We start from the raw sequence: 1,106,756 nt of genomic DNA, 5'->3' as shown, positions 1-1,106,756 counted from the left end.
GCAGTTAGGTGGTCTTTACTCACATGGCACCCTGTAGAGTGTGATGTCATTTATTGCTTTCATGTGTGCTGCCTCTGGAAGGTAAGTCCTTGAACACCTGTCTGGGTTTTCAAGTTCGTCCCTGGTGCCTAGAATAGTTCCTTGCACTTGGAAGGCACTCAGTTGACAGGCAAATTTGCTAGTTAGAATCTTTAAGTCTGAATACATGATTTAAGCCTATATAAACCATTAGGTTAAGGGGAATGTATGTTTGGCCTACTTTTAAGATTTATTTTGCTTTATTATGAAAATATTGCCCTATTTGTCTTGAATACTAAATATACATTTTGTTACTGCTAGGATTAGTTTCTGTTATTATTTATGTCAGAGCAACTCTTAGCTTTTCATTTGGCTAGTTCTATTTTTTAAATATTTTTTTTTCTTCTTAGATTCTATACATTTGCTTCTTGCCTATTTAGAAGTTTACTTTAACAAAGTTTCCCCCGACCCCTCAGTCATGGAATGGCTTTAACTTTATATTTTATGACGCTGATTGGAGTTTTGTGACTTCACTAATGAAGGACATACTTTCTCTGAAGTCCTCTGAAAATGCCTAACTTAGAGATCATCCCTAGTGATGGCTTTCTAAAAGGTCAAGGCCCTCTTATTCCATGCAAACTTCAAGCAAGTAATTAACTTGTTCAGACATGCAGCCGGGAACTGGCAAAATGAGGACCCTGGAACTGACTTCTGTCACGGTGCCACTATGCCAAAGGCAATAAAAAATGCATATTCTTTTTTTTTTTTTTTTAAGTAAAAGGGAAAGAAAAGTAGGAGCTCCAGGAAAACAACATGGAATACAAGAATGCTTAAAGTATACTGCTGAACTTTTCAGTGAATATACATAGTTACAGTAATATACTGTTTTAGAATTAATCCATAGAGCACAGTAGACATTGATTATGGTGCTGAATGTAAATATCAACCTTGACACTGTAAAAAGACAGCTGTTAAAAATTGGAAGATTGAAAGGAGGTGGAAGAAGACCTAAGGGGAGAGGGCATTTATATCCTTACTTCACAGGAGATTGGTGAGGGGTGGAGGACGTGAAGAAAGGAGAGAGACTGTCTCTGATAGAGGAGGCAGAGAAGAAAGAAAAAAAAAAGTTATAAAGGTAACCAACAAAGCGTCATAAAAACTAATAACTTGGGAGTTGAGGGAAGAAAAGAAAGCAAGGAGAAATGGTCTCAAGCAGGCAAAGTTCTTTTTTACCATGGAAAGTCAGTAGATGTTTAAGATGGATAAACTTAGAAATAGCAATATGTTAAAATGTAACAAAAGATTAGAACAATGAGGTATTATTTAAAAGAAATCTTATCAGAAGATAAAATAATCATTGCAATTATACGTAAATATATCTTTGAATTTCCTGGCAGCAAAGACAAAAAGACTATGATGGATGATGAAGTTTTTACACCGGATAAAAGGAAGCACTTAATTTTTCCTGGAGTTAATTTTTTCTGGCACCAGAATTTAGAAGGAAGTTACATTGTGAATTCTTACGTAAAGAATGTTAACAATGAACAAATGTCTTTGCTAAAATTTAAATAGGAAGGCCTATTCAAGGAGACAATTTGGGATCAACAGAAGGAAATATAGTGGGCTATCAGTCAGCCTCACAATGAATTAGCAATATGTGCACATCATTTATTCATTCCACTCAGTAACTATCCAAGCTCCTACATATACCAGATGTTGGATGACAGCTGCTGATTTTCTAGGATTAAAGAAGAGAGTCCCTATCTTTTCAGAACTTGGTCTGGGAATTTATAGCTAGCTGAGTGGTTCTTGGCAGTAACTGGACCTTATCAATATTTACTAAAGTTGTATGTATCTGATACCATGAATACATTTTTAAAAATCACTTTTGTCAGGTTAGAATTACAATGGAAAACACTCCGGTAACTGTAATGGTCACATCTCCAAATCACAACGTATCCTCTCTTCATGTAATCATCAGAAGGCTACTTGTGCATGGAACTGAAGTGGTGTGAGGTAAGTACTTTTAAGGAGCATTTCAGGTATTTGGTGTTGCTTGATTAAGTACCCTTTTTTTCAGCAGAGACCACTTCCAAAGTGACCAGGTTGCTCAGTTTGTCAGATTGTTGTGCTGCCTAGGACACAGGCCTAGACACATACCTCTGTGTTTAACTGAATTTCAGTTGACACATTATCCTAGAACCACCCATAATCTTCAATTGTGATTTTACAGGGCATGTCCAAACTTTCTTCTCAGAACAAAGCCAGTAAGAAAATATTAAGTCATAATTTAAGGATAATTCTGTGGAGAAGTAAGCTGGTATAGTCAGGGATATAGCTTTCTGTATGTTTCCCTCATTGGCTTTTATTTGCTTCAGCTCTACATTGAAGCTGCTGGATGGTACTCAAATCAGTGTTGAGCTCCTTGACAGGTATATAAAGCGATGTCTTCTGTACATTTTTGATAGCAGATGAGCAGGCAACAAAGTTAATACTTGGAGAAATTAGGGAGAACTTCGAGCTGTTTCATTTCCACATCAAGAGCTAGGGTATTTGTAGGCCAAGATAAAATGTGTATCTAAAATAAATGATTGTCATGTTTGTACAAAGTTCATTCAATGTCTACCCAACTAGTGGTTACCATATGCCAGAAGCTATTGTGGACCTTATTTTAATATTTAATGAAAAGCCCCATCATATTTGGTAATATCTAATGTCCTCACCAGTTCTAGTTCCTCTTTCTACTATACTCATTGAAATTTTAAAGACCTCAGGGGTATGTGTGTGTGTGTGTGTAAATATTTATACGAACATGAACAAAGTCTCATTGGATGTAAGGGAAGTAAAAGAATAAGGGAAATGTAATGTTTATTTTTGATGTATACAAGAACTCAAGTGCTGACAAAACTATAATCAAGTCTGGAAAGTCTTCTGTAATGGACATACTTAGTGAGTCATTAACACTAACCAATATTTTTGGCCTGATATGTATCAGCAGCTGCTATAAACAGGAGATGCATAAATGAAGAAACAAAATGGTACCTATTCTGAAAAGGTGTTTAGAAACCATGGAGCAAATAAATTCAAAAATAGAAAATTAACAAATGTGATAAAAGATGTATTGCAGAATATAGTGAAGCTAAGAGGGATAACTTTTAAAGCTTAGGGAAAGCCTAAGACATGAGGCAAGCAAATACTAACAATTACAGGCAATGGATAATCCAAGCAGAAAGAAACTAGCTTCTATTTAGTGAGCCCATCCTGGCCTTAGTGGCAAAGAAGTAACCTAGAGGAAAGTCCTGAATGAGCCTCGTGGGTGGGAAGCAGGGCTGCATAAGAGTTGAGATGGACCAGTAACCCAGGAGCAGAAAGGGTAGGGCCTGTCTCACCAGTACCAGCATGTGGTACTCTGTAACCAAATGTCCTCTCAAAATTAATCTCAGTCCTGGGAAAAAGAAGGGAATCCCAGATTGACATTAACTTTCAACTCCCTAGGTAGAATGAGAAATAGTAAGTTGTTATAGAAATAAATTCTATTTCTTGTACTTCTGAGTTTGTAGAATGATGTTTTTGCCTGCCAAAGCTAAATACACTCAGTAGTAAACATTTTGATGTAACTGCTACTTAATTCTGTAAATTAGTTACTTCAGTAGTGGACTAGAGAAAACGATCTCATATTTACACTGGGTAAGAAAAACCTCTTTAGATTGTACCTGCCCTTTCAGTGTTTGATTACTCTAGGGATTGGCAAGCTTTTTCTACAAAGGACCAGATAGTATATATTTTAAGCTTTGCAGAGCTACATAAGGACTCTATCATATAGTCTCCATTCTTTTTATAACTTAAATGTAAAAAAAAATTTTCTCTTGGAATGGATTGGTAGTTGTAGTTTGCCAATCTTTTTAAAAAAAATTTTGTTTTACATTTATTTATTTTTGAGAGACAGAGAGACAGAGCACAAGTGGGGGAGGGGCAGAGAGAGAAGGAGACAGAATCTGAAGCACGCTTCAGGCTCTGAGCTGACAGCACAGAGCCCGACGCGGGGCTCGAACTCACAAACCGCGAGATCATGACCTGAGCCAAAGTCGGACGCTCAACCGACTGAGACACCCAGGTGCCCCATAGTTTGCCAATCTTTAATTATTCAATCATTTTGCTTAAAGTAGTTTTGCTAAACAAAGAAAAGTTGGCTAATGACATCAAAATATAAAATTACAGAAGGGGGATTGTTAACATATATGAAAAGAACTTTTTCAAAGTCCTTTAGCATGTTGTTTCATAGCTTTGTTTTTTAATGAATAAACTTTTATTCTGAGGTGATAAAACTTGTAAAAGAATTCAAACGATCTGAGGTTGTGATTGACCGAGAGAGAGAAAAAATATCTCCAAAACTATTTGTCCAGGGACCTGTTTGACCCATATCTTCTTATATGGAGCCCAGTAGGAGAAATGATGGACAAAATGATCTGTAAGGTACCTTATGCTTCTAATATTTGTGTACTATTTCTGTCTTGGTCATAGAGAATTATAAGTGTGACTCCAGGGTTGAAAATTGTGAGTGCTAGTAATTTTTCTCTGTGACACACTTTCCTCATTTATAAAATTGGGATGATAATACTATTCCCTCCATAAGATTATTGGAGGCAATAAGTTAGTATGAAATGCTTAGTATAGTGCTTTTTAGGTGGTAAATTCTCAATATTTATTAGCTATTGTTATTTCTTTTTTTTAAATTTTTTAATGTTTATTTTTAAAAGAGTGTGAGTGGGGGAGGGGCAGAGAGAGAGGTAGACACAGAATCTGAAGCAGGCTCCACAGTCTGAGCTGTCAGCACAGACCCGATGCAGGGCTTGAACTCACCAACCGTGAGATCATGACGTGAGCAGAAGTTGGACACTTCACCGACAGAGCCACCCAGGTGCCCCAACTATTTTATTTCTAAGATAGCTTTCCTTTATTTCATAATACTCTTCAATTATCAAGTCTCCACACACTTTATGTTTAAGAAATAATCCTGTATCTCAACCTGTAGGTTCCAGTACCTAATAGATTCAAAAACAAGTGTTGAATTGTATTATGAAAGCTTAGAGTGTAAGAAACCCTAGAGAGTAAATATTTTTGAGACTTAAAAAAACTTTTGTAATGTAAATCATCACTATGAACGATTCTATTTTTTAGAGATCTTATTTTCTTCAAATTTTATTTCAAAACTCCCAATAATGAAATGCAAGAGTACAACATCCCAGTTATTTCAAGCATAGTGGCAGCGCATTGTGGTTAGAGCACTAATTATGAAGCCCAAGCCATTGTGTTCCACCTTCTTCACATTGCTCCCTTGCTGGGTTGGTTTGAAAAGACTGCATTACAGCCTTTGTCTTCTAGGTTTTTGTTTTTCTGTTTACTTAAATGTAAAAAGTGAAAAATTTTCTCTTCAGTTTTTCATGGGAACATTGTGAATTCAAAAATAACACTTGTATGGGGCGCCTGGGTGGCGCAGTCGGTTAAGCGTCCGACTTCAGCCAGGTCACGATCTCGCGGTCCGTGAGTTCGAGCCCCGCGTCGGGCTCTGGGCTGATGGCTCAGAGCCTGGAGCCTGTTTCCGATTCTGTGTCTCCCTCTCTCTCTGCCCCTCCCCCGTTCATGCTCTGCCTCTCTCTGTCCCAAAAATAAATAAACGTTGAAAAAAAAAAAAAAAAAAAAAAAAAAAAAAAAAAATAACACTTGTAAAGCTTTTTTTCTTTTAAAGTGAATAAAATATTGTATGCATATCATCATTGTGAGGTACAAAACCAAAGTAAAATTAAATGAAACATTTGCTGTCACTTTAGAGGCTGGACTTTGTAATTTGTTACATAAGTTTCTGTTTCCTCATACACCTCCAACAAGCTTGCTTCTGTCAACAATGGTTAAAGTAGAAAAGACAGACCTGAGTCAAGATCCAACCTGAATTATTCAGTAGCTTGGTGAACTTGGGCAAATTATTTTGCTTCTATAAGCCTATTTCTTCATCTGTAAAATGGGCTCACATACCTAACCTGCTGAGTTATCAAAAGGATTCACATCACCCAGAATATAGTAGGCACTCAATGTCACCAAGGACTGATATACATACCTACAGCCTTAGGAACGCACAGGGTTTTAAACCTAAAATTAATTTGAATACTTCTGGGTGTGGGGCGCGTGGGTGGCTCAGTCAACTGGTTAAGCATCTGACTTCTGATCAGGTCATGATTTCACTGTTCATGAGTTCAGCCCAACGTAGGGTTCTGTGCTGACAGCTCAGAGCCTGGAGCCTGCTTCAGATTCTGTGTCTCCCTTTCTCTCTGCCTCTCCCCCACTCACACTCTGTGTCTCTCTCAAAAATAAATAAACATAAAAAAATACTTTTGGGTGATGCATATAATCTCCAATTGGCCACACTTCCAACCCAATAGCATCACATATGCAAATACATGCTCCAAGAAGTCTTTTGAGTTTGGCCCTGGACCCTGGCTTCTTTGCCTAGAGTTCAAATGGATAGGCTTTCCAAAGGAGCAGTTGAATGAAAAACACAGATTTCTTTCCCCATTCATTTACTAACATTTCCTGTGGGCTGCGAGTGAACAGAAGTAGAGAGCTACAAAGATATATAAAGCATAGTCCCGGTCCAAGGAGCTTTTCCATTCAGAAATAGTTTTTTTTTTTTCTTTCTGAAATTTGGAATTAAAATTAGGTAGTGTATCATGCATGACCAGGGTAAATGAGTGTGGTGATATTTAAAGACATGTAAATATAGTGAATTATTTTTCTGTCTTACCTTTATGTCTTCTTAGTCTTAATCTTTTCCTAAAGCTTTAAAAACTGAACCTCTAATTTTTCATCCATGTTACTTCAGGTGTCAATTTTTGGTATAAAAATACAATTTCACACCATCAAAGATGAATGACCCCCAGGAGTATTTCTCAACGTGGTAACTGTCTTTTATCTCAACCTCTAATATTTAGCTGTTGAAGTAATCTCCTCAGAGGATTTTGTGTTTCTCCCTTTCAAAACTATCTTTCTCTTCTCTTTAGTTTGACAGAAAAAGAAGAAATTTCAATTGTAGAGGCTCCACATTTCCCAGCATGACTCTATTTTTCTACTCAGGAAAAGTGATTTCTCACCTTTTCTGTCACAGTCAACTCTCCTGAATTTCTTTATAGCTTTTGCAAATTTTTGCCTTGATCCAAGTTTATATGTAAAAGGGTCATCATTTCCTTCAGTATATATTAAAACAACTTTGAAAAATGCATCTAAACAACTCAACTTATTTCAAAGCTAGATATGAATTTGTTCCTTTACTATAAATTTTTAAATGAAGTCATCAAAAACCAAACAAAAAACGGGGTTTGCTCTCACAACATAAAAATCACAGCTACATCAAAGTTATGCTTTCTGTTCTGACTGTCCTTTTGAAATAGAGATATAAATATCATATTTGTAAGACTAAGCATTTTTAGAATCATTAAAGGAAAGTGAAATAATTGGAATCTATAGATTTCTAGATGACCCCACAAAAGAGAGAGTAGGGCCAAGGGGAATGCCTTGGGTATGGTCTCAGGAACCCCCCCAGAGGGCTTTCCAGTTCTGCATAGCCATTTACATAACTCTCCCAAAAGCTTGAGTAATATTTCATGAGGAGAACGAGTAACCGTGCTTGGTTGTTCTCCTCAGACACGGTTTTTGTGTAGCCCTCTGTCTCAGTCTCCGTCTTTCTGATTTCCATCCAGTCTCAGCATATCACCCACACCTTTTGTTTGATGCTGCTCAGCAATTTTTCTTGATCTCTTGTTGTGCTGGAACAGCCCCAGCCCCCAGAGAAGCCCACCAACCTGAAAGCACAGGACTTAGGAATCTGGCAGATCCTGGGCTTGTATTTGGCTCAGTCGCTCATTAACTGTGATCTGGGGCAGCTTGCTGTGAGAATTAGTAATACCATATGTAAAGTGCCTAGTGTGATACGTGACTTTTAGTAGGCATTCAATAAAAGATAGTTGCTGTTATTTTACACACTGGTGTTCCTGCAAACAGAAGCTACTACCCGTCTCTCTGTCTTAATAGCTGGAATGGTGGCTTGCTAAATTGATTCCATCCATTTATGTTCCCCCACCCTCCCTGTATAAAAATCGTCACTGTTGGGAATGTTTAGGCACATAGGCATGTAGCAGATGTTTTCTGTGAAAAGGAATTGTGTGATTATTTCAAAAATTCTATGATTTTTGAAAGTGTTGGGACCTTACTGTTTTGTTCAACCTTCAGTTAATAGATACTGAGGAGGTGTGGCTGTGGCTATGTTAACATTTCAAGATAAATCTTTCTTTACAGCAGCATTCCTATGACATTATTTGCCTGAGAGCAGTAATTATTATAAGGAGTCATGATGACTTACCAAATGCAAAGCTCTTTCAAGCAGAAACATGTTGTGAACTTTTACTGTATGCCAGACTCCAGGCGATGCTGAGATTACAAAAACAAATACAACCTGCAAGACAAAATCCTTCCACACCTTTGAGGAAGTCACATTTCATAAATGGGCTTACTCATGAGCTCTCACAAAAGCAAATTGTATGACTGAATGACAGTGTGTGAGGTCAATAATATCACCAGCCCTCATCAGCAAGACTCCTGTCTACCTTTGGCTGGTACAGACATTGTTTCCAAAATCCTTCAGCATCTTCTCCACAGATAATTTGTGACCTTTGCTACAAAGAAGTTCTTTATCTGATTGTAAGCCACTTGATCTATAATGGCGTGTTCCAGCAATCAACATGCATTCTAGAATCCATCTTGTATAGCATATGTGTGTACCTCTGTTTAAACTCTTAACTGTACCCAACAAACTAGTAATTGATATACTCCTTGATGGGGTTTTGGGTGATGGTGGGGTTTGGAGCTGATGGCCAAGAAAGAATTCTTGAAGACATCTTTGGTGCAAAACAGGTGATTTTATTAAAGCACAGGGACAGAACGTGTGGGCAGAAAAAGCTGCACTGGGATTGTGACAGTGAATTGATTGTATACCCTCAGGTTGGGAGGGGGTTAGGGACACGTAAGTCTCTAAGGAGTTTGGAAGCAAGGTTTTCAGGACCTTGAGGGGCTAGCTGTCGTTAGGAAAATGCCATTTATTACCATTTAGTAAAACCTTAGTCATGAGAACTTTCAGATGTGTATCGGGGGGCCATAAGCTTGCAGTATGATTGCCAGCATATATTTTGGGGGAGTTGAGATAAAGAAAGTTTCCAAAAGAATTTTTATACGTTAAAGTAGACTTACAGGATCCTGGGGGTGTCAGGGTAATGTTTGCACCTAGCAAAGTGTTATCATTGAGACAGCTGAGCTCCTGGAGGGAGGCCGCTCTGCCTGTTTCAAGGACTTGTCAATGGGCTGTAGGCAGTAAGGGAATTTAATTTTACATTTGCCTTTGTTTCCCAGACCACCATGGCAATTACTTGAACCCCTTTACATTTTGGTGAGGATGATATTTGGACTCCAAGAAACAGAGTCTACAGGTGTCTGGAGATTATGCTATGGATAAGATTGCCTTTTTCTTGCAGTAAACTGAAGGAGACTCCAGTCCTGCATGACTGTAATCTCTATCAGTCAATCATTTGCTTTCTTTTCTTTCCCCTGTTCTTGGGCAGCCAGGAGTGTCTGAGGAATGTCACATATAACCCACATGGGGTGGTGGGGTGCTGTTAGCCTGTACTTTGCCCTCAGCTTGCTTTATGCTCCCTCATCACTTCTCATCATTTTTTTTTTTTTCTGGCCAGAATACCAACTGTGGCTGTTGGTATTCAGTATACCAGTGATACTACCTCACTGGTAATCAAGCATGAAAGACATCAGGATTTTTACAGATAAATTAAAGGTGAGGATCTTTTAAACACAAAAAGCTTAAGGTAAACACCCTGCCAAAAGTAAAGGTTTAGGAAATATTAATGCTGGGTTTTGATTTATAATGTTGAGATTTTAAAAATAAATATTAACAGACATGTAAATAGATTCTTTCATACCAGAGAGAAGCAGGCCACTCCATCCATGTACCTGTAGAAATTAGAAACAGTGCTATGACCCTCTGTGTTCCTCTCTCTCTGATGTTCCTCAAACCCTAAGGCTTTGTGATTTGGGTTCAGTGTAATTTGTACTTTATTGTAAACAATGCAAAAATTGTTAATCAAATCCACTTTTTAAAAACACACTTTTCACCTAAGTGTTCAATCTTATATTTCCATTCTTTTAGATTAGAATATTCCTTCATTTTTGAAAGGAAAACATCCTGTTTAACAGCGAAAAGTATCAGAGTGGAAAATATAGCTTAGTTTCAGAAATTCACTATGGACACAACTTTATGGGAGTTTATTTTAAGCTGTACATGAGGATGAATCTGGTGTACACATTAGCATCAGTTTTATACTTTTGACTTAAAAAGTAATAAAATCTTACCAACTTGGATAATTGTCTTTCATGCCAAATTTCTTGTACTGTGTACGTACTTTTGGAAAAAATGTCAGGATTCACTGGTATGGTGAAACTCGTTATTGCTATGATTTTTCTTGCTTTAAATATCTTTAAATTTTTACTTTTTATACATGGGTTTTTATGAAGTTTCTAATATTAAAAACTAACTTACATTTACAAGGCAAAAGAGGCTGCCTTTGTGATAGCTTATTTGGTGTTCTGGCTTCGTATTTCTCAAAGTTTGGCTCCCATACCAGAAGCATCAACATCATAAGAAAGTGATGAGAAAGGGAGACTCTAATGGACATGATTTGTCCAGACGGTACCCTGAAAAGACCTCCACAGTTCCCAGGTTTCCAGAGAAGTCTTTCCCTTGTCTCTTCTGTTCTCTCCAGCACAGTGTTTTTGCTCAGTATTTTAGACTGTTTTTATTTTTCAGGCTGGTAAACCTGTTCTCAGGTGTGACCATCTTAATTTTTAGTTTGTCTATTGAAATTTTGAACTACTAATTATACATATGTACTATATAATATTACATAATTTTAATTAAATTTTAGTTTATATTTATATAATATATTTCATATATTTACTTTATGTATTATATATATAACTTACATAACATATAGTATAAATTTATATTAAGATTTATAGTAAGTTTAAGTCATATGCAATATAAAATAATTTAATTAAATAATGTATACATATTTTTACTAGAAAATCTATTTTTGTGCTCTAATGTCATCTCTTTAAGATTTATTTTTAATTCTCTTGTTTCTTCACTTCTTCCTCAAAGAGAATGCTTTGTTCTATTTTTTTTATTAATGGGTAATTAACATACGAATCATATTACTTTCAGGTGTATAACATACTGATTTGACAATTCTATACATTGCTCAGTGCTTATCACAATGATAAATATGGTCACCATACAACATTATTAAAATATTATTGGCTATATTCCCAATACTGTACTTTTCATCTGTGTGACTTATTTATTTTATAAATTGAAGTTTGTACCTCTTAATCTCCTTTTTTTATTTCACCCATTCCCCCACCCACCTCCCCTCTGGCAATCAACAGTTTGTTCTCTGGATTTAAAATATGCTTTATTCTCTATGATCAGTTTAACCTTCCTTTTCTGGGGTTACACAGTCCCCTGAAGTGTATTCTGATTTTGCTTTGCTTGCTCATGTTATGTTTCTTCACTATTCAGATTGCTTTGTACCTTCCATCACTGTCCCCACCGCTGAATAAACTGACCAATCATTACCAGTTCTAGGAGGGAGGAATTCTCTGTCAACAGTGGCAGAAAAGGGGGCAAATAAGCCCATCAGGTGGTTCCTCAGCTTCCCCTCAACCAAGACTGTTAAGATATGGCAAGCCCTCATAAGACCAAAGATAGCAAGCAAGCAAATTTATTGCCACGCTGCATCTTGTGCCCCCTCAGGTAACCGCAGAAATACCAACATGCTTAAGTCCTAGACAATAGACAAATGCATCCATTTCCTTCAATGCCCCCCAGTAGTAGAATGGCAGGGTCTATAGTAATGTCTGCTCAGCTGCTTAAGAAGCAATCAATCCATTTTCCAAAGTGACTGCACCATTTTCATTCCCACCAATAGCACGTGACAGTTCAGTGTCTTCTCCATTCTTACCAATGCTTCATATGGTCCATCATTTTAGTTTTAGCTATTTTTTTTAAAGTTTATTTATTTTGAGAGAGATATAGAACCAGTGGGGAAGGGGCAAAGAAAGAGGGGGATGGAAGTGACAAAGCAGACTCATTCTGGCAGCAGAGAGCCCAATGAGGGGCTCGAACTCACGCAAGATCATGACCTCAGCCGAAGTTGGACACCTAACTGACTGAGCTACCCAGGCGCCCCAGTTTTGGCTATTTTTAATACTTCTGTGGTAAGTTGATTCATTTGTCTTGGGCAGAAAAATGAATTGATTTACCCACACAAAAACTTGTGTGCAAATGTTTTTAGCAGCCTTATCAGTGATAGCCAAAACCAGACTTCAAGGTGCCACTCAGGAACTTTCCAAGATGATGGAAGCATTTCATATCTTGATTGAGGTGTTAGGTACAAGGGTGTGTATATGCATCAAAGTCATTTAATTAGACATTGAAGATCTGTGTATCTCGCAGGTGAAAGTTTCATTTTAAAAATATTTATAAAATTTAGGGGCACCTGGCTGGCTTAATTGGTTGGGTGTTGGACTTCAACTCAGGTCAGGTCATGATCTCATGGTTTGTTAGAGCCCCACATCTGTCTTGCTGCTGTCAGCCTGTCAGTGCAGAGCCTGCTTTGGATCTTCTGTCCTCGTCCCTCTGCCCTTCCCCTGCTTGCGCTCTCTCCCAAATAAATAAAAATATAAATAAATAATTAATAATAAAATTTAGAATAATAAAAAAGTTTTTTTTAAAAAGGAAATAAATTAGAACTATGCCAAATGATTCATTGAGATATGTACAACCAATAAGGAAATAAATAAATGTATAATATCTCCTATAAAACAAACGTTACAAAAATTCTGTAGATTACACACAACTACTTAAATCTTGTATAAACATGATTATTTAAACATGATTATTTAAATGTGGAATAATACAAGAGGTTTCTAACGTAGTGGGTCATTATATGGTTTACAGTTGGCAGAGGTAGGGAAAGGTATAAAAAAAAAAAGAAGGGGAGATAGCATTCACCTGAACAATAGGGGTGCTCAGAGAGACTTCACTAAATTGTGATCAGTATATATGCATGATCATATGTACACATTTACATAATGTTATATATGGACAGGGCTGCTACAATGCACAACCCCAGGAGAAACATTTCACATGAGTGGTTATGTAAAGCAGTAGTACTTCATAATGTTGTAAATATGTAAAAAGAATTTTTTACAGACCAATAAAATATGAAATAAAATAAAAGGCTATTACTTCCATAATAAACCAATCCAATCAATTCTTAGTAGGGAAAGACTCCCAGTGGCAAGTATTTATTTCTTAACTAACAGTGTGGTATTTAAGATTTTATATATGGCTTCTGAACTGGATCTAAATCTCCTAAAATATATCTTTAAATTTTTTTTAATGTTTGTTTATTTTTTGAATGAAAGACAGAGCATGAGCAGGGGAGGAAAAGAGAGAGAGGGAGACACAGAATGCAAAGCAGACTCCAGGCTCTGAGCTGTCAGCACATAGCCCGATGCGGGGCTCAAACCCACTAACCATGAGATCATGACCTGAGATACTTAACCAACTGAGCCACCCAGGCACCCCTCTCCTAAAACATATCTTAAACTTTTCTTACACTGAGGCCTAAATCTGATCCCTACATGGAAACACAATGCAATGTCTCCATTTTCTTCATAATGCAATGATGTGGTTAAGCTGCACTAAAGCTTAGGTTCAAGCCAAATTATATAGAACTAGTAGTCACAGGGTTGGTGTTTGTTGTTGTTGTTGTTGTTGTTGTTGTTGTTGTTGTTTTGGAAAGTAACAAAATGAATGATTCAGCCCTTGTTCATAAAAAGGAAAAAAAATGAGATCACATGCAGTTTATACTTTTGTATACATAGGAAATATAAAACTATCTGCTAAAGGGACTATTAGAATTAGTAAAATCATTAATACATACGGTTCTTCTAGTAGCTTGACTATATCTTACTTCCATTGCTTCTCTGGTGAACTCAAACAAGCAGGGCAGTCAAACTGGTAGAGGGTAGCAGATACATTGAGGTGTCATGAACCTCAGGATAGAAATTATTATCCTTGATGCCTAGGACAGCTGATATACCAAAGATGGCTCAGAGACCCTGTCTTTACTCCAGGACTCAAACATGTTGGTGTTTCTGTGGGTCCCTGAGGGGGCACAGGATACAGTCTGGCAATGAATTTGCTTGCTTGCTATCTTTGGTCTTATGAGGGCTTGTCACATATTAACCATCTTTGTAGAGAGGAAGCTGAGGGCAGAAACCACCTGTTGGGTTTAATTGTTCCCTTTTCTGCCCCTGTTGACTCAGAATCCCTCCCTCCCAGAACTGGCAATGATTGGTCAGCCTATTCACCATTGATCCACCAGAACAGACACTCACTGGGGACAGTGATGGACAATTTGCATGTTGAAGAAACAACATGAGCAAGCAAAGCAAAATCAGAATACACTTCAGGGGACTATGTAACCCCAGAAAAGGAAAGCCAAACTGATCATACAGAACCCTTTGAGGAAGTGAAGACAAGAATTAAAAATAAATCTTTTTTTTTTTTTTTTTAAATTTTTTTTTTCAACGTTTATTTATTTTTGGGACAGAGAGAGGCAGAGCATGAACGGGGGAGGGGCAGAGAGAGAGGGAGACACAGAATCGGAAACAGGCTCCAGGCTCTGAGCCATCAGCCCAGAGCCTGACGCGGGGCTCGAACTCCCGGACCACGAGATCGTGACCTGGCTGAAGTCGGACGCTTAACCGACTGCGCCACCCAGGCGCCCCTAAAAATAAATCTTAAAGAGATGACTTTAGAGCACAAAAATAGACTTTCTGAGAAAAATACATAATTTAAATGAGTTCAACATATTTAGCATGTGATCATTTAAACTTTAATAATATATAACCATTTAATTAAAATTTAATTAAAATTATATGATTATTATATAATACGTATGTATAATAAGTAGTTAAAATTTTCAATAGACAATGTCTTGTTACTGCCTTTGGAGTCTCCCCTATACAAGTGCAATTTAGATGTCAACCAATGATTTTTTTTTTCAATATATGAAGTTTATTGTCAAATTGGTTTCCGTACAACACCCCGTGCTCATCCCAAAAGGTGCCCTCCTCAATACCCATCAGCCACTCTCCCCTTCCTCCCACCCCCCATCAACCCTCAGTTCTCAGTTTTTAAGAGTCTCTTATGCTTTGGCTCTCTCCCACTCTAACCTCCTTTTTTTTTTCCTTCCCCTCCCCCATGGATTTCTGTTAAGTCTCGCAGGATCCACATAAGAGTGAGAACATATGGCATCTGTCTTTCTCTGTATGGCTTATTTCACTTATCATAACACTCTCCAGTTCCATCCACATTGCTACAAAGGGCCATATTTCATTCTTTCTCATTGCCACGTAGTACTCCATTGTGTATATAAACCACAATTTCTTTATCCATTCATCAGTTGATGGACATTTAGGCTCTTTCCATAATTTGGCTATTGTTGAGAGTGCTGCTATAAACTTTGGGGTACAAGTGCCCCTATGCATCAGTACTCCTGTATCCCTTGGGTAAATTCCCAGCAGTGCTATTCCTGGGTCATAGGGTAGGTCTATTTTTAATTTTTTGAGGAACCTCCACACTGTTTTCCAGAGTGGCTGCACCAGTTTGCATTCCCACCAACAGTGCAAGAGGGTTCCCATTTCTCCACATCCTCTCCAGCATCTATAGTCTCCTGATTTGTTCATTTTGGCCACTCTGACTGGCTTGAGGTGATATCTGAGTGTGGTTTTGATTTGTATTTCCCTGATGAGGAGTGACGTTGAGCATCTTTTCATGTGCCATCCGGATGTCTTCTTTAGAGAAGTGTCTATTCATGTTTTCTGCCCATTTCTTCACTGGGTTATTTGTTTTTCGGGTGTGGAGTATGGTGAGCTCTTTGTAGATTTTGGATACTAGCCCTTTGTCTGATACGTCATTTGCAAATATCTTTTCCCATTCCTTTGGTTGCCTTTTAGTTTTGTTGGTTGTTTCCTTTGCTGTGCAGAAGCTTTTTATCTTCATAAGGTCCCAGTAATTCATTTTTGCTTTTAATTCCCTTGCCTTTGGGGATGTGTCAAGTAAGAAATTGCTACATATCAGCCAATGATTTGAAAGGAGTTTTTTTTTTTTCTTTTCCACAGATTTTGGGGCTTCTTCCAATGAATGGCTCCCTCCTTTTGAGGATTTTTTTTCCTCAGTTTTCAGACCCACATTCTATCTGGCAGCCCCAAATTCTATCCTTGACATCTCAGGCAAATAAAATGTTTTCTGCTTAAGTTCTAGTGGCTCTGTTCCTTATGGGCTAAAGTAGGCCCTCAGGAAAAAGCTACCTAAAAGTAGGTGTCAACCATGCATTTCCATTCTTTCAAGGCATAAATTCCTTCCAATTTTTGACTGTTCTTGGTCACTGTCCATTCCTTTTAGATAGTTTTTAAAAAATATTTACATTTTGTTCAGAATTTTTTATTTTATTTTAATTTTTTAAATGTTTTTATTTATTTTTGAGAGAGAGAGAGAGACTGAGCATGGGTGGTGGAGGGTCAGAGAGAGAGGGAGACGCAGAATCTGAAGCAGGATCCACAGAGCCCGACACAGGGCTCCATCTCATGGACCATGAGATCATGACCTGAGCCAAAGTTGGATGCTTAACCAACTGAACCACCCAGGCGCCCTGGATATTTATAATTATTGTATGCAGGAGGGCGTTAGAGGCAGTTCTCCATGATGTTCCTATACATTGTGTGGCAGCTTTTGTCCCAGACAATCTTTACAAGGATGTTTGAATAGAAAACACACTTAGAAAATAGAAATAGGTGCTCTGTTGTGCCATGAGAAATAAAGTCCTTTGATTTTAACCGAAGAATCTTGTTTCTTGTGCTAGCATCTATGCTTTAGCTAACTTGTTAGCTTGAAAGTAGAGTAAAATCTCAGACCCTCCACAGCCCTTGACTACTCTCATACTTGTTACTTCACTATTATTGCAACCTGAACCAATTTAATGCTGAAACACTGCATGATATTCCATGATGTGTAAACATATTTATTCAATCATTCTCATATTGATTAAAGTAATTTTGTTTTCTCTCTCTTTCTCTCTGCCACTACAAATAATGTAACAATAAATATACCCCTGTGAAAACCCATTTTTTCTGGGGTGTGTGTGTGTGTGTGTGTGTGTGTGTAATTGGATAGATTGCCAAGTATATGATGATTTTGTCCTTATTCCAAATCTGTTGTTTGTCTATTGACTATGTTTATGATCTCTTTTGCCATACAGAGCACTCGAAGTTATGTACAAGTTATTAAACACTTTTTTTTTTTAACTCCAAAGTCCAAAGTCATTCCAAATGTTGGAGCTGGAACTCTGCAAACCACTTTTCTCCTTGCAGCCTACTTCCTGTTGGGTCTGAGGCAGAGTCTGAGGCCAGGCTTATAGGACCCCTGGGCCCCTGGGTTTTGATAAGCCTCTTCCCTCTGTTCTCCCAGCCCTAGAGTGAGTCAGTGAGTGCACACACATGCACATATTTCCTGCAATTACTGTCCCTGGGTTACCTCAATGTCTTCTTGCTCACTGAGCCCTCACAACACCTGTGCACCCAATTTGGAATATTAAATTCCTTTCACTTAAATAATCAACGCATTTCTTGCTTTCCTTACTGGATCCTAATATAGAGTTTGTAAAAGCTTGTAGGCATTGATTTTTTTAATATATCCCTTAAACATTAGTTTGTGGAGATCTTAGATTTTCTTATAAGATTTAATTTTATATGCATTGAAATATTTAACATATCTGAAATTTAGTCTCGGATTACTATATAGGAGAAAGATCACATTTTAATTTTTTCCAAATGAATACTCAGTTGGAAGAGCAGCCATTTTTTAACTAATTCATCTTTCATTGAGTTATAAAATTATCATGTTAATTATCATAAATACTAAAATATATTCCTGGAAGCTGATCAACTTTTAAGATACAACTGTTCATTCCATAATGCATTATTATAGTAGCTTTATATTTTGATCTGATATTTAAATTTTCTGCTTCCACTTCTAGGTGCTTAGGGCTGGAAATTTTAGGAAGTTATTGATTTTTGAAATATTAATATAGTATCCAGCTTTTTTCATTAAATTTTTATTAATTCCAGAATATGTTTTCTAGAATCTCTTTAGTGGATGGACTTATAGTATATAAAGTTTAATATTTATGAAAATAGCATAAGTTAAATTTGTTAAAACAATGTTCTTTTGTTTTAAAATTTATTTCATTGATATTAATTTGTATTTATAAACTTTCTTTTGATTGGTAATCTTCTGGTTTATCTTTATTTATTTACTTTATTTTCTCCTTTCCTTCTCTCCTTTCTTTTCTTCCTTTGAATTTGTCAGCCTCTATTGCATTGGGAATAATCTCTTTTCCTATTATTTCAGTTCATACTCCAGGAATTTAAAGTATAAATATAGTCAATATCTTTATGGTCCCCTTAAACCAGACATTGGTAAACTTTTTCTATAAAGAGCCAGATAGTAAATATTTTAGGCTTTTCAGGTCATAGAGTCATTTTGCAACTACAGTTCTCTCTTTGCAGTATGAAAGCAGCCATAGACATTAAATAAATAGATGTAGTAGTGTCCTGTGAAACTTTATTTATAAAAATAGATGTTGTACTGCCACCAAGCACCTAGAGGATGGAGCCTCCTCCAATGCCAAGGACCCAGAAGATAGAATATCAAGACATAGACTATTGTGAGTTGAACTGTGCCCCACAAAAATATATGTGGAAGTTCTAACTTCCAGTATCTGTGAATGTGACTTTACTAGGAAATAGTCTTTACAGAAATAATCAAGCTAAGGAGAAGCCATACTGGATTGGGATGGACCATAAATCTAATGACTGGAGTTCCTATGAGAAGGCGGTGAAGAGATACAAACAGACATGCAGAGAAGATGGCCATGGGAAGGCAGAGGCAGAGGTTTGGGTGATTCAGCTGCCATCAAGGAACACCAAGAATTGCTGGTAACCACTAGGATCTAAGAAGAGGCAAGGAAGAATTCTTCTCTAGAAACTTCAGAGGGATCAGGGCCCTGCTATCTCCACCATTTGGAATTTATAGCCTCCCAAACTTGATAGAATAAATTTCTATTGTCTCAGAATAAAAGAAAATAGGAAGCAAACAAGGTTCAGTACAAGGACTGTAGTTTGTCAACCTCTGTCATGAGGATCAAGTCATTTAGAACGTTTCATTGCTAGCCATTCCACTCTTTTGCGGCTTATGTTCAAATGTTACCATGCAATCTGTTTCTTTTTCAAAAAATTCTACAAATTGGATGTTTTTTTTATTGTTTTACTTTTTTATTGTCACTTACTACTGTTTTACATTAGTATGTATTTAAATTATCCATATGTTTACCATTTTCTTCACTGTTTTTTCTTGCTTCCCAGATCTTGTGGAGTTGTTTTCTTTACCTTGACTTTTATTTTTAGATTTTCTTTTAGTGAATGTCTTTAGGTGAAAACTCATTTTATGCTTTTCTTTTACTCTTGTTCCTGGAAAGTAGTTTCACTGTGCCTAAATATCTAAAAGTTAAACCTTACTCCACTGCCTTTGGGGTTCTGTTGTTTGTTGCTGAGAACTCAGCAGTCCATTGATGCCCTTTCTCTCTAGCTGCCTAAAATGTCTTTGGTAGTTTAATCATGATGAGTCTTGTTGTGGATTTCATTTGTTTAACAAATATGTTGAATATCTACACCATGTTGGGCACATTTTTAGGAATTTGGGATAAATCGGGGAGGAATGAAGACAAAAACCTTCATAGAAGATTATATTTTGTGGCAGAAGGAAGAGACATAAAATAAAAAATAAACATCATGAGCAGTGTGTTAGATGTGTATAATGGAGGAAAGGTAGATCATAGCAAAGGTGATCAGGATTTCTGGGAGGATGGATCAAACTGCAGCAGAAAACAAGGTAGTTAGAGTACGCTTCCTAAAGAAGGTGATAGTTAATGAAGGAAGACATGAATAAGAACATTGGCTAAATGGACGTGTAGGGGGAAAGCATTCTAGGCAGAAGAAGCAAATAGACATAAGCCAAAATATTGTGTTGGAATAATGACAGTGAGGTCAGTGTGGCTGGAATGGAGCAAGTATGAGATAGAGCAACAGGAGACTGGTTTAGAGAAGTACAGAGGGCACATCATGTAGGGTCACTGTAGGAATTGGATATTTATTCAACATTTGAAGCAAAGTGACAAAAAGTGACCTGTTTTAAAAGGGTCACTAAGCAGCTGCTAAATAGGTTTTAGGAAGCAAGGGTAGAAACAGAGAGAACTATAGAAATTGATTACAGTAGCTCAGGTGAGAGATGACTGACTTAAGACTGAAGTTGCAGTAGTGATGGCAATAAGATATGTTCAGATTCTGGAAACGTTTTGAAGATAGGACCAACAGGATTTCTGTTAGATTAGATGTGGTGGTGAAGATCGCTTGAGGAATCAGTCAGAGGATGGAGTACAGCAGTCTCCCTTGGAATTCATTGGATTTATTCCAAATGAGGATTAGAATTGTAAAAAAAAAAATTCTGAGAGATTCTCAGGTTTTATCTTTTTGTTTACTCTTTTTAGAATTCCAGTAAAATGTATTTTAGACTCTTCTCTGTGATTTTAAATCCTTTTGTTCATATTTTTAATCTCTTTGTTACTCTGGGCTTAATTCTGAATAATTTCTTCAGATTTATTATTTACCTTAACGCAAACATAATCTGATGTTTAACCAATATGCTGAGTTTTAATTTCTTTTTTTTAATGTTTATTTTGAAAGAGAAAGAGAGAGAGAGAGAGAGAGAGAGCATGCACATGAGCAGTGGAGGGGCAGAGAGAGAGAGGGAGAGAGAGAATGCCAAGCAGGCTCCACACTCAGTATGAGTCTTACACAGGGCTCAATCCCATGACTGCAAGATTACAACTCGAGCCAATATCAAGTTGGATACTCAACCCACTGAGCCACCCAGGCACTCCAGATGAGTTTTAATTTCATTTAAAAAATTTTGTTCCACTACTGAACATTCTCAAGGCAGTAGGATGAGTCAATTCTAGAGCTATACTCATTTGTTTCCTGGCTCTTAGTGATCACTGCTGTTACTGCCTAATATCCAATATCTTAAAAACTGTTGTTAATATTTTGTCTGTTTTCTTTTTCAGTTGTCTTAGTTGGAAGGTAAATCTGGTTCTTGTTATTACAACTTGGTTAGAAGCAGACATGACTTGGAATACAACATTTAACCTTCCCTTAATAGCAAGCACATTCCAGACAGAAGGTACAGCACATGAAAAGGTTTGAGATGGATATATTCTAATATATATCTTGATATATTCTAATAACTAAGAGAAGGTGTGTTCTAATAACTAAATGAACAGTGAAAAGGAGGAAAACTGTCCTCAGATGAGGGTGAAAAGAAATACAGGGCTCTGATGATGCAAGGACTTTATTGCCTTTGGATTTTTAATATATATACTGCACGTGTACGTTTGTGACTACTGTATCATCTTTATGAATTATGCCTTTTTACTTTTATAGACTGTTCTTTAACTCTACTTGGTTGTTTCAACTTTAGTTGTACCTAGTCTGAAATTAATATTATGATGTCTTTATTTTTGTTCCATATGAATAGAATCTCTTTACTTATATCTTTTATTTGTAATACACATTTTACATTTTTTATTGTATTTTTATAAACAATACTTTTCCTAGGTTTGTTTTTAAATGAATCTAATAATCTCTTTGCTTTTATAGGCAGAGTTTATTCTATTCCCTTTTTCTCTAAGGATTGATACATTTTTATTTGATGATTTGTGTTATTTTGTTTTGTTTGATGATTTTCTTTACATTGCTTTTTCTCTTTTATTTTTGTAGTTTGGATCAATTTGCTGTCCATTTCTTTTTATTTTTTCCCTTTTTTAATTTGGAAGCTCAACCACACTTTTCTTTTTTTTTTTTTTTTTTTTTTTTAAATTTTTTTTTTCAACGTTTATTTATTTTTGGGACAGAGAGAGACAGAGCACGAACTGGGGAGGGGCAGAGAGAGAGGGAGACACAGAATCGGAAACAGGCTCCAGGCTCTGAGCCATCAGCCCAGAGCCCGACGCGGGGCTCGAACTCACGGACCGCGAGATCGTGACCTGGCTGAAGTCGGACGCTCAACCGACTGCGCCACCCAGGCGCCCCTCAACCACACTTTTCTATTTCATGAATAATCACTTTGCTTTTCCTGGCACTTACAATCTGTCATCTATTTCTCTGCTATTATTTAAAACATGTTGCCAATTATTTTGTCTATTAAGATGTTCTGTTTTCCTACTGAGTTATTCTACTTTTCCCTGCTCCCAACATTTATTAAATGAGATTCCTCCTTTCTTCTCTGTCAATGTCACTTCCAACTACATGAAACATTTGGGAAAATTTTGCTTACCTTATATCCTTTCCACTATATTCATTCTTAGGTTTTGCTACATTAATTATATATTTTAGTTGTAGATCATGCTTAGAATTTTCATTGAATTTTATTTACAAAAACTACATTGTTTCAGGGTGATTGTTTTATGTTTAAATAACATTAACAATAATAATATTATATGATTTAATGTCACATATAAAATATATAACATAATAGAATGATATATATTTAAATAAAATGTTTCAGAGAGTCGATAAATCAATTCAGACTTATCCACGTTCTCCATTATTTCTTTCTTCTTCATGGACATCCATCCTGAGGTCTCTGTTTTGCTTTTTTTTTTTTTTTTTTTTTTTAGTTTGAGTATAAAGTCTTTTCTAGAGTACTGTTCTCAATTGGGGTCTGTGATATGCTGTCTACATTCTTACATGTATATAAATATCTTTTAGACAATACTTTTGGGTGGGTATAGGATTCTTATATTGCAGTACTTTCTCCCTATTATTCTCTATAGTTTATTTGGAGAAAAAAAGTCTGTTTATCATTGGATTTTATAAGCAACACTGGTGACAGGAAAGATGTGGATTCTCAGAGTCTAGATTTATTCCACTGCTTTCTTTCCCACCAACAGTACACATAGATTCTTTTTAATCCACATCTTTGTCAATGCTTATTATTTCTTGTCTTTTTGGTTTTAGCTATTCTGACAGGTGTGAGGTGATGTCTCATTGTGGTTTTGATTTGCATTCCCTGATGATGAATGATGTTGAGTATCTTTTCATGTGTTTGTTGGCCAACTGTATATCTTCTTTAAAAAAATGTCTGCTCATGTCTTCTGCCCATTTTTTGATTTAATTATTTGTGGGGATTTTTTGGTGTTGAGTTGTGTTAAGTTCTTATGTATTTTGGATATTAACCCATTACCAGATACATCATTTGTAAAGATGATTTTTTTAGGTTTATTTATTTATTTTGAGAGAGAGAGAGAGTGGGAGAGGTGCTGAGAGAGAGGGAGGCAGAGAATCTCAAGCAGGCTCTGCGTTGTCAGTGTGGAGGACGACACAGGGCTCGAACCCATGAACCATGAGATCATGACCTGAGCCAAAATCAAGAGTCAGATGCCCAAACAACTGAACCACCCAGGCACCCCACATCATTTGTAAAAATACCTTCTGCCATTCAGTAGGTTGCCACCCAGGCAACCCCACATCATTTATAAAAATATCTTCTGCCATTCAGTAGGTTGTCTTTTGTTTTGTTTATGGTTTCCCTTGCCATGAAAAAAACTTTCTTATTTTGGTATAGTCCCAACAGTTTAATTTTGCTTTTGTTTCCCTTGGGAAAGGATACATCTCTAGACATGTGTTTCTATGGCTGTGTCAAAGACATTACTGCCTATGATTTCTTTTAGGAATTTCATGATTTCTGGTCTCACATTTAGCTCTTTAATCCATTTTGAGTTTATGTTTATGTATGGTGTAAGAAAGTGTTCCAATTTCACTCTTTTGTATGTAGCTGTCCAGTTTTCCCAGCATCATTGGTTGAAGAGACTGTCTTTTTCCCATTGTATATTATTATCTCCTTTGTCATAAATTAATTGACAATAAAAGTGTGGGTTTCTTTCTGAGCTCTGTATGCTGTTGCCTTGCTCCATGTGTCTACTTTTGTATCAGTACCATACTGTTTTGATTACTACAGCTTTGTAATGTATCTTGAAATCTAGGATTGTGATACCTTGAGGTTTTTTTATTCTTTTTCAAGTTAGCTTTGCCTATTCAGGGTCTTCTGTGATTCCATACAAATTTTACATTTTTTTTCTAGGTGTGTGAAAAATGCTGTTGGTACTTTGATAAGAATTACACTAAGTTTGTGGATTGCTTTGGGTAGTATAGACATTTAAAAAATATTAGTTCTCCCAATCCATTAGCATGGGATATCTTTCCATTTGTTTCTGTTGTCTGGTCTGGCACTGGTCTCTGGGTTCTAACCCTGCCCCAGAAGTTAGCCTCACACCATTTCTTTCACCTAGGCAGCCCACGGGACCTAAAGATTCACTTCATTTGGTTGCCTGTTGTCACTAGCAGCCATTTGACTCAAATGGCGCAGGATGATTGAAATTGGTGCTGGAAAAGAAGAATGCTACATTCAGGTTATTACCATCTTTGAATTCCACACTTGTGGATTTTTTTCTTTATACTTTTGAATAATTATTCTTCATGTGTCTCATTTTTTTGTTAAATTCAATGTATATCAAGTGTTAATTATTTTTTTAATGATACCATATCCATTCAAAAATTTGTCCTCATCTCCAGTATTCCGGAGAATGTCTTCATCCAGCTTCTTTAAAAAGGTTCATTTTCAGATATGCTGCATACCTGGGAATGCCTTATTGGTGACTTTCCATACAAGCAATAACTTGATTCATTCTTTGGACTGTTTATGAGATTTCTTCAGATATAACTCCTTCATTCTGGCCTTGACTGACCCAGAAGAGTAAAATATCTCTCTGAATGTTTATTTTTTCTATCCCTTTAATACAATACTCTTTTCAAATTGTATGTTTGAAAATTATTTTTACTTGTAGCCAATTATTATTATTATTATTATCATTATAAATATTTATTTAGAGAGAGACAGCATGTGCGAGTGTGGGAGGGCCAGAGAGAGGGAGACAGAGGATCCAAAGCAGGCTCTGTGCTGTGAGCACAGAGAGTGATGTGGGGCTTGAACTCATGAATTGTGACATCATGACCTGGGCCAAAATCAAGAGTTTGATGCTTAACCGACTGAGTCACCCAGGCGCCCCAGCAGCCAATTATTTTTTAAAATCTGAAACATGGTGATGCCTACTTCTAAGTTTTAATTTTACTTATGTGTGGAAATTTTTCTTAAGTTACATATTTTATTAGTGATGCCAACACTCGTTTATCCTGAGTTCTTTGGAAAATGCTTTCATTTGTAGGTCAGATTCCTTGCTTTATTCTCCCTAAGTGTCATCTTTCTGCCAATTTATATTATTTATAGTTATTTCTTCAGTGACCAGGGTATGGTTGTCACTTTCATCTTCTATCTTATCGATTCAACATTTAGTCATGAGGCCTGCTTTTCTATGGTGTCAGGTAAAATTCACATGTTTGAAATGCCTACTGTATACTAGGAATAGATGCAATGTTAATATTATTTCTCACTGGAGAACTTTAACATACTGTGTTATACAACTGCAGGGCACCATTTACTTTATATTCCTTGGGATTGTACAGTGGGATGTTTCTGACTAGCCTTGCACATATGGCTTGTTTTACATATGGAGAAACTTATACTCAGAAATATTGAGTTATTTTTCTTATGATCACATGGTGAATAAATAGCCAAACCAGTTTTAATTCCAGATCTTGAGATTCCAACTTTCATACTCTCTCTGTTCTGTCATACAACAGCTTCCCATAATAACCAGCTTTTGGCTGCTTCCAACAGTGATTTTATTTGGGCTAGTGCAGATTTCATTTTGTTTTTTACTTTATCCTGGAGTGTTCTTGTTTAATAGATGTCCTGTCCCTTTTTGTCTCTTTGAGAATAGATTTTATCCCTTTCTAAAATCTTCTTTCAGCAAATATATTTTGGGGTAATGTTTATCTCTAAGTTCCCACAGTTTTGCTCTACTTTAGTGTTACAGAAGTTTTTTAGTGATATAGATTATTTTTTTCTGTATACTCACACTATCTTGAATTTAACCTGTGGAAATTTGTGTTTCTGATGAAAATGATCTTTGTGTGAATTATTGCACAGTGTGCTATATATGTGTGTGTGTGTATACATACACATATGTATGTGTGTCTATACATACGTGAAGATGCACCTATCATTTTTGCTCATTTGCCTGCTTATTTACCTTTGAGAAATCCACAAACTTAACCTAAATATTTCAACATTTTTGTAAAGGATGATTGCCCCTTAAAGAAACAATATTCTTTTTGCTGAATAGCCCTGAAATTGCTCATTTCCAATAAGGTAGGGCCTTACATCACAATTAGCATCTTAAGATTTTAACCAGTTTTTTACTATCATTATTATTTAAATTCTACATTCCAAAATTCCCCTTCAAATAACAGAGATTAAATTATTTTGGAAAATAGATTATTCTCAGTAGATGTTCTCAGTAAAAAACTGATCAGTACCTGCAAAATATCCACTTACCTGACATCTCTTCAAAATTGGTATGGATTTATTTTATTACATTTCCTGCTTGTCTGGTAATACTGAGGAATATTCTATTTGTTCATTTGAACTACTTTGTTTTGAACTGTTTGGCTTGGAGCACAAAAGAAACAAAATTAATCAGGGTTGCATGTTCCTGTCCAGTGACTTATATGAAATGAAATTGATAGCCTGGTATTCCATTATACAGATAGTTGTTGCTATGGAAATAAAATCTACACATAGAAATTCAATTTAACTAAATATATAAGGAGAGGAAAATATTTGTCTCTCATTCCCAAACATGGTTGGTTTATAAGCTGGCTTTGGCTCCACCTTACTTCTTTTGTCAAATTATTCTCACTAAAAATAGTTCAGAATAGTAAAAAGTGGTATCTTTGTCCCCATTTATAATTTTCTAGGTTTACTTCAAACATTAGATGAGTAGAGGGATTAAATCTTAGGGGTGCATAAATTTTCAACAAAGTAATCCAAAAGTTATCAAGCCATTTCTAATTATATTTATACCTCCAAACAACATTCTAGTAATTCATTTTTTTAAATATAATTTATTGTCAAGTTAGCTAACCTACAGCGTACACAGTGTACTTTTGGTTTCAGGAGGAGATTCCCACGATTCATTGCCTACATATCCAAAATCTATAAAGAACTTACCAAATGCAACACCCAAAAAACAAATAATCCAGTGAAGAAATGGGCAGAAGACATGAACAGACACTTTTCCAGTAATTCATTTAAATAAATTTTTAACCAAGATCCAATTCTGGTATTTAGATTTCTCTGTCCTTCCTTCCAGAGTCATTATAGTGAAATACAGGCTTACTGGGCCTACCAAGCTCAGTACCTGCTAAATTACCTGTTAAATACATGAACGGATCACCCAGAAATGTCAACTAGTTGGGAAAGCATGACAGGAATCTTAAGTAGATCTATTAAAAGATGTGGTGAGAAGTAAAGGAAAAGTAGCAAAAGAAGAGTTGAGAAATAAAGGATGACAAATCTCAGAATGGTAGCAAAGTGATTGATAAAATGTTCATTAATAACAATGTTTATGTAAGGCTGCTCCTATCTCAATCTTGGGTGAGTTTGCTTTGTGAATCATTTTATTAGCCAAAGCAAATAGATCCTATAGAGATTGATGTACACAATATCAAAGATACCAAGTATCAAAAACTTATTAAGAAACTTCTGATATTTAAGTATACTGATGAGAGCAGCTTTGATGTGATGGGAATACTATACAAAAAAAATTTTTTTGGAAGACTATACAAAATTGAGGAATTTCTATACATGGAATTAATGAGGAAGAACTGTTACAGGAAGTTTGACTTTATAATTTATAAGGAGCCAAAAAACACTTTATACACAGCAATGAGTTTGACTATACAAAATTTCAGTATGTGCAGTTTCACTAAATTATGCCCGATGTTTAACAGTATTGACTATTGTTCATCACATTTTGGAGATAAACTGAAAAAGACAAACAAAAACTTGTGAGTAGAAAATTGAAGCAAAGCAAATGGCAGAGGGGAAAAAATGTTCCCAACATAGTCTTGCCAAGATGAAGCAAACTGAAGGTCCTAGAACTGACTTCAGATTTAGCAGCACTGGTAGGATGTTATCATGGAGACAGCTAAGCTACATTTCTATGTGGTTTTGAAAGGACTCTTGAGAAACAACTTTTAACTTTTTTTTAAGTTTATTTTATTATTTATTTTGAGAGAGACAGAGACAGCATGAGTAGTGGAGGGACAGAGAGAGAGGAGAGAGAGAGAGAGAGAGAGAGAGAGAGAATGAATCCCAAACAGATTCCAGTGTCAGCCCAGAGCCTGACGTAGGGCTGGAACCCATGAAACTGCAAGATCGTGACCTGAGCCAAAACCAAGAATCGGATGCTTAACCAGCTGAGCCACCCAGGCGCCTCAAGAAACAGCTTTTAAAATATCCCAAGTATCTGAAAAATTACCCCAGTCATTCACTATTTGCCCATTACTCTGAGGTACCATACATTTGACCACTGGGACTAGTCATCTCTCCTAGTAATCATGTCAGTAAATGAATAAAAATCACTGCAGAGAGCGGAATATCCACAGGCTCTTTCAGTCTTTGACCACCTTTGCTTTTGCTTTTAAATTTCCTTTTCCAGTTTCTGAGATCATTAGGATGTGGCCAACCATTTTCAATTTCAGTAACATCCTTATTCCTTTATCCAAGAGTTTTAGCTGAAATCTTCCCTTGTTCTGGTTCTTATCCTGAATTTGAATTTCCACCTATCTTAGATCCAATCCAAAATGAAAGAAGAGAGAGACAAAAAAAATATAACTTACAGGTTTTTTCTCTGTTTCTTAGGACCATGTCTTTCAGGACTTTGGGGGGAAACCATTGTTCTTATTTCTCTTGAGTTCCCATCTTCGGTCTTGGTCTATGAAAAGCTAGAAGCAAGATCTTCACCACCTTGGATAAAAGCATTTATTCTGTCTACCTGGAGTCCTCAGGATTTATGTTGGATCACTCCCCTTTATCTGGCTTATTTCCAGGGGATTTCCCCCACACATTTCCTGTCTAAAATTAATGTCAGGGAACCTACCATTTTCCTTACAGCCAAAGACTTAAGAGTTATTATAGAATTAGAAAGTCCTAGATAATTTTGCTTCTTTCTACCTTTCTCATTTCATTCCTTACCGTACTAGGACCATATATGCCTTCTTTTCTTTCCTTAAAAATGTCATTCCATCATGGTCTTCGTACTAGCTATCCCCTTTGCTTGAGATGTTCTGTCTCCAGTTCTTCACATAACTATGTCTTTCTCATCATGTCAGATTCAAAGAGGCCTTCCCTGACCACCCTACTGAAAGCAGCATTCCCTCACCCAGCAGTTTCTTTCTATACCAATATATTGATTTATTTTCTTTAGAGGAGTTATCAAAAGCAGTAGGTTTACTTAATTACTTTTTGCCTGTGCCTACTAAATTATGGACCTCATGAAGCTGGACCCTCATCTATGCTGTTTATGACTCTCTGGCCTATGGCACAGTGCCTAACACATAGTAAGTGCTCAGTAAATATTTTTGAATGAATATGTGAGTAAGTGAACAAAATGGGAACAGTTTTAACTTTTCTGTAACACTTTTTACAGAGCAAAGCCCTATCTGTTGGGAAACCCAAAGGACACTGAACCTGGAGACACAGTCAAGTTTGGTGAACACAAGTTTAAATCTTTAGTGCCACACCTCTGTGCTGCTGCTGTATAAATGATAAGCACAAAGGGTAATAGGCAGCTGGCAACGTGCCCACTGAAAGGCACCTGTATCTGTCTAGGTTTCTATGGGAACCTGATGCAGATGGCTTAATAAAGGGAATCTCCACAAAAGTGGGGGCAGCACATAAGAGAAGAAACAAAGGGTGGTAAAGTGCCTTGGAGATTGATAATGGCACAAGGCCTTACCACCCCTATATGTGAAGGAACAAGCCACAAAAGAAAGTAGTCATTAGAACCTGACAGCACGTGGGTCTCCCATAGAGAGAAGCAGCCAATCTACAGCAACCTGGAAGAGAGGAAGGGCGTGGGGAGAATACCTTACCCTTCTCCTCCTGCCCCATGGATCTCCTGCTCATGGCTCTCATTGCTGAATCTGGCTTGAAGCAGGATAGCAGAGGAGCCTGTAGAGGCATTAAGCAAGGTGAAGTGGATCTGGAGGAGCTAATGCAAGATCTAGCACAGCACTCCTTACCTTACTCCAGTTATCTGCGAAAGCCAGGAACTCTGATGAGCTGACAGCGTATTTGGCCTTTGGCCTCTCAAATATATATATATGTATATATTAAAATATAAAAATATACATTAGTTTTGTTCTGGCAGAAGCTAGAGAAGCAAAGTATACTGATTAAAACTCAGGCAGTGGAGCCAGGCAACTGGAGTTGAATGCAGGTTTCTTTACAAATATCTTACAGGTAAAATGGGATCAGAGAGATTTGTTGTGAAGATTAAATAATTTAAATACGTTAATATATATAAAATGCTTAGCAGAATGCCTGGAATTTAATGAGTAGTAGTTCTTATTATAGGCTTCCTCTTGACTTTGATGTCTCGATTCAGTATAGTTTCTAAGCTCTCAGAACTAGCATAAAATTATAGGAAATATTTGTCTGGTCAATGGCTACAGTTACAGGAACTTAAACTAAACATATCTTGAGTCTTTTTCTTTTTTAATTTTTTAAAAAAATTTTAATTTATTTTTAAGAGACAGAGAGAGACAGAGCATGAGTGGGGGAGGAGCAGAGAAAGAGCGAGACACAGAATTTGAAGCAGGCTCCAGGCCCTGAGCTGTTAGCACAGAGCCTGATGTTGGGCTTGAATTCACCGTCTTGGGAGAGAGAACACGACCTGAGCTGAAGCTGGACGCTTAATTGACTGAACCACCCAGGTTCCCTTGAGTCTTTTTTTAATTTTTTTTTATTTTTGAGAGAGAGACAGAGTGTGAATGGGGGAGGGACAGAGAAAGAGGGAGACAGAGAATCCAAGCAGGTGTTAGGGTCTGAGATGTCAGCACAGAGCCTGACGCGGGGCTCGAACCCACAAACTGTGAGAATGTGACCTAAGCTGAAGTGAGACGCTTAACCGACTGAGCCACACGGGTGCCTGTATGAATCTTTGATTTTAGAGTCCTGGTTTGACGTTTCCTCTTTCTCATTAATGCCCTCCAGTGAAACTCTGGACCCAGGACCACCTTTAATTACCCGTAATTAATGGATTGGGCTCCATCTCTTCAGGGTTGAACCTCATTTCTTGTGGCAACATTCTAATGCCTTGCAGATTTTGCTTGAGGCTTAGCAAAACGGACATTTGTCACAGGACAAATCCAAGGACGTCCAGTGCTGTGAAGAGAGGATTTTCAGCCTCTTCCAAGGTCCCAATGATGATGATAATGATGTCATCTAAATTAAGTAATATTCCCTGGAAACTCATGTCCATGGTGTCTTTTTCCATCAAAGGCTGGAAGGAGCAGGGCAGTCTAAGATTATTTGGAGCATTTTTTCATATGCCCCATAGGGAGATGAAAGCCCTTTTCTTGGCCTCCTCTACTGAGGCATTTGCAATACCCACTCATGAAGTATATGCACTAACTTTCTAGTGGTCTAGGAGACATTGTGGAATGTTAATCCACAGATCAATGGTGCACATATACCCGGATTTTATCCAGTTTTTTAAATTAGAAAATAAAAGCCCCTTTACTTATCAATTTTTAAAAGAACCAACAGATCTGAAACGTGTGTGTGTGTATAAGTTTACTCTGCAGCAGTTAGCTGAAGATATTTTTTTTCTTAACATCTCATTGAAAGAATAGAAGATGAAGAGCCAAAAATAGATGGTAAGTTGGATAGCAATTGTATAAATTGCCAATTTGTGTAAAGGGCCTTGTTTTGCCTTTTTAGTTATTATAAATATTTATAGGGCTTTTTTTGAATTCACTTACAAGATCAGTCGTCTGAACTCTAAAATCTTAAACTTCATTTTTTTTCTAATTTAGAGTTTTTAGGAAGTTCTTCAGGAACTAAGAGTACCATACTTTCACTGGATAAACACAAGAAACCACCCTGCATAAACTGGTAACGATAGTTAAAATGGTCAATGAGGATAATGACCACAGAGGGTAAGAATTTTGTGTGCTCATCAAGACATGGGGTCACATGAGGTAAGAGTGGGAGGTAAGGTGGGGGAAAAATATTAATCAAGTCAGAGAATGAATAGAGGAACCAAGATAATTAATGATCTACAAATGGAATTAATTGTCAATATTTAAAACCTCTTGAATTCTAAAAAATAGGATCAAATGTTCATCTAGCCAAGGTGTTAAACAATATAAAGTGGGTAGATTGGGAGTCTTTAGGAAACCAAAAATATGAAATAAAAAATGAAACTTTGGCATAAATGTGCTCAGAATTTATTACATCTTCAAAACTGACAATGTGCATAGTATTTTTTAACGGCATACAAATACATTTCCTGCCCCAAATACAAAAGACCATAGCTCAATAAATACAAAAGTACATGTTACTCTACTTGCAATTTGTATGTACTATATATTTTAAAATGTCAGCCTACAATTTGCCTCAATTTTCTTTATAAAATTCACAATTATGCAAACAGTAAGTACATTTAGTTCTATATAATTATAGTACAAAAAATACTTTAGAAAAATATAAAATTTATTTTTATTGTAAAGGACACATTTATTCCTTTGGATTTAAAATATAAGACCACAGTTCCTTAATAAAAATATCGGCTTCCAATTTTAAAAGTTATTGTGTTGTCTGAAACTAAAAGTTCCACCATTTAATGAGCTGTTTGACATCCAAGTTTTAATACTCTCCTTAAAGCTACTCTTCTATAATATAAAACAAAGTATTATTTTGATATATTCTGAACAAAAGAGGGGATAGAGATTAAAAGCTGAATATCATATTGTTTTCTCTGTTCCCAGGGTTTGCCCAGTTTGGCAAGCAGCTAATAGTGACAACAATTTTGAGAAAACTACATTTTCCTTGTATCTCTTTTCATCATAAGGATATTATATGCTTTTCTGAGTTAAAATTTCCTTTTTTGATCAGAGGTTTGTTTCCTTTTGTGTTATTAGCACATATATACACATCCACCCTTTCCTCCAGAATAATTAGAATCATTTGCTAGCTGATAGCTTCAGCTGGGCTTTGGACTGGTTACTTAGGACACATTTTATTGTTTTCTAATTACTCAGATGCAAATTAAAGTTTGGATTTGGGTAGTCTTGCTTGGACTTCCTATAGTTTGCCTATAAAGAGAGACTTCATTAACTTTCCCCTTTAAACATAGGGTCTGGTTTTTCTAGCAGGGACAATTCTTTTTATGTGTGCAGTTGGCTAGAAAAATGTAAGAGTGGGCCTATTTAATGTAACTTATTTTAATTGCAAAACTGGGTGCATCCAAAGTGGTGAGCCTTCATAAAATAGTCAGAAATAGGTTAAACCTAGAATGTCTTACTTGAGAAGAAGGAATTCATGTGTGACTTTTGAAGATTTAGGAATTTAAGATTTGAGTTGGTAGTTAGTGCCTTCCTGTATTATTGCCTCAATGCCTTCTCAATGCATATCCCCCATGGGTCCCCCCATCCCCCAACTCTCTCCCCACTCAGGCCCCACAAAAAATTAGCATTGTTTCCTATTTAGAGTGGGGAGTCAGTATGGAGAGTTAGGAGTGGCTTTGGGAGTAGAAAACCAGTTCACCCTGGACAAAATTATTCAAAGTTCCTTTCTCAAGCTAATTGGTGTTCAGAGGAAAAACATGATTTCACATCTGTGTAATAACCTTGAGACCTGGGCAATTTGCTTGACCTCTTTAAGCCTCAATTTCCTGATCTGTAAAATGGAGATAGTTATGTCACCTGTGGCACTGGATTGTTCTATGGGTCAGGTAAGATAATTTAAGGAGCTTAGCATGGTCCTCACACAGTGTGAGTTTGGTAAATGGTGGGTTTTCAGGACACCTTGTATTCCAACATACACTGCCAACTTTAAGTAGAGTGATATATGATTTTCAATATGTCCTGATTGCAGTTAACAATAGCTTTCCTTATTTTTCATTATGCATCTGGGATTATCATTTTGTGGAAACATCTTTAGAAGATACTTCTTCTCAAGGGATGGTGTTTTATACACCACATTATAAATATGTATTATATTTAAAAAGTAATTTCACAAATAAAATAAAAACAAATTCATTAAAAAACAAGTAATAAAAAATTTGACAATGTCAGCTTTCTCTCTTAGGTCAATTCCCAATTATTTAAAATACTTAAACATAACCACTTAAATGTATTAATATTGCTTTGCCAAGTCATCAGACAACATTCCTCCTTGCTTCTCATAGCCACCATATATATCTATCATGCACTGGCGTTCATTCTTGGCCTCTTCTAGAATGGACCAAGGGTTTCCTTTTCTACTGCAAATTTAGACTTTGTGATATTATCTCCAAGGTCACACAAACAGTCATTGTGATTTTATGTGTTTATTAAAGGCATTAATTGGTCATATAAAATTTTTTAAATATATACTCTATTTTGGTAATTTCCCATTTTGTAATATACTAGAGGATGGAGAGAAGGGACTGGAAGTGTTCAGGTCTCCCTACCTCTGAGCATCTATGCTTTCCATCGTGTATGTACCTCAAGTACTTCCCCTCAACCTGACCTTGTCATGTTCCCTTTAGACATAACCATCTTCCTTCGGGCCAATGGGGATTCCATTATCCTATTGCACACTGGAGGCTCAAACAGTATTGTTTTTCTCCCCTCCCCCACTTTTTATTCACTTTGCCTCAAGGAATTAATTGGTTGTTAAATAGTGTACAGTCTGTTCTCATATCTGCTGACCCATCTTCATTACCCCAGCCATCAGGCTAAGTTAAGATCCTTTTGATTCCTCACCTGGAAATAACTCCCTACCTACTTTCTTTGTCTCCAATCTCTTCCTATTCTTACCCCTTATAATGCTGCCAGATGAAGGTCTGAAAACATAGCCCTGACTTTACTACCCCATTTAAAAAACATCTGCAGAGATGTTTACAAAATAAAACCTTTTTAAAGTCAATATAAGTTCCCATTACTTCATCATAAATACTATTTCTCCATGTCTCCTCAGATTGAATTTAGCCCTCAATATACCACTAAATGCCATTTCTTGCATAAAAAATGCTCAAATTCTCTTCTCTTTCCCCCTCACTTACCCAGCTATAAAGACTACTTCTGCCACAAGCACTTTATCTTTACTTACCAATTAGACATATATATCTATACCTACATACGTATACATACACACATATATAAAATACTAGGTAAATAAAAATATATTTATATATATAAATGGATAATATGTATGTATATACATACACCTCTGTACAAATCTCAACTACAAACATCTTAAAGGTGAACCTTTGTCTAAATCATCTTTGGTCTCCTCCACACTATCTAATAGAGAGTCTAGTCACACAATTATTTATGTAAGGGAGGAAGGAAAAATGGACCTTCAAAGGAGAAAGTAAGCTAAAATGCTATATGACTTAGCATATGTTACATATTAACATTATGTTAACATAAAAAAATTTAACATGACTTTTCCAATGCTGTAAGTTTAGGCAGTCACAATGCAGAGAAAGTGCATATGTTTTGCCTCCACCATTATATGATTTTTCACAAATCTCTCTTTCATGACTCCTTACACCGTGGAGGCTACAAATCTGGCTGTGGGTGTCTTGAGAGAGCAAATAAAATGCTTCCTATATCCATGCTTGAAGCAGTATTTCTGTTTTAGAAAAAGATTCTGAAAGTCCAAATTGGGTTGAATCAGCACTCTTCACTAGGGTCACTTTAAGTCTAGCGAAACTCCTCATTTTATCAATGAGGAATTGAGGTGCAGAGAGCTAACTTGCCCAGGGTCACACAGCTATTCAGTTATCATTAATGTAGCACTAGTATCAGGGTGGTTCACAGTTCAATATTCACATTTCAGTGCTCCTTTCTGATGGGTGCATAAGACAACAGCCATCTGCTTTGGTTTTGCCTAGATGTGCCATTGGTCTGCAGTACTAATTCTGGTACTATGATATTGAACATGTACTGGAATATCGTGCTATTTCTTTAAGTGTAAGTCTCCTCTACCCCTTGACTGAGCAAAGTTGTATTCCTTCTTTATTATTTCAGATTGAGATTGGTTTATATTCCAAGGGTTGAGGCCAGGTAAGAAACTGTAGCAAGGCAGAAGAGCAGAAGAAATACTAAGAGGTTCCAATCAAAGCACCAAAGAAAAATTAGAGAAATAGGCCAAAAGGATTTTATTTTAGCTACACAAGGAAAGGAAGATTATTCAGTCTACATGATAACTGGCCAGATCTGCTTTAATTATGAATTTTGAATCACCTTCTATGCCAGTCCAATCTCTGATTTATGAACTAACTGGTATTAAAATAAATTTGCCCATATTGAACATGGCCTAATGAGATTTCTTTATATAAAAAGGATATTATTGGCATCACTCTTTCAAGAATTTAAAGAATGTCTTGAAGTCATATAAGCAGTAGCCATCTTTCATTTTTTGTTTATTAAAAATTACCCTGGTTCCTTTTTGATATTCCCTCATTTGTAATTTATTGAGCACCTACTATGTATCAGCTACTCTTCATAAAAATACACATCACATTTTCCCTCAAAACTGTTACTGAAAAACTGCATTCAGCCTGATACTTGCGATCTATAGACAAATAACTAAAAACAGTCAAAGCTGGTTTCTTGTCCTTGTGTCTCCACAAGTGACATAAGTAAGTCTACGTCTTTCTTCTTTTTTTTCCATCCTAACTGCTTTTCATGGTTCACTGTGCTTTCTCTGTATCCCCTGCTTCTTTTTGTTCCAGACCCCTCTTTCTTAAGATAGAGTTTCTGAATCACTCCTTATCAGCAGGGAGTCAGGCTGCATGCAGAATAGTCAGAGGCAGACTATTGGAAACTTGTGGCTTTTTAATTTAAAGGTTGACTGGGTTACCCAGTCTCCTACCCAGTAGGAGAAAGGTGTGTTGTTTATTTGTTTGTTGGTTTGGTGTTTTTCTTTTCATAGGTTCTCAAACAAGAGGTGGGCAGGGTGTTTCCTAGAAAGAAAAGGACAAGGAAATTGTAGCAGTCATAAGCCCTGGGCACAGATAAGAACAAAACCTTGTCTTAAGAAGCAGACCTGACCTGAGCTACAGGCGTTAGGTTTTTCCTTGCATGGATGATTTGGCAAACCTTCCCCTACAGTGTTTATCCTGCAGCCTCAAATGTTTGCAGATTGGCCTCCAGCCCTCAGTGAGCATATGGGAGCCTGGGTCACCACCCTTCCCATTTCTGCTCTATTTTCTGTTCCCAGGAGCTCAGGCGAGGTTTAAATTTTCCTTCAGCAAGGACTCAATCCTCTTCTAATGGTGCCTCATGTGCAATGTTGGAAAGGAGAGCTCTATGCAGGGACTGAATGGGCATTGTCCTCAAGCTTGTTCTAGGCCTAGGAGCTGGAGACTGTGTGGTGAAATGTGGGAATAAAAGGATGACGGAGAGAATTGTAGAGGGAGATCATGAAAAAAGTGGTAAATGGATGGGGAATGGGATTTCAGGAGACAGGTGTGGAAGATAAAATCCACTGCATTAGTTAGCATAGTAATAGCAGCTATAACAGATAAACCTACAAATTTCAGTTGTTTAATCTAAAAGAAATTTATTTCTTGCTCACAGGAAGCCCAAACAAGTGTTTCTGATTGGCAAGCAGCTATTTTTCCAAACTATGCTTCAGGAATCCAGATTCCTTCTATTTTTTGTTCTTACCATCTTTAATGTGTGGCTTCTAAGCTACTCTACATCAAGCCAGAGGAGGGGACAAGAACCTAGATTGAGGATCAAGTGTGAAACGGTCCAGGTCTAGAAGTGCCAAACATCTCTTGATTTCACATTACATTGGCTAGAACTCAGTCATGCGGTGGTGTGCCTGAAGGCAAGGGAGTCTGGAAAATGTAGTCTAGCTAAAGTACCTAGGAAGAAAAACGGGTTGGGTAAACAGCTAGTCACTTTAACGTCGCCCATTTAATTTTGCACAAGGGAAACCCTGACTATATCCCAAAAGTATAGGTCTACAGGTTGGAGTTGTCATATTTCTGCAGCTAGAGCACTTCTTAAAGGTTGAATACAATCTGGACAACATTTAAGCTGTATAATTGCCAACTCTGTCTTTTGATCATTTTAATTTCATAGCTCATGCTGATATTTTGGTTCCAACTTCTGGTAATTAAAGTGTTACAGAATCAAAGGCCTAAACCTGTTATACTAACAGAAACTTGATTGTATTCTTTGCTAAGAGGGTCAGGCATTCTGTTTAATTATTAGCAGCAGTGCTTTCCAAATATTTCCCCTTTGTAACAAACCACAACCATGTATCTCTACAAGATTTTAATCTATACAATGTTACTCTACCTCTAGCAAAGTATATATATGTTGCCAATATATTAATGAAGGCACCTAGCTTAGTGGAATCATTTTGAAGATAAAATGATAAAAAGTAATAATGACCTAAGAATGCTAATTCAGCATCAGATTTATAGATATGCCCTGTTATGTGCTGGGAACTGTGTTAATAGAGATATATTCCTCTATCATTTAGTAAGTTTTTTTAGGCCAGGGAAGAACTTATGAGTCAATTTTTAACTGGCTAACATTTTCACTGGTACAGAATTCTGAGTTGGAATTTCTTTTTTTCAGTACTTGAAATATATTGTGGCTTGCTGGTCTTCATGGTTTCTAATGAGAAATCTGCCATTAATTTGAATTTTTCTCCCAATACATAAGGTATTGCTTTTCTGCTTTCAAGATTTTTTTTTGTCTTTAGGTTCAGAAGTTTAAGTTTGATGTGTCTTGGTGTAGTTTACTTTGGATTTATCCTATTCACGATTTGATCAGCTTCTTGAATCTGTAGGTTTATGTCTTTTGCCAACTTTAAAAGGTTTTCAGTCATTATTTCTTTGTGTATGTTTCAGCCCCACTTTGTTCCCCTACTCTTTCCAGGATTCTGAGAACTTAGATCTTTCATTATAGTCCCACAGGTCCCTGGGAATCTTTTTTCTTTTTTTCCCAGTTTGTCTTCTCTCTGTTGTTTAGATTGTGTACTTTCTATTACTCTATCTTCCAATTCACTGATTCTTCCTATTATCTCTTCCTTTCTGTTGTTGAGTTTAAGCTCTGAACTTTCAATTTTAGTTATTGTATTTTTCAGTTTGAAATTTTCCATTTGGATTTTCTGTATGTCTTCTATTTCTTTGTTAAGACCTTTTCTTTTTTCTTTCTTTCTTTTTTTTTTTTTTTTTTTTTTCGAGTGTGTTTGTAATTGCTTGCTCAGGCATTTTTATCTTAGCTGTTTAAAACTTTTATCAGATTATTCTATCATCTCTGTCATCTTGGTATTGGCATCTATTATCTTTTTTCATTCAGTTTGAGGTCTTCCTGGTTTTGAGTTTTGTTTTGTTTGAAATCGAAGCCTGGACATTTTCATAATAAGTTATAAATCAATTTTATTTTAGCTGACTTTCTCTGAAACTAGGGGAAGTGGGGCAGGAGGTGGTCACCAAATGGAATTACAAGCCCAGGTATCCTACTCAACCTCTGTTGATACCTCATTACAGTTGGTCAAGGGTAAGAGTTTAAGCTTTCTACATGTTTCCCAGTGACACCATGTTTAAGATGGTTGTGTTATTTCGGACAACATTGAAAGTCCTGACTCTCCCCTAGGCCTCCTCTGACAATACTCCAGGAGGGAGGGAAAGGGGCACCTCATTTCTGCTGGATAGTAGTAAAAATTTTTACTTTTGTTGGAGGGTTGTTTTTGTTTTTGTTTCCTGTTGGCATTTCTGTGTTACTGGCTTCTCCTAATCTGGGGTGTATTTGGTAAAAGAAAATAACAGGGAACTTACCAATATGTTATTTCTCAAGTCAAATTTCCTAACCAGTCTCCCTTCTTCTCTCCACCTTTCAATCTTCTTATGTTTGTTTTATATATAGCATATATATATGCTTTATATATATATAAACTAGGCTTTAGTTGTACCTAGAAGGGCAATAGGGAAAAGTTTTTTTACTCCATCTTCCCAGAAGTAGAAGTCCAATCTACATGAAGTTTTTTTAAACATGATCAGATGTATGTTAAGGAGTGCATTTGTGATATGCACCAGGTGTTGTATAGAAGTGTTGAATCCCTAAATTGTACACCTGAACCTAATATTACACTGTATGTTAACTAACTGGAATTTGAATAAAAATTTAACAAAAGAAGAAGGAGCAGTCTGGGTCTGGAACCCGCTGAAGCCCTGGTACAGATCTAACAAGACTCAGAGCTGAATTGTGAGGATAAGGGACAGAAAATATGGGAGTAAGAAAAACTGAGTGAAAGACCAGTGATACACATTCATTTGAGGCGTGCTCTGGATAAGTGCCTTGAACTTGAGGGTCATTCCTTTGGCCCTCAAACCTTCTACAACAATGGGAGTTAGGATGAATATTCTTCATAATGATGTTATAAAAACAAAACAAATACTGCTCAATGGAAACTAAACAGTTTTAAAAACAGTAAACTTGCAAATTAGACATTCTCTGAATTGACTTTGAGTGAATTGGTTTACAACTGTTTCATGTAAGCCAGACAATGAGGTATAGTAGATACAGGTTTTAGGAAAATTCAGTAACTGACTTCATGAAACTCGTATGTCAATTCTCAGTAAAAGCTGATAATTCAACTCTAAAATCTAACTCTGTGAAAGCAAGTTTTAGGAATTATACTAATAACCACACGTTAACATTCATCAGTCACTTAATATATCCAGTTAACTGATATGTATTGATTTCTGTCATCTGATACAATCCACTGACAGCTATGGTTTAGGATCTTTTCTGGATCACTAACTACTTTGAAAGCCTGATGAAAGTTATAGAACTGTTTATAGAAAAATATATAAACAGAGTTGTTATTCACTTGGGATGATTGTATACTGGCTGGCAGCTGTTTGGACTGGTCAAGCATACATTCCTATTGATGATGCCTGAGCCATACTGGTGATTAAATATTTTAAATATTAACCCTGCAGCACTGACACCCAATTTTGTATTAAATGTCAGAAGGTTCCTGAGATCCTCCCAAATATATTTCTGGATCAGTTAAATTCCATGCATCTTAAGGTAAGAACTCCTGATCTAGATATTTATGGACTGCTTATCTTTCAAAATATTTTTCATAAATATTAGTTCTCTGGTTCAGGTTTCAATTACTAATTTCTATTACTTATCTCAGGTAAGGGTTATATACAGTTAGAGATGGCTTCAGTACATTATCAATAATTATTTAATCAAATTTTGGCTATATTCCCAGGTTTAAGCATAATTCACTTACCTTGATTCTCAAGGCCTTCTTGAGACTTGAGTCCTTGACATTTAGCAGCTTCTCTTGGTAAAAAAAACTTTCCACAGTAGCTCTTATGTAGACTTCTTTACTCTAGTCCCTTGCTTTTCAAATTGTAGTATGTGGATCCACAGCATTGGAATCTTGTTAGAAATACAGAATTCAGGGGTGCCTGGGTGGCTTAGTTGGTTGAGCATCCGACTTTGGCTCAGGTCATGATCTCACAGCTCGTGAGTTCAAGCCCCGTGTCAGGCTCTGTGTTGACAGTTTGGAGCCTGGAGCCTGCTTCGGGTTCTGTGCCTCCCTCTCTCTCTGCCCCAACCCACTTGCCTTCTGTCTCTGTCTTTCTCAAAAATAAATAAACATTAAAAAACTTTTTTTTAATTACAAAAAAGAAATGTAGAATTCATTCCTATTGAATAAGAATCAGGATTTTAACAAGATCCCCAAGTGGTTTGCATACTCTTAAAGTTTGAGAAGCAATTCTTTAGTAAAGAATTGATTTCTTCAGCAAGATTGGTGGTTGCCCCCAAGTTACAGAGAAGTCAGAACATACTTTGCATAGGATGCCAAGTTAGTCAACAGTGAATGGAATTTTAACTCTCTTTCCAAGTGAATCTATCTATAAAACTAACTAAACTACTCTAATGATTTTGTTTCTCAGGTGAGAATTTGTTCCTGAGATTGAGTTTGAAAGGATGTATGTAGCTGGCTGTCTCTGAACAATGGTCCCCTTAGGACATCACACCAGACTATGCAGTTATCCATTCAGCCAGAATAGATGTAAAAAGGCTCATCTCCTTTGTAAATTTCAGAAGCTTTATCTCTAATGCTGATGATGGGGAGGTGTAGGATTGCCAGGTAAAATACAAAACACCCACACAAACTTGAACATCAGATGAACAAGAAATTCGTTTTTAGTATAAGTGTGTTCCAAATATTGCATGAAACATCCTTAAATATTAAATATTCATGGGACATAGTTATACTAAAAATTCACTGTTTATCTGAAGTTCAAATTTAACTTAGTGTCTTATATTTTTATTTTTTAAGTCTGGCAACTATAGGGAGGGCAAAAATTAAATGAGACAAATTAATGGGAAATCAGAAGATGGTATTTGAATATCAATGTTTATATTTTGAAATAAAACATAAAGGCACCCTTTGAGCCTCCTGAGATCACTGTCTTAGTGTCAGGACAGCCAAACTTATTCCTTCTAAATTGGTAAAGAAAGCAAACGGAAGGGACTTTGATTTTGTATTAATACATGTCTTGCTTTTAAGAATGCATATACCTTTGATGTAACACATCAAGCACCAGTCCAGATCTCAAATCAATCGCCATGATATGAGAAAACCAGGGCTGCTACCAGGCAATTAGCTGTTGACAGCTTCTAAATTCAGTGGAGATTTCTGCAGTTATGTCCTTTGAGATGTTAAATTCTGGTAGCCGTGACTGCACAGCAACAGAGTAGGATTACTCCAACTTATTACAATCAGCTGTCCTTGTAGAAGACACACCTGTGGCTCTTTAGGCACAAGGAATAGGAAAATGCTTGTTAATTCTGCTTTACAACTCAACCTAAATTAAATTTGACAAGCATTCCAAAAATACATAATTTTCCAGGTAACCAGTTTCTTCAGCAGCTTAGATGATATGAAGACATAATAAATTGGATGGCAATTAATTCCTTGGGTAACTTATTCCAATGACTTTAGACTAGCTTGGGCTATGAAGTGCTCCTGGGTAATTGTAAAGTGAATTATGCCAGAGCAGAATTTCCCATAAGCAGTTTAAATGCTGCAAGCAAGCTCTTAAAGAGACTAATTCATTTCAGTGTACCATCACCTAAAGATGGGCAAGTTTTGTTTGTGGTAGACGGCAGAGTTGAACACTCAATTGAGAAATCCATACTTCAGCATGGATTTCCCCTTAGGAATTCTTTTCTGTTGGTTATTTCCTCATCATAGTGATGATGAAAAGCTTACTCTGTTTTTAAAACTCGAGTATAGAAAATACCAAACAATCACAAAAGTAGAATTTGTTATAACAAATTCTCAGGCACTCACAGCACATCATCACCATGTTTGATCTATTTCATCTCTCTCTGTGGGATTATTTTAAAATAAACCCCAGATATCATCTTTCACCTGTACATCATTTCAGATTATATTTGAAAGGCAAGGACTTACTTTCCTTTTAAAATATAGATACTCTGTTATCTTCATACTTTCCCCCAAATAAATAATAATTCTTTAATATCAAATATCCAGTGGTACTATTTCCCTATTATTTTGTAAACATTAATTTTGTTTTTGCAGTTGGTTTGAATTGGCATCAAGACAGTCTCATTTCATCGGTAGGTGTTTCATCCTTATTTTTTTCCATGTTGATTTTTTGTTGCTATTAAATTGGATATTTGACCTGTAAAATTTGTGAATTGTGTTCCTGTATCATCATTTACATGTACTTCTGCACTTATTTCCTGTAAATTGGTAGTTAGAGCTAGAGGCTTCATCAGAGTTATGCTTAGTTATTATGGTAAAATTACTTCATAGGTGGTGCTAGGTACTTCCATCAGGAGGTACATAAAATTTGACTATTTATGTGTTTTGTCATGATCACTGTAAAATGATGACATGAAAATCCATTTAATAGTTGGATTAGCTACATAAAGAGAAATTTCCCCTCATTAACTGTTTGCTTCCACTCAAGTATAGTGCATGTAGGGAAAGCAGAAAAATGCTGGATTATTTTACTTTATCTACCAGTTTCCAAAATTATGTTTTGGTTTCTTAGAGTACTTCAAAGGTGATCAATGAGATTTTAAAAAAATTTATTGTTATGGACTTAAACATGCTTCACATGTTTTAATATATTTCAGTCAGTATCCTTTCTGATGCTCAAATTGTGGGAGCTTATTTATATTGATTCCTGAGTCCTTTTGACATGGTTCTAATCATGGTGGCTTCATTTTCTTTGTTTTCTGGGATACCAAGATGTTCCAGAATTATTATAATACATTTTTTGTCCCAGAACTGAAATAAATCATTTCTCCCAGGAGCCCTGGTTTCTTTCAATGGGAAAAGGTGTTTAGAGACAATAATCTGGGTGATAGAGTTAGTTATTCTATTCGTTCTAGACAGGATCCTGCTTCTAGAAATTTTTAAGAACTATGAAGAATTTGATTTTATCCACTTGTAAGCTAATAAATTCCCCCTTCCATATTTCATCAATATTGGTAGAAGACAACAGACTCCTGGATCAAAGATTAAAAAAACATTTTTTTTAACATTTATTTATTATTGAGAGACGGAGAGACAGAGCGTGAGCAGGGGAGGGGTAGAGAGAGGGGAGACACAGAATCTGAAGCAGGCTCCAGGCTCTAAACTGTCAGCACATAACCTGACTTGGGTCTCGAACTCACTAACTGTGAGATCATGACCTGAGCTGGTCAGTCGCCTAACCAACTGAGCCACCCAGGTGCCCCTCCTGGATCAAAGATTAAAATTTTTTTATTTAACTCAGCGAAAATAGCCAGAGTATAAGCATTTTTGCGTCAGTATCTTAAACCCCATTTTCCACAAGGAGGGCCAGATGATACTTGCACATGAGGTGGGTGTATTACTGGAGGAGAACACTGATTTTAAAGAACCTGAATATTTTTTTTTAATTTTTTTAATGTTTATTTATTTTTGAGACAGAGAGAGACAGAGCATGAATGGGGGAGGGGCAGAGAGAGAGGGAGACACAGAGTCCGAAGCAGGTTCCAGGCTCTGAGCTGTCAGCACAGAGCCCGACACGGGGCTCGAACTCAGGGACCATGAGATCATGACCTGAGCCGAAGTTGGACGCTTAACCGACTGAGCCACCCAGGCGCCCCAAACCTGAATATTTTCTAATAGGCGATAAGCATGTCTGCCCTTTGCTCTGGAGGAAGAAACTGTGTCTTCCAAGGTTGGTTTCTATACAAACATACTTAAGATAATAGTTGGGAACAAAGGGAAGTGAAAGCCTCTGCACAAGATGTGCAGAACTGTGAGACACCCATGGATTATTGTATCCCAGCAGGTGTTTTCAGTGGACATGTAAAATTTAACAATAAAATGATTTAGATATTTCTTTTTTTTAAATTTCTTTTTTAACGTTTATTTATTTTTGAGACAGAGAGAGACAGAGCATGAACGGGGGAGGGGCAGAGAGAGAGGGAGACACAGAATCGGAAACAGGCTCCAGGCTCTGAGCCATCAGCCTAGAGCCCGACGTGGGGCTCAAACTCACGGACCGCCTGATGGTGACCTGAGCTGAAGTCGGACGCTTAACCAACTGAGCCACCCAGGTGCCCGATTTAGATATTTCTAAATAAAATTCAGAACAGCAGGGTTTTTACTTTGTTGATGTTACATTATTTCCTTTATCTCATGCATCATATCCCAGTTCTCATTGACACCAACATAATCATCCATTTCATTTCCTTATCCAACACAAGAAAATAACATGCAGAATAAAAATACCAGTATTACCACTGAAAATTATTAATATGATTATTATAACATTTACACTTTTGTTTGCATTTTTTTCTTAAGGGTATACAAGGATATACAGTCATGTTACTATGCTTTGAAGTTATTGGGATTAGCACCACTTTGTATGATTACTACATTAGCTGGATACACAGTATATTTTTTATGTTACTTTCAATTTTTAGGGATTACTCTTTTAAAGTTTAATATTAATTTTTTTATTTCAAGTTTATTTATTTTGAGAGGGGGGTGGGAGGGGCAGAGAGAGAGAATCCCAAGCAGTCTCCATGCTGTTAGTGCAGAGCCTGACGTCGAGCTGGATCTCACCAACTGTAAGATCATGACCTGAGCTGAAGTCAAGAGTCAGGGTCTTAGTTGGGCACTTAACCAACTGAGCCACCTAGGTGCCCCATTAACTTTTAAATACATAAAATATTTACATAGCTTCAAATAAAATATACACAACAAGATAAATTTTTAAATGTCCAGGTTCTACTCCTATTTCCTCCATACAAATAGTACTGAAATACAAAGCTCCTTGGATTTACCTTTTCATATTTTGCCAGTCTAAATTTAGACTAGAGGGAGGTGGGATTGCTGGATCAAAGGGTAAAACATGTACAAACAATGTCAGAATTATAGATATTAAACACATAAAAACATATCACTTGACAATTCAATTGTTTAAGTTTCAGGTACATATTCTGTGAGTTTGGAAAAATAGTTTTAATTTTAATTAAAAAAATTTTTTAATGTTTGTTTTTGAGAGAGAGCGAGCAGGAGCAGGGGAGGTGCAGCAAGAGGGGAACAGAAGATCTAAAGCCACTCTGTACTGACAGCAGAGAGCCTGATGCAGGGCTCAAACCCACAAACTGTGAGATCATGACCTGAGCCTATGTTGGACACTCAACCAACTAAGCCACCCAGGCACACTTAATTTTAATTTTTAATTAGTGTTTGATTTTTCAGAGAGCCTAAAAAGTAAACAATAATTACTATTTAAAATTCAGAACAGTAAAGAGGTACATAAGAAATGTAAATAAACAAATTATTTTTTCTTTCTTAAAAATTTGAGTATAGTTGACACACAATGTTACATTAGTTTCAGTTGAGTGTTGTGACTCAACATCTTTATATGTTATGCTATGCGCACAAGTGTAGTTACTATCTATCACCATAAAACCCTATTACAATACCATTGACTGTATTTCTTATGCTGTACCACTTATTCCTGTGACTTATAACTCCATAACTGGAAGTGAATATCTTCAACTTCCTTTCATCCATTGTGCTCATTTCCCCCCACCCCCATTGTCCTTCCCTTTGGCAACCATCAGTTTTCTGTATTTATAGATTTGACGCTGCATTTTGTTTGTTTATGCATTCGTTTTGTGTTTTAGATTTCACATGAGTGAAATCATATGGTATTTGTCTGTCTGATTTCACTTAGATTTATACCCTCTAGGCCCATCCATGTCACAAATGACCAGATCTCATAATATATATATGTATATACACATCTTCTTTAGCCATTTATCTATTGATGGACACTTGGGTAGCTTCCATATTTTGGCTATTGTAAGTAATGCTACAATGAACATAAGAGTGCATATATCTTTTTGAATTAGTGTTTTTGTTTTCTTTGGGTAGATACCCAGTAGTGAAATTATCGGATCATTCTATTTTTAAATTAAGAATGAAACTAGACCACTTATACCATACACAAAAATAAACTCAAAATGGATTAAAGATCTGAATGTGAGACCTAAAACCATAAAAATTCTAGAAGAGAACATAAGCAGTAATTTCCTTAGCATTGCAAGGAATTTTTTTTAGTTTTTTCTAGGTATGTCTCCTAAGACAAGGGAAACAAAAGGAAAATAAATTATTGGGACAACACAAAAATAAAATCTTTTTTAGAAAAAGAAATTCATCAACAAAATGAAAAGGTGAACTACTGAGTAGGATAAAGTATTTACAAATGATATATCTGATAAAGGATCAATATCCAAACTATATAAAGAACATATATAACTGAACACATGCAAAAATAACCCAATTAAAAAATGGACAGAAGACCTGAATATACATTTTTCCACAGAAGACATACAGATGGCCAACAGACACATGAAAAGATGCTCATCATCACTCATCATCAGGGAAATGCAAATCAAAACCACAATGTCACCTTACACCTGTCAGAAGGGCTAGAATCAATCAAAAGGACGAGAAAAAGTGTTGGGGAGGATGTGGAGTCAAAGGAATGTTCGTGCACTATTGGTATAAGTGTAAACTGATGCAGCCACTGGAAAATAGCTTGGATGTTCCTCAAAAATTTAAAGATAGGGGCGCCTGGGTGGCTCAGTCGGTTAAATGTCCGACTTCGGCTCAAGTCATGATCTCGCGGTTCGTGGGTTCGAGCCCCGCGTCGGGCTCTGTGCTGACAGCTCAGAGCCTGGAGCCTGTTTCAGATTCTGTGTCTCCCTCTTTCTGCCCCTTCCCTGCTTGCTCTCTCTCTCTCTCTTTCTCTCTGTCTCTCACAAAATAAACATTAAAAAAAATTTAAAATAAAAATACCATATGGTCAAATTATTTTCTGTAAGCCTACAGCATTTATGGTTCTGAAGTTAATAAAGCTTAAAGCTGCTCCAAGACTTTTAGAACACACAATTTTAATAGTGTATTAGTTTGCCGGGGCTTAAAATATACCACAGATTGAGTTGCTTGAACAATAGAAATTTACTTTCTCACAGTTCTGGAGGCCGGAAGTCCAACATCAAGGTATCAACAGGTTTGTTTCTCATGAGACGTTTCCCCTGGCTTGCAAATGGCCACCTTCAAGCTGTGTCCAGACCTGGTATCTTCTTTGTGTACCTGCATATTTGTGTCCACTTTGGATCTGGCCCCACCCTAATGGCCTCATTTAACTTAACCACCCATTTAAAGGTCTTTTATCTTCAAATATAATCACATTCTAAGGTACTAGGGGTTAGGGCTTCAATATACACATTTTGAGAGGACACAATTCAGCTCATAACAGTGTCAAATTCTCTGTAGGGGTTGTGACATGTAGCATTCCCATAAACACAACGATGAGGGCCCCTTTCTTCACAGTCTCACCAACAGAGTACCTTGTCAAACTTTTGAATTTTTGACAAACTGATGGTAAAAAATGAAATCTCCGTGTAGTTCCTTCTTTTTTTTTTAATATGAAATTTATTGTCAACTTGGTTTCCATACAACACCCGGTGCTCATCTCAACAGGTGCCCTCCTCAATGCCCATCACCCACTTTCCCCTCCCTTCCACCCCCCATCAACCCTCAGTTTATTCTCAGTTTTTAAGAGTTTCTTATGGTTTGCTTCCTTCCCTCTCTGTAACTTTTTTTCCCTCTTCCCCTCCCCCATGGTCTTCTGTTAAGTTTCTCAGAATCCACATAAGAGTGAAAACATATGGTATCTGTATTTTTCTGTATGACTTATTTCACTTAGCATAACTCCCCAGTTCCATCCATGTTGCTACAAATGGCCATATTTCATTCTTTCTCATTGCCAAGTAGTATTCCATTGTATATATAAACCACAAATTCTTTATCCATTCATCAGTTGATGGGCATTTAAGCTCTTTCCATAATTTGGCTATTGTTGAGAGTGCTGCTATAAACATTGGGGCACAAATGCCCCGATGCATCAGCACTCCTGTATCCCTTGGGTAAATTCCTGGCAGTGCTATTGCTGGGTCATAGGGTAAGCCTATTTTTAATTTTTTGAGGAACATCCACACTGTTGTCCAGAGCAGCTGCACCAGTTTGCATTCCCACCAACAGTGCAAGAGGGTTCCCATTTCTCCACATCCTCTCCAGCATCTAATGTCCCCTGATTTGTTCATTTTAGCCACTCTGGTGGCATGAGGTGATATCTCAGTGTGGTTTTGACTTGTATTTCCCTGATGAGGAGTGACGTTGAACATCTTTTCATGTGCCTGTTGGCCATCTGGAGGTCTTCTTTAGAGAAGTGTCTATGCATGTCTTCTGCCCATTTCTTCACTGGATTATTTGTTTTTCGGGTGTGGAATTTGGTGAGTTCTTTATAGATTTTGGATACTAGCCCTTTATCTGATATGTCATTTGCAAATATATTTTCCCATTCTGTCGGTTGCCTTTTAGTTTTGATTGTTTCCTTTGCAGTGCAGAAGTTTTTATCTTCATGAGTTCCCAATAGTTCATTTTTGCTTTTAATTCCCTCACCTTTGGACATGTGTCAAGTAAGAAATTGGTGCGGCTGAGGTCAGAGAGGTCTTTTCCTGCTTGCTCCTCTAGGGTTTTAATGGTTTCCTGTCTCACATTCAGGTCCTTTATCCATTTTGAGTTTATTTTTGTGAATGGTGTCAGAAAGTGGTCTAGTTTCATTCTTCTGCATGTTGCTGTCCAGTTCTCCCAGCACCATTTGTTAAAGAGACTGTCTTTTTTCCATTGGATATTCTTTCCTGCTTTGTCAAAGTTGGCCATACTTTTGTGGGTCCAATTCTGGAGTCTCTGTTCTATTCCATTGGTCTATGTGTCTGTTTTTGTGCCAAAACCATGCTGTTTTGATGATTGCAGCTTTGTAGTAGAGGCTAAAGCCTGGGATTGTGATGCATCCTGCTTTGGTCTTCTTCAAAATTACTTTGGCTATTCGAGGTCTTTTGTGGTTCCGTACAAATTTTAGGATTGCTTGTTCTAGTTTCGAGAAGAATGCTGGTGCAATTTTGATTGGGATTGCATTGAATGTGTAGATAGCTTTCGGTAGTATTGACATTTTAACAATATTTATTCTTCCAATCCATGAGCATTGAATGTTTTTACATTTCTTTGTATCTTCTTCAATTTCCTGCATAAGCTTTCTATAGTTTTCAGCATACATCTTTTACATCTTTGGTTCAGTATATTCCTGCGTATTTTTTGATTTTTGGTGCAATTGAGAATGGGATCAGTTTTTTATTTGTCTTTCTGTTGCTTCATTGTTAGTGTATAAGAATGCAACTGAATTCTGTACATTAAGTTTGTATCCTGCGACTTTGCTGAATTCATGTATCAGTACTACCAGACTTTTGGTGGAGTCTTTCGGGTTTTCCATGTATAATATCATGTCTTGTGCAAAAAGTGAAAGCTTGGCTTCATCGCTGCCAATTTAGATGCCTTTGATTTCCTTTTGTTGTCTGATTGCTGATGCAAGAATTTCCAACACTATGTTAAACAACAGCTGTGAGAGTGGACATCCCTGTCGTGTTCCTGATCTCAGGGGGAAAGCCCTCAGTTTTTCCCCATTGAGGATGATATTAGCTGTGGGCTTTTCATAAATGGCTTCTATGATGTTTAAGTATGTTCCTTTTGTCCCCACTTTCTCGAGGGTTTTTATTAAGAAAGATGCTGAATTTTGTCAAATGCCTTTTCTGCATCAATTGACAGGATCATATGGTTCTTATCTTTTCTTTTATTAATGTGATGTATCACATTTCTTGATTTGCAAATACTGAACCAGCCCTGCAGCCCAGGAATGAATCCCACTTGATCATGGTGAGTAATTCTTTTTACATGCTGTTGAGTTCGATTTGCTAGTATCTTGTTGAGAATTTTTGCATCCATATTCATCAGGGATACTGGCCTGTGGTTCTCTTTTTTTGCTGGGTCTCTGTCTGGTTTAGGAGTCAAAGTAATGCTGGCTTCATAGAATGAGTCTGGAAGTTCTTCTCTTTCTACTTTTTGGAACAGCTTGAGAAGGATAGGTATTATCTCTGCTTTAAATGTCTGGTAGAATTCCCCTGGGAAGCCATCTGGTCCTGGACTCTTATTTGTTGGGAGATTTTTGATAACTGATTCAATTTCTTCACTGGTTATAAGTTTGTTCAAATTTTCTATTTCTTCCTGTTTGGGTTTTGGAAGCGTGTGGGTGCTTAGGAATTTGCCCATTTCTTCCAGGTTGTCCAATTTGTTGGCATATAATCTTTCATAGTATTCCCTGGTAATTGGTTGTATTTCTGAGGGATTGGTTGTAATAATTCCATTTTCATTCATTGTTTTATCTATTTGGGTCATCTTCCTTTTCTTTTTGAGAAGCCTGGCTAGAGGTTTGTCAATTTTGTTTATTTTTTCAAAAAGCCAACTCTTGGTTTCATTGATCTGCTCTACAGTTTTTTTAGATTCTATATTGTTTATTTCTGCTCTGATCTTTATTATTTCTCTTCTTCTGCTGGGTTTGTGGTGTCTTTGCTGTTCTGCTTCTATTTCCTTTAGGTGTGCTGTTAGATTTTGTATTTGGGATTTTTCTTGTTTCTGGAGATAGGCTTGGATGGCAATGTGTTTTCCTCTCAGGACTGTCTTCACTGCATCTGAAAGCATTTGGATTGTTGAATTTTCATTTTCATTTGTTTCCATTATTTTTAAATTTCTTCTCTACTTGCCTGGTTGACCCATTCACTCTTCAGTAGGGTGTTCTTTAACCTCCATGGTTTTGGATGTTTTCCAGACTTTTTCTGTGGTTGATTTCAAGTTTTATAGCATTGTGGTCTGAAAGTGTGCATGGTATGACCTCAATTCTTTTATACTTATGAAGGGCTGTTTTGTGACCCAGTATGTGATCTATCTTGGAGAATGTTTCATGTGCACTCAAGAAGAAAATATATATGCTGTTGCTTTGGGATGCAGAGTTCTAAATATATCTGTCAAGTCCATCTGATCCAATATATCATTCAGGGCCCTTGTTTCTTTATTTATTCTCTGTCTAGATTTTCTATCTATTGTTATAAGTGGAGTATTAAAGTCCCCTGCAATTACCACATTCTTATCAATAAGGTTTATTATGTTTGTGATTGTTTTATATATTTGGGGGCTCCCATATTTGGCACATAGATATTTATAATTGTTAGCTCTTCGTGATGGATAGACCCTGTAATTATGATATAATGCCCTTCTTCATCTCTTGTTACAGCCTTTAATTTAAAGTCTAGTTGTCTTGATATAAGTATGGCTACTCCAGCTTTCTTTTGACTTCCAGTAGGATGATAGACAGTTCTCCTTCCCCTCACTTTCAATCTGAAGGTGTCCTCAGGCCTAAAAATGAGTCTCTTGTAGACAGCCAATAGATGGGTCTTGTTTTTTAATCCATTCTGATACCTTGTGTCTTTTGGTTGAAGCATTTAGTCCATTTACATTCAGTGTTATTATAGAAAGATATGGGTTTAGAGTCATTGTGATGTCTGTAGGTTTCATGCTTGTAGTGATGTCTCTGGTACTTTGTGGTCCTTGCAACATTTCACTCACAGAATCCCCCTGAGGATCTCTTGTAGGGGTCGTTTAGTGGTGATGAATTCCTTCAGTTTTTGATTGTTTGGGAAAACCTTTATCTCTCCTTCTATTCTGAATGACAGACTTGCTGAATAAAGGGTTCTCGGCTGCATATTTTTTCTGTTGATCACATTGAAGATTTCCTGCCACTCCTTTCTGGCCTGCCAAGTTTCAGTAGATACGTCTGCTACTACCATTATGTGTCTACTTTTGTATGTTAGGGCCCATTTATCCCTAGCTACTTTCAGAATTCTCTCTTTATCCTCGTATTTGTCCAGTTTCACTATGATATGTCATGTGGAAGATTGATTCAAATTACATCTGAAGGGAGTTCTCTATGCCTCTTGTATTTAAGTGCCTATTTCCTTCCCTAGATCAAGGAAGTTCTCAGCTATGATTTGTTCAAGTACCCCTTCAGCCCCTTTCTCTCTCTCTTCTTTTTCTGGAATTCGTATGATACAGATATTGTTCCGTTTGATTGCATCACTTAGTTCTCTAATTCTCCCCTCTTAACTACTCCTGGATATTTTTATCTCTCTTTTTCTCAGCTTCCTATTTTTCCATAATTTTATCTTCTAATTCATGTATTCTCTCCTCTGCGTCTTCAATCCGTGCTATGGCCGCCTACATTTTATTTTGCACCTCATTTGTAGCATTTTTAGTTCCTCATGACTATTTTTTAGTCCCTTGATCTCTGTAGCAATAGATTCTCTGCTGTCCTGTATGCTTTTTTCAAACCCAGTGATTAATTTTATGACTATTATTCTAAATTCTTGTTCCATTATATTGCTTAAATCAGTTTTGATCAATTCTTTAGTTGTCACTACTTCCTGGAGTTTTTTTTTTAGGAGAATTCTTCAATTTTGTCATTTTGGCTAGCTAACTGACCCTTATGCATTTTAAAAGCTTGTTGTGTGCTCTGCATCTGTGAGCACTGCTATATTAAAGGAGGGTCATACACTGTCCAGGGCCTGGCCTTTCAGGAGGTGTTTTTTCAGGGGTTGTTACTTGCTCTCTGTTGTTGTGACTTTGGTTATTTTATTACCTTACTCGTAGTAATATTTTGTACCTTGCACCAGATGTGCTTCGATTTGCCCCTTGGAGTAGCCTTGTAAAGGAAAACAGATAGACAAACAGGAGATAAAATCATGCAAACACACAAGTAAATAATACAAACAAACAAAAACAAAACCTAAAGACTAAAAACAAAAAACCCCAAAACACTGATTATAAGTAAAGAAGAAGATAGAGGCAATGCTGATGGAAGAGCATATACAAAGAGAGAAATGACAGGAGTGAGGGCAGGGGGATGGATAAATGTTGATTAGGCAGAGAGACTAAGAGGATTAATCCAGAGAGAGAGAAAGGAAAATAAAGAAGGAGATGGGGAAAACAAAACAAAGATTAAGTTACCCAGACAGAGAAACTATACAGCTTGATTATTCCACAGAGGGAGAAAGGAGTGTGAAGAAGGAGGTGTAGAACATGTATCAAGACAATGGATTAAATATGCCTGTTTAGACCGCCCAATAACCAGAGTAACCAGCCTAGAGGAGGGAAGAGATAAGGAGGAGAAATGGGTGGGGGGAAAATATATCTATATATCCAGAATAGACCTAGAGTTAATACAGGCAATGCTGCATTGCTTGTAGGTAGTAGCTCTCTGCAGCGTTTGTGCTGCTCCAGTGGATATGCAGTTATCCAGTACAAGGGGCGTGGTTTGGCGTTTTCTAGACCTGCCTGAGTTGTTAATTCTAGCCATTCTGACTGATATGAAGTGGTATCTCATTGTGGTTTTAATTTATATTTCCCTGATGATGAGTGATGTTGAGCATTTTTTCATGGGTCTGTTAGTTATCTGGATGTCTTTGGAGAAGTGTCTACTCATGTCTTTTGCCCATTTCGTCACTGGATTATTTGTTTTTTGGGGGTGTTGAGTTTGATCAGTCTTTTAAAGATTTTGGATACTAATCCTTTATCTGATATGTCATTTGTAAATATCTTCTCCCATTCTGTTGGTGCCTTTTAATTTTGCTGATTGTTTCTTTCGCTGCACAGAAACTTTTTATTTTGATGAGGTCCCCATAGTTCATTTTTGCTTTTGTTTCCCTTGCCTCCAGAGACATGTTGAGTAAAAAATTGCTGAAGCTGAGGTCAAAGAGATTTTTGCCTGCTTTCAACTCTAGGATTTTGATGGCTTCCTGGCTTACATGTAGGTCTTTCATCCATTTTGAGTTTATTTTTGTGTATGGTGTAAGAAAGTGGTCCAGGTTAATTTTTCTGCATGTTGCTGTCCAGTTTTCCCAGTACCATTTGCTGAAGAGACTGCCTGTATTCCATGGATATTCTTTCCTGCTTTGTCAAAGATTAGTTGCCCAAAGTCTGTGGGTCCATTTCTGGGTTCTCTATTCTGTTCCATTGATCTGAGTGTCTGTTTCTGTGCCAGTACCATACTGCCTTGATGAATACAGCTTTGTAATACAACTTGAAGTCTGGAATTGTGATGCTTCCAGCTTTGGTTTTCTTTTTCAGGATTGCTTTGGCTTTTTGGAGTCTTTTCTGGTTCCATACAAATCTTAGGATTATTTATTTTAGCTCTGTGAAGATTGCTGGTGTTATTTTGATAGAGATTGCATTGAATATGTAGATTGCTTTGGGTCTCAACGTCTTAACAATATTTGTTCTTCCAATCCATGGTCATGGAATATTTTTCCATTTTTTTCATGTGTCCTCTTCAATTTCTTTCATTGGCTTTGTATGGTTTTCAGTGTACAGATTTTTCACCTCTTTGGTTAGATTTATTCCTAGGTACTTTTTGGGTTTTGGTGCTGTTGTAAATGGGTTCAAATCCTTAATTTCTCTTTCTGTTCCTTCATTATTGGTGTATAGGAATGCAACTGATTTCTGTGCATTGGTTTTATATCCTATGACTTTGCTGAATTCATGGATCAGTTCTAGCAGTTTTTTGGTGGAATCTTTTGGGTTTTCCATATAGAGTATCATGTCATCTGTGAAGAGTGCAAGTTTGACTTAATATTTGCAGATTGGAGTGCCTTTTATTCCTTTGTGATGTCTGATTGCTGAGGCTAGGACTTCCAGTATTATGTTGAATATTAGTGGTAAGAGTGGATATCCCTGTCATGTTCCTGACCTTATGGGGAAAGCTCTGTTTTTTTCCCACTGAGGATGATGTTAGTAGTGGTCTTTCATATATGGCTTTTATGATGTTGAGGCATGATCCTTCTAGTCCTCCATTCCTGAGGGTTTTGATTAAGAAAGGATACTGTATTTTGTCAAATGCTTTCTTGCATCTATTGAGAGGATTGTGTGGTTCTTGTCCTTTCTTTTATTGATATGATGTATCAGATTGATTATTTTGCACTTATTGAACCAGTCCTGCATCCCATGTATAAATCCCACTTGGTCATGGTGAATAATTCTTTTAATATATTGTTGGATGTCATTGGCTAGTATCTTGTTGAGGATTTTTGCATCCATGTTCATCAGGGAAATTGGTCTGTAGCTCTCCTTTTTAGTGGGGTCCTTGTCTGGTTTTGGAATCAAGGTAGTGCTGGCTTCATAGAATGAGTTTGGAAGTTTTCCTTCCATTTCTATTTTTTGGAACAGTTTCAAGAGTATAGGTGTTAACCCTTCTTTAAATGTTTGGTAGAATTCCCCTGGAAGGCCATTAGCCCTAGACTTCTGTTTTTTGGGAGATTTTTGATTACTAATTCTATTTCTTTACTAGTTATGGGTCTGTTCAAATTTTCTATTTTTTCTTGTTTCAGTTTTGGTAGTTTATGTTTCTAGGAATTTGTCAATATTTTCCAGATTGCCCATTTATTGGCATATAATTGCTCATAATATTCTATTATTATTGTTTGTATTTCTGTAGTGTTGTTTGTGATCTCTCCTCTTTCATTCTTGGTTTCATTTGTTTGGGTTCTTTTCTTTTTCTTTTTGATCAAACTGGCTAGAGGTTTATCAATTTTCCTAATTCTTTCAAAGAACCAACTCTTGGTTTCATTGATCTGTTCTACTGTTTTTGTTTTGCTTTGTTTTATTTATTTTTATTTTTATTTTTTTGGTTTCGACAGCATTGATTTATGCTCTAATCTTTCTCCTCTAGTTTTTGGTTTTATTTGCTGTTCTTTTTCCAGTTCTTTAAGGAGTAAGGTCAGGTTGTGTTTTTGAGGCCTTTCTTCCTTCTTTAGGAAGGCCTGGATTGCTATATACTTCCCTCTTATGACCGCCTTTGCTGCATCCCAGAGATTTTGGGCTGTGATGTTATCATTTTCATTGGCACTATGTACTTTTTAATTTCCTCCTTAACTTCTTGGTTAGCTCATTCATTCTTTAGTAGGATGTTCTTTAGTCTCCAAGTATTTGCTGCCTTTCCAAATTTTTTCTTGTGGTTGATTTTGAGTTTCATAGGGTTGTGGTCTGAAAATATGCACAGTATGATCTCGATCTTTTTATACTTGTTGAGGGCTGATTTTTGTCCCAGTATGTGATCTATTCTGCAGAATGTTCCATGTACAGTTGAGATGAATGTGTATTCTGCTGCTTTAGGATGAAATGTTCTGAATATATCAGTTAAGTCCATCTAGTCCAGTGTGTCATACAAAGCCATTGTTTCCTCATTGATTTTCTGATTATATGATCTGTCCATTGTTGTAAGTGGGGTGTTGAAGTCCCCTACTATTATGGTATTATTATCAATGAATTTCTTTATGTTTGTGATTAATTGATTTATATATTTGGGTGCTGCCACCTTTGAAGCATAAATGTTTACAATTGTTAGATCTTCTTGGTGGATAGAGCCCTTAGTTATGGCATAATGCCCTTCTTCATCTCTTGTTACAGTCTTTATTTTAAAGTCTAGATTGTCTCATATGAGTATGGCTACTCCAGCTTTCTTTTGGCGACCTTTAGCATGATAGTAAGGGGATGGAGAATCATCTATCAATCTGAAGGTGTCTTTGGGTCTAAAATGGGTCTCTTGTAAAGAGCATATAGATGGATCTTGTTTTCTTATCCATTCTGTTACTCTATGTCTTTTGATTGGAGCATTGAGTCCCTTGCCATTTAGAATGAGTACTGAAAGATACGAATTTATTGCCATTATGCTGCTTGCAGAGTTGGAGTTTCTAGTGGGTGTTCTCTTGTCCTTTCTAGTCTTTGTTGCTTTTTTTTTTTTTTTTTTTTTTTGGTCTTTTCTCCCTTCAGAGTCCCCTTTAAAATTTATTGCAGGGCTGGTTTAGTGGTCACAAACTCCTTTAGTTTTTGTTTGTCTGGGAAAATTTTTCTCTCCTATTTTTAATGAAACCTTGTTGATAAAGAATTCTTGGCTGCATATTTTTCTGATTCAACACATAGAATATATCCTGCCACTCCTTCCTGGCTGCCAAGTTTCTGTTGATAGGTCTGCTGTAAACATGATCTGTCTTCCGTTGTAGGTTAAAGACTTTTTACCCCCTTGCTACTTTCATGATTCTTTCCTTGCCTGAGTATTTTGTGAATTTGGCTATGATATGCCTTGTTGATGGTCATGTTTTGATGAATCTAATGGGAGTCCTCTGTGCTTCCTGGATTTTGATGTCTGTGTCTTTCCCCAGGTTAGGAAAATTTTCTGCTATGATTTGCTCACATAACCCTTCTACCCCTATTTCTCTCTTGTCATCTTCTGGGACCCCTATAATTCGATGTTATTCCTTTTTAATGAGTCACTGAGATTTTTAATACTTATATTGTGTTCTTTTGCCTTAGTTTCCCTCTTTTTTCCCGCTTCATTACTCTCCATAAGTTTGTCATCTATATAGCTGATTCACTGCTCTGCTTCATCCATCCTTGCAGTCATGGAATCCATTTGAGATTGTATCTTAGTTATAGCACTTTTTAAATTTCATCCTGACTAGATTTTCTTTTATTTCCACAGAAGGGGATTCTATGCTTTTTTCAACCCCAGCTAGTATTCTTATTGCCGTGATCTAAATTCTGGTCCAGACATCTTGCTTGTAACTGTGTTGATTAAGTCCCTAGCTGTCATTTCTTCCTGTTCTTTCCTTTTGGGTGAATTCCTTCATTTTGTCATTTTGGAGGAAGAAATGAATTAATAAAGTGAAAAAAAAAATTAAAAACAACACAAAGAAATCAAATGAAGGATGCTACATCCTAGGTGTGTTTTGGTCTGGTTGTTGAAAGAAGCTTGACAGATTAGAGAAGAAAAGGGAAGGATAAGAAAAGAAACAAAAGAAAAAAGAAAAGAAAAAAACAGAAAAGGAAAAAAAGGAAAATGTTTGAAAATTTGAAAAAAGAATACAATAAAATAGAATAAAATTAAATGATGAAAGTAAAATAGAATTTAAAAAATTTACAAAAAAGTAAAACATATAGTAGACAAAAAATTAAAGAAAAATATTTTTAATAAAAATGGAAAATAAAAGTTGATTTTTTTCTCTTTATTCAAGAATAAGAAAAGAAAAGAAAAAGAAAAAAATTGAATAAAAGGACTAGCGAACAGAGTGAAGTACGATTGAAATCACATCTGGTTTCCTGTAGAAGTCAAGCTATGAAGCACTTTATAGTCCATAAACTAAGCAGGTGGAGAGACTTGTGTTTGTCAAAAGCTCTGTTGGTCCACTGGGCAGGTTTTAATGTAATGATTGTTTTGTCATACTCTACATCAGTTTGTCCAAATTACCATTTAAGTGCTCCTACAATTTTGTGACCTTGGTGACGTCTGCTCTAGGTAAACTCATCTCAATTGCTATATTACTCTGCATGTGCCTGTTTCCCCAGATTTTGGAGTGGTAGTTTGCCCTGCAATCCCATTTCTCCAAAGGGTTTAAGCAAGTTTGTTCACATTTGTTTATTGGTCTAAGGATGGACATGATGACTTCCAAGTTCTTTACTTGTTGGAGCTTTGGCGTGGTTTTTAATACTCTTGAAAAATGTCTTTTGATGAATCGATGTGTTTTTTAATGAAATCTGAATTACTGTCTTTTACCTTTTTTGGTTATTGCATTTTTCTTCTTATTTAAGCAGTCTTTGCCTTCCAAGGTTGTAAAGCCTTTTTCTATATTTTTACCTAACAGCTTTATTGTTTTATCTTTCTATGATCTATGATCCATTTGTGTGTAGTGGAGGTGGAGTTAGGATTTATTTATTTTTCCCATGTGGATTTTCAATTGTTTCAGTACCATTTATTGAAAATTATGGTCTTCTTTTTCCTACTCTATTGCAGTTCATTTTCACTGAACTTTAGCTAATGACTTTTTACATTGTTTCAGGACTCTGTATTTTGTTCCAATAGTCTATTTATTTATCATTATATCAATCACATTGTTTAATTGATGTAGCTTTATGTCTTAATATTTGGTAGTGTAATGTCTAAATATTTAGTAGTACAAGTTCTTTAATTTTATTTTTCCTCAAGATTGTTTTCTCTTATCTTTGCCACTTTGAATTTACATAAAAATTTAGAATCAGTTGTCACTTTTCACAAAAATTCCTGCTGAAATTTGAATGAGATTGCATTGAATCTATAGAGCAATTTGAAGAAAATTGCTGTCTTAAAAAATATTGAATGTTCCAGTCCTTTAGTGGTATATCACTCCATTTATTTTGTTCTCTTAAAATTTGTTTTTAGTTGTTTTTTCCTCTAATGCTTTTATGTATCTCTCAAATTAAATCCTAGGTAGTTTATGTTTTTGAAGTAATTATAAATTAGTTTTTTAAAGTTCATTTTCTAATTGTGTTTTGTCTATTGCATAGAATAACAATTTTTATCTTATTCATTTAACTTATTAAGTCTCGTTTATCATATATCTTTTAAAATTTTCTATGTTTACTATTATATCATCTGTGACTAATGACAGTTGTAGTTCTTCCTTTCTAGTCTTTATAACTTTTCTTTGTTATTCTTGCCTTAGAGCAATGATAAGGGCTTCTATTAAATTGTTGAATAAAGTCATAGTAGTAGACATCTTTATTTTATTCTCAACATCAGAGGATAAAGTTTACAGTCTTTTAACTTTAAGTAGGACATTTACTGGATAGTCTTTGTTAAGATTAAAAAATTAACCATATCATACTAAGAAATTCCTTTTTATTCCTAACTTAATAAAATTATATATAAATATATAAAATATATATGAAGAATGAGTTATAAATTTCTATCATTTTTTTCCTGTCAATATGATCCATATGTTTTTCTCCTTACTTTGTTAATGTGGTTAATTACACTAGTTAATTTACATATTAAAAAAAATTTACATTCATAGAATAAATACAACTTGATCATGATATTTGTATATATTATCAGATTTGATTTATCAGTGTTTTGTAGGTGTTTCATATCTATGTTGTGAGATAAATGTTTTTAAATTTTTTAATGTTTATTTATTTTTTAGAGAGAGAAAGACAGAGAGAGAGTGTGAGCAAGGGTGGGGCAGATAGAGACACAGAATCTGAAGCAGGCTCCAGGCTCTGAGCTGTCAGAACAGAGCTCAAACTCACAGACTGTGAGATCATGACCTGAGCTGAAGTCAGATGCTTAACTGACTGAGCCACCCAGGTACTCCTGTTGTGAGAGAAAATTTAATGAACTTTCTCTTCTTGTAATATTTTTGCCAAGTATTGATATCAAAGTTATGCTGGCATCATAGGAAGTGCACTTGCTTTTTAAAATCCTGGAAGAATTTGCATAAGCTTTATATATTTGAGGGAATTCACTAATGAAGTCATTTGGTCCAGGAGTTTTCTTTGTGAAATGTTTTAAATTATAGAATACAGACCTTTAATAGAAATAGATGGGGGCGCCTGGGTGGGTCAGTCGGTTGGGCGTCCGACTTTGGCTCAGGTCATGATCTCATGGTGCATGAGTTCGAGCCCCACGTCGGGCTCTGTGCTGACAGCTCAGAGCCTGGAGCCTGCTTCAGATTCTGTGTCTCCCTCTCTCTCTGTCCTTCCCCCATTCATGCTCTGTCTCTCTCTCTCTCAAAAATGAATAAACGTTAAAAACAATTAAAAAAAATAGAAATAGATGCATTTAAGTTTTATGTTTTTCTATTGTGTCAGTTTTGGTTAATTGGATTCTTAAAGAAATTTGTGTATTTAATCTATCTTTTTAGTATCTGCAATATCTCTAGTGAAGTCCTTCTTTTAATCCCTAAAATTGGCAATTTATTTCTTCTTTCTTTTTTGTCTTGATCACTTTTTGCCAGGGATTTATTGATTTGATTAGCTTTTCAAAAAATCAGTTTTTGGTTTTTAAAAGTCCTCAGTTTTTTGTTTTATCTTTTACTTATTTCTGCTTTCTTCTTTTTGAAGTTCTCCCTTCTACTTTCTTGGATCTTTCTTTTTTTCTTTCTTCTTTCTTTTTTTCTTTACTTTCCTTTTTCTTTTTCTTCTTCTTCTTCTTCTTCTTCTTCCCCTTCTTCTTCCCCTTCTTCCTCTTTCTTCTCTTCCTCCTCTTCCCCTTCTTCCCATTCTTTTCCTTCTTCTCTTTCTTCTCCTTTTCCTTCTCAATTTAACTTCTTGATTTAAGTTTAAAAACCACTTTTTATATTAAGCCTGGTTTGTAATGGTTTAATGAATCAATTCTCCTATCAAGCATTAAAAAGCTATTTTCATCTGGGCTCTTCACACACACAAATAAATACACACACACACACACACACACACACACACATATATACCCTGAGGTTGTCTTGAGATCTCAGTATGTAGAACAAATTAAGATTATAGTGAGGATTTCCTGTAAAATATTGTCATAAAATGACCTCAGATATATTAGGGTGAGAGACAAATTTATAAAGCTCTCATATTTTTTCACTTAATAATATGTTATAGATATTTTTTCACAATATGCTAATTTTAGAACAATTTTTAATGGCTTTTGAGTGTTCTAGTATATGAACAAAACATAATTTATTGTTACATTTAATAAATAACTTTCTATTGTTGGAAATCTTAAGTTGCTTCTAATTTTTTAAGCTATGCATGAATTTAGATATCACTATACAAACTTATTTGCATAATTTTCTTATAAGACTGATCTATTTATCACCAAATTCAGACATTCTTTAAAAATAATTTTAGACACTCACAAGAAATTTTGAAGGTAAAGCTTGATTGCCCCCACCTTGACCAACTTAATATACCTTTATGTCCTGACCTGGGAATATCTACTGGTTTTAACATTGTTTCTACTGGAAATGCATTCAAGTATTATCCAATATAAATAATAAATGCTTTAGTATACACGAAGTTCCTCAAACAATGTGTTGTTGATAGTATCAGTTCTATCAGGTGAAAATGCCTACAATTTCTTAGAAACACTATCGTACACATTCAACTATAATAGAATGCAGAGTATTGCAGAGGTTTAATTGAAGTATGGTGCTTAACATATAGCAAATATTTGGCTAATATATTAAAATAAATTCTATTAAACATGATTTTATGATACCCTAGGGGAGTGAGCAAGTAATTCTGATGGAGAGAAGACTGGAGAAGGCTTCATGCAACAGGTAGTCTTTAAACCCTTCTGCCAAAAGAGGACCACTCTTGTTAACACATGACCAGAGGCATGGGAGTGGAGGCTCCCTAGGAAAAAGTTCAGCTGGAGCTGTGGATGATGCCAAAACACAGATCCTGGAACACACTGTGAATATATGAAGGATTCTGTTCAGGTAGGCAAACTCTGAAAATCTGTGTACACATGTATTCTAGTTTACTTAGTAGATGTGCTTCTTAAAAATTATGTGGAATCTAATTGTTTTGTGAATTAATGGTTATTATAGAGAGAACAAGAATTTCTCCTTGTATTAAAAAGAAGAATCTTTTTTTTTAATGTCTGATTTTTATCTAGATGTTTACATAATGGTTTGGCTTCAAATTGGCTATGTCTGTGGTGCCTGGGTGGCTCAGTCAGTTAAGCATCTGACTCTTGATTTCAGCTCAGGTCATGATCTCATGGCTTGTGAGATCAAGCCCAGAGTTGGGCCCTGCACCTGAAAGAGTGAATCCTGCTTGGGATTCTCCCTCTCTCTCTCTCTCTCTGCCCCTCCCTTGCTTGCAGGCATGCATGCACACTCTCTCTCAAAATAAATAAATAAGCATTAATAAAAAAATCAAATTGGCTATGTCTATGATATTACACTCTTGAATGAATTTAACAAAGTTATTTACTCTGTTTGTCTCTCTCTCCAACACAACCATACACATAATTTATTCCTTGGGATTTGGGACTTAATTCATGTAAAAATAGATTTTTAGACTAGATAGAACTTGGGTTATTTTATACAGTTTATATAAATAAGCACCTGGATGTAGGACTGTAGTGTGATCTACGGTAAGAAAGAAACAAAAGAAACAGAAAAGAAAATCTTTGCTTAGCCCCTCTGTGGTGATTGGCAAGCTACTGTATTTGGAATTTGTTGTTTTCTTGCTTCCCTGTACTATGAAAAGCATCCAACTTCACCCCTTCATGGAAAGTTTCCCTAGTGTTATCCTAAGGGGTATGGCATCATCACCCTATTACTTGATAAAACAACGCCAGGGCTACTGGAAGGTTAACTAGTGGTTATTTATAAAGCACTTCAGAAATGAAAAAAAATGTTCTGCAAATTCCAAGGTTATTAAGACATTGGCAGCATATATCAGAACGTGGAAAATTTTCTGCTGGCTTAGGTTTTACTTAATCTTTAAAAATGAAGATGTCAAACACTCAAATTTCAATTTAACTCATCAAATATTTATTGAGCACTACAATTTTCAAAGTTTGTAGACAAAAAGGAATCACATTTGTTCCTTCCCCTTAAGAGGTTCTGTTTAGGGACACCTGGGTGGCTCAGTCAGCTCAAGCATCCAACTCTTGGTATTGGCTCAGGTCACGATCTCATGGTTTATGAGATTGAGCCCACATGGGGCTCTGAGCTGATGATGTGGAACCTACTTGGCTTTCTCCCTACCTCTCTGCCCCCTTCTCTCTCTCTCAAAAGTAAATTAAAGAGGTTATCTGTTTGGTGACTGGATGGACAGATACATAGCTTATTATAATACAGGGCAAATTCAAAACTTTCCTCAAAGTTGTAGAGATGGGATGCTGTAGATATCAAGGTGAGGGGGTACTTCCAACTGGAGTTAATTAGATATGAGTCATGTACTGGGGTGCCTGGGTGGCTCGGTCGGTTAACTGTCCAACTTCGGCTCAGGTCATGATCTCACAGTCCGTGAGTTCAAGCCCCACGTTGGGCTCTGTGCTGACAGCTCACAGCCTGAAGCCTGCTTCTGTGTCTCCCTCTCTCTCTACCCCTCCCTTGCTCTGTCTCAAAAATAAATAAAAACAGTTAAAAAATTTAAAAAAAAAGATATGAGTCATGTAGGAGGAGACATTTGATTTGAGCCCTGGGGAAAGGGCATTTTAAGTAGAAGAAACTGATGTGTAAGTAGAAGAAACTAGAGGTGGAAAAAGCATTTCAGGGAAAATGGGCTGAGGAGGTAGAATAGGGTCAGATTATAGACGATTTTTATCACCAGCCAAAGAAGGCAGTGGAAAGCTATTGATGGTTTCTGAGAAGGGGAAGTGAGGGAGGTAATACACAGGGAATGACTGGACACACAAAGTGGGTACTCAACAATTATTCATGGTCTCATCCAATGGATTACATTTTTAAAGCTGCATTCTAATGCTGATATCAGTTTCCTTGGATAAATTCAAGGTCATGTGTCAATTTTCCACTAAAATCTAAGTTGTGTTTTAAGTGTATCTGTCCTCTGCCTTGCAAAAATACATTCTTTTACTTTGCCTTCCCCTGTATCACCTTTCAGTCTTGATCTCCTGTCAGCTTTGGCTCAGCCTATTTCTCTCCAACCTCCTTGAGGACAAGTCCACTTTCCTATTCACACTAACACTGGCATCTCTAGTCAGGTTACTTTTCTCTTCCTACCAATTCTAGGTTTACTATTTCCCTCCAGATAATGGAGAGCTAGGTGTACTTGTGAATTTCAGTAATTCTTTTTTCTAAGTTTTCAGTGCTTAGTGTGATTCACTGTAGAGAAAAGTGAAAAGTGCTGTTAGAACAAAAACAGAACCCTAAGGGAGCATGGAGTGGGAGAAAGATTTGGAAGCATTTTTAAAACTAGCTATTAAGCAAGATAATATCTCTGCCTCAGCTTTTTCATGTGTCAAAAGAAAATAATATTATCTACTGCATAGAGTTGTTAAAAAATTAAATTAGTTAATATTTTGAGCAAAATGTTTAGTGAAGTGACTTGTTTGTGGTTGCCATTCAGTAAAGGTTAACTTAAAAAATAAGACTAACATCTAATAGATATCCTAAAATGATCTTAACATGGAAATAATGAGTTTATTTTTACTACCACCCTTATTCTCATACTACTTCCTCTCATTTTTGTTTCCCTCCATCTTGTTCCAGATTCTTCTAGTGTTTGTAACTTTGAGATAACACGTCATACCTGTTATATAGAGCTTCTTCTCTCTTCCAGAAATCAGCTGGTAGAATGAAAGCCAAGTGACAGCTAGAGAGACACTACCTAATTTAAATAATTGTGTTGTACTGAAATCCTTGCTTTATTTTACTCCAAATATCTTGGATTATTTTCTATAGATGAAGCATGGGGCATCTCTGCATATGTTTTATGTGATGGTTATATTATCACATATTTTTCTCAGCCACTAATAGCTTATATTAGTGGCTCTCAATCAGGGGCAATTTTGTACCCCCACCCCCACCCCCTGCCCACAACACATATTTGGCAATGTCTGGAGACATTTTTGTTTACTGCAAATGGGATGTGCTACTGGCATCTCACAGATAGAGACCAAGAAGGCTGCTAAACATCTTATAATGCACAAGGTAGCTTTCACAACAAAGAATTATCTATCCCCAAATGTCAACAGTGCCAAAGCTGAGAAACTCAGGCTTAGATTGCATAAGTCTACTCAGTGTCAGCTGAAAGTGAGGTTCTGAGGAGATGGCACTAGAGGATATGTGATTTACCAGGATAACTGAGTTCAGGAATCCCAGCCCAGGGCAGGTAGAAGGAGGATTCTGTGACCCAGGAAAAATTGCAGATGATCACAATTTGAAATAAACTTTGCTAATTTGTCAATTTTGTAAATGTGATAGAAACAGGATATTCAGGGTATCATATGGTTGCAGGGAAGGGCTTAGGGTACATGACTGCTTGTGTGTTTCTTCTGATAGAAGCCCTCCCAGTAGGTATGAATGGGACAGGTTGAAGGAGTGTTCAGATGAGTGGTTAGCTCAGTATTTTTGGCGTATTACAATGGAGTCAAGATAGAAGGAAGAAATGATGACAAAGAACCAGAGTTATTTAATTTACAGTGAGATAGATGTAAGTGGTGGGCTTAAAATATGTCCAAAATTCTTTGATATTCCCTTCAAAGGGTGGAACCTAATTCCCTTCCCTTTGGGTTTAGGTTGGACTTAGTGACTTATTTGTAATGACTGGCTACAGCAAAAGCATGTTATGTGACCTCTAAGGCTAGGTTACAAAACACACATGGTTTCTGCCTTGCTCTCCTTTTTGGATCACTTGTTCTGGGAGAAGCCGGCTATCATATCATGAGAACACTCAAGTAGTTTTATGAAGAGGTATGTGTGACAACAAATGGAGGCCCACAGTCATGTGAGTGAAGCATCTTAAAGCAGGTCCTTGGCCTCTATCAAATGGTCAGATGACTGTTGGAGAGCAACATGAGAGTCCATGAGCCAGACCCCTCATCTTGAATTCCTGATCCCCAGAAACTGTGTGGCAATGTGTGCTTATTGCTTTAAGCTGACAAATTTGAGATAATGCATTAAGCAGTAATATATAACAAATGTAAATATTCAGGAATGTGTTGTTTTTTAAGGACTGTTATAAATAGCATGCAGGAAGTTTGGGTGTACATTTTAAGAGGAAGGAGTCTCATTATCTAAATAAGAGAATTTTGATTCACAATTGTGTTATTAAGAATATGGACTCCTGAATTAGACTGCCAGGTTTCCATCACTGACTTACTAGCATTGTGACCCTGAACAGATGAGCTTCTCAGGGTTCAATCTCCTCATTTAAAAAACAAAGATAATAAATAATAGTTGTAAAATGCTTATTAGCATGTCTGGAACATAGTAAGCATGAAATAAACATTAGCTGTCAATATTATTTCTAGAGGTCTATAACCTTATACTCAGATGGTGATTTTTGTTTATAAGATGCTCTGCATGCATTATCAGAAACCTTGGAGGTGGGTTGGCATGGGACCAATGAATGAATTCTCTCTCTTCATGTGGGCCCTTGTCATGCACAGTTCTGAGGCTGGTCCTGAAGTGGCAGAACTTAAAGCCAATCATCTTAGGACCATAATGGCAGTTGCTTGCCAAATATTGTCATTAAGAACAACCTCAAATACAAACCTCATATCTCAAATTGTGTGAGAGGCAAATTCATAAAATGTTCATAGTTTTTTCACAGCTTAGCTGTCAGTGAATGGTCTTTTCCCTGAACTCATAAAGAAAATTTATCTAGTTTAATACCAGGTAGGTTAACTTCTCAAAGAAGGAGATTTGATCTCAAACGTCTTACGCTCTTGCCTACAATAAACTTTTACCTACTGATTGACGTTGATGACAATGTAATGTGAATTTCAAGCATCTGGTACAAATCTGGAACTTGAAATACAGAATTGCAAAACGAAATTCAAATTTACAAAGCCTCTTCTCAAAACTACCATTCTGTTTAAGTAAGAGGTATCCATCCTGCTCTGGGCTGTCTGCTTTCTCTGTTACTTATACCTATGAGTTTTCAGAATAAACTCAGTGTTATGCACTGAACATGTGTGTTTCCTCAAATTTTATATGTTGAAAACCAAACCCTAATGTGATGGTGTTAGGAGGTGGGGCCTTTGGGAGGTGATTAGTATTAAATGAGGTCTTGGGGCGCCTGAGTGGCTCAGTCAGTTAAGCATCCGACTTCAGTTCAGGTCACGATCTCGCGGTCCGTGAGTTCAAGCCCCACGTCGGGCTCTGGGCTGATGACTCAGAGCCTGGAGCCTGCTTCAAATTCTGTGTCTCCCTCTCTCTCTGTCCCTCCCCCATTCATGCTCTGTCTCTCTCTCAAAAATAAATAAAAGTTAAAAAAAATGAGGTCTTAAACATGGAGCCCTCATGAATGGGATTACATTAGGATGGGATTGGCATTAGAGAGACAGTTTGTATCTTCTGCTTTACTCTCTGTGATGTGAGGATACAAGAAGTCAGCAGTCTGCAACCTGCAAGAGGGTCCTCACCAGAAGCAAACTGTGCTGGCACTGCCATGGTCTCAGATTTTCAGCCTCCAGAGCAGTGAGAAAGATATTTCTGTTGTTGATATGCCACCTATTTTATGACATTTTGTTATTCAGTCTGAGCTAAGACATACTCTTTCCAGACCGTGTCACAGTTGGGTTAATTGTGTACTTACCAAGGTGAGAGTAAGGCAGAATAATCTCTGACTTTGGAATATTTTTTTCTGATTATTAAACCTGGAAACAACATAATAAATGGGGAGACATTTTAGAAAATTTTGCTGGAAAAATAAGATGATAAGAAAATAACCAAGAGCATATCTTTCCTGCTTTGAATAGGAAATTGCAGATTTTCATCATGTTTATTAGAAAGTAGTAAGAATAAAATCAAAACATTTTTGAACTGGATGCACCTTTAAGCTCTAGAAAAGTGCTAGACTGCTCAAGACACATAGTAAATCAAAAAAAGACAAGTTGGTGCCTTTGTGTGTGTGGAGGGAACATTCCTTCATTAAAACTGACACTGTTTAGAAAATCTCAATGTCATCTCTAATCATGATGCTTTTGTATGTGGCTAACCTGTTCACTTCAAAAATTTTACTGAGATTACTCTATGTTTTGTCATTTTTACTAGGGTAAAGTCTTCAGCAATTGTATTTAAAATCTTTTCTTATAAATTGTAGAAGTGATAGAAGAGAGGAAGTCATTTGGGAAAAAATACTCCTTTTTTTGTAAGAATAAGAATATTTTGAACAAATTACTATATTTTGGCTTTTTTATGAGTAAGTATAGTAACAATAGTTTCAACTTTATAGGGTGGCTATCAAGATGAGTTATCATTATGAGTTAATAAGAAATTTAGAACAGTGTCTTGCCTATAATACATTATATAAGAGCTGGTTAAGTGCATAAATAAAAAAATTCTTAGGATTCAATCATCTCGGGCAGAAATAAGTGTTAGTGATAATGTGCCATGAGACAGGTGACCAGAGGTGTAGTAGGAATGTAGCAGCTAGTTTCTGAACACTTTTTTTTGTATGATGACTTATACATCTGTTTCTTATCAAATGAAGTTCACCTAGACCATTCAGACAGAACTGTACAGGTTTTCTAGGCACAACATGACACTGAATGGTTTTCTTGAATATTGAAAATGCTTTCTTCTTTCCTTTGCTAGGGCTTTACCTCTAGTTGCTTGGTTCTAGAAGAGACTTTTAGATTTTTCTTTAAGGACTTAATGTTGAATTTCTTTCATCAGAATGTTTCCTAGCCTTATAGTGTTGTCCACTGAATTAGTATCGTGCTATTTTAGCATGCTGTATCTTCTCAAAACACACACACACACACACACACACACACACACACACACACATTTAAGCATTCACCAAAATATCGCCTAGCATGAATGTTAGGCAAGTTTCTACTGAAGTTTGAATTTCTTGGTTGTCAGATTTCACTTACTCTTTAGGATGAGTATTTAATTTAAGGGAAGGAATGGTTGGAAATTCTGGTTCTTTCTGACATAAGCAAAAACTTTCTGTGATATTCTTAATTCGCATTTACTTTAGACTTTACAGTTTAAAAAAACTTTCTAGAAATTATTTAATTTGATTCTCACAGCAGTGATAATATTATACTATATAATATAGTATAATATTAATAAAGTATTAATATTATTCACTTTTTATCTGATGAGGGAAATGAGCTCAGAGATTGAATTACCTACTCCAACATCATCACTATGTGTGAAGAATTTCCATACCTAAACTCTCTTCTTGGCTAACCTTCAGTCCAACACTCAAGGTTTTATTTTTAAAACCAGAATTAAGGCAAAAAAAAAATTCAAGATTCGTAGCAGTTGTTTCATTCATTTAAAAATTTTTTTGACAAATATGCTTCATCCCTTTTCCATAGTTGCTTAAGACAAATTTGAGTATCGCTTCACTACATATTAATGCCTTTGGTTTGAGACTTTTTGATATTGTGGGAGACAGAATTCCAAACATGTTCCCATCATTTCCATTCCCTAGCTGGTCAAGCACTAATGAAGGTAGTATTAGTATTAGTATTAGTATTAGTATTAGTATTGCTGTGAAGGGACTTACTTCGCTTTTTTTTTTTTTTTTTTTGAGAGAGACACAGAGCGCAGAGTGTGAGTGCACTACAGGAGCAGGGAGGGGGAAAGTAGGTAAGGGGCAGAGGAGGGAGAGAGAATCTTTTATTTATTTGTTTTAGTTTTTAACATTTATTGAGGATTCTCACCCACATATGTCCATATCATGATGGTTACAAACTTTCCAACTCTAATACTCTTTCCAGTACATTTTGGAGGGGGAAAAATCTCATAATCCAAAAATCCATAACAATAAAACAATGTTGGAAACTGCCATGAAAACACAAGTGAAAAATGCATTTTTTCTAAGAGTCACAGGACTATAAATTCAGGAAGTACACAAAACTTTTTAAATGAATCAAACTCATCAAATTATATACATTAAATGTACAGCTTTTTAAATGTCAGTCATACCTAATTCAGGTGGTTTTAAAAAAAGACTCATGCCAAAGAAAATCATGATTTTTGGCTTAATTCTGAGTTAAGAATATTAACGGTAATTTGCCTGCAATGCACATGGTCTCCTATATACAATTGATGACTTTATATACACATTTAAAATCTGATACATTGTAAACTTATGATTCAGAAGTGCCCTTAAATATTTTTAAGCAGTAGAAACATACATAACAGTTATAAGTGGTAATAATACCAGCAAAGTGTTCAATGTTTTTAGCTAAGAGACATGTCATAGAGATCTCAGTACTTATTAAGAAAACATCAAAGAATGTTGTTTTGTACAGTAAGACTATGTTTTGGGGAGTGGAGAAAGAATAACAGCTTCCCAGAGGCATCTGGGTGACTCAGTCATTTGAGCAACCTAGTCTTGATTTCGGGTCAGGTCATGATCCCAGGGTCCTTGGATCGAGCCCTGTATCAGCCTGAGTGTGGAGCCTGCTTCCAATTTTCTCTCCCTCTCTTCTTCCCTTCACCCCTCTGTCCCTCTCCCCTGCTCATGCTTTCACTTTCTCTTAAAATATTAAAAAAAGAGAGAGAGAGAGAGGGATTCAAAGCATTGGTGACTCAATATACTGTTGCTGCCTCAAGATGGAGGAAGCCATGTGGGAAGCCTGTGAGGAATTCTGCCAACAACCAGTGAGCTTGGAATAGAACCCTGAGCCTCAGATGAAAACTACAGCCCTGACTGATGCCTTGGTTTTAGCCTGGCGAGATCCTGGGCAGAGAATCCAGCCACACTGTGTTGGGCTTTTGACCTACAGACCTCTCAGATGATAAATGAGTATTATTTTAAACTGCTAAATATATGATAAGTTGTTATACAGCAACAGAAAACATATATTTGTACATTTAAAGCCTATGAAATTCAAAGGAGAATTTATGTTATTTTTATTTACCACATGCTTGCCCCTATTCACATGGCCCTTTTCCTGACACCAAGATGAGAGTGGCACAATCTCCATTCATAATTGTCAAAGGGCACATGGCTCTAGGGGATTCTAAATAGTTTCTTCACATCTTATCAAGAGACTTTTACTACTTCCTAAGTAACAATAACATTGCTCTGTCTTATAAATAAAAGACGTCTGAACCAGTTTAAGAGGTCATGTGTTTGTATACTTCCAATGGTGGTGATATTATCTGCCCAACTGTCTACATGCTACTTCATCTACCTAAAACGACCAGGGCACACATTTATTGTGGCCTCAAAGCATCTTTTTTCTTTGTATGACTCTAATTGATCCCCTGGCGCTAGATCAAAGGTCCCTGCGTCCTTTGTAGGTTTGGGAAAAAACTCAGCCAGCAGCTAAGTCCTGTCTATTGGGCATTTTATTTGAAGCATGGGTTCTATTCCTAGCTATTATCGGCTGAAATGCGTTCCTCAAAAATTAATGTTAAATCCCTAATCCCTATTACCTCAGAATGTGACCTTATTTGAAATAGGGTCATTGTGAATCTAATTAATTAAAATGGGTAGGAGTGGACCTCCCGGCCCAATGTTACTGGTATCCTTATAACAAGGGAAAATTTAGAGACTGATACACACACATGGGAAAAATACATGTGGAAATGAAGGCAGATTTCAGAATGATGCAGCAGAAGCCAAGGAATGCCAAGCATTGGCAAAAGAGAGGCCTGGAACACGTCCTTTCCTTACTGCCCTTAGAAGGAACCAGTGCTGCCAATGCATTGATCTTAGACTTCAAGCCTCTAGGACCGTGAGACTATAAATTTCTGTTGTGTAAGCTGCCCAGTTTGTGGTGTTTAATTATGTGGTATTTTGTTTTGTTTTGCAAACTAATATACTAGAAGATATGGGAACCATTCCCAAATCAGCCCTCATTGTAGCTTAAGAGTGGCAAGGGTCACCTGTCATACATGCTTGTGTCAACCTCGCTATAATTTTACCTTTTTGGCAAACTTTTTCCGACACTACCAAGGTTTTCTGCAGCCTGATATTCTGATATCATCTTTGCACCTTTTCTCGATCAAGTCTGTCTATGCAATCATATATTCATTAGATAACCTGAAGCTTCACATGGAAGAACATCAAGTGACAGAACATAGGATAAGCATATGACTCATTAATGTGAGATGGGCCAAATGTCTAAGGAATATTTTATTGCTTGTCATAAAAAAACATTACATAAGGCTGCAAAAAATATTTCCAAAAAATTACCATATTTTCAAGAGCAAGCAAGACAATGGGTTTTCTGATATTAACAAAACCAACTCACTGGTCCTTTATATCAATATAAAAGTTTAGAACAAATAATGTAGCTGGGGCTAAGCTTTTACTAGTTATAATAACTTCTTGTATCAACAGCAAAAAAAAGTCAAGCATTTTTAACATTTGACTGTCAAGTAAAGCATGAATTTAGCAACAGAATGATTTTCTTATCTATGTATTTAGCAACCCTAAGAGTTACTGTTTGATAACAGATAGAAAAGGGGATATCTCAAATTTGGGAACCATGGGTCCTACTTTCAGTTTCTTCACATTGTACATGATTTTGAGCCATTGTTGGTACTCTCCTCTGCCTGGTTCTTCATCTATGAACTTGGAGTGGATGGGCTGTCACTATATTCTTCCCTAGGTTGCAATAGTAGTTGTGGAAGTTCTTTAAGTTCTTTGAAAAATATGTCCAATATGGATTTTCCCAAGGAGATCTGAAGATTATTTCTGTATGTGTGTGTGAAAACTCATCTGTTACTGTGCCTTCCAAGTCCCAACTTATTGGAATCACTTTCTATCAAGATTTTGTTGAAAAGAGAGGAAAGTGAGCAGGGCATGGAAGCTAGAAAGTATAGGAATAGCAAGGGCAATGCCTGCATCAAAGGGACTAAGCCTGGAAGCCGACTTAGGCAGGGCAATTTCACTATTATGGGCTTCTACATTTAATACTAGTATGGTATTATCAATGCTATATGACATTTTGCAAAAATGCAGACGTCGGGATAATTGTATGTATGTATGTTGTGTGTGTGTGTATATACGTAAATATGTAAATATGTATGTAAATATGTATGTAAGTGCATACACATGCTTATATGTATACTAAAATGTTTGTATATATATACTCATGTGTATGCTTATACATGTATATAGGTACACACACAAAAATACTTTGAAATTCCATAGAAGGAGGACATATGTAACAAGTACTTTATGTAAAGACCAAAGCAAACTGGGAAAGATATACATGACAATTTCCAGTTTTCAAAGATTTATCTAGTGGGGCACCTAGGTGGCTCAGTTGGTTAAGCTTCCGACTTCTCTCAGGTCATGATCTTACAGCTCGGGAGTTTGAGCCCCATGTCAGGCTCTGTGCTGACAGCTCAGAGCCTGGAGCTTGCTCTGGATTCTGTGTCTCCCTCTCTCTGCCCCTTCCCCAGCTTACACTCTGTTTCTCTCTCTCAAAAATAAACATTAAAAAAATTAAAAAAAAAATTTATCTAGCAATATTCACCCTCACATTGTATCCATAGATTCAGAGCCTCAAGAAACTCCTAAAATACAGTGTTTTATGAGCAATTCAAGTAGGACAACTAGGGCAGATTGATCTTAAAAAACACATAAAATCTTACTCATTCTTTAAGTCTCTGTTATTTTTTCTTTGAAATGTTTCTGACTTCTCACTACCCCTTTCTGATGCCCCCTGCATCAGAATTTATTCATTCCACTACTATAAATTTATCACATGGGATTAGCTCAGAAATTGCTTTCTCCCTTCCTCATACAAATACATTGGAGGTTTGGTACTGAGGCTGCAACAAGTGACTGACATACAGGCACTGGCGGGATTGGATCTTTTATCTCTCCTCAACTCCAAAGAGAATGTTTGGAGCTTAGAGTCACTTGACGAGCATATTTGACTCCATTTAATCCCTTGTGTATGTACGGAACATTGACTTGTGCCTGTCTTCACATCAAGGTCTCACTTCTGCCTCTAGTCATTGGTCATGCCTTTATTTCTCTGGATTCCTATTTTTTTTGTGAGTTAAACTATTATTGAGATTCCTAGCATAAGGCCTGACAGAGTCAGTAACTATTTATTGAATAAGTGAACTTCTACATGATTTGCTACTGGGTAGTGTCTAGGAGCTTAGGTGATGGTCAAATTTGTATTTAAACCCCATTGTGGCCACTTGTTAACACAGTGATTTCTGGAAAGTCCTTCAATCTCTGTAAATTTCATCTGTAACATGGAAGTAACAGTATTCACCTTATAAGGTTAGTTGAACACGAAATGGAATAATCCATGTGATGTATAATTATTCTTAAGATTTTTGTATTGTATTTTTGTGTTTATGACCTATAATTACAGAGGTCATTTTTATTCATGTTTATATCTTTAGAAATGAGTCCAATATACTCTGATTTGGCAGTGAGCACCAATATTGGAAAAATGACAGGATCGTGGCATGTCACTGGAATTTTTTAAAAGACCTTTTTAGAGCAGTTTTAGGTTCACAGCAAAACTGAAAGTACAGAGGACTCTTACATGTTCCCTACTCCCCAAAATATATAGCTTCCCCCATTATCAACATCTGTTACCAGAATTGTACATTTGTTACAGTTGATGAAAGTACATTGACACATCATAATATGATGGGTCACTAGAATTTTGTAATGGCCTTTTCTGCCCATTCATATTCCTTCTGCGTGACTTGATATAGTCTTTTAAAACATCTCAATGTTTTCCAAATCTCTTGTGAATAGTTCCAAGAAATGCCAACAAAGCCTTGTAAAGTGAATCCTAGAAGGAATCTTTGTTGAAGACCATCAAGCATCCACTCCAATAATTGTAAGTAGGAAGGCTTAGATGGCTAGAAGAATCACAGGAAGAGCTGGAAAAACAGACTAGAAGCTGGGGTTCCTAGAGACACCTCCAAAACAATCCCACAGAACTGGCTTGGAGAGAAAGCTGTTGCTACTGCTGGGTCAAAAACCTGTCATTGTTACTGATTGTAGAACCATGGAACAATTGCTGTGACTGCCCCCACACCATGCCCCTTTTCCCTCCACCCACCCCAGCTAAGCACAGGCCCCACATTCTCTTATCTTCCTTTTTAAACTAATATAGAAATCAAAGTTTCATGCAGATGTGTTGACTGCAGAATCTGTCACATGCATGCACTGTTTTTGCAGCAAATTCAGGTTTTGGGATTCCATGATGGGAAGGAATGATTGAAAGGAAGTTTGGAGTGTTTATAGAGTTGAAAGAAAGCCAGTGTTCTGGAGTAGAGGGAGTAAAGGGAGCAAGACATGGATTTTCATGGCAGGACTTCTGCTGTTCTGAATGAAACATATCAGAATCCACATTTTATCTTTCAAAGATTAAAGAACAGTTGAAGGACACCTGGGTGGCTCAGTCAGTTGAGCATCTGCCTCTTGATTTTGGGTCAGGTCATGATCTCACAGTTCATGAGACCAAGTCCCACATTAGGCTGTGCACTGACAGCACAGAGTTAAAAACAATTTTTTAAAAATGAGAGATTGGGGCGCCTGGGTGGTGCAGTCGGTTAAGCGTCCGACTTCAGCCAGGTCACGATCTCGCGGTCCGTGAGTTCGAGCCCCGCATCGGGCTCTGGGCTGATGGCTCAGAGCCTGGAGCCTGCTTCCGATTCTGTGTCTCCCTCTCTCTCTGCCCCTCCCCCGTTCATGCTCTGTCTCTCTCTGTCCCAAAAATAAATAAACGTTGAAAAAAAAATTAAAAAAAAATAAATAAAAAATGAGAGATAGAGAACAAGAGAGAAGGAAGAGAAGATAAGAAAGGCTATCCAGTGAAGGGGATTTGGGAACTATTTAATGTAACTTTAGGTAACTCCCTTGGATTTTATTAATTGCTCAGATATCCCAGAAAGAGAAGATAGATTGCTTGGTTTTAAATAAAAGTATAGTCAGAGACAAACAAAGAGTCTGTCGTGCAGGGAGAACATTTCTGGACTTGAATCCTAGAGAAACTGCTTCTGTCTACTGGTTTATTCAAAGAAGAAGCAAGGGTCACACGGATTTGCTTTCAGATGCATTTCTTGCCAGGGCACAAGCTCTTGAAGCTGGGTGAACATTTCATGTCCCTGCCTTAGGCCAGGTTACTCTGACTGCTAGTTACAAATGAGACAATATGCTACTAGCCTAAGATCTACATCTGTCTCACCTGAGATAAAAACATCTGTAAATTTCTTCCTCTAAAGGAAAAGGGTATCAGTAGTCTGTGAAATTGCTTCTTTAAAATCAGATATAAATTTTGCTTTTTGGACCTGCTCAATGCTCCTTAGAATTGAATGAATTCTTGAAAATGATATTTATTTAATGGACAGTATTACTTTACTATATTGAAAGTGCCTTATGAAATTCTCAAATGAAAAATTCTAACATTTTCATATAATTACAAAATAATATACACATTGTATGAAAGTCAGATATATATAAGATTTTTTGAGTTATTCAAAGTATTCAGTGTATTATCTCTAATTCTTATGACACCTCATGAATTAAGTATAATTCCTCTTTCCATATCATGGATGAGGAAATTGAGGCTTAGAGAAGTTAAATTATTTGACAAAATTCATGCAGGAGGTTGTGCTACCTGAATTTTTAAAAAGTTTTTATTTAAATTCCAGTTAATTAACATGCAGTGTAATATTAGTTTCAGGTGTACAATATAGTGATTCAACACTTCCATACAACACCTTGTGCTCATCCCAAGTGCCCTCCTTAATCTTCATCACCTATTTAACCCATCCCCTGCCCCTAACTAATATGTTACGCCTTATTTGTTACTCCATCAGTTTGTTCTCTATGTTGGTTTGCCTGTCTTTTCTTTCCCCTTTGCTCATTTGGTTTGTTTCTTGAATTTCATGTATGAGTGAGATCATATGGTATTTCTTTCTCTGACTGACTTCACTTAACATAATACTTTCTAGCTCCAACCATGTTGTTGCAAATGGCAAGATTTAATTCTTTGTTGTATCTGAGTAATATTCCATTTTCCTTATCCATTCATCAATTGACAGACATGGGCTGTTATCATAATTTGGCTATTGTAGATAATGGTGCTATACACATCAGGGTGCATGTATCCCTTTGAATTAGCGTTTTTGTATTCTTTGGGTAAACTTAGTAGTGTAATTGCTGGATCATAGAGCAATTCTATTTTTAACTTTTTGAAGAATCTTCATACTGTTTTCCAGAGTGGCACTGCATTTTAATTCAGGTAGTGTGATTTGCAGTTCTGTTCTTTAATCTCTACAATGTGTGTGTGTGTGTGTGTGTGTGTGTATGTGTGTATGAAGACATAGAATTATATCGTATATACTCTATGGAAACCAGCTTTTAAAAAAATTGGTTGTAGATACTTTCTGATATCATTAGTATTTTTCTAGGACATAATTTTGGGATATGACATAGTCATCCATTGTAAAGCATAATTTGTTTATTTAAAACCTTATGGTTAGACATTAAATAAATTATATGATGAGTATCAATACTCATAAGCACAATGGCTTGTATAAAATAAGTTTCTAGAATCAAATTGTTTGATGAAATGATATGCATATTTTTTTAAGGTTTTCAATAGGGATGGCCCATTTCCTGTATTTTCAAATAAAGTTTTATTGGAACACATCCATGTGCATTTGTCTATGGTTGCATTTGTGCTATAGTAGTAGAGTTGAGTAGTTATGATAGAGACCCTATGACTCACAAATCTGGAAATAATTACCATCCTGCCTTTTACAAAAAAAGATTTACAATCCCCACTCTAAACAGTAGACTATAAAAGTAGAAGTTTCCTTGCGTTCCTGCCATTCTTGGCTATAAATAGGTGGATGGGTGTATATATACAGATATTCATAAACTTGGTAGACTAAATTAGTATTTCAATGTAGAAGAGAAAATTTCTTATGTTTATTGGACACTTGCCTTCTTCTTTTGTGTGTATTTTCTCTTTTCTAACATGCTACTCCTTATTTATTCATGTGCCATTTTGCTTTGTGAGTTCTCCATAGATTAATGACATTTCTATATTTCTTGATAAATGTATTTACCTTTGGGCCATGTATCTTTTATGTTATTTATAATGGGTCTTGATATATAAAGGGTTTTAATTATTTTTTAATGAAATATACCAATTTTTCGTTTAGCATTCCTTCCTTCAGTGAAGTTCTAGGAAACTTCACTGTTTAGGAACAGTTTAGGAAACTGTTTTCTTTTGTGCTTTGTGCATATCCATACTTATTTCCATCTACTTCTTTTTTAAGTTTATTTCTTTATTTTTATTCACTTATTACTGTTAATTCTTTAACTTACCTAGACTATATTTTCAGTGAGGCTATAAAGTGAGGAACTAGTTTTAAATATCTAGATATCAGGCAATTATTCCAGCATCCTTCTTTATTATTATTATTATTATTATTATTATATTTTATTTTTTAATCTACATCCAACTTAGTTAGCATATAGTGCAACAATGATTTCAGGAGTAGGTTTCTTAATGCCTCTTACCCATTTAGCCTATCCTCCCTCCCACAATCCCTCCAGTAACCCTCTGTTTGTTCTCCATATTTAAGAGTCTCTTATGTTTTGTCCCCCTTCCTGTTTTTATATTATTTTTGCTTCCTTTCCCTTGTGTTCATCTGTTCTGTGTCTTAAAGTCCTCATATGAGTGAAGTCATATGATATTTGTCTTTCTCTGACTAATTTTGTTTAGCATAATACCCTTTAGTTCCATCCACGTAGTTGCAAATGGCAAGATTTCATTCTTTTTGATTGCTGAGTAATACTCCATTGTGTGTGTGTGTGTGTGTGTATATATATATATATATATATATACCCCATCTTCTTTATCCATTCATCCATTGATGGACATTTGGGCTCTTTCCATACTTTGGCTATTGTTGATAGTTCCAGCATCCTTCTTGAGACAATGTTCTTTTGTTACTGATCCACAATCCCACCATTATCTTATGCTAAATTCTGAGTTACATTATTGTCTGCTTCTGACTTCTGCGATAGTTCACTCATTCTGTCTGTCCTCATGTTATCTAGTAAATTTATACTCAGTTTTAATGGATGAAAAAAATGTCCTCATTACTTTCATATAATTTTTTTCCTCTTCAGTTTATTCTTTTAGCTGAATGAACTTTAGAATCACTTTTTCAGTTGTTATTTTTTTTAATTACCAGAGGTTAAGTTGAAATTCATGAGCACAACACGTTAATTTGGGAGAGATTGTAATATTTACCATATTAAGTTTCTCCATTTAGTCAGGTTCTTTTTATATTTCTGAGAAATATTTAGTTGTTTATACAATATAGATCCTATATTTTCATTTATTCCTACACATACCAAATTTTCTTGTGCTAATAAAGTTTCATCTATTATATTTTCTAAATGAATATTCTTGGCATTTAAAAAGACTGTTATTTTTTTTTAACAGCCCACATTCATGTATTTTATTCCTCAGTTAATTCACTTGGGTTTTCTAAGTGGACAATCTTTCAATTTATTAAATTTCTGACCTAATTTTTTTATTTTTTTTTTAATTTTTTTTTTTTTCAACGTTTATTTATTTTTGGGACAGAGAGAGACAGAGCATGAACGGGGGAGGGGCAGAGAGAGAGGGAGACACAGAATCGGAAACAGGCTCCAGGCTCTGAGCCATCAGCCCAGAGCCTGACGCGGGGCTCGAACTCACGGACCGCGAGATCGTGACCTGGCTGAAGTCGGACGCTTAACCGACTGCGCCACCCAGGCGCCCCTGACCTAATTTTTTTATTGAGTCAGTCAGAAGTTCCAGACAGTGTCAAGCAATAGCAGTAGCTCTATATATCTTATCTGTGTATTGTTCCTCACTTTAAAGTAATTCTGCATATGTTTCTTAGTTATATATGAGGATTGCTTCTGAGGTAAAATATGTTTTCTCTATCATGTTAAGGAGGTATTCTGCTGTTACTATTAGGGGAATCAGTTGCTTGAAAATCAGAAGTATTTGTTGAAGATTAACAGATGACTTTAGACATGTCAACCCAATTTGTTAGTTTGAGCTTTTCTTTTTGACCTGTTAACAGGGTTTATTTTAAGTCTCCACTCTTTTTTTTTTTTTTAATTTTTTTTCAACGTTTATTTTATTTTTGGGACAGAGAGAGACAGAGCATGAACGGGGGAAGGGCAGAGAGAGAGGGAGACACAGAATCGGAAACAGGCTCCAGGCTCTGAGCCATCAGCCCAGAGCCTGACGCGGGGCTCGAACTCACGCACCGCGAGATCGTGACCTGGCTGAAGTCGGACGCTTAACCGACTGTGCCACCCAGGCGCCCCCAGTCTCTACTCTTAAACCATCTTTGCTTTCGTGATATAAGCCCTGCTTGCTATAGGGTATCATTTTGATATTGTGCTATATTTTATTTAATAGAACTTATTTACTTTCACAACTATATTGATGGTGATAATGGACTATGGTTTTAATTTTATTTTTTAAGTGTATTTATTTTGAGGGGGAGAGGGGCAGAGAGAGAGGGAGAGATAGAATCTCAAGGAGGCTCAGCACTGTCAGTGGAGAACTGGACATGGGGCTCGATCCCACAAACTGAGAGATCATGACCTGAGCCGAAATCAAGAGTCAGTCGCTCAACCAGCTGAGCTACCCAGGCACCCCTTTATTATTACCTTTTTAAAGGGTTGTTATTTAGTTTATACCAGTGTGGTAAAATAAATTCAGGTGACTTCATGAGTTTTGTGGTTGTGGTAGTAAGAGCATTTAACACTAGATCTAACCTCTTAACAAACTTAAAAAAATTTTTTTAATGTTTATTATTTATTCTTGACAGAGAGAGACAGAGCACGAGTGGGGCAGGGGCAGAGAGAGAGGGAGACACAGAATCTGAAGCAGGCTCCAGGCCCTTCTCTGTCAGCACAGAGCCTGATGCTGAGCTCAAACTCGTGAACTGAGACCTGACCTCAGCCGAAATCGGACGCTCAACCAACTGAGCCACCCAGGTGCCCCTACCTCTTAACAAACTTTTAAGTTAGTGTACAATACAATGTTAGTAACTATAGGTATGATGTTGTAGAGTGGATGTCTAGAACATATTCATTTTGCATAACTGAAACTTTATACTTGTTGAAAAGCAACCCCAATTTCTTCCTCCTTCCAGTGGTTGGCAACTACCATTGGACTCTCTGCTTCTATGAGTTTGATTATTTTAGTTACCTCATATAAGTGGAATTGTGTAGCATTTGTCCCTCTGTGATTGGATCATTTCATTTAGCATTAATGCCAAGTTTCATCCATCTTTTAGCATATGGCAGGATTTCCTTCTCTTTTAAGGTTAAATAATATTCCATTGTGTGTATATATATCCCACTTTTTCATCCATTCATTTGTCAATAGACATGATATTTAGGTTATATCCATATGTTAGCCATTATGTATAATGCTGAAATAAACATAGGATACAAATATCTATTCAAGATCCTGATTTCAATTCTTTTCGATAAATACTCAGAAGAGGGATTGCCATATCATATGGTAGTTCTATTTTTTTTTAACTTTTGAGGAAACACCATACTGTTTTTTTTCCCCACCAACAGTTTACTTTCCTACCAACAGTGTATAAGGGTCCTCCACGTTCTCCCAAACACGTGTTATCTTTAAAAATAATAGTCATCCTAACAGCTGTGAGGTAATATTGTGGTTTTGATTTGCATTTCCCTGATGCTTGTTAAAGTTGAGCATTTTTTACCTACCTCTTGGCCATTTGCGTATTTTCTTTGGGCAAATTTCTATTAAAGGCCTTTATTCCTTTTTTAAACATTCTAGAACAGTTTATGTAGCATGACAGTCACTTTAAAGTTTAACAAAACTTACTAATAAATTATGTGGATCTAGTAACTTTTAGGGTTGCCAGTAATTATTTTAAATAGTTTTTCTCTGGTTAGTGATTTCTTTCAAATTTTTTTTAAAGTTTTGAGTGAATTCAAAAAGTTTGCTGAGCCAGAATGTGATGAACTGTCCTGGGTACACGGCTTGAAGAAGAAAGGACTTGTGTGCATGTAAACTTTTTCTTAATCTCTTTCTTGTTTTTGTAATATCTTCCTGCTCTCAAAGTGCCTGGAATATTCCAGTTCAGACACCTTCTGCTTTATACTCTCCAGGGAAAAAAGTTTAGTCTTGTGCTGGGTGGGAGAGAAGCTGTTAGGGGGCTATAATTGGGGAAGAGAACTGCAGATTTTCTTCTTAAATAGTCTCACAGCCATTACTTTTGTTCAGCCTCATATTCAGAGGTAGCTGCTACTGCCAATGGCTGAGCCTTTTGGGGGATTCTGTAGTGTAAACTAGCTGGCTATACCCACCACTGGCTCAAGATTCAGTTTTTTGGATCTGTTAAGTCGATTACCAGGCATCCATCTGCTTCTCTATTTCCCAAGTCTTGTTACTTCTGCTGATCTCTGTCCTAGGGATTTCTACTGTTTGAAAATCACTTCTAATGAGATTTTGTGAGGCAGTGAAGCTCTCTGCATTATTTACTTCCATATTTTGGGGTGTCTTCTTTTTTAAAACTTTTACTTTCAATTGACAGGAAAGTTGCAAGAACAGTACACTTAGATTTATTAATTGTTAACATTTTTATCAGATTTGCCTTATCTTTCTGCATATTATTATTCTTTGATGAATAACTAGAGAGTAAATTGCAGATGTCATGATCCTTCATTCCCAACAGCTTCAGCATCTGTTCATAAATACAGGGCATTGTCTTAAATAACCATTATATAATTATAAAATTCAAGAAATGTGACATTGTCACAGCATTGTATGATGTTACTTTTTTATGTTTATTTATTTTTGAGAGAGAGAGAGATAGAGCACGAGCTGGGGAGGGGCAGAGAGACAGAGAGAAAGAGAATCTGAAGCAGGCTTCAGGCTCTGAGCTGTCAGCACAGAGCCCGATGTGGAACTCAAACTCACAAGCTGTGAGATCATGACCTGAGCCAAAGTCGGATGCTTAACCAATTGAGCCACCCAGGCACCCCATGTGTGATGTTATTTTTTTTTTAAGTTTATTTATTTTGAGAGAGAGACAGAGAGAGAGAGAGAGAGAGAGAGAATGAGAGAGAGAGAGAGCAAGTGGGGGAGGGGCAGAGAGAGAGGGAGAGAGAGAGAATGCCAAGCGGGTTCCCACAGTGTAAGTGCAGATCCTGATTTGGGGCTCAAACTCACGAACCATGAGATCATGACCCAAACCAAAATCAAGAGTTGGATGCTTAACTGACTGAGCCACCTAGGCATCCCAATATGATGCTATTATGTAAGACAGTCTGTGTTTAAACTTTGCTAATGGTTCCAGCAATGTCCCTTTAGCTACTGAGATTCTTACATTGCAACTAGTTGTTATGTTGGTTTAGTGTCCTTTAAAATGGAAGTGTTCCCTTCATTTCAAAAGCATTTTCAGCCTTTCTTTGTATTTTGTGATCTGGACACTTTTGAGTAGTGCCAGCCAGTTGTTTTAGAATCTTCCTCATTTTCATTTATCTGATTGATTCTACATGATTAATTTGCTTAGCACTTTGGGTAAAAATGCTAGATAAGTGATATTATGCCTTTCTAGTGCACACATCAAAGAGCATAAGCTGTCAATTGGTTCCATTACTGGTGATGTTAAATCTGACCACTGTTATGAACTGACTTGTATCCCTCTCCAAATTCATATGTTAAAGCCTTAATACCCAATACCCTAATAGCTAAAACAAAGAGAACACTGACTGTCCTTCCAGATTATGAAGAATGTGCAGCATTGGTGAAAAAAATCCACCACTTAAGCAGACGACATGTGTAGTTCTCAGGGTGGTGCCAGATTTCAGTTTCAGCAAAGAGTGAAGTAAATGCTCAGTTATGAGTTGGAGGATAAAGGGTATTTTGCTGATGCTAAGCTGCATGTTACAGAGGTCCAAGTGCCATTGCTTAGAAAGTCTTGGAGGGGTAGGAGATTGGGTATTATTGGGGGCCTACAGACACGTATAGGATTATTACAGGTTATTAAAGGTAACCTAGAAGTCTTGGACTGAGATAAATAAAGGTATAAAGAATAGGATTAGTTCCAATGCGTTTTGGGGACAAAAACTAGATGGAGCTTATTTTGCATCTCAAAGTCTTTAAACATAGAAAATCATGCATTTAACTTACTAGGCATAGAGAGAGAGAGTGATAAATAGAGGTGACAACATAAAAATTAAACTGAATTTTGATTACATGAGACAAATGTTGACTCTACATTTTTGTGGCCATGCAAGTATCATATCTCAGATACACGTGAACATTGATCATTAAACCAGTGCAATAGAAATAACTTGAAATCATCTTTATAAAATAGATATTCCCAGACGTGAAGTGGAAACATTTATTATGAGATATTAGTTTTTTAAATGCCTATTAAATTATTTCATTCAAAATAATTCGGCAAAGTAAAATAGAAGAACAGATATTTAGTGAAATCAGACTGTGATGACAGACATAAAAGAATGTTAGGCAAACAAGATCAAATCAAGAAACAATAGGTTTCATATTTTATTATGGATTTAAAGAAGAATCAGAGGTAACATTTAGAAGCAATTTGCATCTATTTACTTTGGGTTTTTCAGGAACATACACTTTTTGTATGTACCATGTTTTCTCTTTGATCCCAAAGTCTGATAATTTTTGTGTTTTGTAACATACTGTCCCTCCAGCCATCATCGTGAGGTCCAGGTGTATTGGGTTGAGACTGAGGTAAAGTGAGAGGGAAGTTTCATGGTGATGACACAGCCTCAACACCCATTACATTTAGGAATCCAGCCTTTTGCTGATAATCCTTTATGCTATAATTAGACTTACAAGAATCTGATTGTCACCTATGAATGCCAAATATGCTTCCAAACTGTGTTTCACATTTTGTCTGCAGAGGCAGAGCACCCAGGAAACAACCAGCTTAAAGAATGTGCAAATTCACACCCCTGAACTGCTGAGAAATTCTTTAGCTCCAACTTAGTAACTGTCAGAGTGAACTATATTTGTTCTCCCTGACTGACATGTAACAGAAGTTCAAGAAGTCACTTATTTTTCATTCCATTATTACAAATGTGACTAAAATTAGATGTAGAACATGGGGACTTTGCTAAAAAGCTGAAGAAATCATAGTGAGCAACACCTGCCATATAGAGCATGGTAATTAGCTTAGATATTCCAGCTGGCCTCCCCTGGACTACTGAGGGCACCCAGACAGCCAGGAAGGGTTCCGTTATCCTCTGAGCAGGAAAGCCAGTGAGGAAATGCTTTCCTTTAGCCAAGAGGACTCACCAGCCAATGTGGGTGTCCTGGATAATTTCATTAAGACAGGCCACTCTTTTGAACAATTTTAATTCAGTCACAGTCTCCAAGATATTTCTTCTGGCAATGACATTTCCTGGGAGTAATTTGAAAGAGTAGAGGCATAATCAAGGAAATGAAATATTTCTATTTCTCTACTAACTTTAGAACTGTAGTGGAATAAATGCCAAGGCTAAAACCTTTCAGGAAAGCTGAATGTTCCCAGAAAAGAGGTAGTTACCACTTGATGAGAATAAGAGGAGAGACTGAGGAAAATGTCATCTATCCACAGACAGATCACCAAATTGAGCCCAAGGTTGGGTACATCATGGGCCTCAACACATAACTTCAATGTTGAGTTTAGATTTATGTCATGGCAGGCAGTATGACAAGAATTTAGTCTAGGATTCAGATCAATGTGTATGGAAGCAGCTGGATCCTACAAGATTACTCTTTTTAATTTTATGACTCTTCATACGTTGACAGCTCATGTCAGACAACCAGACTCCAACCTAAGCAATGGTGGGGGAAAGAGGCTTGTAAAGTGAAGCTGAAAAGGGCATAAGGAAGGCAAGTATTACCTCTGAAGTAACTGAAGGTTTTTTCAGAGAAGATATATTGAATCTGAGCTGCTAGATTCTATGAAAAAATAGCATGTAAAGCATTGCCCACACTTCCTTCCTTCGTTCCTTCGTTCCTTCCTTCGTTCCTTCGTTCCTCCCTTCCTTTCTTCCTGTCAGAAAAGCCATGATTTGTACTGCTTTGGTGCTAATAAGAGGTAATGTGTGTGGGTTGATCTTTGGTATAGTATTAAATTAGGGTCATGCTTGTTTCATCCTGCTGGTAGAGGAGGTTCATTTACCATTCTTTCTACCCTGTCCCCTTCCAAACACAGAATGGTCTTCTATTTTCTTTACTCTTCACCTCCTCCACAATTTGTTCACTTCACTTATCAATAGTAACACTTGTCTAAATTGATCTCTCTAAAGCAGTGTTTTTCAAACTGGAGGTCTTTATCTATTAGTAGGTCTTGAAATCAATTTGGCAGGTTGCAACAACATTAAAAAAATGAAGTAGAGGAGAATATATGACATTAGAATGCATTGCACAGTGGGGCAAGTCCTGTTTTAATGAAACTGGTTTAAGTTATATGTGTATGGGTATACTGGAATAAAATACAAATATATACCTTAAGTGTGGGACTCAGATAAGAAAGACTGGAAAATGCTGCTGAGGGATGATGAGGATTCACTGGTGGTTGCTGTGGGAGTGTGGGAGTCTTCAGGAGCAGTGGCAACAGTGTTTCACTGATTTTTTTTCCCCCAGAATTTATTACTTACTTACTTAATTTATTAGAGAGGGAGTGTGAGTGAGCAAGGTGCAGAGAGAGAAGCTCAAGCTCACCCAAAGTGGGTCTTGTGCTCACCTGATCCAGGGCTTGAACTCACAATCCATGAGATCATGACATGAGTATCTGATAGATACTTAACCAACTGAGCCAGGCGCCCCTTTGTTGATATTCTTTTGCTTTCTCACCCTCTTGGAGTTGCACTAGTTTCTGTTTTCCAGGTCTTGTCCCTTAGATAGTTTAATAACCTCTCAATATTATGAATTGTTTCACCACCTAAGTGAACCAAAGTTGAACCGTAGTAGCTTGCAAAAAGTCTCTGTAGAATCAGATAGAAGAGTTAAATCTTAATCCAGATAATATTGATGCTAGAGAGTTCTGAAATGGGGGAAAGTCAATCATAACTTGGTGTTACAAATTCAAAATCAATGTAGTTTACTCCCTTTCCTCTCCACCTGCCCCCTCCCCCCAAGGAAATACAAAGAAAGCCAAGTTAGTTTCACCAGTTAGGGTCAAACAGATCCTCCAATAAACAATGTTCTGATTATTGGTGTTGCCATTTCAAATTTTAATAACATTTAATATGTCACATCATTCTTAATTAATGTTCATTGAAGACTACTGTTATATTTGATAGTTGAAGTTTGAAAGGGTATAAAGGATATAGCTACCAGATGAAATGGTTTCAAGTATGACAGTATGTGCTAATATTTCAATCCATATGTTAAACACTTATAAGGAGTGGGGTCTAAGCAGAGTCTTAAGCTAGAAGTATTGTATATATCACTTTCTTTGTAATGAGACAATATAGTAAGCTATCTAAATATTCATCATCAGGGAATTTTAATAATTAATTGGATGTCTATACAATTGACTATTATGCAGTGATAAAAGAAAATTTTCTTCAAGTATTGACACAAAACAATTTGTGAAAAAAGTTTAGTGAAAAAAGCAAAGCGTAGAAAAATCCATATAGTAAGCTCTATTAGGTTAAAAAAAGAGAAAATTACATATTCATTTGCTTAGGCATAGAAATAACTGTGGAAAAGTCACAAGAAACTAATGGCAAAAGCAAAAGGGGAACAGGGGCGTTTTTTTTCCCTATTACCTTTAGGACATTTTGAATTTTGTATTTTAAAAAATCAGTATATTTAAAATGAAAAACACCTTTTTACATGCTGATTTTTATCCTGCCTTTTTGGTTTTAAACTCATTTTGCTCTTTTTATCCAAGCCTTAGTATAATGAAAATTATAGACCCCTAAAACTTTCCATTTGGTAGAATGCAGAATTGAGGTAAGTAATTAGCTTTGATGAATCCTGAAGTACCAGGGACCTTGCAGCTTGTGACTTTCCAGGGTGAAATTTGGCCCTTGTTCCTTGGACCAAGTGTGTTTTGGCATATTGTAAGTGAACAGCAACATCTGTGTTATTATTTTGCATAGAGTATGACCACTTGTAAGTGTTTCTACAAATGGTAGGCATTTAAAACGTAACACCAAATGTGCGCAAATAAAAATTCCCCAGTGACGAGGACTTGAGTGCTGTCATAACTCATTGGCACTTCTGAAATTGACCATTTCGTGCCACCCAGGATGTCATTTGGTAAGATTAAACCCTTGCTAATGTCCACTTCTTATCAAGGCATTGCTATGAACATATGATGAATAAAAATTGTGTTTTATATTTATGAAATGGATAAAGAGGTCTGATACAATAAACTGATTTTTTAAAAGGCAATGTAACCTATAACAACAAGAACAGCACTTGGACCATAATCATTTAGAGAACCCAGGACAAAATAATATAATTAGATAACTTTTAATAGGATTCATATCAGTGCATTGGTTTAAGAATTAAAATGTCTATGCTCTCCATAATTTTTATTTTTCCATTTTCTTTGAATTTTTCTAGAACCAGGATAAAATAAATCCAACATGGCTCTGTATTTTCTGTTTAAGTTATTGCTTCGATGATATTAGTATGTTTGATCTGCAAAAATATATACTGTCATATTCATAGCATATTTTAAGAACTTGATCTAAAGCTCTTGAAACATACCAGCTAAGTGGGCGCTTTAATAATGCTCTATGTTCTGCAGAGTTTTATTACTGGAGGTATAATTGTGAGATAAAACCTGCTTAAACTTCTAAGTTCATCTAATTCATTGTGTGCATATTAAAAGGTGTCATATTTTCCACTGATACAACTTTCATGCCATCTGTTGGGTGAGGGTATATTTGAAGTCATGCCAGTTGGCAGCAATAGTTACTGTTGAAGATGAAATTTGGCACTTACTACCCTCCTCTTCTCTATCCTTACCACTTATGCATTCATCCACCAATAAATGTACCTGAGTTATAGTGGATTGAGTTAAACAGTTCAGCCCCTCACGGTTTCTCTTTCTCTCTCTCTCTTTCAAATAGATAGTGATCATGATAGATTCTGGAGTAAATATGATTAAGCCTCCCAACACTGCCTATCAATTTTGACAGACATTATAGTCATATATATATATTTAGAGGGGGGGGGAGAGAGAGAGAGAGAGAATATAGATATATAAATATATACCACCATGGAGTGAAGCTATAGAAGAAAGCAATAGGAGGCATAGAGCAGATGAGAATTCCAGGCTGAAGGAAACTGGTGACTCTGAAAAAGATGAAGCAGAATACATGAGAGAGGCCATTTGCTGAGTCATAGATATCTTAAACTTAAATAGATCTTGGATTTGGCAAGGATTTATAGAAGTTTCAATGATAACCTCAGCTACTAAAGCTGACATTATCTTTTTTTATCTAGCAGTTGGTTGACTTCAGCAATACTAGCACTTCGGGCCAAAATTTGACAAAGCTGATTTAACTCAGAATATAGATATTAACTTTTATACAGAAACACCCTCAGGTTTTATCTAGCCATAAAATTATTTTAAATAATGCAAATAAGTGAACAATTCAAATTAGATATTGCAAAGATTATTAAAATTTCAGTTTCTTTTTGGTGATAATACATGTCTGGTGATGCTTCTGCAGGTTCAAAGTTCTTAAGGTAATTATTGGTACTCAAATTATTGGCCCTCCTGAAAAACTTCTATAAAGACAGAGCAATATTCAACCAGAAGCTCAGTTAGTCCTTTCCCATTGAGACATCTACACTGGTTTTTCCATTTGTACTCCCCAAACACAAACTCTCACATGGATACCACTGGACTATTTCATTAGGAAAAGTGGTAAGGATATGTCCTTGAGTTGACTAGATATAATGATTGTATTTTGAAACAACTTAGAGAAACTAACAGTTAATCAGTGTTACATGGATGAAAGAGTGTTTTCTTCAGTTTTGCTTTTGATAGTGACATACTCTTACTGCTGTATTGTATATCTATATAGAGATACACACACACCAGTATCTAGAGAGTGTAGCCTCAGGATTAAAAGCATGGGCTTTGGAGCAAAATAAGTTCAGATCTCAGCTCAAGATTTATTGTCTGTGTGACTTTGGGCAAGTACTTAATCTCTGAGGGTCAGTTTTTTATCTATGAAATGGGGAAAATAATTCTATCCACAACAATAGAATTAAGTGAGTTATGCGTAATTTGTATTTTTCTTCTGTGGTCAGTTCATTTATTTTACTGGTTTATTTTTTTGGTTCAAATATCTTCATGTCTTCACTGTGTTTTGTATATAATGCTAATAATTTGCTTTATTTGTTGTGAACAATGATTCCTAATTCATAGACTTGTATTCTGTTGATGACATTTTAAATGTTCAGTTTTAGAATTTTGGTGTTGACAAAATTGCATTATCCTCTCCAGATTATTTCCTCCATTATACATCATGTTAAGAAAGTCCTTCCTTGCAAATTGGTGCAGCCGCTCTGGAAAGCAGTGTGGAGGTTCCTCAGAAAATTAAAAATAGACCTACCCTATGACCCAGCAATAGCACTGCTAGGAATTTACCCAAGGGATACAGGAGTACTGATGCATAGGGGCACTTGTACCCCAATGTTTATAGCAGCACTCTTAACAATAGCCAAATTGTGGAAAGAGCCTAAATGTCCATCAACTGATGAATGGATAAAGAAATTGTGGTTTATATACACAATGGAATACTACGTGGCAATGAGAAAAAATGAAATATGGCCTTTTGTAGCAACGTGGATGGAGCTGGAGAGTGTGATGCTAAGTGAAATAAGCCATACAGAGAAAGACAGATACCATATGGTTTCACTCTTATGTGGATCTTGAGAAACTTAACAGAAACCCATGGGGGAGGGGAAGGAAAAAAAAAAAAGAGGTTAGAGTGGGAGAGAGCCAAAGCATAAGAGACTGTTAAAAACTGAGAACAAACTGAGGGTCGATGGGGGGTGGGAGGGAGGGGAGGGTGGGTGATGGGTATTGAGGAGGGCACCTTTTGGGATGAGCACTGGGTGTTGTATGGAAACCAATTTGACAATAAATTTCATATATTGAAAAAAAAAGTCCTTCCTTATCCAGGGAGCAGGTATATATACATATGTATAAATATATATATTTCTTGATTTTTATGCTTCAGTTTTACATTTATTTCTTCAATTAATTTGTAATATATTTAGTATGTCAGATGACATCATACATGAACATTCCTCCAAATAATTAGTCAATTTATCCAGTGATATTAATTGAATAATCCTTCCACTTTTTCATGTTTTTAAAAATATTACATCCTAATTTTTTTAGGATTGATGTCTAGACTCTGTTATAATGATTCTCTGTTACAATGATCTTTCTGTTAATTCTCCTGTCAGTTCTTCACTGTCTAAATTTTTCTATGCTTATAGCAGGCATTACCATCTGGTGGGGCCAGCTCTCCTTCATTACCCGTTATTAAAATTTTGCAGTTGGTTTCAGATATGCTTTAGAATTTGTGTAATATTTTGAATAATTTTTATTTTTATGTTTTGAAAAATAGTACATACACATGGTAAAACAATGGACAATAAATAGAGTAGAAAGCATTCCTCTTAACCTTGACCCCTATGTTTTCTTCCCCAGGGGCAAATTACTTAGTAGTTAAAAATCCAGTGTTGGAGACGGACTATATGGGTTCAAATCACAGCTTGCAGTTGTTAGCTATGTGACCTTAGGCAAATTACTTAACCTCTCTGTGCCTCAGTTTCCTCATCTTGAAAATGGGGATAAAAATTCTTTCTAACATATAGAATTGTTTTGATGATCAAATAATAGAAGTAAACCATTTAGAACAACGCCTGCACCATTATAAGTGATCTGTAAAACTTAGCTATTGCGGTCAGTAGCACAAGTTTCTTGTAAATCCTTCTAGAGACAGTTTAGGCAGATAAAAGCAAAGCACATGTGCTTTACACAACAAATGGAAGCAAACTGTGTACATGTTTCTGTACTTCTTTTTAAAAAAAAATAGTAGATCATTGAGTGTCACAGACTAGGAGTCTGGAGTTCCGTCTTGTCCAGCAAGAGTGAACACAGAATTGAATATGAAAGAGGGTAACATCTGGGAGAAGAGCCCCAAAACAGGCATTTCATCTCTGTATTTATTGAGCTCACAAGATATTACCCACATGGTGAACATGAAGAAAACAAGATCTTTCACACGTGAACATGAATGTGGAGAAAACAATCAGATAGTAATCAATGTGTGTGTAAGAAGCAAAGGGTCTGGGGGCAAGTGGAATTTGTGATCAAGGTACATTGGTGCCAGATGGAAAGTAATTTCCTGCAGGTGATATAACAAGTTATTCATGATCCCATTACAACATCTCCCAGCTAACCTTGGGTGTTTTTGCCCTGTGGAGGCAGCTTTCCACCCTAAGCTTTTTTTCTAATCCATTTAGATAGTAGAACCTATTTCTCTACAGTTCCCCCTTTTTTGTTTTTCTTCGTCTTCTTAAAGTTTACATGTGAGGACCATCATGATGAGCTTCTGATTCTTCTTTTGCGGTCAGGTAGTTTGGAGGGGGATTGTTTGTGGAGTGGCTTCAGGATAAGGAGTCAATGAAGAGGCTTCTACCATCTTGAAAAATGGGAGTGGTGGTCACTCATTCAGAGTCATTCTCTGGAAGTCCTGGTTGATTGGAAGAGTTTCAGGGGGTCTCTACCATGCCATGACACAGCTTCACCAACCAAGAGGGAATCCACAGAGGTCGGGAATCTGAAAGAACACAACATATCCTCGATCCCAGGTGAGAAGTTTGAATCTTTTACATTAGAAGAATGTAGCTCAGCTGTTATTAGTCCTTGAGGGTCAAGATTTAAAAATTTAAAAGTGATCATAGCATGATCAAGGAGAAGTTGAGATTGTACACAACCGTGGGTAATCCCCCCTCCCTTTTTTAACATATTTTTAAGTTTATTATGTCCTCATTCTACAATTGCTTGGCCTTGTGGTTTATAAGGAAATTTAATTTTATCTGCCATTTCCTTCTGTCTTTATTTCCCATATCATTCCCCCTGAACAATTTTGGCCCCTAAAATCTTTAAGGTTGTTGAGGGTGGAGCCTCTTCTCTTCTGGAACTTCTTTCTGCTCAATAGGGGCATAGAGATGTCCCTACCTATGGGTCAACAGTGCTCAGTATATGGGGAAGGTATAGGGGAGTTACAAAAGGGAAATACAATTCAGAGGAAACGGAGCTTCCATGAGTAGAAAATCATCTGTGTACTGGAAGTCATAGCAGCCCAAGAAGAGTCACAAAACTATGACAAAATGACTCATGATTAAAAGATCTAATTGACAAGGAAATTCACTTATTTCTGTGGCATATAACACTCCAATAATCAGAATTTCAGGTGATAGATGACCTTATACCAAAAAATATTAAAACTAGGATTTGCGGGGCGCCTCGGTGGCGCAGTCGGTTAAGCGTCCGACTTCAGCCAGGTCACGATCTCGCGGTCCGGGAGTTCGAGCCCTGCGTCGGGCTCTGGGCTGATGGCTCGGAGCCTGGAGCCTGTTTCTGATTCTGTGTCTCCCTCTCTCTCTGCCCCTCCCCCGTTCATGCTCTGTCTCTCTCTGTCCCAAAAATAAATAAACATTGAAAAAAAAATTTTAAAAAAAAACTAGGATTTGCATATAATCCCTAGAATAGTTAAAGCATTTACTCAAATGTAACCTAAGGCTTATTATATATTTGACAGTGCTTCCAGAGTTACATAACATACCAAAGAAGCCTAATTGGTCAAAAAGACTTCATTTACAATTTAAATCACGGGAAATTTGTTAAAAAAAAACAAAAACCAAAAAACATCAGACCCAAATATTCTTAGTTTCTCTGCAATAAGAAGCCAAAAGCAGATAAGCCTTGTTTAGTAATCAATGTATTAGCATCTCATCCCATTTAGAAAAGGCTAGATGTCCGATGAATTCAATCTCAATTTATCATGCAAGCAAAGCTTTTTAGGTTGCTAAAGCCTTTGAAAGCTATCTTAACAATTACTCATGTAAACTATGAGACAGAGTTAACCATTACTTTAAGTCATAACATGAGCTTATTTGACCTTTGATAAACGGGTCTATTTCAAGCCAACAAACTTATGTTTGGGACCACCTAAGACCATTTGTTCCCCATGGTTAATTTTTACCTGGTGGGGAATTCTAAAGTGGGTGATCTTTGCTCCTTGGCATCTAGGAGACCATGTTTAAGGGCTGGGAAAAGGTTTCTATAGCTAATAATATGGCTTGCAGTTCTAAATGTTGGGTAGAGCCAGTCCATTATACAATATATGTTCCCAATTTTCCAAAGGCAAGAAGCATTGTGAGTTTTCCCTGAGGTGTCTGTAAACACCGCAGGGCATTCTTAATAGGTTGTTGCATGGGGTAAGGATGTCTTTGGAGGGAATCTTTTGTTCCTTTAAAATATTAGATTTTTCCCAGTCACAAAGGGGCCAGTCTGTTCTCTGGATGTAGGGGTGCTGAAGGGGCTGGCTGACAATAAGGAGGCATAGGTTCCTTGGAAAGTTTTTTGATTACTTTGGCTGGGTCTATATCTTTATAAACATCATCTGCATTGGGGGTTGGGGGGTGGGGGAAGGGGAATGGCCTAACGGACAATAGACTGTGTAAGTATAACCTCAGGCAGAACATTGGTGCCTTCTGTATGGCGTGCCTTTAGTGTTTTACCTATTCATTCCCAAATGTCCAGGTCAAAGGTTCCTTGCTCTGGAAATCAAGGGCAGTATTACTGGATAATCATTAATAATTTAAGGATTGCTATATGAATGCACTGTTTCTGTTCTAGGAATAGGGAGTCACCCATAATGATTCTCTCAAAAGTTCGGTGGCAGCGAATCCTAATAAGTTTCACTTTTCTCTTACCTCGTCAGGAGAATTTGTAGTCACGTGCACTATTTTCGTTCTTAGACCTCTAGCTCTAATGCCGCGTTCTGCAGTCCTTGAGTTAGGTGGTCTTCTTAGCCAGGTCGGCTTCTAGTCACATTGCCTTAGTCGGGTCAGCTTTTCTTCTGATCACCTCAGGTTCTAATCATGTCGCCTGCTGTCACGGTGACAATTGAGATCATTCTATATGAGCATACACTTACCTTTTCTTTTTAAATAATTCATAATCTACTATTGTATAGATGTATTATTTATTGAAACAGTCTGTGCTAATGAATATTTATATTGTTTCTAGTCTTTTGCTAGTACAACGTTGCAATGAATTATTGCATCTTCATGTACATGTATACATATATTTGTTGATCAATTCCCAGAGGTGGAATTGCTGAATAAAAGCATGTGTTCATAATAAATAGTAATAAATCTTTTGACTTGACCTCCCCAGATAAGGTATTAACTTGTACAGCATTAGTGCTGTGTCAATGCACTATTGTTAACACAAAAGTCTATGAAGCTTGGTCTTTGCTAGTGTGGACAGCAGTGTCTCACAATTTTAATTTGCATTTGCTTACCTATGGTTAAGGTTGATTTCTTCAGAAAAGATTTAAAATTTATATTTATTTTTAATTGAATAGTGGTAAGGATATGTCCTTGAATTGACTAGGTATAATGACCATATTTTGAAACAACTTGGAGAAACTACCAATTCATCAATTACATGATCAATTACCAATTGATCAATTACATGTATCAAACAGTGTTTTCTTCAGTTTTGCTTTTGATAGTGACATACTCTGACTGTATTGTATATCTTATAGAGATACACATCGGTATCTAGAGAGTGGTATCTAGTCAGTGAATGTCTTTTGCCTATTTTTTATTGGAGATTTGATCTTTTATATGGATCTGTAAGATCTTTCTGAATATTAAGAATATTTGGTCTTAGACATATATGTGACAAATATATTTTCCCGATCTTTCATTTGTCTCTTCAGTAGTTTATTAATTTTTTGTGTGATGCAGACATTTAAAGTTGCTATGTGGTTAATATTTTTTTTTTGTGACCTCTGGATTTTGTTATTGTCTTTTGACTTTTCTTTTGAATCATGAGCTTGGTAGTAGGTCACATCTGTTGTTTTCTGGATGTTCTGTGTGCTATTTAGGAATGAACTCAAGAAAATGAAGTGTTAGGAATAATATGTTCAAGCTGTGATAGTGATCCAACCCAATTTAAAAGGTTTGAAAGCATGCCACCAGAAGGTTAAAGTAATGGAGTCAGAGGAAGGTAATCATTATTGCTTATATCTGTCATGAGAATAAGTTTAGTGTCCTGTGTACATGAGGCTGCTTGCTGTTGTACTGTCCAAGATATGGCCATGAGATAAAATTTCCATTTTGTCCCACTTGATAACTTCTTTTCTTTGGGCAAATTACTAGGAGTGGAATTTTGGATCAAGGAATAGACAAATCTGTAAGGCCTTTGACACCTATTCATATAGTATCATCCATAATTTGTAGAAATTGGGAATAATAGATGAGAGTCCCTTTCCTAGACCCCTTGTTGAATTAAAAAAAACCCACAAAACTCTCCTAATTTGCAGGTGGAATAATAATCTCATTAGTGGTATAATTTATTTAGTTGCTAGTGAGACAAAAATGTTTTTGCTTATTGTATTTTTTTTAGAAAATGAGTATGTACTTAAATTATTTATTTTATGATGTTGACTTTTGTTATGGATTTATAAATGCTCATTACATACAGTTGGCCCTTGAACAACTGGATGGAGCTGCATGGGTCCACTTACACATGGGTTTCTTTCAATAAATACAGTACAGTACTGTAAATGTATTTTCTCTTCCTTATAATTTTCTTAACATTTTCTTTTCTGTAACTTGTTTGTTATAGGAATACATTATATAATACACATGATAACATACAAAATTTGTGTTAAAACAACTATATTACCAGTAGAGTTTTCAGTCAACAATAGGCTATTAGTAGATAAATTTGGGGGGAGTCAAAAGTTATATGTGGATTTTTGACTGTGTGGAGGGTCAGTGTCCTAAGCCTTGCATTTTCAAAAGTCAACTGTATTAAGGTTATTAATCCTTTAACTGTTATCTAGAATAATGAATATTCAACAATCTAAAAGTTCTCCTAGATTTTAAAATATATGTACATAACCTACTTACACTTGGTTTTTACATATCATTTTTCTATTTTACTTTCTTACATTTAAATGCCTATATAAATATAAATGTGTACATAAATGTAAATAAATGCCTATATAAATATATATTATTTCCCTTTAGATTTGAGATAAAAATATGACTAAAAAGAATATTAATTTATGGTGGCATATTGTTTTGAAATTTATTTTAAAAATTTTTAATGTTTATTTTTATTTTTGAGCGCATGCGCAAGAGAGACAGACAGACAGAGACAGAACATGAGTGGTGGAGGGGCAGAGAGAGAGGGAGACACAGAATCCAAAGCAGACTCCAGACTCTGAGCTGTGAGCACAGAGCCCGATGCGGGGCTTGAACACTTAGCTGACTGAGCCACCCAGGCGCCCCTTGAAATTTATTTTTGAAAAGTCTATTAGAAGTTTTATGTAAGGTTTGGAAGTTATCCTTCTAAACTCGTTTTGAGGGAAAAAGACTTTTTGCCTCTGTAATGTTGCTTTAGATGATTTACTTTAAGAACTCACTTATGGGGCACCTGGGTGGCTAGTCGGTTAAGCCTCTGACTCTTGATTTCAGCTGAGGTCATGATCTCATGGTGGTGAGATCAAGACTGAGCCCTGTCTTGGGCTTTGTGCTGGGTGTGGAGCCTGCTTGAGATTTTCTTTCTCCCTCCCTCACTGACACTCCTTTGCTACTGCTCTCTCAAAAACAAAACCAAACCACACAAAAAAAATCCTCACCTAAATAAGACAGCCATATTTTGAAGTATGCATCTTAAGTTACTTACAAGAGGAAATTTCTGCTGCCTTGTGTTCAATTACTTCAATTTATATAGAATTTTGTAACTGGAAGATACTTTGATGTGGATTTTTCATGTCATTGAGCACATTCAGTGCTCTCTTAAATAATCATGTTAGAAGTCTGTATAACTCAATTGTTTATGTTTCACAAAAATATGCCTTGATGACCAATTTTAAGTCATTTTCTTGTGTTCTTTTTGATGCTGCCTCAAGGTTTCAAGGGTCAGTTTGTCAAATACAGTAGCAAGTACTATTACTACTAATATCTAATAGGTATTATATAGTTACACAGTGCCAGGTGTGTTCCAAGTACTTTCAGGGCATTGTCACTTAATACTCACCAAAACTCAGTAAAGTGATTTGTGGTTCCACCTCCATTTTATAGACAAGAGTATTCAGACAGAGGGTAGCTTGCCTAAGATCATTCAGCTAGAAGAGCTAGGATTAGATCTGAAGAGCCCCAAGTGAATCAGAACATTGTATTTTTATGAAAAATCTCCAGATTTGTTAATATTGGTAACTAACTTAAGTAAATTTTAAATATTGTGTAAGTCAACAAAATGCAGGCCATAGACAAAATATCTGCACACTGAATGCAGCCCTTGGCTATAGTTTTGTGAGTTCAGATTTATAGGATTCCTTACTCATTTATATATTTCAGGTACTCCTGGCTTTGCTCAATACTGCTGCCTTTCTGGATTTTTCTGTGGGTCATTTATCACACTCTGGTCTCTGTATTATTAAGTTGGGTTTGTTCACTCACTTTTTCTAATTTAAAAGGACAAACAGTTGCTTCTGAAAAGGAGAGAGAGGAAGAGACAGAGGGAGAGACATAGAGACAGAAAGAGACACTGTGGGTAGTTGAAGTACACTGAAAGAGTATGATCATATTGTTCTGAGATGATCAGAAAATCTTAAAAAGAAGCTGTTCCTTCCCTCCTATTCCCTTTAGAGGTTCTGTGGGCATAAATACTTCAGTGCTCTATCTCATTAGTGAAGTGCATTATGTCTATTGCAGGGTTCTATTATCTCTCATCTCTATCCTGTTGTCTATAACCTCCTATTAGAGTTAGAAATCCCCTTATTTGAAATACCTTCCCCATGCACTTTCTTGTGTAACATTGGTCACAGTTATGCTTTTTTTTTTTTTTTTGCATCTATATTGCTAGTGGTACTGGTCTTCACATTTCAGCTGTACCTTACTTAATTGGGCTATTTCATTTGAATCCTTAAGCTTGTCAGTTTCTTGCCATCCTGCTCACAACATCCAGCTGAGAACTCAGTCCCATCAGCTCTCTCTCTCCTCTCTGAGTTGACATGGTTGAAGTGCTGTAAAGGCAAGGGATGCTTTTATTCCAGAAATAGAGAGAAACTTCATGAACTGAAGGGCTGGTGTGTGACCTGCAAAACCCAAAATGGGATTGACTAAACTGGGACATCTCTGCCTCTTCATGCTGCACTAAAATAGAATATATTCATCTGACCCCATTTGTAGTCTGCTGTTTGAGTGATATTGTGGTAAGGACTACATACTGACAGGGAATAAAATCTAAACAGTCACCAGAATTTGAAAAAATATATATTGATGGAATTCCTTTAAAGAGATAACTGATGATACGTCACAGTTGTCTAAAAGACATCATGATTGAGGATTTACCTTTTATTATAGTTTAAAAAAACCTTCCCTCTTAGTTTTTACAAAAGAGCTCCTTTGAATCATACAGTGCTAAGCAGCCAGATGTATCATATAAGTTATATTTTCCTGTATTTTCTAAGCTTTCCATTTATATTTGTTCCATAGGTAGGAAAAAAAGTTTTTAAGGCCAAAGGAAAGGAGTTGAGAATAAAGCAGAAAGGATATTGTCAAAGTAGCCTTACCTCTTGTCACCCACATCAGGATTCCCCAAACAGCCAAATGACAAATTTTCCATCAAGAATATTTTTTACATTTTTAAAATGTTTTTTTAACTTATTTTTGAGACCTAGAGAGACAGAGCATGAGCAGGGGAGGGACAGAGAGAGAGGGAGACACAGAATCCGAAGCAGGCTCCAGGCTCTGAGCTGTCAGCACAGAGCCTGATGCGGGGCTTGAACTCACGGACTGAGATCATGACCTGAGCTGAAGTTGGACGCTCAACTGACTGAGCCACCCAGGTGCCCCAACATTTTAAATGTTTGGGGGAAAAATATTTTGTGACATGTAAAATTATATAAAATTCAAATTCCATAAAGTTTTATTAGGTTTCTGTGTAGTCTATGGATGTTTTCATCTTACAACTGCCCAATTCAATAGTTGCAAAAGAGACCATATGGCTCTCAAAGTCTTAAATATTTACTATCTGGCCCTTTTCAAAGAAATTTGACCCTTCAATCACAATAATAATTTTTTATTATAATATATACATCTTAATTAACAAAAATCAATGTATTTTATCGACTGCCAACACACTCTCTAGAAGTTCAGCTAGAAGTTTTTCCCAAAATCATTAATTTACATATATTTGCTGTGTAAAATTATTTTCAGCCTGTCTTCACAGTATTAAAGCAAGCCCATTATCCCTATTTCCATCTATATTTGTGCAAAACCCAGGGTATGTCTTGAGTGACCATCCGTTTGCTCTACCTGGACTTTCTTGCTCAACATTATTACTTGTCTTTGAATCTACTCAAAATTTGAGATGACATTACTCTGTGGTCCAGATCATACATCATCTTGATTCATTTCAACAGCATGATAATTTCATGTCTTCAAGATCAGAAATTGGTCAAAAAGTTGTAATGTTCACTTATTTCTCATTAAATAGTTTCCCAAACATTACTTTGCTATTACTCCCATGTTCTTGGTCTTCCCCTGAGGGGAAGAAACTGAACAATCCTAGGTCTAGATCTGGTTTTGCTTATGTTTGGGTTATGGGATACAGTGTATATAGTGTAGCAGAGAATTACAAATTCTCAATTCCAGGAACTGGAGAAGTATCCTACTTTTCTATTTTTAGGGGCTAAAAAGGCAGAAGTTTTGGCGGCTAATGGAATTATTTACATCCTCCTGGAGGGATAATTCTTTTGTTTTTAATTTTTTTTTTCCAACATTTATTTATTTTTGGGACAGAGAGAGACAGAGCATGAATGGGGGAGGGGCAGAGAGAGAGGGAGACACAGAATCGGAAACACGCTCCAGGCTCCGAGCCATCAGCCCAGAGCCCGACGCGGGGCTCGAACTCCCGGACCGCGAGATCGTGACCTGGCTGAAGTCGGACGCTTAACCAACTGCACCACCCAGGCACCCCATGGAGGGATAATTCTTACCAGAAAGTAAAGTTTTTATTTTTACTTATTTATTTTTTAATGTTTTTATTTATTTTTGAAGGAGAGAGAGTCAGAGCATGAGTGGGAGAGGAGCAGAGAGAAAGGGAGACACAGAATTTGAAGCAGGCTCCAGGCTCTAAGCTGTCAGCACAGAGGCCGATGCGGGGCTTGAACTCATGAACTGTGAGATCATGACCTGAGCCGCAGTCAGACACTTAACTGGTTGAGCCACCCAGGCGCCCCCAGAAAGTAAAATTTTTAAAAAATGCCTTAACTAATCAATAGAGGGAGATTAGCCCTCAAGAACCTGGAATATGGAAACTTAGACAGGAAAATTTGAATGTACTAGTCTTCCTTCCTAGTGCAAACATGCAAACATCTCACAGGGAAAGAGAAAAGGGTAATCTTTGATGTGCCCTGTTTTGGAACAATGGCCATAAACTAATTAATATTATCTATTGTAATAAGAATAAAATAATTATATAGTGTGGTAATAGGAGTTTGGGGTTTTCTTTAAAATTTCCCATGGAAATTTGGCAAGTTCTACTCATACTTTAAGTTCAGCTTTTGTTGTGCTCCTTAACTCCCAGGCAGAACTAATTACCTTTTCTGCTTCATAGCATTTGGTTCAGTCATAGTACTTAGCGTTTTGTATTACAATTTATATTTCTGTCTTCTCAAAAGGATGTAGAGATTCTGGAAGAATATATGGTATATATCTGCAAAGAAAGGGATCCCACTAAAATGTTAGTAACTATCAGCTTTGGATAGTGAAAATATTTGTGATCTTATAAAACAAATTTATTTTGTTTTTGTTTATTTACATTTTCTGTTTTTTTCTAATATTTTGTCATTTTCAGCAAGTATGTATTGACTTTTTGCCAATTATTGTTCTAGGTATGAGGTAATATGTAGTGAGAAAAACAGCAAAATCCTTGTACTCATGGAGCTTATATTCTTGTGGGAGGAAATAGACAAAAAAAATGTTAAAAAAAAAAGAAAGGAAGAGGAGGAGGGGAAACAAGAGGAAGGCAAAGGATGAAGAGAGAAGAAAAATAAAAGGTAGTAAGAAGAGTAATAGAGAGTGATCAATAATGGCTATAGATCATTTGGAGGTGAAAGCAAGCTAATGGTTGGTTCTTAATGGGAGAAATCTTGTTAAATAGGGAAGAATGTATGGTATATGGAAAATATAAGCATATTTGTAAGCCAGGGATTTCTTAAGTACTTTTTCTGGTAATGAGCATTTCTCTCCAGAAAAATTGTACTAGAAACCTCAAATACAAGATGTGTCAAAGCCCTTCCGTTGTGGATAGTGGTGATGGGTGGAGATTAGATGGAACCCTGGTCTCTCAGTCTTCCTCTGACAACTCCACTAACTGCCTTTGACCTTATAGAAACGTAGAAAGGTAAGAAACAGCCTGGTGACTATAGTTAATAATACTGTCTTGTATATTTGAAAGTTGATAAGAGAGTAGGTCTTAAAAGTTCTCACAAGAAAAAAACTGTAACTATGGTGATGAATATTAACTAGATTTATTGTGGTGATAATTTTGCAATTTATTCTAATACCAAGTCATTAGGTACACCTGAAACTAATATGTTGGTTATATCCCCCAAAAAAGGACTATTATTTGTAGATTTCCCAGAGGAAGTGGTAGAATGTATATAAAGGTATATATTTAAACTATGAAAGAGGAGTTAATCATGAGTTAAAGTGTTGGTAGAAATAGGTTAGGATGTTAAGAGCACAACTTTGAAAAGGAGACAGGACATAGTTCTTTGGCAGAGAGAAATAAATATGAAAAAGGAGGAAACTACAGAAATATTAGGATAATGTTAGTGGTGGATTAGAGTCATTTTAGCCCTGTTCACATACCTCCAGAACTTACCACAATCATCATCATCATCTTAAAATGAGGACTTATTTGCCTTAATATTACTTAAAATATGAATTAATGACCTTTAGGATATTTTGTGTTTATCAATCCAAAACAATATGATATAATTAAAACCAATGTGCTTGTTTGCAAATGAAGTTTCAAGACTTGGACCTTAGTCCTCCCAGCTAGCCAGATCACCACACTATGCCACTTCTGTTTCAGGGTCAAAGGAATGGGAAAAGAGAAGACATGTTGGATAGCTTTATTTTTCTCAGGGGAGTAGACGGTTGATTCATAGATTAAAATTTGTGAGTTTGGGGAGGAGGGGAAGATGGCGGTGTAGGAGGACGCTGGGCTCACCGCGCGTCCTGCTGATCACTTAGATTCCACCTACACCTGCCTAAATAACCCAGAAAACCGCCAGAGGATTAGCAGAACGGAGTCGCCGGAGCCAAGCGCAGACGAGAGGCCCACGGAAGAGGGTAGGAAGGGCAGCGAGGCGGTGCGCGCTCCACAGACTGGCGGGAGGGAGCCGGAGCGCAGGGGCGGCTCCCCAGCAAAGCAGAGTCCCCGCGTCTGGCTTGCAAAAGTGGAGGGGCCTGACGGACTGTGTTCCGACAGCAAGCACGACTTAGCGTCTGGGAGGTCATAAGTTAACAGCTCTGCTCAGAAAGCGGGAAGGCTGGAGGACAAAGGGAGGGAGAGCTGCTGAGCCCACGGACGACAGAGCTCAGTTTGGTGGGGAACAAAGGCGCTCGCCAGCGCCATCGCCCCCGCCCATCCCCCAGCCAAAATCCCAAAGGAAACCGGTTCCTGCCAGGGAAATTGCTCGCTCCGCGAAAAAACCCAACTCTGTGCTTCTGCGGAACCAAACCTCCGGCAGCGGATCTGACTCCCTCCTGCTGCCACAGGGCCCTTCCTGAAGTGGATCACCTAAGGAGAAGCGAGCTAAGCCCGCCCCTCCTGCCCCCGTGCACCTTGTCTACCCACCCCAGCTAATATGCCAGATCCCCAGCATCACAAGCCTGGCAGTGTGCAAGTAGCCCAGACGGGCCACGCCACCCCACAGTGAATCCCACCCCTAGGAGAGGGGAAGAGAAGGCACACACCAGTCTGACTGTGGCCCCAGCGGTGGGCTGGGGGCAGACATCAGGTCTGACTGCGGCCCCGCCCACCAACTCCAGTTATACACCACAGCACAGGGGAAGTGCCCTGCAGGTCCACACCACACCAGGGACTATCCAAAATGACCAAGCGGAAGAATTCCCCTCAGAAGATCTCCAGGAAATAACAACAGCTAATGAGCTGATCAAAAAGGATTTAAATAATATAACAGAAAGTGAATTTGGAATAATAGTCATAAAATTAAGCGCTGGGCTTGAAAACAGTATACAGGACAGCAGAGAATCTCTTGCTACAGAGATCAAGGGACTAAGGAACAGTCACGAGGAGCTGAAAAACGCTTTAAATGAAATGCAAAACAAAATGGAAACCACCACGGCTCGGATTGAAGAGGAAGAGGAGAGAATAGGTGAACTAGAAGATAAAGTTATGGAAAGAGAGGAAGCTGAGAAAAAGAGAGATAAAAAAATCCAGGAGTATGAGGGAAAATTAGAGAACTAAGTGATACACTAAAAAGAAATAATATACGCATAATTGGTATCCCAGAGGAGGAAGAGAGAGGGAAAGGTGCTGAAGGGGTACTTGAAGAAATCATAGCTGAGAACTTCCCTGAACTGGGGAAGGAAAAAGGCATTGAAATCCAAGAGGCACAGAGAACTCCCTTCAGACGTAACTTGAATCGATCTTCGGCACGACATATCATAGTGAAACTGGCAAAATACAAGGATAAAGAGAAAATTCTGAAAGCAGCAAGGGGTAAACGTGCCCTCACATATAAAGGGAGACCTATAAGACTCGTGACTGATCTCTCTTTTGAAACTTGGCAGGCCAGAAAGAATTGGCACGAGATTTTCAGGGTGCTAGACAGAAAAATAATGCAGCCGAGAATCCTTTATCCAGCAAGTCTGTCATTTAGAATAGAAGGAGAGATAAAGATCTTCCCAAAGAAAAACTGAAGGAATTTGTCACCACTAAACCGGCCCTACAAGAGATCCTAAGGGGGACCCTGTGAGACAAAGTACCAGAGACATCACTACAAGCATAAAACATACAGACATCACAATGACTCTAAACCCGTATCTTTCTATAATAACACTGAATGTAAATGGATTAAATGCGCCAACCAAAAGACATAGGGTATCAGAATGGATAAAAAAACAAGACCCATCTATTTGCTGTCTACAAGAGACTCATTTTAGACCTGAGGACACCTTTAGATTGAGAGTGAGGGGATGGAGAACTATTTACCATGCTACTGGAAGCCAAAGAAAGCTGGAGTAGCCATACTTATATCAGACAAAGTAGACTTTAAATTAAAGGCTGTAACAAGAGATGAAGAAGGACATTATATAATAGTTACAGGGTCTATCCATCAGGAAGAGCTAACAATTATAAATGTCTATGCGCCGAATACCGGAGCCCCCAAATATATAAAACAATTACTCATAAACATAATCAACCTTATCGATAAGAATGTGGTAATTGCAGGGGATTTTAACACCCCACTTACAGAAGTGGATAGATCATCTAGACACACGGTCAATAAAGAAACAAGGGCCCTGAATGAGACATTGGATCAGACGGACTTGACAGATATATTTAGAACTCTGCATCCCAAAGCAACAGAATATACTTTCTTCTCGAGTGCACATGGAACATTCTCCAAGATAGATCATATACTGGGTCACAAAACAGCCCTTCATAAGTTTGCAAGAATTGAAATTATACCATGCTTACTTTCAGACCACAATGCTATGAAGCTTGAAATCAACCACAGGAAAAAGTCTGGAAAACCTCCAAAAGCATGGAGGTTAAAGAACACCCTACTAACGAATGAGTGGGTCAACCAGGCAATTAGAGAAGAAATTAAAAAATATATGGAAACAAACGAAAATGAAAATACAACAATCCAAACGCTTTGGGACGCAACGAAGGCAGTCCTGAGAGGAAAATACATTGCAATCCAGGCCTATCTCAAGAAACAAGAAAAATCCCAAATACAAAATCTAACAGCACACCTAAAGGAACTAGAAGCAGAACAGCAAAGGCAGCCTAAACCCAGCAGAAGAAGAGAAATAATAAAGATCAGAGCAGAAATAAACAATATAGAATCTAAAAAAACTGTAGAGCAGATCAACGAAACCAAGAGTTGGTTTTTTGAAAAAATAAACAAAATTGACAAACCTCTAGCCAGGCTTCTCAAAAAGAAAAGGGAGATGACCCAAATAGATAAAATCATGAATGAAAATGGAATGATTACAACCAATCCCTCAGAGATACAAACAATTATCAGGGAATACTATGAAAACTTATATGCCAACAAATTGGACAACCTGGAAGAAATGGACAAATTCCTGAACACCTACATGCTTCCAAAACTCAATCAGGAGGAAATAGAAAGCTTGAACAGACCCATAACCAGCGAAGAAATTGAATCGGTTATCAAAAATCTCCCAACAAATAAGAGTCCAGGACCAGATGGCTTCCCAGGGGAGTTCTACCAGACGTTTAAAGCAGAGATAATACCTATCCTTCTCAAGCTATTCCAAGAAATAGAAAGGGAAGGAAAACTTCCAGACTCATTCTATGAAGCCAGTATTACTTTGATTCCTAAACCAGACAGAGACCCAGTAAAAAAAGAGAACTACAGGCCAATATCCCTGATGAATATGGATGCAAAAATTCTCAATAAGATACTAGCAAATTGAGTTCAACAGCATATAAAAAGAATTATTCACCATGATCAAGTGGGATTCATTCCTGGGATGCAGGGCTGGTTCAACATTCGCAAATCAATCAACGTGATACATCACATTAACAAAAAAAAAGAGAAGAACCATATGATCCTGTCAATCGATGCAGAAAAGGCCTTTGACAAAATCCAGCACCCTTTCTTAATAAAAACCCTTGAGAAAGTCGGGATAGAAGGAACATACTTAAAGATCATAAAAGCCATTTATGAAAAGCCCACAGCTAACATCATCCTCAACGGGGAAAAACTGAGAGCTTTTTCCCTGAGATCAGGAACACGACAGGGATGCCTACTCTCACCGCTGTTGTTTAACATAGTGCTGGAAGTTCTAGCATCAGCAATCAGACAACAAAAGGAAATCAAAGGCATCAAAATTGGCAAAGATGAAGTCAAGCTTTCGCTTTTTGCAGATGACATGATATTATACATGGAAAATCCGATAGACTCCACCAAAAGTCTGCTAGAACTGATACATGAATTCAGCAAAGTTGCAGGATACAAAATCAATGTACAGAAATCAGTTGCATTCTTATACACTAACAATGAAGCAACAGAAAGACAAATAAAGAAACTGATCCCATTCACAATTGCACCAAGAAGCATAAAATACCTAGGAATAAATCTAACCAAAGATGTAAAAGATCTGTATGCTGAAAACTATAGAAAGCTTATGAAGGTAATTGAAGAAGATTTAAAGAAATGGAAAGACATTCCCTGCTCATGGATTGGAAAAATAAATATTGTCAAAATGTCAATACTACCCAAAGCTATCTACACATTCAATGCAATCCCAATCAAAATTGCACCAGCATTCTTCTCGAAACTAGAACAAGCCATCCTAAAATTCATATGGAACCACAAAAGGCCCCGAATAGCCAAAGGAATTTTGAAGAAGAAGACCAAAGCAGGAGGCATCACAATCCCAGACTTTAGCCTCTACTACAAAGCTGTAATCATCAAGACAGCATGGTATTGGCACAAAAACAGACACACAGACCAATGGAATAGAATAGAAACCCCAGAACTAGACCCACAAACGTATGGCCAACTAATCTTTGACAAAGCAGGAAAGAACATCCAATGGAAAAAAGACAGTCTCTTTAACAAATGGTGCTGGGAGAACTGGACAGCAACATGCAGAAGGTTGAAACTAGACCACTTTCTCACACCATTCACAAAAATAAACTCAAAATGGATAAAGGACCTAAATGTGAGACAGGAAACCATCAAAACCTTAGAGGAGAAAGCAGGAAAAGACCTCTCTGACCTCAGCCGTAGCAATCTCTTACTCGACACATCCCCAAAGGCAAGGGAATTAAAAGCAAAAATGAATTACTGGGACGTTATGAAAATAAAAAGCTTCTGCACAGCAAAGGAAACAACCAACAAAACTAAAAGGCAACCAACGGAATGGGAAAAGATATTTGCAAATGACATATCGGACAAAGGGCTTATATCCAAAATGTATAAAGAGCTCACCAAACTCCACACCCGAAAAACAAACAACCCAGTGAAGAAATGGGCAGAAAACATGAATAGACGCTTCTCTAAAGAAGACATCCGGATGGCCAACAGGCACATGAAAAGATGTTCAGCGTCGCTCCTTATCAGGGAAATACAAATCAAAACCACACTCAGGTATCACCTCATGCCAGTCAGAGTGGCCAAAATGAACAAATCAGGAGACTATAGATGCTGGAGAGGATGTGGAGAAACGGGAACCCTTTTGCACTGTTGGTGGGAATGCAAATTGGTGCAGCCGCTCTGGAAAGCAGTGTGGAGGTTCCTCAGAAAATTAAAAATAGACCTACCCTATGACCCAGCAATAGCACTGCTAGGAATTTACCCAAGGGATACAGGAGTACTGATGCATAGGGGCACTTGTACCCCAATGTTCATAGCAGCACTCTCAACAATAGCCAAATTATGGAAAGAGCCTAAATGTCCATCAACTGATGAATGGATAAAGAAATTGTGGTTTATATACACAATGGAATACTACGTGGCAATGAGAAAAAATGAAATATGGCCTTTTGTAGCAACGTGGATGGAACTGGAGAGTGTGATGCTAAGTGAAATAAGCCATACAGAGAAAGACAGATACCATATGGTTTCACTCTTATGTGGATCCTGAGAAACTTAACAGGAACCCATGGGGGAGGGGAAGGAAAAAAAAAAGAGGTTAGAGTGGGAGAGAGCCAAAGCATAAGAGACTGTTAAAAACTGAGAACAAACTGAGAGTTGATGGGGGGTGGGAGGGAGGGGAGGGTGGGTAATGGGTATTGAGGAGGGCACCTTTTGGGATGAGCACTGGGTGTTGTATGGAAACCAATTGGTCAATAAATTTCATATATAAAAAAAAACATTAGTTGCAATGTGGACTCTAAAATTATGTCAACAAACTTTTCAGACTGTTATATTAAAATAGGTTACATCAGTTTGTCTTGAAAAAAATTTGTGAGTTTGAAAAAGGGAAAAAAGATATCTAGAGTGGGAGTGAAAGGCATAACATAAATAAAATGAATTTGAATAATGTGGCTTAAAGGAATTCTCAGCTCTTACTATTAAGTGCAGCTACCTTTTTTATTCAGTTTATTCCTTATCAGTAGTCACAGGTAATCATCTTCACTACTTCCCTGAAAATTCACTTATTTAATCTCAAAGTACTAACTTAACTATGATCTTAAACTATTGCCATTACTATTTGCATTTTTTTGTTTGCCCATATGTACTATTAATCTACCACACTTATAAAGGCATATAGTGTTGAACCATTTGGATGAATACCAGAATTCTTATGAAAGGAAATTTCAAATATAGGTTAGAGATAATGGAGCCCCTTTAATACACAGGGAAGAAGTTAAGAGTTGGATGTGACAAAGAATCTAATGTTCTAGGTAGGTTATTACTGTTAATATAGATTCTGTACTGGGACCAGGATGATAACAAACTATTACCTGTCCATCCAAGGAAGGTAATTGTTAAGTCTAATTTTTGCTTTAGGGAAGAATAGGATGACAATTGTAAGGTGAAATCGATGCTTCTACTCTGATACAGGTCTAGGACTAGGAATTTAGTAGGTGCGACAGCTCCTTTGCTGAAGAACACTGCTTATTATCCCTGGAGTCGTGAGGTAGTTGAAGGGACTAAGTAACATTTGAGTCTTTTTTTTCTTCACTCAGTGAGAAATAGAATTCTACTGCTTCTTTTGGGGGAGAGGACAATGTGATTTATCCAATTGTGGAAAAAAGAAATAATAAAACAGCCACATCAGAAATAAGAGGCAAATTATACATAACAGCAGGTCCACCCATATAAAAGCCAATCATATTCAAAAATAGACATCAGCCTTTCCCATTTCTTGGTTATTCACCTCCTTATTCCTGATGAAGCTTCTACCTTCTATGGCCTAGGGAGCTGGATTCTCTCACTGAAGTGCTTTAGTTAAACCAAATTTCACAGGAAGCTTCTAGGCCTAGTCTACTCCCCATTCCTTATCAAGATCATCAGACTTTCTTCTTTCTCCTCATGATATCATAATGGATGTTATGGATTGAATTGTGTCTCCTCTCCCCTCCAACCCTCCAGTTTATATGTTAACATCATAACCCCTAGTACCTCAGACTGTGACCTTATTTGGAAATAAGGTCTTTGCCGTAATCAAGTTAAGATCATTAGAGAGAGTCCTAATCCAATAGGACAGTGTTCTTATATACGAGAAATTTGGACACAGAGATAGAGACACAGGGAGAACACAATGTGAACATAAAGGGAGAGATGAGGTAGTGCATCTACAAGCCAAAAACAAAAACAAAAAACCTCCCAGCAGATACCCAAAGATGGCCAGCAAGTCACCAGAAGCTAGGAGAGTGGCATGGGGAAGATCCTCCTTAGAATCCTCAGAAGGAACCAGCTCTGCTGAAACTTCAATTTTAAACTTCTAGATTCTAAAACTTTTGAAGCAACAATTATCTGTTGTTTAAGCCACACAGCTCATGGTATGTTTATACAGCAGCCCTAGCAAACTGATATACTGGGGAAAGCAATTTGGTAAACAATTCTTTTCTTAAATAATAAAAACATGTAACAAAGGCATTACTATTATCTCAGACCTTTCCTCATTCTTAACAACTGAAGACCCCACATACATATGAAGGTTGGGGGTGAAGAGTGGAGTCGAAAACAGGAAATACTGTTGAAAATTTGTACTAAGAGCCATTATACTCCTCAGGTTACCTCTGCCACCTCACACAAGTATGCAGCATCCCAGATAAAAACAGAAGGCTTATTCTCTAAGCAGGTAACCCGGAGAGGCTCTGGATTAAAGGACAGAAAGCACATCTGATGGGAGAGATGAGTAACTGTACTAAAAACTTGAAGAGTAAGTGAAAGTGTATGTGTTGAATGATAAGACAACCCCATTCCCACCAAAATTCTTTCCTTCTTCAACTCCCACAAACCAGGGTTTCTGTATCCATCTTTCTCCAGGGAAGAGATTGTAAAGTTCTCTTTGGAATCTCTTTATCCCAAGAGAAAATATCTACAGTTTCTTATAATTGGGCTTCCCTCAATGAAATGGCTAAGTTCATATCTGATTATAGTGAAATTAATGGTAAATAAGTCTAAGGGATTCCAATCAGCCCCTTAGTTCCTCAATCTGTAAGTTAAAGAAAAATAAAGGGTCATCAAGACATTTGAGAAAAGTCTCTTACATGACAAGCAGAGACCAAGAGAAAACAATCAGAAAAACAGAACTTGTGAAATAAACTCCAGAAACAATGCAGGACAGATGGATACATCAACAAGTTCTGTACTATCCACAGAAGGATCATGAAAGAGTTGCTTAAAAAAGAAAAAGGTAACTGTAAAAAAAGGGACAAATGGAATAAGAGAAGTCAAAAATATGGTAGCAGCAATATAACAAAATCAATATATGTAGAACATTGAAGACCTTTTTCTGAAAGTAGGAACAAAAGCAGTGGAAAATAGAAGAGAACATATTTTTAAAAATCAGAGGATCCATCCAGGAGGTCTAGAATTTAATAGATAAAGGCTCTAGGCAGGGAAATAAAAATAAATGAAACAGAAGAGATCAGCAACAAATAATATTTGAGTGTTTCCAAGGCCTGCCAATACAACTTCTTGACAATACAACTTTCTGACTGCCAGTACAACTTTCTGCTTCACAAACCATCAGTCCAATGTGAGTACCGACAGAGAAAAATGTTTTTATATATGCAGGATCTCAAAATAGTTATCGTCTATATATTTTCTTGGGAGAGTACTGGAGGAAGTGTTCAACCCAAATGAGAGAGTAAATAATAAAACAGAAAGATATGAGATCCAGAGAACATAGGATCCTAACAAAGGAAATAGGCAAAGGAAATACCAAGCATAAAGAAGGTAGGTGCCAGGACTTCAGTTGGACAGCAAGGCTGGACAAGTCTAGATGACAGCAGGAGGGTAAGGGACTACCTGAGGTAAGCCCCCACTAAAGATCAGAATGAATTAGTAGAAAATACCTGGTGTGTTTACACTGAGATGAATTGGAGAGTTTTTTTAGGAGAATTTTTAAATAAACTATGATGGATACAAAAAACTAAGCAAGCAAACAAATAAGCATCAGTAACAAGAACAAAAACCCACATAAGTATAAACACTAGGAAAAAGTATATGGAAAGTAAATGTTACAAAAAAGGAAATATAAGCATAGTACACTATATAGGTTAGGTATAACAATGTATATATAATCACAGTTTTGTTAAAAATATATATTGACTTAATAAAAATTTATGATATAACTATTGTGAGAATGGGTAAGTAAAATGTATGTGTGGTGGCATAAAAGACTTACAGATGTACATCTGAGTAGGGTCCCAATTGATATATTCTCAAAAATGATATACTAAATAGAATAAAAGAAAGTATTTAACAGAAAATATTAAAATTACTATCTTTTGGTGGTGGAAATATTTGGTGAGGAAGGATAGGACAAACACTGATGTTTTTTGTTATAACCTCACAGTAGTATTTGCCTTTTAATATGTATACATGCATTATTTTGAAGAGAGAAGGAAAAGGAACAAAAGGAAGGAAGAAAGGGAGAGAGGGAGGGAAAGAGAGATTCAGGGTAACAACAGGCAAGTAGAAGAATGAAATGTACTTTGAATCTGTAGCATACTATTTGTGTATGTGTTGAAGGTATTAGGGATGAAGGGAAAGAAATGGTCTATTCTATGTCTGTTCCTTTTAAGAGCTACTAATTCTTAAATCCTTGTCATTATGGTGAGAGTTCAACACCAGCCTCACCTTCATTGAAATAGAAGGAACATACAGCCCCGGGCTAATCAGTCAGTGTATCTCATAATTCTGGGCAAAGTGATTGGCTCAAGGATGGACACAGCATTGGTATGGAGTTACATGGATCCCAGCAGAAAGAGTATTGCAATTTCTTTTTTCTGGGCTTCTTAGCTCTAATACTAGAGCTTCTGGGGATCACCTTTGCTACCATATGATTGAATCTTCCAGGAATAAAACATAAGTGGGGGAAATCAGAGGGTAGAAATAGATATGTGACAATATTGTACTTGAATTCTATCATGCCTGAGATGGGTCAAGGATTTCTTAGTTATTTGTGCCAAATGTGTCTTTTGTGCTCTGGCTATTTTGATGGCTTCTGTCATTTGCCACCAAGAATTCTAAATAATATGGAGTCTTATCTCCATTTATGGTCCGTTTCCTCTTTGTCCCTAACTTGTTTACACCACTAATTTTAGATGTTCATAGTTCTCCTTTATGAAAATTGATGATTCAAAATAATCTGCCTAAACTTTGTTTTAAAAGTAAATTATGTGGGAGTATTTGAATGTTGATATTCATAAATTAGAAGTGAATATTAGAGTATTCTTTTATATTTTAAGAATACTTTACATATTATTTATTCATATTTTTTTAAAATAAAAATTGTAGAAAGGAAAAAACCTGCAACCAAGAATACTATATCCAGCAAGATATAAAGGATATCTTTTCAGGATAAAAGAAGAGATAAAGAGTTTCCCAGACAAGTGGAAGTTAAAGGAATTTATCACCATTAGGTCAGCCTTAAAAGAAACATTAAAGGGAATTCTCTGAGTCAAAAGAAAAGGTAATAATCAGGAATAAGAAAATTAGGTAAGGAAAAAAAATTCACAGGTATATATAAACATAATAATAGTAGTAGATTAATCACTTATAAAACTAGTACATAGGTTAAGAACAAAAACATTAAAGTTAATTGTATCTGTAAAAGTCAATCAAGGGATTCAGAAATGAAAGCATATAAAGTATATATCATATACATAAAAGGTGGAGGGGAGGGTAAAATTTTAGTGCTTTGAGAATGGGTTCAAACTTAAGTGACCATCAACTTAATACAGGCTGCTATATGCAGGGAATATTATTTATAAACTTAATGGTAACCACAAATCAAAACCCTGTAATAGCTGTTAAAAAACAAAGTGTAACAAAATCCAAGGATATCATTAAGAGAGCCATCAAATCACATGGGAAGAGAGCAAGAGTGGAAAGGAACAGAAAACTACAAAACAAACAACCCCCCCCCCCAAAAAAAACCAGAAACAAAAACAAGCCACTGTAAAATAAGTAACAAAATAGCAATAAGTACATACCTATCAATAATTACTTTGAATGTAAATGGACTAAATTAAAAGATATAGGATGACTATATGGAATAAAACAAAAAAAAAAAGAAAAAACAAAACAAGACCCATCTATATGCTGTCTATAAGAAACTCCTTTCAGACCTAAAGACCCATGCAGATTGGAAGTGAAGAAATGAAAAACCTTTATCCTGAAAAAGAAAGTGAGAAGAAAGCTGGAGTAGCAATATGTATATTATATAAAATAGACATTAAAACAAAGATTATAACAAGAGACAAAGAAGGACATAATCATAAAGGGAGCAATCCAGCAAAAAGAAGTAACAATTGTAAATATTTATACACCCAACATGAAAGCACCCATATATATAAAGCAAGTACTAACAAACATAAGGAAGAAATTAATAGTTATGCAACAACAGTAGGGGATTTTAACTCCCCACTTACATCAATGAATAGATCATCCAAACAGAAAGTCAACAAGGAAACGTTGGATCAGAAGGATCTAACAGATGTATTCAGAACATTCCATCCCAAAAGAGCAGAACACTTCTTTTCAAGTGCACCTGGAACATTCTCCAGAAGAGAGCATATGTTAGGCCACAAAACAAGTCTCAAATTCAAAAAGATGAAATTATATACATCTTTTCTGACAATAGCATGAAACTAGTATAGCAATCAACCACAAGAAAAAACCTGGAAAGAACACCAATACATGGAGGTTAAATAACATGCTAAAAAACATGAACCAGTCAGTCAAGAAATCAAAGAGGAAATCCAAAAATACATGGAGATAAATGAAAACAAAAGCACAGTAGTCCAAGAAACATCTCAAATGCACAACCTAAACTTACACCTAAAGGATCCAGGGAAAAAAAGAACAAAGAAAGCCCAAAGCAAAGTAGAAAAATAATTCCAAGCCCAAAGGAAATAATACAGATTAGAGCAGAAATAAATGAAATAGGGACTAAAAAAACCCTACAGAACAGATCAATAAAACCAGGAGCTGGTTTTTGGAAAGGACCAATAAAACTGACCTTTAGTCAGACACATTAAAAACAAAAGAGAGGGAGGGAGGGAAGATTGAAATGAATAAAATTAGAAATATGAGAGGAGTAATAATAACACTACAGAAATACAAAGGATTATAAGAGTATTATAAATTTTATGACAAAAAATTAGATAACCTAGAAGAAATACATACATTCCTAGAAACATATAACCTTCCAAAACTAAATCAAGAAGAAATAGAAAATTTGAACAGCTTAATTACTAACAATGAAATTTAATCAATAATCTAAAAACTCCCAACAAAAGTCCAGGACCAGATTGCTTCACAAGTGGATGCTACCAAACATTTAAAGAATAGTTAATACCTATTCTTCTCAAACTATTCCAAAAAACAAAAGAAGGAAAGCTTCCAAATTCATTCTATGAGGCCAGATTTACCCATATGATACCAAAACCAGATAAGGACACAACAAAAAAGAAAACTATAAGCCAATATCTCTGATGAACATATATGCAAAAGCCCTCAATAAAATATTAGCAAACCAAATTCAACAATACTTAAAAAAAATCATTCACCATGATCAAATGGGAATTATTCCAGAGATGTTGGTTCAATATTCACAAATCAATCAACATAATATCGCATTAACAGGAGAAAGGGTAAAAACCATAGGATTTTAATAGATGCATAAAAAGCATTGGACAGGTACAACAGCCATTCATGATAAAAATTCTAGACAAAATAGATTTAGAGGGAATATATTTTAACATAGTAAAACCATATATAAAAATACCACGGCTAACATCAGATTCAGTGACAAAAAACTAAGGGCTTTTCCTCTAAGCTCGGGAACAAGATAAGGACATCCACTCTCATCTCTTTTGAACAGCATAATACTAGAAACCCTAGCCACAGCAATCAGACAAGAAAAAGAAGTAGGAGCCATCCAAATTGGTAAGAAAGAAGTAAAACAGGGGCGCCTGGGTGGCGCAGTCGGTTAAGCGTCCGACTTCAGCCAGGTCACGATCTCGCGGTCCGTGAGTTCGAGCCCCGCGTCAGGCTCTGGGCTGATGGCTCAGAGCCTGGAGCCTGTTTCCGATTCTGTGTCTCCCTCTCTCTCTGCCCCTCCCCCGTTCATGCTGTCTCCCTCTGTCCCAAAAATAAATAAACGTTGAAAAAAAAATTTAAAGAAAGAAGTAAAACTGTCACTATTTACACATGACATAGTATTATATAATAGAAAACTCTAAAGACTCCACCAAAATACTAAAATTGATAAGTGAATTCACTAAAGTTGCAGGATACAAAATTAATATACAGAAGTCTGTTGCAGGGTTCCTGGCTGCTCAGTTGGTAGAGCATGTGATTCTTGACCTCAGGGTTGTGAGTTTGAGCTCTTGTTGAGTGTAGAGATTACTTAAAAATAAAATCTTAAAAAAGAGGTCTGTTTCATGTCTCTACACTAGTAATGAAGTAAGAAAAGAAAAAAATTAAGAGAATGATCCTATTTACAATTGCACAAAAAATAATAAAATGCCTAGGAATAAACTTAACCAAGGAGGTAAAAGACCTGTACTCAAAAAGTATAAGACGATGATGAAAAAATTGAAGAAGACAAAAACAAATGGAAAGATATTCCATGCTCATGGATTGGGAGAGCAAATACTGTTTAAAAAAATGTCCATACTACCCAAAGCAAACTACAGATTTAATGCAATCCTTAACAAAATATCAACAGTATTTTTTTTATCATACCTAGAACAAATAATCCTAAAATTTGTATGGAACTACATAAGAACCTGACTAGGAAAAGCAAAGAATAAAGCCAGAAGTATTACAATCCAAGATTTCAAGATATGTTACACAGCTATAGTAATCAAAACAGTATGGTACTGACACACAAATAGATATATAAACAAATGGAACAGAATAGAGAGCCCAGAAATAAACTTGCACTTTTATGGTCAATTAATGTATAGCAAAGGAGGCAAAAATATCCAATGGGAAAAAGATAATGTCTTCAACAAATGGTTTGGGAAAACTGGACAGCTACATGCAAAAGAGTGAAACTGGACCAATTTCTTATACCATACACAAAAAATAAACTCAAAATGGATAAAGATCTAAACTTGAGACCTGAAGCCATAAATTTCTAGAAGAAAACAAAGGCAGTGATGTCTTTGACACAACCATAGAAATATTTTTCTATAGATGTTTCCTTTGGCAAGGGAAACAAAAGGAAAATTTAACCATTGGGACTATACCAAAAATAAGAAACTTTTGCACAGCAAAGAAAACAATGAACAAAACAAAAAGACAGCATATTGAAAGGAAGAAGAAATTTGCAAATGATGTATTTAATAAGGGTTTAATATATGAAATATATAAAGAACTTATACAACTCAACCAGAAAACAAATAGTCCAATTAAAAATAGGCAGAGGACAGGAATAGACATTTTTCCAAATAAAATATACAGATGGCCAACAGACACATGAAAAGATGCCTAATATCACTAATTACCAGAGAAATGCATATCAAAACCACAATGAGATATCACCTCACACCTGTCAGAATAGCTAAAATAAAAAGTCAAGAAATAACAAGTACTGACAAGGATGTGGAGACAAAGGATCGCTTGCGCACTGTTTGGTGGAAATGAAAGCTGGTACAGCTATTGTGGAAAACAGTTCCTCAAAATATTTAAACTAGAATTACTATATGATTTTGTAATTCCACTAACTGGGTTTTACCCAAAGAAAATGACAAAACTAACTCAAAGAGATATACACATCCATATGTTTACATTATTTGTTAATAGCCAAGCGTTATTTACAATAGTTAAGATACAGAAAGCAAACCAAGTATCCATCAAGGGTTGAATGGATTAAGAAGATATATATGTAATATAATTATTGTTATAGTTAATTAAATATAATTATAATTGTATTATAACAATAATTATATATACACATAACACCTACAATGGAATATTACTCAGCCATAAAAGAGAAAGAAATCTTACCTTTTGCAACAACATGGATGGACCTAAGTCAGAGAAAGACAAATACCATATGATTTCACTCATATGTGAAATTTAAGAAATAAAACAAAGGAATAAAGAAAAAGACAAACAAAAAGCCATACTCTTAAATGTAGAGAATATACTGGTCTTTGCCAAAGGGGAGGTATGTGGAGGGATTCATGAAACAGTTGAATGGAATAAAGACTACACTTAACCTCCATGAGCACTGAGTAATGTATAGAATTGTTGAATCATTATATTGTACACCTGAAACTCTTATAACACTGTATGTTAATTATACTTGAATAAAAATAAAAAATAAAAATTGTATATATTTAAGCTGTACACACAATGATTTTATATGCATAATGAAATTATTATAATCAAGCTACCTAACATATCTTCTCCTTACGCAGTTAACTTTTTTGTGTTTGTGGTAAAAGCACCTGAAATCTATCCTGTTGGCAAATTTCCAACCTTGTACACTTTGACCAACATTTCCCCATTTCCCTAAACTCCCTGCCCTGGTAACCACTGTTCCACTCTCTCTGCTTTTATGTATTCAACTTTTTAAGATACCGTATGCAGGTGAGACAATGCAAGTTTTTTTCTTTCTGTATGATTCATTTCCTTTAGCATAATGTCCTCCAGGTTTATCCATGTTGTTGCAATGGCAGGATCTCCCTTTTAAAAGCTGAATAATATTCTATTTTGTACATATAAACCGTAATTTCTTTATCCATTCATCAACTTATGGGCACTTAGATTGTTCCTATATCTTGGCTATTACGAATAATACTGAAAATAAAATGAGAGCACAAATGTCTCTTTTAGATACTGGTTTCATTTACTTTGGGTATGTACCAGGAAAGGCAATGCTGTATTATATGGTAGTTCTATTTTTAGTTTGTTTAACAAACCTCTGTATTGTTTTCCATAATGGCCGCACCAATTTACATTCCCATTAATAGTGCGTACAGTCTCCCTTTTCTCATATCCTTGCATACACACACACACACACACACACACACACACAAACAGTAGCCATCCTTAGGATATTTTAACTCTCTGGCAATCTAGGTGATTAGTCAAGCTTTATCTTTTAAATTGCAATTTTGAAATTGTTATAAAAGAAAAGTATGTCCAATTTTTGCAAAAAACTTGAGGTAAGTTAGCAAAATCTGAGATTACCTTTTAGCCACTGACTTCATAGTTTCATTTAAAAGGAAACGTGAGGGGCACCTGGGTGGCCCAGTTGGTTAAGCATCTGACTTCCGCTCAGGTCATGATCTCATGGTCTGTGAATTTGAGCCCCATGTCATGTGTCTGTGCTGACACCCAGAGCCTGGAGCCTGCTTCAACTTCCATGTCTCCCTCTGTCTCTGCCCTTCTCCCACTCATGCTCTGTCTCTCTCTCAAAAATAAATAAACGTTAAAAAAGTTTAAAAAGCAACTAGATTCCATCAATTATTTGTATTTTTTAACAAAATCAGATGTCTAAAAATTTGTAGATAATCAAATATTTTTTCTTTTTATAAATTTCAGATATGTCATATATAATGTGTATAACTATATTTTCAACATTTCCCTTCTCAGTCATCCTCTTACTCTTCCAAACATTGTTAGAAATCTTGAGTCAAATAGGGATAATATTTTGCTTCATATTTTTCTCTCCCCTCTTTCTCCAGGATGAGCACCTTGATTTTGAGAGGTAGTAATGGTGACAGGGCATGTTTGTGGAATGTGTTGTTTGGGTTGTTTCAATGTTTGTATTACAGATCAGTTTCCTGAATAAACTTTTCTGGCTAAAAGCAATCAGAAAGAACAGTTAAAGGAGTACTAACAGAGAAGGCATTTTATGCTCTGTGGACTCATGTGAATCAAAAGGAACTCACTGAATTGAGCCTTCTTAAATTTTTTAATTGGAAAGTTCTCAGAAATAAACTCTAACATAAATTCCCAAAAGGAAAAACTGAAGATCAGAAAAATTGAAAAACCTAACTAGATAAATGCATTTATGTTTATTTTACCCATCCTGATTATAATTGTAAAATATCTGCCACAAATAGGGTGAAATTTTTGGTAATGTGGCATAATTGCACATGTTTACTTGCTGACAGTCTTTATTTAGATTTTATGAGCTCTTTATAATTCTTAATGACTTAGCCTGAAGTAACATTTTTTTTTTGTGTGAATGAAAAGTTTATCAAGTGCAATGTTTTTGCAAAGAGCACTATTATAACACGATCTCCTTCCTGTGATAGGTAAAGGTCAAGCTCAGGACTTCCTGTTGCTAATGCAGATATTATTTTGGGTGTGCCATTTTTGGAAAGATAAAGGTCAGATTGGAACTGAGCCATCATGCACTTTATGTGGAAGGAAAATGTCAGAACCAGACAGAGGATAGTAGAATTTAAACCCATGATATAGGGGTGACCCCATCACTCTTGAATGGTACTACAAATTGGTAATGAGGACACCTCTGTGTCTAATTAATGCCAATTCTTCAGCATACAATATTTGTGACATGTTCAATTTATGAAGTTCTCCATCTTTAAACTTTCCCAGAGTTTAAATTTAGTGATACCTGCTCCTACCTCCTCACTCCTGGAATGTGTATTGTGTCAGCATTGACCTTCAGAATTATGGAGGAGAGAAGAATGAGGAAGAGATGTGCTTTTTTTAAATTAACCTATAATCACAGAAAAGTTGCTTACTTTTTTATTGCCTTGGCTTCACATCTTGCTTTCTCATTACATCATACAGATTTCTAATAGTAAAATTTACTGCCTTAAAATAATATTTTAAATACTATTGATACACAATTGCTATTATTTTTTTAATGTTTATTTTGGGAGAGATTGTGTGTGTGCAAGTGGGGGAATAGCAGAGAGAGAGGGAAAGAGAGAATTCCATGAGGGTTTCTATCTAATGAACTGTGAGATCATGACCTTAGCTGAAATCAAGAGTCTGATGCTTAACCGACTGATAGACTACTGTCTATCAAACAGAACTCTGTTTTCCTAGTATGAATCTCAGTAACAATTTAAAGCCATTTTCCCACATAATAAAGCCCTTATACTAGGGAAAAAGCTAGGAAATACCCTTTATGGAAAAATTAGTTGCTTTTTTAAGTAGTCATCATCCCATTACCTTCATTTCTGCAAATTAAAAACACCCAAATACTTTATTGTTTCTTCATAGGCTATATTATCATCCTAATTTTGGCATAATTTTAATATTATCACCATAATTTTGGCATGCCTTTCCCAGGGTCTTTTTCAAATTCTTCAAATTGCTTTTAAAATAAGGAGATCAACATTAAGCCTATATAAGTACAAGGGAATTACTGCCGGCTCTCATCTGGCCAACTCCTCCAAGTATTGAATTCTTAAAGAACCCAGAACTCATATCAATACCCACTTTTTAAGATGTGGTCCTGCTTTAGCCAGTGATTTCCAGAATTAGGTAGTGTTTGGTTTAAGGCTCAAAGAATTGAGGATACATGGTGAAGTCATCCGTTTTTCTAGCCCAACACTCATATTGTACCCCCACTGGGAGTCAAATTTCTTTATCCCACCTTGGTAAAGACAGCCTCATCAAGAACATGAACTGTTTAATACTTTAGGCATAGGCGAGCTTTTAATTGGCCAACTTGATATTACTTGACATAGTGGCTATATTTTAAAAAAATCTGAAACTTTATATGTATTTATCTATAATTTGTACATTAGCACAGTTATGATAACACGTGTGTTTAACTGTGTCTCCCCAGTATGATAAGCAGTGTGTCGAAGGGAAGCACAGTTCTGGTGCTTGTCATTTTGCAACATTGCAGCATGTCACAAATAGAATATGTGTCTGAATAAATATGGTCACATGTATTTAAAATATATGAATGCTATAAGTCTGCTTTCCTATTTTAAAATTTATTTTTTATCTTCTTTTTTCTTATTAAGAAAACCAAGGTAGACATGAAGTACATTGCCAGACACATACATGTAAATGTGAGACACTTCTTTCTAGACTCTTAATTTTGTGAAATGAACTTGCATTTAAGAAAGATTTTTAATGAAGGAGAAATGATGGTTTAACAGATGGCAGATGGGAGCTTGTTCTAGGTTTTTGAAATAGCATAAACTGTCCTATAAAGCATCTATAGAAGGAGAGAGACAGAAGGGAAAATGAGTGGTATTTCTTGATTAATATTCTGGTAACAGGTGGGGAATGTGATGGAGGTGATATAGGTAGGCGGGCTGGGCACAGTGATGTGGACACCCAGACTCTTTGGCAAGGCAAGATAGAGCACCACTGAAATCCTTTGAGGAGGAAGATAATTTTTGCAGCAGTAAAGGAAGAAGAACTAGCTTTTTGCTAATTGAGAAGAGATACAACACAGATAGTAAAGAGAAGACTTCACATATGGTGAACATTCAACCTGATTAGAAAGCATTCCAGCAGCCCTGTCTAGCTTCCCACTGTTCATTTCCCCAGGAACAGGTCTCTGAACTAAGTGCAATGAGAAGCAAGTTTAACTGAAGACTCTCCACTTTCCATAAACACACCTTCTTCAGCATTCCAACACTTGCTTGCTCTCCATGATTTTGACCACCAGAGATTAGTCCATTTTAAAAATGAACCACTTGTGGTATTTACAATGGTTAACAAAATAGTGATGGTTCCAGTTCTTATGGAGCTTGTAGTTTGGAGAGGATTAAAAAAGAAAAAAAAAGCAAACAAGTAAAGACTTCACAAACCATTCTGGAGATAGAACAATTCTCTACGAAGAGGAGATCATAGTGTACAGTAAAGAGGGTCAGGAAATGGAGAGGGGAGTGAGAAAACCAGTTTAGAGAGCATAATGTTAACAGAGGTTTCCCTGAGGAAGTGATATTTGAGATTAGACATGAAATCAGAGAAGCTGGCAATCGGGGTAAAGAGCGTTCCAAGTAGAAAAAGCCTTTGTAATGATCTTAAGGGAGGAAAGAGTTTAGTGTGTTTGAGAAGTTACAGAGGGCCCATGTGGCTGGAATGTGAGGTGCAAAGAGAAGAGCAGTGAGCCATGGGACAGGGCCAGAGCATGCAATCTTGTAGGCCATATGAAATTATTTTATTTTATTCTATGTGAAAGAGGGAGTCATTGGAGAGTTTTTAGCCGAACTGTGATGTGGTGAGATGTACATTTTTATAAGATTGTTTTGATGATTGTATTGAAAATGGATGGAGCAAAGTAGACAGGATTATACACAGATAAGATATAATAATTTAGGCAAGAGGTGATGGTAGATTTCATTATAGCAGTGTCAGCTGAGATGAAGAGAAGTGAATGGAATCAAGATATTTTTGTATTTGAGTTGATAGAGCTTGCAGGTAAATTAGATATGAGAGATGACAAAGAAGGAGGAATCAAAAACAATCCTCAGGTTTGAACAACTAGGTGAATGCTGATAGCATCTATGGGGATGTGGAGGACACATGGGAAAGAAGTTGGGGGTCTGAGGCACTATTCTATAAATACATGAAGTTTGAGATGCCTATTCTCACATCAAATTGGAGATACAAATTAACATGTGAGTCTGGAGTTCAGAAGAGATGTCTGAATTATAGATGTACATTTGGAAGTTATTAACATATACTTGTTATGTGACATATTTATATGGACATACATAGCATCGCATATATCTATTCTGTGGATGTGAGGTATCCAGGATACAAAAGCAAATATATTTCCCATGAAGTTAAATTTGCCATCTTTGATAGCTCAAGTCATGTAAATTCTAGATTTTACTCTAGAGTAGGCTTTAGTACCTACCTTAATTTTACTTAGAGTTTCGTGGAAATTTCAGGATATATTTGAAGACAGCTGGCTTAATGGGTTTTGAAGGTTATGTTCTGCCACGCAAAAGGTGAGAGAATCTAAGTAGGATTCTCTAATGCAAAACTTTAGCCTTTATCAGTTTTTCATTTGCTGCCTTTGCTTCTGCAGTTGGACCCAAAAGATTTTTTTCTTTATCCCTTTTACAAACGGTTGAAGACATCTATATTAAGTCACCAATTAGAATCATTGCATCGTTCTTCTTGCCTTTTGGCTATTATAATAATAATCATGATTGGCATTTTGGAGTAAACTTTTATACCTTCGAATTGTTTTTAAAAACACTAATTACTCCTCAGTACATCTTGGGTGAAAGGAAATTATTTTATGGATGCAAAAATGGGAGAACAGGTAAATCACTGCCATTATGACAGCTGTTGTTTAATTAAACCATCATCGAAATTGTTTGCTAGGTGAAACTTCTTAACGAGTGTGAGTGCATTGCATTTTCTGTTTTTAAAAAAAAGAGTGACAAAAAACAAAACAAAAACAGTGCCAAAGAATGAGTTCATGGTCATAGGAAAGTCTGACTTCAGTTATTAGAAGACCGAGAGACTGAATCCTAGATAGCTGAACTTGTCTGTACAACTATAAAACTATATATAATACTTATATATATAATATATATATACATTTATAACTTTATATATTGTACACAGCTACATATAACTATATATTATATATATAATTTTATATATAACTATAGGTTTGCCTCTTTATCAGACTCGGAGTGTCAACCATTTTACATAAAATATTTTGAAAAAAATACTTTCATCTTCTTAATTATAACACACTAAATAAATTTTTTTTTTTTTTTCAACGTTTATTTATTTTTGGGACAGAGAGAGACAGAGCATGAACGGGGGAGGGGCAGAGAGAGAGGGAGACACAGAATCGGAAACAGGCTCCAGGCTCTGAGCCATCAGCCCAGAGCCTGACGCGGGGCTCGAACTCACGGACCGCGAGATCATGACCTGGCTGAAGTCGGACGCTTAACCGACTGCGCCACCCAGGCGCCCCTTTTTTTTTTTTTTTAAATTTTTTTTTTTTTTTCAACGTTTATTTATTTTTGGGACAGAGAGAGACAGAGCATGAACGGGGGAGGGGCAGAGAGAGAGGGAGACACAGAATCGGAAACAATAACACACTAAATATAACTTAATGTTTTGTAGGTGATTTAGGATCATCATTACAAACACTCACTGTTGTACTACACAATAATGTGAGGCCCATTCCCAGAAGCTATGGAAGGTTTGTCTCCTGATCTCTCCACAAGAGGGCCACAGACAGCTGTACTCTGGCCTTGATCTGCTTTCATTACTCCTTGTTCCCTGCCTATACTCTTTCATTACTCCTGCCTATAACTCTTTTCCTAACTTTATTCATTTACTTATTTATCAATGTCATCAGACTAAGTCAAAGCCTAAGGAACACTACTGTGTAAAAATCCACAAATTTTAAGGACATATAAATGTATTTTGGCTACTTTTTTATTTGCTTTCTTTTTTTTAATTAAGCTCCTTACCTCTGTTTAGAGAAGTAAGTCATAATCAGAGTAACATAAATCCATTACATTACTCATTAATCTACTTATGGAAGAATCCTAGATTACTATACATAGCTTCTCATTTGGACTATCATAGTACCATAACCTCAAGCTGAGATAGTAATGTAAAAAACTGTCTGGAAATAGGGAATTCCATAGAAGCATGATCACAGCTAATTTTAAATTTTACCCTATAGATTTATTCCAGGAATGCAAGTCTAATTTAATAGTTTTTAAAAAAAAAATAAGTAGAATTGACCACATTAATAGATTAAAGGATAAAAATAATATCATCTCAATAGATACAACAAATTTTTCCTAAAGTTCAATAAATGTCTATAATAAAAGTTCTTAGAAAACTAGGAATAAAGGACAACTTTTTGAATTTTATAAAGGCTATCTGTAAAAACCTAAAGCAAGCAACATACTTAATGGTGAAATATTGAATTCTTTTCCCTGAAGTTGGGAATAAGACAAAAATGTTCCTCTCACCACTTCTACTTAAAATTTATATCAGAAGTTCACTAAATTAAGAAAAAAAAGGTATGACTAGAAAGGTAGAAAGAAAACTGTCACATTATTCACATTGACATTATATTCATAGAAAATCTTTTAAAAACTGCAAATATTAGAAACAATGAAGTTAGTAGGTTGCTGGATATAAGGTCAATATACAACCATAAGCATATTTGTATTTATAAGAAGTTAAAAATTCAATTAAAAGAAGTATTATTTACAATAATACTAAAAATTATATGGATAAAAATAAATGTAGTGTAAGTGCATGAAACACTACAGAGTATGGCTGATAGAAATTAAGGAAAGCCAAATAAATGGAATGATTTACCATGTTCATGAATTAAAACTTTAATATTGGTAAAGAGCCAATTCTCCATATATTTATTTGTATATTCAATTCAATCACAATCACAATCCTAACAATTTTTTAGTGGAAATTGACAAGCTGATTCTAAAATTTAGGTGGAAATTCAAAGGACCTAGAATAGGAAAGGCAATCTTTCCAAAGAAGAACAAAATTGGAAACATACTAACATACTATTTAACTATATCAAGGTAATTAACTAGTATATGGGTATACTATATAGCTCAGGGGGTATTGGCTGATAGGGCCACAAGGATGCTGGAAACATTCTGAATCTTTCTCTATGTTTTTTTGTTTTACATCAATTTTAAAACAGAATAAAACTGGTCATTAGGAATTCTCTATACTCAGGAATGTGCATCTGTTAAAGAGGAGCTCACATGCAAAATCCCAAAAGCACACAACAAAAATCCACCACCAAGAGAGGAAGAATTTTTTCTCAAAGAACAGGAAATAACATCATTATAAAATAATGTTAAAATAACTATGTTTAAAATCAAAAGAATAAATCAAAGATTTATCAAAGAGATATAAGAAGGAATAGAATCCATAGAATAATGACAAAATATTCTATGTATGTCTTCCTACCTCCCTCCTCCCCTTCCTTTCTTCCTTCCTTCCTTCCTCCTTCCTTTCCTCAAGGCCTATTTAAATCTAAAACCTATGCCTTTTTCCTTTATCCCACTAAGTTTCCTCCATAAACCATTAGGCAGATTAAAGAAACTATTTCAATTCCCATGTTGTTGAAGAATTTAGAATCAGTGAGGGGTGCCTGGGTAGCTCAGTTGGTTAAGTGTCTGACTCTTGATTTTGGCTCAAGTCATGATCTCATGGTTTGTGAGTTCGAGCCCTGCATGGAGCTCTGTGCAGACAGTATGGAGCCTGCTTGGGATTCTCTCTTCCTCCCTCTCTATCTGCCCCTTTCCCATTCTCTCTCTCTCTCTCTCTCTCTCTCTCTCAAAATAAATAAATAAACTTAAAAAAAAGATTCTAGTGAAAGACAGAATTAGTAAATATAGATTAGAAAGCTGAGCTTCATTAAATCTAAGATAAGTGAATTTATATTCATATTAAAATCCTTTCTATATATTATCATAAAATACAATGATTATAACATCAAAAGAAGCTATAAAGTGCACATATTTTTCATACAATAACTCTAAAAATATCCAGGCATTGGCCGTGTTGCAAACTAGTGAAACAATAGCCATTAAATATTTTGAAGTAGAAATAGATAAATCAAAAATTATGAAATTAGCTTCTTTTCATCTTAAATCATAATCTTTTGGTGCAAGCTGACAGTTACAAGTTGGTTTTTTAATTGTGCTTGTTTAAACATAAATATTAATCCTTACCCAGAAAAATAAATAATATAATGAACAAAGCCAATAAACCTAGTCAATACAGTATTTTGATACCTCTGATACCTAAACTCTAAAATATTTCATTTACTTTGGTATTCTAATGCAGTATGTGTGACCTGAACTGTACAAAGGAAGGTTGTAGAATTAACACCCTTTAGTTGTTCTGAAGGAACAGAAATAAAATGTTTACAAGATTGCAAGAGTTTATTATTATACCAGTATGCTGGATTCTGGGTCATGACAATCCAGTTATGTGGCTATAAAAATGAGTCAAAATGCAAATATTGGCCTTATACCCAGAAGATAAATCACTTGAAAGGCTCAGCAGTATCATAAACTGACAATTCAAAGAACTTTTCAGGGTACATTTCTGTCTTATGGTATGAACAAGCCATAAATTCAGACTGCAGACTATATTTTGCCCTTTGTTTTTATGTTGGAAATTGTTTTGGAGACAATTTATGGATAATATTTAAGTTAGATGAATTTTTTATATTAGTGATGAATTTTATGGTTTTAAAGTATAGAGTACAGTTTAGTTGCTATATTTTGTATCCTGAACATTGTTATGTTGGGTAAAGCTGCTCTAAGATCCAGGAGAATATAGTCAATCCCATGACAGCTGACAACTATGCTCTTACATGTCTTCCTTGACATTTATTCTATGATTAATGCTAACTACTCAGTAAGGCAGACTGTGGTACATTCAGTAGAGACAGCCAGGATTCACTTAGTGATACCCAGGAGACAAGAGTTAGCTAGGCAAGGAATATATTCCTAAGGAATTTCATTTCTAGGTTTAGGAAAGTTAGTCCAGTATTAGGTGACTGGAGGAAGCAAAGGCCTTCTTGCATTAATAGTTGGTATTGTCATATCTAGCTGTATCATAGTAAAGAAAGAGGATTACTTTTAATTTTTACAAATTTTGGGAGGGAAATTTAGGTTGGAAAACTCTACATGCCTAGTTGCATCTTTTGGGAGGGAAAGTCTTGTATTTTAGATTTGAGACTTGGGTTTCAGAGCAAGAGAGTTGACAATCAAGGAACTGCTTCTATCATCACTCCCCATATTATTCAATTACCCCTAAAAACACACTGCTTTTGATTCAGTGAAGTTAAACAATGTGGACTTATTTCAGTTTAAAAGGTTTTTGGTTTTTCTTTTTGTATATGTCTATAAAGCATATTCATATTTATGCTGCAAATTTATATAAACATCATGTCTTAAATGTACCATAGTTGTGTTATGTTGGTGCATAATTTAGGTGATTTGGCCCTATATGCTCCACTGTATGCCTGGGGCAGTGTTGATTTTAGAGTCATGTTTGAAATTGTTATCACTATTAGTTTTGTTATCTTGGCCCATTACTTTACTGCTCTGGGCCTCAGTTTCTTCCTTTACAGAATGAGGATAGTAATTATGCCTACTTGGCTGGGTTGTTGTGACACATTTAGTACGATGCATGACAAGGAATAATACACAATAGGCAGCTAGTAAATTTTTTAAAAATTTTAACAAACTCTTATTTTTACAAAGGAAGTTTCCAAAGGTCAGGAACTATATTTATAGACAAATATCTTAGTAGAAACCCACTCTTGCACAATATGCCTAAAGGCTTCTGATAAATGCTGATTGATTGCATGATTCTAAACAATCAGGTGAGAATTATTCAGAATTTAGGAGCATTTTGGTGCCATGGATAAATGAGTCAGTAGAATATAAGGCAATAATAAATTAAAGATTCCATGGCATAATTTAGTAGCTTTTCAATGATCTTCTAACTTTTCTTTGAAAATGGTATTATCTTGCCTTAATCAAATTTACTACTGACACTAAGTGGGGAAATTAAATAAAGATAATTCTGTGTTTGGTAGGGATGGGTTTCTGACAATAGATCTGACAGCTTAGAACAGAAAGGAGCTGTAACTTTTAAGGGAACAGCATAGAGATCCTCTTGATCATGGAATATGTCAGTAGTTATTTTATTCCTATGTTTCCTTTGCAAAATAGGCTTTCTGCAAATACATACATAATCTTGCACTTCTCAAATAAAAAAAGGAAAGGAAAAAAACCCAATCATTGGGATGGCATGGAAAGTAATGTCATGATAATAAATTCAACTTTGGTTCTGAAGAGACAGAAGACCTGCATGCTTTAATTTTGAGCACCTTCCTTCCTTCCTTCCTTCCTTCCTTCCTTCCTTCCTTCCTATTTGAGAGAGAGAAAAAGAAAGAGCAGGGAGGAGGCAAAGAGAGAAGGAGAGAGAAAATCCCAAGCAGGCTCTGTTCCATCAGTGCAGAGCCCAATGTGGGATTCAACCTCATGAATTGAGAGATCGTGACCTGAGCCAAAATCCAGAGTTGGATGCTTTAACTGACTAAGCTACCCAGGAGCCCTGATTTTAAGCATCTTATAATTTTTTTCTTTAGAATAAACATTGTAGTTTCATTTAAAACTAAGCATCAAATTATCTTTGGATTTTTTGAGCATCATGTTTATTCTGAAATGCTAAAGTCTTATAATTAGCTAATTTACAATTTACATGGAAGTTCTTGTGTTTTCTTGTGACTTCTTTAGCTATATAACTGGACAAGACAGGATAATCCTTTGTGTTTATTTAGCTTTAAGGCTTTTTGTTGCTCCCTGTGCTCCAAGTTTTCTAAAATCATATGCATGATACAGAGTTTAACTTCAAAATGAATTTCAGATTCTTTTGCCTTGATAATTGCATAATATACCCATGAGATTTATTGTGAAAAATGGCTTATAATGTCTAGAAACATAGAAATATAATGTTATATATTTATATATATTTAAAATACGTATCTTTTAAAATTGAATATATATTTAAGTATTATTAGTATTCATATTTATGTAGCAAATCCACATGAAAACAGACTTTTATTTAATGGCAAGTATTATATTGAGATATTGACACCATGGAGTAAGAGAACAGATAGCACTGATCTATTTGAGATACATTGTAGAAATTCTAGCCTTCCCTGTCTTACACAGGGAGAAGCAGAAGAATCAGACTCTAATTGCCAGTATCTACTGTGTTCCAAAGATTCACTTTAACTCCTGGGAATCCTGGAAAGAGATAAAGAAGAGTGAATGTCATATCAGGATTATAGTCCATCATATTTTTCTTTCTCTTTTTCAATTCATTTTCCCTTGAGTTTATTTTTAGAAAGTGGTACAAGAAATATTTAAAACTTTAAATTGCTGATAGTTAAATCCTTCATTGAGCACTTTCCCCCTTATAGGCACCAGAACAATCTTCTTTGATTTCTGTGATTCTTAATTTTTTAATTTTCATCTCCTATTTTCTCTTCCATTCTTTTCCTCTTATATAGATTCTTTTTTGTTGCTCTGCCACCACCATTCTTTAAAAAAAAATTACAGCCAGAAGGGGCTTTTGGGTGGCTCAGTTGGTTAAGTGTCTGACTTAGGTTCACATCATGTTCTTGTGGTTCACAAGTTGGAGACCCACGTCAGGCTCTGTGCTGACAGCTCAGAGCCTGGAGCCTGCTTCAGATTCTGTGTCTCCCTATCTCTCTCTGCCCCTCCTCCACTCAAGTTCTGTCTCACTTAAAAATAAACATAAAAAAAAATTAAGGCAGTTTTATTACTCTAAGTGTAGCAGAGCCTGCTAATTGCCTACTCAATGTCATTCTTTTCTACTTCCTTAGAAACAAACCTGGAATTTACTCCAAGCAGCAGGTAGCATCCCCTGTTTCCAGGTTGCAGATAATGGCGGCCATCAAAGTTTTTGAGTATGGCTTCTTAGGAAGACTCCTCAAAGTGGCCTGAATTGGTAGAACATGTGCCTTTTATCTACACTTTTTCCTTCTTTTTCATGCCTGGAATGCAGATAAAATTGGCTATAAAGTTACCTTAGAAAGGAAGCTATGTTCTACTGGTAGAGTGGGAAGGTTATGAGGAAGCTAGGTCGTTGATAACTCTGGAGCTGCCAGACCAATTCTAGACACCCTTCCTCTAGACCTCTGTTAAGTGAGAGAAATAACAATTTATCTTCCTTAGGCCACCTATTTGGATTATCTATGATACACAGCCAAATCTTGTCTCATAATACACGTATATACAAGATTTTGGGGGGCTGTGTATCATAGAAAATTCAAATACATTTCATATTTTTAAAAATGCCTACTGTGAATAGATGTGTACACACAGGCACACATACACATATATATGTATATATATATATACACATTCTATACTCTATGGACATTTAAAAAAATTTTTTTTAATGTTTATTTATTTTTGAGACAGAGAGAGACAGAGCATGAATGGGGGAGGGGCAGAGAGAGAGGGAGACACAGGATCGGAAGCAAGCTCCAGGCTCTGAGCCATCAGCCCAGAGCCCGAGGCCGGGCTTGAACTCACAAACTGTGAGATCGTGACCTGAGGCAAAGTCAGACGCTCAACCGACTGAGCCACTCAGGCGCCCCTCTATGGACATTTTTTAAATATAAAAGAGTATAAAAAATTAAGTAGTCTAGAGCAGTGGCCACCTCTGAGACAGACCTGGGGAAGATGGCAGAGTAGGAGGACGCTGGGCTCACGGTGAGTCCTGCTGATCACTTAGATTCCACCTACACCTGCCTAAATAACCCAGAAAACCACCAGAAGACTAGCAGAACAGAGTCTCTGGAGCCAAGTGCAGACGAGAGGCCCACAGAAGAATGTAGGAAGGGTGGAGAGGTCGTGCGTGCTCCACAGACTGGTGGGAGGGAGCCAGGGCAGAGGGGCAGCCCACCGGCCCAGCAGAGCCCCCAAGTCCGGCTTGCAAAAGTGGAGGGGCCGGACTGAATGTGATCGGACAGCAAGTGGGACTTAACATCTGGAAGGTTATAAGTTAACAGCTCTGCTCGGAGAGCGGGAGGGCTGGAAGACAATGGGAGGGAGAGTTGTTGAGCCCCAGACAATAGAGCACAGCTTGGCGGGGAACAAAGGCGCTCGCCAGCGCCATCTCCTTCGCCCATCCCCCAGCCAAAATCCCAAAGGGAACCAGTTCCTGCCAGGGAACTTACTTGCACCACGCAAACACCCAACACTGTGCTTCTGCGGAGCCACCCCTCCGGCAGCGGGTCTCACTCCTTCCCACTGCCACAGGGCCCCTCCTGAAGCGGTTCACGAAAGGAGAAGCGAGCTGAGCCTGCCCCTCCTGCCCCCATGCACCTTGCCTGTCCACCCCAGCTAACACGCCAGATCCCCACACCACAAGCCTGGCAGTGTGCAAGTAGCCCAGACGGGCCACGCAACCCCACAGTGAATCCCGCCCCTAGGAGAGGGAAAGAGAAGGCACATACCAGTCTGACTGTGGCCCCAACGGTGGGCTGGGGGCAGACATCAGGTCTGACTGCGGCCCCACCCACCAACGCGAGTTATTCAAGATAGCACAGGGGAAGTGCCCTGCAGTTCCACACCACTCCAGGAACTATCCAAAATGACCAAACGGAAGAATTCCCCTCAAAAAAACGTCCAGGAAATAACGACAGCTAACGAACTGATCAAAACCGATTTAAACAATATAACAGAAAGTGAATTTAGAGTAATAGTCATAAAATTAATCGCTGGGCTTGAAAACAGTATAAAGGACAGCAGAGAATCTCTTGCTACAGAGATCGAGGGACTAAGGAACAGCCAGGAGGAGCTAAAGAGTGCTATTAATGAGCTACAAAATAAAATGGAGACAACCACGGCTAGGATTGAAGAGGCAGAGGAGAGAATAGGTGAACTAGAAGATAAAATTATGGAAAAAGAAGAAGCTGAGAAAAAGAGAGATAAAAAAATCCAGGAGTATGAGGGGAAAATTAGAGAACTAAGTGATGCACTAAAGAGAAATAATCTACGCATAATTGGTATTCCAGAGGAGGAAGAGAGAGGGAAAGGTGCTGAAGGTATACTTGAAGAAATAATAGCTGAGAACTTCCCTGATCTGGGGAAGGAAAAAGGCATTGAAATCCAAGAGGCACAGAGAACTCCCTTCAGATGTAACTTGAATTGATCTTCTGCACGACATATCATAGTGAAACTGGCAAAATACAAGGATAAAGAGAAAATTCTAAAAGTTTATCTAGGGGATAAACGTGCTCTAACATATAAAGGGAGACCTATAAGACTCGTGACCGATCTCTCTACTCTCTACTGAAACTTGGTAGGCCAGAAAGGCATGGCAGGAGATCTTCAATGTGATGAACAGAAAAAATATGCAGCCGAGAATCCTTTATCCAGCAAGTCTGTCATTTAGAATAGAAGGAGAGATAAAGATCTTCCCAAAGAAAAACTGAAGGAATTTGTCACCACTGAACCAGCCCTACAAGAGATCCTAAGGGGGATTCTGTGAGACAAAGTACCAGAGACATCGCTACAAGCATGAAACCTATGGACATCACAATGACTTTAAACCCATATCTTTCTATAATAACACTGAATGTTAATGGACTAAACACGCCAACCAAAAGACATAGGGTATCAGAATGGATGAAAAAACAAGATCCATCTATTTGATGTCTACAAGAGACTCATTTTAGACCTGAGGACACCTTCACATTGAGAGTGAGGGGATGGAGAACTATTTACCATGCTACTGGAAGCCAAAAGAAAGCTGGAGTAGCCATACTTATATCAGACAAAGTAGACTTTAAATTAAAGGCTGTAACAAGAGATGAAGAAGGACATTATATAATAGTTACAGGGTCTATCCATCAGGAAGAGCTAACAATTATAAATGTCTATGCGCCAAATACAGGAGCCCCCAAATATATAAAACAATTACTCACAAACATAAGCAACCTTATTGATAAGAATGTGGTAATTGCAGGGGACTTTAACACTCCACTCACAGAAATGGATAGATCATCTAGACACACGGTCAATAAAGAAACAAGGGTCCTAAATGATACATTGGATCAGATGGACTTGACAGATATATTTAGAACTCTGCATCCCAAAGCAACAGAATATCCTTTCTTCTCGAGTGCACATGGAACATTCTCCAAGACAGATCACATACTGGTTCACAAAACAGCCCTTCATAAGTATACAAGAATTGTGATCATACCATGCATACTTTCAGATCACAATGCGATGAAGCTTGAAATCAACCACAGGAAAAAGTCTGGAAAACCTCCAAAAGCATGGAGGTTAAAGAACACCCTACTAACGAATGAATGGGTCAACCAGGCAATTAGAGAAGAAATTAAAAAATATATGGAAACAAACGAAAATGAAAATACAACAATCCAAACGCTTTGGGATGCAGCAAAAGCAGTCCTGAGAGGAAAATACATTGCAATCCAGGCCTATCTCAAGAAACAAGAAAAATCCCAAATACAAAATCTAACAGCACACCTAAAGGAACTAGAAGCAGAACAGCAAAGGCAGCCTAAACCCAGCAGAAGAAGAGAAATAATAAAGATCAGAGCAGAAATAAACAATATAGAATCTAAAAAAACTGTAGAGCAGATCAACGAAACCAAGAGTTGGTTTTTTGAAAAAATAAACAAAATTGACAAACCTCTAGCCAGGCTTCTCAAAAAGAAAAGGGAGATGACCCAAATAGATAAAATCATGAATGAAAATGGAATGATTACAACCAATCCCTCAGAGATACAAGCAATTATTAGGGAATACTATGAAAAATTATATGCCAACAAGCTGGACAACCTGGAAGAAATGGACAAATTCCTAAACACCCACATGCTTCCAAAACTCAATCAGGTGAAATAGAAAGCTTGAACAGACCCATAACCAGCAAAGAAATTGAATCAGTTATCAAAAATCTCCGAACAAATAAGAGTCCAGGACCAGATGGCTTCCCAGGGGAGTTCTACCAGATGTTTAAAGCAGAGATAATACATATCCTTCTCAAGCTATTCCAAGAAATAGAAAGGGAAGGAAAACTTCCAGACTCATTCTATGAAGCCAGTATTACTTTGATTCCTAAACCAGACAGAGACCCAGTAAAAAAAGAGAACATCCAGGCCAATATCCCTGATGAATATGGATGCAAAAATTCTCAATAAGATACTAGCAAATCGAATTCAACAGCTTATAAAAAGAATTATTCACCATGATCAAGTGGGATTCATTCCTGGGATGCAGGGCTGGTTCAACATTCACAAATCAATCAACGTGATACATCACATTAATAAAAGGAAAGATAAGAACCATATAATCTTGTCAATCGATGCAGAAAAAGCATTTGACAAAATTCAGCATCCTTTCTTAATAAAAACCCTTGAGAAAGTCGGGATAGAAGGAACATACTTAAACATCATAAAAGCCATTTATGAAAAGCCCACAGCTAATATCATCCTCAATGGGGAAAAACTGAGAACTTTCCCCCTGAGATCAGGAACACAACAGGGATGCCCAGTCTCACTGCTGTTGTTTAACATAGTGTTGGAAGTTCTAGCAAACAAAAGGAAATCAAAGGCACCAAAATTGGCAAAGATGAAGTCAAGCTTTCACTTTTTGCAGATGACATGATATTATACATGGAAAATCTGATAGACTCCACCAAAAGTCTGCTAGAACTGATACATGAATTCAGCAAAGTTGGAGGATACAAAATCAATGGACAGAAATCAGTTGCGTTCTTATATACCAATAACGAAGCAACAGAAAGACAAATAAAGAAACTGATCCCATTCACAATTGCACCGAGAAGCATAAAATACCTAGGGATAAATCTAACCAAAGATGTAAAAGATCTGTATGCTGAAAACTATAGAAAGCTTATGAAGGAAATTGAAGAAGATACAAAGAAATGGAAAAACATTCCATGCTCATGGATTGGAAGCATAAATATTGTCAAAATGTCAATACTACCCAAAGCTATCTACACATTCAATGCAATCCCAATCAAAATTGCACCAGCATTCTTCTCAAAACTAGAACAAGCAATCCTAAAATTCATATGGAACCACAAAAGTCCCCGAATAACCAAAGGAATTTTGAAGAAGAAGACCAAAGCAGGAGGCATCACAATCCCAGGCTTTAGCCTCTACTACAAAGCTGTAATCATCAAGACAGCATGGTTTTGGCACAAAAACAGACACATAGACCAATGGAATAGAATAGAAACCCCAGAACTAGAGCCACAAAAGTATGGCCAACTAATCTTTGACAAAGCAGGAAAGAATATCCAATGGAAAAAAGACAGTCTTTTTAAAAATGATGCTGGGAGAACTGGACAGCAACATGCAGAAGAATGAAACTAGACCACTTTCTGACACCATTCACAAAAATAAACTCAAAATGGATAAAGGACCTGAATGTGAGACAGGAAACCATCAAAACCCTAGAGGAAAAAGCAGGAAAAGACCTCTCTGACCTCAGCCATAGCAATTTCTCACTTGACACATCCCCAAAGGCAAGGGAATTAAAAGCAAAAATGAACTACCGTTACCTTATGAAGATAAAAAGCTTCTGCACAGCAAAGGAAACAACCAACAAAACTAAAAGGCAACCAATGGAATGGGAAAAGATATTTGCAAATGAGATATCAGACAAAGGGCTTATATCCAAAATGTATAAAGAGCTCACCAAACTCCACACCCGAAAAACAAACAGTCCAGTGAAGAAATGGACAGAAAACATGAATAGACACTTCTCTAAAGAAGACATCCGGATGGCCAACAGGCACATGAAAAGATGCTCAACGTCGCTCCTCATCAGGGAAATACAAATCAAACCACACTCAGCTATCACCTCACGCCAGTCAGAGTGGCCAAAATGAACAAATCAGGAGACTATAGATGCTGGAGAAGATGTGGAAAAACGGGAACCCTCTTGCACTGTTGGAGGGAATGCAAATTGGTGCAGCCACTCTGGAAAACAGTGTGGAGGTTCCTCAAAAAATTAAAAATAGACCTACCCTATGACCCAGCAATAGCACTGCTAGGAATTTACCCAAGGGATACAGGAGTACTGATGCATAGGGGCACTTGTACCCCAATGTTTATAGCCGTACTTTCAACAATAGCCAAATTATGGAAAGAGCCTAAATGTCCATCAACTGATGAATGGATAAAGAAATTGTGGTTTATATACACAATAGGGTACTACAGGGCAATGAGAAAGAACGAAATATGGCCCTTTGTAGCAACGTGGATGGAACTGGAGAGTGTGATGCTAAGTGAAATAAGCCATACAGAGAAAGACAGATACCATATGTTTTCACTCTTAGTTGGATCCTGAGAAACTTAACAGAAACCCATGGGAGAGGGGAAGGAAAAAAAGAGGTTAGAATGGGAGAGAGCCGAAGCATAAGAGACTCTTGAAAACTGAGAACAAACTGAGGGTTGATGGGGGGTGGGAGGGAGGGGAGGGTGGGTGATGGGTATTGAGGTGGGCACCTTTTGGGATGAGCACTGGGTGTTGTATGGAAACCAATCTGACAATAAATTTCATATATTGAAAAAAAATTAAGTAGTAACCTGTTGTAACCCCATTACCTAGATACATGCATTGTTAAAAATGTTTTTCCTTCCATTCTTATTTTTTAGTTTGTTATTACAAAATTGAGATCTTTATACTCTTTTATACCTGCCTTTTTTACATTCACAAGTATATCATGAACATTTCCACATATCATTAAATATTCTTCCAGAATCTGATTTCAATAATCACATAGTTGTCTAGTTTTTGAATCCGCTGCAATTGATTTACCTAATCCCGAATTGTTGGATATTCAAATTGTCTCCAACTTCACAATTTCTTAAATTAAAAAAAATTTAATGTTTATTTATTTTTGGCAGAGAGACAGAGTATGAGTGGGGGAGGGGCAGAGAGAGGGAGAGAGAGAGAGACATGGAGTGAGAGTCGGGGAGGTGCAGAGAGAGAGGGAGTCACAGAATCCAAAGCAGGCTCCAGGCTCTGAGCTGTCAGCATAGACCCCATCGTAGGGCTGGAACTCACAGACCGCAAGATCATGACCTGAGCCAAAATCAGACCCTCAACCGACTGAGCCACCCAGGCACCCCTCTTAAAAATTTTTAATCAATCTTTCTATATATCTGTGATTATTTCTTTAAAATCTTTTTTAATGTTTACTTATTTTTGAGACAGAGAGAGAGAGAGAGAGAGAGAGCATGAGCAGGGAATGGGCAGAGAGAGAAGGAAACAGAGAATTTGAAGCAGGCTCTGTGCTGTCAGCGCAAAGTCAGATGTGGAGTTTGAACGCATGAACTTTGAGGTCATGACCTGAGCTGAAGTCAGGTGCTCAACCGAATGAGCCACCCAGGCACTCCTATGATTTTTTCTTTATAATAAATATATGGAAATTACATTGTTAATCATAGTTTAAAGTGGCATAAACATTTCTAAAATTCTTAGTAAATTTGGTCAAATGGTCTTCCAACAAGGACATTCCCTTTGTCACTAATACAACGTATGTCCATTTAATGTATATAAGTTCCTTAAGAAAAAGTGGTCTCTCTTTTTTCACAGAGTTGTGCTAATTTGATTATAATCAAATCAAATCTTTTTAATACATTCATAGGAAATTGTCACCTTATCAGTTTATAGAAGTAGAGATAAGGATATCAGTTTATAGAGATTAAGGCTATCAATATTTTAGTATTTATTTACATTGTCTTGCCTGGCACCTAGTAAATACTTAACAGATTTTTCTTGATTGCTGACATTTTTATTTTAATATTTAATGGTTGGAACACAGGAAAGGGATCCATTTTGGGTTTTAGCAGAAAATAAGGGAGAGGAGTTCTGTTTTATATAAGTTGTTCTGGGGTTTGGCAAGGCATCTAGTGCTGTCCACTATAGCAGTCTCCAGAGAGGGCTGTGGGCTCTCACTGTGGTATATGAAGAAAATATGAAAACTTCCATTTGTATTTACTTTTAATTTTTAAAGAAAGCTTTTTTTTAAAGAAAGCTTTAATAAGTGTCACCTTTAAGATATACACTGGCTGTGGCTCTGGGTTCTGTACTATACACTGGCTGTGGCTCTGGGTTCTGTATTATGCACTGTAAGTGATGTTTCTTGCACAAAGAGTTTAGTTCTGCACTGAGGGTGAGTAGATGGTGAAATCCTCACGTGTCTAATCAGGGCCCTGCCACACAGTGACATTATTAACAGAATTTATTATTGCTTTATCTAAATATACTTTAGGAAATGGGAAAGAGGCTTAAATACCAATATGGGAATTGTAGTTTAAAAATTATATCCATACTGGGGCACCTGGGTAGCTCAGTCAAGTCAAGTATCTGACTTTGGCTCAGGTCATGATCTCAGTCCGTGAGTTTGAGCCCTCCATCAGTGCTGACAGTGTGGAACCTGCTTGGGATTCTCTTTCTCCCTCCCTCTCTCTTTTTCTCTCTCTCTCTGCCCCTCCCACCACACGGGCTTGTTCTGTCCCTCTCTCAAAAGAAATAAACTTAAATTTTTTAAAATTATATCAATATTGTAAGTGCATGTACAGCACAATAAAAGTGTTAGAGCTGACACTTCTCTATGTCAGCCATATTCCATGTTAAAAGTAATGATCATCTGCTCAGATTTGACAGGATCCGCCAAATACATTCACAATTATTCACACCCAAGTTTTATATTGAGTGAGAAAATAACTGCCTTTTGTATTACAGAAAGATTATATTGAAAATGGGTATTTGGAAATCTTATAATCATTTCAGCAAGAAGTGTGCCATTGATAAAAGGTTGTATATAGACACACACAAACGTGTGTGTGTGTGCACATGTACATTTAAGAAACTTAGAGATAGAATTCTCTACACTCTTTTAAAATGTTCTATATTTATTGTTTATTTGAATCCACTTGTTAAAAATAAAAACAAGCAACACTGGTGAATTTTCAAGGACAATTGATTAAAATCAGGGAAAATGCATATTTACTAGTTGAGTATTTGCTTTCAAAGACCGCCGTGATCAAATGACAATGTCTCACATAAATATCAAAATAAACTTAACTTAGAAACTGACCTAGAATCTAATTAATGTATAACAAAATATTAAGATTTTCAAAATTAGAGCAGAGGATTCAATCACATTGCACTCAACATGTTTGGGCAATGTTCATAAATAAACTTAAAGGTATTGGAAATATTATATTGAAAATATTTGTTCTCATTTAAAATTTTTCTATCTTTGAATAAGTATTATAAAGTATGCAATATGTTAATATATTAGTAAAATTATAAATAATTATACATATATTGGTAGTATATGATCAAAATTTTGTACTGATAGGAAAACATTATAGAAAAAGCTTGGAGACTGTTGAGTGAGTAAAGAGTTGGAAATTAGAATGAGAGATTGCCTTTTTGCAGTTAATTTATTGATTAAATTCATCCAGCGATTGCATGTTGAATGAAAAAAGGACTAACCAGAGAGTTCCTCTGTCTCATGACTCTTTTTTTTTAACATTTATTCATTTTTGAGAAATGGAGAGAGACAGAGCATGAGTGGGGGAGGGGGAGAGAAAGGGGGAGACACAGAATCTGAAACAGGCTCCAGACTCTGAGCTGTCTGCAGAGAGCCAGATGTGGGGCTCGAACTCACAAACCATGAGATCATGACCTGAGCTGAAGTCGGAAGCCTAACCGACTGAACCACCCAGGAACCCCTGTCTAATGACTTTTTTCAGTTGAGTTATAGGTAGAAGCCTATAGGAAACAATCCACAGAGTCTATGCTCACAACCAGAGTAAAAATGTGAAGGGCTTTGTGTCCAGCAGTCTCAGTTTGGATTGTTTCCACCATTCCCTAGTTGTGTAATTTGGGCAATTTATTTCTCAGAAACTCAGGCTCCATGTAAATAAAATATAAGCAATACCTAATTCTTTCTTTTTAAGTTTATTTATTTTGAGAGAGAGAGTGCACATGCACAAGCAAGTGGGGGAGGGGCAGAGAGGGAGAGAGAAAATCCAAAGCACGATCTGCACTGCCAGTGTGTGAGCCTGATGCAGGGCTGGAACTCATGAACTGTGAGATCATGACCTGAGCTGAAATCAAGAGTCAGTTGATTAACTGACTGAGCCACTCAGGCATTAATACCTAATTCTTAGGACTACTTTGAGCATTTCTTAGATAATGTATGTGAGATACTTTGTATCCTGCTTGGCGCACAATAGGTACTCAACAAGTGACATTTTTTTCTTACAATGTTCTTCACAAGCACATTTTCAGTAGTTCATTTACTCAATGTGATGCCATTATTTGAGAAACTGAGATCCTAGTAATTATCAGGTGAGGCTGAATTTCGTTTGAGAATAGGAGTTACTATCATTCCTTTCACTTTCATTGCTAAAGTGATATGAGCTGGTATTTAGACCAATTTTACAGTTTTGGATATATTTCTACTTGGTATGTAGGGTTATTAAGGATTCATTTTACCTGTAGTCTGCTCCAAAAGCATTTATGTTTTATTTTATCTCTGATCCCAGGCCATCTTGCATCTTAAATCTTTTTATTAGACTAGACATCACATCTCTTTGATTTCCCCCTTAGCTATTTATCAAATCGTACTGCTTTATAAAAATATCCCCATGCACTTTTATCTTACCCTCCCTTCTCTCCACCCATCCCCATTGTGCTCAAGACTGACTACTTTTAGACCATCTGTTCTTTAGACAGAACACTGCTTCTGAACAGTGCTGCCTCCCTACCAGCAAATCTTGAAAACATCTTTTGTAGGCTTTCCAGTTTATCTGCAGGTGCTGAGAAATTCATATTTTATCATCCCCAAGGGTACAAATGCTATTCAGAAAACCCAACCGTCAACCAAACTTTGTGCTTAATTATTGCTGTCAGTCACCTGTCAGCAGAAATGGTGTGCTCATCTTTGGCTTTTCATCTATAAACCTAAGAATATGGAAGAAGACAATGAGGAGGATGAGGTTAAGGATAATGGCAGGCTAACTTGAGTCTTTACCTAGAGATCCCTGGATGTCCCCTTCCCACTCAAATCTTTCCCATCGTCTCCTCGTGACTCTTACAGACTCCTGTGGTTCATATCTCTGCTTGCCTCTCCTAAAACCCAGGCCCTGCCTGGTGTCCAACTCTCAAACCCCATAACATAGGTAGGAGGAAAGGAAGAACCATGTGCATCATCAGCTCTTTCTTTTATTATTATTATTATTATTATTATTATTATTATTATTTATTATTGAGATAGAACTGACATATAACTGTGTAAGTTTAAGGTATATAATGTGTTGATTTAATACATTTGTGTATTGCAATATGATTGCCACCATAGCATTTAGCCCAAACCTCCATCATGTCCCACAATTGTCATTTCTTTTCTGTGGTAAGAACATTTGAGATCTAGTTTCTTAGCAACTTTGAAGTGTATGGCACAGTACAGTTAACTATAATCAGTGCCAAGCATCAGATCCTTGAAACTTATTCATCCTCTAACTACAAGTTTGTATCTTTTGAACAACATCTCCCAAATTCTGCCTACTCCCGCACTCCCATCCCCTGGTAACCACCATTCTACTCTCCATCTCTACAAATACCGTATGATATCACTTACATGTGCAGTCTAAAAAAATCAGCTCTTTTCTATGTCAGGAGAAGAGTTTTTATTTCCATTAAGAAAAAATTTCAAATGGGGTGGCCTCTTATTATTTATTTGTTAATAAACCACTTGTATTATGTATTTTATTTATTTCTATCTCCTTTTCTCCAAGATCTTAGGGCAAACTCTGAAGGACTGACTTGGAAAATGAGAGAGACACCCACACTGTCATGCCTCAAATCCATGGTTCCTAAATCTGGCTGCACTCAAAATCATTTGGGAAAGTTTCTTTTTAATTATATGTTCTGGACCTCAACTAAGTTCCTAAAACTTACTGAATGTGAATGTCTGGGGTGGGGTTCAGGAATCCCACCAAATATTTCACCTCTGAGTGACAGTCAATGAATGTTTCTGAACTGCGTTCAAAAATCATATTGTTTGCCTACCTCAGAGCAAGGTCTGTGCTTCCTTTCTCCCGTATTTCTTTCTACAACCTCCTGTTTTGAGCTTTCCCATAAGTGGCCTCCAAACCTCTCCTTCTTCATTTCACATGATTACAGTAGGTAGAACAAGGAAATTAAAGCTAAAGTATAATTGCAAGGACAAACACAAATTAAAAATAAGAGGCCTGATTCTCCCTGTAGAAAATAAGGGAAGATCCCCATCCCTTTCCTTAGAGCATTTACTTTAAAAAACTCATAATTGTATGTTCTTTCTCCTCTCTTTAAAATTTTATAAATCCTTTTGAAAACTGCATAGGCCATTTGTAGGGATGTTTTTCTCAAGGACCCAGGAGTCAGTTCTTTGAAATGTAAACATCAAGGGAGATAGCACCCCTGTCTCTCAGTTTCCATGGGAGGTCAAAGCCTAACTTTGGTGGGTGCCTTGCTCCAAGTTACAAAACGGCTTCCTGTCATAAAAATATGAAAGGCTTGTTTTTTCTCTGGTTAAAGCCAATTACCTCACTCGGAGGGCCTCTCCAACTATCAGGTAAAGTTAGGAGAAACTGGGTGTGATAAATAGTGCTATCAAGTCCTCTTATTTAACGACTAGTTATTTATCTTGAAAACATACACAGAATGGGTATGTCTGCTTAGCTTTATGAAAGGGTGAGATTTTGTTTTGTCTTTGCAATCCCCTCCCCCCAGCAGACTGCTTGTGATGCACATCACATGCTAATTTTATGTTTAGCCAATAATAAAAGTGTTTTCTCTCTCTACTACCTTTGTGGAGAGGATTTCTGTGTTGGGAGAAGATTTTGTTTTTAATTCTGTTTCCCCAACATAATCAGTTAAGGGAGGGCTCATGAAGGAGAGAAGAGTGTTTACAGTGACTAAGATAAATTTCACTGATTGGAGTAGGCTCTGAAGAAGACAGGGAGAAGAAATAAGGGAAAATGGACTGTAATAAAGTATCTTGGAGTAGATGGGGCAGAAATGTAGAGGAGATCTAAGTACACCTATGAAGAGTGGTCATGTTAAAAGAAAAGTCAGTGCATTTTGTTCCTATTTTCATAGTAAACTTAGGGTTGAGGTCTAAGAATGAAGCATCTGGAAGCTGTGGCTTTCCTCAAGGCAGGCTGAGCTTGGCTGAGGGCCTGAAAGAGGGGGAGAAAGTAAGATTTCTGCCTCAAACCAAGGCTGATGGTAGCCATGCAAACAGTTATAACTTAATGACATATTCTTCTGAAGAAAAATAAAATTTCTGACAAGCACTTCAAAAAAGTAACAACTGACAAAGAAATCAAGAAGATGAACAAAGTGTTCAGCAAAATTGGAAGAGTGAGTCTTTGGGGAGATGGATAGGAACACTTTAACAAAAACAAACAAAAGATTTGAGAGACACTGTTCCCATGCCATCTGACAAGTTTCTGTCTCTTCCATTATCTCACTCCCCTCTGTTGATAGGCAACTGTCTGCCCCCCCAGGGGAGTTGGCCAGAGAGCTACCTCAAATACTAAGTACAAAGAATTGGGAGCCAGCAACTTTCATGCACTCAAAAAATGAAGTTCTCATTCAATTTTCCTTTCAGCCGCTCCTGATACTTATCTGTAGGTAGGCTTTTGGCTGACGCTGGAATCAATTCATTTGTAAGAAAGTTCTAAGAGCTCTGCTGTACTCTAATGTGAACAGACAGACAACATATCCCCGTTTAAGAACTGTAGGCTGGGTTTACATAAATGGCCCCATACCTTGTGTTAAAGATTTAGTCTACCGTCTGCAGTTCCACAGGGAGCACACTGCCTGGATGTTGGTTCAGATAACATTTGAGTTCTATCATTGGAGTCCTTGACAAGCTAGTACGTTTCTGTTTGCTTCGTGAACTGGGACAAGTATAAACATTATCTGATAAACTTTTTGTTTCTTAATTTAAATATATCTGTCTAAGGTGCTATTACTTAGGCAGAAGGTATGGTAGTATAACTTCTGGGGCCTCAAAGCATCTAATAAATAATAAAGGCAAAAACTAAAAGTGGAATTAGACCCATTTATTTCAGTGAGAACACAGCATATCTGTCCAATTTATCATACATAATGGTAATGTGCATTGTCTCATAATGGCTTTCTTAGGTAGCACATAACTCTTTGCCTAAATGCCCATCATATGCAGTTTTGTTTGACTTGCCCTGGGACAGATCTTTCTTTGGCTGGGCTTACACATTATTATTCAGGTATCAGAAGACATTCTGAGTTTAAAGGATGAGAACCTATGATCTCATGAGTAAGTGTGGCTCACTTTTGCCCAAATTTATTCAAATAAATCCATCAGGTATTTTGTGGTTGTAAACAGTGTGCGAAACATGGAAATAAAAGTAAAACTAAATAATCCTAATCCTTTAAAAGTCTACACTCTCCTTTAGTATAATGGTTCAAAACACATGATTCAAAGAATGTAATACAGTATATACAATCTTAGTTGTTTGAATATATTGCACTTAATTTTAAGTCGTGAAAAAAAGCATGCCTCAGGATATGGATAGAACTTTAATTGCCTTGAATAATTTGTAAAATGTGGTCAATGGAGGAGGGGAGAGTGGGCAGTCCAGCATGAGCTAGCAGCGTTAGCAAAAGAATGGAGGTGTGGGAATAATCATAGCCAATTCAGCAAGTTATAAAGGTACTAGCTTCTCTGAAAAAAAATTCCTATTGGAAAGCACATCACCTAGGATGAATCACAAGTGACAGACAAATCCTAATTAATGGAGGATCTTGTTTGACATAGAACTGTGTTTCTCATTCATGTAAAAATACAGAGGTATGTGGTCTAAGGATAGTGGAAACACTTTGATGTCAAGAACCCAGTATCTTTCCATTGTGTTGGTCTGCTATATATGGACTCCATGTCCAAAATCATCTTACAGCACATGTTGGCTTTCCCAGTTTTCCTGGCATCATTCTAGCTAGAAAGGAGGAGGCAAAGGGAAGAGAAGGGCATGTTCCTTCCTTTAAAGATACTTCTTTCCTTTAAGGATTGTTTCCTGGAAGTTGCATACACAACTCCAATGGATTCTCATGGATTCCTTTGCTTACATCAACATTCAGGGGAAGCTGAGACACGTAGTGTTCACTTCAGGCTAAACACACAGGTCATGTGTTCAGCTGAAAAAAAAAAGTGGTTTTATTGCTAGAGAAAGTAAGAATGGCTATGGGGAACAACTAGCCATCAGTGCCACAGTAAGTGATGAGGAAAAAGGTAGAACACTTTGAGTCTAGATCAGGGCTCTGCAAAATTTTTTTCTGTGAAGGACTACATAATAAATATTTTAGGCTTTTTGAGCCATATAGTCTTTGGCATAACTACTTAACTCTGATGTAGGCAGTGGTACAAAAGCAGCCATAGATAATAAGGATGATGGATGTTTTCTAATAAGTCCTGATTGACACAAAGCAGATTGAGAGTAAAATGTGGCCATGTACTGTAGTTTTCTGATTCCTGGCCTAGATTATAAATGTGACTTTTATCAATAAGAGTCTGAAAATTTCATGTGAAGGGCAATGTGAGGAAAGAGCATGCCATGGCAGAAGGACCACTGAGCTACTATTTGGGAGATCTTGGGTCCAATCCTAGCCAATAACAAATTAGATTTGCAAATTTGAGAACTTTTTTTGCCTCACAGAGTAACAATTCCCTCATTTTGATAATGAGAGGATTGAACAGAAACTCTCTAAAGTTACTTTCAATTCTAAAAGACAATGGAGATGGAATTAAGATGTCTAGCTGGAAAAGTTTTGTAGGGATTCTGATGTGAAATGGTGAAGCTAGGGCAGTAAACAGGAAAAACTTTAAAGGCATTTTAAAAGAAAAATAAACAGAAAACAGATGATGATTAATTAGATAAGGGGCTTAATGTTAGTCTTAAAATGCCTGCCAGGTTTTGACCAGGGTGACTGAGGGAATGTTGGTCTCATATCAAACAAAGATAGACACATAGAAGGAGATTCCATCTCTAGGAAAAATCCCAAGGAGATTTTTCTTCCCCAACCCAGCTTTTTCCTTTTTTGTCAGGGATCAGCAAACTTTTTCTGCAAAAAGCCAAACAGCAAAATATTTTAAGCTGTATGTCCCATACAGTCCCTGTCACAATGACTCCATTCTGCCCCTGTAGTGTGACAGCAGCCATAGACAATATGTAAGCGAATGGGCTTGGCTGTATTTTAATAAAATTTTATTTACAGACACTGAAATTTATTTTTTTTTTTTTTTTTTGTTTTTTCAGACACTGAAATTTAAACTTCATATAATGTTTATGTATCCCAAATTGTTTTTCTTCTTTGATATTTTTAACCGTTAAAAATGTAAAAGCTAGTTTTAACTTTTAGGCTCTACAAAAACACGTGATGGACCAAGATTGGTCCCCATGAGCCATAATTTGCCTACTCCTGTTCTATGTGCAAGCAATTCCCTAGCAATATGACTTCAGACCTCTCAATACTATTACCCAGTTTGGGATTCTGGAGAGAGAAACTGAGCACGTTTAGCTCTACCCCTTCTGTTCCCTTTGCTACACTCCATTCTGTTCCTCCAGAGAGGCTCTGCCAAATTTGGGGATGTGATACACCATGTATTAAGCAAAACTCTGGTCCAATCCTAGGTACATGTGTTGATTTCTGGAGTTCAGTATTAAGAAATTCATGGTCTACAGACATCAACTACTTCCTTCAATTGAGATATATTTGGGTAATATTTTGACCTATAACATATTGATCTTATTGGGTTCAGAATTTGAACAGCAAGAGGGGAACTACTTATCACATTACCTCGAGGACCTTGAAAATTGATATCTGTTCCCAGGGACTAACAAATCATTGTTTCAGAGACTTCATCACAGACATTACTAACTGGAAGAGTGCCTATAACATATTAGTGCAAAAATGAATGAATGTGTAAATGCTAAAGCATGGGAAGGTCTAACTGGACACTTGGTATAGGATTCTGAATTGGGGTGGGGGGACAGAAGTCAGCTGGGTGTGACCAAAACTGGGGCTATCCTCCTGCAGTTTTGAAACTGCCTAGCAGCTGATGCATATGGCTGTCAATACTTCTTAATTAAGTTATTACGATTAACAGGAAAGACTGAGATGACTGAGAACTCAATTTAAACCATTAGACTCTTCCTATTACAGAAATATTGAATTCACTTTAGAGACATAAAACTAATATATGCTTTTTAAATTTTGAGGGGTTGTTTGAGAAAAATAGTTAACTTCTTTTTAAGAAAAAGTGTGCCTTTGTACATCTCGGAGGCAAAGAAGGAAAATCCATGAATAGAGATTCATTTGGATTCCTAATTAATGCATATAAATACAACAGGCAAATTGACAGCAATTACTAAAACTGCCATTCAGATCTAAAACCTGAGTTAAAGGATTTTACATTTTAGCCTTTGTAAGCAATCTGGCTTCCTCTCTTCATTTACTCCCTCTTAAGGTTTCTTCTCTCTTCTAGACGAGTTGGTCTAGAAAAGACCTTGAACCTGTATCCCACTATGTGGCATCTGTGTGTACATAGTATTTCCCACACTTGGTATACTCCACCTCGACTCTTCAAATGAAACAACCCTTCCTTCAACATGCAGTCCAAATTTCACATCCTTGAGGATGTCCTCCCGACGACCCCAACTCTGATTCATTTTCCCCTACTTTAAACTTATAGCATAAAAAAATCTATTCCATGTGTTCACCAAGATGGATGTTGTTAACATTCAAGACCTATGCCCACTGGGCATGCACAGATCTTGACAAAACTATATAGGAGTGTTTTCTGGATCTACAGACTCATTTTGCTGCATAGTCTTTATAAAATTATTTAAATTCATTGAGTAGCTATTGACACACTGGTAACAATTTCTCTTTGTGCAGTTGGGCTTAATTAAAACAGATAGTGGCATATGTTCATTTTCCAGAGTTTTACTGTAACCCCATCCCTTTCTTCCTGTTTAAGAAAGCCTAGCTGAATACCAGTGAAAGTGAGGTTTGGTGTTAGGAGGTATTTATCTATTGCTGAGAAACAAGCCAGCCAAAATTTAATGGCTTAAAACAATGATTTAATTTTGCTCACATATCTGCAATTTGGGCATGGCTTAGTGGAATGAGCTCACTTGGTGACAGAAGAGGGTGATTCAATGGGGGTCTGGAAGGTCTGCTTCCTAGATGGCTTCCATACATGGCTGGCAAGTTGATGCTGGCTGCTAGCTCAGCCAGAGCATGGAGACAAAGGTGTTAGTCCTTTCCATGTGAGCCTCTCCCTGAGCTGCCTGGGCTTTCACACAGGTGATAACTGGTTTCCAAAAACAAGTATCCCAAGAAAACAAGGCAAAACGCACATGGCATTTTTATGCCCTTGCCTCAGAAGTCACTTAATATTGATCTTCCATAGTCTGTTGGTTAGTCAGTCTCAAAAACTTACCCAGGTTTAAGAGTAAGGAACATAAATGCTATTTCTTGTTAGTGTGTGGCAACATTCTAGAACAGGATGTGAGATAGGAGGTATTGTTACAGGCATCTTTGGAAAATACAATATGTCACAATGGAGATAGCTTTAAATGACATTAACAACTGATTGTAACACACTGGTATTTTAACATTTTAATAGAGAATCTGCTGACTTATAATTCTATGTTCCAGATTTAGTTTTAAATTTATCTTATTTTCTCATTACTTTATGTGTGTATATCTTAGACCCCAAGCTAGATTAAAGGTAAAGAACTATACCGTGTCTTATAATTTTTTTTAATGTTTATTTATTTTTGAGAGAGGGAGAGACAGAGTGAAAGCTGGGGAGGGGCAGAGAAAGAGAGGGAGACACAGAATCTGAAGTGGGCTCCAGGCTCCGAGCTGTCCACACACAGCCCAACGCGGGGCTCAAACTCATGAACTGTGAGATCATGACCTGAGCCCAAGTCGGACGCTCAACCGACTGAGCCACCCAGGTGCCCCGTGTCTCATAATTTTTAACTTTGGTAATCAAGAAATACTCATTGAGAGGTGAGCAGAGAAGGGTTTGTGCCATAAATTCTGTCTAAATAAAGAGATGAGACTGATGTTTTGTTTTGTTTTGTTGTTTTGTTTTTGTTTTCCACAATTAAAAAAATTTATTTCTTGAGGGTTTTTATCAAGAAAGGATGCTGTATTTTGTCAAATGCTTTCTCTGCATCTATTGAGAGGATCATATGGTTCTTGTCCTTTCTTTTATTGATGTGATTTTTTAATTTATATCCAACTTAGTTAGCAAATAGTGCAACAGTGATTTCAGGAGTAGATTTCCTAATGCCCTTTACCCATTTAGCCCATCCCCCCTCCCATAATCCATCTAGTAACCCTCTGTTCTCCATATTTAAGAGCCTCTTATGTTTTGTCCCCCTCCCTGTTTTTATATTATTTTTTGCTTCCCTTCCCTTATGTTCATCTGTTATATGTCTTAAAGTCCTCATGAGTTAAGTCATATGATACTTGTCTTTCTCTGACTAATTTCGCTTAGCATAATACCCTCTATTTCTACCCATATAGTTGCAAATGGCAAGATTTCATTCTTTTTGATTGCTGAGTAATACTCCATTGTATATATATACACATCTTCTTCTTTATCCATTCATCTGTCAATGGACATTTGGGCTCTTTCCATACTTTGGCTATTGTTGATAGTGCTGCTATAAACATTGGGATGCATGTGCCCCTTTGAAACAGCATACCTATATCCCTTGGATAAATACATAGTAGTGTAATTGCTGGGTCATAGGGTAGTTCTATTTTTAATTTTTTGAGGAACCTCCACACTATTGTCTAGAGTGGTTGCACCAGCATGCATTCCCACCAGCAGTGCAAAAGAGATCCTCTTTCCCCCATCCTTACCAACATCTGTTGTTTCCTGAGTTGTTAATGTTAGCCATTCTGATAGGTGTGAAATGGTATCTCATTGTGGTTTTGATTTTTATTTCCCTGATGATGAATGTTGTTGTGCATTTTTTCATGTGTTGGTTGGCCATCTGGATGTCTTCTTTGGAGAAGTGTCTATTCATGTCTTTTTCCCATTTCTTCACTGGATTATTTGTTTTTTGGGTGTTGAGTTTGAGAAGTTCTTTATAGATTTTAGATACTAACCCTTTATCTGATATGTCATTTGCAAATATCTTCTCCCATTCTGTAGGTTGCCTTTTAGTTTTGCCAATTGTTTCCTTTGCGCTGCAGAAGATTTTTATTTTGATGAGGTCCCAATAGTTCATTTTTGCTTTTGTTTCCCTTGCCTCTGGAGGCGTGTTGAGTAAGAAGTTGCTGCAGCCAAGATCAAAGAGGTTTTGCCTGCTTTCTCCTCAAGGAGTTTGATGGCTTCCTGTCTTACATTTAGGTCTTTCATCAATTTTGAATTTATTTTTGTGTATGGTGTAAGAAAGTGGTCCAGGTTCATTCTTCTGCATGTTGCTGTCTGGTTTTCCCAGCACCACTTGCTGAAGAGACTGTCTTTATTCCATTGGATACTCTTTCCTGCTTTGTCAAAGACTAGTTGGCCATATGTTTGTGGGTCCATTTCTGGGTTCTCTATTCTGTTCCATTGATCTCAGTGTCTGTTTTTGTGCTAAGTACCATACTGTCTTGGTGATTACAGCTTTGTAGTTCCGCTTGAAGTCTAGGATTGTGATACCTCCTGCTTTGGTTTTCTTTTTCAAGATCATTTTGGCTATTCAGGGTCTTTTCTGGCTCCTGTTTTCCAATTATAGGTTTATTTGTTCTAGCTCTGTGAAGAATGCTGGTGTTATATTTATAGGGATTGCATTGAATATGTAGATTGCTTTGGGTAGTGTCAACATTTTAGCAATATTTGTTCTTCCTATCCAGGAGCAAGGAATATTTTTCCATTTTTTTGTGTCTTTTTCAATTTCTTTCAAAAGCTTTCTATAGTTTTCAGTCTATAGATTTTTCACCTCTTTGGTTAGGTTTATTCCTAGGTATTTTATGGTTTTGGTGTAACTGTAAATGGGATCACTTTCTTGATTTCTCTTTATGTTGCTTCATTGTTGGTGCATAGGAACACAACCAATTTCTGTGCACTGATTTTATATCCTGCAACTTTGCTGAATTCATGGATCAGTTCTAGCAGTATTTTGGTGGAATCTTTTGGGTTTTCCATATAAAATATCATGTCATCTGCGAAGGGTGAAAGTTTGATCTCCTCTTGGATGATTTGGATGCCTTTTATTTATTTCTTTGTGTTGTCTGATGGCTGAGCCTAAGACTTCCAATATTATGTTGAATAACAGTGGTGAGAGTGGACATCCCTGTCTTGTTCCTGACCTTAGGGGGAAAGCTCCCAGTTTTTCCCCATTGAGGATGATATTAGCATTGGGTCATTCATACATGGCTTTTATGATCTTGAGGTATGATCCTTCTATCCCTACTTTCTTGAGGGTTTTTATCAAGAAAGGATGCTGTATTTTGTCAAATGCTTTCTCTGCATCTATTGAGAGGATCATATGGTTCTTGTCCTTTCTTTTATTGATGTGATGAATCACACTGATTGTTTTGTGGATATTGAACCAGCCCTGCATCCCAGGTATAAATCCCACTAGGTCATGATGAATAACTTTTTTAATGTATTGTTGGATCCAGTTGACTTGTTGAGGATTTTTGCATCCATGTTCATCAGGCAAATTTGTCTAAAGTTCTCCTTTGTAGTGGGGTCTTTGTCTGGCTTTGGAATCAAGGTAACGCTGGCTTCATAGAGTTTGGAAGTTTTCCTTCCATTTCTATTTTTTTGGAACAGCTTCAAGAGAACAGGTGTTAACTCTTCCTTAAATGTTTGGTAGAATTCCCCTGGAAAGCCATTGACCTTGGACTCCTGTTTTTTGGGAGATTTTTGATTATTCATTTGATTTCTGTACTGGTTATAGGTCTGTTCAAGTTTTCTATTTATTTGTTTCAGTTTTAGTAGTTTATATGTTTCTAGGAATTTGTCTGTTTCTTCCAGATTGCCCATTTTATTGGTGTATAATTGCTGATAGTATTCTCTTATTACTGTTTTTATTTCTGCTGTGTTGGTTGTGACCTCTCCTCTTTCATTCTTGATTTCATTTATTTGGGTCCTTTCCTTTTTCTTTTTGAACAAACTGGCTAATGGTATATCCATTTTGTTAATTCTTTCAAAGAACCAGCTTCTGGTTTCATTGATCTGTATTTTTGGTTTCAATAGCATTAGTTTCTGCTCTAATCTTTATTATTTCCTGTCTTCTGCTGTTTTGGGGTTTTATTTGCTGTTCTTTTTCCAGCTCTTTAAAGTGTAAAGTTAGGTTGTGTATCTGAGACCTTTCTTCCTTCTTCAGGAAGACCTGGATTGCTATATACTTTCCTCTTATGACTGCCTTTGCTACATCCCAGAGATTTTGGGTTGTGGTGTTATCATTTTTATTGGCTTCCATATACTTTTTAATTTCCTCTTTAACTTCTTGGTTAGCCCATTCATTCTTTAGTAGGATGTTCTTCAGTCTCCAAGTATTTGTTATCTTTCCAACTTTTTTCTTGTGGTTGATTTCAAGTTACATAGCATGATCTGAAAATATTCACGGTATGATCTCGATCTTTTTGTACTTGTTGAGGGCTGATGTGTCCCAGTATGTGGTCTATTCTGGAGAAGGTTCCATGTGCACTGGAGAAGAATGTATATTCCTCTGCTTTAGGATGAAATGTTCTGAATATATCAGTTAAGTCCATCTGGTCCAGTGTGTCATACAAAGCCATTTTTTCCTCATTGATTTTCTGATTAGATGATCTGTCCATTGTTGTAAGTGGGGTGTTGAAGTCCCCTACTATTACAGTATTATTATCAATGAGTTCATTTATGTTTTTGATTAATTGACATATATTTGGGTGCTCTCACATTTGGAGCATAAATGTTTATAATTGTTACGTCTTGTTGGTGGATAGACTCCCTTAATTATGATATAATGCCCTTCTTCATCTCTTGTTACAGTCTTTATTTTAAAGTCTAGATTGTCTGATATGAGTATGGCTATTCCAGCTTTCTTTTGTTGACCATTAGCATGATAGATGGTTCTCCATCCCCTCACTTTCAATATGAAGGTGTCTTGTAAACAGCATATAGATGGATCTTGTTTTCTTATCCATTCTGTTACCTTATGTCTTTTGATTGGAGCATTGAGTGCATTGACATTTAGAGTGAGTACTTAAAGATATGAATTTATTGTCATTATGTTTCTTATAGAGTTGGGGTTTCTGGTGTGTTCTCTGGTCCTTTCTAGTCTTTGTTGCTTTTGGTATGTATGTATGTATGCATGTATGTATTTTTTCATCTTTTCTCCCCTCACAGAGTCCCCCTTAAAATTTCTTGCAAGGATGGTTTAGTGGTCATGAAATCCTTTAATTTTTGTTTGGGAAAATTTTAATCTCTCCTTCTATGTTGAATCACAGCCTTGCTGGATGAAAAATTCTTGACTGCATATTTTTCTGGTTCAGTACATAGAATATTACTGCCACTCCTTCTGGCTGCCAAGTTTCTGTGGATAGGTCTGCTGCAAACCTGATTTGTCTTCCCTTGTAGGATAAGGACTTTTTTCCCCTTGCCACTTTCATGATTCTTTCCTTGCCTGAGTATTTTGTGGATCTGACTATGATATGCCTTGTTGATTGTTGGTTTTTATTGAATCTAGTGGGAGTCCTCTGTGCTTCCTGGAGTTTGATATCTGTGTCTTTCCCTAGGTTAGGAAAGTTTCTGTCATGAGTTGCTCACATAACACTTCTACCCCTTTTTCTCTCTCTTCCTCTTCTGGGACCTCTATGATTCTGATGTTGCTCCTTTTTAACGAGTCACTGATTTCTCTAATTCTTAAATCATGCTCTTTTGCCTTAGTCTCCCTCTTTTTTTCTGTTTGATTTTTCTCTATAATTTTGTCTTCTATATTGCTGATTCTCTGTTTTGCCTCATCCATCCTTGCTGCTGCTGCATCCATCCGTGATTGCAGCTTAGTTATAGCATTTTAAATTTCATTCTGGCTATTTTTTACTTCTTTTATCTTGGCAGGAAGGGATTCTAATCTATCTTTGACTCCAGCTAGTATTCTTATTATCATGATTCTAAATTCTTGTTTAGACATTTTGCCTGTATCTGTGTTGGTTAAGACCCTGACTGTCGTTTCTTCTTGCTCTTTCTTTTGGGGTGAATTCCTTCATTTCATCATTTTGAAGGGAGAAAATGAATTAATGAGGTAAAAAAATAAAATTAAAAATATTAAAATTAAAAAATTAAAATTAAGAAATTAAAAACAACACACACACACACAAATCATATAAATGATGCTAGATCCTAGGTGTGTTTTGGTGGGTGTTGAAAGCGACTTGACAGATTAGAGAAAAAAGGGAAAGAAAGAAAAAAAGTAATCATTTGAAAATTTGAAAAAATGAATTCACTGAAATAGAATAAGATGAAATGATGGAAGTAAAATAGAATTTGAAAAAAAATTACACAAAAGTAAACAATACAGTAGAAAAATTAAAGAGAAATATTTTTAATAAAAATTGAAAATAAAAATGTTTTTTTCTTTCTGTATTCAAGAAAAAGAAAAGAAACAAAAAAATAGAAAAAAAAAATGAAAATTTAATAGATTTACCAGTGAACAGACTGAAATATGATTGAAATTATTTTGTTTTCCCCTAGGAGTCAAACTATGAATTGCTCTATAGTCCATAATCTAAGCAGGCAGGGACATTTGTGATCTGAAGAGTGAGTCTGGCCCAGCTGGAGGGGCTTAGTGTAACTGTTCCAATCTCCACTAGATGGAGCTGCTTAGCTCACTGGGGTGGATTGTTGTGGTGCTTGTAGATGTGTATGTGCATGCGTGGGAGGGGTGAAAATGGCATATACCCAGCTACCTAGTCTCTAGTATCAGAACTCTGTTCTTCCCTATTAGCAATTGTGCACCTGTCCTTTGTCTTTGGCTTCCATCCACTCCCGGCTTTTATACTGTCTGTGACCAAGTCCCAGGCAGGACATCCTTCCTGATTTCTATCTCAGATGCGGCTGTGTTTCCTGACCCCTTATTTCTGAGGCACTGCAGCTTTGACCTGTTCTGCCTCTCAGCGCGAGGGTCTCAATGAGCAATGGCTGATTGCCAGCCATACCCAGGAATGCTCGCAAGACCGTGCTGCTGCTGATGCCCAGAGACTGTGGCTGGGTGCCAGTCTGCCCCAGAGAAATTCATGTGAAACTTGAACTCACCAGTCCACCCCAGAGAAAACAGCAGTGTTTCAGGGATTATGGAAAATCACAACACACATCTGGCACCAGGCTCCACCCCCAAGGAAATTTTTCCAGCAGCAGCACATGTGGTTGTTCTCCTGGGTCCCCTGGGGCTTTTGCCTGTGGGGGGTGGGTCACACTGCCTCTACCAGATGTCCTCCCAGCAGGGGAACTGCCTCTCCCCTTGTGGCCTGAAGACACTTGGACTTCATTCAGCTCCTGGGGATTCGCCCTTCTCACCAGAGCACCACCAGGTATTAAGCTGCAGAGTTTCAGGCTCTGAACTCCCCCTGTTTATAGAGTCTTAATGGAATTTAAACCCTCTCCTTTCTCCCTTTTTAGTTCAGTCCCTGTGGCTGTTTCCACTTTTCCACTTTTTCTCCAGCTGCTTTTCCTGTATTCTCACCCTACCCCCTCTACCTCCATTCTCTCTCCACAAGCAAAAACAGCCCCCTGCCCTCTGTGGCTTCTCTCTCCCCCAGTTCACCTCTCCATGCCATGTACCTGCTGAGTTCTGTGGTTCAGATTGTGCAGATTATTGTGTTAATCCTCAGATCAGTTTTCTAGGTGTGCAGGATGGTTTAGTGTTGATCTGGCTGTATTTCATGGACATGAGACACAAAAAAACTTCCATGCTATTCTGCCATCTTGGCTCCTCCTGAGACTGATGTTTTAAACAAACCTGAATTAAACATCCAATTGAGTACTGTCAGTCATCTAGGGCGGTTCCACATTTTCCCAAGGTAAACGCTCTCACTGACAGCATTTTAAAATTATCATTACAACTTGTTTCATGGACTCTGGCCGATGCTTGAAGGTATGTGAAGTTTGAGAGCTGGAAGCTGGGACAGCAGCCGAAGTAGAATATCACTGAAAATCAATCCTAGCTTTGCCAACAGCCTGGCCCAGATGTACCATGGTTGGCTATTCAAGTCACACACCCACATTTACACATAGTAGAAATACATATCTCTCTATATATACAAACACATAGGTAAATCTTTCTAGATCAATCTAGATAGATTAATCATGAATCTGGTCCCTTCTCAGCTATCATCTTGGATGAAGTCTCTATTATCTCTCATCAGAGTACAGCATTCTCTCTCTTTGTTCTATTTCCCCCTTTGCACCCTTATTATGGGTTTATACCATAGTAACAAGAATGGGCTTTTTAAAAATGTATATCAGAATTCTGATTTATGTTGCAATATGGATGAACCTTGAAAACATTGTGCTAAGTGAAAGAAACAAGACCCAAGTACCTATCTTGTAAGATTTCTGGTCCCTGCTCACTCTCTGGCCTCGCCATTCACCATCTTCTGCTTTTGCTTGATGTAACTGTAGCCTACATTGTCTCCCTGTTGCTCTTTGAATATGTTCACAGTGTTCATCAGGGCTGTTTCTCCTGTGTGCCCTTATTTGGGATACTTTTTCCCCCCAGAATTTTCCATCACTTACTCTCTTATTTCCTTAGATATCTGCTCAACTATTACCTTTACTGAGAGAACTTTCTTCCTCATTTAAGTACACTAAATACTCCACCCCTCAAATTTACAGTTGTCTTATTCTCCTCCCAGCTTTACTTTTTCATAAAAATAACCACTAACTGGCATCACATTATAAATGCTTTTTTGTTTATTTTCTGTCTCTCCAGAGTACAAACTCTCTAGGGTCAGGGGCCTTGTATATCTTGCTCACTGCTGTATCCCCAGTGCCCAGAACAGTGCTTAAATGGATGAATGAATAAAAGAAAAATATGTTTTTTATTTATGTAGTACAGCTGGTCCTTGAACAACATGGTTTTGAACAGTGTTGGCATACTTCTATGTGGATTTCTTTCAATAAATACAGTGTAGTACTGTAAATATATTTTCTTTCTTTTATGATTTTCTTAATAATGTTTTTCTCTAGATTACTTCACTGTAAGAATAGAGTATATAATATAGATAATATACAAAATATGTATTAATTGACAATTTATGTTGTTGGTAATGCTTTTGGTCAACAGTAGGCTATTAATAGTTAAGATTTAGTAGAATCAAAATTCATATGCAGATTTTTATCTGTGTAGGGAGGTTGGTGCTCCTAACCTTTACATTGTTTAAAGGTCAACTGTACTTAAATAATTTCAATAGGCCTGTAACATAGACCTCAAATAATCGAAGAATATATGCTCAAAATAATCCTGGAGGATTGTCAGGGATATATTATGTACCTTAAGTAGAATCACCAGTGACAAATAATTAATTTATATTATGTTCTCTTTTTTTTAATGTTTATTTATTTGAGAGAGAGACAGATCATGAGTGGGAGAGGGGCAGAGAGAGAAGGAGACACAGAATCCTAAGCAGGTTTTTCAGGCTCTGAGCTGTCAGCATAGAGCCCAATGCAGGGCTGGACCTCACGAGCCATGAGATAATGACCTGAGCAGAAGCCAGAAGTGCAACTGAGCCACCCAGTTGCCCTATTATGTTCTAATATATGGTTATAATTATTTGCAAACTCCATCTTTACTGTTTACAATGTTCCAGTGACTGAGGTAAGATTTTTATGTTTATTATTTTATTCATTCCTAATAATAAACATAGAACTTACATAAAATATTCTCATCTTATAGATGAGAAAAGTAAGATTTAAAGCAATGACCTGCCCAGTGTTACTTAGGTAGTGGTACTTATTTGAACTCAAATGGCTACTCACTAAAATAGCCATAAAATAGATGCTGAAAATCAGGGGTCTCAAATATGACTGTGATTTGGAATCATTTGGGGAGTTAAAAAATGATCTTATATCTCAAACCTAGATCTATGTATTAAATTATTATTTTGAACTAATAACTAAAAAATTCTCTGACCCTATTTTTTTCTTATGTCCTTGCCTATTGAGTGACCTTTGCTACAAGTAAGGGCCCATAGATACCAGAACAAAAAAAGTAATTTAAAGTCCAAAATGGATTTTTTTGAATTCAAAGCAGACACAATTATCAAAAAAACAAACCTCTTTAATGTGCTTTGGATTTCCAAAACAAAACCAAATCAACCCCACACTCTTGATTGAGAATATTTGGATCCATATCTGTGAAAGGAAGGTTATCAGATTTTGACTATAAGCAACAGACTGAAAAACAAATAAACAAGGAGCCTGTTCCTCCCACAGGGAGAAAAGACAAAAGCTCTCCAGGATTGGCTGCAAAAAGACTAACCCACACACTCTCTCACACCTCACCCCTTTCATGGAGTTGTCTCCTATCCTCTTAAATCAAAGCACAGAATTGGGGAAGCAGTAATGATCCAGCAGCGGTGGAGATGAATCCCAGTGTGACTCTGCCCCCTGAGTCATTTGATGAAGCTGCCTAGTTGGGCAGAGGGAAGCAGTTATCAAAGTCAGGTGGCTTTTTTCTCTTTCTAAGCATCACTTAAAGATATTTTTAAGAAATTCTATGCTTTTGTGATTTTATCTTGGAACTCTAAATTCCAAGCTAATCTCTTTGTCTTTCTCCTGTCTCTGTGTGTGTGTGTTTATGTGTGTGTGTGTGTGTGTTTGATATCTTGGAATCGTTAACTTCAGATGAAAATTACTTTAAATATAGACATAAAATAAATAAGGATTTGATTTGTAATACTTCTCAGTCTGAGCCTGTTTTAACTCACAATTAATAATTGCATGTGGGGGATTGACTTCTAAGATAGTATTCATGCCTTTGTGTAATCCCCTTTTCTCAAGTCTGTGCTGGACCCAGTAACTTCTTTCTAAGACAGTGTATTAAAAGTGATGGGATGTCACTCCCACAATTGAGTTACCGAAGACTCTGACTCTCACCTTGGTAGGGTGTTCTCCTTGGCTAGAAGATTCTCTCTTGCATTCTTGGCTTTCTCACTTTGATGCAGTAAGCTATCATGTGGAAGAGGCTCATGTGGAACAAAACCAAGGGTGGCCTCTGGCCAACAGCTAGCTAGGAAGGCCCACAGTCCAACAACTCACAGGAATTAATTCCTACAATCAACCATAAAAATAAGCGTGGAAGTGGATTCTTGCCCTCAGTGAGCCAGCACCCTGATTTTGCAGCCTGTGAGAGACCCTGAAGTAGGAGACACAACTAAACTACATCTGTTTTCCTGATCTACAGAAACTGTGAGATAATAACATTTTGTTGTTTTAAGCCACTATATTTTGGGGTGATTAGTTACACAACAATAGATGATGACTATACTGTGATAACTAAAGCAAATCTTAATCCTAACATCTGCAAGAAAGGCAAATGAAACTTTCCTTTGGAAAATATAAATAGCCACCCTAAATCAGGTGATTGGTAAACAACTAGATATTTATTTTCCTTTGCATGACCTTCAATCTTTTCTTGAAAAATGGTTTATCAATGAAAAACTAGTCTTGGACTGAAAAAATAAAGTACAGTAAGTTTAGAAGTGCTGGTCTCCAGTATGAATTATTTCAAACTTTGTGCACTGAGCCCCATGCTCAAGGTTTCTGAAGTACCAAGTTTAGGGAAATGTTTCCAAAAACATTTTTTTTTGTTCTACACTGAATGATACAAATTGATATTTCACCTCAATGGTAATTCTGTCAATACGTCTAATATATATTATAATAAATGGTAATTAAGGAGAAAGCAATAAATGTAAGACCAACAGTGTAGTTTTGGGCCCTGATCACTTGAGTTAGTGTTGCATTAGGTATGCACATATGCATGTGTATGAGTGTGGAGTCTCTATAACAACAAGTATCTATCTATGTTTTGCAAAGATTTCATGGTAACTCTTCAGAAATTCTCCTGCCAATTCCATGTTGGAGGAAAGGCAATATAATAGATTCACCTCATTAGAGAATTAGAGTCCAGTGATATTAAAATAATGGTTGTCTAAAATGCCAGTTACGCATTATTTCCTGCAAATTTTCAGTCTCACAAATCAAATTTGGGTTTGCCAATTAGGTTTTACTTGGTTTCCTTTGGTGTGATCAGAGATCACTTCTAATGTGACAAGTTGCATGTGGAGGAGTTAAAAGCACTGAAAAAGCAAGAATAAACTAGTTTTTCACCGATGGTAGGCAGTAGCTTTCAGTGGTCTTTGCATCATACAGATGTTTAATAAATACAGACCCTTCATGGTTGGAAACATTCATCCTGGGCTATTTGGACCAGACTCATATTGTTTAACAGTCGTACTCTATGAACTAGATGTTTCCTGGGAGATAACTGTTATGAGTGAGTTATTAAGATAACCTCACAGGAAAAATAAAAAAGAATGATTGCTCTTCAATGATGACACTTTGTTTAATGGGGCAATATTTTTCCTTACAGAATCTATTGCTTTCTGGCTAAGGGTAATGAGAACACAGGCAGAGCTATAGCCTGACATCAGTTATTTCCAAGGGTGTGAGGGGTGGGAAACCCCCCTCCCCCAACATTAAATGTAACTGACAGTGAGAATAAAGCTACTGAATTGAAATGGTTTACTGTTTTTTGTTTTTGTTTTCACAGAAACAATATTCATAGTAAAATATAAATCAGCACAGAGGCTGGGCTAAGTTTCCGGAACTTGGTACAAAAAATATATATGAGAAAGATTAATATGACTTTGCATTATGTATGATTAAGTGCATATGTTTTCTTCAGCTCTCACAATAAACATTAATATTCACCTTTATAGTTATATCATTTATTATATTTATTAATAACAGCTCATTTGGGGGAAATTTAGAGAATAAAAAACATGCAAAATAGGAGAACAAAAATGATCCATACTCTTACTGGGTAGAAATCTGTTATTTTCTGACATAAACGTGTGTGTGTATGATCGTGCACATGCGTGTGTCCAGCTTTGCCATATACTAATATTGAGCAAATTACTAATCTCCATGTCTTTTGGCTTCTTCATCTCTAAAATGATGATACTAAGAGCATTTTTCATAGAATTGTTGTGAAGATTAAATTTATACACATATAAAGCTTATTCTTATGGATATACTGCTTGATTCAAATTAAGATTATATTATGCAAATAATTTTTTAAACTTTAGTGACATTTTAGGAAAATTATTTCTAGTTCATAAAATAGTCTTTTATGGTATGATTTTAAATGGTTAGACAGTATTTTGTCATATGAATGTATCACAATTTAACAAATTGCTTCTTGTTAGATATGTTATTTTTGTCATTATAAATATAACACCACAACCAACATCTTTTTATCTCCATGTTTACCACAGATATGGTTCTTTCTTTAAAATAAAGGTATAGAGGGAATCAAATGACATTCATAAATTAAAGACTTTTTGTAAATATTGCTCACTTGCTCACCAACTAACACCTCAAAAGGGAAATCTGAGAGTTCCCTTTCCCTCAAACCCAAACAGTATAAAAAATCCTCTTTAGTCTCCTTACTGCTTAAAAAAACAAACCAACACCAACACTTATAACTATTTTACATGAGAAAAAACAATATTTCAATTTCCATTTTTTATTACTAGTGAAGCCAATTTTTATGTGTTTATTGATCCTTTCTATTCTTTTGTTTTTGTTTTTTGTTTTTTGTTTTGGTCTAGATGGTCTTCTATGAAATCTTTATTTACTTGTCATTAGATGTAAATTAATAGAGACTGATAAGTAAGGGAAAAGAAAGTATTTTCTTTCTGTAAGTTTGATTAAGGATACATAGCTAATGCCACAGAAACTTGCTACTCTTTTAAAACACAGGTAAATTAAGCTTCAGAAATTGTCAGCCTAACTAAAAGTTGGCAAGGGTGATTAAATCAGCTGATATCTGCACTGATCTGGTTTAAGAAAAAAAATGTAAGTGAGGATTTACTTGACTTGCTTCCACACGAGGGCTCTCAATGCTGCTAAACTTCGTTTTGGGAGGAAACTTTTCTTTTTAGAGACATTAAACTAACATGAATATTTTCTTAAAGTGAATTCCATGTTGATGATTAATACTTTAATTTTTAGGAATGTTCCACTCTTCCATGTGAAACAAAATGTAAAGCAAAATGTCACAGATGATGTGATTAACTGCAGAGAAAATCTAAGAGCAGCTACAAACTATTAAAACTGAGATATGAGATCAAGTTTGCTGATTGCAAAAATCATTACAGAAAAATTAAGTGGGGAAAAAACAATTAGAATATGTCATTTTTAAAGTTTACTCAATATAGCAAAAAACATATATGGTATTTTAAAAGATAAACTGAAGTTGGGGCACCTGGGTGGCTCAGTCAGTTAAGCGGCCGATTCTTAGTTTCGGCTCAGGTCATGATCTCACAATTTGTGAGGTGGAGCCCTGCCTTGGGCTCTGTGATGATAGTGTGGAGCCTGCTTGGGATTCTCTCTTTCCCTCTTCCTCTGCTCCTCCCCTGCTTGCTTTCTCCCCCTCTCTCTCAAAATACATAAATTAAAACAATTTTTTAAATAAACTGAGGCACATTAACCTTTTCAAAAGTTTATTTGAGCATACTTGGATTGGAATTGCCCAGCCAGAAGTGGTTAGGAGAGCTCCACCAACAGGAGTGAGGGGAGAGTTTATATTTTACATAGATGATACAGAAGCCAAGCAAGGAAATTATTTGATTGGCTGTAACTTAAGCAGTGCTCTTATTTGGGAAAGACTTATTTGGTTAAGTTTAAGTTTCATTCTCTCTGGCTTAGGTTTTGGTTATTATGTAGGCTACCAAAGCATTAGAATCACCCCAGTATAGTGGTCTCCTTGTTTAATTACTTTCACAGTATCTAGAAATAAATATAACAAAGTCATCCAGGTCTATTTTGGAGATAATTTTAAATCTTTACTGAAGCTAGATCTAAATAAATGGAGAAAACAACTACATGTTGTGTGTGGAAAGACTCAACATTGTAACTGTTTCTATTTTGCCTAATTTAATTAATCAGTTCAATTCTATTCTAATAAATCTTAGAAGTACTTTCTTGGAACCCGATAAAAGTTATTCTACATTTGGATGGGGGAGTGAAAGGCAAAGAATAGCCAAGACAATTTTAAAGGAAATGAAGAAGAGGAGATAGAAGAATGCTTATTCATCCTACCAGATTTCAAAACCTATAAAGTCATCATAATTAGAACAGTAGATATTAGTACCAGATTAGATAAACAGACCAAACTGAACAGAATTTAGAAATCTAAGATTAGGCCCATTTTTGTAATAACTTATTAAAGGATGAGTTTGCACTATAAATTAGTGGAGAAAGGATAACTATTCAAATTATGGTGCTGAGACAAAAATCATTATATGGAAAAAAGGAAAATAATACTCTCAACCTGTACTTTATTTACACAAAAATCTCAGGTATATTAAAGATATAAAAAAGCAAAATTCTACAACTTCCATGAGAAAGATAGGAACCAACCTTTATGATATCAGCATAATGAAGAGTTTCTTAAATAAGAAACAAAATGCACAAACCATGAATGAAAATACTGATCAATTTCTCTAGGTTAAAAGATACCATTGAGGGACGCCTAACTTAGTAGGTTAACCATACACTTCCGCTCAGGTCATGATCTCGCAGTTCTTGAGTTCTAGCCCTGAATCAGGCTCTCTGCTGACAGCTCAGAGCCTGGAGCCTGCTTTGGATTCTGTGTCTCCCTCTCTCTCTGCCTCTCCCCTGCTCATGCTCTCTCTCTCTCTCTCTCTCTCTCTCTCAAAAATAAAGAAACATTAAAAAAAATTTTTAAAGGTATCATTGAATGTGAAGATAAATCACAGATTTGGAAAAAATACTTGCAAACCATAGATCTGACAAAGGATTGATATCCAAAACACATAAATAATACCTACCCCTCCCAAGAAAAGAAGCACATCTCTCTCTCTGTCTTTCTCAACCTCTTTCTCTTTGTGTGTGTGTCTCTCTCGCTACCTACTTCCCTACCTACCTATGATTAAGAGCAGAAAGCTGAATGGCTAATAAACATACAAAAATATGTTCAACCTCACCAGTTAGGGATCCATTCACCAATTGGGATCCATTCAGGAAACATGAATCATAACAGTTTTGAAGAGAGAAATTTTAACATAAAAAATAAACTAGTAAAGAATGGTTAACTATAAAAGGACCTAAAAAGAACTCTAGTGGTACAGAAGTTGCCAAGGCAGAAAGCAGTGATTATCTCTAAGCTGAGGGAGAATAAATGGGAAAGGAATTAAGTACTGAAAATACTCTGCCTTCCTTCTCTCCTTAAGCTGCCAATGGGAAAAAACTTACCAGAAGACATGGACTTGGAACTGATTCATTTGAGCAACCAGGCAGGTGGATGAGAAGCTTGCCAGAGGGCATGGGTAGGCTGAAGTCAGACCATGGAGGCCACTGAGGTGAGTGTATGCTACCAGGTCTCAGGCATGTTAATTTGCCAGCTGCTGTACTGAACAGGAAAAGCACACTGTATTGAGGAAGAGATGCCCCTCCCTCTCAGTATGGCTTAACACTCCACCCAGTGACCTCTACTGACAGAACCTAATGTAAAAGGACAAATATTTATAGGGTACGTCTTTAGGATCACAGAGCAGGACACTAAAGGGTGGATTTGGAGATAAGAGTCAGTAAATTATTACTGGTACACTGGTAATCAGGAAAATGCATGTAAAATAACAAGGAGATACTACTGACAAAACAAACAGGTATGATAATACCAAATATTGTCAAGGATGTGGGGAAATGAGAACTATCATACATTGCTGGTGAGAAAGTAATCAGCAAAACTATTTTGAGTAACAAATCTGTTCTTGAGCAAGGCTGAAGATGTGCATACCTTATAGCATGCAGTGCTACTTCAAAGTACATACAGTGGAGGAGATCTTGCACTGCACATGTGTACAAGGAGACGTGTATGCTGAGATCTATTTCAGACATATTTTTAATGATCCCAAATTGGGCACAACATAAATGTCTATCAGTAGGGGTATTATAAAATAAATTGTGGTGATTTTAGTGGTATTTTAACTACGCAGCAATGTAAGAGGATGAATTCTATGTATAGGTATCCACATTGATAATTTTCAAAAACAATGGTGACTTTAAAAAAAGGAAGTTGCTGGGGCGCCTGGGTGGCTCAGTCGGTTAAGCGGCCGACTTCGGCTCAGGTCATGATCTCGCTGTCCGTGAGTTCGAGCCCTGCTTCGGGCTCTGTGCTGACAGCTCGGAGCCTGGAGCCTGTTTCAGATTCTGTGTCTCCCTCTCTCTGACCCTCCCCCGTTCATGCTCTGTCTCTCTCTGTCTCAAAAATAAATAAACGTTAAAAAAAATTTAAAAAAAAATAAAAAAAGGAAGTTGCAAAAGACTTATTTAATACGATATTATTTAAATAAATTTTTAATACACACAAAGCATACTCCATATGAAGGGTTAGTAAACTTTTCTGTAAAGGGCCAAACAATAAATATTTTAGGCTTTATAGGCCATATGTAGTCTCCATTGCATACATGCCTCTTTTTTCTCCAATCCTTTAAAATACAAAAATTATTCTGACCCTTGGGCCATGTAGAATAGGCCATGTCTAGATTTGGTACACTGACTGTAGTTTGCCAACCTCCACTCTATAGTGTTTATGGACATTGTATGTATGTGAAAATGTGGGTGGAAAGGCTATAATAACAATGTCAAAATGGTGGCTACCTCTCAGGGGAAATGATAAAATCAAATTGGTAAATTATGGTAGAATGTTAATATTTTCTGGCTTCAGGAAGTGAATACATAATATTATTTCTCTTATGGTCTTCTGTCTTTTCTGTCTATTTAATATATTTCATAATTAAACATAGCTTCAAAGAAAGCATAATGAAAACCCTGAACATACATAACTTGCAGATTGAGACTAGTAAATTGCAGATATGATCTAGTTGAAGTAGGCAACAGAATTGTTTTCTATTGATTTTTGTATCATTTATATAAATACCTATATTTAGAATTAAAGCTGTGGCTCTCATTTGTAATATCAGTTTGTAGTTGTTCTCCATAATGTTTAGGAGGAGATAAGGGAAAAACTGTTTAGGAAAACAAAACATTAAAAAGATAGAGATAGAAGTCTAGCTATAAAAGAGAAAATTACTTGAGGCAGATATTGACTTTGTGGTGAAAAAAGCTAAGGTAGGCAGAATATCAGAGAAACCAACCCTTTAAAATGATGGGTTTAAATTTTGAGGCATTAGCTTCATAAACCTGCCCATATCATAGACTGGAGGGTAAGAAATTGTTCCCTATTCTTACCTGCTTATGGGGAAGCAGTAATATTTGAGTTGAAGAGTAAAAATCATGACAGATTTTATTTAACAGTCACAGCATCTACATTTAAAAATATGTTGGAATGCATTTGTTGTTTTGGTAATAATAAAATCCAGGTCACAGAGAGCAACGCTTTATAGAAACGCCAAGGAGACAGTCATAGTACTTTTTCAAGTTGTTAGAGTTCTTAGGTTTCTGTTATATCTTTGTTGAAGGTTACAGGGCATCCATTTCTTATGTGTAATGTAATGTAGTCTAACATTAAATCGAGTCGTCTTTTAATTTTAACTTGCCTAACATCTTATTGTAACACTGCCAGGAAAGTAATTTTAAAAATATGACCAAACCAAAAATAGACGTCATTATACAAAGGCTAGTAAATGCTCAGGAGGTCAAAAGCTCTTTAGAAGCATTAAGTAAAATTTGTAGCTCTCTAGAGAAGTAAATAAATATTATTTTCCTATGGAGCAGTAGTCTTGACCAAGAAGAGAATTGTGTTGTCATGAACCTTAGTTCAAAGTCAAATGGTGAGTCATTATCTAGGATGTACAGGAAATTTAGGATTCTCCTTCATATTCCCTTGAGAAGCTATTGTACAACCAAGACTGGAAGTTCTAATTAAAGAAACACCAACAAGTCAAACAAGCAAACAAAAAAACCCACAAAGAAATAAAAAGACAAATGAAGCTTAGAACTAACTGTAACATTAATTTCATAATAAAGCACTTCGTCAGTCATAGTGGTGTTCATCTAGCTTAACCACCTGTACCTACCTCTAGCTTTGATTTTCCTGAGTATAGTTTGATGATGATGGTTACTGCTAAGTACCTCATAGTCTTTCTCCATTTATGACATGATGCATGGGAAACATCTTTAGCTTTGGGAGAGAAACTTGCTCTAGAAATGTGAAATTCATTTGGATGATAAAACAGGTAATGTCACTACTGATGTAAATGAATTGCTCATTACCAGCATGCACAAAGTTATGTTCATGGTAAAGTGAAAACCTGTCTTAATGAGAAAATTTAACAATTTACATACACACTTGTAGGATATGCTCTTCTAGAGCATTTAAAAGTGTATATTGTTATATTTCAGGTTGAAAAGGTGATTTTTTTTCAGGTTCTATGATACATGGGTCATAATCATTCAGCAATATTGCTACTTAGCCATATATGTAATTAATATGTTGCAAAATTCTAGAGTTGGTAAAATAGAACAAGAGAAATGTTAACAATAAGTTTTTGTTTAGCAATAAGATATTTCACAAGGCAGGGCGCCTGGGTGGTTCAGTCGGTTGAATGCCCAACCCTTGATCTTGATTCAGGTCATTTTCTCATGGTTCATGAGTTCAAGCCCCATGATGGGCTCTGCATCGATGGCAAGGGGTCTGCTTGATATTGTGTCTCCCTCTCTCTCTTCCTTCCCCACTTGTGTGCATGCATGCACATGTTATGTCTCTGTCTCTCTCAAAATAAATAAAATTGAAGATATTTTACAAGGCTGTGATAAATGGTGATCACTTACTAAAGTTCATGAATCAGGTGACTTCATTATTAATATTATTAAACATTGAATCAGTAGATTCCATTTGGAGACTTCATTCAGGGATTTGTTTTCTTAAAAAGGTATTACTATTGCTCCAACTATTTTAAAAACTAACCATAAAATCCAAAGAGTAAGTTCAAGAAAAGCATCTATATTAGAGTACAATATAGCATATTTCCCTACATAATTAATTTCATGGAATATTGCTGGGCTATCATGTTGCCTTGTCCAGCACTCCTGGGAATATTAGAGAGACAGGATAGCTGCACTTAGTGCAGTGTTATAATAATAAGTTTAATTAAGATAAAATGACAATAATTCGATGGTTTGACTATGAAATTGGCAACACTTCTTCCTCTGTGCTGCCAAAGTTATAATCTCATGAGTGTGTATGTCAGCTGCTTTAGAAGAGCTGAATGAGGGGAGTTTTCCTTTCAGGATTCCTCGAGGAAAGTGTAGTTTCCTCTTGTTCAGCCAGTTTTCTTGTTTACTCAATACAATAATTTGTAAGACTCTCAGCACCAGTAAAGTCCCATAGTCACCATCTCAACCTCACACCTATGTTGCTTCTGTAAAATCTAGACCCCTGTGACAATGAATGTTTAATGGCTTTTGCCATAGGATGGGTAACTTCTCACTTTTGACCAGAAGGCTAAGAGGCCTTCACATGTGCAGATTTGTCACCTGGATATGAGATTGAAGACAGTAGTAGATGTGTCAACCAACCTCAGCATTTTACTAATTTGCTGATTATTGGTGCACATGAACCTGTTCAGACTATAGTCTAGGGATGGGGGCACAAACATGACCCTAAAATCTGTATTTGTAAAGACACATGGAATTAATTAGGTCCAGATTTATTCCCTTCTTGAGAATGCCCTCAAAGCGATCACTCACAGATGAATCTTAGCCTCTCTATTGTAACAAATTATCCCCAAATATATATTTCATACTTATTTAAATTTTGGTGGCTGTGACTCTGCTGCATATGTCATTCGAGGACTGAGGATTCAGGAGTAGCCCAAATTTAGGACATGCTGGTTTTGTGGCAAAAAGAAAAAGCAAAAGAGATGAAGGAAACTCAGAAAGCCTCTTAGAGCTTAGATGCTTCATAAAACCTTGCTACTCAAGGTTTAGTCTGATGAACAGCAATTTCAACAGCACTTGGGGACTTTATTAAAAATACAGTATCTCAGGGCCGCACTACACATACTATATATGAACCTTTATTTTAACAAGATCTTCAAGTAATTCATAGACACATTAAAATTTGAGAAATACTGGTGTGCATCCTACTTCCTCAAGATCACTGACCAAAGCCCTTCACATGGCCAAACGCAACATGAATCAGGAAACCATGTAGGGAGAAACTGCACTGCAAAGGGCAGGGATAAATAACCTTTCAGGAATACAGTAAAAAAAACTTGAAAAGAAACCCCACAAAATAATCTATAGTCCCTAAAGCTGCTGCATATACTCAGTGAGACTATATCTTGAGGCAGCCTAATCACTGAACATAACTACTAACCTAATTTTCATCCATTGATTCTACTTTTTTCCTGAAGAAAGCTTCAACTCCTAATTCCGTATAACTGTTATTCAACAAGTAAAATGCATTGCATATGCTCTTTACTCACCTGAGTATTATCCAAATTTAAACAGATCTCCTTTCTTCAGCATTTTCCTTGGGTTGTCCAGCCTACTATTCTGGTATAGTAGCCAATATGAATAGCCAAGCCATTCAAGTGGGGTAAACTAGAATTGAATCTGACTCTTTAGTATCTGCCTAGCATAAAAAAATAATGAGGCTGTTTGGTCTTTCCTTATTAATATATAATATTTCTATAATATGGTTGCATCAGATTTGTGGTAGTTGTGTTATTCTTGTGAGATCCTAGTGTGATTGTGCCAACATCATAGAGCTTTTTCATATCAGCTGCTATCAAACCATTCCTTTTCCATTCTGCATCCAAGCAATTGATTATTTGAAGTTATTATTAGGACTTTATCTTAATTATTTTTTTTAATTTGCTGAATTTTCACCTGAATTTTTTAAAATTCCAGTATAGCTAGCATTCAATATTGTATTAGTTCCAGGTACACAATATAGTGATTCAACAACTCTATGTATTACTCAGTGGTTATCATGATAAGTGCTTCCTTAATCCCCATCACCAATTTTACCCATCTCTCACTCATCTCCCTATAGTTGAGTCTGTTTTTTGTGTCTCCTATTATCTTGATCATTTGTTTTGTTTCTTAAATTGCTCATATGAGTGAAATCATACAGTATTTGCCTTTCTTTGACTGACTTATTTCACTTTAGCATTCTACTCTCTACAGCCATCCATGGTGTTGAAAATGGCAAGATTTCATTATTTTTTATTGCTGAGAAATATCCATTGCGTGCACACACACACACACACACACCCCACATCTTCTTTACCCATTCATCTGTTAATGGACATTTGGGTTGAATCCATCATTAGGCTATTGTAAAGAATACTACAATAAACATAGGAGTGCATATATCTTTTCAAAATACTGTTTTCATATCATTTCGCTAAATATACACTAGTGGATTACTAGATCATATAGCAATTCTATTTTTAAGTTTTTCAGGAACCTCTATACTGTTTTATACAGAGGCTGCATCAGTTGCATTTCTACCAACAGTGCACAAGATTCATTTTTCTCCACATCTTCAAAAACTCTTGTGTTTTTTTATTTTAGCCATTCATACAGGTGTGAGGTGATATCTCATTGCGGTTTGATTGCATTTCTCTGATGATGAGTGGTGTTGCATGTAGCTAATTTTCCCAAAACTATTTGTTGAAGAGACTGTCTTATCCCCATTGCGTATTCTTGATTCACTTGTCAAAGGTTAGTTTGACCATATAATTGTGGGTTTGTTTCTGCACTGTCTATTCTGTTCCACTGATCTCTGTGTCTACTCTGTGCCGGTAGTATACTGTTTTGGTTACTACAGCTCTGTGGTGTATCTGGAAATCTGGGATTGTGTTACTTTCAGTTATGTTCTTCTTTTTCAGGATTATGTGGCTATTCAGGGTCTTTTGTGGTTACATACAAATTTTAGGATTATTTGTTCTAGATCTATGAAAGTTGGTGTTGGTATTTTGATAGAGATTGCATTAAACCCGTAGATTGCTTTTGGTAGTATGGATATTATAACAACATTTGTTCTTCTGATCCATGGACATCAGATATCTTTCCATTTGTTTGTGTCATCTCCAACTGTTTCATTAATGTTTTAAAGTTTTCAGAGTATAGGTCTTTCACCTCCTTGGTTCAGTTTATTCCTAGGTATTTTATTCTTTTTGGTGTAGTTGTCATTGGGATTGTCTTCTTAGTTTCCCTTTCTGCTTACTTCATTATTAGTGTATAGAAATGCAACAAATTGCTGTATATTAATTTTGTATCCTTTGACCTTACTGAATTCATTTATCAGTTCTAGTAGTTTTTGGTGGGATCTTTAGTGTTTTCTGTATATAGTATCGTGTCATGTGTAAGTAGTGAAAGTTTTACTTCCTCCTTACCAATTTGGATGTCTTTATTATTTTTTTTTCTTCTTGTCTGGCTGCTGTGGCTAGGACTTCTAGTATTATGTTGAATAAAAGTTGTGAGAATGGACATCCTTGTCTTATTCCTGGCCCTAGGGTAAAAACTCAGGTTTTCACCACCAAGGATGATGTTACATGATCATTTTTTTGGGGGGGGGAAAGAGAGAGAGAAAGAGAGAGACACTGTGAATGGGGGGAGGGGCTGGAGGAGAGAGTATCTTAAGCAGGCTCCATGCCTAGTGCAGAGCCCAACGTGGGGTTTAGTCTCACGATTGATAACATGACCTGAATGGAAATCAAGTCGGTTGCTTAACCAACTCAGCCACCCAGGTCCCTTCATATATCACCTTTATTAGGATATGTTCCCTGTAAACCTACCTTGTTGAAGGTGTTTATTGTGAATGGGTGTTTACTTTTCCAAGTGCTTTTTCTGCATCAAGTAGACTTGAAAAGCTTTATTTGTGCCCCCAACTGTTGTTTGCTAGTCAGGTCTTTGAAGACTGGAGACCTATGTTCTACATTCCTTCCAAGATTTTCTCATTCCCTCATTATTGAAATGGACCCAAACTGTCTTAGAGAGTTTGACAAGACTTATGGAGCCCTTATCTTAAACCATTGCTACTGATTCACAGAAGAGATAGATACAATATTATTATCTGGAGGAACCAAGAATTCTTTGCTTTCGCATCAACCTTGAAAGATGAGGCTGAAAAATCAAAATATGGGCTTTATGAGTTTTGTCAAAATCTCTGGGACAGTTTGGGCTCATCCTCATAACATGGATAGAGGCATCTGGGAGAAACTTTTCTTGTAGCTCAGATCACTGTACATATATATAAAACCAAGTAATTAATGGGAGAGACTGAGAGTTGCAGCTACTTTGGTATAATATGTAATCCTTTATTGATGTGTTGAGATATTGAGGCATCAGTGTCTGAAAATTTCCAAATTAGATGGGTGGGAAGACCTATAAGAATAGACTTCAAAAGAACACTTGCAAAATCTAAAAGGCATAAGATTCCATTAAATAAACAGATAGATTAAGATCATACAAAATCACAAATTACTTTTTAGAATATGTAGTGGGTAGGAGGAAGAACATAACTAAGATTTTAAATGCTGTTTGGTTCTCCACCTGATCTTTTTTAGAAAATCTTGACCATCTCTGCTAAAAAAAAAAAAAGTATATCCTCCAATAAGGTTTGCATAACATCTGAATATCTGGACTCTTTGTATTTTTTAGTAGTTTTAAATTAACAGCAATATTGAGCATAAAGTACATTTACCTCTTGTCTCTACACCAGCACATCCTTCCCCACCATCATGATTTAGTTCTTCCTTGCATGAGTGGCAGTAAGAATCTGCAGCTGGTGTCTGAATATTCCCTTAAATATTGTATCCTAATAATCTTTCACAAGGTGCATATTTACCTTCCATGGGCCAAATCTCACACTTTTTAACTGGTGATTGTTTCTTTTCTTCTGAATTAAATTCCTTTATTCTCTTACCTCTTTATACTGCCTGTGATTCCCTCTATTCCATCGGAATCATTTTCTTCTGCCTTTCTTCCCTCAAATGGTAGGACCTCTTGTTTTTGTGATGTGCATGATAATTGATGATAGGATTATTATCACTAATGATTGTGCTGGATTATAATAATATCAATTATACATATTGGTACATACCATTTACAGGTGTTTGCTCTGTGCCAGGTACTATATGAAGCACCTAAGAAATATTATCTCATTTAAATCCTAGCATCAACTCTGAGGCGTAGGTATTATTATCTTCATTGACAGATGAGGCAAACGAGGGAGAGAGGCTTTGTGAGTTAGTGATTTTATCAATGGTACAAGACATACTACACAAGAGCAAAACCTTTTAATGCACTTTCTATGCTGATCAGACAGTGTAATTTGGTCTCCTCACTGTAATATCTTATTTTTGACATGACTGTGCTTGTACATGTCATGAGAGGAACATTTATTTCTTTAGCTGACATGTATCTTACAATTACTCTATGAAGAAACTTGTGCTTACTGCCCTGGACCAGATTTCAGACCTATATACAGTGACAATCTCTTTACCATAATTAATCCATATCAAATAGATCTCTGTTGAACAGCTGAAAATCATTTTCTTTCAATTTCAGGGGACAGTATCCATTCAAACAGAAGTTTCAGAGAGTTCACATTTCTTTAAAGGGATAGAAAATACATTTGGTTTAACTGCTCACATAGTACTATATTCTTTGCCCCTTCACAGTTTAATCTCTAAAGCTGCCTACCACAAAAGACTGGTCTCTATTGTATAGTGGTTAGGTGTGTAGGCTCTCGAGGTAGTCTGGCTCACCTAGTACCTGGTTTCATCACTGCCTATGAAACTTGGGCAGATTACTGAACTTTTCTAACTCTCAGTTGCTTCCTCTAGTAAGTGGAAATCATGATTGAGCCTGTCTTGTAAAATTGTGTGGATTAAATAATCTATGTAAAGCATTAAGTGCAGGACCTTACACATGGGGAAGCACTCAATATATATTAGAACCTATCATCATTATTAATAATAATAAAAATATGTCTATACTCCTTTATGTACAGCATAGTCATTAAAAGCATGGGCTCCAGGGGCAGGTCCACATTTGCCAGCTATGTGACATAAGGAAATCTCCTTCACTTACCTGACCCCTAACTTTCTCATCAGTGTAATGGACATACTAAGAATACATACTCCATAAGGTAGTTAAAAATGTTTTGAATTAGATAATATACGTTAAGTGCTTGCTTAAAAACTGAATAACTATTGCTATTATTATTCTTTTCATAAAGATTTCCTCCCTAGATTATCTATTTGTGATGGTTTTCTCCTATAAATATATAAAGGGCATGCTATTTATTACAACAGATATCACATGCTGAGTTGCATGGTTTATCTTGTTATAGGAATATACTTCCCTCCATCTAGATTGTAAGTCCCTCCATGAAAGGTATTGTCAACATCATCATCCACATAACCTACCCTATTCATATCTCCATTTAAAATAGATTTGCATATGATTGACTGTAGGATGCACATACTATATGGATGCTTGAGTGAGTCATAAATCATTCATTCAACACAGATATTGACGCACTGTGTACCTCATCAACACAGGCACTGTGTGCCTGGCACTATTTTCGGCTCTGGAGTTATCACAACAAATAAAGAGGTTTCATTTCAAGAAACAGGTTTTGTGTATTTCCTTCTGTGACAATTTGGGGTTGAGAACATGCTGGTGAAAGATGAAAGTGGAAAGATACAGCTGGAAAATTTTTGATGTTGAGATGGTTAGATAGATCATAAGGAGGTCAGGATGTTGATTATGTTACAGGGACGCCTGAGGTATTATTCTTTTGAGTCATGAACTGCTGTACCATGTTCCCTTTAGCAGCTTGGTTTTTGCTTCCCTGTCTCATTACTGCAATTCTGCCCCCGGCCCTGCCTTTCCCCTGTGTCCATCACTCATGCCTATAACACTTATTGGACTTTTCTCTGTGACTCGGATGTTTGCTTAAATTGTGTCTCTTCTTTGATATTTATCTGATATTTTTATGTGGCATATAGAGAACAGTTTATCCATTTAAGGTTGGTAATAATTGATCAGAGGTAATCAATAAAAGAAAGTGGAGGCAAGGGTAATCAAATCTGCATATACTGTTTTTGTTTATGTAATAACCATCTGTGTGGTTTATGAAGATTAATCTGTGCTTAAAGTGCCAAATAAAGTGCACAGTACTACATGTAGATCATTTGTATTCTCTTGGTGTTGTTTTGTAGGGAATAGGGGTGGAGAGGATAGATTACAAGGTAATGAGATCTTCATCTGAAATGTAAGCCTCTGGTGAGGCAGAGATTTAAAAAAACCTTTTCTACTTGTTGCAATTGTAAGAAATCCAGTATCAGAGATGCTCTATTTTACTCATGAGATTTTGGGGCAAATGTGGTCCACGACTGTGATTCTGTCTTCCTCTGATTTTATCATATTCTCTCACTCATCCAGCAGCATCTGTTTCCTAAGTTATGTTTCATTCATTTCTTTATATCCTGGTGTACTGAGATATGACATTCAAAGATCTATTTAATACTTCCTAGGGAAGTTAATAGTGCTGAATGACATCTTTTTGGTCACTCTGATACATTTAATGGCAGAAACAGGACAGGATGAACTGCTTTTCTCAGTTCTGACTTAGTCTCTATACATCCTTTTGACCCATCACAAAAGGAATGAATCTTAAAAAGGCTTCTTTCCTAACCCACCTCTACTCCTTCTGAACCTAAATAATATCCCTGAAAGTAAAAATCCAATGCTTTTTTGTGTGTATATTTCTTGAAGCTAAAACTCTGCCTAATGTATAATCTTGAAATTGTTCCATGAGACTCACAGAAATCTTAGACAAAATCATCAAGCCAGGCAACTTAATTTAATAATGAAAATAAGATAAAAATGAGGTGGAATGACTGCGTATTAAACATATACTACATTCAAGTCTAGCACTCAGTAAGTTATCAGGTATTTTCGGCATAGCCAAGACCACAGCTCATCGAAAGTCTTTTAAAAATTATGGATTAATGTAAGGTCATGACCTGAGGGTAGGATGAGGTGGGTGCAATCTTGGGAAGTACTGGGAATCTTTCTGTTCTGTAGTTGACTTTGAAGAGTCAAGACTGAAGATAGTCCATCAGATTTGAAAAACCTAGTTGGTTCTTAGATTGAGACTGAGATGCTGACTGAATTGTCTGGTAATAAAAATATCTCTGTGATAACTGATTTTTAAAAGTTTGGTTTGTATATTTTATGTTATTTTAAGGCAACAATTTAGAACGTTTTTGGTACTAAAAGATATGTTTCAAAAGAAAAATTCTATTTTATTTTGTGTTTTATTTTTTAAAACTTTATTTTTCTCAGAACAGTTTTGGTTCACAGCAGAGTTGAGAGTTATACAGTTATACAGTTGCAGTATTATACTAGTTTCCGGTCTTTGTTCATTTGTTTTCTTTCTTCAGTTCCACATATGAGTGAAATCATATGGTATTTGTGCTTCTCTGACTTATTTCACTTATCATTATGTCCTCTGGATCCATCCATGTTGTTGCAAATGGCAAGATTTCATTCTTTTTTATGGCTCAGTAATATTTTGTTGTGTACATATGTCACATCTTCCTTATCCATTCATCTATCAAGGGATGCTTGGCTGCTTCTATAATTTGCCTATTGTAAATAATGCTGCAATAAACATAAGGGGACATATATCTTTTCAAATAAGTATTTTCATTTTATTTGGGTAAATACTTTAGTAGAATTACTGAATCATGTGGTAATTTGATTTTTAAGTATTTGAAGAACTCTACACTGCTTTCCACAGTAGCTGTACCAGTTTGTATTTCCACCAAGAGTATAGAAGGGTTCCTTTTGTTTCCCTCCAGTCCTCATCAACCCTTTTGTTTCTTGTGCTTTTGATTTTAGCCATTCTGACAGCTATAAGGTGATATCTCATTGTGGTTTTGATTTGTATTTCCCTGATTATGAGTGACGTTGAGCACCTTTCATGTATCTGTCAACCATCTGTGTGTCTTCTCTGGAAAAATATGCATTCATGACTTCTGCCCATTCTTCAGTTGGATTATTCATTTTTGAGGTGTTGAGTTTCACATATTCTTTATATATTTAGGATATTAATCCTTTATTGGATGTGTCATTTGCAAATATCTTCTCCCATTCTGTAGGTTGTCTTATAGTTTTGTTGATGGTTTCCTTTGCTGTGCAGAAACTTTTTATTTTGAAGTAGTTCCAATAGTTTATTTTTGCTTTTGTTTCCCTTGTTAAAGGAAACATATCTAGAACAATGTTGTTGCCACATCCAGTGTCAGAGAAGTTACTGTCTGTGCTCTCTTCTAGGATTTTTATGACTTTAGGTCTCACATTTAGGATTTTAATCCATTTGGCATTTATTTTTATGTATGGTGTAAGAAAGTGGTCCAGATTCATTCTTTTGCATGTAGCTGTCCAATTTTCCCAAAACTATTTGTTGAAGAGACTGTCTTATCCCCATTGCATATTCTTGATTCACTTGTCAAAGGTTAGTTTGACCATATAATTGTGGGTTTGTTTCTGCACTATTCTGTTCCACTGATCTCTGTGTCTACCTCGTGCCGGTACTATACTTTTTTTTGTTACTACAGCTCTGTGGTGTATCTGGAAATCTGGGATTGTGTTACTTTCAGTTATGTTCTTCTTTTTCAGGATTATGTGGCTATTCAGGGTCTTTTGTGGTTCCATACAAATTTTAGGATTATTTGTTCTAGATCTATGAAAGTTGGTGTTGGTATTTTGATAGAGATTGCATTAAACCTGTAGATTGCTTTTGGTAGTATGGATATTATAACAACATTTGTTCTTCTGATCCATGGACATCAGATATCTTTCCATTTGTTTGTGTCATCTCCAACTGTTTCATTAATGTTTTAAAGTTTTCAGAGTATAGGTCTTTCACCTCCTTGGTTCAATTTATTCCTAGGTATTTTATTCTTTTTGGTGTAGTTGTCATTGGGATTGTCTTCTTAGTTTCCCTTTCTGCTTACTTCATTATTAGTGTATAGAAATGCAACAAATTGCTGTATATTAGTGTATAGAAATACAACAAATTAATTTTGTATCCTTTGACCTTACTGAATTCATTTATCAGTTCTAGTAGTTTTTGGTGGGGTCTTTATTGTTTTCTAATTATAGTATCATGTCATGTGTAAGTAGTGAAAGTTTTACTTCCTCCTTACCAATTTGGATGCATTTTATTTTTTTCTTGTCTGGCTGCTGTGGCTAGGACTTCTAATAAAAGCTGTGAGGTTGGACATCTTTGTCTTGTTTGTGATCTTAGGGGAAAAGTTGTCAGTTTTTCACCACTGAGGATGATGTTAGGTGGGTTTTTCATAGATGGTCTTTATTATGTTGAAGTATGTTCCAATTCTACTTTGTCGAGAGAGTTTTTTTTTTATCCTGAATAGATGTTTTACTTTGTCAAATGATTTTTCTGCATCTACTGAACTACTCATTGGTTTTTATCCTTTGTCTAGTTAATGTGATGTATCATGTTGTTTGATTTGAAATATTGAACCCCCTTACATCCCTAGAATAAGTCCCACCATTCCATCATGGTGAATGCTTTTTTTTAATGTATTGTTGGATTGAGTTTGCTCATATTTTGTTGAGGAATTTTGCATCTATGTTCATGAGAAATATTGGCCTGTAGTTTTCTTTTTTTGTAATGTATTTGTCTTGTTTTGGTGTCAGGGTATTGCTGGCCTTGTATAATGGATTTGGAAACTTTCTGTCCTCTTCTATTTTTTGGAATAGTTTGAGAAGAACAGGCATTAACTCTTCTTTATATGTTTGGTAACATTCACCTATGAAACTGTCTGGCCCTGGACTTTTGTGGGTTTTTTTGGGGAATTTTTTGATTAGTGATTCAATTCCATTGCTAGTAATTGGTCTGTTTAAATTTCCTATTTCTTTTTGCCTTAGTTTTGGCAGGCTATATGTTTCTAGGAATTTATCCATTTCTTCTTGGTTGCCTAATTTGTTAGCATATAATTTTTTATTATATTTTCTTATTATCCTTTGTATTTCTGTGGTGTCATTGTTATTTCTCCTTTTTCATTTATAATTTTATTTATTTGAATCATTTCTCCTCCTCTCTCTCTCTCTTTTTTAGATGAGTCTGGCCAAAGGTTATTAACTTTGTTGATATTTTCAAAGAACAAGCTCTGGGTTTCATTGATGTGTTCTATTGGCTTTTTTAGTCTCTATTTTATTTATTTGTGCTCTAATCTTTATTACTTCCTTTCATCTACTGTTTTGTGGTTTTGTTTGTTCTTCTTTTTCTAGTTCATTTTGCTATAATATTAGGTTGTTTATATGAGATTATTCTTGCTTCTTGGGGTAGATCTGTATTACTGTAAACTTCCCATTTCAAACAGCCTGATGCATCCCAAAGATTTTGGACCATTTTCATTTTTTTTCATGTATTTTTTATTTTCATTTTCATTTTTTTTCATGTATTTTTTAAATTTCCTCTTTGATTTCTTGGCTTACCCATTTATTGTTTAGTAACATGTTATATACCTCCATGTAATGGTGTTCTTTCCAGATTTTTTCTTGTGATTGATTGGTAGTTTCACACCATTGTGTTTGGAAAAGATGCATTACATGATTTCAATCTTTTTGAATTTTTGAGACTTGTTTTGTGGCTGAACATGTGACCTCTTCTGGATAATATTTGATGTTTTCAATACATATTGAAAAAATATGTATTCTACTGTTTTGGGGTAGAATATTCTGAATATATGTTAGATTCATCTGGTCCAACATATCGTTCAAAGCCACTATTGCCTTATTGATTTTCTGTCTGAATGATCTATCCATTGATGTAAATGGAGTGTTAAAGTCCCCTCCTATATTTGCATTGCTGCTGATTTTTCCCTTAGTATGCTAATAATTGCTTAAGTACAAAATTTTAAGTTGAACACTAAGTTACCAACAAAGGGCTACTCTGCCTGAGGTTTGGCCTCTCCTGCTTCTCATGACATACTCCAAGGCATATACAAACAACTTCTGTAAACAACAGTTAGAAAGCCACTATGCTAGAATTTAAATTTCTAACAGGCTACATAGGCCAGTGGTTGAAAGGACAGTCTCTGAAACCAGATGATCTGGGTTTTAATTCTAGCCCTGGGATTTTCAGATCTTGTGAATTTGGGAACATCCTTCAACTTTTCCTGCTTCATTTCCTTTAACTCTAACATGAGTATGAAAATACTAATAACATAAGGTAGTATGAATTAAGTGAGATCTTTTAAGGGTTCTTAACTGTTTATTGCTATGGGACCCATTGGTGCAATTGAAAATAACATTTTTATCCAATCAAAAAAAAAGATATACAGAATTATAGTAGAAACCAGCCAATCATTTTGAAATAGAGTTATCCAATTATTAAAGATCATATGATATAATAATATATGTAATTCTTTACACATTAAAAACAAGATCTGATGATGAGCATAATAACTCACAATTTCAATACAGTGATGAGTATAAACCATTATTTCAAGATATCAGTTGTAGGCATAATGTATGATGAAAACATTTGTGATTTACACTGAAGGAAATGCTAAATTTCTATTGAAAGAATTGCTAAATTTCAGTTAAAATTTAGTGAAAATATATATGTAATTCCCATTCAAATTTATGAATTCCTAAATTTTATTGAACTCTGAATTAAGAACCCTTGTATTAGAGGGTTTAGCCAAATATCTCATAGATTAGGGTTTAAGGCATATTTGTTGCTACGATTATTACCATCATCATCACCATTGTCATTATTACAGAAAGTAGGAATATATATTTGGAATTATTAGTGTATGAGTTATGTTTGAAGATTCTTAGGAGACACTAAAAATTAAAGTTGAGTATTCTGCCAACAATACGGAATAAAATATGACAATATCAACTTTTATTAAAACTATCCAAGGATATTTTCTTAAAACCAAAATACCAAAGATTACAAATATCAACAATTAGGTGACCTGCTATATCTAAAGTGTTTTTCACTTATATCTGTTTTTCAGTTTTGTTTTGTTTTTTTTTTTTTACTTTTCAGTGATAATTCTACTATGCTGTTGTACCCATGTCATCACTCATCTCCACATTTTGTCATACTGAATAGAAAAATAATTTGGCTTTAAAAACTATCGAAAGTTGTATAAATCTCTTCAGAAGTTTCTTGAAGAGGGAGCAACGGCACAAATCTATGATCAATATCCAGTGAAACTTCCTAAAAACTTTTCTTATCCATCTTATCTCTCAAAGACTCATTTATGGGCATTCCTCCCACCAGTGAGTCCTGTATTCTCTAGTTCACATATCATAAGGGTATAGCTCAATAAGTTGTTACAAACTTAACTTACCAACACCTAGATCAAGAAACAGAAGTCCCCTCTTACTCTCCTTTGGTATTAACCTGCCCCCAACAATAATATTACCTGACTTCTTAAAGTTTAGATTAATTTTGCCTGTTTTTGTTCTTTTAGAAACATACCATACCCTTTAGTATGGATTAATTCAAGCAACATTATGTTTTTGAGTTGCATCCAAACTAATTCATGTAGTTGAAGTGATAAATTGCTGAATAGAATTCCATTGTGTGAAAATACCACAATTTGTCAATTCTTCTTTATGAGCATTTAGATATTTTCCAGTTTGTAGCCATTAAAAATAGTGCTGTAATGAATATAACAGTTCTTATTCTTAGCTGAACACAGGAATGATTTCTGTTTGACATTCACCCATGAGTGGGATTATTTGGTCTAATCGTATAAGCTAATACACAGGATGGAATTATCAAATCAGACCCACATGAATTACAGAGATCTTATCCCTTAGCAAACTTTATTAAATAATTTCAATTTGAAGGCAATTGACAATTTCAGAGAGAGGTTTAGGACAACAAGGGTAGTTTCTCATGACCTGTCTTTGTCCAACATGTGGCTCAAAATAATAGATAAGATCTCTATGTTACATCTGCAAAGTCACTTCACACAGCAGAAGCATTTAAATTGTGAAGCCAGAGAGCTGTGTAGCTTAGGTGAAATTCTCCAGAGGGTCATTTCTTAGATGTCCTGGGTTCTTTTTCTATAGGTAATCCTTAACCAGGACTTCCTGACAAGGGCATTTCAGAGATAAGGTCACTTCTTCCTAGCAAATATCATTAGTCTATTTATCTATAAGTCCATTTATGAAGAAGATTAGACTGGATGACCCAGGAGCCCTTCTCTCAAAGATGTTTTCTTGGTGTAGTGAAAACTCAGTTGTTTTAACTCCTTGCTGTCAGCATAGGCAGCTTTAACAGATACTGCCAATTTTACAAAGTGGTTGTACTAATCTTCTAACAGTAGTATATGAGCATTCTGATTGCTCTACATCCTCACTAACACCTATTTCCCATTGTTTTCCTTCTCTTTTTTTTAATGTTTACTTATTGTTTAGAGAGAGAGAGAGACACAGAGCACAAGCAGGGGAGGGGTAGAGAGAGAGGGAGACACAGAAACCGAAGCAGGCTCGTCTCTGAGCTCTCAGCGCAGAGCCTGATGTGGGGCTTGAACCTGCCCACTGTGAGATCTTGACCTGAGCTGAAGTGAGGCAGTTAACCAACTGAGCCACCCAGGTGCCCCTGTTTTCCTTTTCTTGATTATGATAGGTGTAGTGAGATCTCTTTGTGGTTTTAACTTACCTTTCTGTGATGATTGATGAAGTTGAACTCATATCTTCATTGGTTTTTTTGGATATCCTCTTTTGTAAAGTATTTGTTCAGCAATTTTTGCCCATTTTGTACTGGATTTGTGTGTTCTTTTCCTATTGATCTATAAAGGTTTTTATATATTAATGATAGTTTTTTTAAACATTCATCACCACGCATAGTTACAGAATTTAATTTTTTCTTGTGATGAGAACTTTTAAGATTTACTCCCTTAGAAACTTTCAAAAATATGGAATGCTGTATGAATTTGTGTGTCATCCTTGCACAGGGGTCATGCTAATCTTCTCTGTATTGTTCCAATTTTAGTGTGTGACCAAAATGAGCATGAGGATAGAATTTTTAAGATATACTATAATGAATATCTTTTCCACTCCATGTGCTGCCTTTGTATTCTTATTAGTATTTTTTGATGAATAGAAATTCTTAATTTTATCATCTAGTTTTCCATGTCTTTTTAAAATCTAAAGTGGCCTACTGACATTCCAATTTTCTTCATCCATTAGTCCTAATTTGGGAAATAAAGGACCCAGCGAAACCTGAGTGAAGATGATGCCTTAGAAGGGAAGGAAGAGGAGAACCATAAATGATTTTATGCTAATTTGACCATTTCACACAACCACGTAATTTTTATTGTCACATCTTATGTTCTGAAGGTAGCCCTGTAGCCTTCTGACAGTTTTGGCATTAGAAGATCTGAGAATGTTTGTTTTTTTGTGGTTCAGCAGTATCTATTTGCTACTTTTGCTTCAAAATATATTGCCCTATCTCTACTTTCCACATCAGATAAACAGAAAGTGTGTGTGTGTGTGTGTGTTCTACCCAGCACTATAACCAAGTACATTCCATATCTGCTTTTGTTCCTTAGATACAAAGAATTTTTTTTAGTTTTAGAGAAAAATGGACTTTATGACCAAGCTTCCACTTCAGCTCCTTCTAAGTGTTTCACTTCTTTGAACAAAGCAAATACCATATGATTTCATTCATGTGTAATTTAAGAAATAAAACAGATGAACTTATGGGAGGGGAGAAAAGGAGAAGGAAACAAACCATAAGAGACTCTTAACAGTAGAGAACAAACTGAGGGTTGATGGAGGGAAGTGGGTGGGGAATGGGCCAGATGGGTGATGGGTATTAAGGAGGGCATTGAGCATTGGGTGTTGTATGTAAGTAATGAATCAGTGAATTCTGCTCCTCAAACCAATATTACACTGCATTTTAAATAATTAGAATTTAAATAAAATTTGAAAAGAAAAAAATAAGAATAAATATGTAACTGTGTATTTGTTACTGTCAGGTTTTTGGATTAGCCATTCTTTTTAAAAAATTTTTTTTTCAACGTTTTTTATTTATTTTTGGGACAGAGACAGACAGAGCATGAACGGGGGAGGGGCAGAGAGAGAGGGAGACTCAGAATCGGAAACAGGCTCCAGGCTCAGGGACATCAGCCCAGAGCCTGACGCGGGGCTCTAACTCACGGACCGCGAGATCGTGACCTGGCTGATGTCGGACGCTTAACCGACTGCGCCACCCAGGCGCCCCCGTATTAGCCATTCTAATAAGTATGTCGTGATATAGTCATTGTTGTTGTATAATTTGCAATTCTCAAATAACAAGTGATATTAAGTGTATTTGCATGTGCTTATTTGTTATCTGTATATTCTCCATAGTGAGGTGTCCAGATCTCTTGCCCATTTTCTGATTGGGTTTCCTGTATTCTTGTTGTTAAGTGTTGAGTCTTTGTATGTTTTGAATACAAGTCTTTTATCAGATACATATTTTGCCTACATTATCACCCGGTCTAGGGCTTGTCTTCATTCTCTTAGTAGTGTCTTTCTCAGAGCAGACGTTTTTAATTTTAATGAAAGGCAACAATTTTATTTCATGGATATGCTTTTAGATATGCATCTAAAAGTATCTTGCCAAGCCTAAGAACACCTAGAATTTCTCCTATGTTTTCTTCTAGATGTTTTAGGATTTTGCACTTTACGTTTAGGTCTATAATCCCTTTTGATATGATTCTTGTGAAAGGTATAAAGACTGTGTTTAAACTGTTCTTCTTTTTTTCAATATGGTGTCTAGTTATTCCAGCATCGTTTGTTGAAAAGACTCTCCCTTCTGCATTGAGTTGCCTTTACTTTTCTGTCAAAGATCATTTGACTATATCTGTGTGGGTCTGTTTCGGGGCTATTTTTAAAATAAGTAAAACTGAATATATCGAAAAGTTAAGTAGTCAAATCTTACTTATCCAATGGTTCATTTTACTTATAGATTGTCCGTAGCTCTTTCACATTTTCCTCCAAGTGTCTCTGATTTGGAGCAATGCTCTTACTCAAATAAAACCTACTCAAATGGTTGGGAGTGGGGAAGAAAGAGAAAGAAAAAAAATCCAAGATCCTTTTTTCTCTGTTAGAAACATAAGGTGAACAGTGAGGAACGAGGTTGAGATAAAGTGAAGTGTTAGGATTGTGGAAATGAATTATATTCTTTCTCAGGCCCCTATTATCCCTAATTGAGTAGTCTATATAGAAAATAGGAGTGGAAAGAATTTGGTGGATGCTATTAAGGGAAAGACCTTGCAAAGTGTGAGATTCATTCTCTTCACCTTGTGAAATTTTTCACTTCATTCACGGTGGCTAACACAGTTTTCAAAGCCTTTATGTCATATTCATCACCAGAGAAGGCTTGGCCTATTCAAGATTTGATAGTCTTAAAGACCTACTTCTGTGACAATTTGCCTTCACTAAAGAAGGGTTATACATTAGTATCTGGGATGTCATATCACAAAATCTTAATTTTTTTCTCCCTGCAGATTAGCAGGTGATATCCTTGGAGTGTCTTTCTGAAGAGCATAGTATAACCTAATTTGGAAGGCAAATAAAATGCCTTTACAAACTTTAATGCTAAATTGGCAATGTACAGTGCTTGACAAAGTATCATTCAGCACATTTTCTAAAAGAACTCTATATGTTAGTTGCCTATTGCTTTTTTCAAATGCCCCCAAATTTAGTGGTTTGAAATCACAATCTTGTATTATCTTTCATTGTGTCTTAAGCCAGGGATTTACTAAGGACTCAACCAGGCAGTTCTCCCTTAGGGTCTCTCCAACAGCTATGGTCATCTCAAAGCATGACTTAGGCTGGAGGATCTGCTGTAAGGTGGCTCACTCCAACTGTAAGCTGGCTGGTGATTTAATGGTGGCTATTGGTCTCAGAGACCTCAGCTCCTTCCACTGGGGTCTCTTCAATGGGTAGTTTGAACATCCTAATGGCATAGTGGCTGACTTCACACAGAATGAGCAATCCAAGAACCCAAACACCCAAAGTGAGACTTATAGTCTTTTTTTTTTATAACCTATCCTTGAAATTCAGTCACTCTCACTACATTTAATTGGTCAACAGTACCATGATTCAGTATGGGAGAGTACTAAACAAGGGTATAAATAGTAGGAGGCATGGATCATCAAGGACAGCTTGGAGCCTCACTACTGCTCAAACTTCCATTTAATATTTTTTAGAGGTATCTAATAATTTTTATCATTTTAAAATGTGTATATTTTAAATTACTTTTTCCCCCACAATAGCTCCTTAAGTGTAAACCTGTTCACTATTTTTAATACTCCCAGAATTATTTCATGTTTCTGTAGTTGCAATAGTCTAATAATTTAAATTCTTGTTCTTCTCTAATATTCTTTAAAAGTTAAGGGGAAAATATTTCTCTATAATAGCAATGTGAAAATTTAGAGCCATCTACTAAAATCTAGTTCTGTGCCTTTTAAGGAGATAGTCTATATCGGTAGTTTCTGTGCAGTAAGTTTTAAGATTAGATACAGTTAAGCTATTATGGGTTTCACAAAGTTAAATAAGCTTTGTTTTCTAGCTGTATTATTTCACAGCATTAGCCTTCAATAAGTTATGTTTTCTGCAGATCTCCAAGAGAGGGAATAATCAACATTTCCCAAAGTTATTGGACCCCTTAACCTGAGGACATTTTGTATTTGCATTTCATGAAGCATAGTTTAGAAAGTATTAAATGTCTTATTTTGTCCACATCTTCTCTCTATTTAAATTTCAGTATTAACAGCAGTGTTTATGTTTGACTTTTTCTCCGTGCCTTTCTGAACTTTATTTCCCCTTGCTACAGCCATCACATTTGTTTTTTAATGCAACTGTCACCCAACTACATACAAATCTTCAAACAATCTCCCAGTTTTTCTTAGGATAAAAACCAATCTCTTTAATAAGCCATTGCATAGTCTGGCCCCTTCACCTGTGCCCCCTTTCTCTACATGCACACTGGCCTTTTCTCGGTGTCTAGTAATTGCTATGCTCTTCCCACACCAACAGATTTTCATTTGCTTTATCTTCTGCCTAGACTCCTCTTACCTTCCCTTTATACCTGATTAATTCCAACTGTTTTTTTGTATCCAAGATCAAATTTTACTTGAAATTTCCCTCACTAATCTTACTCAGTGAAAGCCCCCAATTATAAGCATGTTACTTTGAATTACCTTGTATTCATTTATGTTATTATTTGATTACAGTTTGTCTCCCACAATAAATTGTAAGTTACATTCAGGCAAAGACTGATGTCCCGACGGGTTCCTCCATCTCCTAGATGCTGTACTGCTAATTAGCGCTAAGACATTAAGGTGCAGTGTTATGTTTTATATATTCATAATTTATGACAAAAATTATTACTATTTGCATCTCTTATTATAAGAAATATTCTCCTCATTTAGTAAAAGCATAATATTTGTCACTTTCTTTAACAACAAGCAGCCACTTAATGAGAAAGAATGAAATATGGCTTTTTGTAGCAACGTGGATGGAACTGGAGAGTGTTATGCTAAATGAAATAAGTCACACAGAGAAAGACAGATACCATATGTTTTCACTCTTATGTGGATCCTGAGAAACTTAACAGAAGACCATGGGTGAGGGGAAGGAAAAAAAAAGTTAGGGAGAGAGCCAAACTATAAGGGACTCTTAAAAACTGAGAACAAACTGAGGGTTGATGGGAGGTGGGAGGGAGGGGAGGGGAGGTGATGGGCATTGAAGAGGGCATCTTTTGGGATGAGCACTGGGTGTTGTATGGAAACCAATTTGACAATAAATTTCATATTTAAAAAATAAAAAAAAAGCAAGCAGCCACTACTATCACAAGGTAAAAATGTAGCGAAAGCTCCTTGGAGCATTAGTAGTTAGACTGAAGCCAATCTTGAGATTAAGAATTCATGCTATTTGCATGCTATCTTCTTCAGTGAAGCCATCAAAGCAATCTTCTTCATTACCCCATTCTCAATACCAATATGTACTCATTCGATTAACTATGTTTAGGAAGCTATAAAACTTACAACATTTAGTAAACTTATAGCATTTAGTAAAAAGTACAGCAAAAGGAGCTGCCATCCTATCCCACAGGAAACAGTGGATAGTCCCAGGAAAAAGAATATTTGAAATCTGAAGTAGAGCGTTGTGAATGATGATGGTCTGGAATGTGTAGGAGAAATTGAATACAGTAGCAAACCTATTTCCAAGAAAAGTGCCACAAAAATCCTGGAAATAATCCAATGGTTAAGCATTTTTGAGCTGGGTTGGCAGTTTCATTAGTGATTGAATAGAATCTGAAAGGCCTGGAGTGGTGGTGTGGAAGAAATGCAGCAATAGCAGGAAGTAATACCAAGTCAGTACTTCGATGTTACTGTTGGATTTCAGAATTGTTGAACTATAAAACTTGCCATGAGGAAGTGACTCATATGTGTTGCCCACTTTCATTTATATGCTCTTCTGGTATTTTATTTCAAATAACCACAGTGTCTTACTTAAAGCAGAATCAAACTGTTCTTATAAATAGAGATACCAAGTTCTTGGAATTTATCTACTGTTGTGCCTGTGGTATTGAGCCAGTCATTATGAATCTCTCTGTTTCATACCAGAAGTAAGCACATTTATTTAAAAATTGCCCTGGAGAAGGTTCTTAAAATTCTGTCAGATTTTGAAATGGAAATTTTATATATCACTTCTGTAAATGGTGACAATGAGGCCATGTATGTATTTATGGAGGACCTATTAAATCTGGCATTCTGCTGTATAGTTTACATAAGATATGTCTGTTATAATATTCAAATTATCATGTATAATTAATGCTATTGTTTTCAAGGTTAAGTATGCTATTTTGTTGATTTCATATACAAAGACAGCCTCTTTGTTTTCGTTCATTGATGCAAAGTCAATTATGATTTCCAGTACCTTTTCTCCCCACTAAATTCTAGTTATTCATTGCTGTGACATTTAAACTAGATTGGCCTACTCAGCAGCATTTCCTCCCTCTTCTATATGGCCTTCTTATATTACAGAAATAGTCTGGTACAAATTACACTTTGATACTCCCTTACAGCTGGGGTTCTCTACATCTTTAGGTTCCTCCAAGCAGATACACCCACAGAAAACTTGGAGGCATAAATGAGCAGTAAGAAGGGGACAGTACCTTAAAGGCAGAGGGGTTCTTCTGGCTGTATGTTTGAGAAAACAACAAGGCCTGTGTCCTCGAGCAGAACAAATGAGGGGAGTGGATTGGCGATCATATCATGTAGGTCCTTGTAAGTGATTTTAGATACTTTGGTTTTATTTGAATGAGCCTGGAGGCCATTGGAAGATTTTGAACGAGAGACCTGTAAATGTAAATGACTTGCATTTTAAAGAGATTGCTTTAGCTGATAGATTGAAAAGAGGTTGTAATGTGGCAAGGTTGGAAACAGGAAGACCAGTTAGAAGATGATGATGGCTCCAGCTGGGTATTAGCAATGGTGGCGGTAGGTGTTTTCAGATCCTGGATATATTTTGAAGGAGTGTCAAGGGATTTCCTGGATTTTTCTCAGCCTAGATGAAGGATGACTCTTACACTGAAAGAGTACAGTTGCCAAGTGTATCAAGGAGGAGAAAGCTCACCCCTACAAAATGCCATCCATAGGCAAAGGAGGATGAGGACTGAGAAATAATTGGCAGTGTGGATGTTATATGTGATGTAGACAAGAATAGTTTTGGTGAAGATGAGCATCAAAGATACATTTAATAGTTTAAGAAAGAATGGGAAGAAGGCAAATGGAGACAGTGTAGACAATACTTTTAAGGAAATTTGCTCTAGGAAGGCATAGCGATATAGTGCTTCCTGGCAGCAGTAAAAGAAACTTTTTTTTAGATATGGGAGAAATAACCAGGCATTTATATATTAATATACTAGCAGATAAGATGTCTTAATGTAATAGAGACAGAAGAGAATTGCTAGAGAGATGTCCTTGAGTAGTAAAGAAGAGATGGAATTCAGTATTCATGTGGATGGCTTGGTTTTAGATGGATATAGGCATAGTTCATCTCTAGTAATAAGAAAGAAGGCAGAGCATATAGTTTATAGATGCAGGTTGGGATCTGGAAGTGCTTTTCTAATTGTTTCAATTTTACAGTGAGATAGGACCCAAGACCAACAGCTGAAAGTTTGGAAGAATTATTGGATCAATTAATAGGCAGGTGATGATGATATATGTCTCAGAAGGTTGGTTCAGGCTAAATCAAGTCTCCAGCCAGTGCCTTTGCAAGACTGGATATAGAGTAGGGGGAGGTGAGTAGAGAGAATTGAGTCTGAATTTTGCTAGGAGGATACTAGTAAGAACTAGGCAGGACATCAGAACACCAATCAAGAAAACTAGGGCTCAGGGTAGGTACTGATTGCAACAGTGGATGGGATCTGGAAAATACTCAGAAAAACAAGGCAAACAATGAGGGAGCACTGGATAAAGAAGAGAGGCTCAATTTTGTGTGTATGGAATGCAGAGAACCCACCCCAGGGAGAGCTATATCCTAGTAGAAAAATAAGCCCCCATTCTACTTCTAATATTCTGCTCAAGTACAAGGCAGGCTGAATTGACATGTGGAAATGCTTTGTTGCTAGAGCTTGAGATCACTGGAATAAATAGAAAATTGCAGAATTCAGCTTGTTTTTAGTCCATCTATATAATGCCAAATGGTGGATTCCTATCAATTATGTTAATGTTTTGTCCACACAAGCATGTAAATTAAAGCAAATAGTTGAATATTGGGCTTGTTCCAGCATGGTTCTGATATCTCAAAAGAAGACAGTAATTTTTAAGTGAAGCAGATAGTAATTCAAACAATTCAAATGTTTATGTATGCTGTAACATATTATTCTGTAGGAATATACTGTTATATTAGATGAGAAAGCTGTTGATAGAGAAGCAGAATATCCAAGATCACAAAGTGGTAAGTGACAGATTCGGAACTCAATTCTGATTTTGATTAAATGAACATTTACTGACTTGCTATGTGCCAGACACCCTGCAGGGCAGCTTGTTTGGTCTCATTTCCAGTCCAATGCTTTTTCTAAACAAACAAACAAACAAACAAAAAGCAAAATTAAAAAGAAGGTTCAAGAAAGCTTCCATCACCAAAAGAACTACTTTTTTCTTCATGCCAGTTAATGTGAAATAATGCTCACACCTTATATTCATCAATATATTCCTATTATTTTCACTAATAAGTGATTTCAACTTAAATCTGTAAACATTTTCATAAGAGTAACTATCACTTTTTCTCCTGCAGAATTCTAATGCCCATGTTGCAACTTTTTTTGCTTAAAATATCATCTTCTTAAGCAGTCTGCTATAAAATGAAGACTGTTTTCAATTTGTCAAAGAGGAAAAATGTTGGTGGTGTTGGTATCACGGCAGTTAATATCAGTGAATTCATGCCCTGCCATTTCGCCAATGAACACTCAGTTTTTGACTTCAGACTAGTGTGCTAACTAAGAGATGGTAAGAAGATTGCTCCCACTTTGCACCTGAATTCATCTTGTAGGCAGGTGTTTATAGCTACTTTAAATGAGTGTTCAGATAATATGGTGCATTTTGTCATCACTATGCCACAGCAAGTAATCAGACTTAAGAAAGAGATGTGTGCTTGAGGAAATCTGTCAATAAGTTGACAAAGTTGATCTTTATAAAGAGCTAATGGCTTGACTATTTAAATGCTTGCTTGGGAGAAGCATTATGAAGACAAAACTTCTAACAATGCCTGTGGTAGTGCAAGCTGAAGCTCCAATTATTTACTGTACTAGTATTTTAAGATCAATATTCCTTTAATTTATACAGTTTAGAAGCAAGATGGGACTTTATGTAGCAGTATTTCACTCTACCATCTGGGGAAGGTTGTTTTTAAAGAATATATATGACTACTTGAAAATTCCATCATGATGTGTGAAACTTGGCCTGGGTGATAATAAAATATATATATATATTAAAGGTCTTTCTTTAGGAAACATGGGACTAGAAATTGGTATACTTGTTCTAAGTGTATTGATCAAGATCTCTGATTATCCTTTGCCGAACCTTGTTGCTTTTCTGAAACCTAAATGGCTTCTTAATAGACCAGTGCAAGTATGAATTGGCGTAGTTACTTTAATAATGCGCTAACATATTAGAGAAGATTCCAAAGAAATTTTCAGAGACTCTTATTTAAAAGCTGATTTGTGGTTAAAAATCCTAAACAAACTAGAATTGAGTGATCACTCAGTTCCATTGCTAAAGAAGATAATTTTCATTATTTAAAAAAAAAACACTTTTGGTGAGGCTGCCCTCACTGCTTCTACCTTCTACCTTCTGTCTTTAAATTTTGCATATGATTTTACCTTAGCTTCATTCATTTTTTTTTTTTAATTTTTTTTTTCAACATTTATTTATTTTTGGGACAGAGAGAGACAGAGCATGAATGGGGGAGGGGCAGAGAGAGAGGGAGACACAGAATCAGAAACAGGCTCCAGGCTCTGAGCAGTCAGCCCAGAGCCCGACGCGGGGCTCGAACTCACGGACCGCGAGATCGTGACCTGGCTGATGTCGGAGGCTTAACCGACTGCGCCACCCAGGCGCCCCGCTTCATTCATTTTTTTTAATGAACAGTACTTTCATATGTTTCAAAAATTAAAATGAATCAGAAGGTGTAAATTGAGACGTTTTGGTCCTTCTGTTTCCTTCCATCCCAAATAAAGGATATTTTCTTGATAATATTTGTAGGCCATCTCTAAGCTATCTGGGGATTCAGCCCTTCTCCTCAAAGGAAGAGCCATTACAAGTCAGTGTTAAGTGTACTTGCTAGTTTTTGCATTGAATAATCACCATAGTACACAGGCAAATTATAGAAAGTTTCAATGTTTCTCTTTTCCTCTTTGGTTTGCGTAAAGTCACAAATATATCCTCTCTAACAGTGGAGAAGTCCATCTCTCTGGATTTGTAAATATAACAAAATCAATGTGTACATGAGATGATTTAGTAGTTCAAAGGGAAAAGACAAATCAGACAAAATGGTCCCTATGGAACTGACTTATTCAAGAAAAATGATAATTAAAAAAAATCAAATGTGTCCACTCAACAAGATTCAAGGTGATCTTGCATTTATGTAAATAGAATTGGAAACTAGGAAAGCTTTATTTCTGGTAACTCATGATTACTGAATTTGAAAAAAAAAACAATTGAGTCATTGGACTACATTAGATACCACAGAAAACTGGGGCAGGATCCAGTTTCTTGAGTTGTTTTTCTATCAGATAACACAGGGGGAAGAAAGTAAATGAATAGGATATAAACAGCATGGACAATAGATTTAGAAAATCATATTTGGCAAAGCAAAAGTAATATGAAAACAGAGAGGGAGAAAAATCATAAAAGATTCTTAAATACAGAAAACAAACTGAGGGTTGCTGGCTGGGTGTTGGGTGGGGGGGATGGGCTAAATGGGCAAGGAGCATTAAGGAGGACACTTTGTTGGGATAAGCACTGGGTGGTATGTGTAGGTGATGAATCACTAAATTCTAATCCTGAAATTATTATTAAAAAATGAATAAACATTAAAAAAAGAACTGTTTAAAAATGTTTCCCAAATGTGCTTGAATGTAACAGCTTTCTGAACACTTCTGTAAAATTTCTGCTTCCTGTGCCCCCTCCTCAAAGATGCTAGTCCAGTATGTTGGGATTTGTACTTTGGTATATCTATTTTTCAAAATAAGAACACTAAGTGATTTTAACGATATGGGAATTTTGGGAAACACTGCCACAAATGAAAAAATAAAAAACTAACTTCAAAAGAAAATTTAAAAACAAATACACACTTATTATTTCTGAAAGCTTAAAAAAGACTTATCTTTATAATAAATAGGTCCATAAAATACCAAGCAAAATTAATAAAAATTAATATATTCTACTGTAAATTAAATTTCAAAAAAAAAGGGGACCTCCTTAAATATCCAATCAGAGGGGCACCTGGGTGGCTCAGTTGGTTGAGCGTTGGACTTTGGCTCAGGTCATGATCTCATGATTCGTGAGTTTGAGCCCTGCATTGGGCTCTGTGCTGACACCTCACCACTTGGAGCTTACTTTGGATTCTGTGTCTCCCTCTCTCTCTGCCCCTAACCCACTGACTCTCTCTCTCTCTCTCTCTCAAAAATAAACATTAAAAAAATTTAAAAACTAAATAAATATCCATCAGGAAACCTTATAAAAGTCAAAAATCAGTTGTCCTACTTCTGCAAAACTAAATACCAGAAGATGAGGAAGAAACGTCAACACAGTTATGGTAGGAAGACTATACTCCCTGGAAAGCTGTTGTTCATTGGAGGGATAAGAAATACATTTGCAGATGAGCAGGTCAAAGCATTTTATCTGCTTACCTCTCCGAAAATTATTTTTAATTTTTTTAACGCTTATTTATTTATAACACTTATCTCTGTCGACGGAGAGACAGAGAGAGACAGTGCATGAGCAGGGGAGGGGTAGAGAGAGGGGGAGACACAGACTCTGAAGCAGGATCCAGGCTCTGAGCTGTCAGCACAGAGCCCATCCCAGGGCTCAAACTCATGAACCACAGGATCATGACCTGAGCCAAAGTCAGATGCTTAACCGACTGAGGCACCCTGGTGCCCAGTCTCTCCTGAAATTATTACACAAAGAAGAATTTTTATTAAAAATTAGAGGAAATCCCATAAAGGAGACACAAGAGGGAACCCTAAAATATGTGTATGAAATCAAATCCTTGGCTGATTCTTGGACTGCATGTGTGTGGAACAAGACTCTACCCATCTCAGGCCCTACCACCACTTGGCCCTATCTTTCCCTACCTGTTCCAGAGAAAAGCTGCGTAGAGATTTTTAGCAGCTGCCTGGATGCTGGGAAGATAGAGTTTGCAGTTTGATTCCTACTGATTTAATGGTGTTTGGAAAAGACCTCAGACTGTCCATGGAACCTGGAGGGTCATAGCTTAAGAGTAAGAACCATGTCTCAAGTGTAAGGGCAAAGTGAAATGCACCTGCTTTCACAAAGACTGAAAGCACACCTCCACACCCTCAAAATGATTCTCCACTAATTTAATTGTTTGTTGGAACAAAACTCAATACTCTTCAAAGGAAAATAACAGAGTTTTGTACTGGAATCCAAGTGGGGGAAGAATAGATCAAAAGAATGGAATAGCTTCTTTAAACAAAGCCAAACAAACATACTGTAGTAAGTTGTACTATATGCAGTAGCGTTCAATGGCGCAGGAGGTAGCTGTGACTTAAAAAGCAGTGGCTTAAAAAGCCACTCAAGATAGCAGTGGCTAAAAAGTTCTACAGTGTATCATTTGCAATGTTTAGTATACAATAGAATAAATCTATGCATATGAAGAAACAGAATAATTCATAGTCAAGAGAAAAATACAATTAATAGAGACAGAACAGATCATTTATTTTTTAGTTTTTGGGTTTTTTTACATTTATTTGTTTTTGAGAGACAGAGACAGAGTGTGAGCAGGGGAGGGGCAGAAAGAGAGGGAGACACAGAATCTGAAGCAGGCTCCAGGCTCTGAGCTGTCAGCACAGAGCCTGATGCGGGGCTCGAACCCACAGACCGTGAGATCATGACCTGAGCCAAAGTCAGGTGCTTAACTGACTAAGCCATCCAGGTGACCCCAGAAGAGATCATTTAGATGATGAAATTAGCTGACACTGATTTTAACATAACTATGGTTGAGTGCCTGGGTGGCTCAGTGGCTTAAGCGTCTGACTCTTGATCTTGGCTCAGGTCATGCTCTCATGGTTTGTGAGATCAAGCTCTATGTTGGGCTCTGCACTGATCATGGAGACTGCTTGGGATTCTCTCTCTCCCTCTCTCAAAATAAATAAATAAACCTAAAAATAAATTAAAATAGCTATGGCTAATATCTTAAGGAATCTACAGGAAAAGATGGAAATAGTAGGAAGAAAATAAAAAATTTTCAAGGTGCCTGTGTGGCTCAGTCTTTAAGCACCTCACTTTGGCTCAGGTCATGATCTCATGGTTTGTGAGTTCAAGCCCTGCTTCTGATGAGCCCCCCCTTCAGGTGAGCCCCGTTTCTCTCTCTCTCTCTCTTTCTCTTTCTCCCTCTTCCTCTCTCTAACTCTCACTCACTTGTGCCCTCTTTCTCTCTCAAAAAAGAAAAATAGACAAAGTCTAAAAAATTTAAGTGACAATCCTAGACCTAAAAAATATCTGAAACAACTTAACTGTATGTTATTAATAAACAGTATAGGAACAACTGTTTGAGAAGGGAAAAAAATTAGACTTCCCCTGACACTTTGCAGGCAATATGATTTATGTGTAAGAAATACGTAATTTTTATATCAAAATATTAAAGTATTTAAAGTGAAGCCATAACATATTTTTAAATATAAGTAATATTTCCATTATTTTTCATTTCATAAAAGTTTTCTTTTTTTGAAGTTTTTATTTTAATTCCAGTTAGTTAACATAGCATTACATTAGTTTCAGGTGTATAATATAGTGATTCAACAGTTCCGTACATCACCCGGTGCTCATCACAAGTGCACTCCTTAATCCCTCTCACCTATTTCACCCATCCCCCACTCTTCCCTCTGGTTACCATCAGTTCTCTATAATTAAGATTCTGTTTCTTGGTTCTTCTCCTTCTCCCTCTCTCTCCTTTCCCTATTTTGCTCATTTGTTTTTTTCTTAAATAACACAAATGAGTGAAATCATGTTATTTGTCTTTCTCTGACTTATTTCACTTAGCATTATAACTCTTTAGCTCTGACCATGTTGCAAATGACAAGATTTCATTCTTTTTTTTTATAGCTGAATACTATTCCATTGCATGTACACACACACACACACACACACACACACACACACAAACACATATACCACATCAACTTTATCCACTCAGCAGTCTATGGACACTAGATACTTGGGCTGCTTCCATAATTTGGTTCTTGTAAATAATGTTGCTATAAACATAGTGATGCGTGTATCTCTTTGAGTTAGTGTTTTTATATTCTTTGGGTAAATACCCAGTGATACAATTTTTGGATTGTGGGGTAGTTCTTTTTTTGAAACTATTTTCAACTTTTTAAAAATCCTCCATACTGTTTTCCACATTGACTGCACCAGTTTGCATTCCCACTAAGAGTGCGTGAGGGTTCCTTTTCCTCCACATCTCCCAACACTGGTTGTGTCTTGTGTTTTTTATTTTAGCCATTCTTATAGGTGTGAGGTGATATCTCATTGTGGTTTTGATTCACATTTCCCTAATGATAAATTATGTTCAGCATCTTTTCGTATATCTGTTGGCCATCTGTATATCTTCTTTGGGAAATTGTCCATGTCTTCTGCCATTTTAAATTGTATTATTCATTTTTGGGTATTGAGTTTTATAAGTTCTTTATATATTTTGGATACTAATTCTTTATCACATATATCATTTGCAAATATCTTCTTCCATTTCATAGAGTGTCTTTTAGTTTTGTTGATTATTTCCTTTGCTGGGCAGAAGATTTTACTTTGATATAGTACCAATAGTTTACATATTTTTCTCTTTTTAAAATACAGTTTGTACATTGGTGCCATATTGAGGATGGCCTCCACCTCAAGATAGTTTTATTGTAAAACTAATATCCCCCAAATTAAAATACAAACAAGAAAAGGATCTTTAACATATGTGTTACCATTTTCAATCTAAATTTACCAATTAATAGAATCAAAGTTCTGATAGAAAACTTGGCAAAAGTAAAAAAAGAAAAACACTTGTAAATGATGAAATACATATGGTGAAGAAATGTAGAAAATATTCAGTCTCAGAAGGAGGAAGAGATGCAACTGAAAACAAAGGAGATGACATTTTTTGCTTATCAGAATGGCAAGTTTATATAGTTTACAAAATAGGTTGACAGCAATGTGGGCAACTGGGCAAACATACTCTGTGGCTAGGATGCGAGCTAATACAACTTTTCTAGAAGGCATTTTGTGACATTATGTATAAAAATCACTAAATATGGCATTCTCTTTGACTTAACATTTTCATTGTAGAAAATTTATCCAAAGGAAACAAGTATGTGAAGACAGATATTCAATAATACACATATATGTATACTTATAATGCAAAAAGAAGCAATCTAATTGCCCAAAATAAAGACATCCATCAAGTTATACTTATTTAATGATTAAAGCTATTAACAATTATATTCTAGATATATATTTCTTGCTAAGATATCTGCAATATGTTAAGTGAAGGAAAGCAGGTTTGAAATGCATAGTGGTATTATGATTTTGCTAAAAAATGGCATTACACGTATTCATATGCCTATGTGTTTGAACAGAAACAAATCTCAGATAATATGCATCAAAATAGTAAACAGTTATCAATGGGTGATGGAATTATAAATGATATTTTTAAATTGTTTATCTTGGGTTCCCTAATCAAAATGATGCAAGTTAAAGTTAGTTTCTGTAGATTTTATATACTGTTCCTATGTTCTGGGTATATGCCCTGTCATAAGCATGTTAAATAAATAAATACCCTTTAGAAAAATACCAATGTAACAATTAGCCCCACAGTTGAGTTGCACTTTGGGCTAAATAGGTTTCTGTGTGCTGGCATGTCCACCATGTATAATGTTGACAGTAGGAGCAAATGTATCTGAGAGTCCAAATAACATCCTTTGGAATAAAAAGTATCGTAGGATAGGAACTTCATGTTCTGTTCTAGTCACTCTGTCCCTTTGGCAATCACTTGCTCTTTGGGGCCATTATGAGTCTGAATAAACAAGAGACAATCTGTGTTCATACTTTGGCAAGTTTAATTTAGACAATCTGCAAATTTGAGAAAAATATTCCACCAGCTCCCTGTGAGCTCTTTTTACCCTCAAGTTGGCTAAAGCTCTTCTAGTCTTTCCACAGCCATGACTGGACTCAAACATGTGTACATAGACCTCTCAGTGCAATTTAGCATCGGCATCCAATGCAACTCAGTCAATTGTACGCCCTGGAGAGCTCCTTTTAGAATCGCATCTTTGGTTTCCTGGGTGATGTAGACATCTGCACTCATGTGAGAACAATACACAACTTTGTTACCAGAAGTGTAAGCTACTTGAGTTGTGTACAGGAAGGAAGAAAATCAGAACCTGCGCAGCATTTAGATTAAGCTTCTGGGGAAAAATGTGGAGAATTAAACTGGGAATATGCTCTAGGAGACTGAAATATTAAAGTTGAGTTGTTATAGTGTAATCAAAGCCCAGTGAATGAGTAAACTTCTTTCCTCTCTCCCAGGTTTGGAAATAAACCTCTAGAAGGAAACCACAGTCCCCTTTTAGCAATTTGTATTAAATTTGTTGTTGTTGTTGTTGTTACAGGTAGTCTTTGCACAGTAGTGTAGGAACACTGAATGGTTGTGTAAGCTGAAACCATGTATTGTGATCTTACTAATAAATGAAAACATTTATGATCTGTGACCACTAGAAATTGTTGCCAAACCATTAAAAAGCTCTTTTATTGTTTTAAGTATATAGGAAAATGCCTTTAAATATTAAAACTCCTATTTAATGGTGCTATTTAAAATATTAGAAACATTAATAATTAAAGTGTTTCATTTATTTGTAAAAACATTATCAAGGGTAGTTTAAGCAGTGATTGCCTTCTTGTTGTCATATAAATTATAATACAAATTGAGCATCCTCTCATGTGTTGGCCAGTTGTCATACTCCTTTCTGAGTTTGGATCAGCTTTCAATATTTTATCCTTTGTTCTTTGAATGTTGTGAAATACCTCCAAGAATTCCTTTAGAAGGAAGTTTTCGCCAGAGTCACTTCCTCTGGCATACGATTGTCCTTTTTCTCACAGCTACTTTCCTCATGTATGTCAACAGCTTCCACTTCACCTTCCCTGTGTCCTCTGGCTACTTTGAAGCCTCACCAATGGTGATAAGTGTCAACCTCCCCACAGTCAGCCAAGACTCTATTTGAGTTCCATTCAAATCTCTTTCCTGGTGTTACTTTGTTTTCTTTGCTGCACTTTCCTTTATATGGGCCATTTCCCTCTTTGATTATCCACTTCTGTAATAAGTCACATGGATTTAAAACTGGGAAACAAGGGGGATAAACAAGCAGGTGCTTTTTTATGAGTGAACTGCATGGGGATATCACTGACAGACTTTGAAAGAAGTGATGTGATTGGCCACTGATCATGAAGCACATCTGTTATTTACCTTTGTTTGTGCTCACAGTTGTTATAACATGGTAACTGAAATTTCAACAGCACAGTTAAATATTTATTTAGATAATAAAGGCATTATTTAACTGAGCTGTGCTAACTAGAAGTCTTGCAAAGTGAGAATGGTTGGTACTAGATTAGAATTATGTCCTTAAAATGTAGATAAGAGGAGACAAAGTTCTGTGGGGGAAACCAGAGCTTCTCAACTTTTGGCATCAAAACTCATCCAAACTAGTTTATGTGTAAATGTGGGTGAAACAACAAATCATTTTTTATGGTACTACAATCCAAAAGACACAGTTGTATTAATAGAGATGATACATACAGCTGATGTCGACCAAAACTGACATTCAAAGTGAGTCTCTTGGCACATTGTAGGGTTAGAAAAAAATTGTTTGGGGGCGCCTGGGTGGCTCAGTCGGTTGAGCGTCCAACTTCGGCTCAGGTCATGATCTCATGGTCCGTGAGTTCGAGCCCCGCGTCGGGCTCTGTGCTGACAGCTCAGAGCCTGGAGCCTGCTTCGGATTCTGTGTCTCCCTCTCTCTGACCCTCCCCTGTTCATGCTCTGTCTCTCCCTGTCTCAAAAATAAATGAAAACATTAAAAAAAAAAAAAAAAAAAAGAAAAGAATTGTTTGTCTCTGGGTATCAGAGGGAGATAAGGAAAGTTGGAAAAGTTGGTGGAGTGGTTCTGAACATCATAAGAAAAGTAGACACACTCCAATTTCAACAAGGCAAAAATATTCCACAAGGGACCCTCATTATTTAAGCCAATTACATTAAAATTTTCCCATGGTTTTATTTCCTTTGTGGCACAGTGAGTTCTTTTCCAGGGGTCTAAATATCCAGAAAAATAGAACATATTTTAAAAAAAGAAATGAATAGCATAATCTCTGGATGACTGACATAAAGTTTGAAAGAAAAAGTTTCTAATAAGGCAAAGATTGTGTAGTGAACATGAAGACTTTTAAAAAGTGGGTTATGCTCATTAAATCAGTTAACAAAAACATTTTTTTATATTTTAGAATATGTAAGAATTTGTCAAAACAGCTTTTAGAAAAATAATAAAATGATCAAGAATATTAAAATAGTGTCAATGGATCAGATCCTTGTTTTAACACGTATTTGTGAATCTCCAGGACTAGAGATTATGAAAGGCAAGAATTCTGTGCAGCACGGAATTGCTAATGGCAGCTTATGAAAGATAGGGAAACATGTAAACTTCCATATGAGGAGAGATGATCATAGAAGAATGTGTACATATAAGAGCAATAAGTAAAGTGATTATGAGAACAGTTAGGTAGGAATAAATTTGATTTAATCTTCAGTTTTTATTCTTTCCCGATGGTATTGCATTAGTAAATAAGCAGACTGTGGCTCTGCTTCTGAGGTTTGCTAGAATAATTGATAGAGTATCTTGTGAATTGGATTTATTTCCCAAACTGGGTTTAGCAGGCTTGAAGAAGAGCAGTTGGGAATATTGCAATCTGGCTGACAAATCAAACCCTGATGATAAATGTGAGTAGGTCCAGTTGGAGGTAGGAAGGAGCTGGTGGGGTGCCTCAGCAGTCACTATTAGATATGATCATAATTAGCATTTTTATTAGGGAATCTGAATAAGGAGTAAATACCAAGTTAATGAAACAGCTGAAAAATGAACTGGGAGCATTACTTTATAGCAATGGATAATGTAATAAAATATAGGTAGGTGAAAACTGAAAAACTGTAACAAAGAAAAGAAAAACAAAACAGAAATTTTGTTCAGTAAGATGATGAATCATTTCCACAAGGATTTTAATCTGAAATTCAATTATAAAGTACTCTAAAATTGCAAAATAATAATAACCAAAGTTCCCTGCATAGACAATAAACCTGGACTTTATAAGCTGTGATCAGGATTTTGTCATCCCCAGTAAATTATTTTCCATGCCTACACCCATATCCCATCTGTGGCAAGAAAACGCTGGAATGAAATGCCTGGGATTGGAGCCTCTGTGGCCAGAATATCATGCTTATTGTCACACAGACATGCAAATAGGCTTTGACAACAAAGCCCATAAATATTTCCATTGCTTATGAAGTAACATTGGACTCCCTTTTTTTAATCAGATGTAGTACATAAGCATAGATGCGTCCTAAGTGCAAATGGAGATTATGATTTAAGAATACTCTCTCAGGTTAAGTCCCGAAAAAGTGTTCTGATTAGGAGGAGCAAGGGTGCTACATAGCTAAAACAGAAAAATTCCAAAGGAATAGGTCCTTGCTTCTTTTCTCCTCCTCCTTTGTCCCTCTGTTGTGTTTTTCCCTCACACATCTGGATATCTAAAGAACATATGTGGTACTGGCCATTTTTAATCTCCAAACTTTCTTTTGCACTAATTTTTTTTTTCTGATTAAATAAGTAAGCAGTGTTTCCTAGGCTTTTGATGGCAAAGCAAGGACCAGCTGGTGGTAGCTATAATTTAACACCAAAGCTCAAATACAAACATTTTTCTATTATTTAACATTGATACAATTGCTCCTATGTGTATTCGAAGACTGAATGGACAGGTAACTTTTTAAATTGAACAGCAAAGCTAATATAGCCAATGAAAACCAAGTCAGAACCACAAATTCCCTTGAAAAGGCTTCCCTAGGTTACTCTTTAACCTACCCTTCTCCTCCAGGAAAAAGAATAGCATTATTGGCAAAGAATAGAAATTAAGGCTAAATATTTTTCTGGTCTTTATGGGATAACTTTTCTTCAAATTTTATTTTGTACTCAAGTCAATCAAAATTGCAGTTATAAGAGCAATTATGTCTACTTTGCCTTAACAGCCAAGGTATTCAAATCTACCCAAATCTAGTCTGTTCTGGTGTAAGACTTGTTCTGTTTTTTACCTCAGAATGTAAGTTTCCTCAGCAACCTGGGAAATTCTTTGGTTGTCTCATTATTGCCTCTAAACAAAGGGTTGCCCTTTCCATTTTGGAAGTGAATATAAAGAAAAAGTGAATCTTTTTTCTTTACAACTCTACTGGAATTAAAAAACAAAACTCCAAAAGTAACCAATCAAAACAACCAAGACCACCACCAGCAAAAACAGTAACAAGACTTCAGAAATTTTAAACAAAGGACACTTTCAAGTCAAGGCAGAAAATTTAATAGAAAGCACAAAGCAATTTCTCACTTATTCTTTTTTAAATTATTTTTTATTTTTTAAAAATTTTATTGAAGTATAGTTGACCTAAAATAGTGTATTTGTTCCAGATGTACAACATAGTGATTAGACAATGATTTCCATTGTGCAATGCTCACCACAATAAGTGTAATTAACATATGTCACCATATGATGATAATATGGTACTATTGGCTATATTTTTCATCTCTATGACTTATTTATTTTATAACTGAAAGTTTATACTTATTCCCCTTCACCTATTTCATCCATCTCCTGACCCCTCCCTTCTGGCAGCCACCAGTTTGCTCTCTGGATATATGAGTCTGTTTCTGGTTTTGTTTGTCCATTTGTTATTGTTGTTGGTGGTGGCTTGTTTGCTATTGTTGTTGTATTTTAGATTCCACATATATGTGAAATCATATGGTATTTGTTTTTCACTGTCTAACTTATTTCACTTAGAATAAAGCCTCCAGTTCCCTCCATGTTGCTGCAAATGGCAAGATCTCATTCTCTTTATGGCTAGGTAAATATCCCTTTGTGTGTTATACACCACATCTTCTTTATCCCTCCGTCTATTGATAGACACTTAGGTTGCTTCCATACCTTGGCTATTGTAAATGATGCTGTAGTGAACATAGGGGTGCACATATCTTTTCAAATTAGCGTTTTTGTTTTTCTAAATACCCAGTAGTGGAAATCTTGGAGGGTATTTCCATTTTTAACTTTTTGAGGAAACTCCATACTATTTTCCATAGTGGCTGCACAATTTACATTCCCACTAATGGTGTGCAAGGGTTCTATTTTCTTCGCATCCTCACCAACACTTGTTATTTCTTTTCTTTTTGATATTAGCCACGCTGTCAGGTATGAGAGGATGTCTCATTGTGGTTTTGACTTGCATTTCCCTGATGATGAGTGATGTTGAACACATTTTCATTTGTCTATTGGCCATCTGTATGACTTCGCAAAAATGTCTACCCAGGTTCTCTGCCCATTTTTTTAACGGATTTTTTGGGTTATTTTGGTGTTGAGTTGTATCAGTTCTTTATATATTTTGGATATTAACCCGTTATTCAATAGATCATTTACAAATATTTTTACCCATTCAGTAGGTTGCCTTTTTGTTTTGTTGCTTGTTTCCTTTGCTGTGCATAAGCTTTTTATTTTGGCATACTCCCAATTGTTTCTTTTTGTTATTGTTTCCCTTGTCTGAGGAGACTGATCCCTTAAAATCCTGCTAAATGCAGTGTCCAAGAGTTCCTGCTCAGGTCTTGTCCTAGGACTTTTATGGTTTCAGACCTCCTATCTTTAATCTATTTTGAGTTTATTTTGTGTATGGTGTGAGAAAGTGGTTGAGTTTCACTCTCTTGTATGTGGCTATCCAGTTTTCCCAGCACCATTTATTAAAGAGATTGTCTTTCCCTCATTTGTGTATTCTTGCCTCCTTTGTCATAGATTAATTGACCATGGGTTTATTTCTGGTCTTTCCATCCTATTATATTGATCTATGTGGCTATTTTTGTTTCAGGACTATACTGTATTGATTACTATAGCTTTGTAGTATACCTTGAAATACAATATCTCATTTATTCTTATAACCTCATGAGAGTATAGTATCATTGTTCCTACTTTGCAAATGGAGAATGGGAAGCACAGAGAAATTCAGGACTTGCCTAGAGACACACAGCCTGAGAAGAAGGTTTTGAAGAACCTACACTCAACCAGCTGTGCCCTACCCAGCTAGCTCCCTTTATGTCCCATTTTTGGTAACTCCATGCTCAAGAACTTAAACGTATCTCACTCATTTTGTAAATGAAGTTCAACAGTACATGTGGCCCAATGACAATTCAAGGTGGAACTCTTCAATGCTGGGTAAAGCAAATTTATTTTGTTTCCAATTTTCTAGTTGCAATTGGATATCTTATAGCACCAACTGAGTACCTATGTTGTGCTGCCTAGTCCTTGGAGAGTAGGCAAATGGATAGGGATCTCTTTAGTGGACAGATTTATGTTAAAATATGTTTGATGGAAAGGTTTTCTGCATTCTTTCTGCTGAAGAGAAGAGGCTGATTATAGACCTTAATTACATCTGTAAAATCTCTTTCGAATATAACTTAACATCATCAGGAGTATGATATCCCATTCTATTAATAGTCGTGCTCATGCTCATGGTAGAGGGGTGTATTATACAAAGTATGTACAACAAGAATCAGGAATTTTGGGAGCCAGCTTAGAATTCTGCCCATCACCGAGTAAGAGAAGCTTCTGTGAAATTTTTGTTGCCTCACATACAACGAAGAAAAATTCAAGGGGCGCCTGGCTGGCTCAGTCGGTTGAGCGTCCCACTTCAGCTCAGGTCAGGATCTCACGGTTTGTGGCTTCCAGCCCTGCCTTGGGCTCTGTGCTGACAGCTCAGAGCCTGGAGCCTGCTTCAGATTCTGTGTCCCCCCTTCCTCTATGCCCCTCCCCGCTCATGCTCTGTCTCTCAAAAGTGAATAAAGATTAAAAAAAATTTTTAAAAAATCAATAAAAACAAACACACAAAAAACCCAACCCTGATTATCTGTATACCAACAATTTTGAATTTTACCCAAACCCCGGGATTATGGAAAGTAACTATGGTTAAGAAATGCCCCACCCTTTTTAGTTTGGGAAAACTGCTAATGGAAAGTATCACCATTCCCTCTATGAGTTAGATTAAGACTCAGGAATACCTCCTTTGTTTACCTCTGACAAGGCCAGATAAAGACCCTCTAAATTCCCAGTCTTTGCCTCATAAATGATTAGCTGAACTGTTTTGTCTCCACTAATCAATGGGAACAAAACACCCACTCATCTGATTTGATCAAAGTTCAGTTAAACTTCTCTCCTTCCCTGAGAAGCCTGAACTTTGGCCTACCCTCAACCTGAATCCGAAACTGCTTCTCCTAAGAATAGGCTCACCTCAGGGTAAAAGTTCTCTAATCTACTGTTCTATCACCGCACCCCCATCCATCTCCCCCCCACCCCCACCACTCTCCTTTCCCCCTCTTCCCTAAGTCAGGCTCTATCTAATCCTATTTATTCCTCCTATAAAAGAAAAGTCCAACAAAACTAAAAGGCAACCAACGGAATGGGAAAAGATATTCGCAAATGACATATCGGACAAAGGGCTAGTATCCAAAATCTGTAAAGAGCTCACCAAACTCCACACCCGAAAAACAAATAACCCAGTGAAGAAATGGGCAGAGAACATGAATAGACACTTCTCTAAAGAAGACATCTGGATGGCCAACAGGCACATAAAAAGATGTTCAGCGTCGCTCCTTATCAGGGAAATACAAATCAAAACCACACTCAGGTATCACCTCACGTCAGTCAGAGTGGCCAAAATGAACAAATCAGGAGACTATAGATGCTGGAGAGGATGTGGAGAAACGGGAACCCTCTTGCACTGTTGGTGGGAATGCAAATTGGTGCAGCCGCTCTGGAAAGCAGTGTGGAGGTTCCTCAGAAAATTAAAAATAGACCTACCCTATGACCCAGCAATAGCACTGCTAGGAATTGACCCAAGGGATACAGGAGTACTGATGCATAGGGGCACTTGTACCCCAATGTCCATAGCAGCACTCTCAACAATAGCCAAATTATGGAAAGAGCCTAAATGTCCATCAACTGATGAATGGATAAAGAAATTGTGGTTTATATACACAATGGAATTCTACGTGGCAATGAGAAAAAATGAAATATGGCCTTTTGTAGCAACGTGGATGGAACTGGAGAGTGTGATGCTAAGTGAAATAAGCCATACAGAGAAAGACAGATACCATATGGTTTCACTCTTATGTGGATCCTGAGAAACTTAACAGGAACCCATGGGGGAGGGGAAGGGAAAAAAAAAAAGAGGTTAGAGTGGGAGAGAGCCAAAGCATAAGAGACTGTTAAAAACTGAGAACAAACTGAGGGTTGATGGGGGGTGGGAGGGAGGAGAGGGTGGGTGATGTGTATTGAGGAGGGCACCTTTTGGGATGAGCACTGGGTGTTGTATGGAAACCAATTTGTCAATAAATTTCATATAAAAAAAATCGAAAAAAAAAAAAAAAAGAAAAGTCCCCTTCTGTGTAACTTTGAGAGGCTTCCCATCTTAGAGTTAGAGTGCTCTTCTTATTGCAAGTCTCTTTTCCCCTCTTGAAATAATCCTTTCAAATACCATCTCTCCTTACCTAAATTCCAATTTGTAGCATTTTTTGTTTTTGTTTTTGTCCTTTTTTTTTCTTGATACATCTGTGCCCTTCAAGGCAATATTCTATTCAACTAATGTCAGTGATTTTTTAAACCATTGCTCTGAAAGCAAGACAGTTATTCGTACATCTCACGCTGTTGTGTACTGAGACAATGACCCACATGAGCCATGCAGAAATCTCCGCACAGCTATAGTTCCTTTCCTTGGATTAGTTAATTAAAATTAGCCTTCTCAGACTCCAGTAAATTTAATCTGGTTAGCTTAAATTAACATTGAACTAAAATTAAAGTAAGAATTTTAAGGAAGAAAACTGCTAGGAAAGGTCACAACAGTTTTAAATTTGTGAGATTGTCTTAGATGTTGGCAGTGTGGTAAAACTAGTTTTATTTAGAGACTAAGTCAGAATAAGAGATATCTTAATCCTTTGATTTGGTTGTGCCCTGGGATCTCTGTGAAATAAAGCAAACCTTATCAAATCCATGGTCTTCAAATGAGGTCTTACAGTCTACTCTAGGAAATATTAGTCATACTACATTTTCATTTGGGATTTTTTAGATTCCTGTTGAGAGCAGTATGAAATTATAACTGATTTTTTAATATATTTTCAGAAATCAAAATGTTTTTTCTTTTCCCCATAGTAATTGGTCATTATTGCTTTATTTAATGATCAACTCCGTCATGAGACACAAATAGAAGATGCCACAGTTAAAATTATAAGAAGACTAATTTGTTCTTTGATATTAGGTAGGTTTGAGGTTTTCAAAGCTTGAATTAATAAAACTCTTTGGGTTGAGGAAATTTAGACCTTACCTTTCAAAGTCTCAACATTCTGTTCAAATTTTAAAGGCTCCATTTCTACCCAGGAGAGTTTAGAGATTTAAAAAGCAAGACAGGAATTAAAGCTTAGAATTAATGGAGTCAAGCAAGTTTTAAAATCTCTACTGGGCTGAATTCTCAGTAATAAACACTAGATTTTTAGATTTGAATAATGTCCATTACTATACAACATCTATAATCTGGTCAAATTAACTTAAAGTGTATGTGATGTCAAATCTGATCTATATCTGTAGCCACTAGCAAAGCAGAAAATCTGCTCGATTTAACATCTCCTATCTCATGTTAGCACAAATGTGGTGGTAATTTGATAAAGAATATAGGAAATCTGACTTAATGGCAATTAAGTGGATCTGTGTCAAGTCATGTTATAATCTTCATCTGTTTCTGTTTCTTTTCTAGCTCATAGCTCATGTTTGAGGACACTGAACAACACTTACTTATAAGCTTATACAAAGGATTAATATGAAATTATTTGGAATTTGAATACTTGGAATTTGAGATTCTCTGAATATCATTAAATCTATAAAATCAGATGAAAATTTTATTGATTAAAGCATTGAAATAGTAGCATAGTAGGATTTTTGGCACAATGGGACAAAGAAGAAATAAATTTTCTTCCTAAAATGTAATACTTCAGATACCATTTTAGAAGAAGCAGTAAAAGGAATCAATCTTGTCTAAATATTGAATTATTAGAATATCAATATTATGTTTTAATCTTATACCTATGGACAGATAACCATTATCAAGCAGAGTGTCATATAATGTTAGAACTACCAAACAAGCTATTTTAAAACTTTCTTTTTTATTTCAAAATTTCTGCTTTTATTCATCATATTCTTCATGTCCATCCTAGAATAAGGAGTGAATTCTTTATTTCATATCCTCTCACTCCCTTGGGTGCTTTCTGTGTTTATTAGGTCCTATTCCACTGTCTCCTATCCATCTGCCTCTGGATATTTTCAAGCCATTAGTTTTCCCTTTTTCCTTCAAGGCCAATCTTTCCCTTGAAGGCCAATTTTTCGTAAGTTTATATATGCCATTTACTCATTAGTTATGCAAAACTCTGTCCTCTGTGGTCTAGCTATTTCCCAACCATTAGTGACTGTCAAAATCTCTGCTGATTGCCTGGTTATCAAAGCCTTGAGAAAAAAAAAAACAAAAAAACAAAAAACAAAAGAGTAGCCTCTGATATCCAAAAACATTCACAGCTAGGCCTTGCTTATTGCACACTAGTCTGACTCTCACAACTGGACCCTGTTGTTCTATTTCTGGACATAAACCATCTCAAAGAACCTCAAAATCAGACAAAGTTACTCTAAAACCTTGATAAGGGGGGAAAAAAGGTCACTGTGCAAACCTACAAAACAGCAAACACCCCCCCCCCACCCTTCTTTCCTATGAGTGACTACTATTTCTTTGACAACTACAGCTATATTCTCCCTCTGGTCTGCCATCCTTATAGATAAGATTTATTGAAATACCCAATCAGAGAGTTGGTTGTATGTGTATGTAAATAATGTGCATGCAGTCAGAGTAATCCATTTCCCCGACAACAATGTCATGTTTCCTTTCCACGTGGAGAAAACCCCTTGGTAGTGAGGAAGGAGAATGAAGCCAACTAGTTTTATAAAAGCAGGGTTAGATATGGAGTCAGTGTCCTTAGGTCTCCATTGAGAGTCTCATCTCAAGTGTTCCTGAGGCCCCATGTATCTGCCTTTGCCAGAGTTTGCCAGGAACAGTTTGGCTGTTCCTTAGATTCTGAGAATTTATTAGTTTATCTGATTTTCTTAGTTTCATCTGGCTTTCTGTCACAGGGAAACTAAATATTCTAAACTGATATTCTCTTTCCTCTGCTGGTGTCCATCCCAGTCTTTGGGGGCCAGAATGCTACAAAAGAAGGTACATTGTGTTTCTGGCAGGAGAATTGTAGAGGAGGGGTGTGTTTAAAAGACAGACTCTGCTGACCTTGACCATGATCTATAGTTTTTGTAAATATTCATTGTTATGTGTAGTTAAGACCTATACTAGGTCTTTCTATGATCCTCCAGACATTTTTTTAATTCTGGAAAAAACATTCTAAGTGAAAAATCCCTTTTGTTGAGAAGCACCATCCTTAGAGGAATTGTATGGGATGAACACAGTGGGAAAATGAATGGCACATAAACTTTGAAAAGGAAAAGAAGACACCAACATATAGCTAAATAAACTATGTTCTGATTTGAATTTCCATTTTTTCTAAAGTAAAATACATTTAGTATTGAAGGTCACAGCTCTGCAATTTTCGGAGATAATAAACCTGAATCTTTGTAAATAAAAATAAATGAGCATCACTAACATGTTTTATTTTGTTACCTTATTTCTTGCCCATTTAGAAAAAGATTTTTGTTAGTTCTAACAAGTGACTAAACACAGGGGAAGGGCAAGCTATGGTTTTCACATTTAGTTCTAGGCAACCTTTCTTTGCAACTTCTCTTTACAATAATGTTATTGTTGTAATGAATTAGCTCTTTGAAGTTTCATGGTTTCTAGACAAAGCCCTACCAGAGACTCAGAAAAAAAGGACCAGAAGAAAGGATTTTTGATTTCTTGAAGTTAAAATGGCAACATGGTCAATTGGGTGTTAGAATGAAAGAGCGATAACCATGTAAAGAAATGTAGTTTCTTTTGATATTTCCATGTAATGTGGTCTGCTAAGGAGTCCTGAAAGACACTGTTGATTTCTTGAATTATTCATTTAGGAAGTATTTATTGAGTACCTGTACTATGCCATGGGTTGTTTTAGGTATGACGAACAGAACATCCAAGGCATCTGTCCTCAAAGAGCTTACATTCTCTAGTAGACAGAAATACACTGAGAATTAAAGATATGGCTGGTCTTCATGCTAGCAAATGGTTCTTATGAAAATGACCACTGGGGTACCTGGGTGGCTCAGTTGGTTAAGCGTCCGACTTCGGCTCAGGTCATGATCTCATGGTTTGTGAGTTCGAGCTCTGCATTGGGCTCTGTGCTGACAGCTCAGAGTCTGGAGCCTGCTCTGGATTCTGTGTCTCCCTCTCTCTCTGCCCTTCCCCTGCTTGTGTGTGCTCTCTCCTCTCTGTCTCTCAAAAATAAATAAACATTAAAAACAAATTAAAAAGAAAATGACCACCATCTCTCTATTGCACAAGAAATCTGCATTGCCCACAATGGAAATACAAAAGCAGGCTTCACTTAAATGTTCCATCAGAAGCAAGACCCTTTGGATATGCTGTTATAACTGAATACCCATTTTGCGGATGTATCAAGGCCTGGTGATATGGGTGAGGTCACCAGCTTTCTGTCTTCTAGTTATAAGGGACCTATGTAATTTATTTTCCAATGTAGGCATCCTTGCAAAGTGAGAGGAGACACTAGTAATAATTATGCTAGGACAACAAGCATAAAGTCAGCTCTTGTGCCGGACTAACTTGCCAACCTTCTCCTGATCCCTTATTCTTGTATGTTCACTCTGCTGATGGTAGCCATTTGGCTGGGCTGGGCTGGGCTGTCTTTAAACAGCCATCCTGTTCCCCTGGCAAGACTCTTGGGCTTCAGAAAAAGCTAGTTGACTCTGGGGATACACGGGAGATTACAACTTTAACTTCCCCTGTTTGCAGAGCTAGACAAAATTGGCAACAGGGAACCCTGGGTATTTTGATGCCTTCATCCCCCATTCCATAAGGAAGGAGATATTCTTTCCCCCTAATGACCAATCTTTATCAACTTAAAATAAGGATAAAGGGAGTTTTTGAATTTTTGGTTCTTGGGGCCTATAAGCTAAGAGTGAATTGTGTGCAAGCTCTCTACTGCACTCCTGCTTGGTAGCTTAGCACACTGAAAAATTCCTAGGGCCGCCACCCCATTTGAGTGAGGTAAGATGACATGACTTATAAAGGCCTTTCAATTTCTAATCTTTATGATATAATATGTAATACTTCATGAAAGTGACACTTTTACTAGACCAGGCAGTAAAACATGCAATCATTTTGCTTGACAAATGTTGCTGCAGTAGATTAAGGACTCTGGATGTATTGTTGTTATTTATTATTATTTAACTGGACTATGCTCCAATAGTATTGCTGTTGAGTGAGACACATTGTGTGTGTGCTTTAAGAAACATCTGTTGTGCAACTTAAAACTCCTATATATGTGAAAATTGGGGTCAGGAACAGGGTGGTGAAGATTTAGTGAGAATATTATAGTGCCTGGGGGTAATCTGGGGGTCATTTCATTTGATGAATTAACCTACATTTCCTTCTGGCCCCGTTTCTTCAGGCCTCTTTCTGGCACTTTTCCTTTGGAATTTTATGCTCCTTCCCACTAGTCTTCCCACTAGTCTTTGTACCACTTCCAGAATTGTCTGGAAGACCATATCTGTTTTGTTCTCTATTGAAGTCCCAATGCCTTGAAGCTTATGACACAGAAGTTATAAGCAATAAAAAATGTTTAGTAATTTATGTGAATTGATAATGTGCAGGATGTTAGCAACATTGAAACACAGAATTTGTTGGGGCACCTGGGTGACTCAGTTGGTTAAGTGTCCGACTTCAGCTCAGGTCATGATCTCGTGGTTCATGGGCTCGCTCTGTGCTGACAGTTACAAGCCTGGAGACTGCTTCAGATTCTGTGTCTTCTTCTCTCTCAGATTCTGTGTCTCCCTCTCTCTCTGCCCTCACCCACCTGTTCTCTCTCTTTCTCTCAAAAATAAATAAACGTTAAAAATAAAACTAAAAAAAAAACCCACAGAATTTGCCAAAATATGATCTATGATTTTAGAAATTATTTGACCACACTGTTTTCTCATGGGCATACGTAATTTCAGTTAATATGTTTTCTTCTATACTTTGGATATTAAGCAAGATCTCTGTGATTTAATTGAGGTATATCTAGCAAACATTCCTAAAACATAAATCCTAAGCTATCATTTTAGTTTATTTCTTTTGACTTGAAAGACTTCCTTTGCAAGTCCCCCATGCAAATAAACTTTTAACTGTAATAACCACCCCAGGCTGAGATTAGCTCCCCAGGGGCAGAACCTGAATTAGAGGAACAGGGTGTCGCTCTCAGTGGTTGCCTCCAGTGTGCCCACAGGGGCCCACAGTAACGGTTTCACTTGGTTCCACAACACTCGAAAACCTGCAGCTTCCTGAAGAAAGACTCCACAGTAATCAATATGTAACATATTCAAGATTATAGAATTTGCAAAATAGCAACCGTAGGCATTATTTTTTCGTTTTCGAATCCACAGCTGTTTTTTTGGATAACACCCATGGATCAAAGGGAGGGAAAAGATTTACTTCTTGTTTCAAATTAAGATGGTCATCATCAATTCTTAGAAAACTTGTAAGTGGAGGTATCAGTGCTGCATTGAAGTCTTATGTTATTAGTTTTTCTTTATATTTAACTTCTTTGAAAACTCAGTATCAGTAGTGAAGATGAGGTTTTGATAGATGGGATGAAGACTTGTTTTTGCCTTTGAAAAATGTGTTTACTCCTTGAGCACTCAAATTTTCCACGGCAGCACTGATAATTTAGAGAAAGTTGGCACTCCAGTTAAGTTTCTGGTTACGAAGGACAGAGCATAGGTAGTACCTGTGAACATCAGATCTTCCTGTCTGCTTCCAGAAGCACAGTTACTACTTTATAATTCAGTTGCCTTACTTAATCAGGAAAATGCTGTTAGGGTGTAAAAATTTCCTCCATCCTACGGTGAATGCTCTGCAAAGCCAAACTATTCAAAATACGTATTGTTGATTCAATGGAAATATTAAAATGAAAATAAAAAGGTCAACCAACAGGTTACAAAGATGTTGAAAACACTAGGTCGATGATGGTTTATAGAGAGTATAGGGAATTTTGGATGACATGGAAAATGTACCAAGGATAAGAAGGTATGCAAAATTAAAATTATGAATCACCCTTTCTGTCTGCATAAATTAATTTAGCTAATTAACATTATGAAATCCTGGGCTTGTTATATATTGACTGGAATGATGTAGGACTGCTTTCACCTGGCATTGTCACCATTGCCATTTAGACATTCTGTGTGTATTCAGCTTGCCTCTACTACATTTTATAGGCCCACATGTTCATCTTCCATCCAAATGTAACGGATCTAAAATGTGTCACCCAACTAGGAAGCAAAGAATGTCAAGCCTGAGCTCATCTCTGAGGACAAATTTCTTAGCTCTTCTGAAAAACAAACTAACAAACAAAAAACATAGAGTTCTATTTGAAAAGGTGTGGTGCTATTAGGGGCAAGTCATCTAAAATAGTAAATCATATTTCAGATCTGTTTATTAATGTAAGATGAAAGATAACACAACATGAAAAACAGTAATGTGAAATGTAAAATAAAGCACTTGCTACAGATCATTCCTTAACATAAAATCTCACTACTCTTCTGGCTCTAATATAAAGGTTTTAGCTTTTATTTTACTTTTGAAATTTATGCATGCCTCTCTACTCTTCAATCTGTCTTCTTCTATTTATATATTATCATATCATGGCAAGAGAAGATGCCAAGGATATGCAGAGGCCAAGCCCGCCCAGTTTGATATTCTAAAATACAGGTGAAAAATAACTCCTGATGATGTGCAAAAGAAAGGAATTCTGGTTCTAGGACAGAAAGCAGTCTTCTGCCACTTTTCTGCTACTTATTTCTTCTGGGCTTGCTTAAAATATGTAGTATTTATATTTTTGCAACAGCATAGCAAAATTCAGACATCAATGGTTAAGCTGTGCTGCAGAGATTTTATTTCTGCTTATTTCTTTTCTATATTGCGAGTTCTTTGTTAGGGTTGAATTTATCTATCTATCCAACCCTCCATCCCCACCACTTAGCAAAGTAGTACATACAAAGTCAGTATGTACTTTATATATCTCGTAGTGAATACGAGATATATAAAGACGAGACTAAGAATGACTGAGACTAGGCAAGTGTAGATGACAGACAAAGGGATCTGTAAGTTTGCAACCCTTTACACACATGTCTTGTCAATGTGAGTTGCCACAAACAGGAAGGTGTTAGTCCCCTTGCTCTCTCCCCTTCTACTATTTGTCTTCATAGAAAAATAAGGCACATTTGCTTCACTCTGTTTTTTTTTTTCTTATCCCAATTGTCTGCTGCCTGGGGGTTCTGACTCTTGCTCCAAAAGAAAGCATATTCTCCTGGCTTTTTTTTTCTTCAGAAACTGTTCTTCTTATACTTTATCACAGTTACCATGACGCTGATCTGAGTGTGGTGGTCTCTCATGTTGAGGACTCAGGAGAGATCATGAACATATGTATACATCAACTTGCTGAACAAATCTAGTTTTGCTCAAGTGTTCTCTGTAATCCATTTCCAATTAACGCTATCCTGTTTTTCCCCATATACTTTGTATTAGCAAAGGGTCACATTTGGGGTTTTTCTGTTTCACTGGAGAGTTATACTGATGAAAACATCACCTTGAATTCCTTAAGTTTAACCTTCTTGGCACCTATTTTCCAAAGGAAAGGCATGACATTTATTTAAATGTGTTTTTGTTCACATTTTATGCTATTTCAAAAAATTTTTTTAGTGTTTATTTATTTTTGAGAGAGAGACAGAGACAGAGCATGAGCGGGGGAGGGTCGGAGAGAGAGAGGGAGACACAGAATCCAAAATAGGCACCAGGCTCTGAGCTGTCAGCAGAGAGCTTGATGAAGGGCTTGAACTCATGAACCGTGAGATCATGACCTGAGCCAAAGTTAGACGCTCAACTGACTGAGCCACCCAGGCACCCCTTATGCTCTTTTTATAAAAAACAACTTTATTCTAGCAAAAGTGGCATACAACAAACTGCACATATTTTTTAATAAAATTTTTTAAAGTTTACTTATTTTGAGAGAGAGAGACAGATAAAGAGAGAGAGAGAGAGGGAGGGAGGGAGAGAGGGAGAGAGGGCACAAGTGGGACAGGGCAAAGAGAGAGGGAAAGAGAGAATCCCAAGCAGGCTCCACATTGTCAGCACAGAACCCAACACGGGGCTTGAACTCACAAACTGGGAAATCATGACCTGAACTGAAGTCAGACGCTTAACTGACTGAGCCACCCAGGCACCCCAAACTGCACATATTTAAAGTGTACAATAGGTTAAGTTTTGATATATGTATTATAGGAGAGGAAAAAAAATTTCCTTTACCCTTCTAGGTTTTTTTGGCTGGTATGTTAAGTAAGTTGACATTAATAGGAGAAAATAAAATTTAATATCGTTTATACACAAAGACATGAGAAGCTCAAAAATAGAGAGTTGAGGCTTATGAAGGAGTTGAGGTTGGTGGGGATTAGGGGGTGGGAGGCGTGGGCTTCAAAGAAAGGAAGACAATTCACAGCAAGATGAAAAGAGGAGATGTTTGGGAAACAAATGTTTGTCATGCCTCAGAGAGACAATAAGATGCAGAGAGGAATTTGAACAAACAGGCCCCACAAGCTCCCCCAACTTAACACACCCAGCCTGTATTCTGTGTAGTTATAGCTACTCTGGTGGTAGCTTTTTTTCTGGACCAGGCCCTCTATCTAAATTCTTTGAGGCAGTTAAGGGGGGAGATAAAAAGCTCTTCCTGAGTGTTTTGGGCCTTACTTGCCTTCTTCAGCTCAAAATAAACCACACGCCAAAGTGATACATTTCAGGGAGGCTCATTCTGAACCCCCTTGGTATTCATAGGTGAAAACCATCATTAAAATCAAGAGAATTGACATATCTGTCATCTGTGAATTGCATTTTGATCCCCAGGCTCATTCTCTTCCAGCCCTGAAAGAAGTGAGTTAAGCAGTAAACTGAGTTGTTTTTTGTTTTGTTTTGTTTTGTTTTTAGTTATTTTCTTTGTCTACTTTCATTCCTGGGATATTATTATAACTTATACAAATATTTTGTTTTTTTTTTTTTTTACGGTTTAAGATAATTCTATTAGTCCTCTGTACAACATTGCTGAGGATTGCCTTTTTTTTTTTTTAATAGCAAGGACAGTTAGTTGTCCCTGAATATCCACACTTCTGCTTTCCCTTTATAATAGCTACCCTGAGTTTTAGCTGGATAGACACCTGTCTTCTCAATTAATAACCACATTCTCCAGTCTCCCTTGCAGTTAGGTGTGACCAGGTTCTGTCCCTGGGAATGTAGGCAGAGGCAGTAAGTGCAATTATCAGTTGTTCTCTTGAAGGGAAGGAGTTTTTGTGCACTTTCTTTTTAGCCTTTTAATTGGCTAGAATGCATTTTAGACCATGAGATAGAAACTACAAGTTGAAGGTGGCAATAGAAACAACTGTATCAGCTCTGGACTTTTATGCCAAACTGTTATGTGAGAGAAAAATAACTTTCTCTCTTCTTTTAGAGGGTGTTACTTGGGGGCAGGGGTGCCTGGGTGGGTCAGTCATTAAGTATCTGACTTCGGCTCAGGTCATGATCTCATGGTTGTGAGTTCCAGCCCCTGATCATGTGGTCATGAGTTCAAGCCCCACATCAGGCTCTGTGCTGATAGCTCAGAGCCTGGAGCCTGCTTCCGATTCTGTGTGTGTCTCTCTCTCTGCCCCTCTCCCACTCTTGCTCTTTCTCTCTCTCTCAAAAATAAATAAAAATTTAATTTTTTTAAAAAAGATGGTATTACTTGGGTGTTTTGATTACCAAACCCATATTTTAATTAGTATACTTCTGTTTTATAATTAGGGAGAACTTCAACACAGTGGATGAGTGAACCAAACTGTGCTTTGATCCATCTTATTACAATAATTATTCTAAAATAAACTCAAGGGTAGAGAATGGCTATTTGAAATTATTTCTAATGAGTTTACTAGAAACTCAGACATTTACTTAGGAAAATGTTTTAGCAAAATTGGCAACCTGAAATACTTACATAACTGCTGCTTTTCAGACGTAAGTGTAGTTCCATGAAAGTCAGTTCCCAAGAATTGTCCTTTGGACAAATACTTGGCTAGATAGACTAGCCTCATTTATTATATACAGAACATTAATATTCTTATTTCTCTAGGCCATTGCTGCTTTACCTTCATTATAATGGCAGTTAGAAACTTTTCTAGAATGATAACAAGATTTGATTCGATACCATCAAGTAAATAGCCCAGCAGGATGCTTTTTCAGTGCTCTGCCAAGAAGGACTGAGTGTTAAACCTGTCATCATTTTATACTTTTTATATGCAGAAAGTCTAGTTTGACATTATCTCAGTGCCACAGCTGCACTGATTTTCCTTGCTACCCTCACACCCCTCAACATTTGGAGCCCCTTTATTATAATGGTAGATATTATGTAATGAAGGTAGTTTGGAAAGGCCATAACATACAGACGTTTACCGCTGCCGAATTGAAATATCAGGCTCAGCAGATGAACAGGTTGCCTAGCAACTGATACTGCAAGCTCCAGCGACTGCTCATGCCCACTGAGATTGACAAGGGAGCCATCACACGCTGTCTGTACCGTCCTGTTTAGCAATTCTGACCGTGAGACAAAACCGCCCCCCCCCCCACCGCTAGGGAGGATGATTACTAGTAACATTTAAAGAACAAATACATATATAATATATATAAGATAGTTAGAAATCTTTCTTAGGAAAATGCCTATGTTGAGAGAGCGAATCTAGAGAATGAAGGAAGTAGAAAAATGAGTGAAAAAGAACAAGATAGAAAATGGACCTAATGCGGGTTTTGGCTTTCCAATTTATATTGAATCGCAGTTTATTTTGGCTGAGAGGCATGTCTAAGGCATGCATGACTAGGCATGTCCGAGAAAATTTGTCTTAGCATATAACAACCATGAAATGACTTTTGAATATTTGAGCAGGTGGAGCTCCATGTTTCTGTACTGTTTTATGTGCAGTCGTACTTGTTATGTGTTGTGCTCAAATTGCCAAGCAGCCCCAATAGTCTGATTCAACAGTTCAAGTTTTCCTCCATGGGGGACAAGATTTTATTTTTTCTTATGGTCCAAATAATTAATTCCTATGAAGGATTCTTTTCTACACTGTTTCACAGATACTATTTATTTTATGGAGTTTGTGAAATATGTAAACATGAAACACTGTTTGAAATGTACCTTTTTAAAAGAAATTCAAAGTCCTATTGTTGCCTGGACATCCTTTTGTGAAATGTGGAAGCCAGGAATTGACCTCTTGTTTCAAAGGAAAAGAAAGAGTTCATTTACAGATCTGTCATATTTTGGAGGAAAATCATCAATTATAACTTCTCATTTCAAATAAAAATAAATTCATATTTTTCTATAAACTTCATCTAGAAATTAATACTTTTATCCTCATGGATATACAGCACATACCCAGTTAACATAGTTTAAAAATATGTATACTTTCTGACAGAAATTCCACTAGTAGGAATTTATCTTAGAATAGGCTCCTGACATATGAAACATGTAGGGTTAAGGACTCTCAATGCAATATTGACTATAAGAGCAAAAACCTGGTAACTTAAATGTCTATTAATAGGATACTAGTGATAAAATTATTGTATGGCTATAAAATGGAGTGCTGGGGAACCATTATAAATAATGTGGATGCAAATTTTTGTTCGAAATATATCCAAGATATATTATTATGCAGACAAAATTTAAAGAAGATAATATAAAGAAAACCCCAGAGTAGATAAATATGTATGTAATGTGAGTGTGTGTGTGTGTGTGTGTGTGTGTGTAAACTGCTTTTATAGAAGTCATTTCTGGAGAAAAATGTTTAGAGTACATTGGAAGATAGGGTAGGGAGGAATATTTTGCTGTTTACCATAAACTCTTGGGTCTTCTAAAAAAATCACAAGCATGTTTTACTCCTCTAATAAAAAAATGCTAAAACACATATTGCTTAGTACCAATACTCTCAAATATTTTATTTCTGCTTTGTGCAGACATGCAAACTGAAAAAAAAATCCCATCATTTTAGCACGGCATCTTCAGAATCATCTTGTCTTTAATAATCCTGTTAAGGAAAAGATTATAGATGGTGTCCCTAGGTCTTCCTTGGGTCTTATGTGTGTTTCTAGGGTCTTAACTAAATTAACACATGAACTTTATGAATTACAGGCAATTATCTTTTGAAGTTGTGAGAAGAGTTAGGGGATTAGGAAGTAGCAAATGTAATACTGATCTTTCTTCCTCTCTTTGGAGCCCCAAAGCCAGTAATATAATTATCTTCTTTTAAGTCTATTTCATCCTCCAGTAAAATAATGAAACAAATATTAATGAAGTGGAGCTACAGGACTTGTGTCATCTCTTAATACAAAGAGTATTTATGCAAGAATCCATAGAATAAATATTCGATTTGGGAGGACAGTGTGTGTCTGCCTTGGATGATGATGGCTTCCACATAACAACTTCCATGGAAACAGCTGAGATATTTACTAAAGAAAAGTGATGACTGACTTAGTTGCCAGGAAGTTGATGGTTTAAAAGAATACACAGATTTTATGAATGGTTTCCTGAACTAGGTCAAAAAGGAGATGGTTCAAATATAATCAGTTTGGTTTTTAATTATAGCAAATGGATCTGGCTTCTGTTTACCAAATATTTCTGAAAGGAAGGTTCAACTATGAAGCCTCCTAAGCAAATATGGCACACAACCTGTAGAAGGGTTAAGGGGGAATGTGTGAGTTACTTATGAACTGTTGCACAGTAACAGTACCGAATAAGCATGTCACCCTTGAGAAAAGGACTCCATTCAGCCATCTGGTCTCCTATTCGGATGGTCTCTTTTGTTCTGGTTTGTCTATTTTTGCCTCAGTCATCTCAGATTTGATCATTTTAGATATCTTCATCCTAAGGCAAACCCTCTGACAATTGCCTACACAAAATAACACTAAGTGTCTCAAGTCAGGAAGCTTATTGAGTTCAGAGATGAACTCAAATGAGTCCTTATCATCCTGGGTTTGTCCTTTCTTCTTATCCTGCACCATATGGCTGACCAGTACAGCTCATCTTAATAGCGGCACCAGGAGACTGAAGAGAATATAATGTTTGTGCATGGTTTGTTTCATTTGTGTTTAATATTAACAAGTTGAACTTTAAAATAGTCATGATCTAAGGCACGTTGGTCTAAAACTTGACTAAATCATGGAGGCTAGGTACTGGTATCTCTTCTGTTGTTCTCAGCCTTCATCTCATCCTCTTTCTTAAAATGAAGGTTTTGAAGCCAGACAGATTTGGTCTAATATCTTGACCTTGTGAATGATTGGTTAACCTCTGGGTTTCCTCAGATTCCAGATCATTAATATGGGGATTCTAATAACAACACTGTTGGACTGCTTTGAGAATTAAATGAGATAATACTTGGTAATATGTCTTGACATAGTGATTGGTAGATATTAAGCAGCTGTATTTTCTCCTCCTCCATTAAGAAAAATATATATCCCTTTTTCCCCCAAAAATGAAGAAAAGAAAGTGAAGTAAGGGTATTTTGTATTGTCTAAACTATCTTTGAAATACTGATGTTGGCTATTTTACAAGTTTATAATTGACAGTGAGGTTGCCAGTCTGTGACCAGCTCACTAAATAGCTCATTTTGCTCCCACTTCTGTGCAATTTCTGTGTTCTTCTGTATAATCCAAGCAAGCCTCCTGACTTCTACTCTTCTAAGTATGGGCCACCTCCTTCTCGTCTATGCTTTTATTCTTATCATTTTCCTTCCTGGAATGACCGTCTCCTTTTTTTATCAACCCATCAAACTTACTCACTTTAAAAAGGTGTAGGTTAGGTTCCACCTAGTCTATGAAGCCTTTTTCTATATCCATTGACCTTTCCATTTCTTATACTCCTATAGAGGAAAAAGAGCAGGACTGAACTTTGCCTCTTCATTCTTTGTTTCCTACAGTACTGCTAGAGTTTCCTTGATATAACCTTCTCTCTTCTACCACAGAAACCCCCAGACCCCTGGCTTATATGTTTGTGTCCGTTCCCCTTCTATCTAATCTACCTGAAAAACTCATTCAAGATTTCTCTGTAGGTGCTCTTTTCACCTTCTCAGCAAAGTTGTCCTGTGTTCTCACTGTCCCATGATGGTTGGTTCATTTCTCTGCTAGAGCACTTGCCTTGTTATACTGTGATGCTTTATGTGACAAAACATCTGTCTCTTAGACTATAATGCAAGCCTCTTATGGGTAGGGGCTTTGTCTTATTCTTTTTATCCCTGGAGTTTCTAACTTAGAATATGGTTCATAAGAATGAAATAAGTGAGTATGTCTATCAGGATTCTGTAATTGTGTTTTGTGCCCAACCCATTTCTGAAAGATCCTGAGTCCTAGACTGTCATAACCACCATAGTACCTACCACATGATGGCACACAATAGGTGTTCCATAAACACTTGTTTTTGGTGTTCTATCAATTCCTACCATTCACCACCAGGTATGCATAAAAGGCAATCGATGGTTTCTTGTTAGAGACAGACTGTCCACAGGACAGGAGACCAGAGGGGACTATTCATCTTTGGTTACATTATGTTTCATGCCTTGGCCCACAAGAGGCAGCAGCATTGAGGGGCCTGGCTTTTTTTTTCTCTACAATCATATTTTTGCTTTAACTTGTTGATGTAAAGAAAGCAAGCCCTGCCTGTATTGTGGCACCATATATCTTATTTAACAAGAGGATAATAATATTATACCTAGATATAAAAAGGTAAAAGCTAATTTGAAATTGCAAACTATTCACATGTCTTTTTAAGAATTGCACATAATGTATAATTTTCCAAAGCACTCAAAGTTATTATGTAGTTGAAACTCTATAAGAGAGAATAAAAGAATATCCTAATGTCTGTTCCTGGTTTTAGGAATAGCTTTGGGCAGTTTTAATATAGGATAGGGGCTTACTACACAAACTAACTCACATTCATTTCTTGCAATATCCAGGTTTCCCTGGATAAAATCACAAGGTCAATCAATGTCAAATGAATAAATGGATAATGTTGTTTTACTTATTTATTTTTTAAATATTTATTTATTTTTGAGAGAGAGAGAGAGAGCGCGCGCACACACACACACACACACACACACAAACACACACACACACACACACACACACACACACACACACACACACACGAGCGAGTGGGGGAGGGGCAGAGAGAGATGGAGACACAGAATCCGAACAGGCTCCAGGCTCTGAGCTGTCAGCATACAGCCTGATGTGGGGCTCAAACTCACTATTGTGAGATCATGACCTGAGCCAAAGGCAGACACTTAACTGACTGAGCCACCCAGGCACCCCAGAATAATGTTGTTTTAAATATCCCGGTACAGTCCTCCTACTAGGGGCTACCTTAAGGTAGATTTTCTTGAGCATAAAAAGGTGTGTATTAACCAAATGCCATTGTAGAATACATGCTCCTATTCTATCAGTGCCTCTGGACTACAAGTAGCTATGACCTTTCTTTCATGCACACTCTACTGTAGTAGCTGATTTTTCCCCCACATAGATTAGAAATTTTGTTTATATGTGAAATGTTACCCTGTCTTGGTTATTATTATGAAACCACCATCATTTAATTATGGTCAGAGATTCTGCAGCTCAGGAAATTGGATAGGACATAACAGTGATGGCTTGGCTCTGTTCCATGATGTCTAGAACCTCAGCTGGGAGGACTCAGGTTGGAGATTATTCGATAGCCAGGCACTGACTCATCTGGAGTTTCCTTCACTCACATGTCCTGGCTGGGTGACTCAAAGACCAAAATTAGCAATCAGTGTGGTGACAATATGGCCTCTCCACGTGGCTTGGTTTTCTCACAACATGGTGGCTTCAGCTTGGTCCAACTGATGTGATGGCTCAGGGCTCTAAGCACAAGCATCCTAGAAAACAAGCAAAAACTTACATTACTTTGTAAGACCCTGCCTCAGATGTTGCATAGCTTCACCCCTGCTGTACAGTATTGATTGAAGTATGCACAAGCCTGTACAATTTCCGGGGGTAGGGACAGAGACCCCACCTCTCAACCAGAGGAATATCAAAGAATTTTGGGACTATTTCTTAAAATAACCACATTCTTATTTACAGAAACAGATCAACACATCATGTTGACCATAGAAAGTCTCTGAACATCAATATCTACAACTACACCACTGAAGGCATAACTGTTGAGTATCTGCTTGTTGCCAGGCCTATATAAAATTCTGATATGCATCATTCTATTTAAGTATAGTACTTTCAAATTAGGCTTGAGAAAAGCAAACCTTCGAGTAGGTAGAGTGGACTGGAATTTAGAGGTGATTTGATTTAACCTTCCCACATGATACAGAAGCTGTCTATATTACCTTGCCTGTCTCAACTAGATTCCCCTTGGATACTTCTACCATAGGGAGCTTCCTTGTTTGTGAAGAGAACTATTTGCTCACAACTCTAAATACTATAATTTTGTTTCATTATACTGAGTCAAAAGATGCTTCTTCTTTGGTTCTGATTTTTTCCTCTTATAGCAATGCAAAATAAATATAATCCCTTTTTGTGTGATTGGTTCTTTTTAAACAGCTGTAGAAAACTAATATATGTCTTATGGGTTTTATTTTTTCTAGGCTATCTACAGAGCTTCAGACTTTAAGTCAAATATCTAAATGTCAGGACCTCTATGTTCCTAACTGTCTTCCCCTGAGTGCTTTCTGTTTGCCCATGTTCTTTTCAAAATGTAGTTCCAAAAGTAAATTCAGCATTCCATGCTTGGGTTGATTACTGAGCAATTGGCTACAGTTGAAAATTACCTCCTCTGATATGGACAATATATTCCTGTTACTACAACCCAGTATTGTATTTGCTATTTAAATTAGTCATATCCTGGGGCACCTGGCTGGGTGGATGGGTCAGTCAGTTAAGGGTTGGACTTAAGCTGAGGTCATGATCTCAGGCTCATGATCTCATGAGTTTGAGCCCTGCATCGGGCTCTGTGCTCACAGCTCAGAGCCTGGAGCCTGCTTCAGATTCTGTCTGTCTGTCTGTCTGTCTGTCTGTCTCTCTCTCTCTGCCCCTCCCCCACTCACACTCTGTCTCTGTCTCTCCAAAATAAATAAACATTAAAAAAATAAAAAAATACATTGGTCATATCCTAAAACTGGCTTAGCATTGCTCATGCTAAATAGCCTTGCCTAGTGATTGTGAAGCCTCAAAGTCAGATGGCTTGGTTTCAAATCTGGTCCATCATTTCTATCTATATGGACTTAAACTAAATACTCTGGGCCTCAGTTTCCTAATCTGTAAAATGAGGATGATAATAGTGTTGCTGTGAACTAAAAAATGACACTGCAAATAAAGTATTTATCACTATACTTGGAACAAAATCTATGGTCAGTAAATACTGGATATTTTATTCAAGTAAACCCAGTTGACATGAGTCACTATTTAATCAGCCCCCTCTCTTCCTATAACACTTGTTCTTGTGCAGTGTTTTGAACATAAAGTGCATACCTTCAAATTATCCCTGTGTATTCCATTGGGTTAGCTTGGAAATCGCCTGCTGCATATTTTATTCACATTCTGTGTTTTATTATCTTAAGCATTTGCCCTGTATTGTGTCATCTGCTGAGCTATTTGATGTGCCTTCTCTTTGTCAAAGCCACTGATGAAATATTGAATATGATGAACAAAGGCCAAAGAACCAAGCCAGTGGAAATGCTTTCTCTCTTTCTCCCACCATCCCACCTCCATACCCCTCCCTTACCCCATACTACTCCTCGTCTTCTGAGAGATACTCCTGGAGTGTTCTGTCCAACCATTAATACCCTTACCAAATAGCCTGGCCTTGGACCTGTATTATTTCTTCCAGTTCTGAATCTCCTGGGCTCTGAACAGTCCTGGTACATTGAAGGCCCTGAAGATAAAAAAAAAGAAAAAAGAAAAAATGAGCCAGCATTGCAGTCAAATTGTTAGGGAAACCCAAAGGAGACAAGTACCAATTTTGGCCTTCAAGAATTAGGGAAGACTTATCACAGGTAGTCATATTTGAGCTGGGCCTGAGAATCAGTAGCATTATAATTGGTGTTGGTGGTGTTTATGAAAACAGTAATACAGTAATTCCAGCCCCAGAGGGAAAGCCTTGTGATTGTGATATGGCTCTGAGGGGGTAAAGGTTTTTTGTTTATATTTAGAAAACTTAGCCTTTGGTGATTAATTTGTTTTAATGTTTATTTATTTTTGAGACAGAGAGAGACAGAGCATGAATGGGGGAGGGTCAGAGAGAGAGGGAGACACAGAATTGAAAGCAGGCTCCAGGCTCTGAGCTGTCAACACAGAGCCCAACGCTGGGCTTGAACCCACAGACCGTGGGATCATGATGTGAGCTGAAGTCGGACGCTCAACTGATTGAGCCACCCAGGTGCCCCTGTGGTGATTAGAATATAGACGTGTGTGTGTGTGTGTGTGTGTGTGTGTGTGAAAAGAGGAAGGGAGGAAGAGAAAGAGGAAGTGAGAGGGTTGGAGATAATGCAGCTAGAAAAGTAGATCTCAATTCTTAAGGGCTTTGAAAGCTTTATTAAAGAGCTGACCTTCATCCAGTTGGCAGATTGGAACCATACAAGGTTTTCTAAAGTATGGCTGTGAAATGATTAGACTTTTGTTTTAGAAAGATAACAGCAGACAAGAATGGATAGGAGACTGAACTAGGGAGGTGGCAGAGAGGAAAGAAGTAATAGAATTGAGTGATACAGGAGAATTTTGGAGGTGATATCAATAGGACTTTGGTGGCTGATGGAAAAGAGGAAGGGTACATGGGCAGAGAGGGATTCTGGTAACTCTGAGGCATGTAGATTAATTATTGTAAAGGCAAAGTTCTGGAACCCATGCTATTTACCTGACTTGCTAACTCTTGGCAACAGAATCTTAACTACACTTATCAGGAGGGGTCTACATTATCCAGATGTCTTCACCTATAACAACATCAACAGGCGGTCCTCCTTTTAAGAAGAAAATAGAAGAATGAGTTGAAAATAAAAGAATTTACACTAGAAAATTAGAAATGAATACAGTTAAGTTCAATTGAGTCATGGGAAGTCGCTAAATAATAAGTAGCGGCACTCAGTCACATCCAAGACTGGATCTTTTACAGTATGAAATGGTAAAAATCTTTAGTGAGAGGTGGTGAAAATTATTTTCTTCCAGGTTCTCTTGTCTTATTCTATGTTACTTGCTGTTTTTGTACCATACCAGAAAGTGCCACCAAGAAATTCATCTGTAATCACTCACACTTCACATTTAGCACACAACCATTATGATGGTGCTCAGAGGTTCCTTATTTCATGCTTTATACTCAATATATGCTCTCAGTCATTAATCCTGAAATTTCTTCTTTTCCTGTGTAATTGGTCTGCTCCCTGCGCCTTCAACTTGACTATCTCTTCTTTGTTTTGTCCTTGTGTTCTCTGTATTCCATTCCAAGGGGAGGAAGAAAGAAGAGTTGAGAAATAGTGAGTAGAGAATTAAGAAAGTATTCCTTCTTTTTTTCCACAGGCAGATTAACTTCCCTGTTGTGTCCAAATGAGAAACAGTTATCCCCACTGGCCTGCTATTTACACACTATAATGCTTCCTGTGTAATTGTATTAAAATGCTTCACAACCTCTTCTACTTCTGGGGTTTCACTGACTTGTTGGCTCCCCATGAATAGTTGTAGTTAGAGCCATGAATGTATATGAGCTATCCTGCAGATAGACAGATGTGGAGCCAGCAGAGACTTGACGATGGTCTCCTGGGAAACAACAATACATAAGGAAGACAAGAACTGGCAGACGAGAGTTAGAAGGAAATTTTACTCTGGTAGTTGAGATTATCAATTCTACTCCTTTTTTCCCAAAATGCTCATAGGCCATTCATTTGATAATCTATTCTAGACTTCCGCTGGAGACTGATGTTAAGCTCACTGATCTATAGTTTTTGGAATTCCTGGGATGTTTGCCCATCTCACCCCTGGCACATTTCCCAGGCTCTGTTATCCCTCAGTGAATACACGGAGAGGCTCTGAGTTCACTGCTGCTTATTCTTCAGCATTTCTACATACCATTCATCTGTTCCCTGAGGCTTGTGTCCACTTAAAGAGCTGGGTGCTCTATCATCACCTCCTTGTCCCTCTTGTGAAATTTAAATTCAGATTTTTTTTTATTAATCTTAGAAGCAATCTCAACTCTATGCTGTGGAACAGGAAATGTTATGGGAAAATAAGTTCAAAAACTATGAAAAACAAATTTAAAAGGTATGTAACACGGAAGTTCTTTGATCTACCTATATTAAATTTCACACTCCAAAGCTGATTAATTTTACAGAGAATGGAGTCTTTCTTTGAATCTGTTTAATGTTTTTTTAAAACATTATTCTGCTAACCTACTGATTTCTGTCACCTCTATTCACCTTTAAAGTCTCATATAGATTTTACCTTTTTCTCAGGTCATCACTTTAGGCTGTTAGGACTAGGTCCAGTTGCCTATACTAGAAGCCCACCAAAACAATGCTTAACCCATCAAGACATTCATATTTCTCACAAGGGAAAGGAGCTTAGTGGCAGGCAAGGACTCTTCTTGTGGTTCAAGAATCATCAGGGACCCATCTACCTTCTCTCTTGCTTCTCCTTTGTGTTTAGTGTTTGTTTTTACAGCCCATGATGGTTGTCAGTTACAGCCTTCACATTTCCATTACAGCCAGAAGGATGGAGTAGGTAGGGAAATCTTTTCTTTTAAACAGAGCTTTTAGAAGTCCCGTAAAATACAGTACTTCTATGTACATCACATAGCCACACACAGCTGCAAGAGCGGATGGGAAATTGTAGTCCTTTAACAGGATAACACTATGATCAATTAAAAATCTAGGCTTTGTTTAAGAAAGAGAAGAAGAATAGATTTCTGGAAGGGAAAACCAGCTATCTTTGCCATATTGTCTTTCCTGAATTCATATTCTACTTATAAGGGATGCTATTTATTCAGGATTGATTTTAAGCAGCCTTGCTCTCCTGAACTTGAGGGTAATTTTTTTTTTAAACAATCATACTTTTTTCCATAAGCTGCCCAGCTTCATAACTACTTCTTACCTCATCACAGGATGTTCTTGGATAGGTCAGTCTCTGATTTCCTCAACACTATTCAGTCAGTCTTTCATGAGTCAGGGATATTGGAAGTGAGCAAGAGTCTCTTGATTTTTATATTAAGTTGATGATGATCTGTGGTCTTTGAGAGGAAATAATTTCTGTTAGGATTTGGTAAACACTAGAGAACAAGTCATGAGAGAAGAGCAACTTTCAAAATCATACTTGTGGGTTCTCCTGTGTCTCCCATGAACCCTCATTCCTACATGGAAAAGATATGCAAGGTGGGATGGCCCTTCCCAGCACCACACTATTTCTCCTTCCTTTTTGGTTGTTTTGCCTCTAACACTATTAGGGCTCCCCTTCCTCTGCCCCTTTATTATTATGTTAGAGGTCACAGTAGGTAGGTCTTATCTCCTGACTCTGCTCTCTTGAAGGTGACATCTACTCTATAAGTTCAGTTGATACCTATGGGCAGATTGTTCACACATGTATTTCTCCAGTGCAGATAACTCTTCTCATTTGTAGACTGACTACTCATCTCCCTATGACATCTTCTTTTGAATATCCTGAAGCCATTTCAAATTTAATAAGCCCCAGATGAAATTCATAGACTCTAGCCTCTCCTTCTTTTATCCACCCTAAGAGTTTCTTCAGGTATTGTGTGTTCAGAGATTGTCACTACTACCCATCTGGTTGCAGACTCTAGACATCAGTGACCATTTTTGATACCTTTCTTTTCCTCCCTCCAGATACCCCACCCAATCTAAGTTCTTCTGATTTTACTAAGTAAAAATTAAATCCAATCACTTCTCTCCCTCTTTTTGGCCACCATCTTATCTCAGATGACTGTCACCTTTCACCTACTTTGCCATATCCTAATTTGTCTTTCCCAACTATCCCCCCCACCCCAATTCACTCTCCAGTTCTGTCCAGAGTAATGTTTTCAAAAGGTAGATCAGAACACATCATGCCCTTGTTTAAAATACTTCAGAGTTCCTCATTTTTTCTTGGGCTAAAGAATTCCATAGAAAAATCTACAGTGCTCCATTTGGTGTTGCCATTGCTAAGCCTCAAACTCTTGTGCATTCTTCAGCACATGGCTTATTTGAACACTTCATTCTCTGTCTTACCCTTTCACCAGAAGGACTTGGCACATGCTGATCTCCCCACCTTCTGTTTTTCACCCATGTAACATGTAATGCCTCCTCAGAATATTGATGCTCAATTATTACTATTTACAGATGTGCTCTTGAAGTTTGCAACCGGGTCAGAACCTCCTCTTCTGTGCTCTCATGGCACTGTGTACTAGCACTTCTTTTCTTCATAGCACTTTTTATTTTAGGAATTTCTGATTAACAGCAGTCTTCACCACAAGACTGAAAGCTCCACAAGGTCTGGGGACATATATGTTTTCACCATTGTGTCTCTACCTCTCAGAGAAGTTCTGGGCACACAGGAGACAATGACTATTTGTTGACTGAATGGGTCAGTCAGTCAACCTTAAGGTTAAGTCCTTTAAGGCATGGGTGAGGTTAAAGCAAATCTCCTAAACCTGGTGAGGCAGCATTGGCAGATGTATTTGGACTGGGCTTTGTGTGTATCTGTGGGCAACAGCATATTGGCTGCAGTTTTTACTTGTCCACATGCAGTTGATGGTAACAGAGCTGACTCTAAGCCAAACTGTGAAGTTTTTTTGTGCCTTCTCTGTCTCCTTTGTTTCCCGTTTTGCTCCCTATTCTCAAAGTCTTTCCCTTATATTAAAACAGGAAAGCACCTGCCACTAGATATTTACACTTGTTTTCATCACTAGTCTTCACTTTCTGTGCCATTGTCTCCCCTTGGTATTGATCTTTACTTTGTCACCTTCAAAGTATGACATTTTTAGTATCTGTCTCCCTCTATTAAAACAAGTATGGGTCTGAGACTGGTCATTTTGCCTTTCCTTGCCCTCCATTTTTTAAAGCTTTATTCTAGGAGGGAGCTGGGACCTTACTGGGCCAGGAGCTGCTGGAAACACATTCTCAGGGCCTAAGGAGGGTGAGAAGAATGGGTCCTGTTATCACTGACTTCCCCTAGGACTCAGCTATCAGAACTGCTTAAGATGGTTTGCGTAGGATTTTTCCTGAACAAGAACACTTGGTCAAGTAGATGTGTATGATATGAGAAAATGGCCAGGTTTCATTCTTTTGCATGTAGCTGTCCAGTTTTCCCAGCACCATTTATTAAAGGAACTGTCTCTTCTCCAGTGTATATTCTTCCCTTCTTTGTCATAGGTTAATTGGCCATATAAATATATGTTTATTTCTCAGCTCTTTATTCTGTTCTTTTGATATATGTGTCTATTTTTGTGCCAGTACCATACTGTTTTGATTATGATAGCTTTGTAGTATAGTTTGACATCTGGGGGTGTGATGCCTCCAGCTTTGTTGTTCTTTCTCAAGATTGCTTTGGCTATTCTGGGTCTGTATTTTATGTTTATTAAAATTATATGTACACAAGTTGAAAATTGAAATGATTCTGTAAGGCTTCCTATGAGAAATAGCAGACTCTTACCTGTTATGCCTATTTCCTATTCTTCATTCAAGCATATATTCAGCCCATATGTATTAAGCAACTTTATATGCCACACACTGTTCTAGATGCTTGGGATACATTAGTGAATAAAATAGACCAACATCCCCATCCACATAGACTTCTATCAGACTGGGGAGGCACAGACAAAAAAAATCATATCATAAATAAGTATACTATTTAGTATGTTTGATGTGGTAGGGGCTGTGGGGGAGAACATAGAGTACAGGAAAGGGAATCCTGAGCATGGGTAGGAGTTGCAGACAAAATTCTAAAGGCTTCATTGAGAAAGACCTGAGAGAATGAGACATTAAGGTGTGCAGATATCTGGGCAGATTGTGGTCCAGGCAGACCAGAGAGCACAGAACAAAGAAGTAGGCAGCAATGACTGGTGTGCACTAGGAAACCTAGGAAGCTGGTATGGCGGAAACAGTGTCAGCAAAAGTAGAGGAAGAGATGAGAATAGGTAGTTAAGGAAGGAGTAAACCATGTAGAACACTGTGTGTCAGAACAACTTACAACTTAGAACTTTTGTAGCAGTTTCTCTTAAGCCTATTTTGTAAAATACTAGTATTATAATACTTTTTTAGAATATTTGTTTAAGAAAGAGAGAGAAAGTGTGGGCATGCGGGGGAGGGGGAGAGAGAGAGAGAGAGAGAGAGAGAAAGAATCCAAAGCAGGCTTCACACTGTCAGCCCAGAGCCCCATGTGGGGTTTCACAAACTGTGAAATTATGACCTGAGCTGAAATCGAGTTGGACGCTTAAGTGACTGAGCCACCCAGCACCCATGATTTTTTTGTTTTTAAGAGATAATTTCTTCCCATTTTCAATGACCTGGTTTAACTCACCTCACCTTACCCACCATCAACACACATTTCACCCCCTCCTTTTCCTAATATAGTTAGTTACATTGTAATTTTATTTATATCAAAATCAATGACTCCATTATTATAACCATGTAAATACTAGTCACAGTTGATATGTATAGTATACTTTCTCTTTATCTTTTGATTTCTGTGGAGGTTTTGCTACCTCCATGGTTCTCAATGTGTGGTGTCTGGACCCTGAGGGTCCTTAGGTCCACCAATTCAAAACAGCTTTCACAATAATACCAAGACACTTGATATTTGCACATTAATGGTATTGTAAAATGGTGTATAGAAATGTTACTCATTTCTGGGAGTTAACTTTACTGCAACTTTGTAGTATCCTGAAACTTAACTTAGTTCATTTATTACTTCTAGTAGTTTTTTAATGGAGTCTTTAGGATTTTCTATGTGTAGTATCACATTGTCTGCAAATAGTGACAGTTTAAACTCTTTTGACCATTACAAATGCCTCTTATTTCTTTTTCTTGTTTCTTGTTTGTAAAATGGTGTTTTAAAAATAGTGGTAAAACTTCTGGTGATTTTTAGTGCAAGTAAAAGCAGTGACATCGAACTTTACTAAAAGTCACTGTGTTATTCTTAGCCACAAAGCATTATCAGTAGAAAAACAACAAAAACAAAAACAAAGCACAGCACAAATCCAGTTTCACATAAGAAGAGCATTAATGAATCAGTAAAAATTGTTAATTGTATTAAATCTCAACCCTTGAGTACAAGTCATTTTTAGTACTGTATGTGATGAAATAGGAAATACAGGTAAAGTGCCTCTGCTATCTACTGAAGCATGATGGTTGTCTCAGGAAAAGCCACTTTGCAATAGAGTTATAAATGAATGAGCTACGTGTTTCATGGAGCAATATATTTACTTGAAAGAATAAATTACAAATATGCAGTCCCCTTGGGCATTTAGGAGAAACTTTCTTGAAACTGAACAAAGTGAGTTGGTCACTTCAAGGAAACCAACTGACAGTATTTGCTGCCAATGATAACATTTGAGTTTTTAAATGAAATTAGAATTTTGGAAGACTTGTGTCTGCCACCATGAGCTTCATAGCTTCCCAACACTTAAAGACTTTTCTGATAAGATTGGGGGATATTGAGATGCATGAATGTGTTTTTTTGAAATTTTATAAATAAAGTGTTTTAACATTTAGAAGATTTGCATAACTCAACCAATATTTTCCAAATGATCAAAGTGTGATGTTACAAAATTATGTTGAGTACAAGGTCCATTCAAAGTATAGGATAGATCAATATATTTTAATGTAAAAGAATATGAAAAATTTATTAATATGGTTTCAAATTTGACATTGCAACTAACTTTTTTTAAAAAAAATACTTATTTTAAGAGAGAAGAGAGTGTGTGTGAGTGGGGGAGGGGCAGAGAGAGGGGGAGAAAAAGAATTCCAAGCAGGCTCCATGCTGTCAGCACAAAGCTCAATGAGGAGATCTATCACATGAATGATGAGATCATGACCTGAGTTGAAATCAAAAGTTGGACCCTTAACTCACTGAGCCACCCAGGCACCCCAGCAACTAACTTTTAAGATAATCCAGTTGCTGCCTTTTGGTAGTATCAAAGACTACCCGTACTATCTAAAAAAAATTATCAAAAGACTACTCCCTTTTCCAATCACATATGTGTGTGGAACTTGGTTTTCTTCATATTTTCAACCCAAACAACATCCCACAGTACATTAAATACAGAAACAGATATGAGAATCCAACTTCTATTCAGCCATGCATTCAAGTATCTGTAAAAAATTTATAAAAGTGCTATTCTTCTTACTAAAATTTATTTGGTTTTAAAAAATAGATTTATTCCTAAAATATATTATTTATGTTAATAGGTTATGGGTGTAATCTTGCCATTTTAAAATAAATGAATAAAATTTAAAATGAGGACCTTACATTTCCATATTTGTATATTTTAAATATTTTTATAAAGAAAATTTGGGGGTAGTCAGTAATTTTTAAGAATGTATAGAAATCTTGGGGTGTCTGGGTGGCTCAGTTGGTTAAGCATCCAATTTCAGCTCAGGTCATGATCTCACAGCTCGTGGGTTCGAGCCCCGCATCAGAATCTGTGCTGATGGCTCAGAACCTGGAGCCTGCTTTGGATTCTGTGTCTCCCTCTCTCTCTGCCCCTCCCTTGCTCATGCTCTGTCTCTGTCTCTCTCAAAAATAAATAAACATTAAAAAAGAAGAATGTATAGAAGTCTTGAGCACAAGAGAAATTTGGGACCCACTGAGCTGCAGGATACGTAGGGATGGCTGTTCCCTCTTCATAGCCCTGCAGCCCTTGTTTCTACCCCCTAAGAACTTCGTACAAGACATATTGGCTCTCTTGATGATACACAAAAGAAAGAGTACTTTAAGGTTCTTTAGCCATAAGAAGAACTTTTTGATTGCTAAGAAACCTGAAAATAGTTTGTGAATTGAGCAAAGTCCCCATCACTTTTGGCAACCACAGCTCCAAGCATTCTATACGGCTTCATATGGATCAAATACCTAGGGCAGGTGTGTGTTGACTCCTTTGCTAAAGCAAAGCAGGAACGTGAACAAATTTGCCAGAATGTTTTTTAACCTTTAATTATCCTTTAATTGTTTTCTTAAAAATATCTTTCTGTAGTACATGATAATTCAGAAATAATTTTCTTGTCAGCATGTTTTCTTTCTTATTTTTTTAAATACTTGAGTGATGATAAGGGGAACTTGGGTGTATGCCAGGGAAAGTTTTGTTCTAAAATAAGTTGTGAAGCTAGCATTTTGAATATTTAATTAACATGTTGGTTTTCTTTTGGAAATTGGAGAATTAAATTTGGGCCCACACTGGTCATAAAATTGTGGTCAAACAGTATCTATGAAGCTCTAACTTCAATCATTTGATGAAAAGCAACTTGCCAGATGAAGACCACATTTTATAAAGGGCAAATATTCCTTAAATGTTTTGTCAGAGAACTAAATTGCTTTGTGATAATGGTTATGTATTCTTACATACTCAGTGCTGTTGACAGTGACATTAGGCAGAGTATCTGAATACAACAAGCCCTGCTCTATCTTAACAATTTAAATCATTCAAATACCTGTCCTTTATGTAAACTTAAAGCATTCACTTATGGTTTAAAAAATCCATTACCTGAAAATCTTTTGAAGTGTTCCAGAAAGGTCTAGACTGCAGATAAATTGGCATGTTTTTTACATGGAAGGAGTGAGATTGAAGCTATCTTAATAATTATTATTACGTAGTTAGATAATGTTTATAAATGTAATCACCAGCCTTCATTGAGACAATAAAGAACTGAAGGGAATTTTCCACATTTCTGTAGCAGTTCAAGGTCCAGTACACCTGCTTATAGATGTATTTTCAAATAAACATTGGCAGATTTTTCTTTTTGTACAATGTTCTTTTTCTAAGGACTAAGTGATCCTTGTGTTTCTTTTAGAAATAATAGATCAAACTCTGAGGTCAACAAAACAGGGAATTGTTGCATATTTTGCAAATGTTCCATTCTGTGGGGGGAACCTGGGGTTAATCATTGCACTGGAAATGCTTTTCTAGAGTGCTCTTGACATAGTGTGGTAGGCAAAGTAAGGCTCACACTCAGGATCAGGAAAGGTTTGGAGATTGCTGCTATGACCCTACTGAGCGTCAAAGGTCTGGAGAGGAGAAAGTCAGGTTAGGCAGGGCTCAATTCACCAGGAGCTGACTTTAGGGAAAAAATAACCATTTGCTGAACACTATTACTTTAAGTTAGAAAACCTTATTTGAGAAGCCAGATTCAGCTTGGAATCAAATGGAGAAGAGAACTTTTATAAATAAGGCAGAGTAAATCAGTGACTACACCTTGTAAGGATTTGTGTACCTTGTTACTAACTAATATTAGTGATATATCTCACTTCCTCATTGACATCCCAAAATACCCTTTTAGTTTTACTGATTATATCAGGAAATGAGTCTCTGAGCTGATAATCTATTTTTTAATAACTTAGTTCTTAATAGCTTTTGTTATCCTAGTGAGAAAAGAAAAAGATTTCTTTTTTTTTTAATTTTTTTTTTAAATTTTTTTTTTCAACGTTTATTTATTTTTGGGACAGAGAGAGACAGAGCATGAACGGGGGAGGGGCAGAGAGAGAGGGAGACACAGAATCGGAAACAGGCTCCAGGCTCTGAGCCATCAGCCCAGAGCCTGATGCAGGGCTCGAACTCACGGACCGTGAGATGGTGACCTGACTGAAGTCGGACGCTTAACCGACTGCGCCACCCAGGCGCCCCGAAAAAGATTTCTTTATTCTCAGAAAAAAAGTGTAAATTATTGTTGCTTGTGGGTATTTATACTGGGCCAGGTGAATCTTACTGTACACTCCCTGGAGAAAGAAAGCATTTTCATATGACATTTCCTATCACATTACGTAACTAGGTTTTGTTACCAAAACATCAATGGACTCCATCCTGTTTTCTGTGATGTGGTGTGCAATGATGGACAGAAAGTGCTAACCTAACTTTTCTTTTCTTTCTTTTCTTTTTTCTTTTCTTTCAATAGAAACAAAAATTTGTCTTCTTTGTCACAGATTAATTGACTATATAATCATGGGTTTATTTCTGGGCTTTCTGTTTTGTTCCATGGATCTATGTGTATGTTTTTGTGCCTGTACCATACTGTTTTTATTACTACAACTTTGCAGTATACCTTGAAATCTGGTATTGTGATACCTTCAGCTTTATTCTTCTTTCTCAGGATTGCTTGGCTATTCAGGTTTTTCTGTGGGTTCAGCATTATTATAGTTTTGTGAAAAAATGTTGGTATTTTGATAGAGATTGCATTGAATCTATAGATTGCTTTGGGTGATATGGACATCCTAACAATATTAATTCTTCAATCCATGAGCAAAGAATATTTTTCCATATGTGTCACCTTCAGTTTCTTTTATCAGTGTTTTATAATTTTCAGAGTATAGGTCCTTCACTTCTTTGGTTAAGTTTATTCCTAGGTATTTCATTCTTTTTGGTGCAATTATAAATGGGATCATTTTCTTAATTTCTGTTTTTGCTAATTCATTATTAGTGTATAGAAATGTTGGGGCACCTGGGTGGCTCAGTCGGTTAAGCGTCCGACTTCAGCTCAGGTCACGATCTCACGGTCCGTAAGTTCGAGCCCTGCGTCGAGCGCTGGGCTGATGATGACCCAGAGCCTGGAGCTTGCTTCCGATTCTGTGTCTCCCTCTCTCTGACCCTCCCCCGTTCAAAAAAAAAAAAAAAAAAAAGAAATGTTACTGATTTCTGGGCTTTGTTACTGATTTCTAACTTTGTATCCTACAACTTTACTTAGTTCGTTTGTTACTTCTGGTAGTTTTTTAGTGGAGTCTTTAGGATTTTCTATGTATGGTATCACATTGTCTACAAATAGTGACAGTTTAACCCCTTTTTACCATTACAGATGCCTCTTATTTCTTTTTCTTGTTTTGAATCCTGTGGCTAGGACATCCAGTACTATGTTGAATAAATGTGATGAGAGTAGATACCTTTGTCTTGTTCTTGATCTTAGAAGAAAAGCTCTGTTTGTCACCATTATGAGGTTAGCTGTTGGTTTTTCATATGGCCTTTATTATGTTGAGGTATGTTTCCTCTATCCCCACTTTAAGAGTTGTTATCATGAGTAAATGTTGAATCCTGTCAAATGACTTTTATACATCTACTGAGATTATCATATGATTTTTGCCTTTTGTTTTGTTGATGTGGTGTATATAATGGGAAAGATGGTAGCTATACTTGTGGTGAACATAGCATGGTGTATAAACTTGTCTAATCGCAAAGTTGTGTACCTGAAGCTAATATAACATTGTATGTCAACTATAATCAAATAAATTTAACAAAACCAATTTGCTAAAATGTTGTAAAAGCAAAAAATGTTGTCAATTTTCAAAGGCCTTCTTAATCAAACAGTAAAACAAGCCATGAATTTCTCCCTTCACACAAAAGCATGGAACACTTTTATATCGCTTTAGTAATAAGGTAGCATCCATGAAGAAGGATTCATGTTCTAGGGAATTCTGCCATGGAATACAGAATCACATGGCTTCTTCACTGACATATATTTTCCCAATATTATCTTCATATATTTTGCTAATATGACTAATCCCAGTATTCTAAATTTGCTGGGTCAAAATCTTACATTGGAATCACAGACTCTTTAAGTTAGAGTAGACCTCAAGACATCATATTCAACACTCTCTCCTTCAGTTAGTAAAGTTATTAGCAGTCCTAATTTGCTGTCCCACTTCCTACACACTTATAAAAATAATTATGTCCATGAACAAATCCCCCCCCCCTTTCCCTATTCTTACTTTCTTCTCCTCTGCCACATTTTCTTATCCAACAGATTTTCGTCTCTTAACCATAAGTAATCAGAACATTTGTTCCTTTGGGCCTCTGAGAATAGTTGGCATTTGTTTTTACCACCAGTCAATAGCTGAAGCTGAATGAACTCTGGAAGATAAAGAATCTTAATCATTTATCAGTCCTTTGGCAAAATATAAAAATGGGCTTCAAGCAGATTAAAAAACAGCATTAGTTTCTCTAGATACAATATTTCTGTGGTACCCTAAATATATTTCCCTCATGATTTAAACCATTTACTAGAGATCCAATTTTCCCCAGACAGATAGGTAAAAAATCTGTATTGGAAAAGAAATTAAGCTTTATTCATTGTTCATGGCAGCAACTGGAACACAGCTGGAAACCTCCTGGAAACCAGTTTTTACAAAGTACTCTATAGCTGAATAACCCTGTTGGTCTCTCCATATCTCATCTGCACCTCCATTACCTATCTACTTTTCTTTCCCTTACAATGCCTACCATGCTTGGCCATTCAGTGTACTTAAAATGCTTCTTGGCCTGTCTTTTTGCACAGTGTTTTACCCAAGGACTAGATGCTTTGTAATCCCCATGAGTCTTACATGCTTTTGGCTAGCAGAGAAGCATACATTTGTTTCCTTGTCCCCAACGTGCTTTTACATATGCCTTTTATATTTCTCCCAGTTTAGCTGTCAGTTCTCATTCTCATACTCCCTCCTTCTTCCCTCCCTCTGCCTCTCTTTCTCTTTCACCCCCATCTACCAGCTGCTAAAAATAAATGGTCATGTTTTTAATCCATTTATTGCTGAAAAACAGTGATCATCATGCAGAGTAGTAAATTGATATTCATTCTCTATATTTTTGAATGCTTCTTTTCCACTTTTATAATTTTTTTCAACAGCAGAAAAACTTTGATATATAGAAATTTGAAACTTATGTAAGGCTTATGTAAGTATAACCTGACAGGAGAAAGGGAATCATTTCTAAATGATTTTAATTTGTGTATATGTGGTTGTGAGTAAGAAGTAGAATGGATTGCTCAGCCTCCTTCAGCCTCAACATAGCAACTGTTTCTGGGGCAGACCTTGCTTGACCAGAGGGTAGATGAGCATATACACTTTTGCAGGAAAATGATGTAGGACTAGGCAGATGCCTGTCAATGCCTACTAGCTTTCCTTAGATGCATAAAGGAAGCAAGATTTCTTCTCACAATAAAATAATTTTCAAAGAATTTTCTTTTTGAGTGTCAAAATGATAAATTCTGAAAAATATCTACCATGCTAGAATTATAACTTTGGAAGTTAATTATACTAATTAAAAGAGGGTCGGGGAGGTCTCTGCACAGCTGTGGTGAAGTGAAGCATTTGAAATTGTGGACAAGGGCTAGCATCCGGCTATATAAACACATGGTTGTCATAATGTCGATGTTAACAGAAAAGATGTGCAACCTCAGCTCTGAGATGTCCCAGAAAACATGTTGGGTAAACATATAGGCAGAGGGTCTCTGCTTGGGCTCTTCAGAAATCTGAATGCAATGTGGTTATTAACAACTTCTTGGCTATTCCACAAAAGCACTTAGAGAATTATTATTTTTAAAAATATATAAAAAACAATCTCTAGGGTATGATTCTCTTCTGACACCTTCATAAAAAAAGATTAAGAAAAAAGACCACACCCCTAATCACAATTCAAGTATTTTTAAAAGCCTAATAAAGTTTTCCATTAAATAAACGATCTACTCAGTCAAACTGTGCTGATGATAAATGCCTGGTCCCTGTTTAGGAGTCCATAGAATGAATTCCTACAAAGTGCCCTCTAGTTTGTTGCCAAACTTGGCAGTGATAGAGATTATTTTTGACTCTTCCTCTGTGCCTTTCTGTGGCAAAAGAAAAGCACTTGACCACCCTGCAGCTGGTGTCCCATCCCAAGCACCACTCCACCTAAGTCAATCAGCCTTGGTATAGTTTCATATGCACTCTCTCGTGTTTCCTTCTTTAACGTAGTCTGGCAAATGAGCTTCCCAGTAAATGAGGACCCAGAGTGGTAAAAGTGCAGGGCTGATAGTTAACTGGAGAGTTTCAATATAAAGCATGGCAAATGGCATGCTTTAGCCTTGTACCTCTCCATGAGGAAAAGTGGGTCCAGTTATCACCTGTCTGATGAATGACCAAAAATGAAATCATGCAAATGAAGTGTTCTATCCAAAGTCTCCCATCAAACGGGCCATTTGATGTGGCTTATCTGTCTGGAGTTTGGATCTAAGGAACTCCGGAAGTGAAAAGGAAAGGGATAGTTGCCAGAAAGCTGGCTACATTCCAAAATCATGACACAGAGTAAAGAAAAGTCCTCAGTGGAACAGCTTCATGGTGGAGGTTTGTTCCTGGTGGAGGTCATTTGATCAGAGTGATTTTTGGAAAAGGTGGCAGCTGAATCTGTCATCTGAAGTGATGAGATGACTGGACTCTGAAGAAGGAGGAGGCTCTGCCATGAATTTGCTCCACTTTTTTTTTAATGTTTATTTATTTATTTTGAGAGAGAAAGAGAGAACAGGAGCATAGAAAGGAGCAGAGAGAAAGGGAGAGAGAGAATCCCAAACAGGCTCCGCACTGTCAGTGCAGAGCCCAATGCGGGGCTTGATCTCACAAACTGTGAGGCTTGATCTCACAAACTGTGAGATCATGACCTGAGACGAAATCTGACTGACTGAGCCACCTAGGTGCCCCAAATTTGCTCCATTCTTGATTCCCCTTTTCTGATCCATGGGTAACTGGGAAGTTTAGGCAGCAAAAGTTCTCACCACTTTCTTCCAGTGTTCAATTTCCCTCTATTCCCATGAAAGGGAAAATTGGTGAGGAGCTACCACAAAAAAGCCCTGGACAATCCCCACCACCTACCACTCAGGCTCAGACATGAGATATTAAAGATATTACATGGTCAGAGCTTGTACTGAAATATATCTAAAGCCATTCAAATCAATTTGCTTATATAATTCAAATGACAACTATGCATTATAAATCTGTAATGATATGAAAGTATATCTGTAAACATTTATGGCCAATTTGATATTTGTATCATTACAATTATTAAGCCTGCCCTGGGTTAATGCTGAAGAAAGTTATTGGCATAAATTGTTTAAGAACAACATGCTACTCCTCTCAAAATTGGAAATATTAATTGCTAGAAATTTTGTCCAAAATTTAAGACAGTTTGCTACAGGGAAAAATCACAAGTCTGGTCTTCTTGGGCCAACATTTGAGAGAATTCTAGTAAGCTTTGGATACAGCTAATCTTCCTTTGATGATTATTATGCTCTGTTTTACTTTGGTAGGAACTGTATGAGGAGATAAAAACATAAATCCTAAGGCTATCTGTAGCTTTTTTTGTTTTGTTTTTACCTTTATGATACCCTGGATGATGATGTTTATACATAACATGTGTCTTAATTTTATCTTGAGACCAGTTTGTGGTAATTGACTTTCCAAGGGTCAGAGAATTTATAGTGGGAAAAAACCAGGCTGTGTCCTAGCTCCTTCCTCACATTAATGACTTGAGACTACTTCTTGATGAACTATCTTACCATCCCTCTTCCCCAACTTATAGAACAGAAAGATGTAAATAATCTCCTGTAGTACCCGCTCTGAATATGACTTTATGCTCATGAGATAATATGGCCGTAAGTGATCTCTCACCCTCTGGTGTGATCATTATCTGCAAGCATGACTTTAAATGCACAATTTCAAAGCCCTAATTACAATTTTTAGTAAATATATAATTGAGTAATTAATACTAATTTGTTACCTTGGGTTATGTTTCAATTGTAGTTTATCCTACAAGATTCACTGAAAATTAAATCACTTCCAAGTTAGATTTTCTATACATACCAAACTAAAAAAAAATTAATGAACATAATGTGGTTCAATAGTCTGATGACAATATTCTCTAAGCATAAGTTATTATTTTGATGTTCTATGGTGTATAACTTTGGGATCTCAGTCTTTCATATGCCCTTGTGTTGAACCAAACCTAAGTCTGTGTTTTGAGGAAGTTCTTGGTGGTTCTTCCTTGTACTATTTGTACTATTTTGTGTCAGGGGGGTGGTCTTCTGGATATCCATCCATATCTCCTTCATCCTACCCTTAATTCTGCCCTTAATTCACCCCAAATACTTGCCAGCAAGTTTGACCTTGAACTTCATGCTGCCGAAAAGTGATTCAATTTTCAGCAGAATTATTTGGAGCTTCAACTCTGGGGCTAAACTGTGAGGATGAATTGTGGCTTTGCCATTTGTGATATTGGCAAAATTATGGACCTCAGTTTCTTTATTTGTAAAATGGAAATAATGACAGAACTTGCTTTAAAGGTTAATTTGTTGGCTTAAATGGATATTTATAAATAGTTGTAAAGTTTCATAAGCACTAAGAAAGCTTGAAAGTATTACCCAAACCTCTGTTTTGAGAAATTATATTTATGGGTAATTTCTTGAAGTAGAATGTTCTCTCTTTTATTCAGCCATATCATGGGATAACTTTGTACTTGTAGCACAGTTTTTTGACTCTGTGAAAAACTGTTTTCAGTGATTGTATTTGGGTGTTAAGTATCTACTTGTATTAGGATTCTCCAAAGAAGCAGAACCAGTAGGATGTGTGTATGTATGTGTGTGTGTATGTGAACATAGATTTATTTGAAGAAATTGAGTCATTACTTGTGGGCCTGGCAAGTCTAAATCTGGAAGGCAGGCTGGCAGCTGGAGACCCATGGAAGAGTTGATATTGCAGCCCTAGTCTAAAGACTGTTTGGGGGAAGAATTTCTTTTTACTTGGGGGACCTCAGTCTTTTTCTCTTAAGACCATTAACTGATTTTGTGAGGCTCACCCACATTATGGAGGGTAATCTGCTTTACTCAAAGTCTGTCTAGTTAAATGTTAATCTCACTTGAAAAATACTTCACAGTGACACCTAGATTGGTGTTTGACCACTATCTAGATACTGTGGTCTAGTCAAGTTGAGACAAAAATTAACCATCACATTTCCCTTTAGGAAAGAACATAAGAATCACCTTTATAGAGCTCAGAGGATTTATAAAGAGGTTATTGATAAAGAATTTAATATGTAATTCAGCATGTTTTATGAGAGGCACTTCTTGGTTGGTCTTCTGCTTCTGTAGGGGAAATGCGGGTTTTTATCTTAGGAACACTGTGAACTACATAACTAACTGAGGTTTCCATGTGTACATTAGTCACTGGGTATCTCAGAGCCATCACTTGGCACAGCTCCAGACAGCAGTCTAGGACCTTGAGGCATACATTTGAGGTACTAAATTAGTCTCTGTGTCACTTTGATTGTCTTTGCTCATATTATTTATATATATAATCAGTGTCTTTTCCAAATGTTCCCATTACGTGCTCTTCTTTCTTTTCATTATAAATACATCAAGTTATTGTTATTCTATTTGTTGGTCTGTGTGTCCCCCAAGATGCTAAGTCCCTTGAAGTAGGGACCACATTTTGTTCACTGTTGAATCACCACTTCCTAATACAGTATGTAGATAGCAACTGGATAAAGCACAGCATCTTCAGGATCTACTTCAGGATAAAGCACAGCATACTTACTACATAAAATTATCTTCCAATCTGTATAAAATACCCTAGGAATTTTAGAAATGAAATTCTAGATTTGAGAGAAAAAGAGGTACTAGATAATGCTAGGCATTCGTCTGCAAAGTTGACAAAACTCTGAACTAGTTAAAAGAATAGGATCGGAATGCTGACCTTCAATTCCGATCTTTGTGACTCTTCTCTTTGGCTGAAAATTACTTATTAAGGGGCACCTGGGTAGCTCAGTAGGTTGAGCATCTGATTTTGACTCAGGTCATGATCTTGTAGTTTGTGAGTTCAAGCCTCACATAGGGCATGCTGCTGTCAGATTGTCAGCCTGGATCCTGCTTCAGATCCTCTGTCCCCCTCTTTGTCCCTCCTCTACTTGTGCTTTCACAAAAATAAGTAAATATTTTTAAAAAATAGAAAAAGAAAATTGCTTATTAAAAGCAAGCTGGCCCCTCTTACTGGAGTTTCATGGTTTCGGTGAGGAGTAAGTTGTACTCACAGACACCCCTCAAAAGGCTTTAAGGCCTTTTACATAGGTGGTTGCTATCAGAAGAATCATTTTCACCATGAATTGCTTGTCTTTATGTAACACTAAGAAATGCTACATGTATCTGGCTAGGTGTTTTGAGGTGACTTTAGTGGATGAAACTCATAGATGAGTCTTATCAATTTAGCTGGTTTTCAGATGTTGATCTGTTAGTTTACCTATGATCAAGAAGGCCTAAATATTCCCCTTAGCTTAACTAAACTTTAGACAGGCTGCTTCACTCTAGACCACTGGCCTCTCAGACTAGAAAGTCATATGGTATAAATGTACAAGCAGGAGTCCAAATCAAGAGATTGTTGGTAAACTGAGATTAAAGAAAATTAGGTGTTCTTCCCTAGTTGGTAATATTTACCATTTTGACTTTGGAATTATTTTTGTTTAAAGAGCCATAGCTATTGTCTAATATGAGAAAATCCTTTATTAATCACTACTAGCTAAACATTAATTTTTGAAAAAGTCTTTTCATTCCAGTGGGCTTAGTTTCTTCCCCTATGACAGTGTTGAACTTTACCTGAGCCCTATGCGCTTGGAAAACAGCAATAGTCAGGAAGTCCCCGTAGCCTTTCATGTTCTGTGAAACAACTTACTGCAAAGATCCACCCTTCTGTCATTCGATAAGACTCTCAGATGAATCCCCTGTATACTTGTGACAAACTCAGAAACAGACCCTCCAAATTGCTATTCGTTGTCTCAGAAATTACTAGGGCAATCGTTTGTTCCCACTGACCAGTCTGAACAAACTACTTGCTAACTTAACTTGACCAAACTTCAGTTAGGTGTCTTGCTTTCCACAGGCCCCTAAACTCTGGCCCATCCTTGAGTTTAAATAAGTACTGGAAGACAAGCCAAGCACTGGAAGGTGGAACAGTCCCCCGCAGAGTTGGCTGGCCACAGAGAAAGACACTTCTTGTTCAACTACCTGATCACACCATCTGCTCACCCTTCTTCCACATCTGGTTCTTTCTAGTCTTGTTGACTCTTCCCTGTAAAAGAAGAGTCCTTTCTGCCTGGCATCTGAGATGCTCCTAGATTTTACAGTTGGAGTGTTCTCCCTATTGCAATAGTCTTTACAAATGAAATTTCTCCTTACCTAAGTCTGAATTTGCTTCTTGACACCTGAATATAATTGCCATTTTCATTGACTAACCAAATTTCTTCTGTCTCTACATTCTGTGATTCTCACTTCTGTTGTTGCCAGCCCAGTTATGGATTTAACTACAGAAGTGTTTAGGGGAAGATGATTTTGTCATCCTAGAAAATTTTGTGCAGACTGACATGCTGAAGATATATTTGTTTTCATATTCTTCAGCGAAGTAATATTAATTTATAGAATTTAATTGATTTTGATATAGGTAACTTGAAAAAACTAAAACTTGTAACATTTTCCAAGAAGCTGAGAATGATTTAAAATTTACAATCTAAATTTTCTGAAGCAGTGGTTTATTGACTTCAACTTTTTAAAATTGTGACTGTATGTTTTTAGAGAGTTCTCTGAAGCCAGCCTGAAAGTTCAGGTTGGCCTCTCTCTTCTGTCTCCTGTTGCATATGTGCAAGTAATCACCAAACTAGTGAAACAACAACTACATTTGAAGAGGATTTGCAAGGTAAAGTGGGTGCAATAGAACCACACAATGGACTATAGAACCAAATCTATTTAAGATCGCCTGCTATTTTACTTAGCCATGCTTTTCTGCTACAATTAGCTACTGGCCTCACCGCCCCCATGGCAGCTGATGATGCATGTTTTCTGTTTTATGCCTCTACTACCAGCCTGAAGAATATCTCCATGGAATTTGTGGTTATTTGATTTGGGGACTTAATAATCTAGGAGGAACAGTAGAAACTTCATGGTACCATGAGAATGACCCCAGAGTAGAAGAAAGAGGATGTGGGCTCTAACACTATGTGTGTTATTTACTTATGGTGATCTTATGTTGCTTAACCTCTTCTGAGTCTGTTCCTATAGAATAACTAATTCCATCTTCATGTGACAATCTTAAGGGCAAAAAGACAGTATAGGGTAATAAGAGCTTTTAATATTGAAATATTTTTACTTTCACATTTGTATTTTCCGTCTTTAGTAGATTGTGAGCTACCTGAAACAGAGGCCCTATATTCTTCCATCTAGCATAGAGGCAAACACGTCATAGTTATTCAGTAAACACTTTTGGATGAGCAACTTGCTGTGAATGTATGACTGGAAGCAATGCTAAAATAAACTCCGCCAACAATTCAACAGACATTTATTGTGTGAACATTATTGTGCTAGGTCCCTTAAGAGATACAAAAATGGATCAGACATGAATCCTGCCCTCTAGGCACTTACAGTCCACCAGAGGATATCAGAAATGTGTTTAAATAACAAGGTAGAAGTTTCTTTAAAAGTTCTAAGAGAGGTACAGAAGCATTGCCATAAGAGTTAACAGGAGAAATTATTTTTAGCTTGGAGAATCATGAGAACTTTCACGAAGATGAAATATGAGGTGTACCTTGAAGCATAGAAAAAATGTGGATGTGGGGGAAGGGGAAGGGCTACCTCTCCAAGGGCCCAAAGATCTTGGCAGGTCAAGAGTACAGTGGGCTCAGGACTCAGAGGGAATGGCCCAGGGCTGTCTAAGGGGACAGCTGCGAGGCAGTTTTGGCAGAGGACGCGGATGTGCGTGTGCAGTGGAAACTTAGAAGGAGTAGACTCAAAAGAGAGCTTCCTTAAAATTAAGATTACTTGATACTTATTGACCTGCCTGTACTTTTTCCCTTCTAGATTAAAAAACAAACAAAAAGCACCACTACAACTTGGCATCTTTCTTAGAGTAACAAATAAGTTACCCTAACATTTTCAAGTATGCAATTTCTGGTTAATTTTCATACAGTAATATTGAGTTACTAGAACTGGAGAAAAATAGAAGTGAAAAAAATATAAGATTTAATTTTATGGCAGTGACTGTTGTAGCTTTACAGGAAATATTAGTCTAATATATTGAATTTGTTTTTTAAACACAGAATTTATGTTTTCAAATATATGCTTATTGAGGGTTTTTTCCAATCAAGATCTTACAGTTTGAAATTGGAAACTGCCTACATGGTTTTCATTCACTCAATGGGTCACTGAGATGGAGCTAAGCCTGAGTACACATATGTATATCTACACCTACACATAGGTCTGTACATATACATATATGTATGTATATATGTGTATTTATAGACACATGAATATAGGAAGAGAATGAGAAATTGACTAAATATTTCTATCACCAGAAAGTCATCTTATAAATTTAATAAGCATTTAATATTACAATTACATTATAATTGGCATGAAGTTGATTCTATAGAAAAATCACTCCTTATGTTATATTCTGATGTTGCTTTTATTTTTTAAAATATGGTTAAAAATATATTTTTAACATCTTTACATTGAGAACATTATAAGTATCTGACAGGAATTCAGCCTGAGCTGGGCATTTTTAAGGCTCTAGCTTAGTGGTGCACTTGAGTGTTGAAGCACCTTTGTCTCTGCCTGGACTCATGGCCTTCAGGGCCGGGTCCCCCAGGTCATGGGTAGCCGGAGCCAGCTCACTTGGGTTTCTGACAGACCACAGAAGACCATGCAGCTTAGGTTTAACGACAAACTAATCTAAATAAACATTCTCGGAAGTTTGAAGACCCCGATCTCCTTTCCACTCCCTATAGTTCCTCAGCCTGGAAGTCACAATCTCATCATCCGTTAAAAGGATGGCAAAATTGCTGAAATCCTTTGTGCCATGTTTCCTTTCATGAGACTTTGAGAAAGCAGGAGACATCACCGGTGTGGCTTTCCACAACAGAGGACACTGGGGGCCCTTTTGTAGTCAGCTCACCTCAGACTTCCCACTTTTCAAACCAGAGATAAAGCGTCTACCCAAACACATCCACACCCCTTTTCCTTCCACTAGAGAATATACAGATAAGATTTTTTTAAAGTCCTGAATAAGTTCATTTTTTGTGTATGCTATGAAGAACTATCGTACAAGTAGTTTCTTTTGTGAAACATGCAATGGACTTCATTACTTCTAATAAACATTTTCCCTGTATTATGTTTTGTATGGCAACGTACTGTGTCCTACCAGTAGTTGTCTTTTTGCCACAAAAATATAGAAAAAAACATAATATTTAGGTAAGAGTATGATGGCAGATTTCTGACAAGCCCCATTTACATGGTACATTGTTCCAAAGGATGTTTGAGTAGAAAATACAGAAGCACTATACAAACCTACTATTACATTTGAGAAATCATTAGCCTCAAAGGAGTAATAACGGTATGCTATTAAAACTGTGAATACATTTTCAGTATCTGTATTGAAAAAAAAAATTTATAAAGATGTAAATTTCTGTTCAACAAATCCAAAATAAAATGCACTAAAAAACTGATATGTAGACAAAAGTTTATTTACACCATACAACATTTTAAATATTTTATACACAGTTGCAGCAGAGAAAGCTACTCAGAGCTTTCTAGAGAAAACTGCAATAATAAAGATGTGAAATATATTATTCATATAAAAGTGAGATTATTACTTTATTGCATTTAAAGCAATGAAGAATGTAGCTCAACAAACATTCATTTAATGACAAAAACTTTGCTTTTATATTATAAAGTAAAAAGTGTAGTAATGGCCAAACAGACTGTTATAAACTTTAAAAACTGCATAAATATATACATTGTGCTTCATGGTGAAGTTTTTTGAAAACTAAACCATATGAAGCGGTCACAACATGAATCGTTGCTTGAGGTTTATCTATAAAGATTACCTTACAAATCCATTCCACGGGTACTTACAACACAGGATGGTCAGAACTGTACACCTGGTCCTCTCTCCACTAGCCTCACTAGTGAGAAGTTCCCACACGCAAACACCACTGACACTTGGCACATGAAGGTCCTGACAGAGCATAGTCACACTGTCCAGATAGAAATGTCAGGCTTCCCAAGTCTTAAGTGTCAGTGCAAGAAATGTTTTTATGTCCACCTCAGTCCATTTTGACTTTGTTAAACTTCAGTTTGAAAGTCACCCTCCTGCACGTCCAGAGGCAAATTCAGACACTTCTCCCACTCTGCTGGCCTCAGTTCCAAAGCGTCCTTTGCCTCTGTATCTAAGACATTGATTGTGGTGTAATGTTGGTATTCACTGGGGTTTTTGAAAGTGTCCCATGGATTCTTGTTTGGTGCTGGGTTTTCCTGTTGAGAAGAGAGGAGAGGAAAGTCATTTATCTGATGACAAGGATTGCCACTTGTTGAAGTTCCCAGGAAGACAGCATGCTTGTGACCTTAATCCAGTTTGTATGATTCAGAGATGATTTGAAATTGTGGCCAGCTGCAGGAAATGGTTTTGATTTTAGTTTTCTTTCATTGAACAAACTGATGAACACCTTCTTTATGTTATTCTAAAATTTTCCACTAATCAAAGGAATGGAATCATTTTTGGAAGGCAAAGTAGATGATGTTTTGTTTTCAGTGTCTTGTGAGATGTCAGTATAGCTCTATACTCAGGTAGGAAGGAGCGTTAGTGTTAAGACTAAATGTAGAAAATTTGGGGTGCCTGGGTGGCTCAGTTGGTTTAGCGTCCAACTTTTGATTTTGGCTCAGGTCATGATCTCACGGTTCATGGGATCAGGCCCCATATAGGGCTCTGTGCTATCAGCACAGAGCCTGCTTGGGATTCTCTCTCTTCTTCTTTATCTCAAAATAAATAAACATTTAGATGTAGAAAAATTAAGTATTTTGGCTGAAGCTTTGGTGAGATAAACAAAATCTGAGGATATGTAATGAGGCGTATTATGTAATACGAAAAACAGTCCCCAAACTGGCCATAACTGAATTTCATTAACTTTGCTTAGTTACATACAGATCCAAATTCAAGAAATTATCCTTTTTTAGAATATTAAAATGCCACTGTGTCCCTTGTGTAATCTATTTTCTTCCCTGCTGTAAGTTCCCACAACTTTCTATATATTTGGGTGGCACACTAATTTAGCAAAAATCATTCTTCCCTTCAAAGAGTACAGATATTTGGAAAATATATCCAGCAATATAAGGGGTTTTAAATAATGTCCACAGGCCAGCCTTCATTATGTTTCACAGTACACACCCTCTTACTACCTAAGATTTAAGATCTGCTTAATTATGACTCCACTCAGACCTTCCATGTTGTAGGGGCTCAATAAATATGAATAGACATTATTCAAAGTTTCTATAGCCTGATATTTTGCTAAGATTTAGCAGTGAACTTATTTTACATAGTGTTATTTAAATATTTCTGTAAAATGAGGGAATTTGAATGTGATAGACTAAGCTGAATAACATCAAAGAACAAGAAGGAAATCATGACTGAATTCTCTTTAGACCAAGTTAGACTATAACACTTAACCAGCTATAATTGTTGAATGTGTCCTTTATTCCTCCCCCTTCTACCCTAAATTCTAGCCTTCAACTGACTGTAATTAATTAGCAGGGGGAACATAAAACAGGTACTGGAATGATTATCTGGGTTCCCCTGACCATATTAAAAATCATTCTCAAGTATAGATCAACAGAAGAGACAAACTATAGAAATATTTATCATAACTAGAAATTAAATTATACCCTTCAATACATTAGATAGTTTTTAACACTTATTAGCCTTAATCATGAGGACATACAAGAAAATAGCTACTTGTTAAGACATGATAAAATTTTAACCTTTAGGATATGTGCACGGGATTAATTCTGATTTAGTCTATTATCCTAAAGTATTATGAACTGTATAGTCTTGTAACTCTTCCCTTCCCCCTCCTTCCTTGCTCCCTTCAACTAATATTTATCAGCTGCTCTGTGCTGGGCATGATATTAGACACTAGGGAGAATAAAGATGGAAAACCAACATGGTTCGCTAGGAAGCATAAGATTTAAAGCCTGACACGCGCAGATCCAAATTCCAGTTGTTCTGTTTCATATGAAGGTAATTCTGAGTAATTGACTTGGTTTCCATGAACCTCAACTTTAATGTTGGCAGAACAGAGATATACTTTGTATTGTGGGCCAAAGGAATTGGCAACATGTGCAGATTACCTATATAGTGGGGTTGCAAAAACAAAAAAGTTAAGGGGCCTAGCATAACACCCAGTATTTAATAAATGGTTACTATATATAATAATACTTACCATAAGGTGTTTATAGTTAAATGAAGGTGTAAAATATATAGTTATATCTGTGTCTATAATCTAGGAAAAGTGTGGAAGGAGGGCAGATAAGGGTGGAGATAAGGCTTCTTTTTATGGAAAGCATATAAACCTTTCTGAGAAAAGTGACATTAGAATTATCATAGAAGGATGAGCTTGGTCATAAAGACGTGTGATTGGAGGTTGGGTGGCTGAACAGGCATGCATACTGAGAAGTAAAAATCCAGAGAACATGCAAATAGGACCACTCTGAGAACAATTTATTTTAGGTGGAATGAAAAAGAACAGAATAACTAGGTAGAAGGTGAACTGAAAGCCAGATCATAAGGGACAATGTATTCCAGGGCACTCAATTTGGAATTTACTTTGTAGGCAATAGGGAATGGTTGAACATTTCAGGGCACTATAGTGACCTGAATAATCAATCACTGATTGAAAGGTTCACTGATGTGAATTCTGCTGAATCAAGCCACAGCAAGGATTTATCCATCTTAAAGGCTGTGTCTTAAAGGAGCTTTCTGGGAATCCTTAGTTTGACAAAGTTCAATTAGTTCAGTCCTAAAAAAATTCAAGGTATCAAGGTATTTTCTCATTTGCTTTGAAAACAGGGATTTCACTATGTTTGGAACAGATGCAATTTTCCATTTATATTTTGAAGATCAAGCACCATGGATCCATGAACTAAAATGATGAGTTTAAGACTTTGTCACAATGTCTAGACTCTAATTTCACTGTATTATTGCCAATATATGACTGATTGAATTTCTGAGAGGTTCTATTACTGGGTAATAATAAGGTTGGCTTTCTTATTCATCTCCTCTGGCCTCCTATGGTATTCCCAATTGTACTGTGGTTCTTGCCATTGTTCACAAATGTGTGGACACCCTTTAGGTCTGAGGCCCATGCTGCTTTAGTTGTGAAGAGCTACTGTATCCAGCAGTAGAACTCAACCAAACAGAGAACCACACATAAAAAATCAAAAAGTGAAGATAGCTTAAGGGACCTATAGGACAACATCAAGTGAAACAACATTTCAAAGTGCTGAAAGCAAAAATCCCAACCAAGAATACAAAAATAGTAAAAATAATGACTACAGCAATTAGTTATGGAATGCATACACACACAAATGTGAAATGTAACATCAAAAACATCAAATGTCGGGGGGAGGCAGTTAAAATGTAGAATTTTAGGGGCGCCTGGGTGGCGCAGTCAGTTAAGCGTCCGACTTCAGCCAGGTCACGATCTCGCGGTCCGTGAGTTCGAGCCCCGCGTCGGGCTCTGGGCTGATGGCTCAGAGCCTGGAGCCTGTTTCCGATTCTGTGTCTCCCTCTCTCTCTGCCCCTCCCCCGTTCATGCTCTGTCTCTCTCTGTCCCAAAAATAAATAAAAACGTTGAAAAAAAAATTTTTTAAAAAAATGTAGAATTTTAGAATGTGTGCAAACTTAACTTGCTATTAATGTAGACTGGCACATATATAGGCTGATACGTGTAAGTCTCATGGTAACAACAAAGCTAAAACCTATAGTAGATACGTAAAATTAAAGACAAGCATCAAACCACAAGGGAAGGGAGCAAGAGAAGACAAAGGGAACAAAGAAGAACTATAAAAACAGGCAGAAAACAAATTATAAAATGGCAATTAAGTACATACCTATCTGTAATGACTTTAAATGTAAATAGACTAAATTCTTCCACCAAAAGACAGAGTGGCTGAATGGATAAAAAAACAAGACACATTTATGCTGCCTATAAGAGACTCACCTCTGGTTTAAGGACACACAGGCTAAAAGTGAAGGGATGAAAAAAGTTTCATGCAAATGGAAACCACGAAAAAACTGCAGTAGCTATACTTAAGTCAGACAAAATCAACTTTAAAACAAAGACTAATAAAACACAATGGGCATTACATAATGATAAAGGGGTCAATCCAAAAGAAGATATAAATTTGTATCTATGCACCCAACCTAGAAGCATGTAAATAAATAAAGCATATATTACCACAGACCTAAAGGGAGAAATTGATAATGATACAATTATACTAGGGGACTATAACACCTCACTTATATTAATGATAGATCATGCAGAAAGAAAGTCAAACATCAGCCTCAAATGACCCATTAAAGATGGATTTAATAGATACATGCAGAATACCCATTCTTCTCAAGTGCTCATGGAACATTCTCCAGGATAGGTTATTTGTTAGGCCACAAAACAAGTCTCAATAAATTTAAGAAGACTGAAATCATCTTTTTAGAACACAATTGTATGGAACAGAAAATCAGTCACAAAAATAACATCAAAGAAATAAAATACCTTGAGACAAAAATTAAAATAAAACATAATTTATGTGATACAGTAAATGCAGTTCTAAGAGTGAAGTTCACAGGGATACAGACCTACCTCAAGAAACAAGAAATATCTCAAACATTCTAACTTTACACCTTAAGGAATTAGAAAAAGAACAAAGCCCAAAGTTAGCAGAAAGAAGGAAATAAAGATCAGAGTGTAAATAAATGAAATAGAGATGAAAAAAGACAATAGTAAAACCAATGAAACAAAGAGCTTGTTCTAAGAAAAAAAGAGAAAGGGTTCAAATAAATAGAAATAAAAGAGGAGATGTTATAACTAATATAAAAAAACGATCCTAACAGATTACTATGAACAATTATATGCCAAATTGGACATAACAAATGTAACAAAATTGGACAGCCTAAAATAAATGAAAAAATTCCTAGAAACAGACAATTTTCCAAGACTGAATCATGAAGAAATAGAAAATGAATAGACTGATTACTAGCAAGGAGATTGAATCAGTAATCAAAAACCTCCCAACAAACAGAAGTCCAGGACCAGATGGCTTTACTGGTAAATTCTATCAAGTAATCAAAGAAGATTTAATACCAATCCTTCTCAAACTCTTCCAAAAAATTGAAAAAGAGGGAGCACTTCCAAACTCATGAGGCCAGTATTACCCTGATACCAAAACTAGAAAAGGATGCCACATAAAAGGAAATTACAGGCTATTATCCCTGATGAACACAGATGTAAAAACCCTCTACAAAATATTAGCAATATGAATTTTCAGCAATACATTAAAAAGATCATTCATATACCATGATCAAGTGTGCTTTATTCCAGAGACACAGATGGTTCAATGTCTGCAAATCAAACAATGTTATACACCACATTAATGAAATGAAGGATAAAAATTATATAATCACTTCAATGGATGCAGAAAAAAACATCTAAAAAAATTCAACATCATTTCATAATAAAAACTCTTAACAAAGTGGTTATAGAATGAATGTACCACAACATAATAAAGGCTATATATGTCAAGCCCACAGCCAACATTACACTTGGTGGTAAAAAGCTAACAGCTTTTCCTCTAAGATCAAGAACAAGACAAAGATGCCCACTCTTGCCACTTTTATTCAATACACTATTAGAAGTCCTAGCTGAAGCAATTAGGTAAGAAAAGGAAATAAATAACATCCACATTGGAAAAAAACCCATAAAATTATGAGTAAAAAACTGTAAGGAGGTGCCTGGTGGCTCAGTCAGTTGAGTGCCCGACTTTGACTCAGGTCATGATCTCACAGTTTTTGAGTTCCAGCCCTGCATCAGGCTCACTGCACTCTGTGCTGAGCATACCTGGGATCCTCTGTCTCCCTCTCTCTCTGCCCCTTCCCTACTAGTGCCCTCTTTCTAAAAAAAAAAAAAATTAAAATCAAAACGAAACAAAAAAAACCCATAAAGAATCCACCAAAAAACTTACAACCAACAAATTCAGTAAAGTGGCAGGATACAAAATCAATACACAAAAATGTTTTGTGTTCTTGTACTCTAGCAACAAACTATTAGAGAAATCAAGAAAACAATTCAATTTACAACTCCACAAAAAAGAATAAAGTATCTAGGAATAAATAGGGGTAAGAGGTAAAAGACTTACAAAGTGAAAACTATAAGAAATTGATGAGAGATATTGTAGAAGATGCAAATAAATGGAAAGATATGCCATGCTCATGGACTGGAAGAATTAATAATGTGCAAATGTCATATTACCCAAAACAATCTATAGATTTGATATAATCCCTAAAAAAGAGCAATGACATTTTTCACAGAAATAGAACAATTCTAAATTTTTTTTTTTTTTTAACGTTTATTTATTTTTGGGACAGAGAGAGACAGAGCACGAACAGGGGAGGGGCAGAGAGAGAGGGAGACACAGAATCGGAAACAGGCTCCAGGCTCTGAGCCATCAGCCCAGAGCCTGACGCGGGGCTCGAACTCCCAGACCGCGAGATCGTGACCTGGCTGAAGTCGGACGCTTAACCGACTGCGCCACCCAGGCGCCCCAGAAATAGAACAATTCTAAAATTTATATGGAACTACAAAAGATCCTAAATAGCTAAAGCAATCTGGAGTAAAAAGAACAAAGCTGGAGCCCTCATTCTCCCTGATTTCAAACTATATAGCAAAGCTATAGTAAGCAAAACAGTATAGTATTGGCATAAAAACAGACATATAGATTAATGAAACAGAATAAAGAGCTCTGAAATAAACCCATGCCTATATGTTCAATTAATTTACAACAAAAGAGGCAGGAATAGACAATGGGGGGAAGGACAGTCTCTTCAAGAAATGGTGTTGAAAGAACTGGACAGAGGCATGTGAAATAAGTAAATTGGACTACTGTCTTCTACCATATACAAAAATTAACTCAAGATGAATTAAAAACTTGGAAAATAAGATTAAAAAACATAAAACTCCAAGACGAAAACATTGGCAGAAAGCTCTTTGACACAGGTCTTGGCAATATTTTTTTTTTTTTTTTTGGATCTGACTCTAAAGGCAATGGTACAAAGTGGACAAAATAAACAAATGGTACTACATCAAAATAAAAAGGTTCTGCACAGCAAAGGAAACCATCAACTAAATAAAAAATTAACTGAATGGGAGAAGATATTTGCAAATAATACATATGATGAGGTATTAACATCCAAAATATATAAAGGACTCATACACTGAATAACAACAACAACAAAAATATGGGCATAGGTTCTGAATACATGTTTTTCTAAAGAATATACAGATGAATAATAGGTGAGGTGCTCAACATCACTAATCAGCAGGGAAATGCAAACCAAAACCACAATGAGGTATCTCATGCTTGTGAAAATGGCTATTATCAAAAAGACAAGAAATATAAAATGTTGGCAAGAATGTGGAGAAAAAGGAAAGCTTATGCACTGTTGGTGGCAATGTCAATTGGTATAGCCACTATGGAAAACACTGTGGAGGATCCTAAACTAAAAATAGAACCATCATATGATCCAGCAATTCCACTTCTGGGTCTTTATCTGAAGAAAATGAGAATTCTGATTTGAAAAGACATTTTGCACCCTTATGTTCATTGCAACACTATTTACATAGCCAAGATATGGAAAACATCCCAAGTGTACAATTTATGGACAAATGGATAAAGAAGATGTATATATATACACACACATACACACACACACACACACACACACACACACAGTGAAATACTACTCATAGAGAATGAAATTTTGCCTTTTGTGACAGCATGTATAGACTAGAGGTCATTATGCTTATGCAATAAGTCAGACAAATACCATATGATTTTGCTTATATGTACAATAAAAAAATGAAGAAACAAAACTAATAAATTAAAAGAATAGCTTGGTTACCAGTGGGGAGGGGGTTTGGGAGAAAGTTGAAATGGGAACAGGAGGTCAAAAGGTACACACTTCTAAGATAAATAAGTCATGGAGATGTAATATACAGAATGGTGACAATAGTCAACAATATTGTATATTTCATACCTTTATATGCTGATAGGAGGAAACTAGATCAACTGGGTGACCATTTTGCATATATACAAATATGAAACCATTATGTTGTATGCCTGAAACTAATGCTGTTAATTGTCCCCCAATAAAAAAATTATAAACTCAATATAAGCCAACATACATGAAGCTTCCAACAATGCTAATTTTGGTCTTTGGCTGTATACACAGAAATGGAATGTTAGCTGAATATGAGAATTCAGGGCCAGCTGGACCACATCAGGGCCACCTGAGAATTTTCCATAGTTCATGGGTCCAGGAGCAGACTAGCTGTCACTTCTGGGCAAGTCCCTCCCTTCCTTCATCTGTCCATTTCTCTTTTCCTCCTTCCCTTTCTCTCTTCTTTCTTTCCTTCCTTCTTCCAACCTACCAATTCTGGGGACAAGGGAAAGAAAATATATTTATTCTATATTTTAAAAAAGCAAGAATTTGGAGAAGTTCTTGGGGGAAAGAGATCTTACTGGTGAATAGTTTGTGAGACACACTCAAAATAAGAGAATTCTTTTAACACCACCTTTTCTTTGTAGTGTGATTTAGATGTTGTCCTGCCTGGAAGCAGGGAAATGGACTAAATGGTCTTTTGGGTTCCCTTTGATTCCCCAAATTCTACATAATTACCATCATTTGCAGTGCTAGGCAGGTGTTGTGAGTTAGTAGCCAGAAAAAAAAAAGGAAAAGACTTTGAGATTTTTTGTTTTGAAAATGTCTTTCTGTATCCAATTATGCAATTTTTCATTAGCAATGTGCCACACGAATTATGACTGAATTAAGGATAATGAACCCACTCACATGTTCATTATTAATCAAAACTGAATAAGGAACTCTTTTTTTCTTCTGTTCTCAGATATTTAGGACAATAGTCAAGCAGCAATGACAACTCTATCCTTCCCACTCCTAACCTCCCAAATGATAAATATTTATAAATCTTTTCTAGAAAAGGCGTGCTGCTGCAGGGATGTAGTGTAATTAGTAAGCTATTTTGGTTGTCAGGAAACTGAGATACAGATATTTGTGCCATTAATGATTTAATACCCAGACCATACAACTAGGGGAAATTACAATCATATTATAGCAGTCAGCCAGCTGTAGCTGTTGCATAAGGCCTTCAGATTTGTAAACATAACCCTCTCCTTTTTTTAAACAAATGACGTTTCTTCAATTTATTTCAATGTTAGCTTTCAATATTCCAAAATGAGTAGCTAATGTGTTTAGGTCTAATCTCAAGGGTGCAATTCTCATTTGCCTGGCAAACTAAAAATTGACGGCCCAATATTAGGAAGAGTAGATAAGAAAGAACCACTCATTACATATAGGTGTCTTCTATATGCCCAGGATTGTGTTGATGATAACAAATAATGCATGGTTTTTGCTGTATGGAGGAAAAATAGGTTGATATAAATGTTAATTATTTACAGACTAATTAAGAGTTAAGGTCTATTGTATTTCTTATAATCTTCATTTAACAAACACAGATGGAACTATCAGAAACATTCAATAAATTAAGAGCAGCTATGTACTGATAAATTACCATGACTAGCATTGTACCAGTACTGAGAGGAATACAAGAAAACAAAATTATGTAAATTCTTGTTCTCATAAGCTGATGTTACTAATCAGGAAGCTAGGACTTAGATTCATAACACACATATACAAGACTCACTAGAGTTAGAAGGTGATCAAACACCACATCTCTTAGAGTGATTTATATATACCATATATATATATTGGGAGGAGGGGGAGGGCTGCAAAGGTATAAGGCAGAGCAAAAGCATTATTTTTGGAGTGAGAAACAGTGGAGTCAGATGGCAGTCAGGTAGAGCTGATTCTCAGCTTCTTAACCTAGCTGCTTTGGAAAGTGTTATGAGAACCAAAGAAGGCATTAATTAATTATTTATTTCTATGTTCAATCTAGGAAAAATTGAGCTGGGTCACTTGCTCAAGATCAGATAGTTCTTGGTTGAGCTTTTCACTGGTATACTGATTTCTGGACTCCCCATCCAGTGCTCTCACAAATAATTACATAGCCTTCTCTGGAGCTATGATTGTGCCATGCACATGGTAACTGCAAAATACCATTTGATGAATTCCTAATACTCAGATTGTAGTAGTGCAGATGAATGAGAAGAAAATGGTTCAATCAACAATCAAAGTCTCCAATGTTGATGTGTTTCTCAAAATTCTTGTCATAAAACAAGTGAATCTACTGGAGACAAACCCTAATACTTTGTTTCAGGTAACAGTGTATATTCATATACATATGTATATATATGAACATATATACACAGTTTATGTGTGTATACACACACATTTTATGACCTTAAAATACCAGACATTCAAATGAAAATGGAAAAACTATTTGAGTATATGAATTAACTGACTTTTAATGATGAAAAAAGCACCAGGTGAACCTAACACATTTTTGATGTATAACTAATTCCAATTAAAGCTTATAAATGAAAATGTTTAAAATATGAATAAAAATGTTTAAAGAGTATCATTCCTAATTTGTTTCTTAGTACATTCCAAAATACAGTTCGGAACATTATTTTTTTTTCCCTGTGTATGCCACTTTTGGGTTCACAAGACAATTAAAAGCTCCTGGAGGGCAAGGATAAGAGCTGGCATGCCACATCATCAGTGTGGTGCCGGGCACTGATGAGGCAAAGTGTACTCACCATACTGCTTGTATTTGGTATATCCCGAAATCTGTCCAAAGTTTGAAATTTCTGATTCAGCTCCTGAAAGAGTTCCATATGCCTCTTCCTTGTATGCATGACCTTCTGCAAAAGAGAACAGAATCATTATCATTTCTAATTTGATTTATACATTTTAAAACGAGCTTTAAGATGTTCACTTTAACTAATAAGGAAAATCAAGTTTGGCAGGAACCAGGAAGTCCCCAAAGACACCAAAAATGCAAATAAGTTGCAGCCAATCCTTGTTTCCTACTCAGCACTTCTTAAACATGAAGAATTGGCTTTATTTCCACTTACAAGATTACCAAAACATAGTTTTCTCTTGTGGGTGCATTAAAAATGTAGCAGTCATTCCTCTGTAAGATTTTCATCACTCAAAGTTAAAGCTGTTTTACAAAAAATTATAATATAAAAAAATATTTAAAAATTTGGACTTGTAAAGCACCCAAGTCTCTCAATGTTTGTCATGGGAAATATTACTTTTTTTATGTTTTATTTCCATAAACACTAAAATCCTAGCCGGCTGTACTAAAGGGGGAGCAAACTCCCAGGCACTGCCTTTTAAGGCTGACTCAAAGCACTAAAGTGTCTGAAATATATGTGAAACCTAAAATCTTACACTTTCCTTGAATAATGATTGAGCTTTGCAGAAGGAAAATCTGACCCATAGGTTTCATATATTTGTTCACGAGATGGTACGGAATTTTAATGAAAGGACTCAGAGCATAAATTGTGTAGCTGATGAGCTTCTCAAATCACTGATACAAATATCTTAATACTCTTCATCCCTGGCTACATCCTTGTCTCCCAACTTCATCGTAACTCAACAAATAGAGTCCTAAATAAAAATGACCTCAGGGTAAGTATCATGCACTGAATCTTTTTCTATTACAGCGCAGCTTACAGAGGAGATAATAAATCCCCTGTATTTACAAGTGTTATTTTAAGGGAGAAAATGCCTTCTTCAATTTTGGTTTTAAAAGTTAAAAATCAATATTTAAGTGATTTTCCAAGATTGTGACTCCATGTTTGCGTAAGATTTTATAGTATTGTAAAGCATGTGCTTCATAACTCACCATTTGCTCATGTGGGTTTTGGAGGTGTATGATATTCATGCTTCAGCTATGATTTGAACATGTGGTTTATTGTTTTAATTACCAAATATTTTCAAAAGGAAAAGAAATATATCTTTGGGGGAAGATCTATAATGCCTGGTTTTCTTCTAAAAAGACATTGTAGAGAACACTATCTCCTTGAGAAAAAAAAAGGCAAAAGAGAAATGCAAATTAAATCTTTAACATACTTGAAAAAGTCTTATTCTGTTATGCCAAATTTAATTTCCTATATTTAATGAATCTGTGTTAGGCAATACTTTGTTTAGCTAATTTGTTCTATTTTCACTAGCCTACTTTTATGAGAGAATTCCGACATTTTAAGTCTTGCTCTAACCAAATTATTTTCATCGTTGCTCCTCTTAGTTCTAGGAGTTGGCTGTTGACAAATCAGGTGGTTGAGGATGAGAACATGGCAACATTACTCATGATGAGGACATGAAACATAGCAAGCAATTACAGAGTGATTAACTTCCCATCAGTTTTGGGGAGAGTACAGGAAACAGATTTGCAGGATTTACAGAGAAACACCAGGCAAACATAATTTGACTAGCAATGGCTGATGGAGATTTATGAGAGGGAGGATTTGCGTAAGCAATTCAGTGGAGGGATTTTGAGGACCATGTAAACTGGCAAACATAATGAAATACATTCTATCCCTGGGGACTCAAATATTCCCTTGCAGTACCAGGGCCTAAGACACTGATTAAAATGCTGATTTGTGTTACAAGGAATACCTTTAAAACAAAACTATAGTCATCAGAATATTAACTGTGGCTCTAACACTACAAATAGTGTTTTTCATAATAATGAATCTTACCATGTAGCTATTTTCTGCTAGGGTGCAGTAGGACTAAAGTCACGCTACTGACATTTCTCTAAAGATACTTTGTTCTGTCAGTTAATACATATTCATGAGCACCACAGATTGTGCTAGATGCTGAAGTAACAATGGTGTGCAAAATCCGGTACAGTCTCTCCCCTCTTACAGCTTGAGGTATGTAATGGAGGACATAGGCATTAATCACATAAGAACTCAAATACGTGTTATTTTAGAACTGAGATAAGTAAAAGAAATGGTGTGGCTATGAGAGTAAGTGATAGGGGAATTCGCTAAAATAAATGCAAGGGAGGCAGATTCCCAAATTTTTACATACTCTTTTTTAAGTTGAAAATTCTCAAATCAGTTATTCTTGCATCTTGTTTGTTCTCTCTTCCATTTTATAAAATTCATAGAATTTCTAGTATAATTTTTAATCCTATGCCCTTTCCTCAGTGAGATTGTTGTTTTCCAAAGACGAGAAACACATTTTCTTGTAAGATAATTGATGTTATTGGCACAGCTTCCTCATTTTAAGGTGGGCCTATGATGATTTTGTCTGTGCAGTCTCCATTTACCTTTCATCATGAGAGACCCAACTTTGCACCAGGGAGTTATGCTTTGTCATGGTGGTGGAAATGTCAGTGAAGGTCCCTAATGTCTGCTGGCTAAGTCAGTTCATCCATATCCTTCCAACAAAACTCTCTTCTGTTAGTCAAAGTCGCTCTATGTCTCTTGCAACCAACTATTTCTATTGGATAAAGCATGTTTAATGAAGCAAAGTGTTAAATATATCCCATGGCAATTAGGATATGTTAATTGATAGGACTTTTTATAATCCTATTGACTGAATAGGCCACAGCTGATTCTGAACTGAGCGGATTTTATTTTGAGGAGCTATGTTGCTAGAACATACTCACAAATATATATGGTGGACTCAAATTTTATATAACCAAAAAACATTTGCAATGTTCTACACAGAATGATGGAAAGAAAAATTTGGATGCTGAAATCTGGGCCCCTTCCTACCTAGATACATTAATTGCAAATACATCCTCATGCCTCAATTCTAATTTGAAATTGTCACCTTGGCACAGCCAGAAATCACCATACCAATGATGGCCTGATGGTTCTGACAGAAGTACCACATAAGAGCTGCCAATCAAGAGCTCACATATCTGTCATGGGCTCAGTTTGATTTCCATGCATGATTCCTTCTTGTTCACTGACTTAAGTACACCTTTCAGCTTTTGTAGTGGGGAAGCTTCCATTGATATGAAAGACAGTATCACGGTGAATATTGGAGAGTTTCCAACCCAGCAATGTTTTGGGATAAAAACATGCTGTGGTTTTAGTTTCCATAAATAATAAGGGTTTCCCCTTATTTATTTGTCTGAATAATTATTTATCTGCAGCACACATGCCTTTGATGGTCTTAACCACCTAATTAGAAGTTTCTATACAATATATCCTACTGGTCCATTTTAATGGCTACTTTTGGATTTTACTCACCTTAAGTATCTGTTCACTTTTTTTGTTCTTTTGTGACCCAAACATATCTTGTGTCCCAAAGAAATTGATTTCTGTGAAAAACTCAATTTTCTAAAAACCTTGTGAAGATGATAAAACTACACCTCATGTATATTTTCTTTTTAAATAAAAAAACATATTCTAATTGACACTATATATAAAATTCAGGTTGCTTTAGTTATAATACCTGCCAAATAACATAGGTATCTTTTGCAGTAAAGAGAAATGCTAGGTAATGCTCTCTCGCACTCAGGTTATTATGACATGTTTTGAAGCTGTGTATGAACCCCCATCCTGAGAGGACCAGCAACCTAACTGCACAAAAGTATCTCCTGAAATAGCTTATTTCATAAAACTCTTATCTTTTATTTTATGTCTTGGTAACTCAAGGGAGGCTGCCTTAATTGTTTATATAAAAGAAAAAAGTGATAGGTTGTAAAGTGCCTTTATGAAATTGTAGACATTAGGCAAAAAAATCAGGGTGTGAACAAACCTGTATGTTTTCAACCTCTACCCTATCTCAGGCTCTCTTCTAGAATAAATACTTGGGACATGTCAAATCTAACAGCTCTGGGCCTGGACACACTTGAATTTAGATCTCAGTTCTATCACTTTCAAATTGTGTGGTCTGAGGCACAAAATGCCACCTCCTTGTAGCTCCAGTTTTAGTAGTCAGAATAACCTTATAGGGTTGTTCTGAAGAGTTAGAAAGGGATATAAATCATTTATCACTGGAGGACATAGGTTAGAGCCACGTAAGAAATGGTAGCCATTATTACCTTTCTCAATCCTCACAATAACCAGGAAGGTAGTAGTCATTATCACCCTTTGTTGATTAGGAGGAGACTGAAGTTCAGGTAGGCTAAGTAAAGCTCCCAAGCTTGTATCAGTGGTGAGACAGCTGGAACGCATTTTGAATCCAAAGTAAATTCTTTTTGTGTGCTGTTTAGAAACATTCCATATTCAGGGAGCACCCTCCTTTAGATTACTCAAATTTGTGATTATGCCCTATTCAGATGGAAAAGCAGGTGAAACAAACAAGGGTAGGTTTGGTGCTTTCTGTAGTAAGTCCATAAACTGGATATTGATCACCCTGCAACTGTCCCATAAAGTACTGCAACTATGTTTTAAAGGGCTGATCTCCATATCTTGTCTCTGAACACCTTGTGGACATTTATCTTTGTATCCCTGACACCTAACACAGTGTTTGATATTTAGTAGGTGGTCAAGAAATGTCCACAGGATAAATGAAATTACTGTGACGGCATAGGTATACAGGCCAGGGAAGGTGCTTGTAACATAGAAGGCTATCTATCATAAATCTTGCCTTCTCTCCTTCCAGTTGAGGTCCCCCTGCTGAAGAGAAGACTTCTTTCATTGGCCCCGATGGAAACCCTGCCTGCTCATTCTGATGCTGTTGTGATCTCTTATTTTCCATACAAGTGGAAATAAAGGGCCTGCAGGTGGGTTTGAAACAAACTACTTGGAGGTTTTCTTTTCTAAATTCAGAAGTGTGAATCACTAAGTCTAAACTACAGATAAGATAGGCATTTCTATATGTAGAATTTTAGAAACAGATTGTTAGAAAAAGTTGGAGAATCTCTCAACTATAAACTTTAGAGTAAGGGGCCTGGAAATCATGTGCTACAGAATTTAGACACTACTTTGCCTAAATTACCCTTTCTAGCCTTAGGAATATAGACACCTATACTGTCATTGTCCATATTTACTAGTATACTCCTAGGGTTATTTTTCTTCTTTTTTGCATTGCATAGGAATCCTCAATACAGAGTGGGCTGTTGAATACCAGTCTGAAGTAAATGAAAACTAATGTTAAGGAAGCAACATACACTGCAGGAATTAATCTTGATTCTTGAAGTTGTGTTGTGAAAAGGGAATGATTTATATACCTTTCTCTGGCCAGAGCCCCAGAGTATCCCTAAGACAGAACCTGGAGCCCCATGGAATGCTTAACATTACTAGCATCTAGTTATGTTTCAAGCATGTTTCTCTTTGAATAAATAAATATTCAGGACTTAAATTAGACAAGGGATCTAAAAAAGAACTGAGTAAGGTCTATGTCATTTTTTATTTTGTCACTGTCACTCAAGGATATACTTGGCTGCAGATACTTGCAACAGTTTATTTTAGTATTATAGAAAATATGGATGTAGCAAAGGACTGGGTTGCTCAAACATTTCCTCTCAGAGTGTACTGATTGCCTAACAGAGTGCACTTACTGCAGGGGATCAGTGACAAAGGAAATTGAAATGCTTGATATTTAGAAAATAATATAATTTTTATCTTCTGTGCCATAGCTTAGTTGTGTTAACAATATAAAATTAATATAAAATATTTTATCTTACTTATGTTCCCCAAAATCTAAAAATTCAAGTCCCCACAACGATGGGCCATGATTATCCTGGACTGATGCCTTCTTGTGCTCTCTGCTCACCATGACTTCTCCCCAGTTTGAGAAGCATAGGTTTACTGGATGTGTGGAGTTCATTAGGAAATTCAAAGGAACATTCTAAGGTGTTTTTAAGAGGCTACATGGTTCCATGGAAGAATGTGTCAAGGTTGATCCTCATGTTTTTAGAAGGGAAGATAAAAATAAATACCTCTCCATCCATTTTATATGTAACATGGAATGGATAATATTGTCTATTGCAGTTGAGATATTTGTAACTGCATTCCTAATCATTCCTTGAGATTTGCCCTCAACTCAAGACAGACAATTTAAACTACCTGCCTGATATTTCTGATTTACCACCTTATTAGGCACCTTAATCCCCAAGGTATTAAAATGCAACTTGGCTTAACTAGATGTCTGCTTGCTTTTCCTAGACCTGTCAATGTTACTACTGGAAACTCAGGCTCAGACTTGCAGGGTCCTCTTTTTTCTGATCCCCTATTTTCAGTTAAGGACCAAATTCCCCAGATCTGGACTCTGCCATGTCCCTTCATTCCTTTCTTTTACTACCACCTCATTTTTCTTGCCTGGACTGGTCACTTAATAATTTGTATCTCAACTTCTCCATTCACCCTACTCCACGCTTTCCTTCCTATTACTGCCATAGTCATCTTTCTGAATTCCAGATCAGGGCAAGTCATTCCTCACTAAAAAACAAACAGAACACAATAGAACAGAACACTTTAGCAGCTTTTAGTTATAAATTAGATAAAAATTCTTCACTTTGGGTGCAAGCTCTTTACTATATGGTTTCTTAATTTCTCTTTTTATCCATAGACCTCATGTTTCAGTGAATTATAATATGCTTCTGGTTTCTTGAGCATTCCATACTTTAGCCTTTAGCCAACTACCATTCATCTCCTTGAATTGTATATCATGTAAATATCCTTGAAGTCCAGTATGGCTGTCTTTGTTTACTCCATAGTCCATTTTCTATACTGGTCTCTGCTCCAAATCAGATATAGAGTTTGATAACTATTTATTAAAGAAAACTAGACTAATTTCAATTTTATATCATTCTTTTGTATAGTAATTTATTGAATATCTACTACTGTGAAAATGAATAAAGGAATCCTCATTCAAAATGGAGTGAGGAATCCATGAAGGGAGAGTTCTCATACACCACAACTCATCACAGTCTGCATACCCAGCAGAAAGAAGAAAGATTTCCTCTCAGGCTGGCAACAGCAAGCTGCCCAGACCTGCAGTCAATGAGAAGCTGCCACCACTTCAAACTCTTTTTCCCCCATAAAAAGATGCTCTCCCACTCTGTTATCTAGACTTGCTTATTGTTCACCATAGTTTGCATGTCCCAAACTGCAATTCCTTTACTATTCCCAAATAAACTCATTTGCTGCTCAGTAATCTTTGTTGTTTGATTTTTAAGGTTGACATTGCATGGTGTCAGAAGTGGAATCTGAAGATGAACCCCTGAGGAACTAACAACGCCAGGCATGGTGTATGGTACCCACTTCAGCCTCTTGCATTCTCTCTGAGTCATCTTTTTCCTTTTGGTTTGGTAGGCCTCTTGTCAGAGACAAGCCTCCTTTTGGTTGAGCTCTATGATTTTATTCTTGAAGGTATCAGCCTTTTAGTGGCTACCCATTTTTTTGCTGAACCTCTGGTTTTAAAGATGGAATCTAAATACTTTCCAGAGGGTCCTCTTTCTGGGACCCTGGCCAGTTTTGTGTTCAAAACTATGGCTGTTCCTCATGTACATTCTTAACCAAATGGACCAACTTAACCAAAGATAATTTAGAACTCCAGTAGCCACTGTGGAGAACTGTTGACCTCACCAAACTTGTTTTTCCACAACCAGATTAGAAGAGGACAGCTCTAAAATTAAACAGACTAAATAGGATGCCTATTTTAATTGGTGTGTAGAGTTTTCCAAACATATCCAAGAGTCTAAAATCACCTCTTTGCAAAATAAGATTTCTAAATTAACCAAGAGAAACAAACAATTCAAAGTAGAGACAAGGGCTTCTGAGGTCACCTTTCCCCTTCTCTGTCCTCCTTGTCTCTATCTAGTACCAGCTTCCTCTTTCCTTCCCGTACCACTCCCACATCCTCTATCCCCCCTACTTCCTTATCTACCAAACTATGGGTCATAATTAAAGAATTTACTAAACCCAGGGAGAATCCTTAAAATTGTTTATGAATGGATTACCTTCTGAGATTAGTGAATTAAAAAAACAAAAACACCTTAAAGTATCTTCTAAGGTCTCTTTTTGCATTTATCTATGTGTTTATGAATGTCTATGTATGTACCTATTTCTCAGAAATACGTATGTACCTATTTATTATTATTTATTATGTACATACCTATGTATGTACCTATTTCTCGGAAATAAATAGACACCAACTCAAATGTTTTTCAGGTTCACATGATTTGTAGAAATATTGGGTATAAAAGCTATTTTTAGCTTGTTGGTTCAATTAAAATGTGTGTCCTTGGAGTTCTCACCATTAAATATAAAACTTTTGTTCTACCTAGGTTTAATAAAAGTGCAGTAAGTTCATGTTATTTCTTTTACAAAATTTGTGAGCAAGAAAATAGCTTAGGCTGATGGCTAGTCGTCTAATGTATCATTAAGTTTTTTTGGGTAATCTAAACATAATTGTTAAGAACAAGTAAATTAAAATAAATTTAAGTAGGATAAAAAGGTTTTAAGTAAACTTTTTAGTTTCACGAATACATTTTGGTTACCTGAAACTTTAGTTTTGCTAAAGTTAAAATAAATGATAGGTACTCATTGAATATCGCCATCATTTCTAAATAAGATAGAAAATGGAAAAATTACTGAACATAGGTTTATCCAATTTTGGTTTCTTTTTACAGAGAGACAAAAAGATATTTGGGTCTATAAATGAACATGCTTTGTGCCACACTGAAAAGTTGTACTATGAAGGAGCATATGTTTCTAGAAATTTTGAGTTGTATTCATGAAATCACCAACCTACGTGCTAATGTAAAAGTTCATAATTGCTTGCTTGCTTAGTTTTCACTAAAAAATAAGGTTTCTAAGGGTTAAGGATTCTAGTTAAGGTTTCTAAGTGTTAACAATTCTAGTTAACATATGTTATTAAAGCTACTAGAAATAATGAGGGAAACAACTCTGTATACAAAGAAAGGAGGGTATGTTTTTTGGTTAGAAAGGTATGAGGAAAAAAAGAAAAAGTATGAGGTGGAGATACATTTTTGTTGAGGGAAATAGAAGGGACAGACTAAGATAGACATAGAAAGTTGTAGAAGGTCTATAAAAATGAAATCTTGGGAAAAATTTTTATGTATGATCAAGCTAGATAAAATTTTTTATAAGGGTTTCAAAAACAAGCTTTAATATTAATAGGGTATTTATGTAAAATTAAACCTTATTTTTTCTTTGATAAAAAGACAAATTTTTCTTGGAATATTGTCTGCTTTTAATAACAGATTGTAAAAAGGTTTCCTTTATCTTTTAAAGTAATCTGGCTTTTAGGGGTGCCTGGGTGGCTCAGTCGGTTGAGAGTCCGACTTCGGCTCAGGTCATGATCTCGCGGTCTGTGAGTTCGAGCCCCGTGTCGGGCTCTGTGCTGACAGCTCAGGGCCTGGAGCCTGTTTCAGATTCTGTGTCTCCCTCTCTCTGACCCTCCCCCGTTCATGCTCTGTCTCTCTCTGTCTCAAAAATAAATAAATGTTAAAAAAATTTTTTTAAAGTAATCTGGCTTTAAAAAAAAAAGGATTGTTTCGTTAAAATAATTTTATGTATTTGTTGTCTTCATCAAGTCTTTGAGTATGTAAGTTTCTACTCAGAACAATGTGACTTTCTATATTTGCCTTTTAACATCTTCCATTGTTACCATGGTTAAATGGATAACTAAGTATTGTTTCATAGACTTATGATCGTATTTAACCAAGTGTTTTAAAACCTTTTGATATTTTTGACAAACTTCCCAAAATCCAATTCTAAATAGTCTTTTTGACCTCGAACTAACTTTGAGTTTTCTGAGAGGTCCCTAACACAGATCTCAATACATTTCTTCTTTCTCCTTATAAAAAGAGAGAGGTTAAACCAATTAGGCTTATTTGGTATATTACATTACATGAGAAACATTTTAAAATAAGTGATGATAAACCATCTTAGGTCATGTGATGCAGGTGAATGTGATTAATATAAGTATTATAGAAATTATACGAAATTTCTGAAAATCTGGTATCTTGGTATAATGTTATCAGTCATAATTCCAGTTATTATCTTAAAATCTTATACAGAAAACCAAATTTTCTCAATTCCATTATAATGAACTTGCATCAGATCTTTAATAATGGGCATTTTAAGTCTTGTCATTTTCAGGCAGTTACAGTTTTACTCTAATGCTTTTACAAAAGTGAACCTACAGAAGTGATTTGTCTTCAAAGAGACTCAGAAAGAGCTCAGAAAAAGTGCAGGCTTCTGATAACTTTGAGATCATAAAATTGAACTGGGTACAAATTTCCAGAACTAATGAAAAAACTGGATTCAAGCGGAACAAGAATGACATGACAGAATGAACTGAGGAGGATGATTATAATTTTTATGACTTCTAGTTTTGACACATTGTTGGTCCTTTACTGTTTTGTTTTCAACATTAAAAGGACACCTTCTTCTTTTTAAAATTATCTATGAAATACAGCAATTTGATAAAATATAACTTGGTAAACAAAGATGAAATATCTACTTTTTCTCCCTACCTGGTCCCTTCAGAATTTGGATCACATGGCAATGCAGTTAGTTATTTGCATAAATTCAATGAGAATCTGTTCTCCTTGTAATAACAATTGGAAATATTGCCTATTTTACCAGGGCTCTGATTGTATTATTTTGAGAGAGATGTGCATAGTCTCAGATTTGACAGGACAGTTTTTAAGAAACAAAGGCTGACTTTATGGAGCCAATAAAGCTCCTCAGAAAAATCACCCTGGCACCTTGCTTACAAGGTGTTTCTACGCTTGTGGAAATAGGCCAAATGTAATGCAAACAAATTAGTTTTGCTGTGATTATCTTTGGTAAGAAAAAAAAAGGGTAAGTATAGAAAGAAAAATTATGTTTGCACTTTTGTCTATATTAGATTCTAATCCTGTTAATAAACTGTTCTAGATCCTAAATTCTGGTTTTCTCAAATATCTGGCTATGACTCTAACATGTCTGATTTTTTTCCCATGCTTCTGATTTGGAATGAATAAGAACAAAGACTGCCCTTTATCCTCCTTGAAAGAAACTATCCCAGGTCCTCCTCATTACCCAAATGATAGCCAGACTTCAGGGGCTCAATAATGGGATATACATACACAGCTAAACATCTTGTCCTGTACAAACCCTGGAGATTTGCAAGAGAAGCAGCTGACATCAAAGCAGACTGCTTCCACTCAAGACCCTGGATCAAGACTTCATACTTTAAACATAGTCTTTCTTTTTCCCCTTGTTTCCTTTACCCTGGCATTGGCCTGGAAAAATAAAACCTCCACCTATATCTCCCAGGACATTGCTAAGGGGAGCAAACTCTGGAATTTAGAACAATTTTTTTTTAAGGCTAAGATCTTGGCCAAAGGGAGAGATGTGAAAATAAACAAAGGAATGGGGTTGGAATTCCTGAGTGGGGAGCTCTCTCATATACTACCAGTAGTTACAACTTGTGTGTTTCAACAGAAGGAATATTTCCCCTGGGCCCAGCAGCCGCAAGCTGTCCTTTCCTGCATCCAGTGTGAAGGTGCCACCCCTTGGAACTCTCTTATTTTCCTCTAGTGAACTGTTGTTCAAAACAGTACCTCCCAACTTCTTTTCTCCTCTCAAGGCTTGCATGTCCTGAATTGCAATTCCCACATAAACTTGTGTGCTGCTTGATAACCTTTGCTGTTTAATTTTTAAGTTTGACACTATATACCAGATCTCTGCTTGGAGCTGGGAATGCAAATCCAATAAGGGGTTTGGTCACAGAACAAAGGAATATCACTACAGTATTCTCTGTATCCTTTCCTGAAAGTAAGAATGGATGTTAAACCATTTTGGCTAATCAACACTTTGCTCTATTTATTAAAAAAAATACAGTGTTGTCTTGGAGACTGGCAACATGAAAGGGCTTTTCCCCATGTATAACACTTACCAGGCAATGATTTATGAGTTAAGAGAATATTGTTATTGTGTATAGACTCTGCGGAGTGTATGAGACCTAAAGGGAAGATATTTTCAGGAGCCTAGGAGGCAAGTCTGCTTGCCAGTGACAAAAATGCCTAAGTTGGCCACTGTGTGGGAAGGGAAGGCTTATGGGGTGGGAGTTGGGGGACTATCAAGTAGTTTGATATAAACAAAATTTATCAAGCCTGAATTAAAAGGGAGGGAGGCAAGTGAGGTTCTTCATCAAGGACCATCCACAAAGAACAAATATATCATACTAAAATACATCAGCATTTAAATCCAGGAGTAATTTTTCTGAACGCCATTTCTGAGATATCTGCCACATAACCGTAATTGCACATAGACTAAGGGGAGTGGCACTAAAAGGTTTGCAAAGAAAATGTACTATCTCAAAATGCCCCCACCCCACCCTCAAATTTTACACTTCTCACAGTCATGCAATAACTACAGCAATTGAAGAGCTAACTATCTAGGGTTGTTGTGTTGCAACATCCTTCCATTATCAGCAAATGTTATGATAATACCATGGCTATACATTGGGATACTAAGCAGCAGGAAAAAAGCATCAGCTTAAGGAATCTTCTACCAGTTGCCACAGAGAATCTATGAAAAAGGAATAGGTTTTCTAATGCTCCAAGTGACACAATATGATTAGATTTCTTTTCAGAGCTTGTGATTACATAGCTTTGGTTGGTTGCACTGAGGCCTAACTATAGATCTAGGTTTTTACTATATTTTGTCACTGATGCCTTGTGGGTTAATTTCCATCTCCTTTCCTTTGTACTAACATAACTTAGTGCTTTAAGGACAAAAAATATATACACAATGATCTTCAATTTGGGGTTAACTAAAGAAAAAGGGGAAAAATGTCCCTTAAAAGGCGGTAGGAAATCTAAAACTGAAGATTGCTGAATGTTTTTTTCTTTGTAGCCTGAAACAAGACATAATAACTTTTATTATCTCATGCCAGGCTGCTACAACTGAGACACATCAGTAGGAAACTTGGCATATAATCATTGAAGCCAGGTTATCATTACTTTGTTTCTTGAACTCTAAAAATTTCCTAAAAAAGACCAATTCTTTAAGGACTCTATTCAAGGTAAAACCAGAGCCTGTTTACCATTGCAGTAAATAAAAACTGCTAAGTCTCACTCTTGATACCTGATGTATTATTGCTGAGCTACAACATTCATCTCCATCAACAAAACGATTTAGGAGTTCCCATATTCCGAGAGGTTTCCATAATTTTAGGAATACCAGCTAAGAGTATCGAGTTCTATGTAAGCATCAACACAGTACAAATATGCTGGAGAAATTTATAATGTATTATATCCAATTATGTCAGCAGGCTATGAATCATATCTAATTATCAAGATGCATAAGTGCCTTTTATGTGATGCTCAAACATCATTAATTTTGTGCTTAGCATAAGCTGCTCAAATGGTATGATTTCAGTAATTTCTAGCATCGATATTACATCAATATAAATTCAATGCAAATTGGAAAATGAACATCTTCATCTTGTTTATATCTGCAAAAAGGCATTTACTGAACATAGGAGCACACTGAACCAACACTTGCTATTGAAAAAAAGAATCTGGAATGTAGCACAGAGAACCTGAATAAGAGGAATCAGTACACAAGGCAAGTCCCAGAGAAAGCCTAGCTAACCAGCCAAAGCATTCTTACAGGCTCTCTTCAGGTAGTCACTGAGGTGAAACCAATGTAACTGTTGTAAATATGAAAAACGAAGAAACCAACATTCTTACCTCACAACAAACTGAATTGATCTAATTAAATCCTCACCATAAATTGCCCATTTATCTTAGTATTTATAAAATGGATTCCATGTCTGGAAAATCTCAGTTTAGCATACATCTAAGGCAATTAGAAGTTAAAATTTTTTTCTACTAGTTTTACAATATGGATTTTAATTAAAAATGTTTGACTTCTCGTTTAATTTTTAAAGAGTAGAGCCCCTACAGAGTGCAGAACAATATGCTGAGTTGTATGTCAATCTTGAATCAAAGCAATTAAAATTATTTAAAAATCCATAGAAACTTACCTCAAAGTCAAGGTCTGAATATCGTGATTTTCTTCTCTGTTAGATTTTTTAAAAAGAAGAAAAACCAACATAAAGTTATGTTTAGTCATTCAAATAAGATGAAAATTATTATTTTCAATAAAATATCTTGTTACCTTTGTATTACAAGTATTTCCTTCACATAAGAATGTGGGAATTTTTATGATTTCAAATTCTTTCATCCATATGATTTCATTTTTACTTTGAACTTCCATTAAAATTGAAGAATATAAAAATACAGAATATTTCTCATCCTGATCTCTTAACTTTTTCAGCAAGGAGAACTTTTTTAAATGTGAATTCTCACAAAATGTTCAATCTTAAAGCAGACTTGAGGTCTGTAACAGCAAAACTATAATTTTTATTTTAGAGACACAAAGGAGTAAAAGCTATATAGGAAAACATCATATACATCTCTCAAGACTTCCCACCAGCCTATCTCAGTCTTCATTTCTATCAAACTCTCTCTGGCCTTCTGACTCCCAAAGTTCTGTATGTCTCACCCACAATTTCTTTGATATTTGATGGTTCTCCATGATAAGAAAGTCCTAATTGCTAGTTCTTAGGAACTGACGTATTTATTATAATTTAGTAAAAAAAAAAAATAGTCCACACCCCAGTGATATACAAGTGTAGATGTCCATTATCTCAGTGTTCCTCTATGTCTCTGACTCTGTCAAACAGTTCCTGAATCTAGTTATAGATCAATATGTATTAATAAAATAAGACAGTAGGCCTAATAAAATCAGGAAACATTACTTAAATGAAATTAATGTGATTCTATGAATATTAGTGTAGGGAAGGTATGCTTAGCATGTGCCAAGAGGGATTTGGTATAGAAGGAGATATCTGGTAAATATAGAAAGGGTCCTCAAAATATTTAGAGAACAAGTTTCCAATATGAGGTTTTTTTTTTTTTAAGTTTATTTATTTTGAGAGAAGAGGAGAGGGAGAGGGGCAGAGGGAAAGGGAGAAGAGAATCCCAAGCAGGCTCCACACTGCCAGCACGGAGCCCAGTGTGGGGCTCAAACTCACGAACCGTGTGATTATGATGTGAACTGAAACCAAGAGTCAGATGCTTAACTGACCAAGCCACCCATACACTCCAGAGTTTTGTTTGTACTATGAATTTTTTTTTGATGAACTGGGGACAAAAAAATAAATATTGAAAACAATATTTAAGCAGTTGAATATGTAAACTTTTAGGCAAATGTCTTTTATATTTTTCTCTTCTGCTATCCCAATACCTATCTTAAGTTCAATAACCTAACAGGGAACCCTAACCATATAGTTGAGAGATTCTTGTAACTGCTAAATAGTAGAGACAGGCACTAATGTAGTTTATTGACAAATATGCCCACATTTCTACAGCTAGAGTTACAATGTAACATAGAACCAGAACCTCCCTATATAACCACCTCCCAAAGCATGCTTCACTAGACAAAAAGATATACTAAAAGAAAGATTTTGTTAAAAAGTTGGAAAACTTTGAAATTATTTGATTAGAGTGGAGCTGGATCGTGGAATCCAGTCTTCAAGTATGATCAAGGAGAGCATTGAGAAGAGGATTGCTTTATTAAAATTTTTTTAATGTTCACTTTTGAGAGACAGCGACAGAGTATGACTGGGGGTGGGGCAGAGAGAGAGGGAGGCATAGGAACTGAAGCAGGCTCCAGGCTCTGAGCTATCAGCACAGAGCCCAATGAGGGGCTCCAACCCACGAACCATGAGATCATTACCTGAGCCACCTAGGTACCCCTGAAGACACTGCTTTATTAAATGAAGGCTGCACGTTGATGTATGTCACTTCAGTTCTTGTCTCTAGTGTCACTGTGGCCTAGCCCTGGTGACATACTGCAAGGAGAAAAGTGTGTAGGAAGACATTTAACCCAGGCCTCCTTTGCCATCTCCCACCACTATTGTTATCTGTGTTGTAAAAAAAAATCAGGCTCCAACGTAGCGCGTTGCACTTTGCTGCAATATCTATTCTACATGTCAGTGTTTCCATTCTGCTCTTGAATGCTTCGCCTTCTTGGCACTGTGACTCTGCAGGACATTTTTGTAAGTATATGTTAAGCAAGATTCTTTCATTTATGCAGCAACATGCAAGCATGGAAACAGTTTTAAGCAGCTAGAACATTTGTCATGAGCTTTGAGTTCCATTTGAAAATTAACTAGTGAGATCTTATGAGAAGGTTCAGCTAGCTAGCAGAATAAGAGGCCTTTCTACTGCTGGCGTTGTCTCTTTGCCAAAGGTTGCAACAGCAGTATGTTGTGTTGTTGCTGAATGCAAAGCTGTGTAGCCTAAGGACAGGACATGCTGATGGACACATGTCACATATTTTAGGGACAAGAACAAAAGATGGGAACCTAGAAGACCACCAGAAATAGATTCTGCTTCCGACAGATGTCACCTATGCACCTATGCTGACATGAAATATGAAAAAAGAAAATGGATATATTCCTACGAATAGATTTCTCTCCCTTCTAATTTTATTAAAATTAAATTCTAACATAAAGGTAGAGCAGAACTAGCAGCCTCAAAGGATTAGGCTAAGAAATAAATGAAGCAAACAGATTTTAATCAAAAGAGCCTAAAGATGGTGGGGGTGGGGGGTGAGCATTGAAGACTTAAAAATTAGAGAATGGGAAAAATGTGGTAGATTTTCAGAGCCCAAGGGAAGTTAAAATTTGTGACATCTAATTCATATCCCCACAAACTGACCAAGTGTTCCAACCTTTTATAGTTTATAAAGTGCTTTCACATTTGAACATGGTAACTGCCCTGTGGTATGGTCAGGAAAGTATTTTTTTTTATATCTATTCTATGAATTAGGAAAACTGAGTCCCAGAGTAGTTAAAATGACTTGCTCACTTCACCTGGGTAGTAAGCAAATGAGCTGGGATTCACACTCAGGTCTTCTGACTCCAAACCCTGCATTTTGTCCACTGTCTCTTACTACTTGTTCAGTGGTAAGGGTGGTAATATTTTATAGCCAGGATGCCTGTTATAGTTTGCTGATTGTTACTAGAATTCAGCAAGAATAACATTTGAGGACCCAGTCAATCTAAGGCTGACAGCAGTGGGACAGAGATGCTTTCCAGCCATAAAGTAAGGTCAAGCAGAGAAACTTTTGTCAATTATATTTTAAAAGAGAAAAAGCATCAATATGATACTTATTTGAGAAAAGAACTAATGGCATTATAATTTGTGATGATTACAGTAACTTAAAGACCATTGTAATACAGGCTACTTCATGACCAATGATACAGTCACAAACAGTAGCCCACCTCCACTTCCATGATGTGTCTCCCAATGCAAAATCCAGTTTATTTTGAGGTATCTGGTACTGAGAAATCGTGGTATAATGCAAGAACCAGAGTGTTGAATTCTGTTACCCTTGGTATACAGGCAGTATATTGGAAAGTATTTCAAAGCACTGGTTTGTAGAAACTGTGATGGACTTACATGTTTATTCAAATGTCCCTCTGAGCTTGGGGAAGTTATTGTAAGGTATGAAAGTGGTTACAAATAGTGGTTATATTTTTAAAAAATGAGAATCAATAAAAGTGATCAGGTCATGATAATTTTTTTCTGATTAAGTTGACAACTGCAGAATTGGTACATATAAGTTTAAAATAAGCCAGGGAGGGGGTGCCTGAGCGGCTCGGTCACTTAAGCATCTGACTTGGGCTCAAGTCACGATCTCATGGTTTGTGAGTTCGAGCCCTGCATCAGGCTCTGTGCTGACAGCTCAGAGCCTGGAGCCTGCTTCAGATTCTGTGTCTTCCTCTCTCTCTGCCCCTCTCCTGCTCACATTCTGTCTTTCTCTCTCTCTCTCTCTCCCAAAAATAAATAAATGCTAAAAAAATAAAATAAATAAGCCAGGTTGGTATTAAAATATTTTATGAAGATATAAATCCCTCTGTCTCTAGATCCCCAACTTCTCAAATAACTTGATACAAATAATCCTTTTTGTCACAGTAGGTGGTAAAAAAAAAATCTCTTCAGTTCTTCTATGTGGTTTCCTTTTCCTAATTTTCCACTTAGAACTCATCCTAACTTGTATTCTGTCCTCAACACTCCATTAAAATTCTTCTTGTCAAGGTCTCTGATGAGCTCCATCTGGTCAATTTCCAAGGTCAACCTTCTGTCCTTATCTTGCTGGACTCTCAGAAGCTTTTGAAATTTAATCATTTCCTCATTAAAACACATCATTTTAGCTTTTCCTCCCCCCACCCCCCCCCACCCCACCCCCCGCCTTCCCTCGCCTTGTTTGCTGTGGCTCATTCTCAAGTGTTCTTTGCTGGCTCTTCCTTATCACCCTGACTTCTAAGTGTTGAGTTCCTGAGTTCTCTTTTTTCTCATCTTCTCTCCTCGATAGTAGCATTCATTCCATGCTGGCAAATTCCATCCTTTAAGTTCCAAACACCCCTTTCCTCTTCATGTCTGTCCAATCACAGAAAATGTCAGCTATCTAGCTGGGCAAGTCAGAGACTTAGGAGTCATGCTTTGTTCCCCACATCTTTCATCCTGCACATCACATCCACCAGCAAGTGCTATCTATTCAACCTCTGAATTCTCTCGATCTACCTACTCTTCTCCATCTTCACTTTCACCTCTATAGTCAAAGACATTCTCCTCTCCTGTCTGGGTAACTTCAGTACCTCCCTAACTGTCCTCAGGCTTTCTGCTCTACTCCCTCTCCTAATATTACTGGATCCTAATTCTCTTTCCCAAATCATCAAAGGGATGGATGGATGGATGGAGAAACGATCACGACAATCTTTCACTCAACAGTTTTTGCTTGCTTCCGTTGTTTATACAAGGCTCTGAAAAATCTGGTTTCTTTTTCCTATGCCAGCGACATCTTACGGAGCTCACCCCTTGTTCTGCAGGTCTCCTAATCCTGTGAAAGTATCCCAAGCTCTTTCCTATCTCAGGACCCCAGCACTGCAGCTTGTTTTGCCTGAAACATCTCCTCACCCTCCAGATCCACATAGGCCACGCTCCTTCTTAGCTTCACCCTACATAACCCTTCAGAAAGCTCAGGCCACTTTATCAAAAGAAGTCTCTCCCTCACATTCCATGATTCTTCCCCAGCCCAGCACACTCTTTTAGAGTGTCCATTTATTAACAGTTAGTTATCTATCTATTCCATAGGGTATATTTACCACAGGGAAATTTACCACATCTGCCTTGATCACTTTTATGTCCGCAGCATCTACAAAAGGGCCTGGCACAATAATTCACAAAATTACGGATGAATAATTGAAGGAGGTACACTATGGCAGCTAAACAAGTCCAAAATAATTGGACTTGTTTCTTATTTTTGTTTTGTTGTTGTTTTTCTCATTCTTTGGGAGAATTTAGATAAGCAGGCAGACTACACAAAGAAAACCATTATGAATGGATTCATTGACAGCCAAAAGGATCAAGACAATTTAGGGGAATGCAGGCTTATCACTAATAGAGGGGAAAAAATTTCAGGATGACTTAAGAGTAAGAAAATGCACAAGAGTATGAGGCTACACAGAGGAATACTTAGCAAGTATATGCATTAAAGGCATCTCTTCATATCTAAATCCTCTAGAATGATGAATAATTTCTCAAAGGGAATAATTCATTGTTTGTGTCACTTCAAATTAAACTGGACAAGACACTAGAAAATTCACTGCAAGGGATAAATTGCACTGACTAATAAATGGCAATACGAGGGCCATTAAAACTTTTATTGCAGAGCGAGCAATGGACACATTCAAGGAGAAAGCTTCGATACCAAATCCATTGAAAACATCTGTGAAAAAAAAACCTTGAGGATAATAAATATTGAAAAATGACATATTTCAGCCAGTTTTGTTTGTATGTGTGCATAAACAAAATTCCCTAATAGAGGAGCAAAAACAAAACACTAAAGAAGGGCGAGGCGCCCTTCCACCACAGCTATGTGAGAAAAAAATGTAAAAAAGAAAACGCAGCTTTTGCACAATGGTCAGTTCTATAATGTTTTCTGCTAGTGACAGTCTCCCAGCTCCCAAGTAAGGCCATAATATTTTGTCTAAAATCCTAAATATCGATTTAGCACAGCATTCAAGCTTCTTCACAGAAATTCAAGATATAATGGTAATGATATAATAATAACACAACCTTACATCTGAAGTGCTTACAGTTTTCAAAGGTTTTTCACATCCATTATCTAATTTGATCCACACAGTAGCTCTAAGGGAGGCAACTGTAATGTGACATTATAGCTAAAATGTTTTACCTTTAAAAACCATTATAGTGAAAGCTCTACAATTCATGTCCAGAGGAAAACCGGAGTATAAAAATTTAGCCTAGAATGGTGTCCCTTCGTACCCATTTATAAATTGAGAGGGATTTTCAGATATATAGTTAAGTTCACACCAACGTGGTCAGAAAAGTTCGAGTAGCAAACTTTCTACTTTTGATAAAACCATTTCATAATCTACTACCTAACTCTGATTAGTCATTAAAAGTTTCTTCATGAATAAGAAAAACCAAGGCAAAGTCTTTCAGGAGAATGAGAGGGACCACTTAATGTATTTACATCTGAGCAAATTGTTCCATAAGAATTCAAGTGATGGTGGAGCTGAGAAGCCACATACAGGATCATGAAGTAAACCAGAGATTAGCAGAAGAGACTATCCCCTAAGGCTGGACAAAGGGAGATAACCTTGTGACCTAAACCCAGGGGCTGAGGCACCTGGAAGAAGTTGGAAGCCTTAGGGAACAGCAGCTAAATAGACACAAGGTGATGCTTAAAGCAGAAAAAGTGAGGGAGAAATATACTGGATTTCTCTCTTCTGCCCACCTCCAATCTCTCCCCAGTGCTTCTTAGTGGCCAATCTTCTCTGTCAGCCAGAGGCACAGGAATCAGCATCAACTCTTAGTGATGCAGGGGACCATGTGCCAAATAAGCCCAGGACATGCTTAGAAACTGGGAAATTTTTTGAGTGAGGAAATGTTTCCTATTTAAATCTAACAGCTATAGGCTGTGGAATAAATACCCCTGTTCCAAAGATTCAAAGCAAATACTGACTTGTATTCTTACAATGGTATCTCTAGATTTTTTTCAAAAAAAAAAAATAGAATCTCAATCCAAAATTTAAACTATGTTTCATAGTCCTCAAAATGGCTTGAGAACTAGGATACCTCCATTTTCCCCCCACCTGCTCCATAGCACCTAGTGGTTATTTGCTTTATGTACACACCAAATATCAACACATTGTTTTCTCAGTTATTGAAGGTGAATGACTTAAGTGCTAATGACAATTTTATTCTTCTTAACCTTAAAGCACTTTGAGGACATGGAGGTCTGGAGCCATTGTGAGGATTTCTACTGTAAGAAAATTGTAATTACCCCATCATTGTGGAAACTAAATCTTTTAGAAACTAAAATGTTCAGAATTGCTTATATAGTTTAGAAGATGGAAGACCATACATTGAAAGAAAAAGAAGGTAATACTAGGCAGTACAAAAGGAAAGTTCATGCATTTATCAAATTTTTTTATACCCAATAAATAATTGGGGGTTAGCCAAACAAAGTCCCCTGGAGGCTGGAACCTTTTCTGCTAGCACTGCCTTCAGGGTTGGGGAGCCTCCCTCTTTCTTTGTTGCCTCCTGCTTATTTGAGTAAACACTTCCACACACACACACACCCACACCCACTCCTTGGCTTTCTTTTCCTCTCCTTCAAATCTTGTTTTTCCTTTGCCTTCTCTTTTTCTTATGAATATCACATCCTGTGCTACAACTGACGGCTTTTACCTTCTCTTTTTCCCACTCCACCCCACTTCTCACCATGGCAATTTGTGAATACCCACCCCTCTGGAGGAAACTTCCCGAATTAATATGAACATCATTTTTATTATATCCTTGGAAGGATCCTGATGCACCTGGCCATCTTCTGCTGATCCAGCTTCCCAAGCTGGATGTTCCTGTGGCTGCCATCTTCCTTCTCACGCAGAGGGGGAGACGACTCAAGTTGAACTATTGACCCCCTCTTTATTAGATACTCCAGTCACCTTTTGGCTTTTTCTCTAATGTCAGGACATCATCTCCCCCACTAGTTGTCCCTACAGATACAGTCCAGCAGAACTGATAACTCGACCTGACATTGCATCACTCTGCTAATAAGGAAAGCACCACTGACTTTATCTGCATGGCCCACAGTCCTGTCTCCAAAATTTGCTAGTTCTGTATACCTATACTTTATCCATTTCATGTCTTTATTCACCATAAGACCATGTGTCTGTTAAGGGTTAAAACTAACTTTAAAGTTGCTCTCCTGCAATGTCCAGACACATTACTGTCTCTTTTAGACAGCACAAAATTGATCAGGACAGAAAGATTCTTTTCCTAGATGTGCTATGCACTTGCTCTGTAACCTTGAATAAATGACTTTACTTCAAGGATTACAACAACTTATCCATTGCACAGAGGTGTTGTGAAGATTAATTAATTCATGTTTTTAAGGTGATTTGAGGATCTACTAATGAAAGATGCTATATAAATGCTAATTTTTATTATTCATTCCCACATCTATATATTCTCTTTCAGCTGTCTCCTAAAATGGTCACCCATAAGCAATTACTATTAAATTCTCTTAAAGAATGAAAATGAGGACCTGAATTTTCATTCTGAATCCTGAATTTTCTTCCTTTTCAAGATGTAAGCCTTGTGATCTTTAAGTCATTTAAATGTAGATCTTTTGGCTGAATCGCAGTTATATATGATGCTTATAGTTAGTAATAAGGATATGGAGATTTGGAAAAATTACAAACCGAACAAAGCAGCACTTGGAAATTCAGTCTATTGTTCAAGCACACACAACCTGTACAATCTCAAACCTGGAAGGGTTTTTAGGCTTTAGATGTAAAGCATTTTTATAATAAGCAAAATGTTTTAATATAATTCCATTCTAACCCCTGTAGCACAACTTAAAGAGCCATTCCATATAGAAGACTCCATACGATCATTATGATTTTCAAGTAGTACATCAGAATTATGATTACTTAGGATGTTATATTATTATATGCACACTCACAGAAAATCGTTTTGAAACTTTTGTGATTTTATATAAACATTATGTAGCTTGTGCTTATGTAGTCATTACTGTAGTAATGCTAGTCTCTGGGATACCAGTTAGACACAGAGAAATAGTAGCTATTCTGTTAATTGAGAAAGATGGAACGCTTTTGTCTAGTGGGAGCTCCTGCCACTCTAGAGTTAATTTGGCCTCACTGCCCCTATTCTTTTGGTTCTAAGGGATGGTTGTTCTCAGAAACCCCATTGTATTTAAAGTTGATCTAGAATCTAGGGATTTATTCTGATCCCATTCACTTTCCCATTTTAGTCTAGAAGTTCCTTGGTCCAGTTGGGGAAAAAAAATCTCAAAATCATACCACTCACCAAGTTACTCTAGCCTTACAGGATCTCTCTTCATGTTGATGTAGTAGAAGGAATGGCTTTGTGAGGAGTAGGGATGTATAATTGTCTCTGGGCACTTTTGAACACTAGAACATACAGTGCTCATCATATATCTGATGGAAAGGGGAAGCAACCAGTTCTAGTATCTTTCTCTAACTAGTGTCTTATGAAATGACCTAGAATATTAAAACAATTGGTAAGACATACAAAAGAATGCATGTATTGCATTATATGCTGAGCATATGTAATAGATCAGCATTGTATACTGAACATATGTAATAGAATACATGTAGTTTACAGCAAAATTTCAAGATGCAAGATATAAAAGTCACTTATAAAACAGTGATATGATGCATGTCATAAAAAAGCAAGACACATTCCTTAGATCTTATTTGATTAACTGAAATAAATTATGAATGCTACTGCTAACAGTTGACTACTCTGTACTTCACTTTACGAGCAAAAAAGAAGCTGAGGGGAATATGCTTTTTTTTATAAAAGCCATGTGGTTGGACCTGAGAGTCCTGACTCTTAACCTGATCAATGTACATCCCTCCTGAGAGTTCACAATTTAAGATGAAAAGTTTTCGTGGTCATCATTATGCAGGAGCTAAGATCACAACATTTACTCTGAAATATTTTGACCTAACATAATAATAGAGTTTATAATTAGTGTAATGGAAGACCCCACAGAAACATTCCAATTTTGGTATTTCTAATGGATGCTCTTATACAGAAAACCCAGATTTTGGTTTGAGTTTGTAATGCCATCCAGGAACTACTTCAACCACCAGAAGGATCTCCAGTACCTGACAAACATCAGGAGGATCTTCTATTTTTTCTATTGAGTGCTCTACTTGGTTCCCATTCTGAAAGAATTATGACTGATAGTTATCCTTTTAATTATAGAGGACTCCTTTTAAAAATTTTTCTTACATTTATTTATTTTTTGAGAGACATAGAGAGACAGAGCACAAGTTGGGGAGGGGCAAAGAAAGAAGGAGACACAGAATCTGAAGCAGGCTCCAGGCTCTGAGCTGTCAGCCCAGAGCCCAACACGGGGCTCGAACTCACAAACCGTGAGATCATGACCTGAGGTGAAGTCAGACACTTAACCAACTGAACCACCCAGGCGCCCCTAGAGGACTCCTTTTTTAAAACGTGATCTTGAGAAAGGGCATTCTGATGTACTACTGGAAAAAAAAATGTCTAGAATCTTAATCCCAACATGCCTAAAATATTTGTGTGATACATAACTGTAAGAGGTAATATGACTCTTTTCATGTGACTCAATCCAGTGTCACATGAATCAATTTATCAAATATCAACTGTTTAAAATATCAAGGAAAGGTTTATTCTGTTGCTTACCTCTAATGAACTCATTGATATCGTTGACCCAGTTTCACTTCTTGATAGTCCTGCATTATCATCCAACTCAGAGGCCATGAAATTCTTCACAGCTGTGCGAGGCTCAAAGGGCAAATTCTGCATATGTTCCTGGGGTGCAAGGTGTTGATCTAAGTTCATATTGAACTGGTCCATTACAGGGGGATTCATGTTGAATTCAGGATTCACTTTGTAGTGCAATAACCTTTCATGTGGCAAGGTTTCCATACCAATATTCATTTTGCTTTCCTCTTTCATTGATGGCTGGGTATTTACAGAACTTCTGGGCATCACAATATAGTCACTTTCCATCATTCTTTCTTGAGGATGGACTATATCCATATCAGCTCCTCTCAAATTGTCATCCGTACATAAGTACACAGTTCTTCGCAATTCACTGTTCTCTTTTTTCAAACACTGATTGCCCAGCTCATTCATACTCATGGGCATGTGCATACCCGTGGGTTGCTGGATAATGACTTTGGAAATGACGTTTCCAGGCAGTGTTGAATAGCTTAGCCCTTCAGGGTTTGTTCCCTTTTCTTCTTCATCATCATTTAGAGAAATCCTAGAGAGTGTTCCTGTTATTGTTGCTGCTCGGCAAGGACCAATATCCTTGTGAAGAACTATAAGTTAGGATATAAAAATTCAGAAAAGACAATGTGTTTTTATTTTTTCACTGCTGTATTTTGCTATCTCTCTACTAAATAATTTCCTTAGTAAACAAAAAAACAATATTTTAAAAACTGTGTATCCATTGTTTGTAGATGGTCCAGATTACTCAATCACTCTTCATTGATTCTGATAGGTAGTCCATAACTAAAACATATTGGAAATTTGATTAATGGACTTTCAAAAATCTCAGTACCCTATTCTTACACAACTCTGCATAGCTTTTCAGGGAAAAGGCAGATTACCATGGAAGTTTCTCCATCAATCTACTGCAAAGAGTTTTATGAAATTATGGATATGTTCACATGAATTTGACTTTTTCTCAAGGCTTTTCCCCTAAAGAATTCTGCAAGTTCTATTCATTAAAATACTTCTTGAGAGAGGTAATCAATGAGAATTTCATCCTACTGCATCAAAAATTCCTCTAAAATTATGCATGTTGAAAATTAATGAGCATTTATCTATGAAGTCCATATGGTCAAGGTAGATACAGAGTTCAAAAGTATTTATCATCTTCAGTTCCATGTGGGAAAAAAAGAATTCCTTTACAAGATCAATCCATATGCTCGAATGCCCTTGAGGGGGTATTAAAATTGCCACTGACTTTAAGCAGGAAAAACTGTATGAGTCTCTGACAACTCTATTCAATTTTAAGCTTGAAAAATAATGACTTAGAAAAATTAAAAATGCATGCTAACTTGTACTAAGAGAGGGGAAAAATGAAACCAAACCAAGCCAAAATAAACCAACAAAAGGTTCAGAATTTCTGATTGAAATATATTTTAGTTTTTTTCTTTTGTTTCTATAGAAGAAGAAAGTCATATATTATGAGTAATAGCAGCAGAATGACTTGAAGCACGCTTAGTTGTAAACGACTGTCAGTTTTGAGATAGGAAAGAATGAAATTCTAAAAAAATATTCTTGGTAATTTTGGCATTGAAAGCACACAGAACACAAATGCTGTTCTATGTACAAAGCAGAGCAATTGTCAATGAAAATGTCATTAGGCATAGATAACTATAAAATATTTGGTTTATTGTTTCCTCATGAAAAGTTTCAGATATACTGAATTTTACCCATTGTTATCCAATTTTCAAATAGCATCATAATTATGCATTAAAGCAGAGGTTGAAAACAGATCATGAATGTCTTTCCCCACTATAAAGAAGCCTTCAAAATTACTGCAAAATATGCATCATTCAAAAAAAAAAGCATCATTCATGTAATCTCTTTTATCTTTTGAGATACTGTATATAATTATTGTATTAGGTCTCTGTTTCAGACACTAAAAATCAAGTTAAACTTACATCTATATATTTTTTACTGTTTTTTTTTTTTGAAGGAGAGAGAGAGAGAGAGAGAGAGAGAGAAACAGAGCATGAGCGGGGGAGGAGCAGAGAGAGAGGGAGACACAGAATTCGAAGCAGGCTCCAGGCTCTATGCTGTCAGCACTGAGCCCGATGCGGGGCTCGAACTCACGAACAGGGAGATCATGACCTGAGCTGAAGTCAGACGCTCAACTGATTGAGCCACCCAGGCGCCCCTATATATTTTTTATTAATCCACAATTTGGTTGTAACTTTTTGTATTTATTATATAAAAAGGTAGAATCATTTAGTTTTAAAAAGTTATTTCTAAACCTCTTAATAGATCAGTGATAAACTGTGGTTGCTAGGAACAATTTGCATAAAAACATTAATGGGCAAAGTATGTTAAATTAATAGAGTTAATGACATTCTAAATAAAATACTTTTAAAAAAATATCTAAATTTTTAATCTTAACTATATGTAAAAATTAATCCAAAATTTATAGAAATACAATTTAAAGGCAGTTACAGGCACATGTCTTTTGACATTAAGGACGTACAGATAATTTTATACTTTTATGAATATATTGTAAACTATAAGTGAAACTTTGGTACTGAATACTGATTTTATGATCTGTATTTGTACAAGCTACATTTAGTTTTGTATCAGTTAATACCATTTGTAGTTCTACTCACCACATTTTTATCAAATGACACAGCTATCTTTACTGAAAAATTATATATCTTAAATATTTGGGGAAAGATAATTCTTCTTATGAAATAGTGTCTACTCGATATGAAAGCTAGGTCTTCCTCTTAGACTTACTTAAAATAGATATCCAAGTTTTGGAGAAACATAAACAAATGCATACCACCTACACATACAGACATTATGTTGAAGGGATAGGACTTTGACGAGAAATTAACTAAGTTGTGAAAGGCAAAACCCAAACACGGCACAACAAAACAAAAAGCACCTAAATATTTTGGATTATCAGATATATATTCTATCTTTTGGGAAAGTGATTTCAACATAACTTAGAGAAAGATTACTCAGAGTCCATGAATTGAAACTTTAAAATTAAATCTATTTGTACATGAACACAAACCTCTAGAAAAACTCAGAGGAAAGTTCCTGATGAGCTCAGTTAAAAAGGGCCCAGATAAAAAATGAAAACGTTACAAAAATATTTTCCAATAAAATAATGGTAGGAATACTAAATCCCAGAATGCAATGAAGTCTGGGGCTAAGGGGTAATTTAACAAAAGAGCAGGATGAATACTGATGAATGAGATCACAGCTTGGAGAGGATGGTCTAACACGGTGGTTTTGCAACTTCAGCATACATCAGAATACCTGGATGGCTTGTGAGAACACTGATTACTGTACCCCAGCACCCAGTAGGTCTGGGGTAGGGCCTAAAGTCTGCAATTCTAACAAGTTCCCAGATGATGCTAACACTGCTGGTCTGGGCAAAACTAATTGTTCCTATTTTGATTCTCTGTCAAGGAGAACTGTGAAGAGTACACCAAAAGAGACTGAAAGAAAACTAAACTAAAGGTAGGAAAATAGGAATCCAATGAATACTTAATTATTTTAAATAAACTCGGGCTTCTGGACCCCAGACAGATCATGTCCCATCTTGGAACACAGATGTGGAACCTGGCACCATGGCTAGTGATCTTTGAGAAATTACGGAGGCGGATGGAGCAAAGGAGAATGTTTTGTCAATTTTCCAAAAAACAGAAATGGTAGACTTAGAAATCCAAACACCAGTAAGATTGTTTCTTAGCAATATTTTGTTAGATATTAAACAAGAAAGAATGATTCCTAATATCCTATCCCCAGGCCCACTATGTGCTCCCAAGTTATGACAGTTATTCTGCTCTGCTAGTACCATATTCTACATTGAGTATTTTCAGTAAATTCAGAACTGAGAATATGGGGGCACCTGGGTGGCTCAGCTGGTTAGGCATCTGATTCTTGATTTTGGCTTAGGTCATGGTCTCATGGTTCATGAGTTTGAGCCCCACGTCTAGCTCTGTGCTAAGAGTGCAGAGCCTGCTTGGGATTCTCTCTCCTTCTCTCTCTGCCCATCCCCTGCCTCTCATAAATAGCTAAATAAGCATTTAAAAAAAGAAATGAGAGTATGAACTTAGTCTCTCATATTCTTGTGATTATAACAACTCTGTAATCTCTGAGCCTGCATAGATGTTTAATGTTTATCAGTTGAGTCTGAAAAATATACTTAAAGGGAGTCAGTGTGGGGTAGGTGGGAGGTGCCCTACTGAACACAGCAGGGATCTATACTCTTCTCCCATCCAACTTTTTAATTGACAGTTTGAATAAACGTTCAGAAAATATTCTTATCAAACTTTCAATGGCCAAAAAATTTCAAATGGATAGAACGCTAACCTGAAACTAGCAAACAGAGATAAATGCAAGGCCAGATTTTTCTTCAAGGGAAAAAAACCCAGAGCGTTTATATAATCCTATACTGGTATAGTTGTGACAACTACTATAAAAAGTCTTTGAGGTTTACATGACAAGTTGACAGTAGTAATATACCAGTTGCTATGAAATAATATGCACATGTAGATAACATTAATATAAGCAAAGAGCCAACTATGAGAAATGTTGAACAAGTGTGTACATTTGGGCACCATAATTTAAAAATTATTGACAAATTGGAGGCTATGTGGGGGACCATGCTTGCCAGTGAGGAATGCTATGAGGAATGAATGAGGAAACATGGTTTGTTTAGTCTGGAGACAAAGGACTTGGATTGGACTAAATAGTATTTGCTTTTAAACATCCAGATATTTAGATGAAGTAGATATCCAGTCTTATTCTAGAGAGCAGCACTAAAGTCAATGAATACAAGGTAAAATAAGGTATGTTATATATCCCAATATAAAGAAACTTTTGCAACAACTGGAATTATCCAAAAAATTAAACAAGTAGTTTCCTTTGAAACTCTTGAATCATCTACTCCTGGTGAGGGTTTAGCCACAGGCTGAGGATAGCCATCAGAGACCATGTCCATGGGACGGACCCTAGTGCTCTAAGGCAGAGACTGCTGCACGGTTTCTTCTGGGCCTTGCTAAGAATATAACAATAGCAGCAGTATGATCCACACAAACACACACAATGTATTTGATCCTTGCAACAACCCATATTTCACAGATGATAGAACTGAGGCACAAAGAGGCTAACCTGGCCTTACACCTGACAACCAGTAAGCAGTGGAATGGAAGTGTTAGGTCTCTAAGTCAATGCTTTTCTCCTGTTGCTGTGCTTCCTAACTCTTAGTTTCTCAATCCTCATTCACCCTTCACCCCCCACCCCTCCCTCTCCACCACATTCTGCTACTGAAATGTTTCCCTTTGGAAGATTCTCTATTCATCCGCAATAATATGTGGTATGTAAACTGCAGCATTTTCTTTAAAATAAAAATCATAAAAATGATTTAACATCCCTAATGATATTTTCAAAATCCAAATATTCTTACCTGATCGACAAGCAATGTCTACATCCTTTTCAAAGTCTGTCTGTAACAAGAAATAATAAGGTATAGAATCATCATTTGATGAAGACCTCAAGCGACTTTTACTAACTAGATTAACTGAAGTTTACAGATATCCGACTAGGCAGCACTAGATTATTATTTTGTGCAAAAAAAAATTCTCAAGGAATAATCAAATTGTGTTCAAGACTACTCCCTAGAGACCGAATGCTGAATAAAAGCAGTGGGAAAATGGTATACAATTTTAATAAAGCAATACAATACCCACTGTCATCTTCAGTCAGGAGACTGACACCATATACAAAAGGATAGAATTTCAAGGCAATTCCTTAAACCACAATAAAAAAGAATCACACTATTACAAACATACTTAAATACATGTTTTTTGTATTCTCAAAGTATTCACTTTGAATATATTGTTTATAATATAGTATCTTATAGTACAGCTTTGTCAAACCCTAGTAGTCAAACTAGGCTCTTCTCATGATCCATTTTCATTCAAATTGACAAAAGACTTTTAGGTTTAGGAATTAAAATGGAAGATTAAACAATACTAAGCTGGTCTACAACCTGCTACGGTTCAGTTTCATCTCTGTATTTTCCTAAAACTTTTATTTTAAATAAATCATGTACTTTTTTTAAATGGTAAAATTAAATTAGCCCATCTTCATCAAGCTCTTCTGGTCATATACTGGACAATATTATTTAGAATTTTTTAATATTTTAAATTAGAAATTTCAATACTTGTTTTTAACACAGAATTGATTATTCCTTCTCAAGTCTTAGCTACTAGTATATAGCTGACACTATTTTATGTTGCCTAATCCCAAAACATTCATAATAAATTAAATATATTGTAAGAGAAATCTCTAAGCCCTGATTTTAACAAATCATAGTTTAAATCTTATTTCTAAAAGATACCAAAGTGCCAACGCCTAAAGTACCCCTTAATCTCAATAGTTGGAGCCCATGTATAATGACAGCCCTTTTAGTGGAATTGTGGCTACCCTCTTCTATTTTAGGGCAGTGGTTCTAATCTTAGGCTGCATATTGGAATCACTGATATGTAGGTCCCACTCCAGAGATTCTGATTTCGTCGATCTGGAGTATGGATTCTAATGCACAAACAAGGTCGAGAACAAGTGCTTTAACCCCAGAAGTGAAGGTCCACAGTATTCTGATCTGTAAACAAACATATTCCTGTGGACAAACTGTTATCCCTAATTTTGTGCACGGATGAGAGTACTCTGATGTTGCATGGAGACCCTATACTCAAGGCACCAAGGGGCCAATAACAGATCCTCTCCTCCTAAGCAATCCAGAGAGAATGGTTATCTGGTGTCTCTCAGTCTGTTAATGAACTAAAGCCAAAGTCACTCAAAATTTGTTTATGCCCTTCACAAATCATGATTTAATCAACCATCAGAAGAAAGATAAAAGCTCACCATTATTTGAGCATGCCCATTAGGAAAAGAACTTGAAGAATCAGCATTGATTGGATCCTGACAGTTTCTCAATCGGCATCTAAATGCATCCTGAACCTGTGGGGGTGAGGGAGAAACATCAATTTCCTTCTCTCTTGGTAATGACAAGATACTGTCTATATTGGCAATCAACTGAGAAAGCAGTTATCATTGTTTTATGATCTAATACCCATTTTGTTTACTTCTTAAAATGTATACTGGTATACCTGGACTTTATGCTAAAGAAATTGATCACTTGCCATAATCTATAGAGGGAAGCGCTGGGAAGTCCTCAGTTATCACAATGGCTGTGTCTGGCTGAACAGCAATTCTTGCCAGTGGGCAGATTTTATTTTCACTGTTACAAACAATGTGTGTGTCTTTCAAGGGGGATTTACTATTTGGTGTGGCATAATCTTCATAATAGCTTTAAACATTGTGAAAATGAGATTACTCAATGATCTTCAACTGGAATTGATTTGGGATTTTCCCATTATGTCTCATGTAAGGGATCCTACTGGGGAAATGATTTCTTATCTCCCTTCAAGTACTATGTGCCCTGGTGTAAAAAGAAAACACAATGAAACAGAAAGATAACAAAAACACCTTGTCTCTGGTTGTTTAAGAAGAAGAAGAAGAAGAAGAAGAAGAAGAAGAAGATCACTTAGCAAAGCCAAATTTCTTTAACACCCATTCACAATTGGATTTTGAATCAAGAAACACATACCACAAGGAAATGTGAACATTAAATCCTTTATTAAATGAGTAAACATGAATGGATGAATAAGAAACACACAAATCAATTGAGAGTTATTCTGATCATATGATGCCTTTGCATCAACAGGTCTTTTTTCTACTTCCTGTGGCTCATTAGGCTCCTAACAAGCTATTGATAGACATTATCGCAGTTGCTTCTTATCCAAGTCAATGGCAAGGTCATTTTGTTCATATTTTGTTGCTTTGGCTTCACAGTATTGATATTCTCCCTCTAGTTTATTCTAATCTGTTTTTTTGGATTAAAAAACAAAACAGAGATGATGTCACATATCCCCTGTGTGACAGTAGCACCATCACACAGACGATGAAAGTGAACACATAATGAATGATCTTTACTTTTGAGAAGCACTGGTATAAAATATCCTGTCACTGTTTTACCATGAGATGTGCATAGTATACATGTTGGCCAGAAGAAAGCTGAGCCTATTAAGTTGTTTTCAGCAACTGAAAAGATTGTCATTACTGAAAGATTTGGAAAGTGACATAAGGTTTAGTCACCACTGCAGACTCCTGGCCAAACAGTATATATGATGAGACCTTGTCTACTTCTTTTTTTCCACCTTAGGTTCTAATCCTGGTGATGTGATCACTCTTGCCATGAATTTAGGGAATGGAGGATGAACTCAGTGCTCTTCGACCTCTTTTCTATCCTATGATTCTGATATCTTTTAATCTGAGATTTACTGGAAAAAAAGGATGAGAAGTTCCCTGATATAATTGAGCAAGATAATTTCTTCTTTGGTCTTTAAAACACATTGGTATAAGCATAGGCTCAGTGAAATCTACTCTCATCATCTTTTCCTGAAGAATTGGATAAATATTGAGAACTAAGTCATACAGCTTCTCCCTTGAAAGAGACATGACATGGACAAAGTTAGATTCTTTGGATGCAAATGCTTTCAGGCTCCTCCCTTTTAGATTAAGAAGTAATATCTGTAGGTCCTAGAGTGACACACTAATAATAAAAAAATTGGTAATGTGTCTAGTGTTTGTCAGACGATCACTGTTTGCTACACAGAAATCTGCATTGGGAGAAAACACTAAGAAAGTATATTTGTCAGAAAAATAGGTACACGCTAATTTTCTGTTTGTGCCAAAGGCAACTGTTAAAGAAACACAATTTATAAAGGTAGATAAGTAATATGTTCAAAATATTGCCTTCCAGGAGCTTGTCACATGAAGATTTTTTTTTCAAATCTATTTCTAAATACTGGCATATATAACATATGAGAGTGGCACTTGGTAATACCAACAGTAATTGAACTGGTACCCACTAACCACTCTCTATTTTCAGACCTTCAGAGTGTAGCTGCCAAGGATATTTTTGTCTGACAATGAAATATGGAAAAGCAACTTCTGTAAGTTTCTCTTCAAAATCCACTATCTGATCGTGTGAAGGAGATACAGAAGAAATCTTACTCTTTTTCATAACATACACATACAAAATCAATACTTTAAATTCCCTAGTTCCCAAATATGACACTGGATTAAGGGCATGTCTACTCTGGAGAATGATGTCAGCTTTGTGAATCAGTCAATGCTATTCAGAAGAAATATAAAACAGAAAAACATAAAAATTCTCCAGTAAATTCAAAGTCATTTTAGTGATCATATAAATGCCATAATTTAAGTGCTAGACTCTCTGACACTTTTAGGGCTTCAGTTACTTCTAATTCAGAAAGCTCTGCAGGAGAAATTCACCTCGATTCCAAATGCTCTGTTCGATTTTTACAAAATTTAAAAAGTGCATTCAGGCGATCTAGATGAATTAGCCTTAAATATTTGTCCAACACTGTCAGGGAAGAATGATTAGGCTAGATTTCATAATGCATATTCCATGTCACAGAAAAGGGTGTTTTAGGCAAGACAGTAGCTGGGAAATGCATCTGCAGCTATTTGGAAACGTTTTGATAATTAATTGAATTTTCCATCAAGTAAACAAAATGACTTTTATCTTTGGTGAATCAATGTGAATTGAACTGTTGGGGAACAACTGGAATTGTTTAAAAAGCAAGACCACAAGAAATAGTATTAATTCTAGATAAGAAGGAAGCACAAAAAACAAAGACAGAATCTCTATCAGCCTATTCCAACCTGATATTGAATTCTTCTGTGCCAACTGTCATATTTACAGTGCTGGACAATAAGAGTCTTGGTGTTTCTTGGCTTGTGATTAAGACTGAAGAAAAAAAATTGTTAGAAGATTCATAGATTTATTATTTAAGCTCTTTCACCTAACTTATTACTTTTCGTTGGGAACAAGCCACTTATTTTAGGTAACAGCTTAATTAAAAATTTTTATGTAACTCTCACATCTTGCAATGTTATCATTTTTTAAACTTACATAAGACAAGTAAATATAATTTTTAAGTAAACTTGCCATGAGTAATTAAACACTTGCCTTATTCTGGCACAATTAAAATCTAGTCTCCAAAATGTCCTCTCTTTATAATACTCTGCAATGGGTCTTTCGCCATAAGTGACAGCCAGACAGAGGGTTAAAAAGTATCGGGGGAGTAGCAAAGAACAGGTATGTAAATAGCCTTGGAATATATAGGGCACTTTAAGGAAATCTGATGTCATGTTGTGGAATGAAAAAAGCATACCAAGAAACATCTTCAAAAACAAGATGAGGTAAAAAGAATATGCTATGGAGGCTGTCTTCTGAAAGTATCTACCAGAGGCACCACCAGAGTTGTCCCAGCTGGTTCCAGCTGGGGGCTGCTCTAAAAACTCCTGCAAAGCTATACACCCATTTATTGTGGACGCATTCCTGGGTGAGACATGAATTCAAAGAAGTGTGCAGGGGTGTGTCTCACTTCCCTCGTCCCCCACAGGAGAGCGATCTGCTTCCTCTCAGGAGCAGCAAGCTGAGAGCCTCTCGGTTGGTCCTCACTCTGAAGGCAGTTGGCAGAGTGTCACTGTGAAAGCTGGTGCCAGATTTAGCGATTGCTGGGGAAGAGCACCGAGCAGTGCCTGGCAGCATTGCAATTCAGAGAAGCCGCACAGGAAGGAGCTGCTCTGTTTGAAATGGGCTCTGTATTTAGCTACCAAACAGCTCAGACCCCAAATCTCTACCTTTTAAGAAGACAGTTTTACCTCCAGTTATTCCTCATTTCCTACTCCGGAGATCATTTTAAGACAAGAAAAGAAATTGAGTTACATTTTTATAATTATTTGAGTGTGGTAGCTTAGGGGAGGAGGGAGTTTTTATGTACTCTATATATTTTTTTTCTGAATCTGATGTTTATTATTGATTCATATTAAACAAATGACTCAGCTCTTTTTAATCATATTAAATTCCATGTAATTTAATCATTAGATTAACCAATAAGGTTCTTCTCAATTTCATGTGTATTACGCCAACCAACTGCCATAAGCAACACGAATGACTTCACGTTATGAAAGTATTACCTGACTTCTCTGAGAACAAAGGGAATAAAAAATGGTTTGTTGTTTGCTATACATAGAAGGAAAATAGGGACTTCAGTCCTAAATTTCAGTCCTGATGACTTCCTTCTGTAATCTTTTAACAGCTAAAGGATCACTTACTCTCAAAACTAGATTTTTTAGCTTTTTTGGTATCAGTTTTCGGCACAGCACAAGCTTCCCTAGAGGGCAAGTCACATATGTGATCTGAAAAACGGAACAGCATTTCTTTGGCATGTGAATGAGAAAAGGGGGGAGGAAGCTGTGTGTCAGATCCAACGCCCCTACCTTCACAGAAGATACTTCATTTGAGCCTCTTGCCATCCACTTTGAGGCAGGACCTAAAATCCTAATTCATGACCTCCACACTTCCATTTATTTCAAGCCTCTATTCCAGACATACTTGACTTCCTGCCACCAGTTTAACAATGTTGCAGAGTTATGTTCCCCAGGGAAGTGGCAGGAGTGGGAAGTGGGATTTGCCTATCCACTTGGTCAGATACTCAGAAGAATTTTAGGTAAAGCAAGACATGGTTGGGTACCGCCTAGCAGACATGCCTGAGTTTGGCAATCTCTGCCATGAACTCTGTGTTTCAATTTGTTCACTGATGCCATTTTACTCATCTGATTTCGTGCTCTTGTTAAACTCCTAGATCTCTGCATGGGCTTGGAGAACCAAAAGTGCAGATTCAGACTGATGTAAATATTCATAATATAATTACAAGTATGCTCAAGTCAGGAAAGCCTACTCTGGAAGGAGAGGTAGGATTTATACATTCCCTTGCCTAAGAAGTGGAATGAGCTGATTTCTGGAAATAAGTATACAGTAATATGAGTTTATCCTCCTTGTTTATGTCCCATCCATGTTCCTATTTAAAGGCAGTCTTTGTGCTTTCTATTCTCTGTTCTGATAAAATTCAGTTTTGTTTTGTTTTTTAATTTTTTTTAACATTTATTTTCGAGAGAGAGAGAGCCAGCGCACCAGCAGGGGAGGGGCAGAGAGATGGAGATACAGAATCTGAAGCAGGCTCCAGGCTCTGAGCTGTCAGCACAGAACCTGACGTGGGGCTCAAACTCACGGACCACAAAATCATGACCTGAGCCGAAGTCGGGCGCTTAACCAACTGAGCCACCAGGTGCCCCTGATAAAATCCAGTTTTATTGCAGTACCATGAGCTAATCTCCTATTCCCAGAAAACAAAACAAAATAATCTTCAAATGTTTTTCTTCCTGAACTTTCAATTCAGCGTGACAAAGACAAGGCTCTTAGCAACGTACTTCCTTGTTAAATCTTTGTCCTTCTGAGCAAGCTGAAAATCTTAGGATCAGTAGTACCCTGACCCTCCCATCCTGGACCACTCACTAACTTTATAAAATCTACTGAGCTTCTTCATGACATGACACACAGTGGCTTCTTACCATGGCCACTGAACACCCCCATGGGAAAGCTCTAAAATATCAGTTAATCAATGCTATGCCCTCAAATGTAAGTATTGCCTTTCTCTTGGTGTTACAGTTACAACCATTTTTTTTTTTAAATCACTCAAGTGTCTAGGAACACATCACTAGCTTTATTCCTCCATGTACCCCAGATGGTCCCAGAGAAGACCACTCTATATTCACCATAGGTGCATTCCATGGAAACCACATGCCTAGTAATCTCTCCCCATCTTCCCTTACTTGAAATTTTCACTCCCTTAATCCTCTAACCCCATTTTCCCTCTCAGGACCCCATTATGTTTTGAAGTCTCCTATCACCCACTCCCTCATCTCCAAAGACTAACTGAAACTCTTGCTGTCTTTCAGTAAGGGAGTGCACAGATACACGCTTCTATAATAAGGAGTCACACGTAATTTCCCTGTATATGGTCAGACTTGGAGATTCATGCAACTCTCCATCTGAACTATATTATATGCAATACGACTGCTTTTCAAATTGCTATCTAGTTATTTCACCACTATTGGCTTCATTTATTTTTTTAATGGTTTGGGAGAATATTGGTCTTAGATGAGATAGGTAAGGATTCTTGTCTGTTTCATATATTTACTGCCATGTGATTGTAAATCATTTTGTTTATCTGTATCCTTTATGGAAATAGACCAACTGGAAATGGAAGAAAAAAAAAGGTAGAGGGGAATGAGAGAAAGAGAGAATGAGGGGAAAAAAAGAAAGAAAAAGCTGTTCATGTTTATTTTAAGCATTTTATTACAAAATCACTTTGTGGGTTGGATGAAGATTCTGGGACCTCATCTGGTGCAGCCTAGACCTCCTGCCAGTGCTGGAGGAAGAGAAAAGAGGAGCTTGGCCCTTCTCTTTCCACTACAGAGCAGCCACAGGACCCTCACATACTGATACAACAAAATTATCTATTTAAGTACTTGCCTTTTTCCTTCCATTTAGTGAAAGGGTTTTATTGTAGCTTATTTTGTATCACAATCTTGTTATTTTCCCCCTCTGACATTAAGCTGTAAGATTGTTTTAGAGCCAGGCACAGCCAGAGACAGGAGAGATGAGAAGAATGTGCAGGCACTAAGAAAGTGGTTTCCTAGCAACAGTAACTATTTCAAAGGTTTCATAACTTGTGTGGTTTGAATTTCCATAGCAATGTGGAGAATAGTAAATAGTAGATGTCGTTATGTGCTTAATGCAAATGAATTCCAATCATGAAATGACGAATAAATGAAGGAAGCAACTATATTTATTCTATTAGATTCTGTCTTATGAGGTATTGTACATATTAGCTTCCAAGACCTAGTTTTTGTTGCTGAAAGTAATGTGTGATAAATCATTTGGTTTAATGTTTTTTCTTCTTATTCCCCCTTTTTGTTTTCTCATTTGTCAGAGGCATCTACTAAAGCAATTCAATAGAGAAAGTTGCTCCAGAAAAAGAAACTGTATTTTCAGGAATACAAATTTTACAAAATTTACATATTAAGATGTCAACTCTGAAGGTCACAACAAATTGTTATGCAAATAATCAATTTGCTTTTTTTTAAAATGTGGAATATAATTGACAGCACCAAAGTGAGCATTTCTCCCTTCCCTTCTGACTTGAAATGATTTGGTTTTAAAATTGGATCCACTAAAAGCAAAGGCACATTTAGAATAAATCAAGCGCCATATACATCACATTTAAAATGCCAGTTATATGGTTTCGTTTCTTTTCTCCTTCTAAAACTGCAAGGCTATATTCCTCCCCTGCGTACACCCGCCTCCTTCACAGGAAGATTGCAAAAGTAAATATGGGAAAAGACTTTTGAATTCATATTGGAAGAATCAATAAAGACTACAAATGACCAAATTATGTTACTGCGTGTCAAAAATACATAGAAATAAAAATAAGTATACCTGTATCCAGTCTTCCTCTAAATCGAAGGAAATATTTCTTATATTGCTTATACATTTTTAATATAAAATCCATACAAATTGTCTTGGATTATTGTGAAAAATAGTTTGAAGTGGAAAAAAGCAGTAGAGGTAAAATCATATTTCTAAAATCTCCTATGGGATAATCAAGTTGTTGATAGGAGTCATTACCCGGTATTTTACAGGTAGGTAGCTAGTCCATTTGCTCCAGTGTATTTTTATGGCACTTCTGTTCACAGGAGACATGAGGATATGGGAAGATGCTCCTATTCTCTTAGACTGTGGCCAATGTTAGTGTGGTGCATTCACAGGTGGTATGACACACACCTGTTGCTGGTGTTAGGCAATATGAAGTTAGAAGGTCAAAAAGTTTCTCTGAACCCCATGAGGCCTCCAATGATGTGGTCTTTGGGATTTGCAAAGCCCACTTAAACAAGGTTCTTTTGGTTTTTCCGTAAAAATTTCCTTTGAGAAATTCTGAAAAAGACTTGCCCTATAACGGAAATCTGTTCTGTGTTCTTATAGCACTGTTACAGGGTATTCTTAAGGGTCAATGAAAAAATAATGGATATGTCATTGTTCGTTTCAGTGTTAGAATGAAGAGTTCTGAGACTCTGCTATTAATTTATCAGCTATAAAATTATTCAATCTGAATTATTGAAAATGCAATAATAATAGGGCCAATATTCATATTTTTACTCCCCGCTAAAACAGAAAACATATATTTACAGACATCTATTTTAACAGAAGCACTTATATGATTTGATTTAATTCCCCATAAATAATCTTTTTGACAGTTATTAGTTCAATTAGCAAGTATTAAAAAAGTTCTGATGGAAATAAATTTTTGTGCCAAATAAAATATTTTTCTTCATGTAAGGAGCAAAAATCTGATAATAAGCCATCAAGATATGTCACTTTAAAACCTGAATATTTTTATCATAGCCTAGGGCTATCTGAAAAGCTTATTTCTGAAGAAAAAGAGAGGCTTACTTAGAGATGGGACACTTTTCTCCTCTTCAACGCCTCAAGTGTTAACATCTTCTGAAAACTGTGTGTGGATATATTATGTATCTTGCTTAAAGCCCACAAATGTTCAGTCTTAATTGTCAATCAAAAAGGTATCATGCATCCATTCACTTAGAACAAATTTTGTTACATAAACATATTATAGATAATATTAACACAGAAGACCCACAAGATAGCTATAGTTCAAGAATAGCATAGCCCTAAATTATACAATTTCTTTTTAACTTTTACTTAATTTTGGTCTATAAAGAATTGAATACTTGAAAGATTTTTAATCTTGATATTCCAGGTAGACATTAGTGATGAAGGAATTATAAGGCTTGGTAACTGTAAGCTAAATCAGATTTTATTTATTTTTTTAATTTTTATTTTTGAAGGACAGAGAGAGAGCGAATGGAAAAGGGGCAGAGAGAGAGAGGGATACCCAGAATCTGAAGCAGGCTCCAGGCTCTGAGCTGTAAGCACAAAGCCCATTGTATGGCTTGAACTCATGAATGGTGAGATCATGAGCTGAGCCAAAGTTGGATGCTTAACTGACTGAGCCACCACGGGACCCTGCTAAATCAGATTTTTTAAATGATGATATACTGCCCCCTTTACAATGTGAAGTCACTCTTCACCCTATAATGTTCTTAGAATACACATGTATGGGTTTATTGGTGACATCTGTACTTTACCGAAGTAGCTCAGAAATACTGTTCTCCCCATCTGGTTAATCAGGTAAAAACCTTTGGTTACCTTACACATCACTGTAAAAACCATGTGGCATGTATTCATATGCACATGAGTATTTTTGCAATGTGTACATCATAATAAAGTTCTCAAACAAGCTGGATAATGCAAAATCACAGTGTGGACCATTTTCTCAAAATTACTCGCATGGCACTGTGTCATTGTGTTTTAGTCGCCACCATCCCCAGAGTAAACACTAAAATGACTCATAAACCTTATAAATACTGTGTCAGTGCTTTCAAGCACTCAGCATAATTTTTGCACTGGTTGGAAAACAATATTTTCTCCCTAAACGAATCACGTCTGACATCTATCACTGCTCTCAGTGGATCTGGTGCAGGTTGGCATCTCAACTCATGAAGCAGGACTGGTTTTCTTCACTGCTGACAATAAACCTGAACCATGACCTGGAGAAAGGCTGTGATTATAGATCTAGAGTTCCTGAGGACAATTACTGCCTATCCCTGCTTGACTGGGCACATTTTTGGTATTTTCTGAGAATAAATATCCATCTCAAAATCATTCATCTTTAGCAACCTTAACTTAATTTAGTATAGAGACACAAGAATTGCCCATTAATCTTCAACATTTTCTATCTAAAATGAAATTAGTAAAGTATGAAGGAATGGGGATATGCTGTATAGAAAGAAACATGGGTTTGGGAGTGGGTGTAGGAAATATCACTGTATTATGTTTATGAACTATCCCTCTTAAAAATATGCCACCCCACCACGTCTTATCCACCAGTGTCTCTAACAGACTTGTCTCCGCCTATGACCTCTCCTGAATCTACTCTCCCTGATTCTTGGCACCTGGGCAGCGTCTTCTCTTGAACGGTCCCATCTGTTTTAACTGTCACTTTCAGAGTCCAAGGAGCCCGCTTGAACTTTGCCTTAGAGCTTCCCTTTAGTTTTAACTTTCAAATGACTGTCTTTAGGGGAAATGATTTTAATCTGAAGATATTAATATAAAAGATCATATTTGTTAACAATGAAATTAATCGTCTAACCATCCTGCCTCTCTGCCAGAGGAATTCTCTTTCTTACCTCTCTCCGAAGAATGCAATGGACCATGACTATCACAAAACCTTGCAATGAATCAAACACGGCAAAAAGTATCTGAAACAATATGGAGCGTTTGTCTGTCATGGCCAGAACCGCAGACATCCATGTCAGAGCCAGAAGGGGCAACACCACACAAGAACTCCAGAGGGACGCCCTGTTGAGAGACAGAGAAAGCAACATTACGTAGCTGCGTGTCACACCCCAGGCAGTAACCAAACCCCCGTTCACCAAAGCATTCTTGTATGTGGCACCAAGACCATTAACTTGGAAACCATAAAGTAGATAACATTGGATAGTTTTATTTATTTTTTTATAGACAATCCCACAACAGTTTTAAAAGCAGTTGCTAATTATAAATATTTAAGTATCGTCTTAGCTCCAATATTAGCAAACGTGATTTTTTTTTTCCACAATAGCATTTTCTCACATGCACTGTAAAAGATTTGTAACAAGAAGATGTAAATGATTGGGACTAACATGGCGTTACTGGCGGTGGTGGCTGACAAAGCTGTTGTTGAAACTACTCCACACTTGGCACATTTGAGCGTCAAACCGCTATGAGGCTCACTCATCTGACTGCAAACAAACAGAACACCCACAAAAAGAACAAAATATTGAATTGTCACCAAAAAAAACGTTGCTGCTGCAAGTTAGCTTTTAATACGATTTCATGCAGAAAAGTTTATTTATCAAAGATGAATGCTCTAGGTTGTTTTAAAGACGCAATTAACACCACACATTATTTTTGTAACATTATACCTTTCAGTAAGATGGGCCTTTGTTGCATACAAAGCATATACCCATCAATTACACCATAAATGGCCCTTGTATCTACAGATCAAAACTGTCCAATACACTGAGTTAAACATAAGCATGTGTTTGTGTAGACATACGGTGAAAACCCTTTATTCAGACCTCTAATTATCAGACACCTTAGGACTCCTAGCTTCAAAGATTTTCATTGTCATTTGCAGAAGGGACATCATACCAATTAAGACCTTCTGAAATGTAAACATGTATCTCAGAAGCCCGATATAGGAAGATATATATTTTAGGTCTTTAATCATTTGTGGAAGATGTAGCCTTCATCTCAACAAATTCATTATTTTGAAATTTCTCACAGCCATCAATGTATTATCTATATTTTAGGATGATCTGAATATAGGAGCTGATGAAATTTGATGAAATATTAGTTTATAATAAGAGGGGTGACAGTTGAATGCTTTAATAAAACACATTTAACATTAAGTTCAAAATATTCTTTCTGAACATTTTTTCATAGACTCCAACCTAACAGCATTTAAATGGTCTATTCTAGTCTGGAGGATTTTTCAGATACAAATTCAGATGTAAATTCAGATACAAATTATTCAGATTCAATCTACTATATCATAGAAGCAAAGTCATGCTATACAAAAAAACCTTACACACATTTTACTTTAGAAAATAATCCCTTGAAAATTACTGGTTTATTAAAATATAACTTTCTTATGAAAAACCAAAAAGAAATTACTTGATTCAAAATCAAAACATCTTGAAATAATTTTCCATGGTATACTTCTCTCGTCAATTCTCTTGTGCAGTTAATGTTTAAAATATATGTTTTCCCATTGTGAAGGTTCCTCAAAAAATTAAAACTAGAACTACCCTATGACCCAACAATAGCACTACTAGGAATTTACCCAAGCGATACAGCAGTGCTGATGCATAGGGGCACATGTACCCCAATGTTTATAGCAGCACTTTCAACAATAGACAAATTATGGAAAGAGGTTAAACTACATCAACTTTTTCCACTAATTCACATAATTGCCCTAACTATATATTTGAGTGTCTTCAATCTTGTTACGTTCCATCAGATTAATATTGAAAAGACATGACTTGTTTATTGTTTCCTTTATCAGAGAAGATATGCTATTTGGTATGATGAATGGATAAACAAGATGTGGTTTATATATACAATGGAATACTACTTGGCAATGAAAAAGAATGAAATCATTTCATTTGCAGCAACGTGGCTGGAACTGGAAGGTATTATGCTGAGTAAAATAAGTCAGTCAGAGAAGGACAGATATCACATGTTTTCACACATATGTGGATCTTGAGAAACTTAACAGAAGTCCATGGGGGAAGGGAAGGGAGAAAAATAGTTACAAACAAAGACGGAGGGAGGCAAACCACAAGAGACTCTTAAATACAGAAAACAAACTGAGGGTGAATGGGGAGTGGGGAAGAGGGGAAAATGAGTGACAGGCATTGAGGACAGCACTTGTTGAGATGAGCACTGGGTTGTATAGAAGCCAATTTGACAAAAAATAAAATAAAATATACCTACAGCAAACCATAGGTGACCTATAATATTTATAATTAAAGTACATGAGAACAATAAAAATAAATAAAAATAAATAAAATAAAATAAAATAAAATAACAAAATAAAATGTTTTCCTAGTAGGTTTTTCCAAAATAATATTTAGTGGACATGTGTTAATAAAAGTGGCAGTACAGAGAAACATCTTAAGATGGTCATAATTCAGAATGTCTGGTTTGTTTTAAAGAAGTGCACTCATTTGTGAACAGTGCTTGGATGAGATAATAAATCTGAAAGCTATTAAGTAGATTGATCAGTAGACCTCATGAGAAAAATCAAAGCTTTTAGAGTTAGATGTGAGGGTGGGAAATTATGATACTAAATTATTCATTTTACTGATTCAACCCAAGACTTATGTACTGGCACATGTGCCCAAACTTTTCACAATAAGTAAGCAATAGGCTATTCAGTTTGGATCATGAGTGCCTCAACAGGCATGCTAATGTGTTTGAAACTACTCCCAAAAGAGTACCTATACCAGTATTCTCCACAGTAACTGCACATCAGATATATCTATCTATATATCTATCTATAGATCATCAGATATATATATCTATAGAGATATCTATAAATTTTTTTTTCAACGTTTATTTATTTTTGGGACAGAGAGAGACAGAGCATGCACAGGGGAGGGGCAGAGAGAGAGGGAGACACAGAATCGGAAACAAGCTCCAGGCTCTGAGCCATCAGCCCAGAGCCCGACGCGGGGCTCGAACTCCCGGACCGCGAGATCGTGACCTGGCTGAAGTCGGACGCTCAACCGACTGCGCCACCCAGGCGCCCCATATAGAGATATCTATATATCTATCTCTAGCTCTATCTATCTCTATCCATCTATATAGATAGATAGAGCTAGAGATAGATATATATCTAGATAGATAGATAGATAGACCCCAAAGACTCCAATTTAATAGGGTGCAGGCATTTGTGTTTTTTAAAGCTCCATAGATTATTCTGATGAAAAGCAGGAATTCACATAATTGCCCTAACTATATATTTTAGTGTCTTCAATCTTGTTAAGTTCCATCAGATTAATATTAAAAAGACATGACTTATTTATTGTTTCCTTTATCAGAGAAGATATGCTATTGGGTATCTGTGCTTTAAATACAAATGTGGCTTTCTCAATTTAAGGACTCTTTGTCTCTAGGCGCTAAAACAAGATTGAAAAGCCAAAGGTGACTAAAAATTAATTTTAGTATATGGTACAAATATTTTAGCTTTGAGAAAAACTAATTTGTTCTAAGTATGGACTTTCCTGAAAATAAATCTGAAGTCAGTATTTGAAATGCTTATTTCTCTTTAGTTGAGATTGATTGTGACTAAAAGGCTATACATACTTCCTTCAGTCAGGACTAACTGTTGAAAGCTACACTTGATGATAACTGGTTGGGCACTTTTGGAATTTGACTATTAGATGTATATGGAACAGAGGAAAGATACGTTATCCAAGGAGATAGAATATTTTCCCCTAGTTTGTATGACCACTACAGAAATTAATACAGTATGAAGAACACATAGTCTAAATGCAGAACAGGGTTGCTGCAATGGAAATAAAATCTTGTTTCTTTGTTACAGGGGAAATTATACATGTATAAAATAAAAAGTGTCAACGGTTAAAAAAATTGAATTTCCCATAAGTTCAAATGTTACCATATTCACCAGGGCAGCAACACAGTCATTTCATCCAGATTATGCTGTCTACTCATGCAGGGTCTTGAGGTCTACAAGTTTCCCTTCCCAATTTTGTTTTTCTTTTGCTTAGAAAAAAAATTTGTCCGATTGGTTTATTGTTGATACCATGTAAATTACCTGAAAAGAAAATATTACCCTTTCCCTTTGGAAAAAATCTCATGATATTTGTACAAGATCCTGGTAGTTTCCTTAACTTATGTAGATGAGATAAAACCAGTTTAAAACAGTAGATAAGAAAGTCCCATTGAAGAAAAAGGGGAAAAAAAAGTGAAATATTTTGCTTGAGATGTTCTAAGAAGACACATGCCATTTTGTCTTTTCATTATTTCCAATTTTTTTTATATAGGATGTGTTAATTACAATCAATCCCTTTTGGGTAACTATATTTTACATGTTAGAAAAACTTAATATAATTTGGGTATTAAACTTGTCAAGACACTGTATTTTTAAATATTCATTCACTCATTCCTTTATAAATAGTTATTGAGCATAAACTATGCTTGGTTAGTTTATAATAATTATAAAATGGAGGAAACAAAGAAAAAATGGGAAGAGGAACATATTTGAGTCTAAATAATAAACAATGTTTCATAAACATATCAAGTCATAAACATGATATATATATTTTTTCAATCTGAAATGGTCAATATTTACAATTAGGGGCATCAACTGTTAAGTTAATTAACTTCCTACTCAACGTTTCCATAGTTAATTCTGATTATTGATTGTTCACTGAAGTCTTTATGATTGCCTTCACTGATTCTCTGTGAAGTGAAAGTAGCTTCAAATACTTATATATACATATATTTTTAAAGTATTTTTTAATGTTTATTTATTTTTGAGAGAAAGAGAGACAGAGTAAGAGCAGGGGAGGGGCAGAGAGAGAGGGAGACCCAGAATCTAAAGCAGGCTCCAGCTCCAGGCTTGGAGCTGTTAGCACAGAGCCCAATGAGGGGCTGAAACTCTCAAACTGTGAGATTGTGACCTGAGCCAAGTCGGACTCTAAACCCCCTGAGCCACCCAGATGCTGCTTATCACTTATATTTTCTAAAAAATTTCCTTCAATAACATTTTGAAATAGCAAATTTCAATCTATACATACTTTGGCATAAATTGCATTTTATATTATAGAAAGACTTTCTTAACACCTAGAGTTATTAACTTGTTGATAATTCTTTTCTGCTTTGAACAGTAATCAACATTCTGCTTTTTTATACACATATTAACATTTTTATTTCTTCAATAGTGGCCTTTGAACCAGAAAAACACTGGCTCGATTTTGCCAGTAAAACAGATGTAACTTCTAATACTATTTTTATAAGTAGACGTTTTAAAATTAATGTGTAGATTAAAGTGGATAATTTCTAAATTCATAACATGACAAAGCTGTCATTTCTCTTAAACATATGTTTTCTCTTACAAAGAGCTATGTGAATCAAACTGGATATTACATATAAAATGATTAAATGAGAAAAAAATACTAACTGCAAATGTAATAAATCCTTAGCTTTATACTCATTCTGATGATCTCATCTCTCTTTTTTTTTTTTTTGACCTCAAGGTCATCAGTGGTGGAAGCATAGATGCTTGATTGATAGAAATCAGGGTTTTTTCTTCATTTAACTCATCATAAAAATAGCCACAATTGGTTGAATGAGTACTTGCTATTTGCTACTCTAATGAATCCTTTATATACATTATATTTCATATACTCTATTATGAAGCAAAAATGATTATCCCCATTTTGCAGGTATGAAGACCGAACCCCAGAAAAATGAAATAACATGCCGAAAGACACACACAGCTAGTAAACTACAGAGCTAGATACTGAGCATGGCTTTATTTAAAAACATTTTTTTACCTCAAAGCTTTCTCCTAACCACTAACGCCCACGCCTCCAATTAATAATACACGTGTGTGCATGCCACTAGTGGCAGAAGTGAGTTTCCATACACCATACTCAGTACGGTCAATTTATTCTTAAAGAATTAATCTGGGAAGAAATACTGAAGCTATTGCTCCAAGTCCAACCATACATGGCAGAATAATAGTGTGAAAGCTTCAAGTTCAAGTGGTACAGAAAGCAGTGTCTGTGCAGGTTCAGGTTTAGCTGGTTAAAGATACTATAGAGACTCATCTGAACTGAAAAGTCTATGGAGACTCCTCTGATGTGATGGCCCCCCTTTGAAGGGAACCTCCAGTGATGTTTTGTTACATCATTGCAGTTCTAATGTTTGATATTAATGGTATCAAATTTTTATATTTATATTTATATTTTATATAAGCATTAAACCGAGTCTTTTACTAGGGGAAAACATACCTTGGTTATCTTAGAAGTCATTGCATAGATTATAAACATAAAGGACTTAAAATTCTCACTGCTCAGTGATCAAATACTATGACTATTAAATAGTACTATAAATTAGTAAAGAAATAACAATTGTAGGGTAAGTTTTGAATGAAAGTAGAGCTAAATATAAAGGAGAAAGCTATAAACTTTTTATAAGAAAATATACACAAGAAAATTCAAAAGCATTAATATTTCCTTTAGATTTCTACAAATTTGTAAGATGAGGTGACTGTGTAACCTTAAAAGGCTGGTATCAATCTGCTTATGGAATGTTGTTAGTCATTAAATGTGGTGGTATCATAGTAACAGTAAAATTAAAGGAGACGCTTTCCTAAATTTTATAAGTGGTTAAAATGTGCAAATGAAAATTAAAAATAACTCTTCCTAGCAATTTATAGTCAAAACATCATAAAAAATGAAAATATATGACAAGAATACTGTTTCATTAGTGATTGTTTCATATGAAGAAATTTTCTGATATATACAATTAATCAAAGAGAATCTAGTATTTTTGCCCTAGTAGGAATTACTTGTCTCGATTCCATTGTGTCACATATCAACATTATGTTTGATCTACCCTCCTGTCCATTGTGATGCAAACTAAGGGGACTTTGAAAATGTTCAACTAAGGACAAGTATTTTTATACCCCAATGTTTATAGCAGCATTATCAACAACAGCCAAATTATGGAAAGAGCCCAAATGTCTATCAATTGATGAATGAATAAAGAAGATGTGGTATACACACACACAGTGGAATATTACTCAGCCATAAAAAAGAATGGTCTTGCCATTTCAACAACATGGATGGAGCTATAGAGAATTAAGCTAAGTGAGGCAAGTCAGAGAAAGACAAGTACCATATGATTTCACTCATATATGGAATTTAAGAAACAACACAGATGAACATAGGGGAAGGAAGAAAAAAGAGAATGAGGGAGACAAACCATAAGAGACTATTAGCTATATAAAACAAACTGAGGTTTAATGGAGGTCAGCAGGGGATGGGCCAAATGGGTGATGGGCATTAAGGAGGGCACTTATTGTGATGATCACTCTGTTGTATGTAAGTGATGAATCACTAAATTGTACTCCTGAAACCAATATTACACTATAGATTAGCTAATTGGAATTTAAATAAAACTTGAAACAAACAAACAAACAAACAAACAAAAGAACAAGTATTTTCACTCCAGCCTTAACATCTAATCTTCTTATCTTACAAACGAGCAATACGCACAAACAAACCCAGACTTTCTAATGGTCTTAAAAATTATTTTTAGATATTAGTTGCATTACTTAAGAATAGCACATTGAAAAAAAAATCTGAATGGCAGACTCTACCAGACACATCGGTTCATCAGGAACAAAATTCAAGGCACAGTTAAAATGCAGTCAATGATGATCTGGAATTGGAGTATGGGATTCACTGGTAAGGAACCTACAAAATCCACCAATTGCAGCTTACCCGGCTCTGTGTTTGAGCTTTTTATCTAGGATCCCATCTCTGGAAACAAGTTTATTAAATACCAAAATGCCAATCACCATGTTGACCTGTCAAACAGAAACAAAGGTTGACCTTTCAATGATATTGAAGGAAATTAGGTCCCTGTTTCTCCTGAAAACCCTCTTTGATTAATTTATAACCATTTCAGAATTATAAACTCACAACAGTAGTGAGAGAAAGCACTTGTCAAATATTTTATAAGTGCATAAAGGAGAACAATTTAACAATGGTGTGTTAACCTTAAAGTTTTAAAGTACGTTAAGTACATTAAATTTCCATGCTTTGCAGTTAACACCGAGGAGATTAACATTCAATTGTCTACCTTTTAAACAGTGCCATAATATGTGAGTCTGGCATTCTAAGTCACCCTTGATTAAAATCAATTGTCTAAATGAGTTTTACCCTATGAGAATCAAAAGATTTTCAGTCTCACAGTGTGAGACTAGATTGAGCCCTGGCAGCCAAAGGTGCTAAGAATTTGTCATTGTCCCCAGAAGTGAGAAAAGAATGTCTAAATTCCTCATACTGTGTAGCTATCTCTCCTATGGGTTGGGGGAGCATTTTGATGTACCATGCTTTTCTAGACAAAAGAGAAAGCCTATTCAACTCACCAGCATCCTTTAGGAGATGGATACTAACATCAACTCTTAAAACGTGCTCTATTGAACACTTCTCAGCATTTTCTAAGACTCTCTTACTCTCACTTAAAAGATCTTTGCGCATAATACATCTGAAATGAAATCACACATATTTTTCTCTCTCAAGTAAAATTGTAAAAAGCTGTAGAGATGTCTGTGGTCTATTTGTAGCAACTTATTATGATGAGCGCCCACAGTTCTCTAACCTACCAGCACTTCCTGACAAAGGAATCCAGTCCAACGCTGAGACCAAGATAATCAAGGAAAAATATTTTCTTTTTGCCTTCCTGCCCCTTACCCTCCATGATCAATGGAATCTTGGTGCGTCCCCCAGTGCAAATGATGAAGCCTTTACATTGAAACTAGTGGTTCACAAAAGTCTGTTTTAAATTAAACAGGATGACTGGTTAAGAAAAAAGAAAAATTCCTTTTTCCCAGAACATTGGCCAGATGAAATATAAAGCTGAAATCTGTTTAACTGCTGGTATAAGGAAGATCCAAAGCAACTGATAGGTAGGGACTTATTAGGAAGTGTCACTCTTCATAGCTTTCTGACAAGATACCATTTAATCAAGAGAGAGACTTACTCATCTTCACATTTCTCATTATATGAACTAGGAGAAAAAACGTGTATTCCATGGATTCTATTAATCTACAATTTAATCATGAGGGAATCCATCACTACTCCAAAGACCATACTTTGGTTTTTCAATTATACATATACTCTTTGTTTCTCCATTTTAGGGTTATATGTATATTAACTTGGTACCTTAGGGAAATAATTCAATTGATTAAATAAGAATTCGATGCAGCAGACAAAAATGTGCCTAATAGCTTCCATCTCCCTATGCTCTTCTCTAAAACTGATGCCTAGATTTTGTCTTGTGAATCATGGACAGTTTCTGCTCCCTGCTATAGTTTAGAAGATGGAGAGCAAATGTTAAAGAAAGAAAAAATCATATAGAGTTATTAATAAAGATATTGCTAGCTTCCATATATGCAATGAATTGTTCAAGAAACCAAAGGGTAGTTCTCCAATTAGAACTCTAATTGCACAGTGATGTGGATCTTTGTATTTAATTCACACCATTTTCCCCCTTACATTTTCATTTAAAGATTTATTAGACGAGAAAGATTTGTATTGTAATCTAGAATATCAAAGTGAGAGAACGAAAGGTAAATTGGTAGCAAATTCCATGTTCCCATAATTAAATATGTAAAGGAATTATTTAGTGATTCTAAAAAGAAAAAAATTTAAATCCTTATGCACAAAATACGGCAGGGGTTCTCAACTCGGGGGTGATTTTTGCCCACAGGGAATATTGGGAAATGTCTGGAGACAGCTTTGATTTTTACCAACCTGAGGATACTACTGGTATCTATCTAGTAGGTAGAGGCCAGGGATGCTGTTAAACATCCTGACATATACAGGACAGCCCCACAACAAAGAAATATGTTATCCAAAATCTGTGCACTGAGGTTAGGAAACTCTGACATATGGACATAAGTTTTCTTGTTGACATTTGGTAGCAGCAGCAGTTACTAAGATTAAGCGATCTTAACAACGATGGAGATTGCACAGAATGGTGTAAAGTGAAATAATAATTGATTGTGTACATTAACAATGAAGAATCGGTTGAAACTTACTCAAACTTCTTCATAAATGTGAAATTACTGTAAGCATGTTCAATATTCTTCAGTCTTCAAAGTAAGAGTATTTTAGAGTACTAAAGGACTAAAGAGCAGTTGGTATTCAAATTTAAGTAGTAATTAACAATGAAGTAATAATACATTCTACGTTAAAGTTTCTTTACAGTGAACACAAAAATTGTCACTGTAATTGAAGCCAAGTAGTCTTTGATAAGAAAACAGAACGAGTAGATTTTGATGTTTTACCAGGACAACAGCAGCTGCAGGTCCAACAAAAGCGTAGAGTAGTCCTCCTTCAAGAGAGAGCCAGCAGCTAAAAACAACATCAGATAAAAACTAACAGAAATTAGTGATAAGTGCTAAACCATTGAAGTGTGATACAAATTACTTAGCGTTCAAATTTGGGCCCATTTTGAAGGTTTGTAATTAAGCAGAAATGCATGGAAGAGGTGGAAAAAGCGAAAATGAGAGCATTTGATGCGTGAGAAACACTATACACCTTTCGCAGAAAAGGAACTTTTATTATAAGGCCTTACTTTCAGGCAGTTAAAACATTTTAGACAAATTACTCTTCCAGTGAGATTTTTATATTGACTTTTAGTACAAAGGTGACTATCACATAAGTTTTGTAAAATGGTGCTCTGTATCCATTATGAAAATTTTCAAATGCTCTTTCAAGCAAGAACAGCATGCTTTTAGACTCTTGCGTATGCCATTTATGTGTTCTTCCTTGAGGCCATTGAGATATTGGGAGAAATTGGTTTAAAAGCCATCATTGAAAGGAACAAATAATCTATATTTTGTGCACTTGTTTTTTGTTCTGATTTTACTTTTGCCCCAGACTACTAACAAAATTCAGTAAAGATAAGCTTTTGAATAAAAATAAGTGTGGCTGTGTTTATTTCAATTACTAAATTCACCAGGAAATGCAGGTTTGTACTGATATTGACATGGTAACCCATTTAGGTAAGAACACTTATTCTCTCACAGTAGAGAGGCATGAAGAAGGCATGGGGCTTGGCACTGGAGGCTTTGCAAGGTGGCCCATCTGCATGTGCATGGTCTAGGAATATAAGGAAATATAAGGAATGTAGGAAAACACCAGGAGATGTTTTATCTCTGCTGATGCAATGAGTCACACCTACTACTTCTTGCATCTGCTTTGGACATTTGACCCTGTCAGTATTACTTCTAGGTCCACAGAATCATCATGCTGCCTCCAAAATTAACAATTAACAATAACTGTTGTATATTGGTTCTAAGGACACACTTTTTCTATATTGGTTGTGGTGGTGGTTACCTGACTTAGGCATTTGTTAAAACTCACAGAACTACACACTTAACAGTGTGAATGCTGCTCTGCATAAATTTTATCTTAATTAAAAATTTTAATCTAGTAGGTACACACACACACACACACACACACACACACACACACACACACACAGCAATGCATGTATCGATATATACCTAAAACAAATGTGTGTGTATGTGGGTATTCGAAGTCTGCATTTAGTTATTTCTCCTTGCCATAACAGTGAACAGATAAAATTCTACTTTCCTACTTTAGGGTTGATAATTTAACATCTACGTTTTAAAATAAAACACCTGGGCGAAAAGCCTTTAGTCTGATAGAACACTGTAGTTTGGTGTCTCTGAGACTGCCACTGATTTTCTACTGTATTTTTGTGAGTTAATCTTTAAACTGACATACTACTCATTATATTGTACTCGGTTTCAATCACAAACTCTTTGAAAGTTGGAACCATATCATCCATAATTCCTACCTCTTGCTATATCTCCAACACAGTGCCTTTCAAATACTGGATTTATACCGAAAGTCATACTCCTGTAAAAGGTAATGGCTTAAAGGTAGTAGTGCTGTAGTAAGCACTACACTACAACATAACGCTATCAGGGAGTTTTGCTTGTTTGTGTGTTTATAACATAGATGGCAGAAGAAAAACAAGTGCTCTAATGACATGAGTTCTTTAAATTCTTTGGAAATGTCCTTTTGTTGGGCAGGTGGAATGATGTCTCTTCTCACAGTCTCCATTTGGATGAGCCCACTAGAAGGACTAATAAGCACTAATTCCCATCTCAAACCTGAAGACAAACCGAAAATCTCACTTTAAAAATTTATACTTGTAAGAAGATGCGCCCATCTTTTTCTCCACTTCTCAACTGCTTCCTCACCTTGAGAGAGCAGATGAAATAAAATATGAAAGTGCATTGTTTTAAATTTTAAATATTTCAATATAAACTTTATTTATAAAATCTCTCTTGAATTTATCAGTGTTACAGCTGTGATAGGATGGGCTGATACCCCACCCTCTTTCTTCCCTCTAATTTCTCCCGCAGCCTAGGCATTTTCTAATGTGTAATTTACTGATCCCCCTGATCCTTATGTTTCAGTATTTCCCTAACACGGCAACAAAACTTGAGCTGATCTTTCACAACTTGGTTGATACTAATATACATTATCATCAGTGAAATTAGAAGCTCACATCAGGATCATATTCTAAAAGGTAAACATCAAGATTTATCCAGATCTAAACAAATGCATTTGAGATTAAACACACAAAGTAAATATTGAAATATTTTAAAAATCAAATTCATTGTCCTTATGAAGAAATGTGAAATTGAAACAAGGATTCTGAACAGGGCTTCGCCACTTACTTCCTAACCTCTGTGCATTTCAGCTACCTTATATCATTCCTCACTAATGTGATTTCTACCATTGTTAATGACTCAGTGACAAAATGCAAGGCATCAGCAGTGCCAACCAAGACTAATGGAGCATAGATGATGATTTACTTAATTATAAACACGATTTATCACTGTGGATGGACTTACTAGTGATCAGTGCCATATCCTTTCGTCCTTGTGAAGCCTACTGATGTGGCCACTACTAATGCTGGTAAACCTGCAAGAAAAACATGGTCAGACTTCACGTTCAGCTGTAACCACTGTGCACTCTGGCTCAAGAAAAGCTAGGACAGACTCAAAATGCTTACATCGAAGCAACTACATTTGGATGAATTCCTTCATAAAGTATGTTTCCATTACAAAATTTCTTTCAAGTACAAAAATATGAGAGCGACAGCTGGGTTTTTAACTCAGTGCACTTCTCTAATGTTGCTAGGTTACCACCACATTTGACATGGGTTTAAAGGAAACTAATAACAGAGATTTAGTATATCTTTTAAGTTATTTTTCCCTAGGGGTTTACATTGTTATAAAGGAAATTTATAGTTATAAAATCAGAAAGGCAAAAAATGGATGTTCTGCTGTGATAGAATATCACAGAAGTGGAACATTTCAGGTGGCCCCATATTGATTCATATCAAGTTGTACTTATTATAAGACAGAAAAAAGTAAAGCATTCATGTAATTCTTTCTTTATGATTTACTTATAATAACAAGAGTGTAGGGCCAAATTAAGGGCCCTAAGGAATTAATTTTGGGGCTTCTTGGTCATATTCCTTTTAGCAATCCTGAATGAAGGTCAGAAAATATATGCCAGTTTTGCTTCATGCACTTCTCGGTAGGTATCACTCCACACATTGCTCAGTCCATTTTGGAATTCAATTGCCCACATACCTGTGCCAATTCTGACCTAACAGCTTTTAGTTTATGTTTGTCTGAATCATGCTCTCCTTACTCAAGTTCAAAGGAATGCCCCTGTGTTTTGCTGAACAGAGCTCAGTCTAATCCATGCTGTTTAATTATTTTACAAAAATTGTGGTCATGTCTTCTTTTCAGGAAGGTGATGTTTGCCTTTTCATGTTGAAAATCCATCATCTAATCACCTTCTTGAGTCCCCTCCACCTACCTTCTTTCTTCCTATCATTTCCCCTCCTTCCTGCTATTCTCTTCTGTGAGTCTTTTCAAGTGACACCACATTCCTTCATGAGGTTTAATGACAAAAAATATGAAGGGCATCTCAGAGGGACACATCATATTTTTAAACAAATATGGGCCTCTCCCACCCCATACACACACACAAACACACACACACACACACGGATATATATAGTTGACTTTTTGACTGATTACATCAAGTTCATTAGAAAAAAATTCTCTTCTGGGTCATAGCTAAAGCATTAATAGTCTTCAACCTGTACCATTTATTGTATTGTATTGTATTGTATTTATTTGTATTGTAAATACAAATTATTTTCCCAAATTTATTACATTGCACTTTGCTGTATAGAAATTCACATGCCACTAATCTGCCACCTCCCAGAATTCTTGATAGTCTAGCACCATTGCCTTAGCTTTTTTGCTATTCAGAGTAGTTTAACATTATCTGTAAACTTGGAGACCAGCTGTCAGCCCTCTCCTCAAGATCTTTAATAATGATACAAAATGAGGTAGTTACCATTCTTGAAAACTGCCACTTTTTATACTTAGGTAAAGTCACTTACCTGCATTCTATATTTCTTGGATCTATGGCACTGATTCACGACAAAAGTGTCCCCTGATTCAGTACCAATTTAACTCTAGAAGGTCTTTGTCATGAAATTCAGACAAAAGTTTTATGAAGGCGCAAGTAGAATACATTCTCCCATTTGCCTGTGTAAAGAGTCCTAATATATTAATCCTACTTTTTCCAGTATGAATTATTCTGTTATTGTAATAAGTCCGCTTATTTGTAATTTATCAGCCTCCATCAAGCATCCTATTCTCCAGTCTTCTGGTCCATTAGGTATCTGTTGTATATTTGGTCCAAAATTCCCCATTTTTTTTAGTTCAAGTCTTTCAGGACTCAAAGGCAAAAATGACAAAATCCTGAGGTTTTCTGAAACTAGTTTCTTTAAAGTAACTAATTAATTCTAATTAAACTAATTAATTCTAATTAAACATTAGAATGGGCCTTATGAAATGCATGGATCTTCAAGATGCCCATTTCGTAAGGCAATTTGACAGAAACTTTTCCTAATAAAGAAAAGCAAACAATGAATTAATTCTCGGTCTGTCAACAATTCTCTTTTTCCTTTGAGGACCCTACACACTAGTCACAAGGTTTCATTCACTCTCTAAGTGGACTTTCTTCCTGTGATGGACAGCTGTAGTCCTCAATTGTTTTGAGCTCTCTTGGAATGGACTTCTCAAAGTTTTCTTGTGGGAAATATGTGACTAGCACCTGTTTTGAGCCCTGAACACTGTAAGACATTTTGCATTTTCAGAATGTATTAGCAGAGAACACTTTGCTGTACTGCCTGTAGCTATCCTAGGCTTCTTCTTACATCACTGCTTAACTGAATGGCTATGTGGTCATCCAATATTTACTCCTTCTTAAAGTTCCAAATGCTCAAAGAATGTTCAAAAATGACCAGCTTCATGTATTTTCACTTCCATTTATCAACTTGGACAAAAAAAAGTAGGTTGGGGATAATCACACCCTATTGCTTCATTATATGTGTTCAAAGTCATTTTAACAACAAGAGCATGAAAGGGCATATTAATATGCTTACCCCATCCAAGGCACAAAAAACGTTTCCTTATAAGCCGGGTCCTAATTTTTCCAGTCACAGCCATATAGGACTGCCACGCCTCAGTTAAAACCCAACAGAACGAAGCCAGGAAGAAAAAGTGCAAAAATGCAGTGGTGGTTGTACAGATGCTCTGTGGAAACAGAAAAGACTCACACTGAATATAGTGGGGGGGTGGGGGGTGGGGGGTAATCTTGTGTCCTCCAGAGGACTGTTCATCTTCAACTCATTCCTTTTATTTCAAATATCTACCTCTCCTGTGTGACAGAGTAATTATTTACAGAAATTAGAAACCCTGCAGTCTTTATGCTGCATATGATATGTATGATAGAAAAAAAGATATGTCCTAATTCCATTTACATGTTCATTTTTTTATGAGGAGAAGCCTGAATATAAATTAAAACCCAAGGGAGATTACAATTACTACTTTACTTGGAATTTTTTTTTCTTGAAATGTAATTATGGGAATGGTCCTATCTTCAGTTTAATTTAAGTTACAGACATCTTGCATAACTCTTTTGGCTACGTTCTTGATCCTTCCATTTTATCTGGTAATTCTTTGTTATTTTATCTGTGTTGATGTTAAGATTACAACCCAACAGCCATCCAAAAGGAAAAATTGCTTTTATACAAGTGTGATATTCAAGGTAGAAAAGTATAAAATGAGATTTGGTTAATAGCCTAGTGCAAAAATAACATAAGTATTTTTAAGTACTTAATACATTGTTCTTTATTATTGCATTACAATGTGTTGTATGTAATCAAGTCATTTTGAAAAGTTAATCGAGTCACTGGCAGTACACAGCCATGATTTCATAGATATTTTACTTTACACAAGTTAATCATTCTGAATGTGCCAACCATTAGTTACTCGTGACTCATCTGCGAAGGTGAGCAGCTGAATTTTGGTAGAAGCTGTTCCTTATTTCACTACTAGTATAATGTCTTTGTGTAAATCTTGTTAAAATGCAAGTCTTCATAAATCAGAATCAGTAACTAAACTAAATTTAGTAACTAACTAAACTTCCTCTGTCAGTCTGTCTTGCTATTCCCCAAAACTGAAAAGAGCAAAGCACAGAAGTAGAAAAACAATCATAAAAAAACCTCATTAACAGAGAAATAAAAATACAACTCTCATCTTCCCACCTCCACCCAATACACTGTTAAAGTCAAATGTCTTTTAAATTTTTGGCCCAAATTATTCCTATTATTTGCTTATTCTCTTGAAATTCACCAGATGTTAATTCAGCTTTTCAGTTCTTTTAATCCTATAAAAAGAACTTCACCATGCTTATCTCTCAAGGTTGTTTTAAATGTTGAGAGATAATGTACAGAAGCTGAGTAGCACCATGCTAGGCATATAGCAAGTGCATCAACTGATTATGACCATAGTCATCATTATTTTAAAAACAGTACTAAGGTGTTACCAGTTGGTTTTCAGCATGTGATTCCTTATTTCATGTAGCACTTAAAAATCCTAGGTTACTTATGTTTATCCTCACAAAGATGACAATTCTCAGTATGATAAAGTCATGGATTTCTAGAACCCTTTCCTCATACCTTTACTCCTATTTCAGGCATAATGTAGTCACTTGAACCAACTGTGATTCCTTCTATACTTGAGACATTGAGACTTTTCTTCCAGGTAAGGGTTTAAATATCTGCAGGCTGACTACTTTTGTTCACTCCTGATCTACGGTTCCTGATCCCAATCTGAATTTCAAAGATAACTCTTCCATTTAATACCCATTGTTACACTTTCTAATTCACCTGTCATTTCCTTCCACCAGTTGGTCCCATCTCAATTGTATGTGCTAGCAAAATTATTCCTTCCCCATTTTAAACTATCAATATAAGGTTGTATAAAACAATGTAAAAATATTGCAATATTAAATGCTAAGTACTAGATGCACTGAGATTTTATAAGAAATAATAAAATGCTCAATGTGTCAATACAGAGACTTAATTTGCTCTTTCTATATTATGTTTGTTGCTTTGGGACTCTCTGTTACACACTTTAATTCTAATACAAATTGAAATGGATGCCATTTGGGGCTACTGACATTTATCTCAATAATTCATGTCTCTCTAGACAAGAATATGGCCACAGTATGCGTGGAAAATGTGTAGTAACTAGAGAACTAAGACCCATTTTTATGAGCGATCGCATTCTACTATAATGAGATGAATATTCATATATGTCTAGAAACTGCTCTATGAAGGAAAGCTGTCTCAACCCAAAGAATGTATATATATGGAAAAAGTGGTCTAAAGTCACAAAACTTATCTTATGTGAAGAGTACAACAAAATCTATGTTCCTGAAAATAAAGAGAGAGCTAATTTTTCTTCATCATATGAAGAATCACTATAAACTCAGACATTGCACATGAGACACACAATTTTTCTGATAGATTCGATAAACTGTATTTTTAAGATACAACTTTTATAATAGCAATTTTCAAATAAACTATTTTCCACATGTGTCATCTCAGTTTCCACACGAGTAGCCTTTCTAATATTCAGGGTTCAGGATTCCTTGATTTCCTTTTTCCACATAACCTATATCCCACATTGACCATCTCTTGGATCCCCTCAGTACTAGAGACTTTTACATTTAGAAATCTCACTCTGGTTCTATTTTTCTATAAGCAGATTTATATACGTCATCTGTTCAATTTTCCTACTACTGGACTCATTGTCATGACCTCCAGTCTTACAGCCTCTCCTTATTCACCTGTGTGTCTACTTTTGACTCCCACAATAAGTGAGTCTTGACAGCTTGCCATTCCAAACCTGAGACTCACTAGCACCTCAAGTTCATCATCCAATTCTTCTGATACACCTACCTTGCTGAATCTCAATTTGGTCCTTTACATGTGCTGAGTATGGTTGACAAATATTACAAAACTTGAAAAGGTATTTAAATTGGCAAACTGAGCACTGTTCATACCTGTCACCCTCATGTATATTATTCAGCCCAAATCCTCAGGGATAATAGAAAAGATTTCATAAAATTAAAGAAAAGAAGTATAAACTGTGGTAGAGATTGTGAGAAATATCTAAAAAACGAGCAGATGATGACAGACAGAAGGATACCCCAGCTCAAAGCTACACATAAGGAGCAGAGATGAAGACATGGAAATAGGGGAGTAAGATACACAGATGACACACAGTTCTAACATCTGTTTGAAACTACGTTCAGAAGGAAAAAATAGAGACAATTTCAAGGAAAGGCAGCATTTAAAGAAATATTATGGAAAAACTTCTCAGAACTTCAAAGATCCTCTGGTCTAAAGGATAAATTGAAGATAACACACACACACACACACACACACACACACACACACCCCTAGTTACAGTGTGATGAAATTTGTGAAGATCAATGATAAAGAGAAAATCTTAAAAAGGTGTCAGAGTCAAAAGAAAAATTACTTACAAAGAAATAATCAAGTTGGCATCAGACTCCTTGTGAACAACCCAGGATACAAGAAGACAAGTAGAATAATACCTTCAGCATTATAAGGGAAAATAACTTTGAAGATAGATTTCTACACCCAGCAAAACTATTATTCAAGTGAGAGGCAGAAATAAATATATTTTTATAATTAAAGGAACCTTGAAGTTTACTACTTCAGGATTCTCTCTGAGAGAACTGGTAGACAACATAAGCCAATAATAAGAAGAAATCCAGGAGGAGGGAATAGGATAAAAGAAGTAATGGGCAGCAAAGAGAGTGATGAAATACATTAAGTCTAAAAAAAATGTTTATTTAAAAGCTTAAATATATTTTAATTTTAAAAATATGGCCATATATATATAAAATTCAAAATGATAGTAATGAGGGTTAAAAGGTGAGAGAAATAAAAGTTGCAAGGGATTGGGGGAAAATGAAAGTATGCTAAGCCTTTTCTTTGTTCTCAGGAATGTTAGAGATACTAATTGACTCGAGGTGTTAGAAAAATACGCTTGAACATGTATATTAACAATGTTAAGGTAACCACAAAGAGGTACAAACAAATAATATATTTATAAAATAGTAGAGGAAAAATAGAACTAAGAAAAAAATTATCAGCCTAATAAAAGGCAGGAAAAAGAACAAAAACAAACTAGAAAATATGATAAATAAAAAAATAACAAAAATAGTTCCAAACATATACGAAATTATAGAAATGGGAATATTTTAAATTCATTAGCTAAAAGTTATGGACTTTTTTAAAAATTTTATTTCAGAAGGAGAACGTTTGAGTAGGGTAGAGGGGCAGGGGCAGGGAGAGAGAATCTTAAGCAGGCTCCACACCCAGCACATAGCCCAATGTAGGGTTCAATCCCACAACCCTGGGATCATGACCTGAGCCAAAATCAAGACTCAAACACTGAACTGACTGATATACCCAGGCATCCAAAAGTTAAGAACTTTCATATAGGATAAAAAAAATCAAAATCTAGTAATTTATTTACAAGAGACATAGCTCAAACCTGATGACACAGGAAGACTGGGAATAAAAAGATAAAAAGAGCTATATTAAGCAAATGCTAATATGCAAAAATCAGATGTCACAATGTTAATATTGAAAAAAAGCATTAAAAGAGATGAAGGACTTTTCATGCTGATAAAAGAAGTAGGTGATAAAGAAGTTTCCAAAGAACACATCTCTGTGAAACTAATAAGAATTTTTCAAAGTGTGTGAAACAAAAACAGAGAAAACTACAAGAAAAACTGTCAAACTAGGTTTATAATGAAAGACAACATACAGCTTTCAAAAAGTCACAGGAAATTTGGGCTCTTTCCATAATTTGGCTATTGTTGATTAATGCTGTTATAAATATCAGGGTGCATGTATCCCTTCAAATTAGTATTTTTGTATCATTTGGGTAAAAGCCTTGTAGCACAATTCCTGGATCCCAAATGCCCATCATATGATTAATGGAAAGATGTGGGGTACACACACACACACACACACACACACACACACACACACACCAGGGAATAGTATTCAGTCATAAAAAATAATGAAATCTTGCCATTTTCAAGGACATGGATGGAACTAGAGAGTATTATGCTAATTGAAATAAGTCAGTCAGAGAAAGACAAACACCATGTGATTTCACTAATATGTGGAATTTAAGAAACAGAACAAACTTGGTGGTGGGGGAAGAGAGGCAAACCAAGAAATAGACTCTTAACTCTAGAGAACAAACTGATAGTTACCAGATGGGAGGTGGGATGATGGGTTAAACAGGTGATGAGGATTAAGGAGGGCACTGTTGTGATAAGCCCTGGGTGTTGTATGGAAAAAATGAATCACTAAATTCTACACCTGAAACGATTACACTGTATGTTAACTAACTGGAATTTAAATAAATAAATAAATAAATAAATAAATAAATAAATAAATAAATAGTAACAGTTATATACAGATACACAGAGTCACAGGAAAAGTGGAGAAAATGATAACATGGAATATTATAATAACAATAAAAGTGATTAACCTTTCTTTGATTAATTACTATATGTAAGAAACAGAGCATGTGCAGCTCTTTAACATACAAAATACAGAAGTTAACTACTCCTAAGAAAGTAAAATAAAATAAATTTGAGGAAGTTTATTGCAGGGCATTTTTTGCAAACAGCAATATGATAAAATTATAAATCAAAAACTAAAAATTATAATACTGTACCTCTTAGGGTAAAAGCTTTTAAATAGTTCATGAATTAAAGAGAAATTAAAACGTAAATTATAAACTATTTAGAACTGAAAAACTAGGCAATATATATTTACATCAAAATTTGTGAAATTTTGCTATGATAGTACTCAGGATTTTTAAAGCCTTACATAGAAAAATAATGGAAAATGAAAATTAATAGGCTACTTAAAGAAATCAGAAGAAATGTAATACAGACAAAACCAGAAATTAATAAAGTGTAAATAAAATATACAATAAAGTTAACCTAACCTAAATAACCTGAAGTTAATAAAACTGAGGATAATTTAAAAGGCCAATAAAATAGGTAAACCTTTGGCAATTGTGACCTTTTTAAAAGATGGAGAGGAGACAAATAACATTAGAAATCAAAAAAGTTATTAAAAGTATCATAGAAGAATATGTACTATATACACATGAAATTGAAACCTATATAAAATGGACATTCTTCTAGAAAAACAATCAAAATTGGCATGAGAGATAAAAAATAATTTTGGATAAAATTAAAAGGTAATAAAGGAAATAATCCTCCAAAAATGACAAAAACTTCACAAAGATTTACAAGCAAATTCTCCCAATCTTAAGGAATATATAATCACCAGTTAATAAGACATTTCCAGGAAAAAGAAAAATACTAAAAGATTGATTCATTTTATAAGGTTTGCCTAACACTGACACCAAAAAGAACAAGAAAACTGTAAGCCACTTTAATTTATCTACATAAATGAGGAAGTATTAAGCAAAAGATCAAACCCAGAAGTATAGTAAAAGCATAATAAATCATTATCAAGTAAGAGTATGTCCAGTAATGCAGGATGATTTTACATTAAAAGTGACCTCCATATAATGTATTTATTATAATAGCAGATTAAAGAAAAAAATGTGATCATATCAAAATATGGGAGAGAACTTGTTAAAATTCAAAACCCAATTGTCACTTAAAAAATCTTTATTGCAAATTATGAATAGAGAACATTCTTAATAAAGATTATCTCTCCAAAACTTATGACAAAAAACATATTTAACAGTGAAATATTAGAAGAATCCCCATCAATTATGAATAAAAAAAAGAAGGTCCACCATGACCTCTACTATTCTAAATTGCACAGTGGTCCTCACCAAAACAATACAAGAAAAAGCAATAGGAAAGGAAAAGACAATACTGTCATCATTGTAGAAATATATCTCCTTACTGAAAACAAAAATACTTATTCAAAGGAATACATGTACCCTGATGTTTATAGTAGCATTATCTATAATAGCCAAATTATGGGAACAGCCAAATATCCATTGACTAATGAATGGTTAAAGAAGATGTGGTATATATACATTAGACACATAATGGAATATTACTCAGCCATAAAGAAGAACGAAATCTTGGCATTTGCAAAGATATGGATGGAGCTAGAGAGTAATATACTAAGTGAAATAAATCAGTCAAAGAAATCACAAATCCCATGTGATTTCACTCATATCTGGAATTTAAGAAACAAAACAAATGATCTTAGGGGAAAAAAGCGAGAAACGCAAACCAAAAAACAGACTCTAAGCTATAGAGAACAAGGTGATGGTTACCAGAGGGGAAGTGGGTGGGGAGATGGGTTAAATAGGTGATAGGAATTAAGTAATGCACTTGTGATGAGCACTGGGTGTTGTATGTAAGTGTTGAATCACTAAGCTGTACACCTGAAACTAATACTCCTTGTATGTTAACTGGAATTTAAGTGAAAACTAAAAAAATAAAAAGAAATATATCTCCTTATTAGGAAACCCAAGAGGATCTATTTTTAAACTATTAGAAATAAGAAGAAGAACCAAAAAAGTAGCTAGATACAAGGTAAATATACAATAATTACATTTCCTGTACACTGAGATCAATATACAAAATTAATTTTTCTATAAACAATATCCATTGGAAAATGTAATACAAAATTCTAATTAATTATGACAACTTTATCTCTCTTCTCCCTCTCAAACCATGTTAGAATGACCAAGTGTTTAAGCCACAGGATAAAGAATAGACAGTAGACAACAGTGAACTCAAGATGTTCGCAAATTCAGATGTTGAGGGAAGATGGCATAACTGACTTACAGTGGAAGAGAATGTTGTAGCCTAAGTGCTTATAGAGTGTGGGAGGTGGTGAAGGAAATATTGATAGTAATGGACCCAATTCACTCTGCAGGCCTTCAAAAGGTTATAATATTTGGAAACAGAAGGAGGACCCAGGTTTGCATGGGGCTGAAAAAGAGAGAGGTTGGTTGAAAAATCTATATACAAAAAAGCTGAAATTCTGCGTTTCCTCCCCAACTTAATGCAGTCCAGCACTGTCACAAGGAGGTTAAGTCGCTGGAAAATTGAATGGGTTGGGTTAAGAACATAAGCATCAGTCTCATTAACAGGTAGGTGTACAAGGCAGATACAAGTGTAAATATTAAACAATAAGCACTCTCCTCTCATTTTTCCCTTACTTCTGCTCCCAGAATGCCAAGTCAGAGATTAAAATTCACCCCCAGAGAGGGGGAGGAATCTTCATTGCTGGCTCATCCAAGAGGAGCACACTGTGAAATCTGTTTCTTTCTCCTTTCTTTCCTTCCTTCCTCCCTCCCAACCTCCCTCCCAACCTCCCTCCCAACCTCCCTCCTAACCTCCCTCCCAACCTCCCTCCCAACCTCCCTCCCTGCCTCCCTGCCTTCCTGCCTTCCTTCCTTTTATCAGGGTGAAATCTACCTTTCAATAAGTCCATCTGTCTATATAGAACTTCCAGTCACTTTTTAGGGCCTTGCTTTTATATATGAACACACAAATAATTGAGAAAATCTTCCAACATGGAAAAAAAAAGGTCAAGGAAAGAAAAAATAGGGTACTAAGGAGAGACAATAGAGGTAACAGAAAAATAAAAATTTCAAAAAAGTCTAAGTTCTTCAGAAACTGTGAAAGGAAATTGCACCTATAAAACAAAATCACTAGGGAAAGATGATCAGATAAAAGAATAGGTCCTATTTGTAATGACAATATAAACTATAAAACGACTCAAAAACATTTAACAAATATGTGCAAGAGCTTCATGTAGGTAATTATAACATTTAATTAAAGGATACAAAACAAGACATAAGTAAATGGAAAATATATTATGCACATGAATTGGAGACTCAACGTCATATAAATGTTATTCTTTCCCAAAATGCAGTTCCCATCAGATCTTAATTTTATTTATTTATTTATTTATTTATTTATTTATTTATTTATTTATTTATCAATCAAAATAAGTCAACTCTAAGTCATAGAGAAAACCAAATACAAAGAAATAGTCCAAAAAGTCTAAAATTAAGAAAGAAGCATAGAGGGTTTTCCTAATGATATAAAACAGAATAATATGTAGTCAGATGATTATCATCCCTGTTTTGCACATGAAGGTTTGGAGAGACTAAGTAACTTGTCCAATGTCTCATGATTGATCAGTGAGGAGGAGTTAAAACATGGTTTCCGCCTCCAGGTCTTGTGTACTTCCTTAACCACCTCACTCTGCTTTCTAACAATATTTTTTGCACACCCATAGTCTAATCTTCAAAATCATTTTTATCCCCTCATTTTCCTCCTTAGTCTAAAATCAGATAACCTTGCCTTCAACATTACTGATGAGGTACAGGCTACCCATATTGTTGAGATCTTCATATTCCCTGTGCTCCTTACTTTGAAATTTCTCCCTTAATTTCATCTATTCCTTTCTCCTTTCCAAAGTAGAACCCTCCCCTTCCAGGAGATGGTATAAGAGAACTGAGACAGGTCCCTGGAGTCACACTGTGGGTTCACACCCTCACGGCTGCATTTACTGTTTGTTACTTAAAATCTCCTTGCCTCTCTCTCCTCATTATAAAAATGAGCATGATAATAGCATCTACCTCATAAGGCTGTTGTAAAGATTAAAGGTCATTATACATATAAGCTTGATACATAGCAAACACTCTTGATCCTATATTTGGTCAACTGTATACTCTCCTCCTTTAGTTAGTTCCCATGTTCCTATCTACATAATCTCTTAGCCTACAAATCTGTTGAAATCTATCTTTATCCACTCACGCACCCAACCAACCATTCAGCCTTCTTTTATTGGTTTATTCACACTGATTCTCATTGGGTTGTTCTCTTTCTTTCCAATCGTGGTCAAATTTCTTGAAGGGCTAAGCTAACCATCAACTTCTTTACTACCAACGTACACATTTTTTGTCTATCTAGCATCTCCCCTAAATTTCTTGCTTACAGGAATCACCCATGGCTTTCTAATTTCCAAATCTAATAAATGGAAGTTTCTTAGTTTGCCCCAAATACTTTGGACCTTAACATTCTCACATATGTTATGAGATTTTTCCTCTATGATATTTAAAGATTTCCCTAGCTCTAAAATTCTACAATATCATGAATACTATCTAATTAAAAGTCTAACTGAGCTATTCATGTCTTCTAGAATTAATTTTGGCAACTTATATTTTCCCAGAAAATTATCCATTTCATTTATATTTTCGAATGTCTTACTATACAGTTGTATATAATGTTCTCATAAATTTTAATACTATTTTTTACTTCTAAGTTTGCTTATCTATGTTTCCTATTTCTTATTTAGTTTACCAAAGACATCTGTTTTACTAATTTATTTCAAATCTTAATGATTCCTTAAGTCCAACTACAAAAATATTATTACATTATTACTGGGATGAACCTTTTAAAGTGTAAAATATAACTATTCTTTTCATTTGGCAGACTTTCAAGGATTCTAAGAACAAAATACTATGTTTACCTTATTCCCAACCTTCAAATAAATCAAAGAGTGTTAGCATTTAAAAATAACCAATCGTAGGCAACAATTATGTAAATATTTCAAAACACAAAAGAGAAAATGCTTTTGATGAGATATATATTAAAAAATTCCATGGAATATAAAATTCAGAAAAGCTTGCTTTTGCTAGAAATATGGAAAACAGAATTTTGAGATGAAGCACTTAAGAAGAATATTTAGAAACTCTCAAACAGTATCAATATCTGCATACTTTAATTACAGTATTTATGGAGAAATCAAGAATTACCAAAATTACTGCAACATTTAACAATCTTAGACAAACAAATCATTCTTTCATATGAAGCAATTCTTATTTGAATTATTTAGATAATTTTCTCCATTCACACACTAATTTGTCTAGAATAAATAACCAGACAACATGATGACTATAGTCAACACTACTGTATGACATATGTGAAAGTTGAGAGTAAATCTTGAGTTCTCATCATAAAGAGAAATATTTTTTCTTGTTTTCTTTCTTTTCTTTTTATTGTATCTATATGAGCAGATGGATGTTGGCTTTGTAATCCACTTCACAATATATGTAAACCAATTATGCTGAATGGCTTAAATTTATACAGTGATGTATGTTATTTATTAATAAAACTGGAAAAAGTAAATTATAAATACGTATGCCTTGCTATTTATATTGAATAAAACATGTACAAGAATAAAAGAATAAAAGTCTGAGATGCACCTGTAACTCCTTACATGTGAATGATGCCATGGGAAGAAACTCTGGTGTATCACCACAGTGATTTCAAAGACAGTTTTTTTAAAAATTTTTTTTAACGTTTATTTAGTTTTGAGACAGAGAGAGACAGAGCATGAACGGGGGAGGGGCAGAGAGAGAGGGAGACACAGAATCGGAAGCAGGCTCCAGGCTCTGAGCCATCAGCCCAGAGCTCGACGCGGGGCTCGAACTCACGGACCGCGAGATCATGACCTGAGCTGAAGTCGAACGCTTAACTGACTGAGCCACCCAGGTGCCCCTCAAAGACAGTTTTTTAAAGGCTGCACTAATAACTGCCTATTCACATTTTTCAAAAAAAGTGGTTTTTATAGGCTTAAAATAAAATTACTGTAAGAGTGAAGTAAGGTAACAGGTAAAAATGGCTTGCACAAAGATAACATATAACTTCACATCTAGTAAGCACTCAATAAAAAATACTGTTAATAATAAGGTCATAATTAAAAGCTTAGTCAAATACATGGGTTGATTTTTATTTGGCAAAACAAACATAATTGAAAATGTTTGAGATTATGTTTTAAAGGATGACAAAAAACTAACTTATCAAGTTACTACTCTGCCTTAAACATCAATTTTGCAACAGTGCTTCAAGGTAAATATTTTATAAATTAGGAAAAGAAGCTCAGAGAGATTAAATAGCTTAACTGAAGATACACAGGAAGCAAATGAAGCAGCATGCCCTCTTTCCATTACAACATGTTGTCCTTTGCTGTGAAGGGCCCTGATTTTGCTGATGTTTATATTTATATGGTTATACTATACTATATACTATATATATAGTATAATTTCAAGCCAGTGAAAATCTTTTTGAAATAGCCATATATAGATGGCAATAAATAGATGTTATTATATAGAAGCAAAAACCATATTAAATTATTAGTCTTTTTTTCCCAAATCACCACCAACAGAAGAATGCACCATTTAAAAGCATAGTTTTGGTTACATGGATTCCATCAACACATGTGCAAATGTACTTTGAGGTTATGTGGATAGAGCACCTCAATCCCAATGAGATGGATCGTTAAAACCAGTGTGCATTGTGACCATAAGCTCCATCATTTCATAAAATTAAATTAAAGGTTTTATTATATTAAGACTTTAATCAGAGCTTTCTGTTAATGTCACTTCATTCAACCCCCTTCATCCCCTAGCTGCTGTGACATGCAAGATCAACAGCAATGTCATTTGTAGACAACTGACAAATATCTCTCGTAGACCCCAATATTTAGCCTGTAAATTTTTCCTCTTGGATATAATACAAAATATAGATAGAAGAAATATGATAGGCTTTAGTTTAATCTTGAAAACTCTTGGTTTTTCATTAAAAAGTTGCAATATTTGTTCAAAAACTGTGGCAACAAAACTATGATAAGGAAACATTATTATGTCTCTGAGCCACCTTTTCTTTTTTTTAAAAAAAATTTGAAAAACAGAATTGCTAATATAAAGTCATGTATGATATGAAATAGTTAATAAATGAAGAAACACAAATAGTTGCTAAATGGGAGTACCTCAAACAATAACAATCCTTATTTGCTAGTACTATTAAAAAGAAAGAAATGCTAGATAGAAGTCAATAGAGATAAAAATCTGTTTCACAGATGTCAAAAATATGTATCTTGCAGAAAACATGTTCATATTTTGAAGACCTTGGAAAGTTTGTCACACATAACAGGAAAATCTGAGTCTTTGAAATGTGTCCTTTGGGAATCCAAACATTTGTACATCGTACACAGCAGATGCTTCATTATACACTGTTATCTCCAGGCTTAGAAAATAACAATTTTATTCAAAATGAAATATAATTAAGGCACTTGCTAAATAAGGCCAAGAGTTCAACTAAAGCTTTACTAATAATTTAGAAACTTTAAAATGTATTATAAGCTCTAAGATACCTCTAGGAACTGATTTACACTGTGTTCTATAACTGAAGAGAAAATCAAGTGTCAGTGGACTTATATCCTCTGGTGTAATTAAGCACCATATATAGTCACTCAGAAAGGAAGAATAGCAATGGAAACATTAAGTTGCCTTAAACTTGTATGACGCAGAACAAACAAAACTCTGTAGCTCTGTTGCTGGGGTTTCTAGACAAAATATTTCTTTGAGGAATTGAAAGGTAAAGGGAAGTTAACGCTTTAATATCAAGAAGACATTTGATTATTCTATTTATCAAGTTTAGTCAACAGTTAGACTTGGTGTCACAAGATTATTTCAATGAAATGAAAACAGTTTTTGATTCAGAGGCAGCATATTATGAAAAGGTCCTAGACTTTAGAAGCAGGCTAGTATTTCTCAACCATGGTTGCACAGTGGTATCACCTGGGGAACTCTAAAAACTGTGTATCTATTAGAGTTCTCCCCTAAGATCTGATCTGTTCATCAGTCTAGGGTGGAGTTTGAGCATTAGAATTGCTAAAGCTCTCCAGGTGATTCTAATGTGCAGTCAGGATTCACAATCAGCAATTTGAACCATCACAGACTCACTCCTTGCAATGGAAGTTACCAAATGTGTGACCTTGCACAAATTATTTACTTCTCACAGCCTTGAAGTCTTTCATCTGTCCGATAAGAGTGAAAGTACTACATAGGATTACCTTAAAATTACATACAATAAATGTAAAGCGATTAGTTCTCACTAGGCTCTAAAAAGTATTAAACAATAATGACTATTTATGCAAATTTTCAACCCATTAGAGTAACTTATCTAGTCTTAGCTAGTTCCTAAAATTCTGGAAAGAGCAATGAAAATGGAGCCCTCTGCTATGCATTCATATTTTAATTTAGAATGTCATTAGAACTGGTAGACTTCTTTATAGAACCTGCTATGGAAAAAGAATCAAATAGCTACCAATGAACAGTGCGGGGGGTGGAACGGAGCAAAAACAGAGTAATGCTGGCCTTGATGTTATTCTGGTAGAAGGCAGATTATCATCTGATCCTATCCTCTGGATTTCTCCAGATACCTGAGGAGAAATACCTAGTGTTGAACAACCACAACAGTTGAATTGTGCTAGATGTGATCACTGGGCCAGAGTTACAGGACGCTGGACATGATAATTTAGGATCTCAAAGAACTTCTACTCCAAAACAAAAATGTAAATCCTGAGACTGAATAGTTCCATTTGTGCTTACCTTTTAAATCCCTAATTGCTTATCTCTGAGCCACGCAACCCCAGATATTTCAAACCCAGCATATTTAAAAATGACCTTTTCACCCTCTCTCTTAAGCTAGCTTCTCATTTTGTGTATTGACTCCACTGACCTCTCTATTTTCTTGGCCCTAGATGGGGCCATCACTCACTCCCTCATGAGCTATTAGTGACAGAGGGAGATTTCTGTGATGAGACCACCCTTCTATTGGTCCTACCTCCTTTGGCAAGAATCAAGTGAAGCTCCTGAGCTAAGTATGGCAAGATGTTACCACTATCTCCCCTCTACAATGAAAGAAAGATCTTAGAATATATCTGGCATATACAAATAATAAATATGAGTCATAGTTATAAGTATTTTTATAATCATTGCAAAAGGATATGGGTACAAGATTTACTTTTACAATGAGAAATACTAAAGTATGTTTAAATGTTAAGAGTCAAGTCAAGAAAGTATGAATCAGGAGAGAGAACCAATTGCATCAAGTACAGAAGATACGTGATAAAAATAAAACCTGAAGCACATGAGAAGAACTGGCCTTTGATAAGAAGAAAGTCCTCTCTTGACTTAACACATGTAGGAAGTAACAAATATTAGGTGAAAATGTAGATAAGGTAGCGTACTTTGTGGTGGGAAGGTAACATGATGGCTACCAAATTCTCTTTGGAGTAGGAGTTGAGTCCATTGTTAAAGTTAAAAATGTTGGAGGGCAATCAGTGGTTTGGGTACATTTGAACACACAGGAAATTCTTTTTGTTGAGAATTGGAAAACCTGGTAACATGGAATTTCCAGGCAGCACTGAAGGGTCCATTGAGCTGAGTAATCATGCATATTAACAGCTCAAAACCAGAGACCTATAGTACAAACCTCCATCCACCTCGGAAATCACAAATTCTAGTCCCGTGAAAAAAATAAAGAAATACTGGTTTTGCTATTTTTCTGTGAGGCATTTTCTCTGGGTTCTTGTTGTAATGGATATCTAGTATATGGTTCTATTTTCTTCCCCCTTTGACTACTCATGACACACTCTGCCTAAGAAGACAAACCCACTCTATGGAAACAATGGAAGCTACTCCAAAAACAAATCAAGATTTCAGTCCATTGGTTGGGAAATGCTGAAATCACATTGTAGCAAATCCCTTATTCTGAAGCAAGACTGAAGAAGTGTCTCAAACTGCTACCTACCTTTTAATAAACAATTACCTTTGAAAGTTTAGAACGCTGCCAGGCTAGATGCTCAGTTTCTCAGCAGGTGGGACAGATGACTATGGTCAGAACACTATAATCCAGATTGGACAAAAATGACAGATGGCAAAACAAACTATTTCTAGTATCATTACTTTTACAAGCAATTCCTATAAATACCTTTTTGGAAAACATTTATTGGAAAAGAACAGCTTAGTCCAGTCAAATCCAACATGATCTTTTTTCTTTACCATGTCTTAACAGGTATTGTCACTGAAGAATTTAGGGTCAAAATATTTACTGAGTACCCAGTGTATGAAAAATCCTGTATCAAATCCTGAATCAAAGTTTAAACATTTTACACAAAAACATAAAAATTATATAAGCACAAAAACACATTTGTAAGCAATTATGACATATGAATGTGTTTAAAATGGATTACTGGAATGAGTAAAGTCAAGAAGATAAGGATATTTTAAACTCTGACTTTATTTTTAATAAAAGATTCCTGAAATTTATTTTATCAATATAAAATAGAACTAAATTTTATTAGTATAATTTACTTTTAAATCCAGAGTCTAATTGAGACCTCGAACTTTGTTTAGAAATGGTGACAGCTGGATCACATGGTTTCTTGGTTGATCCCTAGCTTTATTATTAAGCTCCTTTGATTTAGTACAACATGTCATCCTTTATACCGTTTCCTCTTATCATATGTAAAATTTTTATTACAACCAAAACAGAAAAAAGTGTCAAGAGGAAAATAGAAGCAAAATCCCAAAGACCATTATGTCCAAAATAGATTTTACCAAATATTTTAAGTATAGTCTTCTATTCTTATATCATGACTTTAAATTATACAGTTTAAAGTAATGTGGATGAGCTGAGAAACTCCCTCCATTCTTACCCACAAGCATAACAGTAGTGTAGAGAGAGAAAGAAAGATCTAGGCCCAAGGTTGACGGGGAGAGGGTGAGGAGGGGTGGAGAAGAAGTTGAAATGTGTTCCCAGGCTTCTCTAGAGAGCTATAATTTCATTCTCCTCATTTTAAGAGGGTGAAAACTGTTCCTCTCACCCCACCTCCAACCTTGCCTCTTTCTATTTTTCTCCATACATTTTTGCCTTCTGAGGAGAGGCGTGGCAGTAGTCAAAGTTAGTATTGGAGCAAGAAAGAGAGAAGAAAGAGAATCCAATTACATCCAGCAACCTGTCCTCCTACTTTGACCACAATGTCTTAATGCCAGGATTCCGCAAGGAAGAGAGCTTTGTTAAGAATCGACTTGATTCAAATGAACCAAATACAGTACTTTATAAACAACTGAATCATTTCAAATCAAGCTAATATTATATAAATAATATCTGTCTTTTCCAAGTACCTACTTATTTATATCATTCAGTTCAATATGAATATGCCAAATGTATATTTGTGAAAGGAATCAGATTATGATTCATGTTCAGTTCTCAATTACAGCCTCTCAATGCATGAAATACTCTCTTGTAGTAAATGAAGCACTTTGAGAGGAGTACACATTCTTTCAGGTTTCTAGGATCCCATTTAATGCATGACTATAGCACATAATGATTGTATCTCAGAATAATACATCTTTTTTTCCTCTGTGAATTCAAAATCACTTTCTCTTGTATTATCCTATTATCTGTTGGAAATTCCTACTCTTATGCTTATTTCATAGATTAAAGTTGGTTAGGGTCAGGTTTGTTTTCCTTTTTTAAGTCCAGTGGAATACCTAGCATGCAAATTTTATCCTGTAAATATTTGTTGGATTAAAAAATTAAGAAAATAGCTCTGTTAGTAATGATTTCAAAGGAGGTTTTGATCTGACTATACATGCTATTGCTTCATGTAATTAAGTATGAGAAATTCTTCATCATTGTTGTAGAGATGCCTAGCTTGCCCAATACTCGCTCGCTCCTTGCCCACATAACACAACCTTAAAAAAAGAAGTAATATCTGGGCACGTGGGGACCCAGAATAAAAACTGAATTTCCCATCCTTTCTTTTAAGGTCATATGATTAAATTATTACCAAGAGAAGATTAACAAGAATAGTATGGAAAACTTTGGAAAGTATCTTTTTCATGTTTCCCTTTTTCCTGTTTGTTATGAGGTGGAACATTTACATGATGGCTGGAGCTGGAACAGCCATCTCGGACATGAGGTGGAAACTACAAGTTTAGTTCGGCAGAAAAAAGTCAGGGTCCCTAATGACCAGGGAACTGCCTACACTTAGGTGAGCAAGAAATAAGATTTTACCATTTTTAAAATCTTGTTGGGGCACCTGGTTGGCTCAGTTGGTTGAGTGTCTGACTTTGACTTCGGTCATGATCTTGTGCTTCCTGGGTTCAAGCCCCATGTCAGGCTCTGTGCAGACAGCTCAGAGCCTGGAGCCTGCTTCAGATTCTGTGTCCCCCCCCCCCTTTCCCTCCCTTGCTCATACTCTGTCTCTCTCTCTCTCTCAAGGCAAATAAGCATTAAAAAATTAAAATATTGTTTAGCTTTTTTTCCATAATTCAGAGCCAAAATTAAGCCTAAATGTTACATTTGGTATCAATACATAAAAGACAGACATATATTATTATGCTCTCTCTTGACAAAATATTATATACTGTGTTTAAATAAATGTGACCTGTGAACCAACTGGAATAAATTATACTTATTTTCCAAGCTCTGAAATGAGTCCAAATATTCACACTTCATTTAATAGTCTCTGAACCATATAATCCTCAACTCCACTAAACCCCCTTCACTTAGCAATAAATGGTATCTGTGAAGTATGGTAAGTTTTACATAGAACTTTAATACTTGCTATCTCACTTGGTCTTTATACATAACAGGAAAAGTAGGTATAGTTACTATATTTTTTATTTTATGCATTAACAAAACATGCCCAGTGAAATTCAGACTTTCCCAAGGTCACACAGCAGGAGCACAGCAAGAACCCAAAGTCATGTCTTTTGATTTATTCCATTTCTCATTTAGTTTCCTTCACACCAAATGGTCTTAGTGGATCTATCTGAGTTGGAAATGACCAATATCATCTAAAATTATTATACTGGAACAGATCCTAGACATCTAAAAAACTTCTCATTAAACAAAATTCTCACCTTGCTCCTTCCTGCCTTTGTAGCTGGTGCAGGCCCAGGTTCCTGGGCTTCATATTTTTTTTAATTACATTTTATTTTATTTGTGTGAGAGACAGAGGCAGAGGGAGTGAGAGACAGAGAATCCCAAGCAGTCTCCACACCCAGCACAGAGCCTGATGTGGAGCTTGATCTCACAACCATGAGATCATGACCTGAGCTGAAATCAAGATTCAGACGCTTAACCAACTGAGCCACCCAGGCACCCCATCCTGGGCTTCATATTGTCTTAAGTGTGATATATCCATCAGAATTTACAGTTGAGTTTAAAATTTAATTTGTAACATGGATCGGACCACCTCACAACCTTATTTGGGGTTGAGAACTTTGTGGCAAAAAAAAGAGTGTCAAGAGTGCCAGCCATACACCCCAATTATTCCTTCATCAGCAAGACCACATCCACCCCTCACCCCAAGTTATTCTGCTAGGATGTTCACTTGGCCTGTAATGAATTAGAACAATTAAGTATGTGATCCTTCTGGCATCTTTTAGTACAGCTCTTGAACCCAGAAATAGAGAGGCTCATGAGGAAAAATATCTCTACCTGTTTCAGTAAATAAAGGCAGAAGTAGGTCAACTTCCAAAAGTGTCTGGGAAAGGTTTAAAAGAACAACTTAGGAGATACGGTTATAACGTAACATCCACTTAACTCTTAAATAGGATGTTGTCGGGACTCGAAATATATCAATATCCAAATTATTAAAAACCCAGAAATTTTGATACCTCACTTTTTTTTAAACTTGACTTATTTTTAATGTGGATCACTCAAGAATGGAGACGTCTTTTAGCTTTGTTTAAATTGTAGCACTTGGCACAAGTGTGATTCTGAAATCCATAGGAAATTTAGCTACGTTTTAAAATCAGTTGCAATAGGACCAATTTTTAATATCATAACTTTATAAAGGATAATGACATTAAGATAATTTTTTAGACTCAAGTACAAAGTAAATAAAAAGGAGTCATTACTGAGAATTCAATGTAGCTGTAATTCATACTCAACTTTGAAACTAGGGTATAAGCATAGTTGGGAAAGCAAGAAAGTTGTTGGTGACAAAAAAGGCTATTTTTACAAATATAACTAATACAGTGTCTTGGGAAAGATATAAAGAGCGAGAAGAAGGAGAAGGTTTCAGTCTTGTAAACCACAAACTGCAGTGTAGTGTGATAGGGGCTATTGTAAGAAGCTATAATCTCTGGGAAATCTTGTTTGACCTCCAAAGTCTGTGATATACCCTCATATATTCCACTGGTCCCTATCCTCCTGGATAAGCACCATCAGCTCGTTTCACACTTAATTATCATAGTTTAATTGTCTGTCTCTACAGTCCCCCCCACCACATATACATTAGGATTAAAGTATCAAGGAGAGAGTTTCTATTTGCTCTAATTTTGTGGTTGCCAGTATTATAACCCCAAAATTGAGTACTGAGCCTGACCTGTGTTAAAAAATAGAAATACGCAGTTGCTGAATTAATGAGTGAATGAGTGAGTGAATTATACTGGATGAATGAGGACCTTTTGTCTTTGCACTGTTATATTTATGGTTATTGATATGCCTGGCTTATCTCCTTGAATGTAAGCTTCCTAAAGAAGGTCTATTTCCAGTTCACCTCTCTATATGTTACTTTATCTAGCATATGGGTTATCAATGAATCCATAAGTGAAATGATGTTCTTATTTTTTCCATGAGTAAAAAGAGGCAACATGTTATATTCTATACATGATAGAGACTAGAGACTTTAGATAAAGGACAAACAAAAGATAAATATTACTGACCTTGCTTTTACAAAGAAATTATGCATTGGATAATACATCAAGACACCATCAGGCTTATATAAATAGTATTATCATAGTTCTAGATGATTCATTGACAAACACTGACTTTCTATGGTATAAAAGAAAATTCATAGTAATTTACTAATCCTCACCCTAACATGAACATATATTTAGAATCAATGATAAAAGACTACAGTGATAAAAGATACAAGGGCTTGAAGAGTAGAAGAGAGCTCTGTGGTCAAAGAAATAGCCCCATGTTGATTATTTATATGAGCCTAAGGCTGAGTGGCCTATTTAGTTAGAACTCAATAAATATGACCATGGCCATGGGTCTGGTGCCTATGTTAGTTTCACTGTTTGTCCTGTCCCATCCTTCCCATTACAAATTCTGACATACTAATCGTTTTTTAAAACTTCTTTAATGTTTATTTATTTTGAGAGAGAGAGAGAGAGAGAGAGAGAGAGAGAGAGAGAGAGAGTACAAGTTGGGGAGGGGCAGAGAGAGAGGGAGACAAAAGATCCAAAGATGGCTGCAGGCTCTAAGCTGTCAGCACTGAGCCTGATGCAGAGCTCAAACCCACGAACGATGAAATCATGACTTGTACCGAAGTCGGATGCCTAACCAATGAGCCACCCAAGCTCCCCTCTGATGCACTAATCTTAATTGGCCCCAGAATAATTGTGAAGGAACTTCTGTGCAGAAGGATATTAATCTGACCTTAGTCCTAAAAAAACAATTAAAGTGAGTTAGAAGCATTTTGTTCATAGAAGAAGGGCAGCAACTTACTATAAATGAAAGACAATCTCACAATTCTGGTCAGTTCCATCAGAACTCATGTTCTACCAATCTCTATTAACCTGAAAAGTGAACTTTGTGAAAATAACAATAATCACTGTAATAATGGCTTGTGGAACTCTGTCACAATTTGAACATCTTGTGATTAATAATCAGAGAAGGATTAAATGATGTTCCTTTGTCTTAGGATCAAATATATTCAGGATAAATATAATTTAGGAAAATTGTATTTTTGAGGAACATTAAAACTTGTTTTATTTTATTTTATTTTTTTTTCTTTTGTTTTGATTTGAGTGGCTACCATGTGCCAGGTACTACACTAAGTGGTTAGCTACATTACTCCTCACCTTTACAAAGGTGCTTTTAGAAAGTATTACCATTTGTTATTATTGTTACCATATACAGATAAGGAAAATGAAGCTCCAGTAGATAAAGCCACAAGATTAAAATCCCCAAAAAATGTAATGAGCTATGCTGGGATTCAAAGTCAGACTCACTGAACTCCTCAGTCCATATTCCTATAGGAGTCCATACTCCCTTTTAAATATTTGAAAACTACAAATTTACACATGATCCATAACAGATTTGGAGACTAAAAGATGCTATTAGCTAGAATCCTTCATTTGCAAACCATTTTTGAAAATAGAAAGACTGGGGCACCTGAGTGGCTCAGTTGGTTGAGCATCCCATTCTTGAATTCAGCTCAGGTCATGATCCTAGGGTCATGGGATCAACTCCCTCATTGGGCTCTGCACTGAGCATGGAACCCACTTGAGATTCTCTCTCTTTCTCTCTGCTCCTCTCTCATTCTCTCTGTCTCAAATAAAATTTCTAAAAAATTAAAAGAAATAGAAAGACTAGTACATACCTTCAAAATTGAAAATTTTCATAGAAATAACTGCCCTATTTCTCAGATAAACTGAGAAAAATAAAGAAATGTTATGCTTCTGAAGGCAGGAGGAATCAGTGGGAATTAAGAATATAATTCATTACCAACTTCTATATAGTTAACTGCTGAATTCAGTATGGCAAAAATGAAACACAAGAAACAACCGGACACATACCTTTGACATACAAAGACTGACAAAATATAACTACCAAAACAGCAAAAGGTGACTTTTACTTGAGTTTAATGTAGCTAAGATTCCAAATCAATATAGTTCAAACCTAAAGATGACAAAAAGTTGCAGCATCTAAGATATCTAGTTTCATTGTTATTAACATCCAGTAGCTATTTTTACCATACTCCCACTGCTAATAGGAAAAGAGTCTAAGCAACATATTATTCAGGAGAGAAGAGGACATTTTAACTTCTTCTTTTAAAGTCTTTCTCTTTTTTTTTTTTAATTTTTTTTTTCAACGTTTATTTATTTTTGGGAGAGAGAGACAGAGCATGAACGGGGGAGGGGCAGACAGAGAGGGAGACACAGAATCGGAAACAAGCTCCAGGCTCTGAGCCATCAGCCCAGAGCCTGACGCGGGGCTCGAACTCACGGACCGCGAGATCGTGACCTGGCTGAAGTCGGACGCTTAACCGACTGCGCCACCCAGGCGCCCCATAAAGTCTTTCTCTTTTTTTTTTAACAAGTCTTTGAAGTCCTTGAATTAGGGTTTGAACTTCTTTAATATGTTCAGGGTTTGTGCATGTTATTTTTCCGTTGTGATTTGACATCTGGAGAAAATAAATGGGATTTTTCCATGATGATTTAATTATTCAAAAGCTGTAATTTTTTAGGGAGAAAACCTACAACATCAGCAACCCAAGGTTTAAAATGTTCAACTTGGTTCGCTATTCAGTTATAAACCAAGGGTGTTAAAATTTTGGCTCAACTTGGAAATTAGAAAATAAGCATAAACCTCATTTGTTTGTTTTCTTTAACTTATGATTTGGTGGAAATTTTTTGCTTAGAATATTATTAAAGAACAAAACAGAAAGAAAAGTCAAAAGCAGATAAAAGTGTAAGGTGGGCCCATAGCAGAGGCACAGTTGTGAGAGCGTTTGCAGAGCAGGGAAAACACTCTGAGGTCAAGGAAAGTACCCTTGAGAGGGGAATTGTAATTCATGGGAGACCATTATTATTAAGCTGATGATAGGGTTCTATTTTAGGACTAAACCAAACCCGAAACTCTTAAAATATAAAAGCCACTAGGGCACCTGCGTGGCTCGGTCGGTTAAGTGTCTGACTTCAGCTCAGGTCATGATCTCGTGGTTTGTGAGTTCAAGCCCTGCGTTGGGCTCTGTGCTGACAGCTCAGAGCCTGGAGCCTGCTTCAGATTCTGTGTCTCCCTCTCTCTCTCTGCCTCTCCTCTGCTCCCTCCCTCCCTCTCTCTCTCAAAAGTAAATAAACACAAAAATAAAAAAATATATATATATAAAAATCTTTTTCCCAGGCTTCTCATTAAACAAAAGGTGCTTCAGAAATAGGTTAGCATCACATGAAATTCAAAAAAATAATGTCTATTGTTGTGTAGGAGAGAAGACTTAGGGTGAAAATGAGCACAAAACACAGAGCTTGAGACAAGATGGACTCTAAAGGTATCAGATGGTATGAAGGGGACTGAATACAGGCCACAACTTTGTAAGAAGGAACATGTTGAGTGTTACAAATAGCAGGATGTAACTAGTAAGAAAGGTGACCTAACTAAACTTCACACAGCCTTCTTTCTACCTACAGGCCCACCTCCCTTTCCTTGAGTGTTCTCTTTGGAAAACTTGGAATTATAAACTTTTTCTTGGCCACTTTGAGATGTAAACCTTCTAGAGTTCAGGAACATCTTTCTTAAGAATGTGGAAACCATCTCTTTGAAATGTAATCATCAAGATAATGGTGCCCCTGTCTCCCAGTCTCTGTAAGAGGGTAGGAACTGAATTTGGGTAAGCCTAAACACATTGACCAACCTTCCTCCGTCACCCTCCAGTACTTTCCATTACCTGACCCTACAGCTTAAATAATTCTCCCTCTTTTTGTTTTGGCAGAGTTGAGTTCAATCGCTTTGCCCTATTGCAATTGTCTTTCTCCTCATTGCAATAAAAAGTCCATCACGGTGCTTGGGTGACTCAGTAGGTTGAGTGTCCAACTCTTGATTTTGGTTCAGGTCATGATCCCAGGGTCATGGGATTGAGGCGCTGGGCTCCTCACTGAGCAAGGAGCCTGCTTGAGATCCTCTCTCTCTCTCTCCCTTTGCCTTTCTCCCTGGCTCACGCTTTCTTGCTCTCGCTCTTTCTCTCTCCCCCCCTCCCTCCCTCAAGTTAAAAAAAAGTGTTCTTTAACAAGTGTGCAGTACAAATTTTGTTTTACAAGAGGAGGAAGCTTAGTGCCACTAAGTACCTATGTGTGTGATCCTATCTGACTCTCACAATAACTACTGAATGGTGTGAGGACACAGAAACTCCAAGAAGCCAAGTAACAAAAGTAAATATACTCAGTAAAAGGAAGAATAGGAATTCAAACTATTTTTTTTTCTCAGCAAGGCCAAGTTCTTTCTACTCTTTTAATGTAAAGGAAAAAATTAACAACACAAATGATACATGTAAAAAACAGAAATTTGACAGAATTTGATTTTGAATATCTTTTCCTCACTAAAATCATACATCAAAACAAAACTAAAATTTATATTTGGAGTACAACCCAAAATAGTACCTTTTTAGTGTTCATTTGCTTGGTTGCTTATCCTATTTTAAGGTATTCCTCATTACCAACCGATGCCTTTCTTTCTGAGTTCATCTTGTACAATTCGTGAACCATTTTTGGGGAATCTTTTGTTCTCCTCTCATTTAAGCCCCTGAAAACCAACATTCTCCCTCCCTTCATACCAGCTTTAGTAACCTGACTGCTGAGGGAGAAAAGTTCAGAGCTATCTCCTCCTCCTCAGATCTTAATGATAGGAAATGAGAGTACTTTAGGTAGCTTTTCTTGAGGTACAAGTTTCCTTAAGCTTTTATAAGTAAGTGGTCTGTAATAGAATTCATGCAAAGCAGGAAGTAATTACAGAGTGGGATTTCCCTAGTATTTCTTGAGTTGGCATGTATTGGTTCTGTGGACTTGATACACTGACAAACAATCTCCATTTGAAACAACTGTGACCTCCACTATCAACACCACAGCAAAATCCAGAGCACCAACGGTTGCAGACCAAAGTCTTGGAGTTTCCACTGCTGATGCCATTGATGCAGTTGTCCATCGGTTATGCTGCATTTATTCCTGAGTGAAAGTCTGAGAAAGATAGGAGTCAGGCTAAATGCTGCTTCAATGTGGCAAGACTACAATAGAAGCTAATGATATAGCCAAACTGTGATTTTACCCTGTTGATATCCTTAATCTTTGAAAAAGGCAGTAGCAGATTTTCAGAAAGCACAATGTCTATAAGTGGATCAATCATAATCCTAGCATTATGAGCCTTGAGATTCCCTTGAAGGTGAGGACAAGTTCAGAGGCTGGGTTCAGACTTTTCTGCTGAGGTCTCCATAATGCATCATGTCTTAGTCGCTATCTCCCTCACAGGAATGGTATGAGGATAACATGACATAATTCAAGTGAATATATTTTGAAATAAAAGCTTGGTAAGTTGGGAGAATTATTTTTATTACTAAGAGAGTGGCCATCTGTTTCTGAAGAACTCAAGTGAGAACATGACTATTTTCTTTGTATGGAGTAATTTTCAGATAATACGTTTTCATTGCCTCCCGCACTGGAACGTTACTTGAGCTGAAAGATACTCCGTCTCATAATTATCTGACATGTGTGGGGCTCTATTTTTAAGGAAGACATAGATTCATATTAACTCTTGATAAATATTGCCATGTCCCAAAATGTGCACTTGGGAGATGGGAAAAGTGGGATAAGCAAGCAAAGATAACCTAAGTGAATAAATCATGATGAGACTGGAAACACTGCTGAGTCTCTTTTTTGTAACTTGTTATTATAGAAAATAACCATCCATACTGTTAACTTACCATGATTAACCTTCATGCATCTATTTAATTCCTTGAAATTTTTAGTGCAATTCTGTTGATTGTACTTACTACTGCTGTTAACAATAATAACTCTATCTCCCTTTGGCCATCCGTCAATTGAGTTCGTATGGATATTATGACAAAAGGTTCCATATGTGGTGGGAGTCACCAACAAAGTACAATTTGTTGTTTGGCTTAAATGCCCACAGAAGTGGTGAGGGTAACACGACTACTCAGGCTAGCTATAAAACATTATAAACCGTTTTACATATGTACATAGGATGCTACTAGTATATCAGGTAGGAAATCTATTCTCAGATTTTTCCCCAAGGTGTCAACAAGATTTTCTGAATCATAGACACATTCTAGTCTGGCCCCAAATGTGAATGAGGAGACTATGGCAACATTTGGAACAGAACAAACAATTGAAGGCAATGCATTTAAACAATCAACCCTTTGTGGCACTGTGGTTCATTATACAGTTTGCAGATTACTGACTTTCTTCCTTCGATTCCATTAAGAATGGTAGCTACTGTCAAAAATAAAGGTGGGGGCACCTCGATGGCTCAGTTGGTTGAGTGTCCACCGATCTCGGCTCAGGTCATGATCTCATGGTTGTGAATTCAAGCCCCACATCAGGCTCTCTGTTGTCAGCGCATGGAGCACACTTTAGATCCTCTGTCCCCCTCTCTCTCTGCCCCTCCTTCCCTTGTGCTCTCTCTCTCAAAAATAAATAAAACATTTAAAATATTTTTTTAAAAGGTGGAATACTGCACATCTCTAATAGTTCAGGTGCAAGTGGTAGGGGCTACTGTTTTCCCCACATGGGTGTTTGCGTGAGAAAACATCTTCTCCTGGATGGCAGAGTTACCACAGGGACACCTGCAGTCACCCTCACTCTTGCCTCTCTCTATTGGGTGGTTAAAGGAGCGAAACACTATTGTTCTGGGTAGTATGACCTTTTTCTCAGCCTTTGGAACACTGCCCACTCTCTCATCAATGCACTAGATTGGGTCCTCTGGCTAGTAGCCTCAGGTTCTCCAGCTGCTCTTCCTGCATTGTTCCAGAAAGGAAGCTCAGTTTGAGGGTTAGGGAAGGGGGCAGGGAAGTAGGATGCTCATTTACCTAAAAATGAAGTTCTTTAATCCAGTCCCAGTAGCCACCATTCTGACCTAAGGCTTAATCTGCTTCTCAATTGGAAGCCAATACAATGATAGGCAGAAATCCTGGCTGACAAACACAGGAGAAGACTGCAACCATTGATCAAATGAAGCTCCATTGTTTTGTTTCTGTTGTTGCTTTGTTATTTATAGATTGGATCTTGATTTCCAAGATCCTTGCATCTACTGACATAGATAATTGAAAATTGGCTGCAGTTTTTAGTAACATCAGGCAGTAAAGTTGATTACTTTCCTTCTTCCCCCCTATTGCCAAATCTTGGCACTGCCTGCCGGGTCAGTCAAAGTAGGTCTGCTGCAGAGAGTTACAAGCAAAAGCTCAGAAGCCAGGAGTGACAGAATATTACCAAACAGATTCTTGATCTTTCTCAGCAATTATATTTTCAGTGATGAATTGGACAAGGTGTTACAGAATGGAGCCTAAGTTTTAGCACCAAAATAAAAATATAATAAAAAATGTTTGTTAACAAAAAATCTTATTTGTTAATAAAAAAAATTTGAAAAAGGAAGGGGGCAAAGATCAGAAGTCAGATATATGTCAAATTCTTGTGCCTTCCAGGAATAAGAAAACGACTAACGTAGGAACTGAATCATTATGTAACCCAGGCAGTATCTCTCCTGAAGCATTATCAAGAGACCAAATGTGAACATTTCCAGTCCCACTGCACAGGTTTTATCTTCATTATATAAGTACCATATGTGTAAGTCTTATTTTAAGAGCTAGCACTGCACTGCCCTAGTAGAATGACACGTGAAAAAGATTCAATGTGGGAAGTGTCGAAGCGGATTGTAGAGAATCCAAAGGCTGCAGCTTGCCATCAAAGGCTCTATATTAGGTAAGAGACAGCATTTACTCAAATCACTATCACTTTCCTGTCCCTCTGTTTGGCGTGTTGAAATATTCCACTTCTATTTTTCTCCATCTGTCCTATTTACCTTGTAACTCCACATGCAAATTTAGGTACAGCTAAATATACAATGCCTTTTGAAATATGACTTCTGAAATGTGCATGTGTTAGAAAAAGATTTAGATTTTCAGAAAACATTTTATACCTCTGAATCTATCTTTGAAATGGCTTATTCTCTTTAGTTCAGATGAATACATAGAATGACCAATTGTGCACTGCAACCCAATGCTTTTAGAAACGATTTTAAACGAGCTATGTCAATCAGGGTGCAGCCAGGAAAACAGAAACTTTTCAGGTATTTCAAGAAGAGTAAATTTAACACAGAATTGGTTAAATAAGGGAGAGAAGAGCTGAGGGGAAAGAAATGTGACCCAGAGATTAGCAACAGTAGGAAGATGCCATCACCACCATCTTCGGGGGGCTTCAAACTTGGTGGTAACCTAAGACCCAAACAAGATGAAACCCTGCTCTGGGTTCTCCACTTTAGAGGGCTCTACCTTGTTCCTTCCTGGCTGGGAGGAACTTTCCTTCCAGGGAAAATAAACCTCTGAGTCAAGAGGACATATATACCCAGACTCCATGTCCTGACTCCTTCCAGACTACACTCTGGGTATAAAAGTCCTTGGCTTTCCCTACCCAAGTGGACGAAGTCTGTCCGCAGGGCCTAAATGGACCTTTCCCCTAGGTCTATCCTCTTGTGGGCAACACAGATCTCTAGAGCCAAGAGGAGGCCAAAATGAAGCAGGTATCTTCAAGAAGTGGCAGGTGGTAGTGGCAGTTAAAGCTTAGGTGTGGCCTAGAGCGTCCAAGCAAATGCACTCAGCTCCTTACAGTGTGGAAAGGAGCCAAAAAGAGAAGTGGGGTGGGCCACAAGCCTGAGGCTTGAGAGTCTGAGAGTTCTAAATGTGAACACGGCCTTCTAACTTCAGTTTCCTTCAAGGAACTTGAAGATTCAACACCAATGAGGCTGTGGGATTGAGGACACCCTGGGCAGAGAATTCTTGGTCTAGACTGGCTGGAGTCATAGGATTCTCATAGCACCTAGTCAGTGGGAAGAGAAAGGACTGAGAGCTAGAGGAGTAGCCAAGCTTTAGGTGTGGAATGAGTAAAAGAGTATGGGAATCTATCCTGTGGATTCCCAAACAAGTGATTTTTTCTTTTAATTTGTCATTATGAAGGTACATTTGTCAAAATGGGAAATACTTTAACCATCTGTATTCAAGTATAATTTTACTAAATATATATAATATTTATTTATTTATTTATTATTAAAGTTTACTTATTTTGAGAGAGAGAGAACACACAAGAGAGCAGAAGTGCTCACACGGGTGGGGAAAGGGGTGGAGAGAGAGAGAAAGAGAGGGAGAGAGGGAGAGAAAGAGAATCTAAAGCAGGCTCCACCCTGTCAGCACAGAGCCTGATACGGGGCTCAAACTCATGAACCCGTGATATCATGACCTGAGCCAAAATCAAGAGTCAACACCTAACCGACTGAGCTACCCAGGTGCCCCTGATGTAGAACTTCTCAATATTGGACATAGATATGTGGGTCTCATTTTGTACTCTCACCCTGGGTCCTACAAATGGGACAGGCTGGACAAAGCCCAACTGCTAGATTTTCCAGTGGGGGCTGGACTCATTGTGGGGAGCTGGTGAGTGGGTCATGGGACAGTCGAACAGGAGCCAGAATCACAAAGAGGCGTAGTTACTGTCAGTAGAGAGGCACTCTGACTTCTCACCACCTCCTCTCTCTAGTCCTCCTCCACGGCACCCCGCTGGCAGAGCCAGTCCAGAAACCTGAAGGCAATGGAGTGAGACATATATAATTCCCTAGGAATTGGAAGAGAGCAGAGCAGTGAAAGGGGCCAGGAAGAGAAATACGAGCAGACAGATGAAGGATGTCACACAAAACAAATAAATAAACTAATGCATTCTGTTGTGAATTACAGTAGTCCTCCCCTATCTGTGGTTTCACTTGCCACAGTTTCAGGCATCCACTGGGGGTCTTGGAATGTGCCCCTCAAGGATGGGGGAGGGGACTGCTGTACCTGGTTTAGAAACTCTGAGAGAAAAGAATACATACTGTGCCTATCTTTGTCCTATTTATCAATTGCTTTCTAAATAAGGGACAAAGAACTGGGGTGATCTGGGGGATAATTTGCACCCTCTCACCATACTTAACAAAGATTAATCATCCCACTATCTCTAGAAAATGTTTGCCATGAGGTTAGGGGCTGCACTATATAGGCTTACTCATCGAAGGAAACCACAATATATACAAAGTAGGACAGCTTCTGTAAACTGCGCTTCAGGTCAAGGAACACAGAAAATATTGTTATGGGTAACTCCATTCTGAATCTTGAAAACAATGCAGTTACTTAATGTTAATGGTATTAAGGAAGTTGGGATTCATAATAGTAATTAAGAAAAACTTAAATAAGAAGCAGCAGGGAATTTGGGGGAAACCCATGGATTTCTACACTGGAATCCTAGTTATGCTGTTCATTAATGGTTATTGTAAATCTTTCAGTGAAATACTAATGCTCCTGTAGCCTGGTTCTCACTTATTGCAAACAGGGAAAATAGTATCAATCTATTTAGTTACAAGTTATAATTCACAGGTGTAAATACTCTGGCACATGTCTGTCATCAACCAGAGGCTTCAAGTAGTGCTTAATAATAACCATGACGATAATAATCACAGGAATAACAGGTAAGCATTGATGAAATGCTGAGGCTTATCTGAAGGAGGGCACAAAACCACAGGGCTCAAATAGCCCTCATTTCTATTTTCCAGAAAAGCATATGAAGACATTCTTACAAAAATTAATGCAAGAAACATTAAGAAGAGGATGACAAAGCCTCCTTTAGAAACCCATTTCCAGTGTTAAATATTTTATTCCTCACTGCTCATCTTAATGCTTCTGCCAATATTTTTCTGTCTATATGATCAGATATGACTAAAATCAAAAGCTGAACATAAATGGAATATCAGATATCCTTCTGGTAAAGATAATAAACTTTGGCTTAGACTCATCATAAGAAAAAAATACTAGACGTTTAGAAGACTTCTTTTAAGTAAAGGTCAATCTTATGTTCTTGTTTTAGATATTTTCATATTAGCTTAAACTTTAACATATTTAAAAAAATATTAGTATTTTCTTAAGTAGTTTCATAAGATTTTTCCTGAGGCACTGTTCTATAATGTAGGCTCTTATGGCTAGAAAATTCATTATCTAGGGTTTTAGATTTTTACTATGACATTCATTTACTTATTTGTTTGAAATAAAGACTCTGCTTTTATTATAGCATTTAAGGCTTGCCAAAGAATAACAATGAGATAGAACTGCATAAGTATGTTTGAATATCACACATTTTGAATGTAAGGAGCCTTAGTCGTATGTTGACAAATATAATTAAAGACTTAGAATCTGACTCAGGTAAATAAGCAGTTAGCCTTCAGTACTGCAGTACAAGGAGAACTTGAATTGAAACCACAAGGGACCTTCGGTTCCAGTGGTGACTGTGTGTGTCTCTCTCTTCCCTCTCATCCTCCCCTACCTCCAGCCCTCAAGGGTTAATGTTTTGACAACTCCACCATCAGCTCTTGTTACTAATGACTTCAGGACTGAGGCTGCAGCAACTTCTGCTGGTTGCTCTGGCTGCTTCCTGTTGCTGTCACTCCCGACTGTAATTAACCTTGCTATTTTTAGCTACAAAGCACAGATCTTGTGCCTGCTTCAGGATTCTACTTTATATTTCAGGGGCCAGTTACAGTCTGATTTTTCTCCTGGGGAAGGGTCTATAATCACTCACTTACACTAATAATGAGGATGACTCAACCCTTCACCACCACCCTCCTTTCACCCCAATCATATTCGGCACAATTAATTCTCTGAGTTTAGCAACTGGAACTGACATAATTTACTCTCGGCCAGACCTGCCACCATTGTGGTCCTGAAGTATGTACGCATCGGTCACGGATGAAAGTAAACTAAGAAAATCAAAGGTTTCTTAGTTGTTGTTTTTTTTAATGGGCATCTTTCCTCACAGCTTAGGGGCTGCATGCACCCCAAAGACAAAAAGGTGATTCCTGAATGGCTGTGCCATGCATAGTCACATTTCACCGCAGCTGCCCACGGTGACATGTCAGCAAACAAGAGGCAGAGGACTCGGTGCAATTAGCCAGTGATGGACACGATGGAAAGGCACACCTGGGAGCCAGAGAAACTGCTCTCCCAGCTCAGAAAGCTCATGCTCCTGTTTGTAGCTGAGGTGAATGCCTGGCGAGGATGTTTATGGGGACAGAAAAGCACACCTTCATTTGTCACCAATCAAATGACACAAGGCCTGGTCTGTCATAGCTGCACAACCTAGCTGAAGCTCTCTTTGGTGCCACATGCATGCAAGTGTCACTGAGGCAGAAAACAGGGCCATATAATTGAGTGGGCTGGACATGAAAGAGACGTGGCTGCAAAGAGAATCACCCTGTTGTGTTGGAGTGCACGGAGCCTCTAAGCCGGGGGGGCCCTCCTCTCCAGTGTTTTTTTTTTTGTTGGTTTTGTTTTGTTTTGTGTTGTTTTGTTTTTTAAGTAAACTCTATGCCCAACATGGGGCTTGAACTCACAACCCCAATATCAAGAGTCACATGCTCTACTGACTGAGTCAACCAGGCACACCTCTCCAGTTAGTTTAGTATTTCATTAGCTAACTGCCTCTTCTATCCTTTTATTTAAAGGCTGAGGGGTTGCAAATAGACCACAAAAAAGGGAAATAAACATATGATGGAAACATTTCACTTTGAGGGGTAGAGGTTGTGAATATATAGAGAATGTCATAAAGAAGGAAGTCTGAAGTACAAACAGGGACTCTTCCTTTGAATGACAGTTGACTCTGTAACAATAATGCTACTTTGACATATGAAGAAAACTTGACAGGGACACCTGGGTGGCTCAGTCACTTAGGCATCCAACTTAGACTTAGGTCATGATCTCACAGTTCCTGAGTTCAAGCCCTACATTTGGTTCTCTGCTGTCACCACAGAGCCCATTTGAGATGCTCTGTCTCCCTCTCTCTTTCTGCTCCTCCCCTGCTCATGTGCTCTCTCTCTCTCTCTCAAAGTAAATAAACATAAAGAGTCTGCCTCTCTAAAAAAAGAAAACTTGACAGAAATTATCTTTTTACCATTCCAGATATAGAGGTGCCATTATTATCAGCAGAAATTGTGCACTAGACCTGAAGGTAAGGTCTTTAATTAAAAACAAATAAATAAACAACTACACTGGGAGAGCTAAAACCAAACACTTATCCAGAAAGTATACCAGTGTTTAAAGCTAATGACTCTCTTGGGGAAGACATATCTGCAGCAATTGCCATTGGATTGTTGAACCTTAAACCAATCTATCAAGATGTAACAATGTAAAAAGATCTGAGTGAATATTCATTTCAGTTGCTAGGGAAGGCTAAGCAATGAACTTGAAAGAAAGAAAACAGTTTCAATTGCAATATAAAAAGTATTGTCAGAAACCAAGTTTTATTGCTACAGTGTTTCAGCCACCCAAATAACAGACCTGCACAGAGCATTCAAATCCCTACCTCTCCCCCTTCTTAAAGCAAGTTCCTGAAAGTTCCTCCAGGTTTTAAAGTTACCTTCTCTGAGCAGTAGAAAACAAGAATTACCACATTGAGACTCTGGAGGTAACATATATTAACTGGAATTTCTCAATTATAGAAAAGATTCATATAGAAATTTAGGCAATCATACAAATCACTTTTGTCCATAAGAAGGATTTGGTTTATTAGAGAAGAAACTGATGTTAGTTTGTATTCAAAGAGGTGTGTATAATGAAACAGAGTATTGGATTTGGAGTCCAGGGCAGCTGGGCTTAAATCTTGACTCTACCGTATATTTATATTACCTCTGTCACTAGGCCTTCATGAGCCTCAGTTTTCTCAAAAGTAAAACAAAAACAAAAACAAAAAACGGGGACAATTACACTGTCCCTGGGTTGTTGTGAAGTTTCAATATATCAACATTTGTGAAGGTACCTGTCCTAATGCTTGCTACATAACAGGCTCTGTTTTCCTTTCCTTACTACAATAGTTTCTTCCATGAGAAATGGTGTTGAATGCTGACATAATTTATTTTATTTTTAAACCAGAATCTACATGGTAAAAGCTTTCCTGTCATTCCCTCAACCCTGAGGAAACCTTAATTCACTTGGGCACTGAAGGGGTTTGGCCACCTCTTCTCACTTAGTTGTCATTCTCTACTCAAAGGGTAAATGTTCATACAGGCACAAAGTACCTTCAGAAATTAAAAAACAGGCAGCATAACCTTGAAGGGGAGAGGTAAAACATGGACACATGGACACTATATACATTGCACACACACATACTCAAAAAAAACTATCACCTTCAAGCTACCTTCAGTTTTTCTTTAGAAAAACTTATGTTCATCTATTCTGAACAAAATATAGGCATAAAATATTCTATCTTGTGAATATAGGGTATCTAATGCTGCAAGCCTTGAAATGGCTGTTCAGTAGGAAATGGTTCAACATACCCTGTAGAACTCTATGCCTTACCATCACAATCCCAGACTTTAGTCTGTACTACAAAGCTGTAATCATCCAGACAGCATCGTATTGGCACAATAACAGACACACAGACCAATGGAATAGAACAGAGACTCCAGAATTGGACCCACAAAAGTATGGCCAACTAATCGTTGACAAAGTAGGAAAGAATATCCAGTGGAAAAAAGACAGCCTCTTTAACAAATGGTGCTGGGAGAACTGGACAGCAACATGCAAAAGAGTGAAACTAGACTACTTTCTTACACCATTCACAAAAACAAACTCAAAATGGATAAAGGACCTGAATGTGAGACAGGAAACCATCAAAACCCTAGACAAGAAAGCAGGAAAAAAACCTCTCTGACCTCAGCCATAGCAATTTCTTACTTGACGTATCTCCAAAGGCAAGGGAATTAAAAGCAAAAATGAACAATTGGACTTCATCAAGATAAAAAGCTTCTGTACTGCAAAGGAAACAATCAACAAACCTAAAAGGCAACCGATGGAATGGGAAAAGATATTTGCAAATGACACATCAGACAAAGGGCTAGTATCCAAAATCTATAAAGAACTCCCCAAACTCTACACCCGAAAAACAAAGAATCCAGTGAAGAATTGGGCAGAAAACATGAATAGACACTTCTCTAAAGGAGACATCCAGATGGCCAACAGGCACATGAAAAGATGCTCAATGTCACTCCTCATCAGGAAAATACAAATCTAAACCACACTGAGATATCACCTCACACCAATCAGAATGGCTAAAATGAACAAATCAGGAGACTATAGATGCTGGAGAGGATGTGGAGAAACAGGAACCCTCTTGCACTGTTGGTGGGAATGCAAACTGGTGCAGCTGCTCTGGAAAACAGTGTGGAGGTTCCTCAAAAAATTAAAAATAGATCTACCCTATGACCCAGCAATAGCACTGCTAGGAATTTACCCAAGGGATACAGGAGTACTGATGCATAGGAGCACTTGTACCCCAATGTTTATAGCAGCACTTTCAACAATAGCCAAATTATGGAAAGAGCCTAAATGTCCATCAACTGATGAATGGATAAAGAAATTGTGGTTTATATACACAATGGAGTACTACGTGGCAATGAGAAAGAATGAAATATGGCCCTTTGTAGCAACGTGGATGGAACTGGAGAGTGTGATGCTAAGTGAAATAAGCCATACAGAGAAAGACAGATACCATATGGTTTCACTCTTATGTGGATCCTGAGAAACTTAACAGAAGACCATGGGGGAGGGGAAGGAAAAAAAAAAGTTAGACAGGGAGGGAGGCAAGCCATAGAAGACTCTTCAAAACTGAGGATAAACTGAGGGTTGATGGGGGGGTGGGAGGGAGGGGAAAGTGGGTGATGGGCATTGAGAAGGGCACCTGTTGGGATGAGCACTGGGTGTTGTATGGAAACCAATTTGACAATAAATTTCATATTAAAAAAAAAAAAGAACTCTGTGCCTTACATGGGCTTGGGAAATATTAGGTTAAAGAAAACCAGCAGTATGTTGTCATGCTAACATTAATCTCATTAGAGAGGTGGTTGGTCACAAACATGCCACATCTTTAATAGCACAGGTATGATGTAGTAATTTAATTCCTGGAAAGAATGTGAAGATTTTACAAAAACTTGATTCTACCTCCTGTTTCTTTTCTTTTCTTTTCTTTTCTTTTCTTTTCTTTTCTTTTCTTTTTAATGTTTATTTATTTTTGAGAGAGAGAGGGCATGAGTGGGGGAGGAACAGAAAGGGGAAACAGGATCTGAAGCGGGCTCATGCTGACAGAAGAGAACCCTACGTGGGGCTTGAACTCATGAACTGTGTGATCATGACCTCAACCAACTGAGCCACCTGGGTGCCCTCTACCACCTGTTTCTTTTTAAGAGCTAGAAGTTTGAGTCTCTTTCCTTACAAAAGGCTGTTCCCAAACCAAGAGCTAGATGGGTTTCACTATGGATTTAAACCTGGGAGCTTTTTACACATAGTATTTATGCAGGTTTCTGGTTTGTAAAACACTTCAATACAGCTTCTCCCTGGTCTAATATTTGTGATGGCAACAGCTGCATTCTCTATTTGGACCCAGAGTCATCTGTTTGGCAGGGCTTCCTTCAGATCTGTGGACTTGCTGCCCGTTCTAGCCTCATTTGACAGCCTGGTCTCGCTGCACCTGGGATGTCTGGCACTCCCAGCTATTGGTGATAAGACAATTAAAAAGGGACAGGTAAATAGCATTTCCTCTGCAACTCGGAGCTCCTGCAATGCTGTCAGAATGAGCACTTGCAAGCAGGAAGCAAGAGGCTCCAGAGGAGCCTCTAGAGGAGGACATTAAAGAAAAGGATTAAGAGAAGGGGAGGAAGGGGCAAATCATATGAGGGAGAAAGAGTAAGCAAATGTTAAAGAGACATGGGAAAACACAAGATTTAGAAGTGAAGGCAATATTTCTAAAAGGTGTCTAGAACAAGAAAAAAAAAAGAGTGATTAAGGACGAAGACTGTCAAGAAAAGTTAGCCAATACCAGCCTTTCCCTAGGCAGATCATTTCTTATTTATTTATCCTTATTTGCTTTTGTTTTTGTTTTTAGCAGCCTGATTTTTTAGAAACGGAAGTGGAACAAGAGTGGGCCAAGGTCCCAGGTGGGCCCAAATTTCAGAAGTGAGATACCACACTGGGCAGAAGCCATATAGGGAGGCAGAGGAACGATTCCTTTGCTTCCTTTAATTGAGGAAGCATTTAATTAAGTATCTTCTTTTACCTAAACCTAGGTAGAGACCTATGTTGGTGTACCCAGAGGTAACAGGTAAGAAAAAAGAGAAGTCAGACTCAAATAGGTCAGTGGGTAAGAGTCTGAGCTAAAGCCAGACAGGAGTAAGGTGTCGAGACATTATGCAGAATCTCGAAGTACAAGTAAAATTATTGAGGAGGGCACCATTACAAGAAAGTACTATTTTAAGAAGACTGTGAATAGGGTGGAGGATGGCTTGCAAGAAGAGGCAACTGTGAGGCTGCTGCAGGAAGGCAGCTTTGGAGAGACAGGGGACTGGACTACAAATGAACTTATCAAGAGTCAGGCTCAAAGGTTGGTTTATGTTTTCATTCCTAACCACTCTGTATAGGAGCAAAGTCATGTCTGTTTTCTTCGGCAGAATTTCTTCTCCAGACTTCTTAATACTGGGAACTAGTACCACTATCTCAATCCCACTGGATTATTTACACATTTATGCCTCTTGAGCAAACAAACACAAAGTAAGAACTCATAAATTCTAAAGCTTTCTTTGGGCATCTTACTATTCCCCAAAGGTGTTTTGTGTTTTTTTTTTAATTGTCAACTTTAATCATTTTTTCATTATTTTTTTTACATTTATTTATTTTTGAGAGACAGAGAAAGACAAAGCACGAGCAGGATGAGACACAGAATCCAAAGCAGGCTCCAGGCTCTGAGCTGCCAGCACAGAGCCCGACGCAGGGCTTGAAGTCAGGAACTGTGATATCATGACCTGAGATGAAGTCAGACACTCAACCGACTGAGCCACCCAGGCACCCCATCATTTTTTTCTTTTTTAATCAATAATTGTATTCTTAATGCTATTTCTCAGCAATTTCTTGCCAACTTCATTTGCTAAATCTTGACCTTTCTTTTCTTTGTGATTTTCTTACAGTTCTCAATCCTCCTTGCTGGTCTTCTGTACCTACTATAAGCTATTATAATGAACTTTTCTTTTTTAGTTCTCTCCATATTTTTAACAAAGAAGATAAATCAGAAACATAAATAGCTGGTTATATACATGTGACTAGACATTTCAGGAAGCTCCTTTAGTCGATTGTCAGGTCAAGTGGCAATGTTCATATAAATCTAAATAAACCCAAGTTATTGTTGAGAGCAATATATACAATGTCAATAGAAAAAAAAGTCCTGCTTCAATTTGCAATTATATTCCTTTCAGAAAGATTCAGAGAAGGGGCCAGATGTTGAAAAGCAATAACCAGGGCTTCATGCCCAATTTTATGTGATGCCTATTGGGTCTTTGTTGAGTGCCTGGCCAAGCTTACAGTCTTAATTCTGACAGTTCACACCCCTCTCAACTTGCCAGTGTGGGAATTACGAGGCTCACAGTCAAGCAGGTCAAGTCAGCTGATATAATTCTATTCTCTGACCTTTACCAAGAACACAACAGGGATCAATTATTTTCATTGCCCGGTGGAGTCCAGAGGAGAGCTGGACTACAAATGGAGGGGAAAAAATGGGATGACTACGTGCAAAGTATACGCATAAAGGCAGTGTGCCAGAGAGAAGTGATGAAAGGTAGGCAGGAGGATGGGGGACAACTGAGAAAATCTCGGGATTCGGCTGCAGGCCAGCAATGCCAGGTAAGATGCATGGTGATAGATGCTCAGTTTTGCTTTGCTTCTGACAAGCCTCCAAATATAAATCTAAAGGTGTTTTTTTAATGTTTACTTTTTTATTTTTGAGAGACAGAGCATGAGTGGGGGAGGGGCAGAGAGAGAAGGGGGAACACAGAATATGAAGCAGGCTCCAGGCTCTCAGCATAGAGCCCAACACAAGGTTCAAACCCACAAACCATGGGATCGTGACCTGAGCCACCAAGGTGCCCCCAAATACAAATCTTAAGAACAATGGGATCAGAGCTTCTTCAACACCTACATATAACAGTAGCAAAAATAATTTTGGGTAAAAGAAATAGGCATCATTCCACACCCCCTTTTGTGGAATAAGCCAGCAGCTCATGAATCATTGCTGTTTTTTGGTTTTGTTTTGTTGTACTTGTTTGTTTGTTTTTGTTTTTGTTTTTCCCAGGGAAAGGCTTACAGACTAGAGTAAGTATCTCATGTTGCTGCATTTTAATGGGGGGATATGTGCAAAGCTCAGTCTTGTAGGTGATGCCACCTTGACTGAACATGCTTAGTTGGTCTAAGCCAACGTTTAAAATGTGAATGCCTTACCTACTTATGGTGAGACTTCCTTAGAATATCTGTGAATATCTTTGTTTGTGTATCAAATGAAGTACAATACACATTGGTTTACTGAAAAAAAAAATCACGGACCCAGAGTGAATTTATCATGCTCTAATTCCTATTTGTAATCATAGCTACTAGCTATTGCCTTTTCACCATATGCCAAACAACGTGCTAACCTTTCTTCACAAGAAAACTGAGGTATAAAGAAGTCAGGTAACTTGCCCAAGTTCACACAGCCATGATTTGAATATAGCTTCAAAACAATGTCCAGCTTCTCTGGGAGGTCTTCCCTAGGGGGAAGAAGCAGCAAAGCCTCCCACGTGACCAGGAGCATGATGACCTCTCCAAAAAACATGGCGACTGTTATACAATCAGATGGATGGCAGGCTGCTCCCTCTCCCACCCCTGAGAAAAAGGGTGAAGCATGAAATTGCTCTAGGTCCTTGGGCTTAGCTGTTGTCTGGGGTATCACTGATACATTAGTCTTACTTGATTTTCATTACAATCTAATCTCTTGCTCAAAGCATTTTCTAATTGTGTCCCTACCCTGTTACAAAACAAAAGAAAAACGAGTATCTTCTACTATATCTCTCAGTACCCCTAGCAATTTCCTAAAATTCCATTTATTTTCCCAGCTCATCTCCCTCCATCCTACTTCTGACACCCTGTCTTTGGAGCAGCCATTGGACTGCTAACAATCCCTCTGCTCTTGCCTTGTTTTTTTTCCTGTGCATGTTTGCTTCCTCCATTAGTCCATCTTTATTTATTTTTCTATCCATGTATCCTTTGTTCAGACACACTTGATCTACACTTATATCCTTCCCTGTGCTCTCACAGAATTTTACCTGAACTTATTAGCTCTCCTGTGTCGTATAGTGCTTTGAATGCTAAAATGACTTCGCTTCTGTATTTTAAGCTAAATAAGGACAGAGATTTTTCTATTCCCATTTTTCTCTCTCTTACCTAGTACCTAACATAGTGAGTGAAAAATATTAATATAAAGAACTTACTTGCTAAGCTCCTATCCCACAGAATCAGATTTAGTTCTACGTAGCTTATGTTCACCCAATAAATATTAGTCAGTTTAAACCTCAACAATCCCATTATTAATGATTTTTCATATTTTCCACCCTCCCATCAGTCCTCTATGAGAAAAAAAAACAAAAAACAAAATAAAACCCCAAGCAACAAACTCCACCATAATTCTGACTGATGCTTTTTAAGTGCTTTTTGAAATTGAGATTAAAAAAAATCAAATTCTGAAAAATTATATTACTTACATGGGGGCCTAAGTGCATTTCAATTTGCTTTTTACAAAAGTAATTTAGACTTTTCATGGCATTAAGTCTCTCTTTTTAAGTTTAGTGAACTTGTGGCTATATATTGGTTGGGACATTTTTTATTGCTCTTTTATTTTGGCATCTATTATCCTTTTAGTCTCACAAAGCCCCTCTCATCATTTGGTTCTGGGAATAAATATTGAGCATCTTATGGCTTCTCAAAACAGTGGGTGGGTTTCCATGTAAGCCACTTTTTAAATCAGATGTTCCCATCCTGATTTTCATTTCCTTTGCCAAATGAGAATCATTTGGCACTCTTTCTCTTGAGAAAACTGGGTAGGAGGTAGAAGCAACACTCTTTGGGGGATTGAGAAAGGACCAATTTCCAACTTAAGCTCCCGGTACATAGGGAGAACCTTTTGGCGGAAGCACAATGTGAGCCACACTTTTCTCTTTGTGAGCCTTGCACGCTAGTCAGCGGACTATGGGAGATCCCCCTACTGACGCTTTACTCTTTCCCCCTCCCCTGGACACATCTGAATTGGGATGCCAATAAATTCTTAAGGAAGCTAGTTTAGCCTGTCACCAGGGAATTTACCTCTTCCTCCAGGAATTGGATATGCTGCACCAAATTTAATAAATTTCATTCTTTGTTATAGCTATCTATTGTGTAGTTCACTTGGTACCCAACACAGAGTAAGGCTTTTGTATTTGCTTAAAAGTGGATCCTTTGAAAATGAGCCCTTCTCAATGGCCTCACTTATCTACTCCTTCTGGACCTTGGCAGGACTGGCTGTGCTCTGATCCAGACTAGTTCTGGCAGCACCGTGTGGGATTCCTATCTAGCGGCACCTGGTTACAGGCTGAGGTACGCAGGCAGGCGCAGAAAACCCTCTGCAGGGACATGGACCCTCCCCATCCACGGGTGTCAGGCTCTAGGGTTGGCAAAGAAGGGCATCTGCTCTATACTAAGTGCAGCTCTTTTTTTTTAAAGTGTATGTATGTATGTATGTATGTATGTATGTATGAGAGAAAGAGAGAGAGAATGAATGGGGGAGGAGCAGAGAGAGAGGGAGCCAGAATCCCAAGCAGGCTCCACATTGTCAGTGTGGAGACCCACGTAGCGCTCGAACTCAGGAACCATGAGATCTTGACCTGAGCCAAAATCAGGAGTCTGACACTTAACCTACTGAGCCAGCAACTGGGGCCACCCTAGGGTTGCAGCTCTTCTATGCGAGGATTCACAAGCAGCAAAACAGACCTACTGGCTGCCAAATTGGGTAAGGCTCTCTCATGTTACCCAAGGGATCCTTCCTCTAGCTTCCCATTTATTCTACTGAATGTTTCCTGGAAAGTGAGTAAAAGTGCTAATGTTCTATGAATCACTATTTGTGACTGAAAATAGGCTCAAACTCCCTAATAAATATGTGCAAGAGCCTGGTAGTATATCCCTGTTGGACCCACTGTGTGGGCAGAGCATGCTGTATTTGCCTCTGTTTCAGAACACATCTGACCAGCAGAAAAACAGCCATATAGAAGACCTGAATCAGAAAACACGCTCCAGTGGAAATGTATGCTCTAAATTACCAAACAAAGTTGTTCCTTGGTCTGTGGCTTAATTAAATGCTGCGAGGCTGACTGAATTGCTTAGTTCTCCAGGTAGCATTGTCCTTTTGACTAAGCTTTCATACTAATTAATTGGCCTGCTGTTGGATTTTCAGGAGGGGATTCTGAAAAACTGGTTACTAGGACATTTTAGTTTGATAGAAAGGAGATCCCACTGAGATTCTGTTTCCAGTTACAGAGAACTTGGGTTTTTTGTTTTTTGTTTTTCTTTTTTCTATTATGTTTCTTATACATTTTGTGTTTTTTGTAGTCATAGGAATATACAATTTTCTTTTGCCATTGAAACCTGCCTCAGGTGTTTGTCCCTTGGAGCCAATGGATACCTTAGTCTTTGAGAACTAGATTAAATACTCATTATGTGCCAGTCATTAAACCTGCTTCTTGGGAGTGGAGGCATTGGTTAAAACCGGTTTTCTGCCCCCAAGAAAGTGAAGCAAAGCTTTGGTTGGCACTTAATGCATACCAGGCACTCTTCAAGTGCTTTACACATATTAACTCATTTAATCTTCGCAACATTCATGTGAGGAAGGTATTATTTTTCTTATTATATATGTAAGGTAACTGGGACACAGAGAGGTTAAAACACATGCCCAATGTCACATAGCTAAGACGTGATGGAGCCAGGATTCAAAGTCTGCAGGCGGAGGCCAGGGTCTTTGATCGTAGTCATAACAGGAAGACACAGCCTAAAGATAAATACACAACACTGACACTGGTTCCAAACCGGGGTGGAGATACAAATGGGAGGTGGGGCAATGCTACCTGGTGAGATCAGGGAAAGCTTCAAGAATTGTTAGCCACAATAGGAAATATTTTGTGGCTTTGTCCAGTGAGATCCACAGGCGATCTGGCCCTGCTCTTCTGTTATAATGAAGAATATTTTTCTGCATACGGCAGAAGAGAGAGCAAAAGTGAAAACCAGGAACATAGATTTTTTAAAGTCCCACTGTTTTGCCTTCTTCCTGGCTCCTAACAGGAGTCAGCTCTCCTCTGTCGAATGTATCTCCTGATGATCACTGTGGAGCCCATCCAGGAACCAGGAGCACAGATGCCCCACAACTGTGGGAAGCCGATAACTACAGCAGCAGAAAGCAGTAAGATGCTTTTCGCCAATATAGTTTTTTTTTTCTCCTTGGAGGTTTTGTTGGAGAGACAAGATACAAGGGGGGGTGTGTAGAGTGGCTGCCTAGTATAAAAAGATGAAATGCAAAAATGGTTTCAGTTTGATGCATAAGAACATGACTTTCCTATCTTCCTATTTGCTCCTTCCTTGATTTCTAGGCAAAGGAAATGTTGCGAGGGTCATCAAAAGGACATGACCACCAGGTGACCTGTGAACTGACCCTAGCAATCAGGGGCTTCTCACTTCCTCTACTGTCCTTAGGTTGGGTGCTCCACCTGTCTTCCCCGTTCTCATGCTGACTCAAGAGATAGAAATGTGGTGTTGAGACATCTGGACAGTATACATGACTGAATGCAGTGAAGATGGGCAGATGCAGAGATCTACATGTCTTGCAGCTGCCCAAAACAAGCTTCATAAGATCCCTTGCTCATTAAACTTGCCACCTAGCAATGTGAATTGGTCTGCATCTCCCTTCCATCTCTCCTTGCCCTCTGTTTATGGGGCCAGTATGGGAACCAACCGTTGTTGAACCAGCCAAGGGATGGAAGAAATGAATGCTGGGAAAGAAGCATCCATGAGGGAAATCCCACGTTGGCCATGGACCTCTATATGGGGGGAGGGAGCATATGTCAGATGCTTGTGGACTGCCATGTAAATATGGGGATGCCCCGAAAATGCAGGCTGGGCTAATGTGCTTGTTTGAGGAACTTTGCATTGTGTATTGCAGCAAAGAAGAGAAATGCACTGTTGCCGCAGTGGGCTGGCCTCTGCTGTGGGCAGTCAGACTGCACACAGATGCCCAACTCTAGGCTGAAGCTCAAGTTAGAAAGCTGGAAGAAGAGCTGAGACAAAAATGTCCACTACTGTGCTGGCTTCAGGGATAGCAGACATGGGGGGAGAGCAGGATAAGAAATTAGAGACCTTAGCATGTCATTTGGCAAACTTAGGAAAGACCAAGTTGTCTCAGATTATGGTCCAAATGCTGTGACAGCCTGATTGGACGATAAAAGGTGAAATTCCTGAGGAAAAAAAAATGATGAGAATAAAGAGCATAGTGTTATGGTGATTTGATGAGGAAATGGACAGAGTGCCCCATGCTGTCCAACCCCTAAAACAAAGGAAAACCTGATATAATAATTACCCCAAACTTCTAATAGAAAAATACACCCCGAAATCCCTAGGAGAAAACTTAACTTCTTTCTCCTCCCCTTGAAGTTATAAATCTTATCACGTTTTTAAAATCTAAGCACACTAGGAGATAATCCAAACACTGCCCACACGAACTGAAGGAAAAAGAAGGAGGGGGAAAGAGGCTTTTAAAATACAGACTGCTAGAGAAAGCTCTCTTAACCCCAAATCCAGTCCACGGCCTCTACAAGGTTACTCATTAAGGGCTACAGTTTTCCAAAAAAAGCTATGGGTCTGTGTCTGTCAGTGTGTTTATATATGTCTATGAATATGTTCTGTGCATGTGATTTCTACCTCCAGAGAGTATTGTGAAAATTGATTTGTAGAAGGGTTTTTGTTTTATTTTTACAAAACTGCTAGAAATAATAAGGATGAAAGAAAGTGACTGTATACAAAGAGTAGTTAAGGAAAATAATGTTTTTGGGGGGTGCAGGGCAATAAGGAAAGATACAAAGGACATGTTTCATTAAAAATTCTTTTTAAGTATATTAATTTTTGAGAGAAAGAGAGAGAGAGAGAGAGAGAGAGAGAGAGAGAGAGAGAGAATGACTGGGGGAGGGGCAGAGAGAGGGAGACACAGAATCTGAAGCAGGTTCCAGGCTCTGAGCTGTCAGCACAGAGCCTGATGCAACGCTGAACTCACCAACTTTGAGATCATGCCTGAGGCAGAGTTGAAAAAGACTGCTCCGGATTAAAAAAAGAGAGAGAGAGAACAAAAGCTGAATGGATACAGAAAATTATAAGTTTGTGAAAAAGTAATAATGAGAATTTATATGTAGTTAAGCTAAGATTAAAATGGACTTATTTAAGTTAAAAAAAGAATTTTAATATCAAAGGTATAGTAGTACAAAATTAGAATTTGGTTTTATTTCAGTGAAGAGGACTGACTTTTCTTAGGGGTGCCTGGGTGCTCAGTCAGTTAAGCATTTGACTCTTGGATTTGGCTCAGGTCATGATCTTGCTGTTTGTGAGTTCAAGCCCTGCATAGGGCTCTGAACTGACAATGTGTAGCCTGCTTGGGATATTCTCTCTCTCTCTCTCTCTCTCTCTCTCTCTCTCTCTCTCTCTCTGTCCCTCTCCCATTCGCAGTCTCTGTGTCTCTCAAAATAAGTAAATAAACTTAAAAAAAAAAAGGACAAAGTTTTTGTTTTTACATTATTGGTCTTCTCTTATTAAAAAATAGTAACCAAAGGTTTTTCTTTACCTTTAATCTGCTTGGAAAACAATTCTGTGTTCTACCTCTATCAAGTTTTTGATTACTTAAGAAAACCAAGTCTTTTCTATTAAAAGAGCTGAGTTTTTTTTTTACAACTATGTAGTTTTTTGTATATGTTAAGTTTCACTGGAAACGTCAAGTAAGAAGTGACGCTCTAAACCTTTTTTATGGGCTATTTATCGGAATCTAAGAATCTGACATGTCCTGATATATTTTAAAATGCATGTCACAGAAATAACTAAATTCCCTTATCACTTGCACTATAATGACCTCTTATCAGACAGTTATTGTTTTACTCTGATCCTTTTGCAAAAGTGTTCCTATAAAGGTGCTTCATCTTCAAGATTCATGGACAGTACTGGCAAATACAGGTGTCTGCTAACTAAGATTATACCACTGACCTGAATCAGAATTAATTACACGAGATGATAACCCAAGACTTGTCCCTGTTCTCCTCCCCTCAGTAAAATAGGCTCACTGCATTGATGATACAATGTTAACATGTGAAGACTTGCCTCTGCTGCAGGACACTCTGCAGGCTTTGCTGGAATATCTGTGAGGGATACTATGGGCAGTGAATCCACAGACAATTGAAGGTTCAGGCACCACCATAAAGTTTGGGGAAGTCATTTGGTCAGGAAAGGCAAGTGTTATCTTGATACTGTGGTTAACAAGATCCAAGCCTACTCAACCTTTAAAATATGCAAGAGAAACACCCTTTGTAGGTATTTGGGGTTTGGGAGGACTTTTATTCCTTACCTGGCACAATACCTCCATCCTCACTCTGCCTGGTAAAGAAAGGGCACATGTGGATGGGGCGCCTGGGTGTCTCAGTCAGTTAAGCATCCAACTTCGGCTCAGGTCATGATCTCAGAGTTCATGGGTTTGAGCCCCATGTCAGGCTCTGTGCTGACAGCTCAGAGCCTGGAGCCTACTTCAGATTCTCTCTCTCTCTCTCTCTCTCTCTCTCTCTCTGCCCCTCCCCTGCACTCTCTCTCTCAAAATAAATAAACATTAAAAAAGTTTTTTTAAAAAAAGTTTTTTAAAAACATGTGGGACAGAGAATCAGAATAGCAAGCCACCTTTGAGAAGGCAAAAATACTGGAAATGCATATAAAACTCTGAGCATCTCTTAAGCAGGGCTACCATTTCAGGTAGATGTGTCTGTGACTCCAGAAAATACGTGTCCAGAACTATGATAAAGAAGAGAACAAGAAAGTACCACTAGGGTTTTGGTCCTAGCTCTGGAAGGGGGCAGAAACCTCAGAGCCTTCACAGAGAAACCCACATACCCTCACAGAGCAACAGTTCCCAACTGTGTACACAGCGCTCCTCCAGACGGAGCTCCTCAGGAAGGAACAAACTGCAGCAGCCAATGGGCTGGATCCTGAACAGTTTGGCTGGTGATGGCTCAGGGTAATCCTTTACACTGAAAGTTGGGTCATTCTACAGGAATTAACCTAAGCTTGGGCAGAGTCAAGGGGCAGGCTCAATATCTATGGGGAATATTTGCTTGCGAGAGCCTGAGGCACATCCCTGCTTATGAGGGACTGGCACCCCCTGGTCATCAGGAAGCTGCTGCACTAGCCTGGGTACAAGCCTTCGCAAGAGACTGGCCCTTCGGTAGATATAGTCAGACCTTGTTTTATTGCACTTCATAGATACTATGTTTTTTTCTTTGTTTGATTGATTGTTTTTTTACAAATTGAAGGTTCAAGACTTCCGTGTAGGAAATAACTGCAGATGTGGTGGAAACAGCAAGAGAACTAGAAGTGGAGCCTGAAGTTGGCCTGAATGGCTGCAGTCTCATGATCAAACTTGAACAGATGAGGAGTTACTTCTTATGCATGTGCAAAGAAAGGGGATTCTTGACATGGAATCTATTCCTGATGAAGATGCTGTGAAGACAGTTGAAATGACAAGGGATTTAGAATGCTACATAAACTTTGTTGATAAAGCAGTAGCAGGGTTTGAGAGGACTGACTCCAATTTTGAAAGAAGGTCTATTATAGATGAAATGCTATCAAACAGCATCGCATGCTACAGAAAAGTCATTCATGAAAGATGGGTCAGTCGATGCAAGAAACTGTCTTATTTTAAGAAATTGCCACAGCAACCACCACCCTGATCAGTTAGCAGCCATCAACACTGATACAAGAACCTCCACCAGCAAAAAGATTACAACCCACTGAAGGCTCAGAAGATGGTTACCTTTTTTTTTTCTTTGGCAAGAAGATATTTTTTAATTAAGGTATGTACATTGTTTTTTAGACATAATGCTATTGTACACTTAATAGACTATGCTATAGTGTAAACATAACTTTTATATGCACTGGGAAACCAAAAAAACCTCCTTTGATTGGGTGTGCCTATATTTCAGATTGGGTGCTAATGAAGAGTGGCCACTGTTGCCCCTGGATGAGATGGCATATTGCCAGTGATGCCAAACTCTCCTTTAAATTTAGTGACTTGGTTAATGCAGTACCAGTGTGTCCTGTGCATTCTAAACTATGTCCAAGGCAACTGCCAAAGGACTTTGGGGCCACTTGCCAAAGTTTTCAACTGGTAAAGGATTGGCAAATGGATTATACCGGCCCCTTCCCTGTTAGTGAGGGTCTAAATACACCCTAGTTTGAGTGAACACTGTCTAGCATAACCCAGCATTTCCCCTGTCACCATACAAAGCAGGCTGCAACCATTAAGAAACTAAAGAACCTGAGTACCATGTATAAATACCCTTATCAAGTACACAGTGATCAAAGGTCATGTTCCAAAAGTCATGATATGCAAGACTGGGAAAAACAAAACCAAACCATGTGACATTAAATGGAGGTTCCATCTCCCCTATATAACCCACAAACAGGGTTGGTAAAAAAAAGAAAAAAGAAAACCGAATATTAAAACAGCAGATTAAATTACTAACAGGTAAAACTACTTGGCTGGGTGGACTAAAGTACTGCCCCAGGATTTCTTACATTTGAATGATCAGCCAGCAAGTCCTATTGCCCTACATGCTACACTGGAGACCCCAGACAAGGCACCCGATGCCATAAAGGTAAAGAAGTCGAGGGAAATAGCCATTGCCTTGACCTTCAACGTGGATTAACATGCTGTGCTGTTGAGACCACCAAGCCCCATCACACCTGTGAAAGGCACTACCTACTGGCATTTGCAATGAGATGTCCCACCAGGGTGGATGAGTTATTTCACACCCCTGAGTGAAGGGGATCTACTCATTCCCCACTAGGATCTTGTTGTCCTCCTGCAAGTCAGATCTACTGAAATACACAGCACCTGGAATGGAACACACACCATTGAAAGAGAAGAAAAGGTGGGAATTCTGGTCTGCCATATTCTACTGTGAATCCATCCTCTCGCTCCTGACAGTGCTGCCTCCCCTGGTAAACACGTATGGCATGCACAATCAGGTCAAATTCCTAAAGCTGCAAATTCTACTGGTATGATTTGGGGGCACTGTCTTTGTTCTCTCCATGGCCTGGAGGATGTTAGAACACACATAGAAGCCCTCACTAAACCCACCAAACAAGTCTTAAACAATAGCCAGCAAAGCCTGTTTTTACTGAGGCCTGAAATATTCTAAGGAGTATAGCTGCCTTTCAAAGTAAAACGGCCTTAGAAATTGTCACTGCCTCTCAAGAAGTCATCTGTGTCATCTGTTAACGTATCATCTTTATTAAATCATATAAGGACACAAGTAAATGCCCTAAGTGATCTGACCCCCAGCTTAGGAAACTTAGTAAATCAACGGTTTGGATCATGGGGCTCTTAGCGAAAAGATTGTTACTCGTTTTGGGAATCACTGCTTTAATCTGTGTTTTCTCTTGCATGTACCTGTACTGTTGCTTTGGTATCTGCCTTCAATGTAGCCAGATGACCACCAAAGGAGCCACCTTTATGCTAGTAAAAAAAAAAAAGGTGCAATGGCCCATATTGCAAAAAAAGGGGACATAAAAGATTGTAATACCAAGTTATGAAAAAGAAAATGTTGGGGTAGGTCTTCGAGAGGCCATGACTACAGTTGGCCAGTGAGCTGGACTCCAGCAATCAGAAGCTCCTCTCTCCCTCCCCTGTTGCTGGAATGTGGGCTCCATTTGCCTTCCCTGCTCCCAGAAGATGCCCTAGGAAACAGTCTTGAAATAGAAATGTGGTATTGAGACCATATGGAAGGTATGCATGACTGAACCCAGTTAAGGCTGCTATATAAACTTTTAAGATTCTGGCAGGTATGTGAGGGGATCTACTTGTCTTGTGGCCACAAAACAAGCCTTGCAAGTAACTTTCCTCACTTATTAAACCTGCCATGTACCAGTCTGGAGTAATCCACCTCCTTCTTTGTTTTCTCCTTGTCCTTTGTGTACGGGGCCAGTTTGTGAACCAACAGGAATAAGTTAACATCTCTTCTTAAAAGGGCTGGAAAGACATCAAGATTTTACTATTTGGCCAGAAAAGGTCCATATTTTAATTGAATTGTTTATGGTTTTAACTTTGAAATTGGTAAGGCCAGGATGAAACATATTTCTCAAAAATTTCAATATTAAGTCTTTCTGGGATATACAAAAGTATTTAATACATGATAAGGTCAGAATCAGAGTCAACTTTTAAGGTTTTTTTTCATAATATTTGTTTATTTTTGAGAGAGACAGACAGAGACAGAGCATGAGCATGAGCAGGGGAGGGGGAGAGAAAGAGGGAGACACAGAATCTGAAGCAGGCTCCAGGCTCTGAGCTGTCAGCACAGAGCCCAACACAGGGCTTGAACTCATGAATTGTGAGATCACGACCTGAGCTGAAGTTGGACACTTAACCGACTGAGCCACCCAGGTGCCCCCAGTCAATTTTTAAGTGTAGGCAAGAAAACATTTAACAAACAGCTAGATAAATAAATGCTATAATATCTACATTGTATATAATGTATTTTTACATATACATATTTTTTACACTGCAAAGTGAGATACGGAGGGAAAAAGGAAGAGGAGTAATACATGAATCTTTGGAATAGAATTCTTGCTATAGGACTGTGAAGATTGGAACATTAAAAAATCCTTCTTTTTCTTTTCCAAGAATTCCATGAAGTTCTTTATCTCTGAATCATATCTAAATGTGATAGTAATGATAGTTTAAATATAGTGAGCACTTTTCTCTATGCCAGGGACTGCTATGTTTTTTATCTTTCCTATCATCTTTAATCCTCAAATAACCCTCTAAGACAGACAGTATTGCTACTCCCATTTGATAGAAGAGGAAACTGAGGCCAAATCAGAGTGGGAAAGGAAAGACATAAGAAGTTGAACGTGGAGCCCATGATTTTCACCAGGACACTGATTTGTTTCTTACAGCAATGAATAAATGTTTACTAATTTTTTGTAAACCTGTAAATACAAAAGAGCCACAGATGCAGGAGGGTTAATATAGAATTTGTTGACTTTTTGCTTGTAATTAGCTGTCAATGTTCTTTGGCAAAAAACAAATTGGGCAAGGTGAAGAGAGATACAAGGTATCAAACAATGAATAGAAAACATTCATGAGACAATAGGGGAATTGTAATATCTCAATTGTTATACCAAATGAATTCATCACTAATATACTACTGCAATGTATCATCAAGAATTTATCAGGGTTCACTAAATAAAAACATATGATGATAATTTTTTAAGTGCCTTGGTGAAACAAGGAAAAAGTTATAGTAAAGACTTTCTTGATTTCTCATAAAACAACCAATCATAATGTATAAATACTTTTACTGTATAGATTGAATTGTTTTTCCCAGGATGCCACACTATATAGAAGACCAGCCAGCCATTTTTTACCCCCACTCTGTCTCTATAGAACAATTAACATTGGAATTCTGTGAATGTGGTTATGAGTTTTGTATCTCAAAACCCTATTCTTTGAAGAGACATCTTCTTTCCCCTCAAAGATGTGTTCCTAAAGCATCATTAAGAAATGAGACACCCTGGTGTCAACTATACTCAAATTTAAAACAATTAAAAAAAATAGACACCTTGTATGCAAAATGTAGCACAATTCTTTCCAAGGGTAGAACATTATTCTTGGTATATCATGCAATAATTAAATGGCAACAACAGTAATACTTAACATCCACCAAATTCTTGCCATGTGGCAGATACTGTTCTAAGCACTTCACTTGTATTTTCTCTATTACTTACAACAATGCTATGAAGGGATTACTATTATTGCCTCCATTTTACAGATTCTGAAACTAAAGCCAGAGTGACAAAATAACATTCCCAAGGACTCAGAGCAAGTGGTGTAAGCCAGGAAGCCATACTCCTGGGCCCGTGTTCTTAACCATGATTTCTTCCATTTCTTGATGATGGTGATGGCAATGATGATGATAATTGGGAGTGAGGAGAGCTTTTGCTCTATGGAAATCATTAGCAGATCACAAGTCTAAAATGCTGCTAATGATGCTACCTGAACCTGACATTGTGGCAAATTTATGAAGGGACAGCTGCAAAACCCTTTGAAGTCCTTCAGCAATGCTTACTCTAAAACCCACAGCTCCTTCTTGAGCTGCGCAAGCCCTATGATTACACAATCTGGTGCCTTATTTTTACCACTGTATTAGATGTGTTTATGCTGGATCTTATAAAACGGAGGATAATGCGCCACTCTACTCACGAAAGAAACAGTGACTGGTGTAGAACAGTGTTCCAAAAATCCATTTTTAGGTGAGTAGGGGTTTAAGACTGTAGTAACATTTCTGTGTTCCTCAAGTACCCTACAAATAAGTAGTCTCCGTGAGGCTGCAAGGTCCTAAGGCTGACAAACTATGAGGGGAAAGCAGTGGGAGAAGCTAATTCACACCATCTGCATCTTGTCAATTTACTCCTTCTCAGAAGTAATTCTTTCTCCCTAGATCCTCCTCTGGTGGCTGATGAAAAGATTTTGGGATGCCCCTCCTGGGCCCCAGAAGAAGACAGAGTAAAACTAGAAGTGCTTCACATAACATTATATATGTTTATTGAGGAAACAAAGTTTGACAGGAATATACTTGACCATTTTTCTCACATAGGGACTTCCTGTTTCCTCATCTGCCCTGGGGTACTTTTTATTTTAGTTTGATTCTGATTTGGAATGACTTATGCTTGAGAGGTTGTTTATTTGCTTCTTTTTCAAAACTCATTTCAGTGTCCCCTGACCGCAGTCTGAATTCATAAGACTGCTTATTTTAATTTCTTCTCTTCCATTTGCCTCTTTGTTAATATCTTGATATTTAGGGTCATTTTGTGACCATAATTAAAATGGTTCTAATTTTCCTCTTCTTAATGATGTCCATTCCCTTTCCCTAAGCATAAATGAAGATATTTCATAGAAATAGGGTAAATACCAGATGCTATAGAAATCCAGGAGAATCCTGACTGTAAGTTATTATTTTATATATATATATATATATATATATATATATATATATATATATTTTTTTTTTTTTTTACAATCCTGTCGATATTTTTTACCTTAAGGGAAAGCCAGCCCAGTGTTTATGCCAAATTTGAAAGAAGTAAAATTTTGTTACTTAATAACATTTAACATCATGCAAAGGACCACAATTAATACTTAACTACCACAGGGATGCTGCGATTAAAGTGAAAAGGAAGAATGGCTACGGCTTTCTTGAATTCGGTGAAATGACACTGAAGAGAAACTTACAGCATATAGTTGAATATGTTGCTTTCTTATTTTTTGAAGCCTTCTCCTCTTTTTTTCCTTTTCAGTTTATTTATTTATATTGACAGAGAGGGAATCCCAAGCAGGCTCTGAACTGTCAGCACAGAGCCCAATGTAAGGGCTCAAACTCACAAACTGTGAGATCGTGACCTGAGCTGAAATTAAGAGTTGGATGCTCAACTGACTGAGCCACCGAGGCACCCCGAATGATTCTCCTTTCCTCAAGAAAGTATTGGCCCTTGAAACTCAAAAGAAATTATTCCATTAACCTCTGAATACTTAGATATCAACATAAATAAGTATTGTCATATAATCACATGTACTGAGAAAATATCTGTAGGTCTATGAATTTTGTAGAATTACATCTAGCCCTGAGCATCATACATGATTTTTATTTTAAGGGTCTTCTTTAACCAAAACATATCAAAAAGTAATGGTGGGGGGCATACCTGGTTGGCTCAGTAAGCGTCTGACTTCCACTCAGGTTTGTGATCTCACGACTCTGTGACCTCAGAGTTCATGATTTCGAGCCCCAAGTCATGTGCTGACAGCTCAGAGCCTGGAGTCAGCTTCAGATTCTGTGTCTCCCTCTCTCTGTGCCCTTCCCCTGTTTGCACTCTGTCTCTCTCAAAAATAAACATTAAAAACTTTTTTTAAAAAGTAATGCATGAATGGATTGTTTCATGTATTTTATAGGAAAAGATTTTAATATGTTTCCCGTGGTATCTGGATCACACATAACATCATCTCAGTTATTATCTTCCCTCCCCATGTAAAAAAAAAGTTAGAAAACAAAAAGCCTTACATAGAGAATATAGTTGGGATTTCTAGGCCAACAAGTTATTATAATTACTAAACACTAATATTTCTTCCTCCCTTTTTCCCTCCCTTCCTATTTTTCTTTCCATTTTTAGAAAACCTAAGTCAGACTCATAAGCATTCTTTCCTAAAGAATTTCAGTTGCAATAAAGATGGAAAAGGAAACCATAGAGTAATGACAACTGAAGTTCTGAAACAATTTTGAGATTGTGCATAAGGAATTCACCATATTCAGCGTAGTGGTGTGTGGGATTCTGGAAGAGGTAACATTAGATCTCAACACTCTTGGCACTCCAAGCCTGCACTGTAGAACTGTGAGGCTCCCTCTTTTTAAATCCCTGATATCCCACACTGTTTACTTGAAAATTTTTTCCTCTATCTTTTCCGGTCAAGAAAAACAAATCTTCACTAAACCAATGGGGACTAGGTAATAGCTAATTGTTTAGTCCACCAAATGAAGAATGCTAAATGCAAATAGGACGGGATGAGGAGCATGACCAGTACATTGGTATATTTCTATGACTTGGTTTCTGTTCTTGGCCAAGGATCGTGTTGATGTTTTATCCCTGCTCTGTGCAGACCCTCCTTCAGTAAGTAGCAAATTCAAAGACAAGACATAAGAAGGATTTTGAGCACCTTTTGTTGCCAGATTGACTTCTTTCAGAGCACAGCCTCATCTGTCCAACTGGATTTAACTCTCTATTTTGGCTAGAATAAAAAAAAAAACCCACAACTACCAACATGACAGGCAACCCCTTTCTCAGCACATGTGATTTCCCACACGGCTGCACACTGCTTCTCTAATGAGCTCTACAGTTCTTTGTTTCTTGGCATGAACACTGCAAGTCAGGTAAAAATGTTTAGCTGTGTGTGACCTGGGAATTGAAGGGTAAAACTCACAAAATTGGTTTGGCTTAGAACCTAAGAGTTTACCCAGAGGTGAAAGGTTTGTGTATCAGCAGAGCCAACACTGATTTTTGTTTTTTTCTTCTCAGACATTTTAAAATGCAACTTGGAACTGCAAACACTTCAGTGTATGGATAATCTTTTCATCTTGAACTTGTTTTGTTCAAAATGTCCATTTCAGCTCCTCATAGGCTTAAATAGAGATTTGTTGACCCAGGATGTCTCTATTTACATTTTTACCCCACCTCCTGAAGACATCTACCACTACCACACCTCCACGCCAATTCCAACACATACAGCTTAGTTTCCAGGCTGTCTTTTCTATTTCAATTTAATGCATTATCTATTTTAGGTGGCTGGTGACTAATAAGAATCTATCCAGTAACACATTCTCTTCCATAATCATAGTTTATACGATAAAGAGATAAATTTCAATAGACTACAGGCCCTCCCCTCCATCAGCAGCAGAAACACATTGCATTGGAAGTCTTTATGAGCATTCCACAATTACTCAAGGCTGCCTTGTTGGTTTTTCCTCAGCATTAGTGGTTTTATAGAGTCACACAAAGAAAGTTGAAAGCTGCCACATTATTTTTAAGTGTTCAGCATGTAAACATTCCAAAAATGGAGCTATAAAGAAAATAACCAAAACCAAGGGGAGGATTCTTTTAATTCTTATAATTCCTAAGCCCATCCTCTGTTTGATTCTATCTCCTACACACCTGTCCTATTTTTAAATTCTTGAGTTCTACAAACAGCCAACATAAAGGATTTCCAAGTTATAATATAGACCACATGGAACTAAGTTCTCCTTTTTCTAGATTGTATGCATTTACTTTTCAAAAAAAAAGTCATGTTGTATGTAGCCAATAAAACCACTCTTCTCAGTAGCCTATTTGTCTTTTTAAGAAAACTGAATATGATAACTAGATTTGCATACATTCCCATATGCAAATGTGAACTTCAATTAGCAGAGCCCAACTTGATTACCACTCACAAAGTAAATTTTTATGGAGAATAATTATTTTAAAAATGGTAATAAAGCAAATAGTTATCAAGACTCTAGCACAGAGGGGAAATATCAGGCATATGGAATGACTTAAAAATTATTTATTGGGGGCCCAGATCTTCTTATTAGATGCAGAAAAACAGGTGAGAGTGCTGGTCTCATGTCAAATCTTTTCTCTTCCTCTGTCCCCTAAGGTCCTCAATGCCTTTATGGCTGCTCTACTTGTAGGCTCATCTCTTACCTGCCTGTGACAGATTTGCACTTTGCTTCCCTGTTTCTAGTCTACCCTCATTCTACTTCATCCTGCACATTGCAGCCAACTTTGTGTGAGTGCTGTTCTCTTCCAACATCACTACCCTGCCACTTGAGGCCCATCTCAGTCCACTTCCAGCTTCCCTCCTTCCTTTCGAGGTATGCTCAGTGTCGTAATCACACTGTCATGCTAGTCCCTGTCCACTCATTCTGTATCTCTTGTTGGCATGGAAATAAAATGATTTCCTATCTATAGATCACCTCTCTTTCCAATTCCATGCTCTCTGTGGAGCTTTCCCTAATTTCCCCTTTGAATTCTCACCTTTGCTGTGCAACATTCCTTCCTGTCTTGTCTCTTGAGCTAAACAATAACCACACTGTGTCCTAATTATCTGCTGACCTGCCTGTTGCCTCCAGGGCAGGGACTGAAACCCATTTGTCTCTGTGCCCCTAGCACCTGAAATAAAAGAGAGCTACAACAACAAACCTCAGAACATATTTCAAATCCAGATGGGAATTCTTACAACTATTTTGAACACGGTTTTTTTTTTGAACAAATTTTCCTACACCTATCCATTGGCCAGGCTGTGTGTGTGTGTGTGTGTGGGTGTGCACATGCACATGCATGTGTATACCTGTTTATTTTTTTGTTTTACATCATTTTAAAAATTTCTTTTATATTCTTAATTACTTTTATTCTTAATTTACTTGGAATTTTTTTGTATGTGAGCTACCTTTTACTTTTGAGTAAGTACAGATGTGTGGTATATGCAACACTAAGGATTGATGCCTTGTACACTGCAATTTTGTTAATGAGCTAGGAAAGATCCAGATGTTCTTAATATGCCATCCTTACTAAGTCAAGAATGAACTCCTATTTTTTAATGTTTTATTTATTTTTGAGAGAGAAAAGGACACAGAACGTGAGTGGTGGAGGGGCAGACAGAGAGGGAGACACAGTCAGAAGTAGGCTCCAGGCTCTGAGCTGTCAGCACAGGGCCCCAAACGGGGATCAAACCCATGAACCAGGAGATGGTGACCTGAGCTGAAGTTGGATGCTTAACCAACTGAGCCACGCAGGCACCCCAAGAATGAACTTGTATTTAAGAACACAAAAACCACATAACAAAGCTGAAACGAAAAGTCTTCCTGGTTAGCCTGAAATCTGAGTTATTTCATCCTGTTATTGGAAGGATGTGTGTTTGTGTCTGCATGAGCTTTCAAGTGTAAGTGACAGAGCTGAGGAGCCCTAGAGTAAGTGGGCAGAGAGACAGTCAGGGGAGAGAGGGAGAGAGGGAGAGGCAACGAGAGAGGGGTGGGGAAGAGAGGGAGAAATTCTACATTTCTGACTTGAAACAAGTTAGATATATTTTACATAGCATTTTGGCTTTAAAGAGAAAATTAAAATTCAGAATAAGGTGCTACATAATTAAAAGAAGTTTGATGCATTTTTGTTGATTTACACAGTATCCAAAATACTGTAAACAGAAAATGAATCTGGGTGAGCGCATTTAAAAAAGTTTTTGTTTTTGGACCTCCAGTGTACAAATATTGGAATAATCTTAATCACTGGTCTATGAAACTCTCATCAGTGATATATCTACACATGGCTTTCTGTTTTCATTCACTGATCCATTTATTCATGATGTATTAATATTGTAAGGTACCATCACTCAACCACCCAACACCAAAGATAGAACCTTGAAAATATTCATATATAGCTATCTGGTCTTCTGCCAATCAATCTCCTAGACTCTGTCAACTTGTGGTAACCCAAATCAAACCATCATCTTAACTGTCATCCCCTTTCCTTATTATTCAGTTTTATTTCATATTTACATATTCTGACATTTGATCCCACCTATGGGTAAAGGATGCTGTTCTAGTTTTCCCTAGAACAACACTGGAAAATTCGTTCATTAATGACACCAATGTGTAGCTTCCCTAATTTAATGCAAATTATGTATCTTCATGATAACCGATTATTTGAAGGAGAATACTGTAATCTGATCTAAGGTCAATGAAGAGAAAATTATCATGTTACCTCTTACTGAATCGCCTGAAAAATGTCTATCTCACGTAAATTTTTCTATGGCAAAATATTACTTGTCATATATACTATAGAAACAGTATAAAAACAAAAATAAAGATATATAGAAAATCAACTTAAGTTTATACACATCACTGACTTAATCTGTGTACAGTATCAAGTGAATGTGAGGAAGGTGCCATTGCTAACCAGTGAGGCATGAGGAGAATTTGAGATCCTAGCCCGTTTTTCCCTGGTGATTTATAATATGATTACAGCTTACAGCTTAAATTGTTACTAAAATTTGATTGAGTCAATTAAGTCAACAAATAGATTCGAGTTGGATCAACTCAATCTCTACACGCTTTAATTTCCTCCTCAGCAATACATGTATAATCTGTTCTTAAGAGAATAATTTTATTATTCTTAAAGATTCTTTCAAAATAATATATAACCTTATTTTCTTTTCTTAGTATTGAAGCCTTACAGAGTGATACATCTTAGTGTTAAAAATATTTTTCATTTCATTTTAGTCATGCCCAAAAGCCTACTTCTTGAAACCAAACCCTCTAAAGTTTACTCAAGGGACACCGGCCAAGCAAGAGTGGATGTTTACAAAGAGCAGAGGAAGTATTCCAAATCCCAAGGCTTCTCTCTGTGACAGCCTTTCTTCTTGTTGCTGTGTTAACAACAGTATGCTCATTTACAATTAATTCATTTAACTGATGAATGTACTTGACATTATGTACCAAAAGCTCTAATCATGGAAAGCCGAGTGATCTAAAACCCATATCCAACAAGAGTTCACCGCTGGAAGTCTAACATGAAAATGTCAGCCATAATGGAAGAACCATGATCATTAAGTGTAACAAACCCATGACAAACTCCAAAAACTGCCATCCCCATGCATGCCACGTTAATGAGCCAAGGTATAAAGATGAGAAACATTCTACTTTATATCTTTGTTTTATAGCAAATGATCTTAATTAACAAATGTGCTCTCAAATCTTTAATTTTACAGTCTTTACTAGTGCATTAGGACTACAAATGCTCCTCATATTTGGTAAAAGAAGTCTATAGAACAGCGAAGTATAACGTAGCTTCCACAACATTTGTTTCTAAAATTCAAAAGGAAGGTCTATAGGCAATCCTATTTAATAAGTCTAAAGTACCAAGACATTTTTAGTATGCTAAAAAATGACATTAGAGTAATAAATTTTACTTCTTGACCTACTTCTGAGTCCTTACCTTTAAAACCATATGATACTACAAAATGATTATTTCTGTGAGCACACCAGTCATGATATTCCTTGATTCGGTTTGGAATGTAAATAATTTAGTGCTCATATTGACTCTTAAAAATATCAAGGCTAATGCTATCTAAAGAAATACAAAAATTTGATAGATACACGTTTATGCAATTCAAATTCTGATTACGAGAACCAACTGAATTATAATTTTGAATGCACAATTGTAAGCATAAACTACTTTGTCAAAATATGCATATCAGCTTAGTTCAAATGACAGGAAAACTTATCACTTGAAAGTAATTTTTTGACACTAGAACATTTTTAAATGACGGAGCTTTTTAATATTTTTATCCTCTTCAAATGAAATCTCAAGGAATACCTTTATTCAACAAAGACAATTTTTAATACATCATTTTCTTCACATTTTAGTAAAAACCTCTATATTCTTTATTCTGCCATAGTTAAGAGTATTATTACTAGAATTAGACAAACCTAAGTTCAATACTTGGTTCTGCCTTATACCAGCTGTACGACCTTGGGCAAGATATTTAACATATGGAGGTTTCAGCCTCCTTATTTCTAAAGTGGGGGAAATAAACAACCCTATTTTTTTTTCAACGTTTTTTATTTATTTTTGGGACAGAGAGAGACAGAGCATGAACAGGGGAGGGGCAGAGAGAGAGGGAGACACAGAATCGGAAACAGGCTCCAGGCTCTGAGCCATCAGCCCAGAGCCTGACGCGGGGCTCGAACTCACGGACCGCGAGATCGTGACCTGGCTGAAGTCGGACGCTTAACCGACTGCGCCACCCAGGCGCCCCTAAACAACCCTATTTTAATGAGTTGTTTGTGGAATAAGAATGATGGTTTATATGACACACTTGGTATAACGTGTTGCAGAAAGTAAATGCTCAATAAACATTGGGTATCATGAAAATATGTATGATAATGATTTCAAGCAATGGGAGCATCAGTCTAAACTGTGCATTTGAAATATCTGAACCAGAAAGGACTTCCATGATCACATTGTTCATCTTACTTTAACAAGGACAACATCAAGGCCCAGAGAGCTTCAAGGCCCAGAGCATCATGTCAGCCTTTCCACTCCCTGTAAAGTGTTCTATTAACTAGCTTGCCCTCAGTCCTTGCTAGCCCATTTTAGGAGTGGGTGACACAGGGAAAGTACTGCTAAAGGTGAGGTGAAATGAGGCTTTTCTCTAATGAACAGAGGAATCTAATATGACAGACGAGCAGAGTTAAATTACTCTATTGATTGCTCAGAAAATCAATATGAAGTTTCTATCCACAGAAATGCTCCCAAGCTGAGAACAAGGGGTCTGGAAGCCTGAGGAATAAAGGGCAAAGGCTCACAAGACAGGATGTGTCAATACTTCTGTGTGTGGACACCCCTAGTACCTTGGAAGGCTGAAAGCAAATCAGCTCCTCCAGCTACCTTAAAATGTTAGTGGGGTCATCTTGTCAAAATGGTGATTGCTTAGAGAGAAGTATAATAGGAACAGTAATAAATTCAACTGGATATAATGTCATAACTGTTTAATGTAATACATTGGAACGGACTTCCTACATATCCAAAAGAACTAGTCTCTTTGAGAGTACTCAGTTCAATAATACTGCTCAAGAAAATAAGATATAATCATTCCTTAGCTTTAAAAATTTTTTTTATTAATGTTTTACTTATTTTTCAGAGAGAGAGAGAGAGAGAGAATCCAAAGCAGGCTTCAGGCCCTAAGCTGTCAGCACAGAACCGACACGGACTGTGAGATCATGAACTGAGTCAAAATCAGACACTTAACCGACAGAGCCACCCAGGTGCTCCTCCTTAGTTTTTATATAATTCTATTATGAAGTTGGAAATTATGTCTATAATTTCACATTATAAACATTTATTAAAATTATAACTGTACATTATAAAAATATCAGAAAAATTATATGACAAATCTCTGCAGTTACATATCCAAATATAATCAGTATACTGTTCAAATCCTTATTGTCTGATTACTATTGTTTTGAAACTTAAAAAAAATTTTTTTTTACTGTTTATTTTTGAGAGAGAGAGAGTGAGACAGAGTGAACGGGGGAGAGGCAGAGAGAGAGGGAGACACAGAATCTGAAGCAGGCTCTAGGCTCTGAGCTGTCAGCACAGAGCTTGAAGTGGGGCTTGAACTCATGAACTGTGAGATCATGACCTGAGCTAAAGTCGGATGCTTAACTGATTGAGCCACTCAGGTGCCCCTGTCTGATTATTACATTCAATAAAATTATGAAGTAGAAAGTAATACACACATATAATTGCAAAAAGCATTCTAAGTGCTTTTTTAAAGTTAGTAAAAAAAATCTTCAAATCATCGTATTTTATAAATTGTGAATAAAAATATCTTCGAGTTGAGTATGCTTTCTGGTTTGCAAATATATGTATTCTACATTCATGAGTATTTTAATATAAATCAGAAACACAACTATAACAAATCAGAATTTATTTATTGATAAATGAGCCATCATACAAAAGTAACATTGGGGCGCCTGGGTGGCTCAGTCAGTTAAGCGTTTCACTCTTGATTTCGGCTCAGGTTATGAACCCACAGTTTGTGAGTTCGAGTTCCACTACCGGCTCTGCACTGATGGTGTGAAGCCTGCTTGGGACACTCACTCTCTCTTTCTCTCTCAAAAATAATAAATAAACATTTAAAACAGTTATTACCCTCATGCCATGATTTTCAGGGCTCACTTAAGATTTTATAGTTGTCAAAGTGAATGATGACAACATCACCAATGGATTTACTGCCCAGTGGCCAGTCAACATCACACACTTATGCCAGGATAACAGGAGTCTCAAACCTAGTTGCACATTGCTTAATTTAAATCTCATTGAAAATTAAATGGAACTACAATCAATTTTCAATTCAGTTTTAGATAATGCTTATTTTATTATAGCAATACTTTTTAAGCTTCAAGTAGCTTCTACATAAAAGTATATTGCTATATCAAATTATATATATTATATGTAATGTGGCTTTTTAAAATAGTCTAATAGGAAAAGATTATTATTGGTTATATTGCTAAAATGTAACATTGAACTGGTGAACAGATTAATACCCAAACACAAATGACTCCTATGTTCTGTCATCATAAATCTTTGGTAGACAGAGATTAGCCTTTTGTGCCAACATCTCTACAGAAAGTAATGTGCACTGGGCCTCAAGGGAACACTTTCTATCTACATCTAACTAATGCTTCCAGAGACTTTGGGCTGCTCCCCTCGCTATCTCAAAGTATACATAAATACTAAAAAACTAAAATAGATATCCTTGAATTAAAAACCAAGCAAACATACAAACACGTTCAGATTTTGTTTTTTACCCATTACTGTTGACAAGAGACAATTAACACCCTACAAAGTCCTTTGAAAATACATACACAAGTATCTAATTATTACCTTCAACTATTCAGTAAACATTTCATGTCAGTATCCCTGAACCATATTTTCCTTTTCTTTTTTCCTCCTTTTTGAAATTATCAAGCAGAAAAATTTTAACAAACACTATTGACATGAAAACACTGTCCTTTACTCAAAATCTAAAAGAAAGCTTCTGAAAACTGTCCTTTATCTTAATATAATTTCTGAAAGGATTCAAATAATTTGAAATATTTCTGTAATTTTTTTCAGTTATTAAGAAAGTAAATAAGGGGGGTCCAAGTTCTGATTGAGACCCCCCCTCAACTCTGCTCCACAAAAAGAATGTCAATAATGGACCATGGAAAAGAGCAAGGACTGAGAAAAACAAACTACATTTGCCTTGAAGGACTCATTTGTCTTTTGTAGATGAGCTGGTTTTTCAAAAAAAGAGGGCAATTCACTTACCTCAGTCTATCATAGATTTGGGTTAAGCTAATTGAAATGTGCTTCAGGACATATGAGGAGACAGCATTTGGGGAAAATGGCTGGGAGCATTTTTTTTTTTCAGGAACAATTTCTTTTTCAAAAATCAATAACCTCAAGGTTTTGAGGTATTCAAATACAGAAGTAGTATTTTGGATTTTTTAAAAAGTTGGATCAAAATTATTTCATTTTTGGAATGTAATTTAATAATTTTCATCTAAATTAGTTTCATTTAGAGACATTTTCATAATAAAGTTAAATTTTAATCAAATTTAGAGATATTCTTTTTTAAAGTGTTTATTTTTAGAGACACACAGAGGGGGAGAGAGAGAGAGAGAGAGAGAATGAACAAGCAGGGGAGGGGCAGGGAGAGAGGGAGATAGAATCTGAAGCAGGCTCCAGGCTCTGAGCTGTCAGCACAGAGCCCAACGCGGGGCTTGAACTCAAAGACCGCGAGATCATGACCTGAGCTGAAGTCGGACGCTTAACCAACTGAGCTACCCATTTACCCCAAGAGATGTACTTTTTAAGAAAGGCATATAATGTTAGGCAGTTTCTCCATCTGGAAAATGGGGGATAATAAGGTCCATAAGGCTGTTGTAAGAATCAAATGTGAAAGAAATTTTGGCCACACACTCATGAAAAGTTTTCTTGTGGAGGTGGGGAGACACTACATAGAGATATTTATATTTGCTCTATGGACAACGACAGCTCCGCCTTATCAATCACCCGTCACCTTACACGCTCTATTATAAACTATGTGACTGAATCCTGGCTGTGCATCACTTGTGATGCTTTGTTTACAACTCTAGTTTCCTGAGCTCAACCCTCAGAGGTTCTAATTGAGTTGATTTCACAGTTTAAGTCCCAGGACTCCCAGCTCTAAAAACTTTCTGGGTGATTCTGATGAGCAGCCAGGTTGAGAACCACTGTATAAGGCAATCAATGTTCCAGTTTATTTGTTCCTGCTGAAAGGCTATTACCTGGACTTCAGTAAGAGATAGAAAAAACAGGGAGAAAGTGAGGCAGTAAAAAGACTAATTATATATATTTTTTAATTTTTTTTTAACGTTTATTTATTTTTGAGACAGAGAGAGACAGAGCATGAACGGGGGAGGGTCAGAGAGAGAGGGAGACACAGAATCTGAAACAGGCTCCAGGCTCTGAGCCATCAGCCCAGAGCCCGACGCGGGGCTCGAACTCACGAACCGTGAGATCATGACCTGAGCTGAAGTCGGACGCCTAACCGACTGAGCCACCCAGGCGCCCCTAATTATATTTTAGATAGTGATCTTACTAGGAGATAAACCAACAGGAATGTGTTTCTTGAACAATAATCCAGGCTTTCCAGAAATTTAATGCCATCAATACAAAAAATGAACAAGACCACGAGAATACTATAGGACAGCTAGTTTAGAAACAAGTAGATATTTCTGGGGCTCCTGGGTAGGTCAGTAGATTAAGAGTCCAACTTCCACTCAGGTATTGATCTCACAGTCCAGGAGTTCAAGCACTGTGTCAGTCTCTGTGCTGACATCTCAGACTCTGAAACCTGCTTTGGATTCTGTTTCTGTCTCTCTCTCTCTCTCTCTTTCCCTCCTGCTTCTCAAAAGTATATATAAAAAAAAACATGTAAATATTTTCCTAGGAATTCACTGCTGTTATATTGTGTCCTGCAGGATAGCTTGGGGAGTATGTGCAGTGTGAGTCTGGATGAGTGCCATCACTAGGCACATTTGTGAGAAGACCCAGGGTGGTAATGCAAGTAGGAGTTCAAGCAGGATAGTGAGACAGTGCAGGCAGCACTGATGTGACTTTTGTAGCAAAATACTCAAGTTATTGCATCAATCCAAAAGAAAAGGGAGAAAAAGAAGAACTTGCTTGTCTAGGGAGAAAGATGGTCTTAGAACAAAGACACACAGAAAACAAAAAGGATGAAAGATATAGTTAAGAAGATACAGTAATAAAGCCAGAAGAAAGAATAGATTTTTAAGACTGGCAGTTCAAGTTAAGACTCATCACACTGAGAGTTTTTAGCACATGAAAGCAAAGCCCTACTGGGCTTGAAATAGCCATGGTTGGTTTCTAGGTGTAAATCTCCTTAGCCTATAGATCACAGATACCCTATTTGTATTTAACTTTTGTACTTCAAGTAAAATAAATTTCCCTAGAGAGATTCCTCCTCACTTTGTAAATTGGCTTTTTCAAGAAATCTTAATTGGATATAGTTTTCCCACAGTGTTTGTCTTTGATTTGGTTAAAAAAAAGGGGAAAAAGCAGTGAATAAGGATTGTAATATATGTCCCCATCTCCATAGAGGAGTGTAGTTCTGTGTCCAAGGATATTGCTCTTGCAGGCTTTTACAGTTTTGACTCTGGAGCTGAAACTGCATGCCAAGAGACGTGTGTGTGTGTGTGTGTGTGTGTGTGTGTGTGCGCGCGCGCGCATGCATGCGCAGAAAGCGGGGGAAGGAGGAATACTTCATTAACACAGAAGATATCTAAATAAAGTCCACCTGGGCATCAAATAACCAGCCAAGCTGAGTTTTTCTTCTGCTTCTGTTGCCAATTCTTTCCTTTGATCAACTACGTATGTCTCAGTTTCCTGCATTTTCCATTTGTAAAGGGTCTTGAATGAATTTAATCACTAAGACGTTATATGAATTCCTACAGGACATCACATCCATCTCCCTTAGCATTTAATCTGCCTGAAATTTCACTTACTTAGAAGCCTCCTCCAATTAATAAAAAAAAAGACAACTGATCTCCCCACATTTAAAAACAGGCTTGAAAATTTGAGGTTAGCTGTTTAAAATTTTAGCTTCAATTTCTTTTTTAATGTGTGTGTGTGTGTGTGTGAGAGAGAGAGAGAGAGAGAGAGAGAGAGAATATGAGCAGGGGAGGGGCAGAGAGAGGGAGACACAGAATCCAAAGTAGCCTCCAGGCTCTGAGCTGTCAGCACAGAGCCCGACACAGGGCTTGGACCCAGGAATCTTGAGATCATGACCTGAGCCAAAGTCAGACACTTAACCAACTGAGCTACCCAGGTGCTCCAAAATTTCATTTCAATTTCTAAACACAGAGTTACCACACACAGTCTCACACATGAGGCAAATATGACCCGTGTGTCACTGCTAGATTGTAGCTGCTTCCAGAGGGTACCCTCCAACACTGTGCTGTTACAAAATGTGAATGCTGCTTAAGAGAAACAGTGACACCACTCATAAGTAATCCAACTTCCTTGTGTCAAATGCAATAGTCATTTAGATGCCATCACATGCATAAATCTCCCTTCTCACCATCATGATCTTTCAAAAAAAAACTTGAGAGATTTTTCTGAAGCATAACCAATTATATGTCTTAAATATAGCAGATGATGGAGAATGGGGATTTGTATTCCCTGTGGGCATCAGTGCTTGCATAAAGAACATTCACTGATGTCAGCCATGGTTCTGCACACGTTAGTATGTAAAGAGAGTTGCTTCATTTCCTTGCCTGACAGTCAGTGAACTGAAAAAAGTCAGTAGAGTGATGTTTGTGGTTTCCTGACAGCTATTTTTTTTTACTAACGATAAATGAGACAATTAACCCTAACTTTAGCCTTTATTTTTCAATAAATAGATTCATAATACTTCCTGAAACTTTCCCAGTTGACCAAATCCAAAATGACTCCCTTCTAGAGAAACTGGACATCTGTATTCAGAAAACACTATGTGTGAAGTCTGATACAATATTACATTTAAAACTCCATTGTTGGAGGGGACAGTTAAGTGTTCGACTTTGGTTCAGGTCATGATCTCATGGCTGGTGAGTTCAAGTCCCGCATCAGGCTCTGGGCTGACAGCTCAGAGCCTGGAGCCTGCCTCGGATTCTGTATCTCCCTCTCTCTCTGCCCTTTCCCTGCTCATGCTCTGTCTCTTTCTTTCTCTCTCTCTCTCTCTCTCAAAATAATAAGAATTAAACAAAACTCCACTGTTGGAATTTTCATAGGAAGTTGATAAGAAAAATTGAGGAACTGCCAATAAATGGTAGATTCTTTTGAAACACAATTAAAAGTAACTGAAAATAATGTATCATCCCCATGGTTCTAGCCACCCACTAACAAAGCCATTTGTGTAAGTTAAGGACTGATATTAATATTAATAGGATCAAGGGGAACATGGGTAAAGAAAAAATAAAAACTCCTCAAAATTACTGGTCTCTCACATACTTTCAAGTCTGCCTATATTTTCTATAGAAGGACTTCTAGTTTCTAACTTGCCAAAATTTATATTGTTTATTTTAAAAATAAAATAAAATGAAGAATCAAGAATAAACAGGCAAATAAAATTATCCTTGTTTCTTTAAGGTAGTATCTCTGTGAACCACAATGGTATCTCTAAATAAGTATTGTCTTCCATAGCAGAAGCCAACATTTGATAGAGGACATTGTGTCTTGGATCTTATGCAAAGTATATTGAGTTAATGACCAGAAAGAGTTGATTAGTCTTGGTCTTTTGTGGTATATTATACTACTTTTCCCCCCCAAAAAGAAACTCCCCCATTATCCATGTATTCCTAGGAGATATAGAATGCATTACAGGCAAGGCATGCTGACACTGACTATAAATGCTTATAACCTGTTAATAAAGATAGACCCTCTAAATTGACCTACACTGTTTCATATAACAGGCTACATACTACGCTTATTCCAGCATTAAAAAAATAAATACTAATGTACATATGGAATTCTCAGCTAGCCTTAGGTTCTTCCAATTCTGGTCATATTCGGGTATATACTGTTGAATTTTCCTTTACTCAAAAGTATAAAAATGCTTTGGCCTTCATTAATAATTTTCAGTTTGGTTGGTTGAAAGAAATGTTACCTAGCCTAAACCAAAGAGTTACCATGAATGATTCAATATTAGACGCTACTGTATATAGAAGCTTGAAAGATAATTCCATCCCATGAAACATGAATCCATATATATATGTGTGTATGTGTGTGTGTATATATATATGTGTGTATATATATGTGTGTATATATGTATATGCTTATTCATTTAGAGCTTTTTTATTCTACATGACACTTGGATCAAAGAATAAAAAGGGTTCTTGAATAAAACACTTGAATGATTTTACTAAGCTCTACAATTTTCTAATAGATGTAATAAACATATAGAAATTAGCTTATTTGTATAACGATCTATTATATTCTGCAACCATTCAATCTGTATTTTAGGGTCAAACTTATTTTCAGTTCTCTACATTAATAGTTTTTATTCTAGAACAACTTTGATTCCAAATGAACACCTTAAAGAAGTTTTTTCATTCCGCTCATAAAACCTACAAATCTATTACAAGCTGAATTTAAGGCATTTCTGAAAGTCTATCAGTTCTAACAGCTTGAGACCTTTTTCTTACAAAAACATGCATTTCCCTGCAGGGTTCTGAAAAGTTTCCCAGCAACACTCATTAAGAGAGGCCACAGCTATAGATTAGCCTTGCTGCTACCATTTTCCTTGTAAAGTGTTTTTTTTCTGGTGACAATTTTCTATTCAGTAGTGCAACTGCATATAATTATTCAAATACAAAAGCCTGTTGTAAAAGAATGTGGAGATGATGGTAAAATCACCAAAAAGCAAATAAACTGCTATGACTTTAGACACAATTTTGTTGTTCACTGTATTTACTGACAATTACCATTAGGAAGGATTTTTGTGTGAGAGACTCAGGGCAGATTTGGTCCATTTTCCGAAAGATACTATTCCTAAATACAGTTTAGACTGGTTCAGATGTATAATAAACAAAATAATTCACATCTTTGATATGCTGATGTATCATCACTAAATTATAGGGAGAAAACACAATAGCTATTTTTAATGTCTACATTTTAATACAGGGCTCAGGAAAATTTGAATATATGAATAAAACAAATGCCAGTCTAAGATGGAATTTAAGGAAATCACAATAAAAATACTGGACAAGGAATGAAAATCTATTTTTTTTTTGTTCTAGAACAGAATCCTAGACTCAAAGGTATAATGAAATTAAAGAAGGTTTTCCTTTAAGCCCTCCCAGTAGAGTCCAACACTTCCCTTGTTCCACCTTAGCCATCAAACTTCCACCAAACATATTTACATATATTTGCATTTTGATGCTAAGAAAATTGATGCTGAAAAGGCTAATGGCTTACCCAAGATCTTCTTCAGTTTAGTGACAGGGTTAGGATTTGAGACAGGGTATGTTTGTGCTAAGCCAGGTTGACTCTGAAATAGTATCCAGAAGGAAATTCTAATATTGAGACAAAGCTAATGGATTTATTTCTGTTCCCACTGAAGAATGCTGCTCTCCTCCCAAGGTAAATGCACTTGTAATGCAGGGACTATGATTTATGTGTGTATGAATTACTGATTTCACGAAGATAGGAATACGAGAACCTGGTGAGATGTATGGGAGTATATAGCTTCACTGTACAAAAACAGACACAAAATATTTTTCTCAGAAGCTATCTGGTCTACTGTGCGTTAACAAGACAGGATACATTTAAAAAAAAATTCAGTTTGACTCTCAGTATGTCCCACTCTCACATCTTCTAGCCCATCACAGGAGAATTATAAAAAAAAATCTGTGAGCACAAACCACATCATACACATTAAAACACATACGTACACACATACAGTTTTGTGTATGAAGTAAAAAGACTTTATACAAGGCATCCCTATGGAAGAGATGATGTTTAGTCATGTGAATTTGAGTTAAACGATATTTTTTGGCTTCTAGTTAACCTTTTCTCCAGTTTCTAATAATAATTTTGTACGATCATTTATTGTAACCTACAAGGAAAACAGTAACCCAGCTGAAAGAATTCCATTATTTACTTTTATTCTCACTATACTCAGGGCCTCTTTAAATCCGATTCCATTAATATAATATGTGTATATATAATATTTGATGGATAATACTCTATGGTACTGTTGCAAATAGACAAGTAGGGGGAAAAACAATGAATGTGTTCTTTTTTAAACTTTACAAGGTTAAATCTAACCAGATGTTCTTGAACACAGGCGCAGGAAAAACCATTAATGACGTGCGTCAGAGGGCTGACAAATTGGCTACAACAAGGCTAGTTATCGAAGACTTGTAAGTTATCTATTACTTAAAATTATTCCCCATGTAGGCCCAGCTCTTTTTGAATCTCATCTGCTTGGAGCTAAGAACTTGCATTAATTTACACTGTACTGAGTCATTTTCTTATTAGGCAAATTTGAAATGATATGATATTTTTGGCTTTGCTGGATTTCTTTCTCTTAATATCTTGTGCTTTTCTCCAGGAAGGTCAAAGAGTTTCATATTAATCTTCCTAACATTGCTGTGGTATATTCTTATCCTTATTTGACATACAGTAAAGCTGAGGTAAGTAGAAGATTACATGGAATAGACTAACACAGGAGAAGTACTGACTGTCACACTTCAGCCTTCTATTTCTTCACCTTTCCATTTTCTATTGCAAGCTCCAATATCAGTGATTCTGAACCAGGATACCTATCAGAATCACTTCTGGAGTATTTTCAATCTAGTCATGCAATTTCCGAGGGCATGGAATTTGGAGGGGGTGTGGGGAATGTAGATGGAAAACTCTCCATGGGGCTCTATTTAGAGCCTGTCTCCTTCACCCTGGTTTAGAACCACTATTGTCTTAGTATAGTTTCCCAATATATGCACTTTTGTTCTTAATATATTTTCCTTTATAAGTCATCTTTTTTTTTAACATTTATTAATTTTTGAGAGACAGAACGCAAGCTAGGGAGGGGTAAAGAGAGAAGGAGACACAACATCTGAAGCAGGCTCTAGGCTTTAAGTGGTCAGCACACAGCCTGATGCGGAGGTCAAACCCACGAACCGTGAGATCATGACCTGAGCTGATGTGAGATGCTTGACCAACTGAGCCACCCATGCACCTCATAAGTCATCTTGTTTTAAGTGTTTACCCTATTATAACAATTTATAATTCCTACTCTGGGCCCTGGACTGTACACCATTTAGTCTTTAGAAAAATGGTTGTGGAGGGGCATCTGGCTCAGGTCATGATCTCATGGTTCGTGAATTCGAGCACCGCGTTGGACTCTGTGCTGACAGCTCAGAGCCTGCTTGGTATTCTGTGTCTCCTTCTCTCTCTGTACCTCCCCCACTCACATTCTATCTTTCTCTCTCCAAAAATAAACAAACATTAAAAAAATTAAAAGAAAAATAAAAGAAAAAAACACAGAGGTCAAAAGAGTAGAGAGGGGTTAAGACTTGGCAGCATTTGCGTTCCTGGTCCCACTGGCTCTTGGAAAAAAAAAAGGGAAAGAAAAAGTGGTTGTGGGGGCTAACATTTTGACATATAAAGGTAGTTCACTTCTTTAATGATTTGGTAATTTTCTGTTTGTTAAATGCATTAAATTTAATATTTTCATATTCAGCACTATCTCCAACTGTTTTTCACTTCTATATACATGTGGATTCAATATGCAGACATTTCTTATGCTGCCAAGTTACTCCTTTTACCAGTAATTTACAAAAAAGACACCAATATTCCATATTACTCATGTCCCCCTTCAAGTTCCAAAGAGAAAGAAATAATCATGGCAGGATGGGATTTTTAAAAGTAAGAAAATCAGCTCCCTTCCATCAACATTATTCTTAACCATGAAAACTGCTAGCTTTCCTCTCATCCCCAAGAATTCCTTTACTGATCTTAGAATTCTCCCTACTAGCAGAAATATTATCTCTTTTAAAAATACTTCTCTGTGAATACAATTCCATTTCCGAAAAGTGGAGCTTAAGCATATTCTTTATATTGCTAGCTACAGAGATTTTGTTCAAATTCCCCTTTTTTCCAGCAAATGGGCTTTGGAAGCTTAACAAGGATCCTCTTCATAGCTGGCCATGAGATTGGGGAAGTTGATATTCCAATATCTCCACTATAGAATTACAACCACATCTCTACAAATAGATAGGTCTGCCAACAAGCATTAAAGATACTGTGATGAGCTACCCTACATGATACTCTGAACAATCTAGTTTTCCCTTGATGTGCATAGCTAAGCTCTATTATCACCAAAAAAATTACAAGTCGGTATCCAGGGGAGAATGTATACGGAAAATGCACCTCTCTCACAAAATCCACACCATCTCCTTTTGAGGCCCAAATGTAGACCAGTCAACTAAATCTTGAACATGATCAGCAGACAAAATGGAAAATAATGAACTTTTACCCCATCTGTGTATTTCATTTTTGCCATTTGTTTTCAATTGAGCTTACCACCACTTCCTAGCATTGGAAATGGGTAAACAGTATTTTGTTTACTTCAGATGGCACTTTTTACTTACAACCAATAGTTAATGAAGCCAAATGAGAGGACTGATGGATGCAGGATTTGCAGGGATGCAAATAGATAGAGGATAGAATACAAACACATTTCAGAAAAAGAAAAAATCAGTCCTTGTTGAATAAGGAAAGACACTCAACAAAGTAAGTCTTGGAAATAACTATAAGATTTATAACTTTATGATTTAATGATCAATAAATGAATCTCTTTTTCTTGACAGGATAGAAACTAAAAGAAAAAAAAGATAGTAATGGAAATAGTTATGCTTCATACTCATGTTTCTATATCACTGAAATAGCCTCCTGGGGTAAAATAGAAAAGCTTTCTAATATTAAAACACAATTTATATACAACAGGGTCATTCCTGGTATTTGAAAAAAAAAATAATCCTCCCATGCTATTACTTTTTTAGTAAAAAGGACCAGGGTCTATTTAACGGCACATGAGTAAATGTCTTATTTTACCTTCTGAATAGCAATATTCACAATGTTTGCATTAATAGGCAAAAGAGTGGCTATTTTCAGATATTTGGATGTTGGACAATTTAAAGGAAGCCAGACAAGAATACGGTGCATATATGTGTGTGTGTGTAAATGTCTTATTTTACCTTCTGAATAGCAATATTCACAATGTTTGCATTAATAGGCAAAAGAGTGGCTATTTTCAGATATTTGGATGTTGGACAATTTAAAGGAAGCCAGACAAGAATACGGTGCATATATGTGTGTGTGTGTGTGTGTGTATGTTTGTGTGTGTGTGTGTGTGTGTGTGTGTGTGTGTGTATATATATATGTATATATATATGTATACGTATATATATTTTTAAACCTTGTCAGTGAAATTTAAAACATAAGTGCTTCTAGACAGAATATTCACTGATGGGCTCTAAACTTGTTCTCATTCACTGGAAGTGAAGTCAGTGGTGGTTTGCTTGACATAAATTCTGTTCCTCATGTTCTTTCCCACCTCCCCCACCCCTTATTTCCAGAAATACTTTGCTCCCATGTAAGAAATGTGCCACCAATATCTGATTTCCTGGTGAGGGGATATAGCTGCTTACTTTCTAACTCTCTGCAAATACTTTTATTGTGTGTACCTAGTCATAAAGGACATAAAGAGACATGTCTACATGCCTGAGGAGAATGTGGGCCATGAACTTTTGATCTTAGACACAATTTTTCTCTCATCTGTTTATTAACAAACTCAAGAAATATAAAGAAAATCCATTTAGTCTGTAATTATATATGCTTTGATAGGTATATATATAGCATTAAAAAAAGTTCCACTTTTTAAGAAAATATCTTTTGGAAGTAATCAAGTAAAAAGCCCCAAAAGAGTGAATGATTGAAGGACAACAAAGGGGAAGGAAAAAATTGCTTGGATTAGAATATTTTCCTTAGAGAAGGATATAGATTACCCCATGGACTCCTGATTCTCTTCCAGTTTTTCTTCAACTTAAAACATGAGCATTATGTCATAGCCCAAAGGAACATTGAAATTAGTAATGTCCCCTTCTTTCTCAGTAACCTTATCCAATTGGTCATAAAATTTTTATGTTTTTTTTTTCATGAAGCCAAGCCATACCCGCTGCCACTAACTTAACAGTTATTGAAAGCAGATAAAAGTTCTAGACAAAAGGATCTCAACAAAGGATCTAGAGAAGACAAAAAAAAAATCTTGAAAAAGAATGAAGTTAGAGAATTAAAATTTTCTGATTTCTAGACATAATTTTTTTCAAAGGTACTAAAGCAATTTAATGGGGGAAACAAGTCTTTTCAACAAATGGTGCCACAACAATTAGGTATCCATATGAAATAAAATGAACCCCAATCCCTATGTCATACACAAAAGATAACTAATATATCAAAGATCTATATAAAAGATGATATAAAATATCTTCATGACCTTACAGAGAAAGCAAAAATATAGAATATCTTCATGACTTTACAGAGTAAGCAAAGGTCTCTTCTAGAGAACTCACAAAAACACAAATAAAAAGAATTAACAAATAACAGAATTAACTACGAAAACGATAAAATAGGCTTCACAAAATTAAAAGCTCCTACTCAGGAAAAGATGCCATTAATAAAATGCAAAGTTAAGCCACAGATGGAGAGAAAATTATATTGTAGGTTTATATGTCATATATATGAAAAACAATATATGTAACAAAAGATTTATATCCAGAATGCATTTTTAAAACCCCTTACAAAGCAGTAATAAAAAGACAAACAATCCTATTTATTAAGGGAGGAAAGACTTGAACTTAGACTTCCCAACAATGAACATAAAATGGCCAATAAGCACATGAAAAGATGCAAAGCCTTATTAGCTATTAGGAAAATGTAAATTAAAATGTTGGCAAGGATATGGGACACTGAACTATCACAAAGATTGCTGGTTAGTGTATAAGACAGTACAATAATTTTGGAAATCTGTTTAGTTTTTTTTTTTTCAAAGTTAAAAATACTCTAACTTGCCTTTAACCCAGCAATTCTACTCCTAGGTATTTATCCAAGAGAAGTAAAAACGTATGATCATACAAAAACTTATATATGAAGTTTAAACTTTTTTTTACATTTATTTATTTTTGAGAGACAGAGAAACACAGAGCATGAGCAGGGGAGGGGCACAGAGAGAAGGAGACACAGAATCTGAAGCAGGCTCCAGGCTCTATGCTGTCAGCACAGAACCTGACATGGGCTCGAACCCACAAACCGCAAGATCATGACCTAAGCCAAAGTCAGACACTTAACTGACTGAGCCACCCAAACACCCTAACGTTGAAAGCAGCTTTATTTATAACAACAAAAAAATTGAAAGCAATCCAAAGATCTACCACTCGGAAGATGGATCAACAAAGTGTGGTATATCCATACAATGGAATAATACTCGATGATGTAACAGAATTAACTACGAATATACACGATATAGTTGCTGAATGAAAATACGCTGAATGAAAAAAGCCAGAGCAAAAGGTATTCCTATTATTCCATTCATATGAAATCCCTAAACAGGCAAAAACTGATGTATGAGGACAGAAATCAGAGCAATGATTGCCAATGGGGGGCAGGGGTATCTGGGAGAGGGCAGAGATAACTTTCTGGGGTGATGGTAATCTGTATTTTGGCTCTGGTATTGGCTACATAGGTATGTGTTGGTTAAACTTGTCACATGATTCACTGTGCATTTCACTGTATGTAAATTTTACCTCAATTAAAAGTTTATTGTGTGCCAGTTTACCATGCCCTAGGTGGAATTTTACTTGATCCTCATAACATCACCTCCCCACTGCTACATTAGAAAAGAACAATCACAAAAGAAAATTAGACATTTCCTTCATTCATTGAAAAATATTAATGAGTGCTTGCTGCATGCCAGGCACTGTGCTAGGCACTAGGTATGTAATACATATCAAGTAGAAAATATTCCTTCCCTTCTGAACTTAAATAAAAAAAAAGATGACAAATTAAAGCAATGGTTAGAAAGAAAATACTGGGTTCCTTGAGAAAGAATAATGAAAAAAAACTTTTACAGTGTTTTGATTTGGGGGGAACAGGCTTTCAGTGAAGTCGACTCTGAAAAGGACGTGTGTAAGTTAACTAGGCTAACCTAAGAAGAATGAAAGAAGACTAACTGTGGCAGAGGGAGGAATATGTGAGAGTCTTAAGGCAAGGGAAACATTGTATGCTAGGTAAAGCATATAATTGGTGGGATATTTTTGTCAGTGGCCTTGCTAATAACTGCACCAGGACAAGAGGCACAAACCAGACATATGGTCCCCTGGCTGATGGCTTATCAGGTACTTGTACAGTTCTAGTGGAAGGCCAGCATGACATGAATACAGCAATAGGAAAAGTAATGAATATGAGGTGACGAGGTAGGAGAAGTACTTAGAGGCCAGGCCATTTAGAAGCTTGTGGGCCATGTTATGGGTTTTGGATTTCATTCCAATTATACGAGAAGCTTCACTTACTTTAACTGAAGGGTTTTAAGCAGACAAGTGTCATGATCTGATTTATAATTTAAAAAGATCACTAAGCTGGTGTGTAGAGAATGGTTAAGTAACTTGACAAACGGTACATAGCCAATAAATCAACAAACATCCTTGTTTAGAATAAGTGAAGCTCCCATTACCCCTGGAAGGATGAGCCACCTAACACAGATCCTCCAGCCCCAATCAAATCAAGTCTTCAGATGACGGTGATCTGACCTCTGGACTGCAGCCTCCTGAGAGATGCCAAGAGAGAACTGCTCAGGGAGATCACTCCCAAATTCCTGACTCATAGACAATAGGATTATAAATATTTATTTTTAAGTCACTACGTTTGAGGTGATTTGTTATATAGTAGTAGATAACAGATTACCTATTCCATTTCTATGAAGGGTGTCCTTTCTTAGGTCTAGAGGATTCACTTTGTAACTTTATTTTGAAAGTTAGGAAAATACGTAACAAAAGCTTCTCAAATGAAATAGGGAATATTATTTCTAACAGAAAGAAACAAGAATAAATATAGGAGGAAAAAATCAGAAAATTAGAATTAATTCATATTTTATAAAAGCAATATATAGCATTCCTGTCCATTAGGAAAAACACTTTGAAATACAAATAAAATTTAATTAACAATAAGAATGTAAAATAGACACAGAGAAGATTCATTCAAAATCCCTTGTAGTCCTAATCATGTACATATAATGTTATCATCTACCAAAGACACATCTATAGGGATATATAAAAACTATGTGTATGGTAGTTTAACACAAAACACAAACACAAGCTCTCATCATGAATATTCATGAATTAAGATTTATCATTGTATTTCTCCTGTTACAGTTAATCATTTCTTCCTTACATTACAACTGAAATCTTAATCTTTGATTCAGTACACTAGCAACCTAGGGTTGCCTTAATTTACTCACTTTGAATTTCATATATCTTAAATTTCATGGTTAAGACCTAGACTCAACTCAGTTATATGCCTAGTTCTTTTTTCAAGGCTTAAAGTTTAGAATTAACTGACTAACATCACAAAAGAAGTGAAAACCAGAGTTACATCTTCAAACATGTTTATGTTTTTCTGGTAATAGGCATAAGTGTTTGTGCTTTAGTTCCAAAGTTTACTATAGCAATGCTTATGATATAATATACATAATAAATCTAGTTTGTTTTTTTTTTTCAACGTTTTATTTATTTTTGGGACAGAGAGAGACAGAGCATGAACGGGGGAGGGGCAGAGAGAGAGGGAGACACAGAATCCGAAACAGGCTCCAGGCTCTGAGCCATCAGCCCAGAGCCTGACGCGGGGCTCGAACTCACGGACCGCGAGATCGTGACCTGGCTGAAGTCGGACGCTTAACCGACTGCACCACCCAGGCGCCCCAAAATCTAGTTTTTAGGATAGAGTGAGAACCAGAGGCTGAGAGGTTAAAAATTTATACACACACACACACACACACACACACATACACACACACACACGTGTGTGTGTGTGTGTGTGTGTGTGTGTGTGTGTGTGTGTGACTCTGTTCTATGGGTGACCTTAATGAAGAATTAGCTGGACTCTGCCATCCCTATTTTCTGTGTCAGATGTTACTTTTCTGCCCAAGACTGTCAGATGAGAGACTTTCTTTAATAGGGGTTTTAACATTTATGGCTGAACTTTAAGAAATTTTTCTTCTACAAAGAGAGCCAGCTTTGTTGTCTCCTGCATTGGGCATCTGTTACTTGCTTTTAGCTTCTTCACTTCATAAAATGTCCTGCTTGGTCGGGACTGATTTGATTCATTTTATTTTAATTTTTATATACTGGTAACTAATAGTCACCATATGTGAAGAAATTCTGTGTTTAGCTCTTGCTCGAAAGAATTCAAAGTACTTTTCATTCCTTTTTATCTCTGCAGAAGCCTTTTCAGAAACTGCCAAAGTTCCCCTGTTCCAGTCCTGCAGGCTACACAGACTAAACCTTGGGTAGACACTTCAGAACTGAAGGTCATTTTTACATAAAAGCATCAGCCTAAAAATGGCCTGGCCTTACCTTACATTATACTTCTTCTATTTAAATCCAACCACATCCATTTTTTTATGTCTAGGATGGCTTTCGAGCTACAACAGCAGAATTAAGTACTTGCGACAGAGACGGTAGAACCCACAAAGCCTAAAATCTTCACTATGTGGGCCTTTGCCCCCAATCTTGCCAGCCCCTGAATTAGATTCTGAAGTATTTGTGAAAGGAGTTCTTTCCTGTACTCTTTACTCTGTTCCAATCTCACACTGAGACAAATTTTGCCTTGGTCAATGATCTTTAGTGATAACCTCAATCTTCCTCTCTTCATCCCATATTCACCCTAGAGACATATAGCCTCAAAGTTAGTATAATGGGTCAGTGAAAACTCTATTATAATCTTATCTCAAGGGCCTTTGACTTCTGTGAGAATATAATTTAAAATAATTTGTTTTATGCGGGTTTTTTAAGCACTTCAATACTTTACAGTGTATTCAGAATTCATAAACATTATCAGCTCTAATTATACAATATGGTTCCCCTGTTGACATCAGCCAAACTTCTGACCAGATCATATGAGTCATAAAAGCCAACCTCTTAGTAAAATAAAAGCTAAATGAGCAGCCCTATGTCAGAAGAATGTTATAGTAGTCCAACTGAGAAATCACTTAGACCAAGTCTAAAGTGGGGGTGGCAAGGATGGAGACTAGGAATCAGTCACATCAAGGAGTCTCTTTACATTGCCTGGAGAAGAGTTCTGCTGCTTGAGGATGAATGAACAGAAGGTAATCAAATTATGCCTGGCATCTCCAAAGCAACTACCAGCATTCAAGCCTGAGACTTATGATCTACTTCTCTCTGCTGAATTGATGCTCACTCTGGGACTTTTGCCCAGCTTTGGAGTTTGACCTAAGAACACACAGTGAATGTATAAACTGGTCCTCATGGTTATCTGGCTCCTGATTATCTCAAACCATTTGAGAACTCCTCTTGTTAAATAGTTTCACTTTCATATTCTTTGCTTGTTTCAAACTGATCCTTCATATTGATCTTTTGCCCTATTTTGAAATTGACTTTGATAACATGATCTTTGACTCCTAGTATACAAAACTAGAAATGTATAATCAGGCGATAAGAAGGTTAAAGCGCATTGTCACATTGTGAACAAAATAATCCTTCATCGCTAGGAGCTTGGGAAAAACCAGGAAATTATCCAACCATTCTGTTCTCTGGTTAGATAAAGATTTTCAGGCATCCAGAAGAACTTTGTCAGAGCTAGTAAGATACCTCAAAATGGACTCAAATGAATCACACATAAGCTTATTACATTCAAATCCTTTTACAAACATCATAGCAAGTCAATAAATTAGATTTTAATAAATCTAAATAGGAAGCTTTAGCTTCAGCCATTAGGATCACACACACATTTGAGACATAATAAACATGCATTTGGGACATTATTGGCAGGAAATGAGTTCTATGAGAGGAATTATGAATAAGCACATTTCTTTTGAAGATTATGAACATTATTTTACACAACTTATCAAGTGAGAAGTTGCACAGTTGCTAGGTTTCAGAGTCTCTTTCACTAAAACCCAGGAACCAGATCACCTTCAAATATGCCATCAATCACTTAGAGCTTAGAAAAGGCCCTAGGAAAATACTATTTGTCACCATATTGGCTTAGATTCTGTGTAGAGTGGGAAACTCTAATCCTTATAAAACTAACTACAGTTACTAGCTTCAGAGGTATAGGCCCAAATGATGGATTCAAATAAATGTATTTATTCATTCATCCAATAAATATTACATGCTTAATGTACTCAGACAACATGTTGGCAATAAATTTAAGAATAAATGCAACCTAGCCCTGCCCTAAAAAGAGTATAGTCTGGCCAGAAACAGGTAATATAATACAAGATTGTGAGTATGCACTGGAAATCATGGAGCCCCAGAGCTGGTGTACCTAAGAGTGGAAGATAGGGAAGGGCTTCCTATAGCAGCAGGTAAGGATTAGGCTGTATCAGAGAATGAGCCAGATAAAGACATTTGGAAAATCAGGTGGGTGGAGGAGAGTAACAATGCTCCAGGCTGAAGAGTAAGCAAGGAACAAGAAATCCTAATTTTGGTGAATAATTTTGACAAACCTTAAGCAGTTTGATGCTGCTGGTATGATAAAAGTCAGCAGAATAGAACAAGAATGGAGAGGTCAGCATAGGTAATGTTTAAGGTTTCTCAAGTTTTATAAGCTACAGAACTCTTTCTCAACAAAATTTATTTCTGAGCCCCAGTATACTAATGTAAGAAAATTAGTGAATAGAAACCTTCGTAGGTAAATAAAACATTTGTCACTGCTTATGTCTGAACAGTTTGAAAATAACTTCTGTAAACAGATGAGATAGCAATAAATGCACAGAGAAGTGAAGTGGTGGTCAGATTTGAATTTTAGCTCTATCACTTGGGCTACAAGGTAGAGAGTGTGCTTAACAATGCTGGAAGTGGTAGACCAGTGAAGATGACTACCACCTGACAAAGGCAGAAAGCTGGCCTTGAGAAGCATGTGAAGGGTGCAACTGGCACAAGGGGGAGACTTATTGGATTTACTACATGAGGGAGGAGGAGACATTAAGGCTAACTCTCAGAGTCCCAGTATATGTAACTGGCTTGGAACCTACAGAAAATACGTTCAATTTATATATAATGTGTTGGGTTGTGGGGCAGGGACACAAATGGTGAATTTAGTGGTGAGCAGAACTGGACAAGAGGAAGTCTGAAGCTCCGAAGAGAACACTAAATCAGATGTACATCTGAGAATCATCATGATCATCATCACCATAATTGCAGCTACTGTTTAAGGAGTGCTTTTAGAGTGCTTCATGGGTACTACCCTCATATAACCTTGATGACACCTCTATAAGGGAGGCATTAACATGAAGCTAAGGTATAGAGAGGCTGAATATGATACTCAAGATCATATAACTGGGAAGTGGCAGTCTTAGGATGCTTATATCCATCTGGCTTAAAAATGCCTGTTCAACTATCACCACCTGAGAGATGCAGATCTCCAGGGAAGCAGATAGAGCACTGAGTCTCAAGAAGATAGGCAGACCATTTCAGAAGGTCCCAGGAGGGACGGAATGGGTGACTCAAGATACATATTCAGTATTTCTTCTCAGAAATTGAACACATACACATTCAGAGGCCAGACATGTAAGTAAATGGGGGAAGAATCTGGATCTCTAGCAGAAGAAAGTCATGGAAGAAATAGGTGCATTAGAGGATGCTTCACCCAATTACAGGTATTCAAATTCAAGATTTATTTCCTTTTCTTTTAAATATTTTATTTCTAAAAGTAACATAATCCTTACAACACAAAAACATCTTCCATTAGAATGGCCACTGCCTTCTAGTTTGGTCTATATCTTTACTAATTATCTCTATACAAACTACAGAACAAAAGCAACATTTTATAAAAGGTAAATAAGCACAAGATGAAGAAATAAAACTTCTTAGAGTATGTGACTCTTTTAAAGAGTGCTCCAACACAGAGAATTTTGGTATTTTATGCAAGACTGAATTAAAAGACAAAGCCCATTACATAATTCAATGGTCCATATATAAAGAAACATGAGATGAATTTTCCTGAATAGTGCTAAGGAAATGTTTACACATATGAAATAATTTGGGAAGCTTCCTTTGATAGATCAATGAGAACTTCTGCTAGGTCTCTTAAGACTAAAGTTAGTGTCTAACTTTGCCTTCTCACAATTGACTACAACTTTTCAAAATACTTATCTTTTAGGATGTCTTTTTAGGATGCCTGTAATTTATTTTATAACACTTTGGTATTCTCAGTATGATGCTATATATGTGCCAATTAGTGCAACCTTTAATTCTAGGAGCTGTCCAGAAATGCATACAACGGAGTGGTCAGCTGGCATTACATTCAAAACGGCCATACTCCAGAGATGGCAACTCCAAGTCCTTCTGATCTAGGTAGATTTGCCCATAATCAATACTTGACTCATCAACCTGAATATAAAAGGCTCGTCTTTATTGATGAACTAGTGTGTGGTTAATCACTACTGTGGGTGTGTTCATTGGCTCCCTCTGATGAAAATAAAGGCTTGAGAATATGTGGATTAGCTAACATGGTTAAACAAACACTTCTTACTCTTGATGTGACTATATGAAAGATTTCATGGAGGCCTCTATCCAGCATATTTTAGAGATGGGGCCCACAGTTTTATCCCCAATCATTCTGTGTCTGGACATTGGATTAGGAGGATTTCTGATTGAATGATGCTGACTCAAGAGCACAAAAGACTGCTTCTAGACTGTTCCTATGTCTACCTCAAGTGAATGCTGCACAAAAAGTGTGGTCAAAGTACCTAAAACAACAAGGCCCTAGGATTTTCACTGAGCTTATAGAACAGGTTTGTTCCTGATTTGCTAAAACAATTATCTAAAAAATATCTAACTATATGATAGAATCTGGACTTGACTTGCTTTCAGTATAACCTGGTAGTGAGGTTGTGGGAAAGAAGCTATCTCTTAGCATTTTAAAGTTCTTGGATGGCTACTGTTGTCTAACCAAGAAAAAAAAAGTTTTGCTAAACTTGGCTTTTATCACTTTTTAAAAAGAATTCCATGAAGTCTTTAATATCATACATCATTTCAAAGTCTTTTAGAAAGAAGCAGGTATATATTTTGTGATTAAGAAAACCATATTCTGAATATATGTTTCCAAAATAATCTTTGTTTTCTGCAAAACAGTAGGACCAAAAAGAGTCTACATGGTTCAAAAAAAAATTGCCTACTTTAGGGTACAAAGGAAATTCTTCACAAACAATAACATTTCAGTGATATATGAACATCCTGGTTGAAATTACACAAAGATATTAGAAGGCAATGACCCTTTATGAGAAAGTGAAATATAATGAACTATAATGAAGTGAGTTATCACTAAATTGTATAAATGTATTTTAAGAGATATAAGAAATTACATTTGATTCCTTACTTTGCTTCTAATAATTGACTCTATAGCTTAAAGATTTGAATATATCATACTTTAAATAATGAATTATTTCAGTTTGTTTCTATCCCAACTCAAAAGAAATACTCAGTAGTGACACAACTGAGTCTATCATATTTCAACAAGCAGTTCAGAGAAAGACCCCAGTATGACACTGCAAAACTATTCTGGATCAGCACCAAATAGCAGTTTTCACACAAACTGGCCATGACAACTCTCAGAGGCAGCACCAAATAACTTGTTCATCAAGAAACTCTCACGTGTTTTCATTTTTCCAAATGAAGAATATTAAAGCATCAATCAAAACTGACCAAGGAAGTCAAAGATAGGAACCTGATCAATTACAAAATGCCCATAGCAGCAATGGGATCCTACACACAACCTAAATAAAATGCTGTAGCCACTGATCAATATATTACCTTTTAAAAATGTAATAGGATCAATGAAGTAGGATCAATTTAATTTAATTAGCACATGATAAAATATATTATTTTCCCTAGAAACTTGGTATTGTTAAGAATGGCTGAAAACAAAATTCCATTGTTTACATTTTTCCCTTCTAGTCACAATGCATTAGTGAATTGTTCTAGGCTTGCAGAATCATCTACTCAGAGGGCAGTAAAGCAAAGTTAACATAGCATAAGAGAAAACCAGTACTTTCTCATTTTCTTCACCATTACTACCATCTACCAAACCCTCCTCCCCACAAGCGTAACTGTGGCAGCAAAAATTAGCATAGGCTATCTGGAACAAAACTACCATGATCCCAAAACCACATGGAATCTACTCTGTAGTTAATTACCTGAGGCGACTATTTTTTTTAAGCCCATACCAGCCATTCTTTATAATCAGAAATAAAAAGTAAAACTAGACTTGTCTTATCCTGCCTTTGATGTTCCTAATATTTGTAAATATCAAAAAGACATCTCTATCAAAAAAACAAGGACACTGAAAAGCTGGGAAAGGCAAAATGGGCAGGAATCATGTAATTTCTAGACTAGCTTCTGAATATTATTACCATTTAGACCTACACAATATGGTAGTCACTGGCTGCATATAGCTGCTGAGTACTTGAAATGCAGCTAGTCTGAACTGAGATGTATTATAAGTATGAAATACACATCAGATTCCGAAGACTTAAAAATTATTACAAAATATTGTATTAAGACCCAAAAATGTTAATTGTATGTTGAAATGGCCATCTGTTGGATATACTAAGTTAAATATATTTTTAAAATTAATTATTAAAAGTAATTCTTGTTGCTTTTTTAAGCTGGCTAATATTATAATTATATACATAACTTGCATTTGTGGCTTACATTATATTACTATTGGATAGGAATGATTTAGACAATCATCACTGTAATATGTAGTAAACCTTGCGAAAAAGTCTACCATTTAAACATTGGGCTCAGCACTTGAAAAAACTTTGCCATACAGCACGAAACAGTTTTAAAAGCACATTTTGTATTGAAGATCCGGTAGTTTTCCAAATTCTAATGAGTGTTAAGAGGGTAAACAATGATAGAGCAAAGGGGGGCTTGGGTGAAAACAAAACAAAACAAAACCAAAAACTTCAAACTATGGGCTTAAGCTACCACAGCTTGATTTTTTCTGATTCCCAACCCAATAAATAATTCCTATGTCAGAGGAAAAGCTCTGCTTTTCTACCTTGAGTCTCAAGGACAAAGAATGGTAAATAGGTATTAACAAGTAAATGAGCATTTCTAAGGGATCTGAAGCCCCGCCCAAGTAAACAGTCAAAAAGGTAAGGGTGAGATGAGTAATTTAGTAATTCTTTAGGGTTTACAGTTCCATCTTTTCTCCATCTCTCCTTACTTCCCTTCACTTTTCCTCTCCTTTCCAGCTTGTACCAGTGTTTACGCCCACTTTCTCAGATGTTGGCTATTTTGTACATTTCTTTCTCTTCTCCTAATTCCGTCTGGCATCTTCCTCACCTTTGGTCTTTATCCTTTCTTCTTGTTTTCCCTTTTCATATTCTTATATATGTTTGTTTGTTTTAATTCATGTTATAGTCCTAAATAGGAGAAAAACTAAATATTCAAGTACATGAAAGTACTTTTTCACTTCCACAGGGCCCTTTACTGGGTTGTTAACTGTTTTTGTTTTGTCCTTCAGGGTTAGTGATTCCCCCTTGGGTTCTCCCCCTGGCCTAGACCAATATGGTTCAAGAAGAAATCCTATTGGAATCACCTTAAGAACTTCCTAGGCCCTACCTACCCAGATCCAAAATCAGATTCTTTGGATTCTTTGGTGGGAATCAGCAGTTTTAGGAGCGGAGATTAGCAAAATAGACTGGCTATAATTCTTCACATTGATACCTGTCCTACAAAAATCTGATCTATCAAAAAAGATATGCTGAAAAGTGTATTAGATTTTTTTTAAATTATAGCTTCTAAAAAAGTTCAATAACTGGCTTTAGCACTTGAAAATAAAAAAGCTGAAAAAAACAACAGGCCTGGATTAATCAACAAATATTATCAAAGCAATGTTTACCAGAATTCCTTTGAGATTGGGGTAAATTAAAGATTGCTATATGGGTTTCTTGCAATGCATTCAGAGTAGTTTAGTAAAGAGAGCTGACAGTCATGTCTGGAAAAAAACATGATCATTCAATTCAAGTCAGTTCTTGTAAATAGGACCTATACTTTTACATTCTGCTGAAAGTAACTGTTCACCTAAAGAACTGCAATGGTGGTTAAGTATCAGTGCTTTTTGGTTAAGTGAAGCTTTTTGAAAAGCATAAATTCTAGTGTTTTTAGCTAATACTGTCTTCAATTATTGCAATAGATAATTTTTGGGTAGATGTTCATGTTCTACGTTATACTTGTAAGCATTTTATAGTTGGCTTTTAGGAATCAGTGTGTTAATAAAGTAGACCAAAACAGGGGCAATTCTATTTGCAATTAGGATAATGAATCAAAATTTGTGCTTTTGATGTTCCAAGGCTTTGAACTCACAGAGCTTTGATATAATACTTAACAAACATATTTTTACTATTATAAACAGCCTCTCAATCCCCAGGAAATTAAGCCAAAGGAATGTATTTCTAGTCTAGATTAGGCAATACTTTTATTTAGTAAGCAATGAAATAATTTTGTTTTTAAAAATAATTTTTATCAGAAGTTCTCCATTTTATCTAGAATGTTTAGATTTTTAATAATCAACTTTTATGTCAAAACATAAACACACATATAGAATCAGAATAATTACCAGTCATACCTTATTATGTGTCTGAGTCTGTCCAACCAGTATGAGGATGTTGGATGAGATGATAGACAGGCAGAAGTTAATTAGAATTATAGACCTCTCAGAGCGTATGTACCTAGCCAGAAAGAGAGAGAGTGTTCAACTTTAAAATTCAGAAGATGAAGAATTATGAATTATGCAAATTGGTGAAATTCATCCAGAAAAGAAACACTAAAACATATCCTTCATAGAATAAAATATATGAAAAACTTTTTTTAATAAAGATTATTCTTAGAAACCCAATTTTATAGTGACATGGCATGTCCTAGAGTCCTTTAGAATAATTTTTTTTCTTTAGACATTAGTGTAGACAACATGGCATTTCTAACAGAGTCTAAGTGGTACATCTGTTATCAATATAATTTTTTACTAAAAATATAAAATTTCTTGGAAGTATATCAATTACTATAATTACCATTATTTATATGTATATATAATATGCTTATCATATAAAATCAATAGAAAATCTGAGAACCAAAAGGAAAAAAATCCCACATAGATTCTCAAGTATTCCTTTGCTTCTAGAAAGCAGCCATTACTTTCATGAAACCATGAACACTCATCTACCATTTCATACACTCAAATATTTTTATGTCATCTTCTACTCTTTATATTTTTCTTTTCTAATTGTTCCAAAAGCAAACAAAAACCAAAACCAAAACCAAACCAAAACAAAATAAAACAAAGCAAAAAAACCAAAAAACTTAATCTTCATCTCCAAAAACTAGTCCAATCCACAAATGATAATTCACCACCAGGTTGGAAAATTACTTGGTGTCTGCCATGTTTTACCCTTATGAAGGAATGTTTATATACAGTCTGTTATATAATTTTTACACGCACCAAGAATGTAAGCCACAGAGAAAACGGATGAGAATCAAATGTTCTACCAGCTGCTTACCCTGAAAGGGTAACAGTTATTTTGCTCTACTGTACCTTACGGTAAATTACTGAGTGACAGTAACAAAAAGACATACTTGTACTTGCTGTGTGTTTGAGACTGTTCAATTTGTATTAGAACATGGACTCACTCTCCACAGCAGGTGTGGGCTTTCCTGTGCAGTGTCAGATGGGGGTGCCAGAGATCTGGAGGCACTCTTTGCAAAGTAAAATCTATCAAAGTTCCTTCTCTATCTCTGTCTTTGAGGAATATTTAGGCAGAAGCCTCACATTCCATCATATATTTCAGAAGAGAAAGCAAAACGAAAACAGAAGTAACAATAAAATACAAAAAGCAATTTTTCAGTATGAAAAAATTTCCTTTCTTCATAAAACAAACCCAAATAGGAATAACCTAGGACAATTCTCAATACAAAATGTCCTCAAGAGTTGCTTAACCTTGTCCCTGCATCATCAATATCTAAAAATATAATAAACCACACACTGGGAAGCTAAAGACATCATCAAATATTAAGTTGTTTCTTCTTTCGTGAGTGGGAGATATAACACATAAAGTTTAAGGGCTGCAAAAAATTGACCCTTTATATGTAAATGGCTTTCATGACAACATAAGCACACAGATGACATTATTAAAAGGGTTTCAGTGATATCATTTGCTCTGTAAATAGGAAAATCATGGTGATCAAGGACCCAGACTGACCACCGTGAAGAGTCTTCAGATGTTTCTGTTATTCATCAATACTGAGTCACATTATTGCTTTAAAAATTCCTTTTTTTTTTTTTTTAATTTTTTTTTCAACGTTTATTTTATTTTTGGGACAGAGAGAGACAGAGCATGAACGGGGGAAGGGCAGAGAGAGAGGGAGACACAGAATCGGAAACAGGCTCCAGGCTCTGAGCCATCAGCCCAGAGCCCGACGCGGGGCTCGAACTCACGGACCGCAAGATCGTGACCTGGCTGAAGTCGGACGCTTAACCGACTGCGCCACCCAGGCACCCCGCTTTAAAAATTTCTATAAAATGTCTCAACTTCCAAAACTTTTTATAAACATATTTGGGGTTTTAAACAAAATTTGTAAATGCATCATTTCAATACACGGAAAAAAAGATATGCTCAGGTGTTCTTAGATGTAATAATATAACTCTACAGAACATATTTGTAAATGAAGAGAACATAACTTAGTGTATTAACTTTTTGATGAACATTTCTAATGAACTATAAGGGATACCAATTTTCAAAATACTATCTTATATATAAAATAATTCTGATGTTCATACATCTTGCAAATCATTAAAATTTAAAAATTTATACTTTTTAATTAGAAAAAAAACCATAAGTATTACCATACAGTAATACCATCCAGTAATGTAAGGTAAATTTAATGTTTATAAAATTCATTAAATTTGTCACGCTACAAGATTCACGCAATAATTTATGAATCTTGAAACTTCTATAAATCTATTAATATTATTTCAATCATTCTATTCATAGAGAATGAGTTGATTAGCAACTAAATTTTAGGAATCAAAATTTATGTTGTTTCTTAGTACTGTCTTCTAAATTTCTCAATTTCACATCAAGTTTTAATAGATCCTTTCAGGTGTTTGAGTAATTCTTAGAAAACTCATAGGTGATTTCTCTGGATTTTCTGGATTAAAGAAAACTTTATTACGGACTAATTAATCCTGTATTTCCTTATATATCATTTATACTGGCAGTGGTTTTGCTAGTTTGACTATAAGTATTGAGAGGAGAAAAGAAGGTGGAATTGGTGACTGAACCCTAAGTATTGAGAAATGGAACTTAGTTCTAAATACTTCAGTGAGTATGAATTATGACGCAGTTGTGATTACCTAACGTCCTGGCCCTTAAACACTGCCTGATTTTCTGAAAAGTGCCATTTAGGTAATTGTGGAAGACAAAGGTGTCTTTTTCCCAGCCTTTGTGCATTTTGTTCTTGTATTACCAGGGCAATGTCTGCTTGACTGACCAATGAAGCCTGGGTTCTATTGTCTACAACGCCGTGCCTAGGCCATTCCATGGGACTGGCCATATTTTATCAGATAGTCTCACTCTGTCAGTGTTTTACTACCAGATAACTCCTCCACAGGAAGGCAGAACCTCTATTATGTACCTATGTCAATGGAGCAAGAATGTGTACATATTTTGCTTGAAGCATGAAAATTTTAGTATCTCTGACAATTTAATATCCTGGAAAATTAATTCTTATCCTCAAAAGAATATAAAATATGATGGACAACAATTAGTTTTTTGAAAGGATGTTGAATGAAATGACATTTCTTTATTAAATTATAATTACTTTTTCAACTGAATTGTTCCTAAGTAACAGTAAACCACAAGGACTAGCTACTTGTGCAATTTTAATATTACAAGTTTTCAGGAAATAATATACAATTATCTAGTTACTAATATAACAACCAATTTGGGGACATTTTTTAATAATCAAGATGGATATAAAACTGTCTCACACTTAATATTTTTAAATCCATTTGGAAGTTTGGCCATTTGGTTAGGTACAGTTTACCAATATGTGAACAGATATAATATAATGTCTAAAATACACAGGTCTAATTTTTATTAATAGAACACATCTTAGAGAAATACTAAATTTCCATGCACTATCAAGCAGATGCAATTTCAAATACTGTAGAACAAAGTTTTTCAATTACATGCCCTTGTTTATGTATTTTTCACTTGTAATCAGTTTTCCAAAATATGACTTTTTGGAAACATTCAACCACAAGACTTTCCTATAGCATTGTGGTATTTGTGTATTAATAATACAGAAGATTTACTCATTGTCTGGGATATAATGAAAGCATGTGCTTAAATTCTTAAGTTTAAAACTTAAAACTTAAGAATTTATATAACAGAGATATTACTTTGGCTGTACCAATTAAACTCTAAAGATCAATGGCAGCTGAGATAAATAGAAACAAACATAGACTAAACTTGGAGTATTACGGATACCATGTTTGAGGATAAGCAACTTGTTGAAAGCTACCATCATTTGAATTGGGAAGGAAAGTGTGTCTGTTCTGTTTATTTTCTCATCATAGGCAAATACAGAGAAGAAATTTAGTAAGAACTTTTATTATTTATTTATTTATTTATTTATTTAGCTCATTTATTATGGCTCAATCACTGCAATAACTCTGCTCTAAAAATACTTCTTTCAGTAAATTAAAAAAGGAGACATAATGATGATCATATTGCCAGGTTTAATCTGAGTAACAGAGCATTCCAGTGCAAGTGCTTTAATTGATTACATACCTCCATAATGCTGCATAGACAACTGCGAGGGTGATCAAGGCCAAGCAAGAAAGGCCACTGCCTACTATTAGGGTAACTGAAGGTGTACCAGAGGATTCCATGATCTGTAAGTTAAACAAGAGAAACAAAAGAAGGAGAGATAACGTTTTCATAAATTGAAATAACTTCTAGACTCAGCAAAACTACCCTATCCTACTCAAAAACAGCTGATAGAGTTGTTATAGTTACCAGATAATTACCCAGTAACCACTCAGTTCCTATATTCTCAACCTCTAAAATGACTAATTCTAGCTCCCCCCTCTCTCCCACTGTGAAGTAATAAAGGCCTGAGAGTTTTAAATGCTTGATTATGGCATACTACCCACTATGGTTTTCTACAACAAATTACTAAAACTAAAACTATGGTGAATATTCACATGTTAAATTTTCTCTAGCTGAAATTTGAAGCAGCATTCATTTTTATTCAACAACTATAGTTCAGTTATTTCACAGTATGTTTTTGGGTAAAATTTACTTTGATCTTCTCATTTATAACTCACTGCTTCCCCAATCTGATGCCTAGATATTGAAAATTGTTCAAACTTTCTGACTTTTGACAACTTTGTTCTAAGTCAATATTCTCTTATTTAATTTCACTTGCTTGGCCTCTAAGGGTATAGAAGAAAATCAGATTTCAAAATCAGGAACTTAAAACATATTTTGTGGGTTTTTTTTCCATATTTCTAACGAAATATGCAGAGATGATTTTCATAATGCCAGTATCAGTCCCTGAAATACATGACCTTGACAAATAAGCCTTATATATTTTGAAACATATATAAAGATTATAAGCAGTCACTGATTTGAGAGGTTTCTTTCTTTAGACACTAACATGATACTAACTAATGAAATCTATTGTTTTTCTTATTTTTAATACTGGAAGTTTGAAGAAATACACTTTAAGATCAAGTGTATTCCAAACCTTAGGTATGCACATTAAATTATATTATGTATTTATGTCATCAAAATAAGTAAGAAGAGTGAGGCATATTTAGGCCAAATTTAGACAGAAAGTCACATTCATCTAAATAATTATTTTCAATATTTCAATTTTTGAAATAATCTTCAAACTGTGTTTTATGAGGATATTATTTTTCTTTTAGATAGTTTATGCAGCTGTCTATTTCAGAAACTAGTTTTTTTACAAGCCTATACACTTTTAAGGAATGATTTTACAGTTTCAGGCAGTCTGTGCTTTCATGAAAACTTCATTTGTTTTTTTTTAAAATAAATATCCAAGGACACCCCCAGAAAACCTGTACTGAAAATACCCAATGCAGATATGCAATATGTTTGGCTTATAGTGTCTGGGGTCTTCATTCTATTACCAACAGTATTCTCACAAATTCCCCAGACCAGCTTTTCAGTTCCAAAATAAAGGTTAAGTTGGCAATTATTTTTATTTGAAAGTTTGCAGCATATTAGTAATATGATGGAGTACATCCTCAAAACTATACTGCAGAAATTTCAAGTTAGAAGACATAAAATTGAGTAGTATTTAGTTATAACACACCAACTAGAATTCATTTTACCAAGCTACTGAAGCTAAGGAGGAGACGAACCCAATTTTGCCACCCTGCAACATTTTCCATTTCCCCTTTTAAAATGCAGTTCCCTGGAGAAACCCTCGCCACAATGTCCCTGCCTTTGCATTAAAGCCTTGTTTTCCCTTTGTTACTTACTATTTCTCTAGGTTGCTGAGCCAAAATGGCGAAGGTAGAGAGACGATCACATAAGCATTTCGTATGGGATGCATCGGTAAGCACAGTTTTACATCCCTGGGTGGACCACGTTCCCAAAGACTCGTTCCTGCAAAGGGGGGGTGGGGGGGAGATCGGGATAAATACGCCTGACGGCCAAATCCGTAAAGAAGAAAATGCAGTTTAATTGAGAGAATCGTCTACTGTAATTCCCGTCAGGAAAAAAAAAAAAATCTACTTGTTGTTGAACAGAACGTAATTTAGATGCATCTCCAGTAATGCAAAGCGAGAGTGTTTGGAAAAAGCAAGCAGGAGCGTGCAGAAGAGCTGTCCAGCGCCGGAGGTGCTGAAACCGGGACTAGCTCTGTCCAGCCCTCTGCGAGGAACAGCAGCGGCGGTGGCAGCACGAGCAGCCGCCAGAGCGTTGGCAGCCACTTCCTATGCTCATCGGATCGTTTCAAACACTCAGAGTGTAAAGAGGCTTTTCAGATTTTCATACCAGCTCTGATTCTCGTCCGTATTTTTGGATCGTGAACGCTGGATTTTAAAATGCGGATTTCTCTGAAAAGCCTGCCTAAAAGGTTATATAGCTTGGGTTGGGTGATAGGATCTTTTCCTTTGCTGGTTAGGGATTTTTCCTCCCTTTAGAATTAGCTGCTGTGAAAATTTCACCCTGGAAACGGGAAGCAGCAGCAGCGGCATCAGCTGGTTACGACTCTCATTGCCTTTGCCTGGTATCCAGGGGAGGGGTAGGTTTCAGACATAAGCTTCCCACTCCACACTTCATTCAGCCCAACACGCCTCTGAAACCCTTGACATTTCTTCCCCTGACCTGCCTCTCTGCCCTGGAGTAGAAACACTAAGCTAACACCAAGTCTGCTAAAACATTTGGAAGAATAACCATACCCCAAAGTCCGGTGGGAAGGGGGAAAGAGGGCCTGCTTCAATTTTGCCTTTGGTCTAGTCATTCAAAATTCTAAAGCATATGGTTTATTTCCCACCCCAGCAGAACAATAAAAATGGTATCAACCTACGCTTTCTTAGTAGGGGGATAAGATGGGGGGAGAACCCTTCCACCCCCAACTGAGCTACTCCACAGGAAGAGGAAGAAAAGAAAACGAAAAAAAAAAAAAGCTACAGAGTTCGACCAATCAACTTTATTACCATTACACGTGTTATATACTGAATGCACCAATTTTCACCTCCCCTCCCCCAGGTATGGAAACTCTTTAACTAGCAAACCTGTGTATGTGTGTGTTTTAATTTCAAACCACGTTATTATCTGTGTTAAAAACTACTCTAAAATTTGAAGAAATAACACATAATTTTGATAGGATACTTTTGATTTCACCTACTCTATCCTTGAATGCCTAAAGCTATTGGGTTAAATATGTATGCAGTATATTTCTGAGAGATTTCAATGAGAGAGGCTTTTCTGTGACAGTTGAACCTCCAAGATGAGCTACAGAATATAATTCACACTATGCTTTTTGGTATCTAGAAGCAATGTTTCTAGTATTTGTGATTTTTGTATCATTAATATTCATGACTCAAAATACTCTTAATTACAAAATCTTTTCAGAAGGAATACACTGCATTTGAGGAGGACTACATAAAATATTTACCTAAGTTCAGCCAAAGAATTTTAAGTATTACCAATTCAAAATTAGGAGGTCTCTTTTCTTTCTCATGATGTCATGCAGCCATGACAAATTTAAAAATATATATCAGTTATACCTTCAACCAACTGCAACAGTATTAAATTTCAGTTCTTCCTAACCATAGCAGCACTTCAATTTATTTCATTAACTATCTGTCTTCTATCTTCTTGAGACAAACAGTTAAGGCCAAATGAAAAACATTTATCTTAGTTGATTAAAGTTTAAAGAAGAAAGATATAGTTAAGGGAATCTGATGTGTTTTAAAACATAACCTCTGCATTATTCAGCCTGGATGGCAGCTCTACTTTAATGCTATATCTGTGCTTTCAAGATGGAGTCTAGTACTTAAACTTTTCACATTATGTAGCTATGACAAATAAAACAGAGTCTTAATAAGGAAAAACTTTACTGTAAATAAGACCTCATATGAGACAGTTATATATTTATATCCAGGTAATGAAAGTTTGTTTACTCAAGAAAATATTAGCATCACTAAACTTTGGCTGTCAGATATAAAGTCTATGTTCAATACAACGCTTCTAGACTCCGAAGATCATGTAAATTTTATATGACATCTTAAGAAAAGTAGGTCAATTTAGTCTGTTTTGTTTGTACAATGATTGCATTGCTGACCTAGACCAGCCTCAGGCAAAACTGGAAAGTAAGTGACACCAGTCTCACTCCACCCCAAGCATGAAATGCTTCAAATCTCACGGATCCCCTCTTCATGTGCACCTTCCTAAGGCTATTACCTAGCCTATGTCCCTACATTCCTTTGTAATTATTTTCCCTTTGTTGACTTTATGTGATTAAACTAATAATAATATGAGTGACTGAGTATAGTATAATGTGCACTTCCTGGTTTAAAACAAGGTATAAAATACAAAATAATGCATCTGATAGGAGAACATCAGGATTTGGAGATGAGTAGTGGAGAGGATATTGAAAGGTCAGAGGCAATTACACAACTTCTACATTTGGTAGAAGCTGAGCAAAAAAACATGATGCCATTCTCATACTATACTTTATATTATTTCATAAAACCTCTTGATATTTTAAAACCATATAAACTCTTATAAATTAGTTTTTAAATACAAGCATACATGTCATTATTATTACAAAACCTACAGTATGTGTCATTTGTATTTTCAAACATTTTATAGCTTATTCTTACTATACAAAATTCTTTGAAAGCATGGTACATGTGTCTGATTGATTTCAGGGAGACCTTGTAAAGCAAACTGATATTTGGTAGAGCTAATGTGAAGCAAAATACTTCCCCAGTCTGCAAAGAACAAGATTTTCAAACATGTGGACTATTCCAGCAGTCATATTATCCTTCCAATGTCATAGTTTTGCATGTTATGATTAATGGTTTATCGGTGAATTGTTTTTAGTTACTAACTCCAGGTTTCCATCAATAAGGCAAACAAATACAACAAAATATGTATGAACAGTAAAGATATAATAAGGAAAACAGACTGATGTCAGAAGTGAACATAGAATGATGATACAGATATACTTATTATACTGAAAATCAAATATTTCCTTTTAACAATGTCTTTTCTAGGCATTAAAATTTATTTCAAATAGCTTTCAAAAATAACTAGGCCTGCAGAAATTCCATACAGCCAGCACATTCTTTGTTGGTTACACCTACATTCACCCATGTTAGCTGTTAGCTGTCATCTGTACCTCTTCTCCTTCTTCCTATTATTAGGCTGGCTAAAAGAAGAGTCTGCCTGGACAAAGTATTCAAACGTACATACCCACAAGCACAGAATTCTGTGAAAATATGAGACACAAAATCCATTACTTTCTAGCTTAATATTTATTTGAGACCTTTCCCAAATTTCCTAATAATCTATCTGGTTTCTTTTTGGATCTGAGTATATCATTGGGTTCTTGATTTCATGGGAGTTTTAAACAATATAACATGTGACTATTCATTAGTACTTAAGATTACAGAAAAAATTATCTGTTCCCTGTGACAAAGTTGCTTAGTAAAACCTGATAGAAAAAACTTAGTGACACATTGCACGAAATGAAACTTTTACCTTTTAACGTATCAATACAACCAGGCATTTCACTTGAATCATTCTTTTATAAAACTGTCTATTCTGTTTCATAATAAATCAATGCATAAAGTATTTATTACGAATAAGTTATACACTTTAGGAGATTTATTATCTTTTAGGATATTAATACTCCAAAATCAACATAGATACAACGACATTTCAAAAAAATCTACACACAACCTCTGAGTATACTACTTTTACAATGAATGTGTACTGAAAGAAAGCAATTGTTTCCCATCATAATGGTCATTAATATCTAAAAATTAGTTGAATCTGTATTTTTTAATTTTTTATTTATTTTTAAAAATTATTTGGAGAGAAAGAGAGGAGAGAGAGAGAGAGAGAGAGAGAGAGAAGAGGGGGAGGAAAGAGAGAGAGTGAGGGAGAGAGAGAGAGAGAGACAGAGAGAGAGAGAGAGAGAGAGAGAATCCGAGCAGGCTCTACACTGAAAGTGCCCTGACACGGGGCTCATTCTCATGAACTGTGAGATCATGACCTGAGCTGATATCAAGAGTGGGATGCTTAACTGACTGAGCCACCCAGGTGCCCCTGTACTATTTTAATGTGTATGTTACACCCAAAGAAATGATGTATATATGGCTCTTGGTGTAAATTACTCCCATAGAACAGAAAATTCTGAAGTACAAATGAAAAAATATTCTCAATTTTGTGTTGAAACAGTATTTGAGGGTAATTTCTACTTTTTAGGCCATACAAAAACTGAAAATATTGTTATCTCTAGCAATTGTTACTATGTCAAAACACAATGAATATAAAATTAGAAAGTTTTGGCAAAAGTAACCTTAATGATCATCTAGCCCATTGGTTTTCTACACTTGATTCCATTAATCTGGAGTCCTTTAAAAATTAAGCTCTAGGGTGGGCCCTGGGCATTATTACTTTTCTAATGCTCCCCAGATGATTCAAGTGTGCATCCAGGGTTGAGAATCACTGATCTATCCCAACCACTTAGTTTTATAAGACAAGTAAAGTACAGTGAATTTAGGAAACTTGTTTTAAGTCAGACTGAGAGGCAAAGTTGGGTTTCTAACTTCCATACTAGAGGTTTTCAATGCTAAATTTTAATTGCAATCTGTTTTAGAACAGAATGTAACATGTCCTATGAAGTTATAAGAATGTCATGCATATTTACACTTGCAAGCATTGTTGCACTACTGTCACAGTTTTAACAAACTGAGTTATCAATGGAGAAAGTTAGCAAAAGGTAGATAGATTGTCATACTCTATGGTTTATAACCTATATTTAAGTAATATATCCTATGATACATTAAATAAAAACATTGATTTTATACCAATTTTTCATTATGTGAAACTTCTAATATCTCTTTAGTGAGATCATTTACTGTTTGGGTGATACAGTAAAAGTTAAATTGCAAATTCTGAGGGGCGCCTGGGTGGCTCAGTTGGTTAAGCATCCGACTTCAGCTCAGGTCATGATCTCACAGTTCGTGGGTTCAAGCCCCACGTCCAGCTCTGCGCTGACATCCCAGAGCCTGGACCCTGTTTCGGATTCTGTATCTCCCTCTCTTTCTCTGCCCCTCCCTTGGTTGCTCTCTCTCTCTGTCTCTCTCTCTCTCTCTAAAATAAACATTAAAAATTAAATTGAAATTCTGAGAACACAATAATGGGTAACAGTTGTAAGTTCTTTTTCCTTCTAAAAATATTCTCTGTATTATGATTCAATTGTTATTCAAAATTATTTTATGTCAATCATAATGGTGTCTGTATATAATATTATATACTAGTGTGTGTGTGTTTGTGTGTGTGTATCACAATAAATAAAGATTAACACCCACATAAAGCATATATACTTCATTCACTAGGATGAAATTTAGAAGCAGGTACTTTGCTACCACCAGAAAGAGCACTTATCATCCATCATACTGGGCCTGGAATCAATAGTAATGCCTCTACCAAAATACTAGATTTCTAATTTGTTATAGAGAAATGAAGTAGTTCCAGAAATACTCTGTATTTAGATCCTCCCCACAATCCTGTGTGTCTACTAATGCTTTCTATCCAACACCAGAATATTAGGTGATAAATTTACCTCACTTTCTTTAATTATAAAATTAATACTCTTTATGCCATACTAGAATATTAGTGTTTTTGAGAATTGTATCTTGTTTGCCTTTGAATCTCTGCCATACTGCTTTTCACTTAGTAGGGACTAAATGATGTTTGTTTAGTTAATTTAATGATTATTTGCATTCAAGAAATGACTAATACTGCTGGATCCAGACAAATCGTTTCAGTTCTAATTCATTTGCTGTTCTTCAGCATATAGTAGAAATGTAATCTGAAGAGTATCAATGGATCTTAACAGGCCCATCTATTTGTTTTTGGTCTTCAAACATCATTTGATGATGAACTCTGAAAGATTCAGCATGATGTAGTGATTATTTTCAATCCAGCAGCAAGACTGGAGTCTTCACTAATCAGTCAATAAGTATTTAATGTGCTTTTGAAATGCTAAAGACACATTAAAAAATTAATATAATTTCTTTCTTAGAGAAGCTGACAATCTGGATGGGAAGACTGTACACAATCCAGTATATGTTTTCTGCCTTATTACAACTTATTCTAGAAAATGCTATCAGTTCTACCCTTTTATTCTAAGCTACCATTGTCTCTTGCCTGGGTAAATCCCATCACTGGGTTCCTTGTTCCCATTTTTGCCACATAACCTGAAGTTCAATTTCAACATGGCAGCTGGAGAGATCCTTTTGAAACATTTGTCAACTCATGTCACTCTGTTCAAAACTCTGTCAGTGGTTCTTCTGATCTCAATCGGACTAAAAGACAAACACCTTACAATGGCTTATAAAGACCTATACTATATGGTCTGTCATTGCTTCTCTACCTTCATCTCATAACACACTTGCCTCTGCCCATCACTTCCAAGCACACTGAGCTTTTTGTTGTCCCACCTTGGCATTTTTTGATGGGAATTCCCTTGGCCCAGAATGCACTCCTCAAGGATGTTACATTGCTTACTCCCTCATATCATGTAGGTCTCTGCACTATGTCATCCCACCAGAGACGTCATTACTGACTTTCCACTATAAGATAGTAACTCCCTATCTATAGTAGGTTAAAAATGGCCATGAGTTCTATATAACTCTTTCCATCAAAAGGTACAGTCTATTTCCTCTTCCTTTAATCTTGGTAAGCCCTGTGACTTGATTTAACCAGAAGAATGCACTGGAAATGATTTGTGACTTCTGAGCTTAGGACTCAAGAGATCTCATAGTTTCTACTCTCAGCATTTTGAAATTCTGCTATCATGAGGGATAGCCCAGGTGAGCTTCGCTGAGTATGAGAGACAGCACCAACTACCAGACATGTGAGTGAGACTATATTGGACCAGTCAACCACAGGCTGAACTCTCAGAGAGAACTGCAGTCTCATGATGAGACAATCCTTCTGATGGTTTTATCTGGTGTCATTCATGACACTGCAGTTTTGTCGGTTCAGCCTGTGGTTGGCTGATCTAATATAGTCTCACTCACATGTCTGGTACTTGGTGCTGTCTCTCATACTCAGCGAAGCTCACCTGGGCCACCCCCAATGATAGCAGAAGAACCAACCAGTTGAACTCAACCTAACAAGCTGAGTCATATAATTATGAGCAACTAAAAGGTTGCTGTTTTAAGCCACTGAGATTTGAGGAGGTTTGCTATATAATAATTGATACATTACTCAATATTTTTCCATATGCCCTTTGTCTTTACCCTGATCTGTTGGTGCCCACAGCACTTATCACATCTAATGTATTATGTATGTATTTTTTGACTCATTTGTTTTTGACCTGTCTTTTCTTACTGGAATGTAAGCTTCTTGAGAACAGGGATATTGTTATATTAATTTCAGTATTCCCAGATCTTAAAAGAGTGGCTGACACATAATAGATGCTCAATAAATATTCGTTGAGTAAATACCTGGTATTGATTTTGACCTGATATAGAAAGCTGGACTTTCCTACATCATTAATTCATTTGTTTATTCAACAAGTATTTATTCAGTATCTAATATGATGCAGATGCTAAGCTAGGTTATTTTGTGGCTATATTAGATTTGCACTTTGTCTTTTGGAGCTTGAGGGCTTCAATGGAAATTATCTTGCAGGTGTAGTGCCTCTTTGTCATAAAATACACATTAAAACCATGAACATGTTGCCCTTTAGGGGTCACTGAACATCATTTACAAGAATGGTAGCACCAGCTTTATTGCCAGTATTAGTTTTTATTTTACTTACTTACTTTTCAAATTGTAGTAAGAATACTTAAAATGAGATCTACTTAATTTTTTAAAGTTTTTTAAAAATTGTATTTATTTTGAGAGAGATAGAGGCAACACAAGCAGGGGAGGGGCAGGGAGAGGAAGAGAGAGAATCCCAAGCAGGGTCTACACTTTCAGCACAGAACCTGATGTGGGGCTCGAACTCATGAACCCAGAGATCATGACCTGAGCTGAAACCAAGAGGTGGATGCTTAACTGACTGAGCCACACAGGTGCCCTATCTTCTTAATTTTTTAAATGCACCATACAACCAATGTTGTACATCAGATTTCTAGAACTTATTCACCTTGCATAACTGAAATTTAACACCTGTTAAATAGAAACTCTCCATTTCCTCCCCACCCCACCCCCTTGCCACTGGCAATGATCATTCCCAAAGTACATTCCCAAAAGCAACAAAAGCAAAAGTAGACAAGTGGATTATATCAAACTAAAAGCCTTCTGCACAATAAAGGAAACAAATATCAGAGTGAAAAGGCAACCTATGGAATGGGAGAAAATATTTGCTAACCATTGATCTGATAAGAGGTTAAAATCCAAAATACATAAGGAGCTCTTATAACTCAATAGCAAAACAAAAACAAAAACAAAACTGATAAAATGGGAAAACTATTATATTTTTTGTTGTTGTATTTAATTTTTTTCAATGTTTATTTTTGAGAGAGAGAGAGAGAGAAACAGAGTGTGAGTGGGGGAGGGGCAGAGAGAGGGAGACAGAATCTGAAGCAGGCTCCAGGCTCTGAGCTGTCAGCACAGAGCCCGACATGGGGCTTGATCTCAGGAACCACAAGATCATGACCTGAGCTAAAGTCAGATGTTTGACTGAACCACCAAGGTGTCCCTGTTGTTGTTTTTAAAATTGGAAATAGTAAGAGTAGAAAAAAGTATGGGAAGAAATAACACTAAGAAGGCCAATCTACTGGGTTATAAATATGTATAAATATCCTCACCATGATTTATTAATAATTAAAGGTTAAAATATGCTAGCTGCCATCATTAATTAGTCAATAGGCAAATATAATAATCATGGTAATGAAAATAACAGCTAACATTTATAGAGTGTATAACTCATTGATAGGTCCTATGGTAGATACTTTATATATTTTTTAATCCTAAATCTAAATGTCAAGGTAGTTATTGTTGTTATTTTCCCAGATATTGGGAAATGAACCCAATATTGAGACAAATGAACCCAATGCATCCATCTAGAATCATGAAGATTCTAGAGATGTAAGAGCCTAGAGTTGGAAGTTGCCTAGATACCTCAATCTGTATAATAACCATGCAAGCCCTGGACTGCCTGTCTTTGGCTTTATTGTTATATGTTTAAAAGAAATAAATGAAGCCAAGAAATTATGGCTATAGTAAGGCTGCCCAGCTGGTAAAGGGCTGTACCAGGAATTGAACCCAAGTCTGCAAGACTTAAAAGCAGATTCCCCTTCCTCTGTTTTCTCAGTGAGGGGTAGATACAAAGAGAGTACACAACCAGAGTTAAGAACATGCAGGGACAGTGCTCAGAAAAGGTGACAGTATTCTGAGAATTAAAATCTCGCAGTTGTCTATGTCCCATTGTTTCTGCTTAGCCCAGCAAACATTTGTTTGCATTTACTCTTTTACATCTTCCTGTGAAGTGTGTTCTTTCCCTTTGAAGAACACAGACTCCTACCCCCTTTCTCCTAGGTTCAGGATTACACATATACCTCATTTTGCCTGACTGCCTGTGGAATTCTGTGTGGATTTCCCGTACAGAAGAAATTACATTTGATTTTCTCCTGCTAATCTGTCTCATGTCAATTTGATTCTTAGTCCAACTAAAAGACTCTGAAGGGCAGAGGAAAGTTTTCCTCCCTGACAATACCTTGGGAAGAAATTATTAGAGTTGTGAATTCTTCCATAGTTCTTAATACCTCTAAATGAAATCACTAGACTGTTTAAAACATTATTTGTCAAAAGCATTTCCTAAAACAGTCTAAAAGGTACACCAATGATTCACAAAAATTTTCTGTCGGCTAAAACTCTGGCACAAAAACATTCAACAGCAGAATTACTGAGTAAGCGTCTTAGGCAGCTATTTGTATTATACAACTTTTTTCCCCCATTCCATTTGAAATTATAATTATGATGTGGCTTGGCTGTAAAGTGATCTAGTCATACTTCTGGCACTGGGTCACAGGTTAGGTGTTTTCTAAGTTAAAAATTTGAGCATATGTCTGTAATGTTAACCCAAAAGAAGGATAGATCTCAACAACTTACTACTACTGAGATGTGAAACTAAGACATCAATTAGAAGGTGAAGTTTAATTCACTCAAAATCCTGATGCTTTATTTCGGGGATAAAGCTGGGAATATGCGATTTTGATGTCAGAGTTATTAGTTTCAAAAAATAGAAATTTTAAATCTTGAGTTAATCATACAACCAAAAATATGATTCATCATTGCTTACATAGAAAATGCAAAAATCAGGGATCGTTTGAGATTTATATGGTTTAAATGACTATTTGGATGACATACTATTCTTAGAACTCTGACAAAGGGAATCTGGAGTATTAGGGCAATGTTTCTCTGCTCACTCCCTCAGTATATTATGTGCAATTTGGGAACATGGTTATAAGTAGAAAGGATATGGAAATGATTGGAGTGGTAGAACAAAGTATTACCATATACAAACAGAAATGAAATAAAGTGGCCTGTATGTGAAAAGCTGGATTCAATTAAAATATAAACTAAGAAAATAATCTGTTCAAAACCAGGTGGTTCATAGTCTTATATTTATTCAAGTAACTTTGCACTGTTACAATATCATTCATTTGCAACTATTGAATTCTTTAAAAACTAATCAATATCCCAGCACTACAGTGTTTAAAGTGAAAAAGCTCATTCAATAAAAGCCATGCTGCAAATATTTTGTACCTATGTGATGACACAGATAAGTATACGCACCAAATCAAATTCATAGTAATGGCTTCAGTAAATATTAGAATAACTTTCCATCAGGTTTTTTCCCCTTCTAATTAAAATTATACCTTGAATTTTCTTGTGACTAGTTTCAAAAGAGCTTGCCAATTTTGCTCCCCTTTAAACATTATCTATAGAATCTATGGGAAAACAAGTATCTTTATCCTACAGATAGTTTCTGTTTTTGTTGTTGTTTTTTTAAGTCACAGATATGGCACTGGGAAACTTGGCTTCTGGTTTCAGCTGCACCACAGCAGAGTACTATTATCTGGGAGAAATCCTAACCTACTCTGGCACTCAGTGTCCTCATTTATAAAATTTGACAGGTGCATGTTCTATCTTATAGAGATACTGTGTTGATGAAACTGAAGATAATGGATATCTTATACAACTATTTATTTAGTGGTTATATGGACTAGGCATTGTTAATGGGAATGAAAATTGTATATCTAAAGTTAACATTCCTAAATAAATGCAATATATTGTGACGATCACATATACCATTTTATTAACAAGACACCATGTCAGAAGAGTCAAGTAACATGAACAAGATTATCCACGAAACATTATCTCTTATGGTGGCATCATAACATTTCCAGGTTTAAGAGGGGAATGTCAAAGTCCATGTTCAGAAGAACCAAAGTTAAAACTAACAAAGTAACTAACGTCCTCTATGAAGAAGAAAGAGATAGTATGAATTGATTTTCACCATGAACTTTTTTTGTTGTTACTATAAGGATTTTAAGAACTAGAAACAGAACCCCAGATTACTAAACCTTTGGGATCATATAACCACATGGCCAACAGCTAAATCAAATTTTACATCACTGGTAGGCTAGTGAAATATGAAGAAGAAAAGTATCTATTACCAGGGAAGGAATCCATGTCATATTCTGACATGAAATGCAAAGGATGTAATCTTTCTATCTCCCAAACACTACCATTACCATGAAATTATCAGTGAAAACCTTCCATTCAAAGTACTTTCTTTGGATATTAGGACTATTTATAATAAATGCTCTGATAAGTATAGGTCAAGAGTAATAATATACGAAATTAGAAAAATGTAGTGATTTCTACAAACTTCTGGCTTTTAGGGATCTTGAAGACAGATCTCTTTTGTCGGATGGCATAAGTTACCCACTCCCCACACAGCAAAAAGATGTTAGGTAAGTGTGGGTAGAGTGGGTGCTAAAGCTGACACAGGTTCACAGAGAAAGCATCGTTCTAAGACTCCTGAACATCTCATACCACTGATTTGCCAAGCTGTACACTCTTGACTACATGGCGATTTGGTCTCAGAGTAGCAATGGAAAAGCAAGGATAGCCTGTGCTTAAATCCTCAACGGTAGCACATGCAAAAAGGATAATAAAGAAGCAGGAATGTCTATAAGTGAATTATGTAACATGACTTTTTAAAGTGCAATGCTTAATGATGCTTAATGCTTAAGTTGATTTTTAAATTCTCATGAAAAAATTTGAAAGGGAAGAATATATTCTATGAATTTATAGTCTCTGCCCTCAGATAGTGGAGACAAATATAAGCTTGTCCATTTCCATCCCAATTAAGAAAATTCCAGAAACGTTGAACACAATTACAAACTGTAGGGGTGTGGCTAGTGCTGTGGTGACAAAGGGGAAGAAGTACATGAGCCCATTTCTCAAAAGTCTGCCATGTAAAGAAATAACGTGTTGCTGTACATTTAAATAAATGTGCATCCTATCTTCCTATCATGCCGCTGCTCCTCTGGAACTATGGTTACTTTCTACATTAATAAGGCAAGCAGTGAAAATTCATGGTTGAAGGACAGCATTGAACCCTCCACGGCATAATTAACATTTTAATGAGCAGTCAAGGCCTTTCCAGTTTCGGATCTCAACCTTGTGTCTCCTGAGTGGATCTCAATCTGTTGAGCTCAGAGAATGAGGTGATTCTGTCTTAGTGAGATTTTAAACAAAAAGTAGATCATAGAGGCCACTATTTTAGCTTGATACTGCTCTCTCCTTTGTTAGCAGAGCTCACTTATATTTGACTGTGTCATGTCAGTGCCCAACAACTAATTTTCAGCTCTAGTTTCTTTTTCAGCACATACAAAACTGTACCCACAGCACTTACATTCTAGGAATGGCTAATTTTCAGTAACTGACTGACTAATTGCAAGTTCCCCTCATTTGTAAGGTGCAGTGGGCTAACTGCTATTTGGGGACATAATAATTTGCAGAGGAAGCATTGGGTAATGCTTGTAATTTAATTATTTGCAAATCAAACTGCCTAATACACCAAAGGCACTAAACTTCTTCATTGGAGACAAGTTTGAAGGTCATTAAAAAGCTATTTGTTTTGAGGATTCAGAAAGTAAAGTACCTTAAAACTGTTCTAATGGATAGAAAAACACTTTTATTCCCAGATAAAATCTTTCAAAAACATTAAAAACCAATCTCCTTATTTTCATTAGTAGGACAAAAAGAGAGAGAGAGAGAGAGAGAGAGAGAGAGAGAAAGAAAAAAAAAACCTGTCATGAGAGAAATTCCTGTGGGAAAGTTTCAAGCATCTTAAAAATGAAGCTTATAATAGAAAAACCTTCTCTGTCATAATTAATATAGCATCACTAACATAAAACCCTGGCTGCTTCTCCCATCTTCATATCTCATTTCTGACGGCTTCAGACCCATTACTATAATGTACATTATATGTATAGCACAATATATGTTATATTATTATTCTTATTAGGTAAAGGCTGCAGAATCTCTGGGAATTTTGACATTTATTTCTTGGTGACAAGACAGCATAGCTCAAGTTCTCTTTACAGATGTGAACATTAACAATCCACATAGATAGTGAAGTAGTTCAACCACCACTTTAAATTTTGCTTACTGATTCAGTCGTAAAAACCAAGGACATCATGCACATTTACCTATGCGTTACATAATCTTTTAGCAAAGATTGCAGACTGTAGTTGTGTTCACTGTATCCTTCAGTTACCGTGTTTCTCACTTAACCATAGTCAAGCGTATATATAAAAAAGTGAAAACATAGATATGTCTGCAATATTTGGTAGATAAATTTTATGAATAGTTGTTACATGTTATCTGCTACTGAAGTAAATTTCATGTAGAGGACTCCAAGTTCTCTAAAGAGAAGCAGACATCAACATAATGTTCCACAGTATAAATAACCCAGTTTCGTAGCCAACTATCTAGAATACATAGAAAACCCCCGGGAAATAAGAAATTTTCTTATTGAGGATAAATTTGAGAAGACTGGTATGAAGATTGGTTATTCTCAGAGTGGTACATAAAACTTATTTTGCACAATTTCCAACTTTGCAATTTTAACACAAAGAAACAAGTTAGGTATGTTCATACCTCTCTGGTTCAGGCCATTAAGTGTATCTTGAGTGTTCTAGCATTTAACTGTGGCCATTCCCAGGGACAAACTGGTTCAACAACAGTCCTGGGAAGTATCGTAACTACATTCTGGGGCAGTAGTTTTATATTACCAACGTGGCTTCTGGACCTTTTAATGGGTGAGACAAATGCTGATAGAAATCCATGGCACCTCCAAGTGAGAGTGAGGATATTTCATGAACTAAGTGCTGCTTTGGGAAAATACTGAAGAAATAAGTAGATGTTCAGAAAATCCATTGTGAGTGACCCCACAAATTCTCAGTGGCTACAACTTCTCCTAGTGAGTGCTACTTCTTTCCCCCTTCTGAGCTCTCTTCACTTCTTAGGTTCCTTTTACTACCAGGCTTGCCAAACAAAGCCTCCTATAAAGGCAATAGATTCTACGTAAAGAATGTATTGCCTTTATAGCAAAGTCCAGCACAAAAAGAGAGGAAGAAGAGGAAGAACTTGCTTTTGGAGTCCCCTGTCTATATTCCAGTAGTTGTGTACAATTTCGTTTAAGTTCTGAGTACAGATTATCCTTACAGTAATTCATTTATTCATATTCTTATTATGTTTTCTTTCAAATCTTATATGACAGGACAGAAAAGACTATCATTCACTGTTACTCAGTTGCTCTTTTCTTCTACTTTCTTTTCAGAGAGTCAAAGTATAGACTGAAGTGATTCCTGTTTATACATCTCCACTGGGACTGGCCAGGGCTGCAGTTTATATAGAATCCTGACAGAAATGGGGAAAATATCACTAATGGATTCTAAGACTGGGCTGTTTTAAAAATATAAATAGCTTTTTTTTGGTACCAGACTCAGTAATGGCATTAAGGCATTCAAAAATTCAACTACAAGTACTTATGAGCCACTTTGGACCAAAGTTTTCATATCAATAGAGCAATGACTGTTTTGTTTTACAATGTAAGACTTAAAGGCCTTGATCTTTTTATCAATTGGAGATGAGGTTTTTATGTGCCCACCCAAATACATTAATGTTAAACACACCCAAAAATATGGATATTAGAGGGTCTTGTGTCCCTATGTAAGAGTCAGATACTATGAAGCAAATTCCCCATCACCAACATCATATTCTTTTCTTTTCTTTTTTTTTTTTTTTTTTTTTTTTTTTTTAGTTAAATATCTAGCTGGCTTCAGAGGGATAGAGGTAGGGGGAGGCTATGGCCACATTACTCTTAATTCTGCATATTCAAATCTTACTCTTAGATACACCTCAGGAAGGACTCAAGGACAGAGAACTCTTCCACTTGGCAGCCAAGGGGGCTGTGAAGAGAACCAAACAGGGGTCTTTAATCATCTTAGCAGCACAAAGGAGAAAATATGCTAACATCAAATCATCCATCTCCTGCTGCATCGTTCAGCTAAATCGAAGGCCCTGTGGGACCAGAGCTGAGGTATGCCATAGCCCATGGGACAGTGGGTGACATACTGCTTCCTTTCCCCTGTAGCCAGGCCACCTTGAACAAAACACCGCATTCCTGCTGTATCACACAGCCTTCCTTATCAACCATGTTACTCAACTATAGAAAATTTATGACTGCAACACTCAGGAATAAGGGACAGGAAAAACAGATGCTCAAGGCCAGGTTTTGCCAGTTTTCTGTGTGGTGCCTATTGCTTCATAAAAATCAACTCCCCCCCCCTCCCCCTCCCCACACAAGTTTAATTGCAATCATTGTGCAGATGGCTTTTAGAGACTTGAGGTAAAGAGGCCAGTCCTGATCTCAGACCTGGACTTCAATGCAGTACTAATAAGCCCTCTCCCTTCTCAGTGACTACTGCCATGCCTCCAGAGGGCTCCTCTGTGCGAATAAGGACCACACTGCTGCTGTCTTCAGAGGAATCTTTAGTGAGACCCCTTCTTGAGGAGGCATTTACACCACTCACCCAAGACTCAGAGAAGCTGAAGGTATACTCTTTTCAAAGTTATTCAGTCAGACTGGAAACAGAACAGCTAAAAGGAGGCAAGGTTATTTAAGTACCCCTACTGTTCTGGGAATTAGAATCATGCCCCTTTGAGTGTCTTTTTCCTTTTTCCTCAATAAGCCCTGCTAAAAAAAAGATAACAGGTCCATAGTGGAATAACTTGTGCTAAGGCCACATCACCAAAGGAGACTTAATATCTAACCTAATTGCAAATTTAATCTCCTCCAGGAATATAATCTTAACCAGTCAGTCTGGAATTTCCTGGTCAGCATTAGTGATGTAATACACTTGATAAAACCCTGTTTGTTCCCTGAAGGATGGTGACCTTCCTGATACAATCCACACTTTCCTTGTCCCTCCCTATTTTCTGTCTACAGATGTCTTCCAGATTGTATCATTCCTCAGAGCTCCTATCTATTTGCTAAATGGGATGCTGCCTGATTCATAAATCATTGACTAAAATGAACTTGATCTTTTAAAAAAACTTTTTTTAATGCTTCATTTTTGAGATAGACAGAGCCCGAGTGGGGGAGGGGCAGAGAGAGGCAGACACAGAATGTGAAGCAGGCTCCAGGCTCTGAGCTGTCAGCACAGAGCCCCACAACGCGGGGCTTGAACCCATGAACTGTGAGATCATGACCTGAGCCAAAGTTGAACATTTCAGTCACCCAGGTGCCCCAAAACCAAACTTGATATTTAAATTCAATCAGTTGCATTTTAAGTTTTAACTGCAACTTCATGGTTTCAGGACAAGATAGGCTACAGGTGGAAGTAAGGCTGGTGGTTCTGTGCCCTCTTCAGCTCCAAACCCACAGGCATCCAGTTCCTCTGCTGATTGACAGCCAATACCATCCACTGAAGACCATCAGGTTCTGATCAGTGTTGCTCTACAACAAATAGGTGGGGTGTTTCTAGTTATTCTTTTCAAGCAGACACAGTCTTGGGACTTCATAGGACTTTTCTAGGTTTCTCTAGGCTACATTTCTGTTTCTGCAGAACTGATAGCCATGGGGCTTCATTTCACGCATACTTGCAGTGGCCTTGCTCAGGGGGTTCTAAATTCCAATGTTCTCTCCTTCCTCTGGTCTCCCACAGTAGACTCCATGGTTCTGGACTATTATTCAGTCTTATATTAACTGCATGGAGTTGGCTCAGCCTTACTTACATTTGTGCTTTCCTTTGTCTGGGTGGACAGCACAGGGAACACCCACTGATAATCCCAGCAAGGCCCTATTTGTGACTCTACCTTTAACAAGGTGTTAAAAGCCCTTCAAATTACTTAGCTTCTCAATAGGAACCTTGATCTTGAGTCAGTCTTAAGCAAATTTTCTCACTAACTCTAGGTATTCAAATGCAAATGACCCCAGGCAGCAGTCTTTGGAGATGGAAAGCAGTTCTGTTTAGACCCATTAGAGCCTCTCAATCAAGCAAATTCTTTAGCTTAGGGCCTTCCATCCATCCTGTTAATAAAGTGCCTACTATTGTCAGACATTTACTAGATTTTTGGGGAGATGAAAAAGATTCTCGGATGCTGAAACCTTTATAAATATTTAAGATGAGGTCAGTATTTAGAAGCAGCCTAAAAATATGAAGTGGGGGGAATACACATTTATTTAGATTATAGTTTCCTATGCCAGTAGAAATTTTGAAAATTTGCATTTGCAAAACTAGCCAAGGCAGCTAAATCAATTCAGGAGATTTGAATTCATTGTAACAATCTAGGTCAACTGTAAGGAATTAAAGGGCTAGCAACGTTCTGCTTAAGGATTATCAGGACCTAAGAAGTATATTTCATTGTCTGAAAGACATACTCCTCCCCCTCAAACAAGAAATGAGAGAAATTTTGTTTTAATGGTGGGAGGAGGTCTTTAAATCAGCCCTAAGAACATTACTATGAGAGGATAGACAAGACCACTACTCATTCTGGAAATTTCCCTCTCCCACTGAAGTCTATAAAATGTCTCTCATGAAAATTGTGGGGATAGGCTATATTAGTGGTCTTGTTGGTCTTACACTCTTTAAGCAAAAAAGCTTGAGTTCAGTTAATATATTCTTGAAAAGAAAATAACTTTTGAAAGCAATAAACATTTTGAAAGATGAAAGGTTGAATTAAACAGGTTTATATTTATGTTTATGTTCATTTTGTTAGCTTTTTAAAAAAAAATAAGACAAAGAAGAAATGGAAATGGGAAGAATCATAATTTATATGTTCTCTTTCTTAACATTTTGAAATAATTTTAGACATAAAAATGTTGCAAAAATAGTACACAGAATTCCTGTATATCCTTACCCAGCTGTCTCCACCATGGTAATCTGACATAACTACAGTATAATTACCATTAGCATATACTATTAAATAATCTATAAACCTTATTCAAGATTCACCAATTGTACCTCTAATGTCCCTTTTGTGATCCAGCATCCCATCCAGAATCCTGCAAAGGATGGAGTTTTCATGTTCCCTCCATCTTCACTGTGGGACAGTTCTCTTTCTTTGCCTTTCTTGGTACATTGTGTTAGGAGATAAAGGATATGCTTAGCTCTTATTCCTGGTAATATTGACTCATCACTCGGTTAAACTGCATCTGGTAGATTTCCCCACTTTTCCCATTTGTAATTAAGAAGTATCTTTTGAGGAGATGTATTTTCTTCTGAGGATATGCACTTTTTTTTAAGAAATTAAGACATGGATGATACGCTGAGGGACCTCTTATAGGGATAGAAAACTTATTTCCTTCTAGACACCAGTATACTTGAAAGTCACCTCCCTATGGTTCCACTGGAGAGTGTTGATCTTAATTTTAAACCTTAGCAGATTTGGGGAATCAAGTCTGTACAGCTAACATCACCAGTCTGGTTGTTATTTTAGGCACTTTTTAGGTTGACCTTTGCCAGAATTTCTTTCCACAAATATAGTTGAACTCTTGAATATAATGTTTGGTGCAACAATATAAAGGCAGTCTTCTGACCACCAGTCAAATAAAATAGATCTGAATCATCAGGGATAGAGGATGCTTTATTCTGTACCCTAGTCAAGCAGCAAAGACTGCAATATTCAGGGGCTCCTGAGACCCTCTATCAGGTCCCATATATGGTCTTTTATTATTAGGCTGACACGCCAGTGCAATACCATTCTCCATTGACAACTGGGACAAAAGGAGAATTGAAGATTTTTAAATTCATCATGCATACTCATGTCTCTGTGCCTTGGCTAATGACCCTCCTCCTTCTTTTGCCCTGCTGCATGGGATGTTCTTCCTTCACTAGTTCAGGTCAACTACCATGTCCTCCTCGAAACCTTCCCTGATAGTATCATGCCTCCAGGCTGCTGGGTGTCGCAGCTTTTTGTGTTCTGACATCATTCTTTATATTTATTTAGAGCAAATAGCATATTGTACAGTGGTTGATTACAGGGGTCTCTTTCACCCCTACTCAATTTTCAGGTCCTCAATATCAGCGACTATAGTATTCTACTTGGAACCACAATAGTTTTAAACATATAGGATGGTAAATATTGAGCAAATGGACTACAAACTTCAAAAATTTTAAAAGAATCAAGGCTGTATTATATTCTCTCTATTGATCTATTTATTGATCCATCTGTCTATGCAATCTTGATTTACTTTTATGGTTATAGAAAGATTTAAGGTAATGTTTAAATGTATATAGTAAGAAATAAAATAATATTAAGCAAACATAGATATGAAAAAGTGAGGCAGGAATGAAAAGCCAGGAGTGTATCAAGCAAAGTACATGTTATAATGTCCTGCATTTTTGCTATGGATGGAATCTAAATTAAGCCCCATGACAATTATGAAAAAAGTTCCAAAAAAGTTATTAAAACTAAGGGACTATGCTGTGTGGCCACAAAAGGTTCTGCGTGAGGATTTCCTTATCCAAAAGCCAATATATGATAAATGTTAATTTCTAAAAACAAAACACAGCAATAATCCTAAATCATGCACAACTATTTCATAATTGTCAGACAATGTTTGTTGAAGCAACACACACCTATCTCTCATTCACATTTATGATTTTGGAACAAAGCTCCCTGGGAACCAGGACATGATACCTATGAAGTAAATGTTGTGTAAAAGTTAACAGCAAATTAACTCTCCTATTTGTTGGACTTTTCTCATTCCTAGAATTAATAAATCTATATGGAAGAAGATTATGTCCACCTGAAAGCTTTTTGAGGGGGAATGGGAGAGTAAGACATTAACAAATAGCCGAATTTGTTCATGTGCACGAACTTTAATTTTGTGCTAAGTATTTGCATTTATCACAAAACAAAGTGACTTCTCTGTGAAATGAAGACCTTATCTACAGCTTTTACCCACTCGGGTATCTCATTAGATTAGTGGGTTAAACAGAAACATTATTTGATCATATTACAGAAACACTTTTGTCAAGCTATACATTAGCTTTGTTATACAAGATGATATCATATTTCCCTCTCACTGCTTTATAAATTTAAAACTAAAATAATGTCTGCTACCTCCCACCACCTATCTACTGCTGCAAAGAGGCAGTTCAGGCCCACAGATCAACTAGAAAGTTCTAAAATCAGCATGATGAAAAACTGGTTCAGACTTGCTGATAAAGGTTACACACAAAGACCTTTAATCAAACATTGCCCATTCTTCTTTTCTAGCACATTAAGTTTTCTTATCAAACCAATAGTTTCATTGTATGCAATGAGATTTGAAATAGGAATAAATAGCCAATTAAATATTTCAAATATTCTGCCCACCAAATCAAGGAAGGAACAGTACAGTCAAGGAGTTCAATTTTGAGAATGTTCATTAGTCTGGAGGAATAAAAGGGCATATTTCAGTTTCTACTGGGGAGTGTTTTTTTCTTTCTAAAATAAAACTTTTATGAAAAATATACAATAGATAATCACCTTTAGCCTTAAATTCATTTTGAGAATGCTGTAAATTAGCTTTCTTGTTAGGTCATTTTTTGAAAAATTCAGTACTCCACATAAAATGGAAACTCAAACTAGTGTGGTCTCAATTACTCTTAAATATAAAGTCTTGGGCTTCTCCCACTTCAGGCTAAATAAACTCTTGCACTCACTTTAATTTTTCAAATGTAGCTGCATGTGATTTATGTTTTCACCAATTCAGCAGAGCTAATTAGAGGGCAATATTGGAAAAGGCCATCACCAAGCACATTTCCCGGGCAAATGAGTTATCAGCAACAAGTAGAATGAGTTTTGATGCTTTTTCAGATGCTTTACTGTTTTAAGTGTGATTACTGCAATCTTATTTGATTTCTTGCAAATTCTCTATGTCAATCCTGGAAATTAATTATACTCCTACATGAGGATTTAGAGAGACCAGAAAATATTAAGCTTCCTTTTATATTTAAGAAGAAAAATCGTTCCACTAAATAAAATATATCCTTGAGTTTCTTTGCTTTTCTGCATATATTTCTCCAGATTATGTCATTTCTAATATGTAAAATACACGTAGCCTAGTTGTAACCCACAAAGAATTAGTCATGAAAGTGGAGACCAATATAACTTGGTGTGTAAGATATGGGTTTTGAGCCATCTACTCATGTATTCAACAAATATTGTTCCAGGCCCAGCTGAGGATTCTGTGAACAAAACCACATTCCTGCTTATACATTTGGGTGGGAAGCAGATAATATAAACCAGTAAATATCTAATATAATATAAAGCAGAGGAAGGCAAGGGTATGGGCAGTGACAGAAGGCTGGGGTTTCTACTTGGGCAAGCTGGCCTCTTTTAGTTCAGTTTTTATGTATTTTATGATACTGCCTACCTGACAGAGTTGTTATAAATTATATAAATGCAAGTACAATACTAGGCAGCACCTGACACTAGATGGATTAAAAGAAAATATTATGGATTTACAGGACTAGGCTTGGCAGAAAACTCCAGACAATATTCTCTTCCACATAAAATCTGAAATAAGGTGTCCCAGTACTGCTATGATCCTCAATTGTGTCAGGGACCCAGGTTCCTTCTCTTTTATTGTTTTATCATGTGACCTGTAGTTCAAGCACCAATATCATCACAAACTTATCCAGCTTCTGGCAGATCACCTCCATTCCAGCCAGTATGAAGAAATAAATAGAAAGAGAACTTTCTTCCTTTCCTTAAGGATACTTCCTGAAAGTCAGTGTATTTCTGTTTGGGTCTCACTGACTAGAGCTTGGCCAGATTTAGCCGAAAGGAAGGCTGGGATATGTAGGGATTTCAGTTTGTTTTCTAAACCAGAAGATTATGTTTCAGCCAAAAATGAAAGGGGTTCTTTTTTATTGAAAAAGGGAAGAATGATGGTGGGAGTGTCAGTCTCACATACATGGGACCAGCATTATCTTATCGAGAAGATTTATTTTATATAAGAACCTAGGTAGGAAGAGTCTCTTCCTCCTAGCAAGCTGTGAAATTCTCCTAACATCTTAGCAGGTAGATAAATGAGGCAACAACAAGGGCCCCAGATGATAGGAATTAAATTCCTATTTAATTCTCGTATTGAGTGGACATTAGCTACTTATTTGAGTCAATATTTCGATGGTAAGAGCGCTAAGCAATATTTCATTCCACCTACATGATCCTGATTTAAAGAGGCTTATTTCTGTCTGGGTTTGCTATATGTTAAGAATTTTACAAATTATTTAGCATTTGCTTGGGCCATGTTTTAAATGAAAAAAAAAATAACAGTATGTAATATGAAAAAATGTTAACTTAATATGTAGTGAACCTAGCTTTATTATACTAGATTTTACTGAATATTACATTTGGAACATATTAATAAGTACACCATAATTTTTAGAAATTGAAAACTCTGTTAAGTGCACAAAACCTACTATCTACTTTCAGGTGTTTTTTGTCCATTAGTATCAGAGCTATAAAAGAAACTGGTGATAATTTATAAAATTTCACAATTTTACCATCCTGGAAACTAGGGATCAGAAAGGTTAAAGGACCTGCTCAAGGAGAAAAAACTAATTGTGGCAACTTAAAATGGAGTCTTGTGATTACTGAGTTGCTTTGCTAAAAAAATAAAGAAAAATAAATAAAGAACTAGGGATGGGAAAAAAAAACAGCCAAACAGATGAATTTTATGAACCCAGATCTTATCATCATCCTTAGAAAACTGAATTCAAGAGCAAGGAACACATAAGACATTCAGCTATCTCATAGCTATCCATACGCCTCAATTTTGTATGAATGTTTTTTTTCAGGTCTTTACATACTTTGGATTTGTTTGGTGTTTTTTTTTTTTGTAAGTAAGAATTTAATCATTTTCATTATTGTTGCATAAAAAAAAGAATTATGATCTAAGTGTCAACTAAAAAAAATATAATGTCTAATGAAACACTTTTGCCTCACAGGGAGGGAAAATCATTTTGAGGGCCCTGGGCGTTTCTACTTCACACAGAATGTGTAGGCTTGAAAGGCAGGGTGAGTCTCAAGTTTAAGTTAATGAGTCCAAAATAAAGGTTAGTGCTTATTCTTAGCACACCACTGGTCATCCAGCCAGTTGGGTCAATACCATTTATTGAAAACTGAATGTGTACAGGGTACAGTCTTGAGAAAGTTAAAGAAATACATGGCAAATTTGCTCCTCTTATCAGGACAGTTAACTATTATAAGGACAACTGAGAAACTTTTTACATGAAAAATGAGAGGTGAAATTTATATAAAACTAGTGGCAACTATCTTGGCCTCTCTACTTAAAGAGATCACTGAATTATTTACAGACAAAATTTTGGTAGTGAACTGAAGAAAATTAAACCATGACATTGCAAATGATGCACCCCACTAAAAGGGATTTCCAGGTCTTCAGAATGGCACAGGATACTCAGTTTGTGTGACTTACAGATGACCATATCAAAATGTTAGGTTAGAAGAAAGACGTAATGAGAGATGAGGGTAGATAGGTGTTGCAGAGAATAATGGATAAGGTGGGAAGTAGGAAACATTGCGGCTGGAGAGATGGCCAGGGGCCAGTTACTGAAGGAATATAAGGGACACATTTTCAAGAATGGTCTTTATACTGTAGATGATGGGACAACATTGAGAGATTTTAAAGGACAATGACCTGACTTCTAGTAGCTCCAATAATTCTTAACAGGTACGCAATCTTAGTATAATTACCTATGAGTAAAAGAAAGGGATGAGGAAAGAAAATTAAAAGAAACAGAAAGAGGACAAGAAAAAGGGCTCTGCCATTTTTTGACCCTAAAGCCAAGATCCTGATAATGCCTCTTTTGCTAATGAATGATGTAGATAGATAACAAAGTGTAGTTGCTCAAAAATAATGACAATAAACCTATGGCAATAACAAGCTGATGTACCAGATAATGACTTTGTACTTTCTAGGATTAAGGTGTGATCTTAAACTGTTTTCACAACCTCTTTGCATAATGCTGTGCTAATTTCACAAGTAGTTTTTTTATGAAATGTTTTTATTATTACCTGAGGTTTTCCAGGCACCTGTACTATCTCCTTTAGCAGTTGTGATCAATATGTTATGTTACCATGATTACTATCTGTCATGGTGTTAATTTTCACATAATATTTGCTGTTATGATTATGTGCTAGCAGCTGGGAAGACTAATTTATTACTTGGCTATTATCATTGAAGGTCATGTAACTCCAACATCCTGTTAAAGCATTTGATCCCATTTTACATGTTCTGCCAGAGAAAGGCTTTCTTCTGGCAACTCTTCAGACTTCTGTGGACTTTCTCACTTTTTTAACCAATGAAGCTGAAGCAAGTAGGTTCTTATTTCTGGTGGCTGCCAATAAAGAATCAGATTTCTCAAATGCCCTCTGTTCTCATACCCAGCATTTCTTAATTCAGTGGTTGAAAGAGATGGGGTTTATAAAAATTCAGCTACCTATACACTCAACCTTCAAATATTAGTTGGAGACTAACTTGGTTCTAAACATTACCTGAAAACCACATTAGGAAACTTCACTGTATTATTTTGGGTATATACAAGGATACTTTCAAGTCTATGAGAAGGTCTATTAATAGTGCAGGTGTAAACTATGGCTGATAGGATGATTTTGAGACAAGCAGAGGGAGAGTCTATCTATCTGTCTTAGTAACAAATGGAATGGAAAGTGCAGATTGGAATGTTATAGAATTTATGATAAGTGGGAAAATGCACTTGGTTAAACATCCATGCCTTAGATCCAAGAGAAAAGAGTAATGATCCCTTTCAGCATATGGAAAAGTAGAGAGGTTTTTGGAATCTGTCATAGATATCACAGAAAGTTTCAACTAGACATTAGCTCAACCTCAGAATTATTCTTAATATTAAAAAGCGAAATGGGAACCTAAAACATTACTTTCATAAGACAACTTGCCTATCAACATTAGAATATTTATAACTAAAACACAGCCTCACTAGATTAGACATCTGTGAATAGAAGCAATATATCCTCAAGACAAATCCAAGTTCAACTTCTGATACATAGAAGAACACTCATAAAGGACTACAAATCACACTTGCAAAGCAAGCTGGCAAGGAGGAATCATATGCCACTGGTACACTTTGAACATAATTCAGAAGACAAAGAGCTGTAGGACAGAACTAGCATGGTGATGCCATATTTCTGGACACCTTATTTGTGTAATTTCAAATCCCAAAGGGTAGATAATAAAAGACACTGGTGTTTGCTGAAATGACAGGTTGGGTTGAAGAGTGGCAGGAATATTCTGAAGGTGGCTGAAGTGGTCTGTTCAGGAAAGAGTAGGGTGCAGGTGGGAACTCTAGTATACAAAAAGTCTTGCAGAAGGAGACACACAGGGTAAGATGGACCTAATGTGAATGGTACTGTGTAGTTATAATTCTGGAATGGACAAGAGAGTGGCGATGCTGACAATGATGAGGTTAAGAACATAGGCATGTAAGGCAGATCAAAGTATCTACTCCTGATATTTTAAGTCAATAAAGGATAACTGTATAGAAGAGAAGGAGGCCAAAGAAATAACTTTAGGGAATTGATCATTTTTAGAAGTTAGGACACACACCAAAAAGGAGAAATAAGATAAAATGAGAAGGATGGAGGAGTCAGAGAAAATAAGAACGAGGCAAGAAAAATATACACAAAAAGAGGAGGTTGGAAAAAATGGTAGAGAATTTCAAAACAAAGTACTCAATAGTGCCAAATGTTACAGAGAGAGGTCGAGAAACAAACATCTGAGACAAGGTCCTGGAGACTCCGAGGAGCCAGAGGAAGAAGCCAGATTCAGCCAGGGTGGGAAGCATGAGGAGGCAGCAAGTGTAAACCATCCTGTGAAGATATTTTAGTAAAACATTTTAAGAAATGAAGTGTTAGTTCAAGAGAACCAGAAAAATATTTTAAGATAAGGGAGAAATAATGATGGTATTATTGGTTGTTCATTTCTTCAGAGGGAAAGAATCTGGATGGAAGTGCCTGAAGAAATAGAGAAATAGAAAGTATTTTATGGAATAAGGTCCTAGGAGGACAGACAGAATGGAACATGAGTGGTGATTTCTATGTCAAAGCTATGGAATCACATGTTCTGTGAAGCATATTTGTCATCTTATGTTATTTAAATCAATGTGTTTTTGTTTTTTTGTTTTTTGTTTTTTTGTATGTCTTTAGTGCATCAATAGCCACAGCAAAACATGCTCTAACTTCCCTTTTGAAACTGCACAATGGATTCCAGCTTTGGCTTAGAAAAAACTTCTCTTCCATTTCTTCTTTTATTTCCGACTGCTTTTAAAATTCCACTTTGGGGATCTAGGAGTTGGCTTCTTCTAGTTTTCCAAAAACCACCTGCTTGCAGATTTCTGTTTTAGTCTACAGCAAGTGGTGATGTGTCACTTGTTAAAGCCATGCAGGTCTCCAAGGAAATGCAGCTACAGAAACTTGCAGAGGCTTCACAGATCTCACCAGCTGCTTTCCTCGGGTCATAAAGGCCACTTGCTTTTCTACAGATGCTTAGATGTCTGTTTTGAACAGAAACATTCTAACTTTGGTCACAATCCTCAGTCAAATAAAAACTGCATGTTGCATATAGACAACACCCTGTTGGTGGCTTAGACCTTGATACTCAACATTTAGTCTCAGGTGTCATCAGGGCTTGTGTGCTCAGGTCTTTGCTCCTTTCTAATTCACACATCGCTCTTTTTAGTAATTTGATCTGTCAATGTGGGTTTAATTTCATTTGTATACTGATGACAACAGATTGATGTTATAAAATTAGCCGTAATGTTCTCTCTGCCACATCTGTGCTATATGCTTGCCAAACTAATGTCAAGGATAGGGTATCTAGAGATTTTCTTCAAGTTATTTCCAAAATTGCTTGTTTTTATGAAATGCAAGTACCATTCTTACCTTTTGGTTTCTCCCTCTTGGTTTCTTTAAACTTCATGTTATAAACCAATACCTTGAATATGAGAGTACCAGATCCAATAGAGTTTTCTCTATTTTTCTAATTAAAAATTCATTTCTGCTTAAAAAAAAAGTATACCTAAACCAGAAAGCCACTGACACCAAGGTGTAGCAATCTAAACATAAAACAATATTTCATTCTGCTTTAGGAAATAAGTGCCAGACCTGTGTGCCTTTCATCTCAAGAAACACTGTTTTGATCCACATTGTGAGCTCAAGAACTGTAATGTACAAAAAAACCCCTAACATTTGGTTAGGATTATATAGGTTTCAAAAGACATTTATGTACATGATCACTTTTAATTCATATAAAAATCTTGCAATGCAAGAGAGATATTATTATTACCCTTATATTGCAGCCAAGACCATAAAGAATACAGAGCTCAAAAAACCTTCACAAGATCATCTGTAAAGTATGTAGTTGAGCTAGGGACAAAGGCCAGGCATTTTGGGTTTAGCCCTCATGATCTCTAATTCCACCTCACCTCCAAGTCATGTGTACTGTTTCTAAGAATGTTCATGGCTTCTCTCACAGTAATGTTTTGTCCTGAACCACTGCAAGTTAGAACAGGATGTGCCTTTCTTCTCTTGAAAAGAGGCTAATCCAAACTTAGCTTTTAGAAACTTGAAGTAATCTTGGGAAGGCTGAATGTCAGGGAAAATTCTATCTTTTCCTGGGTTATAATAAGAGAAGTTAATGTTTTTTGAACAATTATCACATACTAGGAACTCTATTTAGTGCTTTAAGTGAATTATCTCATTTACTTCTCACAATAATGTTATGGAGATTATTATTATTGTCTCCATCTTACCAACGTGGAAACCATACCATGGCAATTTAACTTGCCCAAGATCACCCAGCTGGCTTTAAAAAACAACAACAAAACAAAACAGACACACACACAAAAAAACAGTCTAATTCGAGAGCCTGTGTGGTTAACCTCTGTGCATAGTCCCTTTCAGCTAAAATATAGGGAAAGCCACTGGTCTATTGAGAAAGCTTTTCTACTCGAATAGTAATGTGGCACCTATCAGAGTGTTGGCAGGGATGTGCTGAGCAATGAAAAAGAAAAGTGAGGGAAATAAAGTTTTCGAAGTAAGTCCATCCCCTCTAGAGATATTTACTGACATACCCATAGCTGTTGGGAAGGGCATCATCTATCAGCACATTTCAGCTTGACCTCCACTTGTACCCTTGGTCTGCTTTGGTGGCACCAAGTAATGGATCTGTATTTGGTCACACATTCTGTTGCTCTACGGTCATCAGCATTTGCTCCAATGAGCCCAGCCCTTGAGCTGGATTCATATCGATCTAGATTCATATGACCAGATGTCTTTTGGATCTTGCTAGATGGTGTGATTAGTATGTATAAAATGATATTATACCAAATAATCAGTTAATTGATCGTAAGTAAGTGTACTTGGATTACAGAATATTTGGGTATCACTGACTCACTTACTCATTTAGACATTAATTCAGTGGATTCACAGCATACTCAAAATAAAATCCAAACACCTTCCAGATGACTGTAAGGTCCTACAGGACTTGGCCCCTGTTAATCACCCCAGACTTACCTGATACAACTTTCCTCTGTGCTCCATTATTTCCCTTTTTTCTGTTAAAAATGCCAAATTTATTCCTGCTTCAGAGTGTTTGTAGCTATTTCTACCTTTGCAGAATGACTTGACCTCCCCAGTCCTCAGATGCTCAGTTCATTCAGCTATCTGTTCAAAGTCATTCCTTTCAAAGTCCAGAATCCTTCCTCATCACTTTATCTAAAACGCCATTCTACCATTACCCTATTCTCCATCCTTTCATACTGTTTTCCTTTCTACCACTTATCCTAACTGATGCCATTGTGTGTGTTCATTCCCATTTTTATACTCTAGAATATAAACTCATGAGAGCAGGGCTTTGTCAGACTCATTCATCTCTATTTCCAGTGCCCTGAATGATACTTGTCTTGTTGTAAGTGGTTGAGAATTTAGTTTTTTTCCTAGGAGAGCTAGATTCTGGGATATAATTATAAACAAAACTGACAAAGTCTTCCTCTCACAGAGTTTATATTCTAATGGGAAAGATGGATATAAAAATAATATTTGTTATGTCAGATGGCAATGAGTTAATAAAGTGAATACCACTGTTAAGAGGTTCAGAAGCACAAAAACAGAAAATACTATCTACCTGATGAACTTACAATTATTCATATAACACAAAAGAGTCAAATGGTATGAAAAAACAAAGCAATGACTAGGGAGGGCAAGGGTGCTAGAGAATCAAACGAAGTAAGTTTTTTTTTTAAGTTTATTTATTCTGAGAGAGAGAGAGAGAGAGAGAGAGAGAGAGAGAGAAAACACATGAGCAAGAGCAGGATAGAGGCAGAGAGAGAAGGAAAGAGAATCCCAAGCAGGTCCACACTGTCAGTACAGAGCCCGATGGGGGGCTTGAACTCATGAGCCTGAAATCAAGGGTCAGATGCTAAAGGGACTGAGCCAGCCAGGAGCCCCAAAGGAAGTAACTTTGAATCAAATAAAGGAAGATGGAATGGATGTATGTGTATGAAAGGGGGGAAGCTTTATGCACTTGACATTAAATCTTTTTCAAAGTACTTTATTAACTCTTTTTTAACTTCGGATTATTTTCACCCTGGCCTTTAAATTGCCTAGCCTCTTACCTTTGGTTGACATCATACCCATATCAATAAAACTATACTCAATAGTATTTGTAATAGGAGGGTTTAATATACACCTGGCTCCAGTTTTTCTGTGCCTCAGTTGTGAAAAGTTAGATGACACAAGGGACCAGCAGTCCCATATTTAGAACAGGTGAGTAGAAATATAAAGTTTTAATAGTGCAGATTTAACTTATCTCTGATATGAGCATATCAAGAATAAATATGAACATATCTGATATGCTCTATTTATTCCTTTTTCCATGAAATAGCATGCTCAAGGATTTATATGTGTTTGTGTACATTTTCTTATTTTAAATCCTGAAATGAGTCAATATTTTATTAGAGTTTTTTACTAAGTGTGTAAGTGGGTAACTGAAAAATCCAACAGTGTAAAAAAAATAATCTTTAGAATAATGGTCATAAGAAGGTAGATCTAGGGGCACCTGGGTTGCTCAGTAGGTTAAGCCACCAACTCTTGATTTCATGAGTTAGAACTTGGCATCAGACTCTGAGTTGACAGTGTGGAGCCTGCTTCGGATCCTCTGTGTCCCTCTCCTCCCCTCCCCACTGGTCTCTCCCTCCCTCCCTCCCTCCCTCCCTTTCTGAAAAGTAAATAAATGTTGAAAATAAATAAGGTAGATCTATGTTAAGTATTCTTATCATCACAAAAACATAATAAATAGGGGTGGGAGGAAATTTTGCAGGTGACAGATATGATTATGGGATAGATTGTGGTGATAGTAAGTTTATACTAATCTCCAAATACATCCAGTGGTATAATACCTCAACAGAGTGGTTTAAAAAATAGGCACTTTGCTTTCAAATTCAGACCAAACATAAATCTACTTACTGAATATAATGTACATATATGCAACATTAGAAACAATTACCATGTGTAAAATACATACGTTAAAAAAATAAAAATGCTAAAATATTTTGATCTGAGAAAATGGCAAATAAACTATCTGAATATTAACACTACTGAATATGAAAATGGAATATTAAGTTGAACAATCAAAGTTCAATGTAGACAAACATCTGCCAGAATTTTTACCTTTAATCTCTGTCTTACCCTCAAGGAACAGCAGTGTATGTAGTATTATGGTTAATAACATAATGATAAGCACTATTAGACACCATATATACATGCATAGATATGGTTGGCAGAGTGCAAAGTGCAATTATGTCTAATTCTCACAATCACCTGACAGGGTGGTGGTATTGCTTCCATGTTGTAAGGAGATACTGGAGCTCTGAGAGGTAAAAGTAACTAACTGGCAATAATGCATCCAACTTCAGATCTGTCTGATCCAAAAGGCTGTGCCTCTTCCACTATGCCTCACTGCCTTTTGTTGGATGGCAAACAACATTTTGCGATAGATAAACCAAGGAATTGTCTCTCCTACTCTCCCTCTTTTTTAAATAGCAAAAGGCAGAATGGATAGCCTGTGTAAGGGCAAAAATGTAGGAGAGAATTTAGCTTGTGGCAAAGAATTCCCCATGCCTGGTATGCAGACACTGAAGGGTGTTTCTTCTATGCCAAGATAAAAGCATTGGATTTTATTGTGTATAGAAAGTTGTTATTGAACAGTTTTGAGCCAGACAGTGATAAGATCAGAGACTGGATTAGAGGGGTAAGTTGAATGTAACAGCATATGGATGTACTGGAGATTACATGTGCTCACATTTTTGAAGTACTTAGAACAGAGCTTGGTGCATAATGATTGTTTAAGAATTAAATAATCAATCCCTTTATATTATGTTTTAACTATTCAGTAGAGAAGCTCTTATTCTTATGCCTTATGCACATTACTTGCTTTTTCTTCTAGGGATATATCTAGACATATAAAATAGTATGTCAACCTTCTGTAACCACACTTTTTTTTAAAAAAAAATTATGTTTATTTATTTACTTTGAGAAAGAGGAAAAGAGCACAAGCAGGGGAGGGGTGGAGAGGAGGAGAGACAGAATCCAAAGCAGGTTCCACACCATGAGCGCGGAGCCCAATGCAGGGCTCAAACTCAGGACCTACAAGATCATGACCTGAGCTGAGAGACCTTGACTTAAGCGTCAAGAGTCTGATGCTTAACCCACTGAGCCACCCAGGAGCCCCTAAACACAACTTACTTTAACTAATTTTTTATTGAGGTATAACTGACATATAACATCTTAGTTTCGGATGCACAATGTAATAATTCGATATTTGTATGTATATATTGTGAAATGATCACCACAATAAATCCAATTAAGTCTTTATTTTTTACATTTTTATTTTAATTAAAATTTTTTAAAGTCTCTTTTTAAATAAAAAACAAAGCAAATTAACAGCAGAGACCTTTTTTGCTCTGCTCTTCCATTATGTAAATGTTATTGACTTATTCTTGACCTTCCAAATTCATATGTTGAGGTTGCAAACCCTAGTGTCTCAGAATATGACCCTACTTGAAGAGAAAGCCTTTAAAAGAGGTGATTAAGGGGCTCCCGGGTGGCTCAGTCGGTTAAGTGACTGACTGGCTCAGGTCATGATTTCATAATTTGTGAGTTCAAGCCTCACGGCCGGCTCTATGCTGACATCTCAGAGCCTGGAGCCTGCTTCGGATTCTGTGTCTCCCTCTCCTCTTTGTACTCTGTCTCTCTCTCTGTCTCTCTCAAAAATAAACAAATGTTAAAAAAAATTTTTTTTAAATAAATAAAGAGTTGATTAAGTTAAAATCAGGCCCTTAGGGTGTGGTCATAATCCAATAAGACTGGCATCATTATAAGAAGAGGAAGAGATACTGGATGTGGGCTTGCACACAGAAAAGGCCAGGTGAGGACACAGTGAGAAGGCGGCTGTTTACTAGCCAAGGGAGAGAGGCCTCCGGAGAAACCAAATCTGTTTACACCTGATCTTGGACTTCCAGCCTCCAGAACTGTGAGAAAATAACTGTCTGTTGTTTAAGCCAACCCACCTGTGGTATTTTGTTACTACAGCCCTAACAAGCTAATGCAATAAGGTTGACCTGCCATTTTATGAAGACCAACATGATGGATCTATTATTACACGGAACTCTAGTTTGAGCTTTAATTCACATAAAATTGGCAAGGGAAATGATTTTTGTTATGCAAAAGTTTATGAGGTTATGCACTTGTGTAATATATTATACACATCATACAATGAATGGAGACTTCTGTTTAGAAGTAATTTGAGATTCCCTGGGCAGTATACAACTTTACTAATAGAATATTCATTTTCCTTTGAAATCAATAGTTGTTTATTAAACTCCAAATTTCAAAAGATAAATAAGACCTTGTGACATATTTATGCTTTGGTGAAGCATAAATTTAAAAATGAGTTTATTTCAATTGATGTTTAGAAAGACAGTGTAGGCCAGGGGAGAGAGAAAGGGACTGAAGACAGCTAGTACTCTGGTCAGCCTAGTCTTTTCTGGCCCTGTATGTATAAAACCTCTTTGTGTACTGGTTTCTTCAAATTTAAAACTAAAATAAAAACCTGACCTTCCTAACAGGAGGCGAGGAGAAGGTGTGGGAAAAACAGTAAGAGAATAATGGGTAAAATCAGACCTTTCAATTGTTTCATGCTCTATGAAGAAAGATCCAGCCAGTCTCTCATACTTCGGAGAACAGTTTCTGCCATTTGTGCAGCTCTGAAATATTTCTATTCATGAAACTCTGAGTGCTGAAAGGATTCAAGACCAATCTTTCCAACAAGGATCCAGTGAAAAGTAGGTACACATGGGAAGGCCTGTCCCTTACCTTGTAAGACATTTGGGGTATCTGTCTCTCTAGTTCAACTACTGCTCAAACACAGTGGGCCCAATTTGTTTGCCAACTGTAAACACACCCCCATTTCTGACTATGAAATCCAGCCATTTGTCCACATAGTAAATGGAAAACATTAGCAGCTAATATTTACTGAGTACATGCCAACTGCCAGACATTGCTCTCAGCACTTTACATGTATTAGCACATTAAAATCTCATAACCTTGTACTATTACTATACTTTGTTATGAAATGAGCTGAGAGATACTAAATGCCCAAGGCCAAACAGTCGATAAGCATAGAGGTAGTCTCAAACCCAGGCAGTGTAGACCCAGAAGCTCCACTCAAACATCAGGCACTAATAGGCTTCAGTCGTATAAACCTCTATTTTTGAGCACCAAAATCTCTCTAACAAGGTTAAGAGGTTAAGTGATTCAATCATGATCACCTGACTCATAAACAGCAGAACTGGGTCTAAAAGCCAATACATCTCACATCCAGGTTTATTCTCATACAATCAAAAACTGTTTTTGGCAACGGAGACTGGAACTCAGCACTAATTCACCAATTTCCCTTGAGCTGCCAAACTATGCCCTTATCAAGAAGGAACCAGAGAGGCATCAAAAAATTCTGCCGATCTTCTGGAAAACCTGAAGAGGATCAAGTTTTAGCATCCAGCCCCAAAGAAAAAAGCCTTCTCAGCAATGGTATAGCCCAGCCAGGATCATCATTACCCAACATAGAAGAGTTCCCTGTGGGGGACAGAACACTGTACTAACTGCTGCATAAGGCACGGTTAAGTAAAACTGCACACACTCTGTTTCCATCTATTTGGAGATGCTATATCCCACTGCTCTTTGATTTTGAGTAAGCTTCCTTTCCACTTCCTTCACCATCTGTCATACAACTTACATTTAAAAAAATTAAAATGAATCCAATTTTATTTTGTTTTAGAAGTTTATGGCAACTCCTGAGGTAAATGGAAAAATAAGAAAGAGAAATTCCAAAATGGAACTCACTAGTTTACAGGTTTACAGAGAGAAGTGATGAGGATGAGAAAGGGAGAAGGAAATATTAGGGAAAGTAAAATGAATATAGTGGATGGGGAAGACAGACAAGGGATAAAATGGTACCTGGAGAAAGGAAAAGGAGTACAATGGATCAGGGAATGGGATAAACTAGAACTTTATCTCTTTTGCTGGCTCTATTTTTTCCCCCTCTAAGACTTGACATGGGCTTCCCATGGTTCAAGTCCTAAAATAATGTCATCTTAACTTATGCCCTACTTCAGAGTTCACATAGCACTTTTTGTCTGCTAATTCATAGAACAATCCTATGACATATTCAAAGTAGGTTATTATTTTCCTTTGGAGGTGAGAAAAGAAAGATTCAGAGGCTGAAGTGGCTTTGCAAAGGTCACACACCTACTCAGTGGCAGAGCTCAGGTGTTTTAACTACACACACTGTGTTCTTACTACTGCATGATGCTGCCTCTGCAGTGTGCTCTTCTAATATGGTGTCACAGTCAGGAAAGGTGAACTAAATTGATTCTCTTCATCCTCAGCCTCTCTCTCTCTCTGTCTCTGTCTCTCTGTCTCTCTCTCACCCTCTCTCTCTCTCTCTCCCCCCCTTTCCTGATTGTGTAGAAGACTGAGCTGAGAAGAGAGGCCTGAGAAAAAGTAGACACTGAATGAAGCACACCTGTACCCACTAATGGACATATTTCTTTTCCTAAAATTCTTTCTCATCAAGGCAACAAATGCAGACAAGGCCCCCCAAAATCACAAAACATAGTTTTTGTTTCAGGTGTTTTATGGCAGCACGTACCTACAACATAGCCATGAGGTTACCTCACAGCCTGCCAGCCTAATCTCTGAGAAGAGGGGAGCCACCCGAAGACAGAATGCTGAGTCAGAGGAAGACATGACAGGATCTGGAGGGTGAAATTGGCCGTGGATTGGGTGGGATGAATGTGGAAGATAGGGGCAGGCAGCGTGGGGAAAAACTGGCAGAGTATTTTACACAAGAATCTCAGGAAGTAAATTTAAGCTTTGATTTAAAAGCAAAAAGCAATCTAGTTTAAGGTAACTTGATGGTTTGAACTCACCATATTGAAGCATAAGAAAAAGAATGCCCATCAATATCAATTTTCCCATATAAGTTTTAGGAAAATAATAACCAAGTATATGTTTCCTCCCCAAATTAACTGAGTTTGTAGCAAAATGTAGTTGGCAGTGAAAAACGCTGATAAATATATGTAGATAAAAGCTCTAGTGGGCTGGGAATGGGTTTGTCTTGTTCATTGTTGGATCCCTCCTACCTATTTTAATGTGGAACATAGTCAGCCCTCCAAAATTTGTTTAATAGAAGACTGAAGTAAAATATAGGTAAGTTTTTCAAAATAGAACCAAGATATCATAAGAAGAGAGTAGTACCACACACACAGAGCAATTGAGAAATAAACCACTGAAAGACTCCAAGTTTTAGAACCATTTTATACTGTCAATGACAGAGAACTGATAAGCCAAAATCCACAAGACTGAAGCTAAGGACTGTTAGATCACCTCAGGATCTTGACTGCCAAGTTGTCCTTCCCTCACTACTCCCTCAACCTAGTTTTTAAATTCCCTCCTCTAGATGTAAAGACATAGCCACTCACAGTTCCTATGAGTGCACGTTGCTGCTTTCCTACGAGTTTCTTATGAGTTCCTATGAGTGCATGTTGTTGCAGCAAGGTGATGTGGAAAAGACATTGACCTCTGAGTAAGGAGCCAGGGCTTCCAGTCTCAGATTCACCACCACTAACTGTATAATCTCAACTAAGATTCTTCATATTTGGAGGCTATTTCACTTCCAAGGAGGAAGCAATATTTGTTGACAGAATCAGATGGAATTCAGTGTATAAAAGCATTTTATAAACGCTATAGCATCATACAAATTTAAGATATTATTGTGGTTATATTCTGCAAGGGACCTCTCTTTCCTAAAGTAAGATTAGATGCTATTAGTAAATAAGATGCAATAGGCTGTATGTAACTTACAAAGTAAAGAGACTAGACTTTTATTGATGAACAATCTAAAGTCAACTGCTGACTCACTTTAGCAGAAATTGGCTTAAATTATAATAGATGTGCCTATTTATAATTCTGAGAGATTCCCTGAGGAGAGTCATTGAACTAAATGGTATTTTTACCAGACAGAATTCTTTTCCACAAAAATGAATGTGAATATTAATATGTGTTAACTCTGGTTGCAGTCACATTAATAATATTCCTAATAAAGCAATAAAAGATGTTTATGCCTTTTCTTGTGCTGAGTCAATAGTAAATTCTGAAATCTTTCATTGTTGATGCAAAGTCTTTAAAATGAAACAGCACCACTGTGGACAAATAATAGTAGGAACTCTAAGCACAGAAAGTGCTGGTGTAAATGCAAACATCAAAATATTCTTAAACTGATAATCATTTCTTAGGTGAATAGTTCCCAAAGGAACTGACCCAGAAGTAAGGGGGAAAATACTGATGAACCATACCCATCTCAATTCTGACTCCACTAGAGAAGATAGGTTACTGATAAATTTGGCAGTTTCTGACATTCATGTGTTATTCCCAAACTGTTAATCTACTTTCCAATGTTTTTTTAAAATATATATTTTTAAAATTTTTGGAAGAGAGAGAGAGAGAGAGAGAGAGAGAGAGAGAGCGAGAGAGCATGAACAAACAGGAGAGGGGCAGAGAGAGGGAGACCTAGAATCTAAGCTGTCAGCACGGAGCCTGACTCAGGGCTCAAACTCACAAACCCTGACATCATGACCCGAGCCAAAGTTGGACGCTTAACCAAATGAGCCACCCAGGTGCCCCTAGGGTTCTAGAAGAAATGATGCTACTTTTAATGGATATCATTTCACAAAGTGACTATGTGCAGGAAGAACATGAAAATACTTCTTGTTCTATTAAGTTTAAAAATCAACATTTTAAGTGTAAAATACCAGAGAGCATTTGAAGTAGTATCTTTATTTTATCTTACTATATACACTTAATTTTACTACATATAAAGAGGCATTTATAACTCAATTTCAATTATTTGTGCAGTCCAATAAAGATAAATGGAGACAGATGATTTATCCAGACATGCACATCCAAAAGACATGTGTCTGTTGTAATTAAACAAAAACAAATTAGAAAATGATTAAACTCAGACACCCAGATATTTAAAATGAGTTTTATGTTTTTAAATATTAAAGCCATGGACACACAATGTCCAAAAAATGTATCTGTTGTGAAAAGTCATGAATCATATACCCAATAAAAAGAGACTCCAGGAGGGAGACCCAGTAAAACTGCCCTTCAAATATTTCTTGGCTAATAATTCTCAGAGTAAAAGGCATTTCATGGAGAATATTCCTTTTTCTATGAGGGTAAAAATTAAAAACCAACAAACAAAAACCCTAGAAAACAACTTTGTAGTTTTATTAAAATGATAATCTCATGCCATTCTCTAACCACATCTAGATCAAGGTGATATTGATCCCATTATTGGTTATCTGAGTAGATACTTGAGAAAGAGTCCTCTTACAAAAGAAATCACATCTCAACATGATTTCTGCAAAGAACCAGTATCTTTAGTTTACCAGCAATTTAGTCATCACTTGGACAAGCCATAAAAGAATTCACTTTCCAAATGACCCCAAATTAAAGGGACGTTGACAGCCTCTGGGTTCTTTTACTTTTGCTGATTTCAGGACTCTCTGGGCAAGAAGAACTTGGTGACCAGCCAATGCTGGCTCATTCAGTATCTCTAGCGGCTACTCCCTTTCATATCCACTGTGCCTGCAATCTCTTTTCAAGAGCCAGCTTTGTCAGAAGCTGTGGAAGCTTCATAGAAAGGCGGGCTTTTGAAAGTCCCTGTATGTAGAACATCTACCTAGACAACGTCCTTCTTTGATTTTTGTTGAAACTAAAGTAACTAATTTCCATTCTGCTTTTAAATTGGCTAAGCTCCAGGAAACAAAACTGATCAGGTAACAACTTCAAAGGGGATGTAAGTCATAACATGAATAGTGCTACACGAAATTATTATTGATGGTACATTACTGCCTGAGTTTGAATGTTACCTGAATTACATAATTTCCCTTTAAAGATAAAAATATCATTCAATAAAGACCTGATCTAATACAGGTTATTGTCCATTAGTTCTGTCAGAAACCATCATGATACAGATGTTCTCTTGTAATTTTAGTGGATCACCAGGCCTTCTCAGAGAAATGATAGCAGCTGTTTATTGCCCTAAGTCTCATACCAGGTAAAAATCTTCTGACCTATAGGGCTTCATATCTAACATGAGTAAATATGCTACCTTTTTTTTTCAGTTTTAAAATTGTTATTTAAATGACATAGAAAATTTTTAAAAGCAAAAATTATTTCATTTTCTCTTAATCTTACTCCCTATCCCATCCCCTGCTCCTCATATAGGCACATACATTGCAAAACACAAAGCAGTACAAATACTGTGAAGAAATAAGTGTTGTTTTTGATTCCTCCCTTATAATTTCAGGGAAAAAAAATCACATTTCACATATCACTTTTACCATCATAATTATTGTTATCTCATAGCTGAACCTGGACATTGACAAATCAATTCAGCTTCATACCTTCTTTAAAAAATCTTGCTATCAGTATACATGGAATTAGAAGCCAAAGCAATTTGTCATAGCACAGCATGGTTTTGTTTAAAAAACATACACACACACACACACACACACACACTCACACACACACACACACACACACAGTTACCATGTGTATTTTAAAACTTAGAATTCTGATTTCCCTTCTTTTGCTCAGTTTCATCACTTTGGTCCTTTTGGCCTACTCTGACTTGATGTGTTTGCTACTTAAAAAGAGACTTCTTAACACACGGATATTTTATTGGAAATATAAATTCACAATGCATCAGATGCCAGGTTCTTGTATAAGGCTGTCATTTAACATTTGGGAATCCACAATATGCTAATTGCTTCTCAGAGCACACAGAAGTCATCTTGAATTCTTTGCAACTTAAAAGGCAATGATAAGTAGGCTCTGCCTTTGAGAGATAAGGCACATACACATATTTTATTTCCTTCAATTACATGAATAGAAACCTAAATAGAGCCTCCTGAAATGAGATCAACATATGCTCCTTGTAAAAGAAGTGATAAAAATGAGTGAGGTCCTTTAAAAGTTCAGAAAGCATTTTGCTATTCAGAGAGCATACAGTGTGAATAGTGACAGATAAAACGAAAGCAGAAATTCTAAGAAAGAATACCCTGGTACTTGCACCAATATGCCATGTTCTGTTCTGTGCTGAAAATGTTCCTGGATCTGGTCTAATCTGGTGCTTTGGTTAGAGAGTAGTTTTAGTTCATGAAAGATGTGGAAGGGTTTATACACTCTGCTAGCAGTCCTGTGGCTAAAGGAGCTACAATCAAACCTTTTACTATATCAGCGAATAAAAGTCTGTAAATCTATTAAGACGAGTTTTCATGCTCTATTTCCCTGTTCTGGATAGGCCACCTGCACTTTATCAATATTAGAGTTAGAGTATAATATACATATATATGTATATATTATATATATTGTATACATATGTATACTTATGTATATAATATATACATATTATATATATATATAAAATTCAAAAACCTACAATTGTACCATATATATATATATGGTACAATTGTAGGTTTTTTAATTTTCATTAAACCTAGCTTCCTAAATGGCATTACAAGTAAAGGCACACTTACTGCCTATGTTCTTCTGTATGTGTAACTTTCCATATGTTAAAGTATTTCCTGTAACTGGCTCATCCCATTTTAGGTCATAAAATAATTTAAGTACTATTAAAAAATAAAATAACTTAAGGATATTAACTCTTCAATAAGTCTAATTCCCTGTATGTGCCTGGGTGGCTTCTTGTGCTTTAATTAAAACAAACACCGTCATATAGAGAACATTTTAAATCAGACATTTTAAAAGATGACTTCTCAAGTAACTGTCAAGTAAGTCTTAGGACATATAATTTCCACCCCAACAAACATGTTCCATGAAAACGGTGAATTTAGGATAATGAGGAACTTTTTCAGAACATTTTCCCTTCTATTAGGAGGGTTCATATGAAAGTATCTTTTATCCTTTTCATAGATCTGTGTGCACTTTTTTTTTAAAGAAATCAATATAAGATAAAATATTTTAAAAGGTCATATTCTTCTGGTAAGGTGATAATGCCAAACCAGTTTATAACTTCAAAAATAGAAATAATGCTACCTTGGAGTTCATACATATCTTAGGATAGCAAATTCTATATGTGACAGAAAGTTACAAAACTCTATGTACAACTAATGTACATACACGGATCAGTGATGATTCTGCCTTTTTTTTTTATTTGTTACAATCTTTGCTGATGGTCATGGTAGCTGTTGGTGGTGATAGCTGTTTTTTATTTAGTCTGGAGGGAAGAAAATTTACATCTCCATTTTTTTCCAAGTCACAGGAGAAAAGGCAAACTGTTGCATTCATTTTTTTCTTATAGCACTTGAGAAACATATGTACCAAGTGATGGAAATGGCATTAGAAGCCAACGGACAGGGACCCGTTTCTTTGTAATGGATAGACCTACAAGAGTCACTGCCTTCAGTCATGATTTGCTAAGGCTATAAGGAGGTGGAAGTACTTTGAAATTGTTGAATCCATTTTTTTATGGATGAACATAAAATGTCATGGCCACCAGCCTCACTTGTTATTTGATTTATGAAGATTAAAAAAAGAGGTTTACTATTTTGCCTACATATTAACATTTTCTGGGGTTAGTACACTAGTTTTTGTAAATTTATTTTCATTTCAACTGGAATAATACTGCTGTGCTAATTAATTTCATAGTGACTGTTACCATAATACACAGAAGATTAAGGTCACAATTTGTGTTGTTCAGATCCATAAGGCACAAGAAATAATATTAGAGTGTTTTCCATAAAAACAAGCTTATTCAGACCTATGAAAGTTATCTTCATTCACATCTTTTCAAGTCCACAGTGTTTCAGAAAGTCTCATACAAAATCTTCATCATAGAGGAATCAAAACGTAAAGCTAGGAGTTGATAGCTATGATTAAAATATGGATCTACTTTTATTTTTCACATATATCATTTAAGGTCTTAATTGTAGATGGAGGGGAAAAATAGATTAGTAATATCTGGCTGTGTCGTCTTAGAATTTGCTGAATGATTTTTAATGTATTATAAGTACTTTGGTAAGGAGCTCTGTACCAGAATCTTGGTTCTACAGTATCCAGCAATTTAAAATTACTGAAGCACTTCACAAATTGGAATTCCAATTTGAAAGAATGAAGGTCTCCTAAAAACCTGAAGCACTCCAATAATTTTAAATTATTTTCTACTTTGTAAGTTCAGAGTTCTTACTACTTACAAAGAGAAGTACTTATAACCAAAAGGAAAGTACCACAATAATTTCAAATCACCACATATAGTGCAGGACAGTTTTAAGGCTCTGAAGTACTTATAGGTTTTCCCATTTCATTTGAAGTCTTTCAATTTGAAAGTAAGTCAAGCAGTTTTCATAATGTAACAATTCAAAATGCACTAAGTGATTTCAAAACCAAAACTGTGGCAAAAATATAGTGCATATGGTGAGAGGAAAATATAAACAAAAAATAATATATATCCTTCAAAAGATACAAGGAAGTTAAAATGTCCTATAACTTAACAGGCATAACATAATGGGATAGGAGGGGGGGGTAACAATCATGTAACAGAAATGTAAGATTTTTAAAAAATAAGCTCTAAGACCAACACGGGGCTCGAACTCATGACCCTGAGATCAAGAGTTGCAGGATTTGCTGACTGAGCTGGATGGGCACCCCCAGTAATACCAGAATTTTAAAGTAATAGCTCAGAAATTGTTACTGACTTTTATAAGGAAAGATTAAAAAAAGAACAAGATCTGCATGCTTAAGTTTAATTTTTAATCCAGTGTTGGGCTAGAGTCAGTTTATACAGTCTCAGAATCGGTCATGTATTTCCCAATTCTGCATTTCCTGAAACATGTTGATAGCTTGAAATAAGTCATGGTAGGAGTAATTTATGCCATCAAAATTGGCAAATGCTGACAATTAGGCCTCTTTCTTCCTAACAGTCTGTTGTTAAACATTCACCAAAAGAACACTACTGGTTTGTTCTATACAATTCATTTCTTTGCTAGACTCTTTCTATTTTTTTTTTAATTTAAAGTTTATTTAGAGAGTGTGTGTGCACATACACACACACACACACACACACACACACACATACGTGCAAGTTGGGGAGGGGCAGAGAGAAAGGGAGAAAGAGAATCCCAAGCAGGCTCCACACTGTCAGCACAGAGCCCAATGGAGGGCTCAATCTCCTGAACTGTGAGATCATGACCTGAGCCAAAATCAAGAGTAGGATGCTAAACCCACTGAAAAACCCAGGCACCCCTGCTAGGTATTTTCGATTGAAAGGGACAGTGACTCACTCTGCTGGTCTGAAATAATTGGGGGCATAATGGTGGGTTTGAAAGAATAAGGCGATAATGACTCATGGCCAAGAGTCCCAGGTCAAGTGGGAGGAACCAAATAGTGAGGAACTAAGAGCATTACTGAAATGATAACTCAAAGGTCAATGGTTCTGATTCCAAGGCAGCGAGGTTCCTCAGCAGTAGGATCTTAGCTTAGGATTCCTTAGGTAGATTTCTGCTTCTGTATGCAATCCTATGCTTATCTTCCCACTATTAGCTTCTTCTTTAAACATTACTCTGCAACTTTTCTCTATGTCAGGGCTTATGGTTACTCATGATTCTGAATTACTTATAACTCTGTTCTACACATGTCACTTTAAGATCCCTTCTGCTTCATGTGTGTCTGTGTAGAGCTTTTCATTTTCAGTCCTTGCTTGCTGTCAAATACTTGATTTTCATATTCCTAAGCCAAAATTACTGAGGTTAGGAAATCTCATGAGCTAGTTTCTGTGATGAACAACTTCCATGGAAGTCCTCTAATTGAATCACTAGATGATATAGAGTTTAATTATTTATTGTATATATTCTCCAGATAGTAATGGAAACACAATGCCAAGTAAGATTATCCCTAAAAACCAAGAAATTATGAATGTTTTTGACTATAGAAAACATAGTGACTAAAGTATTATAGTTAAAAATGGAGGGGCGCCTGGGTGGCTCAGTCGGTTGAGCGTCCGACTTCAGCTCAGGTCATGATCTCGTGGTTTGTGAGTTCGAGCCACGCATCGGGCTCTGTGCTGACGGCTCAGAGCCTGGAGCCTGCTTCGGATTCTGTGTCTCCCTCTCTGTCTGCCCCTCCCCCGCTCATGCTGTGTCTCTCTCTCTCTCTCTGTCAAAAATAAATAAACATTTAAAAAAATGTTTAAAAATGGAATAAGATAAATAGAAGAGATACACAAATAGTGCTATGGACATTCAAAAAAGGGAGACACTTTCTGGCTACATTCCAAGGCAAATTGTCTTAAATGGCCTTTGTAGATAGATTGTTAATAAAACAAAGCTTAAAAAGATGGCATTCTAAGCAGAAAGAAGAATCTGGAAGTTGTTGGGGATAATTATTCACAGGTCTGTCACATTTTTCCACGTCTTGGGAGCCAAGTCACTGATTGACATTTTTTTCTGGAATCTGTGCCAAGATACAGATAATATACTCCTTTGGAGCAAGGGAGAGGAGTTCCCCTCATTCATTATAAAAGATTAAAGTTTCCTAAGCTCAGGGTTCATTCGCAACCCACCGTTAGTACTGGTATTGTCCTGCTCTCTTTGTGTTAACCTGTGTGAAATGGAGCTTGAGGAGCTGGCACAGAAAAATGCTCATGATGTGGCTCCTATTTTTGCATTGAATAATAAACTGTCCTCTGTCTCTGTTCCAGGAGTCTCATGCTGTCTACCAGCAACCATGAAACGAGCAGGCTAACTTAATAGACTGCAAGTAGGGGGAAATCTCAGATTCTTCATAGTTCTTGACAGAAGCAAGATGTAACAGTCCATGTTCCACATACAGGTTGGATACAGGAGACCTGCAAGAAAACTGGAAAATCTACCAGGAGCCACTTAGCCTTACCATGATTCCTAATTGGAAGTCACATCTTCCCCTTCTCTGACTACCATACAACTCTTCCTGATTTATGGCAGAGAACACCCTTTGCTTTATATTACAGTGAACTGTTTATATGTTTTAGCACCTCTATAGACTTCATGTTTTCTTTTCCGGGCAGAGGTTTTGCTTCTGAATCTTTGTATCTTCCCTTAATCCCTTGGCTGTGATAGGAGTTTAACAAAATATCTGTGGATGAGAGAATAAATGGTGCTGCTGTGAGAAACAAAAGGGACAGATAGGCCTATTCTGGAAGAAAGGTTGAGGAATTAGAGAGAGTGCTGCAGAAAAAGCAAGAGCCCAGAGGTCTTTTGAAAGTGATGAAATACCAATTGTGTAGCATAAAGAAAAAGAACACTTCCTATGAAAGCTAAAAGTATGCAGTTGAGAACCCACATCATTCAAAGAATCTAGATCCAGGGACTTTTTAAAAAAATGCTGTTGTTGTTGTTTTCCCCTCCCCACCACATACACTTGAACTGAAAATGGTTCAAAGGAAAACATCTTAGACTTGACCTCACCATAAAAACTTGGAAAATTACTTTTGAGTCTCTCAAAGCAATCTGGTCTAAAACAGTAGTAAAATGTTCATGACATTTCAGCATTCTGGGGTCCCTTGAGAACAGAGGTAAAGAAAATCCATCCATAGTTTCTCCTTAAGGTCAACTTCCCCCCTCATTAATGGTACTTAGAAATTGCAGTGCTTCCTGAAGCCTGAATGATCTTCTTCAGTTGACCTCCTGGTAGAATTATTAGGTTTCAAAAGCACACCAGAGAGCCTTTTACCCAATTCTAAATTTTTCTGCACTTAGCTAGCCAAGGACCCTAAGTGTGCTAAGACCTAGCAGAAGCTAAGCATGATAATCTGATTCAAGGTCAGGTTTAAACTAACATCTAACCAGGACACAGTTCCCAGGAAAAAGTTCATAAGCCACTGCATTAGACTAGATTGAATCTTCCCAAGCTCTTAAATTGGAAACTAATAGTTACAGAATACTACCCTTGTTTAGTAGGGTAGTATTTTTTCCCTAGAAGATCTTGTTTATATTTACGGTCAAAACTATCATCTTCAGCACATTCAACTTGAAGACCTCTCAAGAGATCCTCAATACCTATTGTATTTAATTTAGACCACACTTAATATTTACTTTTCTGAGATAGCTTACAGCATTGTGCAACATAAATTTAAATAAGAGAAGCAGGAAAAAAAAAGGCTAGGTAAGCAAACTCTAACTTTATATTGAGCATAGAATGCATGCTCATACTTGCCATGTGTGGGCCACATATTTTTAAATAAGTTGCATTTTCAAAAGTCATTTGTAAAACTGTAAATGAGAATTTATTGTAAGTGGACATTTGTTTTTCAATCCATCCATCAATCCAATCTTGTATTCTCTACCATCACTACTTATTCCCTTTTAAAGTATATTTGTCCTCTAGACAGGATGGCGACAGAGGAACTATCTTTTTGCCTGTACGCACTTCCATCTGCTCTATTTAGTACAGCAGATACTCATTACATTATTAGAAAAAGTCAGTTGAAAGTAAAAGTGAATCCCTTTAAAACATATCACATTTCCAAATTTCCATTAATTATTTCCAATTATTTCCAATAATTTCCATTATTACAAAATAATAACATATTCAACTGAGATGTTTTCTTAAAGTAAAAAAAGTTTATAATATGTTTATTTTGTTTTTAATAAATTTAGTTTATAATTCAACTGTGCATCAACTCATAACAATTGTGGACTGAATTAAATGCGGATTTTTCAACAAAAAATTAAGATAGGACAAAATGGCATTCTGTCAATAATTATGGTATAATGTGTGTAATGCTCCATTACTTACAGATACTTCATGAGATTGGACCTTGTAAAATTTGAAATTTCAGTTTGCAATTGAATTCTAAGTTGGATATTTTATGAGTCACAATGAGTGAGGGACTAATAAAAGGTTTTGGACTGCTGGGGAAAAATGCTACTGTGAATTGTGTATAGAGTGTTTTAATTGGTTAAGGGATTAGTTTTATAGAATATTACTCAGTTGAAGAATATTCTCCTTACTTTAACTTTTGGTTCTCCAACAACATCATAACTTGGGTACTCCGATAGTATTTGGGTAATTAGTAGACTCCTACATTAACTAGTCAATTAACTTTGTTGCTTCTCCATAGATTTTGTTTTCTCATGTCAGAACTCTGCTTTTTTTTTTTTTAATTTTTTTTTTCAACGTTTATTTATTTTTGGGACAGAGAGAGACAGAGCATGAACGGGGGAGGGGCAGAGAGAGAGGGAGACACAGAATCAGAAACAGGCTCCAGGCTCCGAGCCATCAGCCCAGAGCCCGATGCGGGGCTCGAACTCACGGACCGCGAGATCGTGACCTGGCTGAAGTCGGACGCTTAACCGACTACTCTTTTTTTTAAAAAAAAATTTATGTTTTATTTTATATTTGAGAGAAAGAGAGAGAGTGAGAGCGAGCGCAAGAGCATAAGCAGGGGAGGGGCAGAGAGAGGGAGACACAGAATCTGAAGCAGGCTCCAGGCTGTGAGCTGTCAGCACAGAGCCCGATGCGGGGCTTGAACTCATGAGCAATGAGATCATGACCTGAGCCGAAGTTGATGCTCAACAGACTGAGCTACCCAGGCACCCCCAGAACTCTGCTTTTAATTCCATGTTTGATTATTCAGGTAACCACAGTTGTATTAGCCTGAAGCTGCTTTTTAACTGATGAAATTGAACTCTGCATTTTCCCTTTCTCACCTACTTGGTAGCCTTCTATAACCTTTGATTAATTAAGCAACTTTCCTTGATAGTCACAGATTCAATTTTTAGATTCGAAACTATGTAGCTGGACAGAATTTCAGACCAAGTAGTTAGGTATAAAAGATGTGTAAATTTCTTTAATTTTCTAAAATTTAATTTCTAATATGAATCTTAATTCTTCATCCAGGATCCAGTGACTTCATCTCTCAGTATGAGCAGATCATGCATTGTCTCTCACTCCAGACTGCAAGGCCACTCTTTAGATTTATCTAACTCTCTCTCAGCTGCTTCTCCATTCCTGTTGGGCACAGAGGAAAAATTATATTGCTCTGAGAAACTTACTGAGGTTGCATAAGAACATTAGCCCCTTTAATGCTAGGAACCCCTGCCCCTTATACCAGCAACTAAGAACTCAATGGGGCTGACTTAGGCCCTTTGTCCAGCTGTCATATAGGCTGACCAGCCATTTCCATGGTGCAGTTTCTGTACCCTACTGAAAAGCAGAAAATTCTGGGGTTGGTTTTTGTTTTGGACCCTCTTCAGGGAATATGGCACATGTTCCTTCTGTTCTTATATTCACAAACATATCTGGGAAAATGTATTATCCTTCTAGCCAGGGAAATGTTATTTAGAATTGGTGTGAGAAAAAAAAATCCCAGGAAAAGCCAAATCAACTGAATTTAGATATTTGGCAAGGATATATAGGGAGAAGCAGTGGAAGATCCTAAACCAAATGGGATTAAATTGTATAAACTAGAAGAATGGAGGCATAAAATTGAAATTATGGTCAGCTTTACAAAAGAAAGCTTTTTGCTGGTCTGAATTTTTTGTCCAGAAGTTTGTACCTTCTAAAAACACATATCTGATCACTTCTTTTTTTTTTTAATTTTTTTTAACGTTTATTTATTTTTGAGACAGAGAGAGACAGAGCATGAATGGGGGAGGGTCAGAGAGAAGAAGACACAGTATCTGAAACAGGCTCCAGGCCCCGAGCTGTCAGCACAGAGCCTGATGTGGGGCTTGAACTCACGGACTGCGAGATCATGACCTGAGCCGAAGTTGGCCGCTTAACCGACTGAGCCACCCAGGCACCCCTGATTATATAACTTCTTGTTTCAAAACCTGAGATGAATTTCTACCAAATAAAGAATAAAGTTCCTTCTCCTCAAAATCCTCCTGATTTGGCTCCAAGCTACATTTTCAACCAATTTTCTCTATAGACAAGTATGTATTTGCCAATTTGCAAGTACAGAAGCATACTTCTACACAACTTGATATCTATAGGTGATGCAGAAACCCAGCAATGAAGTGCCAAAAACTTGGGAAGAGAGAAGAAAGGCCTCCTGTTCTCAGAGTTCAACCAAGTCAACATGCACCAGAACAGAGAAAATATGCAATCTTCTCCCAGGGATGGAAGGTCATCAGACCAAGACTTGAAAATAATCTAATCATTAGAATGAACATCACTCAAGAAAAAATTTCTTAAATCTAAAATAGATTTATTATCAATGACAGAGGATCAATAGGGAAGGAACAGTCAGGGAGCAAACATGGGGAGTTGTCTGTCCTGCTCAAAAGAGAGTTCCTTGTAATCACTATTAGCACGTAATGGGGTTGCCCCTATAATGTAGATGGAAGGATAGGATTACAGAACCTAATGATGTAACACTAGTAGTTAATATCTGTGAGCATGGAACCTTGGTCTTTTTTGATCACTGTTATGTCCCTCAGCGCATGAGTGGCATATAGAAATACTCAGTATTTTTTGGAAAATTAAGTCTCACCAACTCCCACAGTTCTGATCTCTGTGTTCCTGGCAATATTTTTAATTATGATGTAACTTCTCACCCAGATAGGACAACAAGGAATGGATGTACTCATCAGTGAATGGATTGTGAATTACTAAAGCATTTTATTTTTTATACATTGGTTTCTAGTGATTATGTTTAAATCTAATCAATCTTCTAAAAATTAATGACCCCCAGAAGCACTAATTTTGCAAATCTACAAAACTCAGAGTGAGACCATGTGATCTATAGGGTGAGACTATGTGACTATACCACGGTCCTCATTGTGGGGGTTTCTGAAAGACGAAGTGATGTCCTCTATTTGACATGCCTACAATGCATTGCACACTTTCTCCAGGCTACAGAACCTGCCCAAACTCAGTTTTCATTATCTTCACCCATAGACTGGCCCCTCCAAGAAGTCTTCCCATGGCTTCCCTCTGTGTTTTCAGATTACATACAAAGCAACCTGTCAAGGGATTAAATAGAGGATGTACTTCCTCTATTGTTAAAAGTGCAAACTAATACCTGTTTTGCCAAAGTATGGTGAGTATTAGTGATAATGTAAGGCAAAATTCCAAGTACACAGTGAGAGTACTCCCGTATCAGCAAATGGCAGCTATTATAAGTATTGTTTCAGCAATTTGCTGATATTTTTAATACTGCATTTTACTACAACACATTTTAATAAGCATGTTTAAGATGAGTTTCTTGACTCAATGAATTAAACTTAGCCTCTTTGTACCTTGGCTTTTTTGACTATAAAATATAGATAAAAATAACACTTCATAGAATTTTTGTGAGATTTAAATTATGTTATACATATAAGTGGTGAGAACAGTGCCTCATGTAATTGTAAGCTCAGACTACTAGCCATTATTAGTAGTAGTACTATTTCTAGAGTTAGTTAGATTAGCAACCCTGTAAGTATACAAGAAAGACTAGAGGCAGCCCAAAGAAATAAAAGATGCCTTTTATTAATGTTGGAAGAGGTTTCTGGAAGAAGTAGAATATGAGTTGGTGTTTGAAGGATAAGATTCACTAAGCAGACAAGGGATGGGGTTATGAGATGAGAACACCAACTCCAGGAAGATACATGGAGTCCAGAAGAACATGGTGTATTTGGGGAAGTAGACCAAACTGGCACAGCTGGTGTGTAGGGATAGCTTGGGGGTATGGATGTTGGGGAGAGTGCAGTGCCAGAAGAGGACACAGAGATGACAGAGATCTCGTGTCCTAATAAACAGTTTGTATTGTATCCTGGGATTCTTAAATTACAGTTCTTAGAGCTCTGTTGGGCTTAGGAAATAGACTTCAGGAAGACTATAAACATCTAGAAATTAAGTGCAAGATTTTGTAAATGCATTAATTTTTTTTTAATGTTTACTTTTGAGGGGTGGGGAGAGAGGGAGAGGGAGAGAGAGACAGAGACAGAGACAGAGAGAGGCAGAGCATGAGTAGGGGAGGGCCAGAGAAAGAAGGATACATAGGATCCAAAGCAGGCTCCAGGTTCTGAGCTATCAGCATGGAGTCTGATACAGGGCTCAAACCCACCAGCCGTGAGACCATGACCTCAGCGGAAGGTGGATACTTAACCAACTGAGCCACCCAGGTGTCCCTTGATTTTCTAAATGCATTTTAAGTGGGAAAATGTTCCACAGCTTTTATCAGTTTTAAAAGGCTCTCTATCCCCAAAGTGAAGAACCAGTTACTGGTTGGAGAGGACAGTAAGGATTTTAAGCACAATCAGGCTTGGTTTTGGAAAGGTCCCTCTAGTGGCAGTGTGGAAGATGGCTGCCTGGGAAAGATCTGGAGTGATTCCTGAAGAGCCTGTTGATGGTCTCCCTTGAGGGAGGAGGGACAGGGGTGTAGAGAGGAAAGGATGACCACCCTCTACTCAGTATTAAAATGACTAGTTCTTTCTATAAGGATTTGTGCCATGTCCAATATGTGCCAGGAACTGTGCTAGCTACCAGAAATAGAAAATCCTAGCCCTTACAGAGCTTTGAAAGGAATAGAGGAAACAGACAATGGAAAATTATCTAATTATAATTGTGATTAGTGCTAGGCCTCCCTTTAAAAAGAAATTTCCAGAGTTCAAGAACTATGTTTTATTCATCTATCTTCTAATAGTAACTTGCCCACAAGAAGTACTCGATTAATGCCTATCAAATAGAATAAATATTTTAATTTATCCTGGCCTCATGACTTATTCTGAGTGATTATCTGTCCTGATAATAAACATATCTATATAGGCTTCCAAGATGGTGCTAATGCTGGTCTTTTTATCTTTTAAGGACAAGATCCTGCTTTGTGAGACAAATCTTATGCTAACTTAAAGTTTACAAAACAATTATAAAATAATAAATTTATTTCTTCAGGGAATCATTTTAATTGCTAGATATATCTCCCTGCCTCCTTTATACTTTAGAGAAAAATACTGAGGATACAAAGCTGAATTAGACATTATCTCTACCTTCAAAGATGTCATAACAACATGGAAACTTTTGCCTTTAAGAGGCAGGGAATAATGAAGAAGGAACAGGCTCATACCTGGAAGTTGTCTCAACAGGGAGTTAGAAATACTGACCTAGAATTTAGGAGAAAGTCATGGTTGACACTAGAAACAGTTTAAATAATGTAATACTTTTCAGCTTACGTACTTCTTTTCTTACTCAAGTACTGCAATATTCTTACTAATTTAATGAAAAGGTTACATAATACAATTCAACGAGCTCATTCCTCTATCCTCAGGTGATTTTGGTGACAGATATCTGCCTGCCCATCCTATTTCAAATGGGCTTTGGGTCACTCCAGAGCAGTTTGTTATGATTCCCTAACTGAACTGATTAGCATTTGTAAGGCCAAACTAAAAATGCAACTTGTCTCTGCCTTTTAAGTTTTCTCATATAGTTTGCATGGTTTTACTTGCTAATTTTCCAAGTAATATTTAGCTTCTTCAAAATCCAGTCCACTTGTACCTTGCTGAGCATTTATTATTTATCTCATGGTAATATGGGTTGGGTGGGGAGGCACCTGATTGCAGTAGAGATAGAAAAAAATTGTTTGATTAAAATAAAGAACCAGGTCTCTGATATATGTATAGATACATGAACTGACTTTTCTATTACTATTGCTATGACTAAAGTAGTGTAAAGGAAAACACTTATTTATAATTGAGCCCCTGTCTGTGGAATGAATGACCTAAAGCAATCTTGGGCTGATGTGCTGGGTAATGGTTAGGACATCTTTGCTCCCTTCTCTCTTTTTGAAATGATTAAGAGAATTGATAACATGTTGAACTAAATGTCAGCCAAAATCAATAACCAGGAAGTTGAGAGCAGGCTGGAGCAAGTGAATTGACTTCAGACATAAAAGCAGGCTAAAGGAACAGAATCCCTAGCCAGAGAGGCTAAACTGCCCTCTGCTGCCATGGCAAAAGAATACAAAAACTGCTTTTGAAACTGGATGTCACCCACTCCCAGAGTCCGGGTGGGAATGGCTGATGGGGTCAAGCAGGCTGCGTGCCCCAGTGAACCAGACAGCTTCTTGGTGCACAGTCTCAACCAGACTGTCAAGCTTTAGAAAAAAAATATAATTACAGCATCATGTATTCCTATGCAAAAAGAATTCTAAAAATAACATTCAAGTTTACTCATGCTGTACAATTTCCCACACTTTTAAAACCATTTACTTCTACTTTTAAGTTAATTTTCTCTTCATTTTATGGAATACTGGCCCATTTTTATGTTGATTTTCCCAGCAATTTTAACAGTTATGTCCTTGATTTAGTATTAATTTGCAGTGTAGTCTAAGCTTTCAGAGAGAATGAGGGGGGAGAGAGGGAGAGAGAGGGAGAGAGAGGGAGAGAGAGGGAGAGAGAGGGAGAGAGAGGGAGAGAGAGGGAGAGAGAGGGAGAGAGAGGGAGAGAGAGGGAGAGAGAGGGAGAGAGAGGGAGAGAGAGGGAGAGAGAGGGAGAGAGAGGGAGAGAGAGGGAGAGAGGTTTGTTTGAATGTCCATACTTCTATATCTAGAACCATCAATTGCCTTCATCTCGGGATGTGTTAGTGGCCAAGCCCAAAGTACCTTTCCTAATGGTCTAGGCTGAAGCTGCTCTTGATTTAAATACATACTCAAAGGCAAATAAAAGGACAAGATTGTACTGAAGCCCTTAACGGAATTTAACTCCACCCAGATCTTTTTATAAACCTTGACAGCTATTTTCAAATATTTCATTTATGGAGGAAGTTTAGACCAAAATTTGGAGGTATGATTGTTAAATATATTGATTAAATAAGACTATTGATTTTCAAAACATACAAGAATATTAATTGTCTAAACGTTTGGGTCACGTAGATTACTGGAATAGCTTCCTAAGTAGTCTCACCTCCACTTCCAGCACCTCTCCAGTTGGATCCATTCATGGCACTCACTTGCTTAACGTTCTTTAAGGCAATGGTTCTCTGATTATAGTCCCCAAACCAGTGCCATCATATCACCTTAGCCACCACTGATTCCTGTCTCCTAGAATTGACACCCTTGTGTAGTTCTCTTCCGGTGAGCGTGGGCTGGATTTAGTGACTCACTTGTACCAAACAGAATATGGCAGATATAATGGGATGTCACTTCCAAACTTAGGTTACAAAGAGACTGTGGCTTTTATCTTGAGGGCTCTCTCTTGCTTGCTATCTCTGAGGGAAGCCAGCTGCCATATTGTGAGTTCCTCTGTGAAGTGTCTACATAGCAAAAGACTGAGGGAGGTCTTCAGTTAAAAGCCAGCAAGGAACTGAGGCCCTTAGTCCAACAGCCTGAATAATACAATCTAATAACCTCATGAGTAATCTTAGGAGCAGCTCCTCCTTCAGTTAAGCTCTCAAATGAGACCAAAGGCCTGACTGCAATCTTCACCTGGATTCTTGACCCACAAAAACTGTTTTAAAATAAATGCTGTTTAGGGGTGCGTGGGTGGCTCAGTTGGTCAAGTGTCCAACTTCACCTCATGTCATGATCTCATGGTCTGTGAATTTGAGCCCCACGTCCAGCTCTGTGCTGACAGCTTAGAGCCTGAAACCTGCTTTGGATTCTGTGTCTCCCTCTCTCTCTCTCTGACCTTCCCCTACTAGTACTCTGTTTCTCTCTCTCTCTCTCTCTCAAAAATAAACATTTTTTTTAAAATAAATAAATGTTGGGGCGCCTGGGTGGCGCAGTCGGTTGGGCGTCTGACTTCAGCCAGGTCACGATCTCGCGGTCTGTGAGTTTGAGCCCTGCATCGGGCTCTGGGCTGATGGGTTGGAGCCTGGAGCCTGTTTCCGATTCTGTGTCTCCCTCTTTCTCTGCCCCTCCCCCGTTCATGTTCTGTCTCTCTCTGTCCCAAAAATAAATAAAAACGTTGAAAAAAAAATTAAAAAAAAAAATAAATAAATGTTGTTTTAAGCCAGTTAGTTTTGGGATTGCTATGCAGCCATAGATAATGAATATCCTGGGAACTTGATAAGAATGCAAATTATGAGGATTTACTCCAGACCTAGTGAACCAGAAACTTTGGGGGTAGTGCCCAGCAATCAGGGTTTTAACAAATCTTCAGATGATGCTGATGCATGTTCAAATTTGAGAATCATTATCTTATAGAAGAATGTCTAAAGCACTTAGTTAAGCCTACAAGGCCCACTATATGACTTTTTTTTTAAATAAACCTCTGTTCCCTCATCTTGAGTCACTGATCCCTAAGAATTTTCCATTCCAACCAATTTCAGCAGCAGCCGTTGCAGCTGAAAAGGTTTTAGAAGCCACCGACTGGCTTATTAGCTACTGAAAACTATGCTCACTTCATATATTATTTCATTTATGATAATCAGGACAGTAATGATAGCTATCACTTGTTTAGGGTACACAGCATATCAAGCCACTATCTGTATAATATCACATGAAAACCTGCTACCCAAACCCTTGAAATCTATAGTATTATCATCCTTATTTTAAAACTAAGAAAAACAAGTTTCAGAAAGATAAAGTAACTTGCCTGAGATCACATGGAGAACTGTTAGAATCAAGATTTGGCATGAGTCTGACCGCAGAGTTTGCACATTGAGCCAACGGGTCACAGTACTTTCCAGTATATACAGACTGCAGCTCTTGAACTCTGTCTGCCCTCTCAAATCTCAAGGCCTCTTCCATCAAACTAAGTTCAGAGGTAACTGCCTTTATGAAATTGTCCCTGACTCTCTGGAAAATATACATGCTCATTCTTCATGTTTATTGAAAGCTTGTTATATGCTTTAAAACATTCCAGATAGTATAAATTTAGCACTGGAAGAAAAAATAAACAAACCAGCAGACAAAAATTATTGCTTTGGAGCTTATATTCTATTTGGGGGTTAGGGGAGACAGCATAAAAAACACTTGAAAATAAATAATTATTCTAGATGATAATGAGGAAATAATATATAATAACATAGAACGTGTATAGAAAATCTGGTAGTCGTGGAAGAGGTGTGTTCTGATGTGAAATATAATAGTTAGAGAGTCTCATGCTAAAGGATAACATTGGAACAAATTCCTGATGTAGACCAAGAAGGCAGTTTGTGGTAGAATACCACAACTAGATAAAAGCAAGTGCAAAGGTCCTGAGGTGGGAAAGTGTTTGTCATGTTGGGAAACACTAAGGAGACCAGTGCAGCTGTATTGGATTGAGTTAAAAAACAGGTACTAGGAGATGAAGCCATAGAGAGAAAGGAACAGAGATATCAAGAATAGCCTTATAACCCATTGTCAAGAATTTGGAGTTTGCTCTGCATGGGATGGGAAATCCCTGAAAGATGTTGAATACAAAGAATTTCATGGTTTAATTTGTAGTTTAGCAGATCATTTTGGCTGATGTGTGGAGAATTAGACTGTATTGGCAAGGGTAGAAGGAGACAGGTTTCTAACTACTTTAACTGGTCTATTTCAATAACCTAAGGTCTAGACCAGTAATCATGGAAGCTTGGGCCACGATAAGAACAATGGAAGTGCTAAGAAATGATTAAATTCTGGATACATTTTAAAGACAGAGCTGGCAGTCTTTATTAAAGTATCTGATATGGAGTGTGGAAGAAAAAGAGTCAACTTTTTTTGGTTTGAGAAACTAAAAGGATGGAGTTGTCTTTTACTGAGATAAAGAATGTGTAAAATGTAGGTTTGGGAAGAAAGTTCAAGAATTTGGGGTTGGAGTGTTAAGGCTGTGAAGTGTATTAGTTATCTAAATGGAGATGTCCAAGTGGAAATCGGATACACAGAAATTCAGAGGAGCAGTTGGTACTAGAGATGTAAATCTGGGAGTCAGTTAATACACAATACTTAAAACCATGAGACCAGATGGGATTGCTGAGAGAATGAATATAGATAAAATCCTTAGGATTCCTGGAATAAATGCATATACTCAATGATAGCCCTTTCTCATGCCTTCCTTTCCTTCTTAAACTTTAAGTATATATAAACACACATATACTATATGCTTGGCAACCAGCTAAACCTTAGACCTGGTTTGTCTGCTTGTTCAGTTCTCTCCCCAACTAAACCAAGAGCCCATTGAGCCAGGACCCATTTATATTCATCTTTCCATTACAGGTACCTGGCATATAACAGGTTTTTAATCTATGTTTTTTGAACAGTCTGTTAACTATAATCAACTCTATTAAGACTTGAGCTAGGGGGGCACTTGGGTAGCTCAGTCGGCTAAGCATTCGACTTTGGCTCAGGTTATGATCTCATGGTTGGTGAGTTTGAACACTGCATCAGGCTCCGTGCTGATGGCTGGGAGGCTGGAGCCTGCTCCGAATTCTGTGTCTCCCTTTCTCTGCCCCTCCCCCGCTTACTCACACTCTCTCTCTCTCTCTCTCTCAAAAATAAACATTAAAAATTTTTTTTGAAAAAAAAAAAAGACTTGAGGTAGGAAAATAAGAAAAAAAAATCAAACAATTATAGCCCATACATAATATGATGACCATGGTTAAAAATGCTGATGGAATATAAGGGAAGGCCATTCATTTCAGTCTGGAATCTCTAAATTCTATTTAATCATCAAAGATGTATTAGGACATAAAATTTAAAAGTGGGTAAGGATGCTAGGCCAGTGTATGGAAGGAATTTCAGAAGCAATGAAAGGAGATGCATTAGAGGGAGCTGAGGTCCAGTTACTTACGTGTGTCTGCATTGCAAAGTCTACACAGGAATCCAAAGGACATCTTGAAATTTCAGACATTAGACTATAGACCTACTCTCTCCATGTTCTGCACCTGACTAAATCTGAGAATAATTTTACAAGACTTAGCAGAGAGGAGGGGGTTTGGAACCCGAGAGAAGGGAGAGAAGATATAATAATGATGTAAAAAAAAAAAAACCCAACTAGAACTGGAAGTTCGATTCTATCTTATTTAGATCAAAAAGATTGAAAAATTGTGATAATCAAATGAAATTATAGTCCACATTACTGTATTCTTTACTTTGGAGTTGGGAGAAGACTAGCCCACTCTGGAAAGTGCTCTTATGTTCACTTTGAAGTAGATGAGAAAAAGCTGAATGGAAGCAAATGAAAAAAATAATGTCTTCAAGCAGTTTTCAGAGAAAGCTATCACAACACTTCAGCAATACTGAAAGACTTATGAGAAGGGCCATTTATTCCCCCATAATATCCTCCCCTGAGCAGGGTCATTAAAAAAAGTTTATCAATAATACATATTCAAAATAAATTTTATGTTTCTTTTTCAATTTCTATGAGGCTACATTTAATTTGAGTGAAGCATAATTCTTAGCCAGATTGTCTTTCAATTAGAGCAATACTTATCTATTTGCATTAATTCTGAGATTGCTCAGGCTTTTTCTTTTTTTTTTTTTTTTGTATTGCTTTCTTTGAACTTTAGCTGAGGGTGAGAAAATTAATAATGTAATATATATTTTTCATTCTAAGTGTAATCACCTTAGATTATATGAAATTAGAGCTATAAGAGATGGGGGAAGGAAGATTCAATTATCCAAAGCTATTCAATACAATTCAATAAACATTAGTTGGCTTCATTTGGTGCCCGAGGAACTTCATCACTGTTGTGGAAGGGTGGGGAACAGGCAAAAAAATAAATCCCTGACCTCAAATTGTTTATAATACAGTAGGGAGGAATCATGGAAGGAAATAATAAGAAAAGCATCATAAATGTTATTTTGATCCATATATATATTCTATTTGAATACTAAGATTAAGCAAGAGATGGCATTAAAGAAATTAATTACTATTTGTTGGAAAGTGAATGATTTTGGAAAGTGCATCAGACAGGATGATTCTACCCCAAGTAACAAAACAGCAGCCCAAACAGGCCTACACAAGAAGAATTTATTAACAAATTGCACTTAAAAATAACTCCAGATATAGGTAGTTCTGTGGTTCAGGAATTTAGTAGCTCAATAACTACAGAGTTCTAGGCTTTCTGTAATACACTTCGACTTTTCCTCATTATCACAAGTTGATTGTCATCATTACAAACATCACGGAAATACCTAAAATCATGGAGAGGGAAATGGAATCTTTTTGGGATAATTTTTTTTAATTTAATAAAAGAGGTCATTTGTTAACAGAAGCTTGCCCTTCCTCATCCTCTGTTATACACACACATGTTGCCCTCTAGTACTTAGCCAGAATCAGATGGCCAAGCCCAGAAGTGAAGTCTGGGAAAGAATATGTGTAACGTTTGATTTTTTGTTGGGAGATATGAGCTCAACCAAAAAAAAAAAAAAAGATATTGCTGTTTGGGAGGAAAATTATGGATGCTCTCCGAAATAGCACCCCTTCGGGGCACCCGGGTGGCTCAGTCAGTCAAGTGTTCAACTTCACCTCAGGTCATGATCTCATGGTTCTTGAGTTTGAGCCCGCGTCAGGCTCTGTGCTGACAGCTCAGAGCTTAGAGCCTGCTTCGAATTCTGTGTCTCCCTCTCTCTCTGTCCCTCCCCTGCTCACACTGTGTGTGTGTGTGTGTGTGTGTGTGTGTGTCTCTCTCTCTCTCTCAAAAATAAAAGATTAAAAAGATTAAAAAAAAAGAAAAGAAATATCACCCCTACAAGTATTTTCTTTAAGCAATGTATGTTATCCATCATCCCCCTACTGCAAGGCCCTCCCTCAAGTTCTCTACCGGAACACAAAAGCTCCCCACAGAACTATGCCCATGCCTCTACCCCTGGTCTTTGTTATTTGGTGCTCGGAATATTTGACATTTCCTTGCTCAAGTGGCCTACTCTTTTATATTTTTAACAGCCATTTTATAATACTTATCAAATGTTGTTCTTAATACTTTATGAATACTAAGTCATGCAATTATCACACCAACTCTAGGAAGTGGGTGATTATTATCATCTCTGCTTACATATGAGGAAACAGAGGCTCAGTGAAATTAGGCACCTGGCCTCTAGTTACATTGCTAATAAAGTGCTAGGTGGGATATGAAAATCAGGCCATTTAGTTCCAGATTGGGCATCTTTTACCACTTTGCTGTGCTAATTCCTCAATGACTTGAGGAAACCTTGTGTCTGCTCTCACTTGTGAACTCAGGCCTCCTGGAAGGAAGCTGGTTATCTTGAGAGTGTTAATTAAAATTAGTTCTCAAATCCAACTTAAGTCAGGTCTTAGATTTTAGAATATAGTTTCTGCACCACACCCCAACCACTATCCAAAAGTAGAGCATTCCTATGAAGCCTTTTGTAAGCTGAATGGTGTAAATCAAAGAAGCAACTATCATTTTATGAAAGTAAAAATCCTTTTCAGATTTAGTTCAGTTAACAGAAGTAATTACTATTGTAGGTCTTTCAGGAAAGTGCAGTGGTGTAAAGCAGACTTTCCGATAGAGAGGGAAACCTGTAGTTGTAAAGGCGATTGAGAGTTTCAGGGCTACTTAAATAATCAGATGCATGCAAGAATGTATTTTCAATGTTCTTGTTCTTTTCATCACTTTTCACCTGTCAAAGCTACTGCAATTTTAAGATTTTAAGCTGATCATTTTTTTACTTATAAAGAATATATGTGATCTCAGTAGGTAGCAGTGGCCTTGGTAAACACAATGAAATCCAATACCTGTGGTGTGAATAAATAGATGGAGAGATAGATGGCTATATTGTGGCAGATACTAGTACTATTTGGTTCAGCTCAACATGTAATGAGCATGTAATGTGAGCTAGATTATGTCTAGGCAATGAGGAAATTCAACTGAAGGGGCAAGTCTTCAACCTGTAGACCTGCAACCTGTAGACGGACACTAACAGAAGCTCACAACCATGTGCTATGTACTGTGTTAAGTGGTAAGTGAAGGGTGCTTTGGGAAAACAGAAAGTGGGCCTGAAGTGTGGCCTTAACTGGCCAGGCAGAGATGAAGTGTATGAAGAGAACTCTAGGCAGATGGAGCAGCATGAAGTAAGGTGTGAATAGTGTGGTGAGTGGGGAAAAGTACAAATGGATGACTACTTGACATGACAAGACAGAAGTGCAGGAGAAAACAGAACAATGGGAGATGGGGCTGGATCATGGAGGGCCTCATCAGTCACGTTGAGGAGCTTGCCCTTTATCTAATGAGGTGTTGGAGAACCATCAAAAGAAAAAATATTCTGGTGGAAAAAAGGAAGGTAGATTCCAGATCCAAAGAGTCAATTCACATCTTTTACTGCAATTTTACATTAAAAGTGCAGGTCTCTCATCATCACATGAAAAGTAGGGGCTGTCCTTAAACCCTGACATTGATCTACTATGGAGACAATGAATAAGCAAAGAACTGCGGGCAAAGGAAGTGCATGTATAAAAGGTGACTATAAAAATCACCAGAGATCAGTTCTGATATGTGGCTCCAGGAATCAGGTTCATTATTACCTCATTACAGCTCATTTTGTTTTATTAAAATTATGTAAGACCTACTTCCACTATTGTCTCTAATGTAATTTAAGTTATTCTTAACAAATCCACTGTTAAACTTTTGGGGGGGTGGGGAGTCTGTGATACCTCAATGATCTTTATCTGATGCATTTCATTTGAAATTTCCCACATTTTTATATAGCCATGACATTAAGCTTGACTAACTCTTCTTTAGGTTGAAGCTATAGTGTTATGCTGTTTTGAAAAAGAGCATCCCATTTCTGTCAAAAACAATTACAACATTATGGAAATCAAGGTGTCAAATTCGGTCATCCTTTGTTGTTCTCTCCATTTACTTTTTCAACCTATTCTTCTACAGTGCTTCCTGGGCTCCCCAGCTCCTCCCTGCCCCAACTTGTTATTCCATCTGTTTGTGAGTCTTTAGGTCTTTAGAATTATTAAGATTGAAAAAGACTGTGATATAATTCCTGGTTCTCAAAGTCATGTGTTCAGAAATAGGGGAAAGGTGAATCTTTCAGGACAACTTTATAAATGTTCTCCTTTGTGTCCTGCCATGAGTCAATCTGTCTCCATGCTATGCTTCTTCGGTCTTCTATAAATATTTTCTGCTTTTTAACAGACTTTAGAACTGAAAATCCAACTCTTTATGTGGTTGTATTCGGTTTCCTACATTATAGAGACAGTTTTTTTTTTAATATTGAGAGGATACTTTATACAGAATTCACTTCTACCGATATGTGTTATTGGTTAAGGACTTCACATACTATTACAGTAGAGTTATTTAAAAAATGTAGATGAACACAATTTCTCTACTTGCTCCACTAGCTTCTTAGATGACCAAATACTGTTGTAAAATACTATATAAAAAATCAATATAAATGTGTCACTAAACAAGTTCTTAAATGTGTGTCAGTTCTGAAGGGTTAACTTTGATAACTTACAAAACAAAAACACATACCCAGTTCTGCTTATGAATTCAGGCACTTAACACACTTGTGGATTTAAAAACTGTGAAGCCAACACAACTGCCCCTATGAGTGACTTGGGACACATAGAATTAGCTATTTGTGTTCTTGTGATGAGGGGCAAGTCACTAACAGCACCTGTAATTAACCACCTGCTCATCTAATTACAGAATCACAGATTAGATATTCTGGAAAGCAACTCTCTTTCCACATTTCAGATTAAAGATACAGATTTACATAATAGGGGAACATTTATCCCCCTAATGGTTTCTAATAAATTCACACTCAATTTGCATTAAGGAGAGTCACGTTTGGGACTGGAATTTAAACACTGTCTTTTCAAGATATGTCTTTGGATGCTGTGGAAGCTACAAGAAACAGTGGCTACTTGAGAGATATCCATTTTGAGGGATAAGTATGGAATAATGTATGTATTTTTGACAAAGTCAGAGTCAGAGCTCGAAAAGAAATAAGATAATTTTTTTGTCACCCCAAAATACCGGCTTTAAAAAACGGAATTAAAATGTATTAGTGATATTTGGTTGGGCCTTTTCAGATAATATAAACCAACTAACCAAACCACTCACAGTATTAGAAATATACGGACAGGAGTCCCTAGGCAGGATTTTAAGAAAAAGATTAGTTTCACTCATTCATTCATTCATTCAAACAGTGAGCATCTACTCTGTACGAGGCACTGTTTAGGTGTAATATAAGATAATATAAAAGATAGAAATATCTCCCTCAATGGGGCTTGCATAGGAGCAGGAACAAGTAATAAGCAGGATGAATAGGTAAAATAATATAGTATTTGGCCAGTAAATGCTGAGGAGAATAAGTAAAGTGGGGGAAGGGAGACAGGAAGAGCAGTGTGGGGGCAGGGGGTTGACGCGTCATTAGAGTGGCCAGAGAATTCCTCCTTGAGAAGGGGATACTTGAGTAAACAGAAATGAGAAATCAAATCTCGCATATCTCCAGAAAAAAAAGCATTCTAGGAAGTGCAAAGACTATTCTGAGGGTGGCTGATGTGAAGCAAAGCAAAGAGCAGAGTGAAATGGAGAACAAAGGGGAGAGCAGTAGGAAATCCAGTAGGAGAAGGTAACAGGAAGGAAGAAATTCATGTAGAATCTTGAAAGTAATATACAGAGGTGGGTTTTTACCCTGGGTGAATAGTCTGGGGGAAACTTTGCTGACTGACAGCATAGGAAGGGAAAAGTATTTTGTAAAATTTTAGAAATTGAGAAATTGGGGTAACTGAGTAATGAACAAGCATTAAGTACTTCATTTTAAAATGAGGCAATCAAAGCACAGAACAATTAGGATTTTCCCATGTGTAGTTAGTAAGAAGCAGGGTTGGAATGTGAAGCTAAATCCTAACTCAATAACAGAAGCAGTCTCAAAGCTTCACAGGTTCAGGAAGAAATGTGTCTTAACTTCAAGGAGACTGGAGATTGGTATTGATGAGTTTCAGATCAGTGACCCTAAGCTGAACAATCGAATTAACAAAAGTGTTGGGGGAAAATAGACTTCTCTAACATTACACTTTGATCTTACTTTTGCCAAGTATTTCATTTATTGGATATCTTTAAACAGAACATGTTTCACAAAGATTTCAAGTGGTTAAATTGATCTGTGCTCACATTTTTTCTTTGGGGATTAACTTAAAGTGGTCTCAAAAATTGGTTTAGGGGACATACAATGGTCCTCTGTGATTTGCATATGCAAAATGTATTTGTCTACAGTTGGATAGGAGTATATATGCATAGATAGGCAGGACTTCATAGGAAAGTGCTCTATGGCCATTTAGCTCAGTTGGTTAAGGCCTCAAGGTAATTAAATTGGAGGAGTTCTTCCCTTTGTGGGCTTGTACCCTCGCCCTATCACAGCTGCAGAATACATCCCAAACCCTGACCAGCTGTCTTGAAAATGCATGCCCTTGGCCAGAAGGACAGACTTGCACAAGTCAATCACTAAGGACAGAAAAAAGGATTGCTCAGAGAATAGGCCATATTCATAGTGGGTCAGCAGCATCCTATTAATACTCATAGGCAACCCACTGATTACTTTGGAGTTGGAGTAAAGCTGGTTATTTCTCTGGCTCTTGACAACAAAGGCAGATGAGCAGCAATTTTGTTTCTCGGTGTGAATGTCTCCTCATGTCTGCGGGGGCCTCTGTTGAGAGTTTCTCTCTCAGTGGGTCCCTGTGTAGGAGTATGTGCATGTTCTAATCTGGGATGTGATCAAATAAGATTGCATTTTGTTTGTTTTTCCTCTGTGCTCTTCTTGAAAGGCTGAGTCCAACTACAATTTTCATGAATTGTTCCACTCTAATCTTATATATCAGGCACTAGAGACTCTTGAATTCTGAGCACAAACTAAATGATATAATATTGCCAACTAGTATGTTGCTATTAAGTTTAGAGTCTTTATACATTTTCCAAGATGCTATGCTTGCATCCAAGATGCCAAGTTGCTAAAAGCTTTTGACAAGTTTTGACAGAGATCAGTTTCTAAAATGGCACATTCAATGAATCATCTAGGCTATGGTTGCAGGAGGCAACATGTGATAGAGACATGGATATTGATTTCAGGTCTAGTCTGTGCTGTGGTGCTCAACAATTAAGCTGCTTTGAAATGGGACCATTTTATTTCTATGGATCTCAGTATAATAATTGCTTTAGATAAAGTGATCTCTGAATTTCCTTCAAAACATAATATTTTCCAGTGGGTTCACCTCATATTGAGACTCAAGGTGAAAAATATATATTTGAAATCAAGATAAACTTGTTGTTACTGGGGCGCCTGGGTGGCGCAGTCGGTTAAACGTCCGACTTCAGCCAGGTCACGATCTCGCGGTCCGTGAGTTCGAGCCCCGCGTCAGGCTCTGGGCTGATGGCTCGGAGCCTGGAGCCTGTTTCCAATTCTGTGTCTCCCTCTCTCTCTGCCCCTCCCCCGTTCATGCTCTGTCTCTCTCTGTCCCAAAAATAAATAGAAACGTTGAAAAAAAAAGTTTAAAAACTTGTTGTTACTAAACACCCTGAGCACTGGCCCCAGAGAGACCTGCCTGGTCTCTGGTGGGCTTGTTCAACGAATATAACTTAAACTTACCTCCTCATTTGTAAAACAAGAATAAAAATCCAGAAACAATTTTGGGGAGGATTAGTTCACGTAACATAAGTGAATGGCACATAATAGTAAAAAATGTTAGCTATTGTTATCTCTTTCTCTACCTATTTCTACATATTTTGTGTAGATAATTTCACTGCATTTAATGAAATGTATAGTAATGTACAAACAAAACCAGTTTGTCACATAAAATGCAACCTTATCCAACAGATACAGGTCATAATTTCAGGGACAATGAAGATACACCCACAATAACGTCTGAATGCAGAATACCTGAAATTCCTATAGCAGCAGTTCCTTTTTAGACTAATAGGGAACTAAAGAACCCATCCTAATATTGCTGAGTCACACAGGCATTTGTTGGCATTTGATTGCCTGTAGGAACAATTCATTGTAAGGCTGTTGCCAGGCTAGATGAGGGCTGACAAGCACAGGAGGTGAATGGCTGAGTAAACGTGAGCTGTATGGTCCCAGGCTAGAAGGGCATGTCCTGTAAAGCACTATACTGTAGGGAAGTCCAGGACTATCCAGTGTCACCAGGTATCTGGTGCTGGGAAAGGGTGAGGTGAAAAAGCATGAAAAGGGGGTTAAACCATTCCAAAACAGCTGGGTCACTACATGTTGAGTGATAGGACTTGGCTAGGCACTGCTTTCTCCCCCACCCAACAGACATGGCTGCCAGTTGTCTCATGTCCAGCCATTTTTCAGCTGTTCTCAAACAGCCATTGGTCAGTTTCAAACAGAAATTCTTTGGCTTCAAGGGAACTCACAAATCAAGATCTGCTTATTCTGAATAAGGCCATGCACTAGTTCATTTTAAAGTAAAATTCTGTTTTCCTCTGGAGTCTTGATAGGCATAAAGTAATGTTTCTCACACGAACATTTTTCTTCTTATAACCTTTGCTTTCCTTAGTTATTTAAATTATGATGTGAAGTTCTCCCCTTTTAGTATTTTTTTTTTTACTGCTTATTTTTTGTTTTGAGAGCACAAGTAGGGCAGGGAGAGTGAGAGAGACAGACAGACAGAGAATTCAAGTGGGCTCTATACTGCATGGGGCTCAATCTCAGGAACCATGAGATCATGACCTCAGCCAATCAAGAGTGAGATGCTCAATTGATTGAGTCACACAGGTGCCCCTCCCCTTTTAGTCTTAATGGCAACTTTACAATGGAATATTCTTATTCCTTACTATAATTCATTAACTTATCACTTTATAGAGTTAATATTGTAAATAACATTAACTTGGAATTCAAGGAAGAAAAACTAGCAACCTCCAATAAAAAGATAATTCATTGTATCTGATAACTCATTTTAACCATCAAACAGTATCACTGGGTCAGTCTCCTTTCTCCAACGAAAGAACTTAGGAAAGAATCAAATAACATGTTAATGAGTATATGGAGGTTTGGGGTCATTAAGTTTTGTTTTAAATATCACTCTAATTTTGGCACATTTATTTTGTGAACACTGGAACACGGGCTGCCACTGAGTAAGTTTATCAGTAACCTGTAATGATAGAATGGTAGTATCAGGTCAGAACTATTATATAGCTATGTTTGAGCCTCAAAATGACTCTGGAAATTGGCTCCTGAATATACTTCAGGCACACTAAAGATCCTGAAATAGTTAACTACAAACTGCTGGTAGGTACTGTCTTCTACAACAGCTTTCCAGGTTCTAAGATATATTGCTGAGTAAAGTAGATGTGATAGTGACAGCCGGCTAGTCTCCTAAAAGCTTCTTCCTCCTTCTTCCTGGGAACACAGCACACCATATATTCCAGGGTTTTTCCTTGTAGTGAGGTATGGTAATTATGTATTTGTTTGTTTTTAATTAAACAGGATACACTTTTAATCAACAGGATGTACATAGAAGTAATAGGGGTCATTTCTAGGGCTGGGTCATTAAAACCTCCCATAATTATTCTTCCATGTTATTCTCTACTTTCTGTTCTATGGAATAGACTTGACCCCAAAGCAACCTCTGAATACACGTTGAGGATAGAAACATGTCCATCAGGTGGATTGCTGAATGACAGCTTGGAGAAGGCCATCTTGCCAGCCTCCCTAACTATATCATCTATCTCATGTTCTGTCAGCATGAGGAAGGGAAAGATCGCTATTGTGTTTGAGCCATTGTTAAGGAACTATGTTTTTTTAAGTTTATTTGAGAGAGAGAGAGAGAGAGAGAGAGAGAGAAGAGCAGAGCACACATGAGCAAGGTAGGGGCAGAGACAGAGAGGGAGAGAGAGAATCCCAAGCAGTCTTTGTGTTGACAGTGTGGAGCTGGATGCGGGGCTCAATCTTACAAACCAGGAGATCAGGACCTAAGCTGAAATCAAGAGTCAGACGCTTAACCGACTGAACCACCCAGGCACCCCTAAGGAACTATTTCTGATAGACACTAGCATACTATAACTAATATAGTGAGTACTATAACTTGAGAAAATGCTCTTTTAAGCTACAGAGATTTGTTTTTAATTTATAATATAGGCTAGTTCATTTAGAATCCCCATAGTAAATGTATCTTCATAGGTCAATTTTAATATATTATGAATTGGTAAGCTCTTCAGCAAAAGATTAAGAAAAAAATCACTGAATATAACCTATTGAGCAAAGGCTAACATAGTTGTTGGAGAGACAAAAACAAGTCTGTATAGTGACAAGGGGAGAGTGCAGGCATTTATGAACTTCTGCATTCTGCACCTGACACTCACGGAATGGAGGAGTGTAAGGGAGCACACTGGCTTATCTATTTTTATTTCACGTTTGAGGCTCAGAAAAATCTTGTGAAAAAGAAACACTACTACATGGTGGTGTAGGGAAGGGAAACATTTTTTATTGGAAAAAAAAAATTTAAAAGGACACCAACAGTGAGGGATTTAAATCTGCTTTTTATTCAATGAAATCATTGGCCCAAAAGAAGATATTACCTAGTCATAGTAGATTATGTATTTATGCAACAATAAAGTACCACAAAGAACATTTTTCAAAGTAGAGGAATATTCTTCCATAACTATATATAAAAACAAAATAGGCTGTTACTTGAAGTTCTGGGTTCTAAATGTAGTCTGGCTAAGGGAAATGAAGACATTTCCAAGAGGAACTAAAATGATCAAAGAAAATAGGTTAAAGACAGAAGAAAAAAAAGAATTGTTCACTTTGAAGATGGGGAATAAAATGATAGTAGGTAGAAAATAACCAAAAGGAATATAATCATGAAGGGAATTTTTAGAAGAAAATGTATTCGTTTGTGGAATTCTAGATTTATAGACCTATAGAAGTAGATAAGAATTTCAAATAATAAATCAAAATAATTACTCTTCAATATAGTAGGATGTATAATTCTATAGCAAAAAGCCTTGGTAGCATTTAGTATGGGCTGAGTAACACATAAAACAGGACTTATTTGTATTTGTACATGATACATTCATAGAGAAAAATAGATGTTATCTATATATTCCAAAATTTTTTGAGGTTATCATAGATTATTTTTTTTTCCTAGAAATTATTTTATGATACTTGTATTATAGAATATGGGAAGGAAAAAAACCCAATGTTTTACTCAGGATGGCATTACCTATGTTATAATATTTAAAGACAATGTTTTTAAATGTTTATTTATTTTTTGAGACAGAGAGACAGACAGAATGCAAGTGGGGGAGGGGCAGAAAGAGAGGGAGACAGAATCTGAAGCAGGATCCAGGCTCTGAGCTGTCAGCACAGAGCCCAACACGGAGCTCCAATTCATGAGCCATGAGATCATGACCTGAGCTGAAGTCAGACACTTAACCAACTGAGCCTCCCAGGTGCCTCTATGTTCTAATAATTTTTAATAATCTAAGTTTGCCCCTTATTTAACTATATATATATATATATATATATATACACACACACACACACGTATATATATGTATGTATATATATGTATATATACATATATGTACATAATTTATATACACATAGACACATGTATATATATTTCTACACCAATTTAAATATGTATACATACTTGTACATGTATATGTATATTCATGCTAACTAAGGGCATGTTTCTGAAACTATTTCCTTTGATTAAAAAATATGCTACGAAGGAACTATGACAAACTATTATTTAGTTTTGCTTCTCATAATTTTCCTCCTTCCTCAGTAAGACTAAATCAAAGTTGGTACTTTTCCTTGTATTTCATTTCAATTACACAGGGAATCTCTTGTAGAAAGAACATTTTCTGTTTTACGTTTGGTTTATTGCCACAGACTAACCTGTTATGGCTTTTCCAAATTCAACATTTGGCATTTTTTCTTCTTCTCCTAATTGTCCCTGTAGTGTCTTTTCCTGTTTATTATGGACCTTTTTATCATCTGGCAGACTTTTGATAATCGTAAGTCAAGAACACGGAGTTGTGGAGTTTTCCAAGTCAGAGTCAAAATTGGTCCTTTGGTATCATTTAGACACAAGAGATTGCAAATTTCTAGTAATTATGTACTTTAACTTGCTGGCTTTTTTAAGCAAGAGTTTCTTAAAACAATGACATAGAAAGTATAAATGCCATGTTTTTCTGTACTCAAAAAATTTATGTGCAAAAATTCATTCATGTATAGCCTTTCTCCTTCTTAATATGACTACTTTATTCTGTTGAATTAACATTTTTTTAAAAAAAGGATAACTACATTTTTGTTGGCATTAGCTTATAGAGGACATTTTTATGCACCCTATTGAAATCAATGTCACTAGGTGAAAATCTGAAAACTCTTTACTTAAAGAGGCTTGATATAATGCATTCAAATTGTTACCAAATAAAATATACTTGTGATTTTTGCTGAATACTACTTGCATCTGTTAGGCTACTTCTGGAAGCAAACAGAAGATAAGAAGTCTATAATGGACAACAAAGGTCATTGCTTAGCATAAGCAGCTCTGTTACTTATTTGGAATTCAAAAAGCTTATTTCAACATCTATGTGGTAAATGGTCCCTCGTGTCAGTAGGGAGTATTTCAATGTGCCTCTTAAATGAATTTCTCAATATATTGAAATTTATGCTCCTCAGAAAATACTATGAAAAAAGAGGAGCTTTCCATAAAACAAAAAAATAACACTATCAACAGGGATTGCTTGCATGCAAAGGTGAAGTTTACATTTAGAAAATATACACATTAAAACCTAAGTAGTCAGGCTTTTCTGACTAAATGTATTCTATGGAGAAGTTGTTCTTCCAGTGTTCAAACCTAGCTTGTATTTCCTTATTGCCCATGGGCTCATGTATGGTCTTCAAATTACTCTCAATTTATTTCGGGTATATATGTATGTAAGTCTCCTCAACTCAAGAACTTACTTTATTAGTCTCCTGGAGACAGAAATGATCTTTTTGATTTACTAGTATCCTCCTGTCTACCTTCTTCTGAGCTGACTAGTTTTTACTACTGTCGGAAAAAAATGTAATTAAGGATCACATGTGTAACATGACACGCCAAGTGCCGTGTGGTTACAGAGAAGCAAAAGGCATGATCCCTCATCTCCAGTATGTCAGTTATCTGACAACAATGTAGTATATGGTGGCCAAAGTAAATACTCAGTGCTCTAAAAGCTATAGGAAGTGAGGCTGAAGAAGAAAAGTTTTCAGGAGAAAAATAGGACTTGACCCCACCCTTCACTGAGTATGCAGTGAAGATTAGTTGAACTGATAGAGAAGAGTAGACAGCACAAGTGGTGACAGCAAAAGAGGGGACACTGGGGGGGAATTGTATACAGGGAAAGTGGGTATTTAGCGCACATGCACGAGTGACAATTGCAAATAGTCCCATTTGAATCTTGTGCTTCAACTGTGAAGACAACATGTATACATGTTGTAATTATCCACTATGGACTTGTATTCAAACTTAAAACTACTTCCCCCAACATCGCTCGGTGCTAGATATAATGAGAATTTTCAGTGTCATCTCCTTCCTCTGTTTTAAAGATAATTTCCAATATTAGCTCACAGTACTCTACTATTTGACCTCCATGACAATTCCATGATGTCTAATTAAATGTCTTATACTGAAAGGCTTCTGAGTTAAACATTCACTTTTTCTAATTTTGAGCTAATTTATATTAGGTTTTAATCTTGAAATAATTAGAGGCTATCTTTCAACACTTGAAATTCATGGCTTCTTTTCAGAACATCTTTCTGTTTAATGGTTCTTAATTCTCATCTGGACACTTTTTGTAAAAAAAAAAAAAGTATAATTAAAAACTGGGAGGAAATAAGCAAAAAAAAAGTCTATGTTCCAGATCATTTAATATTGCATAATGAATAAGAACAGAAACAGACTTAGAAGGGTTTCTAGTAGGATTTGCTGGGTGGAAGAACTATTAAATTCTCAGGCAGAGGCAAACTGATACAGTAGGAAATAGTGGAATATAGAAAGAAATCATGGGCAAAGAATTTGCTAATCATATGGAGATAAAATTTAACAAGCACAGATATTTGAAACTAAGATAACAACGAATAAATTTGGGAAGTATAAACTCAAGGTAGATCTAAAGGTTTTGGAAACAGTAATGAATAAGGCAAGAGTGCATAATGACAAGAGTTAAAGTGTTTCAAATCTGTGTATTGTTCAGGAAAAAAGCTGATACCCAGATCCACATTAGACTCTGTTAAATCAAGCTTACAATTTAAAAATAATAGGTAATCATTAAAAGAACTCTGAAACCAGAGAAGGGAGGAATGGGAATTGCAAAGCCTCACATATTCCAAAAGAAAGACAAAGGAAGAAAAAGGAATCTGGGGTGGTGGGACACTTGCAAATGTATGGAATTCATAATAGCACCTTCTCTTCCCTTGGAAGGATATTAGAGTTGATGAGTGATATGGGGCATCTAAGAAAAAAATATTTTACAAATATGATTTACAAATCATATGAAGTTGTGAATTGGGCTTGTTAGTTGGTCAAGGCAATGCACAAAAATAATGAAAACTAAGGGGGCGCCTGGGTGACTCAGTCAAGCGTCTGACTCTTGGTTTCAGCTCAGGTCATGATCTCACTGTTCATGAGATGGAGTCCTACCTCGGGCTCTGTTCTGTCAGCATGGAGTCTGCTTGGGATTCTCTCTCCCTCTCTCTCTGCCCCTCTCCCACTCTCTCTTTCAATAAATAATAATAATAAAAAAAAAAGAATGATAACTCTTTCCCGCCATCTTTCTGACCAACCAATCTCTACAAAAACTGGTTAAAAATGTTATAGTAGAGGGGCGCCTGAGTGGCTCAGTTGGTTGGGCGACCAACTTTGGCTCAGGTCATGATCTCGCAGTTTGGGAGTTGGAGCCGCCCCACGTTGGGCTCTGTGCTGACAGCTCAGAGCCTGGAGCCTGCTTCGGATTCTGTGTCTCCCACTCTCTCTCTGCCCCTCTCCTGCTCACGTTCTGTCTGTCTCTCAATAACAAACAAATGTTAAAAAAAAAATTAAAAACAATTACAGATTATTTACTGGGAAGGGAAAACATAACAAGACAGAACATGGAAAAGGCATTTAAGATGAGGACTAATCATGTATTTCTGTGCCATCAAAAATTCTTAGTATAAATTTCTCTTTTTTTGATTCTGTCAAATGTAAAGACTCCATGAATAGTAAAAGACCATCGACAGCAGCAGTTCAGTGAAAGGATTGTCCTAGGATTTGACCTGAGCTGGTATCTGCTACAGATTCACATGGGACCATGATCGAGAGGCTGAGAGATTCCAGTGAGTGTAATCTGGGAAGCATTAAGAGCAAGTACATAACTATTTAAGAATAAAACTTTTTTAATTTTACATTTCCAATTTGTGATACTCTTTCCAGCCCACTGATAATGTTTTCTCAGACTTTTCCTATTTTATACCCTCTTCTTTCAATGTCCTGCCATCCCCCTCCCCCCCTTTTCTTTTCCTAAGCAGGCTCTTTTAATTCTTTTCTCCATGAATTCCTTCATTTGGGCTAATTTTCTTTTTCATTGTTTCTTATTCCCTATTTCCTCAGTGCTACTCTCCAACTTCTTTATTCTATCATTTTCTCTTTCACCCTTCTTTTCTCACCCCATCTGTATCATCTACAATTTTTATAAGTTCTACTAGGTTCCACAGGAGCTAAATTCCTATCCTCCATTAGTAGACAGTAGAAATTAGGATTTAAGAGCTGCCTGGGCTCAGATCTTTGCTACCTCACATACTAGTTGTGTGGGTTTGGCCAGAGCACCTCTGCATTTCAGCTTAATTTCAGATTAACTCAACTATAAAATGACGATAATAGTAATACCCTTAAGTTGTAAAGATGAAATAAATTAATATATGTAAAGAGTATAGAGCAGAGTATGACATACAGTCAGCATTTTATGTGCTAATATTATACGCTCAAAGCACTGGGTTAGTCTCTAAATACACAGATGATTCAAATATAGCTCCATGTTCACAGGGAATTTATCATCCAGTGGTGTTTCAGCAGGGTAAATCACTGACCTAAGAAGAGGCTGACTAAAATGAGTGCTACATGGGAAAATAATTCATAAGCTGGTCTCCACATTCATTGTAGCATTATTCACAATAACCAAGGTATGGAAACAACCCGAGTGTCAATGGAAGAATGGATAAAGAAGATATAGTATACCAGCATACTTCTAAATGTTCCCAGCCATTGCTATAAAGCAAATATTGCAATAAAGTGAGTTCAATTAATTTTTTGGTTTCCCAGTACATAAAAAATTTATGTTCATATTATAGCATTATACCTAAAAAAGTGCAACAATGTCTAAAAATCTCCAGTGTTCTTAATTAAGAAATACTTTATTGCTAAAAAAATCCTACCATCACTTGAGCTTTCAGCAAATCATAATCACTGATCACAAATCACCATAACAAAATAACAATTAAGCTTGAAATATCATAAGCATTACCAAAAATGTGACACAGAAACACAAAGTGAGTAAATGCTATAGGAAAAATGGCATTTATAAACTTGTTCCATGCAGAGTTGCCACAAACCTTAAATTTGTACAAAATACAATGTCTGTGAAGTGCAAGGAAACATATTTGTATATCAGAATGTTATTCAGTCATGAGAAGGAACAAAATCGTTACTTGTGATGACATGGGTGGTCCTTGTGTATATAATGCTAAGTGAAATAAGTCAGAAAGCAAAAAACAAATACAATATATTAGTGCTTATATTGGAATGTAAAAAAAAAGCCAAGGTTAAAGAAACAGTAGAATCATGGTTACCAGGGCTGGAGGATGGGGGAAATTAGATAATACTGGTCAAAGAGAACAAACTTCCAGTTAGGTTATGAATAGCGTGGGGGCTCTATACACAGTATTATTATAGATAATGATACTCTATTACATACTTAAAAGTTGCTAAGAGACTAGATCTTAAATGTTCTTACTACAGAAAATAAATGGTAATTATGGGACACAATGGAGTTGTTAGCTAAAGCTAAGAGGGTTAAGTGTAGCAAATGTAAGTGTATGTAATATATGCAAGTGTAGCAAATCAACAGGCTGCACAATTTAAACTTACACAATGTTACATGTGGATTATATCTCAATAAAAGATTTAGATGAGACCCAGTTGACTGAGTACAAATTCAGCAACTAGAAAAGGAAGACATTTTCAGGTTGATCCTGAGATTTTTTTTTATATATATATAAAGGTCAGGTATTGTAAAACTGTAAGAAACAAAAATTATGATTAATGTTTAATGGGTACAGGAAGGTCCCAAAACTCGAGTAACAAATTCCCTGAAGATAGTATGAAAATCAACAATTTAAACAATGTCAAACTTACACATTGAAAAACGGTGTGAGAAGAAAGTAGCACCATTGCATTTACATTTTTATTGTGTGGCTTGTTGAGAAAGTACTAAAAATAGATTGCTTGGCTTCAAGCCTAGATCAATGATCCTTGGAGCTTCTACCCCTCCTGTTTTTCCTTTGGGGATGGAGTAGGTTTATATCTAGTGTGTGATTTGCCAAATGGCAGAAAAAGACTTCAGAAAGCATTCAATGATTACAGTTACTATATATTAAAGGCAAAGAAGGAAACTTTTAAATGATCAATATTATGGCAGAATAAATAATTGTCTTCGAATCACGGACCACAGGATCCCCTAACAGCTGTCTTCGTTTAAACGGAGGCTTCAAATTTTAATAAATGACTCTAAGCTGTGGATTTTGTCATTTTGGCTTTGGGGAATTAAGTCTTTAAGTAAAATTGATGTGGTAAATTTACAGAAATACATTTGACTTTCAAATAAAGGGATAGCTCTTAGATACTTTTTCTTATGAACAGGTTATAGTGAGTGTAAGTAAAGGGGTCTTAAATACCGATAGTAAGTGTACACAGTTCACAATCAGCTTGTACCTTTCATACAGTTGGTATAGCTTAACTCTCTTTCCAGTGAGAAAATGTAGATAACTACATTTTTTTTTTAATGGAGACTCTGTCCTTATGCAAACACATTATGCTGATTCTTAGCATTTGATTTCCTTTCTCTATAGGGAGACAGCTCTGTTATTTCTTTAGTGGGTTTGTATGAAGGAGACATTCAAAGGCCTCTGGAACCAAACGCCACACCAGAAGGGACACTAATATCTTGGCTCTAGCTTTGCTCTGTGGGCCCTGTGTCACACAAATTCCCAGGCACTGGAAAACACAGGTGGCAAAAGTTTAACATTTAGAAGTTGGGAAAAGCTGATTCTAAGTGTTCTCAGTGTCAAGAGTTTTTGGAAGAAAGGTTTGAATAAGAGGTTTGGAAAAAGAGGTCTGAATAAGAAATTGATCCATTCTGGAATAAAACTGGATTTCTGCAGGACAAAGATAAGAAGGAAGGTTAAGTTTTCTGAATACTACTATGATCCAGCTGTTTTTTGTACATTGTACTTAATATATTTTGAGTGGTTGATATTATAATCTCGTTTTTATAACGGAGGAAAGACAGGCACAAAGATGCTATGATAGGTCCCAAATTACTGAGTGGGTAGAAACTGGATTATAAGCCAAGTTTATGGTTTCAAACCTAGAAATAAACAAACCATCACCCTCACTTGATGGTTGAAGAAAGTGTCACATTGACTGACTGCATATATTTTAAGATTTTTGAGAAAGTTTTCTAGTATGGATGATGCCTATCATACTTATGTTCAAATAGAAGAAACCAGGAACCACATAAGCAACATAAATTTACAACAGCAGTCATTTCTTGTAGGCTAGAAAGAAAATAAAAATTATGGAAGTTTCCCTTGGGAGTAGGTATCAGTTTAATTTCCAAAAAGAAAAAAAAAAAAGAAAACACCAGGCGGTTAGAGTTTTTTTCTCTTGGTATTTTTAAAGCAACATAGCCTATCGAGACTTGAATATGATTATGAAGGCAGTAATTACTATGTGTGGAACAAAAAGCATAAGGCCAATCTTTATGGCAGATTTAGACAGTATCTAATCTTAAGGCTTCAAACCTCAAAAACAATTTTGTGTAGTTTATGGGTCACATTGACCTGTACAGGACCAATTTTAACAGAAGTCAGAGATCAGAAATAGACTAATTAAAAGAGAAAACACAGCTCAGGAACTGTCATGACAGAAAGAACCGTGTAATTTTGAACCAAAACATTTACATAGGGTGCTGTATATTGTTTTTCATACAACAGATGGCAAAAAAAAAATCCAGTTTGGAAATTACAACTTAGGAATACCATCTTTGATGACAAATATTCAAATACAAAGGCAAAAAATAGAAAGTTTGATTCGCTTCAAATTCGTAAGTCAACCCATATGCAAACAGTAATTAATATGAGGATGTTAAGCAGGAAAGTATCCCATAAATGCTGCGTTACCCTTTTCCCCTAGTGCTGAATCAATTATTATTATTGATGACCTAAAATATGTTAAGACCTGGTTTGGAAGTCTAAATAGAAGTAATATCTGATGTGTCTTGGTGGGTTTGTAATGAATGTATTAATATCACTTCTGGGCTTCAGGTTTTAGGATTGAGAATGGAACAGGCATCTCAGTTTCCAACTTTCCTTTCAGTTTTTCGAAGTATTGGGCAGATGGTTTGGGGCATATCATAGGTGACTTGATCAGTCCACGTGATAACTATATTTAGGTCTTAGATGATTATATTTAGGAAGTCCACGATAACATCCTCAGTCATCGGTCATCTCTAGGCCAATAAAAAAAATTACAGAATTCCTACCACACAGGAAGAAACAGCAAGAAAAAAAATTACGTAATTCCCATAATCTTTCGACTTTTCAGGAAACTGTGGGAAGGGGAATTTTTGACATTTTCTACTTTATTTTCCTACTCTTTAATCTCACTACAGTCCTTTCATGATATTATGGGAGTGGATTAAAAGGTCCAACAGCAAGGTAACTTTTAGCCAGCGAACTGGAAGCTAATTCTCCTTGCTAGTTGAAATCTTGAGATGTGCTAGGAAGACATGTCCAATACATATACCCATGGGTGGAACAGGGAAGACTAATGTGGCTCACTTTTGTTCTTCTCTTCAGACTCCATCTCAATGTCGCTTCTCTAAAGACTTCTATCTTCCTGGCAGCAAACTCCAGGACATCTATTACATCTCATATCCAACCTGGGAAGAATAAAGTCTGAACTAAGGGGAATAGAACAAGATTCTTTGATTTAAGAGTGGAAGGGCGGGGCGCCTGGGTGGCGCAGTCGGTTAAGCGTCCGACTTCAGCCAGGTCACGATCTCGCGGTCCGGGAGTTCGAGCCCCGCGTCGGGCTCTGGGCTGATGGCTCGGAGCCTGGAGCCTGTTTCCAATTCTGTGTCTCCCTCTCTCTCTGCCCCTCCCCCGTTCATGCTCTGTCTCTCTCTGTCCCAAAAATAAATAAACGTTGAAAAAAAAATTAAAAAAAAAAAAAGAGTGGAAGGGCTTAAGCTCTATTGTTCTCTGCTTGGAGATCCCTCTCCAGTAATCCAGCATACCCATTTCACAGTTGAAAGGGTCACACTCTAAGGGAAAAGGAGGAAGGGAAGTTCTTGATGATACACACCTCTTTTTTTGTGGCAAACTATTATGTTAGGCCTTAGACTTCTACCCCATATTCAGAATCAGTTGCTGAGGCAAAAATCACAGGGAGTACAAATTAAAACATGTGGACTTGACCTGGCCCACAGGTCAAGTGGGCAGAGTACAAGCTTCTTCATCTCTTTGCTGCTTACCCAATTCACTGAAAGGACATAAACTGTATTCTTGAGACAAGACCCAAGGGGAAAGTAGAAAGTTTGAGAATATGGATGCAGATGGAATTAGACTAAAAGAGAAACCAGAGCCAACAAAACTGCTTTCAACAGAGAGGTAAGCATTGTGGTTTTAAAGAAGTACTAGAGAACTTTGAGTCTTGAAGAAATGAAACAATTGTTGACTAATTAGCTCCCCTCTTCCTCTGTAGATACATACAAAGCAATCGAGTTAAGAAGTCTCCAAAGAAGTAACTGATCTGTTTGGAGAGAGTTCTTAGTATGGTTTTAAAGCTAAAGAAAGACTTAGAGTGGAGGCTAACTGGGAGTCTGGACTTCCATAAATTAAATGGAAGAAGCACATCCACAAGGAAAGATAGCACCCCCCAATAGGGGCATTAAGTTGGCAATTGTCTGGTCTGCCTGTGAATCCTAAGAAGCCTGTCTATCTCCACCATCTCCTGGTGATGCAGACCCTACAGTGAGCCTTTCCACCCAAAGGTGGGTGCTGGAGGAGAAAAAGACTTCCATTATAGATAGGATTCCTCCCTGTCAGCTATTTATGTACAAAGACAAGACAAAAATCCCACATCTTTCATCCATTAATATGGACTGGCAACTGAACTTCCCAAGGCATTTGAAGAAAACCAACAGAAAAAAGAAAAAAAAAATATCAGGAAATAGAATGACAGACTCTAGAGGAAATGGCAATAATTTGGAGAAGAAAATAACTTAACACTTTTTTTCTCATTGTCTTCCTCAGGGAGACTTGATAGCACACTGCATACATGAGAAAAAGAATAGGCTGCTATGTAGAAAGAATGAGTCAAAAAGAAAACATCTTTGGAAACTGAAGTTATAATTGCCTTAAATTAAAAAAGAAATCGTAGGAATTGCTAAATAATAGAATGAAGATCCTGAATACTAAATTAGCAACCTGCAAGATAAATAGCTAAAAATTTATCAGCCCATATGAAGTCATTAACACCACACAACATTTCTATAATGTAGGTGTTATTATTACTACTATCCTCATTTTATAGATGAAGAATCACAGACAACCTGGAAATGGAGCAACGGGCCCAAGGTCACAGAACAAGCAAGGAGCAATTACACAATTCTAACTCTGGAGTCAATAGTATGGAAAAAGATAAATATGTAAAAATTATAGAAAGAAAAGTTATGAGACATGGGGAGATCCAGAAAGTCCATCATCCATCTTACAGGACTGTTACAAAAAAAGAGATAGTAAAGAAGAGGAAATAATCAAAGAAATAGAAGAAATTTTCATTGAGTTGCAGGAAGAACAGAATCTTTAGCTATATGAGACCAACTTTGGAAAAAGGAGATAAAACTACTCCCTGGACACAAACTATGTATAACACAAAGACCATGAGAAAAGCTCAACATTATAGAGGTTTGAAATTATCATCTACAAAAGAGCAAAAATCAGTCGCATGCAATCCTGCATGGTTGGGTTCAATGGTGACTCCAAAGTTTATAGGAGAGACGATTTAATCCTAGAAGTTTATTTCTAGGTAATTTCTCAATCAAATTAAAATGCAAAAGGAAGAGACCTTTGGATGGAAACCAAATCATGTATGCCCTTGTGCTAGAACTCTCCAGGGGTTTCTATTTCACTCCAAGTAATTCAGCCTTTACAGAGGCCCACAAGGTTCTCTATTTTTATATCTTGTTGTTCTCGTTTCATTGCTTAAGTCTCACTGTCACCTCACTCTGGTAACATTGGCCACCTTGTTGCTCCTGTACCTGCTCCAACTCTGGACCTTTGCAGTCCCTCTTCACACAACTTTCTTCCCCAAATACCTACATGGCTTACTCTCTCACACCCATGAGGTCGAGACTCAAATGTTGCCTTCTCAGTGATTCCTTCCCTAGGCACTCTATGTAAAATTGCCTTTCACTCACCTCCCCATCATTAATATCCTTTTCCCATTTCCTCTTTCTCCATATTATTTATTATATAGCATATGTAGCATATTCTAATAATTTGTTGATCTTATTATCTGCCTCCATCCACTGGAGTATCATTTACAGGAGGGTGTGGATGTGTCTGTTAAGTTTACTATCACAGGCATCCAGAACAGTGCCAGGCACATAGGAGATGCTCAATATGTACTTGCTGAATGAATGCTGAACAATCTGCAATATTATTAGAAAATTTCAGAGACACAAAGTAAAATTTTCCTAAACAGGCATACAAGGATTGACTGAAGTTGTACTTACATAAAAGCAAGTTTTTAAAACTCTTATTTAATCCTGTATATATTACCTTCACTCTCTATTCAATGTATGAAAATACATAATGGTAGTTAATTTGTAATTTCTCAGACCAGTGAGGTTTAGTCCATATTCTGAAAATGTATTCTTCATTTCTATGTACACCATAATAGCTCCTCAATCAGAAACCCAGAAAAGTGTTAAGTGTAACTAGTAGGTGGCACTTTTGTCTGAAAATCAATATGACAGAAATAAGCTGGTTTCCAACATGTTTGAAATGTTTTAATAAAAAACCAAACAAACAAAAAACCAAAATGTCAGTGACCTCAAATGTAAAAATTCATGTCATGTAACAAGTCCTTTAAACCTTAAAACTTTGCTTTCCCACCACATAGACTTGGTATTAGCAAATAGCTTGAGTATCTTTACTTGTAACAAATGAAAGAATAATGAGTTTTCCTGGAAAAGTGGTTCCAAGACTATACCTTTTATTTTTAAATTATCTGCAGACTTTTGTAAAATTCATAAACCTCATACCCTACTTTTTAGAAAAGTAGAAAAACAAACCTAAAGATTGCAAGCCAAATATAAACAGATGTAAAATGATAAATGCATATACTTAGAGAAGAAAATGCATATGGAAAAAGTTTTTTTCTCTTTTTTAGTAAAAAAAATGTACACTTCTCATTTCTATACTCAAGTAGGGTAACCAAATTATTAAATTCAGCCATTCTGCCTCCTGAATCACACAAGTAGCATCATCAATCTATTTGCCAAGTAATCATCTTTATTACCTGTGTTTTAAACATCTAGCAGAATTTCAAGAAAAACTCTGGAAGATACTCTTACAGAAGATCAATTGTAATTATTATTTCTTCTTCAAAGCAAGAAGCTATTAGGAAAAAAAAACAGGCAAATTCAATGACACCGCTCTGCCCTTCATCTCCAGCCTTCTGTCTCCCATCCTCAGTACTTGCAAGGTGCTTTATTTGTATAAAGTTAGTAACCTACATTGTTTTATCTCGTTCCTCATTATCAATTTGGTGACATATCCTTATCTACCTTTTAAAGGTACAGAAGTTAAGGCTCAGGTAGAAGGACCACCTTGCCCAAGTCAGTCAGGATTTAATCCAGGTCTTCTAACTTCAAAACCCATTGTTTCCATTCTGAAAAAGTGATCCCCGTTTCTGGTCTCTTGGAGACAATATACAATGTTTCTCAAACTTGGGCATGCATTAAAATCACCTGGAAGAATGGCTCAAGGACAGACTGCTTATTGAGAAGGTCTAGGATGGGGCTCAAGAGTCTGCATTTTTAACATGTTCCCAGGTGATGCTGATGATCTAGTTCAGGAACCATACTTTGAGAAACACTGCAGTATACAAATACATATCTCCTAACCTTTAACGAAATGACTCGGAACTCCTGTTCCTATCCCACAAATCTAATTCATGTGTGGTTTTCTCCATTTCATTTAAAGGCAACTCCATTCTTCCATGGCTCACACCAAAGTCTTTGAAGTCAGTCTTGAAGTCATTTCCTACATACTCTAAATCTAATCTTTCAAACCGTATCCAGAATCTGACCACTTCTTACAACCTCTACTGGTACCATCCTGATACAGACACCATCATCTCTCACCCAGATCACTGCAATAAACTCTCATTTGACCTCCCTGCTCATACCCTTCCTGAACCACAGCCTGGTGGGAACACAGTAGCTACCACATTTTAAAATGTAAGATTATATCACTCTTCTGCTCAAAAGCCTGAAATGAATCATGTCCTCAGAGCCATATCCCAAGTCCTTATAATAGTATAAGGCCCTATAGAACATGGAGCTCTCCAAGCTTAGCTCCTGTCAAGTCTTCTCCCTCACTGCACTTTAAGGCACACTATCCTCCTTGTTTTTCCTTTCGGAAAGCCTGGCACTCTCCTACTTCATGCCTTTTACCCCAGCTCTCCCTTCAGGCTGAAATTCTTTTTTCAGGTGATCACATGAATAAACTTTCTCATTTTCTCCATCTCAATGAGGGCTATGCTGACCACATCTCATCACAATCCCCAGCCACATCACCTTATTTTACTTTCTGTGTGTTTCTTTGTAGAATTTATTAACTTCTATAATTTGCTTATGTTTCTTGTTTATTGTCTGTCTACATATTTTAGAATTATATGTTCCAAGAGGACAGGAATCTTTGTCTGTTTTGCTTACTGATGTACTCCAAATCCCTACTATTGCCTCACACACAGTAGGCACAGATAAATATTTGCTGAATGAATAAATGAATAGCGTTTCATCAGTCTGATAAATCCATGCTAAAGATCTGATTTTATAATCAGAAACTCATCAATATTCTCTCTGAAACAACTTTTTAGCTCAGATAGATACAGAAAATACAGTTATCAATAATTGCTGACTTCTATGTAAATCAGAAATTTTTATGGCAGTGATTAACTGGCAGAAAGGCATGTGCACTCAAACCCCTATTAATAACAAATGTCAGCTTTGAGAAATCTGCAATGCAAAATACCAGTATGTATCCATTACAATAGCAGCTTTAATTCTTTCTGAAAAGAATAAAATATGACCAAAATTATAACTTAATGCCTATTATATTCTTTTAGGGCATATTTATCATATACTCCTCACTTGAAGGAAAAAATCATGATATTTAGAATATTATTACCAAAAAAGCAATTTAATTATGGATAGACCCATTTGGTTATTAGTTATTAAATAATCACTTTCAAAACTTTATACAGTAACATATTCCCATTTAAAATAAGTATATTACTGAGACATAAAGGCATACTCTTTTGATAAAACAGTGGCCTGTGGATTTCTGGTACCAATCAGATACCTGACATCTGGTACGACGATCTGACTCTTTACAACATCTATTCCAGTCTTCACTGTAATGTGATGCCCTCTACTGCAGAGGCTGGAAAACTAAAATATGACCAGTTCTGGAGGCCCTTGCAGCTAGGGTTCAGAATGCAACTCAGGTTTCAATTACATGCACTTAACTGAGGACTGATTTCAGAACTGAGGTAAATAAGAAATGCAGCAGGGGGCCAAGCTGTGCAGATGGGTGTCCTAAAACAGTCTCTCTCCTATGCAGCTTCTGGATTACAGCAGAAACATCTCTTAACTAGGTGCTGGCCACATTCTGGGTTGAGGCTTCGGGGTCCCTTCTAGACATCAGCTCAGTCAATTCAATAAAGCCACTTAATACCATGTATTAATGAATTGTTTTTCAGCCATTTGAGTGTGAACAGTACAGAATCCTAAGCCTGGTACTCAGTCATCAATGCCCAAGTTAAAAGAAGCTTCTGATCTCCACAGGGGTGTACGAATAGTATAGTACGTATAGAATTATACCATTTCTGGAAGGATCTCAGGGCTCATTGTATTCAACCTTCTCATTTTACAGATGATAAAGTGGGAGCCAGCTACTTTCTCAATTCAATTGATGATAGAGCCATAGCTAGACTCCAGGGGCCCCTGCCTAACTGTTCAAAGTAATTCTTGCTATATCACATAGACCTGGGCCTAAAATTGTTAATTACACTGTTGTTGTTTTGGTTGTGAAATGCATTTATTGGTAGAAGGGTCAGAAAACTACAGAAGGAAAATGTTGCAATCAGACAATATTGTTGTGTGTACCTCCACATTTTAAGATAGTCATTCTAGAAATGAATGAGACAACTTTGCACTGTGGGTATCAGCAATACCTAAAACAGGCAGTAGTGAAGAGAAAGTATGCTCCTTGGAGACCACGGCATAATAAACTCCCAAACTTAATTTTTAATCTAATTGAATAAAACACATCATACTCAGACACAAAAAGATAAGACAATAGTTAGAAGGCACTGAAAATTTGTCTTGGGTTTGGAGCCTGCTACCTTAAAGCTCAAGATGATGAAAAATTTTAAAAATAAGCAGTCCATGATTCACTCTTATTTCTGAACTTGTTGAGATAATTAAATTTTAAACTAATGTTTACTCCTGAAGTTATTACCTATTGCCTGCAAGAGTTTGGCTTACTGTAATATGGCTGTGATACTACTTATTAGAGGGTGATGATTTAGAATGTACCAGTATATCTTTTTGTATTTCCTCCTGCCTTTAAAGACAGGGAAAAATATATGTCTGGTAGCCTGAGAACTACAAAACCCTCTGGATTTTGTGTTCCAGTGGAATAACATACTTTATACTTTATCAGGGGATTATATACTTCAACATTAGTAGAAAATATAAATATAATGGGATTCTGGGCAGCCCCACTAACACTTGGAGAAATAAATCTATTGGCACGGAGCTCTGTTAATGATACAAAAAATGAAACAGAATGTAAGCATAAACCCTTTTTTATAACTATATTCTACCTATACCCATAGCCAGTTCCACATTAACATTCATGCTAAATTAAAAGGTTTAAGAATGTGCACAAGCATAAATGGCAGGATTATACATACTTTTTGTCTCTACATTTTTCCACATTTTATTTGGGAAATACATATTGTTTTCATAATAAAAAAATAGTTGGAGTAGAGAAACAAAAATATTTGGAAGTATCCCCACTGTTTTGACTTCTGAAGTCAGCATGGCTCAACTGGAGGGAAGGGGCAACTAGAAAGAGGCTGCACAAGGCCCACCAGTCAATGGCCCCTCTTGCATTGTTTGGTGCCCCCTGACCGGCACTAATGAAGGATGCATAAAAGGGAGGCACATTAGTAAGCTCAGCACGCCTACTGCTGTAATATGCTTTCACAAAGCTCTGCCCCAGGCAACAAGCCACCTGCCAAGGACAGTTCTTTTGTTAATGAAAGTTTTCTTCTGAAAACCATACACCTTCATCTCACTCTAGCAGTGTTTTAACCTTAAAACAAGTCACAACCCTTGTTTAATACTATAGCTTTCAGAAACTCCCCCTTCTTACTGCCTCCTTAAGGCAAGAAATTGTCTTCAGTTTTCACTGTAATCGGTGGAAATAAGCATCCACAGTCCCTTATTTTCCTGATCCCTCCTAAGGCTTACATGGGTATGGCCAAAGAAAATTTTATTTATTGCAACTTTGAGGCTCATCTGGATCTTCAAAAATAACTGTTGTGCCCAATAACTTTCAGGCCCAATAATTCTATCCAAATGCAGGAAGTCTAAATGCAGTTTCTCTAATTTAGTTTTAGTTTTGTGTCCTTAATGTCTAAAAGTAGATATAGGGGTGAAAGTAGGTGTGTGTGAGGGGTTATTTTAAAACTAACCATGATGGCTAATTTTATGTGTCAGCCCAGCTAGGCTATGGTCCCCAGTTGTTTGGTCAATTACTAGTCTAGATGTTGCTGTGAGAGTGTTTTGTAGATTTGATTAATATTACCACCAGCTGTCTTTAAGCAGGTTGCCCTCCATAATGTGGGTGGTCCTCATTCATTAGGCTAAAGGCCTTAAGAAAGAAAGCTGAGGTTTCCTGGTGAACAAGCAATTCTGCTTCAAGATTGAAACACAGAAATCCTGGCCAAGAGTCCAACCTGATGGCCTGCTATATGGATTTTGGACTCAAAATTGCAAATTAACTCTTAACCTGGATACTGAGAACTACCCCCTTACCCAAATTCAAAAGAATATGGTGTTGGCATAAAAACAGATACATATGGAATGTATACTTAATGGAATAGAATAGAGAGGCCAGAAATAAATCCACACATATATGGTTAATTACAACAAAGGAGCTAAGGATACATGATGGGGAAGACAGTCTGTTCAATGAATGGCATTGGGAAAACTGGACAACCACATGGAAAAGAATGAAACTGGACCATTACCTTACCATAAACAAAAAATAAACTCAAAATGGGTTAAAAAGACTTGAATATAAGATCTGAAACCATAAAACTCCTAGGAGAAAACACAGGCATTAAGCTCCTTGACATAGGTCTCGGCAATAATTTTTGGATCTGATACTAAAAGCAAAGAAAACAGAAGCAAACTAAACAAGTGGGACTACATCAAACTAAAAAGTTGCAGTACAGTAAAGGGAACCTTCAACAAAATGGATAGGCAATATATGGAATGTGTGAAAAATATTTGCAAATCAAATATCTGATAAGGAGTTAATATGCAAAATGTATAAAGAAAGCATACAACTCAATAACACACACAAATCTTATTTTAAAAAATGCAGAGAGAAAAAATAAAAAAAATAAAAAATGCACAGAGGATCTGAAGCAAAGAAGATATACAGATGGCCAACAGGTACATGAAAAGATACTCATAACCATTAGTCATCAGGGAAATGCAAATCAAAACCACATGCAAATCAAAACCACATGCAAATCAAAACCACAATGAGATATCACCTCACACCTACTAGAATGAGAAAAAAAGACAAGAAATAAAAAGTGTTGGTAAAATGTGGAGAAAAGGCAACTTTTGGGCATTGTCGGTGGGAACGTGAATTGGTACAACCACTATAGAATACAAAGTGGAGGCTCCCCTCAAAACTGAAAAACACAACTACCACATGATCCAGCAATTCCAATTTGTATAATTATCTGAAGAAAATCAAAGTACTAACTCAAAAAGATATATGTTCCCCCACATTAACTGCAGTGTTATTCACAATAGCCAACATATGGAAACAACCTAAGTGTCCATCAATGGATGAATGGATAAAGCAGATATCCCCACCCACCACACACAATGGAATGTTGTTTTTTTTTTTTTAGCCATAAAAGAATGAAATCTTGCCATTCACAAACATACAGAGAACTTGTAAGGCATTATTTTAAGTGAAATAAGTCAGAGGAAGACAAATACCAAATGATCTAACTTAGGAATCTAAAACAAACAAAAATGAACTCACAGATACGGACAACAGACTGGTGGTTGCTATAGGTGGGGATGAGGGGTGGGCTAAATGGGTGAAGGGGGTCAAAATGTACAAACTTCCAATTGTAAAATAAGTCATGGGATGTAATGTAGAACATAGTGACTCTATTTGGTAATTGCACATTTGAAAGTTGCTAAGGGAAAAAAAAAAGACTGAAACATCAACTCTTACCTGAATTCCCAAACTTCATTCGTGAGGACTGGGTTTTGCTAGCTAGATGGCATGAGGCAGACTCCTTATGAAGGATGAGAATGTGGGTGGAGGAATCTTTGGCACCTGGGAAACCCAGGTGTTTCTCATCCCAGGACTCCCCTGCTATTCCTGTAGAATTCCCGAGATCCCACGAGATCAGGCTTCCTCTGGGAACTGCCAGGAGCTGTCTCAGCAGCAGTGCCTAAGACCCAATTCTGCCTTTTCCTGAGCAGCTCCTCACAGCTCCTCCCAGTCAATCCTCTCCTTACCACTCCATCAGGACCTGTACTTATTTCCTCAATAGAGATAAAAAAAAAAAAGACTCTCTCTGTACTGCAGGCTTCCTATCTGTAAAACGGTGATAATAGCACTTACCTAACCACTGTTCTAAGGATCAAAAGTGAAGCAGTTAGGTTAGGACACGATGATTACTCAGGGAGTAGTGGCTTTAAAAAAATAAGACGGAAGCCATGCTGAAATGCTATGGTGACACTCCAATCTTCCTCCCCAAATGATATTCTACACGGCTTGTACACTAGTATTACACTGGGAGACAAGAGATCAAGTCATGCAAATCTGTTTTAATATGCACTTGAAAGAGAGCCCTCAGGCTGTATAAACTCACCACACAGGTTGATTCAGGTGATATGATTAATGTCTAAATCAGAACTAAAGTAATAGTCATTCAATTATTTGATACTGCAAAAAACATTATTAGGAAACGTCATAAGGATAAAAATAATGCCCACTGCTGTTCACAACATATTTATTTGAATAAATCACTTCCCAGAGGCAAAATAATTGACTAATCGTCTCAATCACATAAGTTTATCCCTCATATTTTCATGCCAGGAAAATGTAACAAATAATATAAATTTCTGAATTTAGGTAAGATGTTAATATATTTAGTCATTTCATATAAATATTTACAATCTAGTGAAATGAAAATTTACTTTCTCACTTAATTTACTTACAATTATAAAGGAACTGAAATTAAGCATTCTATTGTGGTAGTAATTATAACTATTTTTTAAACTTGAATTTCTATAATTTGTAAAGTCACATAAGAATTAGAAATAATATTTCTCTGGAGAATAACTGGAAGGGATGCATATGCACATGTGTGCATGTGTATGTTATGTGTAAAACATACATAGTATAATGTACATGTGGATATGGGTATATAGATACATATATGTATAAGGAGAATATGGAGAAATATGCTTGTAGTGCATGCTTAAATTTTCCCCAACGCTCTTATCTCTATAGCATCCTAAAGAGTTTTAGAGACTACATTTCTCCCACTTTTATTGAAACCTTGTAGGATATGTGGTTTTGACTAAGTTTTGGTCCATGGGATTTGAGTGAAAGCAATATGAACACACACCAAATCACATTTTATAATGGAAAATGTTTTCTCCAACTATTTTCCCATTTTTGCTGTCTGGGAAAAAGTTACTGGTGGATCATCTGCCTTTGATCCACAGATGAAAGCAAAGGATCATAAAGTAGTACCATCAGCCAAATGGGTCAGGAGGTACTCAGATGACCACCTACCTTTCTTGGTCTGTCCGCCCACCCATGAACTATTAAGATAAAAAGAAACTTCTTCCTTGTTTGAACCCCTGGATTTTTAGGTCTGTTTGTTATAGTGGCTTACCGTATTCCCTAAATATCACAGATTCCATTTGCAATCAAGAGATTCATGGCCCCAAATGACTGCACAATTTCTGCCCAGGAAAGGATTCCAAACCATTAGAACTATAACTGATGACTTCATGTCTACTGAAAATGACCCATACCTCAACATACCAAATATGCCACTCAACTGGAAAATAATTCTTTCATACTTTCTATTAATATCACCATAGAAGGACTTTTGAACCCAATGATTCATAAGTGCTAAATTGTTTTGTTTCTTCTGCTTTTCACAAGTCTGAACTGAAATGACATTTTTCATTAAAAAGGAGTTTATTGCAACAATTACAATTTCCTTGCTTTCATGTCACTGAAAACTCAACTTAAACTGACTAAACAATTAGACAAACATGTTGCGTTAGTGCTAAGTTAGGATGTGACTTGAGTCAGAAGCTCCACAACACCAAGGATATGCTTTTATTTTTCCTGTTTCCCATGTTGGTTCCCTACATGATAGTTTTATATTAATGCTAGCTCCCCAAGGTTATAAGATGGCTACAGGCAGAGACTAGGGCTATGTATTATTTTATTCAAGCCACAAAAAAAGGGAGATTTGTTGTTCTAGGAAAAGCCATGTAGTGTGGTTTTATTGGACAGCCTTAGAGCATATGTCTACCCCAAACCTATTCAGTAGCCATGATTTAGGCGGTCAACATATCCCATTGCTTTGGTAGGAATGAGGTCAAATTTACACAAAACACATGGCTTTATATGGAAGAATGAGTTTTCCTAAGGACAGCTGTGTGATTCTTCCCAGGAGGCATGGAAATATATGCAGGGCAGCAAAACACCACTTAATATATTTCAACCTCAGTCTATTCTAAGATCCCTAAATGATTCTGATGTGCTTAAACAAGATATGATTCTCATAACGTTTCTATGTGAGGAGCATCCTATATATTCATTAAAAAAACATCTTTATACCATATCATTGTCTCATTAAAAACTAAATCAGAAAAAAAATCAACTTGATATTCTGAATAATAAATATATGTTTTATTTTTTCAAAAAAACTTTTCCTACATGTGTTCTACTTTTGTGTAGTTGAACATTTCCACAAATAGGAAGTCTAATCATACATATTCCACTGAGAATCTGAAGAATGAGATTTCAAAATGTTCACCATATGTAAACCGAAGATAACAAATATCAATATTCCGAAGGTTGTTAATTTTCCTGCTTCCTTTATATACCCTTGGTACTATTAACAGTCTAGAAATTATGTACTAATTGTTTATACTTTATCATTTTTGATGGGCTTTGTGTTATTATACAAAATAAATGGGTTCTTAAAATTATTGTTAATTTTAAAAATAATTTCTTATCTGCTACCATTTTAATCAGAAAAAGGGAAAAGAAAAGGATGACACAGGTTTCAGGAGAAATGTTAAAGACTTGATTACATAGTCATTATCAAAATAAATTTTACAACAATCAATGAGATTTCATCTACACAAGAGACTTTTAAGCTTTATAGCAAGATCTGTTTTTCTACAGCAATTTCATATCTAAATGATGATACCTGTTTTAAATTCTTTTTTCAGCAAAGTAAGAGTGACTAGGCAATCATAATTGACCACTACTGTTAGGGATATTATGTCCAAAATATGGCCTTCTTCCATCTTTAACTCAATACATGGAATATTTTAATCTTATATTAAGTGTGGGAACATTCCAGGCTTTGTACTACAGATTCAAAAATATAGCAATGATTCATCTGGTTAAAGAAAAAAAAGAAGGCACTCCTGGTATCGCTGAGTCATTTCTATTTTGAAAATATTATGGCTATTGGCTATTAACAATAGTGACAATGACACCTTAGGGTAGCAAAAGCTCTCATAACACTGTTTGCACATCAAATGGCCTTAGAAACTAGACTTGCTACACTAAGTCCAGAAAATGGTAGTTAATCTTATCCCTTTCACCCCCACTGAATCACCAAAACAGAGTTCTGAATAGTCACTGACCTGCCACCCCCAGTGTAGAGTTGGAACAGGGACTCTGCTATCAGATAACTGGGGATGAATTTCAACTCTTCATTTGTTACTTATGTAAAGTTGGACAAGTCACCTAACCCCTATAAAGCTCTATTTTCTCACCTATAAAATGCGGCAAATAGTACCTACCTAATTTGAGAATTAAATAAGACAGTGAATGTGAGGCTCATAGCATGATTTATAATAATCAATATTACTTATTATTATTATTTACTTTTGTTGAGTTACATGAGGCCTAGTACAACCACATATTGAGGTACAAAGGAACAAGGAAAATGAGGGGCCAAGATGGATAAAGCTGGCAGACAGTATTGGCTTTATAACTCTCACTGCTACTGATTTTGGAAGCATATTCAAATACTAAACAACAGTAAAAGAATTTCTACATCCCTCTTCAATGTACAAGAGACACTTCCTCTTCCCCATTTATTTCATTAATGATATATAATTTCAAAAGAAATCCAGCCTTAGCTAAAATATGTCATCAAACTGACTTTGTTTTATTTATACTAAGAGAAATATGACAATCGCAGTGGTCTTAGGGGCCACTACAGTGGGTTGTTTATAAATCAGAAAATGTCACCCTCAAACTGAATGCCACCAGTGGCCTCCATTGCACTGGAACAAAATCCAAGCTCTCTGACATGGCCAAACAGTAAGGTACCCCAGCAGTCCTGTGTGCCCAAGACAGTCCCTGTTTAGTGTACTCTTCCTCCATAATAATCAGTAAAGTCCCCTCCCCACGACATTTACTCTTCATTGGGTTTCCCAGCTCAAAATATAAGTTATATAATTGGGTCTTAAAATGAGGCACAATTTATTTCCCATCATCCCCCATCCCTACCACACCACCAGCATTTCAAACCCTTGAGGGCACCTGTCTGAAGGCCTTCCAGGATTCCTCCAAGTTTCTTCCAGGATGATTCTTATCTGTCATTCAGACCTCAGTTTGATTTTATTTCCTTAAAAAGGCCTTCTTGGATTTGCCAAACTAATTTTGACCTCTACTCCACTCTTCTCTCTTATAGCATCTTGTTATTTACTATCCTAGCCCTTACCACAATTTGACATTACACACACACACACACACACACACACACACACACAACTTGTTTAGTGTATGTCTTTCTCATCTCGACACTGTAAGCTTGAAGTGGCTAGCTGTCTGCATATGACACTTGAATTATATCTCCCCCAAATCCACTGTAGAGTCATTATTATCCTAATTTCAGAGATAAAATTCAAGAAAACAAGAAGCTTACCAGTTACAGATGAAACTGATGTTAGAACTCAAGTTCATTTGATTTTAAATACCATACACTTGCCTAGACCATGTTGATCTAGTAGCTTAGGTAAATAGCCATTTTTCTGTACTTAATCTCAAGGAGTGGAGAGATTGCAGTGTTAAGAAGAAGTCTCTTGACCAAGGTTAACATTTATAGTCCCTCCTAAAAGGAGTTAATTTTTCACTACCAACCATCTTTTACAGGAGGGAATTTACCAAAGATTATAAAAAGAAATGACTGGATTTGGAACTTTCCCCAAGTGTATCCATGGTACTGTTGTCAGCAGGAAAACCAACTACATCCATGGTACATTCTTTCAGTGGAGACTTTTTGACATTGTTGGGGACAGTCCTTTATCCATTCCTTGCCATCTAGAGATTGATTAGCAACTTCTTACTTAGGAACCCTCCTGTACAGACCTCTGTGAGAGCAGCAGCATCAGAACCTTCCAACTTTGAATTGTCTAGCAACGCAGAAAAAAGTGAACAAGTCAGGAAAAGAGTGCCGGAGAGATGGGGGTTAGACTCTGAAAAGGACGGGAAGATATATAGATTGAGGACTCAAGATGATGGTGAAGATGATTAGGAATGGACATTTTACTCAATAGATGCCGTGTGACAAGTGCAGTATGTGCAATAATCATCATTTCTCTTATTTAACTAAAATTCTACCAGAGAAGTGGCAAAATAAGGTGACCTGAAGCTAGAATTGCCAATCCTTATCCAACTTACTCCAACTTACTAATTGAGATAGCTCTTTCTTCCTTGGCTGTCACTTTTTAGCTCAGTGATATTAAAAAAAAAAACAATAAATAAGTATTAGTGTATTTTGTGACTGTTAATAATCCACCTACTCTTGGTTGATTTCTCACAATGAGAAAGCTGCAATCTAAGAGGGAGTATAAGAAACAAAAACCTTTTATTCCCAAAGCCTTGTAAAATGTTTGGCACATATTAAAAACAATAAGTAGTTATTAAACAAATGACTTTCTTACAGCAATGTATGTTTGAAACTGATCTTTATATATACATTCAATTGTACTAAACAAGAAATACCGATTTTAGGAAACCTGGATTTTAGAATCTGTGGCTTATATGGCAGGAATGTATTTAAGGTTTTTGCTCTTTAAAAAAGTCTAATCAATAAGAAAAGCACACTTACACACACCATGTAATTTTCTTACAGAAGGTTAACCAAGATTAGTCATAGCCTCCATTGTTTTGCTATTTAGAAAGAACATCAGAGATTTATTTAGAAATTCTTTGATGAGGATAATTATTGAACAGATTTATGTATAAGAGTGGCATGAAGATCCTTGATGAAGTGATACAAATTTTGAAAGCCTAGAGAAGTGGGCTGGACTTTGTTCAAGTGAGCTAATGTGATTGGATCAAAATTACTTCCATTTTGTTTTTTTCTGATAGGGAGTTTTCCATACTGAATTTGTGCAGAATCCACAGCTACATTGTGATGCTCCCCTAGTGGAAGACTCTAAGCATATTTAAGTCCTGAGGTGATCTGCCTTCAGTTATTTAGACATCTGGTTTGTCTTTCACATGGCCACTAGCACACTGGTCATCTCTACACAACCAAATAGTGCAGGCAGGAATGAACAACTCATGATGAATGCTATCCCAGAAGCACAGCCCTTTACAATATAAGTCCCTCAAGGAAAGTGTCTTTTCTTGCTTTACAATATAGAATACTACTAAAGCCTCTGGAAAACTGCTGAATCCATTGAATTCTCCTGGCAAACAAATGGCTCTGACCAGTGAGGATAACTGAAATAAGTTGACTGGGGAACAAAAACTTTTACTCACTTGGATACTCTTCAAAAGGTGATATGTGTTCTCTTGGGGGGGAGGAGGAACAACAAACACATTTTCTCACCTTTTTAGTGCTGGTTAGGACAAAAAAAAAATAAGTCCCGATAAAAGTAGTATGTGGCAGAACTACAACTTCAATCTAGGCCTGTCAGGCTACGCACCACCATTCGTCAAATGTCATTTATTTACACTTCTTTATAACCATGTTTGGAAGTGCATGGCTGGACAGGGATACCTCAGTCAAGTAATAGCAATAGTGGTAAAATAGTGTAAAAAATGTAAAAAGGTGACAGGGCACCTGGGTGGCTCAGTCAGTTAAGCGTCCAGTTAAATGATTTCAGCTCAGGTCATGATCTCACAGTTTGTGGGTTTGAGCCCTACCATGGGGCAGTGTGGAGCCTGCTTGGGGTCCTCTCTCTCTCTCTTTCTCTCTCTCTCTCTCTCTCTCTCTGCCCCTCCCCCGCTCATGTGCCTGCAGCATGCTCTCTCTAAGTAAATAAACTTAAAAAAATGTAAAAATGTGAATGTAAAAAATGTTTAAAAATGTTTAAAAAGTAACAAATTATCAACTTTGACCATTATTTAAAAGTCATATTCTTAGGTCATTATTGTTTTTTGACACAATATTGAACTTTTGCAGATGTCTTTGGTTTAGGTAGTCTGATCAAGAAAAAAAAAAGCTTTTGGAAAAGTACATTTCTTAATGGGATCATGATAATCTGTGTTTACTTTTTTAATATGACTATTTCCATACTTTCTAGATGAAGATCACTTATTTCTGTTTGTTTGTTTGTTTATTTTAAGCGTATTTACTTATGTTGAAAGAGAGGGAGGGAGAGTGCGCCCATGAGTGGGGAAAAGGCAGAGAGAGAGAGGGAAAGAGAATCCCAAGCAGGCTTCACACTGTCAGTGCAGAGCCCCATGCTAAGCTCTATCCTACGAACTGAACCGAGCCACAAGATCGTGACCTGAGCTGAGGGTCGGATGCTTAACTGACTGAGCCACCCAGGTGCCCCTCATTCTGTATTTATTAATTGATTATATAGTATATCTAGCAACTAGGAAAAATCAACTTTTTAGTCAGGAAATAAAAAGTATATGAGGTACATAATTTTCTGCAAACCAATCTACAATGTTGCAAGGAAAACCAGCATAGGTTGGGAGGCTCATGAAGGATAAAGCCAACCTTAGATTATTTAGTAGCTGTGGCATGGAACACATATGCAGATCTGAGAGCTAGAAGATGGAAATTCACAGCGTTACAACAAACTAGTATCCTGGGGTGACCTGTTTTACCCTAACAACACCTTATCATGATAGGCTTGCAATTAGAGATTAAAAGGATATTATACTAAATTGACCCAGAGTCAACACATGGAAGTGTATGTTGATGTCATAATTAATTGTATATGCATACACCTAGAGCAGTGGTTCTCAATTGAGGGTGTTTTTGCCTCCCAGGGAACATTTGGCAATGACTAGAGATCCTTTTTATTGTCATGATTAAGGTGTTACTGGCGTTTAGTGGGTATAGCCTAACAATGTTGATAAACATCCTACAGTGCCATAGAAGAGTCTTGCACAAAAAAGAATTATCCAACCCAAAGTGTCACTAGTGTTGAGGTTGAGGAATCCTGATAAAACACAATAATTTGCTGAGATGTTGATTTATTTCTTGTTCTTGTATTTTTTCTTTCTCCATTCAACAAGGTCACCAGATCTCCCTAGTGCTGGACTGTGTCCAAATCATAGTTCTGCCACCAACCAGCTGGGTGATCTTGGACATGTTACTCAACCTGTCTTGTTCTCTCATCCTCAGTTTTCTCACCCATAAAATACCTCTACCATAAGGGTTATTTTGCATATTAAATAATTTTTCTTTTATAAAAGTCTAAACTCACTGAGAAAGAATAGTAGGTCTAGTAAAATGAGTCTGGGAATGAGGGCAGGGATAAGAGAAAGTGATGACACTGAGCCTGGACTATACAGTAAGAGAGATTCCTCAAGAATAAGAAGGAGGCAGAGGGTTTCATAGGCTTAAGGCGTACTGGCTCACAACACTGCTAGAAGAGGGCAAGAAGTCAGGGAAAGGGCTGCATGGTACGTCGGTGTGTCCAAATCAAGCACTGGAAGGATGTCCATGCCCAGAGGGCAAAAGAAGTAGTAGAGGCACTGCTACTTATCTCTGGTAGCCAAAGTGAAGTCAATACCAGTAGAAGTCCCCATGTGTCCTCAGTAGATCCCTGAGACCTTTAGAGACTCAGATCAACAGGAGGGCAGGCTGGGAGAAAGAGAAGAGTAGTATAATAATGGTAGACTGATTTTCCAGGGGACTCAGAGGGAACCCAGGGGATTCAGTCTGGAATCAGGTGACATTTAGTTTTGAGAAAAACAAATGATGGGACATTTCTTGCAATCCAGAGTTGGTGGTGCACAAATTATATCCACCATATATCCATTCCTATATCACTTACTACTACCATTAGTATTGACTTTCTACTTCACTTACTTGAGGATCAATTCCTAAGTCATTTTGTATAAACCACAACATTAGAGCAAGTTCATTTTCCAAATGTTATCAGAACTATAAAAAACTCATATGTTGGGGCGCCTGAGTGGCGCAGTCGGTTGAGCGTCCGACTTCAGCCAGGTCACGATCTTGCGGTCCGTGAGTTCGAGCCCCGCGTCGGGCTCTGGGCTGATGGCTCAGAGCCTGGAGCCAGCTTCCGATTCTGGGTCTCCCTCTCTCTCTGCCCCTCCCCCGTTCATGCTCTGTCTCTCTCTGTCCCCAAAATAAATAAACATTGAAAAAAAAAATTAAAAAAAAAACAAAAAAACTCATATGTTGATTTTTATTTGGAGTCTCCCGATATGAAGGTATTAACAAAAGAAAAATATCTTCTAGATGAAATTAGTAGACAATGAAATAGTAAAAGAGAATGCACGTATTTGTTTAAATTTCTTTTTTGCAGGCCACAAATGACTTGTTTAAATATGAGTTTTTCCTGGAAATTTCCACAAAAGTGAATTACCAGAAAAATGGGAAGATAAAACAATGAAATATTAGATTACTGAGCAACTAGGTTTTTACTGAAAATATGTTTTGAGCATTATTCTTTGGTTCTTTAACACAAATGTGGTTGGCTAGTATTTTTCACATGTTTTTTCTTTATCATATTAAAGAAAAGGGCAGACATTTTTCACCCAATAATTTTATTATGTATATATATATTTTTTTCATCAAAAGCCTGTAAGAAATTGAATTAAACAAACAAAAAATCCCAAACTAAAATTTAACAAGCGGAATTTATGCTCTGTCCTGAACCTTTAACAAATTAAAATATGAAGTTTCAGGGAATCTAGGATACAAACAAAAATTCCAGCTTCATAACATATTATTATTCAGTGCCTGGCATATTCATGTATAATTTAAATATTAATGTCAGCACCCATGAAAGCCTTGAGATTGTTAATTAGTTTGTCTATAAATTCTCCCACTGTCACCACCTGATAATTTTTAACACAAATGCTTCTGCCTTAATGTATGCTACTTTATAGAAATATTCTGTGCCAGCTCGCTTGGGTATATAGATAACAAAGAGAGCTTTTCTGAGTGCAGATCAAAAAGGAGCCATGCAATCACCCTTCCTCACTACTTATACAGTTCACTACAGGATAGAACTAACGATAAAGTAACTATAAGGAAAGATGGTTTAAACTGTGTGGGCCATTTTAAGAGATGATCAAAGATTTTTAAAAACTGGATGAAAGCCATAGATTCGTCACAATTAATAAATATCCAAAGGTTTATTGCTCAATGAGGCTGTTTTTCCCCTTTAACCAACAGATTAAGAAAATATGGTTATGGAGACAGAAGACAAGGACATTTCACTTGCTTGACAATTGGTACACTCTAGTTATGACGTGTGTGATCGAATCTATAAAAATAACTTGTTTAATGTAGTCATCTAAATGGAGTTACATAAAATAGTTTTTTCAGCACCTACTTTGCTCAACGAAAATTAGCTTCTCTTGATATACTGGTATGATAAATTTCTAAATTTCATTCCAGAAAATACTGTAACAATTTAATAGTTATGACCCATTTCTTTTGGCTGAATGAAACAGACTTTCAGCATACCAGAAACATTTGGACTCTAAAGTTCAATATAGCTTAATTTCATATGCACGTGGCCCAACACGGGTTATGCCCTATTCCTTACAGAGGTCAGCAGATTTTTTTATTTGTTAGTTTTTTGAGGACAACATCTGAGCAGTTTGAAATTTTCATTTTGAGAATACCATGGAAATGAGTTCATTCAAAGCATATTTTTCCTGTTGGAACTGTTGTCATGAGAACAAATACACAATATAACACAATGCCTTTTTTTTCTTTTTAACAGAAAAAATTCAGTAGGAAAATAACAGTAAAAGAATGAAATGAACTACACTTTGGATTCTGTGGCTGTCTATTCTTATGGACCTGTTTGAATAAATCTCAACATAAGAATGAGCTCCAGAATAAAACGAAAAACATCCATGATAATTTATTCATGAGCCCACACATAAAGCATATATATATATATATATATAAAAGGTTACAACTTCCTTTGAAAGAGGTCAGTTATATCTGGACTCTCATTACAAGTCCAATCTGTTCCATAAATCAGATGTGGCACCAGGTATACTCTTGTCTACCAAGTAATCAGTACAGAATTACTGAAGCTCTATTTTCCATTTGGGTTCCACTGGTATGCCTCTGTGGCCCTGCTGTTCACTGATCCATGCCTCAACATCACCTTATACTCATGGTGACATAAATGCCTCGGCTCCCTGTTAGCCCAGGGACAGAGGCCTCAGTCACAAGGCCAGACATCGCTCGTCCCTAACACCATGCATTTAGATGGCTGCGTCTTAAAAGCTAAAACACATTACAGAAATAAGTTGGTGCTTCTTGAAAGGAGTTTCATATGTACATTAAAAACATTAAACATGAACAAAAATACATATATTTGAAATATCTTTGCAGGCTTATTCTCACCATACTGACTTATTTAACCCTCGATAAAAATTTCATTTTTCTCTGTTATTTGGTATCACTTTACCTAGTTCACCATAGCAAATTAAAATCATTCTAATGTGAAGGCTTCAAACTGACTGATTATGCAAATTTTGTATTTAAATATTTTAAAAATACAGATTCTTAGTATACTATATTAGGAGGCAATAGAGTATTCAGGCTGTAGTAGTCTGTCTAGGTTCAAATCCCATTGTACCCTCACTAGCTTAGTGATATTGGACAAGTTTTTTTTACTTCTTTGCACTTCATTTTCTATTGTGTAAAATGGGTATGATACTGTCTTATAGGGTTTTTTGAGATTCAGTGTGTTTATATATTTGTTTGTACCCTGCACATAGGAAGTGTCACATAATTTTTTTCTGTATAGTATGGTAAATACAAGTTAAAATCTATTTCTTTTACAGTCTACTTTTATAAGAAAGATATAAATGGCAAATGAAAACCAAATAATTCAGGGCCTAGTCAACTCAGTCCTATATTTTCTTCTTCCCACTGCTCTGTGGTGCATATACATGATACTGCCTGTATCTGACATTCACATTTATAGCCCTAAAGATCTTCAGTTCTCACCAAATCCTTCGAAGTCAGAACAAAGAGATAAAATTGTTTCAAGAAAAATTTTAGGCAAAAATCCATTTAATACACAGCTTTAAAGGGCAACAATCCATACATGCCCTATGCATTACCCCACAGTGAACCAAACTATTAATTTAAGCAGTTTTCCACTGCAAGAATTTTTAGCTTACTTGAGGGGAGTTAGACATCATGGAAACCACTAAAAAGTGGTTTCAGATCCAAGCTGCCCTTAATCTGGACACAATACAGGAAATGAAAACTTACTTTGAAATTTAGGAAATGCTCTGTCTCCTGTTTCCTGAATCGTAACAGCATTTATCAGTGGTCTCCACAATGCCTCCTTCCTTTCTTCCCTCTTTCCTTTTTTTTTTTTTTCTTTTCTTGCTTTCATTAAATCTATTCTTTTTCTAGGAAGGAACTTGAAGTTAAAGGCCTTTAAAGGCCAAACATTTAACAGTTATTATCTTTCTGTAATTATTATACAGATTTTTAAGGTATCTTTTGAAGAAGTTCTAGCAACTGGAACAGTATCAGGGCCTTACCTTATTTGAAATTAGAAGCCAGTAAATGACTGAAGATAGGTCTGCTATGTTCCCATTGGTGTATACAGTCTCAAGCATTTAATACAGGAGAAAGTCAACTGTTCTATTTGAGTAAGTACTTCTTGGTTACTAATTAAAAAATGGGGGAATTTAATTTTTTTTTTCAACGTTTATTTATTTTTGGGACAGAGAGAGACAGAGCATGAACGGGGGAGGGGCAGAGAGAGAGGGAGACACAGAATCAGAAACAGGCTCCAGGCTCCAAGCCATCAGCCCAGAGCCTGACGCGGGGCTCGAACTCACGGACCGCGAGATCGTGACCTGGTTGAAGTCGGACGCTTAACTGACTGCGCCACCCAGGCCCCCCAAAAATGGGGGAATTTAGATTTTACCTTTCATTCTTTCTATCTCCGAAAACAAAAGCAACTTTTATTAGGGCTCCAAGAAAAACATAAGTCTAGAGAAGCATGCGGTTTTCATCTTTTATGCTAGATGCTGAAATTCATAGCTGTGAATACCACTGTCTCTCTGGTTATTGCTCTGGGTATAAAGAACACGGTATACACTGCACTAAATTGGATGTACCTCTCAATTGTACAACAGAATAAACAGAAGCATAAAATACACAGTGTTTGTTGAAGGTTACCCGCGCCCCAGCGCATAAATAACTTTTTGGGTGTTATTTTGAAGACACTATATTCTCAGTGAACATTTATGGATTGGAACAAATGTTTTTTTGGTTTTTATTTTTTAGTTGTTCTGCATTCAGTTACAACCCTCCAGGTAAATCGTGAATAATATGTGTGTTTCACAGAATGTAAAGGACAAAAGCAATTGAAACCAAGAAGTAAGGAAGATTAAAAGTTAATATCTGAGATATATTTAACAATTATAGATGTACACAGAATGATTTATGGGGAACTCTGCACCCCAACAGAGGCAAACACATTTACACATATTTCTCTGCAAATGGGCATCTTTAATAAAAGTGAAAATAATATCTGGAGGGAGACGAGTAGGAGTTGTTTTTCATGGGAAATACAATTACTTAATTTGCTCAGGTGGAAATGACTGCTATGTCTAAATCTAATAATAAGGCTTACAAAATTGACTTTAAGAGTATTTTCTACATTTGGAATTACTCCACTGTTTCCTACCATGTGGATATTTATGGATATTTATGCAAAAGTCACAAATATTTCCATAAGAAAACAAGTTAAAAATATTGCATTTTCCACATGTAAATCCCTACAAGTGATCTCATTAAGCCTGATTTGCTTAGTTCAGCTTATGTGATACCAGGCAAGGAATGGTTAAGCAGAATCAGCTTTGGGACCATGTCACCCATGTACAGAATTGCATTGTACTGGTGATGGAGGCCACATTTCTGCCTCGCAGGAATGAAGGCAATGAATTTTCACCTCAGACTCCCATTTGGTAAACACAAATGTATGCAGGGTGTATATATTTTGGGTAGAATTAATGAATAAAGACCTAGAAGTAACAAGTATCACATAGGAAGGCCATCCTTTTGTGGAACACATTGGAAAGAAGCAATAGGATACTATGCTCCCTAGGATACTATGAATGAAAGTTTTATTTAAAAGGAACTCTGCACTAATTCATAAGCAAAAAAGAGGGACTTTCTGCTAATAATAGCATGGTAGGAGTCCTTATAATACAAAATTGCTATATGTAAGGAAATCAGCACCAGGCATAGGTTTTAATAGACTCTGAAAGCAGAGGAAGTTAGGCTCAATCAGAAGAGAAACTTTACTCTTAGGCAATTTGACTACATGGTTTCTCCACTTCCTTAAAGGGGTTAAACTTTAAAAAGGGTTCACAATCTCGTCACTACTGACGTTTTAGACTGGATAATTCTTGTTGTGGAGGACTGTCCTGTGAATTGTACGTTCTTTAGTAGCATTCCTGTCCTCTACCCAACAGAGGCCAGTGGCACCCACAGCTCTGTCGTGACAACCAAAAATATCTGCAGAAAATGCTGGATGTCCTCTGAGATGCAAAGTCACCCTCAGTTGTGAACCACTTGCAGGGACCTGATATTGATATCAAAGCTGCACACACCATATTTTTATAGATGTAGATATTTAAGTTAATTAAAAGATTTCCAAACACTAGTTCTTAGAGCATTGGCACTGATGAAGTTTTCACTGAGATGAAATATAATGAGAAAAATAAACACAACTTAGTGACTTTTCATCATAAGTAAATGTACTTTATAATTTTTAATTACATTCTTAAAAGTTACTATGTGAAAAGTGTCTTTTCGGTAATGTCCTTATGATGCTAATGTACCATTTTATTTGGATTTTTTCTAGTAAAATAAGAAGTTGATAACCATTTGTTGGTAGCCCATAATATCCCAAGTTAATACATAGTAATTATGAGTATATATCTCCTAGTGTGGTTTCATTCATTCTCAAAAACTTCTTTTGCTGTCCTCATGGAGACCAAAGTTAATAATACTTGCATTAGGAGGTTGGTTTTAGCTGTGATGCTTGTACTCAAAGTAGCAAAACCCATGTAGTCTATGCTCCTACTTGAAAGTTTTATGTGAGTGTGTGTGTGTTTGTGTGTGTGTGTGTGTGTGTGTGTGTGTGTGTGCATGTGAAGTAAGATAAATAACTGATAAAGTTGGGGCAGTTTACTTAAGATAGAAATCAGTCACTGGGAAACTCAAGAAAATAACCCATTTTACCTAAATGATCTAAATCCAACTGTATAAATGAGGCCACAGAATATCTGGTTTTAATGCTAAAATAATTATACTTTTACCTTTTTTATACGGATTATGGCAACTATTTCATTTAAAATAACTCATAAAAATTAAAAAATTTTATCTATTTCCTAGGGTATTTTGAGGAAAGACTATTATTTTTTAGCTATGGTGAATATATTTGAATATTAAAATAATTTTAGGGAATCTCCAAAGTGCTTGGTATATCCAGATTTTTCCAACATCTGCAGCAGCCTACAGTATATATAAAAAAATCATCATTTTGTAATGAAACGGCTCCAATATGAAGCCTGAAGAAAAGCATGTGGTGATGTTAGAGATAGCTTTGGAACTAGAGTTGTTCTTGCTAATGTAGAGAAAAAGTCAAATCTATTGAGAAAAATTATCTTAAGCCCACAGATGTGATTGGTCAGGTATACTACAGTGATGCAGGAAATGTTTCTCATTTAACAGTTTGAGATCCCCCAAAATACAATGTAGTCTCAGCAAAAGTTTAATTAATTCATCCATGATCTAGTAATTATTTTTAAAAAGTACTTTAAGTGAAGTCATCTAGCTTAAAGTTGTTCATTTAGTAAATATTGTCATTCATTTGGAATGTTTAATTTTTTTTAAATGTTTTTATTTATTTGTGAAGGAGAGAGAGAGAGAGAGAGAGCGAGAGAGAGAGAGAGCGAGCATGAGCAGGGGAGGAGCAGAGAGAGAGGGAGACAGAATTCTAAGCAGGCTCCAGGCTCTGAGCTTTCAGCACAGGGCCCGATGCGGGGCTGGAACTCATGAATGGTGAGATCATGACCTGAACCAAAGTCAGACACTTAACCAACTGAGCCACCCAGGCGCCTCTCATTTGGAATGTTTAAATCCACAGATTCATCTGTATTATTAAGCTGGTCATCATCGTATATAGCTTAAGCTGAATCACAGATACTCTAATCTCATAAGGTAGTAAGTGGCATCAACATGACCTATCTTTAAAAATTATTAAACATTCCCAAAGATAAAATGAAACAGAATGTAATGTTTTACTCTCATTGCCAGTTATAGCTTTTAAAGTGAAATCGCTTTCTTAGTGTCCTCTTTAATTCTAACATTAGGGGACACCTGGGTCAGCTTCTAATATTTATATACAGCAGGAATTCAAATAGCTAACTCACAGAGAGAATGTGATTTCACTTTCTTTCAGATTCAATGCAAATTCCATTTGGATTCCTGAGAGACCTTGAGATTCACTAAACATTCCATTTGAAATGTACTGTGTAGCGTGGTTAAAACACAGGAGAAGAAAACCTCTGTGTGCTTGAACTGTTCCCTGAGATTAAATGAGGCACTTATGGAGGTCAGAAAGATATTGCCGGCTTCGTGGTGAAGCTGAGATTTAATGTATTTGAGCAGGGTGTCCCAATGACTTTTAAAACCTGGTAGCCGCTGAGTGCGGGGTCATGCACAGAAATGACCTAAGCTGATTTTTAGAAAGAAGAAAGTTAAGAACAAAGTTAAGCCAAAGCAAAATTATATGGCTTGGGCTTAGAAAAATATCAGATTTTAAGTTTGAAAAGCTAACAGCTTATGTATTTTTTAAAATAAGGCAGTGCGAGAGCTAATATTCAGAGGGTTTTTTTAATTTATAAGTATTTTATTTAGCAGCATCAAACAATTAACATAATTGCTAATACTTCCCTTACTTTCAGGGAAAATCTGGATGTGCATAACAGATGCATATAATAAATGATGCATTTAACAGATGATGGAAAGGAAAAGGGAAGAAATCCTCTTTCTTGAGCAAAATACAATTGTCTTTAATTGAAGCAAGCTGTCATAGCTTTGAGACTTGGGTTGGTTTTACATCCTGATGTAAGGCATCATCGCATAAAAATGGTAGAGTGAATTTTAAACTTTTGACTGTAACAGCTCGTAGTGAAAAATTTGGAAACTTAAAATATTCATTTATGTCCTAAAGGGACTTCTGGACTTTGTCATGTTAGAAACACTTCAACTGGATATTTAAAATGTTTTAGAAAGAAATGGGAAGCTCCACTAAAAAATGCAATGTGAGTCACAGAAAAATCTGAGAGACAACAATGAATACAATGCTGATTTTAGTTTGTGTTCTTTAGTCTTTACAGATGTTCTAGGTGCCCTGATCTTTATATTAGATAATGTTCATTATTTATATCTATCCTGTGTGTATGCAGTATTAACAAAGAAATAATCAAAACTAGTGTGATATAGGACATATAGAAAGAAAAAAAAACAATATGCAATATAACACTACAGATAAGCCCGTGTGTGTGTGTGTGTGTGTGTGTGTGTGTGTTTGAGATACCATTCTGTGATATTGAAGCAATAAATTGTAACAAGAGTCTCAGTTTGCCTAGTTCCAGGAACCACTTCGTGATTGCTTTGTGATGTAAATAAATGTCTTTCATATGTCCAGAACTCATAGACTAAAAAGTAAAAAAAAAAAATCCCAAAGCACTGCACTTCTTCCAGACAGACCAAGCTATTAAAACACGTAGGCAAACTGAAAAATCTTACGCTAAACCCAATTTTCTTAGCCTGGGCTTTAAAATTATTCACTAACCAGTCTTCCTTGCCTTACTATCCTAATTACCATTATTTCACTAATTATGTTGGTTTTTATGTGTCTTTGAACAAATTTACTATCCCTTCTCAATGTATAAGCTGCTGTCAACCATGCTTCCTGAGGTCCTGTCCACCTGGGCAGGCTCCTTGACAAAATCCTTAACTCTTCTCCGTTGAAAGCCTCCCATGATCAAATTTTCGCATTCTTATTGCTAGTTTATTTTTTAATTCATTTTTAATTTTTAAAATGTGTATTTATTTATTTTTGAGAGAGAGAGAGAGAGAGAACACAAACAACAGTGGGGCAGAGAGAGAGAGGGAGACACAGAATCCGAAGTAGGCTCCAGGCTCGGAGCTGTCAGCACAGAGCGCGATGTGGGGCTCAAACCCATGAACTGTGAGATCATGACATGAGCCAGAGTCAGACACTTAATTGACTGAGCTACCCAGGTGCCCCCTTATTGCTATTTTAAAACAATTAGGAATTGCAAAACCAATCCAGTAAATCGATGGCTCTTCTACTTATTGTTATTTAATCCAGATTCTTCTTGAATGTTAGAACAGCCTGCTGACATAGTAGGTGCCATATGTGAAAAAAGGAGCCTTCAGAAAATCATAAGGCCATTCAAACATACTGGGTTTATTAATTCTGACTTGAGCTATTTAGAACGAAGGAATCACACCCAAGAGGGAGTGAGTTATGAAGCATGCCGGCGCTTAACAAAGTCTTTAAACACAAAGGGCACACTGATGCCTTCTAATAGGTCCACAGCTTTGGTTTTCTTCATGTTGCTTCGGTCAGAGGTAGCTTGTGATCTGCATTATTTTAAGCCCTCTTAAAAGTGTGCTGAGACTTGCATCTTAAAATGCTCTAAATAAGTTTTTCACCTTAGATAGGATCGATCTAGGCATTGCTGGTTACTCAGCTAATGGGAAGGTATCCAAATATGGCCCTTAAGCCACAATATCTGGTTAGAGATTTAGATTTTTTATTTTATATAAACCAATCAATTTAAAAACTTTAATTTTGTGTTCTATACAGATAATCAACCATGAATATTTGAATGATACATGAGAAAGAAAGTGTATTTGATGGAATAATGAGAGCAAACATCTGATAACCACAGTTAACAAACCCAGAATGACATATAAATTTCAATATAATCTGAATAATTCAATCTTTGCTCTCTGGGTGCCAATTTAATTTGTATGTATGTATCCAAATGCTAAATATTAATCAGTCTACTGTTTGTGCTCAATCAGAAAGTAGTTTGGCTTAATAAACATCACTACCAGCACCTTTGTTAGTAAGCAGTAACAACTAATAAATGGATAGTATTGAGAAGAAGAATTACCATCTTTAATCATTTCAACGATTATTAGGTCAGAGCATGAGAGAACCATCAAAATTTCCTTCCAAAGTAGAGGAAGAGTCCACATATATAGGGCATTGCATAGACCCTCTGCCTGGGCCTACCTGTGAGTCATTCTTGACACTTCTCCCTCTCTCTGCCCTACATCAAGTTGACCAACTGGCCAAACTCTGTTGGTTTTAGCTCATAGACACCTCACAAATCTGTCCACATCTCTTCATCCCATTTCCACTGTCCAAACTGCTGACTCACTGACCTGGATTCCTGTAGAAGCCTCTGGAGAAGCCTCCTGCCTGCAGTCGGAACCCCTCTCGTTCAGTGTCTTTTCTCCATTACTATCTAAATTATTTAAAAATGTGTTTCCTTGTACATTTCTCTGGTTTAAACAATTTTTGTGGCTTTCCATATCTTTTAAGAAAAGTCCAAATTCCCTAGCAAGGCAAACATAGCTCTTCCCTCTCTGGCCCTGACTACCTTTCATTCCTGGGGTGCCCAACCTGAGCTTAGGGTACAAGCAGTTCTCAGCAAAGTAGTCACTCTAACACCTTCCTACTGTCATAACACACTGCTTACTCTGTTTTGGAAACTTCTTTCCCCTGATCCCCAATCCCCTACCAACATTCCCCTGTCTATTTAATGGGCTAATACCTTCAGGAATCAACCCAGGCACCATCTCATCTGAGAGATCATCCCTGGATCCCCTAGTCCAACAGGTTCTGTTTTATATGCACTCATTTGCTTATCAACTGTACCCACATGTTCACTTCTCTGTTTTTACTGATTGTAAGTTCTCGAGGGATGGGTCTGTGTTTATTAATTTGTAGCTTCTCAGTGCCCAAAACAGTGACTTGCACACCAAACTTATTTCATACATGTTGGTTATCAGCATCATCAACAAATCAAATTTCCAAGGTATTTTTTTGATCATTTACTGTGAACAAAAATGTATATGAGTTTGGCGTGGGGTTAGAGGTGGATGCAGAGGTAAATAAAATTCTACCCCTCAGACATTTATAATCTAGTTGGTAAAAGAAGCAACCCCATGAGAAGTTCATTAGAAATGTTACTTCAAATAAACCATTCAAGAAGCATATAAGATATGGGGTCAGCTCTAATGTTTCTCTTTCTTTCCAGAATAAACATTGGAACCAATAAAAAGGTGCTGGATGTTTCTGGAGCTCATCAAGACAAGTCATCAATCTTGACAAAAGACAGAATAGGACATAAAACTCAAGTCTGTAAGGATAGTTACAGAATTTATATAGGAATTCATTTTTTTTTAAATTTTTTTTTCAACGTTTATTTATTTTTGGGACAGAGAGAGACAGAGCATGAACGGGGGAGGGGCAGAGACAGAGGGAGACACAGAATCGGAAACAGGCTCCAGGCTCTGAGCCATCAGCCCAGAGCCTGACGCGGGGCTCGAACTCACGGACCGCGAGATCGTGACCTGGCTGAAGTCGGACGCTTAACCGACTGTGCCACCCAGGCGCCCCAGGAATTCATTTTTAAGGTGAATGGGACTTGAGGATCTTACCAGCCAAGGAGAAAAAGCCTGTGGGGAGGGCAAAAATAAAGAAACAGGAGGAGAGGGTGTAACTGCTAGTACTTTGAAGGAGAGGGTATAACTGCTAGTACTTTGAAGTCCTGAGAGAAGCTAGACAAAGAGGAATCCTGGGCCATGCCCACAGTCTGCTTAGAGGGAAATTGGCTCCAGACAGAAACTTAACCATGAGTAAAAGTTATTTCTTATTCACATTTTTCTAGACCTGTCCAAAAATCTCCAAAAATACTCTAAACTTTTAACACAATGATTTCTTATTTAAAATTAATGGAAGATATGAAAGGCAATTAAAAATTTTTAAATATTTTTTAATGTTTATTTATTTTGAGAGAGAGACAGAGAGTGAGCAGGGGAGGGATAGAGAGAGCGGGAGACACATAATTCGAACCAGGCTCCAGGCTCTGAGCTGTCAGCACAGAGCCTGATGTGGGGCTTGAACCCATGAACTGTGAGATCATGACCTTCACTAAGTCAGATGCTTAATGGACTGAGCCACCCAGATGCCCCTGAAAGGCTATTTTTTAACATCCTTTTATGTCTAAAATTAAACTATTATGTTAACTTAATTAAATTTCATAAAAATTTCTTCTCGCTAGTATATAAGAATATATGAAACATGTTTATAGTACTGTTAAGCTAATTTCCCCTACGATATTAATTGTGACCAAACCAAACATTAGGTACTAAATTATCTTTTCCAGAAAATTAGGGTACTATTTCTTTTGCTGCATAGATAAGTTGCTAATTAACCGCCCCTAGCTAGCTCAGTTATAGCCCTCTGCTAATGAACAGCGCGGTTTTAATCCTCAAGTGGTTGTCAGGCTTTATTTGACTTTGTGGTTACATCTCTAACATTTTCCCCTAAAGACTGCCAGTCTTGCTCACTATTTGTATCCTCCGGTACTTAATAAGTACTTGACATGTGGTAGGTACCCAATGAATAGTTCCTGAATAAATCAATGCATGAATGTATGAAATAAATAACTGAATCATGTAGTGAATGAATGAATGACTGACTGAATGAATGTTATGCCCCATCCACCATGGTTACCATTTTATTGGATTAGTCTAAGAAATTCATAAGTATTGGAAGACATGGTTGCACTATACTTCTGGCCAAAGAATAGTTTGTCCAGGATATCCCCTGTCACTTTGATAAGTATAGGACACATTACAGTCAAATTTCATGGTGACAAGACTTCCTAACAGGCCCAACAAAGCCAAGGACCCAGAAGTACTGAGGATATTCATGATTTCATAGTCCATAAACTTGCCTGGAGGAGAGATCTAACAAGGGTTCAGAAGTATATGTAGAATAAAGTCGATAGACTCAATTTGGGTATTTGGCTTTGCACCTAGGTAACAGAAGTCTAGAAAATGAAATGTAGTGAGAGCACTTGAATAATGGTTCTCAAACTTACTGTCTGTTAGACCCACTTAGGAAGTTTAATCTGGCAAAAAAACAGTGTTCTTACATAGACCCCAGAGTTTGTGATTCGGTAGATTGAAATTGGAGTGAAAATCTGCATTTTTTGGTAAGTAGCTCTATATTAGTGGTTCTTACCCAGGAATGATTTTGCCCTCCTCATCCTTGGGGACATATGGCAATATCTGGAGACATTTTTACTCACCACAGCTAAGGGGGAGTGGAGTGCCATTGGTGACTAGTGGGTGGAGGCCAGTGATGCTGCTAAACATTGTATAGTGCCAAGGTTGAGAGACGCTACCACTTGGGGGAGAGAGAGTCACTAGGGCAGCAACACTACCTCAGCCTGGACCATAGCCGTGAGGCAGATGTAGGAGGTACGGTACATCTAAGGAGGATTTTGATTAAATGAGTAGGATTGGAAACTGGTTCCTCACTTAACTGTAAATTCCTTTACCAAGAACACTCACTCTCTAATAATGCTGCATAAATGAGGTGTCAGTAAATCATTAATTTGCTTAACCCTAACAATAGAGGCTCAGAAGAGTTCCTCATAATTCCAGGTATACTACAAGGGGGAGAATAGCTCTGAAGAAGAAATGATGTAAATGTTCACTTATTTGTTCATTCATTCAACACATACGCCTTTAATATATAATTATTGACTATCTAATTGACATATATCAGAAAAAAAAAGTACACCTTTATAAAGTTAATGATTATACCTATGTTCAGAGTAAGTCTCAATAAATATCTTGTGTTAATAGTTTTTGACAAGTTTAATTACAGTTTGAACTGATCCCTGTCCCGCTGACATCCTACAACACTATTTAATAAAAAAATACTATTGTCTACTTTCAATAATAGCAGAACCATGTAAATGACTTTACTGAGAGCTTTAAATATCAGAAAGCAATACAATACTTGCTCTTCAGTACTTCAAAGAATTTCCACTAATTAACCCTTTATCTCCTCAAAATGAAATTATCACTCCTTAGCATTTCAAGACAACTGTAAGCCTCCTTTTCTAAACCTGTAATATCAACATACAAGAATTGCTTCTTTCACCAACTGTGGTTGATTTACCCTTTAGCAGAACAAATTAAGAACTTATCAGTAATTATGAAAATAATTTCCTTCTTTTATTAAAATACTCTGTAGCCAATGCAGCTTAGCACATTATTATTCTGGGTGGCGTAGGTGTTTTGAAAGGCAGTGTGAAAGTAAGAGCCTGAATTATGAATTCCTCCCATGAACACTGAATCATTTTATATTTTCTGTGGCAAAAAGAACTTACTTTTCTCTTGAAGGGAAAAAGAACAAGAACATTTTAACTTTCAGGAACACCTAAGATTGCTGTATGGTTTACATTGCACTAAATGGCCTATTAACGCTGAAATAGTAATTTATTTTTTATATATGTCCACAAAACTTACTATTTTTGTGTGACGTATCTATATAAACAAGGACCTGTATAAATTTACTGTAAAATAGAACACTGCTTTCAATTTTAATTCAGTAAGTATTTCTTAAATACCTACACTGTTCCAGGAACTGTGCTAGGTGCTGGGAAAGCAGAAATGGAGTCAGACAGCAAAGGGATTCACAGAAATCCAGGGATGAGGACAGCCTCCCTGAGAAAACCAATGACATCCAACACAATCTATTAAGTTTTGCCTGAAACTGCAGAAGATATACTTTCCTGTCCTTACTTTTTGAAGGGGATCTTACATTTCAGCCACTTGTGATCTATACTCAGATCAGGCTGAGAAAACCTATCAACATAGGACCTACATTGAGCTGAGGCATACATGTCTTTTAGTTCCAGTGATTATTCAAAGGATTGCTGCTCATCTGTGACATAGACTCATGGATGGCCTGAGGTCATTCCAAACAAAGGTGTTATATTTCTTTTAGCTGCAGCACAGGCTAGTGTCTCTAGGTTATTTTCCAGTTTTCTCTATCTATACCTTTTGCATAATTTCTTTTGATTTCCCAGCATCAGTTCAATATGCAAAGCTGTTTGGATAACCAGATGCCCTATCTTCCACATGCTTCTAATGTAGGAGAGGTGGAGGGCAGTGAGTTTGGGACAGGGATGTTACACTTTCTATCTTCTAAGTCTCAGCTATCTTGTCCTGAGACTTGAAGGTGACAAAAATTAAAGAAAATAAATCAAATCCCCTTTGTATGTAGCAGATACAGATGGGGTCTAGGTCTGCTCTCTGGCTTCAGTTTTAGTCTAGGCTTAGGTTATAAGCTGTAAAGGATCCATATATGTGTATGATTCCAAAAAGAAGCTGAGTGGTTGCAGACTTGTGAGCAGTACTTTGGTCGGACTGAGTTCTGAGATGCAGTGGCACATTGTTACAATTACGTTTCTAATACAATAGCTCGGGTTGTGTGGAAAGTACTCCTTGCAGACCCAAGCAGTCCTTTTGGGCTGGGGAGGGATCTTGTTGGGTTAATAAAATTTCAGAATTTATTTAGTTGAGTGTATATTTCAAGCACATAGACATCCACACATAGCCCTTTCCTGGGTAGCTGCCACTGTGATACTTGGGATGATTACAAATCATTGATTTCAAATAGGCTCTATTGGAAGAGTGTCTTCAGTGCTACTCCCATTTCCCTCTTCCCCCTCTCCATCAGCTTATGATGCTGGCGAAAATTCAGGGCAAATAAACTTGCCTAATGCTTACCAAAGCCCAGTTCCAAAATAGCATTAGAAAAGCAGTCACATAATCATACCGGTACATACTAAAAGTGCTGCTTGTAGAAAGCAGAGAGAATAGCTAGACAATTTTTTGTATGATATGTATTGGCAATATAGTGCTTTAGTTTTATACTGAAGATATTGATCTTTTTAAGTGCAGATTTCCAACTTACTTCTTTATAAACCACATTTATACGTATTTTAAAATGACTTCTCTTGTTTTCAATCTTTGCAAAATAACGTCATCTGCAATAAGAACTCAGTTTGACTCCAAATATAATTTGTAAGATATGGTTGTTATAGTTGCTACTTGATTTATATTTCTCAAGTAAAATGGTATATATCCATTATATCAAACTAATACAATGATTAAAGAGTAGGTTTAATTTTTTTAATCAGAATCATTACTACTACTACTATATCTATTTTTATCCTATTGCTTTTCCTCAATGGCCTCCACAGTTAAATCTATAGCCTATGTATTTATTACTAAACCTTAAAATAAGTTTTTCACATTGTCCTCAAGTTTACTAATGATCATTGAAATCTATATTTTAAATAATATGTAAAATAATATTATTAAGAGTTTAAGAGATATTTACTAATATAGAGTGAATTGCTTGGTTAACAGTGTCTAAGGAGAGCCAACATTTGCAACCTTTAATTACTGAATGTTTCTAACGCCAAAGCTGTAAAATAGTTACTAACTATGGTATAAGTGGACAGTTCTGAGGCATAAAATAAGAGGATGAAATAGCCAATTACATATTAAGGAAATTTTCCAGTCTGTTGTTTATAATATATATAAGTAGAGGAAGTTTTTAGCCTGAGTCATTCAAAGAACTGAAAAAGTATAGTTCTAAAATTATCTAATATGTATCTTCAGCAATTCAAACCTGGAGCTTTTCTGAAATAGAACTACAGACATTAGCAAATTAAGAGAGGTGCAACAAGGGCATATCCTTGCCAGTCAGCTCCAGGTTGCTCCTATTAATACTATACCCATTAATATTTTAACAATATAATTTAAAAAATCCTGGCAAAAAGGTCTCTTGGATCATCCCAGGGCCCCTAAGAACAGTATAAATATGGTGAGAAATGTTGGATGAATTCCCAGTTTTGATTTTATTGATTTTTAAAACATTTAGTTTTTTGAAAACTAACCTCAATGCCTTTAGAGGATGAGGGGGTAGAAGAAGGGTCTGTGGGGCAAGGTGTAGATTGTGCATAAATCCTGATGAGAGCTTCCTGTGGCACGTAGAAGTCTCTTGGTCAGCATCTTTTGGCCATTCTTTGTCCAGGTTATTTTTTTTTCTTTGCATACTAATAATCCTTCTCCAGGTATTTGAAACCTTAAAAAATTACTTTTCCACCAAATTTTCTTTGAGAATTAAAGAATGCCAAATATCCAAGATAATAGTACCTGTGCATCACAGATTTTAAGATACCATTGATAGCAGGAAGCACCATTATTTAATGTGTTTAGATGGAAAAATTAGTGCTAATTAATCTATGATGATGTTTTACTGTCACAAAGAATAATACATTTATATGTATTAAAATATTTTAATACAAAATAAATTACTTTTCCAGATACATAAAGCCATTATTCAGGCAGGGGAAGATATTTTGTAAAACATCTGCCATGTTTTAGTCACAGGCCAAGTTTGTTAGAGCTGTTTTTTTCTGTTGATCTTTATGCTCATCACATGCAATATTATGCCCATTTTGACTTTAAGATATATAGATTTTAGAGTAATTGGATATGTTGGAATTACTTTTATTATCACATTTTCTTTCTGTATTACTGATTAAAAAGTTGAAGCTAATTTTCAGTTTCATATCCTTAAAGAAGCAGACAACCTTACTGACAAACTGAAAGCTCTTAGTTCTTGTAGTATTTTCATTGAACTATGAAGAGAAATATTGAACAATATTATCCTTTCAAAAACTGTGGACTTTCCAGATTATTACTCACCTTGTAAATAATTATCTATACAAAATTGGAAGCTTGGGGTGCCTGGGTGGCTCACTGGTTGAGCGTCCAACTTCGGCTCAAGTCATGACCTCGCAGTTTGTGGGTTCAAGCCCCACATCAGGCTCTGTGCTGCTAGCTCAGAGCCTGGGGCCTGCTTCAGATTGTGTCTCCCTCTCTCTCTGTTCCTCCCCTGCTCACACTCTGTCTCTCTCTCAAAAGTAAATAAACATTAAAAAATTTAAAAATTGGAAGCTTAAATATCATTGGTAAAATTTTAGATTTAGAAATATCTATGATAAAGGTCAAGAATTTTTCACTTCTGAATTCTAATACCATGTAGAAAATTAATATTAATGAATAGACTGCCCCTATAGGTTTTTTTTTCTTTTTAATCAACAGACATGGCTTTTTGATTTAAAACCCCTTTTATTTTTATATAATATGAACATCTTTAGGCTAGAAGTTTTAGCTGTTTCAGTTTCAGAAAATATTTAACTTTCATAGTTTATGTCTACCATTTCTCAGGCATTATACAATTTAATTGGATAGTTGACATAGTAACTACTGTGGGGACAGACAGACAGACATTTAGACCACAGTCAGAATATAGATGAATATGGAGGACGAAAAGCTTCAGGAAAGCTAACTATAATGGGAAGAGAACTTCCCATCAAATGTAACAGTTAGGTAGCATAGGAAAGCAATTGGTCAAACATGAGAAAATGGAGACGGATACTGAAGTGACTGATACCTTGCACATTTTGGGGACTTGATAAGTAAATATTGTATAAATGAATGGGATCTTATCTTGTGATAAGGAATCAAAGGAATACAAATAAATCAGCTGAATTAAATGGCATTCTCTATTCTATCTTCATCAACCACCCTGCCATGAATTTTTACTTTTTAATACACTATATAATTTATTTACCTATTATATTTATGTTCTTATGACCCTCCCTGCACTCCTTCTACATCTAAATTCCATAAATCAGGTATTTTTGTCTGTTCACTAATATATGTGCCAGGTACCTTGAATAGAAGAACAAATACTAGGTTCTCAAGAAATATGTGTTATGCGAATTAATGAATTTACAGAGCTCTAACTATTTGCAAATTTCTTTGCTAAGCATAGCAGAAATTACAAAGATAAATGTGACATACTTCAGTTACCAAGGCATTTAAATCTAAAAAGGAATATCAAATTGCTATAATATAAGGCAGAAAACATAAGAGTTATCAAAGGTATAGATAAAAAGTACAGTAGAGCAATGCTTCTCAACAGATATGCTATGAGAAATGGTGAGCTGTTCAGGTATAACAGGTGTGAGAAGATGTTGCTTTAGATTTCCTATTTTTAGCAATAAGCTTTTTTTTTTCCAGTGTAGTTCTCCCATTTTAATACTTCTAGAAATACTAAAATAAAAAAAATGTGACAGTGCCTCAGCCCTAATGTGGATTTGCAGTTTGGGAAAACATCACCTGGGCAATCCAGGTAACCTCTAGACTGAATTTAGTTTAAGGGTTCTTGGTGCGGGGGTAGTATCGCCAGGTGGTCAGAAGAGGCAAATACAAATTGTCTTTGGAAGAACGTATCTTTATCCTAGGCATCAAAGAATCCTCACGAATAATATTTTAAGGACAATAAGCATGACATAACCTAGCACACTAGGATACAAGGTACTATGAGTGAGAATTCAGAGGGAAAAAAAGGAGCAAAAACAGACCCACAAAAATTTCAAACATAGGAATTATCAATCATAGATTATAAAACAATTGTGCTTACTAAGTTAAAATAAATAAAACACCTGCATAAATATGAAACTCTACAAAGCAATCTAGATTTTTTTTAAATTCTCAAATGAAAACTCTAGAAATGAAAAAAAAGACAACTTAAATAAAAACTCTACAAATAATTAAATAGTTAGAAAGAAAAGTGAAGAGAGAAATACTGAATTGAAGGTTAGGTTAACCAAAATATATCACTGAGAGGGAAGAAAAAAAGCAGAAAATCTGGAAGAGAGTTCATGATACCAGGTGAATAGGAAACAACATTCTTCAGAGTTCTGCATGAAGGTGAGACAGATTGTATAGGTGAGTCTATATTTGAAAAAATTATGATTGAGAATTTTTCATAACTAATAGTTATTGATTCTCTCTACTCTTGGGCAGCCTACTTTGTTTCTGCTTGCAAAGATTTTTCATTCATTTACCCCTATGTGCTTTAAAATTATTTTCTATGTATGCCAAGACATGGAAAATGCTGGAAAACATTGTTTTGGGTAGGTGTTAACAAATTTTTTAAAGAACCAGACAGTAAATATTTTAAAATTTGCAGGCCATATGGTTTCTGCTACAATGATTCAACAGAAATGGTTGTAGGATAAAAGCAGCCACAAACAATTTGTAAACAAATAGGTGAGACGTGTTCCAATAAAACTTTATTTACAGAAACAGATATCAGTCTGCCTTTGTCCTAGCCTAGAGGCTATTAGTTTTCTAACTCATACTTTAGAGGATCAAAACATGGATATAAAAAACACGTGGTTCCATTTTACTCCCAATATCAGCTCTCAGAATATTGATGAAGGCATAATGCAATGTTTCTTGAACTTTATTGCCCACACTCATGGACATAATGGGTTGGTAATAATATTAGAGGTACATATATAGACTATATAAGTTAAAAAGGGATAATTTATCCACTAACAAAGCCAAAATTATACCTTCAGGAAACTAAATTCAATACCATAAAATATGTGATGGAATTCAAAACATCCAAAGAAAATTTAAAACATTTTAAAGGATGAAAAAGAAAAAAAATTCTGAAGTAAGCTGAAACAAGGTCATTCTGAATTATAATGGATTTATAAGGAAATACACAATTGCAGATATAAGAAATTTTCAAAAAGTAATGTACAGTCTAAGAAAAAAAAGTAAAGAAAACCCCATGTAGTTTCCTACCAATGACTCTTTATTGTATTGCTATTTTCTCAAATGATTAGGTTTTTTAATTGCTTTTTGTAGTACTTTTAAAAGAACATGGTTGTTTTGCAAACAAAAGCAAAATTTTATTAGTTATAAAACTGAAAACAAATAACTATTATAAATTTGGGTATGACTATTTAAATTACTGGAGACTAGGTAAATTTTAATTTACAAGGACCAGTATTTTGATAATGTGAAAGTCTAATGTTCTCATTTCTGTTAGTGTGAGTATAATGAAAGGAAATAAAGCATAATAACATAGTTTTATACTATTTGAGAATTGATCATTGAGCCTGAATGAATAATGGGAAACTCCATGGAATCTTGACATCTTAGATACAAACACCAAAAATTTAACTTAATTGCATCTGCCTTGGGTCCATTTGGGCTCTGAATATACCAACTGAGATAAAACTATACTAAATGCCAATCAGAAATAATTATTTCTTACCATTCACCACAGAAGAGCAAACACAACCTTAGAGACTATCCAGTAAAAATGAACATACTGATACCTAAGACATATATTGGTATACAAGGAGTTACACATAATAATGTTAATTTGGAAGACTGAACACCATATGTTTGTAATATAATCATGTAATTTATTTCCAAAGTATTGACTACCATGATGTACTTGCAGTCTAACAAGTTTTAAGCAGACCAATCTATGCAATTAAATTAATAACATTTCTTGAAGTTAAATAGTTTTAAAATCCTATGTCTGGTTAATTGAATTACTAAGAAATTCTAAAAACAGATCTACTGGAATCATGGCTATATGTATGCTGAATATTTTAAATACAGAGTTCCTTTTTTCACTGCTATTCAAGAAAAGACTTCAGTTAGGTAAGTGTAGGTGTGTAAAGGATACTTCTATATGTCCCCTAAAACAATAGGACCATCATAGTACTCTTGCATGAGACTCTTGATGGCAGGGTTGTAGGTTTGAGCCCCATGTTGGGTGTAGAGATTACTTAAAAATAAAATCATATTACTGATTCGCATAGCTGTTCTTTTTCTGTTTTGTTTCTTAACTATCATATAAATTAAGCCTCCAACAAGATCTCTCCCTTGCTCTTTTTCGCTCCTTTCTAATAATCATGAAAATACTAAGTTCTCTCCATATCAATTTGCCAAGTCTAACGCAGTGTGAATAGAGTCTTATAAAAGAGCTTTATGATCTGGTTATCACTTGGAGGGGAAAGTTTGGTTACCCAATTATAGCAATGCTCTGTATAATTGTTTTGAATATCTCAAAGCTAACAGATCTTTCTTAAAGTGTATGTCCCTAAAGTTATAACATCATGTCTCCATAATGGCATGAATTTGTCAGTCCCCTGAAGAGCAAAGAAAATGATGGCAACCCCTCTAGAGTGATGGCATGAGGCCAAAGTGTTCGTTTTATTTTTTTTTAGGAATCATATTGCCAGGTAGATGAAATGGTGACTTCCAATATAAATGACAAAAGAGAGGAAAAAATTCTGGGTATGAAGAAATAAGGATAATAGGAAGCAAAGGAGAGGAATCACTTCAATTCAATTACTTAACTTTGAGATAAAAGAAGCCAGTATCAGTCTCAATCAAAATGTGACTACTGCTACTCCCAACTGTAATAAATCAATTTGAAATGTAGGAAAGACCATTAAAAGTTTTTGTTTTTGGGCACCTGGCTGGCTCAGTCAGTAGAGCATGCAACTCTTGTTGGCAGGGTTATAGGTTCAAGCCCCATGTGGGGCTTAAAAATAAAATCATATATATATATGAGATATATATATATATGAGATTACTTAAAAATTAAATCATATATATGTCATATATATATGATTTGTTTTCAATCACAAAGTAGGCATAAGTTATAAATGGATTGATAAAACTGCTTAGCAATAGTTAAGAAATTATAATTAAAATTTATGCAATTGACATTCTGGAAACATTTTCTGAAAACAAACTTGATCTTTCACAGAAAGACCTGACAGCATCAGATGGTGCTACTAAGAACCATAGAGAAAGACCACAGGTTAATTAAAAGAAAGGATTAGGGTTTTTCTAGGGAATGTAGTCACCACACATGATCTAACACTCAAAATCAAAATTTAGAGTATCCCAAAGGATGTGCAAATTATTGCCCTAAGTATAGCTTTATAAGCTATATTAAAAGAAAACATTTAAACATTTAAAAAGAAACACTTCTAACCAAAAAAGCCTATTTCTGAAGTGAGAAAGTACTTTCAATTTATTTCATGGGTCATCCATAATGAAACATTTTCTGTATCCTGTTAATTAGTTATCCAAAGCAAGATAAAAATATGTTTTAAAATTGTCTAAAACTATTGTGACCAATCAGACTAAAATAAAAATATCTTTGCTTGGGATTATCAGGGTAACAGATTATCATGAGAAATAAAATGGATTGTTTATAACAGACCTCAGTATTGTACCAAGCTGAAGTATTCTCCCTTCAAACTTCCAATATTAGGTCTAATAATTGCTAGAGCTGTATGTCACTAATAAGATGGAACATACATGGAAATAATTCTCAAAGAGAAACCGTAGCTGAGAAATATTTGAACATTTATTCTTGTACAAAACTAATCAATTGAAGAACTTGTTGAATATATGCTATGTGCAGATGTCCTAGGCATTAAAGATGCAGTAGTAAATAAGAAAAAGTATCTCTCTCATGGCACTTACTTTCTAGTCAGGGAGACAGACAAAGAGAAATAAAAATAAATACTAAAGTAGGAATGTATGCTGTGATGAATACAAAATAGGGTGCTATAAAGAGAAGAACAGTGCAACACTCTGGACTGGATGGTCAGAAACAACTTCAAGAAGGGATGTACAAGGAGATACACAGAAGAACAGTTCATTTAACAAAATAAATTTAAAATCACCTCAATGCCATCAATATTAGGGATAATAGATCAATTATGATATATTTATACAATGCAGCACGAACAAGAAGTGTAACATATGTAGTAAAGTTTCAAAATTTCCACAACGTATTGTGGATTTAAAAATTGAGGATGCCAGTGTTACATACTGTGTGATAATATTTATGTAAAAATCATATTAATTTTTATGGCTGCATACATATGTCAAAGCATAAGTGGATACCTGGAATTATACATAACAAAATATAAATAGAAATGACCTTGGGGAGATGGGTAGATATAGACACCCAAGTTGATTAAGGTGATTAATTGGGACTTCTGCCTAAGCAATTATGTTTTAAAGTTTTATACCTAAAAGATACTCAGGCATTAATTTTGCAATTAAAAATTAATTTAAGGGGTGCCTGGGTGGCTCAGTCAGGCATCTGACTTCAGCTCCGGTCATGATCTCACGGCTCATGAGTTCAAGCCCCGTGTTGGGCTCTGTGCTGACAGCTCAGAGCCTGGAGCCTGCTTTGGATGCTGTGTCTCCCTCTCTCTCTGCCCCTCCTCCACTCACACTCTGTCTCTCTCTCCCTCAAGAATAAATAAATATTAAAAAAATTTAAAAAAATAATTTAAAAAATTAAAAGTAAGGCAAGAGGGGAGGGGAATAAAGGGTGGGCAAAATGACTGAAGGGGGTCAAAAGGTAGAAACTTCTAGTTATACAATAAACAAGTCATGGCGATAAAATGTACAGCATGGTGACTATAGATGGTGTTGCATATTTGAATGTTGCTAAGAGAATAAATCATTAAAATTCTCATCACAGGAAAAAAAATACAACTATATGTGGTTATGGTTATTAACTGGACTTGTGGTGATCATTTTGTAATACAAACAAATATCAAATCATTATGTATACCTGAGACAAATATAATGTTATATATCAATTATACCTTAATGAAAAAGGTAAGACAATCTGATAACATAAACCAAAATTAAAAGACAATTTTTTTTTAAAGTAGGCTTCACACCCAGCACAGAGTCCTACGATGGGGTCTGAACTCACAACCCTGAGTTTAAGCCCCTGAGATTAAGACCTGAGCCATGATCAAAAGTTGGATGCTCAACTGCCTGAGCCACTCAGGAGCCTCAAAAGACAACGTCTAATTTCAACTTTATTACTGCAATCTTGAAAAAATCATTTAAGTCAACTCATTTCTATATAAAACGTAGTAGCCTTATCCCTTCATAACTAACTATACTTAGAGCACTTATACTATTATGTATATATATGAACATGATAAAAATAAATCAGCTGTGAAGAAAATAAATACAGTTGTCTTAACCTTCATTGTTTAAAAGTCACCCAGAAAAACAATTTAATGATAAAACACTCTGGTAAGAGAGTGATGGGACAGAAGTTCTGTCAGTTTTGATTACTTTTCAAGTACATCAAAGAAACATGCACTGCACTGATCTCTTCAGATAATCTACTTTGAAAGGCAGCTAACCACACCTCTGACTGGATAGTTTTCTTCAAGGACAACTTAACAGTTGAATTTTGTAAGGCTAAAATATGTTTTTGTTTGTTTGTTTGTTTGTGTGACAGATAAGAGTCATGTTTTAGCAGATGTTGGAGAAAGAGTGTGATTGACTCCTAAGACTAATGCTGACCTCAAACACTAATATATTTATAAATTAAACTTAAAACCTTAGACATTCCGTGAAAGAAAACCAAAAGAGTCACACAATAGGAGAATGCTGTTTCTTCTCATAGTATTCATTGAACAGTCCCAAAGGTCTTTCAGAATAACTAACACTTCCCCTTTTTGGATTGACACTGAAGCATGTTCTACCCACTAAAAAGATAATAAAACTAAATCCAGGTTGGTTATTATTCATGAAGATATGCAAGTAGCTATAAACTGGAGTTTAAGATGGTATATTTTTCTTAAGTAGAAACCATTTGATTAGATTTTTGTGGTGTTTCATTCTTTCTTTGGCTATACAACATACTAAACAGTGCCTTAGAATATACTACTAGAGTCTTTTCTGGCTATTGGTAAAGAGCAAATCTTGCAAGAATTTTCCTACCATGGACTTCTGTATTGGATTTCAAAAAGAAAAAAAAAATTATGACATCAGTGAGGATATCCACCTGATATTATCACCAGGGCAAGTTGGGTTCTTTTTATGGCACTAGGGTTCTTGCGAGAAGAGGATCCCTAGAATATCAGAATCTATAGCAAATAATATGCCCAATGTCACTTATTAATTATCCACATAAATACTATAATTTAAATTGCATCCATTCCCTAAAAATAACCACATTTCCAGTAGGTTTGCTCTTTATCTAGAAATTCTAATCATGCCCTTCTCCTAGACCCTCCAATAACTTGTGAGAGGCAAGTAACATAATAAAACCTCAGATGTAGATCAGATATGGGGTGAAGAACACCGGGAAAAATCTTAGAATACCTAGTACTCAACAATGTGGTGCCCTAACTAACAGCATCAACATAGAGCTATTAGCTCTATGGGATTAATTGATATTTATCTCCCTTTCATGCAAAACAAAACAAAACAAAAAACAAAACAAAACAAAACATTGTATAATCTGGAAATAAATGTACATAAATATTTAAAACGTAAGAGTCTAATTAAAACTTAATCAGGACATTTCTGCTCTTTGAGTCCTTCCTTAAAATCTTACAGAATCACTGATGAGATTAAGATGATTTTGACCAGATATATTGCAATTACTTACAGAAAGGAATCATTGAAGAATTATTAATCCTCATTTATTACAATTGTTTTCTTTTGTCTTCATGAATTCATTAAATAGGTGAATAAGACAATTAAATGTCACTCAATGTTTTTATAATAAAATAATCTGGAAGGGCCATATAAATATTACATTACTCTGATACTAGATTCAAGGTCATGCAAATAATATAGTGGTCTAATGATCATAGAGATTGCTATTTTAGTGTGCAATGCTAAGCTGGAGTACTAGGGCAAGATGTTGAAATATTATTTGAGCTCCTACGACTTTAAAATATTAGAGCTTCTAAAAAATCCTCATGGGATTTGCATAGCAATGTGTCTTACATGTTAGGTAATGCAATCCTATCTTGGGACATAATCTGATGGCATCATCACACACAAACACATTCATCATCTTGTCCTGCAGATTCAAAAAGCAAAATGTTTTCTGAGTGTAACACACATCCCACTAACTTATCATTTTCCTGTTGACTAGCAGGCAACTGAAATAACTTAATGTGCTTTGAATATATAATCCAAAGTAATATAAGAAAACATCTGTCACTTACGTTTTTGAGTCATCCCACAATACACAATAGGGATTCAAAGTACCCTAAAAATAAGCAGAAAAAGAATAAATGTATCATGAATACACACAACAAAAATGTAAGTTTTATGTGAAATGCAAACAGAATGGTGGGTTTCTTATCTTGCAGTATGAAACTCTTAAGATTCCACCTCTATTTTTTTCCTTGCATAAAAAATTTGTATGCTTTTTCTCATAGACTTGGTGATGCATTTTATGAAATTCTCTTCATGAAGACAATACATTTACCACAAATGTCATAACCTATGTTTAGTTATTTTGAAAATTGAAAGTGAAGCTCTCATATAGCTCAAGGTCTATATTTCAATGATTTCTATTTCATCCTTTTACCTGTAAAATATTAATTCCTGGATTATTTCCTTTAGGAAGACCAAAGTATCTACACAATTTAAATCATGATGAAACATTCTGTATTATGCACATGTACAAAACACCACTGACATCCTCATTACTCTCTAGTTGGTCACCTTCCTAGGGGCAAGAGATAGTAACATTAATTGTCCATTTCTGGAGAGTGTGTTGGCTTGCAATAGCTTTTTTTCCCCTAAAAATGGGTTTATTAGGTATGGCTGTATCTTTTAAAAAGGAACATTTTATTCAATAATGATGACGATGAATCAAATAAAAATTGATGCCCCTCACAGCATTCTTTGAGTTGGTTTTCCCTTAAAGTACAAAGAATGTGAGTGCCATTAAAAGAGATTTTAGGTACAAATTTGTATTTGATATGCAAACTTCTCTGCCCCACACCCCCTTTCCCCTACCAAGTCATTCATGGTTGCCCTCTTGGGGTATAGTTCACAATTAGCATGAACTAAACCAGATCCACTATTTAATAGTCCCTTTGCATGTCTCCTTAATTATAATAATTATACCTATTGAGTGAGATGGAGATGGAAGCATAAAATGGGATGTTCTTTTGAATTTGGAAAGAAATAAAGTTTAATCATTTCCTTCCTATAAGCCTAATTTAAGATGTAAAAGTGGTAAAGTCTCAGTAGAGCTAGTGTTATCTCTTAAAGACCATCTCATTCTTTTGAAATCCAGAAAAAATGCAGACATGACCACATCTAGACCGGCAAAGTGTTTCTTTTTTTTAATAGTTCACAGACAAGGTTACATTGGTTTTGGGTGTACAACATAGGAATTTGACAAGTTTATATGTCATGTTTTGCAATATCTTCTTAATCCACAGATCACTTTTGTATAGATCACGTCTAATGAAACTATGTAAAAAAATGTCAAATTTTTATTGGTTCAATATTTATATATGTATGAGTGGCTACCATGACCTTCAGGATGGCAAAGAATATTCTCCACACTGGATTACCTTGGGTAGTGGTTTCTGTTTTGAAGAGTACTAACTGTTGAAATGTTTTCCTTCTGTTTGTCAGATTCATTGGGCTTTATTTTGCCCTTTTGAAACTAGCCTAATAATTATTCCTTTTATCTTTAGATAGCTACAAATGCTATTATATCCCTGAAGAGTCTTCTCTATTAAACATACTCCATGGATTTCAAGTTCTCTCATTCCCCACATCACTCATATCTTGGAGCACACATTTAAAGCGCATTTAGGGCAACTATCCATGTATAGAACCTACCTGTATAGAACAAAGTGGTGCTCTTTCCATCTCCTTTAGGTGCCACATTCTTAATAATGCAGACTAAGACTACATCAGATATATTTGTAGTCTCTTCCTCAGCTTGATTACATATACATTGAAGTCTCTTAGGAGAGACATTCTGAATCCTGATTTTGACATCCCACACATTCACCATTGCTTCAAAACTTTTAATCATTAGAGGATTAAGAGACAAACATGGTATCTATGACCTCATCCAACCAAGTCATTAATAAAAATGATGACTAGGCCAAGGCAGATAAAAGTTACAGTCCTGAAACATGCTACTGGCTCCATTCCACAGGTGGACATTCTCCCCCATAACAGCCAGCTCCCAGCCCTCAGTCTTGTCTTACATGTAGATAATCACTGTCTTCAAAAGTCTAGGCAGGCTCTTTGTGAAACGTTCCCTTTCTAAGTGCAGTTTTCTGGGTCCGTTCTAGAATTTCACTAGAAATAAAAATTTTAAATGGTGATTCTAAAATTTTTGTAATCCACCCCAATTTTATTTTTTCTTTTAATTATAACATTTGACTAACTCCAATATTTTAGCACCATTACCATTCTCCAAAAATTCCTCAAGGGCCACATTAGCCAAGGTATCTTACTTCTTATCAAATGTTCATACCTATAAACTATGCTGTTAGAACAAAAACACTTCCTTCCCTGAAAAAAGTTACAGTCTTATAGAAGTTGATGAGAAACACACACGTGGAATGTTTATATAACCATAAATAGATATGTTTTTATAAGTGTTACTAGTCATAATATACTGTTTAAGGGACAAATGAGGGGCATCATGGCTTGTGTTAGATCAAGTTTCATGGACTAAGTGTATCTTTAATGTGGTTCTACAGGAGGCATAGATCTGGGGAGGGTCACAGAAGGGAGTGTTGTTTTGAATTGTTTTCTTTTTCTTGTTCTTCCTTTATTTTTCCTTTATTTTTAAAATTGTTTTCTTCCTTGGTCTTATGAGATACTATCTGGTTTTAGCTTAAATTTTCATTCAATTTGTGACTTTGTAAGAAATCCTTAGCATAGCTACAATGTTGTATCATAAAGTTATGGTGTATTTATCTGGGATTTGTTCAAAGAACTCAGAGCACTTTATAGAAAACAAATTATCCTTGAAATATTACAGTGAAGGATATGAGTATATGTTTAATTAATATAGAAATTATTATAGAAAGGTGATACATTCACTTTTAGAAGAACCAGAGATAATGGTCTCTAGAAGAACCACAGATAATGGTTCTTCTAAATCTAGTTCACTTCTTTTAGTAATATATGGGTTAGATAAAGTTAAACCATTACAGGATACTGATTATAGGATTAATATTTCATATTTAGTGTTCCTAATAGTTTACAACAAAAGGAAAATAATATTAGAAAAGAAATATAATATGAATATAATTGTTTGAATATCTCTTTCTTTTTTACTCTCCTAAAGAAACTTATTTCTACTTTCAGATAAAAATGTAAAGGTGAGAAATGTTTGTTCTACTCTTAATCCATGCCATTGTTAACCCTTCATTTTATCCTCTACCTTCTTCACCTCTCATCTCTTGGATCTTATCTCATATTGCTCTTTCTTTTTGTCCTTGTGAAAATTTAAAAAGCATCCACATGAGGATTGTTAAAGGTTCCAAAATGCATTACTCACTCTTGTGCTTCACTCTACATTCTGGAACCTACACGACAGACAGACACTGCCCTCTGTGAGTTCTAGTGCAGTTACGAATATGGAGGTCTGTGAGCTGCGGTCAATTATTTAAACATTTGAAGTTTAGAAAAATAAGCAGAACAAACAAATCAGAGGAATCTTAGTATCTGGATAGACCAGTTGCTTAAAGGAAAAAGAATGTGTGATGGGAAACATAAGGCAAATATCAATGACAAATGAATACTAAACATGAAAAAAAACTGGCTAAAAAGTTCTGCTGAGAAATCACTTATAAAATATTTGTTATAATTTTTAGATACTTTTCTCAAAGGTACTCTGCTACAAGATCTGTTATGAGGAATTTACAGGAAGTCAATAACAGGAAATGGTGAGCCCAACAGAGAGTAACAAATGTGATGACAGAAACAAGGGGAAAAGAGTTGAGCTATACACTAGCCGATAGACGTAGATTTAAGAAATGGACTAAGCTAAGGAAACAAAATTTTTGAATAGATTTATGAGGGTTCTACAGAAAGCATCACATTGAGAACAAGTCAATATGGAAAAGAAGGAGCTGGCTGTAGCTAAGGCAGACTGATATAAAGACCACTGAAGTGAGAAATGCAGAATATTGTTTTATCAGGATGAGTCACATCCATGTTGCATAGCTCTTCTTGAGGAGTTGGCAGCTATTTAATTGGAACATAAAGAAATAGCATATATTTAATCCAGCTTCTGCTATATGGTTACTCACTAGCCCACATTAACCAGATGACACTATTTTTGTGGATGTGATAACAGCTTTCTTCCCTAATTTCTGAGATGTATCACTAACCTGAATGTACATTATTTCCCAATGAATACTGCCTATTTGACATATGGGAAACAGTAAAAAGTAGAATCGCTATCAGGGATTATTTTTATGTGTATTCTTCAGAGAAAATCATTGCCTTCATGTAGATGTATTAGAGTGTCTTACCCTTATATGATCACATGATTTTATCATTTCCAACAATGGCTGCGCAGGAGCCTGGTGCACCTCTCAACAAACACATGGGTTTCCTAAGAGCAGAAACTCTCCAAGTATTTCTTATGAGTTGGAGTGGCAAATAACTTTAATAAAAATGGTTAAATAACTAGATTCCATACAGGTAAAACATACAGCTTAAGTCTTTTCCTTTTATAGCCAAGAGGATATCTTAATAAAACTTCTATGGGATTGATTGTAGCAGAGGCAAAGGCACCAGAAGTGTTTGCACTACTCCAGTCTATCAGCTGCCAGCAGAGAAGTTTTGCTAAATTGCTTCAAAAGCACAACATATCTGCACATGCCAGAGTTGCCCCTGACATCCAGCACTTGGTTCCACAAGGCCCTTTCTGTGGTGGGGCCTAGGTGGTGCTGCTCGTGGCATCCTCTGATTTTCTCTAATATCCCACCACCACTTTACAGTGGCCATTCTCACTGTCTGATGATTCCTTTCATCAGGTTGCTAAGGTGCTGGAATAATAATCAGCAGGACAAAATTTAATCTCTGGTTGCTAATTAATTCTTATTGAATAATGTATCATCAGTATTGCATTATATCTGATTCAAAATGTCACTCTTAATGTTTACATATACATTTTCTTCATAATCTAAAATTAATTTTGCAAAGTTCCAATGCAGGGATATTAGTTTTCTATTGCTATTGTAACAAATTACCATAAACAGCAGCATAGAATAACATAAATTCATTATCTCACAATTTCTATAGGTCAGAAGTCTGATGAGCTCAGCTGGGTCTCTACTCAAGAGATTCTCAAGGCTGAGATCAAAGTATTGGCATGATATCACTACTTCCTGGAGGATCTAAGGATAAATCCATGCTCAGGTTCATTCAGGTTTCAGTAGAATTAGTTCCTTGCAGTTGAAAGGCTGAGGTCTACATTTCCTTCCTGGTTAGCAACCAGAGGTTGTTTTCAGCTTTTACAGGCTGCCTGTACCCATTGGCTTGAGGCCCTCTTCATTCATTGTCAAAGTCAGTAATGGTAGTTGAGTTTTTAGTATGCTGCATTTCTGACCATAGCCATAGGGAAAACCACTTTTAATGGTTCATGTGATAAATTAGACCTACCCAGATAATCCAAGATAATTTCCCCATCTCAATGTCCTTACCTTTATTCACATATGCAAAGTCCCTTTTGACATGTAACATAACTGGTTCTGGAGGTTAGGACATGGGCATTTTGGGTAGGGGCATGATTCTGTTTACTATATAGGGATTGACTAACTCTATAGCCCAGAATCCAAATCTGGCCTGCCACCTATTTTTGTAAATAAAATTTCATTGCGGAGCCACACTCATTTGTTTAGATATTGTCTGGCTCCTTTCATGCTCCAACAGCAGAACTAAGTAAATGGGACAGAGGTCATTATAGCTCACATGCCTAAAATATTTCCTACCTGACTCCTAACTAAAAAGATTTGCTCACCACTGCTCCAAAAATAGCAGAATTATTCTAAAATTTCTTTGAAAAATGTTGACTATGTATTATGAATCAAAATAAACTGAATTTGAAATGTAAGTGGGAAGGGTGCTTACTCAAACTGAGGAATTTAGGATATAATCAAGAAAACACACACACACACCCCAAAAAAACAAACAAACAAAAAAAACCAAAGCAAAACAAAACAAAACACCATACTAACTGTAGCTAGGGAACAAATTCTATCTCAATTTCAGCTGGTGACAGAGCCATCAATCTGTCTGTCTAGTCAGCATTTCAAGACTCTTCCATAAAAATTACCCAGAGCTTTAAGCAGAAAAAAAAATCAGAAATCTCTTTCAAATGGACAAAAGGTAGGGTAGAAAAGTGATTCAAAACATAAAGGCATACAAACACCCCTTTGCAGAAATTATAGATTTATAGACTGGACTTCCTTAAGCTTTGTCAAGTGATTTTTAATTCCTTAGGTTTTTATCAGCCTTTGATATTTTCAAAAATACCCACTGATAAGTGTTTCAAATTTCTTCTCATTGTTTCTCATGCTTATCTAATGGTAACAAACATATTCATTATAGTCTTCCATTGTGTTTGCAGCTATGATTTACAAAGGTCATGCCTCATGATTAACTTTAGTTTATACACATAAAACGAACTCCTTAATTTGTTAGCTGATCCTATTAGTATGCAAGCAAATATGGCAAAGAAAACAAAACCCATAAGCCCAAATTCCCATGAGATTCTTTTGTGAATACGACCAATTTGAGAACTACAAATAAATCTCATGGATTTTTCTCAGTCCTGAAAGACAGCAGTATCATGCTAACTAGATCATTAAAGTTTTTACTCAGAGGAAGAAATAAAAAGAAAGGCAAGACCACAGAGACTGCAGGCAAGCATAGCCCAAACTGCCTCTCCAAAATGGAATAACCTAAAACTCTTATCATTTGGAAAAATAATTCATTTTCAGAGTAACAAAGTTGATAGAGCATGAGATAACTAAAATGTATGCACTTACTTACTCTTCTAACTCATCTTTAAAGGTGGAGTTGCTATCCACCTTAGAAAGTCATAGCAGCTTAGATCTGTCAGATCCAAGGCATCCAAACAGTGGGTGTCTGTACATGTGTGTGTGTATATGTGTGCACTCTCATTTAGGGTCATTCTATTATATTCGTTCAGGTCTCAATAATTATTTTCAATAAAATTAGTAACTTTCCTTATATATCAGATAATCTAATAATATTAATAAGCATAAATGTCATCCTGAAGAAACCTTAAGTAACACTAAAAATAAAATTCTTTTTCTGGGAAAGCAACTTTGATATTTTTTAAAAGCAAGTGATTGCTATACCTAAACACGAAGGACCATAAACTCTGACTCTATAGGTCATCACAATAAAGCCATAGGCTCCCCCAAACTGACCTAAGAATAGCATCTTAGTCATTAATGATTTATGAGCTGGATAAAACTGCAATTGGCTTTGCTAAATACAATTTGGAATTTCAAGATTCCATATTCTATTCCTACAGTTCCCAAGGGCCTTATTGTATTTAACATACTTTAAACGCTATTTGTTAAAAAGCTTTTTAAAAGAATACATTTAGTTTGGAAAATGTTAACAGGCTTTTCCCTAGGCTCACTATAACTATTAATTCCCATTCCTCATTTTTCTTCTACGTGGTATATGAAACAGATATACTTTGCAAGTCATTACTGTTTTCTGAGCTCAGGAAAGTACAGCACATACTTTTGATAGAAGTAAATACATGAAAGTAGACTTGATATTAAAAATATATCTAAAATAGTTCAATTTTGAAGGCAGTAACAATGATAATCTACATCTATGTAGAGTTATATTAAAATTTCACCTTTTCTAATTAATTTCTATTTTCATGTTTATGATGTATTCACATTAGTGAAGACTATTACATTTCAGTATAGGCTCTTTGATTATCTCTTCAATGGAAACAAACTAAAATCAGTATATAAAGTATATAAGACTGGTAATAAATACTAAGATACTCAACAAATCTGTTATATATTCTTTCCCTCAATGAACAGTACTTTACAAACTCTAATTTGGATGGTAAGATGAATACAACAAGCATTAAAAATTCAAACCAGGAGAGTATGAAGGACTGTATATATTGTATGGACAAAGTGTGAAAGGTATTTATAAAATAAAGGGAAGAAGTGAGGAATCCAGCCATCCAGAGAGGCTTCATTGTGTGGTGGTTATTTGGGGTGGCCTCTGAAGACAGGTGGGCACTGCAAGCAAGGGGATAATAGAAGTGAGTTAGAATACTTGGTGCCATTTTCTTCTCCAGTGTAAGCTTTTCTTCTTCCTCTCATCTTCTCTCAGTCCCCCTTTTCAACAGATTTGTCTACATTCCCTTAAATGGAGATCTTCTAGAGTGGAGACTGTATTGTTTTGAAAATCTGGTCAACTCATTCACTCAAAATTATGAAAGACAGATTTAGTTCTAAGTGACTTGTGATAATTATTTCACCATTCTTATATCCTGACTTTCATTGTCACACCCCAGTGTCTAGCTGGTGCTTAATAAAGTGTATTGACTATATACTTGGGTTTTCATATGTACAAAGTTATTTTCTGTACATGGTTTATCTCCTTTGTAAATCAGCTGACAAAATAAACCCCCAGGAGAGAAGTTTGACTCAAAGCTTATATCTCTGTTCATTTCAAATAGTTTTACTGAATTGAAATAGTGAGACTGTTTCATCAATGCTATTTTTGAGGTTACTCTTTCTTCAATTTATGAAAAAAAGTCATTTAATTAATGTACTTTTAAAATTCTCAATAATGACTTTATTTAGGAAAGTATTGTAAAAGTTCATTTACATAAGTGTTTTCTCCACAAGAAACATGATATATACTCAGACATTGTACTGCTTTTTTAGTAAGCAATTCAGGGAACTAGGATCTCTTACTATTTTTTCACCAATGTTTATAACTGGATAGACATTACCCTAATAAACAATAAAATCAAACACCTAAGTAAATAGTTTTTCAACAAATTTTGAACCTACAAAAAATAAATTCCTTATTCAAAAGCAATATTTAAAGGAATTGCCAGTTTTCAATGCAGTGATGAGATTAGGTAGAGGTAAGATTATTCTTAGGTGTACAAAGGTAGATTTTATAGAAATAAAACACATTCTTGAAATTAAATAGAACCAGTATGGTCATATTTTGGCAAAAGTAGAAGACCCAATAGTTTAAGTATTAGTTGTGATGTTTAAGAGCTATTGCTAAGAGATTTGAGATTTTCGCTAAACAATCTAGGAAGCCTGAAGCATGTTAGTAAAAAGTGCTTTACAGGGAAGATAACTGTCATTTTTTATAAAACCAAGATTGATTTTCTTTTTGGAAACAAGAAGTTATAAAACAGGAGACAATACATAAGTTTTGTAAACCAATTGATGTGAATATAAATTCCATTATGTCATTCATTAAATTTCTAGATTTGAGAAAAATGACACTTTGTGTTTCTGTTATTTGTATGTAAAGGTCAACTTCCCAGGAACTTTGCAAGAAATTAAACCAAAAAAAAAAAAAACAACCCAAAAAACAAAAGAACAAAAACAAAAAACAAAAAACCAAACCTGTGTACATAGAACATAAGAGAGTGGCTCACTTTAATTCAGGAAGTATAAAAGCATAATTAGAAGAACCTTAGTAGGAATCACCTTCCTTGTCTCCACTCATCAAGGATTTAAGCATGTAAAGTGAATGTATAAAGGATCAGTAGATATTTTAAATTTCTACAGGAGGACTGAAAAAAGATTAAAAGAATTTCAGTTGCAGTTAGATAGATTCAGGAAAGGGTTCTTGTCATTCTGGAATGGGAGATTTAGATTTAGATTACTGAAGCACCCAACTAGTTATAAGAAGCCTACTCTGTTCTTTGACCTAGCACTTTTAAATGCCATCCCACCCATTCTCCTGCTCTAGGGTACCTGAAGTTAATCACTCCTCTTTGTATTATGTTTATAACTTCAATTACTGCATGCATCTTAAACCTATGTAGTTACACGGCAGTCTTCCCCACCACACTTGAGACAGGTTCTTATTCACTGGGTCTCCTCCGCTGATTAGCTCAAAGCCCAAAAAAGATGTGTAAGTGGATAAACAATTTAATAATTGTTATCATGGATAAACTGAAGAGAGTTTTATTATGGACAAAAGCATAGGATAATCTGACATTTTGTTTCTATATAATATAATCTTCATAACAAGTTACTCCATTTACAACTCTAAAAAGTCCAGAAAATGTGTTCTGATATTATCAAATGTGTGACTGCTAACTTATCTTTAAAGGTAAGTTCTATAAGCAAGTTGACGTCACATGGATAATACTTACATTAGCCAAATGAGCTAGTTCTATCTCCAGGAATGAATCAGTTGTTTTGGGTTCAGGCCTTATTGTGACCACGATGATTTTGGAATTAACGACAGTGTAGTTTCTGAAACAGAGTAATTGTGATTAAAAGGAGAATGGATCAATAACAAATATGAACTCTCACTGCTCCATACATGTTTGGATGCATGTTAAGTAAGGAAATATATCCTAATGCATCCTAAGGAGAACAGAGAAACAATGGGCAAACAGATTTAAAGTGTGATACTAAATACTACTTATGGAAAGCTACAGTTCATTTTTTGTTATAAACAAACCCTACCTGGAACTAGGAAACTATGAGGGGAAAAAGCTATTGCTGACTGTTACCATTTTAGATACAGGAAAGATGAAAAAGCAACAGCACTTACAAGCTTTCGATTACTTAAATCTGATTCACCTGCAAGAGAGATGGATTGTGAATTCAAACCTTCAGGCAATCTTTAAATGAATATAATCCATTTATCTCAGGTGGACTTAACGGTTTTGTTCTCCAGGAGACCAAATATTCTTCTTGTAAAGTGCTATCTTAGCGTTTTTTGGACTGTCTCAAAATTCATTACGATGAATGATTAGAATGTGGTTTAGCATGAGAGCAAGTAGAGTTTAAATATAAATAAATGCTGTTGCTAATCATTGACCATCATTCATTTCAGCAATAGAGACTTACAGGACACTTCTTTAGCTCAATATGCTCAAAGTAAGGAATATATTTACCTTTTGAAATACCTTAACAATTACAGTTCCCTAACAAAGGAGTTTTAAACGTATTTGCAACCTACAAAAATTATCCATAACCATGAGCCAATTCTTTCTTGTACATACAAGTTTTTATACAACACGTATAAAATGCCACACACTACTTGTTACAGATTTAAAGTTTTATTGTACATATATATATATATATATATATATTTCTTTCCATCCCTTCTTTTTGATTTGAAATAAACTACAGAGCATATTCTTTCATAGAACATGCACTATTCTGTGGAATTCGTAACACGTATGTAAGATGAATTCATTTAATATTATTCCTTCTTATTTCTTGTTTAAGGCATTATTTGCAGATAATAAAATTCACCAATTTTAAGGGGGCACTTTAATGCTGTTAGTACTTGTTTAACCAACTGAGCCACCCAGGCACCCCATCACTTTTAGTAATTGTATACTACTATGCAAGCATCACCACTGATTCCTCACCCTGAACGGCTTCCGTGAGCCTCTTTGCATCTTATCCCTTCCTGCCCCCAAGGCTCCAGGCAACCATGAACATGCTGTCACTATAATCACGTCTTTTCTAGAATTTCACTTAAATAGAATCATACGGTACATCGACTATTGTGTTTGAGTTAATTCACTTAGCATTATGTTTCTGAGATTCATCCATTTCGTTTCTCTTTATAGCAGAGTACTATTCCATGATATGGATATAACAGTTTGTGATCTATTCATCAATAAAAGTAAGCAACCTGTGGGTTACTTCTAATTTTTAGTATCTATGAATAGTACTATTCATATTTGGCTATTATGAATAGTTGGCATACATACTTTCTGCATAGACATCTATTTTCATATGTCTCAGGTAAATATCTAAGAGTGGAATTGCTTGATCATGTGGCAAAAGCGTGTTTAATTTTGTGTTATTGCTACACTATTTTCCAAAATGACTGTATCATCAAAATCATATAATTGTAATATTGTACAAAAATGCTAAACCTCACATTATTTGTGAAAATGTCTTCTCTAATGGAATGGTCTTTTCCATGATATTTCACCAGAAAAGAATGCTAATACGTCATTGTGTGGAGTTTACTATATTTAGTAGTAGAGTAACTATAAGTATATTTTGAGTTGGATAACATTTAAAAAAAATTTAATGTTTATTTATTTTTGAGAGACAGAGCATGAGTTGGGGAAGGGCAGAGACAGAGAGGGAAACACAGAATGTGAAGCAGGCTCCAGGCTCTGAGCTGTCAGCACACAGCCCCATGCAGTGCTCGAACTCACAAACCATGAGATCATGACCTCATGACATGAGCTGAAGTTAGAAGCTTAACTGACTGAGCCACCCAGGCACCCCGAGTTGGATAACATTTTTAAATCCATCTTTAATGTATCTAGTAATGTCAAATAAATTCTTTCTTTTCAAAGTTTTAAATGTCTTTATTTTTTTTTTTTTTGAGAGAGAGCGAGCAAGCACATGAGTAGGGGAGGGGTGGAGAGAGGGGGCCAGAGGATCTGAAGTGGGCTCCATGCTGACAGCAGAGAGCCCAAAGTGGGGCTCAAACCCATGAGCTGCGAGATAATGACCTGAACAAAAGTGGGATCCCCAACCTACAGAGCCACCCAGGAGCCCCCAGGTAGCAAATTCTTAAACACTCAGGAAGCTTCATGGTATCCAGCCTAACAGTAAATAGTAAGAAACAACACAGTGTAAATGTGTCTTTATATTTCTTATGGGAAGGTAGTTGCAGAGAGGGCTGGTTAACCGTCCTTTATTTCACTGAATACTAATTGAAGGTAAGTTGCACTGGGAGTGATATGAAAGAAAGCTCTAAATGCCAAGTTCCCTTTACAAACTTATTGTTCCCTGTTTCTCCGTGAGTAAAAGTGTTTGGGGGATCAAATGAGAATAGGTTGCATTAACAAAGATATGAAGTGACACTGGTTCTGTTTATAATCCTATTTCTCTGCTATAAATAAAACCAATGTTAATTTAACTCAGCTGCTAATTTTAATTAATAAATGTTAGTTAAATTTGAAAGCATACAGATATTTTGTATTATTTTAAAAGTTGCATAAGCGGATAGTTTACTGGAAAATTCAGATGTGGGTATTCTAAATAGGAATTTATAATTTTGTCAAGATATTTATGAAGTTCTCTTTCTGTGTTTGGGCATGTGGGAATTTTGGCCCTGGGAAACGGGTATGGAAAGCAAAGTAGGTAAGATAAGCAGCCTTTTGTAGGGTATTTTACATGTTACTTTGTATCAGGTTTATCAGCTTCTCAACTGGCCTGGTGGACAAGGTGACTCCTAGAGGACAGAGTCTGTCTTATGACTTTTCTTAAGTGTGTGTGTATGTGTGTGTGTGTGTGTGTGTGTGTGTGATTTAGAATCCAATTGGGAATGGATGCATGCCAATATAATTATGCAGATGGATGTTCTTATCTCATTTATGTGAGTACCCTCCCCCACCTTGCCCTACTAACATGTAACTATCACTACCACAACATCAATTAATGATATGTATGTCTCCTTAGAAGTTCAATGAGGGCAAGATTTGTATCTAGCCATCATATATCCTCATTTGCATTTATGCTTTGCACATTTTAGTGTTAACACAGATTAGAATATCATATTAAATAAACACATAGTAAACAAAAATATCAAACTTTTGGCCAAGTTGGATTAAAACATAATGCCAATACCATGGTGTTAAAATGCATAATGAAGGAAAAAGAAGCAAATTACATTATGCAACGACTCCCTCTTTAAAAAGTGTACGGTGTATGAAATTAGCTTTAATTTATTCCATCAATTTATTCTAATTTGCATAAGTGAATAGTTGGCTCTTTATGTACCATGTCAGGCTTTGTGATCTACTAATGCTTCTTGGCTGGTACACATTTGTATTCACTGCTAGGAAAGCAGATCTTACAGCCAAATGGATTTCATGACTAAAGTAATAAAGTTCTTTTCTATTTTTGAGGTTTGTGCTAGTTGGTATCTAAAACATTAAAAAATGTATAGAGTTATTCATTCAAAGGAGACTCAAGTTATTTTTCATAGTTATTACAAAGGCTTAAGGGGCTTCATGTATATGAACCATATCTTAAAGAGAGTAAAAACATGAGTATAAAATGGGACACAACTGTTTACAAGAGACTCACTTTAGGTATAAGGACATACACAGGCTGAAAGTGAAAGATGGAAAATGATGGTCACATACATGGTAACCAAAAGCAGAGACGGCCATATTTGTATTGGACAAAATAGACTTTAACTTCAACACTATGAGACAAAGAAGAACATTATATAATAATAACTGGACCAATTCACCAGGAAGATATAATAATTATAAACATATACGTACCTAACAGCAGAGCACCCAAATACATGAAGCAAATATTGACAGAATGGAAAGGAAAAACAGACAGTTACACAATAACAGATTTCAATTCAATGCCTGACTTTAATAATGGATAAATCAACCAGATAGTGTTTCAATAAGAAACAGAAGATTTGAACACTATAGACTTCTGTACCTAACAGCCATATAAATAATTCCCTCTCCAACAACAGCAGAAATACATTTTTTTTCAAGTGTATATAGAGATTCTCTAGGATAAATCACAGCTGCCACAAAAAGAGTCTTAAGAAATGTAAAACAACTCAAATCATACTAAGTATCTTTTCTGACCACAGTGGAATGAAACTAGAAATCAAAGGCAAAAGAAAAAGTGGAATTAAGTAAAACACACTTGAACAATTACTGGACCAAATGATAGGTCACAGGGAAATTAAAAATATCTTGAGACAAATGAAAATGAAAACACAATATACCCAAACTAATGAGATGCAGCAAAAGCCCTACCAAGACAGAAAAATAAATGGGTAAATGTCTCCATTTAAAAAGAAGAGAAACGGGATTCCTGAGTGGCTCAATTGGATAAGCATTTGGCTCTTGATTTGGGCTCAAGTCATGATCTCAGTTGGTGAGTTCCAGACCCAAAATTGGCTATGCGCTGACACTGCAGAGCCTGCTTGAGACTCTCTCTCTTCCTCTCTCTCTGTGCCTCCCCCCACTCACACTTGCTGTCTCTCAAAATAAATAAATAAACTTAAAAAAATGAAAATAAAAAGAAGAAAGTTTTCAAATCAACAACCTAATTTTAAAACTCACAGAACTAGGAAATAAAAACCAACAATAAACTAAAACCAAAGTTAGCAGAAAGAGGTGAATAATTAAGATTAAAACAGAAACAAATGAAATATAGAGAATAGAAAAATAGAAAATATCAACCAAACTAAGAGTTAGTTATTTGCAAAAAATCAACAAAATTGACAAATTCTCAACTAGACTAACAAAAAAGAGAAAACTTAAATAACAAAACCAGAAGTGAAGAGAGGAGACAGTACAATTGATACCATAGAAATAAAAAAGGATTACAGGAGAATACTAAAACAATTACATGCCAATACTGGATAGCTTAGAAGAAATGGATAAATTCCTATATATATATATATATATATATATATATATATATATACAACCTACCAAGACTGATTCATGAAGAAATTTTAAAAATTGAAACAGACCTATCCTATAACTAGTAGAGATTGATTCTGTAATCAAAAACTTCCCAACAAAGAAAAGCTCAAGAACAAATGGCTTCACTGAAGAATTCCACCAAACACATAAAGAAGAATTAACATCAATTCTTCTCAAACTTTCTGAAACACTGAAGAGGAGGAAATACTTCCAAACTCATTTTGTGACACCTTCCTATCAATATCAGAAAAAGATACTGTAAGAAATCAAAACTACAGGCCAACATTCCTCATGAATAGTCATGCCAAAAAAAAAATCTAACTAAAATACCAGCAGACCAAATTCAAGAACACATTAAAAAGATCATACAACATGATCAAGTGGGAATTATTTTGGGATGCAAGGATGGTCAACATATGAAAATCGAGGTGATGTAACACATGAACAAAACAAAGGACAAAAACAACATGATTATCTTGATGCAGAAACAGTATTTGAAAAAAATTCACTCTTTCAGGATGAAAGCTCTCAACAAATTAGGCATGGAAGGAATGTATCTCAACACAGTAAAGGCCGTATATGAAAATCCCACAGCTAACATTATACTCAATAGTGAAAAACTGAAAGTTTTCACTGTTAGATCAGGAACACAGCAAGGATGCCCTCTATTGCCACTTCTATTCAACAAAGTATTGAATTCCTAATGAAAGCAGTTAGGAAAGAAAGAGAAATATAAGGCCATCAAATGGAAAGAAAGAAGCAAAATTATCTCTGTTCATACGTGAAATGATTCTATATGTAGAAAACCCTAAAGATTCCACAAAAAGACCTGTCAGAACTAATACACAAATTTAGCAAAGGTACAGAATACAACAATAACACTCAAAAATCAGTTGCATTTATACACAGTAACCAATAATCTAAAAAGTAAACTAATAAGACAAATCCATTTATAATAGAATCAAAAAGAATAAAATACTTAGGAATTAACTTAATCAAGGAAGTGAAAGACTTTGTTTTAAAAACAATTTTTTATGATATTTAGTTATTTTTGAGAGGAAGAGAGAGAGAGACAGAGCATGTGTGGGGGAGGGTTAGAGAGAGAGGGAGACACAGAATTCAAAGCAGGCTTCAGGCTCTGTGCTGACAGCTCAGTGCCTGACATGAGGCTTGAACCCACCAAACATGACATCATGACCTGAGCCGAAGTCAGACGCTTAATCCACTGAGCTACCCAGGTGCCCCAGAAGTGAAAGACTTCTACACTGAAAGCCAAAAACAAAACAGAACAAAACAAAACAAAACAAAAACAAGAACAAGAACAAAAACAAAAACAAAAACAAACAAAAAACTTACTGAAAAAAGTCAAAGAAGACACACAAATATGGGAAGACAATCCATGTTCACAAATTGGAAGACTTAATATTGTTAAAATGTCTGTACTACCAAAAGCAATGTACAGATCACTGCAATTACTATCAAAAATCCCAATGACACTTTTTAAAAAAAATAATAGAAAAAAAATCCTAAAATTCATATGGATTCTCAAAAAACCCTGAATAGTCAAAACAATCTTTAGAAAATAAAACATAGCAAGGGGCTTCATATTTCCTGATTTGAAAACATATTACAAAGCTACAGCAAGCCAAAATAGTACGGTACTGGAATAAAGACAAATGATAGACACATAGACCAACTGAATTGAATAGGGATCCCAGATATAAACCCTCTCATATAGGCTCAACTTATCTTTGATAATGGTGCCAAGATTACACAATGGGGAAAAGATAATCTCTTCAACAAATGTGGCTGGGAAAACTTGATATCCACATGTAAAAGAATGAAGTTGGACTCTTACATTGCACCGTATGAACAAAATTGACTCAAAATAGATTAAAGATCTAAACGTAAGACCTGAAGCTACAAAACTCCTAGAAAAAACACAGGGGAAAATCTTCATGACACTGAATCTGGCAAAGATTTCTTTGATATGACACCAAAAGTATAGGTAGCAAAAGCTAAACTAGACAAATGGTACTACATCACACTTAAACATTTCTATGCAGCAAACAATCAACAGAGTGAAAAGGTAATCTGTGGGATAAGAAAGAATATTTATAAGCCATATATCTGTCAAAGGGTTAATACTGAGAATATATAAAGAAATCCTAAAACTCAACAATGAAAACAAACAATAGGATTAAAAATGGACAAAAGACTTAAATAGATATCTCTCCAAAGATATAGAGATGGCCAGTAAGTATATGAAACGATGTTTAACATCACTAATCATCAGGGAAATGCAAATCAAAACCACAATGAGATATCATTTTATATCTGTTAGGATGGCTACTATACAAACAAACAAACAAACCAAAACAAAACAATAAAAAACCCAGAAAATAGCAAGTGTTGGCAAGGTTGTAAAGGTATTGAAAACCTTGTGCACTACTGGTGGGAATGTTGCTTTGGAAAACAGTATGGAGATTCTTCAAAAAATCAAAAATATAATTAGCATATGATGCAGAAATCTCATTTCTGGATATACACCCAAAAAAAATGAAAACAGAATCTCAAAGAGATATTTGCATACCCATGTTTATTGAAGCACTATTCATTATAGCCAAGAGGCAGATGCATCATAAATACCTACTGATAGATCATAGATAAAATATGGTATATACAGACAGTAGATCATCCAACCTTAAAAAAGAAGGAAGTTCTGTTGTATGCTCCAAAAAAGATGAACTTTGAAAACATCATGCTAAGTGAAATAAGTCAGTCACACACACAAAAAAGTAATGCATGATTCCATTTATATGAGGAAGCTAAAGTAGTCAAAGGTTTAGAAACAAAGTTTTGAGAGGCTGGGAGGAGGTGAAAAGAAAAGGATGTTGCTGTTCAAAGATATACAGTTTCCATTTTGCAAGATGAAAAAGTTCTAGAGATTTTTTGCACAATAAGGTGCATATAGTTAATACTACTATTCTGTGTATTTAGAAATGGTTAAAATGGTAAATTTCATGTTACCTGTTTTTTATCACACGAAAAAATGCAATGCAGTATTACAAAAAAACATCAGTGGAGGGGACTGTGAAAGTAATTGTGCAAATAAAGTGTAATCAGATAAGGTACAGTGAAAATATGTTAATGGTTTAATAAAAATATTAAAATTACTGTAGTCTTTTTCCATTTTTAGAATTATAGTTCATATAGCTTCTAAAGTGAGAGTTTTCATAATTATTTCAAAAAGCCCCTCAATTTAAATAAAACCAAACCAAAGTAGATGATTTCACATATTGTAGGAACTGAGGACTTCATTGAAATCATTAAGCTAAATATATTTGCTTTTCAAACTAAAATCAGCTGATGGCTGCTAAAAAGTAGGATTCAGCTAACTTAGAGCTTTAAAACTAATTACAATTTCAAAGTAGGTTTACTAAGGGATGTAACACCTAAAACTACAAAGAAGCTAAGTGATCAGGGATTTAAATTCACTTTCAAAAGGTGTGTCCAAATTAAATTCAGAGTTTTGTAAATCATATACTGAATGCATAATAATATTCATTAATATTAGTCATGCAAATTTGTTACTTCCATAGATGATTTTAATTTCTAGTGTTTTCACAATAGGATATTATAAAATGATACAGGATATCACAAAACTACAATATGTCATTGCAAACTCAGAATGAAGAAGCAAGATTAAAAGTTTAGGTCCTGAAACTGAAGAACAGGTGCTCTTAAGAGAACTCAACAATTTCAGGTTGATTGCCTTCAGGATGTATTGGTTTAAAAGTAATTATGTTTTTCATGTTTTGATTATTTCTAATATAATTTAGTTCAATTGCTTTTCCCATTTGCTTTTAATTCCTATAATATATGAACTCAAATGAGTTCCATTTTCTAAATATGAAAAAAATTCAGCATCATTTATCTTTATCAGGCTGGTGCACTTGACATCACATTCATGTGATTTTGCATTATTGAAAAATATTTTTTTTCCTTTTTGAAAGATAATTTTCAAATCACTACTGGCTTATGAGAACATTGTTGCTTTTGGTTCATCTTTATTTTCCCTGGCATTTTAAACTATAGTGGAATTTGCATATAATTTTAATTAGATCCTTTACAATGTCGTGAATATTAATAGCTACATTAAAATGCTCTTCTTTTTAAACAGGCTATATTTTTCACATGTCCTACAGGAAAACTACATATCACTCCTACATTTAAAAGTATTGTGAATTCCTATAAAACCAGAAGCTGACTATTAAATGAATCAGAAAATGGATTATTTACAACTGTTTCTTAAACTCTAGCTTGAATATATGATTGGATACACTTTTTCTTCCTTAGAAATAATTTCAGTAACATAAATTCCTAGAAGTGGCTGCTTCAATGACAATGCATCTTTAAAGCCTCTTGAGATTGCCAAATCATCCCACTAAAAGGTTGTTTCAGTTAAAAATCTCACCAGCAGCTTGGGAACTTGCCAGGCTGTGAGTGGTTTTTAGTTTCCACACACAGGGAATGAGGCATGTGTGTGGGTGGCCTTGCCTCTCCCAAAAGACCATCTGTCCTCTGCTGGCCAGCTTTCATCTATCAGGCCCCAAAATGGTCATGAGGGGCTGGGAAGAGTAACAGGCTCTCGCCTTGGTGTCAGTAGCTTGGTTCGGAGTGACCAAGTTGACTCTCAAGTATCCTTGAGTCTGTTCATACATGGTCACCTCTTCCTTGACTTTACAAGATTTTCTGCAGAACAGCAATATGTATTCACACTAACATAGAGGTACACAGTTTGTACTGCTCAAATGAATCAATACAAGCATCATAGAAGCAGCAGGACAGTGGAAGAGTCCTGGTTTGGGTAGAGAAGACGTGAAGTCAGTCACCTATAGGGCATATAATCTTGGACAGGTCACTGAACTAATAAGGGCCTTAGTTTCTCATGTGTAGAACTGGAATTCTAGATGGTACGAACCGTTAAAGGGCCTTGTAGCACTACTATCCTGGTTCTATGCTTTTTAACCATAGAAAACTATTCTAAAGAGGGATAAAAAGTAGAAGGCTGAGAATAGCACATATTTAGCTTGGACTTGAGTAGAGCACATTCTTTCAGTTGAAGGGACAATCTGAATCTACTTAATTGTAAAAGGAAGACAATCCAACAGCAAAATAAAAATTATAGCTTGAAGAATAGTTGAATGCATATTAGGGCAAGAGAAGAAAATAAATCTCTAAATAAAAGAGTCAAGATGCAAAGTTATTTCTGCCTGTGTGTGAAGGAAAATTTCTAAATCATATCTATTCAAAACATTACATCAAGTTCTCCTTCCTAGTCCCCATGAGAGAAATTATGCAAAGTATTGTTTTGAAAATGATTATATCAAGATATAAAATTTCTGGAAACTTAACAGCAAGCCTAACATTATTCTGTGTATAGGAAATGCGGTTTTTAAAGTTTCAACAGATAATTAGTAAAATGATCACTCAGGAAAATGTGTCATGAAAATTTGGTAAATGATGACTAAACATAAAGAGCAAATTTGAGTATTTTTTTCATGATGAATAAGAAGACATTTCCTTTCCTGCGGCATCTGGGTGGCTTAGTAGGTTAAGTGTTAGAGTCTTGACTTCAGCTCAGGGCATGATCTCACAGTGGTGGGATTGAGTCCCATGTCAGGCTCAGTGTGGAGTGTGGAGCCTATTTGGGATTTTCTCTCTGTGTCATTCTCTCTCTCTCTGCCCCTCCCCCACTCATTCTCTCTCTTTCTCTCTCTTTCAAAAATAAATAAGCTTTAACAAAAAATAAATAAAATATTCCCTTTCCTATTGGGTTCAATTCACATAGTACAATTTATACAGTAAAACAACAAGATATATATATTTTATTCCTCTGCTCCTAAAATAGTTGTACGGTATATACCCTAAATGTCTATGTACCTAATTATTTTAAAAATGGCTTATGTAGAATATTCTATCAGATAAGACAATTAATTATTCCAGTAAACATTTCTGGGACCTTTGTTATTTATTAAGCATTGTTCTGGAGTTTCAACAGTAAAGGAGATGTAAAAGAATTCAGACCAGTAAGGTTAGCTGGGTTGCAGCTTAGTAAATGTTTGTTCAGTGACTTGAAACAAAGACATAACTCTTGTCGTTTAAAAGGCTTATTCTTACTTAGCAGATCTATAATTGTACAGTTACTAACTCAACTTTCTGAAATAGTTTTTTGAAAGGAAAAAAAGCATGCCTGAGAATGCTTCATGGTTACATTTTACTGTACAAAATAAAAGAAAATGAGAAGTAAATGCTAATGTTTCACCTTCAAATAGTACTTAAACAAACATTTAATCCTGCATGTTCCATTATCATTATTTCTTGTCAATGAATCTAAATGTGAATATTGTTTTCCTTTGGTCATTTACCTAATTACTTTATACATAGAAACTCTGAATAGGTATACATATTCAGAGTTCTTATATAAAGGTTGTTGAGGACTTTAAAGAATATATCAGAACTGAACAATTCTACAATTTTACTACAATAAAGACAAGGAAATTTTGAAATCAGAAAGAACCTTTGAGTTCAACTTCACAATTTACATATTAAAAATTCAATGATTTGCCCCCAAATTAATCTAAATCCGTTTGCTTCACAGATGGTATTACAGGAGTCACTGCTCTGGACAATTCCCTGCTTTATCCATTAAATCACTCATTAAAAGACCCAGTAGTCTACCCTAAATAAAATTTCAATTCCCTTGACCATAAATTTAAGAAGTATGGAATGACCTGGCTTTATTTAAGTAAGTGAGTTCCATGGTATTATACAAAACATGATTAATCATAATACAATCTAACTTTGTTAGTTCTGTAGGAAAAAAAGTAACTCACTATCTAAAGCATTTTATGTTGAATATTTTACTTGAATTCACTATATCACTCAGCAGCAAATAGGGTGGATATTGCACATCACGCTGCTTATATTTTGTTTGTTTATTTATTTATTTATTTATTAAGGTGATTCTATTTTACAGCTGAACTAAAGGAAGGCACTTGCTGAGTGACCGGGGCAAGTTTAAAAATTTCTTGTTATGTGAAATTAAATTTAAAACCCGAGTCATCTGATTCCAAGTTAGTATCTAGTCTAGAGTTGTTGAAAGATTAGCTTCATACAAATGAACTCCTTATAGAAATGAGGGTCTAACTTTGAGTATCTGGGTTCGTTTAACTTTACCACATTTCTTTTCAAATGAACATCATACACAGAATTAGAGGCAATGTAACCAGAAATCCATTTTATCTGTAATCCTGCATACCAATGTGTTTTAATCAAACCAGTGGAAAAGTTGAGAGAAAACTTGTTTTGAAATCTGTTATTGGTAGAACAAAAGCAAATACGGACTGATTCAAATTCAGAATGCCCAAATTCCATCCAGAGAAAAAGGAGTTAAAACTACAGTTCCCATAGTTGTCTTTCTGGTTGAATGTGAACCTGCATTGCATCTAGAGGGTCACTCCGTGACTCACTATGGAATATACTAATAATTTGCTGCACATGGAAAGATTTCTCCCAAAGAATCATAATTAGTCACTGCCGCTGCAGAAAACTTAGTTGCTTCCTTGCAAGGCTTTTTTTCTGTTGGACTGAACTCTGATTGTGTTTATTTACAATGCTATTTGTTATGCCCCAGGTATAACTGTACAGATCATTCAGTCTTTCTTCCCTAAAAAGTGGAAGCTTTATTCATGAGGGTGTGAGTAAGAGCTCACAACTCACTGTTGTGTTGAACTAAAAACAAAACAAAACAAAACAAAACAAAAAAAACAAAAAACAAAACAAAACAAAAAAACAAACGATTGGTCTCAGACCTCCTGAAGGAGATGGGGTGAAATGAAAGAAATGGGTCATCCTGAGTGATAGCATCACTACCCAAGTAGGTGTGAATGATGTTTTCTGTGAGATCAGGTAAAGTAGTTAAGACAATAGAGCAAATAAATTAATGTTGGTAGAATTGCTATGTGTAATTGTTTCCTTTAGTGTCTGGGAGGAAAGAAATCAATGGATTTCTTCCAAAAATAGTTCTCTAATTGAACAACAGCATTTTTTCTTAATGTAGCTATAATTGAATATTTATTTAGAAGCAAATTGAGATCTTGTGCAAATGAAGAACAAAGCATGCATTCCCAGTCATGATGGCACTCCTTTAATTTCATGTAATGCTGATGAACAGTACCATTAAGTGCAAATAAAGAGAGAAGACAGATTAATTTTAAAACGACCCATTCTATTACAGAGACTTCAATTTTTTCTTTTTCTTATTTTTTTCCCTCAGTCTTAAGGCAAGTCATGATTAGTTATAAAAGAATTGCAGGGCTATAATCAGAGACCAAAATTGTCTTTTCTAGTTGTTTTGAAGTGCATAATATGCTAATAAGCTGTTCATTAAATTGGTATTTTCTATTTAATTTAAGAAAAGGCTCTTTGTATTAACAAAGCTTGTTTGACTATTTTCATAGAATGGGCTATAATCACATTTTTGGAATAATTTACAAAGATTATAACAGCTTATTACTTCGTAGCTTACCTCAAAGTGGGCAAAATTAGATCTAAGTTTTTGTATAGGACTGCTCCAAGAACAAATACCGATGATTCATCTAATTCTAGAAAGAATGAAATTAAAAATATTAGTGAAACGACAAGAAAAATACTGTCTTATAAAACTTTAATCTGCTCATTACTAGGGGATTCCAGTACTTGCTGATGCAAAGCCAAGTAGAAGAAATGTTTTCTTAACCATGCATGGGACAGATAAGCCCACACACCATACATATTAATGGTAGCTCTAAAAGATGTGTTTTCAGTGGCTTTGTGTCTTATGAAGTAACCTTTCTTCACCAGGCTGAGAGCAGAGGCAGCTGTAGGTGCAGCTAAGGAGCTTCAGAGACAACTTTCTTTTGGAGTTTAAGATATATGGTCAAGATCTCCAAGGTAAAAATCAAGACTACAACTTCACTGTTGAAAGTAGCCATTAATTTTAGAGGCTTCTGAAGATGTTCTTGAAACTTAATTTTTTCTTAAATTTGCCTTTACATACCAAAATAATAACTACAAACCAAAGCAAAATTAAAAATGACTGTAGAAAGTGGTATGTTTCCATACCTCAAATTAAAATATTATGCCACATGCTTTACATTGGGATAAAACTGACATTACTGAGACTTAATTATGTCAAGGGCAGATCTATAATTTGCATTTTTCCATTTTAATAGGTCCTTTCCACCAGTAAATTCAGATTTAAAGACTATGTGTAAGTCTTCTGTATTTACAAAATTAGACCCATGATTGCAGACTAAGTTGTTTAACATAAGCAGATTTGTATCTAGTGTACTATTAAATAACCTTATTAGAAATGTTTTGTTCAAAGTTCAAATTATGTCACATATTTACCTTTTGATGATACAGGAGTAAAAATGCTTTTTGGAATGACTACCCTATCTTCTGAGTTTCTTGCCCAGTCAACCATTCCCTTTCGTCCTTTCATTGGGAAGTTGATGTCTGTTAGAACAGATGCTGCAGGAAGCTTCTGAATGCTAGCCACTATTAGAAAAGAAGTAATAATGTTAACTAAGATCTTTCAGTGGAATCAAAATTGATCAAATTACACCTTGCAATATATTCAAAAGGTTTTGAGCCAAATTATATTTATTAGAGCTACAAAACAGACTTATTTCCTAATATTAGACAATAATCATTAAGGTTGCCAATTCTTTTACTTATCAATTTATATTTCTATTGCTTTCCCCAGGAATCATACACATGGTCAATGGGGTGTATTCTGAGAGCAGCATGTACTGCCACGCGGTTGTTCAGAGTTGACTTCCATTCCAATGGTTATAAGTTCATACTGTGTTTTTTGCTAAGCATTTTGATTAACACATTTGATTCACAGACTGAAATTTGTGTTTATATGTGGACTTTGTTCTCGGAACAAATTTTCTGCATTTACATGTGAATGTCATCTTTGAAAGAAATTTTTCATGGATTAAATGGGGTACCATGAAGGCATGGAAAACAAAGGCATATTACTCTTGAAAACAGAACTGTCATAATCCAACTAATAAAGCACCAGTAATGCTATAGCCACAGAGACAATGTAATATGCAAAAATATTTATCAAGTAGATTAATAACACAAACTTTTTAAAACAGCCCCCTCCATAATTGAAAGTAATAAATGGATACTTGGAGTGTAGAATTGTGTCTTTACTTGCAATAAGTATTTTAATATATATTGAAAAAAGTCATGAATGATATGTTTGGTAATGCCTGAATTTTTTTATTATATCTAACAATTATATATGCACACATATATACATATATACATACATAATAAAATTATAAATACTTAAGTACTTATTGATTATATACATTTTCAATTAATAAATGTAATTTGTACAACTTTTACAGAGGTTCATACTTGTTCTACATGAAAGTTTCAGGTATCTCATGGAGGATTTAAATAGATAATGAAAAAAACTATAGCAGCCATTACAATAGTAAGCTAAAGTAAGAAACCATTCAGCTCCTCATAAGTGGATTTCATTCTGAAGAAACTTGTAATTCAAATCGAGAGAATGAAAATTAGAAATTTAACAATATTAGTTGTATAAATATATTGCAACACTGGCTTAGTTCCAAATTGAAATGGTTATGTATTATCGTACTTTACTAAAGCTCTTTCGGCTATTATAGACATCCATTATCAGCATAGGATGAAATTTCATTTGGCCTGTAATTTGACATAATAAGCTTAAAAAAGGATTTTGCTACTAAATGTTGAAAGAAAGAGGGTGCTGGGTAACACATAAATTAGTTATGGATGTTACATGCTGGTTTTGAATAACAGCTATAATTATTCTGCTTTCTTTAATTTTTCAAACAATATAGTCTTTGTTGTCCATAAATAACCCAGTTCACATGTCCTAAAAGGTCCAAATCCTCCACTGCAATTAGATGGACAGGTCAGCAAATTGGTAGCACATTCTTTCTTGAGGGTCCTATAAGTTTTATTTAATCTGCAAAATTAAATTCATTTACTACCAAATTCCTTGGCTCTCACTTTGGTTTTCTTGATATTTAGAGGAAATTTATTTCACCTCTTTGCTCTAAAAATTGATGAAAAGAAATGAAGATGTTTCTGACTATCACACAATTGGTTTCTGTTATAAGGGAAAATAAAAAAGAGATAAATTGTTGAACCCTGAAGTCTAATAATTCCTCTGTTACTATATTCCTTGGATAGAAAACAAAAAACAAATGACCAAAACGAAGCAGTAACAAATGGAGGAAGCACATTCTTTACCAACTCTATCACTTTATCCTGAATAAGCTCTAGTCTAATGGCATGTCCTTAAATATACAAAAATGATAGAATTAAACGTGCATGCATCTCATATTATGAAATGCACTCATTCTTCAATCAATGGTACACTGGCTATTGAATTATGACTATATAGGTTATATTGTACTTTTGAACACAGTCTAGATTAAACAAATATAAAAATCAATTAGGATCAGCATTTAATTTGTGCAAGAAGTCCTTTAAATTGCAGTCTTGAGCATAGGGAGTACATGAAAACAAACACTTATTCATTGGTTTTAGTAGAAATGTAATTCTTAAAGTAAGATGATATTTTCAATAAATGCATTATAAAAAAGGATATGACTTCATAGGCTGATGAGATTCAAATGTTAGTCTTCAAATTATCAGTGTATACACGTTCTTTAAAATACAAAATATTTATAATATTACATCTTTACCTTAAAGCTACCTAGGAAGATGCCTTAGATGACACTGTGGTTCTTCATGATCCTGACATGATTAACAAGAAAACCCATTTCCATATAGCAAAAATAGTTCAAAGATGACTTTTATTTCCTCCTTCTTTCAGTCCCTGTACCAGACACTTGGACCAATCCAATCCTCAATCTCTTCCCTCCTTCACTGAGTTTGAGTGTCCAAAACCTTTAGGTAAAACTCAGATGCAGTCTTTAGGGAACTGGAAAGCTCAGATGTTAAGTGAATACCAAAGAGGTAGGATTAAAAGTGAATGCTTTAAACTATGCCAAGTTTATACAAATATGTGTCCAGTGCTGACAAAGGAACATAAATGCAAAGCATAAGTGCATAGTCTACACTCTGTTTCTGCAGTAATTGCTGCATTAAAACCAGTCATTGTGGGTGGTTAGATAATAGAGCATCTTTCCTCAAAAACTGAGAAAACGCCTTTCTTACAGAAGATTAAAGTGCTTAGAAGAAACCACAAAGGACACAGTGTCCCTGAACAAATAGGCACATCTTGAATGCTCCAAGAATTATCCTAAATGCACTGTATCGTGTTTTCATTACAACACTAGATTTGATTTCTTATGCAATAAAAATAGGTGACTCATCACTGATAAACCTTGCAGCAAAACCAGCTGCACTTTCATTTTCCAATTTTAAAACTTTCATTTTGAGTTTGGATATGCAGCATAAAATTCCTCCTCATGAGAAAGCATAAGGAATCCTTGCAGACTCTAAAAGCATGAGGTCGGTTTTTTTGTTTGTTTTTGTTTTGCTTTTGGTTCATCAAAGCAGGGTGGAGCTTTGAACCTTGTCCCTGAGGAAAATCATGAGGTTTTAGCACTTTGCCCTAACTGAGGTTCTGGAGAATGGCAACTCTGTCATGTAATGTCATGTCAGGTAATGTGAATGGCCCAAATACAAAAGCTCGGGTTAGTTAATATGATGCAGCAGTTGCATCATGGACAAGAATGGAGGCATGTAAAAGGAAAAGACTAGAGAGCCAAAGTACACCGATGAATGCTGGAGGGATGAGAAAATGGTCAAATGAGGGCTAACAGGGAAAAACCATAGTTTTCCAGATGGCTTAAGTCTGGACTCTGAATCTGGCCTGGGATTCAAATCCTAATATTTTAGAGTATAATATCTTGTTTGTTTGTTTGTTTGTTTGTTTGTTTTTCTGGGCCAGTCGCAGTTTCTCTTTGCTATTTTGTGTAATTATGGAAAGCATACCCTACCATTCCCAAAAGGTTCCTTTTAGAAGATAAATTTCATGTTCATCTTATAAATTGTGCAACACTGGGCATTGCCTAACTTCTTTGTGCCTCAATTTTTTCTTCTGTAATATGGGAATAATATTATCCACCTCACTGAGATGCTGGAAGATGAAACTAGTTACTATATGTCAAGAGGTAAGTCAGATGCCTAGAACAGTATGTGGGTAATGCTGTGTGTTAGCTATTATTTTTTAAAATTTTAAAACATTTATTTATTATTGAGAGACAGAGAAACAGAGCATAAGCATGGGAGGAGCAGAGAGAGAGAGACACACACACAGAATCCAAAGCAGGCTCCAGGCTCCGAGCTGTCATCACAGAGCCCGATGTGGGGCTCGAACTCACGAACCGTGAGATCATGACCTGAGCCGACGTCAGAGGCTTAACTGACTGAGCCACCCAAGTGCCCAAAACACATTCTTTTTTGATTGTTCTTCAGTGACTTTGGCATGAGATTATGTATTTAAAAGTTTATGTTGGTTATCCAAAGGTAGGGATTGCATTTAACCAAAGGTAGGAATTATACTTAAAATAGAGCTCATCCTTTAGTACTTAAATGTGTCACCTAGGGAGCTAAGGTTCCTTCTTACTCATTCTCTTTCCTTCCTTCCCTCCCTCTCTCCCTCTCCTGCCCGCCTCCTCACTCTCCTCCTCCCTCCTGCTGCTTCTTCTCCTTCTCTCTCTCCCCACCTCTATGTCTCTCTCCTTGTCTCCCTCCATCTCTATCTCTGTCTCCATCCTTCTGTCCCTCTCCCTTTCCTTTTCCAATAGAATCTTCCAGAGGGAAGAGGTTGGGTTCTCTGGTTATTCGGCCACACAAAGTCAGCCAGGTAAAAATCTCAGTTGGAAAAGAAACTTACTGCATCCTAGGTGACAGATTCAGTATTGCCATTGCAGCCAAGGCCACAGTCTGCAAAGAGAACTTCAGAAACACTACCCTTATGCAGTGACCTAACTTAGTGCAGCAATTCACATCGTATAAGTGAGTAGCGGAAACTCCCAAACAAGGGAACCTTATCATAAACAAAAGTGTAGATGGATACAGAAAAAGAAGTTTAAGAGATGCCTTAAAGAGGATATTGACGTTTCCAAAATATTTAAAGTTTGCATCATTTTTCATGTTGATTCAGAGGGAACAACTTATAAATTGGGTCTTGACTCATCAATATGAGGAAATTGGCTAGTTATCAAAATGGATTTGCTTGTGGAAAATATCACTCAGTATTACTAGATAGTCACTCCACAGTTTTGATATCCCATACGAAAAATATGGCAGGGAAGGAAGTATGCACTGCATCAGTGTGTAAGAAAGCAACAATTAGTTTTGTTTGTGTACCTAATGCAAGCACAGAGGGGCTGAGCAAAGCCTACATGTAGTTGCTCTGTTGGCATTTAGCAGCTTAAAAAGTCATGGTTTTTATATTTATATAGAAATGCTGAGTGCTTTATAAAATACTGAGGGCATTTGGGAGGGAAAGGAAGGACAGCTGACATTTACTGAATAGTTGCCATGACCTTGGCATTTGTTAGACATTCCTTAATCTATTCAACAAGTATGTATCAAATATCTTCTCTGTGCTAGGCACTGTTCTTAGCACAGCACTTAGGCAAGTGCTTTACACGTGATATCTTATTTAATAGTTAAAAAAACCCTTATTTAATATTTAAAGCAACCCTAGGAGGTGTCATTATTATCAGTATCCTCATTGTTATTATCCCTACATTCATTTACAAATGAGGAAGTAGACTCTGTTAAAGTGGTAACATTGTGATTCAATTCTCAGTTTGCCTACTCAGAAGTATATGATTTTGCACTGTGTGGTGCAGTTTGATTTTACCTAACAAATCAGCAGCAAATTTACTTTGTCTTACTGTAATATTTTTGCACTAAATATAAAAGACAGACATAATAATTCAATAAGAGGAAATGAAGCTATTCTCACGTGTCCAGCAAGAGATCAAAACTAGATACTACTGAAGAATGGTGATTATCAAAAGGGCAAATAGACACGTACTTTAATTTGTCCAGCATATCTTTACGTTCTAACATCTTCATGAAAAATCACATTCCTGTGAGTGGTTTACAGGAAACAGACAATCAAACGGCCAGTTTTGGTTGTTTTTCTCATTACCCTGTCTCCCCCATTTACTCTGTCTCTTTTCCCAAAATGCCAAGATTGGAATGCTGAGAGCCCAAGAGAAAGAACAGGTTTGCTAGAAAGTGGCGTGCAGCCATGACTTCCCAGGAAATGGAACCACTAGGCAGGGGCATCTGAAAGGACCCAGTGCTCTGACAGCACCTATCAGTTCTATCCCGCCATCACCACTAGAGTGAAACATCCCCAAGTCCCAGGACCAGCACACAGAGATTTAGATGAGAAATACTCTTCTCTTTAGGAATTTACAGATTTTTCTTTTTAAGAGAAAAAGTAGGATCCTCTGATTTTTTTTAAAAGTAGACAAACTAGACGGGCAGTCAAAAAAGGACCTATATGGCATATTGAGCATACTGTTTTCAACTTGTTACTTTTTAATGACTTACTATGTATAATGAAACTTTAAATACTTAACCATTTTGCATATTCCTTTCCAGCATCAAAATTAAAAAAAAAACTTGCAAATTACTTGTGAATCATTAGATTCAGACTCTGTTTTTTATCCATTGGCTGCTTTGTATCCAAGCCTGGGAGACTCTGCACAGCAGGGCACATTCTTATTCCTGCTCACAGTACTTTTGCCAGATTTTAGTGCTCTCCATGGAGGACTCCCGTGGCTTTCTCTCAGGTCACCCCTACTTCCCTAACATGTAATCATGCCTATGCACATGGTACATCCATAGCCTACATGTGACTCTCATTAAAGCTAAATCGTCTCAACCAGGAATTGGCAAATTATAGCCCACAGGCCAAATCTGTCCTATTAGCTATTTTTTGCATGGTTTGCAAGCTAAAAATGGTTTTCACATTTTTAAATAATTGAAAAAATTCAAAAGAATAATAATATTTCTTGGCATGTGAAAATTACATGAAATTCAAATTTCAGTGTCCACAAATGAAGTCTTGGAATACAGCCACAGCCATTCATGTACTTACAGTCCAGGGTTGCTTCCATGCAACAATGGCAGGGTTGAATAGCTGCACTGAACACTGTATGGTCCACAATCCTAAAATATTTACTGTTTGGCCCTTTGCGGAAAAAGTATGCCTACATCTGTTCTGGACATATGCTGAAGAGCTATTTTTAAATATTACAATTTACCTTTAAAAAGAAACACATTCTAAAAAACACATGAGTTTCTGTACTTATTCTGTTATCTATTACATGTTCTTCCCACCTTTTCTTTCAGTACTACGCTGAATATAGTGGGGATATTTGAGCTGATTCCACCATTTTTCTTTTAGTTTTCAAAAAGAGTATGAATGAGTGTTTTACAGTCTTACAGAAACAGTCATTTAAAAAAAATGTTCATCTTCTCTACACAAGTAGTTCATGATTTTACTCCTAACATGAATGAAAAATAAAATGTGATATGGTTAATCATTCTCGTATGTATACCTGAATAGTAAAAACAAATCAATATAGAAATTTTTTTAGGAAAGAAGTTTTCCCTCTTCTCCCAACCAGTTAAATTAAGAACAGAATTCCTTCAGAAGAAGGATCATCAGATGATAATCAACTCAGTATTGAGACAGAGAGAGAGAGAGAGAGAGAGAGAGAGAGAGAGAGAAATATTTTGTACATGCAACATTATTAACTTCTTTCTCTTTATATACACACATATGAATGTGTGTGTATAATAAGAAAGTTTTGACATTTAAGGGACTTTCAGTATTACTAGTGAAGAATTAAGGACCTACTAGGAATTAGGCACCAATGCAGGCAGCAAACAACTAAAGCCAACAATTCAACGACTTCCCAAGATAGTGACTCATCCATTCCCAGAAAAGTAATAGCAACAGACAGTGCTAAGAGGTGAAAAGGGAAAAGAGATCATTGTAGACCGAGAAATTCATTCTGGAAATTCATTCATCCAACAAATCTCTATTGAGCCCTGAGAATATTCTAAGCACTATTTTGATACTGAGTATTTAGCAAGTGAACAAGAGACACAAAGTCTTTGCTTTTAAATAGCTCACAGTGGGGAATACATGCAATTAGTAAGGGAACAAACAATTCAGATGATGCTAGATTGAGAGAGGTGGCATAAAAGAAATAAAGGATGAGATGGAACACGCTTGGCTGAAGAAAGCTTCGTTGAAGAGGTACAGTCTGGGCTGTGGTTTGACAGTTAAGTATGGCAAAGGGAAGAGGAAACTGCCTATGCTCTGCGAATCTAGAGCCTGAAAAAGGTGTGTAGTGTTTCATACATATCAGAACAGTAGCATCTGGGTAGGAGGAATGACATGAGGCTTTAAAGGCATGAAGCAAGGAAACTTAATATGTCCTAGAGATATAATAACATTTCTAATAGGACAGAAAGGTTTAGGCAGAGAAATAGGAGAAAAAGCAAAATAAGATATTGTAGGCTAAGGGATCTAGAGCATGGTCAAATTTAGAATTTGAAGATATAATTAGATGTCTTCTAATTAGAAACAGTAATTGACAATGTGGACATGGATAAGTCCTTCTAAAGAGAGAATATAATGAGCAGATTCATTTATTCAGCAAATATTAATTGAGCACCTATTACATGCCAGGCACAGTTATGGGCACTGAAAATAAACCAGTGAACAAAAAAGTCAAAGTCTTCACCCTCAAGGGACTGGCATGATATCTGGGATTGGTGTGTGTGTGTGGGGGGGGGGGGGGTGGATAAAGACAAGGAACAAATACAACTAGCCAGAATGTCAGTAATGATAAATGATATGATAGATAATGAGTGAGGTTGAGAAGGTTTACTAAATAATGAAAACTTCTTTGGTAAGCTGGCATTTTTGCCAACATCCACAAGAAGTGAAATGGTGAGTTATGCAGATATTAAGAAGATAACAGGAAAAAAAAGCTGAGAAATGTAGTTTAGGAAAGGCTCACTTTAGGGGGTAAAGAGAAATAAACATAGAAAGACATAAAAAATTATGGGGTGCCTGGGTGGCTCAGTCAGTTAAGCGCCCTATTATTGATTCCCGCTCAAGTCATGATCTTCTGGTTGAGATATCAAGCCCCTCATCAGGTTCAGTACAGAGCATGGAGCCTGCTGGGGATTCTCTCTCTCCCCCTCTCTCTGCCCCTCCCTTAACCCTTTCAAAATAAATACATAAAGTTTAAAAAAAAGACACCAAAAATCAGTGGAGAGAGAGAAGAAAATTGCAATCATGAACTAACTTAAGAATGGAGAGCTGCATTTTAATAAGGAGAAAATGGCTTTATGAGGGGTCAAAGGTTTTATAAAGATTATGGAGAAGAGCCATTGGTTTGGTTTTAAAACAAAATGGAAACAATACTCTAAGATTAGTTTCAGGACATGATCTATTGTAGAGGTTGGTAAACTTTTTCTATAAAAGGCTCAACAGTAATATTGTCAGCTTTGTGGGCCATTAGGCAATTACCCAATTCTGCTGGTATTATATGAAAGCAGCCATACACAATTCATAAATGAATGGTCATGCAAGAAAACATGATGTTTAATCATGTTTAATTGTCTTCTGTGATCAGTATTGTATTTTTTTAATTCAACAAATGTTTATCAGGCAGAACTCTTGATTTCCTACCACCAAACCACTGTCTTCCCCAGTGTCACTCACCTTAATAGAAGGTGCCACCATTTATTCAAATGTTTAAACCAAAAACCTAAAGGTCATCTTTACTTATGGTTTTCCTTTGCCTCCTATGACATCCATTAACACATGCTCTCAGTATTATTTCTAGAGCTAGAACATGTCTTAAAACCCTACCCTTCCCTCCATCTTCATTCCAATACCCTCTAGAAACCACCAGAATCTCTAACCCAAATGAATTCAAGAGTTGCCTAACTGGCCTTCTTGGTTCTATTCTTTTCCCCTGAATTTATTCTCTCAGAAACCAGAGTTATCTTTTAAAAAATATAAATGAGATCATGTTGTTCCCTTTCTTGAAATAATTCAATGGCTTGCCAGTGTTTTTGGAATAAAATCTAAATCTTATACAATGGCCTACAAGGCCCTGCATGGGTTGGCTTCTCTCTCTGCAGTCACATTATACATGGCTGCTTGTTTACTGACCCAGATCAAGTGGTACAGGTCTTTTCTTTTCCACCACAGGGTTTTTCCTTTCTAACGAGAACATTATTTTCTATTCTTATCCTTGAGTCTCTGCTAACTTGGTCTGTTTTAACTGCCCTAGCTAAAGAAATTCACCACCACCCCTTCCTTGCCATTGCTCTCTATTATATCATCCTGTTTATTTTCTGTATGGCCCTGCTCACGGTTAAAAATTGTCTAGATCATGTAGACTTGTTTATTGTCTGTTTTTTTATATTAGATTATAAGCTCAAAAAGAAAAGGCATTTTCTCTATTTATCATTGTATGAAAGGATCCTAACATACAGTAGGTCTGACACAAGTCCTCACATATTTTTTTATTTTTAATGAATTTAATTTTATTTTTAATGAATAAGGTCTACCAAAGACTCAATACAAGGAAACAGGGTACAATGTGATCACTTTGTGCCCTGGAGACAAAAAAAAAAAGATCTAGTTTTCCAATTACTTTGTGATCTTTGGCATGATATTTAATTGCTCTTCAGTTTGACCATCTGTAAAAATCAATAGCCTTTCATGAGGATTAGTTGAAGGCAGTTGGTTCATTCCCTGTACATAGTAAGACACAATATATGCCAATTCCCTTTTGTCCTTTATCTCAACCATTCTCTGCCTTGGGTAAAATATGGTAGAAGATCCAAAATTAAGAAAAGACAAAATCCTGACACAGAAAGAGATTACAAGGGAGACAAGAGATTACAAGAGATTACAATAAGACATTTATTTCACATAAATATCTTAAATATGAGCCAAATAGGTAATAAGAATGTTTCCTCTGAACTCCAAACCTGTCTACTGAACTACTCAATTCACTGTCTTCAGGAATCTTAAATGTAGCATATCTGAAGCTTAACTCTTGATTTCTACTCATCCAGCATATAAATATGCTTTCAGTATGTAGTCTTCCCCATATCTATAAAGGGGACCTCCATCCCACCCTTTCCCCAAGACAGAAAATGGGAAGTTATCCTTGACGTGTTCATATTTTCATCCCCAGAATTTCCTTCATCATTGTGCTTGCTGTTTCTCTTCCAAAACACATCTTAAAGTTGTCTTTTCATCTCAACTATCTCTACTTTGACTGCTACACAATAATCCATCAAGTCTTTAAATTAAAAAAGTCACTATATTCATTGCTCATTCTTGTGCCACTTTACACACTGCAGTGAGAGTATTTCTGAAGCAGAGTTGAATCATTTTACTCCCCAGGGAGTTCCCATTACACTTGTATAAAATACAAAATCTCTCCAGGGTCTCCATGACCTGGTATTTGACTTTCTCTTCAATGTTATTGCATGACTTGTCCCATTTACAACTACTCTCCAATCACAGTTGCATTCTTTCATTTCATACCAACCCCTCCCTTGGTTAATTGTTATTCAACATCAAGTCTTGGCTGAATGCCAAGAAGAACTTTCTAGCACTGAGCAACTACTACCCCCATATCTAAGTTGGAAATCTTGATAAGTCTCTATTCATATCATTTACCACAACTTAAATACATCTATGAATTTATTTATTTATCTATATGCATTTTGGTTTTAAAAGTTTTTATTTTCCATTTTTCCTTATATAATAATATAAATTATATCTTCATTCATCTAATAAGATTTAAAAAAATAAACTTATTTATTTATTTTGAGAGACAGAGAGCAGGGAGGGACAGAGAAAGAGGGAGAGCGAATCTCAAGCAGGCTCTGCACTGCCAGCACAGAGCCTGATGAGGGGCTCAAACTCCTAAACCATGAGATCATGACCTGAGCTGAATGAAGAGTCAGATGCTTAACTGACTGAGCCATCCAGATGCCCCATTTATCTAATAAGTTTTATATTTAAAAACCTAATATCTCTGACTTCACTCATATGAGGACTTTAAGAGACCAAATAGATGAACATAAGGGAAGGGAAACAAAAATAATATAAAAACAGGGAGGGGGACAAAACAGAAGAGACTCATAAATATGGAGAACAAACAGAGGGTTACTGGAGGGGTTGTGGGAGGGGGGATGGGCTAAATGGGTAAGCGGCACTAAGGAGTCCACTCCTGAAATCACTGTTGCACTATATGCTAACTAATTTGGATATAAATTTAAAAAAATACAATTAAAAAAAACTTAATATCTTCCCTACTAGAATGTAACCTCCATAAGGACAAAAACCAGATATATTTGGCTCATCTTTTTGTGCCCAGAGGATAACTGGTATTTGGCAGGCACTTAATAACTATTGATTTGATATAATGAAAGAAGAAATGAAGAGCAAAAGACTAATTTTAACTGGGGAGGGGGTACTGGGCAAGGTTTAGCACATGACTCTAAAATAATATAAGAACAAAGAGGTGATTTCAAGTTGTTTGTAGAATTTTGGCCACTTCATCTTATCAAAAGGAAACCATGAGCCTTATGCCTTTTTCAAAATAAGAACTGAGGTTAGACATGTGTGCCTCACCAAATTTAATTTTTTGAAGAAAAAGGAGGAACAAATAGCAGTAACAAGAGACCATCTACTGAGCAGTTAAGTGCCAGCAATAGTGTGTTACCTCACTTGGCCCCTTGACACACTCTGAACTAAGTACAGTCAATCCCATTTTGCAGACTAGTTTTGGATCATTATGTTGCAAAAATGTTCTTTAGTCCTAATGGCATGATGGTAAAGATTCATGAGTTCACAATCTAAACTAAACAAACTAAAGAATGACTGGTGGAAAAAAGGTCTTACATGAGCTCTATATTTGTAAACATCATTTCTTTCCTGTAAGTTCAGAAAACATTTTGGTCTTTGGATCTTAAAACCAAAAAACAAAAAAACAAAACAAAAAATCCCTAAACAATAATTTACACCTCCTCTCCATACACATGCATGCACAAACACACAAAAATACACACCCTGGGATTAAACTGAGTGCTCTATTTCACTATAACTTACATGTAGTTTAAAAAGGCATACCAGTTACAATTTTCTTTCATCTATGTGGTTGAAATTATACTACACAATATATTTACCTTTAAGAAATTTACACAGTAAATAATTGTATTCCATATTTCTAATATGCTACGATATTTTTGAAATATTATGGATTTTTAGAATAATTTTAAAGACATTAGAGGTTACCTTAATTAGTAAGAATATTATTATATTTTAGAAAAAAATTTTAAAAAGGAAGGAGTTAGGCAAAGTTAATTAATTGGGCAGAGAGTTTGGGGAAAGTAAAAGGAGACTATCTAGAAAAAAGAGAGGTAATGATTGATGCTACCAAATAACAAAGACAGATTCTTCAAAAAGAGGAAAGTTCATATTCCAAAAAGTAATAAAGTAGCCCAAGTGGGTGTTGAAGTTAATTATTAAAACATTTTGTAGTGGCAAAGAAAAATTTTTAGCATCTTTGTCTAAATTAATATCCTTCTATATTCCTACTGCATTTTAGAGCCCTATTTCAATGTATCAGGCTTTGATTTCAGAATATATATATATGGATATATACCAATTATCCAATATAAACTATTCCCTTATGAATTATTTAGTCCCTACAACTATAACATTCTATTTTGTAGTTATTAGCTAAACCTTAAATAAAATATTATCCTGTATATAGTTATATATTCTTTAAAGCTTGTTACTATTGGTACTCAATTTAGTTTAACTTCTATTAAAAAGCATCTTCATACTTTGATCTAACTTAAAGCAAAACAAAACAAAACAAAACAAACAACAACACTACTTTTCCCCTAAGCCCAGAGTATAAATTTTAATAGTGTCTAAAACAACTGCATATCAGATTTGAACACTGACAAATATTTTAGAATATACACACACAACCACACCCACTCACACCTGCTCTCTCAAATTCACATGTCACAAACCAAATCAGAAGATCATATTGAAGAAAACACATTGAACTAGCCACATAAGTAGTTCTATTTCTAAAGTTAAAACTCTTCATATGAAATATTTAAGTAGGCAAGAAAAGCAGAAAAATAGTTTTTTCTGTTCAGAAGCCAGTATTCTAATGACAAAGAGAATAATTCACTTGTAAATTCAGAGTATATAATTCTGCTACAGAATTATTTGACGCATCTATAGGGATAATTGATGCAGTTTTGTAGACTACAGGTGATGTATTACATGTTAAGGAGAAGACATTATAAAAGTAAAGCAGAAAAGATTCCTGTGTGTTAACTGGATCTGACTAATGACTAATAAGAACAAGGAAGAGAAGAGTAGCTTCTTAAGATAGAGAAGTGCAAATACTATTGAAATGTTTGTTGGGTCTTTAGAATCATCACACTACAAAGACAATTGGGTAAGAAACTCATTTTAAAATAGGCAAAGCACAAATATATTTTTAGGTTTAATTATATTATCTGCCTAGAAGTCTGGGATCCTGGTCTGCTTTGTGAAATACTAGTGAGATTAGAAAAAACAAACAGAAACACAGGGTATTAAATGTAGGTAAGAACTTCAGCAGTTCCCTAGAGGGACAGTCTGTGGCTACTGGAGGTGGAGGGACAACCCACACACCCAGTAAGGTGCAGAGCCCATATTTCGCCCTGTATTTGTTCACTACCAACTACCAAGGGCCTAGTACATACCAGGTGCTAAATATATGTTATGTTTAATATTTACAATAACACTTTAGGGAAGATATTATTATCTACACTTTAGAAAGGAGCCTACTGAGGGATTCAGAGATGAAATAACTTGCAGAAGATCCGATTGTTGTGGTTTAGTCAAGGTTTGCAGCCAAATCTAGCTCCAAAGCCAGTATATTTTCCTAGATACAAAATTGGATCCCTGTTAGCATTGACATCAAGTCACCAGTGTTTAATATGAGTCATATTTTTCAGGTGTCAGATTCAGATGAGAACTTAAATAAGTTTACTCTTTAGCAAAAGAAGCAATGGAGAAGGGGAATAATTTAGCACAGAATTCCTGGTATAACCAAATAAAATAAGACTTTTGAAAAAGTGAAACCATAAGAGTAGAAAAAAATAAAACTTGTTAAAAGGGAATTGGTGCTTCTTTTCTCTTCACTAGTTATTGTTACAGAGGCAGACTACTATTGCCATAGAGAAAAGCAGTTATTGTCATAGTGACAGTTAAAATGGAATTGTTTTTTGTACTCACACAAATTCGCAGCCACATCCTTCTAATTCAGTTGAATAGCAAAACCAGAAAGAAGGCATCAGTATGCTAATTTTAGCAATATCAAATCCTTATTGCATAAAGCAATGGAGACTAGAGGTATTATAACATTCAAGTTTTGATTTTAGTTGGCTTTAAATTTTATGTTTCTATTCTGGCCTGTAAGTGCCTACCAGATTCTGAAGGAATTAACTTCTAACAGAAGAATGCAGTCACACTGCGAAGATTTATCATCCCAACATGTTTTACATACAGCATTCTCCAGGGAGCTAGGGAGCCATGTGGCCCTTGTGTTAATCCCATCTCTAAAAGACTTTCCCTAGTTGGAGTTTTTTTCTGGGTCTCTTGAACTGAGGCAAGTCACTGATTCCTTTACACAAAACTCCTCTTCATAGCTTCCCTAGGATACAGAATCCACAAACAACTTCTTTGCAAAAACTCATGTTCTTTATAGGGAATAATTAAAGAAAACTCAGACCCAAAATGTTTGTGGTTAGGTTTATGTGTCAACCTATGAGAAACCCATGAATTCTCAATCTATATTCTCACCAGAAGTCTTAAATTTTGAAATTATGTATCTCCATTCAGGACAGCTTTCACAAACCATGGCCAATAATATACCAAGATTTATCATAAAAGTATGTATCTTCACCATCTGTGTTACGTGTATTTCATCCTTGAGGCTTTGAACTCTTTCTCATAAGTATACATAGGTAGGGAGGAGTCAATATTTCATCTCCTTTTCCTATTCATCTACCAGTACTGCTGAGAAGTACTGTGCATTCTATGTTGTATATTTCCATCTGAAATTCATGTGACCTTATTAGTTTTCCTCAGATCATGAGGATTTTCCCAGTAAATATAAAATCCAAAAGAAATGATATGCCTTAGAGCCAAAGAGTTGGTCTTTATCTAGACATTCTCACTAGACAGTTACTGAAAGAATGGAGACTGAATGAGTAACAGGTTCAAAAAATTTTCACTGGCTTAGAAATGTCATAAAAGATTCATTTAAGGTATAATCATATATCCTTTAAAATGTGTAATTAGCCAGAAAACAATTTTTAAATTCCTAATAAAGTAGATATATATGAAAAATATCACTACAAAAGATAATAAAGGTCAGGAGTCGTTTTACCTTGACATAAAAATACAGAATACATGAGTAAGATTTCCCCAGAGTCATATCAAAACTACAGTGAAGTTCTTTATATAAAGAAGTAGGTTAGAGTGTGGTTGGCTGAGCAAGATAATGAAACGAATCTTTAACTTTCAATTACAAAGATGCAAAGGGATAAAAATGCACTGCTTCTGAATGGAAAGCACTGATGTAGGAAAAATTGTGTGGGTGCCCTTAGCATTGTGGCAGCAAGGTTGTTAGGAGTAAATAGTACCATGAATATTTGTGAAAGCATTAATTTGGGAAGTGCTATATAATTAATGCAAGGGATACCTTAACAAATGTTTTTTTTTGGAAAGCCTGAGGAATAAAAGGAGATAAAACAAAGACATTTTTGTACATATTATACTCAAATGGTACTTCTGTAAAGAGTTCCTTAGAATAACAGCCACTGTCTGATACTAGGGAATTTTAATTAGAATATATATTAAAGTAAAATATATGTAAGAAAGTAAGAAAAAAGGCTTTCTAAAGTAACAACATGTAGACCCTATTCTTTCTCAACTGTATTTAAACTGGGATAAGAAGCAAAAGCTGATAAAGATCTGGAGACGAAATGAGAAATTCACAGCAGAGCAGTAGTTAGAATGAGGCTTAGGAGCTGGCATAATACAGGAATAATGGGGAGAAAGTTTAGGGCATCTGGGTTACTGGAAATGAAAAATAATGGCTATTAACAGTGCTTTCTAAGTTCAAGATTTTTAAGGACAATAATCATTATTTAATGACTACATCAATAATTGTGTCCTTAAGTAGGCTGTATAAAACAGATTAGATAAGCCTAAAATATTATGTAAAGATATTCACTCCAGTTATGTTCTAAAAGAACACAGGCCTACTGATAACATGCAACACCATGATATGATGTCTATTTTCTATGTCACAGTCCAGGGTTGTAACCAAGGTACTAGTACTACTGAAAATAACATTTTTTTAAGTTGTAGAAACAAAGGTGCTTTTCAGAGACATTTCTACCTGGATACTTTATTTTTTATTAAAAAACACTTTCACTAATAAAAAGAAAAAAAAAACAAACCTTAAACAATACTTTATGTAGAATGGAGCTGACAAGTTTATGGCTGGACTTGGTTGACCCCTAAACATTCTTCCATTCTTGAGCTTCCATGACTTTATAGAGAGAAGAAGAAACACAAAAATGATAGGGAGAGTAGAATTTATTTCATTTGATAACCGGCAGCTCAATCTGAGTTATAGCTTTAAAAAGACACTTTAAGGAACAATTTCATTCTAGCTTCTGTCCAGGGATTCAAGGGGTGGTATGAGGACAGAAGACTGATAGCTTCACAGGGTAAAATTTCTTAAACTCCAGGAGCCAGGATATGTGTCGGACTCAAAAACAAGAATATATAAAACATAAACAGTGTCGTGACTATAGTTAACAATAGTGTATTATATATTTGAAAGTTGCTAAAAGTAGATCCTAAAAGTTCTCATTCCAAGAAAAAATTTGTAACTAAGTGTGCTGATAAATATTAACTAGACTTATTGTGTTATCATCTCATAACATATACAATTATCAAATCACTAGTGTGTACACTGAAGTTAGTACAATGTTATATGTCAATTACATCCTAATAAAAATTTTAAAAAGAATAAGAAGAGAAAAAATAAATAAACCAAGACAAGCTTAAATGTCTCTAAACTTTGGAGACATTTAAATGGTTGCCAGAGTAGGTTTTGACTTTTCTTTATAGGATACAGATTTAAACATAAATCTGTTTTATTTTTGTAGCTGAGTTCTTGGAAATGTAGTGGAGACATTTTCTTGAACCCTCCCCTCCTTTCACATCCTGTTTCTAACCATTAGTACATTCTGTAAGATCAGGCTTTAAAATACCTCCAGCATCTAATCTCTTGTCACTATTTCCACTAGCATCCAGTCTAAGTCACTGAGCTCTCTCATCTGGCCCACTGCAATAAATGCCCAATAAAAGCCTCTTTATATCCAGTCCTACCCTACTATGGTCTGTTAGTCTGTTTTATTATTATTATTATTATTATTATTATTATTATTATTATTTTGAGAGAGAGAGAGAGAGAGAGGGAGAGAGAGAGAGAAGAGGGACAGAGAGAGAGAGAGAGGAAGAGAGAGAATCCCTAGCAGGCTCTGCACTGTCAGCACAGAACTCAACACAAGGATTGATTCCATGAACCTTGAGATCATGACCTGGGCTGAAATCAAGAGTCAGATGCTCGACTGACTAAGCCACTCAGGCACCCCTGGTCTGTGTGTTTCCACTCCATAGTTAGAATGATCAGGTCATGTTTCTGTCCACATCTTTCAATGGTTTTTCATCTCATTAAGACCTATATTCATATGCCTTCCACAAGCTGGCTCTCCACTCCTTTCCTGACTTCATTTCCTCTCCCGTACCCCACTCAGCCACTCCACCACCAGCTCCTTTAATGCCTCTAACATATCGGGCACATGGATACATGAATACCTTGTACTTGTTCTGCTTGAAATGTTTTGACCCCACATATCACCGTGTTTCATGCTCTCAAGGCATTCAGGTCTGTATTCAAATATCGCTACTTTGATTAGAGGTCTTCTCTGAGCATCCTGACGAAAATGACTCTTCTCTTCATGCTCTATCCCTTTAACATAATGGATTACTGTATTTCTTTTCATATCACTTATAACCACTGGGCATGTTAGATGGTACTTGTCTGACATCTGTCTCTGCTATAAAACATAAGTTTCATGAGAGCAAGAGTGTTGTCTGATTTGTTCCCTGAGAAATTCTCAGAACATAGAACAGAACATGGCATGTATTGGTTGAATAGATGTCTAAGACCCCTTAAGCCAAATAAATCTGTGAATCATTAGCAGTCTATTATAATGACATTAGGAAGCACCTAAAATAGAGTTCTCAGTTGGGTGGAAAGGAGCCCTTAAGCAGTATGTCCCGCTTGATACTAGAGGGGTCTGATATGGGCTGTCTCAATAACCTCCCCAGCGCTTCCATTCCCAGACATTCGGAATAAACAGATCATAGGAAATACTCTCAGATAATTTCTATTAAATGAGAAGTAATCAAAGAACACACAGTGCTGCATATCATTCCAAGTCATAGTTCAAAACAGTGTTTGAACTATTTATTTTCTCAAGGGAGCCAGTATGCTAGTACCATTTTAAAAAGAAAAGACAAAAAGAGGTGAAAAAAAAAGCCAAATATTTTTAGTTTTTCCTTTGTGATCTACATAAAGACACACTACTTGCTTCACATGTCTAGCAAGAAAGAGCGATAAAAAGCCAGAAAGAAGGCGAGGTAGAATCTGACGCTTTCAGACTCAAGTCTAGCAGACTGAACCAACATTAGGTGCTACAGATAACAAGCAAAAAAAGATGGTGAATTGTGTGTTGCTCAGGCTTGGTGTCAACTGACTGCAAATGTCTGATTTTTAAAGAAAGAAAGTTAAACAAGCGATGGAGATGTATGAACCACAAACCCAAGCAGTAATGGCAAGAAAAATAAGGCTAGAAATGGGAAGCCACTTTATTTTGTAATTCATCGTCAGATTGAAGGTTGGTTTTTCAACTGAATATAAGATATTCTACCAAAGAAATGATTAAATTTACCAGTGAGTGTAAGAAATAACATAGATGTGATGTTGATGAGACAGCATTGCAGAGAGAAAAGAGATGTCACAATTGTATTATGCCACTCTTCAGATTGAATTTGGATTCAATTTCAGAAAATATCAAGTGTGAATGTTCATTCTGAAAAGCCCAGTATTTCATGTTTCTAAACCAAGAATAGACAGTGATATTTAGCTTGGCAAAGAAAAATGTCTTAACTTTAATGTTTTCAAGACACTGGCCTTACTGGATTACTGGGAAAGAACTGAAACTATACTCTCCAGACTCATATCTCTTAGGGTTTGTATATAGGGGCAACTTTTGAAATTCCTTACAGCTAATAATTAGAACATTCTTTATTTTGAAATATTATTAGCCTAAAAATACTCCCTTTTTATCTAATACTGTCAACTTTGAATAGTTCCTAAGGAACAGTTGTGAGACAGCAGTTAGTGGGTGTCTCAACATTCATCTATGCCAAGTAAATCCTTCGAGATAATTGTATCAAAATGCCAAGGTTGTAATCCATTGAAAGCAGCTAAAGAGTTCAGAAATTTAGAGCCTGTTCATTGTGTCTGCACTTTTCCTGGAAAACTTTTAAGTTATATCATCAGCGATCACATGAGATTTTTCTTAACTCTTAATATTCTGATCTTGATTAGCAATTGATACTAACTGGAGTTCATTTTGAAATATTCTCTCTTCTATTAATTACAGGTCACTGATCTTATTCTGCCCTATCTGGGATTCTTTGTACCTACTACCTCTGACTATTCTGACTCTGACACCTGCTATGATTATGCTTTTTTTCCTCAGCATTTATTTTTGTTCTGTAACTTACATCAACCTTCTAGTATAACATCTAAATTTTATTTGAACACAAAATATATTTATTAATCTGGCTTACTACTGTAAATACTTGTATTTTCAGGTAATAATTTATCCTAAAGGGCACTCCATAGCCATATACAGGGAACTTTAATTGATATATAATTGACATAAAACATTGTAGTAGCTTCAGGTGTACATAATTATTTGATATCTCATAATAAATTTTTCAGTATCCACATGTAACTACATGTAAACACATGTAGTTATAAGTTTTTTGTTTTTAATAAAGGCATCACCTTATATCTTTCCTTTCTTACTACTGTCTTGATAGTTGAAAGAAAGTTTTATCGCTTCAGCTGTTACTTTTATGCAGTTTATTTTCACATGCATACCATAAATTTGACTTCTCTACTAAAGCCCAAGGCCACATTTCATTTTTTCACTTGAGGGTTACACCTGCATCTATACATTAATATGTGAAAGACACTCAAATATCTGTTGGATAAATATAATCTCAATTACTCCTTTCTTTCTGACACCTTAAGGTATGAAATATTATCATTTGTACCTCAGAGTCTCAATTCATAACCATGATTTGGTTTCTATTCTCACTACCACTAACTCAAGTCTTCATTATCTCTTGCATGGATTGTAAAAGGCATTCCAATTTTCATGTTTAAAGTTTTTCTCAGTCAAAAAATAATCCTATTTCTGCTCTAACATAATGTCTTACCAAGCACAGTTCTCATCAGTTCAAGCTTTGGTTAGCTCCCTGTTGTCTTTAGAATTTAGAACTATCCTACACCATGTCTCCGCATGCTTCTCCAATTTTATTTCATTTTTCTTTACTTCCATGCATACGTGTTTTTATCAACATAAACCACTTATCTGCTAAGTACAATCTCAACTCTGACAACTCTATACTATTTTTGCTAAAAGACTGTTCTGGAATGGAAGCATCTCTTTGCCACTCACTCTTTTCATGTTGAACTCTCAACAATCCAGTCATTCTTCAAAATCTACACTAAATGCTTCCTTCTCTGAGTTTTCTAGATCCTTAAAAGAGAACAACATCTCTTATAAGGGATCTCTGTGCATTTGTTTTGTATGACGCATACCAAAGTGTATTTTATTTATTTATGTAATTCTTTTATGTCCAAAATGAGGCTGCAATCCCTTTGTAGGCCAGAAGATTAGTAATTTATAAACAGGGAAGGTTTTGCTTATACTAAGAGGTAATTTTCTTTTGATTTTAACGAATAGAATCAGTGGGCTAGCACTATGTAACACATCACCAATCTTCCTTGAATTCAATTTGATGAGTACAATTCAAGTTCTTTCTTTTTTAATTTTTCTAAATGTTTATTTATTTTTGAGAGAGAGAGAGAGAGATAGAGAGAGAGAGAGAGAGAGAGAGAGAGAGAGAATGAGCGGGCAAGGGGCAGAGAGAGACAAGGACACAGAATCCAAAGCAGGCTCCAGGCTCTGAGCTGTCAGCACAGAGCCCGACGAGCTGCTTGAACTCATGAACTGCAAGATCATGACCTGAGCTGAAGTCGGATGCTTAACCAACTGAGCCACCCCAGGTGCCCCTATACAATTCAAGTTCTAAGTCCAAAACTAAAACAATTAGCTTCTAAAGAATAGTTTATTCTTACCAATACATAAAGTAAATATATGCTACCTGAAGTTATTGTGGAAAATTGATGGCTAAAAGCATAATAATAATAATAATAATAATAATAATAAACCTCATTTTGCTAAAGGTTTAGACAAGTTTTCAGAACGATGGAAATCCATGCACATGCCCCATGGCTCTAATTATGTGAGATCATGAACTGAGCTGAAATCAAGAGTCAGATTGTAACCTACTGAGCCACCCAGGTGCCCCATATCTCATACATTCTATTCTGCCTTTGGAACAGCAAACAGCTAGCCCTCAAATAATGTACTTTTCCCCCCTTTCAGTGCTTCACCTTCTTTGTTTTATGTTACTGCCTCCAAAAAATCTAAATATTTCTGAATCATGAGTCTGATTGCTATCCTTTGATTCTATTTTATACTCTAACAAACATAAAAATGGTAAAAGAATGAACAGTTTCAAGAAAGAGTGGTTAGCAAGGCACAGAGGAGATGAAGGTTGAAATATGGGAGGAGATTTAATTTGGCGATTGGGAGTTTCCAGAAAGCTTTTCTGAAAAGAAGTTTCAGGGAAGTGATAAGGGAAACACTGAGCTGCAAGGGATTGAAGAGAAAATATTTACAGAGGAAAAACAAAAAGTATGTTTAAACAACTCTTCAAAGAATATTTTTGTTGAAGAAAACTAACTTTAACTCCTATTGGATAATATTAAGATATAGTCCCTCTGATCTAATTGACAACAATCATATTTTAAAAAATACATAGACAACTTGTCTTTTACTGAAACAAAAACCTATACCTATACAGCATATTTAGACCATTTAGAATACAGTTTTGCAACAAAAGACCTATTGCTAATTGGAATATCTGTGCACCATATCGATTTTTCATATTTATTCATTCAGATATTCATTATATAATTATATAAGCTACTAGTAAGTGTTCATTAACTTTCACTTATTATAATTATCATGTCTATTTTGAATGTCACATTCATATGTGAATATGACAAATAAATATTCTATTTAAGCTCAATTATTTTATAAGTATATTAGCTTGTTTAACATCTTTGTTCATAGAATATATTTTTCAAGCTTTGTATTAAACTTTTAAGTCTTTTGATAAACTGATCAAAGCCATGGGCCTGCTCCCTCCAAAAATAAACATGCATGCATTTATACCAAAATGTTCATGGATTTTTACCATATAATAGCATTTCATTTATCAACAACTGATATAGATAGGGACATTTTTCAGGAAAAAGAAACTTCAAAATTTTTCATTAGAACTAATTTTGAAGAAAATCTTTCCAAGAAATGTCACCCATTTTCTTTCTATCTTAACCAGATTATAGGCACTTTTATCTTGATGAATAAAGGCCATGATTTTAGACATAAATTATTACACTAAGTTTTCAAACTAATGTTCTCAAAGGGGAGGAAAGAGTTTGTTCCTATATGACAGGTTCCATACTCTGCTATATTCTTTCAGTACAGCTTTGTCTTTATTATTTCAGCCTTTCAGCTTTTTTTTTTAATTTTTTTTTAACGTTTATTTATTTTTTGGGGGACAGAGAGAGACAGAGCATGAACGGGGGAGGGGCAGAGAGAGAGGGAGACACAGAATCGGAAACAGGCTCCAGGCTCTGAGCCATCAGCCCAGAGCCTGACGCGGGGGTCGAACTCACGCACCGCGAGATCGTGACCTGGCTGAAGTCGGACGCTTAACCGACTGCGCCACCCAGGTGCCCCAGCCTTTCAGCTTTTATATTTACTACGTATGTGCCTCTAATAGCACTGTCTCTGCTTCCAGCTCATTTTACCTAACCTGAGAACCAGAAAACAGAATTCTGAAACTATATTCAAAGTTTAAATACAATAGGCTATCAGCAAGGTTCTGAGTCACTCTTATTACACTGTATGGTCTTTATGATATTTAGTTTTGGCTTTTCAACTCTGTCTCTCTTCAGGAACGTATCTATAGCCCAGAAAAGTGAGGTGGCTATGTATGTGGGCTTTACGGAAAAAAAAAAACAATCTCTTTAAAAGATATGATGATCTCTTATGGTTCTTTAAGTAGTCCTAATCCAACATACCCTGAAGAAAATGGCCCTAAGGAATAAGCAACCTTTCTTAGTTACCTATTCTCTATTTATTACTCACAAGCTGTGGGTACATGTGCGTTTATATGTGCACACACAAGAGCGTGTATGTGCATTGAATGTGTGTGTACGTGTGTGTATGCTCAGTATAATGAGTTCCATGTTGGGTAATTAATATTTGGACTTAGGATGTAAGACAAATGAATGACAACTCATACATTTCACACTTTGCTACTGTAAATTATTCTCTATGTGTGTCCTTCTCCAAATCATTGGATATATAAGACAAAACAGTGTCATCATATTTTATATATATTAGCATCAAATTGGATAACATGAAGAACATGTAGAATAAGTAACTATTATCTATATTATCCAATTTGATACTTGTGGATTGTGATGGTTAATTTTATGTATTAATATCACTGGGCTAACAGATGCCCAGATAACTGGCATAACATTATTTCAGGATGTATCTATGAGGGTATTACTGGAAGAGATTAGCATTTGAATCAGTAGACTGAGTAAAGAAGATCTGCCTCACCAATGCAGGCAGGCATCATGTGATCCACTGAGAGCTGAATAGAACGAAAAAGGCAAAGGATGAATGCTCTTTGCTTGAGGAGAGGCATCCATCTTCTCCTGCCCTGGCACATTGGTGCTCCTGGTTCTTGGACTTTCAGGTTTGGACTGGAACTACCTAATCAGCTTGCCTGGCCTCCAGCTTTCAGACAACAGGTGGCGGGTCTTCTCAGCCTCCATAATTGTATAAGCCAATATCCCCAAAATAAATCTCTTTCTGTATACCTACTTATATCTTAGGGGCTCTGTTTTTCTGGAGAACCTGACTAATATATGCATACACTTTGGAAAAATTCCAAAATATTATTGAGAATAACCTTCTAGTCATCAAACTACAATAAGACAGTCTCTGGGCTAGTATTGGGAGGAAATCAATAATAAATAAGATCTCTTTTAGCTAGTATAATAATGTTATACAGAATATAACCTTTTTAAAAAAATGTAATTAATTCCACATAAATGACCAGAAGGCCAAATCATACTGTTCTTATACAAGATTAAAGACAGTACAGGACAATACTGGCTTTATTTGCAGTACTTAATTGCTTTGGGTTACTATGCTTAAGACACTTTTTAAGTTTAGTGATGGTAAAGGAAGTAGCCAAACCTATATAACAGAATCTTAATGCAAAAAATAATACACAAAGTTTTCAAATATGTAATTTTGGTAAGTCAAAAGACAGGTAAAGAGTAATAAGTGTTAGGGGCGCCTAGGTGGCTCAGTCGGCTAGGTGTCTGGCTTCGGGTCATGACCTGAGGGTCATGATCTAGCGGTTCCTGAGTTTGAGCCCCGTGTCGGGCTCTGTGCTGACAGTTCAGAGCCTGGAGCCTGCTTTGAATTCTGTGTCTCCCTCTCTCTCTGCCCCTCCCCTGCTCATGCTCTGTCTCTCCCTCTCTCTCAAAGATGGATAAACTTTAAAAAAAATTTAAAAAGAGTAATAAGTGTTCATAAATCATTTAATCTCCATAGTCAATTATACTAGTACTATAAAAAAAATTCATTCTGTTATTCAGTGTCCTTTAAGTCTGAATCTAAGTTTACTAGACTCTGAGATTGGCATTGCTTCTATTATAGGTTTTTCCAAACTGAACAAATGCCATGTATCAATCTGATACTTTTAACGAGCAATGCCTTTAAGAATTAGATGTTAACATTTACAAAAAAAGAATTAAAGAAACAATACCTCTGTGTGTTTTCCGCTTAGTTTTTCTTGCAAATGACTTTGAGAATGGGCTAATTTGCCAGAGCAGATTTCACGGGTCCCCCTTGCCACAGAAGTCAGGAATCTCTTTGGAGAATGGCTCCACCTTGAATGACCAGCATCTCCAGAATCTCTCTAGTTCTTCCTTCTATGTGCCCAAAAACCCAGAACCCGATACACTATCCCTTTTCCTACAGGGTTGATCTTTCCTCTCTTTGTTCAGCCACTTTTGGAATAGACGTTTAATTTGGACTTTTTCCGATTTCTGAATTTATCCTACAACAAACATACTATTTTTGGTCCCTTTTTCTTCTCATCCCTCATTGCTTAGAACAAGGGACAGTTCACTCCATTTCTGAGCCAGAACAAGCTGCTAAACCCCTACTCAGATGATAAATCTGGGCCCTCAAACTGACTCAGAAAGCGTATTAAGACATAATCTAACCGTAAGGCCTTACACTGCATGAAGATGGTATATGGGCATGGAAATGGCTCCTTTAAGGAATTGCATAGGCCTTCCTCAACTAAATAATATTACCAGTAATTAGCTATTATCCACTACAATTTGAGGTTATCCTGATGGAAAATATCTTAGGATCATACAAGTCCCTATAGGGCTAAAGTACCTTCAGAAGAAATCAAGTGTAAAGTAAACCAGCAAAATCCTTATTCATATATATATATATATATATATATATATATATATATATGAATGATACATATATCTTATATACATGTGTGTGTTTGTGTGACCTGTACTAGTTGTACTCCCCTAGTTAATCCCTCTACCAAGTTAGGTGTCTTCCTGATCCAGAAACTAAAAATTAAATATACCATGAATAAGAATCTGAGGTAAGATATGTTTATTTAAACACATAATTATCTACATCTCAGTGGTCTTTATGTGAAGACTACTAAAGCATGACAAATGACAGAAAGTCTGAATCACAGCAATATTATGAGAGGAAGCTTTAAAGAAATGAGAAAACTGTAAACCTATATCAACTCAATGTGTACAATATTTAAGAATACTGTTTCTTTGCTCTTGCCGTTTTTTTGTTTTTTTCACTATAGAGAGTGATCTGCCATTTGGTTAGCATAACTGCTGTTGGCTCAAGGTAATTGTTACACCATGAAAGTGTGTGCAGGTTTTGCTTCTCTGTGTAATTCTTCCCTATTAGAGACAATTTAAAAGCAACTAAAGGAAGAAATATGTCTTCATTTCTCTGGCATCACAGAATCCACTACAGAGGGACCTGACAGATCCACTGTGTCCTAGAAGTTACTCAGAAAAACTGCAGCAGCACCAACAGCACCATGACCTTGATCCTTACAGGTATTCCACAACCCATGCTGATTCACTACTTCATTGGGACAGCTAGCTAAAAAGTAACCTGGCATCCTCATCAACAACGTATGAAGATTACGAAGACTCACTTTTTTAACAAAACACACAATATGTATTATGTATTTTCAACATTAGGTTGGATAGCAATGAATATTTGGCAATTGGAAGAAAAGGACACATAATCTCCTTTATGTATACATGTACAGATAAACACAAGGTAAACGCTATATATGAACCCATGCAAATGTGTGTCCATCTGTGTATAATGTATATGCGGTTGGGTCTATCTAAAAATCATACACCAAGTATCCATAACACATTACTTACATATACCTGAAGATATGAGCAATGGATATTACACTTAGAAATGTATGGCTCAGATACTTGCAATTAGTTTTTATTTCAGTAAGATTTTGGGAAACAATCTTATTTCTTACCTACATTTCCAGTCATTAAGTATGAATTCTGAAAGTCCATCATCCCCATTCCAACAATGTGTATAAAATCTTCAATCACCTGCATTAATTCTATAGAGCCAGGATAAATCTACAAAAATAAGCAAGGGTTAGAAGGAATAAAAAGTCTATATAGTAGAATATGTAACAGGAATAACAAAAACTACATAATGAGGTCATAAATGAACTCTGTTTTACTTGAAGAAAATTCTGCACCTGGCAACAGTTGTGTTTTTGAACCACGGGCTGAGAATGATACCAGGTGTCACACGGCAAGAGCTTCGACAGTGATATGATGCAGTGATTAATCTCCCATAAGTCTAAGGAAACTAAAAATATCTAACAGATTGTATACTTGGAAATTGTCTGTCCTTACTTTTGATGGGATCTTTTCCTCACCTAATTATGACATAGAACAAACACTGAAATCTTGAGGCTTTTTGCCTTTTTTTACTTAGCATCTATATGATGGACATTGGAAGAAAACACAATTATTATTGTCATCGTGAAGATGTTTACAAACTATTAAGTTCATTCAGTCTTGGGAGGGGCATTCACTTCCATAGCTGTAATAGCCATGATATGAATAGCAATGTTAGCAATAATTTCAGGATCATGATAATAGTGCTAGTGTTGGTGCTTCCCTTGTATATATACAAAGCAAACCCAACACCATGCCACCTCACGCATTGCAAACAGAGGAGTTTTTCTCCTAAACAATCTGATTCTGGAAATAGTTCATAATGTGTAGGAAGTGAAGGCCATTTAAAAAAAGGTCATATGACTGTTAGTATGCGTAACCCCTAATGCTTATAAAGTCAGCCTGCATTATATAACCACATTAGAGCAGAAAAGTCTTTTGAAGTTAGGTTCATTTCTTTCAGCCATTCAGTACCACTGCCACTTCTAAGCATGAAAAAATTAAGTGGATTAGAGTTGTAGTGGCTTTATCTTTGCAAAGCCTAGTGCAGAAGGGTAAGAGACAGTCTGATTAGCAGAGAAACATACAGTCAGAGCTAGAAGGGGACCAGAGTAGGAGGAAGACACATTGGGCAGGGCGAATAGCAGGTGTGGTGTGTAAAGTCGACTGTGCCCAGCTAAAATGCAGATACTGAGGGTGCATAGTATAGTCACCCACATATATTTGAAGACAAGAACAATGGCTATGACACTTAGAAATCTGTGGCATAGATACTTGTAAATTTTTTAATATTGGAAACATTTGGGGGGAGATGTTCTTTCTTAACTAGTTTCCAATCATTAAATATGAATTCTAAGAGTTCATCATCTTCATTCCAAAAATCTGCATGAAATTTCCATCAGCTCCAAGCTTTCTGCTACTACTATATTTTTTCTACTATTTTTGTGTAGGTGTATATGAGTGTGTGTCATGTAAGGTAAACACAAATTTAAAATAAGAAGCTTAATTCTCCCTGCTGAAAATGAGAGACTCCCTCTCCCAGCCCCACATCTTTCATTCGCTTTCTTAAAGCATTTGCTTTTGAAAACTAATAATTGATAAATTCTTTCTCTGTCTCTTTGAAATGTATTTAAATGTTTTTAAAAAGCTAAATAGACTCTTACCAGCTTAAAGACCCAGGGATGTCTTTCAGAGAGAGACAGAGGTGATAACAAATAAGACAGGGCCTCTGTCTCAGTTTCTATGTAAATGTAACTTCAGCAGGCACCTTGCTCTAAGTTGTAAAACTACCTTCATGAAGATAGAAAAAGTTTATTTTTTCTTTCTTTGGATAAAGCCAGTTAACTAGCAAGTGGTCACCCCAATTACCAGGTAAATTTGAGATGAACTATGTGTGACAAATGGAGTCCAACCTTTGTGCCACCAACCTGGAGTCTCATTTCCCACGTGGCTGCATTTGAAGGAATACCTTTTAGTAAAAGCTACAAAATAGTTTTTTTTTAAGCTTCAAATAGTTACCTTTAAAAAGTCATTAAAGAGTATCACTACTGAAGAATTTAAAAATAAGGACATAGCTAACTCAAAATCACAAGTAAATAGATGGATTATGGATTCAGGATTTTCCATTGAAGAGAAGTTGTGCTACCATTCATTATTTGTTCAAGTCGGGACCTCACAATAAATAATGTGATCCAATGAATTGCAGTCTTGTTTTTAAAAGGGTATTATATATTTGTTCTAAATATAGCCATAATTAATAGTCTCCAGCATTCTGGAAGGATGTGCTTAGTCTCTGCAGCTGTATTCTAGGGAAAGACACTATTTCCTTACAGTGAGTGAATGAGGCTCTCCTCTAGAAGAAAGCCAAGGACAAATATATAATTCAAACTAGCAGAAAAAGATAAATTCAGGGTCTTAAACTAAGGAGTGATCTTTTTTTTTCTTATGGCCAGAAGCACAGAATTTGTACCTGATAATGAGCTAGACCCACACTGGACTATTTTTAGAGTCCCTATCATACAGGAATAAAGGGCATGCTTTGCTCCTGAAGGCCCAGAAGATGATTATAAGGGGAGAAAGGGATAGATGGCTCACTTGAATCTCAGTAAATATTCTTATTTTCAAGATCACATTGTTTTCTTGGAGTTAGCAAAAGTCAATCAGAAAACTTAAATAATTCAAATAGTCAAATTAAATCTCCACAGTATTTTTAAAAACATGTTTATCTTCCCTTTCTTAACCTCTAACCCACTTATTTTTGTAATTTAGAAAAAAAGTGTTATTAACCACACATAAATCAGTATAGCACAAATGGCTTTGAAAGGCATTTTAAAACACTAATTAAATCAATAGGGTCACTTGCTACACTGATCATGCATGGCAGAAAGAGAAAAAAAGCAGAATACAAATTCTCTTATGATAACTCATTTTTACAACTCTTGGCTTTGAATCCAAATGCACATCTGCATGTCTGATCCAGACTCTACATAGTGCTATAGTAAATGTAAATGATTTTCCTTGTCAATACCCCCAGTTTGGTTTGTAATATGTGCTTTTGGACTTGCTCTTTCTCCCATAGTCTGTAGATAGGACAGACTATGGTTGGTAAGGCATATAGTTATTATGTACTGATGCCTCAACGTTACAAATTACTCAAACCTGTCCAGTGTTTTCACATTCATAATACTCATTCCATTAATTGTTAGGATAGAAGAGATCACTTATTTTCTCTAAAATTAGTATAACACAACCTAGGATGACTTCTAAGTGTCTAATCAAAGTCTCCTTTTATGTTCTGGGAACAGAAAACCATTAGTTTCTTCACATATTTAAAAAAAAAAATTAACGTTTATTTATTATTGAGAGACAGAGAGACTCAGAGCGTGAGCAAGGGAGGGGTAGAGAGAACAGAGACACAGAAGGTGAAGTAGGCTCCAGGCTCTGAGCTGTCAGCACAGAGTCTGACGCGGGGCTCGAACTCACAAACTGTGAGATCATGACCTGAGCCAAAGTGGGTCGCCCAACAACTGAGCCACCCAGGCGGCCCTCTTCACATATTTTTAAAGCTTTCTTTAGTCAACTCTGTTTTAGGTTTTGAAACAGCTCCAATCTTACCTGTTGTGCATCCTCCCATTTTTCCTTGTTTTCTTCATCTAGAAGGTTGCTAACTATTTGAAAGAAGTTCTGCAAATTAAATTAGATAAAGGATTTAATGTTACATGAGAGAATACACTTTTCAAAAACAACCATTTGAACTGATTATGTGGTAAGGATGTACACACTTTGCCGTATTGTTTCATGACCCTAACATATTCTAGAAGAGCTCAGAGGGCCATTTCTCAGCACCATACTTCTGGGATTTCTATGTAACTTCACATATATACCTCGGAAGACAACAGAATAGGTAAATTACTTATGTTTACCTATAATTATTTCTTCTATTACAGTCTTTATATTGTATTCTGTCTTACCATCAGATAATTATTCCTCACAAGTAAGTTTTCCTCCTTCGGCAGTGAAAATCCCTGTGTGTGTCTAGTTACAAGTTATCCAGTTAACTGTGAACCATGATTGCTAGTTCCACTGCTGTTTTGAAGAACACTGTAGTGAAGACACAGACTGTGGGCAAGGCTGAAGTGTGTGACAGGCTTCCTCATTTGGATCCGGCCTTGCCCTTCCGGGCTATTTTTCTTTGGCTTTTATCACTACGTTACTGCAAAGATCACATGGACTTTTCCAAGTACCTAGCAGATAGCACACAGTAAGTGCTCAAGAAATCCTAGCTATTTCAAATAATTATTCTTTATGCTACATTTTGCCAGCAAGCCAAAATGGAAGAATTGGAAGACACCATAGCACATTCCTATTCAAGCGCCAAATTCTTGCCATCACCTTTCTGGCCTAACTGCTGAAGACCTACTGGTTTTCCCTTGTCTGGCTGTACCCCCAGTGAGTTTGTGGTTTTCCCTTTCTGTGCAGAGAGGACATTTGGGCACTCACTTTTTATTTCTCTCCTAAACAAGGGCAGAGACCAGGGCTCTGTTCAGTTCATCGATATTAGTGCCCATTTCACACGTGAGGGATCTCTCGCAGAGAGAGACCTCCCTGTCCTCCCACATGCACTGTGTCTTCCGAACACAGGAGCCAGGAGAGGAAGACCAGAGCGCCTGTTGAAAATGAATAGTGACTTGGGGTCACAGGAACCTTAGAAGTGCAAAGTGAAGCCATGACATTTATCTTAAGCTACACGGACAGTGGTCCCTTGGCTGTGTCTTCAGAGCCCATCTCTTCTGCCTGCTTTGTATGTAATTTAGCAGGAGCACTGCCTCATACTGATACATCAGCTCAGGGCAGGACTCCCTTGAGGGGGAAATAATCGACATTTTTTTTAGCCTTAGCAGCCTTCCTCTCTATTTGAATAAAGAGGTATTTATTCAAATTCCAAATAAAGTCACCTGGGTGTTTTTGTAAGAAAAACAAAGCTGCTTCATTTCCTCTTCTCTTGTGTTTTGAAGCTGTGAGTATCTATATTTAAATGCCTTATTTGTGCTATTTATTTTAATAGTTCCTGGTAATCACATGGTTGAAACATGTTTCAAGTCATAACCTCTGCAAAAGTTACAGAATATTTTATGCAACTCTTGAGAAAACTGCAAGTCTGCTTTAGACCTGTTTTCAATTCGTTTAACCTTTTTGTACTACCAGACATTTTTTCCACTTAAAATTTCCTGGTTGGAGTGATAACATTTTAAGGGCTTAGTCCATTGAGCTGTAACTCTACCTATGGGCAGAAAGAATTAACCTTCCGAGTTCTCCAATTGCCTATGGCTGGTTAACTCAGTAGGGGACATGGTGCTAATGAGGCAAAAGTTGCAGATTTCATCCCTGTACATGCCAGTTAGCTGTGCTGAGGTCCATGACCACAGTCTGTGTCCTGACCCCTGCCAGCTTTCACACAAATGCATGCTGCTGCCAACAAGAGACACCAAAAGAACGGGAAGCAATTTGTGCAAATGCATCTCCATTTCTGAGAAAACATTTCACAAAGCATGTTTTACTGATAGTGGGTCAGTGACTCTGGGCTGTACATGATAGCCAGTGAACACACACGATTCCTGGATCAAAGTGATCAACTTAGAGTTCAATCTTTTTTCCTAAATTGCCAAAGGGCATATATAAAAAACACAAATTACCAAAACATACATTCAACTGAACAAACAGAGAGTATAAGAAATGTTTTTGTATCACCTTCCAAGGCAATAAATTAGACTTTGCTAAATCAGGGTGGAAAAGTAGTACAGAATGAAGTTCTCCTTCTATCTCCCAGTCAATTGGACTGGAAATGATCCCTTGTGAGACCAGGCACAGTGAGCTAAGCCTGAAAATCCAAGGAGGAAGAGGAGGGCCCTTACAGGCAGATTGTCTTTCTTATGTGTCAGTGTGTCCTTAGCACATACAATGCCTTGTCCTTGGCAGGTATTTAATAAAGTCCTAGCTTAAAGGAAATAATGAAGTCACACAGCCACTACATGTCAGCTTCTCTAACAAGGCTTGGGCATCATTCCTTTGAGCTGACCCTGCTCTAATCTACCAATTCACTTTGACATTTGCTCAAAGATCAGACTGATAGAACACAGCAGAATCAAACATAACAGTATTTTTTGAAAAGGGGATTCATAACATTTTAGGCCACTTGATTGAATTTTTGAAAAAAGTATGAAGCAACTTCCATGGCAGCAGATGCACTAGTCACTCGAGTTCTTTAGGAAATCTGCTAATTCTAGTAATCTCTCTCTTTTGGGGATTTACAGGTCAGGTCATTACATGAGCTCCTGAGTTGGCATCTAACAGTAGGTTTGTGTTTTGTTTTGCTTTGTTTTGTTTTGTTTTGTTTTGTTTTGTTTTTATCAGCCCTGATCTCTATGGCCTAGACTGTTCTGAAAAATTAAGTGTCCTTGGTCGAATCGAAGTTTGGAGTGTGAGCTGGGCAGACCAGGTTTAAAACTTCCCCAACATTTATTAACTGTGTGGTTGTAGGCTCATGTGGCCCATCTATGCTTTCTTTCCCTTACACATAAGATAGAGAGGATAATAGCTGCCTGCCAGAGCCATTGTGAAGCTTAGAGCTAATTCTTAGCACAGTATCTGACACATGGTAAGTGCTCAATATATGGCGCCTTTATGATTTTATTCCCTTCATGTTATCTTTTTTATGACCGGTGGCATGATTTGGATTTATGGCCACATTATGGTGAATATGCACCTATAATGCTGCTATAGACTTTCACAACCACTGGCGCTCTCTTCTCTCTTTTATAGCCTCTTTCTCTCCAAGCAGTATATAGAACACAGAGATTATTCATCACTAACTTCAGGGCCTATCGTTTGTTCTGGAGAAAACTCTCCTTCCTAAGAGATATACTCTGCTCTGCTGGCGGGGGCGGTGGTGGATGTCAGTATTGTTATTATTAGACACCTACTGTGTGAGAGGCATTGTGCAAATGTTTGTTGGACACAAAGGTCAGGGGACATAACTTTTCACATATTCCTTGCAGGATGTATTACGAAAATCACTGCAGTAAATGTCTGTTATAAAGAGAAGCCATAAATGTTTCTGCCACATTCAAAGTGCAAGTCCTAGGGGCGCCAGGGTGGCTCAGTCCGGTTGAGCGTCCGACTTCAGCTGAGGTCATGATCTCACCCAGTCTGTGGGTTCGAGCCCCATGTACGGCTCTGTGCTGACAGCTCAGAGCCTGGAGCCTGCTTCAGATTCTGTGTCTCCCTCTCTCTCTGCCCCTCCCCTGCTCATGCTCTGTCTCTCTCTGTCAAAAATAAACATTAAAAAAAATTAAAAATTAAAAAAAAAAATCAAAGTGCAAGTCCTAGATTTGGCCATATGAGACTAAAAGGTTATTCTATTTTATGGAAAGTGGTAAATAATTATTTGTTTTACATCTTATTGACTTCTGCTTGACAAATTTGTCACGTACCATATAAAATTTTCTATAAATAAACTGAAGCACATCTGAGCATTTAACTTTTGCTGAATTCCATGTGGGAACAGAATTATAGATTAAGCTAGTGATCTGAGATATCTGAGCTCCAGGAAATGTGTTCTCCTCCTCTTAACCCATCAGCAAAATGCTTGGGCACTGAGAGACAAATACAAGCCCTAAGGAATATATTTAATAATGCAGAACTGAAAGTTTTAAGAAATCACGATGGTCCTGACTAGAAACATAGGAGGACCATAAAAAGGTTTATAGGTTAAACAAGGAGGCAGGGACAAGACATTAGGATAAGGATGCACAGAACAGGATAGGCCATTGATTCCCTAATCTGGAGAGCTGCAAAGCCATGTATGATCTAGTCTCTTCTAATGGCTCTAACTCTACCTTAAGCTATCCTGCCTCACAGACTCTATATTCTAGGTTCATCAGATGTCTTCATGTATCCCAAACTCTTTTCTGTTTAGCCTCTGGACCTATATAATGCTGTTCCCTTTCTTTGCCTGCTCTATTTCCTGTTCTTCACTTGAATAACTCTTTCTTGTCCTTCACTTCTGCATTCGTATAAGAGGGCCTATCAGATCACCACCACTACCACTACACTACAAGATCTGCATCTTTTTTTCCTGATTTTAATCAGTGAACATTTTTATTTTTCATTTACCAATATCTTCATCATTCAAACTTGGCAAAAAATACATGGACAAAAGAAACAACCAGTTCATAAAAGAAATCAACCATAAAAGTATGATGTAAAAGGAATGGTTATCTAAGGGGCTCTTGTTCTGTGTCCTGACAGTAGGTTTTCCTCAATACGGGGTGAATTTGTATGAGACTCTGGCTCCTCTCCACTTCTACATCCATGCATGAGTGACTCAGCAAAACTGCTATGCATTGACACAATGGTGGACAACTGCACTTCACCTTACCATAAAAGAGAGGATAGTAATGCAGGCAGTCATCTGGTTGTATAGCACCCACCCACAAATATGCTGACTTATAGTTGCACTTGTAGTTTTGTTTTCAAGTATATCACCATTTTTAATTATGATGTACTTGCATGATGATCAGTTGAGAGCTTTTTCCTCTACCAGCCTATAATACAGTTGGGATTATTTCTATTTTGTTCACTCTTATGCCCCAGTGCACAGCATAAGCATAAAAAATGTTAATACTCAAATATTTCAAATTGGTTGACTGTATGCCTACTGTGTATAAGCAATGGGCTAGGAATTGAAAGAATTAAAAAAAAAAAAAACAACATAAATGGTCCCTACCTAATTTTCTGCCTCCTTTCCATTTCATCACCCTCCTCTGTCATAAATCGATGCAAGGAGCATCCTCACCGTGTCCAGGGAAGGAGATATGACACTTATTTTTACAGATAAAAAAACTGGTTATCTTGAATAAATATGGGATCAAACTCTTCCCATTTAAAATGCATACTGAAGTCATGGGACCATCATAAGCACAGATATATACTTTTTAGAAGTTGTGGGGCCTAATTAATGGAGAGGAAGCAGCTGTCGATATTTGACCCTGGTCCTCAGGTTTAAATTCAGCAACAACCAATGAAGAAGCCTGCCCTTCCAAAAATACATCTCACTCTTTGGTAAACAGAGCAAACCCTCCCTCCTGCTACAGCTGCTACTATCCCACCCCTGGAAGAATGCATTTGGTCATAAAAGTGCTGCTTTGTTCAGCAAAAGAATGGCATAAAGAGTTATAAAAATATAACCCAGGCAGCAAAGCATAGGGGGCTTTGGCAGGGAAGAAGATTAGGGAAAGGAACATCAGCAGGTAGCTTTTTCGAAGCCCAAAAGAGCAATCATGAAGATCTAAAGTAGATATGAGAAAGGAACAGTGAGGGAAGACATGGAAAATACTTGAGAAACATGAATGCATCTACTTATTTTTTTATTGAACACCTACTATATACCTGGCTGTGTTCTAAGTGCTTAGAATACCACAGTAAGCAAGGCATATGAAGGTTCCTACTCTCATGGAGCTTACACTGTAGTGGGTAGTGGAAGCCAATAAATAAATAAATAAATAAACAAGATGATTTCAGGTGGTGATATAAAAATAAAATGGTTTATGGGAATAGAGAGTGCCTGGGCGGGGGAGGGGTGTGTGCGTGTTTATGCAAGGCTGCTTTGGGTTGAATGTTCATCAGGAAACACCTTTCTAATGAGGTGACGTTTAAGCAGAGAACAACAGAATGTTAAGAAGGAGGTCACCATGGGAAGACCTGAGGAAGAGAGTCCCAAGAAAAAATGGGAAGAGAAAGTACAGCTGCCCTGGGTAGAGGGGACAGTCCAGGTAAGTTTTAATAAACAAAAAGCCATTACAAACTGGAGTAGTCTTAAACGGGGGGGGGGGGGTGTTAGATGGGGTGTAGGAGGGAGAATATTAACACAGAATGGAAAAGATAGGCAAAGGGTCTGATAAAGTGGGACCCTGATTCCAGGCTCTAGTTATATGACATGAGTTTCATGAGAAATAAAAAAAAATGTGACTTTGGCTGCTGAGTGGAAAACAAAGTGCCGAAGAGTGAGAAGGAAAATAAGGAGGTCAAAAAGTAGTCTGTCTTGCTTATTGAGGCAGAGATGATGGTAGCTTGGGTTAGGGAAGCAATATTACATGGTGACAGATAGCACAAGAGGGAAAGTACAGTATCAAAGATCAGTCTTTGGCTCCCAGCTCAGGCAATTTAGAATGATGATGCAGTTAGCCACGCTAAATACCAAAGAAGAAATGGCAGTGTTGCAAAAGAAGACAGTCAGCTTCATTTTGTTCAGTTTGGGTATGAAGAGTCTATAATATATCTATGAGAAGAGGACCAGCAGGCTGTTTTAACTACAAGTTGGAAACTTAAAAGGTAAACATTTGTGAATCATTAGTCCTAGTTGAAAACTGGAGGCTTTTGGGAATAAAAAAAAAATAAGAAAAGATAACTAGGAATAGAGTGGAAGGGGAAGAAGTCAAGGTTAAAACACTGGTGACAGACTAGAAAGGAAGAGGAATTAAGTAAGAAGGATGAGAGATAAGGAGGTAGGAAGAGAAGCAAGAGTAAAAGATGACAGAATCAAATAAATTCAGAAAGAAGATACTCTACTGGGGAGATTAATCTAGAGAACACAGATGAAACATTGAATAAGGGTAAAAATCCAAAGAGGGTTCAAGGTGTAGCACAGTACATCTCATGTATTTTTTCAGCCTCTATGCATGTAGCCAGTGACATATGCATGTGGGATATACAAAACCATGAACACACCCAGATTATAGGTGAAGGCGTGGATAACGTGTCCAACTTCCTCTGATCTGGCTGTGACTCTACTTCTTAGTCTTCTATTCAAAAAAGCATACAGAAATTGAGTAACATCATCATACAAATAATCTCCAGTTTGTCATAATGTATTTTTTAAAAAACTAAACAACCCTTAAAGAGAATATTAACTATTTTTTATAACAGGTAAACAGACAAAATAACACAACTAATAAAATAACACAACTAAAGAGTCATGATACTGTGGTTTAAATCTTTTATCTACAATATTTACCTAAGCAGCACATCAACTGGCCACTGGCAATGAGAAACTATCAAGGTTTCAGGAAGGCAGGGGATTCTAACCAGGATGCCCCCTGGCAGTTTCTGGGACCAAAATATATAGGGAATATGAGATAAGAAACTGAGCCACTGGAAAGCCAGGGGATGAACGGGGGGCAAAAGGATTAGGGTGTCAAGGTCAACAGGTCAGTCGTGGGATCCACAGCAGTCTGGGTGACCTGACTTGGCAAGCTGTGATCAGAAGGCTCCTCCTGCCAGCAGAGCTGGACTCTCCCAGCATGACCGCTGCAATCTGCCAGATCTAGAGGAATATAACAGCAGGTTCCTGAAGAAATATCCCTTAATGTTCACGAGTTTCAGGGGGAAAAAAAAGCCAAAATCTTAAAGAATGCCTTTGTTGTTGTTTTTTTTTTCTTCTTTAAGTCACACATCTCACAGAAACTCTGACTCATTTTGAAAACTACATCAGAACATTGTTCCAGGAACACTGGCTGTCTTTCACACTAATCTCGTTGCTCTGCCATGATGTAAAACAGTTTGGCCTGTGGAGTTTCTGAATAGCTTGGATGGGCAATTTTTTACACAATGCCACCAGTCTTTCTGGGCCAAGTTTAGGATCAAGTGCTCTAGCAAGAGGTAGAAGGGAGGGGATGCTTTGAGGTGCAGTGGATGGGGGAGGCTGAGGGGAAAGAATCCATCCAAATTTCAGTGCTTTCAGGCATGAGATTGGCACTACTCTATGATCCTTGTTTAAAAAGGAAAGGTGAGGGACTCCAGGGTGCCTCAGTTGGTTAAGCATATGACTCGTGGTTTCAGCTCAGGTCATGATCTTGCGGTTCTTGGGACGGAGCCCTGTATTGGGCTCTGTGCTGTCAGGTTCTCTCTCTCTTCTCTCTCTTCCTGTCTCTCTCTCTCTCTCTCTCTCTCTGCCACTACCCCCCACCAAATAAATAAATAACCTTTATAAATAGGAAAGGCGAAAAAGTTAGTGATACAAATATGATAAAATATGCTAAGTATTATTAACCAGCGGTAGTCTGGTAGAGCAGCCAAAATTATACAAATATAACTCTGTGGTGAAATTATCCTCAGATCCAGACAGGGGCTGCTTCTTAAGAAGCCCAAATTTGGGCAGGCCCGGCTGATACATCAAAGGACAAGTGTGTGTAAGATGCATGCACACATCCTGAGTTTATCCCTGGCAACTCTATAGGTGGCCGCCACAGTAGGTTCTGTTCCGGTGTAAGATCCTGGCACATGCCTCTGCTAAAGGGAAATTCTCAGAGTCTGTCAAGATTCCCCATTATGGGCTGATCATGTCCACCCCAGATCTGTATGTTGAAGCTCTAACCCCCAGCAGTGTCTCAGAATGTCTCTATATTTAGAGACAGAACATTTCAAGAGGTAATTAAGTTATAATGAGGCTGTTAGGGTGGACCTTAATCCAATCTGATGAAAGTCCTTATAAGAAGAGGAAATCAGGACACACAGAGATATTAGCAGCCTGCACACACAGAGGAAAAGGCTCTGTGAGGTCACAGTGAGAAGGCAGCAATATGCAAGTTGAGGAGACAGGCCTCAGGAGAAACCAAACATGCCAACCGCTTGATCTTGGATTTCCAATCTACGAACTGTAAGAAAATAAAGTTCTATTACTTAAGTCCCCCAGTCTGTGGTATTTGTTATGGCAGCCCTAGCAAACTAATACGTTCCCCAATAATTTTTTAAAAGAAAAATCTTTGGTAATAAAAGGAATCACAATAGGAAAATGCCTGTACCTTATGCTAACGCAAATCTCAGTATTTTCTTAACTGTAAGGGAAATAATGAGAAATTCTGATGGGATAAAACTATTTATCAGATGTTTTATTGCGTTTTTGAAACCCAACTGGAATCATTTATCTCATTACATGGCATTTACTAATTGGTAGGCAGTACTACACATACTCTGGAAACTTCTTTGCCTCCCTTCTTCTTCCCACCTGATTGTTGCACAGACTTTGCACTCTCCTGTGGAGATGGTGAGTTTCCCTCAGCCAGCAGCCACCTTCTAAAGTTTGTTCTTGGTGGGATTTAATCACATTGACTTGTGAAGCAAGAGTTGTTGCTTAATATCTCACCCATTTAAGGAAATTATTTGGTGTTGAATTTCTTATTTTCACCTTTATAATAAGGGCAGGGTTTAAATACTACCTAGAAAGAGCTGTTAGTTCTACAGGGCTCCCTTTGCCACGCACCATAGGAAATCGTCTCAGGCTGTTAAGCATTGAAAATAGTAGCCGTTTATGACTTGGAGTGATTGTCAGCTGGCAGTTGTGGTCCTGTTCACAACTTGGTTCCCACTGAGCTAGAAATCCTGGTTATTGATGAAAGCCACTTTCTACATCCACCTGCTCTCTATCTTTCAAATGGCCTTGCAATGTCGACTTTAAGGACTAATGCTTCATTTCTGACTCCTATTTTCCTTGACACATTCTCTGCCCTTCTCCTCTGTGATAAGTGATTAAAAAGTACCCATACTTCCTAGGTGGTGCCACAAGAAACATCTGACCTTCCTTTCTTTGCAAGAGAGAGACCAAAGTACACAGGTGTACTGGCAACCCATACCTGTGATTCAGAGATACTTCAGGTTTTTGCTCCATCAGAATTTTACCTTCTCAGATAATAAAGGTAGCTACATTCCTTGAGCTTTTACTATGTGCCATGTACTACGTAAGTTTTACATACATAATTTAACTATGAGGTAGGTGATATTACCCCATATGATGGAAGAGAAAATTAAGTCATAGAGAGGTCAAATAACTTGTCTAGCATCCTATAGCTTGTAAGTGTCAGAGCTGTGACCTGAGGTCCAGGATTCTGCCTCCAGGGCAGGCACTCTTAATCATCACACTCTAATGCCTTCCCTAACTCCCCTACTTATGTTCAAGGAAACTATTAATATTTATGATTGCACAAAGTCTTTGAGCAAAGGATTTCAAGGCATCAGGTTGTGCCTTGAATGCTAAAGCTGTGTCATGATTTCAACCCTAAGAGTCCTTGCTGGATATTATTTAGTCAAAAGAATTTGATTATTTGCACAGATGAGGCTTATCAGTACATGATAGTATTATATTATCATAGTAATAGTTGCTTCCACATTTATCAATCTAGTCTTTTGTATGCAAAAGGTAAAAGTGTCTCACACTGAAACCATGGGAGAAGCAATGCCCAAGATCTCACTGGGTGACCTGCCACTGTTGATGGGCAGCATGAAGCAGGCCCACAGTGTAACATACATGTTTGCTCATCAAGAGTTTTAGAAGAGAAGATGTTTGACTAATCTGAAATAACTAACTCTACTTTCCATTTAATTTCTTGGTCACTTAACTCTGAAAATTGTATTTAGAATATGGTTTGCATTTAAGAAAGAGACTGGAAGCTGAGGTTTGAGCTCTCTGTTTCATCTCAATGATTGGGAAATACATTTCTAAAGCCTAGGGGATGTGTTAGATAAACAAGTGACTTTCAGACATTAAGTGGTGACCTGATAGAGGGTTGTGACCAACTTTTCATAACAAAAAAGAAAAAGAACAGAAAATTCCTGAGTGCATCACACACACTAAAGGTAAATATTATTTTGTAAAACTCCGGTTTTCAATTATATATGGAAGTGAACTGTGTATCCCACGGTGGGTCACAGTCAAAAGAATTTGCAAAACACTGATTTAGATCAACAGAAGTTTTGTTAGGAAACAGATGCCTGGATAGAGATCAGTCCATGCTTTCAGTGAGTTTGAGGGTCACAACACATGATGAGTTTTTGTGGATGCCTCCATTCTTTCCAACATTTTCCTTCTTTATTCCCCAAATATAAATTATCTCAAGGGCCTCCCTTTCTTTCCATTAAAAGATTACTCATCCTTTTCTGACCCACTGTCATTAAAGCACGTTTTCTTCTTTCCTCACCTCTAGATCACTGCTGTAGCCTCTCCATGGGGTTCTTTCCCCCAATCTTCCTCTGTTCACTAATTCACCTTATCTACCTCTGCCAGATCATCTTTCCAAAAATATCACTTATAAAGAATCAAGTCCAAACCCTTCTCTGGCTTTGACTCTTCTGTCCTTATGATCTGCATTTTCCAACATACAACCTGTTTTCTAGAAACCTTGATCTTTTGAACGTGCCACACTCATGCCGTTTCTATGCCTTTGTTTACACAGTTTGATGACTGTCTCTGTGCTAAGCTTATTTCTCCAATTCTATTTCAAGTCCTAAATCTCCCACAAATTATCTTCTTACTGCTGCACTCCAGATCTCTATGTTTCTAGAACTTCTAGAAATGAAACATACTATACTTATATATCTCTTCTTCATCACTATAGGCTACTCTCATTCATAAGGGTTTTTTTTCCCCATTCCATGATATTGTAAGTGGCTTGAGAACAAGGCCCATCTTTTATTTTTATGTTAAGAGTTATAATACTAGAAATAATGGAATTATGGAGTACCTATGTAATCTGCCAGAAAATTTACAAATATTTTTTTTCACAGATTATTATGTATTTAACCTGTATTATTGATAAGCTTCACAACAACCCTGGAAAACAGTTACTGTCAATCTTCTTTTTCATGGATTCCATATTTGCAAATCAACTACTTGCTAAAATTTATTCGTAACCCCAAAATCAAAACTCATAGTTCTTTTATGGTCATTCACAGACATGTAGAGAGTGGGAAAAATTTGGGTCACCCAATGCACATGTAACCAGCTGAGGTCAAACACAGCAATGCTCTGACTTTTTGTTTCAGTCCACATACTACAAACAAGTTCCTTTTTATGGCCAATTTAATTCTCAGGTTGGTTTTGTTTGTTTGTTTCATTGTTTTTAATGCTTTTTGTTGGCGATTTCATGGTTTGAAATGTTCCCCAGCACGGTGCTGAAGGACTATCTAGTATTCCTAAACTCAAGAAGACCATCATGTGCCTTAGAGAGAAAATGTACGTATTAGGAAAACTTTTTATGGCATGAGTTATAGTTTCTTAGCTGTGAGTTCAATGTTAATGGTTAATAATTAAAAATTATGTCTTTTAGGGTGTCTGGGTGGTTCAGTTAAGCATTCGACTTTGGCTCAGGTCATCATGAGCTTGGCAGTTCAGGAGTTTGAGCCCCATATTGGGCTCTCTGCTGTCAGCTCAGAGCCCGCTTCAGATCCTCTTCTGTCCCCCCCACCTCTACCTCTCCCCCTCTCTCTCTGTTTCTATCTCCCTCTCTCTCAAAAATAAACAAGCATTTAAAAAATTATGTCTTTTAACAGTAACACACATAAAACAAGGTCATGCATTAACTGGCTGGTGAAAATGGTATAAACAGATTCTCAAAGGAATTTCATCCTGTATTTTCCATAGGAGTAAATCGTTCATTATTCATTAATTCAGTGTTTTATGCAACTTTATATAACTGCCATGAATAATGAGATTAGACCATACTACTATTTCTTCTTTATTTCTTATTTTGATATGAATAAATGAGGTAGAGAAATATTAAGTTATGTGTTTGAAGACACCAAGATAGTTATTAGACAAGCTGGAATTTTAACTTGTATATGACTGATTTAATTCTGCCAAGCCTTAAAGTTCCAGTGTGTGCATTGCAAACTCAATCCTCTACTGATAGAATGAGACTCACTACAAATTTTCCCAGGGGCTAAAAAATAAGTTAATGGACATGCTTTCCACTCTTTTTCTTTCTCTCTCTAAATTGGATGTTCTGAGTTGTATGTATGTGTGTGTCTGTGTGTGTGTGTCTGTGTGTGTGAACAATGTAAATTTCCCTAATATTATTATGTTATTCCCTTATTAATTCCTTCAACAAATATTGGAACCTCTACTATGCTTCAAGATATAATAGTCTTTCAACAAGCTTAAACTCTACTGCTGAAAAAAAGCACTGGAAACAAATAAATAGAATATTATGAAAGCTGTTACAATGTTATGTGAGAGATATACTATAAGCAGAGATATTTACAAGGTTTCAAGAGGCCAAACAATTAGGAAAAATTTGAATTATGCTTGGGATTTGATGAGAAGCCTTTGAGTAGAAGGGAGTTTTGAGCTGGATCTGGAAGAAACTTGCATCAGAATTGGAAGCAGGAAGGATAAACTACATAGAGGATGAACATAGTGAGACAGAGATATGGCAAAGCACCAGGGTTCGGAAAAGAACGTCTGGAGGGAAAAGACTTTTGGAATATCTTTTTCTACCAGTGTCCAAAAATAAAACTACTACTATGCTTTATAATTCCAAAACATACAAACACACTTTGCTGTTTTCCCAACTCTAACAGGTTGTAGCTACTCTATCTCATGCTCATCAATGCATCAAATCAATCTTGTGATGAATCCAGCATTACTAGGCATTTTAACTAAAATGTCTTGCTCATAACTACATTGAAAAGAATGTATTTTCGTTAAATAGTTTTGGTTAATCTTTCTTTGGTCTTTGCTCACTTCCCAGTTTAAAAAAAGATGAGAAAAAAACATGTATTACGTATGTAAGCACTAATTTCATTGTTAAGATTCTATGTGAAATGTTGTTTGAGGAGGGGGGTGTTCTCAGCTGAGATCCAAAGATGGATCAGGAAAATGTCTTTTTCAAGATTTAGTAGTGAGTAGTGAGTTCTAATAATATTAGATATAAAGAGATGTAGGAAAGAAAGTGCTATGAGAATTCAGAGGCCCAGAGTACCAAAAAATTAAGCCCAGAAGAGGCAAAGATCAAGGGCTAAGAACATACAGTGCATTAAAGAAGTGGGAAGTGGTTCATTTGGCACAAGTCTGTGAAGAGGAAGAGTAAACCATGCATTTGGCTATAAACGTAGGTAACTAACATACTGTGGATTGTACAGGAAGACAACATAAAGACTTTGGGTTGTCATTCAGGAGGCCTTTGAGCTCTGATGAAAGTTTCTGATCTAAGGAGTGACATAATCAGAGCTGTCTTAGGATAACCAATAGGACTGTTACATACAAGATGAACAGAGATGTAGTTAAAGATCTGAGGGAGAATGAAAGGAAAAACACCATGGAAATAACACAGGCTGAGATAATTAATGGCTAAATTAGGATACCAGAAGTGGGAAAAGAGAGGAAGGAATGGTTAGAAGAGACACTGTGTAGGCACACCTATAAAAAAGGAAAAGAAGGAAAAGTCAAGATAACATTTCAATTCCAGTGTAAAGACTGCTAAGTCTACAAAGAAAAGTAGAATATGCAAGAACACTTGCAATTCAAGATAAGTTTAGTTTTGCCATATTAATCTGAGGTGCTACCCAATCAGAAATGCCCAGAGCCATTGGAAACAGAAGGGGTGTTTCAGAGACTGAAGTTTAAAGTAAGGTACAGGTGATGTTGAGTAAGGCTATAAACCAGAGATTATAATCAAGCAAAGACAATAAGTATGTATAAAGGATTTCTACAAAATGGTGAAAAGTAGAATAAAAGAGGTGCAAAACTGTCTGAGATATCAGAAAAGAGAAAGATCATTTTCAGATGGAGTTTGTGGCTTGCTGGTGTGGCATGCAGAAAGACTTGCTAGATCTGGGCTAGGATTTTGGCCGACAGAGATGGAAGAAGAAGGAATTCCAGAAGAAGAGGGCATTCCAGGGGTCTGAAAAGACACAAGTAAAGACAATGAAATAGAAAAATGCAGTTCCTGTTTGTGAAGGGATGACCAATGTGCTGAGAATTTTGTGTAATGTCGAGGATTAATGAGAGCGTGGGATGGAAATGGAGGGACTTATTTCTGGCTATGCCAAAATGACAACAAAATAATCAGCCAAACTGCTCTATTTAAGTCAAGCCAGCTAATGTCCATGACTAAGCTTCTGGTTAAACTCATTGTTCATTGAGTCAATGCATTCTAATGAGTAGCTCAATCGAAATATGTTCCCAATATAACCTGGTAATCTTAATTCCTTCAGTTTCAGCATCTAAAAAAATCTTAAAGCCCTACACTCTTTGAAGGTTAAAGGAGGCCCTAGAGATTATTTGGTTCAGCATTTGCCTGATGTTTCAATTATGAACATAAGTGTCTGAAGTTTTTTGAAATTACAACTTCTATTTTGCGTCAAGGTCTTCAGACATTTTTTAATGTAAACTCTAATGGATAGAAGTATTTCAGAACTACAGGGAAAAGACCTACTTGGCTTACTTTATTAATTTTGTAAAATTGGAAAACTGTTTCATTCTTTATTAAAAAAGAAGTGCTTGAAATGCTCAAATGATGGACGGTAATCTTCCATCCCACATATTTTTACAATTAAAACTGTATTCCTGGATGCTGGTGATATAATATAAAACGAAGCACCAATAATTCTCATGGCAGTTACTTTCAGCAATATATGCATATAATTTAAGTAAAACATGTACCTCTATACAAATCAGGGCATCAATATCATTTATAACGATTCCATGATTTCAAAAACTCTTCTTTTCCTCTTTCCCTAAATAGCTGATTAAAACAAAACAAAGCAAAACAAAACCAACCAACAAAACAAAACAAAAAACACACTCTGCATTCCCCAAGTGAAATGCAAATAAAATTCCCAAATGAAGAGTAGGCTGAAAGAAAACTACCTAATCCGGGAGTTTTGCCAAACTTTTATTTTAATGAACTTTATGCGGAGATACAGGAAGAACATTATGCTGGAAATGCAGAAATCAACTCAGCATTCTTGGCAGGAGTATATTTTAGCCTATAGCACAAAAAGAGTTAATCTGAAATGCAAACAGGAGCTGCATTAAATGTGCTTTGTTTGCCATTCAACGAGCTTTGTTTTAATGGCAAAGGCAATACTGAAATTGGGTGAGTACTTAAACTTTATTATGGAAATAAACGATGTTGCTCTAGAAGTCTTCCATGACAAGAAAAACATGCTGTGAGGAGTTATTGAATTTTTATTTTCCTATCCAGAACAATTCTCTGTTTGCTTGAGATTTTCAGGCCATGGTTCCACAAAATTAAATATGGCCTTCCTCCTTCTAATAGCAAAACCCCAAACAAAACTTAAACTGTGTCTTCTTTGCATGTTATAGTTAATGTGCTTTCATTACGCTTAATGTACTTTTAATAGTCTCCTATGGCAAGATGGTGATATTAAATGTGGGAATAAAATATCCATGATACAACCTTGGATTTGCTATAGTGCCTTTTATCTTAGGGCTCAAACCACTTTACACACATTCTCATTCAGTATCTCCTTGAGGTGTATTATGTGCATTTTATGGTTGAGGACACTGAGGTATACAATGACTAAGGGAATTGAGGTCATTTCCAGAGCTCACACTAAGCACAACCTGAATATGTCTCCTGCAGCAGTAAGCACTCTCTCCCTGCAGGCCAGAATGTCTCCAAAGTAGCTGCAGCACTGGCTTCTCAGGGCCAAAACCTGAGACCATCTTCACTAGTCTTTTCCTTCAGGGGATTGTCTCTCTTACCTGGACTCCATCAGATGCAGGGATGTAACTTGCCCTTTTAAATGTATCTGTCACATTTCTGAGAATTTCCACAGACATCAGAAGATCGCCTGCATAGAAATTTTTCCTCTGAGTTAAATCCAACAGTGTCTTGGTCACCTGGGACATTCCATCACCTGCCAGCATTCTTTGCCCCTTAGCAAGGTGTTCTTTGATCTGTGATGGTCAAAAGAACAGAATGAACATCAGAATCTTCATTACTATTAATTTACGTATTTTCACCAAACAAATTTATTTAAAATTGCAGAGTCAACTTTAAAATATCATTGCAGTAGTTGGGAGGATTTCAACACTGTAAATTTTGTGTATCCCACACTCAGATGGGTAAGTATCTGGCATGAAAAAACCTAACAAATGTATACACTTTGGCAGGCGTGACAGACTTGCCTTTTCTAGTACTCAGAACACACATTAGAATGCATTGGGGAAAGTCTGTATTAATTTGAGTTTTTAACAGAAGTAAAAATAAAAGATACTTTTGCATGTGATAAACAAGTGAGATAGTTCAGCAAGGTGTGATCAAAGACAGGAGATCATAGGGGCGCCTGGGTGGCGCAGTCGGTTGAGCGTCCGACTTCAGCCAGGTCACGATCTCGCGGTCCGCGAGTTCGAGCCCCGCGTCGGGCTCTGGGCTGATGGCTCAGAGCCTGGAGCCTGTTTCCGATTCTGTGTCTCCCTCTCTCTCTGCCCCTCCCCCGTTCATGCTCTGTCTCTCTCTGTCCCAAAAATAAATAAATGTTGAAAAAAAAATTAAAAAAAAAAACAGACAGGAGATCATAAACATTTCAAAACATCCATTTTTCAAACTTCCAGGTAAGATGGTGGAGTAGGAAGGCCTTAAGTTCACCTCGTCATTTGGATACAACTAGCTAACACCTACATCAGTGTAAATAACCCAGAAAATGACCCAAACACTGGCAGAACAAACTTTCCACAGCTAAATGTAGAGAAGAGGCTACATCAAAGAGGATGGGAAAGATCGAGACACAGGACTGTACATGGGAGGAAAGGAGCTGCAGTTGAAGAAGAGGGAGAAGAGACTGTCATACCAGGGAGCATGCACAGGGAAGATAAATCCCCATAACATTTGGCTTTGAAAACCAGAAGGCCAAATATTGAATTTCGTGAGTTCTTACAATCAGCAGTGCTTAAAACTTGGAACTGTAAATAAGTAGGAGAGCCAGGAGGGTGAGAGGAAACTGAATTCCTTCCCTTAAAGAGACAACACAACAAACAGCCCCGCAGAGATACAGCAGAGAAGCAGCAGTCTGAAAAACACCTGGGGTTTACGGGAGGAAAATTTGTATACTAACCTCAGAGCTTGTGCTGGAGGGGTAGAGATAATTGGTAGACTTCTCCAGGAACAAAGGAGCTGGAATGCTCCATTTCCCTCCCATGCCTTCCAGCATAAGTATACAGCCACCTTTAGGAAACAGCTCCAGGCCAACAACACTCACTGCCCAACTTGCTAACAGTGCACCATGCCAATGCATTCTCTTGCAGACACTCTACCTCTAGCCAGGACTCCAGTCCAGCTCTCCTCCCATAGCAGAACCATACAAACCTTCCTGAGACCAGGCATTCCACCTGTGCACTTCTGCACATGTACCCCCTCCAACCCAGCCTGCCTTGGTCCCCAGCAGCTGTAGGTTCCCTCCCATTTGAACCTTGCTGGCACCGCATGCCTCCTCCCACATTCTCCTTTATTTTGGTACTACTGCATCTCTGGCAAATGCTTGGCCTGAATCAACTTAAGCCCAAGGCAGTCCCAGAGTGGTCAACTAACAACACAGGGATCAAACCCTGCCCACAACAGGCAAGAGAGCCATTGCAGACTATGGGACTGAGGCAAAAGTGGCTCAACTACAACAGTAGGATGCACACAACACATATAGGAGATACACCTGAAGCACCAAGTTCTGGTGAACAGGGGACCTTGTAATATGACCTCTTATACATAGGCCACTACTTTCAAAGAACAGAAGTAGTTAACTTTCCCAGTACATAGAAACAGACACAGAGAGTTAGAGAAAATGAAGAGATAGAGAAATATGTCTCAAAAGAAATAACAGGACAGAATCATAGCAAGAGACCTAAATGAAATGGAGATAAGGAATATGCTGATAGACAATTTAAAGTAACGGTCATAAAGTTACTCATGGGACTTGAGAAAAGAGTGGAGAATCTCACTGAGATCCTTAACAAAGAAACAGAAAACATAAAAAAGAACCAATCAGAGATGAAGAACTCAGTAATGAAATAATAAAAATACAAAAGATGGAATAAATAGTAGACTAGAGGAAGCAAAAGAATGGATTAGTGACCTGGAGGAGAAAGACTGAATAGGAAAGAGAAAAAAAAAATGAAAATAAACTTAGGGAACTCAGTCACATCATCAAGCATAATAGCATTCACATTATAGGGATCCCAGAAGGAAAAGAGAGAGAAAATGGAGGCAGAATATTTATTTGAAAAAATAATAGCTGAAAACTTCCCAAATCTGGGGAAGGTAACCAAAATCTAGATCCACGGGGTACAGAGACTCCCCAACAAAATCAACCCATGGAGGTCCACACCAAGACACATAGTAATTAAAATGGCAAAAAGTAGTGATAAAGAGAGAATTTTAAAAGCAGCAAGAGGAACGAAAAGTTACATACAAGGGAAACATCATAAGGTTATACGCTGACTTTTCAGCAGAAAGTTTGTAGGCCAGAAGGGAATGCATGATATACCAAGGTGCTGAAGAAAAAAAACCCAAAAACAAACAAAACAAAACAAAACAAAACAAAACAAACCAGCAGCCAAGAATATGCCATCCATAAAACCTGTCAATCAGAATAGAAGGAGAGATAAAAAGTTTTCCAGACAAACAGAAGTTAAAGGTATTCATGACCATGCAACCAAAACAACATGAAATGTTAAAGGGGACTTTGAGTGGAAATAAAAGACCATAAGGAGCAGTAAGAAAAGTAAGAAATATAAAAGCAGCCAAAATAAATATATCTATAAAAATAACTCAAGGGTTTCACAAAATAAAAGGATGTAAAGTATGACATCATGCACATAAAACAGAGGAAGAGGAGTAAAGAATTAGTTCAAATTTAAGTTAACTTAAGTTCACTTAACAGAAACTGCTATATGTAGAAGATGCTATATACAAACCTAATGGTAACCACAAATCAAAAACCAGTAATAAATATGTAAAAAAGAAAGGAATCCAAGTATATCGCTAGAGAAAGCTATCTAACTCTAAGAGAAAGGAGCTAGAGAGAACAGAAAAGAACTACATAAACAACTATAAAACAAGTAACAAAATGGCAATAAGTACACACCTGTCAATAATCACTTTGAATGAAAATGGACTAAATGCTCCAATCAAAAGACACAGGGTGATGGAATGGATAAAAAAAGCAAGGTCCATATACATGCTTCCAATAAGAGGTTAATTTCAGACATAAAGACACATGCAGATTGAATGTGAAAGAATGGAAAAACATTTTTTATGCAAACGGCATTGAAAAGAAAGCCAGGGTAGCAATATTTATGTCAGAGAAAATAGACTTTAAACAAAGACTGTAACAAGAGACAAAGAAGAACACTATATAATGATAAAGGGAATAGTTCAACAAGAATATATATAATAATTGTAAATATTGTACTCCACATAGAAGCACCAAAATACATAAAGCATCTAAAAACATATAAAGGAAATAATTGATAATAATACAATAAAAGTAGGGGACTTTAATATCCTCTTGCATCAATGGACAGATTATCCAAGCAGAAGATCAACAAGGAAACAGTGGCTTGTAATGATACATTGGACCTGACTGACCTAACAGATATATTCAGAACATTCCATCCTAAAACAGCAGAATATACAGTCTTTCACATGCACATGGAACATTCCAAAAGAGATTACCTATTAGGTCACAAAACAAGTCTCAACAAATTAAAAAAGATCAAAGTCATACCATGCATCTTTTCTGATCACAATGCTATAGAAATAGGAATCAACCACAAGAAAAATCTGGAGAAACACAAATACAGGTTAAATAACATGCTACTAAACAATGAATGGGCCAACCAAGAAACCAAAGAGGAGGAAAAAAAAAGATGGAGACAAATGAAAATGAAAACAAAATGGTCCAAAATCAGTTCTAGGAGGAAAGTTTAAAGCAATACAGGCCTCAAGAAGCAAGAAAAAGCTCAATTAAACAATCTAACTTTACACCTAATGAATCTTGAAAAAAAAAAAAAGAACAAACAAAACCCCAAACCAGAAGAAAGAAGGAAATAATAAAGATTAGAGTGGAAATAAACAAACTAGAAACTTAAAAAAGGAAAAAAAAATAGAACAAATCAATGAAACTAGGAGCTTGTTCTTGGAAAGATCAACAAAATTGATAAACTTTTCAGCATACTCATTAAAAAAAAAGAGAGAACTTAATAAAATCAGAAATGAAAGAGGAGAAATAAAAAGTGACATCATAGAAACACAAAGGATTATAAGAGAATATTACAGAAATTATATGTCAACAAATTGGACAACCTAGAAGAAATAGATAAATTCATAGAAACATATAAACTCCTAAAACTGAATCAAGAAGAAATAGAAAATTTGAACAGAGCAATTACCAGCAATGAAACTCAAACAAACACAAGTCCTGAACCAGATGACTTTACAGGTGAATGCTATCAAATATTTAAAGAAGAGTTAATACCTATTGTTTTCAAACTATTCCAAAACAATGGAAGAGGTAGGAAAGCTTCCAAATTCATTCTATGAGGCTGGAATTAGTCTAATACTGAAACCAAATAAAGACACCGCAAAAAAAGAGAACTATGGGTCATTATCTCTGATGGACATAGATGCAAAAATTCTCAACAAAACATTAACTGGCCAAATACAACAATACATTAAAAAGAATAATTCAAGTGGTTCAAGTGGGATCAAGTGGGATTTAGTCCAGGGATGCACACGTGGCTCAGTATTCACAAATCAATAAACATCACATTGATTGATATTGATAAATCACATCAATAAAATAAAGGAAAAAAACGTATGATCATCTCAATGGATGCAGAAATAGCTTTTAACAAAGTACAACATTCATTCATGATAAAAACCCACAACTACGTATGTTTAAGGGGACATACCTCAAAATAATAAAGGCCATATACGAGAAACCCACAGCTAACATCATACTTAATGGTAAATAATTTAGAGCTTTTCCTCTAAGGTTAGGAACAAGACAAGGATATTCACTCTCACCACTTTTATTCAACATAATACTGGAAGTCCTAATCATAGCAATCAGACAAGAAAAAAGAAATAAAAGGCATACAAATTGGTAAGAAAGAGGTAAAACTTTCACTGTTTGCAGATGACATGATACTACATATAGAAAACCCTAAAGACTCCAACAAAAACTACTAGAACTGAATTCAGTGAGGTCACAGGATACATAATCAATATACAGAAATGCACTACATTTCTATACACTAATAATGAAGGGGCAGAAAGAGAACCTAAGAAAGAATCCCATTTACAATTGCACCAAAAATAATAAAATGCCTAGGAATAAACTTCACCAAGGAGGTAAAAAACCTATCCTCTGAAAACTATAAAACAAATGGAAAGATATTCCATACTCACAGACTGGAAGAACCAATATTGTTAAAATGTCTATATTACCGAAGCAATCTACACATTTAATGCAATCCCTATCAACATACCAACATGATTTTTTTCAGAGACTAGAACAAATAATCCTAAACTTTTTATGTAACCACAAATAGCCAAAGCAATCTTGAAACAGAAGAACAAAATCGGAGGTATCACGTTCCCAGATTTCAAGATATGCTATCAAATATTTAAAGAAGAGTTAATACCTATTGTTTTCAAACTATTCCAAAACAATGGAAGAGGTAGGAAAGCTTCCAAATTCATTCTATGAGGCTGGAATTAGTCTAATACTGAAACCAGTAAATGTCTATATTAAAGATACAGATACAGTACAAAGTACAAATGTCTATATTAAAGATACAAGATACAGTACAAAGCTTTAGTAATCAAAACAGTATGGTACTGGAACAAAAACAGACACATAGATCAATGGAACAGAATAGAGAGTCCAGAATAAACCCATGATTACTCTTTGACAAAAGAGGCAAGAATATGCAATGAGGAAAAGACAGCCTCTTCAAAAATGGTGCTGGGAAAACTGGACAGCTACATGCAAAAGAATGAAATGGGGATACTTTCTTATACCATACACAAAAATGAACTCAAAATGCATTAAAGACCTAAATGTGATACCTGAAACCATAAAGATCATAGAAGAGATCAAAGACAGGAATTTCTCTGACATCAGATGTAGCAACTTTTTTCTACATATGTTTCTTGAAGCAAGGGAAACAAAATCAAAAATAAACTATTGGGACTATACCAACAAACAAACAAACAAACAACCCCCAACAACTTCTGCACAGCAAAGGAAACAAACTAATAATGTACTAATTAATACTAATTAATATACAATCTAGTGAATGGGAGAAGATATTTGCAAATGACATATCTGATAAAGGGTGAAAGAATTTAAGCAGCTAAACAACAAAAAAAAAACACTAACAACCCAATTAAAAATGGGCTGAAGGCATGAGCAGACATTCAAGACTTACATATATATGGCCAACATACCATGAAAAGATACCAACATCACTAATCATCAGGGAAATGCAAATCAAAACCACAATGAGATATCACCTCACGCTGTCAGAATGGCTAAAATCAAAAATACAAGAAACAAGTAGTGGTGAGGATGTGGAGAAAGAAGAACACTGGTGCACTGTTGGTGGGAATGCAAACTGCTGCAGCCACTGTGGACAATAGTGTGGAGTGTGCTCAAAAAAAATTAAAATAGAAATACCCTATGATCAGTAATTCCACTACTGGGGATTTACCCAAAGAATATGAAAACACTATTATTCAAAAAGATATATGCATCTCTATGTTTATTGCAACATTATTTTCAATAGCCAAATTATGGAAGCATCCCACGTCCACTGATAGATGAACAGATCAAGAAGATGTGGTATATTTATACAATGGGCTATTAGTCAGTCATAAAGAAGAATGAAATCTTGCCATTAGTGACAACCTGGATGGATCAAGAGAGTATAATGCTGAATGAAATAATGCTAAATGAAACTAAAAAAAGTTTCAATGAGGACATTTTAGCTTAAGAAGTTGTCTCTAAACTTTAGAGATGTTCAGTGACATGGATGGAAGCTAGATTACTTTAGCTTTATTTTTAAAATAAATAAACAGGGCCATCTGGGTGGCTCAGTCAGTTAAGGGTCCAACTCTTGATATCAGCTCAGGCCATGATGTCACAGTTTGTGGGAATGAGCCCCACATCAGCCTCTGTGCTGACAGTGCTGATCCTGCTTGGGATTCTTTTTCCTTCCCTCTCTCTCTCTACCCCTCCCCTGCTTGCACTCTCTCCTTCAGAATAAAAATCTAAATAAATAGATAGATAATAATAAAACAACCAAAAAAAATCTCTCAGCTGGATCTTCAGCAGCAGAATGAACTAGTAAGAGGCAAGGCTTAAATTGATGGCTAGGGAAATATGCCACCAATTTTCATATTTGTTTATCTCACAGTTCAAGGGAAGAATAGCATCTTACAATGTGGAAAAATGGCAAAGTAAGAAAGGGTAAAGAGACAGCAATGATCTATTATACTTTTACTTGTTTATAAAAAGGTCAATCTTTATCATCCTATTGCTACATTTGTGATAAAATTAAATTATCAAAAGGGTATGAAATAATAAAGAACACACCAGAAAGTATTGAAATAGAAAGGTTAATACATAATAACTATAATTATCAATTTCCCATTAAGATATATGCCAACAAATGTTTTAAAGTATTCAATCAATCTGAACTAATCCAAAAGTTATGAATTTTCTAAAAAAAAGTATGTAACAAATCATCTTGACACTTCAGAACCTTTTCTTTAGGCTCTAATACTTTGTCTAAAAGTATTTTGATAAAATAAATATCTCCAGAGACATACTCTATTTACGCTGTGTTATGCTAAAAAACATATTTAGGCATTTTATTTCTTCCTCTTTTAATCTTTCATTACTCTCCCCATCTTCCCTCAGTGGCAGCCATCAACCAATGATCTAGCCCTTGCATATCTCTTAAATCTCCAAGTGGCTTGCTGTGGAGTGACATTAACATATTTAACCATGGTACAGACACAGCGTGGGCCACTGACCCTCAGAGTAGAAGGCAGCTGGCTTGTCAAGAAGATGTGTACCACCAGGTTGAACTCTAGTCCTGTCATTGATAACTACTTGCAATTTTCTGTTCAGGTCATGTGTTTCATACTTCCTATTTTTGCAATGGATATTCCACTCTCTTCCCTTACACTAACCTATGTTTATACACCACTAAGATTTATTCCTGGCTCTTCTAAATTTCTAAACAGAGGCACAGCATTCTCTGTGCTCTCTTATCTTACACATATATCGCTCATATCACACTGAATTATAATAAGTTGCCTATATGCCTCACTAGTCTTTCTGGACCTTGAGGTTAGGTTCCCTGCCTTATTTACAGTCTTAGAATATATTACAGTGAAAGTTTGTTAAGAGTGGATTCAGTTATGATGTCCTAACTTTACCTTCGGGTTGTAATATACTGGAAGGGCCTTTGGAACCAGAGCTGCCTAGATTTTTATTTAAACATTTCAACTTATTATTTATGTAATTTAACCCAATAAAGACTCAGTTTACCATGTCTCTTTTAAGATTTGAAAATATATCTAAGAGTTAAAATTTCTTTTTATTTATTTATTTATTTACTAACTTCAAATGAACCCACACAAGCCTAAGATAGCACAAGTTACTTCAAACAGGAAAGCTTGTTTCATCAGTCTGTGTGCCCTATGTGAAAGCCCTGGAGGCTTTCAACATTTTCCCCTTCTTCACTGTGCTCTAATCACTCTGGTATTTTTCAGTTTCCTCAACAATATTAAGTAAATGTCTGCCTCAGGGCCTTTGAACTTGCTCTGCCTTTGGCCTGGAATAGTCTCCCCACAGAGAACCACATATGTTTTGAGGGTGCGTGTGTGTGTGTGCGTGCGTGTGTGCGCGCGTGGTGTTTGTTTGTTGTCATTTCCTCAGAGAAGTTTTACCTGACTTTCCATGTAAAATAGTTTCCCTCTCATTCTCAGCCAACTTACCCTTCTTCACTGTGCTCAAGCTTACCAGCCATTGTACATCTATCTCTTGGCTTATTTGTTTTCCTGCCTTTTCCATTAAAATATAAGCCTTATGAAGAAAGAGGTGTTCTCTATTTTTTTAGTGTTATATTTCCTGCGCCTAGAGGACTTAACTCAGTATATTGAGCAAATGAATTAAAGGAATGAATAAGTTAATTTCCTTTTACGTTTCTGTTAGATCAGAGGATTAAGTTAGGCACACTTGAAAGCTGTCCTAGTTTGTTTATCAACATGGAAAACACTGAAAACAGAAAACATTGGTATCAAATAGCATGAAATAAATCAATTTTTTTGACTTAAAGAAACAGTGCAGTTTCTGGCCTGAAAAGTGTCCTGTTAAATAGGTAGAGTGTGAGGAAAATTGTGAAGAGAAATGAAATTAATAGGGTCTACCTAAAAAAAAAAAGAGTCATAAAACTCAGTCTTCAGTTTTGTGCTGGCAGTGCAAATCACAGCTGTGATACTCAAAGCTGCAGAGGACTTGAATGTTCTCCATTAGGAATAGAATGTAGCAACGGTTGCCAAGGTAAACATCATCTAACTACTTCAGATCAGCTCTGTGTCTATTATTTTGGCAACCCCGACCTATGTCTGTGAGAGATTTTACTGGTACAGATCTAACATATCCTTCCATTCAAACAAAAAAATCATAACACTGACTTAAATTTTAGGAATACAACATTTAGACATGTATTCTATTTGCAATAAAAATAGTACAGAAGGTAATGGATGGTTCAACTAATCAGAGATAGGGAAGGCAGTCAGTCTTTCATGTCTGGGTCAGCATCAAATGCAGCAAAAGTCGGTAGTAAATTAACGTCATTGCCATCTGACAGCTGCTTAGCAGGCTTATGTAGAATGAATTGTTCTCGGTCCAGCTCTTTGCAGACAGGTGCCCAAATCATACCACCAGCTCTCACAATTGGCACTAATTAGTATCCTTCCTGGCATTGTCAGTGAAAAGCACCCAGCACATAATACCTTGTAATATTTGTATACGTGAGTGTAGACTGTTGGTAGCATTTATAAAGGGTGTAAAGAATGTTCAGATAAGGCAGATTTCCATTCAGAACATATTTAGCTAAAAACAATTCCAAGTTCTTGATCTTCCTTTCACAATACAAGTGTACTGTGGAAGTGTCTCTCCTTACCTTCTGCCGCCTCTTTTGCTATCTATTTCTAGATTAACCAATCCATGTTTATCTGCTGGACTGTTTTTCTCTTTCCTGGATCATGAAGCAGTAGAATTCAGATTGGGTTTGCTCACCTTACTTGTTCTGTATTTAAAATTGTCCTTTATTTGCACTCCACCTCCTCTTTTGTTTTTATCTCTATGATTTTATGACTGAACACTATGGTTATCTCTATGATTCTGGATTCCATCCAAACCTCCTCAATCTTTTCCTCTCTCAAAAATATAGCCTGACATAGCATACCTTATTTAAATACTGCTACTTTCCTTTCAATTATGTCTTCTTTGTGTTTCTCTTCAAAATCAAAATCAGAAGTCTCAAATCTGACTTGAAATGCACAACTCTTTGAGTTACACGTTAAACTCAACAATTACCTACTAAGCATTGTCTCTGGAAATCTTACTAGTATATTAAGTTTAAAGAATAGCTGGAGTCATAAAACCTGGATTTAAATTGTGGTTCTACTATTTACTACATAAGCCAGTGAACAAATTATTTGTCACTTCCTGAGGATTATTGGATTTGTCTGTGAAAAGAAGCAAATGTCATTACATGGTTGTTATGATGGATTAATACAAAGATAGAATATAAAAATAGATAGTCAGGGACTGCTATCCCTTCTTATCTTCCCATCTTCAATTTCTAAGTCCTCTAAATACTAGCTATGTATTGTTTCTCATATCCATCCTTTTTTTAAAAAAAATTTTTAGTGTTTATTTTTGAGACAGAGAGAGACAGAGTATGAACAGGGGAGGGGCAGAGAGACAGAGAGGGAGACAAAGAACCCGAAGCAGGCTCCAGACTCTGAACTGTCAGCACAGAGCCCGACGTGGGGCTCCAACTCATGAACCAGGAGATAGTGACCCCAGACAAAGTTGGAAGCTTAACCAACTGAGCCATCCAGGCATCCCTCATATCCATCCTTTTTACCTATAGGCAAGAGATTCATGCTGGTCCAGATCTTCAGTACTTCCCATCACACTCATTACAATAGTCTCCCAACTGACATCACTCAGTCTCCCCATGCTAACCTATCCTACTTTCTCATCTTGAACATGCCACTTCTCTGCTCAAAAGACAAACCAAAATCAAATACATTCAACATTGTTCGATTTGCAAGGCCATCCAAACCCTAACCTATAATTCTAATATTTTATCTCTTTATCTTATTGTATCCATCCCAACACTATTCTCCCATTATTTCTATTGTTAGTGATTTTTTCAGTCTTAATATTTCATTTCTATTGGTGGTTAGCAATTTAATCCACTTTGCTTTTGGATTCCTCAAATTACTATTTTATTATTATTATTATTATTATTAATGATTTTTTAAACTAGTAATACTTTTTAACCAGTCTATTTATTCACAATTGCTTCTTAACCATTGTTTCTTGAATTAGCCTCTTCAGAGTGTATTTTCCTTGTTTTCTAATCTTTACATGAGTATTTTGGTAGGGTTCTGTGAATGGTAATTCAATCTTAGTCTTACTTTTTTTAAAGTCATATTCACTTTCAATAGATCTTTTAGATAAGGATGTTTTGATTTTCCCCATAGCATTTTCATAATGTGATTTTAGTGCCCTATTTGTTGCAAGTGCAAAGTCTCTTGTCATTTAAATAGCTGATCTTTTGTAAATTACCACTATTTTTGTGTGCTGATCTTTTGTAAATTCCCACTATTTTTGTGTGTGGTAGCTTTAAATTTTTTCTTTTTGTCTTAGTATAATGCGGATTATATTTATTTGGATTTGCTTTTATTTATTCATGACTTTTTTCAATCTGAGTATCTTATCAGCCTTCAACTTTAAAAAAAATTTTATAAGCTAACTCATAGAATGCTGCCTCTCCCATAACTTTTTGTGTTTTCATTCTGGAATTCATTTCTATTACATTATATACATTTCTATTAAGTACACACTAAACTTTCTCATTCTATTATTTATTTTTCTAAGTTCTCTTTTATATTTTTCATTTATCTGTTTTGGCTTCTGAGTGACCTTTTTCTGGGTCTAAATTCCAGATTACTAATTCATTCTTCAATTGTGTCTAGTTGGCTATTTAGTCTCTTCTGTAATTTTAATGACAATATTTTCCACTTATAGAAGTTCTATTTAATCTTTTTCATTTTCTTCCATTCCTTAACTGTTTTCTGTTCTTTTTTTTTTAATCTCTTAAATTAGTTTAAACAAAGTTATCTGTTCTTCTATATTTTCTACTATTTTTACTTCTTTACTTTCATTGCTAATGGTCCTGATTTGCTGATTCTCCCAGTGATATTTCTCATTATTGTCAATTCATATTCAGTGAGATGCATTTATTGTTTGGGAGCCCAAGTTGCTTGTTTGTGAAAGAGTTGTTACAAACTAGTTTTGAGTATGTTTCTTTTAGGGTGGTGCTCTGAGGCAATTCAATGATGCTGAACCATTTTATGCTAATTTTCATATTAATTCCTTCTGTTTATAGCTCAGACTAGAAATTTCAGTTTGTGAAATGTGATTTGTTTCCTCTTACTTCTAAAACCTTGTATAAACTAAATATTTCTTAGACACATCCTAGACCTACAGTTTTTCTAGTCTGTGAGGCCAGAGCAGTCAAAATAGTGCCAGGTCACTGCAAGGGGATAGGTATAGCATCACTGCTTGTGTGCAGGGGGTTGTATCAGTATCTCCAAGAGGGCTTTAGAATCTTAGCCTCCAGCACCTGGGACTCACATATAATCTGAAATACTTATAGGTCATTGAATCATCAACTCTCCTGTAGAGCTCTAGTTTGACTTTTCTTTTCTAAACTTCTGGTATCTAAGGATTTCCCCATCTTTCTTTTGAGCCCAGATACAATGCAATATTTGCAAATACATTCTTGCTTATAGTTTATACAGAACTCAGTACGATCTATGAAGTGTTAGTTTGGTCTTCCTACTGTTCCACTAGTGCTGCAGGTTCCTAACACTAATGAGACTGAACTACTCACCATTTCTAAAAGAAAGTCCATGGATCCTGCCTTTGCTCCCTGACTCAGGCTCTTCTATAACTTCAAATGTTCTCCCCAAATCCTTTTGTAAAATTGTTATTTTTCCTTTCTCCTTCCTGAATTCTTTTCAGATAACTGCAATCATGATATGATCTCTGCTTTCAAGCCTCATAGAAGTAATCTTGCTCTATCATATAATATTAGTGTTTGTGTTCTTATCTATTATACCAGACCATAAACACCTAAAGGGCTTGCAGTTTCTTATTCATCTATGTGTCTCCTGTAATTTCTTGCTTATTTCCTGGCACACAAAGGTAACTTCTCAAAGGGCGTGCTAAATTAAATTGAAATTACAGGAGGATTTTCCCTTTTTTAACTATCAACTTCATTGGTTGACAAGGTAAAAACATGGCAGTTCTGATTATTCAATACAATGGAATATGTAATAATGGGGAACTTCTACATTTCCTGACATAATTATCTTTTAAAAGATATCCAATTAATATAAATAGGCAAAAGATTTCAGAAGTTTTAAATATCTATAGTTATAGTTATATAACTACTACCTTTTAAAACAGAATAACAACAATTGCAACAGTGATAAAGCATTTATTGAAAGACTATTATATGGCAAGCATGGGACAAAGTGTTTTTGCGTGAATTACCTCCTTTGAGTTTTAAAATGTTGGAGTGCCATAATTATTCAAATTTTACGGATAAAAGACTATTGACTTAGCGTAGTGAACTGCATCCCCAGGATTGTTTGGCTCTTGAATTGTACTGAGATTTAAGCTCAGGAAGTAGATTTCAGAGTTCCTACTCTTAACTACTACATGCTTAACTCAGGTTTTATATGTGCTTTTGTTAGAAACTGTCAAAATACTTAAATATTTAAAAATCATTCTCAACCATGTTTAAGGAGACACTAAATCTTTTTCACATGAAAAAGAATATGAGAAGGAAGAGACTTGAAGCAACTTGCCAGACTGTTGAGGTACTGCCAGTTATTTGAGTAGTGGTCATTATTTTGGAATGTACTGTGTAAATGTTCCTAAAGTCATTTACCAATATCTATAAAAGGTTTTGTAAGTAGTGCTATACAAGTGGAGGGAAAAAGTCCACCATGGATAAGTCAAGGATTCTATTTCCCTTGGCCTATATTTTCTAATTCTCTTAATTTTGTCACTGAAGTAGTTCAGAAAGGTTTATAATTTTAATATTTCCTTTAAAAAATATAATTATTAGTAATTTACTCTGCTCACACTGTAGCACTCTATGAGGATCTTTGCTCCAAAGGGCAAGTCTTAAAAGTTTCTGTGTCATTCACATGTAATACTGTTGACAAGATCGACAGTGAAAGGAAAAAAAAAACACTGAAGTCCAAAAATAATTGCTTTTTATAGTTCTTGTTCTTTATATAGACAGATATCGTGAGGGTCATGTTTTAAAGAGTAGGTGTGTTTCTGAAATAACCTTATTCTTTTCACTTTATGCCTCCTACTGCCAGCCACAGTTGTCTCTATTGTGTGAATCTTAAAAAAAGATTTATCGTAGTCACTTTGTGCAAATGACACACTTTAAACATCATATATTTATATATTATTTTCAGCATCAACTCCTACAGTCCATCTGTAAGTTACATTAAAGGTTCTCACAGCTCTAAGTGGCTTCAATTAAAAGATAATTATATGAGAAACTTCTTTTCATAAAACAATAATCTAAATATATGTCTTTGTTTCAGTTCATAACTATCATTTTCTAAGACCAAAGTCATTCATTAGATGATGATATTAAATTATTTATAGATCTATCTCATGAAAAAGAGATCATCCTGTATGGAAAAAAAAGCACACCTTTTGTTCTACTATACCAATAGTTCTTAATTTTCCCTAGACTTAATATAAAAAGCTTAATATAAAAACACAAGCCAGAGTTGTCCTGTGGCTAGGAGTTCAAATTTGAAAAGAAGCCTCCTGCCTAAATTATAATATATAATTACATAATTATATGTAACTAAATATATAATTACATAATATGTGTGTGTGTGTGTGTGTGTGTGTGTGTGTGCGTGTGTGTGTGTGTTGCACAGAAGCTGGGATGAAAATACTTTGGCCAAAGGGTATTTGGTATCCCAATTTCTTGCCTTAGGAATTCCTGAAATGAGAGACAGGATGCCATGAATTTCAGGATTCCAATTTACTGTTATTAGAATAAACTCAATCATGAAGAAAACTGATGAAGAAAAGTGAGTTAGGTATACACTATGCTAACTTGTAAATTTCTAAAATAAGAATGAGAGCATAGTAAATTTACCTAACAGTAAAAACAAAACAAAACAAAACTAAACTAGAATCAGCTTTAATTGCAGAGTTTTTGGCTAGACTTAGTCAAAAGTACAGTTCCTGAGCAAGAGACATGGGTAGATTGGATTTCTTAACAACAAATCTAGAAATTCTTATTAATATTCTGAGCTAGGGGACAGAACTAGATAGAGCATGTTCTACGAATTCAAAGCAGATAATAATCAACAGACTGGGGCCAAAATTTTTCAGGAACCTCTTCAATGAGAGACAGAGCATTACCTAACCTAATATTTCTCTATGGCTTTTTCCAATTATATTTCCATCACTTAAATCTCCTAATCCTTGTAATATTGCATCAGTCAGAATGGGATATGTTATGCTGTGATAACAAACAACTTTAAAATATTAGTGCCTAAAAACAGCAAAAAATTATTTCTCACTCACACCACATATGCAACACAGGAACCAGGAAGGCTGTATTCATCATAGTCATTGAGGGTCTTGGGGTGGTGGAGGTTGAAAGATTTTGCATTGGCAATGACATTCTCAGGCCTGACATGACAAAGACCACTTCCATACACAACCAATTGATGTATTCTAGTCACAGTTCACACCTAAGTTCAAGGGGTGAAGTAACACAATCCTCCCATGTGCCCAGAAAAGGAAAATTAGGTATCACCTGATATGGTTATGCCTTGTGATGCTATGGAATTGGCTAGCAATCATTTAATTTCTTTGTAGTCACCCACCAAAACATTACTTTCTTTACATTTTACATTTTTTACATCATTTTCCATTTAACTTATTTGCATTCTTCTGCCACTGTGCTCCTTAAACTTTGATGCACATATGAATCACAGAGGGAATTTTTCAAAATGCAGATTCTGATTAACTTGGTCTGGAATGGGGTTTGAGATTCTACACTTCTAACAAGTGCCCAGGTGCTGCTGATACTTTTGGTCTTCAGAAAACATTTTGGCTCTACCAAATGCCTTCTCTGCACCTGCATCCAAGTAGCTCAACTGTGTTGAAGAAACATCACAACTAAACTGACTAGCTAGCTGTACTCTAAGTTCTTTATTTCAAACCTTAGTACAAGACAACCTTTGGCAACCCCTAAACACACCTGCCTCAAACTATTCTCTATTGTCCTGCCTTCCTCATTTCAGAAAATGACTTTACCATCACCCAAATCTGCTCATTCAGCCTTAATGAAGGATGACATCATCTCTCATCTGGATTACTACAGCGGGCTTGACAGCTTCCAATCCTGCTACCCTATAGTCTGCTCTCCATAGAACACCATATAACACTCTTCAATTATATTGAATCACATCACTCCTTACTGTCAATGGCTTCCCATTGCATTTAGAATAAAAGCCAAACTCCAAGCAAAGGTCTTTAAGGCACAGAATTATTTTTTCCCTATCAACTTCTCCAACTTTATCTCATGACATTCTGTTATTGCTCACTACCTCTGCCCACTAGATCATCTTTCACTTCCTTAAAGACTTCAAAGTTTTTCCAGATGCTAGTCCCTCAAATGGAGTGTACTCTTATTCTCTGGGACACTCATTCTCTCAAGTCTTTAATGCCTAGATTCACCTCATTTTTCAGGCCACAGCTATTTAAAGCTATTAAAATCATTTCCTCATGGAGACCTCTCTGACTTTTTTATCTAAAGCAGTCCCCAAACTTTATTTCCTATGTTGGTACTTTGTTAATTTCCTTCAACATATCACAATTTGTAATTATCTTATATCTTTTCCTGTCTACTTTACTTGTATTTGTGTATGTCACATTCAAGATGTATCCTCAGGTCCCTGCACTCTGTTGCATATAGTTAAAGGTCAGAAGATATTTGTAGAGTAAGTTAATGGGTAGTTAGTTGAATTGATAGATGAATGACTGAATAATAGAGTACACTTTCCTTTATAAGATTTTTCATTTGACAGTAGCCTAATTCTATATAAAGTACATTCTACTAAATCATTCTATGATGAAGTTTCAAGTCAGTGAATTTCCATGGCCAAAATTGACCCTAACATTTCTTCTCCAAGTCACACTAAATCCATAATCTGGGAGAATCTTAAAAGCCTCCTTGGCTTTTATAGTTATGATCAGTAATATATTGTGAATTTTAAAAAAATGAAGTAAAGTGTAACTTGAGAAGTATTTCATTATATACCTGTATAACAGACACCCTTAAATTTCCCTAGGAAACACTGTTATATGTATTTAAGACTTTTTTATAATACAATTGAAATGTATTTGTTTAGTATAGTAATTCCTCTAAAGCTAATGCTTTTGCCACTAAAACTAGAAAAATCCACACAAATTACAAAAATCATACTCTTTAGAGCATCAGAGAGCTATGGATGAAATAACTAAATTTCCAGAAAAAGGAGATCCTTTCTATGGTACCCAACAATTTTAGTCATTTGAAGGGGGGCAGGCAAGAAGTGAAGGGCAGGTATAATCCTGGAAGAAGACTTCTAGTGACGAAAGAGAAACTAATGTTTTTCAGTTGCCCAGGGCTAGAGAAGTGTACTGGAAAACTGATGGTCCCTAAAAACCTTACTAGAATTTTTCTTCATGAGACATTGGCTGAAGTTTTGAAATATGTAGGAAGCTGAGAAATTAAGATGAAAACTTCTAAAATGCAGAGTGAAATTTTCTTCATGCTTGTAAGTATGTATTTAGAAACAAATTTGAAGTTGCTTGGACAGAAATCTGGAACACTGAGCTGGTACCTTTGAAGGAAAGAACTGAATCTTCTACAGTTTCTAAGGGTTGATGGGATAGGCAAAATAGGATCTTTATCCAAAGCCTTTAAGACACACAGTGGAGGAAGGAGGACTAAGCAGAGATAGTTTTACTAAAACAGCAAATCATCCTTAACCCAGCTCAAATCTTGATTGCACTGAATTATCAGCTCCTCACTGTATTTGAATTAACAGAAAAGGGGGAATGCTTTTTGGTGGACATCAACATTGTCTAAAGCCACTATATGTGTTTTACACAATGTCTGATATGTAACAAAAAATTAGTAGATATGCCAGATGATGTGACTGATAAAATAAGTCCATTCACAGATTCTCCAAATATTAGATTTCACTGATAAGTAATTTAAAATGACTGTGGTTAAAGTGTTTAAGACAACAGAGGAGAAAAAAGGACAAAATAGATTTTGATGGATAATTCTAAAAGACTTGAAATATTAAAAAAACAAGACAAAACAAAGAAACAAAGACAATTTAAAAAATATATATTCTAATCCAGAAGTTAGTGAATTCTCACCTGTGGGTCAAATCCAGCCCACTGCCCAGTTTCATATAAAGTTTTACTGGAACATTGTCATGTTTACTTACTGTCTATGACTGTTCTTATGTTAATCATCAGAGTTGAATAGTTAGGACAAATGCCATATGGGATGTAAAGTCTAAGATATTCATTATCTTCTCCTTGAAATATACTGTCAACTTTGAGATATGAATTTCTTAGAACATCAAGATTTAGTTAACATATTACTTCTATTTTTTCCCCCATCAGATCCTTTAGGGTAGATAGCATTCAATAAATGTGAATTATTACCATTTGCTGAACACTCAGTGAACTCATAATTTTATTCAGGACCACCTGTTACATACTGCAAAATTACGAGGTTGAACTCAGATCCTGAGTTCTCTCTGCCTTTGTCCCTCTTGGTCTCTTTCCCTCTCTGACTCTACCCTTTCCCCTCAAGTTTCCCCTGAAGAAAGATATGTCTATTTTTATCTCTCTGTCTTAATACACCACCCATAAAAGTAGACAAAAACAGGAGAAACAAAGTCTTAATATCAGGATTCAAACTCCCTGACAGCCCTTTCCACAGTCAACTTTTCAATGACTTAGATTATTAATCTTACTTCCATATTTGTTTTTTTTCAAATTTTTTAATGTTTATTAATTTTTGATAAAGAGAGAGAGAGAGAGAGAGAGAGAGCGAGCGCAGGAGCAGGAGAGGAGCAGAGAGAGAGAGGGAAACACAGAATCCAAAGCAGGCTCCAGGCTCTGAGCTGTCAGCACAGAGCCCGACATGGGGCTTGAACTCCCAAACTGTGAAATCATGACTTGAGCTGAAGTCAGATGTTTAACAGGCTGAGCCACCCAGGTACTCCTATTTGTGTGTTAAATGAAGGTTTGAAAAATAGAAACAGAGGTGTTAAGGTACAATGACTTAAAAGGTAACATTTATACCCAATTCTACATATGTCCATATGGAAGGACTTCTATTAGAGTAATATCTATCTTTGATCTTTTTCAATCCCATAACTCACTCCTCTCCAGGGAAAGAGTAATGACATATACTGGATGAATTTAAGAAAAGGCATTGGTATGCGTGGTTCAACTTTTGCTTTAGAACTCTCTACATGTAGAGAGTATATATCCTACTAGTTCTGTCACTTCAAGCATAGGAGTGTGTGTGTGTGTGCGTGCCTGTGTGAGCATGTATTTGTATGTGTGTAAAAGAGACAGAGGAAGGGAGAGAATTAAAAAGAGAGAGATGACTGAGGTAGGAAGAAGTTGTCTGTGATTGCCCAGGTGTACTAGATACAGGATGATCTATTTCATACAGGGAGAGGCTGGCTCTCTTTGCCCACAATATTCATCCTTCTTCTTGAAAGAGCTTTATGAGTAACAAGAAAATGTTTTCCCAATTTGCCTGACTCCTGTGCCCATTTCTCAACAGGTTGTAAAATTATTTCTACTTTGTTTGGTACAAAATTCAGAAAATATCCCAGAATATGAATGGAAATATTAACAAGTGAGAAAATATCAAAATTTCAAGAATCCTACTACACTTTATTCTTCTCTCCTCGATTTTTAAAAATTGTGTGCATTTGTTTGTGGTTTGTATTTTAATAAATAACAGTTGGATCATGTTTAATTTTAGAGCTTATAAGGTTTCAAACAAATTCATGACTATTAGCTTATTGAAATTCTGCAATGGCCAAATAATTTCATAAAATAATGTCATCAATCACTCCACATTTCTAGATATTTTGGGGCTAGGAAAATTGCACATGAGGGATAATACTTATTAATTTCATGTGGTTAAAATTCATGAACATTAAGCCTGGTGTATCACCTGAGAACCCTCCAGCTGCCAGTATGCTCCCACTGATTAGAAAAGTGGCAGAGACATTCTTTATAAGTGTCTATGGAATATCTAATATAAGCTTAGTATATGCTAGTGTATGCTTAGTACTGTGTTAGTCACTAGAGAAACAAAGATAAAAAAAAAAACTCACATGGCCTCTGTCCTCAAAGAGTTCAAACTAAATGTTCAACGTGATGGATTAGTGATTTTATATATCAAACTGTTTAACCAACCCATTCTGTCTACCTCCAATGGCTTATAATTATGAGAGTTCATAGAAAAAACTCATCTAATGTTTATTAATGATAAAAAGTCATTACAAACTTGGTTTATCACTGTAGTTTTGCAAAATGGGTATTTAAAATATTGTAATCTATGTGGGTATGTACATGTATTGTAATCCATATGTAAAAGAGTTGGAAAATGGAGATCTACCTATTTAAAATAATTCTCCATAGTAGGTAACAATTAACATTTTAATGAGCTTTCCAATTATAGAGGGGGCAAAGAATGAAATCCTTCAAAGAAAACAGAACAATTACATTGTGAAATAATAAATTCTACTAAAGGAGAAGATGCAGAGTCTTCAAAGTGATTTTAGAATCTGTGGGAATCAGAACTGTTCTATATCACAAGCACTATCTAGCTTTGCTACTCAGACAAAGAACGGGAAGCAATAGGAATAAGAGTATGAAGGGAAGTTGGTTTCATTTCCACCTCCAATTGACTTTTTAGAGTACACATGATGAATTTGATGGGTTAGGTAAGCATTATTTAAGGCACAGATTGGTCCTATACTTCACTAAACATGTAAAGGAAAAGATCATGATCTGTAGGCAAATACTAGATGTGTGTATATATATGCATGTGTAAGTGTGCGTATATTTTTGTATAGGTATATAAACATAATTCATGTGCAAAAATCCATGTGACATCAATTTTATACTCCCATCCCTCTATTAATCTACCTATCTATTCCTCCATCTGTATTATTTTTCCACATGTGTAGTTCACATTAATAATAGGTTGAGTTCTAAAATTTTACTTTTTTTTTAAACAAGTTTTTTTTAATGTTCTTTATGTTTGAGAGACAGAGTGTGAGCAGGAGAGGGACAGAGAGAGGGAGACACAGAATCTGAAGCAGGCTCCAGGCTCTGAGCTGTTTGCACAGAGCCCGATGCCGGGCTCGAACTCACAGATTGTGAGATCATGACCTGAGCCTAACTCAGACACTTAACCCAGGTGCCCCTTAAAATTTTACTCTTATTGAGATAATATTTTAACTCAATGTATATTCTATACATGTAGATATTAATACCTCATGGTTACAAAGTTCTTTTACAATTCATAAGATTTAATATGTATAGTATGTCTTCTGCTCTCCCTTGAAACTTCCAGAGATGTTAAAATGATGCTACCAACTTCTTTTTGCAAAGCCAAGATTTGAGATGACATGACTTTTCCAAAAACACACCACCCAAAAATTATGTCTTCAGTACCAGAATCTAAGGGCAGATGATTTCAAATCAAAAGCTCAGGAGGTGGCATGGCCTCCAGAAAAGAGGTTAAGCTTTGGAACAACTGTAGCTGGACACAATTTTCACTCTTTGCCTCGTAAAACTGGATTGTTCCCTTGTAGATTTTCAGTATGCAAACCGAGGCAGGGATATTCACCTTGCAGATTCTTGTGAGCACTGGAGTTGGTTTATCAAAGTGTCCAGGCTGAGTGTCTGGTACTTTGTAGGAGCTGAGTACACTGAGATTGCTTTTTATTCTATAATATCACGCATCTGATTTATGTATGCAAGTCAACCAAGGCATATACAACTGGTTGTGAAATTATTGACTGAATGATTTCTATGGAATTCACAGTTCAAGATCAATTCTTGTATTTCACACAGTGTTTCTGTTTCTCTCCATTATCAGATGAAATGCAAACTCATTAAATATTAGTATACAAAACACTGAATTTAGGAAGTAAAAATTTTCTGCAAAAAAGTGATATTACTTATTAAAAATTCATAAGGATTGACTTATGATTTTTTTAATCCCTGCAATTACTCCCATTCATTATTATGGATTAACAAGAATTGAATGTGGATATTATTAAGATTAAGTAAACAAAATCAAATGTCTAAAATTAGGGAAAAATAAAATTCATTAAAATTAAATTCATAAGGAAATTTTTGGTTAATCTTTTTTTTAAATGTTTACTTATTTATTTTGGAGAGAGAGAGAGAGAGAGAGAGAGTAAGCAGGGAAGGGGGTAGTGGGCAGAGAGAGCGGGAAAGAGAATCCCAGATAGGGTCTGCACTGTCAGCACAGAGTCGGATGCGGGGTTCAGTCCCACAAACTGTGAGATCATGAGCTGAACTGAAATATATATTTTTAAATCTAGGTATTTGTATGTAACCAGCATATATTGACATGTATGTCAGTACTTGTGTGTAACTCTCCTATCTATATCTATAGATATGACAGGAATAGGTAGATAGATAGATAGATAAACAGATAACAGGAATAAGGCTCTGATGATGATGGTAAATAATCATCAATTCAATTACTACTACCGATTTGGTAAGTAAACATATTAGTATTTCGTTTTCAGATTTTTTTAATGTGATTTGTTTTTGTTTTTTTGAGAACTAAACACATTCACTTCATCAATAGGAGTTATTATTGCATGAACCGAATTTCCATCCACAAGCAAGAATCTTCTTTAGATTTTTTAAAAAAGAATTATGCATAGTTTTGAGTGACAGTAAAAAAAAATGAAAGAAAATATAAGCACAACAAAACTTGAAAGTTCTTAACTAAATATCATCCCTGTCAATGTCCAACTTTCCAGCTGGCTCATGATCATATTTGTTCTAAACTCCACAATGTTTATTCATTGATAGAGTTCCTCTTGATTGTCAGGATGAAATGACAACAGTCTCCAATAATGACAATGACTTGCACTTCTAAAACACCAAGCAAAATTTAACTGTGCTCAAAATATTCATACATCATAGTTTGTGAGAAATTCGGTGATGTGTGGGAACAGAAGGGCAATTTTTGAAAAATTTGGTCCACTTAATCTTTTGCAAGTAATTAATTTTCTCTGGTGCAGTAACACTATCATTTTTTCAATGTCTTACTGTCAAATTGCAGTGAGAAATTTGATACCTAAATGAACAGCTTATCATTTCCCGACTACTAAGAAATATAATTTAGAAATAAACAGTATTTTGCAATGTCTTAGATATGATTTAACACAGACTTGTGCTAATTTTAACATACAGTTTAATTCTTCCAGGTGAAACTGAACAACGAATTTTGTTCAGGCCTTGTCCCCATTAGACAAGGAATTCCTTCATGTAAATAGCAGGATCCCCAAAAACCCAAACCCTAGGAACAAAACAGTTTAGCAGTGACTTATAAAAATGAGCTTTCTGTCACATCACTTTTTCCTTCAGGCATTTTTTCAGAGATTTTGGCTGATTTGATTATAAAGCAGAAGGTTAAATTCTCACACAGTGATCATTAGGAAAAAATAAACAGAGCAAGTACTAAAGCTGGCTTTGCACCTACTGAATGCTGCAAGTGTCTGTACTCATTGGATATGCATCTTGCAAAGCTCGGCTGTTCCCAGAAGGCCACTCCATGAAGACTGAGAGAGCAGCGTCTGCTAGTGGTGCCTGTGCGTCACAAAGAACAGAGAGAAGCTTTATAACAGAGATGCTAGAAGGCATCACATAATTGGGAGGCAGGCTGAAGAATTGGGTTTGTACGTTTTCTTGCTTAGAAAACATGCATATGAAAATGTTATGCTGATTATCTTTAAGGTGCATGTTAATGCCACTGAGAAACCATTGCACCAGCAATAATTTCTAGGTCTCTTCATTGGCTCCATTTATGAAGCACTTTACTAAGATTGTTTCATTGCTTATTGCACAGATTTATTTATGGATATAGGACAAAAGCATGACTTCATACGCAAACATAGCATGCTGTTCTTAGAGGGCAATCATCATTTGGATTTGGGTGGGTCGTTCGTACTTTACCTGTGGCATTCAGTGGGCACTGATTGAATGCCAAGTCGCCTGCCGGGGTCCTTTTCCACACCATCGACATCAGGTAATCCTCTGGGCATATTTCATAAGGTGCTGCAATTTAAAACAGACGGAACTGAATGCCAGCAGTGTTTATTTTTCTAAATATTGGCGATAAACAGTCCTCAAATGCATCTCTCTATCTGCAGAGTTCTTTCATTTTCCTTAAAGTATATCATTTACTGAAATGTTAGCAGTGTCTTCATAAAGAAAAAAACCACCAGGTTTCATTTCATTATCTACAAAATCTTCACAAAAATGTGCTTTCTTTTGAAGGTGCTTACTGTTCAGACTTTTTTTAAAGTCGTTTGAATTTGCTTATAAATTGAACATTACATTCAAACACATAAATCAAAAGTCTTTCCAATATTCATGATGTTTTGAAATGTTGTGAAATAAAATGATTTCCAATAAACTGAAAGCCATATTAGAATTACTAACTCTAAGTGTTAAGAGGAAATAAACATACAGGGCAAAAATATATAACTTTTTATTCTTCATACAAGGGCAATAATGTCAATCATACTACATCATGTAAAAATAAACTGATTTGATCTTTTGGCCTTATAATTTTCAAAAACTCAATTGAATCACTGAGATGAGAAACTCAAAAGGTATTTCAAGAATAACAGATGTATACCAGAAATAACTTAATAGAAAGCCAAAGGATTTGTGAAGTCTATCTGTACTGTTTTGTATTAAACCTCACACCGTGCTCCTAAAAAGAACATACTAGTCCTTTCTCTAGACACACCTACTATTGTGCTTTTCACACAGCACTGCCGTTTATATTATATTTTCACATATTTGTGTTCACTGTTTTCCTGGGATCTTGTTGTCTTCTCATCTCTGTATCTTGTACCTAATAATTTGGCACACAGAAGTTGCTCCAAATTGAATAAATAAATGAATCAATATATGATTATATAAATACCTTTAATAAATAAATAAGGACCAAAAATAATAAGGACCTAATATATTCATGAGTGTCACTTCCTGGGAGAAATGTCTTCCTTTGAGGACAATATACTATTTAATCCATGCTAATCATAATCTACTGATCCCGATTCTACTTCAGAATTTATGAGCTTATTAGGATACATTATAATTATTAGTGGGGAAGAATACAATTTGAGACTTTTTGATCTTGAAACAATGCTTTCTTTATCTGGGGTAGCAGGGCCAGAAACTTCTGCTCTTCCTGGGGTGGGGATTGGACAAAATGGACAAAGTGGTTCCCAGCTTGCCAACCTCCATGATCAGTGTGGAAGTGGGTGGTTGCATGTGCTTGGCTGGTGGTAATGGCTGCTTCCCTTAATTTATTTTTCTGTTACTTCTATTCTTGCAGTATTGGAGGAGGGAGCCCTTGTAGGGGGCTGTCCCTATTTCCACCTGAGTTATACCATGTTTTTGTGACATTTTTAAAAAAAATTATTATTTTATGTTTTTGATTTATGGTGACTCCACCTGTATTCATCACCACCACTCCCAAGCCCGACTCTGGCAAATCCTATTCTTGGATCCTAGGAAAGGGCCAGGCTAGCCTCAGCCCCCCTGCCTCCAGTGGAGCTGGAGGGAACAATTTCAGGAGTGTGGAGTGACGGACTGGTGGACAGGCTAACATTGGTGCCTGCAGGGTCTCACAGGCAGCCACAGAAGGGTTTAACAAAAGATCATGATTCAATTTTTAATTTTAAGAACATCAGTTTGCTTTCCCTGGGTAAAAGAGATGGGAGAGCACTAGGTGGGACAAGACAACTGAAGAGGCTAATGCAGTGCTTCAGCATTGAAGTGACAGTAGCTTTAGGTAGGATGTTTGGACTAAAGATGAAGAAAAGGCGGATACAAGATAAATTTAGAAAGTAGTATACAAAATGATGGGAGAATGAGGGACTAAGGAGTTAAGGATGATGCCTGCTTTCTGAACTAAAGAACTGGATATTAAGTGGAACTATTTATTCCCTAGTATCTTCTACCTTTAATCCAATTTTCATGCCACATTAACAAAGTAATCTCCAAAATGAAGCTTAATCCCATAACTTGCTGCTTAAAACCTTTCCATGGTTCTCCAGTACTGACAGGATAAAGATAACTATGCTTTCTGTGATAAAAAAAAAACAAAAAAAACAAAAAAAAACAAACCCTTCTAGCAAGCTCTAAGTTAGCATTTCAGTTATCGTTCATATTTATTCTCCTATGCATCAGCCACACAGAATTAACTGTCATCTTCCAAATATTCTACACCAGGTCACATTCTCCTGTGTTTCTGTAAATGTCAACCAAAACTACTACAGAAATATGAAAAAGAGGAAAATCATAATAAATGTTAAAACTGACAAACTACATCATGCATAGTTTATTACATAACTGAATTCTGTGTAAAACAACTAATCTATTTTTAATAAAGATATAGCAGTAATTAATCTAATAATACCATTACACTTAATTACTATTTTTTGTTCCATCTATACACCCAACTTCTGTTCATTATCTTCCTCAATAACTCTTCATTTGTAACCTTTCATTTTCACTTCACTTGTACTTTTTTCTGTTTTTCAATGTTTTGAACTCCAATTTTCTTTAGTTCCATTGATGAAATTTGAAATACATTTCATAAAATGGGGTGCGATAGCATTCAGGCTTTCTTTCTGATTTAATCTTGACACAAACCAATGAAGAAGCAATCTGCACCCTAGACTTCTTCATCCCCCTGTTGTGGTTTCAGAAAGCTTTTCTTTTCTATTGTTTCTTTTCTATTGTTATTCTGCCAAAAATTAGCCTCCTTCCCTTAGCCCTTCCCCCACAGTCTTCTGTGTGGTCAGAAACTCTGGTAATTGCAAGAATTAACCACTAGATGGCAGGGGTGGGCCAATAGGGTGAAATGTTTACTGGACTCGCAGCTGAAACCGAAGAGGTTCAAAATTAAGGTGGGCAGAAGTAGTAACTGTCAGCTGGGGAATATGGGTCAGACATTCATTTTTTTTTTAAAGGTATAATACTTGGGAAAAATAAAATTTCTTCTCTCCCAGGAAATACGACGTTTAGTGATAAAACAAGCCTCAGCTACAAGGCTCTTCAATCTAGCCTCTTACCTCAGCTCACACCCTCTCCACCTTCAGCCCCCCACCCCCCTCAGCTACACTGACCCCTTTGATGCTTCCTTCTCCAGTACTCCAGGAAGGCTCCAACCTCAGAGCTTGTACGCTTGCCCTTTCTTTCTAGATATCCCTACCTCTGCTCCCCAAATGCCTGCATGGTTTGTGTCTTCACTGCCTTTAACCTTTACTGAAATCTTACCTTCTCCGGGATTTCCTGACTCCTCTCAAACACTCTTAAGCATTCCTTTGTTTTACTCTTCCCCCAAAGGCTTGTTCCTTATAACTTCTACGTTTTTTCCCCTAGCTTTCTTATTTTACAGTGTTATTATTATTATTGTTTTGTTTGCTTGTTTATTTATTTATTGCCTTCTCCTGCTAGAGTGTGTGCATCATGAAGACAATAATTTTTCTGTTTTGTTTCATTCCTAGGGCACAGAGTACTTACAAATCTCGCAAATGATAGGTAGATACCTATGAACACACACATATATTTTAAGCCAAAATTACCAAATACTTTCAAAAGATCTGTTGTTTCCATACCTCAGTAGTTAAGATGACAGAAAACGAGGATGATTCTACAAATTACTGAGGACAGTGTGTGTGTGTGTGTGTGTGTGTGTATAAGTAGACCAGCAGTAAGTAGGAATGTTCATTTAGGAAAAGTAAGAGAGGGAGTTAGCTATACAGTTTTCCTAAAAATTAGCCAAACTGGGTTTCCAGGGTGCTGGGTATTGACAAAAGTTGACTTTATAGGGCTGTGTCTGACTTGGTAAGAGTCCATGGGACCCAGTCCAGAATCCCCCAGTGTGTTCTATATATATCCTAACTAGTTCAGAAAGAAGCTGATTAACCTTTTTTTCAACCACAGCCCTCAATTACTAATACTCATTTACTTAAGACAATCGGTATGGTCTACTTCAACCAAACCAAAAAAACAAAAACAAACAAACAAACAAAATCACAGTTATTTTGAAACCTAGAAAGGTCAACAAACTTTGCTTTTCTCCACCATAAATTTATAAAGCCTTGGAGACACTGTGCTCCTTGTAGATGGAAACACAGTACACAAATAATAAGAAAGGAAGATGACAGATTTGCAAATTTGCAGGATTTTCAGCCTTTTAGTAGTAGTGTCAAATCCCACATCTGCTGTAAATATTCTTTTTTAATTAAAACAAATTTAATGTTTTATTTATTTTTGAGACAGAGAGACAGATCATGAGCAGGGGAGGGAGGGGCAGAGAGAGAGGGAGACGCAGATTACAAAGCAGGCTCCAGCCTCTGAGCTGTCAGCACAGAGCCCAACATGGGGCTCGAACCCACAAAACTGTGAGATCATGACCTGAGCCAAAGTTGGACGCTTAACCACTGAGCCAGGCACCCCTCTTTTTTAATTTTTAAAAAATATTTATATTTGAGTGACAGAGACAGAGTTTGAATGGGGGAGACACAGAGAGAGAGGGAGACAGAAGCTGAAGCAGGCTCTAGGCTCTCCGCTGTAAGCACAGAGCCTGATGCAGGGCTTGAACACACAAACCGTGAGATCATGATCTGAGCTGAAGTCAGATTCTAACTGACTGAGTCTCCCAGGTGCCCCTGCTTTAAATATTTTCTCAAAGGTGATTTGGCATTCTTTGAAGATGGTATCTTTAAAAAGTTTAGTTCAGAAAATAGGTGTATTTATGGTCATACCAAGAGCAAAACAGCCTAGGTATTAATAAAAATTTATTTTCTTCCATCTTAGGTTTATGAAGCCCCCAGTAGTAGGAAAATTTCTGAACTCTCTTCAGTGCCCATTATGGAATTCATTAATTCTACAGATATTTACTGAACACTCATAATGTCCCAATCCCCTTGTAAAACGCCGCACATAAAAAGAATGAACAAGAATAGTCAGGGTCTCCCAACTCCCAAGATGGTGAGGGAGATAATAAGTGGAGAAATTATAATACAGCAGGATGTCCACTATGATCTGAGAAGTTCTGGCTCCTCTAGGAGTACTATGGGGGAGAGTATGTCAGTGGAAGACTTCCAGAAGTGATGTCCAAGTTGAAGTGTAAAGGATAAGTAAGAGTTGGCCAATGAGGAAAGGAAAAGTGTGCCTTGGGAACCACAGGTCAGAAGACCCAGGGGGCAAGGAGAAACTTGTTGTATCCAGCATTTCAGAATGGCTAGAGTATAAAGTTGGGGATGAGTAGAAGTGAGTAATTACTAGAGGGAGAGGGGTGATAAATAATAAGATAAACTAGGAGTTTGAACTTAAGGGCAAGGCAAGTTTGTTATTGTGTTCTGAATGCTATACATGCAGTTTGGGGAATGGACTGAAGGAAGGTGAGACTGAAGGCAGGAGGGCCTGTGACAACCTAAACGCAATAATCAGGGAAGGGGTGTGGCATCACAGGAAATGGCAACTGGAAGTAGGTGGATTCAAAAATCTATTTAAGATGTAGGATGGTCTCAGCAACATGGCTGGGTGTAGGAGGCGAGGAAGTAAGAGAAATAAAAGATGAAACTCAGGTCTCCAGGAAGAGTACCTGCTGTGCTACAGCGTCAGTTAGAGCACACGAGGAAGACAGGGCTTGGGAGAGAAGATGCTGAAAACAGTTCTGAGTTTGATATATCTGAGCACATTTGATATTGTCACAAAGGCATTTGGTGTATGAAACTAAAGGTCAGGAGAAAAACATAAGCGAAAGAGAGAGATTTGTGTTAAGTTTTGTTTTCCTGTTTAATGCTACCTATGCATATTTTGTGAATTATACATAGGGGTACCTGGGTGACTCGGCTGGTTAAGCTTAAGCATCTGACTCTTGACTTCGGCTCAGGTCACGATCTTGCGGTTCATGGGATCAAGCCTGCAAGTGCGGAGCCTGCTTGGGATTTTCTCCCTCTCTCTCTGCCCCTCCCCTGCTGTCTCTCTCTCTCTCTCTCTCTCTCTCTCTCTCTCTGTTTCAAAATAAATAAATAAACATTTTTTTTTTAGAAAAGAAAATACATAATTAGTACACATAACTCTCTGTGCTCAAAATAAAAACATTATTGTAGGGCCATATGAAGGATTCTTGTTTTTTATGCCTTAGCAAAATGGAACAGCAACTCTGTTCATCAGCTGAAAGATCCCACCGCCTGCTATGACTAGTGCAAAGATATACAAACCCATTTGTAAGATACAACTGTACTTGAAGTCACAAGTATGTAGTTAGCATGCTGTCTTAAAACAAGGTAGCAATTACCTAGTGATTAGCTGTTAATCTGTCTATTCAAACTGATTTTCTGTCTCTTAAAAATAGCAAAATTATACAGGGCTTAAATCAATTTGATGTGGAAAATTAGTTTTCACCCCTATGCTAGAATTTCAGCATTAAAGAGAAATTGATTCTACACTGTAGAGTTGGCATGCAGGGGGGAAAAAAAAGAAAGAAAGAAAAGAAAAAGAAAAAACATGTGCTATAAATGACCCCAATTTCAAATTTCACTTGCTGGCAATTCATTAATTCTTATGTTTTGGGAATTCCCCATGCTGGGGATGCAGAGGTGAATGAGATAGATCCGGTCCCTGTGCTCACACAGTTTACAGCTCTCATTTCAGCAAGGGAACCCACTCAAGTGAAGAATTCATGGTGCTGCTAGGGTCTGAGGGAAAAAGAAAGGCATTTATCAAATGTGTTTTGTAACAGCATTCCTCACACAGAAATGGTTTTTATCAGTGTCGAGTTGAAAGAACTTACAATTACAACAGCAATATGTACATATCATCGTGACTTAGGCACTCTTCTAAGTGCATTACATTTTTAATTCATTTCATTCTCATCATAAGAATGAGGTAGATAAACATATTACTCTCTTTTTAAACGCGAGGAAACCAAGGCATAGAGAAATCACTAGGCAAGGAGGTGGTAGGTAGACCTATGTCAATCAAACAAGTCTCTCAGTCCATTCTCTGGGAATCTTACACTGTCTCCAAGCATCTGTTGTAGTGGTAAACAAGGTATTTAAATATTTTGAAAAAAGTGTATCTCTAAATCTTGAAGGTAGCAAACTGCACACTTTATTTCATTTATTATTTTAAAGATTTTACTTTTAAGTAATCTCTAAACCCAACGTTCAACTCAAACTTCCAACCTGAGATCAAGAGTTTGTCAGGCGTCCCAGCAAAGCGCAAGCTTTAAATTCATGAGCAGACAGTGCGTGTTGCACTGCCTGTTCAAGGACTAGATAGTGTTTATACATACATACCTAGGAAAAAATCTGATTAACTTAGTTTTAGTCCTCTATTTCAACTTAGTGGACAAGGTCACTCTAGTTTGAACCTGTTAACAAGATTACTAGTAATAATAAAAAGAGAGCTAACTTTAATTGAAAGGATTAATTCTAAGTAACTATTTACTAGCTTTAAGTGAGGCAAAGTTTTATATTGGGGTATGCTCGATGTTTCCAGCTAGAGAATTGCATTTACTTGCCTTTTTATATGATCTTAGGAACTGTTGATAAGGGTGCTTCATAGCTTTTTCCTCGTCGTTGCACATGTAGAAAATGAAAACATTTGGAGGCACACTAGGGTAATGGGCAAGGCTACTCTAGGCTAGGCTAGAGACTGCCCGCCACAGCCTCCTCCTGTCAGCTGCCCTGAGGCCTTAGGAATCCCTATTTGAGTATATCTGGGACCAATCCTAGCCTGACAGGTGGCTATGGGACTGCCTTGAGGAGCTCTGACCTAAAAGTATTAGCAGGGCTGAGATTGGGAGAAATTGAATAACTTGCTATAAATACACATATTTTTCTTAATTCTAACATCTCAATGATTTATTTCTAAAGAAGGAGGTCTCATGCCACAAACTCTACTATTCAAATTCTACTTAGGTAAACTAACAGAATTTTGAAAGAGTAAAATGATTATAAAAGGTAAGGCGTTATGATCATAGTCATTTTGAATGTTTTATTCAGATGCTTTTATACAAATTGTTGTATTTTGAATTGCATATTTTACTTTATACAAATAGTTCAGTAACAATGTTTATGATATGGAATGAAAACTTCAAAGGGGCATATGTTTAATGGCCTACATTCAACTAGGTTCAAAGCAGAGGAGGGGATTTGGGAATCTGAAAACAGTTAATTCTATAGATATAGATAATATAGATAATTCATTTGTAAATGATCTGGAATTCTAGCTAAGAGATATAATAACATATATAATAATACAATATAATAATAATATATAGTAAGGGAAGCACAAAGCAAGCCTATAGAGATTCAAAGAAGAAAGCACTCATACAATTGTAGAAGAAATAAGAATGATTAAAGAAGTAGACAACTTTTGGTGGATTGGATGCCCAAGATATTCCCATGGAGTAACAGCAGGTAAAGAAGAAGGGGAACAGGGACCCTATAGGAGCCCAGGTGAATAAGTAAGAGTAAGGAGAGAATATGTGTCCCCACACCCAGGAACCAGGTACTAGATCTGTTATGCTATGTATATGTTACAACCTATAAATGAGTAGACGGTGATGACCTTGGAAAGCTAATAAACTGATAGATTGAGATACTATATTACCAGGGATTGCAATAAGCACTGAACTGGGCAAGTAATGAGTAGCCACAGCTTTTTTTTGTTTGTTTTTTAGCAAGTGAGTCACATGACTAAGGTCATGAAAAGGGGAGAATAATCAGATGAACTTGTGTGGAAGAGTTTAGAAAAGGTGATTGTTGTAGTAATATGGGTAATGGAGAAAGAGGGCCTGGAATGCTATTTAATAATTCTAATTACCTATATAGCATTGTATCATTTCATACTTGACACAATCCCCTGAGACACATATCATTAGCCCCATTTTACATATGAGGACACTGAGGCCCAAAGCCAGACTTTGACTCCCCTGCGGGGGCACTTTATCCACAATGCTCCTTCCTACTAGTAGGCAGTGTTCAGGGAAACAGAAAGCAGGCCCACTGAGGAAAGATTTGATGGAGATGGAATCCATCACTAGGAAAGGTAAGAATTAGAAATTACTTTAGATGAGGGGTGCCTGGGTGGCTCAGTTGCTTTAGCATCTGACTCTTGATTTCAGTGCAGGTCATGATCTCGCGATTCATGGGTTTGAGCCCCGCAGCAGGCTCCTCACTCTCAGTGTGGAGCCTGCTTGGTATTCTCTCCCCTTCTCTCTCTGCCCCTCCCCCATCACTCTCAAAATAAATAAATAAACTTACAAAAAAGTACTTCAGATGACAAGAAGGATTTGGTGGTCAGACAAAAACGTTCTCCTGCTGACACGGAGAATGATTTGATACCCCAATTGGAAAGGTCTGTCAGGTATTTGCAATAAATTAGGCATAGAGATGCAAATTTGTGGGTGCTTCTCACAAGTGATAGCTGAAGAGAGAGAGCAACCAAAGAGCACCAGGAGCACGATCGATGATCGATCGTAGGGTCATTCCCAAATCAGGACATATAAGGAGTGGATGAGAAATGTCAAGGACTAATTAAGGTTCAGTGTCTTAGTAAACATTGAACCCAAAGAGCAGTTTTACTAATTGCTTGAATTTTATTAATCTAGAAATAATTAAGTGGTTCCTAATATACATTTATTTTTACTATAAAAACAATGTGGGATGAAAGGAAGAAACAAAAACATAGTAAAAAGTGTTGCTTAAAATTTCTGTTTCAGTTTGAGAATGATCAACATATTGCCAGATAGTCCTAAATTGGACAACGTAGGAGAATATAGGATTACAGTAAATTGCTTTTTAGGTTTCTACCGTGACAGAAGCTATGAGAGTTTTCCCAAAGTCTCATCTGATGAGCAACCTGATAAGACAGATTATGACAATAATTTTCTCCATAGCAACAGGTTTGAATAATGGATACATGGTACTATCTGGTGTACACATTGATTATTTTAGACCCCAGTGGTTCTTTTTTAATTCTGCCTATAAAATTTAGCTGATTTGTTGCAGAACTGCAGACTGGAGTAGGTAATAAAACCCATGTTTTTCAGAAGGATTGGATACTTTCTTAGATATTTATTAAGCAATAGGTGATCTCTCTTGCCTATGGAGTATCTTCAAGTTCTAATTTATTTCCCTGCTCTTTAGAATGTATCAGAGGTGACTTAACAAGAACAAATAGAACACTGAGATGAAAGAAGTCAATACTTAGTGCCATCTACTGTCAACACTGAACTCAGTGTTTTTTTTTTTAGGTAAATGAACACTTGGGTGCAACATTGCTGTGTCCAAAAATCTTCTGTGCAGACATTTGCCTTAAATGTTGGAAACTGAACAGGTATTAATATAATTCCTTATAGGATATACACATAGCATTTGGAAGAAAATAATAAAAATTCTAATGGAGTAGGGGTGTTAAATAGTGTTAAATACACTGTTAGTGATTACCCTTGTGGTTTGGAATGAAAAGGGAGAGTAGGTGCCAATTCGTATGTGAATATTTCAATACAGAGAAGTATATATTTTTTCTCTTTAGAAATGTAAATTTTACCTTACATATTTGGGTTTCTAATCATGATTACATTTAGCTTTAAAAATGTGGTGGTCCACACAATGTAGAAGGCTAACTTGTTAAACTTGTCGCTAACAAAGATAAATGTGGTGATAGTGATTGATTCAACACTTCTCCAAACTGGAACTGAGTAAAGAATAAGTCAATGTGAGCCAAGACCTCGTCCTGCTCTCTGATACTTGTCCCCCACCCCACATACTATATACCTGTGCATATATTATATAGTAGCTAATAACCTTGAAGGATAAGAGGCAGTGAAAATGAACTCCTGGGGCACCTGGGTGTCTCAGTCGGTTGAGCGTCCGACTTCGGCTCAGGTCATGATCTCAGTTTGTGGGTTCAAGCCCCGCATCAGGCTCTGTGCTGACCGCTTGCTCAGAGCCTGGAGCCTGCTTTAGATTCTGTGTCTCCTTTTCTCTCTGCCCCTCCCCCACTAATGCTTTGTCTCACTCTGTTTCTCAAAAATAAATAAATGTAAAAAAATAAAATAAAAACATTAAAGAAAATGAACTTCTGCACAGGAAGAGAGCTGCTGGGATGGCAGCATTACAGATCTGTGTCCTGGAAGTGCACAGCTTTATAGCAAATGTGTTCAAACAACTTTATATCAAGTTGTTTCTTCTGCTCCCCATGAAACAGGAACAATAGCAATTGGAGAACTGAAAGTCAAAAAATGACTAAATCATCCTTTTTTGTCCACAGTGATTAGTTAATAGCCCTATTTTTTAAGTGACAACTATAAAGAGATCTTATTTTGGTTGAAGAATGAGTTGGCTAGGGAGATTTGAAATGGATTGCCTGTATTAATTGATTACAGGAACCATCCCCTCATCATTTAGGAAGTGATATAAACAAAATAAAATTCTACAGTCTTGTTCAAGAGATATCTCAATTTTGACCAGTGTAGCTGAGGCAGAGGACTGTTTTCCACTTTATGGTAATTTTATCATCTAATATCTATTTATTTATTTATTTATTTATTTATTTATTTATTATTTACTTATTTTTGCTACAGGCAGTGTTTGGGTAATCTGCAAAGGGTAATCTGCAGTATCATCGATATCACTTGAGAGTTTGTTAGAAATGCAGATTCACAGGCCCATATTATATCTACTGAATCTGATTCTCTGGAAGTTAGGCTTAGGAAACTGTGTTTTGTTTTTAGTATTATCTTTTTAATGTTTATTTATTTTTGAGACAGAGATAGAGACAGACGAGTGGGGGAGGGGCATAAAGAGAAGGAGACAAAGAATCTGAAGCAGGCTTCAGGCTCTGAGCTGTCAGCACAGAGCTCAATGTGGGGCTTGAACCAGAAACTGAGAGATCATGACCTGAGCCAAAGTCAGCTGCTTAACTGACTGAGTTACCCAGGGACCCAGGAATCTGTGTTTTAACAAGCTCTCTGGATGATACTTAGATCTGTTAAAATTTGAAAACACAAGACTGGATAATGAGGAAAGGCACTCAAAGAAGTCAGAAAGCTTAGAGTAAGCAAACTTTGTGATTCCTTCTTCCCACCAAAGCTGAATTAAAAGAAAATCACTTAGAAAGCAAATGAAAGTCTCTCTTGTCTCTAGAGAAGACATAATCCCATTGGACAGCAATGTTACAAAGATAAGGAACAGTCGTTTGCAGAATGGCATTTCTCCTAAGTGGGGAGGGGGCTTATAGTTACGGTATTACAGGGCATAAATTTTTTTTAATGTTTATTTATTTTTGACAGAGAGAGAGACAGAGAGACAGAGAGACAGAGAGACAGAGAGACAGAGCATGAGTGGGGGAGGGGCAGAGAGAGAGGGAGACACAGAATCCAAAGCAGGCTCCAGGCTCTGAGCTGTCAGCACAGAGCCCAACGCAGGGCTCCAACTCACAGACTGCGAGATCATGACCTTAGCCGAAGTCGGATGCTCAAAGGACTGAGCCAACCAGGCGGGGGCATAAATTCTAATACGAATGCATTACAATGTTCAATACAAGTTTGGGATTACAAACATTACTGCTGACTTCCTTTGGTATGAATACTTAGAGTTAAATATCACAATAATTGCTACATCTCTGATCTAAGTTATTAGACCACAGTACATAAATGTACTGTGTACATATTTCCCAAGTTTTTCTCAGCACATTCAACCTATGGGCTTCACTCATCACTTGCAGACAAAACACTGGTAACTCCAAAAAAGAGCATTTTATGGACAAATAAAGTATAACTTCTACCTGTGAATGGTAGATCCCAACTAGCATTACCCTTAATGACTAAAGAATAATAGATCTAAGAACTGGACCTAGAAATAGCCATCCCCTCCCCTGGGAACGGAGCAAGGAGGTCCCCAGGAAGCCTGAAAGTTTACATAGGCCAATCCACCAGTAACATCAGTAACATCTGCCTTCGGAATGATATTAACCAGAAATATCGGAAATATTGGGGAAAAACACAAAAGCTAAAAATAGTTTTCATATTGTAGCAATAAAAAATCAGAGAAGCTATTACCTTTCAACTGTTTTAACCCTCAAAGTCTGGGGATGTACAATGAGATTAAGATCAATGAAATCACTAGTTGGTGAATTGGACCAATTTAAAAATTAACCAACTTAATTGTCACTCTGTAGCTACTCTATTCCTCAGCTAACAGTATTTAAAATATACATATGTAATTTTTTCATCCCTCTAAGTCTCTTTCCTTATGAAGACAAAAACATTATCTTATTTTTGGTAATGATGCTCTTTTTAATTTTTTTTAATGTTTATTTATTTTTGAGAGAGAGAGAGAGAGAGCGCGGGGGGGAAGGGGCAGAGAGAGAAAGAGACACAGAATCCAAAGCAGGTTACAGGTTCTGAGCTGTCAGCACAGAGCCTGACACGGGGCTTGAACTCACGAACCATGAGATCATGACCTAAGCCAAGTCGGATGCTTAACCAACTGAGCCACCCAGGTGCCCCGTGATGCTCTTTTTAATACGTGTATTTTATGTATTTACTAGTAAAAAAAAATCGTATTCTCTTTGGGAAAATATTTTTCATTTTCCATTTTTAGTAGACATCATAACAGCTTTTGATTAAATCCAGATGATTAATCATTATTTTCATTAATTATCCAGACAAAGATGTGCGTACATTATACTTCTACTTCCTGACAACAGAGGGTCTCTTGGCAAACTTGATTAATTTGTTTTGCATCCAAATTAACTGAAGCATAAAAATGAATACTAGTAATTTCCAGCAATCTGAAGAAAAATTAAAGATAAACAGTAGGAAAAATAATAGTAGAAAAAAACACATTGTTTTACAAGAAACATTTGTTAAGGCTTTGTCATTGACAAAAAGAAAAAAAATGCCTTAGTAACTGTTGAGAAAATATGAAAGTTTTCTCAATTTATATTGTTAATATTTAATTTTGGAGCAATATAATGGTGGAAATCAGGAGTGCTTCTTATCATTTTGAATTCATATGGCCTCAAGATTTAACAAAACTAACTTTAGATCTTTTTTAAGCTCTAAAAAGCTAACAGATCATTACTCTTAGAGTCCAGTATGCTGGACACAAAAATAATGTATATTGACCATAGGGAAGCAATTGTGCAGAGTTGGAATGCCAATATAGAAATCAAATCCACTATGGAAAACTTAGTTATTTATTTACAATCCTGCTCTCTTGACAAAATAATGTGGGAATGAGGGGATTGCACGTAGAACAGACAAAGGATAAATAGAAAGGAAATCTTCCTTTATTTTGATAAAAACACTCTATACAGATGCAGAGGTATATTTGAAGTTAATAGTCATATATAATTTTTGAGGTATAACTCTGATTTGTATAAAGGTACCAGTTTAAGATATTTTCAAAAGCCTCACTCATATATTCATTTATTTTACCCCTGTATAACCACTAATTTGTGAACTAGTTAGCTGATTTCAATACTTCATTTTAATTAGAAAACATTATTGCGGCACCTAGGTGGCTCAGTCAGTTGACCTGGGATCTCGGCTCACTTCACGATCTCATGGTTCGTGGGTTTGAGCCACAGGTCAGACTTTGCACTGACAGCATATTCTCTCTCTCTCTGCCCCTCTCTGCCCTCAAAAACAAATAAACATTAAAAAAAATTTCTTTAAGGATACATTATTTATACACTTGGAGGTAATTTCAAGAGATTTCAAATTACATTATTGAAAAGAGTAAAATGAAAATGCTAAGCTTAATACCATATACGTGTGTGTGCACATATACACACATATATATAAAATATAAAATACTATAATTTTATATAATAATTTTTCAACCTGCCTTAAATCATGAAGCCAGCAGACAAACCAAGTGTATAAGGTATACTATCTTTTTTGTAAATAGATATGTAAAATGTTTTTCAAACAGCAGGTGGCAATCTTTGTAAATGTGATTGCAGCAACAACATTTTTAACTGTACATATGCAGATGAAAGACGGTTTTAAATGGCCGGTTAAGATCCTTGGCATATTCACAATAGTTTAGATAACTTCAAATATTAAAAGGGTCTTATTTAATCATGTCTTACTGTTCTAATGAAATTTCTTTTTGGGCAAATAAGTGTTTTGTTTAATGTTTCTTAATTCTTATGGAGCACAGGTGGAATTTCACATTACTAATCTTGTATAGGTATCCCTAATAAAATTCTACTTGGTGGTTATCACTTATCATTCTGAATTCAGGTGGTCTTAAGAATTAACAAAGATAATTTTAGATCTTTTCTAAGCTCTAAAAAAATCCTACTGACATATTGTTACTCTTAGAACCCAGTTTCTATTGGTATTAGTGTTGAACTGTGAGAAGTCTTTAGAATTCTAACTATGGAGAAAAACAAAGCTTTGACTCATGGATATCTCTTAGAATGCCTTGTTTGTTTGTTTTTTCCCCAAACTGATGCAGTCACATTTGGAAATCCATTGCTTTCTGAACTGAAAAGGAACCTTAAACAGCTGAACTCTCCACACCTATTGGAACTAGATGGCCAGAGAGATAAGCTAGCTTGCCCACAAGGCATTACTAGCAGAAAGTGCCTCTAATAGGGTCTTCAAATTCTTTTAAGTTTTCAGCACTTCCTTTATATACAGCTATGAAACTTAAAAATTTCATCCTATCATCTTTTTAGTATGTTTATAATAATTTTGTCTATGGTATCATTCTAAAATCCTGATTTTCAATTATTTATTGAGTCCTCAGTATGTCAATAATATTTTATGTAATGTATGCACAATTAGGAAGGAGCCTTTGTTGTAAAAATGGTCTATTAAAATATATGATCAGTAATCTGGGCAATTGTTGACTTTTCATTTTTTTCTATCCTTATTTGTAAAATCCTTTAATGTAGTAACATTTCCATTCTTTCACCACTAATTAAGACCTTATGTTTTCATTTTAAAATGCATTCCTCCTAGCAGAAAATGGGACAACCAGGGCAAGTTAATGGGGATGCCCAAAGTCCTACATGGGGATGGATTAACAGAGAAATTTAAAAGTTTCTGAATTTCAAACATCATCTCTTTATTTTCTCAGTCAGCTATCTAACACTTATGTCTTTCTACTTCTATCATAAATAATCTAAGGCAACTGGTTTTGTGTTCTCAGTCAACAAATACTTCAAGAACATAGTGAAAAATATAGTACCCCAAACTAATTTAAATCCTGTCTAGCCACGTTATTGTTCAACTGGGCTTCCTTTGTATAATCACATTTTTCTATGTGCTATTACAGCAAATAATTAAAAAACTCATGGAGGCAACAGTCTATGACACATAAACAGAGGAAACCTCATACATACATTACAGAAACAAGTAAACTGCCACTTATCATTAGCAATCCTTCAACTGAGCAATTATTGCCCTTAATGACAATATTTTTAATCCTTTTTTTTAAGGTAACAAAATATTTCCATTGGGATAAACTCAGTTCATTCTCACCAGGACATCGTTGCTCACTGCATCTTCTCACTTCTTCACCTGTTCCTTCACATTGCTGTCCTGTTATTGCTGCACCCTGACAAGTCCTTATTCGCCTTTCCCAGCCGCCATCACAGGACTTGGAACATCCACTCCAATGACCCCACTGATTCCACTGACCATTGGCTGAAAGAAATGCATCGTGGTCAATGGCAGTAGCCTACTGAAACTGTTTTAAGAATTTTGAAATCTGAGGACCATTACTGTCTGTTCATTTTTTATTAAGCTACCACAACAAACAAGCTGTATTCAAATATTTGGCTTGCTAGTCAAATATAGAGCACTGTGATTAACATAAGTTTATATAAATTTTTCAGAATCTTCAAATGGACATTGAAACTTGTAAAAAGGACAAGTTCAGTGCTAAGCTTCATCAACTTAATTTGTATTTAATCTAAGAATCTCCAGAATTTTGTTGCTTCATGAGTATGGCATACAGTAGAATTAGCTCTGGTACAAGTGGTATCATTTACCAGAAATACAGAATCATCTAATTGTCCCATGATTGTCTGGCACGGTCCTGCCACATTTTATAAATGGCAGACATTCTTTAAATGTAGTGATCAGGCCTCACCTGTACACTCAGGGTTATAGCACTCTCTGCTTTCTGCCCATGGCCCTCTGCATTCAGAGCCCCCATGAGCTGCTGCAGTACACTGCCGGCTTCTCTGCTGGGTCCCATTCGAGCATGTCACTGAGCACTGACTCCATGAACTCCACTCTTGCCACTGCCCATCGACTGCCAAAGCAGAAAGAGACAGTGTAAGGAGATGGTCCAATAGAGAGAGCTGTCCAGAAAGTATAAATTAAAATTAACCTTGGAGATGAATCTCAACCAGGAAACTCTAAGTGAATACAATGGAAAGTCACATTGGCATTAGATTTTATTATTACCCCCCCAAACTATTATTACCTTATTTTCTCATTTCTATTTCCTTCTATGTATCCAGTTTCTCTTTTGAGCCACTATTGCTTCAAAAATATTTATTGATTACTCAACAATGAGAGATCTCGAGCTAGGAGATGAGTACACAGAACAGTGAATAAAATAAATCCTGACCAATAACTCATAGAGCTCATGTTTTAAAGAAGGAATGAAACAACTAACTAAAAGCTAAATAAATTAATTATATAGCATTGTCTCAAAGGATAATTTCAAGACACTGTAAGAGTTTGCAGGGCCTGAGGAGTCTTCTTTGACAAAGTGAAGTTTCAGGCAAGCCTTGAAGAATGAGAAATAACATGACAGATGTTATGAGAAACAGGGAAATAAAAGAATAGGAATCCTACCCTCAAAAAATTTGTAATTTAGTAGAAGAATCATATTATGCACACGAATACATAAATAAAAGGTTAAAAGCAGTAACATCTTAACATGGCACATAAAGTAAATTATCACATCTACTTAGGGATAATTATGTTAGATTGATATGGTGAGATCTGGATAATTCAGACAAAGGAGACAGCACCCACAAAGGCATAATCCTATAGACCATAAAATACAAGTGAGCAAAGAATCAGGCAAAAATATTTATCCAATTTAGAATGCATAAACTAGGGGCGCCTGGGTGGCGTAGTTGGTTAAGCGCCCGACTTCAGCCAGGTCATGATCTCGCGGTCCGTGAGTTCGAGCCCCGCTTCGGGCTCTGTGCTGACAGCTCGGAGCCTGGAGCCTGTTTCCAATTCTGTGTCTCCCTCTCTCTCTGCCCCTCCCCCGTTCATGCTCTGTCTCTCTCTGTCCCAAAAATAAATAAAAACATTGAAAAAAATTTTAAAAAAATAGAATGCATAAACTAGAATATAAGTATTATAAATGCACTGGTATATGACTGTCTGCTTTTTTCTCCATATCATTCCATGGTTCTTAGTTTCATTTCAGTGAGAGAGAATTCATAAATCCAAAACTCCAACATAAGATAATACTGCGGTGAAAACTCATCCACCCATCCAAACAAACAAAAAAGACTGGCAGAATATGAGTAAGTATTGTCAACCTAATTTCAGGCCTTGCAGGTAGCTATTAAAAAAGAAGATTATTTAATAGGTATCTACCTGTACTTAATAAACCCCTTGTGAGATTAAAAATCATGAAATACCAATTTAATCATCCCATTCATGTAATTTTAGCCTTTCACTTCATTAAAAGTATCTGATACAATCCTACTGGCTATGTAGTCCATTTGCCAGACAAAAAAAGAAAAGGCTAGTGAATCAATGGAATGTTATAAATTACCCATTTCCTCTCTATTTTGGCTTTAAAGATGAGTGCATTTCTCACTTCAGAAGTTTGCTTTTCAAAGATAGTATCTCTTGAGCTTGCATTATGAGCTCTCACTATACTAGGCATTCCTAGAAGAGTTTACAAAAATAAGATTTGTATCTGCACCTTATCATCTTTTGGGAAAAGAATGTACAGGTATTCAAATTTGTGACAATATTCAGAAAGCAACACATAAACAAAGACAAATTAGAGGATTTCAACCTGACTGAAAGCTGAGTGACTAGAATAAAGGAGTATGTGATGTCCTTGAGAATTCTGGTTTGAGGTAAACTTGTAGTTATCTTTATTTTTTAAATGAATGTAACAGTTACAGATTCACTGGCAAAGAAGAGAGGATAAGTCTTTCCAGCTAAGAAGATGTGGAGTCAGGTATGAGCAAATCAAAGGTGGAAATCAGAGAGAAGATAATTTGGCAGGGTGTTGTATTATCGGTGAGGAATAAGAAAAGACCTTGCTGAGATTAGGAAAAATGAGAATATTTGTGAAGTGTTTTGCTCAATAGGGTTTTCCTAAAAGAAGACTTTGCACCACCATTAGTAAATAAATAAATAAATAAATAAAGTAAGTAAGTAAGTAAGTAAAAACATTTTATTTTTTTTTTTCAACGTTTATTTATTTTTTTGGGACAGAGAGAGACAGAGCATGAACGGGGGAGGAGCAGAGAGAGAGGGAGACACAGAATCAGAAACAGGCTCCAGGCTCTGAGCCATCAGCCCAGAGCCCGACGTGGGGCTCGAACTCACGGACCGCGAGATCGTGACCTAGCTGAAGTCAGACGCTTAACCGACTGCGCCACCCAGGCGCCCCAATAAAAACATTTTAAATTCATACATTTGTAGTATTATTCATTCAGTCCTTTCTGCCAATGTACACATTCTGTTTTGGTTGAAGTTCAAGAATGGGTTAACATTAAACTTTTGAGGGACTTTTTGAGGTTCAACACAACCAAACACATCAACAAAACATATATTTTAGATAGGTACAGTTTTGCTCATAAAGTTAGTTACAGAAAAGAAATAGCAATGAAACTGAAGTCATATCAAGTGGATGTTTTCACACTGAAAACTAGTTCCTTTTACTGAACATTATCTGCACCATTATGAAAGACCTGATTTGACAAAGTGACTGAGAAAAAAGAGGAAAACCCAATATTCCTTTGGAATGTTAAGTCAAATTTATTGGGAAAATGGAAAATTGAGAAGTTAGAACCAGAGAGATACGTCAATTTAGTTTAAAGCATTAGACAACAGACATACACATGAAAGAATTTCTTTTAGTGCCAAGTGTGGGACATTGTTTTACTTAATTTTTTTTTCAGTTTGATACCCTTAAATTAAAAAAAAATAATTTAATTGTGTTCTTTTTAGGGACATCAAACTCAACACCTTTCAGGAAATGGTAGAGTTATTTTACCAAATTGGGAAAAAGTTGAGGATTTTGAGAGGTGGAAATTAAGAGTTTTGTGTTAGACATTTAGCCATTTTTTTAAAATTTTTTTTAACGTTTATTTATTTTTTTTTTTTTGAGACAGAGAGAGAGACAGAGCATGAATGGGGGAGGGTCAGAGAGAGGAAGACATAGAATCTGAAACAGACTCCAGGCTCTGAGCTGTCAGCACAGAGCCCGACGCAGGGCTCGGACTCACGGACAGCGAGATCATGACCTGAGCTGAAGTCGACCGCCCAACCGACTGAGCCACCCAGGTGCCCCGACATTTAGCCATTTCTAAGAAGGACATATGTATTATATTTTAGGTATAAATGTCAAGATATTTAAAAATAAAAACCATTCACCATATGATCTATTTTATATTTATTTTTATAACCACTTATCTAAGTACTACAAGAAATGAAGTCGCTGCCTTTTTTGTTTTTATCGGATGCTTTACTGGGAATCTTTCATCCCTCATTCAGGTTTCCTTTCCACTTGGGTGAGTATGGAGGCGGCAGAGAAAACCAGCCCTTTTCCCCACCACCCACCTGCCCCTGTATACCACAGACTTCCAGTATTTTTAAGAGATACACTCCAGAAGCACTGCAAATCCACAAACTTGAAAATACTTCAAAGTTTCTTTCTAAAATTGTGTTCCTACTGAACGATGATTAACATCTTATTCGGTCAGAAAAGAGGTCTCAATAATTAGAGAAAATGTAAACACTCCAAACCTCTCCCTGGAGTCCTCTAATTCACTCATAGGTAAAGGAACAAAGAAAGTACACTGTGACACTGCTAGACTCTGGGAAAACTGTAGTGATAAAGACCCACCAAGCTGTCTTCTCACGGAACATATAGTCTGAGAGGGGAGTGAAGACAGATGATAAACAAGTAAATAAATGAGTGAATAAGAGAGTTTTAGCCAGAAGTGTCATAAAGACAATGTGATGAAAGAGGACAACGTGTTAGGGTATGCTCAGCCATGCCTCTCAGAAAAACAAAACAAAACAAAACAAAACAAAAACCCACATATTAGAGCGGAGTCCTGAGTCATTAACAGGAGCCGGAAATGTGAAGATCTGTGAAAATCTTTACACAGGTACAAAGTCCTGAGGCCAAGAAAATTTTGTGTATTCCAGAAAAGAGAAAAGGCAAGGGCTTCTGGGGATCACAAAAAGGGGGGGGGGAGTGGCAGGAGATGGGCTCGACAGTGTGCAGAAGCCAAATCCACGGGGCCCTCCAGTCCTTGTGACCAGGTCATATCAGAAGCCATGAGAGGATTTGAAAGTAGAGAAATGATGTGATGTAATTTATACCTTAATATTTAATTTTGGAGTTGTGATGATAATGGATTGTACAGGGCAAGCTTCAGTCTTGTGAGATAGTAGGGGACTATGCTGTAGCCCAGACAGAGGTGACAGTAGCTTAGATTATAGTGCCATCAGCCATCAAGCAGATGAACTTGTGGTGCTGTCTAGATGTACAGCTGATAGGTTGGCAGTGGAGCATAGTAAAACAGAGAATCCTGGTCGACTTTCAGATTTCTGGCTTACTGAAACAGGTAAATGGTGGACCCTTATGCTGAACTGTATTAGACTAGGATTCAAACACATCAGGGGGTATATAGCCCTGATATCAAAATATCTATTTTGAATATGTTGAATTTGTGACACCATTATAGTCATAATGCAGGGGGTCCTATATCACATTACCCCTGTTTAAAATTAGGCCTCCCAAAAGTACTTGAAATGTAATCATCCCTCCTCTCTTTTCTTTTTTTGGAACACTGTTTGGTAAATATTGCATTAAATTATGCAATTTCTTCTATAATATGTAGCTCAGTTAAGAACACCTTCTTAGGCTTTTTCCATTTCTCTTCATTTCCATCATAAGCATTTGCAGTACATTTTTTTGTAGTGTTATTTTTCAATTTAGAAACTCCAATTGCCTATTATTTTATGAGCTATCCTACAAAGGTGACTAAGAATAGAGAATAATAAGGCTGTGTTTTGAAGCTGGGAGAGTGCTGAGAGATCAGCCTGTCTTACCATCATGCAGTGTGCTTCCTTATACAACAATGTCACCCTGGGGACAGTTAAAGTTTCGCTTCAGCAATGTGATACATTACTAGATTTTCTGGACCCAGAATAATTAAAATTGCAAAGTCTAAATTGCTAGATTCCTGGGGTTTACTTTGTTATATGAACTTCCTCCTGCCATATATAGAGAGTTGCTATTGTGTTCACCTGGAAGAAAATCCTGTTTCCCACATACAGAGGCCAAATTAAATTCTGCGATACATTTTAATGAAAATACCGTGTTTCACTATATTTTCACATCCTTACCAATAACTGCTGACAATTATAATAGGTTGGAGAACAATAACCACAAGATAAAGTCATGACTATTTTGGATAATAAAACTATCATTTTGGCAACTGTTTGGGGTTGATTATTGCTGATTAATGAAGCTATCTATATTTGGGGAGAAGAATTCTACCTTGTGGTATAAGATTTAGTAATGGTAAATTTGGAAAACTCCAATTTTTATTGAGTTGGGAGTTACCTAGGGAACTGGAAAGACCCCTGGAGTGTATAAGACTGAAATGTCACAAGCCAACCTCTTGCTTTGGGCATATGCTAGAGAGCATAAACTTGGTTCCCATTTGCTATTTTCAAATAAATCACAAAAAGGGAAAAAAAAATGAAGTATCATTTAAAAAATTAAAATTAAAAATAGAAGCAAATTATCATGGTAAGGTCAACAAGAATAAACAAATAGTTGGGAAGTAAGTTAAGAGAAAGTTTACACGAGAAAAAAAATTAAATAACAAAAGAAGGCAAGCCAGGATTAATAAAGACACAATTTTTAACAGTCTCATAAGCTAATACTGAAAGATCACTAGAGTAATGCTAAAAATTTGAAATGACACAAAATGAATACAACAGCCATACAACAGACTAGAAGGTTAAGAAGACAAAAATGTAAATTAATTAAAAAACAGGTTAATGAGATAGCATTTGAACTACAAATTATAACATTCTCATGCAGAGACAACCAGGGACTTTTGAACCAAGGTCAGACAAATGTTTAGCATCTTCCCACTGATTGCCCTCACTGAAAGGATTCCCTGCAGAGGGACTGTGGGCAGATGACCCTCTCATAGATTCATAGATGCTGAGGAATCAAACTTTAGGTCAACAGGATACTGAAGCCTCTTGCTCTAGATAACACACATACTTGGGTCTAGCTGTGTTCCTGAGGACTTATCCTTGGGTGATTCTTTCATTCTTCTTACGGTTTGCAAAAGACTATGAATATATCTGAAAAATACAACCTGACAGGATCTCTCTGGGAGGTTCTGGATTCACAGGAATGCATTTCTTACATGCAGGACTGACCAACCAGTGTGACACAGCCCAGCCCCACAGACTGGCTTGAGCCCTTATACATGTACTTCTCCCTAGTACAAACCAGGCAGAAGTAATCTGTATGGGCCAAGGTCAGGTCACCCCAAAATATGCCACTTTGGTATGTTGATTATTTTAAATAAAAGTTACTTAAAAAAAGAATACTATGCCCCTCCCCTTGTCTCCAGAAAGCATAAAGTAAATCTCCCATGTGAGAGGTATCCTCTCTATACTAGGAGGTAAAGAGACATTCCTTACTACCAGAAATAGGGAGTTTAGAGCCTAGAAGGCTAGATAAATAATTCTTTGTTACTTTTTTCTAATTTACTACCCCAGCCCAAATTCTATTTAGAATTCCTTATTGACTAAAGCTCCCAAACTTAAATTTTCTTTGTCCTGTCAATTCCTCACAGATTTATTGTCTCTGTCTAAGAAGTATAGAAACTTCCTGCCTTGGTCATTTCTTTAGGACTCGATTTCATTATTGGGCCTCTGTGTACATGTAATAAAACTTTGAGTTTTTAATTCTTAAACCAGCTGGAAAACCTTGGAGGGTAGAAGGGAAAATGTAAAGTCCTCCTGTCCATAAGAAACAAAAACTATTATAATGTTCTGAATTTATTTCACCCATTTCTTCTAAATCCTTTACTTTTAAAGTAATATTATCATAAAAATCATTATACTTTTCAAGATTCTGTCACCTAATTTTAATCATTTAACAATCCTCTAATATAGCAGAATAATGAATGCTGGCTCCATTTTACAAATAAGAAAATTGAGAGACAGAGAAGATGAATACATTGCTTAAGTAAATACTTGTAATTAAAGATTGGGACTGAATCTTAATCCATGTCTTATGAATTCCAGACCACTGTGGTTGCCACTGAATCATTTAATTCATACATACTTATATATATTTCAGCCTATAAATGAAAACTAATTGTCAATAATTCTTTCATTTCTTTTAGTCTTCAATCTATTACTCAATTATTATCCCCATTCTCTTTATTATTTGCACTTTACTATACAAATTATATCAGAATGAGAATTGTCACAACTGAAACAAAGAAGACCAGACTTGACATCTTCAACTACTGACAGAGGGAAATATTTTAACTATTACTCCAAAGTAACATAGTATAAAGAAAATCACTATTAACCTTGAGGCTTTGGACTAAGAATTTAAGATTTTATTTTTCCATAAAAAACTTAACTTTGGAGAAGGTTCTAATTTTATTTTGGGTACACACATCTATATAATTTTAGTGGAGAGCCTACCTAAGAAAGGTGAACATTCCATCAAGTCCAACACTTATCTTTCTGCATTTGAATAATAATAAAAAATCAAAAACATTAAAAACAGAAGCATGTAGTGATTAAATCACACTAGAGGAGGAATCACCATCAAGGTGATATCCAGGAACTGGTCTGACACTTATAGCTAGACTCAGTGCTGTTAGCAGCTTTCTTGGTGCTCATAGCAAGTCTGTGAATCTAAAACCAGTACAAAGAACATTAACAGTAGACAAGGTCATTCTGAGACTGTGATAAAGTGAGATAAAATGAAACATGGTCACAGTGCAACCCACAAAGTTCTAGACATTCTCTTCTCTCAGCTAATATGACTGACTACCACTTCTTCACCAATTACAGCAAGTTTTCCCTCTTCCTGGATTATTTATTAAGGTACGTAATAATAGAATTCTCCCCCATTCCTGACAGTTTGAAATCCAGAGCAAAGTCCCACTTCCTAAAACCTTCCTTGAAATCATCCCAAACAAGCCCAAACTCTTAGTAAGTCTTTCTAACTCTTCCTGAGATGTCCACAGTTCCCTATATTAATTTTTCCTTAGTACCAAGAGTAACAAATTAAACTTGTTCAAGTACAAGTGTCATACAAATGGACTTTGACTATATATAGGGCACTGACAGAATAATAACTGATACTTGTACACCATCTGCTGTCTACCAAGTTGGTTCCTTTACAGCATCACACAAGGTCCTCTCACAGTCTTGTGAAGTGGGTATACTATTGTTCCTGTCTTATAGAAGAAGAGACTAATGATCGGGGGAGTAACACAGATATTAAAAGGTGATACCTAAATTTAAATATGTGTTCTCTTGTGAAAGTCCAAGTTCCACTACACTACATCTATGTATTATTAAATAGACCCAGAAGATGCCATATAATTTTTAGGGGGGATGAGAACTAAAAATTTGGATATGTCTATATCAATAAAATCCATTCAATAGAAATGTATTAGATATGGCTGGTACAAAGTTGCACAAAGAGATAAATAAGCAATGAAAACAAATTTCCTTGTATACACTAATTAGTACTATACTGAATTTGATGCTCAATTAGGGATTGCAATGAAAATTCAGAGAAAAGAAAAAAAAAACATGGGTTAGATTGCCAGAAGTTCTAAGTTTTATGAGATAAGAAAAATAGACCAAAATACAGACATACACATACATACACACACCCTTCCATAGATGACATTTAATTATTAGAATAGATGAGAAAAGGAGGGAAAAGGGGTCACATTATTTTATAGCCAATGAATGAGTCATAATGAATCCCTTTTGTTGCTCTATGCCTCTTGCCCACCTCCCTCCACCACCAGTATCTGTTCTTAGACATGATACACAAATTAGTAACTGATAACTCACACTAGGATATATCATATCTACCTTTTCCTTTCTTTCTTCTCTCCCTATATGAATTCCAGGTAGACAGCTTTCCCTCACCTCAAAAGAAGTGAGAGAAAGGTGGACATTGACTAAGGAAAGTACCTGGTGAAAATAGGATATCATCTCCTTTGAAGCTGATATAAAAAATTTGCAAAGTAAAACATAATTCATTATTTGATGTGATCAACACACATCATAGTATCCACTTCATTATAGTGGTTATATGTATTTCTTAAAAACATGATGCTGGAATGCTGATATGACATGATCCAAAACTAAAATATCACTGCCCATTATCCTACGACACATGGTCAGATCTTGGAAAGGTGGTGAGTGGAGACCCAATTTGTTGTTTCAATTGTTTCTTCTGTTCTCTTCTGGTCTTCACCTGACAATTGGCCTAGCCAAGGGGAACCAAGGGTCGGTCTTGGCTCACTTTCTTCATTACTGATACATGACCTATCACAGCCTTATACCTTAAGATGGTGTCTCTAGGATCTCAGGTTGGATGGCTACTAGAAATATAGTTTGAAATCACTGAGTTCTCAAATTATCACCTTTCATTGAGGTTGAGTATTTATATGTGTTTTTCAGAACTGCATTCAACTTTCAAATGCTTATGTCTGTATCCTCTGAAGAGATTGCAAATTTCTTGAGATTCTTCTTCTCAGTAGTGTCTTGCATCTTGTTGACACATGATGATGCTTTTATATATAATGAAGGCACCTGAGTTTAGCTATAAGACAGTTCTAAGGAGAATTCCAAATTTTTGCACCAAATAAATCCTACATATTTCAAAGACATAATGTCAAAATGTTCAGTAAAGTATAAAATCTTTTTTTAAATAATAGCCATTAGAATTCCCTTTGAAACAGTAGGGAAACTGGGATACAACATGGTATGAGTTTTACATCTTTTAAGATATAACTAAGTTTAAGAATGGAAATAATAGGAATCAGAAACAACACATAATAAATTTATTAAGTACCCAATATGGATCCATAATGCTCACGTATAAGAGAATATGAGCTAGGCCAGATTTACAAATAATACAAACATACCTTCCAAAATTTAAAGACCTTCACAAAAGAAAGACCTAATTTTAATGGCACTAAAGTGATTCCAATGACAGAGTGATGCTGCTAAAACACAACTAGCTTGAAAACACTTGTTTACTACTCAGTGATGAAGCAACAACTGTATCAACTTAGAATAATATGAGTTTTCTTATCTGAATTCTCACAACTTAGCATCCCTATCTACTGACCCCCAAACATTTTACTCCTAGAAAAGCTCATGGAAAGTAGACTACAAGAAACATAGTTAATAACATTTTAACTGATCAGTGTCTTTTTTCTTTATACCTCTGGGATTAGCTGAGGTAAAAGATGTAATAAAAACTAATACATTAAAAAAGAATCTATAGTTAACTATTAATTTTCATTTCCCCACATTACCTATTTTTTCACATTCCATGGACAAATAACAATGAACTATAATTGACTTTCTGTAAATGTCATAGCTTAGCAGTTAAATACCTAAAATTTGTATAAGCTGGCCCAAATCTTCAGGAAAAAAACAGTACATAAATATATTTGTATGTGTCCATATGCTTGTCTGTATGTTTATAGAGACACAGAAATAACAGAACATAACATTTCATAAGTATTTTTTCTGAGGGTGATTTGCAGATAAGGAATCATAATTTTGACTCCCCGATATTCATAATTACATGAATATTGAATTATATAAGTTATATTAATTCAAAGAATTCATAAAATTCTAGGAGTAAATATAACGACTATATCTTTAAATGTATATTGTGATATAGGAATCTAGACGTCTTCTCTGAAGTCAAAGGGAACAAGTAAGCTTGTTAAATGACTTGCATATCTATATTTTGGGTGGCTTTTCATAGTTCAAGATGTTTTAGATACTTAAAATTTCCAGAGGAACTAAATCATTGCTTCATGACATAGGATAATACCTTGGGGAACTGAAAGTACAAATGGGACTGAATGTGAGATAGATAATATGTTTGGAGCACACTAACAGGATCCTAGCTATGTTGCTCACATGCTGAATGGCCCAATGAAGAAGTCTCCCAAAGAAAAGATGAATATTTATATTGGTCTTTGCCTTTCTTCTTAGCCTTTGCCATTTGCTACTCATGTCTAGCTCTGTAAGATATGCCTTGGCTAGTCCTGGGAGATCCTATCATTTCTTTGTGTGTATTTTCTGTCATAAGTTGCAAGCTCCTTGAACTGAAGACCAGTCTTTTTTTATTTTGTAGTTACATAACAGATAATAAATATATAACAGAATTATAAAGACTTCTCTCTGTAATAATGGGTGAAATTATCAAATTCAGGTAAAATAGCATTGGAATATTTTAAACTAAAGAAAAATTTACGATAAGAAATATACTGTATGAACAGACTATGTAGTCTTCATAATCACATGAAGCTATATGTCATTTATGAGCTAACCATCTTATGCATCTAGCAGTGAATCTATAAAGTCTGATTTCCTAGCAAGTATCTATCATTTCTATACATATCAGAAGGTGCGCCCCTACTCCTTAATTGAATGAGTGTGAGACAATAACATCAGAAGGAATGCCTCTAAAACAGTCTCTCCAGTTATAGTATCAAGGCAATAGCCAATCTCAAGTCTTTGGGACTCCTTATAGAATTTTCCCAGGGGGGAAACCAAGTACAGATAAAATCTTAGTGGAAAAAATTAATATACATATCTATAGAAACCTAATAAAAGTGAGCTTTGGTACTCGGTCGAGGAAATACTATAAACCATTGCATATGATAGAATCAAGGAAAGTACCCAGTTTTAAGCAAGAGACGGTAACCAAAGGACACATTTTCCAATGTGACTGAATAAAGGTTGTACTTTTAATATTTCACATGTATACCAGGGCCCATATACAAAATACACAAATACAAAGTTCACTAAATGCAGAATACGCTCACCTGGGCACAGAGCAATATTACAAGGCTTATGATGTGTTTCAGGTCCTTCACATGGCCTTCCTCCATACTGAGGAGGTGTGCACGACCTTGTTCTTGTTCTTTGGCCTCGACCACATGTAAATGAACATAAACTCCATGGTGACCACTCCTCCCAAACTCCATGTACTGTAATAAAGCAAAGAAGCTTCAACAACAAAAGCAAAGAGATAAAGTCATAATGATTTTTTTCTTAATTATTAAGAAAAAAATCATCTAATAGACAAGTATGAAAATATTTTAAAAGTTCAGCTGAGTTAACATTCTTATTTGCCAAAATAAATGCAAAGGGTAATTCAAAAATTCATTAAAAAATGCAAAATTGTATGCATTTTTCTGTACTTGAACAGTTATTTATGTCATAAACTTTAAATATTTTCTTTTTTAATGGAAATGCACCTCTCTCCTTCATGGTAGAACAGTCATGAATTATTTTTAAATAAATGTAATATAAACATAAGGTAGTATAGAAAACTAAATTTCTTATAACAGATATGATCTTCTAGAGTTAAGTTTGCATTTAAATATGTAAGGGCCAACTTAATTCTTCCAACAATTATAAAATTTCAGTATTAATGACCTTGATGGTGTCAAAAAATGAAAATATGAGAAATTAATGGTACATATTTTAAATAGCTTTTAACATCACATTTAGAAAATACAAGTATCTAATACAAGTACCAATACTTCAACTATGCCATTACAATGAATTCAAACTAATCATAAATATTAACATAATTTGTGCTCCTCCATAATAGCCACTGTGAACAAATATTGACGCCTTTTGCATAAAGTCCATTAGAGTTCAAAGTTTAGATCCTTTCTTTGCCACAGTCAAATAACCAATCTCCTCTCAATTTTTAATGTTTGGGATAGTAAGGAATAGTTAGGTAATATAAATAAACACTCTGTGGATAATACAAATAAAAAGAAGCTGGGCAAAATGTGCTCTTTGGTTCAAAAGCTCCTGTCTTGAGGTTGGTCCTACCATGCTCTTAGAAATTCATGAGCATAGATGTTTGGTATGACACCCACTAGAATAAGGAAGGGGAATAGAAATTTATAATGGATGATAAAAAGATGTTCACTTTCTTCTCAACATTGGTAGGGGTAAGCAGAATCCATATAAAGTGTCAGAGGTGTTATGCGAGTAAATATAGCATATCTAGAATCTTTTGCATGTATATGTTGACCAAGTTGTTACTTTAAAAACACATATATGATACTTTAATTATGAGGCACCCATTCTCTTCTATCTATGCTATTGAGTTGCCCTAACTGGTTGTGAAAATATATTCAAACATTGAAGCACCCAAATTTGAGTAATACTCTCTGAAAAATTCTTCAAGTTTCTGTGAAAATTGCTGGAAAACTTTCTCATTTAAGTTTGGAAAACCAAAGCTACTATGTATCCATTGGTATAAGAATAAATAATGAGTTTGTATTTAACTCCAAGAAAAAAATACACATATCCATATATAGGTATATATGATCAATGATAGCAAAATATTTTTTAAATATTGCATACAAATGTATTTTGCCATATAAAACATATATCTTTAATTAATTTTTGCATTTATTTTTAATTACCAATATTTCACCATTTAAAAACAACCTTCTCTTCCTCTATTGTCTATATAGTGTTAAAAGACTATATTGTATTCATATTGATAGTTCTGTTAATTTTCTCCTCAATCAAATCATACTTCTCTGTATTCATTGAACGAACCCTGAAAAAAAAAAGCTGCTAAATTGGCAGATTTTTCTCTATTAATCTCAAAGAAATGTTAATTAATTTTGATTAAATCATAAAGCTGGAATCCTTTGAAAACTATGTCACTCCCTACTTTTTAACACTCTTTATTGTCCCATGGTGAAATTTCATGACTCCTTCATCATTTTAAAAAATCAAAAAATATTTTTTTTCATTTGAAGGGGAAACAAAATTATTAATAATTTTAGATATTATTGAATTAGGAATTTATAACAGATATATTATGATTTTATAGATGCTATTTATAAAATTTATGTTAAAGAATAAAGATATTTTCATTTTAGTGGCAAATTGTTATATAGATTCTTTTACCTTTCAGTAAAGAATGAAAATCTGTAAAGAATCTAGTCCATTTGAAAAATGTGCCTCATAAAACCAAGAAAATTAAGTCAAATTAATCCATTTTTAGAGTTTTCTTCTTTACTTAGACATTAGCTATATTATCACATGCCTATGCTGTATCATCTAAAGATGAAATGAGAAATATACCATATACAAATTATGTTACTACTAGATTTTGAAATAAGTGTACGAATTACCTTATAATTTACATTGGGATGTATAATAAAACTCCTTTTTTTTCTTAAGAAATATATAGATGTGGATACTGTGACATTTACAAAAAAACAAAATAATCAGAACCATTCCTTAGCCCAAATAAACTTCTAAAGGATTAGAAAACATAGAGAGTAGACCAAGTGGTTCTCAACCAGAGGCAATTTTGCCCCCCAGAGGACATTTGGCAATGTCCAGAGAAATTTTTGATTGTCACAGCTCAGGGCAAGGAGGGATGCTACTGGCATCCAAGAATGCTCAGGACAGCCTCCCACAACAAAGATTTATCCATGTCAAAATGTCAATAGTACCGAGGCTGAGAAACCCTGGAAGAGATCATAAAACTATAAGTCAGAAACCAGGACAGTGAATTCACAATTCAATGTAGCTCTCTACTTTCTCAATTTACTATCTGTTTACCTACATCATTTTCTGCTCTAAGTAAAAAGAATTTCTGAAGAGACTATAATGTCAAAGCAACAATTTGCAAAAAGCTGGATGTCTTAGGATCCATATTAGAAGTAACACATTATCATGTAATTTAATTAAGAAAACCCTTTTGAAATTAGAATGATATGTGTGAAAGGCAACTAATTTATAACACTATTGATTAGGCTTCAGTAGTGCAAATAAATATGAGCTCAAATTCTATCATTAAATATATTTTATGGAAAGTGGCTTTGACATTCATTTCATCCTTGTGTCATTTTCATTAATTAAATGCCAAACACACTTGAATATCCACAGTGTGACAACTGGGTTATTGATTTCTGAGCTAATTTTCTTCTTGGAAATTTAAAGCATTATTTTAGAAAGATATTTACACTGGTTATGTGCTATTTAAGTTTTTAAATTTACTTTTGGTTACTGTTTTCAAGATATATTATGTAAAAAAAGGTACATATTTAGCAGCATGGCAAGTGACTGAACAAAATATTTAACACAAAATATTTCATAACAAATACAGTAACCATCTAAAAGATATTCCAATTTCCTATAGTGAAATACTTATTCTACATTTTTAAAATAATGAAGTTGCTAAATTATTGTTCAGTTTTAGAAAATTAAAAAGAAATCAACAAAACTCTCCATTCTCTTAAATTTGACATCTGAACTAAAACAATGGTTACAAGATACATTATTTCTTATCATCAGTCCTATTTAACCAAATTTAGAAAGACAAACCTATAGTATATGAAGGTGAAGAGGGGAACTAATAATTAGTATGTATTTCTTCAGTAGGAATAATGGTAGGAGGTAAGAAATTGAGGAAAAACATTATAATCAGAATATTATTCAGTGTTCTATAAACATCAGATACAGAGTGAAAGGAAGAGCACTCTGATCCCACTACAGATGCTCTCCTTGCCCAGCAAAGGAATTAATCAGCAGTGTCTGGCAGAAGGATGGAGGTTTCCATATGTCAACCATATGAATTGCATAATGAGTGGCTGGAGAGTAAGCACTGAATGGAGAATTGTGGAGAACACTTTAGCACCCTCTCAGACTTCCACTCGGGCATCCATTTGCCATTAGACTCCATCCTTGCATACTGAAGGGAACTTCACTTTTCCAAGGGATGCTGACAAGACAAATGTATATATCAAGCACAGCTTAATTCTCTATTGACAATTTTCTCATTGCTCAGGAAAGGAAACTTGATCCTAGAACCCTTAACATAAATACTGTAAGTAGGGGTGGGCTTTAAGTGTGAGACAATATACTCTACCCACACCCAGCTGAAAATCCACAAACATTTACTCATGAGGTCATTTTATGTATAAAATTTAGAAATTTTGTAATTCCTAAAACCTCCAGCTCTTGGAGGTTTTCCTTCTCTTGACTAACAGACCTAGAGTCTTTGCTCACTAGCTCGTTTTTGTCATCTTCTGTCATTGACATCCCCTTCAGTGACCTCCGTAAGCATTTTTCCCTCTGAATTTTCTTTTCACTTGATGTTCCTTCTCATCTAGTTTAATTCCCACTGACTCTCATTGATTTCTCTTGTTTTCAGTGGGAGTTATTGCTGTTTCCTGCTAATTCAGTCTTCTCTTCCTCATAGTTCTCTGCCCTGTTTAGCTTTAACTTCGACCTTCATCTGCTGCTTTGAATCTCCTAATTTCATTATAGAGGATTTCCCAACTCAGTGTGCCCTCTCCTCCACATTCTGCCCACCACTTCTTTTCCCTTTTGTTTCTTCCAGATTGTCTTTCCTTTTATTGTGATAAAAAAATACATAACAGAAAATTTATCATCCAAACTATTTTTAAGTGTACGATTCAGTGCTGTTAAATATATCCCCATTGTTGTAAAACAGATCTTCAGAACTTACTCAGTTTGCAAATCAAAACCCTATACCCATTAAACAATAACTCCTCCAGACTGTCTTTTAATGGGTTGCCCTTGCTTATTCAGCTGGGAAATTAGGATTATCTCTGCCATTCCCCCATGCCACCCACTCTCTACTCTTGCCTTTAGCAACTGCAAAATCAGCCATCTCTGGAAACGGAATTCATCAGAAAATTTTTACAGCTGAACAGCTGCTGCAGAACCAGTCCCTTTCTTTATGCCCACCCCCTTTGGGGGCCTATGGAAAGGCTGTGAATGCAAGTCTAGGGTCAACTGCAGTGGCTGATGGTTTTATCACCCCTCCACCAAATACTTGAGCAAAAATATAAACCTGGAGATTCACAGTATCATGTGCTTTGGACTTCTTGAAAGAAAGCCCAAATTCCTTTTAGTACTTATTTTTAGATGAAAGCCAGTAATTTGAGAAGGCAAAATGCCTGTGATATGCATGTAGGCCTCAAATGAGAACAAAATGTTGACATAACATGGAAAATCTCACCCTACGTGGGTAAGCTACCATGCTGTGCACCATTTAGCATTAAAGATTTTTTCCTCCATTAATGACTTTAAAGTTTACAATGCAGTGGATGGCTCTGATGAGGACAACCAACTGAGTGAAAGAAATGAGCAGGAATTCCTTTGGTCAGGGGAACTATGTTCTCTGATAGGGTCAGACAAGTGATAGGAAAACAATTGCCAGCTTTAAAGACTATATCAACCACTGCCTTTAGTAATGGGTACAGATCACATTTCCAGTGTGCCTGTAAGTCACACTTTCCTCAAACATTCAATTGGACATTTTGACCACCTAAAATAAGGAAAGATATTGTAATCTTAAAATATTATTAGAAGCAGATAGATAAATTTCAAGCTTCTAGCTGCAGTGGGTAGGGGAGTCACTTATGCAATTTTCTGACTGCTCTGAAAGCAGAAATAATCACTTATATAACAAAATTTCACAGTTGAATAAGAATTAAACTTATCCACTCTAATTAAAATGTCTATACCCAGTTCATATGAAAATAACAAATCTTTCCAAATGCGTAGCATGACACAATTCAATAACATCCACAGTTGTAGTTGCTGCTAACACTACCTGGACAGAGGGCAGTGTTATTGCAAACCCTTGATTCTCTTAATGGGCCGCTGCAGTGTGTCCCGTAAGGTGATACACAAGTTCTGGTTCGCACCTGCGACCCTTGACCACAAGTAACTGAGCATGTGCTCCACTGGGACCACTCTTCCACACCAGATTCACCTGTGTGCAAGACAACAAATAAACATGAAATACCGTTTTGAATATTCATTCACTAAGCATCATACCAAACTGATAACTATGACATGAAAGAATAATTTAAATGTAAAAATATGACACTACATCAAAAGGTACAAGAAAACATTTCAGAGCAAAATAAATTTAAAGAGAGATACATATTACACTGATGCAAGGTCCAAGTTTGCTATTACCTTTTTAGCAAAGCTACTCTTCACAAAGACACTCTGCCGTGGACACTATGAAGGGACCAGTCAGCATTTTACAACAAGAATGGTTGCTGAAGCAATTCTCTTCAGGCCAATCTAAAGCTTTGTACTTTGGATGGGAGAGGGAGCAAAATGTATTGCTAAACTTACTCTGGCTTTGGTGAGCAGCAATATATTGATGTATTCTTACCTAATCTTTTATTGCATAGTCTTTCTAATGCTGGATGAGGTGGGACCCTGGGAGTCTGGGCGTATCTAATTTTTATTGTGTTAAACACTGACACTTATTTATAATTTATTCCCAGTGCTACTCTTACTTTTTTCATCCTGTGACAGCTATTTATCTTGTGATAATTTGTTTAAAAGCCTTCTGCTTGCAATTTTCCTCATGATCTAGAGTAGAAGAGTGAGTTTTACTCAAAATGAAGGAAAATTTCTCTGGGATTTCTATTAATTTATTCAACATAAGGCCCTAAAAAGCCAAGGAGTGTCCGAATTAATTACTTTTCTTAGAGTAAGCATCACACTAAAATTATGTCTAGTTTCCATTATTATCTAAAGTCATGTCCCAAAGGACTTAAAGTCAAGAATTTCTAAGTCCATCACAGTGGGCTTTTGATTCTATTCTGATATCATGTTCAGGATAGATTCTTAATACTGATTTGAAAACTTGTAGTTGCTTTTCCCCAAATACGAAATTGGGGCATTTACCTGCTAGTGGGAACTATTTAATTATTTAGTTGTGGGAAAGGTTTATGGTTGAAGTGTTTCTGAACACTTTGTATCACTGATTACATAAACAAAGGAACAATTTATACTTTATAAGTTCTGTTTAGAATTTGCCTTTGGAATATAATGAAAAAATAGAATATGATAATCTATTTGTCCATCTTTATTATTTTTTTTGGAGGGTTAGTAAATGATTTAGAAATTACTTGCAGTGCTACTCAAGACAGCGGGTCCATAGACTGGTACTTCAGGACAGAAGGAGGCTGAACCAGAATGTAACTCAACTTGCTGATCTCTTCACTGAGAATTTCTTTTTTTCCAAACAAACAAACAAAAAAGTCAGCTGAAATTAAACGTGTGTTTGATAATGTAGTTGAATTTACATCCTGGTATATGCTTCTTATTTCCACAGAGGCCCATAAAAACTAGTTCGCAGATAAACACAGGTCCACCAACCACACTTTGGGTAGCACTATTATGAAGATTTGTTCTTACATTGATCTGCATTATGCACCCAGAGGCATAGATCTTAATGCATTTATGACTAGATATATATAATAAGGGCACAGACAGTGGTTAACTGGGATGACATATTACATTAAATAGGACTTATTTTTGGTGTTGGATCAGTGTTTGTCCTGAAAATACTCTATAGATTAATTACCCTTGATTATTTTAGTCTTTTTTGCCATCACCAGTTCATATTGTAACTACTTCTTAAAAATGTTATTGGATGACCATTTGAATAATATTTAAAGACATGCCTCATAATATTCTCTTTTACATTAAAGAATACTCTGAAGATAAAAAATCATTATTCTAGACCCCAACAATATGGCAATAGTTAAAAAATATCCACACATATATGTATATACGAACATATATTTTTAGCAATGAAACTTTTTAATGTAAAGTTAGGAAAAACATAATGCGAAGCTTTTTCTTTTGATAATTCAATATGTGTTGTGATGACAGTAAGTGAAGTATAAATATTATGGTTGTATGTTATTAATTAAAAGCTAGGAAACCTTGAACAGTGAATTCTATAAATAAAATGATAAAGGTTATGAATAAAATTAGTTATGTTTTTCCACAAAAGCAGTCCTTCTCTTACCCTTGCACTGTTATTATGGCATTAAAAATGTTTTTTATTAAATTGAACAATGAATCAGGATCAAGATCTACTTTTAAATGTATTTCTGTACAAATATTTAAAAATCGAGGTTCCTTCTGAATGTATACTATAATGATGTTGAACAGGCTAAGCAGTGATGTGTAGATCATAAGAAATTGATAATCAGTGCTAAGAACTGGCCTTCTTCACTCACTCAAATTGATGATTCATTTTGTTGGTCGAAAACAAAATAAATAAATGAATAAAGTCTATATTGGCTTTCAAATTATGAATCAAATTTTGCCACTCAATTACCAGCCTACCTACCAAAATGACCTCATTATATCTCAAATGGCATAGTTTCAAGTGACATTTCCACTAAATAGATATGATTTCCATGCTGCCACTTCTTTACTACAAAAAGTGTGAAGCCTGTTCTAATGAGGCATATTGGATCCCTGTAAGAAATAGCTCATATACTTAAAAGAAAGGTATGCGTATATATACACTTTTAAACTCAATGACATTAAAATAGTAAAGTATAATACAAAGTATACTATTTTTAATATGTGTATCTTTGGAGATAGCACAAACTAATCTGGTTCCTTGCAGCAGAGAAGGCACATTAAACACCATGTAGAACGCTTCAGTATCTAAGGCACTATTAAGGCTCTTTATCCTGACACAAAATATAAAAGGGGACTGGAAAAGCACTGTAATTAAAGTCAGAAGGTCTGTTTGATGGAAAGCTACTGAATATTAGCTCTGTGGCCTTGAGAAAGTCACTTTATTTCTCTGAACCTCTCAATAAAATGAGTAATACATCTACCTCAAAATGTATTTGTGAGGTTTAAATGAGATAATGTATAAGAGTGCATTTCAAATTATAAACAAAATATTAATATAAAATTTTCTAGTATGTTAAAATCATACTAGAAACATTTTTAATGTTATACTTCTCTTTTAGATAACATGCTATAATATATATTTCTAATATACGTTATCTCCGCCACTGGAATACAGGACCACTTTTCTAAACATGTTTATAAGATCATTGGATGACTATGATGTTAAAAAGCATCAGTAAGTAAAATTAAATTGTCATAAGCTATCTTATTGGAATTTAATTTAGATGTCTGTATTAAATATCTGTATCTTATCACTTCATTTCATTTCCCTTGAAATGAAATATATATTGCGATACACATAAATTGTGTCCCAGGCTATTTGAGCATTGTTCATTTATATTTAAACTAGTCTATCTCAATTATTGGACTGACCAAAACGATCAAGTTATCTTGATCAGTAATGCTATTTTCCCAAATGTTACCCCTTTAAAAGCGATTTCCATTCATGTTATTACTTTATAGAAAGCAAGCTTTTCAGATACAGGGTATACTGATCATACTGGTTGAAGAAGCCAGGTTATTCATTTTGAGAAAGAATTCTTAATTCTAAAGGCTTATAGGTTTTGCTTTGTTTTCTCTCATGACTAATATAAAATACATATTACATTGTCTTTCATCATTCAGTTTTACCTCTATTGCATTTTTCTTCATTCTCACATTAATGTTAGCAAATGTCTATGATTGTTTATATGTAACACAAATCTCCTGGTTTGAAAGACAAATAGAAAAGTTTTATAGAAAAAACTTAATTTTTGTGAGATTTGATTGTGTGACACTTGTATTTATTCAGACTAACTACCTTAACACCTAAAGGAAGTATAACTTAGAAAATATCTCAGGAAAATAAACAGCTCCTCTCTTAACTTTATAATTGCTTCATATCAAATTACATATTTTAAAAACCATTTAAAATAATGCAGTTTTCCAGTCTTCTATCAGTATTGTAGTAATTTCAATTTAAAGTATTATATGTGTATTTATATTTACCTATACTATTTCTGGTTTAAAATAAACCAATAAATATTTAAGAACAATCAATATTTTCAGAACTTTAATTTTGGAGTTCATTGCCTTTTCTGAATCATCGTTAACAATATAAGGAAATGGTTTTAATGCTCCTTGTGGATCTATTTAATAAGTGTTTCATCTACTTTACCAAATCATGTGTTAATATGTTTTAGATACAAAACAATGCTTGTAAAAGAACCAGTAAATGAAAACAGAATTTAGTAATTTCTGACTAAGTAAACATAATGTTCCTTGTGATTTGAATTTGTAAAAAAGGTTTTGGTCAAAAACTGAATTTTCTTGGTTGATGTCATAGGCAAATCCAAAAACTAATTTATATAAAATGCCCTGGCCAAACTGCATAATATTTATGCATTAGCAAATTTTACTACATTACAGGAAATTTAAAACTATGGCTCTCCATTTCACTTCCAAATGACCCCACTTTTAAGTAATTTCAGGAAGCCAATGACTGCGGCCTCTTTTGCAAAAACGAAGAAAGTCTCTAATTTTGCAGCAATGCCCCGGGTGAGATGGCATCTGAAGGAGGCTGAGTAGTTAGATCATGTTCTATGCCTCTATGTGAAGTCAAATATTCCCTAATCTCTGGTCAGTGGCTGAGACTATTTTGCTCCATGTAAGGGAGAAAAATACATTTAATAATTTGAAAATTTACCTGACCCTGGCAATGCACTTTCGGACCTGTACAAGCAAATAGTAAACATATGTCACCTTTTGTTAAATAAGAAGCTGCACCAAAAGCAATCCAGATAAGCAAGTTTTGTTCATTTCAGGATCTAGCTCAACGTGTATATTTAAAAAGCTAAAAATATGTCCTTAATGTAGAATTTATTGTAAACACTCTTCTTGTTCTGAAGAATTCTTTGACCTACTTGTAATAAGGTGTTAAACTCTCCAATTACTCACCAATTACCAAAGAGCACAATCCATTAAGAATATTTGCATTTTAAGTTGTAGATTCAAATCTAGTGTTCAGAATATATATCTTAAGAAAATATAAACTAAAGGAAATATTCATTCTTCAGGAGAATTTCATCAAAATCAATGTCACGTCAAAAAGCTGATCGAGTACTTGAAACTTCTGTATTAATGGTAAAACAGATGATCCAGATTGGAATGAATAAAACTTTATAAAGACATAGATAAGATTGTTAGTTTGCAATTTCCTGAAATAAAAGTGACAGCTGAAAATGTTTATAACACATTTTAAATACATTTTCATCTAAGAATGTACTACATGCAATGTAAACAGAAGGAATTATAGCCCATTTATTATGATGAACCAACATATGAATGCATTTACTTGTGTATATATATATATGTTTTTCTTTTTTATAGGGAGGCATTTGCAAAAAATCTAATGAGTTTAGAATTAAAAATTTTACAAACCGGAAAGTGATCTTTGTTGATATTTAATTATTTGGAGTATATTATGGCTTACTAATAAAGATTGTCAACTTTTTATTATTTAGCTTCTATAACAAAACCTTCTTTTCAAATAAAAAAAATCTGAAAAAAATTTTCTAATTTCCATACATTTTAATAATTAATATTTATATGAAGTATGGCATTTAAAAAATCCAACATCTTATTGTTAAATTAAATTTCATCATTTAAACTCCTATTTAAATTCTAATTCTGAAAAGTCCTATAACAATCAATTATTGATGAAATAACTTTGTTGAGTTCTTTAAAAGTTTAATGGTACATTTAAGTAGTTAATTAACATAGGTAAATAATAACATGTAAATCTTAAATGTCCCATACTAAAAGCAAAATAAATCTTACACATACTTTTGTGCACTTTTCAACTCACAGCTACTTCATTTATGGACTTTAACTGGTGACAAAAAAAAAAATGGCTCAAAAAAATATCAGCTCCAAAAACTGACAAATGTGCAGCAAAAGATTATGAAAACATGCAGTGGTTTCATTAAATTAATAACAATAAATAGAAAAATGTAACTAACGTATTACCAGTTTGTGCCATAAATTTAGCAGCATCAGCTTGTTCCTGAGGGACCCTTTTTTCATGAACAGATCGAGGTCGCTGACTTTTAATTGTATGATCTCCCATCATTCCAAATTCTAAAGACAGAATAAAGGTATATGAAAGCTTGTGTGTAGACATTTCTCACAAATTACATTACTGTCTCATGCAATATGTTCCTACACATACCTAGAAGTTACTGATTAAATTTACAATTCTAAATTTGCTAGGCTGATCTACTTGGAATATTTCTAAACTCAAGTAAAAAAAAATCTATAAACAAGAACAAGTTTTCAAGAAACAATGATAACAGTCAATAGAAGGACACATCAGGTTTTAAGTCAGCTTAATTAACAAATAGTGTACTCTTTTCTGATCATGTTTTCAAGCAATACATCGGAAAAAATACAACCACAGTGTTAACTGTTGTTTTTCAGAGACAGAATCCTGACTGTACAACAGATGCTGCTTTGCTGAATAGTAATCACCCCACAAATTTTTCAGCACTTTTCTTGAGGAATAAATAATCCTTAACCTAGCTTTCCTAAGGTAAGCATTCACTTAATATAGTGTTTTTCCAAAGATGAGGTTGGCCTTGGTGTCCTTAAAAGCTCATGGATATGTGGTGGTTGAAGTAATTCTCATTCTCTCCTGCCCTGCCCCAAATAGTTGTTCATCCCTTTTCTAACCACATGTAAGACAGTGTTTTTTCTTTTAAAAGTTATGTTTAAAAGAAATGGATGACTCCAGGTTTCTGTGATTTAATCCTTTATTCCTTTAATGTTGTACCTCCTAGGAAAAGCAAAAAAAAAAAAAAAAAAAAAAAAAAAAAAATCTGGCCCTAAGTCAGTGACAATGGGGATAGAAAAAATAAGTTGAACAAAAGATAGACTCCATAATATATTTTTGAAAAATTCATATGCTTGGAATTCTGCAAGAGTTCCATGCTTCTAGTACAGTTACTGTAAAATAATTTTAATGAAACAAATGCCTAATTTATGGAAGAGTTGTTGATTCTGGCTTAGAGAAGTGTGTAGGGGAAGGGGATTCCTGAAGGGTGAGGGGCAGGCAATCATGGTGTTTCTGTTACATTAAGACAATTGTTGGGCCCTTAAGACCAGAACTTTAATACATGACAAAGATGATTGAGTATAATATGTTCTAATGATAGTGCCAGAACCAATGTCAAAATTTGGGAATGTTTAATTTTACCTTCTCCTATCAATCTTTAATCTTCTGCTAAAATATTACAACTCACTTTGTATAATTGAACACTGTATTGTGTAAGCACTAATGCTATTAACTTTTTAAATTTTATGGGAAGAGAAAAGACTAGCACATGTTTTTGTCCATCCCGGCAAATCCCCACATAATTATTAAAGTATGGCACTTGACAGATTAATTTGTCAGAAATTCTTTCCTGATATTCTACCCAAGAGTACATCCCATGAGAAATCTGAGAAATCTAAATGTGTGTTTGTTTTTGTCAGTTTAGATAAAATCCAAGGCAGGAAATGGAAATTTTCATAAAATGTCAGTTGGCTTAATCTTGTAAAATCCATCATTATTTTCCATTGCTGCCAACATCCTCTCATTGCATTCATTTATGCAGGATGTGCTGCCTCAGCTATGTTTCATTATGCTAATAAGACATGTCTAATCACATGTCATTTAATGATTTGGGAAACTGACTACTTAGAAAGTTTGTATCTGGACTCTTATGTACTACCCAGTATTTTAAAATATTATATGTAATTGAAAATTTTCTGAGTCTGAAACAGCAAAGGAAATTCAGTAGTAATTTTTATTAACAGTATATTTTACCTTCTGTGTGTGTGTGTGTGTGTGTGTGTGTCTACACTTAGAACATTTAAGTCAGAGTTTATGTATGCATAAATAAGCTGCAGGCTCTAATTGTCACACTAAGGTAGTTTTGGCACTGGGCAAAGGATAGAAAAGAAATTTTTCATAACTACAACTTCTTTTTTTTTTTAAACTTTTTTTCAACATTTTTTATTTATTTTTGGGACAGAGAGAGACAGAGCATGAACGGGCGAGGGGCAGAGAGAGAGGGAGACACAGAATCGGAAACAGGCTCCAGGCTCTGAGCCATCAGCCCAGAGCCTGACGCGGGGCTCGAACTCACGGACCGCGAGATCGTGACCTGGCTGATGTCGGACGCTTAACCGACTGAGCCACCCAGGCGCCCCCAACTTCTTTTTTTTAAACAACTTCTGTTAGTAAGTAACTTTATTACCTGTTCTAGTAGAAGAAATTCTTCAACTCAGTGGCAGCATTAAAAGAGCCTACACTCTATTTTCTGAGAAAAAAATAGTTTATGTGTTACAGGGACTATAATCTTGAAATCTGCAGTTCTGAGTGATGTTGGTGGACACTGCTGAAATGATTTTTAAAGTGTCATGTTAAATTTTTAATTCTTTCTGGACTTTGAACACAAGTACTCATCTTTAAAAAGAGGTGTTCGCATTTATGTGAACTATCTCATATTATTAGCTGGAATGTGAATTAAATATCTCAAACATGAGTATAACACAAATTAAATTTCAGTATTCTTCACTGTTGTCACTTTTGCTCAATTCTACTCATCATCAATAATCAATGTTGTGTGAGCATTAGTGCTGATACTTAACATTGGGATACTTAATAATGGACCACAGTATTTGAAAAGAAATTACTCAATCATCTATGAACGTGACTATATATTTTTCTGTAACTAAAAGTTTCAATTGAAATTTTTTATTATTTATGTCAATATAATTTATCTGAAAAATAACTTCTAAAAAGTGAAAACTAATTATGAGGGCTTGATATAACTAAATTCCCTATAAGATAGAAGACATACTCACAATTTATTTCTTTTACTCAGGTGGAAAAACAACACTATGGTGGTATTTTTTGAATGTTCTAGATCTCTTGTTTCAGACCTAAAAGAATCTGAATTTGTAAGTGAATCACTTAAACTATTATCTAACCAAGTGAATTTCTTTTGCCAATGTTTATGTGCCAAAGAAATCTTTATTTTAGGGTTGTTGTCAATGGTAAGATTTAACAACAAATGTTATGGGTCCATCCATATCTCACAAAGGGATATTTTCAAAACATTCGTGTTCTCTTTTGTGATGATTTTATCTTCTTCACTTCTAGCGAAAATAAAGGCCAGTTGGATCATTCAAACTTAGAAAAAAATTAGGCTATTAATTTTGCTATTATTTTCTTATGTGGTGAATGTGGGTTGAGGTAAACCTTTATCATATTAGGCTCTCTGAATAATAAAAGTTCTTCATGGGTTATTGATTTATACTCATATGATTCTGAGTTGGCAAAGATAACATACTACATTAGTTACACAAGGAAAATAGCGTAACCAAATAAAAAGATGATTTGCTTTGTATAAGCGATGGAAAGCAAGTTATGAAATCAAATGAAGTAATGTACAGCATAATATTGTGTATGTATATATGGTACATGGTTTATGAAAAACAGGGTTATTTCCTATATCTTTATATTGATGGTATCAATGAAGTGGTAGGTAAATAACTGTATGCATGTATAAAACTCAAATGACTGGAGATGACTTTCATATATAGGCACATTTTCTCATACAATCTTTCAATGTGCTTCTTGATAAAAAGCAGGAGTGTCTGAAAGTAAGATATACTCAAAGCCACATGAAAGAACAGTTTTGAAAATTCGTTAAGAATACTTTTATGTCTTCTCTTTTCCCATCCAGAAATATATAAGTAGATCATGAAGAAGCAAATAGATTTGAAAACTGCCTCTTGATAGTCAGTTGTCAGTTGTGAAGTTTTTTTCCTGGAAATCAAGGATTATAACAATGTGAAGTTGAAGTCATCAAGAAGTGAAAACACACACCATTTGCTATTTTATCATGTGTTTGTCAGTGTGCAGGCAAGCAGAGAGTTAGATTAGCTGATAAGTTATCACTGCAATCTATTTTGCAATATAAATAGTAACTTCACTTGCTAGCTAACTTTTCTTAGAATTTCTACAGAAACCACCCTAGCCCAGGCCATCGCTGCTTCTCAACAAACTCTCAAAGTTATCTCTTACTTACATTCTATGATCAAACTGCACCATTTTTTTGTCATGGAAATCATCAAACCACTGCATCATTTCTATCATCTTCCTCCATATGAAATATCTGTTCTTCTGTCCATGCCTGAGGTAAAACCCTTCACCAAGACCAACTCCAAAGCTACCTCCATGAACTATTTCTTAATCAACTAATAAGTGGCCTCTGTCTTTTAAACTTACTTCTATTTTATTTTGTATCAATAATGGACTTTCATCTTAATTTTCATATTGAATTCTTCCTACTAGATTATAAACCTGTGAGAAGGAAAAATGATTTATGAGTTTTAAAATAACCTCCTGATTTACACATAGCTGGGGTTCATTATTTATCTTATAAATGCATTTCATATGAAGAGTTGTGTCTTTAAAATGCAAGTTTCTAGATGTCTGGAATCCTTTATTTAACCTGCTTGGTGAACAGTCCGATGGGAAAAAAGTAAAATTCTTCATGAAGTACTTGAAAATTAGTTATGTATGATCATGAAGTTCAGTATTTCTTTTGTCAGCAAGGAATATTATCCATAAATACATTCAGGTTCTTATTTAAATAATTGCAATGTTACTGTTTTAAAAAGAAACTTAAATCTCACTGACCTAAAACAAAACTTAATGCTTAAGAACAATGGTTAATTTTTATTAATAACCATTTTTTAATTACTTACGTGTTAGGCACTAAAGTTACAAAGGCAAGTTAAAAGTAGTCTCTAATATTCTGAAGCTCATAGCCCTAGGAAATCCACTAAACATGGTTCGAACCTTTCAAATATGTAAAATTATTTATTTTAATCAAAATAGTAAGCTCCACTCAAAACCCACTTATTAGATTAACTTCCTAAATAATATATCACTCTTAACTAGAATGACTTGCTAACAGGTTTCAAAAGAGAAAATACATCTTTTAAGCCATGCAACTGGACATTTGAAGTGACATTTCATTTGTCATCATAACAAGTAAGGATATTAAATGTATAACTTGTTGGCAGAATAAAGATTCTATCATCTGACTGGATTATGGTGGTATAGACAAATTCTGTTAAGAAGGAACAGACATTTTCTGAAATAAGATAATTCTATTTAATGCATTCTTAGTTCATATGTTTTCAGAAACATTATTAAATGTGTTCATTCATTTCCATACTTACTGGAAATAGAGTCGGTACAACTATTTTGCATGCACATTCTTTATGCATATTATAGCTGGGAGGTATTCAGATAGTGAAGAGCAGCTCAGATTATCAGTCATTAGGATATCATTCTGTTTTCTGATGTTTTTAAAAAAATGTTTTTTTAACTTTTGATCAGACTTAAATATTGTATTTTCTCACTCAACCATTTGAGTGCCTATATAGTCAGGTGCTTTATGAAAGATAGAAATGTTGGGGAAAAGTCTACAGTATCAAAGACGTTTCTAGAACTGGGATGAACTGTTAGAAACAAGGAATTTTAAAATTAGACATCATTAGTTGACATTCTGAATGTCACCGGTTAAAAATACTATTGTAATTTTACTAAATTTATTTTCCCCCAGAATCAAACAGGGAATAGCAATGTGGATAGAAGACAACTTCCAAAGAACTTAAGAATAAGAGTTGGATAAAAAAACAAATATCAGGAACTATTTAAAATAATTTTTGAGAAAATTAATAATTAATATTAAGATGTATTTAAAATAAAATAAATTAAGACATTAAGAAATATTAGAAATCAGAGAAATACATCTTTAAAATTTAAGAGGATAATTGAAATTCTTTCCTTCAAATTATTACTTGGTTCCATTGCCATAGTTAGATACCTGGTTATAGGGATCAAGACACTGCTTCTTATAATAACAAAGTAGAATCTTGCTTTTCAAAATACCCCTACAGGAATTAATTTTATTAGATAGTTGGACATGACTCTGTTAAGGAGATGGGTACTTTTGTGTCACTTCTAAAAACGGACAAAACAGAAAATTGGTCAAAAGGCATACTAGTAATACGTTTATAGAGAAATTTTAAATGTTCAGGAGTTTTCAGTTTTCAATTAAGTTATTAAGTTATGAAACATAAAATCTTTTGTAGAAGCAATTATCAAGTATATTTAGTGCACATATTCTTTAACAATGATGTTACACTTTAATTGATTTTTATTCAAAGTAGAAACTTTGAAATATTTACATTTAATGATGGATTTTTTAAGATGTCCTCAAATATGTATCTGAAAAGTATATAATAAAACATCTTATTTAGAATAATTCCAGAACATTTAGGGTGAAAACCCTTAAATCATTATTTTTATTCTTCTTCTGTCATCCTTCAGCAAAAGGTTAGTAAATTGGATACACCATTCCATGTTAGAAATCATCAATGTGTGTAATCATGTAGGAATTATTTGTTAATATTTCTTATACATTAGCCAATTGCATTTTATGACTTCATCTCTTTTTGAGATAACTATTGACTTTTTATAAACTAGCCGTAATGGTTTGCTTGAAAAATGTTTTTTTTTGTTGTTGTTGGTAATGAGGAACATAAATGCAGAAGCACATAAATGATGAATGCAATTCGACTTCTAAGAGTAAACTAGTAGCTGGGTGTCTTGTTGACCTATGTCCGAATTTAATTCAGCACACTAGCACATCAGGGCAAAGTAAGACGCTTTACTGTAAGCTTTAGCATTTCTGGCAGACGACTAAAACTCTTACACTATAGGCTCTGAACTATTTTATTGCTAAAGCAGCCCCCTAAGATCTTAAAAAATCTAAAAAAAAAAAGTAAACTAAATCTTCCCTGGATATCCTATACTTTCCTAACAAGAACAGGGCTTGGTTGTGTTTCTGTCCAACTTTCTGACTTGCAGAGTGATCCCTGTGGGCAAAGTAGATTCCATAGGAATTTCCAAATGGAGGGGGTTGCTGCTTTGGAAATGACAGAAGACTTTTCTTTCAGGCTTCCCTGGCAGGAAAAAAAAAGGAATGAGTCATCTAGTGATGAGAGGCCAGATTCTTTTGAAGGGAAAATGATAGGCTCCAATAGTGATCTAAGAACTTAAGAAATGTGTGGAAGGGGATATGGAATTGAGGCAGTGGGATATTCAGGGTTTAGTACCACAAGTTGTCATTATTAACAGACGATAAAGTATGAAGAGGAGGGGTAAGAGATATTCCTGAAAGGATTGGTGGGGAGGGAATCAGAAACCTCTCTTATGCCTAAGAACCCTGGAATGTATCTCTATCTTATTAAATGTGAAACCTTTGAAGGGGACTAAGAAACAATGATCAAGGAATTATGGTGTGATTTGAACTTTAGAGAGATTAACTGAAGAACGGAGAGCAGACTATGGGGAAACAATATAGGGCAGTATATTAGGAAGCTATTGCGATTGTTCATTTAAGACTATTTGTGATTGGGTTGGTGGGGGTGGGTGTTTGAGGGATAGCTCACTGGCAGCTCGTAAGCTTGGGTGAGAAGGTGGATGGGGATACTCCCACTAGATAAAGAATCAGAACCATACACAGAACCCTGACCAGTCCCAACTTACTGCATGCTGAGTACATCTCTGGGCCACTGAGTTCAAATTATTGGTAACTAGAGCAATTTTCAGTGCCTCAAAAGTTTACAGGAAAAGTGTTTTATAAGGAAGTATATGCTTTAAAAAGGTGATACTTTTTAGCATGGTATTTTTGATGGATGTTAACCTTTGTATATATTATATTATGCATATTATATTACATATGCTCTATCATGTATTTATTTTGATTTTTTAAAAAAATGATTCCTCTATAGTTTTTAAATTAAAGCTCATATTCATATGGTACTTTTCAACTTGCCTAAGCTCATTCTCATTTACTATCGCAGTATAGTAAATGAGAAAAAATTTAACTTAAAGCAATATCACTGTATGCATATTTACCAAAAGAAATAATTTAAAAAGATAGTCCACAAAAATAATGAGTGCATTCTATACCGAAATGGAAATTAAAAGGTTAGATAAGTGGTTGCTTGGCCAAAACATTTCAACACATGAACAATGGGTAATATCTGAAATGCCTGATTTTTTTCTTAAGGCACTGGCATCCAGATAATTCTGACAAATCCTTATCATATTTATATTCAACTGAGTTGCAAGGTCTCAAGGTTTACTAAAGGTTTACCTGGAGATAAAAGAGAAGTACTTTTGTCTTTTTTTCTTTTGATGTTTATTTTATTTATTTTTGAGAGAGAGAGAGAGAGAGAGAGACAGACAGACAGACAGAGAGAGAGTGGGGGAGGGGCAGAGAGAGAGGGAGACACAGAATCCGAAGCAGGCTCCAGGCTCTGAGCTGTCAGCACAGAGCCTGGTGTGGGGCTTGAACCCATGAATGGTGAGATTATGACCTGAGCTGAAGTCAGACACCCACCTGACTGAGCCACCCAAGCGCCCCAGCACGTTCGTCTTTTATACTATTTTACTTATCTATTATGTTCATACAGAATTTTTTTTGAGAATCTATAAATATCACAATAAATGCCTCTGGTCATGTTTTACAATTTACCTACTGATATATGTCTACAGTTATTATAGAACTTTTTAGTTTAGAGCAGTATCGTATACATATCTTCTGAAAGAAACATCAAAACTAACTTTCCTAATGAAAATGATTCTACTAAGACATGCATATAGTGTTTATAATATTTTCTAAAAATAACTATAATTCCATCTTAACTATTCCCTTAATATTTTAGCTTATTTCTCAGGCAAAAAGATACATAGAAAATATTTTTAATATTTTCCTAGGATATTAATTATCTCTAAAATTAATGAACATATATTCAAACTTGTTTCCATAAGTTATTATTACTACTGAAGCCAAAATGGCATTCTACAGAGAAAACTAGTGTTTAGCCTTTTCAAAGCAGTGGTTCACATACCTAAAAACAATTAAGACCATTTTAACTAAAATGTAGGCTAAAGCTGAACATAGAGGGTAGGCAATAAATGGGCAACCAACATGTGCACCTCTTATTTAAGAGCTTCAAACCTTAAGTTTTCTTGGCCTCCTTGCTCTTCTTGCAAAAGGGGATTCTAGGAACATGATTTCTAAGGTCTTTTTAAGCTCTAAAATTATGTTTTTTTTCTCAGGTCAGAAGTTGGCCCATGAACATATGGATTATCTCTCAGCAGACAAAGAGGCCTACAGGACCTGACCAAAGGTTAATTAATGGGTCTGTACACAGATACACATGCACTGGAGTCTACGTAAGGCAGAGTGGTAGTTGCTTCTAAATATTTTCTTAAGTCAAGCAATGTTGAACAGTTAACTTAATCCATGTCTGAGCACTAAACTGAGGTTACTTTGTGTATGAGGTCCCAGCTTGCCTAATATTTATTTAAGCATATACATCTATGCTCTAGCTAGCATCTATACTGGAAAGGAATTTTTTTAAGATTATATGTTTCCAAAGGTATTTGGGAATAAATGAATTCAGGTAATTCAACAAACATTAAATAGGCACTTATTACATTCTAATGGGTTTTAAGTGTGTGTATTGTGCATAACATATATAGTTGAATTTAAAAAAATCCCATCTGAGCCTCTTCCTTTTAATAGAAAATTAAACCCACTGACATTTATTGTTAAATTTATTAAAATGTTAAAATTATTTATTCCATCTATATTAGAGTTTCTCTTAAGCAAGTACCTTATTTTTTCATTTTCTGCTTTCCTAATATTTTTGGATCAATAGGAATGTTTTTCCCCTCTAGATAGAGACCTTACTTCAATTATTCAAGCATTCTATATAAATTTTGTCACATGTACATAAAAATATTTCCAAATATATCAATATCTTTAGTGAATCAGTATCTGTATTCTTTCCCAAACAAAGACAAGAATTTGGGTGTGCTGTCCGTTGTCCTCTGCTTTGATACTCATATGTCATTTATCTCCCAACTGCTATATTTATACACTGTGCTTCAATAATTTAGACTGGATCATTAATTTTGTTTGTAGATTTCCTTTCTTTGACTTATTTTTTTTTAAACAAGATAAATTTATTTTTCACAGTTCTAGGAGTTGAGCTCCAAGGTCAATGTGCCAGCATGGCTAGACTCACAGGGCTCTCTTCCTGGCTTAATAGATAGGAACCTTCTTGTTGTGTCCTCATGTTGCGGGAGAAAAATAAGCTCTCTGGTGTCTCTTCTTACAAAGGCAATAATGTCATCATGAAGGCCCCACCCTCAAGGCCTCATCTAAACCTAAACATCTCCCAAAGGCCCTGTCTCCAAACACCATTACATTAGGGGTTAAGGCTTCAATATATGAATTTGGTTTTTAATTTTGTTCCAGTATATCCTATAACAAAGAAGTATATAAAATTGATTTATCTTGCCCTCACACTTGAATTTTGGTTTTGCTAGGCCTAGAAATTTAAGGTCAAGAAGGTGTTTTGTTTTTTTTTTTTCTCACTAAACTTTGAAGATACCTTTCACACTGAATCCTGGGATCCGGTATTGCCTCTAAGATGTCTTTTGGTAAGAGAATCTGCTTTTCTTTCTGGAAGCTGTTCCAGCATTTTTTATTTTTATCCTCAGAGTTCTGAAATTTTACCAGTATATGTCTAGACATTGGTCTTTTCCATTCAGTTTGCTTGGTACTCCATGTTTGCTTTCAATGCAAGGACTGGTACTTTAGCTAAGTGCCCTGAAGGAATGTGTTTTCTCCTGAGCCAACATTCCCTCTTCTTGGTTTTCTTCCATGTTCGTTTTGGATTATGGGAGCTATGCAAGCTACACTATGCTTCCATCTCAATCTCCTACATATTCACTGAGAACTTTCTCTGGGAAAATTGAGCCCCTGATTTTATTTTATTTTTTAAATCTTTATTTATTTTTGAGAGAGAGAGAGAGAGAGCGCACAAGCAGGGGAGGAACACACAGAGAGAGGGAGACACAGAATCCAAAGCAGGCTCCAGGCTCTGGAGCTGTCAGCACAGAGCCCAATGGGGGGCTCGAACTCACGAACCGTGAGATCAGGACCTGAGTTGAAGTCGGACACTTAACCAACTGAGCCACCCAGGTACCCATGAACCCCTGATTTTAAAGAGGAAGTGCACAACATATTTCATTCTCTGACCACTTCTCTTTCCTACTTATAGAAACCTTTCCAAAGAGTCCCCTCTAATTCCTCACTTCCCACTCACCCAACTATGTCAGGCAATCTGACTTCAACCTCCTTCCTTGAATGAAACTGCTCTCTTGAAAGTCAGCTGCCTCTTAAAAACTGTCACATTCATCTTGATTCCTTCAGCATTTGACACCCTCCCACCCTCCCGTATCCCACAACTTTTCTTAAAATGCTCACCTCCCTTGGCTTTCAAAGCTGACAATTTGAACTTCTTCCTCCTCTTGACTGCTTTTCTGCCTCCTTCGTTACCTTAGTTACGCTTCATTCCCTAATGTGAATTTTCCCACAGCTCCTGCCTCAATATTCTTTCCCTTAGAAGTTCCAACCTTTCCTAGACTAAAGTATGACTTTTAGGCAAACAACTACTCCCATGGGATGATCTACATCTTCCAGGCCATGTATACTACATCACCTAGATACTTTGCTGGCAAAGTTAGCATTTATGAAAATAAGCTAATCATTTCCCTTATGAGAGCTGCTCCTAGCTATGCATTTCAAATTTATCTTTAATAAACAATACAGTGCTCAAATAAATAGTTCATGAATAAATAAATAGCAAACTAAAACTAAAAGCTGACCAGAAATAATGCAGAAAACTGTCTTCAGCTTATCAAAATATCTTGATAGGCCAGTTTGGTAATGTAAAAATAGGCCCTAGGGCCAGATCTGGAAAGTTGAATAACATAACAAGAAAGTAATAATTTGAAATTTACTGAAGCTGTCAAGTACAAAAGGTGAGGCTTACTGGGGACCAGAGAAAAAGGAGGGGAGTTGAAATTAACAAATCTTGGGAGAGGAATAAAGAGAACTATCCATAAGTGTGGAAGAGACCAGAGGAGAAATCAGAAATTCCTTAAGGAAGGACTACCAGCAGCAGTTTTAATAGCAGTGATATTAAGGTTTAATGTATGTACTAAGCTGGGGTAAAATACACTCCCTCTTCACTCGAGCCAGCTTTTATTAAAAGCTTACTTAACCTGTGTTACAGATATTTCAAAGAAAATGGTGAAAGAAAAAAGAAGATTAATTTCATGTTGAGATTTGCAAGGGACAGAATAGAAATAATGGCCCCAGAAGCAAACTACAAAGCAATGGTTGATAATACAGCTAAAATAAACATAAGAGTGGATAGGAAAATATATCAGAAATACGCATAATCCATCCCTCAAAGAATCCCAAGAATATTAGGGAGATATTAAATTTCTACTTCTAAATTATGTGGCAGAACAAGCCAAGGGCTTGTTTAAAATTTATAATAAAGAGAGTTGTTAGAAGGCTGGAGAGTTCGGGAGCATGTTGATGACAACTCCAGGATTATGAGTTGACATTCTTAAACTGGTCTCTGGGAAGCTCATATTGGTAATGTCAATGAAACATAGTCCTTCTGCTGAGTTTGTACTTTTTGCACCATATGTTAATCCTAACATAATTTAGCAAGGGGTCTAAAGTTGTTTACTCATTATCATAGGACTAGGTTTCTATGGGGCTGGTGGCCAAGTGGCCAAGAATAGGCAAACGAGGTTAAGGATGGCATCTCTTACATGCTAAATCCTTCCCTATTTCCATGTGGGGGTTTTCCTCCTCCTTCATCACAATGTTCCCAGGTAACACTAGCTCTGATTACCTAGTTCTACTGAATTTTCCCACCAAGACTTACGTGGGAGAAACAATTAAGATTTTGCTTCTCTGTAGGGAAAATGAGGTCTCTTTTGCATTGCAGTTTTTATTTATTTTTTAATATTTTAGCTGCTATTTTCCAGTTAATTATAATCTCTCTTTAAATCTATGTATTCCATATATTATTCCTCTGTCAGAAGTTTGTATCAGAGTGTATGTTCCCAGCTGGGATACACCTGACTTAACAATTTATTTTAGATGGATATACGGGTTTTTTGATGACTATGAAGTGTGATGAGTCAACGTGGTAAAACAGTTGTGACAAATCCCAATTTAAGCTTTGGTTGCGTTTTTTAAAGCATGGAATTCAGAACTTTTGGACTACTTAGCACTTAGCTGTGGTTGTCATTATTCTAAAAGGAGGAGTACTGGGGAGCCTGGGTGGCTCTGTTGGTTAAGCATCCAACTTCAGCTCAGGTTATCATCTCATGGCTGGTGAGTTCGAGCCCCACGTGCGGCTCTGTGTTGAAACCTCAGGGTCTGGAGCCTGCTTTGGATTCTGTCTTCCTCTCTCTTTGCCCTTCCCCCGCCCCTGCTCACATTCTGCCTCTCTCTCTTTCTCTGTCTCTCAAAAATAAATAAACATTAAAAATAATAATAAAAAATAAAAAGAGGAACACTGGTAAAGTAAAATATGTGGAAAGAAGAGTTCTCAGAAGGTGAATGATCTCAAAAATTATAGTTTAGTGTCAGGCTTATTTAAGAAATAAAATTTTGAGGGCCCAATGATAAGGCACTTCAGAGAATCAGATCTAGTAGGAACGCTATGGAAAACTTAAAACAATCAAACTTCAGTATTGACTTACAAGTGTTATAAGTGCCACACAAATAGATTATTATTAAATTAAAAAAAGCCTGAGAATATTTAGCTTGGATAAAAGAAGAAATGGTACTTTTCTTTGATTATTTGGAAATTTGTCACGTAGCAGAAGAATTATAAATAAATTACTATGTTGCTTATTAAGAACTCAAATCCATAGGAAGGACCTTCTAGCAAGTTGGGATGCATAAAAAGAATGAGTAGCCATACAAAATACCAGACTTTGGATCGCAGGAAATGCTTAAGCAGTGGCTGTGTGACTAATGAATATTGTAGAGATAATTCGTACATGGATCTATCCCTGAATCCTAGAGTCTATGATACTTCTCTTTCCCTGAATCCCATATTCTCTCAATTTTCAACTCCTGTCATATCTCCATCTCCACAGCATGTTCCAAATTTGTCAATGTCTTTCTCTCTCTATCCCACCACTCTCCTCCAAACCCCACTACCTCTGGCACTTGGATCATTGCAGAGTCTCCTACATGTCTACCCCTCCACCCCTCCCATCATTTCCCCTGCTTACAATCCATTCTCCACATAGCAGATAGATCCTTTAAAAGGTAAAACACATTACATAAATCCTCTTCTTAAAATCCTTTTATGTTTCCCCAATTCTTAGAATGAAATTCATATTCTTTATCCTTGCTCTTGAAAAGCCCTGTACAATTGGTCACAGCCTACATCTCCAGCATCATCTCATATCCTTCTCCCCATTACTCACTATATGCTAGCCAAACTGGCCTTCTTTTAGTTTCTTAAAAACACATGGCTCATTTCTTCTTTGCATTAATTGATTTCTATACCTGGGAAACTCTTCTGATATTTGCATGGCTGACTTATTCTTGTCATCTTTATCTAAGCTAAACTTTTACTTTCTTCAAGAGGCACCACATACAAAGTATGTATATAGTTATTGTCTAAGGCCTGATTTTAATTCTCTGCACAGGATATATCAATATCAGTTTTATTTTTGTTGTTGTTATTTGTTTAATAACAGTATCCATAAATCCACTAAAATGTGACCTTCATAAGAACAGCAGTCCTGGGGAGCCTGGGTGGCTCAGTCGGTTAAGCGTCCGACTTCGGCTCAGGTCATGATCTCGCGGTCCGTGGGTTTGAGCCCCGCGTCGGGCTCTGTGCTGACAGCTCAGAGCCTGGAGCCTGTTTCAGATTCTGCGTCTCCCTCTTTCTCTGACCCTTCCCTGCTCATGCTCTCTCTCTGTCTCAAAAATAAATAAATGTTAAAAAAAAAATTAAAAAAAAAAGAACAGCAGTCTTGTCTGTCTTGCCCATCACTGTATATTGTACCTCGTTAAGTGACTGAAAAATGTTTTGGAAGGGAGAAGGAGGAAAAAGAGAAAGAAAGAAAGGGGAGACATTATTTTTATTTAATGACATCATGTTCTTAATCTTATTCACTGCATTCCTCAGATTTATCTTTCAATTCACAAGCATTTTCCTCGATCATGCCCAAGTTAGTCTCTAAGCAATCTAATGAATTTTTAATTTTAGTGACTGCGTTTTATTTTTGATAATTCTAGTTTTTCCAAATTTATTTTCTTCCATGTTCTATATTTATTTTCTTTATTTTTCTTTACTCTTTATTACTATTTATTATTTCTATTCTTTTTAAAAATCACTTTAAACATATCTTTTACGATTTACTTAAAGATTATTTTTTTCCCTAGCTCTTAGTGTGCTCCTTGTGTCGTGTACACAGATTCTCTTCCATAGTCTTTGTTTTCTCCGATAGTTCATTTTGTTTTATTTTATTTCATCTTATTTCTATGGAGGGTTCATTTGCATAGTACTTTCCCCTCTGTGAAACTGCTATCAGGCCTCAGTGTAAAAATGCCCTTCCATAGCAGTAACTTTCTGGGTTTTCGGTTGCTACATCAAAAATATATAAATGTATAAATTCATACCTTACCCTCACGTGGTATATGCTAGTATTTGTTTCTTTTTTTGGGGGGGGGCGGCGAGGATTCATTTTTACCTTCTGAATGAAGGCAAGCTTCTTTTCCACTGCTTCCCAGAGCCATTGAAAGAAATTTCCCTACAACTCCTTTTAAACAAAGGGTAGTCTTTGAGGCTCCAGGCTTTGTGTAGTTGGATTGATTTAGTTCCCCAAACCTACACAGGCCAAGGACACTCTCCTCTCTATGCAGTAGCACTGAAATCCTAATTATTAGCCATTTAGAACTCATAACTGTGCAAAATAGTTAACATCCCACAGCTCACCCTTAATATTTTGTCTTTTATCTTTTATCATTGCAGCTGTCTTTTATGGACACCTATACATTTCTCTTTCTTTTAGTTTGGTTTATTTTTCTGTCTTGACATTTTATCCAGACTTTTCATGAGTTTTTAGCAGATCTGAGATCCATTCATATCAGCTCATTCTGTCATGTTGCTAAAATTCTTTCCAATGAGTTAGACACTATAATTAGGTGCTATCTTTCTTATGAGTTAGGTTCTATTATTAGACCCATTTTGGATACACAAAGTATGAGGTTTTAAGAGGTTGTGACATTTGCCCAACATTTTACAGCTAAGATGTGTTGGGTCTGGGACTCAAAAAAAATCACATCTAATTGTTGCTTAAACCATTTTCTCACATGTAAGGCCATATAGTTAATAGGACCACGAGAATCTTTTTCAACTTTAAAATTAATTTTATCTCCTTGCACTTTGCATGGTTTACTTCCCTAAATTGGAATATGTGGTTTTATGGTGTTAACCATGGTAGAATATAGAGTCAGACTAACACATGCTCACAGTTTTTATAATCTCAGCTGCGAGTCCCTTCCAACTGCTTTGTAGGTTTTCCTTGATACTCCATGGGAAGAAAAATATCCTAAATTAAGAGCCTCACAATGCAAATTGATATTAAGATGCTCTAAAAAAGAGCAAAATCTTACAGGGTCATTAAATGAGGTTGGATATAATGGAAATACATTAATGGTGAGTAATGTATCACACTGCTTCTTCCCTGATGTTTTCACCCTCGGCAACAGATGTCTTTTTAATTTTGCTTCTACTAAAATTTCCTTTATTGAGCATAAATAAGAAGATGCATTTATATTTTGAATGAAGGATTTAAAAGTGTGAGTACCAGGCCACATTAGATTCACTCTGGAGGACATTTATATATTCAATCCTTAAGAGAAATTTATATATTCAATCCTTAAGTTACTGAAACTGAAAAGGCATGAATTTTCATGTCCTCTATAGACTGGAAAGGTTTTCTGAGTCTAATTCTAATAAAAGGATAAAATTCTCACAACAGTACTCAATTCTTCTCAGTAAATGGCTGAGAAAGAACTGAACTCCTTTACCAGACAAGCAATCTGTTAATTACTCATAAAGGTCACAACTGAATCACACAAGAATTTAATTTGTCTGTGTAACAGTGCTCTATGTTTTCCTCAAACCCTATGATTTCAGAGAACCAGAATTTCCCACTACCTCAAAACACTAGGTTGACCTCAAAAACAAGCCTGGAAAAAATATCCTTGCAAACATTAAAAAATGAAACACGAACAACTACCAAATGATGTCTGACATTTAAGAATGACCTTTGTGTAGCAAATAAAGTCATCTTCCAAAAAGCCAATGTTCAAACTTTCCCAGAAATAATTTGCAAATGAAAAGAGATCACCAGCTAAAAAAGTAATTACTAGCCATAAACCTTTCCTTTTTTTGCAAACACCATTGAAGTTAGTGAAGTTAAATGTCCAGATTAAGTAGAAATGCTCCATCAGTTCTCTCATAACTTTTTGGACATTGCTGAATCAGTTTTGATAACTCTACTGAATGAACATTTTGAGTTTTAAATCTCCTTCTTTTGCAGCCTCCCTTATGGATGGAGAGATCCTATGTTAGCATCCACAGTGTCTCACTATATTTAGTGACTTAGACATCTAAACGAAGACAGGTTTGCTGTCTCTTGACCCCAGGTTTTGCCTTCCAAATCTCACACTGATTCTATAAAAAACAATCTCCAGGCTTTAAGCAGAAGATTACGTGGAAAAGCATTTAAATCCCACCCTGAGACCAGCCAGTAAGTGATATGAACAAATACATTAACAGAATTAACATAAAGTGATCTTATGAACTTCAACTCAGAATCTCATGTATGTCAATAAATCCTTTCTTTTGTGCTTAAGTGAGGATACCAACATTTCTTCAGCACCTACTGTGTCACTACCCTTTGGTAGAAGAAATTCGCTACCTCATTTATTTATGTGTGAAATAAAAATTCTTACTTCATCATCCTATGGAGAGGTGAGGAAATGAAGGATAATGTAAAAATATCCAGTTACACTAGAAATAAAAAAGCTGAAATTGAAAATTAGGTATGTCTGTGTTCAAAGCCAATGTTCTCTCTTTTACAATACTAAAAGTAAATGCACAAAGGTAGGGTATCCTTCACCATATAAAAGTAATTCAAACTCATTACAGAAAAAATATGTGTATCCTTACTCCACTACCAAAAAATTCTTACTACCAGTGTTTTCTGTTTTAGACTCATTTGGGGGGAGTGGCATATGTCATAATATGTTATGATGCCCCCTTGAGAACTTGTGCCACGAGTTAACTAGTGCAAAGATTTCACTGTTGAGGACAAATTTACTGAATTAAAATCTCCAATGTCTCCTAGCAACAGAAAGGCAACTTTGACCATTGAGAGTCATCCCAAGGTAAGAATATTGACAATTTTTTTTCCAAAAGAAGAAAAAGAGGAGGTTCTTAGGGAATCACTGGTAAATTTAGGGGAAAATAAAACATTTCCTGATCGGACATTCATTTAAATCAGGCTTGCTTGCTAGTTCAGGTGCTGTCAGATAAAGAGGAGAGAGCAGCAGTGGGAAATGCTTTTATGAGCCCATGTCAACTGCAAATACAGGAGTGGATTAGTATCTGCAGCTAAGGAAAGGGGATAAGGATTTGGAAACCTTCAGGATTTAAAGATAAAGAGATTTAGAAGCAACAGAAATGTTACACTCTGTCATCAATCAACAAGTCACAAATGGAATTACTTATGAAAAGTTTATGGCTCTGCTTTGAGTTGAAGGTGAGAGTGAAACTTCTTAATGGAAATGTTAGCAGACAGGCTGAGAAAGTGGATATGAGGACACAGTTTTACCGACTTTTTACTGGGATAGGAATTTACGTGAGGTTTACAAGGTAAATGAGGACCATGAGCTGCTTTTGGAGAAAGCCCACAAATTGGGGTGGGAAGAGGAAAGCAGAACTTTGAAGTAAGATGAAGAGAAACAAAGTAGCCAGAAAAACTAGGAGTATTTCGGGAGAGTGTTTCATCAGAGAAATCCAGCTGAAAACATTCAATGAATAGAGGGAATGCTTTTGGGGATTCAGGTCAGGAGATCTGGAGATTAGGTAGTCATTGCTGACCCACAAGAAACAAATAATTTCCAAAAAGATAAAAATAAAGTAAATTGATTAGAAACACAAAAGCCTTAGAATTGATCATTGATTGGTAAATCCAATACATGTGTCTGTTTGAGACTCTACCAAACCCAATGAGGAAATAAAAATATATGTAAAATTCAAAGGACAATAAATAACTACATAATTCATTGATTTAATATTAAAGAGAATAGTATTTTATTTACAAATACTATTAGGATTTATTTGAAATTAATAATTTTCAGAAAAAAATAATAATTTAAGAAGCAGGAGAAATTTGGTTGTCCAATAAACCAAGAACACAAAAAAGTTGTTTAAGAATAATATGCAAATAAGGACCATATTCATATACATTGGGGTGAGGTTTACTCTTAAACTTTTATAACTAACTTATTTTCTGATACATACAAAATGTTCTAGGACTTGAAAATGATGAAAATCTATCTAATTTGTTTAATAAAATTGGGAAAACCCAGGGATAGCAAAATAATGACAAAAATGGTTAAAATTAAAGACCATGAAGCAAAACAATTTATATGATAATCCTAAATAAAATACTAACAATATGACAATCCTAAATAAAAATTAATAGTGCATGAAAGGAAAAAAATATCTCTCACAACTAAGTAGGGTATTTGAGGAGTTAAATATGTATTAATATCAGGAAGTTTTTGAGAAAAATACATTTTAATAGAACAGGAGAAGCATTAAATTTGCCAACTTTTCCTAATTAAAATTATTTTAAAACTAGTAATCCTTAATATAATTAGGAAAAACAAGTCTCAATCAATAGTCTTATCATACTTGGTAATGAAACTCTACAGACATCCTCATAAGTAAAAGTACAAAACAAGGATGCTCGTAAAAACAGTAATTATTTCATACTGGTTTGGAAGTAGATTCAATACAGTTAGACCCAAAGCATTTATACAACAGACAATAATGGGAGAAGAAACAAATTGTCCGTATTTGTAGACAACAGAATTATTTAGCTAGAAAGACCAATTTTATAACTGGTGGAATTAATAAAAGTTCATTATGCCTGAATATGTGATAAAAGTACTTACATTAATGGTTTGTGACATCAACAGTAAATTATAATTTTTAAAAGCATACTAAAAACAAAGTGTGAAACAAACAATTAATTTAACACTAAATATTCAAAAGCCATTTGAAGCAAAACTACAAATCTTAATCAGAATTATTGAATATGTCAGACACTGTGCCTAGTGCTTCTAATTATTATCTTATTTACTCCTTACAATTATCCTTTGTTTACTCTTTATGTTCCTTTGAAGTTTAGAAAGATGAAAAACTTGCCTAATGTCTCACAGTGAAGTGGCAGGAAGAGGACAAATGGAGTGCAGGAAAGAGGAAGGAAAAAGAGATGGGAGAGAAAGAGATGGTGATAACACAGGCAAATATTCACAGATGTGATAGGCTTTACTGTGAGAGATGTACTGTATGTAGTACAAGATTTCACGTATCACAAACATCATAAATATAATCTAAGATTGAAAAAGAACAGAAGATATTTATGGCAATATTACCTGTGCACACAATTAACGGACCAAAAAAATGATAATAACTAGTAAGCAGACTCACTCCACTAGCAACCCAAATAAGATGAACTACAATGAGAATAATTATTTTAATCTACTAGATTAGCAAAAGTTAAAAGTTAGACAATACTTTTGAGAGCATAATGAAATGAGTGCTCAAAGAATGCTATTGGAATCTAAACTATCTAAAAACTTTGCTTTTAGCATTTTGGCAACTTTTACTAGGAACTTTACAATTGTCAATATCCTTTGACTTGGCAATTCTTTCCTGAATATATCTGATTAAAAATAGTAGAGACGTGATCAAACATGTATGACCAAATGTTTATTACAGAGTCACCTGTAATAACAAACAATTAAAAATTAAAGAACTAGTAACTAATGAAATTAATGCAACACTTGAAAACTATTTTCAAAGAAATCTTAATGGCAAAGGCAAATATTCTTGCTACATTAGAAGCACAATAAAAGAAGAAAAAACTAAAAAGAAAAAAACACAGGCCCACAATTTATTTTTGTGAGATTATAAATAATTTTTGTGTGTCTTTATAATTCATTGTCTTTTGTAGGTTACCCACAATGGTTATGTAATATTTCTAAAAATCAGGAAGGGAGCATTTTTAAAAAAATGGTGTTTAGCAGTTTCTCTAAACTATAGGGAGGGAAACTAAATTCATGTATTTAAGGAGGCTGTGGTCAAGTTCATTCATTCTGTAGCTGAAAAGAAAGGAGTAAATTGGGACAATAGCCAGAGGGGAGACTAGAGTTTGAATATTTGGGAAACTTTTTAACCTAATTTGCAAAACTCATTTACAGTTTGAAGACAATCAAAGAACTGCTGTGAAGCAAGGAGACATGGGGGTGATCACGATTTCTGCTCAGTGCTGTGGAATGATGAGGTTGAAGATGGAGGTCATGGACCAGCCTGCAGCAGGTAGTCTCTGAAGTGGGACACCTGTAATTGTCTGCTTGGCCAACCAAGCAGAAAGGGAAGCCTGCTAGAGTTCTCAATGCCATTGTGATTAAAAGAGATCACAGCCTATTTTGCTGCAAAATACATCTATTCACAAGTAGCCTTATAGTTTTAGTCTACAATACAGAGTGTTTTTGCTCAATTCTTATGGACAGGAAATGGAGAGATGCCATATAGTGAGGAACAGGGTTAACTTATTAATTACTCTTAAAGCTACAATCTAAGAACAGGCTTTGTGGAGTTCACATGAGCTGGAGAAAGGATAAGAGTAGCATTAACAAAGTAAATCCAAAGACTAACTACAAAACCCTTATATATGTATCCTAAATGTTTGGTTTTTTTGTCTTTAGGAATAGAGTTCTAATAAACACAACAATATTTTGGACCCATTTGGGACTATTAATAAAGATATAATTCTTGCATAATGACACTACACATTGGCCAGATAATATAAAATATGAGAGACAGTCTCAATGACCTAAACATTCATTTTCTTCATTATGATGGCATTAATATGAGGTGTCTCATATTGGTGGTCTAAAAACAGTGGTCATATCCATCTTTATAAATGGAGTAAAATTCAGTTCCCACGTAACATCATCAGTTTTATAAACATGCCTCACTTTAAATTGAGAGGGAAGAAAGATTGACATTCATAATAGTCCTAACACTGCTGAAGTGATAGAAATCACAATAGAACTTCATTAGGTTAGGTGTTTAGAGAAGGAATGACATTGGGGATTAGTTTCAGTATTTTAAAAAGGGAGAGATGTGAAAAACAGGATGTCAAAACAGAGGGTCTCTGGATGTCCATGGTTGAAAGTATTTCCAAGGAAACACCTTAAATGTTCATCAATAAGCAATAACTAAATAAACTAGGATACAGACAAAATACACAATATTTTGCAAGATATAAAGTAAGAAGCAGATTTATGTTCAGCAGTATTTATTGGCTTGGAAGGAACTCGAAGGCACACTGTCACATGAATAAAGTCTCAGATAACTTACAGCGGATTCCAGTTATTCAGATCTTCATTTAAAAGTGTGTGTGTGTGTGGGTGTGTGTGTGTGAGTGGGTGTGTGTGTGGGTGGGTGTGTTTGTGTCTGTAGGTCTGTGTGGATGCACACACAGAGAAATGTCTCAGAAGAATCACATTAACCAACCTTAATATCAGCTATCTCTTTGTAGGAAAGCGTGATGGGGGAAGTAGAAAAGTATGTCCTCTTGTACTCTTTTGGGGTTTTTACAATGAACGTGGGTGTATTCATGTATCATCTAGGTTAACAAAAATTTAAAATTTGGCACTGAACAGTTTTTGTAAAAGTCAATGGATTACAAAAAAATATCAGTCAAGTACAGGAAAATTCAGAAAGGTCCCAATCCTTATACGTCTAAGTAAATATCATAGAAGACTCTGTCTCTTACAGGCAGTTGTAAACGAGGTGGCTGTGGTTTTGCTAGCACCTACAGTAAGCTGATTATTTAAAAGATGAATATTAGGGAACTGTGACCAACAGAGGGATTCTCATAGTAAGAGACCACTGTGAAAATTCACTCTTCACCTGCACAACACTCCCCTGGCTTTGGGAATGATGTGGCTATTTCTTTCGAGTCTGAATTTCTGAAAATTTCTGGTATCATATGGGGAAAAGTAGTGGGCAATACTTTTGATTAGTGATTCATAATGAAAAAGGCAAACAATCTCCAGGCTACTGAAGAGATGACATGCTGTTTCTTGCTTAATGAAAGATAAATTAAAGTCATTTGACACTGCCATATGTTAACAATCATTTCCCAAGCAGAAAAAAAACATTACTACAGATGGTTTGGTTTAGTGTCCTCGAAAGGTTGCAAGGAACAAACCCACTTTCTGTTAGCACATTTTTTGGTGGGATAATAGACATAGTCTTCAGTGGATAAAATAATAAAATATGTATGGCTGTACCTGCCATATTGAATAAGAGCTGGCAGTATGAATAATGCCTAATTATGTGTAGGCTGGTTTCAGAATATAGATAAGAAAACACATGGTACAAAACTGTGGATTCTATACACACCAGAATGATGTTACTAGAAACCTAATGCCATGAATGATAAAAGATGTGCAGTGAGTCATCCATACTCTGAGTCATGCATATTTTAAAACACTTCCTAACATGAATTTATATATTATAAATAATGTTTCTTACAGATAAAAAGTAAAAAAAATTAACACAAACATTACCAATATAGTACAATTTCTCTCATTTAAAATATGTAAAATATCTTTAACAATATTAACCATTTTTTGAAAAACAAAACCCTTAACCCTTAACCATAATATTACTAATCTAACTTGACATATTGTTTTGACTTTTTTTTTTTATGTAGGCTCTGTGCCCAATGTGGGGCTTGAACTCATGACAGTGAGATTAAGAATATCTTGCTCTACCTACTGAGCCAGTCAAGTGTCCCTTGTTTTGCTTTTGTGACTTCCTTTCCAAGCTTTGTCCTTACATATATTTGGATAATTTTGTTTTCTGCTTTTCTGTTTAAGATCATTTTATAAGTCTTCCATTATACTATGCAGTGTACATGATTATTTAAGTATGTTTTTTTTTTAAACTTGTACTTTAATGTATTAATTTGTTGCTCAATTGCTTGGCATTTAAGTTGTTACAATTTCACAGCAGTATTATAAGTCATGATAAAAAAGAATATTTTTAAAATATATTTCTCTTTTCAAAATCTTTATTGTAACATGAACATTTAACATGAGATCTAAACATGAGATCTACAGTTTTAACAAATTTTTATTTACTTGGAGTGTCAAACAGCACCTAAAATGACTCTCAATAACCTCCACCTCATGGTATTCACACCCCTGTGTAGTCCCGTGGATTTATGCCTCCAAATAGACTATGGTAGATGTAGAGGGATGTCACTTCCAAGACTGGGATAGAAAAAGGCTATGGATTCTTCTACTGAGTGTGCACTCACATTCTCATGGATCACTTGCTTTGGAGGAAGCCAGCCACCATTTCCTGAGGGTCTATGGAGAGGCCCATGTGGTAATAAACCAAGTCTTCAAATAGTCACATGAGTAAGCCTGGAAGCAGAACCACCCTCCCCACTACCATCACCAGATGACTCTTCAGATGAGACTATGTTCTAGCCAAATGCAACCTCATGACAGACTTTGAACCACAGGCATCCAGCTAAGATGGGAGCCACATTCTGACCACCAGAAACAGTGACATAATAAATGTTTGTTATTTGAGCCTGGGTGGCTCAGTCAGGTAAGTATCTCACTTCAAACCATGTCATGATCTCATGGTTCTTAAGTTTGAGCCCCACATCAGGCTCTATGCTGACAGCTCAGAGCCTGGAGCTTGCTTTGTATTCTGTATCTCCCTCTCTCACTCTTCCTTCCTGGCTTGCACTCTGTCTCTAGCTCTCTCAAAAATAAAGATTAAAAAAATTAAAAAAAAAATGTTTGTTATTTTAAGCTGCTAAGTTTTAGGGTAATTTGTTATCCAGAAATAGATAACTAATACAGACTTGGGGCATGTAGGATGTATAGACTAATAATTCCATGAGCATGGTAAAAACAACATACTCTATTTACTGGGGAATAAATTCCTATGTTAGAAGTGATGTTCTTTATAGTGGATTACACATTGTATAAATCCACAGATGATAGTTTTGGCAGAAGCATTGTAGGGAAGGAAGGGAAATTCATATCCAGAATAAGTATCTATTTTAGTTAGAATAAGTACTGTCCTTTCCATAATGGAAGTAGTCCAATTGGTTCAATCTCTTAGAGAATAATGGCACATCATAGACACAGTGTTAGGCTCTATTGCTAGTAGACTGGACATTCAGCATTGGAAGTAGCCAGATTGTTGTCTATGAGTTAGAAGTCCATTTACTGAGCCCATGCATAACCTCTATCCTTGTCACCATGGTCACTTTGTTCATGAGCCCATTAGGCAATGATAGGAGTGGCTGGTGATGGAAAGAAACTGACTGAATCCCATAGAATGAGTCATCCTATCTTCTTGTTTATTAAAATCCTTCTCTGTTGAAGTCACCCTTTAGTGAGTATTCAAATGAGATACAAATACAGTAAAACCTTGGTTTACAAGCATAATTCATTCCAGAAACATGCTTGTAATCCAAAGCACTTGTATATCAAAGTGAATTTCAAGAACACTGACTCATTTGTGATCATGTGACACAAGTCCGGCATCAGGTACTATTCGTACTGCAAGACATCACTCTCTTATCAACTTAAAATTTATTAGGAATGTTTGCTCATCTTGCAGAACACTCGCAGAACAAGTTACTCATGATCCAAGGTTTTACTGTATCTTCAAACTAGTTGCCTATCTGGAGAAGTCTATCCAAATATGTCTTATGCAGACCCTCTTTTGACCAATTTTCCCATCATGTCTTTCCCAAGTCCCTGACAATCTAGCCAAACATTTAGACACAAGCAATGAAACTCTGTAAACCTGCACTTCTAGTTATGCAGGGATAAGAAATACACTTAAGACAATTCTCAAAAACTGGATAATAAGATAAAAATTATTATTATTATTATTATTATTATTATGACTTTTAGTTATTATTTTCACACTGCTATTTAATTTTTTCACTGGTACCAATAATATGTGAGTACATTCACTTCACTGCCATCTTATTAATTATATACATTTTAAATTTATATATATATACATAAAACACATGATATATATATATCATATATATAACACATGAAATATATATATTTCATATATATTTTATATAACACACACACACACACACACACACACACACACACATATATATATATATATATATATGTTATTCTTAGTTATCTGTTGAACTCTTGATTTTAAAATATTAATTCAGGGCTCCTGGGTGGCTCAGTCAGTTAAGCATCTGACATCAGCTCAGGTCATGATCTCATGGCTGGAGGTTCAAGCCCCATTACAGGCTCTGTGCTGACAGCTCAGAGCCAGGAGCCTGCTTCAGATTCTGTCTCAGTCTCTCTCTGCCCCTCCCTATCTTTCTCAAATATAAATAAACATTTAAAAACATTTAAAAATATTATTTCATTGAACTTCTTTATATATATATATATATATATATATATATATATAAAGTTTTAATTGTGTTATATAATGTTTCCCATTGTTTAGGCAAAGGTTTAAAAGACATTTATATACTAAAATTTATAAATATTTTTTTATTTCTGACACATTAAACCTTAGAAAAATACTTAGCTGAGTCATATTTAGTCTTATTATTGCTATATTTATTTTTTTATATTTAAACTTGTATTCAATTTAGCCTACAGTTTGGTATATAAATATCATCATAATTATATAAGAATGGCAGAAGCTTTAACTAAGGAATAGTTTCATCTGTCACAATTTTTTTTCAAAAAGTTTTTAATATCAAGTTGTAGGTAGGTGTGCACTAGTTTTTAAAAAATCAACGTTTTATTTTAGTCTTGGATTTACATAAAAGTTGGAGAATTAGCACTTAGAGTTTCCACATACCCCACACTCAGTTTCCTAAGCTGGACAATTTCATACACCATACACAAAAATAATCTCAAAATGTATTAAAGACCTAAATGTGAGACCTGAAAGCATAAAAATCCTGGAAGAGAACACAGTCAGTAATTTTTTGAAATTGGCTATAGCAACATCTTTCTAGATACATCTCTTGAGGCAAGAGAAACAAAAGCAAAAATAAACTATACGGACTACATCAAGATAAACAGCTTCTGCACAGCAAAGGAAACAACAACAAAACTGAAAGACAACTTACTGAATAGGAGAAGATATTTGCAAATGACATAGCTGATAAAGGGTCAGTATCCAAAATATATAAAGAATGTATACAACTCAACACCTAAAAAACAAATAATCCAATTAAAAATGGGCAGAAGACATGAACAGACATTTCTCCAAAGAAGACATACAGGTGGCCAACAGACACATGAAAAGATGTTTAACAACACTTATCATCAGGGAAATACAAATCAAAGCTACAATGAGATATCACCTCACAACTGTCAAAATGGCTAAAATCAAAAACACAAGAAACAACAAGTGTTGGCAAAGATGTAGAGAAGAAGGAACCCTCGTATACTGCTGACAGGAATGCAAACTGGTGCAGTCACTTTGGAAAACGGTATGGAGGTTCCTCAAAATACTAAAAATAGAACTATCCTATTATCCAGTAATCACACTACTGGGTATTTACCCAAAGAATATAAAAACACTGATTTGAAAGTACATATGTGTCCCTGTGTCTATTGCAGCATTATTTACAATAGCCAAATTATGGAAGCAGCCCAAGGGTCCATCAATAGATGAATGGATAAAGGAGTGATGGATATATGGAATACTATTCAGCCATAAAAAAGAATGAAATCCTTCATTTGCAACAACATGGATGGAGCTTGAGAGTATGATGCTAAGCGAAATAAGTCTGTCAAAGAAAGACAAATACCATATGATTTCACTCATGTGGAATTTAAGTAACAAAACAAAGAAGAGAGAGAGAGAGAGAGAGAGAGAGAGAGAGAGAGAGAGAGAGAGACAAACCAAAAACAGAATCTGAGAACAAACTGATGGTTACCAGAGGAGAGGTGGTTAAAGGGATAGGAGAAATAGGTGACGGGGATTAAAGAATACACTTACTATGATAAGCACTGAGTAATTATAGAATTGTTGTATCATTATATTGTAGAAATATAACATTGTATATAACAATGCATATACCACTGAATGCTAACTATACTGGAATTAATATGAAAAACCTAATTTTTTTTTTCAATTTACTATGCTACATTTGTCACCACTAATGAACCAATGCTGTTACATTATTAGTAGCCAAAGTCCATATCTTTCAGATTTCCTTAGATTTTAATGTCTTTTTCTGTTCTAGAATCCCAGCCAGGATACCACCTTAGATTTAGTCACCACACGTCTCCTAAGCCTCCTCTTGGCTGTAATAGTTTGTAAGAATTTCCTTTTTTGATGAGATTAACAGTTGTGAAGAGTAGTGGTTAGGTCTTTTGTAGAATGTCCCTCAGTTGGAGTTTACCTGCTATTTTCTTTATTATTAGACTGGAGTTGTGGGATTTGAGGAGGAAGGTCACAGAGGTAAAAGCCTTTCTCATCACATCATATCAAGGGTAGATGTTACCAACTTGTTGTTGTTGACCTTGATCACCTGTCTGAGGTAGTGTTTCACTGGTTTCTCCACAGTAAGGTTATGCTTTCCCCTGTCCATGGTGTATTCTTTGGCAGGAACTCATTATGTACAGTCTGCATCTAAGAGGTGAGGAGTCATGCTCTATTTCTACTTTTAAAACAGTGCCAGAAATAACTTCTTTCTGAAAGCAAATACTCTGCAGTTTTGCTACAATGTATTTCTTTACATTCTTGCAGTAGACCTATTAAATCTGAAGTGTTGTTTCACAATAAAATTATCTCCATCTCTTCTTTCTGCAATCCTTTTCCCAGGATATAACCACCCTCCCACTAGCTCCACACACCAATTTAGATCAATTGGTTGGCTTATGGCTAAAGGTGTCTCAGCATAGGTAAAGCAGGGCTAAGATTAAAGTCTAATACTTCAATAAAACTGGGGGGAAAAATCTAAGGCTGATCTTGTAACATAAAAGAGCTTCCTGGAGTGGTTGTTGGGTGTGGCCAGGAGACCAAGAGATTTACTGATTTTCAGATAACAGAATTAGTGTTTTGCTTTGTTTGTTTAAAGCTATAGGTTCTGATTCCATAAATCAAGTGTTAGAAACCAGTTTCCTTGGCAAGAATGTTATTGAGGGTGACAAGAACCAAGGTGCCTAGCCAATAGACAGGAATTTTTATGTTTGATGATAAAATTGGATGAGGTGACAATTTTAAATATCACTTCCCTTTAAAATTCTTAAATCCCCATCTCCATCCTGATTCCTCTTAAATGAATTTCTCCTTTCCCACATACTTTGTGTTTGCTATGCAAGAAACAGGGTTGTGTCTATGAAACACACACCTATGAGATTTTATCTTTGCAAGTATGATTAATTAAGGCAGTAAGGTAATAGTTTGGAGAAGTTATAGTCAATTAAAAAGAGAAGAACTGGTTCTTGGCTAAAGCAAAATTCTTCTCAATATTTTCTGCTTACTACATTACTTTAAAATTTTCATTACAAAATAGTCATTTCTGTCTCTGTCTCTCTCTGTCTCTCTCTTTTTTTTTTCTTTTTTTTTTACTAGCTAAGAACAACTGTAGGATAATCAGGGAAAACAGAAATTATCACATCCTTTCATGGCACTCTCTGTCCCAAGGTAATTTGGAATTTTTCATCTGGTCGTCCCTCTCCATAGTATGTATCAGGACATAGAGGACATTCAGAAACTATTATAAACTCTCCAATTCTTTTATATATTTTTTCAAAACTGTATGTGATTATTAGCTGTCAGGTCAACATGTTATAAGAGAAGTATAACTTTCAAGCATTACTTGTACTTGAATACCTACCCTTCACCTGTTCATCATTAATTGTATATGTTCCTCTTAAAGGAGGCTTCCAATTCCATTAATCTTTTAAATCCACAAAAATATTGTACTAACTTTGTTTTTGACTATTGTCCTTATATCAGAACTTTAAGTTCTTCATATGGAATTGCTGTCCACAAAAAGATATAACATCGCTATTTGTTTTGCCTCTTGCCCTCAGGTCCATAATTTCTTTTAATAACTAATAATCATGTATTTTGTTTGTATAAATTATTACTCTGATTATTTTTTTTTAATTTTTTTTTTCTTCAACGTTTTTTATTTATTTTTGGGACAGAGAGAGACAGAGCATGAACGGGGGAGGGGCAGAGAGAGAGGGAGACACAGAATGGGAAACAGGCTCCAGGCTCCGAGCCATCAGCCTAGAGCCTGATGCGGGGCTCGAACTCACGGACCGCGAGATCATGACCTGGCTGAAGTCGGACGCTTAACCGACTGCGCCACCCAGGCGCCCCTACTCTGATTCTTTATATCCTTTTCTTGTCTACTAGTGCAGATGAGATCTGTTACTAACATAAACTGTTTCTTCAAAAATATATAAATTGAGGGGTTGTCTGGGTGGCTCAGTCAGTTAAGTGTCTGACTTTTGACTCGTGGTTCATGAGTTTGAGCCCCATATCAGGCTCTGTGCTGACAGCTTAGAGCCTGGAGCCTGTTTCGGATTCTGTGTCTCCCTCTCTCTCTGACCCTCCCCCATTCATGCTCTATCTCTCTCTGTCTCAAAAATAAACACTTAAATATATATATACATACATATATATATGTGTGTGTATGTGTGTGTATACATATATATATATATATACACACACACATATATATATATACATATATACACACACACATATATATAAATTAATGACCATTCAATAGAATAATGATATCACTTAAATTCCCAGGTCCCCCCACCCCTAGGCATTTAGATTTCATTGATCTGCTGTGGGTCGTGATGTTTTTTTGTATTTTTAACAAATTTCTTGGTGGCTTTAATCACCAGAAAACACTAGGAAGCATTAATCTGAATAACAGATGTACAGTGTAAATATATTAATCTTTTATCAATATCAAATTTCAAGACAGAGAGATTCTTTATGACCATGTTTTAAAATATGAAATATTTTCACGTGAGGAAGAATCAGTTTATTCTTCTTAAGTAAGAGCATACAACCTCCCCTCCGACAGAATACACAACAGAGCTGTAGAGTGGTGCACAGACCGATTTGTTCAATTTTACCCTCTTAGTTGCATTCTAGAACCCCATACTCAGAATTATATCTTCTTAAGCATCAAAAAAATTTGCAAAATTCTGCACAGTGAGTACACATTCCACAAGACTTGCAAAATGTACACAAAGGAAAATGCAAATGTACAAGACATTGTATTTCAAGACAGTGTGACTTGTTTCAACGCTTCCGGAAATGTAGTCTGCACAACATTGAACTTAGAAAATAATCAGACTTATCAGATTCAGCAGATTGTGAAGCCAATAGAATATTTTCTGAACTCTGGAAAAAGGGAATGCCAAAGTAGAGTAATATTTGGGGAAGGATCATACTAATGACTATGATCTGTTGCAGAAGAGAAAGCCTTCCAGAATTTTTGTTTCCTATGTTTAAATATATATATATATATATATATATATATATATATATATATATGGTTTTTCCTTTTGCCCTCAGGTTCACAATTTCTTTTAATAAAAAATAATCATGTATTTTGTTTGTATAAATTATTACTCTGACTCTTCATATCATATATATATATATATATATATACACACACACACACACAACGCATATATAATACCACCCCAATTATTTTTTCATATACATATATATATATACACACACACACACTTATATATATATATAATACCACTCCAATTATTTTTTCCACTAACTCCTTTTAGCTAGGAGAACTTGATTTTGACATCAATGAGGTTTTTATTTTTATTTTTTCCAAAAGTAATGCTTTTCATAACATAAAGTTGGTTAGGGATTACCAAATGATAAATGGAATTTTGTCTGATTACACGCATGGAATACTGACATAAAAAATATGTTAATTCACATAGCAAGTGGATTAATAGTTATTTGAAGTAACAAAATAAGCTTGTATCTTAACTCTTATGATTTGAAGTGAAATGTTTATGTCAAAATTACTGGGGCACACCACATGTTCCTTCGACTCATTTAAATTTTTGAGATCAGAATGAGTTAGTGTTTTGACGGAGCTATCTAAATAATTACTTCATCTGCATTTCACAGGCCATTAATGCAATTTCTTTTCATACTAACCAATCCGTCTGTGTATACAACATGAGTTCACAAGGTAATTATCTACTTTCTAACATCTCCCTTTGGGCAAGGGAAGCAAATAAAGGAAACACATAGTCTTTTGAGGACTCATGCTGTAATTTTCACCATTTGAGAGTCTTCTGCTTTTAATTTTCTCAAATTCTCTACCTTAGGAAGCATAGTTTAGCAAAATATTAATGATATGAACTTTGTAACTCACATAATATGATAATCCTTTCCCAGAATAGACATTCTGGAAATACCACGTTTATATCAGGAAAACCTTCCATAGCTCAAACAAAATGTCCCATTTTTATGCCCCATGTTATCATTAATATTGCTAAAACAAAGACCCATTTTCCTTTCACTCTTTAATTTGGGACTTTAGCCAGAAAGTTCAGTATTTCCATGTGGGGAAGTTTTATGATTTTCTAATTTAAAAGACACAGCCTGCGAAGTAAAGGGTCAAGGTGTGACTGTATTAACTCAATAAGAAGATGAAGGAATTAGAAAAAATATTTCAAAAGAAAAGATATTTTATACGATTATTCATAAGATTATCTACAATTTGGGGACTATTGTAGATAGTATTGTAGATAATTGGGGATTATCTACAATTTTGGGGACTATTTGTTTTAATAATCAAAGCTTAATTTTATATTATTAAAATACCATTAAAATACATATGTTATCTATACTTATATTATCTGTACCCATTTAATAAATTGTATGCTTTTCTAACTGATTCCTGTAGTCACCCATTTGGATATGGGACTAAGTCTCAGATGAAGGAAGATCTAAAAGTATTCAAATAAAGTTAAAGTTAGAATCTATTCTTAGAATCCATCTTTATTTCCCAGACCCTTAATATTCATAAAGACTATACATTAGCATAAAAAAATTAAGTACATGGAATTTAATTTTTAACTTATATTTGGAAATAGATTAAGCATTTATTCAACTCATACTTTGGAGGTAAAAAGTTGCCCATTTCATACAAGCTATTTATTTATACTATGTTCTTTCTTCCTTTCTTCACTTTCCTTTTTCTTTTCTTTTCTTTCTGCTTTTTTCAATTTTTATTTTTAAGACATTGGTAACAGTCGAATGGAAGCATAACACTGAAAAAACAATCGCCTGGTTGCCCTGGAGATAGGGTTTCGGTTTTTCATTGTCAATAGACAGGAGCCCTCATTTTAAATCCTAAGGAAAAATACTGATTTTTGTATATGTAATTCTTTTTAGGTTTAACTTTTAAAAGACATAGCTTAGACATAGGTCTTTTATTTTAAAAATCTAAAAATGTTGCAACATCAGTTTCATTCCTAGTGAAATAAAATTTTATTGAAAGTATTATTTCCTGGTTACTTAACTAATGGAAGCAGTTCAACAGGCCAGCTGCTTTATTTCACTCATATAATGAAAGTACACAACTGTTTTCCTGGGTGATGAATTGTCCTTATTTCTCAAGAATTTTCAAGCAATAACAGATCCTTTCATTTTCTTTAATAAACTGCCAGTTTGAGAATCACAGGTTTTATTTTATTTTGTTTTCTACATAGTTAATAACAGTAGTGTCAACCTTCCATTATTATTGAAAACTCCAGAAAATACCCTGAACAAAAAGTTTCCGGTGCTTTCAAGGGTCATAGAAGTTCAAAGGATAAATCAGAAGCAGGCATTAGAGGAGTAGCTAAGAAACACAATCTTCCCCTAGGGTAGGAAGAAGCTGGGTAGAACTAGAGAGGCTAAACTGAGAACCAACTGAGGGAGGAGAGGGTGGGTGATGGGTATTGAGGAGGGCACCTTTTGGGATGAGCACTGGGTGTTATATGGAAACCAATTTGACAATAAATTTCATATATTGGAAAAAAAAAGAACTAGAGAGGCTAGGAATTCTAGACTTGAGGCTTTAAAAGTTATGCAAATTCCTTCCCCATTAAATACTGTATTTTTAAACTGATATTAGTTTAATTTCTTCTGCTTAAGTGGACTTTTCAAGGTATATATTTTACCCATCTGTGTAAACTTTGCTAAGTATTCACTGAAATGTATTCATTTAACAACAAAAAATTATTTATGGAAACTTCTGATTAGTAATCACATATTCTTTCATCATCAGGCAGTCTTTGTTTTGTTTTGTTTTGATATTTTATCAATACTTAACCAGTAATTACTGCACACATACTATATGCCAGGCACTCTGATAGGTTTAGGAACTATAAGACACATGATCTCTGCCCTTTGGAAATTTACAATCCAGCAGGGAGGCTGAGGGAACAAATAAATAAATGAGTACAAATTATGATCAGTGGCATAAAAAGAGTAAATTGAGTGTTAGGTTGGAAAATAATAGGGGCAATCTGGTTAACGTAGATAAGGAGCTCAAGGAAGACCTCTCTGAGGAATGACAGTTGAATGGAGACGTGAAAGACCAAAAGGAAGTGGGTACTGTAAAAAGCAGAAGGAAATAGCATGAAGCATTGGAGAAACAAGGACAAAGGCCTTGACCTGGAAAATCATCAGCCTATTTGGGGAACTTGGCTGTTGTGGCTAGGGCTTTGGTCAGGGACAGTGAAATTGGAGACACCTTCTTCAGCCATGATTCAGTAGTTTGGATGTTACTCCCAGACACTGAAGGGCCACTGGAGAATTTTAAGCAGGGGAAGGACATGTTCTAATTTATATTTCAGGAATGTCACTTGGTGGCTGAGTGGAAAAGTGACTGTAGCAAGACAAATGTTTTAAGTCTCTATAATGGTACTTATCCATTCAGTAGCCACCAGCCACATATGACTATACAAATTTAAGTTTATTAAAATTAAGCAAGATTAGGCTCCTCAATAATCATATGTGCTTGCTGGTCATCATATTGGACAGCACAGAGAGAGAACACTTTCATTAGTACAGGGACATTTTCTCAGGTTTTCTGCTCTGGAACATCATCCATATCTTCATGGTCTCTGTACTTCAGCTCCTCCACCTAAGTTTACTCTTGGCTTCCTCATTGTCATTTTTCATATTCCTGACTCTTCTATTTCTATGATTTCTTCTATGCCTCCTTCCTCATCAGCTCTTCCCTTTTCTCTTCTTCTGTTCAAGACACAGCTTTCTGGCAGCCTTCAACTTCACAGAGCAACTTAATTTCACCATGTTCATAAATGTACTGTTTTTTCCCTGAGACCATTAACTCATCCTATTTTTTCATTGTGGTGCTACTAATCTCTTAGCCACCAACTTCAAGTCATCTGTACTCCTTCTTTCCCATTCAGGAAGGTGTTTACTAAGTTCTAAATCATAAATAATCTACTTTCATAATGCCTCTTACATGTTTTTAATTCCAATATTTCTTAATTGATTCTTGCCTAGGCTATAGTTATAATTTTCCTGATAAATTTCATTCCTAATCAGCATTGGTAGATTAATCTTAAACTAAAGTTTTAACCAAACTCTTCAAAGATACATGTTGCTCAAAGAAACATACTGTTTTCCCAGTACTGCCAGAAAAAATAATGTTGGATTTCTAATTCTACAGTTTTTGTTTTTTTTCATAGCTTGTTTGCTGTTCCAGAAACCTGTCCTATGTATTTCACCCTCACCTCACCCCATTTATGATTGTCTAAACTTTCCTTATTTAAGATCCATCATAAATGCTTTTTGCTCTCTGAAGTTGTTATTAGTTTAAGAATAGCCTATAAATATTTATCTCCCAGGCAGCAACCTAGTATAGTTATTTAAGTGAATTAAATAGAATATACAACATCCCTCAATTCATTACACATTTTATTGTGGCTGTAAAAATATATCCTGCCTTGATTTATCTAGGTATCAAAATAAGTCAAATGTCTTTGTAAAGATTTTTCTAGTATAACAATGTTCCTTTAAAAAAGTTTGGGAGTGAGAATTGAAGTCTTCAGTCACTTTTGAGTCACTCAGTTGGATTGTTCTTACCTGTAAAAAGAAGCATAAAATGTTCTGTTTCGTCAGGGCAAAAGTATTTGCTAAGGATAAATTGAACATCATGTGTGAAATTTTCAAGTGATTGTACCTACCTGTAAGTCAACCTCTGCCAAGATTTCAATTCTCAGTTTAGTCCAAGATGAATGCCTGAGAATGTAAAAGTCATGATTTGCTCTTGGATTCTTAGCACAGTTCTCTTGATGGGTGGCAACACAATGAAGAACAGATAAGCTGACATCTTGATTAACTAATTACATTACTGTTTCCTTAGGATTTTATTGAAAGAAGGAATTTCAAGAAAAAAATGATTTCATTTAAATCATAAATTGTACAGAAAATATTATTGAAGTATTTTATTTGCATATACATTTGTAGAAACCACTTGAAATATTTCAAAATTCATAATTAGTTGAAGGTCATCTATAGAGTTTCCCAACAATACTTATTACTATGCATATCTATATATAAATTTAATACTGTTCATACATAACTATATATACAAAAATATATGTAAAGACAAAGGAATATGGAAATTATATCCCATAATTATGGATTAATCTGCAAGTGCTATTGACAAGCTCCATGTTCCATGGCCATTGTTATTCACTTAGATGTCAGGAATAATTATTTGATCTCAGTCTGAAGAAACAAACAGTATAGAGTCTAAAGTGTAGATGTCATATAACTGGTTTCATTAGGTGCCCACTATAATGGGCACCTAATAATCTCATAATCTCAGCTTGATTAGCCATCAATAAAAATCCCAGAACCAGATGTAGATATAACTTTTAGCAGAGTTATTGTTCTAAGATGCTACTGCTTATTTTTATTTATTTATTTATTTATTTATTTATTTATTTATTTATCTATTTATATTTAGTTATAACTTAAATCAAGGAGGTCAAGATGCTGAACTGAAATAGGATCTCAGCTTCAATATTTGGATAAGCAGAACGATGTTAATGCATTTAGTGATTACAGGTTATTAGTTGCACCAATAAAATACTTTTGCTAAAATTTATATACTAACAAATTATATTTTTGTCCAAATATTATACCTATCCTAATTGAGTCTTTCTTCTGACATCTACATCAATCAACCTTTATTTGTGAGTCATTTCTAACATTAAAAATAAAATTAAAAACTCAATGTGTCTAAAAGCAAATCCCTTAATGAACATAATTTTTATATTTCCTATTTTCTATCCATTTGGACCAATTAATGTATTTGATGTTACTATTAATTCACCTATAGCTACAGTTACATAATACAATCCTAGAAACATTAATTCAATAAGAAAATGAGGAAGTAATATAAAGTTTCCAAATAATATTTGAACATGCTAAAATCCAAGCATATGCTTGTCTGAGGGCCACCCCATTTGTTATTCCTTCAGCTTTAAATGCTCTTTCCTCCAGGTACCTCTAGAATTCTCCCAGGACTTTGCTCAAACACCATTCCCTCAAGGTAATCATCACTGACCATCCATAGAATAATAAGAATTAATTAATGGGTTAATATCATTAACCCTATTACATTCTATAACTGGTTGTTATCAATTTCCAAATTATAATGTAAGGGGAGGGCAGGAGCTTTGTTCTTTGTCATGTATTCAATTCTCAAAATGTGTCTCACACCTGACAAATAAGCATCAATTAAATAAATAATGAGACCAAAATAATTTATCATATTTGACAATTCAAGTCTGTGTGATCAAATGCACAAAGACTGATGAGGTCTACCTCTTCCATAATCATATAGAAGATTTATGTTCATAAACAAATTGTTAATTGTGGAATAAATCATTTCATACTATTACCACATCTCTACTCATTAATACATAAAGGATTATTAAGCTGCATTAATAAGGTACTTTTGTCATTGATTTCCTGTGAATACTTGAGAAATGTGGTTATGTATGCTTTGCAGTATTTTCGTCTTACCCTTCCCTGTCTGCCTTGCTCTCACCTGACTGATCCATGAACACCATCATAACCTGATCTTCCACAGTGAATCTCAACTTGTTCCTATATCCCTAAATTTCCACCTAAACTCTAGTTATGAGAAGACTAAATTTTCTTACTCTTTAATTAAGTAAGAGTTCCTGTCAGAAACTGAAAGGCACTGTTTTGGCAAGCAGTAAACACAACACTGGGGAAAAAGTATCAATATGAAAAGTGTAAAAACTCACCCCCTTTTGCCTATCAGATGTGTGAGTGGAGATTTTAATTTTTATGATTATTCATGCAAACGAACTTTGAAATTTTCTGCAATATGCTGCCTGTTCATATATTGGTGATTATATGGTTCACCCTCAATGGTGGTGTAGGGCTCCCACTCAACTTTTTAACTTTTATAAGATATAGCCTTTTGATATATTTAGGTGTCTTTATGAAGATAGTTCTCATAAAATAAAAATAACTCATATAAGATAATGTTAGTCAATGTCACTACTTTAATAATTTTAATTAAAACAGATATTGAATAAAGAATTTAGTAAAATAGCACTAAATTACTATAAAAATTAGCATTAAATTATTAATGTTGAACAATATCAGCTGTTTACTATCTTGTTTTTTTGCCATGGCACAGAAAATTATTTTGCAATGTAAGGACAGATATAATAAATCTAATTATTTTAATAATCTTTTAAAACTGGTTGTGTTGGTTGATGATCATAAAAGAATATTTAAGAAATTGATTTGAACACTTACGGAAAATGGGCAAAGAATATGAAGAGGCAGGTCAAACAGAAAAAATATAAATGAGCAATAATACAAGACTACAATGTTCACCTGTAGTTCACTCTCCAAATGGAAATTAAAACACTAAGATATATATGTTCTCTCTAGTAGATTGATTATTGATTTATTGTTGAGGAAATGGATATTTGCATATTCTCTTGGGGAAATAAGACAGTTTGAAATTATGCGTGGCAAGTCTTAAAACTGCACAGATTTAGGCCCCAAAATTTCACTTTTAGACATAATATCACTAAAGAAATTATCAGACAAGTGTGTGAATATGCACAAACACGTATATAGATGCATATGTATATGTATATGTGTGTATATATATTAAAACAGTTTTATAATAAAATATCCTGTATCTCTATATATGTGACAATGCAAATTTTTACAACTATATTTATAGCAGAAAACACTGAAAACCATCTAAACATACAAAACAAGAAAGTTACTGAAATGAAATTTCAAAGAGCTTATAGGGATGATGTTGATTACAGTCATTCATTGAAAAGACATTAAAACTAATTATGAATTGAGAAAAGCATATCATACAACAGTATATATAGAATGATATTTTCATTATATAAAATAAGAATCACATTTCTTTAACAAAAGTTATATTTTAGGTATATGCAGAAGAAATAAGCTGGGGGGGAATATATGCTAACATATTAACAGTAGTTATCTCTGGATGGTATGATTATGGTTGATTTTAATTCTAATCTTTTTTGTTAAGTTTTATTTTTTTAAAGATTGTTTTTAATGTTTTATTTATTTTTGAGAGAGCAAGCATGAGTCAGGGAGGGGCAGAGAGAGAGGTGCACAGAAGATCTGAAGCAGGCTCTGCACTGACAGCAGCGAGCCCAATGAGGGGCTCGAACTCACAAACCGTGAGATCATGACCTGAGCCAAAGTTGGATGCTCAACCAACTGAGCCACCCTGGTGCCTCATCGGTTTTCTTAATTTGGATTAATTTTATTAAACTATTTATTTTAAAAAGCACTTTGAAAATTTTCTGATAATAAACAAGATATTTTGAATGTAGGCAGTTTATTAAACTATAATTCATTGCTTGGAAATGAATTTTGGTTAGATCAAACTATGATTTTTGAAAGCTATTACTGAAAAAAGAGAATGGAGAGAATATATGTGAGATAGTCCATATTTATAATAAGCGTTATACGTTTACTTTCTGGGCAGAGAGAAGTTATAGAAACAGTTACACATGGTCATCATTGCCCAAACTGCATCTATTGGAAGACAACTATGTGGGGAGTCACATTAATGAAGTATGGCCAACAAGTAATGATTATTGTATTTCCCAGTTTATGAGATAGTGAGAGGGGTGAGTAAATAATGTCAAATAAGGTAAACACCAGTGTGGTATACTATCAGGTGAAAATATCAGGATTTGACAACAGTAGAGATACAGATGCTCTCATCTACCATCACAACAAGCAAGTGAAATGTAGGCTAAGAACAGACAGTATTTCCAGTTGGTGTGTAAGCTGTATATTTTACCAGAAAATGTTATTAATTTAATGAAATATAGTTCCTCAAACATTCTAGTTGATTAAATAGTCATAGAAACTATTCTTTAAATTTATAAACGCAAATTTCTACGTTCTAGGACTCCTTGCTTTTCCTATAGTTTCATACTCAATTACCCAGTCTTGTCTTTGCTTCCTTTTTTTTTTTTGAACTTTCATTTGATCTCTCAAAAAATACTTCTCCCTCCCTATTTTCACATCCATCACTCCATCACTCCAGCCCTTTATTGACTTAGGACAGGATTCTGACTCTAGACTTCTAAATTTGATGACTATTTCTTCTTTCCAATCTCTTTGCTAAGGCTCTCTGTAGATATTTTCTATATGTCATTTTGATTCTAGCTTTCCCTTACTCCAAAGTCTACAGTGGGTCTTATGGCTTCTCTAATAAAGTACAAATTCTGAAGGCTGGCATTCCATATTCTTTACAGTCAAATTGTCTGACTTCTGATTATTCCACAAATGGGAAATACATCACCCCACTTTTTCCTTTCTATAAACTCCACTACTGTTAGTCCTGAGATGTCATAAACCCTCCTTTCAAATCATTCAAATTCTGTCAGTTTTTCAAGATCACCAAAGAATTCCATGAGCATCACGGGCTTCTGACAAGTCAGTGTCTCCTTAATTGATTATGAAATTTTACATGCTTTGCTTATTATATAGATCCTCTATTATTGTCCTAAACTGTTATTTAAATCATTATGATTAATTAACTTTTCATATGTTCATATCTTTTCTATCCAATTGGAATACAAACTCTCTGAAATCAGGCATCGTGTTTTATATCAGTAATTTTTAAGCTGGGGTATGAGTACTCCTAGGAGGTACATGAAACCTTTTAAATAACATTTTCAGATGCTTAAATTTCATGTGTACTCTTGCCTGAAATTATTTCTTTGAGAACCCAGACTTTTGAAAAAAGGCAAATCTTTATAAAATAAACAAAGGGGGAAAAAAGCCAAACCTCCTGCCCATCTAGAATCTTATCTTCGTTGCATTGCACACACCTTTCTTCCACACCTACCCCTCTCTCTCAATCTCTGTCACTCTCAGATATTTATCATATTTAAGAAGAAAGCTCCATGCTTGCCTCAGGCTTCCCAAGATGTACATTCTGCCCTCTCTCCAACTTCATCTCAGACCAAGTACTGGACCCGCGGGCAATTTCACACCTCAGGGCTTTTCTATGAACTCTTTCTTCCACCTAGAACACTGGGTTCCGCTACACTTTTTACCTGGCTACAGCTTCCTCACTCTTCAGGCTTAGGCTTCAAGCTCTGGCTCTCAGAGAGATGAGTCCCAACTCACAATCTCACTTATGTTTATTCTATTATTGTCTCCCCTGACACCCTCCACAATGTCTTTGCAGCACTTATCACAATTTCTACTTGGCTACTTATTTGTGTGATTATGTAATGTTTGTCTTCTCTTAGACCCTGAGCCCCACGGCACAGGAATTGTTCCATCTCTGTGCCTAGCAAGGTGCCTGGCATAAAGAAAGTACTTAGAAGGCATTTGAATAAGTTGAATAAATGAAATAATATAGCAAAGTTCACATTGATTCCAAAAATGAAATCTATTTTAAATTTAGATGAACTTTGGAAATGCTGGAAACCAAAGCAGTGATCTCATTTTAGAGGTGGAGGGGGAGCCTGGGTCCCTCCTGTAGTGAGAGACAGAGGTAGGGACTAAAATTGAGCACTTCGCATTCCAGTCAAATTCTCTTTGAATTCTTCCATTTTTATTCATAATATATGATTAAACAAATATTCATTGACAGAACACCAATCTAGGCAATATGCCTGACTTCTCGTTTGAGATCAAGTCTCACTAAGTCTCATTTTAATTAAATAAATGTCTATAGTTTTAAAGCTATCTTGCCCCAGTATTTCCATCGGTATAATATGATGGTTCTTCACAAAATCAGCTTAGTAAGTAGGTTAGAAAAATACATTTAAATAGCTAATTTCTTTATTTCATTTTAGTACTTTGAAAAGAAGAGGACTGATCTTTCTTTTAATCATTTACCTAAAAGAAAGATAAGAAAAATAAAAATTATATAATGGTCAATTAAGAAGTAAGGATAATAAAATACTTAAAATTAATTCTTCTGATGTGCCTTTCTATATGAACAGCTTCACAGAGCACCTTAGAAGGACAAACTTGCTATCATGAACATTTTCTTGGTCTGCAAGCTGGTTCCTCACATCTGACTTACAAAACTTGTAATAGAAGTGGCAGCAGATGGGAATGTGTGCTTACAGAATTGATCTTCCAGGGAAATAAACGTTAGGAGTCTCTTTTGTATCACATGATTCCACAAAGCTTTTTTAGGTGTATGAACTTATTTATAGGAAGAGCAAGGAAGAAGTATAAACTACTATAGGTGAGGTTTTGTCACTGGCTAAGGGAGGAGTCTATGGGCCACTAAAAAGAAAGAGAGTGATCCCATCCACAGAGTAAATTTCAAGTTAGGGAGACAATTATATAGGCTATTATCACAGAATAGAAGAAGATGATGCAATGTGAAGGAAGCATAGCCTTCTTTTAAGACCTTTTTTTAAAAATCACACCAAAACATTATCATTCCACTGTATGCTTAATGTAATAAAATGGAAATTTATAGCTTTTCAGATTAAAGAACTACATTTACATGGAAAACTCCCAACAGGAAATGAGAACTTCAGATCCTGTGGCTTAAATGTTATACATGAAAGCATAATAACTATTATTTGTATGCAAAATACATATATTACCAATATTGAATCACTGCTTCAAAAGATCTTTTGAAATACCTTGAGACTTTACAGTCTAAATATATATTTTTTCCTTGTGGTAATAGAGCAATTATTGATAATATCCATAATTTTCTGTGGAAATAAGATCCATATATGTTCCAGGTTTAGAAAAAGCATTAGAGGAATATTCATGAAATGAATGGGAATGTAACATTTCTAAGTCAAAGTCAAATAATCTTAAAACAACATTGAATATTGCTAATGAATACAGTTTATCAACACCTAGGAGGATACAAAAATGTACAAAAAAAAGTTATAGATTTCACACAAGCAATTAGAAATGGATTATTATAATCACAGACCTGCATACACAAAATCTGGATGTAACTTGCCTGACAAAATAAAAACCATAATTACAATAATACTTAAATATACATCAAATATTTTGTTGAACTCAGTATGAACCTATGAATATGATAATCGTTTTTTTTCCATTTTATACTAAAACACAAGCATAAAGGAAACAAAGCCATGTTTTATTCATTTATCAAAAAAGCTAATTAAAAGTTACCTATTCAAAGAGTTTACCTTCCAAAACACTAATCAAAATGTTCCACAGTGAACTCTGCTCTCCAAGAGATTCCATGACCTCTGATCCCTGAGAGTAAATCCCCATAATCATTTATGACGGACTCTCTTTGGCTCCTTCAATATTCCCTTATAATAAGATTTGTGTTATGACTTATCCCCATGTGCCTACACATACTAAATGGAATGCTACATGAAGAGAAAGAATATGTCTTAGTCATATTCATGTTGCACAGAATAGTGCCTTATACACCAATGCTCACTCAGGAAATACAGTTGACCCTGGAACAATGTAGGTGGTTAGGAGCACTTGCCCCCCCTCCCCTGCACATGAAAATCCATGTATAACTTTAAAAATTGTCTTTTCATATATTACTTTTTACTCCCCAAAAAGTTGAATGCTAGAAGCCTGATGTTGACCAGAAGCCTTACTAATAACATAAACAGTCAATTAACACATATGTGTTACATACTGTATTCTTATAATAAGGTAGAGAAAAGAAAATATTATTTAGAAAATACAGTTATAGAACAGCATGAATTATTTTTTAAAGATCCATGTATAAGTGGACCCACACACTTCAAAACCCAATTGCTCAAGAGTCAACTGTATATAGCAAATTGAACATATTTCACACATTCAACATAAAATAACTGAACATCTACTATGGGCCAGCATTGTGCTAAGCACTAGACAAAGCAAATACAGTCCTCGCCCTCATGGAGTTAAATGCTTGACAGTAAGTAATAAAGTAACTGTAATAATGTGTGCTAGGTGCTCTGATACTTGAAAACAGGGTGCCAAAAGATGTTGTGGGGGGTGGTGAATGATTACAGAGTCAGGAAAGCCTTTTGAAGGAAGACGTTAAGACAAAGTGAGCCCTGCTAAATGAGAAGAATGTCAGCAGGTAAAGGCGGGGTGCCTAATAAAAAAAGATCCCATGCTTTGTTACATTAAAAAAATGTAAAATAACAGGATATAAGAATAGAAAGGAAAAGATCTCTGATGAGGCTGGAGGAACAGCCCTGTATGAAATTATAAAGAGAGTGGCAGCACACATCAGTAAGTCTGTCCTGAGAACAAGAGGCAGATATTGAAGGCTGACAAGTACAGGAGGCACATAACAAATACATTGGCTTTCGAGAGACATTACCCTGCAACATGGAGAAAGATGCAAAGAAGCAGGATTTGGAACATATCAGCCACAAATTGTGGATTTGACCCTAACTATGTAAAAATATTGAACCTATACTTTTTAGTATCTCTTTTAAATAATTTTAGAAAGAATGTTAGCTCAAAAATCGGGCTGTCATATTACTAAGCTCTTTGCCCCAGAACGAGTCACCTTGCAATAGAGTGGCATCCTATTAGCCCTCCTAGTATGTGGCACTTCCCCAGTGAAAAAAGAAAAATTACTTCTGCTCATAGTTTCCAGTAAATAAAAGTCCAATTAGGAAAAAAAAATTAAAAACCACGGAAGATATCTTTTTCTGTTTTTCTCATTTTTTAATGTCTCACAAAACTAATACAGTGTTAGCTTTATAATCCTTAGTCTTTTTTTAAGGTAAGAACTACATTTTTATGATAAAAAATAAAACATCAACAGTGCCTAGAATATTATAGGCAGCCCATATTTATAGAATGAATAAGCATATGAATAAACTATATTAATTTGTTTTGGGGTATGATTTGATTTTCTTTTTCCTGTTGGTTCTCCATTAAAAAATGTCTCACCCTGCATTTGAACTGCAAAGTCCTCTCTGGTGCCTCCTTTAAAATTATTCCTTATGAAGTACAAACCCTTTGGAGAAGAACTGACTTGGTAATTATTTATACTGTAGTGTGAATTAGAAGAACTTTATGGTTTCCTCAATATTCACAGTATACCTGGCAAGCTTGAAATATAAGTGTTATTAGATGGAGTGGAAAAAGATGCTTAGGACAATGAGGCAGCAAAAAATATATTTTAATGCAACAGAAGCTTTCACTGCATAAGAATTTTTACACTTTAGGTAACATTTTGACTTGCATGTCCTTTGTTAAAGTGATAACATTATGTAATTGTATAGAAAACAGAACACTATTTACGTGGAACAGATGATGCAAACTCTCTCTGACACTACAACTTATTGCCATGCTTCACATTAACTGTAGGAGTTATTATCAGATGAGGAAGCTGATACTTAACATCACATGATATTGAGCTATCAGCTAGTACCCCACCATACCATCCCCTCATCCCTAGGCAGTGACTGTGCTAATCTGGAAGTCAAAAGTCAGCATCTTTGGCATACCTAACCTTCTAATAATATAACAATGTCCCCTGATTTAGAAATCTCCCTGATTTTTACAGATTTCAGCAGTCTGATCATACCTAGTTACTATTATAAAGGTGTTACAACACATACAGTTTCATTTTATTGAAATTGGTTTGTAATTAACAATGTGTTAGGCTGCCATATACACATTCTTTGAGTACAAAATGCTCTTGGAAAGAGTATGAAAAGTCTCCGTGTCTGCTTTGGTTCATTTGTCCCAAAGTTTATTGAACATAAAGATCAACTGATGCCCCCAAATGACCTAGATAATGCATGAGCTAAAATTTGTGCCAAGGTCTAATCACAGATTGAACTCAGAAAACATGCATATTGAAATGTTGATTAATTATCTCATTCTGCTGATATTTTCAGTACCTATATAAAAAAGATACTACAGAAAACCAAATGTTTTCATATGAGACGATTTTAAATTTGTATATAGTAGACTCTTAGACATAGAAAAAGAAATATAATCACAAAGAAGCAAGTATTGAATGACAAGGTCATTGAGAAAGAGGAACATCCACCTAGTTGTGTTTCCATGACATTCTCTCTCTCCCCCTCCCTCCTTCTCCTCCTCCCAACTCCTCCACCCCATCTGTCACCGTTTAATGTTGATTTTATTCTAAATGAGTCAATTATAAGATGAAAACTAAGGGTTTTAATTTAGATGTGTCTAAAAAAGTCCTTATAGGTTTATATTTTAAAGAATATGCTGAGTCAATCAATGTGATACACTACCTTAATAAAATGAAGGATAAAAATCATCTAAAAAGTACAGAAAAAGCATTTGACAAAATTAAACATTCATTTATGATAAAAACTCTCAACCAAGTGGGTATAAAGGGAACATACTTCAACATAGTAAAGAGGATATATGTCAAACCTGCAGTTCACATCATACTCAAAGGTGAAAAGCTGAAAGTTTTGCTGCTAAGTTCAAGAACAAGATTGAGATGTCTACTCTCACCACTTTTATTCAACATAAGACTGGAAGTTCTAGCCACAGGAATCAGACAAGAAAAAGAAATAAAAGATATCCATATTGGTAAGGAAGAAGTAAAGCTGTCACTATATATAGATGACATGATGTTAAATAAAGAAAACCCTATGGACTCCACCAAAAAATTCTATTAAAACTAATAAATAAATTCATTAAAGTTGCAGGATACAAAATTAATACACAGAAAACTGCTGTGTTTCTATACATCAATAACAAACTACCATAAAGAGAAATTCAGAAAACAATCCCATTCACAACTGTACTAAAAAGAATAAGATACCCAGGAACAAACTTAACCAAGAAGTGAAAGACCTGGACCATGAAAAATATAAGATACTGATAAAAGAAATTGAAGACAACATAATAAATGGAAAGATATACCATGTTTATGAATGGAAAGAATTAATATTGTTAAAATATCCATACTACCCAAAGCAATCTACAGATCCAATGCAATCCTTATCAAAATACCAATGGCATTTTTTACAGAACTAGAACAAAGGATCCTAATTTTTAATTTTTTTTAATGTTTATTTTTGAGAGAGAGGGAGAGAGAGAACAGAGTGTGAGAGGGTGAGGGGCACAGAGAGAAGGAGACACAGAATCTGGAGGGGAGCTCCAGGCTCTGAGCTGTCAGCACAGAGTCGGACACAGGGCTCAAAGTCATGAACTGTGAAATCATGACCTAAGCTTAACTCAAATACTTAACTGACTGAGCCACCCAGGTGCCAAGAATCCTAAAATTGTTATGGAACCACAAAGGACCTCAAATAGCCAAAGCAATCTTCAGAAAGAACAAAACTGAAGGTATGAGACACTCTGATTTCAAACTACACTACAAAGCTATAGTAATCAAAATAGTACTGTATTAGCACAAAACAGACACATAAATCAATGGAACAAAATAGAGGGGCCAGAAATTAGCACACACTTAAATGATCAATTAATCTATGACAAAGGAGACAAGAATATATAGTGAGGAAAGATAGTCTTTTCAATAAATGGTGCTAGAAAAACTGGACAGCTACATGTCAGAGAATGAAGCTAGACCACTTTCTTAAAAAAATAAATACAAAAACAAACTCAAAATGGATTAAAGACCTAAATGTAAGATCTGAAACCATGAAACTCCTAAAAGAAAGCATACGCAGTAAATTTTTGGATATCAGTCTTAGCAATATTTTTTCGGCTCTGTGTGCTCAGGTAAGGGCAACAAAAAACAAAAATAAACAAATGAAACTACATCAAACTAAAGAGCATCGCCACAGCAAAGAAAACTATCAACAAAATGAAAAGGCAAACTACTGAATGGGAGAAAATATTTGCAAATGACATATCCAATAAAGGGCTAATATCCAAAGTATGTAAAAAAAACTTATATAACTCAATACCCAAAAGACATTCTGATTAAAATATGGGCATAAGACCTGAACAAATATTCTTCCAAAGAAGATATACAGATGGCCAACAGACACATGAAAAGATGCTAAAAATCATTAATCATCAGAGAAGTGCATATCAAAACCACAATGATGAATCACCTCATACCAGTCAGAATGATTAGTATCAAAATTGCTAGAAATAACAAGTATTGGCAAGGATGTAGAAAAAAAAGAACGCTTGTGCACTGTTGGTGGGAATGTAAATTGGTGTAGTCACTATGGAAAACAGTATGTAGTTTTCTCAAAACATTATAAAATAGAACTGCTGTATGATCTAGCAATTCCACTTCTGGATATTTATCCAAAGAAAATAAAACCACTATTTCAAAAAGATATATGGATCCTTACGTTCACTGCAACCTTATTTACAATAGCCAAGATATAAAAGCAACCTAGTGTACATTGATAGGTGAATGGATAAAGAAGATGTGGTGTATACACACAATGGAATATTACTCAGCCATAAAAAAGGAAGAGATCTTGCTATTTGAGACAACATGGGTGGATCTAGAGCATATTATGCTAAGTGAAATAAATCAGGCAAAGACAAATACCATATGATTTCACTTATATATTACATCTAAAAAACAAACAAACCAATTAACAAAGCAAACCAAACAGACTCATAAATCCAGAGAACAAACTGGTGGTTGCCTGAAGAGAGAAGGATGGGAGAATGGGTGAAATAGGTGAAGGGATTAAGAGGTACAAACTTCTAGTTATAAAATAAACAAGTCATGGGATGTAAAGTTAAAAAGGGAAAAGAAAAAAATATACTGAATCCTAATATTATTCTGTTATTATATACATATATACACACACATATATGTACACATATATATACATATATAATGACATCTAAATGTTATATATATGTACATATATATAATACATGTATACATGTATTATACATGTATACATATACATGTATACATATATATACATATATATAACATTTAGTTTTTTGTCATTTAAATTATTAGAAGGTAGCTCTAATAACTTCAATAATCTTTCTCACAGGAGTTTTATTTACATCATAACCATTAAGTGAAAACGCTCAGTGTGTGAGTTTCTGTTCTGAAATCACATCTCAATCTTTAAAAAAGGAGTGTATTATTGTATCCTCATCTTGCTGAATAGGAAACAGTTTTATAGCAAACATTGTGGCTCTATAGCAATTACAATTAAAGTAGATCCAGAGCAAATTTAAATATTCTACCTTAAATTACTCTAATTTAGATGTTATTTGATTCTGCCATCATTTCCCTTTACAGCAATTATATTTGCATAGAATTCTTATATAACGTATATTTAAAAAAAATGTGAGCTATGCCTTTTATTTTTTATTTATTTATTTTTTCAATATATGAAGTTTATTGTCAAATCGGTTTCCATACAACACCCAGTGCTCATCCCAAAAGGTGCCCTCCTCAATACCCATCAGCCACCCTCCCCACCCTCCCACCCCCATCAACCCTCAGTTTGTTCTCAGTTTTTAAGAGTCTCTTATGCTTTGGCTCTCTCCCACTCTAACCTCTTTTTTATTTTTTCCCTTCCCCTCCCCCATGGGTTTCTGTTAAGTTTCTCAGGATCCACATAAGAGTAAAACCATATGGTATCTGTCTTTCTCTGTATGGCTTATTTCACTTAGCATAACACTCTCCAGTTCCATCCACGTTGCTACAAAGGGCCATATTTCGTTCTTTCTCATTCCCCTGTAGTACTCCATTGTGTATATAAACCACAATTTCTTTATCCATTCATCAGTTGATGGACATTTAGGCTCTTTCCATAATTTGGCTATTGTTGAGAGTGCTGCTATGAACATTGGGGTACAAGTGCCCCTATGCATCAGTACTCCTGTATCCCTTGGGTAAATTCCTAGCAGTGCTATTGCTGGGTCATAGGGTACGTCTATTTTTAATTTTTTGAGGAACCTCCACACTGTTTTCCAGAGTGGCTGCACCAATTTGCATTCCCACCAACAGTGCAAGAGGGTTCCTGTTTCTCCACATCCTCTCCAGCATCTATAGTCTCCTGATTTGTTCATTTTGGCCACTCTGAGTGGCGTGAGGTGATATCTGAGTGTGGTATTGATTTGTATTTCCCTGATGAGGAGAGACGTTGAGCATCTTTTCATGTGCCTGTTGGCCATCCAGATGTCTTCTTTAGAGAAGTGTCTATCATGTTTTCTGCCCATTTCTTCACTGGGTTGTTTTTCGGGTGTGAAGTTTGGTGAGCTCTTTACAGATTTTGGATACTAGCCCTTTGTCCGATATGTCATTTGCAAATATCTTTTCCCATTCCGTTGGTTGCCTTTTAGTTTTGTTGGTTGTTTCCTTTGCTGTGCAGAAGCTTTTTATCTTCATAATGTCCCAGTAGTTCATTTTTGCTTTTAATTCCCTTGCCTTTGGGGATGTGTCAAGTAAGAACTCTGACCTACGGCTGAGGTCAGAGAGGTCTCTGAGGTCAGAGAGGATTTTGATGGTTTCCTGTCTCACATTCAGGTCCTTTATCCATTTTGAGTTTATTTTTGTGAAGGTGTGAGAAAGTGGTCTAGTTTCACTCTTCTGCATGTTGCTGTCCAGTTCTCCCAGCACCATTTGTTAAAGAGACTGTCTTTTTTCCATTGGATATTCTTTCCTGCTTTGTCAAAGATGAGTTGGCCATACGTTTGTGGGTCTAGTTCTGGGGTTTCTATTCTATTCCATTGGTCTATGTGTCTGTTTTTGTGCCAATACCATGCTGTCTTGATGATGACAGCTTTGTAGTAGAGGCTAAAGTCTGGGATTGTGATGCCTCCTGCTTTAGTCTTCTTCAAAATTACTTTGGCTATTCGGGGCCTTTTGTGGTTCCGCTATGCCTTTTATTATACCAACAGATACAGTTGATAAATGTTACAAAGGTTTCATTATAAAACTTTCAAAGATAGCAGAATAACAACTTTAGAATTTTTATTAATATAATGTTATATGCAAAAATTTGCATTGAACTGTATGTTTGATTTCAGTTAATTGGCTTGCTTCTGTCACTGGCTTTAGTCATCAATATTTGATTATGTACTGGTGATCCCAGTGAGATTCAAGAACAGTTACTCCACCCACCTTATTTTTACTTCTGTCACTCTCCTCTCTCTTTCTCTGCTTCTATTTTTTTCTCTCTCTCAAGGTATAAAATAGTCTCTTTTAATTTTTATAGGTCCTGTGTTAGATATCTATTATTTTGGTTCTCTTGCATATTAATATATATATTCCTCCCCCCTTCCCCCCCCCCCAATGCTAACATACACATCTAGTAACTTCTAGTAAAGATTCTCATTTTCCCTCTGGAGAACCACATTTACTCCTGCTTTTTAGTTCATGTAGTTTGGATGAAGCTAATGCTAATCCTGTTCTTCTCTCTCTCTCTCTCTCTCTCTCTCTCTCTCTCTCTCTCAAGACTTGATTTATTTTGAGAGAGAATGAGAGCACAAGCAGGGGAGGGGAAAAGTGAGGGGGAGAGAGAGAATCTCAAGTAGGCTCCACACTGTCAGTGCAGAGCCAGATGCAGGGCTTGAACTCACAAACTCGGAGAAAATGACCTGTGCCAAAGTCAAAAGCCCCAGGCGTAATCAACTGAGCCACCAGGCGCCCAACTCTGTTCTCCTCTTAAAGGAGATCTGGGACCTGGCACATCCAATCAGAGCATACTTCCTCATGATGATAATCTCAGAGATGAAAATGTAACTCAGGTTGAGACAATGAAGCCCTCCCTGGAACTTTCACTAAGATCACTGGAAAGACACACATGTACGCTTTTACTGCCAAGGATGCCTGTCAGGAGTAGTGGACACCTTTGCTGGAAGAGATTTACTGAGAATGAAGCCAGCTGAAAGGAAAACAAAGGGGAGAGAAGAAGAGTCAGATTTCTGATCTTACTGTTTGAGCCCCTGGATACTGTCATTCAAGCCCCAGGAAATTTCAGTTAATTGAGGGAATAAATCCTTTCTCTTGTTTAAACCATTCTGAGTAACTCATGTAAATGAAAGAATCTCTATAAAAGCTGAAGTAGTCAAGAAGTACATATACTTTCATATTCTGCATCCTCAAGACACCATACATCTCATGATATAAATTAACAGATTATCCATTCTCCTGTGTTTGTATCTTTAGGTGCCATCCAAATTTTGATTAATATAAGTAGTACAGAAGTGAACACTAAAAACATGAAGCATTTTCTATAACTTGGATTATGTCTATAATTTTTTAGATAATTACTAGGTGGAGAAATTTTTTATAATTTTGCCAACAATTAGTGTACATCACTACAAACACTGTACCCTCCACAAAATTATTTACTTTTTTAGACAGACAAAATAAACATAGATATTATTTAATCTTCTGGATCAGCTATATATATACTTGGCTTTTAATGAAATTTTATATCCCTATAATAATGAAATAATCTTTTAAGAAAATCTTCTGAACTTAAATCAGGATAAAAATATTAGAACATTTTCTAATAAACACAAAGATGAAAGGAAAAAGAACTATTATATAAAAAGTTATCCTAAGGGGCACCTGGGTGGCTTAGTGGGTTAAGCATTTGAGTCTTGAGTTTGGTTCAGGTCACAGTCTCTGGGTTTGTGAGTTCCAGCCCCACATTGGGCCCTGCACTGATAGTGTGGAGCCTACTTGGGATTCTGTCTCCCTCTCGCTCTGCCCCTCCCCTGCTTGCTCTCTATCACTGTCTCAAAATAAATACAAATGAACTTTAAAAAAAGTTACCCAGAAAGGTTTTCTTGAATATATCAAAACCTAAATAGAGGAAAGTCAAATAAATTTTGGGTTTAAATACAATAAAAAATTATATACCAAAAAGAATTATAGTCATTCTGAGAAAGCTGACACGATTCTCTATAAATATTAAATATAAAAATTCAACTAAATACCACAGATTCTAGTCATTATTTTATCCTTTAGTGACGTTAGTCATGAATGACCTAATCTTGATGTGCTTGAATAATAAAATAAAATTACTTGACCCAAATTTTTGAAAAAGAAAACAAGGATTAGAATTATAGATCAGATCAACTGAGTTGTCAATTATGCAACAAAATTTTCCTTTTGCAACGATTCTTTTAGTTAGCAACTAAGATGTATTATTTACCAGACTCCTTGGTATAAATTAGTTTTAAACTGTATTTTCCCCTTTTATTGCTTACTATATACACCAATGTAAAATATTTTTAAATGAATGAATTGCAAGCAGGAAAATGTCTTTTTTATCTTCAATAACTTCAGAAGGGATTTTCAGATATGATTAATTAGCCAAGATTCATTAAAACTGAGGATATTCTGAGGAAGAAGTCCTCTTGGGAATATCCATTTGCAAGTACCTCTGCCTTTAATAAAGCATAAGCAGTGAATAAACATCAGTGAAAAACATGATGGGGTTTTTATAGGTAGATACTTTTTAATGTACCAAATTATTACACTGTGTTATGGCTTGATAGGGGATTGTTTTGAATCTAAGTAAAAAGTATGATAAATACTAAATTGTTTCTTTTGAACATACGTATTATTATTCTTCACATGTTTTTTTCTAAATGGTGGCTACTTTCTATATATAACTGTTCTCAAATGCTGCCATCTAAAGGTTAAAGTTGGATACAGACTAATAATGTCTAGAAAAAAGAGTACCTGAAGATACACAAAAATCCAATTTTCTCATCATATCCAAATATTTATTTACATATACACCTACCTATATGAATTTTTCGAGGGTAAATGTCAACTATTAAATTATTAATAATATTTTATCTGTGACCTTAGCAAAGGAAAGTAAATGAAGAATGACTTAAATATGTACAAACATAATACTAACACTACTATGACTAATACAAATTTAAAAAATATGTTTTATAGGCCACTGAAAAATTAAAAGATTTGAAATATTTTTGCTGATTAAACATTTCAGATTAAGATACAGTCACATGGGATCCATTTTTGTCAATTCATTATGGGCTGGATACAAACCAATAGTTCCAATTTTGAGAAAAGGTCAGTAAAAGCCATTCATGCAAATTAGTTAAAACCATCAATAAAAGGCAAACTTAGCCACGTGCAAAAACAGTGAATACACTCAGTCTGCAAATATACTGCTAAAGACAGGTCTAATTGAGATGATTTGAGTATATCCAGAAAAAGACAATACTGAAATGTAACTGTTAACTTACTCAATGTTTTTGTAATGGTGCTTTTAGTAACCCATAAGAAGAATGCACAATATAATACAGTATTCTTAAACTTACACAATTCTATATGTCAATTATATCTCAATAAACTGGAAAAAATTAAATATATAAACTTCCAATTAAATTACATTAAATGCAAAAGCGAAAAAAGTTCGCAATAAACATTTTTCAGTGTCTATTCATCACTGTCTATAAAGACTAACAATATTTGGAAAATGTAAGTATTTTGGCCAACTGATAAGTATTCTAGGAAGAGACTGGAGCTAATTACCGGGGAGAGAATTTAGTTATCCATCTGTTGATATCATCTAAATCCCTTCGCTATGATTATATATTTACTAAAACTTCTAGGAAAAATTTCAAGTCCCAAGAACTTCCTACGAAGTCATTACCTTCCAGAAATCGGTAAAATACAGCTTTGATTTTTATATCCTTTTCTTGTGAGTTTAGTTAAGATGGGTATGTTTATCAAAGCCTGGTCATCTATTGGCAGACTGATCCTACAGTTCAGTTTCAGAACTCACAAAGAAGGTTCTGCAGAGCCCACGAAGAGAGTTTATGTTGGGAGCCTCTCACAAAATAGCAGGTCACCTTTCAGTTTGATGTCTTTTTTTTTTTTTTAGGGGGAGGGGGTACAGAGAAGGAAAGAGAGAGAATCTTAAGCAGGCTCCATGCACAGTGAAGAGCCTGACTCGGTCTTGGAGCATGAGATCATCACCAGAGCCAAAATCAACTGTAGGATGCTTAACCAACTGAGCCACCCAGGTGCCCCATCAGTTTGATACCTGTCTAGCTGTAATTTATCTTGTGAATGTGTATGGTAATCACCAGACAGGAAGTTCCTTGAAGGCAGAGACTATCTGGTGCATTTAACTTTTTTTTTTTTTAATTAATTAATTTATTTATTTATGAGAGAGAGACAGAGACAGAGTGCAAGTAGGGAAGGGGCAGAGACAGAGGGAGACACTGAATCTGAGGTACGCTCCAGGCTCTGAGCTGTCAGAGCAGAGCCCATCATGGGGCTTGAACCCACAAACTGTGACATCATGCCCTAAGGTGAAGTCAGAGTTTTAACAGACTGAGCCACCCAGGTACCCCTGGTTCATTCAACCTCTAAGCTCAATGCCTGGGTGCATTCAATACATATTTATTTACTGAATGAATAAATGAATTTTTTACATTTAAAAATTAAGAGTATATAGTTGTTTATGAAATTAGGTATGAATGGAAATATTTCAAATATAAAAATCTTAAAGTTTGTATCCAAGATAACGTGGACTAAACTTCATTCTAGTTTATGCTTCAGAATTGATTAGGAAACATTAGCAAGTTAATTTCAACATACAGGTTATAGATTTGTAATTTTGTTGGTTACGTTGGTACGCATTAACAAGCTTGCATTGTCTCATTCTTTCCATGAATTAAAAAAAAACACAAAAAACTTAAAACTGCTTGTATAATAAATGTCTAAAGGAAAATGTTCACTTCTTAACACCAAAACCATTTACTTGAAATGAAGTCATTTGTTTGTGTTTATTTTTTAATGTGATTAAAACAAGATCAACATTGTTAATATCTAAAATACTCAATACTTTAGAGTCCAGTAGGCATGGACTCAAATTCAACCTTTTTGTATATGTCAGGTAAGACACTCAATTTTCTTAGTCCTTAAAATGGCAATAATAATACCTGTATCACCATAGAAACGCTGTGGCAGCACAATTGAAACAAAATAAAATCTCAATAAATGACAGGCAAAAAAGAGGATTAATTGAATCAAGCTATTTCTTACATTTCTTTTTTTTGTTGTTACTATGAAATTTATTGTCAAATTGGTTTCCATACAACACCCAGTGCTCATCACAACAGATGCCCTCCTCAATGCCCATCATCTACTTTCCCCTCCCTCCCAGCCCCATCAACCCTCAGTTTGTTCTCAGGTTTTAAGAGTCTCTTATGCTTTGGCTCTCTCCCTAACTTTTTTTTCCCTTCCCCTCCCCCATGGTCTTCTGTTAAGTTTCTCAGGATCCACATAAGAGTGAAAGCATATGGTATCTGTCTGTCTTTGTATGACTTATTTCACTTAGCATAACACTCTCCAGTTCCATCCACGTTGCTACAAAAGGCCATATTTCATTCTTTCTCATTGCCAAGTAGTATTCCATTGCATATATAAACCACAACTTCTTTACCCCATTCAACAGTTGATGGACAGTTAGGATCTTTTCATAATTTGGCTATTGTTGAAAGTGCTGCTATAAACACTGGGGTACAAGTGCCCCTGTGTATCAGCACTCCTGTATCCCTTGGGTAAATTCCTAGCAGTCCTATTGCTGGGTCATAGGGTAGATCTATTTTTAATTTTTTGAGGAACCTCCACACTGTTTTCCAGAGTGGCTGCACCAATTTGCATTCCCACTAACAGTGCAAGAGGGTTCCCGTTTCTCCACGTCCTCTCCAGCATCTATAGTCTCATGATTTGTTCATTTTACACTCTGATTGGCGTAAGGTGATATCTCAGTGTGGTTTCCATGTACATTTTTTGCTAGATGTGATCCTTTGACCATGTTATCAGCTTGGGGGAACTACCTGCTTTCTGTGCAATAGCTCACTTTCAAGCTTCCCGTTTATCCCCAGCAAATTGCTGATTGAAGTAAGTATCAAGAAGAAAGACAGCTAAGACCCAATGTCCTCTTTACAGTTTCATCTTGGAGAAAAAAGAAAGAATAAAAGAAAATACTTCATGTCTACTCCCACCGATCCTTGAAGTGAGTTGTCATCAAGGCTCTAAAGGAACAGAAAATGCCTACCATGTGCATCAGGAGCATTTATCCTAATATATGGCTTTGCGCTGGCAATATTAGGCATAATGGGATCAAGCCTGCTTTTAGCTTACACTTGTTCTCCACACTGTACATTGTTCAGCCATAATCATACTTTGCTTATGACTCTTTAAATTCAAATTTCTGAAGAGCAAACACCAAAAAAGGGTATTATGTGAATCATGACCACAAAGTTATAAGGACACATTCATATATGGACTAATTGATTGAACATTTTAGTAGCAAATTCCATGAAATTCCCTAATAGTTATTTAATACACAGTCATCCAATGTTAATAATTAATTAGTTCTTTAAATAATTAATTTATTTGAATTTCATATATGGAATTCTGCTAGAATCTGGTGCTATCCATTTGAGTTACTAAAATATTAATATTGGCCTACTCAATCTTCCTAAAATTATATGGCTTTTGTTTAAAGTATACAAAAATCATTTTCAAATTTGCCTAAAGATGAAGCTTAACATATTGATTCTTATAAAGCTAATTCAGGAAACAGAAAATTTTATTTATTATTAGCTTTCTAAGAGGCCAGGCAGGGTGTTATCCAGACTAAATGCTCCTTGAGGTAGCAATTTTAAAAAGTATATTGAAGAGTCTATAGTTCATAATTCATACTTTTGTAGAATTTATAGTCATAAGAGTTAAGCCTAGAAACTTGAGGTGTTACCTGGAAATGGAATAATAAATCATGAGAGCATAACATGTTATTTCCCAGAAGGTTATGTTTTAAAAAAACAGTTACAGTAGTATTTATGTGAAATCATACATTTTTATGCTTGCCAAAAACACACTTTTAATGATAAGCATTTATTATAGGGAATATTATCCCATCATATTGGAAAATCCTAACACTATCAACTATGTCACATGACACAAACGTAACGTAAACGTAAACGTAACCAGCAAAGCTAAAAGTCAAATTGCAGAGTCGGTACATACCGTGATGTGTGGAATATTAACATCTAGAGATGTTTAATATTAAATCATTGTAATTATGCTATTTAACAACCAATATAATTTTAGGGTTTTCATTTAATATTTAGAATTTTCTCAGTTATGTTAACTAATTTGAAATAAAGAAAGAATATATGCTAAGATATAAAATAAAAATGTCCTTCAAAACATATCGAATTACCTTTAGAGAAATGTAATATCAGCTTTTTGAATATTTAATACAAATTCCTAGTACAGTGAAGTTATTAAAATTTCTTTCTTCTCATTCCCCTCTGCAAGAGTGAATATTTTATTAATATTGCTTCTTGGTGATGAACCTTAGATGTTGTAATGGTATCTTATACTTTTCACTGTTGAAATTCATAGTCAATAGTTTAAGGTTGAATCTTATGCATTACAACTTTTACATTATTAAAAATAACAACTGAAGGCATGAAATACATGAAACAAGGCTGTAAACCAAACTACAATCTTATAGAAAGTAGCCAAACCTAAAATCAGAATATGTTCACCTATTGTTTAGAAATGATTTTCATTAGGGAGGAGTTAGATGGCGGAGCAGGGGCGCCTGGGTGACTTGGTCGGTTAGGCATCCGACTTCACCTCAGGTCATGATCTCAGTTCGTGGGTTTGAGCCCTGCGTTGGGCTGTGTGCTGACAGCTCAGAGCCTGGAGCCTGCTTTGGATTCTGTGTCTCCCTCTCTCTCTCTTTGTCCCTCCCCCACTCACAGTCTGTCCTTCTCTGTCTCTCAAAAATGAATAAATGTTAAAAAAAAAAAGTTTAAAAAAAGATGGCAGAACAACATGGAGACCCTGAGCTTATCTCGTCCCCAAAATGCAACCAATCAGCACCAAACTATTTTGAATTCCTAGGAAATTGATCTGAGGATTAACACAACAATCTGCATAGCTTAAGCCACAGAACTCAGCAGGAATGTGGTCCAGAGAGGTGAAATGGGGGAGTGAGAAACCATAGAAGGCAGGAAGCCGTTTGTGTGGAGAGAGGGCAGAAAAAGGGAAAGAGGAAGAGTGCAGCGTACCAGGATCATGCAAGAAAAGCTGCCCCCCAAAAGTAGCTGGAGAGAAAGGGAGAGAAAGAGTGAAAACACGAGTGGGGGACTGAACAAAAATCTGTTCCTCAAAACCACTGATGGGAAGAAAGGAGAGGATTTAAATATCACCAGGATTCTATAAACAGTGGAGCACAGAGTCTGAAGTTTCGAAGCTTGTAGCCTGGTGGTGCTCTGGAGAGGAAGCAGGAGCAGGATGAATCCCAGAAGCAGGCAGTGGGGTCTGAGGGATCCGTGTGCAACACGGGGGGAAGAAGTTCCCCTGCTTGGAGAGCATTCAGTAGAGCCCATACAGCCTCCCCAGCAGATCCCTGAGAGCAGCCACATTTGCTGGTACTTTCAAAGATGCCAGAGTGAGATGAAACCTGGTGCCAGCTGTGTGTTGTGGTTTTCCATAATCTCTGAACCTCTGCCGCTGTGATATCATGAACATTCTCTGGAGGAGGTTGGCACCCGGCCATTGCTCAGTGAGACCCTCTCCCACAGAGTCAGAGTGGGCCGAAGCCACAGGAGTCTCTGAAGCATGGGGCTTTGGAACACAACCCCATCTTGGAAGGAGGTGCCACCTGGCAGGCAGACAGCTTGGACACAGACAGGGTAGAGATGGGAAATTGATGGAGGCCTGAGGCAAAGAATGGGTGCTTGATCATAGGTTGGTGAGAATGCAAAATTCTTGTGCCAGAAACTAGGGAGCTGGGTGAAGCCATTTCCACCTCTCTCATGCACAGGCACCACACTGATCCACCCCAGTAAGCTAAGCAGCACCACCTAGTGGAAATGGAGCCATTACACCAAGTCCTGCCTACCTGCACCCTCCAAGCACATCCCCTAGAAAACCAGTACAAGTCACTCCACCTACTTAGGGTATGGACTATAGAAGACTTCATAGTTTCGTATCTGGGGAAACCAGGTGTAACTTCATTCGGTTTCATTCTGCTTGCTCGTTCATTTATTTGTTCATTTTATTTGTTTCTGTTTTTCATAAATTGTTTCTTTTTTCTTTTTTCCTTTTCTTCTTCATTTTTGGATACAGAAAGAGAAAATTCTATTTTTATTTTTGTATTTAATTTTTTAAAATTCTATTTCATTTTATTTCATTTTATTTTATTTTACTATATAAATTTAAAAATTTTTTTTCTTAACTATTTTTCTTTCCCCTTTTTCTCATTCTATCAAGCTTCTTTCAAAAGGCAACCAAAACACATCTAGGATCTATATTCTTTTATTTTATTTTTTGTTTTGTTTTTAATTTTTTAATTTTTATTCTTTACTTTATTATTTTTTCTGCCTAAAAAATGCAAAATGAAGGAATTCACCCCAAAAGAAAAAATAGGAAGAAGTGACAATCTGGTGCTTAACACAGATATAAGCAAGATGCCTGAACTAGAATGTAGAACCACGATAATAGGAATACTAGCTGGGGTTGAAAAAGGCATAGAATCCCTTTCTGCAGAGATAAAAGAAATAAAATCCAGTCAAGATGAAATTAAAAATGCTATATCCAAGATGCAATCTCAAATAGATGCCATGAGGGCAAGGATGGTGAAGGAGAGCAAATCAGTGATTTAGATGACAAAATTGTGGAGACTAATGAAGCAGAGAAAAAGAGAGAAACAAAGGCAAAAGAGCACAACAAATGACATAGAGAACTCAGTTAATTATCAAAAAAGGAATAACATCTGAATCATAGGAGTCCCAGAAGATGAAGAGAGGGAAAAAAGGGCAGAAGGTTTATGTGAGCAAATTATAATAGAAGACTTTCTTAATCTGGAGAAGGACACAGACATCAAACTCAAAGAAGCACAGAGAACTCCCATTAGATTAAACAAAAACTGACCATCACCAGGGCATATCATAGTCAAATTCACAAAATACACAGACAAGGAAAGAATTATGAAAATAGCAAGGGAAAAAAGTCCTTCACCTATTAGGGACGACAGATCAGGTTCACAGCAGACCTATCCACAGAAACTCTGCGGGCCAGAAAGGAGTGGCAGGATATATTCAACGTGCTAAGTGGGAAAAATATGCAGCTAAGAATTCTTTATCCAGCAAGGCTGTCATTCAAAACTGAAGGAAAGATGAAGAACTTCCCAAACAAAAACTAAAGGAGTTTGTGAGTGGAGACAAGACAAAACAAAACAAAAAAGACCAAAAGCAACAAAGACTAGAAAAAACCAGAGAGCATTATCAGAAATAGCAACTCAATAGGTAACACAATGGCACTAAATCCATATCTTTCAGTATTCCCTCTAAGTGTCAATGGACTAAATGCTCCAATCAAGAGACACAGGGTATCAGAATGGATAAGAAAACAAGATCCCTATATATGCTGCTTACAAGACATTCATTTTAGACCTAAAGACACCTGTAGATTGAAAGTAAGGGGATGGAGAATCATCTATTATGCTAATGGTCATCGAAAGAAAGCTGGTGTAGCCATACTTAGAGCAGACAAATTAGATTTTAAAATAAAGACTGTAACAAGAGATGAAGAAGATGTTATATCATAATTAAGGGGTATATCCACCAAGAAGATTAACAATTGTCAATATTTATGCTCCGAACCTACATTGGGGAGGACCCAAATACATACATCAATTAATCACAAACATAAAGAAACTGGTTGCTAATAATACCATAAGAGAAGGGGACTTCAACACCCACTCACAGCAATGGACAGATCATGTAAGCAGAAAATCAATCAGGAAACAATGGCTTTGAATGACACACTGGACAAGATGGACTCAGCTGATATATTCAGAATATATAGGATATATTCAGAATATTTAGGATATATTCATCCTACAGCAGCAGAATATATATTCGTTTCAAAAAGACATGGAACATTCTCCAGAATATATCACACACTGGGTCACAGATCTTCCCTCAGCAAGTACAAAAAAGATTGAGATCATACCTCGTGTATTTTCAGATTATAATGGTTTCAAACTCTAAATCAAACACAAGAAAAAAATTTGGAAAGACCACGAATATTTGGACATTAAAGAACATCCTACTAAGGAAATAATGGGTTGACCGAGAAATTAAAGAGGCAATTAAAAAGTATATGTAGGCCAATGAAAATGAAAACACAACACCCAAAACCTCCGAGATGCAGCAAATACAGTCATAAGAGGGAAGTATATAGCAATTCGGGCCTTCCTAAGAAGAAAGAAATGTCTCAAATACACAAGCTAACCTTACACCTAAAAGATCTGGAAAATAATAAATAAACATTAAAAAAAAGGGGGGGGGGGGCGCCTGGCTCAGTCGGTTGAGCGACCGACTTTGGCTCAGGTCATGATCTCACAATTTGTGAGTTCAAGCCCCCCGTTTGGGCTCTGTGCTGACAGCTCAGAGCCTGGAGCCTGCTTCGGATTCTGTGTCTCCCTCTCTCTCTGCCCCTCCCCCACTCATGCTTTGTCTCTGTCAAAAATAATAAATAAACATTAAAAAAAACCTGGAAAAAAGGATAGCAGATAAAGCCCAAAACCAGTAAAAGAAGGGAAATAATAAAAGTTAGAGCAGAAATCAATGATGTAAAAAAACAAAACCAAAAAAACAAAAAAACAGTAGAATATATCAATGAAACCAGCAGCTGGTTCTTTGAAAGAATTAACAAAATTATAAACCCCTGGCCATATTGATCAAAAAGAAAAGGAAAGGACCCAAATAAATAAAATCAAGAATGAAAGAGGAGAGATCACAACCCACACAGCAGAAATACAAACAATAATAAGAGAATATTATAATTAGTAATTATATGCCAATAAATTGGGCAATCTGGAAGAAATGGAAAAATTCCTGGAAACATATAAACTACCAACACTGAAACAGGAAAAATTGAAAATTTGAACACACCCATAACCAGTAAAGAAATTGAGTCAGTAATCAAAATCTCCCAGGAAATAAGTCTAGGGCCAGATGGCTTTTCAGGGGAATTCTACCAAACATTTATTTTATTTTATTTTATTTTTTTAATTTTTTTTTAACGTTTTTATTTATTTTGGGGACAGAAAGAGACAGAGCATGAACGGGGGAGGGGCAGAGAGAGAGGGAGACACAGAATCGGAAACAGGCTCCAGGCTCCGAGCCATCAGCCCAGAGCCCGACGCGGGGCTCGAACTCACAGACCGCGAGATCGTGACCTGGCTGAAGTCGGACGCTTAACCGACTGCGCCACCCAGGCGCCCCAAACATTTAAAGAAGAGTAAACACCTATTCTTTTGAGCTGTTCAAAAAATTGAAGCAGAAGGAAAACTTCCAAACTCACTGTAAAGCTAGCATTACATTGATTCTAAAACCGGAACAACATCCCACTAAAAAGGAGAACTATAGACCAATTTCCCTGAGGAACATGGATGCAAAAATTCTCAACAAGATACTAGATCCGGATCCAACAATACATAAAAGAATTATTCACCACGATCAAGTGGCATTTATTCCTGGGATGCAGGACTGGTTCAATATCCACAAATCAATGTGATACATTACATTAATAAAAGAAAGGATAAGAACAACACGAGCCTCTCAATAGATACAGAGAAAGCATTTGACAAAATACAGCATCCTTTCTTGACAAGTACAGATACAAAGATCATACCTCAAGATCATAGAGGTCATATATGAAAGACCCACTGCTAATATCATCCTCAATGGGGAAAAACTAAGAGCTTTCCCCCTTAAGGTCAGGAAAATGACAAGGATGTCCACTATCACCACTGTTACTCAACAAAGTGCAGAAGTCCTAGCCTCAGAAATCAGACAACACAAAGAAATAAAAGCCATGCAAATCAGCAAGGAGGGAGTCAAACTTTCACTCTTCTCAGACATGATACTCTATACGGAAAAGCCAAAAGACTACACCAAAAAACTGCTAGAACTAATAGATGAATTCAGTAAAGTCACAGAATATAAAATCAATGTATAGAAACTGGTTTCATTTCTAAACACCAATAATGGAGTAGCAGAAAGAGAAATCAAAAAATCAATCCCACTTGCAAGTGTACCAAAAACCATAAAATACCCAAGAATAAGCCTAACCAAAGAGGTGAAAAATCTATAAACTGAAAACTATAGAAAGCTTATGAAAGAAATTGAAAACAATACAAAAAACAATATGGAAAAACATTCCATACTCATGGATTGGAAGACAAATATTGTTAAAATTTTGATATGACACAAAGAAATCTACTTATTCAGTGCCTATCAAAATAACACCCTATAGGGATTATTTGATAATCCCTATCAAAATAACACCAGCATTCTTCACAGAGCTAGAATAAACAATTCTTAAATTTGTATGGAACTAGAAAAGGCCCCAAATAGCCAAAGCAAACCTGAAAAAGAAAACCGAAACTGGAGGCATAACAATCCCAGACTTCAAGATGTATTACAAAGCTGTAATCATCAAGATAGTATGGTTCTGGCACAAGAACAGACCTTAGATCCATGGAACATAATGGAGAATCCAGAAATGGACCCACAAATATATGGCCAACTAATCTTTGACAAAGCAGGGAAGAATATCCAATGGAAAAAAGACAGTCCCTTCAGCAAATGGTGCTGGGAAAACTGGACAGTGACATGCAGAAAAGTGAATCTGGACCACTTTCTTAAACCATTCACAAAAATAAACTCAAAATGGATGAAAGAACTAAACATAAGATGGAAGTCATCAAAATCTTAGAGGAGAAAATAGGCAAGCCTTTTTTTTTTTCTTAAAAAAATTTTTAAAAATGTTTATTTAATTTTGAGGCAGAGAGAGAGAGAGAGAGAGAGAGAGAGAGAGAGAGAGAATGAGTGGGGGAGGGGCAGACAGAGAGAAAGGAAGACATAGAATCTGAAGCAGGCTCCAGGTTCTGAGCTGTCAGCACAGAGCCCGATGTGGGCTTGAACCCATGAACCGTGAGATCATGACCTGAGCCGAAGTCAGATGCTTAGCTGACTGAGCAACCCAGGTGCCCCTTTTTAAAATTTTTTCTTAATGTTTATTTATTTTGAAGGAGAGAAAGATACAGCATGAGTTGGGGAAGGGCAGAGAGAGAGAGGGAGACACAGAATCCAAAGCAGGCTCCAGACTCTGAGCTGTCAGCACAGAGTACGACAGGGGGCCGAATTCACGAGCCACGAGATCATGACCTGAGCCGAAGTTACACACCCAATTGACTGAGCCAACTAGACACCCCCCAGGTAACAACCATTTTGACCTTGGCTGCAGCAACTTTTTACCTGATATGTCTCTGGAGGTAAGGGAAACAAAAGCAAAAATGAACTATTGGGACCTCATCAAGATAAAAAGCTTCTGCACAGGAAGGGAAACAATCAGCAAAACTAAAAGGCAACTGACAATGGGAGAAGATTCTTGCAAATGACGTATCAGATAAAGGGTTAGTATCCAAAATCCTTAAAGAATTTATCAAACTCAACACCCAGAAAACAATTCAGTGAAGAAATGGACAGAAGACATGAATAGACACTTGTCCAAAGAAGACAACTAGATGGCAAACAGACACATGAAAAAATGCCCAACATCACTCATCATCAGGGAAATACAAATCAAAACCACTAATGATATACTACCTCACACCTGTCAGAATGGCTAAAATTAACAACTCAGGCAACAACAGATGTTGGTGAGGAAACAGAAAGAGGATCCCTTTTGCACTGCTGGCGGAAGTGCAAACTAGTACAGCTACTCTGGAAAACAGTATAGAATTTCCTCAAAAAATTAAAAATAGAACTACTCTATGACCCAGCAATTGCACTACTAGGTATATCCAAAAAATACAAAAATGCTGATTTGAAGGGGCACATGCATCCCAATATTTATAGCAACACTATCAACTGTAGCCAAAGTATGGAAAAAACCCCAAATGTCCATCAACTGATGAATGGATAAAGATGACAAGCTATATATATTTAATGGAATATTACTTGGTGATCAAAAAGAGTGAAATCTTGCCTTTGCAGCAATGTGGATGGAACTAGAGTGTATTATGCTAAGCGAAATAAGTTAGTCAGAGAAAGACAAATATCATATGATTTCACTCACATGTGGAATTTAAGATACAAAATAGATGAACATAGGGGAAGGGAAGCAAAAATAACATAAAAACAGAGAAGGAGACAAACCATAAGAGACTCTTAAATATAGAGAACAAACTGAGGGTTGCTGGCAGGATGTTGGGTGGGGGGAAGGTCTAAAGGGGTGAGGGGCCTTAAGGAGGATATTGGTTGGGATGAACACTGGGTGTTATATGTAAGTGATGAATCACTAAATCCTATTCCTGAAAAAAATATAAATTTGGATTTAAATAAATAAATAAATAAATACAAAAAAAGAAATGATTTTCATCATTTTCTTCGCTGAGACTGATTCAGATTATACAAAGCTAATCCATTTATCACACCACATATTAATACTATATATTTTAAGACATGTTGAATTATTTGTCAGAATTTTAGAAACTGCAAACTTTTAATTTATAAATTGCGATCTCAGTTCTTATGATTTTTCAGTAGTGATATTTTCCAAAAGTCAGCATCTTTCCAGTAGCTAAGGAGATAGAGGAACACATATGGCCTTAAGTTTGTGGAAATTGGAGAAGGATCAGTGTGTAGCCATTTTGTAAGTGCATTTATGAGTCTAAACACCCAAATATTCAATGCATGTTGTTCCAAACCCCTTTATTTAGAGGTGTATGTGTGTGTGCATGTCATGTGTGTGTGTGTGTGTGTGTCTACACACACACACAGAGCTATGTATATAGCTATCCCCTGCTTTTTGAAAGTTCACATTACATCCTTTTACTTTACAAAAGACCTACATTAGTACCTGTTTTCACTAACTGAAGGAAATCCAAAGAAGATTTTCACTTTTACAAAAAAGGTGAAAATCAAAATTAACATTCAGTGCTTGTTTTGCAGTGAGCCATTCTAGAGGCAGCGTACACCCAGAGCAGCAAGAGTGGCCCCGCCAAGCTCCTTCCACAGGAAGTACACTCAGCATCTCAGCATCAAGCAGCCGTGTGCTGAATCTCCATTTATTGTGTGCATACAAAACCAATATATGTCCTAAGGTATCAGAAAAGACTGAGAGAGGTTATTTTGGGGGTCTGGGAACACTCAAATATTTTTCCATATAAATTAATGTTAATTGCTTCTTCACTTTATTTTGGCTCATGAAATGTTGCATAGAAAAAAACTGCTTTCAAATAGCAGGGGACACCTGTGTGTGTAATTATAATATATTATATATATATATATATATATATGAAAAATCACACATATAATTTATTATATATATATATAATAACACACACACATATACACACATATAAAGATTCTAGAATGTTTGAGCTTGCTCAAACAACAATATGTGAAAATTCTGATACCCTAGAACTTGTCAAATGGTCTCCAAATAGGTTATCAACGGAAAACTACCATGTCTTTCCTGTTCAGAGAAGCTAAACACTAAAAAGTCCATTTCAAGTCATATTTTGGGTTACACTTAAGAGCAAATATAGCCACATAAACCATAAAACTAGCTTGTGCTATGGATTTTATGGGCATGATATTTCAAGAATTATACTCTTAATTGAAATGATAAGGTAAAATAAATCACAAGATTACTCAAGTATTCATTCCTAAAGGCATTTGATCAATCTTTTTGGTACATTATGTACCATATACCAAGCACTAGCAAAGCCTAATCTGGGGAGTATAATAATGCTATAACTTTAAGGAATTAAAGACAAATGAAGTTTTAAAAATATAAAATCAGATACTCTATCCAACAAATTAATTTCTCTTCTATTACCTTTTTTCTTTTCATATATTTCCTGCTAAAAATCATTTTCATAAGTGTTTCTTCTGTTCAAATCATATATTCCTAACAATTATCTTCACTTTCCCCATACTTTCTTTCTTTTTATCCTATCAGTACAACCAAGCTATTGAAATATATAAAATAAATAACAGGTGGCTAAGTCATTACAAAGTACTTCCACAGGCAAACAAATGCTACCTAAGGTTGGCACAGACTTATCTTATTTCCTGCAACTTGACAAAAATCATTGACTTACAAATATTGCAAATATTGCTTTAACTGAAATATAGTAAGCTTTCTAACCACTATTCAAATGTCAAGCCTTACACACATGGGTATTTACACACTTTACTTATATGAAAACTATAGCAAGAAAAAAAATAATTTATAAAATTTAATTAAAATCATGAAAATCATTATAATCAGTGAAATAATTTAATCTGTAGATTATAAATTTACTAATCTATAAAACCTTAGCACAAGTTTAAGCAGCAGAGATGATCTTCTTAAGAAAGAGATCCAATGGGGGGCGCCTGGGTGGTGCAGTCGGTTAAGCGTCTGACTTCAGCCATGTCACGATCTCGCGGACCGTGAGTTCGAGCCCTGCGTCGGGCTCTGGGCTGATGGCTCAGAGCCTGGAGCCTGTTTCCGATTCTGTGTCTCCCTCTCTCTCTGCCCCTCCCCCGTTCATGCTCTGTCTCTGTCTCAAAAATAAATAAACGTTGAAAAAAAAATTTAAAAAAAAAAGAAAGAGATCCAATGGAAAGAAGGAATAGCCATAACTCCAATGAAATATTAAAAAATGTCCTCTCTTGATTCTAGGATAATAAAACTAATTCAATTTGACTGGAGGGTAATGGAGATCCCACATGTTGATGAGTATGATGTACGTCCAATATATATCTTTTGAATACAAAAATTTTCCCCTTACATGAAGGACTTCTAAGCTATTTTGCCAGAGAAGACACCAATGCATGTGAACAGCTTTCTTATAGAGGAACAGAACCTCCACACTGATGTTCAGAAGTCAAGTCAACCCCAAATACACAATAGAGGAAAAGGACACTTGGGACCACATGTTTTAAAACTCTGCCACAAACAACTCTTTCAACAAGAAAAAATACTTATGTTACACTATAAATATCTGTTCAAAATTACATGTAGTTATTCTTTATTGAGTGTGAAAATGATTGTATGCACAGTCAGAAAAATAAAAAGACCTTTTTTCCACCAACGCAATCAATACAATTCTAAAAAAGACAATTTAAATTCATCTAACCAAGTTAAAGAGTATTTTGAAAGAGAAGAGATGTAAATCTTCCTACTCCATCCCATTTCCCTAGCCAGTGAGTGATCTGTTTCTGGCTTTTCAAACTATTAACATAAATTATGCACTTATTAAATAAAAATGAGATAAAAGGAAATTCTTCCTCCTCCTTGAAACTAACAACAGAAGGTAGAAGTCATAAATGTCTTAATTAATTAATCAATACTTAATTCTTCTTGATCACTTTTGTTCTTTATCTTTTATATGTTGGGACTGGCTTTTCCACCAACATTAGTACTTTTCTCATATTCAAGATCACATTGTCCAAAAGTAGTGGAATATCTCAAACACCAATGCTGCCTAAACATTCCCTCGAATAGTAAGAGGTGGGATAGGATGGACAAAAAGTAAAAATTAAATGGATAGGGCTATATGAGCAGTGCCTGAATTGGGTGTCTGGCCACACATGGATTTGTATTCTGAGCAGGCTACTCTGGGACTTGACTTTGACAGAGTGGTTTAATAACAATATCAAACACTTAAGAGTATAAAATTTGTTAGGCCCCATTGTAAGAAAACCACATATATTTACTATAATTACTAGATCTAGCCTCACAAAATACAATGAGGCAGGTACTATTCCCTCCCCCCCACTTTAGATATGAGGAAACTAAGGCCCAGAAATGTTCAATAACTTGCTCAAAGTCACAGACCTGATAACTTGCTGAGTTAGGATTTGAACCCATGCAGACTAATTCTAGATATGCCAATCTTACTCATTGCATTTTATTGTTCAGAAAACTCAGGAGATCAATGAGATCTCAATGTTTTTACCTGTGAAGGATGGGCTAGATCAGGGGTTGAAAACTCAAATGTCTTTGGAGGTCACACAGGTACTAAATAGTGGAGCATACCATTGGTAAGACAACAGGCATGATGGAATCTGAGGAGACCTGGAGGAAATGTGCTTCTTCTAAAGAGACTAGTTGTTAACTCAGCTTCACTTGGTGGCTAGACAAGCCCAATGTATTTTCAAAGCAAGCTGAGAATCAAGATTTCTCCATGAAATTTTCAAATGTTTGAAATGCTAAATAGGCCAAGTACAACTGTGGTTGATTGCTTCCTATGAGCCACCAGTAGGTGATTCCTCAACCAGATGAGCTCTACGACTTCTTCCAGAGCCAATGCTCTAAATCTCACCTAAAAAAACAAGTGGCCATATATTTAACAGCCATTCCTCAGGGTAAACTTAAGGAAATGATGCCACTGGTTTTAAACCCAGGACATACAGTGAAAACCATGTGGCTAACCATATTAAGGAGATGGGTTTGCCTTCCACAGCACAAGAATTCTGCCTTTTATTCAAAGCTATGCATGTATATATCCCTTACATAAAGTTGGATTTATGATTTTCCATGTGGAAGAGTGATTTCAGAACTCTAAATAAATTGAAACATGAATTGTTTTCTCATTTTCTTTTTTTTTATCTTTATTTTTGAGAGAAAATGAGAGAGACAGAGTGCAAGCAGGGGAGGAACAAAGAAAGAAGGAGACACAGAATCCCAAACAGGGTCCAGGCTCTGAGCTGTCAGCACAGAGCCCCACATGGGGCTCGAACCCACAGACCATGAGACCATGACCTAAGCTGAAGCCAGACGCCCAACAAACTGAGCCACCCAGGCGCCCCTGTTTTCTCATTTTCTTTATATTACTTTTGCTTTTATGTCATATTTGTGAATTCAATGTTCTGATTGACTATACAAATACTGTTTACTAGATTTTACTGGCAGTTTTTATTCTTTGCATCAAAAATCACAAATTGATCTTTGATTTTCTTGTATGGTTTCTCTCCCAGCTTTTCTAGTCTAGAAAATTTAAGCTTTTATAGATATAATTGTCACTCTAAATTTGAACCACACATTCGGCACACTGAAAACCACTAAAGATATCCCTTGAATTCTTAATGCAGAAAATCTAAGTAATTTTAACTATAGTTTTAGCCATAGTTAAAATGATAAATATACAAAGAACTGTGTATATCAACTATTTACATTTCTGAAGGGATTATGAATTTGCGGTCTTTGTTTTTCATTTCCCATATTTAGCAAGTGAAAGATAAACGGAATTAGTAATTGCGATGATAAATGTAGAATAATTGAAATGCAAGCATCTTGTAATTAGTTTCTCTCTGATGTACTTTAGCTTCCAGTTGACTGCTGAGAAGGATAAAATCTTTGAGGTTAAACTCATTAGTTTCATTGAGATCTTCTGGAAAGTATTCATTGTGCATTGAGAGGGCATCAGCAAAACCAAAGCATCAAATTTTGCAGCTAAATGAGATACTGAGATGAAGTTTCATCATACACGCGCGCGCACACACACACACACACACACACACACACATATGCAAGTCTTGTCTCCAGGCTTATATATTCAGTATGTAAAATACTTCCCAGTTAGTACCCTTCCAGGAGATTGTATTATTGTACTGCAAGGCTACATGTCATCACACATCTGGCATATGCCTACACAGAAATAGTGCACAAATGTGTATCATAATATTTATTCAAAACGTCTCAGAGAAAGATAATGATAGTTATCGAGGTTATGACAATTCCCTTAACTAGATTTTCCAAAATAAATCCTAAAAACAGCAGCATTTTATACTTTCTTAAAAATAGGCATTTGGGGATCAAGGGAAATAAATGTTCATTTTAAATGTGTGTTGTGAAACTACTATATAATTACTGAAGCCAATTTTGTGTTTTGATTTAAAAGCTGTATTATTATGTATAAAATGATCTGTGGTTCCCACTATGGTCAAGTTTGTGCTTGGGAAACAGGAGAAAATAACAGTTTGATTAGATTTGAAATAAAATTTTTACCTGAATTGGGTTTTTAAATTTTTTCTTCACGTTACTTATTTTGAGAAAGACAGAGAGAGAGAGAGAGAGCATGAGAAGGGGAGGAGCAGAGAGAGAGAATGGAAGAGACAGAATCCCAATCGGGCTCCACACTGTCAGCTCAGAGCCCAACCTGCGGCTCAATCGCACAAACTGTGAGATCATGATTTGAGCCAAAATCAAGAGTCAGATGCTTAACTGACTGAGCTAAGGCACCTCTGAACTGGGATTTTAATAATAAAAATTCACAGAAAAACTGAGCAACGTACTCAAAACACTGTTACAGGATAGGAAAGGGTCTGAAGACAATTGAAAGATTAAAGGAAAAAAAGCTATTTTATATTTAAACCTCTTGCTCAGTTAAACTCCTCAGTAAGGTGGGGCTACACCAAGACTGAGGTTAGTGTTAGTGTTTTTATTTTTTTTTTAATTTTTAAGATTTATTTATTATTGAGAGACAGAGACAGAGCATGAGCAGGGAAGGGGCAGAGAGAAGAGGAGACACAGAATGTGAAGCAGGCTCCAGTCTCTGAGCTGTAAGCACAGAGCCCAATGTGGGGCTCGAACTCACAAACAGTGAGATCATGACCTGAGCCAAAGTCGGACGCTTAACCGACTGAGCCACCCAGGTGCCCCGTTTTTATTTTATTTTTTGAGCGTACATTTGGAGAAAAGGTAGATGAAACCAGAGGTACAATTAACTTTGCAGACCAAGATTTAGTCACCAGAATAGAAGACAATCAAGTTCATCATTCTTTCAAATTCTTTAATAGGCCAAAATAAAGAGAATTTAGGATATACTGTTTCATGTTTCAGTTGGAGTCAGAGCGTACAAAGACTGAGAGTACAAGTCCTACATTAATCAACACCGCATCAGGGACTGCTTGCTTTTTTATTGCCTTTCAAATTAATAACCTCAAGACAATCAACTATCTTCAGAAAACTAACGTTTCAAACCTCAGGGCCTGAGTACATGGGATTTAAATAAAAAGTACCAAGGTTTTAACTGAAGCCGAAGGCTCACAAAACAAATGAACTGGCCAGGACCCTGAGTAGAGAAGATGCTGTCTGCACACAATTAGCTATTCACTAATGCTAATTAGGATTAATGAGCAGAAACATAACATAGACTCCAAATAACAGTGGCTGAACCAAAGAGAAGTAGTTTATTTTGCTCTTAGTTCAGTGGCTTCATTGTCAGCTCTCTGCTCTACCATCTCTCGAGTGTGACTCTTACTCTCCCCCAGTCTAAGAAGGAGTTCTGAGTGCCGAGCAGCGACATGGAGAGAGGAGCAGAAAAGCCACACTACTTCTTTTAAGGCTGCATGCTAAAAATAGCACACTTTCGCTCCATCTCATTGCCCAGAACTAAGTCACATAGCTGCTTCTTCCTGGCCTCCATGGCCCCAACTGAGAGTGAAAGTTTTGTTATTGTAGGAGAGAATATAGGGGACAATCAGCAACTAGTAGTTGCTATTACATCACTTGTATGGCAAGCTTAATTCTACATAGATACAGTTATATCTAGGAATTAAGTAATAAATATAGGGGTGCCTTGGTGGCTTAGTCAGTTAAGTGTCCAACTCTTGATTTCGGCTCAGGTCACGATGTCAAGCTTTGTGTGCTGACAGCTCAGAGCCTGCTTGGGATTCGCTCTCTCCCTCTCTCTCTCTGTCCCTTCTTCCCTTCCCATGCATGTGCAAGTGCATGCTCTCTCTCTCAAAATAAATAAAATAAACTTTAAAGTATATATATTATATGTATAATATAATATATATAATATTTCCGGGCAGCTTAAATAAATACTATAACTTTATGCACTAAGTTTGGTGCACTTTGTTCACACAAATATGAAAAATGTTTCATATCTACATATCAATGTTTACCCTAAATAAATAATTTTTATTATATGGTATAAAGCCCACAGTCAAAAAGTAGTAACCAATATAAGAAAGTAGAAGAGATGATAAAGGAAAACACAATTATGATGAGCTTTGGTTACTTGAAAGGGGCTCTAAGAAAAAGAGACAATACAAACAGCATAAAGATCTAGAAAGATTCAGTATAAGGCACATGCCATTCACTCATCATTTTACCCTACAAGTACCACTGGAATAGTAACTAAAGTTCACTATGAGCTTTCAAACAGGTTGTGATCTTTTAAGGAAGGCAGGGTTGAATGTGATGCAGTTTTGGTGTGGATGACTTAAGCTAGTTTCTATGCTTACAGGCAATAATAACCAGGTATTTGGAAAACTCAGGTTTCCAGACAATCCATTCTGTAGATCAGCTAGATAGTTGAGAGTTTAATTTTATATTCTTAAGTGCATTCGCCAATAAACAATTTCCATGTATTTAGAGATACAATTTTTTTAATGGGTGAGAATGTAAATTGGGTGTATTTCACTTAAGAGTACTATAAATTTTACAGACTATCAGTGACTAGGATTCATAGTCATTTTAATAGATGTATTCATTTTACCCTGAAATTATGATTTGTCTTACTTGCTAAAATATTCCAGATTATCTCAAACTTGCTCTAGTCGAGATGCAATGAGAAACATTATAGAGTATATTACTTTAAAATTTTATTTTTTATTATATTATATTATATATTATATATATTTATATTATAATAAATTTAATAACAACTAACTTTTGATACTTAGAATGAGAATTTTTATTAACATTTTTCTTAAAGGAATATATCTGATCATTTCTTTCATCAACAGTGATGAATTTGGATTTATTATCACTTAAACTGTCTCTGAAAATCCAAATAGGTGGGAAATAGAATGTGAAAATTAATGAAAGAGAAACATTCCTTAATTTGCACACCTCTTATAGAATGTCTTGTAGGACAATTTGGATAACTGGTAAACATTTAGGGATTGAAATGGTGGTAAGTATGTACAAAATGAAGGGACAGAAAATATAATAATCATTAATCTACAAAGAAACCAAAAAAGTAGTATATAAAAGTAAAACTAATCATAAATGTGAACAGCATTTACATAGTCATAATAATGTAAATTCTGGGTATCTTCACCAAAAGTATGGCCCAGTCCTAGTAAAGAAGATTGGAAGGATGCCTGTGTGTATTAGGGTCAGGGAAAGAAGTGGTGCCAGTCCCGATCTTCTGGAGTAGAAAGTTAACAAATCATTTCTAAGAATCATTTCATTTCAAGGGGAAGTAATACAATCACGTCATGTAAAGACATGAAAGTAAATGGTATATGAATCATCCAAAAAAGCAGAAGTGATAGCCTTAATGGAAAGGGGATGAGGACAGGGACTGCTGTTTCATGAACAATGTTTTATACATATCAACCTATAAAACTAAGAGTCAGAACAAAGGCAAAGAAAACGAGGGAAGGGAAATTTAATACATAAAAGCAGGCAAACTTAGCTAAGGTAGCTTGGCAGACACTGTCACATTCTGATACTTTTTGTGATTTGCAATAAGTTACTCAGTCTCTCTGAGCTTTGGTGCCTTAACTGAACCTCTGTAAAATGGGACAGTATCTTTTTCACAGATTCCCTGTGAAGATGTTTGTAAATAGTTAACGCTGCTTGATGTACAGTAAGCACAAAGTATCTTCATTCCTTTCTCCTTTCTCTTGCATTATTATGATTTGTGTAATGGAATATTAGTATGGGACACTTCCTGTTTTTATTTCATTCATGATGTCTATAGGATAGAGAGCAGATACCAAAATAAGTAAGAGACATAGCCCCAAGATAGATTTTAGACATATCCCCAAGAAATGGTTGAAAACCAATGTCCTAACTTTTGGATTAATCAAGGATATTTAAGATGGTTAGAATGTGAAGCGGAGGTTTGTGAAGACATTTATCTGGAAGGTGTCCTAGCGGGTCCCCATTCCTCCAAGAAAAAGTATTTCTGGGGTGAGAGTCCCTTACCCTTCTCCTCAAACCTAATGGTGGGTGTGCAGGGTAGGCCAAAGGATAAATTAGAAAGCTCAAAATAAATTCTCTGGGGTTGGGAACCTGGGCAGGACAGTGCTTGACTCACTTCTGAGAAAGCAAGAGTGGCCAACGACTACAGGGTAGATTATGATAATGCGAATAATAGTTTAAAAAATTAGCACATAGTAGTCTAGCTTTATAATATGCCAGATACTGTTCTAAGTACTTAATACATATTACCTTATTTAACTCTCACAACTTTATAAAGTACATGAGGAATCTGAAAGTCACACTGATAGAAAATGGCATAAGCTGGAGTTAAATTAAAAAATTTTGTATTCATGAGTCCATATGTCTAAAAATTATCCTGAGTTAATTACCACCTAAGATGGTGTTCAATAAAAATAGAGTAACTTGCTAATAAGGAAACAGAGGGGAGTTGATTTTTTGATATGATCTCTTTGAAAAGGAAACACTACATATTTGTATATTTGCATGGCTGGGTATCCTCAGGAGTACCCGGAATATTTTAGACAGCTTCTAAGTGGTGGAATTGGGTTGCAAACCCAAGACAACTGAAATACAAAGTCCAGGTATTCACGGTACTCTAGTGAGATTCATAATCTGCAAACAGAGGATAATAGGATTTATTCAATATCGCGTTTTTCTTTTGCAAAAACAAGGACTAGCACAGCGGTTCTCAAATTCCAGGAATTCCCTGGAACATCCAAGACATTTTCAGGGGTCCATGAGGTCAAAATCATGCACAGGTAAAAGATCCATCTGAAGTGGAAAACAGACTAATGGATTTTTATATAATAGCTGTGCAACACTGAATTTTAAGGGAGTATGAAATAATCCCTACAGTTATTGAAAAGGGTATTAAAAGACTCCTTTCTTTTTGAACTACCTGTTAGGCTTGATTTTCTTCTTCTATATAGTCAAAATAACATATCGACACATACATAGTCTCTTCAAAGACTTATAAGACTATGTGTAATATACACAAGACTATACATAGACTAGATATTACATATATAGCATGTATCATCATAGTCTTAGTAAAAATTGCATACATACTGAATGCAAACATGTGGATATCCAACTATCTTCCATATACCCAGACATTAAAGATATTGCAAAACAAAACAAAACAATGCCACTCGTCCCATAATTTTTTGGTGTTTTTTGGAAAGTACAGTTATTTTTCATAAAAGATTTTATTGCTTAAAATGTCATAAATTTAGCATCTTTATTGTTAAATGGATTAATATGTATTTTTTTTTGTTCTCAGTTTTATTTTAATTAGTGAATATAACCAACATAAACAAAAAAATTGGGGGGATCCTTAGTAATATTTAAACATGCAGAGTAGTTCTGAGTCCAAAGTTTGAGAATAAGTGGCCCATATTAGCTACTCAATAAATGCCAATATCTTCGCCTTTCATTTTGTCAATAATAGCTACAGGGTTTGGTTTTGTTTTGTTTTAATCTTTAAAAACTTTATTTCTGGGGCACCTGGGTGGCTCAGTCACTTAAGCGTCTGACTATGGCTCAGGTCATGATCTCACGGTTGGTGGGTTCAAGCCCCTGGTTGGTGGGTTCAAGCCCCTCATCAGGCTCTGTGCTGACAACTCAGAGCCTGGAGCTTGCTTTGGATTCTGTGTCTCACTCTCTCTCTGTTCCTTCCCCTCTCATGGTCATCACTCTCTCAAAAATAAATAAACATTAAAAAAGTTTTTTTAAAAAAGCCAACTTTATTTCTCATGGCAACTTAAAGGTTTCTCATTCTACTATGAAGGTAAGGGCTCTAAATGGCTATGTTACTCAATTGCATAAACACTGTGGAATTGTTACTAATTCAGTACACTCAGTATTTGGCAATACAATGAAGTCTATGAATTAAAATGTTATTTTCTATTGCATTTTGCAGAGTAGGGTTTGTAATCATCTAACACACTCCTACAGAATTATTTTGTTTAATAATGGTACATACTGAAAAACAGAATGTCTGACATCTCATGTAGAAAAGCGATCTATGATATCTGAGGAAAAAAAGGTATACTTTTAGCATGATACATTTAAGAATTCATGAATAGTATCAAGATGTTTAACTAGTAATTACAAATGCTGTTTTGTTTTGTTTTACCTAAAGTATTAAAATTAATTGTATGGATAACAAATTTCATATTGTGGTAGACTCTCATACCAACAATGGACATAGAACTATTTGGAGACACTACAAATTAAAACTAAGCTTGCTATTTATAAATATTTAAAATTCGAGTGTTTGTCTTTAAAAAGTTTAGTCCATAATAACTTTGGCAGTATGTTCAAAAAATATTCAAAGTTTATGTCTAGTTAGAGGCAAGCATTAAAGAGTTAAAACAGAACACTTAAAATTCTACTAAGGTTATATTTAATAACAGCAGTGCACAGCAAAAGACTTGAGGCACAGAGGATGTTCTTTTATGTCAAAATAAGTTTGGAAGCAGTTTCCTTCTTGACCAAAGCTGTCCTCCCTAGGTTTAGCTCCTTAGGCAAAGAAAATGAGAAGGGAGAAGCTACGTGTAGGAGCAGGGTCCAGCAAGAGTTGGGATATTCTTCATGAATAGTCCTGCCCTGAAGGAGAGATGAAGACACAGCTAAGAGAGACCTTGAGCTCTGCAGCTAGGGCGGGAGGGGAGGGGTGCAAAGGAGGGCAGAAACTGGGTCAAATTCAAATCAGAAAGGCAAAGCAACAAAAACACAGAAATGAGTGTGCCTAAGCCTCCGAGTGGAAGAGACTAAAGTTTAATATCCAGTGGAAAAGATCTTGCAGTTCAGTCTCTAAATCTGAAAATGCTGGCACAGGCAGATCATTTCTCCATAGCCAAACCCTTTGCCAGGACAAGGACAACGTCATACAGGCTGATCACCTCTTTGTATCACCCGGCGCAACTCGAAAGGCTGAGCTCTTGAACTTGCAAAGATGTAAACTAAATAGAGAAAACCATTTCCAGAAAACTAGCAGCCAAGGCCAGAGATCTGCAGAGATTGCACAAGAAAAGGAAACAATAACTGCTACAGGGGGACGGCAGACAAAGTCTGTGCACACAGAACCTTTGATTAAGCAAAGACAGAAAACCTTTAGAATATGTTTTGATAGGAGGAAGTAGCCATTCTTATATAGATCACTACAAAACAAACAGCCAGAAATGAGCAGGTGGTGCAGAATTAAGAACTAGGATGAATAATAAGAAGTCTGCAGAATACATGCTTGAAGAAAATTCCCTTTGCACACATGTGGTTAAGGATTTCTGCACTTCTGTGGTTCTGAGATTAGAAGGAAACATCAGAGTCATAATACTTGTTAGCTATCTTATTCTTATTCATGTTTCAGTGAAGTATCTAATAAATCGTAAACATTATATTCCATGTGTGATTTTAGTCATTCTCACATCATTTAGGCTGTGTTTTGCAAGTCCACATGAGAAGAACCTCTTCAGTTACTGTTCAATGAAGATATTTGAAACAGATAGATCTCAAAGTGGCAAATGCTGAGAATATTCCCAGGTGGAGCAGATAAGGGGTGTTGCACGCCTTACAGAGCTATGCTTCACAAAGCAAGTCCTTAATAATTATGTTTTTTACTCAAAATATTAACAGAGATATTTAAGATTTTAGTTGTTTTCCCCATTGTCCACATGTCTTTTCTCTGTCTAGGAGCATTTTAGATTTCATATTTTCTCCAATAACAAACTGGTTTTTTTAACTTAGAAAGATAACAATCACTACAGAATGGAAGATACTGTTAAGTGTTTTGCCAAAAAAAAGAACGAAAATGTTCATTTATTACAAAATATGATTATTAAATATCAGGCTTTAAAATCTTTTGGAAACAGTACAGATTAGGAAATCTCCACTCAATTATAACATAAGCTAATTGTTTTTCTCCCCAATGAATTTTTCTTTATATTTACTCTGGGCAATTTCTGTCAGATACTATTGTACAATAATATATCATAATTTGTTCTGCTTTGGCTTGTCAGGATTGCATAAAAGATTAAGAGTTTACCCATGGGTAAAAATAAATTATATACACTAATGAATAACAGTTCCATCAGAAAAAAAAAAGTATCTGGGCCACCGAATGTATACAATACAAATACAAACTATACATTATTACACGGATGGATTTAAATAACAGATTTGGCCCAACTGATCAACTCTGCATTGAACATATTTCTGTTGGCTGAGCAATACACATAGCTCATCATGGAGTATTCCAGTCACAAAGGTGACGTGGTTTCCATTCCTGGCATTTGAGTCCATTGAGCTTAAAGAAGTAACTCATTATTCCAGCCTCAGAGCCAATATTTTCTACTTGAGACACAATTCTAACAAAATTAATGTGAGATGAGGATGGCATTAATTCATCTCCAGCTAAATTAGTTCTCCAGTCTTTGACAGCCTGCATTGTTACAGTGCACAGCATTGGAAGCTACGTGATTTTATATAAAGAAACATGTATGCTTAAAACTGAAAAAAAAAACACACAAGAAATCTTGCTTACGTAGAATTTTTTGTTGTCGTTGTTAGAAGGACACTATTAAAAAGGTGTGACTGATGATATTGGCTGGGATCCTGAAAGGTGGATCTCTTTTATATCAAATGTTTAATGAAGCCAAAAGGCACTTATTTACCTCTGAAAGAAATCCTGGCCTTTATTAACTTTTTGACAATAACTAAAGTGTTTCTCTATAGTCTTTAAAGATATGCAAGTTATTAGGTACATACTAATTCAGTTTTCTACTAATTATATAGATAATTTGGGCATTTTAATCACAGATCTATTACCTTATTTCTTTTATTTTCCTATATTAGTTTCACTTAATGTATTTAATGTATCTAATTTAGCTACTTAAAGACTCTGGAACCTCTTTACAAAAATGCTTTTATCTATGGAGCCCTTAATAATTACAACTAAGAGACGTAAAGTACAAATATGAAATTTTTAATAAGAGTTCAAGAGTACAACAAAAGAACTACATAAATCTGGGCCCTTATGATTAGAACCTATCTATAAGTACCTGGCATTTGATGCATTATTTTTAATCTCTTATTATTTTTTTTAAAGAAATATAAACTGTCAATTTAGGAAGTCGCACAGTAACCACTGGATTAAAGTGTAAGGACTTGAAAACTTACTACATTAGGTTATAATAATCAATGTTGAAATGAATAATTTTTAAAGAGATTTTGAACATGTGTTTGTACCTTGCTCATATAAGAAAACTTGACTCATTGCACAATTTAAATTTATAGCTAATGCATTTATGGATCAGTCAACAATATCAGAAAAAGAGAATAAAATGTCTCCATGAAAATCTTATGTTTAATGCAACTTCTATTTATCATGCTGAAACTCTTCAAAAGTCATTTACCTACCTGAAATCATCAGGGGAATAAAAGCAGGGTTATACTTAAGGATGATGCCAGTACATTATGATAAATGTTGTCATTAATGACAATTGTTTTTCTTAATGCAAGATATTTTAAAAATGCCACAGTTCGTGTACCATAATTTTCTCAGAAATAAAACGATTATTGAAGATTATAGATGGTGTTTGAAAAATCATTTGACAATGTATTTGCAGAACTTTAGATGCTAAATAAGGACTTCTGGATTAAGATGGCTAAAATATCTTTATACTATAAGAATTTTCTCCATTGATACCTAATAAAATGAACAAGAAATAGTCATATAAAAAATTACCAATGGTATCCAGACAAGGAAATAAGCTAACATAATACAATAATTTTCAAAAACTAGCAAGCAAGACAGGGAGAGAGAGATGCTCAGAGGCAGACTTAGAAAAAGAAAGAAGTAGGGGAACAAAGAGGGAAAGAGGAGGGGGAGAGACAGACAAACAGACAAACCATTGACCAGGCACACGCTCCCAGGTGTGGTATTGTTGAGATCAGTACTACTGGCATCTAATTTTGCCTCCACAGTCTACCCTGCAGAATCACAAATCTTGATTGTCCTCACTAATGCTGTTTATATGTGTAGAAGTAAACTGAATGGGCATCCATATTAGTAAAAAGAGCAAAAATGAAGATTCTGGAGATATGAAATAAATTGGAGGGCTGATTCAAAGTTCCATGGTTACCTCTTCAGAAATCATACATACCCCCAACCCTAAAGTTAAAAGTAGTAAATCCAGAAATGAGCATGTGACAAAATTTCAGATGGAAAAAAACAAAAAACAACTAACAGTGACTCTGTGCCACCTCAGCCTAGCCTTTTCTTTCTACTCGTTCTGCCATTACCTCATGCTATAGATAAAATGTATAGAAAACCAAATGCACAGCCCTCAATCTGCAGCTTTTAGAGAACAACTAACTGGTTTCAGAGACAGTGGGAAGAGAGTAAACTATATGTTTACTCTTTATATATATGTCAACTATATTTTCTCAGAGCAGATAGAACATCTCTTTGGAATTGCCAATATAAGTAAAGAAAGAAAGACCAAATATTTAAGGTAGAAGAAAAGTAACTTGTGGAACAAAGTAGAATTCCTCACAATTATTTCATGATATATAAAATAAAATTGAGAATGTGCATTCTGCAAAAATTAGCTCAAAGATGAGAAGAAACAAATACATGAGATTAAAATGGCTATCACAGGCATAAGAATAGAAACTGAGTTTATAATAGTACATATTAAGTTGATGGTCATTTAAGTTCAAACACATTATTAAAAAAACTTACTTTCTTTTTATTTTTTACTCCCTTCTCAGTGTTTTATGTGTATGTTGTCATATTTTACATCTCTTTATTTGTAATTTTCTTACATCTAATTATGGGCCATTTCTTTTCCACTCGAAGAAATCCTTTTAACATTTCTTGTTAAGGCTGGTTTCACGGTTTTTTGTTTGTCTAACTCTAACTTTTGTTTGTCTAGGGGACTCTTTATCTCTTTCCAAAGCTGAATGATAACCCAGTTAGGTATTCTTCGTTGTCCTAGTATTGTGCTAAGTGAATTAAGTTAGACTGAGAAGGACAAATACCGTATCATTTCACTCATGAGTAATATAAAGAAACAAATGAAAAAACAGAGTATTAGAAAGTAGAATCAGACATAAGTACATAGAACAAACTGACAGTTACCAGAGGGAAAGGCATGGGGATATGGGCAAAATGGGTGAAAGGGAGTAGGAGATACAGGCTTCCAGTTACAGAATGAATAAGTCACAGAAATAAAAGGCACAACACTGGCAATGTAGTCAGTGATGTTGTAATACTATTGTACAGCGAGAGTTGGTAGCTACAATTGTGATGAACACAGTATAATGTATAGAATTGTCAAATCACAATGTTGTGTATCTGAAATTAATGTAACATTGTGTGTTAACTATACTGAGAAGGATGCAAGGAAGGAAAGAAAGACAGAGGGTCAAAGCAGTACATAATTAAGAAACAGCAGAAAAAAATTGACTAAAAATCAAATAAGGAGACAGGAAACACTGAGGTTTATATAGTGAAAGTTTTTTTTTTTTTAATATAAGGGACTAAAATGATTGGAACAAAATATAGAAACAAGATGAAAGGAATCCAGCATAAAAATAAGTTATGTCTGTGAAGTACAGGGCTCAACAAACGTAAGAGAAGATGCATTTGAATCTATAATTCCCTCACTTAAAAAAATACGCTGAATCTAAACATTGAAGATACAGTGTGTTTCAAATAAATTTATTACAGAACGGTCAAAGCCAGGACATGGTCTAGTCAACCTACTGAACTCTCCAGACCCCTTTATCCTTCCCCTAAAAAAAAAATCACTTAATAGGATGGAAAAAATTAGGCTAGGAGCAGAAATTTCCAACATTCAGTCCCTTTTATAATTAATAAACCCCCAATGTTCTAGGATAACAATAGTATAGCCCAAGAGCTCCACAATCAGTCAAGATGTCGTTAATGTATAAAGGCAACATGCAGGTATTCTCAAACAGGAACAAGTTAAGATATTGCAATGCCCAGAAGCCCTTCTTGAGAAAATAAAAAAGAAACAAACAAATGGCAACAAGTAAATGATTAATTCATCCAATTAAGAGAGAAATGAAAATAAACGCAGGAATTGAGAATCCCTGCTAAAGGAACTGGAGAGGCACACTAAAACTAGTTACTTACAGAACTGTTAATGAAATACCATGGGATCTGAGGTTACAGAACAGAATATAGATGTCATAAACATGGGCAAGGGAAGAATAATAATAATGTGCCTTACTAAAATGAAAAGATATGAGAGTGTTAATATATTCATCTTTTTCAAGAGGGAGTCAATGGAGTTAGAATTGAAGTGGGTGGTTTTGAAAAATGACTCTATCTTAAAAAAAAATTATATTTTTTCTCTATCCTGGCCTGTCCTTTTCTCTTTTCCCTTTTTTCTCCTTTCCTCCCTTGTCTACTCCCCCAACCCTTAACCTTAGAGGCATATTTAAGAAGTATTATATTGCATTGAAGTATATTGCATTTACTTGGTGCAATTTTTTTCATTTTCATGTCATTTATTTTTCTTTGATGAAATTTAAATAAAACCTAACTTGAGTTTTTAATTTAGAAATGCATCTATATTATGATTCTCATATTATACATTATTTCCATGTATTTATCTGTCCATCTACCCACCCATATGTCCACAGTTTTAGGTGTTTCTGCACAGACAGAAGGGAACTGGTGCATAAGAGACATATGGGATAGTGTTCAGCTAACAGTAAAAATGGTCATTTTATATTCTTAGAGTTTAATTTTTCATCTTAAATTTTTAGTATTACTTGTATTCATTTAATCATATAATTAATTTTGCTAAAAACAATGAAATATTTCTTCTTTGAAACTGGAAGCAAATGTGTACAAAAAGCTTAATATTCTAATTTTCAAGAGCTGAGTCCTAATTGAAGATTATTCATGGGTTTGATTTGGATAATTTGTATGTTTAACACATATGCATATACAGTTTAGTTATTCATCCCTTGATATTTCCTTTCTTAACTAAAAGATCATTTTAATTTTCATTCAACCTTTTTAATTTAGATGTCAGTCACTGATTCTGGTCATTCTTTGGATTCTCCTGCAAAATCCCCAGACACAGATTTAGAAATGATGCTAATAAAATATAAAATATTCCCACTTGGAAAGATTTAATTTAACTACAGTGATGTTTTCTAGTAGCTCTTTTCCATGATTCAAGAACTTCTCACACAAAGATCAAAACAAACATTAATTATTTTAAAAACCTTCCTCATAAACAACTCAAATGTTTCACTCACCACAATCTGAGTGAGCATTAACATTTCAAATAAATAAATAAATAAATAAGCAACCCTGGAGAGCAATCTGTCTTCCCCTAGTAAAGTTCAGATTTGGCCTTTTTCTTCACTAGGAAGAAACATCAAAAATTGGGTTAGGAATTGAGCTGTCTGTGTTCAAAAGTCAATGGTCTGGGTGTTGAAAGTGGTTTGACAGATTAGAGAAGAAAAAAGGGAGGGTGGAAGGAAATCACTTGAGAATTTGAAAAAATGAATACACATAAAAATAATATAAAAACAGGGAGGGGGACAAAACAGAAGAGACTCATAAATATGGAGAACTGAGGGTTACGGGAGGGGTTGTGGGAGGGGGGATGGGCTAAATGGGTAAGGAGCATTAAGGAATCTACTCCTGAAATCATTGTTGCACTATATGCTAACTAATTTGGATGTCTATTTAAAAAATAAAAAATAAAACAAGTAAAAAAAAAGTCAACGGACAGGTCACTGATTGATATTATCAACTCGGGAAATGGGTTAAATGTTAGTATATGTGAAATGGTTAAGTTTTGTTAAATGTCGAGAGGATTGATCATTGAGAGAATAACAACTTTTAAGGCAAAACCAATTTTGGCAAAACAAATAAGAATATGGCTTACATTACAGAATTTCTCTTTTCCTATTGATTTTGACATTGTGATTTAGTAAAATATAAAAAAAATAAACATATTTTAGTAAAATTATATAAAACATGGTGGAAAAATGTCATGAGGCAGAGAAAGAAAAGACCCTTTAAAAATACAAATATTTGGCAGTTAATTTCTTAGATCAATGCAAAACAATTGTCACTCTTTGTTCATGTAAATAATACTTTATAAAAATACTATTTTACTCACAAGAGTCAACATATTCATAGGTAAAGCCAAATTTAAATGAAAATATTTAAAACTTGCGTTTCTACCTGTCTTCCTAGTTAGTATTTCTTAAGAGTGAAGATTAGCATTTTTCCCTCTTCTTATTACTTCTTTTTTATTATTTTTTTAAATATTTATTTTTGAGAGAGAGAGAGGTGAGGAAGGAGCAGAAAGAGAGGGAGACAGAATTCCAAGCAGGCTCCATGCTGTCAGCACAGAGCTCATCGTGGGGCTCAATCATAATCTGTGAGATCATGACCTCAGCGGAAATCAAGAGTAGGACACTTAACCGACTGTGCCACCAAGATGCCCCTGCCTCTGCTTTTTAGAAGTTTATATCGCTGCTGTTGTTAACAGGAATAATAAATTGTCTTTTATTTATATAGTATTTACCATAGTGCAAGGTAAAGTGAATAGAGCTTTGGACTGAATATCTAACATAGAAGATTTATGCTTTTATTCTTACCTGTGTTAAAAAAAAATGAGAAGAAAAAGAAAAAGAAAAAGAAAAAGAAAAAAGAAAGCGAGAGAGGGAATAGGCCCAAAATCGAGTCACTTGTGCTAAACTCCGTATCAGCAAATTAAGACTTAATACCTAACCTAAATGCAGTTTCAACCTCTCCCAGGAATATAATCTTAAACCAGAAGTCTGGAGTTTCCTGGTCAGCACTGGTGGGGTAATCCACCAGAGAGACTCCTGCTCTGCTCTTTCCTGGTCCCTGCCCCCTTCTGTCAATTAAATTTCCTACCATGTACAGCTCTGTGGAGCTCCTTTCTACTTGCTAGACGAGATGCTGCCTTTCCAGCTCATGAATCATTGAATAAAGTTAATATGATCTTTCAAGTTTATTCAGTTTAATTTTGCTTTTTAACACCTCTCTTTATGGCTCTTTTTATTTTTGTTGTTTATAATAGTTATTGCTCCATAATTCTTTATGTTTTAAATGTTCTAATCCCTTCAATTTATAAACTTTTTTTCATTTTTATTTAGTGATTTGTTACTTAATTTTACAATATGTTTAATAAATTTTCACTCTTCCTCATTTAAAACTCTCAGATTTTTAAAAACTATTTTATGTTGATATCTTTTTTGGACTTAATTTCTCAGTTGTATACTTCAAGTTCTTAACATTTTTTTTCCTGTTTTTCTTCTTTTCTTTTACAAATGTAACCCTTTCCTAGTTCCTTTTAACACGGCTTTTATACTTTAGTTATACCTTTTCGTTTCATATGCATTAACAGTGGTCAGTGGGGAGTAGGATTATAAGGCTATAAATAAAGTCCAAACCACCAAGAGGACGTTGGAACTATCCCCCTAGAAGGGTAGCATCTATCTAAAGTTAGTTCATCAAGAAGTCTTATTCCTAGGTACTTGAAAGAATGACAGAGCAAATGTTTCCAGGACAATAAGGACTGTTCACATTGAAATGGTAAACTTGACCTTTTACAATGGTGCTGACTTTTAACATTCTACATAATCAAGTCATCATATAAGAAGCTGTACATTCTGTAGTTCATGGTTTCAGATAAACTTTGACTAAAATGTGCTATGACACTAGAGTAGGACAGCAGAATAATATAACTTAACCTGACTTTGTGAGAAGCTAGATGGTGTTGAAATTGCTGAGAAGATAGAAGAGGTACTTGCATATTTATAGTAGCATGCAACTGAAGACCAAATTTCATATTTGAACAACTCTGTTCATGACTAGTCACAGCAAGGTGGAGAGACAGAATTTCATATCCTGTACCCATTTCAGTTTTTCTTTGATTTCTAGGAACAGAGAGTCAATTTAGCCTCACGGTCTACTCTATGCCTTGACTTAATTTTGTTTTACCTATTTGTTCATATTTTATATACCTCTGTATGATACTTCAAACAGATTTTGGAATAAAGCAGCGTGAAAAAATAAACACACAGAGAGAGGAGATAATCTGCAAAACATCCCTTTGTATAGGCTCAGACAGCATATCCACTTTGCAAATCAGCATACCAGGCATGGAGAAGTAAAGCCACTCAGTAAAGCAGATGGGGATCTAGAACTCTGAACTTAGGATCCTGAGTCCTACTTACACTGATGTTCTTTCCATTATCTCATTTGGTTATGCCACAGTAATTTTAATTTTACTAATGAAACTATTTACCAAATAAAAGACATATATTATTACTTACTGTTACATCCAATCTAAATTGGTAATATTTTGCAAAGGGGGTAATTGTGGAATAAGGAAAGAAAAGGAGAAATGAAGTAAAGCCAGTTCATCTCAGGAAGGGAAATTTGTTGGTTTTGTTATTGTTTGCTGTTAAAGGGACAAAATAAAATGAGGCAAATTGCTGCATATGCTCCCAAGAGTTATATTTCTGCAAATGTTGTGGTTAATACATGAGCCACAGAGGAGGGGAGCCAGGGTTACAGCAGCACATCTAGTCAGTTTGGGGAGTCCTTCTGATCTATTCTGAAAGGAAAACTGTCGTGGACAGAGCCAATGCTAATTCTTTGGTTTTAAGGAGACTTTGGGAAATGAGCCCTAATAATGCATGAAGGTTCTGTAAAGCCCTTTACTGCAAACATCTCCTGATGGGTTTCTAAAGCCAGATTCTGGCATCCTGGAAACTACTGTAGAGTTTCTGGCATTCTTTACCTATCATTTTCCAGGCTGGTATTTTCCTTATGTTTTTTTTTTTTTTTCTGAATACTGCTTTTTCCCTCTGATTATTTTTTGTCACATGAAAGTAAAACTTACATGTTGAAATTTTAAGATCCAGAGTCAAGGCAATGATTATCAGAAGAGCCATGGAAGTTAGTTTTGATTTGCTCTCCTACAGCTCAGTCTGAGATACCGTTCTGTAGTTGCTACTACAAACAGCTTTAAAATCTGGTTAAATCCTCAGACAGCAGCATTCTCTTTGAAGAGAGTAAGTGGGAGTCCAAGTACATAGGTAGCTCTCTAAATGATAAATCCACTCAGAGGGAAACCAGACCTTCACAAGCCATGCAATAGACCCCTGGGTCATCAAACCAATTTTTCAAATGAGAAGACTATAATCCCATCTTGGAAAGGCTATCTTTAAGCCCATATCTATTTTGCAGGCTAGGGCCATAAACTATCCCTGAGTGGTATGTCTCCATCATATGTGAAATCTTCAAAAAGAGCAAACAACACTTTTTACTGACAACCCTTTTTTCTTCAAAGGACATGCACCTTACAGAAATTCCTGCATTTATCTACCTTATGCCACACAAATTACAGAGTAATTTCACCATATTTTTGTAAGAATATTTGAATAGCTGGACAAATATCATATTTCTAGTTAATGCCAGTTGCAAAATAAATTTATTGTGTAAAAGTTCATTTCAATGCAAAACATAACTATTATTGACTTTTACACATATTTGTGGTTATTGTCATAGTATGAATTACTACCGTCTTTATTTACTCTTATATTCACACCTGTCTCATGGTGTAGCAAGCATCAAAAAGACCGGTCCTAAGAATCAAAATTCTTAAATCAATTCCTGCACCCCAGGAAGATAGTAGGCAAGTTAATTACATACAGAGAAAAGCTCTTCAGTTGTTTCATTTTTCATCCACTTCCTGAGTTTTGCAGTAAATGGATTATGATTCTATGAAATAATGCATTTCTTTCCACAAAGGTTTTTGAGTAGGAAAGAGCTGGTGGGGAAGGTCAGTGTAGTTTGATGGGTGCGTGGAGAATTGCAGAAGGGTAAAGCTAAACAGTTTTTCAATTTCTTTAAATTAGGATCCTCAAAAGGGAGGTTACTTTTTTGAAGATGTATGGACTTTTGATAATCTGAATTCACAATCAAATGAAAATGATGTCTGAACTCACGTGCACCATATTTTCACATATGACTTCTTTTACCCTCACTCCACATATCTTCTTTCACAGACATTTTACTCTTAAAATAAGGTACCTGAAGTTAAGGTAAGAAATTATGCATTGTTGTTCACAACAAACTGGAACAAATCATTTCTTCCGTGGTAGATTAAACATCTATCAGTATCTGCAGCAAGAAGCTCATCAGAATTTCAAAGGACACTGACCATGTTTAAATGCTGAAACTTCCAGTTTAAGATACTGAAGTTAGGCTGTCCCAGCCTGATTCTTCCTTCTGAAACCAACCAAATGCAAAAACAGGAAAGAAAAACACATCTTGGGTGAAAACTAGAAAATGGCCACAATCCTGACCCATGATCTAGGAAGACAGGCTGCCAAAAGGAGTGAAAATTGGATCTGGTCCAGAAAAGAAAAAAAAAAGTGAACCCATTGCACTGCAGCTCTCAGGCAGCATATAACCTTCTGTGCCCAGCCAGTGTCCCTTGTCTGGAAAGACAAGATCCAGGTGTTTGGGCAGGTGAGTGTCTCATTAAAAGGTTGCAGAGAGGGTGGAGCCAGATGAGAAAACATACCAGGCTCTCAGATACAACTTAGCCATTCAGCATGTCACCTTTGTGTTTGGAGAACACGTGAGCTGTGCATTAGAGAAAAGTAACATGCAATGCCCAGGAATGGTGAAATGCAATGCATGATTCAATGCTAGCCCAGGAAGCTGTTAGCCAAGAGAAGAGGTGGTCTCCTTGCAGGGTGGAGGCCTAAGAAGGTCCAGTCACAGCAGCAATAAACTAATACCTTACCAGCTCATCTCCCCATGTTGTACTTACAAAATTGCTGGCCAGGAGAAAGATAACCTCCACTGAATGATGAACAGTACTCAGGAAGAAAACTGATTTTAACCAAAACCAAAACCAAAAATAATTTTAAAAGGCACAAAAAAAGGAGAGAGAGAATGACATGAAAAATAAAGGCAGATAAAAAAATCTATAGTAGAAAACTCATGTTGTAAAACAGACAAGAAACTATAAACAGACTCCTTGAAATCTAAGACATTATATAAGTTGTGACTTCTCTAATGCATGAACAAGAGATGCAATTTGAGCTGGAAAAGCCAGAGTAAAAATGACAAAGAAAAAATAAAGATAATAGGATCATTCGTCACATTCATATGGGTTTGGGATGTGGTTTGGTTCCTTAATAATTCATCTAGACTATTTTCACTTACATTTAGGATAGTTATTTTTTTAGATAACTGAAAAAGAAACATAATACACACTTGCTTATAAAAATAAGAGCAAGGACGCACCACACGTCATTTGCATACATTTCACCTAAATATAAACTCTACAGAAAGAATGGTCATTTCTAATCACAGAAGATCAACCTCTTCAAATGTGCCAGTGTTACAAATTCAAGCTAAATCAGGAAAATTGCATCAGTCCATGGTGACCAAATTGTTGGTCTCTCTGTGCTGCCTGGCAAGGTCTATGCATTAGAAAGCAGTAGGTAGATACATGGAAAGTGTTTAAAATAATATTTCCTGGGGTGCCTGGATGGGTCAGCCAGTTAAGCATCCATCTACTAGTTTGAGACCATGATCTCATGGTTCGTAAGTTCGTAAGGTTCCCCGAGTCAGTGGAACCTGCTTGGGATTCTCCCTTTCTCCTTCTCCTTCTGCCCCTCCCCTGCTCGTGTGCTCTTGCACACTCTCTAAAAATAAATAAATAAATAAATAAATAAATAAATAAATAAATAAATAAATTTTTAAAAATAATAACATCTTTTTATTTTAGCAGACTAAAACAAACACCTTATCTTGAAGTCTGACTGTATAAGGTCAGAGTTTAGTGTTCTGATGTTGACAATTTTTTTAAAATTTTATTATTGAAGTATAGTTGACATACAGTATTATATTTATTTCAGGTGTAGAACATAATAATTAGACAATTATATACATTATGTAATGCTCACCAAGACAAGTATAGTTACCATCTTGTTATTACAATATTATGGACTATCTGTGCCATATTTTTGTCCCCATAACTTATTAATTTTATAACTACAATTTGTACCTCTTAATTCCCTTAATCTATTTCATCCACCCTCCACCACCCTCCTCTGAGGGAACCACCAGTTTGTTCTCTGTATTTATGAGTTTGTTTCTGCTTTTGTTTGTTTGCTTACTTTATTTTTTCCCATTCCACATATAAATGAAATCATATGATACTTGTCTTTCTCTATATTCTTAGAGAATACCCTCTAGGTCCATCCATGTTGTCACAAATGGCAAGACCTTACTCCTTTTTTTAAAATTAAAAAAAAATTTTTTTAAGAAAGAGAGAGAGAGAGAGAGCATGAGCAGGGGAGAGGTGCAGAAGAAGAGAGAGAATCTTAAGCAGGTTCCACACTCAGCACAGAGCCTGACATGGGGCTCTATCCCATGACCCTGGGATCATGACCTGAACCAAAATCAAATTCAAGAGTCAAACACTGAACTGACTGAGACACCCAGGTACCCTCATTCCTTTTTTATGGCTGATGAAAATTCCACTATATATACACACACATACATTTAGGTTGTTTCCATATCTCGGCTATATCAAATAATGCTGCAATAAGCATAGCGGTACATATCTTTTCTTCCTTCCTTCCTTCCTTCCTTCCTTCCTTCCTTCCTTCTTCTTTCTTTCTTTCTTTCTTTCTTTCTTTCTTTCTTTCTCTCAAATTAGTGTTTTGTTTTCTTTGGGTAAATAACCACACATGAAATTGCTGGATCATATAGTATTTCTGTTCTAATTTTTTCAGGAACATCCATACTGTTTCCCATCATAGTTGCACCAGTCTACATTCCCAGAAACTATGTACAAGGGTTCCCTTTTCTCTATATCTGGTCAACACCTGTATTTCTTGTCTTTTTGATCCTAGTCATTCTGACAGGTGTGAGGTGGTATCTCATTGTAGTTTTGATTTGCATTCCCTGATGATTAGTAACATTGAGCATTATTTTCATCTGTCTTCTATCTGTATGTCTTCTTTGGAAAAAATGTCTATTCAGGTCCTCTGCCCATTTTTTAATCAGATTATTTTGGTTTTTGCTGTTGAGTTGGAGAAATTTTTATATATTTTGGATATTAGCCCCTTATCAGATTTTTCATTTGCAAATATCTTTTTCCATTTAGTAGGCTGCCTTTTCATTTTGTTGATGGTTTCCTTTGCTATGTAAAAGTGCTTTATTTTGGTGTGATCCCAATAGTTTATTTTTGGTTTTGTTTCCTGTTTCTGAGGAGACATATACAGAAAATACTGCCAAGTCCAATGTCCAAGAGATTACTGCCTGTATTTTCTTTTAGGAGTTGACAGTAATTTTAATTGTTTTTAATTGTATTTTAAATGTTATTAATTATAATCTCTTATAATTCTCTAATAGGGCATGTCAAATATTTTAAGGCATTGACATTATATAAATAAATAAGTTCAATAATTATTAGATGACCCAAATTTTGGTTTCCTCAACTCATATATTTTCAGTTTAACTCAGTAGTAATTTTTAGTTTGAGAAAACATAATTATGTCTGATCTGTCCAAAACTTAAAGGCTAGAGGTCTGACCCAGATTCTTCAAAATAAAATCTTGAACTTTATTTTATAAACAGTATTTCACATACCCTGGTGAATTCGGGCATAGTACTTTCTTGCTTTAGAGACTCACCAGATTGGAGTTAGAGGACACCTATAAACATGTTTTTATAGGCTCTCTCCACACTAAACAGATGGAACACCCATGAATAAATTCAGAAAACCTAACTCAGGATATCAATGACTGCTGAAATATTGGGTTGAAGTTTTCTCCTGGAGAATTTCAAGTTGGCTGCCATCTTCCAGATTCCTAGTTTTCCATACTAAGTAGTTTGTTTGTTTGTTTGTTTGTTTGTTTTAAGTTGCTTTGTTCTAAAACTCTGAATTCAGTTCAACTAGTCATATATACATATATTTATACATCTATCTATCTATCTATCTATCTATGATGGTTTTATACTAGCTTTGGGCTCATCCACACATACCTTCATTTGGTACAAATTTTGATGTCTATATATTAAGAATTAGAGAGAGCAGAACAGTACCTCATGATACTCTTGTAATGGCACATGGCTTTGGGTATTGTATAGAGTAGAATATTGACCAGAGTTGTACAAAATGACACCAAACAGTTTACTCTGTAGTCTGAGTTTACTTTTTTTTTTCTTTTATAGCACAATTATGTTGATTTATAAATAGGAGTTGGTCGCCTATCAGATTCACGTTTAATTCATTTAACAATTCATATCAATTACTTGTATATATAAGCACTGCTATAGGTGCTGAGGATATTGCAGGGATCGAAGCAAACAAAATCCTTGTCTGCATGGAGCTCACCTTCTTGTATAAAGGGAAAGATGTGGTTTGGTTATCCTAGCAAACAAATTGACATTTTCTTTTATTATATTTTCTAATTCCAGAAAAATACTTGCCTTAATTTTGGGGGACAGTGAATACGAATTTTTTTCCCAGTAATTCTGGAGTTAAATCATTTGTAAATTCTTAAGTGCTTTTAGAAGACTAAATGTTGAGAAAAGTTATCTATTTTAAATAAATTTGCAGTAATATTAATGAATTTCTATTGTTTTAGTAAGTTGAATAATATTTAGCTAATTTACACACTGATCTCAGGAAAATAGGAAAATAATGAGAATACTGAATTTTAATACCTTTTTATCCTAAAACATAAGAATACTTAACCTATTGAAATGATGAGACTTTTTTTCTTTTAACCACTTTAAAATACAAACAGTGTAATAGCACTTTATTTCAACAATTAGATTTTGAGTTTAGACTTGACCAAAGCCATGAACTGAATGACTGAAACACTGTGCTCCTTTGACACTGAAAGGTCTTTATAGTACGAGTTACAGTATAAAGTAAATAACTATAATATTTTCAATCTCTGCTCTCTCATATTCACTAATTGTTTAGTTTGTTTTAAATTCATTTTTAATGAAAAAAATTGCATCCTATCTAGTAATTTGTTCCATTTATAAAATAATTTTCTCAAAATAATTCAACATAAATAGCTACAAATATAAAACTGAATCAAGAAACAGTAGGAAATTGGGCTCCTGGGTGGTTCAGTCAGTTAAGCATCCACTCTTGATGTTGGCTCAGGTCATGATCTCACAGTCATGGGATCAAGGCCTTTCATGGGCTCCATTCATGCTGAGCATGGAGCCTGCCAGGGATTCTCTTTCTCCCTCTCTCTCTTTCTGCCCTGCCCCTGCTTGTGCTTTCTCTCTCTCAAAATAAATAAATATTTAAGAAAAGACACAGTAGGGTATGTTAGATTTTTAAATTGCCTACATATGCTCTTTCCTATAGAGAATAAGAATGGCTATTTTGGTTTAAAATCATAAGCTTTAGAAATAAATATGTCTTTTAAAAGTCCTCCTGAGACAGGCTTATATTCCTTAAGTGTGGGCTGATTATATTTCTGAGCACTCTGCTCGTAAAAGCACATAGGAAGGTACACTGGTAGGCAGAACCTAACAGGTCAATATTGGAGGTCATCAATACAGCGGATTCAGATCTCAGGGCAGGACAAAGAAAATGTGCTTTCCCTTAAGAATAAACGTTTTACTGATCCAGACAGAATAGATTATGTACTTTGTTCTCATTTTCCATGGATATAAATGGATTTGAAATGATTTTCCCACTTTGGTCTACCTACTGCTCCTTCATTTTAAACCAATATTGCATAGTTGCAAATGTGTCCGAGGCTAAGAGTGAATTTGTGGCTCTGAGAAAGACAGCTAAAATTCCCACACAAAATTCAAACCCTTAGTAAATCACGTTACTCTAACCAATCTAATAATCAGCCAAAGACATGAGAAAATTAGATCAAACAAAATAATTTGAAGAACTGTAAAATACAGTGTTAGCTGTTATTGAGGCAGTACCCCAAATTAATCTCATCAAACCAGATACGTGGTATATCATTTGTGTTGATATGATACATTGAGAAAATATTTACTGCATCTCAATTTTGGACTTAGGCCTGGAAGCAAAGCAATATGAGAAACTCAGGAATGAGTCAGACATGCGTCCTCTCACCAGGTAAAATAAGAGTTTAGCTGAAGAGGTAAAATGGCTAATAAAACAATTATAAAACAAAGTTAAAAAAAGATAAATGTCTTTACTGAGACTATAATGATATAGACCTTAGAATAAATGCAAACATAATCGGCATTATACTTTAATCATGTAAATAGTTATTTTAGTAATTTAGCTAGATTTAAGTGTTTCATTATTATTTTAAAATACTTTCTAGGATTGCTGGTGAAGATGACAGAGTAGGAGAATCCTAAGTTCACCTGGTCCCACAGACACACCTAGATAACAGTCACATTAGTGCATCCAACCTAGAACATGCTCCAAAGACTGACACAACAGGCATTCCACAGTTAATCAAGACAGGAGGCCACATTCAAAGGGGAGGAGGGGAAGAGATGCAGTCAGAAACCAAGCTCCCAGCAAGACTACCAACAACTGAGAGGGACACCACAAACACACAGAAGGGAGGGAAGCAGAACTCACACCAGGCATCCCAGACACGGGGGACATGCCCTGGCAAGACAAGTCTCCGTAACATTTGGCTTTGAAAATCAGTGGGACTTCACTTTGTGCATTTTTACAACTAATGGGGCTTAGCTCCAGGTACTTTAAAAATCAGCAGACTTACCTCTGGGAGAGCTTGAAGGGCTGGGAGGGCCATAGGAAACTGACTCCCCACCTTCAAAGCGACAGCAGAGCAAGCACTCCCCCCCCAAGATATAGTGCTGGAGCAGCAGTTTGAAAAGTGCCTGGGATATACATGAAGGAGATTTATTTACTAATCTCAGAGCATGTGTTGAAGAGGCAGGGAGCTTTAGGAAACTTCTCTAAGAACAAAAGAGCTGGCTGGTGCCATTTCTCACTCCCCTGCAGAGCCTAAATAGCTAAACACTTAGGGGAAGGAACACGAACACTCTCCAGGTACCTTGCTAACATGGTGCACCCCACCTTTATGTTCTCCTATGGATCCACCCCACTCAACATGCCCCCCATGGCCAGAGTCCTTCTAAACTGGCTCCTGCTTGGTCTTATCCTGCAAGCAGTCCCAGCAGGGGCTGGCGCCACACCAAAGTGATATCTGCACTGGGAAGAGGGGAAAATAACCACACACACCAATTCAACTGCAGCCCCAGCAGCCCAGTTAACAGGGTAAGGGCAGGCATCTGGACTGACTGCTAATACCATTCAAATACATGCCCACAGCAGCCCCACACTGGCTCCTTACCAGCTCAGGTGCTAAACCCAGCTGATAACAGGCAGAATGGGTCATTGCAGCCAACTGAATTGAAGGCAAATGAGGCTAAGCTACAACAATAAGGCACACATCCACATAGGAAATACCGATGAAGCATTAGATTCTAGTGAACAGAGGGTGTTGTGCTACAGGGCACCACAGGATAACTTCTTCATAAGGCCACTATTTTCAAGATCAGGAGACATAACTGACTTCCTAAAATATAGAAACAAATACAGAGAGATTAAATGAGGGACAGAGAAATATGTCCCAAATGAAAGAACAGGACAAAACCACAGCAAAAGAGCTAAATGAAATGGAGATAAACAATATGCCTGATAAAGGATCCAAAGTAACGCCATAAAGAGATGGAAAATATAAAAAAAAGAATGAATCAGACATGAAGAACTCAGTAACAGAAATTAAAAATATACTGGAGGGGCGCCTGGGTGGCGCAGTCGGTTAAGCGTCCGACTTCAGCCAGGTCACAATCTCGCGGTCCGTGAGTTCGAGCCCCGTGTCAGGCTCGGGGCTGATGGCTCGGAGCCTGGAACCTGTTTCCGATTCTGTGTCTCCCTCTCTCTCTGCCCCTCCCCCGTTCATGCTCTGTCTCTCTCTGTCCCAAAAATAAATAAATGTTGAAAAAAAATATATATACTGGAGAGGGGCGCCTGGGTGGCGCAGTCGGTTAAGCGTCCGACTTCAGCCAGGTCACGATCTCGCGGTCCGGGAGTTCGAGCCCCGCGTCAGGCTCTGGGCTGATGGCTCAGAGCCTGGAGCCTGTTTCTGATTCTGTGTCTCCCTCTCTCTCTGACCCTCCCCCATTCATGCTCTGTCTCTCTCTGTCCCAAAAATAAATAAACGTTGAAAAAAAAATTAAAAAAAAATATACTGGAGAGAATCAAAACTAGATCAGGGGTTTGCAGAAGAACAGATCAGTGAGCTGGAAAATAGTAATGGAAAGCAACTAAGCAGAACAGAAAAAGAAAAAAAGGGTAATAAAAACTGAGAATAGGATAAGGCAACTCAGTGAAATCATAAAGTTAATATCACTCACATTATAAAGATCCCAGAAGAAGAGAGACAAAATGGGGCAGAAAATTTGTTTGAAGAAATAATAGCTGAAAACTTCCCTAACCTGGGGAAGGAAACAGACGTTCAGATCCAAGAGGCACAGAGAGCCCCCAACAAAATCAACCCAAGAAGGTTCACATCAAGACACCTAATATTTAAAATTACAAAAAGTAGTGATAAAGAGAGAATTTTAAAAGCAGGAAGGAGAAACAAAACAATTATACACAAGAGAAACCCATAAGGCTATCAGCTGATTTTTCAGCAGGAATTTTGCAGGCCAGAAGGCAGTGACATGACATATTTCAAATTCTGAAAGGAAAAATCCTGCAACCAAGAATATTCTATCCAGCAAGGCTATCATGTAGGATAGAAGGAGATATAAAGAGTTTCCTAAACAAAAGTTAATGGAATTAATCTCCACTAAACCAGCCTTACAAGGAAATTATTTGAGTGAAAAGGCCATAAGCAGGAGTGAGAAATTAGGAAAGGAAAAAATTTCACAAGTAAAAATAAACATAATAAAAGTAATAGATTAATCAAGTATTAAACCAGTATGGAGGTTAAAGCACAAAACAGTAAAATCAATTATATCTATAAAAATCAGTGAAGGGATTCACAAAATAAAAGGATTTAGAATATGACAGCATGCACATAAAACATGGGGACAGTCAAAATGTAGTGCTTTTATAATGGGTTCAAATTTAAGCAATCATCAACTTAATATAGACTGCTATATGCATAAGATATTATATATGAGCCTAATGGTAACCACAAATCAAAAACCTGTAATGTATGTACAAAAAATAAAGAGAAAGAAATACAAGCATACCACTAAAAACAGCCAACATACCATAAGGAAAAAAAAGAGCAAGAGAAGAAAGTGACAGAGAAGAACTACAAAAAAAAACTGTGAAACAAAGTAACAAAATGGCAATAAATACATAGCCATCAATAACTACTCTGAATGCAAATGGATGAATTGCTCTAATCAAAAGATCTAACAGATATATTCAGAATATTCCATCTAAAGCAGTGGAATACACAATCTTTCCAAATGCACATGGAATAGTCTCCAGAATTGACCACATATTTAGTTACAAAACAAGTTTCAATAAATTCAAAAAGACTGAAATCATATTATGCATATTTTCCAAACACAATGGTATAAAACTAGAAATCAATTACAAGAAAAAATCTGAAAGGAACACAAATACATGGAGGTTAAAGAACATGCTACTAAACAATGAATGGGTCAACCAAGAAATCCAAAGGGAAATCAAAAAATACATGGAGACAAATGAAAATAAGAACAAACCAGTCCAAAATCTTTAGTATGCAGCAAAAGTGGTTCTAAGAGGGAAGATTATAGCTTTTCAAGAAGCAGAAAATACTTCAAAAAAAAGTCTAGTTTTACACCTAAAAGAGCTAAAGAACAAATAAAGCCCAAAGCCATTAGAGAAAGGAAATCATAAAGATTAGAGAGGAAATAAATGAAACAGAGACAAAAAAATAATAGAATAAATCAAGGAAATTAGGAGCTGATTCTTTGAAAAGAGCAGAATTGAGAAACTGTTAGCCAAACTCATTAAAAATAGAAAAGAGAGGACTCAAACAAGTAGTATCAGAAATGGAGGAAAATAACAATCAACACAACATAAATACAAATAATTGTAAGATAGTATTCTGAAAAATTATATGCCAACAATTTGGACCCCTTAGAAAAATGGATAAGTTCCTAGAAACATATAACCTACCGAAACTAAAGCAGGAAGAAATGGAAAATTTGAACAGACTGATTACCCAAAATGAAAATGAATCAGTAATCAAAAAGCTCCCAACAAAGAAAAGTCCAGGATCAGATGGCTTCATGAGTGAATTCTACCAATTTAAAGAAGAGCTAATAACTATGCTTCTCAAATTATTCCAAAAAAAATACATAAAAGAAGAATGAAATCTTCCAAATCCATTCTATGAGGCCAGCATTACCCTGATAACCAAACCAGGAAAAGATACTACAGAAAAAGATAAATACTGGCCAATATCTCTGATGAACATAGATGCAAAATTTCTCAACAAAATATTAGTAAACTGAATCCAACAATACATTAAAAAAATCATTCACCACAAGCAAGTGGGATTGTTCCAAGGATGTAAGGTGCTTTAGCAGTCACAGATCAATCAATGTGATACATCACATTAACAAGAGACAGAATAAAACCATATGATCATTACCAATAGATGTAGAAAAAGCATTGGACAAAGTATAATATCCATTTTTAATAAAACAAAACCCTCAAAGTAGGCTTATAGAGAACATATGTCAACATAATAAAAGCCATAAATGAAAAACCCACAGATGACATCATACTCAATGATAAAAAACTGAAAGCTTTTCCTCTAAGATGAGGAACAAGACAAGGATGTCCACTCTCATCACTTTTGTTCAACATAGTACTGGCTTCAAGTCCTAGCCACAGCAATCAGACAAGAAAAAATAAATAAAAGGCATCCAAGTCAGTAAGGAAGAAGTAAATTCACTATTTGCAAATGGCATGATACCATATATAGAAATAAAGGCTCCATCACAAAACTATTAGAACTGATAAATAAATTCAGTAAGGTCACAGAATAGAAAATTAATATATATAAATCAGTTGTGTTTTTGTACACTAATAATGAAGTAGCAGAAAGAGAAATGAAGAAAACTCTCATTTACAATTGCACCAAAAGGGGGAATAAACTTAACCAAGGAGGTGAATGATTTGTATTCCGAAAACTATAAATTGTTGAAAGAACTTGAAGGCATGGGGTGCCAGTTAAGTGTCTGACTTTGGCTGATGTCATGATCTCACAGTTTGTGGGTTTGAGTCCCGCATCGGGCTTTGTGCTGACAGCTAGCTCAGAGCCTGGAGCCTGTCTTTGGATTCTGTGTCTCCCTCTCTCTCTGTCCCTTCCCTGCCCACACTGTCTCTCTCTCAAAAATAAATAAATCATAAAAAAATTTTTAAAAAAAGAACTTGAAAACAACACAAACAAATGGGAACATATCCCATCATCATGGTTTGGAAAAACAAATATTGTTTGAAATAACCACACTACAGATTGAACGCCATCCCTATCAAACTACCAACAGCATTTTTCACAGAACTAGAAAAAAATTATCCTAAAATTTGTATGGAGTCACAAAATACACTGAATAGCCAAAGCAGTCTTAAAAAAATAACAAACAAAACCAGAGGTGTCACAATCTCATATTTCAAGAGATACCAAAAGCTGTAGTAATCAAAACAGTATGATACTGATACAAAAACAGACACACAGATCAATAGAACAGAATAGAGTCCAGAAATAAACCCACATTTTCATGGTCAATTAACCTATGAAAAAATAGACAAAAATACACAATGGAAAAACACAGTCTCTTCAATAACTATTGTTGGGAAACTGGACAACTATGTGCAAAAGAATGAAACTGGACCACTTTCTTACATCATACACAAGAATAAACTCAAAATGGATTAAAGCCCTAAATGTGAGTCCTGAAACCATAAAATTCCTAGAAGAAAACATAGGCAGTAATTTCTTTGACATTGGCCCTAGAAACATTTCTTTAGATATGTCTCCTCAGGCAAGGGAAACAAAATAAATTAACCTATTGGGGCTATACCAAATAAAAGCTTTTGCACAGCAAAAGAAACCATCAACAAAACGAAAAGGCAAATTAATAAATGGGAGAACATATCCACAAATGATATATCCAATAAGGGTTAATATCCAAAATAAATAAAGGACTGATAGAATTCAATACCAAAAACCCAAATAATCTGATTAAAAATTATAGACAATCTGAATATACATTTTTCCAAAGAAGACATACTGATGGCCAACAGACACATGAAAATACACCTAACATCACTAATCATCAGAGAAATGCAAATTAAATACACGATGAGATATTACTTTACACCTGTCAGAATGGCTAAAATAAAAAAAAAACACAAGAAACAAGTGTTGAGGAGGATGTGGAGAAAAAGGAATCTTTGTGCATTGTAGGTGGGAATGAAACTGGTACAGCCACTGTGGAGAACATTATGAGGTTCTCAAAAAAATTAAAAATGGAATTACCATATGATACAGTAATTCCACTACTGGGCATTTGAAAAAGAAGAAAATGAAAATACTAATTTGAAAAGATATATGCACCTCTATGTCTATTGCAACACTATTTACAATGACCAAAATATGGAAGCAACCCAAGTGTCCCATCAGTAGATGAGTGGAAAAAGAAAATATACTGTATTCATACAATGGAATATTAAGTAGGCATAAAAAAAGAATGAAATCTTGCCTCCTGCAACATGGATGGACCTAAGGTATATAATGCCTACTGAAATAAATCAGAGAAAGACAAATATCATATCATTTCACTCATGTGGAATTTAAGAAGCAAAAGAAATGAACAAAGAAAAAAAGAGACAAAAAACTTACTCTCAAATATAGCGAACAAACTGGTGGTTGTCAGAGGGGAAGTGCAGGGAATGAGTGAAACAGAAAAATGGTATTAAGAGCACATTTATCTTGATGAGCACTGAGAGACGTATAGAACTGTTGAATAATTATATTGTACACCTGAAACTAATATAACACAGTATATTGATTATACTTGATAAAAAAAATAAAAAATAAAATATTTTCAGAATATTTTGGGTTTTTTAACAATTTTATTTAAGTCAAATAACCTTAGGGGTTTTAATGTTAATTTTGTTCAATCCTAGTAGATTCTGTATACTTTGGATACAAAGTCCAACTTAGAATATATGTCTTAATATATAGGCAATTAAAATGAAATATTCTGATTTAAATTCCTTAATATTGGAACTTTGAAAAAATAGGTAGCTGCTAAGTTCATACTTAATTATTGCCAATAATCCTGTTGGCAATGTCATCATTGACTCTGTAAGTCTCGTAAGTGCATTCGGGCTCAGAACACTGTGGGGTGAGTCAAAAGAGTTAAATAGGGTGGAAGTTAAAATTTATGTGTGGTCTGAGAGTTTGGCACTCTAACTATGGGTGGATAGGCATTCCATTTGAGGTGAGAAAATGTAATTTAGGATATAATTAAGATAACTAATTTCCCCAAACTTTAGGGCACAACTTATTTTTCATTTCATTTGGCTTCCTGAACAAGCTGATCCTTTTGACTATTTATTTCTTCTTAAAATGATTTCCCCCTTGACTTTCAAGTCTACTTTTTTCTCCGTATTCTCTTCTTAGCTCTCGGATGACTTTCTCAGCTAATGTTTTTCTCAGTGTTTCACATTTGACTGTCTTCTTGCCTCAGCTCACAGGCTCTGCCTAAGAGATCTCTCATCCACTGCTCTATTCAATACTATCTGTATTCAATGACTCTGAAACCTTAAGAAGATAGACCTGCATATCCCATAGACAGAAAATCAGTTTTCAGTAATCTAATAAACACACCCCAGTTTTCCCTCTTGAGTTCTATACTCATTTTTTTCAACTGCTGAATAACCTTGCACCTAAATATTCCATAAAAGTCTGGAATGCTTCAAATTCAGCATATTCAAACAGTTTAAAAACCAGTCTTTCCTTCTGTCTTCTTTAACATTCATCATTTTTCCATTGAGTAAATGAGAAAGAAACCTTGTGGTCATCTTTGGTATCTTTGTCCTTTTTTTTTCTTAATTTTACCTATTTTCATTTTTTTATTTTTTTAATATGAAATTTATTTTCAAATTGGTTTCCATACAACACCCAGTGCTCATCCCAACAGGTGCCTTCCTCAATGCCCATCACTCACTTTCTTCTCCCTCCCACCCCCCCATCAACCCTCAGTTTATTCTCAGTTTGTAATTTTTTTTTAATGTTTATTATTGAAAGATAGAGTCAGAGAATGAGCAGGGGAGGAGCAGAGGGAGAGGGAGACACAGAATCTGAAGCAGGCTCCAGGCTCTGAGCTGTCAGCGCAGAGCCAGAGGCGGGGCTCGAACTCACAAACCACGAGATCATGACCTGAGCTGAAGTTGGACGCTTAGCTGACTGAGCCACCCAGGATCTCCTATTATCAGTTTTTAAGAGTCTCTTATGGTTTGCCTCCCTCCCTCTCTAACTTTTTTTTCCCCCTTCCCCTCCTCCATGGTCTTCTGTTAAGTTTCTCAGGATCCACATAAGAGTGAAAACATATGGTATCTGTCTTTCTCTGTATGACTTATTTCACTTAGCATAACACTCTCCAGTTCCATCTACGTTGCTACAAAAGGCCGTATTTCATTCTTTCTCATTGCCAAGTAGTATTCCATTGTCCTGTTCATATTCGTACCTAGTTCATCACCATTGTTCCTACTGTGTCTTTACAACGTTTTCAAAAGTGCCCCTCTCTAATATGCCTTTCCTGTCAAGGAAAGTCATTCTGCCCAAACTGACATTTTCAGTTCTGTGGTATTTTTACATATGTAATTTCTGGCCACCTGGGCACAAGAATTGTCAACGAAATTAAGATAAATTCAAGAAGGGAACTCACTTTACTTTTTTAAATTTTAACATACTGGTTGTTTTCATTTAAACTGAAAGACATTAATGCTACATCTGTTAAAGTAAATAACATGTACCCAAGAGAAGTATGCCAGAAGTTCCTTTAGACAACGAATTTGTAGCTTGAACCAAAAGATTAGATTAGAGGAAAAGCTGGTTTGCATTATAAATTCCAATTCTGAATATGAATCTTTGCTTACTTTGATTTTTTTTTTCATTTTTATCTAGCATTTTTTTTGGTCCATGCGACAGTAAAGAGCAAGGTATTTTCAGTTGCTATACCATCATACATCTGAAAATGTCAAAAATAACACTTGTTAATAGATACTGTTAGCTGGCTCTGATTATGGAAGTACTTATGATTCACAAGAAATCGAGATTTTCTTTAAAACAAGCCTTATCTACCACTATTTTGTTTGAAGGTGGGAGTTTAGAGAGCTCTTATTACATCTGCTGTGATAGTAAGATCTTAGCTGTTTCTTCCTTCTCTTTTTTTTTTTTTTTTCAACGTTTATTTATTTTTGGGACAGTGGGAGACAGAGCATGAACCGGGGAGGGGCAGAGAGAGAGGGAGACGCAGAATCAGAAACAGGCTCCAGGCTCTGAGCCATCAGCCCAGAGCCTGACGCGGGGCTCGAACTCACGGACTGCGAGATCGTGACCTGGCTGAAGTCGGACGCTTAACCGACTGCGCCACCCATGCGCCCCTCTTCCTTCTCTTAAACAAGGTATAATTCTACTCACTGATAATTTTTTAAACTCCATAGGTCTGAAAAGCAGAGGTAGCTTTTTCAAATACTCATTCTTCTCATTATGTTCGATCTCATATGAGATGACCTCATTTCATCTTCTAACAGTAGTAAATTTCCATTCAGAACAATATTTTATATTTTAAACAACGTGCAAAATAGGACTTCTGTTATGTGACAGTCATTTAAATATGAATATAGAAAATTAATAACAATTAACCTGAATCATCTGACTTTTGAGTAAGGTCTTTTGATTACCCTTCAATTCAAATGCAGATCCTAAGAAAGGAGTACCTGAAGTTACTAAATATATTTGTCAATAAAAGTTTTTCCTGTTTTATATTCAACAAAAATAGGATATTTGATATTAATACAGCCCTATTAAGATCACGCTAAATAATTGATATTTTCTCATACTCGCAGTTTATTAACTTCCAACAAGATGTGACAAATAAGCAAGGTGATTTTGGAATATTGATGCTCTTCACTTTGAGCCAAAATAAGTCAAAGAATTAAACCTGGCGCCTAATGCACCACAACACTCAACTTGCCAAAATTACCACATCTTTGAAAAAAACATAAATTATTTCTAAAATACTGAATTAATTCTATATTGTTCCAAGTTGCAGAATATATGTTTTCTTTTCTTGCTTCTATTAATGCTAAAATAACATAGAGTATTACATTAAAGATCCAAGCATCTTTATACAATTCATCATCCCACCTTAATTCCTTCATTCCCTTGACTTTGTATCATAAAATTCTCCACTCATTTTATGACAGAAACTGTTAGGACTAAATTTTATTTTGGTACGCAGCAATGACCTTGTAACAGTTATTTGAAAGGTCCATAAAACCTTGTCTGTTCTACCTGAACTATGAGCTACTTGGGACCTCAACAAAAGGGATAATATGGACCTTGAGGCTGCACATTTATTGATGGAAACTTTAAAAATTATAGGGTAATAGTAGGCAATGTCTTTCTGTAGAACTTCATACTTGCAATTTCCATTGCTCTCGTGTAATCTCGTCATCCAGTGGGCACATGTAAAATGATGTGGCCTGCAGTATCCCTCTTTCATTTCAGAATCGAGGTCTGTATTTCCCAAACTTTGCTAATCACAGAAGTAGCAAGAGTTAGGACCAAACACTCATTTTATTTGCTTCCTCATTTGATGCAATAGTTTATGCTACTAGGTTTTAATTATTATTGAAAGTCTTTTGATTTTTGAGTGTCAATAAAATATTTTAGCCACACATATTTAAACCTCATTTTCTTGATTGTATATGCATTTGAATCTACATGGAGCCACTGATTCAGTTTTATTTTGTTTAAATTTGATTTCCAAACCCTTTGCTGCCATAGTACTGCCCAAACTTCAAACTCAACATCAACATGCCCTGCTAAAAACATGTTTCTAGAGACCAGTGAACATTTTATTTTAGTGAGTAAATATTATACACATTGGAGGTAGTGCTGTCTCTAAATTGCAGAAGCACAATTAAAAGTTGTTAAATTTAAGCTTAGTTTTGGATGGCTAAATACCATTTTCTGTATGAATCATTCTTTTCTTTTGAACATAGTGCTAGAATATCTTCTTCCAGTGTAAACTACTTGCTGCTTTAGGGGGATTACATTTTTCTCACTAAACTATATTATCCAGACAGCAGAGACTAATTACAGTTATCTACTTAATCTATATACCACCTAGGCAGACAAACTGAATAACGAAAGCACCTGAATTATTTACTTTGTATCATATAATTATAAATTGAGTACATTTTTGGAATAAAATATATTCATTTCATAATATGCTTGTCAATCCATAAATGATGAATGTCATTGTTGGCTACACAGTATCCTGTGTACTCTCTATATTTAAGAGATACGGACCCAGGCTCACACCATTAAAGCCTAATGGTAAAGACTGATTAAATCCTAATGGTAAAAAGTGACGAAGTTATATCTGCGCGAAGTGCTTTGAAGGTCTGAATGAAACCACAGAGTAGGTGCCCTTGAAGGCAAGTGTAACGACACGTGCAAAGGTTCTGGGTAAAGGGAAGCATGATACTTTCAGAAACGAAAGGCCATTGTGGCTGGACCACGTGGGGCACTTTTGCTACACTGACAAAGAGGATGCATTACATTTGTAAAAATATATGGACTTTTCTGACAATCTTGTAGACTATATAAGAAAAGAAAACCCACCCACGAAACAGCTTAAAACAAACATCCTTTTTAAACCCAAGTGACTCTGGGCACTTAGCAAAGGCCAGCAACTCCACTTATGCTGCATTAGATCCATGCCTTCACATCTATTTCAGAGCAAAGCCCCAGGAGTTTCCCTTCTCTTTCCTGTATCAGCATTTTTCCCCTCTACAAACATGCTATTATTTTCACTGTCTAAAACATACCCTCTTCTATCCCAACTTTTCTTCCTAGCTATGGCCCCATTTTCTTGTTTTGCTAAAAAAAAAAGGAATCACTTCTCTTTCTTCTCATTCTCTCTCGAACTCACTCCAATTAGCCTCAAACTTGTCCACCAAGTGACAAATCCTATGGTTAACTTACAGTCCTCGGTGTGATGCTGTCCACATCACTTAGTACTCTTGATCACTCCATCGCTGTACTCACTTCTAGGATTCTACACTCACCTGGTTTTCCTGCTCAATTGTCTGCTCAATTTCAATCCACTTTTCTGGTTTCTCTACATCTCCCAGAATCAAACATAGCCATACTTTTATAGCCATACCACATTAAGGAGCTCATCCAGTGTCAGAGCTTTACACAGAATCTATATATTGATGCCACCTAAATATATAGCTCCAGTCCTGACCTCTCTCCTGAGCTACTGCTCTATCTGAAATTTCCACTAGGATGTCTTATAGGCATCTCCAGCCTAACATCTCCAAAACTGACCTTCCTCTCCAAATTCTGCTTATCCTATTATCTTCCCTACGGTAGCTAATGGTAGGTAAATCCATCCTTGCAATTGTTCAGACCAAAAACATTCTTGACTCTTCTCTTTCACAGCCCACAACCAGTCCATCAACAAATCCTGTTGGTTGTACCTTAAACAGATATCTAGAATCTGTCTACATATCACCACCTCCACTTATGTCACTTCTGATCAAACCACCACCACTGTCATCTGGGTAACGACAATAGCCTCCTGGAAGTTCTTCCTGCTTTATCTTTGAGCAATTCCAGTATATCTCAAAACAGCAACCAGGTAGATCCCTTTAAAAACAAATCAGATGACATCACTTATCTTCTCAAAGCACTCCGAAAGCTCTCAGTTCCATTTTTAACTATAGCCAAATTTCTTCCAGTGTCTGCACGGCCTGGCTGCTGTTACAGCTCTGAGTTCACCTGTGTCTCCATAATTGCTTGGTTCCAGCCACATTGACTCCCTTGCTTTCCTTGTGCATATCCTTCCACTTTAGGGCTTTTGTTTTTACTGTTCCCTCTACCTCGACTATTCTTCCATATAACTTCACTACTCACTTCCTCAACTTCAGGTTTTTCTTCACAGAGAGGCCTTTCTTGATTCCCTTTTTCAAAGTATGATTCTTGCCCTCACTAACACTATCTACACTCATTCCCTAATTGTTTTTTCCCTCCAAAGCATTTATCACAATCAGAATTACTATGTGTTAGTTACTCTTTTAAACTATTGTCCTGTTTCCACTAGAATGTGAACTCTTTAAGGGCGGAGGATTTTCTCTGGTTTGCCAGTTCTGTGTTCCTAGTACTTAGAATTGTATCTGGCATATAATGGGCATCCAGTAGCCATGTGCTGAATATACAAATGAATAGTTTATGCATAAGAAAATTTTGCTGGCACAAAAATCAGGAAAAAAACTGACCAGAACAGATAGTTAGGTCCTAAGAAATTATTGTAAGAAGTGTTAATATGAAGTTCTGTTTCTTAATCTATGGGGACAGAATAAATGTATTAATTTCATTATCATGTTTTATTTGCATATGACATATTATGTATATATGTATGTATTCCCTTACATGTAGGAAAATTCTGTTTAAATGTGAAATGCCACACAACAAAACTTTTAAGTAGTCTTGGATACCTGTGGAACATCTAGGAAAAGCAAATGCAAATCTTCCCTTAAAGAACATACAATAAAGGTCATTTCATCATCAGATGAAAATGTGCAAAAATATGCACTCACGGTGCACATTTATTAAGCACACAAGAAGCAAAACTACCATAGGCATAATTTATCAAAAACAAACCAAACCAAAAATTAAATCATAATTAGACCACAAGAGGTTCACATCATAAAACTAACTGGATGCGTATCATAAGATAAACACATTTAAATAGCTAAAGATACAAATAATGAACAAACATATGTGAAAGCAATAATATCCTATCAAAAAAGATGAGAAATATTGGAGAGTAAAAAAGAACTGACAGAAATGTGCTCCATGAGAGTAGTGTGTGCATGACTGTATATACATATCAAAATCTAGTGAATTGTACACTTTAAATTAGTAAAGTTTATTTTATGTAAATTATACTCAATAAAGGTGATTTGTTTACTTATTTTAATGTTTATTTATTTTTGGCAGATGGGGGGAGAGAGAGAGAGAGAGAGAGAGAGAGAGAGTGAGTGGGGGAGGGGCAGAGAGAGAGGGAGGCCCCAGGCTCTGAGCTGTCACTGGAGAGTCTGATGTGGGTCTCAAACTCATGACCCGAGCTGGAGTAGAACACTCAACCAACCGAGCCACCAGGTGCCCCATAAAGGTGATTTTAAAGAAAGTTATAGAAAGAAAAAAACATAGTCATTGAAAATAAAGATGCAAAAGATGGTATAAAATGATAGATTAATCACAATATGAAAGTAAGTGACTTAGAAGATAGAACTGAAGAATGGCTCAAAATTCTACACAGAAATATAAAGAAATGGAAATACAAAAGAAAGTGTAAGAGATGTGGAGAATATATAAGTTCCACCTAGCTCTAACAGGAGATTTCACAGTGGGAAAAATGATACAATGCAGGACCCGGCATGCTCAAGGTAAAAAAGGATACAAATTTCTCATAACTGATGAAAGATCTCAGATGTAGTAGGCATAACCTACCACAGTCAGACAAATACATAGATTCCACAGCTAGGCACCCAGCAGTAAAACTTCACACCAGGACAATTTGAAGAATATTAAAAGCTGTCAGAAAAAAAATACTATAAAGGAATAACCGTTAGACAACACAGAAACAACAGGACTCAGAGGGTCATGGAGTAAAAATATTTAGTTTTAAGGGAAAAATAACATAGAATCGAATATCTAAGTAAATGATCATACAGGAATGAAGAAATTACTGACATTTTTATTTGAAACCTAAGAGAGCTTACCACTAACAGATCTCACTGAAGAAACTTCTAAGTGTGAGAAAGATTGTTATGCAAGAGGTAAGGATTACTTAGTTTTGTAAAGCAACTAGGTTCTATTTCCTATATCATAACATGACTCACATATTCCAAATATCTTTCAGACTTCTATGTGCATCATCTAACAGACCATACCACGCATGAACAGTTTTGTATAAAGACTAACCAAAATATGAGTAGTAGTAAGAAATTCTTCCCATGTACAACTAGACATTTCCGTGACAGGAAAAAAAATGCTCATCATTATTTATTATAAGTGTCTCAAGAAAAAAAAAACAAGGACAAGAGCACAGAAAGGAAAACATATTTTCTTCTGCATTACTGTAATAAGTATTTCCACTATTAAATAAATCATAGAATGTTGGTATCTACTTATCTTTCTCTGTATCTAACCTGTAAACTAGTAAAGAGTAAGATGGGAGAACTTGCTATAACATTTTGAAGTAAATCCATTTTTTTTATTATAAAGCAACAATTTCTCACTCAAAATTAAAAAAAAAAAAAAACTAAACATACAAAGTATCCATACTTGATTTGCTCTATTTTCTTCCTGTGCACAACTTTTCAGAATCATGATCTTATTGACTCTAGAATTTTGTGTTGTCAGCCTCTCAACTAACATGATAGCGCCTTTTACTGGCTACATAATACTCCACCATGAGAATAAACAAAACTTGCCTGCCTTTGCTGCTGTGGAGGATCTCTTCAGTTGCTATAAATTACTGGACAGTAGCAATTATCTTTGTGACTAAAGCTTTCTTGTAGGATATAAAAGGAAACGATACTTCCAAAGACTCCTTACTTAGTGGCGGCATAGCCTCTTCCAACAGTCACTAACTATAATCACCAGAGACCCATTTAACCAGAGTCTAAAATGAAATGTCTCATAAAATGGTTGGATGACAATTCTTACATCTGAAGATCACTATAGAGTTTCTTAAGGTATATAGTCCAAGGCTCTGAAACTGAAACTTTATGCAAGAAACATTTTTTAAGTCTGCATGATGAATTATTCCTTCAGGATGAGATCTGGTGGTTCAAATAGACATCAGATGGACCCTGAATGGCAGCTTTTGAATTTTTATAAGAAAAACAATAGGAATATCAGCCTTCAGATGACACAATAACTCTATTTGGAGAAAGCTTTTAAACTGCTCTTATTAAGACAATGCATCTCATATATATTAAATAACGGGTATTTCAAATGGAACAAAATATGAGAAAAGAAGGAAACAGTCAAAAAGGAGCTACATTCTCTAATATCAAAAAGATCTCATCAGGCTGCTTTTGATCATTGTGTTCAGATAATTCTAAAATTGTGTGTATCAAGTTATAAATAATTATTTCATTTCTCCCTTAATTTCCTCTTTTTATGCCTTCTTCTTAATTTCATTATTTATCATTTTGGGGATGATGGGATTGGTTACATAAGAAGCTGTCTAGTAAGTTGCATTTAACACATTTAGGAACATACTTGAGATTAGTTTCTCTTCTCTTTATTTTCTAAATGCCTTCAGCATTCCTTTTTCTCATGTCACAGGCACATACATATCTAGGAGAGCTAGTATATCAGCAACAGTCTTCAGGGCACAGAATTTGGAATCAGAATTACTGAATTCACTAGCTCTCTGATGTTAGACAATTTACATAAACTCTTGGTTGCTTCAGGTTCTCCATCTATAAACGCGAAGAGTAACAGTGCCGTTTCCGATGGTTGTTGTAAAATATTAAATGGATTAATATCTGTCTCAAGAACAGTGTCAGATGCATACATAGTATTGGCATTATCTGCAGCTTTTTCAAATATCCAATTGCATCATGGAACTAAATTCTTTTGTTTCTTAATAAATGCCAGGAATTTATAAATAACTTCACTCATTCAACAAAAGTTGAAATAAAATGATGAGGTTTTGCTGTCATTTGAGTTTATTAATATTAGTAATTATTTTCCTAGCCCTTTCAGCTTATATGATGCTATGCTGGATTTTGTAAATATTTTTAAAACATAAGATGCAGATTATACGCATGGTCCATTTCACTCAACATGTATAATTTTTAGAAATGAATAAATGGGTCAGGCCATTAAGTCATGCCATTGAAAAATATGTTATCAGATGGCAAAATGAGACCACTATCAATACATGGCAAGATTATTTGACTAATATTTGTATCTAAATAATAAAAAAAATAATAAAGATCATTTTTTAATGCTTATTTTTGAGAGAGAGAGAGAGAGAGAATGAGTAAGGAGGGGCAGAGAAAGAAAGGGGGACAGATGATCCAAAACAGTCTCTGCACTGACAGCAGAGAGCCCGATGCACAGCTCGGAACTCACAAACCATAAGACCACAACCTGAGCCAAAGTCAGATGCTTAACTGACTGACCACCCAGGGACACCTAATTAAGATAGTTTTGAATGAATAGTGTTTAGTCAATTCAATAAACACTTCAGAGTATTGTACATTGGGACAGCCACCACCAGATTAGAAATATAAGTAAAATATGTCCCTTTTGGGTGCTTATAGACAAAAGGAGGATAAAAATCAATGTACAAATAAATGTTGCATCAAGCATGGTAATATAAGTGCCCTAAGACAAGGTAAAAACAAAGAACTAAAAGCTTCAATCATCTATTCATTTGATTAATATTTATAAAGCATTCACTATTACTTCTTCTTAAGGTGCTTAAAATATAAAAACTAAACCAAAAATGAAAAAAAAAATCCTTGTCTTAATGAAGTTTGTGCTCTTATGGGCATAAAAAAAAATTTATATCCTGGCCAAGTAATTGGAAAGGGATTCCTGAAGAAGGTGACATTTGATGGGAGACTGGAACAAGAGAGCAGCCTCTAAAGGACAGCTCCACATTCTACTGTACTGCATTTTCTCAGTACTGACCACAATGGAGGTGACTATTTGGTCATCATCTATGTCTTTGTCTCAACTGTAAGAGATAATAACAGGGCATGTATGGTCTTTGTTTTACTCTAACATTCTATTCTCTACATCCAAAATTATGCCAGGCACACAATGAAATAAGTGCTCAATCTTTTTTCGTCAAATAGGTGTACATATGAGGAAATAAAAGGATAAGCAAATGAATTTAAAAAATAGAGAGGAGAAAAAAAAGGAAAGGAAGGAAGGGAGGAGGGAAGGGAGGAATGGGGAATGAAGGAAAAAAGGGAGAGAATTATTTTAATAAACTATTGTAATGGGAATGAAGGAAGAGATTCATAAAGAAAAACATGAGCAAGGTATAGAGAGGTGTATAGTCGTGCTACAATTGATTGGGTTAAATTAAATTAACAGAAGGGTGAATGTTGGGAGTTAGTTAGATCAGCTTTTCTGTGTAAGGCCTTAAATTCTAGGTGAATGCAGAAGGCAAAGGAAAGTATTTTGAAGAAAAATTACACAATCAATATGAATATTTAATAACTCTATCCTAGAAGAGATGTAGATGGATTGGGATAAGAAAAGATATGAGGCGGAGCCAACTCTAAGAGTATTCCAATAGCTCAGGCTAACATAAAGGTAATAAAAGTTGGATGGTGACAGTGGGGAAAAAAGAACATAGTGACTTTGAAAAAAAGTCATGAAGGAAAATTCTTTTCTTTCTTTTTTTTTTTAATATATGAAATTTATTGTCAAATTGGTTTCCATACAACACCCAGTGCTCATCCCAAAAGATGCCCTCATGAAGGAAAATTCTATAGCACAAAACAAACAAGAAGCAAAAGGGAATGAGGAAGTAAAATTTTGCTTTATAATTTCAAAGCCGGTATCTATTAACAGAAAAAGAAAGAAGAAATAAATCTCCATGGGCAAACAGTGAGTTTTGCCTTGGGACTTGAGACTTTGAGGGGCCCAGTGGTACCTCCAGGCAGAAATAGCTAACAGCAGCTGGAAATATATGGACGATGTCAGCACTACGTGTAGAGATTTGGGAGTCACGGCCCTAGAGGTGCTAACTAAATTCAATTTATGAGAGTGAATGAATACACCAAGGAGAGTTAATATAAAGAGCCATCTTCTGAGGGTGCAATCTGGTTGTATACACAAGAAAGCAGACTAATCACGAAGGCAAAGAATGGAGGGTACGTGCAAGACAGTGCAAAGGAGTTCAAAGAAGCATGTAGAGCGGAAGAAGGGCAGAGAAAGCACCATATAGTACAGAGATTGGGGAGAAGAGAGGTGAAAAATGGTCAGGCAGTTAGATGGTCATTGCAATGGGGATGAGTAGTTTAATGGAGGGAAACGGGTGAAAGCCGGATTTATAAGGGGGTGTGTGAGTGTCAGGGAGAGCACATCTCACCAGTAAAAAGCAGCTGGTTACAAGTAAAGATGGGTGTGTTCCATTGCTTTCAGATATAAAGGTGAGAAAAATGAAAGAAGTCTTTATATACTGAAGGCTGGATAATTTCCTTAGTGGAATAAACAATATTCCACTCATTCAATCATCACTGCTACAACAGATGACAGCTGTGAAATTTCTCGATAAAGAAGCATCTGCCATGAGCACTGTTCCTTCTAAGTTCAAATGTTTTATATACTGAAACATGTACTTATCAATCTTTCATAGAAACACTGTAGATTTCTTTGAAATGTATCTCTCCTCAGAGAGTTGATTTTCTTTAAGAATTTGAAAGAGAAAGTTTGAAGATTAAATAAAGAATGGAGAGGCTTTCTTGTCCTTGAATTTTCTGTACTTCAATTTTTTGTATTAGCAAAATATCATAACATTTCTTGGGTCTATCTGCCTGAGGATAAGAAGACTTGATAGTTCATTATAAAACAGCAGATAATTAGAGATTCAAGTGACAAATAATTAAATCTATATTTCTATGGGAGAAAAATGAGATTCAAAAAAGTTTTGAGGGATCGAGATTTACATAGCTGGTGGGACATAGCCAAGACTTGAACCTTTTCGTCTTTTCCAGTAAAGCTTTCACACTAGTTGTGCCAATGAGTCTAAGTTAAAATATTCCTCTCTTGTGTTGCACATCGTTGAAGTTCTCCATCAGCGCTTTCACACAGCACAACGGCTTGGGCAGGGCTCTGGGAAAGGAAAGAGGAGTCAGGAGGGACTTGAGGATCTGCTGTGGGCCATTCATACCGCTGGATGTTCATCAGTCCCAGTCCAGGCTCCTTCAATCCTCATTAAAGGAAGGGGCACGGGGCTTCAGGTTCTACATGAAGGTGTGGTGACACTACAGGTATGAGCCAATAAACTGCCTCTAATTCCTAAACTGCATCTAAACAAGTCGGTGCTTGTTTCCACCCAGATTGCAAAGAGTGTGCAGATGGAGAAGGCTGAGGGCCATGCGTTTATTCTGCATTTTTTTCTCCTCTGAAGTCTCTGGTCTGTGAGCTTCTCTCTCACGTAACATAGCAAAGGAGAAGGAATTGGTCCCAGCTGCAAAAAGCTATTCTATTCCCTCAGTTTGGCTGCTTTAGAAAAGAAAAAGAGAGAGGGAGAGAATAATTCCGTGACTCATTTTCTTTTCTAACCTCCTTAACTCCAGCCAAAGAGACATATCATGACACTAAACATTTAAACTACCAGCACAACAGTTATTTTACAGTAATGAACAGGCACATGGCAACAAAAATTGTGAAACCACATTATTTTTTTCTCAAAGTTCTCCCATATAACTTTCCTACATGTATCATAATCATTCTTTTTAATTGCCTCTCTGCTACTCACAAATGCATTTCTCTTGAAAATCAGCATGAAATATAAGCATAGCTACAATTTACTTAGGGCCTACCATGGAAGCTGGCACTATCCCAGTTACCATACAAACATTTTTACTAAAACTTATAACTATCTTAAGGATTATTAGAAGGCCCATTTTACAGAAGTATTTTGGATGTTGCTGGGCATGTCACTATGTATTATTTAAACACAATGTTTGTAATGCTTTAACTTACAAGTACTCTTCAAGCATTCTAGAAGCAGTTCTACAACATACTTTTTATACTGTACAGGAGTACCAGCTGGAAAAGAGTATTCAGATGGGAGGATGGGGGAGCTAGCTAGGATAATAAAACTAATGCCTTATAAGGAAGAAATGTGAAATATAAATCACATATTTCACACATAGAAGGACAAATGGAAAAAGTACCTTTTGACCATTAAATACCTCACAGCTGAATAAACTGTGTTTATTAATAACTGAATAACTTAATAATAATAATAATAATTCAGTAATAAATGAATAAACTTTGTATCAAGTTACTGAAATACTGAGATACTAATACTAGCTACTGAGTTTTTCTTCCACTCTTTTATTCAACAAATATTTATAAAATACCAACAGTGGCCAAGCACATGGCAATGTTACTGGATCAGCCTCGAAGAACACAAAAGTGCATAAAACAGATGTTCTACACACAGAAATTTTAGTCTAGCAGGGAAGGAAGATATAGAATCCAAATATGTATTTTAGAAGATCTTGGGTGTTGAGAAGATTAAAGCCAACGCTTACCTTAACAAGCCTCTTTGGGTTAGGAAATTTCCTCTACATACTTCCCAAATAATATTTGAGAGGATGGCATTTAGCAGTTTCACATCAGAATAGTGAGCTGCCAACAGGAAAGACATATGGAATGGTATTCAACAGAGCTGAGTTTAGGTGAGGTACTCGAGTCATGAGAAGTGAAAGCCCAGGTCTGGGCTGAGGAGAGAAGACTGGGTGCAGTGGAGGTGAGGGTGCTAATACAGCCAGTCACCCTGAAGGCTCAAAACACTGGAAGGGGACTGAGGTACACAATTAAAGGGAATAAAGAAAGGGAGCACCAAACAACATTTACAAATAATTCACACACTGGTTTAGGGTTGGGTCTGTTTTTTGTTTTTTTTTTCCCCTTTCTTTCTCTCATTTGCCATACCCTTTGTGTGATTACATTAATAATTTTAAGGCAAAGTAAGGACAACACAACTAAACCTTTCATGAAGTAGAAAAGGTAGCTTGAGAGCCATAAACATTTAGAGGAAAATAAATAATACATTTATTTCATAAATAAGAATGCGCAAACCAAACTAATTAGAGCAAGGAGAAAAAAGCTTTCCTCTTTAATCTGGTTGTCATTAATACAGCAGGTATTATTTTTGCACTCCTGTAGAGCTAATTACAAATCAATTTTATATAATTAGATATTAATACTGTTATGTTTTCTAATAACTCTTCCTTTAACAGTGTCATAACAATACAGATTCTTAATAGTTTTCATGATAATAAATAATCGTAACTTTTATTTCAATAATCACTGGCTATTTGTTATAAACTAAATATTTCTAGGTTTATTTCAGATTTAACACATCTTGGGATATTGAAGAGTACCTAAATTAGTTATTCAAAGTCAATTTAATTTAGTTTTCAAATTTAAAATCAATGAAATAACATTATTTTCCCCTTATATAATACCAACTAATGTTTTGTACTTTCAAGTGGAAGCTTTTGTTCACTGTCTGTAATTTTATTTGATCTCTGATTTTATTCACTTTGTCGAAGGATGGATCCTTGTTTGATTTCTTTGAGACCTTTCAGAGCTAAAAACAGAAGAAAAGATGCTAGAAGGCTTCCTCCCTATATCTGCCTATCCTATCAAATATTTTCTTTCAGAATATACAGTTTTATCACAATCAGATTAAAACCAAAGCAGACATGCTCCAATAAATAGAAAAGGAAGCTGAAAAACATGAATGGATCCTATTTTAAAGACTTAATTGTATTAGATAAACTATAATGTCAAAAGGTAATTTTCTCCCGTTACCATATCCTATTTTTAAAATATTTTGTTCCAAAGCACTTTTATAGCCTAAAATTATGACATGGTGGGCCATTATTATTTCAGAGAAACTACAAAAGATTTTAGAAGTTCTTTATTCTGAGGAGGATAACATTTTACAGCTGAAAAGCTTAATTCTGTTCTAAAACACAGTATATAAAATGATTTTAAGAGTGTGGTGAATGAATATATCAATTTGAGTATGACAAATATTGTGCATTATATTTTTTGCAAGTCAGAATATAGCATAACATATATCAACCAAATTATTACATCATTTTAGGAAATATGTAAAGCAATGCAAATATTAAGATTTTGTGGAAGATTCTTGGTTGTATATCTTTAACCTATGTCTATTTTTTGCAATTATATACACAAAATGTGTTTAAGGCCCAAGAGTGTTTTCCTCTTTGGCTGAATTTCACAATTCAAGAGTTTTCATGGACCTACTATCTCAAACAGAGACTATATACACACATATATATGTATTCTTGATAATCAAATTAGTCATATGTAGGTATCTTGAAAGATAAATGTTCAGTACTAAGAGTATTTCTGGATTAATAAAATACTAACAAACTAAATATTCTCTTTGGGAAGTTGATAAGAAGGATCTCCTATATCAATAAAATTACACAGAATTCTCTTTTACTTCTTTCATAAATTTTAGGCAAGTTCAGTCTACTTTGACAAATTTAGCCTGCTGGCTAATTAGACCAATGCTATAATCACCTGATATAAAGATTTACAACTAAATAAGGCCCATGTGTCCAGATTCAGTATTTAGTATGTGAACACCATAAACAGGGGAAAAGATTAAGAACTGAAATTTAAGTTCTAACTCAAACTCTGTATTGAACACTCAAAGCATCTGAGCCAAAGGGCCTGAAGGACAGGATAACAGTTGTGAAAAAAATAAAACATTCCATTATTCATGGCAAGTCAAATTCTTTTCACTGTCTGGTTCCTGCATGCTCTAAGTTAATGTGAGTTTACATCCCTGCTATTACATGGTATTATCAGGTTGAGTATCTGTTATGTTTGGAAGCCTATGTATAACTGTGACTATTTAGTATATTTAGCTGACACTACACCAAGCACAATTTAGCCCAGTGAATACAAAAGTGGTGTTCTATATTGAGGATGCTAAGAGCAATTAGATTCCTTGGACTCAATTCTTAAAGAACCCCTATGTAGCAATCTTTGTACATCGCCTGGTGGCAGCAACATTCACAATTAAGCACCTAATAAATGACTGCAATGAGGATAAGCCTTAATGTATTATACAGGCCACACTGATGTGTATAATCATTCCCAAAGGAACTGGTCACATTAGGCAAGACACAAAGGAAAAAGAACTATGACAGTGCTACTATTATCTACAAAGTACTATCAAAGTACTTGAAATTCTTCTACTCCCATTGGAAATTAATAAAATAATCTAATATACAAAAGTATTTAAACTGGCTGAAACACATGTTTACAAAGTACATGTTCTTTTTTAACAGTTAAATCAGAAATAAGAATTAAGGCAGATGCTACTCTCAAGCATATTTAATAATGTAAATGTATCTATTATCTATAAGCTTTCTGTTACCCACAGGAAAAATTTCAAAGTCTACTTGTCTGGTATTTAAGAATCTTAATAATTGGGTCCCAACCAATTATATGGTAGTATATACCAGTACACATATAAGGTTTCTGCAATATCTAGGTTAGTCTACTAATTTATTCAGTGTCCCCCCAAAATACTTTACACATTGTAAACTCATACTTTCATTCATGCCTTTCCCTCTGCACCTCTTGGCACATGTTCAAATCTTACAATCCATAAAAGCACTAGCGAAACAATTCTAACTTCCCCATTATAATCTTTATCTACTACAACTAAATATTATATCTTCCTAACTAAATTCATATTCACTGACTCAATGACTCAAATAACATTTATATAATTAATATTATATCAGTTTATTTTTAAAATTTTTGTAACATTTATTTTATTTTTGAGACAGAGAGAGAGAGCATGAACCGGGGAGGGTAAGAGAAAGAGGGAGCCACAGAATCTGAAACAGGCTCCAGACTTTGAGCTGTCAACACAGAGCCCGATGCGGGGCTCGAACCCATGGACTGCGAGATCATGACCTGAGCCAAAGTCAGACGCTTAACCGACTGAGCCACCCAGGTGCCCCTATATCAGTTTTTTATGTGTCTATTTATCTACCATCCTCTATCTCTCTCTATATCTACATTATATCACATTTATGCCATAGCATACAGGAAAGTGCCTTGTCCATTCTGATGCTCCATAAGCAACTGTTTAAAAAAATGAACTGATGTGGCATGCTGAAAAGTCCAACGCTAACAATAATGATAACAACAATAATAATGATAAACAGGAAATACAAACCCTAGTCAGGTCCATTTCATATAGATTTATGCCATATATGAACTTAGGTAATTTGTCTGTTCACATACAGATGTAAAAAACTCAACAGGTTTCCAATACACAGAAAATGCAAGAGGCTAGAATTAAAATTATCCCAAATTGCTATTATATAAATAAAAGAGCACAGTTCAAAAGAACGGAAGTAGATATAACTGTCAAGTTGATATTAAGGTAGAGTAGTATATTCATGCATTATATATCTATTGGCCATGTGAGGTTAAATGGAGATACTTGTTTTTTATCAATTTGGAAGATATCTTTATATTTAAAATAGTCCTCATAAAAAGAAAATGGTAAAAAACTACAAAATGAAGTCACATTGTTATTTTTGTTAAACAATTTTCAAAACATACTTAAAATTCCTAAAGCAGATGTGCTAAAAAAAGCACATTTTAAAATATCATTTTATTAATGTGCTTTCTAACTACTCACATACAAGTTTAGTGGAAAGTACTACTATTCTTTTTTACCTGATCCTTTTACCAGTATCTATTTCCTTATACTTTTTATTTTTTTTTGAGAGAGAGCGAGCACAAGTGGGGAAGAGGGGCAGAGAGAGAGAGAGAGAGAGAGAGAGAGAGAGAGAGAGAGAATCTTAAGTAGGTTTCATGCTCAGCACAGAGCCCAACATGGACGTTGGAGCCCAACATGGGGCTTGGTCCCATGACCCTGGGATCATGACCTGAGCCGAAATCAAGAGTTGGACACAACTGACTGAGACATTATTTCCTTATACTTTTAAAGATACTTTCATAATTCCTTTGTTTTTTATTGTTATCACTCTACCTATTTTATTTCTGTCCTAAGCATGTTTCATATTTAGACTTTTTCATATTTACTTAATTATCCTTTCTTAATATCCATTCACCTAATTTCATTGTGATCTAATCATTGTCTATCTCATCACCACACATTTTTGTCTTATCACCTTGTGTATGTTGTGCCACCTGCAAAAACATTCAAAATCTTCTACCCCAATTGGACCACTTCTTCTCAAAGGAGAAAGCTGAAGTCTAGAAAAATCATTTGATTTTCTCTGAATCAAAGTGTCTGAGAAAATCAACTGATTTTTCCAGACTTCAGTCTTACTCCTCACTGGAATCAGTTTCCCAACACAGCTTAAGTAAGATGGTTGTCGATCATTGATCTTTGGAATGATTTTCAATTTATGCTCCTACATAAGATAATAACTATAATAACAGAATGAAAATGAAATTGATTCAATGCTAGAAAACAGTCAAATATTAACATCCTTGGAAAGCCATGAGGAAGCTAAAACTTCTAAAACATATGGTATAACCAGGGACCCACGAAATTCTCTTACGCCAAGGCTTAGAGCACTTTTGCAGAAAAAATAAAAATGAACTTTTCACTAAATAATATATGCTAAAATATGTATTTTTTGACATTAAATTTTCAAAGCTTTGAAAAGAATTGTCTTGATTTGCATAATATCCTCGTGTTGCAATTCAACTTCAAACATTAGAGGGAAAAAGAGGCAGAGATTAATATTTTTTTAATACAGATTAAAATGTACTTGTCAAAAAGAGGTCCATAGGAAATGTGTTTTTTCATTAATAATCAATATTTTCAACACTGATATTGGTAATATTTTTTTTAAATGAAGAATATCCAAAATTAGCATTTGACCTTTGAGACTGGGAATTCATCTCTTGCTTTTTTATGCTAATTTCTTTCCTTAAGTAAGAAAATTTATTTAAATTATATAAATAGAGAAATAGGATTATACTCTCAGAAGTCATAATTAAAATATGACCCCAAAAGTATTTTTTAATTTAAGGAAAATCACTATTAACAATGATCAAGCACCATCATCTATTATTCGGATTGTATTTACAATATTTGCCTGAACAAAATATGTTTTAACATCAAAAGATTTATAGCAAATATGTTGGCATGCAAACAGTGTTGGTATTCAAATTCTTAAAATAATTTTTATGTTTCAGTAATTCAGAGAGAGGCTATACCTATACAGCTTAATTATTGTGTTACTTAAACATTAATTACATTCATCATGTAGATTCTCTTGAAATAAAATCACTCTGTAAGTAAAAATTCATCATATCCTAAAATTATGTTGCTGGCGTTTTAAGGATGTACTTTCCAAAAGTAGTGAACAGAACAGGGTGAATAAATCCTTAGGAACTTCTGCTTTCCAGTGTGTTCCCCATAAAAAGTTTATTTTCTTAGAGTGTTCTGTGTTCTATACTCTTCTTAATGCTTAATTACAAGCCATAATATATTAATAGGTTTTCTAAGCCAGTACAATTTTTTCAATCAGGCCACAGGTCAGAATTTTCAATTAACTTTACAGTTTAATTCAATAGATTTCAAACATCATTGGTACAAGATCATTTCTGGTGCTCATAAAAAATACAGATCCTTGAGCCTCATCTCAAGGGAATCTGACTTAGTAGGTATGGAGTAACACAGGGGAAGTTCAACTTTTAGCAAGCACACAATGTTACTTATTCCAGGTTGTCTTTGCATCACACATGGAAAAATGCTGCTGTAGTTAATTCTCTGATAACAGCTACCTATGTGAGGACCTTCTTTTATTCACTAAACATTCATATTTTTTCTCTCCTTTGTCTCCTTCTCATCTCCTCTGTTACATCCTTCCCTTTCTCCTCTTCCTTCCAGATGATATTCTCCATTGAATAAATATGGCATGTACTTTATATGAGTATATATGAGTATATATATATATGAGTATATATGAGTATATATGAGTATATATGAGTATATATGAGTATATATGTATATATGAGTATATATGAGTATATATGAGTATATATGAGTATATATATATACATATGAGTATATATGAGTATATATATATATGAGTATATATGAGTATATATGAGTATATATATATACATATGAGTATATATGAGTATATATATATACATGAGTATATATCTTGTATAGTATCTCTTGGACGTTAATGCATGCTGAGAGATACTATGACACATATAATTATTACAGCTGAAGTCTAACTTGATATTCCATTTTATCCATTCATAGCATTTAGTACTTATATGCAAAATAAGGACTATTTGGAGAATAAAAAAGATACAATCTGCATCGTACTGAAAATGAACTAGCATTGAAAAAATCTTAAATGTATATGCTAGTTAGGAGTAGCAAATGAAAGGTCTTGAAATGTGTGGTATTTTTCTCTCACCAGAGTATATGGGTAACAAGCCTGTGGGACCGAGAGAACTGTTCCAATGACATTATCTGAACTAGAAGCCAAATCCCTTACTTTGTATCCAGCTGACAAGGTGATGAATAATATCACCAAAACAGGCACTTCTCCCTTTTGACACCACTAAATGTCAGGTCAGAAACTACCATACTGGAATCCACAGAGCCTGATTTAATTTTATTTGGCTCTATTTTTGCAGGGATAAAAAGGAAATTAGATCCATCTGACCTTGAAATACTCTTATTGAACTAATTTTACAAATATTTTAGAGCTTTCTTAAAAGCACAAAAAAGTTATTGTGACTAGATACTGAAGTCAAGGAAAAGCAAATGGGAAGTAGCATACTTAATAAATGTTTTCATAGCTCTCAGTCCACGCAACTGAACTATTATCTAATGACAAGTTTAACCACTGAGCTATTTCAGTGTTTCCAGTTACAGAGTGGCAGAGTATCTCCTAGAATAAAACAAAAACAAAGCAGAACAAAACAAAAAAAACCTCTAGTTGATTTTCTTAATGTTTCACAGATTTCTGAACTTAAGTGAAATCTACATAAACATTTTTAAATGCTGTAATCTGAAAGAACTCTGTCTATGAGATACAGGTAATGGGGATGCTGCTGCCTGTGCATCATTATCACACTGTCTCTGTTTTTATTTTGAAATTTATGATCAAGTGACAAGCAGAATATATCACTGACCATCAGGCTAAGGCAAGTTTATAACTATTTCAATGTGATATGAAAGAAACATTTTCAATGTAACCATTATCTCATTGTTTACACCCAAAAGTAAGTTTTATTTGATGTATTTTATAACATGTTTAAGCAAATTCAGCAACTCAAGCTAAAGAGTTTTTCTATTGAGATATCATCTCATACCTGTCAAAATGCTAAAATCAACAACACAAGAAACAAGAGGTGTTGGTGAGCATGTGGAGAAAGGGGAACTCTCTTGCACTGTTGGTGGGAATGCAAACTGGAGCAGTCACCCTGGAAAACAGTATGGAGGTTCCTCAAAAAGTTAAAATAGAACTACCCTATGACCCAGCAAATGCACTACTAGGTATTTACCCAAAGGATACAAAAATATTAATTAGAAGGGGCACATGCATCCCAATGTTATTTATAGCAGCATTATCTACAATAGCCAAATTATAGGAAGAGACCAAATGTCCATCAACTGATGAATGGATAAAGAAGATGTGGCATGCATATATCTATATCTATATCATCTATATCAATATCTATATCTATAATATACAATATTACTCAATCATAGTAAAGAATGTAATCTTGCCATTTTCAATGACATGGATGAATCTAGAGGGCACTATGTTAAGCCAAATAAGTCATATAAAGACAAATGCTATATGATTTCACTCATGTATGGAATTTAAGAAACAAAACAGATGAACATAGGGGAAAAAAGAAAGAGGCAAACCAAGAAACAGATTCTTTAAGTACAGGGAACAAACTGATGGTTACCAGAGGGGAGTTGGGTGGGGGATGGGTTAAATAGGTGATGGGTATTAAGGAGGGCACTTGTGATGAGCACTGGTTGTTGTATGTAAGTGTTGAATCACTAAATTAAACACCTGAAATGGTGTTTTATTTTAAAAAATGGTCAAAAAGGCTAACTTGTGTTACATCATTGATGTTAGAATAGAACTCTGTATAAACCCTTCTTGATGTTTCCTGTCAATAAATATCAAAGCATTAAAAATAAGCATACGTTTAACATCATTTTAAAAGTTTATTCTGAGTAATTACAAAGACAACTGCATAATGATATAGATGGTCACCATATTATGCAATGAATTAAATATATTATAAAAGTGCAATAACAGAGGACTACTTTAAAACTATTATATATTCCGAAGAGGAAATATTATGTAGATAACTCTGACTTACAGATGTGAATATTGGTCAAAATGTACTATTATAAAATTTCTGATCATAATTTTTATATTCTTATTTTGTATTATATGGCCATATTTAAAAAAATACACATAACATATTTACACGCACATGTTTGTATAGATAGAAAGGAAGACAGCTAGATATTTAAAATTTTCAAGATATATTCTAATGTAGTAACAGTTATTGTCTCTGGGAAATGGAATTGTAAGTACTTTTCCTTTTTTACTTCAGGCTGCTTGTTGATTTATGTCTCTACAATAAACATGAGTATTTTGTGAGTAAACAATGAGAGTATTGTGTAAATGTTAGAATAACAAATCTCTAGACTATAATAATTGCAATTAAAATAAAAATTTTAAATATTTTAGCAACATAAACAATTCTGTTTGGCAATATGTGAATACACAAAATTATATATCTGCTAAGATTCCAACTTTGTGTTATAAAAGTTATCTGGAATGGAACATAGAACACTGATGCCAAAAGTACTAGATTCTAGAATTATGAGGGTTTTTTTTTTAACATTTTAAATGTTAATACTATTATAAAGTTGTTTGAAAAAAAAGTATGAGCTCAGGTGTGTACATCCAAAATCAAAATCTATAAATATGAAAAGCCTGTCCTGGAGTTCACACATTCAGTAGTTATTTGTTTCTGAACATCTGGTAAATGGGTAAGTGCCTGACTGACTATAAAAGTAGAATGTGGGCTGTGACTACATGAGCCTAACTTTTTAGATTAAAAGTTAACAAGTGGAATCAGCTGGATGTCTTATTTATATTTGCTTATAGACAATGGCATGATGTCTGTATATTTTTAAAAGGAAAAAAGCAAATTCCAGGAATTAAAAAGTAATTCATCTAAACCTTAATACCTTAAATGTATCAATCATAAACATGGAATTTGCAAACACTCTTAGAATCCTAAACCTACATGGGACACCTGGGTGGCTCAGTAGGTTAAGCATCCCACTCTTGACTTCGGCTCAGGTCACGATCTCACAGTTTGTGAGTTCAAGCCCCGTGTTGGGATCCATGCTGACAGTGCAGAGCCTGCTTGGCTCTCTCCCCGACCCGTCTTTCTTCCCCTCCTTGCTTATGCTCTCTTTCTCTCTCAAAATAAATAAATAAACAACAACAAAAAAAAGAGATAGAGAGAAAAGAATCCTAAAACTACATAGGAAATACGAGTTTAAGTGTGGAAAATAAATCCCATGGCCATCATTCCTTCATTTACAAACGTCTGTGATATACAGGCACTGTGGTAAGACCTGGCACAGAAGTTCCTTATTCAGTCACATAAGACAGTCCCTGCCAACTGAACAGTATGATCTGGTTGGTGAAGATGGGCTCCAAACACCCCCTCCCCCCACTCCCCGATAGTTCAATGGCCACAGATAATATGAACTTTTATTTCTGGTCTCAAGGCCTTCAGTGAATGAGAATTCCGGAATATCCTTGTGGAAGGGGAAGTTCTTTCATGGGTTAGTGTAAAATAAGATGGAATTTGCTCCATGTGAGGTTTTTTCTTTCTTTCTTTCTTTCTTTCTTTCTTTCTTTCTTTCTTTCTTTCTTTTTCTTTCTTTTTTTCTTTCTTTCTTTCTTTCTTTCTTTCTTTCTTTTTTAACCATGAAACATTATCTTTTATTATGTATGGGCTTTTAAAATTATTCCCTCAATCTCTCCATACACAGGTAAAAACAAATATACTATTTAACATATTGGAACTTGCAAATATTGACCATTGCCTAGAGAAGGGAAAATTATCCCTAAAACATGCTTAACCAGGAGGCCAATTCATCTGCCGACCTCCAAGAACATGGAGATGAACATGATAGACAGACTGTCCCCCTTCTGAACCTTCATTCATCACCATTCGATAACCCTTCTTTAGGCCCAGATCAGCAGCACATTTTTTGCCAACAATCATTAAATGTCCAAGAAGACTTTCATCATCATCTTCTGCTACAGAAATCTGGGATATATGTTTCTTGGGTATCACCAGAAAATGTGTCGGTGCTTGAGGGGAAATGTCATGGAAAGCAAGACACTGGTCATCTTCAAAAGTGATTTTGCCTGGGATTTCCTTGTGAATGATCTTTCCAGAAGATCGTGTCACCATCAGGCCAGGTGACGTGAGCCTTGGTGATCTCATCAGCCATCTCAGCCTCCCTCCAGTGCCCATATGAGGCTTTCTTAACCATTCAATTACATTTGTTAACAGGATGGAGTTCAATAACATAAATAAAGTAAAATAGACCGAGAAAAGAAACAAGCTATTAAATAAGTGATCAATGTTTTGGGGAGATGAAGAATTTACAAAATGTTCACATTCTATTTTGTAGAGTGTGCATTCAGAGTATAGACTCATTTTAAGATGGCACTTTTTCAGAATCATGGTCTACCCACTAAAACAGAATGAGAAATCAGAGAAAAGTCAAGGATTAAAAGTCATTAAAGATGAAAAAACAAGAGCTACAGTTAGTACTAATTGAATTGGAAATGATCTAACATGCAAAATAAACATTGAGAAATATTGTACTTTAAAATAATTGATTTAAAATATTTAATTTTGTTGTAATAATTATGATAATAAATAATTCCCCCTAATTACTGCAAATCACCATTTAAATTGCGGAGAAACTATTTTTAATTCAATTTCTTTCATTAATTGCTTCTATATGAATGTCATATGAAGGAATATTATAGAATTTCCCTCACCAACAGCTTTGATGAAGGAAAGACTATCATCAGATAAATCAATACTTAGTGATCACTTACACTGTGCTAAGCACAGTGAGTGCAAAGATTAATGTAGACCCTAACCTAATTGAGGAAATAGTGTAGTGGAAAACAGAAAAAAAGTTTTCAAAATACTTTCAGTATATGATGTACTATTACTGCAAAACTTTAATGCACATAAATAGTCCTAAAGGCAACACAGAGGCAGTTACTAATTTCCCATGTAATAATCAGAGGAAGCAAGTGACACAGTAGGAATGACATTTGGGAGATGATTTCCAAGATATGCATGACTTTCTCAAGTTGAAAAGTGTGAACAGCATTCTAGACAGAAAGCAACAGCATAATCCAAGGCCTGAAGGTATGAATGTATGTGATATTTTGGAGGCCTTCTGGTGTCTCTGCTAAAAAAGTTATATTAAAGTTATATTGTATGAAGACTGGGACAGGCCATGAAGTTTGTTATGAATGTAATGGAAAGCCACTGACGTGATTTCATGAAGGGTATGATCTGTCCAAATAGAACTTGAGCTCCTAACAGACAAGGAAAAAAAGTAAAAAAAAAAAAATAGGAGAGATTACTGGAAGACCCATACCCTTAAATCCAAACGTCATATTTCACGAAAGAACAAGTACTCAGTGGTACTGGAGAACAGTGAAGAAACTGAGAATGGAGATGAGGAACATTTATTTGGACTTCAGAACCATCTCAGTAGTGCAATGGAAGTTAAAACTTGAATGCATGGAATTGAAGAATAAACAAAAGTAAATTTATGTGTATCAACTAACATTTTCATACATTTGCTCATCAAATAACAAACAATGAGCCATGTGGCAATTGTTTGAAAGAGAGGCAGAAATATTGAAAAACACTGTTGTTTAAAATGAACAAGAGCAAAACAATCAAAGTGTAAGATGACAGGAAGGAGACAGTGGAAAAGAGGATATCAAAGGTATGAGAGAGAAATATGGCAAAATCCCAGGTGAGGAAAGGAAAGCAACTGAGAACACAGGTGTAAGATTTGGAAGGTGACACTGCTTTCTGGGAGAGAGAGAAGTGAGGACATGGGTATATTTGGAGGTTGAAGGATATAATCTGGTAGAGTTCACACCCAGCAACTGGTTTCATTGAGTTAGTTGAGTGAGCAGTACAGTAGTAGCATTTAAGGGTTGAAAAAAGTAGTGAGATTTGAATTGGCTGCTTTGGGGAATGAGTGAACTATGGCATTCTGGATAGGAAAAGGGACAATTGAGTACCCTGGAAGGTCCTATGAATACAGAGACCATGAGCTCTATTGGAGTCAATACGTAGTTGCTGGATTCTCAGGTAAGTTGACATTTGATCTGTGTCTTTGAAGAAGTCATAGGATTTCAATGAGTAAAGAAAGATGACAAGGGCATTTCAATAAGGGAGATAAACATAAAGGCCTATAGGTGATTAAGTCTGTCATATTTATGGGCAAAATAATTTGGGGACAGTTGTCCACTAAAAGGTATATGATAGAATATTAAAAAGAAGGGGAAAAGATTATGGCTAGAAAAGAGAATAAGAGACAGCACTAGAGAGACAAAATTGAGGTAGATGGAGAGGACCCTGACTGCCACATAAAGAAGCTTGAAATTCATTCTTTGTAAAATAAAGGAAAAGGCTTTTAATAAGGGGATTGAATTAAACAGAAGATTTTAAAAGGTAAAGTCTGTGGTGGGAATGTGAAACCCAGACTGGATTGATAGAGACTGTATTTATGTAACCATCTACCTAGAAAATCTAATTCTCATCCATTAACACCAATTCTGAAAACTAACATACTTTACACAAACCGTAGGTTTAACTAAGTTGGTTCATTAATCAAATAATTAGTTCAATTAGAGATTTTCATTTCAGTTGACCAGTTGTTTCAGTAAATACACATCACTATGAGCTTTTTTGTTATACTATGATTTTCTCCACAAGATTCATGAACATTCAGAAATTGAATATTAAGATGTTACATTCCTTGTTAACATTTACTGAGTTCCCCATCCTCTAAGCATATGTGGTCAAAACTACCACATTACAAGTGAATACAATTTGCAATTTGTAACACAAAGAGAAATTAACCAAGCATCCTACTTTTCTGTCTGCATCCATAATATGACACATCCACACATTGCCATGTTTGCTTCCCATCTCAAATAGTCCTCTTGTTTCCAAGAGTATAGTAAAATTACTCTAACTACTCAATGGACTTAAACCGTATTCAATATTCAGTTACCATGGCATTTCTGTGTGTGTGTGTGTGTGTGTGTGTGTGTGTGTGTGTGTGTGTGTGTGTTTGCGTGTCTTACTTTATTGGAAAGAAAAATAGTCCAAGATTTGGAGACTTGGGTACATGTCTGAGTTCTACAAAATTGAGCTTTGTGTCCTTAGATGTATTTGATTTCAATTTCTTCGAGTGGAAGAAATAAAGGAGTTGGATTATCTCCTTTCCTTGCCTGAGGCTCTAAAATACTCTTCATTTTTTAAAATCTGTTTCATTATTGTGTGCTTTCAATCTCTGGTAAATCCCATAATCTATGTGTCAAAAGGTCCAACTTAATCATAGGCTGTGTCCTCTGCTGTGGTTCAGACATGTCTGGACATATTTGTCAACCTAATGGGACAGACTGGAGAGGAGCGGATTTATGTATTCCATGTGAGTATCCTTCTTCGGCTTAACAAAGAAAGGGTGAACACTGTGCTCTTGGTTAATAATTATTGGGGAGGCAAAAAATGGAAGGGATAGGATAAAGACTCTCTTTCTTCTGATTTTGAAATCTGTTTGAAATCCCAAACTGAAGCAGAGTGATGCTTACAGCCTCTAAGAATAAAGCATGACACTAAGCAGGGGAGAGAAACATTTCTGTTAAGAACAGAACATTCGATGAACACAGGCCCTGGGAACTCCTGGAAATAACACAGGGCAGAGGAGCAGACCAAATTTTTTCCATTATACACATGGGCAACAAGCAAGAAAAATAATTAAATTAATGCTATATATATTAATTATGTCTATAAACATGGACCAATGGAGCTAGAGAAAACTGAAATTAAATTTGGTTATGATCTCATCTGCAGCACACAATCCTTTTTGCTTCCGTCTCGGAATAAAGTATTTATATTAAACAGTTTGTGGGATATAAGCAATCCTACTTGGCCAAAGGCACGTCTGGCTCTAAAGTCAGCTGCTCATTCTTCCCTCTCCCTTCTCCCATTTAGACATACCTCTTATGCTCCCATGACAGCTATTTGCACCTGTAATGATATTCTTCCTTTTGTACAATAATTTCATATAAGCTAGTCTTAACTCATGATTTTTGAGCTAGTACAAAGACGGAACCCTGACGGGGCACCTGGGTGGCTCAGTCAGTTAAGCCTCTCTCTTGATTTTGTTTCAGGTCATGATCCCAGAGTCATGGGATTGAGCTCTACATCAGACTCTGCGCTAAGCATGGAGCCTGCCTAGTATTCTCTCTCCTTCTCCTTCTGCCCTTGCCCCCTGGTCGCACTTTCTCTCTCTAAAAATTAAAAACAAAATCTTTAATAAAAAAATGGAAGAATCATGTTAGTTTTTAAAACTCTGCATTAACAGTGTTTAACTTCTCTGACATGTCAATAGCAATTGACATTGTTGGTCCATACCCTCTTCCTGCTAAAATATTTATCATGAAATTCATGGCTAAGATTCCCCAAATCTCTCTCTGTTTCTTCACACTCCCCTTGCCAGTGTCCTCCTGATCCTGATTATGTAGTATGCCTCCAGGCTCATGCTTTTCTGCCCATTTTCATCCTCTGTCCTCCTCTAATCTAGGTGATCTCAATGGCAGGTATGCTGAGGATTCCCATGTTATCTCCAGTTGGAACTCTTTCCTAACTCCACAGGAAGATATGCAACCACCCACCCAACCAAATGTCCAAAAGGCATCACAAGCTAAACATATCCAAAAACTAACTCAATTTTCCCTCCTCCATATCCCCCCACAACTTTGCTCTTCCCACACCTTAATGGCTCAGGCCAAAAATCTAGTATTCCTCCTTGATCTTCTTTTTCCACACATTGAATTGAATCCATCCGTATATCCATATATCAAAATACACACTTCTCAATTTCTCACCATCCCCCTAGTCCAAGACACCATGATATCCCTCCTAGAGTGCTGATGTACCTTTTTCACTAGTCTCTCTGTATCTACTCTTGCCTCTTGCATTTAATTCTCTATGCCCAGCAGCCAGGATAACCTTTTAAAGATACAAATCAGAGCTTGTCACTCTGATGGTCAAACTCTTCAGGATTTCCATTTCAAATGGCGAAAATCCAAACTCTTCTCTACTGCAAGGTCACTTCCTATCTTTCTGAAACTCATTTCTGACCCCACTTCCTCACTTTGACTCTCTCCATTCCATGCCAAAACCATTGCTATTTCACAGTGTTTGTAGTCAATGTTCACTCTGCTTAAAATGTTCTTCTAGATCTTCGTGCAGGTGTCTGCTTCATTCATTTCTCCAATTAAATATCACCTTCTCAGAGGTGATATCTTATCTAAAATAGCATTGTCAGTGTAAGACCTCCCTTTATTTGCTTCTCTGCTTTAGTTTTCTCTATAAATGTTATGACTACCTGGAACTGAATATTACATTATATTGTATCGTATCATATCATATCATATTTATTATATTTATTATATTATATTATATTGTATTTTTGTACAATAGTACATTCCCTGTCTTGGTAGGTGGTACCACTTCTTATTCTTCCTCCAAGGCACAAAACCTACAAGTAATTTTGGCCTGTCTTCCTCACTACTCAAATCCAATGAGCCACTAGTTTCTAGTAAGATTCCCCCTCCTAAATAATTTTCTCCTCTATTCTCTATGGCACTAAGTTTGTGTGTTTCTGTTTTAATATTTTATCACCTATTTTTGGATTCTGTAACAATTTCCTCACTAGTTTTCCTTCCTAAATTTGCACTCCTTTCCCCTCCCTTTATACCATCACTATATTCTTTAAAATGAAAAAGTATTCATTTTTTTCTATTATGTGAGTCTGTTCAATTATCTTCCTAGCTCTAACCCCTCTGTAGCCTTCCCACAGCCCAGAGGGACATCTAAGCAATCAGGTGGGTGTCTAAAGCTTTCACCCATCAATGTCTTTGCACAGAATATTCTTTCTACTTTGAATATCCCATTCCCACTATCTTGTTCCTCCTAGAAAACTCCCTGCAGCTTTTAAAATACAATTTTGAGGTTTGTTTCTCCAGGAAACTTATCCTTAGTCTCTAGACAGAGTTGCTCTTTCTTCAGTTCCATCTCTGTATTTTAAATGTGCTTCCATGATTGCATTCTGTATTCGGTGTTCGAATCATTACCTTAAATGTTTGCCTCCCCTACTAATCTGAGAACACTATAGAGGTGAGCACAATGTTTTATTCATCTTCTAATCCTCTAGATGAAGACCTAGAACAGACTTGAAGCACAGAAGGCTTGTGAATACATGAATATTTGCTGAACTCGAAAATACACTTCCATAAACTTATGTATAGTTGTTTTTCAATAAACCATCCATTTTAACGAGTTTATTTTAAATTTTATTTAAACCTCCCATCCCTTGACTTGCAAAGTAAGTCTGTCACTGAGGAGAGCATAACAGGAAGATGTTCTTTAACTTTAAAGTGCATCTTGTAGAGAATTGGTTCACACTAGAAATCAGAACAATGGGAACATCACAATAAGAAAGTACAAGTAGGAAAAAGGAAAGCATGGTAAGAATAGAAAAGGCACATAGGTATATTCATTGGTGACTAGTTAGAACCAGTCAATCTGAAATGATTTTATATGATTTACTAAGGAAGCAAATATATTACATTGATTTCAGTTTCCCTGTTTTAAAAATAATTTGATGTTTATTCTTGAGAGAGAGGGAGACAGAGCACGAGTGGGGAGGAGCAGAGAGAGGGAGACACAGAATCCAAAGCAGGCTCCAGGCTCTGAACTGTCAGCACAGAGCCCGACACAGGGCTCGAATTCACAAACCACAAGATCATGACCTGAGCCAAAGTCAGACGCTTAACCAACCGAGCCACCCTGGCGCCCCTCAGCTTCCCTGTTTAATGTTTACTGTCCAACAGAGGTGAAAGCATAAATGAATGAAGGAAAACTCAAATACAAATCTCAGGAGCAGGTCTTGATGAAAGGAAGGATTCCTTGTCTTTATATAGCCAAAGCAAGCAGAAGCATTTGGTAGATCAGGAGCAGGAAGCCTTCAGCCCAGGTCAGTGTTTTAGTTTATTAAATAGGAGCCTCTACGACAAACCCTTAACTATTTTGAACCTCCATTCTCACTTCTGTAAAATGGGGAAATGACTCCTAAGGACCAAGAGCCCTACTCTCCAGTGGGACCTGATGGCTTATAGGTGTCAGTGTGTGCAGGTATCTCTCTTCAATTCTGTAAGTATAGCTTTTTGTGCTTGAAATGTCCTACTCTGGCCCAGCTCTTTAACTGATAAGACTCCTAGAAAGCTTTCCGTTATAGCCTCAGGAAGCACTGAACATCTCTGCACACAATTTGTTGTCCACAACTTATTTGTTCATATGTCTGTCTCCTCTTATTAGACAGTGAGAGAGTAGGAGTCATGTGGTTCTTCTCCTCTATGTACCAGACGCTTCCATCATGATGTTTGACTGATACTAGACACTTAATGCAGATGTGTAGAAGAGATAAGTACAGAAATGATAAATATAAGGGATATCTTCATGGCTCATTCATTTGTACATGCTGGCTTACTTCAGCTGCTAGATAGGCCTTGAGGTAAAGAGAAGTAGACATTCCAGTCATAGAATGTTTTCTCCCAAACAAACCCTAAGGAAATTAGGGAAACAGATATTCTTTATGTCTCTGGAAATATTTTTCAAACAGCTTCTATCATCACCTGTGAGATTCTCTTCTCTTAATTTTACAAAGCAGGATATATAGCACAGATACAGTATTACATATTTTTTTTCTTTTTCTTCTAACTATTTTTCCTCTACAAAGGCTACCTACAAATAGGTACCTAAGAAATCTCACCCTAGTTTCTGGCAACTCACCCTATTTTATTTCACTTACAGAAAGAATTGTGCTTAAATTGTTATGAATGGGCAAAGGCATTCCCTGGACTGATTGTATCAGAAGTTACAGAAGCAAACATTTCATTTCAGTTTCCTGAATTTGTGTCCTAATAGTAGAACTGTCACCAAGACAACCTGAGTCCTAAGCAGTGAACCTCAAAGATGGGCCAAACATATTCCCAGAATATCTGCATTTAGCAAGTGCTTAACCAAAACTTTCAGACAAAACAGGAAATTCTCAGAATTCACTTGGAGAGGCTAGCAGCAGAATGACTATAGACACTCTGGTATAAAACAGATGAATAATTCTCAAAAGAATGGCAAAGATAATGAGAATACAAAGAATGGAGGTGTTGTCAGGCAAAATAGATTTGTATGAATACAAGCCTTCAAAAAAACTGAAGGAAAATGATATCTAGACAGATTCTATTCAATAATATAGTATATAGAAGAATATTCTAATAGGTGGTAAAACACAGAATAAAATATCTTGGACTAACAGGGAGTTCTACCTAGATGCCAAATGGTATATGACATGTATATGTCATGTATATCATATATACATATACATATATATATATATATATATATGTATTTCATCATTTAATCCACTACAACCCTATGATATATAATTATCATTATTACAAGTGAAGAACAGTAAGATTCAAGAAGCTTATGAAACCTGACCAAGTAGCAGAGGAAGCTTTGAACTCAAATCTCCTTGGTTCCAAAGCTTCTTTTTACACTTTCACACCAGTGATTCTTAAGCACAGGCTTATCATTTACTTGGCAGCAAAACCAGAAGAGATTCATGAGGACGGAGCCTGAAATTCTATGAATCTAACATTCTATGACTTTATATAAAGCCATTAACACACATTAAGTATAAAGCCTATGAGCCTGTCTAGTTCATGGATAGGTTTTTAAAAACGAAAAGACAAAGAAAAATACTGCTCTATGAAAATAATTATTAAGAATTTTTGGACTCTGTTGGAAATTTGATGAAAAATTTCCCTTCAGAATGCTTTGCATTTTAATTCAAGGTGTTCATGGACACCTTCAAGTTCATTCATGAACATTTCATGTTTACCTAATACTTAAATCTTAACCTTTTTCCAAGGACTTGTAATAATTTCAGCTTTTAGATTCCCCATAAATATTCAACCTTTAAAAATTAAAAGCTGACTGAGGAAAAATTCTGATGTTTTGATTTGAGGAAAAACATTGATTTGACCTCTAGCTGGCTAAGAGTATTTTACGATTTGCATTTTTATCACTGTATCTTTGCATCTGATTATTTTAAGAAGACATATATAATTGCTCCTGTTTTTCATAGCAACTTTTAGCTTCTTGCATGTCTTACCAATCTTTGTTTGGAAAGAAAATATCTTCTTTGTTTTGGACCTCTGTGCTTTTCTATACTATATACTTTATTTCAAGATATATTTTTTTTCTCTCTACGATAATTTCCCCATAGTTTATAAAAGATAACTTTAACTTCCTATTTTCATCTGTCTTCTTTTGAAATGCCATTGGCTGATTACAGGACTTAAGATCTGTGATTGTTAAAGTGACAAGTTTCCAATGGCATATGCATGAAAGAACAGCTAATAGATGATATATCACTGAACACACCTGACAGTTCAGGGGGCCTGGAGTTTTAAATACTATACGTGCATTCACTTTCACTTTCATGAACATATTACCAAAAATTCTCATTACTGGGCTCCACTTATGTACCTATGGCTTTAGTCAATAAATTACATATTCTCAAAATTAGCAAAAATAATTAAGAATAACAGAATTTAGGGGCACTTGGGTGGCTCAGTTGGTTGAGTGTCTAACTTTTGGCTCAAGTCATTAGTTTAAGTGGCGTATCTGACTCGGTGCTGACGGTGAGGAGCCTGCTTGGGTTTCTTTCTCTCTCTATCTCTCTGTCTCTCCCTCTCCCTTTCTCTCCCTACCCCAACCCTCCCCTGCTTGCTCTCTCTCTCTCTCTTTTTCTCAAAATAAATAAATATAAAAAAAAGGAATAACAGATTTTATTAAAAAAAATTCATAGAACTTCCTAGGAAATCATGAACAGTCTTGTTGATCCATGTGAATTGAAGGAGGAAATATGATATTCTGCTATCTTAGGACTCCAATAGTGCCCAATATTAAAATTTTTAAATTATCTGAGCACTTTAACAGACATATAGAGGACAAGATCAAGCCGGATTTAAGCGACAGAACTCCAATACCTTTGTGATCCTTTCTGCACACAGACCTCTCAGAGAGGATTAATGGTTGGAGAAGAGCTTCCAATCCTTGGTTCAGCCTCTTACTGAGCTGCATTCCTAACAGGGATATGGTGCATCACTGTAGTACTTACGTCCTTCAAAACTACAAAGGAAATAAAGCCACCAAAATAGACCACCAGCTTGTAGACATGCTAATTTCCACATCTTGAGTAAACTACTTCATTTCTTCAGGCCTCACCTTATATGTAAAGTGAAAATAATAATAGTGCTTGCTTTATAGGGTTGTTGTGAATATTAAGTAGATGAACATATAAAATGATACATGATATGAGCTCAATATGCTGCAGCTATTACCACAGCATAAATTTCTTCCCTGCATTGCATCTCGTTTTATAGAAGAATAAAATGAATTGGCTTGCATTTCAAACTGATTCCACAGCTTTAATAAATATAATATTTTATTAATCTATATTTATGGATTAGTATGAAATAACACAGACACATGTGCACACACATTATCAAAATATTAAGATAAGTTAACGTCACATGGCTCTCCCTTAAGGGATTATATTTTGATAGCCACATATGCTTTGGCTATAGCTTTGAGTCATTTCCAAATTTAAAGGATACATAAAATTTGCTAATATACATAAGCAATTTTACCATATAGGAGTCCCAATGTTGGTTTGGTTATATTGTAGAAAGTAAGAAACAAGATATTTAGGCTGAAATACTGCTTCTCACATACAAGTCCCAAATTGCACAGGCAATTTTTAATACTTAGAGTCCTAATGAGACAGCTTTACATGCATCTTGAGAAAGCAGAAGTGGAAAGGCTCACTCTGTCATGGATGGTAGGGCGGTTAAGTAACACTAACTGTACATAGTTACCAGATTTAAAATAGGAAGGATTATCAATGATGAATGAGATGGTACCTAACATAAACTAATTTGTAAATAGGGTGATAATTTTATCCAATTAAAAATTTAAAAGACAGAGTATAACCTTGAAGAAAATTATGAATGTCCTAAGAACAAATGCATGCATAGAGGTAAGAAAGTAATTCATACTGTGCTATGCAGATAAAGGGATAATCCATGGCTATAGATATTATATATAATGCGTCCGTGCGTGCACGCAGACACACACACAAACAAATCAAAAGATATAGTAAATTTTAAAGATCAAAATCCAGCTATCAATCCACAAGGGTGGAGTGCCTCAGCAGCATATTACCAGGATATGAAAAAGGCCTAGAAGACCCATTGCACAAACACCTGTGCTGTCTCCCTCTACTTAGTTATAAGTAAGTGTCCATAAAGTCTTGCCTTGGGCTTATTAAAGATCCTCAACTGAACCATTAAGCCAAATATTTTAAAGAAAATAGAAAAAAACAGCAGAAATAATCCTGAATGCTTGATAACAAGAAATGAGGGAACAGAAACGAATAAATGAAAAGAAGCAGCTATCTAAAATGGCTGGAAATGTGCTCCGGGGAGGTAAAGAACTGTATTTGTGCAGGGATTATTTTGTTGGCTCGTTTCAGTGATATAGGTCTTACACACTTGGGGTAAGTCTAGGTGTTTTCTCAGGCTTCTAAATGTAAACACTTCTATCTGGGGTGCTAAGTATCCTAGTTATTAATGTAAGGGTATTCTATGCGAAATTCCTGTATTAACATTTTAAGATCAGAAAAAGGGCTTTTTTGGAGGTGTCCTGGGCCTAAACAGAGGGAGAGGATGAGAGGAAGAAGTACACTAGAACAGGATGACAGCGGTAACCTCAGCTGAGAGCCTGTGGGGACCCTTATAATGGACTATACAGGGAGGTATTTTCACTTTTGTTTCTCTCCTCCCCACACTGGTGGTCCTGGAGCTTCGTGTAGACCATTTGAAAATCTGACCTGTCCTCCTAAATGCCATGGATGCATAAAAGGAGAGCAGAGAGCAAGGAGTGCTGCATCTGAGCTACTGCAAGGGTAAGGGGTGGGAGTAAGGGCGAGAGGTTGTTGGTGATTATTGATGGAAAATAGCATCATCAGAGTATCCTTGTTTCTTCCCAACAAGAGATATATTTACAGTGCGGTTTCCAAGCTTAAACTGCTTCTGCCAAAAGGGGTTTAAAATGCCAGGGCTCTTGACAGTGAGAGGAAACGTTGATTGTGCAGAGCAAATAAAGCTGCCAGGACAGCACAGACACAGACGTGACACAATTCAGGTCACAGAAATGGAGGGCTGTAGAACCACAGGGCAACCGTCACTTTGGATCACAGGGAAAGAAAAGCAAGGCCTTACTCAGAATTTAAAGACCACTTAAAAAGAAGCTAGACACCTCCCATAACTTAGCAATAAGAGCCCTGAAACGAGACTGGGCATTCTAGTTTTCAGGACAGGAGCACTGCTAGTCACTGGTAAGGATACTCAATGAACCACAATTCATCTCTCCTGCTCATAGGTTACTCTGTGCTATCTCCTCAGAGAGGAAGATACACACAGGTTCACAAACAATAAGCTATACTCCCGCATCAATTACTGAGACTGGAATGAAGTCGATCACTTTCACCATTACACAGACATTTAAAATATTTTTTTGTAAAATAATCTTTAGAAACACCTGATTCAGGAACACTTTAAAAAAATTTTTTTAACATTTAGTCTTTTTTTTGAGAGACATAGAGACCCCAAGCAGGGGAGGGACAGAGAGAGGGGGGAGACACAGAATCCGAAGCAGGCTCCAGGCTTTGAGCTGTCAGCACAGAGCCCGATGCAGGGCTTGAACTCATGAAACACGAGATCATGACCCGAGCCTAAGTTGGACGCTTAACCGACTGAGCCACCCAGGCGCCCCTAGAACACCTTATATAACACTTCTAGCCAAGATTCTAGGGCCTAGAGGTGATAAAGGGAGGAAAGCAATATTCCTCTTTTTACCAAATTCTTTCTTTACAAAGATTATTTCTCTGGTTATACTAATCCTGCTCTTGTTGACCAAACCCGCTTTGATCTTTCAGAGTATGGACTCTGATTTCATTCCTAGAACTTGTCCTTCTGGGCCTTCCAAACCATCACACAAATATGTTCATGAGCATGTTAATATTCTTGGCTTGGCTACAAAGGTATATTGTCACATTTAACTGACTTCTAATTTACCTGATTTAAACATAAAAGAATCATTTCCAACACATAATTTGAATAATATTTTTACCTTGTTCATCGAAACCTCTTTTGGGCTATATTTTAATTTATCTTCGAGAAACCACTTCAGATTGGGAAGACATGATCACAGTCTTACACATGCGGACAATGAGGCATAGTTTCCTCATTCAAAACCAGCCAGCTAGCTAATCGCAGAGCTAGATGTAAAGCCCAAATCTTCTAACTTGAGAATCTGCAGTGTCTGTACACTGCCCAGCATTCAATTTTTCCCAGTAGGAAACTGAATTTTCCGAAATAGCCAATTTCCATAGAAACTAAAGCAACCAAAGGAGGAAAAAAAGAAAGAAAAATCATCATCAACTAACTTCTTTAACATTTTGTATTGTCCATATTCATCATATTAATATGGCATGTATTTGTATTTCATACACACATATATTCATAATCCCTTTACTCTTTTTAAAGCAACATTTTCTATTCATTACCTGCACATTCATGAATCACTGTATATACATGCACATGACCACAGTTTGGAAAGACATAAATGAATATTCATTTTAGAATCATGATACTGACAACTTTAACTCTTTCCTCTGAAATAAGCCTATTGACAAGTTAGAAGATAATACTAATGAAACTACATTGTCATTTAAGGATTTCTGTTTTTTTCTTTTATCAGGTGCAATGCAATTTCGAATATAAGTTCTTTTTTTAATATAATTTATTATCAAACTGGCTAAAATACAGTGCATTGCAGTGTGCTCTTGGTTTTGGGGGTAGATTCACGTGGTTCATCGCTTACACACAACACCCAGTGCTCATCCCAACAAGTGCCCTCCTCAGTACCCATCACCCATTTTCCCCTCTCCCCCACCCCCATCTTCAATACTAAATTTTTTATTAAATAAACAGTGGTGATGAAGCTCTATGAGAATCAGATGGTATTTCATCCCCTTGTCATATGCTTATTAACCATAATTAAATTCAGCCACTTCTCTACTCAACTCCATCCATCTAGACTGCTTTAATTACAAAACATGACAGTAACCTAGAGAATGTTGACATTCAAGTGAATAAAATGAACACTACTAAACTCTGTGAAGGAAAAGAGAACAAGAAAAGGACATGGACTATTCCAATATTAAGAATTCTTTCTGTGCTGTTGAGACAAAGCCAGCCCCATTTAATGCAGATGATGTATAACTCAAGTGAGTGCCGACAAGAAAGTAAAATTGAAGAAGGCAGGAAAATAATTTTTCACCTGTTAGTGAGCAGACCAAAAGTGCATTTCTACCTCTAAAGCACCTTGCAACATAATGGAAAACCAGGTGAAGCTAAGTTTAAAGCTCATATAAAAGTATTAAATAGCTTTCTGTTTACTGAAGGAATTGATATACTTGACAGGTGACATTTCTGAGAGGTAGACTATTGCCAGTGGAAAAAAAATTAAATCTGTCACAAAGTCTATTACTGAGAAATAATAAATGGTATGTGGATATGAAAGGAAAACACAATATACAGAAAAATTGGGGGGTGTTATAAGGTAGTTTAATTCCTTTAAATATAGACATAGCATAACTATGACAGAGTAACAAGAGATAATTTGACTTACCAAGAAAACCATGAAAATATGCAAAAGTAACACTGGGTTGAACAAATAGGCCAGTTGATGGTCTTGGCTCTGCTATTTAGTAGATCTGTGGCAAAAGTTTCACCTTGCTGCTCTTCACTTCCATCATCTTCAAATTGTAGCAAATACAGCTATGCTACTAGACTCATACAATGATTTGAGGATTATATGAGAAAATATATGGGAAAGTTTTATGGTAAAGTGTAAAGCTATGTAACTACATTTATTCAGATGCCTTTAATTTTAAAGTAAATTAATAAAGGGCCCAATGAAGCATTTATAGCTGAAGTCTGCTCAGATATCACCAACCTCTTTCCAGAACATCGATTTTCAATAATTGAGAAGTTGAGAAAAAATGCTAAGTGGTTGGATGGAGCTGGTGGCACTTCTACTTTATTAGGATAACATTTCAACTCAAGTTCATTTTTTTAGGGCATCCTCCTAATATTCACTCAGTGTCCTAAACAGTGACCGTGTGCTATGCAAACATATTATAGTAGCCATCTAACTCTGCAGGCAGGGTAGTATTCCTAAAGTAAAACCGGCTAGGACTCTCCCACCACACAATCATCAACAATTGCTCACTTTCTTTTGTATGAAGTGTCTCCAGAGTATGACATGTCTCCTGCCATGATTCTTATTTCCCTTGACTGTTCTCTTTTCATAATTTCTCCTCTCAAACTGTGCACTAATAGTTCTATATTACCTGCCTGTAGCCATATTTACCAGACTCTTAGAAAACGTTATACAGTATTGATACTGCTGCTGTGCTCTACTCTGTGATCGCCTTTTGGTTCACCTGAAGAACCCTCACTCTTACCGCCAGTTCGTTTGAGTGTATAGTCTCTTCTAAGTCTCCTCTGCCCCCTGGGCAAATTGGTCACTTCTTCTTTTGTACTTACCCTATGTCCTAGATATAGAAGTAATCCTAGAACTTTGAACACTTGTTATATACCTAAGGAAGCAACATAGAGCAGGGGAAGGAGCATGGATTTTAGAGTTGGAAAGTCTGTATCAGACTCTTGGCTATTCGGCCTTGTGACCCTTGACCTCTTAAAGTCTCAATTTTATTATCTGTAAAATGGGAGTGATAATAAGCTGAATTCAAAGAGTTAAATGAGAAACTATTCTGAAATAATTGAGTTCCTGGCATAGAAGTAGTACTCAATAAATGTTACATGGTAGCAAATATGAGAGTTAGCAGCAGTAACAATGATAGTGGTCATTGTTTACATGAAGGTCTTCCCTTATAAAACTGAAAATTTCTTCACAGCAGAGATACAGTCCATTTCATCTTTATCCTTTGTGCTCAGCAACATGCCATCATGTAGTATTTCTATTAAAAATGAGTATGCCCAGCACAACACTATTTAATACACTGGCTCTCAGATAAATTCTTGACACCTCTCTTCTGTTGCTTGTAACACCTGTGGATGTAAAACTGTTTCCTTGGCTTCCTTGCCATTATGCTTCCAGTGAAGTTTGGCCAATGGGTGGCACTGGTCTAACAAGGTGCCACTGTTTCCTAGGATACAGCAACAGCCCCTCTTCTCTGTCCCTCCAGCATTAGGCATGGAGACAGCATGTGAGGATTATTAACCTTAGGATTGCTTCACTTTCCTCTACTTGTTCATTCAGCTGTTCTATCTAATCCTAATGACCATATTAAATTCCCTCTATTGATTTATCTGGCACAAATACGTCTTCCTGGCTAAATCCAGGATCTTCTTTCTCTCTCTCTCTCTCTCTCTCTCTTTTTTTTTTGTTTTTGCATCTGATCTTTAGTTCTCGTGACCCACAAAGTTTAAGAGGAGATAAAAAACCCTGCCTATTTCATAGGGTTGATGCATGGGATCAAGGAAAATAATGGACATGTCAGTATTTTGAAACTATAAAATGTTGCACAAATATAACATTTTGCTCTTAATATTTTCAATTGAAAAGGAACAACTTAATTTCACTGATCTATAATAGTGATGTTCTAAGCGATACCGATATCTTCCAGTGACACCATGCCTGTAACTTACATGGTTGAATAAAGAAAAGGACAAAGTCTAAAAGATAACTGAGTTTGGCAGAGCAGAAATTTATAAGCTCATAAGTCAGAAGATACTGATAGAAACAGTGAAAATTATGATTTTACTGCAGACAAGGAACCACTTGGATGACAGCTACCTGAGACTTTGCTGCAAGTCTTAACTTTGCAGATGAGCAACCATATTAAACTCCACAAGAATTCATGCAATGGCAGGTTATATTACCCATTTACTTGAGGACAACACAAATAAAAACAAAAGCAAAATACAAATGCAGATAGCAAGGTTTTGCTTAAGAATTCCAACTTTCAAGTAAATTTTTGAGTTCTGAATACATATTACAGAGCAGCTATCTGATATTAAATAAATTAATAAGATAATTAAGACAAAATTATTAATCACAATAAAATAATTAATCAATACCGCAAGTAAAACCTAAGACATGTTAAATACCATTTTGGAAGAAACTGCTTAATGGTGAAATCCAAACAAGGTCTGTAGTTAGTAGTGAACCAAGTCACTTTCCTTGTTTTGATAATGTATTCTGGTTATATAAGATTTTATCATTGGGGGAAGCTAGGAACTCTTCTGTACTATTTTTGCAACTTCTTGTGAATCCAAAACTATTTCAAAATAATTTTAAAAAATACTGTGCTTAGAATGTCAAGAGGATGTATAATACAGCAGAAAAAAATCCATTAAAAAGTTGAAGTGCAAAATTTGAAGCCTTAAAATAACTTTTTGCATGGAATTAGAAATGCAGTTCTTACTCTCCTATATAACTAATACACTTATGCATTTTTTAAATCACTCCACAAACATGTACTGTCAAGCCATTATGCATTGAATATGTTGTCATATTTTCCTTCTGATGTCTTTTATCATTCAGGTGATGTTCTATCCTCTTTTCTGATCCATCTTTCACTTGTCCACGGGTTTCAAGTAATTTAAACTCCTCTGCTTGAGGTTCAGTCATCCCCCAGGAACATCCAAGGACAACAAGTCACTAAATCCTCCACAGCTCACTTTTCAAAATGACAAACAGACCATATACCTATCAGTCAAACAAGAGGCTCTGATCGGTTCCTCATGATATTTACCTCTAGGTTTATGAGTATAGTTTGAGTAGTACGAACAGAAGAAACATCTGGACAAAGAGAATAGTCCCATTCTTAATTCTGCAGATGTTTGAGATCGGACTTGCAGATATTGTAGGGATGGATTCCACCCTGAGTCTAGGGATCCCTGCAGTTATTCAGGATGATACCTCAATCCCAGCTCTAACAGTGAGTCTAGTTATGTAATTTCACACAACCATTTCGACTTTCCTCCAGATGAAAAACATGCATACATTCTTTTCTTTCAGACAACAGAATTTGTCAACTTCAAAGACATTCTTTTCAAAGAAGCAAACATACTCAAAAGAAACCTGCTCTCTAGGCTAGGAAAGTGTCTACCCTGGGACTTTATCTCCTTCAAAAATGTTACTTCTGTCACAGGCACAGAATAAGAAGTCGGGAAAGTAAAAAGTCAGTAGACTCTCCCTCTTATTTCCTCCTTCATATGTAAAGAGTTGTGGGGAAAGCACCATCTGTGACATAAATGAATGCTGTCTGACTGAGGAAGTTCTTAGCCTCTCTGTGCCTCATATAAAAAATAAAGTAAGTTATTTTTAATGTCTGTGATGAGCTTAGATGAATTTGGCACAGTTTTCGGCACATGAGAAGCCCTCTTCCTGAAAACTAGGAAGACAGAGGTAGACATATTATTCAGAAAAATACCTGGGCACCAACTCTGCTTTCTTCCCACTGATAATTCACACTAATTTTACTTCAAGAACAGTATGTCAAATATCGATAAATATTTCCTCCAGCAGAATTTCATGGTTGGTCAGAGTAAGTCTTCTGCAAAGAAGACATTATCCCTAAGAGTAATAGAGCTGCAGCACAGCAATCACTGAATCTTCTAGATCTTCAGAGACCCAATATTGCCCAGGCAGTGTCTCATCGACAGTGTGTGACCCTGTTAGGGGCTCTAGAGAATGAACATGAGGTGTACATATTTTGGGGAATGTAAGGGGAGAAAGGTGGCTCTACCATCTCTGCTCTAACTTTTAGGGCCACTTTGTTTCTGTTGCAATTTTTTCCTTACCTTGTCTGATATACACACATACACGCACACATACACACACATACATGTACACATGATGTATATGTATTTAAAATGCATGTATATGTATACATTGTTTGTAAATACACACACACTTTTTTTTTTAATCTTGACTAATGAAATTGAGTGATCTCTTCTTGCTAATTCACTACCCATTATAATCAGTGTAGCTCTGAGACTTTCAGCTGCTATAATAATCATCATTGCCTCCTTTCTTCACTGTAACCTTATTTCCATTTGAGACCAGAATCAGGGTTCCCATTTGCTATGCTGAATCGTTGGAAACCTAAAAGAGAAACCATGATTATACAATTTTGGTTAGGTCCAAACCAGAAGTGCCTTCCTGTTCCACCAGATGGCAGTCCCGCATCAGGACGGAAAAAAAAAGGGGGGAGGTGGTTGGTAGTATTTTGGATATAGAAGTATGTAATTCTGGTATTTTCTGCAATGGGAAAAACTGATAAATATGCAGGTTGGGTTAGTAAGAAATTAAATGTAGGTGTTTTGTACAAACTCATCACAACTGTTCTGCAAAAATAAAAAAGCAAACAATTGAAACTGCCTGAATTAAAAATATTTTGATGACTAACCTAAGCTCTGCTACGTGACACTGCAAGAGTTGAAAACAAACCCACAAAACATAGAACGTGTTCAAGTCTGTGGATACAGTCACTATCTGCATGTGGTTAGTATTCTAAATATACCTCTGCTTCATAGCTGCAAATTGCCTCAAGTTTTTCATTTGGAAAGTGGGCATGACGAGGCATTGCTGGTAGAATTAAGTTAGAATGCATGCACATGCATGAACAAGCTACAAGGAATTGTCTTTCTGTAGTAATAAAGGGATTGAAGAAGACCTAGTTTTGCCCAAAAACATGTGGAATATGAAGCTTTTCCATCTGTCTCTCATAGCACCTCTCACCAAACACTAGACTAGGTAGCTGTCACACATTCCCTGGGGAAATCCAGCCCAGAATCACTAGCACAACTCTCATGCCAGTAGCTCGGCTCTGCTCCAAGACTATGTCATTTGCTGGCAGTAAGTGATGCTAATGAAATAGCATCTACTTCAGGATGCCTGATGTGATGGCCATGATGGGCTAAATGGCCAGTTCCATAGACAGGAATGGGTAAACTCACACTTGGAGCCTTGTAACTACTGAAACTGGCATCAACAGGCTTTGTTGCTTCACCACTTTAAGCATGTGCTAGCTTACTAGATCAGGATGATTTTGCTTTACCTTGCTTATCAAGAGAGCATTTTTCAGCATGCTCCTGACATCAGCTAAATCAAAATTTAGCTTCAGCTTTCGATTTAGAATTTTTCAAGCGGACTGTGTACATTTCTGCACGAGGCTTCTGGATCATCACCTCCTCTCCATTGGGAGTCAGCTGTAAACACCTTTAAGAGATGGTTCAAAATCTCTTCCATAGATATATATTAGCATATCATTCTTACCTTTAGTGGTTTTCTTAGCTCCTGAAGAGATCAATTAATTCACCTCTATTCCTTATTCTGCTCCTTATTCACTTTGGTACCATTAGCAATTAAAAAGTCTTGAGTTTCTTTTTCAGCCACTTGCTACCATTTTCCATGTGTCCAAAGACATTTTCCCCTTGCCTCTGTGCCTTTTATCACTGATCATTCTGGTTATCACTGGGGGGTACTATGAGTTTGTACTGTGGCTGTCTAACATACATTTATCTTGCACGACCCAACCATAGAGATATTCAGAAAAGGAAAATAACTTGGAAAAACATTATTTCTACATTCCAGCCAGAACTTGGAGGCAGGGATATTTTTTTTGTATTTCGGAAATGCAATCAAAATGTTGATGTCTGCAGCTATTTGTTAATTGCATCACTGTGCAAGTGAATGAGGGTCAATCAATTTAACACAAAGTTTGTTTGTGTGGTAAAAATACCACTATGCTTTCAGAGATAAGAAAACACACTTACAAGCCATTACAATGCAAGGTTCAATTTCCCCTGCACATACGGCAAGGCATAAAGATGCAGCTTATCAAAGTCTACTTTTTGTAATAGTTGGATTGTATTACAGCACAAAAACAGATTTCACATATTATATTTAACCTTAGGAAAAATTATGTAGGTCCACTAGTCTGTTTTGCAATATTTTCTATAATCAAGCAGCTAAATGGGTCACAATGTAATACTTTATATATTTTTCCTAACCCAAAGGCCAAGTAGAAATTTGACCTAATTAAAGCTCTGTAAAGAGGTTTTTAATTGTTCCACTATTGTGAATTTTACTTAGTTATTAAACGAAGATTAACAATTTCTTTTTTATTATTTCATATGAAAACCTGCAAGAAAATCAAAGTAGATTAATAGCTTTAGAAACAAAGGTGACACTTAAGACTACAGCCTTTCATTGTGAGTACCCACTATAACTGGCACTATCATTTTTCTTAGATTTGTTTACTTTCCATTATTCATAATTGCTTCTTTTAATTGGACCATGCTAGCTTCGTTTAGACTCCCCTTGAGAATGATGTTGGCAGAAATGATTGGCAGTTCTCTCTCCCACACGTTGCCATCCTATGCAAATGTCAGTTAACAGGCTTCTCTCTCCAATGTTTAAGAGTGGGAGTCTGCATTTAGCAGAAAGTAGTCTGGGTGCACATATTTCTGAATAAATGCATGTGAAATTATGCATTCAAATTATGGAATCAAGGGACTTGAAAGAAAGCCAGAGAGGTCAACTGCTGCATCCATGCCCAGTCTTCAAGTTCCTGGTCTATTTTTTAGCCACTCCAGGCAGGTGAAACTATATCCCACTTTTAAAGATCATTATATGTAATCCTTCTTCAGTTGTCTATCGCTGAGGGTTAAGAAGAGCATGACTGACTTAATTTTGCAAGCAATTTTTTCTTTGCATGACTTTTGGCACTAAGGCTCTTAATAGAGTTTCCGATCAGGAATAAAATGTCAAGCCTCAGTCCCTTACCCCCCTATTTTTTTGCATCCAACTAAAACTGAAGTACTATTAAGCAGTGAAATGGCCACTAAATGGGGGAGTGGTATAAACAGAAGCTATCAGAAGAACAATGAGTCTGTGTTTGCTTCAATCTCCAGATCATCATTGAATATGCACTCTGTATACACTAATGCACGTAAGAAAAATACTTGGCCACATTAAAGCATGCTGGAGTGACGCAGCCCAATTCAACACTTCCAAATTTTTACTTATAATACCACTCAAAACAATATATTATTCAATAAATACTCTATGGATAAACTGTTTTTATAATAAATCAGCTAGGTATTTCTTTAGTAGAAACAAATGAAAAGTAAATGAAAAACTCTTTTGTCATCTAGGTTGCCTGGATTCAAAATGAACTGTGGGACAGAAGAGAGAAAGGTTCTCATGGTTAGGTCCCAACTGGTGGTGGCCGAAGTGCAGAAGGTTGTCACTAGGGCACGTAAGATAAGATATAAGGCACAAAATGGAGTATAAATGTTTTTATGTATTGTTGAAATCTTGAAGAAGCCTTGTATTCCTTATTTTTATTTTACTTGAAGCAGTTACATAGTTCTCACTCTATGACAGCCATTGTTCTGAGTGTTTCATAAACATTAATTCATTAAACCTTGGACATCAAGGGTAAGTAGAAGACTTGGGGGCTACTGTTAAAGAGTATGCCATCAATTTTTTCTTGGCTAGATGCTGTCTTTTGGATATTTGCACAAAGGAGTTGAAGTTCCTATTTTAGTCCTATTTAGTCCTACTGTCTTCTCCCTAAAAGAAAACACTGTCTGGCTTTCACTCCCCAAAGCCATCTCAGTGACTTGCAGGGAGACCTGGGGCCTATAAATGTCACCAGATGCACAGAGGCAGCACATTCCAGCCTCCTGGGGCAACAGGTAGTGTTCTCCCAAGTCAAGGAAATGCAAGACAGCACTAGCTTCCCCTGCCTGGTCCCTTACTCATTTGGACTCCTGCTGATCACTGCCCGCCCCCACCCAGCCCCATCCCAGGTCATCTGGATGGAGCCACTGACAAACGCAGGCTGGAGTTGAAGTGGGTTCAGGAAAAGAAACTAACACATCCCCCCCACTCTTCCTGCCACGAAAAATTAGCTGTGAAAGATATGTAAGTAAGGGTTTATGTGACTTAATTAATCCTCCCAAAGAAAGTTTCTTATTCCTACTTTATTCCTTTTTTTTTTAATGTTTATTTTTGAGAGAGCGAGCACAAGCGGGGGGGTGGGGGGGGGGCAGAGAAAGAGGTAGACACAGAATCCGAAGCAGGCTCCAGGTTCTGAACTGTCAGCACAGAGTGTGATGTGGGCTCAAATCCACAAACCGTGAGATTATGACCTGAGCCGAAGTCAGATGCTTAACCGAATGAGCCACCCAGGCGCCCCTCTTATTCCTACATTAGAGGCAAGGCAGTAATCATGAGCCTCTCCCCATTCCTAGAACTCCTATGTCTTTTGCTCAGTTACTCTCTTAAACAACTGAAAATGCCTCTTGCCTTATTCTCTTCCAGAACTCCTCTTAAAACCTTACAGGATAAGGGCACATTTATAGAGCAGGATTTTGCTTCCTGTCTGGAATATATTTGTTGAATCCTGAACAGGTTTTTGCAAGAAAGGTGTTTGCTGCTGTGATAAATAGACTCATTGATAAAATGTTACTATTGTAATTTCTACTTGTTTCAAAATAACACATTTTGGGGGCCAACTGGGATGAATTTCTAGGCCTCCTATTGTATTTCCAATCTTGAGAAATGTTTCTCAGAAACAAATGTTACTGAACCACTACCTTTTCCTGAACAGAAGTGTCAGTAAAAAATAGTAATAAACATAAAAAGGCTGCATGCCACTGCATGCCCAGTGCCCATAATCTTTCTCTGTAATTAAAATATCTGAAAATGTGTATAAGTATAAAAAAATGGGAGGGGGATTAATCGACTTTAATTTGGGGGTTGTTAGAGCTAAACTCATATATTCCTGGAAGCAATCCTGAGGAGACCTATATTAAAATAAATTCACCTAAAACTTCAGAGATGTTGTACCCCCCAAAAAGAAAAGAAGGCGAAGTGGAAACCCAGCATTATTCCACCTGAGAAGGCTCCAAAGTGCACAGAAATAGTTTATCAGAATTATTGAATCCAACTCTTACCCTACCCTGTACACTACTTCTCTGCCCCTTTCTTGGAACCTGTGACTTAACAGATTATCATATAAAGAAACACAGGGCTACCTCACTTATTCAGGAAATCCTTAGTTCACACAAGGTCCATAAAAATTAAAACTTAGTAATAAGGTTTATAAACTTAAAAAATGATAAACACCTGACATGTATTAGGCATCACTCTGTCTTCTTTAAAGATAATGCTCTGAATATAATTTTATGGTTTTACGTGCAGTTTAGATGATATCAAGGCTTTCCATTGTGTTCCCCACTACACCTTTCGGAGTTTACATGTGAACCACTCCCCTTACCATTTAAGTTTCAAAACACATATCTCTCAGTAGGCCTTTCCACAGCCTTTCTTTCCTCCTCTACCTCACATCTAGATCTTCATGCTTTGCTGCCTCTTCAGCGAACCCAATTCATCCCAGCTCACACTTCTGGTTTTAGTTTAGACATCACTTTAGTCTTCCCTGAACCTACATGCTCTTCCCGAGTTCTCCTAGTGCCACAGACTTCTCATAACATAAGTTTTCACAAACTATTCACAGCTGCCTGCCTGTTTACTGTACCTTTCATTGAATGCCAAGCAAGTGAGGAAAGGATTTACTTTCCCTCATTTTTTGATCTCTAGAATTAATCCAGTGCCCAAAGCACAGCAGAGGTCAATGTGTGTTGAATGAAGGGATATATTAGTGAACACAAATGACCTCACTGTGCACTAATAATGGGTTTTGTCAAGGTTCATGAACTGCACAGCAGTACAAAGAGGTGGTATCAGTTTCACTGGTGTCTCTAGATTCTGAGCTGGGAGTGTTTAGAACAGTATCAATTCTGTGAGTCCAGCACAGGCACAAGACAGAATCTGCGTTTTGGTGGTGGGAGTGGCAATGCTACACAGTAGTAAGAGGAGCCAGACTTGAGTCCTGATTCTGCCAGATACAAACTGGGTAACTTTAGGAAATCTACATCATGTCTTTAAACCTCAACCTCCTTCTCTGTTACATAAGAATAATGGTAATATTGAATCTACAGACTGTTGTTGAGAAAAAAATTGAGACAATGAATGAAAAACTTTTAACATCCTATAAGCAACTACTTATACAGTGTTTATAATTACTAAGTTGCATATGGCTATTTTTGCCAACACTATTGAATTGCATTTTTATTTTTGTATTTTATTTTTATTCAGTTTAAGTATCTTACTTTTCCCATTAATGCAAGTGACAGACGTAAAGATCTCTCAGAACTGATTACTAATATGATAATTAATTCCTGGAATTTTTAAAAATCATATGTTCCAGATAGGCTTTTTTTTTATGCTGAACATCTTCATTCCCAAATCTGCACCTTGAATTTCACAATTTCTTTTAAAATTTGGCCCACAGTTGCACAGGATTCCTGGATATCTCAAATAGAGAGCTCTATCATTACCTCAAAAGCTCAAATCTAAAATTACTAAATCTAAAAACTCCCAAAACATGCTCCTCTATCCACCGTCCGTATCTCCCTTAACGGCTTCACCATGCCTTCACTCACCCTGGTTCAAAAATTCAGAAGAAACTCCAGTTCTCCCAGCCTTTATTCCTACCATCTACCTCCTCTTGCACACACATTAGGCTGTGAACATTTTCAGTTTTGCTTCTGCAATGATTCACATCAGTTTTCTCCATTACAACCTCACTACTCACTTACCTAGGGAGTTGCTATCACTTCTTAACTGGTTTACCTAAGCTGGGTTCTCTGCTATTCCAATTCCTCCCACAAAGTACCCGTGGAGCAATATTCCATCCCTAAGTACAACTCTCCTCATAGTAGTCCTCTGCTTATAAATAGAAACAAGCAATAAACAGAGCTGGTAAGGGCTTCCCACTCTCTTTGAAGGCCACACTCCTCTATCAAGACTCAAAACCCATACAGTCTGATCAATTGTGCCTGGAAAATAACCTCTTTTCCCTCAAATTCTACTTATTTTTTTCTGTGCTACAATCTCTCACATCCCTTGCCAATAGGAGTCAAGGTGATCAGAGAACTCCTTCCTCACCCATCCTTTCTAGCCTAGCACGCCCAGGACATGCCATTCTAAAGCTCTTTATGCTGCTGTATTTTTCTACAGGGCAACTGAAACTACAATATTATTAACATGCTTGTTTATTGTCTGCCTTTCCTTGTTAGAATGTAAGCTCACTGAGTAGAGAGACTTTGTTTCATTTACTGCTGTATTCTCAGAACCTAGACTCAGATTAAGAACCAAAACAATATTTATTGGAGAAGTGGATGAATAGAACTGCTATCACATTAGCCTTTAAAATACAATCAGATACGCACATTTAAATATTTTCAATTAGAATGTAATCTGTATATAAGCATAGTCACATGTCTTTTATATATCCCCTTTTGAATTCAGCGTGGTCTCTGACACATTAGAGATATTCAGAAAATGGTGAATCAAATCAAATTATAGGGGCACCTGGGTGGTTCAGGCGGTTGAGTGTCCAGCTTCAGCTCAGGTCATGATCTCACAGTCTGTGAGTTTGAGCCCCATTTGGGGCTCTGTGCTGCAGCTCAAAGCCTGGATGAAGTGTGCTTTGGATTCTGTGTCTCCCCCTCTCTCTGCCCCTCCCTCACTCTCTTTCTTTCAAAAGTAAATGAACATTAAAAAAATTTTTTAAATATGTGCATATATTGGATATTTGGTTTTTATTACTGCTCACTTTTCAACTCCTTAAGGAAAAAAATTCTGTGCTCAATTACTTCGTGTTTGAAGTCACCAAAATCTGATATATGAAAACTGAAATATTTCAAAGTAAAAGTTTATATAATAAAAATATAAATGAAACATTAAGATAATTCACCATGATCCACTAATGGCTGTACTCTTCACTTGATCAATGTAAAAGAAACTTTAGTGTTTGTGGACCAAGAGACAGAAATTGCATTTACTGACCATCCATGCTGGCTAGTCACACTGTACATAACCCATCTCTAAATTTAGATGAATGCTAATAGGAAGCTCAGAAGGAGTAACTAACTTTTTAGTGCCTAATAAGGAACTCTTACACAAATAATTGCTGACGGAATGAATTCCCCAATGTCACAAAGCAATGAATCAAGGATTTGAAGCCAGGTGTGTCTGACCACAGGAAGAACTCAGCTCTCCCCATGAAGCCACTACCCCATGCCCATTCTCAGGGATCACAACATATGGGTTCCAGCACTAGCCCTACTTCTAACCTCAGCTTCTTGGAACTTCAGCTTCCTCTTATTTATAGTTAACAGGTTGATAATATTTGATAAACACTCATCTAATTATAATAAAATGAGATCTACAGAATAATGTTACATTACATTCTCAAAATTGAGGTCAAACCTTTATGTGTTCTTTTAGAAACACAATGAAAGTATATCTTCATGACAGGAAGAACAGAACGGAAGTCCTCCTTGCAAATAACCTCCAGCCCAGTTTGGTAACAAGTTCCCATGTGGGCAAAAAATTAATTACTTCATCTAGATTGCTTGCGGGTATGATGTTAGGGTTATGGATCAAGTAAAAATATATCAAAGACTACCAACTATTTTATGAAAAAACTTTAGTTCATTTTGGTTATTTTTTCCTTTTTTTTAGGCACACAATACATTGCAGGTGTTAATAGGAGGCAAAAAGGCAACAGATAATACATACAGGGATGGATGAGAAAAGGGTCTACATATTCTCAACTTCATACCTCAAGACAGAGATGTTCATTACTAAAATTACGACATCAGTGATTCTGGCAAACACTTATCAGACAGTGTTGTTGTTCCCTTAATATATTCCTTCTAGAGTGCCTGTTTCACTGGCCAAATTATCAATAAGAGCCCTGGGATAAAAATGAGCATGGAGTCTCAGAATCCAATTACTGAGGTTTGTGTATAAAACAGCAGAAAACAAAGCATGCAGATTTCTTTTTCTCATTCTATTAGATGATAAAGACAGTGATTGTCAGTTGAAAATGAACAACAGCCAGAGTAATTCAAAATATTGAAAGCATAAAGAGATGCCATGCCATGTTTTTAATGATTGAGCTTCAGTTAATTTCAATAGGAAATCATTAAAAATTTAGGGCATTCTTTCAATGGTGCATTCTCAGTTTCATCTCTCTTGAGTACGAGGAGAAAAAGTTTAGAAATAAGTTCTTACCTAATTGATAGCTACAATTCTCTTGAACTTTTTAATAAATACAATTTCAAAATTTTTGTCACAGTTTCATTTCCTAAATACAGCAAAATAAATTTAAAGAAACTTAATTTTGAATATTTAATATTCCCCAAAACAATAATGCTGTGATTATATTAGATTAAAATTTTTATCAATAGAAATGAATTATGAACTTTTATTCTAGAGTTCTTAATATAGGCTTGAAATATCTTCTGTAAGCTTATTTATGGAACATATTATGTTATTTTACTGTATTTACATACAAATGCTTTCATTTAGAATGGAGACAAAAAACTGGCATGTGTGTTTTATATATTCGTTTTTAGTTTAATTAGATGAAGCTTTTTAAGTGTTGACAATGAAAACACATCTCTTTACTTTACCTTCTTTCACATAAAGGATATTTACATAAAGTAAAACTAATTTGAAATATTCTAGAATAAATTCAATTGTTATCTCTAGAAAAATAATTTAGTGTGAGGTAGAAATCCTAAAATATAATAAGCAAAACATTTTAATACTTTTTCTTTTGTTTCATGTTATATGCTTCATGATGGAACTGCTGTATTTACTAAAATTTTGCAATTTTATTTCTTTTTCTTTATTGTCAACACCTACAATATTTTCACATATAAAATAAAACAGCCATTTATTTTTATAATAAATTTGTCAGTATAAATATATAAGTTTAAAATTTTTAATTAAAAAAAAACACTTGTTTTTCTGCAAAAAGTTATGTTACACCATTATTTTAAAGGGAGCAATTGTGTACAACTTTGCCCATGAAATCTCTTGGCAACTTCCTGATTTAACTGCAATTAAGTCAGTATTGTAATCTTATTTAGTCTAATTCATAAAATGTGAAAAATGGGCTGACATACTCTGATTATTTCTACATCAATGATGCGTAGATACTAAAACAAATAACTGATGCTTCTAGAAACATACACCTAAAGAGCTAAAAATAAGCCTTTAAAAAAGTTTCTATTTTAAAGACAGTTTAGAGTCACAGAGAAAATAAATAATACAGAGAGAATGTACTTCACCTGGCATTAGGAAATATGACCATGTGTAGTCAAAATATATGTGAGAAACCTGAAGAAGAGTGTGTTGATAACAGTTTATCTTGGGAACCATGTGTTATAAACCAGTGCATTACAAATGGGTTATTTTTTCCTTTAATCAGATGTCTTTGAGTTTATTCTACATCAGTAGTTGAATTGTATATTTATCATTAACAGATAGGATATATTTGCATCATGAATAAGCTGTAACATTTTTTTTTATAAAGATACATCTCTTTTGAAGATTGTTCAAGGGGCCCCTGGGTGGCTTAGTTGTTTGAACATCTGACTCTTGATCTCAGCTCAGATCATGATCTCACAGTGGGGAGATGGGCTCTGAGTCCAGGATCCATGCTGGGTGTAAGAGCCTGGTTAAGACTCTCTCTCCCCCTCTCTCTGCCCCTCCCCTGCTCTCGCTCTCTCTCTCTCTAAATAAACATATATATACAAAACACATATATATAATATGTATATATATAATTCTCTCTCTCTCCACATGTCCCCACACGTTCCCTCTCTCCGTCTCTCTCTCCCTAAAATAAAAAAAAAATAATTATTGAAAAAAAATAGATCATTCAAGTATGACTTGTGACTATGAAGTACGTAAAGAGGAATGGGACAAGAAATGTTAAAAAATGTAATGACTACTGATTGGAATCACTTCATGTACTTGTTAACAATAGTCTGTAAGAGAAACAGTTTTTAAAACCATCAGGAAAACATTAATCAAGTAAACATAAAAGTATGTTCAAACTAGCCTTACCTAAGAAAACTTGGCAGTCACATTAATGTAATAATAACATATTATATTTGTTCATTACACTGCAAATTTCTTATAAGATCTATAATTCCAGATCTAGAAACGATGTGGTATCAAAAACCATGTGGCTTCATATGTGGAGCTATTATATGTATAAATTGGCATAGTCTCTATAAAATAATGATTAGTATGTGGATGGTCCTTTTAAAAGCTCACACTATGTAGGAAGCAGCTAGTCCAGTACCTCCAAAAAATGTTCCTCAAAAAAATAATAGAAAAATTGAAAATAAATAATCTGAGCTTTCAATGGAATAAGCTAAAAAAGAAAAGCATAATAAACACAAGAAATGTAGAGGAAACAATGAAGAGAAAAAAGTAAATAGATGAGACAGAAACTAACAAATAAAAAACATGATTGATATGGTCAATTAAAATAGTTTCCTGTTTTTTTTTTTGAAAAAGAATCCCCAAAATATCTGGCAAGACTGAACAAACAAAATAAAAGCTCACATAACATAAAAATGTAAAACAGAGATAATGACATATAAATTCATGATTTTAAAATATAGAAGTTGTGGGGCGCTTGGGGGTCTCAAGTGGTTAAGTGCCTGACTCTTGGTTTCAGCTCAGGTCATGATCTCACAGTACATGAGTTTGAGCCCTACATGGGACTCAGCACTGTCAGCACTGCTTGGGATTCTCTTTCTCCCTCTCTGCCTCTCCCCTGCTTGCACTCTCACTCTCTTTCTCAAAATAAATAAACTTAATAAAATAAAATAAAATAAAATAAAATAAAATAAAATATAGAAGTTGTGATTAAAATATGTCACTAGATTTGAAAACCTAAAAGAAACAATACTTTTCAAGAAATTTGTAAGCATATAAGAAAATATATAAATGATCAGAATTGACCAAGGAATAAAAACAAGTACCTAGTCCAAAAGGATTGACAGGGATTTTTTTTTTTCATAATGACAACAAATGGATAATCCTTATACACTAATAGTATAGAAAAAAATCCAAAGGTATCCAATTTTATGAAGCATGTATAACCTTGATCTTAGGAGTATACAAAGCATACGATGTAAATAAAATTATAAGCTTGTCAAACTTATAAATAAAAATGAATTAAAGACAAGAACCTTGCAGGGATCAGTAATGATAACACACTGTGAACTATGGAGCATAATTAACCCAACCTTCTGCTCTAGTTGTATATTTAAAATATTTATATATCACAGACAAGAAGGGTTTTTGCAATGACGGTCCATATTTAGAAAACCTACCAATGTAATTTAATCACATAAAGGACAGAAAATATGATCAATGTCAGTAGATGCAAAAACATATTTGATAAACTTCAATGCCTACTCATGATTACAAAGAATATAAAAAATAAGAGTAGAAAGTAACTTCTTTAATCTATTAAAAATAGTTTTCCATCTTCCCCAAACAGACAAATCTAAAATAAATATCATCTTTTAATGGTATAAATTTATAAGCATTCCATGAGAACCAATGCATGAATAACTACTATTACTTCTGCTTTTCAACATTATGCTAGGAGCCCTCTTAGGCCAGAAAGGTTTTTGTTTTTAAATTTTTTTTAAATGTTTATTTATTTTTGAGAGAGAGACAGAGAGGAAGGGGGAGAGGGGCAGAGAGAGAGATGGAGACTCAGAATCAGAAGCAGGATCCAGGCTCTGAGCTATCAGCACAGAGCCCAACGTGGGGCTCAAACTCAGCCAAAGTCAGACACTTAACCAATTGAGCCAGCTAGGTGGCCCAGAGCAGAAAGGTTTTAAAAGTAACAAAAGGGTATGGGATTCATAAAGCAGAGTCAAAATTAACAGATTTTGCAGAAAATAGGTATTTATGATCATGATGTGAACCCAGAGAATCTATAGATGAACTATTAGAATAATGAGAGTTCAAAAAGTTGCTGGATAAAAGGTCAGCATGTTAAATTTAATAACATTCTATTAAACAGCAGTAATTGAATATAAATTTTAGCAAGAAAAACTGAGGAATAAAATTTTATAAAATACACTGGAATAAAGCTTACCAAAATGTGAAACATTTTACAAATGAAATTACACATTTATATTGAAAGACATAAAAAAAAAAGACATGAATAAATGAAGCAATGTAACATGCTGAAATATTTAGATGTTAATTGACCTAAATTAGTCAATGAATTCAATTCTAATCAAAATGTAATGAGGAATTACTGGAAGAACATTTTGGTGATACAAGAATAATGTTATTAAAGCAAAGAATGGAACAAAATTTTAAAGAACAGATTTGTTTTTTAAATTGTATTACTGGGGCGCCTGGGTGGCTCAGTTGGTTGAGCATCTGACTTCGGCCCAGGTCATGATCTCACAGTTTGTGAGTTCGAGCCCTGCATTGGGCTCTGTGCTGACAGCTCAGAGCCTGGAGCCTGCTTCAGATTCTGTGTCTCTCTCTCTGCCCCATCCCCACTCATGCTCTGTCTCCCTCTGTCTTAAAAATAAATAAAACATTTAAAAAATTTTTTTAAATAAAAAAAATTGTATTACTGAAGTATAGTTGACATACAATGCTATATTAGTTTCAGGTGTACAATATTGTGATTTGACAGTTCTATACATGGCACAATGCTCACCATGCTAACTGTAGTTACCATCTGTCACCATGCAACTTGTACTTTTCATTCTATGACTTATTAATTATATAACTGGAAATCCGTACCTCTTAATCCCCTCCATTATTTAATCTATCCCCATCCCTCTCCATCCCCCACAACCACCAATTTGTTCTTTGTCTTCTGAGTCTCTTTCCGTTTTGTTTCCTCATTTGTCTTGTTCTTTAGGTTTCACATAGAATTGAAATTTGTCTTTGTCTGACTTATTTCACTTAGCATTATATCCTCCAGGCCCATCCCTGTGGTCACAAATGGCACAATTCATTCCTTTTTTGTGGCTGAGTAATATTCCATTATAAACATATACCACATCTTTATCTATTCACCTATCAGTGGACACTTGAGTTGCTCCCATAGCTTGCTATATAGTCAATAACACTGAAATAAACATAGGGATGTACATATATCTTTTTGAACTATTCAGCAGAATTCCTGGGTCAAACGGCATTTCTATTTTTTATTTTTTTAATTAATTATTTATTTTTATTTATTTAAATTCAAGTTCGTTAGCATACAGTGTAGTCTTAGCTTCAGGAGTAGTATACCCAGTGATTCATTTCTTACATATGACACCCAGTGGTCATCCCAAAAAGTTCCCTCCTTAATGCCCTTCACCCACTTAAACCATTTTATCTTTTACTTGCTCCACAACTTCATTCAATAGAACTAGAAGATCTTGTGGAAAAAAAGATTTTGCATTAGTGTTAAATACTGATTGTAAGAATCATATGAGAGGACAATTGGGTGACAAATTTTATAAAGCCAATGCCTGTTTGTGTCTAAAAATATTAACTTTTTTAAAAAAAGAATAACTTCTGGGGTGCCTGGGTGGCTCAGTCGGTTAGGCTTCTGACTTCGGCTCAGGCCATGATCTCATGGTTTGTGAGTTGGGGCCCCTCATCGGGCTCTGTGCTGATGGCTCAGAGCCTGGAGCCTGCTTCAGATTCTGTGTCTCCCTCTCTCTCTGCCCCTCCCCTACTCGTGTTCTCTCTCTCTCTCTCTCTCTCTCTCTCTCTTTCTCTCAAAAATAAATAAACATTTAAAAAATTTTTAAAAAAAGAGTAACTTCCTCAACTGAAGAAAGAAGTATCTCCTCTTCCAAAACAAACAAATCTAAAGTGAGATTAACAGTCAATGTTCAGATACATTTTCATTAAAGTCAAAAACAATATATGAATATCTGATATCATTTCTAATAACATCTAGTTAATATTTAAAATGTATATTCCATAGCATCCAGTAATGTCACTGGAAGGAAGAAATCCTTCAATATGTGTTAAAAGAGAGGTTAAGAAAATGTTCATGCTAACATATTTGTAGAAGGACAAATCAATGAGCAATATAAGTATCTACCAACAGGACATCAAATAAATAAAATGAGAGTAGTTTATTCTTTTGGATGATTAAAACACAACAGTTAAAATGGTATTTCACACTTAAATAAGCACATGTGTGCGTGTATATCACGAAACTCCTCTCAGTGTCATGGCCCCTGCTTAAGATTCTCTCTCTCCCTTGGGGCACCTGGGTGGCTCAGTCGGTTAAGCGTCCGACTTTGGCTCAGGTCATGATCTCATGGCTTGTGAGTTCGAGCCCCACGTTGGGCTCTGTGCTGACAGCTCAGAGCCTGGAGCCTATTTTGGATTCTGTGTCTCCCTCTCTCTGCCCATCTCTGTCTCTCTCAAAAATAAATAAACATTAAAAAAAATTAAAAAAAAAAAAAAAGATTCTCTCTCTCCCTCTCTCCCTGCCCCTCCCCCATTCACTTGCACTTCTCTCAAAATTAAATTAAATTAAATTAAATAATTAAGTGGTTTCATGATTTAAGTCACTATATGAGTAACAATGAAAATGTCATTCTTTTTTTTTTTAATTTTTTTTTAATGTTTATTTATTTCTGAGGCAGAGAGAGACAGAGCATGAGTGGGGGAGGGTCAGAGAGAGGGAGACACAGAATCAGAAGCAGGCTCCAGGCTCTGAGCTGGCAACACAGAGCCCGACGCTGGGCTCGAACTCACGGACCGCGAGATCGTGACCTGAGCCGAAGTCGGTCGCTCAACCGACTGAGCCACCCAGGCGCCCCGAAAATCTGTCATTCTTATGTAAAAATATCAGGCAATGTAATGGTCATGTACAATACCTCCCTGATATGTGCAAACTTGACACACGCATTATCTAATTGGCATCATAAGAATATTTTCCATTTTCAATGATTTTGGAAGACAAAAAAGTACACTGATGAGCAAAAAATCTGGCAGTAAAATACATTAGCATTTTCAGATTTAAAATACTTAATCTGAGGAAAAACAAGTTTGCACTCCCCTCAAACAGTAACAGAACCTAAACAAGAGAGCAATGAGAAAATAGGCCAGCACAGCACCGACTATAGTCTATATGAAGGACAGAAAATGAATGGCTTCTCTAGAATGCGGATCGTGGGAGAAAACCAAGCAAAGACCACACAGGTACAGAACTCAGCTGCCAAGGATACTAAAGTACAACCTGTGCTACACAGGCATGTATAGGAAGAAATACCAGCGGATATTCAGGTCTGAGGGACTAACTAGGCATGCCAGAGACTGCCCACAAGAAGTTACTAACTGCAAACCTGTGCAGAGTCAAAAGAGGGAAACCAACAAAGAAAAAGGTTTAGGGAACTTGTACAAATATGTAAATAAAGCATCTTGTCTGAGAATATTTAGGGCACTGCCTGCCTCTGGTTTCTCCTCTCCCTGCTGTCTCTCAAGTGGCGATGGGGAGGACAGGCTACGCTGCCCTGACAGGGCACGTGAGCTGAACCGGGAGTGCAGGAACTATACTGCTGTTCGCTGCTGCAGCAGCTGCTCTGTCCCATAGGATCACCAAGGAGGTGTGAGAACACCCACTGTAGGAGGCAGGAGGAAAGGGTGTCCTTGGAATCAACTCTATTTTTCCAGCATGGAAATAACCCAAGCTATTTAGCTAGAAGGCAAGATTCAAAAGGATGCTAATATATTTTAGAAATAGTAAGTTTGGCAAAAAGAAAAATTATAGTATTTGAGTATTTCCTCTTGGTTCCTACTATATGCCATATATCTAAATTGCACGTTGGATGCAGCTGACACATTTATTCAGAGAACTGGACATGCTGCTATTCTAATGTCCTGTGGTAGGCTCAGTAATTGGACATTGAATCTAGCTAGAATTCATACCCAGTTACATTTTGCTGAGGGAAAATTTATCCTGGCAAATGGCATGATTTTTTCTAGCTAGAATTCTAAAAGGGATGCAGTCCACCTGCATAGACAGCTGCTACTTCACAGATCCTTTGCCAGCAGCCACTATTTAATAGAGTTGTGTGGACATTATGTTTGTTGTTTTCCTTCTGACAAAAGTAAGATGAGCTGGACTTGAGTTTTTCCCTTGACTTGCTTTTTCTAGCTTCTACTTTATTTTTAGGAAACAATACTTGGTAGCATCATTATATTTAGTTCTGCCCCAAACAATCTTTTGATACTTTCTGAATTACTTATTTTAATAAGGTTTATTAACATGGAAAATTAACCTCCGATACATTCCTAATTAGATTTTAATATATTTTAGCTTCTCTGTTAGGAAAAGGCCTATCCAAACTAACTAGTAGGAATTTAATCTTCATTACTAAAGCATATGACAACCACCCCTAGGGGAGAAATGTCCTTGAGATATGTGTACGTTTGTGTGTGTGTGTGTGTGTGTGTGTGTGTGTGTGTGTAACTGCCATTCTCAGAGATAACTCAAATACCAAATTTTCCCTTCAACTTTGATGACATAAAGAATGGGGTGGTTTTCAACCAATAAATGGCTTATATAATGAGATGCTATTCATATCCATCATATGACGCTCAAATGCACTGAATTGCTTTTAATCAAGATTAAAATTATTAGTACACTAATAAAACATATATTTTGCTTTTAATCAAGATTTAATAAAAAATAATGCCCTAGCTAGCAAATTATGTCATTAAATATAATTTTCCAATAAAAACACTTTGACTAGATGAAACCAAAGGTATAGGATAGTACCCAAACTGAAGAAAAAGAAATAATTTCAAACAATTAAGACATGACTTTAGTTAATGAATAAAAATTTATGATTTTTTAGGTTAAATTTTGTAACATATAATAATGTAATGAAATAATTTGTGCTATTAACATTCATTTTCTTTAACGATAGCCCTCATTTTTCATCTCTCAGTTGACCTAATTTCTTTGATTTTTCTGGAAAGAAAAGTTATTTTTTACATATTGAGAGGATTTTCATTAATATAAGAAACATTCTATATTTAAGTTGTATTGTGTTTAAGGAATAAAACATTAAGGAAATACTTTTTTTTTAATTTTTTTTTTCAACGTTTATTTATTTTTGGGACAGAGAGAGACAGAGCATGAATGGGGGAGGGGCAGAGAGAGAGGGAGACACAGAATCGGAAACAGGCTCCAGGCTCTGAGCCATCAGCCCAGAGCCTGACGCGGGGCTCGAACTCCCGGACCGCAAGATCGTGACCTGGCTGAAGTCGGACGCTTAACCGACTGCGCCACCCAGGCGCCCCAATGAAATACTTTTTTAGAAACATCTTGGGAACAAAAGAATCAATTTGATCTAAAGATTTCATGAGAGCCATTTTATATAAAATTAGGACATGTAAGGTAAAGATAAGGATTGTTAGGTAAGGATATGTGCATTATCTTTCAAGAAGTGAATAAAATAACTAAAACAAAAAAAATCACAGTAATAGGTAAATTTTATTTACTCATAAATGAATAGCAAATTAATTTAAATATTTTAGATTATTGACAGTTATATTTTCTTTTCATTTTTCCTCAAATGTATAGAAAAATGAAAGTTTTTTTATTGGCTGTGAATAACTATGCACTCTACATAACAATAAGCAGGCCACAAGCCATTAAATAACATATGTTCAAATTATCCAGGTTTTCTATAATTCAGTATCTATTATTTTCTCAGCAGGTAAGTAAATTGTCAAGGCAGGTTGCCTGTTTTATGACATTTTATCATGGGTGCCTCTTCTAACGGGATAATCCTGCAGGTTCTTCAAGCCCACAAGAGTCCATGGCCCAGAATTTCATATTCTGGACGCTTCCTATATTTAAATACCCTTGAAATCATGTGCATAAAATATGTGCAGGCAGGTATATGTAAAACTGTCAGTCTCAGAAATCACCCTGTTTGAGGGATAAAGCTGGCTGTAATTCAAAACTAAATGGAGCAATGCAGTTTCCCTCAGCAGCTTTCAGGACTGGGAGAAAGGTGGTCAAGTACACGCATAAACAGCTCATTATACTACAAAGCAGAGTAACATATATGCCATAAAGCTGTAAAAAGTTCTGAATAAACATAGCAGGAGGAATATTTAATTATTCATTCCTAAATGAGGGCTGTAAAACTGTTTTAAGAAGGAGACAGTAATTCAGCTGGAGTGCATGTGTAGGAAGCATAGGCAAATAACATTTTGTACTGACTGGACAACAAAAATTAAAGTGTAAAAAAACTGAAAGCATGTGAAATCCTTTGGGCTTACACATGAGGTGTATAGGATAATATTTTAGAAGGTAGAACAAATCACAGATGAAAGAATTGACACAGTACTAAGAAATGGGTTACTATTGGAAGAAAGTGATACAATGAAGCTATTTTCAACACTGTGAGACTTGTTGTGTCACTAATGATGGCAGCAGATGTGTCAAGAAAGGAATAAATGAGTGAAAACCTGACAAAAGAGAACCTTGATGGCTGATAATTAAGGTGATGATGATGATGGTGATGATAACTGTTATACAGTGATGGTGATGGCAATGACGGTGGTGACAATGATGGTAACAGTGGAGTTAGTGGTCAGGAACTGGTGTAGCAGTAACTCCTTACTGAGTTCATTAACTTGCTAAGACTTAATATATTATCACTAACCTTTTTTTTTTTTTTTGGTTCCTTTACCCCTAATGCTAATAGCAAATCTGTGAGGACAGATTTATCCCACAGATGAATAAATGAGCGTTGAAAGAATTAAATAGTTCTTGTAAGGTCACCCAGTATCAGAGGCCAGAATGGGACGATAGGTCTGTAAGGCTCCACAGCCCATATATATATATATTTTTCTTTATGTCTCAAGTTTTTATTTAAATTCTAATTAGCTAACATATAGTGTAACATTGGTTTCAGGAGTAGAATTCAGTGATTCATCACTTACATATAACAGTGCTCATCACAACAAGTGCCCTCCTTAATACTCATCACCCCCATCCTCCCTCCCACCTCCCCTCCTGCAACTTCCAATTTGTTCTCTATAGTTAGGAATCTCTTATGGTTTGCCTGCCTCTTTTTTTTTCCTTCCCCTATGCTCATCTATTTTGTTTCTTTTTTTTTTTTTTCAACGTTTATTTCTTTTTGGGACAGAGAGAGACAGAGCATGAACGGGGGAGGGGCAGAGAGAGAGGGAGACACAGAACTGGAATCGGAAACAGGCTCCAGGCTCTGAGCCATGAGCCCAGAGCCTGATGCGGGGCTCGAACTCACGGACTGCGAGATCGTGACCTGGCTGAAGTCGGACGCTTAACCGACTGCGCCACCCAGGCGCCCCTGTTTTGTTTCTTAAATCCACGTATGAGTGACATAATATGGTATTTGTCTTTCCCTGACTGACTTATCTCACTTAGCATAAATACACTGTAGCTAAATCCACATCATTGCAAATGGCAAGATCTCATTCTTTTTCATGACTAATACTCCATTGTGTATGTGTGTGTATATATATATATATATATATATATATATATATATATATACCACGTCTTCTTTATTCATTCCTCAGTTCATGGACCTTTAGGCTCTTTCCATAATTTGGCTGTTGTTGATAATGCTGCTATAAACATCAAGGTGCATGTGCCCAGGGTGAGTCCCATTAGTGATGGAAAAGGGGCACACATTCTAAACATCAGAGGATATAATGAGGCGTTTCTGTCAAAGCTTCAAGTAGAATCAAGTAACAAGGGTATAAACACTAAAAACATATGCTAAAATCAATCACTTTAGAGGTCATTGATGATGTCAATGGTCCCTAAGTAATAACCATGAAAGGCAGACTTCTAGGGACTGAAACATTGGTGGTAAGCCTCCAGGAGTTTTTAGGGAGATAAGGAGTGACAGGGTGTCATTTTGAAGGAGGAAAAATATTAAAATAGATTATTTTATTTTTTTCTCTTTTCCTTATTAGAACAGGAGAGTCTCAAGCATCTTCAGGGCTTGCAGAGAAAGCTGTAAGGTGAGAAGGAAATTTCAGGAGCATATGGGAAAATGAAGGGGCACAGCACTGGGGAAATGAAACTGTGTGTGATTAAAGCCCTGATAATTAAGTTGGCCAAAGCCACAGATTTAGAAACTAAAGGCATTTTATTTTCAAATAAATGGAGAATGAATATTAGACTAAGAATTAGTTACAGCAATTGGGTGGAGATAAGGGAACTGCCAAGATCAGGCACTAAATTCAGAGGCTCAGCTTAGAAAAAGGCAATGTCCAAGAATGAAGTCAATCTTTTTTTTCAAAGTGCAAGCAGATGAAGAGTTCATATAAAGTTGAGAGAGGTGAAGAAAACACAGCAATGGGGAAATCAGGAGAGAAAATACTCACACATCTGGGCAGGTGGAGAAACAGGACTCTTATTAAGGCCAGGGCAGGGTCCTGGTCAAAAGAGATTATGCCTGAAAGAGGTTGCATACTTCTTTGATAAAGAACAAAGAAAGGGAGGGATGACTATATACACTATACAGATGGTCAAACTGGAAAGAAGCTGAAGTAATCCTCAACAAACGGTTTCTAACTTCCCAGACAGTAGGAACCTGGGAGTGTGAAGAAGAGAGTGTAAAGGTGTGAGAAGAACCAGAAGTTAAACAACAGCCATTTGGGGATATTAAGGCAAGCTATAGACATGAGAAATGAAGTTGGTAACAATCCCATGAACTTGGCTAAATGCCCCATGATATTTCACCAATGGAAGGCACATGTTATGTAATTAAATGCCCATTATCACACTATGATAAAAACTATATACCCAAACAATTTTAATCACTCCATGAACGTAAAAATGTGTTCTGTGAAGAAACAGTATATTTGCAACTATTAGAATACCAAGGGTTTTGGAATTAAACAATCTCTGTTCCTTGAGGCAACTTCCTCCAACGTTACAGGCCATATGATAAACAAAACAACCCCAAGCTCCCATCTGGTCTCTGTGTAGCACAGGAAGCCTGTGTATATCCTCAGTGATTTTTTTTGGGGGGGTACTGAATATGGCCTGCAGTAAAGTGAGCACCTGCACTACAGGAAAATAAGCCATGGCCATTCTATCAAACAGATTTTGAAAACAAGGAGACTGTGCTTTTGCTACTTTGTGTATTTATTTAGGCAATCCCTTTCTTCCACAAGCCTAGCTTTCTATATTGCTCTGCACACACCATTCCCCTTGGATTTAAAGTGCTCTGCATATGGAAAGGGAAGTACTGTATGCACTTGAAATATTATCTTATTAAATTGTTTTAGTTCTTAACTCTCATACCCATGGGGTGGATAGGAAGGAAGCAGTGTTATTTAATTATAGAGTAACTCTCTCCTTAACCAAATGTTTTAAATTATACCAAGGCAATTTTTTCATTGGTGGCATTTAAATGGAAGTTATATACAGCCATCTCCTGGGGCATTAGTACTCTGTCCTCTACCCTTAATTTGACCTGAAGAGATTTCCCAGAGCTGAGTTAGCCAGCAGGTGAAGGAAGCGGAAACATGCCAACATGCCCATTAATCGGAACTCTAGACTTAGAGAACACATATATCAATGTTTTCTAAAAGCTCTTTCTAAAAGGACTTGGAAAAAGGCAGAAGGGTTTTCCTCTACCTGAGAATCACCTTCCTTTAAAGTGCTTATTTTTTAAAAGAATTTTATTTTAGTGGAAAGCTAAATAAATGGAGCATGTCTCCCTCTGAGGGTTGACACAAAACAACAAAACACTGTTTATCAGAAAATAGAAAGTCTTTGATGCAATGTTATAAGGCAAACGTTCTGAGTAAATTCTTCAGAAAAATATTTCCCCTTCCTGCAACCTTTCCACTGCCTAACAAACAAAGCACTTAGTTCCTCCTCTTCTCTTCTCTATCATAAAGATTTTGAATCTTTCGCCCCTTGTGTTTTTCTTCCCTCCTTCCTTCAAATACTGAGTGTTCAATTTTCCCTGGGCTGATCTCTGCTCCCTTCAAACTCCCATTATCTTTTTTTCATCTTTCATGATCAACTCCCCCAGCATGGCTCTTCTCAACTGAACTTTCTTTCTTTCAGGTCTACATCCACCTCATCTTTGGCAGGCAACCCCACCATCTAATTCTCCAAGAAAAATCCAGATAGACCATCGAATCTATCATTAGCTCCTTCCTAGAGCTGCTCTCTAACTTCAATCAGTAGATACATTCTTTATTGTATCCTTATCCTATCCTCTCTCTTATCCTTCTTTCAAATGTCAAAAAATGGAGCCATCCCATTCTGCGTAGCCAGGCCAAAACTTCCTAGACACCTGGCCAATGTCTCCTCCTCCTGAGGTGGCCTTTAACCTATCCTTATCAATGGCAGCATATATTTTGTCTGATTTGTCTGTCTCCTTCCTTTATATCTTTTAAGATAATCATATCTGTAAATAACCTGGATGAAAGATCATCCTCTACCATCAACATGTACTTGATCCTACCGCTCATTTATGTAGACATTCCAAGACTCTCAGTTCTTCTCTCCTTAGTGCCTACAAACTGGCTTCTGCTCCCACTCATTTGTGTCAAATGCAAAAATGTTTATAGATCTGTTCAACCACAAACACATGCAGCCACACTCACTCACACAAACTCATACAGGCAGACATGTACATATCCCACGCTCCAAGGATTCTCTTCCTGTTTGACACCATTAGAGTCAACTTGTCTAGTTTTTCTCCCATACCTTCAATACTTTGCCTGTTTGGCTGGCTGCTCTTGTCATGATGTCACCCCATGTCTCTTTCCATGATCACATCCCCCTTCCAGTCAAGAATACTGCTCAGGACTCAGTCCTCAATTTTCTGCTCTGCATCTCAATGAGACCATCCATGTTCACATCTACAAATTCTCAAATGGTGGTTTTTCAAATTTCCCTCAGCTTCCTTATTCTCCTCTCACAAGTAACACCCCACATGTAAGCATTCTAATATTAAATGAAGAGATTTTCCTCTAGATTTAGATTATGAGATTTCTGAGCTCAGGAACCATATTTTCTATTTTATACACTTCTTACTCCTCAATTCTCCTGGAACAATACTTCGCAGATAGTGAGATACAATAAAAATTTACTGATCTCCTATCAGGTGTTATGTTAAGTGCTGAGAAGGGAAGAATACAAATAAAACACAGTGCTTGCTTTCAGAGCCCACAGCACAGGCACAGAGCTGTGAGTAGTATAGTAATATGAATGCAGCCTGTGATGGGAGTGAATGGGAGAGAGGAAGGCCTTAGGCCTCTACATTACATTTGATGATAACCTTTATCCAAATTCCCTGCCCTTCTCACTTCCTGGTGTTCAAGATCCTTCTCTAACCAGAGGGCTGGCAGAGAGGGAAAGTGTTCACAGACCAATGGAAGTCTAATTTCACTAATCCAACATGGGGATAACACTGTCTATCCTGTATACCTCACGATTAACAAGAGGATCAAATACACATTGTACTTGAAAGCACTTTATAAATTGTTTATCCTTTGCTTTAATCTTTGACTTCCAGAGAAAAGTTAAACTTGCTTCCTAACAAAATGAGTGACCCAAACCACAATATGACACTAAGATTTTCCCCCAGGGACTTGTTCTTTTATAGAATTCACATTTCCCCTGGATTTATACTCACTTCGTATTTTCAGCTGTTACCTCAAACAAATAATATAGCCTTTCTGATTCCCAAAGTCCTTCTAGTTACGGTGATTTAATTTCTTTTTTTTTTCAAGTTTTTATTTAAATTCTAGTTAGTTAACATATAGTGTAATATTGGTTTCAGGAGCAGAATTTAGTGATTCATTGCTTACATATAACATCCAGTTAATTTTTAAATCCTACTTTAAAATGACCTTGAGCTTTTTGAAAATTGCATCTCTAATAGTCTAGCAAAACTTTCCAAGTTGGTACCCTTCCAAGACCTCAAACCAAATTTTTCAGGCCATTTCATGGATTCATGAGCCCCTCCAACCAGCACCAGGCTATTTATTTTTGTCAATTGCATACCATTTTTAAAATGTACCAGGTTAGGAAAATGATTTTTCTTTACTTTCACTATACTAGCCTTACACTGTCATTGACATTTTTGTGTACAAATTCTGTTCTCCCATAATTAATGTATAGTGTATTATGCTTCACTCAATCCTCACCACCTAAGGTGGTGCCTTTTCCATAGTAACTGTTCCGGATGAAAATGCTGATGATGTGTTGTCATCTATTCAGGCTCACCCTGTTCACATCTTCCACAGGTACCTCTGTTTCTTGTGTCCTACTTCAAACACTAACTCTGCTAAAACTGAATAAAATTACTTGACTTTCCATCAGAAGCTCCTTAAAGATTTCCAAAGCCAACTCCATTCTCTTATGGCCCAAGGCCTACCTGAATCTGTGAAGTTAATTTGCTCCCAATTTCTCCCGTCATCAAAATATTTTGCAAGTCTATACCAGGTTTACTCACTAAAACGTGACTTTATCAACCCAAAAGAATCAAACGTGTAATGTACGTGCCTACACCCTCTGCAGTAAGAACTTAAATGTTGCTTGTTGAACTTAACTGAAAAAGCTCAGTTTGACACTCAGGAGTGTCCATCAGCTGGGTCCATATTCTCGTTTCACATATTTCCTTTATTTAGTCTATATATTTCTGAGACTTGCCAATTCATGCCTTCATATTTCAGGAATATTCTACCATAACTGAAAAGCTATTACTTTTTTAGGGCTACGCCAATTCTTAAAATCTCTTAGTGAGCTGATTCCATATCCCAATTTTAATTTCTTATAATACTTATAATGCATTGCCTTGCAATTTATTTATATATTACTTGCTTTATCACTTCAAATTTTCATGCACAAATTTTTACCCTTAAAATTAAATCATAGATTTCTGAAAAGCTAGAACCTTTGTTATAAATGTCTGTATTTTCAACAGTATCTGGTACAGGCTAATGTGGGATAGTCAGCTAATGATAATTGAATTGAATTAACACAGAATTACAGGAAATATATAATTAGTACCCAGTCATTCATATTACTACATTACATCCTCAGGGCACTTTATGTTATTGTAGACAGAGGATTTACAATAGTGTCACACACAAAGTTTGTCCTCTATAAATAATCATATGTACTTAATACTTAAAGTAATTGAGGTATGTCTTCTTCCATTTATGTTCTCTCTACATATGAAATGGGATTTTCTAGCAGTGAATGGACTCCAATTTTGACAATGGCTACAGATGAGGGAATAAAGATAGGATATATTTCTGTTTTCCTTTTTAAACCATCAGCTTTTCTTATTTCTCTACAGGTTGCATTTTGAATTATTTGAGTGCAAAATGCTTCCTTGATATGGGAGAAAATTTAATAAGCTTTTTGGTTATGTAAATGTGTTATAATACCTAGGAGACAACCATTTTGCATAATGATATATTTTTAGATAGGTTTCTTCCTGTCTCCATGAACTTACAAGTCTGCCGTTTTATTTTATTTCATTTTATTTGAATATGAGGGCTGGGCTGTGACTGGGCAAAAGGGAAATGAGGTGCAAACTTGCTTTCCTCTGCTAAGCTTTGGCATATTAAGGGAAGTGGGATAGGGTGGGGATAGGTGCTCATAAACTGTTTGGGAGTGACCTGGTTAAGGACAGCCTTATTGAGGGGAGTTAAACTGGCCTATGAAACATGGTTGAAGGCAAAGCAAGGGACCCTTGCTCAACAAGGGACCACATTTTGTCTTATGGAGCCTGAAAGCAGTTACATCTAAAACTGAGTTGTAGTCATTCTTACCTGTGTCTGGCATTTTCAGTAAGTACTGGGAGATAGTCAATCTTGGATTTAGCTATGCTCTGAGTGACAGGCTTAGAAGAGCAACTTGTCCAAGTGGAGAAGAGCCATACTAGGGGAGGGAAGCTGCACTTGAGGGACAAGAAACAACCCTCAGCAAAGTGGGACAACAGTCTGAGCAACTTAGGGCAGATGAGTCAGAAAATTAAGAGCTCCTTGGGACTCTCAAAAATACATGGAAACAGGAATGTACATATTTCTTGCAGTTAGGCATATGCAATTTAGACAAGTAGCTAAATTTGGGTATTAAAGGCTGATGTCTGATAGCTGCAACATTTCAGTTAAATGCTTTAAAAGTGTATTGCTTTTCTGACCCATATTACACACATCTTCCACCAACCCATACCTCTCTCCTCAGCCCAGCCTCTACCCCCACTCCATCTGCTGGTCAATGGTAGGTTTTAAAACGCACAGCAAAAGAGGTTGTTAAAAATAAGGCAGAGATGGGGCTCCTGGGTGGCTCAGCCTGTCAAACATCTGACTTCAGCTCAAGTCATGATTTCACAGTTTGTGAGTTTGAGGCCCACGTCGGGCTCTGTGCTGACAACTCAGAGCCTGGAGCCAGCTTTGGATTCTGTCTCCCTCTCTGCTCCTTCCCCGCTCATGCTCTCTTTCTTTCTCTCCCTCTCTCGCTCTCTCTCTCTCTCTCTCTCTCTCTCAAAAATAAATAAACATTAAAATTTTCTTTAAAAAGGCAGAGATGAATGGAAGGCTTGAAGAATAAAGAAACTGTTGATAAATGCCAGAAAGAAAAAAATGTTTTGAACCAAGTTGTAAGCAAGATAAAATTAAAAACTAATTGACCAATTTCTTGTTAATATTTTGCTTCAGTGCAAACACATAGAAAAACTACATTTGATAATGTGGAAAAATAAGGGCTAATGTATTCTAATTTATGGATTCATTTATTCATGGGCTGTAAAGAATAGGAATACAATCCGATTCTGTGTCTCCCTTTCTCTCTGCCCCTCCCCGGCTCACGCTCTGTGTCTCTCTCTCAAAAATACATAAATGTAAAAAAAAAAAAAAACATTTAAAAAAATGGGGCACCTGGGTGGCTCAGTCAGTTAAGCGTCTGACTTCAGCTCAGGTCATGATCCCATTGTTCGTGGGTTCAATCCCCGCGTTGGGCTCTGAGCTGACAGCTCAGAGCCTGAAGCCTGCTTCTGATTCTGTGTCTCCCTCTCTCTCTGCCCCTCCCCTGCTCACTCTCTCTCTCTCTCTCTCTCAAAAATAAATGAATGTTAAAAAAAAAACACTAAAAAAAGAATAGGAATACAAAAACACTGTTCTCGTGAAGCCAGTAATGCATATGACTCATTTTGACTTACCGTCTTCCGCAAATCCATCCTACCCCCTAGTTACATAGATTGAAACCATGTGCCCAGTGTTGTGTAGTTCAGAAACCTACAAAAGCTTTTATAACAATTCAGCGATTACAAGAAATTGCAATGTTTAATGAAAGACCCTTGCTTTAACACTAACTTAAGTATAAAATATTCTAAAGATTGCTACCTTTTAAAGCAAAACTTTTTCTTAACCATAAAATATGTGGATACTGATGTTTAAGGCAGCAATGTTGATTGCTGACTTTTAATAACCCCAGTTTTCTAATACAGTTTGTTTTCTAATTTCTAATGCTGAAATTTTAATGGAATTTGTTTTCAATTATCCAGTATGGACACTAGGTAGGTGCTCATTAATTGAATATCCTGATTTGCATACAGATGTTGTACATGGGTCACCAATTATCCAAGAATTCAAGTACACTACAATAGTTATCTCCTCTGTTATTATAAACAATCTAAGTTTTTATTGATTCAGATTGTGCTTCAGAAGCTTGTGTCATATACAGGGTTCTATATGTCTCCCGGTATCCTTACAGATGTGTAGACATGCTGCCTCAATATACCATTCCAATTTATTTGTCAGTGGTCACAGTTTTTGACTCCAAGTACCAGAGTCCTTTTTTTGGGTATCTTGCAATTATTTCACAATTGCTGCTATGAAAATGTTAGAATAGGTAACCACAGTGATTAAACCATGTGACTTGTGAAATGTAACAACACTTTTTTCCTAACAACCAGCGTCACTGGTCAGATTCATGCTGACATAACACTTAATTGTGATGCAGTTATTTGAAACCACTTCTATTCAACATTACAATATGGGACTCATTTACATGCAATATTACCCATGAAGCAGTAATGTTGCTAGTGACAAATTTTGACAAATGGTAATACAAAGGCTGCAGGCATTCGGTTGCCAAGAAACTCAACTAGATAATTCTATTTCTAGGTTTCATAACCTCCCATAAAGTTCTCTCATTTTACACTTTCATATCAACCTTCTTCCCTACTCCATGATGAATACCAAATTTGCAAATGCAATTTATTGAAATGATTCTATGTACATTTCTGAGATATGCTGAAGTATATGGAAATGGTATATTCAGATTCTGAGTCAATTCTAGAAGATTCCCTCTGCTGCGTGAGAAAGGATTCTATAGGTTCTAATGGATAAAAAGAAAAATTGATTAAAAGGCATGCCATCTGACTGCAGACCACTACAACGATTTTTTTTTCCATAAGGGTAAGTAGACTTCCTCCTTTATTTAAAATAAAGTTACTTCTCACTGGATTGGAAAGCCAAATAATGTCAAAAGATTGAATTCACTAGAGGCTGTGTTTAAAGAAAAGCATGTAGCAGAAGCTTCTATTTTCTAAAGGTTTAAGTTTAATCTAATGACAGTCACTTAAAAAAAAAACTAAAATTAGTATTTGGAAGAGAAATAAAGGGGTGGACTGAATTCTCAAGCATGGGGAATAAATAATGATGCTTCTTTTATTTTATTTAGTACTTACATTTCATTAATGATTAGATCAAATGTTCTGTTTAAAATATATATATATATATGTGTGTGTGTGTGTGTACACACACACACACACACATATATATATATATATGTTTTTATCCAGCAAGTACTCAGTGCTGACAGAAAGGTGTTTTCTAGCAATCATTCTGTTAGTTATCAATCAGTTTCAAGCTTTTTCTTATGGTCTGTGCCTGTTGAAAATGATTTCTCCAGGCCCTTGGGTGGCTCAGTCAGTTGAGCATCTGACTTAGGCTCACGTCATATCTCACAGTATGTGAGTTTGAGCCCCACATTGGGCTCTGGGCTGACAGCTCAGAGCCTGGAGCATTTCAGATTCTGTCTCCCTCTCTCTGCCCCTCCCCTGCTCATGCTCTGTCTCTGTCTCTCTCAAAAATAAATAAACATTAAAAAAAAAAAAAAAGAAAATGGTTTCTCTCAAGAAAGCCCGATTCTGCTGACATGGTTCAGAAAAATGAAGTCTTTAGGGTTTCTGTACCAGGTCCTTTAGTTATGTTTTTAGACCCCAAGACCAATATCTCTTAAGCCTGAACCTTGTTTAGAATTCTTAAGAAGTGTGCTACTCCAGTGTTACTTCAACAGCCCATCAGGGTAGAGATTCAGAAAGTGATACCAAAAAAAGGTCTAGGTTTAAAGTGCTCTGTTTCAGCTTCCCTGGGTTTGTGGACAATAATCTTGTTTATTACGCAATGGAATCTGGCAGTTTTAATAGCCCTTCTTTTTAAAACTGTTATCTCCCACAACGAGGAGTTCTTAATCAATGGGACCATTACCACAAATTCTGCCATGAATATGAATGTTATATAAATGTTTGCCTTTGAGTGATTTCACTGTTTTTGCTGCTCCCCATACATGTACGGATGATTCATTGCTCTCTGAGAAGCAGTGCCGAGCATCATATGTACATGAGCCTATTTTTCTGTCCACATGACCAGAGCCTTAATTCAGATAGACTATTTTCATACCCAAAGCATTTTTTCAAATATATATATATATAAATATATATACACATATACTTATATATAAATAAATTTACATATATATGTGAGTATATAATTTAATTCACAGTGCATAAACCATTTATTTAATTTACTATCATGTAAACCATCACTAGTATATGCAGCCTTAACAAGGTAGTGAGTCACAGAAGGAATAAGATGATTTTAAGCCTGTTGTTTTTTTGACAGATATATTCTGTCCAAAAGATACAACAACCCCAAAACAGCAAACTCAACGATACAGTAGGGGGAAAAAATGGACTCTGGGACCAAGAACATAGAGTGAAATATTAAAGTATATGAAAATCAAATTGTCTTCAACGAGTACTAAATAAAATGTAAATGTTAGCTTAAAAGGGTTAGAGAGTCAAAAAATTGCAAAACAAATCAAATGAATGCTCTTGGAGAGTCTGGAAAAACCTTTAGAAGAAAAGATGAACAAATAAAAGAGAGAAAGCCAAGGATAAATAATAAAATGCTCTACTAGAAAGGAAGAGTGAAAAAGAATACTTCTACAACCAAAAAGAGTGCTAGAGGGCCGCCGAGAAAGCATTCATGTCATAAAGCACTGTGGACTGAGATCTATTCATCTATCTGATTATATAAAAAATATAACCATTTCTAGGGGCACCTGGGTGGCTCAGTCAGTTGAGTGTCCAACTTTCAGCTGAGGTCGTAATCTCCTGGTCTGTGAGTTTGAGCCCCACTTCGGGCTCTGTCCTGACAGCTCCGAGCCTGGAGCCTGCTTCAGATTCTTGTCTCCCTCTCTCTCAGCCCCTCCCCAACTCATGCTCGCTCTCTCTCTCTCTCTCTCTCTCTCTCTCTCTCTCTCTCTGTCAAAAATAAGTAATCATTAAAAAAATTTTTTTTTAAATATAACCATTCCTATAGTCAGATACTTCCTTAACAAAGTTACAGAAAGGGTTTTTTTTTTCAATATATAAAGTTTATTGTCAAATTGGTTCTTATAAAGCAATAAGAACAGGCAGGGGTGCCTGGGTGCCTCAGTAGGTTGAACATCTGACTCTTGATTTTGCTTCAGGTCATGATCTCACTGTCTGTGGGATCCAACCCCGCATTGCGCTCTGCACTGACAGCATGGAGCCTGATTGGGATTTTCTCTCTCTCTCTGCCTGCTTCCTCTCAATATAAATTAATAAAGTTAAAAAATAAAAATACATAAATAATCAATAAAAAGGCAGCGGTTATCTAGGGATATGAACAAGAGGTATTCAGAAAAAATACAAATCACTAATAAACATAGGAAAAAATTATCTCACTAGGATTCAAATAAAGGTAAATTAAAACAATAATACAACTCATTAAAATTACATTAGCACATATTGTTAATTTTTTAGATAAATTAAATTGATATTATCCAGTGCTGGCAAGGCAATACCAGAAAGGACATTCTCAAGTTTTATGAAGGTTAATTTGCAGGACTAATTTAAAAAAAAGACACAGAAAAATATAAGTATACATATCTGTGATTGTGAATTCTAATTACAGGAATGTATCTGTGAGAAAGTTTGTACAGTTGTTCACTGTAGCACTTTTTATAATAAAAAGGTCCATCAGTAGAAGAATGGCAGTGACTGACCAATGCTGTGCTGTCAATAACTGTGACATTATCAGCAACATCACCTGTACTACAAACTATAAAAAAAAAAAGAATAGAAGAGCTGTGTTATATTGCGAGATGCAAAAGGCCAGCTAGGGACACAAAATAAATAATAAGACCTCACTGGGGAAAAAAACAGGTTTATATTATTAATAGGTATGTTCTAAATCCATTTCTAAACACACATGGACAGATATATGTGTATATATATATATATATATATATAATATACATGTATATACGAGATATATATGTATATATATGATATATATGTATGTGATGCACAAAAATCCTGTAGAAGGATGGATGGATACATACTGACTGTTTAAAATACTTTTTATTGTAGTGAAGATACACATAACATTTACCGTCTTAACTATTTTCAAGTGTCCAGTTAGTAGTATCAAATATATTCATACTGGTGTGAAACATCTCTAGAACAACTTAATCTTTGAATTCTGAAAATCTATACCCATTAAACAAGAACTACCCTTTTTCTCTGTTCTCTTTCAACTATACCAACTTATTTTTCAAAGAAAACCATATTTCTGAGAATGAACGGTAGAGATGGTGTTTTTATTTTCTCTTTCTCCTTTGTCAGAGAGAAAATCCAGGGAAAGTAGGAAAAAGTCAGATTTATTTTCAAATGTGTATCACCTGTTATTGGAAAGCCTTGAATCTTCATTCAGACACTGATGTTGCTATATAGTACATAAAGAGCATGTTTAATTAGAATTTGGAAAATCTACAATGTATGCTGAATTTAAACTATTTTACATCATGAAGAAGCTCCTCATTAGCAATGATTTATGATAAGACTGAAAAAATAACACACAAGCAATTTATTTCCCAGGATTTCTCCACAAGTCAGTTGCAAGGCAACGGTAGCCTGTGAAAAGACATCACTGACTCTTACAAGTCTTATTTCAGAGGAAGTATTGCTTGTTGCTTTCTTCATTTTTAGGCTAAATTCTTCATGTAAGATACATGCATCATCAGCTTTTTAAATTGGACTTTTGATGAAGAAATCTGGGTTCAAAATTTTTATGAATGTTCTCATGTTCCCCTTCTTACTAATGGAACATAATCACTTCTAAATGATGACTGGAGAATTTTCAACTTAGCTAAAATATTATATGGAAAATAGTGTAAAAATGGAAGATAGAAAAGAATATGTAAAAGAACATTTCATCAGAAATAAACATTTTTAGGATCTAAGGAATTAAGAACATGAATTCAACATGCTCCCTCAATAAGCCAGTGTGATATTGGATTACCTTTCCATGTATTTGGATGGAAAAGCCAGTAAGAACTAGAGGTAAAGAAAGCTAGGCTGCTTGTGTTCAAATAAGAGCGACACCACCTACTGAAAATCTATACCCATTAAACAAGAACTACCCTTTTTCTCTGTTCTCTTTCAACTATACCAACTTGGGGAGGTTGGGGAGGTTATTTTGTCTTTTCTGCCTCAGTTTCATAATCTGTCAGATGTAGCTAAAAACAGTATTTCTGAGAAAACCAAAATACATATATATATATATATATATATATATATATTAATAATCCAGATCAATTTGCTAATTCCCTCAGCTAAGATGCAGATCATCATTTGCACGACAGCACAGGTGGGGTTGTATGAAGGATTTACTTGGCTTCTAACAGCCTCTCGGGTTATGTTTCAGTTCCCACAAACTCAATCTTTTTATGGGAATAGAAATGAAAGAAAGATTGTATTCCAATTTAAATTCTATAAAAATTACTTATGTCTTTCTGAATACAATGAAGCCAGTTTTCCAAAACATATGGATACAAGTAAATATTATGTCTTACAACATAATATGTGAAAATATAACTTTGCAACTATTGCTTACACGTTTTAAAAAAAAAGTACACGTAAAAATTACCACTGATACTGTGGCTCATGTAATGCCATGGTTCCCAAGAAATTTAGGATACACTTTCACTGGCCAACTTGAATGTTTTTAAAACACTGTATCCAATTCTAAACCCACCCTTCTGCTATCCCCACCTGAAGTTAATAATACAAGTTAAGCTTTTCTAAAAGGTGTTTTACTTATCTATTTTGTTTTGTTTTTTGTTATTCATTTTCTAGTAATCACTTAATGAATTAGTATACCCAGAGCCCTTTGAAAAGCTGGCTCAGGGTGCCTGGGTGGCTCAGTGGGTTGAGCGTCCAAATTTGGCTCAGGTCATGATCTCGCGGTTTGTGGGTTCGAGACCCGAGTCGGGCTCTGTGCTGACACCTCAGAGCCTAGAGCCTACTTCGGATTCTGTGTCTCCTTCTCTCTCTGTCTCTCTCCCACCTGTGCTCTATCTCTCTCTGTCTCTCAAAAATAAATAAATGCAAAACAATTTAAAAAAAAAAAGAAGAAAAGCTGGCTCAAACACATACCACTATGCATTACTATAAGTAGCAAAGACTTTCACTCACTAAAATTTGTTTTGAAAGGAATTCTTTATTGATTAACAGAAAACAAGTCATGCAGAAAACATTATATTGGCCTAATCAATGCACAGTAACTGATAAAATACAGGTACCTGAATGCTTTGTGTAGATCTACTACATTTGAATACAGGCATACCTCACAGATATTGTGGGTTAGGTTCCAGAATGCTGAAATAAAGCAAATATTGCAATAAAGTAAGTCAAATAAATTTTTTGGTTTCTCAGTACATATAAAAGTTAGGTTTATACTATACCGTAGTCTCTTAAGTATGCAATAGCATTGAAAAAACAACGTTCTTAATTTCAAAAATTTTTATTGCTAAGAAAATGCTAACCATCATGAATTTCAGCGATTCATAATCTTTTTGGTGGTGGGAGGTGTTGCCTGGAAGTTGATGGCCACTGACTGATGAAGGTGGGGGCTGTAGCAATTTCTTAAAATAAGACAACACTCAAGTTAGCCTTGTCAATTAACTCTTCATTTTACAAACATTTCTCTGTAGCATGCAATGCCATTTGACAGCATTTTACCCACAGAACTTCTTTCCAAATTGTAGTCAATTCTCTAAACTCTGTCACAGCTTTATCAACTAAGTTTATGCAATATTCTAAATCCTTTGTTGTCATTTCAACAATCTTCACAGCATCTTCTCCAGGAGTAGGTTCCATCTCAAGAAACCACTTTCTTTGCTCATCCATGAGAAGCAACTCCTCATCTGTTCAAGATTGATCATGAGATTGCAGCCATTCAGTCATGTCTTCAGGCTCTGCTTCTAATTCTGGTTCTCTTGCTATTTCCACATCTGTGTTTACTTCCTCCACTGACATCTGGAACACCTCAAGTCATCCATGAAGGCTGGAATCAACTTCTAAACTCCTGCTCACGTTGATATTTGAAGCTCTTCCCATGAAACACTCATGTTCTTAATGGCATCTAGAATGCTGAATCTTTTCCAGAAGATTTTCAATTGATTTTGCCCAGATCCGTCAGAGGAAGCACTATCTGTGGCAGCTAAAGCCTTACAAAATATATACCTTAAATAATTAGACTTGAAGGAAAATCACCCCTTGATCCACGGCTGCAGAATGGTTGTTGTGTTAACAGGCATGAAAACATTAATTCCATTGTACATCTCCATCAGAGCCCTTGGGGGACCAGGTGCATTGTTATGTGCAGTCATACTTTGAAAGGAATCCTTTTTTTTTTTTTTCTGAGCAGTAGTTCTCAACATTTGGCTTAAAATATTTAGTATACTATGTTTGTAAAGATAGGTGCTGTCACTCAGGTATTGTTATTCCATTTATACAGCCCGAGTAGAGCAGATTTAGCCTAACTCCTAAGGGCCCTACAGTTTTTAGAATGGCAAATGAACACGGGCTTCAACTTAACTTCACCAGCTGCATTAGCCCCTAGCAAGAGAGTCAGCTTGTCATTTGAAGCTTTGAAGCCAGACACTGACTTCTCCTTTCTAGCTATGTAAGTCGTAGATGGCATCTTCTTAAATAGAAGGCTATTTTGTCTACATTGAAAATCTGTTGTTTAGCGATCTTCTGGATAACTTGCTGCAGCATCTACATTAGCACTTGCTGCATCATCTTGCACTGTGATGTCATGGAGACAGCTTCTTTCCTTAAACTTCATGATCCAACTTATGCTTGCTTCACAGTTTTCTTCCGAATCTGCCTCACCTTTCTCAGACTTCACAGAATTAAAGAGAGTTAGGGCCCTGCTCTCTATTAGGCTTTGGCTTAAGGGAATGTTGTAGCTGGTTTCATCTTCTATCCAGACCACTAAAACTTTTTCCATATCAGCAACAAATCTATTTCATTTCCTTATTATTCTTGGGCTCAGTGGAGTAGTAGCATTTCTCATTTCCCTCAAGAACTCCTCTTTTGCATTCGCAACTTGGCTTAAGGTTTGATGCAGGATACTTAGTTTTCAGGCTAGCTCGGCTTTCGACACACCTGAGCTTAATCATTTCCAGCTTTTGATTTGAAATGAGAGATGCGCACTCTTCCTTTCACTTGAACATTTAGAGGCCTTTGTAGGTTATCGACCTAATTGCAGTATTGTTTTGTGTCAGGGAACAGGGAGGCCATAAGAGAGGGAGAAATGAGGAACAGACAGACAGTGGAGCAGTCAGAACACACAGAACACTGATCAAGTGAGTTCGCCGTCTCATATGGCTGCCGTTCATGGTGCCCCAAAACAATTACGATAGTAACATCAAAGATCACGAATCACAGATCACAACAAATATAATATTTATGAAAAAAATTGAAATATTGAGAGAATCACCAAAATGTGATAGAGAGACACAAAGTGAGCAGATGCTGCTGGAAAAATGACACGGATAGATTTGCTTAATGCAGGGTTGCCACAGACCTTCAGTTTGTAAAACACACAATATTTGCAAAACACAATAAAGTGAAGCACAATAATAAAAAGTAAGCCCATAAATGGCATTAATCTACTATTGGTTTTGGCTGTATGGATGAATACTGTTTTCTACTTGAAAATTCCAAATGAACAGCTTCCTTAACAAGCTACAATCTTTTTTTTGCAATACAGAAAGTTGAACAAAAGCAAAGAAAGTTAGTTATAACCAACCAGGCGAGATCATGAAATTAAAGGACTACTGATAGCTTAAACAACAGTGAACTACATGGGATGGCTTAATGTCTATTAATCATCAACCTAGTATTTAATATGTAAACATTATGTAAATTGTATGTCAGTACTATAGATTTTTAAAAACTAAGTCAGAGTTAAGAAAGGAAAATTCACTTTCCTGGCCAACGATTCCATCTCTCCTTTCTTTCTTGACCTTCAACACCACCCATCCCCACTCACAGCTGAGTTTATAACTACCAGATATAAGCAAGCAGAAAAGATTTTCCAAGTGCTCTGATCTGCATATGTACCATCTATCTGTATCCATACCTAAGACTCTGGTTTCCTTCATCTCCCTTCTGTCTGAAGAAAGGTCCTCCAATTGTGCACCACAACCCATCCCTCTCTCACCTACATAAAGGCAAGCTTTTATCCTCTTGGCTCCTTACGTCGTGAAATTTTCCTCTCTTCAGTTTAATTATCATCAGCATATTAAAGCATTTTAAACTTTCTCTCATTTTAAAAACAAATCCAAATAAAACTACCACCTGACCTATAAAACATACCCTGCCAATAACCAATTCATTTGTCTGCTCCGCTTTCCAATAAAGTTCCTAGGAAGAGGTGCCTTTACTTATTGCTTCCGATCACTCTCTTCCTATTCACCTTTAGACCTAATCCATTTATGTCATGCAGATTTCTGCCCTTTTAAACTCTACAGAAGTGAAGAACTCTCAGCAGGATCATCAATGACCACCATGTTGTTAAGTCATCAGTTAGTGATCTGTCCTCATTACTTCCCTGACAGCAGAATTTGAAACATTTGCTCATGCCCATTAGTCCATTCAGTCTGCTGTATCCTCTTCATGTCTCAAAAGGTTAATGTTGGAGTAACCAAACCTCTTAGGTTATAGTTTTCAGATCTCTATCTACAACCACTTTCTGGTAAGATCATACAATTTTATTACTTTTAAGTATACACTGATAACTTCCATATTTTTGTCTCAACTTGGATCTCTCTTGAACTCCAGACTAGCATATATGATGCCTTTATTTGAATGTGAACTACAAATCTCAGGTTTATTATAAGCCAAATCAAATTAATCAAATCAATTCTGCAAAACTTGGGGCACCTGGATGGCTCAGTTGGTTAAGCATTTGACTCCTGACATCAGCTTAAGTTGTGATCTCATGGTCATGAGATCGAGCCCATGTCGGGTTCTCTCTGAGTGTGGAGACTGCTTGGGATTCTTCCTCTCTCTCTGCCCCTCCTCTTCTCTCTGTCTCTGTCTCTGTCTCTTTCTCTCAAAATAAATAAACATTAAAAAAAAAAAACCTGCTTCTCCCATGGTCTGTCTCATCTTAGTAAATAGCAACTCCATTCTTATAGCTGCTCAGACCAAAAACTCAGAATCAGCCTTGTTGAATACTCTCCAACCTTCATACTCCATGTCTAAACATTCATGAAATCCTGTTGGCTCTTCCCTCAAAACATAGCCAGATTCTAATAACTTGTCACCTCCACGGCCTTCTCCCTACTACCACAGTTACTACCTTCATTCGGCTCAGGCACACTGTCATTTTTATCCTGGGTTATGGGAATAGCCTTCTAACTGTGTCCCTCCTAAGTGGTCTCCCAGCTTCCACTGTTGTTCTCCAACTGTTCTCAGCCTAGGGGCCAAGGTGATCAACTTAAAATATTTGACAGAAAATGTGACACTTCTACACAAAACCCTCTGATGATTCCCCATCTCACTCTGAGAGCCAAAGTTCTCACAATGGCCTGTGCGATGATACAAGCTCTGGTCCTCTCCTTACCACTCAGACTTCATCTGCTCAGTTTGTACAAGTCAAAGTGGCCGGCTGCTCTTCCTCTAAATTGACAGCAATGCTCTTGTTTTATATCTTTCCATTTACTATCTCTCCTCATGGGAACTGTTTACTCCAAAATAACTGCATGGCCTGCTCGTTTTTTGTTTTTGTTTTTGTCTTTTGTTTTCGTTCAGATCCCTGCTCACATATCACTTTCTTAGTGAGGCCATACTGAGCACTCTATTAGAACTTTATTCCATTCTCTCCAGCTACACTGTCCCTTTACTCTTTTATTTTTCTCCATCCACCTGCAGATTATAGAAGTAATTGATGAATGTGTTTATTGTTGACTCTCATCCACGAAAATATGGACTTCCATGATTTCCTGTCTACTTTGTGTAGTATTTTTACCACTAACTCCTAAAGTAGTGCCTGGCTCATAGGAAGCATTCGTTAAACATTTTGGAGATTTCCAATTTGATGTTTCTTTGAAAGAGTCTTTCTTTATAGTAAGCTGAGCTGATTACTGACCACTGAAATTACTACTAGATCATCAAAGGAGGACAATCTGTGTTTGAATCCTCTTACTTCAGGGACCTCAGTTTCCTACCATGGATCTCTGCAATCCTCCCACTCCTGCCTTCCATCTAGTGCCAGAAGTAACATCCATATTGCATACGCAGAAAGTGGCAAGAACTTGTATTTTACAACACTGAATACCTGATTTCAAATGCTGACGCCAACCCTAAGGATCTAAAGACTTATTATTAAGACACAGCACCTTATATTTAAAATGAAGATTTATAAACAAATAATAATAGAAATCTCACTGAGAAACAATAAATTACTTTTCAATATGTGGAAAATGTGCTACATCACTTTTAATTAAATAAATGAAAAATAATATTTTTATAATTTTTCACTAGTAAATAACATATTACAAAATACTCTATTCAATGCTCTGAGGGTTATGGGGAGCTGGCTCCTGGTGGAGGGAAAATTATTTGCTACAACTCTTACACTTACAAGAGTATTCATAACTCATCATACAGTAATTTCAGTTATAAGCAATAATAATCCGCGCACACATAAAGCCTCAAGAATGAAGATACTCATTATCACATTTACACTGAAGTGTTAAAAAAATGACCAATTTTTTAAAATATTAAACAAATTATTATTTTTTCACAGACTACCATGTATCACAACCATGTGTAAGATTTCCTATTATATAGGAAAATGCTTATTATATTGTATTAAGGAAGAATATTCTTATTGAAAGGCCTGGAGTAATAAAACATGAATAACACAAGAATGATTTTAAAAGAAAGAGGCAGACTGACAGAAAACATAACTATTAGCAATGGGTGCCTCTGAGTGTTGGGACTTCTTTAATAGTAATACTAAAAAAATTACAATTACTATTACTATTAAAATACTAATAAAATTGACTACAATAGTAATTTTCAAAAATTTGACCATTCCCCTTAGGAATGTAAATGAATTCAAAGATGCAATATTAACTAAGCAATTAAAATGATTTACCTGGGGGCGCCTGGGTGGCTCGGTCGGTCGGTTAAGCATCCGACTTCGGCTCAGGTCATGATCTCACTGTTTGTGAGTTCGAGCCCCGAGTCAGGCTCTGTGCTGACCGCCCAGAGCCTGGAGCCTGCTTCAGATTCTGTGTCTCCCTCTCTCTCTGCCCCTCCCCTGTTCATGCTCTGTCTCTCTCTGTCTCAAAAATAAATAAACGTTAAAAAAACATTTAGAAAAAATAAAATAAAATGATTTACCTGATATCCAGCCTTTTATTTTTACACAATTCAATCTTTATTCTTCCTTAGTCACCTAAGTGCACAGGCCCTCTACAAAGCATCCTGGTCTTGTTTTGAGGACTTTTCAAGTCTTCCCTGTCCCAGCCCCTCCCTGGTATTTATCCATCCAGAGGTCTTTATTTTAGGGTCAGTATTAAATTAATCTTATTAGTATTTACACAGAAGTGTAATATATATGCATTCAATAAGATCCAATTAGTAGAGCCACTCAAATTGTGAGGCAACAGCCTTGCTACCAATTGATATCAGCAACTGCAGATGAGTGGGGTTCAAAATAATACAGTTCCATATATTTTTATTTTCATAGATATATTCACCTTTATTTATATTGTTAAGTTTTTCAGAAATTGTATTTCAACTTCCTATTACTCTGATAAGAAGAATAATAATGTGAGGCACCTGGATGGCTCACTCAATTAAGCATCTGACTCTTGATCTCAGCTCAAGTCACGATCTCACAGTGAATTCAAGCCCCACATTGGGCTCCGTGCTGAGCATGACTGAGCATGAGGCCTGCTTAGGATTCTCTCCCTCTCATTCTGTCTCTGCCCCTCCACAACTTGTGCTTACTCTCTCCCTCTTTCTCTCTGTCTCTCAAAATAAATAAACTTAAAAAAAAAGGAAGGATAATAATGATTCTAGTAATCCTTAATCCTTGTTATTACCATAATAATAATTTCAAATTAAAATGGGTCTATTTCACCATAAAACATTGATAAGCTATTTAAAGTCACATCTTTCTACCCAAAATGCAAAATTCAGAGAGAACAATTGTAATAAAATACTTTTGGGGAGAAGAGGAGAATTGAGTGGTTGCTCTGTTATGTGGGTTGCAAATCGTTCACTCAAAATGTTTCACCAAAACTGAAGCATTCATATGTTTTAAGACAGAAATTTGGGGGAAAAAAGTAGGTTTTAAGAATTTGGCCCTAATATGGGCTTATGCAATCTCTAGTTCTTTTTCTCTATAAATTAAATCAGTCTAATGCTGTAAGCATCCATTGAATAACAGTTTCATGAAAGGCACGGTGATAGGGCCTAGTTTCCAGGTTAGAACCCTTCCAGGGAATAAGCTTGAAGGTAAAATTTACCCCTTCTTATTTTGTTATAATCTCAATACTGAGCATGGTACAAAGATCCAAAATTTGTAATTAATTTCATTAGACAAATCTTTAGTTTCCAATGTATTTTAATAGAGGCACAATTATACTATAAAATCATCACAACCTCCTTGGTATTTTCCAAATATCTGTTCAATAAAAGTAACAGATATGTTTTCTATCACTAATTTCTAACACTATGTTTTATTGTTTTTTTCTCTACTATATATATTTACACAGCTTGTAAAGGTAATGCAGTTTGATTCCCCTCATATTCCATTAAATTATCATTTTATCCTCCATCACAGAAAAGTCATAAATTCTGAGCACTGAACAGGCTTTCAGAAACTGGGGTAAGCCTATTTTTCATGTCAGACGTATCTGAGATTCAACTATCTATTTTCTACATTTTAATTAATCACCTTAATTTTAAAATTTGATTCTCAAACTTGATCATTCATTCAACTAATATATTTTTTATCACATGTTATGTATGTAATAGACATGCCATAAAGAGCAGTGAATAATACAGATTCAACTGCTTCTTGGAGACAGCAGGCTAGAAGGGGAAAAGACACTGAGTAAATAATCACAGGTATGGGAAGTGTTATAAAGGAGGTGTTCATGGAGCTTGTAACCAGTGGCCCTAGCTAAAGAGGGTTCAAGAGAGAGGTGAAGTGGATAGTATTAAAGGTGCAGACAACAAAGACCATGAGGAAGGAAAGGTCAAGATAAATTCTTAGAAACTGAAATGAGTCCCAGATGGCTTGATACAGAATGGTGAATGAGGTAGGAGCTGAAGAAGATCAGGGTGGAGTTATGAAGATTTACTTCTTTAATCTTTATTTTTTATTTGCAATGGGAAACTAATGATATTGGATTAGGAGTGACATGGCCAGTGATATAATCTCTCACAATTTTTGAAATTTCTCTTGGATCTCTGTAGCAGTATTGGTCATTTTCACAAGTAGTATTGCCCTTGTGTGATCTCTGTATTTTTATCACTTCATTCTGCTCATTCAAGTGCTGAACTTCCTAGCAGAAGTAGGAGCTCTCGCAGGTGGCAAGATAAACTGACCCTCAAAATTTCCTTAAACAGACCTACTCAGAACCAAAACCCAGATTTTCCTATACCAAATTCCTATAAACTCTTTCAAATTTAAGAATTGACCTTTTTTCAAATGTCTTGTTAAAATGGCAGTCCAGTCTCTTCACTCTTCCCGTTGTCTCTGCAAGACAGACACACTATCTGGCTAGATGGCTTAGGAGCCCCCTTTTAAAGCCTTGAACATTCCTGTAATCTGGTTATATGCACCTCTACCCATTTGCATTACCATCCTCCAGTATTCAGGATACTTCTCAATGTTCTTACAGAATCTGTTTTTCTTCTACATTAACATCACGCTGAGTTTATTTTTAATATCCAATATGTATGGCCTTTTCAAAGTTTCATGAACTTGAAACTTTTCACAGTTTCATTCAATGTTTTCTATTTTCTCATTCCACTCATGCCCAAGACTTAACCCACATTGCTATGGTAAGAGGAATAATTTCCTATCACTCACCACAGTATTTTGATCCTCTGTCCCTCGGGTTTTCAAAACCCACAGAACTCCATATCCTTGAATTCCTTGGTCTTCTTGATAAGCTAAAATACCACCAAGTGTTACCTTTGCCAAAAGATATCCCCAGCATGGATAACGTCCAGTCAAGATAAAGGGGCAAAATGCGAATTTTTGAATGTGAATGCCTAGTTAAGAATAGACAGTAAGAAATGACAGAGAAGAATTTGTAGGTTTGCAGTGCTCAAAAAGGGAAAATAGAAAAGGAATGATCAAAAGTGAAATGCTCAAAATCACTCTGTCTTGAGGAGGTGGAGGAGATATCTTTTATATCCCTACATATTTTATATTTCTCTGATACATGGCATCATTAATAGTTCCTTTTGCATACCCCATTCTTCCTCTTAACTACTTTGTAGTACAAAAAAATTTCTATAAACTTTGTTTTATTTTCAAGTGTGTGTTTATATATCTATTTATGATACTGACTTCTTTTATGAAGGATTTGAGAAAGTACCCTAATTACTGAACATCACTCTTACATCTTAAAACCAAAATTCTCATGGGACAGTGGGTAGTGATTCTCAGAGTAGGGTCCCCAGATCAACAGCATCATCATAACCTGAGATGATATGAGAAATGCAAAATTGGGGCACTTGGGTGGCTCAGTAGGTTAAGTGTCCTACTCTTGATCTCAGCTCAGGTCACAATCTCATGGTTCATGGGTTTGAGCCCTGCCCTGGCTCTGAGTCAATGGTGCGGAGCCTGCTTGGGATTCTGTCTCTCCCCCTCCGCCACTCCCTCACTCGTGCTCTTCCTCTCTGTCTCTCTTTGTCTCTGTATCTCTGTCCCTCTCCCTCTCCCCCCCGCCCGTCTCTGTCAAAATAAAGAAATAAACTTAAAAAACAAAAAAGAAATGCAAAATCTAGGTACAGCCACAGCCCGACTGAATCAGAAACTCTGGGGTGAGGTCCAGTAATCTGTGTTTTAACCAGCTTTGCAGATGATTTTGATGCTCTCCAAAATTTGAAAGCCATGAATGATTTTTCTTAGCCCTGATGCATATGAAAAATATCTGGGGGCTTTCAAGTAATACCCACTAGGACTCACCACAAACCATGTGAATCCAAATCTATGGGCGGGAGCCCCAGATTTCACAAAAAATGTGATATACAGTGAAAGTGGAATCTCACAGTCCGCTTTCCCCACACAGATCTCCTGCCCTTCAACCTGCTTCCTACTCTTCCTCAGTGGACCACTCTGCAAAGTTATCCTGAACTTCTTGCTTTCCAATTCTTCAGACCTCTCCTTGGTTCCCATGTTACTCATCATCTCTCTGGTACCACACCACAATTTTATAAATGGGCATATGAGAGCATGGGCTTTTATCTTCTTTATTTATTTCTGAAATTCGAGTTATAGCTTTTATAACTAGAAAAAAACTTTCTTTCAAAAATAGTTAACATTAAAATGTTTCAAATAATTGAACTGAACAAAATTCTAAGACTAGAAAATTGTTTTCAAATGACCAATAATAAGCAATTATTTGACTATTATAAGGAATGATAAAATTAAGTTGATTTATAACAATATAGTACATTCATGAGTAGATAAGCTAAATATACCCATGTAGGTACAAGTCATGTATTTTCACTTCATTAAACAACAAAATCTTAGAAAAGCAACCTGAAAACATTGAATCGATATATGTATGTAGGTATCTATCTATCTACACACACATACATGTAAATACATGTATTTAAATTGTTAAGGAATAATATTTAATGTAATTAAGCCCATTAAATTTATAAACAGTGATAAATTTTGATACATAACAATAATTTAATCCACATGTCTATAAATTTGTAATATCCAAATATATCTCATTTCTTCCTCATCCCTGAAATTAAATATAATTTTACATCGTAAAAGTAATTAAGATAATGTGATTCATTGTTTTACTGCAATTAAAAATAATTTGGTTTAGGCATATGTCAGTGTATGTTATAAACTATGTTTGTAGCTAAAATCTCAGTAATCTAAAATGTCTATAAAATTGAGTTTGTATATTTATAAGCTGTACTAGAAAGTACAAAATGTATTTATTTGAAGGATAGGGTCTTTCAAAACATTTATGTTTTAACCTTGGAGCTTTCTAACATAAGTGTCAGCATTGTAGATGATATCCTAATGTCATAGATTAATATTTTAAGCTTTTTTTTTCAATAGCTTTTTTGTGTGACTTGGCCTGTAGTACTCATTTTGACATCTTGAAAGAGAGCTTAAGGTATGCACTGAAGTATAGCTATATTTTGGTTTACGGTATTGCATCAAAGCAGCATTGATATTCCTGTAAAAAACTCAAGTAGAAATAATTTAAATCAGGGGCACCTGGGTGGCTCAATTGGTTAAGTGCCTAACTTCAGCTCAGGTCATGATCTCACAGTTCGTGAGTTTGAGTCCCCCATCAGGCTCTGTGCTGACAGCTCAAAGCCGGGAGCCTACTTTAGATCCTGTGTCTCCCCCTCTCTCTCTGCCCCTTCCCTACTTGTGCTCTTTCTCGCTCTCAAAAATAAATAAATAAACTTTAAAAAATATTTTAAATAGAAATAATTTAAATCAAACCCCAATGCAGTTAAATTTATTTTTGATAAGAAAAATACAACATATAATAGACCTGTAGTAACTTGCTGAAACAACACATTTGACTTACTCATTATTTGGCTGTAGTTCAGAAAGATCATGAATTCCTTCTTGTTTTCTCCCCAAAGAAGTTTTTCCGTGCTTTTCTGAATAAAGATTTTTTTTCTTCTTTCTACATAACCCAGAGGGCTATGAATGATATCAAAGCAAGCAGCAGTGCTAGAGAGCAGTGCACTGTCTCAATCTGTAGATTAACATCTGGAGTAAATGCTACCTACAGATTTATGACTAACTCAAAACAAGAATGCTTACACATCAATGAAAGCGAATGTAATTTAAAAGTTTCATTTAAACCATTAGTTTTAGCATCTTCTGCTACTACTTCTCTTTATAACTGAGTTGTTGAAATATATGGAATTGACTTTTGAGTTTTACCTCCTTGTTTCCTGCTCACCCGCTACAATGGTAAGCCAAATAGTGGCCAAAAGCAAGAAGTAAACTGGGGAGAATAAAAGATAACTTTATAATCCATAATCCTTTAATAGCTAAGAGTCAATTGCATGTGAATTTCTTCCATGTGTATCATTTAATATTCATGCGTCTGTATTTTCTAATTCTTTCTTCTAGGTCCACAGTGCCTGAACCATCATCTATATTTGGATCTTTGCTGGGTGTCATAATCCCATTTTAAAATGTAAATTTCTAGAGGAAAGAGACATAATGGTGTGTAGATTCTGTGTAGCACTGCAGATATTATACATGAATAGGAAGTTAACTCTTTTAAGGAATTAACTTCATTTTCTGTCTTATGATGGTACGGTACACTGGCCTCTTATGATGAATGGGTCTAGTTTAGAGAACTAAAAAGACTTGTGTGAGGTCACATGATTACTTATGGCTAACAATTCACTAAAAATTTAAATATGAATTTACTGTACATTTAACTGAACATAGGAACTTAGATGTTCACCTGATTTAGTTTTGGAAAGACTTGTAAATGTGCAGGCACTGGACATATAAAGATGAATAGGACACTGGCCCATTTTCCCATATTTCACTATTTAATCATAGAGACAGACAAATAAACAAATAGAATAAAATACGGCCTTATTTTCAAATACCAATTGCCTTATTTTTCAAACATTCTTTTGCTACTAGATTGTAAACTCTAAGGCAAAAGCAGTTTCTTATTCATCTTTGTATTCCCAGAGCTGAGAACAGTGCTTTACCAGTTTATAACTTGGCACAATAGATTTTTGGCTTCTAAAAGTAGATCCATACTGTAAGAATATAGGGAAAAATGTGTATTTGTAAATGGAGAATCAATAAAGCAAGGAGAAAAGCCATTATCTGACTGTGCTTCCCTCAGCACAGCACTGATGTTAACTGTTCTGCAAAGTGCCACCATAATAGCAACAGTAATTGCAACAACCACACAACAATAATTGAAACTTTGGCTCTGATTCTGTAAGTAGTTAGCATGGGAAAGAGATTCTCAGGGATTCTTCATGACCCCAGCCTGGCTCAGTGCCCTTAGCTGCCTGCCCTCGAGCACAAAAAGCCCATACAAAATTCAGGCTATAGATCTATAAGAGCCAGAGAAATCCTTCCAGGGTCTGCTGCATACTGGTCGTTTGGTTTCCTCCTGCTCTGGCCTTCTATCCAGTTTCCATCATGCTCTACAACACGAGATAGGGCACTCTGATCTCTGTTATTGGGATGAAAGAGCAGATGGCATATCACTTCCTTAGTATAATCACAAGATCAGATGGCATATCACTTCCTTAGTATAATCACAAGATCAGATGGCATATCACTTCCTTAGTATAATCACGGTTAATAAAATATTGGGATAAATTATGTTTACAATTAATAACAGAAACATTTTGATACTTAGATAATACTTTTTATGACAACCTGAGCATTTAGAAGGATTTTAAGTTCAGGGTTACACTTTCCAAAGGGGACTCTGTATTTTCCTGATTACTTATTCAAAAGTTCTCCTCCAGGCCTTGACATCTAGACTTAGCATCCGTGACACCAGCAAAGCTAACAAGAAGAGCTTTCACAGCAGCTCTGCCATCTAAAAGCATGGGCTCAGAGCAGGGAAACCAGGCAGAGGGACAAGAACTCCTGTGGATAGGCCAGTACCACCCTGTTTTGTTTTGTTTTTACTTGATTACAAAGCAAAAAATTTTCTCAATTTACTTACTACTTTAATGTTTTGATTCCTTGCTTACATTCTCTGAATTTCTTGCCTATATCAGAGTGGCTTAGTCTGTTGCTCACTAATGGAAAGGGAAAGAGCTTATGTATGTCTTCTTAATGAGAAAAAATAATACATTGCAGAATTGTGGCTTGAGTAAGAACTTCTGATAATTATACTGTCTGGCTGAGAAATACACTCCTACATACTATTTTGCCCATTTAAGTTAGAGCTACACGGCACTGTTTATTGGTTAGATCAGGTTTAGCAAGTTGGGGGGAGGGGCAAGCTATCTTGTTAAGCCTTGGCTCTGCCTTCTCTTGCTGGCTTTGTGACTTTGTGCCTCAATTTCCTCATCTGTAAAATAGGGCTAACAATGGTCCCTATATTATAGGGATGCTACCTAAGACACATTAAATGAAATATGTAGACATAGATATAGTTACATATATATAGATGCATCTATATATAGATAAATATATATTTAGAAGAGTGCCTGGCACATACATACTATGAAAGTATTTATATGTACACATCTGGGATTTTTTTTTGTAAAATAAAATACTTCGTGCACCTAATTAGACTCTGTGTGGTCTGGAAGATTCAGTGGTTGTGGAAAAGATCCCTTCATGGTTTCAGAAAGGATTTTTTTTTTTTTGGTCCAATATTGCTAGACTGGGAGATGAGGGTTGTGTGGTATTCACAGATTGCCAAGAACTCAATCTGCATACATAAATCTAGATTCAGAAAGATGTACTGCAACATTGTCAAATATCATCTGGACATGTAGTGGAAAGTATGGCTTAGGGAACTACCAAGCAGTAGCAAATATGTTATCAAGCTGCAAAGGAAATAAAAATGTACTTTAAAATGTCCCTTTAGTGTTCTCTGTCAATATTTTATTTTTCAAAGAACATAGCCTATCTTCTAGGAATTTCATTAATGTGTTAAACCATCAAAATGTCAATTTGAATGAAACTTACAAGGAAAAAGCCATTCTCGTAGAAAGTCAGAAAAATTAAATCAAGTAAAATTCAATAAAAATGCCCAGATAAAATCAGACAAAATAAATTTATATTAAGCTTCTGACAAACAAATGCCTGATTATTTCATTTTCAAAAACTATTAAAAGTTCAGCAGTCCTCTTTGGTGAAGGAGTTCAGTTGGATTCTAGAGAATTGCTTTTTGTCATCTGACTGAGATGACAACCATTTTATCACTCAGATAGACCTGTTGTCAACTGGCTGGATGAAGTACATGTAAGTGAATTCACACAAATAATTCCTAGCACCAACTTTCTAGTTTTTCATGTGACATTTGGATTTTCAAGGAATGTCTCTATAGAATATAAAGTCCCAATGTTCCATATATAAAACAAATATTATGAGCCCTTTAGTATTAAATTGAGAAAGTCCCAGTGAAAGAAAATATAGAATTGTAGTGACTCCTTATAATGAAAAGCGTGCCTTAGTCGAAAAGGTGACTTTTGGAAAGAGTGAATTCAATTACAGTATACCATCACAGATTTCCATGTATACTGCTTTTCCTTTTTCTGCAGAGTTTACAGGAGGGTACTGAAAGTAATTTGGAAAGGCTGTTTAAACACAATCAACTAAGAAAGAACATCCTATTGATCACATCTTAGTGCAATTCCTCTGATAATCTTTGAATTACCTTAATTACATTCAATGATACACATTTCTTTAACCTAAAGGTTACTTTTTTTTTTTTTTGCCAGGAGTTTGCAACTATGTCATCATAAGCAACAAATAAGAAGCCAGGAAAACCTTTCTAGGTTTACATTTGTTTTGTTGTTGTTGTTGTTGTTGTTGTTGCTGTTGCATAGATATAGCTTCAGTACATTTGTTTTGACAGGTTCAACACAGTAAATTAATACTTTGAAAACTTGGCTCCACGAATCTGCTAACTCTGAATTTTTCTATTATAGAATCACTGAATGGCCAAACTGAAAGAGACCTAGACATAAACCCAAATGCTTACAGAGGTCATGGCATATTACAAGAGGACTTAAGGTATCACAGAAGAAGCATTTCTGGTTGAGAACATTAAAATTCCAAAAGCTATGGGGGCTTGACCAAACAAGTCTTCAAGGGACTCCAAAAGACCTCCAATTTCAAACCCTGACCAAGTCCAATAAAAAACTGAGGCTCAGAAAGTGTGAAGTATCCAGAGGCACAACGTATCAATCCCACTTGGGGTAAATTCCAGGTTACCTGACTTCCTTCCTAGTGCTCTGTATGCTTTATCATTTTTCCCTTTGAAATCAATGTTTATCATTTTACTCCAACAGAGTTTTAACACACATAAAACACAGCAAGTCTAACAAGACGACAAAAAAGGTCCAGAATCTTACATAACAGGAAATCAAAGTCAGTCCTCAAAAACTCTATAGCTCTAGGTCTTAATCTTGTCCTACACATTTTGTATCTGCCATATTCCATATATGGAAATAACCAGACTCCACACAAAAAAAAGATTTTCCACGCCCTGTCACATGGTCTGTGTAAATGCAGCTCAGCAGTTTCAATTCCCGGGAGTCCAGATCGAGCTTGAAGACAGATGGCAGCAAACCATGCAGAACATTTCTTCAATGACATAGCTCATTTGTTTTTCTCTGCACAGAAATGACCTCTATCTTTCTGTTCACAGAGTAATGGATAATTCAGCAGACCAGGAATCAGCAGAGCAATCCCAGATTCAGGTTTATAACTGATTATGTGCACATATTGGGCAAGAGACTCAACTTTTTTTTTTTTAAGTTTCTTTATATTTTAAGAGAGACAGAGCTGGGGAGGGGCAGAGAGAGAGACAGGGAGAGAGAGAGAAACCTAAGCAGGCTCCACGCTGTCAGCGTGGAGTCCAATGTGGGGCTTGATCTCACAAACTATGAGATCATGACCCGAGCCGAGATCAAGAGTCAGATGATTAACCCACTGAGCCACCCAGGCGCCCCAGACACTTAACCTTTTTTATTCTAATTTTCTTCTCCCTAAATTGAATAGGTAGGTAAGATAATTGATAAAGTCCTCTTCCATATCCCTCTTCTTTTTTTTTTTTGTGGGTGTACATACCTTTGGATGTAAACAAGTTCTCTAAGATGATAAAAAAAAAGTCATGGAAGAAAATATAATGTTTGATAGCATACGATGTTTGATAAATAATCTTCGCCAGAACTAATCAAATACACAACAACCCTCCAGCATTTACCCTAACCCCACACTCTAGCTTTTAACCACAAATGTTATAGAAAAAATTATAGTCAATATTATTCGTAGTTTCCTAGTTGCCAAATGGATAGGCAGAATTCTTTCATAGTCTTTCTTTCTTAGATCTTCTGCCAATTTTAACACTGCTGTTAATCCTCCAGCCTTCCTCTGTTTCCTTCTTGACTATTATGACAACACTTTCCCAGAATGTGTATTTCTTTAATCAACTTAATTAATTTCAGACTCTTGGCTCCTTTCCTCAACTGTCCCCTTTAACTTCTGTCAACTGTCCCCTTTTTCACTCTGTGCCCTGTGCTCATTCAGCCTCACTCCCTCTCAGAATTGGAACCAACATCTGTAGTGGCTAATAATTCTTAAATCCTGCTCTCCTAATCTATTTTCTCCCCTAAAATCAGATTAGTCTTCTCACCTGCTCCCTAAATGTGACACAGGCAACTAAAAGCCAGCCTTATAATTTCGTAGTCTACATTCTCCATGTCACCCAGGCTAGAACCATCAGACCACTCTCATGTTCTTGTTTTTTTCTTACTTCTGACATCCAATTGGCCATCAATTCCATTCAATTTGTGGTGTAAACACTGTTGAAAACCATACCCTTCTGGGTAATATCACCTTCTGGTTTAGTTCAGATCTTTGGCATACAGTCTACCACAGTAGCCCCCTAATTAATTTCCATCATTCTATTTTTCTTCTATCTAATCCATCAAATGAACTTCTGTCTGAATTGTCTTTCTAAAGCAAAACTCTGATCATCATTCCCATTTCTTTAAAAACTTAGGAATCTAAATTGCATATGGAATAAGCCCTAAAATTTTCAATATATCCTACAGCATCCTTTAAATTCTAAAGTGAAACCCAATCTTTGCCTCAGAGGCACAGATTTACTCTTCTGTGAAACCTGTGATGCATATTCATACTGCAGTGCTCTTGAATGTCTCATTTCTTCTGCCTAGAATATCCCAACCCCTTCCTAATCTATGAAGATGTCTTTTGCTCCTAAAGATGATTGACAGCACAATTCTCTGGCTCCCAGTAGCACAGCCACAGGTCTGACAAATATAAATATATTCATGGAGACTATAGGTCAAATCATTACGCATTAAGACAGCATTGGAAAAGGGCACCCGGGTGGCTCAGTCGGTTGAGCATCCGACTTTGGCTCAGGTCATGATCTCATAGCTCGTGGGTACAAGCCCCAGGACGGGCTCTAGAGCCTGTTTCTGATTCTGTGTCTCCCTCTCTCTCTGCCCCTCCCCTGCTTGTGTGCTGTCTCTCTCTCTCTCTCAGAAATAATAAATGAATAAACAAAAAAAAGAGAGAGAATTGGAAATTCTGGTATATATGGTGGCTATATGGGTGCTTTTGTTATATTGTTTGTAATTATATTTCTGTTAAATGTGCAGACCATGTCTTGTTCTTGTTTCTATTCCTCATGCCTAACAAACTGCTTAAGAATTTTCTTGATGACACCGTTGGGGCGCCTGAGTGGCTCAGTCAGTTAAGCGTCAGGTCATGATCTCACAGTCCATGAGTTCAGCCCTACGTGGGACTCTGCTAACAGCTCAGAGCTTGGAGCCTGCTTCTCATTCTGTGTCTCCCACTCTCTCTGCCCCTCCCCCATTCATGCTCTGTCTCTCTCATTCTTAAAAATGAATGTTTAAAAAATGAAAAAAAAAGGAATTTTCTTGATAAATTAAGTAAATGGCTCTTGGATTTTTTTTCCTAACAACAGAACTTAAAGAAATAGAGAAGAAGGAGAAGGCTCTTCCTCAGAATTCATCAAGCAACATGAGTTTTTTTACAGACAATCCACTCTTATTTATGTGTGCTTATTTGTTACATGCATTAGCCTGGATATGCCAAGATCATAAATCTAGAGGATGCACAAATTCAGTAGTCAATTCTCTTATTTTGGCAGATTGAAATTAAATTAAAATCAAATTTCAGATTAAAATTTTATGGTACTTATCTATTTTTGCTTACTTCAAATACAATTGTGTGGGGATTTTTTGTTTGTGGAGTGGATTTATTATTATTTTAAAAGGTGTTGCTAGTATACAGAAAGTAGAAAAGTTTATTTTTACCACAAGCAAGACTTTTATTAAGTTAGATACCTCAGACAATAGGACAATAAACTATTGAGATTTAGACAACTAACCTATAGTTGACCTATATTTTGATTATTCTCAAAAGTCAATAAAAGTCCAGTGAACCTCTAAATTAATTTCATATTCTCTACGCTACAGTTAAAATCTGTTTCTAGTCAGGAATTTGGAATCTGTGCAATAAAAGCTAAAAGGAATCAGTGTATGGAATCTGGACTTCTTAATGTGATAACATGACATCTATATGATTTTTGAAAATACTTGCAGAGACTTCAACATTTCCTGGAGCAGTATGTTATAAACAATGTATTGAAAAATATCAGTGAGGGTGCCTGGACGACTCAGTCAATTAAGCGTCCAACTCTTGATTTCAGCTCAGGTCATGATCTCATGGTCTGTGGGCTGACAGCGTGAAGCCTGCTTGGGATTCTCCCTCTCCCTCTGTCTCTGCCCCTCCCCTGACTGTCAAGCTCTCTTTCTCTCTCAAAATAAATAAATAAACTTTTTAAAAATATGTCAATTGGATAAAAACATTTCCAATATGGCTGCTCCCCTAATATGCCGTATCTACCTCTATTAGAAACACTATCATGTGATGCAAAAAAAAATTATTTCCATTTGTTTTAACATATAGGTCAAGTTTTCTCAACCTCAGCACAACTAGACTGGATATTTCTTTGATATGGAGGGCTGTCCTGTGTATTGTGGAATGTTTAACAACATCCCTTAATGGTATGACACTAGAAGTCAGTACCTCCTTTGAGATCTGATGTCCAATCATCTCTCCAAACATATCCAAATAATCTCTAGTTGAGAACCACTGCTATACATGGGGAGCAACTTGGTTTTTATTTATTTATATATTCATCACATAACACCTCAACTGGAACATAGTAGGTATTTAATAAATGTTTCTTTAAAAAATGAGTGTTAATATTTAAGAGTATATGTTGTAGTTTATCTCAGCAATCCTACAATTATATATGTCTTAGTTCTAAGGTATATCCAGTTCATAAGTACTGATGGAATGTGATCACTCTCCCTGCTCCTGAGTGAACTTAAACAATAGCAACATCATCTGACTTTCTTATAGGTAAGTTCCACAATTTTTTTTATGTGAAAGAGAACACAATTTACAATCACTCCTCATCAAGGATTACAAATTCCTAGTCCAAGTGGAAAATAAGACTACTCTCTGGAGAGTTAAACTGTCAAACTAACAGATAAGGTAGAAGTCATAAAAAGTCATCTTAATGGGTTCAAATGTTTAGCAGATTGGCAGACCTTGGCTGTAACTTCACTGAATATATTAACATTTGAAGACCGAAAGCACCTGTTAGGGGTGCCTGAGTGGCTCAGTTGGTTAAGAGTCCAACTCTTGATTTTAGCTCAGGTCATGCATGATCTCATGGTTTGTGCATTCAAGCCCCACGTGGGGCTCTGCACTGACATTGCAGGACCTGTTTGGAATTTTCTCTCCCTCCCTCTCCCTCTGCCAACCCCCCCCCCCACTCGTGCTCTCTTTCTCTCTCAAGAAAGATACATAAAATTCAAAAAATAAAACACCTGTTAACGGACTGCTGCTCAACTTTGGAAAAACAAACAAAAGGGAAAGTCATGGAGGAAAAAATGGGGTCTAACCATCCATATGGGGTCTACCATGTTATTCCATGTAACATGTTATCTTTTCACAAGTCAAATCTTCACATTATCTTCTCACAAGAAAACTACATGGGAAGCTGAATTATCAGAAGTTTGCCAGCTGAGCATAAAATCAGAACAACATAAGTTGATTACATGACAGAATGTTTAATATCCACAAACATTGTTATTTGAATACAGCTGTGTCCACAGGAAAAAATTCACCAAAAGACTGCTGCCATATGGAAGACTTGGAAGGCCCCAGAGTTGCCATCCAGAGAGCACCATGCCTTCAGAAGCCTTTAGTTGCACACATTTTTCTCCCTGGAACTTATAAATTCTTTCCTTGCCATTTTTGTTTGCTTTCTTAGCCTCATGTCTAAACAATTTAACAATTAAGGTAGACCATATTTAACAATTAAATGTAGATAGACAAGATGGGGTCACTCCCTAAAAGTATCCCCTGGGAAACAAAGAGTTGACTTATATTTGAGCCCTCACATAGTGCCTCATATTAGGGGCAATATCTCATCATTTTATTTTTCAAAATAAAGTGCTATTTGGGACTATACATCAGCCTGAAATTACCTCAAGCAATGATGGTTTGGGATATATAGAAGTCATCTGATAGATGATTGTTTAAAAAGATTGTGTGAAATTTTAACACAAATTCATTCATATTCAAGGCAGTATAACCTCACCTTTTAAATAGCAATAATGTTTTCTGGCACCAATGAACCTCAGGATCAATGTTTTAAATCCTTGCTTTATGGAAGTGAATACTCGGGGCTTAGAATAAAATCACACACAGATTTAAAAAGTGCTGCATTTCAAATAATTTGGTAGGAAGTGATAATATTGTAAGCCTGCATTATATAACTCAAAAAAACAACCCTGGTGATGATGTAGTCACAGCTGTACAAATGCACATGCAAAGAATGAAGAAAGCAATTTCATAAATGGGAGCAAAGAAAAATATTTGAAAAAATTCTACTGTGTAGTTATATCAACAAATTAAATACCATAAGTTAAAGAGATGTATACTCTACACTTCTAAAATTTATTCAGTTGTCCTTTTTCTCCCCTCCCCAATTTAAAGATCTTTGCATTGGAAGAGGAAGAATTCACCTAATATTAGAGGTTGCTATCTCTTCAGGAAAAATGGTCTTAAAATATTTTTTTGCCAAAATAAATAAATTAATTATTATTTAAAAAAACACATTCTCTCCTTCCTCTGTTCTGCTTAGGCAATTCAGAGGAGACCAGAGTACTTTATTTTAAATATATACACAAGATATCTATGTATACATATGTGTGTGTGTGTGTGTGTATATATGTGTGTGTGTATATATATATATACGTATATATATATATGTATATATGTATGTGTGTGTATAATATCCCTCTCTCTATCATAAATAATATTTATATAAAGAAATTACATGTATTGCTATAGATATACTAAGATTGAGGTGATAATTTGATAATTTAGGTGGATGTATCATCCATTTTAAAGAGCAAAAAATTCTAAGAAAGCTTGAACACCACATTAAAATAACTACTTAAGACACTAAAATGACCACCACAAAGAAAAAGGTACTTATCATCTTGCTAATCTGGGCTTTGTCTACACTGGTTGACAGGACAATTCTAAGAAGTCCGTGAAACAAAATATTCGATGAGTGTTTTATTGCTCTCAGATTCTGCAAGGTAACACCAGAAACAACTTCCCAACCACCCCCTACTCTATTTCATCATATGCTAGATAAGTCTCTTGTCTCTGCCCCAAAGCAGGTGTATAGGCTTAAACACACCAATTCACAATCAGTTCCTTGAATTTGCACTTGTCCACAGCTGTGACATCCTTGTCAAATATGTGCATATGCACAAGAAGCTTAATTAAAGTTCACAAGTGGAGCAATGTTAACTATACAAATAATTGGGGAAACACAAAGTCCTCCACTTCTTCACTACCAGTGATAATGCATCCCAAGCCCAAAGCCAGATTCTCCCCCCCCCCTTCTATCTGTCCCTTAGGGCTACTCCATACCCTAAGTTAGCATACACAAACCACCCCACATGTAGAACTTATACATTTTTCATTTTTCACTTACTTGTATATTGGTACCATTTACTCTTTGAATTGATGCCAATTTATCAATGCAAATACAGAAAGATCATGAGAAAAAAATTGGAAACCGAAGAGCTTATAGCTATAAAGATTTTAGTCTAACTTTTGTAATTGAATTCTAATTTTTTATATTCAAACCTTAGAGTGCTTAGCCAAAACATGACCAGGGATTACATATCTTTCCAATGCATAACTATTAACAAAACAGAGGCATCAGAGCTCTTCCAGATTTTATTAAATGATTTTTTTCTCTTTCTCCCATCTCACTCTCATTGCATGCTATTTGTCTTTAGGTGGAATAATTTATAAATCTATTTTTTCTCTATCTAAATTGTCCAATATGGTATCTACTGGTTATTATACTTTAATTAATTTTATATTAATTCAAATTAAATTAAAATTCATTTATCTGGTCACACAAGTTACATGTCAAGTGCTCAAACCCATGTGGCCTAGTGGCCATTACTGCACTAGACAGCATAGATGGAGAACACTTTCCATCATCTCAGAAAGTTCTACTGGAGAACTGAATAATATCAAAAACATGACTCATGGGGTGCCTGGGTGGCTCAGTGGGTTAAGCGTCTGACTTCGGCTGAGGTCATGATCTCGCGGTTCAGGAGTTCGAGACCCGTGTCAGGCTCTGTGCTGACAGCTCAGAGCCTGGAGACTGCTTCGGATTCTGTGTGTGTCTCTCTCTCCACCCCTCCCCACATGCACTCTGTCTCTGTCTCTCTCAAAAACAAATAAACATTAAAAAAAAAACAAAACAAAACAAAACAGGGACTCAAAGGCAAGAATGGGGGAAGAATTTATATTACCTTTATTAGCATACTAAACATATATTTCCCAACTATTCCTTCATTATTTCACCAATTATTTTATATAACTTACAGGATACCAAATCCCCACAAAGTATTCTATTAAATGCTAATACATAATTAGCACATATTAATGCAGCACACATTCTAATTCAGGGATTGGCAAACTGTAAAGAACCAGATGGTCAATATCTTAGGTGTTGAGAACCATTTGTCCCTGCTCCCACCACTCAATTCAGCTGTTATAGCACCGAAGCCATCTTAAACGATGTTTAACTGAATGAACAAGGCTACGTTCCCACATAGGCTGTGGGCTGGCCGTGGGCTTGAATTTGTCCACAGACCATAATTTGCCAACCTCTGCTCTAGTTGATAGATAAGCACTTACACGATAGGTAAAGAACTCTACGTAAATGCAAGATATACTATGATAATGCAATAATATGTTCAATGCCTTATGGAAACACAGGGTTGAGAGAGAGATTTTGACTGAGTGAACTGGGGAAAATTACCCAGAGGAGGGAAAGTGAAGGGGTCTTCAAAGATGAATATGACCTTAATAAGTAAATACAGAGAGAAGGGAATGTCTGCAAGAAGGAACAACTTGAGAAAAGGCAAAAGGCTTAAACAGCATAGGACTTGTTCAGTGAGTCGGTGGTAAATCATTGTAACTGGAGCTGACAGAGGCACCAGAACATATATTAGCAGGAGACAATCATCTTTTCAAAAACTATACTAGGATGTACTTTCCAAACACCAATGGAAGGTAGGAATTCCTAAAGTGGCCCATACTCAGATGCATCATCTGGTGCCTGTTAAAATTTAGATTCCTGGGTCCTAATCACCAGAAATTCCATTTCAGATCTGTGGTGCTGCTTAGAAATATCCATTTTGAGCAAGTGTTGCTGTGATTCTGAGGAACATGAACACTTGAGAACCAGTGACATACATGGTTCAACTATCTCTAAATACATTTCCTTAATCATTTTAGACACTATTAACATTTAAAACAAGTTAAACATTTAAGACAGGCTTAATTGTCTTAGAAGTTTTATTGGCGCTGTTTGCTGCCCTTATCCTCTCTTTAAGTAAAAATTTCCCAAAGTTTACTGCTCACAGATTCAAGTGGTTGTAGGAAGTTCCTCCTTATTCTAACATTTCAATTCACTGAATGAGCCAATGTTCATCACACCATTCCACTGATGAATTTTTATACTTTAATTATTCCTTCTTTCCAGGCCTCTGGAATGGAATGAAATATATAACTCCTTACAATTACTTTCACTCACATCCATCCCTCACTTCACATTTTCTTGATCAAATCATCGGTCCGAATGGAATTCTCCACACTTCTTCTTGAGACATAGCAATGAAGTTTCTATGACATGGCAGATAGACATGTTGACTTTATTAATTCATAAAATCATGAGAAAAAATTAGACTACTTCTAATATCCTCATTAAATATGGCTAGTGATGTGAAGACCTCTCTAATCAATAGAAATGTATCAATTTCTCTTAAAAAGACAAAAACAAACAAACAAAACTGGATTTTTTCAGTCCTTTCCCAGTACAAGACCTCTCTTAGACCCAAGTGGAATGCTAAGAGAATCACTTTTTCCTAACTGCATTACTTTGCACTTCACCTATCTATACTAAAACTCATTATTTATCTTACCGATTCAGAAAGACTTTCCATAAAATAACCTTTATTTTCATCATTTTGAAAATCTAAGATATTTGTAGACCAGAATTTTTTACGATGTGGCATTCCAAAATATATCATTTTTTAATGTGAAGGCTTTTATTGAGTATAATGTGAGTTGGCAATAATAGCATCTATAACAGGGACTCCAAATTTCAAATTAGTATAAAATGCTGTGAATTATGTACACATCTATTGCTATAAGGACTTTCTTAAGAGCTGTGCATACTTAACATTTAAAACTGTTGATATGGCAGAAATAAAAATTTCCCTTTAAGATCGTCCTTTATTGAAAGGTTGTTCAAGGCGAATTGAAGCAATTTATCTATAAATATGTTATAAAATATAGTGGCAGTTTTTTTTTTTTAAGAGAGCCTTTTCAAACAAAACATTCTTGGGTAGAACTTGAAAACTGCTGAATATCCTATGTAGAAAGATAAGCACCTAAGAGAGAAATGAAGCCAGCTCTATCACAAGGTCTCCTCATGGAAATAAAGAGCATGAGAAAATTAATAAATCCTACAATAAAGAAAAATATTTAAATCTTAAGTTTACAGGCTCAGAGAAAGTAAATAACTTGCAAAAGTCAGAGCTTATCTCTAGAGAACAGGAGGGTAAAATATTTTGCTTAGATGCACTCTTCACAAACCTCTCAAATACTTCAGCAGACTTCCTAGTGTAAGAGTTAAAAGCAGTGATGAGTTTGAAAAAGTTTAACAACTGGTTCTCCTAGGCCAGCAGAAGATAGAAGATGGGTAAGGAAGGAAAGAGGAAGCTCTAATATGTAGTATTTGCTAATTTCTGTGGTATAGATACTCCTACCATGTGTGGTTTTCAAGCTACCAATGTGATGTCACTGAATGTGTACTTGGGGAAAAAAATGCTAGCTCTGTGAGCTGGTATGAGTTGGCTCCACTGTACCTCTAGAAAAGAAAGCAAAACTAAACTGTGATAAAAATTTTACCACTGAAAAATAAATGTAGAAAAACAATTTGCATTATAGGACCAGCATAACTGGCTCCACAACTTCATATTTTTATTACCTTCAGGGTTCTTTCATGACGAACATGGACATATTAAGAAGTTGCAGCAGATCAGGTAGGATAATAATATTTCAAATCTAGTCAACTAGATTATACTACATAATTTATATTCATACTCTCCGTATAACAATATATATTAATATATCTATATAATATTTTATATATCTTCACATAAAATAACATGTATGTGTGTATATACATACACATACACATATATATACATACATATATATAAATATATATACATATATGTGTGTATATATATATATGTGTGTATATATATATATATATATATATATATATACAGAAAATGAGCAAGTGAAAAATATACTCTGTACATTAATGGAAGCAGATGGATAGATCAACTGCAGGTATTCCCAAAGCAAATGGAGGAATGGTGGTATGTTCCCCAGAAAAAGCACAGATTTGAAAATGAGAAAAACCTGGATTTGGATGCCAAGATTACCAATTATGATTTGTGTAACCATGAACAGTTCTTTTGACCTAGCTGAACCTCAGTTTATTCTTATTATTTTTTTAATCTTGATAATACCAGTCTTGTTGGGAGGTTGGGACTTGGCTGGAACTCATAACGGTCTAAATCCCAAACTGTCAGTCCTCAACAAAAACGTGCCATAAAGAATAGGTGATCCTACAGGCTGTCAACCTGATAGCCACTCTTTTTACTTTTGGACATACTGTTATATAAACAAGCTTCCATTTTTTATTACACAATTTTCTGCTAATTGTAGCCAATAGTGTCCTCATGGATACATCAAAAGGTTGAGAGCTGTCCTGGTGAGGTTTAACATGATACATGTAAAGCACCAAGAGGAATGCTTGAAACAAAGTACACTAACTACCCACATACTTACTAAGTCATTTCTTCTCTTCCTTTTATAAATTTAGAAGGATGTATAAAAAGTAATCTTTGAAACAGCATGCAAGATTAGTGGAAGAATGGGCTATGCAATGAGAATGAGTTCCAGGACAGGTACACCACTTATTAGTCCTATGACTGGGGGAAACTCACTACCTTCTCCAATCCCAGAAGTCCATTTATTTAAAAGGATCTAAAATTGCCAACTAAAAAACATCATTGTGGGAAGTAACCAAGAAAGAGTAAGTGAAAAGATATCACAGACAATTGGTGCTTGATAAACATCAGTAAACTTGTTCTTTATAAACCCCTACATAGAAGGGGTATGGAAGCAAGATAAAAATAAAGAGCACATGTGTGCTAAAGAATCTGGAGAACTACCAACTATAGGCTTATAGAAACTATTACACCTCCTGGTAATCCATTCGAGTCTCTCCTGCAATAACAGTGTAAAGAACTATAATCATTATTAATGTTAAAGTACTCCGCAATTATTTTCTTAACGGACTATAGTTTCTCTCTAGTGCCTGCCCTTTGCCATGAAAGAAACGGCTCAGAGTCTTTTATATTTTGTAAGAAACAAAAGACAATGATTTAATGCAAAACTATAATGATGATAAAGATAACCACTACTGAGTGTGCATTGCTAACATACTTTGTATGCATTAACTCATTTGATTTTCCTTAAAACCTAGAATGTGACGTGGGTCGTGTTAACTTCATTTTACAGATGAGAATACTTAATTTCTGAGAATTTGCTTTCCAAAGATTACAAAGCTGGGAGTATTAGAAAAAAGAAAATTCAGATCTAGTTCCAAAGTCTATATATTTCAAACCTTCACTGCATCATAATAGGAGCTATTTACAACTCAAAAAAAAACCCCTCCATAATATTTTCATATTTCCCCATCTCTTTGAATGACTCTTTGTTATTCCTAAACAAGCTATAATATTTACACCCTTACAAGGCTGCCTTTTTATAAACTTTTCAGTATTCTCCCCTTCATCCTGCTTGCATGTACATTTTAAATTGACACACCTTCAAAACAGTTTTTCAACATGCCAATAATATTGTGGTACACAGAACATTCAACCAAGCTGTGTTGTCCTACTTTGCCAATATTTTTCATCATTTTTTCCCATATTATCCATGAGGTAAAATAAACAACTGAACCTCAGTGTAGTTAGTGCACACCTGTGCACCAGCCATCCTATTACCACCATGTGGTGATAAAACTTTTGTAAACACTGTCAATAATGCCATACGACTTGAAGAGAATGAAAACCATAATATGTACAATAATGTCTTGACATAAAAACCCTTTGCGTAATTAAATAACTTCTTAATTGTGTGGACAGGTTTTCTTTTAAATGTTCTTATCTTTTGAAATGAAAAATGTTGCCTAGATTATCCAAAGACTACAGTCATAAATGTTCAATAAATTTTGAAAATAACATATAATGTTTTAATTCAAAAGATATTAGAAATTAGTGTCTGAAGTACAAATTAAAACCACCAAGGCAGCAATTTTTTTACAGAAGTTCCCAAGGAACTGTTTACATTTTATACATAAGAACATATGTACATAGTGTTTAGATTGTATGTAGCCAAAGAAAACACTATTTTAAAACATCAGTTAGCAAATATTTACCACTTTTAATTAATAAAAATTACTCCAGGGGCGCCTGGGTGGCGCAGTCGGTTAAGTGTCCGACTTCAGCCACGTCACGATCTCGCGGTCCGTGAGTTCGAGCCCCGCGTCGGGCTCTGGGCTGATGGCTCAGAGCCTGGAGCCTGTTTCCGATTCTGTGTCTCCCTCTCTCTCTGCCCCTCCCCTGTTCATGCTCTGTCTCTCTCTGTCCCAAAAATAAATAAACGTTGAAAAAAAAAAAATTACTCCATAATGATACTTCTGTGAAAATATATACTATTTATATTTTAAATGTATAATAATATATAATAATACATATAATTAATAATGTTATTTTAATTAAGTGATCATAATATAAATTTTATAATAAACTTACTAATATATAACGATTACACAGTATTTATTATTAAGTATATATATAAATAGACATAGATAAATCATCCTGGGGTAAGAGATATTTCAAATTTCTAGAAATAAAAATTCAATTCTAACTTGGACTTAAAAATGGAAAGATATGTCCCTGCGGCCTGACCTTTTCCCTGGTGAACTAGATGCCATTCTCTCTCATCTCCTCAAGGACTTCATGCCTGAACTTTACTTATCCCATCTCTCTTACACATTACCAAAAAAAAAAAAAAAAAAAAAGTAGAGAAGCTATGTGAGTAACCAAAAGAGGAGCTGGCTGCCTTTTGTTACTCTAAGAGTATTCAGTCTGGAGAAAAGATACTAGATGGGAAGTCATCACATAGGGGTAAAAAGAAGGCAATCTGTTAACAAGAGGGTAGACATGAAAGAATCACAGTGGGAAATGAAAGTAGAAGTAAAGTTGGCAAAGCAAATGAAAACATTAAGGTGGGGTTAAAAATTTCTATTTGATTCAGAAAGCAATGGACAGTTAGAAAGACTGAAAGGCAGAAACAGAACAGAGGTCAAGACCTACTGGACAAAATTGCTCTAGAATGATTTTATTACCATACAAAATATACCCAGGCATTTAAAAACATGAACTCCTGGATACAAGTGAAAAGGAAATTGGAATCTTTCAAATATGAGTTAGGCAGTGTTTACAGTGGGAGCAGGCAGGCAAACAGTGGCACTCTGATTATCTGATTCAGAACAACATCCTTTGAATGATTTGCTCACAAAAATTGAAAATTATGGATAAGTGTCTAATCCGTTTACTTTTTTATTGAGCCTTTTTGTTCTCTCAAGGTGTCATTTTATTGTTGTTCCTATCATATGTATCCCTAATTAGACCATAAACTAAGTTTGATTTGAAAGAAAAGACTGAGAAATATAAAATATCTGCGGATGCAAAGTATAACCTTCAACTATTTTAGCACAAGGAAGCCCTAATAATCCCAAATCAAAAACAAAACGAAACAAAAAAGATTTTCTGCCAGTGTTTGAATGTCAAGAGGTATTTAAGAACATGTAATAAATTGACCAAAATCTGTACAGTTCCAAAATAAATTTATACAAAAATTAATTTCACTCATTAGCAAAATCATCCATATTCAATCAGATTTGTTTTAAAAACATTAAAATTTTGAAGTGTGAAAATTAGAGCTGGCAAGCTACATCCATGGAAGAAAGAAGTGTTCTTAATTACATAGTGAGCATTCCAAATAGTAGTGATAGAAGTTGAGAATGTTTATTATCAAAGTAAATGGGAGAAAACAAAACAAAATCCATTCAAATATCCAAATCCATAATTTACTGAACTTCTCTTTCATGGTTTTCAATGTTTTTTCTTGTCTCTCTCTGGGTCTCCTTTTTCCTAATCCTTCTTCCTATGTTTCTATTTCTTTGTCTCTATCTCTGCCCTCATTTTCCCAAGATTCCTTTTCTTACCCTCTCGCTTTTACCCCTACATTCCTTCTACTCCCTATTTCTGAAAAGTGTAGGGTATATTATCAGAATGTAGATTCCTAGTGATTTTTATGAGGTAGGAATAAAACATGCCACAGGCAAAAATTCACATTTGCATTCTAGTATTAGAAGCAAAACTATTAAAATGCAAAAATTAAAAAAAATAAAAATGAATTTGAAATAGTAGCTATTGAAATGCCTGTGGTGTAAATCAAGACCAAAATTGCTAATATAGCTATGCCTTTTGCCTTCTTATTCAGAGTCACCAAAAACTGCTGCCTCTTTATTTATTAAAGGATTTTTATCTCTGCTGAACTCAGATAAGTTGCAAAATAATGATGTTCCACACATAAATTAAGCCTCTGCTCAACTTCTGTTTCATAAAAATTTTAGTGTACTTTGGAAGTCAATAAATTTATTAATAATATTTTGGGCCTCAGACATTATTTTTCGAGTTTTGATTCTTACTTTTTAAGAATACTCACCCTCAAGTTGTCTTTGTTTCCATAGCATATTTCAAGCCAAGAACAGATAGAATCCTTAAGGTACAGTCAAATTATAATTATGCCTTCCCAACAAATTATGTTTCCCTAAAAGCCTGCCTCATCCTAGGTAGGTAAGGTATTATCACAGTGCTTAGCTCACAAAACATTTTCATGCTAATTAGGTTTAACCTACTAGGGGCAAGAAACATGTTTCTTTGGGTCATGTGATGAGTAACTATGCAGATATAAATTGATGGGGATTGAAGCCATGAGTGTGTATTAATCAATTAGAGTGGCTACAGAGAATGAAAAGTGGGCCAGCAAGCACTCTCAGGCCAAGGTGGGCTAACAGCTGACCCAGGAGCCACCTCAACCCCACTCTTCCTGGAGCTAAAAATCTTACTGTTTTGCTGGGCTGGTTAAGACCCAGATAAAAACCAGAGGCTGGCAGAGGAACACCCATGCAGAAAGTCAAGAGGCACTCTCAGGGAATATGAGAAGCACATTTAGCTCCCATTTCATTTTGAATTAAACCTTCAGAGGACTGGCATTTCCATAACTGTCATTATTTGCTAATTTTGTAAATTCTGTTTACTTTCTATGAACTAACCATAAAAACTCATACAAATCAGAAATTATTTTATGTGCTGTTTTTAAAAGCTGTATTGTAAAAGAGGGATTAGAAATTATAGTTAAACAGCATTCTAAAGGGGAAAGGAGAGAGAGAGAGAGAGAGAGAGAGAGAGAGAGAGAGAGAGGAATACAAGCAGGTCACACTTAGCAGGAGGAAAAAAATAAGGTCTTGAGTTGTGGATCTGGGATCTGGAAAGACAAAGATAGCATCAATTGCCCTCATTGCATGACGATGAAGAGACTGACCTGGGTAGAAAAACAAAGAATACAGAGACATATATGGAGATTTACTGGGGTTCAAGTCAGAGCAGTTTGAGGGGTGAAAGGGGATAATGGGAATGGGGAAATGGCATAGTTTTCTTTCCCCCACCAAAGTCCTTTATTTAGTTAGTTCAAGAAATGGAAAGGGAGAAGGAAGGAAAGGGTTCTCCCCCCGCAAAAAATTGTTGTGGGATACAAGCTCTCAGAAAGATGTAAAACTACCCATGCATACGTTTAGGAGTTCAATTTTCATGTAGCCCTGCTGAACCTAACGTAAGGAAATGACGAGAAACGCTGGACAAATAGTTATCCCCAAGTCTAAGGCTCTGAAACAAGAGTAGGAGCCAGATCGACCCTTTAATCATGAGTGATTTCTGCAAAGGAATTACCTTGAGGAAGGTCACTAGAGATGCACGCTTTCAGGGCCAGGGTCTGGTACTAGTACTGTTTTCCATCAACCCACTCAAGCTCCTTATGGCAGGAGGGGAGAAGGTTCTCCCTTAAAACAGAAATATTATAAAAATAGTGTAGATGTAGGAAACAGAAGCTGGTTCTTCTTTAAACACTCAGCAAAAGCACATCAGCAACCAGGAGAGGGATCAGATAAACCCAAATAACATAAGGCACTAGTCATTGAAAAATGCCAAACTCAATACAAAAGTAAAGGCAGGAATAAAATACTGAGAACCACCCAGAATAAAATATGTGGCAGTACAGGTGCAAGTGTGGCGAACGAGAGGGCAAGAAAACAGAAGGCCACAGCACCAGCTTTGGAATAGAAGCATTTAACAACATTCGAAGAAAATCAGGGGAAGAAAATGGCTTCCAGGCTTCCTTCGTTCTTCTGGTAAGAGCGTAGATTAAAAGATATATTCAAAATACTTTTTAAAACACACTACTTACACCTTTATTTTTGTTTATAATATAGATAGGATCATCCATTTTATATGTTTATTGTGAGGATTAAGTACAGTAATCTTTCAAAGCATTAAGCACAGTGTCCAGCACTCAGTGAGTGTTCAGTATGTGTTAATACACGTTATTATTATTATTATTATTATTATTATTATTATCATTATTTAAAAGTAAAATTTAAGACAAAAGAAAGAGAAAAGCAATAAGGAACAGCATAATTAAGGACAAAAATGAAGAACAGGAAAAACAGTGATTTGCAGTTTCTGATACCAAAGAGCATAATAATCTTCACCAGAAAAGAAATCCATCTACCTGAAGTAGTTCTTTAAGAGATATCATATATCTAGGTCATTTCTATAAACAGAAACTTCCCTTTGCGTATGTAGTTTGACACAAATAATGTATCCCAGTTTAATATTTTAATATAGTTGTGTCCTTGACAGAAATGATATTCCTCTCGCTCCCCCACCCCCCAAATCACACTATTTGAAGAAAACAGCTGCTCTCTCCTCTTCCATAGCCATCCACATGTCCTACCATGTCAACAAGCACTGCACCTCCAGCTGAAATGCTGAGGCATATCTTAAACACTGAAAGTTTCTGAAGCTTGAGAGAACTGATAAAAAGCCCCCTGATTCTACCAAAGTTTCGTTAATGGAAAAACATGCACTTGGTTTTCAAGGAAACTTATTGTTATGTAAAATTATTTTCTTAAATGTGATGCATATTTGTACGGGATGAGAGCATCTTGTCATATAATTGTTATAATTTTTGTGAAGTTAAATTAACTTAAAATAGTATGATAGAGCTTAATACACACTTTACCTCTTGTAAAACACATTAGAATGCGATTAGTATGCAGTACTCCATCTCAACTGGAAAAGAAAGAAATCAGTGTGACCAATGGAAATGTTATTCGCTATTAACTAGCTGAAACAGCGGCAGGTCTAAAGTATCTGCATCTCATTTTGGATTTAATTATTGCAATAACATCTCATTTGCTTCAAGGTATTACAATTATCTCCTGTTTTAAATTGAAAGGTATTTTAGAATGAATGCAGTTAATGAAGCAAAAGGTTCAAAATGTCCAGAGCATTGAGCTTTAAAGTAGAACAACCCACATTTTAAACAAATCCTTGCTAAGAGAGTGCATGTGAAATGCATTTCCTTTCATCAGAACCCCAGTGTATGTGCCAACCAGTGAGTTATAATGATTTTTTTTTTCTGATTTCAATGCTAGTAAGCAGGAAAATGACATTAGGTACAGATTGGAAATAGGGATTGACATTAATCAAACTCTAAAAAAAAGGTTCACTTTCAGAAGTTCGTAAGATATCATTTGCAAGTATGAAATATTCACTTAATTTTCCGTAAGACAAAACTGTTTAAAAAATTAAATCAAATGAAGCTTCAAATCTGATATATATCAACAGCAAGTCATTTCTTGTTCTTAATTAGCCATTCTTGAAATAATTCAAAATATTTTTTTTTAATATTCAGCAGATGTCAGGGTTGAGATCTTTTAAATTCTAGACCACTTTAATTAGAAGTATCTTTAGTTTGTGTGTTTTAAAGACCCAACAGTGTAAGATGATCCAAACTTCTTTTAATTTTATAGATTGTATGTGTCCATGAACTGAGCCCTTTAGAAATCTCTTAAAGAATGTCATTTACTTTGGTAGGGAAAGGGGAACAGGGGATAGGAATATACTGGACAGCTCAGGTCAGGGTGGACTTTGCCACTGGGCACAGGAGGCACATGACTTAGGGGCCTATGAAAATGTTTTAATTTCTTGTATAATCAGAAGGAGAAAAATGAATATAATCTAGCTTGGATTTTATTTCTCTGTCTCTGTCTCTCTGTCAGAGAGAGAGAAAGAAACAGAGAGATGGCTCCCTTACTCTTTAATTCTGTTAGAGTAAGGATGCCAGGTAATGAAATGTACCTCAGGACAGGAAACATAAATCAGCCTTGAAGATTTGCATAAAAATCTCATGGATCTCCAGTAGAGAGGGTACCACTGGCCTCAAACTAACCAGAAAATCTCCAAATATTCTTTGTCTCTTTGGTCCTTGCTCAATCTCCAAGGCTGTGTTGGTTCTTTGCCTCTGCTTCTCTGTGTGACTTGACTTTCCAGCATCTCTGCACACCTCTCCATTTGCACAGATTCTTTGCCCCTGAGGCTTTCTAACTTCCTGTTATCTCCACACATAATTGACTTAATCTGGTTGTCCTACACTGTGTCAGCCCTACCTATGGCCATTCCTCCTCAAGCCCTGGGAAGGCCCATTCTCTAATCAGGGTGAAGGTGGGGTTGAGGGTGGGAGGGTCAGAGTAACTAGTCTCTTATAGTCTTACAGTGCTGGCGTTCTTCCTAAAAATAATTCACCTAAGAATAATTCATTTTATTCTTCCATTTACTGTACTAGTTAATATGATTATAATGACCTGATGAACTTATTTTGAATGAGAACAAAGATTATTTCTTAATAATTTATAAGTGAAATTACTCAATTCAGCTCATACATGGAATTATATTTTAATCTTTAGCTCGTTTTATTGGATTATATTAATTGAACACTCAAATTGGAAGCAACTGATACATGGGTAAAAGTAAACTCATTTGTGTTTTCACTGAGTATGATTTGTTATAATAAATTATACATATATTTGAAATACTTTCTATTCCAAATACACACACACATACACACATATGCACAGATACACAAATGATTTTACCTCATTCTAACAGAAAATATTTAATTAAAAGAGTTTCTTAAGTTATATATATATAATGCAGACATTATACTAGGAAGGAAAATATCTACAGAACATGATCAATTCAAGAAGATGTGATTTGAACTCTATTTGGGCTTTATTTCAAGACCAGTTATAATAAAATCTAATAGATGATCAGGTCAAATAAGGTATACAGAAACAAACAGATAAGCTTTTTGTCACTGTAAGCAAATTCTTTGCTCAAAACAACTATAAATACAATTGAAATTATGGGTGGATATAACACTATATATGCATTAAAAATTACATATACCTGTTGTAATATTAACACTTATTACATGTTCTCAGGACTTAAGTTATATATCTCGTATTATCCTACAACAAATAATATTGTTATCCCATTACATAGATGTGAAAATTAAGCACAGAGATACTAAGTAATTTGCCCAAGGTCATAAAGCCAGTAAGTAGCAGAGCCAAAATATGATCATAGCCAGTCTTGTTCACAGCATATATTCAAACACTTCTGCCACACAAACATAGAGATACACATATCTGCTGTACACATACAATCACCTCTATTACTTGCAAGCTTTTCTTCCTTGTAGGCTAGGTATAACAAAATTTTACATCCACCAAGGTAAATGTTTTCATTTTAACGACATTGCCGTATCTTTTACTTCTTCAGCTCATTCTTGATATATTCAATTTATAATTAACTCTCAAATCAGAAGAAAGCTCAAAGTTTAGAACCTGAGAGGTGTAATTGTTTTGGTCCATACCCAAAACACCAGGAATAAGGAAATGATGGGGACTAATATACTAATGTAGTGTAATATGGCTTACATCTTTTCTTTCTTTTAATCTAGCACTTAGGAATTAGGTTTTAGTGTTCAAATTTTTTTTCCAATATATGAAGTTTATTGTCAAATTGGTTTCCATACAACACCCAGTGCTCATCCCATAAGGTGCCCTCCTCAATACCCATCACCCACCCTCCCCTCCCCCCCACCCCCCATCAACCCTCATTTTATTTATGAGAAAAGTTAAGAGAAAATGAATAACTTGTCTAAGGGTACCTGCCAGTTAGGCCATGTGCTGATTATTTTCCATTGATCCCCACAGTCTCCATTTACCCTCCTCTGCCTTGCTCTATGTCCAAGAGATTAACCTACACACTTGGACTCCCTTGCTTACCGATCTCCTGTTGGTTGATCAATTGGGGTATTTAATCTTCACTACCCAATCCTCCCTATGTCCAGCTCCCTCCTTACTGGGTCACAATTGTAGTAATGGCTGCACTTTGTAAGTCCTAGTTCCTATAATGTCCCTTCCTTTTGCTCCTTAGGGTCTAGGGGTAGTAACAGCTTCACTGTTGCTAGTGAGAGATTGTCTCCCTAATCAAACTGTAGTCAGATTCCTCTGAACCCTCTTCTCAACTAGGCCTTAGCCTCTGGACTTTGGTGTCTATTTTTGCATTGGCCAATTTTCCTGCATCTCAGTTTACAGAGAACCCCTCAACCCTGATCACCTTGATATCTGATCAAATTCCTCATGCCAGGTGCCCCAGGTGGTATCTGATAACCCTAGCCTACCTTCAGCAAAAATCTTGTTGAGTCAGATTAGCTAAGTATCCCTTCTCCCTCTCAGTAATTTTCCATCCACTGACAGCCACCTTGCTTCTTAGCTACAAATTCCATGCTGCATTCTAAATGGAGCCCAGTTCTATACTGAGGTCTTACTTCCTTTATTGCAATTACTCCTCAAAAACTTATTTCACCATTTCAACTGCTATCCAGCTATTTTTCTCTAATGCTAGTCCTTGAGTGCTTCCAACCTTAGGCTGGTAGTCAGAACCTTTGCCCACACCTCTAAATAGCCCCTTCATTAAATGTTCTTCAATGGAAACCTTCAATATATCCATCTGGCTGACACAGAGATCTAGAATAATTAGCCTAGATTGATTCCATCATGATTCTTCAAATAAACACACACATTATGAAAAAATTAAGAAGAGGAGTCCTTGAAATTAGTCTGCTCCCTATCAAGACCACTGAAATGCTGATTTATGTTAGAATGATCCTTAGAGAGGAGGGCTTCAGCAAATAAGTCACCTATGCCAATTCATTGAACATGGGAGGCCACAAACAGCAATAAATGAGCATTAGACAAATCAATCCCTGTCCAATTTGATCCTGGATTCTAGTAAATATACAAGTAAACATTGTAGTTAGTGTTATAAGAGAAATGTGCTTGGAGTGGGGGGAACAGAGCTAAGCCAGTCTTCACGTACAGGGAAGTGGTACAGCTAAGCTGGTACCAAAGAGTGAAGAGTTGCTGGACCAAGAACATTCTAGATAAGGTAAACAATAGCCGAGAGATCTGTAAACTATTGCAGACAGGATAGGTCAACATGTAGCATTATTTTGTCTAGTAAGAATTCTTAAATGCATTTGTGGTCGTAAAAATATTTTTCCAGTGTTTCTTTAATTTATACTAATATAGTTAGAGTTGTACATACATTTAAAAACATATTAAGTTTATGATATAGCTAAATTAAGCAGATGCAATATTTTTCAAGGCCTGGTGGGCTTTTTTCTAATTTTTTTTCACTTATATTTAAAACCAGATTGTACCTTATGTTATAGGATTTTATTTTTTAGTGGAATTTTAAACTTTCACTTTTAATAAAGTGACATTTTCAAATGGCAAAAATACTTGGCAGCCACTTATCAATTCAATGCACTAACTATACATACTTGTGGGCTCCCAAATAAATTGAACACTTTGGTTTTTTGCTTGTTTGTTTAGAGCAAACCTGTACACTCAGCTTCTCTATTTAGACTGCTCTTTAGGTGAAATAATTTGTTTTTCATTAATTCTGTCAGGAGGCAAAAATGTCAGATCATTGCGATATGAGACTACAAACTATGACCTCACCAGACTTGTAATCTAAAAATTATTGATAGAAATATTTTGTAAAAACAATGAAAAGCTTTAAAGTAGGTGAATTCAAATTTAGTGCTGTTAAAAATAGCTGCTTCCTAGAGCATGCTGTTCTCTTCCTCACTTTTAATGAACTCTTGAAAGCTCACTTGAGAATGATAATCAGGTTGGCATTATTCTCTAAATGCCCCAAATCTAAAAACAGAGCAAAACTTTTACAACAACAAAGATATATATGAGGTTAATAACCCTGATGCTTCAATAATACTATGTTCACCTCAATATTTCAGGCAATCTCTTTCTTATATCTTATACAAAAAAAACCTTGGAATACATTTCAATTAAATGCCTACATATAGAGAACAGTGTGGAGGTTCCTCAAAAAAAATTAAAAATAGAGCAATTTTTAATTTTTTTTTGAGGAACCTCCATACTATTTTCCAGAGCAGCTGCACCAGTTTGCCTTCACACCAGCAGTGCAAGAGGGTTCCCGTTTCTCCACATCCTCTTCAGCACCTATAGTCTCCCGATTTGTTCATTTTAGCCACTCTGACTGGTGTGAGGTGATATCTCATTGTAGTTTTGATTTGTATTTCCCTGATGATGAGTGACGTTGAACATCTTTTCATGTGTCTGTTGGCCATCTGGATGTTTTCTTTGGAAAAGTGTATATTCATGTCTTCTGCCCATTTCTTCACTGGATTATTGGTTTTTTGGGTGTGGAGTTTGGTGAGTTCTTTATAGATTTTGGAAATAGAAATGCCACATGATCCAGCAATCCCACTTCCAGGTATCCAAAGGAAATGAAATCCTACTCACGATAGTCAATGGATGGAAAAAAACGAATCTATCAATGGATGAATATGAATGGATGAATATATATATATATATATACATATATATATATAACTGTTATATATATAATATATTATCAACATTATATATTATATATATGACATATATTATTAACATTAACCTTGCTAACTGACTAGATCTTTAGAGTTCCCACCACTAGAAGAGTTGATAATCACGTGACACCAAAGAGGTATTAGTTAACCCTACAATGGCAACCATATTGCAATATAAATGGATCAAATAAATACATTGCACACTTTAAACTTACACAATGTTATATGTCAATTGTATGCCAACTTAAAAAAAGTAAATCCAGACAGTGCTTTATAATAATTTACACCGAAAATAATGAAATGCTACTCAATGGAAAAATACAAATGATCAAATAGATTATTAACAAGTATTAGGGACTTATATATTGATGATACTCTACTTATAAGCTTCATGCAAAGGCCTCCGTTAATAGAGTATTTCAAGGACAATATACTAATCTCAATGCATGAACCTCCTTGTATTTAATATTTTAGGCATTTTGTTAAAATGTCAATTAAATCTTTGCAATAGGAAAGGTTCCTAATTATAATCATAATTTATTTTAGGAAATTAGTAAAGTGAATAATAATAATATTTTTTACGTTTCATGTCTGATTCTGGCCCTCATGACAATAAGATGATGCTCCTAAAATTTTGAAGTTATAGTCTTTGGATGATACACAATAATGGTAGTTTATGGGAGAGACTATTTAAATTGTATTTAAGCTTGTTTTCTTGTTAATTTATACCAAATCAGGAAGAGCAAAAATATTAAGAACTCTGAATCATTCATTTTGAATGTCAAAAAAATTGTTTTAGAATCCATAAAATTGTATATTTTTTCAAAATTTTATTTGGAACATTTTCAAACCTATAGCGAAGCTGAAAGAAACTTCTAGTAAACAATTTCATAGCTAGTACCTTGATTCTACTATTAATATTTTACTATACTTATCTTCTAAATATCTATCCATTATTAATCTTTCTAACCAATCATCAATCCAAATTATTTTTGATGCATTTAAAAATAATTGACAATACTGAATTGTAAATATAACTGCTTACTGCATTTATTCAGTTCCTTGGATTATTTTTAAAAACCTTATAGCTACTGGGGCACATGGCTGGCTCATTCAGTTAAGCATCTGACTTCAGCTCAGGTCATAATCTCATGGTTCCTGAGTTAGAGCCCTGCGTTGGGCTCTGTGCTGACAGCTCGGAACTTGAAGCCTGCTTCAAATTCTGTCTCTCCCTGTGTCTCTGCCCCTCCCCCACCTGTGCTCCGTCTCTGTCTCTCAAAAATGAATCAAAAATGTTAAAAATGTTTTAAGTAAATAAATAAAATAAAAACCTCATGGCTACTTAAAAAACGTGTTCAATAATATTGCTAAGAGCCCAAGTTTAAAATATTTCAAAATCACAGGTCTATTTTCAATCATCTGTGAAATAATGGCCAAAAGTGATACAAATGGCAGGTTCTAATCACATATAAATGTATCCAAAAAATAAAAGTAAATCCCACATGTTTTATAATTCAGTCAAGTGCATCAGCCAGAGTCCAATTAGGAAAACAGAAACCATTCTGAGTGGTTCCAAAAGACCAAAATATTACTATTAGATATTTATTGGTTCTTTTATATTGGCTGATTATAGATTATCTCAGCTTCATATGAGCTTTATATATTCTTATTTTCATTCTTATTAATGAGACTGTAATATTAAGAGAGTCCAACATCTGGCAGAAAGCAGTTCACTGGTTTTCTTTCTTAGCCTCAGATCCCTTCCTGGGCTGTTCCTGCTCTATTCTGTGGAGCAGAGGGACTGCACACTACCTCATCAACATTCAAATCATCAAGAAGTTGAAATATAATTTGATGGATTGAATAAATTCACTTAAACACTATATCCAAAATTAAATGTTACAGACTCTAAGACTATCAATCTTGTCAAACCAGAAATCAATTTTCCCTAGCCTCTTTTGCTTCCTGTAGTTCAGAAAAAAATTAACACAAAATAAAGACCTCAAGTGTTTATAAGCACTATTTCTATCTTTAAAGACACCGGGACAATGAATAAATGTGAAAAAGGAGGATTGTCCTGTTGCTATGTGTCTGTGGCATTGGATCTGGGAAACTTCTGATTTCCTTTTCTGAGGAGGGACAATGATAATGAACAGCCAATTCAAATGGCTTTGAAAGCATAGGAGAAAAATGAACCTGTTGTTTTGCAAGCTGTCAATCAAGGGTTCTGAACCAACATGTAGTAAAAATGAGATCACTAAACAATATAAGGAAGTTTCAAGGAGATATTCTCTTAATTTGAGATGAGGCAGAGCTAAAATCATATTCACAAGCACCTTGCATACAAAAGGTTTTTCTTCTCTGATTAAACTATTTTATTATATGTGTGTGTGTGTGTGTATGTATATATACACATATATATATTAATATGAGGACGGTGAATAGGTTTCATCTCACGTGCCAATTCAGCCTGGAGCCCTTTACTGAGTATGACTGTGGGTCCTCATTTGGGCCAGGTAGGGAATAACTTCTGAGTGAAGATGGATGACTGTTGTTCAAAAGGCTGGAGGGAACTAACAGAAATTCATGTTTATTTGTCAACCTTGACCAAAGCATTAATCTAAAATTACCTTACAGTTATTGGCTGTGAAATATCCAAGTAGCAGAACTGATTTCTTATTTTTAATATATTGTCCCCTTTCAGCACCGTAAGATTTGTCTCAGAGGCCATTCTCTTACCAACAGAAATAAATGACAGTTTCATAATGGTAAATTCCATTGGTTATTCCAATTATTTCGAAATGCTTTTCATGCTTCTTCAGTAGAATGGAAGATATCAATTAGGATACCTACACCCTTTCTGTGCTCTGATCTATAGAATACCTGGACTAAATTTAAAAGATGTTAGAACTATTTCTTGTAGTTCTGAAGAAGGAAAAGATACAAATGTTCCGAATTCCATGATAACAATTGATTTATATATTTTTTTTTAATTTTTTAACGTTTATTTATTTTTGAGACAGAGAGAGACAGAGCATGAACGGGGGAGGGGCAGAGAGAGAGGGAGACACAGAATCGGAAGCAGACTCCAGGCTCTGAGCCATCAGCCCAGAGCCCGACGCGGGGCTCGAACTCACGGACCGTGAGATCGTGACCTGAGCCGAAGTTGGACGCTTAACTGACTGAGCCACCCAGGTGCCCCAACAGTTGATTTATAAAAGGGTTTTCTATTTGTTTTTCTTACACTGAAACTATTTAGATGTTGTTGGATGGGGAAAAAAACAAACACATTAAAAACAAAGTAACACTGACTGTAATTCATTGGTTTTAATGGCAGAAATTACAGAAGAAAAATTATACCAAATCTCTTTTACACTTTCCTATGATTGGGAAACACTAAATTGAATCCAACTCAACACACACTTTCTTTTTAATCTCTTTTTATATTGACTGCAGTAAGGAAAAAACAAGTGTTTTGAAAATAGATCTAGTTGAGGAAAAAAACCACGTATTGTTTGCCTTTAAGAAGTACAGTAAAACCTTGATTTGTGAACATTAATTCATTCTGGAAACATGCTTGTAATCCAAAGGATTTGTATACCAAAGAGAATTTCAAGAACCATTGGCTCTGTTGTGATCATGCGACATTCGGCATCACAAACTACTCGTATTGCAAGACATTGCTCGTTTATCAGGTTAAAATGTATTAGTCTTGCAGTTTGCTAGTCTTGCAGAACACTCACAGAACAAGTTACTCACAATTCAAAGTTTTACTATTTGGTGGCATATTTATGAAAGGCCTATTGAAAATTTGCCTTAAGCACAATTATTTTGTATTTGAACTTTTGCTGCATCTCCACATTAAAGCCCACATTCAGGACCATGCTTTGTCCCCACTCTCTGACCCACACAGCTGTATGGGCCTTTGTGTTCTTTATATAAATATCTGACTACATTATGGTAATCATACCATGTTCATTTGCTCTTTCTTTTACCTTTTCATCTCCTCTAATCCATGGTTTGTTTGTGTATGTATGAATTTGTGCATTTTACAGATTTCCTATTAATGGCTAGTGGACATCTTTCCCATTAAGGGATAAAGGAACAATGTGAGTCACAGAGTTAAGAGTGCAGATGCCTTTAAAAACAAGAGGCACCTCACATGTGCAAGTGCTGAAGACTGCCCTCTGTTGGAAATGCTGACTCCACCTCCCTCTGCAGAGGGGGATTCAGGTGTCTCCTATTTTTCCATGTCCCAGATCTAGGAAGACAGCGTAAAGCTGGGCACAGGGTAGGAGGCCACTGGACCGCTGGTCATAATAAGGATCCTCTTGGTCACGCTGTCCTGCTAAAACTGCCCTGGGTGCTGATGGGCTTTTTCAGTCTAAAGCTGATTTATGGGGTTTGTATTATTTTTGTGATTGTGTCCATGCCAGCAGATCTGATTTGGGTCTCCAAATGAAAGATGCCCATTTAATTGAAAGGAACTTTTGGGATGTTAAGAGATTTTCTGATTATAAACAAATGTAATCTGGGGCGCCTGGGTGGCTCAGTTGGTTGAACGTCCAACTTCGGCTTAGGCCATGATCTCGCAGTTCTTGGGTTCGAGCTCCACATTGGATTCTATGCTGACAGCTCAGAGCACAGATCCTGCTTCAGATTCTGTGTCTCCCCCTCTCTGTTCCCTTCCCCTGCTCGTACTCTCTATCTCTCAAAAATAAATAAACATTAAAAAAAAAACAAATATGATTTAACACCACCAGCTACTGCAGACAATACATTTTCTTTTTTTTTTAATTTTTTGTTTAATGTTTATTTATTTTTGAGACAGAGAGAGACAGAGCATGAATGGGGGAGGGTCAGAGAGAGAGGGAGACACAGAATCCGAAGCAGGCTCCAGGCTCTGAGCTGTCAGCACAGAGCCCGACGCAGGGCTCAAACCCACAGACCGTGAGATCATGACCTGAGCCGAAGTCGGAGGCTCAACTAACTGAGCCACCCAGGTGTCCCAACATTTTCAGCTTCTAATAAAATTATCCCAAATATTGAAACTCCTATCAAACTCTGAAGGTTCATTCCCTTATGTCAGTATTCAAAATGAATCATTACATCTCAAGAATATCTATTTGGTTTTATAAAAGTTTTTGAAATACTGATTTCTGAAAATTCCTAGAAACAAATTGATTGGATTTACTCTTAGAATTATCTCATTTGTATCATTATTTTTTTCTCTATATAGCAGTAATTTATACAAGCAGATATACCATCTAAAAAGATTTATTAGCCTGAAGTATTTGCAAATTATAAACCGTTCATTCAAATAACTTTTCCTAGTTGCTTTTAAATATGGGAAAACTTACGTTTCTTCATGTTATAAGACTCAACTTTTCAGGATTTGTGGTCCAAAAGATGTAGTGTGTAAGGAAATGTTTTATTACAAATAAATGCTTCTTTTTAAAACAATTATTTCGTATTTACTTTATTAATTTTTTTCTGGGAAGAAAAAGAATACTGAAAAGTTAGAGATTCTTTTGTTGAAGTAAAAAGAGCACTAGATAAGCATCAGAATCCCCTAGAAAGCTTTGCATATACAATACATGTGTTCAGACCTATCTACACAAGATTCTGACTCAACAGGTCTGAGACAATATCTTTGATCCTATGCCGTTTACCTGTGTCCTTCTTCCTTTGTTTTACCTGGACATGATAAATGCAGATTACATCTACTGAACCTTACCCACACCCAAAATACCCCTCCTATTTTCTTTCCTACCATCCTCTCTCAAACGTATTTTCATCCCATTTCTCTCTATTGCCAGAGTTTTGTTAATACCCCTGTGCCCATCACTATTCTTCAGAAAGGTAAGAATGATTATTTATGTCTGCCATGTGGTACAACAATGCTGTCAGATGAAATAAACGAGAAGACTGAAAAAATGAATGAAATAAATGAAGCAAATGAGCTAAGATGATTAAATAAACTAACAAAATAGAGCAATTAATAGACAATTTTATCTATGAATGGAAGTTTTCTATTTCTTGTGAAAAACTCATTCCAGTTCTTCATGGTGCAATTTAAGCTCTTTTTGGTCTTTTTTCATTGGTTTCTATTTTTTTGTGTTACAATTTTTCATATTCATAAATGATTACTGCCTCATTTAAACTTTCCCTAAGACTTGCTTTTCTTTGTTTTGCTGACCTTTCCCAGTTTTTCTCACTACCAGTCAAATAAAAAGCACTCAATTCAAAACTGTTCTAAATTAGAAGACAATTAAGTAAAATTAAAATGTAATTTTTAATCCATTTGTTAGTTACAAATCCAACACAAATTGCAATCATGATATTTTATAATAGCTACACTATTTTATGCTTGATAATCTATATCAATATATATCTATACCCATGTCTATCTATAATCCCAAATATGCACTTGATCTTTGTAATAACCCTGAAGAATAGGTATTATATTATTAATCCAATTTTACAGATAAAGAAAAATAAATTCAAGTTCATATTATAAATAATCTGCACAATATTTGAATATTAATTGGTGGAGCCAGAATTCAACCTCAAGTTTCTCTGACTGCAAATTATATGGCCTTTGAAAATATTCAATAGGAAAGAACTAGTCATGTGTCTAGGAATTAGGGAAATATGGAAAATTCTGAAAGGTGTTTGTCTTACCAAATGTTAAAGATTAAATGACAGGTGGCAAGCAATGGCATTGCCCACTACAAGAATGAGTAACACAGTCGGTTGAGCGTCCGACTTCAGCTCAGGTCATGATCTCGTGGTTTGCGAGTTCAAGTCCACGTCAGGCTCTGTGCTGACAGCTCAGGGTCTGGAGCCTGCTTCGGATTCTGTGTCTCCCTTTCTCTCTGCCCCTCCCCCACTCACACTGTCTCTCTCTCCTTCAAAAATAAATAAATATTAAAAAAAAAGAATGAGTAACAGTGCTGTACAGTATTTTTCACTGAATAGAAGACAAGAAAGACAGGGGATGATGGAATCCTTAATTTCTTAACAGTAAACGCCATTACACTGAAACAAAACTCTAAATCATTCTATTAGAATGACTGAAATTATTAATAAAATAACCAGTATGCACCTAGTAGAATGGCCAAAATCCAGAACACTCACAACACCAAATACTGATGAGGATGTAATGCAACAGGAATTTTGATTCATTGCTGCTAGGAATGTAAAATGGCTCAGCAACTTTAGAACACAATTTGGCAGTTTCTTATGAAACTAAACATACTCTTACTACACAATCCAACAACTGTATTCCTTGGTACTTACTGAAAGACGTTGAAAACTTAGGTCCCCATGAAAACCTGCACACAGATGTTTACAGCAGCTTTATTCATAAATGCCCAAACTCGGAAGCAACCAAGATATCCTTTAGTGGGTGAATAAAGTGTGGTACATCCAGGTAATGTAATATTATTCAGCACTAAAAAGAAATGAGCTATGATGACATGAAAAGACACGGATAAAACTTAAATGCATTAAGTGAAAGATGCCAATATGACAAAGCTACATACTGTATGACTCTAACTGTACAACATCTGGCAAAGGAACAAACTATGAAGACACTAGAAAGGTCAGTGGTTGCCAGCACTGGTAGGGGAAGGAAGGGATAGGCAGAAGATTTTTAAGCCAGTAAAAATATTCTCTATGATACCATAATGATGGATACATGTCATCATACACTTGTCTAAACCCATAGAATGTACAGCACCAAGAATGAAATGCAATGTAAACGAAGTACATTGGGTGATTATGATGTGTCAATATAGGCTCATTAATCATAACAAATGCATCAGTCTTGTGGGGGATGTTGACAATGGGGGAGGCTATGCATCTATAGGTGCAGTGGGTTAATAAGAAATCTCTGTGCCTCCCTCTCAGTTTTGTTGTAAACCTAAAACTGCTCAAAAAACTAAAGAGAAAAAAAAGATTAAGGAAACAATATATATAATCAACATGAAAGAATGTTATTATAAAGGACTTAGCCTTCTAAACAAAAATACATGAGAGAACAAAGCAAACCAGAATGGAAAGGTATTTCATGTGCTTTTAAAAGAACAAATAATGTAATTGAATTGTAGTTCACATGCTTAAAGAGAAAAAGTCAGCTGCCACTTAGATTAGGATAAACAAGGGTATCAATAAAAGATGATCAAAAGCAGACCATATGTCAAAATTTCTAACTTCAAAAATATCTGAATCCTTTTCTAAATGAGCCCATTCTAAAATGAACAATGAAGAAACTTGTGAATTAAAATGGAAGTGATTTTACGAAATTTGCCTTTGTCAGTATAACTCAATAATGATGCTCCCATCAAAAAAGACTGGTGTTAATTTTGAGATAGAAATATTAATGCTGTATTTTTTTAACATAAAATCATGGTTGAACATTTGATCTCAAGGTTTGATCCATCCCTCAATCAGTTCCTTAAAAGAGTAACTTCATGGTATTCTTTGTGGTCACCTCAGGTCTTTTTATTTTTCTCCTACTAAGTAATCCAACTAAAGAGAAGAGGTGATAATTATCCAAGAGTAAGAAGAACCACACTACAAGAGATTTACACAATGGAATCACTTAACAGGAGAATGAAAGATCCCTTCGATTAATCAAAAGGATCTGGGGCTTTCCAGGCTTTCTTTAGAGCAATTTTACAAGCAATGTTAACTATAATTTGACTAACTTTGCTTCATATAGATCTTCTATAATATACAAATAATGGCTAATTTTCTAGACTAAGGGACCTATCCACTTTATGATCTCTAAAACAATTCAATGTTCAACTATTTGGAGTCAGATTGGAAACCGTTCATTAATTACTCATCATTAGGACAAAAATTACCTAGATGTTTATAATCAGAATTTTTCATATAATATGAAATGTTTTACTCTTGTTATCTTATAAATTTAAATGTCTTTAAAAGAAGTTCATGAGGAGTTTTTGCTCTGCCAGAGCAATATAACATATCCAAGAGTTTCTTTATCCACTTTCATTAATTCAGTTGTGATTTGTATTTTACTTTAAATGAGTTGTGTGAAAATTCATAATTTCCCCATTTGGATTTTATTTTGTTAGGATAAAAAAAGTGACAAATATCAATTTTCAAGAGCACAGCAAAGTATAAAAAATTTAAAACCTCAAACTCATAGACGGCATTATTAATACTATTGCATATATCCTTTGTATTTTTAATGCAGGGAAAAATCAATATTTACTTTTTAACTTCAAAGATAGGCAACTGATTCCAAAGTGACACAATAATCATAAAAGCCAGGCTTTGCTTAAAGAGAAAATGAGAAATTCTAAAAGTTCCTTTTAAATATTTCAATGTAAGATTGGATAATTTGGATCATAAAAGCTTACTGTAAACCACTGATAACAGGATTTGAGAGCAGTTCTGCCCAGACAGGAAGAGGAATGGAAAGCCTTCAGAGGGGACGTAGGGGAGACTCAGATAAACAGAATCTGAAAAGAAACTACCACTTTGGGCCTCAGCTAAATACAGCAAGGGGCTGAGAAAATCCACAACAGAAATTCCAGATGTGTAAATGGAGAATCCAAGAATACCTGAGCATTTGGCTCCTTCTCCCCACTACATTTTATATAGCATAGACAGCTATTTTGCATCTACAGAATCCAAAGCACTGATAAATTATGCAGAAACTATCTGGACTCTCAGAGATATTCATCTGTACTATATGACAGAGCCATCTTCTCAACCTTATGGTCAAAATGGGAGAGGACACCCACAGCAAGAGTCATGAAGAACAGACCAGGAGTCCTATATATAATGGACTATAATACAGGGGTTAAGCCATTGCCAAAATATCATAACTGCCAAACAAACCTCAGTCTTTAGCAGACCAAAAGAGACCCAGAGAATGGTGTGCAATCAAGCAGTCCCTTCCCCATTACCAGAAGACATATCCATGAGCTTTCTTTTACATCCTGATGCCATCTTGGAAAGAGAAGGTGAGAGTTCTCATGAAAGACTGAGAATTTACCCAGAAGAAATCTTTCACTGAAAGTTAAAACTTTTTTTTCTTGCAGGCAATCTCAGTTACAATGAATAAAATTCAAATTCAACATGCCATATGGTACTTCCCAGATATGATTTTAGGACTTTATATTTTGTAACTATAGTCATTTTTTAAAAGCCTCATATTTCTCCCCTTTGTCATTTTTCTACTTCCAAGCAGCTACTCGTGCTATGCAATACAGTAGCCATTAGCCACATGGGGCAACTTAAATTTAAATTAGTTAAAACTAAATAAAAATAAAACTTCAGTTTCTCAGTCACACTAGCTACATTCTAAGTGCATGTGGCTAATAGCTACCATATTGAATAACATAGATATAGAATATTTCCTTCATCACAACAGGTTTTATTGGACAGCACTGAGAGTAGACTACACTGTGTCTATTGCCTCATAACAAGAGATATAAAATAGCCCAACACAGAAAAAAAGGAGTATTCCTGACTTTGGTTTCTGAAAGCCTAAACTCATAGGGACATAGAGAGGAGTCCAGGACATAAACCCAGTTTAGAAGAATGAAGTTGTTGTTTTTTTTTAATTTTTTTTTAGGGGCGTCTGGGTGGCGCAGTCGGTTAAGCGTCCGACTTCAGCCAGGTCACGATCTCGCGGTCCGCGAGTTCGAGCCCCGCGTCAGGCTCTGGGCTGATGGCTCGGAGCCTGGAGCCTGTTTCTGATTCTGTGTCTCCCTCTCTCTCTGCCCCAACCCTGTTCATGCTCTGTCTCTCTCTGTCCCAAAAATAAATAAACGTTAAAAAAAATTAAAAAAAAATTTTTTTTAATGTTTATTTTTGAGAGAGAGAGACAGAGAGAGAGAGAGAGAGAGACAAAGTGAAAGTGGGGAAGGGGCAGAGAGGGAGACACAGAATCTGAAACAGGCTCCAGGCTCTGAGCTGTCAGCACAGAGCCCAACGTGGGCTTGAACTCCAGAATGGCGAGTTCATGACCTGAGCCAAAGTCAGATGCTTAACTGACGGAGCCACCCAGGTGCCCCTAGAAGAATGAAGTTTAATAGACTGAAGTTTCTCCAGAGACAGGAACGCTGGCCTGGGAAGCAAGGAGAGAGTGGTTACAAGATAGAATCCAGAGATAGGGGGAGTGAGCAGGTGTTGGGATTTTGGAAAGCACAAAGTACCTATTTCCTTCCCCCAAGGTAGCCTGGAAACAACAAAATTATTGTCAATCATGAAAAGGGAGAGAGCACCAGACCTTAAGAGAATGCCTCTCAAGTTACCTATAGGAAAAATAATTGAGGGCCATATGGGATGATGGACATCTCAGCAGACACCTTTGTGCCTAGGCAGAGAACTTGAAACAAGATGAATTAGCTCTCCCACACGTATTTTCCCCTTCCCCACTTCCATGACAACGCTTTGGTATTATTTTCCCCTGAACTTGGATAAATCTCAAGCAACTGAGGGAGAAAGGTCATATCAGAAATTCACTGATGTCAGGTTTCTGCCATTTTAATGGATGATGATTCCAAATGGATATATATGCCCTACCACATAAGTTAGGGAATGATATTCATATCCTTTATACTTTCTTATAAATAGGGTTCAATATGTCAATTCACCAAGTCCCTGGCATCATGCCTTGTGCAAAGAAAAACTGTCCATTTTGTCGACAATCCCAAATCTGCAAATGATACTTTTGAGTACTTTCCAAATTTAGGGGTAGATGCCATGTGTTCCTGGTGATTAATATCCATCTAATTTGTCAATTAGTATAGAACATCCAGTCCTGCTGATATCATAAGTTCAGGATGAAAAAAAAATGTTTTGGTAATTCATAGCCATAAATATGCATGGAAATGAAAGACCAGTTCACATGAGAGAAAAAAAAAACACTAAGAATATAAGACATGCATTACTTACTTGTAAGCAATTCTAAAATTCTTCCTAAGGAATCAGAGAAAAGTGATATGCCACGTTCCAGTTAACTGGTATGTTACATAACATAGAAGGTTCTAGTAATATATTTTCAATAATTTGAACTTTCTTACATGTGGAAAACCATGTCTAAAATACATGGCAATGCAATGTTCTCTTCACTAGATTCATGATACACTTGGGTATGTTTCAATAGATGGCCATATCCCAAGTCTGACAATTCATTTTATTCACTCTCTTTGTTGTGCAATTAATTTTCATAAGCCTAAAACCTGCAGCTGGAATTATAGGGACATATTGAGAAAAATGTGGTCAATGAACTGTATCATCCATTGAACTTGCCAGAGTAGAGATTTTTATTAGGAAAAATTTGACTTTAAGCATTTTCCCACTATTATTTCTTTCCTTAAGCTCACAGTTACCCTTAAATTGAGCATGCTGTCTATTTTCAGCTTCTGTGCTTCCTTAAGTTGATTCTATAGAGCCGAATAGTCATAGAAGTCCCAGTGACTTTTTTTTTCCAGTGTATGTTTTTACGTGTGTGACTTTAAAAGCTCTTTTGAAAACATTATTTCATTATGGGCATTTTTAAGGAGGCAACTCTCTCTACACTAATAGCTACCACTTTAATTTCTCTTTACAACCCCCTTTGCAGTAGGAAAAATCATTTTCCCACAGCTCAAAGTAGGAGAGTCAAAAGGCAAACTTTAAAACAATGATATTGAGTTTCAAAATTTTATCAATTTCAAAACTGTACTAACACAACACAGCAATGAAATGTTCAACGACCTCCAACAGACAATATTAGTCTCAAACAACCACTTCAAAATATCCCTAAGGCTTCCCTTGCTGGTTTGATTTTACTATTAGTTAAGGACCACTGCTGGTGAATGAGTATTTCATGGGCTTTTGGGTAGCTAGAGTACAGGTTTAAGTAACCCCTGGTATATTTTACTTTTTTCTTTTTCTTTTCTTTTCTTCTCTTTTCTTCTTCCTTCCTTTCTTTCTTCCTTCCTTTCTTTCTTTCTTTCTTTCTTTCTTTCTTTCTTTCTTTCTTTCTTTCCTTTTCTTCCTCTTTCACCAAGATGCAGAAATGGTGTAACATAGGCAGTATTTAAAAGTATTGTCTCACTTCTTAAAACAGGAAAGAAAGAAAAAAAGAAAGAAAGAAAGAAAGGGAGGGAAGGAAGGAGAGAGAGTGGGAAACAGGAGCACATGTGCTTTGAGTTACATCTATTTTTTCAGTATCTCGGCTTGCTATACTACTGTTCTTTGTCTTCCATTTACAATTTTTGTGGAAGAAGCAGATTTCATTGCTTTAAACACCAAATTAACTTCCTAGAGAATAATCAAAGTAGTTATTCCATATGTAAACAGCCTTTTAAATGACATCAAAGTTAATGGACTCTAAAAACTGATTTCAAGAGATTTTGCAGTTACTTCAAATGTTAGAAAATGTGTATCCTGTTTTAAATTTCCTAGGGATATATTTGAAATTATTTTTAGCAATAGATATTAAATCTTCTTTCTTTCATACATATAATATGGCCTAAATATTGAAATTAATTCACCATAGATTTTGTGTATATGAATGTGTGTATACACAGTTGTATAATTGTGCAAATAGAGTCATTCTTTTGTCAATCCACTATACACTAAAGATACGTTTGTGAATTAAGATCTAGCTTCTTTCATTGAATTCATCAGTATCTGTTAGGAAAAGAATGCATTTAAAATTTATAAGCAATCCATGGGGCGCCTGGGTGGCTCAATCAGTTGCATGTCCGACTTTACTCAGGTCATGATCTCATGTTTCGTGAGTTCGAGCCCTGCATCCAGCTCTCTGCTGACATCTTGGAGCTTGGAGCCTTCTTTGGATTCTGTGTCTCCCTCTCTCTCTGCCCCTCCCTGATCACACTCTGTCTCTTTCACTCTTAAAAATAAACAAACATAAAATTTTTTTTAAAAATGAATAAAATTTATAAGCAATCCAGATGTGTATTTTTTTAAATGGAAGCTAAATTTATTTAGATATTTATAAATCATGGTTCTTTAAATTAAGGTTTAGTACAGTACTCTCAAGCAGAGTAGGAACAGAAATTGGCACTTTAAGTATTTACTATTATTATTTAGTTGTCAACATTAATACCTATTGTAACTAGTTACGTATTGAAATAATCTGCATTTGAAATGTAGACCTACAATTTTATTTTAATGATGTGAAAATATGAATTAAATTAGATTAATGTCTTTGCAATGACTGCCATTGTACCTAAAAGTGTTGGATAAGAGAGTGGCAATTAAAGAATCAATGCATTTGAAATAATTTGCACTTAGGTGGGTGCATAACAAATTATAAATTTAAATACATTTAAATGTCTTCAATCTGGCAGTCCACTAATTGACACACTTGGTAATAAAGAAGCTCCCAACAGTGTGTGTAAGTTGTTGCTAGCCCAGTCACATCAGTTTTAGAATTTCCCTGAGAGGGATAAAACTCAGACACTGCACACTCATCCATCAATCGACCAAATGCCAGGTCTTTGTTTCAAGGTTCTGGTATGTTCATGCAGCCGCGACTTAGCACTCTTACCAACTCAGCAGCTATTTTGAGAAAGAAGAAAGAAAACATGATGAGAAACCTACCACTAGGTCTACCAGAATTCAGGCAGTTAATTAAGGAAAAAAGTCATGTGTCCTATAAAACTCATTCAGTTTTGTTAATATTCAATCAAATACCTGATTGATGCCCCAAGAACTAAAATGGGCATGTGATTCTAGGTAAACCTGTATGTATTTTAATCTACTTTATCCTAACATCTGAATAACAAATGAAATAAAATCAGTGAAAGTATTTTTGGCAAACATTTATGAAATCCTTAAAATGTGTAAAATTATATGGCATTGTTGGATAAGGTAACTAGTTGTCTGGAAAATGTCCTAGTCATTTTATAAGATTATTTGCATTTTTAAAAATTTCTTTGAATAATTGCTTCCCTTCCTTCAGAAAAATCTAATCCAGTGTAGGTTGTGTATAAAGTAAATAAGAAAATAAACATAAAATAATAAAGCATGGAGAAAAGATGAAAGAAGGTAACTGTTAACATTTGGGGTGCCAACCATATGCTAGATACCAAGTTATAATTAATTTAACCCATGTACATGTATTTATTCCTTATATGAGGTAGCTGTTTTTCCACCTCATATTATGAATGAGGAAAGTTAGACTTCCAGGTTAAGCTGAATTTCACAGAACTAGTAAAGTGAATCAAAGCCAAGCTTTTCTAAATCAAAATTCTACCTTCTATCCATAACCTCATGAAAATAGATAAACTAGAATTATTCTAGGGTTAGAAATGTAAACTTTTCTTCTTAACTTTTATGTATACTTAAAATATAAAGGAATTTGACCCTGTTTATGGAGAGCATACCAATGGGCAGAAACATTCATCCTGACAGGAATAAACCTAGTATTATATCACACAGAAAGGAGTTATTCTTTTTGCAATTTGAATTTTGAGGGGAGAAAATTGGTAGCCCCTCAACATATGTTAAGTTGTTCTTTCCTGCCTCAAAACCACAGAAACTAACAAAGGGACATGGTGATATTTCCCCATAGTTTTAAGGACAGACCCCCCCCCCCCCCCCGCCCCTGCAAACACCAGTCAGTCCTGCCGGTTACTCCTATCAGCTCAGTAGCACGTAAAGGCTACCATTTGTAGCCTTGTTAATCACATACTTCATTTCAGATTGCAGCATCCAAGAACTCCAGGGAAGAAGGGAAAGGCCACTTCTCACTCACTGAGAAGGGCTGTATTGTCACACCCTCATACGTTGTTCCCACGGACACACCAGACAGGAACTATGCCAAGAAGTCTAAGGAGTATTCTGGGAAGTCAGGGGCTATCGTTACAAGGGGTTGTAACTATAATGATCAGGAATGGCAAAATAAAATGGTGAGGAGGCAGGCAAATGCTGTTGGCAGGCTGTGAATACTGGAGGCAAGGAAACTTCTGAACTTTTGTTTGCAAGATAATTTGTTTTGTGCTTAAACTACAACTCAGCCCCCTTTGACAATATGTACCCTTCACAAACACGTTTAGCAATAAATCCCTAAGTACTACATAACTATACGATTTTACAGCACTATATAGACTTTCTCTAATGGTTCTGTTTCCTTTAGCCCCCATTATCAAAAAACAGAACAAGCAATAAAACCAACCAAACAAAACCCTACAGCACTTTTCCTTTCTTTTTTATGGAGTTTTAATTAGTGGTAAGGAGATTTCTCATGTTAGAAATTCATACAAACATGTATCCAGGTAATCAAATAGTCATCTACATAATTCCAAATCTTATTTTAAGGGTATATGGAACATGTGCTGGTTCATCTTGGTTTGTTACCCCTCTGTACACATCATCTGCTCTGCTTTGTTCCTGTGAACGACAGCACCCAGCGGCCCTTCCCGATTAGCTATCTATTTGCAGCCGCCAGTTGGGAGGCACCTCCAGGAGTCCTCAGGTGGTTGGGACTGGGGGCTTGCTTAGTCCACTGCTCTTTCAGGTTTCAAAGTTCAAATTCCTCCATTTTCCCTGTCAGCCTTGGGGTAGTAGACAACTTCCCACTGTTGCTAGTCCCTGGGACTTACCTGAACTTTGATCCACATTTCTGCAAATAAGCCCTTCCTTAAACTTTCCTCACGGAAACACTTGGAAGGTGTTTGCTGGGACTCCAATACAAAAAACATATATATACATTGGGACAAAATAAAATAAGCAACAGTCATGACAATGGGAAATCATTAATGGAAGAATTAGATACCAGAGAAAATATTAGATTTCAGAAATATATTCAAATCAGTTCCTTCTACTGATAAAGGTGGATTGCAAATTTGATTCTAAGCTTTCTAAGGCCAGAGGTCCAGTGCAATGAACTCAGAGAATCTTAAACTTCAGGGGCCCCTCATTTTCTGGAATCTAGTATGGCTCTGTGAGAGAACCAAGCAATTGTTTATATGTTAATTTATTTTTGTAAAATCTACATACATAAAATATTTCTATTGCAATCAATTAAGACCATTGTCTCTTTCCATGACAAGTTTATCTCTTATCACATTGTCCTCTCTGTTGTGTGTCAACACAATGTCTATGGGCAATTGGAGATCAGGCTATATGGTAAAGGTGAGTTATAAATCCATTTAGTTTGGGTTTTGTGGGATCTGTTTATGGAGGCATAGTCATTTCCATATATAATCAATCCATTATTGCTATCCTTCCCAAGGTAAGAATGGATTCCTGGAGCCCTCCTACTGATCAATTTACAGCTTTGTGACAAGACGGTTTTATCACAATAAGAACATCTCCTACCATGCCCAGCAGTGGAAGTATATGGTAGGGGAGGAGAAAAAACTATGTACAGGAGAAAAAACTACGTACAGAGCATGAAATGAGTTCTGTGGGAAATTATTCCACTCATCAGGCCTACATAAAACTCAAAGTGGAGATTTGGTTCTCATCAATGCCTAGTCAAAACAGAAGTTCTCTGCTGTGTTTATTTAGTAAACATACCATACTCTCTCTCCTCTCTCTTACAGTTTAGGATTGTATGAAATAGAATATATCAGAACACATGAGTTTTTAGAGCACAAAAACCTATAGAAGTACCACAAACAGCAAATATGTTTTTGTGCAAAGTTGTATGTAGTCATCTCAACTATCAGTAATAAAACACATGCCAGAGAGAAGACTGAATTAACTTTCTTTCTTAGGGGAAAAAATATAAAATCGATGTCTTATGAAGAAGTGATTAAAAAGTATGCAGTCAGGAATGCCTGGGTGGCTCAGCCAGTTAAGTATCCAACTCTTAATTTCAGCTCAGGTCATGATCTCCCAATCATGAGATCAAGCCCCATGTTGGGCTCTGTGCTGAGCATGGAGTCTGCTTGGGATTCTCTCTCTCATTACCTCTGCCTCTCTCCCCAACTCATGCTCTCTCTCCAAAAACAAACAAGAAGTATGCAGTCAAAATTTTAGGAAAAAAATTTTTAAAGAGCTATCTCAGTCATTTAATTACTAACATTTTTAAGAAAGTGTTTTATATTTCATAATGTTTGTGATTGTTATCAGTTTTTAAAATTTGCATCTTCTTATGATGCTTGTCTTAAATATTCTATTTATACCTATATTTTCACATTCTTTCTTTTTACAAGGGACTTTAAAATTGATTAGGGTTTCAGATCCCATAAAACCTGTCTTTTTCCTTGTTGTTTTTCCCTGCTATTGGTCAGGTAGAGATTGCCAACTAGATTGACATTAGCCCTAATATTAACAAATACATATTTTTGTTAAGAGGAAGTAGTATATATTTCCTTGCACTAGTGTCTAACCCACAACTAACGACAGGATGTTAATAAAAGAATGTAGGGGTGCCTGGGTGGCTCAGTTGGTTAAGCATCCAGCATTTGACTTTTGGTTTGGACTCAGGTCATGATCTCATAGTCGTGAGATTGGGCCCTGCATTGAGCTCTGTGCTGAGCGTGGAGCCTGCTTGAGACTCTCTCTCTCCTTCTCTCTCTGACCCTCCCCTGCTTGCTTTATTTTTTCTCTCTCTTAAAAAAAAAGTAATATAAAACTCAGATGAGTGATAACAATTATGTTTTTAAAATTTTTAAAGAATGGATACATAATACTTAGGAGAGAAAAAGTTTTTTAAAAAGTTAAACACAGAATGCATATATCCAGTGCATCCTGTCTATATAAACACCCACCATATAATTGTCTTTATTGGGAGTTATTAGGGACATAAATTTAGGATAGGCCCTTCATAGAAAATCAAGACAGAAACATAAGATGTATTGCTATAATCATACCGTGAAGCATGTGATTGCATAAAAATCAGTGGAATGGATAATATAAGCTATAAACTTAAGTGAGTATGAAATATCTTGACATTTTGGAAAGAACAAATTGGAAAAGGTGAGGTTGTGTGTGCTCTCTTTCTCTCCAACAGAAATTCCAGCCTGAGGAGAAAGATAAAATCATGACTCAGACTGAATATCTTTGGGATTTTACCTTTTTGAGATCTTTCATGTTTTGGTGAATATCAAGTATTCGACCCAATTAAGCATAAGTAAGTCAAGAGAAAATCATAACCTCTTAGAGTATGGAATATCTTAAAAGAGCAAAAACTTTTAAAACTTAGACTTAAGCTAAAGTTAACCTTACTAGAGCACCTGGCTGGCTCAGTCAGTGGAACGTGCAACTTTTAATCTCAGGGTTGTAAATTCAAGCCCCATGTTGGATATAGAGATTACTTAAAAAATAAAATCTTAAAAAAACAAAAAAATAAAGTTAACCTTATTGATCAGAGCATAAGGTCAGGGAGTAAAGACAACATAAAGTTTTGAATCAAGTCACCTGTGTACTAGTTCAGCTACTGTACTTTTCTGAGACTAGGAGAGTTCGTTGATCTAAATTTTATCATCTGCAAAATGATGAGGTTGGAGTTGGATTTCTTAGGTTCTTTCTCTATCTGTAAACCAAGCCTGGCAACTTGGTCCTGTGAATAGTGCCCAGATGTTAAGAGCTCCAGCTTTCACAACTTAATTTTCCTTGACAAGTTACTCAATCTGCCCTTGACTCAATTTCCCCAAGGGCCAAATAGAGATAAGGATATATTTCTATCTGCATGTATTTGGCAGGAATGGTGAAAATTTACACTGTTCTTACACTAGAACTTAAGTATACCTTAGTGAACAATGTACCTCAAAAAAGCCACTTTATAAATGCTAGTACAGGGAAAAAATGAGCTTGAGAACTTCCAGGTGTTCTCTACACAAAAATCAAGCAAATTAAAGTACATTTTCATTTTCACAACACTCTCTTCTACCCTCCCAGAATTTATTGCAATTGCTCCTTGTGTAGTGATTCATGTAAGTTACATACTCAACATCTTCTCTGAAAAATAAGATTCATGGGAAGTGGTATACAATAATTACACAATACAGTATGTGTTAATTACTCATGAATCAATAAATGAATGCTGGGTAATAATGTGCAGACTTTCATCAACAATATAGAAACAACGTATAATTATTGTTTGTTTTCTTTGACAAGAATTTATCTAGCTCACTTGTTGTGCTTAAGCACTACTTTTCACAAACATACATGGTTGAAAATATATGTTATATTCAAAGACCTAGAGAAGAAAAATTCCTACAATCTTCCACAATAATCGTTTTACAAAAAAATTTTTTTTTAAAAGTTCTTTATCCTTATAATTAGGGGCACAGAAATGTTACATTTCCACCTTGTACAAAGCAATTCTTATATATCTGAGTAACAACTTTAAATGTATCCTCTTCTACTTTTAATGTATCTTTAATTACATCTCAATTCTTGTACTCTCCAAGTATCCAATCTGTACCTATCACACACTAAGTTTGTTTATTTATTCAGTCCCAATTTTCAGGAGTTATTTGTAGTTTGTATAAGAACCACAGGTAATATATCCTTTCATTAAAAAGATTCCAGTTCTCAGAAGGATATAACTTCATCCAAAAAAGCTATCTCTAAAAATTAAAAAATGATTTTAAAAAAGTATATACTTTCTGAAATATTACAGACATTCAATGACTTTTAGTAGTTTGGGGTTACATATATGCTTATACACAGTAACATATGCATTATATCATGCCATATACATATGGCAAAATTTCTGTAAGTCTAAATACATGAAAAGGATCCTGAATATCAACTTGGATTCAGAGAAAAATAAGATTCTATCAGTAGTAGTACTTATGGACTACTAGTTAAAGACATTTAAATTTTACATCACATGTTTTTCTTTGGAAAGTTTTATCCATATACACATACCTATATTATACATATATATCTTATATATACATATACTACATATATGCTACTTGAAAACTATTAACATTTTCAATTTTGAGTCACCACCATAAGATAGAATCTGCCTTATATTAAAGAGTTTGCTATTATAATTAGTTTACTGAATATAAAATGAGCTCTATTTAAATATTTCACAGGAAAACATTTTCTGAAGTTGGAATTACAGCCAAAAACTTTCCAAATACATGCTCTCCAACATGTAGCCAAATTTTAAGACCTATCATACCAGATATAGTAGTCGCCAGATATCTTGCAGATGTCAGGATAAATAAAATGGAACTTCTATTTCTAGTGACTTAGAATCCTGAGGATTAGGTATGCACACAAAGAAGCACCCAAAAGCCATCCAATGTTATAGGGGCAACTATAATGAATTAGTAAATACATGCAAAAGATGAGGGTTTATTAATTTGTTTCTGGGTTGAGGAAAGTTACATTTGAGCTAGGTCTCAAAATTTCAAGTTGGAATTCTGTACAGTTTAGGTTTGTTCCAATATCTAATATCTAAGGTATTCTTTTTCTCTTGGAGCCATCCCTTCTAGGGGTTTCTTTCTTGGTTGACTGCTTGCTAGGCTTGTGATACAGATTACCATATAGCACCACCCTTTATCATTAGTCTGGAAAGTCTCTTTATCTCTCCCTGAATTCTCTGTTTTCTGGAACTCACATCTTCCTCTGGTGATGGTTTACACATCACTTTATACCACTTAGATGCTTTGTGAGAAAGAATACTGGGGGGGGGGGCAAATTTTTGCAATGTTTTGAACTGAGGGTGTCTAGTCAACTTTTATATTGGATTATTATTTGGCTAGGTATAGAATTCTCAACAAAAAATCATTACCTGAAAACTTTAAGGAATTTATTTTATACCTAGCTTACAATGTCTTCATGAAATGACGCTGTAAGTCCCTAGTATCCCTACTTGCCTATGTGCTACCTGTTTTTCTGGGAACTGTTAAGATCTTTCCTTTATTCACAAAGTTCAGGAATGTGAATAATGATATGCCTGTCATCTACACCCCCCAAAATTTAGTGTGCCAGGAAATTGAGACCAAATCTGAATACCATGTCCTTTACTCTTCATGTCTAAAAAAGTTAATTATTCACTTTTTTTGACCATGCTACTTTTATATTTTTGGAACTGCTATCAGATATTACATCTTATTGATTCTATGCATTTTTCATTATTTTTTCTGTCTATCTTTATACTTTTTCTACTTTCTATCACCTTTACCTTCATATTTCTACTTTATATACTGAAATTTTATTTGCTTCTCATATTTTTAATTCCTAAGAGTTATTTCTTGTTTCTTGAACTTTTTTTATATTTCTCATTTTGTTTCAGAGATGCAATATATTATTTTATTTCTTTCAAAATAATAGTTTATGGTTTTGACATTTTCTTTTGTCTCTGAAATTCTTCATGTCCTCTGAGTTCCCTTCTCACCCTGTATTTGGATTCTTAATACTGGAGGTTTACTCCTTAACTTTTGTAGAAGTAAAGCACTGAATAAGTTGACTGGACACTGCCTACCTACGCAGGGGTGTTCAATTAATGGGATTTCCAAAAATACAAATCCAACTTTCAGACCAGAGACATTCAATATTCAAGTATGTGAAGGTCTTTCATCCGAGGTCAGTTTCTGTTTAGTCTTTCACTGATGGGTGTGAACATTTGTGTTCATGTGGAATGAAAGAGTAAAACATGGTCTCTTTCTTCACATATTTTCATCCCATTTGTCCAACATGTCATCCCAGCCTATGATTGGGTAAACAAGTCCAACATTCCTTCGTTCCGTACTTCTATATTTTTGAAGTATACTCTTTATTTTTAAAACTATAGTCTTCTATTTAAAAAAAACAATTATTAAAAAGAGAATTTTATGGTGATTTTAATGATAAATATTAGCCTAAAATTAAAACTATATGGCTATATGGTATATGGCATCAGCTCTACTCCAAAAAATAACTATTTATGTATAATTGGTCTCTTGTCTATTGTAAACACATCCTCAATTTTTTTCTGGAAAATTTCCCTATATTCACATTAGAATCTCTCATTATTGTAATTTATATCATATTGCTCTCATTTTTCTCCCAATGGAAATCAAGTCCCTCTTAATAAAGGCTATATTAAAAGAAAGGGCCTAATTAAAAGTAGGCCAGACATCTCAATTCAGATTTCGATGACCCTATTATGAAATATAAGATCACATCTTAAGAAATGGCCATATTCTGTATTTCAGGTTGTTGAGGGTCTAAAAAATACGTCTTTTTTACACCTTTTTTTTTCTTGCCTCTGAGCTAACAAGATTATTGTAAAAAAATGAAATTTCTTCTTTTTTATTTAACTGATTTAATGTGAACTGCAACAAATAATGCAGTGGAATTAAAAGTAAGAAGCAAACAGTAAGGAAAGGCATTGTGTAGGGGCTCAGGAACAAACCATATCAATAAATAAAACAGGTAGATAAAGGAAGTAGATTAAAGCCAGAGTGACAGAGAAAACTGGAGGGCAGACATGAGGGCTATCAAGAAATGATACTGTAACATTACAAACAATTGCAAGACACTGTGAATGAAACAAGATAAAGAGTGAAAACTAACAGTCCAGAACTGGACTTATTCCACATCTGTATTGCCACATGTTGCAAAATTTTTAATTCATCTGAAAATCTAATTTTTAGCTTTTCTTGGTAATACGTGTGATCAGGTAATGCTTGTCCCATTTCCAAATAACAGCAATCATTCAGAGCTGGGAAGCAGATTTCCCCTCCAAACACTGTATTGGTATCCTCACCACTTGTACAGTGGAGGCATTCCCTTACATGTACACCTGGCACCCTTACCCAGTTCTGTACCTGCCTACTACATACAGGTCATTGCATTAGCTCTGCCTTGTAGAAGACAAATGTTTTCACAAACAGAAAAATATTACCTTAAAGGTAAATGCTGGAAAGTGTTTATAAACATAGGATAGATAATATCACTCCTCTGCTCATGACCCTCAGTTGGTGCCAAATCTCACTCTAAATGGAAACCAAAAGCCCTGAATATAAATATAACTCCAGCTGCCAGGCCGCAAAATTAATCTTGAATCCAGTAACCCTCTCAATAGCCTTACTACAAACATTTACTTAATATGAAGTAATTCAGAGTCACTGTAGAAAACTTTATAAACATAAAACATGTAAAAGAAAAATTACTCATAATTCCACAGTCTAAAGTAATCACTATGTTGGTCTAATACAGATATATTTTTTGTTATTCTGCTTTTTATTATTTAAAAATTTTATCTATCTATTTTTAGAAACAGAGAGGGAGTTCAAGCAGGGTAGAGGATCAGAAGGAGAGAAAGAAAGAATCTTAAGCAGGCTCAATTTTCAGAATGGAGCCCTACATGGGGTTTGATCCAATGACCCTGGGATTATGACCTGAGTCGAAATCAGAGTCAGAACCTCCACCAGTTGAGCCACCCAGAGTCCCCTGTTATTCTGCTTTTTAAAACTTAATTAACAATGATGCAAACAAATCTACCATGTCAATAAAAGTTTTTGAAATCACCTTTTTTATGGCTGTATATTGCCTTATGGTATACCATAATTTAATTATTGCCCAATGTTTGGGAACTTGGTTTCCAAAGCAGTATATTATAAATACCACCATCATAAAAACACTAATACCTCAGATTATTTTTTAAGATAAATTACAGAGAGAAGAACTGTGAACCAACTCATTTAAAAATGTACAGGTAAAGCAATTTGCATGATTCCAGCAATGTGTAGCTTAAGACTTATTCTAATCAGCTTTGGGTATTTTTATTTAAAGATATTTATGGGGCAGCTGGGTGGCTCAATTAAGCAGCAGACTTCAGCTCAGGTCATGATTTCACAGATGGTGAGTTCCAGCCTCGCTTCGGGCTCTTGTGCTGACAGCTCAGAACCTGGAAACTGCTTCTTTGGATTCTGTGTCTCCCTCTCCCTCTCTCTCTCTGTCCCTCACCTGCTCGAACTCTGTCTCTCTCTCTCTAATGTCACATATTTGATTTTTAGAAACCACTGAGTCAACTACTTATGTGTCATCTGTCATTTATTCCACTTAAGGTGACTGGTATACTCCAAAAATTTTAATTTGTGGGATCAAATATATGCAACTATTTTGTTAGGATTTCTTCCTTTGCTTTTTATGATAAAAGTCCCACTGTCACTAAGACCACATACATAAATTTCTTGAGAGATTCTAATTGTGTATTATTATATTGTTTATTATTATTTATAACTGTTTACTATTATATATGTTTATTAGTAATAACTCATTAATACTTCTGATACATGATAGGAAGTGATTTTCTAAACTTTTTTTTTCTGCCAATTAGGTAGTACATTGCACAGCTGAAAGAAAGTTATCAATGTAAACAAAACATTAAAGTAATTTATTTTTCTAAATTTATTTTCTTAAGTTTAATTTCTATCTTCAAGCCACCCTGATTATTGTCATCATTTATATAATAACAGCTTTTGTCTTCAAGGATATTCCCGAGTTGCGGGTGAAACAAAATAAGATAAAATGACTTCAAGTAAAACAGACTTCATGAATGGACACTTGAAGTACTTCTTTATCTTCAAAGTTTTTGAATTAATCACTTTCAAGTGATTCTTGTTAAGATGATAAAAGGTCAGTAAGGGTATATGTGACCCATAATGCGTTCAGGAAACAGATTTACCTGTTAAGTGTTGAACAGAAAGATACCCATTTGCCACTGGTTCCCCAACCACAATGTCCAGTGATTTCTTCCCTAAATCCTTGGTTTCATGGTAAGCCCTAACAATGCAACTTCCCTTGCTTGACTGACCAGTAACCTCCTAGTATTTGACCTGCTAGCCTCCTCTAGCTCTTTATATTACTAGCACCTATTTCTTCCTCACCTAGAACCAACACTTCAATCCAGCTGTAATACTAGACAGGGTAAATACATAGCTTCCTAGGACCAGCTTAAAAATATGGTACTCGTCAGATGAATATAGGGGGAACAAAAGAGAGACAGAGAGCCAAACCAGAAAACAGACTTTTAATTACAGAGAACAAATTGAGGGTTGCTGGAGGGGTGGGGGTTTGGAGCATGTAGGGTTAAATGGGTGATGGGGATTAAGGAAGGCACTTGTGATGAGTACTGGCTGTTGTATGTAAATGATGAATAACTACACCTGAAACTAATATCACACTGTATTTAAATAACTGGAATTTAAATAAAAAGGGAAAAAAAAGAAAGAAGCCTATGGGGAGAAAAAGTATATGTGCCTAGTTTGATCATGGCCTGATTATTGTTGTTGTTGTTGCTGTTGTTATTGTTGTGTTATAATTACTATTATTTACTTGGCTATAAGGCCAATCTGAATCTAGTGTACTTCTATAATGAATTCTCTGATCTTGGATTTGTAGTTTTAAAAGAAAAAAAAAACAAAGGAAAAATAATAAATTTTGAGAAAGAAAATCATTCTTTAAGTAAAAGTGGTGATAGATATACAGCAATCCATCCTTTATTTGCTTTGAAAACTAGATGGCTAATTATAGTTATGACACATTTTAATGTTTAATATAGTTCTATAACCATATTAGGTTAACAATGACTCAAAGACAAGTACTGATGCAAATTTTTCTAGAAATTTTGATAGTTAATTTTATGTGTCGATTTGACTGGGTCACAGGGTGCCCAGATACTTAGCTAAACATTGCTCTGGGTGTGTCTGTGAAGGTATTTCTGGATGAGAGTAACATTTGAATCAGTAGAAGAAGTGAAGCAGATTGCCTTCTCCAATGTTAGTGGGCTTCATCCAATCCATGGAAAGCCTAAATTAAAAAAACAAAACAAAACAAAACAAAAAAACAGCAGAGCAAGAGAGAATTTGTTCTCTCTGCCTTACTGTCTCTAAACTTGGACATTTTCCCCTCCTGCTCTTGGACTCAGACTCCAACTGGAACTTACACCATCTGCTCTCCTGCTTGCTGACTCCAGATGCTTGGACTTCTCAACTTCCAGAACTGCACGAGCCAATTCCTTATTCTATATAAAATTCATATATTATATTATATATTCTATTGGTTCTGTTTCTCTGGAGAACCCAGACTAATAGAGTGAACAGTAACTCAACGTGGAAGTTTATTTAAAAAATAATAATAGAGAAAATGCAGAGTTGTTTTCTTTTCTGACAGTCTTTGATTCTGTGGTTGTAAACGTAGCAGTCATGAAATGTGTTTTTCCACCTATATAAATGTTCCAAGAAATTGGAATTTTCTCACTTATGTGCCAAGAGATTGCAATTAACTTATTCTCTCCAAAAAAGTTCTTTGGAAACACATTTCTTTGGTTTTAGAATTTTGCATACCAAATATATCATAGATACTTCCTTTTTACTTAATGTCACTATTTTACCCACCCAATAATGAACTCATTTGCAATATGACTATTGTTTTGAGACTAGGAATTAGAGTGGTATCACTGGGAAAGTTTAGGTTCTAGGTACAGACAATCCTTGGTTCTAACTCCAGATCCACCTGCATAATTTAGGAAGTCACTTATTCTGGAATGACCCAGTTTTTGCTTCAGAATTATGGAAACAGCATTACCCCCAAACTGTAGGGTGATTAGGAGATTTCAGATACTGTGAAGAGAATGTCTGCCAATTACATGAGATTATTATCATTATGGTTTTTACTATATCTCAAAAATCAGATCATCAAGATGAGAATTTTTCTTAATTAAATAAATCAATGCTCAAAGCAGCTTGAAAATATCCTCTGATAAACTGAGGAATCTTTAGTACCAATCACTATGACTACCACTTTAGCCTAATCAGAAACTTATTTCCTCCATCTAAATATCCAAATGTTAAAAGGGTTGAATGGCTATAAATTCAACCTCATTTAAAAAAAGATTTTAATTTCAATTTATTGCATATCAACAGATTTGGGATGTTTAATGTTTTAGAATAGTGACATAATTCACTGAAGAGATTTTGTCTTAGAAAAAAGAAAACATAAAACAAAAAAAAAAAACAGTAGTTGTAAAAATGTCCTAATATGTTTCCACCTCCATCACCCAGATAACATATACTTCTGATAAAATAATAATGTCACAGAATTTGAGAACTGAACCTTAATTGAATAGAGTAAGAAAATAGGAAAGACAGAAATAGCACTCTTCAATGGACTAGTTTAGAGATTTCAAAGGATATTCAACTTATTGCAATTATTACAGGTAAGCAAAAAGAGCTGCAAAATATGATAAGAAAACAGAAGCATTTATCTCATAGCCTTGGGTCTCTTTCCTTTTTAGATGACTTAAAAATATCTTGTTGAAATCACTCTTAACCTCTATGCTATTTTCCATTATAACTGATAAACTGATCTCTTACATTCTGTGTAAGGTACGGTGTAATAGGTCTGAGGCCCCTGAGAGTAACACTACAATCCCACAATTTTGAAATAGGAAGTAAATTTAGCAGCATTTGGTTTAATTTCCAAGTCATTCATGTATATATATTATATAATTATAATTATATAACATGTATATATATATATGTTACATATATATATGTAACATATATAATGCTGTTGCTATTGTCACTGTTGTTATTCACCTGTTAAAAGGTATATGAATGTATACTTCAGAGGATCAGTGACCTAACCATGAGTCCAATTGTAAATGATTTCATTTAGTTCTTCTGGTTCCTGATCCCTAGGCTTAGAGATTAATTTCTACCCTGTTGAGTTGCTCTAGATAGTCCATTCAGAGTAGAGCCTTGAAGGGTTTAGGATTAAAGCAGCTGAAGCACTCTCAGGAGGCTTAACCACCTCTACCACATTTCAAATACACTAAGAGTCCAGAATGTTTTACAGCCCACTACCAAAGAACATAGCTTTACTTGCCCTCCACACATATTTCAAAACCTTCCTTTCTGCACCCTGTCCACTGTTGGGCTCTTTTGTTCTCCTGTTCTCCCCTTTAGCTTAGTTTCTATAAGCCTATTTTTACTGCCTCTCCCTTTCCCCCTTCTTTTTTTTTTTTTTCTGTTCTCTAGGTTATTGTTTTTCCTTTTTTCCCCAGCTTTATTGAGGTAAAATCAACAAATAAAGATTGTATATAAAGCATACACTGTCATGATTTAATATATATGTATATGTTGTGAAATGACTACCACAATCAAGCTAATTAAGATATCCATCACTTCACATAGTTATAATTTTTGTGTATAATGAGATCATGTAAGATCAATCTCATAGCAAATTTCAAGTATATAATACCATATTAACTATAGTTACCATTCTGTACATTAAATCTCCAGTACTTATTCATCCTATATAACTGAAACTTTGTACTCTTTAAGCAACAACTGCCAGCATTCCCCACACTTCCCAGCATTCTGCTCTCTGTTTTTATTAATTCCACTTTTTCAGATCCCACACATAAGTGAGATCACATAGTATTTGTCTTTCTGTGTCTAGCTTATTTAATTTAACATACTGTCCTCAAGGTTCACCCATGCTGTCACAAATGGCAAGATTTCCTTCTTTTTTAAGAAGGAATATATAATACTCATAATAATATTCATTGTGTATATAGTCCACATTTTCTTATCTGTTTATCTGCCAAAGACATTTCGGTTGTTTCGGAAACAATGGATATCTCAAAGATACTAATTTCAACAATCCCACAAGTGGTATTGTTGGATCATGTGGTAGTTCTATTTTACTTATTTATTTTTTGAAGAACTTCCAAGTAGTTTTCCATAATGGCTGTACCAATTTACATTCCCACCAACAGTGTACAAGGGTTTCCTTTTCTCTACATCCTCACTAACAAAGTATCTGAAATGGAAATTAAGAGAAAAAAATTCCAATCACATTAGCAAATAAAAAGTTTAAAGTACTTAGGAAGAAACTTAACCAAAGAGCTGAATGACTTATATACTGAAAATTATAAAACATTAATGAAGGAAATTTAAAAAAAAAATAAATAAATGCAAAGATATTCCATGTTCATGAATTGAAAGAATATTGTTAAAATGTCCATACTACATACAGTGCTCTACATATTCAATGTAATCCCTGTCAAAATCTCAATGGCATTCTTTACAGAAACAGAAAAAAACAGTGTCAAAATTCAGATGGAGCCACAAAAGATCCAGAATAGCCCAAACAATGTTAAGGAAGAACAGAGCTGGAAGCACTGTACTCCTGATTTCAAAATACATTACAATGTTATAGTAAAGAAACCAGTATGGTACTGGCATAAAGACAGATATATTGACCAATGGGACAGAAGAGAGAGCCCAGAATAAAAAATAACACACATCTACAGTCAATGGATCTTGACAAGGGTGCCAAGAGTAAACAATGGGAAAAGGATAGATCTTTCAATAAATAATGTTGGGAAAACCGATAACCACATGCAAAAAAAACAAAAAAATGAAACTGGACCCTTATCTCACACCATACATAAAAAAATCAACTCAAAATGGATTAAAGACTTAAACGTTAAGATCTGAAACTGAAAACCAATAGAAGAAAAGAGGGGAAAGCTTCTTAGCATTGGTGTGGGCAATGCCTATTTTAGATATGACACCCAAAGCACAGGCAACAAAAGCAAAAACAGACAAGTGAGATCGACTCAAACTAATAAGCACACCAAAGGAAACAATCAACAGAGTGAAAAGGCAAGCAAAAAAAAAAAATGGGAGAAAATATTTGCAAACTATGCATCTGATAAGGACTCAATATCCAAAATATATAAGGAACTCAATTCAATAGCAATCAATCAATAACCAAATTAAAAAATGTGCTAAGGACCTGAACAGATATGTATACAAAGAAAATATACCAATGGCAGCAGCTACATGAAAAGATTTTTCTCTTTGTTTCATTCTTTTTTCCTTCTTCTATACTTATTTGACAACAATATACCTATAAAGATTATTTTTCATTATTTGTTATAGCATTTCTTTAAGTGTTTTGATGATGCTTTTGTATGTATCCTGAAGGTTTTTTTTTTTTTTGTTTACTAGTTTCTCTACTGAAAATGTTGACTCCTTAATTATCAGAGCCACTGTAATCAGTACAGACTTAGCTTTCAAATGGAAGGATTCATTAATGCTGGAAGATAGGGTTGACTAATTTTTGCCAATAACAATGTGAGCACAAGTGGCAATTCTAGTCCATAAGACACAGGTGTGCCTCCTCTGCAAGCTTTCCCCTTTCTCTGGTTGGATGCAAGAAGTACCATATCCCTAGAGGATGCAGAGCTGTAAGGAAGAAATCTGAATCCCAGTATCACCTCCTGAAGGAAAGACACCCACAAACCAAGAACTCCTTCATGAAGTGTTACATGAGCAAAAATTAAAATTTTATGTGTTCAGCCACTAAAACTCTGGAGTTTGTTTCAACAGCAAATGTTACCCAAACTACTCTACTATCAATCTCAGGGATTTTTTTGTCTAGACTTGAATATTTTTATAGTAATCTAACAAATATTTAATTTTATACAAATGCCTCGTCTACAATTTGAAAATTAAAGAATCCCAGGATAAATATTTAAGGAAGGTTCATAGGAAATGTAAAACTCTAAATAATGAATTACACTGAGATATAAATTTAAAAGAAAAGGAGTTGAGAAAAGCTATTACTTGCATTTGTATGCCTAACACCAAAACACCTGTCAAGTAAGTCACCAGAAAACTGGAAATATCCTTTTAAAAATTGTTTTTATTATTATAATTTTCCTTTGATTTTGTTATTAACATTATCATTTTAATTTGCCAATTATAGATTTTAATTGAATTTTGGAATAGAGTGTTAAAATTTTTACAATACTAATAATCTTGCATATTAAAAATCATAATGAGAAATTCATACAAAGGATAGAATCAAAACTTGTTAGATCCAACAGGCAAGAATTCTTAAAATAATGGTCTGACCCTGGATCTATTCCCTAATTTTCTTTTACTCCACTTACTCTTCCTCTAGGCACACTCATAGTCCAAATGAATTCAACCCTTCTTGTTTTAAACTACAGTTTTATTCTATATACTTTATAGAATTACATAGACTTTATATTATTTATATAATTCTATATACTTTATATTATTTATATATTTCTATATTCTATACACTTTATTCTATATACTTTTCTATGTACTTTTATATGTTCTACAGCAGGGATCACAGGGGATGCAGAGTGGCCATGCCTACAGGTTCTACTACGGACAGTGGTGGGCTTGTTATGCAATGGAGGGGAATATGGCCCCTCTAAAGGGAATACAGGCTCCAGGCTCTAGGCAAAGCCTTGTGGGAATGCTGATCTAGTGTTTTTGAATCTTTTGATTTTTTTTCCAGAAAAATTAATAATCCAGAGCTGTATATGAAGTTAACTTGATTTTTGAAACACTGGCAGGCAAACAAAATACACTATGGACAGAGCCCTGGCCTGTATTCTAAAGCTTCTACCTACATGTAAATAACAGAGTATGTTTGAAATTGGTGAAGAAAAGGGATGCCTGGGTGGCTCAGTCGGGTGAGCATCTGACTTTGGCTCGGGTCATAATCTCGCAATCCATGAGTTCGAGCCCCGTGTCGGGCCCTGTGCTGACAGCTCAGAGCCTGGAGCCTGCTTTGGATTCTGTCTCCCTCTCTCTCTGCCCCTCCCCTGCTCATGCTCTGTCTCTCTCACTCTCAAAAATGAATAAATGTTAGAAAGAAAGAAAGAAAGAAAGAAAGAAAGAAAGAGAGAGAGAGAGAAAGAAAGAAAGAAAGAAAGAAAGAAAGAAAGAAAGAAAGAAAGAAAGAAAGAAATTGGTGAAGAAAATAAAAAGCAAAGATCATTCAGGAGCAAAGATACTTTGGTCCTTTTTTTGATTCAGCATGATCTAAGGAGACAAGATGCCATTTTCGATGACTGTTTTATTAATGGATAGATTATCAATATTTTTTTTCAGTATTATACCTCATGATCACATTTTCTTTTAATTGTTATGTAAGTGAATAAGGAAAAGGAAAACTCTTTGGATGCATCTTTAAAAAAAATTTTTTTAAATGTTTATTTATTTTAGAGAAGAGACAGAGCACAAGTAGGGGAGGGGCAGACAGAGAAGGAGACACAGAATGGAAGCAGGCTCCAGGCTCTGAGGTGTCATCACAGAGCTCGACGTGGGGCTCAAACCCACGAACCGCGAAGATCATAACCTGAGCTGAAGTCGGTTGCTCAACCCACTGAGCCACCCAGGTGTCCCTGGATACATCTTCTTATGTAACCATTTACATCAATAAATTCCCTTGAAATATTCAAGTTGAGGAAAAAGACATAAAAAGTAAAAAGTAGCAGTGTCCCATGAAAAAGATTCTGAGAGCCTGTACATACAAGAAGAAAATAACTTAAAAAAATAATTGTTAAGAAAACTGAGAGTTATTAAAGATTTGTACAGAATCAAAGCCAGGAGAAACGCACTGAGTACAGCACATCTTTTATTATTTAACAAATCTGTATGCAGCATCAAAAAATAAACTTTCAGTTTCATGTAATTAATACACACACTGCTTTGGTTTGTTGTTAGGCTTTTAAGCAATACAAATATCTGAATAAAAGAAACAACAGAGCCTTGCTAATATAAAGTAAGCATTCTTGCCAAAACTTAACGTATGGAGTACATACCCTTTATGTATACTCTTTGCCAGCAAGAAAAGATGTGCCCTAAATAGGACTTATTTAAGATTTCTAGAATTAAACAGCAAAATGCAATTTGAATAAACAATATTCTGAAATGCTTGGCTTCTGAGTAACTACATCACTTTTGCAAACTGAATTAGGAACTATCAGAATTTAGAAAAAACTTGTCCTTTTGAGGAAGCTATTTCGATTTAAGTGCAGGTTTACTAAACTCAAAATCCTTAGTAATTTAAAGATGTCACATGTTTCAAGTTATTAGCTCATAAGCACTGTATCATTAATTCAACGCACATACATTAAAAAGCACGTTGTACTCAGAGCTATACCAAGAGCTATGGAGGACATAAAAGTGGGAAGGTACTGTCTCTGTCCTGGGGGATTTTATGGTCTAGCTGGGAATGGAAGACTACAGAAATAGAAAACAAAAGCAAGTGCATAATAATATAGCCTGAAAGAGATTCACAACATAGGTAGGTGCTTAAACAGCAGTTCTTTGGCTATGAGTTAGTTTTATTACAGTTTCATTACAGCATTAGCATTCTAGAAAATAACACCGTCCATAAAAATGGCATACTTTCATTTAGGGAACAAACAACAAAATGTTGGAAAATAATTTTAAAGGAGTGTACTATTTAGGTCAAAATATTTTGAATACATATGTACAAAGTATTTTCATACAAATGCTAAAATGGGAGAAAGAAAATAAACATGTTTTGGCCAGTGGAAAACAAAATGGTGAGTTGGCAAAGAGAATGCACCTTTTTACAATTCTTTACATTAAGTTTTAAATTAGGATGAATCCAGAAAAATAAAGAAAATCATCAAAGAGAAGCGCTGACTTATAAAACAACAGGTTCTTTAATTACTACTTATTTTGGGTTTGGGTGGTTACAGAAGGTTCCAAATAACAAAGTGATGAAGACCTCACATAAAGTTCCTCCTCTAGAAAGAAATGGGTACAAGGTAAGGGCTAGGTCACTAAGAGCTTTTCCACAAGGAAGGTGTCTGGGTGTGCCTTTAGGAGAAAATAAACCAGAGAAGTTGCTGTCTGGAAAGCCCACCACGCTGGTATCTCTGCAGAGTTTCTCTTTGTCTCTATCCCTTTTCTCCTGATGTTTCTTTCTGTTCCTAATCTCACTTCAGCTAGGTTTTCAACTTTTCCTATGCATTGTTTCACTCTCCCCACCTTATATGCATGTTTTGGCCTTTTACTTCACTTTGATTTTTTTTTAATTTTTAACTTTTAACTTTATTTCTTAGCTCCCAATACTGTATGTGTGTGTGTGTGTGTGTGTGTGTGTGTGTGTGTGTGTATACATATATATATATTTTTTTTTTGAGTAAGCTCTATTCCCAACCTGAGGCTTGAACTCAACCCTGAGACAAGAGTCCCATGCTCTACAGACTCAGCCAGCCAGGCAGCCTCTAAATACTGTATTTCAGATTCTAAGTCCGATTACAAATTTTCTTTTTCTTTTCTCTTACCTTAAATCTTTTGTGTACCTATTTCATTCATTATACTTTATTTTGGTTATTTGTCTTAAGCCTGAACTCAAATTTCATAGCAATATTTTATTAATTATTCACATCTATTATTTCCTCTTCTTTTCTGAAGTCACTACCAGCTTTAAGATGTAAGCTTGGAAGAGGGAATGTCAATGGTCCAGACTACAGAGGATGGAGGTTATGTTACTCTTGCTACCCCAACATCTCCTAACCATGGGTTCAGAAGTTTTACCTGACGATATCAATTGCTTACAACTAAACAGCATTAAAGTTAGGTCTGAGATATGTATTAAATTTTAACATTTGCAAAATTAACCAGAATGAGGACATCTTACACAGAGTCCAAGACCTTCATTTCAAACTAAATTTCCTTCTCTCTTATTCTTGACCCATACTTTCTGCCCCAGGCAAAACCTAAATAATCCTATGAACTCTGAAAATGTTCCTCTGCTCTAACCAACAGTTTTGGTAAAGCATATGTTTTTTGAAACTAAAAACACTTGGCTTTTAATGTTGCCTTTTTTACTTCATTCTGGCATTGGTTCCTCACCTGAGCTACTATTTTCATGTCTGGTGCCAATGAATGAAGTTCTCTTCTCCCTTCTGTTCTTTGTACCTCTGTTCCCTTGAACAGCTGTACCACCACCCATAAGTTTCTCTTAACTAAATACGCTGAAATCACAGGTGTCCTTCAAGGTCTTTCACACACCACCAAACCTTGAAAGCATTTTTCCCCTTGTGCAATAAACCAAGAGCTGCATTGCGATCATAGCTCTCTCAAGATGCATTTAAATGCTAGTCCTTTGTATTTGCTTTTTCATTCCTAATAGATGGTAAGCTTCTCAAAAATACAAAAATAAGATTTTTACTTGAGTTCCCTCTGTGACACCAAGTATTTATTTGTACATATTTGTATAATGGTAGTTCTTAATTTATAGCCATTGTTTTTTTATTTCTATTTCAGGTGGGAAAAAAAAAACAGTCCTTTCTACCAAATCTTACAATGTCTCTCATCTTCTAAAATTATTCTGCTTTTATAATCATGTTATTCTGCACCTACTGCATATTTTCATCTAAATTTTGTGACAGAATAGGGCGTCTGGGTGGCTCAATTGGTTAAGCGTCTGACCTTGGCTCAGGTCATGGTCTCACGGTTCATGGGTTTGAGCCCCATGTCAGGCTCTGTGCTGACAGCTTTGAGCCTGTGGCCTACATCAGATTCTGTGTCTCCCTCTCTTTCTCCTCCTCCCCTGCTCACACTTGCTCTTGCTCTCTCTCTCTCAAAAATAAACATTAAACAATGCTAAAATAAAATTAAAATAAAATAAAATAAAATAAAATAAAATAAAATGAAATAAAATAAAATAAAATAAAATATTTTACAGAATTCCAAACAAAAATCAAAGAAAGCCTATTCATATCAGAAAACCCTTCCCTTCTATATATAAATAAGATGCCAACCCCCAGACATCCTAAGAGATTCTGCCTCTGGTAGGTGTCTTATGGTCATGATAGTCAATGGTTCCAAAAATTGATAGAAGATGCTTTCCAGGAAACATCAAGATAATGGAGATGTTTAGAAATAACTTTGTCTTTGAGCTTTGAAGTGTGTCCCTTATTTTAGAGTATGAAGAGTCCAGTTATCTTACATTTCCTTCCCCAAGGCTACTTGGATGCTGGCAACTCTTCAGAAAATTGTTCCTACTAAAGGCAGAGTAGAACAGGAAGTAGAAAGCTCCTAAACACCCTCCATTTGATGTGTAAAGATTTGTTGTAGGCCAGCTGAAATGAAATATCAGATGTGGGACCTGCTTCAGAGGAATGAGACAATAAATTTGAAAGCAAGGGAAAAAAAAGAAAAAAACCTTTCCCAGGTTCACCAATGGGTGAAAAAAAATAATAAAGGTATAGAAAATGTTTTGTCATCTCTGAAATCCAGGGCAGTAACAGGCAAAAGTCTGTTAGTAAAACCCAAGTGAGTCACGTTAGGGTCCCAGTAACATTTAAGAGTTTATCCTTTGCCCTCTTCCTATTCCAGAGCCACTCTTCTTTCAGGTCAGCTGCCCTCTCTGGCTAATCAAGGGTCCACAGTCAATTCCTCTCTGGGAGGGCAGGCAGCAAGATAATCTGAGATTAGTAGTGTCTGAAGACGGACACATATGGCTGCATTCTCAGGACGGCTTCTTGCTGTATACTGCTGCACATCTTCCCTTCTTTGGGACTGAGTTTTTCTTCTGTTAAATGGTAATAAGTAAACTCACTTACCAGGGTTTCTATGAGAATTAAAATAGCTAATAGTAAGTAGAAATCCAAGCAAGGGTCCCCTTGCTTCTTTCCACTTGCTCTCTCTGTATTATCCAGGGTTCTCCAGAAAAACAGAACTAGTAGGATTGGTGTGTGTGCAGAAGAAGAGAGCAAGAGACACTGAGAGATGCAGTTTAAGGAATCAATTCATGGGACTGTGGAGGTGGCAAGTGTGAAACCTGCAGGGCATGTCTGTGGCTGGACAACCAGGAAGAATGGATGCTGCATCTCCATTCTGAAGATGATCTGGAGGCGGAATCCCTTCTTCAGGAGACTTCAAGCTTCTCTCGGAAAGCCTAAACTGATGGGATGAGGCCCAATCACATTATGGAAAGTAATCTGTGATTTCAATGTTAATCACCTCTAAAAAAACACCTTCACAGCAACATCAAGACAGGTGTTTTGACCAAAAACTGGCTGTCACTGGCTAGCCAAGTTGACACATACTATTAACCATCACATTCTCTAAAACACAGGCAATGACCCCATTCCAAGGCAAGCTCAACTCAGAAACCCCATGTCCTTGTACACTAGGCAGCAGAGTCTTTCACTGACAAAGGCAGATAGGAAGGTTCAAACTCCTCAGAATACAAACAGGCCTTATCCATTCATTTAGCTAAATTTTATTAAATATTTTCTTAGTGCTAGCCCCTTTGGTAGGTATTTCTCTTCTAAAATTAATGTACCTTCCCTTTTCCACCATCTCATAGGGAAAAAAGATACAGTATTATGCAACCCTACAACAGGAGACCCAGACAAAGTTCAGAGAGTAAATGAAAGTCTCCCTCAGAAAGTGATATTTAGGCTGGGAACTGGAGGATGAGTATAAGTTAATTATACTTTGGAAGTAGGAAGAAGGGACTAGAGATCCTAGTAGAAGGAGTAGCTTACATGTGTGCCCTCAGGTATATAAAGGAATCTGGCAATAGTTAGCTAGGCAGACAATGGGGATAGAGTGAGTAAAAAAGAGCCTTTCTCAGCATTTCAAACTTAAGAAAATTGCAGGGAACTTTGGCCCTAGAGAATAAGCACAATGTTGTTTGGTATTTGAGTTAATCAATCATGAATTTAAAGACAGATTACAGGGGCACATGGGTGGCTCGGTAGGGTAAGTGTCCCACTCTTGATCTTGGCTCAGGTCATGATCGTGATTTGTGGGTTCAAGCCCCACATCAGGCTCTGCGCTGATGGCTCTGAGCCTGCTTGGGATTCTGTCTTTCCCTCTCTCTTTGCCCCTCCCCTGCTCATGCACATGTGCGCACACGCTTTCCCTCTCTCAAAATAAATAAACCTTAAAAACAAAATAAAGACATATTACAGTCTTTTCTACATCAAAACAATAATGAGTGTTGATATATTTATCAAACTGCATAGAAAATTATAGTTTTAAAATTCATAAAAGTGAAAACAATTACCAAAGGAAAAAAAGAACATATGCATACTGTGGTAGATATGGCAGATTACACCTAATAGCTTCTGGTACCAATTCCAACGGAGTGGGAGGGGTGGGGGGTTCCCCCATACCAACAAGCAATTCTTTGGACACCAGCTAGGTGTCTTACAATTTGACTCAATTCTAACACTGTTAACCCAGAGACAGCATCAAATCCCACAGGTTAAGGGTCCAGTCCCATAAGACTGCCCCCAGACACAAATTTGAGATGCCAATCACAAGCCCAGGTTGCTATCTGTACTTCTGACTAATTGGTTATAAATCAGAGGTTCCCAAGACCCCCATCTCAGGTTTGATAATTTGCCAGAGCAGCTCACAGAACTCAGAAACTTTTCACATACTAGATTACTGGTTTATTATGAAAGGATATAACTCAGGAACAGCAAGATGGAAGAAATGCATAGGACAAGCTATGGGAAGCAGGGTTTCTGTATCTTCTACAGACACACCAATCTACCAGCACCTCCACATGTTCATCAACCTGAAAGCTCTCTGAATCCTGTCCTTTTGGACTTTTAGGAAGGCTTCATTATACAGGCATGACTGATTAAATCACTGGCCGTTGCCTCCAGCCCTCCTCTGCTCCCCTGAGGTTGTGGAGGGGGGCGTGTAATTAAAGTTTTAACCCACTAATCACATAATTGGCTCACCTGGCAAGCAGCCCCCCTCCTTGGGTTACCTAAAGGCTTTCCAAAAGTCACTTCATTGACAACAAAAGATATAAGTTTATAGGAAATCCCAAGGGCTTTTGAATCTCTGTGCCAGGAATGGTGTAGAAGACGAAATATATATTTTATAAATCACAATACATACCTTCATAATATAAGTTCCTGTACTAATGATTTTGGAGTACTCAGACTTTCTTGTAAGTAGAGTTCTTGATATAATTTAGTTTCAACTTATTAGACACCATCCTGTAAGATTTGGAAGAGAGATGATCTTTGCCATAAGGATGCCCATGAAAGCATTTTGTCTATCATGGCATTGGTTCATTAATGATGGTTGTCAGAAGATAGGGCTTCAGTTTTTGCCTCTAACAGTAGCTGCACAGTTTTGAGCCAATACTGATCTGGTAATTCCCTGTTCTCTGAATTGTAGCAAAGGGAATCATCAGTTTATGTTACACAGTACTTAGTGACTTAAACCCACTGTAATTTCTGATTATGTGGATTATCCAGGTGATTCTTCTGATCTTCAGCTCAGGCTGGGTGATCACATATATGGGAACATAGCTGGGATGGCAAGGATGGCTGGGTACAACTGGGATACCTAAAATGCTGGGTCCTCTGTCCTATGGACTTTCAGTTTCCAGGAGGCTAGTTTTAATTGCAAGCATTTCTCAATGTCCCATTGGCCAAAGCCAATGACACAGTATAGTTGATTGAAACATGGCAACAATATCTTGCAGCTCTCCCCATCAAGTGTCTATTTCCCCACCTTTTGAAGCTCAGCTGGCCTTGTTATTTATTTTGACAAAGAAAATATAGTAGAAATAACAACATGCAGTTTGGAATAGTAGGCACAAGGAAGCCTTGGAGCTTCTGCTATTGCTCTTCCTGAGACACCACTCTGCAAAGAAATCCAACCTAGTTTACCAGAGATTGAGGTCACGTGGAGAAGAGCCAAGGTACCCAGCTGTTGTGAGTAAAGCCACCTTAGATACGCCAGCCCCAGTCAGGACATCAAAGGAGAGCAGCTACATGCAAGGCTGCTCTGCAGTGCTCTTCAAATGTGTGACAACCTAAACCTATCAAGCCTTTTGCGCTTAAATGGCTACGATTGCTGTGGTTTGTAACTTTGACTTTGCATTTTTATTATAATACATTTCAGCAATAAATAATATCTTCTGAGATTGGAAAGCTTTAATATAATTATATAGTACTTTCCTATATGTTCCTTATACTCACTGCAAAAAATATTAGAAACCAACATTAGGAAGCAAATGAAACCAACCCACAGTCCTACTAGAGGTAACACTATTAACATGTAGCTGTGCTTCTATATGGTCTACAGATAAGTGCATAATTTAAAACCAAACTTTGGCTCATATATTCACATTTTTTTAACTTAACATTACATCATGGTCGTGTCTGTCATTACATATTCAAAATCATGAATTTCAATACTCATTTCATAAAAACATATCATAACTGAATTAATCATTTACTTCTTATCAGGCACATGGAATTTTCCCAAGCACTGACACATATAAAAATTATGCAAAAACAGTATATAAAGATTGTTCTGAAAATTCAGTTGTATTCTCAGGATGCAGAATTATTGGTTTAAAGCTCTTGGTGTATGTATATATTGCATTATTTCTTTTTACATGTTTTTTTTTCTACCAACTGTATTCCAACAAAAGGCACCCATGATTTCACTCTTGTTATCACAATTATCCTCTTAAAATTTTTCTGATTTGATAGATTAAAAAACTGATAGTGTAATCAGGCATTCTAACTGCTGTTTGAGTTGTATTTCATTACCAATGATGTTCAGTATCCTAATATAGTGGTCATTCAAAATTTATTTTTTGATTTGCTTTCTACTCATATCCTTTATTCCTTCATTACTTCTCTTGTGGTTAAATCATTATTATTTTAAAATACTGCTTTCCAAGCACAGTGAAAAGCAGAGATTTGATTTATAAAAGCTGTTTATGCAGTAAGGACATCAATCTACTATTGGAATTTTTTTTGTAAATATTTTTCCCATTTGGAATTTGGCTTTTAAATTTAATTATAACATTTTATGATATGTATTGTCATTTCCTTTTTTTATTTTTTGGTAGTATTTCATTTGCATTTTCATCTATTTTTTTCCCTACGGCTAAATATCCTGAAATTATTTAAATTATTTAAATGTCAATATTTTCTTCCAAATTTTAAAATTATACATTCATATTTAACACAACAACGCATTTTACCAATCCAGACATTTATTTTTCCCTTTTAGCATAAGATTTAGAAGAAGAAATTCTATGGGTTGAATAGTTAATTCCATCTGTATTTGTTTATGATATTTGCCTTATCAAATACTAACTTCCAATTTATCCTAGGGTTCCTAGGGCTTTAAATTAAATCTCACTGATATGTTATTTCTTGGGTAAATACTGATACCTTTACTTATAGTTTTATAATCACTTAATAATTGAGTTCCCCTCAGAGCTCTTAGTGTAAAAACTATTAGAACAAAAATTTCAAAACTTTCCATTAAAAAATTCACTGAAATGATAATTTGACTTTGAAAAACTGACATATTTATAATCCATACATATATCCTCTAAGAAAATATGTCTCTACATTAAAAAATTGTATTCTTTACCAAAGTGTTGTACTTTTTTTCAAATATTCCTAAAAAAACTTTTACTAAGGTTTTCTGTAGCTATAGTCATAAAATTTTGCTATTATAGCCATTGTGAATACAATTTTTATCATATTGATTTAAATATTTATCTGGAACACATATTAATTCTAAGAATTGTTTGGCTGACTCTCTAAGGTTCTATGATATAAATTCATACTGACAAGTTTTCTAAAGTTTATTTTATGAGTCTGTTATAATCCTTCATTTAAACAGAGGATATAGCACTGATGACTTTAAGCACAGAATGACTTATGAATTCATATTTTCACATGTAAATCCAGTTTTGTAAGCATGTGAAATCACCATGTAGTTTGATGTGTTTTGCTTAAAAATTCATAGTAGTAAATTTTTAGTATTAATGCACTAGGAGCAGATAATCACATTGAAGCTTTTTCAAAGCCCTCCTTTTAAGTAATGAGTCATTCTAAGACTATAAGCTGTTCTCAGCTAATGAGACCAAGTTTGCTCCTCATATATCAGTTATATTACTTTTCTCCCTGAGGAAAGAAAAAATAGGACCAATTGTATACGAAGGCCTGTCATTGGTTATAAAGCAGTATGACAATACAATAATCCATTAGAGCCACTGAACCACAGCTCTAAAAGGTCCAAGCAGACCTGTTGACAGTAGTCAGTCAACTTGATATTTGTAAAACAGTAAAAATAATATTAACTTGGATCTAATATCTTTTTCTCAGAGTCCAGGCCACTTCCCTTTAAATTACCTCATTATCTTGATCATTAGCCTACTAAAATTCTGTAACTTTCATGTCAAGATCTTTTATTCATCATTACTTTTTTGGGGAGTAGTCATTCAATCATGTTTATCAAGTTCAAAGTAAGTTAAGTGTTCAAAAATTATTCTAAGAGGAAATGAAAACAGCTTATGCTATATAATAAAATGAAAATAGCAAATGACAAAATTGAGAATATATAATAAAATCTAAATTTGCTACTTTCTTAATAATGAATTAATAATACATATTTTTTCTTGAAATTTCTTTACAGACTGAAAAGTATCGAGTGTTTAAAAAAAAACACAGTATCTTATTCTCTGAGACCTGTGATCAAAACAGAAACAGTCACTCCTTGCAAGGGGAATAAGACAGTTACAGGTATCCACTGAAGAATATAATGGATGGGACAAGTGGTTTTTCAACTCTCTACTAAAGAGGAACAGTCTCATGGATACACAAAAACTTTAAACCTGGAAGAGACTTAAGAGATATAAGTCTAGAAGTCAAAAATCCCAATTCCTTCGGTGGTCACACACCTCACATAAATGTATGAAACAGCTGCTTCTAAACTAATACTGAGTGGCAGAATGTGAAGAGAACTGGTGACCCCATGCCCTGACTGAAAGCACTTAAAGTAAAAATGCTTTAAACACTATGCTGATACATCAAAACATTTCTCCAGATCTGCTCGCTTATGGTTCTAGAACTTATCTGTGAGATATTTTAATAACGCAAAACATGAGACTCACAGAAAGTAAGCATCTCATCTAAGGTCAGGGGTAAATAAAACCTCTGAGTATATTCCAGCTGGGCTGGATACATCTATAAGTAATTAAATGACACTGTATCAAACCTAAGAATATGTTTATTTATCTTTTGACATTAAACTTCTAAGAATCATGCTGCCTTGCTAAATTCTGGAACACAGAAATTAGACACTAAAATATTGATGCTTCTGTGATATAAATTTATATCAATATTACTGCAGCTTATCATAATGTCAAAGCTCACTCCATGAATATTCTGATAGTAAATTCCACTTTAAATATTAAATATAAATTACTGGAATTATTTCACCAAGTATTACATTAAGAATAAAATATTTATAGAGTTCTTAATTTGAATTCATTCAAAATTTAAGGTGAAATCCAAACAAAAAATATATTTGATATTTGCCCACCCCACCCCAGGCCAAAGCTCTAGCTATATGATGATAATATGTTCATGACAGCCAAACACTATCAGATCATTATTATGGTATGTGGTACTTGGTTAAACACTTTGCACATGTTTGTCTGCTTCCTTAAACTTCAACATAGCTCTGTGCAATAGATACTGTTATGTTTTTATCCTCACAGGTATATAAGTTATACTAAGGTCTTATAATATTAATATGCTTTTGAGAAAGTGCTTTTGAGAACAATATTTTGGACTGCAGTTAAAGACTGCAGAGGATCAGCATCTTTCTTAACCTTTCTCAATCCTTGAAACCCAATGGGCACATCAAACAAATATAAAGGGAAATACTAACTCTCTGTTTTCAGCAATGAAATGAAACCACCATAACCCTCTAAATACCAACTACAGGGAACTCAGGAATACCATGTAAAGTGTTGGTAGAAAGGGGTATTTCATTCCTCACCCCACACACAGGACAGAAAGTTCTCTAAAGTATCCTGGTCAGAAGAGAGAGCAGAGGTGATACCTATCTGGTGAAAGTGGAAGGGAAGTTGTCCCTTGACTTAAAGGATCTAATCTGATCCACAACTAGGCATGTGAACACCAAAATCTAAGAGATGTGCCCCCGGACAACGACCAGAAAGAAATTTTTAAAGAGATATAGTAGGAATGTGAGGAAGCTCTTCTAACTTATTCACTAGCAACCACACCGTCTTCACCCCAAAATACTCTCTCACATGCCCTCTTCTACATAGTTTTTTAACAAATCTTTGGAGGCAGGCAATGCAGTGGTGAAAGGCACATGCTCTGGAGATAACTGCCTCTGAGCAGACCACCATTCTGCTACAGGGAGTCCTTGAGCAACACGCTGAACCTCTTGTCCTCAGCTTTCTCATTTAGGCAGAACAACATGGAACCAATTAGGATAGATATTTTGTCCTAAATATCAAACATACCTCAAACATTCTCATATTACTCAAAAAATACACATTTTGAGAATGATAGCCCATCAGCTTTATGCAGTAACAAATATTGTAAAATATGAAAAAATGTGATTATTCTATTTTATAAATATAGAGCACAGGGGAAATAAGTTAGGACAAATAACAATGGTGATCATTACCAAAATGACAAATACAATTCAGCATATTGTGCTCCATTTAAAAATAATCCTTTTATCCCATGAATGAAATTTCTACGTTCCTTTTGCTGACCGGGTGATTTTCCTATTGACTCTAATGCTTTTACTGAAAATTAAATTGCACAGAAACTGCCACACTGCGGATGTTTTAGTTAGGCTACTTGTAATTTATAGATAATGTTAACTCTAAGGAACACATCTGTAATATACTAAAATATTTTAATCATCTTTGGCTTTCACATATTTGATAATGAAGTTTCTAGATGAAGAAGAAATTGTGGAGGGCCAAATACTCTGTTCAGCTCTTCATATTTAATTCATGTTGAAATCAAGGCAATTTGCTCATTGATAGCTGCAGAATTTCTATTTTAAAAGTATTTCTATTCAAAGCCATTAATGACTTACAAAGAATGATGGCAAAAATTTCAAGTAGGCAATTCTGAATCCTATTTTCTTTAAAGCCAAAACGTTTCTTTCATAACTCTGAATTCCTACAAGCACTTCCTTCTACAAGCAGAACATATATGGATATTAATGGCAAATCTGAGCAAACACAGGCAATTTAAAAGGCACAAAACTGGTTGCATGGGCTTGGATGGCAATTTAATCCTATCAACCTCAAGTTAAAAAATTCCTAAAGTGACTCATAAATATATCATTTTTTTCCAAATATTAAAATGTGATTTGTGTTTCTGCATAATTCATTAGGCAAATTTTTGGTAAAGCATACATTTTAAAATTCTAATAAGAAAGAAATTTGATCCCAAAATTTGATTCCAAATCTACTTCCAGCAGTTTTTCATTTTATTTTTATTTTTTAAATTTTAAATTTGTATTTATTTATGTACTTTTAAATATAATTTATTGTCAAATTAACTAACATACAGTGTATGTTCAGTGTGCTAACATACAGTGTGCTCTTGGCTTCGGGAGTAGAGTCCCATGATTCATCACTTATATACAACACCCAGTACCCATCCAACAAGTGCCATCCCCAATGCCCATCATTCATTTTCCCCACCCCCACCACATACTCTCAAACACTCAGTTTGTTCTCTGTATTTAAGAGTCTCATGGTTTGCCTCCCTCTCTGTAACTATTTTTTTCCCCCTTCTCTTCCCCCATGGTCTTCTGTTAAATTTCTCACATTCCACATATGAGTTCCAACACCTTTTCAAAATAAAACTGATGGAGAAATGGTAAAGTTCTATGTAGATATTCACAAACTATAATCTATTGTTTACAAAAAAATCATCAAAATTCTTTTAAAAAGCTAAATAATCTTCCTACTTATGAAAATTTGAAAAATAAATTGGGATAACAGAGGCAAGTTAAAAGAAAATAAAAGTTGTTTAAAACATTTTTATCTATTTTAGTTTTTATTGTTTTGTATAACTTGTTAAAAGCTGATGAAATGGATATAATGAATATTGTCTATTTGACAAACAAGATTATATCATATCTGAAAAGAAAGGAAACTTTTTTCATGATAAAAATAATATCAATTCCCAAAATTTCAGTGATTAATTTTTTCTCTTTTCAATTTTTCCTACAAGTGATTAGTTCTAGAATAGTGATCTTATAGTTAATACGTGAAATAAGAGTCAATAAAGAAAGACAATAAGCACTATTTTCATGATTCCTTTGAATTCCATTTACATTAATGTAAATATGTAACAGATTTTTGACAAGACTAAAAATGGTATTTTTACATACATTATGATGTAAATTTTCTATAATGAGTAAATTTTACATTCTAACATTATATGTAACATATATAACAACATATAAATCAGTTTTATATTTTTACTATTCTTTGCTTTTTTCCTGCCTTACACAGCACTATTTTGACTTCCAACATTAGATTTCACAATGCTTTGGGAAAAAAATACAACTTCCAAGATATATGTCCTATGACAACAGCTTTAAAATCCTCACCAAAGACTGTTAAGCCTCAGGATCCTATTGTTACCTCTCACCACCTGAGTACTCTTGAGGGCTCCCAATGATCTTGGCCTGTCCTGTGGATTTCAATCTCATTCCTTGGTTATTGTCATTCTTCATCATATGGAACAAATTATTCTTCTGAAAATGAACTTGGGCTACTTTCTCCAATTATTTACTATTTTTTCTCCAAAATTATTAAGCACTCATTACATTAAAAGAACTATTCTAAATTCCTTACACTTATTTAATTATTTATGTAGCAAGTCCCATACCTATTAAGTGACAGAGCTATAATATGAAAAAGTTTGTTTTTCATATTATAGCTAGGACATTGCCAATTGAATTTTCTGCCAAACCGTCAGACTCCTCTTTTCTGAACCATACTTGACTCAACTTGAACCAGCTCCTCTTTGCAAATTCCTATCTTGGGCCCAAACCACAATCATCCGAACTCAGACCTTTTCTTTTTCCCTTGTGGTGCTTCATTTGAAAATTTATCACCTCATGCTATTTTAAATATCTTGGAGTGATCACAATGCTTTTCATCATTGTTTTCCAATTACTACTGTTTTAGCCACATTACCTCCAGATTACAGCATAAGCCCCAAAACTAGTCCTCTCAAGATGTCTATTGCCCTATATCCCTTCCCAGATAGGCTAGTTCCACTAGCTTACACTTCATTCAACCTCTACTCCTTCCTGATAACTTCTTGCCTGCCTTCCACCATGCCATCATCAAATTCCTTCTAAAGTTTCCCACTGCCCTCAGATAAAAGTCCAAAGTGCCTAGCTTAAATAAAGAACTCTCTCTGTCCCACCTAAGTCCTTGTGCACCTATTCTTCTTATAAATCCAATCTCTACAAGAGTCCATAAACATTTCCTTCTGTAACCTCTGTTAAAGCTATTTCCTTCACATAAATTAATTTCTTCTCAATCTTTGAAAGCCCATCTAAATTCTAATGGCCATGGCCATATTGATCTTTTATTTTTGACCACCTATAGTTTTTGCTTCTCCCAATAATTGGAAAAATCTTAAATACTCTTCTCACTTTGGGTGTATGTCAAATATATTCATTATTTCTATTGCAAGATTCTAATTTCAAGGCCAAGAACATAATGTATGCAACCTGTTTACCATTTCTAACTCATGTCATACCATACCATACCTAAAGACACTTCTTGGAAAATAAAGTTCTAAAGCAAACATTTTGGTATATAAAATAGTTGAACTTAGGATACTACAGAACCCTGAGGTACTATGTATATGCTAACAGTTCCATATATGTGAACTATTATATACAAACTTCATCTTCATATGATTTAACTTTTGCAAAAGAATCTCAGTCAAAAATAGAAAACCCCAAGAATCATGATTTGCTTTCAACGAATTATTGACCTTATCTCCTGTAAATCATGTATTTGCTTCTACAACCATTGTATGCCACAAACTAAGTTAACTATTTGCTAACGAGAAGAAGCACATGGTAAACTCAATCCTATTCCTTGACAAGGGCTTAAAAACTAGAATTACTGTAAGAGTAACTATAAAACAATATATCTTGCTATGCTACTGAAGCTTTTAGTTAGAGATGAGACATTACATTTTACTTTACACAAATTTCATTTTTATCTTTGTTTCACTCAATTAACAATGCCTTACATATGGCTAGAAATTTAGATATATGGGAGTAAAATTTCAAAGGGAGGGGTATCCATTCGAGTGATTTTGAGGAACTTGAAAGGATAATTCACTACCTCAAGTTCTGATGTTTTGCACTTATTTCTAATAAAATGATTATTTATTTTTTAAGTTAAATTAGAAAATTAACTTTTTCACTGGTATATGAGCAGGCAAGCTCACTTAACATTTTTAACTGAAAGCATCCCAAAGTTATCAACATTCTAAATGGAAATAGAATAATTAGTACATAAAAAAAGGTTCATTTAAAAAGGTAAAAACTTGCAGTATTAAAATATATTATAGATACTTATATATTGCATACACGAAATTTTTGATCTAACAAATACATTAAACATCTTAAAAGGTGTGTGCCCAGTCTTTATCTACTAATCAAGTCAACATTAAGACTGTATAAATATGACACTATTATTGTAATACTATTTATTGCCTAAAATGTGTTTATATGAATTACAAAGAAATTCTATAATAAATATCTGTGTCAACTGTCAAGAGGTAGGTTGCTTTTTCAATTTATATTAATGAAATATTAATGAAATATGATTTTAATCAGTGTTATTCACATTTTGCATATAAATTCCAGCTGCTATTGTACAATTAAGAATTCTCAAACCTTCTTTTCCTTTTTTAAGCAAATCCTTATAGCAAAAGAAAGCAAGAATTAATAGTAGTTAATCCTTCCTAGTGTTTGTGTGTGCATGGGGGATCAGCATAAAAGATGGTTACTGCTGTGTTAACTTTCATTATTCCAGCTGTTAACCAGATGTTCAAAACAAGTGAATTGCCCAGTAATGTTTTTCTAAATTCTTCTTCTTAATCTGTTAAATTACGCAAATGCTAGAATATTTTCAATCGTGTACCTAAAGTTCTGCTACAAAATTAGCATGGTATAAAAATTCTGCAATAATTCAAATACAATACCTTTAAAAATTATAAAGTGTAAAATAATTATTGTGGCCGACAGAGCATGAGATATATTTGTGTTGTAATAAAAATATAATATGTACAAGAATCATTAGGAAACACAAACTAAAATTCTGTTTATTGAAGAATATGTTCTCCTAGCACATACAAGTGTGAAAGGAATTCAAGAATATATAAAACAAATTAAGAGAAAATGGAACTAAATCCTAAATCTTCTAATATACATCCCCTTTTCAGATAATTATTTTTCAGTTATCTTTTCCTCTTTTTGTTTTATGACTGACGTTGACCTAAAGAACGTCACTGAATTCCTCCTCAGAATAAATGGAATAGCTGTTCTTTTTATGAAGAAAAAGCATTTTGTTTTGATTACTTCCTCTCAAGAAAGCCTTACATCTCCAAAACATTGAATCCCTATCATTCAAAAAGAAAAGCTGGCATCAGCTTGATTTGATTCAGGATTTGAGTGTTATCACAAGTAAGAAAATTCCGAAGAATGATTTAGTAAGAACAGATCAGGATTTATTCTTTTTCCCAATAGAACAATATTCATTTTAATGCCCAAGCAAATAAAAGTTGAGAATCAAAAAGAACTTATCAAAATTAATTTAAAGACAAAGATTAAACAAAATATTCCCTGAAGTAGGGAATGAACTTTTCACCTCTGTTTCTTTTAATAAGTATGCTGTATTTTCCAGTATTAGAGATGCTTAATGTGACTATAAACTATTTTTATCTAATGTAAATGGCATCTTACCAACTTAAAATCATTAACTTAAACAAGAAAAGATCATTGTAATTCTAATTTTATTTTGATCTTCTATGATGGTAATTACAGTAAAGATTAAGCACCTCATTGTGTTAATGTGGTGCTAAGTGAAGTTCAAGGTAATTAAACCAAAGTCTTTACCACCTATACACTTGAAACCTAAGAAATTCATATTTTTATGCAAGAAAATATTAAAAGCAGACCAAATTCTAATCAAAATGAATATTTACATTAATTGCAAACATAAAGATTCAAAAAATGTGTATTTATGAGTAATAAAAAGTATTTTATAAGCATTGTATGTCTCAGAGCAGGTCAAAATCAATACTCCTGTTTTAATCACTTGGAAATTCCCTGGGAGAGATTAGATTGAAGAGGTCTTGAATAATGGACTTGGTTAAAGAAGAAAGCTCCTTTATTAGTGAGGATCTACATACACACAGGCTACAGTTTGGAAAAGACTAAGAGTTGGAAGGAGCATTAACAGCACTAAGTACACATAAGGAAATGTATTTTGGAGAGTTTAAAATAAACCTTTACACTCCTTTAAACCATCTTGCAGTTACAAAGGATTGCATGAGTTAAGCACCATTTGAATTACTGGAAAATATTAGACTGAATTTACCTTTACAGAGTGGTGGTATAGTGTTAGGATTAAGAGGACTCAAATTCAACTCTTCCCCTTCTCAATGTGATACTGGGCCTTATCACTCAGCCTCCCTTGCTAAGTGACTTCCTTATACAATTGCTCACAGCAATATCCACCATCTGTGGTAAATTTCTATTAATGGATTTCTAAAGTAGCCATTCCCCACCAATATTAGGTTAACAGAAAAGTTTATAACATTAGGGGTTAAATTGTTCTATGCCAGTTGTAGAAAGCTGTAAGTCAAAATAAATATTTAGGCTGATACAAGTCAAATTAGGCAAAGTTTCTCTTAAAAAATCTGAATATCGTTCCACCTATTAATTCTGCTATATTTGGTGAAAAGCACAACACTGAGTGTTTTTAAAAAGTGTTTACCAAGTGTTAGTTTTGTCAAAACTCCTCATAAGTTGATGAATTATTCTAAGTAGAAAGTAACCTGCAGGCATTTTACCTACTAAATCTGATGAGTAATCCCATAGAACTATTGCACGGCTGGCTGCTAGAATTCATTGGTCCTCTGAAACATACCCACCTATGACCTATAAAGGATAAATTCCAATCTGTAGTCTTTTAGAACAGATACAAAAACACCCCATGAAATAAATAAGCTCTATTAACATGTTTCCATATTTTACATGATGCAAATTTTACCTAATTTGTATTCCTTCAAGATTAATACATTTAGTTTTTCACAACTTGATATGGCACAGAAACCCTTATTTATATGTAGCCTTTGTCCCCTAGAGGAAAATAAAGTAGTTCTGTAAGATTATAATTTATCCCAGTTTCTTTTTGGCCAGCATTTATCTGTATTCATTCTCCTCTAATGCTAACACTTGACTGTACAAAGAAACAGAAGGGAAGAAAAGATGTGTTTATTTTCAGATCATTTCTCTGATTGACATAAGAGTGGAATCTTACTATGAAATGATTCACTATATTTCTAACTTTCATTTACAGATGAGGAAAGCTAGAGCTGAATACAACTGAAGTCATACTTTAATTTACTTTGGGCAATCTAAAACTTACTGCTTTCAATTACTTAAGCTGAATTAAGAGACTAACCACTCCCACTCTATTCACCCCTTAGTCCTAATATTGTTTTCTGTACAGACTACATTTAAAAAAATAGCATAGAGATGATGTCTATTTTACAGATGCACAAAATGTGGTTCACAAACATGAGCAAACTGCCAAAGGTCATAAAGCTAGAGGAATGCAGGGCAGGGAATCAAACTGAAATGTTTGAAGGTGAAGCTGAAACTTGTTATTGCTTCCACTGATACAGGAAAAAAGAAAGAAGAAAAGAAAAGAAAAAAGAAAAGAAAAGAAAAAAGAAAAGAAAAGAAAAGAAAAGAAAAGCCAAAGGAATAGAGCATTTTCCCAAGGATGAAATATCACAATCTTACCTAAAAATATCAAGCCCAACAATCTATCCAACAATTTGTGATATTTATCATCATAGGACAGGACCCTTATTTCACATATGTACATGTCAATGAACTAAACTGATAGATCTAATCAGTTTTACAAGTTACTGCTGACAGTAATAACAACATTTTTGGAGGCTGCTGCCTCTTTTCTAAATGGCCTTCATGTAGAGTAGTTTTACTCTCCATGCAATCCTGGGAGTTTCAGACAGCCATTTTCATTCTTACATGCAAGAAAACTGAGGCTCTCCCTAGAGGTGACATGACTTGTCTGAAGTTACTCAGACAGTAATGGCAAATCTCCTCCAGAAGGCAGTTAGTCTTCTGATCTACGTGCTCGTCAGACACAAAGAACTTTAGAAAATCTAATGTCACATTGTTAATTCTCATTTGTAATGGCAAAAGTAAAAGTTTGATAAAACTGGAAGTAAAAAAAAGTATGATCTTTGAAATATATAGTCTGGATTTCTATTTCATTGATATGTTCTTATATTGGGCCTTAAAACAAATGTTTAAAAAGCAAGCAACAACTAAGGCATTTTTCCAGGAGATCTAAGACTGCTTAGAAGGAAAAAGGGATTCGCAGCAGGCCAAGACAAATTATACTTTGTTTCATTTTAATGTGTATATCAATCCTTAGAGAGAAATCAGAATATAGACTTCAACTTGACTTACCAATAAAATGCAAATTCATTTAAACCATAATATTATAGAGAAAGGACTAGACGAAAGGGATATAAATATTTTCAGGAAAATATCCAGAAGATGAAGTTGCTTAGGAGGACAAAAATCAACACTGCTTTCTGATTAATGTGGATCGGGTCTTTAGGAAAAAGTCAGTTGAGGAATTACCCTTTGTCAGACAATCTGTAAATATCACTGACCGGTCCATGTTAAAAGGAAAAGTGATGATGTTGTGAACAAAGTGGTTCATTTTTAAAATGAGGAGTAAAGGAAAACAGACATGGTAGCTTAACTCAGACTGTTTTTCTCAGGAACATGAGTATTCAGAGGGAATAAAGGATTAAATACACTGTACATTTCTAGAGACTAAATGATCCAGAAGGCATTTTCATTTCTCTGAGGTCAATGAAATAAATTACTTTTTATCATGAATCAAAATTTTATTTGTTGTATTAAAGAAACCTAGTGCAGTAAAAGGTTCCAAAACTGTCCAATTAATGCAAGTTAACATTTACTGAGTCACTACTACACAGTCCAAATATCATGCTCAGTATTTTACATTAATTACCTCATTCAAGCGCTCAGTCATCTCGCCATAATAATCATCTCTTCACAGACAAAGAAACCGAGGGTGAGAGAAGTATGTAATATTCTCAGGACAACAAAGTCAAAAGCAAAGAAAATGGGTCAGGAGGTCTGACCCAACCACTATGAAATTACCTTCTATGAGGAAATACCTAAAATTTGAAACTGAATTTATGGTTGTAGGATGGGCGGGACCTAGTAGGTAACAAAGTCACAGAGGAAGAAAATAAAAACTGAGTAAAGAGAATTTAAAAGAATATTAATTTGTTATAACATGATGCACGTGAATTTTCAGAAATGTAAAAGGAAATCATTTACTTTTGAATTTGACATTTGTTTTTAACTTTATAAACCTGCTTGGCAAATCATTTACTCTTAAATCCTAAGTAAAACTTTAATTTCTGATATCCAAGATCCACAGAATACTGCTCTGAATGTATTTATTAAAAACACTCCAACCGGATTTTTGAACAGATTAAAGTTTAAAGCTTCCATTGCAAAGGTATTTTTTTAAGAATTTTTTTAAGTTTATTTGTTTATTTGAGACAGAGTGTGCACTTGTACGTGCGGGCAAAGGGCAGAGACAGGAAGAAGAGAGAGAATCTGTGCTAATAGCACAGAGCCTGATGCAGGGCTCTATCTTACTAACTGTGAGATCATGATCTGAACCAAAATCAAGAGTCTGGACATCTAACCGACTGAGCCACCCAGGTGTCCCTGAAAAAGGCATTTTTATTTCTTATCATTCCATTGATCTTCATATGAGTCAATGTAGCTAGATTTATATTCAGTACATATTTAGTTAGTAAATGTAGCTGAAGGGGCAATATATTCTCAAACTACTGAAAAATGTTTACCTTTTCAAATATAATATATACAATGCTTGTGATCATTTAATGCCATGTGATCACTTAATATCATAAATTCATGTATAAGTGAGTACGTGTATGTGTGTGTGCTACATATCAACGTAGACATGTGGGAAGTGAATGGACAATTCACTTCATCCCTGGATTTTCTTCACAGCATAATATATGATTGAAAAAAAGAAAACAGAAAGCTTTTGTTTTGCTTCTGTTTTAATTTCTCAGTTGCTCAATGGCTTCTATACCCCTCTTTGAATCCTGAAGTGCGTCTCTTATAATTAATGAGCATACCATAATCCAAACTTCTTGAGAATGGAAAAGCCAGAAAAATAATGTAAGGCACAGCAGAGCAGTAGAGCAAAACCTGCCTGTGCACACTAATACTGGGAAGAACTCTTCACTCCCCACTAAGGAACTCACAGCAGCCTACTTTTCCTCTCCTGTCTCCTGTAAGAATACTTCTCAATGTGACAAAACCCACCTACCCAAAGGAAAGGTTAATTATTGCTCCATAATTAAACTCGCAAGAAAATTGTTAAGATTAATGAAGCCGTGCTTACTAAGTGATTACAAGCTCCCTATCAACTACCACAGAAATATTTGTTTTTACCAAAAACACCAACACATATATCGATAGCAGAGTCTGTGCAAATTATTGCAGTGACGAATCTAGATCAACATATATAAATCATAGTTTATGTATATGAAAAAATAAAAGTAACATAGGAGGAAGAGAAAAACAGGGAGGAAGGGAAAAAGAAGGGAAGGGGCAGACAGCAGGACAAGTTTTACTTTTCAGCAAGAACTACCATGCTAACATGAATTCTTTCTACTTAGTTCTGTGATAATTATGACTCAGCAAAAGACCACAATACCCTCTTCAATCTGGGTATGTTTGAAAATGTAAAAAAAAAACCTAAGAACTTTTAATTTTTTTCTAAATAACTTTTTTTTACGTTTATTTATTTTGAGAAAGAGTGGGGAAGGGACAGAGGGATAGAGAGAGAATCCCAAGCAGACTCCATACTGTCAGCATGGAGCCCGATGTGGGGCTCGAATCAAGAACCATGAGATCATGCATGACCTGAGCCAAAATCCAACCAACTCAACTGAGCAACCAACTCAACCACCCAGGCACCCCAAACCTAACAACTTTTCAGATGAATACTGAAAGAATGGTCTCTTATAAATTTACAATTATTGGAGTTATTTTAGTATTAATTTTAATTAGGCTAACACATAATTAGGTTAAATTAGGCTAAAACAGTAACATATTGATAAGTAATACCTAAAATGAATTCCATATTGTTACCAGCAATAAATTCAAATACAGCTGCCCAAGGTACATTGTGGAATATGCAGGTGAGTTCTTCCTCTCAAAATATCACTGACAGACATGGCCACCATGTCATTACATTTGAATTACAACATATGTCACCAATGTGCCTAATTACCTTTTAGCAACACCAATCAGCACAACTATTCCCCTATCCTCTCTAACTGGACATTGCATCAGTTATATATGTTATCTTAGGCTGTAGTAACAAAGACAAACCCCAAATTCCCAGTGTCTCATAACAGAAAAAGTTCTTCCTTGCTTGTGCTTCACGACAATCACAGATCAGCAAGGGCAAAGGCAGGGGCCTCCTCTCATTTTAGACATTCAAGGAATCAGGATGATGACAAGGGTGCCTCTTCTCTCTAAGTACAGGTCTCCATGCCAGAAGTAAAGAGACTTTTGTGCCCTTTTCCACCCAACCACAAGTGGGCCAGGAACATGATTCCTTATGTGCCCAGGATGGTAGAAGGCTGGAATTATGAAGAGCCTTAATAACATTTCAATTATCCACTCATATCTATAGAATGTCAAAGCTAATAAACTGGTTGTTTTAATAAGCTGTTTTCAGGGCACCTGGGTGGCTCAGTCGGTTAAGTGTCTGACTTCAGTTCAGGTCATGACCTCACATTTTGTGAATTCAAGCCCCACATCAGGCTCCAAGCTGACAGCTCAGGGCCTGGAGCCTGCTTCAGATTCTGTGTCTCCCTCTCTGTCTGCCCCTCCTCTGCTAGTGTGCACTCTCTCTCTCACTCTCTCAAAAATAAATAAACATTAAAAGAAATTTTTAAAAAAGATTTTAATATAAGCTATTTTCAGTTATGGATATCCATTATATGTGAACAATCAAAGGAACTCAAAATAATTTTCATTATCCCAGTATCTTTAGTTTATTCCAAGAAGTTAGAGTTTGCAACTGAACTATTTAGGGATTCACAAAACAATAAGAGTGTCAGAATGAATAGCACCAAATGTATTACACTGATACAGATTTAAAATTGGGGCTTCTGAATACTTATCAATTAAAGTTAAAGATACAAAAGAATTTTAAAATAATATTCATTTTTATCTAGGCAAACTAGAATGTGAGCAAGAGGCATGCATAATTGGAATAAGCAAATTTGCAGGAGGGTTGGGAACCTTCAATAGAAGAGGTTTGGAATCTGGATGACCAGAAGGAAAAATGAAGAACTGTGGCATTCATCCTGAGGTCCTACTTGGAGCCACAGGACTAACTGATTCCAGAGAAACTCTGAAAAGAATGTTTACATGATAGGCACTAAGAAGGCATCATACAAAGAGCGTGACAGAAAGAAGAGAAAGGGTGGGGAATCTCACCTTTAGTCAAACACAGCATGGCTTTATTACACCAAGGTCTCTGCAAAGCAAAGGCAGAGACACTAACAGCTGGCAGAAGACTGAGCAAATGACCATCAGATTGGATGAGACATGGCAGAAAAATAACAGAGTCCATTTATAAGACACTCTCCACAAAGCATCAAAGATGTCTAAAAGGCATGAGGGAATAGGCTGAGGGCCTGCCTGAGGTTTGGTTTGGCCCAGGCAAACTTTACCAGCTTGAAAGGGAACAGCAGGGGATGGAGAAAAATTAAGCACAGATAAATGGGCCATAGACATATGGATCCTAGACAAATTATAAATTTTGTTTTAAGCAAAATTCAGTAAAAAAAAAAAATGATAGCTCTTACACATTCTTAGTGACCAAAACACTAAAAATTTTAGTTTCTCGGAGGAAGAAAGTTTCTACCATTAATTTCTCACATGTGGTTCTACATAGAGACTTCTAAAATTTATAGTTCTATAGTGCATTTTTAAAGCAGAATTGCTTCTGGGGCCAACACAGAAAGAAAGGAGACTGATTAGGCAGGGTTCTAGGCCTCCTGTCCACTTCAAACAAAACAGCTCCATTTTTTTAAATCATTTTTATATATTGGCTTTTATTTAGAAAAAATGTTCCAGTTCTAGGGGGAAAAAAAAGGTTGTATTAATTCATAGACTATATGTACTTGTTTCTTTCACCTTTATCAGTTCTTACTACTTGGTGGATCAACTTCTTTCTATTCTGCTTCCAAACTCTCTCTGTTTCATTTCTGTGGTTTCTGTGGTCTCCTGATGCAGAGGCCAGAGGCAAGCACACATATTTATTATGCCTGGAACTCATTTATGCCCTTATCACCAGTTGAACACCAAAACATGGTCATCAGAAAATTCCAGGGAATCACTAAAACAGAAAAAAGCCATAGGTTTTTAAAATTTCTTAAATTTTAAAAATTTTAATATATTACACAAAAGGATTAAAGGGGCACCTGGGTGGCGCAGTCGGTTAAGCGTCCGACTTCAGCCAGGTCACGATCTCGTGGTCCGTGAGTTAAAGCCCCGCGTCGGGCTCTGGGCTGATGGCTCAGAGCCTGGAGCCTGTTTCCGATTCTGTGTCTCCCTCTCTCTCTGCCCCTCCCCCGTTCATGTCTGTCTCTCTCTGTCCCAAAAATAAATAAACGTTGAAAAAAAAAAATTTAAAAAAAAAGGATTAAAATGTTCTCTGTTATGCAAATGGACAATGAAGCTTCGCAGCTATTTACTTCATCATATTTGAAAGTAAAGCCTATTGAGAAATTAAAAAAAAAGTCAGTGTGCTTGATTAATTTCTCAGGCACATGTATTAAAAAATACATACTGTTTGCCCTATAAGTGACAAAAACCAAGGCCAGCCAAAGAGAGCTGACCACAGCCTGACATATCTATAAAGAAAGCTGACCTCTCTGAGAAGCCAAAGTAAATTCAAATTTCTCAGCCTACAGGGCAGAAGCAGATCTTTGAAAGTTTGCCAGATTTATGTAGAAAGATTACATAAAGTAAACAGATTTTTCTCTTCCCAAGGTGCCCTTTTTCACATTACAATTATTATGAACAGCTACAAAAGAAGAAACATTTCCAAAAGCATCCAGTATACAATAAATATTCGTTATGTATTATTTATTCAGAAAAATCATAAAGCTCTGTTTCAACATAATTGTTGGCACATAATTTTTGGAAATTACTTCTTTTTTCCCCTCTTGGGATCCTTCTTTGACGTGAAAGGCAACAAAAAGACTAACACAGAGTAAAAGTAAAAAACTATAATTCTTAGATGATACTACAAGGGCAAACTTAGCTGCCTCAATCCATTTTTTGTAATGAAACAAAGAAAGAAAAAAATGCTTTTTGTGTGTTTTCTTCTTGGTTTGCTTTGAGAGGGATAATGAAATCAATAGGCAAAATGAAACTTGGATTAGTTAGCAACTGAAATTCTATTTTCATTTTACATTTTCCATCATTTCCATTTCCATTTACATCATAATGATATAAAATTAGAGCAAAATCTTAATCTGTCAGTATTTTTTAAGTTTTATATGGGAGCTCTGAAGTTACTTGTTTTTAATTATCAATTCACAAAACTTTTTTGAATATTCAGGCCAGTTTAAATATTCTCAAGTCACATCAACACTGAAAATGCATACAGGATGTATATGAATGTATATATATTATGTAGTTTAAGAATTAGCTAAGCAATCAACAAACCAACAAGTAAATATATAAAAACATTTCGAGAGCCTAAATTCAATGGAGCCTAAATTTAAGTGTAAAAAACGCCATTTCAACTAAGCTAAAAAAAATATGGCCAACTGATTTTAATTTTCATTAACTCACTTCTTTTTTTAATACCTATATTCTTTTAAGTGTATTTATTTTGAGAGAGAGAGAGAGAGAGAGTATGTATGATCAGGGGAGGGGCAGAGAGAGAAGGAGAGAGAGAATCCCAAGCAGGCTCCATTCTGTTAGCACAGAGCCTGATGTGGAGCTCAAACTCATGAACTGCAACATCATGACCTGAGCTGAAACCAAGAGTTGGATGCTTAACCGACTGAGCTACCCAGGAGCCCCTCAATTGTTTAAATTCTTTTTATTATGTATTTCCCTGTTTACTTGGGCTGGTCTATAAGCTAATCTACAAAAAGGCTAATAATTATGTAAGATCTTTAGCACAATAAAAGAATTGAATTAGTTAATTAACAAGTGAATAAATAAAGGATCGAAACTTAAAATGTTGGTTTCTAACCAATCTCATAAGAAATCAGAAATCACTGGGGCGCCTGGGTGGCTCAGTCGCGCCTGACTTCAGCTCAGGTCATGATCTCACAGTGTGTGAGTTCGAGCCCCGCATCAGGCTCTGTGCTGACAGCTTAGAGCCTGGGGCCTGCTTCAAATTCTGTGTCTCCCTCTCTCTCTGCTCCTCCCCTGCTCATGCTCTGTGTCTCTCTCCTTCAAAAATAAATAAAAACATTAAAAAAATTTTTTAAGAAATCAGAAATCACTTCACCACTAAAATTATACACCCCTATACTAGTCAGAGTTCCAGTAAGAAACAGATAGTGTTCTTAATTAAGATAATTTGCAAAGACAGTAAGGCATGGATAGTGCTTGGAGAAACCAGAGAGAGAGGGAGTATAGCACTCAGGGGTAGAAACAGCGGGGAGCCATTACTACACCACAGGCTAAAAGGCTGAGAAGAGAGAGTGGCTGCCAGAGCTCAAAGGGTAAGCCTACCTGACTGAAGCTGTGACTTTCAACGGGAAGAGGGAATGCTACCCTCTCTCTTTTCCTACCCTCAACACTATTTCTCAATGTAGCATAAATAACTAAAAATGTAAGATAGGCTATTTCTTAAAAACAAACAAACAAAAAACACAGATTTCCCTAGAAAATGAAAATGAAATGAAAATCCAAGATAGATATTGCTAAATCATCTTAGTAAATCCAGACAGGCTCAACTTTAAACACACTGCTCTTTAACATAATGAGCTTAGACTGAAAATCATTTTTTGAGATCAACACCACATTGTTTACATAATATATACCAAATAGAACAAAAATCTAATGAATGAAAGCTTTAATTTGCAAACACTACTCTGTATTAAGTAGTATAGCGAAGTATACTCCGATTATTGTCCTGGCTGGATAAAATATATAGATATATATATATAGATATATAGATATATATACATATATATATATATGTATATATATCAAACAGTAGAACTATCAAACAGTCCTAAGTGACCATGCCTCTGTTATGTTATAGAAATGGTATTAAATGTAAATTCCAAGAAGATTTAAGTTCAGCTGAAATAATGTTCCCATAATATGTTTGCAGATTGGGAATCCATTAATCAGGTTAAGATTGGGACTATATAATGCCTAAAGTCCCTCATATATCTGAGAATTTGTGATTCACATTCAAGCACTCCAGAAACACTGAGAAAACCCATAGCTCAGAAATTCTCTAGTTTTTCATTTGAACCAATTTGTATTAAGATTTTTAGAGAACGAAAAACCAGTCTTTAAGGTGTTCTATATACCAACACATATCAATGGGGCAAAGAATATGTGCTTCACACAATTACTCCCCAAATAAAATAATATATGCAACAGAGCTTGGCAAACTGGAAAGCATTTTCTCAATGTTACGTGTTACTATCTTCTTTAAATTTATAAATTGCTTATTATAATGCTTTACTTATTTTCTGAGGAGTGATATGTAAGTAAAGCTTCTCTTTAATAATGTTTATTAGAGAACAAATTATTGTTTAGATATGCAAGCATAGAAATTAATGTTTAAAAATTATCAGAAGTTTAAAAATTACCTTAAAAGGGAGGAACAGCAGAAACATCATGAAAGAAAAACTTTATAATACCCACCCAGTATAAATGACCCAGGCAAGATAATATTTCTGTGATATTTCTATCACCTTAACATATTTATTGCTAAAAAGTAATTTCATCAATGTAGCCTTCTCTGGTTGATTCCCCAACTATTTTAATGCTTTTTATTCTGCTTAAGCACATTTAAGTTGCATTCTAAATCAGCCGACCCTTGAACAACATGGGCTTGAATTGTACGAGTCCACTTATGTACAGATTTTTTATATAAATATATTACAGTATTATAAATGTATTCTCTCATGATTTTCTTGAATAATATTTTCTTTTTTCTAGCTTGCTTTCAGAATATAGTATGTATATATATATATACACATATATATGTGTATATATATATACATATAAATAAACAAAACATGTTAATCGATTGTTTATGTAAGAATATAGCATATATATATACACACACACATATATATATACACACATACACACAATACATACACATACACACACACACACACACACACACACACAAAATGTGTAAGACAACTGTTTATGTAATCGGTAAGGCTTCCTGTGAATAACAGACTATTAGTAGCTAAGTTTTGGGAGAGTCGAAAGTTATACGCAGATTTTCAACTGTGTCCTCAAATCCCTTGGTATTCAAAGGTCAACTGTATTATAATCTGGTTCTGTCAGTGTTCTAATGTCTTTTCCATGCATATATTTGTTCTGTTTTCCCAAACAACTCTCCCCAATGAAACTTATTATCTAGGAAAAATAATTTGATAATATCCAGGTAAATTATTTCATTTAACATGGTAGAAACCAAACAATAACCATTTTACCTTAATATTTTATAACATGTTCTAAGCATTAATGATTATGTGATGGGGACGGATGTGGCTATGGAGAAAATGCTTTATCAGCAAGCATCAGATTTCAGAAAAGACTCCTATTTACCTAATTAATTTTGAGAGAAACAGCTCCATATTAATGTATTCATCGTGAATGTTATTTATTATACTGTGTACAGTAGAAATACATTACTTACTAACCTTTAGCAGATAGATAGCTAGGTTATTCTCTGCAAGTGAGCAAAATTCCTGAATGATAGTTGAAAGATAACTGAACACAGAGCACTTAGTATTTTATGAAGTCTTATAGATGACATTTTGTAATTTTCCTTTAAGAAAATATCAGGATCTTTAAATAAGTAGTAAAGAATTTTGTTTTCTTTTCAATATCTCAGTATACAAGCCTTTGGGGGAAAAACCTGGAATTTACTGGTATGTGATCATAATCCAGTGGAAAAAAATACAAAATAGTCCTACTTTTTTCCAAATGGTTTAATATGGACTAATATTTCAAGATAATTTCTGTTCAGCATACATTTTAAAACATGAACTTAATTTTGCATAACACAGCAAAGAGCAAAATAATCATGAAACTGTTTAATTTAAATGGATTTGCAGGCTATCGGCAATGATATCCAAAGGACATCTTCCTAGGCCTAGGATGACTCACACACCACTAGTTTGATCTATTTGATGTATTAGTCATGCCTCCATCAACACATAGGTACTGAGATGCTACCTTTTCTGTAACTAATACAAAATACACATACATTCAAGATGCTTAATGATCCTTTGTTAAATGCCCTAAATTCCTAAACAAGTTCAAATAATTAAATGGCAATCTGTTTCATTATTTATTATCAATTCTATATCATTTATAGCCAAAAGATAAGAATAAAAAAGACATTCAAAAACTAAATGGAGGGCCTAATGTAACTTGAGCAATGGACTAAAGTGTTTTTACATGTGCAGTCTCATTTAATTCAACACTCTACTACAGAAGATTGATGAGTCAAGCTCAGTCACTTGTCAGATGCTCCAAGGCAGCTGAGTCACTCTAGGATCTCAAGTGTACCTTACACTAAAATATACCCTTAATTTCAATGAAGTGATATACTTAGAAAAATTGCATACCTCTCTGATTTTTATTAGTTAATTGATTTGGGAAGAAACTTCCACAGGGCTGACAGGAACTAAAATATTCCAAGCCATTAATTTTATTAGGTTTTTAAAATTCAATACATGATGTCATTTCCTGTTCTCCTGTACCTTGAAAAATAAGCATGACTAACCTAATCTGAGAAGGGGAAAGTAGTAATACAGAGTAATACAGTTAAAATGTAGAAGAAAAGATTCAAACTCAGCTCTCTCTAATTCAGGATTTTAATTAGGGCACCTGGGTGGCTCAGTTGGTTGAGAGCCCGACTTCAGCTCAGGTCATGATCTCACAGTTCATGGGTTTGAGCCCCGCATGGGGCTCTGTGCTGACAGCTCAGAGCTTGGAGCCTGCTTCTGATTCTGTGTCTCCCTCTCTCTCTGCCCCTCTGCTGCTGGTTCTCTGTCTCTCTCTCAAAAATAGACATTAAAAAAAATTTAAAACCCAGCAATGTTATTTTGAGAAAGTAAGAAAAATTTAGTTTTGAATGAACAATGATTTCAGACCCAATGGCCAGATGGCTTTAGATAATATATACCAGAGTGATTCTAAACAATGCTATATTTTATAAAAGCATTCAGTTTAACAATAAAATTGCTTCTATTGGGAAATGAAGTCAAAGTAGTTCATAAAGCTGAACTCTAAGTAAAGTAAAATTCCCTTGTCTATTTTGGAAGAAAACTAACCTACAGTACATTTATCTACAGCTATCAAAAAACCCACTGAAACATACATCTTGGCAAATGTGTGAATGAATGGGACATATGTGTACAGACACAAATTTTTATGTTAATATTTGAATTTGTCTACAAAAAATATGTTGCCATATAATGGAATTTTCTTTCATTAAATATTATATGTATGAGCTACTTCCTAAATTGTCAAGATTCTAAAATGGCAGAAGTAAGAATTATGGCACTTTATTTAATCAGGCCTACAATTTTAGTAGTATTCTACTATTACTACATTTACAGATTATTAAACAGGAGTAAATAACAAGAAGCACTAAACTTGACATGCAAATACTCTTTTCATCTTTCTTGGAAAGATGTTGCATGTTTGTCTTCAAACTGTGCAAGAAAGGATTTAGGAAATGTCATTACTGTAGCAGTAATGCAAGAGGCAGAAGAAAGAACATAGAGAGAAATGAAGACAGTTAAACAGATAGAAACTGGCCAATTTTCTTTTGTAGATAGTCATGTAAAGAAAGTTATATGGATCATGAATCTTTTAATATATATTTACACATATATATAATTAAGAGTATTTATTAATGATTCCATTCTTTAGTTGTTTTTAAAAATGTTATTAAATAATATTTTGAGATCAGAAGCTGATATAAATAATTCATTAATGGAATTGGAAATTATATAAAAGGTAGCCATCTTCCCCTAAACATACAAGAAGCAAAAGGTGGCCACTTTCTCCAAACGATGTATTTTTATTCTTTTGATGGTAATCAAAGTATTACTATCTTTCCTATTGAGATCTTTTTGTTGCTGTTCCTTTAACATTCATTTCAACCAATATTTACTGAAGCTCTATTAAGACTGTCATAGAGGGGCACCTTGGTGGCACAGTCAGTTAAGCATCCGACCTGGGGTCAGGTCATGATCTCACGGTTCGTGGGTTCAAACCCCGCAACAGGCTCTGTGCTGACAGCTCAAGGATTCTGTGTCTCCCTCTCTCTATACCCCTTCCCTGCTTGTTCTCTCTCTCTCTCTGTCTCTGTCTCTCTCTCTCTCAAAAATAAAAATTAAAAAAAAAAAAGACTGTCATTGACAACTGAAGACCCAGTCTTTATGCTTGCAGCATTCCCAAATCTAGTGGTGGGACATGGAAATACAAGCGGAAAATACACTGTAATATGATAAATGCTAGAACAGAAATACAGCACATGCAAAGTATGATGGGATGCAGCCAAGGGGCAGAGCAAACTTTCAGGCTCTGTGTGTTCAAGGAACAACAGACTCAATATGCCTTTCTACATTCTGACAGAGTGTGGGATCATGGCAGTCATTTAAAAAGGAAGTAAGATCCAAGTACAATAAAGAGGAAGGCGAAAGGTAGCTGAACAGTAATAAGGACAAAAAGAGCAAAAGTAGAAAGAAACGAGAACATTTACACTGCTAGAGACACAAATTGCTCTAGAGACACAACCCAGGCTAGACTTTACACAGTCACATAGTGAGACTTCCCTTGAGTGACAGAATATCAAGGATTAGCACAGCAGAGTGGAGAGACAAATGAGTATGTGTGTTCAGATTTCCTGGAATCTATACAGAGATCCCAATTTCCCTTCACATAAGTAGCACCATTGATGTAAGTAGGAAACAAAGGTTCCATTAAGGCTTATTATGTTATTTAGATACACTGGTGGAGAATTTTTCCGCCAAAACTGTTTTAATTGCTTATTTTAGGTGACATAGTATGAAGTAGTATCCTATATCACATCTATTTTCTATTTTAGCTCTGAGGTCCAGAATCATCTATGGTGTGTGTGTGTGTGTGTGTGTGTGTATATATATATACACACACACATATATACTATAAAACATAGTAAAGACCTCATGAATAAATGCCAGTATCTGAAAACCAGGTAAACAGCAATGTTACTTGAGTTTCCTTTACGAAAGGTTATATACATTATATATAGACAGTTTTTTTTTATATTGCCTAAAGTAAGACATAATTATTTTTTAAAGGCTTCATTTTATTGATTTACTTTGTTTTCAAATTTTCACATAAAAATTGGGGAATGGCAACTAAGTTTTTATAATCACCTATCACCCTCAAATATATCAAACGTGATCTTAAAAGAGACCTAAATGTACTAATATTTAACCCGTTAATAAAGCATCAATCCAATTATTCACTTCTATAATGTAATCACAATAACATTTGTAATTATTGGTGTCACTAAAAACAGAGATAGTTTTCTTCTCGCCGTTTTCTGGCTATGAAATTCTTCAGTACGTGAGTGTATTATTAACAAACATTTTAGTAGAAATCCAATGTCAACAAAATCAACATTCCAGTCCTGTGAGCCTATAGTTCCCTCAATACTAACTAGATATGATTTTGTGATTTCAATGGATGCATTCAAAACATTGAGCATTTGGTACTCCATTACCATCCCCATCAGCACCACACTAAACAACCTAGAACTGCATCTACTGCATGTAAAGACTCTTCTGTCCAATGTGCGCCATTTCTATGATGCAATGAATGTGGAAGAGATTTCTACTCAAGGTTTTCAGTATTTATTACAGTGAATAAAAGAGAAGTAAAACACTGTGGAGAATAATTTTGTATTTATTCCTTTGATGACTTACAGGACAGTCTTTTCTATAGAAAATAGAAATCATACATTAATAGAAAATCTAAGTAGAATTTTTAAAACCTCATTTCAAAGGCTGGGATTACATGTTACTAAGTAAAGCAAAGACATTTTGGAATAAAACTAGACATGAGTAGCACAACTATATGTAATTGCTAACCTCTAACCTTGTGAGTATCATGAAGTGGCAATTTATTTGAAATGATATTAAATAATTCTAAGATTTTATATATCATTTATATAAAATATTTAAGATTTAATACAATTTGTATAAATTTTACTAAATTAAGAGTCTGCAGATTTTCACATTCCTTTCCTACAACGCAGCATAGCCAAAAAGGTCTTCTTTGAATGAGGTAAGGAGTGCCGTATATATTTTATAAGAATTACTTATAAATGCATCAGCTACAATTATGTCATCAGGAATTACTTATCCTTACCTTTCTGACTCAGAATACCTAAACAATTAAAGAACACAAATTTAGAATAAAGAGAATACAGGCTGTAAAATTTTACTGATACAGCATATATTCGCCCCCTATTATATAAACTTTTGCTAGTTCAGTTTTATTAACATGATAATTTTAACACAATCACTTATTTGTCTGTGGAGCTATTCCTTTCTCATTTTGCCAGCTAATTAGCCCAAAGAAATAGATGTGCTCCCACATGATTTATACATCGAATGTCTAAAATCACTCATATTCTTACTCATTTACAGAACAAATGGCTATCTTGTCCAACTTCTATAAATCCCGGCACTGTCTCAACTCATATCTCATGATCATGACCAGCAAAATCTCTGAAAATCATGCTTAATGTGCACACAACTTTGTGTCACTTGCTGACATTAACCAAAAAAAGCCTGCAAAACTGGCTTCACTTTCCATTCGTCATCAGCAGTCAGTTTCAATATAGGAATTTAACCATTGAAAAATCAGATTCTCTGGATTATATTAAAACAACAATAAAACAAACAAATACTAGTTTCTGGTGATAATTGTCTTATTAGCCAGCTTGTAGCATCACATTTTGTGTGTGTACTGTAGCTTCTTATTCTAGGGGACACTAATTAGTTTTAAATGGTGTTAAATACCATCCCTGCAGTTGCAAGTGCTTCTCTGGGATTTTTACTAGAGAAAAGAACTCCTGTAATTTAAAACCACTTTGTTTTCTTCAGCCACAGCTGTTAGTGAAACACTGACCTGTAGAAATCTTAAAGGTTTTCAACCCTCTCTCATTGCCATTAGTCTGCATTTATTTTCTAACACATCTTTTCCCCTTGTACCACTGCTCCTCCATAAATCCCCAGCCCCCAAATTGCTTTCAGCAGAGAAATTGCATTTAGCTAGTTAAACCCTTCTCTCTTTCCCTCCCTCCTCCCCCCTTACAAAGCCTTGGCTACTCTTAAAGAAAATTCTCCAACAACGTGTCAATTTTATATTGGCCACAAAGACAACTTCTGTTGGGGGAGGGGGAGGAAAGAGGGACTGGAGCTTGGCTGTCCCTTTCCACAGACAGGGATCTTTGTGGAGATCAGAAAACATTTCCTGCATAAAAAATCAACACACTCTCTAGTTGCAGGATCAGAGAGTGAGAGCGAATATGTATCAGCCTGTCCTCAAACGAATGGAACACATCCGTTAACCTTCCAAACAGGAAAAGTCATTTTCTCAAAATATGTCCGCTTTCTTGCATTATTAAACATAATCCACAATCTGAAATCCTCCGGTAGCTCCCCCACTGGGGATTGGGTGAAAACTGAAAATCACTCCTGTACTTTCTCTTTTTCCTCTGCATTTCCGTTGCACTATTTTTTCCATCTAGCTCATCTCTGACACGCTCCCACTCTCCTCATGTATACCAAGAGGGGACCCAGAAGAGCAAAAAAAAAAAAAAATCACACAAGAGGGCTATCATGTTTTACAGGATCAGCATGTGTTTTAATTCTGCCCTTCACCCTTGCCTCCAAGTGACTTCACAGCCAGGAGACCCCAGAGTTTGCGCTTCCAGTGGGGTTTCCTTGACCCACGAAAGAGCAAGCACACAGGATTTATTGTGCAATGCATTTTCTTTTTTTAATATGGGGCCTGTGGGGGAGGGGGATACCCTTGTCTTCAGGTGTCAGAAAGTCATTTGGTCCAAACAGACTTGCTATTGAATTTGTGTCACCATTTTGTCCTGCTTCCCCAACTTAGGGCAGTGCAACTAAAGGGGTCCTGCTTGAGACAGTGAGACAGGGCAAAGGCTAGAGGAAGTGAAGGTTACTTTTTGCTGGGCTCTAACATAAGGTAGAAATCCTACAAATTCATTTCACAGGTGTGTGCGTGAGAGAGCGCGAGTATATATCTTGGTCTCCCCAAGAGGCTGCAGCCAATAAAGAACCTCCCCCCTCAACAACCTCCAGGGCTAACTGACCCCACGTTTTTGCCTCTCTTTCCTCCTGAATATTCCAGACACACTACCAGGGCATATTGATGAGAGCTATCCCATCCTCACCACCCTGTCTCAAAAATCTTGAAACCCAAAATTAGCTTAAGAGACCTTTATTAGTGAAGATCACAAACCAAATGACTCCAAAGATGATAGAGTTAAAGAGCAATGATTAAGCCTGTGTGTTGAAACATCACATCTTAATGCCATCTCCAAACGCCCCTCCCTCCCATCTCTCCCTCTCTGCTGGGCACTTACCTTCTTTGGGCGGTCGCTTGGCCTCCCTGGTAAGATTGCAGACCTGGGTGGTTTGCAGCTCCTGGGTCAGGCAGCCCTCGGTCTGCTCATTCAGGGGTAACACCACGTTATTTAACAAAACCAGCGACTGGTCGTCGATCCCCCACTCTCCCAAATGCTGAGGGCAGGTGCATTTTGTATACATGATCCCACATGATTCTGTTCTCCCATTTTCTGATTTTAAGCAGCTCTCCAACCAAGTGCATAATACATGGCAACCAAACTGGCTTGGGCTCACCTTGTTCAATACCAAAAACTCAAAAAAAGATTTCTGATCTTCTTCCCCTTTTTTCTGTAATCCTGGGAAATCAGTTGGAAACACCCGACGTATCTGAATAAAATTTTTATCATATTGTAGAAAAACGAAAGCATTCTTGGAATCGCAGAGTTGCATTATAGAATGATTCTTTCTTAAAAGATCCTTTATTTTTTCATGGGAAAAATGATCAAACTGATAAGCCAAGAGGGAAAAGTTAGAGCAGCTAAGGTCCTTTTTGGAAAATTTCAGGTAAATGCTATATTTGGTTGGATCTGGATTTTCCAGCGTCCAAGTGCAGTTTGTAAAGTTTTTGGGAAACATTTCACTTACAGAATACGATCCATAAATGACTCCCTTCACCAAAGTTGAACACCAGAAGTCTTGGGCAGCATTAAATCCAAACATAACCAGGAGATAGGTGGAAAATATATAAATCAGCAGGTTACGAACAGCCTTCATCCTATGTCATTTGGCCTGTAAAAATGGCAATGAAAGTAAAATGCAAGTAGGAGTCTACACGCATTGAAGAAAGAAACTCCTTCCAATATTACAGCCAGCTGTTTTCAAGATTTCAGTAAAAAACCCTTTTTAAAAGAAGGGCAGGTAATTTTTTATTTTATGCTAGGAAATTATCGGTGGCTGTGTGAACAGCGCCCTCACGTGGTCATTCACAATGACCAAATTTTCTACATTCACTTTAAAAATAATATTTAATAGATTATTAACAGGAATGCTGTAATTTATCTACCAGGATTTCCTCCCAGTACATTATGATTCTATTGAAAGAGGAGGAAAACACACCTTTTAAATAATATCATAACCTAAGTTTTTAATTTTTGAAATCTTTTTAAGCAACCTATACAACCTTTTCTCTCCCTCAGTGGGCCCGAAGAAAACATCATCACACACAATCTAATCTGATAATCTGGGAACAGCTGTCATCACATTACTTCTTTTACCTTGAATATGAAAAGCAATTTTGATAAAGGATGGCCACAATTTTAAAAGCACAAATGATAATTTGTTGCAGATGAAACATCATCTCCCAAATACCCATACTTGTCTTTGCAGGGACCATCGTGTGAACTGATGGGAATTCCTGTGCAAAAACACCAACATTCATTTGGATTAATAGAATTTTAAGCCCATTATCTGAGAAAGGGCATAGATGGGTAGATAATATAGGGAAGACTTGTTGTTCAACATCACCTCTGAGAACCAAGATTTAAGACAGTCATTTCAATGTGACATGCCCTCTTGGGATACATAAAGTGGATCACTGTATTAGTATCTGTATCCAAAGGCGATGTCGGTGAAAAATCCCAGAACCACAGCTGGCTTCAGCCTTTTAATTTTTTTTTTTTTTAATTAGGGCTATTTTATCTAGAGTTATTTAAGATTTAACTCTAGTTACTGTAATTTAAGATTTATACATGGTAGATAAAAGACATTAGCATTTTCTTTCCTAGCAGATTTCAGTTACTGAATTGCTCCCTTTCCAACAACAGCTCCAAAGCTCCTTTTCTTTATGTTTTTTTAACCTGGCCTTGCATAATAAAGTAATCCTGGTTATATTTACCTCTGTAAGTTGTTATCCAAAAATAACTTGAATTTTTTTCAGCTTTAACCTTTAAGAAGTTATTTCTTAGAATAAATGACACTGCTTTTTTTTGTTTAGCCTTTGAGCTGAGAAAAGTGATGCCAAGTTAATTATAAAAGTCTTTAGGCTGCAGTCTCTTCCACTGTTCTGTAAACAGAGACAGACATACAGACATATAGACAGTTAAGAGTTTTCGTGTCTTTGCCTGGGTCCTCTCGGAACCAAAGGATAAAACCCTCTTCCTTCCCATTGCATAACACACACCAACGCATGCACACAAATACCAGTGACCGAAGTCCCTGAAGATAGATCTGCATTTTCCAGATCATAATTCAAATTCTATGTCTTGATATAGGAGAAAACAGCCCCAACTCTAAATCTCTATATAGCAGCAGTTTAAAATAACATCTGAACTGCTGGGACTATCAAAACAGTGTTCTCTGTTTCAAGCATATAGCTCAATGAATAATGCATTTTCTTTTTGAGAAAATAAAGCCAATGAGCACGTAAAGGTTAAAAAATTGGGAAAGTTGCAGGAAATTCTGGAAATAATTTCCTCTTTTTTTTGCTGTTGCACTTTGCAGGCAATGCAGGTCTGCGCAGTGTTCTTCAGGATAGAGTGTAGGCGTTGAGAGCCAATGTGACAATAAGTGTCTAAATTAGGAATTCCATCCATGAAAGGGGCTTCATTTTATAATCGGTAACTCAAAAAGAGGTCGTATTTCTTTTCCTAATGAAATCCAGTACTTTTGCTTCCATTTATTTGACAGTGCATGTCTGCATTGCTGTGCTCATCAAGGATTAGAAAGAGTGAGGAAATAGCTCTGATTTCACTTTCAAGCTTGCTCAAGAGAGCCCCCTCAATATAATGCTCTTTATTTTAATCCTTAAGCCTTGGTGTACGGAGCCTTGTTTTATACTAAAGAATCAAAAATGAATCACTGAACTCTGCCGCCCCCCCACCCCCGTCCCCGACTGCAGGGCCAGTTCAAACAATTGTATTTCCCTTTTTTAAGAAAGAATGGGGTGGGGGTGTCTAAGGGATGGCTACCAAGATCTCAAGGATACTGTATTTATTTATTTATTTGTGTCCTGCTAAGAAGCAAACCGGCATTTAGTTTAGCTATTTCTCCAAACTGATTTTCTGGGTGACACTTTAGTTTAGCCGAACATAGACGGCGCCATCACTCCACTAAATTTTTTCCCCAATAGAAGACCCACTGCCTCCCCTTATCTTAACTTCCTTCTAACCTAAAAATTTCTCCTCAGAAAATCACCCCAATCACACGCAACCGTCAGTTTTTCTAGGTCTCCGTGCCTGTTCCTTCCGACCATGCACATCTCTTGAAAAACAGACTTCTCTAACTTTTCAACTGCGGCGTTTAAGTAAATGCAGACAGTCGGGTTTGGTCGTAGCCCCTCCATCTGCCAGCAACAGCCTTTCCTTTCCTTGTCCTCCCTCCGCAAACACCTAGACGAAAGCTCCTCGGTGGCGACCCCTGGCAGAGGGAAGGTGACCCCTGGACCCCCTTCCTTACCTTCCACTCCGAAAGCTCAGGGAGGCTCTTGCTCTAAGACACCAGCACAGGCACGCGTCCCAGCAACAGTGACGGAGAGACTCCCCTTCGGTCCCAATCACCGTTGCCCATTTTCCCCGGCTCAGCTTCAAAAATCAGGATTTATTTTATTTTTTTTTAAATGCACACTTAAGAGAAGCAAAAGATGGGGGAGAAAAATCAAAGAGGGGAGGGGTGGGAGAAAAAAAGCCCCCAGGACCCCGGAGCCTGACGCCGTAGCCAACTGAATCCAACCTCCAACCGAGGGAGGGGGGAGCCCCCCGTAGAGAGACTCTAAAGAAACAAAAATATGCAAGTGGCTTAAAAGCAAGGATTTGTTTTTATCAAATCTACCCCCAACAAACCGATGAGCCAAGAAGCAAAGAAAGCGCTGAGACGAGAAGTGACCGGCGGCAGCAGCGGCTGCTAAGGCAGATTTGTTGGGGCGGTGGGTTTATTACAGGAGTATTCGTGGTCGGATCGGAAGGCTCAAGCTTATGCTCTTTCCTCTTTCCGCTTTCCTCCCTCCTCCTCCTCCTCCCCCTCCCCCCGCAGGTACTGATGGACGGACCGCGACTAAGGAGAGGGGGGAAAAAATCCTTGGCTGGTGATGTCGGAAAGCTGTTTGAATGCCCAGCGAGGAGGGGCGCGAGAGGGAGAGAGATAGTAAAGCTCTGTCTCGGGTGTGCGCGCCGGCGCGCGGCGCTCGCTCTCCCCGGGGCGCGCGCCAAGGAGGGGGTGCGCGTCCCCGGGGTGCGCGTGCGCGCCGACTCCCGCGTGCTCTTGCGCGCGCGCGTCCCCGGGCGCCGCGCGCCCCGCGCCCCGCGCCGGGCGCCGGCACCGATACGGTGCGCCAGGCGGCCGGCCAGAGGCTCGACGAGCGCTACGCGGCCGCTGTGCCTTCCCGTAGTTCTTGCCTCCCGGGGGCGCGGGTGGGTGTGCGTGAGAGAAGAGGAGGGAAGCGGCGGGGTGGGAAAGGAGGGAGGCCCGGCGGGAGGGCGGGAGACAAGCGGGCGGGAGGGGGGCTCCGCGGTGCTCCAGCCAGGGCCGCGGTAAGCCTGCACGTCACGGCTACTCAAAACCAAGCACGTCCCGAAAGCGGTATTTTCTGCGTCTGGGAGGTTTTTGCGCCCTCAGTTCCCACCGCTGGGGCTGGCGGCGACCAACTGTAAGGGGAACTCACTGGGAGGCGAAGCTAGGGGGTTGCGGAGGATTGGAAGGCGACTCTGAGTGTTGGGAAGTAAATACTGGACTTGATCGTCTCTGTCTTTCTTTCAGCGCGGACCTGTCGCAGCCGAAGAGCTGTCGTTTCATCGCCGGGGTTCAGATGAATTGATCCAGTCCTCAGCGGACGGGGCACATCTCAGTTCCCGAAATGCTGCGTGTCTCCGGCTGGAACAATACTAGTTTTTCTCAGCGAGGCTGCAATTAACATCTTGTTTGTTCTGGCTAGATACAGGCTTTGTCAGGACCGCGGTGCGGCGACCGAGGTTGGGCATCTTGCATTGCTTTCTGCATGGCAATGGGATCATGGTTGTGGGGGGGGTCTAAACTTTTGTTTTCTTAATGTATCTGATTCTTCTTTAAGTTTCCCTAGTAACAGGTTTGTGGACAGTGGTAGAAAAAAAAAAGAAAAAAGAAAAAAAAAACGAGGGAAAGGGGTAGGAAAAGCTACCGGATTCTCGATTTAGCAGCAACAAAAAGGATAAATTTCCACCACTCCCCACCTTTATTTATTTGGCCCGCTGGACGGTTGGCTGACAAGTGTTTGATGAACTAGCTTCAGATACAATGCTGCAAAAGGTCATTCGCCTACTGATTATGTTTCTACTTGTAAACGCAGTTGGTAGTTTGCAAAACAAGTGGCAAAATAGTGTGGTGATTCGGTGGGGGAGACCAAAATGGGTAATTCCTATGAAGTGTCCGAGTCTTCCTAAGGGTGAGTGGCTTGAGCGGCCGGTGAAGTTGAATAAAACAAATTTCCATCATCTTCTCTCTGTACTCTTTCTGCATTTTTCTTCCTCTTGTTGTTCCTCTCCCCTGGGGCAAATGGAGAGCCAAGAACATTATTTAAAAATAGGACTATAGTGAAAATAGAAAGGTGCCAATGATCTTTTATTCACTGGAGTTGCTTGAAATATTAAAATTGGCCCTTTACTTCTTAATACATATTAATAGGGTGACCCTCTTCAAGGCTTTCTCTTCTAAGACAAGTGTTCAGAATAACATCCTGTAAGGGAAACAGTTAATCATTCCCCATCCAACAAGCTTTAACCATGTTCCAGGAACATTCACTGGCTGAGAGAGCAGCCTTTGTGGCATTTTGGTTTTGTGTCATTTTTGGTTCATTACAATATTTTTTATTCATTTAAGGGAAGGTGAAAGGAAAATAAGGTTTATGTCTAGGGCATAATCCTAAACATTGTGTCTTAAGCAAACACGTTTTCTTTTAAAAAACATTCAGTAATACAAAGAATTACATTTCCTTTATTTCAACTTCCATAGAGATTATAATTATGATAGTTGCAAGACATTTTGGTCAGTTCTGTTATGAGAAGCAAAAATAGAGATTAATGACACGTTTAAAAAATGGGAAAAAAAGGAGAATGTTTTGCATGATTTGTACATAAAAAGAAAACAATGTGAGTTTTAGATCTATGTCTATCTTGCACCTAGTAATTTCTCACATCTTTGAACACTGTGATTCTGATGTTTCTTAGAAAATCTTGAAGTCATGATATAGTGACATAAGAATAATAGCTGAAAGGGATAATTTGAAAAGACTTACTCCTAAATGGAAAGGAGCATTCATTCCCAGGGTCATTTACATTCAAGTAGAACACGGGACTAGGTCAGGGAGAAAGCCACCCTTAATAAAGCACTTCACCCTTCACACTGTTTCCCATAACCTTCATAAATTGCAGGCTACTGAGCCAGCCTGATGATGATCCCTCTGAGGTATATTTATAGCAGATGATTTGTGGATGATAAATATGCCAAGCAAGACACCATCTCCAGTAACCCCAGGCTGGTCTGACTTCCTCAGGGGGTCATAATCAAGAATCACAAAAAGAACCCTATATGGAGAATCTGGTCTATGGACCTAACAACAGCACAATTCCAAAGGCAGACCAAGGAAGAGCCATCCTGATTCATGTCTGCACTATGTTCCATGTGAAAGCACCACTGACACATTGACCCAACAATGAAAAGAGCAGCAGTTTATACACTAGGCTCTCTGTGTCCTTTCCTCCCTATTGACATTGGTCTGTTTTTATGCTTTAATGCATTTTAAAAAATCACCATTTCACATTGTAATTATCAGCCTTCATTTGCTTCTCACCAATCCCTGTGTGTATCTGTTTATGTCTGTATGGATACAAACAGATCCATATTTAACACACATGTTTCATGTACATGTGTATATATAAGCATGTATTATATGTAAGTGTGCACACATACACACATGTATATAATATGTTCACATATATTTCCATTATTATATATGTATGGGAGGATGGTTTCACTCTACTCCTTTATATTTCTCTTTAGTATGAAGTGTTCTCACCCCAAAACTACCAGATTAATTGTATAAACTAATTTTCACTTAAGTTTCCTTCTCAACTTTTGAAAGGACAATTGAGAAGCCAGTATTAACACATCAAAATATAAACTTGTATTTTAAATTGGCCCAGGCATGTAAAGTCTTTCAAATTTATCTTTTCTATTATTTATATGTTTTTAAAGATTACTTCAGGGAAATGAGATTTCTAAGTATAATGTATCTCTCTTTTACTTCTATTGCCTTTATTTTTTTACTGTTTAGTTCTTCTACCTTTGAAAAAAAAGAATCCCATCCTCCAGGATCCTTTCTTAAACTTCAGTATCACCTGCACAATTCTCAGACTGAAATGATAAGAATATGTTTTGAATATGCTTACCTAGTTTTAGAAAGGGCTTTCTTCCCTCTCATGCCTTTCTCTCATGCTCCTTGTGGTATCACTATATTACCACTTTTAAGTTTTATAACTTTTCTTCAGTAAGGCTTTAAGAAGCACAAATAAGTTTATCAATTATTCTTTTTCAATATGCTCTAACTTTTCAATACTTAATGTCTCCAACACACACACACATGCACACACACACAGATTTTTGACAACTAATTTCACAATAAAAGGAAATTAATGGAACAACTTCAGAAATATGAACCTTATTATTTACTCTAATCAACTAATGCTTTATTTTGTGTTAATAAAATGATCAAAATATTACATGATTAAATGGGTAAGTACTTACTTTATGCTTAAAATAGCATATTTACTATGAACTGAAAGAACTTCTCATTCTTTCTCCTCCTCCTCTTCCTCCTCTTCTTCTTTCTTCTTATTAAATAATGAAGTTTCTCAGGAACTAAGCTGATTCTTCTCAGTTTTCTATCTAAAAAAAAAAAGGCATCCCCTTCTAATTGGGCATCCCCAAATAGAAAATACATAACAAAAGTACTAAAAAGTAGAAGGGTATAGTAGAGCAAACGGATACATGAACTGATGGTTATCCTGGGCTGGTTAGTCCAAACTTGCCCCATGCCAGGCATAGCCAGAGTACTTTTTATCAAAGAACTCATTTGTATCAAGTTTCCATTTTTACCATTCTTTTCCTCTACCATGACACATGTAAAACACTCACATTGTTAAAAAGTTTTTGACCATCAATTCCTAAGGCTTCATTTGTGATTCAAGAAATGCCATGGGTAGGTACCACATAATGTCACATTTGTGTGTTATAGAAGTATCTTGGAAAATAGGGACTTTAAAAGCTCAAAATACATGTTTGCAGTTAAATAGGAATTTACCCCAAATTCTTTCCTTGTCAGTTATTTTTATCTACTTTTTTGTATAAAGTTGCTATGTTTATGCTATTATCTTTAATTTTTAGGATTTCAAATGAACCATAAATAAAGATTCTTCATTTTTACCCCTGAAGCTGACACTGGTTATATAGACAGTTATAGACAAGAAGCTGTGCACTCTCTGGACTTCATTTTCCTCATAGGAAAGGAAGAGCATGACCAAGTACTTTCTATGGTTCTTCTTGATATTTTCTAAATTAAACAAGGTATCTCACAAGACATGGAAGCAATGAGAGAAAAATGCAACAAAATCCTAGGCTAGGAAGAATCAAAATTGTTCCAGTCAAATATTGGAAATGCTCTACTCTACCATAATTTTTAAGATCTCTATAGTTTTACCAGCTTTGCCCTTCCTTCCTTGCTGTCATCTGCCAGTGGAAAGACAACCCATTACATTCTTATTCTTCCCTCACTGTGATCATTTTTTTTTCCTCAGATTGCGTTCCAACCCTACTAAAACTGATGACAAGAACTAAAGTTGTGAGTACCAGCATATCTGTTGACCTTAATCAACACCAGAGATTAAGGTCAGTTGATTACCTATTATTTCTGAACTCTTGTGTCTCTCCAGCTCTGTTCCTTACCACTTCTGACCCACTCTTTTTCTTTCTGCCAGATTCTCCGTCTTTGCCATCTAGATCTCCTTGCTCTTCGATTCCAACACACCTTTATGCAGAATGTTCTTTTTGTACCTTCTGTTGACTGAAACCTACTATTTTTGTGAAGACATGGCATCTCTTGCAACCATGCCAAGAGGAAGCCAGTTACATGCATGCTTCTTCCACACTCTGATTAACTAGGGATTATGGGTAGATGGGATCAGTGTCCTTGATCTCCATTGCTGGGTTCAAATATTTACTTCTAATCTCACTTTAATACTTTTTTTTTTTTCCTTAGAGGTTATATAATTTCCCTTTGGCAGCCTCACCTCTTCCTCCTTGCTATCTTTTTAATGACTTCAAATTTTACTTTTTATTCATACAGTCCTTTAGCTGCTGGCTAAGCTTCCCTCTCCATCCAATTTCCAGTCTTCTCATGTTTTCAGCATCCATGTAGATGGCTTATATGTCACACTGTCTTTTCAGTTCCGGTTCTGTATTTTCTTTTATACCAACTCAGTCACATTTTCCTGTAGTCTTCAACTAAAGAGATCATAAATAATGACTGTTCCACTTCCAGTATTGTTTCGATTTTGTACTTACAATCTTCTACTTTTGTAAACTCACCTTCTTGATAACCATAAGGAGCCAAGGTTCCACAATATTCACATCTTTAATCCATTCCAACTAATTTCTTCTCCTACCTTTTCTTCCCTCCTCTTACCCTGTAGCAGGCAGCCTCTCACGTCTCCCCCAGTGATCCCTACTACCTGTCATTCATGCCTTTGTATAACCATCTCCCCTTGAGTGTGAGCTAGATTTAGAAACTTGCTTCCAGGGAGTAGGCAGCAGTGATAGGATGTCACTACCAAGTGTAGGGTATGAAATGACTGTCCTCCATCTTTCACTCTCCAAATAGCACTCACTCTGAGATATGCCACTTGTCCTGCTGTGAGACAGCCTTACAGAGACAACCAAACCCATGGGAGTTTGATTAGAAGCACATCTTCCAAGACCTGACAATAGCTATGTGAGTGAACTCAGAAGTAGAAGTTTCCCCAGTCAAGTCTGAGATCTCCTGGCCAATACCTTGGGAGTAGCTTTGGAGACACCTTGAATGAGAACCACTCAGCTAAGCTGCTCCTGGATTCCTGATCTATAGGAACTATATGATACCAAATATTTACGTTTCCCATTGCTAAGTTTAGGGATAATTTGTTATACAACAATAGATAACTAATGCATACCCCCATGGATTCCATGCCCATTATTAAAATAATTTACTTATAACCTTCAGCTTTCTCTTCACATTTTCATGGCTGAATTACCACACATACTGTCTCTGAGCCAGCACCCATGAAACAGAACAGTGGTGAAGAAATTCACACCCTTAGGTAATCTGATGCATTCATAATCACCCTATGCATTCATAATCACCAGGTTCAAATGGTCTCACCACACAGGCTGTAACTCAAAACTTTCAATTATAAGCTCACTCTCCTATTATACCCTATGAATATTTTATAATTTTTACTTGATATTTAAAGCTTTCCTCCAATTCTTCAATTCTGATAGCTTTCTTTATTCTTCATTGATAAAACAGATGTGATCATATGGGAACTCCCTCATCTTACATAATAAATTCATTAAACCTGTGCCTTCTCCCATTTTTTCCTTTCTTCTAGCCTCTAAGGAGATACTGCTCATATCTGAAAAGCCATCCCCATGTATAAGTATCTCAGGTCTTACTTCTATTGATTCTCTTGCACAATTAAAATTTTTCCCTCTCTTCTGGATCATTTTTATCAATATGGTATTTAAAAGGTATTTTAAAGCACTGTGGCCATCCTAAAACAATTTTAATAACATTCCCTATTTGTCATTTCCTCTTCATAACTAATCTTCAAAAAGCAGCCTATCACTTCACTTTGTTTCCTCACTTCCTTCTCATTTCTCAATTCATTCTAATTTGGCTTCCACCCTCAGTGTTCCACTGAAAAGTTTCTGAACAAGGTCACTAAAGGCTTTTATGTTACCAAGTTGATAGATAATTTTTTTTTCATTTTACTCCAACTTTTAGCACTATTTTGCTTGTTATGCCTTACATTTTTAAAGCCACTCTTTCCATCTTGATTTCTGTTTTATCATACCTTCCTAGCACTGACTTCCCAGTCTCCTGCTGGTTTTCTTCTATATGAAATGCCAGTTACTTAGAGATAAATGTTAGATCTAATTCCCTAATTTCTCTCCCATCTCTCCCTTGGTGATCTAATACATCCTCTAATACCATATGTTACTAGAAAAATGTATATATGAGTAAGTAATATGCCATTATATATATAATGTATATGTTATACACACATTATATATAATATATATATGTGGTGTATATATATATGTGGTGTGTATATATATATATATATTTATATCACATATATATGGTGTGTGTATATATATATATATATATATATATATATATATACACCACATCTTTATTCATTCATCTATCCATGAACACTTGGGTTGCTTCCATAATTTTGCAATTGTAAATAATGCTGCTGTAAAATAAACATAAGGATGAATATATCTCTTTGAATTAGTGTTTTCATATTCTTTGGATAAATACCCAGTAGTATTTACTGGATCGTATGGTAATTCTATTTTTAATTTTTTGAAGATCCTCCATAGTGTTTTCCACAGTGGATGTACTAGTTGGTTTTGTTACCAACAGTGCAGAAGAATTTGTTTTCTCCACATATTTGCCAACACTAATTGTTTCGTGTGTGTGTGTGTGTGTGTGTGTGTGTGTTTATTTTAGCCAATCTGACAGTTGGGAGGTGATATATCTCATTGTAGTTTTGATTTGCATTTTCCTGATGAGTAATGTTGAGCCCCTTTTCATGTGTCTGTTGGCCATCTGTTATGTCTTCTTTGGAAATGGAATATTATTCAGCCATAAAAAAGAATGAGATCTTGCCATTTGCAATGACATGAATGGCGCTAGAGAGTATAATGCTAAGTGAAATAAGTCAGAGGAAGACAAATACCATATAATTTCACTCATATATGGAATTTAAGAAACAATACAAATGAACAAAGGAAAAAAAGAAGACAAACCAAAAAACAGACTCTTAACTCTGGAGAACAAATTACCAGAATGGAGATAGGTAGGGGGATTCACTGAAGGGGATTAAAGAGTACACTTATCATGACGAGCACTGAGTAATGCATAGAATTGTTGAATCACTATATTGTACACCTGAAATGATATAACTCTATATTAGCTATACTGGAGTTAAATTAAAAATAAATACATAAATATATAAGTGAATGATAAAATGAATGTATATGTGCATGCATTCTTACATACAAACACACAGGCACACACACATATACTTATTTAGCTAGGAAATCTCTTTTGATCCTCTAGATTCTTATGTAGTCAATTGTCTAATTGATATCTCTACTAAAAATGTCTCATAGTCATCTCAGATTTTAAGTAATCAAAACAAAACTGACTATTCCAGAGAAATGTATTCTTCCTTAGTCTTCCCATCACAGGAAATAGCACCATTCTCCACACAGTTATTTATACTGCAAACATGGGAATTTTGCTTGCTGCCTCATTTTTTTTTTTAATCACTCCCACATCCAATCCTTTCATAAGTGTTGTCTGTTCCACTTTGTATTCGTTTGCTAGGGCCACCATGACAAAATATCACAGCCTGGGCAGCTTAAACAACAGACATTTATTTTCTCACAGTTCTGGAGACTGCACGCCTAAGATCAACATGACAGAATGACTGATTCTCTCTGCGCAGATGGCCACACTCTTGCTATTTTTTCTCATGGTGGTCCCACTATGCCTGTTCTACCTCTGGTGTGTCTGTATGTCCCAATCTCCATTTTTTTAATAAGGACATCATCAGTCAGATTGGATTGGTGGCCACACCTCATTTTAACTTAATTACCTTTTTAAAGACTTTAACTCTGGGGCGCCTGGGTGGCTCAGTTGGTTAAGCATCTGACTTCGGCTGAGGTCATGATCTTTCAGTCTGTGAGTTTGAGCCCCGTGTCAGGCTCTGTGCTGACAGCTCAGAGCCTGGATCCTATTTCAGATTCTGTGTCTTCCTGTCTCTCTGACTCTCCCCTGCTCATGCTCTGACCCTCCCCTGCTCATGCTCTGTCTCAAAAATAAATAAACATTAAAAAAAATTTTTAAAGACTTTAACTCCACAGACAATCACATTCTGATATACTAAAGGTAGAGAGACAACATATGAATTGGGGGGTGGCACAATTAAACCGATAATACACCTCAAACATATATATCTCAAATCAAACATTCTTTTCTTTTTCATCACAGCCTTTCTTTTCTAAAATCTGTGGTTTTTGCCTAGCCCAATGTAATAACTTCCTACCTGGTATCAAATATTCTTTGTTAATTTACTTCCAATCAGTTTTGCTCAAGGCAAAAAATGTGTCCTTTCAAAAATTTTGAAAATGTTTTTGTTTCATTTTTTGAAACCCTGGTTATTACCCACGGCACATATAATAAATCCAATCCCTTAATCATGGCTTGCAATGTCCTACATCATCTGATTCCTTTTTCCCTTTCATCCTGAATCACCCTTCTGCTTACTTATGATGCTCAAGCTACATTAATCTTCTTTCTGTGTCTGAAAGACAGCAATTTTTTTCCTTCCTTGAAACCAACCTATGCAGGGAATAGACTTCCCTTCTCCTGCTATTGGGATAATTTTTATTGGCTGTCCTTTTCTCATTCCTCAGATTACATTTTGAAAATTCTCTAAGGAAGCTTTCTTTTTTAAACCACCAATCTATGGCCGTTTCTCTTATATTCTCTTTCAAGATAATTATTTGTCTGTTTTATAGTACTTGCTAATTTTTAATTTTTAATTGCTCTTTATTTGCTTTCCTCGTTGGTCTATAACTTCATTACTATATAACCTTGCCTAAATCGTGCAAGGCACATTGGAAGTGCTTAATAGATACTTAGTGAAGGAGTTGGTTGAAACTTGCAACATGATAAATTCCACATTTTAATATTAATTATGCCCACTTGTGTCATATATATTTTAATAGCTGTGTAACATATATTTATATCACAACCCAGCTGGAATCCTCTCTTTTCTGGACCAAACACCTTATTTCCTTCAGACATTTCTCATGTGACATGGTCTCCAGAATCTCCAATCTTTATATCTGTTTTCCACTGAGTTTGCCTCAGTTTGTCACAGTCCTTTGTTGCCTTAATTGTTGAAAGTATTCTATACTTTAACTTTCCAGTGTACATACCAAAAAAAATCTATTTGTTCACTTCAAATGAATAAACATTCATTGAATATCTATCTACTTGGCCAAACTCTGTAGTGACAAGGATGAAAACAAAAGGCTTTTAACTCCCAGAAATGAACTAATCACTGATGTATTTAACACACAATTACTAAGGACATACTCCATATAAGACATATTGTAAGACATTTGAGAGAGTAATAATAGGAATAATCCCCGCCCTTGTGATGATTGCCTCTATTGGTAGCGATAGCTAAATTAACAGCTAGCCACTACTTAATTATAACTGCAAATGTGTCAGATGTCTCAGAGGATAAAGATATGATGTTATGAGAGGTGCGGAAGGTATGTGGTGGGAGAAGCAAGATAGGAAACTTGCTGTGAGAGGGCAGAGAACGTTTACCTAAGAAGTGACATATGAGCAGAGATCTTCAGGACAATAAGAGATTAGCAATCATTCTAGGCAAGGGGAATAGAGAACGCAAAGATACTGAGTCAGGAGGAAGCAGCACACCTTCTAGAAAAAGAAAGAAAAGCTGAGCGGAATGAAAAGAACGAAAGAGTCAGTGGCAATTGATGAATTTGTTGGTAAAGATTAGGATGAAAATCAGTGAGTCTTTATCTCAATAGCAGTATTGATTAAAGGATTGCACACAAAGTAAGTCACTAAGATTTATGTGGTTTTTTAAATCTTTATTTTTGAGAGAGAGCACAAGTGGAGGAAGTGCAGAGAGAGAGGGGAACAGAGGATCCAAAATGGGATCTGCACTGACAACAGAGAGCCAGATGCGAGTCTCCAGCCCACAAACTGTGAGATCACAACCTGAGCTGATGCTTAACCAGCTGAGACACCAAGGCGCCCCACTCAGACTTACATTTTCAACAGTTCATTCTCACTTCGGTATGAGGAATGATTTGACAACAGTCAGAATGGATGTGAAGAAACAAATTAGGAGGCTATGTAAGTGAGAATTATGGCATTAGTGGAAATGGAGAAAGAGTATCCAAAAGACATTTAGAGGCAAAATCAATAAAATTCATCAGTGGTTAGATATAGGAAAACTGACTGGATTTGGATAAGGGCATCTAGTAGTGAATCTGCATACTGCTGGCTCATACTGAAGTGACAGTCACTCACAGTACTTAGATGGATTTAGTTAGTTATTATTTATTTATACATACATACAATTGAATTTTTATTTGTGTGTGTGAGAGAGAGCGACAGAGAGAGAGAGAGTAGCAGCCTATGCTAATCCTCCCTTAACAGGAATATGCCAGATTATGCCAAATATTTTGGAATAAGAAGCATATGTATTATGTCTATAACATTCTTCTCTTGTAATGTCCCTAGCAGAGCTTAGTATATCCAAGCTGGTTCTATTTATGACCATTTTGTTTTTTATATATTCACAAACCACCTATTAAATGATTTCTTCAATAATTTTTCTAGGGATAAGTATTAAATTCATTAAACTATGATTTCTAGAAATAAGTTCTATCTCCCTTTTAAAATAAAGTCAATATCTACCATCTAGTACTGCGTCTTCCCTGTGCCCACTTCCTTTCCAAGATTTTCCAAAAATCATTGAAAATGGTCTCATAAGAACTTTTATACTTTCCTTACATATACTCTGATGCAATTTTTCTAGACCAGGACATTTGACATAAAGAATCTAAGATTCCTTTTACTATTTTCTTGATAGGATTCTCGAGTATCATTTCTCTCAAACATCACTGGACCATACTTTCAAGGTGAAGGATCATTCTTTTTTTGGTAGAAGATGAAATCAAAATAGGAATTGAATAAAGTTGCTTTCCCTCTGTCTTCTTTATCATTAAACACTCTGTGCCATGAACATAAAGTTCTTTTCACACTTACTGTTATTATTACATATTTAAACCTTTTTGTTTATCTTTATTTATGTGGGCATCTTTGTTTTTAATCTTTGTCCTTACAAAATTTTAACTAAATTTGAGGGTTCCTAGTGATGCAACTGACTGTCTCTCAGAATTTTGGCCTTAATTAAGAGGAGTTATGTAGATTATCCATTTTGGGTGATTTTTTTTAAATAATTTAAAAATATATTTCCTTAAAGATAAGATGATCTATGAAAAAACCTTCAAAGTTGTTTGGAAAGCAATTTGATAAACTATCTTTATATATCCTGATTTTTAATATCATGAAGAATTTGACAGTTCCAATTTATATAGAAGCCATTTAAAAAATAAGTTATCTTTTAATTTTGCTATGGAGGTTAAATCTCTGGCAAATTTGCCATTTTCATATCGACAGTCTTTCCATGATCTTAGTTGCTCTACTAAGGGAAAAATTAGTAAACAATTCTCACAATATTCTTTTTTTTTAAGCCTCCTAACAACCTTAATTGACTCTTTCGGTGTCAACATCTGAAACAATTTCTCTGCATCCCTGTATTGCTTTGGAGTTGATGCTATCCAGATTGTAGTCACAATACTTAGGTGACATTGTAATCCTTACAACTATAAAGAAATGATTGAGTGACTTAGAAAAACAAACTGCTAATTTGATATCAGTTATCTCAATGTATCTTCATATTTTCCTTACAGGAAAGAGAAAATTGTTTATTTATAGGAAGCAGGAGGGGCTTCAACATGGTTATATTAATCTTTTCCCTCTGTGCCTCTTTTGAATCAAACTGAATGAGAACTAGTAAAAACTTAATGTTAATCTACCATTAAGATATAAAAATGCAGATCCGTACCAGCTTAGTTTCCCCATAGCTAAAAATGAAGCATCCTTACTGAACAATGATTACCTTCTGAATAAACAAAGACATTAAACATATGAAGAATTTCATGCTTCACACATGCAACTTTCTTTTACTCAAAATTTCATTCTTCTCAGGGTTCTCATTTAGAGTCTCCAGTAACAACAGAATATAAATGAAGCTACATTTTATTTTCTTCAAGAAAGTAACTTATAAACTGGAAAAAATCTAGATTAAGCACAAATATTGGCAATGATAAATCATTTGCTTTATTTACTCTACATTTTCCACATAAAACTTTGTCACAGAATTATAAAATAGAATTACAGATCTTCGTAACTGTAAGCAACACTAGAAACACTTCACTCCTACGTTTCTGAAACTTGCCCCATCATCATTGGCAACGGTGATGTTCATTGAAACACACACTCCTGAGACCATTCCTCAATGATTCTGATTCTCTTGGCTTTCCAAGCTGTATTTGTAACCATGACCACAAGTGATTGTTATGATCAGACAAGTTTGGAAGAGAATGGTGTAGTTCAAGGTCCTCATTATACAAATAAGGATACTGAGACACAGGCATCAACAGTGAATTATCCAATGTTACCTAGCTGGGCAATGGCAGAGCTGAGATAAGAAGCTAGGTTTTTATGGTAAAGGCTTACCATTCCCAAAATGATTTTTATTTTGATATTTTTTACCTTAATTCCTGAGTGACATAGTTATTCATCTAATTCTCCAGAGTACATGTTATTATTGTATTAGATCGCATCAACACAAAATATATAGCATTATCTTCTCTTGCTTGATAATTATTTATCTTTCTGCACTGGGACTGGCATTATAGCTGCTGAGAGTGGGCAACTTTCACACAATGTGAACTAATGCTGGTGACCTGTCTTATCTAGGCTTAGAGATATTGAACATCTTTAACTGCTGACAGTTTTGATGGGTGCACTTTGAAATTAATTAATTAAAATTTTGGAGGAAATTCGTGGAAGTAAAAGAGGGCTATTCATAGAACCAGTAAAATTTATTAATGCATCTATTTAAGAAGAATGTTTGTTGTATCTTTGTTCCAACAGCAAATATGAAGTATTTTAAATAATTCAAAGGTTATCATGGCCCACAGTACAAAGATAACCAAAATGTGTTAGTGCTGCAGCATAGATTTTGAGACAGGCTAAAGTTTGAATTCTGACTTGGCCTCCTAATGACTGGGTAGACATGGACAAATCACTTCACATCTGAGTCTCAGTATTTTATTTTTAAAAAAATTTTCAAGTTTATTTACTTTGAGAGAGAGTATGTATATGAGCAGAGGAGGGGCAGAGAGAGAGAGAGAGAGAGATAAAGAGAGAGAAACCCAAGCAGGCTCTGCACTGACAGAACGGAGCCCGATGTGGGGCTCAAACCCAGGAACAGTGAGATTATGACCTGAGCCAAAATCAAGAGTCAGATGCTTAACTGACTGAGCTACCCAGACTTAATATTTTGAAAAATTAGTTATTAAGTCAATACCACTTACTTTATATCATTGTCCAGAAGATTAGGCGTAACATGAGAAGTGCCAAATATGATGGAAAAAATGAGAAGGACCTCGGTGAATGGTAGCTCTTGGCACTTCTACAAGCATATTTATGTAATAAATATGAGCCAAGCACTCGGGATATAAGGATGAGTACAAATCCGTTTTGCCTTTCCTGCTGTCAAGGCAAAGGAAAGTTTTGACCAATCAAATATTCCTAGCAGTCTGCAGAGAAGTTCAAAAGAGCTAATATACCTACCTACACTATGTTATGGTTTAACTGCTAAGATATAATTATTTAAGCTTATTTGGTTATATATTTTTTTCCTTCCATGAAGAGCCAAAAAATACAAACAAACAAACAAAAAACTTTCTATAGAAAAATATTTATATTAAACAGTTTTCTAGAGATAGTAACATTTGGGTCATAATCTTTGGAGTCTGATTATCAGTAAATTCTAAACATATGTAAATTCATTTCAAAAAATTACTGACATGATAAGGTATGAATTATGTTTTTAAGCAGTAAATATACCTAAATTTGTAAATTTTATTTGTGACTATAGCATGTATTTATTAGTGACGTAATGCACATGCAGATATATTCCTAATTATGTTGAATAATTTTATATAATCAAATTTTTTTATATAATCAAAATTTTCAGGAACAATGTTGGCATTTTAAACTTAAATTTAGTCTTATTTCTGTGAAAATGGAAGAAATAGTAAACTATCAAAATATCTGTTTAAATTTTCCTGCATCTAAGAAAGTGGCACTATAATCTTTAAACTTATTTTTCATCTTTGATTATTTAATGATTATCTTATTTTCAAGGGTTGCACAAGAATGGATCCAAGATATGTTACTAATTTTTATGTTTTTCAATCCATGTGATTAAAAACTTTGCTATAAGAAACTTTGAATGTAAAGTTTTATTCTGAGATGAATATTTCTAGCTAATGTCAAATTACTCATAACCTCCTGAAAAACACTCAAAGAATATGCCTTTGGTAGTATAATTGAATGCTTCCATAATAAAACTGTAGTAATTGGAAAATTAAATTTCTGCCATGTGTTTACAGTAAAAAACAGATTGAAATAATCATTGAAAACAATTCATAGGAGTTTATATTTAATAAATTAAATAAATAATAATATTAATTTAATATTAAATTCTGGCTGTTATTAGTTATTGACACTTTTAAAAGTTATTAAGTGGTGTTTTGTGGTCCTTATTATGTGCTACTAAATTACATTACTCTTTCCAAGCAATTATTAGGTCTAAGAGTCTGATACAATAACCAATATTTCTATTTTTTAAAAAATTGTTAAGTTTATCAATTACTTTAATGCAAAATAAGAAAAGGACTCATGGAAATTTTTGAAGAGAACATTGTACAAATGGTCAGGCAATTCTTCTTACACTTCTGAGCTTCCAGAAATAATCACTGTGTAGCCAAGGTATCAAATTCTCATATCAATACCCATGGAGTTCACAAAATCTTAGAATTCCATTGAAATTCAATAAGACTTTTAGAATCAGGTTATCTCGCCCATTATGTAAAGAAAATTGATGTTGAGACCTGCAAAGTGTATCAGACCTGATATTATGTATCAAAAGAAGTTTTAATTCTTTGTATATTCTCCTCATGTCCTTTGGAATATGGAATGGAACAAGATTTTAGATTTAACAAATCTAAATTTTAATCAAATTCCTACATCTTATATTTGACAGTTTTAGTATTTTAATTTACTTTCTTTTTAACACAGGTATTTCATTTCCATCTTTTCTCAACCTGTTCAGTTGTAAAATTATATGAGAGATACTGTTACCAGATAAGATTTAAAAAAATTCGAAACCTATATATGATAAGGAAATATTTGAATGCACCCCCTAGTAATGAAAATGAGCCAGTCAATGTAGGCAATCTGCTTAGTAAATTAGGTAGAGTAGATAGATAGATAGATAGATAGATAGATAGATCATTCTGATGTCATTGGAAGTCTTTTCTGTCTCCCAAGTCTTAATAAGAATGCTTTAAAACCCTAATTTCACATCTGTGGAGTCATTATATTACAAACTACGCAATACATAATCTGACATTATACATTAGACATTTGTATTAAAAAAATCCTTTTAATTATATAGCCATCTTCCTCTTCCATCTTTTTTTTCCTCCTTTCCAGAAACAATGACTGAAAAATTATCTTGTTTGCAATCACTTCCCCATACCCATGTATTCAAATCTTACCTCCAAGCAGCTTACCAATGTGTTTTTCCAAAAAAAGATATTTCTTTCCCAAGCAATGTTCTAGTACCAGCTGTAAAAATAATTTCAGTCTTATATAGCTAAATAGTTATTAACTATGATACTGATATTGATAATTATATTTTGCATATTGTATTGGCTAAGGGAGCTAATTCTGAAATAAGAATACTGGGTTTAATTTGTAATGCTACCACCTATTTGAGTTTCTTAACTTCTGAATCTATTTTTTTTATCAGTAAAATGAGGAGAATAATGTTCACCTTATAGACTTGTTCATTAATAGTAAGGAGTGTTAAGTACTCCTTACTTATTATCCCCAGTTCCTCAAATATATGGAGATAGTAATAATACCTGTTTCATAAAGTTATTGTGATGTGGTAAGTGAAAAAATGCAACTAAAATGCTTAGCACAGTAAACAGCACATGGCAAACTGTAGTGAAAAATATATTTTGTTGCTGCAGTCTTAGTGGTAGCTCAACACCATTTTTCTATACATAATATATATTTAATATATCCAGAAATTAATTATAATAATTTATCATCTATAGTATTTTAATAATATTTAATATATATTATTAAATCATATAGTTTATTATTGTCTACACTATAAGCAAGCCTTTCTACTCAGTCCACAAATCAAAGTCAAATATTAGCATGTATTTAATAGATAAATATAAAAACGCCTAGGAAGAGACACATACTCTCCCTTTGATAGTCCTCAGTGTCCAAACCATTATTTAGTAGTAAAATTTGCATTAGAAAAATAGATAATCCTGGGCACATGGGTGGCTCAGTCAGTTAAGCATCCAACTGCAGCTCAGTTCACCATTTTGCGTTTGTGGGTTTGAGCCCAGCATCTGGCTCTGCTGACTGCTCAGAGCCTGGAGCCTGCTTTGGATTCTGTGTCTCCCTCTTTCTCTGCCTCTCCCCTGCTAACGTTCTGTCTCTCTCTGTCTCTCAAAAAATAAAATAAAATAAATGTTTAAACAATTTAAGAAAAATGGATAATCCGCAATCCTTTTAAGCTACTCACTTAGATGTTTATAATAGAATGACAATCTTCTTGGCAAAGTCTTCATAGATTATGGTTTTGTGTGTGTGTGTGTGTGTGTGTGTGTGTGTGTGCGCACTCTTTGATGAGGCTAATAACGGGAGCAGTAAAGCAGAAAAAATACATAAATCATGATAATAAACTAGATCAAAATGATTGACTTACAAAAGTATATGTGGGTTTCAACATATCACATAGGTAATTTAAGACATATCCAGCTTCTATCAAACAAATTGTAATCAGAATAATTTCACTGGTGTCTAAGAGATTTCTAACTAAATACTTTGACTAGGTTCATACTCAGTTCCTTAGTGTAGCCTTTGAAATAGTGACCTGGAAATAATCCCTAAAGATCCTTGCTTATTAGCATGATTTGCAATCATAGTAACAACAAAATCTCATTCTAGATAGCATCTGAAAGAATCAGTGCAATGCTCTACCTCTTACCTCAAAGTCTAGGGTTAAAAAAAATTATTACATATCTCTATTCTCCTGGCTAAGTTCATATCCTCTTGATATCAAGCCAATTTTTAATTGAATTCAGTTAATTTAATTGCTCCTCAGAGATGTCCATAAAATGTGCTCTTCCAGATTTCCTAGCAGAAGTGCCATTGTCTCTGCTCAGCATTCCCAAGCAGACAGCAAAACTGCCATCAAGCTCCGTCTTGCTCAACAACTACTCTTTAATGTGGTCATCTCATGTGCTTTGTATTTCAATTATAATTTAGAATGAATTAAAATCTATTTAAATGTATAGCATCATCTCTTAGGACTCTTGATGGAAATCCAGTTCCGAATATTCTATCTTTTTAAGGTAGCACCATAAAAAAGTGTGTCGTTATATACTTTTAATTTGGTATCATCAATATTATTTGCCTTTATAATTTAATCCTACATTTTCATATATGTTCATTAATCAAATAAAATATAGCAGTGTGTTTATGCCATACACTTTTCATAGATGAAGAATCAAAATTTTACACATAAAGATATATTTAAAATTCTAGGATTTTGTATTTCAATAATATAGAGCAGATTTTATAATCAAATTGTTCATGGATGTGAATGAAATTATTTGCTGTGGTATTGAAAGATCATATTATATTTTAACATAAAAGTATCTCACGGAATGAATTCTAAGTTTATAAACAATTACCAGTAATAACATCATGCAAGAGAATAGCAATTTATAGTTTACAAAGGAGTCCATTGTGGTGTATTTGATCACTTATATCAAACCTGTGAAAGAGCTAGGACTGGGGTTATTCTGCCTGCTTCATAGGTCTGGATTTGGCAAACAATGGCCTCTGGGCTAAATCTGGCCAACGACTTGCTTGTGTAAATAAAATTTTATTGGATCACAGCCATGTCAGTCATTTATGTATTATTTATGGCTTCTTTGGAGTACAAGGGCAGAGTTAAGTGTTCCTGAAAGAGAAGTATAACTCAGAAAACCTAAAATATTTACTATCTGATTCTTTAGAGAAATTTGTCCAACCCTGTTACAAATGTCTAAACTGAGAGGCGCTTGACTGGTTTAGTAGGTTAAGCATTTGACTTTGCAGCTCAGGTCATGATCTTGTAGTTCGTTGGTTGGAGCCGCATGTTGGGCTCTGTGCTTATAGCTTGGAGCCTGAAACCTGCTTCAGATTCTGTGTCTCCCTCTCTCTCTGTCTCTCCCCCACTCTCTCTCTTTTTCTGTCAAAAATAAGTAAATATTAATTTTTTTAAATAACTACCTAAACTGAAATGCAGAAAGTTCGACTAATATTCCATATTAATATGTCTAATCCAATGCACAAATAGAATCACTCAAAAGCAAATTGCAATCTTTTGAATCTAAGTCCAGGGTTATTTTCTCTTTATCATCACATAAATATTAGCAGCAAACACCTATTCCAATGCTGAAAAGCCTTACAGTCTATTTTTATTTGATATGATTGTATCGATGCCCTTTTGGTGTACAACTACTTAATTACCTGAAATCTACAAGTAAAATTAAAGCATGAGGCATTATGTTTCATAGCCTGTATATCAATCCTGAGAAGCAGCAGTACAAGGTTGATCAATTTTTGCCATAGAAATATGCAATGTTTTGGAAGCCAAAACTCAGGAGCAAAGAAGAAAGTTTAAGTGAGAGGGATTGTTGATGAAATATAAAGTCAGTGGGAACTATATGAACCTAATTTGAGGTTCCAAAGAAACAAATAAAAATATCCAGGATTTCCAGGACATGTCCTCTGCTCTAATAGCTGCTTTCTGGACTTCTTGAGTTCTTGAAGCTGTCCTTGGTCATTGCTGTAGGTTTTACTTTACTAATAGTCATCTGAGTTTTTATCATAGGACTCACTATGTCATTTTAACAAATACCATGATAATTAAGCACATTTTACTTTATTATTCCAATCTCTGTTCATGGCTTGACAATTTCAAAGAATTTTACTGCCTTATTAACAAAGGTCAGGTATTTCAGTGTCATTTTTTTTCCTGAACATAAATTTTATTTTATGTTCATCCTTTGCTTCTTTATATTTATGCTGATATTTTCTTTCTTTGTAATTTTTTATATCTCTAGTGGACTAATGTGCTTTATTTTAATTTTTTCCTTCAAATGAATTATGATCTAACATATGTCCATACAAATTGCATACATGTTTAAATAACTTTGGCTTATATATTAAACACTTTGTAGAGACTAAAAGTTTTAGACCCCACTCTCACCTACATAATACTAATAGTTGAATAAGTCTCTCAGTTTATATATTTTCATTGATTTATGAATGCTTCTTATGAAATTATACACATTATTTGCATATGAAATTATTTGCACTCTTTGAGTGCAAAGAGCAAAAGTGACAGAGACAAGAAAAGATCAGAGAAAATCTTCAGAAACAACAACTAATAAAATGGCAACAAATACATATCTGTCAACAATTACTTTGGATGTAAATGGACTAAATGCTTTAATCAAAAGACATAGGGTATCAGAATGGATAAAAAAAGCAAGACTCATCAATATGCTGCTACAAGACTCATTTTAGACTTAAAGACACCTACAGATTACATGTAAATATGCAATTATATATATATATAAAATTTCATAAGGAATATAGTATTTTTTAAAAATGTTAATAGGTTGAGGAAGAAAATACTCATAACACAATAAAATTTGTATTTAAAATTATCCACATTGTTGATGTGCATAAGTCCATTTAAGTACGTATACACAATTGTGTCATCACGTATATAACATTTTTAGCATGTTTTTTTTTAATTTTTTTTTAATGTTATTTTTGAGACAGAGAGAGACAGAGCATGAACGGGGGAGGGTCAGAGAGAGGGAGACACAGAATCTGAAACAGGCTCCAGGCTCTGAGCCTCAGCCCAGAGCCTGACGTGGGGCTCGAACTCACGGACCGCGAGATCGTGACCTGAGCCGAAGTCGGCCGCTTAACCGACTGAGCCACCCAGGCGCCCCTGGTTTTTTAAATCAAGGGAAAACTAATGCTACTGTATGAAACCATTTATGTAAACTTTAAAAAAATTAAAAATCATATAGTAATCACAGAATAATAAGAAAAAACAACACATAAGAAAACAAACAAAAAAGTTTCAAGATAGGGGTTAACTTGGATAAGGAGTAAAGAAGAAAGGATAGTGGTAAAAGTGTTTTAAAACTGCATCTGTTAAGTTTTATTTCTTTGTAAAATAATCTGAAATAGGTTGCAAAATGTAACATTTGCTAAATTTGACTATATCATTCTGTTTTTATACTAGTACCATAATGCTTTGATTACTATAGCTTTATAATATAGTTTGAAGTCAAGAAGTGTGAGGCCTCCAGCTTTATCCTTTCTCAAGATTGTTTTGACTATTTGGTTGCATGTGAATTTTAGGATTCCCTTTTCTATTTCTGTAAAAATGTATCTTTGGAATTTTCATAGGAATTACATTGAATTTGTAGATCCTTTTAGGTAGTACAGACATTTTAACAATTTTAATTCTTTCAATACATGAATATGGGCTATCTTTCAATTTATTAATGTCTTCTTCAATTGTCTTCCTTAATGTTTTATAATTTTCAGTGTACAGGTCTTGCAGCTCATTGGTCAAATTTATTAGTCAGTATTTTATTGTTTTTAATGCTATTGTAAAGGAGATCGTGTTCTTAATTTCTCATTCTGACACATCATCATTAGGTATAGAAATGCCTAGTTTTATATCAGTGTGGTTGGAAAAGATGCAAGATCTGAATTCAATCTTCTTAAATTTATTAAGATTTGTTTTGTGACCTAACATGGTCTGTCCTGGAGAATGTTTTGTGTTCACTTGAGAAAAATGTGTATTTTTCTGTTGTTGAATGCGATATTTTGTATTTGTCTGTTAAGTCCATTTGTTCTAAATAATAATTCAGGTCCAGGGCTCCTGGGTGACTCTGTCGGTTAAGTGTCTGACTTTGACTCAGGTCATAATTTTACTGTTCGTGGGTTCGAGCTCCGCATTGGGCTCTGTGCTGAACGCTTGCTCAGAGCCTGAAGCCTGCTTCAGATTCTGTGTCTCCTCTCTCTGACCCTCCTCCACTCATGCTCTGTCTCACTCTGTCTCTCAAAAATAAATAAATGTAAAAAGTTTTTTTTTAAAGAATAATTCAAGTCCAATGTTTCCTAATTGATTTTCTGTCTAGATTATCTATCAATTGTTGAATATGGCGTATTGAAGTCCCCTACTATGATTACATTGTTGTCTATTTCTTCCTTCATAAATGTTAATGATCTTTAATATATTTAAGTGTTGCAGTGTAGAGTACACAGGTATTTATAATTGTTATATCCTCTTGGTGAATTAAACCCTTTATTGTATAATGACCTTATGTGTGTCTTGTTAGAGCTTTAAACTCGAAGTTTATTCAGTTTGATATAAGTAGTTACAGCTGCCCTCTTTTGGTTTCCATTTGCATGGAATATCTTTTTCCATCTCTTCACTTTCAGTTTGTGTGTTCTTAAAGCTAAAATAAGTTTCTTGTAGGCAGCATACTGTTGGATCATGTTTTTTATTTATTTATTTTTTTACATGTCATTCAGTCACTTGATCTTTTTTCTTTAGAAAGAGAGAGAGAGCATTTGAATGGGGGAGAGGGGGAGAGGGAGATAGAGAATCCTAAGTGGGCTCTACACTCAGCATGGAGCCCACACAGGGATCCGTCCCACGACCCTGAGATCATGACCTGAGCCGAAATCAAGAGCCAGATGCTCAACTGACTGAGCCACTCAGATGCCCCAGTCACTGTTGTTGCTGTTGTTGTTTTTGGAGAATTTAATGCATTTAAATTTAAAGCATTATTGAAAGATAAGGACTTCCTACTGCTCTCTTTTTAATTGTTTTCTAGTTGTTTTTTAGTTTCTTTTTTCCTCTTTTGCTGCCTTTCTTTGTGATTTGATAATTTTCTATAGTGGTGTGTGTTGACTTTTTTCTACTTGTAAATCTACTATTAGCTTTTTCTTTGTGGTCACAATGAGGCCTACATAAAGCATCTTACAGTTATAGTAGTTTATTTTAAGATAATTATTTCATTTTAATTGTATACAAAATCTCTACTGTTTTACTTACCCTATTCCATTTTGGTGTTGATGTCACATTTACAGTTTTATATTATGCATCAATTAAGAAATTAATGTAACTATAATTATTTGTAATACTTTTACCTTTTAACCTTTAGCCAAGAGTTTAGAGTTTAGATACTACCATTACATCATTAGAGGGATCTATTTTCAACATACATTTACTTTTACTAGTGAATTTTATGTTTTCACATTTTCATGAAACTAGGGCCCTTTTATTTCACCTTGAAGAATTCCCTTTAGCAACTTTGTAAGGTAGGTCTAGTGGTGACAAACCCCTCGGCTTTTGTTTGTCTGGGATATTCTTTCTTATGGCAGAGTAAGAGGCAATTGAATATATATATATACCATTTCTTTATCCATTCACCTATAGAAAGGCACATTGTTTGCTTCCATAATTTGGCTATTGTAAATAATGCTTCAATAAACATAGGGGTGCACATATCTTTGTGAACTAATGTTTTCATACTCTTTGGATAAATACCCAGTAGTGGATTACTACATCATATAGTAATTCTCTATTTAGTATTTAAGGAAATTCCCTACTGTTTTTCACAGTGCCTGTACAAGTTTGCATTTCCACAAACAGTACATAAGAGTTCCTTTTTCTCCATATTATCGCCAATACCTGTTGTTTACTGTATTTTTGATTTTAGCCATTCTGACAGATGTGTGGTGATATCTCATTGTATTTTGATTTTCATTTCCTAGGTGTTGGTTGATGTTGAACATCTTTTCATGTGTGTGCTGGCCATCTGTATGTTTCTTTTGAGAAATGTCTGTTCATGTCTTCTGCTCATTTTTAAATTGAATTATTTGGTTTTTTTGGGGGGTGTTGAGTTGTATAAATTTGTTATATATTTTGCATACCAACTCTTTATCAGATATCCCATTTGCAAGTATCTTCTCCCATTGAGTGTGTTGTCTATTCGTTTTGTTGATTTTTTTTTGTTTTTTGTTGTTTTTTTCTGTGCAGAAGCTTTTTATTTGGCTGTAGCCTCAATAATTAATTTCTGCTTTTATTTCTCTTGCCTCAGGGGACATATCTAGAAAAATGTTTCTTTGGTCAATAACAGAGAAATTACTGCCTGTGCTCTCCTCTAGGATTTTTATGGTTTCAGGTCTCATATTTAGATCCTCAATCAATTTTGAGTTTATTTTTGTGTATGGTTTAAGAAAGTGGTCCAATTTTATTCTTTTTTTCAGTTTTCCCAAAACCATTTGTTGAAGAAACTCTTTCCCATTGCATATACTTGCCCCCTTTTCCAAATATTAATTGACCATATAATTGTGAGTTTATTTCTGGCCTCTATTCTGTCCTATTGATCTGTCTATTTTTCTGACAGTACCATAACTGTTTTCATTGCTACAGCTTGTAGTATATCTTGATATTTGGGACTGTGATACCTCCAGTTTCATTTTTCCTTTCCTAGACTGCTTTGACTATTCAGATGTCTTTTGTGATTCCATACAAATATTAGGATTATTTGTTTTTTCTTTTTCCTCTTTCTTTCTTTCTTTCTTTCTTTTCTTTTGTTAAAATCCAAGTTAGTTAACATATAGTGTAATAATAATTTCAGAATAAAATTTGTCGATTCATCACTTACATATAAGTGTGCTCATCCAAACAAGTGTCCTCCTTAATGCCGCTCACCCCTTTAGCCCATCCCCCCACCCAACACCAGCCAGCAACTCTCGGTTTGTTCTCTGTTCTCATATGGTTTGCCTCCCTCTCTGTTTTTATATTATTTTTGCTTCCTTGTCCCTTCCTTTATGTTCATCTGTTTTGTATCTTAAATTCTACATGAATGAAATCATGTGGTATCTGCCTTTCTCTAGCTGACTTATTTAGCTTAGTATAATACATTCTAGTTCCATCCATGTTGTTGCAAATGGCAAGATTTCATTCTTTTTGATGGCTGAGTAATATTCCTGTATATATACACACACATATACATATATATAAATACATTTACCTATATATTTATTATGTATATTTATATCTATATTACCACTTATTTTTCCATTCATCAGTCAGTAGACATTGGGCTCTATCCATAGTTTGGCTATTGCCAATAGCACTGCTATAAACATTGGGGTACATGTGCTTCTTTAAAACGGCACTCCTGTATCCTTTGGATAAATACCTAGTAGTGCAACTGATGGGTTGTAGGGTAGTTCTATTTTAATTTTTAATTTTTAATTTTTTGAGGAACCTCCATAGGTTTTCCAGAATAGCTGCACCAGTTTGCATTCCCACCAGCAGTGCAAAAGAGATCCTCTCTCTTCCTATCCTCACCAACATCTGTCGTTTCCTGAGTTATTAATGTTAGTCATTCTGACAGGTGTGAGGTGGTATCTCATTGTGGTTTTGATTTGTATTTCCCTGATGATGAGTGAGGTTGAGCATTTTCATGTGTCTGCTCTGGGTATCTTCTTGGGGAAAGTGTGTATTTATGTCTTCTGCCCATTTCTTCACTAGATTATTTGTTTTTTTGGGTATTGATAAGTTCGTTATAGATTTTGGATACTAACCCTTTATCTGATATGTCATTTGCAAATATCTTCTCCCATTCTGTCAGTTGCCTTTTAGTTTTGCTGATTGTTCTTTCACTGTGCAGAAACTTTTTATCTTGATGAGGTCCCAGTAGTTCATTTTTGCTTTTGCTTCCCTTGTCTCTGGAGACATGTCAAGTAAGAAGTTGCTGTGGCTGAGGTCAAAGAGGTTGTTGTCTGTTTTATCCTCTAGGATTTGGATGGCTTCCTGTCTTACATTTAGATCTTTCATCAATCTAATAGTTATAATTGTTAGTTATCTAACAACAATAGTTATAATCTATAGTTATAATTGTAGATCTTGGTAGATAGACCCCTTAATTATGATATAATGCCCTTCTTCATCTCTTGTTACAGTATTTTTTTTCTTTTTTAAATATTTATTTATTTTTGGGAGAGCACAAGCAGGGGAGGGGCAGAGAGAGGGGGAGAGAGGATCTGAAGTGGGCTCCGTGCTGACAGGCTGAAAGCAGTGAGCCCAATGTGGGCTGGAACTCATCAACCATGAGATCATGACCTGAGCTGAAGTCTGATGCTCAACTGACTGAACCATCCATGTGCTCCTCTTGTTACAGTCTTTATTTTAAAAAATAGATTGTGTGATATAAGTATGGCTACACCAACTTTCTTTTGATGACCATTAACATGACAGATTGTTCTCCATCCCTTTACTTTCAATGTACATGTGTGTTTAGGTCTAAAATGAGTCTCTTGTAAGCAACATATAGGTGGGTCTTGTTTTCTTATCCTTTCTAATACCCTGTGTCTCTTGATTGGAGCATTTAGTCCATTGACATTTAGAGTGAGTACTAAAAGATATGAATTTAGCGCCATTGTGTTGCCTGTTGCATTGTTGTTTCTGATGATGCTCTCTGGTCCTTTGTAGTCTTTGTTGCTTTTGGTCTTTTCGTTTTGCTTTGTCTTTTCTCAACTCAAAGGATTCCCCATTAAAATTACTTGTAGTGCTGATTTAGTGGTCAGGAATTCCTTTAGTCTTTGTTTGTCTGGGAAACTTTAACTCTCCTTCTTTTTAAAATGACAGCCTTGCTAGATAAAGAATTCTTTGTGGCATATGTTTCCCGTTTAGCATGTTGAATATATCCTGCCATTCCTTTCTGTCCTGCCAATTTTCTGTGGATAGGTCTGCTGCAAACCTGGTCTGTCTTCCCTTATAGGTTAAGGATTTTTTTCCTTGAAGCTTTTGTAATTCTTTCCTTGTCTGCATATTTTGTGAATTTGACTATGATATGCCTGTTGGTAATTGAGTTTTGTTGAATATAATGGGAGTTCTCTATGCTTCTTGGATTTGAAAGTCTGTGCCCTTCCCCAGATTAGGAAAGTTTTCCACTATAATTTGCTCACATAAACCTTCTTCCCTTTTTCTCTCTCTTCATCTTCTGGGACTCCTATGATTCATATGCTATTCCTTTTTATAAGTCAGTTAGTTCTCTAAGTCTTGTATCATGATCTTTTGCCTTTGTTTTCCTCTTTTTTTTCTGTTTCATTATTTTCCATAATTTTATCTTCTATTGCTGATTCGCTTTTCTGCTTCATCCATCCTTGCTGTCATGGCATCCATTCAACATTGCATTTAGGTTATAGCATTTTTAATTTCATCCTGACTAGATTTTATTTCCTTGATCCTTTTTTCAACCCCAGTTAGTATTCTTATTATCATGGTTCTAAATGCTAGTACAGGCATCTTGCTTATGTCTGTGTTGATTAAGCCCCAGGCTTTCACTTCTTCCTGTTTTTTCTTTTGGGGTGAATTCCTTCATTTTTCATTTTGTAGGCAGAAAAAATAATAAAGTAAAGAATAAAAATTAAAAAAATTAAAAACAAAACAAAAAATCAAATAAAGGAAGCTAGGTCCTAGGTGTGTTTTAGTCAGCTTGTTGAAAGGAGTTTGACAGAGAAAAAGGAGGGGGGGAAGGGAAAAAAAAAAGGTAAGAAAAATTTTAAAATTAAAAAAATATATATATAATAAAATAGAATAAAATTAAATAAATAAAATTAAATAGAATTAAAAATTTTAAAAATAAAAAATAAAGTAAAAACATAAAAACAAATTTTTCTCTTTCTGTATCCAAGAATGAGGGAGAAAAGAAAGAAAGAAAAAAAAACAGTTTAAACAAAAACAGAAGTGAAGAAGATGAACTAATAAGTGAACCAGCAAACAATGAAACCTGAATGAAGTTATATCCAGCTACCCCTTGAACTGAAACTGTGAAGCTTTCTATGGCTTGGACACCAAGCAGGTGGGTTGACTTGTGTTGGTCTTATAGGGTATGTGCTTGTAGGGTGCAGTTGGGCAGGGCTTGGTGTAATGGCTCCATTCTCCACTAGGTGACACTACTTATCTTACTGGGGTGGATCAGTGTGGTGCTCATGAGAGGTGGAAATGACTTCACCTAGCTTCTGAGTCTTTGTCATAGGAAACTTTCACTCTCCCCGACCCACGATCAAGCACTCCTCCTTTGTCTCAGGCCTCTATTAACACACCACCTCTACCATGTTCATGTCCAAGCTGTCCACCTGCCAGGCGGCACCTCCCTCCAGAGTTTTATCTCAGATGGATTGTGTTTCACAACCCCAGACTCTCTGGGGAAGGGTCTCACAGAGCAATGGCTGGGTGCCAGCTTGCCCCAGAAAATGTTCATGCAATCACATAGTGGCAGAGGTTCAGAGGTTATGGCAAACCACAACACACAACACAAGCAGAGCCAGGTTTCACCACTCTCTGGCATCTTTGTCCCAATAACAGCAAATATGGCTGCTCTCTGGGGTCCGCTGGGACCTTTGCCTGTGGGGAAGCCTATGACCTCTACCAAATGCACTCCAAGAAGGGGAACCACTTCTCCCCTTGTCACATGGACCCCTGAGACTCTGCTGTCTGCTTCTGGGGATTCACCCTACTTCCTCACCAGAGCACCGCCAGTCACTGAGCTCTGAAACTTCAGACTGTGAGCTCCACTGTTTATAGAATCTTGGTGGTATTGAAACCCTCTCCTTTCTTCCAGTCAGTGGTTTGAGGAAACAGATTTCTTGTTCTGTCCCCTGAAAGTTTTTTCACTTTTTCTCTCTCTTTCTCTCTAGCTACTTTGTGGGGGAGGGGTGCTTTTCTTTCATGATCCCACTACACTGCAATCTCACCCTTTCTCTTTCTCTGTCCTCTCTCTGCAAAAACAGCTCCCTGCCTACTGTGACTTTTCTCTCCCCCAGTTCACCTCTCCGCACCATGTACCTGCTGAGTTCTGTGGCTTAAGTTATGGCAGATTGTTGTGTTAATCCTCAGGTCAGTTTCCTAGGTGTTCAAAATTGTTTGGTGCTGATCTAGCTGTGTTTCAGGGACTAGACAAACTCGAGGTCTCCATGCCTCTCTGCCATCTTAACTCAACTCTCCTGAATGTCAGGATTTTTATTCTAATTGTGTGAAAAATGCTGTTGATATTTTGATAGAAATTGCATTAAATCTGTAGATTGCTTTGGGTAGTATGGACATTTGGTTCTTCCAGTCCATAAGCATGGAATATCTATTTGTTTTTGTAATCTTCATTTTCTTTTTATCAATGCTTTATAGTTTTTAGAATACAAGTCTTTCACCTTCTTGCTTAAGTTTATTCCTAGATATTTTATTATTTTTGGTATAGTTATAAATGAGATTCTTTTCTTAATTTCTCCTGATGCTTTATTAATAGTGTGTCGAAATGCAACAGATTTCTGTAGATTGATTTTTGTATCCTGCAACATTACAGAGTTCATTTGATCAGCTCTAGCAGTTGTTTTTTTCTTGCACTGTTTAAGTGTTTTCTACAAATAGTATCATGTTATTTGCAAATAGTGAAATTTTATTCTTCTTTTACCCATTTGGATGCTTTTTATTCATTTTTTATGTCTGATTTCTGTGACTAGGACTTCAGGACTATGGTGAATAAAAGTCATGAGAGTGGACATCCTTGTCCTGTTCCTGATCTTAGAGGGAAAGCTCTCAGTTTTTTCAATTGAGTATGATGTTATCTGTGGGTTTTTCATATATGGCCTTCATTATGTTGAGGTATGTTCCTTGTAAACCTACTTTGTTGAGGGTTTTTTTTTATCATGAACGAATGTCCTTTATCAAAAGATTTTTCTGCACCTTATGAAATGATCATATGCCTTTTATGCTTTTTCTTATTGATGTGAACTATCACCATGATTGATTTACAAATATTGAACCACCCTGTCTGGCATCTTAAGAGCAAATCTCACTTTATTGTGGTGAAGTTTTAAAAAAAATTTTAGTGTTTATTTTTGAGAGAGACATAGCATTAGTGGGGGAGGGGCAGAGAGCGAGGGAGACACAGATTCTGAAGCAGGCTCAAGGCTCTGAGCTTTCAGCACAGAGGCCAATGTGGGGCTCGAATCCACAAACCACAGGATCATGACCTGAGCCAGAGTCAGATGCTTAACTGACTGAACCACACAGGTGCCTTGATGATTTTTAATGTAATGTTGGATTTAGTTTGCTAATATTTTTTGAGGATTTTTACATCTATGTTCATGAGAGATTTTGGCCCATTTTTCTCTCTCTCTTTTTTTTTTTGTAGTGTTATTATCCAGTTTGAGTATCAAGGAATGCAGGCCTCATAGAATAAATTTGGAAGTTTTACTTCTTATATTGTTGTTTTGGAATAGTTTGAAAATATGTTTTAATTCCTCTCTAAGTGTTTGTTAGAATTTACTTGTGAAGCCATCTGCTCTTGGACTTTTCTTTGTTGTGAGGTTTTTGATTACTGATGCAACCTTATTGGACAGAATGTTCACATTTTGTATTTCTTCCTGGTTCAGTTTTGGAAGGTTGTGTTTCTAGTAATTTATCCATTTCTTCTAGGTTGTTCAATTTGTTAGCATATAATTTTTCATAGTACTATCTTATAATCTTTTATATTTCTGTTGTGTCAGTTGTTTTTTCTCTTCTTTCACTTCTGCTTTTGTGTATTTTACCCTTTTACTTTTTTTTTTTGACAAGTCTGGCTAAAGGTTTATCAATTTTATTGATCTTTTCAATGAGCCAGCTCCTGGTTTCATTGATCTTTGTTTGTTCTTTTTTTTTTCTAGTTCTTTATGTGTAAGGTTAGGTTATTTTTTTGAAATTTTTCTTGCTTCTTGATGTAGGCTGTATTGCTATAAACTTTCCTCTTAGAACCACTTTTTTCTGCATCCCCCAAATACTGGACTATTGTGTGTCCATTTTCATTTATCTCCATGTATTAGTTTATTTCTTTATTTTGAGACAGAGAGCCAGGGAGGGGCAGAGAGAGAGAGAGAGAGAGAGAGAGAGAGAGAACAAGAGAGAGAATCACAAGCAGGCTCTGCACTGTCAGCACAGAGTCTGATGCAGGGCTTGAACTCATGAACCATGATATCATGACCTGAGCCAAAACCAAGAGTCAGACGCTTAACCAGCTGTGCCATATAGGTGCCCCTATCTCCATGTATTTTTTTGATTTCCTCTTTTGTGATTGACCCATTTATTGTTTAGTAGCATGTTGTCTAACTTCCATGTATTTGTGCTGTTTCCAGATTTTTTCTTGTGATTGATTTCTAGTTTCATAGCATTGTGGTCAGAAAATATGCATAGGATGGTTTCATTATTTTTGAACTTGTTGAGACTTGTTGAGACTTGTGACCCAACATGTGATCTTTTGTGGACAATGTTCCGTGTGCACTTGTAAAGAATGTATATTCTGCTGTTTTAGGATGGAATGTTCTGAATAGATCTGTTAAATCCATCTGATCCAATATGTCATTCAAAGCCACTACTTCCTTATTGATTTTCTGTTTGGATGATCTGTCTGTTGATATATAAGCAGGATGATAAATTCCTCTACTATTACTGTATTACTATTGATTACTTTCTTTATGTTTGTTACTAACACCTATAAGTATTTAGGTATTTAAGCCACCACATTGAGTGTTTAAGTTTTCACAATTGTTGCATCTTCTTGTTGGATTGTCCTCTTTATGATTATATTACATCCTTCCTTGTCTGTTGTTAAGTCTGTTTTGTCCAATATAAGTGGTGCTACCCCAGATTTCTTTTTACATACATTTGCATGATAAATGCTTCTCCATTCCTTCACTTTCAATCTTCATGTGACTTTAGGTTTGAAATGAGTCTCTTGTAGGTAACATATAGGTGGGTCTTGCCTTTTTCTAAGTCCATTTTGTCACCCTATGTCTTTTGATTGGGATGTTTAGTCCATTTACATGCAAAATAATTGTTGATAGTTATGAACTTATTGTCATTTTGTCACTTGTTTTATAGTTTCTTTTGTAGTTTTTCTTTGATCTTTATGTTTCTCTCCTTTCTTATCAACAATTGGCTTTCTATAGTGACATATTTAGACTTCTTTTCCTTTATATTTGCATATATATTATTGATTGTTGATTTGTGGCTACAATTAGGTTTGTATATAACATCTTCTGTATATAGGCATCTATATTAAGTTGATGGTCACTTAAGTTTGAACCTGTTTTTTACTCCTCTCCTTTCCATGTTTTAGGTATATGGTATCATACTTTGTATTCTTTTATTTTGAGAGTCCCTTGACTGATTTTACAGATATACGTGTTTGTACTACTTTGTGCCTCCTTCTTTCATTACTATTGTTTAAAGTCTTTCGACTCAAGTAGTCCACTTTAACATTTCTGTAGGTCTAGTTTAGTGACCATGAATTCCTTTAACTTTTGTTTGTCTGAGAAACTCTTTATCTCTCCTTCTAGTTTGAATCCATAGAGTATTTGCTAGATAGGATATTCTTTGCTGCTATGTTTTTTTTCTTTCATCACTTTGAATATATCATGTCACTTCCTTCTGGCCTGCAAAATTTCTGCTGAAAAATCTGGTCATAGCCTTATGAGATTTCCCTTATATGTAACTGCTTTCTTTTCTCTTGCTGCTTTTAAAATTCTGTTGCTATCACTACTTTTCACATCTTTACTACTAGGCGTTTTGGTGTGAACCTCCTCTGCTTGATTTTGTTGGGGGATCTCTGTCTCCTGGATCTGGATTTTTGTTTCCTTCCCCAGATTCAGGAAATCTTCAGCTACTATTTCATCAAATAAATTTTCTGCCCCCTTTTCTCTTTCTTCTCCATCTGGGATCCCTACAATGTAAATGTTGTTACACTTCATGGTGTTGCTGCTTTCCCTAAGTGGAGTCACATTTTTCATATTTTTTTTCTCTCACCTCCTCAGATTGATTTCTTTCCATTGCTCATCCTCCAGGTCACTGATTTTTTTCTTCTACTTCGTCCAGTCTACTACTTATTCCATGTAGTATATTTTTATTTATTGTGTTCTTCGTCTCTGATTGGTTCTTCTTTATTTTATTATTAAGGATATTACTAATGACCTCCACTTTTTTGTCAAGTCCAGTGTCTTTATCACCATTACTTTAAATTCTGTATCAGGCATATTACTTACCTCCATTTCACTTATGTCTTTGCTGTGATTTTGTGTTATTCTTTCATTTGGGACATATTTCTATGTCTCATCTTGTGTAACTCTATAGGTCTCTTTCTATGTGGTAGGAAAGACATCTCCTGCACTTAAAAGTAGTGGTCATATGACAAAAGGAGCCTATAGTGCCCTGTAGTACACCATACCCTGGTCATCAGAACCTGGTCCTTCAGGGGTGACTCCTATGTGTGGTCCATGTGCACTGGTATTATGGCTGACCTGCTTTTTCCCTCAGTCCAGTCATCTTCAATGGCTCTCTTTGCCTTTTGTGGTAGGATTTGTTCCCTGTGATGTTAATTGGTCAGTCTAGGGTAACTTGGGCTTGAGTTGAGTCAGACCAGATATTTGCCAGAAATGCAGTAGCACTAAACTGCAGAAAACTTTCCCTGTGTTTTCCCCTGAGTAGCTTTCCTTAGTGGGAAGGACCTGTAGTCATACCAGTTGTCTGTCCCCTGCCCACTGCTGATGGAGCAGTTGGACTGGTATGTGTGGTTATCCTTCCCTCTCTCCAGGACAAGAGTCACTTTGGAGTGGATATGAACGCTGTAGGGTCTCCTTGCACACTGCCAGGCCTATGGCATGGACCAGTATGGACTCTTGGTCAATAGTATATTAGAGAAGCAGAGCTGGGGGAATTGATGGGTATGGTGCAGTGTGGTGGTAATGCTAGCAAGATTTGTACCATGGTTCCTCTGCCAGAGGGGCCCTGCAGTGCCTGAACTGAGACAGGTTGTCCAAAGGGGTGTATTGGGAAAAGCACAGCATGGACAGCAGAGGGGCAGTGCTAGCAAGTTAGGTATTCAGTCCCACAGATGGCCCTGTGTTTAAGCTGGGGGGCAGGAGGACTATGAAAGAGGGAAATGGTGCTTCTCAGTTCCTTTTTCCTGGAGGAGTTACCCAGCAATTTCTTTCCAAATGGGCAACTCTGAGATTAGTAAATAACTCTCCCTCCCATATGCCCCAGGTGCCTTTCAAATTGCTGCCCCTATGCTGTATCTCCACTGGCTGTTTGTTGTGCTATCTCTTTAAAGAAAGGGACTCAGTTTCCTCTGACTCTCCCAGAGAAGAGCCCATTGATTTTTTTTTAATTATAGATTTTAAGTCCTGCTGGGTGTTACAACTCATGAAATTCAGCCCCTTTGTCCTCTTCAGATCCATTCTTTTGTTTTTCTTTTCTTATCTATTATTTATTCCATCTAGCACATTTTTAATTTCAGTCACTTAGTTTTTATATGTGATTTGTTTTCTTTCTTTTTTTTTTATATTTTATATCTCTTTGTTAAGGGTCTCACTAAGGTTCTCCACTCTGTTCTCAAGTCCAGTGGGGATCTTTATATCCATTGTTTTAAGTTATTTATCAGGCATATTACTTATCTCCATTTCATTTGTGTCTTTTCTGTGGTTTGTCCTGTTCTTTCATTTGGGACATATTTTTGTGTCTCCTCATTTTGTGTAATTCTATGTGTCTGTTTCTATGTGGTAATAAAGACTTCTACATCTCCTGCACTTGAAAGTAGTGGTCTTACAACAAACGGGTCCTGTAGTGCCCTGCAGTGCAGTATCCCCTGTTCACCAGAAATTGACCCTTCAGGGATGTCTTATGTTTTTGTGTGTAGCCTGCTATTGTGGCTGGGCTGCTTCTTTCCCTCAGTCCCATCATCTGCAATGACCCTCTGCTTGTTGTGGACAGGATTTTTCCCTGTGGTATTAGTGCGCCTGTCTTGGGCCTCCTTGGGCTTGAGTTGAGTCAGACTGGGAATTTGCCAGAAATGTAGTAGCACTGAGTTCCAGGGCACTTTCCCTGTGTTCTCCCCTGAGCATCTTTCCTTGGTGGGCAGGGCCTGCAGTCAGACCAGTTGTCTGACCCCAGCCCATTGGTGATGCAGCAATTGCACTGGTAAGTGTGGTTATCTTCTCCTCTCCAGGGAAGGGGTCACTTTGGAGTGGTGTTGACTCCTGTCAGGGCTGTTTGTACGCTGCCAACCTTGTGGCACAGCTTTGGATGTGTCCAATACTCCAAGAACATATTGGAGTGGGCAGGTCTGCAGGAGAACATAGGGGCAGGGTGTGTAGTGCTGGCAGGGTCTCTGCTGGTCTGCTATGGAAGAGGACTTGCAGATGTCTGGAAAAATCCTGCAGAGACCTGTTGGTTTGCAGGGAGTGGATCCATAGTAAAATGCAGGGGTGGGCACTCAGTGCCAGCCTGATCTGTGAAGGTCACTGGGAGGAGAGCTACAGTGGCCCAAAACTCCTGGGGAGGCCTGCTGGGTTGTACAGGGCTGATGTGCAGAAGCATGAGGGTGTGGCACAAATGGTTAGTTAGCTAGGTGGAGAGTGTTGTCCTGAGCTGGTTCCAGAAGTCTGTGTATCTAGGCTGGGGGCTGGGGGGAGGGAAATGGTATCTGCCAAAACCAACTCTTTTGTTCTTAGAGATGTTTCTCAAAGATCCCTGCCCTTCTAGCATATGCTCTGAAATTAGTAAATAAATGTCTTTCTAGTGTACCCTGGGTGTTTTTTCAATCTGTTGCTTCTATGCTGTTTCTCAATGAGACTGATACAGCTGTCTCTTTAAGGGCTGGGACTAATATCTCCTGGCTCTCCCAGAGCTGGAACTGCTGATTTTTATTTTTATTTTTTTTAAGTTTATTTATTTTGGGGACAGAGAGAGACAGAGCATGAATGGGGAGGGTCAGAGAGAGAAGGAGACACATAATCTGAAACAGGCTCCAGGCTCTGAGCTGTCAGCACAGAGCCCGATGCGGGGCTCGAACTCACAAACCCAGTGAGATCATGACCTGAGTCGAAGTCGGACGCTCAACCGACTGAGCCACCCAGGTGCCCCATGGAACTGCTGATTATTAAAGTTGGGCTGGCTGTTGGGCTGTTCTGGTTTTCAAAGCCAAACATTGTTGGGATTCATTTTCCCTGTGCAGGTCGCTTCTGTCTGCGTTGTCTGGCTTGGGTGCGTCTGCTCCTCTGTCCTCTCTGTGCCTGTGGCATTCCTCCCTCCCATGGATAGTCACATAGGTCTGTTGTGCTCCCAACTGTATGTCACCTTTCCTACCCTATTCAATGTGGCTTCTTCTCTACATTTAGCTGTGGAGAGTCTGTTCTGCCAATCTTCATTTTCTGGGTTATTTATACTGATGTGGGTATTATCTAGTTGTATCTATGGGATGAGTGAGCTTAGGATCCTCCTACTCTGTCCTCTTCCCCAGGAGTCTTCTCAGCCATCATTTTTCTTAAATGAGTTTTCTGCCCACTTTTCTCTCTCTCTCTCTCTCCTCCTCCTGGGACTCTCATAATGTGTATATTGTTCACTTGCTTGTTCACATAACTCATGTAGTTCTTCACTTTTTTCTCTTTTGATTGGATTATTTCAAATAATCTGTCATTGAGTCTACATAGTCTTTCTTCTGCCTGATAAAGTTTTCTATGATTATCTATTCCATTTTGTATTAGTTACACTATATTCTTTAGCTCTAGAATTTCTGTTTGGTTATTTTTTATGATTTCTATCTCTCTGTTGAAACTCATTGTTTGTGTATTATTTTTCTAAATTTATTGGGTTGCCTTTGTCCTCTTGAAGCTCACTGATCTTAAAAACTATTATTTTATTTTTTAAAAAAATTAATAGTTTTATTTATTTTTGAGAGACAGAGAGAGACAAAACACGAATGGGGGAGGGGCAGAGAGAGAGGGAGACACAGAATCTGAAGTAGGCTCCTGGCTCTGAGCTGTCAGAACAAAGCCTGATGAGGGGCTTGAACTCATGAACTGTGAGATCATGACCTGAGCCTAAGTCAGACACTTAACTGACTGAGCCACCCAGGTGCCCCTAAAACAATTATTTTGAATTCTTTGTCAGGCAATTAGATCTCCAATTTTTGTGTGTTAATTACCTGAAAATTATTTTGTTCCTTTGGTGGTACTATATTTCCTTGGTTTTTAATATTTGTTGAAGTTTTGCATTGTTGTCTTTGCATTTGAAGAAGCATTCATTTCCTTCAAATTTTACTGACTGGCTTAGGGGAGAAATATTTTCACCAGTTAGTTTAGTTAGGGATTCTTAGGCATTTTCAGACATTTCCTATGGCTGTGCTTTCTCTGTACTTCTTGTGTCCTCTTGTATGGGGGGTGAATTTTACTATTGTATGCTTTCCCTCAATCCTGTTAAACAAATGAGTGTGAAAACCTTCCATTTGTTTTCCCTAGGAGAGTTCCTTGAAGTCCTCAAGTTTGTGCATCTTTTCTCAATCCCACAGAATTGGGAAGCTTTCTGTGTTTACTTGATAGTCAACTGCAAGGGCTCATACTTTCTGTCTGTAGAAGTATATGCTGGGATCTGGCCATGATGGGGTAGAGGATTGTGGATGAGTTGTGTAAGCATGGGAGCCATGAGACTTATCTTTGTAGGTCATCTCAGTATTCTGGGTGGGGTGAGGAATATGTAGGCCTGAGGGCAACATCCTGCACAGGTGAGGAAGCTGGCCATACACTCAGTCTCATTTTTTACCCATGAGAAAAATCATGGGCAGGGAAAAATCTCTCCTGGCACTTAGCTCTGCTACCTTGGATGACATGATGTGGGTAAACTGAAGCTATTCTTACTCTATTCAATGTATAAATTCTCAAATTTTGCTCTAATGATATGCTAGAACTACTTTGCTAGATTCCTGGACTCCCATATATCATCTGTGGTGATTGTTAAAATTGATGCCATGGTGGTGGTGGGATGTCCATAGAAAACTCTTATTCTGCCTTCTTGCTGATGTCCCTTTCTCAATCTTTGCCATGATATTTGAAACTTTTCAACAAAAACTTTTAAAAATGTTTAAAAAACATTTTATTAATCATCACTTTTTTTCCGTCATTACTTTTAATGACTATGTAAAATCCATCATATGAAAGTTTTATAGTCTATTTAAACATTCTCCTATTCATCATTTTGAATGTTTCTAATATTTTTGTACTATAAGACATATTGTAAGGATCAAACTTTCTGCAATTCTAATTAAATTGTGGATAACATTTCTAATTAAATTGTGGCTAAATTATTTATTAGTAAAAATGATAACAATTTTTAAGAATTTCTGTATATTTATTTTGCCAAATTATCAAAGGTCATGAATGAGTTTGTGTTAATTCACACACCAAATAGCAACAGGCAAGAGTGAGAAACTCAGTAAACCATCTCCCACTGCAGTACTTATTATTAAAAATATTTTTGTATTGATAAGCAAGTAAGATATAATGAAGTTTTGGGGTGATGGTGGGGTGGTGTCCATAGCCAATGGCCAAGAAAGAATACTTTGGTGCAAAAAGGTGATTTTATTAAAGCACAGGGATAGGACCCATGGTCAAGAAGAGCTGCCCTGGACCCTGTGGAGAGACTGGTTATAGACTTGGGAGTTGGGGGAGGTAAATTCAAGGGGAAATTTTCAAAGAGATTTTCATATACTAAAGAAGACTAATAGGGTACTTGAGTCCAAGCTATTGTCAAGCTAATGTTGTTTTTTCCTCTAGCAAAGCATTAAGAGTAAGACAATAGGAAGTTCCTGCCAGTCTCAAGTAGCTGTCAATGGGCAGCAGGTTACAAGGAAATTTAATTTTACCTGCCATTTTCTTCTTGCCTTTGTTCCACATATCACTATGGAGGGGTGATGTTGAGGCTCCAGGAAACTGAGTCTACAGGTTTCTGGATATTAGGGTATTGATAAGATTGCCTTTTTCTTGTAATTTACCAAGACATTTGTAAACCAATGTAGACTAATGTCCTGCATGACTGTGACCTCCATCAGTTAACCATTTGTTTCTTTCTTTTCCCTTGTTTTTGGGTAGTGAGGAGTATCTAAGGAATATTACACATATCCCACCTGGGAGTTGGGAGGGGTGCTAGCTTGTACTTTGACTTCAGCCTGCCTTATGTTCCCTCATCAAGATATATTGCTTATTTAAGTACTGTTTCTTTTGATTTCTATGTAGAACTATTTTCATGCATTGACTCTTTATATATCTTTAGTGTAGTAGAATGGTTGAGGACATGGCCTTCATCACAGAAAGCTGAGTTTGAGAACAAGCTCTGATATCATTGGATGTATTCCCTTGGACAAGTTGATTAATCTAAGGCATCATTTTGCTTTATGAATAAAAGGTATCTTATTTATTTGCTATGAGTGTTGTGGCAAAACACTACAAATGGTTAGCTTACAAACAGAAGTTTATCTTCTTATAGTTTTGAAGGCTAGAAATTTGAAATCTAGATGCCAGCAGAATTGGTTCCTTTCAAGGGGCCAAGAGGGAAGGATCTGTTTGAAACCTCTCTCTTTGGTTTATAGATGGTTGTTTTCACTGTGTCTATTCACATCTTCTGTGTGTGTGTATGTGTGTGTGTGTGTGTGTGTGTGTGTGTGTGTATGTATCTGTGTCAAATTTCCCCTTTTTATAAGTCTACTGGTCACATCGGATTAAGGCCCACTCTAACGATTTAATTTTAGCCTGATTAACTATATAAAGACACTATCTCCAAACAAGTGTACATTCTGAAGTACTGGGGGGTTAGAACTCCAACATACCTTTTTGGAGGGGACACAATTCAATTCATAGCTGGTATAATATTATCTCAACACAAACTCATTGTGGATATTAATTGATAGCATGTATTTAGCACAGAATATAGCAGAATTAAATCAATATGAATATGGGCTTTTCTGATGTTTTAAGATTCTTATACATATAATCATTCCATTTACCATTGAAATTATTTTTCTTAGGGATATTTGCATATGAACAATTTAGATGATAAATGTAAAAATATTTTTATCATTTAAATTAAGATAATTAAGAATTTGTTAATAATTAACAATTATATTGTCCTCTTTTTAAATGATTTTTCCTTTTTTTCCCCCCAGAATGAGGTGGACTAAATATTCACCATTATTTTCTTCTAACTCTTTAATTATTTGATTTCCCCTCCTCCCCACACAACTTCCTCATATACGTGTCCTATACAATCCCAACCCTTGATTGTGAGTGACCTCTATGAATATGATGAGAAAGTACTCCAATGATTATGGTAGGTCATAAGCAGGTGATGGTATTTTGTGGCCATAATTAGGGTTCCTAATCAATTAAGTTAATCAAAAAGATCATTCTGGATGTTTGTGACTCAAGTGAGCCCTTTGAAAATGTCTAGAGGTGAGAAGTAGAAGGCAGAAAGACTCAAAGAGGAGAAATATTATCCTATTATCCTTGAGTTAACAATTTGCCATCTTGTGAAGAGGACCATATATCAGGAACAACAACTGAACAACCTCAGTCTAGTAACTGCAAGGCATTGAATTCTACAACAACCAGTGAACTCAGAAGATGGCCGTTAACAGTAAGATAATGCAGCAGGCTACAGTTTGAGTTAGATTTTTTGAAATCCTGAACACAGAACCCAGTAACACGTACCCAGCCTCTTCACTCATAGAAACTATGAAATAATTTATTTGTGTTTTTTAAAGTGCCAAATTTGTGGGGCGCCTGGGTGGCGCAGTCGGTTAAGCGTCCGACTTCAGCCAGGTCACGATCTCGCGGTCCGGGAGTTCGAGCCCCGCGTCGGGCTCTGGGCTGATGGCTCAGAGCCTGGAGCCTGTTTCCGATTCTGTGTCTCCCTCTCTCTCTGCCCCTCCCCCGTTCATGCTCTGTCTCTCTCTGTCCCAAAAATAAATAAAACGTTGAAAAAAAAAATTTAAAGTGCCAAATTTGTGATAATTTGTTATATAGTAATAAATAACTAATATTCCTTATTACTTATTTCCAGGACTGTGTGTGGATTCTGAAAAGATATCTAAAATGCTACATTTCTATTTCTAAATATTTATATATTCTTGAATCTCTTGGAGAAACCAACGTGTTTAAATTGTTTAACTTTATAATATAGTTTTTATCTGGTAATTAAAATTTCACCTTTTTCATTTATTTTCCAAACTTTTCTAGGCAACTTTCAAGTTTATTAGATATAGATGAAAAGTGGATCATCATTCATAAAAAATGATAAATTTTATTTATCAAAAGATAGCAGTAAGAAAATGAAAATGAAAGGCATGGACAGAGAGAAATTATTCACAATATGCATGTGAATATTTACTAATAGTTTTAAATGTAGTACACAGAGACTTTTAAATGTTTGTGCCTAGAAAGCTAACATCAATAATTGTCTAGCTAATTAAAGTTTATCAATGATTCAAGAAAGAACTAGATTAAAATGATTAACATAGTGCCTTAGCTTAGATAAAGTTTTCTAAAAGTCAACTTGAAATCTTCTTAAAGGTTAAAAAAACTCACTTGCGAATATAAGAACTTTGACATGGGAAATTAAAAGATAACCAGGTTCTCACATTTACCAATGCCCTACTGTCCTGGAGTTAGAATAACTTTGTTTCCGGAACTTATGATATAGACAAAAGAGAAAATGGCAAGGAAAATGATTGAAGTCAGGAGAAGATTGAGAAATTAGAAGGAGAAATGATTGCTTCGGATTATGCAACAGCTTTCAACTGGCTTCCACGTTGCCCTTCTCCAATCAAGAGTACTTTTTGTTGCCAAAGTAATTGTTGTAAAACATTAGTTTTAGAATGTCATTTTCCTATTCAGGAAATTTTAACTATATCAAATGTACCCTTTTTTGCTGGTCTTTTAAGATGATCCATAATATTTCTTCACTGTATCATCCGGGTACAGTTATGCGTCTCTTGAGTCAGGACTACTTATTTTACCAACCCACAGCTTCATCATGATCATGGTAATTTCTCTCTATAATTCTTTTTTCAGGGTCTTTTCTAGCCATAAGTTAAAATGAGTTTAGCAAATATATTCACTGAGCTCCTCCTCTATATAAGAAACTGTATGTTAAATGATCCAAACACTGCGCTCACTGTTGCACACTGTCTTTTATATGCTAGATGCTGAGAAAATACCCAGGGTAAGAAGTGAACAAATGAATAGTGCTATTATAAACAACTTTATTTCTCTTCACCCTTCATTTATTGATAAAGAGTTAAGATATCAAAATTTATTTCTCTTAATTTCTCCAATTCTTAATGCTTTCTGTCTTCTATAGCTCTTACAGTGTATACTCACTTCCTAAATTGTGATCCAAAGACCAGAGTTTGTTAGAGACCTCAGATCCCACTCTAGACCTAACTAATCGGAGGCTGCCTTTTGATAAGATTTTTGGTGATTCATAGATACATAAAAATTGTTTTAATGTTTATTTATTTTTTGGAGACAGAGAGACAGAGTACAAGCAGGGGAGGGACAGAGAAAGACACACACACACACACAGAATCCGAAGCAGGCTCCAGGTTCTGAGCTGTCAGCACAGAGCCTGACGCAGGGCTCGAACCCACAAATGACAGGATCATGAGCTGGGCTGAAGTCGGACGCTTAACCGACTGAGCCCACCCAAGCACCCCAGGTATATAATGCTTTTTAAGAAGCACTGATTTGTACCATGGATTTTGACATTTTAAAATATTATCTATATTATTACCTGCTGTTTCCTGATGAGCTAATTTCTTAACTTTCAAGCATAGAGGTTTTCACATGCCACCAAATTCCCTTGTGGCAATTATTGACTTAGTATATAATAGACCCTAAATAAATGCCTTTTATTGATCACATGCAGACATTATTAAGACTTCCGTTATTTATAAATATTGTATTATATGTAATATACAATGCTTAATAATGATGGGATACATAGTCATATAATATCACCTCATTGCCAGAAGAAAATATTAAACAGAGATACAGAAATCTAACATATGTTCTATTTTTTAATAATTCCGTATTTCTAATAATTAAAAAATATCCAGAATTTAAGGCAATTTAAAGCACTGAGTTTAGTTGTAAAATCTCTTTTTATCTAGAAGAGCCATTCCTTTCCTTTTGTGCCTTTCATGATGTTGGTATTAAAAAAACACACACACAACAGACAAACTGTTTTACAGAATGTCTCTCAATATGAATTTGTCTAATGAATACCTTATTATATTCAGATTAAATATTCTCTGGAAATAACATTAAATAGGTAATGTGTTCTTTTCAGTAGATCACAGCAGGAGGCACATAAGGTCAGGAGGTTCTATTATTGGAAGTTTTAATTTCAAAGGCTTGATTGAGGTGTCTGACAGATTTTTCCATTGCTAAGGTATCCTTTTCTCTTTTTAATTAATAAGTTATATATTAATATTAAATCTTTGAAATGATGTGAATATCCTATTTCCCAACAATCATTCACCTAATGGTTTTAGTATCAACTGGTGACTCCTTTCTATATCATTTATTATTTTAATGTTTCTAAAGGTAATTTTAATCTGTCATTCCTTCTAATTTTCATCATTTTTCTGTAAAAAACAGCTTCTCAGGGTACCTGAGTGGCTCAGTCAGTTAAACATCTGACTTTGGCTCAGGTCATGATCTCATGGTTCACGGGTTCAAGCCCCACATCGGGCTCTGTGCTGATGGCTCGGAGCCTGGAGCCTGCTTCAGATTCTGTGTCTTCCTCTCTCTCTGCCTCTCCCACACTGATGCTCTGTCTCTTTGCCTCTCAAAAATAAATAAACATTGGGGCGCCTGGGTGGCGCAGTCGGTTAAGCGTCCGACTTCAGCCAGGTCATGATCTCACCGTCCGTGAGTTCGAGCCCCGCGTCGGGCTCTGGGCTGATGGCCCGGAGCCTGGAGCCTGTTTCCAATTCTGTGTCTCCCTCTCTCTCTGCCCCTCCCCCGTTCATGCTCTGTCTCTCTCTGTCCCAAAAATAAATAAACGTTGAAAAAAAAATTAAAAAAAAATAAATAAACATTTACAAAAATTTTTTAAAAAGAACAGCTTCTTCTTACCCCCTCCATTGTATTTTTTGAGTATCTCTGAAAACTCAACACACATACACACACACACACACACACACACACACACACACATTTGGTGTGTGATATTCCATTACTGACATTATTATTTTTGATGCTCAAAGTATTCCAAACAGAAACACTTCCAAACAAGCTTCTATCTTGTGATATATCCTCTTCAAGTTTTGAGTACTTCCTTACTCTTTTCATAGCAACAAGTTATTCCAGGCTTACCTTACCTTGCAGTTTTCACAACCCAGTGCTGAAATCTGCCATTGATCCAGTAATTCTTCTCTGTCCCTACACCCCTTTTTTTGGTGAAAGGCATTTCATGAGCAAAATATGAACGCTAAATGTGTTTATTGTTATTGACATATCATTACTTATATACCATTTTAGTGATCAGAGTGGGCAAAGTCATTATTCATGTTGATATTTCCAAGTCCAAGGCCATTTACTGTGTTCTTTCTCTCCTTACTACTTTTCATTTTTATATCTCTCTTCTTTCATATTGAGAACCTTTTTTTCTAAACAATATTATATATTTATTTGTTCACTCTAGTTTCTTTACAAAGTGGTTTTAGAATTAAAACACAACTGCCCACTAAGTATGGTTCAAATATTTCTGTAGTTCATTTTGCCCTTAGACTAGTTTCCTTAAACTTGTATAGTAAGAGAAATATGGCCAAAAGCATTTGTGCACATTACAGATGGTACCTGACTTATGATGGTTAAACTTACAAGTTTTCAACATAATGATGCTGCAAAAACAATATATATTCAATAGGAGCTTCATGTTGAATTTTCAGTTTTGAACTCTTCCAAGGTTAGTAACATACAGTGAGATATTTTTCATGATGGGGTTCAGCAGCAGTGACCCACAACTCTCAGTCAGGCATGTGACCATAAGTGTAAACAACCAATACAATTAGAACCATTCTGTGTCCATACAATCCTCTGTTTTTCACTTTAATTATAGCACTCAATAAATTACATTAATTATTCAACACTTTATTATAAAATAGGTTTTGTGTTAGATTATTTTTCCCAACTGTAGGCTAATGTAAATGTTCTGAGCACATTTAAGGTAGGTTGTGCTAAACGGTGATATGCAGTAGGCTAGGTATACTAAATGAATCTTCAATTTACAATGGGTTTATCAGGATGTAACCCCATTGAAAATTGAAAAAAATCTGTACTTGTGTACAAGTTACTTCTATGTATGATGTCAATTTATATGTAGTTAGGTTTATTTGGCTTTGTTTGTATTACATTTTAAATGTTTACCCTTTTACCCAAATTCTTTGTTGATTTAATGTTTTTAACATATAAAATTTCAACATGGTTATAAATTCACTATATAATGAATGAATCAAAGATATTTCATCCTTTTTCCCGTCCCTTCCATTTCATTCTCACAAACTGCCTACATCATAACCAATTACACTAATTTCTGATTTATCCTTCCTGTATTTCCTTTTTCAAAATTAAGCAAATGAACCAGGAATTGCACTACTAGGTATTTACCCAAAGGATACAAAAATACAGAGTTCAAGGGACACATGTACCCTGCTGTTGATAGCAGCATCTCAATAATAGCCGAAGTATGGAAAGAGACCAAATATCCATTGGCTGATTAATGGATAAAGAAGATGTGGTATATATTTACGATGAAATATTACTCAGCCATCAAAAGGAATGAAATCTTGCCATTTGCAACTACATGGTGGGAGCTAGAGTGTATTATGCTAAGTGAAAGATGTCAGTAGGAGAAAGACAAATACCATATGATTTCATTCATATGTGGAATTTAAGAAAGAAAACAGATGAACATATAGGAAGGGGGAAAAAGAGAGAGAGGGAAACAGACCTTAAGAGACTCTTTATAATAGAGAACAAACTGAGGGTTGATGGAGGGAGGTGGGTGGGGGGTGGGCCAAATGGGTGAAAGGGTATTAGGAAAGGTACTTGTTCTGTTGAGCACAGGGTATTATATGTAAGAGATGAATCACTAAATTCCACTCCAGAAAACAATATTACACTATATGTTAACTTTACTTGGAATTTAAATAAAGATTTGAGAGTTTTCAGGCAAGATGGCGGCTTAGGAGGACGCTGGGCTCACCGCACGTCCTGCTGATCACTTAGATTCCATCTACACCTGCCTAAATAACCCAGAAAACCGCCAGAGGATTAGCAGAACGGAGTCGCCGGAGCCAAACGCAGACGAGAGGCCCACGGAAGAGGGTAGGAAGGGCGGCGAGGCGGTGCGCGCTCCGCGGACTGGCGGGAGGGAGCCGGGGCGGAGGGGCGGCTCGCCGGCCAAGCAGAGCCCCCGAGTCGGGCTTGCAAAAGCGGAGGGGCCTGACGGACTGTGTTCCCACAACAAGCGCGTCTTAGCGTCTGGGAGGTCATAAGTTAACAGCTCTGCTCGGAAAGCGGGAAGGCTGGAGGACAAAGGGAGGGAGAGCTGCTGAGCCCCCTGACAACAGAGCTCAGTTTGGTGGGGAACAAAGGCGCTCGCCAGCGCCATCTCCCCCGCCCATCCCCCAGCCGAAATCCCAAAGGGAACCGGTTCCTGCCAGGGAACTTGCTCGCTCCGCGCAAACACCCAACTCTGCGCTTCTGCGGAGCCAAACCTCCGGCAGCGGACCTGACTCCCTCCCGCTGCCACAGGGCCCCTCCTGAAGTGGATCACCTAAGGAGAAGCGATCTAAGCCTGCCCCTCCTGCCCCCGAGCACCTTGCCTACCCACCCCAGCTAATACGCCAGATCCCCAGCATCACAAGCCTGGCAGGGTGCAAGTAGCCCAGAAGAGCCACACCACCCCACAGTGAATCCCGCCCCTAGGAGAGGGGAAGAGAAGGCACACACCAGTCTGACTGTGGCCCCAGCGGTGGGCTGGGGGCAGACATCAGGTCTGACTGCGGCCCCGCCCACCAACGCCAGTTATACACCACAGCACAGGGGAAGGGCCCTGCAGGTCCTCACCACGCCAGGGACTATCCAAAATGACCAAGCGGAAGAATTCCCCTCAGAAGAATCTCCAGGAAATAACAACAGCTAATGAGCTGATCAAAAAGGACTTAAATAACATAACAGAAAGTGAATTTAGAATAATAGTCATAAAATTAATCGCTGGGCTTGAAAACAGTATACAGGACAGCAGAGAATCTCTTGCTACAGAGATCAAGGGACTAAGGAACAGTCACGAGGAGCTGAAAAACGCTTTAAACGAAATGCATAACAAAATGGAAACCACCACAGCTCGGCTTGAAGAGGCAGAGGAGAGAATAGGTGAACTAGAAGATAAAGTTATGGAAAAAGAGGAAGCTGAGAAAAAGAGAGATAAAAAAATCCAGGAGTATGAGGGGAAAATTAGAGAATTAAGTGATACACTAAAAAGAAATAATATACGCATAATTGGTATCCCAGAGGAGGAAGAGAGAGGGAAAGGTGCTGAAGGGGTACTTGAAGAAATAATAGCTGAGAACTTCCCTGAACTGGGGAAGGAAAAAGGCATTGAAATCCAAGAGGCACAGAGAACCCCCTTCAGACGTAACTTGAATCGACCTTCTGCACGACATATCATAGTGAAACTGGCAAAATACAAGGATAAAGAGAAAATTCTGAAAGCAGCAAGGGGTAAACGTGCCCTCACATATAAAGGGAGACCTATAAGACTCGTGACTGATCTCTCTTTTGAAACTTGGCAGGCCAGAAAGAATTGGCACGAGATTTTCAGGGTGCTAGACAGAAAAAATATGCAGCCAAGAATCCTTTATCCAGCAAGTCTGTCATTTAGAATAGAAGGAGAGATAAAGGTCTTCCCAAACAAACAAAAACTGAAGGAATTTGTCACCACTAAACCAGCCCTACAAGAGATCCTAAGGGGGACCCTGTGAGACAAAGTCCCAGAGACATCACTATAAGCATAAAACATACAGACATCACAATGACTCTAAACCCGTATCTTTCTATAATAACACTGAATGTAAATGGATTAAATGCGCCAACCAAAAGACATAGGGTATCAGAATGGATAAAAAAACAAGACCCATCTATTTGCTGTCTACAAGAGACTCATTTTAGACCTGAGGACACCTTTAGATTGAGAGTGAGGGGATGGAGAACTATTTATCATGCGACTGGAAGCCAAAAGAAAGCTGGAGTAGCCATACTTATATCAGACAAACTAGACTTTAAATTCAAGGCTGTAACAAGAGATGAAGAAGGACATTATATAATAGTTACAGGGTCTATCCATCAGGAAGAGCTAACAATTATAAATGTCTATGCACCGAATACCGGAGCCCCCAAATATATAAAACAATTACTCATAAACATAAGCAACCTTATTGATAAGAATGTGGTAATTGCAGGGGACTTTAATACACCACTTACAGAAATGGATAGATCATCTAGACACACGGTCAATAAAGAAACAAGGGCCCTGAATGAGACATTGGATCAGATGGACTTGACAGATATATTTAGAACTCTGCATCCCAAAGCAACAGAATATACTTTCTTCTCGAGTGCACATGGAACATTCTCCAAGATAGATCATATACTGGGTCACAAAACAGCCCTTCATAAGTTTACAAGAATTGAAATTATACCATGCTTACTTTCAGACCACAATGCTATGAAGCTTGAAATCAACCACAGAAAAAAGTCTGGAAAACCTCCAAAAGCATGGAGGTTAAAGAACACCCTACTAACGAATGAGTGGGTCAACCAGACAATTAGAGAAGAAATTAAAAAATATATGGAAACAAACGAAAATGAAAATACAACAATCCAAACGCTTTGGGACGCAGCAAAGGCAGTCCTGAGAGGAAAATACATTGCAATCCAGGCCTATCTCAAGAAACAAGAAAAATCCCAAATACAAAATCTAACAGCACACCTAAAGGAACTAGAAGCAGAACAGCAAAGGTAGCCTAAGCCCAGCAGAAGAAGAGAAATAATAAAGATCAGAGCAGAAATAAACAATATAGAAACTAAAAAAACTGTAGAGCAGATCAACGAAACCAAGAGTTGGTTTTTTGAAAAAATAAACAAAATTGACAAACCTCTAGCCAGGCTTCTCAAAAAGAAAAGGGAGATGACCCAAATAGATAAAATCATGAATGAAAATGGAATCATTACAACCAATCCCTCAGAGATACAAACAATTATCAGGGAATACTATGAAAACTTATATGCCAACAAATTGGACAACCTGGAAGAAATGGACAAATTCCTGAACACCCACACTCTTCCAAAACTCAATCAGGAGGAAATAGAAAGCTTGAACAGACCCATAACCAGCGAAGAAATTGAATCGGCTATCAAAAATCTCCCAACAAATAAGAGTCCAGGACCAGATGGCTTCCCAGGGGAGTTCTACCAGACGTTTAAAGCAGAGATAATACCTATCCTTCTCAAGCTATTCCAAGAAATAGAAAGGGAAGGAAAACTGCCAGACTCATTCTATGAAGCCAGTATTACTTTGATTCCTAAACCAGACAGAGACCCAGTAACAAAAGAGAACTACAGGCCAATATCCCTGATGAATATGGATGCAAAAATTCTCAATAAAGTACTAGCAAATCGAATTCAACGGCATATAAAAAGAATTATTCACCATGATCAAGTGGGATTCATTCCTGGGATGCAGGGCTGGTTCAACATTCGCAAATCAATCAACGTGATACATCACATTAACAAAAAAAAAAGAGAAGAACCATATGATCCTGTCAATCGATGCAGAAAAGGCCTTCGACAAAATCCAGCACCCTTTCTTAATAAAAACCCTTGAGAAAGTCGGGATAGAAGGAACATACTTAAAGATCATAAAAGCCATTTATGAAAAGCCCACAGCTAACATCATCCTCAACGGGGAAAAACTGAGAGCTTTTTCCCTGAGATCAGGAACACGACAAGGATGCCCACTCTCACTGCTGCTGTTTAACATAGTGCTGGAAGTTCTAGCATCAGCAATCAGACAACAAAAGGAAATCAAAGGCATCAAAATTGGCAAAGATGAAGTCAAGCTTTCGCTTTTTGCAGATGACATGATATTATACATGGAAAATCCGATAGACTCCACCAAAAGTCTGCTAGAACTGATACATGAATTCAGCAAAGTTGCAGGATACAAAATCAATGTACAGAAATCAGTTGCATTCTTATACACTAACAATGAAGCAACAGACAGACAAATAAAGAAACTGATCCCATTCACAATTGCACCAAGAAGCATGAAATACCTAGGAATAAATCTAACCAAAGATGTAAAAGATCTGTATGCTGAAAACTATAGAAAGCTTATGAAGGAAATTGAAGAAGATTTAAAGAAATGGAAAGACATTCCCTGCTCATGGATTGGAAAAATAAATATTGTCAAAATGTCAATACTACCCAAAGCTATCTACACATTCAATGCAATCCCAATCAAAATTGCACCAGCATTCTTCTCGAAACTAGAACAAGCCATCCTAAAATTCATATGGAACCACAAAAGGCCCCAAATAGCCAAAGGAATTTTGAAGAAGAAGACCAAAGCAGGAGGCATCACAATCCCAGACTTTAGCCTCTACTACAAAGCTGTCATCATCAAGACAGCATGGTATTGGCACCAAAACAGACACATAGACCAATGGAATAGAATAGAAACCCCAGAACTAGACCCACAAACGTATGGCCAACTCATCTTTGACAAAGCAGGAAAGAACATCCAATGGAAAAAAGACAGCCTCTTTAACAAATGGTGCTGGGAGAACTGGACAGCAACATGCAGAAGGTTGAAACTAGACCACTTTCTCACACCATTCACAAAAATAAACTCAAAATGGATAAAGGACCTAAATGTGAGACAGGAAACCATCAAAACCTTAGAGGATAAAGCAGGAAAAGACCTCTCTGACCTCAGCCGTAGCAATCTCTTACTCGACACATCCCCAAAGGCAAGGGAATTAAAAGCAAAAGTGAATTACTGGGACCTTATGAAGATAAAAAGCTTCTGCACAGCAAAGGAAACAACCAACAAAACTAAAAGGCAACCAACGGAATGGGAAAAGATATTCGCAAATGACATATCGGACAAAGGGCTAGTATCCAAAATCTATAAAGAGCTCACCAAACTCCACACCCAAAAAACAAATAACCCAGTGAAGAAATGGGCAGAAAACATGAATAGACACTTCTCTAAAGAAGACATCCGGATGGCCAACAGGCACATGAAAAGATGTTCAGCATCGCTCCTTATCAGGGAAATACAAATCAAAACCACACTCAGGTATCACCTCATGCCAGTCAGAGTGGCCAAAATGAACAAATCAGGAGACTACAGATGCTGGAGAGGATGTGGAGAAACGGGAACCCTCTTGCACTGTTGGTGGGAATGCAAATTGGTGCAGCCGCTCTGGAAAGCAGTGTGGAGGTTCCTCAGAAAATTAAAAATAGACCTACCCTATGACCCAGCAATAGCACTGCTAGGAATTTATCCAAGGGATACAGGAGCACTGATGCATAGGGCCACTTGTACCCCAATGTTCATAGCAGCACTCTCAACAATAGCCAAATTATGGAAAGAGCCTAAATGTCCATCAACTGATGAATGGATAAAGAAATTGTGGTTTATATACACAATGGAATATTACGTGGCAATGAGAAAAAATGAAATATGGCCTTTTGTAGCAACGTGGATGGAACTGGAGAGTGTGATGCTAAGTGAAATAAGCCATACAGAGAAAGACAGATACCATATGGTTTCACTCTTATGTGGATCCTGAGAAACTTAACAGGAACCCATGGGGGAGGGGAAGGAAAAAAAAAAAAAAGAGGTTAGAATGGGAGAGAGCCAAAGCATAAGAGACTGTTAAAAACTGAGAACAAACTGAGGGTTGATGGGGGGTGGGAGGGAGGAGAGGGTGGGTGATGGGTATTGAGGAGGGCACCTTTTGGGATGAGCACTGGGTGTTGTATGGAAACCAATTTGTCAATAAATTTCATAAAAAAAAAAAAGAAAAAAAAATAAATAAAGATTTGAGAAAAAACACAAAAAAACAAACACTCAAGATAACAAATGTTGGCAATGATGCAGAGGAACTCTCATGCCCAATTGCTGGGAATGCAAAGTGGTGCAGACACTGGAAGACAATATAGATGTTCCTCAAATAATTTAAAAAAATATCATATAATCCAGTAATTTCAGTTTATGATATTTTGTTTTGGCAATCAAACACATTTAAACAAGGAATTCTGAATAATCAAGAAGTTCCTTATCTTATGTTAAAGAATGATGTCACAGACCTTATACATTTCCAGGGATAAATACATGTTTTCATTTCCCTATGCCTAATAAAACATGTAAGAATGATGTTTCTGAGTATTTGTTTCAAAATCGTTAATAGTTTTTTTTTTTCACTATTTACTTTTCTCCTACTCCCCCTTTAGGTGGAATGTGGTCCTGTTTCAACATATGTTGGATTTGGCCATGAGTCCTTTTGGTCCAGGATAGGTTGAATATAGCCCTTGACTCTGGGTTTGACCATGTGATTTGCTGTGACCAATGGATTATAGCAGTCATGATGCAAGCAAAATTTGGAATGTGCATACACAGTGGGGCTTGCATCTTGTTTTTCTGTCATTGCCATGAGAAGAGCATCCCCTAGGTAGTTGCTGTCCCTTCATTTCAGGCCGCTGCTTGAAAACATATTAAGTAGACCAGAGATGAATAGACTGTGAGGAGCCAACCCATCTGGAATCATAGCTTAAAATGGATCCCCATATGAGAAATAAATACTTGTTTTTGTATGTCATTGAGATTTCGTGATTTTATATATAATAGCTACCTAATAATATACGCTTCCATTTTTTTAATGTTTGTTTTTGAGAGACAGAGCATGAGTCAGAGAGGAGTAGAGAGAGAGGGAGACACAGAATCCAAAGCAGGCTCCAGGCTCTGAGCTTTCAGGACAAAGCCCAATGTGGGGCTTGAACTCATGAACTGAGATCATGATCTAAGCCACAGTCAGAGGCTTAACCGACTGAGCCACCAGGCACCCCATGCCCTTTCATTTTGAAGCAATTTAAATTATTTTTGTTATATTTATCTTTGTCCCCTAACTACCTAGTCTAATAGCCTACATATATTAAAAGAAATTCTTAGTTTAGAAGCTTCATTGAAAGAATTTGTCATTTATTTGTATTGTAATGAGGAAAGGGATCTCTGTGGAAACTCATAGTTGAATGAAATTAAATGTTACCTTTAAATTTCAGAACAAGACTACAGGTTGTTTCCAAGCACTAAATTTTACAGTTTATTTCCAATTTACTAAAAGAAGTGCTAAAGCTTAAGAATCTAAAAGAGAATTCAGAGAGATCAAGGAGATGTAGCATTTCTAACAAAATATAGTGTCCATTTATAATCTATCAGGTATCTTTTGATCTTCTTGGTTGACACATAGAGAAAAAACTTTTACTATTCGTAGTTTGTATTCTCAGTTAAATGGAGAAATACAGTTTAGTAAAAAAGATTTGCTTTAAATACTATTTACCAATTATAAACTTAATATCAGGCATTCTTTGAAGTTAAACACAAAGATATATACCAGAGAGAATAATCAGTCAATAATTAATCATTTATACAATTTTGTTGTTTTGTTTTGTTTTGTTTTGTTTTAGCAGAGAATTGTTGTAGGTAATAGATTCAAGAGGGTGGGAAAATAACATGTTTATTTTGCTTTGTGCTGCATATCAAGTACTCATCATGTAATAGTCTAAAATAAAACTTGCAGAATTAATGAATATTGATGGGGATCAACAATATTTTGCAGCACATGCTATAAACTCTGTGAAATATCAGCTTCAGGTATGTAATAGGTATGATAGTCAGAATAATGACATCCCAGAATAATGATGCCCATGTCCTAATCCCCAGACCCCATGAATATTTTAGGCTATAGTGGAATTAAGGATGCTCATCAGATGAATTTGCAATGGAAAGATTAGCTTCAATTATCACACTTGCCCAATGCAGCAGAAGGGTACTTGAAAGTGGAAGAAGGAGGCAGCCAAATCAGAGAAGGTGTGACTCTGAAGGAGGTTGGAGTGATTGCATGTGACAAGAACTCTATTCACCTTTGTGGGCTTTGAAAATAGTGGAAGGGGGACCACGGACCAAGGAATGTAGGCAGCCTCTAGAAGCTAGAAAAGGTAAGGAAACATACCTATCAAAAGCCTTTAAAAAGGAATTCAGCCTTGTTCACAGTCCTGATGATGACTTGATTGTAGTTCAGTAAGACATTTGTCAGAGTTCTGACCTCCAGAAAGGTAAAGTAATAGATTTGTGCTGTCAAATCTGCCAAGTTTATGGTAATTTGAGTAATTTGGGATGGGGTCAATAAGTGATGAAGATTAAGGTACTTGTGATGAGCACTGGGTGTTGTATGGAAGTGTTGAATCACTATATTTTACACCTGAAACTAATATTACACTGTATGTTAACTAACTGGAATTTAAATAAAAACTTTAAAAAACCTTATGATTGCACTATACCTCCTTAACCTAACCCAAAGTGGAAAGAATTGGTGATTGTATTGGATTCGAGAATGGTGAAGTGTCTTTGGTGGAACTGTAGATTGCCTTCCTCAATATAAGTCCCAGACTAACTTTTATACAGATCCATAGAGAATTATGTATGTGTCTGTTACTTTCAGGAAGTTATTTATAGAAGTGAGAAGTTGGAAGCATTTTGGATGTCCATTACACAGGAATAAATAATAAATGTGCATGCTGTATTGTACTACAGTTAGAAGCAACTGATTTGAAGTCCATGTGGGAACATAGGCAAATCTTAAAAACATAGTGCTTCCTGAAAAATCTGAGAATTAACTATATAACACACTAGTCTTTATGAAAATTAAAAATACAAACATACAAAACAATAATCCATGTTTTGAAAAACCACATGTAGACATAAGATTAAATGTTTGCCGATGCAGAGAATTTGAAGAAGAACAAAGGATAGAATATAATAAATAAATTTTTAAAAATTAAGAGAAAATTGGGCACTTGGGTGGCTTAGTCAGTTAAGTGTCCAACTCTTGATTTAAGCTCAGGTCATGATCTCATGGTTTGTGGGTTCAAGTGCTGCGTTGGGCTCTATGCCAACAGTGTGGAGCCTGCGTGAGAGTCTCTCTTTTCTTCTGTCTCTCTCTTCCACTCCCTCTCTCTCTTTCTCAAAAAAAAAAAACTTAAAAAAATAAAAAGGGAAAATAACAAACCCCTATATCAACTGTGTGATATACATTGAAACTTAATGATTGATCAAGAACCACCAAGTAAGAGATAACTCCTTTGATGTTTCAATAACAAAATGTGGTATAAATGCAATCCTTAAATGACTCTGAATAGGTGATTATCTTATAGATTTTATAAAACAGAATGGAGACTTAAATATGAGGAATTAATTAAAAAAAAGGAATTGAGTTATTCTGTTTGGTAGAATTGTAAACGAAGCCATGATCTGTCAAAATGTTTATAATCTATGCTTTAAAAAGACACAAACAATACTACAAATGTAACATAAGTCTCCAAAATTCATGGTGGAAAATGCGTTGCCCAAAGCCATTTGAGATACACTTTCTGGGTGTGGGATTTGATCTCCCATTGGAAGATAAAGCATGGGTTTATAATCGACATGAAAGTGCATTTCTCCAAATAGAAGTCTGAACAAATTGGAGTGGTATCTCCATGTTGAGCACACTGTAGTGAAAATATTCTTTTTAACTTTCATGTGCCATTTGTATGAATAGTAGTATTATTGCCTAAGTAAAGGGGGGACTACCTCCCAGAATATACAATATCCACTAATAGATAATAAAATTTTCCTTTATTGGATAAACACTGATTGAAAGAGATTAGGGTGGGGGAATATTAGTAATAATTTATTGGACCCATAGAAAATAACTGAGTACAAAGAAGCTTGTCTCTTTCTGTCTAGGTATTCCACCTGTGATGCCATTATATCCATATTCATTTAGCTTTTAATTTGGAAGAATTAATGTTTTGGTTATTTTATTCCAGGAAACTAGAGGAGTTAATAGTTGTCACCTCATTTGAAACTTTTCTTTCTACTGATTTATGGAAATAATCAAAATATACAATGGTATTTGTTTGAGACCTGCAAACCAATTAGAAATATCCACTAGGGATTTTATAGGTTTAATAGCATGTCTTGATGATGGAAACAACTACATCATTAAATAGTTGTTCTAGTATACTGTCCTTATTAAGAGTTAATTTGGACTTTAGCAAGTCCAAAATACACCTGAATGTGTGATCATCGCATGTTAGAAAAACAAAAAGAATAATTACCCTATTCTGTGACTATAGGTTGATAAGAGTCTGCACTGCAAATAATTGGATAGAGAGGAAAATTCTCTGCTTGACCTAATGTACTATTTTTTATCTTATGGTTTGACATGATACTTAAAAAAATGCTACTATACCAGTATAAGCCTAATCTCATATAGAATTCTTGTTTTGTGTTTGCTGATTTCAAACTAAAACAAAGGACTTAGTTTAGGCTATAGGGGAAGTAATATTCTTCCCCTCAAGATACGATAATCATGGAAGCCTGAAAAACTAGTAGCAGAAGAGGAGATTCTAAGATCACTAGGATATCTTTGTGTTGTTCTTAGGATTTAACAAACTAATATAAATGCACTCTTAAATCATCTCCTCGAGTATGGATGAGGAGGGCACATAAAAGCTAGATTCTAAGCATCAACTTGAAATATTTAAAAGTTCTTACAGAGTTATCCTGCATAAAATTAGTCTCTTTGCTGCAATATTTAGAATTATTCCAGCAGAAATTCAAGTGACTAAAATATTATGACAAAATGATTATTTGATCTCATTGAAAGTCTCTGTCTCCCTCTCTCTCTCTCTCTGTGTCTCTCTCTGCCATGTGTGTGAGAATGTGCATGGGAGCCTATGTCTCGGTGTCTGCCTGCACATCTCCTTCTGTGTGTGTGTGTGTGTGTGTGTGTGTGTGTGTGTCCTGCTCCGTTTCTCCATCTCTCTCTCTGTGTCTCTGTTTCACTAAAGCTGAGTTATGTGTTACACTGCAGTTTGAATTATCAATCATAACATTTAAGATGGCAGGCACTTAAGCCATCTTTAGTCATTTACATTATTACACAGCCACCCACTGCTGAGTCCACTTCAGACAAATAGGGAAACAATAGAGAGATTATGTCCATTTCAAATGGCTATTTTTATATATGTGGGGGTAAAATATTCCCTCTACTATCAATTTTATTATATTCAGATATTTGACTATTCTAGTTACTTTCTTTAAGCAAAAAGGTACATTTTATTTTGGTTAAAATAATTTGAGATTGATTGCTTTAGATTACTTTTTAATACTGTGTTTGAATTCAAATACTTTATGAATATGACAATTTGTCAAAATATATTTCTGTATTCTATTGTATTCTATTTTAATGTTTGTTTATTTTTGAGAGAGAGAGAGAGAGAGAGAGAGAGAGAGCGCCAGTGGGGAAGGGGCAGAGAGAGAGGAAGACAGAAGATCTGAAGCAGACTCTGTGCTGACAGTGTACAGCCGGTGTGGGGCTCAAACTCACGAGCCATGAGATCATGACCTGAGCTGAAATCAAGAGTTGGTTGCTTGACTGACTGCCACCCAGGCACCCCTATATTTCTGTATTTTAAATATATTACCACACTTAAGGATTTTTAGAGCCAATAATGGCTTGTGATAATGATTAGAAACAGTTCAGAATGCTGGAATAACTATTTACTAATCTCTAGAGCTGCTGGTGGAGAGATTAAGGGCAGAAACGTCGCACTATCTAATCTAGTTTTTAAAATCTCTAACTCACTATCATGGGGGAAAATAATTTATAATAGGCTTGCATTGCAAATATGGTGGTGTTGCATTTTAAAAACCTCAAAATTTATTGCTTTGATTTGAAGAAAAATTCTTATAGATATCCATACTTTATGACCAAAAACTATGGTTATGAGTTCTATTTTCAGTTTTTTTTTTTCAACGTTTATTTATTTTTGGGACAGAGAGAGACAGAGCATGAACGGGGGAGGGGCAGAGAGAGGGAGACACAGAATCGGAAACGGGCTCCAGGCTCCGAGCCATCAGCCCAGAGCCTGACGCGGGGCTCGAACTCACGGACCGTGAGATCGTGACCTGGCTGAAGTCGGACGCTTAACCGACTGCGCCACCCAGGCACCCCTCTATTTTCTGTTTTAATTGAGGTCACAGGAAAAATGAAACAGCAGAATGTGAACATTTTCTTCAGAAAAAATGGAGTTAAATGGCACCACCAAACTATGCTCGTTAGGCAGCAAATGATGCACTTACCTCAATAAATAAATAAATAAATAAATAAATAAGGAGGAAAATTCATCAAGAAAGTTCAGCACATACTTTGAGTCTCAGTGGGTTAAGTGGCATCAAAGTGGCCTTAAGCCCCAGATGATGAAAGAAGAGTCCTGTTTGGCTATAATTAAGATTAACAAGACATTGTCTGATGATAAACCTAGATCTGGAGTATTATTATCTTGAATCTTAAAATGTTCTGAATAATGAAAGATCTAAAGGCTTGGTGTAATGGTTATCTGGAAATAACTGTGTCTGACAAGAATATCTAGTCTTTTGCATATAATGTTGATGATAATGATAGCACCTTATAGTATTTTACAATATGCAAGTATTTTATCTCTTGCCAATATACTTCAACCAACCTTAGGGTGTAGATGTTATTTCTACCTCTAATTTTTCAGTGGAAAAACTAAAGCTGAGCATTAACTAATGGTCATGTAGATAACAAATAATAAATGCAGATTTTAAATGTTGATTTGATTCTAGGTACTTTGTCTTTTTATTTCACTAGAGTTATCTATCTAGAGTTATCTAGGTGTTATTTAAAACAATCATTATTTTTAAAAATTCATTTCAGGAATAGAATTTAATGATTCATCACTTACATATAACACCCAGTGCTCATTACAACAAGTGCCCTCCTTAATTCCCATCACCCATTTAACCCATGCCCCAACCAACTCCCCTCCAGGAACCCTCGATTTGTTTTCTATTGTTAAGAGTCCCTTATGGTTTGCCTCTCTGTCAGTTTTTATCTTATTTTATTTTTCATTCCCTTATCCTGTGTTCATCTGTTTTGTTTCTTAAATTCCACATATGAAGGGTGCCTGGGTGGCTCAGTTGGTTAAGCAACTTCAGCTCAGGTCATGATCTCGTGGTTCATGAATTTGAGCTCTATCTCGGGCTCTGTGCTGACAGCTCAGAGCCTAGAGCCTGCTTCAGATTCTGTGTCTCCCTCTCTCTCTGCCCTTCCTCTGCTGATGCTCTCTCTCTCTCTTTCACTCTCTGAAAATAAGTAAACATTAAAAATTTAAAAAACATTCCACATATGAGTAAAATAATATGATATTTGTCTCTCTGACTGACTTATTTCACTTAGCATAACACACTCTAATTCCATCCATGTCATTGCAAATGGCAAGATTTCCTTGTTTTTATGGCTGAGTAATATTCCATTGTATATATTGTTACCATATATTTATTCATTTGTCAGTTGATGAGCATTTGGACTCTTTCTATAGTTTGGCTTTTGTGGTTGATAGTACTGCTATAAACATCGGTGTGCATGTGCCCCTTCGAATCAATATTTTTATATCCTTTGGGTAAATACCTAGTAGTGCAATTGCTAACTCATAGAGTAGTTCTATTTTTAACTTTTTGAGGAAACTCATACTGTTTTCCAGAGTGTTTGCACCGTTTGTATTCTCATTAACAGTGTAAGTATTTTCCTCTTTCTCCGCATCCATACCAACATCTGTTGATTCCTGAGTTGTTAATTTTAGCCATCCTGACAGGTGTGATTCGGTATCTCATCATGGTTTTGATTTTCATTTCCCTGATGATGAGTAATGTTGAGCATTTTTCATGTGTCTGTTAGCCATTTGTATGTCTTCTTTGGAAAAATGTCTACTCATTTCTTCTCCCCATTTCTTAAGTGGATTATTTATTTTTGGGGAGTTGAGTTTAATAAGTTCTTTATAGATTTTGGATACTAGCCCTTTTATCCATACCATATGTCACTTGCAAATATCTTCTGCCATTAAATAGGTTGCTTTTAGTTTTGCTGATTATTCCTTTTGCTGTGCAGGAGGTTTTTATCGTGATGAAGTCCCAATAGTTCATTTTTGCTTTTGCTTCCCTTACCTTTGATAATGCATGCAGTTAAGAAGTTGATCTAGCTGGGGTCAAAGAAGTTGTTGACTGTATTCTCCTCTAGGATTTTGACAATTTCATATCTCACATTTAGGTCTTCATCCTTTTTGAATTTATTTTTGTTATTGTTTAATAAAGTCTTCCAGATTCATTCTTCTGTCCAATTTTCCTGACACCATTTGTTGAAGCGACTGTCTTTGTTCCCTTGGATATTCTTTCCTACTTTGTTAAGGATGAGTTGACCATATAGCTGTGGGTCTATTTCTGGGGTCTCTATTCTGTTCCATTGATCTATGCGTCTGTTTTTGTGCCATCATCATACTTTCCTGATGATTACAGCTTTGGGATACAGTTTGAAGTTGGGAATTGTGATGCCTCTAGATTTGGTTTTCTTTTCAACATTACTTTGACTGTTCTGGGTCTTTTCTGGTTCCATACAAATTTTAGGATTGTTTGTTCTGGCTCTGTGAAAAATGGTGGTGCTATTTTGGTAGGGATTGCACTGAATGTGCAGTTTGCTTTGGGTCTATCAACATTTTAAAAATATATGCTTTTCCAATCCATGAGCGTGGAATGTTTTTCCATTTCTTTGTGTCCTCTTCAATTTCTTTCATAAGTGATCTATAATTTTCAGAGTATAGATCTTTTCCTTTTTGGTTAGATTTATTTCTTGGTATCTTATAGTTTTTGGTGAAATTGTAGATGGGATCAATTCTTTGATTTCTTTTTCTGCTGCTTTAGTATTGGTGTATAGAAATGCAACTGATTTCTGTACATTGATTTTATATTCTGTGACTTTGTTAAATTCATGTATCAGTTTTTGTAATTTTTTGGTGGAGATTTTCTGGTTTTCTACATGGAGTATCATGTCATCTGCAAATAGTGAAGGTTTGACTTCTTGACAATTTGGATGCCTTTTATCTATCTTATTTATTTATTTATTTATTTATTTATTTATTATTTTTTGTTTTCTGATTTATGAGGCTAGGACTTCCAGTACTTCCAGTATTATGTTGAACAACAGTGTTTAGAGTTGACATTCTTGTCATTTTCCTGACCTTGGGGGAAAAGCTCTCCAACTTTCCCCATTGTGGATGATATTAGCTGTGAGTCTTTCATATACAGCCTTTATGATATTGAGGTATGTTCCTTCTATCCCTACTTTCTTGAAGGTTTATATCAAGAAAGAATACTATATGTTGTCAAAAATTTAATTTTTGGATCTATTAAAAGGATATTATGGTTAACCTTCCTTCATTATGTCATGTATCACATTGATTGATTTGCAAATATTGAGCCACCTCTGAAGCCTAGAAATAATCCCACTTAATTGTGGTGAATAATTCTATTAAGGTGCTGTGGGAGCCGATTTGCTAGAATCTTGTTGAGAGTCTTTGCATCCATATTCATCAGGAGTATTGGTCTGTAATTACCCTTTTTGGTGGGATCTTTGACTGGTTTTGGAATCAGGGTAATGCTGGCCACATGGAATGCGTTTGGAAGTTGTTTCTACTTCTAGTTTTTGGAACAGTTTGAGAAGTATAAGTATTAACTCTTCTTTAAATGTTTGGTAGAATTCCCCTGGGAAGCCATCTGGCTCTGGACTTTTGTCCAGACTTTTGTTGATTATGGATCAGTTCACATTTTCTGTTTCTTCAAGTTTCAGTTTTGGTAGGTTGTATGTTTCTAGTAATTTATCCATTTCTTTCAGGTTGCCCAATTTGTTTCATATAACTTTTCATAGTATTCTATTATAATTTTTTGTATTTCTGTGGAGTTGGTTGAGATCTCTCCTCTTTCATTCATGGTTTTATCTATTTGCATCCTCTCTTTCCTTTTTGATAAGTCTGGCTAGGGGTTATCAATTTTATTCATTCTTTCAAATAATGAGCTCCTAGTATCATTGATCTGTTGTTCTGTTTTTTTTTAATTTTATATCATTTATTTATTCTCTAATATTTATTATTTCCCTTTTTCAGCTGGCTTTAGGCTTTATTTGCTATTAATTTTCCAGATCCTTTAGGTGTGAACTTAGGTTGTGTATTTGAGACTTTTCTTGCTTCTTGAGGAGGACCTGTATTCCTACATACTTATTTCTTAGGACTGGTGTTGGTGCATCCCAAAAGTTTTAGACTGTCTTGTTCTCATTTTCATTTGCTTCCATGTAATTTTTTTCTTTCCTCTTTAATTTCTTGGTTAAGCCATTCATTCTTTCATGGGATGTTCTTTATTTTCCATGTATTTGTGGTGTTTCCATTTTTTTTCCATTAGTTGACTTCAAGTTTCATAGTGTTGTGGTCCAAAAATATGCATTGTATGATCTCAGTTGTTTTGTACTTGTTGAGGCCTGATTTGTGACCCAGTATGTGATCTATTTTGGAGAATGTTCAATGTGCACTTGAGAAGAATGTATATTCTGCTGCTTTAGGATGAGATGTTCTGAAGGTATCTTTTAAATCCATCTTGTCTAGTGTATCTTTCAAAGCCTTGCTTCCTTATTGATTTTCGGCCTAGATGATCTGTCCATTGATGTAAGTGGGATGGTAAAGTCCCCTACTATTATTGTATTATTATTAATGAGTTTCTTTTTCTATTTTTAATGATGTATATATTTAAGTGCTCTCTCCAGTTGGGGAATAAATATTTATAGTTGTTAGATCTTATTTTTAAATTTTTTTTTATCATTTATTTATTTTTGAGAGAGAGAGAAGAGAGCAGGGGAGGGGCAGGAAGAGAGGGAGACACAGAATCCAAAGCAGCTCCAGGCTCTGAGCTGTCAGCACAGAGTTGGGACTGGAACTCATGAACTGTGAGATCATGACCTGAGCCGAAGTCTGAAGCTCAACTGACTGAGCCACCCAGGTGCCCCATATATATATATATAATGTTTATTTATTAGAGAGAAAGAGAAAGATGCTCATCTTACTGAGCCACCCAGGTGCCCCATATATATATATATATATATATATGTATATGTATATATACATATATATATATATATAAAGTTTATTTATTTCTTAGAGAGAAAGTGGCAGGGGAGGGGCAGAGAGACGGGGAGTCACAGAATCTGAAGCAGGCTCCAGGCTCTGAGCTGTCAGAAGAGAACCGGATGTGGGGCTCAAACTCAGAGACTGCAAGATCATGACCTGAGCCAAAATTGAATGGTCAACCAACTGAGCCACTCAGGCACCCCAAGATATGTTTGATGTATAGACCCCTTAATTGTAATTTAATGCCCTTTTCATGTCTTGTTACAGTCTTTGGTTTAAAAGCTAGTTTGTCTGGCATAAGCATGGATACTCCAGCTTTCTTCTGGAATCCCTGAACCTGATAGATGTTCATCACTTTCAATCTGCAGGTGTCTTTAGGTCTAAAAAGAGTCTCCTATAGGCAAGAGATGGGTCTTGCCTTTTTTTTAAATATCCATTCTGATTCCCTATGTATTTTGATTGAAGCATTTAGTCCAATTACATTCAGAGTGATTAGGGAGGGATCTGAATTTGATGCCATTGTATTACATGTAAAGTCTGCATTCCTTTCTAGTATTTGTTGCATTTGGTCTCTCTTTCCTGCTGTAAAAGCCCCCTTTAATATTTCTTGCAGGGCTTGTTTGATGGTTTCAAACTCCTTTTAGTTTTCACTAAAAATTCTTTATCTCTCCTTTTATTCTGTATGACATCTTTGTTGGATATAAGATTCTTGGCTGCATATTTTTCCCATTTAGCACATTGAATATATCATGCCTCTCCCTTCTTGCCTGCCAAGTTTCTTTGGACAGGTCTGTTGCTAAACCTATATGTGTACTCTTGCAGGTTAAGGACTTTTTTCCCTAGTGCTTTCGGAATTCTCTCTATCCTTGTATTTTCCCAGTTTCACCATCTCATGTCTTGGTGTTGACCTGTTTTTGTTGATTTTGAGGTGAGTTCTCTGTGCCTTTTGGACTTGAATGCCTGTTTCCTATCCCATCTTAGGGATGTTCAGCTATAATTTATTCAAATAAGCCTTTGCACCTTTTTCCTGCTCTTCTTCTTCTGGGACTCCTATGATATGGATCTTGTTTCGCTTAATGAAATAACTGAGTTACCCAAGTGTATATTCATGATCTAATAGTTTTCTTTCACTCTTCAATTACATTATTTTCCATAATTTCATTTTCTATATCACCTATTCATTACTCTGCTCCTCCATCCTCACTGTGATTACATCCTGTCAGTTTTGCATCTCAGTTACAAAATTTTTTGTTTTAGCCTAATTCATTTTTAGATCTTTTATCTCTGCAGCAAGGGTTTCTCTGTTGTTTTTTATGCTTTATTCAAGCTCGGGTAGTATTTTATGACTGTAGTTATAAATTCTTGTACTGATATATTGCTTATATGTCTTTTAAGTACATCCCTGGCCGTGATTTCTTCTTGATCATTCTTCTGGGGAGAATTCATCCATTTATCATTTTGTCTAGGTTTCTGTCTTTTGCATCTTATGAAGCCTTATCATGTTTCTTGCTCCTGAGAATAATAGCTATATTAAGAAGAAGTCAGGAGTGCCTAGGTGGCTCAGTTGGTTGGTTTTACTTACTTACTTTTGGTTTTGGCTCAAGTCTTGATCTCATGGTTCATGAGTTCCCCACGTTGGGAAGTCTCTTGGAAGTCTCTCTCTGCCCGTCCCTCCTTTCTCAAATAAATACATAAAACTTATAAAGGAAAAAACAATAAGAGGTGATACACTGTGCAGGGCCTGGCACTTCAGGAAGTGTTTTTGGTGTATGCTATGTGAATCTGCTGTTGGGTTTTGGCTGTTCTTTCCATGGGTCAGTGTTCTGCAGAGTTTCTCCTTGTTTGCAGTGGGGAGTGTTTGACCTTTTTAACTAGGTATGCTTTGATACATTTGTTAAAATAAGCCTGATTAAAAAAATAGCTTGATCCCACCCAGTAAGAGAAAAAGGAACAAAACAACATAACAGACAAACAAACAAGTATAAAAGCCTGATTCCAAAGAAAAAGAAAGAAAAAAAGAAGATGGATCTAAAAAAACAGAACAGAAAATGAAAAAAAAAAAAACAAACAAAGAAAAAAATCCATAAGCTTGATTCTAAGGGGAAAAAAAGGAAAGCCTGGGCCTATTTCTACCAGAACTGAAGTTGATGTTTTGGACCACTCTATGATTAGTGGACTTGGTGAATGCAGGGGGCCTGTGCTGATCCTTTGGGAGAGAGATCCTCTGTGCTAGCTTACAGTCAAACCTCCCTAGTAAAGATGCCCCTGAAGGGTGCAGGTGGTTTGATGTAAGCTGTTTGAGCCTTCACTGGGGCGCTATGTTGCTCACTGAACTCTCACTGTGCTGGTGGGTGGGGGAAGATGGCATCACTCCACTCTCTCCTCCCCGGAACGGGGAGTTTGCACTGCTGCTGTTTGCAAAACCCTCATAGAAAAGCAAACAATCTCCCCTCTTGTGTTCCAGGCTTCCATCAGATTCCTCCCCTCAACCTGCCTGACACCACAGTTCTCCTGTGTTGTATCTCTGGTGCACAGCTGGGATTCAAAGCTCCAAATCTTAAAGGACCCTGCACAATGTGGACCTGTTCCCCATCTCCAGAGAGGCAGTGCTGTGTCTGGTGCCATTTTGTCCCAGAAAAGCAGTTGCACAGTCTTGAAGGTACTTGGAGTTTAAGTTGAGGCACAGAGAAAAGTTGAGACCAGGTTATCTGCCCTCTGGGCATGCTTCCATCTCTTGTTGTTGAAGGGCTGCTCAATGACCCCACCAGGTCTTTTGTCCTTGGAGAGGCAATATACTTTCTTCCAAATGTACCACAAGAAGGGTGATGTTCTCTCTAAGTGCAACCCAGGGGATCCCTACACCACGCTGTCAGCTGCAACCTCCTTTTCCACAGGAGCACCACTGCCTGTCTGGCTTGACTCCAAAGAATGTCATGGACTTCTAAAACCTCAGAATTTGAGCTTCACTGTTTGTAAAAACTTGTGATAGTTTCTCTAGATTCTCCAGTCAATGGTTTTGGGGTAGTGCTTTTATTGCAGGAACCCGGTGAGTACCCTCTCTCCCCTTCTTTCTTTCTCTCTTTGTCCTCTCTACATGAAAAGGGCTCGCTCCCCTCTGTGGCCCTGTGGTGTTTCTCTCCCCCAATTCTCATCTCTGCATCTTGTACCTGCTGCATTCTTGCTCTCTAATTATGCAGATTGTTCTCTGAAATCTCATATGGATTTCCTAGGCGTTCAAAATGATTTGATGCCTATGTAGTTATGTTCGATGGACAAGACAAGCTCAGGGTGCCCCTACTACTCCACCATCTTAACTCTCTCTGCTAAAAGGATCAGTTTTTGACATATTTAGACAACAGAAGTTTCTTAAAAAATACTTGGTTTGGAAAGTTGAAACATCTTTGAAATGGAGGTTGTAGCAATGCAAGAAGAGTATTGAATTAATTACAATGCAAGGATCTGGCTTCAGGTTTTGGAATTTCCATGTGGGACTTGTGTGAATACCATTACACAATAGCTTTCCTAGATCTTGGTTTGTGTGTTTGTAAAATAATAATAAATACTTGCCCCACATATTCTTCAGGATAGTTAGAAGATTCAAGAATAATATGTATTATTAAAAGATATAACATCTATGTCTATGTGCAGAAACCTGAAAAATAATTCACATAGACAAGGGCCAGATAAGCCAGAAAATCTGAAGCCTAGACCCCTTGTCTTTGCTTGGATTACCAAATGTTTATCAAACAGTGTCAAGTCATACTATTGAGAAGTCAAGGTTAGAACCTGGAAAAATAACGTTAAGGATACTGAAAAGCTGCTTCTTTCCCCTCACCCGTTGCCTCTCCCTTTCTAAGCCACACAAAAATTATTTCATTTTAATTTTAAAAGAATCACTTTTGATAATTTTTAAGATTATTTTGGTAATGGCTCTAGCTGACACTATTGGATTCTCACCCAGATTCCTGCAGATCCTGTTTAATGCAGCTGCAGGCTTTGGTCAGAGTTTAACTTTCAGCAGCCTTCCCTGGGGCATTCCCTTTAGTTTTTGGAGCTGCCTCACTCACTGGGAGGCCAGAAAATGACTGACTGGCACTAGGCTACAAAAGCCCTTGCCTCATGGGAAAGACTCTGTAATGCAATTTATATTCTAGAGCTCCCATGGGATCAGGCTGAGGCTAGACTTCCACCAAAACTACATCCTTCCTTCACGTCTCCCCTTTCCTGATGCAGCACCATTCACTCTCTCACCGACTGTTTCTGAGAATAAGCCTTCTATACATCACAGGTGTAAAAATCTCTGTTTCAGGCTCTTCTAAGGAACTTGACCTAAAACAGACTTTGATTTCTGTTACTTAATTTAAAGCTTATAAGAAGTGACATTTTAGGTGGTTTTCAATACTGATTAGAAACTTTGGTAGGAAGTAAAAACACTGATTACCCAGATGAAGGTGAAGACTCTAAGTTGGAGTGAAAAGTCAGTTTGTTCACTTCATAATTTTGCATAGTCTAAAGCAGGATAAAGAGTTCCAAGTTGTGTTGCTGAGATGAAAATTCATCTTTATATTAATATTATAGAAATGATGGGTCACTCAAGTCTCTTAAATAACCACTTTAGTTTTAATGCAGAATTTCTGTTTTCACTTCTCTCCCTTTTAAAATTATAATTTAACTTTTATTCTCCTGTATATACATTTTTTCATTTCTGCCCAACTTGTCATTTTTATGCTCTGGTGTCTGTAACTATAGATGTGGATGACCTTGTTCTGAGTGTAGAAATAATTCATATATGAATATATTCCATTTTTTTTGGAATAGGAGCAATGATGGACATTTGTCTGGCACCATAGTCTTTGCTAATAAATCCCCACAACAAAGAATATCCATTTTTGGAGGGGGGTAGTGTTATATATAGTTTTGTAATTGCAGTGTTGCTATATATTTAACCGTAAAAATAAAATGTTCATTCCTAGATTTATTTCTAAAATTTCAGACTACTTGTGACAATCCTTCCTGTTCTGCCTTCACTTCTATAGCTCCTCAACTTTTCACCAAGTTATCCACTCAGCAGTGTCTCAAAACTCTTGTCTGGCACCTTTGTTTCACTCCCTTTGGCCACCTACTTGTGCCATCATTGCATGTCATGTTAGTAGATTTCTCTGGGTGCCAAATAGCTACAAATGACCGGTCTATCAGGCCTACTTATTCTCTCCAAAACCTCTCCCCTACCTACTTTTAGTCAATCTGTGCATATTCATGGATACTGGTTGCCCATGAAGTCCTCATGAGAAGGCAGCATGAATCACAGTTGATGTCTTATCATAGGACTTCACAAGGAAGAAAAATATTGAAAAAAGGATGGATTGGCTGTGCCACATGGAGCCAAGATGGTGTGGGATGCTAGCTTTGCTCTTCATTATTCTTTTGTGCGATAATTCCCTTGGCATTTTCTAGTTAATTATTCAATCTATAACATCATTCATGAGGTAAATGTTATTGCCTCCATGTTAAGATAAGAAAACTGGGTTCAGAAGGCTTAAGTAATTTAAGAGTGTTACCAAGATTCAAACCCATATTTGTGTCACTCAAAAACAGGCCCTTTTAACCATTATACATAGAAACAATTTATTATTATATAATTTATTCCCTAAATGTTTCTGATTCAAAATTTTGAGTTGCTTATTCTCCTGACATAGCTGAAATTAATAGCTGAAAAATACAGGTTTCATACAAAGGGTCCTTAGGTATCCCAACAATATCTCATGAGTCTTTTTCTCCACTTTTTTGGGGGGGATCTTCATGTGGAGTTGGAGATGTGCTATGAAAGCTCTTCCTAATAATTTATCCACTTCCAAGAGTTTTTATCTTGTCTCGTGCACCTATTCTTCTGTAGACTTATTCACAGCTCTCTCCACTTTTCAATTCATATTTCTGTTTCTTATGCACAGTATAAAATTTTGTTTCTCCAAAGGGCTTTCTAAATCATCTTTTTTATCATTTATTCCAATAATTTTTCAATGCCTTCATATTTTTAACTCTGGAAAGGTTAGTGTTATGAGGATAAATGAGAGTGCCTCTAAGAAAATAGAGATGCACTATAATATCTTCACTCACTTGAAATCTTTCTGGCATATAGAAAAATACTACTCTTATGTTCTGTTGGTTGGCAGTTTTTTGATGTATATGTGTTCCTTCAGTCCATCTCATGAAGAGAGTGAAAAAGTAGTTAGATCACAGATATTGTAACTTTCTGCATGGCCCTTAGAAAACAAATAGTTAAAAGTGAAATGTGGCTGTTTGAAAACAAGAAATGTAGCAGTTATTGCATATAATAACTTGAAAATAAAACATTAAGTTATAATTGCTAGGGTGAGAAAGAAATCAGATTTTCCCTGCATATGCAGACAACATACACTGGAATCTGCCATATAAGTTTTCTTCAACTAACCTCTCACAAAGGAAAAATGATTCAAATGTTCATATATCTAAGAATTTTGTGATTGAATGACAGCAATTTATTATTGTTTTCTAAGAATCAGTCCATGCTAACAATCAGACTTACTTAAACTCTATAAAATTTCAACTAAGGCAAAATTATGATATGAAGTCACTATGCAATTCAAAAAATAAGGTTTCCTCAAGATGGAGCATACATATACTCTGACTGAATCTGAGCAAGCTACTTAGCAAGATAGTAATTTTATATGTATCTAAAATAGAGATACAATAGGGACACCAACCTTGCTGGCTTGTCTGGCAGGGCCTTGAAATATATGTAAAACACATTGCATAGTGCTTAGTGAGATTTAGAGAGAGAGAGAGAGAGAGAGAGAGAGAGAGTTAGGTAAGCTATTGCTATTATAAGTTTTATGATTCGAATAAAAATTCTGATGTGTTCATGATCATTCATTATTTAGATCTGAGCAGTTTTGCATGCAAAAAATATTTATTTGGCTAGAAAGTTACTGTTTAAATATATTTCAAAATTTTCCTTAGAGTAAAAACTAAGGAATATTCTTTGCAGGTCTGTTTCACTCTGATAGGGAAAGTATATGATTTGCAACCATCAAGAGATCAGAGCTGAAATGGGGTCTCTATTTCTCTAGCCAGTTTTGGAGCAGTTTCACACCATTACCTTTAAGGGTTATGAGTCTATCACATGTCCATTATTGCACCTACCAAAGACAAAACAAGGAATTATTTCCACAGTTCAGTCAGATAGTGGATGAAAACTTACAAGAATTTCTAGATGGAGTATTAAGAATCTGCTAGGGGAAGAAAAATTTTTGATTTTGAACATCTAGGAACCTAATGGACAGCAAAATAACTGGGTAATATATGATTCTGTTAGTATTTTTAGTTCTAAAAAATATGAACAAACTATATGAGATATGGTCTTTCAAAATGGAGATGGTTACCAAAAAACTTTAAGAATCTTATACACTTGAAGGTCTATTGCAAGTCTCACTTCATTTGTTTAATATTATTGTATTGACTTCCACGATTACACATCTGTAAAACCAAATCTCTAATTTGGAATAACAGTAGATCTTTAAAAATATAAATCAAGCAAGTAAATATCCATCCATGAAGCACCCCATTACATAGCTGATCTACCAAAAGGGTAATCCTACAGATATGCAAATTATATAACTGAATCCACTGATTTCTATTTGACCAAATTCAAACAATGCTTCCAAACACGTCCAACATGCCTTCAATGACAAATGTCCATTTAGTTTTTTCTTTCATGAATAAGCATAGTAACATCAGTATATTCCATATTTTCTTTTTTGGAGTCAGAGATGAAGGCGTCCTTCCTTTTTTCATAACTTCAATATTGTGCTCATTTTCTACTTGGTGTATTTGTGTATGTTCTCCCAAGGTGTTATGTGTTCCCTTTGCTGTAAATGAAATGCATGTGTCGTTACTATGTAGCAGTTGTTGCATTGTGCAATATTGTAATAAACTCAAATGGCCATAGGAATGATTCTGGGCCAAAACATAGGCTCCTACAGATAGTAAGTTTCCTGGAGATCTTAGCACATTTGAGCTTCGTCACTGAATTTTCATTGCTTTCACTATCTTTTGTGAACTTCCTGATCCCATTCTCTAAAATAAGTCATCAGAAGACTAGAATGACTGTGGTAGGAATCAGGGAGTAACACCTAACAAGGGATTATCTTATTAACAATTCTCACTCCTAGAGAGACAAGAGGTACATGAGTGAGTCCCTAAGTATGGGTTGTATTTTTGTTAACAACCAAAGCATAGCAAAAGATCAGGGTAGAATTGTAAGTCATCATTATCTGCTGAGCTTTCTTGTAACAGATGTTGGTGGAGAGTAATGACTAGAGATGAAACACAATTAAGTTAAGATAGCACTCAAGTGAGAAAAGGGGGCTTTTTTTTGGTCCACTCCTGTAGGTGAAGACACCTTTTCTCTTTATTTTTCCATCTTTTATGGTCTCTTATTTCTTTAATAATCCAACTCTTAGTCAACCTCCACTTGCTGCAGACACCCTGACCCATTATTTTACCTTTCTTTCAATAAAATTCCCATCTTATTATCCCTAGAATCTTTACATTGTCAGGCAGAGCTCTAAAATCTTAGAATTTGGATTATGTTTTTGGAAGTAAATATGTTTGCAAGTCTTGTCACACAGTTGCCTTGCAGAGATTACTTATGACAACAGATTGTCAGTTTCTAATGAGCTTAGAGCCATTTTAAAGTTGAAATTGTGAGCAGTTCTTAGCATAATGTCTCTATTCAGTACATCAACTGGTTGGTGATATGAAATAACACTGCATTACATTGCATATGCATTAATTGATATTTTTCTTTCCCTTTTCTAAGACTTATGCAAGTCTTCCCCAGAAAATAAAACTTTGTAGCTAATATGGAAATCCTCATTCTTACAATTTGACTAGTTTTTTTAAACAAATAAAATATTAACTTTAATTTTTTTTCAACGTTTTTTATTTATTTTTGGGACAGAGAGAGACAGAGCATGAACGGGGGAGGGGCAGAGAGAGAGGGAGACACAGAATCGGAAACAGGCTCCAGGCTCTGAGCCATCAGCCCAGAGCCTGACGCGGGGCTCGAACTCACCGACCGCGAGATCGTGACCTGGCTGAAGTCGGACGCTTAACCGACTGCGCCACCCAGGCGCCCCATAAAATATTAACTTTAAAACAAAGTAAAAATAAAAATATTTATTTTCATATCTATTAAAGATATAAAGTAGAACCAACTTTTTATTAGAAAAAAGCAATTATTTTTATGTATAAATTATGTTAGAGCTACCTAAACAGAGGTTTTGCTTTAAAAATTTTTAAAAATAATTTCAGTGTAAAAAATATAAAATTGAACAAGTTACGAAAGGACAGATTATGTATCAATGCCTCTTCTTATAATAAATACCAAAAAAATTATCTAGTACAATGTGCTAATATCTGTTTATTACATAATGGCAGGAGGGGTCAAGAAAACACAAGTGAATAGAAAAATTTTTATGAGTGAGCACAGGCTTTTGCCATCCTCCCTGATCATAGAGTGAAACAAAATAGGTCTAAAAAAGGTACCCTTTCTTTCCAGGCCGATCTAGCCCAGTGCCAGGACCTATACCTTCAAGAGCAGAATAAAGGCGAATTTCAGCCCACAATCACCACCTCAGACAAGTGTCCTCGTGCAGGACATGACCTGCATACCTACTAAGGATATCCCTGATGATATTTGTAGATCACCATTGTGCATGTGTTAGGAGTTAAAGAATATCAGAAGTATTCCCTTCCTACCTTCACATTCAGGCTTTATATGTATAAGCAGGTATTCTAGGTAAAATGTGGAACAAGCTTGATGGTATCATTTCTTTTTGCACATCCCAACACTATCATTCAACCTTGGGTAATTTGACTTGTCAGGTATTTTTTTTTGCATTCTTTTGTGGCCTGGCCCTAATATTTTTGAAAAAGTGCAATATTTTTCACTAAGTGAATTGTGATGTCCTTTAGTTGTTCAAAATTTAACTTCATTTCTGATATATTCAGGGGGGCGTCCTTTAGATGCTCTCAGAGCATGAACCAAAAATTAGGACTCAGCTCTTTACCAAGTGGCACAAATTGCAAAACTCTATTGGCTCTGAATTTTACTGCTTTATTACATAACCATATCTCCTTTTCTGATTTCGATTATTACTCACTAATCTCTTCCAGTTCATTAGTTGGGTATTGGCTGCAACTTGTCTTGTGATTGCTACCCAGTAGCTTCGTGCAACTTTGTCACTTATCAAGCTCAAATTAAACAACTGGTCTTACCAGGATTTTTCTCTCTTCCTTGGGCTCATATATTATTTAAAATTTATTTCTTAAAGTACTTTATTTCTAACATTAGAGCAAACAGTTTGCAGTAAACCATATTCCCCGTTACTTGTGAGTACTCATGACTAGGCAAAATCAGTATATTACATCTCTTGATTCCCCTGATTTAGGAACCTGTTGTTCCATCATAAAACAGAACTTGACTAAAAAAATAAAAAATAAAAAAAGATAGAATTGGATCAATTTGAAAAATATGGTTATGCAGAAGTCTGTTCTATTCTTCATGCTATTACAAAATTTTTCAAATTGGTTTTGCTTGACATGTTCTTATATTTTTCAACTAAAAAATTATGACAGATGGGAAAATTGGTATCTTTCATGTTGTTAAAGGAACAAGGTTCAGGATAAGAACTGTGTCATGCACTTCTGTATTTTTACCATTGCAAAGTTCTAGCCATTGAGTAAGTGCTTAATAAGTTTCTGTTGAATTGAATTTCTTGGCCATTTTCTAGATTATAGTTTCAGACTAGTTTCCTAGGTCTGAAAAGTGACAGCTAATAATTTTGTTGAAATTCTAAAAGAAACATAAATATATATTTAGTGTACACTGAGGAAGCTAAAATAGGAATCCTGCTTTACAATACCTAGAAATTCCCCCCAAAAAACTCTTAGGCCTTAAATTCTAAATGAGCTACACCTTTGGGTTCAAGCAAGGATATTTTATCCAAATTCAAAGTCATGTGTGTGCACAAGCAGAAGTGTATAATATTTTGGGGTTATATATATAAGTATATATATTATGTAAAATATAATTACACTTATATACATATTTAATATATATATATAATATTTTGATATGGGATTAAGAAATGTAGTTTAAAAGCCCTAAAACTATTTGCAGGCTTTCATTTGCATGTATAGTGTGTGGTAACGGGAAAAAGAATCCTTCTCAATCTGAAAGAATATGCAAAAGCATTCTTTAGATACATAAATTGGAGTTTCATCTGGAAACAGGATCTAATCTACAGGACTGAGTATAGGAATATTTTATCTTGCATTGTTACAGAGCGGACAAAAAATGAGTGATTTGGGAATGTGCAGGGTACATGTGGACAGGAATGGGCTAGTAGTGAAGCACAGTGGAAGAAGTGAACTTACTCTGGGATATAGCCTACTGACTAATTAGTACAGAGAGGAAAATTTTAATGCCATGCTATTTTTTTTCTTTGAAAACCATAGAAACAAAAACATTTGTCTTAATTTTAAAGATCAATTTAATTTTAGCTACTGCTTGTTCTAAATGTTCATTTTCTCTGAATTTATTTCACTGACATTTTACTTCATTGCCTCATGTAGTTTAGAAGAAGGTTTGAGGACACTAAATAAGCTATCAACAGCTATCAAGCACTTTGGAATGCAACAAAAAGCAAAGAAAAGCCCAGCAAATTACATTTAAACCTTAGGTCTATAGTGTGGGTCACTTTTTTAGGGGTGACTTGGTTTGTACATGATTTATAATGGAATAACTATTTTTTTCACAGGAATTATAATATTTAATATTGTTATCACAACAAGGAATAAACAATTGCTTAAGGAAATGGGTGATCTCCGTTCTCTGAGCTACAGTGCTGACTCAGTCATGCAGAACTAATTTCCTGGCGGTCTCTGAATGCACATAAAGCTGCTCTGTAGCTGCCGCTGACAATGAACTAGTGACTGGAAAAAGGAATCTTAAACACAGTCACATCTCCTGACTGTTAAAATCCTGTTCACAAGGCACGCTGATCTAATACGCTGCACGACAGGAATAACATTTAAAAAAAAATAGCTAAACAGTATACAAAGTTTCTCCTCTTCTATTTTTTTTTGCGGGGGGGGGGGGCGTTGTTGCTAGGCAACTAAATCATTTTTACATATATTCCTCAGAGCACTAAAATTCTATTTTTGGTATTTCTCTCCCATGAGTAATTAAATGTTAAAAAGTTTGCTAGATACATAATTTTATAGTAAATATTTGTCATGTCATCTTAAATGAGGCAATTGTTTACTTTCCAATGACCATTTCAAAGAAAGTCCTAAAACAATTTGAGTAGAGTGTCACAGGAAGAGAGTTAATATCTGATACTTAAAAAGGAATACACTACTTTAAATAATTTGTAACCTAATTACAATGGTTGGCTTGCTAATTAGTGTTTATTGATTGGATGGATCAAGTGATTGGGTTTTGTTTAAAGTGCAAATATTAGAACCAAATTGATTCCTTGAATAGATTTTACTACTAAGCATAAATAAAGCTGCAAGTTGCATCATACACTTACCCCATGTGGTTTCCCAAGGGACTAATTGTACTGGTAATCTCCTGGGCATATAAAAGACTTTACTGCCCTCTAGTAGTTACAGAGTTTGTCAAATTCATTTGGGAAATCAAGTGTATTTAGGAAGTTAGAGCTATCTGAGAGAAAAATAGTATCAGTATCTAAGAGTAAAGATTAACTTAAGTGTGTTAAAATTAGAAATAGGGTAAGATAAAAATTTTTCCATTTTTATGTTGTTACCATAAAATTCAATTAGAATATAGTCCTAATGAATACATCCTTTTGAATCAAGCTTTACTGACCTTTTCATTACACATGATACTTTTTAATGAACATCAATTTTTTTGAAAGAGCTAAATATGAAGAAGTAGGTTATTTTACATATTGGAAGTCATGATATGGAATAAAATGAGTTGGAGCTTTAAAAATGCACAATTAAGTTCATTAGAGTAGATTAAGTTTAAAACAATTGTTTAACATTTTTATCTACTGATTTGGCCATCAGTTTTAAACATGAATAAACAATGCTTTCACTTAATTTAAAAATAATGTGCCTTATTCACTTAATATACCTATATGACTATTTTTCAAACCATCAAAGCCTAGAAACCAGGAGTTAGAAGTAACCTTAGTATCTTATTTTGCCCACTAATTAATTTGGGAGGACTTTTACATTTTCAAGTGTTTGAAACTTTTCAAATGTAAATATTTGTCATTAATGTGTAATTCTAGCCAGTAAAATTTGTTTTGGAAATTTGGAGATTGCTTTTGTGTGTTTCAGGTTATGACCAATTTCTAAAAATGTCTTATGGAAAATTAAAAACATATATTGTATGTTAGGTAAAGAAGCTCAAAATACATATTAACATGTTTCCTTATTGTTTATTTTATACAATCCTCCTGGTCTTTATGTTTGTACATGATGTGCCATAAAGTGACTACTGTGTTTTTAGTTTTTACATTCTTTTATTTTTTTAAGTATTTATTTATTTTGAGAGCCCCCGAGAGAGAGATAGTGTGCACAAGTGGGGGAGGGGTGGAAAGAGAAAGGGAGAGAGATAGAGAATCCCAAACAGGCTCCATACTGTCAGCACAGAGTCGGTTATGGATCTCAAACTCAAGAACCTTGAAATTGTGACCTGAGCCAAAATTGGATACTTAACTGACTGAGCTACCCAGGCACCCCTAGTTTTTACATTCTAATTGCATTTCTATCCATTTTTTTAATAGTCCAGTCTATATTTCTTGCTATATTATTTAACCGAGGCCTATACAGTTTATGTTTTCATTATAAATTTAACCTTCATCGGAATAAATGTTACTTACATTTGTGCTTTTTATTTGAATTCCTTTCTCATGTTAATATTCCAATTTTACTTTGTTTTTTCATGAGTTTTGCTCATTATTTCTATTTAAAAACTTTTATACCATTTTGGTACTTATGAGCAGTTGTGGACATCTTTTACTGTTTCTGTTTGCTGTTCTTTCCTTCCCTTTGTGAAAGCTTCCTGCTTTACTTGTGGGGCTTACTGTATAGTCTATCTTCACTGCCACAGGGGTGGCTCTGTGATTCCCACACACCAGGATAGTGATTGGTTCAGAAAAGTATTTGTAGCTGTAGGTGGGCCAGAGTCATTTCTTTCTCTGTGAACCACTCATTACTAATATTTTTTTAATGTTTATATATTTATTGAGAGAGAGAGAGAGAGAGAGAGAGAGAGAATCTCAAGCAGGCTCCAGCTATCAGCACAGAGCCTACTTGATCCCACGACTGTGAGATCATGACCTGAGCTGAAGTCAGGTGCTTAACCAACTGAGCCACTCAGGTGCCCAACTATGTTACATTTTAAATGTATCAATTTGGAAGTACAAAGATGCAACTGATTTCACATATGACAGAATCCAGTGTTTCAAAAGCAGCCTTGGGACTCCAGGGCTCTCCATCTTTCACTTCATTTTCCAGTTCTGACTCCATCCACTAAAAAGCTCTCTCCATGTTGTGACCAAGATGTAAACAAGTCATAACTATAGACTTAAAAAGGAGGCGCCTTGGTGGCTCAGTTGGTTCAGCGTCTGACTCTTGATTTCCGCTCAGATCATGATCTCACAGTTTATGGGTTGAAGCCCTGCATTAGGCTCTCCACTCCTAGCACAGAGCCCTCTTCAGATCCTCTGTCTCCCTCTCTCTCTGCTCCTGCCCCGTACACACACACTCTCTCTCTCTCAAAAATAAATAAACATTAAAAAATGTAACATCATCACATTAAAAATCACTTACCTGTGATGGTAGGCTGATATACAGATTTTCCAATTACATGAGAGACGTTAAGTATGGTAAAATAATTCTTTGAAAGACAAGTGATAAAGCATTGTGAAGAATGAATACATTATTAATATGCCAATAAATTTCATATGCCGAGTTATATTTTTGCTTTAGAAATAAGAGACCTTACTAAAATATAAATAGGAAGTTTTATATCTATACCTATACCTATACCTATATCTATATCATTTATATCTATATCTATATCTATATCTATATCCTCTATCTATCTATCTATCTATCTATTATATATATTTATCTACCTATATATTTATCTCAATCTGGGTCTGCTTATTAGGAAACTAAAATCTTTTTTATGTTTACTCTTTAAACAAACATATTCATTTTAATATCTTGTCATTAAAATTTATTTTATATATATCAACATATTTAAAAAATTTAGATGATATACAACAGTAGTTAAGTACACAGTTTCTGGAAATATTTTGCTTACTTCCAATTCTGGCTTCCTGGCTGTGTGAAAATGGATACTTAGTTAATCCATTTCTGTACAATAAGGGAATAATAACACCCACTTTGTAGGGTTCTTGTGAGAAATAAAATTATAGCTGACTCTTGAACACTTCAGGGAATAAGAATGCAAACATATTGGACAGTGTAAAATCCACATACAACTTTTGACTCCCCCAAAACTTAACTATTAATAGCTATCATTGACGATAAGCCTTACCAATAACATAGTCAACTGATACATACTATGTATGTTACATGTACTATATACTGTATTCTTACAATAAAGCAATCTAGAGAAAATAAAATATTAAGAACTGATAAGGAGGAGGAAATACACTTATAATACTGTATTGTATTGATCAAAACTAAATTTACATAATCTGGTTATAAGATACATTGTCAGTACCTATATGAATATTGTGTTATAGGATATAAAGCACCGTAGATGTTATATGTATTACTAAAAACAGACACCAAAAATGAAAATGTAATGTGAAAAAGAAATTCGTATTTATTTTCAGGCATAATGACTCATGCATTGATAATGAAGAAACAGGAATATAATTGCTTTATTATACCTTAGCGTAATCAATATTCTTGCATCACGGTAGTCTAGCCTAATACATGAATTGTTAAAAAAGTTTTATGGCATGTAGTACTAGTCATATTCATAATACAGTGTTGGAAACGTTATTACATTAAACAAATCACTCGACTGTGTTGAGAGTCAGATAGGCAGATTCTCTAGTTACATGACAGACAAACTGTATAAGGTAATTCTTTGAAAGCAAATTTATAAAATGGTAAGAAGATGAATATACTATACTTTCATATTAAGTATGCCTACATAAGGATAGGCTACCCACTTCCATAAAAGTTCTGCCATGATTCCACATGACGAATCTGTAGGAAAATTACTGTTCATTACTTGCAAGTGGATCATCATAAAGGTCTTCATCCTTGGCATCTTCACATTGACCTCCTCATAGGTTGAGGAGGAAGAAAAGGAGGGGTTGGTTTTACTGTCTCAGAGGTGGCAGGAGCACAGAGACTGAAGTCATAAAGGAGGTGGAAGGGCAGGCAGGAAAGGAAGACACACTCTGTGTAACTTTCTGAAAAAAAAACATTGTAATTTCTATCTGGCTTTTTTGATTTTTCATTTCTCTAAAATGTTTCTGTACAATACCAATTCTTCTGCTGTTTGCTTTAGTTTCAGTGTCTGTCCCATAGAATGGTACACCTCATAAGGCTTAAATAATCAGAATCTTCTGCTTGAATAATATCAATTTGTTTTCTGACACCACTTCTAGGTCTTCTTCTTCATCCATCATCTGGCATTGGCTCAAAAGCACTCAACTCCAGCAAGTTGTCTTCGGTTAATTCCTCTGGTATGGTATCTTTTAGCTCTTGACTTTCTTCAAGATCAATATCTTGAAACCCTCACCCCCTAACTTTTTTTTTTATATATACACAATCTCTTTCATGATTTCCCTGATTAACTCTGTTGTAAATTCTGTGAAATCATGTACAATATCTAGACATAGATTTTCTCCAGTAGGAATTTCTTGTTTTAGCTGTGATGGCTATTATGGTTTTTTCTGTAACAATGATGGTATCTGTGATAGTATAATCTTTCCTGACTTTCACAGTGTTTTCTCCATCAGGGTTCCTTCATAGCATTGATCTTCCTTTCCATAGAATACCATGTCTAATGAGCATTAAAAGTCCTTATGACTCCCTAGTTTATAGACTGAATTAGAGACCTTGTGTTTGTTGGCAAGGAGGCCACGTTGGTACCTTTGATATTAAACTCACGGGGTTCTGGGTGGCCAGGGACACTGCTCAATGTCAAAAGAAGTTCCAGGGGCGCCTGGGTGGCGCAGTCGGTTAAGCGTCCGACTTCAGCCAGGTCACGATCTTGCGGTCCGTGAGTTCGAGCCCCGCGTCGGGCTCTGGGCTGATGGCTTGGAGCCTGGAGCCTGTTTCTGATTCTGTGTCTCCCTCTCTCTCTGCCCCTCCCCCGTTCATGCTCTGTCTCTCTCTGTCCCAAAAATAAATAAACATTGAAAAAAAAAATTAAAAAAAAAAAAAAAAAAAAAAAAAAAGAAGTTCCAAAGACAGTCCCTTAATGACAAAGTACTTCCTGACTTCAAGGACAAAGCACTGATGGAACCAACTCAGAAAAAGTGTTTTTATTGTTCAGGCCTTGTACAACCAAACACTGGCAGGTGGTATTTATCTTTTCCTTTCAAGACTGGAGGTTAGCAACTTTATAGATAAGGGCAGTCCTAATCATAAACTTCATCACATTTGCACTTTTCAGTGGAGTTAGCCTATCCCTTACTGCCTTAAATCTTGGTGCTTGCTGCTTTTTCTTACTAATAAATGTTCTTTGTGGCATTTTCTTTCCAGAATAGTGCACTTTTATCTGCATTAAAAATTGTTTAGGCAGACATATCCTTTCTTCTCAATGATTTTCTTAATGGTGTCTGGGAACTAACATCTGTTGCCTCTTGGTGGGCAGAAGTTGCTTCTTCTGTTATTTTTACTTTTTTTTTAAGCCAACCCTCTTTCTAAAATTATCAAAACATCCTTTGTTGGCATTCAGTTCTCCAGTTTAGATCTTTTACCTTCATCTTGCTTTCTTTATTTTTTTTGAATCATTTAGAATCTATAGGTATGCCTTTCTTATAACAGTCTTGTGCTTACATAAACTCTGCTTTTTTAAATATGACATAAAAATGTATTTTGCAAAAAGTGCAAGGTTTTCAGGCCTGCTGGTGTAGCTCCAATGATGGCTTCATAAATTTTCTTTTTGTTTTATACAGTTGTCCTTATGCTGGATTCATTTATCTTGAAATGGTGGGCAACCACAGTGACAGACTTCAGTCTACAGTACATAAGAAGCAATTCAGCTTTTTCTTGTAGTGACATGACTTTTCTCTATTTCGTGGGAGCACTTCCAACATCACTAGTGATGCTTTGTATGGGTCTCATGGTATTTTCCAAGTTTTAAGGCATTGCACTAAACATGATGAAAAATACACAAGAACCAGGAGAGATAACTTTTTACTGTGACATGCAATTTGTGGAGGAGATGAACTGCTCACATGGAAATGATTAGCATCACACGGTGTTTTAAGCAGAAACTTGCAACACTTGAGCTTACTGTAATAGCAACAAGATGTAGCTATGGAATTATTATAGTAGTACACTATGTACTACAGTTAATTTTATGCAGTTATTTAATACTGGGTGTTTGTTTATATTTCTCTTGACTGCAAGTGGTGCCGTGTACAGTTTGTGTTTGTGTGCATAAGTTTTGATATATTTTAACTTTTTGTAATGGATTTGTGTATGTTTCAGGAAAATAAATGATAAAATAGACTAGTATTTATGTACAATATACATTCATGACATACCTTTTTCTTAAATTTCTCAGTATTTCTAGTCTATTAGTACATCTTTCAGGTTTTTTTACATTGTTACGAAACTTCAAATATTTCCAATACTTTCATTTTAAAAAATAAGCATTTAAAACCTATTCTTCACAAACTAGTCCAAAAAATAGAAGATGTAGGAAAGCTTCCAAATTTATTCTATCAGGCCAGCATTACTCTGATTCCAAAACCAGAAAAAGACACTACAAACAAGAGAACTACAGGCCACTATCCCTAAATTTAGATGCAAAAATCCTTCACAAAATAGTAGCAAACCAAATCTGAGGTTATCTTAAAAAAACTATTCACCATGGGATACCTGAGTGGCTCAGTTCATTGCCCATGGGACTTTTGATTTCAGCTCCCAGAACCGTTGGATTAAGCCCAGCACTGGGTTCTGCGCCAACCATGGACCTTGCTTGAGATTCTCTCTCTCTCTCTCTCTCTCTCTCTCTCTCTCTCTCTCTCTCTCTCCCCCTCTGCATCTCTCCCCTGCTCATGCTCTCTCTCTTAAAAAAATTCACTGGGATGCACAAGTGGTTCAATACTGAAAAATCTATCAATGTGATATATCACATCAACAAGAGAAAGATAAAAACTATGTGATTATTTCAGTAGATGCAGAAAAAGCATTTGACAAAGTACAATATTCATTCATAATAAAAACTGTCAACAAAGTAGATTTACAAGGAACATATCTCAATGTGATAAAGACCATATGTGAAAAACCCACAGCTAACATTATTCTCAATGGGGAAAAATTGAGAGCTTTTCCTCCAAGATCAAGAGCAGACAGGAATATCCACTCTCACCATTTTTGTTCAACAGGGTAATGGAAGTCATAGCCATGTCAATCTGACAAGAAAAAAAAAGCAATAAAAAGCATTGGTAAGGAAGAAGTAAAATTTTAACTATTCTCAAATGATATATAGTGTATATAGAAAACCATAAAGATAGTATTCCACCAAGAAACTAGTAGAACTGATTAATGGATTCAGTAAGGTTTCAGGATACAAAATCAATAGAGAACTCCATTGAATTTCTACACACTAATAATGAAGAAGCAGAAGGAGAAATTAAGAAAGAAATCCCATTTATAATTTCACCAAAAATAATAAAATACCCAAGAATAATCTTTTAAAAAAATTTTTTTTAACGTTTTATTTATTTTTGAGACAGAGAGAGAGCATGAACGGGGGAGGGCCAGAGAGAGAGGGAGACACAGAATCTGAAACAGGCCCCAGGCTCTGAGCTGTCAGCACAGAGCCTGACGCGGGGCTCAAACTCACAGACTGTGAGATCATGACCCGAGCTGAAGTCGGACGCTCAACCAACTGAGCCACCCAGGCGCTCCAAGAATAATCTTAACCAAGCAGGTTAAAGACCTGTGTTCTGAAAACTATAAAACATTGGTGACAGAAATCGAAGATGACACAAACAAATAGAAAGATACTCCATGCTCATGGATTGGAAAAACAAATATTGTTAAAATGTCCACCTACCCAAAGTAATCTACAGATTTAATGCAATCCCTATCAAAATGCCAACAGCATTTTTCACAGATCTAAAATAATCCTAAAATTATCCTAAAATTTGTATGGAAACACAAGAGACCCCAAATAGCCAAGCAATCTTGAAAAAGAACAAAATTGGAGGTATCACAATCCCCCATTTCAACAAATACTACAAAGCTGTAGTAATGAAAACAACATGGTACTGGTACAAAATACACACACAGATTAATGGAACAGGATAGAAAGCCCAAAAATAAGCCCATGATTGTATGGTCAATTTTAATCTTTAACAAAAGAGGCAAGAATATGCAATGGGAAAAAGACCATCTCTTCAACAAGTGGTGTTTGGAAATCTGGACAGCTACACACAAAAGAAGCATACTGGACAACTTTACAACACCATTCACAAAAATAAACTCAAAGTGGATTAAAGACCTAAATGTGAGACCTGAAACATAAAAATCCTAGAAGAAAACACAGGCAGTAATTTCTCTGACATTGACAATAGCAACCTGTTGTTAGATATGTATTCTGAGGCAAAGGAAACAAAAGCAAAAGTAAACTATTGGGACAACATCATAACAAAAAATACTTCTGCATAGCAAAGGAAAGAATCATAAAACTAAAAGACGGCCACTGAATGAGAGAACATATTTGCAAGTGACATATCCAATAAAGTGTTAGCATCCAAAATATATAAAGAACTTCTACAATACCACAAAAATCAAATAATCCAAGTTAAAAATGGCAGAAGGCATGAACAGACATTTCTCTAAAAAATACATACAGATAGCCAACAGACACATCAAAAGATGCTCAGTATCACTCATGATTAGGGAAACACAATCAAAACCACAATGAGATATCACCTCATACCTATCAGAATGGCTAAAATAAAAAAATGAAAGAAACAAGTGTGGTGAGGATATGAATTAAAAGGAACCCTTGTGCACTATTGGTGGCAATGGAAACTGGTGCAGCCTCTGTGAAAAACAGTATGGACATTCCTCAAAAAATTAAAAATAGAATTATTATATGAACCAGTATTCAATCACTGGCTATTTACGTAAAGAATACAAAATGCTAGTTCAAAAGGATATATGTACCACTTTGTTTACTGCAGCATTATTTACAGTAGCCAAATTATGGAAGCAGCCCCAGTATCCACTGATGCATAAATAGATAAGAAATGATTTTTATCTACAATGGAATATTACTGAGCCATAAAAAAGGAATAAATCTTACCATGTACAGCAGCATGGATGGATTTAGAGAGTATAATGCTAAGTGCTAAGTAAAATTAGTCCCAGAAAGACAGATAACATATGATTTAACTCATATGTGGATTTTAAGAAATAAAACAAAGAAACAACAAAAAAAAGACCCAAACCAAAAAACAGACTCTTAAGAACAAACTGGTGGTTACCAGAGGAAAGGTGGGTGGGGGGAATGGGTGACATAGGTAAGGGAGATTAAGAGTACGTTTATCATGATGAGCACTGAGTAAGGCAAAGAATTGTTGAATTACTATATTGCACACCTGAAACTAATATAACACTGTATATTAAGTATACTGAATTAGAATAAAAAATAAATACTCATTTAAATAGACTCATGGAGTTCAAACCCATGTTGTTCAAGGGTCAGCTTTGTATGTAACCTTAATAAGCATTGATAACTACAAAGTGCTTAGAAAACAATGAGACATATAATATACATGTTAGCTAAGGTTTGAAATTCTATTTTAATTTTCTTTATCAATGAATTAAGTATGCATATTTTCTATGATAAAGAGATCTTTTTTCTATTTAAAAAATATACTAATGGCATTTCTATTTATTTTATTTAAAGCTTATATATTTATTTTGAGAGAGTGTGGGGTGAGGGGCAGAGGGAGAGGGAGAGAATACCAAGCAGGATTCCTTCTGTCAGCTTAGAGCCTGGTGTGGGTCTTGATCTCAAAAACCATGAGATTATGACCTGAGCCAAAATCAAGAGTTGGAATCTTAATCCAATTAGTCACTCCTAAGACATCTCTATTTTTATGTAAACCTATCATGGGTTAAATTTGTTTCTCTCTCATAATATTAAGAGCAAAAAGATCTGCAGACAGATTTTCTTTCACAGGAACAGTGTGTGTGTGTGTGTGTGTGTGTGTGTGTGTGTGTGTTTAATGATTATACTCATGCTCATTACTTCTGTTTGTTCGCCTATCTTCCCCAGCAGTACCTATAAATCATGGGTTGGGTCTCCATTCTCAGCCCTTCTTATTTATCATCTATTTTACTTTCATCTATATTTCATTTTCTCTGGATTCTGAGGAAGCTTTTGTCACTCATTTCTCTGCAATGTTGAATCTCCTTTCTAGGGACTCTTACTGGGGAATTTTATTCTAATATTTTAGGTAGTTTTTATTTTGTTTTCTGTCTTTATTGGAATCCTTTTTTACTTCTGTACCCTGAGTCACTCAGTCCATTGTCTTTTAATCTAATCTTTAATCTCATGTTTCACAGCAGCTACATCTTGTATTTGTATTATAGCTGTACAAAGTAGATGCATTCCAAATATTTAGCTTCCTAGAAAAAACCTAAAAATGTATAATTTGTCTCTCAATCTTTAAAGAAATTCTCCCTTTTTATTATTACATTACAGAATGTTCTCTCCTTTTCTTTGTTATTGGTAATGATTTATTCATCTTAAATTAGAGTGGTTCTATATAAGATTGATGTTTACTAACAGAGAGATATGAATTATTTTGCATTCATGTTAATGCTTAGATGGGCATGGGCAGAGTCCTTCTTTGTAGTTTACAACTGTACTGCCTAGATGTATATACACAAACAACAAATTCTCATGACCTTACAGCATTTGCATAAAAAAACTTTAGTGGCTAAGAAGAAACTTTTTCCTGCTCCCATTGACTGGTTATCTCTGTGGAGAAAAATGTATTCCTGTATAATAAAATGCAATTGGTCCTTCTCTGATCAGGAGGAATGCATTAAAACACCACAATTTAAGTAGACAGTGTCAAGGACACTCTCAGACTTCACTTCTAATACCACCTTTTTATTCTGAGAAACTAAAGAAAAAGAGAACTTGTCTGATAGACTTACTTAGTGATGGGTTAGTAAAAACCCTGGAGATGTCCCTCTAAATGGATGGAGGGATAAATGTACCTATGATAATTGGATAGTGTGAGAACTAGCAGCAACAGTGTGGGATTAGGGGGCAGAATAATGGACTCCTCTCAGAAATTTCCACAAAAGAATGAATATGAAGTTTCTAAATTGATAAACTCTAAGATTTTGTAGTGGTGAATCTTAAGAGAGTTGGGGTCAATCTATTATAACAGGTTTCATGTTTGACCCTGTTAATATTGTTGATCAGTCATAGCATCCATTGATCAATATTAACTTTTCAATATGATTTCTCATTGAAAGACTGTTGTCTTATGTTCTGATATTTCAGTGCTATTTTGATTTTTTTAACTTGTGGTTCTTTGTGGCTATTTATATTAACAGTTGACTTCTATTTTATACTAAAACTGGTATTATACATAAACATTTTTAATAGACTTCTAGTTCTAACAATGAATCAGACAAATTAATATGAAAAGGCTGCTGTTACAAAATATAGAGAGACTCTGAATAAAATTTATCTCATGTATTTTTAAGTGACCACTAGAGCATCCCAGAAACTAAACAAAACTCTGAGTCTAAAAACAAATAATAATAATAGGTGAAATCAAAGTATGAGTGGTTGAATACCTAAAGTGATCCTAAGGCCATTCCAGAGGGTTTTCAGTTTAATATCTAAGGAGTTTGGTTTATAACATCTTTGAGAGAAAAAACAAGACCTTGTTTGGTTGTATAGAAGGTAATGGAAGGGAACCAAAACCTTAAAACAGTAGGAATTTACCACTGGTAGAGCAGTAAGACTTTTCTATATTTCTGTTTAGACTCTAGGTCAGAAAAAAATATTTTACCTATGGATTTGTAACCAAGAGACTAAATCTTAAATATGTTTAGATTGCAAATTTATCTGAGTGAGACAGAAAGTCCCAAGCTGAGAAGTTAAGATGAAAATATATTCCAAGTCAAGAACCATCTGGTAAAAGCAAATGTAAAGATGCTCTGTAGGAAAGTAGAGTCAACTCAATTCTTAGAGGATGTCCATAGGAAATTTTTACTTAAGTTTAGATCAAGGATTACTATTCCTTGTATTGGTTAACTGTAATACCTTGTATTGGTATATACAATTGGTATATACAATACCTTGTATTGGTAACTGTATTCCAAGTATTGGTTAACTGTAATAAGTAGACTACTCATTTTCTCAGAACAAGTGACAAAGTGGCATAAATATAGATCTAAACCAAGACTTAGACTATGGCCATAGCTGCATGAAAGTACGGGAAGATACCAAGATAGTGAAGAAATACTGGATCAAAATCTAGGAGATGTTAGAGACCCAGGGACATGAACACATCATTTGGGTCTTTTACTCTGGAGACATTTGTCCATTTTGAAAGGGACTGTACTGACAATCTGAAAATTTGGGCAACAGTTCTGACAATCCCAAATTACTAGTGGTCAGATGTTATTAAAGTTTAAGACCTGTCAAGTAATATATGTGAATGAACATACTTTCTGTGAGTGGAGACAGAAGTTGCACCCTACAAGTAAGGACAAATCAGAAATAAAAATAATCTAACAGAGACTATAGCTCAATTTAAGATCATCTGAATCCCTGAATTGGATTGTATTTTCCTCAGATTGATTCTCCCCAGGCACCTGGCAAATGCAAAGCAAGTTCTCTGTGAAAGAAAATAACATTATCCAAGGCCTGAAATTATTTCTGCAATTTTTATGTACAATAGCCACCACTCAATCAAAACTAACCAGACACATCAAGAGATAAGGCAATGTGATTCTAAACCATAGCAAACAATAGATAATTGAAACAGAACCACAGGGGATCCAGATAATGAAGTTTTCAGAAAGACATTAAAATAATTGTGCTTAATATGCACAATGAAATACAAGCAACATTGAGATTTTCAGCAGATAATTAGAGTATAATAAGAACCAAATAGAAATTCTATAACTGAAAACCACAATAACCAAAATTAAGAAAGAACATGATGTCTTTAATATGGATGCTTGACCCACCCTCCAATATGTGCCCTCTCAGATGGGGTAATGTTCTATGATTATAGTAAATTCTATCTTTATTTTCATGTACATAATCTTTTGTGAGCTGACCCCTGGTGTTCTTATTATTTTTTAAAATGCAATCTCATTTGCACTGTATTGTATATGAACTGATCAATTTTATTATATGTGTGAGTATAGCTATATACCTCTATATATACATACTTAATGTACATATATTTCCCTGTTTTTGCATCCTTTGATTGTGTAAGTGGGTATCTAAATGATATTTCAATTAGACGCCATACTGAATCACTCCATCATGAGTATTTTAATGAAAAGTAGGGAAAAAAAGTAGGCACTGATTCCATCTGCATCTTAAATTTGAATATGTGTTAATTCATTCAATCATCAAACCTTAAAATTTTTTTTAATGTTTATTTATTTTTCAGAGAGACAGAGTATGGCCGGGGGGTGGGGCAGAAAGAGAAGGAGACACAGAGTCCGAAGCAGACTCCAGGCTCTGAGCTGTCAGCACGGAGCCTGAGGTGGGGCTCAAACTCATGTTCTGTGAGATCATGACCTGAGCTCAAGTCGGACACCCAACCAACTGAGCCACCCAGGCACCCCTCAATCATCAAACTTTTAAAGATTGTTTTCTTCTTTTTGTGCCAGCAATTCATTGCCATGTACTGAAGTTTCAGTGATGAACAAGAAATATCCCTTACTTCAATGGGCCTATGTATTAAGTAAGAGATGATTAAACAAGCAATTAATTTTCTATATAATTAATTTTATGTTAGAACTAAGTGCAAGATGGCAACTTTTAGAATTATCTCTCACCCACTCTACAGGGAATGGGAAAGTCTTTTAAAACCAGTTGCTTTTACCCTAAATCTAAAGGATCAGTATTTGAGGATTGGAAGACATAGCATTTTAAGTGAGACATTAACATCTTTAGAATTCTGCCATGGATGGAAGAATAATTTAAGGCAAAGTGTAAGTGTCAGGAAAGACAGATATATATATAGGATCACAAAGGGTATTATCCCCATTTTAATGAAATTCTACTAGGAATATGGAACTATTTAAGATTTATAAAAATGGGAAAACACCAAAAATATTTTATGTTTCAAAAAATGCGTCTAGATGTGGTATGGTAAAAAGATTGCTCTGGTCTAATCAAGAAGACAAGATATCATAGCAGTAATTCAGAGAAAATTTATAGGGCTAAAGTTATCTTCAGTGGATATCCTTCTTGAACATGACTTCAAAAATATTAAATAGAATAGACAGGGACTGGAAATTGGTTGAATATAGAGAAGAGTGAGAGAGATGCCATAAGAATGTACCTCAGTTCCTGGCTTGCACAATGTGTATATGTTACTGCATTTTCACAGATAAGAATTTCTGGAAGTGGAGTAGATCTGAAGGGAAATTTCATAGGCTCAATTTCAGTCACTTTGAGTTTGAAATGTATGTTTTAGGATAATTAAAAATGTTCCAGGGAATTTAAAAAAATAATTTATGATTTTGTATTTTGAAAAGAGATTTTTACAATAGATTCATATGTGTTTAATCAGCTAATAGATAAAACTGAAGTCATTGTTGTGGATAAGCACATGTCAAATAGTGATATGGAATCATGGGCAAAGACCTCTTTGTGGTCCATGAATAAACTTAGAGGAATCAAAACTTCATTTGAAAACAATGAAATAAAATAGTACAAAATGCAAAATATCAGCATTGCACGTAGTTCAGGTAAACATTTCAAAAATACTTTTGTTTCAATTTAATATAAATCATACATGTATGCTAAGTCACAATGCAAAATTTAGTTTTTACATTGAACCACAGTCAAAAACTTTTAAAGCTGTTGATTAGAGTGTATTGCATAAAAGGAGGGAGGCTTAGCATTATGATAATAAAAACTGCAATATTTATAAGTTCAGCAAGAGAAAAGCCAGTCAGACTGATGGAGAAGAAAAGCAGATATTGAAGAGGTGCTGTCCTCAAGTCCTACCATGGACAACGTGGCAAACATTTTGACCAATGCTGAGTGCTTAAGTAAGACACATGGGTTAAAAAAGGTGGGTGGCGCGGGGGGAAGCAATCACTACTGGCTCCAATGTTCTTGTTATTCAAGGGAGAAAAATGCTTATGAGTTGAAATTGACAGCCTGAACTCACTCACCCCCACTTAAAATCCCACTGATTTAACTTTCAAATATTTTGAGGATCTTTCCACTTTTCTCCATTATCACGACCAGCATACTATTCCTAGCAACTTCCAATATTTGTGTAATAGCCTCTTAACTATTCTATTTGTGTGTGTGGTTATATCTTTTTAAGCTCTATTCATGCTACATCCAAAGTAATCCTTTCAAAATCAAATGCACATTTTATTCACTTACTACTCCCAGGTTGATTCAGTGTAATAATTCTGATATGTTGCTTTCCAGTCATATTTGCATTTGTAAATTATCTGCACGGTTATAATTATTCTAAATATTTCCCTTTTACAAAATTATAGAAATAGCCCTCTAGAATTTTATATTCTACTTTTTATTTATGTTTTTAAAATTATACCAAACTTCCAGATTTTTTGTATATTTTTTGCATAGATTTTTTTGTATATTGATTTTTAAAATATTTTGATTCCAGTAGAATTAAGGTACAGTGGTATGTTAGTTCTAGATACATAATACAGTGATTCAGCAATTCTATGCATTACTCAGTGCTCAAGACAAGTGTACTCTTAATCCCCTTCACCAATTTCACCCCCCCCCCACCTCCCCTCTGGTAACCATTAATTTGTTCTTTTATACTTGAGCCTGTTTTTTTTGGTTTGTCTCTTTTTCTTCATTCCTGTGTTATGTTTCTTAAATTCCACATATGAGGGAAATCATACGATATTTGTCTTTCACTGATTGATTTATTTCACTTAGCATTAAACTCTCCAGATCCATTTATGTTGTTGTAAATGGCAAGATTTCAGTTTTATTATGGCTGAGTTATATGTATATATTTCTTTATCCATTTATTGATGGATGCTTGGGCTGCTTTCATATTATTGTAAATAATGCTGCAGTAAACACAGGGGTGCATATATCTTCAAATTAGTATTTCCATATTCTTTGGGTGAATACCCCATAGTGGAATTATTGGATCATATGTTAATTCTATTTATTATTTTCTGAGGAACCTCAATACTGTTTTCCACAGTTGCTGCACCAGTTTCCATTACCACCAACAATTCACGAGTATTCCTTTAATCCACATACTTGCCAAAACTTGTTTACTGTGGTTTTGATTTTAGTCATTCTAACAGGTATGAAGTGATATCTCATTGCAGTTTTGATTTGCATTACCCTCATGGTTTGTGACATTGAGCATACTTTCATGTATCTGTTGGCCATCTGTAGGTTTTCTTTAGAGCAGTCTGTTCATGTCTTCTGCCTTTTTTTAAAAACTGGATTATTTGTTTTGGGATTATATAAATTACATAACTTCTTTATATTTTTTGGTTGCTTGTCCTTTATCAGATATATTATTTGCAAAAATCTTCTCACATTCAGTAGGTTGCCTTTTAGTTTTGTTGATTCTTCCCTTAGCTACACAGAAGCTTTTTATTATGATGTAGTCCCAATAGTTTATTTTTACTTTTGTATTCCTTGCCTCAGAAGACATGTCTAAAAAGGGTTGCTATGGTTAATGTCAGAAATTACTGCCTGTGCTTTCTTCTAGGGCTTTTATGGTTTCAGGTATCACATTTAGGTTTTAATCCATTTTGAGTTTATTTTGTGAATGCGGTAATAAAATCGTCCAGTATGCTTCTTTTCCATGTAGCTGTCCGGTTTTCCAAACACCATTTGTCAAAGAGATGGTCTTTTTCCCATTGCATATTTGTGCCTCCTTCTTAGAATATTAATTGACCATATAACCATGTTTTATTTCTGTGCTCTTTATTCTGTTCCATTGTGTATGTGTCTATTTTTGTGTCAGCACCATGCTGTTTTCATTACTACAGTTGTGTAGTGTATCTTGAAATCTGGGATTGTGATACCTCCAGTTTTGTTCTTCTTTTACAGGAGTGCTATGGCTATTCAGGATCCTTGGTGTTTCCATACAAATTTTAGGATTATTTGTTCTAGGTCTGTGAAAACTGCTGCTTGTGTTTTGATAGGGGTTGCATTGGATATACATATTGCTTTGGATACTATAGACATTTTAATATTTGTTCTTCCATTCCATGAGCAAGGAATATCTTTCCATTTCTTTGTGTTACCTTTAATTTCTTTCATCAGCATTTAAGTTTTCAGAGGACAGGTCTTCTACCTCTTTGATTAGATTTATTCCTTTATTATTTTTGATGCAATTATAAATGGAATTGTTTTCTTAATTTATTTTTCTTCTGCTTAATTATTAGTATATAGGAATGCAACACATTTCTGTATATTGATTTTGTATTCTGCGACTTTACTGAATTCATTTATACATTCTAGTAGTTTCTGGGTGGAGTCTTTAGGGTTTTCCACATATCATATCATGTTGTCTGCAAATATTGAAAGTTTTGCTTCTTCTTTACTGACTTGGATGCCTTTTATTACTTCTTGTCTGCCTCCTGTGGCTACGACTTCCAGTACTAGTTTGAATAAAAGTGGTGAGAGTGACATCCTTGTCTTATTCCTGACCTTAGGGGAAGAGGTCTCAGTTTTTCCCCATTGAGAATGATGTTAGCTGTGTATTTTCATAAATGGACTTTATTACATTGAGATATGTTACCTATAAACCTACTTTGTTGAGGATTTTAATCATGAATTAATGTTGTACCTTGTCTAATGCTTTTTCTGCACCTATTGAAATTATCATATGGTTTTATCCTTTCTCTTACTGATGTGAGAGAAATATCACATTAATTGATTTGTGAATATTGAACTGCACTTGCAATCCAGGAATAAGTCGACTTGATCATGGTGAATGATTTTTTTAATGCATTGTTGGATTCAGTTTGCTAATATTTTAAGAATTTTTGGATGTATATTCATTAGAGATATTGGCCTGTAGTTTTCTTTTTTGGTGCTGTCTTTATCTGTTTTTGGAGTCTGTATAATGTTGTCCTCATGGAATGAATTGGAGATTTTCCTTTTCTATCTTTTTGGAATAGTTTGAGAAGAATAGGCATTAGCTCTTTCTTAAATGTTTGGTAGAAATCATCTATAAAGCCATCTGGCCCTAGACTTTTCTTTGTTGGGAGTTTTTAAATTACTGATTCAATTTCTTTGGTGGTAATCAGTTTCTTCACATTTTCTATTTCTTCCTGTTTCAGTTTCATTGGTTATGTTTTGAGGAATTTTTCTATTTCTTCTAGGGTGTCCAATTTGTTGGCATATAGTTTTTCACAGTATTCTTTTATAATTGTTTGTATTTCTGTGATGGTGGTTGTTATTTTTGTTATTTGTAATTTTATTTCAGTCATTTCTCTTTTTTACTTCATAAGTTTGTCTAGAGGCTATCTATTCCATTGATAATCTGGTTTTATTGATCTGTCTTAGTTTTGATATCATTTTTTTTCTTCTCCCATCTTTATTATTTCCTTTCTCTGCTGATTTTAGGTTTTGTTGTTTTTTTTCTAGCTCCTTTAGGTGTAAAGTTAGTTTGCTTATTTGAGATTTTTCTTGCTTCTTGATGTAGGCCTGAATTGGTATAAACTTCCCTCCCAGAACTGCTTTCTCTGCATCCCAAAGGTTTTGGACCATTGCGTTTTCATTTTCACTATATTCCATGAACTTTTTTATTTCTTATTTCCTAAATGACCCATTCATTGTTTAGTAGCATGCTATTTAACCTCTAACCACAGATAATTTTTATGAAGGGTCAAAGATGTATGTCTAGACTCATTTTCTTGCATGTGGATGTCCAGTTGTTCTAGCACCATTTGTAGAAGAGACTATTTTTATTGTTTCGTTTCTGCTTCTTGTCAAAGATCAGTTGACTATGCTTATCGAGGTCCATTTCTGGATTCCACTGATATGGTATTTCACCAATACCATAATAACTCTATTGCTGTAGTTTATACTAAACCTTGAAGTCAGGTGGTGTCAGTCTTCTAATTCCCTGCTTCCTCAATATTGTGTTGGCTATTCTAGGTCTTTTGCCTCTCATCATAAACTTCTGGATCAGTTTGCTTATAACCACAAACTGGCTTGCTGTGATTTAATTGGGATTACATTAAATCTATAGATTAAGTTGGGAGGAACCGATATCTTGGCAATATATGGTCTTCCAATCCATAAACATGGATTTTTCTCTCCATTTATTCGGTTCTTTGATTTCATTCACCAGAGTTTCGTAATTTTCTTTGCATAGCTTTCTACATATGTTGGTAGATTTATGCCTAGGTACTTCAGGTTTTTCGATGCAATTGTAAATTGTATTTTGCTTTTATTTTCATATTTCACTTATTAATTGCTGGTAAATAGGAAAGCAGTTAACTCCTGTATATTAACCTTGTTTCCTGAAACCTTGCTATAATGTCTTCTCGGTTTTAGCTGTTTTTTTCTTTTAGATTTTTCTGTAGATGTTCATGTCTTCTGTGAACAAAAACAGCTTTATGTCTTTTTTTCCACTTCGTATTCCTTTTAATTCCTTTTATAATTCCTTTTAATGTCTTACTGCATTAACAAGGACTTACAGTATGACGTTGAAAAGGAGTGGTGAGAGGGGATGTTCTTGTTTTGTTCCTGATCTTACTGGGAAATCTTCAATTTCTCACCATTAAATATAATGTTAGCTGTAGGGTTTTGTAGATATGCTTTATCAATTCAAGGAGGTTCCCCTCTATTTTGAGTATCCTGAGAGCTTTTGTCATGAAAGCTCTGTGATGGATATTGTCAAATGACTTTCCTGCATCCAATGATAGAGTCATATAAGTTTTCTTTTTTAGTCTGTTAATATTATGAGTTACATTAATTGCTTTCTCATGTGAAACCAGTCTTGCGTATCTGAGATAAGTCCCACTTGGCCATGGTGCATAATTGTTTTTATACTTGCTGAGATTTGATTTGCTAATATTTTATTGAGATTTTTTTCTATAATCGTGAGATATTGGTATATAGTTTTCTTATCTTTATCTAGTTTTCATAGAAGGTAATGCTGGCCTCAAAAATTGGGTTAGGAAGCATTCCCTCAGTTTCTATCTTCAAAAAAGATTATATAGAGAATTGGTACAATTCTTCCTTAAATATTTGGTAGAATTAGTGAACCCATCAGTGGATGGTACTTTCTCTTTTAAAAGGGTTTTAATTATTGATTAAATTCTTTAACATATATAGGACTATTAAGATCATCTATTCTTTTCTGAGTTTTGGCAGTTTTCTTTTTTTTAAGAAATTGGTCTGTTTTACTTAGGGTATCAAATCTGTGGGCATAGAGTTGTTCATAGTATTCCTTTTCTCTTCTTTTAATTTCCATGGAGTTTTCAGTTGTTTTCTCTTTCATTTTGGATATTGCTAATTTGTGTTTTCTCTTTTTTCTTTCTTATTTAACCTGGATAGAGGCTTTGATTTTATTGATCTTTTCAAAGAACTAGCTCTTGGTTTTGTTGATTTCTCTCTATTGATTTCCTGTTTTCAATTTCATTGATTTCTATTTTAATGCTTATTGTTTCTTTGCCTTTCATTTTCTAGTTTCCTAAGGTGTAAAAGTAAAATATTGATTTTAGAAGTTCACTTCTAATATTTGCATTCAATCCTATACATTTTCCTCTAAGTCCTGTATTCACTACATTCCACACATTTTGATAAGTTGTTTTCATTTTCATTTAGTTAAAAACATTTTAAAATTTAACTTGGGATTTCTTCTTCAATTCATTTGTTTTTAGAATTATACCGTTTAATCCTTATGTGTTTGGAGATTTTCCATTTAACATTCTGCTATTGATTTCTAGTAATTCCATTGTGGTCTGAGAACAGGCATTATAGGATTTATATTATTTTAAATTTGTTAAGGAATATTTCAGTCTGTGGTCTATTTTGAATATTTCATGAGAGCTTCAAAAGAATGTGTATTCTGCTTTTCTGGGATAAAATAGTCTATAGATGTCAATTCAATCCAGTTAATTGATGGTGATGTTGAGTCCAATTATGTGCTTACTGGTTTTCTGCCTGCTGGATCTATCCATTTCTGATAGAGAGGTGTTGAAGTCTCCATCTATGATTGTTAATTCATCTATTTATCTTTGTGGTTCTATCAGTATTTTTGTCACATTATTTGATGCTCTGCTGTTAGATGTTTACATGTTAAAAATTATTATATCTTCTTGGAGAATTAATGTCTTTATCATTTTGTAATGCCCTACATTATCCCTGATAATTTTCTTTACTTTGAGGTCTGCTCTGTCTGAAATCAATAAAGCTACTCCTGTTTTCTTTTGAATAATGTTAGCATATGTTTTTCTCAATTTATTTACTTTACTCTATATGGGCTTTTATATTTAAATTATTTTTTTTGTAAATAACATAGAGTTGGGGTATTTCTGATCCACTCTATCCCTGTCTTTTAATTGGTGCATTTAAACCACTGACATTCAACGTGATTACTGATATAGCTGGGTTAATATGTACCATATTTATTAGTGCTTTCTTTTTGTTGCTTTTGTTCTTTGTTACTATTTTTGTCTTCTGCTATTTTTTCTACCTTTTCTGGTTTTAATTGAATGTTTTAAATGATTCATTTTTTTCTTCTTTCTTAGCATATCGGTTTTGCCTCTTGTATTTCTTAAATGTTTTTTTAGTGGTTGCCTTAGAATTTGCAGTATAGATTTACAACTAATCCAAGTTGCCTTTTAAATAACATTGTGCCACTTCATGTGTAGTTTGAGTCTCTTATAATAACAAAATGATCCTAATTCCTGTCTCCTATCTCTTGTGTAATTGCTATCATTCATTTCACTTATGTGTAAACGTGCATAAGCCTGTTAGTAAACACAAATATACAAGATACATACATAAGCATACCTGATAAAAATGTTGCTATTATTGTTTTGAATACTTTATTGTTCAATTATGAATAATAAAAATACAAGTTTTTAATTTACCTTTACTTATTCCTTCTTCAATGTTCTTTATTAAAATGTAAGTTTCTGATCTGTATCATTATTATATATTATTTCTCTGAAGAACTTCTGTTTCTTGCAAGGCAGATCTACTGGGAATAAAGTCCCTCAATTTTTGTTTGAGAAAGTTTTTGTTTCTCCTTCATTTTGAGGTATAATTTTACAGGGGACATAATACTAGGTTGGTGTTCTTATTTTTTTCTTTCAAGACTTTAAATATTTCACTTTACTCTTTTCTTGCTTGTTTGGTTTCCGAGGAAAAGTCAGGTGTAATTCTTATCTTTGTTCCTACACAGGTAAGGTATTTTTTTCCCTCTGGCCTCTTTCAAGAATTTTCTTTATTTTTGATTTTATATAGTTTAAAGATGAGATGCCTCAGTACAGTGTTTTTGTATTTATCCTGCTTGGTGTTCTTTGAGATTCCTGAGTCTGAGATTTGGTGTTGGACGTTCGTTTGGGAAAATTCTCAGTCATAATTGCTTCATTATCTCTTCTCCTTTGGCATTCACATCCATGTATATTACATCTTTATTAGTTGTCCCATAGACCCTGGATATTCTTTTCTTCTTTTTTTTTCTATTTTTTGTTGTCTTTGATTTTTAATTTTCAAGGATTCTAATGATCTGTTCTCTACTTTAGAGATTCTTTCTTCAGGTGTGTCCAGTCTACTAATGGATCTATCAAAGGCATTTTTTTTTTTGTTAGGGTATAGTGTTTTCTTTCTCTCCAACAGTCCCCCCTCCACCTTTGGGATTTTCATCTCTCTGCTTACATTGTAAATCTGTTCTTACATGCTGACTACTTTCTCCTTTAGAGCCTTAGCATATTAATCATAGTGGTTTTAAATTCCAACATTGTGGGAGCTCATAGAGCTTGGCTGGCTGAGATTTAAGAAAGAAATGTTTTGGTTGAGAAGCAGCAAAACAGATCAGGAAAACCAGGTCTCCTTTGAAATGTCAAGACTGAAGACAGCCTGAACTTGCCTGTGGATCATTTCCCCCTATGTAAATGCTTAATTTAAAGTAGTAAAACAATCCCCTTCCTATGACATATACACTGCCCCTGTCATGTATGCCTGTGCATCACTACCCTGATTGTATTGTTCCCCTGATAATCTATGAGGGTGCTTCGTTCCTGTATTTGAAACCACACATTCCTTTCCTCTGCACCCCTTGAAATGTACTGATAAGATCCTCAATAAAAACTGGAGATGAGTTTTGCTCGGGGCCATCACCACTTGGCCCCCTCGCCCTCTCCTTTCTGTGAGTAATCGGTCATCCGCCACCCGAGTGTTTGTGGATCAAACCCAGCACAGCATCCCTGCCATGTCTCATTCTGATAATTGTTCTGTCTTTTAATTTTTTTTTGCCTTTTGGTATGCCTTGTCATTTTTTCTTGATAGCCAGACATGATCTAGTGGGTGAAAGGAATTGTTATAAGTGGGTCTCTAGTAATGTAGATGTGAGATGTGAAGAGAGGTGAAGCATTCCTTAGTTCTCTATTATGGTTTCAGTCTTTTAGTGTCCTATGCCTCTGGTTTGTAAACTTCACAAGTGTTTCTCAGTTTTTCCTTTCCCACTTAGGTGAGTGAGATGACTAGAACTGGCTGAAGTTGGGTATTTCCTCTCCACAGGTCAGTTAGATTCTGATAATACCCCAACAGGTTAGGCTCTGGTTAACTAGTTTTCATTGAGAATAGGTTTGTCAAGAACAGAGTGCTCTGGCATATTTCAAAATGATTCCTTTCCCCCTCCTCCTGCTAGAAGAATGAGGGAAGTTTTTAAATCTAACATATGCTGCAGGAATCTGGTTGACCTCCTGAAAGTATATCTCAGTATTATAGAGCAACCATATGACTGGATTCTCTAATTTTGTTGTTGTTGTTGTTGATGTTGTTGCTTGTTTGCTTTTTTTTTTAACTCTCAAGCATTGTCCATACTGAATCTCCAGCACTTTGTCAATTACAGTTCAGGTTTTCCTACAATACCACTGAATTCCACAGTAGTCTCATGAGTCTCTGCTCTGGCAAGCCACAACTCCTTGTATTTGCTTGTCTCTCCAGTTTTGTGGGGTTCAGTGGTTTGCCCTGTGTCCTTCCCTGTCTTATTGTTGCAAGAAGAGTTGCTGATTTTTGTCTGTTCAGCTTTTTACTTTTTCTTATGATAGAGGGGCAACTTCTAAGCTCATTAAATGTGAAAATAAACTGCTTTTCACTTACTTTTTATATTAGCACATTAACTTTCTTGAGTTTCCTAAGTTTAAAAGACAGTTTAAAAAATCTGCAAACTTTATTTCTTTGGGGAAGCAGGTATAAAACTATTTTCTATGTATTCATTGCCAAACTACTTGAATGAGTCAACTATATCCACTTCATCACTTACCATTATTCAATGCAGTCTACTATCTACCCTAGCACATCATTGAAATAGCATTTAAGATCACTAATGACCTCCTAATTGCCAAATCAGTGGCATATTTTCAGTATTCATCTTACTTAATCTTTCCAGCTCAAGAGATAATGGTGCCTCTCTCTTCTTAAAATTCTCTGTTGTATTAGTGACACATTGTCTCTAATCCACACTTTTATTCAAGGTTCCATATTCAAGATGCCAATTTTCCACTAGCCTTTTAACTGAAAGTCTTAGAATATTTTAAATTCAACAGAATATCAAAACAACTATATGATAGCCTGTTTCCATCATAATTTCTCACCCTTACATCTTTTCCACCTTTTATATTCTTCTGCATTTAAAGATAAAATTTGTTAGCCTCTGCCTGGTTCATTGCCCTTCCCAGTCCTCTCTTGCTAGAACTAGAGTTACTGTCTCCTCCCACCTGCAAATTCAGCCATATTCTTCTTTGTAAACTAATTCTAATTAAGGCAAGGAAACAATAAGTAGCCTCAGGAAACATATTTAGGAAGTCCAAATTAAGTTGATTTCTCAAATCTGTGATTTAGTGACATAGTCATCCCTATACTTATGATTTTCTGTTAATCCCTGTCTGTTGGTCTTGGTCTATAAAAGTGGTCATCTATTATTGTCAACCTTCTTAGGTGTTTTCCAGCCTTTTCTCCAAGAGCCTCTTCTATTTCATTCTTCCATTTCCAATCCATTATTCACAGATAATTTCTAAATCATAAACTCTGTGACATTATTCATATATTTTAAAAATCTTTATGTAGTTCCCTATTGCTTATTGTTACATTGTCATATGATTAAGAACCTTAACAATTTAATAGACTCCTGTATCCACCCAGTAGTCTCACTCCATAGGACAGCTCCCCAGACATCTAACATACAGTAGTCACTTTCTATATTTTTCTGGTTTGAATGTTTATAACCCCTGTAGTAGGCATTTCTGGGAACACAATATTAATAAAAAATCATTCTCCTGCAAAGTTCCTGATACAATAGGTAGAGTTGGTTTATGATCAACGTTAATGACAGATAAATTTAAAGAAATATCAATTTGGGGCACCTGGGTGGCACAGTTGGTTAAGCGTCCGACTTCAGCCAGGTCACGATCTCGCGGTCCGTGAGTTCGAGCCCCGCGTCAGGCTCTGGGCTGATGGCTCAGAGCCTGGAGCCTGTTTCCGATTCTGTGTTTCCCTCTCTCTCTGCCCCTCCCCCGTTCATGCTCTGTCTCTCTCTGTCCCAAAAATAAATAAACGTTGAAAAAAAAAATTAAAAAAAAAAAAAGAAATATCAATTTATAGACAGCCATAAGAATAGCCTCTCATTCAAGATCTTGCAGATCTTATGTCAGCACTATGTTGGACATGCCCTGGTAAATGAAAATTCGGTAGGGATATCATTGGTCCAATGCAAAGCAACTTTAGAGTTCTGAGGTATAAGCACTGATATTTAAAATGTAGAGTAAGAGCAAGTATAAAGGTATACAGTAAGTCCATGTCTAAATATAGAGTTGACATCAGGTAAGAAATCCATGGAGGATTCTGGGCCAGCCAGTGGAGGTAATATTACTCTAGGTATAGGGAGAGAAGGCATTGATAATGGGAAACAGGTGTAACTTGCCAAGGAAAGGCAGAATATTATCCACAAATTAAAAATAGGAAGCAGAGTAATGACCTAATTAGTTGGAAAAGCACTGTTATGACAGAAAGAGAGTAGATTGGAGGAAACTATGGGCAAGGGATTGTGATTCAATTTAACCTTTGCAAATTATCAAGTCCATGGGATAGGGAGGAAATCTAATGAGAATTGCTACAGTCAGCTTTGTAGGAGATTAATGGGTAGAACCTAATGTATAAAAATGGGCTTGTTCTAGACACTACTTTTTCCTTGAAGGAATCCCAACTTCTTACTAAATAGTCAAATCTCTTAGTTTGTGAAAACTAAAAAAGTTTATAACACTGAGTTTTCTATCAAATAAACCTGCAAACAAACTGAATCTAATTATGTCCTAATTAAGTCCTAAATTGTATGGTCTTGAAGTAAATATATATATGCACTTAAAACATGTTCTTTAGTAATCAAATTTGCATAAATATATGTTTCTCAAAATTTTAAAACTATTGCCTGGAAGTTTCTAATTTTATGATAGTTGCTTGCTTTATGTTTACCATTGCCAAAAAATAATCTATTGAGTTTGATTCTATCTAAACAAACATGATGAGTATTCTAAAAGAGTTAATTCATCGACTGTTTGAGGCAAAAAGTGATCTGTTAAATTGAGAGAAATTTTACTGCACATTTTACAAAACACTGTGTTATCCTTTCCAAGGACAGGGATCAAGTCTCCTTCAAAGGCTAAAATTTTAAACACATGAAGTTTATCTCCTGAAACATCCTTTGAAGATTCCTTACTTAAAATGGAATGATTGAACTTCTCATGGTTACTCTAGTACTGACCATGGCTACTGAAAGTATATTTACATCTTTTAGAAACCACATGGATAAGTAAATAATATGTTTTGGACTTCCAGTTATAACATAATTGGATATTTCTTCAATAATATACTATCCTTTTGTATTCTAAAGTTATGAACAACTGGAAATGGTTAGAAATGTATTGTCATATTATATATAATGTATATGTCACCGATTTAAAACAATTATTTGTTATTTATTTATTTATTTATTTAATTAATTTATTTATTATTTTTATTTTTTAATTCACATGCAAGTTAGCATATAGTGCAATGATTTCAGGAGTAGATTCCAGTGATTTGTCCCCTATGTATAACCCTATTGCTCATCCAAACAAGTGTCTTCCTAAATGCACCTCACCCATTTGGCCAATACCACCACCTATCACTTCTCTAGCAACCCTCAGTTTGTTCATTGTATTTAAGAGTCTCTTATGTTTTCTTGCCCTCCTTGTTTTTATATAATTTTTGCTTTTCTTCCATTACGTGCATCTGTTTGGATCTTAAATTCCACATATGAGTGAAATCATGTGATATTTGTCTTTCTCTGTCTAACTAATTTCACTTAGCATAATACCCTCTAGTTCCATCCACATAGTTGCAAATGGCAAGATTTCATTTTTTTGATTGCCAAGTAATACTCCATTGTATATATACCACATCTTCTTTATCCATTCATCTGTTGATGGACATTGGGCACTTTCCATATTTTGGCTATCGTTGATAGCACTTCTATAAACATTGTGGTACATGTGCCCCTTCAACACAGCACACTTGTGTTTCTTGGATACATATCTAGCAGTGCCATTGCTGGCTTGTAGGGTAGTTCTATTTTTAATTTTTTGAGGAACTCCACACTGTTTTTCAGAGTGGCTGCACCAGTTTGCATTCCCACCAGTGGTGTAAAAGAGATCCTCTCTCTCTGCATCTTTGCCAACATCTGTTGTTGCCTGAGTTGTTCAGTTTAGCCCTTCTGACTGGTGTGAGGTGGTAATTCATTGTGCTTTTGATTTGTATTTCCCAGATGATGGGTGATGTTGAGCATTTTCTCATGTGTCTGTTAGCCATCTGGATGTATTCTTTGAAGAAGTGTCTATTCATGTCTTTTGCCCATTTCTTTACTGGATTATTTGTTTTTTGCGTGTTGAGTTTGATAAGTTCTTTATAGATCTGGGATATTAACCCTATATCTGATATGACCTTTGCAAACATCTTCTCCCATTCCGCCGGTTGCCTTTTAGTTTTTCTGATTGTTTCCTTTGCTGTCAGAAGTTTTTCATTTTGATGAGGTCCCACTAGTTCATTTTTGCTTTTGTTTCCCTTGCCTCCAGAGATGTGTTGAGTAAGAAGTTGCTGCAACTGAGGTCAAAGAGGTTTTTACCTTCTTTCTTCTCTAGGATTATGATGGCTACCTGTCTTATGTTTAGGTCTTTCATCCGTTTTGAGTTTATTTTTGTGTATGGTGTAAGAAAGTGGTCCAGGTTCATTTTGCCGCATGTCGCTGACCAGTTCTCCCACCATTTGCTAAAGAGACTGTCTTTATTCCATTGGATATTCTTTCCTGCTTTTTTCAAAGATTAGTTGGCCATACGTTTGTGGGTCCATTTCTGGGCTCTCTATTCTGTTCCCTTGATCTGAGTGTCTGTTCCTGTGCCAGTACCATACTGTCTTGATAGTTACAGCTTTGTAGCATAGCTTGAAGTCTGGGAGTGTGATACCTCCAGCTTTGGTTTTCTTTTTCATGATTACTTTGACTATTCAGGGTCTTTTCTGGTTCCATACAACTTTTAGGATTGTTTGTTCTAGCTCTGTGAAGAATGCTGGTGTTATTTTGATAGGGTTTGCATTGAATATGTAGATTGCTTTGGGTAGTATAAACATTTTAACAATATTTGTTCTTCCAAGCCACGGGCATGTAATGTTTTTCCATCTTTTTGTGTCTTCTTCAATTTCTTTTACAAGCTTTCTATAGTTTTCAGTGTGTAGATTTTTTACCTCTTTGGTTGGGTTTATCCTAGGTATTTTATGGGTTTTGGTGTAATTGTAAATGGGATAGATTCCTTGATTTCTCTTTTTGTTGCTTCATTATTGGTGTATAGGAATGCAGCAAATTTATGTGCATTGATTTTATATCCTCCGACTTTGCTGAATTCATGAATCAGTTCTAGCAGTTATTTGGTGGAACCTTTTGGGTTTTCCATGTAGAGTATCATGTCATCTGCGAAGAGTGAAAGTTTGATTTCCTCCTTGCTGATTCCTTTTATTCCTTTGTGTTGTCTAATTGCTGAGGCTAGGACTTCCAATACTATGTTGAATAAAGGTGGCGACAGTGGACATCCCTGTCATGTTCCTGTCATGTTCCTGACCTTAGAAAGAAAGCTCTCAGTTTTTCCCCATTGAGAATGATATGAGTGGTGGGTCTTTCATATATGGTCTTTGTTATCTTGAGATATGATCCTTCTATCCCTACTTTCTTGAGGGTTTTTTTCAAGAAAGGATGCTATGTTTTGTCAAATGCTTTCTCTGCATCTATTGAGAGGATCATATGGTTCTTGTCCTTTCTTTCATTGGTGTGATGTATCACACTGATTTTTTTGCAGACATTGAACCAGCCCTGAATCCCAGGTATAAACCCACTTGGTTGTGGTGAATATTATTTAAATGCATTTTTGAATCCAATTGGCTAATATCTTGTTGCGGATTTTTGCGTCCTTGTTCACCAGGGAAATTGATCTGTATTTCTCCTTTTATTGGGATCTTTATCTGGTTTTGGAATCAAGGAAATGCTGGCTTCATAGAATGAGTTTGGAAGTTTTCCTTCTCTTTCTATTTTTTGTAACAGCTTCAAAAGAATAGGTGTTTACTCTTCTTTATATGTTTGGTAGAATTCCCCTGGAAAGCCATCCCAACTCTGGACTCTTGTTTGTTGGCAGATTTTTTTATTTTAATTTGATTTCTTTACTGGTTATGGATCTGTTCAAATTTTCTATTTCTTCCTGTTTCAGTTTTGGTCATTTATATGTTTCTAGGAATTTGTCCATTTCTTCTAGACTGCCCAATTTATTGGCATATAATTGCTCATAATATTCTCTTATTATTGTTTTTATTTATGCAGTGTTGTTTCTTTTTTTTTTTTTTTTTTAAATTTTTTTTTTTCAACGTTTATTTATTTTTGGGACAGAGAGAGACAGAGCATGAACGGGGGAGGGGCAGAGAGAGAGGGAGACACAGAATCGGAAACAGGCTCCAGGCTCTGAGCCATCAGCCCAGAGCCCGACGCGGGGCTCGAACTCACGGACCGCGAGATCCTGACCTGGCTGAAGTCGGACGCTTAACCGACTGCGCCACCCAGGCGCCCCTATGCAGTGTTGTTTCTGATCTCCTCTCCTTAATTCTTGATTTTATTTATTTGTGTCCTTTCCATTTTCTTTTTGATCAAATTGGCTAGGAATTTATCAGTTTTGTTAATTCTTTCAAAGAACCAGCTCCTGGTTTCATGGGTCTGTTCTACTGTTTTGTTGTTGTTGTTGTTGTTGTTGTTGTTTATAGCATTGATTTCTGCTGTAATCTTTATTATTTCCCCTCTTATTCTGGTTTTGGTTTTATTTACTGTTCTTTTCCCAGCTCTTTAAGGTGTAAGGTTAGGTTCTGTATCTGAGATCTTTCTTGTTAGTTAGGAAGGCCTTGGTTACTATCTATTTCCCTCTTATGATGTCTTTGCTGCACACCAGAGGTTTTGGGTTGTGTTTTCATTTTCATTGGCTTCCACATACTTTTTAATTTACTCTTTACTTTCTTAGTTAGCCCATTCATTCTTCAGTTGGATGTTCTTTAGTCTCCAAGTATTTGTTGTCTTTTCAAATTTTTTCTTGTAGTTGATTTCGAGTTACATAGTGTTGTGGTCTGAAAATAGGCACGGTATGATCTCCATCTTTCTGTACTTGTTGAGGGCTGCTTTGTGTCCCAGTATGTGATCTATTCTGGAGAATTTTCCATGTGCAGTCGAGAACAATGTGTATGCTGCTGTTTTATGATGAAATTTTCTGAATATATCTGTTAAGTCCATCTGGCCCAGTGTGCCATTCGGAGCCTTTGTTTCCTTATTGATTTTCTGTTTAAATGATATGTCTATTGCTATAAGTGGGGTATTGAAGTTTCCTACTATTGTGGTATTATTATCAATGAGTTTATTTATGTTTGTGATTAATTGATTTACATATTTATGTGCTTCCACTTTGGGAGCATAAATTTTACAATAGTTAGATCTTCTTGGTGGATAGACCCCTAAATTATGATATAATGCTCTTCTTTATCTCTTGTTACAGTCTTTATTTTAAAATCTAGATTGTCTGATATAAGTATGGCTACTCCAGCTTTCTTTTGGCAACCATTAGTATGATAGATGGTTCTCCATCCCCTTACTTTCAATCTGAAGGTGTCTTTAGGTCTAAAATGGGTCTCTTGTCAATAGCATATAGATGGATTTTGTTTTCTTATGCATTCTGTTACCCTACGTCTTTTGATTTGGAGTATTTAGTCCATTGACATTTAGAGTGAGCACTGAAATATATGAATTTATTGCCATTATGTTGCCTGTAGAGTTGGAATTTCTGGTGGCATTCTCTGGTACTTTCTAGTCATTGTTGTTTTTGGTCTTTTTGTTTTGTTTCATCTTTTCTCCTCTCAGAGAGTCCCACTTAAAATTTCTTGCATTGCTGGTTTAGTAGTCGTGAACTCCTTTAATTTCTGTTTGTCTGGGAAACTTTTTCTCTCTCCTTTTATTTTGAATGACAGCCTTGCTGGATAAAGAATTCTTAGCTGCATATTTTTCTGATGTAGCACATTGAATATATCCTGCCATTCCTTTCTGGCTGCCAAGTTTCTGTGGACAAGTCTGTTGCGAACCTGATCTGTCTTCCCTTGTAGGTTAAGGACTTTTTTTTTTCCTTGGTTGCTTTCACGATCCTTTCCTTGTGGGCTTGTGTCTCTTGTGGATTTGACTATGATATTTACCTTGTTGATGGTCTGTTTTTGTTGAATCTAATGGGGGTTCTCTGTGCTTTCTGAATTTTGATGTCTGTGTCTTTCCCCAGGTTAGGAAAGTTTTCAGCTATGATTTGCTCACAGCCCTTCTACCCCTTGTTCTCTCTTCCTTTTCTGGGACCTCTATGATTCAGATGTTATTCCCTTTTACTGAGTCACTGAGTTCTCTAATTCTTATATAAAGCTCTTTTGCCTTAGGGTCCCTCTTTTTTCCTGCTTCATTATTCTCCATAAGTTTGTCCTCTATATCTGCTTTACTGCTCTGCTACATCCATCCTTACCTCCATAGCATCCATTCAAGATTTCATCACAGTTATAGCATTTTTAATTTTGTCCTGACTAGACTTTTCTTCTTTTAACTCTGCAGAAAAGGATTCTATGCTTTTCTCAACCCCAGCTAGTATTTTTATTATCATGATTCTATATTCTTGTCCAGATATCCTGCTTGTGTCTGTGTTGAGTAAGCCCTGACTGTCACTTCTTCCTATTCTTTCTTTTAGGATGAATTCCTTCATTTCATTTGAAGGGAAAAATATACTTAATAAAATAAAAAAATAGTAAAAATTTTAAAAATTAAAAACAACACAAAAAAATCAAGTAAAGGATGCTAGATCCTGGGTGTGTTTTAGTCTGGTTGTTGAAAGAAGCTTGACAGAATAGAGAAAAAAAGGGAAAGAAACAAAAAGAAAAAAGGGGGGGGGGAGTAAGGGAAAATGTTTGCAAATTAAAAAAATGAATGCAACAAAATAGGATGAAATGAAATGATGAAAGTAAAGCAAAATTGAAAAAATTACAAAAAAGTAAAAAATAGAGTAGAAAAAATTAAAGAAAAATCTTTTTTATATAAACAGAAAGTAAAAATAATTTTTTCTCTTTCTGTATTCAATAATAAGAAAAGGAAAGAAAAAGAAAAAAGTTGATTAGATAGACCAGTGAAGAGAATGAAATATGATTGAAATTACATCCAGTTTCCCCTAGGAGTCAAACTGTGAAGCACTTTATAGTTCGTAAACTAAGCAGGTGGAGAGACTCATGGTGCTCATCTAGAGTGCAGTCCGCTCAGTTGGGAAGGGCTTGGTGTAACGGCTCTATTCTCCACTAGATGGCGTTGCTTAGCTCACTGCGGTGGATCCTTTGTGGTGTATGCTCTTGGGCAGGAGAAGTGAAATGGCGTCACCAACTACTTCCTCCCTGGTATCAGAACTCTGTGCTCTTGAAGACCGGCAATCAAGCACCCCTCCTTTGTCTCCAACTTCCGTCCATTTCCTGCTACCAAACTGTCTCTGACCAAGCTATCAGCCTGCCAGGTGGCACCTTCTTCCCGAGTTTTATCTCACATGGGGTTGTGTTTCCAAACCCCTCTCTTCTGAGGGCTCTGCAGCTTTGACCCACTCAGACCCTCCTGGGGGAGGGTCTCGCTGAGCAGTGGCTGGGTGCTTGTCTGCCCCCAGGAATGTTCCTGTGACTCTGCTGCTGTGGATGCCCGGAGACTGCAGGTCGGGTGCCAACCCACCCCTAAAAAGTTGTGTGATCTTGTAGCAGCATTGTTTCAGAGATTATGGTAAATCACGACACATATCTGGCACGAGGCTTCACCCTTAATGTCCTTGTTTCAACACCAGTGAAAGTGGCTCTTCTCCGGGGGTCTGCTGGGACCTTTGCCTGTGGCGAAGGGTAACTGCCACTCCCCATGTGGCCTGGGGACACTTCGGACCTTGCTGTCTGCTCCTAGAGATTCGCCCTTCCCAGCAGAGCACCACCAGGTACTGAGCTGTGCTCCCCTGTTATTTAGAATCTTAATGGAATTTAAACCCTCTCCTTTCTCCCTTTTTCATTCAGTCCCTTTGCATGTGTTTCCACTCTATCTCTTTCTCTCCAGCTGCTTTCAATGGGGAGTGTTTTTCCTGTGCTCTCCGGCCTCTTGCTTTTCTCTCTCCACGGCTTTTCTCACTCCCAATTCACCTCTCCGTGCCACGTACCTGCCAAGTTCTGTGGTTAAGGTTGTGCAGATTATTGTGTTAATCCTCAGGTAAGTTTCCTAGCTGTGCAAGATGGTTTGGTGTTGATCTAGCTGCATTTCAGGAAAGAGAGAGGCAAAAAAACCTTCCATGCTGCTCTCCATCTTGGCCCCTCCTTCAAGTCACTGAGTTTTAAGACTCCTAGACTGAGGAACACTTGCACTATATAGAGACAATTGTATTAGGAGAAGTGTGACTTTTCACTAGGTAAAAACTTCAACCTATATTTATTCTATGCGTCCAGCATAAAAGAAAGGCACTGTTAAAGCAAATATGTGTTTAATAGCAACAGAATCAAAATACAGAATACTATATTACCACTTAACAAATTTCCTCTGTAAAATTTTCTTAATATGTAGAGACTTAAGTTCTATTGTACAGGAGAGGTATTGGTTCAAGATTAAAAACAAAAGCAAACATTTCTGTAGAAAGAATTGCTTCAGATTCTAGTAGGCTTTACCAAGAGTATATCCAATGAAGTGTTTTGCATCAACTAAAATAAAGTTTAGAAAAGCACATACATATTTAATAGACAAGGTTTTTTTAATTTGACAATTATAACATATATCAACAAACTCATTAATTAATGGTTATGAATATCAGATCCTGAAAATTGCTGATAAAACAACACATTCCAAAGAATATTTTTTTAACTACAGGTTTAATATATTTTGTATTTGAAATCATTACTAAAATGAACTTTTACAGTTAGCACCTTATGAAGAAATAGAAAATTTGAACAAACCCATAACCAGTAAAGAAATTGAATTAGTAATCAAAACTCTCCCAACAAACAAGAGTCCAGGGCCGGATGGCTTTCCAGGGGAATTCTAAAATACCACTCTATAATTTTACACATAGCACTTTCTCATATATGACTTAACTTATATCTAATTTCAATTTCGTACCTAAAATAAAATCTTAATTCAGCTCAATGTTTTTTGTTCTGGTTATAGATAGTATCCTAAGGGAAGGAATTGTACACAGCATTAGTTTAATTTCAGTGTTATTTTAAAAGAGATCCAAGAAAAGTACAAGTCATAATCAATCAGACATAAACTAGAAAAGCATGAATTATGTGACTCTGAGTTCCTCACTACTTGTCTAAAGTAATTGTGCCAAATAGGAACAACCAAATATGTAGCTAAGTATAACTTGTTATTCAACCTGATTTAAAATTGCTTAAAAATGAGTTAAGGATATAAGATTGTGAACAGAAATAATGTATTATAGTGTTTTTTAAACTTTTTGGAGTATTGGATGAATACTATCCATGGATAAAATATAAAAAGGAAAATTTACTATAAGATGACAACCTGGATGTTTTTCGTCTTTAACCCACAGGGATTCTAGTTCCAGTCCTCACTAATTCACTCTCTCATCATATTTCTTAGCATATTGTACTGCCTCTTTTGTCCAGACTTTGAGAAGTAGCAGAGATGTGTATTGATAGGACAAAAATAAACATAAGGACACATAGATGATTTTTTAATGTACAAAACACAGAGCATTTCAAAATACCTAGTTATTAGCTAAGGAAGGACAATAAAAACACGATTTCCTGCATAACTAGAGGTAATGCTGGGAAATTAGTAATTATTAGTTAACACAATGCAAGTTGTAGTATAGCTATAATAATCTAGTTTCCCCTCTATGGCCTATAAATTCTCCAGCACTGTTGGATCTTCTGGATTGAGTGATGGAAAATCAATATTTCTGTTCTGTTCAGAGCAGAGAGCAAACTCTTTTGTTCAGTGTTTCTTAAACACACACACACACACAAACACACACACACAACCAGTTTATCTTATTAAAGTAGAATTCATTTTCTATTTTTATGGAGTGAGTATATTAAAAAAGACATTTTCATGACTAGGTTAATGTCTGGCAACATATTTTACCCATTTTTTCAAAGCTAGCTGTCTAGGCTGAAACATAGTTTTTGAGGGGAGGAAAGTGACTTATAGGTGGGATGACTGCATTATTTGGGAAGGATGAAATAAATATTGGAAAAATATGAAAATAGTGTACAGATATATGCCCACTTCTTAACATAAGAGCCTATTGTGTAAAATATTGCATTAAAACCCTAAATCCAGAATTGGAATTTTCAATTTTTAAGCCACTTATTGACAAGTCATTATCTTAAGAGTGTCTCAGTCTCTGTGACTAGTAAATGCTAAAAGGAAAAGTTTTTCAAATATTTTTTAATTAAAATTTGAATTGTTTTATATATATGAATATTCTTATATGGAAGTATTTCTATATAAACATTTAAAGATATACCTGTTTTCTTAAATAAAATAAATATCCTTAGTGTCACAGATTTGAAGTGACTAATCACTGAAATGTAGTCACAGACATTTCCAAAATGTATGCCATGTTTCTTGAAATAGAAAGTGTTAAAACATCCAGTTTCTCATTGACTTGGGGGTTGTAGAAGGGGGTGAGGTGGCCACGTGGGGTTTCCCTAACAAAGTACCACAAACTGGGTTTGTTTAGAACAAAGGAAATTTATTCTCTTGGTTCTGGAGGCTGGAAGTCCAGAATGAAGGTGCTGTCACTTTCTGAAGCTTTAGAGGAGGATGATTACTTGTCTCATCCTACCTTCTGGTAGTTTCAGGCAATTCTTGCTCTTTTTTTGGCTTGTAGATGCATCACTCCACACTCCCTCTGTCTTCACATAGTTGTCTCCATTGTGCATGTGTCTTTGTGTCTTTTTTCCCCTTAGAACGATAGCAGACAGCAGTCATATTGGTAAGGGCCCACCTTACTCCAGTAGAAACCTCATGTTAACTGAAATAATTACATATGCAATGGCTTTATTTCCAATAAGTTTTTATTCTGAGATTCCAGGAAAATATGAAGTTTTGGTGCATATGGCTCAATCCAGCACTAAACAATGTTTATCATTTTTTTTTAGAACTCTCATTCTTAGGAAAAAGACATTGAAGATTAAATATCAAGAGATTTCACCTCTACTTTCAAGTTACAGTAAGTCTATTTGTGCTAAAATTTATTGAAATGTTAAATATTGAGATGGCACCTTTTTTAATACGGTTTGAACAATGTGTAAAATCACTGATACAAATGGATAGAGCCATTTACTGTAATTGCCTTTATATGTTTGATAAAAGAGAAATACCATTTCAGCAAAAGGATAGATGGAGTGTTAATGGGATTAATCAGTGTGCTGATGTGAATGGTAGCTTAAGTAGAACTGCCCTAAAGCAATAGGCACTTAAAAAGCAGCTATTTGGAAAAAAAAATCTCATTTTTCAAGAATTCATGCAAGGTATTATTAAGGTTAAGAAATTCAGTTATATGTCAAGGTAACTATCATTACTCTTTCATTATTTAATAAATATTTATTAAGTATCAACTATGTATTTGGCTCCATATAGGTACTATGCAGTACAGAAGGAAGTAAAAATATGATTTATATTTCCAGTCCAAAACCTTGAAGAAACTTTTGTAGCCTGGAATTCCCAGTGATAGCAACCTGACTTATAAAGGATTATAATGCCTCCATAGTCCTTTTTGAAACATTTTAAAATCATACCTTATGAATTGTATATGAAAACCTAAAATATAAAAACTCAATGGAAAGTCAGTCCCACAACTTTTAATTAGGTCTGTTAGTTCACAAGCAAAATAATATTTATAAATGCCTAATAATTTCATATTGAATTACTATAAAACTTTGAAGTGCACTGTACTGTGTTCTTCTGTCTTTGTTCCAAATATACTTGTCAGAACGTTGAGAACAATTTCTCACTGTCATGAAAATACACTTGCTATTTAATTCCAATAGTTCTCCCTGGGGGAGTTTAAATTTCAGTCTGTATTTGTGTCAACTAAGTGGTCATGCAATTGTTTAAGAGGTCAGCAGATTTCCTTTATTTTATTTTTTTAATTAAAATTTTTTATTTTATGTTAATTCCAGTGTAGTTAACCTACAGTGTTATATTAGCTTCAGGTATACAATATAGTGATTCAGCAATTCTATAGGTTACTCAGTGCTCATCGTCATAAGTGTAGTCTTAATCTCCATCACTTACTTCATCCATTCCTCCACTGACCTTCCTCTGGTAACCATCAGTTTGATCTCTAGAGTTAAGATTCTGTTGTAGGTTTGTCTCTTTTCTTCTTTGTTCATTTGTTTTTTAAATGCCACATATGAGTTAAATCATATTGTATTTTTCTTTCTATGATTAACTTTTTTCACTTAGCATTATGCTATCTAGATCCATCTATGTTGTTGCAAATGGCAAAATTTCATTATTTTTTTATGGCCAAGAAATGTTTCATTGTGTGTGTGTGTGTGTGTGTGTGTGTGTGTGTGTGTGCATCACATCTTCTTTAGCCATTCATCTACTGATGGATACTTGGGATGCTTCCAGAATTTGGCTATTGTAATTAATGCTGCCTAAACATAGGGCTGCATATATTTTTTGAATTAGTGTTTTTGTATTCTTTGGGGAAATACTCAGTAGGGCAATGGTAATTCTATTTTTAACTTTTTAAAAAAAATAAATGTTTATTTTTGAGAGAGAGGGAGAGAGAGAGAGAGAGAGAGAGAGAGAGAGAGAAAGAGAGAGAGATAGAGAGAGAGAATGCATGGAGGAGGGGCAGAGAGCAAAGGAGACACAAAATCCGAGCTGTCAGCACAGAGCCTGATGCAGGGCTCCAACTCACAAACCATGAGATCATGACCTGAGCCAAAGTCGAACACTTAACTGACTGAGCCACCCAGGTGCCCCTCTATTTTTAACTTTTTGAGGAAACTCTATACTTGTTTTCCACAGTGGTTGCACCAGTTTGCATTCCCACCAACAGTGCACAAGAGTTCCGTTTTCTCCATATCGTGCCAACACCTATTGTTTCTTGTGTTTTTATTTTAGCCATTCTGACAGGTGTGAGGTGATATCTTATTGTGTTTTTAATTTGCTTTCCCATGAATATTAGTATTGTTAAGAATCTTTCCATGTGTTATTGACCATCTGTCTTTAGAGAAATGTATGTTTATGTCTTCTGCCTATTTTTTAATTGGATTATTTTTTGGTGTTTATTTATATAAGTTCTTTGTATATGTATATATATATTACGTTTTTATTTAAATCCTAGTTAATTAACATATAGTGTAATATTGGTTTCAAGAGTAGAATTTAGTGATTCATCACTTACAGTTAACACCCACTGCTTATCACAACCAGTGCCCTCCTTAATGTCTATCTCCTCTCCAGGAACCCTTAGTTTATTCTCTATAGTTAAAAGTCTCTTATGGTTTTCTTCCCTCTCTTTTGTTTCCCTCCCCCTGTGTTCATCTGTTTTGTTTTTTAAATTCCACATGAGTGAAACCATCAGGTATTTGTCTTTCTCTGACTTATTTTATCATAATACAGTCTAGCTCGATCTATGTTGTTGCAAATGGCAAGATTTTGTTCTTTTTGATGGCTGAAAAATATTCCATAGTAGATATATACACCACGTCTTATTTATCCATTCATCAGTCCATGGATGTTTTGGCTCTTTTTATAATATGGCTATTGTTGGTAATGCTGTTATAAATATCAGGGTGCTTGTATTCTTTTTAGTCAATATTTTTGTATCCTTTGGGTAAATGCCTAGCAGTGCAATTGCTGGTTTAGAGTAGTTCTATTTTTACCTTTTGAGTAACCTCCTTACTGTTTTTTGGAGTGGCTGTACCAGTTTTTATTCCCACCAAAAGTGTAAGCATCCTTTCCAACATCTGTTGTTTCCTATATTATTAATTTTAGCCATTCTGACAGGTGTGAGTTGGTATCTCATCATGGTTTTGATTTGTATCTCCCTGATGATGAGTGGTGTTGAGCATCTTTCATGTGTTCATTAGTCATCTGTGTGTCTTCTTTGGAAAAATGTCTATTCATGTCTTCTGCCCATTTCTTAACTGAATGGTTTGTTTTTGTGTGTTGAGTTTTACAAGTTCTTTATAGATGTCCATGTGATGTGTAATTTGTAAATATCTTCTGCCATTCTGTCGGTTGCCTTTTTTTTGTTGATTATTTGCTTTTCTGTGCAGGAACTTTTAATTTTGATGTAGTCCCAATAGTTTATTTTTCCTTTGTTTCTCTTGCCTCAGAAGACATCAATAAAAATATTACAATGGCCAGTATCAGAGAAATTATTTACTTTCTGTGCTTTCTTCTGGATTTTTTGTGGTTTCAGGTCTCACATTTGGGTCCTTAATCCACTTTGAATTCATTTTTGTAAATGGTGTAAGAAAGTGAGGTCAGCAGGTTTTCCAATATTTTAGGATATTTCCTTTAGTGAAGAAAAACTTTTTGGAAGTTTATTGGTTGTTTCACATCTTCACACTATTTAGCAAGTTGCTGGTCTAGTCCTTTGACTTGAAAGTATGAACAATTTTGCTAATGTGACATATTTTAGAAAGTTTGAAGAGAATTTGGGTTCAAATATTCAAACAACAGAATAACGAAATCTTTTCTTCTTTCACATAATTTGAAGTGACATCCATACAAATAGCATTGTGTTCAGTAATAAGATAGTTCATTTGTGTATAAATTGACCAGAACTATAGGAAAATTAATTTTTTACAAATTCACACTCAAGAAATATTGTCAGATCCTTCATTTGTCATAATACTTTATTCAAAGGATAATAAATTACAGAAAACCAGTTTAACTTTAATGGTAATTAACATATTTGTTAAGTTACTCATCCAATAAGTATTTGAGTGCCCATTCTGATGCATTCATTGTTCTGCACACTTGAGATACATCAGTGAAAAAGAGACCAAAAAATATTGTATTCAAGGATCTTACCTTCCAGTATCAGGGAGAATGAGCAATACATGTACTGAATAAGTAAAATTAGGAAACTTATAAAAAGGTTCTAAGTGTTATGGGAAAATAACAAGAAGAGTAAGGTAAGGGGAATAAGGCATGGCAGCTGTGGGGATGTTTGTTTTATTAAATAGAGTGGTCTGGATAGATTGCATTGTAAATTTGAAACTTTAGCACAAACTTGGAACTCCATGAAGGCCCAGAGCATTCCAGGTAAAACAAATAGAGTAGTGCCTGGATGGCTCAGTCAGTTAAGCGCCCAACTTTGGCTCAGGTCATGATCTCGTGGATCGTGGGTTCTATCCCCATGTTGGGCTCTGTGCTGACAGCCTGGAGCCTTAAGCCCGCTTTGGATTCTGTGTCTCCCCAACAACTTGGAGACTTGAGCCTGCTTTGGATTCTGTATCTCTTTGCTCCTCCCCTGCTCATGCTCTGTCTCTCAAAAATGAATAAAAATTTAAAAAATTTAAAAAACAACAACAACAAAATAGAGCAAAAGCATCAAGCAAGGTATTTTAGTTCAGCTAGGTGATCATTGTGGCTGGGATTTAATAAAGGAGGGATGGAAGAACAATAGGGAGGAGGTTAGAAAAAAGAAAGGAAAGCCAGATCAAATAGGGCCTTCTAGGTAAGCGATGTTAAAGACATTGCTTTTACTTTAAGGGAAATTGAGAAACATTTTAAGCAGATGACTGACTTGATCTTGTTCATGGTTTTGTATTTTTTATTTTTTAATGTTTCATTTATTTTTGACACAGAGAGAGACAGAGCATGAGTGGGGAAGGGGCGGAGAGAGAGGGAGACCCAGAATCTGAAGCAGGCTCCAGGCTCTGAGCTGTCAGCACAGAGCCCAACGTGGGGCTTGAACCCACAAACTGTGAGATCATGACCTGAGCTGAAGTTGGATGCTTAACCGACTGAGCCACCCAGGTGCCCCTGATCTTGCTCATGTTTTAAGAAGATAATAATTATTTCTGTCTTACTAGAGAAGAGTAAGGATAGAAGAAAGAAAAGCTGGAGGTTATTTTACTAATTCTACTGAGACCAGAATTAGTTTCAGTAGATACAGTAGATCTAGTTCTATCTATAGTTATATAGTTCTATCTATAGTAGTGGTAGATATAGTCATATGTGGTTGTGGTTATACTTTGAAGGTAGAGCTAACTAGATTCCCCTACACACTGGGTGTTGGTTGTGAGGAGAAGAAAAGAGCGTAGGATGCTGGTAAAATTTTGGCATAAGTAATTGTATCGACAGATTTGGTATCAACTGAGATGGGAAAACTGTGGGGCAGTAGGCTTCATAGTTTAAATTTCAAAGTTTAAATTCAAAAGAGAAGGCTGGGAAGGTGACTTTTTAAAAAGAACCCACAACAAAAAATAACAGAAGCAAATAAACATTTCCGAACATAAAGCGTATCGAAATCTTTGAAAATGTTTAACTATATGTGTTTCCTGTGGCTGCTGTAATATATTATCACAAACTTGATGGCTTTAAATAACAGAAAATTATTCTCTCACAGTTCTGGATACCAGAATTCCAACATCAGTTTCTGAATCTATATCAAGGCAAGCTCTCTCTCTGGAGGCTGGTGGATGCTTCGTTCCTTGTTTCTTTCAGCTTCTCGTGCTTTGCCTGAGGCTCCATCATTTAGATGTCTGCCTCCATGGTCACATTGCCTCATCTTTTTTTGTTTCTCTCAAATCTCCCTCTGCCTCCCTTACAGATGGGTATATATGATTGTATTTAGGGCTCAAAATAATAAAACAAGATAACTTCCCATCTTAAGATAGTAGACCTTAACATCTGCGAAGACACTTTTACAAATAAACTAACATTTCCAGGACTTAATATCATTTGGGGAGTCATTAGTCTGCCACAAATGGCCAAAGAATGAGTGTAAAAGACCTGGATAAAATAATGAACACTTACTGTGTCTTTTATTGTTCATAGCTTTATGGAGGTATAATTGAAATATAATCTGCTCATATATTGTATATAGTTTGATGAGTTTTGACATATTTATACATCAATGCAAACATTACCACTATCAAGGTAATAAACATTTGCATCACCCTGAAAAGTCTTGTTGTTTCCCCTGTGTAATGTATCTGACATGCCCTGTTCAAACTGAATAGTTTGATGTCATTATAGATTATTTTGAATTTTCCAGAATTTTTAAAAAATGGAATTATGCAATGCATGTTCTTTTTTGGGAGATCTGGATTCATGTTGTGTATATCAATGTTTCATTCCTTTGTATCACTGAGTAGTATTCCCTTATATAAACATAAAACAATATTTTTATATTTCATTTTTAAATTAATATTTGGTTTGTTTCCAATTTTTGCCTATTGGAAGTAAGGATGCTATGAATATTCACCTAATGGCATTCCTTAGATATATGCTTTTATTTCTCTTGGGTAACTACCTAGGAGTCATATGCTAGGTCATATACTAACTTTTATATTTAATAGTTTTTATTTTAGAATAGTTTAGATTTCTGGAAAATATGACAAAGTAGAGAGGATTCCTGTGTTCACTTCATTTAGTTTTCTTTATTGCTCATGTAATACATAACTATGGTACACTTGTCACAAAGAAAGAAAAGGAATATATGTTGTTATTTACTAAAGTAAAGGCTTTATTCTAATTTCCTTGGTTTTTATCTAATGTCTTATTCTGTTCCAGAATTCTATACAGGCTACCACATTACATTTAGTTACCACTCTCCTTAATCTTTTCTAGAATGTGACAGTTTTTTGGACTTTTTGTTTTTCATGTATTTCACAGTCTTGAGGCTTGTTGGTCAGGTATTTTGTAGAATGTCTTTTAATTTGGATTTGTCTAGTGTTTTGCTTGTGATTACACAGGAGCTATGGCTTGGGTAAAATACCACATCACTAAAGGTCCATTCTCATCATATTCATATCAATGATATATGCTCTCAATTCACTTTAGCACTAATAATGTTAAGTTTGGTCAAATGACTGAGGCAGTGTTTGTCAGGTTCCCGCACTACACAGTTACTTTTTTCCTCGTGTGATAATGTTTAAAGAAACTATTAAATTTTTTCAAAGGGATTGTAACATATTTCCTCTATGGCAGTTTCAGTTCCTCCACCTCTTTGTCAGCACTTTGCATGGTCAAGCTTTGAAATTAATGCATTCTGGTGGGTATACGGTGGCTTTTCATTGTAGTCCTCATTTGCATTTTATTTGTATTTCCCTAATGACAAATGGTGAGTAGCTCTCTCCATTTGCATATTTGCCATCCTCAGATCTTTGGGAATTTTTTTTCAAATCTTTTGTTCATTTTGAAATTGGTCTGTCATTTGATAACTGAGTTATAAGCCTTCTTTATATTCAGGATATAAGTTGTTTATCAGATAGATATGTCTTGAAAATATTTTGTCTAATTTTATGTTTTAACTTTTATTTTTCATTAACTTAGCATTTGAAGAGCAGAAATTTTTAATTTTGATCAAGATCAGTTCATAAAATTTCCTTTTACGCTTTATGTATGTACTATTGTATCAGAAATGTTTTGCCTAGGGGCACCTAGGCGGCTCATTTGGTTGAGCATCCACCTTCAGCTCAGGTCATGATCTTGTGGTTCATGAGTTTGGGCCTGCGTCAGGCTCTGTGCTGACAGCAGAGAGGCTGGGGCCTGCTTTATATTCTGTGTCTCCCTCTCTCTGCCCCTCCTCCACTCATGCTCTGTTTCTCTCTCTCTCTTTCTCTTTCTCTCTCTCTCTCAAAATGAATAAACATTAAAAAATTTAAGAAAAAAGAAATGTTTGCCTAAAATCACCAAGTTTTTTCATGTTTTCTTTTAGAAGTTTAATAGTTTTAGCACTTATATTAAGTCTGTGATACATAAGAAGTTAATTATTACACAATATGTAAGTAAAGAGTTGAGGTTCTTTGTTTAACATTAGATTTCCAATTTCCCTCTTTTTCTTATAATATGGTCCTTTTTGGACATAATTTATTAAAATTTGTCTTTGCTACCTTTAAAAAGTTATTGTACCAGCTGTCTATGTATCAATTTTCAGACTCGTGATTTTGTCCCATTTTACTGTATGTCTATTTTTTTGAGGTTTATTTATTTTTGAGCGAGAGAGTGACAGAGCACGAGTGGGGGAGGAGTAGAGAGAGAGGGAGACACAGAACACGAAGCAGGCTTCAGGCTCTCAGCTGTCAGCGCAGAACCTGATGATGGGCTTCAACTCACAAACCACAAGATCATGACCTGAACTGAAGTCAGATGCTTAACCTACTGAGCCACCCAGGAGCCCCTCTATATGTCTATTTTTAAACAAATACTGTATTCTGTTGAATATTGTACTTTTATATTATCTTAAAATTAGTTATTATAATTCCTCCAACTTATTTTTTTCCAAAATTAAATAGTCTATCACTCAGAAGTATAATAATTGCGATGTCTGACAGGCAATACAAAATTATAGACATTCAAGAAAGGAGGAAAATATAACACACAATGAAGAGGAAGATATATAATAAAAACAGACCCAGAATAACACACTTGATAGGATTAGTACACATGGATGTTAAATATGTATGAATATCCTTATATCAAGAAGGAAGCATAAATCTTAAGCATGACAAATATATATGAAAGATAGAAGAAAGGCTCAAATTAAACTTCTAGAGATGCCCAGTACACTGCATTAGATGTAAAATATACTGGGTGGGACTATCAGCAGCTAAAATACCACAAAAGAGATTACTATACCAAACAACAGACTTTAAACATAAAACATAAATATATTAAAGCACACATATAAGTGAACAGAAATTAGTGAATCATGAGACATCAAGCCCTGCAGCTTCTCTCAGGGACAATTTTCTTGTGCTGTTGCTTCCTATATTCGTCCTATATATTATTGTTTAAGACTGAAATGTAAATCTGGCTCCCCAGCATTACATCATGGACAGGAGTGGAAATTTAGAACCTATTGATTCTGACCAAAGTTCTTAGCATTTGACTTTTACCTTATTTCTTATGAACAAGCCCATACTCTATCCCTCAGCTAATTTCAGTTCTGTCCCTTCAGGCCAAATTTCCTCCTTTGTACTCTAGCTACTTCAGAGATAGGAAGGAGACTGCTTTTTGTCTAGTCGATGGTACTATGCTCAGTCTCTGCTAACCACTTCCAGAATGCTCTGAAAGCAAAATGCCTCTTGGACTTCACTAACATATGTCAATTTTCCGGTATCATTCCTTTCTCACGTCAGCTCATGGACTTAGCTCAGTCTGTAAGTCACCCTAATCTCCTCCAGTCGTATGAGGTGTGTATTACGAAATATAAATTACAAAGGAAAATAATTTGTTCACAAAGATACCAATTTTAAAAGATGTTTACCATTTAGGGGATTCCATATCCTCTGAATTTGAATTTTTTTAAACTATAAATAGTCTGTTTGGAGACATAGAGAGCAATTTATAGTTAGGCCTTGATTTATGAATAGAAGAAATATGGAGTGTGGTTTTGTGCATATTCAGAATGTTTTTGTGCCCAAAACTGTTTCCTAAAATCTCAGAAATTGATATTAAAAATGTTATTAATATATTTATTTGAAAGAAATAGTCTTTAGTCTTAAAAAGTATTTTACTTACATTTTACAAGTAATAAACAAATACACTTTGAAAGGGATAGGAACATAGGCCTCATCGATGATCACGTTGGCAGAAATTATTTGTTTTGTTTACTTTTTAGTAGTTACTGAAAATTATGTGTAAGAGTACATAGGAAAGGAATAGGGAGATCTTCCAGAATAACGGAAGGGAAAAAAGAGGCACTTACATGCATAGGGGCTAAAGATAAACTACCAATTTTATAACTTTATCTGAAGCTGACCCTCAAGGCAGCAGAAATTAATGTTGTGTTCTGTAGCCATGTGACTGAATTCATCTACAGTGACCATTAAAGGGGCCACTGACAAATGCTACAGACAACCCATAACTTATCTAGCTAGTTATCTGCATTACTAACATCCCTCTTAAGAAAAAATGAACAGTTTGTTCTAAGAATAAGCAGATATTTAAGATGTTTTCTGTCTGTGCAGAGTTCTATTCCAGTTTTTATTTTAGCTGTGGCTGTTTTTTTTATTTTTAAATACTGTTTGCATGATTTTTAATTTTTATTTTATTGATGTATCATTGATATACAGTGTTTGTTTCAGGAGTACAAGATAGTGATTTGATAATTCTGCACATTAGGCATGCTCACCATGATAAGTGTAGTTACTCTCTGTCACTCTGTACTCTTATTAACATATTACTAACTATATTTCCTATGCTATATATTCATCGGCATGACTTACTTATTTTGTAACTGAAAGTTTGCATCTCTTAATACCCTTCATCTATTTCACAGATCCCAACCACCACTACTAGTTTTGATCTCTGTATTTATTAGTCTGTTTCTGTTTGGTTGTTTTTATCCAAAAAGTAAGTAAAATCATGTGATATTTGTCCTTCTCTGACTTATTTCACTTAGCATATTAATCTGTAGGTCCATCCACATTGTCATAAATGGCAAAAGTTCATTCTTTTCTTTGTGGCTGAGTAAAATTTATCATGCATACACATCCTGACTTATCCATTCATCTATCAATAGACACTTAGGTCACCAATGTATCTTGGCTATTGTCAATTATGTTGCAATAATCATAGGAGTCCACATACAGTTTAGAATTATTTTTTTTATTTTCTTCAGATAAGAACCCAGCAGTAAAATGACCGATTAATATAGTATTTCCATTTTTAATTCTTTGTGGTGCTTTCATGTTCTTTTCCATAGTGGCTGTACCAATTTACATTTTACCAACAGCATATGAAGGTTCCCTTTTCTTCACATCATTGCTAAATCTTATTTCTTTTTTTTAAAAAATTCTTGTTATTTCTTTTCTTTTGACACTAGCCATTGTAACTGATGTGAGGTGACATTTCACTATGGTATTGATTTGCATTTCCCCACTGATAAGCGATGTTGAGCGTCTTTTCATGTGTCTGCTGGTCATCTGTATGTCTTCTTTGGAAAAATATCTATTCAGGTCCTCTGCCCATTTTTAATTAGATTACTTGAGTTTTTTTGAGTGTTGGGTTGTATGAGTTCTTTATATACTTTGGATATTAATTCTTTATCTGTTATAATTTGCAAATATCTTCTCCCATTTAGCAGGTTGTCTTTTTGTTTTGTTGATGGTTTTCTTTACTATGCAAAAGCTTTTCAGTCTGATATAGTTCCAGTTGTTTATTTTTGCTTTTGTTGCCTTTGCCTGAGTAGACATACCAGAAGTATTGCTAAAGTTAGTATCTAAGAGATTACTGCCTATGTTTTCTTCTAGGAATTTTACGGTTTCAGGTCTCAAACTTAGGTCTTTAATCCAATTTAAACTTATTTTTGTCTATGACATAAGAAAGTGGTCCAATTTTGTTCTCATGCATGTAACTGTCCAATTTTCCCAGCACTGTTTGTTGAAGAGATTATCTTTTCCTTATTGTACATTCTTGCCTCCTTTGTCATAGATTAATTAACCATGTAGGTGTTTAAGTTTATTTCTTGGCTCTCTATCCTGTTCTAATTATCGATGAGTCTATTTTTGTAGCAGTACCATATAGTTTTCATTACTATAGCTTTGTAATATATTTGAAATTGGGGATTGTGATACCTCCACCTTTCTTTTTCTTTCTCAAGATTGCTCTGGCTATTTGGGGTCTTTTGTAGTTCCATACAAATTTTAGGCTTATTTGTTCTAGTTCTATGAAAAATGCCATTGGTATTTTCATAAGGGTTACACTGAATCTGTAGGTTGTTTTGGAAATTATGCATATTTTAACAATATTCTTCAATGAGTATGGTATATCTTTCCATTTGTTTGTGTTATCTTCAATTTCTTAAAGTTTAACAGTTTCAGAATATAAGACTTATGCCTCCTTTTGATGCAATTGTTAATGAGATTTTCTTAATTTTTTTCTGCTATTTTATTAATGTACAAATACAATGGATTTCTGTATGTTAATTTTGTATCCTCCAACTTTACTGAACTCATTTATTAGGTCTAACAGGTTTTTTATTATGTAACCTTCAAATAGTGACAGTTTTACTTCTTATTTACCAATATGGGTGCCTTTTTTATCTTGTCTGATTGCTGAGGCTGGAACTTCCGGAATTATGTCGAATAAAAGTGGCTCAAGTGGACATCCTTGTCTTTTTCCTGAATTTAGAGGAGGAGCTTTCAGTTTTTCACTATTGAGTCTGATATTAGTTGTGGGTTTCTCATATTTGCCCTTTATTATTCTTAGGTATGATTTCTCTAAATCCACTTTGAGATTTTTATTTTATTTTATTATATTTTATTAATTTTTCCCCATACTCCAATATTCTCTGTTATTTATTTATTTATTTATTTATTTATTTATTTATTATATAATTTGTTGTTAAGTTAGCTAACATACAGTGTATACAGTGTGCTCTTGGCTTCAGGAGTAGATTCCCGTGATTCATCACTTACATACAACATATGCTCATCCCAACTAGTGCCCTCCTCAATGCTCATCACCCATTTTCCCCTCCCTCTCTCCCCCCATCTTGCTTTAACCATCAGTTTGTTCTCTATATTTAAGAGTTTCTTATGGTTTGTCTCCCTCTCTGTTTGAAACTATTT

The 1,106,756-nt window shown here is 35.9% G+C and overlaps 1 protein-coding gene and 2 pseudogenes across 3 annotated transcripts; all 3 read right to left on the bottom strand.

The window, feature by feature from the left end:
• Positions 1–188,289: 188,289 nt before the first annotated feature.
• Positions 188,290–188,390, bottom strand: LOC125166853 (uncharacterized; annotated as a pseudogene).
• Positions 188,391–255,489: 67,099 nt separating this feature from the next.
• Positions 255,490–980,427, bottom strand: ADGRB3 (adhesion G protein-coupled receptor B3). 3 transcript variants are annotated; one of them, XM_047860848.1, is made up of 31 exons: positions 980,314–980,427; positions 976,878–977,649; positions 683,465–683,575; positions 677,322–677,483; positions 671,512–671,676; positions 659,280–659,444; positions 658,667–658,831; positions 642,070–642,171; positions 641,597–641,703; positions 617,072–617,266; positions 600,130–600,198; positions 596,577–596,685; positions 568,598–568,747; positions 567,735–567,810; positions 553,832–553,934; positions 543,633–543,676; positions 418,537–418,663; positions 416,816–416,919; positions 412,594–412,696; positions 324,679–324,829; positions 322,055–322,124; positions 319,445–319,511; positions 316,872–316,957; positions 309,468–309,566; positions 308,973–309,144; positions 298,575–298,670; positions 297,115–297,154; positions 291,606–292,249; positions 280,769–280,804; positions 266,593–266,697; positions 255,490–256,065 (listed from the first exon to the last, which is right to left on the bottom strand). In XM_047860848.1, the coding sequence occupies exons 2-31, from the start codon at positions 977,632–977,634 to the stop codon at positions 255,877–255,879; spliced, it is 4,569 nt and encodes a 1,522-aa protein (XP_047716804.1). In that variant the 5' UTR covers positions 977,635–977,649; positions 980,314–980,427; the 3' UTR covers positions 255,490–255,876. The 3 variants fall into 3 exon arrangements, with proteins under 3 accessions (XP_047716804.1, XP_047716803.1, XP_047716805.1); XM_047860847.1 differs by lacking the exon at positions 980,314–980,427 and adding an exon at positions 978,755–978,868; XM_047860849.1 differs by lacking the exon at positions 980,314–980,427 and having other exon boundaries at positions 266,593–266,694; positions 976,878–977,204.
• Positions 812,799–813,261, bottom strand: LOC125166806 (adenosine 5'-monophosphoramidase HINT1-like; annotated as a pseudogene).
• Positions 980,428–1,106,756: the final 126,329 nt, after the last annotated feature.

Source organism: Prionailurus viverrinus, chromosome B2, assembly GCF_022837055.1.
Source record: "Prionailurus viverrinus isolate Anna chromosome B2, UM_Priviv_1.0, whole genome shotgun sequence".
Taxonomy (NCBI): Eukaryota; Metazoa; Chordata; class Mammalia; order Carnivora; family Felidae; genus Prionailurus; species Prionailurus viverrinus.
Note: the sequence above shows the minus strand (reverse complement) of the source record. Positions and strands in the feature narration are given on the sequence as shown.

Bases quoted from the DNA above. Each gene is read 5' to 3' on its own strand.
- ADGRB3 (XM_047860848.1), bottom strand. From the start codon at position 977,634: ATGAAGGCTGTTCGTAACCTGCTGATTTATATATTTTCCACCTATCTC. The intron at 298,671-308,972 runs GTAAGAAAGAGA...TCACCCCCACAG, and splicing joins ATTGCATTCTTCGGAGAGAG to GTTCAGGATGCATTTAGATG. The intron at 292,250-297,114 runs GTAAGAATATTT...CCTAACTTATAG, and splicing joins AGACATTGCTTGTCGATCAG to TTCTTCACAAGGATATTGGT.